The sequence below is a fragment of the Pristiophorus japonicus genome, chromosome 14 (genome assembly GCF_044704955.1).
Source record: "Pristiophorus japonicus isolate sPriJap1 chromosome 14, sPriJap1.hap1, whole genome shotgun sequence".
NCBI lineage: Eukaryota > Metazoa > Chordata > Chondrichthyes > Pristiophoridae > Pristiophorus > Pristiophorus japonicus.
In genome coordinates this window covers 43154666-44308098 of record NC_091990.1, presented here as the reverse complement: position 1 = coordinate 44308098, position 1153433 = coordinate 43154666, and the positions used below count along the sequence as shown (strand labels likewise).

At 44.8% G+C, this 1153433-nt stretch overlaps 1 protein-coding gene, 1 long non-coding RNA gene and 1 other non-coding gene across 3 annotated transcripts; 2 read left to right on the top strand and 1 right to left on the bottom strand.

Annotated features, from left to right (window-relative positions):
• Positions 1-44287: 44287 nt before the first annotated feature.
• LOC139279386 (uncharacterized) lies at positions 44288-86653 on the bottom strand. The gene is made up of 3 exons (XR_011596461.1): positions 86607-86653; positions 47093-47237; positions 44288-44511 (listed from the first exon to the last, which is right to left on the bottom strand). It is a non-coding gene; the product is annotated as an uncharacterized lncRNA (long non-coding RNA).
• Positions 86654-294758: 208105 nt separating this feature from the next.
• Positions 294759-294954, top strand: LOC139280323 (U2 spliceosomal RNA). The gene has a single exon (XR_011596654.1). It is a non-coding gene; the product is annotated as a U2 spliceosomal RNA (small nuclear RNA).
• A 49230-nt stretch (positions 294955-344184) lies between these two features.
• Positions 344185-1122579, top strand: csmd2 (CUB and Sushi multiple domains 2). Its single transcript, XM_070898713.1, has 66 exons — positions 344185-344197; positions 344526-344600; positions 353892-353979; positions 387162-387286; positions 398093-398214; positions 468594-468697; positions 470918-471030; positions 521072-521254; positions 522942-523268; positions 555585-555779; positions 558900-559038; positions 566626-566813; positions 571179-571367; positions 572535-572651; positions 591857-592072; positions 593545-593733; positions 618248-618417; positions 623329-623485; positions 627758-627949; positions 631580-631706; positions 685342-685544; positions 696722-696913; positions 741577-741715; positions 746334-746521; positions 753429-753623; positions 757299-757415; positions 757872-757985; positions 776949-777044; positions 792338-792541; positions 816784-816908; positions 834659-834755; positions 840469-840573; positions 855266-855384; positions 855503-855572; positions 882627-882743; positions 892206-892415; positions 900407-900595; positions 905229-905406; positions 907255-907400; positions 912164-912244; positions 913377-913490; positions 929629-929817; positions 932181-932327; positions 946955-947143; positions 948731-948916; positions 957447-957641; positions 960589-960762; positions 961982-962155; positions 969993-970166; positions 970260-970448; positions 972406-972579; positions 1006019-1006201; positions 1038275-1038451; positions 1040085-1040264; positions 1049482-1049655; positions 1062675-1062848; positions 1063561-1063634; positions 1066529-1066640; positions 1068758-1068937; positions 1080421-1080486; positions 1080585-1080746; positions 1091965-1092077; positions 1102970-1103057; positions 1108550-1108688; positions 1117255-1117438; positions 1120567-1122579. The coding sequence occupies exons 1-65, from the start codon at positions 344185-344187 to the stop codon at positions 1117412-1117414; spliced, it is 9801 nt and encodes a 3266-aa protein (XP_070754814.1). The 3' UTR covers positions 1117415-1117438; positions 1120567-1122579.
• The last annotated feature ends 30854 nt before the right edge of the window (positions 1122580-1153433 follow it).

Here is a 1153433-nt window from a genome sequence, read left to right as displayed (position 1 = left end):
ACCGAGGCCCCGTCTGCGCTCTCTCAAGTGGATATAAACGATCCCATGGCACTATTTTGAAGAAGAGTAGGGGTGTCCTGGCTAATATTTATCCCTCAATCAACAAAACATAAAAAACCCCAGATTATCTGGTCATTATCATGTTGCTGTTTGTGGGAGCTTGCTGCACGCAGATTGGCTGCCGCGTTTCCCACATTACAACAGTGACTACACTCCAAAAGTACTTAATTAGTTGTAAAGCGCTTTGAAGCAGCCAGTGCTTGTGAAAGGCACAAGTCTTTCGTCTTTCTTTCTTTCTATGCAATGTTTGAGGAATTTCAGGTCCTTTCTCTTCTTGCTTCCTCCTGGTAACTTCTTCTGAGATACATCAGTTCTTTTTTGGAACAATAAATTCTCCTTTTTAGATTGTAGCATGTCATCCCCTGTCAAGAAACTGGCAGACAGCCTGTTTGCAGGCTTCTCCCAAAATCGCCCCGAACTCGCGTTTCATTCTCTCCCTGTCGGATGGTCTTAAGTTCTACTTTGGTGCAGTTTAAATTATGTATTTTAATATAACAATAATTACTTTTCACGCTCAAGTTCCTTTTTGAACACGTGAATTTGTGCTTGCCATATATTAAATGTTTGACTACTCCAGTGGAAAATAATTTGAGCCAAAAGCAGTGGCTTGCATAATCTTTGATCTGATGCTTCAGACATTATGGAATCCTATTACTCGGTAACTATGCTAGGTTGGTGGCTTTAGCTAAAGTCCCCATATGTGCAGAAATCACATTACCACCCGGAAGAGGTGAGCTGGTGTGCAACGTCCCTGGTTGTGACACCGGTTCGATTTTTGAGTCCCGCCCGACCCGTAGCGCCATGTAGCGCGCCCCGCTGTGACCGCCTGTGAAAATGGGCAGTCTGACCTATACCGGCTGAAGTGAGGTAAGTGTAATGTCCACCTCAGGTAAGTGTGATTGTTTTTTTCCTTTATATTTGTCTGCGATTTATGCTGTGGTGGCGTGGCATGGGCTATATATTGGGAATGTTTTTGGTGGGATTTTTTCAGGGTTTTTTTTTCTCCCCAGTCCTCTTTCAGAGTGCTCCCAGGCCGGCTGTTTAGCTCAGGATTTTCACATGCTCAGCCAGCCTAGCGCCCTTTGAGAGATGTGCAACGCATTCCTTAGCGCTCTGCCCACACTCAGCCCCACTGCACAATTTTGCTGACTGAGGCGCAAACCTTTCCCGGGCGCAAACTTTACCGCCTCGCTGCCATTGCTGCCCCAAAATGACGAAAGCCGAAAATCCATCCCCAAATCCTTATTGTGGCGCTGAGTGGAAGAGACAAAATAGCCTCAAGTTAAAAAAAACATTAACACCTTACCTGGCGATAGATGCATGTTTTATGTATGTGGTGTATATGGTAACAGTGTGTTCATACTTACAAAAATAAATAAAAAAAGGTTTCTCCAAACAACCATGCTCTTGCACGGCATGGCTGATATGAAGATGAACGAATGAAAACTATGACTTAAAGAAAACAGTCTTGTAATGGGCTTCACTGCACGCCATTTGAAATAGATTAACGATTTAATCGAATGATAGATATCCAAGGATGAGAATACATTGACATGTTCTGCCACTTCTGATGAAGTCGCGTGGAGGCGTTGACAACACTTTCGATGGGCATTTCAAGGTGTCGGAAAATAGACACCAAGATCCAACTGGACCAGGTCACACCTGAAATTCTGATCTAGCCTCCTGGCTTGACGTCAATACACTCGAACCCAGGAATTTCAGGGTCAAGGAATTTAAAGCGGGGAATAAATATTCTGTCATGGAATTTCAGGCAAATGCACTTTTCATGTGTCCCAGCTATTGGAATATTGAGTGCCATAAAAATGATGACGCTCCATGTCTTTGTACATCAGGACATTTATTCAACAATAGGCTGTCACTTCAGATTTGTCAGAGGTGTCGTCCTTCAAGTGAGGTGTTAAACCGAGTCACCAGCTGCCTGTTCCGGCTGACATAAACAATCCCATGGCATTACTTGAAGAGCAGGTCAGTTCTTCCTATTTCCTATCCATCAACCAACACTACCAACACAGATTAACTGGCCAACTATCTCATTGCTGCTGTCTATGGAGCTTTGCTGTGCACAAATTGGCAGCCACATATGCCTAACTAACTATAATGATTGCACTTCAAATAAAAAACAGTTCACTGGCTGTGAAGTACATTAGGCTGCACTGTGGACATGAAAGGTGCGATATAAATCAAAGTTAGTTAGTTCTGCCTTCTTCCAATGCTTTTAGTGGATATTTATGTGGATTATGTTATTTAGTGGATAAACAATGGCTGTTTAGTGTCTGCACACTTCTCGCTGGGAATTTCATGAATAGTGGGAATCAATGTATAGATTAGAGCACTGAGATTACTTGAACTATTATTTTTATGAGTGAATGAAACCAGTAGTAGCAGCCTTGTGAAGGGTGGCAAATATAGCAGAGAGAGAAAGAATGATAACCTTGGGGTGGGTAGAAGCAGAATGCTATAGTTTTGTCCAATTAAGATGAACAGATTTGCTGTTGGTTCCTTTCTGTTTTCCTGAAGGAACTGTCAAAAATGTTCACCGACTGATACCAATGTGCACAGATGAATAAAAATGCACTGTAAATCTGAAAAGATAGCAGAAAATACGCAGCAAGTCCGAACATCTTTGCTCTGTCCACAAGTGTGCCTTAGTTCTCGCAGTGACAATTTGATCTTTCTGTCTTTGGCCTTTTACCCTGCTCTAACTATGTTTGATGCAAACCTCAGGAACAGTATTTCCTCTTCTGGGCACTCTGCAGCCCTGTGATCTTCAACTTGACTTTAGGATTCTCAGATCCTTGATAATCGCCCCCACTTTCATAACATTTTCTCTCATCTACCTTCATTGCTTTATTCCCCTCAATCCTGTATTTTTGTTTGAGCATTTGTCTTTCCCGTGACGTTTTTTACCACTGTGCTCAGCCATTTTAATTTATTTTAATCGCTTTTTCACTGGGTCAGAAAGGTAATATTTGAATACCAACCTCTCTGGCACTGAAAATGAACAATTACAAGTGTGGAGTTCCATTCCTTCAGATTTTAGTTGTTGGAAATTAATTAAAACAATTTTTTTTTGTTTCACTTCCTTTTTCTTTCTGTCTCTTTTTCTTTCTGTCTCTTTTTCTTTCTCAGTCCAATCTTTCCCTCTCTTTATTTCTCTTTTTGTACCTGATTTGACATTGAATTCACCCACTCAAATTTATACTTCCTTCTCAGTCCTTGCGCTGTTAATTTGACATTTCTTTCAATCTGATTGGTTAAGGAGATGCACTGTTGCTTGACCCGTTCACTCAGATCCTAGATTCCCTGTAGAGGGCGCTGCGCGTTTCCATATCGCACTTCCAGCAACTTGCAGCACAAATTATCATGGCGATTAAACGGGCAAGGGCAAGTCTTAACAACAGGCGCTATTCATTGACCAGCTCCAGCAAATTCAGTCCATTACATTTTAACAGCTTTTAAAAGAAAACCAATGATTTGAAATTCCCCCACCAGCTTACAATGCCCGCAGACAGGGACTTGTAAAATAAACTTAGCAATCACACACCTTTTTAAAAAAAAAAAGAGAGAAAGGTAGATGTTTCATCCCACATTCGACCTTGGAACACTGAAGAAGAATGGACCTAGCCCTGCACAATTACCTCATCAACCAATTAAACTGTGATTGTCCTGAGGCTCTGTTTACTTAACAACAATTAGGCTTTGTCATCTTAAAGTGCCACAGCTCCACCTTAGCAGCAACGTGATACATTGAATGTCACATGGTGTTAACGTTTACCATCCTGACAAAATGACACATGATCTGACTTTGCATTCGTAACACCGTGGGAAATCCACTACATAGTATGTGTGTGTGTGTGTGTATGTGCGCGCGTATCTTATTTGTCATGCTTTAAACATCACATTTCGTAAAAGCAAATTTTATTTCGCAATAGCCCGATTGGCTCAAATTTCATATTGACAGCAACAAATAACAACTGAGCAGGTAGAGAATTTCCAATCATCAAGGGAATAAGAATTAGTGAAAACCACCAATCACGAATACAAAAGACAAAGGCTGGGACTTTCCTTGGAACTGCTCGCACATCACCACCATAACTTCTCCGGAAGAGCAGCCAAGACCCCGTTTATATGCATGAATAGGGTCTGCACCGTACTCCGATGTCGTATCGGCGGAACCGAGGAAACTTTCAGCCTGTGACTGAAAAATGGGTGTCAGCAAAAAGCCGCCAACAAACTAGTGGAATTACTTCAACTATGCTTTGGAAGTACTTTAGGCTGCCATCTTGAATTCTCACTAAATTGATAACTAGGCACTGAACATAGTAGATGCATTGAAAAATTACAAAATGTACAAGAAATTGATTGAACTTACTGATTTTAATTAGTTTGAATTGTAATAATAGCATTTTCCATTAGAGATTGGTGGTTCCCTAATCTGCCGAAGACTTGAGTTTATGGGGCTTCCCAGAACCAACAATGTAGACTGAAGAGACTCAACAAGGAGGCAGACTTTAATTCATAGCACACATCTAAGCCTGCAACTCCCAGAATTGTTTTATGATTGACAGTGAGACTGGTCCTTCAACGAAAGGGCCGAGTACTGTTGTAAGCCCTATGAGTGTTGATGAAACCCCTCAGGACATCATTTCTCTGAGTAATGAGACATGGATTTTATATCCAACATTAAAACAAGATAAATCATGAACTTTTTGAGATGAATTTCTTCAAAAACGTAGTTACGGTTTGGTATTCAGCAAAAAAGCAACATGATACGTATGTGACAAATTAATTTTTTATCGTTTCTAAAAACTGAGGTTTCCTGGAAAGAATAGACACAAAAATATATAAAATTTACAGGAAATAATTAAACTTATTTGACAGTAGGATTCAGTGTGGATGATGCATCTTTTTTAAAAAAAATTCTGTTCGGGCATGTGTTACTCTATGAAACCGAGGGTTTGGGGTTTTGGGGCTTCCATAGGAACATAGGAATCCCTAGACAAAAAAGGACCATGGTTCATCTAGTTTTCCTTCTACCATCTTCATCGTCGCATAATACAATGATAATGGTGTTAATGACGAACCTTAACTATTTTATTTGTTCTGGGATGTGGACATCACTGGCAAGACCAGCATTTATTGCCCATTCCTGACTTTGAGAAGGTGGTGGTGAGCTGCTGCCTTGAACTGCTGCAGTCCTTGTGGTAAAGGTACTTCCACAGTTAGGGAGGGAGTTCCAGGATTTTGACCCAGCGATGATGAAGGAATGGCGATATATTTCCAAGTCAAGATGGTGTGTAAGTTGGAGGGGAACTTGCAGGTGATGGTGCTCCCATGCACCTGATGGCCTTGTCCTCCTAGGTGGTAGAGGTCACAGGTTTGGGAGGTGCTGCCGAAGATGCCACGGCAAGTTGCTGCAATGTATCTTATAGATGGTACACACTGCAGCCATGATGCGCCGGTGGTGGAGGGAGTGAATATTGAAGGTGATGCATAGTCTACAACAGACCCAGACATGACGTGATAAAAACTTCAGTATTGGAGAGCTTTGGGAACCATAGGTCCAAAGTCATCTTTTCCTGCCAATGCATACTACACTGATCACATGTCTTATTACCTACCGCAACCATTAGTTCAAGCACTCAACACAATAATGTCTTTTTGTGCATCTCTTTAATACAGACATATTATCCCAAGCCTGCTAGACTTATCACACGTCACGTGTCAAATGAATGATATACTTTATCCCAAAATGTTATTTTCTGAAAGAAATCTATCTAACTTTTTTGAATTACTGTTTACTAATTGCTTCCACTGCCTCCTGTTGCCTGTGCCCAAGCTCTGGAATTCCCTTCCTAAACCTCTCCGCCTCTCTACCTCTCTTTTCTCCTTCAAGGTGCTCCTTAAAACTTATCTCACCTGCCCTAATTTCTCCTTATGTGGTTCGGTGTCAAATTGTTTGTCTCATAATACTCCTGTGAAGCACCTTGGGATGTTTCACTATGTTAAAGGCGCTATATAAATACAAGTTATTGTTGTTGTTGTCTCCCGAAGCAGTCTGTGCCATCGATGGACCACTTATTCACTGAAATATTGTTTCCCAATGGAATGGACGTTCAACAAAGATTATTTTTAAAATTTCATCACAAGACTGTCCAGTCACAAAACTTTTCAGAACCTGTTTTTTGAGCATGCACATACATCCCTTTTCATTCAGTGATCGAAAGGAATGAAGCACTTGAAGCACTGAGGTGACTAAATGTTATTAAAAATATATAAATTAGGAGCTTTGGACCTCTGGTGGAGACAATGGGCCATAAATTGTGGCCTCTCTGTGTGCATACGATGTGCTCACGCACCCGAAGAGGCCCTGCAAGTTCCAGGTTTAAGCGCGCGAAGTGCATGCACCTAAACCCGGCACTTGCGATCTGTCAAAATTTCTTTTGACAAAAGTGCTCCTTTTATTTACATGTGCGTTTTTTTTGTTTTTAGGAGTATTCTCATTGACAGTAATGGGAGCTCAGAGCTCGGTGCTCCCGTTACTATCCATGAGAATACTACATTGTGATTGGTGGTCAGACCCACATGATCCCAGGAAGTGCTTACGTTCCTGGGATGCGTGGGCCTGTGCGCTGGGCTGCACGACTAGGTCTGGGACCAAAAGTGTTCATTGGAGCAGGACCACCAGATACTTTCGGATTTTTCTTTGTGGTCGGAGGCATCTGCCCGCAGTTTTTGGCCCACTAAAACAAAAAATTATGCATTTTAATGGATTGTTTATTCACCAAATGCAATACGTTACATGTGTGGTAAGTGAAACTTTGTGCTTTCAATTTTTGCCATCCACTGAATTTCATATCCATTTTACAACGTGTTTTAAATAGTTACAACATTTCTTTTGTTTAAAAAGTAACAGGAAAAATGTGACAGGCAAATTTTGGAAGGACTGTTATAATGTTCACGTTCAGAGGGAGGTTTTGGATAAAATACCTGAATTTTAATTTAAGCAGAACCATTCAGCAACTTTAAGTATAGGTGTTGAGATATTTGGAACAGAAGCAAAGATGCAAATCACTTTCTTCAGTTTTATATTTCTAGGTCCTCAAACCCCAGCATAAAGAAATAAGTCAGTCTTCTTGACATTGTAGAGTTTCTGTATTCATTCTTCTCAAGAAAATTTTTGAAAGGAATTATAGTTTTGCTCAAAACATAACGACCCTGAATTTGCGGTCGGTGAGGTGCCAGAAGAACATGCCCCCAAACCTCCCAAAAATCCAAATGTACCTGGTGACCCAGAGTCTTGCGGTCCTGGGGCTGCAGGTGTTGCCTGTGTAAAGGCCCATGGATCACAGGGGCGCAGGCGGTTCGCAAGCCTCCCTGGGATCATGTGGGGCAGACCAACCAATCAAAAAGGGGATTCCAATGATGCTTATGGTGATTCCATTTACATATGGAATCGGCATAAGCTTATTCGAAATCCCCAAATAACTAAGAATTCACACCACTTGAATAAAAATAAATGATCATATGTTTGTAATTAATTAAAAGACCCTTTAATTAAGCATTTAAAATTAAAATTAATTTTGAGGGGAAAAATAAATGTAAAAATTTCAAAACGGGCCAAAATTTATCTGAACTAATTTTAGATGTATGTGTATTTTTAATCATTATTAACATTTTATTTTAACATTTATTTCAATCCTCACACTGGTAAAAGGCGGCTTTATGCCTGCTTTTATCAGGCATAAGTGTTTTGTGGACCAAGTTCTGAGCAGTAGTTGGCTAACTCTTCTCCAGCGAAAGTGTTTTTGCAGCGGATGCGAAGGGTCTGTCAGTGCAAAATTTGACAGATCACAAGTCTTGGGTTTTCACGCATGCGCAGTACATACAAAAACCTTGAACTTGTGGGGCCATTCGGGGCACTAATGGTGCCGTAAAATCTGGGCCAATATTTTATACGTCTAGCCACTAAGTAAACATAAAAGGAACTGCAAGGCAAATATAGAGGACATATTTATATAATGGAGAGAGACCAAAGAGGCTGGGTGGTGACGGTAAAGTGTCAAAAGAATCTAACCAATATTTACCCATGGTAAACCCCTTTGAAAGGAGTTTACTATGGTTAAGTATTCTTGATAAATCTGAAAAGTTACATTACTTATGCAGAAATGGAAGTGTGCAAGATGATGTAGTTCTGGATAAACATAAGAATTTACATTTATCCAGCCTTTTCTCTCGGGGAGTATTATGCATTTTCTTCTTACCTGTCAGTCGGGAATGGGATTCTGTAACCTGTTGTTGAAAGTTTGTTCTATTTGCTTTGCTCTCCATTTCTGACTTGAGTGGAACCTCTATCCTGAATGGTCAGTGGTTTAGCCTCTCGCTATTCCTCCATGAGAGTAAGGACAAACATTCCTCTCTCCATGTCACATTAACTTGGGTTAATTTTATTGAGTTAAAAGTTCTTGCACCCAATAAATATAGTTACTGTAACTATGATTAGTTGCAATGAATTCCATCACAATACAAGAAACATATGTTTGTCTTTCGGTGTAGCTTAGCTAGCTCGGGTCTGATTCACTCTGTCAGATGTAAAGCCACTTCTTCCAGCTCAAATAAAGCTGGGGTGACTGATATTATCCTGACATTCGTCTGAATGCTTTTTTGATTAGATGAAATGTATTTACAAAAGAAAGATTTGCATTTATATAGCGCCTTTCACAACCTTAGAATGTCTCAAAGTGCTTTACAGCCAATAAAGTACTTTTCGTAGTGTAGTCACTGTTGTAATGTAGGAAACATAATGTAGGAAATGTTCTTTTGTAATGTAATGTGGGAAATTTTCTTTTCTTTCTCAATGTATTTATGTAGGCTGCATATCGTGACACCACTGTTCCCACCCATAATGGAAATAATTGAGTAATTTCCCTTTCAATCATTGCTGTAAGTGATTGTGATTGATTTTACGTACATATTTGGTATGTAACTATCGTCTATTCACTGTAATTTGCTGGAGAAATCACCCTGCTTTTATCGCGACACATTGCTGTAGTTTCAACTGTAAAATCTGTTTGCTGCAGTTCGTAGGGACACTTTTTCAATAGATTCTGTAGACTGTTTGATGTAGTACGCTGTTTAAATAGACTCTGTTTACTCAGCAGACGTTTCCTGTAAAATTGATTCTTCATTGTGAGTCCTGCCGTAAGTCCTGCCTTGCCTCCAACTTATTGGCTGCACAGTGCATCTCATTAGCTGACACAGTGATGCCAATACATAGTCTGATTTATGTAATGCATTCTCACAGGTATTTAATGGGAAATCAACAATGAAGAAATTCTACATTCATTGGGAGGTGATTATCTTTTGTGGTGATTGGCGACAGCAGGAAAAGTGGAGGGAGGTTATATTTCATAATGTATATCTCCCTTCTCCTTCACCTCAAGCTCTTTTGCAATGGCTATGTAATCTTCCAACTCTAAAGTATGCAATGCAATGAACAAATCTGGGAAGAGAAAACTGGAAAAAGCATATTCTCACAGATATGAGGAAAGAGCGAAAATGCCCTTGTATTTATGATGTGCAGAATTGTACTATACAAAGGGTGAATGGACGGAGTTTTGCCTACTTGTACATGAGATTGCACTGTTCTTTTGGATGTCTTAATTTTATATTTAAAACCTTTTTCAAAAGTGCTACAGCTTGTAGTGAATTCCTTGAACTATTTCTGAATAGAGAATGGAGCATTTCCATCCTCTCTCTCGCAAGACTTGCTGTGAACCTTTTTAGTACTTGGATGAATTCATTTAGAGTTAGTGGCAACTTGTCTTTCAAATTACAATTCTCCTTTCGCAAAGTAGCAATTAAATTATAAATTGAATTGTTTCCCCTTCGCTCCAGAAGAGACGAGACCGACATTAACAAAATCAGCAGGATTGTGAAGTATCACCTTTTAAAATTCTGCCGCCGATAGTGGCATTTGATACTTTTACTATGGTTAGTAGCACACAGATTTAATGCATTTTTCACATAAATGAGCTTGTCTGTTCATGGAAGGAGTATTTTTCTTCCTGTTGTGCACTCATCTCCATGGTTCCAAGCACTCTGGCTTAATGCACAGTCATCATCATAGGCAGTCCCTCGAAACGAGGATGATTTGCTTCCACGACATAAAAGGATGAGTTCACAGGTGTTTCAATGAAGGACCGAATATTCCAGGTCCTGAACTACATCCTGAAGGGTGGAAGATGCCTGTGCGTAGATTTTTTTTAACATGTGGTGGCCGTTGCACACCAACCACCACACGGGCTTGACAGAGCTAGGTCTTGGTCCAGTGGCAAGCACAATAGGGAGAAGAGGAACTGACAAAAAGCAAAGAGTGACCAGGGTTATTGTCTTGCAATATGCAGTCTCTCTGCTAAATCGGAACTGATAATAGTACTCAGCAGCAGCTAAAGTGCTACAGCCTGTAAAGCAATTTGGAACACCTTGGCCGAATTTTGTGGTAATGATAACAGTGAAGCTAACAGCGCTCACCATTATTATGGGCTAGTCGGAGAGCAACAAATGTACAGTTAAATGCAGAAATCCAGAAGTTGCTGTCAGAGATACCCCAGTCCTCCACAGGGTGCGCTGTTGCCGATAAAGTCAGCACTGAAATGAATGCAATGGTGTGAACTTGGGTTACTTGCCCACTGGTTCTACACTAACATGACAGAAAAAGTTAGGGTTGATGCATTCAGGAGTAAGTGAGATTTAATGGTGTGCTCAGACATAATTTCTGACAAACAAACACTCTGGCCCTAAAAAATTAGTTTTTGCAAGTGTGGCATCTCATTTCCTCAGATGATGTTGGAGATTTTCTTTTAAAACATTTTTTTTTTTTACTTTTTCTGTCTGTCTCTTTATCCCAACTGTATTTCCCAGTCTTGATTTTGCTTTCTGTACATGATTTAACTCTAATTTATATTTCCTACTTCGGACTTCCTGGTTTATACTGCAAGTCTCAGTGAGGTTTCTTCAATCTGATTAGTTGACGAGCCTCGCTGTTTTGAGCCCTGCTCATGGACAACACAGATCACCTATAGAGGGTGCTGTGCTGGAGCAGATGCCAGATTAGGGGAAATGGGTACTTTAAAGCCCGAGAAAACTTTGTGGACATCTGCTGGCGTACAGAACGACGGAAGCCATTCCTTCACGACAGACCACAAAATCCAGGTCAATATATTTGTTCCATAGCTTGTTAGAATATGATAAATCCTGAAGTGCATCTGTGGTCAATTTTACACTGTCAATATCTTACTCCAGGTAATGAGTATCTTTGCTTCTATTCTAATCTGAAAATGAACCTTTAAAGGAGAAAGAACTTTGAGTGGAGGGGGGAGGAAATTGACCCCTTCCTTGAGGCCCGTAACTTCCTCTAAGAGGAGGTAACAGGGCGGCTAGATCGACCCATCCGCAATTGCCCCTGGGCTGGGGGTGGCAGAAACGGGTTTCCACCATGCCCTGTGTTTCCGCCTCACCCGGCCCGCTGACCCCTTACTGCCCGGCAGGGGAAATTGCCCCACGGGAATGCGGCTGCCACCCCTCGGTGCCTCCGACAGCTGCGCGAGGCGAGAAGCTGCCAGTGTCTGGGCGGTGCAGCCGCCCTTAAAGAGGAGGGAGCACCGCCGTGGCCGCCGTTTTGTTTTAATTGTCGGCCCGACAATGGCGGCCGCTGGCCCGGCCGAACCCCTCCCCGGTGGTCCAGTGGGCTCCACGTAGGCCTCGCAGTGTCCCTCCCCTTTAAGTGAATGGGAGGTACGTTGCGACACATCAGCTGATGGACACCGCTCCCGACCCGAACCCGCCCCAATACTGGGATCAGAGTTGAAGAGCCCAATTGTCCAGCTCTTCTCTCTGACTCCTGCCGGGCGGTAAATCTTCGGATAAATTGAAGTGTCCTGCCCAATTTCCCGCTGAGGGTAACTTCAGAGTCTAAGTCTTTGAAATAATGCTGTGGAATGATCGTGTGGAGATGCGTAATGTGTTTGCCTCATGTTCCTTTGTCATTTAATTTAGGTTGAAACCTACACTAAAATAGTGGGCCAAGGAATTTCTTATGAATGTGTGAAGTGTTTGCACATTATAATCCGACAGCATAATTTCATCATCATCATAGGTAGTTCCTCGGAATCGAGGAAGACTTGCTTCCACTCTTAGCATGAGTTCTTAGGTGGCTGTGCTGTCCAATACGAGAACCACAGTCTCTGTCACAGGTGGGACAGATAGTCGTTGTGGGCAGGGAGCCTGGTTTGCTGCACGCTCCTTCCGCTGCCTGCACTTGATTTCTGCATGCTCTCGGCGACGATACTCGAGGAGCTCAGCGCCCTCCCAAATGCACTTCCTCCACTTAGGGCGGTCTATGGCCAGGGACTCCCAGGTCTCAGTGGGGATGTCACGCTTTATCAGGGAGGCTTTGAGGGTGTCCTTGTAACATTTCCTCTACCAGCCTTTTGCTCGTTTGCCATGGGCGAGTTCCGAGTAGAGCGCTTGCTTTGGGAGTCTCATGTCTGGCATGCGAACTACGTGGCTTGCCCAGCAGAGCTGCTCAAGTGTGGTCAGTGCTTCAATGCTGGGGTTGTTGGCCTGGACGAGGACGCTAACGTTTGTGCGTCTATCCTTCCAGGGGATTTGCAGGATCTTGCAGAAACATCGCTGGTGGTATTTCTCCAACGACTTGAGGTGTCTACTGTACATGGTCCACGCCTCTGAGCCATACAGGAGGGCGGGTATTACTATTGTCCTGTGGACCGTGAGCTTGGTGACAGTTTTGAGGGACTGGTCTTCAAACATTCTTTTCCTCAGGCGGCCGAAGGCTGCGCTGGCGCACTGGAGGCTGTGTTGGATCTCATCGTCAATGCCTGCCCTTGTTGATAGGAGGCTCCTGAGATAGGGGAAGTGGTCCGCATTGTCCAGGGCCACACCGTGGATCTTGATGTCTGGGGGGCAGTGCTATGCGGCGAGGACAGGCTGGTGGAGGACCTTAGTCTTACTAATGTTTAGCGTAAGGCCCATGCTTTCATATGCCTCGGTAAATACGTCGACTACGTCCAGGAGTTCAGCCTATGTGTGTGCACAGACGCAGGCATCGTCCGCATACTGTAGCTCGACGACAGAGGTTGGAGTGGTCTTGGACCAGGCCTGGAGATGGTGAAGTTTGAACAGGTTCCCACTGGTTCTGTAGTTTAGTTCCACTTCAGCGGGGAGCTTATCAACTGTGAGGTGAGGCATGGCAGTGAGGAAGATTGAGAAGAGGGTTGGGGCGATGACGCAGCCCTGCTTGACCCCGGTCTGGACGTGAATTGGGTCTGTGATGGATCGGTTGGTAAGGATCGTGGCTTGCATGTCGTTGTGGAGCAGGCGGAGGATGGTGACGTACTTTTGGGGGCATCCAAAACGGAGGAGGACGCTCCAAAGACCCTCGCGGTTGACAGTGTCAAAGGCCTTTGTAAGGTCGAAGAAGGCCATGTATAAGGGCTGGCACTGTTCCCTGCAATTTTCCTGCAGCTGTCGCGCTGCAAAAACCATGTCCGCTGTGCCACGGAGAGGACGAAATCCGCACTGTGACTCCAGGAGGAGCTCCTCGGCAACCGGGAGAAGACAGTTGAGAAGGACTCTCACGATGACTTTTCCAGTGGTTGATAGCAGGGAGATTCCTCTGTAGTTGCCGCAGTCGGACTAGTCCCCTTTTTTAAAGATGGTCACGATCACTGCATCTCTCAGATCTCCCGGCACGCTCTCCTCCCTCCAGATGAGAGAGATGTGGTCGTATATTCGCACCAGTAATGCCTCTCCGCCATACTTCAGTGCCTCAGCAGGGATTCCATCCGCTCCCGTAGCCTTGTTGTTTTTCAGCTGTCTTATGGCCTTTTCTACCTCGTGCAGTTTTGGGGTCTCACTGAGGTAGTGGCGGGTAGCATGCTGCGGAATGGAGTCGAGAATGCTCGAGTCAAAGGCAGAGTCTCGATTGATGAGATCTTCAAAGTGTTCCTTCCAGCGGGCCCTGACTGCCTCGGTGTCTTTGATGAGTGTTTCCCCGTTGTTGGCTAGGAGTGGGGTGGGGCCTTGGGAGTTTGGTCTGTATGTGGCCTTGACTGCGGTGTAGAATCCTCGCACATCATGGTTGTCGGCCAGCTGCTGTATCTCCTGTGCTTTCTCCATCCACCACCTGTTCTTTAGGTCCCGGGTTTTTTATTGGACCTCAGCCTTTAGCCTTCTGTAATGCTGCTTTGCTGCTCCCGGGTTGCTGTTTAAGGCTCAGAAATGCCCTGCGCTTGCAATATATTAGTTCTTGAATCTCCTGATCATTCTCATCAAACCAATCCTGATGTTTCCTGGTTGAGTGACCGAGCGCCTCCTTGCAGACACTGGTTATGGAGGCCTGGAGGGCAGACCAAGCGCTGTGGACATTCTGCATCTCGGGGTCATCAAGGCATGCCAGGCTAGCTGTGAGGCGCTGACTGCAAAGGGCTCTCTTAGCTGGGTCCTTCAGTGACCCGACATTGACTTTTCTGCGACACTGCTTCTGTTGTCCCCTTCGCTTTGGGGCTATGTTGATGTCAATGATGGATCGGATTAGGCGGTGGTCCGTCTAGCAATCATCAGCTCCTGTTCAATACCTGCAAATAAATATCATTTAATCAGCAGAGCATCTCCCAAATTGCCCCAGGTCTCTGGTTCTTTTTAGAATCAAGTAATCACTTTCTGAATGAATAAAATAATGGAAGATTCCCTTTGGTGATGTTTACCAGGACCAATTAAGAGAGCAAGACGAGGAGACATGGATTCAGACGAGTAAAAAGCAAATTTAGAATTGATATCACAAGTTCTTTGCAGAAATAATGATCCACACATGGAATGGGCTCCAAAATAGAGTAGCGGAGATGAAAACTCCAGAAATATTTAAGATCTTTCTGGATGGGCCGAATGTCTTTCCGCATCCATCATTGTCTTGTGATTCTTTTGGTGCAACAACTAGAAAATACATTTTCATTTCGCAGCAGTTCTCACCTTGTTTACCACAAAACTCGCACACAATCACATTTCACTCAAAATGTGATTTGAAAGACTTTAAATTCTACGGTTAGAAAACAGCATTATTTTGAACTAAAAATAGTATAAACAAGAAACACAATGCAAATTTTCTGCCATTCGATGTGTCTGAGGCTTTCTTTAATTAAGCGTTCACTGCTTATTATGATGCATCAAAAGGATCTAAATGGATTGTGTAAGTCAGTGCTAATTACTTCATAAAGTAAAATAGGAACTCGGCTCTAACATATTTAACAAATTAACCTGAAGTTTACTGCACAATGTGCTTAGCTGTAATCTTCAGCTGGCTTTGTCTTTTAACAGTCTGTGATATGTGTGGGTGTCTGTGTTCCTGCCGCACTCGAGATGCCATTGTGTTGAGTGTATATGAGTTAATACAGAACGATCGCAACATAAAATATGAATTTTATGCAGAACACATTTGTAATATTTCACAACTGCAGGACTTGCACACATGTATTCTGGCAGTAATAAACATTTAATGAACAACGGAGGGACATGAGCTTTTCATGTAGCTCCACCAGCACCCTTTGCTGGATATATGGTATTAATAAAGTTTCATAACAATGATGTGATTAATGTGACACAGGAGTGCCAAGCTGTCAGCCACAGCACTGATGAGACTTTGATTTAATTTAAACACGGAATGCATTTTTACTTTTAAGCTGAGTGTGATATAATGTTATACCACAGAATGTCATTTGACTGGGGAGGTCATAATTTTCCTTTGATGGGTTGTCTTTGCTGAGAGGCTTATGATTAACTTCCACAGCTTTGGTTCTGGGCTTCTTCCAGTATTGCAGATTCCTTGTACAGTGGGCATGTTTCTTTATTTGTGTAGTCACTTTGATCCTCCCTGCCAGCAAGCCGGACCATTTTTCTTGTGGTGAGAGTTTTGAGCTGTCGCTGCCACTTTCTAAGTTAGATTGGATAATACTTGCAGCTAAAGTTCTGTAAGTCCAGACCAATGATGCGGAAGGCCTCGAAGGTCACGCCAGCAGCATCAGTGGGGCATTTCCGACCACAGCCGCCCTGAGGCCTCTCAGATTCAGACTGCCTGATAATGGGCTGAATTATTGGCACTATGTCTTCCATCCCAATGGACTGAAACCCAAACTCTCCTTGTTTGGAGCTACTCGCTGTTGTGTATGTAATAACTCGATCGGCTGAATACTGCAAACTAACACAGGTACAAACCTGGCTCTGCTTTATTAGGGCCCGAAGTGATTACATCACGTGATGGCTTGCCTTTTATACCTGGGCCGCACACATGTGCGTACAGACCAATGACCTCCGACAGTGGCGCCACCTGGTGGCTAGTAACCCCAAGCTTACATACATAACACTCGCATTTAAGAAATATCAGGAATAACGTTTTGAATTACTAAGAGTGACAAAAATTGCAAATCATTTAATCAGATGGGGTTCTGTTTATTTTTAAGATAGGCATCTGACATAATGGAAAGAGTGATCCTTCCCATGATAACAGAAATTGGCCAAAATTTGAGAGTCCCCAAGGTAATATACTCTGCTGTTTCCTCTGCCTCTCCCTACTTGCTCACGTCCATTCTCTATTATTCCTATCAGCAGTATGAGCTGACAAGGCACGGCTGATAAATCAGGTGAGCTGTCTGCTCACAGCTCCCCTGTGTACCTGATGACAACATCAGCTAGAAGACTTGCTACAGGGCCCAACGCGGAGCACCCTGATATAGAAGTGAAGCCTAAAAGCAGTACACATTCACCTTGGGCAATCCCATCGACAGGGCTGATCTCCATGGAGCTGCCGACTTCAAAATCAAATTCAGGCCTTTACTCTTCAAATAGACCTTTTTGAACAAATGCCAATTTTCATAGATTGACACATTGCATGCCATAGCCACTTAGGCACCAATTTTAAAGTGGAGATGAGAACAGGGAGCCCAGGGGTAATGTATTTATTTCATGGGTTCTTTGCTTAAGAATACATAGCAACACATTGCTATTAAGAACTCGTTAGTTTATTAACAAAGGTTTAACAACCACACTACAAATTACCAGTTCATCCAATAGGCTCACAACTGTATGCCTCATCCTAGAAACATAGAAACATAGGTGCAGGAGTAGGCTATTCGATCCTTCGAGCCTGCACCACCATTCAATAAGATCATGGCTGATCATTCACCTCAGTAACCCTTTCCTGCTTTCTCTCCATACCCCTTGATCCCTTTAGCCATAAGGGCCATATCTAACTCCCTCTGGAATATATCCAATGAACTGGCATCAACAACTCTTTGCAGTAGGGAATTCCACAGGGTAACAACTCTCTGAGTGAAGAAGTTTCTCCTCATCTCAGTCCTAAATGGCTTATCCCTTATCCTTAGACTGTGTCCCCTGGTTCTGGACTTCCCCAACATCGGGAACATTCTTCCTGCATCTCACCTGTCCAGTCCCGTCAGAATTTTATAGTTTCTATGAAATCCCCACTCATCCTTCTAAACTCCAGTGAATACAGGCCCAGTCGATCCAGTCTCTCCTCATATGTCAGTGCTGCCATCCCGGCAATCAGTCTGGTGAATATTCGCTGCACTCCCTCAATAGCAAGAACGTCCTTCCTCAGATTAGGAGACCAAAACTGAACACAATATTCCAGGTGAGGCCTCACCAAGGCCCTGTACAACTGCAGTAAGTCCAACCTGCTCCAATACTCAAATCCCCTAGCTATGAAGGCCAACATACCATTTGCCGCCTTCACAGCCTGCTGTACCTGCATGCCAACTTTCAATGACTGATGTACCATGACACCCAGGTCTCGTTGCACCTCCCCTTTTCTTAATCTGCCACCGTTCAGCTAATATTCTGCCTTCGTGTTTTTGCCACCAAAGTGGATTACCTCACATTTATTCACATTATACTGCATCTGCCATGCATTTGCCCACTCACCTAACCTGTCCAAGTCACCCTGCAGCCTCTTAGTGTCCTCCTCACAGCTCACACCACCACCCAGCTTAGTGCCATCTGCAAACTTGGAGATATTACACTCAATTCCTTCATCTAAATCATTAATGTATATTATAAATAGCTGGGGTCCCAGCACTGAGCCCTGTGGCACCCCACTAGTCACTGCCTGCCATTCTGAAAAGGACCCGTTTATCCCGACTCTCTGCTTCCTGTCTGCCAACCAGTTCTCTATCCACATCAGTACATCACCCCCAATATCATGTGATTTAATTTTGCACACCAGTCTCTTGTGTGGGACCTTGTCAAAAGCCTTTTGAAAGTCCAAGTACACCACATTCACTAGTTCTCCCTTGTCCACTCGACTAGTTGCATCCTCAAAAAATTCCAGAAGATTTGTCAAACATGATTTCCCTTTCATAAATCCATGCTGACTTGGACCGATCCTGTCACTGCTTTCCAAATGCGCTGCTATTTCATCTTTAATAATTGATTCCAACATTTTCCCCACTACTGATGTCAGGCTAACTGGTCTATAATTACCCGTTTTGTCTCTCCCTCCATTTTTAAAAAGTGGTGTTACATTAGCTACTCTCCAGTCCATAGGAACTGATCCAGAGTTGATAGACAGTTGGAAAAGGATCACCAATGCCTCCACTATTTCTAGGGCCACTTCCTTACGTACTCTGGGATGCAGACTATCAGGCCTCGGGGATTTATCGGCCTTCAATCCCATCAATTTCCCTAACACAATTTCCCGCCTCATAAGGATTTCCTTCAGTTCCTCCTTCTCACTAGACCCTCAGTTCCCTAGTATTTCCGGAAGGTTATTTGTATCTTCCTTCGTGAAGATGGAACCAAAGTATTTGTTGAACTGGTCTGCCATTTCTTTGTTCCCCATTATAAATTCACCTGAATCTGACTGCAAGGGACCTACGTTTGTTTTCACTAATCTTTTTCTCTTCACATATCGATTGGAGCTTTTGCAGTCAGTTTTTATGTTCCTGGCAAGCTTCCTCTCATGCTCTCTTTTCCCCCTCCGAATTAAACCCTTTGTCCTCCTCTGCTGAATTCTAAGTTTCTCCCAATCCTCAGGTTTGCTGCTTTTTCTGGCCAATTTATATTCTTCTTCCTTGGATTTAACACTATCCTTAATTTCCCTTGTTAGCCATGGTTGAGCCACCCTCACCATTTTATTTTTACTCCAGACAGGGATGTACAATTGTTGAAGTTCATCCATGTGATATTTAAATGTTTGCCATTGCCTATCCACCGTCAACCCTTTGAGTATCATTCGCCAGTCTATTCTAGCCAATTCACGTCTCATACCATCGAAGTTACCTTCCCTTAAGTTCAGGACCCTAGTCTCTGAATTAACTGTGTCACTCTCCATCTTAATAAAAAATTCTACCATATTATGGTCCCTCTTCCCCAAGGGGCCTCGCTCAACGTGGATGATCTAGACCCAACTGATTGAGGTTATATTGAGTCATGTGACTGGCTAAGCCACTCTCAATGCAACAGCTCTGCATATCTGTGAGCATACTCACAGTTGCATATATTATCATCATCATAGGTAGTCCTTAGGTGGCTGTACAGTTCGATACGAGAACCACAGTCTCTGTCACAGGTGGGACAAACAGTCGTCGAGGAAAGGGTGGGTGGGAGTGGTTTGCCGCCGCTCTTTCAGCTGCCTGCGCTTGATTTCTGCATGCTCTCGACAACGAGAGTCGAGGTGCTCAGCGCCCTTCCGGATGCACTTCCTCAACTTAGGGCGGTCTTTGGCCAGGGACTCCCAAGTGTCAGTGGGGATGTTACACTTTATCAGGGAAGCTTTGAGGGTGTCCTCGTAATGTTTCCGCTGCCCACCTTTGTCTTGTTTGCCGTGAAGGAGTTCCGAGTAGAGCGCTTGCTTTGGGAGTCTCATGTCTGGCATGCGAACAATGTGGCCTGCCCAGCAGAGCTGATCAAGTGTGGTCAGTGCTTCAATGCTGGGGATGTTGGCATGGACGAGGACGCTAACATTGGTGCGTCTGTAATCCCAGGGGATTTGGAGGATCTTGCGGAGACATCATTGGTGGTATTTCTCCAGCGACTTGAGGCATCTACTGTACATTACACCGGGGAGTCCAGGGACATCGAGTCCTCGCCGATCTTAATGGCTGGGCCTCATTTACATAAATTCACTGAGTCCTACGCAAACCTGGCCGGCAGGTTCTGGCTGCGATCGGGTGGCTGGGGGGAGGGGTAGCGGCGGTGCATTATGAAATGATTCACACGTACCTGCCTAGCCCTCTTCTGGCCCACAATTCCCCCATCCGGCAGATCTGGCCTGACAGGAAAGCCGTCACTGCTTCCCCGCTCAGTTGGAACCCAATCTGCATATTTAAAGCAGGACCCCGCCTCCTTCCTGCAGGTGTTCCGCTCACCTTCCCAGAAGAGCATGTTAAGATTGGGATATGGCAGTAAGGCAATGGGATCGGGGTGGGTAAGTGACTAGCCTTATTTTAACTGCACTCCCTGACAGTTTTCGGCAGGCAGGGGAGGGAAGTGATAGTTTAAATCGGGGCCATAGATGCCATAGAGAAGTCTTTCAGCCTGGATTCTGTTCAAATGCAGGTCCCAAAACTGAAAAGAATGTGCTAACTCATTGTCCGCTCATGGTATTTTTATTAGGTTATTGTTACTTGTATCTGCTGCTTTTACATCTTTTCAGTCTCCTATAGTTAGCTGAGTCAGAAGGTTGTGGGTTCAAGTCCCACTTCAGGGACTTGAGCATATAGGCTGACTCTCCAGTGCAGTGCTGAGGGAGTGCTGCATTGTCAGAGGTGCTGTCTTTCAGATGAGATATTAAACTGAGCTCCTGTCTGCTCTCTCAGGTGGACATAAAGGATCCCATGGCAATATTTCGAAGAAAAGCAGGGGAATTATCCCTGGTGTCCTGGGCCAATATTTATCCCTCAATCAACATAACAAAACAGATTATCTGGTCATTTTCACATTGTTGTTTGTGGGAGCTTGCTTTGCACAATTTGACTGTCGCGTTTCCTACATTACACTAGTGACTACACTCCAAAAGTACTGGCTGTAAAGTGCTTTGAGATGTCCGGTGGTTGTGAAAGATGCTATATGAATTTAATTTTTCTTTTCTTTATAGGCAGTCCTATTCTTGATCAGTGCTCCAGTACGAGTTTTCCATTTTCCAAATTTATAAGTTGGCCGATAATAAATTGGCATCCAACCTTCTTTTGTTTCTCCCGTCAATTCCCGCACGGAACCCCTTGACTTCTTCCTGGGGTATAGATCTGCAAGTGCTGGCCACCCTCCAGTATCTCACCCCAATGGCCATTATTCATGAATCGGGTTTGATATAATGTTGCCAGGCAATTTAAGTAGAGGGGAGGACATCAGCCCTGCCTGATCCTCTCTCCACTCGATTTGCTCAGACATTTCTGGCAGGAGTTTGTTTCATCATTTCCCCTCACAATTGATTTATCTTCTTTCCTCACCTGGGACTCTGACTTCAGTTGTACTGATCCTGCTGCCATTCTGATTGAGATCAGTGAACTCAGCATTGATTGAGGATTGAACTGGAAACCTTCCTGATCTGCAAGATTCAGCTGCTCGCTCAATAAATCCAACAAACCTGAGGGAAGCAACAACTATTATTCCATACAGTGAACTATAATCAAGTAGGAGTTAGTACATTGGTTTTGCATATTGGATGCCATAACAAGATGCGATCAGAAATGAATGCAATTATCACAGATGTGCCAAAAGTGACCCTGGTTTGGAAAAAGACTTTGAAATATTATTTGGAATAATTAGTCTCAGAAGTCCCATTGCTTTGCAACTCTGCAAGGCATGGTTAACTCTTTGCACACTGCTTTTCCTTTGTTTACAAGCGTACACGTTAAATCTTATCCAAAAGCACTGTTGAATTAGAGTCAGAGGGGTGGAAATTTGGTTGTGCTTCAGTTGGGGCGGTGTCCTGGGCAGAGAGGTATCTTTTGCGCTGGCAAATGGTTTATGTCTGCCGCTGCAACGTTCTTTAAGCTGGGCCCGGAGTTTAGAGCGGGGCGCGAAGGGTGGCGTTGCATGCCTCTTTTAGGAGGTTAGGCCGGCGGAGCAAGGGAGAATCCCCAGCTAAAGAGCTGGCCTCGGAGCGCCATTACAGAGGGCTGGCGGGGAGTCGGGTGGGAGGGAAACCTGACGAAAAACATTCCCAATACATAGCTCATGCCACCACAACATAAATCACAAATGAAATGTTTAAAAAAAACAATCACACATGCCTCGGGTCAGCATTACTTACCTCACTGCGGCCGCTACAGCTTGGAACACCTGCTTTCATAGGCGTTCCCACCAGGGGGCGCTACGGGTTGTACGGCAACTAAAAATCGAGCCTGTGTCGCACCCAAGGGCGTTACACACCAGCTCGCCTCTCCCGGGCGGTCCTGCTCCCCCTCCCCCCCCACCTGTCGACACCGGCACCGAATGTCGCGGTGGGGCACTGGAATCTGTCTGCCCTGGCACAACTGCTGTTCGCCACCATTGCCGTCCCTCCGGTGCGCTAAGAGGAGCGGTAGAAGACCGAATTTCCAGCCCATAGAGTCATAGATTCATTCTGGCACAGGAGGAGGCCATTCGGCCCATCGAGCCCATGGCGGCGCTCTCTAAAGCAATCCAGTCAGTTCCATTCCCGTGCTCTATCCCCGTAACCCTGCAAATTTGTTTCCCTCAAATGCCGACCCAATTTCCTTACTTGAGCCCGGTGAATTAACAGGTGGGGTTCTGCGATCTTTGGGCCTGTTGGTATTCCATTTGAAATCTGCTTTCTTGAGTTTCTGCTCAAACTGATTTGCATATCGCCGAATGCAAAATCTGCCCTGAACCAGCGTAATCGAGCAGTGTTCTAAAGTTTTTTTAAATTTGCTTTGAAAAATATTTTTGGATATATTTGAGTGTTAACTTGGTGCAGTTTGATTAACACAGCTGAAAATGGGTTTATCACAAAAAAATAAGCATTTTTAATCATAGTGTCAATCACCACCTGTGCGTAACCCGATTTAAATGACTTTTAAAAAAGAAAAATATATACACAACCATTTGATAGTTATAATGCAGTACAGTGGTCGGTTTCTCAGTAAAGTTTTAAAAAAATTACATTCAAATGCTTTTAAAACGTGTCTATTTGTGTCCTTGCGCCCAAAAGAAGTAGCTAATTTTTCGCGTCTCCTCAAAGCCCCGCAAACAGATGCAATTCGCGGAAACTCCCAATGGTGATTATTTTACCCTGGGGCGTGGCCAGTTTTGTAAGTGGGACAATGTTTTTTTAAACTGGTACAAAATATCGTGGAAACTCGAGTTGCATCGAGCGTAATTTGCGCTTAAAATTCCACGCTCTTTTTGCGCTGGTGAATTTCAGGTGAATTGCGCCGAAAGAACCAGTGCAATTGAATGCAAACTCCAGGCCATTATGTCAACTAGAACTGCCTTGAAATTAAAAGTAAGGCCATTGCAGGATGATAGTCCAGTACCTACTGGAGAAAAAAGCTTTCAATTCTAGCCACTGTTAAAGGAAAATCTTATTTATACTGTTTGGTATTAAAAACGATTAGCTGGTCAAAATTATGCAGATAATGTAATAGAACAATGTGCTGTTAGTGAATGAATTTAACTTCTTCATTTCAGCTGTACATTTAAATGATGATGGGATGTTCTGATGAGTTACATGTCATCTTGTTTAGCAGCTTGTAGTGGAAATATAACTCATTGAAATGTGCTGCAATCAATTAAACTTATACCCTGAAACAACTTAACTTCGCAGGTGGTGTATGAAATATTTGTTCCTTTGATTAGATCATTTAAATTTCCATAGATTTACATATCGAGCCAGAAATTTGATGTAAACCATGCTGAATCTCATTGTAAGGTTTTCCTCTGTCAGTTCAGTCATTAGAGACTAATAGTGATTTCAAAACAAAAGGCAACAATACATTCAAACTTCATTTAAGATGTTATGGTTTAGCAAATGCCTCAATTAACCAATAAAGCTGCTGAGATTTTTTGTGATAATACAATTCATCCAGCCTATTATAAGCCCACATTCTAAAATTGCACCATCCATTAACTTAGTTAGTGACAGATCTGGGCCACAACTGCTCACCTGTCATCTCAGCCACATCTGGATCACGATCCAATGGGGTAGATTTTTATCTTCACTGTCTTGGTGGAATGGAATGAAAACTAAGTGGGTTCTCTGAAAGCGAGTGATCGGCCCCGCCAGATGATCACCCAGGCAATGAAGATGAACATCTACTCCAGTGAGCCTGCAGCAAGCAGTCGAAGAAGCAAACTTTGTGTTGATGATTCTTCTACTGCTCCAGATGAGCAAAGATGCAGATTGCAGAAATGAAATCCACTACAATAGCCAGAAGAGCTAACAGGCCTCAAAAATCATGCATCCGATAATGAAGTCCAATGTAGAATTTTTTTTTAAACTTCAAATCAATGCACCTGGCTTATATCCTAATTTAGCATTCACACTTTTTTCTTTGTGAGTTCACAGCTGACATGGTTCAGGGAGTCCGGTATATGCAAGATGGAATGATTTACACTGATAAGACATATGAGTAATACTCCTGGCTATGCAATGGACAGTTTGAGTATGTTATCCCCAAAGTAGGTCAGCCCTCATATCAAATCAATAATTCAATATTTCCTGGTGGAGCGTGTTCAATGTATACAGCCTCCATCTGAACCCTAAAAGATCACATTCAGCCAGGCAATCTTGAGTTGAAATGAATGTAATCACTTCATATTTGACGGTGTATATGGAATCTCCATAAGAAATCACAAAGCTATTTAATACATTTCATGCAGGTGGGAATAAAGGTTTAATTGGCCCTTTGGATTACAGATTGAGAGAGATTCCTTGAGCCAATAAAATTGAGTTTCTGGACCTGATGAATTGAAGTTAAGATATTACGATGACACGATAATGACATTGAAATTAAATTTCAGCCTGTTTTTCGCAGACTATGCAGTAGCTGAGACTAATAAGCTGATTTGAAAAGACAGAGCAAGCATAAATGTTTTAGTCATGAGAAAGGTTGCTGAGTATGCAAATGAAATGAAATAAAATGAATTGAGATTTATTTGATAATACAGGTCTATGAGGAAGTTATGATTTTACATGAAGCCCTTCTTACATAAAGTTCCCAGAATGTATACCATTATTTCCTTGTTCTTAGTTAGCATCCTCAACCAGGCCAACATTCGACCAACATCCCCAGCATTGAAGCACTGACCACACTCGATCAGCTCTGCTGGGCAGGCCACATTGTTCGCATGCCAGACACGAGACTCCCAAAGCAAGCGCTCTACTTGGAACTCCTTCACGGCAAATGAGGCAAAGCTGGGCAGAGGACTTCTGTCATTATATTTGCCAACAGATTTGTGTTGGGCAAAAGGGCACAGGATCTGTGGTAGGGTGTTGAGGGGTAGATAATCCCAAAGGTTGAATAGCTACAGTGATCCTGAGACTTATAGCAACTGTTTGGAAGTCTGGATGCATAAAAGAACATCATCATAGGCAGTCCCTTAGAATTGAGGAAGACTTGCTTCCACTCTAACAATGAGTCCTTAGGTGGCTGAATAGTCCAATATGAGAACAACAGTTCCTGTCATGGGTGGGACAGATCGTCGTTGAGGGAAAAGGTGGGTGAGACAGGTTTGCCGCATGCTCTTTCTGCTGCCTGCGCTTGATTTCTGCATGCTCTCGGCGATGAGACTCAAAGTGCTCAGCGCCCTCTCGGATGCACTTCCTCCACTTAGGGCGGTCTTTGGCCAGGGACTCCTAGGTGTCAATGGGGATGTTGCACTTTATCAGGAATGTTTTGATAGGTAGGTCAGCCCTCATATCAGAACAATAATTAAATATTTCCTGGTGGAGCGTGTTCAATGTATACAGCCTCCATCCAAACCCTGAAATCAGGAATTATATTTTTTGGGCCGAGTCAGACCGACCTCATACCAAAACAATGTTACTTTCTGACTAGTCGGTGGCTATTCAGATGCAACTTTGTGTCCATGATTTTTAATTTCAATACACTTGGGCATCTGTAGCTGGACTCATGAAAAATAATCAGCATTCATGTTAAATACAATCCTTTCACCAGTCTGCAATCTTCCCCCTTCTTGCTGGGTCAAGCTGATTGCTGCACTACTGTTCTCTAATGTATGGTAACATAATGGGAAGTTATTTCTGTGCTGTAAAGAGGTTTCCTTTGGCAAGTCGTCAATTTCAACATGGCTGAGGATAACGCGTACAGCTGCTGGTCACCAGTCACCTCATTAGTCCACCTCCTTCATGTATCTATGTTAACCTTATTCTCGAGGATGAATTAAAAGGTACAAGAATCAAACTCCAAAAATACAATTAAGCCTAGGCTTTAAAATAGGGGCAGGCAATGATCACTAGTAAACACTTATTAGGGTTGGAGATTGAAAGCCCAGTATGCTGCAGAATGATAGGTGTGCAGACTTGGAACTTCCAATCTCCCACCGACTGAGCTCCTGATCGCCACTGTACCATTTCAGGGAACAAAGACTGGGGGGATGAAATTGCCCTGTGCCGCGATCGGGGGTGGTAACCTGCTGGGGCCGGGACTTCCTGTGCCCGCCGCTCAAGTCCTGCCCCGGTGCTGAATTGGGCTTACTGCTCCTCGAAGGAAGTGGAGCACAATCTCGCGCACTCCACTTCCTTTAGGGGCGGGACCGGCGGCCCTTATGAGGCGAGTCCTGCAGTGCTACGCAAACCCTCCACGTAGCGCTGACGTGCTTCACGCCACTCCCCTTCGCTTAAAGGGGAGGGCCGGTGCACACTCTGCAAGGCCTCTGATGGCCTCTACTAGACCACCAGGGTTAGCATGATGGCAGCCCGGACCACACGAAAATACAAGTCGGGAAGCTGACCCGAGAGTCGGCAAATAAAAGTAAGATAGCGGTGCAGGTCGCTGGCAATCTCCCCTTTAACTTCCGCCCCGAGAATGGATGTCAGCCAGCCTCGCGACGCACAAAGCTGGCCTTGACACCTGCTCGTGCCAGTCTCACGGGTCACGGGGCAATTTCCCACATGGGGTAGTAAGGGTCAATGCATGGCGCTGAGAGGTCGTCGCGCACAGCGATGATATCGGAGGTTGCGTGGCTACCCGATCCGCTACCCGTGGGTCATGGCACTGCCTTGACAGCGCCTCCTCAAACACCTGGGCAATTTCCCCGGAGCCAGTAGTGCACACCCTCCCACCCCCCGGAGGTGCTAGCGGGCCCCTGAAAAAGGGGCAATTTCGCCCCTTGGTGTTTCCTGACACATGATCCAGGATCAGAAATAGGGAAAGAAAAGATATCCAAGGTAGAACCACAGCACACCCCTCCGCTGCATTTCATTGTGTCTTTGTCAGAGAGCCTGGAATTCCATCTACCCCTTTGACACATAATGGAGTGCGAGCGAGAAATAGTTCACTTTCAGTCGAGGGAGTATCACCAGAAACAATGCATTTTTCATTGGAATATTCTCAAATTTGTAATTTACAGAGTGTGTGCAACCAATAAAATGTATGTAATTTAATGATTAATTCTACATTACTTGCGAGAGTCATAATTTTCTATTGTCATTTATTCAGGCATTTTATTTTCTCTCACTTTTTGGGTCTTCCCAAAAAAACATATATGAAATTTCTGTGTGTACGATGGCATATTCCCTTTGAAATGCCCCGCAAGTTTAGGATTTCCGCATGCATTTGCACATGTGCGAAGTGAGGAATTTGCAGCCTCTCAAAGTACGAGTTGACAGGCCATCCATGGGGGCTGCAAATTTGCAATCGTCGGTGCGACGTTGGGCTACCTGCCCACCAACTGGCCAGTGATTGTGCACAGATGTCGTACAGTTGATGCAAGCAGGCATAGGGCTTGTTTGCACCAGTGTAATAGGATATCTAAGGCTTAAATTAAACCTATTCATATGCTAAATTATGCACATACACTATATGAAATGAGTTTTTGCAAATATTGGCCTAGGTTACACTTTAATGTATAAAATTATCAAAACATTTAATTTTTAGTGAGGTTGGTGGAATGAAGGTAATTATGAATAAAATTCCAATTGTGTACATTGTATAATTATTAAATTTGGGGATTATATTGCATTTCATTGGAGGATTCGCTTTGTAAATGATTGAAATGGAATTCTGGTGTTTGAATGGAGGTTTTCCGAACCGCCTACGTCCCTGGGATCAGTGGGCTTTTACACTGCCCCTCCCTCCCCCCAGCCTCGAGGCCTGAGACCACAAGTTTTCACAGCCTTGCCGCTAGCAGGTACTTTTGGAATTGTTTCGTGGGTTGGAATCCGGAGATATGACTCCGACCGCAATTTCTAGCCCATAATTTCCAGACTTAGTGCATTTGATTTGTTGCCTTTTTCTCGAACTGGGACGTGTAGAGTGAGCCTGATTTTTCCAACCATGAAGTGTAAAAAGACACTTAAGTTGTAGTAAATGCTGCTTGAACGATGTTTCTCCTTCCATGTGTTTTTCTCCCCATGAATATTTGCCGTTAACTCTCAGTCCATTCGCTCACCACGAGCAACTCCCAAACCCGTCCGCCCATCATCACCACTATCTCTTGTTTCTTTACATCACCACTTCCTCTCTCCCCTCAGAATCAGTACTATCTTCTACTCCCTCTCTTCCTTTCTGCTATACACCACTCCTTCACTTCCCACCATCACCTCTTACACTTTCCTTCTCACACCAGCAGTACTTCCTACTTCCCATTTATAATAATCTTCTCTTCCTTCTCTCCCTCCCCCACCCCCCGGCAACCCCCCAAGCCCACTACATGAAAGTGTATTCTGCTGGAAAAATAATTTCCAGATACTTCGAACCTCATTAATACTCCCTGCACTTCCCTTCTCTGCTGCCACTCTCCTTCGCCTTCGATTACTTACCTGAGTTCAATCTCTTGTTCACTTTCTGCTAATTAATGGCGGGAATTGTAACTCGGGCTCAAGTGTAGCCATTTCGGCTTTTAATCTCCGAAATCTAAAATGTTGTTCTTTTGAGATATCTCACAATTAAATCCGTGATTTAGCATTGCTTTAAACCATCCTTGCTTAGAACAACTGAATTTGAATTAAACCCAAAGACCAAATCAATTCCAATTAGCAGTTCATTAACTTCTCTGTTTTTTTACTTTAGTTTGCTTGATGAAAGGATAAATGCACCGATTGTATGACCAACATCTCCGAGATGTGACTAAAAGAATGGAGGTGGAATTCTCTGATGAGGCTGAACCAGTGAAGGGATAGCAAGGGGAAACTATTAAAGAAACAATTTTGAAAATACATTAATACTTTTGCTAAATTCCAGTCCGTCAGCTCAGCAACAAGAATCAGGCCGAATGAATTCACTCCATTGTTGTCAGTTCTCAGCTATCCAGGCTGCTTCAGTCATCTGTATCCCTTTCTGTGACATGTCTCACTTCATATTGTCTGTCCAGTGTTTTATTGGTATTCCTCGGCTTCTTGTTGCATGTTCCTCTGTGCGCAGGGCCGTGAAAGGTATTCTTGCTGTTTCCATTCGTGATACATGTCCAAACCACTGCAGTCGTCTTTCTTGGATCTCCTGTATATGCTCTGCTTCTTGTCCAAGCCACCTTCTCACTATATCAGATAATTTGGTAAAAATTAAGGTAAGCGTTTACGAAGCGATGGTTATCCCCGTGTTATTATATGGCTCTCAGTGCAGGAACATGAGAATAGTGATCAAGCAAAAGATACTAACAGCAGAGATGAATTGGTTGAGAGGCGTACTGGATGCAAAGAAATACATTAATGAGTACCGGTTAATTAGGCTTCACTTCAGGAAACCTGGATGGATATAGCCGAGCATTATACAGGCAACTCTCGATTATCCGGGTCCCTCGGGGTTGGGCTATGCCGGGTAAACAATTTCTCCGCTAGAGCGATTGACATTATAAAGTTAAAACCCGATACCTTCCTGGGCCGAAATTTTAAATCCCGTTGGAATGGTTTCCTGTTGGATCCGTGTGCGGATAATCAAGAGTTGCTTGTATATGTTTTGTAACCGCTAAGGACAAGAAAATAATACAGAGAGGACACTTGGGTGTGAACGTGACTGACTGCCAGACAGCTTTGAAGAAGGTGTTTGAGTAAGAGCTGACTACAGCTTGCATGCAATTCGGGCATCTTGTGAACCCCTATTTGAATTGCTCCACCATTGGTGGCCATGCTTTTAACCGCGTAGGCTCGAAATTCTGGAATTCCCTCCCTAAACCTCTCTCTCTCGCTTTCCTCCTTTAAGACACTCCTTAAATCCTACCTCTTTGATAAGCTTTTGGTCATTGTCCTAATATCTCCTTATGGGACTTGGTGTCAAATTTTGTTTGATAATGTCCTGTGAAGCACCTTGGGATGTTTTTCTACGTTAAAGGCACTATATAAATGCAAATTGTTGTTGTAATTCATGTTCTGGTAACCAATTGCAATCTCAATCTGTCTCACTGTTAAAGTTTGTCTCAGTAACTGTTGTTCTACAACATCACAAAGAATAAAGGGATTTTCAAGGTGATTTGGCTATGTTTTTTTGCAGTTTAAGGTTGTTTGGTGGAGCACGGTACTTTTTAGTAAACAATGTTTGTGGACAAAGCAGATTAATTTACATCAGTGCTATAGGTGAATCTGCACAAGTACGGTGTTATACCGGAACAGTAATTAATAGTTTCATTAAAGCTGTAAATATAAAACTGTAACCATTTGACAGTTCTGTGTAGCATCCATTAATTTGTGCTCAGCTGCACCTGTGGATGGTTCATCATTTCTATTGGCTCCCAGCCATGCACTTAGTTAAGAGACTATTTTAACAGAACTGAGGACACCTTGTGACACAGATGGATGCTGCACCATGGCTTGAAACTGCCTCTTTGTTTTTCAACTTCCCTCCGCAACCCAGCCCCCACATCCATCAAAGCACATTTCAATATTTCACCCAATTAGGTCTTCATGCATAGCCTTGACAGGTAAGGTTCATCAGCTATTAAACCAAGGCGACAATATCAGACAAGCAAAATCTCGTCAACAGATCCTGGTTTCAAGTCTCACTCCAGGGACTTGAACACACAAATCTAGGCTGACACTCCAGTGCAGTGCAGAGGGAGTGCTGCACTGTGGGAGGTGCCATCTTTCAGATGATACCTTAAACTGAGACCCCTTTTGCTCTCTGTGTGCGTGTACAAGATCCCATGGCAATAGCAAACACTCCCCCTAGGACATTGGAACCGGTTCTGGGGGAGGTGGGACCAGTACAAACGGGACGGTCTGCACCTGGGCAGGACCGGAACCAATGTCCAAGGGGGAGTGTTTGCTAGTGCTGTTGGGAAGGGGTTAAACGAATATGGCAGGGGGATGGGAACCTATGCAGAGAGACAGAGGGAAGTAAAATGGGGGGAGAAGCAAAAGCTAGAAAGAAGCAGAGAAACCCAAGGCAAAAATCAAAAAGGGCCACATTACAGCAAAATTCTAAAGGGAAAAAGTGTGTTAAAACGACAAGCCTGAAGGCTCTGTGTCTCAATGCGAGGAGTATTCATAATAAGGTGGACAAAGAAACTGCGCAGGCAACTATTAATGAATATGATATAATTGGGATTACGGAGACATGGCTCCAGGGTGACCAAGGCTGGGAACTCAACATCCAAGGGTATTCAACGTTCAGGAAGGATAGACAGAAAGGAAAAGGAGGTGGGGTAGCGTTGCTGGTTAAAGAGGAAATTACCGAAATAGTAAGGAAGGACATTACCTTGGATGATGTGGAATCTGTATGGTTAGAGCTGCGGAATACCAAAGGGCAGAAAACGATAGTGGTAGTTGTGTACAGACCACCAAATAGTAGTCGTGAGGTTGGGGACAGCATCAAACAAGAAATTGGGGATGCATGCAATATAGGTACAGCAGTTATCATGCGCGACTTTAATCTACATATAGATTGGGCTAACCAAAACTGGTAGCAATACGGTGGAGGAGGATTTCCTGGAGTGTATTAGGGATAGTTTTCTAGACCAATATGTTGAGGAATCAACTAGAGGGCTGGCCATCCTAGACTGCGTGATGTGTAATGAGAAAGGACTAATTAGCAATCTTGTTGTGCGAGGCCCTTTGGGGAAGAGTAACCATAATATGGTAGAATTCTTTATGAAGATGGAGAGTGACACAGTTAATTCAGAGACTAGGGTCCTGAACTTAAGGAAAGGTAACTTCGATGGTATGAGACGTGAATTGGCTAGAATAGAGTGGCAAATGATACTTAAAGGGTTGATGGTGGATAGGCAATGGAAGATATTTAAATATCACATGGATGAACTTCAACAATTGTACATCCCTGTCTGGAGTAAAAATAAAACGGGAAGGTGGCGCAACCGTGGCTAACAAGGGAAATTAGGGATAGTGTTAAATCCAAGGAAGAGGCATATAAATTGGCCAGAAAAAGGAGCAAACCTGAGGACTGGGAGAAATTTAGAATCCAGCAGAGGAGGACAAAGGGTTTAATTAGGAGGGGGAAAATAGAATATGAGAGGAAGCTTGCCGGGAACATAAAAACTGACTGCAAAAGCTTCTATAGATATGTGAAGAGAAAGAGATTAGTGAAGACAAACGTAGGTCCCTTGCAGTCAGAATCAGGTGAATTTATAATGGGGAACAGAGAAATGGCAGACCAATTGAACAAATATTTTGGTTCTGTCTTCACGAAGGAAGACACAATTAACCTTCCGGAAATACTAGGGGACAGAGGATCTAGCGAGAAGGAGGAACTGAAGGAAATCCTTATTATTCAGGAAATTGTGTTAGGGAAATTGATGGGATTGAAGGCCGATAAATCCTTGGGGCCTGATAGTCTGCATCCCAGAGTACTTAAGGAAGTGGACCAAGAAATAGTGGATGCGTTGGTGATCATTTTCCAACAGTCTATCGATTCTGGATCAGTTCCTATGGACTGGAGGGTAGCTTAATGTAACGCCACTTTTTAAAAAAGGGAGAGAGAAAATGGGGAATTATAGACCGCTTAGCCTGACATTGATGAAATGGCAGCGCATTTGGAAAGCAGTGACAAGATCGGTCCAAGTCAGCATGGATGTATGAAAGGGAAATCATGCTTGACAACTCTTCTAGAATTTTTTGAGGATGTAACTGGAAGAGTGGACAAGGGAGAACCAGTGGATGTGGTGTATTTGGACTTTCAAAAAGCTTGTATCAAGGTCCCACACAAGAGATTGTTGTGCAAAGTTAAAGCACATGGTACTGGGGGTAATGTATTAATGTGCATAGAGAACTAGTTGGCAGACAGGAAGCAGAGAGTTGGGATAAACGGGTCCTATTTAGAATGGCATCAGTGACTAGTGGAGTGCCGCAGGGCTCAGTGCTGGGACCCGAGCTATTTACATTATACATCAATGATTTATATGAAGGAATTGAGTGTAATATCTCCAAGTTTGCAGATGACACGAAGCTGGGTGGTGGTGTGAGCTGTGGGGAGGATGCTAAGAGGCTGCAGGGTGACTTGGACAGGTTAGGTGAGTGGGCAAATGCATGGCAGATGCAGTATAATGTGGACAAATGTGAGGTTATCCTAATCTGAGGAAGGACGTTCTTGCTATTGAGGGAGTGCAGCAAAGGTTCACCAGCCTGATTCCAGGGATGGCTGGGCTGTCATATGAGGAGAGACTGGATCAACTGGGCCTTTATTCATTGGAGTTTAGAAGGATGAGAGGGGATCTCATAGAAACGTATAAGATTCTGACGGGACTAGACAGGTTAGATGCAGGAAGAATGTTCCCGATGTTGGGGAAGTACTGAATTAGGGGTCATCGTCTAAGGATAAGGGGAAAGCCATTTAGGACTGAGATGAGGAGAAACTTCTTCACCCAGAGAGTGGTGAACCTGTGGAATTCCCTGCTGCAGAGAGTTGTTGATGCCAGTTCATTGGCTATATTCAAGAGGGAGTTAGATATGGCCCTTACAGCTAAGGGGATCAAGGAGTATGGAGAGAAAGCAGGAAAGGGGTACTGAGGGAATGATCAGCCAATATCTTATTGAATGGCGGTGCAGGCTCGAAGGCCCGAATGGCCTATTCCTGCACCTATTTTCCATGTTTCTATGTTATCTACTTTGGTGGAAAAAACATGAAGGCAGAATATTATCTGAATGGCGGCAGATTAGGAAAAGGGGAGGTGCAACGAGACCTGGGTGTCATGGTACATTAGTCATTGAAAGTTGGCATGCAGGTACAGCAGGCGGTGAAGAAGGCAAACGGGATGTTGGTCTTCATAGCTCGGGGATTTGAGTATAGGAACAGGGAGGTCGTACTGCAGTTGTACAGGGCCTTGCTGAGGCCTCACCTGGAATATTGGGCCCAAGTTTCCGCCCTCTGGAAAAACGACGCATCTTGATAAGGTGCGCCGACTTTCTGGAAGAAAAAGGGCGCCGAAAACTTACCTTGAGATTCTCCGGTTTCCTCAGGATGTCTTCGTGCTCGGCGTGGCGCAGCACAAGGGGTCACGGGCGGAGCCAAGTCCCGGCGCTGAAAACAGTGCTAGAGTAGGCGCGCATGTGCAGTGGCTCCTGGCGCCCGAGGCTGCATAGAAGCGGCCCGACCCTAGTCCTGGCCGAATGGGCTCACAGGGCGAAGATCGGGACTCGGGCCGCCCTCCCGTTCAGCCTCCCCCCCCCCACCTTCTCTCCCCTCCTCTCTCCTCCCCCCCTCCTCTCCTCTCTCCTTCTCTCCCCTCCTCTCTCTTCCCCTCCCCTCCCTCCCTCCTCCTCCTCTCCCTCCCTCCCTCCCTCCTTCTCTCCCTCCCTCCCTCCCTCCCTCCCTCCCTCCTCTCCTCTCCCTACTTCCCCCTTCTCTTCCTCCTCCCCCCTTCTCTTCCTCCTCCCCCCTTCTCTTCCTCCTCCCCCTCCCCTCTCCCCCTCCCTTCCTCTCTTTCCCCCCTCCTCTCCCTCCCTCTCCCCCTCCCCTCCATCCCTCTCCCCCTCCCCTCCCTCCCACTCCCTCTCCCCTCTCCCCACTCCCCTCCCCCTCCCCTCCCTACACCCCTCCCCCCCTCCTCTTCCCCCACACCTCGCTGTCAGAAACACAGAGAGAGAGACACGGGGGAGGGGTGGGGGGGGCGTCCCAGCACACTGTTGGAGGGCTCCCAGTGCTGCAGTAGGTGAGTAGAAATAATTTTTTATTTATTGATCGATTTTTACATTTTTTTATATTTTATTTTTTCATGTTTTATTGATTGATTTATTGGTTTGTTTATTTATTTATTTATCATTTGTTATTGATGATGGCTCTTTATGTGTAAAAGTGAAGTGTTTAATGTTTGTAAACTCCCCTCCCCCCCCCCCCCCCATCTCTCGTTCCCTGTGCCTGATTTATAAGTGTAGGCAAGGTTTTTCTGAGCGTACAAAAATCTACACTTACTCCATTCTAAGTTAGTTTGGAGAAGTATTTGCTGCCTAAACTTGCAAAACAGGTATAAGTGGCTGGACATGCCCCCTTTTGAAAAAATAACATCTGTTCTAAAATGAAACTATTCGAACTGACTAGAACCGGAGCAAACTAAATGCCGCGAATTGCAATTTCTAAGATGCTCCATTCTAAATAGTTGCTCCAAAAAATTGGAGGCAACTCAGGCTGAAACTTGAGCCCATTGTGTTCAGTTTTGGTCTCCTAATCTGAGGAAGGATGTTCTTGCTATTGTGGGAGTGCAGCGAAGGTTCACTAGACTGATTCCCAGGATGGCAGGACTGACATATGAGGAGAGACTGGATCAACTGGGCCTTTATTCACTGGAGTTTAGAAGGATGAGAGGGGATCTCATAGAAACATATAAAATTCTGACGGGACTGGACAGGTTAGATGCAGGAAGAATGTTCCCAATGTTGGGGAAGTCCAGAACCAGGGGTCACAGTCTAAGGATAAGGGGTAAGCCATTTAGGACCAAGATGAGGAGAAACTTCTTCACTCAGAGAATTGTTAACCTGTGGAATTCTCTATTGCAGAGAGTCGTTGATGCCAGTTCGTTAAGATATATTCAAGAGGGAGTTAGATATGGCCCTTACGGCTAAAGGGATCAAGGGGTTTGGAGGGAAAGCAGGAAAGGGGTACTGAGGTGAATGATCAGCCATGATCATATTGAATGATGGTGCAGGCTCGAAGGGCCGAATGGCCTACTGCTGCACCTATTTTCAATATTTCTATACGAGCAGGGGAGTTATCCCCAGTGTTCTGCCCAACATTTATCCCTCAATCAACATATCAAAAACAGTTTATCTGGTCATTATCACTGCTGTGTGAGGGAGCTTGCTGTGCACAAATTGTCCACATTACAATAGTGACTGCACTCCAAAAGTACTTCATTGGCTGTAAAGTGCTTTGAGACGTCCGGTCGTCATGAAAGGCGCTATATAATTCTAAGTCTTTCTTTCATATTCTCACACACACTTTACAGCACTGCCATCTTGACAGTGTTTTTCCCCCTTTCTGAATCCAGGACTGCTGAGGTCGATTGAAGTGCTATTCGTACAGGCCCCTCTGGGCGAGATCAGAAAACTCAGCACAGACCAGAGATTAACTTTGAGGCCTTTCTGATTGTTCTAGCTGAGTGCCATACTAAAGTGTGCCTTTAACAATCAAGGTAGCTGATCACCACTGTTGTTAAAGGCAAACAATGGCTTTGTTTTTCAAACAAAGAGTCGTTTTTAAAAATGTAATCATTTGTTGGAAACCATTTTTAAGCAATATATATGAATACTTGTACATTCCTGGTGGGGTAGAGTACAGCGGGGGGTGAGCGGGACTGATCATGGCCTGCAAGAGCATTCCTGCTCCTCCTGGCTCTAAATCAATATTAAAAAAAAGAATTGCACTTACCGTTTGGTGGCTTCCACATAAAGAGAACCTGAGGGGAACAGGCCCACCTCCTGCTCCACACAGTGCAGCCCAATTTGGCAGAGCAAGCGTTAAGCCCCTTCATTAACACATGCCTGTTTTAGGCGGCTGCTCTGAAGGCCTGAAAAATGGCCCAACCCAAGATATCTTTCAGGCGCCCTTGGGACGCAGGGTGTTGGAGCCCAAAATTGGACCCCATTGTGTTTGCTTTACACCCATAAAATGGGTGCAACATGGTTCAATATTGTATGTTTTAGTGTGAGTCTTAATTGATTCAGGATTTTTCCTGATCTGCATTGAATTTGATGTTAATTTGAATAGCTGCAACCAGCCATTAAGAATGGATGTGTGCCCTGTTATGTGGATGATAGTGTAGTGCTAGTCAGTGTGATCAATAGACCTGTCCTTCTGCATAAGTGACTATAATCTAGTCAGAGTGCTGCTTCCAAAGTTCCCTGGACGCTGGCATTAATTGACGTAGAAAGACAACATTTGAAATACAAGTTATATTGAAAAGGGAATGTTAAACTAGCCTCTTCTGCTGCTGTGGAACCTGCCCTTGTCTCGTAATGAAGCCAGCAGCTTATAATATATTATTGCAAATGCAAGGGCTGTCCTTTGCTTTCAACTTCCTATTTTTTTATATAGTTCCCTGTTGGAGCAAAATTATCATTCTGGTATCTCAAAATTATTCCAAAAATGTGCTTGTAAATAAAAGGTTTGGTGTGCAAATAAAATGATGCCATAATCATGAATAGATATGGTCCATAAACCTAAAGAATTTATATTCATAACGCCCATGAATCTAACATACCTGAAGTAACAGGATAATCCCGAGGAAATGTGACCCCTAAGTTTTCTTCTTCTTCTTAGGCGGTCCCTCGAATCAAGGATGACTTGCTTCCACGCCAAAAAGGAATGAGTTCACAGGTGTTTCAATGCAGGACCTATTATTCCAGGTCACGAACTGCATATTGAAGGGTGGAAGATGCCTGTGCTTGGATTTTTCTGATATGTAGTGGCCATTGCACACCAGCCATCACACAGGCATGACAGAGCTAGGTCTTGGTCCAGTAGCAAGGATTAAACAAGGCGACTGGAGACCATGTCTGCTGCACGGACCTAGTGCGCGCACATATAACTCGGTGTGGGCTGGCCCTTTCCTGGGCCCCGATCACATCGCTCTGCAATCTCTCTCCGCTCCTTTGCCCCGACCCCGCTCCTGCTGTACCTGCCCATGCTCCAAACACCGACCTGGGTTATGGTGACGTCTTCACAGCCATCGCCCTCCCGGACCGGTTCGCGCTGTACCTTGCCTGCCGCTGACGTCCCTCGCAGGTCGGGGCCACACACTGTCCAGGGGTCGCCGCACACCGTTCCTACTATCACCATGATACTGTTTCGAATTATATTCTTTCCTTCTCTCTCATTTCTCTCTCTTTTGTTCACTCTTGATCACAGTGCCCACATCTCTCTGTTTCTGACTTGTTTTCTCCCTGTGTCTCTCGCTCTGATCTGTATTGAATTTGATGTTAATTTGAATAGCTGTAACCAGCCATTAAGAATGGATGTGTGCCCTGTTATGTGGATGATAGTGTAGTGCTCGTCAGTGTGATCAATAGACCTGTCCTTCTGCATAAGTGACTATAATCTAGTCAGAGTGCTGCTTCCAAAGTTCCCCAGACGCTGGCATTAATTGACGTATTTCAAATGTTGTCTTTCTACAAGTTAAATTGAAAAGGGAATGTTAAACTCTTCTGCTGCTGTGGAACCTGCCCTTGTCTCGTAATGAAGCCAGCAGCTTATAATATATTACTGCAAATGCAAGGGCTGTCCTTTGCTTTCAACTTCCTATTTTTTTATATAGCTCCCTGTTGGAGCAAATTTATCATTCTGGTATCTCGAAATTATTCCAAAAATATGCTTGTATTTATAATAAAAAGGTTTGGTGTGCAAATAAAATGATGCCATAATCATGAATAGATATGGTCCATAAATCTACAGAATTTATATTCATAACGCTCATATTTTGTCCAAGTTTCATTCGATAGTTAACCAGTGTCTGCCAATAATGAACAAATAATGTTTATCCTGCTTTAACATAAGTTATTCCATATTCCTCTTCTCATCTGATAGAAGTAACTGTCACTGGGTATTGGTAGTCTGCTTACTGCTACACTTAGATACTCCGGCCTCGAAATTCTGTAGTGTATCTCCTTGTTTGGGGGCGGTAACACTCGGGAGGCACGAGACTTAGCTCCAGGCGCAGATGTCTCACCCCCTCGATAAATTCAGGCTATCGCCCCCGAAAGGATGTTCCTGGGGTGGGAACGAGGCGGACACCTCAGCAGCGCTACGCATTTTGCCGCGTAATGCTGCCCTGTCGGAAGGGCCCTTCCCTCAATTAAAGGGAAGGGCTCACGCTGCCGACTCTGCAGAAGAAGGCAGCACCTATCTCAACCACTCAAGCAGAGTGCCGGGCAGAGCGATTGCGGCCACGACCCGACGAAGAACCCGCATCGGGAGCAGCTACAAAACAGTGAGGTTTTGTTTCTGCACCAAGCCGCCTCCCCTCTCATTTTCACACTGGTATCGGCCGGCTGCCTGATACGCGTCCCCTGAAGCTGTTGCTGTCATCGCCCGACGCAGCTGCAGGGGGCGAAAGCCAATTTCGGGGCCAGGGCGCTAACGGTGCAATGCGCATGGCGATGACATCACAATCCCTGGCCGCAGAAGATCGGGGCGCAACGCCGTAGCGCCGCCGCTAAACTCCCGCCCAATATGGCGGGTATCGTTAACAGTGCCACGCCCGGGTGCAAACTCGTATACGCCCCCCTTAGCGTTCCCTGGGGGTGCGAATGGGAGGTGCAAAGTAGCCCAATTTCTCCCCCTCATTCTGCACTTGAGAGCCCAATGAACACTCATGGACTGTAGTGCATTCCAACATCCCCAAACTTTCCACTAGCGTTTCCTGGCAAACAATATCCTTCATTTTATCATCTATAGAGAGAGGAAGGCTTGGATAACATTTCAGGTTGATGACCTTTTGTCTGACGAAAGGTCACCGACTTGAAACATTACCCCTACCGACCTCTCTCCACAGGTGCTGCCTGAACTGCTGATTGTGTCTAGAATTTTCTGTTTTGATTTCAGATTTCCAGCATCTGCAGTATTTTTCTTTTCCTTAATTGTGTTATAGTTTTTCGCACCCTGTGCAGGAAAAACCCCATCCATTCAAGTGTACCCTGCCCCCACTCCTCCCAGTAATTGAGCTGTTCTCTGATTAGTTATCAGCACTTCAAGGAGTGACTCCTCAGTGAATCTGCAACTTAGTTTCTAAGATCACCCAGAAGCTGTTGGGAAGCACTTGGAGTGAAAAGCCAGTATTGGCAAAGGGATAACCATTATGGGAGGTCTCCAATACTAAATTTCCATCAGCTCAACAGTGACATTGAGACCAAATGAATTCAACAACAACAACAGCTTGTATTTATATAGCAACTTTAACGTAGTGAAACATCCCAAGGTGCTTCACAAGAGTATTATGAGACAAAAAAATTTGACACTGTGCCACATAACTAGAAATTAGCGCAGGTGACCAAAAGCTTGGTCAAAGAGGTAGGTTTTAAGGAACACCCTGAAGGAAGAAAGTGAAGTAGAGAGGTGGGGAGGTTTAGGCAGGGAGTCCCAGAGCTTAGGGCCTAGGCAACAGAAGGCACGGCCACCAATGGTTGAGCAGTTATGATCGGGGATGCTCAAGACGGCAGAATTAGAGGAGCGCAGACATCTCGAGGGGTTGTGGGCCTGGAGGAGATTACAAAGATAGGGAGGGGCGAGGTCATGGAGGGACTTGAAAATAAGGATGAGAATTTTGAAATCGAGACGTTGCTTAACTGCAAGCCAAAGTAGATCAGCGAGCACAGGGGTGATGGGTGAGCGGGGCTTGGTGCAAGTTCGGACACCGGCTGCCAAGTTTTGGATCACCGCTAGTTTACGTGAAATCCTTCCACTGTTGTTAGTTCTGAACTAGCCTGGACACTTGATTCATCTCTATCCCTTTCTGTGACAAGTCACTCCTCACACTGTCTATCCATTGGTCTTCCTTGGCTTCTTCGTCCATCTGTATACAGGGCCATGAAAGTTAATCCAGCTGTTCCATTCTTCAAAGGTGCCTCAACCATCACAGTCATCTTCCTTGGATCTTCTGTATAAATGTTGTTTCTTGCCCAAGCCAGATTCTTGTTATATCACTCCTGATGAAGCCACACACATGTTGTGCAAGCAAATAGATGACACAGCCTGCAATATCAAAGGACTGCAGTATAATCAGAAATGTATCCAAATCCAATTATATGAAGGCAGAATCTTGATTGTATCAGACCTGTACTGCTGAAGTTTCTAAATTGAAAATTTTATCAATTAAGGCTTCCACGTCACACAATACAGAATAAATGGGAACAATATAGGCCTCTATATTCAAAGTCAGTCTTTTCTGCACAGCCTGCTGAAAAGTTACACAGCCGGATCCAAATTTGGGCAGATGGCAACCCTATATAGATTGCTGGAGAGAGACCAGAGGCGAGAGATCAGAGACGAGGTGGAGGTGCATCTCAGGAGAGTTGGCAGCGGGGGGGTAAAATGGACATTATGCAAGTGTTGCAAGAAGCTGGGCAGTGTTCACTGAACTCGAAGATATGAGTGCAATATTAACGAGTCTAAAGTGACAACAGAGATTAGAATTCCCGGCCACCTCACCCCCACCTCCCCTCGCAAATGCAAGTTATTGCTAGTAAAATCTCCACACCCGTGTCACTGAGCAGATCAGCAGCTCCCCTCAATCTAAAACCAGGCATCTGTTTACAATGTGCTGATATCGTCTCTTACCCACAGACATCGAAATCTCATAGCCAACATTTTGACAGCTGCATTATCAGTCTGTGTAGGATGGGAGGGATTATTCATGCTGTCATGTTCATTCTGGAAACGAGTCAATATTTGATGCATTCTTGCAAAAAACCTGGCAGCCCAAACAGGGCATGAGACAAATCTGTTGTATTATATAACTGTGTTCTGTATTTAAAGTGGTTATACTGGCGGGTTGTGGCTGTGAAAGTGGCAGAAGAACACCTGTGTCGTGTCCCAATCTGGACTCGAGCCAAGTGATATTGGATGCGTCCCCTCTTCCGCCGCAAGAGGATGTCTTACACAGCCTCGAGTTCAGACAAGCTCGAGTGAAGACACATTTCAAGTATCTAGGTGGTCCAATGAGTTTCCTTGGCACTTTGAAATCGATGGGGCTGAATTTGAAGACCTTACCGCCCACTGCCGCTGAAATTCCTCTGGTCGAACCGCCCGGTGCCACTTTCGTCATGGCCTGGAGCGGGCGGGAGGGGAGAGCTGCAGGGAAGCGCCCACCGACGTCAGCAGACGGCCGATGTGCGCAAGTACCATCGCCCGCCGAAATGCCATATTCATGCGGGCGAGAGTTGGCGGCAGGACAGCGATGGACCGTTGAGTGCAGGTAGCTCTGTCCTCAACATTAAGTGTGAAGATGCTGTTTAAAAAAAAGGTAAGTGAAGTTTATTTAAATTATTTCTTCACAGGTACTTACCTGGATGGGGGCCCCTGACGGTCGTTGGATGTGTTTTTTTTGCCTTTGATACTTTTTATTTTTAGTTCTTCGACCCTCCGTGGGCCCGACTCCATCCTCGGCGGCACTTGGGCGGCAAGCACCTCTGCTGCTGAGAATGAGAGCTCCCACCCGCTGCCGACCAGATTGGCGCCCGCCGACCTTCGAGGGACCTGGGTGATGAAAATCCCGCCCAAAGAACCGTCGGGGACCTTGGCGGCCTTTGGCCGGCACTTGGGCGGGCGAGGGCCTGCATCAATTTCAGCCCTATTTGGAATGTTGGATTATAGCAAACTCTCTGGCTTATTCCCTCCTAACAAAAAAAAAGGAAATGACTGGGTTAGCACATGAGCTCCAGCATCAAAGCACTTTGGTGTCAGTCAGACTGACACATTTCTGCAGTATAACTCCTGTCTGTCTCAGCCAGCAGATGCCAGTCAGAGATTATTAGCTCCATCAAACTCCAGCTTTAGATTGACATATTTTGCAGATCCTAAGCAATCCTTTCTCAGTGTGACCATGGGTTGATTTAGCTCCAGTACTTGTGCTACTAATGAACAGCTGAGAGAATATTAGAAACCTGACACTGTGGTTGATTGCATAAAAAGTTGGGTCATGGTGTGGTCAAAGTTCTTTACGTTATTGTTGCCAGTGATACCCGTATAATTAGAATTACATTAACATTTCTTTTAAACTTCCATGAGATTTGACAATTTGCAATCTTTGAACTTTGACTCATTTTATTCATACAATGGAAAAAAAATAAAAACACACTCCCAACTTGCCAGAGATGTCCTTGTTCTCAGAAACTGAAAGATAAATCATACTGCTTTTAGGGGCCCCTTTCAATGAATATTCACTGTTGCAGTAATGCTTGATCAATTTCTTGTTGCAGTGGTTCCTTGTTTTTCTATAAGTTAGCTGCAAAGTCAAGGTAGTAATGAGGCCTCTTGTGTGGCTCGAAGATTTTATTCTGCAGCATCAGTAACTCTCAAACCAATGTGGATATGTCAAATCAATACAAGTGTAATGTCATAAACGTGGCTTCATTGTTTAATTATATGTTGCTAATTTGTTTCCAAGGAAGAAATGGACACAAAATGTGAGAATGAAGAAACTAATTGGGCAAAGTGGGTCATTTTGAAGATAGTTTCATTATACCTCCATTTACTTTCTGTCACACCACCTGTTGCTCACGAGTTCAGATGTTTATTAAGCATCTCTATCCACCTAATGGTCAGAGCAACAATTCTTCATTGATTTTATTTCATACAAGTCTGAATGCCTGTGTCTCCTCACTAACCTTCAATTGCTCCTCATTATGACCATGGAGGGGAATGTGCACAAAGGGATTTGAAGTGAGAGAGCAAATATAATAACACTTGAAGAAAAAGAGAGGAAACACAGTGACACTTGGAGGGAGGAACAGAGCATGCAAACATAATGGGGCTTGGGGTGAAAAGCCCCTGGAAATAATTTGAAAGGTTAGACACATGTTTTGAAATTAAACAATCTTTAATCAGAGATTGACTACTGTGAAAGGAAATGGTACATACATAGGAACAGGAGTAGGCCATTCAGCTGCTCGAGCCTGTTTCATCATTCAATGAGATCACGGATGACGTGTATCCTAACTCCATCCACCCGCCTTAGCAACATAGGAACAGGAGTAGACCATTCATCCCCTCGAGCCTGTTCCGCTATTCAATGGCCGATCTGTGACCTAACTCCATATACCTGCCTTTGCCCCATATCCTTTAATACCTGTGGTTAACAGAAATCAACCTCAGATTTAAAATGAACATTGACCCAGCATCAACTGCCAATTGTGGACGAGAATTCCAAGCTTCTGCTGCCCTTTGCATGTAGAAATGTTTCCTAACTTCACTTCTAAAATATCTGCCTCTATTTTTTTTATGCTATGTGCCCTAGTCTTAGATTTTTCAACCAGCGGAAATAATTTCTCTCTCTCTCCCTCATCAGTTCCCCTTAATATCTTGAAACTTTGATCAAATCACCCCTTACGCTTCTAAATTCCAGGGAATACAGCCCTAGTTTGTGCAATCATAACTTAACCCTTGGAGTCCAGGTATCATTCTGGTAAACCTACGCTGCACTCACTCCAAGGCCAATATATCCTTCCTATGGTGTGGTGCCCAGAACTGCTCACAGTACTCCAGGTGTGGTCTAACCAGGGTTTTGTATAGCTGCAGCACAACTTCTACCCCCTTCTATTCTAGTCCTCCAGATAGAATGGCTGCATTCTACTAGCCTTTTTGATTATATTTTGTACCTGTCCATGACATTTTAATGATATATGTACATGGATCATTAAATTATCTTCGGACCTCCATACTTCTTGATTTTCACCATGTAGACAGTACTCTGATCTATCCTTTTTAGGTCCAAAACGGATGACCTCACACTTGCCTATATTGAAATCCATTTGCCGCAATTTTTACCATTCACTTAATCCCTTTATAGCCATATCTAGCACAAATCTGGTGCTGTTCGATTTCAAATTATGAATTGAGTTAGCATCTACTGCATTTTGTGGGAGAGAGTTCTGCACTTCCGCCTCTGATTTTAAGGTTATGCCCCCTTGCCCGAGACTTCTCTGACAGCAGAAAAAGCTTTTCTCCATCTATCTTGTCAATTCCTTTCAAAATACATAAATGGATATAAATATAAATAAAGAGATGGTGTTAAATAACATCAACTGGGAAACCTCAAAACCAAATGATTACTGTATTGTACTTGGGTTTTTTTGAAGCGCATACTCCTGACTTGGTTTTGAGGTTTTTAGTTTGAGGCAGGAAATATGATAATGAGCAAACTCCACTGCACCACCATTCACATCTAATGTGGATTGTGTAATTACATCACACTGCCACATACCCTTAGATAGAATTCAATGCAGAGTATTTTAGATCGACCAAGGAATGCATTCATTTTGAAAATTAGCAATCTGGGTTTGAGATTACAAATATTTTCATCTTGGAACAATGACTTCCCTTTTTCTAACTCTGCCAATACTGATAGTGTACCGAACCATTGCTTTGTATAATAAAGATAGCAAATCTTGCAATGTTTCAATCAAATTCACCATGGGAATGTTTCAATCGAATCATATTATTCTCATAACTGAACATGATTTAATTGTTGATTGAAATTATATCAATCTATCAGTTCTTCTGGCTGATTTCTTCTGGCAGCTCTTCTTCGCTGATTTCAAATATTTTTGATGAGTTCTGAGAACATTCATGATTCTAACAGCAAAGTTAACGTCTTGGGTCGATTATCCTTCGAAGGGTCATCGATCCGAAACGTTAACTCTGCTTCCTCTCCACAGATGCTGCCTGACCTGCTGAGATTTCCAGCAATTTCTGTTTTTATTCCCGATTCCAGCAGCTGCAGTATTTTGCTTTTGTATTCATGATCCTAACCATGCATCATAAGATGAAGCTTGAAAGCTACGCAGCTTGACAGCTAACAAAGTTTTAAAAAAAAATTGAAAGCATAGCATTGAGATGAGAAAGGGGCAACACATAATTGAAGATGGTGTAGAAGCACTCATGGCCAGCCTCCCAGATTCTACCCCACATTAACTTGAGGCGATTCAAAACTCAGCAGTCCCGCTCACCCATCACCCTGTGCTCACTGACCTACATTGGCTCCCGGTTAAGCAATGCCTCAATTTCAAAATTCTCATCCTTGTTTACAAATTTCTCCATGGCCTCGCCCCTCCCTATCTCTGTAATCTCCCCAGCCCTACAATCCCCCGAGATATCTGCGTTCCTCTAATTCTGCCCTTTTGAGCACCCCTGATTATAATCACTCAATCATCGGTGACCGTGCCTTCAGCTGCCAAGACCCTAAGCTCTGGAACTCTCTTCTGGCTCAATTGTGGCCAGGACTTGCTCCGTTTTTTTATGGAGTAACTTGGTTTTTTTGGCGTGGCTTAAAAATTCCCATTGTCCACAATCAACTTGCAACAGTGTAAGTGAGTTAGTTACGATTTTTTTTAGCTTCATGCTTTGTTTTCTCAAAAGGGGGCGTTACCAGCCACCTACGCCAGTTCTGCTCATTTAGGCAACTTTGGCCAGCTAATAGTTACTCCAAATCTACGTAAGCCAGCGTATGTGGCCTCTCGAGAAAATCCTTGCAGCAAGTTAAAGAAATCAGCACAGGTAGGTACATCGGAGGCCATTCGGCCTGGGATAGAGGCAGGAAGGGAAGCCGTGAGGACCTGCACCTAAAGCACCAAGCCTGACAAAACACCAAACCTGGGAAACAAAATGTTCTAAGAATTCAATAACAAATAAAAAATTGAAGTAAGTCCTACCTTCATCTTAAAACTCGGCCCGGGAAGGCAGCCGGCCAGCTGGTGCGGGAGGCCACTCGGCCTGGGCTGGGGCGGGCAGGAAAACTGATAGTGCTCCTCCTGGATGATTCAGAAAAATAAAAACATAGAAAATAGGTGCAGGAGCCTGCACCACCATTCAATAAGATCATGGCTGATCATTCCCTCAGTACACCATTCCTGCTTTCTCTCCATACCCCTTGATCCCCTTAACCGTAAGGGCCGTAACTAACTCCTTCTTGAATATATCCAATGAACTGGCATCATCAACTCTCTGCGGCAGGGAATTCCACAGGTTAACAACCCTCTGAGTGAAGAAGTTTCTCCTCATCTCAGTCCTAAATGACCTATCCCTCATCCTAAGACTTTGTCCCCTGGTTCTAGACTTCGCCAACATCGGGAACATTCTACCCGTATTTAACCTGTCCCATCCCGTCAAATCTTATATGTTTCTATGAGATCCCCTCTCATCCTTCAAACTCCAATGTATAAAGGCCCAGTTGATCCAGCCTCTCCTCATATGTCAGTCCAGCCATCCCGGGAATCAGTCTGGTGAATCTTCGCTGCACTCCCTCAATAGCAAGAATGTCCTTCCTCAGATTAGGAGACCAAAACTGAACACAATATTCCAGGTGAGGCCTCACTAAGGCCCTGTACAACTGCAGTAAGACTCAGATACTCAATTCCCCAAGCTTTGAAGGCCAACACACCATTTGCCGCCTTCACCGCCTGCTGTACCTATAAGCCAACTTTCAATGACTGATGAACCATTACACCCAGGTCTCATTGCATCTCCCCTTTTCCTAATCTGCCGCCATTCAGATAATATTCTGCCTTCGCGTTTTTGCCACCAAAGTGGATAACCTCACATTTATCCACATTATACTGCATCTGCCACTCGTTTGCCCACTCACCTAACCTGTCCAAGTCACCCTGCAGTCTTTTAGTGTCCCCCTCACAGCTCACACTGCCACCCAGTTTAGTGTCATCAGCAAACTTGGAGATATTACACTCAATTCCTTCATCTAAATCATTGATGTCTATTGTAAAGAGATGGGGTCCCAGCACTGAGCCCTGCGACACTCCACTAGTCACTGCCTGCCATTCTGAAAAGGACACATTTATCCCGACTCTCTGCTTCCTGTCTGCCAACTAGTTCTCTATCCACGTCAGTAGATTACCCCCAATACCATGTGCTTAATTTTGCACACCAATCTCTTGTGTGGGACCTTGTCAAAAGCCTTTTAAAAGTCTAAAGACACCACATCCACTGGTTCTCCCTTGTCCACTCTACTGGTTACATCCTTAAAAAATTCCAGAAAATTTGTCAAGCATGATTTCCCCTTCATAAATCCATGCTGACTTGGACCGATCCTGTCACTGCTTTCCAAATGCGCTGCTATTTCATCCTTAATAATTGAGTCCAACATTTTCCCCACTACTGATGTCAGGCTAACCAGTCTATAATTACCCACTTTCTCTCTCCCTCTCTTTTAAAAAAAATTGTGTTACATTAGCTACCCTCCAGTCCATAGGAACTGATCCAGAGTTGATACACTGTTGGAAAATGACCACCAATGCATCCACTATTTCTAGGGCCACTTCCTTAAGTACTCTAGGATGCAGACTCTCAGGCCCCGGGGATTTATCGGCCTTCAATCCTATCAATTTCCCTAACTCAATTTCCCGCCTAATAAGGATATCCTTCAGTTCCTCCTCACTAGACCCTCGGTCCCCTAATACTTCTGGAAGGTTGTTTGTGTCTTCCTTTGTGAAGACAGAACCAAAGTATTTGTTCAATTGGTCTGCCATTTCTTTGTTCCCCATTATAAATTCACCTAAATCCGACTGCAAGGGATCTACGACTGTCTTCGCTAAACTTTTTCTCTTCACATATCTATAGAAGCTTTTGTAGTCAGTTTTTATGTTCTCTGCAAGCTTCTTCTTGACTCTATTTCTCCCCTCTTAATTAAACCCTTTGTCCTCCTCTGCTGAATTCTAAATTTCTCCCAGTCCTCAGGTTTGCTTCTTTTTCTGACCAATTTATATGCTTCTTCCTTGGATTTAACACTATCCCTAATTTCCCTTGTTAGCCATGGTTGAGCCACCTTCCCCATTTTATTTTTACACCAGACAGGGATGTACAATTGCTGAAGTTCATCCATGTGATCTTTAAATGTTTGCCATTGCCTATCCACCGTCAACCCTTTAAGTATCATTTGTCAGTCTATTCTAGCCAATTCACGCCTCAAACCATCAAAGTTACCTTTCCTTAAATTCAGGAACCTAGTTTCTAAATTAACTGTGTCACTCTCCATCCTAATAAAGAATTCTACCATGTTATGGTCACTCTTCCCCAAGGGGCCTCGCATAACAAGATTGCTAATTAGTCCTTTCTCATTACACATCACCCAATCTAGGATGGCCAGCTCCCCAGTTGGTTCCTCGACATATTGGTCAGAAAACCATCCCTAATACACTCCAGGAAATTCTCCTCCACCGCATTGCTACCAGTTTGGTTAGCCCAATCAATATGTAGATTAAAGTCACCCATGATAACTGCTATACCTTTATTGCATGCATTACTAATTTCTTGTTTGATGCTGTCCCCAACCTTACTATTACTGTTTGGTGGTCTGTACACAACTCCCACTAGTGTTTCCTGCCCCTTGGTATTCTGTAGCTCCACCCATACCGATTCCACATCATCCAAGCTAATGTCCTTTCTTACTATTGCATTAATTTCCTCTTTAACCAGCAATGCCACCCCGCCTCCTTTTCCTTTCTGTCCATCCTTCCTAAATGTTGAATACACCTGGATGTTGAGTTCCCAGCCTTGGTCACCCTGGAGCCATGTCTCCGTCATGCCAATTACATCATATCCGTTAACTGCTATCTGCGCAGTTAATTCGTCCGCCTTATTCCGAATACTCCTCGCATTGAGGCACAGAGCCGTCAGGCTTGTCTTCTCAAACACTTCGCCCTTTTAGAATTTTGCTGTAATGTGGCCCTTTTTGCTTTTTGCCTTAGGTTTCTATGCCCTCCACTTTTACTTTTCTTCTTTCTATCTTTTGCTTCTGCCCCCATTCTACTTCCCTCTGTCTCCCTGCGTAGGTTCCCATCCCCCTGCCATATTAGTTTAACTCCTCCCCAACAGCACTAGCAAACACTCCCCCTAGGACATTGGTTCCGGTCCTGCCCAGGTGCAGACCGTCCGGTTTGTACTGGTCCCACCTCCCCCAGAACCAGTTCCAATGTCCCAGGAATTTGAATCCCTCCCTTCTGCACCACTCCTCAAGCCACGTATTCATCTGAGCTATTCTGCGATTCCTACTCTGACTAGCACGTGGCACTGGTAGCAATCCTGAGATTACTACTTTTGAGGTCCTACTTTTTAATTTAGCTCCTAGCTCCCTAAATTCATCTTGTAGGACCTCATCCCATTTTTTACCTATATCTTTGGTACCTATATGCACCACGACAACTGGCTGTTCACCCTCCCTTTTCAGAATGCCCTGCACCCGCTCCGAGGCATCCTTGAACCTTGCACCAGTTCTGCTGCCCGCCTGCCCCTAACCTCGGCCGAGTGGCCTCCCGGTGCGAGTTCTGAGATTAAAGTGATTAAAGCTTCAAAGCAATGAATTTACCAAAGTAGGGTTAAGGCTTTTCAAGATGGGTATCTAAAGAAACATGCTACTTAAACTGACTGCATCACCTGTTAATGCACACACAGCTCCCCAATAAACAATGTGTTTTCCAATTTAAGTCCATAAATAGGCATTTTCCAACCAAATGGAACTAAGCAGACTGTGCAATTGCCATTTCATACCTCTACTCACAACAGACTCAAAATTGGCCCAACCCTTTTTTCGGCACACTCACCAGAGATGCGCCGCTTTTCTGCATTGAAAAGTGCTATGAACAAATCGCTCTCCACTTTGACCACTGTCCGGCTTCTCCCGGGTCTTCGCGCAGCGTGGCCAGTCGGGTCAGGGGCGAAGCTAGCGTCCCGCGCGAAAAAAGTACTGGGACATCTGCACATGCACGTTGGAGTGTGCGCTCAAGCGCAGTAGCTCCTCGCCCCCAGTCTCCGTGTGTTGCTGCAGCGTGGGACCCGATGATCATACCGGCTACTGGTGCGTCCCGCCCCTATCCCAGGCTGAGTGGCCTACTGCACAGGCTGGCCTGCTGCCTTCCTGGGCTGAAGATGAAGACTTACTTATATTTTTTATTTGGATATTTTGAAAAAATTATGTAAATATGTTTTGTCTCTTGTGAATAGTGGTGACCATTTGTCAAGCCTATTCACCTGGTGCCATTGTGAAAGAAGAAAATAAGTGACGGAGGAACACTGAGAGAATATCTTATTTATTGAAGAAGACTTTATTTAGATAATATGGGCTCAATTTTGGGCCAGTATAATCATTGCAAACAAATAGTTGTTTAAATTAGTTGTGAGATTAGGGCAATTTATTTCAACTATCTTTTACTACTTTTATTTTTGTCGTTTAAACTGCCATGAATGCTTCTGTTGTATAGTAAATTAACTTTGCGAAGTTCGTCATATGATGTCCTGTATAGCTGTTTGATCCTATTCACATTCTTTCGTCAAGTCATTAAGTTCTGCTGGCCTCCGATGTACCTACCTGCGCTGATTCCTTAACTCTCCGCAGGGGTTTTCTGAAGTGGCCACATACGCTGGCCTAAGGATATTTGGAGTAACTATTAGCTGGCCAAAGTGGCCTCAATGGCCAAAACTGACGTCGGTGGCTGGTAAAGGGAATGGAGTATAAAAGCAGGGAAGTCCTGCTACAGCTATATAAGGTATTGGTGAGGCCACACCTGGAATACTGCGTGCAGTTTTGGTTTCCATATTTACGAAAGGATATACTTTGGAGGCAGTTCAGAGAAGGTTCACTAGCTTGATTCCGAGGATGAGGGGACTAATTCCGACTGATGAGGAAAGATTGAGTAGGTTGGGCCTCTACTCATTGGAATTCAGAAGAATGAGAGGTGATCTTATCGAAAAGTATAAGATTATGAGGGGGCTTGACAAGGTGGATACAGAGAGGATGTTTCCAATGATGGAGACTAGAACTAGAGGGCATGATCTTAGAATCAGGGGCCGCCCATTTAAAACAGAGCTGAGGAGAAATTTCTTCTCTCAGCGGATCTTCTCTCAGGAAATCTGTGGAATTCACTGTCTCAGAGAGCTGTGGAAGCTGGGACATTGAGTTTCTTGAACGAAAAGGGGTTATGGGGAATGGGTGGGGAAGTGGAGCTGAGTCCATGATCAGATCAGCCATGATCTTATTGAATGGCAGAGCAGGCTCGAGGGGCCGTATGGCCTACTCATGTTCCTATTTCTCATGTTCTTCTGTTCTTCTGAATTATAGATTAGAATTTGAAATTATAGATTAGAATTTGATCTGAAATTGAACTGGCGTCATTAAAGTACATATATTATTACATTCATCAAGAGTTGAGCCCCCACACACGTTCAAATTTGTATTTTATCAGTGACAGTGAGTTATTTTATATAATACATAAAACTGTATAAAGTTCTTGTCATGTATTCAACCAGCATTGTAACCCATGTATAAACTGACCTAAGTTGTACACTGTGAGAACACTGACCACTAGGTGGTGAACTTGTGGGAGACACTCCTAACCTTGACCTTCAGATATAAAAGGGGAAGCTCCACCCACTTCCTGCACTTGAGTGCTATGGAATAAAGGACAGGTCACAGACTGACCTTCTCTCAAGCATGGGCCTCGTGTGCATTTATACTGTCTAGTAAGACGTATTAGTTCTTTTTGTCTTCATTTCTGTATATAAAGAATAGCTTGTGCCAGCATCAGCCCCAGAAAAGGAGAGTGAACTGCACTGTACAAGTGGATCATTTGACCATTTGGTTAAGAGAGTGTCTAATTCCGAAGGCGCATTAGCACTACTGTGACCTGATGTTTGGGCAAAATTGTAGACAGCTCTGCACATTTTCTTCAGGAGTAAGAACACATTGAAGAGCACTACTTTCAGCTGATTAGTGATAGCTAGCTATAGGGTAGCAATGACATTGTGTTAAAATAAACAGGTTAGCAGCTCTGTTAAAAAGGGGAGAGGGGAATTTGGTATGAGCACATTAAGAGTTTGCAAAATATCACCTGCAGTAATTTCTACCCTCATATTTCAACGCAGCATTTATTTCTACTGTAATAGATGCAGATGTTCACCATACTCTCATATATATCTCACACACACAAACATTTTCAGACGACACAAGGGCCACAATTTTATGACCACCTCTGCTAAACTGGCACTAAAAGCAATTGTCTGAATCGGAGCACAAAAACAGCACTCCATTTAGTGATGCATTGCTGCGAAGACCAACATTTTAACATTTCAATTCTGATTAACATTCATTCCCAGTACACTGAAGTACCACTGCCAGAGCGTTTACTGCATGCTGGAGAAGAATGTTCCCTCCTTCTGCTGTGTGTTGCATAAATTAAAAAACAGCTACATGTGGTTAGGTTTGCAGCGAGAGCTTAGACCCATTGTGAAGAAATCCCCTTTCTGCTGCAGTGATGTGAGAATTGCACCTTCACAGTGCATTGTCGAGGTGCTCTGTTCCTGGGGTCAAGCTTGCGCAAAGGTTATTTTTGCATGGAATGGCATTGGCTAATGTCATTGAAACCCTCAGAAATAGGTCCTCTTCTTTCAGGGACTTCCATTTGCAAAGATTATAAGCAATATTTCACCACTTGTTTTAATGCTGTTACAGAACAAACAGAATTTAGTCCAATGCTTGTGACGTATTTAAGTTCCATTATTATTGACAAGGATAAGATCATTATTGCTGGCTTGTAAGCCTACTTATCCACACAAATAATGTTCTGTGTGTTCCTCTGATCCAGTTTGATTCCTGGCTGCATTCCCTGTGCCTCACTTTATTCAGCTGACCTGCCTCTGACCTCTATGTTTCAGAATATTCTGTTGTTCCTGTCTCTCCTCTGTCCAACAACAACTTGTATTTATATGGTGCCTTTAACATAGTAAAATGTCCCAAGGCACTTCACAGGAATGTTACAAGAAAAAAATTTGAAATTACGACAGGTGACCAAAAGCTTGGTCAATGAGGTAGGTTTTAAGGAACATCTTAAAGGAGGAAGGAGAGTCGGAGATTTTTTCGGCTCAATTTTGGCCCAGCCCGTTTTTCGGCGCACTTTCCGGAGATACGCCATTTTTCTCCGTTCAGAAGTGTGCCGAAAAATTTCTTTCCCACTTTGGCCGCTGTACAGCCTCCTCCCTGTGGTCGCGCAGCATGGACAGATGAGTCGGGGATGGAGCCAACGACCTGCGCCGAAAACAGTGCCAGGATGTCTGCACATGTGCAGTGGAGTGTCCGCGCATGCGCAGTAGCTCCTCGCCCCCAGCCTCTCCGTGTGCTTGCTGCAACCGCTGTGTGGGATCCGATGCCGACCAAATCTCTGTTTTAAATGGGCAGCCCCTTATTCTAAGATCATGCCCTCGAGTTCTAGTCTCCCCCATCAGTGGAAACATCCTCTCTACGTCCACCTTGACAACCCCTCTCATAATCTTATACGTTTCGATAAGATCACCTCTCATTCTTCTGAATTCCAATGAGTAGAGGCCCAACCTACTCAAACTTTCCTCATAAGTCAATCCCCTCATCCCCGGAATCAACCTAGTGAACCTTCTCTGAACTGCCTCCAAAGCAAGTATATCCTTTCGTAAATATGGAAACCAAAACTGCACACAATATTCCAGGAGTGGCCTCACCAATATAGCTGTAGCAAGACTTCCCTGCTTTTATACTCAATCTCCTTTGCAATACCATTGGCCTTCCTGATCACTTGCTGCACCTGCATACTATCCTTTTGCGTTTCATGCACAAGTACCCCCAGGTCCCGCTGTACTGCGGCACTTTGCAATCTTTCTCCATTTGAATATAACTTGCTCTTTGATTTTTCTGCCAAAGTGCATGACCTCACACTTTCCAACATTATACTCCATCTGCCAAATTTTTGCCCACTCACTTAGCTTGTCGATGTACTTTTGCAGATTTTTTGTGTGCTCCTCACACATTGCTTTCCCTCCCATCTTTGTATCATCAGCAAACTTGGCTACATTACACTCAGTCCCTTCTTCCAAGTCATTAATATAGATTGTAAATAGTTGGGGTCCCAGCACTGATCCCTGCAGCACCCCACTAGTTACTGGTTGCCAACCAGAGAATGAACCATTTATCCCGACTCTCTGTTCTCTGTTGTCTATTAGTCAACCAATCCTCTATCCATGCTAAGATATTACCCCCAACCCCGTGAACTTTTATCTTGTGCAGTAACCTTTTAAGTGGCACCTTATCAAATGCCTTCTGGAAGTCCAAATACACCACATCCACTGGTTCCCCTTTATCCACCCTGTTCGTTACATCCTCAAAGAACGTCAGCAAATTTCTCAAAAATGACTTCCCCTTCATAAATCCATGCTGACTCTGCCTGACCGAATGTTGCTTTTCCATATGTCCTGCTATTGCTTCTTTAATAATGGACTCCAACATTTTCCCAACCACAGATGTTAGTCTAACTGGTTGAAAGTTTCCTGCTTTTTGTCTGCCTCCTTTTTTAAATAGGGGCGTTACATTTGCAGTTTTCCAATCTGCTGGGACATTTTCACCCTTCCCTATTCTGTACCTATTGGATTTTGCATGATGTCTTTGACTAATTTCTACCTTGTACGTTGCATTTTTATATATAATTGCAGTGGAAAAACATAATTATTTTAACTGAATGCTTGATAACTTGCACCTGTTCCGGCATTAAATAGTTTGTGAATCAAGCAGATAGTTGACAGTTTGCGTCATAATTACATATTCCAACTTACCTGCTTTTGCAGCGAAAGTCAAATTATAACTTCCTTCAGCAATCAAATCTTGTCTTTCACAAAATTAATCAATATAATTGGGCATCTGCATAAATATTTTTTCACACTTAATATGACTGCACAGTATTATGATTATTCAAGCAATGGACTATGATATTTGTTTATTGATGCAGACATAATTCAGAATGTTTTTCATGTTTCAAATGTAATTGTTTAATTATAAATGAATCATTCTTTTGATGGCTTTAACAATATATGCATACAGGTTGTTGCATTTCTGGGCAAGTCATTCGTTCTAATCACCACCATGCTCCCCATGCTCTCTCCCCAAATTAGATAGACAAGTGGTTTTCGAGCTGTCTTTTTGGCTGGGACTTTTCAAGATATTCTCTATGCTGTTCAGCAGCAGAATTAAGGATTTCTAAAGGGGATATGTTAAAACATTGGAGGCATAACGCTCATTTTATCAGGGGACTCTGGCCGGCATCGCCTTGGTCCACCCCCCCACCCCCCCACCCCCCACCATCCACTGCCCGGAAATGTTTGTTCCTCCAATTGAGGCATTCTTCAGCAGTTTGGAGTGGAAGTAGCTTGTCGGAGCTTTTACAGTTTCCTACATTAGAACAGTGACTACACGTCAAAAAAGAAAGTACTTAAGTGGTTACAAAGCGCTTTGGGCATCCAGTGGTCGTGAAATGGAAGTCTTTCTTTTTATGTTATTTTGTTTGTCTTTGCAACATTTGATTTTTATTCTTTCTCACCATTTCTCCCTTCATCTCACTCAATAGATTTTCATCTTGCTGCCCTGGCAGTAGTAGCGTTGTGTATCGGCCGCCCGTTCTAGTAACCACCTGACTTAAAACTTCCATTGACTTCAATGGAACTGAATACCGGGCAGTTACGATAATTCAGGACTAATTCGCAATGCCAGTTTTATCACTGGGCGCCAATCAGAAATTGTACAGTTTCAGCTGTGGCTCGTGGGTAACACTCTCGCCTCTGAGTCAGAAGGTTGTGGGTTCAAGTCCCACTCCAGCACACTTGAGCCCAAAAAAATATAGACTAATGCTCCAGTGCAGTGCTGTGGGAATGCTGCATTGTCAAAGGATACTGCTTTTCGGATGAGACATTCAACCGAGGCCCCATCTGCTCTCTCAAGTAGACATAAAAGATCCCACTACACTATTTCGAAGAAGAGCAGCAGAGTTATCCCTGTTGCCCTGCCCAATATTTATCCCTCAATCAACATAACAAAAACAAATTATCTGGTTATTATGACAGTGCTGATTGTGGGAGTTTGCTTGTGCACAAATTGGCTGCCGCATTTCCCACATTACAACAGTAACTACACTCCAAATGTACTTAATTGGCTGTAAAGTGCTATGAAACATCTGGTGGTCGTGAAAGGTGCTATATAAATTCAAGTCTTTTTCAATCCAACTATTTTTTGTATCCCTTGACTGCCATAATTTTGTGTACTATCAGGTCACCCTGCTGTATGTGTCCAAGATGTACAGGATCTACACGTTCTGTCATTTCAATGGCAAGTCAGGTAAAAATAATCCTGAACCTGGATGGATGAAGAGCGACTATTTTCGCTCCAAGATGTTGCAGTGGTAAGTACAAACTGAAGCTCTCAGCAGCAGCTCATACTGTAACTGCCGCCAACTACCGCCATAGCCGCAGTGAAAATCTACTGGGGCCTTTCACAAATGGATTGTCCAAACTACATCATTTGGATTATCTCTTGGCTAAAAGTGCCAATGGGTGTTTGTTGGAGCTCTGCTGGGACTGCAATGCTACTGGTGGCAGTTCGTGTGAGCTGCTGCTTAAAGCTCCACTTTGTAGTTATCATCGCAGTGTCACAGAGTAGGTATAGTGGCAATTCATTCCAGCTCAAGCTTCTGCATTAATGTTAGCTTCTGTTTTTGTCTCAAGTTTTTTTTCGATGATTTGCAATGTCAACCTTCCGGTGTTATGTTTTTCAGGGCTCTGTCTGGATTTTACTCTGACTTTATGTGAACATTTTCTTTTCTTTTGCACCTCCCAACCTCAAGGGCCACCAGGGAGAACATACCGCAGTTTGAAGGGGAAAGCAGACTTTTTTATTTTCTTCAGTGTTATTTCTGTCACGTTTTCTTCATTGCTTCTATCTCTCTCTTGCATGCAGGCATGCACGCACACCCGGAAACATGGTCCCTTGTATCCAGTCCACTGTGTTGTTCCTTCATCATGGGAGTTAAATCCAGTATGTCCACAAATATTTTTTCTGAATGAACTTGTGCACATTTAAGAAAGTATTTTCCCCACCCGAAGATAACCCAGAAGAAACCAACATTTTTTTCAGTACCTCTGGAGCAGATATATTTCAAATTTGAAAGAGCAACCAGTATTGTGCTAATACAGTGATGCAGTTTACCAGAGGGTGGAACACAGGCATAGCTACCTAACCTACAGGTCAATTTTGCTCCACCTTCAGTTCTCCTTTCATTATTTAGTGGCATCATCTCATGGCGTGGTTGAAATTCGAGTTCTCATTCTGCAGCATATTATGAACACCCATTGTTATATTGAACTTAAAAACTTGTAAACCAAACACCACTGTAATTCTGGTCTTGACATGCTTTTGGTGAAGAAGATTAACAGAGAGGGAAGGTGGAAGTCTGTAAGAAAAGATTTAATTGTAAATTATTGATCAAGATGAATAAAACATTTTAGGTTCAATATGTTATGTACGTATGTGTCAATAAGAAGTAATCCGTGAGACGAGGTCGAACTACATTATTGGGATACCTTAGTTCAGATTGGATAAAAAGGAGAATGATTAATGAAAGCATACAGAGGCAATCTATAGTGGCAATTAGGAGATGTCGTGAGGGGTGGCACATGAGACATCAGTTAGTGGATAAAGATAGGGATGTACAGTTAGATATAGTTAAATCCCATCATGATAAGTTCTTTTATATTTTGCTAACATAGAAAACTTGGTCACATCTGCAGGTATCAGACAGCTAACAATTTTTTGCAAAACTCAGATAGTGCCATTTACCTGTGGTTGTGTATAGATTGTAATGTGTCACGTTCTGTCCCATACAGGAATCCTATTCTGGAACAGGATTACTCCACTCAAATGTTTTGTTGAAATCAAACCTTTGTTTCTATTTATTAACTTTTTTCATTTTGTCAATGAAAATATCCCTGGAGATAAGCAATTTTTTCTCATTTGGTTTATATAATAAAATATGCAAATATTGGCCCGAAAACTGCGGCCTCGCTGATTGCGATGTATGATGTGCACACGGACCCGAAGAGGCCTCACAAATGCCGGTTCTCAGTGCACGATGCGCAGGCGCCAAGAACTGGCTTTTGCAAGATGTCAAAATGTCTATTGACAGATCGCACGCTTCCCCGGGAGGAGGACATTCACAGGGCAGAGATTTGGGCTATTTGCCCAACTCCTGCCCAGCGAATGTCCTTCAAACTCTTATGCCTGGTAAAAGCAGGCGTAATGCTTACTTTTACCAGTATGAGTTTTAAAACATAGAAAAATTAAACGTTATCACTAATTTTTATATTAAAAACCTGGTCCATTAAGGTAAGTTTATTGTTAACTCTATTAAAACATATTTATAAACATTTAAAAAAAAAAAATTTTCTAAAACTTTTAATTAAATTAAATTTCAATTAATTTTAAATATGTGAGGTATTTTTTTTAATTAATGTTGTGTTTTTGGCGGTATTCTCATTGATAGTAATGGCAGTTTGTACAAACGGAGCTCACCATTATTATCAATGAGAATACTCCATGTTCATTGGTGGTCTAGGCCCACGTGATCCCAGGTTGCGTGGGCCCACACACTGGGCTGCACATCTAGGCCTCAGACCGCAAGTCTACATTCCCCCAGGACCATCAGGTACTTTAGAAAAAAATGTTGGTCGGAAGTGCCCGCCCACAGGAAACCTCTGACCGCAATTTTTGGGCTATTGTTGCAGTTGCATCATTAACTTATTTGTATATGATATTGTTACGGTGGAAACGAGTTGCATTTTGATTCTTACTTGCCAAATTTAGAAAAAGGTTTTGTCGAACATATTTTCATGACACAGTGCCCTTTAGAAATGTAGGACAAGGGAAAAATAGGTTTTCTTAGAACATGTAGGGGCCGAAATTCTGGCTCCGGATAAGGCCCGTCACCGCTGTTTTGCGGCGGCCATGCGGCGGAATCGAGTGGCCGCCGCGTTGCAGTCCATTGGCCGCCACGATCCAAATTCACCTCGGGATTTTTTGGGCGGTCCCCACTTCCGCCCCACTGCTGCTGACCACCACAAGCGCGTCATCAAAGCACGCACCACCAATCTCCCACACCTCCATGGCACTCTGCACAAAATTTACCGAAAAACTGTCACGATCCGCCACGCAGTGTCCCCGACAGCTTTTTCTGTTGGCGCACGTGGTTTTCTGTCTGTGAGCCATGGCTGCGCGGCAGCCTTTCAAGGGAATGGCACACTGCTGCGCCCTTTTTTTTGTCGGCCAACTTCCCGATCGGCCGGACAATTCTGGGGGGTTCGGCCGGGCCGCCAACAGACAGCCTGGCACCCCCTCCTAGGTGCCAGGCCGCTGGTCCGGCTGAAATCCTCCCTGGTGGCCCAGTGGCCAAACCTAAAAGAATCGCCGCTTCTCTCGCCTTTAAATGAGGGGAGAGACGTGGTGACACACATGTGCACTGAGGTCACCACTGCTCCGCCGCTGAGTGACAGTGGCGGAGATTCTGTCCCGCCCCTCATCAGCACTTAGCGCCGCACTTCCGCCCCCGTTATGACCGACTTCTGGTCCGCTCCAAAAAAATTGCCAAAGAGGTTAAAATGGATCAAGAGTCCACCTCATTGGACTTGACATTAAAAACATCTCGAAAAAGGTCGGTATGCCAGCTTTCTGGTGGGCCTGAATTTCAGCCCCACAATTTGCTGTATTGTGTCACATCATACCCTGCATGAAGATGCTCCATTAACTCTGAAAAAGAGCTACAACTCTTAAACTTGAGTCAATGACACTTTATATTTGTCGAGCAACTCGATCATGTTGCAGAGCCAGGTGCAAATTAAAAGGACATTGGGCCCGAAATTCAGTACCTCTGCAAAGCTGGTGCTCCCCCCACCTTTTTGTGGCCATTCGCACCGAAATTTTTTCATGGCTGGGCCAACCCACATTCAGCTCCAAAAGTGAACAAATGGGTTCCAGCACTAATGAACACTTCCAAAGTGGATTTTTCAGCGCTGTGGCTGTCTTAATTTGAGCACTATCACCACTGAGAAATCCAGCATGCAGGTAAGGGTTCGAATGAGCCAGCTGCAAAAAGGCCAGGGCTTGCAGCAAGGCCCGGAGAGAGGGAAGGAGTTTGGAAGGCGTCTGGAAGGATGGCTGGTATAAGGCATGCAAGGAGAGCCAACAGGTTCACTGATATGGAGCTGGAGACACTGATGGACGGTGTGGAGGACAGAAGAAGAATACTGTTTCTTTCCCTGGTTGATTGTCTCGGTGCAAATGCTGGTTTTGGTGAGTCGTTTGTTGGGTCCTCGCTGGGCTGCTGTGCAGCTGGCCTTGCTGGGCTGCCTGCTATGGTGAGTCCTGCTGGGCTGCTGTGGGTGATGGGTTCTGCTTCGTGGTCAACCGCTGGGTCGATTGCCACTGGTGTGTGTGTTGCAGGGTCAAAAAAGGTAGGATCTATTGTGGGTTGCTCTGGATAGTCCGTGAATCTGAGTTTGGTTTGGTCAAAGTGTTTCCTGTAGATGAGTCCATTAGAAAGTTTGACCCGAAACACCCTACGCCCCTCTTTGGCCATGACAGAGCCGGGAAGTCACTTGGGACCTTGTCCATTGTTCAACACACATACAGGATCATTAATCTCAATTTCGCGTGATAAATTTGCGCGATCATGATATATACTTTGTTGAAACCGCCTGCTCTCTACTTGTTCGTGTAGATCAAAGTGTTGGACTAACGGGAGCCTTGTCTTAAGTGCCCTTCTCGTGAGCAGTTCAGCGGGGGGAATCCCAGTGAGCGGATGGGGACGTGTGCGGTAATTAAGCAGGACTCGGGATAGGCAAGTCTGCAGTTAGTCTTCAGTTACCCTCTTCAAGCTCTGCTTGATTGTTTGCACTGCTCTCTCTGCCTGACCATTGGATGCTGGTTTGAACGGGGCAGATGTGACCTGTTTGATCCCATTGTGGGTCATGAACTCTTTGAACACGGCACTGGAGAAACATGGCCCGTTGCCACTCACAAGCACATCAGGCAGGCCGTGCGTGGCAAACATGGCCCGCAGGCTTTCAGTGGTGGCAGCGGACTTGCTTGCTGACATTATCTCACATTCAATCCATTTGGAGTACGCATCTGCAACCACGAGGAACATTTTTCCCAAGAACGGGCCTGCATAGTCAACATGAACCCTAGACCACGGTTTGGAGGGCTAAGACCATAAACTTAGTGGCGCCTCCCTGGGTGCATTGCTTAACTGTGAACATGTATTACATTTGTGCCCGCAGGACTCTAAGTCTGCATCGATACCAGGCCACCGCATGTGGGATCTGGCTATCACTTTCATCATTACAATGTCTGGGTGGCTACTGTGGAGATCACTAATGAAAGTGTCCCTGCCCTTTTTTGGTACCACTACCCAATTGCCCCACAGAAGGCAGTCTGCCTGTATAGACATTTCATTTTTGCACCGCTGGTACGGCTTTATTTCTTCCTGCATTTCTAACGGGACATTGGACCAGCTCCCGTGAAACACACAGTTTTTTTACTCAGGACAGTAAGGGGTCCTGGCTCGTCCAGGTTCTAATCTGTCAGGCGGTAATAGGTGATTACTCACTCTCGAATGCTTCCATTACCATGGCTAAATCTGCGGGCTGCTCCATCTCCATCCCTGTGGTGGGCAATGGCAGCCCACTGAGAGCATTGGCACAGTTTTCTGTGCCTGGCCTGTGGCGGATGGCGTAGTTGTATGTGGACAACATGAGCGCCCATCTCTGGATGTGGGCCGATGCATTTGTATTTATCCCCTTACTTTCAGAAAAAAGGGATATCAGTGGCTTATGGTTGGTTACCAATTCAAATTTGAGCCCAGACAGATATTGATGCATTTTCTTTACCCTATAAACACACGCTAACGTTTCTTTTTCAATCATGCTGTAGGCCCTATGGGCCTCTGGTCCTCTAGGTGGACTTCTGGATGCATAAGCAACAGGTTGCAATTTCCCAAATTCACTAGCTTGTTGTAATACACACCCGACACTGTATGACGACGCATCACATGCTAGTACCAAACGCTTACATGGATCATACAACACAAGCAGTTTGTTTAAGCATAACAGTTTTCTAGCTTTTACAAAAGCATTTTCTTGTCTTTTACCCCATACCCATTCATCTCCTTTATGCAGTAAGGCATGCAGTGGTTCTAACAGTGTGTTGAGACCTGGTAAGAAGTTACCAAAGTAGTTCAGGAGTCCTAGAAACGCCAGCAGCTCCGTCACGCTCTGTGGTCTCGGTGTGTTCTCAATTGCCTCTGGCTTCAAATCGGTGGGCCTGATGCCATCTGCCACGATTCTTCTCCCCAGGAACTCCACTTCAGGTGCCAGGAAAACACACTTCGAGCATTTTAACCTGAGCCCCACGCGATTAAGCTGACTAAGAACTTCCTCCAGGTTCTGCAGATGCTCGACGGTGTCCCGACCTGTAACCAAGATTTCGTCTTGGAAGACCACGGTGCGCAGGACCGACTTCAGTAAGCTTTCTATGTTTCTCCAGAATATCGCCACGGCTGATCGAATCTCAAATGGGCATCTGTCGTAAATGAAGAGACCTTTGTGCATGTTAATGCAGGTGAGGCCCTTCGATGATTCCTCCAGCTCCTGCGTCACATAGGCCGAGGTCAAGTCCAGCTTCGTGAACGTCTTTCCTCTTGCCAGCGTCACAAATAGGTCGTCTGCCTTTGATAGTGGGTATTGATCCTTCAGGGAGAAACGATTGATAGTTACTTTGTAATCACCACAGATTCTGATGGTGCCGTCTCCCTTGAGGACTGGAACAATCGGACTGGCCCACTCGTTGCATTCGATCGGCGAAATGATGCCCTCTCGTTAGAGCCAGTCCAGCTCGATCTCTACCCTCTCATCATGTATGGTACTGCTCTCGCCTTGTGATGGATGGGTTGCACCCCCGGAATTAAGTGGATCTGCACTTTTGCTCCTTAGAACTCCCTGATGCCTGGTTCGAACAGCGAAGGAAACTTGTTTAGGACCTGGGCACACGAAGTGTCGTCGACGGGTGAGAGCGCTCGGACATTGTCCCAGTTGCAGCATATCTTCCCCAGCCAGCTCCTGCCGAGCAGCGTGGGGCCATCGCCCAGTACCATCCAGAGTGGTAACTTGTGCACCGCTCCATTGAGACCTTTACGGTAGCACTGCCGATTACGGGGATCAGTTCCTTTGTATAAGTTCTCAGTTTAGTACGAATGGGAGTCAGGACTGGTCTTGAGGCCTTGGTGCACCACAATTTATCACAAGTCTTTTTGCTCATAATGGACTGGCTCGCACCCGTGTCCAGCTCCATTGACACCAGGAGTCCATTTAATTCAACCTTCAGCATTATCGGGGGACACTTTGTGGTAAATGTTTGCACCCCATATACCTCTGTCTCCTTGGTCTGAGGCTCTGGTTCATTGTGATCCGCCGTGGATCTGTCCTCCTCTGCAACATGGTGGTTTGCAGGATTAGCAGGGTTTTCAGCTCGCCTGCACATACTTTGGAGGTGTCCCATTGTTTCACAGCTCTTGCAAATGGATCCTTTGAAGTGGCATGAATGGAAACGATGATCACCCCCGCGGTGCCAACAAGGTGTTAATGGCCGAGCATTCATCACCCTTGATGCCCTCTGAGACATCTGCGGACGTGCAGCTGCAGGCATGTGAGGCCTGCCCTGTACATTACGATTCGAAAACAACATTACTTTGTTCAGTACTTGTAGCAGCACTTGTGTGCTGAGAGATTTGCTTGGTATTGTCACTGGTGGCAATGAACGCCTGGGCTATCGTTATGGCTTTACTCAAGATTGGGGTCCCGACAGTCAAAAGTTTGCAAAGTATTATTTCATGGCCAATGCCAAGTACAAAGAAGTCCCTGAGCATGTGCTCCAAATGTCCTTCAAATTTGCAATGTCCTGCAAGGCATCTTAGCTCGGCGACATAACTCGCCACTTCCTGGCCGTCAGACCTCTTGCACGTGTAGAACCAGTACCTCGCCATCAGAACGCTTTCCTTCAAGTTAAGATGCTCCCGGACCAGTGTGCACAAATCATCATACGATTTCTCTGTGGGTTTCGATGGAACAAGCAGATTTTTCATGAGGCCACATGTTGGGGCAAACTGTGAGGAGAATCGCCCTTCATTTGGCAACGTTTGCTTCTTTTTCCAGCTCGTTGGCCACGAAGTATTGGTCGAGTCACTCCAGGAACGTTTCCCAATCATCTCCCTCCGAAAATTTCTCCAGCATGCCCACTGTTCTCGGCATCGTTGCGGTGGGGTTCGATATCTGTATCTTGTCGCCAGTTGTAGTGTATGAATAAAGAGTCTGACCAGATACTGTGAGCTCAAAATAAAGTGTGACCTTAGTCTTTTATTGCAGGTCTCCAGGATGCCTCTCCAGCCTGTGAGGCCTCCATAAGTAGAGGTGCTCCCAAGCGATTGTGGGATCCCTTGGGACTCCAGGGGATGAGCCCTCTGGTGATTAAACAGGGTATTTACAGGTTTACATATATAACAGTAAGCTTATAATTATTTGCGATCAAATTCTTTCTCGAATGAATTTGAATTAGTTATAACGAAGGTTTTTTGGAAACTGCAAAGTATTAGATGAGTTTTGAAGCTGAAGTGAAGATGAAATATGCTAAGCTTGAGATGATGTGTTTATAGTGAGTGATTTTCATTATACACGGTCTTGACTTATTCATGTTTGCATCAGTCGATGCATTGCAAAATGTTGGCTGTCAAAGTAGTGCAAATATATGAGAAGTCCTCAAATAAACCACCAAATCTGAATTCATGTTCAGTCAATGTGCGGAGACTCCACTATGTATCGAGAAATGTAATCTAAAATTGAAAATGAGAAGATCATCAAGGTCACAGAAGAAGCAACAACTAATAATTGCAATTTCTAGACAATATTATTGTAACATAATTAGCTAAACACGAATCATGCAGGATAAATTAAAAACATACACAAGATGGAATCTCCGAGCTAGCAATTTCTTAATTTTATCTTGGTGTGGTAAAATTGATCATTTATGTAAAAGTTCCTCATTGTGCATCACATTTCCCCTGGCATGTTCTTATTTAAATGAATGTTTAATCTTTTGACTGTTTCTACAATAAGAGACAGGAATATTTTATAGATATGAAGAGAGATGTTTTTCTCTGTTAATAGTTCACCAATCGACTCTTGATCTTTTTCTAATTCAATCCCGTATGCACAGAAATCCCATAAGCATGAATGGGAATACCCCCCAAAATACATCTATACGTCAGATAAATAAGAAAAAATTACATATTTAAAATTAATTCAAATATTTTAAACAAAAATATTTTTTGAAAAATTAATTTACATGTTGAACAGGGCTAAAAATAAACTTACTTTATTGCACAGGTTTTTAATGTATAAATGATTGAAAACATTTTTTAAAAATCTTTTTAAAACTCTTACGCCAATAAAAGCAGGCCTTAGGCAAATAGCCCAACTCTCCACTCATGAATGGCCTTTTCCTGCGGATGCATGGGATTTGTCAAGAAAATTCTTGACAGATCGTAAGTTCCGGGTTTTAACACATGCGCTTCGAGCTGAAAACTCGGAACCCGTAGTTACGCCCCATTATGGCAAGTCACTTTTTGGGAGAAATCCAGCCTCACGTAGAATTCATTAATAGTATTTGTACAACCATATAAAAACAGATTTTCAAGGGGATTTCTTTCCCTTACAATCATAGAATGTAGAAGAGTCAAAGCCAAGTAAAAAGCCACTCGGTATTGTTGAATGTAATATATTCCCGAGTCAATGTTGTTTAATGTATGCCCAAATTGGACCTGCTAGTGGTAAAAGAACGTAAGAAACAGGAGCAGGAATAGGTCATCAGGTCCCTCGAGCTTCCTCCGCCATTCAATAAGATCATGGCTGATCTTCTACCTGAACTCCACTTTCTTGCACTATTCCCATATTCTTGATTCCCTTAATATATATATAATATATATAATATATAAAATAGATAATATTGAAATTCTGCCTAATTTCCAATATATTTGAATTGATGGTGGTAACTTTTATTTTTTTTAAAGAAATGGTAAGTGCACTGTTGTTTGTGGCAGCATCTTGCCTCCTGTTCTCCCCGTTCCTTTGAAAACAATATTCTATTTCCATAGCAGCAGGTCCTATTTTTAGAGCTGGCATAAGCACCATGTCTTGAGTTTGTGTAAGCATGTCTCAGTCTGAAAATGTAAAGACCAATAGGACCTGTTAGATTCAGGTTTTTCCACTTCAACCACACTAAAATTCAGTTTGAACTAAAAAAAACTAAAGGAACCATACAGACAATGAATAATTTAAGGGAAAAAACCTTAGTTATGTTGTATGTTCTTTAAAGTTGACTCATTACTGCACCACTCTCCTGCAATGTCAAGCTTTCAGCTTGGCTCAATTGATAGCACTCATGCCTCTGAGTGAGAAGGTTGTGGGTCAAGACTTGAGCATATAATTTAGGCTAACATTCCAGTGGGGGACTGGGGGAGCACTACATTGTCGGAGGTGCTATCCTTCAGTTGAGATGATAAATCAAAGCCCCATCTGCCTGTTCGGTGGCTCAGTTGGATGTTAAATGTCCCTTGGCACTGTTGAAACAGCATGCAGTTCTCCTGGTGCTCTGGCCAATATTCCTCCCTCGACCAACACCACTAAAATCAGATTATTTGGACGTTCATCTCTTTCTTATCTTGTGCTTACATAAATCACTGCAGTCTGAAGTAATTCATGATCTATTAAATAGTTTGCGATGTTTCTGAGATGTGTTACGGTGGCATAATGTAAGTCTTTTTTTCTTCATGTTCATAAATATAATAAATCGGAGTTACGTGGAAAATAATTCAACAGCGAACTGCTGGACATAGTATTTATCTGTAGTAATAAGAACATCATCATCATCATAGGCAGTCTCTCGCAATCGAGGAAGACTTGCTTCCACTCCTAAACTGAGTTCTTTGGTGGCTGAACTGTCCAACACGAGAGCCACAGACCCTGTCACAGGACAGATATTCCTCAGGGGAAGGGGGGGCGAGGGTGGCACTGATTTACCACATGCTCCTTCCGCTGCTTGTGCCTGGTCTCTTCATGCTCGCAGCGAAGAGATTCGAAGAGCTCAACCCCTTCCCAGATGCACTTTCTTAAGAACATAAGAACATATGGGACCAAACAAGTTGTGGATCCTCCATTGCCACCAGTGTGTAATAGTGTGGCCTTTATAAACGTGCGAAGGGAGGAGGAGTATAAGAGACATGTGGAAAAAATGAACAGATGGGAAGGAAGCAAGTAGATTTAAGGATTAGCCCAATAGAATGGTATTCTTTGATTTGTACCTCTTAAATTAATTATATTATTTTCCCTCTTTGTGCTTTTTAATTTATTTTCAAGGAACAGGTTAAAACAATTGAACTTAAAGCAATGTTGGGCATCCACGTTGCAGTGTACTGTACTATTTGAAAAGGAGCTTGTAGGATCTGTTTCTCTTTATCTTCTTTGTATTTTTGTGCCGGTCCCTCTTGGTTTTTAACTCTCTGCGCCTATTCCTGATTCCATTAGTATGTGGTTAATAATTTTGGTTTGTTTAAGTAATTTAAATTTGGTCAAACTTTTTTTTTAAACTCAGTATTTAACATGGATAATATGCAATTGCCAAACTTTACTATGACAAAAAGAAGAAAATTCTGGAACTGAAGAAGATGGCAAAGGTGAACATTGCAGTCAAAATCACCAAGTACACAACAGAGCTGAAACAGTATGGAGTTCTTACTTAATATATTCCCCCAGAGGCAGTTATCTAAAAGTTATCTAAAAAGGTGACAAAAGAAACAAAAAATGTGCAGTCGATGTTTTGTTGATCGATTTTTGTTGTCACAAGATTTGTTGATTATCTCAGGACATTGACCAAATTCTGGAATTTCCAAGTGCAAGGTCTAAAACAAAATTTGTTAACTCGTTTCCATGATTTGTTAATGCCTCATTGTCAATAAATAGCAATTAAACCGTCTGCTGTGACTGCATTGTCTCTTTCGGTGAACTGGTTGTTAAAACAGCAATCCTAGGTATTTGTTTCCCTCAAATCAATAGATTACAGATCATTCAGATTAGTTTTGTTGGGGAGCAGAGCACATCATCATTCGGGAATATTGCAGTGTCTTGATAAGTAGTACTGCAATTACAGGAGTAGGGAAGCACTGAGCTTCATTTCAAATATGCCCTTTTAATTGAATGAATGAATTCTGAGAGCCTTCGCCCAACTGGCTCTCAGGAGATATCATATTGCTCTCTGTCTCAAACAATTAGCTTCATCAAAATTCAGCAACCATACATCATTTTACGCACAATTGAATTGTGTCAGTCATTTCTTAATGTAACACTATTCGCCACTGGGAAAAGAAAAAAACAGAAGAATTTGTTTCACCTTCAGTGCCCATGTGATAAAATAAAGCACATTTATGATCAATGGTAATTTAATTTTTGAATATTTTTGCTTTTAACAGTGAACACTGTTGGTTTCGTTGACGATATGAGGGAGCTGAATTAACATACATTGAATTCACAGGATTGCTGCGGCCCTACAGTTAATGATTTTATCTATTGATATTCCTTCAGTTGTCTTCTGCTGTCAGCCTCACTAACTCCTCTAATCCAAATTCTCCAATGGTGTACTTAAAATATACCCTTCACATACATTTTTTGTTTAAATAAAAAAAACACGATTAGGCGTTAATATGTTTTTCTATCTCTTTATGAAAATTCTTTGGAACTGATTTTTTTAAATTGCTGGCTGAAGGATTTTCTCTCCCACCACCACCACCAGCCCCCCCAGCCCCCCTCACCCCCCGCCCTCCACTCCTCCACACCCCCATCCCGCCCTTTCTAATCCCAATATAATTTCTCTTCTTCTTTCATCCACTGAAGGCTGTGGTTCCAAGGGCACCAGAAGCCCTACAATACTTCACCCACATGATCATTATTTACATGTAAGCCTTTAAAAAGTGAATGCTAGTGGGCTTTACTGGTGAGGGAGGGGAGACAAGAATGGGCAAAGCTGCTGTCCAGTCTAGTCTTCAACTATTTTTCACAACACACAAGTTTCAGTTGGGAGCAAGGAACCATGATTGATTTTGTGCCTCTCTCAGTGGTGGTGATTAGCCCCTGCCCCGACCTCTGCCTCTGCCCCTACCCCTGCCCCTGCCTCTGCCTCAGCCCATCTGTTGCTGAAACCCTCCTCCATACCTTTGTCACCTTCAGACTCTTCCAATGCTCTCCTGACTTTTTTCCCATTCTCCACTCTGCATAAACTTCAGCTCATCCAAAACTTTCTTTCCCATAACCTACCCTACACCAACATTTACTCCCGCCCATCATCGCTGACATACATTACCTTCCAATATTCTAATGCTTAAAATTCTAATTTTTATATTTAAATCCATTGATAATCTTGCCCCTTCCTATCTCTCTAACCTTCACCAGCCTGAACAATGCCCCCCACCTACCCTGCCCCCCCCCCTCACCCTCTGCAAGCACTCTCCATTCCTCCAACAGTGGCCTATTGGGCATGCCACAATCCCTTCGCACACCATTGGCAGCCATGACTTCAGCTTTTGGTCATCCCTCCCAATCACCCCTTCTTTGGTTCAGTGTCCATTTTTGTCTGATTGAAGTGTCTTGGGCCATTTTTCTACATTAAAGGCCCTATATAAATACAAGTTGTTCTTGGGACCCTACTGGTCAGACAGCAAGAACAACAAACATTTATATAGTGCACTTAATGTCACAAAACATTCCAAGGCGCTTAACAAGAGTGATATCAATAAAAACATTTTTGACACTGAGCCACAGAAGGAGATATCAGGACAGATGACCAAAAGTTTGGCCAAAGATGTAGGTTTTAAGGAGCATCTTAAAGGAGGAGAAAGTGGTAGAGAGATGGAAAGTTGAGGGAGGGAATTCCAGAGCTTAGGACCAAAGCAGATGAAAGCACAGCTGCCAATGGTCGAGCGATTAAAATCGGTAATGCGCAAGAGACCAGAATTGGAGAAGCACAGAGATCTCTAAGGAGTATAGGGCTGGAGGAGATAGGGAGGGGCGAGGCCATGCAGGGATTTGAAAACAAGGATGAGAATTTTAAAATTTAAGTATTTTACATTTATATTTATATTTCAGTCTGTCTTAGTACCACCTCACAGTTCATGTATCCACTGCGGGACTATTAGGCTTGCACCTTCTAAAAGACAACATTGGTGCTGAATTTCCTTCATTAAAAAGAGTCCTTGGATGAAACTGCATCAATTAAAATTCTCCTGTGTAGTATATTATGTCCATTACTTGGCTGCTAAATTATTTCAGTGTATGTGAAAATGCATAGCATCTCTCAATCCCATTCATATTTTAAGAGCAGCAGTTTCTATATTGTTTTAACTGACGTATGCTAACTCAACCAAAGAATAGATTGAATAATGCACATTTATACAGACCATTATTTGCCAATAACTGATTGAAGGATCAGGCCCATATTTTAATTTCAGTATTCAGTTTAATATTAAAGTAGATGGCAGTACATGGAGCAAGACCGGCTTTTACTCCTACTCTGTGTCTCGCTTCCATGTTAAGATATGTAAACAAAACATTTAGCTGCAAGAAAGTGCTTCTAAAGGGCTCTTAGCTATTTAAGTACAAATCAAGAGAAACCCTGGAGAATTGTACATAGAAAAGGTGGGTAAAAGCAAAAATAGAATTCTGAGTTCAGATTTGACTTGAGATAGTTGGGCAAAATTTTTGAACTGGATCGAACAGCGAAGTGGAAAGACCCCTACCTCCTGGGTCCAGCAGTCCCCGCCTCCCTTTAGCTGCCGTGTTTCCCAATGCCAGGAAACAAAGTTAAGATGCTGGTTAATTCTGAGGCTCGTAGCCTCATAATAAGATTTAAATAGCCAACCCTCCTCCTGTGAGCGGATTAGTTGCCCACCCGCCCCCCTCCACTCCAGGACACCTCCGTTAAAACCGGAAGTGGGGTTGGGTTTCAGACCACCTGCTTTTGGTGTCTAAAACTCCCCACATAGATTCTATCATCTAACCATGGCTGATGACACATTTGCACAATGCTCAATGAGCCACTGGCCCTGAATTTGCGATCGGAAGCTTCCCGCGGGAAATGCCTCCGATCTGCAAATAAAATGCCCGCGTATCTGGTGGGCTGGAAGGTATGGAGATTCGCAGTCCTGGGCCTCTCCGGGTACCCGCGGGGTGGAGACCCATGTATCCCAGGGGTGCAGGCGGTTCGCGAGCGCCACTGGGATCATGTGGGCCGGCCCAATGAATGAAAGAAGGGAACCTCCATTCATGCCTATGGGGATTCCGTATGTAAGGAAACCCCATAAGCATAGATGGGAATACCCAAAAAATACATTGCACATCAAATAAATAAAACACCATGTCATATTAAAGTCATTAATAGGAAGTATAGCGGGGATTTCTTCACGCAGACGGTTGTGGGGGTCTGGAACTCACTGCCTGAAAGGGTGGTAGAGGCAGAAACCATCACCACATTTAAAATTTACTTGGATGTGCACTTGAAGTACTGTGACCTGCAGTGCTATGGACCAAGAGCTGGAAAGTGGGACTAGGCTGGATAGCTCTTTGTCGGCCGGCGCGGACACGATAGGCCGAAATGGCCTCCTTCCGTACTGTAAATTTCGATGATTCTATGATTTAAAATTAATTAAAATGCCATGTAATTAAATTCTTGAAGCAAAAATTTAATTCAAAAATAAATAAATGTAAATGTTTGAAAGAGGCTAAAATAAACTTACCTTATTGTTCAGGTTTTTTAATGTATAAATGATTGATAAAAATGTATTTTTATGTTTTTTAAACGGGTAAAAACAGGCCTTACACGAAAACCCGGAACTTGCGTGGCCTTTACGGGCATGTGCACACCTCGTACCCGTAGGGGCCACAAATTATGGCCCATTGAACTGCATGAGACAACCGTCAGCATTTTAATAATTAATTGTAGTAACCACCTTCACAACAATCCCTTCCATTTCAATTCAGTCTTAAAAATCTATCAAAAATGTTATTTAACCCTTTATTTGAAAATGAGAGAAATTGGCTCTAAATTGGTGCAATCATATGTTGACTGTATAATAATAGAAACATAGAAAATAGATGCAGGAGCTTGCCATTTGGCCCTTCGAGCCTGCATCACCATTCAATATGATCATGGTTGATCATGCAACTTCAGTGCCCCACTCCTGCCTTCTCTCCATACTCCCTGATTCCTTTAGCCGTAAGGGCCATATCTAACTCCCTTTTGAATATATCCAACGAATATGGGTCCTTCAATAAGGATTTCAGCACATATCACTGAATGAAATGTCTTGGTTGTTGAAATTAGTAACTACAGCTGCCACTGCCAAAACACAACCAAAGCAACCTGTCAAACACAACAGCACTTGGCAGCAGGTCTGACTTAATATTAAGTAACACGACCATGTAAATAAAAGAAAGAACGACTTGGATTTATATAGCGCCTTTCATGATCACCGGATGTTTCAAGGTGCTTTGCAGCCAATGAAGTACTTTTGGAGTATAGTAACTGTTGTAATGTAGGAAACCCCTTCCATTTCATACGTAAAATAGAAGGTAGAGATGGATATAATTAAACGATCCCATATAAAAAATATCAGTCATCACGATAAACACTCGAAAATTGGTCGAGCATCTTATGTCAGTTGCAGTCCCTCAATATTTTTTGTAAGCCTTCTAATCGGCTCGACTACTTCATCTGTTTTATTCTAGCTTTGAAAATTGTCTGAACGTAACAGAGATTCACTGGCAGAATTAAATCTGTTGAAGTCTGCTGAACTACCTTTGGTCATGCAGTGTTGATTAGCAATAACAGAGAGTCAATTGTACTGCTCTCCTCAATTAACCACATTACTGAATTTTTAATTCACCTCTCTTATCAGATGAGAAGGACATGCTGATTGCCTCCAGTGTGCCTGTGGTCTTTTCTGCACAATGTAATACACCAGTGTTTTAACCAGGTATTCGGTCAGGCAGAGTCATCATGGATTTATGAAGGGGAAGTCATGTTTTACAAATTTGCTGGAGTTCTTTGACGATGTAACGAACAAGGTGGATAAAGAGGAACCAGTGGATGTGGTGTATTTGGACTTCCAGAAGGCATTTGACAAGGTGCCACATAAAAGGTTACTGCACAAGATAAAAGTTCACGGGGTTGGGGGTAATATCTTAGCATGGATAGAGCATTGGCTAACTAACAGAAAACAGAGAGTCAGGATAAATGATTCATTCTCTGATTGGCAACCAGTAACTAGTGGGGTGCCGCAGGGATCAGTGCTGGGACCCCAACTATTCACAATCGATATTAACAACTTGGAAGAAGAGACTGAGTGTAACGTAGGCAAGGTTGCTGACAATACAAAGATGGGAGGAAAAGCAATGTGTGAGGAGGACACAAAAAATCTGCAAAGGGACATAGACATGCTAAGTGAGTGGGCAAATATTTGGCAGATGGAGTATAATGTTGGAAAGTGTGAGGTCATGCACTTTGGCAGAAAAATCAAAGAGCAAGTTATTATTCAAATGGAGAAAGATTGCAAAGTGCCGCAGTACAGCGGGACCTGGATAGTATGCAGGTACAGCAAGTGATCAGGAAGGCCACTGGTATCTTGGCTTTATTGCAAAGCGGATGGACTATAAAAGCAGGTAAGTTTTGCTACAGTTATACAAAGTATTGGTGAGGCCACATCTGGAATACTGCGTGCAGTTTTGGTTTCTATGGGCCCAAGTTTCCGCACGATAAAAAACGGGCGCCCCTCCGAGCTGGGCGCCCGTTTTTCGCGCCTAAAACGGCGCCTAAAAAAAACCTCGCGATTCTGGAGCGTTCTGCAGCTCCTTGTCTGCCTGGCGCGGCGCCCAAGGGGGCGGAGCCTACACTCGCGCCGATTTTGTAAGTGGGAGGGGGCGGGTACTATTTTAATTAGTTTTTTTCCTGCCGGCAACGCTGCGCGTGCGCGTTGGAGCATTTGCGCATGCTCAGTGTGAAAAAAACATTGGCACTCGGCCATTTTTGTAGTTCTTTGTAGCTGTTTAATTTTTGAAAAATTTTTAATAAAAGCACATTGCCATCAGCACTTGCAGCCTTCTCACTGTTTCCTTCCCCCCTCCCCCGCGGGAACGAACGCCTGCAGAATTCTCCGTGCCTGAATCACTTTCACACAGGTAGGAAGATGGTTTATTTAATCTTTTCTTTGCTTATAAATGTTTATTCAGGTTGGATTTATTTGTATAATATTTGTATAAGTATAAATAAGGATTTATTGTCGAATTTAATGAGTTCCCTTCCAACCCCCTCCCCCCCCCCCCCCTCGTTCTGGACGCCTAATTTGTAACCTGCGCCTGATTTTTTAATGTGTAGAACAGGTTTTTTCAGTTCTACAAAAATCTTCACTGGCTCCATTCTAACTTAGTTTGGAGTACGTTTTCACTGTGGAAACTTTCAAATCAGGCGTCAGTGGCCGGACACGCCCCCTTTTGAAGAAAAAATTCTGTTCCAAAATAGAACTGTTCTGCCTGACTAGAACTGCAGAAAAAAAAATGTGGAGAATTGCGATTTCTAAGATAGTCCGTTCTCCACCAGTTGCTCCCAAAAATCAGGCGCAAATCATTTGGAAACTTGGGCCCTATATTTACGAAAGGATACACTTGCTTTGGAGACAGTTCAGAGAAGGTTCACTAGGTTGATTCCGAGGATGAGGCGGTTGACTTATGAGGAAAGGTTGAGTAGGTTGGGCCTCTACATTGGAATTCAGAAGAATGAGAGGCGATCTTATCGAAACGTATAAGATTATGAGGGGGCTTGACAAGGTGGATGTAGAGAGGATGTTTCCACTGATGGGGGAGACTAGAACTAGAGGGCATGATCTTAGAATAAGGGGCCGCCCATTTAAAACTGAGATGAGGAGAAATTTCTTCTCTCAGAGGTTGTAAATCTGTGGAATTTGCTGCCTTGGAGAGCTGTGGAAGCTGGGACATTGAATAAATTTAAGACAGAAATAGACAGTTTCTTGAACGATAAGGGGTTATGGGGAGCGGGCGGGGAAGTGGAGCTGAGTCCATGATCAGATCAGCCATGATCTTATTGAATGGCGGAGCAGGCTCGAGGGGCCGTATGGCCTACTCCTGTTCATATTTCTTATGTTCGCATTGATAGCAAGGGACTAATTGCATAAAGTAGCTGGAAATGAGAGACCATGCTGAAAATTTCTCTCCATCCAAAAAAAAAGTATTGAAAAGATGACTGCAGCAATGGAAGCTTCCTTTAACTTTAATCTAACTGCACCCCCTTCAGCTGTCAGTGATGACAGTGTTATATTGACAACGCTGATATTTCAGGATTATCCATCTCTTTCTGTTTACAGGTGTGAAAGCCTTGGTTGACATTTCTTGGCAGTTACTTTGAAATGGAAGGGTTTGCTCATGGGTGATGCCCCAGAAAAGTCTTCAGTCAGCATCAGTGTAGCAAGCTGATCAATCAGCAGATCATTCAGCCCTTCCCACCACAAAAAAATGAAAATTTATGACGATGCCTAATACAACAGTTCAATAAATACATCAGCACTGAATATGCCAATGCAGAGTGAGATTGCAAGTGGAACCATTATAATTGGACTGGTAGTAATACGGTCCAGTGAAAGAGAGATTGATCCAGTTCATTCCTTTAATGGCCATGGTAAAAGTTTACAGACTCATAAAAAAAAAAACTTAAATGAGGCACAATAGATTAGGTATTCGGAGGTTGATCTAAGTGTCAAATAAAATAGATAGCCAGGACAAGTGTATTGGAAGGATCCTCTTCTCCAGTTATACTTCAACCTTGGGATAGGGGCAAGACTGGCAAGGCAGTATTTATTGCCCATTCCTAGTTGCCCTGAAGACATTGGGCCCAAGTTTCCACATGATTCGCGCCTGATTTTTAGGAGCAACTGGTGGAGAACGGACTATTTTAGAAATCGCAATTCTCCACATTTTTTTTTCTGCAGTTCTAGTCAGGTAGAACAGTTCTAGTTTAGAACAGAATTTTTTCTTCAAAAGGGGGCGTGTCCGGCCACTGATGCCTGATTTGAAAGTTACCACAGTGAAAATGTACTCCAAACTAAAGTAGAATGGAGCCAGTGAAGATTTTTGTAGAACTGAAAAAACCTGTTCTACACATTAAAAAATCAGGCGCAGGTTACAAATTAGGCGTCCAGAACGAGGTGGGGGGAGGGGGGGGGGGGAAGGGAACTCATTAAATTCGACAATAAATCCTTATTTATACTTCTACAAATATTATACAAATAAATCCAACCTGAATAAACATTTATAAGCCAAGAAAAGATTAAATAAACCATCTTCCTACCTGTGTGAAAGTGCTTCAGCCAGGGAGAATTCTGCAGCCGTTTGTGCCGCTGAGCGGGAGGGAGAGAGAGAGAGAGAGAGAGGGAGGGAGGGAGGGAGAGCGAGCGCGGGGGTCGGATTGGGGAACAGGAGCTCGGGTCGGGTCAGTCGGGGGGGGGGGGAGTGGATGTCGGGTCTCGGGTCGGGGCGGGGGGGGAGCGGGTGTCGGGTCTGGTCGGGGCGGGGGGGGGAGCAGGTGTCGGGTCTCGGGTCGGGGGAGCGGGTGTCGGGTCAGGGCGGGGGGGGAGCGGGTGGCGGGGGGGGGAGCGGATGTCTGGTTGGCGGGGGGGAGTAGCGGGTGTCTGGTCGGGGCGGGGGGGGGGAGCAGGTGTCGGGTCGGGGCGGGGGGGGAGCGGGTGTCGGGGGGGGAGCGGATGTCGGGTCGGGGCGGGGGGGGGGAGCAGGTGTCGGGTCGGGGCGGGGGGGGGAGCGGGTCTCGGGTCTCGGGTCGGGGCGGGGGGGGGAGCGGGGGTCGGGTCGGGGGGGGAGCGGGTGTCGGGTCGCGTCTGGTCGGCGGGGGGGGTGGGGGAAGTGGGTGTCGGGTCGGATCCGGTCGGCGGGGGGGGGGGGGGGGAGCGAGTGTCGGGTCTGGTCGGGGGGGAGCAGGAGCTGGCCGTGGGAGGAGCCCCAGTGAGGCCAGGGCTAGGGGCTGCGTGCTTCGGGCCCCTCCCACACAGTTCGGTGCCTGGAGCTACTGCACTTGCGTGCCGACTGTAGCGCGCATGTGCAGAGGTCCCGGCACTGTTTTCAGCGCCGGGACCTGGCTCCACCCCCCCCCACAGCTCGTGCTGGCTGCGCCGAGGGCCAGAGGACCTGTAAGTAGGTGGAGAATACCGAGGATTTTTTTAGGCGCCGTTTTAGGCGCGAAAAACGGGCGCCCAGCTCGGAGGGGCGCCCGTTTTTTTTCTTGTGGAAACTTGGGCCCATAAAGAGTCGACCACTTCAAATGAGATGTGAGTCACACTGTTGGGAGTACCTTCACTGCACGGACTGCAGCAGTTCAAGAAGGCGGCTCACCATCACCTTCTCATGGGCAATTAGGGATGGGCAATAAATGCTGGCTTTGCCAGCGACGCCCACATCCCAGGAACAAATAATAAAAATATGTATGCCAGGTAGGGTTGCAGTTTTCTTCCTGAAGGATATTAGTGAGCCAGTTGCATTTTTACAGGTGGAATTTGAACCTACGACCTGTTTAGTACTAAAGCTACTTGGGGAACTTGCCTTTGAAAGAACATGAATGCACTGTTGGAGTGGATTCAGAGAAGTTAAAGGAGGATCATTTTGGGACTGAGGCTTTTAAGTTATGAGGAGAGAATTCTAGACCTAAGGGCGATTTTGTTGGCGAGAAAGTAGTTGATCATTATTGTTTTGAAGTCAACAAGTATCCCTCCTAACCTAAACTTCTAGCAAGTAATGACTTCAGTTCAACTAATCCTCATATTTAGTTCCACTGAAGAGGGTAATATCCTCAATCTATGTATAGAATCATAGAATGGTTGCAGCATGGAAGAAGGCCATCAGACCGTCGAGCCCATGTGACTCTGTTAGTCCAACTCCCCTGCCCTTACCCCAGCAATTGTTTTCCTTCAGATACTTATCCAACTCACTTTTGAAAGATAAAATTGAGTCTGCCTCCACCACCCTTTCAGGCAGTGCATTCCACATCTTCACCACTCATTGCGTAAAAAAGTTTTTTCTTTGGTTCATTTGCCAATCACCTTTTGGTTCTTGGCCCTTGTGCCAATGGGAACAGTTTTTCTCTATCTGTCTAGACACCTCAGGACCAAAATTGCCCCTTTCCTGAAGGACTGTTACCACCACAAATTAGCGGCCATGCTGCGGAGTGGAGTGGCCACCGACCTTTGGTGGAATCGCCGCTGATTTCTCAATTGTCTTCCCGAGCTTTCCTGGCAATGCCCCAATTGCCGCCTTACCGCTCCACTGGTGCCAATCCGCGATATGCACTATGCACGTCATCACCATATGCACCGCTGATCTAACCCCCCCCTGACAGCGACATTCCCCTCCGGAAATCTTCGGCCCACCCTGCGGTGCCAAAACAAGCTTTCACCCTGTGGTCCAGTGAGGCTGTGGCCTTCTACCATTGTATTGTGGCTTCCCTTAAAGGGGAGGGCCTACTGCTGCTGCCGCCATGTTTTATTTTGTTGGCCTTCTGCCAAGTCGGCCCGATAAATATGCCCCCGGGTTCGACCAGGCCGCCAACAGGCACCCTGGCACCCCTCTTGGGTCTCAGGCTGCTGGCCTGGCCAAAACTCTCCCTGGTGGCCCAGTAGCCCGAAGTTTTTAAATCGTGAAGGCTCTCCCCTTTAAGTGAAGGGGAGAGCCGTGTTAACGTGTTGCCATGATAATGTCATCGGCGGTGATGCCGCACCCAACTTCCACCCCTCAGTTGCTGTTACCGCCGCGTTTATGCCCCTCAGGTGTCGTCACCGCGCCCATTATGACCGACTTCCGGATTAAAACAAATAAAAATAACAAAGAGCGCAATTTTGCGAAAGAGTTGAATTGAACCACAGTTGCGATAAAAAACCATCGAAACGGGGTGGGAGCGTCCCGTTTTGGGTGGGGGGGGCAATTTGTACCCTCAAATGATTTTGAAAGGTACTTATCTGCAGGTACTTTGTAACTTGTCGTGTGCCGTCATTGAAATGAACAAAACAATCATTTTAAATATACATATAAGCAGTTGGCAAGAGAGATTGAGCAATCGTATACAATTTAGATCCTGCAAGTGGAATGACCTGATCATTAATGAGCATGAAGGCCCTGAGTGAACTATAGATAGCATCATGAGTGGGCTATAATTTGTAGCCTAGATTTTTTTCAGGTATTCTGTACAATATTAGATCATCAACTAAGTTAAAATGCTCATTCTAAATGAGATTTGCAATGATAAATGGACTGCTGTTTAGTTGCGCTCCCATTTCCCGTTCTCCATTGTTAAATCATTTCCAAAAAATGGAAAAAGTGAGTATAGTTAGAAATGACATCATGGTTGTTATAAACTTGCATTATTCAATACAGAACTAAAATAGGAAATCAGACAAGCCAAAGTAATTTGTATATATTTAAAAACTCAACAATTATATATTACTGGGGAAGCTGGTTATATTGATTTGTTCAAATCCCATTCCAGAGACCTGAGCACAAAGATCTAGGCTGACACTGCACTGTCGGAGAATGCCGTCTTTCGGATGAGACGTTAAACCAAGGCCCCATCTGCTTTCTCAGGTGGACGTAAAAGCTCCCACAGCACTATTTTGAAGAAGGGCAGGGGAGTTATCCCCGGTGATCTGGCCAATATTTATCCCTCAATCAACATTACTAAAACAGATTATCTGGACATTATCGCATTGCTGTTTGAGGGAGCTTGCTCTGCACAAATTGGTTGCAGCATTTCCCACATTACAACAGTAACAATACTTCAAAAGTGCTTCATTAGCTGTAAAGTGTTTTGGGACGTCCGGTGGTCATAAAAGATGCTGTAAAAATGAAAATCTTTTTAGTATATTAAATTTGCCATGTTAAAATAGGCACTATGAAAGATGAGGAAATTACCTCAATCAGATCATTCAATAGGGAGCTTTCTAACATGTATTGGTTTGTAGGCAACTAAAATGACAGAATTACATTTATATAGCGCCTTTCACGACCTCAGAAAATCCCAAAGCACTGTACAGCCAATGAAGTACTTTTGAAGAGTAGTCACTAGTGGGAAGTGATCCTTAAGTTTTTTTAGATATCAGATAATTCAGACAAAATTAAAGATTTAATGGCTTTCCAAGGACACTGAATTAAAAACAACTAAGATTTTCTTCTCACCAGTTTCTTTTTTCAAATAAAGCAGTTATCCATTTAACCTCTGACCTTCCTGATATATCTATGTGGTGTGGCGAAGAAGCAGCACTCTCTGTCAGGAGCTAAATAAAAATCTAAATCAAGAATAACGAGGGATAATTATTATTTTTTTAAATTTGGGGATAGCTCTAGGTTTAAATGTGGATCCCGAGATGTGACCTCACCATGTAGTTGTTATTTCAGTCACTCTTTTTGTTATGTCTTGAATAAAGAGTCAGACTAGATACTGCAAGCTCAAAGTAAGTGTGACCTTTATTACAGATCTCAGAGTGTCTCTCCAGTCTGTGAGTCCTCCTTATATACAGTACTCCCAAGGGATTGTGGGATTCCTTGGGACTCCAGGGGATAAGCCCTCTGGTGCTTAGACATGGTAATTACAGGTTTACATACCTAACACTTTTTAATTGCATTTACAGAGCTCCTTTGAGGAGAGCTTTGGGGTGAGGCAAGGTAAGGATTCTTTGTGAGCGTGTCCACTTCTTAACGTGAATGCCCATCTGATCAGGTTGTTTTCCGTTCCCACTGAGTTTCTGCTAAAACTGAAGCCGGGATTTTCTGTTTCCCACCCGCACACTGCATGCGTACCTGGTAGATGACGGGAAACCTGGAGTTCCAAGCCCGGGGGGGCCGATTCTCTGGGAGGGGTCCAATCCCTGTCTCCGGGGCAGGGGTGGGGAGTTGTGATCCCAGGAGGAGTCCGATCCTTGTCCCAAAGGCTGAGTTGTGATCCCCGGAATTCCGAGGCCTGGGATCTCCAGCTGTCCACAGTAAAACCTCCACAACAGGTTAAAGTAGAGGCTTCAGGCCTCACTATCATATTTAAATTGCCAACCCGCCCCACCGCCCCCTTTCTGCTCCCACCCACCATCCCGCCTGAGTAAAAGGTGAGTGGGTTGGGGTCAGGTTGGGTTTTAAATTCTTTCAACTTTCACTCACCCTCCCCCCGCCCCCCACCCGCCTTCAACTCACTCGTTTTTTCTTTTGAAAATTCCCCCCATCGTGCTCCATCAACAGGCACTCTGGCCCTTCCTTTGCAGTGTACCAGTTTGTTTCATCAAATGAAGGCAGAACTGGGGCATGGCTTTTGTGCTGTGCAACATGCATTAGTGGCTTTGAGTGGCAGTGCAGAAGTATTTTTCCTGTAACACTAATAGAACTTGAATACTTTGCAAAGTGACATTGTTCACGTACTCCGAGCTGAAAGGTTTGTTGCAGAACATCAAGAACCATTGTCTGTTCTTCTTTGCCGAGTTCAATAGGTCAGTCAATTCTTTTTGCTGTTTACCTCACTTGAGTGTATTTTCAATTCCTGATGTTTCCTATCGGATTAAAATACTTACAAGTAGCCTGGTCTCTCTGCCCTTTCTACATTACTTTTTCCTTTCTTTTGTCGTATCGATGCACTGAGTATAATGAAAATGGGCTTTGTACACTGTCTTCTGCTGAGCCAGCACCGTTGCTGCTGCCAGTTGCACTACTCAGTCTAGTGCACAGATATGCTATAACTTTGAAATCTCTCTTCATGCGCTTCTTTCATTTATAAAATCATGAGATTGGCAATTCAGTATCATTAATCCTTGTGTTTAAATTGTGCCAACCCCTGCCCCTGCACTCCATGGCCTCACGCTAAGATCTCTGGGTGTAGAAATTGGCCTCCACCCGGAACAGGGCATTCCCACCCCGTTTTGATGGTTTTTATCGCAGCTGCGGTTCAGGTTGCCTCTTGAGCGACATTTGGCTCTTTGATTTCTTTTCTCTCTGATCCGGAACTCAATCATAACGGGGGCGGTGACTGCACCTGTTGGGGGTGGTGCGGAGTGACCGCTGCGATGACATCATCACTGATCCATGTCACCACGGCTCTCCTCTTAAACTTCACTTAAAGGGGAGAGCCTCCGCGATTATAAAACTTCGGCCCACTGGGCTACCGGGGAGGGTTTCAGCCGGGCCAGCAGCCAAGAGGGGGCATATCTGTCGGGCCAACATGGCAGTTGGCCGACAAAAAAAAAAATGGCGGCCGTGGCAGTGAGCTGTCCCCTTTAAGGGAAGCCGCACCACCGCTGCAAAAGGCCACAGCCTCACTGGACCATCGGGAAAATGCTTGCTTTGGCACCGCTGGGTGGGCCGAAGATTTTCCAAGGGGAATATTGCCGTCGGGCAGTTAGATCAGCGGAGCGCACGGTGATGATGCGCTTAATATGGATTGGCAGTAGCGAAGCGGTAATTGGGGAATCGGGTCATCGCCGGGAAAACTCGGGAGGGAAATTGGGCTATCAGCAGCCATTCCACCAAAAGACTCCACTCCACAGCATAGCCACCGATTTGCGGTGGTAACAGGCCTTAAGGAGAGGGGCAGTTTAGGCCCTCTGCTCTCTTCTGGCCCTCCAATCCCTTCCCCGAATGCTCAATTCCTTTGCTTCCACTTTCCTGTGCAAGACCTCCTCATCTCATCACTGGTGCTCACATCTTCAGCCAGCTGAGCCTCATGCCGTGGAATTCCCTCCATAAACAATTTGTTATCTTCCCTGCCCTCTCCTCCTTCATGAACCTCCTTCAAACTTAGACCAAGCTTTTTGTCACCCTCCTTTGGCTCAATGTTCCTTTGACCTTATGCCTCTGTGATGCACCTTGTTCCTTTTCAAGCAGTTTTGATGGAGCCTTGATGATGATTCAAAGTTGTTTCTTTGCATGAAAATAATGAGTCTTGATTTCAACAATTTAAATACAGAGCCTTGGACAAAAATTTGAATTAATATACAATGAAATGATTTTGAATGTGTCAGTTATTAGCAATCAGTCCCAATTTGCCATGCAACTGTAATAATTCACCGACTTTTAACCTTCACCTTAGCCATGATGATGTTTTCAGAAAAGAAAAATGACCTGAGTGAATTCTATTTAGGTAAATTTGAAGCTTCAGTAATTTGGTGATTATATTGACAGGAGCTAAGCAAATGATGGCAAGTTAATAAATTCTTGATCGTGATTCCCATGGTCATGCTCCTCTTTAGTTTGGATTTCAACCCATTCACCAGACAAAAGAAAGACTTGCATTTAAATAGAGCCTTTATCGACCTCAGGACATCCCAAAGTGCTTTGTAGTCAATGAAGTACTTTTGTAGAGTAGCCACTGTTGTAATGCGGGAAACACGGCAGCCGATTTACGCACAGCTAGCAATGTGATAAAGACCAGATCATCGGTTTCAGTTCTGTCGATTGAGGGATAAAATTTGCGGGTTCATTTCAACTCCGAGGAACATCAGTAATTGATTATTGAGTCACTCGTTTGGAACTGGTGGTAACGTGATTAGCTTTTTTTCTCTCTCTCTGCAAATGATGATGCGACTGACAAACTACCAAAGTGCTTGAAATGTCATATCTAGGTCAGATCACCAGTGCTTAGCAAACTGAAGACTGCACCTTATAAACTGGTGGTAAGTCGATCTCCAAATATCTTCAGACAATACAAATACAGTGCAAACTGAAAAAGATAAAATAACAAGGCAATAGTGCTATAAAGGAGGGCAAAAGTGATGCCCTTTCACCTCTGGGATTTGAGCTTAGCCAAATCTTCCCTTTCTGCAGCTTGTTAACATCCAATAGAAATTAGGTTCTCCTTAATTTGCCACACTAGCCCAAAATTGTCAATCACACTCAGAAGCCACAAGGATTGATTGTGTGGGAAATGGAAATGTTGCTTTGGTAGGGGGTGCTGTTCTGGAGGATGTAATCAAGGCACAGTGGCAGTGCATAGCAGACCTGATGGTGACAGTGGTCTCAGAGCAGTTTCTGTAGAGTGCAATGTGAGTCTGCAAAACCTAAGTAACACTGTTATATTTATGCACTGTTGTACGCCAAGAATAACAACATTCTGTGCACACATGTTCCACTCACTAGTTTCCAAATGCCAGTTACAATTTAGTTTTAGGAGAAAGCAACCAGCATGAAATCCTGCGAGTGGTTTCACACCACATATCAACATGTGGTCTTCAGTTAGAATGCTGAGCTGACTCCTTAATTGTACAATTGATTTTGTGTTGATGCAGATCCAAAGCTGCTCTTCAAGGATGTAAAACCACGAGTATAACTATAGAACTCTCCTGCTCCCCAAAATAAAATAGAAAGAAACTTGGTCACTCACTGGTAGGGTTTGTATTTTAAGCATGTTGGGCCTGCAGAACACATTGTTGTTGAATGCAGAATGGGCATAGAAACTAGGTGCAGCAATAGGCCATTCAGCCCTTTGAGCCAGCACCACCATTCAATAAGATCATGGCTGATCATTCACCTCAGTACCCCTTTCCTGCTTTCTCTCCATATCCCTTGATCCTTTTAGCCGTAAGGGCCATATCTAGCTCCCTCTTGAATATATCCAACGAACTGGCATCAACAACTCTCTGCGGTAGGGAATTCCACAGGTTAACAACTCTCTGAGTTTCTCCTCATCTCGGTCGTATATGGCTTATCCCTTATCCTTAGATTGTGTCCCCTGGTTCTGGACTTCCCAACATCAGAAACATTCTTCCTACATAAAATTGGCCATGAAATGAATTTCAACACAGATACAGAGGTATGACATTTTGATAAGAAAAATAAAGAGGTCACATATTACTTCGAAAATAAGAATTTAAACGGGATAGAGAAGCAAAGGGATCTTGAGGTATAAATACAAAGATTACCTAAAAGTTGCGATGCAGGTTAATAAGACCATTACAAAAAGCAAACCAAGCACTAGGGTTTACTTCTAGAGGGATAGCATTGAAAAGTAGAGACGTTATGCTAAAAATTTGAATCAAAGCTTGGTTAGACCATACTTGGAGTACTGTGTACAGTTCTGGGGGCCAAAATTCAGGAGCGCAAAAAAGCTGGCGCACCTATGATTTTTTTTTGTGTACTTACTGCACAGATCCTTGATGCGGTCGGAAGATCGATTTTCAGGACAAAAGTCCGAAAGGAAATCTGTCATAGTGGGGGCGGGGCAAAGACTGAAAGGGAGGCTGAGGGGCTGAATATGGGTCAGACCACGATTCCACCTCTGTCAATCAGCGGCGGAGTAGTGGTGACATCACAGCGCGTGTGCGTCACCACGCTCTCTCCTCTCCGTTAAAGGGGAGAGAATCGGGCGCTTTAGATCTTCAGCCACTGGGCCACCAGAGAGGATTTCAGCCGGACTAGTGGCCTGGCACCCAAGAGGGGGTGCCAGACTGCCCGTTGGCAGTCCGGCTGAACCCGGGGGCACTATTTTGCCGGCCGATCGAGAAGTCTGACCGGCAAAAATAAATACACGGCGGCCGCAGCAGTGGGCCCTCCCCTTGAAGGGCCGCCGCGCAACTAGGCCGCACACAGTCAGCAGAAGGTGCACCGACAGAAAAACCTGTCGGGGGCACCGCATGGTGAGGCAATAAATTAGCGAGCTGAATTTTGGTCGATGCATTTTTGAGGTGAGGGAAAGCAGAGATGTGCATTCTGATGATGCACTTGCGGCGATCATCAGCATCGGGGTGAAATCGGGTCCAGGCCGAAAAATCCCTGATGTGAATTTGGGTCGGGTCAGCCAGTTGACCCCAAAGCGGCGGCCACAGGATTCTGACACATGGCCGCTGCAAACAGACAGCAATGGGTCTTTCTGAGACTCTGAATTTCGGCCCCTTGGTCTTTATATTATAAAAAGTATATAGAGGCACTGGAGAGGGTGCAAAAAAGAATTACAAGGATGATACCAGAAATGTAAGGTTTTCCCAGCAGTAAAGGATGAACATCCTGGATCTCTTTTCTCTTGAAAAGAGAAAGTTGAGAGGTGACCTAATTGAGGTCTTTAAAATTATGAAAGGTTTTGATAGAGTAGACACATACAGTGTTTCACTTGTGGGGAAGAGCAAAACTAGAGTCCGTCAGTACAAGATAGTCACCAAGAAATCAAATTGGGAATTTAAGAAGAAACTTCTTTAGCCAGAGAGTGGTGAGAATGTGGAACTCATTGCCACAGGGTGTAGTTGAGGCGAATAGTATGGATGCATTTAAGAGGAGGCTAGGTAAGCATCTAAAAGAGAAGTGAAAAGAAGGTTATGCTGATGCAGATGGATGGGAGGAGGCTCAAGTGGAGCATAAATGCCGGCATGGACTGGCTGTGTTGAATGGCCTGTTTCTGAGCTGTATATTCTATGTAATTATATGGAATGTGCTTTTGAATTGAATTTCATTGAATTGAATTGAAGACAATTGAATTTCAAATCAAACTAATAATTTGGTTAATTACGGGCATTCTTCAACCAATCTCTTTTAGAATGCATAATCCTCTGAATCTCGCCTTAATGGTAAGTGATTTGAATGACTACCTCGGGCAATGACTACCTCGGGCAATGACTACCTAGGGCATGTAGTGAGAGGTACCATTGATCTTACGACCTAGACACACAGCTTCTTATCAATGTTCTATATGTGTACATAGGTAGCTTGCATAAATATGGTGGCTTTACTGTGAGAACCTGCTTGGAAGTATCAGCATTTATCATTATTTTTTTAATATAATTTTTTTGTAGTACTTCCATATTCATCAGTATCATAAACATGGCTTGGTTAATGCATGGTAACGGGATACAAGAATTTCCCCCACCCCACCAGCTCAGTTAGTAGATGCTGTGGCCTATTTAGATTGGATTCAAGTTTTGATTTGTGCCATGTTGTCTTAGCTGATGTGGTGCTATTGGCCACAACTTCTTTGGGATGTGGAGAGAGAAAAAAAGTGTGTTTCCACTACTGGTTCACGGCCACTGATCTCTGCTCGAAGTGTGCAAGTGTAGTTTGGGTTCAACTGTGGTGGCCTCCATAACTGAACATCCCATGCGTACTCAGCACGGGGATTCTTAGATGAATGTTGGCCATGCTGACAAATATCAGGTGGTGACCTTTACCCATCAGATCATGTTTCAGCATTATCTGCTGCCTACAATGGGGAAGTAAAATAGGTGATTCTGACAGCTCCAAGTGGTGGTATGTCAATTTGATCAAATGGTACAAAGTGCCACTTACCAATTTTATGCCATGTTGCAACTTCAAATTCTGAAGTCAAACTTGTGCAGAGAAGAGGGTTGACCACCTATTACATCCCAAGCATTGAAGCACTGACCACACTTGATCAGCTCCGCTGGGTGGGCCATATTGTTCGCATGTCTGGCACAAGACTCCCAGGTCAAGCGCTCTACTCGGAACTCCTTCACGGCAAACGAGCCAAAGGTGGGCAGAAGAAATGTTACAAGGACAGCTTCAAAGCCTCCCTGATAAAGTGCAACATCCCCACCGACACCTGGGAGTCCCTGGCCAAAGACCATCCTAAGTGGAGGAAGTGCATCCGCGAAGGCGCCGAGCACCTCGAGTCTCATCGTCGAAAGCATGCAGAAATCAAGCGCAGGCAGCGGAAAGAGCATGCGGCAAACCAATCCCACCCACCCTTACCCTCAATGACTATCTGTCCCATCTGCGATAGAGACTGTGGTTCTCATATTGGATTGTTCAGCCACCTAAGAACTCATTTTAAGAGTGGAAGCAAGTCTTCGTCGATTCCGATGATGATGGTGATGATGATGACAACAATATCTGCAGAATTCATTGTAATCACCTCCAAAGTGGACAAGCTATTGACTCAGTTATAAATAAAGCACTTTAGCTCAGTTGTGCTAATCACTTTTGTTTTAATATTGATCATAAAATAGATTAACAAAAATAATTCACGTGGTCAAAATGGCAAAGTGTGAAGACTTCTAATGTATTCATGGTACTGTGCTTCACTTTTTGTATTAATTAAAATGTTTTGGATGGTTTCCAATCCCTTTGTGCTATGTTGCCATCTGTTGATCCATCTTTCCTGAGTTTGAATTTCATGGCTTTTGTCTCACTTCATCTGTGTCATTTGTGACATTTTACGTGAAAGAAAATGTCCTTGAGCTATCAGAGAGGTGAAGCAGTTTCTGCTTCCTCTTTTGTTCTATGACCTGAAATTCTTGGCCACACTTTGTGCCATTCCATACTGTGAAAGGTAACTCTGAAAGACAAAAAGATAATTAGGTGCACAGCTGGAGGCATAACACAATGGTGAGAAATCTATCTGACTGACTGAAAAGCTGCATTTACATAAACAAAACAGATAATCATGATGTGGATCTTTAAACTCAAAGCTGTGAAGCCTAATTGTGAAATATCCTATTTCCTCTTATCATTATATAAAACAAATTACAGGTTGCTTCATCTAAAAGGAATGGCATCCAGGAAGGACAGCTGAAGTAGGAAGCCCAATTTCATTTGGCCGAAGGACCTTTGCACATTCAAGGAAAGAGTGGAAATGCATACATTTGTGCTTCTGGAGTATTTTGTTATTTAAATAGGTGCTTATTGGTGCCTCCTGAGTGACTTACCTTAATAAAGCCTGCCCCATCTGGGACCAACATGAAGACTAATTGTTCACAATATCTTGTGAATCAGTAGCATCCAAACTATAGCCCATGAGCTCAGCTGAACTCCCCAACAATATTCAGGCAGCTTTGTTCTACTTCCACCTTTCTTTCTCATTTGTTGGTTTGAGTTTCATGGGCCTGGAAGTTTGGGAATGGCTGTTCTTAGTACTGTTGCCTCATTAGTAGATAAATCCTAAATCAGAACCGCAAGATTTATTAGTATCTGCAGCTTGAGATGTATGCAAGTGAGCAAGTGTTATGTTAGACTTTAAGTATGACTGAAAAGGCACCATATTATAAACTTATGCAGTCTACAAAGACGAAAAAAATCTCTGGCATTCCTGTTGCAGTTATTATTATGATGTAATGGCTATCAGATATGTTATGATTTCTATGTGGTGCGATTGTGGCTGGTATGAAAAAGTCTGGTGGGATACCAAATTGCACAACATGGTTTCAGCAGCAATGGTGCCAGTTCAAAGAATAGAATTCTATAGAATTCACAAGAACAGTTCAGTTTTCAGGGCTTCACTGAGCTTTTTGTCAGCTGGTAGGTCTCCTACTGCTGTTCACATTTTACTTTTCAAGATAAGGGAATCCAGTAATCCTTAAAGATTCAAAGGAACTCAGTCAGGTATTGATCGAGTATACAGGAATGTGAGACAGTTTGCAAATTCTCTGTTGGGTTCAGTATGGTTGGTGATTAATTTAGTGTCTTCTTTTTTTTAGTACATGTTCTAACTTGCCAGATTTGTCACTCTGCCTTGAGCATTTTTCGTTGATGTGTTGGGTGGGGGTGAGTGGAGGGGGTCGGTGCAAGAAGTGTCTGCATCACCCCACCACCCTCTCGCAGAATTTCTCATCATGGAAGAATGGGTGATGGATTTGAGTCCCAAATTCCACCTCGGCACCTGGCTTGTGCTGTATATATGAGGCCCTGTATTTGTTATTGAGGCATTAAGTCCAATGATGGCTATCCTTATAAAGTGCTCTAAGATGTGAGAAAGACTTGCATTTATAAAATGCTTTTCACAACATCAGGACATCCCAAACCACTTTGCAGCCAATGAAGTACTTTGCAAATGCAGTCACATTGTAATATAGGAAACACAGGAGCCAATTTGGACACAGCAAGCTCCAAAAAACAGTAATGAGATAATGACCAGATAATCTGGTTGAGAGATAAATATTGGCCAGGATTCTGGAAAGAACTTCCCTGCTCTTCTTTGAAATAGTGCCATGGGATTTTTTATGTCAACCTGGGAGAACATAGGGGGCCTCAGTTTAATATTTCATCCAAAAAATGGCACCTCCAACAGTGCAGCACTTCCTCAGCACTGCACTGGAGTGCCAAGTCTCTGAAGTGGGACTTGAACCCACACCTTCAGAGGCGAGAGTGCCACCCACTGAGCCACGGCTGGCACTAAGATGTGAGGGACACATTTCTTTTCAAATTCTGGAAATGATCAGAACAACGAGGCAGTGGCTGGAGTAGTAGCAGGAACGGATCCAATAATAGCAATGAATTCCACCTCTCCTGTGCCAGGAAAATTGAGCATGATGAGCAGATTGAACAATTTGATTTGTGGTCCCCTTCAGATCGACCCACGTATCCTTATTGTTAATTATTACTTAAATCAAAGCCCCATAAGAAAGGCTCTGGATGTATTAATAGCCTATTCATAAAATGTATGACAGGATGATGTGCTGTCTTACTGCAGAAGCGCATATGGTTCTTACAAAGGGATGTTGTTTGAGTGTCAGCTGTGTAATAATGTTTGCACCATTTTATTTCACTGACTACCTAATTTAGAATGCATAGCTAAAGGACAAATTATTACAATATGTAGCGTTTGGGGTTGTTTTAAAGGCAATTCAATATTAGAAACAATTTTCTTCTTGTGTTCAGTGGCTAATTCCTATCACTAATTTCTCATTATTTAATCTACAGATTAACATCAAATTTCAGAGGGAATGATTTCCAGTCACTAATTGCAGCCATTAAACTTGTTTGATAGTTAATGACCCTTTGTCACTAATTCATCTATCATCTGTAATACAGCCTGCTTTTGCTGGCTTGCTCATGACCCCTTTATAATCTCACGACCACTTTCATCAGAAATGCCTCTGTAAAATGCTGGGACTGCTGATGCTGTAGAATGCTCCTCATTTACATTGCATTGGATATTCGGTAACGCCAGCAGCTACAGGCAAGTCAACACCTGTATGGGCAGTTGTTTCAAAGTTTTGGCTGAAAGCTTTGGTTGAGTAAGTCCCACACAGGGCTGTGCAGGCCAAGGATCCGATTTTAATGCTCAGTTCGTCCACAATTAGACAGCAGACAGTTTGTCAATTGGCTTTTCACTCCTCTGATGACAGTAGCATTGCCGCATTTACACTACAACACTTGCCAAAGTTAGAGCCCCTGCAGAAATGTGAAGCAGGCAAAAAATCTAGTGGGGCAAAAATGTCAGAGACCCTCTTAATGATTAAACACAAGAGAAGTGTGTGTTTGTAAAGGGGCTCAATCTTCATGAGAAAAATGTTTAGCGATGTTAGGTTTATAGGATAGAAATGTATCCAAGTTTAAGGACCAGGAAACACTCAGATGTCTGATTAATATTCTTAGTCCATTACATGCTGTGCCCGTGTGAATGACACTGAAAGTAACGCACGTACAACGCAATACCATCTATCTTTTGTTCATTATTCTCTCTGCATGAGAAACTGTGGATATTGGTCATGGCCTTCACTTCCTTATCTCCTTTCGGTACATCTCACAGCTAATTCTATTCAGTCTTTTCAGTCTTTGTATTCCCATCCTGCCTTCTGACTATCTGGCCTTAGGCCCAGTACATTTCTCATCTCTTCCTGTGAACTATTGGTGAGTAATGTCTGTCATAACACCAGGCCCTGACCTCTTCCAGTGTGTGACCTACAACTACTACAGAATTAGTTTAATATGTGTATCAGGGCAGCTCCTCCAGCACTTTCTTCCTCCAAATTAAAAAAAAAAGTTTTGTCAAGATTATTGCAATGACTTGGCGAGTTTAGCCTCGAGTATCTGAACTATTCAAATAAGGAAGGTCATTGAGTTGATCCCCAATCTACCCAAAGTAGCTCAGCCAGGGTGGCAGCATGGGTGTGTTACAATTAACCTTGGTGTCCCTGGATTAGGGAGGTGATATGCAATGGCCCCCCTCCCTCTGCTAGAAGTGCGTGCATGTTTAAATTGGGTGAGAGAAAAATCAGGCTCCCCTCCAAATCCCTCCATGATCCAATAACCTAATTGTGGTTTGCCTACATAACAGCAGTGGCTTCAGTTCAAAAAATAAATACATTTGCTGTAAGTAGGTGTGGGATGTCCTAAGGTGCTAGTTCTTTCTCAACACGCTAGGCTCATGATCAAGGCTTGTGGAACTAAACACCCATAAGGAATCAATACTTTGAGGAAAGGTGAAAAATTGGTAGAAAATGGCTGATTTTTAAAAAAAGTTTGCCAAACACTTTGTTCAATAGAAGTCTTTTTGTTCAGTGGTTTAGAGCACAAATTTGAAACTATGGGGGCCACAGAATGCTTTGTTCTGCAGATTGCTCTCTAGGTTAATCTGATTGTGCCATGTCAAGGAACCATCATCATAGGCAATCCCTCGAAACGAGGATGACTTGCTTCCACGCCAAAAAAGGATGAGTTCACAGGTGTTTCAATGAAGGACCTAATATTCCAGGTGCTGAACTACATCCTGAAGGGTGGAAAATGCCTTTGCGTGGATTTTTTTAACGTGTGGTGACCGTTGTACACCAGCCACCACACGGACTTGACAGAGCTAGGTCTTGGTCCAGTGGCAAGGATTAACCAAGACGACTGGAGACCTGCTCTGCTGCACGGACCTAGTGCGCACACATATTGCATTGTGGGCTGGCCCGTGCTGCTCCTGGGCCCTCGCCTCTTCTGGGCCCCGAACTCGCGCCTCTCCTGGGCCCCGCTCACGTCCCTCCACAATCTCCCATCACTCCTTCGCCCCGACCTCGCCACTCCTGCTGTATCTGCCCATGCTCCAATTACCGACCTGGATCTTGGTGACATCCCTCTTCGCTGCCATCGCCCTCCTGCACCAGCTCGCGCTGTACCTTGCAGTGTGATGCCGCCACACTGCCCATGGCCGCCGCTCCTTTTATGGCCCCGACCTGCCGCTGATGGTCTCTCGCAGGTTGGGGCTACCACGCTGCTCCATGGGCCACTCGCCGCTCCTTTTACATTGGCTCTGTAAGACCTGAATGAGATGCTTCTGTGTTTCTCTGATGTTGTTTTTGTTAATGCTTTGCTCGAGGGCCCTCTGACAGAGATTAATGCTATTGCCTATAGCCACTTCAGAAATTCACAGGATTCAACCATTTGGTTTCACATCACAGTGATGAGCCAGAACTCTGTGATGTTTAGATGTCCATGTATAGTATAGCACCCTAATTAAATGACTTGTGAAAGATCTAGTCGCAAATTGTTACGCTGAACTCGAAAAGCAGTTTAATGTATTTAAGTTAAGTAATATATTACTATTGAGTAATGCATTCTTTTGCAGCTTTATCTTTTGGTTCTGTTTAATCTTATTTTTATTAATTTAAAATTAGTAGTTTTGTCTGAATGTTCTTCCATTGAGGCATTTTTCTGCTGAACTGGGAAGATTAGGATTATTTAGAAAATAGCTTGTATTTTAACAGTGGCACTTTTAATATTCCTCCTGAATTCTTCTGAAAGAGAAAAATATAATTTTAGAATGTTGAATTCTTGAATTCCCATTGAATCTCAGCCTGCAGTAAACCCTGAACAACAGTGGACCATCTCCTCAAAATCCTATGACTTTTCTTTATAAATGGGAAATTATCTATTTTAAAATTTACATTTGTTCGGCAGAGATATGAAGGGAATCCCACCATCAGGACCATATTTAGAGTGTAATGGTGTCTCAGGACCCCATTTTAAAATTCAGACAGTTGCAGTGAAGAGGGAGTGAACTGATGAACAACCAGCTTCCAACCTTCTGCCAATGTTGCTCTAAACCTTTCATTGGGAAGTGTGTGACAGCGACCCAGGAATGACTCTTCCCCTGAAGTTCCTTCCTCCTCCTTGGAACTCCATTGGAAGGGCCTGTCTCCCAATGCAGCATGGCTGAAACCAAGATCACAGCTCTGTGGGGCATTGAATACATATTCTGCAATTCCACATCTCCATTATCCTGCACCACCTCTACAAAAAAATCTATGATCAATTTAAAAACATGTCTGTATTTCTATCTATAATTGTTCACTTCTTTGGCATATTTCTGTTTCATTATTGAGTGCTGATAAAATAATTAGGAGATCTGGCTGGGAAGAGTTATTGAGACTGTAATGCAGTTGAATTAACATAATAGAGATGTTATCGATAACACAGGGTGCATAGTGATTGTCCATTTTGAGTTAGTTATTTTAATTCCCTCGCACTGTCCAGCTTCAGTACCTCTTGCAAAATAATTTCCCACGATGTTGTAGTCACAGTAATCTGGGATGTAAATATCCAGCAAACAGACAATGGGCGAACGGTTATGAAAGTTAATTCTTGCAGCAGGTCTGATAATATGCTCTTTAACAGAATAAATGTTAATTTTGGAACAATGCAGTTTTAGTTTGGGGAAGGTTTTTGCAAGTTAAAAATCAACATTTTAAGAGGAATTGACTGCAAAAGTGAAATGCAAAATGACAATGTTGCACAGAGAAGTGGTTTGGAAATTTATCTCGACTCATCCAACTAAAAAGGCACCACCTCCTTTTAACATCACCTGCAGCCGGATGCACAGTGCACTTTCAATCCTGTCAATTCTTGAATGTTAAAAAAAATACCCGATCATCAAGCCAGAATGCACCATAATTTTCAAACCTATTTGCCAATAATGTCCTTTTGACATCTGATGTAACTTCAGGGGTAGGCTGATCATAAGAAAGAAAGAAAATATCCAATCAACTTGTTGGGAAACATCTTGGCCTTGCTAAAGCCCTGGTTGTCGACAGGATCACACTGGTCTTCCTCAGCCATATGATAGTCATTTTAGTACTTCCTTTGGTAAGGTACACATCCAAAGTACGTGTAATGCATATTGATTATTCCCCATATAATATGTTGGCTAATTCACTAAAACATTAGAGTATGAGGGTGTAAAAAGCCATTCAGCTCACCGACTGGCATCTGTTTTAAACAAGACCCACAGAAGCTACACTCTTTCGCTCCTACTTTGATTATGAGTGTCGGATGTGCGGAATTACCCCTTGCCCCATCTAACAGGTTATAGAGTGCGGACTTCAGACTAATGAGAAATTACACAAGACACACGAGTTCTGCCCTTAACCTTTTATTGTTCCTAAGATAGATTCAAAACTCCAACCACTATTCAAGCAGCATACCAATAATGTTACAAGAAATTGTACATACAATCACCCGCAGATGATCAGTCCAGCGTTGATTGTAAACGCGATGACTGGGGCACCTCCTTCTGACTGCAGCAGCTCTTCATAGGCGAGATGAGCGTTTCAGGCCACTGCTTGCAACTGCAGTGCTGATACCTTTCAGTCACTGCCTTGGATACAGTTGTATTTGCCTTTCTCAGTAAATCAATCATTCAGAGATTGTCAGAGGTGTTCCTTTAATGTTCGACTTGAGTTGTTTGCGCTGTCAAACTTTCATACCCACACATCCTGTGTGGTTACCTGTTAGCTGCCTTTATCAAAGCCCAAATTGTTCATTCATTCAAAAGTTTACAGAAGTGGCAGTAAACTATTCGATCAGATTTCACTTGTTACCTTGCATCTTGTTTTCCAGAATTCCCAAAATTTGACTCCTCCCTTTAGCCACCAATAGTCATTTTACAACCTTGTGGCCTCTGTGTTGTAGATACATAGGCCGGAATCGTCCCAGCCCTGTGAGTGCGGCTTTGGAGGCGGGCCCGCTGTCAAAATGGCCCTGATTGACAGCGGGTCGGGATCCTGCTCTGAACCCGCCCGTTTGTCAGTTTCTCACCTGTCAGGACTGCATGCGGATAGCTGCCCCGACAATAAGCGGCGGGACAGGTAATTAACAACATTGAAAGGTACTTAAATGCTAGTTACCAGAGTTAAAAGCAGGCACTTACAATTTTACCAACATTTTGACAGCTTTGCCGCCCCTTTGGTTTTACGCCAGGTAAATGTGTCGGGTTCTCAATGACTCTATTGCTTTGGCTCGTTGACAGTTGCAGAAGTGGTATAAAAGCTACCATTTCACAGCTATTCACTTTTCAATGTCAGAAGCTAAAGCCTTCAGGTGTTGAAAGGAAGAGACTTTGAGCTGAAAGCACTTTGGAAGTGTTTGCAATGAACTCTCCATTCACTGTCACCTCCTTAGAGCAACCTTTCTCATCATTAACAGGTGCTTCAGTCATCTCAACCTCACCTGCCATCTATTCCAGCAGCATCGGTGCCCTTGTAAAAATCTCACATTGGTCCTCAGAATCCCACCACGATCAGCCCCAACACCAACATCACTAAACAAACCAGCATCACCAACAACAATACCAACCTTCTCCGCAATCATCCGATGCTGCACAAGACACAGGGCATCAGCACTCTATCACAATGCTGCCTGGGATGCCAGAGATGGCCTCATCATGGGCACAGTTACTTCAGTTGACGCTGTACACCCTGACTGCCACATGATGCGCCAGGTTGGCACCACCCCACACCAACTCCATAAAGCATCCCTGCAATGCCCAACCCATTCCTTTCACACTCATCACCATTGTGGACGGTACCGTTATGTCTCACCATTCACTACAACTCACTAAGCCACTTCCAAAGATGCTCACAAATCTGTCCTGAAAATAAAGATTTCAATGTTTGACAACACATCAACATTAACTATACATGAACATTGGCTAAAGGACCCAAGTGCCTACCCTTGTGTGTTGTTAGCTGGTATGATTGACAATGACGAGGGTGCGTGTGATGGATGGCTAGTGAAATGGGGAACTGATAATGTAGATAGATAAGAGAGAGGGATGGGTGAAGGTGCAAGGTAAGTTGGTGTGAGAAAGGATGTACAGAGGTGGAGTAAGGAAGGCAGAGTGATGGGGATATGATGAGTGGCACAGTGTGAGTTGAGTGTGGCTTTGCAGTAACATTTCATGATCTACTGAGATCATTGAAAGGATTGTGCCACTGCAGCCTAGTCCTCCTGATCACGTCCCTGCTGTGCCCTCCTGTGCAATGTGCAACTAAACTGCGTTGGTGTCCTGGGGAGGTCCCTTCCGCCCATGGGAAGGGAAGAGAACCTTCTGGCCTGCTGTGACTCCCTCTATTAGCATCTAGAGGGAGTCATGGGAGAGCCTGGGTGCAGCCATGCTTCTCAGTGTTTGCAGCACCTCAATGCTGCAGAACACTGACATAACAACTGTCAAAACCATTGTGGGCATGGTCTCTTTAAGGAAACTGGCTGATGATGCATCATCAATTGACTTTATCAGACCGGCTTCCACTTACTTGTCCGGGAAGCCTGCAGGCCGGGCTTAACAAGCCTGATCATGGGAAGATTCAGGAGAGAGAGCGGGCTCGAGTCAGGAGTGGACTTTCGAAACACTATCAACCCCGGCCACGTCGATCCTGCCGCGTGTGGAGAACTCGCAGCCAAAGGGTGTTTGTTTATCTCTCTTTTCTATGACCACGCCCTGCAGTCACGGCCATTTGTTATGTCCAGGTCTGCTCTCTGCACATCAAAGCTGGTCATCCATCTTCATTTATCAGTGAAAGACAGTCGGTTACATTCACCAACTTTATTTCACTTTGAAAAACCTTTTGGCCTGGCAGAACATTTTAGTACATAGCAAAATTAAGAATTAGGGTCTGTATATTCTGACATGTGTCTGTTTTCCTTCACTCCACATTGAATCTAGAATATGTCTTTTGCAAGGTTTGAACTGCCAATTCCATATTCGTTACTTGTTCTTCTTTGGAATTTTTGAACATTCAGAAACTGGATCTAATGCTTCCAAATGTATTCCCAGTGTTTTAGAGCATCAGTGTCACCTTGTATCCCAGTGATCAGAAACTGGATCTAATGCTTCCAAATGTATTCCCAGTGTTTTAGAGCATCAGTGTCACCTTGTATCCCAGTGATCAGTTCAAAGGCTGCAACCACCTATTTGTCTTGGCATCTGCTGCCATACAATATGATCACCTTCAATATTTGGTCTGCTTGGAGAGCCAAATCCTTCTCTCTCTGCACCATATTTAACGAAGTGTGTGTTTGACACACTCCACTGATCCCTTGATGTGTACTTAAATAAGAGAAATGTCAGTTGGGTTTATCCGATTTTGATGCATGCCATAGCATGCTAAAGGGAATGTGCTTTTACATTAAATGAAGCTGGCAGGGAAATATTGTAGCAGCATTTTTCTAAGAGTACGGCAATTGTTTTTAACATCTGTATATTTGCCAATCCTACCGTAAACATCTTATGTTACAGTACTTACAGGAAAATGACAAGAAAGAGAAGAACTCTTAATATATAACAGAGGGGAATCATTGCAAAATATTTGCATTTCCAAGTCATTTTTGCCCCCATAATTACTGCTCGTTATCTTACGAGTTCATGATGCACGGCATGGAATTCAGTAACGAAGGAAAAATGGACTGAAATAAATCAAAATAAACTTATCTCGACACTCCTTTGGTGCACAAGAGACACCAATATTGGTGCTTGGAGATATGCCACATTTTTGGAGTGATCGAACAGCCTGTGCTATATGTTAGGATATGAAGTTGCAGAATTAAGTCAAAACCTAGAAGAAAATCATTTAATTAGAAAGTTCACTGAAGGTCATTCTAACTGCTATCACTGTGGTAGATTGCTTTCTTGTGTATGCTTTCAAACCTATGTTCTTAATCTCCTTTCAAAATCCTGCGGTGTCGGGTACTTGAACAACCATAACCTATTTTTTTCTGCAGGTGGTGGATTTGAAGCATTCTTCACCGCTTCCTTTTTTTTTACCTTGCAATATTTTGTCTCAGACAAACATCTTACATACTAATGGAAATAAAACACACGAACTACAGCTACGTGAGTGAAGGACATATCTCCAAGTGCTGTAAAAGGTACTGAGATAAGAAAGACTAATATATCAAGTCCTGAGTCAAGACTGGTTAAGAGCATTCAATTCATGTCTCCGCTGTAAAAAGGCAAAAGTGTTGATGGTATTTACTAAATCAGACGTGTGCCTATTAGGTGCCGCCAATTCAAAGACTATAAATAAATGGCTGATGCATCCTGACCTCAACCTGTACTGCAATTTGTTGTTTTACCTTTGGGCATGGGAAAGGAATTAATAAAGAAGAGAAATGAAAGCAGAGGATTAGCTTTGGAGGAGGGTTTGAGGGATTAGTTCTCCGTCTGTCTTTGTCATTGGTTCCCTTGAGTAGTGCTTAATATTATCAATATTGAGAGGATTCTACTGCTGTTCATGACTGAATATATTGGGACATCGGTGCTGTATTGCTCCAGACTTCTCTGATGAGCTATACAACTGTTGAATGGTATGTAGCATCCATTTTGTAGTACATCCAGACATGTAAGAGTCGGGTATTGAATGGCAAAAACTCAATTCCTGATGCATATATCACAGCCCCCTTTTGTGGTAAACTAATTTTAAATAACAATTTTTTTTTGTTCTTTGAAGGTATAAAATATTTTCTTTTGGTTCCTCTTGGTTTCTCTGTTCTCAGACCCTCATCATTGGTTGCCCTGAGCTGGCCAGGAGAAGGTGAATGACTGTCTTTTAATTTCTTGCTCTTTGTGAGAAAACATGTAGCTCTGCTTGCTAAATGTCTAACAACATGGAAAAACTGTTACTCCTTATAAGGTACTGAATTCATATCGTTCATTTACTAAACTAGTTTTTTCTAGATCTATGAAAATCAACGAACAAATACAAAAAATTCAAGTTCGCACTTGAGCAAAGCTCCATGTTTTTGAATGCAGTCAACTTTTTCATTATGGTCTGTCTCGTGTGTGCCCCAGTGTAACATAGCCCACATGAGAGAAATACTTAGGGATTTACAGTTTTTCTGTTGATGAATAATAAGTTATATGAGCCCAGAATTGCCCTTTGCATAAAGGTATATGTCACTGGCAATTCAACAACAACTTAGATTCATATAACATCTTTAATGTAATAAAACGTCCCAAGGCATGAGTGTTATCAAACAAAAACAACATTTGACACCGAGCCATATAAGGAGATGTTAGGGCAGGTGACTTAAAGCTTGGTTGAAGAGATGGGTTTTAAGGAGTGCCTTAAAGACGGAAAGAGAAGTGGAGAGGCGGAGAGATTAAGGGAGGGAATTCTAGGGCTTAGGGCCTAGGCAGCTGAAGGCACGACCACCAGTGGTGGAGCATTTAAAGTCGGGGATGTTCAAAAGGCCAGAATAGGCCGAGCGCAATGGTCTAGGGGGATTATAGGTCTGGAGGAGATTACAGAGATAAGGAGGTGCCTGGCCATGGAGGGGGTTTGAAAACAAATCAGTGTTATTGTCCAGCAATTTTGAAAGTGCATAATTTTGCTCCATTCCTGCCCCGCTCATGGTTGTCTGGAAATTAATTTGTTTATTTTCCAGTTCCAGCCAGTGTATTACCCGAGCAGAGAGGCAAATAATGCATTGATATTTGCTAATATGTTTAGTAGAGAAAGGGTGTGGATGCTCCATAGTTTGGTATGCATCTTCTCACTGCGAACTGTGAGAACTCCATGAGTTTGCATGTTGCAGGTCAACCATATTGCAGGGACTGGTCATGGCTCTTCAGATCTGCTTACAGAGAAGCAAAATGGCATCAGATAGCGGAGTGCAGATTGTGTCAATATAAAAGCAAGGCTGTGGCTCCATCAGGGCTCAATGAGCTTATCCAGTTAACAGCTGAGCTGTACAGGCCAAGCTAGATTATGGACCTTCACGCGAAAATGGCTAACATTGCAGCAGTTCGCCATGGAGGGCGGCATACAGCACAGCGCACCTCCCCTTTAAGTTCCACCCCGCGATGGGTGACTGGCCCGGTTTGCGACTTGCGAGGCTGGCGCTGGCATCACGCCGCCCGGTGGCGCTAATGGGAGGCACAGAATAGGGCAATTTCGGCCCCGAAGTCTCTATATAGGGCTAGAATTTCCATTGCTTCTCCACCCGGTTTCTCGGCGGTATTGGCCGTTTTGGGAGAGAACTGAGTCGACGAGAAATTCCACAGCTGAGTTACGCGGGTGGTTTCAAAGCGGACCGCCGGTGTGCTCCGTCCATAGATCGCCATGGCGTGTTTTGTGGCTCAGCAGTGATCCGTAGGCAAGTTGAAAAAAAAACGCCCACGAGAATCGATGGAGCTGGGAGGCAGGTAAGTAGCCCTGCAAGAAAAGGTAAGTAAATGGGTTTTTAATAATTATTTTTAAATTCTCTTGCAGTGAATTAAGTGAAAAGGGTCCTGAGAATGTTTTTCTGATTTTTTTTATTTTATGATTTAAAAAAATATATATTTTGTGTTTTTCTCCTCCTCGGCCCAACCCGCAGCCTCGGTGTAAATTTTTAGTGAATTTATTAATTATCGCCTTTTTTTTTAAGAACCGCCCAATGGGCCCAAGATTCCATTTTTTCGCCGAGAATCGGGGTGCAAGGCCCATTTTTATCACCGAATTTTTTTATTTTTTTGAGGGAATTTTTCACTGGCGATAATTTTGGCAATCTTAGCGGTATTTTGGGCAGCAATCGGGCGCTGGTGGGTTGTTTGGAAAATCTAGCGCTTGATATTTAAATGCTGGTTTGCAACTTGGGTCTTATGATTTCGGGCTCCTGCTTTTACTGCAGTCTTTCTGCTCATGGATTAAGCAAGAAATAAAAAAACAAGTATTTGATTTCCATGATAAAGGGACATTTTTCCCCTCTGCTGCCTTTAAATCACTGACGACCAGTTGAAGTCTGTATCTGGAATCTGCACAGATTGAACAGGAGATTGACACTGATTAAAAAAACTCGAGACACATGACCAGATTTGTTTGTGAACTTGCCTGCAACTATTCGTTTTACAGATAAAGGTGTCGTGTAGCTGGTCTAGTTCCTCTTTCACCACCTCCAGCTTAGGCACAGTGGTCACAAAGTGAGATGGTGTGACTGTCTCAGTGCACTGCGTGACTGGGAACTGGAGTCAGCCTATAGAAAGACAGCAAAATGCTACACCTGGGAACCAAGATAGCTTCAACGATTCAATTCTTTTTAAATCATAAAAAATGATATGAAAGAGAAAACATTATTCAATTACTATATTTGTACTGTTGAAATTGTTAATTGAGCAGTTCTATCGCTATCGTGAAATTAAAGCGCATCACCCATCAAATAAGCCAGACAGGAAAGAGTTGGCACAATAAAAACAAGTGGAAGTAAAACAGAGATACAGAATCAATTACCAGAGAAAGATAGAAGACCTATCAAGAAAATAGTAACAGGAATCAGGAGGCCATGCAGAGCAACTGCTTGAGGGAGCAGTCACTGTACGATGCAATGGTCGAATACATCTTTGGGTTTGACAGTCATTGATCTGATCTGAACCACCTGGTTTTGGCACCAGGTGGAGACATAATACATTCCCTAGTGGGAAGGAGAACAAGTCGCAATGTGTTGCTGTGACACTATCAACGGAAGCCTGCAAGTAGGGCATTTGTCTGCTACCTGAGCCAGAGTAATGGTGTATTACATAAATTATTGTAGGGATGGATGTGGGGGAGAAAAGAGTTGTATGAAAAAAATACATACTCAGAAACACTGCATAAGAAGAGTACTTGTCAGTTTGGCTCAATTGACAGTCTCCTTGCCTTTGAATCAGAAGATTATGGGGCCAAAATTGTCCCTGCCCCATTTGGGAGGTGGTAACCTTCCGGGCCCAGGACTTTTACCGTCCGAGCCAGAAGTCCCGCCCCCGTTGAGCAATTGGGCTTTGCACCCCTCAAACAATGCGGGGCGTGATCTCAGGTGCTCCGACTTGTTGAAAGGGTGCTCCCGGGGCGTGATTGCAGCGCTACGCAGAAGCCCCGCCTAGTGTTGATGCGCTACAATGCCCCTCTACTTCAGTTAAAGGGGTGGGCCGCTGTGCACTCTGCAGGCCCTTTGGTGGCCGCCACTGGCCCTCCATGGATGCACTCGACCGGCCCAGCGGCCTAGCACCCAAAGGGAGTGCGGGCTACATTATGGTGGCCCAGCCGAGGCGAGGGCCGCCATTGTTGGGCTAACCAAAGAGTCGCTAATGGGACGCAAAAAGGGGCAATTTAGGCCCCGATGAGTTTAAGCCTTACTCCAAAGACTTGAGCATATAATATCGGCTGATATTTCAGTGTAGTACTGAATCAATGCTGCATTGTCAAAAATGCAGTCTTTCAGGTAGGTGGAAAAGATCCCACTGCACTAGTTAAGAAAGAGCAAGACGAGTGCCTATCCGATCATCGTTCCTCCCTCATCCAATACCATCAAAAAACTCATTAACCAGTCATTTGTTTAAGTTGTTGTTTGTGCTGCGTGTAAATTGGCTTCTGCTGCGTTTGGCTGCTTCTCAGAAGTCATTTATTGTCAATGAAGAACATTGTAACATCTTGACGAGATGAAAGGTACTATATAAATACAAATTTGTTCTTTTCCTGGGACCAACCTTACATTTATTTTTACAACAACATTAAGTGGAGACATCTAACTTTAATCTTCATTTATTATAAAGAAGAATAATGAGGACATTTTATTTGTCGGAGATTCAGGGAGGTAAAAGTTAATTATTTGGGAAAATATAAAGGAGAATCAAGAGCAAAAGGGTTAACTGTGCCCAGCGGAAGTGTTTGCTAGCCTTTTATTTAACTGAAATCGTACTCTGCTCTAGTGAAGCAATGATTGAAACCAGTCACGAGTCTTATCACTTGGCATTTTTGAACACCACTCCCATTCTTAATCAGTTATCCAAATTGTGACAGGATTTGTTGCCTTCTAATACCGGACAGGGTGGAGTTAGATAGTTTGGACATGAACTGCACTTTACATCTTTTTTTATTCTATTTTGTGGCAGCCATTTTTGTAGATGTAATGCAAGATGTAAAAAAAAGTGTCGGAAAGAAAAAATGTTTTGAGTTGAGCAGCTCAACACTTGCAATTTTGTTAGCGATCTATGAGTCTGCACTACTGGCCGTGATTTCTCTTACCTCGGCGGGGTCGGGGTTGGTGCCAGGTCCTGACCTTGCTGCTGGCTCCAGTCCAGTGTGTAGAATGATGTTACGTTGATTGGGCTTGTTAAGCCCACCCAGCGCATTACCCGGCCAATTGAAGGAAACAGGTCTGATGACGCGTCATCTGGCAGTTTCCTTAAAGGGATCAAGTGCAAATTAATTTTGACAATTGCGCTGTCAGTGTTCTACAGCATTGAGATGCTGCAACACTGACAAGCACTGCACAGAGGTGCACGACTGCACCCAGGCTCGCCCATGACTCCCTCCAGATGCATGCAGTGAGGTTCTCTTCCCTTCCAATGGGCAGAAGAGACCTCCCCAGGAGATCAATGCGGCCTGCTTGCAGATTTCACAGGAAAGCACAAACAGGGATGTCATCAGGAGGACCAGACTGCAGTGGCGCAAACCTTTCAATGATCTCAGTAGATCACAAAGCATTACTGCAGAGCCACACTCAACTTCATCCTGCTGTGCCACTCATCTCATCCCCATCACTCTGCCTTCCCTACCCTACTCCTGCACATCCTCATTCACACCAGTTTACTTTGCACCTCCACCCATTCCTCTCTATCTACATTATCACTTGCCCATCTCACTAACCACCTCTCACACTCGCCATAATCATTGTCCAATCATACCAACTTTCTGTTAATGTGCTGTCAACATTGTAATATTTATTTTCAACACTTTGTATTCTTAGACAGATTTGTCTGCACCTTTGAAAGTGGCTTCATGAGTTGTAGTGAATAGTGAGACATAACGATCCCCCCGCAATGGTGATGAGTGTGAAAGGAATGGCTTGGGCATTGTAGGGATGCTTTATGATGTTGCTATGGGGTGGTGCCAACCTGGGGCATCATATGGCAGCCAGGGTGTACAGCGTCAAGTGAAGTCTATCTAGCCATGGTGATGTGATCCCTGGCCTCCCGGGCAGCAATGAGGTCGAGTGCTGATGCCCTGTGTCCTGTGCAGCATAAAGCTCAATCTGCCTTCCAAATGCAGTAAGCAATAGCTTCTGAACTTGGAAAGTGAACAGCTGAGATGACAGCTTTTGCAGTTTGAGCTTTATGCCATTTGCAAGTGTTTGGAGTAAACTCTCTATCCAGTGTCACCTCATTGCAACAGCATCTCTCACCATTGCCAGATCGCTTCTGTCATCTGAAGTTCACCTGCCATCTATTACACCAGCATCGGTGCCCTTGAAACTAACTCACCTTGTTCGGTGGTTAGTGGTGTGCCACAGGAATCGGTGCTGGGACCACAACTGTTTACAATATACATAGATGACCTGGAAGAGGGGACAGAGTGTAGTGTAACAAAATTTGCAGATGACACTAAGATTAGTGGGAAAGCGGGTTGTGTAGAGGACACAGAGAGGCTGCAAAGAGATTTGGATAGGTTAAGCGAATGGGTGAAGGTTTGACAGATGGAATAGAATACAATGTCGGGAAGTGTGAGGTCATCCACCTTGGTGAAAAAAACAGTAAAAGGGAATATTATTTGAATGGGGAGAAATTACAACATGCTGAGGTGCAGAGGGACCTGGGGGTCCTTGTGCATGAAACTCTTTTGAGTTCACCTGTGAAAACATAAAAACAATAAACGGTGCCACCCGACCTGGGTGACACTCCAGACATTTTCAAGGCCCCCTTTTTTTTTTTCTTTTCTTTTTTTTTTGGTTTTTTTTTTGGGCACTAAAATCACAATTTTCCCCAGTGCCCCCTATAAAAGGGAAGGGGGACACTAAAAGCACCGGCAATTAAAACAAATTAAACTTTAAAACGTAAAATCAAATTAAAATTTGGTTGCCGGGCGTGATGATGCACTCCAGTCCCTCCGGTGCCCACCTCTCGCGGAAGGCCGCGAGCGTACCGGTGGACACCGCGTGCTCCATCTCCAAGGACACCCTGGACCGGATGTAAGAGCGGAAGAGAGGCAGGCAGTCAGGTTGAACGACCCCCTCGACCGCCCGCTGCCTGGACCGGCTGATGGCACCCTTGGCTCCTTGTGCATGAATCCCAAAAAGTTAGTTTGCAGGTGCAGCAGGTAATCAGGAAGGTAAATGGAATGTTGGCCTTCATTGCGAGAGGGATGGAGTACAAAAGCAAGGAGGTCCTGCTGCAACTGTATAGGGTATTGGTGAGGCCGCACCTGGAGTACTGCGTGCAGTTTTGGTCACCTTACTTAAGGAAGGATATACTGGCTTTGGAGGGGGTACAGAGACGATTCACTAGGCTGATTCCGGAGATGAGGGGGTTACCTTATGATGATAGATTAAGTAGACTGGGTCTTTACTCATTGGAGTTCAGAAGGATGAGGGGTGATCTGATAGAAACATTTAAAATCATGAAAGGGATAGACAAGATCGAGGCAGAGAGGTTGTTTCCACTGGTCAGGGAGACTAGAACTAGGGGGCACAGCCTCAAAATACAGGGGAGCCAATTTAAAACCGAGTGAGGAGGAATTTCTTCTTCCAGAGGGTTGTGAATCTGTGGAATTCTCTGTCCAAGGAAGCAGTTGAGGCTAGCTCATTGAATGTATTTAAATCACAGATAGATAGATTTTTAACCAATAAGGGAATTAAGGATTACGGGGAGAGGGCGGGTAAGTGGAGCTGAGTCCACGGCCAGATCAGCCATGATCTTATTGAATGGCGGAGCAGGCTCGAGGGGCTAGATGGTCTACTTCTGTTCCTAATTCTTATGTTCTTATAGCACATTTGCAGCAGTCAAGTGAAGAGATCATTTCATGGTCACACTACTCCCCAGACCCTTACCAGGCGTGATCCCCAAGCAGCGTGGACCCCATGGGTGAACTTGTAAAATGTAAAGGTGAACTCAAAATACTTTTTAAGTGGCTTTTAACAAGGTCATAATGACCTGGATTGCCTCCCCCACCACTACCTGTTGAGACTGTACTGCATTGATAGACCCGACACCTAAGTCAGGTGTTTGGTGACAGGTCAACAGCGGGTTCCTGACCCGCTGTCAAAAATAAATTCCCACCCGACTGTGCTTGCTGTCTCCCTGAAAATTTCCCCTAATATGTTTTTGTAATGGCGCACTGGAATAGGAGGAAGAGGAGGAGAAATTATCACTAAAACAGTAGAAAACATTCAATGAATCATTGAAGACATTGCAAATATCAGCAACAGTATTTTATGATCTGGAGTGGTTTTTCGGTCAGAAAATAAGGATTATTCAGCTTTTTGCTCTCCTTGTGTTTATTTCAATTTTCCCTTGGTGTCATGGAAAATCATGAGGGCGACCTTTAAGTTAGACCTGAAAATGCACCCAATCCCGTACCCAATCTGCTGAGGTCATTCCACTCAGATTTCCTGCAAATCTCATTAGAATACACCCGAATGGAAAATATGTGTAGGTTAGGCTGCACTTCTGATGAAAGGTCTTCGACCTGAAACTCTGTTTCTCGCTTCAAAGGTGCCGCCTGACCTGCTGAGTATTTCCAGCATTTTCTGTTTTTATTTTGGATTTCCAGCATCGGCAGTATTTTGCTCTTGTAAAATGGATGTAAGTCAGCGTAAATAATCAGGGCCCGAGGAAAATGCCAAACTCGCACCATGTATTTTTTCTTCAAGTGTAAAAATGAAAGTTTCAACTCCTATTAGGCACAGCATATTATAGAAGCTGCAGTCAGGGAAGAATTTCATTTTTTAATGTGACTTATACTGATGCCATAAAAATGTATTCAAGGAACCAGAAAATACAGAGCAGAACTTTGTGCGAATAAATTTTTTTAAACGTTCAAACAAATCGCAATAAAATACCAGAAAAATTACTTTGCTTCCTGTTGTGCCTGAAAATTTGGTCGCAATTTGAAGAGAGGCTCTGGGCAAGTGCAATTGCAGGAAACCTGCATGGAAGGCTCGAGAACTTGGGGGGCGGAGACATTTTCATGGCCGGCGATGCTTTTGGATGGAGTGATCGATAGACGATTGTAAAAGATTGAGGATTTTGTACTTGAAAACAAAATTCCGCGATCTTTTTGACCACACATTTGATTTCCGCCCAGATTGCGCATGTCTCTAGCTGCAAATGCAAAGGAAATTCCAGGCTCTCATATTTTGCAGATATCTCCCATGATGCAGATTGGTCTCCTACTGTCCCACCAGACCATAAAAATGTCCCCTTTAGGATCCTAAGTGACCATTTATTTCTGTCCAAGAAAAAAAATGATCGTCAAAAGCATTTTCTCAGGTTACAGAATCGGCAAGCATGATTTTTGTTATAGTAACATTGCAGGTATATGATACAATGCTGCTTTCCAATATAATTTTGTTATTTTGTGTATTTTTCAACAAATAAAAAGGTTTGCCAAACATTTTTTCATAAAGCCATTATTCCCTTTAAACTGTTTCATATTCTTTAGAACAAAGATCCATCCTTCCTTTCTTTCTTTCTCTCTCTCTCTCTCTCTCTCTCACACCTTCTCTCCCTCCCTCTTCCTTCTTTCCTTCCTATTTTCATGTCATCGCATCATTTGCACGTCAGTCACGCTGGTCAACAGAAAAGGAGAATAAAACCTCAAAACTTAAAAACGTTTATTTAAAAAAAAATTAGGACAATAATTTCAACAGTAGTTAATTGCCAATTAATCTACCGTAAATCTGACTTGGAACTGAGATCAGAGGAGGTATTGCAGTAGGTTGCAACATTGTTTTTTTACCTCTGAGATTTTGGTTTGACTGCAGCCCAGACTAATTGGATAAAAAATATCCTCTTCCTACGAGGGCCCGATGTGAAACAACCGTGGATTAGTCTCAATCTGTTTTCAAGAAGGCTTGAGCCGAGAGCACAGTGCTGCCCATTAATTGGTGCTAAAGTGGTAGCCTTTCTTGCAGAGGCCACAAAGTTGACTGGTCTGTCAAATTGAAATGCAACTGTGGTTCATTTAAGAATGTTCTTCTGAATGTGGGTTGGGACAGAGGTAAGCTTCAAGTAGAAGGAGCTTTACTTGCCATAACAACTTATGATTTGTGAGTGTTTAGTATCTTAAAGGTAACCTAAGGAATAGTTTCTTCATTTAAAGTATGGAATCAACCAATACAATAACTGCTGCTGACACCATTGAATTATTCAAAAAGTAGCTAGATTGATTCCTGATTGAAGAAGAAATAGAGAGATTTCGGTTTGGATCAGGAGTAGTGTTTCGAGCTGCACCAGATCGAAATACTGAAGCATGGGCTGACCCGGATGACTAAATAAACTGGACCTTCCCCTATGATGGTATAAAGCATGATCCAAGATAACATAATATAATCCCTTGCTGTGTAGCAGCGATGTGCTTCCTTGCATTGTCGCTCTTCCTGCTACAGTAGGAGTCGGTGGTTTATAGCCAGATTTTGCGGTCAGCCATTCACTAAACCAACAGCTGCCCACAGAGCTTTTGTCCAAGGCTTTTTGTGCTTTTTGAACGTAGACTTGCTGTCAACAACCATTCGATCCAGTACAGTGCACTCTACTGGGAATCTGTGGCATATGTGAGCAGGTCAAACCAATCAGATTGAAGAATCCTCACTTAGACACGCAGAGTATAAACCCAGAAGAATAACCAGTAATTATATATTTGATTTAAACCATGTATAGAAAGCAAAATAAAGATTGGGAAAGAAAGATGGGATTAAGAGAGATAAAAGCAACAGTACATAAAAATTATTTCATTTTTTAAATTAAATTCTGAAGGAATGGGACCGAACACTTGTAAAATTAAATTTTCAGGGCCAGAGAGTTTGTTTGGCAGTAATTATGACTGATCATGCCGTTAAAAATTCACTTACACCTAAATGTACCAGCCCACACTTTTTTTGCCATGTTTAGTGGGTAACTAGTGGGTAATTACCATAAATTCAGATTCTTACATGGATTTCAATGTCGAGTTTATTGGAGAAGTACGGTTACAGTGCAGCCTGTGGAGGAGCAGGGTAACTCAGACTGCAACTTCTGGATTTCCCTGTTTAATTGCACATGTGGGGACTCCGGAAGTTGCTGTTCGATTTACTCCATAATAGAGTTATTCTTGTAATGTATGCTTACGGGTTTGTAGAGCTGTTGCATTGTGAGTGGCTTAGCCAGTCACGATATGTTCACAAGACTCAATAAAACCCCAGTCAGTTGGATCCAGGTCATCCACGATGAAGTATGCAGTTGTGATCCAAGTGAATGAACTGGTAATGTGTAGTGTGATTGTTAAGCGTTTGTTAATAAGCCAATTAGTACTTAATAGCAATGTGTTGCTATGAATTTAAGCAAGAACCTATGAAGCAAATACATTACAATTCTCAACACAAAATCCAGGCCAATGTGTTTTATGTTTTTGATTAGCTGAAGAAAAGTGTTCTTTGTCTGAATCCCCACCAACTTTCTTGTTGAAATGTTAACACTCAACATCTGCAGTACAGAGGGACCTGAGGGTCCTTGTGCATGAAACACAAAAGGTTAGTATGCAGGTACAGCAAGTAATCAGGAAGGCAAATGGAATGTTGGCCTTTATTGCAAGGAGGATAGAGTATAAAAACAGAGAAGTTCTGCTACAACTGTACAGGGTATTGGTGAGGCCACACCTAGAGTACTGCATTTAGTTTTGCTCTCCGTATTTAAGAAAGGATATACTTGGATTGGAGGCTGTTCAGAGAAGGTTCACCAGATTGATTTTGGAGATGAGGGGTTTGACTTATGAAGATAGGTTGAGTAGGTTGGGCGTATACACATTGGAGCTCAGAGGAATGAGAGGTGATCTTATCAAAACATATAAGATAATGTGGGGGCTCGACAAGGTGGATGCAGAGAGGATATTTCCCCTCATCGGGAAAACTAAAACTAGGGGACATAGTCTCAGAATAAGGGGCCACCCATTTAAAACTGAGATAAGGAGGAATTTATTCTCTCGGGTTTGTAAATCTATGGAATTCTCTGCTCCAGAGAGCTGTGGAGGCTGGTTCATTGAATATATTTAAGGCAGAGGTAGATAGATTTTTGAGTAATATGGAACAAAGGGTTATGGGGAGCGGGCAGGGAAGTGGAGCTGAGTCCATGATCAGATCAGCCATGATCATATTGAATGGCGGAGCAGGCTCGAGGAGCCAGGTGGCCTACTCCTGCTCCTATTTCTTATGTTCTTATGTGGAACTTTAGACTCTTTGAATCTGAAGGTCCAATTTCTTCTCCATTCAAAATCAATCTCAATAGAATGAGTTGAAACCCATCAGTTGGCAACACATTCAGTGTTACTGTAGGAGTTTCTATACTAAAAGAAAAAACATCACAACAACAACAACTTGCATTTATTTAGCATCTTTAATGAGTGAAATGTAACAAGGAACTTCACAGGAGCATGATCAAATAATAATGGCGCTGAGCTAAATGAGGAGATATTAGGGCAGATGGCCAAATGCTTGTCAAAGAGGTAGGTTTTAAGGAGCGTCGTAAAGAAGGAGAGAGAGGCAGAGAGAGAATTTGAGAGCTTGGGACCTCGACAACTGAATGCATGGCCACGGGTGGAGGATGCACAAGCAGCCAGAGTTGGAGGAATGCAGAGCCGTCAGAGAGTTGCAGGGCGGAGGGCATCACAAGATATGGAGGAGTGAGACCATGGAGTGATCTGAATGCAAAGATGAGAATTTTAAAATTGAGGAATTATTGGACTGAGAACTAATTTAAGCCAGTGAGCACAGGGGTGATGGATGAATGAGACTTGCTCTGAGTTAGGATACGCAGAGAAAAGTTTTGGATGAGCTTTTAAGTTCATGCAGGGTGGAAGATGGTTTGCTGGCCGGTCGGGTCTGTAGGTAACAAAAGTACGAATGAGGCTTTCAGCATCAAATGGGCAGAGGCAGGGTCAGAGATGATTACGGAGATAGTAGTAGGCAGCCTTTGAGATGGAGATGATATGGAGTCAGAAGCTTGCTCAGCTCAGTGTCAAATAGGATGCCGAGGTAGCGGACAGTCTGTTTTAACCTGAGATAGTGGCCAGGAAGGGGAATGGAATCGGTGGCGAGGGAATGGAGTTTGTGGTGGGGGCTGAAGATGATGACTTCAGTTTTCCCAAAGTTTAATTGGACAAAACTTTGGTTCATCCAGGATCGGATGCTGGTCAAGCAGTCCAACAACACACAGGCATTGGAGGTGTTAAGAGAGCTGGTGGTGAGATCGAGCTGGGTGTCGTAAGCATACATGTGGAACATGACATCATGTCTTCAAATGATGTCGCCGAAGGGCAGCTTGTAGATGAAAAATAGGAGAGGATTAATGATAGCTCCTTGATGGACCAGAGGTAATGGTGCAGGGACATTCTCTGGAGATTCTCTGGCTACAACTACAACCTCCTGAAGACTGGCAGTTGGTGATGAGACTGGTTTAAAGTGCAGCATGTTACAGCTTACTGCAGAGTTGTATCATCTATTAATGTGAGGATGATTCACTTGAAACCTCGCGTTTAATTTCTGGTGACAGGAGCATCTTGGATTCTGTAAGGATAACCACCACAATTTAAATCCTTGGTGCTTTTGATGGGAAGGCTGATTTATTCCAATGCATTTTTGATGCATTTGAAATGTTCATGATGCCATGGGTCCTGAAATTCTTGCTTAATTACATTTTATCAGATTGAATTTAACAAGATCCTAAGCATACAGTTTGGGCGGAGGGAGGTGTTGAAGGTGAAGGGGGAGGGGTGGAAGTCATGGGTTCAGTTGAGTTTTGACAAGGTCAAAGGAACAAATCGCCTGAGCAAAAGTAATTGGTTGCAGTGCAAGCTAGAATGATTATAACTGCAGGCACTTCTGACAAATGGCAGCCTTCCATATGATTTCTTGGCGCTGGTTTTGATCTATTAGATTTTTTTACATGATAAAAGTATTTTTTTCAAAGCTTTCATTATTTACTGAGTTCATTGCTGGTAGCGATGTGACTTGTTTCTTGTTTTTGCCGTATACCAACGTACCATGTCTACATACCCAAATCTTGGGGATGTTACATCAGGTTGGACATCGACTGTTGTAATTAAATGGATACATTTATAGCAGTTTAATTTCATTTTTCTTTAACATCATATTTCATTCATTGCATTTGTCTTTCGCTTTCAGATTTACAGACAAGGATTTTGTGGTTGATCTGTTTTTACATTGTAAGATAAAGAAAGTCAATTGAACAGCAACTGGGAATGACTATTGTCCTCCCTTGGTTTGCGTGAATTAGTTTGCTACCTGGTAAGGCCAATGGAGCAATACTATGTGCTGCTGCTTGCAAACTCCAACAAAAATAAAACAAAAGCAAACCAAGCATTTGGGTTTATTTCGTGATGTTATGGTAAACTTGTATCGAACCTTGGTTCGACCACACTTGGAGTACTGCGAGAGGGTGAATAAATGATTTATAAGGATGATATCAGAAATGCGAGGGTATAACTATCAGGAAAGGACGAACAGGCTGGGTCTCTTTTCTCTTGAAAAGAGAATACTGAAGGGTGATTTAATAGAGGTCTTTAAAATTATCAAAGGCTTTGATAGAGTAGAGATTCAGAGGCCGCAATTTCACCAACGGGTGCGAGTTGGGTGCGGGCGGCATTGGTGGCATGTGGGGAACGTGCTCCTGGCTCCATCCCGCCCTCTGACAGCAATCTTGCATTGATGGGGATTATTAAGCCTGCCCTGCGGGGTTTCCGGACAATTAACAGGATGTCTGTATGCTGACATCATCTGATGACGCGTCATCAGCTGGTGTCTTTAAAGGGACTATGTCCACATTGATCTTGACAGTTCGTCTGTCAGTGTTCTGCAGCATTGCGTTGCTGCATACACTGACAAGCACTGCACAAAGGTGCACGACTGCACCCAGCCTCTCCCATTGACTCCTTCAAGATGCTTATGGAGGGAGTCACAGCACGCAGGGAGGTTCTCTTGCCTTTCAATGGATGGAAGAGACCTCCCCAGGACAAACGCAGGCTGGGTGCACATTGCACAGGAAGGCACAAGCAGGGATGTTGCCAGGAGGACCTGGCTGCAGTGGCACAAATCTTTCAGTGATCTCAGTAGATAAGTAAATATTACTACTCAACACACACTCAATCTCATCCTGCTGTGCCACTCATCACATGTGGGAGTTGTGTATAGGCGACCAAACAGTAGGAGTGAGGTTAGGGACAGCATCAAACAAGAAATTAGGGATGCATGCAATAAGGGTACAGCAGTTATCATCGGCGACTTTAAGCTACATATAGATTGGGCTAACCAAACTGGTAGCAATACTGTGGAGGAGGATTTCCTGGAGTGTATTAGGGATGGTTTTCTAGACCAGTATGTTGAGGAAACAACTCGAGATCCGTCCATCCGAGACTGGGTGATGTGTAATGAGAAAGGACTAATTAGCAATCTTGTTGTGCGAGGCCCCTTGGGAAGAGTAACCATAATATGGTAGAATTCTTTATTAAGATGGAGAGTGACACAGTTAATTCAGAGACTAGGGTCCTGAACTTAAGGAAAGGTAACTTCGATAGTATGAGATGTGAACTGGCTAGAATAGACTGGCAAATGATTCTTAAAGGGTTGATGGTGGATAGGCAATGGCAGAAATTTAAAGATCACATGGATGAACTTCAACAATTGTACATCCTGGACTGGAGTAAAAATAAAACAGGGAAGGTGGCTCAACCGTGGCTAACGAGGGAAATTAAGGATAGTGTTAAATCCAAGGAAGAGGAATATAAATTGGCCAGAAAAAGCAACAAACCTGAGGACTGGGAGAAATTTAGAATTCAGTAGAGGGAGGACAAAGGGTTTAATTAGGAGAGGGGAAATAGAGTATGAGAGGAAGTTTGCCGAGAACATAAAAACTGATTGCAAAATCTTCTATAGATATGTGAAGAGAAAAAGATTAGTGAAGACAAACATAGGTCCCTTGCAGTCCAAATCAGGTGAATTTATAATGGGGAACAAAGAAATGGCAGACCAATTGAACAAATACTTTGGTTTTGTCTTCACGAAGGAAGACACAAATAACCTTCCGGAATTACTAGGGTACAGAGGGTCTACTAAGAAGGAGCAATTGAAGGAAATCCTTATTAGTCAGGAAATGCTGTTAAGGAAATTGAAGGCTGATAAATCCCCAGGGCCTGATAGTCTGCATCCCACAGTACTTAAGGAAGTGGCCCTAGAAATAGTGGATGCATGGTGATCATTTTCGAGCAGTCTATCTATTCTGCATCAGTTCCTATGGACTGGAGGGTAGCAAATGTAACACCACTTTTTAAGAAAGGAGGGAGAGAGAAAACATGGAATTATAGACCGGTTAGCCTGACATCAGTATTGGGGAAAATGTTGGAATCAATTATTAAAAATGAAATAGCAGCGCATTTGGAAAGCAGTGACAGGATCGGTCCAAGTCAGCATGGATTTATGAAAGAGAAATCATGCTTGACAAATCTTCTAGAATTTTTTAAGGATGTAACTAGTAGAATGGACAGGGGAGAACCAGTGGATGTGGTGTATTTGGACTTTCAAAAGGCTTTTGACAATGTCCCACACAAGAGATTGGTGTGCAAAATTAAAACACATGGTATTGGGGGTAATGCATTGATGTGGATAGAGAACTGGTTGGCAGACAGGAAGCAGAGAGTCGGGATAAATGGGTCCTTTTCAGAATGGCAGGCAGTGACTAGTGGGGTGCTGCAGGGCTCAGTGCTGTGACCTCAGATATTTACAATATACATCAATGATTTAGATGAAGGAATTCAGTGTAATATCTTCAAGTTTGCAGATGACACTAAGCTGGGTGGTGGTGCGAGCTGCGAGGAGGACGCTAAGAGGCTGCAGGGTGACTTGGACAGGTTAGGTGAGTGGGCAAATGCATGGCAGATGCAGTATAATGTGGATAAATGTGAGGTTATTCACTTTAAAGGCAAAAACACAAGGGCAGAATATTATCTGAATGGTGGCAGATTAGGGAAAGGGGAGGTGCAACGAGACTTGGGTGTCATGGTACATCAGTCATTGAAAGTTGGCATGCAGGTACAGCAGGTGGTGAAGAAGGCAAATGGCATGTTGGCCTTCATAGCTAGGGGATTTGAGTATAGGAGCAGGGAGGTTTTACTGGAGTTGTACAGGGCCTTGGTGAGGCCTCACCTGGATTATTGTGTTCAGTTTTGGTCTCCTAATCTGAGGAAGAACGTTCTTGCTATTGAGGGAGTGCAGCGAAGATTCACCAGACTGATTCCCGGGATGGCAGGACTGACATATGAGGAGAGACTAGATCAACTGGGCCTGTATTCATTGGAGTTTAGAAGAATGAGAGGGGATCTCATAGAAACATATAAAATACTGACGAGACTGGACAGGTTGGATGCAGGAAGAATGTTCCCGATGTTGGGGAAGTCCAGAACCAGGATAAGGGGTAAGCCATTTAGGACCGAGATGAGGAGAAACTTCTTCACTCAGAGAGTTGTTAACCTGTGGAATTCTCTACCGCAGAGAGTTGTTGATGCCAGTTCGTTTGGATATATTCAAGAAGGCGTAAGATATGGCCCTCATGGCTAAAGGGATCAAGGAGTATGGAGAGAAAGCAGGAAAGGGGTACTGAGGTGATGATCAGCCATGATCTTATTGAATGGTGGTGCAGGCTCGAAGGGCCGAATGGCCTACTCCTGCACCTATTTTCTATGTTTCTATCACTCTGCATTCCTTACCCTACTCCTGCACATCCTTACTCACATCAACTTACCTCGCACCTCCACCCATCCCTCTCTCTCTCTCTACATTATCACTTCCCCATTTCACTATCCATCCCTCACACTCACCCTCATCCTTGTCCACTCATACGCAATACGCAAGTGTAGGCACTTGGTTTTTTTAGACAATGTTAATGTAGACTTTCTGCTAATTTGTTGTCAAACATTGAAATCCTTATTTTGCACACTTTGACTTCTTGGACAGATTTGTGTGCACCTTTGGAAGTGGCTTAGTGAGTTGCAGTGAATGGCCAGACACAAGGATACTCTGCACAATGGTGATGAATAAGAAAGAAACGGTTTGGACATTGTAGGGATGCTTTATGGTGTTGATGTGGGGTGATGCCAACCTGGCACATCATGTGACAGTCAGGGTGCACAATGTCAAGTGAAGTAAATGTAGCCTTAGTGAGGCCATCCCTGGCATCCCGAGCAGCAATGTGGTCAGGTGATGATGACCTGTGTCCTGTGCGGCATCAGGTGATTACGGAGAATGTTGGTGTTGTTGGTGATGCTGGTGTGCCTGGTGATGCTGGTGTTGGGGCTGATTGTAGTAGGATTCTGAGGACAAAGGTGAGATTTTGTCCAGGGCACCGATGCTGCTGGAATAGATGGCAGTTGAGGTTGAAATGACAGAAGCGATCTGTTAATGGTGGAGAGTTTGCTCCAAGGAGGTGACAGTGAATAGAGTTCACTGCAAACAGCTCAAAATGTTTCTTCCAAATCCTGAAGGTTTCATCTTCTGACATTGGAACATGAACAGCTATGAAATGGTAGCTTTTATACCACTTCTGCAGCTGTCAACTTGCCAAATCAATAGAGAGTCACTGAGAACCCGACTCCATTTACCTGGCGTGTTCTGTGAGGGACAGCAACCCCTTTAAAAAGTTGGTAAAATTTTAAGTGCCTGCTTTTAATTCTCGTAAGTAGCATTCAACTACCTGTTAATATCCTTAATTAACTGGCCTGCTGCTTGCTGTCAGGTCTGTGACCCAAATGCAGATCTGAGGTGTCAGAAACTCACAAGGAGGCGGATTCAGAGTGGGATCCCGACCCACTGTCAATCAGGACATTTTGACAGTGGGCCTACCTTCAAACCCGGACTCGCAGGTCTGGGAATGTTCCGGCCAGAGAGTGTTTCCATTTGGGAAGAACAAAACTAGAGGCCATCACTATAAGATAGTCACCAAGAAATCGAGTAGGGAATTCGGAAGAAAATTCTAAGAGAGTGGTGAGAATGTGGAACTCGCTACCACAGGGAGTAGTTGAAGCGAATAGTATAGATGCATTTAATGGGAAACTAAATAAGCATATGCGCGAGAAGAGAATTGAGGGTTATGCTGATATGGTTAGAAAAGATGGGAGGAAGTTTGAGTGGAGCATAAACGCTGGCATAGACTGGTTGGCCCGGACGGCCTGTTACTATGCTGTATATCCTATGTAATCCTATGTAATATGTACTACATATACTTTCTGTGTGAAAATGTGCAGTGGAAATGACCCAGATTCTCCTGTTAGTTTATCACTATTAACTTATATTTAAGCAAAATATATACCTTTAATCATTATTTTAACACTCTTGTTGGTGGGAACTATCATCGCTGGTATCACAAAACATCAATCAATCAATTTGATTGCAATGCCATTTCTTGGAAAGATTTTGCCACTGTTGCTCTCAATTTTAGATACTCATAGTTCCACATTCAGTATTCTGATCAGTTCCTGCTTTTCACCTCGGTTATCCAGATTCCACCAATCGAATTACAAAAATATGAGCACCAAAGTCAGCATGAATCAATGGTGGAGTGACGTATGCCCAGGGCTTTTCATTATTTTGCACTTGTCCCAAAAATGACAAGATTAGAAATCATATTTCGAAGGCTAATTACGTAGAATGATGCTGATGTGCTTTAGTGGGAGCTATCTAAATCCTCCTACTTTTATCTTCTCTCTCTGATTTGCATGCCATCCATTCCCTTATAATGATCAGAATCCCTAGCTTTTGTGTCGAGCTGGGTAAATTTAGAAATCAATTACAGCAAAAGCTCATCATGACAAACTTGAAGGGCAAGAAATGACAATATAATTTATATTTTATTTATTCTTGCTACGTTATTTTAGATAGATTAGTCCTCTCCTTTGTTGATACAATCTTATACTCATCTCAGCAAGGAATGTGAGTATTGAGAAATTGAATCTTTTTTTACTGCAGGCATTCTCAGGTTAGCTGTAGAGTAGAATAGATGCAGGATAAAAGCTCCCTCAACAATATGCCTTGACGCCAATCTCAGAAGAACACTTTTCCTGTACCAATCTGATATTCCCACTTCCTGTGCACACTATCAATTAACTCGAGACTGTTTCATTTCACATAACACCCTTATAGCAGGCAGAGACAAGAGTCTTTCAACCTATCTGTCTGCGCTGGATTCAAATTCAGGTACCAAAGATAAAATGACTGTGTGCAAATTTCATACACTAACTTTGGTGTCAGCCTTGGCTCAGCACTCGCACTCTTACCTCTGAGTCAGGAGGTTTGGGGTTTCAAGTCCCATTCCAGGGACTTGAGCACATAATCTACGTTTGATACTCCAACACAGTACTGGAAACCCCAGAGAAATAGCCTCTAAAGTTATGTTGCACAATTGGGAGAACACTCACCGAAATTCAGCCCTGAAGCATCTGGCAATCTTTGCTTCCCTTATCATATAAACACAATGAGTTTTCTCCAACTTAGGCTTTGGGTCATCTTCATTCAACACACGGGAGGGAACCTTTAATGCACTGTTGTCCAGTAAACATTGCTGATTAGCCACATGCATCGCTATAGCGACACTGCAGCTCCATGTGTGCTGCTCCATGCAATGTTGTTGGTCTTTCCATGATTCAGAAGTCCAACATTTTCACCCACATTACACATCATTTTAGCAGATCACCAATAAGCAGTAACCCATGAAATAAAGCTCACATGGCAGCCAAAAAAACATATGCCCACTCTGCTTCGTCTTACCATTTTAACAACCAAGTGCACACGTCATATGAATATAGAGATCACATGCCCAGTGATGGTGCCTATTACTCATATTTTATTCACTGATCACTATTGCAATTAGCTTCATCTGGAATTCAAATTAGCCACAGCTAATGTATTGCTTTAATGGGCGTACCTATCATCAGTGAAAGGATACCAAGCAAGGGATGAGCTCAGACAGGAAAAGATTCACCTACTTTTACAGCTGATCAAGACAATAGTGTAAATAAAAACAGAAAAAGCTGGAAATAGTCAACAAGTCTGTGGATAAACAGGACTCAGTCGATGGTTCAGGCTTTAAGCTCCTCCTCAGGGCCACCATGTTATCTGATTCACCTTGATCCAGTGAACCAAAGTTGCCAAGAATTCCAGCTAAGTCCAGATTTCAAGTAAACTAGATTTGCAAAGATGGCAGAGGACTTCAGTTGGGTTGACTGGACAACCTTACTCATCAGGGATATAACCAATATAGAAGAGAGATGGAATACAATTAAAGGGTACTTGTGTCCCGCGAGTTAAGAGAAGGGCACGTGGTTAAAGAAATAAAATGTGGCTAAACTGATCACATGTGAGGACAAATCCAACTTGAGCAAAAATACCTTTGGAGACTTAAAGATAATTTCTCTCAGGAGAATAAGGATATGTACTGAGCTCAGCTGAAGCAACAAAAGCTGTTATCAGCAGAGCCAAGAGGTCATTGGAGAAGATTGTGGATAACTGCGGCAGCAAAAGCAAAATCGTTTTTTAACCATGTAAGGAATCAGGGCTATTAAGGACAGCTGTTGAAGTATTCCGCACAGCAGATTCAGGTGAACTCACAGGATATTGCATAGGTTTCAAATGACTATTTTACATCTGTCTTTACTCCAGTAGACTATTCATAGTTACCATTAATGCAATGTGCAATTGACTCTTAAATTGCAAATGTCAAAGTGGATGTGGATATAATTGTGGAACACATTGGGCTGTGCTTAGTGAACCCCTTGCTTATATATTTAACAGCTCACTAGTGTCTCTTGTGCAAATGTTCAAAAAGAGCAGCAAGTTCGTACCTGGTAGTTATAGGCCTATTATTTTGATTTCAGTTAAATTGCTGGAAGGGATGCTCTGTATGATCACCTGAGCAGAGAGGGGTTTTTGAGCATCTGAGCATGGCTTCTGGAAAAGAAGGGCATGTCTTTCCAACCAGGTTGAATTTTATGAGGAATTTATAAGGTTAATGGATGAAGGTATCCTGGTTGACCTTGTATACTTGGATATTGACAGGTGCCACACGATTGGCTACTTTATAAGATAGAGTCCGATGGGATTGGTGGTTAGAGCTTGGGTTGCATAAGGAATTGGTTGCATTCTCATAGACTGGTTGTTATTAATGGTAGTGATTCTGCGTGGAGGCTGATTACTAAAGGACTCACACAGGGATCAGGTTCAGGATCATTGCTCTTCACTACCTGTATTAACGATTTGGGTGAAGGCATTGGGGGAACTGTCTGTAAGTTTGCAGATCATGCAAAGATTTGTGCGAGTGTTAGGAAAAATGACTACAATTGGATCTAGATGAGATGGGGGAATGGGCCAGTGTGTGACACATAGCATTTATTGTAGATAAATGTGGTGTTAGACACATAATGCCAAGCATGTGCATATCATTCAGGGATCTGAACTAAAGACTGTTGAGTGGTGTCATGTATGTATGTTTGGGTTTACTAGCTAACAGGTGGCGCCACTGTCGGAGGTCATTGGGCTGTGCGCATGTGTGTGCGGCCCAGGTATAAAAGGCCAGCCATCTTGTAATGTAATCACTTTGGGCCCTAATAAAGTCGAGCCAGGTTTGTACCTGTTCGGAATTTACAGCATTCAGTCTATTGAGTTATTGCATTCACAACAAGTGGGAAAGAGACCAAGGTGTTATGGTACACAATTCTCTAGGTTCACAAGTGCTATAAGAACATAAAAAATAGGAGCAGGAGTAGGCCAATTGTCCCCTCAAGACTATTCCACCATTTAATCAGATCATGGCTGATCTGATCATGGACTCAGCTCCACTTCCATGCCCGCTCCCCATAACCCTTTACTCCCTTATTGCTCAAAATTCTGTCTATCTCCGCCTTAAATATATTCAATGACCCAGCTTCCACAGCTCTTTGGGGCAGAGAATTCCATAGATTTACGACCCTCTGAGAGAAGAAATTTCTTCTCATTTGTTTTAAATGGGCTGCCCTTATTCTAAGACAAATGGCATGTTGGCCTTCATAGCGAGAGGATTTGAGTACAGGAGCAGCGAGGTTTTACTGCAGTTGTACAGTGCCATGGTGAGGCTACACCTTGAATATTGTGCACAGTTTTGGTCTCCGAATCTGAGGAAGGACATTCTTGCTATTGAGGGAGTGCAGCGAAGGTTCACAAGACTGATTCCCGGGATGGCAGGACTGATATATAAAGAAAGACTGGATTGACTAGGCTTATCTTCACTGGAATTTAGAAGAATGAGAGGGGATCTCATAGAAACATATAAAATTCTGACGGGATTGGACAGGTTAGATGCAAGAAGAATGTTTCCGATGTTGGGGAAGTCCAGAACCAGGGGTCACAGTCTAAGGATAAGGGGTAAGCCATTTAGGACCGAGATGAGGAGAAACTTCTTCACTCAGAGAATTGTGAACCTGTGGAATTCCCTACCACAGAAAGTTGTGGATGCCAGTTAGTTAGATATATTCAAAAGGGAGTTAGATGTGGCCCTTACGGCTAAAGGGATCAAGGGGTATGGAGAGAAAGCAGGAATAGGGTACTGAAGTTGCATGATCAGCCATGATCATATTGAATGGTGGTACAGGCTCGAAGGGCAGAATAGTCTACTCCTGCACCTATTTTTTATGTTTCTATGACTATGTCCCCTAGTTTTAGTTTCCCCTATGAGTGGAAATATCCTCTCAGCATCCACCTTGTCAAGCCCCCTCATTATATTATATGCAGACATAGCAAAAGTAAGTCGAGTATTAGGATATATTGCTCGGCTAATCCAATATAAAACAAAAAGCATTATATTATCCTTGCATAAGCCCCTGATTTGGCCTCATCTTGATTACTGTGCTCAGTTTTGGTCTCTCAGAAAACGTTCAGTGGAGGGTGACTAGATACCGGTTGAAGGATCTTGTTTACCAGAGTGCTTGGTATTTTTTAAAATAAGTGTAGACTTCAGAGAGATTTGATTGAGGTCTTTAAAATAAAGAAGGAAGTAGACTGTGTTCCTATGGGTAGCTGATTTGAATTAGATAGGTCAGAGAGAATAAGGAGACATGTATATTATTGACGTAAGCGAAGAACTAGGCTAGATGTCAGGAGCATTTTCTTTTTACGGATGATCATTGACTTGGAACAGGATGCCAGCTTGTGCAGTGAATGCAAATCCATTCAGGAGCTGGATGAGTTCCTGACTGTGGCTGATATTACAGTGTACAAAAGGTAGGTGAGGCATTGCGTGATGTGCTTTCTGGCCACTCTGGTCTCCTGCAACTCATTTTGATCACCTTTAGGATTATAGAAGACTTCCCCACATCTTTTTTCGCAAAATTGATCTAGTTTTATTCTTTGTTTTGTTTGCCTCTCTGAGGAGATTACATGGAATATTGCTTCTCAGTTATACCATAAGGGAATGGCAGTGCAATGGTTGTATTACCGGACTAATCCAGAGGATGTTATTTCAAATCCCATCATGTTAGTTTGGGAATTTAAATTCAGTTTGGAAAAAAATCTGGTCTCAGTAAAAGTGATCAGGAAGCTGTCAGATTGTCATAAAAACAACACTGTTTCACAAATGTCTTTTAGGGTAGGAAACCTGCTTTCCTTACCCTGTCTAACCTATTTGTGACTCCAGTCCCACAAAAACGTGATTTGCCTCTTAACTGCCCTCTGAAGTAGCCTAGTAAGCCATTCAGTTGTATCAACAAAAGAGAAGACACACCACTACCTTCTTGAAACAACTAGGGCTGGGCAATCATTGTTGACTTTGTCAGTGATGCCAACATCATGAGAATGGGGAGAAAACTGTATCCACAGGATTGATGGGTCACCTGGTCTTTTCCTGTCCATCATTTTCGTAAGTGTGTCGTCTCATATTTCTGAACAGATCTCTTAGAACCCTCTTTCCAAGTATTTCATCTGGAGATGCTCACTACACCCATAACCCAACAGCACGCCCCTCCCCCAACACCTTAATACAACCCCCCCCACCCCCACACTATAATCCAACACCCCCCACACCTCAATCCAACACCTCCCCCACCCCCCACACCTCAATCCAACAACCCCCCCACAGCTCAATCCAACAAAACCCCCCCCCCACACACCTCAATCCAACAACCGCCCCCACACCTCAATCCAACATATCCCCCCCCCCTCTCACATCTCAGTGTTCAACTCATGGTGAACAATAGCATGGGCCAATTGCTATAACAGTATATGTACAGAGGTCTTGGGTCTAGTACTTTATTCTAGATGTAAAGATATCTTTAAAAAAAGTTAACCAATTTATGCTGGGTTCTTGTAACCTGGAGGTGGAAATTTACAAACAGCTACACTTGACCACTAAATTATCTTGGGGTTTCCAAGCAGGTATGCTTAACCGGATTTGCCAGTTGAGATCACTTTCCCATAGGGAGTACTTGAGGGGCAGTGGCCTTTAATGAACAGGACTGGATAGACACAGCTCCATTTTACCAGCTAATTTTCACCATTGCACTCCAGGCATCAGAATGTAGTGCCACAGAAGATCTGTATATACAAATACACACATAACAAGAAAAAACAATGGGAAAGCGAGGTAATTTTAGAATACACTTCTTTTGTGTTGATATTTAACTATATTAAGTTCAAAGATAAAATGTTAACTGTGATTAAAAAAGGAATATGGTCTTCACCTTTGCTGTTAATATTTTGATTATCCAGGTCCATGTATCTAATCTGATCCCTTACCACACTAGCATTTCCATTCTCCACACTAGCTATACTTGTGGCTTATTTGGGTAAAGGTAACAGTTTAGTCCTAAAGTTCGTTTCCAACTAGGAAGTGAATCTGAGTCCACTTAAACTGATTTCACTTCGCACACTTACAAACAATCAGCAAGAGACAACTTTAAACCTATCCTTGCTAATTCGATTGTAACTTAGGCCACAAAGTTGAACAGGCAGTATTCCAACCTAATCCATCATGTCCCCGAGTTCTCCAGCCAAAGGTACAGCAACGTGCAGTTGTACTGCAGCAAGCAACAATGATAAATATCAAAATTTGCATCTTAATCAATTTTTCAAGGACCTTGAGTCACTTTACAGAACAGTGCAAATGCTTTAAGAGCCGCATTGCAGGAACATCATTGGAAACCCAAATTTGCTATTGTGCTGGACAGCACTGATTTTGGCTGACTTGATTTATTAGGTTTGTACATGAGAGCTAACTCTCAATAAAGGCTACATCCTAAAGCTTTCTTCTAATGAGACTGCTGTCCCACCGGTGCTCGTATATCCTTCGTCATCACTGTTGGAGGCATCTAAAATGTGTCTAAACATTAATTAGGCCTATTGGCTGGGGCTAGACATGGGGTAGCACAAAGTAGCAATTTCCTATCGCATTCTCTAAGGAGACAGAAGCATTGTGAAATAGAATGTTTGACAAAATGCCAGTTCTAATGCACCAATAATAATGGTTGCTGTCGCCTTTGATAAAATCACAAATCGATCACAATACAGACTTTGGGAACTTTCATTATGGAGGAAGTGATTAAAATCTATTCTTAATTTGTGATACTTCAGCCAGAAAAATGCTATTAAACAATGTTGATGAGAATTCAACTTACAAATAAAAAGCTTTTTGTCTTGAAAATAAACCCATGTCTTTGCCATGTTTCAGCAATTGAGTCAAAGAAACCATAAAGACAGTATTGGAATTTTACTTCATTTTATATCCCTGGAAGGCTCTTGCACATGCAGTGTCGGCCAAGATATTTATTATTTGACAATTTTTGCTGCATTGAAATCAGATTTTCCTCTCCCTGCAATAAATTAAATGATACAAACAGCATAGCTTGTTCCTGATATACCTATGTCTCCTTGTAACAACCATTAACACTGCAGTGTCGCAGTTAGTTTAAAAACGATCGTACCTAACCATTTCTTTAACTTTGATATTTGACCTTTGCTAATCATTTATTGTAGTTTTACAAAGCCTGTATGTTGGTGCAATAGGGAAGAGAGAACTTCATTGTTAACTCGTACTTGTAAGTTTCCAGTTACTTTTCAAATCTTTTTCCAAAATCTTTCCAAAGTTGATAGCTAGACTATAGTTTCCCAACAATCCAAGTCTTTTATGAATCAAAATCTGCATCATTTTTCATTACTGTTGGCACGTTAAAGCTCTGAGATTTAACACTTAAACTTAAATTGGAGATCAATTCCTTACTGGAAAAATGTGGATGCACACTTTGTCCTGTCACCTCAGAAAGTAAAAGATTATATGTTGATTGACCAAATTTATACAGGCTATAAGTATCAGGGAGAAAAATTCAGATACCAATGCCAGACAATGAGCATTCTTAATATAAGTTGCAAGGAAGTCTATGCTTTAAAAAAAAAAAGGTCAAAATGGATGCAGTTGGTTCTTGACAATACAGACAAAGCAACCATTCCTCACAAATGAAGATGGCAGCTGAAACCAGTTTGAAATACATCTTTTGATTGGCTGGCTGGTAACTGTTTGCTAAATAGATTTAGTAATTAGTTTCTTTTGATAGGGATGGCTGGTTTATTTTTGTACATTGGCTGTGCTTGCCCACATTCTGAGCTGTAGTTTGCACTCAAGTGACCCCTGAATATGAACTCAGGGGTAGTGTTTGCCTTGCAGCAGCCCAAGCAAAGGTTAAGTTCAGGGCCTTTTGCATGTTGCTGGACAATGATACTAAATACAACTTACTCAATCAGGTGTCAGCTCCACACACGTAAGATTATGAAAGGGCATGTTTGCAATAGGTAGTATAAAAATAGTTCACAAAATGATGAGCAATTGATAACACAAGGTTAAATGATTTGAAGTGGGTGCTCAAAGAAAGAGACCTGGAAGGGATTGTGTACAAATCTTTGAAGGTGGCAGGGCAGATTAACAAAGCAGTAAATAAAGCATATGGGATCCTGGGCTTTATAAATAGAGGCATAGAGTACAAAAGCTAGGAAGTTATATGCTAAACCTATATAAAACACTAGTTTGGTCCCAGCTGGAGTATTGTGTCCAATTCTGGGCACCACGCTTTAGGAAGGACGTGAAGGCTTCGGAGAGGCTACGGAAGAGATTTACTAGAATGGTTCCAGGGATGAAAGATTACTGTTACGTGGATAGATTGGAGAAGCTGGGATTGTTATCCTCAGAGCCGAAGAGGTGATTTGATAGTGTTTAAACTCATGAAGGGTTTAGATAGAGAAACTGTTTCCAATGGTGGAAGGGTCGATAATGAGGGGCACAGATTTAAGGAGATTAACCAGAGGCGACTTGAGGAAAAACTTTTTAATGCAATGCGTAGTTAGGATTTGGAATTCACTAGCTGATAGGGTGGTGGATGCAGATTCAATAGTAGCCTTCAAAAGGGAATTGTCTAAATACTTGAAAGAGAAAAAATTGCAGGGATATGGGCACAGAACGGAGGAGTGAGACTAACTGGATTGCTCTTGAAAAGCGATGGGCCAACGTTTATCAAGGTTTTGAAATGCCAATGTTACTTCAGCTAATGAAGCGTATGACAGCTCAGAAACTACCGTGTTGTGCTTTAGCAGCAGCGAAGACTTGTATAATATTTGCCATTTGTCAGAACTGAAGTGGTTCTTCTCCTCCTCCCACCTCAGCAATGACTGTGGGAGGGTGCGTAGGATGGGTGAGAAGGCGAGTGCTGAGGTCCGAGACTACTGCAGGCTCTTATTGTAGGAGAACTGCAAATTCCGCTGCTCTTCTATTGCCTCTCTCAATGTAAAATAATATGCTTTCAGTGCCTAATCATTTGCATAAGCTATAAAGATTGTCTTTTTCACACATAAGGCTTAACTAAATGTTATGGGGAGAAAGCAGTTGGATATTCAGGGATCAGCTATCAACCATTGCAACTTAGATTGTGGATCATAAGAACACAACAATTGGGAGCAGGCCATTCAGTCCCTCGAGCCTGCTCCGCCATTCAATGAGATGATGGCTGATCTTCTAGCTCAGCTCCACTTTCCTGCACTATTCCCATATCCCTTGATTCCCTTACTATCCAAAAATCTATCAATCCCTGTCTTGAATATACTCAAGCCTCCACACCCTCTGAGGTAGAGAATTCCAAAGATTTACCACCCTCTGAATGAAAAAGTTTCTGCTCATCTCAGTCCTAAATGGCTGACCCCTTATTCTGGACTGTGACCCCTGGTTCTAGACTCCCCCAGCCAGAGGAAACATCTTCCCTGTATCTACCCAGTCAAGCCCTGTAAGGATGTTGTATGTTTCAGTGAGATCACCTCTCATCTTCTGGATCCAAACCTTCCAGTACAAAATTTACCATGTCCTGTTATTGAGGACATTTGAAGCAGATATTTTCATCTTAAGTAAAGCTGCCTTGCATCTTCATTAATCATACTTCCAATATGATTTCTCGTACCGGACAGGACTGTCTTTCATGCACTTTTCCCTCCTTTGTTTTCACTTATCTCTGTCTGTTTCTCCTGCAATCTGCAGTTACTTTGTTCACAAATTTTCTGCCTCCCTTTTCCTACAGTTTATTTTCTTTTGCCCACAGAATATTTCTGTCACTCCGGAAGAACTCAATCACCTGTGTGGATTCTGAATCAGAAACACATTGTGTTCCCCAAGTAAGAGCTGGCATGTTGTTTACAACAAAACTAATTGAAATGATATTGAACTAGCTTAAATACAATTGAAGCGGGGAATAATCCAATGGCCCCGGGAAAAGCAAAGGAAAGTTCAGTCGGGACTGTTACTTCTCCGTCTCTTGGAGAGTGCATGTGTGCAGATATTGGGTGAGGACAGGATCAGGGTGGGCGGTGAAGTTCAAATGCCGAGTGAAAATCAACATTCAGATTCATACAGGGAGAATGGACTCTTGGTCAAGATGCTGAAAAGTGGCTCGTGGAAATAGAAGTGCAGTATGCGTCAGGCAAGAGAAAAATATGCCTTTCAAATAGAAGATGAAAAGCAGGAAGTGGTGATCGGAAATAAACCATCTGATTGGATATGGGCACATCACACTTCGAGATAGCTCTCTATTAAAGAGGCACTGTTTTCACGAAGGACTGTTTAGCATTTTCTTAAGGAGGGGGGTAGAGAATGAGCTATGTTTCATCATTGTTCAAACACCAGAAACTGGTGACATATTTCAGTTGATTCATATCTTGATGCTGTGTTTTTGTGGACAAATGGAAACAAATTGGTTCAACACTTCGTCATGTAGACATTGCCATTTCATCGATAGTGCCATTTGGCAAGAACAGCAATCCAGTAACATTTCAGCCATTTGTTCAGCCTCTTGGCTGTGCCATTTGTTCAGAATTGATTAGTGTAATCAATTTCATATGTGACATCAGTTGCATTGTTCAATAGTTATAAACAGACAAAATACTGGTCATTTTTAAAACAGTGACATTATCCAAATGACCTCTAATTGATTACCACATTATGCGCATTACCCCGAATTTGATTCATTGACTATTTTAGTTCTTGTTACTTAACAGCCCTTCAACCATTATGAGCTAGCTCTGTGGCATCCTGAGAAGTCACTTGAAGAGGGACTGTTATCCTGGTGAAATGATTTGGATGTTTTTTTTATCGTACTTCAGAGACCCGCCTTGCGACTTGTTGATATAATCATGTTGCAGATCGCAGTGTCTTCGGCGGAGTTTTTAATAAAGTAAGCTAAGATCTGTGTTCACACTGCAGCAGCAGGAGGGATGTTCCACTCTGCATGAACTGAGACTTTAGAGCAAAGTATTCCAGGAACTGACACTGTCCCAGAACTCCCCGATAGAAAATAAGAACAGAGAAATGCTCCAAGTTGTCTCTGGTTTCTCTTTCAATCATGTATCGTACACAAAGAGTGATAGTGTGATGATTAGTGAGGACATTGTCATTTCACCTCCTGCTTGACATCTGTTTGAATGCAATTGGAGCTGCAGGGTTGACCATCTTTTCTCTTTCGTAGTTTTCAGTCTCCTATGTGAAACAAGTTCGGACAACCTCAATCTATTTCATTCTGAATGAAAAGTACGCACAAACACCCGATGTGTCATTTTTTCTTAATTGCGACAATGTGAATGGTGGCATGGCAGGCTGCCACAGTTGGATGTAACGTGAAAAAATTCCCTTTCTTTGTTTAGCAGAGCTCTGTACCAGCTGTGTTGTTTTATATGCTATAGTCAACGTTAATACTTTCCCTGAGAAAAGCAGATGGATTTTTTTAAGGTGATGAGCTAAAAGCATATCTTCCGGTTAAAAGGACATGACCTGGTTGCTCGAATGAATCATTGACGAGTATGAGTGACTAAGAGCATTTGGAAAAGGGACAGCTATATACTTTAAATGTTTCTTTTTTTTTGAAGAGGACTTGTGTGTAATGATGGTTGGCGATGTGCAGCATTGGGTGGCACCCGACTTTACACTTGATCCAAATCCGGTGACAACCAGCATCCCTTCTCGAAGTTTGTGGCTTGCAGTTGTAGGCTCTTGACCAAAAGTAAGCGGAGACTCACTTTGAATTAAGGTTGAAAATCTTGTAGAAAGAACCTGTGCTAAAATGATTACAGATTTTTAAAGAAAGCTACACTTTTTCAACTGTTACATGTAAAATGCAGTTATTAAAAAGGTACATTAAATTTGATGGAGATTCTGTGACGCCTTGCAAAGAGTGGGGTAATTACATCAAATCAACTTTATGGTAAGGGATTTCTTTTCAATTAACAGACTTCATCTGTTTAACACAAATCTCAAAGTAAGGTTAATTAAAATAATTTTTCAATTAATTTTTTTCACATTGGTGCCACTTCTACACGATGAAAAACAACATTTACTCTGCCCGTCTACTAAAGGGTATGACATTCATTTGCATGGTGAAAGATACAACATTTCAGAAATCACTTATAATGCTGGCCACAATATACATCAATAATTTAGATGAAGGAATTGAGAGTAATATCTCCAAGTTTGCAGATGACACTTAGCTGGGTGGTGGTGTGAGCTGTGAGGAGGATGCTAAGAGGCTGCAGGGTGACTTGGACAGGTTAGGTGAATGGGCAAATGCATGACAGATGCAATATAATGTAGATAAATGTGAGGTTATCCACTTTGATGGCAAAAACACGAAGGCAGAATATTATCTGAATGGCGACAGATTAGGAAAAGGGAAGGTGCAACGAGATCTGGGTGTCATGGTACATCAGTCATTAAAGGTTGGCATGCAGATACAGCAGGCGGTGAAGAAGGCAAATGGTATGTTGGCCTTCATAGCTAGGGGATTTGAGTATAGGAGCCAGGAGGTCTTGCTGCAGCTGTACAGGGCCTTGGTGAGGCCTCACCTGGAATATTGTGTTCATTTTGGTCTCCTAATCTGAGGAGAGTCGTTCTTGTTATTGAGGGAGTGTAGCGAAGGTTCACCAGACTGATTCCCGGGATGGCAGGACTGATATATGAGGAGAGACTGGATCGACTGGGCCTGTATTCACTGGAGTTTAGAAGAATGAGAGGGGATCTCATAGAAACATCTAAAATTCTAACGGGACTGGACAGGTTAGAATGCAGGAAGAATGTTCCCGATGTTGGGGAAGTCCAGAATTAGGGGTCATAGTCTAAGGATAAGGGGTAAGCCATTTAGGACTGAGATGAGGAGAAACGTCTTCACTCAAAGAGTTGTTAACCTGTGGAATTCTCTTCTGCAGAGAGTTGTTGATGCCAGTTCTTTAGATATATTCAAGAGGGATTTGGATATGGCCCTTATGGCTAAAGGGATCAAGGGGTATGGAGAGAAAGCAGGAAAGGGGTGCTGAGGTGAATGATCTTACTGAATGGTGTTGCAGGCTCAACGGGCCAAATGGCCTACTCCTGCATCTATTTTTCCATGTTTCTATGTTTCTAAACACTAATTTTAAGAGACGCGATCATGTTGTTTAGTGTTTCTACTGAGTATTACTTACTTGGATGCATGCACCAAGAACCTATTCCTTTTTAATTGATGTTGCTCATTTAAGTCACAAATTATTATTAACATTTGGAGGTGAGCTGAATGTGAAAGCTGATGACTTTGGGAGAACGTCAGTGTATTTTAAATTATTCTAGAGTTGAGATTTGTGCAAATACTTCAGAAATTAGAGGTATGCTGAAAGGATTTTTAAGTTTACATTGTCTTTGAGTTTTTCAGTTATTTCATTTTCTGGTTTAATTGGTTGAATAAACTGCTTCAGCGTTGTGGATATTTTCAGTCTGTTTATGTCTAGACCAGTGCACAAATGTTGAAGAACAACTGCACCTTTTATGGTGCTATTAATCGCAAGTATTGGTTTTAGGCTAACATCAATTTACAGCTGTGTGGGGCAGTCGACCTGAATTATTCTGTTTGCTTTTCAACATTCTCTGAACAGGGTTCACAGTGCTTTGCTTGGTTGTGAACTCTATCCCTGGCATTCAAGTGCCTATTACATTTCATTGATAGCCAAAGGGACAGCTGCCACCCATGCTAACATTTAACAGGTTAAACATGAAGTTTAAATAGACCTCCGGCAATCCATTCTTGCAGCCACAATGAAGCTGAAGTAATTTGAGGCTACCTCAAAGGTTTGGTGTTTCACAGAAAGGATTCAAAATCATGTTTCTTACAGAGGGCAATTTGTGATTGCTTTGAGATATCTGGAGGTTTAGGAGTTGAAATCTCAGGAATCTGCACAGATTTGAATCTTGTTATTATATTATTAAGGAGAAAGGTGAAGTTTGGCTCTGAGTCAAAAGATAGAAAGAAAGAAAGACTTGCATTTATATAGTGCGTTTCATGACCACCGGACATCTCAAAATGCTTTTCAGCCAATTTTGGAGTGTAGTCACTGTTGAAATGCAGCAGCCAACTTGCGCACATCAAACTCCTACAAACAGCAATGTGATGATGACCAGCTAATCATTTTTTATGATGTTAATTGAGGGGTAAATATTGGCTAGGACACCGGGGATAACTCCCCTGCTCTTCTTCGACATAATGCCATGGGATCTTTTACGTCTAGCTGAGAGGGCATACAGGGCCTCAGTTTAAGGTCCCATCTGAAAGACAGCAGCTCCGACAGCACAGCACACCCTCAGCACTGCACTGGAGTATCAGCCTCGATTTATGTATTCAAGTTCCTGGAATGAAACTTGAACCCACAAACTTCTGACTCAGAGGTGAGTGCGCTATCCACTGAACCACAGCTGACACTGCTAAGTTAAGAGACTTAAAAATACTGTGCTATAGGCAACTTGAATCTCCGTACAGAATAGGAAGAGTGACATACGGTATTTCTGTGTGTGATGCATGGTTCTCCTGCTCGGAACTCCTTCATGGCAAACGAGCCAAAGGTGGGCAGAAGAAACGTTACAAGGACACCCTCAAAGACTCCTTGATAAAGTGCAACATCCCCACTGACACCTGGGAGTCCCTGGCCAAAGCCCACCCTAAGTGGAGAAAGTGCATCCGGGAGGGCGCTGAGCACCTCGAGTCTCATTGCCGAGAGCATGCAGAAATCAAGGGCAGGCAGCGGAAAGAGCGTGAGGCAAACTTGTCCCACCCACCCTTTCCCTCAACGACTATCTGTCCCACCTGTGACAGGGACTGTGGTTCTCGTATTGGACTGTTCAGCCACCTAAGGATTCATTTTTAAGAGTGGAAGCAAGTCTTCCTCGATTCTGAGGGACTGCCTACGATGATGATGCATGGCATTGGGCTTGAGTAATTGTGATCCTGACATGATTACGTTCAATATGATTTGGGATTCAACATTGCCAAGAACCAACACCCAGCTTTCGATTTTAAATGGTGAACTGCAAGGTCTGGGGGAAGAGCTAAAACTACTTCAGGGTAATCCAATACACGAGAAAAAGGGGAAATAAGCTAAAACTAGCGAAAGGACAATTCAAGGCAGAATCTTGAACAAACTTCTTTGTGTGGAGTAATCAACATTTGAAATAATCTTTGTGTAAGGTCATGGAGGCAAAAATCTTAGATTTATTCAAGAGACAGTTGGATGATGTGACGAGGGCAGGTTAAGATTTTTATTTCTTTTTGATGGATAATCTTAGCTGGCCGAGTGGTTTCAGTCAGCTACATTGATCCATTTACCCTGTGAAGAAATATTAGAAATATATCAAACTGCATAGGTGCTATTCCATCTGGTTTTGGTAACGGTATTTATCAAAAGACATATTAGGGAGTTGTGCTGGATGTGAAATCAACGAAATAAGAAGAAAATATGTTCTCATTGGGGAGAGAAAGTATGCTCAAAATGTTTATCATCTGTCATTACATCTGTAGATGGAGGAGGAGAGGTTTTTATGCCTCAGCCGACAATGAACCAAGAGAAATGATTACGAAACCATGAGAATTACATGGATGGGACAAGGAAACCATGAAAAGAAGCTTCCTGGGAGAGTTCCTGTACCAAAAGCTATTGGTTTATATTTCACCACATGAAAATCCATCTGGCATTCCTGGGCCCATCCATCTAATTGGTTTACTTTCCTTTGAAACATCTTGCATTTAAGGGGAGACTAGACAAGCATATGAGGGAGAAGGGAATAGAGGAATATGCAGATAGATTTAGATGAGGAAAGACGGGAGGAGGCTCGAGTGGAGCATAAATGCCAGCATGGACTGGTTGGGCCGAATGGCCTGTTTCTGTGTTGTATATCTGATGTAATCCTATGTAGTTCAACTAACTGCTTCACACATCGGGCTCATCTGGCACTAATGTGAATCCAGACTGAGCTGATGCATTTTTAAGTCAAACCTGTAGACTCCAATTCAAACCTAGGATTTTTTTTAAAGTTACTCGGCAAATAGGAAATGTAATTAGTTCTGACTACTTTTCTGATTAAAGTATTCATAACTGACACTGAAATGGGTAATTCCAACAAGATTTTGCTGAAGACATCAAACTGCGGTCGCTGAAATACTATAAGCTAGGTCGAGAGCTTTCAAAGGGATGTAAGCCAATTACATGGATGGGCCAAGGAATGGCAGATGGATTTTCAGGTGATGAAATATAAAGCAATGGAGTTTGATACAGGAAACATACTGGCCTAGAAATCCCGGTCAAGGTCTTCCCGCGGGCAAACGACTGAAAAAAGGAAAAAAAATGCGCACTTACCTGTTCCCGCTGCGCCCGCATGGATGAACTGCAACAATTGTACATCCCTGTCTGGCGTAAAAATAAAAAAGGGAAGGTGGCTCAACCGTGGCTATCAAGGGAAATCAGGGATAGTATTAAAGCCAAGGAAGTGGCATATAAATTGGCCAGAAATAGCAGTGAACCTGGGGACTGGGAGAAATTTAGAACTCAGCAGAGGAGGACAAAGGGTTTGATTAGGGCAGGGAAAATAAAGTATGAGAGGAAGCTTGCAGGGAACATTAAGACGTACTGCAAAAGTTTCTATAGATATGTAAAGAGAAAAAGGTTAGTAAAGACAAACGTAGGTCCCCTGCAGTGATAATCAGGGCAGTCATAACGGGGAACAAAGAAATGGCAGACCAATTGAACAAGTACTTTGGTTCGGTATTCACTAAGGAGGACATTAACAAACTTCCGGATATAAGAGGGGTCAGAGGGTCTAGTAAGGAGGAGGAACTGAGGGAAATCCTTATTAGTCGGGAAATTGTGTTGGGGAAATTGATGGGATTGAAGGCCGATAAATCCCCAGGGCCTGATGGACTGCATCCCAGAGTACTTAAGGAGGTGGCCTTGGAAATAGCGGATGCATTGACAGTCATTTTCCAACATTCCATAGACTCTGGATCAGTTCCTATCGAGTGGAGGGTAGCCAATGTAACCCCACTTTTTAAAAAAGGAGGGAGAGAGAAAACAGGGAATTATAGACTGGTCAGCCTGACATCAGTAGTGGGTAAAATGATGGAATCAATTATTAAGGATGTCATAGCAGCGCATTTGAAAAGAGGTGACATGATAGGTCCAAGTCAGCATGGATTTGTGAAAGGGAAATCATGATTGACAAATCTTCTGGAATTTTTTGAGGATGTTTCCAGTAGAGTGGAGAAGGGAGAACCAGTTGATGTGGTATATTTGGACTTTCAGAAGGCTTTTGACAAGGTCCCACACAAGAGATTAATGTGCAAAGTTAAAGCACATGGGATTGAGGGTAGTGTGCTGACATGGATTGAGAACTGGTTGTCAGACAGGAAGCAAAGAGTAGGAGTAAATGGGTACTTTTCAGAATGGCAGGCAGTGACTAGTGGGGTACCGCAAGGTTCTATGCTGGGGCCCCAGCTGTTTACATTGTACATTAATGATTTGGACGAGGGGATTAAATGTAGTATCTCCAAATTTGCGGATGACACTAAGTTGGGTGGCAGTGTGAGCTGCGAGGAGGATGCTATTAGGCTGCAGAGTGACTTGGATAGGTTAGGTGAGTGGGCAAATGCATGGCAGATGAAGTATAATGTGGATAAATGTGAGGTTATCCACTTTGGTGGTAAAAACAGAGAGACAGACTATTATCTGAATGGTGACAGATTCGGAAAAGGGGAGGTGCAACGAGACCTGGGTGTCATGGTGCATCAGTCATTGAAGGTTGGCATGCAGGTACAGCAGGCGGTTAAGAAAGAAAATAGCATGTTGGCCTTCATAGCGAGTACGGGGCAGGGAGGTGTTGCTACAGTTGTTGGTGAGGTCACACCTGGAGTATTGTGTACAGTTTTGGTCTCCTAACTTGAGGAAGGACATTCTTGCTATTGAGGGAGTGCAGCGAAGGTTCACCAGACTGATTCCCGGGATGGCGGGACTGACATATCAAGGAAGACCGGATCAACTGGGCTTGTATTCACTGGAGTTCAGAAGAATGAGAGGGGATCTCATAGAAACGTTTAAAATTCTGACGGGTTTAGACAGGTTAGATGCAGGAAGAATGTTCCCGATGTTGGGGAAGTCTAGAACCAGGGGTCACAGTCTAAGGATAAAGGGTAAGCCATTTAGGACCGAGATGAGGAGAAACTTCTTCACCCAGAGAGTGGTGAACCTGTGGAATTCTCTATCACAGAAAGTTGTTGAGGCCAATTCACTAAATATATTCAAAAAGGAGTTCGATGTAGTCCTTACTACTAGGGGGATCAAGGGGTATGGCGAGAAAGCAGGAATGGGGTACTGAAGTTGCATGTTCAGCCATGAACTCATTGAATGGCGGTGCAAGCTCGAAGGGCCGAATGGCCTACTCCTGCAGCTATTTTCTATGTTTCTATGTTTCTATCTCGGTCTTGAGGCCTTCACTCCCTGCGCGTCGCAGCGCGTGCATGTTGGGACGTCGGTAAGCTGGAGCTGGAGTCACATGGCTTTGGGCCGTCAATCAAGATACAGTCTTTTCTCATTCATAATAATGCAAATTCCATAAGTTGGAGTTCTCATTATTATGAATGAGAAACAGCCCCCAAACACCCAAAACATTAATAAAAAAAATAGAAAATATGCACTACATATTTAAGATTCATTTAAATTAAAGTTATTAATGTTTTATTAAAAAAAAATATTTCATTTTTAAAAAAGTTTTTTTAATTATGGTTTTAAATAAACTGACCACAGTGGGCAGAGTTTTTAACAATAAAATGTGTTTATTTAATTTTATTTTATTGTGTTTATGTATGTTTTAAAACACTTGCACCTGTAAAAGTAGGCTATGCGCCTGCTTTTATCAGGTGCAAGAATTTTGAGGACATTTGCTGGGCAAGATATGAATAAATCCCGCAATCTTGCTCAAGCAAATGTCCTTGCTCCCGATCTGTGGATGATCTGGCAAGCTCCAGCTTGACCGATCGGAAAAGCCGGTCTTCAGCGCGTGCGCATTGTGCGCTGAAAACCAGATTTTCCAATGCCTTCCCGGGTTCGTAGAAAGTTCGTGCGAACCCGGGGAGGCAGTAATTTCTAGGCCACTGAAAACAGTGCGTGCCATTTTGTACATATTGCTTTCAAACTGACTATGCATTGGTGAAGATTCAGAGAAGATTGAGGATACTGATTCTGGACTCACGGTTCTAAATTATGAAAAGACTGTCAGTGAGATCGACTCAGATCGACCCCTCCTCCCCCCGCTGCTCCATGGGCCCATATTTGGGCGTGCTTGAATTTCCAGGCCCCCATGTTCTTTGCAGCATGTCTGCTCTCAGCTGGAACTGCATTTAAACCCAGGCTCAAATTATGATTCAGAAGAGCAGAACTCTGGAACTGATGGCAGCCTAATTGGTCTTAAGCATTTGACAATTTTCAGAGTATTTCACTTGTGAACTCTTCGGAGTTCCGATATCTGTGAGCAGTGATATCGACCTGAGATGATAATTTCAGCATTTAGTTTTACATAAATGTATTCTGTTAATAATTTCACCCAATGGGTCAGATAGAACAAATGTAGGTTAACATTTTGTTACCGCCTACAGTATGATTTAGAAACTCAATTAAAAATAACTGGCAGAATGAAGCATATTACTGTTAGAATAACAAAAGCAAATAAGTTAGTTCAGGGCATGAATGTTTAATAAGGGGCCATTCATAATTGCCATTATATTGAAGAATACGTAATAGTACTTGAGGAGTACATAAGTGGTGAGAAAGGAGAGTAGATGGATTAATACACATAGGCACGCATTCTCAAGGAGTTATATATCAAGTTAATTTTCATTATTTGTGTGCAGGATATTTTTGGAATGGAGGGAGCAAGAATAAATGAGATGAACATTATGACACCTATATTCATCATTAATTTTTGTTGTCATGACAGGTCATTCTATATTGGTAATAAATAATGCCATGATTGGTGGCTTTATATTGCTATGAAAATGATAAATAGCTCCATCTTTACTGGGCAATTGTTTCACTGATGATGGAATTAATCCAAGTCTGCGAGAAAAATTGTAAAGTTTGATTTTATCTCCACGTGATTTCAAAATGAAAGCAATTTTTTCTTTTCTCTATCAGGAAAACTAAGGAGGTCAAATTGCCTTTTTTTCAGAGTCCCATTTAACGTCTCCAGGAGGCACTCGGGGCAGGCACAGCTGGGTCCTGGGAAATTGCCCGGAAGTTTGTGGAGACACTGCCGTGCCCAGCGGGTAGCACCCCTGGCAGTCACGCAACCGCCGATGATGTCAGTGCCATGCGTGGTGACCCCTCACCGCTCCGTGCCAACCCCTTAATGCCATTTCTGCCATGAGCAAGTGTCAATGCCAGCTTCGGGGCTGCGAAGCTGGCCGACATCCGCTCTCGGGGCGGAAGTTTAAGGGGAGATCGCCAGCGCCCCGCACCGCCATCTTACTTTTTTTGCTGACTCTCGGGTCGGCTTCCCTTCCTGTATTTCCGCGTGGTCCGGGCCACCATCATGCAGTCCGGCACTCTGTTTTGGTAGCCCCCGTCCCACGCTGCCCTGCTGGTCTAGTGGAGGCCATGAGAGGTCACAGATTGCGCAGCGGCCCTCCCCTTCAAGCAAAGGCGAGGGGCATTGAAGCGCGTCAGCGCTACATGGAGCATCTGCATAGCATTGCACCAGTCACCCCATTAGCGCCGCTGGTCACACCCCTAAAGCAAGTGGAGTGCGTGAGATTGCGCTCCACATCCTTCGAGGGGCGGTAAGCAGCTGGGGTGAGACTTCTGTGCTGGGCACAGGATATCCCAGCCCCAGCTGGTTTACCGCTCCCAATCGGGGCATGGTGTCCTTTCACTGGCAAGAGGTGCTGCTGTCTGACCGTGCAGAGTTGCCTCGTCTTCATTAATGTTACAAGACTTATTTCTCTCTTTTATCCCTTTACTGTATTGACACAGCGACTCAGTGCAATTCTCAGTAATGGACACAGTGATGACCCGACCGAAGAGGACAGCTGGGCTAAGAGTCTCCACCCTCCAAAAACACAAAATAACCCTTTTTATAGTCTATATCTGGTCGAGTTTTGTAATCAATCACAGAATCATGTTGCACAGAAGGAGGCCATTCAGCCCGTTGAGCCCGGGTCACCTTTTGAAAGACCTATCCTATTAGTCCCACTCCCAAGCTCTTTACCCTTGGACCTACATGTTTTTCTTTTTGAAGTATATATCCAATTCCCAATATTAAAATTGTATCATTTAGTTTATATTCCCACCAATGTTGTGAGAAAAAATACATACAGAGAAAATGTAGTCATGGAAAATTCACATAGATCCGATTGTCTTTCCTTGTCCAATTTAGGAACATAATTATAAGGCAGCAGGGTTACACCATTGAAATTAGTCCTGAAGTCGATTATCTGTGGAGTCAAGGAAATCTCTGTGGTTTCTTCTGACCCTAAACCTGGCACGAACTTCATATTTTGCCAGTTCCTGAAACGTTAATCAGTTTCTCTCTCCACAGATGCTGCCTGACCTGCTGAGTATTTCCAGCCTTTTCTGTGTTTATTTCAAATTCCAGCATCCGCAGCATTTTGCTTTTGTATTCATATTTTGTTCTTTGTCATCTTTCAACTCAATGTACATTAATTAGAAATATATAAAGGCCTTCAGAGCAGCGTTTGATTATAGTGAATAGTTACTGCATCGTAACTCGTTGGGTTTGCAGTCTAGTTCTGTCAGGGTTTGGCGTGAAAAGGCTAAGGATTATTGCTCATGTAAGTCATGGTGCAAAGGAAATTCATTGTTGCTTCAGTTTCTTACTAACGCTACAAATGAAAGTTTTATCATATCTGCATAAACTACAGAATATGAAACCATCCAGACCACCTGAAAATATTGGCTCATCCTTCTCCCAGGCTGTCGGAGAATGTAATCGCATCCCTGGCTGGTATTGGGGCCGAAGTTGAGGGAGAATGTAACGCGTGGGAGCAGTAGGCCAGAATTGAGTAGTGGAGATTATGGGAATTGATAAATATTCTGGAGTCTGTGTGTCAGTCCCTTTGCAGGACATTTTCATAGGAATTAAATAGATGTGGAAGCAGAGTCTTGGTGGGATGGATTGCTGCCTGTTTTCTTTTCCTCTGGTACCCGGTTTTATTATTGTACTCCACAGCAGCTTGTGTTTTTGATGCCATGTGAAATTGTGCATTTTTCCCTCTCTTTTTTGTTATATTTGCAATGTCTCTTGCTGCCTTCTGCACAGTGGCCAACAAAGGGGTGTATGTGTGTGTGAGAGAGAAAGCAAGAAAGACACATTTATATAGCACCTTTCATGGCCACCGATGTCTCCAAACACTTTACAGTCAGAGAGAGGAGGATACTATGCATAAAGGCTTGAATATCCAGGGAAAGCACAACCGACAGCTTTTCTACGGCAAGGAGCATTCAGGTGTGAACCCCACGTTGCTTGTTATCTCGTTGCCACTTGGATAGTCCAGCTCTCTGATCAGGTGCTGTGATGGTTGAGAATTTGCAAAGTTCCGTCTGTAATTTGACAATGGCTTCATCTGAATTTTTTTGTAAGTTAAATGCAGTGTAAGATTGGGAACATAAATCATGTCAGAATCAGCCAATAAGAAGTATATTTAATTACATTTACTAATTTAAAAAAAAAATGAACACAATTGCTTCAAACTTAAATAGTTTTTTTTAATAAAATAAAGTTTTCTTTTGTCTGTTATACATTAAGCTGAGAGTGGGAAAACTGATAAATTATTTCCATTCACCAATTTTAAGAATTCACTGAACTAAAAAATTAATTTGTAGTATCCTCGGGCAAGTCAGCAAAGTCGGCCAACAGGCAGCCGAGGGAAATTGAATCTCTGAACTTGTCATGTGTTTCTTGCAAATAAAATGAAAAGCATAACAGCAAACAGCATTCTGAATTCTGCCTTGATTCTCCAGCATTAATTTCATTTCTTTGCTTCCTGATGATTTTTTTTCCCTTGAAATTTGAGAAAGAAGGTGCATCTAGAAAGAACGATCAATTGTACAAGTCATTTCACTGAAAAAAAAATCTACTTTACATTTCTGCAAGTTAATATTTTTGCTGTTGACAAAGACTTCCTTCGACTGTACATTCACCTCCAGCTGCAAGCAAGAAATGGCCTGGGGTGGTGGAATTCTGCACTGTTGTCATCACCACTGTCCATCATCATCCACCAGAAGGCTAAAATAGGAGCTGAATTATGTCATTCTCCTCTCCCATCATTGTCCATAATAACCCTTTGGTGCTCCATTGGCTTCTCTGTTAAGAGCTGTGATTAAATTCATCGGGTGAGTTCAAGCAATAATCAGTCCTGAGCTTCTCATTCACCATCACCCTTGCCGCCTACAATGGAACCACCTGTCCTCCAGGCAGCACTGCCTTCATGGCCCTAATTTAAAAGCTCGTGAAAGTCATTAGTTGAGGGACGTGAACTCAGTTGACCAGCAATCTTCAGATTCAAAGTTGTGACCTTGGATTGGGAGATGACGGCACAATGATGAGAACTATTAGACTCCTTCTTGTAAATTACTTGTAAAATAGCTGTTTCATCTTGCTCATCAGATCTTGCTGCACAGCGAAATCTAGTTCAGTGTAATTTTGCCTAGCAACAGGGCTAGCAACCAGGACAGGTGGAAAAAAGGATAAAGAAAGTTCCACTTCATTTTACTTCATGCAGCTGTGTGTATTTTTCTCCCTAATCTGTAAAAGCTTTGGAGTCAAGTTTTAAAAAAATATTTCAATATTTCAGAATCTAAGGCCTCTCTTTTATCGAACACCTACACAATTATTTTCGCAATTTCGTTTTTTAAAGTTTTTTTTCCCCTCCAATTTTCTTCCCTCCCTTCCTGTGGGTGCTGACTCAGGCCCAGGTACGAGTCCATGGGTTCCAGAGTCCATGCCAGTAGCTTGCCCAAGTGCCCATTCTTCACGTGTGAGCCTAGATATGATTGTTAATAGGCTATTCGAGAATGGGAGGAATCGTAGTTCCTGTCTTTACCCAATATCTGTGCATTTTCTGGCAAAGATCAGTGATAGCAATCGAGGGTATGATTACAGGGCACATTCACTAACCCAAGAATACGAAAGCCATTAATAGCACCCCACTGTCATTAGCTATATATATATATCTTATTCTCTTTCTTTCTTTCTCTCTCTCTCTCTCTCTCTCTCTCTCTCATTCTCTTCCCACTCTTTCTCTCACTGATTTATTAAATTCAAATTGGAGAAATGTGGCAGCAATTTTAAATGCAAATTGTTTGAAAAAAAATATATTGGACCAAAATTGCCCTCAGTGTGAATTTGGAGAGGGCACTTTGAATTAGCCGGAAATTTAGCACCCAGCCGGAGTCGGAGGGAAGAGGCGGGAAATTTGGCTGTTAGATCAAAAAACCACCTCCCATGCTTTCAGGCGCTGTTGGGTGCGGTATCGGGGAGGTGTCCATCACTTAAAGGGGATGGACGCTGCGAGGCCTATGTGGAGCCCTCCCCTATAAGGGAGGCTGCACAGCCCAGACACTGGCAGCTTCCCGCCTGGCGAAGCTGTCAGGGACACCGACCGGCGGCAGCCGTGCTCGCGTGGGGCAATTTCCCCCGCGGGGCGGAAAAGGGATTGCCACCAGGCGGTAAGAGGTCGGCACGTGGCTGACAAGGGATTGAACAACACTAGTACTGGAAATCTTTTGGAACACCGTTTTAGAATGATTAGAATCCTCAAGACAACCTTTGCTGTCAAAACCCCATGTGAGCCACTTGCTGACTTTTCAGATCACTGCAGCAGCATCAAAAAGAATTTACTGAGAGAGGAAGTTGAAAAGATAAGCAGTGACGAAGGCTGAACCACAAAGTTATTCTGAGATCTGATGAAATGAGTTGCGAAAGCTCCCCGTTGGTCGGTCTGAGTAGTGGTGCTCCAAGCCAGATGGAAGAAAATAGATCTCTGTGTTGCCTGTGGTGCACCAATCTACCGAAATGTAGACTGGTGGAGGGGCGGGTCTGAGCGCTTTGAGATCTTGCGCTTTGTGAGCTCTTGATACAGCAGCTGAGTCATTTGGGTCCCAGCAAACACTGTTCTTCTACATCTCCCAGCAGTCAGTGATGAGTGGTTGAGGCAAACTGTCGAGCTGGTTTGCTGTTAGCACATCAAGGCTAAAGGACCACTGCTTCTCGCACTTTCAGCAATTGGTGAGCTCTGCTGAGGGTGGTGGCAGCTTGTTGTTGAGCAATGTGCGGTAGGAACCATTTACCATTGTGGTCTTCAGTCCTTGGGTGTGTGCTTGCACTGCTACTCATGCATGGCAGCAGTGACACAAACGGCAGCTGAGACAGTTTGCTGAAAGATGTGAAAATGGGGACGTGAAGAGAAAAATCCACCTTAATTGTTTTGTTTTTAACTAATAATCGAAGTAAAGTCCGGGCTAATGAATATTACGTTTTCCATATGTTTGCTGTTAGCACATCAAGGCTAAAGGACCACTGCTTTTTGCACCTTCAGCAATTGTACTGACTAAGTGCATACTGATTGCCGGGTGGTTTTACTTGCAGAGCAGTATTCATTATAGTTTGAGATTTTCCACAAAATTATTCTGAAATCTGCTGAAATGAGTTGAGAGAACTCACTGTTGGCCGACCTGAGTAGTGGTGCTCCATGCCAAGTGGAAGAAAACAGCTCACATTATAGTTTAATTGGACTTCAACTGCAGTTATCTTCAGAAGGAGGTAAGTCTCTGTGGAATTAGCCAAGTGCTGGTGGTTAAAATTGAACTGATCACACATTATTTTTCATTTAAACTGTCTAGTGGCACAGTTTATTCAGCAGGCTAACAGCTAATGAATATAAACAGATGACAGTGGCAACAGCATGTTGTTCTGGCAGCATGACGGATGGTGGAGCCATACTTTGTGGAGTGGTACAATACTGATGGTCGGACACTGGGTCGTTCTTCTCCTCTCCCCTTCCATTGTATTCATACCATCACATACCCAGACAGGATACTTTCCTGCGGATGGTGAAGTTGATGACCAAGTGGTGTGAAGGTCTTAGCTCCTTGTCTGCGGACTCCTGAGCATGTGATCGGGAGCCCACAGCAGTAGATTGCCTATAAATTGGTCATTTCCCTTTAGAAAATGTATTGAAAATAAAAATTACTTTTTTGTTCATTTCAGACATTTCTTTTGCTTTAATTCCCATCGTGGTCTTGGAGTATTTACTTAAGGTGCAAGAGGCTCCCAAAGTATGGAAAGTGGTCCACGCTGTCCAAGGTCTTGTCGTGGACCTTGATGATCGGGGGGCAATACTGTGAGGTGCGGGCAGGTTGGTAGAGAATCTTTGTCTTACGGATGTTTAATGTAAGGCCCAGACTCTCATACACTTTAGTGAAGGTGTCAACGATGATTTAGAGTTCGGCCGCTGAGTGGGCGCAAACGCAAGTGTCGTCCACATACTGTAATTCAATGACAGAGGTTTGGACAACCTTGGTACTCGACTGGAGGCAATTTCCCATTCATCCTGTAGATTAGATTTCCCGTTCACCCTGTAGGTTCGTCCTGTAGATTAGCTCCACTCCAGCGAGGAGCTTGTTGGAGGTTAGATGAAGCATTGCAACAAGAAATCTCCAACATGCCTTACCTTTCACTGTTACTGTGGCACTTTAACAGTGAGGTACATATTGTGTGTGTCTTATCTACTAAAGCTTACTGACATTGCAGTATGTTCAGTTGCTCCAAAAGTACAGATGATGGCTGAAACCAGTTTTGAAAAGTAAGTGCAGTGTTTGTTTGAAATTACAGCCTTTTAAGTGGTTTCTTTTCTGTTGGTTTTGCTGAGATTTTTGCTGATCTATATTTCAACATATCAGTGTAATTAATTAAGTTATTTGAGGCACTAAGGGCCCAAATTTCCCCATGAGTTGCACCATTTTTTTTGGTGTAAGTTGATTTTTCTGGAGTATCTTTTTCGTTGCAAATATGGCCATTTAATTTTCGCCAGTGTAAGTGAGTTCGTTAGGATTTTTATTACATAAGTTTTTTTTTCAAAAGGGGCTGTTCCCGGCCACTTACACCATTTATGCCAATTTGGCCAGAAAAGATTGTGGTAAAGTAACTTAGGGCAGCTCATGTGTCCGCTTTTGTCCGCACAGAAAGATCTTACTTACAGTTAAGGAATCGGTGCAAGTAATCACATTTAAAGCACCACCAAGCACCAAAACAAAGCACAAAAAGTAATAAGCAATCAATAAATAACGTAAGAAAATAAAAGGAACCCTGCACCTAAAGCACCAAAATCAATCAATTTAGTTTAAATAACTAAATAAAAAATAGAAGTCCTACCTTAGGGAACGCAACGGGCCGCCGATGAGGGAGCCCATTCGACCAAGGCTAGGGATGGCGTGCTTTGGCCCCTCCCACACAGTCTGCAGCACGCGTTTGCCGAAACGGCCTGCCAGGAGTTACTGCACATGCGCGCAGACTCTAGCGCGCATGTGCAGAGGTCCCGGCACTGTTTTCAGCGCCGGGACCTAGCTCCGCGCCCCTTTCTTTGTTCTGCGCCACGCCAGCTCCACAGATGGCCCGAAAATTGGCCATGATCGCAAGGATTTTTTTTGTTGCTGCTTCTGATGTAAAATGTCGGTGGGGGCTCGGAGGTGCGCTGAAAAACCCGGAGGGTCAAATTTGGGCCCAATGTGAAGCGAAGGCACTCACTGCTGGCCCTGAGGAACGATTCGCGCAAGGATCTCGTGATCCCTGTGTCGAGAACTTTGGGTTTTCCAACATTCAATTCAAATTAAGGAAGTATAGTGGGGACCCCCTAGTGCGACAGCAGTGATGTCAACAAGCAGTCTGAGCAGCCAATCAGAATTCAGAATTCTCACACAGCAAACAAGGAAGTGAGTAAACTCTTGTATTTATAACTTTAAAACATGTTAGAGAGAGCAAAACAAAGATTGGGGCTTTCACATGAGGAAATGACAAATCTGAAATGAAAATGGACAAACTTTAAAGTTTCTTAAAGATTTTTTATTGAAATGGACAAATTTGACACTGCACCAAGCTAAAATTAGTTTTCACGTCCCTTAACATTTGTTTAGCAGTAATGATTCTGTCAAAACCCCAGTTACACCTGATCTCTCTGGGTGTAATTTTTAGTGGGCAATTTAACAGCGTACTTATTGCAGAAGAGCCGAAGTTTTCATCAGGTTCCCTGATTTGGGTGGTGACACAGATTTTCGACGCTCTGATAGGGGGGGGCACAGCGCAGAATGTTTCGGAACCGTCAATGACTTCAGGTTTTCCACATGCGCCAAATCCCAACTTTATGGTCAGTTTGAAGGGCAGAATGATGGCGAACGCTACCAGTTCACCATCATCCCGACTGCAAATCAGGGTCTATATATTTAGGAGGAGAGGAACAGGAACAAGCTACTCTGCTCAATAAACTTGCCCTCTTTTGAAAGATCGTGCCAAATGTCTTAACAGAGCTGTCCGATTAATAAATTTAAGTGCTTGCTTCAATGATCTACCCTGCTCTGTTGCTCTATATGTGTAAAATAAAAGTAGTGCCATCTGACTCCCAACTTCCTCATTTCTAACTTGTATATGTTTTTCCTAAAGCACTGTCAGATCCCAGAGCGCACAATGGACAATGACATGCAGTCATTCCAATTAATTAATTGTCTCTGTTTTGTCAGATCTGTTAATGATTCATAATGTGAGATTGTTGCAGGTCTGGATAAGTTATATTGGTCTTTTGCAGCTGGACAATTTTGCCTGGAAAAACGTTGTCATTCCTCTTCATTAACTTTGATTTGGATTGGTGGTCCATGCAAAGTCTTTGGTCACTGGAATGTAAAACATTTGGGATGGATTCAATGTTTCTTGTCATTGCCCCTCCCTCACAAACCCCCCCTCCCCAAATACCCAGTTCTGATAGTGCCATAATCATGATGTTTCTTAAAGTTTCTCTGAATGTTTGTGACGGAATAAATACATAAAAGTACTTAAACAATTCGTCTCAATTGAAATATCTGTTCAGCCATTCCTCTTCTTTTTTTTTTAGTGCCTTAGTTTGATTATAGAAGGGCGAGGTTGTGGAGTCACCTCTGTGAAGTTTAGTTATGGAACATCCTTCTCTAAGTTGAGTCTCTTGTTATGTGAAAGAAAAAGACTTACATTTATATAGCGCCTTTCACAACCACCGGATGTCTCAAAGTGCTTTACAACCAATGACGTACTTTTGGGGCTGGATTTCCGGGTTTTGAGGCGAAAATGCAAGCGATAAATGAAAGTTAACGTTTTCGTTGCGCTAACGTTTTAAGGCCTAAGTTTTGGCCTTTGGGTCTGCAGAGCAGCGTTGCACACGTGTTCTCGGCGCAAAAACACAATCCTCGCCAACTTTAATGCGGGGCCGGGAGCGCTGCGAGAGAGGCCTTGGGAGAGGGGGGAGAACAAATTCCAAAAAACATTCAAAAACTTTTACAAGACCCTTAACTAAATAGTCGCTGCAAAAAAATGAAAAAATAAAACCTTCAACTTACCTTTTTTGCAGGTTTTCTGACTTACCACTGCCAACGGCTACACAGACAGGTTTGACCTGTCGCTATTCTGGGCGCGGGGTACGGGTTGGGAGAGAGCCGAAACTCGATCGCAAACGCGATCCGTGTCGTTGCACATCGGCGCACCTCTCCCCGGCGGTACTTGGAAATGCCGCCGCAAACATGTACCCAAGAAGTCCGCCTGGGCTTTGCGATCCAGTTTTCGTTGCGGAGAATCTAATCGCGGCCAAAGCCCGGTGCCAAACCTCTCGAAAATCCGGCCCTCGGAGTGTAGTCACTATTGTAATGAACATTTCTAAATGAGTTCATATGAATTTGGAAACATGACTATAGTATTAAAGAAAGACATGCCCCATAACCACAGATTCATAGCATTGTACTTCTGTGAGAATACCACAAAGGATCTGGTTCGTTGTCTTGAAAACCTGAATTAAAAGGAAAAAAATATATTGGAATCACAGGAGACTGCAATACAATTTCTTTGACCTGATATACTGCCGATTAGTTGAATCTTTTTATAGTTCCTTTTTATGGATCTACTAAAGATTTCAATTTACTGAAATGATATTCGAGTGACCTTGCAGAGTAATCCCATTTAATTAGTTGCTGGTGGTTTATTTAGCAACAGGTTCTTAATTGGAGAGTGCAAAGGCTGATGACTTGCCTTTGGATTTCGCCAGCTATCAGTGTTGTTATTTGGCCGTTAATGGCAATTTTTGTGCTCACAAGACAACCACAGGAACAATCACTCTATAGTAGGTGTCATCCCAGAATTGATCTCCGAATTACATTTAAGCTTATAAATCGCAAGATGCTCACCCACAGAGCGCAAACACTGTTTCTTGCAGATCTTGAATTCCAACTGTTGGTTCATTGCTGCAAAACACCAACATCACTTACCCAGACGTTTCAACAACCTCAAGTTATGGACCATTCACAGACGTGATGCGCAGGAATAATTAATTGGCACTGGTGATATGTTTGTCATGGCTGCTGTGCTCTTGGGGTTCCAACAGTGTATTAGGAAAAGTAAAATAAAACTATGAAAACTATACATTTTATTTAATTCAGGCACTTAAAGTTTGTTGTATCCTTTGGTAATTGAACATTTTGAAGGACAGAGATATTGTTATTTTGGATGGCCTCATATTCGGCAGCTCCATGGATTTTTAGGAAATGCACTGATTAAGTTTGGAGCTTGTTATGTCTGTAATGTACTTATGAATGACACCATGAGGCAATGTGTTGTACTCAAACTGTAGTGACCTTGGTCCTTTATTTGTAACTCCAGAGTGAGGCAGCCGCATGGTGGCTACCCTTTTATGCAGCCCCAACCACCAGGGCAGGAAACCTCGGTCTCCACCAGTTGCACCCTCTAGTGGTGCCAGCATAATATATACACAGTGTAAACCTTATTGATAGTACATCAGGTAAACAAGTCTCCATCTTATGCAACTATACAGTGACTACACAGAGAGTATATCTATAGTCTGCATATGTAACAGAGCTTAAGTAGGGTGAACAAATCTAATGCAGCCTGATAGTGCTGGACAGCGAAAGCATGGGACTATTCACTGGAAGGCTCAAATTAAGGTACAAATTCAGCCACACTTTCTCAATAAGCATTCACAGTTGAAGACAGGGACAGGAATTGATCTCCATTATCTGGTCATTATCACATTGCTGTTTATGGGAGTTGCTGTGTGCAAGTTGGCTGCTGCGTTTCCCACATTACACTCCAAAAGTGTTATATATGTATACTTGTATTTATGCTGTACAGCCACCAGAGGGCTCATCCCTTGGAGGCCCAAGGGATCCCATAATCCCTTGGGAGCACAGGTATTTAATGAGGCTTCACAGGTTGGAGAAGCACTCTGGAGATCTGCAATAAAAGACTAAGGTTACACTTTACTTTGCGCTCACAGTGGTCAGTCTGACTCTTTCTCCATACACAACAACTGGCAACGAGATACAGATAGCGAACCCAAAGATGCAGAGAACAGTGGGTATCCTGGAGAAATTCTCGGAGGGAGATGATTGGGAAACTTTTGCAGAGCGACTCGACCAATAATACTTGGTGGTCAACGAGCTAGATGGGGAAGAGGGTGCTGCCAAACAAAGGGTGATCCTCCTCACCGTCTGTGGGGCACCAGCGTATGGCCTCATGAAGAATCTGCTCAATCCAGCGAAACCCATGGAGAACTTGTATGACGATTTATGCACACTAGTCCGAGAGCATTTGAACCAGAAGGAAAGCATTCTGGCGGCGAGGTACCGGGTCTATACCTACAAAAGGTATAAAGGCAAAGATTTAAAGATCACATGGATGAACTTCAACAATTGGACATCCCGGTCTGGAGTAAAAATAAAACTGGGAAGGTGGCTCAACCGTGGCTAACAAGGGAAATTAAGGATAGTGTTAAATCCAAGGAAGAGGCATATAAATTGGTCAGAAATAGCAGCAAACCTGAGGACTGGGAGAATTTTGGAATACAGCAGAGGAGGACAAAGGGTTTAATTCGGAGAGGAAAAATAGAGTATGAGAGGAAGCTTGCTGGGAACATAAAAACTGACTGCAAAAGCTTCTATAGGTATGAGAAGAGAAAAAGATTAGTGAAACCAAACGTAGGTACCTTTCAGTCAGATTCGGGTGAATTTATAATGGGGAACAAAGAAATGGCAGACCAGTTAAACACTACTTTGGTTCTGTCATCACGAAGGAAGACACAAATAACCACCTGGAAATACTAGGGGACCGAGGGTCTAGTGAGAAGGAGGAACTGCAGGAAATCTTTATTAGGCGGGAAATTGTGTTGGGGAAATTGATGGGATTGAAGCCGATAAATCCCGGGGACCTGATTATTCTGGGATGCAGACTCTTAAGGAAGTAGCTCTAGAAATAGTGGATACATTGGTGATCATTTTCCAACAGTCTATCAACTCTGGATCAGTTCCTATGGACTGGAGGGTAGCTTAATGTAACACTACTTTTTAAGAAAGGAGGGAGAGAGAAAACGGGTAATTATAGACCAGTTAGCCAGACATCAGTTGTGGGGAAAAGGTTGGAATCAATTTATTAAAGATGAAATAATAGCACATTTGGAAAGCAGTGACGGGATCGGTCCAAGTCAGCATGGATTTATGAAAGGGAAATCCTGCTTGACAAATCTTCGAGAATTTTTTGAGGATGTAACTAATAGAGTGGACAGGGGAGAACCAGTGGATGTGGTGTATTTCAACTTACAAAAGGCTTTTGACAAGGTCCCACATAAGAGACTGGTGTGCAAAATTAAAGCACATGGTATTGGGGGTAATGTACTGACGTGGATAGAGAATTGGTTGGCAGACAGGAAGCAGAGAGTCGGGATAAACGGGTCCTTTTCAGAATAGCTGGCAGTGACTACTGGGGTGCCGCAGGGCTCAGTGCTGGGACCCCAGTTATTTACAATATACATTAATGATTTGGATGAGGGAATTGAGTGTAATATCGCCAAGTTTGCAGATGACATTAAGCTGGGTGGTGGTGTGAGCTGTGAGGAAGAAGCTAAAAGGCTGCAGGCTGATTTGGACGGGTTAGGCGAGTGGGCAAACGTGTGGCAGATGCAGTATAATGTGGATAAATGTGAGGTTATCCATTTTGGTGGCAAAAACACGAAGGCAGAATATTATCTGAATGGTGGCAGATTAGATAAAGGGGAGGTGTAAGAGACCTGGGTGTCATGGTATATCAGTCATTGAAAGTTGGCATGCAGGTACAGCAGGTGGTGAAGAAGGCAAATGGTATGTTGGCCTTCATAGCTAGGGGATTTGAGTACAGGAGCAGGGAAGTCTTACTGCAATTGTACAAGACCTTAGTGAGGCCTCATCTGGAATATTGTGTTCAGTTTTGGTTTCCTAATCTGAGGAAGGATGTTGTTGCTATTGAGGGAGTGCAGCGAAGGTTCACCAGACTGATTCCTGGGATGGCAGGACTGACATTTGAGGAGAGACTGGATCGACTCGGCCTGTATTCACTGGAGTTTAGAAGGATGAGAGGGGATCTCATAGAAACATATAAAATTCTGACGGGACTAGACAGGTTAGATTCAGGAAGAATGTTCCTGATGTTGAGGAAGTTCAGAACCAGGGGACACAGTCCAAGGATAAGGGGTAAGCCATTTAGGACCGAGATGAGGAGAAACTTCTTCACTCAGAAAGTTGTTAACCTGTGGAATTCCCTACTGCAGAGAGTTGTTGATGCCAGTTCATTGGATATATTCAAGAGGGAGTTAGATATGGCCCTTACGGCTAAAGGGATCAAGGGGTATGGAGAGAAAGCAGGAAAGGGGTACTGAGGTGAATGATCAGCCATGATCTTATTGAATGGTGGTGCAGGCTTGAAGGGCCGAATGGCCTACTCCTGCACCTGTTTTCTATGTTTCTATATTCATCCACCAAGCTCACAACCACCTGCCTCATCGTGGATCCCCGAAACCCATTGGTTGGGGTTTTATTGAGTCTTGTGAACATCACATGACTGACTAAGCCACTCACAATTCAACAGCTCTGCAACTATACAAAGCTGTGAGCATACTCACAGGTGCATACATTACACTGCTAATCGCTGCTCCTGACAAATCGCTGACACTCCCGATACTGATGCTCGGCCCTTACTGTTTAGATTACAAATCGATGCCCCACCGCACTTTCCGTGTATTTACTTGTTATCGCTCTTTTGTTGGCCAGCTTTTGGCAGTTTCCTATGTTGCCAAGCGCATTTGTACACCGCTCAAGTAACACCCCAAGGTTTTCAGATTGCAAAACAACAGACTGTGCAGAAATGTGAACAGTGCAACTCATTTTACATTTGTGGTGTCTGATAATTAAAATAGCTATCAATATTGTCAGAGAAAGGTCATCACACGTTTGACAAGACGTGGGGAACAATTCTAATAATCCTCTGTTCAGCAGTATCACATTTTTTATTAATATATTCCATAGTCTCTTTGTGATCATGTGACATTTCTAAATGATAAATGCTAATTCCTATTTATTTTACTGTACACGACAAACTGGATATCTAATAGGATATTTTGTGTTGGCTACAATTAAGTACACATGTAAATTAAACCACACTTATTGTTGAAATGGTTGAATGTTGATCAAGAATAAGTTTGTAGTGCAAATCTTACGTGCAGTTTATAATTTAATATATGAATCTGTATTCGAGTCTGTAGTTCTGGCTGAGGCATGCTCTACCCATTATGCCATTCCACAGACTCTTCACCCTTGTGATTTATCCTTTACTTCCTTAGGTGTCGGCTAGATTATTAGAATTGTTCTCCACGTCTTGTCAAACGTGTGATGACCTTTCTCTGACAATGTTGATAGCATCGTTTTATCGTGGCATCACATTCCGAGAAAATTTATGAAGTAAGACAATACTTTAGAGCATTATGGCTTGGAACAAAGTACTGTGGTGTTAAAGTCAAAACGTTTATTGCTAACTCGTGGAGCACTGACTTTTCTTCTTGAAGATTCATCTAATCCAGGCTTCAGTTGCACTACTGAGTGTAATGTGCCACAGCAGAGTCCAGGGAAAGATTTGTTCTGATTATATTTGTAATATTGAAGTTCCAGGGTGCAGTTACTATTTTATTTCTTCATAATTTCTAGGCATCAGACTTGGCTAAGTGGTACCACTCTTGTCCCTGTTATGTATGTAAACATTACCAATGTGTAAGACTTGCCACCAGGGGGCGCACCTGTGGGGGACCCAAGGGTCACCTGCACACCCTGGGCAAGCAGGTATAAAAGGCAGTCGACCATGCTGCCTCCTCACTCTGGAGTTACATTAACAAGACCAAGGTCACAACAGTTTGAACTTAAGATACACAGTCTTGTGGAGTTAATCTAAACATAGCAATTGGCGACGAGTAACAGATCATAAACTTTCATGCAGTTATGGCTGCTGTTGGTATTCTTGAGAGATTTATTGAGGGTGATGATTGGGAAGCTTTCGTTGAGCGTCTTGACCAGTACTTCGTGGCCAATGAGCTAGAAAAGGCAGAAACTGTGATCAAGCACAGGGCGATTCTCCTCACCGTTTGCGGGTCCACGATATATCGCCTCATCAAAAATCTGCTAGCACCGACGAAACCAACAGACAAGACTTATCAAGAGTTGTGCACGCTGGTTCGGGAACACCTCAAGCCGAAGGAGAGCATCTTGATGGCCAGGTATCACTTTTATACGCACCACCGCTCCGAGGGCCAAGACATGGCGAGCTATGTCACTGACCTAAGACGCCTTGCAGGACCGTGCGTATTTGCTGAATTTTTTGGGGGAAGTGTTGAAGGACTTTTTTGTGCTTGGAATTGGCCACGAATCATTCTTCGCAAACTGCTGTCTGCCAAATCCCTAGATCTGAGCAAGGCCATCACGATTGCCAAGGCTTTTATGTCCATGAACGATAACACTAAACAGATATCATTGCAGCATCGGAACTCACTGGCAAGTACTGTGCATAAAATAACACCTTCAGCAGGCAGAACCTAACCTGGCAGGGCCTACACGCCTGCAGAGGCCAGACCTAGGATGCCTCAGATTCTGCTGTGGGGCATGAATGCGAATCCATTAGCACCGTGGTGGCACTACAGGGGTAATCATCGAGCCCATCAATGTTAATTCAAGCACTACGTGTGCAAGGGCTGTGGAACAATGGGGCACCACCAGTGAATGTGCAGATGTGCTGCGACTCACCATGTGGCAGAGTCGGCAGAAGATGACCGATCCGGCGTGGATCAAGCTGACCGAGTAAGAGAGGCAACTCAACCCGAGGCTGAAGAGGAAGTGTATGGGGTACACAACTGCACCACCAAAAGCCCTCCGATAATATTAAAAGTCAAATTAAACAGCATTCCAGTTTCCATGGAATTGGACACGGGGGCGAGTCAGTCAATTATGAGCCAAAAGGCTTTTGTGAAACTGGGGCAACAAGGCAAAAAGAACAAAACTAAGTTCGATCCACACCAAGCTGTGCACTTACACCAAAGAGCTCATACCAGTCATTAGCAGTGCGGCAGTGAAGGTATCGTACGATGGAGCTGTGCATATTTTACCACTATGGATTGTACCAGGCGATGGCCCAACACTGTTTGGCAGAAGCTGGCTAGAAAAGATCCGATGGAACTGGGACGACATCAAAGCACTGTCTTCGGAGGATGACGCCTCATGCGCCCAAGTGCTAAACAAATTATTGTCGTTATTTGAGCCAGGCATTGGCAACTTCACAGGCGCCAAAGTGCAGATCATCAAGTCCCTGATGCATGACCAGTTCATCACAAGGCCCGAGTGGTTCCATACATGATGCGAGAGAAGGGATCATATCGCCAGTCGAATTTAACGAGTGGGCCAGTCCAGTTGTTCCGGTGTTGAAGAGTGATGGGACGGTCAGAATCTGTGGGGACTACAAGGTAACGATAACCGAGTCTCGTTACAGGATTAGTACCCACTACCCAAAGTGGATGCCCTGTTTGCAACGCTAGCAGGGGGGAAGTCGTTCACCAAGCTGGATCTAACCTCTGCTTACATGACAGAGGAGCTGGCTGAACCTTAGAAAAAATTGACGTGCATCAACACGCACAGAGGACTGTTCATATACCACAGATGCCCCTTTGGGATTCGTTTAGCGGCGGCCATCTTCCAGAGGAACATGGAGAGTCTGCATAAATCAGTTCCACGCACCGTGGTGTTCCAAGACGACATCTTGATCACTGGCCGCAACACCACCGAACACTTGCACAATCTGGAGGAGGTTCACAAGTGACTGGACAGAGTGGGACTCAAGTTGAAATGCTCCGTGTGTTTTCCTGGCACCAGAGGTTGAATTTCTGAGGAGAAAGATTACGGCGGATGGCATCAGACCCACGGACTCCAAGAATGCACTGAGGTGGAAATGGTGCAACCTGCAGACTTGCTCCTTGTAATGGATGCTTTTGAGAGCGAGGGGTCACCCGGCACGGCTCGCCAGATCAGGACCTGGACAAGCCAGGACCCGATGCTATCACTAGTAAAAAGGTGTATCCTCAAAGGGAGCTGGTCGGCAGTCCCAGGGGAATTGCAAGACGAAATTAAGCCATTCCACCGACGCAAGAACGAAATGTCCATCCATTCGGACTGCCTCCTATGGGGGAAACGTGTAATTTTGCCAAAAAAAGGCAGGGAAATGTTTATACGCGACCTTCACAGTACCCACCCAGGCATAGTCATGATGAAGGCTATCGCGAAGTCGCACGCTTGGTGGCCCGGCATTGACTCGGAATTGGAGTCATGCGTACACCAATGTAACACTTGCTCACAGTTGAGCAATGCACCAAGGGAGCCCCACTGATTCTGTGGTCATGGCTCTCCAAGCCATGGTCAAGGGTCCACGTAGATTTCGCTGGCCCCTTTCTAGGAAAGATGTTCCTCGTAGCAGTGGACGCTTACTCTAATTGGATTGAATGTACAATAATGTCGTCATGTCTGTCCAGTGCCACCATTGAAAGTCTCCGGGCCATTTCGCCACCCATGGTTTGCCCGACATCCTTGTTAGTTACAATGGACTATGCTTCACCAGCTCGGAATTCAATGAGTTCATGACCCGCAATGGCATCAGGCATGTCAGGTCTGCGCCGTTTAAGCCCACATCCAATGGTCAAGCGGAACGGGCAGTCCAAACTGTTCTATATTTAAATCCTTGCACCCTGTATTACATCACCACCAGAGGGCCTACTTGTTGGAGTTCCAAGGGATCCCAGCATCCCTTGGGAGCACGGTATATAAGCAGGCCACCCACGAGGTACCTGCACTCTAGAGTCTTAATAAAGGAGCCAAGGTCACACTTGCTCATTGTTCACAGTACTCAGTTCCATCCTTTATTAAGAGTTTATTAATTGGCGACGAGGTAACAAATAACCGCTCGAAAATGCAAAGAACAGTTGGTATCCTGGAGAAGTTCTCAGAAGGAGACGATTGGGAGGCCTTCTTGGAGAGACTTGACCAATACTTTGTGGTCCACGTGCTGGAAGGGGACGAGAACACTGCCAAACGAAGGACGATCCTCCTTACTGTTCGTGGGGCAACAACCTATGGCCTCATGAAGAAACTTCTGGCTCTGGTGAAACCAATATCGAAATCCTATGAAGAATTGTGTACGCTGGTCCAGGAGCACCTAAATCCGAAGGAAAGCATTTTGATGGTGAGATATTGGTTCTATACGTGTCAATAGTCGGAGAGCCAGGATGTGGTGAGTTATGTCGCCGAACTAAGGCGCCTCGCAGGACATTGCGAATTTGAGATATTCCAAGAACAAATGCTTAGAGACATTTTTGTACTGGGCATCGGCCATGAGGTAATCCTTCGCAAACTGTTGACTGTTGAAACTCAGAATCTAAGCAAGGCCATAACGATAGCCCAGGCATTTATGCCCACCAGCGATAACACCAAACAGATTTCGCAGAGTAAAGAGGTTTCGGCCAGGACTGTGAACAAAGTAACGTCATTTTCAAGCAGGAATATACATGGCAGAACGTACACGCCGGCTGTTGCTGCACGAAATCTGATGACCCAGAGTCCGCCATCAATCATTAATGCGAGGCAGTTAACACCTTGTTGGCGTTATAGAGGTGATCATTGGGCCCATCAGTGCCGCTTCAAGCACTATGCATGCAACGGTTGCAGAACAATGGGACACCTCCAGCAAATGTGCAGGCGAGCTGCAAACCCTGCAAACCACCACGTTGCAGAGGAAGATTGGTCCACGGTGAGACAGGCTGAATTGGGGACTTGTACCGAGGAGGCAGAAGTGTACGGGATACACACATTCACCACAAAATGTTCACCAATAATGTTGAAAGTTGAACATAACGGCATTCCAGTATCTTTGGAACTGACAAAGGTGTGAGTCAGTCCATAATGAATAAAAAGGCCTTCGACAGGCTATGGTGCAACAAGGCACACAGGCCCAAGCTCAGCCCCATTCACACCAAACTAAGGACTTACACCAAGGAACTAATCCCTGTAATTGGCAGTGCAGAAGTCAAAGTCTCCTATCATGGAGCAGTTCACGAACTCCCGCTGTGGATCGTGCCAGGGGATGGCCCCACATTGTTTGGCAGAAGCTGGCTGGGAAAGATCCGCTGGAACTGGGACGACATCTGAGCGCTTTCATCCGTCGACGCGCCTCATGTGCCCAGGTTCTGAGCAGATTTCCATCGTTGTTCGAGCCGGGCATTGGAAGCTTCTCGGGGCGAAAGTGCAGATCCATTTGGTTCCCGGTACGCAACCCATCCACCACAAGGCATGGGCGCTACCATATATGATGCGTGAGAAAGTGGAAATTGAGCTGGACAGGCTGCAGCGAGAAGGCATCATCGCGCTGGTGGAATTCAACGAGTGGGCCAGTCCGATTGTCCCGGTACTTAAAGAGGACGGCACGGTCAGAATTTGTGGGGACTAAAAAGTAACGATAAACCGTTTTTCGCGACCCACTACCCAAGGCAGACGGCCTATTTGCGACCCTGGCCAAAGACATTCACCAAGCTGGACCTGACCTTGGCCTACATGACGCAGGAGCTGGAGGAGTCTTAGAAACATAGAAACATAGAAAATAGGTGCAGGAGCAGGCCATTCAGCCCCTCCAGCTCGCACCGCCATTCAATGAGTTCATGGCTGAACATGAAACCTCAGTACCCACTTCCTGCTTTCACGCCATACCCCTTGATCCCCTGAGTAGTAAGGACTTCATCTAACTCCCTTTTGAATATATTTAGTGAATTGGCCTCAACTACTTCCTGTGGTAGAGAATTCCACAGGTTCACCACTCTCTGGGTGAAGAAGTTTCTCCTTATCTCGGTCCTAAATGGCTTACCCCTTATCCTCAGACTGTGACCCCTGGTTCTGGACTTCCCCAACATTGGGAACATTCTTCCTGCATCCAAGCTGTCCAAACCCGTCAGAATTTTAAACGTTTCTATGAGGTCCCCTCTCACTCTTCTAAACTCCAGTGAATACAAGCCCAGTTGATCCAGTCTTTCTTGATAGGTCAGTCCCACCATCCCGGGAATCAGTCTGGTGAATCTTCGCTGCACTCCCTCAATAGCAAGAATGTCCTTCCTCAAGTTAGGAGACCAAAACTGTACACAATACTCCAGGTGTGGCCTCACCAAGGCCCTGTACAACTGTAGCAACACCTCCCTGCCCCTGTACTCAAATCCCCTCGCTATGAAGGCCAACATGCCATTTTCTTTCTTAACCGCCTGCTGTACCTGCATGCCAACCTTCAATGACTGATGTACCATGACACCCAGGTCTCGTTGCACCTTCCCTTTTCCTAATCTGTCACCATTCAGATAATAGTCTGTCTCTCTGTTTTTACCACCAAAGTGGATAACCTCACATTTATCCACATTATACTTCATCTGCCACGCATTTGCCCACTCACCTAACCTATCCAAGTCACTCTGCAGCCTCATAGCATCCTCCTCGCAGCTCACACTGCCACCCAACTTAGTGTCATCCGCAAATTTGGAGATACTACATTTAATCCCCTCGTCTAAATCATTAATGTACAATTAGAAAGGCCTCACCTGCATCAACACGCACAAAGGTCTGTTCATCTATAACAGATGCCCGTTCGGGATTCGGTCAGCCGCGACAATCTTCTAATGGAACATGGAGAGCCTGCTAAAGTCGGTTCTTCGCACCATGGTTTTCCAGGACGACATACTGGTTACAGGTCAGAACACCTTTGAGCACTTGAAGAATCTGGAAGAGATTCTTAGTCGGTTGGATCACGTGGGACTCAGCTTGAAACGCTCGAAGTGTTTTTTCCTGGCGCTGGAGGTCGAGTTCTTGGGAAGAAGAACCGCAGCAGACGGCATCAGACCCACTGGCGCCAAAACGGAGGCTATCAAGAACGCGCTGAGACCACAGAACGTGACGGAGCTGCGGTCGTTCCTGGGACTCCTTAACTATTTCGGTAATTTCCTCCCTGGGTTAAGCACCCTGCTAGAACACCAACATGCGTTACTGCGCAAGGGATTTGAAGCAGATTCTCAATTGCAGAACTTGCTGATCTGTTCAAATGTTTTTTTCTGCATTTATTTCCTCAACTCACCAGTAAAATGTCATTTTAAGAAACAAAATTTTAACAGACCAACGAGGGAAAATATTGGAACTCCACAACAATTTTATATTGTGAGAATTCTTTTTTAAAGTGTGGATTTAACTAGATTTTAAAACAAATAGCTTCGTTCTGGGGAATAAAATAACTGCATGAGATCAAACTCAAAGTACCGGTAGAATATCCGAAATCCGGAGTTCGAAAAACTGGAATGTTCCGAAAACCGGATATTGTGCAGATCGCAGGAGTCCGGAAATATATTCTGAAAACAGGACTTTTTTTAAACGGCGCATGAAGCACTTGAGAAAACAGTAGGAGAAATGGTGCAGATCAAAAATCTGGTTAAGGGCAACACAACTCGAGGCGCTCGCCAGAAAATAGTAAAAATGATCCGCACCTATCTTTTGAGGCTGCGCCCTCCAGCGATCCCGGTTGGAGGCCTCCTCTCCCCGCGCATCGGAGCGCACTCATGTCTTGGAGATGCGCAGGGAGAAGCTGGAGTCACGTGACACTGGACAGCCAATCAAGGTAAAGTATTCTCATTCCTAACAATGGGAACGCTGTAAGTAGGAGGTCTCATAATTATGAATGAGAAACATCTCCCCCCCCGTCCCTCCCCAAACACCCAAACACAAATAAAAAATCGGGAAAAAAAATCACATTTAACATTAATTTAAATGAAAGATTTTTTTTTAAAAGTTTTGTAATTAGCATTTAAAATAAACTTACTTTAACGGGCAGGGTTTCTAACAGAAAAATGTGGTTTTAAATTTAATTTTTCTATGTTTTAAAACTCTTACGCTGGTAAGGGTAGGCTATGTGCCTGCTTTTACCAGGCACAATGTTTGAAGGACATTCACTGGGCAAGAGATGGGCAAATACTGCAATCTTGCCCATGCAAATGTCCTTGTTGCCGAGATGTGTGTGATCTGTCAAGCTAAAACGTGACAGATCGGAAAAGTTGTTTTTTGGCGCATGCGCATTGTGCGCCGAAAACCGGTTTTTGCGATGCCTTCCATATCCGTACACACACCGTACGGACCTGGGGAGGCTGGAATTTCAGGACCTTTAAGATTGGTAGAGGATATCAAATGAAGAATATCAGAGCTACAAAACTTCAAATTTTAGAGTACTGAAGCAAGGAGTCATCCGAGGTACACATTCCAGGCACCTTCAAGCAACCTTGGGCGCGGAGTTTGAGGCGGGCAAAGTGATTTTCCAATATCATGAGTGTGTAGATGAGTCACGGTGTCCTCGCTGGGAACCTCTCTGCACTCCGCATCCGAGTCGTTCCCACTTCCGCTACCGCTGCCATAAGAAGCCAGAGCACCGCTCGCCGACATTTTGGATCCCGTTTGGTAAATAACGCTTCCTTGCAGATTGCCAGACTTGAAGAACTTTCAGGTTAAAGTCGAACGACAAAGGACCATTCTGTATATTTCTATCAGATTATTCTTGTATTACCTTGGATTTCAGTGAAGCTTTTTCTTTTCTTATTTACTACAGAAAATCCGAAATCCAGAAATACCCAAAACTCGGCCCTGGGTTTTCCGGATTCGGGATGTTGGATTTCGTCTCCGAAATCCAGAAAACCCCGAAACTCGGCCCGGGGGTTTCCGGATTCGGGACGTTGCATTTCGTCTCTGAAATCCACAAAACCCCGAAACTCGGCCATTAGTTTTCCGGTTTCAGGACCTCAGATTTCTATTCCGAAATCCGGAAAAACCCGAAGGTCGGAATGGCCTCGGTCCCGAGGTTTTCGCATTTTGGAGGTAGTACCTGTACTGCAATAACAAACTTGAAGCATACTTTCTGTTCAACTGAATCGTGTTGATGTTTTGGTAACCGATGACATTTAAGTAACAAGGACGTGACTTTCAAAGCTTGCAATGCAAATTGTTACACTGAGCTGATGCAGAGGTTACACACTTATCACATGGTGTACTCAAGAAATACTTTTTAATGGTTTGATTTCCCACTTGGATTTCACTTCAGAGAAACGTAGAACTGGTTTTGGAGTAGAATTAGCTTAGTTCTGTGTTATTACTGTGGAAGAGAATTTAGTATCAGGTCCTCAATTGAAAGACAGGTCCCAGTTGAGTCCTTCAATTGATTGAATCATCCTGAGTATCTTCAGAACAGCATTCATGCTGTTCATCAACATCAACAACTGCACTTTGCTTGTGTGCGTGGTGTCTTACTGCCATTGAATGAACTCACTTTAATCTAACCAGCTAACACAGAGCACTGTGGTGCAATCTCAAAAGAATATCCTGAGTCATGTATGAGTAACTTGAGATGTATGTGGAAGGATAGTTACGAGCCCATTGTAACTCCAGATTGTCCAGAGATGAACAAAATCCCTGTGCATGTTTTTATTTAGTGACAATGGTCAATATTCAAAAGAATCAGCAGACTTGCATGTACAGTTTTTAATTGATTGGCCATCAGTCTCGGAAGGGTGGCTCTGACCACAATGCTCTGCGTCCACATACTACATCCTCATTCACAATAAAAGGAAGGGGGTTGTCCTCACTGTTTTGTGTATATCTACTGAATAAAATGGAGCAAAAAATCAAAAATGTTGACCTTGAAATAAAAACCCATTTAAAAAAAAATTCTGATGATTCTATTATTGAAAAGGAGCAGCTGCAACAATGTAAGAGATGATTACTGGAGAATCGATACAGGACAATGTGTTCCTCATTTAACCATGAAAATTGATTTCCAACAATCATTCAGGCAATAAGGTAAAAATTAACTGTGATTTGTACAGAAGCTTAAATAACATCCAGCAGTTTCTCTGACTTTTTTTCTCATTTCATTTTATATATTCCTGTATACTTTATCCATTAGCAAAAATTTAATTACATCTCTGCCACCCCCTTCTTGTCATCAAGGTGTTCTATATTGCTCACTCACTCACTCCCCCTCCCCATGAATGGACACCAATGATGGTCGACACCGTGGATTTTCCACAGTTGTTGTCGGCGCTTCTCCATGATCAACTCTCAGGAACAATGGGACAAACTGAAGACAATTTCCAGCTGAGAACTGTCAGAACTCAGCCAACCGAGCAAAGAGAGTATAAATGACAGCCAATGTGTGATCTCTTTCTGTCGAGCACTTCAGAGCTGCAGGCACTGGCCTGCCCTCACTGTTGCCTCATTCATGTCCCGTACACTCATTTTCATTAGGTTTTCTGTTTCATCAAGCAGTTAGAGAAGTGTATATCGAGTTTGCTAAGAATTTTCTCCTTACATCAGGCTTTCAATACTTAACATTTTTGGTTTTTATTTAACCTGTGTGTCTCTCAATGGTTTACCAACATTTTTCTTAATTGCGACATATAATTTGGAAAATATAACTATTGTATAACTTGCCATTAGCAGAGGGGTGTGCCTGCAGATTAATGATTATCTCACTTGTTTGTTTATCAGATTTATTACACACTTGTGCTATGCCCTCCAACTTACTTCATGTGCCAAATATTAAAAACAGGCTAGGTTTTCACAGACTAATGCACATATATGGGTTTTATACATTGGGGCATATAGTAGAAGAGCAAAGAGGTAGTGATGAATTTGTATAAAAGAAAGATTTGTATTAATATAGCGCCTTTCATGACCTTAGGATATCTAAAGTACTTTGTAACCACTGAAGTACTTTTGAAGTGTAGTCATTGCTGTAGTCAGTGCTGTGTTCGGCCACAGTTCGAGTGGTGTGTGCAGTATTCAGTGCTCCATTACAGAAAGGATGCAGCATGCTACCCGCCACCACCTCAGTGAGACCCCAACACTGCATGGGGTAGAAAAGGCCATAAGACAGCTAATAAACAACAAGGCTACGGGAGCGGATGGAATCCCTGCTGAGGCACTGAAGTATGGCGGAGAGGCACTAGTGGCGCGAATACACAACCTCATCTCTCTCATCTGGAGGGAGGAGAGCATGCTGGGAGATCTTAGAGATGCAATGATCGTGACCATCTTTAAAAAAGGGGACAAGTCCGACTGCGGCAACGACAGAGGAATCTCCCTGCTATCAACCACTGGGAAAGTCGTCACGAGAGTCCTCCTCAACCGTTTTCTCCCCGTGGCCAAGGAGCTTCTCCTGGAGTCGCAGTGCGGATTTCGTCCCCTCCGGGGCACAACGGACATGATCTTTGCAGCGCGACAGCTGCAGGAAAATTGCAGAGAATAGCGCCAGCCCTTATACATGGCCGCCTTCGACCTTACAAAGGCCTTTGACACCATCAACCGCGAGGGTCGATGCAGAGTCCTCCTCCGTTTCGGGTGCCCCCAAAAGTACGTCACCATACTCCGCCTGCTCCACGACGACATGCAAGCCATGATCCTTACCAACGGATCCATCACAGACCCAATTTGATATGTCCTTACTATACAGTATAAATGCACACGAGGCCCATAGTTGAGAGAAGGTCACTCTGTGACCAGCAACCTTTATTAGCCAGCACTGAAGTGATGAAGGTGGGTGGAGCTTCCCTTTTTTTACCTGAAAGTCCAGGTGAGGAGTGTCCCCTGCAAGTTCACCACCTAGTGGTCAATGTTCTCACAGTATACAACTTAGGTCAGTTTATACATGGGTTACAATGACAGTTAAATATATGACATCACCTCCCCCCCCAAAGTCTTATTGGGATCACAGGTTAAGTCTCTCTGGTGGTTTACGCTCCCTTGTAGAGCACCTGAGTTGGGGCTCCAGTTGTTGGGAACTGGCCTGAGTGTCTGCTGTTTGCGGTGCCTCAGGCCTGTCCGGACTGCCCACAGTGACTGGGCTCTCTTCCACTTGGTTCCGGTGTTCGGTCACCTGTGGTGGAGTGAACTCTACATCGTGTTCTTCCTCTGCTTCTTCTATGGGGTTGCTGAACCTCCTTTTAGTTTGATCCACGTGTTTGCGGCAGATTTGTCCATTGGTAAGTTTAACTACCAGAATCCTATTCCCCTCTTTGGCAATCACAGTGCCTGTGAGCCATTTGGGCCCTGCAGCGTAGTTGAGGATAAAAACAGGGTCATTGACATCAATACATCGAGCCCTCGTATTCCTGTCATGGTAGTCACATTGTGACTGGCGCCTGCTCTCAACAATTTCTTTCATGGTGGGGTGTATAAGGGATAACCTGGTTTTGAGCATCCTTTGCATTAGCAGCTCTGCGGGTGGGACCCCTGTGAGTGAGTGTGGTTAGGATCTATTGGCCAACAGGAGGCGTGATAAGTGGCTTTGTAGGGAACCCCCTTGGATTCTGAGCATCCTCTGTTTGATTATCTGCACTGCTCATTCCGCCTGGCCATTTGAGGCCGGCTTGAACGGTGCTGTTCTGACATGGTTGATACCATTTCCTGCCATGAAGTCCTGGAATTCAATGCTTGTGAAGCATGGGCCATTGTCGCTGACCAAGACATCTGGTAGACCATGGGCGGCGAACATTGCCCGTAGACTTTCTACCGTGGCAGAGGATGTGCTTGAATTGAGAATGTCACACTCGATCCATTTGGAGTAGGCATCGACTACAACCAAAAACATTTTACCCATGAAAGGACCTGCGTAGTCCATATGGATGCGTGACCATGGCTTGGCGGGCTGGGACTAGGGGCTAAGGGGGGCTTCCCTGGGCGCATTGCCCAGCTGGGCACACGTGTTGCACCTGCGAACACAAAGTTCCAGATCTGCATCTATCCCTGGCCACCAAACGTGTGACCTGGCAATTGCCTTCATCATGACAATGCCCGGGTGCTCATTGTGGAGTTCTCTGATGAACATCTCTCTGCCCATCTGGGGCATGACTACTCGGTTTCCCCATAGTAGGCAATCGGCCTGAATCGAGAGTTCATCCTTGCGCCTGTGAAATGGTTTGAATTCCTCAGGACATGCCCCGTACGTAGCTGCCCAGTCCCCATTCAGGACACATTTCTTGACTAAAGACAGCAGCGGGTCTCTTTGTCCAAACTTTAATCTGACAGGCTGTCACGGGTGAGCCTTCGCTTTCGAAAGCTTCAACAGCCATGACCATCTCAGCAGCATGCTCGGTTGCCCCCTCGGTGGTGGCTAGTGGGAACCTGCTAAGTGCATCGCCGCAGTTTTCAGTGCCCGGTCTGTGCCGAATTGTATAGTCATAGGCGGCTGACGTGAGTGCCCACCTCTGTATGCGGGCCAAAGCATTTGCATTTATGGCCTTGTTGTTGGCCAAAAGGGACGTTAGGGGTTTGTGATCTGTCTCCAGCTCAAATTTCCTGCCAAACAGGTACTGGTGCATTTTTTTTTAAAGCATATACACATGCAAGCGCTTCCTTTTCTACCATCCCATAGCCCCATTCTGTCTGGACAGACTTCTGGAGGCATAAGTTACCGGCTGTAACTGACCCTTGGCATTAACACGCTGCAACACACACCCGACCCCATAGGACGACGCATCGCACGGTAAAACGAGTTTCTTACATGGGTCATATAGTGTTAACAGATTGTTGGAGCATAACAAATTTCATGCTCTATCAAAAGCCCTTTGCTGGCTGTCACCCCAGACCCATTCGCGACCTTTGCGTAGGAGCACGTGTAGCGGCTCTAACAGCGTGTGCTCAATTTGGGAAGAAAGTTATCAAAATAGTTCAGGAGCCCCAGGAACGAATGCAGCTCTGTCATGTTACCGGATCTGGGTGCTCTCTGGATCGCTTTTGTTTTGGGCGCAGTAGGTCTGATCCCGTTTGCTGCTACTCTCATCCCCAGGAATTCAACCTCTGGAGTTAGGAAAACACACTTCGCCTTTTTCAGTCGCAGACCTACCCGGTCAAGTCTGCGTAGCACCTCCTCCAGGTTGCGGAGGTGTTCTTCAGTATCGCGACCCGTGATGAGGATGTCGTCTTGAAAAACCACTGTCCTTGGAATCGACTGGAGCAGGCTTTCCATATTTTGTTGAAATATCGTGGCGGCCAAGCGAATCCCAAATGGACATCCGTTGTACTCAAACAACCCCTTGTGTGTCGTGATGGTGGTCAGCTTCTTCGACTCACTCGCCAGCTCCTAGGTCATGTAAACTGAGGTTAGGTCCAATTTTGAAAAATGTTTGCCACCGGATAGCGTCGCAACGAGGTCCTCTGCTCTCTGTAGCAGGTACTGGTCTTGAAGTGACACCCGGTTGATAGTGGCCTTGTAATCACCACATATCCTGGCCGACCCATCCGCCTTGAGCACCGGCACAATCGGGCTCGCCCAGTCACTGAATTCGACTGGCGAGATGATGCCTTCCCTCAGCAGGTGGTCCAATTCGCCTTCTATCTTTTCCCGCATCACGTACGGCACCGCTCTGGCCTTGTGGTGTACTGGCCTGGCATCTGGGTTTATGTGAATCACTACCTTGGCCCCCATGAAAGTGCCAATGCCGGGTTGAAATAGTGAGTCAAATTTGTCCAGGACCTGTGAGCATGATATTCGCTTCACAGAAGAAATTGCATTGACATCGCCCCATTTCCAGTTCATGACAACTCCTCCTCAGCAGTACAGGACCGTCCCCCGGGACAATCCAGAGTGGCAACCTGTTCTCCGAATCTTTGTGGGTCATGACTACCATGGCACTGCCTAGCACCAGAATGATCTCCTTTGTATATGTCCGTAGCTGTGCGTCAATCGGCAATAATTTTGACCTCCTGGCCTTGGATACGCACAACATGTCGAACTGTTTGATACTCATCAGAGACTGGCTGGCCCTTGTGTCTAGCTCCATTGATACTGGGATGCCATTGTAGAGCACTTTCATCATTATCGGTGGCGTCCTGGTATATGAACTGTATATGTGCTCCACATGAACTCGCTGAACTTCAACTTCCAGTGATTTTCCCCCAGTGTCCATTTGGCCTCGTAGGGCTTACATCGTCCCCGCCCTCCTCGTACATCAATCTGGCTACAGGCTTCCTGCACATACGGGCCAAGTGACCGCTGATGTTGCAGTTTCTGCAGGTATATTGCTGATACCTGCAAGCTCTAGCTGTGTGTTTGCCTCCACACCTCCAACATGACCCGTAGTTGGAAACAAAAGGTCCATTACCAGTCGATCGTCTCTGACTGTCTCTGTAACTGTCATTAAGCGCACCATTAACAGGTATTGATGGCACCATTACTGGCCACATTTTCCTTTGCGATGGCATGAATCGCCATTCAGCTAGCCATTGTCTCTGTTGAATTCCCCCTTTGGGTTCGACTACATGCTCGGGCATGTCTAATTGCCCCTGTCTGCCTGGAGAACTGTGTGCTGCGTTAACAATGTTGACTCCCTGTCCATTTAAGAACATAAGAACATAAGAATTAGGAACAGGAGTAGGCCATCTAGCCCCTCGAGCCTGCTCCGCCATTTGCTGCATTTAAACCAAGATTTTTGTCTTACATCATTCTGGTCTCTTCCTCCCCTGAGATAAATGTCTGGGCTATCAGAGCTGCCGCTTCCAAGATCAAGTCTTTGGTCTCAATCAGTTTCCTGAAAACCCCAGCGTGCCCGATGCCCTCAATAAAAAAAGTCTTGCAGCATCTCCGCTCTGCATGCATCTGGGAACTTACATAGGCTCGCCAGTCACCGGAGGTCTGCCACGAAGTCTGGAACGCTTTGCCCTTCTCGCCGCCGGTGCATGTAAAACCGGTGTCTCGCCATGTGCATGCTGCTTGCCGGTTTAAAGTGTTCCCCGATCAACTTACTGAGCTCTTCAAAAGTCTTGTCCACCGGCTTCTCTGGCGCTAGAAGGTCCTTCATCAGGGAGTACGTCCTGGATCCACAAACCTTCAGGAGATGAGCCCTGCATTTGTCGGCCGAATCCTGTCCCAGCCATTCCTTAGTGACGAAACTTTGCTGTAGTCTCTCAATAAAATCATCCCAATCATCACCAACACAGTACCTCTCGTCTGTGCTGCTCGTGGCCATGCTCATGTGGATAAATCCCAGTTTCTCGTCACCAATGATATGCCCTCACTATACAGTATAAATGCACACGAGGGCTATACTTGAGAGAAGGTCACTCTGTGACCAGCAACCTTTATTAGCCAGCACTGAAGTGATGAAGGTGGGTGGAGCTTCCCTTTTTATACCTGAAAGTCCAGCTTAGGAGTGTCTCCCACAAGTTCACCACCTCGTGGTCAATGTTCTCACAGTGTACAACTTAGGTCAGTTTATACATGGATTACAATGACAGAATTCATGTCCGGACCGGGGTCAAGCAGGGCTGCATTATCGCCCCAACCCTCTTCTCAATCTTCCTCGCTGCCATGCTCCACGTCACAGTTGATAAACTCCCTGCTGGAGTGGAGCTAAACTACAGAACCAGTGGGAAGCTCTTCAACCTTCGCCGTCTCCAGACCAGGTCCAAGACCACTCCAACCTCTGTTGTCGAGCTACAGTACGCGGACGATGCCTGCGTCTGTGTACTCACAGAGGCTGAACTCCAGGACATACTCGACGTATTTACCGAGGCATATGAAAGCATGGGCCTTATGCTAAACATTAGTAAGACAAAGATCCTCCACCAGCCTGTCCTCGCCGCACAGCACTGTCCCCCAGACATCAAGATCCACGGCATGACCCTGCACAACATGGACCACTTCCCCTATCTCAGGAGCCTCCTAGCAACAAGAGCAGGCATTGATGATGAGATTCAACACCGCCTCCAGTGCGCCAGTGCAGCCTTTGGCCACCTGAGGAAAAGAGCGTTTGAAGATCAGTCCCTCAAAACTGTCAACAAGCTCATGGTCTACGGGGCCGTAGTAATACCCGCCCTCCTGACGTGGACCATGTACAGTAGACACCTCAAGTCATTGGAGAAATACCACCAGCGATGTCTCCGCAAGATCCTGCAAATCCCCTGGAAGGACAGACGCACAAACATTAGCGTCCTCATCGAGGCCAACATCCTCAGCATTGAAGCACTGACCACACTTGACCAGCTCCGCTGGGCAGGCCACATAGCCTGCATGCCAGACACGAGACTCCCAAAGCAAGCGCTCTACTCGGAACTCGTCCACGGCAAATGAGCCAAAGGTGGGCATTGGAAACATTACAAGGACGCCCTCAAAGCCTCCCTGATAAAGTGCGACATCCCCACTGACACCTGGGAGTCCTTGGCCATCGACCGCCCTAACTGGAGGAAGTGCATTTGGGAGGGCTCCTCGAGTATGCAGAAATCAAGCATAGGCAGCGGAAGGAGCATGCGGCAAACCAGGCTCCCTGCCCACCCTTTCCCTCAACGACTATCTGTCCCACCTGTGACAGAGACTGTGGTTCTCGTATTGGACTGTACCGCCAACTAAGAACTCATGCTAAGAGTGGAAGCAAGTCTTCCTCGATTCCTATGATGATGATGACAGAAAGGACGTTAAAGCAATAGGGTGTGTATAGTGAAGATTCACCAAAATGATACATCGAATGAGATGATGTATAGCGCCCTCTAGCTCGGACATATAGGGAGCTGTATTGAGAGAGAGGGTCTGTTTCGGAACGCCATCTTAAAGCTCCACATGGCTGTCTGAGATCTCCCAAATAAATAGACTTAAGTTGAACTAAGAGTGTTCAAGAGACTGTAAAATACAATACCAAGGATGAGAAACTAGTTATGAGGTAAGATTTGAAGTATTGGGATTATTTCCACTGGGGCAGAGAAGGATAAGAGGAGATTTTAGAGAGAGCTTAAAACCATTATTTTCTTTTTAATAGAGTGAATTATAGAAAAAGAATAGGGAAGTCTGGTCAAGGAGTTAGTGTCAAAGGATCATAAATTTAAAATGACATAGAGAGCGAGGTGAGGAATTAAGAGAAACGTCTTTATGCAGAAGGTTTTCGGAACATGAAATGCTTTGCCACAGATAGTATTTCATAGAATCATTGAAATCCACAGCACGGCCATTCAACCTGGCGTGCCTTTGCTGGCTCTTTAAAAAAGCAGTCGTGTTTAGTCCCACATCTCTGCGTTTTGTCGGTAACCCTGTAAGGTCCTCATCCTCAAATCCCTTTTAAAATGATTTATGGAATCGGCTCCCACCACCTTTTCAGCTTGTGTCCCAGATCCCGACAGCTCTGTGAGTGAAACAATCTCTTCTCTTCTCCCCACTTGAAACATAGAAACATAGAAAATAGGTGCAGGAGTAGGCCATTCGGCCATTCAATAAGATCATGGCTGATCATTCCTGCTTTCTCTCCATACCCCTTGATCCCCTTAGCCATAAGGGCCATATCTAACTCCCTCTTGAATATATCCAATGAACTGGCATCAACAACTCTCTGCGACAGGGAATTCCACAGGTTGACAACTCCCTGAGTGAAGAAGTTTCTCGTCGTCTCAGTCCTAAATGGCCTACCCTTATGCTAAGACTATGTCCCCTGGTTCTGGACTTCCCCAACATCGGGAACATTCTTCCTGCATCTAACCTGTCCAGTCCCGTCAGAATCCTCTCTCTGAGATCCCCTTTCATCCTTCTAAACTCCAGTGAATAAAGGCCCAGTTGATCCAGTCTCTCCTCATATGACAGTCCAGCCATCCCTGGAATTAGTCTGGTGAACCTTCGCTGCACTCCCTCAATAGCAAGAACGTCCTTCTTCAGATTAAGAGACCAAAATTGAACACAATATTCCAGGTGAGGCCTCACCATGGCCCTGTATAACTGCAGTAAGACCGCCCTGCTCCTATACTCAAATCCCCTAGCTATGAAGGCCAACATACCATTTGCCTTCTTCACCGCCTGTTGTATCTGCATGCCAATCTTCAATGACTGATGAATCATGACACCTTGTTGCATCTCCCCTTTTCCTAATCTGCCGCCATTCAGATATTTTGCCTTCGTGTTTTTGCCCCCAAAATGAATAACCTCACATTTATCCACATTATACTGCATCTCCCATGCATTTGCCCACTCACCTAACCTGTCCAAGTCACCCTGTAGCCTCTTAGCATCCCCCTCATAGCTCACACCGCCACCCAGTTTAGTGTCATCTGCAAACTTGGAGATATTACACTCAATTCCTTTATCCAAATCGTTAATGTATATTGTAAATAGCTGGGGTCCCGGCACTGAGCCCTGCGGCACTCCACTCGTCACTGCCTGCCATTCTGAAAAGGACCCGTTTATCCCGACTCTCTGCTTTCTGTCTGCCAGCCAGTTCTCTATCCACGTCAGTACATTACCCCCACTACCTTGCGCTTTGACTTTGCACACCAATCTCTTGTGTGGGACCTTGTCAAAAGCCTTTTGAAAGTCCAAATACACCACATCCACTGGTTCTCCCTTGTCCACTCTGCTAGTTACATCCTCAAAAAATTCCAGAAGATTTGTCAAGCATGATTTCCCTTTCATAAATCCATGCTGACTTGGACCGATCCTGTCACTGCTTTCCACATACACTGCTATTTCATCCTTAATGATTGATTCCAACATTTTCCCCACTACTGATGTCAGGCTAACCGGTCTATAATTCCCCGTTTTCTCTCTCCCTCCTTTTTTAGAAAGTGGTGTTACGTTAGCGACCCTCCAGTCCATAGGAACTGATCCAGAGTCGATAGACTGTTGGAAAATGATCACCAATGCATCCACTATTTCTAGGGCCACTTCCTTAAGTACTCTGGGATGCAGACTATCAGGCCCCGGGGATTTATCAGGCTTCAATCCCATCAATTCCCCTAACACAATTTCTCACCTAATGCGGATATCCTTCAGTTTCTCCTTCTCACTAGACCCACTGTCCCCTAGTACATTCGGGAGGCAGTTCGTGTCTTCCTTCGTGAAGACAGAACCGAAGTATTTGTTCACTTGGTCTGCCATTTCTTTGTTCCCCATTTTAAATTCACCTGAATCCGACTGCAAGGGAGCTACATTTGTCTTCACACCAGATAATCTACTTTTGTTATGGTGATTGAGGGATAAATATTTGCCACGACACCGGGGATAACTCCCGTGTTCTTCTTCGAAATAGCTCCATGCCTATAACAGCAGCAACTGCAAGACTGCTGTTTAAGGGTTGCAGTGGATAACAAGCAAACAAGATACCACTAATGGCTAAGTTCTTTCTTGACTGCATTTCAAGAGTTCCAATCCCTATTGTTCTGCAACAATCTGCATTGGCTATTATTTAACAGTTTAGTTCAGTAGTTACTGTTACATCTGAAAACACCACTTGCAAAAGTACGGGAGTAAGAAATTTGCATTTTTACAGAACCTTATCACACCTCTCAGAAACTCGCGAAAGCACTTTGCATGCCTATATCCAAATACACAGAACAAATCCTCTCAATTAATCCATGAAACAAATCACTTTGATCTTTGGATCAGAAGACACCAGTGGGTTAATAAAAAGAGGTAGAAATGTTGACCTATGATACCGTATATTTACTCCCTTTACATTGCCCCTGGATTTCTGTGGGCTTCCCTCAAAATAAAAGAAAGACTTGCATTTGTTTAGCGCCTTTCACGACCACCGGACATCCCAAAGCGCTTTACAGCCAATGAAGTACTTTTGGAGTGTAGTCACTGTTGTAATGTGGGAAACACAGCAGCCAATTGCGCACAGTAAGCTCTCACAAACAGCAATGTGATAATGACCAGATAATCTATTTTTGTTATGGTGATTGAGGGATAAATATTTGCCAGGACACCGGGGATAACTCCCGTGCTCTTCTTCGAAATAGCTCCATGGGATCTTTTCTGTCCACTTGAGAGAGCAGACGGAACCTTGATTTAACATCTCATCCGAAAGACGCTACCTCCGACAGTGCAGCACTCCCTCAGTACTGCACTGGAGTGTCAGCCTAGATTTATGTGCTCAAGCCCCTGAAGTGGGGCTTGAACTCATAACCTTCTGACAAAGAGTCATGAAAATCAGCCCCATTGCCTTCCATTTACCTGTCCAATGATTGAATGCACACGATTATAACACGCTGTTAACTAGTGTTTTAGCTTATTCAACCACAATCAATGGAAAATACTTGAAATTACAGACTTTCGTACGCAAAACCTGATCTTCCCCTAGTTATTGGTGAGTCTGACAATGTTAATTGTGAAAACACAAATAAATAGACCACTTCCACCAGTAATCTCCTCGGTTTCTCCTGATCGACCACTGTAACTTCAGCAGAAAATTGGTACAAACACCAGCTAGACCGCATAAGCGAGATCTCCCCCGATCTGGGGATCCTCTGGGAAAATCCTGCCATTTCTGTTTTGGTGAAGACTACAGATTTATTATCTGGCTTCAATCAGGACTTTCTGACTCATCCTATCAAATAAGCATCGATGGCAAATAGATGTACATCTATCTTGTGTCTTAGTGGAATAATGGTATAATTATGATCTTATTTTTAAATCATATTGTGTATTTTTTTGTAGAGCAGTTTATTTCATATGTCATTGCTCATGGGGCGACAGTGGTCTGGAGCAAAATATTTACTTGCTAACATGGAGCTGTGTTTAAACTCGCCTGCCCCTTTAAGGAGATTGCAGAGCTGCTTCCTGTGGGAGGAAGTGGCCCAAACAGGTACATCCTGAGGTCTTTTAGAAGCTAATTGGCGAGAGAAGTTTCTGTCGATCAACTGCTGTAAATCCTCACTTGGAGAAAGGCCAGGATGTCAAAGTTAGAAAAACCCTTTGGAAATAACTATCTTTTTAGTGTATATTTTTGATGCTTTAAAGCATGATAGACACTTGCTAAGTCCAGGACTTACAAAGTTAATATACTTAAGCTTAATGAATTTGTATTGAATGTGTCCTCTCCTGATCACAATCAGCTGCCAAGGAATTGATAATGCTCTCAGTTGAACAAAAAAATTGCACTCTCTCTTTGTACTCGGTTTTACTGCATCAACAGGCCTTTCCAGCAGGAAGATCTCTTGGTAACCAATTAGAAGACAGGATTGATAGAGGTGTGGCTATTGGCTGTCTAGCCCACTTCGCAGCCTGGGGAGACCAAGACAAAATAACTCACCTTCATCCCCCCGCAAAAATATTTATGTTGATGTCTCATTTTTGAAGTCATGCTGAGATTTTGAACCCTAAAGATTTGGACTTTAAAAAAAAATGCTTTCTGATGCTTGGCTGGTCTCCAATTGTCTTCTGTTACAAATGATAGCTCAAGTCTATCCTGCCTCGAGCACTATTCATTTGTTGCTCGAGTACACCAGCAAAATTTGTTCCTTTCCCTTCAAGTAAAATATGCTAACCTGGTAAATATTTCTGTCTCCCCTAGGCAAGAACATGGAGCAAGCTTGCTGGGGGTAACATTAACAAATGCCATAGTCTCCGGATGAATATTAAAATGGGATTTAAATCAAAACCTGTATTTATTTTAGAAAAAAAAAAGCTTTAAATAATATCGGCTCAGTGTCTCCATCATGCAGTCATACATATCACTATGGAAACACAGGCATCTCATTTGAAATTCTGAAATATGGGCTTTGGATTGGAGACTGGTGACATTTAACATTGTCTTTTTTGATGAGGACATATGTATTATGTGATTTGTAATTTGGTTATTTAAACGTATTAGTGGGTTTTATTATTATTAATCAAGATCACTGTTAGTTGCAGTTTAACTTAATTTTGTTATTTATTGAATGTATTCTGCTTTTAAGTATCTGTATGTCAGTTAATAAAGCTTGTATTTATTTTTTATTTAATTCAGTCCAAATTCTGAATTGCTATTGTGCCAATCCTAAATCGGTGGATCTCCTAAAATAGTTACAGTATGGTTCTAACTTGCATCAGTAAAGTTGTACTCTTGTATCATATGAGGGAAGGAGAGAGAGGCTTATATTTTGGTTGGTTTTAAAATGATGAATGTACAAAATGAATCAGACATACTCCACGAAGTATGCTAACTGTTTTTAGGAACATTTTCAACAGCAATTATTCTCTATGCTTGCATTTGAACCCAATGGGATTATGGGCATATAACAGAACAATATTTTTGCTCAATCACCGTGACGAGAAGGAAGCTCATATTGTCTGACAAAAAGCCCAACTTTCAACTGTCTATTCTTTGAATTGTGAGATCGTCTCTGTGCTTTCCAAGATTCTGTGCTTAAAATATGTAGTTTAAAAGTGAATGGATCAGTCCTGGAATCCATTGCTAATAGAAAAAAAGGCAACATAGCCTCTGGAATCTAAATGCTTTGTGTAGCTTGCTTTTTTATATGGTATTCTATATCGTCTGTAGAGGGAATTAGTTGGATGATCAACAAGTTTATCTGGTGAGCAGCTGAGCCATGTAGGCCTCGTATGTTCCAGTTACCATTCCAAATCTATGCTTAGCTAACTACTCTCATCGAGGGCAGCACTAGGGGCACTACAATTGACCTCAGCATCCCTGCATTGGATGAAACTTGGCCAGGGTTCCTGCACCTCATCTGTTAAAGCCCCTGCCTTTGAATAACCTAGCAGATCTCCGAGTCAAGGCTCACACCTCAACAGTAAGATACCAGAGGACAGTCAGCATCTGCAGAACTGTACATCAGCAAGGATTCATCGCCTTTAGCAGAGAAGGAAGTTGCTGAAGTAACCCTAACCACAAACACTCAACCACTTGATGTCCTACTTCCCACCCTCTAGTTAAGCCACAAGGAAAATGTAATGAGCAAAACAGTTTTATTACAGATCAGAAAAAAATCCACCGAAACCTTCAATCCTTTGGTTCTAGTTGTAAAGCAGTATGACTGGACACTGCATAACAACAATGGAAACTTGTAGTCAACATCCCAAGGCGCTTCACAGGAATATTATGAGAGAAAAAATTTGACACGAGTCACATAGGGAGAAATTAGGGCGGGCTTGGTCAAAGAGGTTGGTTTTAAGAGGTGTCTTGAACGAGGAAAGAGAAAAATAGAAGCGGAGAAGTTTAGGCAGGAAATTCCAGAGCTTAGGGCCTAGGCAACAGAAGGCATGGCCACCAATGTTGATGGATACTCGAGGGCAGAATTAAAGGAGCGCAGACATCTCGCAGGGATTGTGGAGCTGAAGGAGATTACAGAGATAGAGAGGGGTGAGGCCATAGAGGGATTTGAAAACAAGGGTGAGAATTTTGAAATACAGACATTGCTTAACGGGAGCCAATTTAGATCAGCGAGCAAAGGGGCGATGGTTGAGCAGGACTTGGTGTGAGTTAGGACACGGGCAGCCGAGTTTTGGATCACCTTTAGTTTACGTCGAGTAGAATGTCGGAGGCCAGTCAAGAGTGCGTTGGAATAGTCAAGCCTAGAGGTAACAAAGGCATGGTTGAGGGCTTCAGCAGTGGATGAAGTGAGGCAAGGGCAGAGACGAGACGGGCGATGTTACGGAGGTGGAAATACGTGGTTTTGGTCATGCTGCGGATATGTGGGCGAAAGCTCATTTCAGGGTCAAATATGACACCAAGGTTGTGAACAGTCTGGTTCAGCCTCAGACAGAAGTTGGGGAGAGGGATGGAGTCAGTGGCTAGGGAACGGAGTTTGTGGCGGGGATGGAAAACATGGCTTTGGTCTTCACAAAATTTAATTGGAGAAAATTTCTGCTCATCCAGAACTGGATGACGGACAAGCAGTCTGACAATTTAGAGACCATGGAGTGGTTGAGAGAAATGGTAGTGAGGTAGAGCTGGGTGCCATCAGCTTACCTGTGGAAACTGATGCTGTGGATAAAGGAGTTTGCTTATCCGTGCATTGGTGGAATTGGGAAAATTACATTATGCTTGCACAGAAGGGCTCTTTATTTCTGGTGCAAAATTTAAAAAAAATATTATGCAAGGAATATTCTGACCTGTGCTCGCTTCCGCTTAAGCAATGCCTCGATTTCAAAATTGTCATCCTTGTTTTCAAATCCCTCCATGGCCTCACCCCTCCCTATCTCTGTAATCTCCTCCAGCCCCACGACCCCCTTGAGATGCTCCTCTAATCCTGCCCTCTTGTGCTTCCCTGATTATAATCGCTCAACCATTGGTGGCCGTGCCTTCTGTTGCCTAGCCCTGAGTTGTGGAATTCCCCGCCTAAACTTCTATCTCTCTTTCCTCCTTCAAGATGCTCCTTAAAACCATCCTCACCTGTCCTAATTTCTCCTATGTGGCTCGGTGTCAAATTTTTAATCTCCTAATACTCCTGTGAAGCTCCTGAACATTAACGGTGCTATATAAATACAAGTTGTTGAATAGACACTTCCAAATAACTTACAAGCATGCAATGAATCCAAAAGTGATCCGAATTGGGATATTTGTGAATAAAGCAGTTCATCTTGACTAATATCCCTGTTATTGGAAATCTTACGAACTGGATGGAAATAGCATTCATTCAAGTGACTGTGTGAATATTGTTTTTGCTCTTTGTGTAAAATAAAAAGTTGTCTTATTAACCAGATTGCTGAAGAATTCTAACCTGAGCAAAGACCCCAGCTCCAGCTGAGAAAATGTTATCTGGGAAATAATATCCACAGTTTCATTAATAAATGTACACTAGCCTAAAAAAGAGAGCCACAGCTTTAATATGTTTTCCAAACAACAGACACTTGTATCTCTTGTGATCTTCCAGCTCCCTTCTATAGTGTTTCCTGTGGTCTCCATAATCCTTTACCCAACTGGAAATCGTTTCTTTTAATTTCATGGTTTCATATTTATATCTTCGCAGTATTTTGTGCCTCTTGATACTTGATAGTAACCAAATGATGTGGAATGTGTTTGCATGTGTACTGAAGTGGTTTAAGGGACAGTGATTGGCTCTCCACAAGTTTCAGGGAGCTGTACTTGGCACTGCCAATCAAGTGGCAAGAACAAACACAAATCCAGCCTGGGCAGAGCCATGGCTTCAGAGGATTATTTCATTCTGTCTGATTGATTTTCTCCCCAGTGTTCACTTCAGGGATAAAGGCCCATCAGAAATGCTCCTCTAAATTCATATTTAGTAAATAATAGAGCTATTGAGAAAAAGGGGGGCTTTAGATTCTACAAATTTGAGAAGTAGAAATTGGCAGATTTTCACAGTGAAAGGTGGCTAGATGTGGAAATGGTTCTTGTTGACAAAGGCATGGTACATAAACAAATGATCATATAGATAGGAGTGACTACAATGCAGTGGCCAAAGGCAGGCAGAGGAAACGTTACAAGGACACCCTCAAAGCCTCCCTGATAAAGTGCAACATCCCCACTGACACCTGGGAGTCCCTGGCCACAGATCGCCCTCAGTGGAGGGAGTGCATTCGGGAGGATGCTGAGCTCCTCGAGTATCGTCACCGAGAGCACGCAGAAATCAAGCGCAGGCAGCGGAAGGAGCGTGCAGCAAGCCAGGCTCCCTGCCCACCCTTTCCCCCAACGACTATCTGTCCCACCTGTGACAGAGACTGTGGTTCTCGTATTGGACTGTACAGCCACCTAAGAACTCATGCTAAGAGTGGAAGCAAGTCTTCCTCGATTCCGAGGGACTGCCTATGATGATGATGATGATGATGGTATCACCATAGGTTTCAATGTTTTTGCATGTGCAATCACCCTGAGATGAGATTATCAACCTTGGAGTTACTTCAAGGTTATCCATGTTTATACAGCATGTGCAAAAATTGCTTGTTTTGTAATCACATCAACATTGACATGAATGATGGTGATGCATATGTGCCAACTACTGGTGTTTCTTGTTGACGATCAGGGATTTGGGGACCAATCGACATGTCAGTGTTTGCTGACAATATCCGTGCAGACTTAATCCCCTCAATCCCTTGCTGCTCCTCACTACCCCCGTCCCTGTCCGGAAATCTGCAATTTTCTCCCACCCAATTCTGGCTGCTAATGGACTATGCTGGGCCCATCGAATCTTGACATCGCTCCTGCTGCTAATAGCAATGATTCTGGTCACTGTCGATACAGACAGAAACAATTGCAAGAACAGGAGTGCCCTAATATTTATTATTTGAATATTCATTTGTGCCAAGTCTATGTTTCGCAAGTTCAAGATTTTAACCTTGATTTTGATAACAGTGACGCAGTTCTCTGCAGTATTCATATCATTTCCATCCAATTTACATATTAAGCAGTCTCCGAGATATATGTGCCTCCCTGAAGATGGGTCCATGACCTTTACTTAATATTACAGATTGGCAAAATGACCCGATTGTTGCACTGTAACAGAAACTGTGATAAAACGAAGGAGCCTTTCAGGCTATTTAAACAAAATTCAAACTTTTGGCACCATAGCTGGCTTAGCTCGGGGAGTTGATGCAATGAGTAGCTGAGACATGCAGAACAATTTGATCCCTGGAGTGTGGTGAGTTAGCTTTGGGGGTTAGCTGTAAGGTCTAATACAAGTGACATGGAGCTTGCTCATGTGGTGCCTCTGGAAGTTTGACCAGAGCTACTCAAAGTCATGGACCAAGCTCCACACGGACCTACTCCCAGTTTCCTGGCAGTAGGTCCGTGTTAATGTTGCAGAACAGCTGAGTGAGCTGTGGTTTTCCTGAAAAGGTTGAAAGATTAACTGTTTTTAAAAATTGCCAGGAAGTTTGTGGCCCAGTTGAGAACATCTTAAATGCACACAAAATGCTGTGGATGCTGACAATCTGAAATAAAAACAAAAAATGCTGGAATCATTCAGCAGGTCAGGCAGCATCTGTGGAGAGAGAAACAGAGTTAACGTTTCAGGTCGATGACCCTTCGTCAGAATTGGAAGAAGTTAGCAATTTAACAGTTTTTAAGCAAGTGCAGAGCCAGGGAAGAAGGAGGGAGGACAGAACAAAAGGGAATCTGTGATAGGGTGGAGGGCAGGAGTGATTTAAATTGCAAAAGGGATGATGGTGAAAGGCAAAAGGGGGTGGTAATGGGACAAGTATAAAAACAAAAGATGGGTTCAGAAGAGGGATAAACGGTTACAGCAGAACCATTACCAGCATCTGCTCTCTGATAAAATGGGAGTGGTGGCTTATGATCTGTAGTTGTTGAACTCGATGTTGAGTCCGGAAGGGTGTAAAGTGCCGAATCGAAAGATGAAGTGCCATTCCTTGAGTTTCATTAGGAGGCCCAGGACAGAGAGGTTAGAGTGGGAGTAGGATGGAGAATTAAAGTGGCAAGCGACTGGAAGTGCAGGGTCACGCTTGCGGACTGAACGGAGATATTCATCAAAATGATCACCCAACCTGCTTTTGGTCTCCCCACTGTAGAGGAGCCTGCATTGTGAGCAGCGAATAAAGTATATTAACTTTTAAAAAAAGTACAAGTAAATTCTTAAAGCTGGCTTTCTCCTCAACTGGTGTTGTCTTGCCACTGGCATGAAGCCCAAACAGTGTGAGATTAGACTAGTTTCTTGCACCTCTTGTCTTTAGGTTCTTGATTCTCCAATCGCTCATCTCACTCCCAATTTACAGAGTTGCTTTTGCGTCGATGGCAAGCTGGGTTTCACATGCACATTGATGCAAAAACGGGATTTTAATTCCCTGCAATGGCCTAGTGCCTGATTGAACCTGTGTTTCTACATTAAATATACTGAAATTCAATTTTTTTAAGGAGTGCCATTCTGTCATCAAGTTGAATTATGTTTCAGTTCATCAAACTGTAATTGAAAACTGTTGACTGTGAAATGTGTCATTGCCCCTCTAATAAGTAGCACGATTCTCAATTATTTGTTACAATATTAACTACAAGAAAGCTCTCCCAAATCATTTACTGGGAAAGATGGTTCAATGATTAAAACTAAAATGCTTAATCACTGCTTCAGCCAGTGAATGGCAGACAATTATTTTTTTTTAAAGAATATTGTTAGCTGTGTTATTGAATATAAGTGATTATTGAATATAAATTGTATAACAATTTTAACAAACCTCTGAAGTGCAAGTCTATTAATAATCACATTAACAAGAAACAGCCTTAGATCTACAAAGTCAGAACTGTAGCAAATCATTTCTCAAATAAATGTTTGTGAGGAACACACACTACTTCATCTCACGCTATCATTGATGCGTTGATAGTGTAAGATGTAGTAAGGTTAAACATTCACTTCCTCTATCACTGGCACACAGTGACTGCAGTGTGTACCATCTACAAGATGCAACTCACCAAGGCTTCCTCGACAGCATCTCCCAATCCCACGACCTCTACCACCTAGAAGGACAAAGGCAGCAGGCGCATGGGAACACCACCACCTCCAAGTTCCCCTCCAAGTCACACACCATCCTGACTTAGAAATATATTGCCATTCCTTCATCATCGCTAGGTCAAAATCGTGGAACTCCCTCCCTAAAAGCACTGTGGGAGTACCTTCACCACACAGACTGCAGTGGTTCAAGAAGGCGGCTCATCACCTCATTTTCAAGGGCAATTAGGGATTGGCAACAAATGCTAGCCTTGCCAGCGACACCCACATCTCATGAACAAATATTTTTTTAAAAGGTGGGAGGAGGTTCATGTGGAATATAATCACCAGCATAGATCTGTTGGGTCAAATGTTCTGCTGCTGTGCTGCAAATCTTATGTTCATAGTGTTTTGTATTTAAGCCCTTGTAACCTGCATCACACCTGTCCACCAGAGGGCCTACCTTTTGGAGTCCCAAGGGATCCCAGCATCCCTTGGGAGTACAGTATATAAGCAGGCCACCCACAAGGTACCTGCACTCTGGAACTACAATAAAGGAGCTAAGGTTACACTTGCTCATTATACACAGTACTTGGGCTGACCATTTATTATGAGTATAACAATTGACGACGAGATAATGCAAAGAACAGTCGGCATCCTGGAGAAGTTCTCAGGGGGGGACAATTGGGAGGCCTTCGTGGAGAGACTTGATCAATACTTCGTAGCCAATGAGCTGGAAGAGGATGAGAACACGACCAAACGAAGGTCGATCCTCCTAACTGTCTGTGGGGCCACAACCTATGGCCTCATGAAGAATCTCCTGGCCCCGGCTAAACCAACAGAGAGATCCTACGACGAACTGTGTACGCTGGTCCAGGAGCACCTAAATCCTAAGGAAAGCGTTTTATCGGTTCTACACGTGTCACCGATCGGAGGGCCAGGAAATGACGAGCTACGTCGCCGAATTAAGGTGCCTTGCAGGACATTGTGAGTTTGAGGGATTCCTAGAACAAATGCTCAAAGTACTGGACATCGGACATGAGACAATCCTTCCCAAACTGTTGACTGTAGAAACTCCGAATCTGAGTAAAGCCATAATGAGAGTCCAGGCATTTATGTCCACCAGCGACAACACCAAGCAGATTTTGCAGAACAAAGAAGTTTCGGCCAGTACTGTGCATAAAGTAACATCGGTTTTGAGCACAAATGTACAGGGCAGAATGTACACACCGGCGACCCAGAGTCCGCCATCATCTGTTAATGCGAGGCAGTTAACACCCTGTTGGCGCTGTGGGGGTGATCATCAGCCCCATCAATGCTGCTTTAAGTACTATGCGTGCAATGGCTGCAGAACAATGGGACACCTCCAACGAATGTGCAGGCGAGCTGCAAACCCTGCAAACCATCACGTTGCAGAGGAAGATCGGTCCACAGTGGATCAGATGGAATTGGAAACTCGTACGGAGGAGGCAGAGGTGTTCGGGGTACACACGTTCACGACGAAATGCCCACCAATAATGTTGAAAGTTGAACTGAATGGTATTCCAATGTCTATGGAGCTGGACACGGGGGCAAGTTAGTCCATAATGAGTAAAACGGCCTTCGACGGCTGTGGGGGAAGAAGGCACACAGGCCCAAGCTCAGCTCCATTCACACCAAACTCAGGTATTAAGGAACTTATCCCTGTAATTGGCAGTGCTGAAGTCAAAGTCTCCTGTGATGGAGCAGTACACGAACTCCCGCTGTGGATTGTGCCAGGGGATGGCCCCACGTTGTTTGGCAGAAGCTGGCTGGGGAAAACCCGCTGGAACTGGGACGACATCCGAGCGCTCTTGTCAGTTGACGACACCTCATGTACCCAGGTTCTAAGCAAATTCCCTTTATTATTCGAGCCAGGTATTGGAATTCTTTCGGGGGTGAAAGTGCAGATCCATTTGGTTCCTGGTACGCGACCCATCCACCACAAGGCTCGGGCGGTACCGTACATGATGCGTGAAAAAATGGAAATCGAGCTGGACAGGCTGCAACGTGAAGGCATCATCGCGCCTGTGGAGTTCAGTCCGATTGTTCAGGTACTCAAGAAGGATGGTACAGTTAGAATTTGCAGTGATTATAAAGTAACAATTAACCGTTTTTCGCTACAGGACCAGTACCCGCTACCCAAGGCAGACAACCTATTTCTGACCCTGGCTGGAGGGAAGGCATTTACCAAGCTGGACCTGACCTCGGCCTACATGACGCGGGAGCCGGAGGAGTCTTCGAAAGGCCTCGCCTGCATCAATACGCACAAAGGTCTGTTTATTTACAACCGGTGCCCGTTCAGGATTCGATCGGCTGCAGCGATCTTCCAGCGGAACATGGAAAGCCTGCTAAAGTCGGTTCCTTGTACAGTGGTCTTCCAGGATGACATATTGGTTACAGATCGGGACACCATGGAGCACTTGAAGAACCTGGAGGAGGTTCTTAGTTGGTTGGATCGCGTGTGGCTCACTGCACAGCACCCACCCAGGTATCGTGATGATGAAAGCCATAGCCAGATCCCACATGTGGTGGCCAGGCATCGACTCAGATTTAGAGTCATGTGTACGCCAGTGCAACGCTTGTTCTCAGTTGAGCAATGCACCCAGAGAGGCACCGCTAAGTGTATGGTCTTTGCCATCCAAACCATGGTCGAGGATCCATGTAGACCATTCCTCATCAAAATGTTTTTGGTTGTCGTGGATGCTTACTCAAAGTGAATTGAATGTGCAATAATGTCTGGAAGCACGTCCATGGCTACCATTGAAAGTCTAAGAGCTATGTTTGCCACGCACGTCCTGCCTGATGTCCTAGTCAGCGACAATGGCCATGCTTCACAAGTGCTGAATTCAAAGAGTTCATGACCCGCAAAGGGATCAAACATGTCACATCTGCACCGTTCAAGCCCACATCCAATGGCCAGGCAGAACGGGCAGTTCAGACAATCAAGCAAATCTTGAAATGCGTGTCGGAAAGCTCCCTGCAGACCTGGTTGTGCCGACTGCTCAGCTACCGCACCAGACCCCACTCCCTCACAAGGATTCCCCCAGCCGAGTTGCTCATGAAAAGGGCACTTAACCCAAGGCTCTCTCTGGTCCACTTTGATCTATATGATCACGTGGAGGACAAGCGGCATCAACAGAGTGTGTACCATGACCGTGCAAACTTGTCACGCGATATTGAGCTCAATGATCCTGTGTTTGTGCTCAATAATGTGCATGGTCCCAAATGGCTCGCTGGCACGGTGACAGCCAAAGAGGGGAGTAGGTTGTTTCAGGTCCAACTGACCACTGGACAAAAGCACAGAAAACACTTGGCCCAAATTAAACTGCGGTTCACCAACAGTTACATACAACCTGAAGAGGACATCATCAACTTTGACCTTCCAACACACACACAAGTGGCAACTGACATCACAGTTGACCATGAAACAGAACTCATCATCCCCAGCAGCCCGGCAAGGCCGGCATTTGTACCGAGACGATCGACAAGGGAGCGCAAAGCCCCAGATCATCTCACCTTGTAAATAATTGTATTGTTGACTCCACCGGCGGGTGATGTTATGTATTTAACCCCTTGTAACCATGTCACCTGCATCACACCTGTCCACCAGAGGGCCTACCTGTTGGAGCCCCAAGGGATCCCAGTATCCCTTGAGAGTACAGTATATAAGCAGGCCACCCACGAGGTACCCGTACACTGGAACTACAATAAAGGAGCTAAGGTCACACTTGCTCATTACACACAGCACTCGGTCTGATCATTTATTATGACTATAACACATAGGTTTACCAGAATGATACCAGGACATCAAGGGTTAAGTTACGAAGAGAGAGTACACAAATTAGAGTTGTATTCCCTAGAATTTAGAAGGTTAAGAGGTGATCTGATCAAAGGTTTCAAGATATTAAGGGGGACAGATCGGGTAGAGAGAGAGAAACTATTTCCGCTGGTTGGGGAGTCTAGGACCAGGGGCAAAGTCTAATAATTAGAGCCAGGCCTTTCAGGAATTAAATTAGGAAACACTTCTGCACACAAAGGGTGGTAGAAGTTTGGAACTCTTTTCCGCAAACAGCAATTGATGCTAGATCAATTGTTAATTTTAAATAAGTGATTGCTAGCTTTCCTTTAACCAAAGGTATTAAGGGATATGAGCCAAAGGCTGGTATATGGAGATAGGTCGCAGATCAACCATGCTCTCATTGAATGGCGGAGCAAGCTCGAGGGGCTGAATGGCCTATTCCTGTTTCTATGTTCCTGTGTAATATAGGTGGTATGTTGTGAACATTAGCTGAGACTGATTAAAGGGTGAATTTTTGCTGCAAGTTTGGCATTGCAGCAGTGATTTCAGCTTTGCACTGATGCTAAACTGGCTATATAATTCCAGAATTAGGACCTGACACTAATTTATCTGTTTTCGAGAGTGGAGATTTTCCCTGTCCTGCTCTCCAAACATTTAAATGTCTAACTTTAGGGAGACAGTTCTGGGCATGCTCACACCGAATCAGAAACTGAGGCCGGAATTTTCGGGCGCGATTGGAGGCGGGTCTGATGACTTCATCGATGAGGTCATCATACCCGCATCATTTAATTGGGCCGGGTAACGCGCAGGGCTGCATTAATAGGCACCATTATCGGAAAGTCGATCTCCGGAGCGGGATGGACAGGTGTGATACAGGTTACACGATTACAAAGGGTTAAATATATAACATCACCCGCCCGTGGAGTCAACAATACAATTATTTACAAGGTGAGATGATCTGGGGCTTTGCGCTCCCTTGTCGATCGTCTCGGCACAAATGCCGGCCTTGCCGGGCTGCTGGGGATGATGAGTTCTGTTTCATGGTCAACTGTGATGTCAGTTGCCACTTGTGTGTGTGTCTTGGAAGGTCAAAGTTGATGGTGTCCTCTTCAGGTTGTAGGTAACTGTTGGTGAACCGCAGTTTAATTTGGGCCAAGTGTTTTCTGTGCGTTTGTCCATTGGTCAGTTAGACCTGAAACACCCGACTCCCCTCTTTGGCTGTCACCGTGCCAGCGAGCCATTCCGCTCCATTCCGCGGGATGGAACAGGGTCGTGACCCGCCACAGCGACTGCCTGCACCCAACCCGCTCAGGTACAGAAAATTCCGGCCTTAAAGTTCCAGCTAGGTCGAAGCCCAGCTGATGGGTAAAGCAGCCTGGGAGTCCTTGTTTGTGAGATTCCATGGGCATTCTCCTCGTCTTTCACCTTAACTTCAGCGGAATCGCCAGAGAAACAGCGTAAGCAACTGAAGAGGTTCATGTTTTGCCATTTCCCTGCTCGTTCTCCCAGCCTCCCACCAGTATTCATTTGAAGGGCTCCTGTTCTGATGATGATGTTTTGCCAAACTATGTTGGTTATATGCGAAAGTAAGTAGAACCAAAGGAATCAACAAATATTTTTAATCACATTGATGTCCCAGCCATGTAATATTATCTCTGTGGTTTTGTATCATGTTTTAGAAGCAAATGCAAGAAAGCTTGATTTAAAAAAAAATGGAAACTGTGCCCTTCAAATAAAGGCAGCCAGGCTTTCTGAATTTAATTCTTGAGCATAGATGCAGCCTGCAGGATATTCAACCTGGTCATCACACTCAGAATGTTCTTTTATCACTGTAGGCTTCAAAGTCACTAACACTGTAGTTCTGCTTCTAATAATCTGACAAATGCAAATTACTCCAACTACAGATTTGTTTTAATATTTACTAGGATAAAATCCCAATTATCGCACTTGTACCACATTTTCAATGGGTGGGACTGAGGTGAGTCTGCATGTGGTAATGAGTAAGTCTTCTGTTGTTGTTTGTGACCCACAGGTATCAGCAGTACAAGTGGATCTGGCTGGTTTGAGATCTGCACTTTCTTTGATTTATTTTTGAATCTATATTTTATTTTGATGTGAGTGAAACTGAAAGTCATCACTTGACGGGACTTGGAGTGAGTGAGGATCCGGATAGCAGAGTTTTGGGTGAGCTCAAGTTATGGTGGGTACATTTTTTAGCAGCTGTCATTATCAAAGACCTGTCGGCAGATTGTCAGCCTCACCTCTTTAAATATAAGAGTTACCTGGTATAGTTTGATCCGAAACGGTAAACCTGGAGTCAAAAAAGAACTCCTCTGTTTTGGTCTCTCGTGCCATAATAAGCCTTCATTTCTCTAGTTAAACATTGCGAAGACTGAAGCCATCTTCTTAAGGCCCCCTCATAAACTCCGTACACTTACATTCAACTCTGACCCCGCTCCCCCACCCCAACCTTGACATCTTGTCCAACCTACCGGCGAGTGTCCTGCAGCTTGCCAGTCTCATTTAAATAAGGCCTAAGGCCCATTATCAAGTGTGCCAAAGACCTACCTACCCCTGGCGCAGAGAACGATCCATATGCCCAGTTTGAGGCGGCCAACCAATCTCTAGACCAATATGCCTTTGAATGCTCTTCCAGGTAAGTACTGTGACATGTGTGATGATAAATAACAACCCTATTACTATTAAGTGTACCATCCAGAATCTGAATAGTGAAAAGCTTTCAGATTTTGTTCCCTTCGATTTCAGATGTTTTGTTGAACAAGATAATGAAAGGCAGTGCAGCACTTACATTGTGCTCTTTACTCTGACACAGACCACAAGGGTAGAAATACATGCTGAGAAGTACTTGCCGCAATCTGTGATGGCGGCGTTGAGCTGGACAATGTTGTACTTCACCATTTGGCTCGTGATATCCTGCAGTCTCTTCAGAAACCACTTGGAATAAGTACACGTGAGGAAAGTTTTACAAATAGGAAATGCAGGCTATTAAAAATAATAAAAAATAGATAGAAGTGTCTTTGCATGAAGTCAAAAGAATTCCTGGCCAATAACTGAACGTTGGCCCTCAGTTTCACACTATCCTTCACCATTTGGGATTTTCATTTTACTGATTCAATTCAGCCTGGCTTCTCGACAGTAAAAAGAAAATTAGAAAGGAAGAGAGGATCTACACCAGGGTTTCTTTACAAATAAAGTCCAATCCATTAAGTTGGTTGCAACTATATATTTCAATGCTGATTTACTTTGAGGTAAGTGCATGTGGCTGTTGATCACCTGCCCTCATCATCATAGGCAGTCCCTCGGAATTGAGGAAGCCTTGCTTCCACTCCTGAAGTGAGTTCTTTGGTGACTGAACAGTCCAAGACGACAACCACAGTCTCTGTCATAGGTAGGACAGATAGTCCTTGAGGGAAGGGGTGGGTGGGACTGGTTTGCCGCACATTCTTTCCGCTGTCTGCGCTTGATTTCTGCATGCACTCGGCGATGAGACTCAAGGTGCTCAGCGCTCTCTTGGATGCCCTTCCTCCACTTAGGGTGGTCTTGGGCCAGGGACTCCCAGGTGTCAGTGGGGATGTTGCACTTTATCAGGGAGGCCTTGAGGGAGTCCTTGAAGCATTTCCGCTGCCCACCTTTGGCTCATTTGCCGTGAAGGAGCTCCGAGTAGAGCAATTGCTTAGGGAGTCTCGTGTCTGGCATACGGACTGTGTGGCCTGCCCAGTGGAGCTGATCGAGTGTGGTCAGTGCTTCAATGCTGGGGATGTTAGCCTGAATGAGGACGCTGATGTTGGTGCGCCTGTCCTCCCAGGGGATTTGTAGGATCTTGCGGAGACTTCGTTGGTGATATTTCTCCAGTAACTTGAAATGTCTACTGTACATGGTCCATGTCTCTGAGCCATACCGGAGGGCAGGTACTAACTCTGTAAGTGGCACTGTGTCAAAGTTTGTGTGACGATGCTCCTGTGAAGCACCTTGGGATATTTTGCAGCATTAAAGGCCGTGCCTATTATGTTGTGCCCTTATCAGTGAAAATACGGTGGGGAATCGGAGCCATTCAAAGTTTTTTTGAGGACTGCAAGAATCGGATAATAGTGGATTATACATTGATTCAGTTTGAAAACAAGTCCCTTTGCAGCATAAGAGAATAAATGTGCCAAATCTGCTCAGGTTCGTACTTTGCTTAATGCTCAACTCGAACTGCTGAATTGGAGAAACAAAAAACTGGCATCGACAAGTTCATTATTTCAATTTAATGTTGTACTGTATATCCATTAAAGACACACATAATTCAGCAAGGAAATAGTCAGCATACCTAATAAGTTGAATACTGAGCGCATTCCTCTCTCCGGTGCTGTGTTCTAATTCTATGAGGACATTTCAACTCAGTCGGATCTTCCTTATTTTATTAAATCTATCAGATTGAGTTCACTATTGGAAAGTCTCCTACTCTGTCCCTCAGGATTGCTAACCTGGATAATACTATTAATATAAAAGAGGATGCAGACAGTATATTAGAGGGATGGAGCCAACTTATGTTGGTTGTTTGAATGGTTTATGGTTTCCCCTAATGGTGAGAGTTTATTCATTGTACCGCTGAGCCAGTTATAGCTGGAGAGTACGTGGTTTAATTCTTGATATGTATTGGCTAGCTGATCTTGCCCTAAGAGGTGGAGGTGGAGGGAGAGATGGGGCGGTGAGACGGAGTAGGTAGATCACAATTGATCTCAGTCAGTGCCTCTCAGTCAAGGAGGTGTACCAGGATTCCCACTCCTGCTGGAAGGATGTGAGGACATTGGTTGAGAATAGGACTGAGCTTAGCCTTACCTTCCCCATGATTGATAATGCTCAAAGGCTTACATATGAATAAAGGCCATTTGGGCTAGGTGCCGAAAGGTGGCCCACACCCTTGGAACTGTATCTTAGCAAGGAGGCAACATTTTTAGGAGGGAAGGGGAAAAAACTGTATGGAAAAATGGTTGTCACTCCTAACTAAAGCTACTTGCATAGAAACAAACTGTCATTTGTTTGCACTATTCACCTGCTAATTGAAGCAGAAGGTGTACATCACCTTTAATTATCTTCTGTTTAGATTATTGTTAATATAGAACCATCGTCTCTTGACATTGATGCAGTAGAAGCAATACTTGTATCTCCCTGTAGACATGTCCTTGGGCCTGTAAGGCTGACTCAATATCCAAATGGCCCTAGTCATAAATCATCTCTGGCCATCTCTTCCATGTTATTATTTCTTGAACTTGATCAAGAAATATTGCCTTCAACACTCTGTTCTCACCTTTTGTGCATACAAGAGCAAACCATGCCAGTTTTCCATTGACTTTATAGTGCTCACAATGCCACTGTCATCAAATGTCTTTGTTTACCTGAAGTTATCAGCTCACTCATAGGATCCTACAATATACATTTAATTTAAATGTCTCGAACTTTCAACATGCAGAAAACAATGTCAGCACTTAACAAAATTCTGCTTTAAATTGTACATTCAAAAATCATTTTTCTAAGATTCAGTGTGAAAGTGCATCTAAAATATAATCACTCCTTTATGGTTTTGCAATAATTCTGTTCTGAAAATAATTATCACAAACTTCTGAATGACCAACATCATAAGTTACTTGCAAATCCTATCCACTTTTTAAATAAACCCTTTCGTGTATCTGTAAATCTGAAGTTAAAGCATGTTATGCCATTTTTAGGTCTACATCAATTATAGAGACAGTAAAATGCTTTGACATTTAACTAAGACGCTAATCTGGTCTATGAGTATTATACGGCACATAAGATGGCTTAATGTCATCAATTAAGGCTGTTATTTTGCAGCCATGTATTAAATGGACTCTTGCTTTCAACTCTCTTGCCATTTTTTACATTTCAATTTTCATTTCTTCCCCTTCCTCTGTAACGCTTCCTTCCTCACCCTTGCAACACCACCCCTACACAATGAGGTGAGCTTTGACCCCCAAAAATGGATGGGTTGGGATCAGAGGTCAGATGTTAAAATTTAAAAAAAAAATCTCAAACCCGACTCCAATCCACCCGCTTTGGGGTTTAACAGAGGCGGGACAAGGGGCGGGCAGCTGACCTGTTCCCAGGTTATGGGTTGACAATTTAAATATTTTAGTATGGCTGGCAGCCTCTGATTTAACCTGCATGGCTGGGTTTCCCAGGCCTTGGGAAACCTGGAAACTGAGGGGAGGGCAAAGATTGCTTTGTGAAGATGGTAAGTGCTTTTATAGCGATGCTGATGGGCCAGGAGGAGCAGGAGTTCTTCCCACCCCCGCCAACCTTCCACCTTCCCCTCCCACACCTCTACACCCCTCACCACCCCCCAGGATCCCAGTAGCAGTTGTACCTGCTCCTGCTGCCTGCTCCGGAGTCCTCCCCGCCTGACTGGAAGCTAACACTGTCAATTAGGCTGACGTCTGGGTGGGTAACTTAGCACAGAGAAAAGTTACACGCTGCCCTAAACTCCCGTCCCCAGCCCCAACAGCCTGCGCAATGCACCCCTGTAAATATTGGAGCCAATGACTCAGAGTTGACAGAAAAAGGACTTTCGACCATTTACTACAATTGTTCTTGAATCAGCCTTTATGAGGAGTAAGAACAGGAGCATGTGACTTGGCCCTGACTTTCATCTATCCACTTTATGGGGAATGGACTGCATTATTGAATCACAGAATGGTTACAGCACAGAAGAAGGCCTTTCGGCCTGTCGAATCCCTGCCAGCTCTTTGCAAGAGCACTTCAGCTACTCCCACTCCCCCACCCTTCCCTTGTAGCTCTGCAATTTTGTTTCCTTCAGGTACTTATTCAATGCCCTTTTGAAAGCCACGATTGAGTCTGCCTCTACCACCCTCTCAGGCAATGCATTCCAGATCCTAACCACTCGCTGCACAAAAAAGTTTTTCCTTTGGTACTTTTGTCAATAACCTTCCAGGCAGAGTGTTACATATATCTCGAGTAAATGTTTGGTCAGCCAGAATAAGAGTGATTTTAATATTACAAATGTCATTCGCTACATTAAAAAAAACACAATTTAAAATACAAAGTAAAATAATACAGTATTTGAGCAAATAACATCCATACAGAAGATATTAATGTTTAATGTGCATTGGATATAGAATTTTCCAGTCACTGACAACAGGTTATTTCTGAATAATCCTGCGTACTTGGATCCGAATCGTTAATCCATTTGCATGAATGTTGTCTTCTTTCAAACATGCGGCACGCAATGAAGAGAGCTGGCAAGTGAAAACTGTTCAAAATTCAGAATAAAATAAGAATAAACTGAGTCAGTAGAGATAATGGCCCAGAATTTCCTGCGATGTCAACATTGACGACATGAGCTCTAAATGTTAATGTTTTGTGCTGAACCCGCTGTTGCTAACCTACTCCATTACATTTCCTGATCATGTCATTAGAATTTGCTGCAGTGAGCATAACGACACATCAGAAATGACACAGCCAATGGAGAGCCTCAGTGATTGAATTATGGTTAATGTACTTTTTGATTATTGTTAGCAAATCAAAGTTCACATTTATTCCATTCAGAAATTCCAGTTTAGCAATCACAAGGCAATTATTGTACGGAGGCAGAAATTCTGAAACGGGTACGTTTAAACTCTTCACTGAAAACAAATCAATTTCATACACACGTAAATTCCTTTTAAGTAGCATTTCCAAATTTTGCTTGCACATTTTGCAATTAGAGTGCTATAGAAACATAGAACATAGAAACATAGAAACATAGAAACATAGAAAATAGGTGCAGGAGTAGGCCATTCGGCCCTTCTAGCCTGCACCGCCATTCAATGAGTTCATGGCTGAACATTCAACTTCAGTACCCCATTCCTGCTTTCTCGCCATACCCCTTGATCCCCCTAGCAGTAAGGACCTCATCTAACTCCTTTTTGAATATATTTAGTGAATTGGCCTCAACAACTTTCTGTGGTAGAGAATTCCACAGGTTCACCACTCTCTGGGTGAAGAAGTTCCTCCGCATCTCGGTCCTAAATGGCTTACCCCTTATCCTTAGACTGTGACCCCTGGTTCTGGACTTCCCCAACATTGGGAACATTCTTCCTGCATCTAACCTGTCTAACCCCGTCAGAATTTTATATGTTTCTATGAGGTCCCCTCTCATTCTTCTGAACTCCAGTGAATACAAGCCCAGTTGATCCAGTCTTTCTTGATAGGTCAGTCCCGCCATCCCGGGAATCAGTCTGGTGAACCTTCGCTGCACTCCCTCAATAGCAAGAATGTCCTTCCTCAGGTTAGGAGACCAAAACTGTACACAATACTCCAGGTGTGGCCTCACCAATGCCCTGTACAACTGTAGCAACACCTCCCTGCCCCTGTACTCAAATCCCCTTGCTATGAAGGCCAACATGCCATTTGCTTTCTTAACCGCCTGCTGCACCTGCATGCCAACCTTCAATGACTGATGTACCATGACACCCAGGTCTCTTTGCACCTCCCCTTTTCCTAATCTGTCACCATTCAGATAATAGTCTGTCTCTCTGTTTTTACCACCAAAGTGGATAACCTCACATTTATCCACATTATACTTCATCTGCCATGCATTTGCCCATTCACCTAACCTATCCAAGTCGCTCTGCAGCCTCACAGCATCCTCCTCGCAGCTCACACTGCCACCCAACTTAGTGTCATCCGCAAACTTGGAGATACTACACTCAATCCCCTCATCTAAATCATTAATGTACAGTGTAAACAGCTGGGGCCCCAGCACAGAACCCTGCGGTACCCCACTAGTCACTGCCTGCCATTCTGAAAAGTACCCATTTACTCCTACTCTTTGCTTCCTGTCTGACAACCAGTTCTCAATCCATGTCAGTACACTACCCCCAATCCCATGTGCTCTAACTTTGCACATCAATCTCTTGTGTGGGACCTTGTCGAACGCCTTCTGAAAGTCCAAATATACCACATCAACTGGTTCTCCCTTATCCACTCTACTGGAAACATCCTCAAAAAATTCCAGAAGATTTGTCAAGCATGATTTCCCTTTCACAAATCCATGCTGACTTGGACCTATCATGTCACCTCTTTCCAAATGCACTGCTATGACATCCTTAATAATTGATTCCATCATTTTACCCACTACCGATGTCAGGCTGACCGGTCTATAATTCCCTGTTTTCTCTCTCCCTCCTTTTTTAAAAAGTGGGGTTACATTGGCTACCCTCCACTCCATAGGAACTGATCCAGAGTCAATGGAATGTTGGAAAATGACTGTCAACGCATCCACTATTTCCAAGGCCACCTCCTTAAGTACTCTGGGATGCAGTCCATCAGGCCCTGGGGATTTATCGGCCTTCAATCCCATCAATTTCCCCAACACAATTTCCCGGCTAATAAGGATTTCCCTCAGTTCCTCCTCCTTACTAGACCCCCCGACCCCTTTTATAACCGGAAGGTTGTTCGTGTCCTCCTTCGTGAATACCGAACCAAAGTACTTGTTCAATTGGTCCGCCATTTCTTTGTTCCCCGTTATGACTTCCCCTGATTCTGACTGCAGGGGACCTACGTTTGTCTTTACTAACCTTTTTCTCTTTACATATCTATAGAAACTTTTGCAATCCGTCTTAATGTTCCCTGCAAGCTTCTTCTCATACTCCATTTTCCCTGCCCTAATCAAACCCTTTGTCCTCCTCTGCTGAGTTCTAAATTTCTCCCAGTCCCCAGGTTCGCTGCTATTTCTGGCCAATTTGTATGCCACTTCCTTGGCTTTAATACTATCCCTGATTTCCCTTGATAGCCACGGTTGAGCCACCTTCCCTTTTTTATTTCTATAAATTTAATAGATACAATCTTCCTGTAATTAAAAAGAGAGTGCCGTTTAATGGTGCATTGTCTGATTCTAATCCCTAGATGGTGTGATAATTTTATTAGAAAGTGCTAAGTGGACTTTATAATAAAATCAATTTAAATAATATCATGAAAGGTAAACCTCCCCTGTCAGACAAGACCCAATTTAAAATAAACCTTGCAGGCATTTCTTGGAATTAAAAAGATACTTTCGGAGATTGAACATATTCAAAGGATACCTAAATTAAAAGGACATTACCTCAGAGATGTACTGTTATAATATAGAATGAAAAATTGTGATATTTTAGCAGCTATATGTGCATTAAGTTTATAAATGGCATAGTTTTATGGGATAGAGATCGCTTAAAAATGTTGTACCGAGTGTTGAACATAAAATACGATGCCCACATTCTGAAAATATGTGACTTTCATGGATAAGAATTAAATCCATATTTAATAGTCAATTCATCCATGTTTAGTTGTTAACATTTTTTGTACCACAAGTTGCTGAAAGCGCAAGCTGATAATGGCGCAGCGAGAGAAATCGGCCATCTGCAACCTAAATGAACAGGGTATCTCTTCAACCAACGAGATACAGGATTGGGAAATTAACTGCATAAGGACTGTGAAGGAGAGAGAATTAAAGGGGCTGAATTCATAGGACATAGTATTATATAGTATTAATAGGCCAAAAGGTCCAAAAGGTTTATGCTCCACATGAGCCGCCTCCCACCTTTTTTTATCTAACCCCGATCAACATATCCTTCTATTGTTTTCTCCCTTGTGTCTTTATCCAACTTCCGCTTAAACACATCTATGTTATTCGCCTTAACTACTCCTTGTGATAGCGAGTTCCACATTCCAGCTACTTTCTGGGTAAAGAGATTCCTCCTGAATTCCTTATTGGATTTATTAGTGACTATCTTATATTTATGGCCCCAAGATCTCCCCCGCCAGTGGAAACATCTTCTCCATGTCTACCCTATCAAATCCTTTCATAATCTTAAAGACCTCTATCAGGTTTCCTTTGTCGAGGGAAAAGAGCCGAGACAAGAAAAGAGCTTGTTTGATCTTTCCTGATGGATATAACCTCTCAGTCCTGGTATCAATTCAATGTCAAATCGGGTACAGAAAAAAAGAAAGACTGAGTTTAGAGAGCATCTTTTACGACCACTGGACATCTCAAAGCGCTTTACAGCCAATGAAATACTTTTTGGAGTGTAGTCACTGTTGTAATATGGGAAATGCGGCAGCCAATTTGTACACAGCAAGCTCCCACAAACAACAATGTGATTATGACCAGCTAATAGAAACATAGAAACATAGAAAATAGGTGCAGGAGCAGGCCATTCAGCCCTTCTAGCCTGCACCGCCATTCAATGAGTTCATGGCTGAACATGAAACTTCAGTACCCCCTTCCTGCTTTCTCGCCATAACCCTTGATCCCCCGAGTAGTAAGGACTTCATCTAACTCCCTTTTGAATATATTTAGTGAATTGGCCTCAACTACTTTCTGTGGTAGAGAATTCCACAGGTTCACCACTCTCTGGGTGAAGAAGTTTCTCCTCATCTCGGTCCTAAATGGCTTACCCCTTATCCTCAGACTGTGACCCCTGGTTCTGGACTTCCCCAACATTGGGAACATTCTTTCTGCATCTAACCTGTCTAAACCCGTCAGAATTTTAAACGTTTCTATGAGGTCCCCTCTCATTCTTCTGAACTCCAGTGAATACAAGCCCAGTTGATCCAATCTTTCTTGATAGGTCAGTCCCGCCATCCCGGGAATCAGTCTGGTGAACCTTCGCTGCACTCCCTCAACAGCAAGAATGTCCTTCCTCAAGTTAGGAGACCAAAACTGTACACAATACTCCAGGTGTGGCCTCACCAAGGCCCTGTACAACTGTAGCAACACCTCCCTGCCCCTGTATTCAAATCCCCTCGCTATGAAGGCCAACATGCCATTTGCTTTCTTAACCGCCTGCTGTACCTGCATGCTAACCTTCAATGACTGATGTACCATGACACCCAGGTCTCGTTGCACCTTCCCTTTTCCTAATCTGTCACCATTCAGATAATAGTCTGTCTCTCTGTTTTTACCACCAAAGTGGATAACCTCACATTTATCCACATTATACTTCATCTGCCATGCATTTGCCCACTCACCTAACCTATCCAAGTCACTCTGCAGCCTAATAGCATCCTCCTCGCAGCTCACACTGCCACCCAACTTAGTATCATCCGCAAATTTGGAGATACTGCATTTAATCCCCTCGTCTAAATCATTAATGTACAATGTAAACAGCTGGGGCCCCAGCACAGAACCTTGCGGCACTCCACTAGTCACTGCCTGCCATTCTGAAAAGTACCCGTTTACTCCTACTCTTTGCTTCCTGTCTGACAACCAGTTCTCAATCCACGTCAGCACACTACCCCCAATCCCATGTGCTTTAACTTTGTACATTAATCTCTTGTGTGGGACCTTGTCAAAAGCCTTCTGAAAGTCCAAATATACCACATCAACTGGTTCTCCTTTGTCCACTTTACTGGAAACATCCTCAAAAAATTCCAGAAGATTTGTCAAGCATGATTTCCCTTTCACAAATCCATGCTGACTTGGACCTATCATGTCACCATTTTCCAGATGCACTGCTATGACATCCTTAATAATTGATTCCATCATTTTACCCACTACTGAGGTCAGGCTGACCGGTCTATAATTCCCTGTTTTCTCTCTCCCTCCTTTTTTAAAAAGTGGGGTTACATTGGCTACCCTCCACTCCATAGGAACTGATCCAGAATCAATGGAATGTTGGAAAATGACTGTCAATGCATCCGCTATTTCCAAGGCCACCTCCTTAAGTACTCTAGGATGCAGTCCATCAGGCCCTGGGGATTTATCGGCCTTCAATCCCATCAATTTCCCCAACACAATTTCCCGACTAATAAAGATTTCCCTCAGTTCCTCCTCCTTACTAGACCCTCTGACCCCTTTTATATCCGGAAGGTTGTTTGTATCCTCCTTAGTGAATACCGAACCAAAGTACTTGTTCAATTGGTCTGCCATTTCTTTGTTCCCCGTTATGACTTCCCCTGATTCTGACTGCAGGGGACCTACGTTTGTCTTCACCAACCTTTTTCTCTTTACATACCTATAGAAACTTTTGCAATCCGCCTTAATGTTCCCTGCAAGCTTCTTCTCGTACTCCATTTTCCCTGCCCTAATCAAACCCTTTGTCCTCCTCTGCTGAGTTCTAAATTTCTCCCAGTCCCCGGGTTCGCTGCTATTTCTGGCCAATTTGTATGCCACTTCCTTGGCTTTAATACTATCCCTGATTTCCCTTGATAGTCACGGTTGAGCCACCTTCCCTTTTTTATTTTTACGCCAGACAGGAATGTACAATTGTTGTAATTCATCCATGCGGTCTCTAAATGTCTGCCATTGCCCATCCACAGTCAACCCCCTAAGTATCATTCGCCAATCTATCCTAGCCAATTCACGCCTCATACCTTCAAAGTTACCCTTCTTTAAGTTCTGGACCATGGTCTCTGAAATTACTGTTTCATTCTCCATCCTAATGCAGAATTCCACCATATTATGGTCACTCTTCCCCAAGGGGCCTCGCACAATGAGATTGCTAATTAATCCTCTCTCATTACACAACACCCAGTCTAAGATGGCCTCCCCCCTAGTTGGTTCCTCAACATATTGGTCTAGAAAACCATCCCTTATGCACTCCAGGAAATCCTCCTCCACCGTATTGCTTCCAGTTTGGCTAGCCCAATCTATGTGCATATTAAAGTCACCCATTATAACTGCTACACCTTTATTGCATGCACCCCTAATTTCCTGTTTGATGCCCTCCCCAACATCCCTATTACTGTTTGGAGGTCTGTACACAACTCCTACTAACGTTTTTTGCCCTTTGGTGTTCTGCAGCTCTACCCATATAGATTCCACATCATCCAAGCTAATGTCTTTCCTAACTATTGCATTAATCTCCTCTTTAACCAGCAATGCTACCCCACCTCCTTTTCCTTTTATTCTATCCTTCCTGAATGTTGAATACCCCTGAATGTTGAGTTCCCAGCCCTGATCATCCTGGAGCCACGTCTCCGTAATCCCAATCACATCATATTTGTTAACATCTATTTGCACAATTAATTCATCCACCTTATTGCGGATACTCCTTGCATTAAGACACAAAGCCTTCAGGCTTGTTTTATTAACACCCTTTGTCCTTTTAGAATTTTGCTGTACAGTGGCCCTTTTTGTTCTTTGCCTTGGGTTTCTCTGCCCTCCACTTTTCCTCATCTCCTTTCTGTCTTTTGCTTTTGTCTCCTTTTTGTTTCCCTCTGTCTCCCTGCATTGGTTCCCATCCCCCTGCCATATTAGTTTAAATCCTCCCCAACAGCACTAGCAAACACTCCCCCTAGGACATTGGTTCCGGTCCTGCCCAGGTGCAGACCGTCCGGTTTGTACTGGTCCCACCTCCCCCAGAACCGGTCCCAATGCCCCAGGAATTTGAATCCCTCCCTGCTGCACCACTGCTCAAGCCATGTATTCATCTGCGCTATCCTGCGATTCCTACTCTGACTATCACGTGGCACTGGTAGCAATCCCGAGATTACTACTTTTGAGGTCCTACTTTTTAATTTAGCTCCTAGCTCCTTAAATTCGTTTCGTAGGACCTCATCCCTTTTTTTACCTATGTCGTTGGTACCAATGTGCACCACGACAACTGGCTGTTCTCCCTCCCATTTCAGAATGTCCTGCACCCGCTCCGAGACATCCTTGACCCTTGCACCAGGGAGGCAACATACCATCCTGGAGTCTCGGTTGCGGCCGCAGAAACGCCTATCTATTCCCCTCACAATTGAATCCCCTATCACTGTCGCTCTCCCACTCTTTTTCTTGCCCTCCTGTGCAGCAGAGCCAGCCACGGTGCCATGAACTTGGCTGCTGCTGCCCTCCCCTGATGAGTCATCCCCCTCAACAGTACCCAAAGCGGTGTATCTGTTTTGCAGGGGGATGACCACAGGGGACCCCTGCACTACCTTCCTTGCACTGCTCTTCCTGCTGGTCTTCCATTCCCTATCTGGCTGTGGACCCTTTCCCTGCGGTAAGACCAACTCACTACACGTGCTACTCACGTCATTCTCAGCATCATGGATGCTCCAGAGTAAATCCACCCTCAGCTCCAATTCCGTAACGCGGACCGTCAGGAGCCGGAGGTGGACACACTTCCCGCACACGTAGTCGTCAGGGACACCGGAAGTGTCCCTGAGTTCCCACATGGTACAGGAGGAGCATAACACCCGACCGAGCTCTCCTGCCATGTCTTAACCCTTAGATACACTTAAACTGGTAATAACAATGTTAAAAGTTACTGACCAATATAAGAAGAAAAAGAAAAACTACTCACCAATCACCAGCCAATCACTTACCCCCTAGGCTGTGACGTCACCTTTGTATCTTTGCCTTCTCCGTGTAGTTGCACCGGTACGCCTCTCGCCGACCCCGGACTCGCGCTGCTCCGAGCTCCCGCCTCCTCGACTGACTGCTCGAACTGCTCGACTCCCGCTGGCCTTTATAGGCCTCTCGCCGACCCCGGACTCGCGCTGCTCCGAGCTCCCGCCTCCTCGACTGACTGCTCGAACTGCTCGACTCCCGCTGGCCTTTATAGGCCTCTCGCCGACCCCGGACTCGCGCTGCTCCGAGCTCCCGCCTCCTCGACTGACTGCTCGAACTGCTCGACTCCCGCTGGCCTTTATAGGCCTCTCGCCGACCCCGGACCCGCGCTGCTCCATGTATTTATTATGTTGAGTGAGGAATAAATATTGCACAGGACACCAGGGATAACTCCCCTGCTCTTCTTCGAAATAGTGCTATGGGATCTTGTACGTCCACTTGAGAGGGCAGATGGGATCTCGATTTAACACCTCATCCGAAAAACAGCACCTCCGACAGTGCAGCACTCCCGCAGTACTGTACTGGAGTGTCAGCCTACATTTTTTTCGGAAATAAAGAGACGGAAAGAAAGATTGGATTAAGAGAGACAGAAAGGAAAAGTAAGAAAAAAAATTGACATTTTTAAAATCTCCTAAAATGAGTCACAACCTGAAGAAATGAGACTCCACACATAATTGTTAATTTTTGATGCCAGAGAGCTTGATTGGTAGCCATTAACACCTATCACATTGTTAAAAGGATACTTCCGCTTGTAATTACTTGCCCTAAATATCTGCAGCGAGTTTAGTTTGTACTTACCACACAAATACAGCAACTTCATGACATTCATTGCATGTCAATGGTGAGGCAGTCAGTGAAATGCCATTTCCACAAAGCTAATGGTTGAGTGTCGCAACTCGGACAGCAACTTTTGGATATTTGCATTTAACCACGCACCTGCCCCTCACCTGAAGTTGCTGTACCATTTGCAGATAAATAACGGTGAGTACCAAGAGCCACACCATTAATTTGACAAAATCTGGACCATTATCGAGGCTGATACGAGGCAGTTGCACTGCAGTGTTTAAGTTGCCTTCGTTCAAATGAGACGTTAAATCGAGGCCCCATCTTACCTCTCAGTTAGGCGTCAATGATCCCATGGCACTATTCAAACAAGAGCAAGGGTGTTCTCCCAGTGTCGTGACCAACCTATATCCCTCAATCAACACCTAACACATATAGTTAGTTCATTGCTGTTTGTGGGAGCATGCTGTATGCAAATTGGCTGTCCCCTTTCCTACATGACAACAGTGATTATACTTCAAAAGTACTTTATTGGTAATTAAGCGCTTTAGGGCGTCCTGAGGTTATAAAAGATGTGCAACTCTTTCGTTCTTTCCATTAAGCTTGCAAATAATAAGTATTTTGGGATAATTAACAAATAGTGATAAAAACTGTCAAGTTGTATTGATAATGATGTGGAGAATAGTAACATCCTTGGAATGTGTTATAGAGCTATTTCATAATCTGGCATTATACTGGTGTTGCAAACAATGGGAATGAAGTTGAAGCATAGTATAGTTGCCAAAGCCCCAGTATTTAGTTATTGCTGTGGCATTGTCATTTTGCTACAATTTTATACACACCAGACTGTGAAGAATGTAACTTCCATTATTGCAGTTGAGTTTTCTTATTTAAGTGTCATTGATAAGTGCAACAGAAATTGTCATGTAATCTCGTGTCCAAGTGTTCATGTCACAGAACGCCGTGTGATGCAGAATCATGTTTTGTCTCATGGTACATGTATAGTCATTATCTGATGTGCATTAGAATGACCCACATTGCTTGGACAGCTAATGATATCATTGCATTAGAAACATAGAAACATAGAAAATAGGTGCAGCAGTAGGCCATTCGGCCCTTCGAGCCGGCACCGCCATTCAATAAGATCATGGCTGATCATTCCCTCAGTATCCCTTTCCTGCTTTCTCTCCATACCCCTCGATCCCTTTGGCCATAAGGGCCATATCTCACTCCCTCTTGAATATATCCAATGAACTGGCATCAACAACTCTCTGCGGCAGGGAATCCCACAGGTTAACAACTCTCTGAGTGAAGAAGTTTCTCCTCATCTCAATCCTAAATAACCTACCCCTTATCCCAAGACTATGTCTCCTGGTTCTGGACTTCCCCAACATCGGGAACATTCTTCCCGCATCTAACCTATCCAGTCCCTTCAGAATTTTATATGTTTCTATGAAATCCCCTCTCATCCTTCTAAACTCCAGTGAATAAAGGCCCAGTTGATCCAGTCTCTCCTCATATGACAGTCCAGCCATCCCTGGAATCAGTCTAGTGAACCTTCACTGCACTCCCTCAAGAGCAAGAATGTCCTTTCTCAGATTAGGAGACCAAAATGACACACAATATTCCAGGTGAGGCCTCACTAAGGCCCTGTACAACTGCAGTAAGACATCCCTACTCCTATACTCAAATCTCCTAGCTATGAAGGCCAACATACCATTTGCCTTCTTCACCGCCTGCTGTACCTGCATGCCAACTTTCAATGACTGATGAACCATGACACCCAGGTCTTGTTGCAACTCCCCTTTTCCTAATCTGCCGCCATTCTGATAATATTCTGTTTTTGCCCCCAAAATGGATAACTTCACATTTATCCATATTATACTGCATCTGCCACACACCTAACCTGTCCAAGTAACCCTGTAGCCTCTTAGCGTCCTCCTCACAGTTCACACTGTCATCTGCAAACTTGGAGATATTACACTCCATTCTTTCATCTAAATCATTAATGTATATTGTAAAGAGCTGGGGTCCCAGCACTAAACCCTGCGACACTCCAATAGTCACTGCCTGCCATTCTGAAAAGGACTCATTGATCCCGACTCTCTGCTCCCTGTCTGCCAACCAGTTCTCTATCCACATCAGTACATTACCCCCAATACCATGTGCTTTGATTTTGCACACCAATCTCTTGTGCGGGACCTTGTCAAAAGTCTTTTGAAAGTCCAAATACACCACATCCACTGGTTCTCCCTTGTCCACTCTGCTAGTTGCATCCTCAAAAAATTCCAGAAGATTCGTCAAGCATGATTTCCCTTTCATAAATCCATGCTGACTTGGACCGATCCTGTCACTGCTTTCCAAATGCGCTGCTATTTCATCCTTAATGATTGATTCCAACATTTTCCCCACTACTGATGTCAGGCTAACCGCTCTATAATTATCCGTTTTCTCTCTCCCTCCTTTTTTAACAGCGAGGTAGATATAAATTCTGTGATTGGTTAGCCTTGCTTTGTAAACTCTACAACCAGGTTGTATTTAGATTGATAGTACTCTTTTAGTTAATATTGTGCCCTGAGCTGACGTGATTAATAGCTATCACAAAACTAAAATATGCTTCTAGATCCAACCATATAACTTGAAGGGTCTGCATTCTAATTTTAAAGATACATATATATTGCATTAGATTATGCAAAAGGAATCAAGTGGCAATAACAAGTTTTAAGGTGTTCTTCTATTAAAGATCTTACCAATCGTATGACATTTTAACACACTGGCCCATAAATTGTGGCCTCTCCTGAAGTGTACGATGTGCACATGCCCCAAAGAGGCCTCGCAAATGCTGGTTCTCAGCGTGTGATGCGCATGCGGCGAGAACCAGCTTTTGCGATCTGCCAAAATTTCGTTTGACAGACTGCATGCATCCGCGGGAGAAGGACATTCGCGGGCAGAGATTTGGGCTATTTGTCCAATTCCTGCCCAGCGAATGTCCTTCAAACTCTTAGACCTGATAAAAGCAGACATATTGCCTACTTTAACCAGCGTAAGAGTTTTAAAACATAGAAAAATTAAATTATACCAATTTTTATATTAAAAACTGTCTATGAAGGTAAGTTTATTTTTAACACTATTAAAACATTTTTTTTTAATTTCAAAAAATATAAATTTTTCCCCAAAACCTTTAATTTAATGCAATTTCTATTAATTTAAAAAAGTGATGTGTTTTTTAAAAATTTATGTTGTGTTTTATTTGATTTTAGACTTATTCTCATTGATAGTAATGGGAGCTCGGATCACGTGGGCCTGGACCACCAATCACTATGTAATATTTTCTTTTAATCCCAAGCTTTCTCATAACCATAACCTGCCACTCAAAAACCCACAAAATGTCTGTGGGTAGCTGTAAGCGCAATGAACGGCAAGCGCCACTGCTTCCCTGCTGACCGCATAATCCAGGCCAATGGATGTAGTGGTAGGAACTCCAGTAAACATGTGCCTTCTTATTCATTTCCACCTCATTCCCCTAAAATGCAAAATATGTACTTGTGGTAACATAGAAACAGGAGTCGGCCATTTAGTCTCTCAAGCCTGTTCCGCCATTCAGTGAGATCGGGGCAGTAGGACTATAACTGGATTACTGTTTGAAAGAGCAAGCGCAGATTTGATGGGTAAATGGCCTCCATCTGTGCTGTACTATTCTAGGGAGCTGAAAAGAATGACGATACCCAGCCTGTGTATATTTTAGTGAATCGGGGCCCAGGAGACACGTGAGTTCGGGGCAAAAAAGAGGCGAGGGCCCAGGGGCAGCACGGGTCAGCCCACACTGCGCTATGTGTGCACACTAGGCCCGTGCAGCAGAGCTGGTCTCCAGTCGTCTTGGTTAATCCTTGTCACTGGACCAAGACCTAGCTTTGACAAGCCTGTGTGGTGGCTGGTGTGCAACAGCCAGCACACGTAAAAAAATCCACGCACAGGCATCTTCCCCCTTCAATATGTAATTCGGGATCTGGAATATTCGGTCCTTCATTGAAACACCTGTGAACTCATCCCTTTTTGGCGTGGAAGCAAGTCATCCTCGCTTCGAGGGACTGCCTATGATGATGATGACGATGATGATGGCTGATCTGTGACCTTACTTTAAATACCCATCTTTGCGCCATATCCCTTAATATCTTAATCTCAGATTTAAAATTAGCAACTGATCCAGCATCAACTGCCGTTTGCGGACGAACGTTCCAAATTTCTACCATCTTTCGTATGTCGAAATGTCTCCTTTTTATTACTTAGCATTGGTTTTTTACAGAGACCTACATTTGATTTTGAACCACAAGTATTGCATTGATATGAAATGAACCAGGTAAAATTGAATATTTGTAGAAAAATCAATCAGTTCTCTTCATTACTAATATGTTAAAAGAAAGATTAGCCACATTGCTATTCATTTCTTGGTACAGAAATATACTTTGTATTCTTTCTTGAAACAAATGTACAAGAACGAGCAGTGCTCCAATCTAAGTATTTTCCCTTTGAAGATGATGAAAATGGAAGCACTCACTCAGCATTCTAGTAGAGTTAGTACCATTAATGAGGCATCTCATTAAACATGTTGTGCTTCAATTATCTTCTCATGTTGAAAATTGTACTCTGCTACACTTGTGAAACACAAGACAGAAAACACACGCATTGTCTAAAATGGTGTGCAGTCTATTAACATGGTAAATCATTCTCCTGTTAATGTAATTCTCAATTCTACTCACAGAGCTTAAAGCATGTGTCCCTGTGTTTCAAGAACTACCCTCACCACTGATGAATAACAAGGAGCCATAGTAGATCCAACAAGCTGCTCACCAAGCGCCCAAAGGACAAATGCATTTTACCTTTGTGATTTCTTCTCAACTATTGATGTTTTTGTTCTTTACCCTCGAAATTTGATGAAGAATTATGGTGCCAGGGAAGTAAAACAGTTCATGAGGAATGAATTTGTATTTTAATAGACTGATTTTATCTGAGGCTTGACTTCAACACAGTATGATATTGTTCATCGCTTAGCTGATTTACTTTGATATCCACACCATGCAATTATCTAAACTCGTTTTCCTTGTCAGTGTGGTGGTTTTACTGATGACAAGAGACTCCCTAGGTTCCCACCATATGAGGAGATTTATGAGGATGTTGCCGGGAGTGGAGAATCTTAGCTATGAGGACACATTGGATAGGCTGGGTTAGTTTTCCTTGGAACAGAGGAGGCTGAGGGGAGACCTGATTGAGGTGTATAAAATTATGAGGGGCCGAGATGTTGTGGATAGAAAGGGCCTATTTCCCTTAGCAGAGGGGTCAACAACCAAGGGGCATAGTTTTAAAGTAATTGGTTTAGAGGGGATTTGAGGGGAAATGTCTTCACCCAGAGGATTTGGGGAGTCTGGAACTCACTGCCTGAATGGGTGGTAGAGACAGAAACCCTCACCACATTTAAAAAGTACTTGGATGTGCACTTGAAGTGCTGTAACCTGCAGGGCTACGGACCTAGAACTGGAAAGTGGGATTAGGCTAGGTAGCCTCTTGTTGGGTGGTACTGACATGATGGGCCGAAATGGCCTCCTTCCATGCTGTAAATTTCTATGATTTCATGATTAAGTGATATGGACTCAAATGTCAAGTGTTGATTAAATGTACTGAGTACTAAAGAATTTCTATGATATTAGTCTACGAATGCTTAGCACATCTGTATGACATTTATCTGTTTGTTTTCTTTCTCTCCTTCTTTGTCATTTACATGATGTTGCACCCCAGAGTCGGGGGCCCAAAAATTCCACATTGCTAAAAACCTTCCGGTGCCACCACAGGCATGGCTGCCGAAATTGATGGCGTGGCAGGACCAGTAAATTGATGCTGGTGGCTCGTTAACAATAGGCCAGCACTGAACTTACTGTGCAAGGCCGTTTTCGTGGAGTTAGCCCTGGCAGGAGGCCCCAATATAGTGTGGCCTCCTATAATTGTAGCAAAGACAGCCTTCTCTTAAAGCAAGGCTGTCATTTTAGAAAGCACTTCAGTCTCTTAAAGGGGAACTGCCTTCTGAAATGAATTAAATAAAAGTCATGTAAAAATATACAGTTTTTAGTCCTTACAGCTCAACTGCCTTCTGAAAAATAATCAACATTCAAAAGAAGTCCCACATGGGAGCTTTCAGCTGTTAAAACTGAACTGCCTTCTGTACCTTAAAAAAAAGGTTAAAGTGCTTCAGCACTAACACAAATGGCTCAGCAAACCAGGGAAGGAGCACCCAGAGTCCCGCACACAGCACTCCAGCGTTGTGCAGGGGGTCAACACTGCAAGAGAGGTCTTCTACCCACAGGGGCCAGAAGGCCCTCCAGGAAGATGGATGTGGGATCAGACCAGTGAGGCTGTCACTGGCAGCAGTGTCACCCCCACAACCATGCTCCAGTGCCCAAAGAAGCATCAGAGCCTCCGACCAATGGTCAAGGTCAGTTAATACATCTTCAAAAGTAGCCTCACATACTGCTCAATGCACGAGCCCTGCCCATCCCCCTAATCACTCACCTAGACGAAGAAGAAGAAGAAACAGTCACTCGATTTCACACTCCCAGCCACCAGCTCCTCAAGGCCATTTGCAGTGTCCTCCACTGAAAGTCAGCAGCATTCCACAAGCCGTGCTGCAGCCACTGGAGTAGCATTGCATGACATCAGCAGGATAGGCAAAGGCACACACAAGACAGTCACTAAAGGAATGCTTCAGGGTGAGTAGTTGAATTCTTGATGTCATATTGGATGGATACATGTATAAAGGTAGATTGGAAAGTTTGCTTTCTGATGGCTTTTATTTCAGCATCATGGCCAAGAGGACGCTGTGATAGTCAGTAACAGAGGGAAGGTGTGGAACTAATGTTGAAAGGGAAATTGGGGTTGTGGTAGCATGGTGGATGATTCTATCACAGATATCGCGGCCAGAACGGGGCTGTCCAGGTTGCATCCTTCCTTCTGCTTTCTTTTCTTCTGTTTCCTCCTCTTCTGATTCCTCCTCTTATATATCTTCCTCTTCTGCATCTTCCTCTTCCCTCTGCAAGCAGATGCTGTAAATCTGAAATAAAAGCACAAAATGCTAGAAATACTCAACAGGACAGGCACCATCTCAACCTGAGACGTGAACTCTGTTTCTCTCTCCACAGATGCTGTCTGACCTGCTGAGTAGTTCCAGAATTTTACGTTTTCTCAGAGGCTTTCCTTCACCATCTGAGGCCTTACAAGCATCCAGCAGCAGTCCCTGTACACTTAAAAAAAACATTTAACATGTATTGCTCCAAACCACTATTATAATAAAATAATTTTTAAAAATTCAGTCAAAAGGCTTAAATGAAAACTTACCTGAAAGATATGTGGGTCCCTTTGAGAAGTGCTGACCATCTCTGTCAGTCTGCTGCATGCCCGCTTTTCAAAGCAAGCTTCGGACCCAGCGCCAAACTCAGCGCTAATGTCTAAGTTCGCAGAACGTGATGTTAGGCGGGCATTGTACCCGACTGGCATCACGCTCTCCACGTTTGCAACTCCAAGGCCAGTGGTGCTATCAGCAATGCCAAATCCCGCGCCAGAGAAGGAGGGTGGAGTGATGGTCACCATTTTCCCCTGGGATTGCGGCACTAACTCGTGGCATTAAGGTCGGGAATTCCTGGGCTTGGATCTCTTGCTGCTGATTGGCCTAGCGCTAACCCCGCCACAAAACAGACCAACTACAGCCCCTTTTCTTCACGGGGCACAGCACCCTGTTCAAATCTGCAGCATAAGTAACCCTTCCCACTGCACCGTGCTCAAGGAGTTTATTAATTTGTGACCTTAAATGTGCTGCCACCTCCTGCAACAGCAATTTTTTAAAAGCAGAAACTTAAAATCCCCTGCTTCAATAGACCTGTGGTGTCAAAGGGCCTTATTCTGTCAGAGGTTGTGAAGCTCTGTCCAGGTAGATAGCAGCACAAAAGCCACTGTGAAAACAGCTCCAATATTCAGTGCTCAAAATCTTTGCTGTTCCTGGAAACAAGCACGCCTCACATAAATAATTCGAAGTTATTCCTGGCGCATGGTAAGCATAACTTCAAAGGCGCTCATTTGAATATATTTACATAACCTCAGTGGAGAATCGGCAGGCAGATCACAGGGAGCTGTGAATGGAGATTGTAGGTTCGATTGCTGCCAATAAGGAGCAGGAATCTGACAGAAACGGGGCCTACTCCAAGGCATGCCTCACAAAATGCAGGTACACTGGACGAGCGCCCCAGAAACACTTCTTCAAACAAAAGAGTAATTTGAGAAGAGTTGCACATTGTGCAGTGTAACTGTTTAAATATCAAGACGTTTGAAAATAATGATGCACAGCTACAGCACATTGATGGCCGGGGCCATTACAGGGAGCAGCGTGCGGCAGCATGCCACTGCACGGAGCAGCTCGTGCTGCTGCAGGAGAGCAATGGCTGACTGCAGTGCGGGCAGGTACAGCAGGAGTGGCGAGGTCAGGGCGAAGGAGTGGCAAGAGTTCATAGAGGGATGTGATTGGGGCCCAGGAGAGGCGAGAGTTCGGGCTCCAGAAGAGGCGAGGGGCCAGCCCACACTGCGATATGCGTGCACACGAGGTCCGTGCAGCAGAGCAGGTCTCCAGTCGTCTTGGTTAATCCTTGCCATTGAACCAAGACCTAGCTCTGTCAAGCCCGTGTGGTGGCTGGTGTGCAACGGCCACCGCACATTAAAAAAAATCCACGCCCAGGCATCTTCCACCCTTCAAGAAGTAGTTCGGGATCCGGAATATTAGGTCCTTCTTTGAAACACCTGTGAACTCATCCCTTTTCGGCGAGGAAGCAAGTCATCGATGATGATGATGATGGCCAGAGTGATCTTCTGGACTAGTTTCGATCGCCTACATGGGTCCGAGAGGAATTTCCCAGATTTTTTCTCTCAAATTGGCCTGGGATTTTTAAATTTCTTTTTCTTGCTTCTCCATGGAGATCACATGGTTTGAGGATGGGTGAATTGTATATGTTGTGATACGCAAGGTATTGCAGTTGCGTGGAGCAAGCTTGCTGGACCAGATAGTCTTACCCGTCTGTCATTGTTCGTATGTTCGAAAGAGTGAAATATGTCAAAAGCCATTGGGCTAAGTTTGGTGAAAGTTAGACAGGACGACTAGAATGACATGCTGACAACTAAGATGGGATGTTCAGTGCCTCTGAGCAATAATTATGAATATCAGCGTAGCAGATGACCCATGAGCCACAAGCTTTTTTACATGAGCATTTGTTTTAATGTTGTGTTTGAAGCAGTTGACTTGTTAATTCTCATTTGTTGCAAATGTTGTTTTTGATGTTGGGAACCATGGAATCAATGGCTGTGAGGGTTTGTACTTGTAATTTCCTCTGCACTAACAAATTGCAAACCACTGTTTTCAACGATTCTTAGCAGGAGTTGCAGGGAGAGCTGTTGTGGGGTGAAGAGGTCAGTGTCGAATAGGTTTCTAATCACTTCAATGCCACACTGGCATGTTATCTGTGTGCGAGAGGCCATTTTAAGGATGCATTGCCCTTTTCACGTGGGAGAATGTCTGCAGTTGGCATTACTGCGCCATCTTTGCAAAGCATGTGGCTATAGTCTCGATATGGAACATTTCAGAAAGTTTATTGCATTATTTTATTGTGTGCTTGGCTGTTTTTTGAGCATAAAATCAATAGAATTGTGAGTGGTCCATTCAGCATACACTCAACTGCGCTGACAGTCCCTTTATATTATATTTTGCCACTTGAACCTTTATTGATTCAGGAGGCACACAGCACATTTATAATGCAGTATACCTGTACCGAATGGTAGATATTTGGAAGTCAATCGAACATCTGCAACCTAGTTAGTGGGTGGCCCACTGATGTTGTGAACCATGAGATGAAAGCACTGATGAAAATTCTCTCAATCTAAAATTAGGTCATCTCCTCTGGAGTAACCTTGCTGGAGAGGAGACTAGAGTGGGGCAGGGGGAGGGGTGGTGGTGGCTGGGAGCAAACTAAAGTTGAGAAGAAAAGAACACTGGAACGTGGCAGAAGGAAATATGTGGCCTTATCAAAAAGGAAGTGATTTGTAGCATAGATTTTACATTATGTGTGGCACATATTATTACAGCATTATGCAGAAAAATGATACGATATTACAGTTTCAGCAGAGTGCAGCAGATTTCTATGGTGAGATTCTGGCACTTACAAATGCTGTTCGGCTGAGCGGGTTCCACATTTACTAAGCCATCTGAATGGTAGCTCAGATCAATGCTTGTATTTTAGAATAGCTTATTAAAATCGTCCCACTCTTCCCCTCAGGCCCACATTTCCTCTGCAGGCCAGATATTTCTCACGATTTACCCTTCCATTCACAAATCTTTCAAAATTTGTTCTTTTTTGCATTAAATTGTCATTTAAGCAAATTGTGGCACTCGCAGTTTTGGTTGGTTTCTTTATTGAACACTTATTCCTGGCACAGTGAGCAATTCTACCGTTTGTTCCACCTAAAAAGTGTATTGAATAGAAATGTCATTTAATACGACTGGGTACTTTTTTTTTGTGCAAGGCCACTGATGTCCTTAATGCTGGGTGTGAAACTCGTATACTTCATGCAGTTTCCAAATCCTAAGAGTGTATTGCAACGCTCAAAGCCCTAAGCTCTGGAACTCCCTCCCGAAACCTCTCCGCCTCTCTAGTTCTCTTTCCTCCTTTACGACGCTCCTAAAAACCTACCTCTTTAACCATAGAAACATAGAAAATAGGTGCAAGGGTGGACCATTCAGCCCTTCGAGCCTGCACCACCATTCAATATGATCATGACTGATCATGCATTTCAGTACCCCATTCCTGCTTTCTCTCCATATCCCTTGATCCCTTTAGCCGTGAGGGCCACATCTAACTCCCTTTTGAATATATCTAACAAACTGGTCCCAACAACTTTCTTTTGCAGAGAATTCCACATGCCCACAACTCTCTGAGTGAAGAAGTTTCTCCTCATCTTGGTCCTAAATGGCTTACCCCTTATCTGGACTTCCCCAACATCGGGAACATTCTTCCTGCATCTAACCTGTCCAGTCCCGTCACAATTTTATATGTTTCTGTGAGATCCCCTCTCATTCTTCTAAATTCCATTGAATACAAGCCTAGCCAATCCAGTCTTTCTTCATATGTCAGTCCTGTCATCCCAGTCTGGTGAACCTTCGCTGCACTCCCTCAATAGCAAGAATGTCCTTCCTTAGATTAGGAGACCAAAACTGTACACAGTATTCAAGGTGTGGCCTCACCAAGGCCCTGTACAACTGTAGTAAGACCTCCCTGCTCCTATACTCAAATCCTCTAGCTATGAAGGCCAACATGCCATTTGCCGCCTTCATCACCTGCTGCACCTGTATGCCAACCTTCAATGACTGATGTACCATGACACCCAGGTCTCGTTGCACTTCCCCCTTTACCAATCTGTCACCATTCAGATAATAATCAGCCCTCCTGTTTTTACCACCGAAGTGGATAACCTCACATTTATCCACATTATACTGCATCTGCCATGTATTTGCCCACTCACCTAACCTGTCCAAGTCACCCTGCAGCCTCTTAGCATCCTCCTCACAGCTCACACTGCCACCCAGCTTAGTGTCATCCACAAACTTGGAGATATTACATTCAATTCCTTCGTCTAAATCATTAATATATATTGTAAATAGCTGGGGTCCCAGCACTGAACCTTGCGGTACCCGATTAGTCACTGCCTGCCATTCTGAAAAGGACCCGTTTATTCCTACTCTCTGCTTCCTGTCTGCCAACCAGTTCTCTATCCACGTCAGTACATTACCCCCAATACCATGTGCTTTAATTTTGCACATTAATCTCTTAATGTGGGACCTTGTCAAAAACCTTTTTAAAGTCCAAATACACCACATCCACTGGCTCCCCCTTGTCCAATCTACTAGTTACATCCTTAAAAAATTCTAGAAGATTTGTCAAGCATGATTTCCCTTTCATAAATCCAAGCTTTTGCTCATCTGTAATTTCTTCTTATGTGGCTCAGTGTCAAATGTATATGCTTTGTCTTTTAACACTGCTGTGAATCACCTTGGGACATTTTACTGCGTTAAAGGCGCTATATAAATAAAAGTTGTTATTTTATTGCATCGTATGTTCAGTTTTGATTTTTCTTTGTATTCCCATGTGATGAGTTTTCTTGGGGGAGATTTGAAGTTTAAGGTGTAAACCTGCTCCGGCGAGTTTATATTGCACCCGCCAGCAGCACCCATTTGGTGATTTTACCGGCCAGATCTCATTTAAATTCCGCCGGACCATTTTCTCCCTGGAACAGGTGGGACGAAGGCATCGAACAGCTGGCAATGATCGGCCGCCCACCGGTGTCCAGGTAAGTGGCTGAGGGTCGAGCGTTTGAGAGGGTCTCGTGGGAAGGAAATGGCGGGTGCAGGATGGGGAGGCTTTGACTTTCCTTGTGAGGCCCAGAGACGTATTTCTGAACCTCCTGAACGCAAAAGGGAAAGTTTCTGGTTTAGGTTTTGTGCCTCTTTGTCCTTCCCATCAGCTGCTGACCTGCTTTCACCTAAAGAAAGAAAGACTTGGATTTATATAGCGCCTTTCACGATCACCTGATGTCTCAAAATGCTTTACAGCCAAGTTGTAATGTAGGAAACGCGCAGCCAACTTGCGCTCAGCAAGCTCCCACAAACAGCAATGTGATAACGACCAGATAATCTGTTTTCTGTTGCGTTGATTGAGGGGTAAAGATGATGGCCAGGACACCGGGGATAACTCCCCTGCTCTTCTTCAAAATAGTGCCATGGGATCTTTCACGTCCACTTGAGAGGCCAAACTGGGCCTCGGTTTAACATCTCATCCGAAAGGCGGCACCTCTGACAATGCAGCACTGCATTGGAGTGTCAGCCAAGATTTTTTTGTGTTCGAGTCCCTGAAGTGGAACTCAAACCCGCAACCTTCTGACTCGGAGGCAAGAGTGCTACCCGCTGAGCCACAGCTGACACTAGATCTAGATCAGAATGGTGAGTTATCTTCTGGCTGTATGGATCCTAACAGCAATAGTGAGCCACTTACAAATTTATGATTCTTCAAATGTGCATATGTAATGACAAGAGTCGATTAAAGGCTCCCAGCCAGGATGTTACTTTCCAGTTTTCTAATAAAACTTGCATTTATATAGCACCTTTAACAAAGTAAAACAACCCAAGATGCTTCACAGGAGCAGTATCAGACAAAATTTGACATCGAGCCACATAAGGAAATATTAGGACAGGTGAGGTAGGTTTTAAGAAACATCGTAAGGGAGGAGAGCGAGGTGGAGAGGTTTAGGGAGGGAATTCCAGTGCATGGTGCCTCGACAGCTGAAAGCAATGGTGGACAGATGGAAATTGGGGCTGCACAAGAGGCCAGAATTATAGGAATGCAGAGTTCTGCTCTCTCAGGTGGATGTAAATGATTCCGTGGCACTAGTTCAAAGAAGAGCAAAGAAAAGGAGATATCCCCGGTGTCATCGCCAATATTTACCCCTCAATTAACATCACAAAAACAGTTTATCTGACCGTTATCACATTGCTGTTTGTGGGAGTTGCTGTGCACAAATTGACTGCCGCATTTCCTACATTACAACAGTGACCACACTCCAAAAGTACTTCATTGGCTGTTAAACGCTTTGAGACGTCAGTGGTTGTGACAGGCGCTATATGAATGTAAGTCTTTCTTTTTAGATTCAAACCTAGGTCTCAGAATGGAAAGGCTAGTGTTCATTGTACACAAAGTGTAGGCGACAGCATATTACTTAGAACTTTGGACAAATAACCTTAAATAGAACATCCAGTTTCTGTGGCTTCACTCATGCCTGTTTGTGTCGAGGCACAACCTTACAACCCGACGACTGTTAGACCTACTGCACATGCAGCTATTTGACGCACCTGTTCTATTTTCAATCCTCCAAATGTCAGTCGTCTAGTCAGAGTGATTACTTTTGTCAAATTACCCTGATAAAGGCAGTGTGCAGTGTTGCATAGAACGATGACCGCAAATGACTTTTCCATCTTTGAAACACAGCAGTTGTGCAAATTACTTCATAACCCAATGGCTTGAAATTGTACTAAAATGGTCTGGTTATTCGCTACGAATCTTCAGTGAAGACTTCAATAAACTGAAGTCTTATAAAGAAACGTACAGCTTATTTCTATTAAATGGGCAGTTTGTCTTCATTATTTTGTAAATGCCTGGATAAGATATTTTTTAAAAATCGACAACAAAGGCCTATTTACTCCACAAATAATGTTCTTTAATCCCGTTGTTTTTAACACTTTCACTGGTTCACCTCAGGTAGAGGCTGACAATGCCAGTGCACTGTGAAGTGATCTCTGAATGTTGCTATTTTTTGAAGTCATCATTCTTTTTAAAGGTTGAGATTTTCCTTCTCTTTTTTTTTATGGGTTTCAAATCCACACACCACTTTTGAAAAGAAAATAGATCTTCACTTTTTGCATGTTTTTTTTTCATCCTCGTTTTGTTTCATGCATTCTTGTGAGAATGTGAAGCTAATCCGTCCTGTTGAAGCTGCTGCCCATCTTAGCACTGGGAGGTGCAGTAGCCTGTGGTGGGGGGTATATTTTAGCCTTTGTTTCCCGCTCTTCCTTCCCCCTATTTTGGAGAGATCAGTGGTGATGCCTCCCATATGACATTGCGCATGGGAAGCAACAACAATAATGTATTTCTTTTATGTAGCTCACTCAACATAGATAAATGTCCCCAGATGCTTCACCGAGACATAACTGAAAAAATGGATGCTGAGATAAAGGAGGAGATGTTTGGGCAAACCAAAAGCTTGGTTAAGTAGACAGGTTTTAAGGAGAGTCTTAGAGGAGTAAATGGAGAAATTTAAGAGATAATTCCATAGCATGGGGTCTGAAGACACGCCGATCAGTGGTAAAGGCAGGGGGGTTGCACAAGATTGCAGTTAGAGCAACAGAGAGTTCAGGAGTGGGTTGTGGTACTTGATGAAGCTACAGAGAAAGAAAGTAACTCTTGCATTTATATAGCGCATTTCACGACCTAAGGATGTCCCAAAGTGCTTTACAGCCAATTAAACAATCACTGTTGAATTGTAGGAAACACTGCAGCCAATTTACACATGGCAAATTCCCACGAACAGCAATGTGAAAATGACCAGATAGTTTGTTTCATGATGCTGATTTAGGGAGCAATATTGGCCAAGACACCGGGGATAACTCCTCTCAAAATAGTGCCATTGGATCTTTTACGTCCACCTGAGAGAGCAAACAGTGCCTCGGTTTCAACACCTCATCGAAAGACGGCACCTGCGACAGTGCAGCACTCCCTCAGTATTGCACTGGAGTGTCAGCCGAGATTTTTGAGCTCAAGTCTCTGGAGTGGGACTTGAACCCACAACCTTCAGACTCCGAGGCGAGAGTGCTACTAACTGAGGCACAGCTGACATAGGGAGGAGGCAAAGGCCATGGAGGGATTTAAACACGAAAGAGAATTTGAAATTTGAGGTAGTGGGGGACTGCGAACCAGTGTAGGTCACTGAGGCCAGACAAGATGGACAAGTGGGACATAGTGTGGGTAATAATATGGGCAGCAGAGTTTTACAAACTCTGAAGTTTACGGAGGGTTGTGGATGGGATGCTGGCTAGCAGAGCATTGGAATCCACAATGTTGGAGGTGACAAAAGTGTGGCTGAGGTTTTCAAACAGTATATTGGTTGGGATAGGGATGGAGGTGGAAATAAGCAATCTCTGAGCTTATGAGGTCAGAAGCTTAGCCTGCGGTTGAATAGGATGCTGAGGTTGGAGTCAGCATTGTATTTAACCCCAAGGCAAGCTTTAGGATTTCTGGTTCAGTAACAGAACCACTGCTTTACCATACTGAAGAGGCTATGGTAGTGTAGTGGTTATGTTGCTTGACTCGTAATCCAGAGAACTGTAGGGGGCTGAAATTCAGAGTCCGGATAAAGCCCGTTACCGCCGTTTTGCAGCGGCCATGCAGCAGAATCCGCCGCCGTGTTGCAGTCCATTGGTCGCCATGACTCAAATTCAGCTGCGGGATTTTTCGGCCTGTCCCCACTTCTGCCCCGCTGCTGCCAACCGCTGTAAGCGCGTCATCAAAGCGCGCACCGCCGATCTCCCGCACCTCCAGTACACTCCGCCCCAAATTTACTTTAAAAAATCTTTGCTCTGCCACGCGGTGCCCCCGACAGCTTTTTCTGTCGGTGCACCTGGTTATTTGTGTGTGCAACACGGCAGCGTGGCAGCCCTTCAAGGGGAGGGTGCACTGCCGCGACTGCCATGTTTTTAGATTCGCCGGCCGACTTCCCAATCGGCCGGCCAATTATTGCCCCGGGTTCGGCCGGGCCGCCAACAGGCAGCCTGGCACCCCCTCTTGGGTGCCAGGCCGCTGGTCCGGCCAAAACTCTCCCTGGTGGCCCAGTGGCCGAAACTACAGATTCTCCGATTCTCTCCCCTTTAAATGAGGGGAGAGAGCCTGGTGATACACACGCGCAGTGACATCACCACCCCACCGCAGATGAGTGACAGCAGTGGAGACTCGGTCCCGCTCCAACTTCTGTCCCACATCAGGCATTACCACCACATTTCTGCCCCCATTATGATCGACTTCTGATCTTGTCGAAAAAAAAGAACATAGACCTGAATATCGGTCAGGAGGCGACCTCTTCCCATGCGGCGGTAAAACCAGATAAGAATGATTGGCGAATGATACTTAAGGGGTTGACTGTGGATGGGCAATGGCAGACATTTAGAGACCGCATGGATGAATTACAACAATTGTACATTCCTGTCTGGCGTAAAAATAAAAAAGGGAAGGTGGCTCAACCGTGGCTATCTAGGGAAATCAGGGATAGTATTAAAGCCAAGGAAGTGGCATACAAATTGGCCAGAAATAGCAGCGAATCTGGGGACTGGGAGAAATTTAGAACTCAGCAGAGGAGGACAAAGGGTTTGATTAGGGCAGGGAAAATGGAGTACGAGAAGAAGCTTGCAGGGAACATTAAGGCGGATTGCAAAGTTTCTATAGGTATGTAAAGAGAAAAAGGTTAGTAAAGACAAATGTAGATCCCCTGCAGTCAGAATCAGGGGAAGTCATGACGGGGAACAAAGAAATGGCAGACCAATTGAACAAGTACTTTGGTTCAGTATTCACTAAGGAGGACACAAACAACCTTCCAGATATAAAAGGGGTCAGAGGATCTAGTAAGGAGGAGGAACTGAGGGAAATCTTTATTAGTCGGGAAATTGTGTTGGGGAAATTGATGGGATTGAAGGCCGATAAATCCCCAGGGCCTGATGGACTGCATCCCAGAGTACTTAAGGAGGTGACCTTGGAAATAGTGGATGCATTGACAGTCATTTTCCAACATTCCATTGACTCTGGATCAGTTCCTATCGAGTGGAGGGTAGCCAATGTAACCCCACTTTTTAAAAAAGGAGGGAGAGAGAAAGCAGGGAATTATAGACCGGTCAGCCTGACCTCAATAGTGGGTAAAATGATGGAATCAATTATTAAGGATGTCATAGCAGCGCATTTGGAAAATGGTGACATGATAGGTCCAAGTCAGCATGGATTTGTGAAAGGGAGATCATGCTTGACAAATCTTCTGGAATTTTTTGAGGATGTTTCCAGTAAAGTGGACAAAGGAGAAGCAGTTGATGTGGTATATTTGGACTTTCAGAAGGCTTTCGACAAGGCTCCACACAGGAGATTAATGTGCAAAGTTAAAGCACATGGGATTGGGGGTAGTGTGCTGACATGGATTGAGAACTGGTTATCAGACAGGAAGCAAAGAGTAGGAGTAAATGGGTACTTTTCAGAATGGCAGGCAGTGACTAGTGGGGTACCGCAAGGTTCTGTGCTGGGGCCCCAGCTGTTTACATTGTACATTAATGATTTAGACGAGGGGATTAAATGTAGTATCTCCAAATTTGCGGATGACACTAAATTGGGTGGCAGTGTGAGCTGCGAGGAGGATGCTATGAGGCTGCAGAGTGACTTGGATAGGTGAGTGGGCAAATGCGTGGCAGATGACGTATAATGTGGATAAATGTGAGGTTATCCACTTTGGTGGTAAAAACAGAGAGACAGACTATTATCTGAATGGTGACAGATTAGGAAAAGGGAAGGTGCAACGAGACCTGGGTGTCATGGTTCATCAGTCATTGAAGGTTGGCATGCAGGTACAGCAGGCGGTTAAGAAAGAAAATGGCATGTTGGCCTTCATCGCGAGGGGATTTGAGTACCGGGGCAGGGAGGTGTTGCTACAGTTGTACAGGGCCTTGGTGAGGCCACACCTGGAGTATTGTGTACAATTTTGGTCTCCTAACTTGAGGAAGGACATTCTTGCTATTGAGGGAGTGCAGTGAAGGTTCACCAGACTGATTCCCGGGATGGCGGAACTCACATATCAAGAAAGACTGGATCAACTGGGCTTGTATTCACTGGAGTTCAGAAGAATGAGAGGGGATCTCATAGAAACGCTTAAAATTCTGATGGGTTTAGACAGGGTAGATGCAGGAAGAATGTTCACAATGTTGGGGAAGTCCAGAACCAGGAGTCACAGTCTAAGGATAAGGGTAAGTCATTTAGGACCGAGATGAGGAGAAAATTCTTCACCCAGAGAGTGGTGAACCTGTGGAATTCGCTACCACAGAAAGTTGTTGAGGCCAATTCACTAAATATATTCAAAAGGGAGTTAGATGAAGTCCTTACTACTCGGGGGATCAAGGGGTATGGCGTGAAAGCAGGAAGGGGGTACTGAAGTTTCATGTTCAGCCATGAACTCATTGAATGGCAGTGCAGGCTAGAAGGGCTGAATGGCCTGCTCCTGCACCTATTTTCTATGTTTCTATGTTTCTAAGAAATTGTAGGTGCGCCAGGTTTTTGGATTGCCTGAATTTCAGCCCCTAGGTCTGCAGTAATCCCACCACTGCAGTTTGAGAATTTGACTTTAGTTTTTTCAAAGAAAATGGAAATAAAAGCTGGTATGTGTAAAAAGAAATGGCAGTGAAGCTATTGAATTGACTTGAAGACCCGAACGGTTCCTAACTTGTGCTATTTATAATTAACAAAAGGGAATGCTTTTGAATGTTTGTACATGGGTTCCTGGGCAGACAGAAAATTTGCAATATTTCACTTCAAAGCTACAAAAGGCAACACACAACAAGGCAGATATACATGTTGGTAGTGCAGCAAAAATGCTTGCTAACACAGCAATACCTATGGTCTGGTCTTTTGTGCTGCAGCTGGAAGTGGAGTTGTCGTGATACCTTTCTCAATCCTTGTATCTGAAGGAGAGACAATGGCCCAGTTAAATTCGTCCTGAGAAAAAATGTCAACGGGACAACTGGTCTGTTATTTTACCAGCACCATCAGGTAACTCAAAAGTCAACAGAGCAAACGGTGCCTCGGTTTTAACGTCTCATCGAAAGACGGCAACTCCGACAGTGCAGAACTCCCTCAGTATTGCATTGGAGTGTCAGCCAAGATGTTTGAGCTCAAGTCTCTGGAGTGGGACTTGAACCCACAGCCTTCAGATTCAGAGGCAAGAGTGCTACTAACTGAAGCATAGCTGACATAAGGAGGCTGGCAAAGGCCATGGAGGGATTTAAACGTGACAGAGAATTTTAAATTTGAGGTAGAAATTTGGTTGTGCAGAGGATTGGAACAGGCCCCGTTTGTTTTTGAAACCTGGGGGCCGAAATGTCCCCCCCCCATAAGGTCCATTACCACCTCTATGGCTGGGCGGCGCGTCCACCCGTTAAAGGGGAGATCGCGCTGCTGCAAATCCATTTTAATTTTTATTGTCGGTCGACTGCCAGGTCGGGCCGACAATTATTTCCACGGGTTCGGCTGGGCCACCAACAGGCAGCCTGGCACCCTCTCTTGGGTGCCAGACCGCTAGCCCGGCTGAAACCCTCTTTGGTGGCCCAGTGTTTGCCACTAAAGTAGCTGCAGAGTTCGCAGCGGCCCTCCCCTTTAACTGAAGGGGAGGGACATTGTGACACGCCAGCGTGACGTGGCACATCCACACCGCACTAATGACTTGGAGTGTTGGCCGTTCCGACCTGCCCACACTTCCACCCTGCAACACCGCTCCGACCGGAAAAAAAATTTCAAGCCCTGAATTTCTCCGGATTCTCCGTCCCATGGATTGGGGCAGAGAAGCAATTAAAAATATGGTAGTTGCGCCCCGCTTGGGGCGGAACTCAATTTCGGCACCCTGGGCTCTAATCCAGCCTAGACTGGGATAAAAATCCTCGGGGCTGAAATTGTCCTCAGCGAGAAATTGGGGAAGGAACTTTGAATTAACCGGAAATTTACCGCCCGGCGGAAGTCAGAAGGAAGGGTCGGAAAATTGGGCTCTTTAACTCTGACACCACCTCCCAGCATTTTGGGGCACTTTTTGAGGCGCTGTAGGGGTGGTTTTGAGAGGGTGCGGGGCGGGGATGATGTCAGCACGACGCGGATATGCCGCGTCATGCTGAAAGGTGGCTTTGTCCCTCCCTTTCACTTAAAGGGGAGGGATGCTGTGAGGCTGATATGGAGCCCACTGGGCCATTGAGAAAGGGTTCGGCCAGGCCAGCGGCCGCCATTGTCGAGCCAACTCAGGAATCGGCCGACAATTAAAACAAAATGGCGGCCGTGGCAGTGCGCTCTCCCCATTCGGGTGACCGCACCGCCCAACAACTGGCAGGTTCCCGCCTTCGGGGGCACCGACCGGCAGCAGCCGTGCTCCCGCAGGGCAGTAAAGGGTCACCATCGGATGGTAAGGAATCGGCGCACCGGGTGGGATAGAAACATGGGCCATGGCGGAAACTCGTTCCCGCCGCCCCCGGCTCGGGGACAATTCCACCGCCTGCCCCTGGGCAGAAAGGCCTTACTGCCCCATTAGAGGCAGTAACGGGCTTTAAAGAAAGGGGCAATTTCCCCCCCCTTCCCCTCTCAAGTGAAGTGAAAGCATACCAAGGGGATGCTGATTTTTAACTCGCCAAAATCAGCATTAACAGGGCAGTAATCTTCTCAAAATTGGGTCGGTAGATTTAATGATAACAAGCACACTGTCCACATGTTCAACCATATTTTAAACTTGGAAACTGAAATACGTAACTTGAAACATTGGAATTTCTAGACCTTTTTTTATATTTTGTGAAAGATATGCCTTTTCAACTTGGAAATATACTGGTAAGGTCTTGGGAAGGAACCACCGCTTATGGTAGAGCAATGAGGTTGGCAGAAGGAAGCCAAGTACTTCATTATGTCTGTGCTGGTCAGAAGGCTGTGTCTCGAGATTTGTTTTACATGGTTGTCTTGATGGCCTTCCAGTCCATCTATGATTAAATTAATGGTCGCCGTATTTTTTGAGATGTGATCTGAATATTGGTAATTGTTGGGCCTTATCCCTTATGATCCAGAACCTGTACGTTTTCTAATAATCTGCGCTTTTGTAACTATGCGACCATTACCTTATTTGCAATAATCAGCACACTAAATTAAACCTAGGGGGTTGACGATATGGCCCACGCCAATGTTTATCAGCTATTTTGTTGGGTCAAGCATCTGTGCCCAATGTCCCAGGGCATATTTCATCATTATTAATTGCCCATAGTGTTGAATGACACTATGACATAGGGCTGTAGTAATACCCACCCTCCTGTATGGCTCAGAGACATGGGCCATGTACAGTAGACACCTCAAGTCACTGGAGAAATACGACCAACGATGTCTTCGAAAGATCCTACAAATCCCCTGGGAGGACAGACGCACCAATATTAGTGTCCTCGACCAGGCCAATATCCCCAGCATTGAAGCACTGACCACACTTGACCAGCTCTGCTGGGCAGGCCACACTGTTCGCATGCGAAACACGAGACTCCCAAAGCAAGCGCTGTACTCGGAACTCCTTCACGGCAAACGAGCAAAAGGTGGGCAGAGGAAACGTTACAAGGATACCCTCAAATCTTCCCTGATAAAGTGCAACATCTCCACTAACAGCTGGGAGTCCCTGGCCAAAGACCACCCAAAGTGGAGGAAGTGCATCCGGGAGGGCGCTGAGCACCTCGAGTCGAATCGCCGAGAGCTTGCAGAAATCAAGCGCAGGCAGCGGAAAAAGCATGCGACAAACCTGTCCCACCCACTCCTTCCCTCAACGACTATCTGTCCCACCTGTGACAGGGACTGTGGTTCTCGTATTGCACTGTTCAGCCACCTAAGAACTCATTTTTAGAGTGGAAGCAAGTCTTCCTCGATTCCGAGGGGCTGCCTGTGATGATGATGATGATGATGAATGACATGAGACACTCTCTTCAAATAGGCAGATAAGCATATAGGCATGGCCTTTTACAGGCATAACCAACTAAATATTTATTTACAGTTAAATTGAAACATGAAGCATTAATATTTGATTACTATTGATATATTGCAAGGACAGTAATGTAACGATTAAAGTCCATAATGGATTAACTACCCCTTTTGGGAAGGTTTTATGTTTGATAGGAGAGTTTGGGCCAGGAAAAGTTATGATCAAATCAGGTCCTGAGAGGGGATGCAGATGAAGAGCAAGCTGAGTGGCTTTGATTCATTTTTATCCCCATAGCAGTGGACAAGTGCTGTAGCGACGACCTTATCGTTCTTGGCTCAGTCTGCAATACTGTGTTCAGCGGATTGACCCAGAAAATGATCATTGACATGAAATACCGTGCCCGGTGATCTCACACCAGATACTTCTGATGCTGACTCGTGTTGTCATTTCAAATGCAGATAATTTTCCTTCAGCATTACCAACTGTGCATTAGTTAGTATCAAACCTACCCGTTGCAAGGACACCCTCAAATCCTCCCTGATAAAGTGCAACATCTCCACTGACAGCTGGGAGTCCCTGGCCAAAGACCGCCCTAAGTGGCGGAAGTGCATCCGGGAGGGCGCTGAGCACCTCGAGTCTAATCGCCGAGAGCTTGCAGAAGTCAAGCGCAGGCAGCGGAAAAAGCATGCGGCAAACCAGTCCCACCCACTCCTTCCCTCAACGACTATCTGTCCCACCTGTGACAGGGACTATGGTTCTCGTATTGGACTGTTCAGCCACCTAAGGACTCATTTTTAGAGTGGAAGCAAGTTTTCTACAGTGACCTAAGTGCAACATGTCTGTCCTTAACGTGGGGCATGTGAGAATATAATGCAGCTTTGATGATCTCTAGGCTCTAGCATTAGTAAAATTTTATGTTTTGAGAAATCATAAATTAGACTACCAAATAAGAAACACAGGTAAAGGTTTTTTTGAATCCATTAATGAGTGCTGAGAAAGGTGCTGATGGAGCCAGAAAATTGAACACTCTGGATTGATGATATGGTCATGCTTTGCATCAATTCCCAGTTTTTGTGTTACATCAAGACCTTCAAACCAAACCACCTGAAAAGATATATTGCATTTGGTCTCTTATATTTATTATGGGCAAGTTTTTTTCTTCAGGAATAACTAATTGAAAATGGACACATAAATTCCAGTGATGACAGGGTCTACATCGTGTTAACACAGTAGGGAAGTGCTTTTTGGTGCAACATGCTTGAGGCCAGGCTAGCCACAATGCATCTGTGAGCCTTGCAGGTTGTGACAATCCAAGACCAGGAAAATTACAGTCTGGTCTCAGCCAGGGCAAGCACTTTAATCATGACAGTTAGCCTCAGCGTCCTTGGGTTTGTGAGGGGAAAATCAACAACAGTTGCCTTCCTGGTCGCTAATCAGTAATCCCAGCAAGAAGTTGATGCCTTCAGGAGAGGTGGGAGGGGTGACAACTGGCAGGAAAAAGAGTATGAATGAAGCAAGAAAAAAGGACAATTTTATTGAATGGAGGACATGAGCACTGTGCAAGCAAAACATGACTTGGAGCAACCACAAGTTAAATGCTGTTGTTGGGAAACAAATTCCTTATTTACACCAAAAACAAGTTTAAAGAAAGCACTAATATAAATATTTCATGGTATTTTTTGACTGTGTTTTCCACAATAATTGCTGCAGTATTTCAGTTTACATATTGCAATATAGAGCTCCACCTAGTGGACTTCTGTGGTAATGCAACTGCTGATGTAAATACATTAAAAGTATCAGGTGACAAAGTCACCTGACAAGTTCCAGTTGAGCCATCTTATATGTGTGTGTTTGTGATGTCGTAAAGAATTTATCTCTACATATCAATGACCAGTTGAAGGTAGTCCTTTTCTTCCATGTTAAAACTTATGTGTTTGAAACTTGGGGCAATCCAAGGTCATTTATTTCCCCATCACAGTAATATGTTTGTGAATGTGTTTTCACTTTACTAATGCAACAGTAGGCTGCAGAGTAAAATAGAAAATTTAAGAAAATGTATTACATTTTTATATATATCATAAGCCTCACACAAATTGAAACACTTGTAAACTTATAAAACCATATTTTCAGTCTGTCCATGACACTAAGAAGAGACATGGTAGTTCATAAAACTACTATAGTTTTCAAAGTAGTCTGATGATTAATTATTGCCAGTGTTGTCTGCTATCAACTGAGTTTAAACATATAACGACGGGTAACAGGCAAGATCGGTTCCATATTGAAGTACCAAGATGATCCTGGGCAATACTGCTGATTGACTTTGCACTGAAGATTGTTATTATCATGGGCCAATCTTGCTGGAGCAGAGTATGTTGTGGCACACACTGTTAGTTCGACTCATTTCTGCACCCTAAACTTCGAAAAACTTGTGCCATAACTTGCTGGAAATGCAACTGATAACAGTTCAGTGAGTGCAAGGGGCATCTGCGACCTTAGTGAATGGCGGGACCAATGGTGTATCCCCTTAACCAATGAGATTTAAGGATTGAGAAAATACCAAGGACCGACTGAGAAAGAGGGTGAATCAGAGTCAAATCAGGTACAGAAAGAGAAAGAAAGAAAGATTGGATTAAGAGAGACATAAAAAAAGATAGAAAGGAAAAGGGAGAAAAAAATTAACATTTAAAATTTGACATTTTTAAAATCTCGAACAACGATTGGAGGAATGAGATTGAACAGTTTAAATAGTTCCTTTTCTGGGCCAGAGAGGTTGATTGCCTTAACAATTGTCATGCCATTAAAAAGATAGTTACACTGTTAGGTTACAGTCCTAACATTCTGCGGTGTGTTTATTGGGCAATTCATGTGCAAATCCAGCAAGTTCTTAAAAAGTAACGTGGAGGCTAAGGCGAGATTCTGTTTATGCGAGGTAAATGGCAGAATGGCGTTAATCGACTTGCAGTTTCTGGAGGTTCACAATTCAGGCGTATGTCTTGTCCCCTGAACTTGCAGGATGTTTTGCACATTGTTAACAGAGGGCATTGTTAACACACCGATAATTGTCCAACAAGGGCATCTGTAAACTGTTGTTACAGGTTGAACATCCAAAATCGGGAGTTCTGAAATTCGGAAATTTGAAAATGGCCCGATCCATGGCAGGATCGTCCAGAATCTGAAAAAATGTTCCAAAATCCGGACCCGCTGCCAGACTCCCCAGCTCCGCCGCAGGACCTCGCCTGCCTCAGGACCTCTCCCCTCCTCGCCCGCCTCGGGACTTACCTTGCCCGCCGTAGGACCTCTCTCCCGCTCGGCCGCCACCTGGACCCCGCCCCACCCCCCCCCCCCCCCCACTTACCTCGGTCCAGGCATTTCCAGTTTTGGGACTTCGGAAAAACTTTCCAAAATCCGAAAATACCCGAAATCTGGAACGGCCTCGGTCCCGAGCTTTCTGGATTTCGGACACTCCTCCTGTATTACATTGCACAGTTAGTAGAATTCCTAATCATCCAGTAAAGAATAACAAAGAAAAACAAGTGTATTTATTATGATTATAAAGAACTTTACACAGAAATGCATTCATTAACTTTTTGCGGCTTCAACATGTGGACTATCTGAATCACCTAGATCTAAAGGGCCACTTTCAACACTACCCGTCTGGTGGAAACTGGGCAGGTGGGCAGTTTAAATCTCCCAGGTCACTTAACTGCTCTGGCGCTGATGGGAGCTCAACCTCTGCTCTCCTCAACTGAGCAGGTGGCAAGGGGTCCTTTTTAACATATGCATGTTGCCTCCTGATGATGTCAAAATTTGCTTGCAACAGGAACCAAGTATACAGCTGTAATGTATACACCTGTGCGTATGCTCACAGGTTTGTAGAGCTGTTACATGGCCAAGGGTGCCATCAGCCGGTCCAGGCAGCGGGAGGTCGAGGGGATCGTTCGGCCCGACTGCCTGCTTCTCTTCCACGCCTACATCCGGGCTAGGGTGTCCTTAGAGATGGAGCACGCGGTGTCCACCGGTACGCTCGCGGCCTTCCGCGAGAGGTGGGCGCTGGAGGGACTGGAGTGCATCGTCACCCCCGGCAACCAAATTTTAATTTGATTTTATATGTTTTAAAGTTTAATTTGTTTTAATTGCCGGGTTCTTAGTATCCCCCTGCCCTTTTATAGGGGGCACTTGTAAAATATATGGTTTTAATGCCCCCCAAAAAAAATCACAAAAAAAAACCAAACCAAAAAAAAAACATTTATTAGAAAAAGGGGCAGTTAAGTGTCTGGAGTGTCCCCCAGATTGGGGGGCACTTGATCTAATGTTTATTTTGCGCCCCCCCCCCCCCCCTCAAAAGAGTTGTAGAGCTGTTGCATTGTGAGTTCACAAGAATCTCAAACCCCAGTCAGTTGGGTCTAGCTCAACCACAATGAGGCATGTAGTTGTTAGCCTAGTGGATGAACTGCTGTGTATTCTGATGGTTAAACCATTGTTAATAAACCAACTAGTTCTCAGTAGCAATGTGTTGCTATGAATACTTAAGCAAAGAACCCATGAAGCAAATACATTACAGCAGTCTTGTTGTCCTGTGTAAGGGTGTTTCGCAGCAATCTCGAGTTCTGGCTCTTTGTAAAGACGTGCACTCGCAATTGGCAGACTTGTAAGTGCCCTGGTGCGGCCCTTTCAACATGGTGTCTCACAATATTTTTGATACTGTTCTTCCATTTGTTGGCACAGTTAGGTTGCTTTTACCAAATTAACATTAAATAGAATCTTTATTTGGATTTTGGCAGGTCAGAATTCTAGGGGACTGTCTTCAAAAGAAAGAACTTGCATTTCTACAGCACCTTTCAAGATCTCGGGATGTCCCAAAGTGCTTTACAGCCAATGAAACAGTTTTGAAGTGTAGTCACTGTTGCAATGTATGAAACATGGCAGCCAATTTGCACACAGCAAGCTCCCACAAACAGCCATGTGATAAAGTCTGTGAGAGGAAATGACCTTGAACCATGCAGTTCAAAGCTTGCAGGAATCTCTTACTTGAGCTCCAAAATGTAAGGGGGCGTGGGGAAAAAAATCAAACAAAAACAAATGAATAATATAAGATAAATGATTTGAAATCTTTAAAAATTCAAAACTTTGTCATAATCCTCCTATGAACAACAATAAAACAGAGTCACCAGGGCTTTGTGCTATGCTTATTCACAACATACTCCCTTCTTTTCTCCACCTCAAAGAAAGACTTACATTTATATAGCACCTTTCACGACCAAAGCACTTTTAAGCCACTGAAGTACTTTTGGAGTGTAGTCACTGTTGTAATGTAGGACAAGAGCTTGACAAATTACAAAGGATTGGTGTTGGGGTTGACGATGAACAAGCATTTTAAATATACCATATTATGTTTGTATACTAAGTGGTAATGCAAACAGATTTTTGTAGTTCTGTAAAGGGAAAACCATTTAGCCCACAATTAGAATGATTATAAATCATTTGAAGGAGCCACTAATGAAATTCTTCTCTGACTCCTTGGTCTTCCTCTGCTCTCTCACCTCGCGCCATCTATCTGTGTTGACTTTAATAGCGCTTTAGCCGATACCAAAGGGAAATATAAGAAATAATAAAAATCTAGTGTGGCATAAATACGAACTTTCAAAGGCTTAAGTTGGTCTGCTGCTGCAGGTTCTGCTGTGAGAGACTTTGGTCATGTGAGCTGCCAAACCATGTCTGAATGGCAACCAGTTCCACTCTGTGTAATGTGCAGGGTAGGAATTATGCAGCAATTCTGTGCTGCCAGCAGGGAGCCTCATTCAATAGCAGCAGGTGTTGGAGAATTACAGCTACAGTATTGGAGCCCTCTCTCTAACCCATGCTCCAGTCCTGAATTTACCCTTGTATGCTGAAATTTCATGGTCAATGATTAGAGGGTAATTTCTTAGAATTAGGGTTCATGTTGTTTGTTATAGGATTTTCCACTTCTGCGCTCCCCGGTCCACGATACTTCTGTCCATTTGTTTTAATAGGCGGAAGATCACAGGCTGCTGAGAGTAGAAGCAGCAGATCCCAATCTCTGCGTCTGTAGAGGAAGTTATTCTTGAGGTCTGAAATGTGCGTTCAATGCCTCTTTGTGATGTTTTGTATTAACAGTAGGGAGCTAATTCATCTCCCAGTAAATGTCCAGTGGGGATGCCAAAAGCATTGATCTTGTGTGAAAGTCATCCATCATGCACATGGAATACTGTTATTTCTAAAGTTGGCAGTGACAGCCATTGTCAACACAGTTGCAGCACTGAAGCTCAGCAGAAGCCCCATGTAAAACTACAATACTACTAGTGGTTAGTCTGGGGCCTTGAGCAGAGTTTACCGCATTGATTACCTGAAAATATAAACGTACATATAATTTAAACATACATCGGCGTCAAGCTCCAACAAATGATTATCCAGTCTTTGAGGCACAGATAATATAAGCCAATTGGGCTTTCATCTACTGGCTATGGTGTTACCTTATTCTGATTGCTCATGGATCGTTGACTGTCATTCTGCATATCTATTTTCCCGATAGTGCCCCACGTTATTTGTTAACGTACAATTATATTGGGTGGAAGTGAAAAAGTATTGGCAGAATGGAATGGTAGAACACAGGTTTGTGTCTATGACTTGCCATGTACAAACCTGCTGACCAGAGTCATGCCATTGTGGGAGATGCCAAGTGAAGATCACGGCCATTTTATCTCTCAACTAGAAGAAGTTGGTTGTAGTCTACCCTCATACCTGGTCAATTACAGATTGCCACCAACAGGTATTGTTGGAGCAGGTTGCTTATTAGGTGGGTCTGAAGCAGAACCTGAAGAAATTCAGCTGAAGAAGCCTTGCATTTTTTTTTAAATTAAAAAAAGAGGAAGTGAAGAAGCATAAATTAATAATTAAATTTTAAGAATTTCAAACCATTCTATTTGACACATTCATGAGTACAGTGTATGCATCTTATATCTTGGCAGCGTTTCCGAAGATAGATATGACTAATAGATGACGACAAAATCAGTCGATCGGCTTTAAGACATACAAATTTTATTATGCTTAAGAGACCTGTCGATCCATTTTTTTTTTAACATTTTAGTTCAAGACATTTATTATCAAGTAAATGTGACAGCACTTGTAAATTGAAACTCCAGCTAGGGAGAGCAGGGATTTGAAATGAGACGAACGGGTCAATCACTGTGAAATTGATTTCTCTACCTGTTCTCAAATGTAACTTTGTTCTTGATGATCTATGGAAAGGAAAGTTTGACTCATGATATCCATCTCAGCTTGTATAAAAATACATCTGCTAATTATTTATTTTTTTCCCTTAAAAGCAATGGATTAATTCTAAATACATAGACTGTATACAAGTAGTGTCACTCCAGCCTGGACATGAATACATTAGTCAGGAATTAATAATAGATATTGGACATGTAATTTCCTTGTAATCAATAGCAGATTATTCCTCATTAAATCTGCAGTAATGACTCTGTAGTAATTTAATCCTATTGTGTAAACATTGTTGCATATGGTGGACTTGGAATGTGCTGATGATCAGCATCTGTGTTAACGGTCCTTGCTGGTACAAAAATGACACATCAGGAAAGACTGAGGGATGACCTGATAGAGTTTCTTTAAAATTACGAAGGGATCGACAGGGTAAAAATAGAGAAGATGTGAGCAGGTCCACCATTGGCCTGATAAAGTTCCCCAGAAGTGTCAGCTGTGGCTCAGTGGGTAACATTTTTGCCCCTGAGTCAGAAGGTTGTGGGTTCAAGTCCCACTCCAGGGACTTGAGCACAAAACAATCTAGGCTGACACTCCAGTGCAATACTGAGGGAGTGCTGCACTGTTGGAGGTGCCGTCTTTCGGATGAAACGTTAAACCGAGGCCCCGTCTGCTCTCTCAAAAGATCCCATGGCACTATTTCGAAGAAGAGCAGGAAAGTTATCCCCAATGTTCTGGCCAATATTTATCCCTCAATCAACATAACAAAAAAACAGATCAGGTTATCTGGTCATTATCTCATTGCTGTTTCTGGGAGCTTGCTTTTGTGCAAATTGGCTGCCGCGTTTCCTACATTACAACAGTGACTACACTCCAAAAGTACTTCGTTGGCTGTAAAGTGCTTTGAGAATCCTGATGGTCGTGAAAGGCGCTATATAAATGCATGTCTTTCTTTTTCTTTTTTCTTTAATGGTCATGCCTCATTAAAATAAAATTGGCAAGTTGCCAGCACTAAATGAAGGCTGATGGTGGACAAGCTCACCGATTGGCTATTGTGAGGAGGTAGAGGCCCAACTAGGTAAGTGCAAATCCAGCTAAATTGTTGCCTCCCTTGCCCCAGACATCCCCCGACGTCTTCCGCTGCCAACCCCCAACCTTCACCCCGCCGCGAGATCCTCTCTCAACCTCTGTCCTGCGTATTACCTCTTTGCTGGCAAGGCTTGCTTTGGTGCCAGTCAGGAGCCTCTGCTCCCACACGGCTGTTCGCTGCCACTTTTCCGAAGGTGGCAGACAGCTGGCCGGTGGTCCAACTGAGGGTTAAAAGAAAAACAGATATCTATCACTCCATATATGTAAACGTTCAGAACAACTTGATGAGGTTGCAACCTCATTGGTCCTAAGAATTCATTTATTATATAACTAGATTATTGCCATCAGCAACTTTTATCTATGAGACATCACGTCTATCCACGCCCAAGGTGCCCCCGCTCCTCTATCCCATATAAAGGTAATTTTGGTTTGAAAATTAACAAGTTAATTATACACAATAACAGACAACTGGAAGTAAGTATAATGTAATTCAGTCTGCCTTGTATAACTTACTTTCCATCTTTAAATAGTAACACTGTTTAAATGGCATTAATCACGATAATATTTTTTGAATTTTAATCATTTACTTTTTAGAAACGAGGGTTTAGACCATCAGTGAGGATGCAGCCTCTTGTTCTCTCTGATTGTAATTAATTTGAGATGTTGGAGTGACATTTTTAGTTAATATCACTTGGTACCATCCTTATAAATTATAAAGCAACTCTTCCTCGTGAGTACATGGTGTATCCACTCATGTGTTTTTTCTGCATTATATTGATATTTTGCGAAACAATAATGAAATTGCAACTTGTTCGGGTGGTGCCTGCAGTTTGATTCCCCACTCGACTGCACTCCTGATCTCAGCTACCTGCAGCAAGGAATGGGGTCACATCAGATAGGGAATCTTCACTGGATCAGAACCACAAGATTCCTGGTGGCTGGCCAAAAGCAACATTCAAAAGGGCTTCAGAATAGCTTATCAAACCAGCTGTATTAGATACACGTGGCACAAGGACCAGGAGAAAAGAAGGTAATGTATCTTTGGAAAAATACATAGTCAATCCCTGCTGCCATTTAATTGGTGACGCAACTTGTGATACTGTGTTTGATTCAAAAAACTTGAGGCAACCATTTTCTAAGTAAACAAAGGCTAATGGGAGCCTAATGCACTTACAATGAAGAGGCAGCGTTAGTAATAATGGGGAGAGGTGACAGAAAGACACAAAATCACGATGGGGAGCAATTTTAACCCAAATAATGGGTGGGTTTGGAGTTAAATTGTAAAAATTGGATTCCTGACCTGATCCCGCCTCCAACCCGCCCACTTCTGGTTTTAGCGGAGGTGCGATTGTGGAGGCGAGCGGGGGGAGGGGGGGGAGGCGCGGGGTGACCAACCTGCTTCAAGAGGGAGGAATTGCAATTTAAATATAATGAGGCTGGAAACCTCTCTTTTTAACCTCCATTTTGTTTTTAACTGCCTGTGGATGGTTTTACACAATTCGTGAAATCTGGCAGTTAAAGCATAGCGGAGACTGCTGCATCCAGGAGGTAAGTGGATTTATACCTGCCTCTGGATGCCTAACCCACCCCCTGCGATCGGAGATTCCCCCCACCAAGGTCTCCGATCACCGCCCCAGCCCCACCCCAGACCTCGCACATCCCTCCTCTCCACCCCCCCCCCCCAACAATGTTGTTGAGGCTGGCCACGATGCTCCAGTGGTCGGCCCCGATCTTCTCTCTCCCCACCCCAATTTCTGCCTGACCTGTACAGATACACAGATTATTAAAAGTAGCGCCGCAACTTAATGCCATATCGAAGCAAAACAAGTACTGGGCTTCAATTTTAGAGGGATAGAATTAAATAGCAGAGCAGTTATGTTAAACTTGTATTGAACCTTGAATGGTCCACACTTGGAGTATTGTGAACAGTTCTGCTCTCCATATTATATAGAGGCACTGGGGAGGGTACAAAAAAGATTCGGTGGACTAATATCAGAACTGAGAGGTTATACCCATCCAGAAAGATTGAACAGGCTGGGACTCTTTTCCCCAGAAAAGAGAAGTCTGAGGAGTGACCTAATAGAGAGTCTTCAAGATTATGAAAGGGTTTGATAGGCTGGATGTAGAGAAGATGTTGCCACATGTGGATGAGACCAGAACTAGGGGCCATAAATATAAGATAGTTATTAATAAATCCAATACGGAATTTAGGAGAAACTTCTTTACCCAGAGAGTGGTGGAATGTGGAACTCGCTACCACAGTTAGTAGCATAGGTGAGCAGCATAGATGCATTCAAGGGGAAGCTAGATGAGCAACAAGAGCAGGCATTGATGATGAGATCCAACCACCTCCAGTGTGCCAATGCAGCCTTCGGCCGCCTGAGGAAAAGAGTGTTTGAAGACCAGGCCCTCAAAACTGCCACTAAGCTCATGGTCTACAGGGCTGTAGTAATATCCACCCTCCTGTTTGGCTCAGAGACATGGACCATGTACAGTAGACACCTCAAGTCGCTGGAGAAATACCACCAACGATGTCTCCACAAGATCCTACAAATCCCCTGGGAGGACAGACGCACCAACATTAGCGTCCTCATCCAGGCCAACATCCCCAGCATTGAAGCACTGACCACACTTGATCAGCTCCACTGGGCAGGCCACATTGTCCGCATGCCAGACAGGAGACTCTCAAAGCAAACACTCTACTCAGAACTCCTTCACGGCAAACGAGCCCAAGGTGGGCAGAGGAAACGTTACAAGGACACCCTGAAACCCTCCCTGATAAAGTGCGACATCCCCACTGACAGCTGGGAGTCCCTGGCCAAAGACTGCCCTAAGTGGAGGAAGTGCACCCGGGAGGGCACTAAGCACCTCGAGTATCGGCGCCGAGAGCAGACAGAAACCAAGCGCAGGCAGCGGAAGGAGCGTGCGGCAAACCAGCTCCTCACCCACCCTTCCCTTCAACCACTGTCTGTCCCACCTGTGACAGAGACTGTGGTTCTCGTACTGGACTGTACAGCCACTTAAGAATTCATGCTAAGAGTGCAAGCAAGTCTTCCTCGATTCCGAGGGACTGCCTATGATGATGAGATGAGCACATGAAGGAGAAAGGAATAGAAGGATCTGTTGATAGGGTGAGATGACGAAGGGAAGGAGGAGGCTCGTGTGGAGCAGAAACACCAGCATGGACCTGTTGGGCCAAATAGCCTGTTTCTGTGATATAAATACTTTGTAATGCTATGTAACATCTCATCCAAAAGATGGCAAAACCGACAGTCCAGCACTCCCTCAGTACTCCATTGAAATGTCAGCCTAGATATTGGCCTGGATCTTGCGGTGGGTAATGAATGCGAACCATCAGTGATTGCCATCATTACCCCTCTGAAATTGATCACAACTTCAGGATTTAGCGCATACGCATCGAAATGCGGAAATCCTGAAGTTACGGCCAGTCATTCACTGCTCCAACACAGCTGTCCCCCCACCCGTCACCCCACCCCGCCACCCATAGCCGGCAATCAGTGAAATCAGTAGAACTGACAAAAGGTTGAGCGTTTCCACACTAATATATCTGTTAACTACCCCATTAAATGTCAAACTTTGTTATAATAGGTTTTAACAGCATATTGGCTGCGGAAAAAATGTTCTGGCCCTGAAAAACAATTTTTATATTTGTGGAATGTCAAATTTCTCCATTATGATAAAAATTCCAATTAAAAAAGTTATTTTAATGTTTTTTTAAGTTTGTTCATCATATTTCAGCTTTTACCTTATCCCCATGTGAATGTCCTAATCTTTACTTCGCTCTCTGTAACATTTTTTAAACGTGAGGATAAAAGTTGCTTTTTATCTCCTGGTTTGCTGTCTGTGAGAATTCTTCGACGTGATTGGCTGCTTGGACAGCTTGCTGAAGTCATGGCTGTATCGCTCTAGCAATTGCGAGATTTCTGTGGGCAGCTTTCTTTGAGGTCAGTGGTGAGCGGCTTTGGTTCACTGCTGAGCGCAATTGTGGGCCTATGTTTTCAAGTCTCTGGAATGGGGCTTGAGACCACTACTTTCTGACTCAGAAGTCAGAGTTCTACTAATGAGCCAAGGGTGTCACTACTTAGTTTGTGCATTCGATTTGCACATGGTCATTTCGTCTCTGCGGCCTGAATTTGAATCCAGTGCAGACTGATGGGATGAAAGGCTCTTCTCTCTGTCTGCTATGAAGCCATCGAGACTTAATTGATAATGTGCAAAGGAAATGGGAATGTCAGATTGTACAGTAAAAGTGCTTTTCTAAGATTGGTGTTGGCGTAGTGCATATGGAACTTTTACTCTGCATCTGTTCTGCTCTACAGCTGACCTGAGAGTGCTTGATACAGACATTGGGTGCCTGAAGTAAGAAAATATTCCATTTTCCAATACTAACATTCTTTGCTTGGATAAGCATAAAATTGTATCAAAAAGTAGAGGAATAATCTACCTAAAATCTACATTGGCATTATTACCCTTCAAATTTGTAATAATGACCAGATAATTTGTTTTTAGGTGTTGGTTGAGCGATAAATATTGGCCAGGACACCAGGGAAAACTTCCCTGCTCTTCTTTGAAATAGTGCCTTGGGATCTTTTATGTCCACCTGACAGGGCAGACTGGACCTCGGTTTAATATTTCATCCGAGATAACCATAAGCGAATTATGCCAGTTAACATAACATCTATATATTATGCACTGGGCAACCAGTATTCACAATTATTTTAAAATACATTGTGAAAACATGTAACATTATGTTCATTTTTATACAAATATTTTGGTCATCTTAACTCTTAGGTATATGCTTCCTGATGCCTGGACGATGCAGTTGTTTGTCACTTTGCACTGCTGGGTTTGATAGCCTTGCTCTGTGTTTAATTCAAAGACACTGGCATAGATGTGTTATGAATGTAGATAGAAAAAGTTTGGAAAAACATGAATAGGAAAATAAGAGAGGTGATTGTTAAATTTGCAGAGGTAAAAATTTTAAATTATTCCAGTATTTAAATTGCCTTCAAATACTGCAGTAACATGTATATATATTTTTTTGTTCATTCATGGGATGTGGGCGTTGCTGGCAAGGTCAGTATTTATTGCCCATCCATAATTGTCCTTGAGAAAGTGGTGGTGAGCCACCTTCTTGAACCGCTGCAGTCCGTTGGTGAAGGTACCCCCACTGTGCTGTTAGGGAGGGAGTTCCAGGATTTTGACCCAGCGACGATGAAGGAGCGGTGATATATTTCCAAGTCAGGATGGCATGTAACGTGTGGAACTTGCAGGTGATGGTGTTCACTTGTGCCTGCTGACCTTGTCCTTCCAGATGGTAGAGGCTGTAGGCTTGTGAGGTGATATGAGCACAGTATAAGCCTGCTTGGCCAAATATTTCAGCTAATTATTACCGAGTGATGATACCAAGGTACTGATGTCACCCCTCAACAGAGTTTCATAACAACAGCAGCAACTTGTATTTATATAGCGCCTTTAACAGAGTAAAACGTCCCAAGGTGTTTCACCAGGAGCGTTATCCAACAAAATTTAACACCGAGCCACATAAGGAGGTATTGGCACAGATAAGTTAGGTTTTAACGGGTGTCTTAAAGGAGGAAAGAGAGGTTTAGGTTGTAAGGGTCACAAAGATATTTGGCTCAGGGCACAGAAAGATGCCAGGGCCTGGGGACTAAAACTTGAAGCACAGGAAAAGGCAACAGCCAACTACAGTTTTGAATCGACGAAATACTGGACATTGGAATGTTTTAAAGCTTTTCTGATTGACGATGAAAAGAAACATTCCCACATTCCCATATTTCCACATGGAAATATGTGGCCTGGAATCTTGAGCAAGCCTCGATTGATTTCAATGGGAGAAATTAGAATCTAGGTTTCACTCAAACTGTTGTGTATCTGTAAAGCATGCACTCCCATGTTCCGCCTCCAGGGAGTGTATCCCCTGAAGTCCCAAGGGATTCCAGCATCCCTTGGGAACACTGTATATAAGCCGGCCCCTAAGGCCTGTTCCTCACTCTGCAGTGTCTTAATAAAGACTGAGGTCACTGTTACTTTAACCTCCCTGTGTGCAATCTCATCGGTGTTAGGAACACAATACAAACAATGGGGTCAGATTAACTTCATGGCCTGAATCAGAAAAACGTTTATCTGTGAGCAGACGACTAGGCATATTCTTCATCATCATCATCATCATCATCATCATAGGCAGTCCCTCAAAATCGAGGAAGACTTGCTTCCACTCTAAAAATGAGTCCTTTGGTGGCTGAACGGTACAATACAAGAGCCGCAGTCCCTGTCACAGGTGGGACAGATAGTCGTTGAAGGAAAGGGTGGTTGGGACAGGTTTGCTGCACAGACTCATCAACAGTAAGAGGAAACCATAAAATGTGTATTTCAGGGAATGGGAAACAAAGATGAGGAGTCATCTTCAATCTCGCAGACGCTGCATATCTCCGGTGGTTGAATTACCGGTTGATGATGTGTGAATGTCGGCCATTCAGAAGCCGAGCAACTGAAACTACGGTTGGAACATAAGAACATAAGAACATAAGAATTAGGTACAGGAGTAGGCCATCTAGCTCCTCGAGCCTGCTCCGCCATTCAACAAGATCATGGCTGATCTGGCCGTGGACTCAGCTCCACTTACCCGCCCGCTCCCCGTAGCCCTTAATTCCCTTATTGGTTAAAAATCTACCTATCTATGACTTGAATACATTCAATGAGCTAGCCTCAACTGCTTCGTTGGGCAGAGAATTCCACAGATTCACAACCCTCTGGGAGCAGAAATTCCTTCTCAACTCTGTTTTAAATTGGCTCCCCTGTATTTTGAAGCTGTGCCCCCTAGTTCCAGTCTCCCCGACCAGTGGAAACAACCTCTCCGCCTCTATCTTGTCTATCCCTTTCATTATTTTAAATGTTTCTATAAGATCACCCCTCATCCTTCTGAACTCCAACGAGTAAAGACACAGTCTACTCAATCTATCATCATAAGGTAACCCCATCATCTCCGGAATCAGCCTAGTGAATTGTCTCTGTACCCCCTCCAAAGCTAGTATATCCTTCCTTAAGTAAGGTGACCAAAACTGCACGCAGTACTCCAGGTGCGGCCTCACCAATATCCTATACAGTTGCAGCAGGATCTCCCTGCTTTTGTACTCCATCCTTCTCGCAATGAAGGCCAACATTCCATTCACCTTCCTGATTACCTGCTGCACCTGCAAACTAACATTTTGGGACAAGGACCCCCAGGTCCCTCTGCACCGCAGCATGTTGTAATTTCTCCCCATTCAAATAATATTCCCTTTTACAGTTTTTTTTCCCAAGGTGGATGACCTCACACTTTCCGACATTGTATTCCATCTGCCAAACCTTAGCCCATTCGCTTAACCTATCTAAATCTCTTTGCAGCCTCTCTGTGTCCTCTACACAACTCGCTTTCCTACTAATCTTTGTGTCATCTGCAAATGTTGTTACACTACACTCTGTCCCCTCTTCCAGGTCATCTATGTATATTGTAAACAGTTGTGGTCCCAGCACCGATCCCTGTGGCACACCACTAACCACCGATTTCCAACCCGAAAAGGACCCATTTATCCTGACTCTCTGCTTTCTGTTCGCCAGCCAATTCTCTATCCATGCTAATACATTTCCACTGACTCCGCGTACCTTTATCTACTGCAGTAACCTTTTGTGTGGCACCTTATCGAATGCCTTTTGAAAATCTAAATACACCACATCCATCGGTACACCTCTATCCACCATGCTCGTTATATCATCAAAGAATTCCAGTAAATTAGTTAAACATGATTTCCCCTTCATGAATCCATGCTGCGTCTGCTTGATTGCACTATTCCTATCCGGATGTCCCTCTATTTCTTCCTTAATGATAGCTTCAAGCATTTTCCCCACTACAGATGTTAAACTAACCGGCCTATAGTTACCTGCCTTTTGTCTGCCCCCTTTTTTAAACAGAGGCGTTACATTAGCTGCTTTCCAATCCGCTGGTATCTCCCCAGAGTCCAGAGAATTTTGGTAGATTATAACGAATGCATCTGCTATAACTTCCGCCATCTCTTTTAACACCCTGGGATGCATTTCATCAGGACCAGGGGACTTGTCTACCTTGAGTCCCATTAGCCTGTCCAGCACTACCCCCCTAGTGATAGTGATTGTCTCAAGGTCCTCCCTTCCCACATTCCTGTGACCAGCAATTTTTGGCATGGTTTTTGTGTCTTCCACTGTGAAGACCGAAGCAAAATAATTGTTTAAGGTCTCAGCCATTTCCACATTTCCCATTATTAAATCCCCCTTCTCATCTTCTAAAGGACCAACATTTACTTTTGTCACTCTCTTCCATTTTATATATCTGTAAAAGCTTTTACTATCCGTTTTTATGTTTTGCGCAAGTTTACCTTCGTAATCTATCTTTCCTTTCTTTATTGCTTTCTTAGTCATTCTTTGCTGTCGTTTAAAATTTTCCCAATCTTCTATTTTCCCACTAACCTTGGCCACCTTATACGCATTCGTTTTTAATTTGATACTCTCCTTTATTTCCTTGGTTATCCACGGCTGATTATCCCTTCTCTTACCGCCCTTCTTTTTCACTGGAATATATTTTTGTTGAGCACTATGAAAGAGCTCCTTAAAAGTCCTCCACTGTTCCTCAGTTGTGCCACCATTTAGTTTGTGTTTCCAGTCTACTTTAGCCAACTCTGCCCTCATCCCACTGTAGTCTCCTTTGTTTAAGCATAGTACGCTCGTTTGAGACACTACTTCCTCTCCCTCAATCTGTATTACAAATTCAACCATACTGTGATCACTCATTCCGAGAGGATCTTTTACTCGGAGATCGTTTATTATTCCTGTCTCATTACACAGGACCAGATCTAAGATAGCTTGCTCCCTTGTAGGTTCTGTAACATACTGTTCTAAGAAACAATCCCGTATGCATTCTATGAATTCCTCCTCCAGGCTACCCCGTGCGATTTGATTTGACCAATCGATATGTAGGTTAAAATCCCCCATGATTACTGCCGTTCCTTTTTCACATGCCTCCATTATTCCCTTGATTATTGTCTGCTCCACCGTGAAGTTATTATTTGGGGGCCTATAAACTACGGCCACCAGTGATTTTTTTCCCCTTACTATCTCTAATCTCCACCCACAATGATTCAACATTTTGGGGGAGGGCTTTGTGACAAAAAGACTATAAGACGGAAGGATGTCAGCAAGGAATTACACAGGAAGACACTCTCTCGCTCTCGAGGACTGTGGCAGTCAGGTGAAGACGGACCGGACTGGTCATTCCCGGCTCCAGAGCCTAGAATCTACATCGGTGATGACCAGCCGGATTGGGGGATTGTCATCATCGGCAGTCCCTCGAATCCAGGATGACTTGCTTCCACGTCAAAAAGTTCACAGGTGTTTCAATGAAGGACGTAAAATTCCAGGTCCCGAACTAAATCTTGAAGGGTGGAAGATGCCTGTGCGTAGATTTTTTTAACAGGTGGTGACCGTTGCACACCAGCCACCACACGGGCTTGACAGAGCTAGGTCTTGGTCCAGTCTGTTTCAACCAAATCTCTAAGGGGTTTTGTCCATGTTTTGTTGGTTTTAATAAACTAATAGTTTTGGGATGAGCCTAAACCTTTGCGTCGTGTATATTTTGTTCCTGTAAATCCCAGAGTCAAAGAACTGCAGTAAGGACAAGGAAAGCAAAAACCTTACAAGGTTAAGAACAGTCACATTTGTTTTTGTTATCTAAAATGTACGAAGGACGTATTTGTGGTTCATTCAGGTTTTACCCGAGGCACTCATTAGTGAATTTCAGTTTTTATATAAAAACCATTTCAAAAAGCAAATATCTGCTTAAAATGATGCCCGCCTGGCACAATTAACAGATCACTAACTGTAATAGGAGAGAAAATAATAACACAGGTTTGCAATGTCCCTTTGTGAGTTTCATGAATTGGCATGTGAAAGCCAGAGTTATACTGTGACACTTTACCACATTCGCAAAACTTTCTCGCACAAGATTGAGCTGATTTATGTTCGGGGGAGAATGCTCTCTGTTAGGTGAAATCTAGGACGTTTATCCAGGGATGATGTTTCTTAGAAGGAAGTGGTAAATGTGCGACTTAAAAGCTGGAGTTTTCTGCTTGTGTGCTTGCCAACCATGTGATTTTTATTTTTCCTCAAGAAAAATTGCAGTGCTTGTGTGCATAACAGTGGAAGTTTCTAAACAAAATATCTAGGTGCTTGGGGTCTTCAAATAGACCTTTATTCACAACTGAAGTTTCATACTTTATGCCATGAAACATTCCTAAACTTTTGCAAGAGGTGTTGTCTCAGTGGATTTGGAAAAGCTGGGGTTAGTTCTGACTTCAGACCGATCTTTGTTCTCTGAGATGCATGACATTGTGCAGAATAATCTGTGAAATATGGGTTATTCGGGTAAAAAGAGGGGTTAAGTAGAAAGCGTGTTCTGTTATTGTCGAAAGGCAAAGTTTAATTTCACATGGGGCAAGGTACTTGGTAATTTCTACGTTTGATTGAAATCAAGATGCTGGGCTTCAGAAGAACAACCACGAGGGATATACAGAATATTGGAATGCCTAACATGGCACAGGTTGATTGGCAGATTGGAGAGTGGAGTGCCCCTTCTCTTTTCACAACAAAGCCTTCTGAAAGATAGCCGGATATGATTGGCAATGTCACTTCAAGCTCGGTGTTTGTATTTCCCCTGAGGGATCAAACCTCGGACATTTTCTTCTCTAGTTTTCTCTGGCACTTGTCATGGATTCACTTCCTTCGCGGCAGACAAAATATAACCTCCCAGCCTTGCAACAACAAATCATTTCAAACACCAAGCACGTTGTTACCTTCTTGAAATTGACGCTTGCAGAGAGCTAAGGCCATTGTGGGCTCCTTAAGAAGGGCTGTTCCCTTCAATTGTCCTTATATTGTGGCAAATTCTTTTAGTCGTAACCTCAGCATCGGGATGAAGTTTGAGAAAAACAGTCATATAAATCTCACTCATCTTGGTTCAAAAACATTTTGAGAATCCTCAATGGGCAGATACATCATCTATTGTGGTACTAGGTCAAACAGACCAGGAAATTGCTTGGTTTATTTTATGACCAGGTCTGCGTTAGCTTTCTCAGTGCTGGTACTACAATTGACCCTAGTGTCACTTGTAGTGATTAATGTGCACTGGAACACTACATCCCTTCAGTGACTCTATCCCTTAATCTGTTGCTTCCACACAGTCCCCGAATCATCTGCCTTTTACTGTGAGAGTGATACTTGGGTATCTTCCAAGCTGAGGATCATCAAGTAATGCATTTTTTTAAAATCCCATAATAAATGGAGGGGAACCACTTGGGACAGCAGACTGAAGTTTGCCTCCCTTATTTGCTATTGAACATACAGGGGCCGTAATTGCTCCATGCGATAAGGCGTCTGGCTGCCTGAAAGCAGCGGCCACGGGGTGGTACAGAATGGTTGCCAACTCTCCACGAAAGGGCCGGCATTTTATAAATTGCCCTACCTCAGGTTTGGAGCGGTGTCCGGGATCACTCCATCTGTTTTCTCGCCACGGCGTGCACGTGCTGACCCCTTTCTGACTGGCGGGGACCCCCTCGGGAAATTGCCCCTCGGGATATTGTCCTTTTCCAAAATTGTCCCTCAGGAGTGGCCCCGCCGCAGTTCGGTGCCCCCGACAGCTTTTGCTGTTGGTATACCCTCTGTAGCATTGCGGCCCAGCCGCCCTTAAAGGGAAGTGTGCACTGCCGTGGCCGCCATGTTGTTTTTTTTGTCGCCCTACTACCAGGTCAGCCCGACAATTATGCCCCCCCGGGTTCGGCCAGTCCACCAACAGGCAGCCTGGCACCCCCTCTTGGGTGCCAGGCCGCTGGCCCGGCCACATCTCTCCCTGGTGGCCCAGTGGACCTAACTTAAAAGTATACAGAGCTCGCAGCGACTCTCCCCTTTAACTGAAGGGGAGAGACATTATGACTGGTCGGGGTGGCGGACCCGTTGCAAGGGCACTTCTGCCCCGCACCCAACCGCAACACCGCACCGAGGCACATTTTTTTTCGGTGACTTGAATTTCTCTGGTATCTCCGTCTCAATCCATGGGGCGGAAAAAAACATTCAAATCCGGTAGATGCGCCCCGTTTGTGGCGGGGCTCAATTTCGGCCCCATAAAATGTTGAATTATTTTGTTTTTAACTTTGATGCTCTGTTCTCCACTGCTAACAGATCAGCAGTTAAATTACAGGTTTAAGAATAACCTTTATTTCCAGTAATTATATCTGTTATAGGAAGGTTTAAAATAATAAAAAATCACTAAGATGTGACAATGGCTCAGTTTGTAAAGGCAGTTTGCAACTGAGACTTACAAAGCAAAGGTTTGATTCCTGCCCTGTGCTAAATCAGCTGATCTCGGCCAAGCCAACCGTTGCTGCAAGTGCTGGACTAGAGCGGGAAGATCAGCCAGGAATCCTCCAGTTGTTCTCTATTTAATGATTTGCATTGGACATAGATATTGGGTAAAGATAGGAGTGGTTTGGCTATGATTCTTCCCATGATCGAATATTCTGTCAAATATCACTCTTAAACTCGTGTGAAGAATGCCCTTGAGGTTGAAGTATCACTGACTCTTGAATCATACTCAAGTATGAATCACAGCCTTCAAAACTAAATTTCCAAGTGTCTCGACATAATTTTCAAATGGGCAGCACTATGGCAAAAGAAATTCAATAAAGATAAGTCTGTGGTATTATACATTAGAAGAGAAATGGGGATGTATTTACTCAATGTACGATATTGGACTAGCTAGGGAAAATGCTGGAGGAGATCTGGGACTGCTTGTAGCTTTAATCCTTACCAGGTCCTGAAATTGTGCAGCAGCGATCAACAATGATGAATTAATCTATTGACTTCCTTAAACTGACAGAAACCTGGCTTGTGTGGTCAGTCCTCTCTCCTCTCTACAGCCGCCCTGGCTGACTACACATTCCAACACTTGCAAGGTTGGAGGATAGCTCTGATCATCACGTCACATCTCAGCTGCGCTCTGTACACCTCTGGCATCTTCTCCACCCAAATTCATTGTTGGGGGTCTCCTCCCTTCACATCTGCGTGAGCGACTTCTCGTCCTCAATGCTTTCAACTGAAACCTATGCTTCATTCACCTCCTCTCTGTAGTGTATGAAATGATACAATGAACTCCATACTGTGAGCCAGTGACCAGGTGTAACCTGGTCAGTCTTTAATGGCTTCCAGAAGTGAAGATACAAAGATGAAGTTCAGGTTATATACCGGGCCCAGCACGAGTGTACCTATGACCCTAGGACCTCCAACGGTAGTGCCCTCTGTTGGTGGGCAGACCTTATGTACATGCATTACATACTCTGCCTCCTTCTCTGCATTTCTTCACACCACAAATTATCAAAACATACAATAGTCCTCGCTTAGCGCAGTGCAGACAAACGCTTCAGAGGTAGATTGTGTTATTGCCAGAGTATTGGTTTTTATGAAGGGATCAGCTGGAGGGGAAGAATGTCTTTTCTCATCTAAGCTCATGGTAAGGAAGAAAGTTGAAGAGAAAATTGGAAAATGTAAACCATTCTAATGTAGCTCTTTGAAATCCAGTCAATCTCATTTAAATTAATCACTAAAAGATTAACATGTTTGAGAATAAAATCTTTCAATTCTTCAATATATTTTCTAATGAAAGCTATCTCTGTCAAATGAATAACTGTTAAATTAATAAAATGTTTGAATACATTGCCGAAGTCTAGATTTATTCATTTAAGCTTTTATAGGGTGGATCTTGACTTTGTGCGATAATGGGAAATGACTTCAATAGAAATAAACATCGGGAGAGATATAATATGGACTGCCGATTCGTTGTCACCCATTTTACACTATCGCACAGTCAAAATTACCCCCAATGTATTCATCCTTTTTGCCAAACAATGAACCTGATCTCATCTCAGAGGCACATTCGGTGGGGGGTGGGGGGTGTGGGGTGAAGCGTGGAGTTATGGATGGAAAGCCAAAAACTGCAGATTGTCTTTTCAATTTTTTCTGTAAGTTTCCCGCCCAACAGCCAGCCAGATTGAAAGCCTGCAGCAGAAGGACACAGCAGAGCAGCTGGTAGAGAGAGATCACTATTGGGGGTGTGAGAGAGATTTTAGGGATGGTAGTCAGGGGGGGGGGAGGGGATGATGGTCAGGAGATTCCAATCGTGGGTGGGGCAGCAGATGAAGTTTGGGGGGTATAAGGTGATTGGGGGGGGAAGTGGATGGTGGTGTGTTGAGCAGATGATGGTTTGGTGGTGGGGTTGTTCAGATCATGGTGGTATGAGGGAGCAGACAGATCATGGCGGTGCGGGTTTACAGCTAAACTTGTTAGTACATGGCAGACAACCTTTTATACTCCCTTGCACGAGGTGTGCAGTTGACCCTTGGGCCTCCAACGGTTGCGCTCTCTGGTGGCAAGTCTTACACAATTACAATGTTTACATACATAACATCACTCCCCCCCAAAGTCTTTGATACAAATTATTTACAAGTTGAGACGATCCGGGGCCCTACGCTCCCTGGTTGATCGTCTGAGTTCAAACTCTGGCATGGATGAGTTGGTCGGACCATTGCTGCACTGCGGCACAGCTGGTCTGACAGGATCATTGGGAATGGTGGGAGGGTTCATCCTCTTGATTGACAGCGAGGTCGATTGCTGGTTGGGTGTGTGTTGGTGGATCGATGATAGTGATGTCCTCTTCAGGTTGTTCCTGGTTGTCGGTGAACCACAGTTTGGTCTGATCCAAATGCTTTCTGCACGTTTGTCCTTTCAATAGGTTGAGTATAAACACTCTATTCCCCTCCTTGGCCAAGACGGTGCCAGTGACCGATTTAGGACCATGACCATAATTAAGGACAAACACAGGGTCGTTAACATCAATGTCACGCGATACAGCCACGCAATCGTGGTACATGTTTTGCCGGTGACGCTGGGTTTCCACATGGTCTTTTACATCTGGGTGGACTAGGAAGAGCCTGGTCTTGAGTGCTCTCTTCATTTACAATTCTGCAGGGGGATCCCCAATGAGCGAGTGGGATCGTGTCCGGTAGCTGAGCAGAACCCGAGATAAGCGGGTCTGCAAGGAGCCTTCTGTCACACATTTCAAGCTCTGCTTGATAGTTTGGACTGCCTGCTCCGCTTGACCGTTGGATGCAGGCTTAAACGGGGAAGACCTGACATGCTTGATGTCATTGCAGGTCATAAACTTGTAGAATTCTGAGCTGGTGAAACACAGTCCATTGTCACTGACAAGGACGTCGGGCAAACCATAGGTGGCGATCATAGCCCGGAGGCTTTCAATAGTGGCAGTGGATGTGCTGGATGACTTGATTACGCATTCAATCGATTTAGAGTAAGCATCCACGACAACTAAAAGCATCTTTCCGAGAAAGGGGTCACCAAAATCTATATGGATCCTGGACCACGGTTTGGAGGGCCATGACCACAGACTCAATGGAGCCTCCCTTGGTGCATTGCTCAATTGTGAGCACATGTTGCACTGGTGTACGCATGACTATGCCTGGGTAGGTATTGTGTAGGTCGCATATAAACGTTTCCCTGCCTTTTTCTGGCAAAACCACGCAATTAACCCATAAGAGACAATCCAACTGGATGGACATTTCATCTTTGTGTCGGTGAAACGGCTTAATTTCATCTTGCATTTCCCCGGGAACGGCCGACCAGCTCCCATTGAGGACGCAACTTTTGACAAGTGATAGCACAGGATCCTGGCTGACGGGTGGCCACTCGTTCTCAAAAGCGAAGCAAATCTGTGGGCTGCGCCATTTCCACCCCGCTAGTGGGCAATGGTAGCCGACTGAGGGCATCAGCACAGTGCCTGGTCTGTGGCGGATTATATAGTCATAGGCGGGCAATGTTAGTGCCCATCTTTGAATGCGGGACGAAGCATCGGTGTTTATACCTTTGCTTTCTGAAAAAAGCGAAATGAGCCATTTGTGGTCGGTTTCAAGCTCAAACCGAAGTCCAAATAGGTATTGGTGCATTTTCTTAACCCCAAATACACATGCTAACGCCTCTTTCTCGACCTTTCAGCTTTTAGGCTCTTTCAGCCTTAGACTTCTAGACGCATATGCAACCGGTTGAAGTTTGCCCATACATTGGTTTGCTGTAACACACATCTGACCCCATACGAAGATGCATCACAAGCTAGCACTAATCGTTTACATGGATCATACAGCACAAGTAACTTATTACAACAAAGTAGGTTTCTGGCCTTCTCAAAGGCTGTCTCTTGAGATTTATCCCACACCTAGTCATCACCCTTACGTAGCAACAGTTCCAGCAAAGTGCTTAACCCAGGTAGAAAGTTACCAAAATAGTTGAGGAGTCCCAGGCACAAACACAGCTCCGTCACATTCTGTGGTCTAGGTGCATCCTTGAGTCCGTGGGTCTGATGCCGTCTGCCGCAATCTTTCTCCCCAGAAATTCGACCTCTGGTGCCATGAAAACACACTTGGAGCATTTCAGCCTGAGTCCCACTCTGTCCAGTAGACTTAGAACCTCTTTCAGGTTATGCAGGTGTTCGGTGATGTCATGACCGGTGATCAGGATGTCATCTTGAAATACAATGGTGTGCGGAACCGATTTTAGGAGACTCTCCATGTTCTTCTGGAAGATGGCAGCAGATGAACGAATCCCAAAAGGGCACCTATGGTATATAAACAGTCCTTGGTGCATGTTAATGCATGTCAATCTTTTCGAAGATTCAACCAGCTCCTGTGTCATGTTGGCGTGGGTTAGGTCCAACTTGGTGAACGACTTTCCCCCCGCTAATATTGCGAACAGGTCAGCTGCCTTAGGTAGTGGGTACTGGTCTTGTAACGAGACTCGGTTGATAGTTACCTTGTAGTCTCCGCAGATTCTGACTGTGCCATCGCTTTTCAACACTGGAACAATCGGACTGGTCCACTCGTTGAATTCAACTGCCGATATGATTCCCTCTCGTTGAAGTCTGTCCAGTTCGAGCTCGACTTTCTCCCTTATCATATATGGAACTGCTCAAGCCTTGTGATGAACGGGCCTTGCATCGGGGACTAAATGGATCTGCACCTTGGCCCCTGTGAAGTTGCTGATGCCTGGTTCAAATAGCGACGGAAACTTGTTCAGCACTTGGGCGCACGAGGCATCATCCACTGAAGATAGTGCTTTGATGTCGTTCCAGTTCCATCGAATCTTTCCCAGCCAGCTTCTGCCGAATAGCGTTGGGCCACCGCCTAGTAAAATCCACAGTGATAAATCATGCACAGCTTAACTGCTGCACTGCCAATGACTGATATGAGCTCTTTGATGTAGGTGCACAGCTTTGTCTGAATCAGGCTCCATTTGGCCCTTTGTGCCTTGCTGCCCCACAGCTTCTCAAAAGCCTTCTGGCTCATAATTGACTGATTCGCCCCCATGTCCAACTCCATTGATACCGGAATACCGTTCAATTTGACTTTCAGCATGATAGGAGGGCCCTTGGTGGTGAAGGTGTGTAACCCATACACTTCTTCCTCGGGTTGAGTTGCCTCTCGTTTGTTCTGTGTGATCCACGCCGGATCGATCAGCCTCTGCCGAATCTGCCATGTGGTGAGTCGCAGCACTCTTGCACATTCGCTGGAGGTGCCCCATTGTTTCGCAGCCTTTGCATACGTAGTGCTTGAATCGACATTGATGGGCTTGATGATTACCCCTGCAGCGCCAACATGGTGCTAATGGAGGGTGATGATTGGGAAGCCTTCATTGAGCGTCTCGACCAGTACTTCATGGCCAACGAGCTGGATGGGGATGATAAAGCGGTCAAGCGCAGGGCGATTCTCCTCACCGTGTGTGGGTCCACAATATACGGCCTCATCAAGAATCGGCTAGCACCAGAGAAGCCAACGGAAAAGACATATACAGAGTTGTGTATGCTGGTTCGGAACCGCCTCAAGCCAAAGGAGAGCGTTTTAATGGCCAGTATCGCTTCTACACGCACCACCGCTCCGAGGGCCAGGACATGGCGAGTTATGTTGCCAACCTGAGATGCCTTGCAGGAAGTTGTGAATTTGCTGGATTTTGGGGGGAAATGCTGCGGGACTTTTTTGTGCTTGGCATCGGCCACGAAGTCATTCTTTGCAAGCTGCTGTCTGCCGAATTCCTAGACCTGAGCAAGGCCATCACGATAGCCCAAGCATTCATATCAACGAGCGATAATATCAGACAGATATCTTCCCAGCATCGAAGCTCACCGGCAAGTACTGTGCATAAAATAACATCGCTAGCAGGCAGAACTGCATATGGCAGTGCCTACACGTCTGCAGCTGCAAGACCTAGGATGACTCAGAGTCCGCCATTGGGTGTGAATGCAAATCCATTGTGCTCTGCACTCGTGGGTTTGAATCCAATCCTCATTGCCAATTGTTAAATATGGAAGAACTCCACAAGACTGAGTAGAGTGAGCTAAAATTGATGTGAGCTTAGTTTCTTTAATACAACTCCAGAGTGCCTAAGCAGCATGGCAGACAACATTTTATACTCCCTTGCATGAGGTGTGCAGGTGACCCTTGGGCCTCCAACAGTTACGCCCTCTGGTGGCAAGTCTTACACAGTTACAATGTTTACATACATAACAAGCAATATCTTAAAAAAATCACCAAAATGATCGCGAAATAAGGGCTACTTTTCAGGTATAACATAATAGACAGCATAAACATAAATGATTAAAAAAAAATTATATCTTGGTTTAGGGTATTGGGTGGCGAGCAGCTGAGAAATTTGCATTATTTTGAGACTTGGGTTCAAATACAGACCAGACTGACAGGGTGACACTCTTCAACAGACAAAATGGTTTTGTGGGGAACTCATGCGAGCTACTAGTGACTATTATTTCACAGCACAAAACTGCTCACAAATTGTCACTCTCTTTCGAAGTGAGGATGATACTGTGGGAAACAAAAATCTCACACCAGCACAGCAGAGAACCTTTGTCTAAGGTTAAGGTTAAATTGCATTGTTTGGGCAGAGAACAGGGAATTTTACTCAGCACTTTACTATCCTATATCTGACCTGTGCGTGACTGATGATAATGCAGAGGGAGCACTGCCCGGCATCTGACATAGAACACATGACAAATAATTCAGTCTTAGGATTACAGTGTTGAATATTTCTCAAGCTTAACCCCAGTGATATGAATCTTTGATTAGATTATCATTACATAATTACAGTCACACATTAATTATCCTCAGTTGAAACTATCTGAACATGTTGATGAGATTACTGCCTTGAATTCTCTTTCAGATACTCATTATCCTTTATGAACATGAGTCTTTATCAACAATCTAACAGTCGATATTCTTTACAACATAGTAGGTATTCTCCAGAGAAGCTTCAGATCCCTGCCGTAGCACCCGACACTCCTAATTTAAAACATTACTTTTAAATGTCCCAGGTTGATGCTTCAAACAGGCATGAGGCCAGTTTCAGGCATTTACCTTGTCCAAGGGGACCAATCAGCAATCAGGACTCGTCATCAAGGGGGCCCAATCAGAGCTTTAGGTGCTGCAAATTAACACATCCCTCTTAACGATGTAAATTAGGAGCCGAATATCTGTTGAAGGACCCCTACAATAATGAGTCAGCGATGAGCTCAGGCGCTAAGTCTGCCCCACTCAGGATGCTTCACCAGTAACCACGGCCAGCAACAAAAGGCAGCTTCGGCACTTTTTCATGCTCTTCAGCTGGAGGAGGAAGAGTACCCCTGTGGTTCCACAGGAATCGCATTTTTCCCCACCCCTCCTCTCCCGGGAGCCCACTCCAATACCCCCTCCCCCGCGGGACTGACCCGAGGGCCGCTGCTGGTGAAGCAGGTGGCCTGACATTCGTCTCTATGGTTGGTCGAGCTACCTGTGAAAACACGAACAGCATCGGCAGTATGCAGCAAGTATGCTAAATAATTCCCGCCAATCCTCGGGCCACTTGGTTTGAGCGCGTGCAAAATCACGCTCAAAAACAGGGCCAGGCCAAAATCTACCCCAACATCTGTTCATTTTCAAACAAATCGTATTTTCAAAGTGAACACACACCGAATGTGCTTTTTAAAAAAAAAATCCTAAATAAATAATTACTGATCTTCAACTCTCAACATATTTGAAAATTTTTTTTTATAGCTGAAGAAGCAGGCTTTTAAATTAGCTGATTCTGCTGACCTTGTCTGGGTCAGGTACAATTATAGAAGCAGCAGTTTATTATCTTTGCAGGTTGCAATCCTGAACAAACAGGCAGATTACAAGTGGATTGGCATACATTGATGCAGTTCCCCTCCAGAATGCCTTACTCAATGGCATTCTGATAGATTAGTGTTATGCTCCTCTGTCTTTGAATAAATACTTCTGGAAATACAGTGGAATCTTTAATTAAGTATATAATTTAATCTGTTAGCACATGACTAGTAAATCATGCCAAGGCATAATGTTTTAAATCTGAAACATATTTATAAATGGCTATAATTTCACTTGTTTAAATTTGTAAATCAAGCTGATGGAATTAACACTCCACTGCCTTACCACCATCATCATAGGCAGTCCCTTAGAATCGAGGAAGACTTGCTTCCACTCCTGAAGTGAGTTCTTTGGTGGCTGAGCAATCCAGTGCAAGAGCCACAGACTGTCACAGGTGGGACAGATATTCGCCGAGGGAAGGGGTGTGTGGGACTGGTTTGCCGCACGCTCCTTCCACTGCCTGCGCTTGACCTCTTCACGCTCTCGGCGTTGAGATTCGAAGAGCTCAAAGCCCTCCTGGGTGCACTTTCTCCACTTAGGACGGTCTTCAGCCAAGGACTCCCAGGTGTCAGTGGTGATGTCGCGCTTTATCAGGGAGGCTTTGAGGGTGTCCTTGTAACATTTCCGCTGTCCACCTTTGGCTCATTTGCCGTGAAGGAGCACCGCATAGAGCATTTGTTTGGGGAGTCTCGTGTCTGACATGCGAACTATGTGGACTGCCCAGCGAAGCTGATCGAGTGAGGTCAGTGCTTCAATGCTGGGGATGTTAGCCTGGATGAGGACAATGGTGATGGTACGCCTGCCCTCCCAGGGGATTTGCAGGATCTTGCGGAGACATCGTTGGTAATATATCTCCAGCGACTTGAGGTGTCTTCTGTACATCGTCCATGCCTCTGATCCATACAGGAGGGCACTTGCAATTATCTCTCACTTGCTAATAGTGATAGTATGTCTTGCTTTTGTTACAGAAACCTAAATTCCAGATCCTTGGGAAGGTTAAGCCGAATCCAATTTATTTCTACTAAATCACCTGGGATCAGACTTTCCCCTCCGCCGTGTAAGCATTGGCTCCCCAAGGATTGTTGGGCATGATCTGGACATTGCGTTTTAATATTTCTCAGTGCAGAAAGAGCTGGCAGCCTGCTGTAGGAGGGGCCCAGGTATTTTTCCATGTTGTACATGAAATCCATATCTGATGGGTGGGGGTGGTCTGGGACAAGTTACAATGGCCAGTAGAAGGCAACTCATCACAGGTAATGGGCAAAGATGGAGGGTCCATTGTTAAGCAATGTGAACTCATCAGAGATAGATCAGATGTAAACTGGTCAGTGATCAAACCATTATCTGGATGAGATAACCCCGAGAGGCGGGAAACCAGAACAAAAGAAAGCCATTAAACCCCAGACCGGTTGGAAGCGAAAACCCATCACCAGCCATCACTGGAATACACATGGGCCACTCAGACAGAAGCCTCAAAACAAGGAATAACTTTATTTGGCCAGAAGAAGCAAACAGACTTTGGATATAAAAGGTGGCTGCATAGCCATTACTCTATCTCTCTGTTGCTCTTGCTTGCTTCACCTCTACAAGGAACGAGCACTCCGTTGGGATGGAGAGAAGAAACCACCAACGAGCAACCAGAGCCTCGCTATTCAACTGTGAAGCTAATCTTGAGACTGGGACTTGGATACTATAGACAGTACAGAACCAGAAGATACACATTTTCACCAGGAGAAGCAGCGAGGAAGCCAACGAATCGGTGAGTATCATCCCTGCCCACGCATCTTTAAGATCACAGTCACTGTGTGAGGAGGTATTGTGTGTTCTCCCAACCAAGTCTTAAAAAGGTTTTAGTGAGAAGGATTTGCTGCGAAGACCATAGAAGTACACCCAGCCGGTCGATACAGATTCGGTGGTACATTGTGGATCTGAGCAGAGGGTTTAGATGTTGGATACTTCGCGATAGGGGCGGTTTAGACACGCCAGGGTATTGAACTGTATTTACTTGTAGTTTTGCTGTGCTGAGGTAGCTTTAATAAAGCATTGACAGTTGAGACCGAGATATTTGTTCATCTGTTCAGTACAGTAATCACTCTCGGGTCTAAAACGAGTGTAATGTGGGGGTGCATCGAAAACACCGAAGGGAAATCACTTACACCCATGAGCACTGAAGTACCAGATGCTGCTCAAGTGATGGACAAGGATTCAGATGCACAGCCCCACTGAAAATCAGACAAATCTTCTACTCCGATCGCATTCTGACCTATCTGAGAGGGTCCTGTGCTGGCTTGATTTATCAAACACTGACTGCAGCCCATAACCAGCACTACCACCATTTGTAACGCTCTCGGGACTACTATCTGCAGTGGCACAGACATTACCCGCTGCCTTTGGCACCTGTGAAGCACCTTGGGACCGACTACTTCATTCGAGGCGCAATATAGACACAAGTTGTTGTTGATATAGTAGCGACTCTATGGAATACTAAAGAAACAGTGTTACACACTGCGCTATAATATGGTGGAACCTGTGCTCTTCCCTGCGTCACCAACACAACAGCACATACACTGCTTTCCCGAGGCAGGCAGGCAGGTAAGGGGGAAGAAAATTGAAAATAAAATGGGAGAATCGACCTGACTGTTCTCACCCCTCTGTGGGCAACCAATTACGGAGCAGCATTAGCAAAGAAACTATTCATTTGGCTGTCCCTTGAAACAGGAAATGATGTACCAAAGGGTGTGGTGAGGAATGTGAAGCAGAAGATGGAAAGAAAAAAAAATGTACAGCACAATGGAGGGGGGGGGGGGGGGGAGAGGAAGGAGAAAAAAGGCAGCTGCACTTTCTCTGTTGTGCTCGAATTGCTGGATCCGCCTTGATCTGTGAACACTTCAGGTATTTTCAGTGCTACCTGGAGACAAGAGAGTAATTATAGCCCTGCTGTGATTCCAGGATGAGCCAGGAACAGAATAATAAACAAATCTAATAAGTTTCATTGGCATCTAATTATACTCCTGTTTTGTTACAGGCGTGACAATGTAGGATGTCTTCATCAAAACAAATTATTTCCTGGGCACAGCAAGCCGAGTACTAACTGGGCAGCTAAATCATCATCAACAGAACGTCTCGTTTCTGAGTCTTTGCATCTTAAATAAATATCACATTTAAACTGATGAGCTTAAACTGCAATGAAAATGATTAGTGTTAATCACTTTCATTCACTTCTAATTCCCTTACTCTGGGGTTGATACCAATTGGGTTTTGGACTGCATGGTCTTAATTTCTAATTGGCAGACTGAGCTTCAAAAGCAGGACATAATCACAAGTGGGCACTGCACAAATTGCACCGGCCCAACTCACAGTGCACTGATCCCACAAGTGTTTTCAAGTCCAGCTTAATTTTAGTATTGTGGGTGAATTTCAAGCATGGAGAGGATAGTGAAGAATATATCCGCAGGTCGAGGCTATAAAAAAGAGCTGGAGCGCTGGGCCCTGGGACATCATGGCCTGCCCCAATCTACGAGCAAACATCTCCGCAGGTCGGGCCTATAAAAAGAGCTGGAGCATGCCACTGCAGCTTCAGCGTGAGCTGACACAAATGTGCGAAGGCTTCGAGGTGGGCGACTGGGTGACATCATCAGGACCCAGGTCATCGTTTGGAGCGTGGGCAGAAGCATCGGCAGGGCCCTGGTACAGCAGAGGAGCGGGAAGGTCGTGGCGGACTTGTGACGAGTGATCAGGCTGGAGGAGTGATAAGGGATCATGGCTGAGATTTGGTGGGTGATCGTGACGGAGGAGCAGCGAATGTTTGGTGAAGAGGTGCGGCGGGAGATCGTGGCGGAGGTGCGGCGAGTGTTTTTGTGGCGGAGGAGCGGTGAGGGGTCGTGACAGAGGTGCGGCGAATGTTTGTGGTGGCGGAGTGGTGAGAGATCGTGGCGGAGGTGCGGTAAATGAGGGAACGGGGCCCAGAAGAGCCGAGGGCCCAGGGGCAGCACGGGCCTGCCCACACTGCGATATGTGTGCGCACTAGGTCCATGTAGGTCTCCAGTCGTCCCGGTTAACCCTTGCCACTGGATAAAGACCTAGCTCTGTGGTGGCTGGTGTGCAATGGTCATCACACGTTTAAAAAAAATCCACGCACAGGCATCTTCCATCCCCTCAATTGGAGTTCAGGATTGGAACATTGGGTCCTTCATTGAATCATCTGTGAACTCATGTGGAAGCAAGTCTTCCTCATTCGAGGGACTGCCTATGATGATGCTTTTTGCTGAGTGGGAATTTGCATACTGAGGTAGTTTAAAGAACGAGCAGATTTGTTGATTTCTTCTATTTTAGTGTTCAAACAAAACAAAACAATATCTGTAAGAAGTGGCGTTGGCCAAGGAGTAATATGTTTCTTTGATGGGGCCATGGTGATTCTCTTGGTTGAAGTTCCTTGTTCCTCGTTAGCAGTATGTGCCACTGATGCATTCAGAAAAATAGCCGCAGGGAATAGGAGGAGATAGTCACCTTCAGCTAACCACACACCAGGAGGCAATATAGCAAAGGGTTTAATAACCTTACCAGGACAGCCAAGTTAGGAGAATCTGCCATGTGCTTCAATTAATTTAGTCCACTTACAATTACCACCCGCATAAACTATTTTAAAGTATTTTCAAACCTGACCATGACTGCCCATAATACAGCAGTGCCTTTAGACTTCCTGTGGCCAATTTTCACTTTGAATGGACATCAGGCAAGCAGCATGCCATTCGCCTGTTGTCCGTGATGAAAGACCAAAACCATTTTGTGAGCCAGGCCACATTTCCATGTTATCAGCAGGTCGGGGTGGGCAGGAAATCCAGTGATTCTTCCACGGAGCTGAGTCAGAAATAAAAGGGTTTGGAGGTGGAGGTGTGGACAGACATGTAAGTGGGCAGCAAGATTTTTGAAGGGCCAAGAGTTCAACGCTTTGTGGCCTCACAGAGATCAGTGCAAGAACAATGCTAGTTGCGTTTTCTTAAGGTGCCTACAGTTGTCTCTTTCACGACTGCTGGGTGCGCCTGATTTAAATAACCGTTGGTACTCCAAAATTGCATGATGGTACTACAACACCATAGGACCCCGATGAGCATATTAAAAGTAGCCTCCCGTCTGAAACAGGTCAGCATTCCAGTGATATCTAATGTACCTGAATGTTCCATGCACATATCATCACACCCACTAGGGCATGCATGCTAACACTTGCAAGTCACCTTGATACTAAGAATTTCACACTTCTTTTATTCTGCTTGTCAGAGAGGACAGCACATAACAACAGACAGCAAACAGCTGAAGGAGGAGCTCTCCTAACTTTAGATCTCCAAATCTGAAATGAGGAAGAAGCCCGAGAAATCCCTTGGCAGAAATTGACAGAGGGTCGAGGAGATGAAGCAATAGGAATCTTGCCGGGAGCTCAGGGTTTGCTACAAACATTTGCAGCTCTCGCTTCTCATCCTGATTACTTCGACAACCCTTCCATCTGCTGGCACTGTTACCCTCGAGACAGGCAGGAGCTGCAAAATCGTGGGAAGACCATCACCTGCAGGTTGCCCTCCAAGTAACACACCATCCAGATTTAGACATATAGTGCCATTCTATCATTGTCGCTGAGTCAAAATCCTAGATTACAGTTTGTTGACAAAAGGTTATGGTGCCACTAAGAATGGGCAAGCTTTGGGCAAGCTTTAAGCAATCTTGAGTGTCAGCACCTGATGAGATCGTTTTAAACACCTGAATGAAACCACCTGTCAACATTAATGCCCCGGCACCTGACGAGGTGAAAAAGACTTTAAAACATCACCAAATTGGTTAATAGGCAATTTTCACATCTGGATAAAAGTGCTGAACACATTGCGGCCATTTTAACCGACCAAAACAGCTGCGTTTGGTTCGAGTGGGAGGTTAGAAATCTGAAACAGGAACCCAACGCTCCTCGACTCCACCCACTTATGGTTTTAGCGGAGGCGGGACAAGGGGGCGGGCAACCCACAGGAGGTGGCTTGGTCATTGACACCTTCTAAGGGGGCTGCCTGCCTTCACTTTAACAGCGATTCTATTGTGAACTCATGTTGGGTTTCCCAGTCCTCAGGAAACTTGCCAGGCAAAAGGAGGTGAGAGGGACTGATCCATAAGGGAATTGCCTTTATTGCATTGCTTGTGGGGCAGGAGGAGGTGTGTTTCCTCCAGGATAGGCACTCTGGAGTTGTATTAAAGAGACTAAGGTCACATCAGTTTTAGCTCACAGTACTCAGTCTTGTGGAGTTCTTCCATACTTAACATTGCTCATCTCTGAGTCAGAAGGTATGAGATTAGGTCCCACTCCAGAGACTTGAGTGCATAATCTAGGCTGGCATTTCAGCGCAGCATTGAGGGATTGCTGCATTGTCGAAGCAGTCATCTTTCCAATGGGATGTTAAACTCCGGCACCATCTGCCCTCTCAGGTGAATGTAAAAGATCCCGTGGCACAATTTGAAGAAGAGCAGAGGAGTTCTCCTGCTGTCCTGGCTAATATTTATCACTCAACCAACATTACATGAGAAAGATTATCCGGTCATGTGTCTCACTGCTGTCCATACAACCTTGCTGTGCGCAGTTGGCTGCTGCATTTCCCTACATTCAACAGTGACGAAACATCATTGGTTGCAAAGTGCTTTGGGATGTTCTAAAGTCATGAAAGGTGCTATATAAATGCAAGTCCTTTTCTTTCCTCTCCCTAATCCGCTGAAGCGAATTGGAGCAAGCCTGCTGCTGCCCTGGCTGTTGTGAGCTCATTTGGCACAAACTATAGATGGAACCAAGGGCATTACTGGGCTGAAGGTTGGCATGCAGGTGCAGCAGGTGGTTAAGAAAGCAAATGGCATGTTGGCCTTCATAGCAAGGGGATTTGAGTACAGGGGCAGGGAGGTGTTGCTACAGTTGTACAGGGCATTGATGAGGCCACACCTGGAGTATTGTGTACAGTTTTGGTCTCCTAACCTGAGGAAGGACATTCTTGCTATTGAGGGAGTGCAGCGAAGGTTCACCAGACTGATTCCCGGGATGGTGGGACTGACCTATCAAGAAAGACTGGATCAACTGGGCTTGTATTCACTGGAGTTCAGAAGAATGAGAGGGGACCTCATAGAAACATTTAAAATTCTGACGGGGTTAGACAGGTTAGATGCAGGAAGAATGTTCCCAATGTTGGGGAAGTCCAGAACCAGAGGTCACAGTCTAAGGATAAGGGGTAAGCCATTTAGGACCGAGATGCGGGGAAACTTCTTCACCCAGAGAGTGGTGAACCTGCGGAATTCTCTACCACAGAAAGTTGTTGAGGCCAATTCACTAAATATATTCAAAAAGGAGTTAGATGAGGTCCTTACTACTAGGGGGATCAAGGGGTATGGCGAGAAAGCAGGAATGGGGTACTGAAGTTGAATGTTCAGCCATGAACTCATTGAATGGCGGTGCAGGCTAGAAGGGTCGAATGGCCTACTCCTGCACCTATTTTCTATGTTTCTATGTTTCTATGTATGACTTGATAACCTGCCAGATAAATTTGCTGAGACATTTTGATCAAAATTGATTGACTTTTTTCGCTGGATTCTTAAAAATTCTCTGAAATAAAACTCTAGAATGATAAATATCTCCTGTGTTGAACTGCTTTGGTGCTTGCATATTCTGCTGACTGCCTCCTTTTGATTATGCATCATTCAAATGTACCTAATCATTATTGCCATCTTGTCAGGCCATATAATTAGTATGAAATATTTGGAAGGTATACTACTCTCCTTAATATGCAATGCAATAAAAGCCAGTCAAATCTTTTGGAGGTCTCAGGAATAGGGAGAAACTGAGAGTAACAAATACTGTGGTTCTTGTGCTTTTCTAACCAGGGAGAGTGGCGGAGTGGGTATTATCAATTTGCTTAATCACTCCCTCACCACCACCTTTGGTGCCCTTCTCCCCGACAGAATCTTTTTTGTCACCTATCCCAATAATTCCCCCTGGTTTGGCCCTCACCTTTGTTCCCTGAAGTACATGTACTGCAGACTTGAGCGTATCTGATGCACAACTGGTTTAGTCATCCATCAACAGATCTGGCTGGACCATATCAAGCATTTTCGGGCTTCATTCTCCTCGGTCAAAACTACCCAATATTCCAAGATCATCCTGAAAAGCAAGAATAAATGCCCCCACCCAGTTTCTTTTATCCTCTACAAACTGTCTTGTTAAACCCCTCGGACGCTGTCATCTTCAGTAGCTCCCTGGAAGGAACCAGAGGCAAAATAATTGAGTACGGAGATGAATCGGGGGTCTCAAAGTTCACTGAAGATAAATGCATAAGGCTGGTGATGGATGGATTGTTGCTAAACTTCACCTGTGATGATAAAAGCCAGAATGAGTGGACACTTGGATTCTTGTATCTGGGTAGTTTCCACAGGTGCAGGGCATCATCAACTGCATACACATGCAATCCGAGCACCCCCAGATCAGCCAGGAGCATTCGTCAACCGCAAGGGATTTCATTCCATCAGTGTTCAGCTGGTGTGCAACCACAAGAAAAGCTTCATGCAGATCTGTGCCAGATTCGGTCTCCTAACTTGAGGAAGGACATTCTTGCTATTGAGGGAGTGCAGTGAAGGTTCACCAGACTGATTCCCGGGATGGCGGGACTGACATATCAAAAAAGACTGGATTAAATGGGCTTCTATTCACTGGAGTTCAGGAGAATGAGAGGGGATCTCATAGAAACCTTTAAAATTCTGACGGGTTTAGACAGGTTAGATGCAGGAAGAATGTTCCCAATGTTGGGGCAGTCCAGAACCAGGGGTCACAGTCTAAGGATAAAGGGGTAAGCCATTTAGGACCGAGATGAGGAGAAACTTCTTCACCCAGAGAGTGGTGAACCTGTGGAATTCTCTGCCACAGAAAGTTGTTGAGGCCAATTCACTAAATATATTCAAAAAGGAGTTAGATGTAGTCCTTACTACTAGGGGGATCAAGGGGTATGGTGAGAAATCAGGAATGGGGTGCTGAAGTTGCATGTTCAGCCATGAACTCATTGAATGGCAGTGCAGGCTCGAAGGGCCGAATGGCCTACTCCTGCACCTATTTTCTATGTCTATGTTTCTATTCCTTGGGAGCTGCCATATGGCTTTCATACTGCGGCAGTTCAACATCCCCGATCTGTTCGTACCTGGAACCACCCTTAAGGGGTGGCTACTAGGCGACAAGGGATACCCCTTTCAAACCTGGCTTCCGACACCTCTGAGGAACCCCACCAATCAACACCAAGAGTGTGAGAACACGTGCAATATGGCAACCAGATGTGTCATTGAGCAAACCAATAGATCAGTCCTGTGACCAACCATCCACCCATTGCACATGCACCAATTTGTCTCACTCAATTCACGTCTTCACATTCATCACCAAGCAATTAAAAACCCGAGTTGGGACTCAGTAGGCAAGAATGGCGAGCATGGGAAAGTCGTGCAAATCAATACATTTTATGTGGATGAATAAATAAATGAAAATTAATAACATAACATTTTCATAAACATTCTTATGCAGACCCTCGATGGACTACAAAGCTTTTATTTTCCTTTCCCTACCGCTCATACATGATGCAATCCCTGCTCTAACTTCAAAAATGCTTCTGGCTGTTGTCCTCTGGGCTTTAGAGCCCGTGAGGACCTCCGCCAAAGACTGCTCCACTTGCACCTGTGCAGGGGCAGATTCATCCATCGGGAGAGGAGGTTGGGGCGGGGTGGCGGGGGTGAGAGAGGGTCAATGGGTGAGACGTGGGAATGTGTTAAGTGGAGTTTGTAATTTCATGGATCCTTTCGGCATCATCTGCTGAGAGGGGGATTTGGCCAAAGTGGACTGGAAACGGCTACTTGATGGCAAATCAGTGTCAGAGCAATGGAAGGCATTCAAGGAGGAGATCCTGAGCATACAGAGCAAGTATGTTCCCTTAAAAAAAAAAGGACGGAGCTAACAAATCTGGAGCCCACTGGATGTCAAGGGACATACAGGGTAAGATAAAGAAAAAAAGGGAACTTATGACAGATACTGAGAGCTCAATACTGCAGTAACTCTAGAGGAGTATAAGAAGTGCAGGGGTGCAATTAAAAAAGATATCAAGAAAGCAAAGAGAGAGCATGAAAGAATATTGGCAAGTAAAATCAGGGAAAACCCAAAGATGTTTTATAAATACATTAAGAGCAAGAGGATAACTCAAGAAAAAGTGGGGCCTTTTGGAGACCATAAAGTAAATCTGTGTGTGGAGGCAGAAGATGTGGGTATGATTCTTAATGAATACTTTGCATTTGTTTTCACAAAAGAGAGGGGCGATGCAGACTTTGCAATGAGGGAGGAGAAGTATGAAATAATAGACGAGATAAACATAGTGAGAGAAGAAGTATTAAGCGGCTTAGCAGCTTTGAAAGTAGATAAATCCCCAGGCCCAGATGAAATGTATCCCAGGCTGTTAAGAGAAGCTAAAGAGGAAATAACAGAGGCTCTGACCATCATTTTCCAGTCCTCTCTGGCTATAGGTGTGGTGCCAGAGAACTGGAGGACTGCTAATGTTGTATCTTTGTTTAAAAAGGGAGAAATTTATTGACCGAGTAATCACAGGCCAGTCAACCTAAATTATTGGAAAAATTCCTGAGTGGCAGGATAAATCTTCATTTGCAAAGACATGTATTAATCAAAGACAGTCAGCATGGATTTTTTAAGGGAAGGTCATGTCTGACTAACTTGATTGAATTTTTCGAGGAGGTTATCAGGAGCGTCGATGAGGGCAGTGCGTATGGTGTAATGTATATGGATTTTAGCAAAGCTTTTGATAAGGTCCCACATGGCAGACTGGTCACAAACGTAATAGCCCATGGGATCCAAGGCAAAGTGGCAAGTTGGATTCAAAATTGGCTCAGAGGCAGGAAGCAAAGTGTAATGGTTGATGGGTGTTTTTGTGACTGAAAAGCTGTATCCAGTGGGGTCCTGCAGGGCTCAGTGCTGGGTCCCTTGCTTTTTGTGGTATATATCAATGACTTGGACTTGAATGTTGGGGGTATGATTAAGAAGTTTGCAGATGACACTAAAATAGGCTGTGTAGTTGATACTGAAGAAGAAAGTTGCAAACTGCGGGAAGATATCAATGTATTGGTCAGGTGGGCAGAACAGTGGCCAATGGAATTCAATCCAGATAAGTGTGAGGTAATGCATCTGGGGAGGTCCATCTGAGCAGAGCTTGGAGAGGTCTGCACACTCCGACGCCGACTCTCCACAGCAATCCCTACCATCAGTCTCTGCTCATGCTTACCTGTGAACTGTGATTCACCAGGTGAGATCCCACCAAACTCTCTAACAGGACCCACTGAAATGCTCCAATATGCGTTGGTGCCTGGTAAGCATGTGTCCTTCCATGGTAGACACTGAGAAGGAATTGGCTCCTCTGAGGAAACATCATCCACAAGGGGCACGGGCTGCTGCTCTTCAAGTGGTGACCATGGAAGAGAGAAGATACGCATATGATTTGGGCATGGGAAAGTACAAAGTTTGAAACTCAGCATGATTAAGCGGTTAAAATCAAGTCAACATTATTTAGTCTTATGTGAGATGTGTATTGGCAATATTTATTGTTGTTAGCATGTAGCATCGAAGTCTGAGTCTCGCCATCTCCGATGGTTAGGGATGCAGATATGTCGCTTATCTCCAAGGACTCCTGCTCTGCAGTTCTCCACTCCAAGATCTGTGATGGCCCACCTCTGGTCCTCTCCCTCTCCCTTGTGCTCTTTTCTCCTATATGGGGTCACGACAGACCTACGTGTGTCCGTAGGCATGTGTGCATCTGAGGGTTACTATAAGGCAGATGCATCACCAGTGCCACTGCACATGCATTTCAGAAAATGTGCTGAGTATCGGATGATCTGACCGAGGTGATATCACATTGCATAAGGATTGGGGTGGGTGGCATTGGTGGATAGAGAAAGGGGGAGGCAAGCAAGTGCGTAGAAAGGAAACGCGGGGTGCTGCTAAAAATTAAGTGGCTCTGAGGAACGAAGAGATAGGGTATGCTTGACATGAGAGTGATGGGGGGTGGCGGGGGCGGGGGCAGGGGAGGGAGGCGTACAGTACAGGATGTAGGTGAATCTGCAACTGTGCTTACCTTTCCTGATCTGGTTATGTCATTAAACCACTTCCAGCACTGGATCTAGGTACGGGCACTATACACACCTGCTGCTGACCTCCTCAGTCACCTCTAACCATGCCTTCTTGGTCACAACTGCAGGTTTCTTCATGCTACCGCTTGGGAATAGTGCTTCCTTCCTGGTCCTCAGTGCATCCAGCAGTACATCACATGATGCCCCAATGAAGCGAGGCACGGCCTTGGACCCTCCTGACTATCTGCAAATGTGTTCCGCTCTCTGAAAATGTTCCCGATTCGTCTGAATTCCATCTTTGCAGTGGCCCTTTCAATAGTCAAGATGAAATCGAGTCGTGCAGGTGCCTATCACGCACACTCACACGCATTGTAGACAAGAAACCCGGAAGTAAGATGGTAATGAGGTATCCCGATCGAAATCGGAAATGTCCCGCAATCTTCCGGTTTTCCGGTCCACTAACATCCCTCATTGCCCTCTTCGCCACTGCCGCCTGCTCAAATCAGGCCACTGCATTGTTATCTTATCCGACATGTACATGTTTCAGTCTGAGGGTGAAACAAACTGCTAATGCTATAAACGCACAGCAGGCCCATCAACATCTGTGAATGAAACAGACAAGTCAAGATTTTGGTTTTTTCCACTTAATCAGAAGTGGACAAAATTAATATTTGAGGGAAGGCAACAGACAAGAGTGGGGAAAAGAGAGACACATTGCACACATAGATCATTTCGTTCTGTATGGATCTTAATGACATCCAATCCTCTTCCCAATCATATGTTGATCCAGCTTTAATTTGAATGAGTTGATTAATATGTATCAACTATAAGGAATCTGTTCCATATATCAATTACTCTGCAGTGAGTGTGGAGGCAGCATTCCTCGAGGAATGTTCTCATCTTGGCAGCCCTGTGAGTTGTGTCTGCTCTTGTATATTTGATTCCGGTTTGAATTGTTCATTCAGGTGGAATCATCCCTGGTTTGGAGATTAAAAGAATCCAGAACAAAAGCATACACAGTCAGTGCAACGGCATTTATATAAGCTGAAGGATATTTTTGCAACACAAATCATTTGACTGCATATTGCATCGATAAATGAAATGAAATGGCTTCCCGAATCTAGTTTGGGTATTGATGTCCACCTTAGCCCAAAAGTAATTGTAGCTTCCAGCAACATATCCAAACCATCACGATGACCGCCACTTTCCACCTCCGGAACATCGCCCGTTTCTGACCCTGCCTCAGCTCCTCTGCTGCTGAAACCCTCATCCATGCCTTTGTTACATCTAGACTTGACTACTCCAATGTGCTCCTGGCCGGCGTCCCACGTTCTACCCTATGTAAACTTGAGGTCATCCAAAATTCGGCTGCCTGAGTCCTAACTCGCACCAAGTCCCGCTCACCCATCACCCCTGTGCTCCTGGTTAATCAACGCCTCGATTTTAAAATTATCATTCTTTTCTTCAAATCCCTCCAAGACCTCGCCCCTCCCTATCTAATATCCTCCAGCCCCACAGCCCTCTGCGGTATCTACACTCCTCTAATTCTGACCTCTTGAGCATCCCCGATTTTAATCGCTCCACCATTGGTGGTCGTGACTTTAGCTGTCAAGGTCTTAAGCTCTGGAATTCCCTCCCGAAACCTCTCCACCTCTCTACCTCTCTTTCCTCCTTTATATAATGTATGTACCTGGGTTTACCTGCCACCAGGGGGAGTGACCATCGGAGGTCATTGGGCCACAGACACGTACAGCCCTTGTATATAAAGAAAGCCTCCGTGTTTAACCCTTACTTTGAGAGCTAATAAAGTAGTCAGGTCACACCTGATTGAGTTCACGGTACTAAGCCGATTGAGTTATTGCATACGCAACATTTGGCGACGAGGCACAATACGAATTTTCACACACAAAACAAAAAAATGAGCACTGTTGGAATCCTGGAGCGATTCGTAGAGGGACAAGACTGGGAGGATTTTACAGATCACCTCGACCAGTACTTCGTGGCCAACAAGATGGATGAAGATGCTGATGCAGTTAGGCACAGGGTGGTTTTCCTCACAGTTTGTGGTCCAAAAATCTATGGCCTCATAAAGAATCTGCTCTCACCTGCACGTCCAACGGAAAAGACCTATGAGGAATTGTGTGCTCTGATTCGGGACCATCTCAAACCTAAAGAACACCTCATTATCTCGAGATATCGCTTTTACAAGCATGTTCATTCTGAGGACCAGGTCATGGTGGAATTTGTTGCCGACCTGAGACATCGTGCTGGGCCGTGTAAGTTTGGAACCCCGTTGGAAGACATGCTTCGTGACGTCTTTGTAATCGGCATAAACCACGAGGTGATCCTGCGGAAGTTGCTGGCTGCGGAGACCCTGGATCTGAGCAGAGCCATCACGATCGCCCAGGCTTACCTAACCATGGCCGATAGTACAAAGCAGATATCTTCGCAGAGTCGGAACTCCACGGCAAGTATTGTGCACCAGACTGTGTCGTCGGTTGGCAGAGCTGCACCTGGCAGGGCCTACCCGACTGTGTTTGCGAAACGTGTAGCTGCTGGAAGTCCGCCATTGGGCATGAATCCGATTTCATCCTGTTGGCGTTGTGGGGGCAATCATCGGTCTCATCAGTGCCGTTTCAGACAGTAGAGGCTGTGCGAAAATGGGGCACCTTCAGCGGATGTGACAGCGACATACCACGTGGATGATGATGACTAATCTGGAGCGGATCCGGCAATGCAACCCGAGATACCCGAGGAGGAAGTGTATCGTATACATTACAGGGTTCAGTGCTGGGACACCAGCTATTTACAATATACATTAATGATTTAGACGAAGGAATTGAATGTAATATCTCCAAGTTTGCAGATGACACTAAGCTGGGTGGCAGTGCGAGCTGCAAGGAGGGTGCTAGGAGGCTGCAGGGGGACTTGGATAGGTTAGGTGAATGGGCAAATGCATGGCAAATGCAGTATAATGTGGATAAATGTGAGGTTATCCACTTTGGTGGCAAAAACATGAAGGCAGATTATTATCTGAATGGTGACAGATTAGTAAAAGGGAAGGTCTAACGAGACCTGGGTGTCATGGTACATCAGACATTGAAAGTTGGCATGCAGGTACAGCAGGTGGTGAAGAAGGCAAATGGCATGCTGGCCTTCATAACGAGAGGATTTGCGTATAGGAGCAGGGAGGTCTTGCAGTTGTACAGGGCCTTGGTGAGACCACACCTTGAATATTGTGTACAGTTTTGGTCTCCTAATCTGAGGAAGGACATTCTTGCTATTGAGGGAGTGCAGCAAAGGTTCACCAGACTGATTCCCGGGATGGCAGAACTGACATATGTAGAAAGACTGGATCGACTAGGCTTATATTCACTGGAATTTAGAAGAATGAGAGGGGATCTCATAGAAACATATAAAATTCTGATGGGATTGGACAGGTTAGATGCAGGAAGAATCTTCCCGATGTTGGGGAAGTCCAGAACCAGAGGTCACAGTCCAAGGATAAGGAGTAAGCCATTTAGGACCGTGATGAGGAGAAACTTCTTCACTCAGAGAATTGTGAACCTGTGGAATTCTGTACCACAGAAAGTTGTTGAGGCCAGTTCATTGGATATATTCAAAAGGGAGTTAGATGTGGCCCTTACGGCTAAAGGGATCGAGGGTATGGAGAGAAAGCAGGAATGGGGTATTGAAGTCACGTGATCAGCCATGATCATATTGAATGCTGGTGCAGGCTCAAAGGGCCGAATGGCCTACTCCTGCAGCTATTTTCTATGTTTCTATGTTCCTGACAAAGAGCCATCCGATAATGATTGAAGTAAAATTGAAAGGCGTGCCGGTATCTATGGAATTAGACACGGGTGCGAGTCGGTCTATTATGAGCCAGAGGACTTTCGAAAAGCTGTGGGACACCAAGGCCGTGAAACGGAAGCTGAGCCCAGTAAATGCAAAATTTCGTACTTGCACCAAAGAGCTCATACCAATGATTGGCAATGCAGCAGTCAAGGTGTCGTACGATGGGGCGGTTCATGATCTATCGCTGTGGATCGTTCCAGGCAATGGTTCGATGCTGTTCGGCAGGAGTTGGCTCGAAAAAATAAAGTGGAGCTGGAACGATATTAAAGCTTTGTCATCGGTGGATGATGCTTCTTGTGCTCAAGTGCTGAGCAAATTTCCCTCGCTGTTTGAATCGGGCATCGGCAACTTCACGGGAACCAAGGTGCAGATCCACCTGGACTCGGATTCAAGACCCATCCATCACAAAGCCCAGGCGGTCCCGTACATGATGAGGGAGAAGGTCGAAATCGAACTGGACAGACTCCAAAGTGAAGGGGTCATTTCACCGGTCGAATTTAACGAATGGGCTAGTCCCATTGTTCCTGTGCTGCAGAGTGATGGCACTGTCAGGATTTGTGGAGACTACAAGGTTACGATCAACCGAGTTTCAAAACAGGATCAGTACCCATTACCAAAGGCTGATGACCTGTTTGCAACGCTAGCCAGGGGAAAATCGTTCACCAAATTGGATCTGACATCAGCCGATATGACACAGGAGCTTGTCGAATTGTTGAAGAAACTTACTTGCATCAATACGCATAAAGGGCTGTTCATTTACAACAGGTGTCCTTTTGGAATTTGCTCGCCTGCAGCTATATTTCAGAGAAACATATAGAGAGTTTACTGAAGTCCGTCCCTAGAGCCATGGTGTTCCAAGACGACATTCTGGTCACAGGTCGTGATACTGCCGAACACCTGCACAACCTAAAAGAGGTTCTACGTCATCTAGACAAAGTGGGCTCAGGCTGAAACGTTCAAAGTGCGTCTTTATGGCACTGGAAGTCAAATTCCTGGGAAGGAAGATTGCTGTAGATGGCATCAGGCCTACGGATTCGAAAACAGAGGCAATCAAAAATGCACCCAGACCCCAGAATCTGACAGAGCTGCGTTCGCTCCTTGGTCTTCTCAACTACTTCGGTAATTTCTTACCTAAATTGAGCACATTATTAGAGCCACTGCACATGCTGCTCAGAAAAGGCGACAACAGGGTTTGGGGTGTATCTCAAGACAAGGCCTTCGAGAAGGCTAGAATTCTGCTTTGTTCCAACAAATTGCTGGTACATTATGACCCGTGCAAGCGTTTAGTATTGGCCTGTGATGCTTCATCACATGGGGTTGGTTGTGTGCTCCAACAATCCAATGAGTCGGGCAAACTACAACCCGTTGCGTATGCATCGAGAAGCATGTCTCAAGCGTAAAGAGCCTACAGTATGGTAGATAAAGAAGCTTTAGCCTGCGTATATCATCATCATAGGCGGTCCCTCGAATGAGGATGACTTGCTTCCACGAGTCACAGGTGTTTCGATGAAGGACCGGATGCTCCAATCCTGAACTCCAATTGAGCGGGTGGAAGATGCCTGTGCGTGAATTTTTTTAATGAGTTGTGACCGTTGCACACCAGCCACCACACGGGCTTGACAGAGCTAAGTTTTGGTCCAGTGGTTAAAAAGATGCACCAGTATCTGTTTGGGCTTCATTTCTAGCTTGAAACCGATCACAAGCCGCTCCTATCTTTGTTTTCAGAGCATAGAGTTATCAATACCAACGCGTCGTCCCGCATTCAGAGGTGGGCGCTGACATTATCTGCCTGTGATTATGTCATTTGCCATAGCCCTGGCACTGAGAATTGTGCTGATGCATTGAGCCGTTTACTGTTGCCCACGCCGGAGGTGGAAACGCCACAGCCCGCAGACTTACTGTTGGTCATGGATGCCTTTGAGAATGAAGGGTCGCCTCTCACTGCTCAACAAGTTAGGACCTGGACCAGCCAGGATCCGATTTTATCAGTGGTAAAATGTTGTGCCCTTAGTGGTGATTGGTCGGCCCAGGGAAGTGTGTGATGAGACCAAACCTTACAACCGATGCAAAGATGAACTATCCATTCAATCCGATTGTTTGCTATGGGGTAATCGTGTTGTTCTGCCCAAGAAAGGCAGGGAGAGATTTGTACGGCATTTACACAGTACCCATCCCGGTATTGTGATGATGAAGGCCATTGCCAGGTCTCACGTTTGGTGGCCTGGCATTGACTCTGATTTGGAGTCATGTGTGCATCAGAACAACACTTGCATGCAGTTAAGCAATGCACCAGTGGAATCTCCGCTAAGTCTGTGGTCGTGGCCATCCAAACCATGGTCGAGAATCCACATCGACTATGCAGGTCTTTTCCTGGGCAAAATGTTTTTGGTGGTGGTGGATGTGTATTCCAAATGGATAGAATGTGTAATCATGTCATCCAGCACATCCACAGCCACCATTGAGAGCCTTCGTGTCATGTTTGCCACTCATGGTCTGCCCGACATCGTTGTGAGCGACAACGGATCGTGCTTCATGAGTTTGGAGTTTCAAGAGTTTAGGAGACTCAATGGTATCAAGCACGTAAGGTCAGCACCATTCAAACACGCGTCCAATGGTCAAGCGGAGTGGGCCATCCAAACCATCAAGCAGAGCCTGAAACGCATAACTCACAGTTCTTTGCAGACTCGCTTGTCACGCATACTGCTTATTTACTGGATGAGACCCCACACGCTTCCCGGGGTCCCCCCCTGCTGAACTGTTGATGAAGAGAGGTCTCAAGACCAGGCTCTCGCTTGTCCACCTTGATCTTAACGATCACGTCGAAAACCGACGTCAACATTAGCAGTGGTATCATGATCGCACTGCCGTGTCATCCGATATCTCTATTAATGATCCTGTGTATGTGCTAAATTATGGCCAAGGCCCCAAGTGGGTCACTGGCACTGTTACGGCCAAGGAGGGTAACAGGGTGCTTATTGTCAGGCTCACTAATGGGCAAACATGCAGGAGGCACACTGATCAGACGAAATAGCGGCACAGAGACGAACCGGAACAGCTTGAAGAAGACACCATCAATGACCAACCGATTGATATTCAGCCATCAGAAGACCCTGCTGTTGTCAATGAATCTGGATCTTCAATCCCCAACATGGACACTGCTACTCCCATTAGATCGGCTACCCAGCCTCAAGTCATGAATGACTCGGAGATCTCACCCAGATCTGGAATTGAACTGACAATCAACTATGGAGCGGAAAGCCCCGGACCATCTCAATTTGTAAATCGGACTGATACCAAGATCTTGGGGGGAATGATGTAATGTATGTATGCCTGGGTTTACCTGCCACCAGAGGGAGCGACCGTCGGAGGTCATTGGGCCACAGACACACACGTGGAATCCTTGTAAATAAAGAAAGCCTCCATGTTTAATCCTTACTTTAAGAGCTAATAAAGTAGTCAGGTCGCACCTGATTGAGTTCACGGTACTAAGCCTATTGAGTTATTGCATACGCAACACTTTAAGACGCTCTTTAAAACCTACCTCATTGACCAAGCTTTCAGCCTAATATCTCTTTACGTGGTTTGGTATCTAGGTGTCAAGCTTTGTTTATAATGCTCTTCTGAAGCACCTTGGGATGTTTTACTACTTTGAAGGCAATATATTAATCGTTGCTATTCAAAAAAAGTTGGATTAATTGCTGTAAAACTGATGGTTTTGTGAATGTTAATATACAATTTTCTAACAAAGCCATTAACTTTTCTCTTTTGTAAAAAAAAATGTTGAAACATTTATTTTCTATCTCTCCGGTACCAAGTACTCCAGCTCAATCGGTTACAATTTGAATGCAGTGTAAGGCTCAATGTACAAATACTCTAATAATTCCCTTTCTCCCCATCCTTCATAGAGCACATCCCACTGCATGATCAAGTTATTCCATTTCCCATTTCAATCATATTTCTGGTCTTTGAGTGGAGCTGCTAGTTTTTTTTTGTGCTCAAAAGGGATGGAGATGGGACATCTTGAAAGTAATTTTGCTTATGACAAGCTGAGAGAGGAAATTTTCATCTAGGGCGAGCTCCAAAATCAAGATCAGGGACCTAGAAATTCACTAACATGGCAAAACGGCCGGTGCCACTGTGAGGCAAAGTTAATTCGCGCCCGTAAAGGAACGCAGGCAGCACTGTTATTGTGGTACTGCCTGCTGAGTTAAATAATTGGAGCGCAGAGCCTGCCTGCAACACGCTGTTTCGAGTGGTACACTCTGCAGGAGGCCCAATGTAGTGTGGCCATAGCGTCGCTGGAGCATGGCAGCATTGTCTTAAAGCTAGTCTGTCATTTTAAAAAGCAGTCTCAAGCCCTTAAAGGGGAACTGCCTTCTTAAAAAAAAAAGAAAAATCATTTAAAAATAGGCAGTCATTAGCCCTTAGAGCTCGACTGCCTTCTGATGAACGAAATTAAAAATAATTCCAAAATGACAGTATTCAGCATTTAAAGCTGCCTTCTGCATGTAAACAAATGGTAAAAGTGCTTCAGCACTCACACAAATGGCTCAACAGGCCTGGGAAAGGGCGTCCAGCGTCTCGCTTGGTGCAGGTGGTCACCACTGCAAGAGAGGTCCTCTACCCACAGGGGGCCAGGAGGCCCTCCAGAAAGAAGGATGTGGAACAAGATCGCCAGCAGTGTCGGCCCCCTGGCTCCAGTCCCCAAAGAAGTTTAATCACCTCAGACCAGTGATCAATGCATCTTCAAAAGCTGTGTCATACCAACTGCACCACTAGCCTCACACACTGCTCAATGCACGATAACACTGCCCCCCACCCACCCCCAATCGCTCACTTACCAACAGTCTGTACCAAACACAAGGCAGACCTCACATTCCTAGCTTCACCTCATCCCCTTGGAAGGGAACAGTGCTGACCATTCATGGCAGGGGGATGGCTGAGCCCTTGGCCAGTGGCAGGGCTGAAGAATAAAATAGCCTCATGCGTATTCTCCTCATATCCTACTTCCCCCCATCCTACATTGGCCCTGAAATCCCGCTCCTCTGCTTCCCGTGGGCGCTTGCCAGAAAATGGCTAAAAAGATCCGCACCTACCTTTTCCTGCTGCGCCCACAAGAGATCCCGGACACGAGGCCTCCTCTTCTTACGTAACAGAGTGTGTTCACGTTGGGACCTCCGTAGGAGTCACGTGGGCCTGGACACACAGTCACGGTAAAGTATTTTCTCATTCATAGCAATAAGAGTTTCGTAAGTCCAAAACTCCTATTACTATGAATGAGAAACACCCCCAAACGCCCAAACACTACTTAAAACATTTAAAAAACACCTTATATAAACACATTATAGAAATTAAAGTTGATATAAATGTTTTGGAAAAAAAAATATTTGCCGATTTTTTAAAAAAGTTTTAATTATGGTTTAAAATAAACTTACCTTAGTGGGCAGGGTTTTTAACATTAAAATGTGTTTTTAAAATTTTATTTTTATATGTTTTTGTACGTTTTAAAACTCTTACGCTGGTAAAAGTAGGCTGTGCACATGCTTTGACCAGGCACGAGAGTTTTAAGGATATTCGCAGGACAAAAGATGGGCAATGTTGTGGCGTATTTAAATATAACACTCGACACAAGTCTGTATATGGAGAAAAGAGTTGTTTATTTTGCTCAATCAATCAAGGGAGAAATAGCTCGCGCCAGTCCCGCAACTGGATACAACCCCCCCTGCTCTCTCTGAACAATCGTCGGGTCACTGTCTTTATACAGTCAAAACACATACAAAATCATGAAGTTCTGTGCGGAAGTTTCCCATTGGTTGTTTCCCCGACGTTACATTGGTTAATACAATTACAATGACAGATAGTTTCGTTGGATCTCCCGTGCGACCTTTATCTGATTAGTTATATGCCGCATCATTACTTTTCTACAGTTAAGCAATTCCTATGAAAGTACTTCTTCCCAGGCCTATTTATCCTTGACTAAATCTTCTGTTAATAGACAAACAAAGCTGGGGTGTTTCAATTATCCGTTGTTTCCCGTTATCTCTTCCACTCCATGTGAGACCTATCTTAGCCTTGGAGTTTATTTTTCATTGACTAATGTCTCCAACCTAGCCCAACTGTCTGTTTTTTCTGCAATAAGCTGCTTTATCTACTTGAGAGTACTTTTGACCTCAGCCACGATCCTTGCTAAGTCTCAGAATGTCTAGTTCAGCAGTTTCCCTGTACTCCGCAGCATGTGTCTTTTCTGTTTTTACTTTCGGCCTTGCTTATGATTTTAACTTTACTTAATTAAGTTCCCCCTGATTAATTTTTCCTCTCTACAGGCAATTAGTCCAATCTCTGCCGTGGGAATGTCCTTCTCCCCGAGATATGGAGGATCCATCAAGCCAGAAAATTGATAGGTTGGAAAAGCTGGTCTTCAGCGCATGCACATTGCGTTCTGAAAAGCGGCTTTTGCGATACCTTCCCGCGTCCGTGCACACTCAATACGGACCCCGGGAGGCCGGGATTTCAAGGCCAATCCCTTCTGATTTACAAACTGCACGTGGTGTAAGCATGCACCTCTTGCTTTCCTGCCCTCCCCTCACCACAACCCTACCCTTGCGCCTTCCTCATTTCAGACACCCAAGAAATCCAGCCTGCCCTGCTAGTGGTTAACCAAGAAGAGGGAGAGGAGAGTAAAGAAGGAGAAGAAACACCATCACTGGATTTCACACACCCAGCCACCAGTTCCTCAACACTACAAGAGAGGTCCTTGCTCCACATAGGGTCATCTGTAGTGTCCCCAACTGAAAATCAGCCACTTTTCACCAGCCATGCTGCAGTCACTGGGGTAGCACTGCATGACATCAGTAGGCTAGGCAAAGGCACACACAAGACAATCACTAAGGGAATGCACAAGATTGATTAGTTGATTTCTTGATGTCATATTGGATGCAGAAATGGATAAAGTTGGATTGGAAAGTTTGCTTTGTGTTGGCTTTTATTTCAACATTGTGGCCAAGAGGACGCTGTGCTGATCAATAACAGAGGGAAGGTAATGTTGAAAGGAGAATTGGCGTTGTGGTCACTGTTACTGTAGGCAGATGATTCGACCCCGGATATCTCAGCCAGAAAGAGGCAGTCTGCGTCGCATCCTTCCTTCTGCATCTTCCTCTTTTGCGTCTTCCTCTTCTGCTTCTTCCTCTTCCCTCTGTGAGCAACTTGTCTCCTTTGCTGACTCTCTTTCATCTCCATGTGCCCCCAGGATTGTGAGCAAGTTGTCTTCCCAGAACCAAAATACTACGGATGTTGGAAATCTGAAATAAAAGCAAAAAATGTTGGAACTATTCAGCAGGTCAGGCAGCATCTCGACCTGAGATGTTAATTCTGTTTCTCTTTCCACAGATGGTGCCTGACCTGCTCCAGCAATTTCTGTATTTTTGGAGGCCTTCCTTTATCATCCAAAGCCTTGCAAATGTCCAGCAGTGCTCCCTGCACACTTTAACAACTTTTTAAGTGTAATTGCGAAGTCAAAATGCTCTTTAGAAACATAGAAAATAGGAACAGTAGTAGGCCATTCGGCCCTTCGAGTCTGCACCACTATTCAATATGATCATGGCTGATCCTCTATCTCAACACCATATTCCCACTTTTTCACCATACTCCTCGATGCCTTTTGTTTCTAGAAATCTATCTATCTCCCTCCTAAATATATTCAGTGACTTGGCCTCCACAGCCTTCCTTGGTAGAGAATTCCACAGGTTCACCACCTTCTGAGTGAAAATATTTCTCCTCATCTCGGTCCTAAATTTCCTACCCCATATCCTGAGACTGTGACCATTTGTTCTAGACTTCCCAGCCAGGAGAAACATCCTCCCCGCCTCCAGTCTGTCCAACCCAGTCAGAATTTTATACGTTTCAATTCAATGCATTCTGTTTCATTGTGCTAACATGCCTTCTATACCCTTTATCATGGCCCTGTCAAAATGTACCAATAAAATATAACAACAGAGTCCAAAAGCTGAAATCCAAGCTTACCTGAAAGATATGTGGGTCACTTAAAAAAGCGGTGACAGCGTCTCTGCTTGGCTGCTTCACACACGTTTATCTGTGCATAATTAGGACATGGCTTTATGGCATGCAAGATGTTCAAAATAACAGTTGTGGCATCAAATCAGCCGTTGCACGCTGATTGACATCATAATCTGCTTATTTAAATTTGAGAGGCCAGCGCTGTCAACGGCAGTGCTATAGCCCTCACAAAATGGCGGCTGCCGTGTCCCATGGCGGAAGCAGGATGGCCGCCATTTTAAAAAGTCAAAACTGACGTGAACGGCCATTGCTACATCAGGGAATTTCTAGGATTAAGTGGCCTAACCCATTGTGTTAACCAGTCCCCTCACAAAATGAGTTTTGGAAAATTTTGACTCGGCCATGATAAAGAGTATGGAAGGCACTGTTAGCACAATGCAACAGAAAGCACTTTGCAATTACATTTTTAAAATCATTAGACTCCTGGGCACAATGAAGTGATGTGACAGAAGTCATACGCACATTGTTCACTTGGTGAGTTCCAAATCTCACTTGGTGATGTGAGGAGATGCTTCCTCACAACTTGGAGGCCGAGTGGGTCAAGGCGACTGTTGCCCAAGACACATGGCTAGAGGGTAATGTTAGCAGAGATGTGAAGCATCCTATTGGCTGGAGAAATTGTCTGGCGCCTGAAGACTTCAGTTGGGGAAAAAGAGCAAGAAAAGTAACAACATAACTCACAAAGATGAAAAATGAAACTGAGTATACTTGGCATTTAATGAGATATATAGCATGATGGAAATTGTTAATTATACTTAGAGCAGCAGAAATTTTCATTTGGCATGACCAAATAAAATAGAGTTCAGCACTGAGGTATCATAAATTTCACTTAATGCTGGGCGGTAAGAAAGGCAAAGTGAATTCTATTCTCGAACGTTGGAAAATTTTGAAAGAATTATGAGTTGAGATGTTGAAGTCAGATGGCACAACATGTTATTATCAACTGGTTGTCAAAACTCAGACATTTGATACGTCAAGTGAGTCGTTAGTGACTTATTGATTATACAAACTCGATATGAGACAAGAAATACAATGTGACCTGTGATCACCAAGATACTCTGCAACTATTAAAAGAAATGCTACACAGTGAAATTGGAATTTCTTAAACGGGTATTGTCACAATGATAGGAGGTGGGAACTGTTGCAATGGCAACTCAGGTCCTGGAACAACTTGCTGTGAGAAATTTTTGCTGTATATCTGCTTAGGCAATATTTCGATCCTTGCATTCCATCGAGTTAGCTGATCTCCATCAAGGAAGGAAACCTGTCACCCCTGTCAGATCTGCCTTGTCATGCACAGTGTGGTTGACTCTCACTGCCTTTGGGGCAATGAGGGATGGGCAACAAATATTCCTTTGTTAGCGTCACGTCACGCACATCCCACCAACAAAATGTTTTTAAATGATATTTTTAACTGTGTGAAAGTATATTTGCAGCAGTACATATTGATCACTCACACCGATATTCATGACATTGGGGCTGAATTTGCAGTCGGAGGCTTCCCGTGGGCAGATGCCTCTGACCAGTAAAAAAAAAATCTACGCACTTGCCTTCTGCCTCGGGATCCGTGGAGACTTCTGGCCCTGGGCCTTTACGCGTAGGCCTGCGTTGAGGCCCACGTATCCCAGAGACGCAAGCTGTTCCCAAGTACCCCTGGGATCATGTGCGCTGTCCCAACCAATCAAAGAAGGAGATTCCCATTCATGCTGAAGGGATGTACGGAATCCCCATGTATGAATGGGAATACCCCCTCAAAAATGCATCTAGACATCAAATTTAAAAAAATTACATATTTAGAATTAATTAAAATGGCATTTAATTAAATATTTAAAACAAAAATTTAATTAAAAAAAATAAGTTTACATGTTTTAACAGGGTTAAAAATGAACTTACCTTTTTGCGCAGGGTTTTTAAATGTATAAATTATATCATTTTATTTTTAGGTTTTATTAAAATTTTATGCTGCTAAAAGCAGGCCTTACGCTTGCTTTTACCAGGCATAAGAATTTCACGGGCATTCGCTGGGCAGAAGTTGGGCAAATGGCCCAACTCTCTACTCACGGAAGCCCTTTTCACGGGGATGCAGAGGATCTGTGAAGAGAATTCAGAGATGAAGAAAATAACTTACAGTTCATGGGGCTTCACAGAGAAGCACTTCTTGATTTGTAAACCTTTAGGCCTTTCTGACAAGACATCTCTGAAGATGGGTATAATAGATCTGCTTGTCATTTGGTGCTGCTGTGAGATTGACTGGTTTCTTGCATCTCCATGAGTGCTTGCATTGTGGATTGAAATTTTCTGCAACTGTTTATTTCTCAGGACAGTCTTGCCCCCTTTATTAATATATAATTTCAATGACAGCTACATCCTAATTCCAACCAGCACTTAGAATTCACAGATGCTTCTCTGTTCATCTGCTGTGTGGTTGTACAGTCCTGATCCCGATGCCCAGAGATAATTATTTTGTGATTATTATTGTTATTTATCATTCAGAGATTGGGCCTGCTGAGCCGGCACTCCTTTAAAGGGATTGCATTCCAAGGACCGTGAAGAGAATTTTTGCTCTTTTCCCCGATTCCACATGATGTGACTCCTGTTCCTGGCCATGCTGAAATAAGGAGCCACCCAGAGAAGGCCAGGAATTCCCTGCCGGGGTAGGAAGGGGACTTGGAGGGCTGGTTCCTCTCTGTTTGCAACAATTGCACATCCCAGAGAGGTAGTCAAGATGCAGTGTAGGCAGAGGCAACTGAGCAGGCCGGCTGCTATTGGCCCAGAAATTGCAGTCGGAGGCTTCCCGCGGGCAATTGCCTCCCGTTCTCCAGGTTCCCACGCAGAAGATGCAGTCACGTGAGACTGCTCAGCCAATCAGGTACTGTATTCCACAGCTTTCTCATTAACAGCAATGAGAACTCCGTATCTATGTGTTCTGATTGCTATTAACGGGAAAAAAAAACACACACACACTAAACACATATAATAAAAAGTTAAAAACAGACCTCACATAATGAAAATTAAAGATAATAAATAACTTACAGAAAAAAAATTTAAAACTTTTTAAAATTATGGTTAAAAATAAATTAACGTAATGGGCAGGGATTTTTTACAATAAAATGTGCTTTTTAATTTAATTACATTTGTGTATATTTTTAAACACTTACACCTGTAAAAGTTGACTATGCGCCTGCTTTTTCAGACGCAAGAATTTGGAGGACATTTGCCGGGCAAGATATGGATAAATCCTGCAATCTTGCCCGCACAAATGTCCTCGCTCCCAAGATGAGGATCATCTGTCGAGCCCCAGATTGACAGATCGGAAAAGCCGGTTTTCAGCGCGTGTGCATTGTGCGCTGAAAGCCGGCTTTTCCGATATCTTCCCGGGTCCGTACAAACTTTGGAGGCCGGGATTTCCAGGCCATTATCTGTGCTGGGGATGGGGCATAGAATGAAAGGTTATCCGAGGTCAAAGAGGGGGGAGGCAGTCAAAAAGTAATTCAAAGGAGCTCTACTACTTCCTTGGCAATGATGGTGGTAGAATTATTAATATTAGCAGTGTAAAGTACGAACTGATGGATGTAATTAGAAACAAAATTAATCTCCAGCGGCTTTGCCCGCTTGCCCTATTGGGCAGCTATTTTGAGTGTGGGTAAGCTTAGCGCACCTCACAGGTCAATTTGTGTATTTCAGGCAGCATTCAGTGCAGTGACAAATGTTCTAAATTAATTGGATCCATTTGCTAATTAAAAAACAGATTCGAATTAAAAAGAAGACACAGGACCTTTGGGAGGTTTGACTAAAGGAAAGTAGCATTTAAAAGAAATAACTGGCAATTGAGGCACTCCTTGTTGAAGAATGTGTGTGCCGCCATAAAGTGAGGATCGAATCGGACAGAGATCTAACGGCCTCCACGATCCAAAAGCCTGCTGATGCTCACAGTCGAGATCTAAGTAAGAAGAATGGCCATTTGGGTGAGTTAACGGAACGTAATCAGTGATTGAGGAACTGTTCTCCGGCAATGAAACAAAGCCTGAGCATAGCCATGAAAAAATTGGTGAACTATTGGTGAGAAAAAAAATGCATCAATTCTCATCAAAAGTGACATTCCTGAACGTGCTACCTGTCGTCATCCGTATCCTACTAATTCCTGTAATTTGGAGGATGGGGCTTCACTCTTTGCACCACTTGTGATGGAGTGGCCTGAAGAAAACAGCATAACCCCAAAGATTCACCAAGTTCTCGGCAGATCCACGGTGGCTGTAGATTCATGGGGCCCTGAGACTAGGGCAGGACCTGATTCCGCTGGGTCTCTTAACCCATTGGACAATGTGCTGGAGTTTCCTGTTGGGGTAGGAGAGGAGGTTCTTGCATCAGCTCCTTGCAGCCTGATGTCAGAAATGGAGGCAGGACTGGTGGGATGGGATCGCCCACTGCAATCACTGCTAGTCCCACCTCTAGTGACCTCATGCTTGCAAGAGGCTGATGTACAGCACCAAATGGATTGATATAATGCCTGTAATATAGGGTGATTCCGAGAGGCAGAATCAGAGAAAAATGGATACTGAGCCAAAGAAGGAGATATTAGCAAGGGTGACTCAAAGTTTGGTCGAAGGGTTGAGTTTTAAGCAGGATGCTAAAGGAGGAGAGCGCGGTGGAGGGGTCTATGGAGGGAAGTCCAGACTGTGGGGCCTCGTTGGCTGAAGGCACAGGAGATCTGAATCAGATAAATGGAGAGTTCCAAGGGATTGTTGGGTTAGAGGAGGTTTCAGAGAAAGAGAGGGGTGAGACCTTGAATGAATTTAAACACAGGGATGAGAATTTTAAATAGGAGGCATTGGGAGACTCGGGGGACAATGTATGAATAGGGATGAGGGATCGGATGGGGGCAGCAGAAATTTCGATGGGGTTAATTTTATGGTGGTTGGAGGATGGGAGGCCAACCAGGAGAGCATTTGAATACTTGATTCTGGAGGTGACAAAAGTCATGGCTGAGGGTTTCAGCAGCAGCTGGCCTGAGTTAGTGGTGGATGATGTTCTGGAAGTAAGTGACCTTTGATTAGATATGGGGTTGGAGGCTCAGTGCAGAGTCAAATGGGATGTTGAGATTGCAAGCAGTCTGACTGAACCTGAGATGGTGGCCAGATTGGATGGGTGGAATCGGTGGCATAGACATAGACTTTATGGCCGGGGCTGAAGATGATAGCTTAAATCTTGCCAACATTTAGCTGAAGGAAACTGTGGCTCATCCAAAGAAGCAGGAAGAGGATTAGCCAAGGACAGATCCTCGGGGGTTCTGGAGGTAATGGTGGGATGGCAGGAAGAAAAGCCATTGCTGGAGATACTCGGACTATGATCGGACAGGGTAAGAGCGGAGGTGCGGCAACCTGGCCCACAGCAAGGCCCCGACATGCAAGGAACCATCTGCGGCAGGTCGGGGCCATAAAAGGAGCGGCGTGCGGCGGTCCTGGAGTAGCGTGGTGGTATGCCACTGCAAGGTACAGCGCGAGCAGGTCGGGTGGGGTGTGGGGGGGGGCGACGGCAGCAAAGAGAGCAACTGGATTGGATGTCACCATAATGCAGATCGCTGATTAGAGCATGGGCAGGTACAGCAGGAGCAGCGAGGTCGGGATGAAGAAGCGGCGAGAAATTTCAGACCGACGTGATCGGGGCCCAGGAGAGGTGTGAGTTCAGGGCCCAGAAGAGGCGTGGGCCCAGGGGTAGCACGGGCCAGCCCACACTGCGATATGTGTGCGCACTAGGTCCGTGCAGCATCTTGGTTAATCCTTGCCACTGGACCAAGACCTAGCTTTGTCAAGCCCATGTGGTGGCTGGTGTGCAACGGCCACCACATGTTAAAAAAATCTACGCACAGGTATCTTCCACCCTTCAATATGCAGTTCGGGACCTGGAATATCACGTCCTTCATTGAAACACCTGAAAATTCATCTCTTTTTGGTGGAAGCAAGTCATCCTCGATACGAGGGACTGCCGAATAAGAAGAAGAGTGGGATCAATCGAGGGCAGTTGCACTGAGCTGGACAATAGAGAAGAGGCGTTGGAGGAGGATGGTGCGACCGATCAGTCAAAGGCTGTCGACAGGTCGAAGAGGACCCAGAGAAATAATGCCCTATGGTTACAGAGGATGTCATTACTGACTTTAGTTATGGTTGTTTTTCAGGTGAGCAATGGGTGGCCAGCATTTATAAATAACACGCCCACATCTCAGGCAAGCCGGAGATAATGTACAATGATTTATATGGCAAATTACTACAATCACTGTTTGAAGGAAAGTTACTTCACTCAGGATTTCAATGGTAGCTAGAATGATAATAAACATGGCAATCATTTTGCCACAATACGATTCCACAAGAGCAATGTGATGAATGACTGTTTTTGGTAACGTTGGCAGAAATGTTGGCTGGGACACTGGGAGTCTGCCTGAATCAAAATAACGGGCTCAATTTTCTCCAAAGCTTTTTTTTGGGCGGACTTGAAGAGTTACGCCCGTTTTTTGGGGGCCCAAGCATGCCAGCATTTTTTTCCAAGTTTCCCCGTTTGATTTCTTCATTTTGGCGCAGCTTAACCTGTCCTTTAGTTTTGGGGGTGGAACCTTGATCTGCGGCAAATAGATCGGGTTGCCATGGTAACCAGGGACACAATGCGGGCTGAGGCTGCAAAGTGATACAGCCAGCTCGCAACACTTTAAAACATATTGCATCAACTTAAAAACACATTAAAATACACTACTTACCTCCAATTATTAAAGTTTCCCCCCCCCCCCCCGAGGCCGGTGCCGATCCTCACCCCTATCCCAGCCCAAAGGGCTTGCCGGTCTGCTTCCCTAGCCCACCCCTAGCCCTGGCCAAAGGGCTTGCCGCTCTGCTCCCCCGCCCGACCTTGGCCCCGAGTGGCCTCCCGGTCCGCTCCCCTGCCCCTAGTCCAGACCGAATGGCCTCCTCCCTCTTGGGCCCCAAACCAAAAGGCTTCCCCCACCTCGCTCCCTCTCTCTTACCTTTCCTGCTGCTGCTGTCTGGGCATCTGCTGCACTTACCTGCGCCGATTTCCTTACCTGCGCCGATTTCCTTAACTCTCCAGAAAGTTTTTCTGCAGAGGCCACATACGCTGGCCTAAGAAGAACTGGAATAACTCTGAGCTGGCCAAACTTGCATAACTGGCCAGAATTGGCGCGGTTGGCAGGTTATGCTCCCTTTGGCTGAAAAAAAAACGTACCTAAAAAAATCGTAACTAACTGAGTTACGCTGGTGCAAACTGATCGGGGAACTGTGATTTTTTAAACTTAGGCCAAAAAAATCAGCCTGCTCCAAAAAAAAGCACAAATTACTGGGGAAAATTGAGCCCAACAGCCTCAGATTAATGTCTCATCCGAAGGACGGTACCTTCTTCAGTACTAGCCTGGGTTGTATGCTCAAAGTCTGACCTGACTCTCAACCTTCTGGCACAAAGGCCAGTGTGTTCCCAATGAGCCAACTTTTGTTAACAACACAAAACCACATGTTGTAAATAAATTGGTGTAGGTTGAATCTCCCTTATCCAGAAGCCTCGGGACTTGGCCTGTTCTGGATAAGGGATTTTTTTCTGGACGAGGGGAGGTCACATTAAATTGGATGGTACAGGTACTGAGCAAGGGGATATCGGGGCTGGCTGACTTGGGGGCTGGTAGTGCGGCAGAGAGATCATGGGGGAGGGCGGGGGGACGACAGGCGGTGGATCGTGGGGTCAGACCAGCGATTGCGGGAGTCGATAGCGAGGAAGGACTTCAGTTTGTTCATATTGAAGTTCTGCGCATGCGCCACCCGGTGACTGGGAATGGTTCCGGATGAGGGATGGTTCTGGATAAGGGAGGTTCAACCTATACTTACATTTTTCCCTCCAGCTGGAATCTTTGCAGTACATCCTAAATGGCATTAATTGAGTGAATGTGACTTGAAAGCTGATAACCAAAGCACATGAAGCAGCCACTCACAGTAACACTCACTTCTGTACAACAGCCTTCGGCATCACATGCGTGGATCCCACATTAACAATAAATTGTAAACTCTGGTGAATAAATTACGTGTTGTAAGTTCTCTGCAGTTGCTTTAATACTTACCTTGCATGACAGTTCCTGTAGCATAGGTTTCACAAAGCTTGTTGGAGCTTTAAAATCCAGCATTCAGGAAGGCCTACTCTATTTCCCATGGGTCTTCTTGACCCCTGCCAGTTTTTCTGGAACCAGGAAATGAGCTGTTCCATTGGTAGCAGGGTGGTGGTGACATCATAACACGCCATGATGTCATTGCCTACGCACACCGTTACTCTTTTTCTAATGATGTCATGATGCAGTGTCAAGGCGTGACTTCTGTGCACATGCACACTGCACCAATGTGTGACCATCATTCGACGCACTCGTGGAACGGTGGATCCCTGCATTGAGATCGGTCCACAGGACAATTTGGCTGTAAATTAACAAAAATAAATGCAGAAGAGTGGCTGAGTCTGCTCGCTCTCCTAAAATCAGGGCTGCAATACTAGAGCAAACTTAAATAAAGAAACCTAAATAAAGAAATATAAGTTCTACGCTGCAGCAGTTTTTCTTTTACTGAAACTGCAACCATACAAACAGGGTGAAATTCATCGACGAGTGTGATTTAGAAACCAGCATAGGCAATAAAACGCTCACTACAACATGTCCTTCCCACAAAGTGTTTTTCTATGTGGCTTCCAAAGGCAGTGCTAAAAAGAGAAGCAGGTTTTCAACCCTGGAACAGAAACGCACACTTGACTTTTTCGGCACTTTGACCATTTATGAACATTCAAACAATGGCTGACAGGAAAAGACCCACTGGTCCACAACTGCGATGCCTTGTGTATCACAATGTACACATTCCCCACCCCACCTGAAACCATGTGATCACTTGGGAGGAGTCAAAATCTGTAAAATTCCTCTCCGGCCCACTTAGATGACCGAAACTAGTCCAGGGGAATCACTCTGGCCCTGATTTAATGTCATACAGTTCCTTCCTTAAATAATGTAGGTGGCATGGTGAGGATGTGTAGTGCTATTCCATGAAGCTGCTGAGACTCTGCAGTTCCTGGCATGATTATTTCCCGATCGCAGAGCTGCTGTCGTGAGGTACAGAGGTCAACAAGTTATCCAGGTCATTCTCCCACCCTACGAGATGCCAGTTACAAACTGTAATCAGCAGTCTCCCGAGGAGAAGATCCGTCGGCCTTTTTTTACACAGGGAAGTTGAAGATTTGGAATTTAACTATTTATTGCTGGTTTTCTTGCTGAATAATTTTGCAAGTTGTGGGACTGAATTGAAAATCTATGGGGGCAAAATTTCCCTTTTTTATAGCCCCCTTAGTGCCTCTGGGGGGCGCTAACGGAGTGGAGGTGACTTTTCACCCAGGGGTGCGGGGTGCTACCACTTCCTGGGAAGTTGCACAGGAGTTTGCGGCAGCGCTGCCATAGCAGTGACGCACCCTGTGGTTACTGCCTCGGCCCACTGCGCGACCGGCGATGACATCATCGGCGTGATTGGTGACCCCTTGGGTCGCGGAGCTGGCTGACATCCGCTCTCGGGGTGCTACTTAAAGGGGAGGGCGGCAGCACCCTGGGCCGCCATTTTTTTTTGCCCACCGACTCTCGGGTCGGCTCAACGATGGCGGTCCGTGCATGGCCATTATGCTGCCCGGCCCCCGCTTTAGGTGCAGGGCTGCAGGCTCGGTCGCACGCTACCCTGGTGGCCTAGTGGAGACCATCAGAGGCCTTGCAGAGTGCACAGCGGATCTCCCCTTTAAGTGGAGGGGAGGAGCATTGAAGTGCATTAGCATCCACGTAGCGCTTCTCGTAGTGCCCTGGTTACCGCCCCCAAAGGAAGTGGAACATGTGAGATTGCGCTCCACTTCCTTTGAGGGACGGTAAGGGCAATTCCGCGCCGGGCGCAGAATGTCCTGGCCCCAGATGGTGACCGGCCCAAATCGGGCGCAGGATAATTTTGCCCCCGATTAGTCTTCTGAGAACTTTGGAATTACCAGGGTTGGCTGACTATATTTTAGTTAAGCTATTGACGCCATTGTTTGCCATGTGTGTTCAGCGAAGTGATGAGAATGTTGAGCACAGTAAATGCATTTTATTCCTCCTCCTGTAGCCAGTAACACTATCCAACATTCCTGTCATTAGCAGCAGCAAGCTTGTCAAAGTGTAACTGCTAGCCATGCTCACAATAAATATTCCCAGCTTTTTTATCGGGGGACTTTTTAAAAAATTCTCTTCACTTTTGATTCCCGCAGTTTGTCAGAAGTAGATTGAAAAATTACTGCCAATCAGTGGTGCATTCAGGGCAGCTCGGTGTTATAAATTCACGTCTCCGAGGATCACAATTGAGACTGCCATAAGTCATTCCGCTTCTGATGCTCGTCAGCCAGCAGAGAAGGGAGATCTTTATTTCTTTTGTCTGAACTAGGTCACAGAGGTGAAATGACAGTGATCAGAGCTATTAAGCCCAGTCCTTTTATTATTATATTGTCTTGTGCTTGTCATCAGTCCATCACCATAAGATGATTACTGGTAAAACTAGTCAAAAGGGAAGATAATCAAGGACAAACCGTTACTTTCCTCAGTTATTATTTGCCAATCTCCCGTGGCAATGCTTGCAGCAAGTTGAAGGATGTGATGTTTTATAATAAGGGGTATTTTCAGCAAAGTGTGATGGAGAAAGTGTTACAGGATTTATGTGTGGCATTAATGGGAAATGTGTACGACATGAAAGACTTTTAGTATAGGTTAACAGCATCCTTTGAATTAACTGAAAAATCATTAATATCTTTATCACCAGGGGGTTCCTACAGTTGTGTACTCCAATGATTAATAATCACGCTGCTGATCATTCTGAGCAAGTCTGTTTTGGCCTACTTAAGCCTGTCCTTATTTGCGTCCACAATGATAATTTATGTTGTGAGAACTGATCAAAATAATTAATATAATCCACTATTGCACTCCCAGCAGTTGCAAATTTATTTTGGATAACTTGGGAGGACAGCTAAACTAGAAAAGTTTGTCTTGAGAGAAGGACTGTGCAGAGTGAAAGGGTTTTCACACATTATTAATCATCTCGGCCTTGCCAACTGTGCTTTATGTTAGAGCTGCCAACTCCAGACATGTCTCTTAAGGATTTGCTCCAGGAAGGCACCATTCTTTTGACAAAACCCCCCCAAAACTGCTCAGATTCCTTTGAGATGTTTCAACATTAAGAGTACAATGGATGTTCAATTCTAATTAACAGATGGGTTTTCACAGGAGCATCCGCAATAATTGTGAAAATAATGTTTAATTGTGCACAAACTTTGTATTGGCCTCAACAAGGTGGTCTGTACTAAGATTCTTTCTGTGATGTGAAGATAATACAATATTTTCCAGCCTTTGAATGCCAGATGGTTTCAACAAGCATCTATTCCCCACATATGCAAAGGCATGTGCATTTTCCCTTGAGCTTCATTGAATGTCGTGACCTTTTCTTGCAGGTTGACTGGAATGAATCTACCTTCTCCTGTTATCAGCAGTAAAAACTGGCTGCGACTTCACTTTACATCCGATAGTAATCACAAGCAGAAAGGATTTAGTGCTCATTACCAAGGTAAGAATCTATGACTACTTACAGTGGCCTCAAATGATATGTAATTCCAATTAAACCTTGTGATTTCCAGATTTCCTTTGGATTCTGAACTTAGAGCACAAAAATCACAAGAACATAAGAATTAGGAACACGAGTAGGACATGTGGCCATTCGAGCCTGCTCCGCCACTCTGAGATCATCGTTGATCTTTGAACTCAACTCCACTTTCCCGCCAAGAAATCATCTGAAATCAACTGTGAGCAAATACTTTTTCAGATCAAAAGTAAAATGGTGTTCATGATCTGAGAACTTTAGATCTCAGCAAAAAAATGATATATGAAGGACCATCGAACTTCTCAAAGTACTTTACAGCCAATGAAGTACTTTCTGGAGTTTTAGTCACTGTTGTAATGTGGGAAACGCAGCAGCCAATTTGCGCATAGCAAGCTCCCACAAACAGCAATGTAATAATGACCAGATAATCTGTTTTTGTTATGTTGATTGAGGGATAAAGATTGGCCAGGACACCGGGGATAACTCCCCTGCTCTTCCAAATAGTGCCATATGATCTTTTACGTCCACCTGAGAGAGCAGACAGGGCCTCGGTTTAACATCTCAACCAAAAGAGGGCATCTCTAACAGTGTAGCACTCCCTCAGCACTGTATTGGAGTATCAGCCTTGATCTTTGTGCTCAAGTCCCTGGAGTGGGACTTGAACCCACAACCTGCTGACTCAGAGGCGAGAGTGCTGCTCAGTGAGCCACAGCTGACACAGATTAAAATGCTTGAAGTAAATAATAAACACGTACAACTGTGTGAGGCAAAAAATATTGACGTGCTTCATTAGCTGCATCAGCAGCACTTCCTCTGCCATGAAATTTTATTCAGACTTCTTTGCATGAAGTGACTGACTGAATGTGTTCCCTGCCTTAATGCTACCCGTTAATACATAGTAACCTGAAGGTGAAGTGCACCCTGGACCAAACGGGGAAAGGCTACCTGCAGTACACCGGACTAGCAGTGTGGGGGCATTGGCATTCCCGAGTTTTATCAGGCTTATCCCTACTTTTGGAATTCATCAGTCTTGTGCCAATTATTGGGATGCAACCCAAAAATCAGACGGCTTTGTTATAATCTTCACTGAAGCCAGAGCAAAAAATGAAAGATGATGCGGTGAGGATTATACGTGGAGGACACTATGATCTTATTGAATAGGGGCCGTCTGGTCTACTCCTGCTCCTATTTCTTATGTTCTTATGTAGGACTGGGCTTCTACATTCATTTCTTAAATCGTGGATGGAAATTTGAAGTCTTCCCTCAGGTTTTTCTTGGGTTTCTACCGAAGGTATTTATTTGTGTTTCTGTAAACAAAATAAGTATTTAATGGTGTTGGAAATATCTTTCAGTTTGTCATTGCTAACATTTCTTATTTACATACTTTTGCCTGTTCGGACATTCAATTAAATCCGCTGACATGTGTCAGCATGTTGTCGGGTGAAAACAGCAAATGGAAATACAGATGTTTGTATCTCTGAAGTCCAACACCATGGGCTTTAATTGGATCATACCCAAGGGAATCTATGCTATAGTCTCCCTGGGGAGTATAACAGTGCTCAATCTGATCAGTAAGGGGACATAAGTTTATTACATTGTTCGCTGTGGTTGTAGTTTATTTAATTTCTTTATCTTTCCTGATGCAAGGTATTGGTGAGAGAAGCATTTTGCAGTGTGAGAGACAGTGTTATATTGTATTTTCCAGAATTTGGCACAGGCCTGTTGGATACTAATGGTCTTTTTAAGTCCTGTCCATTCCTATGTTCCTAAGAATGCTTAAAGTCTCCGACATTTTATTTAATTAAAAACAAGAAATTAATCCAAACAACTAATTGTCCTCATTACCCTCCTGCGTATCCTACCCCCTTAGAAATTCAGCTTCTTCCAGCTAGATGAAAATTCCATTGTGATTTTATTATTTAGCAAACAAATTGTGCTCTGAAGAAATGTGAATTATTATTTGTACAGATTAACTATGGGCCCGAACCTGGTGGAAGCCAAGTGCCACCCAAACGACAGCCGATGGCCGGCGAAAGACCGGGTGGTACTTTGCCAGGAAGATCCCTCTAAAAGAGATGGCAGTACTGGCCAGCGGCAAAATAATGGCTTACGCCGTCAATCTAGGCGACAGCGGGCGGGAGCGCCCAATCTCGGCGGCAAATGCATTCCTCGCCAAAGTGCCGCTGAGGATTGTGTTGCGCCCAGGGAGGGGAGCACTGAAAAATAAAAAATATTCACAATAAAAAAAACACCATAACACCTTCAGGGGACCCCATACAGGTAAAACCTTGAAAGCAATAAAATTAAACAATGTTCACTAGCCTTTTTTTCCAGATCTTCTTCCTTACCGTCGGGTTAAACCTGCTTCAACCCAGCGGTCCTTCCCCCTGCTGCCACCGACTGCCACCCGGTTACGCAACTTGGCTGCCAGAGGCTGTCTGCGGGCTGTTCCCGGCGGTACTCCCCTCCTGCCGGATGCAGACCTGGAGGAATCTGTCACCGAGGGGAGAGCGGCTAAAAAACTCAGCAGCAGCTGGCGGCAATGGGCGATAAGGCCACCAATTTTGGGCCCATGGAGTACACCTAATGGAACAAGAATTACTTTAATGAACAATGTCTGGTTGAATAGATTCTGAAGAATAACTAACAATCTTTTGACCATGAATGTTCAATTCACAGATTTACAATGGCATTTAAATCCTTTCCGCGAAACATTTTAATTTAAAATAAAATTAAATCAGGAGCATGTTACTCCATTCCAGCAGATAATGCAATCCCTGCAGCTGATGGATTATTTAGGAGGGATCCCATTTTTGCCAGATGTTGTGGATTCTCTGGGGTCGAAATTGCGCCTTTCTATAAGGCCCGTGTCTGCCTGAAAATGGCGACCAGTCCGCACCGATCCGTGGACTGCCGCCGAGTCGCCACGGAGGGGCCGCCATTTTTGAAATTGCCCTTCCTCATGTTAGGAGCGTTTCGGGTACTGCTCCACCCATTTTCCTGCCACGGCATGCACATGTGACCCCTTACTGACCGGCGTCGACCCCGTCCCAAAATTGCTCCGCGGGAAATTGCCCCTTTCCGGACTTGCCCCACGGGCGAACACCTGCCGCCAGTTAGTGCCAGTGACAACTTTTGCAATCGGTACCCTTTCTGTGGCTTGATGGCGCGGCGCCCTGTTATTTTTTTTTGTCAGCCGACTGCCGGGTCGGGCCGACAATCATGGCCGTGGGTTTGGCCGGGCTGCCAACAGGCAGCCTGGCAGCCCCCTCTTGGGTGCCAGGCAGCTGGCCTGGCCAAAACCTTCCTTGGTGGCTCAGTGTTTGCCACTAAAGTGGCTGCAGAGTTCGCAGCGGCCTCCCCTTTAACTGATGGGGAGGGACGTTGTGACGCGCAAGCGCGATGACATCATCAGCACAGCGCTGATGACTTGCAGCGTCGGTCACTCCGCCCCGCCCCCACTTCCACCCCGCTAGTGACGGCCACTCCACCCACCCTGATGTTGAGACCACTTCCGCTGCACTCAGGGGAGAAAGAAAGCACAAAAACCTGAATTTCTCTGGATTGTCCGCTGCATGCATTGGTGCAGACGGAACAGTTGCAAAACGGTAGGTGCGACTCATTTGGGGCGGTGGGCAATTTCAGCCCCTCAATGTCCAATCACACAATGTATGGGTGATATTCCGATGAGAAAATATCTAAACCATCCAATTGAACCTATCAATGCGATAACGTTAAAGGCCGATGTAGTGTTGATACTCTGCCATTAACTATGAGCATACTTAATAAATACCACAAAGTATATATGCTGATTACACATAAGAACATTATGACATTAACGCCACGTAAATCTATTTGTGTTCCTGGTCATTGACTATCGCTTCTCGGCCTTTTGGCTAAGATCATGCGTAACTGACCTGACCAGCCACCATGACCTCCGGGTGGTTCTCCCTGGATCAGGAAGGTATATGCTTGCTTTTTTGGAAACAGGAGGTGGGTGGGGTGGCTTGACCCATCCACCTCCATGGCACGAACCTGGTATTGCAGTACTTCCAGGAACGGTGCAGTGGCTCTAGGCCTTTTGGCTAAGAGCATTGGCGCAGAGTGATCCTTGGCGTGTGCAAGGTGACCTCTGGCGTTTGTGATTTGACAAAGAATTGGAATGATTGGCTACGAATTTCCAAAAAAAAAAAAAAATTGTGTTCCTGGTCATTGAGTAGGAATGGATCACTGCCTTCTGACTCATAACAATGGCTCCTATTGTGATGCGAATTTATCTGGTGCGTATTCCATCCATTGTGCGACAAACTGGTAACTGTGGGGCTGATTTTCATCTGCTTACTGCCCCATTTTCTGACACGGGGGCCGAAAATAGAGAGTCAAACATATCTGCAAGCTTCCCTTGTCAGCCCGTTTGATGCAACTTTTGAGCAGGTCTCAATTTTGGTGGCCAATGGTCCCGTTGGAAACAGGCAGGAGCCTAAAAAATATATTTAAATGAGGATCGTATCATGTGATTAGGATCTGGACACCATTTACATTTGAGTAAGTGCTGCCACTACTGCTGCTTAAACTCACCCACAAATTATGGGTACCACGGGATGGGAAACAGCCAATTTCAGTGGTATTCAAAGGGACACGCACCTGCTCTAATTTAAGTTGCTGTAACTGCTTGGCAGACACATTGCTTGTATTTCTTAATCATTTCGTGGGTGTGGAATCTCTGTAGGCACAGGAGCAGGTCATTCAGTCCCACGAGTCTGTTCCACCATTCAATTAGATCATGACTGATACGGACTTTTTCATTATCAATCTTGAAAATTTCAGTTGACCCCTAGCATCCACAGCCTTTTGGGGGAGTGAGTTCCAGATTTCCACTAACCTTCATGTGGGGAATGTGCTTGCTAATTTCACTTCTAACTGACCTAGCTCGAATTTTAAGATTCTGCCGCTTTATTCTGGAGGCTCCCACCAGAGGAAATAGTTTCTCTGGTATAAATCTTGTGAAGCTGCGCTGTGCCCCTTCAAAGGCTAATATATCTCCCTGAGGTTTGGTGGCCAGAACTAAATGCAGTACTCCAGATGTGCCCTGTACAACTGAAGCACCATTTCCTCACTTTTGCTGCCTGCTGGCTTTATAGAGAAGGGCTCACTGGATCTCTCGTCCTCCCAAACGGTGAGCCGCTCATACTTAAGTGAGGTCCCATCACCAAAATTGATCGGACCTCTTGCCGCTATCAATGCGTGGGCGGCAATGGGTGGGGCCACTGCACACCCGATCTGCACCCACAACAAAAGTTGAGTCCTGTGCCTCATATATGCCCCACTTGGAAAATTGTACCTAAAAACAGAGCACCCAACTTTGGGCAGTGCTTCAATTTTGCCAAATACAATTTTGGAATCAAACGTGTGTCCATCACATTCCAGACTTGACAACCCAGATATCAAATCATCATAGTTTTTAGGTATAAGGACTGTTCTGTTTTGGGACTTTTGACCACTTTGTAGTGGAAAGGACTTGGGGATGAGTTATATTGAAGTTACTGTTTCCGAGCTTATGGCTCGCATCCCACCGTAGGCAAGTCGGCTCATACAGCAGTACCTGGTCTCCAGTCGTCTTGAATCCCCTTGCCACTGAACCAAGACCTTGCTCTGCTAAGCCCGTGTGGTAGCCGGTGTGCAACGGCCGCCCCATGTTAAAAGAACTCACACACAGGCATCTTCCACCCTTCAAAATGAAGTTCAGGACCTGGAACGTCAGGACCCTCACGGACAACTCAGTCACCTTTGGAGTGGAAGCAAGTCTTCCTCGATTTCGAGGGACTGCCTATGATAATGTGATGACTTGGAAAATTAGCTTAAGAAAGCTGACAACTCAGAAACAGCTCTGAATATAGATGTGAAGATGGAAACGGCAATGGGACATGGGCCTGTGATAATCGATGGTGCAGGCACAGCAAACAATCCATCATTTCTATTGCAAGGGGAAACCTAAAGTACACAAACGTGTAGTTCGCAGCAGCAGCGAATTTAGAAATTATTCAAAGGGAATGTGAGTCCTGAAGGCACAAGATTTATTTTTTTAAGAGTCTGTCTGCGGACATGCTCCTCTGCCAGAAAATATAGATACTGGACATTATATTGGGTGTAATTTTCAGCATTTATATCGACTAGAAGAATTACAGATATTTAAAATATAAAAATAAATATAGCTACATTTTAACAGAGGTCTTAGCTCTTTGTGAGAAATGGGTTAATGACTCTATTAAGATAACAGACAGAGGAAGGTCATATGAATCCATTACGTGTTCATCGACTTTTGATGCCAAGTCTAAATACCCAGCTATACAGTAGGTTTATTTTCTTGTAGTGGAAACAAAGAATATTGCACTCTATGATCATTGCACTCCATGGCCATATGAAAGCAAATTGAAGTGCATGAGAATGTGAATTCCAGGAAAGGCTGGATTTTGTGCTTCGTGGCTCAAAACTGGGCGTTGCAATTTATCATGCTCTTACTGATTATCAATAGTCATCTTTCCCAATGGATTTTGAAATAAAATGGATGGTGTGGGCTTTCTCCCAATTTATTGCACATCAACAACTATCTAGAAAGATTGAACAGTTTCAGGCTTTTTTTCTTGAGAAAAGAGAAGACTTAGAGGTAACCTCATATAAGTCTTCAAAATTATGAATGGGTGGACAGGGTAGAATTATAGTAGCTTATTTGCTAAATATAATTTATTTGAGACAACTATTAAATGTAGCTCTATAAAGCCATCATCTCATCCTAAAGCTTTTCTACTTCACGTGCACATGCTACCAGCATTGAAAGGAAACCTGATCGATTGGCTCAGACCGTCTCCAGGTCCAACTTCCAACCTATCTAGTTCCATCTACCTCCAGTCGTGCTTCACAACTGATTTGATTAATATTGGCAACCTCCAATCCCAATGAAAGATGATGATTTTATTCCCCCTTAAAGTTAACAAGCCAGCACATCTGCTAAATCATTGGACCCGAAATTCAGTACTGCCGGAAAGCTGGTGCTCTCCGCACCTTTTTGTGGCCATTAGTGCCGAAATTTTTGAGAGGCTGGGCCACCCCATATTCAGCTCCAAAAGTGAACAAATGGGTTCCAGCGCTAATGAACCCTTCCAAAATGGATTTTTCAGCGGTGTGGCTGTCTTAATTTGAGCATTATCACCGCTGAGAAATTCAGCATGCAGGTCAGGGTTTCTAATGAGCCAACTGATCCCAGGCCTTTTTAAAGGCCAGGGTTTGCAGAAAGGCCCCGAGGGGGAAGGAGGTTGGATGGATGGCTGGTGTCAGAGGTGCAAGGAGAGCCAACAGGTTCACTGCTATGGAGCTTAAGACACTGAGACACTGATGGACGGTGTGGAGGACAGAAGAAGAACACTGTTTTCTGACGTGGGGAGACCTGGCAGACAGGCAGTACATAATGCATGGAGGGAGATTGCAAGGGAGGTGTCAGGCACCTCCATATATATGAGGATGCACCCGCCCAGGAAGGTGCTGGCCAGACTGCACCCAGCCCTTCCGGGTAGCGATGGGTTGACGCCTCCTAGCTCTGGGGCAACGGGGATCCTCCTACTCCTCCTCCTTCTGCGCCGCTTCCTCCTCCTCAGGTGGTACTGCTGGCTCAACCTCCAGTGGCTGTCCCCTCATTATAGCCAGGTTGTGCTGCATGCAGCAGAACATGACAATTATGAAGATCCATTGAGGAGAGTACAGCAAGGTGCCACCAGAGCACTCCAGGCACCGGAACCTCTGCTTAATGATACCTATGCACTGCTCGATGATGCATCTGGTGACACAATGAGTGTCATTGTATGCATGCTCTGGCGCTGTCTTGGGGTTCCGCAGCGGAGTGAGCAGCCAAGTGGACAGGGAATATCCCTTGTCCCCAAGCAGCCAACAGCAATCCTGATTTGGGCCAGTGAAGACGGCGGGCACACTGGTCTGGCGCAGAATGAACGAATCATGGCTGCTGCCTGTCTGCACGGTGCTGACAGCGATGCCATCTCCTGCGTGCCACCCTGCTTCTGACCAGGTGTACCAGGTGTTGCCCTTCCATCCTCGGGGTGAACCCTGCCAAGCAGGTCTCTGCAGCCCGCAGGACTCCACTAAAGAGTCAGAGCTGAAAGTTGTACAAAAGTATGTGCAAACCTCTGAGCAGCACTCAGCAGGTTTAATGGAGCCAAAACAATTAATAAAACTTTTTGAAAAGCTAAATATTGTGGATGCTGGAAAATGAAATTAAAAACACTAATAAGTAACAAATCTCTTTACCTACCAAAGGGCCCCAGCGGTGTCGCATTCGAACACCGCATCGAAAACCTCGTGGGGGCACTGCCGGGAAAAGTCCTACCGTTTCCTCGGTGAATTTCGCTGTCCTGGTGGCTTTTCAGCGGCCTGCACGCTGCTTCCCCCTCTGCTGGAAATGTACCTTTCCAGCAGCTTCAGCGCGCTGTTTCCGGCGGAAGTGAACACCGCTCAAATCCTCCCCGAGCTGAAAATGCCTCTGGGAGGGAAAAGTACCCAACTGCGGTGACCGATCAGTTTTTTCGATCGACCGCCCAAACTCCACAGTAGCCATCCCTTCGGGGAGGTGAATTTCGGGCCCATTAACTGTTAGCTTAAAACACTGACAAGTATACTGACTGAGAAGTCATAAAACTCATGTATTGCTAAGTAGGCTAGACTATTATGCTCCTTAAGGGCTGTAAGCTGAAACTGTGTGCTGAAAGAATATTAGCTGCATGATATTAAGTTAGACCAAAGTTCAGCTCAGTCTTTCCTTTGAGAATGAATCAAATTTGCCAAATGGGAGCAGTCTAATTGGAAAGCCATTCAGAAAGTAGGCCTGAACTTGAGCTGTCTGGTAGCCCCGGGCTCTACAGCTAAAATTAAATGTGTGTTCTAATTTCAGGAGTTGCAGAATTGGAATTTCTGAAAAGTTGATCACGCAGTGCAGTGTTTCTGTAAATGTCTGCTACATTCTGTGTTGGCTTTAGGGAGCATCGACTAATCAGGGCAGAGGACAGTTAAGTAGAGATACCAATCCATCAAATCAGCTTTCCCCTTTCTGTTACAGTGTTTCTGATGGTCCAGGGAAGAGCCAGGATATATTTATTTTTGCTGGTGTAACTCTTACACTGGATATTACTCTAATTCTACCATTACGAGGGAAGGGCTCCAGCCATATGTCCAAGACCAAGCTAGGGACGATCATGTGTACTTTGCAAATGTATTTTTGTTAAGACAGCAGAATTATGGTGGGCTCAAAATTGGCCATGACTTGCTCCAATTTTTTTGGAGTAAGTTGGTTTTTCTGGCGTAAGTTTAAAAAAAAAACTCCACTTTCCCCAATCAACTTGCTCCAGAATAACTCATTTAGGTACGATTTTTTTTTTGTTGAGTTTTTTTTTCAAAACCACTTATGCCAGTTTTGGCCATTTATGCCACTTTGGCCAGCTAAAACTTACTCCAAATCGACTTAAATCAGTTTATGTGGCCAGCTCTGAAAAACCTTGCGGGCAGTTAAGAAATTGCCGCACATTAATACATCGGCGGACATTAGGCCAGAGATAGGGAATGGAGAGGACCTGAAACTAAACAACCAACCACCAAACATTGCAAGGAAAAGCTCAAACAATCAAAATACTAATAGAAATCAAGTAAATCCAACCTTAATCTTTAAAGTTGGCCCGGGATGCCAGCGGGCTGGCCTGTGCGTGATGCTATTCGGCCTGGGATACGGGCAGCAAGACACGCACCGGGAGTCCAGTCGGTCAGGGCTAGGGGTGGTTGCAAATGAACGGGGGAGGGGTGCAGAAGCAGAGCGATCGAATGCGGCATCTGTGGGGCGGGGAGGTGAGGGGAGAGAGTGAGTGAGAGATGCTGGCCTCAGTATCAACGGCGGTGGTGGGGGGCAGCGGCGGGCGAAGCAGAGCGACCGAACGCGGCATCGGTGGGGCGGGGGGGAGGGCTATAGCGAGAGATGACCTTTAAAAATGGCCGAGTGCCAAGTTTCGGCGCTACTGAGCATGCGCGTACATCGCACCCGACACCAATGTGCATACAGAGAGCTACCGGCAGAGTTTCTGGCACAGGGCCTTAGCTCCATCCCTCAATCGACTGGCCAGACTGCACCAAGCCATGGGACACGCAGCAGAGCGGCCAGGATAGGGGCACATTTTTTTGCCGTTGTTTTCAGCGCACAAAGTTGGCGCATCTCGGGTGAGTGTGCTGAAAGAAGGGGTTGGGGAAAATTGAGCCCTATATCACCATATTTCAGCAATAGCCTCAAGAAAATAGACAACTGCTGCACCTATTAAATCAACAATAAATAATAACACATTTACACTTCCTGATTGCTAGCAACAGAGGCACAATTTTATTTTATTTAACTCTAAATATTGCTATCTACATATGAAATATTCATGGACCAATATTCACGGGCATCCCCTCGACCTCGCTACTCCTATTGTGTCAATCGCAGATACGGTCTTTTCTGTCCACTTCCTTGTATCGCACTCCACCCGCAAACTCCTCACTCCCCCCCCCCCGCCACACTCACCAGCTCACCCCCCCTCCCCCCACTCACCAAACCCTACTTCCTTCTGTGTCCACCCCTGGAATAAACGCTCCCCCAACTCTCTCACAACTGCATTTACAAAATGCCAATTGTCCAGTCTTTAGCCCCCCATTCGCTGCGACATTTCTGTAGCTCAACCATCCCCTCAACACCACCTTTGATGCCCTCATCCTTATTAAAACAATTACACTCACTCTACCTGGCCATTCCTCCTGGTGTGGCCCTCATCTTCGCTCCCTTAATTCCAAGGCAATGCAGACTTGAATGGATATGGCAGACAACTGGTTTAACCATTCACTGCCAGGACTACATAGAGCATTTATCGGGTCCTGCTCTCATCTGCCAAAAGTTCTCACTATTCCAGAATCCAGATAAACCCAGCTTCTATTCTCCATTGTTAACCGTCTTCTTAAACCCCTCGCCTTGTCTCCTCCACCTTTACTGCCGACAAGAAGACTGAGGATCTCATAGATTTCTTTGTCATTAAAAATGAGACCATCCGTTCAACTGCCTCTGCCACTTCCCTTCCTTCCCCAAGCCCACTGGGCCAAACTTCCTCTAAGGTTCCCCCCTGCCCTAGCCCTGAACTCATTTTTTTTCAGTTTCTCTCTGATCTCCCCTCATGACCTCTCCGAGCTCATCTTGTCCATGAGACCCACTTTCCTGCTCCCTCGACCCTATTCCCACTAAACTGCTGACCCCCCAACTTCCTTTTCAGGCTCCCATGTTAGCTGGCATTGTTAATGATTCTCTCTCCTCAGGTACTGTCCCCCTCTCCCACAAGTCTGCAGTCATCACCCCTCTCCTAAAAAAAAAACAACCTTGGACCCCTCATCCTTGCAAAGTATCGCCCCATCTCCAACCTCCCTTTCCTCTCCAAAGTTCTTGAACATGTTGTCGCCTCCTAAATCTGTGCCCATCTTTCCCGCAATTCGATGTTTAAATCCCTTCAATCTGGTTTCTACCCTTGCCACAATACCGAAACGGCTCTCATTAAAGTCACAAATGACATCCTTTGTGACTGCAACAACGGTAAACTATCCTTCCTCATCCTTGACTTGTCTGCAGCCTTTGACATGGTTGATCACTCCATCCTCCTCCAACGCCTCTCCACCATCGTCAGCAGGGAGGGACTGCACTCACCCGGTTCCATTCTTACCTATCTAATCATAGACAGAGCCTGCAATGGCTTCTCTTCCCATTCCCGTATCATTACCTCTGGTGTCCCCCAAGGATCTATCCTTGGCCCCCTCCTATTTCTCAACGATATAAGTATATGCTGCCCCTTGGTGACATCATCTGAAAACAAAGCATCAGTTTCCACATGTACACTGACGACACTCAGCTCTGCCTCACCACCACTTCTCTCGACGGTCTCTAAATTGTCAGGCTGCTTGTCCAACATCCAATTCTGGGTGAGCAGAAATTTTCTCCAATTAAATATTGGGAAAACCGAAGCCATTGTCTTTGGTCCCCACCACAAACTGCGTTCCATAACCACCGACTCCATCCCTCTCCCGAGCATCTGTCTGAAGCTGAACCACACTGTTAGCAGCTTTGGTGACATATTTGACCTTGAAATGAGCTTCCAACCACATATCCACAGCATAATTAAGACCGTCTATTTCCATCTCCCTAATATTGCCCGTCTCCGCCCTTGCCTCAGCTCATCCGTTGTTGTAACCCTCATTCATGCCTTTGTTGCCTCTAGACTTGACTATTCAAAATCACTCCTGGCTGGCCTCCCATGTTCTTGAGATCGACCATGTACGTAAACTTGAGATCATCCAACACTCGGTTGCCCGTGTCCGAACTTGCACCAAGTCCCACTTGCCCATCACCCCTGTGCTTGCTGACCTACATTGGCTCACGGTTAAGCAACACCTCCATTTCAAAATTCTCATCCTTGTTTTCAAATCCCTCCCTATCTTTGTAATCCCTTCCAGTTCCACAACCCCTCGAGATGTCTGCACTCCTCTGATTCTGCTCTCTTGAGCATCCCTGATTATAATCGCTCAACCATTGGTGGCCGTGCCTTCTGTTGCCGAGGCCCTAAGTTCTGGAATTCCCTCTCTAAACCTCTCCGCCTCTCTACCTCTCTTTCCTCCTTTAAGATGTTCCTTAAAGCCTACCTCTTTGACCAAGCTTTTGGTCGCCTGCCATAATTCCTCCTTATGTGGCTCGACATCAAATTTTTTGTCTTATAATACTCCTGTGAAGTGTCTTGGGACGTTCTACTACTTTAAAGGCGTTATATAAATATAAGTTGCTTTTGTTAAGAAATGGTAATAAAAATGTTTTATGTAATCAGTAATTCAATGGTTATAAAAAAGGCAATAATCTAAGTTAAATGCAGATGGCAGCATAAGTAATTGAGTGGAAAGCTTGAGCAATCTGTGGCTGTTATTTGAACTCAGAAAAAATTAATGGGACAATTTTCCCCCGGATACATTGGGTGCTCAAGAATCTCCGAGGTGGCCAAGATGGGGTCTTGAGCTGCAATGCTGGTTTAGGCCGCCTTTAGCGCAAGGTACCATCTTGGTAAAAGAGTTAAAGCGTTCGCTAGTAACGGACACCCCGAGGATCGTTAAGGCTCTGATTTCCCATTAGTACTCATTAAAGAGGCTGCCTGGCATTTTGGTGGCAAGCGCTTCACTTAACGGCCTCTCCTGACAGCGACCAACTGGACAGCGGTATGAAGTTGTTGAGGATTTCGAGTACTACTTAAAGTTATGCTCAGCTTTTAGTTTTCACTTGCTGACGAAAGTTTGAAGAGGACATTTCTGGGACACTTTGTCAGGACTTCAACAACACTTGAGCGACATTTATTCTGGAAATTCTCTGAGGACTTCACCTGAAGAGAGTGAGTGCTGTGCTACTCCACCTTATAGGAGTCACCAGGAGAAAGGGAGTGCTTGGTCATGGGCATCTTGCGAACGGCCCCCCTTGGTCTGAGGGGGAATGGGAGCAGGAGATGAGGCCAGGCAGAGCAGCACCAGCTGCTGCAGGCAAGAGGGACAGGAGGGCAAGGTGGGCTCCTTCCCCACTCCACCTTGCAGGTACAGGATATTCCTCCTCCGCTATACCTCCTCCTCCAGGAATTCCAGTGCCTCGTCTGAGAACCTGTGCGCCCTTGCCCTCAATCCCTGAGCCATCCTGATAGCTGCCGCTGTCTGTCAGCCACACCTCCAGTGGAAGTAGCACGTGAGGCTACATATACCGCTTCAGGAAAGTTGATCCGAACCAGTGCTTGAGTGCTAAACTAGCAGGTGTCTGTTTTAATTCCCCCGACCAAGTTTAAATCATGGTAATCACCAGTTAACCCTAGAATTGCGTGTTAAAACCATACATTGAAAGAGGTGTGTCTTATTAGCACAGCGCCCACTTCGTGCCTGTTTTCACCCTTTCACCAAAATAACCCCCCATGTCTTGAAATCATGGCAGGTAGTCTATATTATTAATATAAAATTGGGTCTGACTGTTGTCTGTCCTCTGCATGGTTATACCCTTTTGTGGACAATAGAGTGGATTGTAGAGGCCATTTGACACCATGGGCGAGATTTTCCTGAATCCCACCCGCACTGTGCCGGGGATCCGGGAGTCCCGGAAGTTCAGGTTTCCTGTCACGCTGTGGAGTTTAACTGGTGTTCCAGGCATGGGGGGGGTAGGGATGGGAGTGTTGGCGCTCTAGTGTGTGGGTGAGCGACTATGACCGTAGCTTGCTTAACTGTTTGGCAATGTAGGTTTTCTTGGAGTAGTTCAGTTAATGAAATATTAAAATCACCAACAGAATAGACTGGCTCTCCTCCAGCCTCTCTCACACCCATCTCTTAAATTCATTAGAACACAGTTTGAAAGCAGATCAACCAGGGCGTATTAAAGATGGAACTGGAAGATGTTGTCAGGAACAAAAATGTTTCTGTGGTAGTTAGACTCTTCCAAAGAAAGAAAAAAAGACTTGTATTTATATAGCACCTTTCATGACCATCGGACGTCTTAAAGCGCCTTACAGACAATGAAGTACTTTTGGAGTGCAGTCACTGTTGTAATGTGGGAAATGTGGCAGCCAATTTGCGCACCGCAAGCTCTCTCAAACAGCAATGTGATAATGACCAGATCATCTGTTTTTTGTTATGTTGATTGAGCGATAAATATTGGTCAGGACACTGGGGATAACTCCCCTGCTCTCCTTCAAAATAGTGCCTTGAGAGGGTAGACGGGGCCTCGGTTTAACGTCTCATCTAAAAGATGGCATCTCTGACAGTGCAGCACTGCATCTGGAGTGTCAGCCTAGATTTATGTGCTCAGAGGCGAGTGTGCTGTCCACTGAGCCACAGCTGACAAAGGGAGTTCAGGGATTAGGCTGATGTCTGAGAGGACAATTTTGGAGTCATACTCGGAGAGTGAGATCATTTCCATATTACTAGAGGGTGATAACATTGAGTAGTGGTTCAAGTAGGCTGCAACTGTTGTTATGCCATATCAGTTCTGACCTAATTGTGCACTTTATTGTACTATTTTTTGTTGTTTGATTGGTGCTGTTCACTAGTGTCCCCATGATCAGTGATAGATTATCAGTATCAGCAGCTTATAGTTCAAATGGACATGATTTTTGCAGCGCGACAGCTGCAGGAAAAATGCAGGGAATAACACCAACCCTTATACATGGCTGCCTTCGACCTTACAAAGGCCTTTGATTCTGGTCTATGGACGGTCTATGGAGCGTCCTCCTCTACTTTGGATGCCCCCAAAAGTTCGTCACCATCCTCCGCCTGCTGCACGACGACATTCAGGCCGTGATCCTTACCAATGGGTCCATTACAGACCCAATCCACGTCCGGACCGGTGTCAAACAGGGCTGCGTCATCGCCCCAACCCTCTTCTTAATCTTCCTTGCTGCCATGCTCCACCTCACAGTCAACAAGCTCCCCTCTGGAGTGGAACTAAACTACAGAACCAGTGGAAACCTGTTCAACCTGCGCCATCTCCAGGCCAGATCCAAGACCACCCCAACCTCTGTCGTCGAGCTCCAGTATGCGGACGACGCCTGCATCTGCGCACATACAGAGGCTGCACTCCAGGGCATAGAAGACATATTTACTGAGGCGTACGAAAGCATGGGCCTCATGCTAAACATCAGCAAGACAAAGGTCCTCCACCAGCCTGTTGTCGCCGCGCAGCACTGCCCCCGCAGTCATCAAGATCCACGGTGCGGCCCTGGACAATGTAGACCATTTCCCATACCTCGGGAGCCTCTTATCAACAAGAGCAGGCATTGACAACGAGATTCAACACCGCCTCCAGTGCGCCAGTGCAGCCTTCAGCCGCCTGAGGAAAAGAGTGTTTGAAGACCAGACCCTCAGAACTTCCACCAAGCTCATGGTCTACAGGACTGTAGTAATACCCTCCCTCCTGTATGGCTCAGAGACATGGACCCTGTACAGTAGACACCTCAAGTCGCTGGAGAAATACCACCAACGATGTCTCCGCAAGATCCTGCAAATCCCCTGTGAGGATAGATGCACCACATCAGCATCCTCGGCCAGGCCAACATCCCCAGCATTGAAGCACTGACCACACTTGATCAGCTCCGCTGGGCAGGCCACATTGTTCGCATGCCTGACACAAGACTCCCAAAGCAAGTGCTCTACTCGGAACTCCTTCACGGCAAACGAGCCAAAGGTGGGCAGTGGAAACATTACAAGGGCATCCTCAAAGCCTCCCTGATAAAGTGCAACATCCCCACCGACACTTGGGAGTCCCTGGCCAGAGGCCGTCCTAAGTGGAGGAAGTGCATCCGGGAGAGCGCTGAGCACCTCGAGTCTCATCGCCGAGAGCATGCAGAAAACAAGCGCAGGCAGCGGAAAGAGCGTGCGACAAACTAGTCCCACCCACCCCTTCCCTCAGCAACTATCTGCCCCACCTGTGACAGAGTCTGTGGTTCTCGTATGGACTGTTCAGCCACCTAAGAACTCATGTTACGAGTGGAAGCAATTCCGAGGGACTGCCTATGATGATGATGATGATGATGATGATCACTCTTTCATCTCTTGCAGCTGTCTGAAATGCCTGGGGGATTTTAGGGGCTGGGGTGGCTCATGATAGTATAGTCGGCGATGAGACTCATTTCTGCTTGTGTACTGGTGAGTCTCTCAGCTGATTTGAAATGCCAAGAAATTGGAGGCTGAGCGAACAGAGCATAACTGACTAAATATGTGCCTGGCTGATTTAGCAATCCTCCCATTTTTCTGACACTTCACTCAGCCAGAAATTCCTTCAGCTGTGAGACTGCAAGGAGAACAAGTGGCTCAGTTTCGGTAAAATCTGGGGTGACCTCTTGCCTACTCGGGTGCTGGTGGAGTGGCTGAGCTTCAGAGCTGACTGAAATGCTGGCTGATTGACATGCTGGTGGACTGGAGGGCCATGCAATCAGCTGTGGCTCGTACTGTTCCTCCAGTTAGCTGTTCCAGTTAGTCAGGGTGATAATTGGTGCCTGAAGTTACAGACTGATCTAGGAGTCGGAACACCAAAAGCCCTGGGAGGAAGTAGCAGGATATGAAATGGTACAATTTATTTAATAACTCCACAAGACTGCATACTTTGAACTCAAACTGTTGTGACCTTGGTCTTTTTAATGTAACTCTTCAGTCAGGAAGCAGCATGGTAGACTGCCTTTTATACCTGCTTGCCCGGAGTGTGCAGGTGACCCTTGGGTCTCCAACAGGTGTGCCCCCTGGTGACACATCTTGCACACTAGTAAAGTTTACATACATAACAAAGTTCACAAACCAGTCAGCCAAAATGTGTTCTGTTGAATAAAGGAGTGTCTCAACATTCAGCAAGGCAATGACGAGGCTTTAAAATGAGAATGGCTAGATCCAAAATTAAAGAAACACCTGCTACAAATGCAATAATATTTTCACTTAGTTTAGAAACAGAGAAATTTTTTCACGCAGAAGGAGGCCATTTCGGCCCATCGTGTCCACGCTGGCCAACAAAGAGCCGCACGGTCCTTGGTCAGCAGCCCTAAAGGTTACATATAAACCTATGAACAATGACGGAAAGGCAAAGAGCACCCAGCCCAACCAGTCCGCCTCACACAACTGCGACACCCTTTACACTGAAACATTCTACACTCCACCCCCATGTGATCTCCTGGGAGAGGCAAAAACCAGATTAAAAACCCAGGCCAATTTCGGGAGAAAAAATCTGGGAAAATTCCTCTCCGACCCATCCAGGCGATCGAAACTAGTCCAGGAGATCACCCTGGCCGTATTCTATTCCCTGCAGTACTTGCCATTATATCTGCGCCGTCCAACAAAAGATCATCCAGTCTAATCCCAATTCCCAGCTCTATGATCCAAGATCTTAAACTGCTCCAGCTTTGTATGAGCATCTTGTGTCAATCTGTGGGTTCTGGTTTAGCAGATCCCAGAGAGCTGTTTTTTGATGTTCAGATTCGCTTCTCCAGTCAGTTGAAGGACGTCAGCTGTTTAAGGAAAAACAGCTGCTTATACAGTTTGAAGGCTGCAACCGACACAAAAGGATATCTCCAATTGTCTTACTGGGAACTTGCTGTGACACGGGAGGCATGTTTAATTGTAAACAAATGATTCCAAGAAATTGCCATTTTGAGCAGTGGCCCTGTTCTGTCTGCCTGTGAAGTTATTTTGTGAAGTCCTCTTCACATTGCGTTTCATCTTGCTCTGCTGTTGTTTATGCTGCATTGTCACAATAGGGACACGTCACTATAAATGCCTTGATCTCTATTTCTTAGTTTCCAACACTGAAGACAATCTAAAATAAACTTAGAAAGCAATTCTAGCTTTACCAAACCTTTCCTTATTTTAAGAATGTTAGTCAATGATGAGCATAGAGGAGTTTGCTGTGGATACAGGACAACTATTAGAATCCTGAACATAAGGGGCTGTTGATAGGCCTTCAGAATGGTCCAGGTTTCCAAAAGCGCTGTGCGTGCACGAAAACCAACTTGCGATCTGTTAAGTTTCGCTTGGACAGAACCACCGCATGCGCTACAAAATCACTTTCGCTGGCACAGAGTTGAGCTATTTGCCCAGCAAATGTCCACAGAACCCTTGTGTAAAAGCAGGTATAAAGCCGCCTTTTACGAGCATAAGGATGAAAATAAATGTTAAACTACATTTTTTTGAATTTTTATTTTATTCGTTCCGGGATGTGGGCGTCGCTGGCGAGGCCAGCATTTATTGCTCATTCCTAATTGACCTTGAGAAGGTGGTGGTGAGCCGCCGCCTTGAACCACTGCAGTCCGTGTGGTGAAGGTATTTCCACGGTGCTGTTCGCGAGGGAGTTATAGCATTTTGACCCAACGGCAATATAATTCCAAGTCAGGATGGAGGGGAACTTGGAGGTGAAGGTGTTCCCATGCACCTGCTGCTCTTGTTCTTCTAGGTGGTAGAGGTCGCAGGTTTGGGAGGTGCTGCCGAAGAAGCCATGGCAAGTTGCTGCAGTGCATCTTGTAGATGGTATACACAGTAGCCACGGTACGCCAGTGGTGGAGGGAGTGAATGTTGAAGGTGGTGGATGGGCTGCCAATCAAGTGGGCTGCTTTGTCCTGGATGGTGTCGAGCTTCTTGTGTGTTGGTGGAGCTGCACTCATCCAGGCAAATGGAGAGTATTCCATCACATTGCTGACTTGTGCCTTGTAGATGGTGGAAAGGCTTTGGGGAGTCAGAAGGTGAGACACTCGCTGCAGAATAATTTAAATATACATATACTTTTAAAATTAGTTTAGGTAAATTTTAGGCCTTTTTTAAATGTTCACATTTAATTTTCAAAAAAATTTTTTTTATTTTAAATTATTATTTAAAAGGTCTTTTAATTAATTGGATTATTTTTTAAGTGGTGTGAAATGTTATTTATTTGGGGATATCTCGTAATCCTATGAGGATTCTGTACATAAATGGAATTTTCATAAGTATCATAGGAATCCCCCTTTTTGATTGGTTGGCCTGGCCCACATGATCCCAGGGACACTTCCGAGACCGAAGCTCTGGAGACACCAGGTAAATTGGGTTTTTTTCCGGTTCGGAGGCGTATTCTTCTGGTATGTCTCTGACCGCAAATCCAGGACCAAGCTTTATCAAATAGCATTGCTACTTGAGTCATTACTTCTCTCCTTAACTCCCAAATCCTGCACTCAGTTCAGGGATATAGACAGGCTGTGAGTGGGCAAGACATGGCAAATGGAATATAATATGGAGAAACGTGAAATTACCCATTTTGGTAGAAAAAATTGAAAAGCAGAGTATTTTTTCAAATGGTGAGAGATTGGGAAATGTTGGTGTTCAGAGGGACCTGGGTATCCTTGTACATGAATCACTGAAAATGAACATGCAGGTACAGCAAGCAATTAAAAAAGCAAATGTTATTACAAGAGGAATGAGTATAAGAGTAAAGACATCTTATTGCAATTATATCGGGCCCTGGTGAGACCACACCTGGAGTGTTGTGTACAGTTTTGGTCTCCTTACCTAAGGAAGAGATATACTTGTCATAGAGGGAGTGCAACAAAGGTTCACCAGACTGATACCTGGGATGGGGGGATTGTCCTATGAGGAGAGATTGAGTAGAGTAGGTCTATATTCTCTAGAGTTTAGAAAAATGAGAGACGATCTCATTGAAACATACAAAACTCTTACAGAGCTTGACAGGGTAGATGCAGGGACGATATTTTCTCTGGTTGGGGTGTCTCAGAATAAGGGGTTGACCATTTAGAACTGAGATAAGGAGAAACATCTTCACTCAGAGGGTGGTGAATCTTTGGAATTCTCTACCCCAGAGAGCTGTGGAGGCTCAGTTGTTGAATACATTCAAGACAGAGATCGATAGATTTTTGGATATTAAGGGAATTAAGGAATATGGGGATAGTGCAGGTAAGTGAAGTTGAGGGAGAAGATCAGCCATGATCTTATTGAATGGTGGAGCAGACTCGAGGGGCTGAGTGGCCTACACCTGCTCCTAATTCTTGTGTTCACTGTTATTATCTGTATGCAACAACAGTTCATTCTTATCGCAAACAAAGCAGAAAATAGAGAAGTAATTTGGAAACATTTGAATTGAAATCCCATGAATAAGAGTGCAATTACTCATTAATAAAGTAGTAATTACAATACTAATTCACACCAATACCTTTGTAATTGCATAGCATTTCATTATGATTGAACATATCAGTCTCTGCTAATTAATATATAGAAATGTCCATGTACTTGCCTTATTATTAAATTGTAAATTAAATATGTTATTACAACAAATGAATTATGTAACAAATACTCAAGCAAATTAAGTGGATACAATGGTTTAAAAATGATTGATATATTATTAGAAAATGTGTGAACTCGTATTTTAATACCTCCAGTTAAATGCATGAAATAATGAAAACCTGACAGTTATTAGATGACAGCAGTCTAAATGAGGACTTCAAGTGACATTATAAATTGTGATGGTAAATTCTGAAATCATCCCCAGGAGCTGTGTTTATATTACGCACTGTTTTAAATTTGTTGGAGGTTTTATTCTATTGCGTCTCTCCAGTTTACAGTGATATTGATTATTGTCAGTTGAATCAGAATTACACAATTGTATCTAGAAACCCCCAAAAGTCTGTTGTTATATCTTAAAGCATGTGATCTGCACAACCACCCCCAATCTTTAGTAAGTCTCTGGTTTCTGTGTTATTTCAGTGATTGCAATGAAAGAGCAGGTTTCTGTTATATCTGCACTCTCTTCAATTATATTTATTATTTTCTTGAAATTGTTGAGAATTGTGTCCTCATCAATGTGAGGAATCTTCGATGCTGACAATGGCTATTCTTTGCATATGTTAAATCCAGTCTCAGCACCAAGTCTGTGTGCACATGCAGACCAAACTACTTAACTTTGTCCAAAGCATATGCCATAACCTTGGCGTCAGGACATCACCCGTACTGAAGCAGTGTGACATTATGGGCCTGAATTGCGGTCGGAGGCTTTCCTTGGGCGAATGCCTCTGAACTGCAGGAAAAGTATGAACCTACCTGGTAGTCCCGGAGGTTCGTATACTCGTGTTCCTGGGCCTCTACATGTTCGCCTGCATAAAGGCCCACGTATCCCAGGGGCGCATGAGTTTCGCAAGCGCCCATTGGGGTCACGTGGGCCAACCCAGTGAATCAGAACAGGGGATTCCCATTATGCTGATGGAGACTCCATTTACGTACGGAATCCCCATAAGCATAAATAGGAATCCTCTAAAAAGCACAATTACACACCAGTTAAATAAAAATGAATCATTACATGTTCAAAATTAATTAAAATACGATTAAATTAAACATTTAAAACCAAAATTTAACTTTTTGAAAAATAAATATAAACATTTTAAAAGGGCTAAAAATAACCTTTGACTAATTTTAATGTTTTTTGTGGTTAAATAATTAATGCGTTTTCTATAAGAATTGTGGCTTTTTAACCAGGATTGTTGATTTGGTATTAATTTATTTTGAATTCTAGTCAGTTTAACACTGTGATCTCAGGACCGCTTTTAAAAAAAAGATCAAATTTCTCTAAACTTATTTCAATGAGGACCCTTTCAGCCATTGAATTGTAGAATCATAGAAATCTATAGGACAGCAGGAGGCCATTCGGACCAAGGTATCTATGCAAGTTGAAAAAGAGCTATCCAGCCTAATCCCACTTTCCAGCTCTTGATCTATAGCCTTGCAGATTAAGGCACTTCAAATGAATATCCAAGTATTTCTTTAAATGTGATGATGGTTTCTGCCTTTGTCTATTCCAGACTCCCACCACCATCTGGGTGAAAAATGTTCTCCAACTCCCCTCTAATCCTTCGACCAATTACTTTAAATCTATGTTCCCTGGCTATTGAGCCCTCTGCTAAGGGAAATAGACGCTTTCTATTCACTCTATCTAAGCCTCTCATAATTTTACACACCTCAATTTAATCTCCCCTCAGCCTACTCTGTTCCAAAGAAAACAACCCCAGCCTATCCAATCTCCCCTCATAGCTAAAATTCTCCAGTCCTGGCAACATCCCTGTTAATTTCCTCTCTACCCTCTCTTGTGCAATCAGATCTGTCCTGTAATGTGGTGACCAGAACTGTACGCAGTACTCTAGCTTTGGCCTAACTAGTGTTTTGTACAGTTCTAGCAGGTCTGTGTGCACCTTTGGAAGTGGCTTAGTGAGTTACAGTGAAAGGTGAGACATAATAATACCCCCAGCAATGGTGATGAATGTGAAAGGAATGGCTTGGGCATTGTAGGGATGCTTTATGGTGTTGCTGTGGGATGGTGCCAACCTGGCACATCGTGTGGCAGCCAGGGTATAGAGTGTCAAGTGAAGTAAATCTGGCTATGGTGAGACCATCCCTGGCCACTGTGCCATCCCTGGCCTCCCGGGCAGCACTGTAGTCGGGTACTGATGCATCTGTGCAGCATCAGTTGATTATGGAGAAGGTTGGTGGTGTTGTTGGTGCTGCTGGTGTGCCTGGTGCTGCTGGTGTTGGGGCAGATCATGGTGGGATTCTGAGGACCATGGTGAGATAGTTTCAAGGGCACCGATGCTGATGTAATAGATGGCAGGTGAACTTGAGATGCCACATGCTATCTGTCAGTGGTGAGAGAGGTTGTTCCAATGAGGTGACACTGGATAGAGAGATTGCTCCAAATACTTGCAACCTGCATCAAACTCACTGTGCCTTCCAAATACAGTGAGCGTGGAAAGTGAACAGCTGTGAGGTAGGAGCTTTTATAGTACATTTGCAGTTGTCAAGTAATGAGATGATTTCATAGTCACACCACTCCCGACCTCCTTACCTGACGTGATCCCCGAGCAGCGTGGACCCCCGTGGGCAACTTCGTAAAATGTAAAGCTGAGCTCAAAATACTTCTTAATGGGCTGTTAACAAAATCATAATGATCTGAATTGCTTCCCCTGCCGTTGCTTGTCAGATCTGTTCAGCGCTGATAGACCCGTCATTTGGGAAAGGCGCATGGCGGCAGGTTGACTGCGGGGTCCCAACTCACTGTCAAAAAAATATCCCACCTGACCTACCACCAAATGTGCCTGCTGACCACACCCACCCCCCTCTGAAAAATTACCCCAGAAGTATTCATTGAGAACCATACCCACATCTTCCACCTCCAGACATAACTTACCTTGTTGTTCTCCAATAGGCCCGACCGTTTTTTTTAGTTATTCTCTTGGTTTTTATGTATTTATGAAGCATCTTTTGGGTTTTCCTTGATCTTACTTGCCAATATTTTTTCAAGCCCTCTCTTTGCTTTCCTAATTTCCTTTTTAATTTTACCCATGCACACTCTATACTCCTCTTGGCTTTCTGCAGTATTAAGCTCTCGGTATCTGACAAAAGCTTTCATTGTTTTCCTTATCCTACCCTGTATGAACCATGACATTCAGAGGGCTCTCGATTTGAGAGTCCCACCCTTTTTCTTTTGCGGGGGACATATTTTCTCTGGACCCTTCCTTTCTCCTCCTTGAATGCCTCCCACTGCTCTGACACTGATCTACCTTCAAGTAGCTGTTTCCAGTCGACTTTTGCTAAATCACATCGTAGCTGAGCAAAACTGGCCTTTCCCCAATTGAGAACTTTTACATCTGGTCTATCTTTATCCTTTTCCATAACTATGCTAAATCTAATTCAACTGTGATCATGACCACCGAAAATGCTCTCACACTGATACCCATTCCACTTGCCCAGCTTAATTCCCAAAAACTAAGTCCAGAACTGTTCCCTCTCTTGTTGGCTTGGTTACATACTGGCTAAAAAAAGTTCTCCTGAATGCATTTCAGAAATTCTGTGCCCTTTATTCCTTTTACATTAACTCTATCCCAGTTAATATTAGGGTGGTTGAAATGCCCTACTATTACTGCCCTATTGTTTTTGCACTTCTCAGAAATGTGCCTATATATCTGCTCTTCCATCTTCCTCTCACTGTTTGGGGGTCTATAGTACATTCCCAGCAGTGTGATCACCCCTTTTTTGTTCTTCAGTTCAACCCATATAGCCTCATTTGATGATCCTTCTAACATATCATCCCTCCTCACAACTGTAATTGTTTCTCTAACTAATATTGCGACCCCACCTCCCTTTTTATCCCCCTCTCTATCTCGTCTGAAAATCCCGTAAACAGGAATGTTGAGCTGCTAATCCTGCCCTTCTTTAAGCCATGTTTCAGTAATAGCTATGATTTCATATTATCACGTGTCTATCTGTGCTTTCAGCTCATCTGCCTTATTCACTGGACTCCTTGCATTGAAGTATATACTATTAAACACTGCCAAACTCCTTCATTGTCTATTTTATAGCCTTTTCTTTCTCTGCCTCCAAACTCATTGACTAATTTACTGCCTTCCATTTCCAGCTTTGCTTCTCTTCCTACTAAATCTCCCTCAGATTCCCATCCCCCTGCCAAGCTAGTTTAAACCTTCCCCAACACCACTAGCTGTCGAGATACTTTTCGAATCCTCTCAATAAAAAACTTGATTTTTTTTGATACATTGTATCAACCATTTCTAACTAATGTACCAGTCAATTTACTAATTTATCAGTCTACTTGTTAAATTAGACTTTTATAGCACACTTCACTTCATAGCTGTTGCTATTTAATCAGTAATGCAATCAGTCCCAATGAAATTCAGTGCGAGAGTATAAGTCTGAATTTGTTTATCCATGAAATTGCCAAAGTTATTCATGAAATTCCAAAAGAATTGTTACTCGTAACTTTATATTAGAAAAAGCTTATTTGCCACTTAATTGAGATTGGTGTGAAAGACTACAGTGAGTACTTTTGGTGATAAGTATTCCGCCATGTGTATTTTTCTGAATAAAAGCACCACTGACCCAGGAGACGATGTTTTCAGTTTAATAACCAATGTTCCCACTCTCATAACCACCATCATATCTCAAATCACGCCTAGTTTTATAGGTTAACGAACGATTCCACAGTAGCTGCATGCACTAACATTGAGTTAGATGCTTCTGACCAGCTTGGATGGTGAAGCAAGTCCCAATCTCGGCAATGTTACTGGCAGCTGAAATAAAATGTTGGAAAATGGAAGGATGTTCACCTTTACTATTTTTGGCACCAAGTGCCAGCATCAAGCCATTCCAGATGAGGGGACAAGTTTCACATTAGCATTTTGTATTAGCAACCAACTGTAGTTTGTGCTAAACCTGACAGGAGATGGGGAATTATAGGGGCCAAAATTACTACCCGACTAAGAGTAGGCGCACTCACCATTTTTGAAGGTTTTTCTCCGCCTCAATCCATGGGGTTTGGGGCGGTGTTTGGGGGAGCTGCGGGATAGAAGTGCCCTTGGATCGGATCACAAGGTCCTTCCCCTGCAGATAAAGGGGAGAGCTGCTGCGAACTCTGCACTGAGTTTAGTTAGGCCCACTGGGCCACCAGGGAGGGTTTTGGCCGGGCCAGTGGCATGGAACCCAACAGGGGGCGCGGGGCTGCCTGTTGGCGGCCCGGCCGAACCCGTGGTTATCATTGTCAGGCCGACCTCAGATTCGGCCGACAAGTAAAATAAAATGGCGGCTGCGGCAGTGCACCCTCCCCTTTAAGGGCAGATGCGCCGCCCAACCACTGGCTGTCGGGGGCACCGAGTGGTGGCCATTCCGCTCCCGTGGGGCAATTTCCCGCGTGGGGCAAAAGGGGTCAGTGCGTGCCCGAAGGGGCAGCATCCGGGTAGCGTGGAAATCAGTTCCTGCTGCTCCCAGCCCGGGGGCAATTTCGGACACGGTAATGGGCCTTAAGGAAGGGGACAATTTCGGCCCCATAGAGTCTTGACTGTCAACGTACTCAAGTCAGAGTTCCCCATCAGCTTCAAAATAGAGCTGGTATCTTTCAGTTTTTATCGTGAGAACATGCTTATTTAGGCTTGAGTTGGAGTAGCAATCTGCAACTAGCATAGCTGTGCCTGTAGCTCTTTTAAGTGACCACAGATTCTTTACACTTCACAGTAATCCCAGGGTGCCATGGGAGATCTGATGAATGTGAACTGTTCTTTGATGCAATAATGCATCCACAATATCACCAAGGCTGTGCCCTAGTGTATGAACTTTGGGAGCCAGACTCAGATAAGCAGCAAGGTTTCTTTCATAATCTGTTTCCTAAGGTTACATACAAGTGGGCATTCAGGAACCATCAAGACCATTCAGCACCTTATAAAATCGAAAATTGTGTCTCTCAATTAAAGTGTGGCGTCATCCTGGGCATCCTCCATATCAATGCCAAGTTTTCAGGAAGCCTAACCTCTGTGGCAGTCCAGTATTCAAGATCTGTCTCCCATAGATTGCAAGTGGTTTCAGAATTTGAGGTGTAACCTTTTCGGTCACAGCTTCACTCACTTGTTTTCCTTTGTTACAGCACATTATATTTGTCAGCTGTGAATATAGCAAGAGAATACTATAGAAGCAGAAACAATATTTCAGTGAATGCATGGTCAATCTATGGAGGAAGCTCCTGAGGGAGATAGTGGAAGCAGTTAGTAGTATTGATTCATGCAAATGCAAATTAGATAGATTCCTTTCAGAAAATAACATTTTGTGATACAGGAAATAAATAATTTGAGACTTGACACGTGGCAAGTGTAACATATCAGCTATATCCCCCTGACATAGGGCACCAAGTGTACATGGACAGAGTGTTCACACCAGACAAAATCACTCAGAAAATCAGCAAACTGTGCTGGAAAGGCAATAGAAATTTGGCTCCTATTCCTTTATATATTGATGGATGTCCTATGCATTGTTCATAGTTAGTCAGAGGATACATTGGGCCTGAAATTCTGATCGAGGTCTTCCCGCGGGCAATCGACTGAAAAAGTTAAAATAGATGCGCATCTACTTGTTCCTGTTGCGCCCACTCGAACTTGCGATCCTGAGGCCTTCACTCCCTACACATTGGAGTGCATGCACGTTGGGACGTCCGTATGCTGGAGCTGGAGTCACATGGCTCTGGGCAGCCAATCAAGGTACAGTATTTTCTCATTCATAATAATGGGAACTCCGTAAGTTGGAGTTCCCATTATTATGAATGAGAAGCTCCCCCAAACACACAAAACACTAATAAAAAATAGAAAAATACACTACATATTTAAGATTCATAAATTAAAGTTCTTATAAAAAAATATCTTCCTGACTTTTTTAAAAGTTTTTTCAATGATGCCTTAAAATAAACTTACCGTTGTAGAGAGGGGTTTTAACAATAACATTTGTTTTTATAACTTTATTTAAAATGTTTTTGTATATTTTTAAACACTTGCGCCTGTAAAAGTAGGCTATACGTCTGCTTTTTCAGGCGCAAGATTTTTGAGGACATTTGCTGGGCAAGATAAGCGTAAATATCAGAAATCTTGCCCTGCAAGTGTCCTCGCTCCCGATATGTGCGAGATCTGTCAAGCCAGAAACTTGACAGATCAGAAAAGCCGATTTTCAGCGCATGCGCATTGCTGGGTCCGTAGAAACTTCGTACGGACCCGGGACATCGGAATTTCGGCACCATTGTTTGAAGTGGCAGAAATCTTATACCATGTTTTACAATTTTGGCTTGTTGCCAATATATTTTATTCATGCCTATTGTGCAAAAAGTCAACTTTTATAGGCAACTCCTGTGCCTGCTTTGAACCAAAACGTGACCAAATGCTTAAAATCTATCAGATAGCTTGCCACACGGGTTATGGTCAGGGTTGAATGCAGTGAACTTTGATACTATTGTCAAACAGGAATTGGTATGGCCTCATAATTTGTTCTCCAAATCTTAGAAATGTTTTACATAAGAACATAAGAATTACGAACAGGAGTAGGCCATTCAAAAAGATCATGGCTGATCTGGCCGTGGACTCAGCTCCACTTACCCGCCCGCTCCCCATAACCCTTAATTCCCTTATTGGTTAAAAATCTATCTATCTGTGATTTGAATACATTCAATGAGCTAGCCTCAACTGCTTCCTTGGGCAGAGAATTCCACAGATTCACAACCCTCTGGGAGAAGAAATTCCTTCTCAACTCGGTTTTAAATTGGCTCCCCTGTATTTTGAGGCTGTGCCCCCTAGTTCTTGTCTCCCCGACCAGTGGAAACAACCTCTCTGCCTCTATCTTGTCTATCCCTTTCATTATTTTAAATGTTTCTATAAGATCACCCCTCATCCTTCTGAACTCCAACGAGTAAAGACCCAGTCTACTCAATCTATCATCATAAGGTAACCCCCTCATCTCCAGAATCAGTCGAGTGAATCGTCTCTGTACCCCCTCCAAAGCTAGTATATCCTTCCTTAAGTAAGGTGACCAAAACTGCACGCAGTACTCCAGGTGCGGCCTCACCAATTGCAGTTGCAGCAGGACCTCCCTGCTTTTGTACTCCATCCCTCTTGCAATGAAGGCCAACATTCCATTCGCCTTCCTGATTACCTGCTGCACCTGCAAACTAACTTTTTGGGATTCATTCACAAGGACCCCCAGGTCCCTCTGCACCGTAGCATGTTGTAATTTCTCTCCATTCAAATAATATTCCCTTTAACTGTTTTTTTTTCCAAGGTAGATGACCTCACATTTTCAGACATTGTATTCCATCTGCAAACCTTAGCCCATTCGCTTAACCTATCTAAATCTCTTTGCAGTCTCTCTGTGTCCTCTACACAACCCGCTTTCCCACTAATCTTTGTGTCATCTGCAAATTTTGTTACACTACACTCTGTCCCCTCTTCCAGGTCATCTATGTATATTGTAAACAGTTGTGGTCCCAGCACCGATCCCTGTGGCACACCACTAACCACCAATTTCCAACCTGAAAAGGACTCATTTATCCCAACTCTCTGCTTTCTGTTAGCCAGCCAATTCTCGATCCATGCTAATACATTTCCTCTGACTCCACGTACCTTTCTCTTCTGCAGCAACCTTTTATGTGGCACCTTATCAAATGCCTTTTGGAAATTTAATTCACCACGTCCATCGGTACACCTCTATCCACCATGCTCATTATATCCTCAAAGAATTCCAGTAAATTAGTTAAACATGATTTCCCCTTCATGAATCCATGTTGCGTCTGCTTGATTGCACTATTCCTATCTAGATGTCCCGCTATTTCTTCCTTAATGATAGCTTCAAGCATTTTTCCCACTATAGATGTTAAACTAACCGGCCTACAGTTACCTGCCTTTTGTCTGCCCCCTTTTTTAAACAGATGCGTTACATTAGCTGCTTTCCAATCCGCTGGTACCTCCCCAGAGTCCAGAGAATTTTGGTAGATTATAACGAATGCATCTGCTATAACTTCCGCCATCTCTTTTAAAACCCTGGGATGCATTTCATCAGGACCAGGGGACTTGTCAACTTTGAGTCCCATTAGCCTGTCCAGCACTACCCCCCTAGTGATAGTGATTGTCTCAAGGTCCTCCCTTCCCACATTCCCGTGACCAGCAATTTTTGGCATAGCTTTTGTATCTTCCACTGTGAAGACTGAAGCAAAATAATTGTTTAAGGTCTCAGCCATTTCCACATATCCCATTATTAAATTTCCCTTCTCATCTTCTAAGGGAGCAACATTTACTTTAGTCACTCTCTTCTGTTTTATATATCGGTAAAAGCTTTTACTATCTGTTTTTATGTTTTGCGCAAGTTTACTTTCGTAATCTATCTTTCCTTTCTTTATTGCTTTCTTAGTCATTCTTTGCTGTCGTTTAAAATTTTCCCAATCTTCTAGTTTCCCACTAACCTTGGCCACCTTATACGCATTGGTTTTTAATTTGATAGTCTCCTTTATTTCTTTGGTTATCCACGGCTGGTTATCCCTTCTCTTACCACCCTTCTTTTTTCACTGGAATATTTTAGGGATCACTATACTGATAAACCATATCGTTCAGGCTAAAAACCATTGTATTAAGTAAACTTTTATAGAAGCAAGAGTAAATGAACAAATAAGTATAACAACAACTTGCATTTATATAACACTTTTAATGTAGTATAACCTCCCAGGAGTGCTAATAAAACAAAATTTTACACCGAGCTACATAAGGAGCTATTAGGACAGATGTCCAAAAGGTTGGTCAAAGTAGTAGGATTTAAGGAGTGTCTTCAAGGAGGAGAGAGAGGTAAAGATGCAGAGAAGTTTAGGGGGGGAATTTCAGAGCTTTAGATCCAGGGCAGCTGAGCGCACGGGCGCCAGTACCGTAGCAATAAAAATCAGGGATGCGCAAGAGTCATTACACTTAACATTGCACTATCTTTTCCCAAAACTATAAAAGTCCCAAACCTTAGCAGTTGTCTACAGTAATTATCAATTTGTGATAGAAAGTTTTACATGAGGCTTAAACCTTACAGAGCCACTTTTGGCAGCTGATGTTTAATGGCATGGTGAAATAAGACATTGAGGAACATAGGGCCCCAGCCTTCTTGTATATCTGTCTTTTCTTTGATATCCAGGCTGGCAAATGGAAGATTTTAAAAAAGGTCTCTTTTACAATTAATCAAAATTGTCCCATTTGGAATTACTTTTTGCATTGACAGATCAGAGACAATGCACATGGAAACAAAAATATTAAGCACAGAATTTGACTAAATTAGATTTGGATATACTGCTGCGCAAGCCTTTACAGATAACAACGTTGAACCTGTTATGGTGTCAGCTGTGGCTCAGTGGGTAACGCAGTCAGAAGGTTATGGGTTCAAGTCCCACACCAGGGACTTGAGCACATAAATCTAGGCTGACACTCCAGTGCAATGCTGAGGGAGTGCTACATTGTTGGAGGTGCTGTCTTTCGGATGAGGCCCAGTCTTTCCCCTCAGGTGGATGTAAAAGATCCCATGGCACTATTTCGAAGAAGAGCAGGGGAGGTATCCCCTGTGTCCTTACCAATATTTATCCCTGAATCAGTATAGCAAAAACAGATTATCTGGTCATTATCACATTGCTGTTTGTGGGAGTTGGCTGTGGGCAAATTGACTGCCGTGTTTCCCACATTACAACAGTGACTACACTCCAAAAGTACTTCATTGGCTGTAAAGCGCTTGGAGATGTCCGGTGGTCGTGAAAGGCACGATATAAATGCAAGTCTTTTTCTTCTTATAAATTTGTATACATCATGGAAAGTTTTACATTAAATCTTGTAGAGCCACAATTGTCCACTGATATTCAATGACTTGGTGAAATAAGAAATTGAGGAACATCGGGCCCCAATTTTCTTCTGTATCTGTATTTTCTTTGATATCCAAGCTGCCAATGGAAGATTCAAAAAAAAAGAAACAATCAAATCTTTATGTCCTGACAGAGGACTGTCAACAACCAATCAATGTACACAATGCTGAGTCATCTCCCTTGAATCAGGCATCTACATTTTGGCTGAGGAATTGGTATTTCATATCTTCTACACTCAGTCCTGCTTGTGACAGAGGTGCAATTATATACTTATCTCACTTAGCCTAGCTGAAAATTCCTATTAAAATATCTACTGCTGAAATTAGACAGATCCTTCACCACAAAATATCCAATTTTATTACTTAATAGTGAATTGCCTCTTGTCAGTTTTTGATGTTTTTTTACACACAAGATAAGTAAGGAGTTTGGAGAGAGTCTTCCACAGAAACCCATTCCACAGAGCTATCAGGTGGTCAGAGCTTGCAACTTCATTGTGATAGTTGACGCTGCAAAATTGAATGGGAAATATTTGCACAGCAACTTGAAATGGTTAGTGTGGGCTGTCTGTTTTACAATTCCATTGATTATTCCCATTGCTCCTGGGGCGAAAGAGTCCATGACGTGCCATGGGGTGTACAAAAGTGCAGGGCCAGGATATGTATGAGGCTATAAGCTAGGAGGCAGTGTATCGAGGTACAGCAAGATGGGAATTATCGCACATTATAGTTTTCCTTTTGGTGTGACTATTGACTTTGAAACAACTCGTAAGAGGAGTTTAGAAGAAAAAACTCTGCAGTCACAAGCCCTGTTCCAAATGATCCACATTTTAGTTACTGTGCAGAATGTCTCAAAAGAAAATCCAAGCTAAAAGCTAAACATGACCTTCAATCCACTTACACAGTCGGACACAAAATTTATATATACACATCCTGGAATCATCTACCCTTGGAGCAATGCAAATAATTAATGGAATTATAAAACAGAGAGCCCACACATGCATCCTATGAATATACATGGCTGATGTCCCATAGCATGATTCATGGCGAGTTGGAAGATGCAATGTTTTATCCCATTTATTGTATGATACATCAGAGCCACAGATTTATGATGATTCAGTAAGTTGTATATCTGTACCATAAAATATTTAATTATTTTGGAAAGTAGCCTTGTATGAACTTCCGATACTTTATTGAGTGAGATTTTGCCAGGCATAAAAATTACAGCCTCCAACAGCACAGGCTGCAAATGAACAAAATATGCACAGAGTGCAGGAACTAGTGCCTGGAAAAGCAAATATGTGCATTGGGAGCTTCGTACAACCCAGTCCCAAGCAATGAAGGTAGAGGTAGGCCAATCTGAGCTAGGTTTTTACAGGTATTCCTCAGATAAAATAAGTAGGTTTAATGACCACCTCCTAATCAACAACAACAACAACTTGTATTGATAGAGTGCCTTTAACACAGCGATTATAATCAGGGATGCTCAACAGGGCAGAATTAGAGGAGTACAGATATCTCGGGGGCGGGCGGGGGGGGGGTGGTTGTGGGGCTGGAGGAGATTACAGAGATAGGGAGGGGCGAGGCCATGGAGGGATTTGAAAACAAGGATGAGAATTTTGAAATCGAGGCGTTGCTTAACCCGGAGCCAATGTAGGTCAGTGAGCACCGGGGTAATGGGCGATCGGGACTTGGTGCAAGTTAGAACATGGGCAGCCAAATTTTGGATGACCTCAAGGGTAGAATGTGGGAGGCCAGCCAGGAGTGTGTTGGAATAGTCAAGTCTAGAGGTAATAAAGGCATGGATGAGGGTTTCAGCAGTGGATGAGCTGAGGCAATTGTGGAGACGGACAATGTTATGGAGGTGGAAATAGACGGTCTTAGTTATGCCATGGATATGTGGTCAGAAGCTTATTTCTGGGTCAAATATGATACCAAGGGGCCGAAATATACATGCACCCAAAACGGGTCTCACCTTCCATTCCTGACGTGTTTTTTCCACTGCGTCCGATGAAGTCACCTCTTTCGGTAAATTCAGCTCTTTGTCGTTTTTCTTTAAGTGGACTGGAAGTCGGTCATAATGGGGAGGGCGGAAATGAGGTGGTAATCACTCTCGAGGGGCAGAAGTGGAGGTGGGACGGAGTCTCCGCCGCTGTCAGTCAGCAGCGGAGTGAAAATGACGTCCTGACGCGTGTGCGTCACCTTGCTCTCCCCTTCACTTCAAGGGGAGAGCCTTCGGCATTTTGAAACTTCGGTTCACTGGGCCACCAGGGAGGGTTTCGGCCGGACCAGTGGTCTGGCTCCCAAGAGTGGGATGTCAAGCTACCTGTTGGCGGCCCGGCTGAACCCGGGGGCATAATTGTCGGCCCAACCTGGCAGTTGTCTGACAAAAAAATACATGGCGGCCATGGCAGTGCGCCATCCCCTTGAAGGGCCGCTGCGCTGCCATGGCTCACAGACTGAAAGCAAGGTGCATCGACAGAAAAAGCTGTCGGGTGCACCGCACGGCGGGGGGGTTAAAGATTTTGGACCCAAATTTCACGGGAGGTGCCATGGAGGTGCGGGAGATCAGCGGTGCCCCCTTTGATGATGCACTTTGGACGGTCGGCAGCAGTGGAGCAGAAGTGAGGATCGCCAGAAAAATATCCGAGCTAAATTTCGCTGGCGGCGGCCATTGGACCGTAAGTCGGCGGCTGCTCGACTCCGCTGCCTGGCCACCGCTTTCTGGTGGTAAGAGGCCTTTTAAGGGAGCTGAATTTCAGCCCCCAAGTTTGCTAACACTGTGGTTCAGCCTCAGACAGATATTAGGGAGAGGGGTGGAGTCAGGGGCTAGGGAACGGAGTTTATGGTGAGATTCTGTGGCTAAATGTAATCATGAGTTTAATTTTTAGATGTATATAATCAATTTGTGAAATAGCAACTATGCTGCTGAAAGAATTTGGACCAAAATGATTTGATTGCTCAGGTACTTGTTGATTCATGCTGGGTTTAAAGAATGGAATGTGTCATTTGTTTTTGTGCTGTTTACTCGTTGCCAATTGGGAACACTTTCTAACAATTTAATGATGTTAATCTGCTTTTGATTGGTTCATATCTAGTTGATTGGATATTTGAGCAAATCAGCATGGTTAATTTATAGTGGTTACGTGAGTCAGTCATAATTCATTGCCGTTTGAAGTGTGGAGCTGCAGGCACATCAGAGACACAAGACCTTCGACTGTATTGGCAAATAAAAACAAGAAAACCTATTTCAAATGTGAAGGATGCTTGGTCATTTGCAGTCTTGTGTTGATCAAAATGAGAGACATGAGCATGGGGAATGGAAAAACCTTCATACACCTTTTGATGGGTCTTTTTTTTAATCCAATGGAATAAAATCACACTTGTGTGGTCTTTCTGAGTCCTGCTTGCTTGTTGCTCAAATAGCAATCAACAATCAAGCCCTTACTTTTTTTTACTGTTGCATCACCAGCACTCATTCCGCTAGTTCCCAAAATAGACATATTCTTCCTGTCACAAGAATCCTCTATCACAACCTTATGTCTGCTGTGAAGAAAGGTCCCTGGCCGCTAGAGCTGTCTGTCGGTTGTGAATGAACTGTAAATCAGTGTCAGGTGGTACTTTGGTCACAGATAGAGAAGCCTCGGTGATGGGTGAAGTGCCAAGGCCACTTTATGGGACCACCAATGTTAAATGGAGCCGGAGAGGAAACAAGAAAAAGGGAGAAGAAATAGCTGGAGGATTCTTCGCCAAAACCTCAAAAAAGGGTAGCTTCATTTCCCGTCAGGATTTTGCTGCCGTGGATTGTAGGGTCTGAAGCTTTGCGCTTTTGTAGTCCTAGGAAAGAATTAATTAGTTTGGAAACTATGTGCTGAGTCTTGATTTCAACAAAATAAGGGTCTGTGTCGAGTGAACTTTCACTACAGCTACCATGTTCTATAGTTGCTATCAAGGGGACAGCAGAGAGTAATTCATTCCCGTGTGGTAAGTGACAATGTTGGAAAATAAATTGTTAATTAAAAAAAATATGGTCTAGAAATTGGGTACCTCCCCGTTTGGGGGCGGGAAAACTCGCAGGCGAGGAGGCCTCGCGCCTCGCCATAAGTTGGGGGTTACCGCACCCAAAAGGAAATGGAGCGCTAAATCAAGCGCTCTACTTACTTCCTGGGGCGGGCGCACGGCTCAGCAGCGCTATGCACTCAGGGGCTCTTCCCTGAATTAAAGGCAAAGCCCAAGCTGCATGCCCTGCATACGAGGAACCCACCTCCCTGGACCACCGGGGAGCGGAGGTGCCGCGCGATCAGCCCGTCACTCAAGCAGGGATCCTGGCTGAGCGATTGCGGCACTGACCCTGCGGCCAAAGCGCCACTGAAGCGGGAAGCGAAACGGAAGGTTTTTTTTTCAGCTGCAGCCGACCACCTCCCCTTTAAAATTCGCCCCGGTAGTGGCCAGCTGCCGGGTACGTGTCTCTTGTCGCTGTCATCGCCCGGCGCAGCTTCAGGGGGTGAAACCCAATTTAGGTGACGGGGCGATGCGCATGCTGTTGACGTCATGGTCTCCGGGTGCAGGAGATCGGGGCGCAACACCGTAGCGCCGCCGCTAAACTCCCGCCCAATTTAGCGGGAGTCATTAGCGGTGCTGAGCCTGGTCACACAGTCATTTGCGCCCCATTACGGGAGGCGCAAATGCACCCTATATCTTTTCCAGTCAGAGTCTAGTCCTATCAAATACAAGTCTCCAAATCATAAAAGTTGCTTCAGTGACCTGAGCAAGATTCTCAGTGGAGGCATGACCAGCTTCAGCCTGTCCCATGGGGCAAGGCATCATTCACCCAGCAGATCTCTTGTCAACATTTTGTTAGAGAATGGCCCAAGAAATGAGGGACGTAAAGAAGTAGGAGCAACAACTTAAAAATGTAAGTTAAAAGTAATTAGTCAGCTTTGTATATTAGGTACCATCAAGGGAGAAACATCCAATCTATTCCCCTGATGTATAGTCCCATTCTTTGTAGAAAGTTGTTAAAGCAGATGTTTCATAGAAATGAGAACAACTCGTGACTGCTCCAAACCACCTAATGTAAATGTAGTTGTGGACTGAGTCCCAATTAATGTCAAATTAGCATATGAATATATTGGTATGAAGACCGCAGACAAAATTACCATGCAGCACTCAGAGTGTCCGTGGGTTCTCCTCTAGAAGATTAGAAGCTAATAAATATCATTTAGGATGATTTATTTGAACCGAAACACATGACAAAATAGCATGGGCTGAGACACTAAGGGAAACTGTAGCACTGAGTATGGCAGGACAATATCCAGTCGCAATAGCATTTCTAAAAGGCAGTCTATTTAAGAGCTGTGGTGTGTTTTTTGTTCTGGGTGAGCTTTAGTGTTCAGTAGTGAGAGGATGTCGGTCCTGGGGAATAGAATCATTTTTCACTTTTAAAGCTAGTGTTAGCGTCAGGTACGCCCACGCCAGGTATGGATTAAACGTGGCACAGACATTCCTCTAATCGATTTACCCTGACCTCAACTGAACAACATGAATTTTCCATTTTGCATATCAGCCATGCTCGTTTCCCCTTAGCGCAAAATCACAAATTTGGAGTCCATTGGCATCTCATTTCATTGAGGATCTTTGCAATTGTTAAAAGTCGGAGGCCTCTGTTCTGTCAATCCTCTGGGAGTATAATTAGAAATAGATGCTGAAAAGAGGATTACTCCTAGAATACTGTACTATTCACATCGGTTACTGCACGATTCCTGAGTGTTATTAAGCATAAACACTTTAAAAAAAACAGAGAGGAAGAAAAAAATTATCGAGTTACTTGCTTGCTTTTACTTTAAATTATATATTGCGATAAATAACAATGGAACATGTAAACTTCTAAATACATCCAGCAAAATAAACACATAAGGCAGGATTTTCCGATGGGACGTACTTGTTTTTTCAGCCTAATTCGCCTGAAATGGGAATACCAGCACAAAAGATCAAGGAATTTCAAGCACAAATCACGTCCAGTGCAAATTGAGTTTCCGCAATCTTTTGTACCAATTTTAAAAAGCATTGCATTGGAATCCGGCCCCGCCCACAAAATTAGCCGCACCACGACACGTTTCCGCTAATTGCACTCGTTAGTTTCCTTGCACCTAAAAATAAACAAATAGGCACTTTTCATCGAATCATAGAATGGTTACAGCACAGACGGAGGCCAGTCAGCCCATCGAGCCCGTGCTGGCTCTCTGCAAGAGCACCTCAGCTAGTCCCACTCCCGCACCCTCTCCCCATAGCCTTGCAATTTTTTTTCCTTCAGGTACTTATCCAATTCTGTTTTGAAAGCCACGATTGAATCTGCCTCCACCACCCTTTCAGGCAGTGTATTCCAGATCCTAACCACTTGCTGCATTAAAAAGTTTTTCCTCATCTCACCTTAGGTTTTTTTGCTGATCACCTTAAATCTGTGTCCTCTGGTTCGTGACTCTTCCGCCAATGGGAACAGTTTCTCTCTATCTACTCTGTCCAGACCCCTCATGATTTTGAACACCTCAATCAAATCTCCTCTCAACCGTCCCTGCTCTGATTGAACAACTCCAGCGTCTCCAGTCTATCCACCTAACTGAAGTCCCACATCCCTGCAATCATTCTCGGAAATCTTTTCTGCACCCTATCTAAGGCCGACACATACTTAAAGTGCAGTGCCCAGAATGGGACACAATACTCCAATTGATGCCGAACCAGTGTTTTATGCAGGTTCATCAAAATATCCACACTTTTGTACTCGAAAACCACAATTCACGAAGCCCAGGTTCCTGTAAGCTTTTTTAACTGCTTCCTCAACCTGCCCTGCCACTTTGCACGATTTAGAAACACAGAAACATAGAAAATAGGTGCAGGAGTAGGCCATTCGGCCCTTCGGGCCTGCACCACCATTCAATAAGATCATGGCTGATCATTCCCTCAGTACTCCTTTCCTGCTTTCTCGCCATACCCCTTGATCCCTTTCGATGTAAGGGCCATATCTAACTCCCTCTTGAATATATCCAATGAACTGGCATCAATAGCTCTCTGCAGTAGTGAATTCCATAGGTTAATAACTCTGAGTGAAGAAGTTTCTCCTCATCTCGGTCCTAAATGGCTTACCCCTTATCCTTAGACTGTGTCCCCTGGTTCTGGACTTCCCCAACATCGGGAACATTCTTCCTGTATCTAACCTGTCCAGTCCTGTCAGAATTTTATATGTTTCTCTGAGATCGCCTCTCATCCTTGTAAACTCCAGTGAATACAGGCCCAGTCGATCCAGTCTCTCCTCATATGTCAGTCCTGCCATCCCGGGAATCAGCCTGGTGAACCTTCTCTGCACTCCCTCTATTGTGTTCCTAATACAATGAGACTGCACACAGGGAAGTTAAAGTAGCAGTGACCTCAGTCTTTATTAAGACACTCCAGAATGAGGAACAGGCCTTAGGGGCCGGCTTATATACAGTGCTCCCAAGGGATGCTGGGATCCCTTGGGACTTCAATGGATGCACTCCCTGGTGGCGGAACATGGGAGTGCATGCTTTACAGAGACACAACATCACTCCCCCCGCAAAGTCAAAGTGAAAACTATTTACAAGGTGAGGCGGTTGGGAGCCTTTCTTTCCCTGGTGGACAGCCTCGGTATAAATGTCTGTTCTGGTGTGTTGGCTGTGCCCTCGCTGGGCTGGCATGTTGTTGGCCCTGCAGGGCTGCTGGGTGAGCCTGGCCTTGCTGGGCTGTTGGGCATGATGGGTTTGATTTCCTGGTCTGGGGTGGTGTCGTTGATCCTTTGCGTGTTCAATAAAGGTGGTGTCTGCTGTGGGTTGTTCAGGGCAGTCTGTGAACTGCAGCCTTGTTTGGTCCAGGTGCTTTCTGCAAATTTGTCAATTGATTAGTTTGACTACAAACACCTTACTCCCTTCTTTAGCTATCATTGTGCCTGCGATCCACTTGGGACCATGTCCATATTTCACACATACACACGGTCATTCAGATCAATTTCCCGTGACACAGTGGCGCTACCATCGTTTACACTTTGTTGCTGCCGCCTGCTCTCTACCTGATCATGCAGGTTGGGGTGAATCAGCGAGATTCTGGTTTTAAGTGTCCTTTTCATGAGTAGCTCAGCCGGGGGCACCCCTGTGAGCGAGTGGGGTCTCGTGCGGTAGCTGAGCAGTACTCGGGACAGGCAGGTTTGGAGTGAGCCTTCTGTGGCTCTTTTAAGGCTCTGTTTGATTGTTTGTACTGCCCGCTCTGCCTGCCCATTGGAGGATGGTTTAAAGGGGGCCGAGGTGACATGTTTGATCCCATTGTGGGTCATGAATTCTTTAAATTCAGCACTGGTGAAACATGGCCCGTTGTCACTGAGCAGTATGTCAGACAGGCCGTGGGTGGCAAACATGGCCCTCAGGCTTTCAATGGTGGCGGTGGCGATGCTTCCCGACATTATTTCACATTCAATCCATTTTGAAAAAGCATCCACGACCACCAAGAACATTTTAGCGAGAAACGGGCCCGCATAGTCGACATGGATCCTTGACCATGGTCTGGAGGGCCAGGACCACAAACTTAGTGGTGCCTCTCTGGGCGTGTTGCTCAACTGAGCACACACGCTGCATTGCCGTACACAGGACTCTAAGTCAGAGTCGATACCGGGCCACCACACGTGGGATCTGGCTACCGCTTTCATCATTACTATACCCGGGTGTGTGCTGTGGAGATCCGAGATGAACGTCTCCCTGCCCTTTTTGGGTAGCACTACGCGGTTACCCCACAACAGGCAGTCTGCCTGAATGGACAGCTCGTCCTTTCGCCGCTGGGACGGCTTGATTAGCTCTTGCATTTTAACGGGGCTGCTGGCCTAGCTCCCATCCAGTTTTTTTACTAGGGACAGCAGAGGATCTTGGTTGGTCCAAATCCTAATCTGGCGGGCTGTGACAGGTAATTTATTTTCAAAAGCTTCCATGACCATCGACAAGTCTGCGGGCTGCGCCACCATAAACAAGTTTGCAGGCTGCGCCATTTCCACCCCTGTGATGGGCAATGGTAGCCGACTGAAAGCATCCACACAGTTCTCGGTGTCTGGCCTGTGGCGGCTGGTATAGTTATATGCTGATAGCGCGAGTGCCCACCTTTGTATGCGGGCTGAGGCATTAGTATTTATCCCCTTGTTTTCAGCGAACAGGGATATGAGGGGCTTGCGATCGGTTTCCAGCTCAAATTTAAGGCCAAACAGGTACTGATGCATTTTCTTTACCCCAAATACACACGCTAATGCCTCTTTCTCAATCATGCTGTAGGCCCTCTCGGCCGTAGACAAGCTCCTGGAGGCATAGGCGACAGGTTGCAACTTCCCCGCAATGTTAGCTTGTTGTAATACACACCCGACTCCATACGACGATGCATCACATGCTAGCACAAGCCTTTTACACGGGTTATACAATACAAGCAGCTTGTTGAAACATAAAATGTTTCTGGCTTTCTCAAAAGCAATTACTTGTTTTTTTCCCCATACCCAGTTCTTGCCTTTACGCAATAACACATGCAGGGGCTCCAAGAGGGTGCTTAACCCTGGTAGGAAGTTACCAAAATAGTTGAGGAATCCCAGGAATGACCGCAGCTCCATGACATTCTGTGGCCTGAGCGCGTTCCTGATAGCCTCTGTCTTGGCGTCTGTGGGCCGAATGCCGTCCGCCGCGATCTTCCTCCCCAAATACTCCCCTTCTGTTGCCATGAAGACACATTTTGACCTCTTCAACCGCAGCCCTACGCGATCCAGTCGCTGGAGGACCTCCTCCAGTTTTTGTAGGTGCTTGACGGTGTACCGACCCGTGACCAATATGTCGTCCTAAAAAAAAAACAGTGCGTGGTACCGACTTGAGTAGGCTCTCCATGTTTCTCTGCAAGATCGCTGCAGCCGATCGAATTCCAAACGGGCATCTGTTATAGATGAACAGTCCCTTGTGCGTGTTGATGCAGGTGAGGCCCTTCAAAGACTCCTCCAGCTCCTGCATCATGTAGGCCGAAGTCAGGTCGAGCTTGGTGAACGTCTTGCCTTCTGCCAGCGTCGCAAATAGGTCGCCTGCCTTTGGTGGCGGGTATTGGTCCTGTAGCGAGAAACGATTAATAGTTACTTTATAATCGCCGCAAATCCTGACCGTGCCATCACTTTTCAGTACTGGAACAATTGGGCTGGCCCATTCGCTGAATTCCACTGGGGAGATGATACCCTCGCGTTGCAGCCTCTCCAGCTCGATTTCCACTCTCTCCCTCATCATGTGAGGTACCGCTCGCGCCGTGTGGTGAATGGGTCATGCCTCTGGGACCAAGAGAATCCGCACCTTCGCCCCGGAAAAGTTTCCAATGCCTGGCTCAAAAAGGGAAGGAAATTTGTTCAGAACCTGGGTACATGAGGCCTCATCGACTTGTGATAGCACTCAGATGTCATCCCAGTTTTAGTGGATTTTGCCCAGCCAGCTTCTTCCAAGCAGTGTGGGGCCATCACCCGGGACAGTCCAGAGTGGTAGTTCGTGCACCGTGCCCTCTTGGGTGACCTTGACCATGGCGCTGCCCAGGACAGTGATAAGCTCTTTGGTGTACGTTCTCAGTTTCGTGTGGATGGGGCTCGGGGCTGGTCTGAGTGCCTTGTTGCACCACAGTCTCTCAAACATCTTTTTACTCATGATGGATTGGCTAGCGTCAGTGTCCAGTTCCATGGCTATGGGTAAGCTATTCAATTTTACATTTAGCATTAAAGGTGAACATTTTGTCCAAAATGTGTACACCCCATGTACTTCAGCATCTGCCTCCTCGCTCTGAGGCTCGAAATTGCTTTGATCCACCATGGACCGATCTTCCTCTGCAAGAGCTTGCAGCTCGTCAGCAAGCTCGTTGGAGGTGCCCCATTATTCCACAGCTCTTGCAAACATACCCTTTGAAGCGGCATGAATAGGCTGAATGAAAGCCTCTACAACGCCAACAAGGTGTGAATTGCCTTGGGTTCATCCTTTGTTGTGGACTGTGAGTCATCTGGGTCACCTGAGGCCTGCTGGCAGTTGCAGACTCGTGGTTTCTGCCCTCTACATTTCTGCGCGCAAACACAGTTCCAGTTAATTTATGAACATTGCGAGCACTTGTGTGCTGAGAAATTTGTTTGGTGTTATCACTGGTGGACATAAACGTCTGTGCTATTGCAATGGTCTTACTGAGGGTCGGTGTCTCTCCAGTCAAAGGTTTTTGTACTATGATCTCGTGGCCAATGCCCAGTACAAAAAAGTCTCTGAGCATTTGCTCCAGGTAGCCATCAAACTCACATTGTCCTGCAAGTCGCCTTAGCTCGGTGACGTAACTCGCCACTTCCTGACCTCCAGATCGCTGGCACGTGTAGAACCGATACCTCGCCATCAGCACATTTCCCTCGGGTTAAGATGCTCCCGAACCAGTGTGCATGGCTCCTCATACGACTTATCTGTGGGTTTCACCAGAGCCAGAAGATTCTGCATGAGGCTGTAGGTCAGTGCCCCGCACACCGTGAGGAGGACCGCTCTCCTTTTTTCTGCGCTTCCTTCTCCGTCCAGCTCGTTGGCTACAAAGTAGTGGTCTAGCCGTTCGACATAGGCTTCCCAGTCCTCACCCTCCGAGAATTTCTCCAGGATGCCCACAGTTTGCTGCATCTTTGCATTGGATTCGTATACTCGTCGGCAGTTATTGTGTTCCTAACACAATGAGACTGCACAAAGGGAGGTTAAAGTAACAGTGACCTCAGTCTTTATTAAGACACTCCAGAGTGAGGAATAGGCCTTAGGGTCCGGCTTATATACAGTGCTCCCAAGGGATGCTGGGATCCCTTGGGACTTCAGTGGTGCACTCCCTGGTGACGGAACATGGGAGTGTATGCTTTACAGATACACAACACCCTCAATAGCAAGAATGTCCTTCCTCAGATTAGGAGACCAAAACTGAACACAATATTCCAGGTGAGGCCTCAGTAAGGCCCTGTACCACTGCAGTACGACCTCACTGCTCCTGTACTCAAATCCCCTAGCTATGAAGGCCAACATACCATTTGCCGCCTTCACTGTCTGCTGTAGCTGCATGCCAACTTTCAATGACTGATGTACCATGACACTCAGGTCTTGTTGCACCTCCCCTTTTCCTAATCTGCCACCATTCAGATAATATTCTACCTTTGTGTTTTTGCTACCAAAGTGGATAACCTCACATTTATCCACATTATACTGCATCTGCCACACGTTTGCCCACTCACCTAACCTGTCCAAGTCACCCTGCAGTCTCTTAGCGTCCTCCTCTCAGCTCACACCGACACCCAGCTTAGTGCCATCTGCAAACTTGGAGATATTACAGTCAATTTCCTCATCCAATTCATTAATGTATATTGTAAAGAGCTGAGATCCAAGCACTGAGCCCTGCGGTACCCCACCAGTCACTGCCTGCCATTCTGAAAAGGACCCGTTTATCCCGACTCTCTGCTTCCTGTCTGCCAACCAGTTCTCTATCCACATCAGTACATTACCCCCAATACCATGTGCTTTAATTTTGCACACCAATCTCTTGTTGGGACCTTGTCAAAAGCCTTTTGAAAGTCCAAATACATCACATCTGCTGGTTCTTCCTTGTCCACTCTATCAGTTACATCCTCAAAAAATTCCAGAAGATTTGTCAAGCACGATTTCCCTTTCATAAATCCATGCTGACTTGGACCGATCCCGTCACTGCTTTCCAAATGTGCTGCTATTTCATCTTTAATAATTGATTCCAATATTTTCCCCGCTACTGATGTCAGGCTAACCGGTCTAAAATTACCCGTTTTCTCTCTCCCTCCTTTCTTAAAAAGTGGTGTTTCATTAGCTACCCTCCAGTCCATAGGAACTGATCCAGAGTCGAAAGACTGTTGGAAAATTTGTGCACATATACCCTCAGGTCTTTCTGTTCATGCACCCCATTTAGGATTGTCGCATTTAGTTTAGATATTTAATATATATTTTAAATATTTAATTTACGAAGAAACTGACTACTGTATAATGAAACTAGTAAATGGTTCTGTATCATTTTTTTAAGTTATTTTCAGTTATTTAAAATTGGGTTACTACTCACAGGTAGTGGACGAAACACTCTGATTAAAGAGTGCAGATTTTTTTGAGATTAACCCATTTTCAGCTTTATTAATAATACTGCACCAGGTTACCACTCTTAAATATATCACGGAATATTTTCAATGCAAAAGCAAAACAAAATTCTAAAATGCTGCCCGATTGTGCTGGTTCATTGCAGATTTTATTTTGGTGAGTTTCGAATGAGTTTGCAGGAAACTTGATTTTAAAAAATCACTTTGGAAAACTTGCGCATTTTTGAACGCAATTTGCGTCTGGATTGCGCCCAAAGCAGAAACTCTTGGCCAAAGTTATATAGAAACAGAGAAACATAGAAAATAGGAGCAGTAGTAGGCCATTCGGCCCTTCGAGTCTGCACCTCCATTCAATATGATCATGGCTGACCCTCTATCTCAACACCATATTCCTGCTTTTTCCCCATACCCCTTGATGCCTTTTGTTTCTAGAAATCTATCTATCTCTCTCTTAAATATATTCTGTGACTTGGCCTCCACAACCTTCTGTGATAGAGAATTCCACAGGTTCACCACCCTCTGAGTGAAAACATTTCTCCTCATCTCGGTCCTAAATTTCCTACCCTGTATCCTGAGACTGTGACCCTTTGTTCTAGACTTCCCAGCCAGGGGAAGCATCCTCCCCACATCCAGTCTATCCAACCCAGTCAGAATTTTATACGTTTCAATGAGATCCCCTCTCATTCTTCTAAACTCTAGTAAATACAGGCCTAGTCGACCCTATCTCTCCTCATATGACAGTCCTGCCATCCCAGGAATCAGTCTGGTGAATCTTCGCTGGACTCCCGCTATGGCAAGTATATCCTTTCTTAGGTAAGGAGACCAAAACTGCTCCATACTCCAGGGGCGGTCTCACCAAGGCCCTGTATAACTGAAGTAAGACATCCTTGCTCCTGTACTTAAATCCTCTTGCAATGAAGGCCAACATACCATTTTCCTTCCTAACTGCTTGCTGCACCTACATGTTTGCTTTCAATGACTGGTGTACAAGGACACCCAGGTCCCTCTGTACATTGACACTTCCAAAGCCATCACCATTTAAATAACACGTTGTCCTTATGTTTTTCCTACCATTTGCATCTATCTTATGCTCTTCCTTTAAAAACAAATAAACTCATTTTTATATCGAGAATGAGATTGAAGAGGATTCGCACTCCTGAGAACTGAAGAGGTTTGGGACTAAATTGGAGTTGATGGGAATAAAATCCAGTTTCAGCTTGTGTCTCATCAGCTGGCAGTCTATGCATTGAAGTCTGTGGAGAAAAAACAACATTGTCATATAAACTATTAAAGATATTTGAAAGAGACAACTTGCTGGATTGCAAAGACCATAAATGAGTTTATGTACTACTTAGCGGTGTGCTGTCAATATAAGCATTGTGCATATTTCATGGAGACTTCATTCCACAATCTATTTCCAAGATTCTGTTACATAGCTGTGACGTATATTCTGTCAAATAAATTGTTTTGTTCTCATCACTGTCTTGCCACTTGTGCTGTCGGTGAAAAGTCAGACACCATTTCCAGTTTCTATATCCTTGATTGCCATGCTGTCAATCACCACGAGTGAAAATGGTGGAACTGCCATACTATCTCTATAGTTATTTCAGAGGAATCTGAACAAATCAATACCCCCGTAATTTAGAATGAAAATCATTGAAGTGGATTTCAAAATGCCAATCTGATCCTAAGAAAGAGAGAGGGAGAAAGATCAGGAGAGTGAGAAGACAGAGCAACAGAAAGAATCAGAAAACTCAAAATCTGTCCCCTCCGCAGCAAAAGACTGATGGTGAGAAATACATACTGCTCTGCAATGTTTAGAGATCTGACAGTTATGAATGACAAGTGATGATTGGCTCCATTCAAAGCTGACAGGATACTTCGGGTTATTTGAACATCTCTGTGAGTCTAAGCTGGACCTTCCTGAATTGTTGCCAGCCTTGTGACAGTGAAAAGCCCTTTTCATCTCCATTTTCTGGTGCACTTCCTGCACTATTTCCTTCCTACTTTTTTTCAAGTAGTCTAATGGCAGGAATGCATACTAACATCCTTCAATATATTGCTGTGTGACAGGAATCATTGACCTCTGTCAGATGAACAGGTGAAAGGAGACCGTGATGTTGTTTTTTTTAAACTAAGCAGCAAGTCTCTTGCAGTAGCTTCTTCTCCCATTATTGCATGGCTCTCTCGGGTGAGCCCCATAGATCCACCTTTGACCAATGTATTTTTCTCATCTACCTGTTGTCTTTCAGTGGCATCTTTCAGATGCAGACTGATGACTCTTATCTATGTCTCTGCCACCAGTCTGCATTCCTCGACCACAGTACTGTCCGATTGCTCAACTAATAGCAAGTACTGGATGAGCAAACGTTTCCGTTCATTCAACATCGGCAAGGCTGAAGCTATTTTGTACAAAAACTCTTAGCCCCCAACACCATTCCTCTCCCTGGTTGCCTGCTCAGGCTGCACCTGAAAGTGTACAACCTGTGTGCTCCATTTGTCCATGATGTGAGCTTCAAACCCCACATTCTAGCTGCCACGAGGATCTCCTATTTCCATCTTTGCATCATCACCTACTTCCATTCCATACCTCCCCTCCACTGACACTTATCCACACCTTTATCACTTTGAGACTTGATTACTCTTATGCTTTGCTTGCCGGTCTCCTTAGCTCCGTCGGTTATAAATACAACTCATCTAAAACTCCATTGCTTTCATCCTGACCTCCTCTCAGTCCTGTTCCCCTTCATCCCTGTGCTTGCCAACTTTCATTGGCCTCTTTCCTAACATATAAATTTCAAAATCCTTGTCCTCATTTACAAGTTTTTCAATGGCCTTGCTCTTCAATATCTCTCCACTCTCTTCAGCTCTATCATCCAGCACACGCCCACCTTCTTCTAACCCCAGCCTCTTTTTCACCCCTTCCCTTTCCACTCTAACTTTGGCGGTAGATCTTTCATCTGTCTCTGGACCTTTCACCCTAAATCCCTTTGCCTTGTTACCTCTCTCTTCCTTTTACAGCCTCCACAAAATCTAGGTCTTTGATCCTGCCATTGACCCCCAACCCAACTCTTCATGCTTAGTAACGTCATGACGATTTGGGACAGGTTCAATGGACCAGTCAATATTCTCCTGTCCATCTTTTCACATGTTTACATGTTCTCCCAAAACTGCCCATATCCATGTTTTTTTTTCATTTCGGTGAAGTACTTTGGGATATTTTATAGCGTTAAGGACACTCTAAGAAAGATTGACTTGCATTTATATATAGCACCTTTCACATCCTTAGAACATCCCAAAGTGCTTTACAATCTATGAAGTATTTTTGAAGTGTAGTCACTGTTGTAAAAGGACGAGAAGTTGTTTTTATTGTGGTGTGGATAAAGAAGCAGTTTATTGAGATAAGACAAGTGAGTTATCCTTCAATCTAGCCAAAGTCAGATGCCATGCAGTCTGACATACTGTACTGGAAGCATTCTTGACAAAGTACAGTTTCCTAAATTATCTTCATTCAGTTGAGCATATATATTACTCCCACCCTCCCCTCACAAAGGACCACTTTACAGCTGTTGTATGCTAATTAAAAAAGAGAGAATATTTTAGCTTCGGAGCATAGGCCACAATATAAATGTTCATTATTCAATGGCTTTTCGCCTGCATAATTTATCCAGTTGTGGAGATTGGGGCAGCTTTGCTGTTTCTTGAATTTGATTTGTGTTTGAGCTATTAGCAGCTGCATTCAATTAATTGATACTATTTTTGTCAAATTAAGATAAATTGTAAAATGATAGAAAATGAGAGCTTTTTGGAAAAGCACTTTCAGTACTGAGTGTCACACGACAGACTTGTAAATACTTCAGTGGTTTGATGTGAGGATTGCTATCCACAATCAGGCAGCTGCACTGAAGACATATCAGAAACTCAGAAGAGGAAAATTCTCCTGGTGCAAGAGCACAAAAGAAAGGCCAGAAGTTCACTGTCTACCCAAAACCTATTAAAGGATTCCTAGAGTGGCATTGTTTGGCAGTAATTGTAATCCAACTTATCTGCATTGGGCTTGAAGTAGTCGTCGAGGCACCAGTCCACTTGCTTCTGTATTTATACAATGAGAGGAATTTCTTGACAGCACTGAAGACAAGAATGAGGTTGAAACCCGCTGTATTTTATGTAATTCTCACTGCTCTAAGAAGCTCTCTCTTGGTATGTAGGATGTGTATAATAGGATACATGCTACAACTTGGCTAACTAAATAGCATGCCACCCACAGGTATATCTCCCTCTGTTTGCTAATTTTAGCTTAAAAAAATTGGCAAGAGTATGAAATGAGAAATCTGTGTCAAACACATTTTGCTAACATTATGCAACATGAAAGTACTCAAATGTCATGAGCTTGAAAGACAAACTAGATACACAGACTCGACTGACCAGGAGTTTGTTTTTCGATAGAGCACTACTCTCCAAAATGAATGTTAATTTATTGTATTATTTATAATATATATAATTACTTATGATTGGTTTATATTCATTTTGTTGTGTAAATGTAACAGCTAATTGCATGGTTACCATTTCAGTGTGCTGGTTCAGTGGGAAGATGAGACTGTGCAATCTAACAATGGAGCATGCTGTGAGAGAGGGGAAAGGAAATTGTCTAATGAAGAGTAAAATATTTTGGTAAATTGTGCACTACCTTGCGCGAGTGTCCAGGAGTCATTTTTTTTCAGCTCGAATTTTCTCTCAAACTCATTTGCATATCGGCAAATGTAAAATTTGCCAGCGCAATCGAGCAATGTTTTGGAACGCAATTTTTTTGAAATTCTTTTGCTATAAAAAATACTCCTTGATCTATTTAAGAATGTAAGCTTGGTGCAGTTTTATTAATGCATCGGAAAATGGGTTTATCAGAAAAAAATAAACATTTTAATCAGAGTGTCTGGTTCAGCACCAGTGAGTAACCTGATTTTAAATAACTGGGAATGACTTTAAACAAAAGTATGCAGAAACATTTACGAGTTTCATTGCTGTACAGTAGTCAGTTTCTTTGTAAATATTTGTTTTAATATTTAAAAGCTTTTATAAGGTGACAATTAGTGCCTGTGTGCCTAAAAGAAAAGAAAGCAGCTTAATTTCGAGCAGCAGAACCTCCTCGAAGGTCCACAAAGCAGCACAACCTCACGGGAACTCCAGACCGTGGTATGTTACAATGCCCAACTCAGGCAGTTAATACCATGGTATATTGCAAATTGGTGCATGGTTTAATAGAACTGTTGCTGATTCTGCCTACTCAGTACTCCCTCTCTTCACCACCCCCCATAAAAAATATTTTGAAAAGCTTGTTTATCACTATTGCATCCAACAAGTCTGCTGAACACACCTTTAAGTGATCAGCATTTGTCAGGGTTCATTTTGAGCTACTTGATTGCGTTGTAAAACATTACAGACTCTCCCAGCCTGTGGAATGATTTAGATTTTTGAATGAGACAGAAGACCGATCTCCGGTCCAACATCACCACCTGCTGAAGCATATCAACTCGGTCATGAAGGAAAACGGCTGCCCAGATCTGTTGGCTTTCAGCTTTCCTCTGATTAACTATTCTGGACTAGCTGCTTTACAGTGGGGAGCACCCAGAAATTCTACTGACCAGTTCCAGAAACTTTGTCCTGTTCAAAAGAAAATCAACCAGGACTTTCCTGAATGTGTAAAATTATAAGATGGTACATTCCCTTTCCGAATTGTACAAGGTTACATGTTGACTATTAACAGCTGGCATCAGAAAATAATATTATTTTTGTTCAGATAAAACAATGTTCAACATTGTAGTAGTATTACAAAGAGCATTTATTAGTCTAGGTGGTGAAAATGTTATGAATAGGGTACTCTTAAACCGACTGTTTTAAAATGATGGTATAGACAGGCTAAGTGAGTGGGCAAAAATTTGGCAGATGGAGTATAATGTGGGAAAATGTGAGGTTATCCATTTTGGCAGAAAAAATAGAAAAGAAAATTACTATTTAAATGGGGAAAAATTGCAAGGTGCTGCAGTACAGAGGAACCTGGGGGTCCTTGTGCATGAAACACAAAAAGTTGATATGCAGGTACAGCAAGTAATCAGGAAGGCAAATGGAATGCTGGCCTTTATTGCAAGGGGGATAGAGTATAAAAGCAGAGTTCCTGCTACAACTGTACAGGGTATTGGTGAGGCCACACCTAGAGTACTGCGTACAGTTTTGGTCTCCGTATTTAAGGAAGGATATACTTGCATTGGAGGCTGTTCAGAGAAGGTTCACTAGGTTGATTCCGGAGATGAGGGGATTGACTTATGAAGATAGGTTGAATAGGTTGGGCCTGTACTCATTGGAGTTCAGAAGGATGAGAGGTGATCTTATCGAAATATATAAGATAATGAAGGGTCTTAACAAGATGGATGCAGAGTAATATTTCCACTCATAGGGGAAACTAGAACTAGGTGACAGAGGGCTAGAACTTCCATTTTTTAGCTTATCGCCCAAAAATAGGCGTTATTTCCAGTGTGGGCTATAAAAAAGGGTTTTCAGATCGTCAGCTTCTCGTCCATTCTCAAAACACCTAGTTTACATTTTTAAAAATGGGCGTTACCGTGAGCAATATTACATTTTTTTGACCTTCTGCTGTAAAGTGTGGCCGTCCTTAGCAATGGCATGGCAACGCTCAATTCCCACAATTCAGGAGGTCAAGGGTCATCATGACATGCGCAGAAGAGGAGACAGAGAGAGAGGGAGCTCAGAGGCACTGAAAGGGTGTGTGGCTGTGTTGTGTGCTTGTCTGGTTGTTGTGGGAGGCACGACGGAGATTCACCATTAGCAAAAAGCCTACTAAGCACCAAGAACATAGTTGGCACCGAGTTTTTGTCCAACAAATAAGATATAACATGGAAACCAGTGCACCCACCGCATCTGCCTTCACCCTCCCCAATGAGGCACTGCCTGAGGAGCTCCTCGGTCAGGCGCCGTGGAGCGAGGAGGGGAAGGGATAGAGGTGGGGAGAAGAAAGAGAGGGGGGAAGGAAAGTGAGGTGCATGTGTGCAGGTGATGTTATATCTCCATCTGGGTGTATGCAATTTGTTGCAATGTATGGGGCTGGGGAACACACTCCTGCTTTGCCTTTGTATTCTGTGTTGCTGGACATGTTGACCATGTGATTTATGTCAATGGTGGAAAAAGTGGGATGTTGGCGGGGGTTGGGTGTTATTGGCTGTGTCACTTATGATTTCAGACCAATGTTGGTTTTAAACTTTTGTTATTAAACATAACCTTGTTGCGCATTGTCTCAGATAGCTGGACAGTTACACACTGGTGATTCCTTACCATGAAAGGGTTAAATACAACTTAACATCAATCAACGTAAACTTTAACTGGCACCAAGGTGATGGGCACCATTGATGTCTGAGCTGCACACACACAGCAGTGTGTCAGCGTTGTCACTCACATCAGCGCTCTTTCAGGCAAATCCTTCCGATATCAGCTCCTGACGTAAGAGTGGTATTTAACAAATGCCAACCACACCGCTGGCGTCCGTCCCGGTTAGTTCCACTTTTTGTGGGCGAGTTTTTGAGCAGGCGATATTCTGGGCGATATGTGTGCGAGGTGGTGAAATTGACGGTGGGTGATCTCCATGGCCGCTAGTTTGGGTAAACATGCTCTTTACGAAAAAAACAGTCGCCGGGCATTATTATTGAATCTCGGCGTTAAGTCCATGAGGAAAGTAACGCTGGCTGATAATATGGGCGTTGAAATCGCCCATTCTGCTGATTCCGCCCCAAAAAAGTGGGCAGGCGGTAATATTTTTTCTCGCCGTTAAGCACATGGAGAAAATAGCGGCGATAAGTCTCCTAAAAAGGCTCATCAGTTTCCATTTTGTGCCAAACTGGGCGCTAGTTGGGCATTATACATCATTTCAGCGATTAAATGGGCGTTAAGCAGGCAACAAAAGTGGTGGTTCTAGCCCATAGTCTCAGAAAAAGGGGCTGTCCATTTAAAACTGAGATGAGGAAGAATTTCTTCTCTGAGGGTTGTAAATCTGTGAAATTCTCTGCCCCAAAGAGCTGTGGAGGCTGGGTCATTGAATATATTTAAGGCGGAGATAGACAGTTTTTTGAGCAATAAGGGAATAAAGGGTTATGGGGAGCGGGCAGGGAAGTGGAGCTGAATCCATGATTAGATCAGCCGTGATCTTATTAAATGGCGGAGCAAGCTCAAGGCGTCAAATGGCCTACTCCTGCTCCTATTTCTTATGTTCTTATGTATAGCCTAAGACTATATATTTTGATGAGGCTAAAATCAATATAACTCACCAGCATGCAAATAACCAGTAAGTTTCCCCGTCTGTCTCTTATCCTTCATTGTTTCTTTCACTGATTTACTACAGCCAATCCTTGGCAACTTGTTACCTATCTAGCTGTCGTACTGCCCAAGCTTACCTCAATAGTGCATTGTATTACTTTATCAGGTTAGTTGTCTCTGTGTAAAGTCTCAGTAACAGTTTTGAGTGAGTGAATGGTGATGTTTTTTAATGCTGGTACTGATATAAATACCAAAAGGTTTAACATTCACAAAGTTGTATAGTCCTGTTCTGAAGTACATAGAGTATTTGCATACTTTGATTGCTAATAACTCATTCAAATGTTTCTTTCTTTCAGTTAAAAAGCTGATTGAGCTGAAGTCCCGAGGAGTAAAATTGCTTCCCAGCAAAGACAACCAGAAGCCCTCAGTTTGTAAGTTGCTCTTCATTCCATATTCCAGCTTGAACTTTGATCTGAAAGAAATCTAAATCTTGCTTCTTTAAAAAAAACTTCTTGTTTAGTTTTTCTACTTTTTCCTTTACTCTCCCCAGCCCTCTTTTGTGGGATTATTGTTTTCTGTCTGAAACAATGAACAGGATGACTCACCCACCAACTCTTGCCCCACTGGAATTACCTGGGCTCTGCTTGCTCTCTTTGATGAGCCCATCTAGATTGGAAGTTCAACATGCTGATGTGAACCAACATCCTGTCAATGAGCTGAGCCTAGAAAACACTAACTCTAGTATTGTACAAACCAAAACTGCGTGGAACTCATTCAAATTAGTGCCATCCAGGCCAGATTGGGAATGTATCACGTAGAAGCTTAATGTCATAGATTTCTCGTTCAGTAATTCTGATAAATAGATAAGGTATTTTCTAAATTCCATTTGCCCTCTTTTCCCTCTCTTTAAATTAAACTTTGAAATATTCAGTAACTTGACAAATGGCCCAAAATGTGCAAATATATTCTTCATAAACAAAGCAATGGTGATCAATTAATCAACAAATAGGGCAGAAGGTTCCGCTGAACCTTCAAACAATGGACATTTGTTCCATGAAATGTAATTACCACCAGCATAAACTGCAACCCTCGAGTCTTTTGTGGCTCAGTGTTTCCTCTGAATTATGTGATACTCATTCGCCTTGCAGACAACAGTGCCATCGTAATTCATTGGCTATCCTTCATATTAAGGTCACAAGTTAAATATGGATGGACCATATTACCTCATCCTTCCAGAAAGGCACTATAGTTTCCTCAATTCTATCATGGTTGCTATTTTTTTCATAGGGTTTTCACCACGACTACTTCACTAGGAAATCCATTTCATGTGTTGATCACTTTGTGTGAAGAAGAGCTTGCTGACCTCAGTCCCAATTTTGATATTTACTACTGTGAGCCTTTGATCTACTGTCATGGTTTAATTGGAAGTAATGTTCTGAATCTATCTATTTGTGCTGATTTTTGTATATAGTCATCCTTCAGTCACTTCCTTTATAGGCTTAAAAGTCCAAGCGTCTCCAGTTGTTCATTCTAACTCAAGCCGCTGACATTACAGGTCAGCCTCTTGGCCCCTCTCTGAACAGCTCTTCCTTGTGTCTTGGTGACCAGAACTGGATGCATTTCTCAAGCTGTGGTGTGATGTGAAGACTACACAGTTTGAGCACAACTCCCTCTGAATTATACTCTACTGTTTTGCATATATAGGTCAGCTTTTTAGGATGCTGCTCCAAAAGTGGTTGAAAATGTAAATGTATCTTTAGATGATTTAGACTTATATAGGAAGTGCAATCTTGACATTTGCTCACAACAGTAAAGTCAGGTGTTTGTCAAACAGTGAGGTGGACTATAAAAAAAAAATAATCATAAACAGGTTAGCATAATGGGCAGAAAGTGGCAGGTACAATTTAATGCGGATTAATGTGAGGTAATATATTTTTGGAAGTGAAACAAGGAATTGGAATATATACTTATTTAAAAGATGCTGGTATAAGTGCAGGAAGATAAAGCCATAAAAAAGGCCAAAACATTTAGAATTTTATAAAGACATGAGCAATAAATTTGTACAACATATCGATTTGGCCACAGTTAGTGTTCAGTGTACAGTTTTGAGCACCCCATTTTAGAAAATGCAATAAAGCTGTCGAGAGCATAGAGTGCAGATTCACAAGGGTGATACCAGTGATGGGAATCTATAATTTTAAAGAAAGACTTGGCTTTCTAGCTGTTGCTTCCACTGTCATCTTATTTCCTTCTGTATCAGTGGGCAGTGTTTTTCAGGTCATCTGCTGAATCGCTTCAAAAACTTTTTGACTTTTCCTGCTAATCATGTCAGCCTTAATCCTACCACTATCCGAATGTCCTTGGTTTCCCTCAGCAAATGCTTCTCTTTCCTGCAACTCTTTATCTGCTTGCATCTGTGTCCATCACCATCCCTAATGGCTTGCTCTTGAGATCCAATGAAAGCCCATCCATTTTCCTGACCTGTGGTGATTCATTTACAAAGTATAGTAGCATCCACTTGCCATTGATTGACCTCTCACGTTTGCCTGCCTGGATCCTTCTTTCTAAGACCATAGCCACTTCCTTGAGCTTTTTGATCAACATGTAATTTTTGTCTCTCTTTTCCCGATCTATTATTCCCGGTTCTATTATTCCCGGTTTTCTCATGCATAAACCTCTCATAGACTCCACCCCAATTGTGCCTCTATCAATTGCTGTCATTTCACCTTCTCATCTCTTGGGTTTCCCTCTCTCAATTTTTCTTCTCTCAAGTTCTCCCCTTTTAATTGCACATCTTTAAGGTTCTCACTTTCTAATTTCACTTCTCTAGGTTGCTTGGCGTTTAAATATTTCCTCACCCAGTGCTTACAATTGAAGTTATACGCTGTCCCTGGTACATCAAGCTGCATCAAGGGCTCTGGACAGTGAAACACTCCCATGCTGGACTGTCTTTAAAATTCTTACTTTCAAATACTGACAGATCCCGATAGAGTCTGTCATCCACTTTAAATCTGTTGTTGACTTCATTTTCCTCAGCATCCGTGTGCCTTGATGCTAGTTATTTTTGAATGTCAGGAGAGTGCTCCTCATAAGTGACCACACCAGTTGACTGGAAGTTTGACACTTCCAAGAGAACAAAATCACAACCTTTTGCGGCCATTCCTGTACTGCTTACATATGCTGACAGTCCAGCATGGGAGTGTTTCACTGTCCAGAGCCCTTGACGTAGCTTGATGTACCAGGGACAATGGATAACTTCAATTGTAAGCACTGGGTGAGGAAATATCAGTGTCCTCGTCCAGGCTAACATCCCCAGCATTGAAGCACTGACCACACTCGATCAGCTTCGCTGGGCAGGACACGTAGTCCGCATGCCAGACACAAGAGTCCCTGAGCAAATGCTCTATGCAGAGCTCCTTCACGGCAAACAAGCCAAAGGAGGGCAGCGGAAACATTACAAGGACACCCTCAAAGCCTCCCTGATAAAATGCGACATCACCACTGACACCTGGGAGTCCTTGGCCGAAGACTGCCCTTGGTGGAGAAAGTGCATCCGGGAGGGTGTGAAGAGGTCAAGCGCAGGCAGCGGAAGGAGCGTGCGGTAAACTCGTCCCGCACACCCCTTCCCTCAGCGAATATCTGTCCCACCTGTGATAGAGTCTGTGGCTCACGTATTGGATTGTTCAGCCACCAGAGAACTCACTTCAGGAGTGGAAGCAAGTCTTCCTCGATTCCAAGGGACTGCCTAGGATGATGATGACATATGCTCCAATTTCCCAAGAATGAGAAAGATATCATCTTAGGGTTCTGAACCCAATATTTGCTAAAATGTGAACACAAAATATTAATTATTTTTCACAGCTGGATTTTCACTGCTGTTTGCTCACAGATCTTGCCAAGTTATTGCATTTCATATGTCAGTTGTTAGCGATGTGCTAAAATTGAGTCACACAAATCGTGACGATTCACTGATAAAGTTGCCCTTTGTCCACTATAAATATACATGAGCTGGAGCGACATACGAATTTTGAATCAACATATGTCAAAACTCATTTTCATACCCTTCACCATTTATCTATCTGCAAGTCAACACTTGTTTGTCTGATTTGTCAGGTTCCAGTGTAAGTACGTCAGCATCAGTTATGTTTATCTACTGGTAAGATGTCATTTGAATATGATCTTTTTCCATGGTGTTGGGATGCCCTTATGATTTTTTTTTTCTACTTTTATCTTCAGTAGAAATTAGTTTACTTGTTGCCAAGACAACGTGTCAGTTTTTCTCTTCTTGGATTTGCAGTATTCCAACTTTACAGTGTTCCAAGTACTGTGCTAAAGTTCTGTTCGCATTGTCTAAACAGTTCATTACTAAACCTGTTCTCCGACAATGGCAGTTATAATTATTTTAAGGATGATTTAACCTGAATAGGACTGCGGCAACTCGTGGGTGTCAGACCATCAATGTTGATCACTTCGGTTGTACTGATATGCCTTCGCCTTGACTGCATTGTTGTTAAGGAGAAGTCAGCTGCAGTGTGATGGGATTAAGATCAAATTTACTTTTTTTAATCAACTGAGGCAAAAGTAGAGGCCATTACCGATGAAATTTTACCCATCGGCTTTTGACATTGTTGCTTGCTCTCACTGTTAAATTTTGCTGGGTGCCTTGCAGAGAATTCAGAAAATGGTTCACTCACATCTAGCTGTCTTCTAAATGGAACATTTTTATAACTTGCCTCGCAGCTATTCCGTGAACTGTTTCCTCTCCAGGGCCTGTAGATTTGTCTTTAGAGAGGGAACCTCATTCAAGACACCTTTCATGGAAGTATTTATGTCAAGGCCCTTTAAAAAAAGAAATGTTAATCATATTTTTTCTCACTGTTATCGTAACACTATGGCAAGATGCCCAGTTTAATGGCTATTAACTACTTAATTACCTTTCTCAAGATTTAGAACTAAATATTATTGTTTACAAAGTTTCAGCCTTGTTTCAGTGGTAACACTCTCGTCTCTGACTCAGAAGGTTGTGGCTTCAAGCTCTGCTCCAGTGACTTGAGCACATAATCTAGGCTGACATTTCAGTGCAGTGCTGAAGGAGTGCTGCACTGTCGGAAGTGCCGTCTTTTGGATGAAATGTTAAACCGAGACCTCGTATGTCCTTTCAGATGGATGTAAAAGATTGCAAGGCCCTATTTGAGTTTTTTAAAAAATCTTCACATCTCATCATGGCATTTTTTTTTCTAATTATTTTAAATCTGTGTCCTTTGGTTACCAACTCTCCTGCCAATGGAAACAGTTTCTGCCTATCTAATCTATTAAATCTCCTCTTAACCTTTTCTGCTCTCAGGACAACAATCCCAGAATCGCTAGACTCTACCGTTAACTGAAACCCCCCGGTACCATTTTATGAAATCTCCCCTGCGCCCTCTCCAAGATCTTGATGTCCTTGATAAAGTGCGGTGCCCAGAATTGGACACAATACTCTAGCTGAGGACTACCCAGTGATTTATAAAGGTTTAGCATAACATCTTAGCTTTTATACCCTATTTATAAATCAAAGGCTCCCATAACCTTTATTAACAGCGTTACCAGCTTATCCTGACGCCTTCAAAGATTTGTGCATGTGAACGCCCAGGTCTGTCTGTTCCTGCATCTCCATTAAAATTGTACCATTTAGTTTATACTGCCTCTCATTTTTCCTTTCAAAATGAATCACTTCACACTTCTCTGCATTAGATTTCATCTGCCACGTGTCTGCCCATGTCTATGCCCTCTTGAAGTCTTCTACTATCATCCTCACTGTTTACTACATTTCCAAGTTTTTTGAAATTTGCAGACATTGAAATGATGCCCCCTTTACCCAAGTCCCAGGTCATGAATATATATCCAAAAGAGCAGCGGTCCTAATACCGACCCCCGGGGGACAACACTGCACTTCCCCCCGATCTGTAAAACAATCCGTCTCCACTGCCCTCTGCTTTTTGTCTCTCAGCTAATTTTGTATCCATACTGTCACTGCCCCTTTAATCCCATGGCCGGTTTCAAATTTGCTAACTAGTCTATTATGTGCCACTTTATCAAATGCCTTTTGAAAGTTCATATACACAGCATCAATCAACAACAACAACTTGTATTTATATAGCACCTTTAACATAGTAAAACATCTCAAGGTGCTTCCCAGGAGGATTATGAGACAAAAACTTTGACACCGAGCCACATAAGGAGAAATTAGGGTAGGTCACCAAAAGTTTGGTCAAAGAGGTAGATTCTAAGGAGCATCTTGAAGGAGGAAAGAGAGATAGAGACGCGGAGAGGTTTAGACAGAGAATTCTGGAACTTAGGGCCTATGCAACAGAAGGCACGGCCACCAATGGTTGAGCGATTATCATCAGGGATGCTCAAGAGGACAGAATTAGAGGAGCTCAGAAATCTCGGGGTGGGGGGGCAGTTGTGGGGCTGAAGGAGATTACAGAGATAGGGAGGGGCGAGGCCATGGAGGGATTCATGGAGAGATTTGAAAACAAGGATGAGATTTTTGAACTTGAGGCACTGCTTAACCGGGAGCCAATGTAGGTCAGCGAGCACAGGGGTGATGGGTGAGCGGGACCTGGTGCAAGTTAGGACACGGGCAGCCGAGTTTTGGATCACCTCTAGTTTACATAGGGTAGAACGAGGGGGGAGCCAGCCAGGAGTGCGTCAGAATAGTCAAGACAACCCTCTTAATTATTACATCGAAGAACTCAAATCAAGTTAGTTAGACATGTTATCTGTCATTTAATAACCCATCTTCTACCAAGTGACAATTAAATTTGTCCCGGATTATGGGTAATAAAACACACTGAAAAACACTTAAAATAAACAGATTATCTGGTTATGTATCCCATTGCTGTTTGTGTGCAAATTGGTGGTGCATTTCCCTACATTGCAACAGTGACTACACTTCAAAGGTACTTCATTGGCTATAAAGTGCTTTAGGATGCCCTGAGGTCATGAAAGGTGCTATATCAATGTGAACCCTTTCCTTTCCTTTATTGGTACATCAATGTTGTAGAGGGAATGAAAACTTTAATCAGCATGCAACTATATTTTTACTTCACAAAATTTTCTGGTTATTAGTTGAACACTGGAAGTGGTGAAATCTGTATATCTTTGCTAAATTCGACGAATCTGCCAATCAGGATAGCTCTGGACTCACTTTATCTCCCAATCGTCCTGCAAGAAAACCAGGTGCAATTTATTTTAATAGTTCTTTATGTTTTTATGAGAAGAACAGTTCATCGCTGCAAACAGAACTCTCGTTTTCATTTACATTTTAAAAGCTTAAAAACTCGCTTGTTATTCTGGTGTCTTTCCACTCTGACATTGCTTTTTAAAAAGCTCCCATGGGCTCAATTTTCCTCTTTGCCAATTTTTGGCGCCCATGAGGATTAACGACAGATTTTTTGTGCCTGATTGTGCCGAAAAAAAAAGTTGCAACTTTCACCTAAGTTAAATTTCATTTTGGCGCTGCGGTACCCGAAGTTAAATCTGGGGGTGGAGCTTCAAGTCTGCGCGTCAAAAGCTGAGGTTGCCAGGGAAACGAGAGACACACTGAGGGAGGTTGCCAAGGTAACGAGAGACTCACTGAGGTCTGAAGCTCCCCCTGTGAGTTGAAGTTCCACGGCCAGGGCTTGCAGCGGCGAGGGGGACGCAGGCGGGGGGGGGGGGGGGGGGGTGGTCCTTTCGGTCCGGGGTTGCTTTGCGACCGGGAGCCGGGGGAACAACACCAAAACAAGTAATCTTTAATTTAAAGAGATGAAAAAGGAACGTACTTTAACATGATCATTATAAACTATCTTTATGAGCAAGACAAAACTGACCTGAGCGCCGATTTTCTTAAGTTAAGGTCAGGTTTTTCTGAACGGTACTTAAGGCCACTCTGCACCGTCCTTAAAAAAAAATCGGTGTCGGGGAAAATCGCTTAAATGACCAAAAAGGGGCCAAAAACGGCCCGGAATCCGGTTTTCAACCAGACTGTCGCCAAAAATCTGCCGTATAAAAAATCCGGTGTGGACAATCGCCGCCGGCGTACAAACTTTGAGGAAAGATGCAAATTCACAATTACTCAAAAAACAATCAGCGGATGCCAAAAAAACAGCACCCAATGGTGGCAAAAATAGAGCCTTATGTATATGTGAGAGTAGCCTCACTGTATTGGGAAGTTTGTTGCGAAAGCTCAATTACTGGACTGTTCCAGTCTACAATCCTGCAAAACATTGGCTTGCAGCAAAAACACAACAGCAGAATTGTCTTTTCCTCCTTTTAGTGAAATGGTAAAACATTATCGGGCCATGTACAATTAGTGACACCACTATTATCACTGTGTGAATGATCAAGTCACTGTGTGTGTGTGTTTATGTGTGTATATTTGCAAGCCACTTGAAAAAGAAAGAAAGACTTGGATTTATATAGCGCCTTTCACGACCACCGGACGTCTCCAAGTGCTTTACAGCCAATGAAGTACTTTTGGAGTGTAGTCACTGTTGTAATGTGGGAAATGCGGCAGTCAATTTGTGCACAAGCAAACAGCAATATGATAATGACCAGATAATCTGTTTTATTTTTTATTTTCTGTTAATGTCGATTGAGGGATAAATAATGACTCCTGGACACCTGGGAAACTCCCTGGCTCCTCTTCAAACTAGTGCCGTGGGATCTTTTGCATCCACCTGAGAGAGCAGACGGGACCTCGGTTTTAATGTCTCATCCGAAATACAGCACCTCCGACAGTGCAGTGCTCCCTCAGCACCTCACTGGAGTGTCAGCCTAGATTTTTTTCGTGCTCAAGTCCCTGAAGGGAGATTTGAACCCACAACCTTCTGACTCAGAGGCAAGAGTGCTATCCATTGAACCATAGCTGGCACTCATTTACCAGACAGTAATGCAGTCTTAAAAATGAGTATAGTTGCATTCTGATTGATACGGAAATGTTGACATACACATAATAAGCACAATACCAACCATTTTTGCATGGTGAAGTCAGTTCTTACATCGATCGCCCTTTAGTTCCATTTAATTATAGTCTTTTTCAAATAAGAAAAATATCTTTATTATTCATCTATTCAGATAATTCAAAGTGCATATATGGCTTCTTTGGTTCCATGACATCTGTGTAGTTGCTGAGATTTAGGGGTTTCATTTTCTTTGATGGTGTACTTGCTGGTGAGTGTGTGTAAGATTTAATCGTGTGGTATTTTAATATTAATGTCAGACTATTTACATGGATTAATGATGCTGTTAAAATAGTGCACAATGGAATATTACACTAACCACCAAACCAAATTGCTTTGGATCAACGACATGATCAACAAGTTTGAGTGCCCATGGAACGTCTGTTCTGATGTTACATAGGAAAACTTTACACTGATACTGTGGTTAATGAATTGCATATTTACCCATATTTCTTGCATGTGAGAGATTTGTGCAGTAGGTGAGATCAGATAATCTAATGAGAGATCGAAGAAATAAGAAAAGAAAAATGCATACTGATTAAATAACAAATTTGCCACAATTTGATTTACCAGTAGGACTTAATATGTTATTTTATTAGAGACAGGGCTTCCGTGCAATCTTGTAATATCCTGTTAATAAATTAACGATCATAGTTCAGAGGAATTTTAAGATGGATTACTGGCAAAATTGATGTTGGTAAAATGTTCACTCAGTTTTATCTCTTTTCTTCATAGTAACTCAAGCAGGAATGGCACAAGGATATAATATGTGTCCTGACCCTGGAGTTCCTGAATGGGGCAAAAGAATAGGTTTGGATTTCAGGTAAGAAGCTCCTTGATTGCGATCATGCATACATTTATCATTTGAAATATTTGATCTGTGCTATTACTTTGAACGCTTTTGATGCAGAACCTGTTCACTTAATTCAAGACGCAAAGACTGCAATAACTGGCAGATAAGTAAGGTGCCAAATATTTTAGGTTGAATATGTGAAAGTCTGATCCACATTACTTCCACAGCAATCTGCACTACATTTGATGAAAGAGCTTGGAGCACTACAGAATATAATGTTCCTGATGGTCTTTTTTCCATCTTTGAAGATGTGTTCAGACTCATAACTATTTCAGGAAAAATTTGCAGGACGAAATGCTTCAAAGTTAAAATTTAGTGGATATTAAAGAATATCATGATGTTCAATTTTCTTTGCATAAAGTGTATTAAAACAATACAAATTGTGTTGTGGTGTTAACACAAATTTTGTTCGAATATGATTTCCCATCATTAGCCAAGAGCATGAGGGAAAAATAAGAATGTGAGTGAACCTCAATCACTGTCATCAACTTTCTAGTGGCCAGCAGTAATCACTGGCAGGTTTATTGGCCTGTCCTTCTACAGTAAAAGCGGGGCATGGCAAAGGAAAACTTTAAGGGGAGAAATAACTATGAACGAGAAGGACGAAGATTATATTGGTCCAAAAGTTGCTGTAGAAGGCCAACGAATGCCACACGCTGTTCGTGTAATTTCAATGATATTGTTCACTGCAAGTTGCTGAGAGTGCGAGATGGAAATTGCATGGTGTCCTCTGCAGGGCATCTGGGAACTGAGTGAGCTGGGAAAGAAACTGTGTATCTCCTTAACCAATAAGTTTGAAGGATTCAGAAATTAACAACGCCAAGACTGAACAAGGAAGTGTAAATTAGAATAGTGAATTGAATGTCAAATCAGGTACGGAAAAAGAAATACAGAGAAGGAAAGAAAGACTGGATTAAGAGAGAGAGAGACAAAAAGAGACAAAGAAAAAGTAAAATACATTTTTAAATAATTTTTAAAAATCTCCATCAACAATTAAAACCTGAAAAACTGAGACTGCACACTTGTCATAGTTAATTTTCGTGCCAGAGATGTTCACTGGCAGTAATTAAACTAAATTGGACTTTATGTGTGAGCTTATTTTGTATCTACAGTGCAAGTAAAGAACTTTGCACTGCTCAATGCATTTGAATGGGGAGCTAATCATCAAGATGTCATTTTCGTGAAGCAACAGTGTAGCAGTGCAGAGCAGCAACTCCGGAGTTCTGCATTTAATCGCGCATCTGCCCTCACTTGAAGTTGCTGTGGCATTTGGACAAAAATAATGGCAAGCACCACGAGCATTATTTAGACAGCAATTTTTTGGGCCAGTACAATTCTTTTTTTATAAATTTGGTTTGAAAATTCTGACAAAATCCTCAGAATGGTGAACCATTCAAAGCATCCAGCTCTGGAAACAAAAAGCAGAGATTGTACTATAAAGCCCCTGCTGGCTGATCCTTTGTTAAAGATTTGTAACTTTAAGATGGATCGAAACACCGATATTTGTAAAATGGCTGCAGTTCAGTTGCAGCTTCTATTTTTAACCCTTTTACATTTAAGTGTTGCAACATATGAACAATATCAATTCCATGATTCTTCAGTGAAACATAGCTAGATGCTGAAGATTGCTGAGCAGAGCATGAGTGCTAACCCAGGGAATGGATGATAAACAAAAAGTTAACCACTTGGAATTAAGTAATGCTCACTATCTTTTAGCTAAAGAGCATCCTTTTGCCACAGTGCATATCGGCATGTGAAAGTGAGGAAGGGAGATACACATTCATAATTTGCAAGACTTCTTATAACAGGGATGTTCTGATTGTGGATTAGGTGGCTGAGTGAACAATCTTTTCAGCTCTGGTTTGAGTCCAACCAAAATGGGAATGAAAGCCTCCTGTCTCTTACCTGTAAGGTTCTTCAGTGAAATTTCTAAAGTGCTTGGACCCATAGCATGAATCTGCCTGTCATTTTGCCTTGATTAACCGTGGGCCCTGTTGGTGATATTAGGAGACAATTGCTCAATGTGTTAATGTTATATGACATTCCTGCCTGCTATTTCCTGCAGATAGTATTTGACTGATTTGGAATAGGCTAATATCTTTGTTAAAACAACAGATAGAAGAATGTGCCTGCGGCAATATTGCCTACGATTATGTCTGGGTTTAAATTCACTCAGAGCGCCCATACAACCGACTGATGTGGGAAGTGGAAATATTAAGCTGATTTAGTAGGGCATGCTCTTCAGAGGTTTCAGGATGATTGTTCTGACAGAGAAGGAAAAGCTTTACTCGGCATTTAAATTGTGCTGCACCTGACCTGGAGGGGTTTGTTACTGACACTGAGTTCTCAAAGTGATTAAAAGTTCATTCACAGGGACTTACCATCCTCACCTTGAGAAAGACAACAATTCATTAAAAAAAAATCAATGTAATGATAATAACTTGCTTTTATATAGCACTGTTAAGATTGAAAAACTGGACATTGAACCAAGGAAGGAGATATTGGGAGGCGAGACTAAAAGGAGTGAAAGAAGGAGAGGAAGGCGGAGAGGGAGGTGGGAAGATGGTGTGTTCAGAAAGTGACATGCAAACAGCTGAAGGCACGGCCGCCAATGGTGGAACAAAGAGAGGGGAAGATGCACAAGAGGCTAGAGTCAGAGGAACAGCAAATTTGGACAGGGAAGGATGTTGTAGGCCTGGAGGAGCTAACAGTGATAGGGAGGGGGGCGGCCACGAAGGGATTTAAACACAAGAATGAGAATGTAAGGGCTTATCTGCGATGTTATTGCTGCTTTGGGTCAAGATAGAGGATTAATATGTATGAAGTTGTATTAGTCAAGTAACAAAATAAAATTATAGATAACGAGAAATAATGGCCTGGAATTTACAGTCATGATAACAGCGAAATGGCAGGATTCACCGTCATTCCACCTTTGAAACTGACTGCAAGGTTAGGATTTAGCGCAATGCAGAAATCCTGAAGTTGCGGTCTGTCATTCACTGCTCCTCCACAGGCTGCGCTGTTCCCCTCTCATGTCCACATGAGTAGGCAGATGGGGCTTCATCTGAAAATCTCATCTGAAAAATGGTACCTCTGCAAAATGTCACCTGTGACAGGACAGCATTCCTTAAGTGCTGCACTGGTCAGCCTAAATTATGCATTCAAATGCTGTAGTGGGACTTGGCACACATAATCTTCTGACTCAGATGTGAGAGTGCTATAACGCACCCAACGCTGAGATTTCAAATATACTAAAATGGCCTCATTATTATATAGCTGCACTCACTGTTCTCACGGTAAATTGTTCAGTAATTCAGTACTTGTTTGCAGTGATGTGAGTCAATGTTGCGTATTGCACTGTTTTGCAGTCAGGCAAAGCAAAGCTCCTCACATGTGCACTTAAACATTTACACAAAGCTCTGCACAACTCGGCCCAAGTTTCCCCAGGAGCTGCTCCTTTTTTTTTTGGAGCAACTTGATTTTTCTGGACTATCTTTTTAGTTGCAATTCTGGCTATTTAATTTGCGCCAGTGTAAGTGAGTTAGTTAGGTTTTTTTTTAGTTCCGTTTTTTTTTCAAAAGGGTGCGTTCCCAGCCACTTACCCCTGTTTAAGGCGTTTGGCCAGCAAATAGTTGCTCCAAACTAACTTAGGCCAGCGTATGTTGCCACTTCAGTCCGCACAGAAAAACCTTACTTACAGTTAAGGAACTGGCGCAGGTAACTACATTTAAAGCACCAACAAGCACCAAACAAAGCACAAAAAGTAATAAGCAATTAATTAACAAATAAAATAGAAGGAACCCTGCACCTAAAGCACCAAGACCAAAGTAATAAGTAATCAATAAATAACAATTAAAAAAAATAGAAGGAACCCTGCACCTAAAGCACCAAAATCAATCAGTAAATAACAAATAAAAAATAGAAGTCCTACCTTAGGGAACGCAGCGGGCCGCCGATGAGGGAGCCCATTCGGCCAGGGCTAGGGACGGTGTGCTTCGGGCCCCTACCACACAGCCTGCAGCGCGCGTTTGCAGAAACGGCCTGCCAGGAACTACTGCACATGCGCGCAGACTCTAGCACGCATGTGCAGAGGTCCCAGTACTGTTTTCGGCGCGCTTGGAGGCGGACAAAAGCGGCGCACCACGCGTGAGGGCGCCAGAAAAACAGGTGAGGGAAATTCTAGCCCATAGTTTCAGAAAATTGGAATGACTTCCAGTTCAGTTCAGGAAACTGAAGTTTGGCTGTGCTCTCTGTATTATGCAACACATCAATTGAGAATATGCCGTTTAACTGGCCAATGAAAGATTGCTTTGATATTTGTAAATTACGAAAATGTGTATGAAGAAATAGACATGATTTCGATAACAGTGCACCATTGAAGGTTAAGTAGTTCTCTTCAAGCAGCTAGCAGGAGCACCATCAGTCTGCATCTTCAAATGAGGGGGCCATTCCTTTTTTTTAAGGGGTTTTCATCATCATCATCATAGGCAGTCCCTCGAAACGAGGATGACTTGCTTCCATGTCAAAGAGTTCATAGGTGTTTCAATGAAGGACCTAAAATTCCAGGTCCCGAACTAAATCTTGAAGGGTGGAAGATGCCTGTGCGATGATTTATTTAAGTCATAACCACAGTTTTAGGAATGGAAGATAACCTGATGCTCGACCTGTTTCCAAATAAGCTTCTGATGCCAATCCAATCTAATGCTGGTTTCTGTCGATACTTGCCGCTTGTTCTTACGATTAGGCTGATGACACCAATAATGTTTCCCTGTTATTTTTCTGGTGTCTAGTAACATGATTACTCTACCCAGTGGTCTGTTCAAGATATCTGCATTCATCACCATGGTCAGTCACATGTGTTTACTTGAAATAATCCAGAATCATTACTCGGCCCCAACCTTGAAAAACAAAAGTTGTGAATCTTTACAAGGAGTTTAGGAAATACAGTGAAAATTTCAGTGGCAGTTGGCTGAAGAAAGCAGTATTGGATTTGATTAAACTAAGGGGATGAGAGTTTGTGGTATGCTTCTTTTTAGCAATTTTTTTTAGTTTCTGCACACTAAATTCAGTATTATTGGTGCATTAACTCGTGTTTCAAAGCAAAATGTAAATAAGCTTAAAAACACTTTTTAGATTCAGTCACAGACTTTGTATGAATGAACATATTTTATTAGTAACAGTGAAAAGATAAACAGAACTGTCTACGTACTATTTATAATGATTCTTTCATAAATTGAATGGCGGTTGGTGGTGTACCTACAGAGTACGTCGCCGGCATCCAAACAGAATGCGCACTTACCCAATGGGGACCCTCCTTCGCGAGCTTTCTGGAAGATGCTACATAGTAAAGGGCAGCGTAGTGGTCCATGGATCCCAGGGCTGCACCATGTGCGGAGGGATACCTGGGAACACGTGGGCTGGTGCTCCAATCAGCATACAGATGCAACATGTATTAGGAGAATTGATCTTTGAAGCTTTCTCAGAGAAAGAATAAAAGGAAATAAAAACAGGAAAAGAATAAATTAATCTAAGGAAAAGAGAAGGCAGATTCCAGTAGTTTAACGGCACTCAGGACAATCAGGGTGAAATTCAGTTAAACTAACATCGGCTACATTCCCATTTCTTTTAAAGAAATACAAATTTAACAACATCCACCATTAAGTTACTAGATGATTCCATTTGTATGCCTGTCAATTGGTGCTAATATTCCACATTTTCTCCTGGTCCCGTCCCAAACGAGTACTCAGGTTCTACAACTTTATACATTCCTGGATGTCATCTAATTGGTAAAAAAAGCATTTTTTAAAATTCCGCTACAATGATAAAGCATCAGATGATTCTTTATTGAAGGGTAACCCCTTACACTGTGCAAACAGACCCAGAGCCTGCTTCCACCAGCCGTAACATTTTTGCATGTAATTGCTGGGTAGTTGGTGGGCAAATTGCCCAACTCTGTGCCAGCAATTAGGTTTTCAATGCCGACGCAGTGTCGGTGCAGATGATCTGTCAAGTCGGAACTTGACAGATCGCAAGTTTGGAATTTATGTGGAAATCTCAAACTTGCTGTCCATTTCAAAAGCGGTATGGAGGCGTACTTTCAGAGTTACGCCATCATACCCCTCCGCAAATTCTGTCCTGTAGTGTTTAATCTTCCCCTCTCTTTTCAATTGGCCAAGATATTCATTACAGAAAATGGCCTCTCAACATTCGTACTTGACACTGGCAAAGCCAAGAGGACACATTACAACCTGACACTTAAGATCATAGTTGATATTTTCCTTGCCGGATTTGAAAATTTCAAGATCTTTGAGTGCAGGGATGGGTTTGGCAAGATACTGAGCAAACTATATACATCAGTTCAGGCATTAAAATAATTACACGTAAGCTTTTTTGGGCTAATTTGGGCTCTGTAGTGCCCGTTTTCAGGCGCTATGCGGAAACATAATGCTCAAATGGTGTCCAAGATGCATGCACACACGTCCGACGGGAAATATTCCAGCTGCCAGTTTGGTAAAGGAGTTTGCGTGCGTGTACCTTATGACCGCCGGCATCATGCAGAGCAGGCAGATCAGAGACGACTCAGTGCACAATGCTGATTTGATGTGAGCCCTGCCATTTTTGAGCACCACACTCCAGCCTACGCCCTAACTTAACCTATACTTTGCTAAAGTTTGAATCATCTACAGGAAGTGGTCTGGCTGGAGCTGAATACTTTTCTGTTCACTTAAAAGCTTGTGCAGAAACAAGTTGCTTCCAGACATTGGTGGGCTGGTTGGGCTTCCTTTGGGCATTGAACATGACTGGGAGAATGAGCAGAGGTCACACAGAGCAGGACAAGCTGCTAGAAGAGGGAGGAGGAGGGGGAGAAGGGCTCTCAGCAGGAGGTCATATCCATTGAGAGTCTTGAGGGACCAATTCTCTCACCTCAACTTCAGCAAGGACCAATGCATGAGACATCTTCGCTTCACAAAAGATGTTGTGGCTGAAATCTGCCAACTGTTGCAACCTCAAAGCAGGGCAAGGTGACCATGACTCTTAACTTTCATGCGTCTGGCTCCGTTCAGGCTGCTGCTGGAGATATATGCAACATCTTGCGGTTTATAGTGCACTGCTGTACAAGGGTCATCACTGAGGCTCTCTATGAATGTACAGTGACACAGTTTAATCTCATTCCCTTCTAGAGACAAGCAGACAGAGTGTGCATGAGGGTTTGCATGGCTTCCCCAAGGTACAGGATGCCATTGACTGCATGCACATTACCTTGCGTGCACCTCATTTAAACCCGACCATTTTCAGGCACCGAAAGGAAGTGCACTCTCTCGATGTGCAGCTGGTTTGTGACCATAGGCAATGCACCATGCAGGTGAATGCCCGTTATCCTGGCAGCAGTCACGATTCCTTCATTCTGTGGCAGCTCTCTGTGCCACCTGTATTTGCCCCCAATACCAAATGTCAGAGGCTGGCAACTGGACGACAAGGGTTAGCTACTCATGACATGGCTCATGACTCCAGTCCGGAACCCACATATACGTGCACAGCAGGCCTACAATGAGAGCCATGCTGCCACAAGGAACATTATGGAACACACCATTGGCATCCACGAGGAATGCTTCTGCTGCTTGGGCCCCTCTGGAAGAGTCCTGTGGTACTCAGCTGAGCGGGTGCCAAGGTTTGTGGTAGTATGCTGCATATTGCACAAGCTCGCCATTATGAGGGAACAGCCCTTGCCAGCACCTATCAGTCGAGAAGCTGAGAACCATGAGGAAGTGGAGGAGAAGGAAATGCATCAAGAAGTGGAGAAACAGTTTGAGGAAGGGAGGCTACAACGTACACGGCCCCATTCTGCCTGGGCTCTACATGATCAACTAATTCATGAGCCACACCAATAACCTCAACCACATCTCCCCATTCACCAACATTCCCCTGCAAAACAGATACACCGCTTTGGATATTCTTGAGGGGGATGACTCATCAGGGGAGAGTAGCAGCAGCCAAGTACATGGCACTGTGGATGGCTCTGCTGCACAGGAGGGCAGGAAAAAGAGTGGGAGAGCTATAGTGGTAGGGGATTCTATTGTAAGGGGTAGATAGCCGCTTCTGCGGCCGCAACTGAGACTCCAGGATGGTATGTTGCCTCCCTGGTGCAAAGGTTAAGGATGTCTCGGAGCGGGTACAGGGCATTCTGAAAAGGGAGGGTGAACAGCCAGTTGTCGTGGTGCATATAGATACCAACAATATAGGTAAAAAATGGGATGACGTCCTACAAGACAAATTTAGGGAGCTAGGAGCTAAATTTAAAAAGTAGGATCTCAAAAGTAGTAATCGCAGAATTGCTACCAGTGCCACGTGCTAGTCAGAGTAGGAATCGCAGGATAGCTCAGATGAATATGTGGCTTGAGGAGTGGTGCAGAAGGGAGGGATTCAAATTCCTGGGACATTGGAACCGGTTCTGGGGGAGGTGGGACCAGTACAAACCGGACGGTCTGCAGGACCAGAACCAATGTCCTAGGGGGGCTGTTTGCTAGTGCTGTTGGGGAGGGGTTAAACTAATATGGCAGGGGGATGGGAACCTATGCAGGGAGACAGGGAAGTAGAATGGGGACAGAAGCAAAAGATAGAAAGAAGAAAAGTAAAAGTGGAGGTGAGAGAAACCTAAGGCAAAAAGGGCCACATTACAGCAAAATTCTAAGGGGGCAAAGTGTGTTAGAAGGAAAAGCCTGAAGGCTCTGTGCCTCAATGCGAGGAGTATTCGGAATAAGGTGGAAGAATTAACTGTGCAGATAGCAGTTAACGGGTATGATGTAATTGGCATCACGGAGACATGGCTCCAGGGTGACCAAGGCTGGGAACTCAACATCCAGGGGTATTCAACATTTAGGAAGGATGGACAGAAAGAAAAAAGAGGTGGGGTGGCATTGCTGGTTAAAAAGAAAATTAATGCAATAGTAAGGAAGGACATTAGATTGGATGATGTGGAATCGTTTTGTGTGGAGCTGTGGAATACCAAAGGGCAGAAAACGCTAGTGGGAGTTGTGTACAGACCACCAAACAGTAGTAGTGAGGTTGGGGACAGCATCAAACAAGAAATTAGGGATGCGTGCAATAAAGGTACAGTAGTTATCATGGGTGACTTTAATCTACATATTGATTGGGCTAACCATACTGGTAGCAATGTGGTGGAGGAGGATTTCCTGGAGTGTGTTAGGGATGGTTTTCTAGACCAATATGTCGAGGAACCAACTAAAGGGCTGGCCATCCTAGACTGGGTGATGTGTAATGAGAAAGGGCTAATTAGCAATTTTGTTGTGCAAGGCCCCTTGGGGAAGAGTGATCATAACATGGTAGAATTCTTTATTAAGATGGAGAGTGACACTGTTAATTCAGAGACTAGTGTCCTGAACTTAAGGAAAGGTAATTTCGATGGTCTGAGACGTGAATTGCCTAGAATAGACTGGTGAGTGATACTTAAAGGGTTGACGGTTGATAGCCAATGGCAAACATTTAAAGATCACATGGATGAACTTCAACAATTTTACATCCCTGTCTGGAGTAAAAATAAAACGGGGAAGGTGACTCAACCATGGGTAACAAGGGAAATTAAGGATCGTGTTAAATCCAAGGAAGAGGCATATAAATTGGCCAGAAAAAGCAGCAAACCTGAGGACTGAAATAATTTTGTAATACAGCAGAGGAGGACACAGGGTTTAATTAGGAGGGGGAAAATAGAGTATGAGAGGAAACTTGCTGGGAACATAAAAACTGACTGCAAAAGCTTCAATAGATATGTGAAGAGAAAAAGATTAGTGAAAACAAACGTACGTTCCTTGCAGTCAGATTCAGGTGAATTTATAATGGGGAACAAAGAAATGGTGGAGGACCAGTTAAGCAAATACTTTGGTTCTGTCTTCACGAAGGAAGACACAAATAATCTTCCGGAAATACTAGGGGACCGAGGGTCAAGAGAGAAGGAGGAACTGAAGGAGATCCTTATTAGGCGGGAAATTGTGTTAGTGAAATTGATGGGATTGAAGGCCGCTAAATCCCCGGGGCCTGATGGTCTGCATCCCAGAGTTCTTAAGGAAGTAGCCCGAGAAATAGTGGATGCATTGGTGATCATTTTCCAACAGTCTATTGACTCTGGATCAGTTCCTATGGCCTAGTGGGTAGCTAATGTAACACTACTTTTTAAGAAAGGAGGGAGAGAGAAAACGGGTATTTATAGACTGGGTAGCCTGATATCGGCAGTGGGGAAAATGTTGGAATCAATTATTAAAGATGGAAAGCAGTGACAGGATTGGTCCAAGTCAGCATGGATTTATGAAAGGGAAATCCTGCTTGACAAATCTTCTAGAATTTTTTGAGGCAGTAACTGGTAGAGTGGACAAGGGAGAACCAGTGGATGTGGTATATTTGGACTTTTAAAAGGCTTTTGACAAGGTCCCACACAAGAGATTGGTGTGCAAAATTAAAGCATGTGGTATTGGGGGTAGTGTACTGATGTGGATAGAGAACTGGTTGGCAGACAGGATGCAGAGAGTCGGGATAAACAGGTCCTTTTCAGAATGGCAGGCAGTGACGAGTGGGGTGCCGCAGGGCTCAGTGCTGGGACCCCAGCTATTTACAATATACATTAATGATTTGGATGAAGGAATTGTGTGTAATATCTCCAAGTTTGCAGATGACACTAAGCTGGGTGGTGGTGTGAGCTGTGAGTAGGACGCTAAAAGGTTGCAGGGTGACTTGGACAGATTAGGTGAGTGGGCAAACACTTGGCAGATGCAGTATAATGTGGATAAATGTGAGGTTATCCACTTTGGTGGCAAAAACACAAAGGCAGAATGTTATCTGAATGGCACCAGATTAGAAAAAAGGGAGGTGCAACAAGACCTGGGTGTCATGGTACATCAGTCATTGAAAGTTGGTATGCAGGTTCAGTAGGCGGTGAAGAAGGCAAATGCATGTTGGCCTTCATAGCTAGGGGATTTGAGTATAGGAGCAGGGAGGTCTTACTGCAGTTGTACAGGGCCTTAGTGAGGCCTCACCTGGAATATTGTGTTCAGTTTTGGTCTCCTAATCTGAGGAAGGACATTCTTGTTATTGAGGGAGTACAGCGAAGGTTCACCAGACTGATTCCCGGGATGGCAGGACTGAAATATGAGGAGAGACTGGATTGACTGAGCCTGTATTCACTGGAGTTTAGAGGGATGAGAGGGGATCTCATAGAAACAAATAAAATTCTGACGGGACTGGACAGGTTAGATGCAGGAAGAATGTTCCCGATGTTGGGGAAGTCCAGAACCAGGGGATATAATGTAAGGATATGTTGTAAGCCATTTAGGGCTGAGATGAGGAGAAACTTCTTCATTCAGAGAGTTGTTAACCTGTGGAATTCCCTACCGCAGAGTGTTGTTAATTCCAGTTCATTGGATATATTCAAGAGGGAGTTAGATATGGCCCTTACGTCTAAAGGGATCAAGGAGTATGGAGAGAAAGCGAGAAAGGGGTACTGAGGTGAATGATCAGCCATGATCTTATTGAATGGTGGTGCAGGCTCGAAGGGCCGAATGGCCTACTCCTGCACGTATTTTCTATGTTTCTATGTTTCTAACAGTCCCATGCTCCTCGCCTTTCCTCTATCACTGACCATCACATTGTCCTCTTTCCGACAACAGAGAAATACAAACCACTAGAAAATGCACATTCCAAATGAATTTTATAAATTCCATCATTATATATTGCATACAATAATAAACGAATAATCTTTGTGCCTTCCCTAAGTGCCTGTCTCCCACGTGCCATTGCCTCTCCTACGAGGTGATGTCCCAATGGCTGCAGCATGGTTGGTGGAAGGCTGCTGACCTATTGAGGAAACACAGGTGAGGTGGCACCTGCTGATAGCGTAAGATGAAGAGGGTGGGAAGAGGCTCGTGTAGATCATAAACGCCAGACATCCCAGTTGGGCATGCTCTGCATGATGCCGGCGGTCATAAGGTGCACGCACACAAACTCCTTTACCAAGGTGGCACCCGGAACATTTCCCATTGGACGTGTGTGCATGCATCTTGGACATCATTTCAGCATTATGTGGCCACATAGCGCCTAAAAACAGCTCAAGAATAACAAGGCTATGGGTGCGGATGGAATTCCTGCTGAGGCGCTAAAGTTTGGCGGAGAGGCGCTGTTGGCACGGGTACATGATCTCATCTCTCTCATTTGGAAGGAGGAGAGCATGCCGGGAGATCTCAGAGAAGCAGTGATTGTGAGCATCTTTAAAAAGGGGGACAAGTCCGACTGCGGCAACTACAGGGAATCTACCTGCTATCAGTCACTGGGAAGGTTGTCGCTAGAGTTCTCCTCAACCGTCTTCTCCCTGTGGCCGAGGAACTCCTCCCGGAATCACAGTGCAGATTTAATCTCCTAAGGGGGACAACGGTCATGATCTTTGCAGCGCGACAGCTGCAGGAAAAATGCAGGGTGTAGCGCTAGCCCTTATACATGGCCTTTTTCGATCTTACAAAGGCCTTTGACACTGTCAACCGTAAGGGCTTATGGAGTGTCCTCCTCCGTTTTGGATGCCCCCAAAAGTTTGTCAACATCCTTCGCCTGCTCCACGACAACATACAGGTCGTGATCTTTACCAGTGGTCCAACTACAGACCCAATCGGGGTCAAACAGGGCTGTGTCATCGCTCCAACCCTCTTCTCAATCTTCCTCGCTGCCATGCTCCACCTCACAGTCAACAAGTTCCCCCTGGAGTGGAAGTAAACTACAGAACCAGTGGGAAGCTGGTTAACCTACGCCGCCTCCAGGCCAGGTCCAAGATCACCCCACCCTTTGTCGTTGAGCTGCAGTACACAGACGACGCCTGCGTCTGTGCACATTCTGAGGCTGAACTCCAGCATATAGTCGATGTATTCACCGAGGCATATGAAAGCATGGGCGTTACGCTTAACATTCGTAAGACAAAGGTCCTACACCAGCCTGTCCTCGCCGCACAGCACTGCTCCCCAGTCATCATGATTCACGGCGCGGCCCTCAACAATGTGGACCACTTCCCATACCTCGGGAGCCTCTTATCAACAAAGGCAGAAATTGATGCGGAGATTCAACATCGCCTCCAGTGCACCAGAGCAGCCTTTGGCCGCCTGAGGAAAAGAGTTTTCGAAGACCAATCCCTCAAATCTACCACCAAGCTCATGGTTTACAGGGCTGTAGTAATACCCGCCCTCCTGTATGGATCAGAGGCATGGACAATGTACAGAAGACACCTCAAGTTGCTGGAGATATATCACCAACGATGTCTCCGCAAGATCCTGCAAATCCCCTGGGAGGACAGGCGTACCAACATTGGTGTCCTCGCCCAGGCTAACATCCCCAGCATTGAAGCACTGACCACACTCGGATCAGCTTCACTGGGCAGGCCACATAGTTCGCATGCCAGACACGAGACTTCTTAAGCAATTGCTCTATGCGGAGCTCCTTCACGGCAAACGAACCAAAGGTGGACAGCGGAAACGTTATAAGGCCACCCTCAAAGCCTCCCTGGTAAAGTGCGACATCACCACTGACACCTGGGAGTACTGGCCGAAGACCACCTTAGGTGGAGAAAGTGCATCCGGGAGGGCTTTGAGCTCTTCGAATCTCAACGCCGCGAGCGTGAAGAGGTCAGGCAGCGGAAGGAGCGTGTGGTAAATCAGTCCGAACCCCCGTACCCCCAACGAATGTCTGTCCCACCTGTGACAGGGTCTGTGGCTCTTGCATTGGACTGTTCAGCCATCAAAGGACTCACTTTAGAAGTGGAAGCAGTCCACTTTGAGGGACTGCCTGTGATGATGATGTTAAAGAAAGGAGGGACCGGAGTGGTGGGTCGCTATAATTTATGCTGATTGAGAGATAACAATATTTCCTTTGAGGCAAGAGATATATTCATGGCTACATATATTTTCAAAAACAGACAAGGGGAGTAATTGGAACAAAATGTATTCTTCTCATCTTATGCAAATGTTGATTTGGTCCTTGTTACTTATGCGGTGCAATTCAAAGTGTTTATAAAAACTAGCTTCAATTTTCCAAGATATTTTTCCCTCCTGTTGCCAGCAATGCTTTCTCCTGAAACTATTAGCTGCTTTCTGGCATATGGTTTTCTGGACATTGGTATCTCACCCAAGTGGTAAATCTTCACATGTAACATGTAACAGTGAGGTCCTGATTTTAACTGCCCTAACCTGGCAGAAACCGGGTAGGGGGCGAGCCAGTTAAAATAATGGGAGCCACTTACAACCCACCGATCTCGTTTCCTTCTCACTGTGTCCCCATAATTATTTGTTATATTGGGCACGCGGGCAGGACACCCACTGAAAGGAAGTGGGATCCTGTTTTAAATATTCAGACCGGGTCCAATGTAATCACCAGGACCTGATCTGCAATATAAACCTGAGACCTGAGCAGGGGCTGGGGGAGGGGAAGGGGCGGTGGCGGGGGGGTGGGGGGGTACCAGGGGTGCGGAGGCGGGGTGTTCCCAGGGGTGGGGGGGGAGGGGCGGTGGGGGGCGGGGAGGGTGCCGGAGGGTTGCCAGTGTTGGTTCCCCTCTCGGGCTAAACCTGCTGGCAGCCATTTCCTGGTCCAGAGGCGGCCCGAAAGCTATGTTGAAAATGTATTTTTCAGGTCTTCTTCATGGGCTGGATTGCTCCACCGGACCTCACAAAGAGGCCTAGGACCTCCTTTGCGCCAGGCTACACCTTACCCCCGACCCCCCACACACACACACCCCAATCATAGCAAGACCATCTCCCCCCCACCTCCAATTGCGACCCTGGCCTCTGAAACGCTCACTCTGAATCGTGGCTGCAACCTCAGCCGACCGAGCATCCCCCCCTCCCCCATCCCACCCCGAAACGCTCCCCTGGCTCCAAGCTTAAACCCTAACCAGCTGGTTATTTACATAAGATTTGCCATTAAGGCCGGCGGTGCCTTTGCCCCGGGCCATGCCGTGGTTTTAACCTGCTACTGTTCTCCCCACTTCCCGATTAATATTGGCCCAGAATGTCAGCAGGCTATTTGACAATTGGTGCATCACAGCTGAGCCCAATCCTGCGCTCACCTAATGTCCATCTACATAGAGTGGGAACAAGGACCCTGGATGATTTCCCCGTGCCTAACCCAGGGGCACTGAGGCCAATTGTAGTGCTCCAATTGTTGCCTGGCACAGACCAGGAATTTAACCTGGATCTTTCCTGCTCTGGATGGCTCAGCTACTCACAAGTTTCACTTGCGGAGCCATTGGGGGAGTCCGTTTGGAAGATGTTTGAGTTATTGGCAGAGACACATGGTTTCAGGGCAAACATTTATTCCAATCCAGTAAAGCCACTCCTCATAATACATGGGCTATAAAAGCTCAGACTGATTGTTTATCTGGAAGATATTCTGTTGCCAGAAATATATTCTCACCTCAGCATAACAGATGGACTTTTTAAACTACAGGGAGACCAGATGACACATATTGTTGAACTGTTCAACAAAAGACAGCAATTGCCAGAAATTGCCACGTCCATATTCCATTTCTGGAGCAGAGATCAGTAAAGTTTATTGATGTTTAACCCAATAGCAGCAATTGTGTCTCTCTCCTTTTTGTAGATAATCTAAAATTTCACCTTCCATTGATTGGAGCAATGGGACATAGTCTACTCTCTTCAAGGAAAAATATAAATCCTGGATGAAAGCATGTCATGAATGTTCAGACAATTATTACAATATCAGCTTTTAAGACACGATTTTTTTTGTTCTAATAATTTGATGGTGGTTGCCATCCCTCAGGATGTGGAATCTATGTATCTCTCTGCCCTTAATGTAGCCTGGGTCTAACAATTACCCGATTCAAATACATTATCCCTAAGAGAAATCCAATCTATTTATACTTAAATAATATATAGAAGGAAAGATATTAGGCATATATTAAAGAATACAAGGCGACTATATTTTAAACATAGGCTGGCAACGAGCCAGTATTGTCAGAGGTGCATGTCTTTCAGATGAAACCTTGAACCAGGGCCCCATCTGCCTGTTCAGTTAGATGTGACAGATTTTTAAATGGTAAGGAAGGTCAAGGGTTATGGGGAGTGGGCAGGGAAGTGGAGTTGAGGCCAAGATCAGATCAGCCATGATCTTATTGAATGGCGGAGCAGGCTCGGGGGGGTCAAATGGTCTGCTCCTGTTCATATTTCTTATGGTCTTATGTGACAGTCCCCATGGCACTATTCAGTGAAGAGCAGCAAGCTCCCTTGGTGTTTTGGCCAACATTCCTCACTTACCTCCCACAGATTAACTGGTTATTTTTTATGACTTGCTGTTTGTGGGATCTTTCTGTGTGCAAAAATTGGTCACTGCCTTTATCTGAAAAGTGACTTTTTTTCAATTTCTGTGAAGCACTTTAGGGTACGCTGAGGACAAACAAAAAATTGCAAGCAAAGTACAGAGCTCCTACCGACTGTTCTTTTGGAATAAAACAGTATCTTGCCTCATATGGAAAGTTTCATGTGCAATATGTGCGGCAAATATTAATGAAAGTCTGAATCAGAACAGCCTTCAGAAATCCGGCAGCACGGACAGTTTCAGATTTTATCCTTTGAATGTCCTTCAAGAAGAAAAAATAGGAGCAGAAGTAGTCCATATGGCCCCTCGAACTTGCTGCGCCCTTTCATAAGATCATTGTATGAACTTCTACATGAACTTCACTTTCCTGCCCAGAACCCTTGACTTCCTTTGTGCCTAAAAATCTATCTCTCTGTCTTGAATATACTCATCGACTGAGTATCCACAGCCCTATGGGGTAGAGAATTCTAAAGATTCACAACCCTCTGAGTGAATAAATTTCTCCTCATCTCAGTCCTAAATGGCCAATCCCTTATCCTGAGATTATGACCCCAAGTTTGAGACTCTCCAGCAGACCAAACAGCCTCTTAGCATTTACTCTGTCAAGCCCTCTAAGAATTTTATACACTTCAATGAAATCACCTAAACTCCAGAGAATATAAGCCCATTCTGCTCAATCTCTCATCATAGGACAGCCCTCTCATTCCACGAATCAGTCTAGTGATCCTTCATTGCACCCCCTCTAAGGCAAGTATATCTTTCCTTAGGTAAGTAGATCAAAACTGTCCCAACAAAGCCCTTCTTTAATTGCAGTAAGACTTCCTTAATCTTATAATCCAACCCCTTGCAATAAAGGTTAGCATACCAGGGGATTTGTTAGCTTTTAGTCCCATGAGTTTCTCCAGTACTTTTTTTTAAACTAATATTAATTGCTTTAGGAATGTAGTTACAGGAGTAGGCCATTTAACCCCTTGAGCCTGTTTGCCTTTCAATGAGCTCAAGGCTAATCTGTGACCTAACTCCATGGGCTAGAACCTCTACTTTTTTTGCATGCTGAACACCCACTTAACGCCAAATTTATCGCTGAAATGACGTATAACGCCCACATATCGCCCATTTTGGCACAAAATGGAAATTGGCGGTCATTTTTCGGAAACTTATTGCTGAGCGTTACTTTCCCCATGTGCTTAACGTCGAGAAAAAATATTACCTCCCGCCCATTTTTTTTGGGCAGAATCAGCAGAATGGGCAAATTCAACGTCCATAATATCGGCCAGCGTCACTTTCCGCACGGATTTAACGCTGAGATTCAATATTATTGCCCACCCACTTTTTTTGTTGTAAAGAGCATATTTACCGAAACTAGCGGCCATGAGATCGCCCTGCGTCAATTTCACCTCCTCGCACACTTATCGGCCACAATATCGTTCACCCAAAAAAACGCCCACAAAAAGTGGAACTAACCGGAACTAATCACAGCGTTATGGACGCCATGTTCAAGATCACATGTCGTGTCCTTTAAAAGGCTGCTGTGCTTCAACCTCGGCGGAATTCGGATGTACTCTGCAGGTCGTTGGAGTTGATGTGAACATCTGTAAAAACATCTTGACCATACTGTGACCGATTGGAATTGAAGAGGAGTCTTCATCGGGGCATTCCTTGTTTGTGACCAATCGGTGGAAAACAGAGAGCTACTGCAATGGGGCCTGTCCTTTCTCACCCTCTCTTGCGGACCAATTATGTGCAGCAGACTCGACATTGCTGAAGGAACGCTCCACTGCATTATGTGCTCGATGTAAGACGTGACAGACAGATGAGAAGGACCAGATGTTACACCCCTTGCAAGTACAAGGAGAGGCATTCTTACCTTGACTTGCCCGACACCACCTGCCTTCAGAGATTGTGCTTTCACAAAGAGGTTATCACTGAGGTATGCCAGCTGATGAGGGCTGATCTGCAGCCTGCACCATGAGTACTGCACTGTCTGTCGAGGTCAAAGTCACCGTGATACTGTCGTTCTACGACTCCGGTTCTTTTCATGCCACAGCTGGAGACATTTGCGGACTTTCTCAGCATGCCACACATCGCTGCATTAGACAGGTCACTGAAGCCCTGTACTCATGCAGGAGGGACTTGATCAGCTTTCATATGACCCAGGGAGGCACAGAGTGAGAGGACTGTAGGATTCTCCAGAATTGCAAACTTCCCCAAGGTGCAGGGAGCAATAGACTGTACACACAATGCGGTGCGGGCACTTTTTCAGGTTGCTAAGGTTTTCAGAAACCGCAAGGGATTCCACTCCCTGAATATCCAACTGGTTGTCGACTACCTGCAAATTATACTGGCAGTAAATGCTCAATTTCCGGGCAGCATCCATGATGCTCACATCCTGCGTGACAGCATTGTATCTGACTTGTTCAACAACAAGGTCAATGTTGGATGCTTGGTGACAAAGGATATGGCCTTGGCACCTGACTGATGACACCCCTGCGTGACACCCACACCGAAGCCGAGAGACGATAGGACGAGAGCCACAGAGCAACTTACAAAATCTTGGAGAAAACCATTGGAGTGCTGAATTAGTGCTTTTGATGCCTGGACCACTCAAGAGGCGAGCTCCAATACCACCCTGAGCAGGTAGCTAAATTCGTGGTGGTGTGCTCCATGCTGCACAACTTGACTATCAGGAGGGGACAAGAATTGCCTAATGAGAGATGAAGAGGAGGACGAGGAGGCGGACGCAGACATCGGCCAGCCAATCAGGCTTGACGCTAAAGCCATGCCCCCGCCCGCTTGTAGACTGCATGAAAGGGCCCATGGTGGCATGATAGCTGCAAGAGCCTTACGCCAGGAGCTCATCAATGATCGCTTTGCCTGCAAGAGCGTTGGTGTTATTTACAAGGCTGACACACTGCTGGATGTGCCGGTCATACATCAAGGGTGAGCATCACCTTGGTGACAGTTAAAGTTTAAGTTGATTGAAGTTAAGTGTGATTATACCCTTTGATGTAAAGAAATCATCAGCGTGTAATGGTGCAGCTATCTGAGCCAATGTGCTGCAAGATTTTGTTAAATAAAAAACATTTAAACTGAACATTAGTCTGAAATCATCAGTATTTCTGTACAAACCAACCCTACCCCCCCACCCCGTTTCTCCTCCCCACCTCCAACCCTTACCCTTACCCTCCTGACTCCAAGCCACCTGGCCGAGGAGGTTCTCAGGCAATGCTTCATGGCGGGGGGGGGGCAGATATCGGCCGAAGTGCTGCTTCGATGGATACGGGAGAGGACGGTCCCGAGGTGGGAACGTGTTCCGAGCCAGAAGCAAAGTGTTGCTGCTGGCTCTCGTGTGGTTGGCAATGGGGTGCGGCACCTTGGGGTGCAGTGCCACGCTCTGGGACCACTGGGAGCCCTCTGCCACCAGTGTTCCTGGCTACCAGCTTCAGGACCTCCTCCATCCCTTCCATGTTATATCTTATTGGTTGGACAAAAACTCGGTGCCAACTATGTTCTTGGTGCTGAGTCGGCTTTTTGCTATTGGTGAATCTCCGTCGTTCCTCCCACAACAGCCAGAGAAGCACGCACCACAGCCACAAATGCTTTCAGTGCCTCTGAGCTCCCTCTCTCTCTGTCTCCTTTTCTGCGCATGTCATGATGACCCTCGATCTCCTGAATCGTGGGAATCAAGCGTTGCCATGCCGTTGTTAAGGATGGTCACACTTTACGGCAAAAGGTCAAAATAATTTAACGCTACCGCCCATTTGATATCGCTCGTGGTAACGCCCATTTTCAAAAATGGAAACTAGGTGTTTTGAGAATGGGTGAGAAGCCGGCGATCTGAAAAAACCATTTTTAACGCCCATGCCGGAAATAATGCCTATGCCGGAAATAATGCCTATTTTTGGGCGATAAGCACAAAAGTGGAGGTTCTAGCCCCATATACCTGCCATTGCCCACATCCCTTAATACCTTTGCATAACAGAAATCTATCAATCTCAGATTTTAAATTAACAGTTGACCCAACATCAACTGCCGTTTATGGAAGAGAGTTCCAAACTTCTACCTCCCATTGCATGTAGACGTGTTTCCTAGCTTCACTCTTGAAAGGTCTGGCTCTAATTTTTATACTTTGTCCCCTAGTCCTAGATTCCCCAACCAGCAGAAATAGTTTATCTCCATCTACCCTATCAGTTACCCTTAATATCTTGAAAATATCAATCAAATCACCCCTTAATATTCTCTCTGACAACTGCACTTATCAACTCTAAACAGTCCAGCCTTTGGCCCTTCATTCACCGTGACATTTCTGCAGCCACCGATCTGCTCAGTCATACCCTCACCACCACCTTTGATTCCCTCGTCCCTGTTAAAACAATTACACTCTCTCACCCTGACCATTCCCTCTGGCGTGGCCCTCATCTTAGCTCCCTCAAGTCCAAGGGGCGCAGACTTGAATAGATGAGGCGGACACCTGGTTTAGCCATTCACTGCCAGATCTGGCTGGACCACATAAAGCATTATTGGGTCCTGCTCTTGTCTGCCAAAACAGCTCACTATTCCAGGATCATTCTGGAATGCAAAGGTAACCCCCAGCTACTTTTCTCTACTGCTTACCATCTTCTTAAAACACTTTCCCCTGTCTCCACACACTCACCTCCAACAACTAGTGCTCATGAACTTCTTTGTTTCAAAGATTGAGACCATCCAATCAGCTGCCTCTGCCACTTCCCTTCCTTCCCCTAACCCACCGGGCCAAACTTCCTCTGTGGTTCCCCCCTGCCCTAGCCCTGAACTCACATCTCTCTCCAGTTTCTCTCTGATCTCCCCTCTTGACCTCTCCACGCTCATCTTGTGCATGAGACCCACTTCCTGCTCCCTTAACCCTATTCCCACTAAACTGCTGACCCCCCAACTTCCTTTTCTGGCTCCCATATTAGCTGACATTGTTAACGGTTCTCCTCAGGTATTGTCCCCCTCTCCTTCAAATCTGCCATCGTCACCCCTCTCCTCAAATAAACAACCCCTTGACCCCTCCGTCCTTGCAAGCTACTGCCCGATCTCCAACCTCCCTTTCCTCTCCAAAATCCTTGAATATGTTATCTCCTCCCAAATCCGTGCCCATCTTTCCCGCAACTCCATATTTGAATCCCTTCAATCTGGTTTCCGCCCTTGCCACAGTACTGAAGCAGTTCTCATCAAAGTGACAAATTCCATCCTTTGTGACTGTGACAAAGGTAAACTATCCCTCCTCGTCCTTCTCGACCTGTCTGCAGCCTTTGACATGGTTGACCACTCCATCCTCCTCCAACGCCTCTCCACCATCGTCCAGCTGCACTCACCTGATTCCATTCTTATCTCTCTCATTGTAGCCAGAACATCACCTGCAGTGGCTTCTCCTTCCCACTCCCACATTGTTACCTCTGGTGTCCCCCAACGATCTATCCTTGGCCCCCTCCTATTTCTCATCTACATGTTGTCCCTTGGCGACATCATCCGAAAACACGGCGTCAGTTTCCACATGTACGCTGACGACATCCAGCTCTACCTCACCACCACTTCTCTCGACCCCTCCATGGTCTCTAAATTTTCAGATTGCTTGTCCGACATCCAGTAGTGGATGAGCAGAAATTTTCTCCAATTAAATATTGGAAAGACCGAAGCCATTGTCTTTGGTCCCTGCGACAAACTGTGTTCCCGAGGCACTGACTCCATCCCTCTCACTAGCATCTATCTGAGGCTGAACCAGACTGTTCGCAACCTAGGTGTCATATTCGACCCTGAAATGAGGTTCCAGCCACATATCCACGGCATAACTAAAACCGCCTATTTCCACCTCCGTAACATTGCCCACCTCTGCCTCATCACAGCTCATCTGCTGCTGAAACCCTCATCCATGCCTTTGCTTCCTTAAGACTTGACTACTCCAACGCATTCCTCCTGGCCTCCCACATTCTACCCTATGTCAACTTGAGGTCATCCAAAACTCGGCAGCCCATGTCCTAACTCGCACCAAGTCCTGCTCACCCATCACTCTGGTGCTCGCTGACCTACATTGGCTCCCGGTTAAGCAACGCCTCGATTTCAAAATTCTCATCCTTGTTTACAAATCTCCCCATGGCTTCGCCCCTCCCTATCTCTCTAATCTCCTTCAGCCTCGCAACCTCCCAAGATGTCTGCGCTCCTCAAATTCTGCCTTCTTTAGCATCCCTGATTATAGCTGCTCAACCATTGGTGGCTGTGCCTTCAGTTGCCTGGGCCCTAACCTCTGGAACTCACTCCCTAAACCTCTCCGCGCCTCTACTTCTCCCCCTCTCTTTCCTCCTTTAAGTCGCCCCTTAAAACCTGCCCCATCGGTCATCTGCCATAATTTCTTCCTCTGTGGCCCGGTGTCAAACTTGTTGTTTGGTTTTATAACATGCCTGTGAAGCGCCTTGGGATGTTTTACGACATTAAAGGCGCTATATAAATACAAGTTGTTATTGTTGTAAATTCCAAGAAATACAACCCAGGATTGTGTAATCACTCCTCATAATTTACCCCTTGGAGTCCAGGTATCATTCTTCTGTACTTCCTTCAAAGCCAATATATCCTTCCTCAGGTGTGGTGCCCAGAACTGTACACAGTATTCTAGGTGTGGTCTAACCAGGGCTTTATATAGCTGTAGCATAACTTCTAACCCTTTGTATTCGAGCCCTCTAGATATAAAGGCCAGCATTCCATTAGCATTTTTTGATTATTTTGTGCACCTATCATGACATTTTAATGATCTACCAACATTAACCCCTAAGTCTCCTTGGACCTCCATTGTTTCCAGCTTTTCATCATTTAGAAAGGATCTATTCTTTTGAGATCCAAAGTAGATGACCTCACAGTTTTGCCCGTTAATTAAGCTATTAATATATTTTTGTAATGTTATGCTTCCATCTATATTGCTTACAATACCACCTATCTTTGTGTCATTAGAACACTTGGATATGTGGCTCTCCATCAAGTCATCTAAGTCATTAATAAATACAGTGAATAATTGAGGCCCCAACACAGATCCTTATGGGACATCACTCATCACATCCTGCCAATTAGAGTACCTGCCCATTATTCCTACCCTCTGTCTCCTGCTTTTCAGCCAATCTCCTAACCAAGTCAATAATTTGCTCTTGATTCCATGAGCTCCAACTTTAGCTAACAGTCTCTATCCTTAATTATAGACTCTAGACAATAGATTTTTAAAAATTTGTTCCTGGGATGTGGTCGCCACTGCCAATGCCAGGATTTATTGCCCTTGAGAAGGTGGATGTGAGCCACCTTCTTGAACTGCTGCAAGTGGTGAAAGTACTCCTACAGTGCTTGTTAGGGAAGGAGTTCCAGGATTTTGTCCCAGCGACGATGAAGAAATGGCAACCCCCCAGGATGTTGATGGTGGGACATTCGGTGATGGTAATGCCATTGAATGGGGATGATGGTTAGACTATCTATCCGGGTACGGTAGCATTATGGTTATGTAACTGGACGAGTAATCCAGAGGTCTGTACTAATGATCTAGAGACGTGAGTTCAAATACCACCACGGCAGCTGGGGAAATTAAATTCAGTTAATAAATAAATCTAGAATAAAAAGCTTGCATCAGTAATGGTGACCATGAAACTACCAGATTGTCATAAAAACCCACCTGGTTCACTAATGTCCTTTAGGGAAGGAAAACTGCAGCAATGCGCTTGACACTTAACTGCCCTCTGAAATGGCCCAGTAAGCCACTCAGTTGTACAAAACCACGACAGATGTTAAGTTAACTGGCCTATAATCCCTGGTTTCCCTTTCTTACCTTACTTAAATACCGAAGGGTGTTCCTCACTCTCATACCCTTGGTTCCCCACAATTTCCAGCATGTACTTTGTGTCTTGTACTATGAAGACAGTTACAAAATATTTGTTTAACATCCCTGCCATTTCCTTATTCCCTAACCTCTTGTCTCTGCCTCTAAGGGACCCATGTTTACTTTTGCTTACCTCTTTTTACATACTTGTAAAAATTCTCATAATCTGTTTTATATATTTCTTGCTAGTCTATTCTATTTCCTCCCTCTTTATCAATTTGTTAGTCATCCTTTGCTGATTTTTAAAACCCTCCCAATCCTTAGGCCTACTACTCTTTTTAGCAACAGTTTTGTCATACAATACTATCCTTAGCTTCTTAGTTAGTCATGTTTGTGCCACTTTTCCAGTGGGGTTTTTATTCTTCAAGGGAATGTATATTTGTTGAGAATTATTAATTATTTTAAAAATGTTTGCCATTGCTTATCTACCATCATATCTTTTAATCTAATTTCCCAATCTACCTTATCCAACTCACCCCTCCCTCATACCTCCGTAATTGGCTTTGTTTAAATTGAAGATCCTAGTTTCAGACTTAACCGTATCACTGTCAAACTTCATATTATGATCACTCTTTACCAGAGAATTTTTTACTGTAAGTTTACTAATTAACCTCATCTCATTACACAATACTTGGACCATTTGGCTCCAGACCTCATTAAAGCCTTGGTCCAAACATGGACAAAAGAACTGAATTCCAAGGTTGAGGTGAGAGTGACTGCCCTTGACATCAAGGCAGCATTTGCCCAGTGTGGCATCAAGGAGCCCTGGTAAAGTTGATGGCAATGGGAATAAAGGGAAAACTCTCCACTGGCTGGAGTCATACCTAGCACAAAGGAAGATGGTTGTGGTTGTTGGAGGTCAATCATCACAGCCCCAGGACATCACTACAGGAGTTAATCAGGGCAGTGTCCTTGGCCCAACCATCTTCAGCTGCTTCATCAATTACCTTCCCTCCATCATAAGGTCAGTAGTGGGGATGTCCGTTGATGATTGCACAGTGTTCAGTTCCATTTGCAACTTCTCAAAAAATGAAGTAGTCCATGCCCACATGCAGCAAGACCTGGATGACATTCAGGCTTGGGCTGATAACTGGCAAGTAGCATTCACATCACACAAGTGCCAGGCAATGTCCATCTTCAATAGGCGAGAGTCTAACCACCACCCCTTGACATTCAACAGCATTACCATCACCGAATCCCCCACCATCAACATCCTGGGGGAGTCACCATTTAACAGAAACTTAACTGGACCAGCCACATAAATACTGTGGCAACAAAAGCAGGTCAGAGGTTGGGTATTCTGTGTCGAGTGTCTCACCTTCTGACTCCTCAAAGCCTTTCCACCATCGACAAGCCACAAGTCAGGAGTGTAATGCAATACTCTCCACTTGCTTGGATGAGTGCAGCTCCAAAAACACTCAAGCAGCTCGACACCATCCAGGACAAAGCAGCCCGCTTGAGTGGCACCCTATCCACCACCTTCAACATTCACTCCCTCCACCCCTGGTGTAATGTGGCTGCAGAGTGTACCATCTGTAAGATGCACTGCACTCACCACGGCTTCTTCGGCAACACCTCCCAAACTCCTGACCTTTAACATCTAGAAGGACAAGGGCAGCAGATGCATGGGAACACCATCATCTGCACATTCCTCTCCAAGTTATACACCATCCTGACTTGGAAATATATCGGCGTTCCTGCATCGTCGCTGGGTCAAAATCCTGGAACTCACACTCCCTAACAGCACTGTGGGAGTACCTTCACCACAAAGACTGCAGCGGTTCAAGAAGGCAGCTCACCACCACCTTCTCAAGGGCAATTAGGGATGGGCAATAAATGCTGGCCTTACCAGTGATGCCCACATCCCAGAACGAATGGAAAAAAAAAGATCTTAAATTGCCTGTTCCCTTGTTGGTTGCTCAACATATTGATCTAAAAAACTGTCTCAAATACATTCCCGTGTTTTATTCTCTAACATTCTAATTGGAGGAGAGTAATGATCAAGGTTTATGTATCTAACATAGATGGTTTTCAGATTCTTCTTGTATTTAGACAGCAGGCTGATATTTATTTGGCATTATGTACTCCAAAGGTGAAGATTTTCTTTCTCCTGGCTTGTGGGTGAATTACCAAAATGGGGTGACGTGAAGCATGTAGCTGTTCACAGAGGTTCACAAACGATCCCAGAAATACTCAGGCAGGAAAGCTAAAAAGAAAGATGTTGCATTTATATAGCCCCTTTCACATTTTGAGGATGTCCCAAAGCGTTTCACAGCCAATGAAATACTTTTGAAATGTCATCACTGGTGTAATGTAAACAAACTAGGCAGGCAATTTGCATCAAGAATGGGATTCTAACTTTGGTGGGTTGGTAGAGGGATAAATGTTAGCCAGGACACTGGGAAAACTCCCCTGCCTTTCTGTGCTGTGGGATCTTTTTGGGATCTTTTTGTCCACCTGAGAGGGCAGATGAAGCCTCGGATTAATGTCTCAACTGAGAGATTGCACTTCCTCAGTACTGGATTGTAGGTAAGATTATGTGCTCAAGTGTTGCGATGACTTTCGGACTCAGGGGCCACAGTGCTACCACTGAGACTACGCTAGTTACAGTATCTTTCCACCGAATGAGTTAAATCCTATTGAAAAGCTTTTTTAAACAGTATTACTGTGCGACGTGAAACAGCTTCTGCTTCATGACATGCCACCAAAGATCACAGTTATAGTGGTCTCAGATGTGCAACATAATGTGCAGTTGACAGATCTAACTTGTGTGTTTAGATGCATGCACAGAGCTCTACGCACAGAAGGTTTTTTATACTCTTTAGAGGATTAGAGGATTGCTTCTCTCATATAATACAGATTCCACACTAAGTGTTAAATGTGCTATTTCTTGATGTACTTCCAAAATTGCAAAAGTACTAGTCTAACAGCAGTTTACCATAGTCCATAACTACTAAAACAGATAGTCTGGGTATAGAGCAACAAAAACAGATGCGTGGACAAGCAGAGTCATTGATGGGACTGGAATACTTAACTTACCTCCAAAAACATTGGCCCAGAAATTCCTCTCGCAGTCTTCCCGCGGGCAATTGCCTCCTCGCCAGGGAATTTTTACAAATCTACCTGGTGGTCTCGGAGGCGCTCTGGATTCCAGCGGGGAGGCCTTCTCTTCCCGCGCTGCGAAGTGCGCTCCCGTCTGGAGGGTTCCCACGCAGAAGATGCAGTCACGTGTGACTGCTCAGCCAATCAGGTAAGTATTTCACAGGTTCCCATCAATAGCACTGAGACGCGTGTAACTACGAGTTCTCAGTGCTATTAATGGGAACAAAACCAAACACACAAAATAATAAAAAATAAAAAACAGACCACACATATTTAAAATTAATTGAAATTAAAGTTATTATGTCTCATAAAAATAAAATATTTTCCCAATTCTTAAAAAAGTTTTTTAAAATTAGGGTTAAAAATAAACTTACCATAGTGGGGAGGGTTTTTAACAATAAAATGTGTGTTTATAATTTAATTTTATCGTGTTTAGATCCATGAGTAGGTCCATTTTCAGGACTTGGAATTTTTTTCAAAGTCCTGCAGGAAATAGATCATAATGGGAGCGAGCCTTAGACTCAAAGCCAGGCTGACTGGCTGAAAATGGGTCGGACGGCGCGCCTGCCGCTGTCAATCAGCGTGGTGATGTCACAGCGCGTGTGTGTCACCATGCTCTCTCCTCTCCGTTAAAGGGGAGAGATTCAATGGATTTTTAACTTTGGCCACTGGGAGGGTTTCGGTCGGGCCAGTGGCCTGGCACCCAGGAGGGGGTGTCAGGCCGAACCCAGGGCCAGTATTTTGCTGGTTGTTCGACAAGTCGGTCGGCAAAAATTCTTGCACTGCGGCCGAGGCAGTGGGCCCTCCCCTTTAAGGGCTGCCGGGCCCACAGTCACTCTGCAGAGGTGCACCAACAGGGAAACCTGTCAGGGGCACCGCGCGGCGGGCGATCCATGGAATGAGGTGAAAATTGCTAGGTAAGTATTTTTAATTGGTTTTCTTTTGATTTTACTGGTGGTGATACCACTTGGGCGGTATGGGGTTCAGGCCGAAAAATCTCTGACCTGAATTTAGGTCGGGTCGGACTGTTGACCCAAAAGCGGCGGCAATTCGATTTTTAGCAATGGCCACTGCAAAGGGGCACTAACGGTTCTCTTTCAGACTCTGAATTTGGGCCCCAATAGCTCATTTCTCCTCTGCAAATATGAGCATTCTTTTGCATGTAGGCCTAGAAAGGATGGGCAGCAACTGGGAGCCAGTGAGAGACACTGGCTAAGATCTGTAGGTACAGTGGATGTAAGATTAAAGGGGCTGCTCCGAGATTGTTCAGACCAAGATCCTGAATAAAGTTTGTCCAAATCCTGAAACGGTCCAGAAGAGAAGGAAAATGATTATAAGAGGTCATTTTATGCTTGTTTAGATTTCACTGTTGCAACAATGCTTGAGGACCTTGGAGTCAATGTTGCTTTGCCAATAATATGAAATTAATGTTCTTGCTGCCCCCAATGTGAACAGCGTGAATGCTGGCTTGGAAAATCTGATATCCATGCAAAAAGTGAATGGTTGGCAAAAGTTTAGTTGAATATTAAAATGTTATCCGGATAAAGTGAACGTAATGTTTAATTCTGGCTTTTTTTCCATCTCAGAAAGGTTCACTTTTACCGAAGGAGCTTCTGTATTCCATTTGTGAAGGTTTCGCATTTCAACAATATTAAATGTCAAAGGCATTTCTTCATTAATTACACATTCATGAAGTCAGTTTCCACTTTCCACCATGTGCTCTGCTGTCCCAATGCCCCACTGCAATGATGTATAAAGTCTACAGCGGGACCAAGTATTAGAGTGCTTTCTGAAACGGTTCTAAATAGAATAGTGTATTCTTGGTGGGAATTCTGGATTGCACAACTTACTCCATGAGAGAGCGAGAACTAATGCCTCACCATTTTATCAAAGTGAAATATGGTATCTCACACAGTTCTCGATTGAGTCTTCTATTTACAACTGGAGTGCATAATAGATAGAATTTGTTTCAAATAAAGAAATGTTATAATGGATTGTGAGTGTGAATTACGAAGCTATCATGAGGTTTTATCTTTCGTGACTGGATATTAAAACAAAGCAGCTGTAAAAAATGTCATTACATTTGTGCCCTTTAGGGAATTAAAATGGATGGGTCCCACTTAGGAAAGCACAATGGTGCATTTTGGTTACAAACTTTAGTTACTGCTTTCCCTGCTGCTGTACTTGCTTAAAACCTGTTACATTTATAACTTTTTTCCAGTTCTGATGAAAGGTCACCGACCTGAAACGTTAACTCTGTTTCTCTCGCCACAGATGCATCCTGACCTGCTGAGTATTTCCAGCATTTTCTGTTTATATTTCAGATTCTCAGCAATCTCAATATTTTGCTTGTGTGTTAGTTACAAACAGCGTCTGGTCTTTGAATGTTAACATGCGTCCATAAAGTTGTCTTTGTGCAGTCACGGAGCTGAAACCCTGTCACATCCATAACTCAGCTGCCAGTGCTAATTCCATTCATCTTCATCAAGAGGATTTTCAAAGTGGACACCCAGAAGGTGCACATGGAGAGAGATCCAGAGATGAATGTGTAATTGATAATTGATTTCCAAGTTGATAATGTCCTGAATGGTGCAGTAGGTTAACGGACTGACCTTTCATCTCTGCATCAGGGTCCAAATCGAACTGAGACTGATTTTAAAAGTCTCCTGACAAACTCAACTTTTACTAAACTACCAATGCTCCTTTCTAAGAAAAAAATTCAATTGCAAACTCAAAACTAGCAAACCGGACAGATAGCACTGTAAAACAACCAGTGGATTCGAAATCTGATAGCTGAACCTTCTCAACAAAATTAAATGTGCAAAAGTAATAAGGGGTCTGTTGGAGTCTGTATGCAAACATTGTGGCATTGGTGCCACAGCTGAGCAACGCTGAAAAACTGAAAACTGCCTGTATCCAAATGCAGCTGTTATTGGCTGTGAATAATGACGTTGAATAGAACCGTTTTGCAGCAGCCGAAGCAGGAGAATTTATGTACCTAAGCGCAACAGCTGTCAAGTGGCCTTCTCGTCGGACCAAGAGCTAAACGTTTAAACCCGTGGCCAAATTGAATTGGGGTGGCGAGGATGAATACAGCCCACTGAAGCACTGGGCTGAACTGCCCCATCCCAAAGACAACAAATTGGGCCCCCGCTGACCAGAAATGGAAGCAACCATCCTGCTGAGGAGAAACCGATCCTTGTTTGGAATACCGTTGTTGCCATTGTCAGAGATGGAAATCGGGTAGAATTTTCCAGTTTTGTGTCTATTGAAGTTTCAAACAATTTTTTTTTGTCAGAACAGCTGTATTGGAAGAAGCAGAGATATTCTTTTATATTTAGAAAAAGTTGACTTTGAAATAACTATCAACGAGTCATCGGGCTGGATTCTCCTTTTCGGGGAGATGTTGCAGCAAGACGGTACTTTCCATGACCTTCCAGCTCTACTTCCATCCTGCCCCATTTATCTGGGTCAGGAGCCATTGAATGTACGCAGTGGGATTCTGGCAACCAAGAGCGAGTGCACTAGTAAAGATGTAGGCAGCGACAGAAGCCTCCACCAATAAAGAAATGGGGACCTATATGAAGGCAGAGGCAACCTCTACTAGTCTTCTCCACATGCCTTGGCCTCGGGACCACTACCACTGCTACCCTGGGCTCATCACTCCTTCCACATGTCAGTCCTGGGAAGCAGTGGTAAATGGGGAAACGGATCGTGAACCGAGGCCGTCCTCTGGTCGGTATTTGCATGCAATATGCAGGGAAGGAGTGGGCAGTGACAGTTACGCCAGGAGTGTAGGGAGTGAAATTCAGGATGCAGTAGGCCTCAACGCCTGATGTTTGCCTGAATCTCTGCCGCCATACCTGCACTATTTTGGGCAGGTTCACGGAAGCGACTCCAGCCTGTAGCTTTTGATTGAATATTTTCAGCCACGTTAGCCATGAAGGTTAATTTCACGGATACAACCTTACTTTAAGCTCCTTGTCCAGGCTAACATCCCCAGCATTGAAGCACTGACCACACTCGATCAGCTCCGATGGGCAGGCCACATTGTTCACACCGAGACTCCCAAAGCAAGTGCTCTACTCGGAGCTCCTTCACGGCAAACGAGCCAAAGGTGGGCAGCGGAAATGCTACAAGGACACCCTCAAAGCCTCCCTGATAAAATGCGATATCCCCACTGACACCTGGGATTCCCTGGCCCAAGACCGCCCTAAGTGGAGGAAGTGCATCCGAGAGGGCGCTGAGTATCTCGAGTCTCAACGGTGAGAGCATGCAGAAATCAAGCGCCGGCAGCGGAAAGAGCGTGCGGCAAACCAGTCCCACCCACCCCTTCCCTCAACAACTATCTGTCCCACCTGTGACAGAGTCTGTGGCTCTCATATTGGATTGTTCAGCCATCAAAGAACTCACTTCAGGAGTGGAAGCAAGTCTTCCTCGATTCCGAGGGACTGCCGATTATGATATATTCACAGAGCACAGCACACACAGCTTCCTACATGGCAGGCAGCTCTCTCGGAAGCCTCCGGAACCTGCTTGGTTCTGCTTAATTATTAACTCTGCAGTTGCAGTACACAATACGTCCACATCCACAGTGTGGAGCTACAAACATTACAAGTTTACAGACATTACACCTATGATGATGATGATGATGATGACTTTAAGGGCAATAAGTGAAGAATGAGAGAGTGCATATTTCAAGGAGTTTTCTAATGAACAGGAGCACCTTGCTGGTTTGCTCTCAGCATCACCATTCTTGACACACGATTAATATCGAGACATCCACCAAAGCCAGAACAGAAAAAGTGCGGAATTTCAAATAAATTTTAACTACCTTATCTAGAATTCTTTAAAATGACAATTTTGGATGGACCACTAAAATCCTACATCCTTTTTTAAGGCGTCAACCAGTGCAAATATTTTCTACACAGTCGAAAGAATAATTATTAACCTTCACCTGAAGTAAATACGCTGTGTAGATTTGGTTTGAAAACAAAGAAGCTTGGCAAGCTGGAAGACAAAGGAGATCGGTAGCTTGCAAGGAACATCAAAGAAATGTGGTCCACCATCTTTGATCATTCATTGTTTAATTTGTGGCCTATCTCTCATAGTCCATTGACCAGCCACTCACCGTTCAAAAGGTGGGTGTTACTGGCCTTTTTTTAAATTGTTTCCACGAAATTTTTGATGAGTGAAAAACCTTACTAATTTGTAAATATGTCAAGAGTTCAAGTATTGACGAGGCTCCAGTTTCTATCTGTGAGACTGACAAGAGCTGCTTTGTGTGGATTAAACTGAATATTGGTGATGGTCATCCTTCGATCACCCACCTCTCGGCTCCAAGCTCTGTGGCTTATCCAACCCAGGCAAAAGAATGGCGGGCTGCTGTCTGAGAGAAGCCTCTACAAGTGAATGACTTTTGACAATTCCAATACCTATGGGGACATGAGTCCCACTACAATGAAACTGCTATAAATCTGGCATTGATGGGTTATCACTCAACATTCACATTTTTTGCAGAGCAACAGGGTGCATTGTTGGGTCAGGGTAGAGGGAACGATACAAACCTGAACTGACTGAAGTTTCTCAACTTTGTCACTCGATGTAGGCGAGACTGCTTCATTCCTCATTTATCACTTTAATGAGAATGTGCTTCAGTTTTTTAAAAAGCCTATCTTTGAATTGTATGTGATAAATGATTGAACCCTTCCAGCAGATGACAATGTTACATTAGGCTAACAAAGGTGAAATCGCATATCAATGTTTTCAGACCTTAGTTTCTGAAAAACTGACAGCTTCTCTCTCCTTTCAGACTGGGGTCCAGCGTGCAGTTCTCATGTGATGACGGCTATGAGTTGCAAGGGTCTAAAAGCATCACCTGCATGAGAGTGACTGACATGTTTGCTGCTTGGAGTGATCACAGACCATTCTGCCGAGGTGAGAAATTACTGACAGTTATTAGGTAGCAGCAGATGACGAGCTTTCACCTTCACAGCCGTTCAGTGCCATTATTCTTCCTCATCCCTTCATTTCTGTGATTTGATGTGTCCTTCATGTCAATGCATGATTGAAGGAATAGGGATTGAGAGAAAAATTCATCATTTGGAGTAGATGGGTGGCCACAATAGAATAACCGCAGAAGTGATTTTATTTCAGAAGTTGCCAAAAAGTTGAGAAAGTATACTGTGTGAACAGCTATTAATTAGCTGTAATTAAATGCCCTGACAGTCTGCCTGGGTTATGTTTTGAAATTTGTTTAGCTGATTTTGACAATTGTGTACACAGCCAGCAATTTATTAATGCAGAAAGATGGGATTTTATTTCTTCATTTTACCTCTGACAGAATGTTGTAGTAAGGTCAACTGTAACACATAGTGTTGTTTAGGCAATGCATTTTGAGCAACAGGTGGAGTGCTGTCCCTTCAGAAAACATTGAATTTACTAATAATTTGAATTAAGCATCATCAATAATGAAGCAAAGTGGAAATTTAGTGGTATCGTCAGCTGATATGATTGATAAGTGAACTGTTCTCAAGCTTCTACGACTAGATAGAACTTGAATTTATATAGCGTCTTTCACGACCACAGGATGTCCCAAAGTGCTTCACAGCCAATTAAGTATGTTTGAAGTGCAGTCACTGTTGTAATGTAAGGAAACTCAACAGATCATTTGCACACAGCAAGCTCCCACCAACGCCAATAAGATCAATGAGATAATCTGCTTTTAGTGATGTTGGTTGGTTGAGGGATAAGTGTTGGCCAGGACATCGGGAAAACTCCCCGCCTCTTCTTTGAATCGTGCCATGTGATCTTTTACGGTCACCTGAGAGAGCCTCAGTTTAATGTTTCTTTCAAAGTTGGAACCTCTCACAGTGCCATACTCAAGTGTCAGCCTGGATTATGTGCTCAAGTCTCTGGAGTGGGGATTGGATCCCATGAGCTTCTGACTCAGAGGCGAGAGTGCTTCCACTGAGCCAAGGCTGACGCTTGTTGCTCTTAATCTTTGGCTGACACTTAGAAAGCGATCTGCAAACAATTAATTTTCCAGTAACTATCGTTGCGCATCAACTGGACTCTGCAATGGATAAGTTGCTTGCCTTCTTGACCCTAGATGTTAACATTAAGAATACATTTTCCTGCATACTCACCTTGAAGAGTATTACCCGAGAGACTCCAATGTCTAATGACAATCTCAGCAATCGAAGCAGAAAGAGCGTGCGGCAAACCAGACTCCCAACCCACCCTTTCCTTCAACCACTGTCTGTCCCACCTGTGACAGAGACTGTAATTCGCGTATTGGACTGTACAGTCACCTGAGACTTTTAGAGTGGAAACATAGAAACATAGAAACATAGAAAATAGGTGCAGGAGTAGGCCATTCGGCCCTTCTAGCCTGCACCGCCATTCAATGAGTTCATGGCTGAACATTCAACTTCAGTACCCCATTCCTGCTTTCTCGCCATACCCCTTGATCCCCCTAGTAGTAAGGACCTCATCTAACTCCTTTTTGAATATATTTAGTGAATTGGCCTCAACAACTTTCTGTGGTAGAGAATTCCACAGGTTCACCACTCTCTGGGTGAAGAAGTTCCTCCGCATCTCGGTCCTAAATGGCTTACCCCTTATCCTTAGACTGTGACCTCTGGTTCTGGACTTCCCCAACATTGGGAACATTCTTCCTGCATCTAGCCTGTCTAACCCCGTCAGAATTTTAAATGTTTCTATGAGGTCCCCTCTCATTCTTCTGAACTCCAGTGAATACAAGCCCAGTTGATCCAGTCTTTCTTGATAGGTCAGTCCCGCCATCCCGGGAATCAGTCTGGTGAACCTTCGCTGCACTCCCTCAATAGCAAGAATGTCCTTCCTCAGGTTAGGAGACCAAAACTGTACACAATACTCCAGGTGTGGCCTCACCAATGCCCTGTACAACTGTAGCAACACCTCCCTGCCCCTGTACTCAAATCCCCTTGCTATGAAGGCCAACATGCCATTTGCTTTCTTAACCACCTGCTGCACCTGCATGCCAACCTTCAATGACTGATGTACCATGACACCCAGGTCTCTTTGCACCTCCCCTTTTCCTAATCTGTCACCATTCAGATAATAGTCTGTCTCTCTGTTTTTACCACCAAAGTGGATAACCTCACATTTATCCACATTATACTTCATCTGCCATGCATTTGCCCACTCACCTAACCTATCCAAGTCGCTCTGCAGCCTCACAGCATCCTCCTCGCAGCTCACACTGCCACCCAACTTAGTGTCATCCGCAAATTTGGAGATACTACATTTAATCCCCTCATCTAAATCATTAATGTACAGTGTAAACAGCTGGGGCCCCAGCACAGAACCTTGCGGTACCCCACTAGTCACTGCCTGCCATTCTGAAAAGTCCCCATTTACTCCTACTCTTTGCTTCCTGTCTGACAACCAGTTCTCAATCCATGTCAGTACACTACCCCCAATCCCATGTGCTCTAACTTTGCACATCAATCTCTTGTGTGAGACCTTGTCGAACGCCTTCTGAAAGTCCAAATATACCACATCAACTGGTTCTCCCTTATCCACTCTACTGGAAACATCCTCAAAAAATTCCAGAAGATTTGTCAAGCATGATTTCCCTTTCACAAATCCATGCTGACTTGGACCTATCATGTCACCTCTTTCCAAATGCACTGCTATGACATCCTTAATAATTGATTCCATCATTTTACCCACTACCGATGTCAGGCTGACCGGTCTATAATTCCCTGTTTTCTCTCTCCATCCTTTTTTAAAAAGTGGGGTTACATTGGCTACCCTCCACTCCATAGGAACTGATCCAGAGTCAATGGAATGTTGGAAAATGACTGTCAACGCATCCACTATTTCCAAGGCCACCTCCTTAAGTACTCTGGGATGCAGTCCAACAGGCCCTGGGGATTTATCGGCCTTCAATCCCATCAATTTCCCCAACACAATTTCCCGGCTAATAAGGATTTCCCTCAGTTCCTCCTCCTTATAGACCCCCGACCCCTTTTATAACCGGAAGGTTGTTCGTGTCCTCCCTCGTGAATACCGAACCAAAGTACTTGTTCAATTGGTCCGCCATTTCTTTGTTCCCCGTTATGACTTCCCCTGATTCTGACTGCAGGGGACCTACGTTTGTCTTTACTAACCTTTTTCTCTTTACATATCTATAGAAAGTTTTGCAATCCGTCTTAATGTTCCCTGCAAGCTTCTTCTCATACTCCATTTTCCCTGCCCTAATCAAACCCTTTGTCCTCCTCTGCTGAGTTCTAAATTTCTCCCAGTCCCCAGGTTCGCTGCTATTTCTGGCCAATTTGTATGCCACTTCCTTGGCTTTAATACTATCCCTGATTTCCCTTGATAGCCACGGTTGAGCCACCTTCCCTTTTTTATTTTTATGCCAGACAGGAATGTACAATTGTTGTAGTTCATCCATGCGGTCTCTAAATGTCTGCCATTGCCCATCCACAGTCAACCCCTTAAGTATCATTCGCCAATCCATCCCAGCCAATTCACGCCTCATACCTTCAAAGTTAGCCTTCTTTAAGTTCTGGACCATGGTCTCTGAATTAACTGTTTCATTCTCCATCCCAATTCAGATTTCCACCATATTATGGTCACTCTTCCCCAAGGGGCCTCGCACAACGAGATTGCTAATTAATCCTCTCTCATTACATAACACCCAGTCTAAGATGGCCTCCCCCCTAGTTGGTTCCTCGACATATTGGTCTAAAAAACTATCCCTTATGCACTCCAGAAAATCCTCCTCCACCGTATTGCTTCCAGTTTGGTTAGCCCAATCTATGTGCATATTAAAGTCACCCATTATAACTGCTGCACCTTTATTGCACGCACCCCTAATTTCATGTTTGATGCCCTCCCCAACATCACTACTACTGTTTGGAGATCTATACACAACTCCCACTAACGTTTTTTGCCCTTTGGTGTTCTGCAGCTCTACCCATATAGATTCCACATCATCCAAGCTAATGTCCTTCCTAACTATTGCCTTAATCTCCTCCTTAACCAGCAATGCTACCCCACCTCCTTTTCCTTTTATTCTATCCTTCCTGAATGTTGAATACCCCTGGATGTTGAGTTCCCAGCCCTGCTCATCCTGGAGCCACGTCTCCGTAATCCCAATCACATCATATTTGTTAACATCTATTTGCACAGTTAATTCATCCACCTTATTGCGGATACTCTTGCATTAAGACACAAAGCCTTTAGGCTTGTTTTTTTAACACCCTCTGTCCTTTTAGAATTTTGCTGTACAATGGCCCTTTTTGTTCTTTGCCTTGGGTTTCTCTGCCCTCCACTTTTCCTCATCTCCTTTCTGTCTTTTGTTTTTGCCTCCTTTTTGTTTCCCTCTATCTCCCTGCATTGCTTCCCATCCCCCTGCCATATTAGTTTAACTCCTCCCCAACAGCACTAGCAAACACTCCCCCGAGGACATTGGTTCCGATTCTGCCCAGGTGCAGACCGTCCGGATTGTACTGGTCCCACCTCCCCCAGAACCGGTTCCAATGCCCCAGAAATTTGAATCCCTCCCTACTGCACCACTGCTCAAGCCACGTATTCATCTGAGCTATCCTGCGATTCCTACTCTGACTAGCACGTGGCACTGGTAGCAATCCCGAGATTACTACTTTTGAGGTCCTACTTTTTAATTTAGCTCCTCGATTTCAAGGGACTGTCTATGATGATATTAATGAACTTAAATTCACAGGTGCCAAATCTACATAGATTACTTGAATTCCATTCCACACATGGTCATTATCGACTGTTTTTTCTGAAATATAATGGATTAGAAGGTTCATCTGGAATGGTCATCTTTTATTCATATATAAAAGTAATGTTTTAGCTCAAAGATCTAATGAACTATACCTTCTCTTATACATTTTTTAATGTTGCTATTACAACCTGTTTCAATGGACCCTCAATGGATGCCAGTGACCACATTAGCTCAGGCATCCAATGTGTTTTTCCCTGTGGTGCAGCAAAAGGAAAGCACTGAGTTTTTGTACTTGGATTCAAAATTGAATCTCCAGTTTTGTGAATATCAGTACGTGCTGTGAAATGTGAGCCCAAAAGAAAACATTTGTTTTCATTCTCAATGTGGATGGGACAGTAATTCTTGCATTGTTAATGAGAAAGAGCCTTCACCCTAAAACAAAGCATTTCAGAGAAGTCTCACTGATGCAGAAGGAAGTAAAAAGCTCATTTAATCCCACAGCTGGGTTTTCAATATTTAAAAACCTCTCCAAAGATGCATAATCATTCTGAAGAAACTTCTGATTTCTTACGTGGTAATGGTGATTAATTGATGGAACACAAGAATCTTAAAAAGTCAGTTGTCCATAGTGCAAGAATAAGATGATGACCATTTTTTTGGCTAAATCTAAAGCAAAACATGTATTGTTTATTGACGCACCATTTTCTGCTGGGTAGTTTGCTAACTATAAGCTCTGGAGTGTGATGTTACTGACTTGGAGATTCAAAGGTCAAATTTAGCATTGACTTCAGATTTGCTTGCTTGGTGGGTTGAAAAACTCTCTTCTCAGATCAGGGACTTTGGTTTGAAACAAGGACTAAATTGGTGAGACAATAAGAATTCTTTCTGTGTTGGCAGTATAAGCCCTATGGATTAAGGCCATCTCAATTGACCTGCTGTAGTGGATGTAATCCCATAGCACAAAACTGAAAAGTTCACTCTAATGTGCAGGAGCTGGATAGTCTGTTGTCATAATATTGCAGCTTACCAGATATACCTGACCTGGGACTGCTTGACACTCAATGCCTGAGGTGGGAGGCTGCTACATTCCATGCGCATAGAAATATAGAAACATAAAAAATAGGTGCAGGGAGTAGGCCATTCGGCCCTTCGAGCCTGCACCGCCATTCAATAAGATCATGGCTGATCATTCCCTCAGTACCCCTTTCCTGGTTTCTCTCCATACCTCTTGATCCCTTTAGCCGTAAGGACCACATCTAACTTCTTCTTGAATATATCCAATCAACTGGCATCAACAACGCTCTGCGGCAGGGAATTCCACAGGTTAACAACTCTCTGCGTGAAAAAGTTTCTCTTCATCTCAGTCCTAAATGGCCTACCCCTTATCCTAAGACTGCGTCCCCTGGTTCTGGACTTCCCCAACATCGGGAACAATCTACCCGCATCTAACCTGTCCCGTCCCGTCACAATCTTATATGTTTCTATGGGATCCCCTCTCATCCTTCTAAACTCCAGTGTATAAAGGCCCAGTTGATCCAGTCTCTCCTCATATGTCAGTCCAGCCATCCCTGGAATCAGTCTGGTGAACCTTCGCTGCACTCCCTCTATAGCAAGAACGTCCTTCCTCAGATTAGGAGACCAAAACTGAACACAATATTCCAGTTGAGGCCTCACCAAAGCCCTGTACAATTGCAGTAAGACCTCCCTGCTCCAATACTCAAATCCCCGAGCTATGAAGGCCAACATGCCATTTGCCTTCTTCACCGCCTGCTGCACCTGCATGGCAACTTTCAATGACTGATGAACCATGACACCCAGGTCTCGTTGCACCTCCCCTTTTCCTAATCTGCCATTTTACCCTGGTCGGCAAAATAAATCCATTTGGAGGTTTCATTGTAACTCATTGTTGCCCATTCTGCTGGGTCATCTGTGTAAAGGGATGGTTCCTTCCCCATTATTTAAGCATAAGAAATCTGAGCAAGAGTAGGCCATGCGGCCCCTCGAGCCTGCTCCACCATTCAATAAGATCATGGCTGATCTGATCTTGGCCTCAACTCCACTTTCCTGCCTGTTCCTCATAACCCTTGACTCCCCTATTGTTCAGGATCTGTCTATCTCAGTCTTGAATATATTCAATGACTCAACTTCCATGGCTCCCTGGGGTAGAGAATTTCAAAGATTCACAACCCCCTGAGAGAAGAAATACCTCCTCACCTCTGTCTTAAATGGGTGACCCCTTATTTTAAAACTATGTCTCCTAGTTCTAGATTCCCCCACGAGGGAAACACCCTCTCAACATTTACCCCGTCAAGCCCCCAAGCATCCCAAATGGCTACATCGATGATGTCTTTGGACGTGCTGCCGATCTTGACCATTCTGCTCTACATAATGAGAAAAACGAGATGGATGTCCGCAACAAATCTGTAATGTGGTTTGGGCTGGCAGTGGGGAAAGGGGAACAAATGGAAACAGATTTGAACAAACCCAAACTGTTTCCAATGGATTGGAGCTGTTCAGTAATTTCTGTGGATAAATGTGAGGTTATTCATTTTGGTGGCAAAAACATGAAGGCAGAATATTATCTGAATGGCGGCAGATTAGGAAAAGGGGGGGTGCAACGAGACCTGGGTGTCATGGTACATCAGTCATTGAAAGTTGGCATGCAAGTACAGCAGGCGGTGAAGAAGGCAAATGGGATGTTGGCCTTCATAGCTAGGGGATTTGAGTATAGGAGCAAGGAGGTCTTACTGCAGTTGTACAGGGCCTTAATGAGGCCTCACCTGGAATATTGTGTTCAGTTTTGGTTTCCTAATCTGAAGAAGGACATTCTTGCTATTGAGGGAGTGCAGTGAAGGTTCACCAGACTAATTCCCGGGATGGCAGGACTGACATATGAGGAGAGACTGGATCCGACTGGGCCTGTATTCATGGAGTTTAAAAGAATGAGAGGGGATCTCATAGAAACATATAAAATTCTGATGGGACTAGACAGGTTAGATGCAGGAAGAATGTTCCCGATGTTGGGAAAGTCCAGAACCAGAGGTCACAGTCTAAGGATAAGGGGTAAGCCATTTAGGACCGAGATAAGGAGAAACTTCTTCACTAAGAGAGTTGTTAACCTGTGGAATTCTCTACCACAGAAAGTTGTTGAGGCCAATTCACTAAATATATTCAAAAAGGAGTTAGATGAGGTCCTTACTACTAGGAGGATCAAGGGGTATGGCGAGAAAGCAGGAATGGGGTACTGAAGTTGAATGTTCAGCCATGAACTCATTGAATGGCGGTGCAGGCTAGAAGGGCCGAATGGCCTACTCCTGCACCTATTTTCTATGTTTCTATGACTACTTAATGCTGACACTGGGTGTCTGAAATGAAGGTGTTCCATTCCCCAGCACTGCCGTCCCTAACCTTGATGAGAAAAATGACCACATTCTATTTAGTACAATTTGATTACCTCTGCACTGTTGAGGGAGAGGGAAGGGAACAACAACATTACCTACTTAAATATGAAAAGGAAAACTGCAAATGCTGGAAATCTGAAATAGAACAGGTGCTTACCTGAAATCTTTTCTCTTTCGCGTGCTGACTGCCTCACTGTGCTTTCCAGCATTTTCTAGTATTTGTAGCAACATCGATATGTTTCTTGTTCCTGAATCTAAGCCGGCCCTGAGCTACCATGAGCAGGGTCAATGCATATCCCTGTGTATGACGATTTCATGGAAATTTGGATATTATCAAGGTTTCCTTTTGGAATTTACCAGCCCATATGGGGCTAGAAATTGCAATGGCTCACGGCCCGCTTTCTTGGTGGTATTGGCCGTTTTGTGCGATAACCGGGTCGGCTAGAAATTGCCCAGCTGAGTTACGCCGGCGGTTTTGATGTGCCGCTGGGAAGCGGACTGCCAGCGTGCACCGTCCATAGATTGCCATGGCGTGATATTTGGCTCAGCGGTAACCCGTAGCTAAGTATTTAAAAAATCGCCATCAAGAATCAGCGGAGCTTGGGCAGTAGGTGAGTTGCCCTGATTATTTTGAAATTCTGTTGTAGTGAGTTAAGTTATGAGTCCTGAGAATGTTCTGTTTTTTGAAAAAATATTTTTAGTGTTTTTCTCCTCCAAGGCCCAACTGGCAGCCTCGGTAAATTTTTAGTGAATTTTAAAATTATCGCCCAGTTTCTTTAAGAATCGGCCCTAAATTACACTTTTTCGCTGAGAATCTGGGTGCAATGCCCATTCTTTTCGTTGGGCGGATTTTTTTCCTTTTTTGGGGGAAGTTTTCACCAGTGATAATCTTGAGAATCTTAGCGGTCTTTTGGGCGGCAATTGGGCGCTGGTGGGTTGTTAGAAAATTCTAGCCCCAAATCTTTTAAATTAAAGAGAAATTCTGCATTTAAAAAAAAAAGGAAAATTAAGTTGGAATGTGGAAATAAAAACAGAATCGTCATTTGCCAATGAGAGGAGAATGCCAATGTTGCTTGGTAGCACTACTGTTGAAAAACCCACAACTGTACATGACAGACAAAATCCTCGCGTTTGCATTTCATTTGTATCAGGCTCATGTGATGAACAAAATAGAAAAGAAATACAATGTGGACATGAAAGCTTACATCTTTTCTATGGAGTGTTTGGGGGAAATCAATCGTAAAAACCATTTGTGTGCAGCACTGAGAATATAATTTTGTTATTTTGCAGTTAAATGATAGGAACACAAGACTAAAAAAAAACATCGGGTCCATCGGCTCTGTCCCAGAGCTCAAAAAGTACTGGTTCTGCAATCACATCCTTCCAATGGGAGCAAGTACTCATGAGTGCATTGCTGGAAATTGTAGGTGCAGAATCCGTGATTTTCCAGACAATTCTTTCAAGAGGTGGGAATTCATGAGTTGCATGTCAGTGATTTCGGTCAATGTGCTCCCTGCTAGTGTGGCTCTCTGCTGGAAGCACAGCTTTATGCAATCCACCTTTATATCATTGATGGGGCTCAATTGCCCATTTCACCAAGAAAACTAACTGTCCAGTTCTGTCTTGAATTTGTGTGCACAGTCCCTCTGGGTGTTCTCTTCTGCACAGTTCCCAACCCTTGTGCGAAGTAGCTAAATCTAAACTATTCATTTTCCCTCTTTTGAGCTTGCAGATTTTGTGGTTACATCAAACAATTTACTGGCGTTCAGTTTATCAAAACCTCTTGGAACTGCTAAACTCTGATTAGGTCTCTGAGCTGCATTTTCTCAAGTGTCAGCTTTCCAAGTGTCCTTAATCTCTGCTCATAGCTCAGGTGTCTAAATCTTGGTATTGGTTTAAATACCCTCCTCTGCTCAATCTCCAAAGTCAGATTGTCTTTACTGTAGTATATCAGAATTATACATAGCATTCTGAGTACCACCACATCAGTGTTTAAAATAAGCTTACTGATAGACTGGTGCCTACGTTCTAGTCTTCTGGCTGTACATCCTAAAATGATAATGATTATTTTATTGATAGAAGAGTATATATACACAGAGCTTCTTATAATGCTAAGAACAAACCTTTTATATTAATCATCTAGATTCACACAGCTTTTCTTGTCAGTAATGGTCATGTGATCCCTTTGTGGTAATTTTGTCTCCCATCCAATTCCTTGAAATTAGTTCAGATTTGGGGATTATTTGTATTAAAACAGAGCAGCAAGAAGAGTAATTGCAGGCACTATGAGGGCAAAGCTTTAATGAGATATGTAACATCTTTTATTGTTGAAGTTGACAGCAATTCCATTGCTTTGGAAAATGGATCTAATCTATTTTTAAAGTTGCCATCTGCTTTAGTCACACACGTGTACTGTATGCTTATTGTCTTTCAGCTAACGTGAATTAGGATAAAATCTAGCAGCAACTGACTCTGTCTGATTTTAATGATATTTATAATGGTGTCAAGACATACCTCCATTCACAGCATTAAATAATTCTTCATCCTAATTGAGCACAGTTCCACTGTTCTGAACAGTTTCCAACTCTTTTGTTACAGCTCGAGTATGTGGTGCCCGTCTGAATGGTCCTGGTGGAGTTATTTCGTCCCCTAATTTCCCGGTTCAGTATGATAGCGACGCACACTGTGTGTGGGTGATTACTGCCTCTGATCCCGACAAGGTAAGTCTTTCATTTTCTCTCTCATTTCATTTTACCCTCCCAAATCTAGGTCATCTTCTCTTGTTGCCCCTGCCAATTTCTGCTTGAACGCTGGCTGAATCCCGGGCTTTATTGCCAGAAAGAATTACATTTTCCTAAAACTTGATGACAGTTTAAAAAGTCAAAGGGTATGTGAACAGTTCATGTTGACAAGTAATAAAGGTCGTTCTGAATTCCACTACAATTTTAACTCTTGGAGTAAAAGAAATGCAAAAATGATTTCCTTCTACACAGCTCCTACTTCCAAAATCCTTCCCTGTTGAAAAGAAAGAAGGACTTGCATTTATACAATGCCTTTCACAGACCCAGGACGTCCCAATGCACTTTACAGCCAATTAAATACTTTTTGAAGTGTAGTCACTGTTGGAATGTAGGAAACACAGCAGTTAATTTACACACAGCAAGCTCCCACAAAGAATGATGTGATAATCACTGATGTTGGTTAAGGGATAGATATTGGCCAGGACACCAGGGAGAACTCCAGTGCTTGTCTTCAAAATAGGGCCGTGGAATCTTTCACATCCACCTGAGAGAGCAGACGGGCCTCGGTTTTATGTCTCATCCGAAAAATAGCAACTCCGACAGTGCAGCGCTCCTTAAGTATTGGACTAAGGTGACAGCCTGGATTATGCACTCAATTCCTGGAGTTGACTTGAACCCAGAGCTTCAGATGCAGAGCTGAGAGTACCCCACTGAGCCCACTTCTAACACGTAATGGAAAGTATGCGCTCAACTGTAAAGCACCACGAATCTGAAACATGAAACATCATAATTGTAAGTTGTTTCATCAAGGTAGTGTGCTTTCACCCCTCCCTCCCACCCTCCCTCTCCACCTCCCCCCCTCCCCCCCACCATCCTCTCTGTTCTGCCAGTCTTCATGCTTCCCTTCTCTTCTAAATGTATTGACTCCTTGGTGGGGAGTGGTGCTATCACCATACAATGCCCCCTGCAATCTCACCTGGGTGACAGTTCTTCATGTGTGACATTGACAGTCCATGTCCGCAGCATAGTATTTCACAATCTCAGCCAATGTTTGCGCATGAACACACACTCAGACGCACACAGATACGCACACACAGGCACACACACACACAGACACATACACACACACACACACACACATCACTAGATAATTGGTGGGATTAGATTGGATAACCTCTTGTTGGCTGGTGCAGATATGATGGTAAGTACTGCAGGGACTCGAATAAGGCCAATGTGATCTCCTGGACTAGTTTTGATCACCTGGATGGGTTGGAAAGGAATATTCCCAGATTTTCTTTTCCCCCCAATTGGCCTGGCTTTTTATCTGGTTTTTGCTCCTCCCAGGAGATCGCGTGGCTCCGATTGGGGTGGAGCGTAGAATGTTTCGGTGAAAGGGGTATCGCAGTTGTCTGGGTCAGACTGGTTGGGCTGGCTGCTCTTTACCTTTCCATCATTGTTCATTGTTCATAGGTTTATATGTAACCTTCAGGGCTGCTCACCGAAGGCCGTGTGGCTCTTTGTCGGCCGGCGCGGACACGATGGGCTAAAATGGCCTCCTTCTGCGCTGTAGATTTCTATGTTCCTATAATGATGAGGAGCAGGGACTCGAGCCCAGATATCCCTTACCCAGTCTCTGCTATCACTGCCCCTGGCTTAGATCAGGTAACTCAAATTTGGAAAAATTGTAGTTCACCCATCTGGAGAAATGTATATTCCTTCTATCACTGCATACAACTATCTTTTAAATGTTTTGAGGTTGTCTTTATTAGCTCACCTAGAACGCCATTCAACAGGTTTATCAATACCTGTATTTTCAATGATGTTGTAAAATGGGTGATATCAAATTGAAATCAATGGAATGAAAATCAGGCGGGTTCTGTAAAGGATGGGCGATCCGCTCTGCCAGATCACTGCCCAGAAGGTGAAGGTGAAAATCTACTGATATGTCCTTACTATACAGTACAAATGCACACGAGGTGCATACTTGAGAGAAGATCACTCTGTGACCAGTAACCTTTATTCCAGCACTGAAGTGATGAAGGTGGGTGGAGCTTCCTCTTTTATACCTGAAAGTCCAGGTTAGGAATGTCTCCCACAAGTTCACCACCTAGTGGTCAGTGTTCTCACGGTGTACAACTTAGGTCAGTTAATACATGGATTACAATGACAGTTGAATACATGACATCGACCCCCATGTCCTTCAAATTTCTTTAAAAGTTCATGATATATAAATGAAGTCTATTCATGTCCCAGTCATCTTGACATTGAGGTGAATATTTGAAGGGATGCTGAACGTGTTGGCAACTTGTAATTTATAATTATGAAACTTAGTAAAATATGTTTCAAATAATAATGATTGCAGTGTAGAACAATTACTAGCGTCTACCTTGAATTAATTTACATTTTAATTGAGGACTTTCACACCACATGATTCAATCAACAGGATTGGGACTTAAACCCAAGACCTGACAGGAATCACTGGTGGGACTGGTTGGGCAGCTCGTTTCACTGCTGCTTCCCTATGATACATGTAAAAACTAAAGGAACATTGATGCCCATGCAATAAATACAGAGAAAAACTTTCAGAATGTCTCAACAGTGCTGTGATAAATGCTTTTTGGAAATCAAGCCAATGCACACTACAACATAATCATTGACCCTAGCCAGATAATTGCAGGAAAATTATGTTAAATCTAAGTGTAGCTATTCAGTTGGCGGACCAGGTGGCTAATGTGAGAGACTCTGACAGACGTCCATTAAACATTTAGGGGCCGAACTTGGTGAAGGCCAAGTCCTGCCCAAGTGCCGCGCAAAAGTGCCGAGAGACCGGGCGGCACTTTGGTGGGAAATTGATGAAAAATAATTTAAAAGTTGGGCCGGCGGCAAATGAGTGACGTATGCCACCAAACAGGGCGGGAGCGGGCGGGAGCTCCCAATCTCGGTGGCAAAGGCTCTTGCCGCCGAAGTGCCGCCGAAGATGGAGTCGGGCCCACGGAGGGTCGAAGATGTTCAAATAAAAATGACTAGAAAAAAAAATTACCCGGAAGACCTTCAAAGGAACCCATTAAGGTTAGTCGCTGTGAAAAAAAATGTATTAAAAAGTTCATTAATCTTTTTCTTCAGTTTTTTAAACTTACCATCGGGGTTAGACCAGCCTCCTCGCGGCAGTCCTTCCCTCTGTTGATGCTGACTCCCGCCGACTCCTGCCCACACCAATCTGGCATCTTGGCAGGCGGGAGGTCAGTTGCACCATTTGGCTCTTCGTTGACGTCAGCAGGCGGTTCCCGACGGTTCTCCCCTCCTGCCCGCTCCAGCCCAAGTACAAACTGGCACAGGGCGGAACCCGGAGAGGAATATCACCGGCAGTGGGCGGTAAGGCCATCAATTTTGGCCCCTTAATATTTATATTCAATGTAACCTGTATCCCTACTTTGAATGAAGTTCAGAATGCCGCTGTTGGAGCTGGTCTAATGGCTTTGTATGTTAGCTCTTTTTCTCACAGTACATTGTACACGTGTCAGATCAAGTATGCTGCAAACAATTCTCTCTTCACATAATTCTACGCATGGTCAAATCGACAGGTGATGCATATTTTGAAGCCAAGGCTGCTCTCCATCAGGTATTCGACCAAAGTTGCAGAATCAGTATATAGGGGTCTTTCACTGTCAATTTGTGCTGCCTCCATTGTCGGTTATAAGAACATAAGAAATAGGAGCAGGAGTAGGTCATTTGGCTCCTCGAGCCTGCTCCATCATTCAGTAAGATCATGGCTGATCTGATCTTGGCCTCAGCTCCACTTTCCTGCCTGTTCCCCATAACCCTTGTCTCCCTTTATAGTTCAAAAATCTGTCTATCTCTCCTTTAAATATATTCAATAAGCCAGCCTCCACAGCTCTCTGGGGTAGAGAATTCTAAAGATTTACGCCCCTTTGAGAGAAGAAATTCCTCCTCATCTCCATTTTAAATGGATTAATGTTTATGCTGCCTCCATTGTGGGTCCGTGTTGCCTCCATTGTGGGTCCGTGTTGCCTCCATTGTGGGTCCGTGTTGCCTCCATTGTGGGTCCGTGTTGCCTCCATTGTGGGTCCGTGTTGCCTCCATTGAGGGTCCGTGTTGCCTCCATTGTGGGTTATGTTGCCTCCATTGTGGGTTATGTTGCTGCCATTGTGGGTTATGTTGCCTCCGTTGTGGGCCCGTGTTGCCTCCATTGTGGGTCCGTGCTCCCTCCATTGTGGGTCCGTGCTCCCTCCATTGTGGGTCCGTGCTCCCTCCATTGTGGGTTATGTTGCCTCCATTGTGGGTTATGTTGCCTCCATTGTGGGTCCGTGTTGCCTCCATTGTGGGTCCGTGTTGCCTCCATTGTGGGTCCTTGTTGCCTCCATTGTGGGTTATGTTGCCTCCATTGTGGGTCCTTGTTGCCTCCATTGTGGGTCCGTGTTGCCTCCATTGCTATCCACAGGGAGGGGTGTGCACCTTTATCTCCCCTGTTTCCTTGTTGGCTTAGCATTAAGAAAGAATGTACTTCCTCTAGAAAATCTGTGGGCGGTATTGGCAGAGTGATGACTTTCTTACAGGACTTTGACCATTCCCTTTCCCCCTCAAATTCTTTGCTTTACAAGCTCAATCCAGTTATTAGCATTGTTTTAAAGCAAAAATTACATAGTCCCCTAAAATTAAAGTTAGTGAAGTTATCTCTTCATACTGTAATCATACAATCCTGAATTATATGAAAAAAGTTGGAACAAGTGAGCTTTAGGCAATCAACAATGATAAAGGTACAGACTATATTCAGACACAATCTGTGTGGAACATTTCTAGATATTTTTTATTCAACTTTACAAGCAAACTGCCATCTTTGTATTCTAGGCAAAATAAAACCATGTTTGAATCATCTTTGTGCAATCACTATCAGTTATTTTGCTTTCGCTTTGGTCACAAAATATAAGCTGTTCTTTTCTCATTAGACACCAAGACATTTTTCACTAGCTACAAACCTTCAACTCTCATCTCCCTAAACTCGTCTATCCTTTTCTTGAAATGGTCATTAATATTCATTAATCAGGGGGGTGGTACTTGCAAAAGTAATTAACTTGCATTCCCATGGTTACAGTCAGCTCTCTAAGCTTTTACACTCAACCTCTATGATGTGATTGACCTACATATTCTAATTAATTGCACATTACTCAACTCTACAGGGTTATTTATGCATTTCTATATTTCTACACCCTACTATGACTGTTTCTGACACAAACTCTTTGATTTCACCTTGTAGTGTCACTTACTCAGCATCATCTGATGTCTCAACCTAGCCATTTTAATCTGACATGATGAAAATACCATTGTTTCCTGTTATATGAATAGCTTGTGTTCTATAACATTATATTCACTTTTTAGGAATTCACATCAATAAGACGTGCTTTGTTCACAGCTGCTGCATACATAATTTTGTAACGGAAAGCTTTCGAAGCTCTCCACTTGTTTCATTCAGTTGTTTTTTTCACTTTCCGTAGTTTAGTATATTAAAATAACACATACAAGATGGTCTCGGAGCGAGGGCTTCAGATTCCAGGGATATTGGGACCAGGACTGGAGCAGGAGGGATGTGTACAAGATGGGCAGATTGCACTTGAACAGGGCTGGGACTAATATCCTCATCCTAACTAGTGCTGTCGGGGAGGGTTTAAACTCATTTGGCTGGAGGAGGGGCACCAGGACACAGGCACAGAGAGAAGAGACAAATTAGGAGGGACAAACAGCAACAGAACAAGAATAGTGTAGAAAAGGCAGGAGGTTCACGGAGAAGAAAAGCAAAGCTGACTCGGATGGTGTTGGAATGCATGTGTGTTCATGCAAGGAGTGTTGCAAATAAGGTTGACAGGCTACAGGCACAAGTTGCCACATTGGGTTATGATAGTGGCTATAACGGAGACCTGGCTTGTACATGGGTAGAAATGGAAATTAAACATTCATGGCTACAATGTATTCAGGAGGGATAGGGAAGGGAAAAAGAAAGAAGTGAAAGAGGTGGCATTATTGATCAAGGATATTCCAGTTCTGCAGAGGGATGATTGAGTAGAGGTTTCAAGGACTGAATCTATTAGTTAGAGTTAAGGAACAGAAAAGGAGTGGTTACATTGCTGGGTGTTTACGTTAGACCCCCAAATAGTGAGAAGGGGATAGAGCAGTAAATCTGTCGGCAAATTTCAGAGAAATGTAAAGAGCAGTAATAGTAGAGGATTTCAATTATCCTAATATAGACTGCGGGAAAAACAGAGAAAAGGGCAAAGAGGGTGACGAATTCCTAAAGAACTTTCTTAATCAATATGTTTCTCGACCAACATTCTAGTTCTGGGGAAGGAAATTTATTTCAGTGGGAGAACACCTGGGTAATAGTGATCATAATATAATTAGATTTAAAGTAGATGTGGAAAGGGACAAAGAAAAATTAACAGTGAAAATACCCAACTGGAAGAGAGACAATATCAGTGATTTGAGCAGGGATCTAGCACAGGTGGACTGGAAAAAAAGATGGGCCAGGAAATCAATAAATGAGCAATGACAGATCTTCAAGTCAGAGATAGTTTGAGCTAAAGCTCCCTGGACAACAAAAGGAAATGGATGTTAAAATAAAACAGGAAAAGTAAGCTTATGACAGATGTCAGGGGGAGAATACAGTAGAAAACCAGGCAGAATACAGAAAGTGTGGGGGGAATTGAAACGGGATATAAGAAGAACAAAGAAAGAGTTTGAGAAAAAGTTAAAGGTATCATAAAAGGAAAAACAAAAATATTTTACAAACATATAAAATGTAAAAGGATAGTTGAAGGAATGGTGGGCCGATTAGGTAACTAAACAGGAAATCTTCTTGTGGAGGCAGAGGGCATGGCTGAGGTACTGAATGAGTCTTCACAAAAGAGGGTACAAAATGTCAGAGTACAGGAGGGGGAGTAGAGATATTGGATAGGATAAAAATAGATAGAAAGGAGGAGCTAAATGGGTTGTATCACTCAAAGTTAACAAGTCATCCAGTCCAGATGGGATCCATCCAAGGTTGCTGAGGGAAGGTAGCATGGAGAAAGCAGAAGCTCTGACCACAATCTTTCAAAGCTCCTTGGATGTGCAGTGGTGCCAGAGGACTGGAGAATTGCAAATGTTACACTCCTGTTCAAAAAAGGGGAAAGAAATAAACCTGGTAACTACAGGCCAATTAGTCTAACGTCAGTGGTAGGAAAACTACTAGAGACCATTGTCAAAACCAAATTATTTCTCATTTGGAGAAGCATGAATTAATCATCATCATAGGCGGTCCCTCGAACAAGGATGACTTGCTTCCACGAGTTAGCAAATGTTTCAATGAAGGCCCCCGATATTCCAGTCCTGAAATCCAGTTGAAAGGGTGGAAGATGCCTGTTCGCGGATTTTTTTTAACGTGTGGTGACCGTTGCACATCAGCCACCATAAGGGCTTGACAGAGTTAGACCTTTATCCAGTGGCAAGGGTAAACCAGGATGACTGGAAACCTGCTCTGCTACACGGACCTAGTGCGCACACATATCGCAGTGTGGGCTGGCCCGTGCTGCCCTGGGCCCTCGGCTCTCCTGGACCCCGCACCCTCATTTGCCGCACCTCTGCCACGATCTCTCGCCACTCAACTCTTATCACATCTCAGCCACGATCTCTCACCGCTCCTCTGCCTCAATTATTCGCTGCACCTCTGCCACGATCGCTTGCTGCTCATCCACCCTAACATTCCCGCTCCTCTGCTGTGCCTGGGCCCCATCGATGCTCCTGCCCACTCTCTAACCAGCGACCTGGGCCTTGATGACGGCACCCAGTCACCCACCTCAAAGTCATCGCATACTTTGGAAGACTTGCGCTGGGAGTTGTCGTGGCTTGCTCCAGCTCTTATACTCCTGACCTGTGATGGTGTCCTCCCGTAGGTCAGGGTGGCCCACGATGTTCAAATGTATATACATAGTAAATAGTGCGCATGGTCATAGCAGACCTCAGGACGACATAGGCGACTGGTGAAATGGACAGAAACATGGACAATATCATTGAATGTGGATAAGTGTGTCGTGATGCACTTCAGGAGAAACAACATAGAGAGGCAGTATAATATAATGATATTATTTTGAGGGGGTTCAAGAACAGAGGGATCTGGGGGTGTATAATCACAAATTTTTGAAGGTGGCAAATTGATCAGGCAGTTAAGAGAGCATGTGGGAAACTTTATTTGTAAATCGGAGATTTGAATACACAAATAAGGAAGTCATGCCAACCCTTTAAAAATCTCTGGTTCGGCCTCAGCTGGCGTATTGTGTAGCATTCTGGGCACCATGATTTAGGAAGGATGTCCAGGTCCTGGAGAGGGTGCAAAGCAGGTTTCCCAGGGTAGAGTGAGTTCAGTTATGTGGAGAACGATACACTCATAATAAAGAATCAAACTGAGTACTGTGAACAACGAGCAAGTGTGACCTTAGCTCCTTTAGTAAGACTCCAGAGTGCAGGTACCCCGTGGGTGACCTACATATATACAGTGCTCCCAAGGGATGCTAAGATCCCTTGGGACTCCAACAGGTAGGCTCTCTGGTGGTGGTGTAATACAGGTTGCAAAGGGTTAAATACATAACATCACTCCCTCGTAAAGTTAATAGTACACTTATTTACAGGGTGAAACGATCTGGGGCTTTTCGCTCCCTTGTCGATCGTCTCGGTACAAATGCGGGTGTGGGTAAGTTGGTTGGTTCTTCACTGGACTGCTGGGCAGCCGGGCTGCTGGGGATGGTGCGTTCGGTTTCGTGATCGACCATGATGTAGGTTGCCACTTGTGTGTGTGTTGGAAGGTCAAAATTGGTGGTGTCGTCTTCATGTTGTTCGTAACTGTTGGTGAACCACAATTTGATTTGGTCCAAATGTTTTCTGCACGTTAGTCCATTGGCCAATTTGACCTGAAACACCCTACTCCCCTCTTTGGCTTTGACCGTGCCAGCGAGCCATTTGGGTCCATGCCCATAATTGAGTACAAACACAGGGTCATTGACCTCAATATCGCGTGACAAATTTGCGAGGTCATGGAACATACTTTGTTGATGCCGCCTGCCCTCCACTTGATCATGGAGATCAGGGTGGACAAGAGGGAGCCTTGTTTTGAGCAGCTCGGCTGGGGGAACCCCGGTGAGGGAGCGGGGTCTGGTGCGGTAGCTGAGCAGTACTTGGGACAGTCGGGTCTGCAGGGAGCCTTTCGACACGCGTTTCAAGCTTTGCTTGATGGTCTGAACTGCCCGTCCTGCCTGGCCGTTGGATGCAGGCTTGAACGGGGCAGATGTGACGTGTTTGATCCCATTGTGGGTCATGAATTCCTTGAATTCAGCACTGGTAAAACATGGCCCATTGTCGCTGACTAGGACATCAGACAGGCCGTGCGTGGCAAACATGGCTCATAGGCTTTCGATGGTGGCCATGGACGTGCTTGCAGACATTATTGCACATTCAATCCATTTTGACTAAGCATCCACGACAACCAAGAACATTTTGCCTAGAAATGGGCCCGCATAGTCCACGTGGATGCTCGACCACGGTTTGGAGGGCCATGACCACAAACTTAGCGGTGCCTCTCTGGGTGCATTGCTCAGCTGAGAGCAAGTGTTGCACTGGCGCACGCATGGCTCTAAATCTGAGTCGATGCCGGGCCACTGCACATGGGATCTGGCTGTGGTTTTCATCACTACAATGCCCGGGTGGGTGCTGTGCAGCTCACAAATGAACGTACCTCTGCCTTTCTTGGGCAAGACCATGCGATTACCCCACAACAGACAGTCCGCCTGCAAGGACGCTGGACCAGCTCCCATGGAGGACACTTTTTTTTATCAAGGACAGCAAAGGATCCTGGCTGGTCCAGGTCCTGATCTGGTGAGCTGTAACGGGTGACTTTTCATTTTCGAATGCATCCATTACCATGAGCAAGTACGCAGGCTGTGCCATTTTCACCCCGGTAGTGGGCAATAGTAGCCGATTGAGAGCATCAGCGCAGTTCTCTGTGCCCTATCTGTGACGTATGTCGACAGCGTGAGCGCCCATCTTTGGATGCGGGCAGAGGCATTGGTGTTAATCCCTTTGCTTTCAGAGAACAGCGATATGAGTGGCTTGTGGTCAGTTTCAAGCTCAAACTTGAGGCCAAACAAGTCCTGGAGCATTTCTTTTACCCCATAAACGCACGCCAGAGCCTCTTTTTCAATAATGCTGTCGGCCCTTTCGGCCTTGGACAAACTCCTGGATGCATAAGCGACCGGATGCAAAATCCCTGATTCATTAGCCTGTTGTAACACACACCCGACCCCATATGACGATGCATCGCAAGCTAGCACTAATAGTTTACATGGGTTAGACAGAACAAGCAGTTTGTTCGAACACAACGGATTTCTGGCTTTCTCAAAAGCAGCCTCTTGTGAATTCCCCCATACCCAGTCGTCTCCCTACATGTAGGGGTTCTAGCAGGGTGCTTAACCCAGGTAGGAAATTACCGAAATAGTCCCAGGAATGAACGCAGTTCCATCACGTTCTGTGGTCTCGGCGCATTCTTGATGGCCTCCATCTTGGCGTCGGTGGGTTTGATGCCGTCTGCTGCGATTCTTCTTCCCAAGAACTCGACCTCCGGCGCCAGGAAAACATATTTAGTGCATTTCAATCTGAGTCCCACGCGATCTAACCGACTAAGAACCTCTTCCAGATTCTTCAAGTGCTCAATGGTATCCCAATCTGTAACCAGTATGTCGTCCTGGAAAACCACGGTGCGAGGAACTGGCTTTAGCAGGCTCTCCATGTTCCATTGGAAGATTGCCGCAGCCGACCGAATGCCGAATGGGCATCTGTCATAGATGAACAGACCTTTATGCATGTTGATGCAGGTGAGGCCTTTCAAAGACTCCTCCAGCTCCTTCGTCATGTCGGCCGAGGTCAGGTCCAACTTGGTGACCGTCTTCCCTCCAGCCTAGGTCTCAAATAGGTCGTCTGCCTTGGGTCCTTCAGCCAGGGTCGCAAATAGGTCGTCCGCCTTGGGTAGCGGGTACTGGTCCTGTAGCGAAAAACGGTTAATCGTTACTTTATAGTCCCCACAAATTCTGATCGTGCCGTCCTCTTTAATTACCGGGACAATTGGACTGGCCCACTCGTTGAATTCCATCGGCGCGATGATGCCTTCTCGCTGCAGCCTGTCCAGCTCAATACCACTTTCTCACGCATCATATATGGTACCGCCCGTGCCTTGTGGTGGATGGGTCACGTACCGGGAACCAAATGGATTTCGCCCCTGAGAAGCTTCCAATGCCAGGATCGAACAACGATGGGAACTTGCTCAAAACCTGGACACGTGAGGTGTCGTCGACGAACGAAAGCGCTCGGATGTCATCCCAGTTCCAGTGGATTTTTCCCAGCCAAACAACGTGGGGCCATCCCCTGGCACAATAAACAGCGGGAGTTCGTGTACTGCTCCGTCATAGGAGACTTTGATTTCAGCACTGCCAATTACAGGGATCAGTTCCTTGGTGTAAGTCCTTAGTTTGGTGTGAATGAGGCTGAGCTTGGGCCTGTGTGCCTTTTTGCCCCACAGCCTGTCGAAGGCCTTTTTACTCATTATGGACTGACGTGCACCTGTGTCCAGTTCCATAGGTACCGGAATACTGTTCAGTTCAACTCACAACTTAATTGGTGGACATTTCGTAGTGAATGTATGTACCCAGTACACTTCTCCCTCCTCGGTACAAGTCTCCAATTCAGCCTGATCCACAGTGGATCGATCTTCCTCTGCAATGTGGTGGTTTGCAGGGTTTGCAGCTCGCCTGCACATTCGCTGGAGGTGCCCCATTGTTCTGAAACCATTGCAGCATAGTGCTTGAAGCGGCACTGATGGGTCCGATGATCACCTCCACAGCACCAACAAGGTGTTAACTGCCTCGCATTAACGATTGATGGCGGACTCTGGGTCAACTGAGATCATGCAGCAGCAACCGCCGTGTACATTCTGCCATGTATATTCCTGCTCGAAAACGACGTTACTTTGTGCACAGTACTGGCCGAAACTTCTTTACTCTGTGAAATCTGTTTGGTGTTGTCGCTGTGGACATAAATGCCTGGGCTATCGTTATGGCTTTGCTTAGATTTGGAGTTTCAACAGTTAACAGTTTGCGAAGGATTGCCTCATGACCAATGCCCAGTTCAAAAAAGTCTCTCAGCATTTGTTCTCGGAATCCCTCAAATTCGCAATGTCCTGCGATGCGCCTTAGTTCAGCGACATAGCCCTCCGACTGTTGACACGTGTAGAACTGATACCTTGCCGTCAAAACGCTTTCCTTAGGATTTAGGTTCTCCCAGACCAGCGTACACAATTCTTCATAAGATTTCGTTGTTGGTTTTTCCAAAGCTAGAAGATTCTTCATGAGGCCATAGCTTGTTACCCCACAGACAGTAAGGAGGATCGCCCTTCATTTGGCAGCGTTCTCATCCCCTTCAAGCTCGTTGGCCACAAAGTATTGGTCGAGTCTCTCCATGAAGGTCTCCCAATCGTCCCCTTCTGAGAACTTGTCCAAATTACCAACTGTTCTTTGCATTTTCCCGCGGTTGTTCATTACCTCATCGCCAATTGATACACTCATAATAAAGGATGAAACTGGGTACTGTGAACAATGAGCAAGTGTGACCTTAGCTCCTTTAATAAGACTCAGAGTGCAGGTACCTCGTGGGTGGCCTGCTTATATACAGTGCTCACAAGGGATGCTGGGATCCCTTGGGACTCCAACAGGTAGGCCCTTTGGTGGTGGTGTGATACAGGTTGCAAAAGGTTAAATACATAACAGATTGGAGAAGCATAGGCACGATGGGCCAAATAGCTTTCTCCTGTGCTATAAGATTCTATGATTTATCATGGCATGGAGAAACAAGGTCATTTGAGTAATTAAATTAGTAATAACAGCTTTCATATAAAAGTTCTTCAATGAAAAGAAGTAAATGTAAGAATGTATTAAAAAATAGTTTGGTACATTCAATGCCTTTTCATTTAACGCAAGCATTAATGAAAGGAGAAGGTAACCAGTCAGTTTGGCTCCATTGTAGAATCCTTGCCTCTGAATTAGATGGTCGTGGATTCAAGCCCCACTCCAGACTTGAGCACCTAATCTATGGTTGACACTTCAATGGAGTATTGAGGGATTGCTGCATTGTTGGAGCAGCCATTTCTCGAGGCAACATTGGCCTATTCAAGCAGAGTAAAAGATCCCATGGCAATATACCTCAACCAACACCACCAGAATAGACTCATTGCTCATTTATCCCATTGCTAAACATTGTTGTGCACAAATTGTTTATTGTGTTTGCCTAAATAGTAATCATGACTACACTGCCCATGAAATGCTTTGGAACATTCTGAGAATGTGAAAGGTGCTATATAAATGTCCTTTTTTCAGTGTGATTTTATACAATCGAATCAAGTTCATGTATTTCAAAAACAAATCATTTTACAGTGTTTGTATTTTATATGTGATGTCCTTTATAGCAAACCGTGTTTTGAAAAGAATGGGGCATTTCTGTTACAATGATGCAAGACCAGGTTAGACAGGGGCATTTTTTGAAAGTTACCTGTGGGTTATTAATGATACCACTGGAATTGGGTTATTACAGCAAGCTTTCCTTGTTTCTGTTGGTTGCAAGTATTTAGCAAATACTCAGCCTCACTTTTTACAGAACGGAATTTATAGAAAGCCCAGTAAATATAAGTATTAAAAAGGGCCAATCTATAGTAAGTGCTTTCTATTAATAGTATATAGCCTTTAGTTATCTTCCTTTAAGAGAAATCACCACTGCTTCAATATTCCTCCTGGTTCCAGAAATTCTCAATGACTTCTATCAGTGTCATCTATGATAAACATGCAAGAGCTATAAGCTGCAGCTGAAATGGAAATATAATTTTGTTTCTTATTGCTGGTTATTTGGGATAGCTACATATCAGATTTGGAACTTCAATTGATTGTATTAGATGTCCAATTATTGGGCCCAAATTTCCCTGACTTCTTTTTCTGGCGCCCTCACTCAAGCTGCGTCGTTTTTGCCCACCTCCAAGTGCACCGAAAAAAGAGCTCCGTACTTTGGCTGCACCCCAGCCTCTCCTCCATCGTGGCGCAGCGTGGCCCAATGGATTGTGGGCGGAGCCAGGTCCCGATGCTGAAAATAGTGCCGGGACCTCTGCACATGAGTGCTAGAGTCTGCACGCATGTGCAGTAGCTCATGGCAGGTCGTTTCTGCAAACGCGCGCTGCAGGCTGTGTGGGAGGGGCTGAAGCACACCGTCCCTAGCCCTGGCCGAATGGGCTCCCTCATCGGTGGCCCGCTGCGTTCTCTAAGGTAGGATTTCTATTTTTTATTTGTTATTTACTGATTGATTTTGATGCTTTAGGTGCAGGGTTCCTTCTATTTTTTTTATTTTTTATGTATTGATTGCTTATTACTTTGGTCTTGGTGCTTTAGGTGCAGGGTTCCTTCTATTTTATTTGTTAATTAATTGCTTATTACTTTTTGTGCCCTGTTTGGTGCTTGGTGGTGCTTTAAATGTGATTACTTGCGCCGACTCCTTAACTGTAAGTAAGGTTTTTTTGTGCTGACAAAAGTGGACACATACGCTGCCTTAAGTTAGTTTAGTACAACTTTTTTCTGGCCAAATTGACGTAAATGGTGTAAGTGGCTAGGAACACCCCCTTTTGAATAAAAAACTGACCTAACAAAAAACCTAACTAACTCACTTACACTGGCGCAAATTAAATGGCCATATTTGCAACTAAAAAGATACACCAGAAAAATCAAGTTACACCAAAAACAACGGTGCTACTCATGGGGAAATTTGGGCTCATAGTAACCGTACATAAGCAACTTGTTGTTATCCAGCATTCTTTGGTTGATATATTCTGTAACCAGTAATCTCCACACAGTAAAAAAGATGGCTAAGTGCCATATTGCTGCACCATGCCAAAGTAGGCGTTAACATTTAGAGTCACTGTGAGAATCTCAGTATGGTAAAAGTGACCTCTTTAAAGTGCGTTTGCTACTAATGAAATCTGCTAAATTTTGGAAGCCCAGGCTTACTGAGCTGTTGTGCTGTTAGGCCAGTTTTGATATATCTAATATTATTGATTAAGTGATCGCTACATAAAATAACCGGAAAATGTCCTTGCGCTTGTTGACCATGCTGGCAATATGGTCAATAAGCATCTATGTGCAACAAGTACGTGATTTAGAAGTGGATGCACATCGGCCAAACCAGTGCAAAAGATTGATGAATTTCAAGTGCAAATTCCATTCAGCACAAATTGAGTTTCCGCAATCTTTTGCGCTGGTTTAAAATGTGTCTTGCTGGAAGCTGGCCCCGCCCACAAAACTGGCCACACTCCCGTTCGAATTCATCACCATTGCTTGTCTCCGCTAATTGCGCCCATTTGCGGGTTTTCGGGGAGGCTCTTAAAATTAAGCTTTTTTCTAGGCGTAAGGAAACTAATAGGCACTTTTAAAATATTTAATTTACTACTAATTTATCGACTGTACACCAAAGAAAGTAGTAAATGGTTCTGTATAGTTTTTTTTAAGTCATTTTCGGTTATTTAAAATCAGATTACTCACAGCTGATGGATTGACACTTTTTAAAAGTGCTTATTTTTTTGTGATATTCCCATTTTCAGCTGTATTAGTAAAACTGCACCAGGTTACCACTCTTAAATATATCAAGGAATATTTTTTAGTGGCAAAAAAAATTACATTCTAAAATGCTGCCCGATTGCACTGGTTCATGGAAGATTTTATGTTTGCCGATTATGCAAATGAGTTTGAGCGGAAACTGGAACAAAAAAATGACTTTGGAACGCTATTTTGAGCACAATTTGCGCCTGGATTTTCAGTTGCGCCTAAAGCGGGAACTCTTGGCTGCGGTATATTAAATCAAAGACCTGAATCTCTGATATTGCTTTCAGACAGTAGTTTATTGTTTGCTGTGTATTTGATTGGTATTGCCCTCTGGACCTCAACTGTTTAATGAAGGATAACGCTGAACTGCAAAAAAGACAAATAATCTTTGTTGGAAGATAATTAAGCAGATTATAACGTAAAATCAGTGTCTTCATTCGACCATTACCTCATTAGATTGTGATTCATTTTGACAAACTAAAGTCAAAATTTCAAAACAAGTCAGGGAAAGCTAATTTGTCATCCATAAAGATTAGTGAATCAGGTTCTCATTATGCTGTCTGCCAGTCGGTGGCTGAAGGCTGCAATTCATTAGCAGTTCATACATGCTCCAGCAGTCATGCGAGCTTGCCTTGCTATACATTACCTGGAGGATAACTGGAGAAAGACTGGATCATTTTTGTTATTTGTTTGCACTCTGACAAGTTTGTCGCTTTTCAAATTTTACCATAGAAGGGTTGCTTTGGTGCCCTGAGAGAAAAATATCTAATAAATTATTAATAAAAGCACATGAGATTTTGGTAGCAGGAACTGAAGAAGCTCTTGTATTTTCCACACAGCATAACATGGATAGCTCTTAGTTTACGACAAAAACATGGGGCCCAAGTTTCCGCCCTCTGTCAAAATGGCGCACCTCCATAAGGTGCGCCGACTTTCTGGAATAAAAAGGGCGGCAAAAACTTACCTTGTGATTTTCCGGTCTGCTCAGGACATCTTCGTGCTTGGCGTGGTGCAGCACAAGGGGTCGGGGGCGGAGCCAGGTCCCGGTGCTGAAAACAGTGCCTGGACCTCTGCACATGCGCGCTAGAGTGCCCGCGCATGTGCAGTAGCTCCTCGCCCCCGAGACTGTGTGGGAGGGGCCCGAAGCACGCCGGCCCTAGCCCTGGCCGAATGGGCTCCCCGGGCGAAGATCGGGACTCGGACCTCCCTCCCATTCAGCTCCCCCCTCTCCCGTTCAGCCTCCCCTCCTCCCTCCCCACTCCTCTTCCCCTCTCCCTCCCCCCTCCTCTCCCCCCCCCCCCTCCCTCCACATCATCAGCGGGGTCCGCCCGCCTGGCATCTCACTGGGGGCGGGCCCCGCCCGAAGTGTCGTCGTCGGCATTCCCGCAGCTTCCCTCCCGTTCAGCCTCGCCCCTCCCCCTCCCGTTCAGCCTTCCCGCCCACCTCTCCCTCCCCCCCTCCTCTCCACGTCGTTGGCAGGGCCCGCCCGCCCGGCTTCTTGCTGGGGGCGGGCCCCGCCCGAAGTGTTGTCGGCGGCGGCCAGGTTCGTTCAGTCTTCCCCCTCTCCCCCGTCCCCTCCCTCCCTCCTCCCCTCCTTCCCTCCTCTCTCCCCCCTCATCTCTCCCCCCCTCCTCTCTCCCCCCCTCCTCTCTCCCCCCCTCCTCTCTCTCCCCCCCTCCTCTCTCCCCCCTCCCTCTCCTCTCTCCTCTCTCCCCTCTACTCTCCTCTCTCCTAACCCCCTCTCCCCCTCCCTCCCCCATCCTCTCCCTCCCTCCCCCTCGTCCACCCCCTCTCCCCCTCATCTACCCACTCCCCTCTCTCCTCCCTCTCTCCCCCACCCCTCTGAGAAATTATCAACCACACAGCCAATTTTAGTGTCATCTGCAAACTTTTTAATCATACCCCCTATATTCAAATCGAGATCACTGATGTATACTACAAAAAGAAAGGGTTCCAGTACTGAGCCCTGCTGGAAACATCCTTCCAGTCACAAAAAGATCCATCAACAATTACCCTTTGCTTCCTACCTCTAAGCCAATTTTGGATCCAACTTGCCACTTTGCCCTGGATCATAGAAACATAGAAAATAGGTGCAGGAGTAGGCCATCCAGACCTTCAAACCTGCACCACCATTCAATAAGATCATGGCTGATCATTCCTTCAGTACCCCGTCCCTGCTTTCTCTCCATACCCCTTGATCCCTTTAGCTGCAAGGGCCATATCTAACTCCCTCTTGAATATACCCAATGAACTGGCATCAACAACTCTCTGCGGTAGGGAATTCCATAGGTTAACAACTCTCTGAGTGAAGAAGTTCCTCCTCATCTCAGTCCTAAATGGCTTACCCCTTATCTTAAGACTATGTCCCCTGGTTCTGGACTTCCCCAACATCGGGAACATTCTTCCCACATCTAACCTGCCCAGTCCCGTCAGAATTTTATATGTTTCTATGAGATCCCCTCTCATCCTTCTAAACTCCAGTGAATACAGGCCCAGTCGATCCAGTCTCTCCTCATATGTCAGTCCTGCCAGCCCAGGAATCAGTCTGGTGAACCTCCGCTGCACTCCCTCAATAGTGAGAACGTCCTTCCTCAGATTAGAAGACCAATGGGTTTTTACCTTCGTGACCAGTCTGCCATGTGGGACCTTATCAAAAACTTTGCTAAAGTCCATATACATTACATCATATGCACTACACTCGTCGACCTCCTGGTTACCCTCTCAAAAAATTCAATCAGGTTAGTCAAACACGGTCTTCCCTTAACAAATGCGTGCTGAATGTCCCTAATTAATCCTTGCCTTTCTAAATCTAGATTCATCCTGTCCTTCAGGATTTTTTCCAATAATTTTCCCACCACTGAGGTTAGGCTGACAGGCTTGTAATTACTCGGCCTATTCCTTTCTCCCTTCTTAAACAAGGTTACCACATTAGCTGTCCTCCAGTCCTCTGGCACCATGCCAGAATCCAAAGAGGACTGGAAAATGATGGTCAAGGTCTTTGCTATTTCCTATTTTGCTTCACTCAACAGCCTGGGATGCATTTCATCCTGGACTGGAGACTTATCCACTTTCAAAGCTGCTAAACCCCTTAATACCTCCTTTCTCACTATGTTTATGTCTTTCAGAATTTCATACTCCTCCTCGATAGCAGTACCTGCATTGCCCCTTTCCTTTGTGGAAACTGACGCAACGTATTCATTAAGAACCATATCCACATTTTCTACTCCACATACAGATTGCCCTCATGGTCTCTAATAGGCCTTACTCTTTCTTTAGTTATCCTCTTGCTCTTAATATCTATAGAACATTTTGGGGTTTTCCTTGATTTTATTGCCAAGCCTTTTTCATGCTCTCTCTTAGCATTCCTAATATTCTTTTTAATTTCACCTCTGAACTTTCTATATTCCTCCAGAGATTCGACAGTATTTAGCCGTCGGTATATGACATAAGCTTCCCTTTTTTTCCTTTATCCTCCCCTGTAAGTCCCTTGACATCCAGGGGGCTCTAGAATTGTTATTCCCACCCTTTTTCATTAAGGGCACATGTTTGACCTGAGCCTTCCGGATCTCCTCCTTGAATGCCTCCCACTTCCGACACCGATTTACCTTCAAGTAGCTGTTTTCAGTCCGCTGTGGCCAAATCACATCTCAACTTAGCAAAGTTAGTTTTTCCCCAATTTGGGACTTCTTTTCCTGGTCTATCCTTGTCCTTATCCATAACTACCTTGAATCTGACTGAATTATCGTCACCAGCACCCAAGTGCTCTCCCACTGATACCCCTTCCACCTGCCCAGCTTCATTCCCCAAAACAAAATCCAGAACTGCCCCCTGCCATGTAGGGCTCATAACATACTGACTAAAAAAGTTCTCTTGAATGCATTTTAGGAATTCCACACCCTCTATACCCTTCACACTATATTTGTCCCAATCAATATTAGGATAGTTGAAATCCTCTACTATTAGTACCCAATGGTTTTTGGACTTCACAGAAATTTGCCTTCATATTTGCTCTTCTATCTCCCTCCCACTGTTTGGGGGTCTATAATACACGCCCAGCAGTATGTTCGCCCCTTTTTTATTTTTCAGTTCAACCCATATGGCCTCATTTGATGATCCCTCTAACATATCATCCCTCCTCACAGCTGTAATAGTTTCTTTAATCAATACCGCGACCCGACAAATCGGAATATTTTCTTAATGTTAGACTAGGAACTGTAGAGGAGCAGAGATTTGGGTGTCCTGGTACACAATCACTAAAAGCTAATGCACAGGTACAAAAGTAATCAAAAAAGTTTATTGAAATGTTGACTTTATCTCAAGGGGCTGAGATACAAAAGGGATGAATTAATCTTCAGTTATACAGAGCTATTTAGGCCTTGGGGTCAGGGGTGAGGGTGTTGGGGTACAATGTAGATTCACCAGATTGATACCATGGCTGAAAGGGTAAAATGATGAGGACAGTTTGGATAAACTTGACTTGTATTCCCCTGAGTTTAGAAGATTGAGGGAGGATTAAATTGAGGTGTTTAAAATGATAAAAATGATTTGATAGAGTAGACACAGAGAAGTTATTTCCTGTGGGATGTGGGAGAGTCCAGAACAAGCAGATGCAATCTTAAAATTAGAACGAGGCCATACAGGAGTGAAATCAGGACGTACTTTTTCACACCAAGAGCAGTGGAAACCTAGAGTTATGTTGCCCAAAAGCTGTAGTTGTCTTTTGAAATTTTCAAAATTGAGATTGTCATTTTTATTATGTAAGGGTGTATTAATGGATAGGGATCAATGGCAGGTAAATGGAATTGAGATCAGCCATGATCTAATTGAATGACAGAACAGGCTTGAGGAGCTGAGTGGCCTACTCATATTCCCATGCAATTCAGTGCTAATTCTTGCTAAAATATGGGTGGTTTTGGGTCTATAGTATTGGGTATGAATAAAGAGTCTGACCAGATACTGTGAGCTCAAAGTAAAGTGTGACCATAGTCTTTTATTACAGGTCTCCAGAGTGCCTCTCCATCCTGTGAGGCCTCCTTAAGTACAGGTGCTCCCAAGGGATTGTGGGATCCCTTGGGACTCCAGGGGATGAGCCCTCTGGTGATTACACAAGGTATTTACAGGTTTACATATATAACATATAGTACTAAATGTTGGATGGAGGCTGTTCCAGATTCATTTCACTTTCAGGTTATTTTGAACCATTAAAAACCAACAACTTTCATTCAATTGGTTCAAGTTGGATTTCAGCCTAGATTCCCAGTGGTGGAATTATGCCAATATTCACACCACTAACGTTGACATTATTAGAAATGGTAGCATGGCAGATATAAGATCAACTTTTAATTCCTATTTGTATTGTCACACTGCAGGGCAATTAAGTGCTGGCTCCACATTAACCTTTGGCAGTCACTTCTCATAATCAGCACTAAAAACAAAGGTAACAATAGCAACCTGGTTATGGGCCATTTTTAATGTTTCTGGCAAGCAGTAGCTTGATTTATTGCCAGTGGAAATAGTGCTACTGGTTACTATTGACAACAATGCAGAACATTTAAATATCCTCAAAATGGGTTGTGCTTGGCAAGAAGGCATTTTCAATTGGAATATGCAGAGCGGATAAAAATATGCTTCAAAATGCATTTGCATTAATGTAATATAAATAATAAAAAAACAAATATTAATTAAAGTCGCTGTTGTATATTCCAAGCATTTTTTACTGCAATAAGAATAATTTGTTGGTAAAGTGGTAAAATGTGTTGAACCACTTATATTTATATTAAGTATTTTGAACCATTGACAATTTTTTCATGATGTTCCATTTACTATAAATAACTTTATAGCATTTGTGAAATGTGCACTCCTTCCAGAACTGATAGGTTAACCAGTACTAGAAGGAAGTATTCCTTGGAATCCCAAATTTTTCTGTTCAATGTCTATTTAAAGGGAGATAAATAGATACTTGGAGAAGAGGGTATTCAAGGATATGGGGAAAGAGTGGATAATTGAATTGAGTGTCAAACAAGACAGCACAGCAGGCTTGATGGGATAAGTACTATTGTGTTCCTAACAGAGATGAGACTGCACACACATGGAGGTTAAAGTAACAGTGACCTCAGTCTTTATTAAGACACTCCAGAGTGAGGAACAGGCCTTAGGGGCCGGCTTATATACAGTGCTCCCAAGGGATGATGAGATCCCTTGGAACTTCAGAGGATGCACTCTCTGGTGAAGGAACATGGGAGTGCATGCTTTACAAATACACAACATCACTCACCCCCCCCCGCCCCAATTATTTACAAGGTGAGGCGGTCGGGAGCCTTTCTTTCCCTGGTGGACCGCCTCGGTACAAATGTCTGTTCTGGTGTGTTGGCTGTGCCCTCGCTGGGCTGGCGTGTTGTTGCCCCTGCAGGGCTGCTGGGTGAGCCTGGCCTTGCTGGGCTGTTGGACATGATGGGTTCAATTTCCTGGTCCGGGGCGGTGTCGTTGATCCTTTGGGTGTGTGTTGTGGGCTCGATAAAGGTGGTGTCTGCTGTGGATTGTTCAGGGTAGTCTGTGAACTGCAGCCTCGTTTGGTCCAGATGCTTTCTGCAAATTTGTCCATTGTCTAGTTTGACTACAAACACCCTACTCCCTTCTTTAGCTATCACCGTGCCTGCGATCCACTTGGGACCATGTCCATAGTTTAGCACATAAACAGGGTCATTCAGATCAATTTCCCGTGACACAGTGGTGCGACCATCGTTTACATTTTGTTGCTGCCGCCTGCTCTCTACCTGATCATGCAGGTTGGGGTGAACCAGCGAGAGTCTGGTTTTAAGTGTCCTTTTCATGAGTAGCTCAGCAGGGGGCACCCCTGTGAGCGAGTGGGTCTCGTGCGGTAGCTGAGCAACACTTGGGACAGGCGGGTTTGGAGTGAGCCTTCTGTGACTCATTTAAGGCTCTGTTTGATTGTTTGTACTGCCCGCTCTGCCTGCCCATTGGAGGCTGATTCAAACGGGGCCGAGGTGACATGTTTGATCCCATTGCGGGTCACGAATTCTTTAAATTCGGCACTGGTGAAACATGGCCCGTTGTCACTGACCATTATGTCAGGCAGGCCGTGGGTGGCAAACATGGCCCTCAGACTTTCAATGGTGGCGGTGGCGGTGCTTCCCGACATTATTTCACATTTGAAAAAGCATCCACCACCAGGAACATTTTACCGAGAAACGGGCCCGCATAGTCGACATGGATCCTCGACCATGGTCTGGAGGGCCTGGACTTCAAACTTAGCGGTGCCTCTCTGAGCACACACGCTGCATTGTCGTACACAGGACTCTAAGTCAGAGTCGATACCGGGCCACCACACGTGGGATCTGGCTATCGCTTTCATCATTACTATACCCGGGTGTATGCTGTGGAGATCCGAGATGAACGTCTTCCTGCCCTTTTTGGGTAGCACTACGCGGTTTCCCAACAACAGGCAGTCTGCCTGAATGGACAGCTTATCCTTTCGCCACTGGAACGGCTTGATTAGCTGTTGCATTTCAACGAGGATGCTGTCCCAGCTCCCATGTAGTACACAGTTTTTTACTAGGGACAGCAGAGGATCTTGGCTGGTCCAAGTCCTAATCTGGCGGGCCGTGACAGATGATTTATCATTTTCAAACACTTCCATGACCATCAACAAGTCTGTGGGCTGCGCCGCCACCAAGAAGTTTACAGGCTGCGCCATTTCCAGCCCCGTGGTGGGCAATGGTGGCCGACTGAGAGCATCCGCACAGTTCTCGGTGCCTGGCCTGTGGCGGATGGTATAGTTATATGCTGATAGCGCGAGTGCCCACCTTTGTATGCGGGCTGAGGCTTTAATATTTATCCCCTTGTTTTCAGCGAACAGGGATATGAGGGGCTTGTGATCGGTTTCCAGCTCAAATTTGAGGCCAAACAGGTACTAATGCATTTTCTTTACCCTGAACACTCACGCTAATGCTTCTTTCTCAATCAAGCTGTAGGCCCTCTCGCCTTAGACAAGCTCCTGGAGACATAGACAACAGGTTGCAACTTCCCCACAACGTTAGCTTGTTGTAATACACACCCGACTCCGTACGATGACACATCACATGCTAACACAAGTCTTTTACATGGGTTATACAATATAAGCAGCTTGTTGGAGCATAAAATGTTTCTGGCCTTCTCAAAAGCAATGACTTGTTTTTTTCCCTATACCCAGCTCTCACCTTTACGCAATAGGGGCTCTAAGAGGGTGCTTAACACCGGTAGGAAGTTACCAAAATAGTTGAGGAGTCCCAGGAACGACCGCAGCTCCGTGACCTTCTGTGGCCTGGGCGCGTTCCTGATAGCCTCTGTCTTGGCGTCTGTGGGCCGAATGCCGCCCGCCGCCATCTTTCTCCCCAAAAACACCACTTCTGTTGCCATGAAGACGCATTTTGACCTCTTCAGCCGCAGCACTACGCGATCTAGTCGTTAGAGGACCTCCTCCAGGTTTTGTAGGTGCTCGACGGTGTCCCCACCCATGACCAATATGTCATCCTGAAAAACCACTGTGCATGGTACCGACTTGAGTAGGCTCTCCATGTTTCTCTGGAAGATCGCTGCAGCCGATCGAATTCCAAACGGGCATCTGTTGTCGATGAACAGTCCCTTGTGCATGTTGATGCAGGTGAGGCCTTTCAAAGACTCCTCTAGCTCCTGGGTCATGTAGGCCGAAGTCAGGTCGAGCTTGGTGAACGTCTTGCCTCCTGCCAGCATCGCAAATAGGTCGTCTACCTTAGGTAGCGGATATTGGTCCTGTAGCGAGAAACGATTAATAGTTACTTTATAATCGCCGCAAATCCTGACCGTGCCATCACTTTTGAGTACTGGAACAATCGGGCTGGCCTACTTGCTGAATTCCACTGGGGAGATGATGCCCTCGCGTTGCAGCGTGCCTCTGGGACCAAGTGGTTCTGCGCCTTCGCCTCGGAAAAGTTTCCAATGCCTGGCTCAAAAAGGAAAGGAAATTTGTCAAGAACCTGGGTACATGAGGCCTCATCGACATGTAATAGTGCTTGGATGTCATCCCAGTTCCAGCAGATTTTGCCCAGCCAGCTCCTTCCAAGCAGTGTGGGGCCATCGCCCGGGACAATCCAAAGTGCCAGTTCGTGCACCGTGCCGTCGTAGGTGACCTTGACCATGGCGCTGCCCAGGACAATAATGAGCTCTTTGGTGTATGTTCTCAGTTTCGTGTGGATGGGGCTCAGGGCTGGTCGGAGTGCCTTGTTGCACCACAGTCTCTCAAACATCTTTTTACTCATGATAGATTGGCTAGCGCCAGTGTCCAGTTCCATGGCTATGGGTAAGCCATTCAATTTTACATTTAGCATTATAGGTGGACATTTCATCGAAAATGTGTGTACCCCGTGTACTTCAGCATCTGCCTCCGCTCTCTGAGGCTCGAAATTGCTTTGATTCACCATGGACCGATCTTCCTCTGCCACGTGGTGGTTAGCAGGTTTTGCAGAAGCTGCAAGCTCGTTGGAGGTGCCCCATTGTTCCACAGCTCTTGCAAACATACCCTTTGAAGCGGCATGAATGGGCTGAATGGAAGCCTCCACAACGCCAACAAGGTGTGAATTGCCTTACATTCATTCTTTGTTGCGGACTGTGAGTCATCTGGGTCACCTGAGGCCTGCTGGCAGTTACAGATTCATGGTTTCTGCCCTGTTCATTTCTGCTCGCAAACACAGTTCCAGTTACTTTATGAACATTGCTAGCACTTGTGTGCTGAGAGATTTGTTTGGTGTTATCACTGGTGGACATAAACGCCTGTGCTATCGCAATGGCCTTACTGAGGGTCGGTGTCTCTACAGTCAAAAGTTTTCGTAGGTTGGTCTCGTGGCCAATGCCCAGTAGAAAAAGTCTCTGAGCATCTGCTCCAGGTAGCCATCAAACTCACATTGTCCTGCAAGTCACCTTAGCTCGGCGACGTAGCTCGCCACTTCCTGACCTTCAGATCGCTGGCACGTGTAGAACCGATACCTCGCCATCAGCATGCTCTCCCTCTGGTTAAGATGCTCCCGAACCAGTGTAAACAGCTCCTCATACGACTTATCTGTGGGTTTCACCGGAGCCAGAAGTTTCTTCATGAGGCTGTAGGTCGGTGCCCCGCAGACTGTGAGGAGGACCGCTCTCCTTTTTGCAGCGCCTCCTTCTCCGTCCAGCTCGTTGGCTACAAAGTACTGGTCTAGCCATTCGACATAGGCTTCCCAGCCCTCACCCTCTGTGAACTTCTCCAGGATGCCCACAGTTTGCTGCATCCTTGCGTTGGATTCGTATTCTCGTCACCAGTTATTGTGTTCCGAACACAGATGAGCCTGTACACAGGGAGGTTAAAGTAACAGTGACCTCAGTCTTTAATAAGACACTCCAGAGTGAGGAACAGGCCTTAAGGGCCGGCTTATATACAGTGCTCCCAAGGTATGCTGGGATCCCTTGGGACTTTAGGGGATGCACTCCCTGGTGGCAAAACATGCTTTACAGATACACAACAAGCACCTTCTCCCTGTTGTCATGGCTCATTTTTACAGTCAGGTGATTTATGCTTATTTGCACAGAAAGTGTTGAAATACTGCTGTACTCCACTTTCATTGAGTGGAAGATTATTCTGGTGTCACTGGGGCACTGCGTCTAATTGCATTAGTGTGCTGCGATGTCCTGATTTTCAAACCTTGGTTTGTTTTAAAAAAATAAGAATTTGTGAATATTTCCCAAATAGCCTCTACATATCATCCATTTGTAATAATATAACCTGCTGTTTTTATGTCTTTATGAAATCAGAGAGCTCCCTTGTTGCTGCTGATCCTGCTGTCTGCGTCTTTTTGTTTTTGCAGTTCAGGTGTTTGTAACAAAGCTTCCAGCATTGATGTGTTTTCTGTAGACAGTTTATGTCATACAATGTCCCATTAAAGCCATCAGCTTTGCATTTGGGAACTATAGAAAATAACATTTTATTGCACATCAACACCGTTGCCTTTTTAATCCTCCATTGAGCCGGTGACAAGTCACAATACTTTACAAAGAGCTTTAGTCCTATTCCTCTGAGTTTATGTGAAAAAAGAAACATAAATTATAGTGCATCTAACTAGGGAAAATAAATGCAGTAAAAACAGAAAATGCTGGAAATCTCAGCGGGTCAGGCAGCATCTATGGAGGGAAAAGCAGAGTTAATGTTTCGGGTCGACGACCTTCGTCAGAACTTCGTCAAAATAAATGCAGTGTTGATACTGTAAGAGTTCTGGCAGTAACTATTTTGTAAATTCTCTGCAACAGTGAACTTGGCTTTGTTAATTGGTTAAGAGGGGAGGAAGGAAACGACACTATTCTCAATTTTGTTTCATACATAATACAAAACCGAGGACATGATTTCTTAATCTGAGGCTATAAAATGTAGGGGTTCGGTAGACATTTTTCTGTGCAGCGCAATTGGGATTAGTAGCTGCAAAAGTCAGCTTTGGTTCGCAAAAATATGACCTGGACTGATGGGCTGAAAATCCCTTTTCTCTGTCAGCTTTGAGGGTCCAAAGCAAAATCAATTTATCGGGTCTCAATCCATCTACTCGGCCCAAGTCCATGGCCAAGAACAAATCATAACATGGAACTAATTGGCATTTAATTCTTAGTCTTAGTTCGAGAGACATGAGGATGCCTGATGCAAGAGATGGAAGAAGATTAATTCTGGTCTTGCAAGGATATGCAAGGGGAATTTTTCATGCTGTCCACGATGCTGAGAATGACGTGAGTATCACGTGTAGCGAGTTGGTCGTACCACAGGGAAAGGGTCCACAGCCAGATAGGGAATGGAAGACCAACAGGAAGAGCAGTGCAAGGAAGGTAGTGCAGGAGTCCCCTGTGGTCATCCCCCTGCAAAACAGATACACAGCTTTGGGTACTGTTGAGGGGGAGGACTCATCAGGGGAGGGCAGCAGCAGCCAAGTTCATGGCACCGTGGCTGGCTCTGCTGCACAGGAGGGCAGGAAAAAGAGTGGGAGAGCAATAGTGATTGGGGATTCAATGATGAGGGGAATAGATAGGCGTTTCTGCGGCCGCAACCGAGACTCCAGGATGGAATGTTGCCTCCCTGGTGCAAGGGTCAAGGATGTCTCGGAGCGGGTGCAGGACATTCTAAAAAGGGAGGGAGAACAGCCAGTTGTCGTGGTGCACATTGGTACCAACGACATAGGTAAAAAGAGGGATGAGGTCCTACGAAACGAATTTAAGGGGCTAGGAGCTAAATTAAAAAGTAGGACCTCAAAAGTAGTAATCTCGGAATTGCTACCAGTGCCACGTGATAGTCAGAGTAGGAATCGCAGGATAGCGCAGATGAATACGTGGCTTGAGCAGTGGTGCAACAGGGAGGGATTCAAATTCCTGGGGCATTGGGACCGGTTCTGGGGGAGGTGGGACCAGTACAAACCGGACGGTCTGCACCTGGGCAGGACCGGAACCAATGTCCTAGGGGGAGTGTTTACTAGTGCTGTTGGGGAGGATTTAAACTGATATGGCAGGGGGATGGGAACCAATGCAGGGAGACAGAGGGAAACAAAAAGGAGGCAAAAGCAAAAGACAGAAAGGAGATGAGGAAAAGTGGAGGGCAGAGAAACCCAAGGCAAAGAACAAAAAGGGCCACTGTACAGCAAAATTCTAAAAGGACAAAGGGTGTTAAAAGAACAAGCCTGAAGGCTTTGTGTCTTAATGCAAGGAGTATCCGCAATAAAGTGGATGAATTAACTGTGCAAATAGATGTTAACAAATATGATGTGATTGGGATTACGGAGACGTGGCTCCAGGATGATCAGGGCTGGGAACTCAACATCCAGGGGTATTCAACATTCAGGAAAGATAGAATAAAAGGAAAAGGAGATGGGGTAGCATTGCTGGTTAAGGAGCAAATTAAGGCAATAGTTCGGAAGGACATTAGCTTGGATGATGTGGAATCTATATGGGTAGAGCTGCAGAATACCAAAGGACAAAAAACGTTAGTGGGAGTTGTGTACAGACCTTCAAACAGTAGTAGTGATGTTGGGGAGGGCATCAAACATGAAATTAGGGGTGCGTGCAATAAAGGTGCAGCAGTTATAATGGGTGACTTTAATATGCACATAGATTGGGTTAACCAAACTGGAAGCAATACGGTAGAGGAGGATTTCCTGGAGTGCATAAGGGATGGTTTTTTAGACCAATATGTCGAGGAACCAACTAGGGGGGAGGCCATCTTAGACTGGGTGTTGTGTAATGAGAGAGGATTAATTAGCAATCTCGTTGTGCGAGGCCCCTTGGGGAAGAGTGACCATAATATGGTGGAATTCTGCATTAGGATGGAGAATGAAACAGTTAATTCAGAGACCATGGTCCAGAACTTAAAGAAGGGTAACTTTGAAGGTATGAGGCGTGAATTGGCTAGGATAGATTGGCGAATGATACTGAAGGGGTTGACTGTGGATGGGCAGTGGCAGACATTTAGAGACCGCATGGATGAACTACAACAATTGTACATTCCTGTCTGTCGTAAAAATCAAAAAGGGAAGGTGGCTCAACCGTGGCTATCAAGGGAAATCAGGGATAGCATTAAAGCCAAGGAAGTGGCATACAAATTGGCCAGAAATAGCAGAGAACCCGGGGACTGGGAGAAATTTAGAACTCAGCAGAGGAGGACAAAGGGTTTGATTAGGGCAGGGAAAATGGAGTACGAGAAGAAGCTTGCAGGGAACATTAAGACGGATTGCAAAAGTTTCTATAGATATGTAAAGAGAAAAAGGTTAGTAAAGACAAACGTAGGTCCCCTGCAATCAGAATCAGGGGAAGTCATAACGGGGAACAAAGAAATGGCGGACCAATTGAACAAGTACTTTGGTTCGGTATTCACTAAGGAGGACACAAACAACCTTCCAGATATAAAAGGGGTCGGAGGGTCTAGTAAGGAGGAGGAACTGAGGGAAATCCTTATTAGTCGGGAAATTGTGTTGGGGAAATTGATGGGATTGAAGGCCGATAAATCCCCAGGGCCTGATGGACTGCATCCCAGAGTACTTAAGGAGGTGGCCTTGGAAATAGTGGATGCATTGACAGTCATTTTCCAACATTCCATTGACTCTGGATCAGTTCCTATGGAGTGGAGGGTAGCCAATGTAACCCCACTTTTTAAAAAAGGAGGGAGAGAGAAAACAGGGAATTACAGACCGGTCAGCCTGACATCGGTAGTGGGTAAATTGATGGAATCAATTATTAAGGATGTCATCGCAGTGCATTTGGAAAGAGGTAATATGATAGGTCCAAGTCAGCATGGATTTGTGAAAGGGAAATCATGCTTGACAAATCTTCTGGAATTTTTTGAGGATTTTTCCAGTAGAGTGGACAAGGGAGAACCAGTTGATGTGGTATATTTGGACTTTCAGAAGGCTTTCGACAAGGTCCCACACAAGAGATTAATGTGCAAAGTTAAAGCACATGGGATTGGGGGTAGTGTGCTGACATGGATTGAGAACTGGTTGTCAGACAGGAAGCAAAGAGTAGGAGTAAATGGGGACTTTTCAGAATGGCAGGCAGTGACTAGTGGGGTACCGCAAGGTTCTGTGCTGGGGCCCCAGCTGTTTACACTGTACATTAATGATTTAGACGAGGGGATTAAATGTAGTATCTCCAAATTTGCGGATGACACTAAGTTGGGTGGCAGTGTGAGCTGCAAGGAGGATTCTATGAGGCTGCAGAGCGACTTGGATAGGTTAGGTGAGTGGGCAAATGCATGGCAGATGAAGTATAATGTGGATAAATGTGAGGTTATCCACTTTGGTGGTAAAAACAGAGAGACAGACTATTATCTGAATGGTGACAGATTAGGAAAAGGGCAGGTGCAAAGAGACCTGGGTGTCATGGTACATCAGTCATTGAAGGTTGGCATGCAGGTACAGCAGGCGGTTAAGAAAGCAAATGGCATGTTGGCCTTCATAGCGAGGGGATTTGAGTACAAGGGCAGGGAGGTGTTGCTACAATTGTACAGGGCCTTGGTGAGGCCACACCTGGAGTATTGTGTACAGTTTTGGTCTCCTAACCTGAGGAAGGACATTCTTGCTATTGAGGGAGTGCAGCGAAGGTTCACCAGACTGATTCCCGGGATGGCGGGACTGACCTATCAAGAAAGACTGGATCAACTGGGCTTGTATTCACTGGAGTTCAGAAGAATGAGAGGGGACCTCATAGAAACATTTAAAATTCTGACGGGGTTAGACAGGTTAGATGCAGGAAGAATGTTCCCAATGTTGGGGAAGTCCAGAACCAGGGGACACAGTCTAAGGATAAGGGGGAAGCCATTTAGGACCGAGATGAGGAGGAATTTCTTCACCCAGAGAGTGGTGAACCTGTGGAATTCTCTACCACAGAAAGTTGTTGAGGCCAATTCACTAAATATATTCAAAAAGGAGTTAGATGAAGTCCTTACTACTAGGGGAATCAAGGGGTATGGTGAGAAAGCAGGAATGGGGTACTGAAGTTGCATGTTCAGCCATGAACTCATTGAATGGCGGTGCAGGCTAGAAGGGCCGAATGGCCTATTCCTGCACCTATTTTCTATGTTTCTATGTTTCTATGACTTGGCAAAGTCTGATGCTAATTGCAGGAACCAAAAATAGGAAATTGTTCCTTTTCCCAACACTGATATCTTTATGATTCGACTAGCTATCTGTACATTAAATTTTTTGCATCTGACAATGTCCATAGAACACACAGCATACTGGTTCACTCCAATTTCCTGGAAACCAAGTCAAAAACGTTCAACAGTGACTTCACTATCTCTGAACATATCTGCAATTTTCTTCCAAGTACTTTGAGCAGCTATGTTGGTTCCACATTCAGTCTATACAGAGCCTTTTTTTAAATATTTCCCTGACTCAGCCACTTCTGTTTACTTGATTTATTCTCCCTTCCCTGAGCTGATCCTGTTCACAAACATAAAAAATTGACAGGCAGGTAAAAACCCACTGATCCATCAAGCCTGCCCCACACCCTCATGATGGCTGAAGCAACATGATTAAACACCCCCCCCCCCCAACCCCCAAACCCCACAACCCCCACTCCCACAGCTATGTAATAATCACCGAGGAGAGGCAAAACAAAATCAGACCAATAAGGGAAAAAATAGACTGGAAAATTCCTCTCCAACCTCCTCAGGCGATCAAAGCTAGTCCACTTGTTTATTTCTTTGCCATTGGTGCCTTTCCTGTTCTCTTGTTTACCTATTTCCTGCCGGAGCAGTTCACGCTCAGCTCCCATTTTCCTCTCACACCCCCCCCCCCCTCTTGAATAGGGTCTTACCATCTCTCTTTTCCTATCCCAAAAGGGCTCACTCTTCCTCTCATTTGCTAGCTTCTTCTCTTAATACTCTGTCAGAAGGACCTTCCCCCCTCTCCCCCACCCAGTCGGGTGTCTTCTCTTCTTCCCGCCCCTGAACAAGATTTATTTCTGACTCCCACCTACAATAGGCTATCTCTTCCTTCCCCTTAATTAAGTCTGTCTCTCTCTCTCCAATCCCACCAAAGTCTGACTGTCTCTCTTTCTTTCTCTCTCTCTCTTCAACAGCCCTCCCCATCCCAACTGCCTTTTTATTACCTTTGATTTAATGCAACGTGTCAGCTCCTGCATTTTACGCTGCTAAATCTGGCTCCCTTAATCCCTGGTCAGGCACATAGATCTATGGAAAACTGGGTGTATAACTCTGGGAAAAGGCAGCATAGATGAGAGAGAAAGGAGGCAGAGGATTCGTGAAGCTAAATATCATGACCATTTTCCGATCAGTTTGTATTATTTCATTGGTCCCAGGCAACCACATGATAACATCACATGGTTATTACAGACTAAGTCAAATCCCAGAATTCCAGGCTTCAATAACTGACAAATGGATTCAGTGGCTGTTGATTCTAGTGTCAGTCTTAACTCAGCGGGTCGCATCTCACCTCTGTGTAAGTAGGCTGTGGGTTCAAGTTCGACTCCAGAGACATGAATACATAATATAGGCTGACACTTCAGTGCTGCACTGTCAAAGATGTCGGCTTGCAGATGAGATGCTGAAGCAAGGCCTTGTCTGCCCTATCAGGTGGATGTAAAATAACTGGAGTTCAGAAGAATGAGAGGGGATCTCATAGAAACGTTTAAAATTCTGACGGGTTTAGACAGGTTAGATGCAGAAAGAATGTTCCCAATGTTGGGGAAGTCCAGAACCAGGGGTCACAGTCTGAGGATAAGGGGTAAGCCATTTAGGACCGAGATGAGGAGAAACTTCTTCACCCAGAGAGTGGTGAACCTGTGGAATTCTCTACCACAGAAAGTAGTTGAGGCCAATTCACTAAATATATTCAAAAGGGAGTTAGATGAAGTCCTTACTACTCGGGGGATCAAGGGTTATGGCGAGAAAGCAGGAAGGGGGTACTGAAGTTTCATGTTCAGCCATGAACTCATTGAATGGCGGTGCAGGCTAGAAGGGCTGAATGGCCTACTCCTGCACCTATTTTCTATGTTTCTATGTTTCTATCCCATGGCACTTATGAAGAAGAGTTACCCCGGTATCCTGGCAAATAGTTATCCCTCAACCAACGCCACGAAAACAAATTATTTGTCTCAGGACTTTACAGTGCACAGATTGGCTGCTGCATTTCCATGTCTGAAAGTACCTCATTGCCTTTCAAGCACTTTGGAAAGTCCTGAGGTAATGAAAGGTGCTTTCTTTTCTTATATATATGGCTGATTTTCGTCTCTCATCCTCATTTATGCCTGGTCTTGTAACACTTTAATTGTTCCTGCAATAATTTTTTGTTCACTTTTTCTTTCTTCATGAGTCAATGGTTATTATACTGAGTGAATTGAGTATAGCTTTCGGGGGAGAAATTGATGATCGCACCTTTGGGAGTGGTAACTTTTGAGAGGTGGTAAACTTAGCACCAGGCATTAATGTTTCCCTGCTCTCAAAATAATTGGCTTTAGCTCTCCAGGAAAAAAATGGAGCACTTGATTTAGCGCTCCACTTCCTTCTTGAAGCGCTAACAGGGTACACACTTCAGCGCTGCCGCGTACAAAGGGCCTTTCCTTCCCTTATAGGGAAGGTCTAACGCTGCAGGCTCTATAATTTAAATATTCCGACCTGGACCACCAAAGGGGTGGCAGATCCATGCGATCAGCCCGGCAGTCAAGCAGAGTGCCGGGCTGAACAATCACTGGCAGGATCCCGCGATGAAAACGGAAGGAAACGTCAGCAGCAAAGGTTTTTTTTTTACTGACCTCCGTCACCTCGCCTTTAATTATTGCCCCGGTAACGGCCAGCCACCCAATCCGTGCCTCCTGCATTTGCCGGTGTTTTCGCCCGGCGCTCCTGCGGGGGCGAAAGTGAATTTCGGGTCCAGGGTGATGTGCATGGTGATGGCGTCACAATCTCTGGCTGCAGGAGATTGGGGCTAATATGTCCTTACTTTACAGTATAAATGCACACGAGGCCCATACTTGAGAGAAGATCACTCTGTGACCTGTTACCATTATTACCAAGACCTCAAGAGGCAAACGGTAGGTGGACATTCTCCTTTTATACCGTAAAGTCCAAGTTAGGAGTGTCTCCCACAAGTTCGCCCCTGTGGTCAGTGTTCTCAAGGTGTACAACTTAGATCAGCTTATACTTGGGTTACAATGACAGTTGAATACATGACACCACCTCCCCCCACCAAAGTCTTATTGGGATCACTGGTTAAGTCTCGCTGGTGGTTTACGCTCACTTGTAGAGCGCCTGAGTTGAGGCACTGGTTGTTGGGCGCTGGCCTGAGTGTTTGCTGTTTGCGTTGCCTCAGGCCTGTCCGGATTGCCCACAGTGACTGGGCTCTCCTCCACTTGTTTCCGGTATTCGGTCACCTGCGGTGGAGTAAACTCTACATCGTGTTCTTCCTCTGCTTCTTCTATGGGGTTGCTGAACCTCCTTTTAGTTTGATCCACGTATTTGCGGCAGATTTGTCCATTGCCCTATTCCCCTCTTTGGCAATCACAGTGCCTGCAAGCCATTTGGGCCCTGCAGCGTAATTAAGGACAAAAACAGGGTCATTGACATCAATACATCGCACCCTTGTAGTCCTGTCATGGTAGTCACATTGTGACTGACGCCTGCTCTCAACAATTGCTTTCATAGTAGGGTGCATAAGGGATAACCTGGTTTTGAGTATCTTTTCATTAGCAGCTCTGCGGGTGGAATCCCTGTGAGCGAGTGCGGTCAGGATCTATTGGCCAAGAAGAGGCATGATAAGCGGCTTGGTAGGGAACCCCCTTGGATTTTGAGCATCCCCTGTTTGATTATCTGCACTGCTCCTTCCGCCTGGCCATTTGAGTCCGGCTTGAACGGTGCCGTTCTGACATGTTTGATTCCATTGCCTGCCATGAAGTCCTGGAATTCAGTGCTTGTGAAGCACGGGCCATTGTCGCTGACCAACACGTACGGTAGACCATGGGCGGCGAACATTGCCCGTAGACTTTCTACCGTGGCAGAGGATGTGCTTGAATTTAAAATGGCATACTCAATCCATTTGGAGTAGGCGTCGACTACAACCAAAAACATTTTTCCCATGAAAGGACCTGCGTAGTCCACATGGGTGCGTGACCATGGCTTGGAGTGCCAGGACGAGGGGCTAAGGGGGGCTTCCCTGGGTGCGTTGCCCAGCTGAGTACACGTGTTGCACCTGCAAAGACAAAGTTCCAGGTCTGCATCTATCCCTGGCCACCAAACGTGTGATTTGGCAATTGCCTTCATCATGACAATGCCCGGGTGCTCATTGTGAAGTTCTCTGATAAACACCTCTCTGCCCTTCTGGGGCATGACTACTCGGTTTCCCCACAGTAGGCAATCGGCCTGAATCAAGAGTTCATCCTTGCGCTGATGAAACGGTTCAAACTCCGCAGGGCATGCCCCATATGTGGCTGCCCAGTCCCCATTCAGGACACATTTCTTGACTAAAGACAGTAGCGGGTCTCTATTTGTCCAGACTTTAATCTGACGGGCTGTCACAGGTGAGCCTTCGTTTTCGAAAGCTTCAACAGCCATGACCATCTCAGCATCATGCTCAGCTGCCTCCTCAGTGGTGGCTAATGGGAGCCTGCTGAGTGCATCGGCACAGTTTTCAGTGCCCGGTCTGTGCTGAATTGTGTAGTCATAGGCGGCTAACATAAGTGCCCACCTCTGTATGCAGGCCGATGCATTCGCATTTATGACCTTGTTGTCAGCCAAAAGGGACATTAGGGGTTTGCGATCTGTCTCCAGCTCAAATTTCCTGCCAAACAGGTACTGGTGCATTTTTTTTACTGCATATACACCTGTAAGCGCGTCCTTTTCTACCATCCCGTAGCCCCTTTCTGCCCAGGACAGACTTCTGGAGGCATAAGCTACCAGCTGTAACTGACCATTGGCATTCACATGCTGCAACACACACCCGACCCCATTGGACGACGCATCACACGTTAAAACTAGTTTCTTACACGAGTCATATAACATTAACAGTTTGTTGGAGCATAACAAATTGTGTGCTCTATCAAAAGCCCTTCCCTGGCTGTCCCCCCAGATCCATTCACGACCTTTGCGTAGGAGCACGTGTAGCAGCTCTAACAGCGTGCTCAATTTGGGAAGAAAGTTGCCAAAATAGTCCAGGAGCCCTAGGAACGAACGCAGCTCCGTCGTGTTACGGGGTATGGGTGCTCTCTGGATCGCTTCCATTTTGGATGCAGTAGGTCTGATCCCGTCTGCTGCTACCCTCCTCCCCAGGAATTCTACCTCTGGAGCTAAGAAGACGCACTTCGCCTTTTTCAATCGCAGCCCTACCCGGTCCAGTCTGCGTAGCATCTCCTCCAGGTTGTGGAGGTGTTCTTCAGTATTACAACCCTTGATGAAGATGTCGTCTTGAAAAACCACCGTCCTTGGAATCGACTTGAGGAGGCTTTCCATATTTCGCTGAAAGATCGCGGCGGCCAAACGAATCCCGAACGGACATCTGTTCTACTCAAACAACCCCTGTGTGTCGTGATGGTGGTCAGCTTCTTCGACTCACTCGCCAGCTCCTGGGTCATGTAAGCTGAGGTCAGGTTCAATTGTGAAAAAAGCTTGCCACCGGATAGTGTCGCAAAGAGGTCCTCCGCTCTCAGTAGCGGGTACTGGTCTTGGAGTGACACCCGATTGATGGTGGCCTTGTAATCGCCACATATCCTGACCGACCCATCCGCCTTGAGCACCAGCACAATCAGGCTCGCCCAGTCACTGAATTCGACTGGCGAGATGATGCCTTCCCTCAGCAGGCGGTCCAATTCGCATTCTCTCTTTTCCCGCATCACGTACGGCACCGCTCTGGCCTTGTGGTGTACTGGCCTGGCGTCTGGGTTTATGTGAATCACTACCTTGGTCCCCATGAAAGTGCCGATGCCGGTTTGAAATAATGAGTCAAATTTGTCCAGGACCTGTGAGCATGATACTCGCTCCACAGAAGAAATTGCATTGATATCGCCCCATTTCCAGTTCATGACAGCAAGCCAACTCCTCCCCAGTAGTGCGGGACCGTCCCCCGGGACAATCCAGAGTGGCAACCTGTTCTCCGAATCTTTGTGGGTCACGACTACCGTGGCGCTGCCTAGCACAGGAATGATCTCCTTTGTATATGTCCGTAGCAGTGCATCAATCGGCAATAATTTTGGCCTCCTGGGCCTTGGATACCCACAACCTTCGAACTGTTTGATACTCATCAGGGTCTGGCTGTCCCCCGTGTCCATCTCCATTAATACTGGGATGCCATTGAGGAGCACTTTCATCATTATCGGTGGCGTTCTGCTACATGAAGTGTATATATGCTCCACATGAACTCACTGAACTTCAGCTTCCAGCGATTTCCCCCAGTATTCATTTGGCCTCGTAGGGCTTACATTGGGCCCGTCCTCCTCGTACATCAACCTGGCTGTAGGCTTCCTGCACATACACGCCAAGTGACCGCTGACCTTGCAGTTCCTGCAGGTATATTGCTGATACCTGCAAGCTCTGGCTGGGTGTTTGCCTCCACACCTCCAGTATGAGCTAGAGGCCCCATTGTTGGAAACAAAAGGTCCATTACCAGTTGATCGTCTCTGACTGTCTCTGTAACTGTCCTTAAGTGCACCATTAACAGGTGTTGATGGCCCCATTACTGGCCGCATTGTCCATTGCGATGGCATGAATCGCCGTTCAGCTAGCCATTGTCTCTGCTGAATTCCCCCTTTGGGTTTGACTGCATACTGGGGCATGTCCGATTGCCCTTGTCTGCCTAGAGAACTGTGTGCCGCGTTAACAATGTTGACTCCCTGGTTGTTTGCCGCATTTGAGCCAAGATTTTTGTCTTACATCATTCTGGTCTCTTCCTCCCCTGAGATAATTGTCTGGGCTATCACAGCGGCCGCTTCCAAGGTCAAGTCTTTGGTCTGAATCAGTTTCCTGAAAACCCCAGCATGCCCGATGCCCTCAATAAAAAAGTCTTGCAGCGTCTCCGCTCTACATGCATCTGGAAACTTACATAGGCTCGCCAGTCGCCGGAGATCTGCCACGAAGTCTGGAACACTTTGCCCTGCTCACCGCCGGTGCATGTAAAACCAGTGTCTCGCCATGTGCATGCTGCTCGCCGATTTAAGGTGTTCCCCGATTAACTTACTGAGCACTTCGAACGTCTTGCCCGCCGGCTTCTCTGGCGCTAAAAGGTCCTTCATCAGGGAGTACGTTCTGGATCCACAAACCGTCAGGAGATGAGCCCTGCGCTTGTTGGCCGAATCCTGTCCCAACCATTCCTTAGTGACAGAACTTTTCTGTAGTCTCTCAATAAAGTCGTCCCAATCATCACCAACACAGTACCTCTCTTCTGTGCTGCTAGTGGCCATGCTTGCGTGGTTCAAATCCCAGTTTCTCGTCGCCAATAATATGTCCTTACTTTACAGTATAAATGCACACGAGGCCCATACTTGAGATAAGATCACTCTGTGACCTGTTACCTTTATTACCAAGACCTCAAGAGGCAGGGTGGGTGGAGCTTCCCCTTTTATACCAGGAAGTCCAGGTTAGGAGTGTCTCCCACAAGTTCGCCCCCTGTGGTCAGTTTTCTCAAGGTGTACAACTTAGATCCGCTTATACATGGATTACAATGACAGTTGAATACATGATAGGAGCGGAGCGCCGCCGCTAAACCCACGTCCAATATGGCGGGTGTCATCAGTGCCGCGCCTGGTTGCAAAAGCATTTGCACCAACACTAACGGGAGGCGCAAATGCACCCAATTTCTCGGCCTTAGTCTTCAACTTACAAACTGAATAATTACCGAAATTTATTCTGGTATTTTCTTTGTATTTTTGTTCTCCTGCTGTCTGTTATGAATTACTTATTAATAGGAAATGTTATCACTTCCCATGACAATTTAAAAAACTTGTATTAAATACCTGTAATGTATTTGCTTCGTAGATTCTTTGCTTAAGAATTCATAGCAACACATTGCTATTAAGAACTAGTTGGTTTATTAACAAAGGTTTAACAATCACATTACACATTACCAGTTCATCCACTAAGGTCACAGCTGCATACCTCATCGTGGATGACCTAGATCCAACTGACTGGGGTTTTATTGAGCCTTGTGAACATCATGTGACTGGCTCAGCCAAACCTGTGAGCATACTCAAAGTTGCATACATTGCAATACCATTTTCATAAGGTCCATGAATCACTTTTTTGCAGGAGGGAAAATCAGCAACAAAATATCACTTTTTGTTCACCTTTACACACATTCCTCCATTTTTGCTAAATCTAATCAACGTTCCATACCTCATATCATATTTCTTTAAATTTTATGCTTTCAAAATTTTTTTATACCATCAACCACTGAATTAAATAGCTAAAGGCATGTAATTACCATTACAATTTTAAGGTCTGCACTTGATATTCTCTCAGGTTCAGCACCACAGTTTTCTCCCATAAGCGGACCCTATGGGCCCAAAATTAGTGGACATACCGCCCGCGGACCATTGACATACCGCCCAAAATTGCCAAATTGATTGAAAAATATCTACATACTGCCCACATACTAACCGGCGGAAAATTCATCAGTGACATACTGCCAGGCGGCATGCATACCGTCCGCCCATGAACACCACCGACATACTGCCCAAAAATTGCCAAATTGATCACTTACCACCAACATACCACCGACCCTGCAGACCGCCCTGGAAAAGGTGGTTTTAAATCTATCTTTAGTCAGTGGTATGCATCTTTACCTGTAAAAATATTTTTAACTCTCACCCCCCACCTGTGTCTCTCCCCCCCCACAGCGATCTGTTCCCCTCCACAGTGATCTGTTCTCCCCCCCCCCCACAGTGACCATCCCCCAAGTAGCGATTTCCTCCCCCCAAGTAGCGCTTTCCACCCCTCCCCCAAGTAGCAATCTCCCGCCACCAAGTAGCGAACCACCCCCCCACCCAAGTAGTGACCTCTTTCCCCCCCCCCGCAAAATAGCGATCACCCCTCAAGTAGCGATCTCTTCCCCCTCCCCCCACCCCCCCGAGGCTGCGATCTCCTCCCCCCCCCCCCACCCAGTAGCGATCCCCTTCACAGGTGTCTCCCCCCACAGCAGCGATTTCCGCCACGCCCCCTCGGCCACATCCTTGCACATCACTCTCAATCCGGCAGTCTCTGTGGATTCTCGTCTGTGCCTCTCGGGGGTGGGGGTCGTGGGCAGAGCTTCACAGCAGCATGCGGCGCACAACTTGGGAGCCGAAGATTCCCGAGTGAGAAGTACTCACCGCTCGCACACCGCCGGCTGCACTCCGCTCGGCCCGTTGCACTCCACTCGGCAAACCGCCGAGAAAAGAGTGCCGAAAATCGTGCGCACTCCGCCCCCACGATACCTGGCGGTATGAAACAACATACCACCGGCACACCGCCGAGAAATGGGTAGACTATCGGTTTTGGCCAACTTTGGCCCCATAATGTATGAATGTTTACTGGAATGTTATTAATAAACTTTCATTGTTTTGCTTTCATGTGGTATATGGGAAGTACCTTTCCCCAACAGGTTCATCTGCATCCAATTGCTAATGTGCTGAATTCTAATTCATATTCCCAAAATCTTTATGTTGTGGATTGAAGCTTTATGGAACTAAATTTAACTTAATAGCTTCATCCTAAAATGAACTGATCTGAAATCCCTTCCAGGCCACATCGTCAATAATTCGGCTCTCAGAGTTTCACGTACATAAAGTTGATTTTTCTACTTTCACTAAAAAATCAGAGAGTCTGGAATAGACATAAAACTTCTCTTAATCAACAAACTCAAACTCTTTTTCAACTCAATCCTAACTTAAAAGAACAATTCCTTTATTATTTTCAAATGAATTCCTTACTTTAGCCTGCAGTATCACAATGAAAAAAGATTGTCACCATCTCTCTCCAGAGTAGTAAATACCTACTTTCCAAGAATCAAACTTTCCCCTGTATAAATTAAATAATAATGAATTGGTTCTCGGTCTTCGATGCTTGTTCTGTGGATCATATAGCTTTTGGAATCCGGCACATCGTTTTAAGTTTCTTTAGCATCTCTGCATTGCTTTTAGAAGTGAGCCTCAGAATCAGTTCAAGTGCTGACCCAACAATCTTCCCTAAATCTCCTTTCTCAATCTATAAGTTCAGAAAATGAATTTGGACAAAATGTTCTAAATACCGACTGCATAATGCATTATATGTCACAGCATTGCTTCCCTGAGCAGTGCTCCAATCTTCCTTTCAGTCAGGAATTGAAATATAAATTTAGGTCAAGGAGGTATTAGCTACTCTTGAGGTTGTTAAGCAATATGACTTTAGCAAGCTGCATCATCAGCCCATTAGACAGATGAAACTTCACACAGCAATTGCACCTTTTTCTCCCTCCATCAATTTTTATGTTTGTTTATTTTTATGAAACTGTGGATTTATCTAAATTCTGTACTTTCTCACTATGAAACAATTTTATTTGGATGCAATAAATTCTTGGAAGTTTCAACAATCGTTCTTGTACAATTTCAAGTTGCACATATCTAAAATAAAATTGTTAGGCTTAAATAGTGCAATATGCCTATTAAGCTTGACAACATTCAGTTATGCAGCAAAATATTAAATTAAAACTGACATTAAATCCCAAATTCATAACCTGGCTGCTTCTGAGAAAAAAAAATTGGAAGCAATAAACCTATGCCTATTGTATGTTGTAACTCGAGTTCATTCACATCATCACCATGCATAGAAGGGTTAAGTATTTGAACATAAGAACATAAGAAATAGGAGCAGGAGTAGGCCATACTCGAGCCTGCTCCGCCATTCAATAAGATCATGGCTGATCCGATCATGGACTCAGGTCCACTTCCCGTTCCCCATAACCCCTTATTCCCTTTTCAGTTAAGAAACTGTCTATCTCTGTCTTAAATTTATTCAATGACCCAACTTCCACAGCTCTCTGAGGCAACGAATTCCACAGATTTACAACTCTGAGACAAGAAATTCCTCTTCATTTCAGTTTTAAATGGGTGGGCCCTTATTCTAAGATTATGTCCTCTCGTTCTAGTCTCCCCTATCAGTGGAAACATCCTCTCTGCATCCACCTTGTCAAGCCCCCTCATAATCTTAGACGTTTCGATAAGATCAACTCTCATTCTTCTGAATTCCAACGAGTAGAGAACCAACCTTCTCAACATTTCCTCATAAGTCAACCCCCTCATCTCCGGAATCAACCTGGTGAACCTTCTCTGAATTGCCTCCAAAGCAAGTATATCCTTTCTTAAATATGGCAACCAAAGTTGCACGCAGTATTCCAGGTGTGGCCTCACCTATACCCTATATAACTGGAGCAAAACTTCCCTGCTTTTATACTCCATTCCCTTTGCAATAAAAGCCAACATTCCATTGGCCTTCCTGATCACCTGCTGTACCTGCATTCTAACCTTTTGTGTTTCATGCATTAGGATCCCCAGGTCCCGCTATACTACAGCACTATGCAATTTTTTTCCATTTAAATAATAACTTGCTCTTCGATTTTTTTTCTGCCAAAGTGCATAACCTCACACTTTCCAACATTATACTCCATCTACCAAATTTTTGCCCACTCACTTAGCAGGTTTTTGGTGTCCTCCTCACACATTGCTTTTCCTCCCATCTTTGTATCGTCAGCAAACTTGGCTACGATACATTCAGTTCCTTCCTCCAAGTCGTTAATATAGATTGTAAATAGTTGGGGTCCCAACACTGATCCCTGCGGCACCCCACTAGTTACTGATTGCCAACCCGAGAATGACCCATTTATCCCGACTCTCTGTTTTCTGTTAGTCAGCCAATCCTCTATCCAAGCTAATATGTTACCCCCAACCCCGTGAACTTTTATCTTGTGCAGTAACCTTTTATGTGGCATCCACTGGTTCCCCTTTATCCACCCTGTTCGTTACATCCTCAAAGAATTCCAGCAAATTTGTTAAACATGACTTCCCCTTCATAAATCCATTCTAACTCTGCCTGACTGAATTATGTTTCTCTAAATGTCCTGCTACTGCTTCTTTAATAATGGACTCCAACATTTTCCCAACCACAGATGTTAAGCTAACTGGTCTATAGTTTCCTGCTTTTTGTCTGTCTTCTTTTTTAAATAGGGACGTTACATTTGCAGTTTTCCAATCTGTTGGGACCTCCCCAGAATCCAGGGAATTTTGGTAAATTACAACCAATGCATCCACTATCCCTGCCGCTACTTCTCTTAAGACGCTAGGATGCAAGCCATCAGGTCCAAGGGATTTATCCACCTTTATAACCATTATTCTACTGAGTACCATCTTCATTGTGATTGTGGTAAGTTCCTCCCCCGCCAATAGCCCCTTGACTATCCACTGTTGGGATATTTTTAGTGTCCTCTACCTTGAAGACTGATACAAAATATTTGTTCAGAGTTTCTGCCATCTCCATATTCCCCATCATTAATTCCCCAGTTTTGTCCTCTTAGGGACCAACGTTTACTTTAGCAACTCTTTTCTTTTTTATCTACCTATAGAAACTCTTGCTGTCTGATGGAATTGCATGTGCATTGTTCAGAATGATGCAGATGAAATATATATCTGATGACCTGTATCGTTATTTGCTTCAGTATATAAAATCCTAAATATCCTACATATTGGCCCAGAAATTACGGGCGGATGCCAGCGCAGGGGCCCACGTATACCATGAGCATATGGGTTTCGTACCGATCTCTGGGATCACATGGGCTGGCCTAACCTATCAAAGTAGGGGGATCCATTCATACTTTTAGTAATTCCAAATGTATGGAGCTGCTATAAGTATGAATGGGATATCCCCTAAAACACCCAAACACTGAAAATAAATTTAAAAAACACATTCCATATTTAAAATGACTTAAAATGCAATTTAATTAAATATATTGTCCAAACATTTATTGTTTTGAATTTAAAAAAAATATGTTTTAACAGGGTTAAAAATAAACTTATTTTAATGGACAAGGTTTTTAAAATATAAATGAGGATAACATTTTATTTTTCTATTTTTTAAAACTCTTACCAGCATAAGAATTTGAAGGACATTTGTTGGGCAGGAGTTGGGCAAACAGCCAAACTTTCTGCCCGCGGAGACCCTTTCCCTTTGCACGCGTGCGATCTGCCAAAAGGATTTTTGACAGATCGCTAGTGTTGAGTTTAGGCGCAAGTGCTTCGCATACCTAAACCCGGAACTTGCGGGGACCCCACGGGCATATGCACACTTTGTATGCATCCATAGGGACGTGTTATATATTGTGTTGTAAATCCAGCAAAAATGACCACAATTAAACTAAAAGATCCAAACCTGGAGTTTTCAATTGGGTGCTATTTTTTTCGGTGCAATTCACCCAATATTGGCATAACTGCCACAAAATGGTCAGGGAATTTTAAGCACAAATGGCATTCATTGCAAATCAAGTTTCCACGATCCTTTTGCGCGAGTTTCAACTCATCTCTCACTCTCATGGGCATTTCCTCGAAACGAGGATGACTTGCTTCTACGCCAAAAAAGGATGAGTTCACACGTGTTTCTATGAAGGACCTGAACTACATCCTGAAGGGTGGAAGATGTCTGTGCGTGGATTTTGTTAACATGTGGTGGCCATTGCACATCAGCCACCACATGGGCTCGACAGAGCTAGGTCTTGGTCCAGCGGCAAGGATTACCCAGGACGACTGGCGACCAGCTCTGCTGTACGGACCTAGCGCGTCTTAACAGCACTATTTTGGAAGCAGGCCCCGGCCATTAAACTGGCCATGCCCCCAGAGTGAATTAATCACCATTGTGAGTTTTTGCTAATTGCACTCGTTTGCAGGCCATCGAGGAGGCTTCAAAAATTTGGGCATAAGGACACTAATAGATACCTTTTGATAGATTTTGAATGAATAAAAATTTTTTTTACTCAGGATTGTACCCCAATCTAACTGAAAAATTGTTTTATACATTTAAAAAATAATTTTCAGTAATTTAAAATGGTGTTACTCACAGGTGGTGGATTGACACTGATTTAAAATGGTTATTTTTTTGTGATAAACCTATTTTCAGCTGTATTAATCAAACTTTAACAAGTTACTATTCTTAAAGAGATCAAGGAATATTTTTGAAAGCAAGTTTTTTTTTTAAGTTGCATTTTAAAATGCTACCTGATTACACTGGTACATGGCAGATTTTTTATTCAGCAATATGCAAATGGGATTGAGCGGAAACTCGGGAAATGACTTTTCAAAATAGGCGCAATTTGCACCAGAATTGCCTGTTGCGCCCAAAGTGGAAACTGTATGCCCCAATATTTGTTTTTCAGGTGGTATTCATAGAATCATAAAATCACAGAAATTGCCCCATTTATAGCCCCCGAAGGCATGGAAGGAGGCCATTTCGGCCCATCGTGTCCGTGCCGACCGACCAAGATCTATCCAACCTCATCCCACTTTCCAGCTCTTGATCCATAACCCTGTAGGTTACGGCACTTTAAGTGCACATCCAAGTATGTTTTAAATGTGGTGAGGGTTTCTGCCTCTACCACCCTTTCAGGCAGTGAGTTCCAGACCCCCATTACCTTCTGGGTGAAGAAATTTCCCCTCATATCTCCTCTAAGCTTTCCCCCAATTACTTTAAATCTATGTCCCCTGGTTGTTGACCCTATCTGCCAAGGGAAACAGGTCCTTCCTATCCACTCTATCCAGGCTCCTCATAATTTTATATACCTCAATCAGGTCTCCCCAAAGAAAACAGTCCCATCAACTCCAATCTTTCCTCATAGCCAAAATTCTCCAGTTCAGGCAACATGCTTGTAAATCTCCTCTGCACTCTTTCCAGTGCAATCACATCTTTCCTATAATGTGGTGACCAGAGCTGCACACAGTACTCCAGCTGCGGCCTAACCAGTATTTATTTATACAGTTCAAGCATAACCTCCCTGCTCTTCTATTCCATGCCTCGGCTAATAAAGGCAAGTATTCCATATGCCTACTCAACCACCTTATCTACCTGGCCTGCTACCTTGAGGGATCTGTGGACATACACTCCAATGTCCCTTTGTTCTTCTACACTTTTCAGTGTCATACCATTCGATGTGTATTCCCTTGCCTTGTTAGATCTCCCCAAATGCATTACCTCACACTTAACCGGGTTGAATTCCATTTGCCACTGTTCTGACCAGTACATTGATAACTTCCTGCAGTCCGCAGCTTTCTTATTCATTCTCAACCACACAGCCTATTTTAGTGTCATCTGCAAACTTCTTAATCATACCCGCAACATTCAAGTCCAAGTAAAGGATATGTACCACAAAAAGCAAGGGACCCAGCATTGAGCCCTGTGGAACCCCACTGGATACAGCCTTCCAGTCACAAAAATACCCATCAACCATTACCTTTGCTTCCTGCCTCTGAGCCAGTTTTTGGATCCAACTTACCACTTTGCCCTGGATCCCATGGGCTTTTACTTTCGTGTCCAGTCTGCCGTGTGGGACCATATCAAAAGCTTTGTTAAAATCCATGTACACAACATCATACGCACTGCCCTCATCGACCCTCCTGGTAATCTCCTTGAAAAATTTAGTCAAGTTAGTCAGACACTTTGCTGCTCTCCCCACTGAATCTATTCTCCAGTTACCATCGGCCTGCTAAGCTAATTTAAACCCTCCCCAACAGCGCTAGCAAACCCTCAGGCAAGGATACTGGTCCCGGCTCTGTTGAGGTGCAACCCGTCTGACTTTTACAGGTCCCACTTCCCCCAGAAATGATCCCAATGCCTTAGGAATCTAAAGTCCTCCCGCCTGCACCATCTCTCCAGCCATGCATTCATCTTCTCTAACCTCCTATTTGTGTACTGTATTGTCTTGGTTATTTTCGGTTATGCTTGGAACCAATCCCAGTGCGTCTGAAGATTAATTTGAAATGTGTGTGGTAATTTGTTCAATGCCGTTGCACAGTTAAGGTGGCAAAGAATCCTGTTGTTCCTTGAACTTGTCGTGGGTCTGGCCTCTGGATCCTCCATGCTAAAACTCACCACATTTCATAATCGATTCCAGGTTGCACACTCTGTTCTCCCTCTTTCAGGTGAATAAATCTTAATGACCATCAAAGTTGTTTTTCAGTACCTCATGTTATCAGAGTTTGATATATTGAGAATAATGGCCTGTAATTTCCAGAAACGTTTGTGTAACTGTGGCATAAGAGTGACATTATTACCAAGGAAATTTGCGTGCATCTAATTTTAAGTCAGTTTTACGTTGAAACATTGCTACGTGTAAATTTTCATAATCGTTTGCACCACATCCACATTCGTCAAAACCCTCTGCCGCTCATTTACAAAGCTCCACTCCCATGCAAACAACCAGCTTGTGCAAGTTTTATGGATTTGCCAAATAATGTGCTGGCATAGTCCCAGGCCTAAAATTTAGGGGGGCAAAATTGCCCCATTTATAGCCCCCGAAGGCACTAACAGGGCGCTAGACACTTTTCGCCCGGGGGAGGGGGGCACGACAGTCTCCCGGGAAATTGCCCGTGAGTTTGCGGAAGCACTGCCAAAGCAGTGCCTCACCCCACGGTTAGCATCCCGGGATGCCCCACGCTAACCCCTTAATGCCCCACGGGGTAAATTGCCCCACGGGCTGCGAGGCTGGCGCGAGCAGATGTAAACAACAGCTTCGCAAATTGAGTAGGCTCAACGATGGTGGCCCTGGCGTGGTCCAGGCCGCCATCATGCAGCTCGGCACGCTGTCCTGGGTGCCGGGCTGTAGGCCTGGTCACACGTTGCCCTGGTGGCCCAGTGGAGGCCATCCGAGGTCTTGCAGAGTGCGCAGCAGCCCTACCCTTTAATCGAAGGGATGGGCGTTGAAGCGCGTCAGTGCTACGCAGAGCACCCCAGTAGCCCCCCCCGGTTACCGCCCACAAAGAATGTAGAGCGGGCGAGATTGTGCACCGCTTCCTTTGAGGGGTGGCAAGGGTAATTCCGCGGCGCGGATGGGACTTCTGCGCCGGGCACTAAAAGTCCCGACCCCAGAAGGTTACCGCCCCCAATCGGGGCAGAGGGTAATTTCGCCTCTTGGTGCCAAAGTCACCTGACATTGGTATAACACAGATTTCTGGAGTTTGACAGTGATTTTCTAAGCAATTTATTTGATCACAATTTTCTTACTGAGACCTGCACTACAATTAACTAAAGTGCTGCTGGTCTCAGTGCACCTGAAAGATTTCGGACCCCTGCACCCCCTACACATACGTTCAGAATGACAAAGCAGTTAGAATGAGCTTCCCAATATTCAGTATAATAATGGGAGAGGAATTTCTAATTTCTGCCCTCTAGTTACCAACTCACTGACCAGTGAAAATAGTTTTTCCTGATTTACTTTATCAAAACCTCTTGTAATGTTGAACATCCCGATTAGGTTTCTTAACCTTCTTTGTTGTAATAAAAAAATATATTTTTCCAGCCTCTCCTCATAACTAAAGCCTGTCATCTCAGATATCTTCTTAGTGAGTCTTTTCTGCACCTTCTCCATTATCTTGACACCCTTCCTAAAGTAACCACCCAAAACTGATTACAATATTCTTATTGGGGCCTATCTAATGATTTGCACAGGCTTAGCATTACCCCATTGCTTTTGTACCCTTGTTTATAAAATCCATTAACCACTACTCTGTTTTCTGTTCTCTAATTAATTTGTTGTCCATGCTGTCATTTTTCCTTCAATACCGTGAGCTTACATTTTATCAACAAGTCTTCTGTGTGGCATTCGTTGAAGAGGCTGAATATAAACTTATCTATAAAGAAATGCATTGTGAAAGAATGTATGAGTGTACTGAAATAGGGTATTATTAAAGGAAAAGCTGGTCTAGTAACAACTTAAGAATACAAAACGCTTGTTCAAGTTGTTCCAACAAGATCACAGCAGTGCCTGGACCAGAAATAACACTAGCTAATAAACAGTACTCTGAAGGTTAAAGAACCCATGTGCTGAGCCCTCTCAGCAGAAAATGACAGGAGATTGACATCCGGCTGCTTGCTGTCAATCTACTGATTCAGAGATGTCCCATGCTATCTCTCAGATCAAGATGTGGGAGTCCTTTGTGTTGAACTACTGTCAGAGCAAATAGCTTCACATTGCTCATTACTTGTCCAGTTGCTGCAAATCTGCTACAAGGCTTCAGTTTGAATGGTGTAAAAGATCAGGGAGCATTTCTGCTCGACTCTGTCCAGCTCTTCCCTGTTCCTGCCAGGCTTTTTTTTTTGTCTATGAAATTCCCGAGTAATTGATTGTTGCTGATTATTCCAGGACTGTGTTGCAGTTGAACGTAAACCCGATCTGTTTAATTTGATATCATAGAGTATATCAATGCATTTTTAAAAAAGAGCCTATTGTTTTGGTGTAGCATTCTTGGCAGAGTAATAATACTCAAACTCCCAATTTCCATTTTTTTGTGACTTTGTCTAGTATTTTTCTACAATCTGGTGTGTCTTATTTTCTTATTGAAACTGCTCCATGTCGTTTTAAAAACAGGTTTTAATAATTCCGTTCCATGGCCTTTCTTGCAAAAGGTAATCTCATCATTATGCATAATCTTTCTCCATTCAGGTTGGAGGCCATGTCAGTCCCAGTCTGAGGCTGGGACCTTCGATCAACTCATGCATTCTTAATGGCTTAGTGTCTCACTGCTAAATATTCATTTTTATTTTAAAAGAACTTTTTAGAAAAGTCAGCAGTTTCAGGCTTTTATCTTGCCACTTTTCTCCCCACCTCCCCCTCTTCCCGCTGCCCCCCTGCCCCACTGTCCCACTCTCCCCACCTCCCCCTCTCCCCGCTGCCCCTCTGCCCCACTGTCTCACTCTCCCCGCCTCCCCCTCTCCCCATCTCCCCCTCTCCCTGCTGCCCCCTCTCCCCGTTGCCCCCACTGCTCCCTATCCCCCCTCTCCCCACCTCCCCCTCTCCCCGCCTCCGCCTCTCCCCGCCTCCCCCTCTTCCCGCCTCCCCCTTTCCCGAAGGATTTGAACCAAAGTTGAGATGCATTTCCAGAAGTGCTGGTCACCCTCGCAATACCTTGTCCGGGTAACCATACCCTACCTCTGAATAAAAACAACAATAGCTTGCACAGTGGTCCTGAATGCGAACAGTAGTGTGCACGCTAGGATACAGGGCTGGAACACAATAAATGTCTGCAGGCTATTCAACCAGGGAACGGTGGGGGCCACACAGCTACGTCCAATACTTTAGTTATGGTAGGCCGGTATCGGATTAGTAATCAGAAGCAAGACGCCTGGCTGATAAACTTCAGCATGGTCAAGGACTAATTATAGCACCTTGCATCCTGATTTCAGCTCAAAGTATTACCTATCCATAGAGCAGAATGTAATGATTGGCTAAAATAAATCCTTCTCTGTTACGTTACTAAACGTCTAATTGACTATACCTGAACATAAAAGTTCCAATGAGAAATAAGGAACCACCAGAAAAAGGAGCAAAGTCCTCAATTTTCTATTTAAAGCTAATTAGAAAGTATCCCAAAACTGACCCATCAAATCACTCACTTTCTGCACTCAGCTGAGTGTATATAGCTAGAAATAACATTTATAATTTTAAAAAATACATTAGAAATTTCAATATTCTGGAAAGAAAATACAACCAAACTTAAATTGCTTATTTACAGTTGGAAATGTTCGCGAACTAGTTTTGTCCACGTAAGCTATCTCCTCGACCTGTAGCCTGGAACCAGAGTTGCACATTTCAACAAGGCAAAATGCTGGGAATTTCCAGCCGGTCAAAACAACTTCTAGGCCTAAAATGTCCAGAAAATCTGTGCCCATAAAATTTCACAGCTGAATAATGCATTGTGCATCACATGGAGTAATATTGCCGCCTCGCATAGAATTGCATTGAGTGTACAGCACAGAAACAGACCATTCGCCCAACTGGTCCATGCCGGTGTTGGTACTCCACACGAGCCTCCTCCCACTCACTTCGTCTAATCCTATGAACATAATCTTGTATTCATTTCACCCTCAAGTTTTCATCTTGTTTTCCCTTAAATGGATCAATGTTATTCACCTCAACTACTTCTTGGGGTAGCGAGTTCCAAACGGAATATAATCTGATCTACCTTGAGCAATGCCACGGGAGGTAAAATAGAACAGTTTTGAGACACATGCCACGTTTCAGCTATCGCACATGCAAATTCATGCCATTTTATAAAATGTACAAAAAGGAAGAGAGAAAACCAGTCTGACCTTTAGCTCACATGAGGATCAGCTAAGAATAGTCAGCATCTATATGACCAGAGCAGAGCACAGCAATTGCCTCCCCTGTGGCCTTAAAGTGGTCTTTATACACATATGCACGTCAACAGAATAATGCACTGTGCATTGCAGGGCATCATGCTCTTGTCCTTATCAAACAGCATATTATCTGACTTATTATGAACAGCACCACAGATTTGCTGGATTATTCAAAAAAAATATTAGAAACAATAGCCACAACATCAAACAATGTTTAAATAAAGAAATAAAAACTGGAAAATAAAATGATAATTATATGATAAGTGAAGATGAAGTCTTCATATGTGAACCATAATAGTGACTGGTGGCATACCACTTAACCATCAAGGCCAACATAACCGGCCATCAAATTGTCGTCATCCCAGAAAGATTGAACTGGTTGAGGTTTTTTTCTTTCGGTGACCTGATAGAGGTCTTTAAAATTATGAATGGATTAGATAGGGTAAATGTGGAGAGAATATTTCCACTTGTGACTACAACAGTGACTACACTCCAAAAAGTACTTTATTGGCTGCAAAATGCTTTGAGACTTCCAGTGGTCATGAAAGGCACTATATAAATCCAATATCTCTTTTTGTGGGAGAATCCAAAACAAGGGGCTATAAACAGTGTTCCCTCTTTTCCCTGAGCGGGCACCATGCGTGGCATATCTTCCAGCGGCAGCGGCAGACGAGTGGCATATGTGGAACCTCGCAATCAATGTGCGGCCATGTGACCACGCACCTCGCAATCAATGTGTGGCCATGTGACCACGCGCCTCGCAATCAATGTGTGGTCATGTGACATGTTCCTCGCAATCAATGTGTGGCCATGTGACCATGCACCTCGCAATCAATGTGGGCCATGTGACCACACGCCTCACAATCAATGTGGGCCATGTGACCACGCACCTCGCAATTAATGTGTGGCCATGTGACCACGCACCTCGCAATCGATGTGGGCCATTTGACCACACACCTCACAATCAATGTGGGCCATGTGACCACGCACCTCACAATCAATGTGGGCCATGTGACCACGCACCTCGCAATCGATGTGGGCCATGTGACCACACACCTCGCAATCGATGTGGGCCATTTGACCACACACCTCACAATCAATGTGGACCATGTAACCACGCTGCTCGCAATCAATGTGTGACCATGTGACCACGCGCCTCGCAATCAATGTGGGCCATGTGACCACGTGCCTCACAATCAATGTGGGCCATGTGACCATGTTCCTCGCAATCAATGTGGGCCATGTGACCACGCTGCTCGCAATCAATGTGGGCCATGTGACCACGTGCCTCACAATCAATGTGGGCCATGTGACCACGCACCTCGCAATCGATGTGGGCCATGTGACCACACACCTCGCAATCGATGTGGGCCATTTGACCACACACCTCACAATCAATGTGGGCCATGTGACCACGCTGCTCGCAATCAATGTGTGACCATGTGACCACGCGCCTCGCAATCAATGTGGGCCATGTGACCACGCTGCTCGCAATCAATGTGGGCCATGTGACCACGTGCCTCACAATCAATGTGGGCCATGTGACCACGTTCCTCGCAATCAATGTGGGCCATGTGACCACGTGCCTCACAATTAATGTGGCCCATGTGACTACGCACCTCGCAATCAATGTGTGGCCGTGTGACCACATGCCTCACAATCAATGTGGGCAATGTGATCATGCGCCTCGCAATCGATGTGTGGCCATGTGACCACACACCTCGCAATCAATGTGTGGCCATGTGACCATGCGCCTCGCAATCAATGTGTGGCCATGTGACCACGCGCCTCGCAATCAATGTGTGGCCATGTGACCATGCACCTCGCAATCAATGTGGGTCATGTGACCACGCACCTCGCAATCAATGTGGGCCATGTGACCATGCGCCTCGCAATCCATGTGTGGCCATATGACCATGCACCTGAGGTGGGACATTGGCCATAAACACAAGATCATTACTAATAAATCCAATTGGGAAATAAGAAGAAATTCCTTTACTCAGAGATCGTTTACAATGTTGAACCCGCTATCACAGGAAGTGGTTGAGGCGAATAGTTCAGATACTTTCAAAAGGAAACCAGATGAGTCCATGAGAGAAAAGGGAATAGAAGGATATGCGGAAATGCAGAGATGAGGTAGATGGAATGGGAGGTGACTCATGTGGCGTGGTAACACCAGATTAGTTGGGCCGAATGGCCTGTTTCTGTAGTGTATATTCTATGTAATTCTATATATGTGACAAGGGTACACACGTACACAAAACTCCCACATATGCACACAACACACACACACACACACACACACACACTCTCACTCACTCACTCACTCACTCACTCACTCACATGAAACCCCCACCCCAGTGGGGACCACTGATCTGGAACAGGTGTCTGGCTGAGTTTGCTCTCTCACTAGTCCAGCTGTACTGAGGCTGATTTTATCGTGCCAAAATGAGTTAAGCTAACTCAAAGAGCATGGGCTCAATGTTGGGAATTTCTGCACACCATAATCCTACACATGCCTCTTCTCACTACCGAAGTAACAGATGGATTTCAGTACACCCATTAAACATGCAGCAGGGATCATCAACAAAATCATCAACTGTGTTTGCAAACTAGTTATTGTTAACCTTGAAATAGTTAAATAAATACGGTGAGTTATGTCGTGACAAATTTACTTTCCTTTTAATTAAGTTTTATTTTTTGTTGCTGTATACGAACATGTGGCATCCAGCAGATGTGTGGTAATTAAGGAATCAAGCTGGTACTCCCTAGATGGCACTAGTTTCCTCATAGACCTGTAGTTTTACCATCTACAAATTGTAGATATATAGCTCTTATTTCAGCAACCCAAACTGTTTCTCTCAACCTGGCTGCCTTAGATGGTGTCTGCTGGATGTTTCTCAAAGGCTCAAGTATGTGGAGAGAAAGTTAGAGATAAAGGTTAAATGAAAGTCAGGAGAGCAGAGAGTTATGGAGTGGAAATTAATGCAGAGCTTGCCAGAGAAATGTCTGGTCGAAATTTTAGCGGTCCACATAACCTTCATTGACAGTAACCTTTCTTCTGACATCAACAATTTGTATGACCCAATGACGACATGCAAAATCTTACTGAAGAAGTTACCATTTAACACACTGCTTTTTTGTGTGTGCATGTAGACTGAAAGTTAATTAAAGGTACAATAACTAGCCATCTATAATTTCAAAAGGATGATGGAACATTTCCACATTTCATATATAATTTTTACAGTCTGAAATATAATCTACTGGCTGCTGGATTAGGTCCTACTGACCTTTAATTTTCTGTGATGTAGACGAGCACACCAACCTGCTTTCCCAAATCCAACCCAGAAGCTAACCTCTAACTGTACGGCCCTTCCCCTGGTGTAGTTCTGGAGATGAACTTGGCTATTGGTTGTTATGGAGTTGCCAATAAACCGGCTACCAAATCCACTGTTGCAGCTGCACTGAATTTGTCCACGAGTCAGTTTGGATAGCCAAATCTAAATTTCAACTTGGAAAATGGATTCAAATATTTATTTTTGATAACTACTGACTCTGACATTTAGATTTCTTTAAGACTGGAAGCTATTTTAGGTAGTAATCTGTCACAATGCCTGTTCCATCCATTCACCTAAAATGGTGAGCAGTGGGGGCCAAAATTCACCCCCGCCGGAAGTGATCAGGAAGGCCAATGGAATCTTGGCCTTTATTGCAAAGGGGATGGAGTATAAAAGCAGGGAAGTCTTGCTACAGTTATACAGAGTATTTGTGAGGCCACAACTGGAATACTGTGTACAGTTTTGGTTTCTATATTTAAGAAAGGATATACTTGCTTTGGAGGCAGTTCAGAGAAGGTTCACTAGGTTGATTATGGGGATGAGGGAGTTGACTTATGAGGAAAGGTTGAGTAGGTTGGGCCTCTACTCATTGGAATTCAGAAGAATGAGAGCTGATCTTATCGAAACGTATGAGATTATGAGGGGGCGTGACAAGGTGGATGCAGAGAGAATGTTTCCACTGATGGGGGAGACTAGAACTAGGAGGCATAATCTTAGAAGAGGGGGCTGCCCATTTAAACTGAGATGAGGAGTAATTTCTTCTCTCAGAGGGTTGTAAATTTGTCGAATTCGCTGCCTCAGAGAGCTGTGGAAGCTGAGTCATTGAATAAATTGAAGACAGAGAGAGACCGATAAGGGAATAAGGGGTTATGGGGAGCGGACGAAGAAGTGGACCTGAGTCTATGATCAGATCAGCCATGATCTTATTAAATGTTGCAGCAGGCTCGAGGGGCCGTATGGCCTACACCTGCTCCTATTTTTTATGTTCTTATGTAAATGGGTCGCACCTACCGTTTTTGTTGTGTTTTGGCCACCGCAATGGATGCGCGGCCCATCTTGTGAAATTCTGCTCTTTGTTGTCTTTTTTCGAGCGGGGCGGAAGTCGGTCATAATGGGGGCAGAAGTGGAGGCAGGACAGATTCTCCGCCGCTGTCAGTCATCAACGCTTTAAGGGGAGGGCCGCTGTGAGCTCTGAGATTCTTTAAATTCGGTCCACTAGGCCACCAGGGAAGGTTTCTGCCGGACCAGTGGCCCAGCATCCAAGAGGGGGTGCCAGGCTGCCTGTTGGTGGCCCGGCTGAACCCGGGGGAATAATTGTTGGGCTGACCTGGCAGTCAGCCGACAAAAAAAAAAGATGGCGACCACGGTAGTGCGCCCTCCCCTTTAATGGCGGCCGCACCTCCATTTTACACACTGTGCACCTGCAGAAAAAACTGTCGGAGGCACCGCGCGGAGGCTGGAAGATTTTCTACGGTGAATTTTGCTTGCGGGATATCGGCGGTGCGCACTTTGATGACGCACTTTGGAGGGTTCGGCAGCAGCGTGGCGGAAGTGGAGACAGCCGGAGAAACAACCAGGGAGAATTTCGCGAGTGGCAGCCATTCGACATTTCCAGTGGTAACGGGCCTTATCGGTAGGCTGAATTTCGGCCCCGTGGTGTCCAAAGTGGTATGAATTGAGCAATTTTAGTAAGTGTTGCCAGTCAGATTCCAAAAATCATTGGGATGCTCGTTGCTAACAGTGAACAGCTATGGTTAGTGGGTATGAGAGGCAGGAAGAAGGTACATGGGAGATTGGATGGTGTATCAGTTAAAAACATGTGGCTAAAATATAGGCCAGACCTAGCGATCTTCAAAATTGCTAAATCGGCTGTGGTACAAGGCATCCATGTCGCAGAAACTTAAGAGAGTGTGCAATGAGTGCGACATTTTGAACAGAGCCTGTGTAGTTTGCTGTATTGTGGCCTCCACTCAGATTGTTTAATCTCAAGTCAAGTATGCAAAAAAGAAATTCTGTGCTGTAGGCAAGCGCTAATGTTCTCTTGAAACTGCATGTGTGCACGTCCATGCAGTAAGCTGCTAGGTCCCACGCAGTTTGCTTCCAAGCCTTCACATTGGAAATACCGCACAGTCACAAAAATTTAAAGAGACCATGCATTGAAAGAAACCGGCTGCACAGAACATAGTGCAGCCTATAGGGAACATTGGCAAGTGCTCCAACCTGCTTTCCCAAATGCAAACTGGAAGCTCACCTCTAACTGTACAGCCCTTCCCTTGTAGTTCTTGAGAGGACCTTGGCTATAGGTTGCTATGGAGTTGCCAATAATCTGGCTACCAAATCCCACTGTTGCACCTGCACTGAATTTGCCCACAAATTAGCTTGGATATGTTCAACAAGCGAATCGAATTTCCATCAAATGAATAGCGATATGCAAAAATTCAATGAAGACAAAATAGATTTTGAGTGATTGTGTAAAACGGGTGATAGCGATTCAGCAGCCCGTTTTATCTCTCGATACAATGGAAATAAAAATCAGGAGAGACGCAAAATGGGCATATTGATGTTTATTTGTAGAACATGCAAAAATAATGAAAAAGATGAATGGGTTTATGCCAACCTAAAGGCACTTTGGTTAACCACCAAAGTCCTTGTTACTTTTTTGCGTCACTGATATTAAAATAATCCCATTTGCTTAGCAAGGTGTGTTCATGCTGTTTTAACTGAGATGATTTTTCTACACCATCAAAATACTTCCCCTTTTTCTAGCTCTTTAAATACCTGCTTGCTCGTCATTAAACACACGGCAGGAGACAGCTCCACCTTATTGCAGTTTTATTTTGAGAAAATCTCAAATATATGCAGTGCGATTCTTGTAAACAAAGTTAATATTGGCTGACTCTCATCACCATGATCCTCTGATAGCTCACACTGCCAGTAATTTAAGGGGTAATGATGATGCACTCTTTCAGTCCATCGATGAATAATTCAATACAAATTGAGCGCTTGTGGTGGAGGAGGAAGATTTTCCTGTCCCACATCAAAAAGTAGGGAGAGCCATTTAGATATTCTCCGTTTGCTCACACTGTAGGTTGCTCCTGACCTTTTGGGGGAAAAATTCTGTTTCGCCTCATTTGGGGGCAGTAACCGAGATGAAGCGAGACTTCCTAAGAACATAAGAATTAGGAGCAGGGGTAGGCCATTCGGCCCCTCGAACCTACTCTGCCATTCAATGAGATCATGTCTCATCTTCTACCTCAACCCCACTTTCCTGCATTATCCCCGGCCGTGAAATTCCGGTTACCGCCCCTCACAGGAAGTGGAGTGCAATGTCGCGCGCTCCACTTCCTTTTGGGACAGGTTCGGGCATGCTAATTGGAATCGCAGAGCAGGGGAATTTTGGCTCCTTTGTTTCTCATTTTTATTCCCTGCATTTAGATAAGTTACAGCTTTCTTTGAGTTTGTCACCACTGACCGTAGGAGCTCAGGAATTCTCCCCTCCACGGCTTTGAACCACTCCCCCCACCATCCTGTGCCCAGCACTTACCCCTGGTTCTGCGATGTTCTGGTCTGCGGCCCCGCATGACTGGAAGTCAGCCTGTCAATAAGACTGACTTCTAGGCGGGGAACCTGCCCTTCAAGTCACACGCGAGCTGTGGAGTTAAAGCTCTACAGTGTGCCAGGAAACCCGAACTTCCAGGTTTCCTGCCGTCTCCCAGGCTCCTCCGCAACGTGCGAGTGGGACCCAGGAAAATCCAGCTGTCTCTTTGTGGATAAAAGGTAGTGTGATCTGCATGCAGTCAGAAATGCAATCACTGAGCTTCCCAGTTTAATCATATTGGGCAAAAAATTGTGGTCCGAAGCGTACCTCTGAAGTACGCATCGACCCGTGAAACCAATCCGAAACTACCACCAGGCGTCCAGTTTGAGGAGAGTTGCGGTCTCAGGCCAACAGGCGGACGGTAGCGTAAAGGCCCACAGATCCCAGGGATGCAGGCGGTTCAGAAGCGTCCCCGGGATCATGTGGTCCCGGTCCTCTAATCACAAAGGAGGATTCCATTGAAATCATTTACGAAGGAATCCCCTAATGATATGCAATGGAGTCCTCCCCCAAATAATTAAACAATTTATACAATTCTAATAAATATAAACAAACTGAATTTCAAACTTAATTCTTAATCCAGGCTAAAATTTGCATAAACTAATTTAAAGTGTATGTGCATCACTTTTGATTTTTAAATGTTTAATTTAAAGCTTAAATATACTCTTACACTGTTGAAAGCAGGCCCTCTGCCAGCTTTTATCAGTCATAGGAGTTTTGTGGGCAATTGCTGTGAAGTTGTTGGTCAAATAGCCCAACTCTGCGCCAGCGATACTCATTTTACAGGCGGTTCGGATGATGTGTCAAGGCATACCTTGACAGATCGCAAGTTCCAGATTTCGCACATGCACAGTACATGTGGAAAGCCAGAAGTTGTGGGTACTTTGAACTGGATTACCACAGCGTACTCTGAAAGTATGCCATTGGGGGGACCGCAATTTCAGGCCCTATATCTTGCTCAGTTCTCCCACCTCTCGTGGCTGTTGGGTTGTATAACTCCTCCCAGCTCTCTTGCATTATCAAGTTTAGTAACTCCTCCCAGCTCCCACACTCTTTCAGTTGGATAGATGTGTAGTTTCCCCCCCCCCCCCCCCCCCTCACTGTTTCTCCCAAGCCACTCCGCAAGATGTAGACTAAGGTTTAGTGGTCACTGGTGGTCTTCTGGTTGTGCTTGTTGAATAATGAGACCTGTATACATATAAGAACATAAGAATTAAGAGCAGGAGTAGGCCATTCGGCCCCTGGAATCTGCTCCGTTATTCAATAAGATCATGACTGATCTTCTACGTCAACTCTACTTTCCTGCACTGTCCCCATATCCCTTGATTCCCTTAATATTCAAAAAGATATCGATCTCTGGCTTGAATATACTCAAAGACTGATCCACAGCCCTCTGGGGTAGAGAATTCCAAAGATTCACCACCTTCTGAGTGAAGAAGTTTCTCCTCATCTCAGTCCTAAATGGCCGACCCCTTATTCTGAGACTGTGACCCCTGGTTCGAGACTCCCCAGCCAGAGGAAACATCTACCTTGTCTAGCCCTGTAAGAACTTTGTATGTTTCAATGAAATCACCTCTCATTCTTCTAAACTCTGGAGAATATAGGCATAGTCTAATCAATCTCTCCTCATAGGACAATCCCCCCATCCCAGGAATCAGTCTGGTGAACCTTTGTTGCACTCCCTCTATGGCAAGTATATCCTTCCTTAGGATATACAGAAAGGTAAACAAGGGAACAAGGCAACGAGAGTAGGGCAAAGCAAGTTCTGGTTTGTAGTAATTTTTGAATGGGCACAACAGTGTATCAAATTAAACTGACAGGATGTGTACATCGTGTATAGGGACACAGCAAGCATCCTCAATCTAATGGTTTTCAAAGTTTGGGGCCCTTTGTGGGAAGTGGCATGTGTGAGTTAATGAGCAAATATGTAGCAAGATATCATCATTTATTGTTTTCATGCCTGATGTGTTTTCATTCTGTGGGCACAGAGGGTGAATATATGGGAAAAATGTGTTGGAAAAGTATGTTTTTTTCAGAATACTGTTAATGGCTTGTGACATCCAGGAACTAGTGATTAAATTACAGTTACAATATGACTGCTTAATAGTTTTTAATGCTTGCAAGTGGTTCCTAAGCAACATAGTTCCAGGCTCTTAGCTCATTAAATCTAATTGGCATTTTTAAATAAATTATTCACTGAGGAAAAAGTGCTTTTTGGATGAAAATTTCTAGATTTACGAGTTAAATGAGTCATCTGCCATTCTTATTCATTAAGTGACCCTTTTTAAATTGGACTCGTTTATTTGTACTGTAAAAATGGCCGCCCATTGTCTTTGATTGGTCCCCTTGGAGGATAACCCACACCCTGAAGTTTTTCTGGAATGTGTAATTGGAACTGTCCGTCCCAAGTTCTCACTGACTTCGCAAATTGCAACTCGATTCAGTTTGACTTCCAGAAGCCACAGAGGATAGATCTCCCCAGAAGCCAGCCAAAGTCTTTTACCCCAGCCCAAGCGCTGTTTATCCCCGCCAAAGTCCCTTGCCCCCCAGTGCAAGTGCTGCCGAAGTCCCATATCCCAGAGCAAGTGCATCCCTCTCCCAACCGGTGTCTTACTCCAGCAAAAAGTGCTGACTCCCCCAGCCAAGGTTCCTTGCCCCAGTGCAAGTGCAGGACCTTACCCCCCCCACCCCTCACCATAGATGGAGCATTGTGTACGGATTGTTAACAGGTTTATTGGTTATGAAGTGAATAGTGACAGTGTTGTGACTTCTGGATTTCATCCAATCCAACGATATCCCTTGCAGGGGGCTGTAAGAACGTGATACATCTGCCCTGAATTCCCCCTCTCGCCTCCATCCGTGTCTCTCTCTAACCCCCCCCTCCCCTCCAAGGCTCTCTCTCTCCCTCCCACCCCAGACTCTCTCTGCCCCACTCAGGCTCTCTCACTCTCTCCTCCCCCACCTCTCTCTCTCTCTCTCTCTTTCCCTCTCCCGCCCCCAAACAGACTCTCTCTCTCTCCCCCCAGACTCTCTCTGCCCCCCAGACACTCTCTCTCTCTCTCCCCCTAGACTCTCTCTCCCCACCCCTCGATTCTCTTCCCCCCCCAGACTCTCTCTCTCTCCCCCCCCCAGACTCTCTCTCTCTCTCCCCCCAAACTCTCTCTCTCCCGCCCCCCAGACTCTCTCGCTCTCCCCCAAACTCTCTCTCTCCCCCCAGGCTCACTCTCTCTCTCCACCCAGGCACTCTCTCTCCCCCCAGACTCTCCCTCCCCCCAGACTCTCCCTCCCCCGCAGACACACTCTCCCTCCCCCCCAGATACACTCTCTCTCCCCCCAGGCTCACTCTCTCTCTCCACCCAGGCACTCTCTCTCTCCCCCCAGGCTCTCTCTCTCTCTCCCCCCAGATTCTCTCTCTCTCTCCCCCCAGATTCTCTCTCTCTCCCCCCCCCAGGCTCTCTCTCCCTCCCACCCCCCAGGCTCTCTCGCTCTCTCGCTCTCTTCACCCGAATGGCCTACTCCTGCACCTATCTTTCTATGTTTCCATGTTTTTCCCTCACAGCCACCTGCCATGTCGGGCTGGCTCAGCGCTCGGGGCTGCTCGGGTCGAGGCCGCTCGGTTGGGGGCTCAACGGGTAACGTGGTGGGAATGATTCAGGTTCGGGGCTGCACTTCCGGTTTAATAAATACAGCACAAATAGTCAGTCCCTTTTAAATTTTACCCTCTTTACAGCAGCTAATTTCATGTCTTGCCTGTTTAAACTGATGAGTCTTAAAATGAGTAGTTTGTGGAAATCTATTTTTTTTCCCATTTGTGTTCACCGTGCACTCCCTCAGAAGATAGTTTGGATTCCCTATGTTAACATGAAAACCTCATATTCAAGGATCCCTTTTTGGGGACAATGATTTATCATTAATACATATATGACTTATATGAATACTTTAGCCTGGGCTGTTCATATTTACTATGCATGAAGATGAGCCTCCTAATTCACAGGTTAAGCAGATAGTTCCTGAATTTAAATATTTACTGTAAAAATACATAAAGCAATAATGCCTTGGATTCTTCGTAGTTTGGTGGCAGTCTTGTTCTTCACAGCATTTTGGGATGAAACTATGGTGCTTTCTTGGCCCTGTGTGGATTTGAGTTTGGCAAAAACATGAATGACGTTAAGTCAACAACGAAAAATATCTATAAATATGCTGTATTTTCAGTTCAAAATCGATCACGAATGTTAGAAATAGAATGTCATGTGGAGTCGTGGTTTATAGAATCCGAGAAATTTATGACACAGAAGGAGGCCATTCGGCCCATCGTGTCAGTGCTGGCCGAAAAAGAGCTATCCAGTCTTATCCCAATTTCCAGTTCTTGGTCCGTAGCCTTGTGGGTTACTTTTTGAATGTGGTGAGCTTTTTGCCTCTACCACCCTTTCAGGTAGTAAGTGCAAGACCCTCACCAACCTCTGGGTGAAAAATTTTCTCCACCGCTCTCCTCTAATCCTTCTACCATTTACTTTAAAAGTATGTCCCCTGGTCTTTGACCTCTCTGCTGAGGGGAATAGGTCCTTCCTAGCCACACTATCTAGGCTCCTCATAATTTTATACACCTCAATTAAATCTCCCCTAAGCCTCCTCTATTCCAAAGAAAACAGCCCCAGCCTATCCAATCTTTCCTCATAGCTAAAATTCTCCAGTCCAGGCAACATCCTCGTAAATCTCCTCTGTATCCTCTCTAATGTGATCACATTTTTCCTGGAATGTGGTGACCAGAACTGTACACAGTACTCTAGCTTTGGCCTAACTGGTATTTTATACATTCTAGCATAACCTCCCTGCTCTTGTATTCTCTGCCTCAGCTAATAAAGGAAAGTATCCCGTATTACTTCTTAACAGTCTTATCTACCTGTCCTGCTACCTTCAGGGAAGGGATCTGTAGATATGCACTCCAAGGTCCCTCTGTTGTTCTACACTTCTCAGTATCCGATAATTTATTGTGTATTCCTTTGCCTTGCTAGCCCTCACCAAATGCATTACCTCACACTTCTCTGGATTTAATTCCATTTGCTATTTTTCTGCCCGCCTGCCCAGTCCATTGATACCTTCTTGCAATCTACAGTTTTCTTCAGCCACACGACCACTTTTTGTATTATCTGCAAACTTCTTAATCATGGCCCCTACATTGTAGTCTAAATCATTGATATATACCACAAAAAGCAAGGGACCTAGTACTGAGCTCTGTGGAACGCCATTGGAAACAGCCTTCCAGTCACAAAAACACCCGTTGACCATTACCCATTACTTCCTGTCACTGAGCCAATTATGATTGTTCCTTATAAATTGTGAGTAATCCGGATGGCAATAACAGATCTCTAATGCAATACACTTACAACCATATGAGATTTTTTTTCTATATTTCTTTCTATTTGACTCTCTCTTTCCAGTTAGCTTGTCTAGCTATCTGTCTATTTATATGTAACTTCAAAAAAGTTTAAAAGCAATACTTTAAAAAATACCATGGCTTCTTCCAAGGATTTTATTTTTATTTTTTTTGGAGATATATTTTTTTAAGAGGGTTCATTTTGCTATTTTATGTCTGTCAATCATGGTCAATTTTTCATTGTGAAAAGCAGCAAATTTTTAAATTGTACGTGATAAGTATAAGTAGCGAGATTTTACCTGGAGCAAAACCTCCCTCCCATTCTTTTTACTCAGCACATAAGTAGACAGAAGCTACACATGGAAAATGGCCATTTGGCACAGCCTGGCCATGTCTGCATGCGAGCAATAAAGTAAATTAAGAAAGTTTCAAAAATCATTCAATTTAGTCCTCGCATTGTAATTAACCTTGTTGAGAATGACTGAAAGGCACCACATCAGGGGCCCAAATTTCCCCATGAGTTGCACCATTTTTTTTGGTGTGACTTGATTTTTCTGGTGTATCGTTTTAGTTGCAAATATGGCCATTTAATTTGCGCCAGTGTAAGTGAGTTAGTTAGGTTTTTTGTTAGGTCAGTTTTTTTTTCAAAAGAGGGCGTTCCCAGCCACTTACACCATTTATGCCAATTTGGCCAGAAAAAAGTTGTACTAAACTAACTTAGGACAGCGTATGTGTCCACTTTTGTCCTCACAGAAAGACCTTACTTGCAGTTGAGGAATCGGCGCAAGTAACTACATTTAAAGCACAACCAAGCACCAAACAAAGCACAAAAAGTAATAAGCAATCAATAAATCACAAATAAAAAAAATAGAAGGAACCCTGCACCTAAAGAAGCAAAATCAATCAGTAAATAAAAAATAGATCTCTTTCCTTCGGGAACGCAGCAGGCTGCCAATGAGGGAGCCCATTCGACCAGGGCTAGGGACGGCGTGCTTTGGCCCCTCCCACACAGCTTGCAGCGCGCACTCACAGATTCGGCCTGCCAGAAGCTGCTGCACATGCGTGCAGGCTCTAGCACACATGTGCAGAGGTCCCGGCACTGTTTTCAGCGTCGGAACCGAGCTCCGCCCCCCCCCTCTTCATTATACGCCACGCCAGCTCCACAGATGGCCCGAGAATCGGCCATGATCGCAGGGAGTTTTGTCGACGCTGCTTCTGAGGTAAAAAGTCAGCAGGGGGCTTGGAGGTGCGCGGAAAAAAATGGAAGGCCAAATTTCGGCCCCAGGAAACTAACCAGACGCACATTTCTTTCCATGGTCAGTTTCAGACTCGTCAAAAAAGAATTCTAATAATCTATTGTAAACAGATTGTTGCCTTGAAATCCGTGTTGTGAATTCCACTACACTGTACTTGTTCATTCCTGTTCAGTTAGCTGTAAATATTTCCGAAACAGGTGCCTTAAAGGGAAAGTTGGGCATCAGGTTTATCGTGTCCAGTAAGTAATTAAGTTCAGCATCACAGCCTATTTCGCCCTAAGTCCTGGAATTCATATTTACATTCGGTGGAATAATAGCTATAGAATTTCTTCTTCAATAGTCGCTGATAATCTGGTAATAATTCCATTCCCTTTATAGAACCAATGGAACAAAAATTGAACGGGTTCAATAAAGGGCAGACGATCCACCCCACCAGAGTACTATCCAGGCAGTGAAGACCAGAATCCACCCCATAGAATGTTACAGCACTGATGGGGGCCATTTGACCCATTGCGCCCGCACTCGCACTCTGAAAGAGCTATCCACTTTGTCCTGTTCCCTTTTACATTTATGGAATCATATCAAACTTTAATCTGGCATTTGTACTACTGTAGTGGGAAAACTAGGCAAACAACTAGCTAGAAAATGAGCGAGTGTCATTTCAACATAATGGGGCAGTACATGCTGAATGGGAGGAAAAGTATTGATAGAAATATAGTGGAAGTTAATATTTGAATCCTGCTGCACTATATACGGGGGTCCTGCTCTGTTTACTTAGTTCGACAGATTGCTTTTCCAAAAATCAAATCTCCTCCGAGCAATTTCCTGTTACAGACAGAATTTTGATTTAACATTTATAGTGGAAATCTGAATGTCTGATCAAACCAATAAATATTAAGAGACATTTTGTTGGAATTCTTACTTGCTGTTATGAGTATGTGATTACTTTGGGCTTGAAAAAGCAGAACATTCTTGAATTTAGGTACTTAAACAAATTGAACATCAGGGATCTGGGTTATGCCTCACGCAGATAACGCACCCTGTGAGTCTGTTTTTGATTTTGGAAGGGACATATATTCTGTACCAAACCACAGCTAGCTAACCTTTTAAAAAAATTACAACCTAATTGCCACTTGCTGATATAATCTGAGTGCTGCATTCAGACTCAGTCAGTAAGAGGGAGGGAACTTCAAGTTAATGAGAATGTTGTACAAAATAAAACTCTTTATTGGGAGAAAATGCTATCTTCCTCATAATAACTTGGCTGAGCTGCAGAATTGTTCTTTGTCATTATGTTCCACACAACTAAATGGCCGAGCTGATTTTAATAACAAAACAAATCTCACTGGATTTAATTTAGTCATGAACTAATTAAATTGATTGAATTGAAGGCTTTGTGGTCAAAGGACGCTGGTTAAATTCCGGGATAAATGGGATCACAAGTGAAGTGACTTTCATTAATATTCTGGGAAACAGCTATCTGCTGACGTTTTGGCAAGAAGCCAGGGGAAGAGAGCCTCCCACTGGAACAAAATATGCGATGAGGCACAGCTTGCTGCTGAAATCAATACTCGGGCTAAAAACCTGGATCAGCACGCACCTTTGAGACTATTATTGGCTTATGGATGGCAAGTTCTTGGGTTTGCTGTCCTATAATCATAGAAATTTCACAGCACTCGGCCCATCACGCTTGTGCTGGCTCTCCCAAAGGTCAATCCACCTCAGTCATAGGCAGTCCCTCGAAATCGAGGAAGATTTGCTTCCACTCTAAAAATGAATTCTTAGGTGATTGAACAGTCCAATACGGGAATTACAGTCTCTGTCACAGGTGGAACTGACAGTGGTTGAAGGAAAGGGTGGGTGGGACTGGTTTGCCGCACGCTCTTTCTGCTGCCTGCGCTTGGTTCCTGCATGCTCTCGGCGATGAGACTCAAGATGCTCAGCGCCCTCCCGGATGCACTTCCTCCACTTGGGGCGGTCTTTGACCAGGGATTCCCAGGTGTCAATGGGGATGTTGCACAAGGAAGCTTTGAGGATGTCCTTGAAACATTTCCTCTGCTCACCTTGGGCTCGCTTGCCATGTAGAAGTTCCGAGTAGAGCGCTTGCTTTGCGAGTCTTGTGTCGGGCATGCGAACAATGTGGCCCGCCCAGCGGAGCTGGTTGAGTGTGGTCAGTGCTTCGATGCTCGGGATATTGGCCTGATCAAGAACACTGACATTGGATTTGCAGGACCTTGCGGAGACATCGTTGGTGGTATTTCTCCAGCAATTTGAGGTACCTACTGTATATGATCCATGTTTCTGAGCCATACAGGAGGGCGGGTATCACTTCAGCCCTGTAGACCATGAGCTTGGTGGCAGATTTGAGGGCCTGATCTTCGAACACTCTTTTGCTCAGGTGGCCGATGGCTGCACTGGAGGCAGTGTTGGACCTCGTTATCGATGTCTGCCCTTGCTGATGATAGGCTCCCGAGGTATGGAAAGTGGTCCAGGGCCGCGCCGTGGATCTTGATGACTGGGGGGGCTAGTGCTGTGTGGTGGGGTCAGGTTGGTGGAGGACCTTTGTCTTTTGGATGTTTAGTGTAAGGCCCATGCTTTCGTACACCTCTGAAGCTATTGACTATGATTTGAGTTCAAATGTGCGCAGACGCAGGCGTCGTCCACGTACTGTAGTTTGACAACAGAGGTTGGGACCTAGTCCACCTAGTCCCATTCCTTTGCCCCTTTCCCAGTACCTTTCAATTTCTTTTACAAAATATCTTCCTTCATTAAGTTATTAAAATGCAATTGCATACACTAGCTGTAGATTTTCCGAGTAATCAATTGCAAATTATTTCTCAGCAAACTCCTGTAATGGCGACACAATATTTTCTCATTCAGTGTCGGTGTTTACAGCGGTCAGTGACGTGGAGCACACATACGGTCTGATTATCCTGCCGTCGGCCCTGGTGTTGTACAGTCGCAGCTCACCCGGCACACTTCTCCTGGCTAGGCCCAGAAGTGCTGGAAGTTCCTGCCCTACACCATTAACAAGTCTCGGGTCCAGCCAGGGGCACCCATCACTGGCAGAAGGGGCAGGAAATGTAAGCACAACTTCAGGCCTCTGAGGCTGACTGCTGCATGCTGGGCTTCTCAAAATGGGGCCTTCTAGTTGATGTGGGAGATCAGCCAAAACCTCTTGATTATTTATAAACACGGAGTGGGGGAGTTAAACTGATTAACTTTTCCCTGTCTACCCCCAGTATTCCTATCCAGCCTCTGTTGATGGGGGTCAAAGGGCAGGCCACTGGGCGCCCAGCCTGTAATGTCGTAGGAAATTGAGGCAAGAAACTGGGATTGCCCCCTTTTTAAAGCCAACCTTTTTTACAGTTCAGTGATGGGCTTGCTCATGACTCAGGGTGTAGCCCAGCTCCCCAACCTTCAAATCCCTTTATGTTCAGGGGCAAATACCCAGCCAACTATCCCCTTTAGAATGGGCCTCTGCCCTCTTTCTATGATGTTATAACCTGAGGCAATGAGCATTTCATGGAAGCATGGGGGTCAGGAAAATCGACTGCAATAAAGGATGCTGACACAAACTTTCGTATCTCATTCCATTACATCTATAGTAAATAGTAAAGGGGGTGCATGAACAGCGAAACCTGAGTATATGTGCACAAATCATTGAAGGTGGCAGGGCAGGAGCAAATTATGCTCAGCACAAATTGAGTTTCTGCGACCTTTTGCGCTCGTTTAAAAAATATTATGCTAGAAGCCAGCCTCACCTACAAATCTGGCTGCACCCTCAGATCAATTTAATTTATGCTTTGTTTTTGGCACAAGGACACTACTAGGCACATTTTAAAAGCTTTTGAATATATTTTTTAATTTACTAAGGGACTGAGTACTGTACACCAATGTCCCTCGCAAATAGTTCTGTATATCTTTTTGTCAATTTCAGTTATTTAAGATCGGGTTACTCATGGGTGGTGGGCTGGGCACTCTGATTAAAAATGCTTATTTTTGTGATAAACCCAGCTATATTAATCAAACTACACCCCAAGTTACCATTCTGAGATACAGCAAGGAATATTTCTTCAAGCAAAACATTTTAAATTGCATTCTAAAATGCTGCCTGATTGCACTGGTTCATGGCAGATATTGTGTTCGGCCAAATGCAAATGAGTTTGAGCTAAAATTTGAGGGGAAAAAAAACACTTCTCAAAACTAGCCCAGATCGACAATTGCAACCAAAGCGAAATTCTATCCCAGAATATTTATAAAATGATCCCTTTTTGGGTGGATGGAGCAATGGTTTTGTGTTTAGCCTTGCCTAATTGGGCAATGGTCTCCCTACCCTGGCGATAAGGGTCTAAATGTTCTTTTAATTCGTTCATGGGCTGTGGGTGTCGCTAGCAATGCCAGCATTTATTGCCCATCCCTAATTGCCCTTGAGAAGGTGCTGGTGAGCCGCCTTCTTGAAACTCTGCAGTCCGTGTGGTGAAGGTACTCCCACAGTGCTGTTAGGGAGGGAGTCCCAGGGCTTTGACCCAGCGATGATGAAGGAACGGCGATATATTTCCAAGTCAGGATGGTGTGTGACTTTACGGTGAACGTGGAGGTGGTGGTGTTCCTATGCGCCTGCTGCCCTTGTCCTTCTAGGTGGTAAAGATCATGGGTTTTGGAATGAATTTGGAGCCGTATCAACCCAACTCCTCGTAAAAATTTGCTTGTGAAGCAAAACCGCCATGATTCATGTGTATAGAAAGGAAATATGTGCCTCATGGAATAATGCCTCAATAAGTGGAACCTGTTCTCACAAACTGTTTTATGAATCAGGACTTTCTAACATCCTGAGTATTATACTGTTGTTGTAAGAATCGTCGTCGTGCCTTCCCAAGCATACCTCAGCACAAAGGAAGAAGAAGAGATGGTAGGTGGAATCGGTGTCAGGATGGAGAGGAGGTTAAAATGTCTTTAGCCTATCACCTATAATGTGGTCTAAATTAACACTTAGGTCAAATTGAGTGCTCACTACAAAAAGGTTTGCTGCTGAAAGTGCTGAATGATGCATTAAACATCAAATCACGTTGAGAGGATTCCGTTGGTGAGGAGAGCTATTTAGTTGTACCCTGTAGTAAATAACCAGCTCTGACTGAATCTGCTCCCATCATTTTTCACAACTGCTGTCAATAACTTAATCAACATGTTAACTTCTCTCTCGATAGGTCATCAAGCTCACTTTTGATGAATTTGAATTGGAAAGGGGCTACGACACACTAACAGTTGGGGATGGTGGGCAGCCCGGAGAACAGAAAACAGTGCTTCATGTGTAAGTAATGCCTTTGCTGCTCCAAGAACTTCGTCAGATGCTAAATGTATACGATTATGCAACGTTCTCATCACATGATTCAATGTACAGAATGGCCTGGAGTTTCTGCTCACTTACGCGGATATTTTTCGGTGTACATCATCCAAAATTGGCCAAACAAGCACAAAAAGATCAAGGATTGTAAGCACAAAGTATGTCCAGCACAAATCGAGTTTCCACGTTCTTTTGCGCTATTTTAAGAAACATCGCGCTAGAAGCTGGCCACGCCCCCAGATCGAATTAATCACTATTGGGAGTTTCTGCTAAATGTGCTCATTTGCATGCTTTTGAAGAGGCTCTTAAAATTAAGCTTTTTATTTTAAGGAGGAAGGGCATCAGTGGACGCCTTTTAAAAGCTTTTAAATATTTGTTTTAATTTTTTTTTTTAATTTTAAAAATTGCATTCTAAAATGCTGCCTAATTACGCTGGTTCAAGACACATTTTACATTCCGGCGATATGCAAACTTGAGCTAAAAAAAAAAAATCACTTTTGGAAACGAGTGCAATTTGCATCAAGATCGACGATTGCACCCAAAGTGGAAACTCTTGGACTTTATATATAGACTTATTATGACTGTAATGTATTTGTTCCATGGGTTCTTTGCTTAAGAATTCATAGCAACACATTGCTTTTAAGAACTAGTTGCTTTTCTGAGCAAAGGTTTAACAGCCACACTACACATTATCAGTTCATTCACCAGGTTCACAACCACCTGCCTCATCGTGGATTCCCTGAACTCAATTGGCTGGGGTTTTATTAAGTCTTGTGAACATCACATGACTCGCTGAGCCACTTCCAACTCAACAGCTCTAAAAACCTGTAAGCATACTCACAGGTGCATACATTACAGAGACCAACAGCAAGTAATACGAGTGATGTCAGACACCTTTATAGTCCCACTAGCAACCTACTGAAACTTGAGAGCAGTAGGAAGACTCTTCTGGCCCAAGTGGAGAACTGACATCTGCTCATCCGCACGTATGACAAAAGCCACCCAGTCAAATTTAGAATGGCTGGACGACTGGTGGAACACATGGGCAGATCAACCAGGGGATGCAGCCGGAATACCAGTGCATTTTAACTGTCTGGCCTATTTAAATGGAGCAGCTGAATTGCCTGCCCCAAATGGGCGTCTAGAGACAGCTGGCTAAATTCTGGCCGGTGGAATATCGGGCAGGCTCTGGGCGGGGGTGGGCTTGCAAGGGTTCGGGAAAATGGAACGGGGTGGGGCGGGGGGCCCAGGGCGGCAGTGGGTCCCCTGCTTGTCCTGGCCACACAAAAACATATGTTTTTTTTCTACTTACCTTGCTTTTGCCTCCGTTCCGACAGTTGCTGCTGATGGAGTGTCCTCAATGGGTGGTGCGCTCGGTAGGTCTTAAAAATGGCTTTGAGTCCTATCTACCTATTAGGACCCTGATTAGCATAAGAGTAAGAAGCCCCCACCTGAGTCCCGTGGGTGCCCCAGCTGCCTGACTTTAAGATCGGTGTTAGGATGATGATAATACTAGAAGTTGACCATTTTGATTTTAACTCCTGGTTTCCACCGGGTGGGGGGAGTTAAAGAGTTCCTTACCCCCCCCCCCCCCCCACCACCCCTTTACTTTTCTGTGAATTTTGTGCTCATGAAGGAGTTCTCCATTATGCCACCGGTTCTCGAGATTGATGTCCCGGTATTATTCTTTCCACATTCACAGTGGGGAACTCATTCGGTGCACTGAGCACTGATTTTATCTGAAGCAAAACAGAGTGCAAATGCATAAGACATCAGCTCCCTTTCCTTACATTGTTATTTACTCTGTGCCTCAGCCCCATCCTTCTACTAGGCCATGTGCAATTGTCACTGGAGTGACAACGTGGTCAAAATCTCAACGAGGAGACATTTCTGAATATCCCTTCAGAAAATTATAGCTGCTGTTTAATAACTGTGATCTTTGTCACTTAGTGTTCAGGTGAGTACTCCGGAGGCACAATATTGAGAGAATACAAAAGGTGGTTGCTGAATTATTCATTCTTGGCTTAATTAATTCATCACATCATCATCAACTTCACTTTTCAATTATACTTCACTTTCTGTGACATCTCCGAGACACCATCATTATATGAATTCTGTTTAATTTTTCTGACATTTGGAATGAAGTCAGATTGTACTAATCAGTTTTTCCGATTTTCTGCCTGGCAGTTTGACAGGTACGAATGTTCCTGACCTAATTGTGAGTGTGAGCAATCAGATGTGGCTGCAGTTCCAGACTGATGAGACCAACAGTTTGCTGGGCTTCAAGGCTACATATGCAGGTACTGTGTACGGTAACGAAAAATAAATTAAAAGGGGGCATTGACAGGAAAGAAAATGCCGTCTCCAACTGCCAATCATCAACTAATCAGCTTGTTGGTGTTACCACAAGGGCCTCTACTAATATACATTTCCCAGCCTCCCTTGAAAGCTCCCTAAATATGTCAGCTGTGGCTCAGTTGGTAGCACACTTGCCTCTGAGGCGAGTCAGAAGGTTGTGGATTCAAGTCCCACTCCAGGAACTTGAGCACATAAAATAATCTAGGCTGACACTCCAGTGCAGTTCTGAGGGAGCGCTACACTGTCAGAGATGCCGTCTTTCGGATAAGATGTTAAACCGAGGCTCCGCCTGCCCCCTCAGGTAGACGTAAAAGATCCCATGGCACTATTTTGAAGAAGAGTAGGGGAGTTATCCCCAATGTCCTGGCCAATATTTATCCCTCAATCAACATAAGAAGAAAAAAACAGATTATCTGGTCATTATCACATTGCTGTTTGTGGGAGCTTGCTTGTGTGCAAATCGGCTGCCGCGTTTCCCACATTACAACAGCGACTACACTCCAAAAGTACTTCATTGGCTGTAAAGTGCTATGAGATATCCAGTGATCGTGAAAGGTGCTATATAAATCAAGTCTTTCTTTTTTTTTTAAATACAACATGTATTTCGACCGTGTTCCTTAAGTCGAGTTGCGTTTTAAGGTGCTTTGTCGTCTTGTAGACAAGGAATAGATGCTAAGCAAAAGAGGGAAAGACAAAAAAAAGTGGTGAGGGTGGGGAATGGAGTTACAGTGTAAAACATCCTTTATTTGCGGGTGATTGGGCAGGTCAGAAATATCACCAACATTGGGGAGGTATTGAGTGGAGACCAGATGCTTGCCTCGAGCCAAGGTAGGATTTTGTTGCGATCCAATCAGCATCTGGCCTCAAAGCTGTACTGGTAGATCTGGAAGAATGTCACTGACGCCCCCCACCCCTCCCCATTAACCCCATGGACCACCACACTCATGCACCCCCCCCCCCCGCCCCTCATCCCGCCGCACTACCACAATCGTGTCATTGAGGCTGGTGCAAGGAAGACCAAAGAAATACCTGAGAAAAGAGAGAAACTCACCCTCAGCGAACAATGGAGAAAGAAGGGACATGAACAGGAGGAAAATATGATCTGTTTAATGACTTGATGCAAGCAGTCTCTGTGTTATATAATACTCTTACCGTGTGGTGCCAAGCAAGTTCAAATCACTCAGACCTGATTGGTTAGCTATCTGCTTGTTGTGAATGTTTCCTGTACCCACTGCTATACCTTACGGGGTTTCCACTTAGCATCTGGTGAAGTTATGGCAGTAGAGTGGAAGCAGCTGTAAGGATATTCCTGACCCTGGTTGTGGTAATCATGGAAAAGTAAATAAAATAGATAGAAATTACGGGCCAAAGTTTCGGGTGGAGTTGCTCCTATTTTTTTGGAGCAACTAGTTTAGTTTGGAGTATCTTAAAAATCGTAATTCTCGGCATTTAGTTTGCTCCAGTTCTAGTGAGTTAGTTTAGTTTAGTTTTAGTTCAGTTTTTTTCCAAAAGGGGGCATTACCAGCCACTTATGCCTGTTTTTCAAGATTAGGCACCAAAAAGTTACTCCAAACTAACTTAGAACGGAGTAAGTGTCGACGTTTGTATGCTCAGAAAAACCTCGCGTACACTTTAGAATTAGGCGCAGGTAGCCAGAGATGGGAGGGGGGGGAGGGAAGTTAGGGGATTTTCCAAAGCATTAAACACTTCACTTTTAAAAATAAAGAACCATCATCAATAATAAATGATAAATAAATAAATAAAAAATAATTCAATAAATCAATAAATAAAAAATAAAAAGTTCCTACCTCACCTACCCATTCGGGAGCACCGGGAATCCGGCCAGGGCTACAGGCTGGCGTTGCAGGCTAGAAATCAGCACTGTGCCCGCTCCAGGAGCCAATTTTTCGCATGGAACAAGTCATCCTCGATTCGAGGGACTGTCTAAGAAGAAGAAGAAGCTGCTACAAAAATATTTTCATGACATAAAGGACTGATATAGGATTTATAGGCTATACCTTAACAAAGCCTGAACAACAGAACTTGCAAGGAACATTGAGACAGCTGTCCAGAATCATTTGAACCAACTAGGTGGGGAGAAATAGAGATCCCAGATGAGGCTGATTGTTGAATCGAAAGTAGTTAACAGGAACACAGTAAGTCAGATATAGACAGAAACCAGACACCTGGTGAAAACATCTACAATACATATACATGACTGCTAAAAGCATTGGGAATAAGATGTTTGAACTGGAGGCTGTTGTAACATTGGGCAGTATCATGTAGTGGGAATATTGAAGACGTGACTGATGCCAATTGTTGAATAAACCATACTGTGCGAGAGATTGTTCAGAAAAGACAGAGTAGTCAAAAGAGTTGTTGTAGCCGTATATGTCAGGGATACCTGGGATGTTAGAGATGTTAATTCTGTGACCAGTGGACTACTCTGGTTAGATATCCTTTTTGTGAAAAGGACAAAGATAATGTTCGAGGTATGCTGCAGACAAGTTCACCATAAGAAGGGTGGCACTTTTTACTGTATGAAGAGATAAAAAGGGTAGGTGAAAGCACAAAGGTTATTTTAATGGAATCTTCACTAAAGCAAATGCAGATTGGGGATATCTTGAGTTGGTAAATGTAATGCATGGCTCCTTCATTTCACAGTGCATCAGGGAAGTATAACAGGCAGTGCATATTGACTTAGCAATGGTAAGTGACCCAGACAACATGAGAAGAAATGGAGCTGTGATAACCACCACAGAATGATTATGTTAGAGATGATCTGGAATTCAGAAATGCTGAGCACCAGGAACTAGGTATATAATTTCAAAAGGGCCAGCTTCAAAGAATGAGTGAATGTCTTAAGCAAATTGATTTGACGGTGTGGGATTGTTGCAAAACTTTTCAATGGAGTACAAATAGAACTCCTTTTAGAGACAAAACACTGAACATACAGCATAAATACATCCCTAAGATCAGCAAGTGTGTCCTTAGATGGATTAGAAATGAAATAAGGAGGAAGAATGAGCTCTGCAAATCCAGGAAGCAGAAAGATAAAGGGGTACACTGGGGTGAATATAAGAAAAGGGAGAAACATGTTAAAGACATGGAAAATGCATAGCTCCAGACATAAATCTGACAGTAAGAAATTCTTTCAGTATAATAACAGCAAAAAGGCAGTGTGAAAAGGTAAGGATCCTAAAACAAAAGCAAAATACCGCTGGATGCTGAAATTTTGAAATAAAAACACAAAACGCTGGAAATACTCAGGAGGTCAGGCAGCATCTGTGCACAGAGAAACAGAGTTAACATTTCAAGTTGATTAACTTTCGACAGAACTGGAGAAAGTTCGAGATATAATAGATTTTTAGCAAGTACGGGAGGGGGCGGGGGGGTTGCAAAAGCGGGGTGGGGAGGAAAGAACAAAAAAAAGGAAAGTTTGTGATAGGGTGGAAGGTAGGAAGATTAGAATCCTAAAATAAAGAAAGAAAGGCTTGGATTTATATTGCACCTTTTGTAAGTGGTTTTGCTCTTGGTGGTTTGAAATCACCCCCCTTACACTGTTCTAGACACTGGAATTATAGTAGTAAACAGAAATACACAGTTAAAGCCAGATCTTTCGGTCTCAACCGTCACAATGCTTTTATTCAAGGTAAATGCACTCAGTAAAACACACCCTGGTGGTGTAAAACAAACACAATACAACACACAACCTTGGCCCGTCTGAACAGGCCCCTATTGCGAAGTACCCATGACTAAAACACCCCTGCTTGGTTCGACAGGGCACCACCGAATCTGTCCAACAGATTGTGCGTACGCCCATGATTCGTGCAGGAACCTCCCCACTCAACCCCTAAGGCTTCGTTGGGACACACAACACCCCTTCATACTATACAGTGATCTTAAAGATGCGTGGGTTGGTATAATGCTCACCAGTTACCCCACTGGCTTACTCGCTGCTTCTCCCGATGAGTGAGGCTCTCTTTGCTCGTAGATGGTGTTTCTTCTCTCCGTCCCGATGGAGTGCTCGGTCTTTGAATGCGTTGGACGAAGCAAACAAGCATAGAAGGAGAGAGAGAGAGAGCGAGAGATGGCTGCCTCTCTTATACCTGCAAAAATGCTTATTCTTGCGCCAAAAGTTAGTCCTTCGCCTGCGGCTATACAACTAAAAAGCAAATGAAACACCTTTTCGGCTGCTGTCTTTGTCAACTGGTTGTTCCTCGGGATGAGGCTCCAACAAGTCTGGGTGGCTGAAAAGCTTCTTTTGTGTCTTGAGCACCGACCAATTTACTTGATCTCTCACTGTGATGGGTTCCCATTACATTATATTAGGTTCCTTCCTGCGATGCTTTCCTGCATTCAGCCATCGACCCATCCCTGTCCAACTGATGTGTATTCCTGTGGAACATGTTTGGACCTGTTCCATGTCTGCTTCTCTGCAGTAACAGAAAATGTGTCCAAAATCAATGTCGAAAACTTAAAGTCCAAAAGTTTATGCTTTTGCTGTCAATGTTTTTGCCGAATCCTTACACTTCCATGATCACCGGACGACTCAAAGCGTTTTACAGCCAATTAAGTACTTTTGGAGTGTAGTCGCTTGTAATGTAGGAAATATGCACATTGGGCTGAACATTAGGGTGAGCATAGTAATATACTAAATTATAACTTCCTCCAACTATTCACTAGGGAAGATACAAACCTAAAAAAACAATATTCCAAACAGGATTAGCAACTTTGTAGACAGACTGAAAGGGATCAAAAGAAATAGCATCCCTCAAGATAGATGGTATAATCTCAGGGCTAGCTGATCATCATGAGGTAGCTGATGAACATGGAAGGTCCTGACAGATTGGAAACAGGCTAAATGTATAATAAAATGACAGAGCTGACACAGCCGTTCAGATGCATGTTCAAGATGCCATGCCATGAGTGAGGGAGTTTTTTTTCTGTTTATTGGCCAATGTCCTCCTTTAACTAAATGACCAGAAAATAGATTAATTGGCCATTCATCTCATGGTTGTCTGTGGGACCTTACTGTGTGTAAAATAACTATCCGCTTTGCCTGTACAGGTATAATAATTATTCCACTTCACCTGCATGTGAAGCACTTTGAGATATTTCTAAGAGACATGATAAATGCAAATCTTTCTTTTCTTGCATAAGAATGAAAGATCTCTGAGCGTGACACCTGGTACTAATGTTATTTCTTTTCCTTTTTTTCCACCAATTTCATGTTTTCTTTACAAATGGTGAATGCAAGCACAAGATAAATGTCTAACAATGACTACAAATACTGTGTTAACTTTAAAACTAGTCACCAGGTACTTAACTGGACATTTTGTAATCCTTATTAAACAAACTAAAATCTGGAATTAGATTCATTTCGAGCAGTGACTTGACTAAGTCTGTTAATGGATCCCTGAAGCATGTTTCCCATAGGGCTTCCTGACCCTGAAGGATTCTCATATCTTCGTGTCGGGTGGATTTTATAACATTCTGGTACCCCACTTCATTCAGTCCTTTACATGTTTTTAATGACTTCTGAACATCATCTCCTGTTTTTAGAGTCAAGTCCAGCTTTAAGATTTAAATTGTACATTTTGTAAAGGTAAAAAAACGTTTCTTTAAACATGAATGCATATAGCTCCTGTCTTACATCATAGCTGGTAGTTTGACCCTAACTGTGTGCATATGTTACCAGATTTGGAGGCCGATATTAATAATTTATTTGAGTTCCAGTGATGCTGTGTTGTAGTCAGAGGAATACCTTGAAATTATTTATACTCGGAAACAAGAAAATGAGGCAAACTAATGTCATGAAACCCTGGCGGATGCATTTCCCAATATGGGATTAATACTACAATTTATATCCTTCCTATCCCTCCCCTGTACATTGTTTCTGTGGGAAATTGAGTTTTCAATGTAAGCTTAACAAATCACAACATTACTGATGTCATTTTTAATGCTCCACAGGGAGACGAAAACCTCTTTGCGAAAAAAAATGATCAAATAATCATATAACGTATAACCACCATTTTATTTTTTATAGCTGGATTTTTCTCCCAGTGCAGTTTTTGAAGTCAACTGAGAAATGATATGATTTGTTAGTCATGCTTTTTCTTTTGTCAGTTATGCTATTTTTGCCATAATCCCATTTTCTTTTTCCTTCCCAGCACCATTGTCACAAAATGTTTGTTTGATACAAAGATCAAAGATGTAAAAAAAAAAGCCGATCTCTTCTGAAATCTGCTTTTTTTCCACTATTAGTTGTGAAGAAGCTCAAGTTTTCATAGCAGAGATCCATTGTAAGAAACTCGTTGCCTGGGTCGCCACTCTCTCCTGCTGGGCTTTCTTCAAAGTGTAGAACCAGGGCTCATAAGGTCAAAGGACAGATCATAGAAACATAGAAAATAGGTGCAGGAGTAGGCCATTCGGCCCTTCGAGCCTGCATCACCATTCAATCAGATCATGACTGATCATGCAACTTCAGTTCCCCATTCCTGCTTTCTCTCCATATCCCTTGATCCTTTTAGCCATAAGGGCCACATCTAACTCCCTTTTGAATATATATAACAAACTGGCCTCAACAACTTTCTGTGGTAGAGAATTCCACAGGTTCACAATTCTCTGAGTGAAGAAGTTTCTCCTCATCTCGGTCCTAAATGGCTTACCCTTTATCCTTAGACTGTAACCCCTGGTTTTGGACTTCCCCAATATTGGAAACATTCTTCCTGCATCTAACCTGTCCAATCCCATCAGAATTTTATATGTTTCTATGAGATCCCCTCTCATTCTTCTAAATTCCAGTGAATATAAGCCTAGTCAATCCAGTCTTTCTTCATATGTCAGTCCTGCCATCCCAGGAATCAGTCTGGTGAACCTTTGCTGCACTCCCTCAATAGCAAGAATGTCCTTCCTCCGATTAGGAGACCAAAACTGCACACAATATTCAAGGTGTGGTCTCACCAAGACCCTGTACAACTGCAATAAGACCTCCCTGCTCCTATACTCAAATCCTCTCGCTATGAAGGCCAGCATGCCATTTGCCTTCTTCACTGCCTGCTGTACCTGCATGCCAACTTTCAATGACTGATGTACCATGACACCCAGATCCTGTTGGATACCCTTTTCCTAAACTGTCACCATTCAGATAATATTCTGCCTTCGTGTTTTTGCCCCCAAAATGGATAACCTCACATTTATCTACATTATACTGCATCTGCCGTGCATTTGTCCACTCACTTAACCTGTCCAAGTCACCCTGCAGCCTCTTAGCATCCTCCTCACAGCTCACACTGCCACCCAGCTTAGTGTTATCTGCAAACTTGGAGATATTACATTCAATTCCTTCGTCTAAATCATTAATGCATAATGTAAATAGCTGGGGTCCCAGCACTGAACCTTGCAGTAACCTACTAGTCACTGCCTGCCATTCTGAAAAGGACCCTACTCTTTGCTTCCTGTCTGCCAATTAGTTCTCTATCCACGTCATTGCATTACTGCCAATACCATGTGCTTTAATTTTATACACTAATCTCTTCTGTGGGACCTTGTCAGAAGCTTTTTGAAAGTCTGAATACACCACGAGGTTCTCCCTTGTCCACTGTACTACTTACATCCTCAAAAAATTCTAGAAGATTTGTCAAGCATGATTTCCCTTTCATAAATCCATGCTGACTTGGACCGATCCTGTCACTGCTTTCCAAATGCGATGCTATTACATCTTTAATAATTGATTCCAACATTTTCCCCACTACCGATGTCAGGCTTTAATCGCAAAGCATTAGGTTACAAACAGTAAGACCACCTTGTAAACCGTCAGCCTTGTAAATATGTGGGGCTAGATTTTCCGGTCCTTTGTGCCCTGGGTTTTGCCCCGGAGCGGCATGGAAGGCAGCGGTGAGGTCTCCTGCGCCCTGTGGCGATCCTCGGCTCCGGTTTTGTGGCGGTGTGGAACAGTGCTGCCGGGAAAGGCTGTGCCGGGTGTGCAACACCTCTGGTTGCGATACCGGCAGGAGTATTGACTCATGCGCCCGCAGTGACCGCTTGGGAAATCAGAGCAGTCCAGCATAGCCGGCGGCGCAGAGGAAGGTAATGGACGGCAAATGTAAGTGCGAGTGTTTGTTCTTTTACATTTTTTAGCGATTTATGTTGTGGTGGAGTTGGCAATGTTTTGGGAATGTTGTTGTGCTTTTGTTAAGGTTCCCCCCTCCCCGGCCTCTCTCGGAACACACATGGCCTGGCAGTTTAGTTCGCGAGTTTCCCAATCTTACGCCACAAAAAGTGTACAATGCCTCCCTTAGCGCTGCGCTCCCTGATGCAGGGCCCAGATGACGAAACTTACATACTAAAGCGTAAACTATTCCTGGCCAGTAACTTTCCCGCCTCATCTCCTTTTTCATCTCGAAAACAGAAAAGCTTATAATCCAGCCTGTGAGCTTCTAAGGCTTACACGGAGAACAGGAAAGACAAGAGGCATATTATATTGAAGACGTAAAGAAAGAAAGTCTTGCATTTATAGCGCCTTTCATGACCACCAGACGTCTCAAAGTGCTTTACAGCCAATGAAATATTTTTTGAAGTGTAGTCACTGCTGTAATGTAGGAAACGTGGCGGCTAATGTGCGCACAGCAAGCTCTAAGAAGCAGCAATGTGATATCCAGATAATCTGTTTTAGTGATGTTGATTAAGGTTCGAAGGTTTTAACAGGTCTTCTGCTCCTGATGCTTAGTGAATTGTTTTTTAGCTGAGCGGCATCAAGTAGTCATTTAGAATTTGATTGACATTATTTGACAAGTGTTTGTTGCACATAATGAGTTAACAGCCTGTAATGAAATGCTGCTTCCCCTATTGCCTTGCAAATGTGCTCCAATAGCAAGAAAACAGACTAAAACCAATACAAACAAAGGGAAGGAAATCAGACTTGAAAATCCAATTCACACAAAAGTGGATTTGCATGTACAATATTCAGTTTCCAACAAAGTGGATCTTCAGCTGTATTGAATTCTATGCAATTTAAAACTACACACAAAGATATTCAGAGATGAGCACGACTTATTAATATAAAACTTGGCTCCTTTGATTATTTGAAAGTACAAATTCAAAGAAAACTTTCAGCTTGAATGTAACTTGCACCAAGTCCCGCTCACCCGTCAGTGTCTCATAATACTCCTGTGAAGCTCCTTGGGACGATTCATCATGTTAAACGCGCGATATAAATATAAGTTGTTGTAAAGTGAAGATTTGGATCGAAATTATGAGTGCAAATGTAATTGTCTCGGGTTATTTGCTAAGAAGATGAGATTTATCAAACACTAATCCTACTATAAAGGATGGATGGCAGATGTGGAGTAAATTGAGGCTATGTGTTGGTTGGTTGTCGGACATCCCATTGATGGGCAATGTCATCAATCAGCAGAACAGACCAAACAATAGGACTGCCAAAGTCTTACTTTGACAGCTTCCTTTCTTCCATTAAATATATTAAATAAGAACATAGTTACACTGTATTTATAATCCACCATCAGCCTCCTGTAGCGAAAGCCCAGTGGTACTGACCTCCGATGAACATCGGCATCATCCAGCTCAAATCCACCTCCATGTCACCTTGGACGACATTGTTTAAATTCTAACTAAAAGCAATGAATTATTATTTTTCAAACCAAGCTGCCAGTATGTGTGATAGGAACAAAAATTTGACCAGGATAGAAGTGGCCTGTGGAAAATAAACCACATGTGAAGCAAGCAGCATAACCTGACAGCACCTTGGACACTCAGGAGTTGCAGACTGCATGCCACCAAATGGTTTATTTGTTTTAGACTACTGTTACCTGTGTGCTCTGCATTGTAATGTTAATTAAGAGGTGCAATTCTATGGTCGTGCACGCTTAGTGGGAAACCCAGCTGGCAAGGAGCAGAGAAAAGTTTACAGCAAATTAGTCCTGATACGCTGATCTGCGTTATCTCCAAGTCGATGGGATTTCAGAATTACCCCAGTTTTGCAAGAGCGTGATTTTAACAATAAAACAAAAGTAAAATACTGCGGATGCTGGAAATCTGAAATGAAACACTCAACAGGTCAGGAAACAACTTTGTTTCTCTCTCCACAGATCACGTTTCAGGTTGATGACCAATGATTTTAACAGTTTTGGGCTGGATGTCTGGAGTAAGAAAGGAAATCAGTGGACAGCTAAGAGTGAATGATGAGGCTATAATTTAATTGCAAGGTTCAGATTATGATTAAACCACAAGAATGACATGTCAGTGGTTTATGAACATCTTTTGAACTCCTCAATTGAAATACAGCCTTAGACTCCCATTCTGCCATCTCTTTACGTAAATATTATTGCAAAATTACATCAACTGAGGACAGGGAGAGATTATTGTGAGGACATCATTGCAGAATAAAATATATTATGTGAAGCACACAAGTACAAATTAAGGGAATTACTTACAATTCTATGATATTTTAAAGATATTAAAAGTTGAGTATAAATTGATAATTTCAATTCAAGGTACAGAAAGATTTGACTTTATTTTTGAAAATTAATAGATTCTGATATTTCTTTTGCAAAGAAGTATTGTCTTTGTAGAATTATTTAAAGTACAGTCACACAGACTCCGTATTCTGATGTTGTTGTGCTATCTGATTTATACTCAGCCCATTTTCCAATCCACGGAGTTTAATGGAATCACATTACAAAAGTCACTTATTGCTGCAAGCACAGAGCTCACTGGCATGACAAAAAAACAGCTGTTATTGTTCTGGAAATTATAATTTAATTTGCAAACTATTTTCTATTGTGCTGCACATAATGAGGTACTGAGGAGGAGTAGATGGAAAGAGAAAAACAGTATCTAAAATAAACTGGCCACAGAGCCAATCCTGCCAGTGGCAGCACTAGCCTTGCAGGTAGCCCACGCCCCAAACTTGAACTGTTGCCCCAAGAAAAAATATCTTGGCCCAGAATTTGTGGTCCGCATGACGGCGAACTGGTCGCGAAGTTTTCGCCTTTGATAATGACCGCAATGTCAGGATTTAGCGCAAGTGCACCTTATCCAGAAATCCTGAAGTTGTGGTCTGTCATTCACTGCTCCTCCACAGGCTGCACTGTGCCACCCCCCATTCCCCCCCACCACGGAGCCAATCAGTGAAATCTCTCAAACCATGGAAACTGACAAAAACCATGGCTCTTTTGCGGTAATTGCGCTGCTAAATTCCCCATTAAAAGTTAGACCACTTTGGATTAGGTGCAACTGGGGCTTTAACTGTGTATTGACTGCTAAAGAAAGGTTATGGCCCTGAAAAATGCATTTTCATTTTGTGGAGTGTCAAATTTATCCATTTTAATAAAAAATAATTTTTTTAAGAAACTTAAAAAAAAAAATGATTTATTTCTTAAATGTTTGTTCATCCTTTTTTTTAGCTTTGCCTTTTCCCCATGTGAGAGCACCAATCTTTGTTTTGCTCTCTCTCACATTTTTTAAAAGTTAGAATTTTAGGAGACAATCCACTTCCTGGTCAGCTGTCTGTGAGAATTCTGCATTGTGATTGGCTGCTTAGACAGCTTGTTGATGTCGCAGCAGCTTTTCGTTGAGAATCCCCATGAACCGATTTCAGTTGCATGTCAGAAAACACAAAATTCTCGCCACAGAGATCGCAAGATCTCCCCAAGCCTCCGATTTCCCCACCCTTCCCGCTCCTCCCGCCCCTAATCCTTTTCCAACACCCCTCTCCCCATCACCCCCTCCACCACACCCCAACCCTGTGCTGCTCCCAGCCACGATCCTTCTACGACCTCCCGCCCTCACCCCCTGCACCCCCCCCCAAGCTGGTCCCAGCCCCCAATCTTCTGTACTTGTCCGGTAATTTCAAGTGATTACAGTACATGGAAGTCATTGAAATTTAAAAGAGCGCTATGAATGGGAATAGAACTGTGGGTTGCGTGACAGAGCATGGATGTTCAGAATGTACAAAATGCAGTCTCTACTGCTCCACTTATCTGCATCAGACAAAAAGTTATTTGCAATACATGACCTATCCATAATGGTCGCTGTACCCTGATACTGCAGCGTGCTGAATTAGTGGTTTAGCACGGAAAGGGTTATGTCTCTGTGGCACAATGGGTTAACATGGTCGGCTGTGAGCCCAGAAATTGGTGGTTCCATCCAGGAAGGCGCGGATCACCTTTACCAGGTTTCAATGTGTGTTTCACTGCAAGGAAATGTGCCACAAACATTGCCAGCTGGGCACGGCTGATATTGCAACATTTACCCTACAATCGGATAGCAGGCACATCAAAATATATGAAAGCCTGAGACTGGCTACAGAGAAGTCAGAATTCTTTTTAGCAGACAAAGCCCCCGAGAGGCCGAATGCACTGATTGCAGGAGAGCTGGTTTGTTGTGACATTGATATTTCTGTAGTCACCCCCCTCCCTCCCCACAAGTCCCACGTGATCCATCTCTCCCTCCCTCCTATCTGTGGCCCAGTGCCGCAGCCCTACAGCCCAGAATCACCCAGCCTCTCAATCTGGCTGGGCGCGGGTGGGAACATATGAACATACGAACAATGACGGACAGGTAAAGACCATCTGGTCCATCGACCCTGTCCCACACAATTGCGATACCTTGTATATCACAACATATACACTCCACCCCACCCCAAACCATGTGATACCCTGGGAGAGGCAAAAAAACAGATTAAAAAAAACCCAGGTCAATTTGGGAAAAAGAAAATCTGGGAAATTCCTCTCTGACCCATCTAGGCGATTGAAACTAGTCCAGGAGATCACTCAGGCCATTAGATTCCCTGCAGTACCGATCTTCTGTACAAAATGATCTCTGCCACAGCCAGAAACAAATCCAGCTTTTGCTTGAAGGAATTCAGCGAGTCTGCATCCACCACATGAAATGGCAGCTTGTTCCAGAGGTCTACTATTCTCTGGGAAAAGAACTACCTCCTGACATCTAAGCTAGATCTAGCCCTATACAACTTAAATATTTGCCCCTGGTCCTGCCTAACCTATTTAATTGAAATAAACTGTCAACTGGAACACTGTCTATTAACTTCATTATCTTCTAAACCTCAATCTAAGTCTATGCTGCTCCAAGGTATAGAGTCCCAACTCCTTTAGCCTATCTTGATAACTAAGATGCTTTAGACTTGGAATTAGTCTAGTGACCCTCTTCTGACCCTCTTCCAGAGCCTCAATATCATCCACCATGTGCGGAGAGCAAAACAGGACACAGTATTCCAAGTGAGTTCTGATTAAGGTCTTGTACAAGGACAAAACAGTATGCCTCGTCCTATACACAATTGTCCTATGGATGCACCCCAACACCCTAATAGCTCTAGCTATCGCTGCACGGCATTGCTCATGCACCTTTAAGGATGTATGCACTAGAATGCCCAAATCTCTTTCTATCTCCACTATCTTTAATGCTTTCCATGGAGGGTGTATGAATGTTGAACATTTGCCCTGCCCACATGCATAATACTGCACTTATCTAAGTTATACATCATTTTCCAGTCTTGATATATTAGGAAACGTCATGATTTCCAGTATAGCAATTCAGTGCCTTCTTTACCTTTGACACTTGATATTTCAGGTCAGTTGCTGGCCTTGACTCATGCATATTTTCATGGTACGCATTTGGAGTTGTTGGTCACATTCTAACCTGTCCTGGCCAATATTTATCCCTCAATCAACGTAACAAAAAAACAGATTATCTGGTCATCATCACATTGCTGTTTGTGGGGGCTTGCTGAGCGCAAATTGGCCACCACATTTCCTGAGGCAGGGACGGAGACAGGCGATGTTACCGAGGTAGAAATAGTCTTAGGTATGGCGTCAATATGTGATTGGAAGCTCATTTCATGGTCAAATATGACACCAAGGTTGCGAACAGTCTGGTTCAGCCTCAGACAGATGCTAAGGAGAGGGTTGGAGTCGGTGGCTGGGGAACAGAGTTTGTTGCAGGGACTGAAAACAATGGCTTTGGTTTTCCCAATATTTAATTGGAGGACATTTCTGCTCACCCAGTACTTGATGTCCGACAAGCAGTCTGACAATTTAGAGACAGTGGAGGGGTCGAGAGAAGTGGTGGTGAGGTAGAGCTGGGGGTCGTCAGCGTACATGTGGAAATGGACGCTGTGTTTTTGGGTGATGTTGCCGAGGGGAACATGTGGTTGAGAAATAGGAGGGGGCCAAGGATAGATCTTTGGGGGACATCAGTGGTAACAATGCGGGAGAGGGCAGAGAAGCCATTGCAGGTGATTTTCTGGCTACGATTAGATAAGAATGGAATCTTATCTCTCAATTTATTACCCAGCCACTTCTACTTTAATGATGCGATTCAGAACCAGCACCTGCATCAACAGGCTTTGCATCCCATTGTTTGAGTGGTCTTTACGAAAATGGCTTTACATGATTATGAAAGGTTTGTGAATGCTTGATTGTCAACTCAATTAATTATTGACCCTGGAATCATTCATCGCAATGCTGAGGACAAAATGACATTTGGGCAAGTGTGTTGTTATAATTCAATTAAAACGTCTAAGGTAGACCTTTGCTGTTTTCATTTTTAATGCTCACACACAAGTGTTAAGAAACATTAGCTTAGCAAAGGAAAGGTTAAGTGAAATGCTGACGGGGAAGATTTAAGTCTGAAATATTGACTGGCATGTTTAAGAAAATGAAGTGTGTTCGTGCACTTACCATCTACCCTATGCTATACCTGAATTGAGAGCAGCTGAGACAGACAGTGGGTCAGAAGAAATGATTATTCGGTAGCCATCTCTCTGGTATTGAACTGTAATGTCTGTCCTTTGAGCGACACATCCAGAAATTTCAAAAGTGAAAGCCCATGGTTTGATTTTTAAAACAAAAATCCAGTTTTTCCAGTTGCTTTGTGGGTTTTTTTTTCGATATGGAGGCATTATGGTTTTCACTGAACTTACAGACTTCAAATTCTGATGCCATCCCCTCCATCTAGTTTGGTCCCTTCCCAGTTTTGGATATAGAAAAAGAGCACTACTGGTGTCCTGGCTAATGTCACTTCCTCGATCAACACCACCAAAGCAGATTAACTGGACAGTTTTCCCATTTGCTGTTTGTGTGTCCTTGCTATGCTCAAATTGACTGCTGCGTTTGCTTACATAACACTTCAAAAGTAATTTATTGTCTGTGAAGCACTTTGTGATGCCTTGAGGACGACATGAAATGTGCTCTATAAATGCAAACTCTTAATTTGATTTAATTTAATCCCTTGAGGCAGGTAAATGATCACAGGTAACATTTCTAAGAAAACAGCATTTCTCCATGTCCCTCAAAGCAGACTTAGCAAAATCCATGATATTTGTCCAACTTTTGAGAGTTAACAGATTCTATCAAATGATGCATCTTATGATTGATTGATCAAACTACTTGTAGTTTAAGTAAACTGGGACTGTGATATATTTGCTGACAGCCAAATGTTGTGTAATTACCTGAAGTTAACAACTGCTCCTGCCAAAATTTACTCAACCCTGATATGTTCCAGACATGATATTTCCATGGTCTTATCAGATGCTCATCTGAGCAAATTATCTTTGCAGCCTTTAATTAAAAAAATGTAAACCATTAAAACTGAGAAAAGCAATTTGACCTACCACAGCTCACCTTTCTGGTATTCTAAGGAGTTGGTTTCCTCACAGAAACCATCCAAAAAAGGTGGTCCTGGGGTGAAGTCAAACAGTCATACATTATTAGTGCAACCAAAGCTTTCATGTCTTCCTCGCAGTCTCGTTCCTTCTACATCTATTTTCATTAATTCTGTTTATGTGTCTGAACCACTTGGGTTGCCTTTCAGTCATCTGCCCATTGCTGTTACAAATCAACGGTTTATTTGGGGGAATGGAGCACGAGGCCTTCCGCTGCATCTCTGCCCTTTAAAAGAGCTGCAGTGATTTTCCAGAGCCCCCGATGGTACAGTGCCCCATTGCTTCCCTACCTAGTCACCTGTAAATGATGAAAGGAATGTTGGATTTTCCTCATTACCCACCCCTGCTCAGCCTTCCCAAAGCAATGCCTGCATGGAAAAGGTGTACACGTATCACCCTCCTCCACAGACTTCTCAATACACGGCCGAGATATCACTGGGAGCCCATACTGAATTTTCCTGATTGACTCTTAACCAGAAAAATGGGGCAAAATCACAGCAGGGTTGAAATGGAATTGAAGTCACATCCCAACCTACTTCCAGCGGCAATTCTTCCCTTAAGTTGGATAGCTCTTCCCCCGCCCCCAGATCCGCCCAGCCTCGTATCCAACTATATTTGACTACCTCTGAAGTTTGCATCTCTTGCTACCCTGCCCAGCAGATTAATTCAAACACTTAGTGCCCTTCGGGTAACAAAGTTCCTTTTGATAGCTGCTCAAACTTTATTTTTCATGAATTTAAACTTCTTGCGTTCGGTTTTATTATCTTACCATATTTTCAAAAAGCATTCAGGATTGACCATGTTTATAATATTTTATGTAATTCAATGAGATTTCCTTTAACTGGCTTCTATCCAAGCTGAGGACATCAACCTTTACTTACTCACAGGACTTTTACTTTACACTTGGAATCATTTCCGTTTATGTTCTCTGCAGCTTGTCAGTGGTAGCTATTTGAATTTGGCCTCTGTTCTATACACCCACTGTGTGTGAGGGAGATCTTTATCATCACTCTTCTTGCTTGAAGCTCAAATGTTGTATTCATGCCCTTTGGTTAGATGAGTTTTGCACATGTTTGACTTGGCCACTTGATAAACGGCCATTTAAACTAAGGTGTTCAAAGTGGATGGGAGAAGCAAGGGAGAACCTGTGCTGACCATAGTTTAAAAATAGTTCACTTTGATAATGGGTCAAAAATAATCATGGGGCATCCAAAGATACAATAAGCATCATTCGAAGCATTTATCATATGGTGACAAAAGCAAAAATTAACATGCTGATTATTGCACATAATGAGGCTTATACATAATCATCATAGGCAGTCCCTCGAAATCGAGGAAGACTTGCTTCCACTCTAAAAGTGAGTTCTTAGGTCACTGTATCGTCCAATATGGGAATTACAGTCTCTGTCACAGGTGGGACAGACAGTGGCTGAAGGAAAGGGTGGGTGGGGAGTCTGGTTTGCCGTACGTTCCTTCCGCTGCCTGCGCTTGGTTTCTGCATGCTCTTGGTGACGAGACTCGAGGTGCTCAGCGCCCTCCCGGATGCTCTTCCTCCGCTTAGGGCGGTCTTTGGCCAGGGACTTCCAGGTGCCGATGGGGATGTTGCACTTTATCAGGGAGGCTTTGAGGGTGTCGTTAAAATGTTTCCTCTGCCCACCTGGGGCTCGTATTAACATATACACACATTAACACACACAGATATACAGGTACAATGTCCCGAATCCGGCAACCTTGGATTTTTGGATTTTTCTGGATTTTAGTTCGGACATTAAAAGGCCGAGCACGACCCAAGCTTAAGTATAAAATATTAAAAGGAATGTACTCATAAAGCATGAAATAGAATAAATAACACAAATTCACTATACCCGTAAATCTCGATAAACACCAGGTCAGTTCAGGTCGGGTCGGGCAAAAGAGAGCACGTGGGTCAGGTCGGCAAAGCTCGAACCGATCACATGCCGGAGTAGTCAATCTGAAGTGCGCTTTTGTCAAAAATGTCCGGTTTTCGGACAATGATTCCGGATTCCGGATTACTCGATATGAAATGCGTTTATGTCAAAAATGTCCCGTTTCCGGACAATTCCGGTTTTTGGAATTCCGGATTCGAGACGTTGTATCTGTGTGTGTATTTTGCAGACAGCAACAAGTCCAGTAAAAAGGAACACTGAGATACAGAAATGTAAATACTGGACTTAGCAATGAAACTGTTCTCTGCGCCGGCTTCTATCACTGATAGACCAATTGTGTCAGTGAACTTTATAATACACATCTTTTTAATCAACTCTGAGATGTCCTTGTTACCATCTCATGTAAACTAGATGACCCATGTTGGCCCTATCTATGGGGGAAGAATTGCTGTGCTGGCTATGTGTACCAAAATTGTAAACATTGTTTAAAAATGTAATTAGATATTGGTTTTAATATGTCCGACCCGAAAAATCCGTAAACTGGCATGGCCTCGGCCACAAGGTTGCCGGATTCGGGACGTTGTACCTGTATATGCATGTGTGTGTGTGTTAATGTGTGTATATTATATATATATATAAGCAACCTGAGCTTTCCTTGGACCTACATCTGTGCTGTAACCCTACCCATCAGTTTGTTACAAACAAAAATAAGCCATTGATCTGGAATAGCAATGGACAGATGACTGAAAGGCAACTCAAGTGGTTCGGACACATAAACAGAGTGAATGAAAATAGATGTAGAAGGAACGAGACTGAGAGGAAAACAGGAAAACTGCAAAAGGACATAGACAGACTAAGTGAGTGGGTAAAAATTTGGCAGATGGAGTATAATGTTGGAAAGTGTGAGGTCATGCAGAAAAATATCAAAGAGCAATTATTATTTAAATGGAGAAAGATTGCCAAGTGCTGCAGTACAGCGTGACCTGGGGGTACTTGTGCATGAAACACAAAAGGTTAGTATGCAAGTACAGCAAGTGATCAGCAAGGCCAATGGAATCTTGGCCTTTATTGCAAAGAGGATGGAGTATAAAAGAAGGGAAGTCTTGCTATAGTTGTGCAGTTTATTGGTGAGGCCACACCTGGAATACTGCACATTTCCATATTTACAAAAGGATATACTTGCTTTGGAGGCAGTTCACAGAAGGTTCACAAGGTTGATTCCGGGGATGAGGGAGTTGACTTCTGAGGAAAGGTTGAGTAGGTTGGGTCTCCACTCATTGGAATTCAGAAGAATGAGAGGTGATCTTATCGAAAGGTATCAGATTATGAGGGGGCTTGACAAGGTGGATGCAGAGAGGATGTTTCCGCTGATAGGGGAGACTAGAACTAGAGGGCATAATCTTAGAATAAGTGGCCACTCATTTAAAACTGAGATGAGGAGAAATTTCTTTTCTCAGAGAGTTGTGGATCTGTGGAACCTGCTGCCTCAGAGAGCTGTGGAAGCTGGGACATTGAATAAATTTAAGACAGAAATAGACAGTTTCTTAAACGATAAGGGAATAAGGGATTATGGAGAGCGGGCAGGGAAGTGAACCTGAGTCCGTGATCAGATCAGCCATGATCGTATTAAATGGCGGAGCAGGCTCGAGGGGCTGTATGGTCTTCTCCTGTTCCTATTTCTTATGTTCTTTGTTTGCACTGTTAAACCAGTAACTAATCAAGGAACATAGGAAGAGGAGGAGGCCATTCATCCCCTCGAGCCTGTTCTGCCATTTAATTTGATATCTGCTGATCTGTATCTTAACTCTATCTACCCGCCTTGGTTCTGTATGCCTTAATACTCTTGCTAACAAAACTTGATCAATCTCAGTTTTGAAATTTTCAGTTGACTTAACTTCAACAGCTTTATGGGGAGGGAGCTCCCAGATTTCCACGACCCTTTATGTGAAAATGATCTGTATGATTTTAACTGACAAATGAATCGATGACTCGCGTGTGAAAATATCACTCTGTCTATGTAAGCTATTCCTCCTCCTCCCCTCCCCTTTAAAGTGCTTTGGGATATTCTTTATACTAAAGGCTTTGCATCGATACTTGTTGAAAAAATCTGTGGCAGCTCTTTCTGTGTGACCCAATCCGTACTGCTTATGAAGAACAAAAGTTCTGGGCACTGGCATTCTCTTTAGCACATTGATTTCCTCTGCATCGTGTTCCTTACACAGAGAAACGCATTACATCTTCACTAATCTATCGTCATTCATTCTGTTTCTATGTCTGGAACACTCACATTGCCGTTGAGTGATTTGGTTCATTGCTATTTTCCTTTCTCTAAATGTCTTTTTCTCAGTTTTTACATGAATTATTTCAACGAGTCAGAAGGTCACAAGATACAGATTGGGGCACAATAGTCAGTTCCTCAGTACATTTTTTTAAATAATTCAAAATCTTTCATAATGTACACATTGGTGTCCTTGCCCCCAAAAGAGCCATCTTAATTTTTGGAGCCTCCTCGAAGGCCTGCAAATGAGGGCAATTAGCGGAAACTCCCAATGGTGATTATTTCACCCTGGGGGTGTGGCCAGTTTTGTGGGCAGGGCCTGCTTCCAGCACGATGTTTTTTAAACCAGCGCAGAAGATCGTGGAAACTCGAGTTGCGCTGAGAGCAATTTGTGCTTAAAATTCTACGATCTTTTACACCTGTTGCGCCGATATTGAGGGAATTGCGCCGAAAATAAACCAGCGCAATCGAGCGGAAACTCCAAGCCACTAACTCTCGTAATAAAATCCAACAAACATACAGTCTTTTAGCACTCTGAAGGTTGACCTTAATCACATTGGGCTCACTCTTCTCAAATTTACCATGGAAAGCAACCACAGCCTGATAGTAATCTGACAGCATGCCACTGGAGAGCTTTGTGAATGATGCTGTGCCAGACATAAAGGGATTCTTCTCTTAACCTGCAGTACTGCCTCATAGTACATAAGCAGGCAGATCAAAGTCGTTTTCTGTGTAGTTTCCCTTTCAAATGCAAATAATATGACTACATTTGTCAAGTAGATAGATGGGATTGCTTTTCACTCGCTGTGTAGGATATGCAGGATACTTTACCCAAATGACTAACTTCAAATCCTTCACACTCTGACTGCAGACATGTTAAAATGATAGCACCAAAAACTTCTGCATTCCTTTTGTTGTTAAACTTATTACTGTTTAGTGTTTCCACTGATGTCAGAGGTTGAATCTTAGCCATGTTCCCCATACAAGTATCTAATCAATCCATAACATCACCAAAAGATTTGGCATTTAACAGCTGAAATCAGTTGTTATTTTGTATGCTGGGGAAAGCTTATTATGGGATGTCTGGTTTGACTATCCAGTCGATGGCCTTATGAGATGCCGAGTGCAGAAATGAGGTGCTTCCCACTGATGACAACCTACATGTAGTCTCCCTGTGTGTGCTAGTTCATCAAGAACTTGCCAGCTAATGTCATCATTAGCTGGAGTCCATTATTAAGGAAACAGTAACGGGACATTTGGAAAAGCATGATTCAATCAAGCAGAGTCAGCATGGTTTTATGAAAGGGAAATCGTGTTTGACAAATTTGCTGGAGTTCTTTGAAGATGTAATGAGCAGGGTGGATAAGAGGGAACCAGTGGATGTGGTTATTTGGATTTCCAGAAGGCATTCACGATGAGGTTACTGCACAAGATAAAAGCTCACAGGATTGGGGGTAATATATTACCATGGATAGAGGATTGGCTAACTAACAGAAAACAGAGAGTCGGGATAAATGGGTCATTTTCCGATTAGCAAACAGTGACTAGTGGGGTGCCGCAGAGATTGGTGCTGGGTCCTCAACTATTTACAATCTACATTAATGACTTGGATGAAGGGACCGAGTGTAATGTAGCCAAGTTTGCTGATGACACAAAGATGGGTGGGAGAGCAAATTGTGAGGAGGACACAAAAAATCTGCAAAGGGATATAGACAGGCTAAGTGAGTGAGCAAAAATATGGCAGATGGAGTATAATGTGGGAAAATGTGAGATTATCCACTTTGGCAGCAAATATAGAAAAGCAAATTATAATTTAAATGGAGAAAAATTGCAAAGTGCTGCAGTACAGAGAGACCTGGGGGTCCTTGTGCATGAAACACAAAATGTTAGTATGCAGGTACAGCAAGTAATCAGGAAGGCAAATGGAATGTTGCCTTTATTGCAAGGGGGATAGAGTATTAAAGCAGAGAAGTCCTGTTACAACTGTAGAGGGTATTGGTGAGGCCACACCTTGAGTACTGCATACAGTTTTGGTCTCCGTATTTAAGGAAGGATATATTTGCATTGGAGGCTGTTCAGAGAAGGTTCACTAGGTTGATTCCGGAGATGGAATACTGCGTACCTCTTTGCTTTCCATATTTATGAAAGGATATGCTTGCTTTGGAGGCAGTTTAGAGAAGGTTCACAAGGTTGATTCCAGAATGAGGGGGTTGACTTATGAGGAAAGGTTGAGTAGGTTGGGTCTCTACTCATTGGAATTCAGAAGAATGAGAGGTGATCTTATCGAAAGGTATCAGATTATGAGGGGGCTTGACAAGGTGGATGCAGAGAGGATGTTTCCGCTGATAGGGGAGACTAGAACTCGATCTTAGAATAAGGGGCCGCCCATTTAAATGAGATGAGGAGAAATTTCTTTCAGAGGTTGTGGATCTGTGGAAATCGCTGCCTCAGAGAGCTATGGAAGCTAGGACATTGAATAAATTTAATACAGAAATAGACCGTTTCTTGAACGATAAGTGAATAAGGGGTTATGGAGAGCAGGCAGGGAAGTGGACCTGAGTCCATGATCAGATTAGCCATGATCGTATTAAATGGCGGAGCAGGCTCGAGGGGCCGTATGGCCTTCTCCTGTCCCTATTTCTTATGTTCTTATGTTCGTACATTCTTATCAAGAAGGCGACCGAACATCTGGAAGCAACCTCCTGTTGTGAATAGCATCAAATCACTGTGGAGCAGCAATAAATACAGCAATAAACACAGCAAATAGAATAATTATACAATAGCTAGGCCAGTTGAGTCTAACTCAGAAGATGCCAGGCTAAATCTCTACAGTGCACCTTGGATTCCCTCTCTAGTTTTAGTTAGCAAGACATAAAGGAAATGGTTCAAGAATAAAGACAAGACATTGATCCCGAGCATCAAATGAGTGAGCTAGGAGGAAACAATGCAAAACCAGGAATCTGAAAGGGGGAGACTGAGAGGGGACCTTACAGAAGTACACAAGATATTAAATGGCATGGTTAATATGGAGCACCACATCAAGTTATGCCAAGGTACAAGAACAAGGAGGTGTAGGCTAAAACTGGTCTTGGAAAGTTTCGGACAGATGTTGGGAAGAACTTCATGTGAAGAGTGATAAACAATGGACTGGTCACTCAGATAGGGCACTGGAGCTGGTACCTTAAACACAAATTATATTGATAAGTTGTCAGAGGGTGTTATTCTGTGTGTCATTCTGGATGGATGAGCTGAAATGGGATTATTTGCCTCATTCATCTGTATCTATCCTGTGACCTTCTGATTTGTTGGAATAGTTCATAAGAAAACTGGGAAACAATGTAGCTGTCAAAACACTTTGGGCCCTGTTATGTATGCAGCACCCTGTAACCAGCATTCTACCGCCACCAGAGGGCGTATCTGTTGGAGACTTGGTGGAAGTCCCGCCCGCAGCCACCGAGGTTTCGCCGGAAATGAAGTATTTTTCGACGATTCCGCCGGTGCCGCCCACGTTCCGCCCGCTAGTAGATTGGTCATGGAGGTTTCGCCAGCGCGCCGTCCTGTTGCCCGCCCATGACGGAGGCTGGAAATCCAGCATTTTCCTCCGGGACGACCAACTAAGATCGCCCTGTCACCTGCCAGAAGGACCGCTGGCAAAAAGCTGGTCTGAGTGGGCTGTGAGTCGGGTGGCAGGGAGAACACCTGAGAGTGCTGCAGCGCTGCACGTCCTGGGTATCGTTCACATCCTGCAACATTCTCAGTGGGACATAAATAGTGAGGTGATGGACCTTAACTCGCACATAGAGAGCTCAGATATGTAACTCTATATGACTCCATTGAAGGGACGGTGTGGTAGAGGAAGTGGCAATGAGTAGCGGAAGATGGTGAAGGCTCAACGGAGATGTCCTGCAAGAGTTTTGTGACCATTTCATGCGGAACCTATTTACTGATTGATTGTGACTGAGCAGATGGTATGAGCTGATGCCAGAGTTATTACGCAAAAGTTATAAGATATAAACCTATGGCAGATCACTACAACTGATCGGGAGAACATCATGACATGAGGGGTGGCACTCCGTCATGTTTGGCATCATAAAAAGTGGCTTCATGTACAAACCGTAATGTGTGCCTTGCATTGAATGGCAATCTTTCTGCATTGGTGACCCTTGTCATGTCGCGATGGCCTGATGACAGGACCCATTATACAGTGGAATCATATGTGGAGGGCAATATATTCCTAATACAGCAGAATAGCTGAGTGACAGCTGTGGTTTCTCACAAGGCACCACACATTACATGAAAATGAGGCACTGACCAAGAGAGGGTGAACATTGTGACTGTATTTAAAAGTGCATCATTACAAAAGTGACATAACATAATAACATTCACAAACATCTCCACAACCAACACGCATCCCTCTAGCCACTACCACCACCTCTCTTCCCCGCCCCCCTTGATGTGAGGCCCATTGTCCTCTTCTTTGCCCCGCCTTCAAGATGGCATCCCGCACCCCTACTCCTCACTGCCTCTGCTTGAGCAGGTTGTGCAGGAGGGCAGCTGGATCTCTGTAGCCGTGTCCGTCTTGGCGAGAAGGTAGGGGGCATGACCGAAGGCCCCCCGGCATCTCCGGCTCCTCGCTATCTGTCTGCCTTGAGGGTGTGGGGTTGGGGGCTTGCATGACCTGCCCAGGAGTCATCGCTTGCCTCATCGCCTCAGCAGACTGGGTGTTACGCTCCACCGCACTAATGAGCCCGACGCCGAAGTTCTCCAGACAGGTGGCACATATGGCAGGAGGCTGGTGTCATCCCCTTCCAGCTCCTCGACCTCAAGGGGCTCAAACACAGGCCCTTCTACTTCCTCTCTCTCCTGTTCTTTGTGACTCGGTGGCGGAGTTGGGTTCGGTAGATATGGGTGATCTTGGTCGGGGTGGGGCGGGGGTGGAAGGAGCCACTGTCTTGGGCTGGGGACAATGTCAGGGTGGGAGACGTTGGGTCATACTCCTCCTTTGAGTGCCAAAGGTGGATGGCATGCATTGATCGGTGCTGTCCGATTCACCATCTGCAAGTAGAGGACAACATTTCAGTCTATAGCAGGGGTGGGGGAGATTGCTCAAGCTGACTTGTGAGCCGTCCCATCTCATATTGTGCCATCAAAGAGATCTATTTCTGTATGGGCACACCAATAATGGCCGACAAACTGAGCGTTAAAACACATTTGCCTTAACATTGCATGACCTTTCATGCCATGAGCGTTACTCACACCGGAGATTAGTTTACCATGGTCTAGCAAGGGATCTGCATTTCCCTTTGCAGTTGCATGGCAGTGCTCACAAAAGGCACACTCCTCCAGGCTGCTCAACGCTATCACCTCTGCTGGGTCCCCTCCCATGGTACTCAGGCTTGCTGCCTTGGATGTATTTTTCTTCTGCAGAAAGAAACGTTGCAGCCTTTACCCCCTTTGCTCATGCCCCCCACACACACTCCCACACACACACACATCTGGCGCATAACCTTTTGGAGTTGTATGGGAGTGATCCAATAAATGCTTACTCTTGCTGACGACACTACATCGTTCCAACGTTTTCTACACTGCTCTCCATCTCGCTCAATGTTGCCTATTGAGGACACGGCCTCACCAATCTTCCTCCAAATGTGTCTGTATTGGGGTGGTGGAGGTTTGCCACGACCATCCCGGGTGAGGTCTTTATACCTGCGCTCCACTTCTGATACAAGCTCCTCCAGTTCCTCATCATTAAACCTGGGAGCTCTGGGCCTAGTCTTAACAGTCTTCTTTGATGCTTTTTTTCCACTCATGTTAAATCACTTAAGGAATGGCTTATGAAAACTTTGCAGCTCTGTATGTCCAATATTCTCCCCTCGACAACTGGCAGGTGCAAGAGAGTGATCACCATTTAAGCGCATGCACAGATGTCCCAGCTGCCTCAATCGCGGCAAAACGGACATCAGGTGTATAATAAAAACGATTTTAAAAAATCTCGCGCATGCGAGCTGCAGGGCCTCCAAAGTTTTCCGATTCGAAAGGCCTGCACCTCCCGTCCACTGATGCTGCTGCCCGCTCCCGTCCACTGACGGCCACTGCCTGCCGTTGCTGCCCACACTACCGCAACGAAACTGGCTCCTAACTGGACCCAGCGGCGAAAAATGGCCGCCCCTTACAGTTCACCAATTAGGGCACTTTAAGCTTTATATTCAAGTTTTTAAAATCTTTTTCACTTTGGCTTTCAACGAGGTATTCATCAACTATCAAAGTTCAATACTATTGATGAATTGCACTGGTGTAGAGATGTGCTTTCAGTCATATAAGAGAAAGTTCTGTTTTGAGAGCGTTTGCTGTATACACAGGTCCTATTCCATTTATTGCTGAATTTTGTTACGCGCACCTTGTTTCTTTTGGCTTTCTTTCTGCTTGTTACATTCCCGCATCGTTTCTTGAACATGACTTTCTTCCAGGAGTGTCAGCTTAGCTCAGTTCCCCCCACTCTCACCCAAGTCAGAAAGTTATGGGTTCTTGCTCCACTCCAGGATTTGATCAATCTAGGAGGTTCAGGTTGAACCTCCCTTATCTGGAACCCTCGGGACCTGGCCTGTTCTGGATAAGGGATTCTTCCGGATGAGGGGTGGTCACGTTAAATTGGATGGTACAGGTACTGAGCAAGGGGACATCGGGGCTGGCTGGCTTGGTGCTGGGAGTGCAGCAGAGAGATCATGTGGGCGGGGGGGGTGGTGGTGGATCGCGGGGTCAGGCTAGCGATTGCGGGAGTCAGCAGCGAGGAAGGACTTCAATTTGTTAATGTCGGTGTTCTGTGCATGTGGCACCCGGTGGCCAGGAATGGTTCTGGACGAGGAGTGGTTCTGGATAAGGGAGGTTCAACCTGTACTCTCTTTTGGATGAGACTTTAAACCATGACCCAGTTTGCCTTTTTGGTGATTAAGATGTAAAAGCTCCCTCGCACTATTTGAGGAAGAGCAGGGAGTTTTCCCAGTGACTTGGCCAATGTTCCTCCCTCAACTGAAACCATAAAAAAAATACTAACTGGTGATTCATAGGATTACATCGGATATACAGCACAGAAACAGGCCATTCAGCCCAACCAGTCCATGCCGGCATTTATGCTCCATTTGAGCCTCCTCCTGTCTTTCCTCATCGAATGCTATCAGCATTATCCTCTAATCCCTACTCCCTCATATGCTTATCTAGCTTCCCTTTAACTGCATCTATATTATTCACTTCAACCTCTCGTTGGGGTAGCGAGTTTCACATTCTCACCACTCACACTGGGTAAAGAAGTTTCTTCTGAATTCCTGATTTGATTTCTTGGTGACCATCTTATATTGATGGCATTTCTTGATGACTATCTTATATTGATATTCATCTTATTTGTTGTTTGTGTACAGTGACTGCACTTCATATTCTTGGCTGTGAAGTGCATTAGCGAAATCCTGAGAATGTGAAAGATGCTATATAAAGCAGGACTCTTTCTTGAACGATTAATATGTTTGCCAATAGGATGCGTATCTGCGTGTGGCGAGGTCATTCACCTCTAAATGGTGGTGCAGTTTGATTCTGTCTGGTGTACTATTCCTCTTCCCTGCCCTTCCCCACACAACAGCCTGGCTGAGGTTGGATTTCTGTGATATCTAAAACTGATTTAGTTTGATTTGCATTCATTGTTGCACTGCCTAAAGCATTAATGATCCATTGCACCTTGATACAGCCTGAGACTGTGCTTGTCATTTGTATCTGGAGATTAAGATTAAGCAAATGCAACCCTTATGCATGTTTTGATTCCTGAACCTGGGTTTGAATCTGTAATATATATAGCTCCACCAGTGGACTCCTGTGGCACTGCAGCCAGTGCTGTTTATAATAAAGGGAACAGGTCACCTGACTCTGGTGAGTTCCAGTATGTTCTGCCATCTTAAGGCCGTGTGTGTTTCTGTGAGTTACTGAAAATATAATAGAATCCATCAATTTTCTTTTATCTGACAACTGTAGTGTTTGACAATCCTAGTCTGGTTCTGAATCCAAATGATAACATTCAGCGCAAACTGGGAACTCTGCATCAGTGACACAAAGGTGCTGTGCATAGACAATGAAAATATCCCATTGTTACAGTAGGCTATACTATGTTGAGGTTAATACAAATTGTTGGAATAGTATAGAGAGAATTTGAGGCTGCGTTTAACATATGATAATTTTACCTGGGATTGCTTTGGACATTGAGTACAAAAAGTAGAGATGGCAAAGCAGAGAGCAAGAGAAAGGGGACGACATACATACTAGATTCAATCCATCAGTTATTTACAAAGCAGTGCCTCTGAAATAAATAAATAAGGAACGACTTGGATTTATATAGTGCCTTTCACGACCACTGGATGTCACAAAGCACTGTACAGCCAATGAAGTACTTTTGGACATTTGGAGTGCAGTCACTGTTGTAATGTGGGAAACACAGCAGCCAATTTGCGCACCGCAAGCTCCCACAAACAACAATGTGATAATGACCAGATAATGATTTTTTGTTATGTTGATTGAGGGATAAATATTGGCCAGGACGCTGGGGATAACTCCCCTGCTCTTCTTTGAAATAGTGCCATGGGATCTTTTACATCCACCTGAGAGAGCAGATGGGGCCTCGGTTTAACGTCTCATCCGAAAGATGGCATCTCTGACAGTGCAGCACTCCCTCAGCACTGCACTGGAGTGTCAGCCTAGATTTTTTTGTGCTCAAGTCCCTGGAGTGGGACTTGAACTCCCACAACCTTCTGACTCAGAGGTGAGAATGCTGCCCACTGAACCACAGCTGACTCAGCTGTGTCAGCCCTCATATGATATCCCTCATATGAAATATAGTCAGTGGTGGGTAAGCTTGAAGCTGGTCGCAATCTCGCCCTAAATCAGAAAGGTATGCCACCAGAATTGGTAGAGTCTACATTGGCAGTTGGACATTGTATTTCATTGGATGCATTAAGATTCTGAGTCTAAACTGTTATGATAAATGAGAGCAAGCCTAAAATGTGAGTGTGATTGGTATCTATGCATCTACTCCAACATCACATGTTACGTAGCTGGGCTGTAGTTTGCAAGCTCATTAAATGTTATGGATTTCACAAATGATAAGTCACAATTATCATTCGGTGACCCGCAAGGCAAGGAGGGAGTAGAATTTCAGTTGGTGCACACAATTAATTTGCTACACCTTTGGCTTGCAGAGTCCATGAATTGAATTCACAGTTCCACAGATTTACTGCTGACACACAGTCAATAATGTCCATCTCCTCCTCCTCCTCCTCGTCCTCTCCCCACTGTGCTGCTCTGATAAGTGAGCTTGTAAACTGCTCGAGTTCTCCTCCTCTGGACTTTAAACACATTAGCTTCCATCAGCAACTTTTAAAGCAACTCATTAAAACTTTGTATAATATTTAGCACATACCACTCAGATGTGTAACTTTAGCCTTTCCTTTATTCATATTGGGAAAATAATACGGCGATTGTGTTTTTGAAATCTGTAATAGGTGAATGAGTGTTCAACATGTAAAGACCCAGCATTATTTGGAGGGGTGGAAAAGTCAGAAAGAAATCTGCTTTAACAATTTAGCAAATAATCAGGATTGCGAGCCTCAATGGATCTTTCCTTCACAAAACATTCTGATTTTGCAGAAAATCCATGAGTGGTGTTTGTGACGTTGCTATTTAATTTGGAAATATGTCGGACATTTTTAAAAAGGTGATGTGGTTCTGCCCCTATTAAATGTTGCCTCACAAAAGTAAACACTGTGGACTCAGCCCCTTGTTTGGTAACCAGAGAACGCAGATTTAAAGTAATTGGCAAAAAACACCAGTGGCGGCATTAGGAAGAAATACTTTACGCAGTGAGCTGTTATGATCTGGAAGGCACTGCCGAAAAGGGTGGTGGAAGCAGATGCAATGTAACTTTCAACAGAGAATTGGATAAGTACTTGAAGGGGAAAAGTTTGTAGGGCTATGAGGAAAGAGCAGGGGAGTGGGACTAATCGGACAGCTCTTACAATGAGCCGGCACAGGCACGATGGGCCGAATGGAGAAATCCTGTGCTCTATAATACTATGATTCCATTACTGCTTAATGCGATTTGAGCTTGCGTTTTATAATCTGCTTGGAGCCCTGCTTCTGAGCAACTCAAAAACACTTTTCATTCACGAATTAGCCTGTGTTAATTGAGGAGCAAAAGCTTGAGGGAAGGTCGGTTTGAAATATGTGACCTGTTTTTGTCCCATTTTCTTGCATGGTGTAACTAATCTGTTGGAATCCAATCATACCGTAACAAAATGGTTACATTTACCCTGCAGTATCCCAACGTAATAAGTTAGTTACTAAGGCAATCACCAGTGTGGTTTGGCAGTTCTGTGTTTAAATATGAGGGTAGACTTTCCTCTTTATATTTTTTGATTCGTTCCGAGATCTGGGTGCCGCTGCCAAGGCCAGCATTTATTTCCCATCCCTAATTGCCCTTGAGAAGCTGGCGGTGAGCCACCTTCTTGAACCGTTGCAATCCTTGTGATGAAGGTACTCCCACAGTGCTGTCAGGGAGGGAGTTCCAAGATTTTGAACCAGTGACGACGAAGGAACGGTGATATATTTCTAAGTCAGGATGGTGTGTAACTTGTAGGGCACCTTGCAGGTGATGGTGTTCCCATACACCTGCTGCCCTTCACCATTTTGGTGGTAGAGGTCGAGAGTTTGTGAGGTGCTGCCAAAGAAGCCGTGATGAGTTGCTGCAGTGCATCTTATTGATGGTACACACTGCAGCCACCGGTGGAGGGAATGAATGTTGAAGGTGGTAGATCGAGTGCCAATCAAGCAGGCTTCTTTGTCCTGGATGGTATCGAGCTTCTTGAGTATTGTTGGAGTTGCACTCATCCAGGCAAGTGGAGAATATTCCATCCTTGTAGGTGGTAGAAAGGCTTTGGGCAGTCAATAGGTGAGTCACTTGCCATAGAATACCCAGCCTCTGACCTGCTTTGCAACCGATGGGTTGGATTTTAGGCTCATTTGCGCCTCAGTAAGTGCCCCGGCGGGGTGTTAAATGCTGGGCATCCAGTATTTACCTCCTGGGCGGAAGATTCAACTGTTGGTTTGCGCTGGCACAAAAACTTACCGCCCTGCCCATCGTTTTGAGCATGATGATGACGTCAATCGTCGTGCACTGCTGCGCTAGCACTCCGATGGAACATTTGGCTTTAACGCCTCATTTAACGCCCACCCCAGGAAACGCCTGAAAAAAACAGGCGGTCCCAGGGTGCGGCAGGCGGTATTGGCAGCATTTTTAAATGGAGGGTGAGAATCCTACATCGCAGGTCATATTGACTACAACTGTTGCACACATAATGCTGTGTGAAGCTCCAAGTTACAAACTTCACTTTTATCTGCCATTACAGTGCCCTTCCAGCTTCAGTGAGATAATTTTTAATGAGGGCATTACTAGTTTGCCAGTGTATCATGATACATACTATTGCCAGGCGGTGTCAAGCTAGAACAAGGACTCTTGGCTGTGTCGGCCCACAGATGATGAGAGGCCGAAGACGCCTGGGGAAGAGGGCTTACCCCCATGGGTTTACAGGTACCAATGCTCAGACCTCCAGCTCTCTAAGGAGCAGCGTGTGAGAAGGTTGCGCTTCCGAAAGGAAGTGGTGACTGAGATATGCCATCTCTTACAGGCAGACTGATGCCTGCACTGCTTTGGAGGCAGCCTTCAATATTCCCCTCAATAGGTATCTGAATTCATTGTGGTGTGCTGTATGTTGCACAGCTTGGTCATCGTGAGAGGCCAGGCATTGCCAGTGGGGCTTGCAGGCCCACCTCAGGAGGAGGACGATGAAGAGGAGCCTGGCAAGGCCCCCATTGGATAGCCACACCATCCACGGGGAGGCAGGGTGGAGATACTGCCAGACCAACACTCGCACGTTGCCAGCTCGTAATGGACTAACTCCTAAATGGAGGAAACTGAGGGATGGAGCTAATACTGGAGCTAATACTGGACACGATATGGACCCCCATAAAGACACATCTCCAGTGAACGTTGGAATGATGCATAAGACACCAATGGCAAAAGATGAGTCATAAATTTTCCTGCAACAATGTCACAAAAACAACCCCACCAAAATAAAACCATACAATATACAACGGGGAGCAGCAGTCATTCGTGAGGCAGCGTGAGGGAGGCCTATAAAAGGCCCGGCAGCAGTTCGTGGTTGGAGAGGCCAGCGGGGAGCAGCTGCAGCAGGAAGAGAAGGCAAAAAAGTAGTAGAAAGAAATCAAAAGGTGATGTCACAGCCAAGGGGGTAAATGATTGGCTGGTGATTGGTAAGTAGTTTTTCTTTTTCTTTTATCAGTAAGTAACTTTTTGTTGCCAAATTAAGTTTTTCTAAGGGTTAAGTCATGGCAGGAGAGCTCGGACACATGTTATGCTCCTCCTGTACTATGTGGGAAGTTAGAGACACTTCCGGTGTCCCTGACGACTACGTGTGTGGGAAGTACATCCGCCTGCAGCTCCTGACAGACCACATTGCAGCACTGGAGCTGCGGGTGGATTCACTCTGGAGCATCCACGATGCTGAGAATGATATGAATAGCACATTTAGTGAGTTGGTCTTACCGCAGGTAAAGGGTACAAAGTCAGATAGGGAATGGATGACCAACAGGAAGAGCAGTGCAAGGAAGGTAGTGCAGGGGTCCCCTGCGGTCATCCCTCTGCAAAACAGATACACGGCTTTGGGTACTATTGAGGGGATGACTCATCAGGGGAGAGCAGCAGCAGTCAAGTTCATGGCACCGTGGCTGGCTCTGCTGCACAGGAGGGCAGGAAAAAGAGTGGGAGAGCGATAGTGATAGGGGATTCAATTGTCAGGGGAATAGATAGACGTTTCTGCGGCCGCAACCGAGACTCCAGGATGGTATGTTGCCTCCCTGGTGCAAGGGTCAAGGATGTCTCAGAGCGGGTGCAGGGCATTCTGAAAAGGGAGGGTAAACAGCCAGTTGTCGTGGTGCATCTAGGTACCAACAATATAGGTAAAAAACGGGATGAGGTCCTACAAGACGAATTTGGGAACTAGGAACTAAATTAAAAAGTAGGACCTCAAAAGTAATAATCTCAGGATTGCTACCAGTGCCACGTGCTAGTCAGAGTAGGAATAGCAGGATAGCTCAGAAGAATACGTGGCTTGAGAAGTGGTGCAGAAGGGAGGGATTCAAATTCCTGGGACATTGGAACCGGTTCTGGGGGAGGTGGGACAAGTACAAACTGGACGGTCTGCACCTGGGCAGGACCGGAACCAATGTCCGAGGGGGAGTGTTTGCCAGTGCAGTTAGGGAGGAGTTAAACTAAAATATGGCAGGGGGATGGGAACCTATGCAGGAGACAGAATGGGGGCAGAAGCAAAAGATAGAAAGAAGAAAAGTAAAAGTGGAACCTAAGGCAAAAAGCAAAAAAGGACACATTACAGCAAAATTCTAAAGGGGTAAAGTGTGTTTGGAAGACAAGCCTGAAGGCTCTGTGCCTCAACGCGAGGAGTATTCAGAATAAGGTGGACGAATTAACTGCGCAGAAGCCGTTAACGGATATGATGTAATTGGCATCACGGAGACATGGGTCCAGGGTGACCAAGGCTGGGAACTCGACATCCAGGGGTATTCAACATTTAGGAAGGATAGCCAGAAAGGAAAAGGAGACAAGGTGGCATTGCTGGTTAAAGAGGAAATTAATGCAATAGTAAGAAGGGGCATTAGCTTGGATAATGTGGAATCGGTATGGGTGGAGCTACGGAATACCAAGGGGCAGAAAACACTAATGGAAATTGTGTACAGACCACCAAACAGTAGTAGTAAGGTTGGGGACAGCATCAAACAAATTAGGGATGCATGCAATAAAGGTACGGCAGTTATCATGGGTGACTTTAATCTACATATTGATTGGGCTAACCAAGCTGGTAGCAATGCGGATGAGGATTTCTTGGAGTATATTTGGGATGGTTTTCTAGACCACATATATCAAGGAACCAACTAGAGAATTGTCCTTCCTAGACTGGGTGATGTGTAATGAGAAAGGACTAATTAGCAAGCTTGTTGTGCGAGGCCCCTTGGGGAAGAGTGACATGGTAGAATTCTTTATTAAGATGGAGAGTGATACAGTTAATTCAGAAACTAAGGTCCTGAACTTAAGGAAAGGTAACTTCAATGGTTTGAGGCGTGAATTGGATCGAATAGACTGGCAAATAATACTTAAAGGGTTGATGGTGGATAGGCAATGGCAAACATTTAAAGATCACATGGATGAACTTCAGCAATTGTACAGCAAACTAAAACGGGGAAGGTGGCTCAACTGTGGCTAACAAAGGAAATTAAGGATAGTGTTAAATCCAAGGAAGAGGCATATAAATTGGCCAGAAAAAGCAGCAAACCTGAGGACTGGGAGAAATTTAGAATTCAGCAAAAGAAGACAAAGGGTTTAATTCAGAGGGGGAAAATAGAGTACGAGAAGAAGTTTGCCGGGAACATAAAAACTGACTGCAAAAGCTTCTAAAGATATGTGAAGAGAAAAAGATTACTGAAGACAAACGTAGGTCCCTTGCAGTCTGATTCAGGTGAATTTATAATGGGAACAAAGAAATTGCAGACCAATTGAACAAATACTTTGGTTCTGTTTTCACGAAGGAAGAAACAAATAACCTTCCGAAAGTACTTGGCGACCGAGGGTCTAGTGAGAAGGAGAAACTGAAGGATCTCCTTATCAGGCGGGAAATTGTGTTAGGGAAATTGATGGGATTGAAGGCCGATAAATCCCCGGGGCCTGATAGTCTGCATCCCAGAGTATTAAGGAAGTGGCCCTAGAAATAGTGGATGCATTGGTGACCATTTTCCAACAGTCTATCAACTCTGGGTCAGTTCCTATGGACTGGAGAGTAGCTATTGTAACACCACTTTTTAAAAAGGGAGGGAGAGAGAAAGTGGGTAATTATAGACCGGTTAGCCTGACATCAGTAGTGGGGGAAGTGTTGGAATTAATTATTAAGGAAGAAATAGCAGTGCATTTGGAAAGCATTGACAGGATCGGTCCAAGTCAGCATGGATTTATGAAGGGGAAATCATGCTTGACAAACCTTCTGGAATTTTTTGAGGATGTAACTAGTAAAGTGGACAAGGGAGAACCAGTGGATGTGGTGTATTTGGACTTTCAAAAGGCTTTTGACAAGATCCCACACAAGAGATTGGTGTGCAAAATCAAAGCACATGGTATTGGGGGTAATATACTGACATGGTTGGCAGAGAGGAAGCAGAGAGTTGAGATAAACGGGTCCTTTTCAGAATGGCAGGCAGTGACTAATGGGTGCCGCAGGGCTCAGTGCTGGGACCCCAGCTCTTTACAATTTACATCAATGATTTAGATGAAGGAATTGAGTGTAATATCTCCAAGTTTGCAGATGGCACTAAACTGGGTGGCGGTGTGAGCTGTGAGGCGGATGCTAAGAGGCTGCAGGGTGACTTGGATAGGTTAGGTGAGTGGGCAAATGCATGGCAGATGCAGTATAATGTGGATAAATGTGAGGTTATCCACTTTGGGGGCAAAAACGCGAAGACGGAATATTATCTGAATGGCGGCAGATTAAGAAAAGGGGAGGTGCAACGAGACCTTGGTATCATGGTTCATCAATCATTGAAAATTGGCATATAGGTACAGCAGGCGGTGAAGAAGGCAAATGGTATGTTGACCTTCATAGCTAGGAGATTTGAGCAAAGGAGCGGGGAGGTCTTACTGCAGTTGTACAAGGTCTTGGTGAGGCCTCACCTGGAATATTGTGTTCAGTTTTTGTCTCCTAATCTGAGGAAGGACGTTCTTGCTATTGAGGGAGTGTAGCGAAGGTTCACCAGATTGATTGCCGGGATGGCTGGATTGACATATGAGGAGAGACTGGATCAACTGGGCCTTCATACATTGGAGTTTAGAAGGATGAGAGGGGATCTCATAGAAACATGCAAGATTGTGACTGGACGGGACAGGTTAGATGCGGGTAGATTGTTCCCGACGTTGGGGAAGTCCAGAACCAGGGGTCACAGTCTTAGGATAAGGGGTAGGCCATTTAGGACTGAGATGAGGAGAAACTTCTTCGCTCAGAGAGTTGTTAACCTGTGGAATTTCCTGCCGCAGAGAGTTGTTGATGCCAGTTCATTGGATATATTCAAGAGGGAGTTAGATATGGCCCTTACGGTTCAGGGGATCAAGGGGTATGGAGAGAAAGCAGGAAAGGGGTACTGAGGGAATGATCAGCCATAATCTTATTGAATGGTGGTGCAGGCTCGAAGGGCCTACTCTTGCACCTATTTTCTATGTTTCTATGTTATGTTGCAAGGCACTAAACAACAATGAAACTTATTTACCATCGCAAGTTTCGGCTCGGGTGCACAAAGTCTGTTGTGTAACGCTTGACATAACGCCAACACTCCTCCAACTTACATTTTCGCTGAAACTTGCAGTCGGAGACGCAAACTATTTTCAGGCGCTAACTTTAACGCCCCGCCGTGATTAATGCCCCGAAATCCAAAAAGCCCAAAATCCTGCCCACAGTATTTATGTGGCTGGTCTAGATTCGTTTCTGGTCAATGGTGATCGCCCAGGTTGTTGATGGTGTCTGATTTGATAATAGCACTGCCATTGACTGTTAAGTGCTGGTCGTTGGACTCTCTCTTTTTGGAGGTGATCATTGCCTGGTGCTTGTATTGCATGAATGTTACTGGCCACTTATCAGCCCAAGGCAGGATGTTGTCCAAGTCTTTCTGCATGTGAGCATGGAATGCTTCATTATCTGTAGAAGGTGAAAGCCTAGTTTTTGAATGTTAATGAGGCAGGTGGGGGCCAAATGGAGAGGTCCCACATAAAGCTGGCTGTGAGGCTTGCATTGAGACCCTACACATACGATCCATTTCCAGGAGCACCCTGAAAATGCATAGAGTTTGAAAGTACGAGTTTGTTTTAGTTTTACACTTCCCAGAGCCGCAGGGCCTTCTGACTGTTGCGCTCTTGCAGCAACCAGAAAGCCTGAAGTCGGTGACCAGGATAGCTGCTGCTGGCATCTCTAGCCTGCAGCTGTATTCCTGCTTCCAGTCACCAAATCTCTACACAAGGTCCCGCCAGGAGATTGGCCTGCACTGGGACAAGGCATGGACCAAGATCATTCAGTGGACTCTTCCTCTTATAGGCGCAGCACATCCCTGATACTTTCATTGGGCTCCCAGTCGGAGTCACAGGAGGAAAATTGGCTCTGTAGTCTTGGGGTAAGGAAGGAAGTGATGCACCACACGTTCAACGGCAATTTCCTCCTCTGAATGGAAAGAGAAGAAATTTTGACATTTGTTTTTCGTACCTGAACCATAAGTTTTAAATAGGTTTATCAAACCATTAATTGAAAATAATAAGTTCTTCATAATGGCAGCTCAATGTACATTGAGTCATCTTCCACCTCCCTCACGTGAAGGAGCAGCAATATGCAGACCTAAGATTTGCATAGGGGTGCCAACTATTTCACCCCAAATTTCTGAGTACATGCATTCCAGATCCCCCTAGAAAATGAATCTTGTGCCGTCAACACTTGTATCCCTCTTCAGCTTTCATGCATTTAAGATTTATTTCCTCCAATGCAAGTGTAAGCATGTTGAGTATATGTACAAGTTAGGTTAACATAAGACTTTAGCACACTTTACTATCAGTGTATTTTTTTTTTCATCTGTCACACCCTTAAATTCAGGCCCATGTTTGGAGAACTGTGTCAGCTTTATTAAGCTGTTGGTCAGTTAGGTTTCAATGTTGTCGTGTCGGGGTATGTATAAATAAATTGTTGTCTTGTCCTGCAGTAAAGTGCCAACCCCCTTTTTGACTTTATGTAAATTGTCTGCCCATCTCTCGGCTGCAGAGTGGTGCTGTGTGTGTGTGTGTGTGGTCCATAAGGGAGAGAGAAGTAATGTAATTATGGGAATGGAAGGTTGACATGTTCAATTGGTGAAATGGTTAGCATTAACATAAATGACTGAGAAGTAATTGTATGAATAAGCTTAAAAACAACTCCACAACTGACCAATCTGCAATGATAAAATACCTCAATAGCAGTAACCAAATTAGCTAATACATAATAAAATACAAGATGTAATCTCTCCTGAATCAGCTTCAGAATCAAGCTAATGTAAAGCCACAGTCACTTACTGTAATGACAGAGGCTAATCTGCATAACTCCCACCCACCTTTCATTGTGTGCTGTGACACACATTGAGGGTCATCGGGGCTGACTGATTCAGTCCCTGTTGCCAGGGAGAGTTCGGAACAATTATTTAAATAGGCCTTACACGGAGCCTCGTGGCCTTGTGTGCTGTCAAATATCATGTCTCACATTCTGACTTGTTCATTCCACCAATCAGAGCTTCATTAACAAAACATTCTAAACAGGAACATCTTTCTCCCATTTTCTTATAGTTCTGCGGTGAGGTTTTTTTTCCAGGAGTATTTTTTATTTAGCAAGTGAGTGTTGGTGATTACAAATGTGGAATTAGCATTGAACCATTACCGTGTTCAACAGTATCAGGGAGCTGGATTCGAATCACGAGAGAAAGAGCCATTAACCTGGCGCTCCTTCAGTTGCAACTGTACCGGTTAATTCAGCTGCCTTGCACAGTGCAATTCTGTATCTTCTGTAAACCAGTGCAGCTCAAAACACGTCATTAGTCGTCACGCTTTAAAAGGATTTTTTAAATTTAAAGCAATGGCATAGAATGGCAATGGCTTGTCTTTAGAACTTTTTAAAAAATTGCCTTCTGACGCTCTCAGCTGCTTTCTCCCTCCTGCAGCTGGTCTTTCCTGCTCCACATAATGACAGGAGTGTTACTGCTGGGCCAAAGCTGGCGCCTTATAGGACGCAGCAAGCTGAAGTGGCAAATCCGACCTCCTGCAAGGGGAAAGTCCGATGCTTCCTTTCTGATCTAGGACCACTTCAAACTGTTTGGTATTCTGGGCTGCCCTGCGGTGAAGTTTGCCTCATTTCCATAGTGGGCAGCTGGTCCCAGCATTGGAAGCAGCGCGTAAAACAGCTGCGGATGCGCACTTGTTTCAAAGTAGCAATCATTTTTTCTATCTCTTGCAACTAGACCTTTGCTCGTTGTATTTTGCTGCTTAGTTTAGACCATGAATGGTTATTTTGGACATTTGTCCCAGTTTTTACATATTTATCACACCAGTCAGCATCAGCAGGCCAGGGCCATTGGAGGGAGCAGCGTGCGGCGGCATACCACTGCAGGGAGCAGCGCGTGCTGCTGCAGGAGGGCGACGGCTGCGAAGCCAGGTTGCTGATTGCAGTGCGGGCAGGCACAGCAGGAGGGGCGAAGGAGCGGCAAGAGTTCGGGGCTCAGAAGAGGCGAGGACCCAGGGGCAGCACACACTGCGACATGTGCGTGGGCTAGCTCTGTGCAGCAGAGCTGGTCTCCAATTGTCTTGGGTAATCCTTGCCACTGGACCAAGGCCTAGCTCTGTCAAGCCCGTGTGGTGGCTGGTGTGCAACGACCACCCCACGTTAAAAAATCCACGCACAGGCATCTTCCACCCTTGAAGAAGTAGTTTGGGATCTGGAATATTAGGTCCTTCATTGAAACACCTGTGAACTCATCCCTTTTTGGCGTGGAAGCAAGTCATCCTCGATACGAGGGACTGTCTATGATGATGATGATCTAAGTATCGATTTGCATTTTATCAATCGTCATCATGTGAGAACAACCTTGAAACTGCAGATATGAAGGGGTTAATCACCATGAACAGAATGGAGTGATGTGGTTGCAAATATTTAATGCTTCAGCTCCTCTCTGAAACCTACAGTATAGAAGAGCATCAACGTTTCACCGGATTAGTGTGATTGCCTTGCTGGTCTTTGGAAGAGATCCAAAATAATGTTCTGTTTGTTTCGAATTGGGTTTGGATGATCCCTTCATTAGTGCACAGCACGAGACATTGCTTTTAATAATAAACACACCAATCAGTCCACAGCTTGGTGCATGGTCTGTGAAATACACACCAATCATTGCACAGCTTGGTGCAGGAGTATGCTTAAACACCCGACAGCTTGGTATAAATCTCTTTTAAAGAGGCCATTCCGTAGCAGGAAATTAATTGTTCTCGATTACATCTCCATCACCATGTTGCTAGCACACATATGCCTCACTGTGTTTAGCTGAAAGGGATCCAGTGGAGACAATGCTGTTAGAACAGGTCTAACTGCAGAACACAGTGAGTGTGTATTTGCACTGTTAAGTGACAGGGACTTAATTACTGATAGATGCTTCCATTTCAAAACTAGTGTACTTACACAAGCTTCTTTTTAACACTGTGTTGTAATGAGTACTGCTGCTTCAATCGGGACTTGATGACTGATGGGAAGATTGACCGATTTACAATGCTTCCTTTGCTACATATGCTGCATGTACACATGCTGAGTTGGGCTGTGCGTGCTCTGTACCTGTCTATATGTCCTCCACATGCTGAGACCAGGATTTTCCACTTCTGTGCTCACCAGTCCACAATTTCCACCGTCAAACCCATCCGAGCTGCTCATCCCAAATAAGCCACAGAATTGAGTACATTTAACATCAACAGGTAACGGGAACGGTAGCATAGTGGTTATGTCACTGGACTAATGATCTGGCGACGTGAGTTCAAATCCCATCATAGCAGCTGGGGAATCAAAATTGAGTTCATTAAATAATTCTGGAATAAAAAGTTAATATCAGGAATGGTGACCGTGTAACTATTGGATTGTCGTTAAAAACCCATCAGTTTCACTACTGTCCTTTAGGGAAGGAAATCTGCCGTTCTTACCTGGTCTGCTCTATTACTCTTAACTGACCTTTGAAATGGCCAAGCAAGCCACTCAGTTGTACCACCCGGCATCGACCTTAGCACCAGCTTCAGTCACGACAATGGCACACCCAGCCCACTCCACCCTGCAAAGTCCTCCTCACTAATATCTGGGATTGTGCCAAAATTGGGAGAGCTGTCCCACAGACTAGTCAAGCAACGGCCTGACATAGTCATACTCACAGGATCATACCTTACAGCCAATGTTCCAGACTCACCCATCACCATCCGTGGGTATGTTCTGTCCCACCAGGGGTGGTGGCACAGTGGTATACAGACGAGAGGAAGTGGCCCTGGAAGTCCTCAACGTTGACTCCAGATGCCATGAAGTCTCATGGTTTCAGGTCAAGCATGGGCAAGTAAACCTCCTGGTGATTACCACCTACTGCCCTCCCTCAGCTGATGAATCAGTACTCATGTTGAACTCCACTTGGAAGAAGCACTGAGGGTAGCAAGGGCACAGAATGTACTCTGGGTGGGGGACTTCAATATCCATCAAGTGTGGCTCGGTAGTAACACGATTTGCTGAGCTCGCCGAGTCCTGAAGGACTTAGCTGCCAGACTGGGCCTGCAGCAGGTGGTGAGAGAACCATCACAAACAAAAAACCTACTTGACCTCGTCCGCATCAATCTACCTGTCACAGATGCATCTGTCCACGGCAGCATTTGGTAGCAGTGACCACCGCACAGTCATTACAGAAACGAAGTCCCGTCTTCACACTGAAGACACCCTCCATCGTGTTGTGTGGCATTACTACTATGCTAAATGGGATATATTCAGAGCAGATCTAGCAGCTCAAAACTGGGCATCCATGAGGCGCTGTTGGACATCAGCAGCAGCAGAATTGTATTCCACCACAATCTGTTAACCCATGGCCTAGCATATCCAACACCGCCTCCAGTGTGTCAGTGCAGCCTTTGGCCGCCTGAGGAAAAGAGTGTTTGAAGATGAGGCCCTCAAAACTGTCATCAAGCTCATGGTCTACAGGGCTGTAGTAATACTCACCCTCCTGTGTGGCTCAGAGATGTGGACCATGTACAGTAGACACCTCAAGTCACTGGAGAAATACCACCAACGATGTCTCCGCAAGATCCTACAAATCCCTTGGGAGGACAGACACACCAAAATTAGTGTCCTCGTCCAGGTCAGCATCCCCAGTATTGAAGCACTGACCACACTTGATCAGCTCCGCTGGGCAGACCACATAGTTCGCACGCCAGATATGAGACTCCCAAAGCAAGCGCTCTACTCGGAACTCGTCCACGGCAAGCGAGCCAAAGGTGGGCAGCGGAAATGTTACAAGGACACCCTCAAAGCCTCCCTGATAAAGTGCGACATCCCCATTGACACCTGGGAGTCCCTGGCCAAAGACTGCCCTAAGTGGAGGAAGTGCATCCGGGAGGGCGCTGAGCTCCTCGAGTCTCGTCGCTGAGAGCATGCTGAAATCAAGCGCATGCAGCGGAAGGAGTGTGCGGCAAACCAGATTCCCCGCCCATCCTTTCCTTCAGCCATTGTCTGTCCCACCTTTGACAGAGACTGTGGTTCTCGTGCCACCTAAGAACTCATGCTAAGAGTGGAAGCAAGTCTTCCTTAATTCCAAGGAACTGCCTATGATGATGATGATGGATATCCCTCACTCGACCATTACGATCAAGCCTGGGGACCAACCCTGGTTCAATGAGGAATGCAGAAAAGCATGCCAGGAGCAGCACCAGGCGTACCTAAAGCTGCAAAACAGAACTTACATGCATCATAAGCAGCATTCTGTAGACGGAGCGAAGTGATCCCAGGAACGAAAAAAAAAAGGTAAATTGGGTCGAAATGCCTCTTTCAATGGTGTGAGATTCTATTTACCGCATCTAGCATGGATTAGATTTGATGCCGACATTGGGTGCCATAGGTGGAATACAATATTCATTTCTCAGCACATGAAGAGGACAAAATGCACAACAATAAAACTATAACAATCTACCATAAATAATTTGATTAATTAAAAAAAATCATCTGGATTTGTATTATTGTCAATTATTTTTATCAAGGTACCTTTTACATATTAAAAATTGTTTTTATAAGAAATTCTGCTTTGAGGGCAAAGCCATTTAACACAGAATCAGATAGGGCAGTAAGTTTTCCATGTCTGATAGTCAGGTCAGTATTTTAGGGTAGGAACAAATAATGTAATGGATCACAAGGCACCACATTGTCTCTGCTCTATAAGACTATGACACAAGGTGAGTGTTTATGCCAAGAAATGTCTCATTTAATTAGTTCCTTACATCAATTGCATTAACAGGAAGAAGCGCTGATCAGAAACAAGTCGGGAACATTTGGGAGTGTGGGGGGAATGTTAACCTAAAATAAATGGGTGGTTTAGGAGCGTGGGGCGTAGTTAAATTGTTAAAAATCCTGAACCCGTCGCCAACCTGCCCATTTCTGGTTTTGATGAGGGCAGGCAGCCAACCCGCTGCCAGGAGGCGGGACGTCAATTTAAATATTTTAACAAGGCTGTGGAAGCCTCTTTAACCTCCATTTTGTTTTTAATCTGTCGCTGGTCAGGTTTTACACACTTTGTAAAATCCGGCTGCTACAGCAAGGTGAGGACAACTGCATCCAGGAGGTTAGTGCCTTTACACTTATCTCCTGAATACAGTAGCCCTGCCTAACCCACGCCCACCCCCCCCCCACCGCGATTGGAGACCCCGTCACGAGGCCTCCGATCGCCTTCCCAGACTCCCAACCCCACCGATGATGCAGAGGCGGGCCCTGATCTTCACCCTACCTGATAATCCACCCTCTATCCCGCCACCCCCTCCCACACTGATCCTCTGCCCCCCCCCCCCCACGATCCTCTTAATGGCCCGGCCTGACTCCCGATCTTCTTCACGGCCCTGCCCGACTCTGCCCCCCGGATCCACTTAGCGATCCGGCCCCCACACGGACGCTCCCTCCCTCCTCTGTGGCGCAGGCCTACCCACCCGGAGCCAGCTGGCCTCTCACTCTAGCCCCCAACCCGCTTTCCCCATTAAAATCCAGGCCTGTATCTCCAAGCTACACTCACACACCTCCGAGCCTCTAGCAAGCGCACCAGTTGTGCTGGCAAAGGTTCGGTTGCCTATCCAAAATATTGAAATGACCCCGACCCCGAGACTTTGAACAGATAGCAGCTGAAAGTGGTGGTCTCGGGATGGATTGTGGTGGTATGGAAATAGGTTTATGTTCAAGGGAATGCATTGCCAGAATTTCCAGTCTAATCTGGCTGGAATCAGCCACTTTTTCTCATCAATAATGGGAAATGGGGTTTTTGTTTGCATTTTAACAGTTAATTGGCCTATTTATGCCATGTGGTTGTATTATAATGTTTAACGGTGGCTATTTATGTACCATGAGTAGACTAATTAAAAGCTAACACAATTAATCAGTCAATTGGGAATTGATTGATCATTTTTCTTTTGTGCAATTAATAACAGAGATCACTTCAATTTAATGCTTTCGCTTTAATTATTAACAGATGGTTTAAGAAGGCAGATTCAATAATTAAATTGTTGTTTATTCTGGTGATTACAGCGCTGTGTTGTATTTGATGGTTCCATCTCTGCAACAGAAGTAAAACAGCCCTAACCAAAGTCAAAAATAACATCCACTGTATCTGTGACCATGGTGCGTTGTCTCACCTTGTCCCCCACCAGCTCTCTGCACCCTTTATCATGGTCGACCACACCATGTTCCTCCAGCCTCCTTTCTTCTATTGTCTAGCTTGGTGAGATGGCCTCACTTGGTTCCTCTTTTACCTATCTGATCATAACCAGAATATCTCCTGAAATGGATTCTCCTCCTGCACCTGCACCATTCCCTCTGGAGTCCCCCAAGGCTCTGTCCTTGTTCCCCTCCTCTTCCTGATTGGTGACATCACCTGCAGACATGGGTCAGCTTCCACGTGTCCACTGATGGCACCCATTTCTACCTCTCCACAACATCTTGACTCCTCCACTGCCTCTCTATTGTCAGATTGCTTGTGTGATCCCCAGTTTTCGATGATTCACAATTCACAAGACTGAAACTGTTATCTTCATTCCCTTGCCACCCCTTCCACCACCTCCACAGCCATTATCTCAGGCTGAACTAGACTGTTTGCATCTCACCATCCTTCTTACCCCACATAACTCTCCTTCGCAAAGACTAACTACTTCCACCTGTGTAACATCACCTGTCTCCACCCCTGCTTTAGCCCATCTGCAGCTGAAAACCTAATCCATGCCTTTTTGCCTCCGGACCCCACCAATCCAAGGCTCTTCTGGCAAGCTTCCTATTCTCCACCCTCCATAAACTTCAGCCCATGCAAACTGCGGTTTCTTGAAGGGGACTGTTATCCAGCATACCAATGTTCCCCGTAAGCTGCGCGGCTGCGCAGTGCTCCAGGATACCTGTGCAGCCAGCTTGCCGGCTTTTCAATGCGTAAAACCATTGTGATATTTTCAATGGCCCGTGCAGCCACTTAAAGGGGCCACGCAGGGCCAAACAATATCAGAGCGAACATTGCAGCACACCGTGCTATTCTTGGAATAATTCCACGGAATCTTTAATTTCCTTACGAAACACCAGAACAGCTGCCAATATCATATCCCAAACCAAGTCCTGCTCACCCATCACTGCTGTAATTGTTTACTTACATTGGCTCTCGGTCTCCCAGTACCTCCGATTTAAAGTGATCATCCTCATGTTTAAATCCCAAAATTGCCTTTCTCCTCCATATTCCTGGAATCTCTACCAGCTCGACAACACTCTCCCCAGACTATCTGCTCCTCTGATTCTGGCCTTTTCTATATTCCTCCTCGCCTCCAATAGAGCTTTAACCAGGAGATCGCATGGCTCCTGTTGGGGTGGAGTGTAGAATGTTTCCGTGTAAGGGGTGTCACAGTTATGTGGGGCGGATTGGTTGGGCCGGGTGCTCTTTACCTTTCCGCCATTGTTCATTGTTTATAGGATATAGAAACATAGAAAATAGGTGCAGGAGTAGGCCATTTGGCCCTTCGAGCCTGCACCACCATTCAATAAGATCATAGCTGATCATTCACCTCAGTACCCCTTTCTTGCTTTCTCTCCATACCCCTTGACCTCTTTAGCCGTAAGGGCCACATCCACCTCACTTTTGACTATATCGAATGAACTGGCATCAACAACTCTCTGCGGTAGGGAACTCCACAGGTTAACAACTCTCTGAGTGAACAAGTTTCTCCTCATCTCAGTCCTAAATGGCTTACCCCTTATCCTTAGACTGTGTCCCCTGGTTCTGGACTTGCCCAACATTGGGAACATTCTTCCTGCATCTAACTTCTCCAGTCCCGTCAGAATTTTAGATGCTTCTATGAGATCCCCTCTCATCCTTTTAAACTCCAGTGAATAAAGGCCCAGTCGATCCAGAATCTCCTCGTATGTCAGTCCAGCCCTAACCCTAACCCTAACCCTAACCCTGGGAATCAGTCTGATGAACCTTCGCTGCACTCCCTCAATAGCAAGAATGTCCTTCCTCAGATTAGGTGACCAAAACTGAACATAATATTCCAAGTGAGGTCTCACCAAGGCCCTGTACAACTGCAGTAAGACCTCCCTGCTCCTATACTCAAAACCTCTCGCTATGAAGGCCAACATACCATTTGCCTTCTTCACCGCCTGCTGTACCTGCATGCCAACTTTCAATGACTGATGTACCATGACACTCATTGCACCTCCCCTTTTCCTAATCTGCCGCCATTCAGATAATATTCTGCCTTTGTGTTTTTGCGCTCAAAGTGGATAACCTCACATTTATCCACATTATACTGCATCTGCCATGCATTTGCCCACTCACCTAACCTGTCCAAGTCACCCTGCAGCCGCTTAGTGTCCTCCTCACAGCTCACACCGCCACCCAGTTTAGTGTCATCTGCAAACTTGGAGATATTACACTCAATTCCTTCATCTAAATCATTAATGTATATAGTAAATAGCTGGGGTCCCAGCACTGAGCCCTGCGGCACCCCACTAGTCTCTGCCTGCCATTCTGAAAAGGACCCGTTTATTCCGACTCTCTGCTTCCTGTCTGCCAACCAGTTCTCTATCCACATCAATACATTACCCCCAATACCATGTGCTTTAATTTTGCACAACAATCTCTTGTGTGAGACCTTGTCAAAAGCCTTTTGAAAGTCCAAATACACCACATCCACTGGTTCTCCCTTGTCCACTCTACTCGTTACATCCTCAAAAAATTCTAGAAGATTTGTCAAGCATGATTTCCCTTTCATAAATCCATGCTGACTTGGACCAATCCTGTCACTGCTTTCCAAATGCGCTCTTATTTCGTCTTTAATAATTGATTCCAACATTTTCCCCATGACTGATGTCAGGCTAACTGGTCTATAAGTACCCGTTTTCTCTCTCTCTCCTTTTTTAAAAAGTGGTATTACATTAGCTACCCTCCAGTCCATATGTAACCTTCAGGGCTGCTGACCGAGGGCTGTGTAGCTCTTTGTCGGCCGGCACGAACACGATGGGCCACAATGGCCTCCTCCTGCGCTGTAAATTTCTATGTTTCCATGTTTGCCGCTTTGATGGTGCTGGCTCCTTTAAGGCCCAGGATGCACTGAGACTTCTTCCAGTATTCCCGGCTGTGGCCAATAGTTAGGCCTAAAAGCAAGTTTGGGAGCTCAGTTCCTGGTCTGGGTGGAAGGCTCTCCTGGCAGGCTTCACACTAAGTGCTCCAACACAGCACCAGGAGAGCAAGATTGGCAAGTGAAACCACAAATGGGAACTAATTAAACAAGGAGATGGAAAGTGTACATGACAGGAAAAAGAAAAAGGAATGCATCAACGGCTGGGCTTTCATTGATGAATAAAAAAAAGAAAGACTTGGATTTATATAGCGCCGCTCATGACCACCGGACGTGTCAAAGCGCTTTACAGCCAATGAAGTACTTTTGGAATGTAGTCACTGTTGTAATGTTTGAAACGCGGCAGCCAATTTGCACACAGCAAGCTCCCACACTCAGCAATGTGATAATTACTGGATAATCTGATTTTTTAAAAATGTTGATAGAGGGATAAATATTGTTCAGGACACTGGGGATAACTCCCCTGCTCTTCTTCGAAATAGTGCCATGGGATCTTTTACATCCACTTGAGAGCACGGTATAACGTCTCATCCGAAAGACGGCACATACAACAGTGCAGCACTCCTTCAGCACTGCACTGGAGTGTCAGCCTAGATTTCTTTGTGCTCAACTCCCAGGAGCGGGACTTGAACCCACAACCTCCTGACTCAGAGGTGGGGGTGGTACCCACTGAACCACAGCCGAACAGGTAAACAAGTAAAAGCCAAGATAAAAAAAAAAGAATATGTTTAGGAAAGCTACCAAAGGGAGACAAGAAAGGCAACGAGGGAGTATTAATGTCCCTCATGGCCCGATAAAAATGATTCCGATGTCCAATTCTCTGCGATGTTCTCGACCCCCGCGCCCGCCTCACAACGTACTTGCACTGCCTGAGCCCTGTGGTGGATTTGTGGCCCCCTCTTGCTAGCAAGCTGCTCTAAATACGTGAGCAGCTCATCGACAGGATGGTAATGAGGCCCATCTATGAAGATTGTTCCATCCCCCTTCCGCCCGATAGCGTCACACAAAAATCTGCCCCATTAAATAGTGAGATTTTAATTAGAATAGACGAGCTGACCTTGGAGTGCAGAAACTCTCGTCATTAAAGCACACAAATAGATGAGCCCATAAAACAAGCAAACAGAATCTATGGTTTTGTCGCTTGAAGCATAGAATACAAAAGCAAGGAGGAAATGTTGAACTTGTACACGACCTTAGCTAAGTTGTTGCTGGAGTATTGGGTACAGTTTTGCGTGCTCCATTATAGGAAGGATATAAAAGCAATGAAAAAGATATAGTTGGATTCGGGATTACAGTTATGGCGAGTCCCTGGAGAAATTAGGGTTTCCTCTCTCGAGCTGAGAAGGTTAAGGAATAACCTGATAGACATATTTAAGATTATAAAGGGTTATAATGATACTGAAAGTTATAATAAAGTTAATATAATGATAGGTTGTTTCCACTGGTCAGTGAGACAGTAACGAGAGCATACAAATTTAAATTAATCATAAATATTTAACGGGGTTCGAAAAAAAATCTTTATGTATATTTATAATTTGAAATTCTCCAACATAAACTTGTTGAGATAGAATTCAGAAATTCTATAAAAGGGAATTAGATAGTTGGCTGAAAAGCAATATCAAAGAGAACAGCGTGTGAGCAGGAGAGTAGGATTAAACTCGGTGACTCAAGTGAAGAATAACACCAGTGTGAATTGGGTGAGACTAATGGTCTTTCTGTGCTGTAACATTCAATAATTCGATAAAGTGCCACAATTTATCCTGAACAGGATCAGAACGTGACACAACTGAAGTTCTCATTATAGGGGAAACAGGTTTTACTTGAACCAGTTTTTTGCTAGATTCATATCATCATCCTGGGATCAATTAGAATAAGTATATCCCGCGGCTTGTAACGAACAACCATATGTTGTAGAGTCTCTGTATTTTCAAATTAATGAGAAGGATCGTGCTACCCATTTTCAAATACTAACAATTCTTGCTGAACGGCAAAGATTCAAGATGCTATGTCGGGTTATCTGTTAAGAATAGACCTGTTATGGCTTCACGGGATTAAGTGTAAAGTTGAAGTAAAATTGCTTGTTGTAATTGACAAATTCCTGCACATCGCTTACTTCATCCATGAACTGAAATCAGGCCAATTCTTCATGAATGCAGATATAATATATTCAGATGGCCAGATGTCTTGGTATAATGAGGAGAGTCACAAATTTAAAAGTCTTATCCTGATGTTCTGACCAACTGTTTCTGGCCCACTGAGATTTTTTGTTTGTAGGGGAGGGAAGGAAAGAGACCATTGTCCCAACAGATGATGGAATATTCAGGTTGGAAATCTGATTAACTTTGGATATATTATGGGCAGAGAGGAGCATACTTTAACTGAAGCATCTCCATTTTGTACTCTGGGCTACCTTAAATGAAGGTGCAAGTTTCAAGTAATGTTATTTAGGCCTTGGTGATGGTTTCTTCCATATAAATATATGTTCTGTTTTTCTTAAACATCTTTCTTTCAGAGATAGAACAAGGAACCTGCAGTGATCCTGGAACGCCAGCCTATGGAAAACGAGAGGGCAAAAGCTTCCTTCATGGTGACATTTTGAGATTTGAATGCTTGCCTGCTTTTGAACTTGTTGGCCAAAAAACTATCACCTGCCAGAAAAATAACCAATGGTCAGCCAAGAAACCAAGCTGTGTGTGTAAGTGGTTTGAACCTGTAATTCTCTTCATCTTCCAGTTGTTTTAAAAAAAAACCTTTATATTTTTATTTTTCCCAAGTTGACCTGGTAGAGAGTTAAGGATGTAAACCTGAACTTAAATTCTATTCCCTGGCTACCACTAAAAGTTTAATCTAGCAATCTTGGCTGCATTGCCAAAGGAGACAGTGGAGTCTAGACTGTGTCATTAAAGGATGGCAATTGCTTGAATCAATGAGCAACTTACCACAAATAAACCTGTGACGACATTTTGTGAAAGGCTAGTTTCTCCTGCAGTGTACCACTCAGTTCCTGCACACTGTCTACAACTATCAATTTGAAGTCGCTTGATTCGAATTACTAGATCATTTGAATGTGACATACTTAAAAGGACTACTGTGCCATTTTAATGCATTGCTTATATATATTTGAGTTACTGGGGGAATTCAGTTTTTTTCTAATGCATCAAAGCTAATGGAGTTGGAGCCAGAAACACTTTGGAAAGGATTCAATGAACTGGCTGCAGTATTATCGATGTTGAGCAAAAAGAAAATTTATCTCATTTAGAAGCTGATATCGCTCAATGCAGTCCTCAGAGTCAGTGGCGATGGCAGAGTTGGGTGGTGAGAACTTAAATGAAGCAGCAAACTCCATGCTTGTAGATGATGTTGATGAGGGATAGCTGAGGCATGCCAATAGGAATTATTATATCTGACTAATAATGGAGCTCATGGAATTGAGGCTGTTGTCAAGGTAGAAGGCCGACTGGAATCAGGTGCGAGGAGGGCATTGAAAGTTCTTGGCAAAGCACTCATTGAGCAGATCAAAGAATTGCAATGCCAGTTTGTGACTGGGCAGAGGAGAAGGAGTTACGAGTTACTGAGTGTGCTGGTGAGGGAGCGGGACTGGGGAGAGGGGGAAAGTAGTCTTTTTTCCAAGAATGGAAAGAAAGGTTGGAAGATTTATAGGTGGGTAGCGAGATGTATCTGTAAAAGAGATTGTAATATATCTGCTTCATGGGTTCTTTGCCTAAGAATTCATAGCAACACATTGCTATGAAGAACTAGTTGGTTCATCCGCCAGGCTCACAACCACCTGCCTCATTGTGGATCCCCCGACCCCAACTGTCTAGGGTTTTATTGAACCTTGCGAACATCACGTGACTGGCTAAGCCACTCACAACTCAACAGCTCCAGAAACTTGTGAGCATTCTCACGGGTGCAGACATTAAACTGGTGAAGCAGTATTTGGAAATCGGCCTGTTAGGAATCATGACCTAGGAGATGGCAAGACCTTGTATGATTCCAAGAGGCCTTGGTAAATGGTGAACAACAGTCGTTAATCTGGTAAACTTACCCTCATGCAGCACACTCTGAAATGTAACTACTTTACAAGAAGTTGAAAATTGCCATGACATATTTATTTTTATTGTGATTTTTTTTCCTGTTCAAATATCACTGCCTGCCAGCTGTCATCTCATTTCAGCTGACTGAACATTTTGGTATACATGACGATAACAATTTTAGTCCAATCGATCCTTGGCTTAGCAATTTGCTATTTAGCAAATAGCAGCTAAGATCCTCGGTTGTTATATGAATGCACAAGTATTCTCCAATGTCTCATTAGTCATTCATTTTGGGCCTTTTGTAGTTCAGTATTAAATTACAGTAATATTTCATTCTGTTTTCAGTCTCGTGCTTCTTCAATTTTACAACTCAATCTGGTGTTCTGCTATCCCCCAACTACCCGGAAGATTATGGGAACCATATGCATTGTGTATGGCTGATTATTACAAAGCCAGAAAGCAGGATTCACTTGGCTTTCAATGATTTTGACGTTGAGCCACAGTTTGACTTTGTTTCTGTGAAGGACGGGTTAAATCCTGAATCGCCTGTCTTGGGAACTTTCTCCGGAAACAGAATCCCTTCTCCTTTGACCAGCAGTGGCCACGTATCACGTTTAGAATTCCTGACAGACCACTCCACAGCTGCTCGAGGATTTAACATCACTTTCACAAGTAAGTAGGAGTGATCCATCTTTTCTCTTATCTTGCAGGTGACACATTTGAACACATTACATGAAATTTTATTTGCGAAATCTATCACAGCAGATTTATCAGAATAACAATGATGATGCAATCAAAACAATCGCGCCCTTTGCCATTCAGATGTTAGTGAAAGGAGTCACTGCATTTTCAATTGCAAGTGTGCAGAACACATCAATGCAGCAACGGAGGCCCTGCTATTTATGGGGCGGGGGGGTGGCGGGGGGGGGGAGGCCGAAAGCGGCCAAAGAACCCGGCAAGGCCGGGAATGTGGAGGTCCTGTCGAATTTAACGGCAGGACCTCGTTATCATTTTTTAGCTCCATTTTCCGCCCGGCAACTATCATATTGGCAGGCTGGCCAGCTGTTGGTTGGGAAAACCAGCGGCAGGAGGCCACAACCAGGGACCTTTAGGGATTGTTCCCGGATATCAGGAGGGGAGTAGGCTGCAGATCGGGGCTTGTGGGGAGGTGGTGAGGTCGAGGATCACGGCGGGGGGTGGGAGAGAGAGGCAGTGATCGGCAGAAGGGAGGTCGAGGGGGAGGGGAGCACAAAAAGGGAGGTCTTTGATTGGATGGAAGGCAGGAGTGATAGAATGATAAAAGGGATGATGGTGCAAGCGGAATATATCTCTTCCTATCTCGATTCTATTTTTTCTCCCCTTGTCCAGACCCTTCCGACGTCCTCCGCCACTTTCCAGTTTCCTGGCTCTAACTCTCCTTTTCGTGGATGGCCAGACGCTCTACACCCCACCAGGACAGCCTGCAAGCCCTTCCCTTCTTCCTCGAGCAGAGGCCCAATCAGTCCCCACCCACCACCCCTCCTCCGCCTGGCTGAACGTGTTCTCACATTGAACAACTTTGCCTTTGACTCCATTTACTTCCGTCAAATAAAAAATGTTGCTATGGGAACCCGTTGTGAGTCCTACCTAAGCCTGTCTTTTTGTGGGATATGTAGAACATTCTTTGTTCCCTTCCTACTTGGGTCCCCTCCCACACCTCTTTCTGTGGTACATTCATGAATGTATCACTGCTCTTGTCCTGAACTGAACAATTTCATCAACTTTGCTTCTAATTTCCTTCCCTTCCTCGCCTTCACATGGTGCATCTCTGACTTGATCCATCCCTTCTTCGACTTCTCTATCTCCATTTCTCGGGATAGGCTGTCAGCCAATATTTACCATCAGCCTACTGACTTCCACAGCTATCTTGATTACATTTCCTCCAACCCCGCTTCCTGTAAGGCCTCTATTCCATTCCCCCAGTTTCTCCATCTCTGTCACATCTGACGATGCCACTTTCCACACCAGTGCTTCCAACATGTCTTCCAACATGTCTTCCTTTTTTGTCAACTGAGAATTCCCCTCCACCGTGGTTGTCTGTCCCATTCCCTGCACTTCTGCCCTCGCCCCTTCCCCTCCCGACAGAGCCACAATAGGGTTCCCCTTGTCCTCACCTTCCGCACCACCAGCCTCCACATTGCACCAGATGCGGCCTGCCCTGCCGAGTATTTTATTTTCAGGTTTCCAGCATCCGCAATGATTTGCCTTTTTATTAAATGTGGAGAGAATTGTTCCGCTTGTCGGAGAATCCAAAACTAGGAGCCATAAATACTCGACGGTTACTAATAAATCCAATCGGAAAATAAGGAGAAATCTGTTTGTTCAGAGAGATGTTAGAATTTGGAACTCACCACCACAGAAAGTGGTTGAGGCGAATAGCTTAGATGATTTCAAAAGCGAACTAGACGAGTACGAGGGAAAAGGAAATAGAAAGATATGCTGAGAGGCTGAGATGAGGTAGATGGAATGGGAGGAGATTCGTGTGGAGTATAAACACCAGCACAGACTAGTTGGGCTGAATGGCCAGTTTCTGGACTGTATATTCTATGTAATTCTATGTAACATGATGAATGTGGTTTAATGCCTGGTTTGAGTGGGGAAAATTTAAGTGATCATACCTAAGTGGGAAACATTACAGCCTCCAGTGACAGATTTCCTTCTTTGGGTCCCATCAATGGGCCAGGCTCACTGGTCAATGATCAACTATGTCCTGGACAATGGCAGGGCCCAACGTGGATACAGTCTACACATGGTGCATCTTCCCATGAAATAGGGAGCAAGACAAGGAGATGAATTTGCAGTGGGTGCTGCTTGGGTACATGCTAAACTGAAATGGAACCCTCCTTCAAGGCTTGAAAGAGGCAAACTTGCCTTTTTGTGAAATGGCTTTAATATCATGAGAATTAAACATCAGGCCATTTTTAAAAAAATGTAATGAATAATATTTGCAGTCGGTAATGAATGAAATGTTAAATGTCATGGAAAGTGCACATCACCAGAGAAATCTTCAGCAATGCCAAGGTTGTGAGGGAGGTGTATTTTTAAACACTGTGTGCAATTTTGTATTCAAATTACCAATGTAACATTAAAATGATTTATTTTCCATATGTGGAGAATTTCCAAAGCCTTGGTGAATCGCAGTTGAACAGTTTCATAATTTCTTTAATTTCTCATTGCTGTGTGTCGGGCTAGATGTTGTGGCAGATTGCTTTGGTTGCTATGAGTAACATTCATCTTGGCAGTCATTCAAAGCTGCAGTCACAGAATGTGGTGCGTGCTTCTTAATTGGGGATGTGATTAAGCCACAAAGTGTCGTGCCCTCTTTACTTATTTGTTGCTGGCGCTAACAGCTGATCTCACAGATCCAAAGTGGTCCTCGAAGAGGGTAAATCACTCATCGTATCACAACAAAACCAAACAGTGATACAGCTTTATGCCAATGAAGCTTCCTCAGTGGACTAGTAGGTAAATGCAGTGTGTGATGTGGTACTGAGTCAAACCGACCAGACGGTCTGAGGTTTGTGCTAAGTTCAATGATCTTACTGAGGGCAATGCAACTGGCCTATGCAAATAGAAGGGAAAGTTAACCACAATTGCACTTCTAATGGCTGGAAATTGCATGTGTGAACATCCAGTGAGCACAAGATTGGGCTCAGCTTGTAGTGCTTTTCTTTTTTATTTATTCATGGGATGTGTGTGTCACTGGCAAGGCCAGCATTTATTGCACATCCCTAATTTCCCTTGGGAACATGGTGGTGAGCTGCCTTCTTGAACTGCTGCAGTCCGTGTGGTGATGGTACTCCCACAATTCTAAAGGGGGAAAGTGTGTTAGAAAGACAAGCCTGAAGGCTCTGTGCCTCAATGCGAGGAGTGTTCAGAATAAGGTGGACGAATTAACTGCGCAGATAGCAGTTAACGGGTATGATGTAATTGGCATCACGGAGACATGACTCCAGGGTGACCAAGGCTGGAAACTCAACATCCAGAGGTATTCAACATTTAGGAAAGATAGCCAGAAAGGAAAAGCAGGCGGGGTGGCATTGCTGGTTAAAGAGAAAATTAATGCAATAGTAAGAAAGGACATTAGCTTGGATGATGTGGAATCGATATGGGTAGAACTACGGAATACCAAGGGGCAGAAAACGCTAGTGGGAGTTGTGTACAGACCACCAAACAGTAGTAGTATGGTTGGGGACAGCATCAAACAAGAAATTAGGGATACATGCAATAAAGGTACAGCAATTATCATGGGTGACTTTAATCTACATATTGATTGGGCTAACCAAACTGGCAGCAATGCGGTGGAGGAGGATTTCCTGGAGTGTATTAGGGATGGTTTTCTGGACCAATATGTTGAGGAACCAACCAGGGAACTAGCCATCCTAGACTGGGTGATGTGTAATGAGAAAGGACTAATTAGCAATCTTGTGCAAGACCCCTTAGGGAAGAGTGACCATAACATGGTAGAATTCTTTATTCGGATGGAATATGATACAGTTAATTCAGAAACTAGGGTCCGGAACTTAACTTCGATGGTTTGAGGTGTGAATTGGCTAGAATAGACTGGCAAATAATACTTAAAGGGTTGACGGTGGATATGCAATAGCAAACATTTAAAGATCACATGGATGAACTTCAGCAATTGTACATCCCTGTCTGGAATAAAAATAAAACGGGTAAGGTGGCTCAACCCTGACTAACAAGGGAAATTAAGAATAGTGTTAAATCCAAGGAAGAGGCAGAAAAAACAGCAAACCTGAGGACTGGAAGAAATTTAGAATTCAGCAGAGGAGGACAAAGGGTTTAATTAAGAGGGGGGAAAGAGAGTACAAGAAGAAGCTTGCCGGGAACATAAAAACTGACTGCAAAAGCTTCTATAGATATGTGAAGAGAAAAAGATTAGTGAGGACAAACGTAGATCCCTTGCAGTTGGATTCAGGTGAATTTATAATAGGGAACAAAGAAATGGCAGACCAATTGAACAAATACTTTGGTTCTGTCTTCACGAAGGAAGACACAAATAACCTTCCGGAAGTACAGGGGACCGAGGGTCTAGTATAAGGGGTGGTTTTCAGGGGGTCAGCTTTCCCTTCTGACCTTATATGTGCAGCTCCGAATCGCTCCCACACCCTTGGTTCTAGACATTGGAATTCTGAAGGGACTGTGACAGACTTGGACAGACAATTGGTTTCAAGGTAGGAAGCAGGTATGGCTTTATTGTGTTTAAAATTAAGTAAAAGGCACACCTTTAATAACACACACAGACCAATACACACTGAGGGATACAACACATTGAATAAAATGTCAAATTACAGCGTGTGGGGAAAAGAATACAGCTTAAACTCTAAATGGGATAAAGAAGAGAATGCAGATACATTTACACAAATTATCCCAGCCTCCCCCCTCCCAAACTAAGTTATAGCTCTGGAGGTTCAGGGGCTATGCTCACCAATCCCTTTAGACAGTTGCCGGTGAATCGCAGTTTCAGGGTTCGCTGCACTTGGCCTTATTGGTGAGCCGTACCCTGGACGGAGGAGAGGATTTTGGACTGCGTAGTCTTCGGTTGGGGTGAGTCCGTTGATGCGGTAAGTTGCGTTTTGGATGTCTGGGGTAAGTACCCACTTTCTTTGGTTCGGAATAGTTTTAGTTAGTCCTTTTTGGTAATTTCTCCCCCGTTGGGTCGTTCAGAAGTAGATTGTCGAGTGGTTGTCAATTTGGTTGCTGACAACCTTCTGTTTCGTGGGCCTCGTGCTCGGTCAGTTCTTGATGAGTTCTGGTAGTTTCCTTCACGACTCCATTCTTCACTGCAGAGGAAGCAGGCTGCTTGTGTCTGTGTCTGTGTTCCAGTCTGTGTCCTTTGTTCGAGTCTGTGTGAGTTCGAGTCTGTGTTCTGTTAGTTTTTCCTTGTAAAACTGGGGGATAGATAAATCTCAAAAAGGCTTTCTTATCTCCAACCCCCAAATCTTGCCCAGCTCTTTGTTTCGATTGTCCAGCCCAGCTAACTGAAACTTGATTGAGTGGTTTTAATCTGGCGTTAATAGGCTTTTTGAAGTTGATCAGCTCTTGTCCATTGTGCTAGTCTGGCCTGAGCCAGATATTTCTATGCCTGTTGAAAAGGTGTTGGAATATATATGTGACATTTGGATCCTCTGGGTGGGATGATACTGTTTCTTCCATTGTTTGAATGCTAATGTTTTCTAGGGGCAAGTTTTCAAGAGTAAACAGTTCCCAGACAATTTGCTTAGCTCCAATGTCCAAACTGGCCCTTTAGAGATGGACCCCACCCCTTTTCTTGCCAACCCAACATCCATCTTTTAAAAATCCCAAATTTGATTAAAGTTTGTAGTTTCTTCCATGTGCACTTTAGGATTTCAAACTTTCTGGCAGAGAGTTCCAAATTAAATTCCCTTTCCTATGAGTCCAAACACTTGGGCGCGGGGGCGGGGGCGGCTCTCCATGAATGCATTTTAAAAGTCCAGAAAGGGGTTCTTCTCCTCTGCAGGGGGAAGGTACCAGGAATCTTTGCGAAATATTTGTAAATTCTACATTAGTGAGAAGGAGGAACTGATTAGGCAGGAAATTGTGTTCGGGAAATTGATGGGATTGAAGGCCGATAATCCCCGGGTTCCTGATAGTCTGCATCCCAGAGTACTTAAGGAAGTGGCCCGAGAAATAGTGGATGCATTGGTGATCATTTTCCAACAGTCTTATCGACTCTGGATCAGTTCCTATGGACTGGAGGGTAGCTAATGTAACACCACTTTTTAAAAAGGGTGGGAGAGAGAAAGTGGGTAATTATAGACCAGTTAGCCTGTCATCAGTCGTGGGGAAAATGTTGGAATCAATTATTAAAGATGAAATAGCAGCGCATTTGGAAAGCAGTGACAAGATCGGTCCAAGTCAGCATGGATTTATGAAGGGGAAATCATGCTTGACAAATCTTCTGGAATTTCTTGAGGATGTAACTAGTAGTGTGGACAAGGGAGAACCAGTGGATGTGGTGTATTTCGACTTTCAAAAGGCTTTTGACAAGGTCCCACACAAGAGATTGGTGTGCAAAATCAAAGCACATGGTATTGGGGGTAATATACTGACGTGGATAGAGAACTGGTTGGCAGACAGGAAGCAGAGAGTCGGGATAAATGGATCCTTTTCAGAATGGCAGGCAGTGACTACTGGAGTGCCGCAGGGCACAGTGCTGGGACCCCAGCTCTTCACAATATACATCAATGATTTGGATGAAGGAATTTAGTGTAATATCTCCAAGTTTGCAGATAACATTAAACTGGGTGGCAGTGTGAGCTGTGAGGGGGACGCCAAAAGGCTGCAGGTTGACTTGGACAGGTTAGGTGAGTGGGCAAATGCATGGCAGATGCAGTATAATGTGGATAAATGTGATGTTATCCACTTTGGGGGCAAAAACGCAAAGACAGAATATTATCTGAATGACGGCAGATTAGGAAAAGGGGAGGTGCAATGAGACCTGGGTGTCATGGTTCATCAATCATTGAAAGTTGGCATACAGGTACAGCAGGCGATAAAGAAGGCAAATGGTATGTTGGCCTTCATAGCTAGGGGATTTGAGTATAGGGGCAGGGAGGTCTTACCGCAGTTGTTGAGGCCTCACCTGGAATATTGTGTTCAGTTTTGGTCTCCTAATCTGAGGAAGGACGTTCTTGTTATTGAGGGAGTGCAGCGAAGGTTCACCAGACTGGACTGACATATGAGGAGACTGGATCAACTGGGCCTTTATACATTGGAGTGTAGAAGGATGAGAGGGGATCTCATAGAAACATAGAAGATTGTGACAGAACAAGACAGGTTAGATCCGGGTCCATTGTTCCCGATGTTGGGGAAGTCCAGAACCAGGGGACACAGTCTTAGGATAAGGGGTAAGCCATTTAGGACTGAGGTGAGGAGTATCTTCTTCACTCAGAGAGTTGTTAACCTGTGGAATTCCCTGCTGCAGAGAGTTGTTGATGCCAGTTCATTGGATATATTCAAGAGGGTGTTAGATCTGGCCCTTATGGCTGAAGGGATGGAGAGAAAGCAGGAAAGGGGTACTGAGGGAATGATCAGCCATGATCTCATTGAATGGTGGTGCAGGCTCGAAGGGCCGAATGGCCTTCTCCTGTACCTATTTTCTATGTTTCTATGTTAGGTCGGGAGTTCCAGGATCTTGACCCAGCGACGATGACAAAGCGGTGATATATTTCCAAGTCAGGATGGAGGGGAACTTACAGGTGATGGTGTTCCTATGAGCCTGCTGCCCCTGTCCTTCTAGGTGGTAGAGGTCACGGGTTTGGAAAGTGCTGCCGAAGAAACCTTGGCGAGTTGCTGCAGTCCATCTTGTAGATGGTACGTACTGTAGCCACCGTGCGCTGGTGGTGGAGGGAGTGAATGTTGAAGATGGTGGATGGGGTACCAATCAAATGGGCTGCTATATCCTGGATGATGTTGAGCTTCTTGAGTGTTGTTAAAGCTGCACTCATCCTGACAAGTGGAGTGTATTCCCTCACACTCCTAATTTGTGCTTTGCAGACGGTGGAAAGGCTTTGAGAAGCCAGGAGGTGAGCCACTTGCCGTTTTCAGGGTTAAGTAAGCTGCCAGCACTCAACTCTGCAGGCTCACGTGAAAAGTGGCAAATTGGGCAAATTGGTCGGGAGCTGCTGGTAGCCCTAGGACCAAACCTCAGCAAAAAGTGGAAATGCTTTTCAGAGAGGAGGTGAAAAAGTTAGCAAGGGAGGAGTGAAGAACCAGCTAAATGCTATAATGGCATTATGAGGGTTTGTCAATAAACAGAAATAAAGAAAATAAATTGTATAGAAATGCTTCAGTGACTTGAGTCCGTACACTAATGAGAATGGAAGTAAAGGGTCAGAATGCATCACAGTCTATTCCTCTTGAGACTAATGAGAGATCAGAGATAGATACTAGCTGATCTTGTGTGGCATTGCACAGGGGAAGTAAAGACCGAGTGTCATCTTCAGGTGAAACTGGTTTGAGTGCAGCAATAATTGATCTAGGACATGCAGATGTAATTCCATTCCCATTTTAACGTCACATATTCCATCCTCATTTTGATATTTCCTTTACAAATTCCTATATCCACTTTTATAATGGGAACTGCCTGTGTGAACATGTAATGCTGTAATTACACCCCCCACCAGTGGAAGCGCTGCTAAAACGTTACAGGTCCGAATAGTGAGCTTCCTGCTGCTCCTCTCGCGAAGAAAACACACATGATTTTGGCATTGGTTTGCAGATTTATCTGGAACCAAGTGGTGCAGAAATCGCAGCCCCCAGCAAATGATCCGCCACTTCCTTCCCAGTAACCAGCCAGGCGCTCACAATTTTCATTAGTGCCCTTGTGCTTTGCCTGAGTCAAGTATTCAGTTCAGTATATAGAGGATTGACCAACTCTGTTCCAATCTCCGTTCAGGTGTGGCATCTTGGAGCCAACTCAACCCTAAAAAAAACACTATTTATTTGCTCCTGCTCGCACCCTCCACACCCCCCTCCACTCCGAGAGGATAGTTACAAGTTGTTCATTAGCTGACAGTCAAGTGTTGAAGTGTCTTGGTCGGTTTATCCTCATTAAATTTTAAACCATTGGTCATTCAAAACATTGTTCAACCATTGGGCCAAATCTTCCTGAAAAAATAATGGTGAGTTCATGGTGCACACCATTATTAATGCGCAAATCGGCCAGCAGTTTCATGGGATTAGCACACCATGTACTGGATTTTTCGGCTTTTGTGTTTTTGGAGCGGTAATAGCGGCGGGCCGGTAAAGTTTGCAATCTGGAACAGTTTGTGCCTCAGTCAGCTGGGTCCTTGCTAAGGGAGGGGTTGCACACCTCTCTTGGGCGTTAGCATGGGAAACTCCCGAGCTAAAGATCCAGACCGGGAGCGCTCCAAGAGATGCCTGGGGGGGAAAAACTTTTAAAAAAGGCCACAAAAACATTCCCAAAACATAGCCTATGCCACTACCACACAAATCGCAAAGAAATTTTAAAGAAAAAACAATCACGCTTACCTTAGGAATCCATTACTCACCTCTCCGCTGTTGGTATCGTTGTACCACCTGATTTCCCAGGCGTTCACTGCGGGGCATGCTCTGGGGAATACAGGTCGGGCAAAAGCCAAAACTCGCACCGGTGTCGCAACCAGAGGATTTGCACACCGGGCATAGCTCTTCCGGGCGGTGCTGCTCCGCACCGCCGCGGGGCGCTGGAGGCTGGCTGACCCGCCCGTCCAGAACACCTCGCCGCCGCTCCTGAGCAAAAAACAGAGCGCAGAAGAGCTGAAAGTCCATCCCCATGGGAGTTGTGAATCTCCAGAACTTGCTTGTCGATTTACTCCGTTTCATCCTTAGCCTCTCCATTATTATTAAGAACTTGCTGGATTTGCACATTAATTGCCCATTAATCTCACTACAGAAAGTTAGGGCTTGTCATTAACAGTGTAAGTACCTTTTTAACAATGTGATAATTGTTAATGCAATGCCAATGAACCTCTCTGACCTAGAAAAGGAACAATTTAAACTGTCGAGTCTCATTCCTGCATGTAGTAAATTTTTCATTGCGATTTAAAAATAATTAATTTTAATTTTCTTAATATTCCTTTCTGTCTCTTCTTTCTCTCTAATCTTTCTTTCCCTCTCTTTATTTCTCTTTCGATACCTGATTTGACTCTACTTCACCCTCTTTCTCAGCCCTTCCTCTGCTTCTTTCTCAATCCTTCAATCACATTGGTTCAGGGGATACACCTTGGTCCCATCATTCACTGAGATCCCAGGTGCCTCGTTGCCCTCCTCGCTATCAACTCAAGCTTCCAGCAAGTTATGAGCAATTTATATTCGAGCTGAAGGGTGCAGGAAAAAACCTAACTGATGGCGCACACTGTGAAATGCCCTGCTCCAGCAAGCTTTGGCCCAATCTGATTGATTAGAAAATATTTAGTCATCGTCATCATAGGCGGTCCCTCGAATCGAGGATGACTTGCTTCCACGCCAAAAAGTTTGCAGGTGTTTCAATGCAGGACCTAATATTCCAGGTCCCAAACTAAATCTTGAAGGGTGGAAAATGCCTGTGCATGGATTTTTTTAACGTGTGGTGGCTGTTACACACCAGCCACCACACGGGCTTGGTCCAGTGGCAAGGATTATCCAAGCTGACTGGAGACCAGCTCTGCTGCACGGACCTAGTGCGCACACATATCGCAGTGTGGGCTGGCCCGTCCTTCCCCTGGGCCCTAGCCTCTCCTGGGCCCTGATCGCGTCCCTCTACAATCTCTCGCCGCTCCTTCGCCCCGATCTTGCAGCTCCTGCTGTACCTGCCCACGCTCCAAAGGCACTTGTGACCTACCGCTTGCAGCACTGGCAAGATCCCTTCTCCCACCTAGCATCATGCAGCACTACCACAAAAAGCTGCCTTCCCCACCACAAAACCCACAACTCCCATCCACAGGATAGAGAACACATTAAAAAGGAACACAAATTGGACATGAAAATTGGATGGAAAACCAGAAGAGAAAGGGAAAAGAGAGAGAGAGAGTGCTGTCACAGCTCTAGGTAGCCTGTGACCCTGAATCATGGATCTCCAAGAGCAGTTCGTTCCTCTATTATTCTTGCTTTCTTTGTGCAGTTGCAATGCAGTTTCAGAATCACCATTATCACAGATTCTGTGGGTCGCATCGTCATCTGATCACTGAAAGCAAGAAAATAATTACCTGCTCAATTTTGTTTGTGATTGCAGTAAACCTCACACTACTGCAGGGTAACTGAGAACAGTGAGGAAATGTAGCCGTGGCTGAGGCAAGGTATGGTTTTGTAAACAACACAGAAAGAGGAAAGGAGGAAGAAATCCATGAATTGAATGACGGCCAAAGTCACCAAAAGAAATTGCCTGTAGAAATATTTTCAAAAGGAAATGTTGACTTTTTGTTTGGGGATAGTTTTTCTCAAGTAGTCCTTCAACAAATCTGTCAAAAAATACCTATAGTTTGCGATCTGGTGGCAGTGTCACCTTCAAAATAGAGATGGTGGCACTATATTAAATTATATGAAGCAAATTAAAGCAAGGTAGTGGAAAGAATGGGTCCAGGAGATGTCACTGTTTGTAACTCTGCCCCTACTGACTATAATACTTGCTGTTAATGTAATGCTGCTAAAGGAGCAGTCGCTCAGACTTAAGAACCAAAGAGTTATTCAGGATTGCATTCTCGGTGAATCACAATCAACTTTACTCCCTAGCTATTCAAAACAAGAGCTTAAATCCTCCAAAATGCATGCTCAAACCTTGCAACATTCTCATTAAAGACAAAGAGCTTTAGTGATTCATATATTATTAAACTCAACATGCCCTGTCATCTTTCCAATCAAAAGTCCTATGGGCTTTTCAGTATTAATTATGTCCGCACTTATGCTGCACATTGTAATGCCTGTCCTGTCATGTTTTTAATAGGATTTTCCGATTAATGTGACAGTTTGTGACACTAGAAAATCTCAACAACTGTAGTGGGCCTGCATGCTCTTGCAGGTTCTGGCCACTGGTTGACTCTACACAGCAACTTACAGTTTTCTCTTTCCAGACCTTCATGTTTTTGTTTCAAGATGATCTTTGTCCTGAATTAAAGTACAAATTAAATTTGATGCCTTTATTTTTTTTCTATTAATTTTCTTTCTTAAAATATTTTCTTTCTTCCCTCTGGGTTATTGTCTTTCCCCAGTTGTTTGATCAGAGCAGCAAATCACCCTCTTGGCACTCATCTGTCTCTCTCCATCCTGTTTCAGCTGATTAGCAAGTCTCTCTCTTGGAGCTTGGTTCATTAATTCCCTCATTGGCTTCCTATTCAAAGGCCAAAACATAGCTGTTCAGCTGTGGGTCCATCTTGGTCACTTCTTCCTCCAAAGACAGCTTTGTTCAATATCTCAACTGCATAATCTCCACTCGAAACTTTTTGATCCCCTTCATCTGTTCTTATCCATCATCATCATAGGCAATCCCTCGAAGCGAGGATGACTTGCTTCCACGCCAAAAAGGAATGAGTTCACAGTTGTTTCAATGTCCCAGATCCCGAACTAATATTCCAGATCCCGAACTACATCTTGAAGGGTGGAAGATGCCTGTGCGTGGCTTTTTTTAATGTGTCATGGCCGTTGCACACCAGCCACCACACGGACTTGACAGAGTTCGGTCTTGGTCCAGTGGCAAGGGTTAACCAAGACAACTGGAGACTTGCTCTGCTGCACGGACCTAGTGCACACACATATCACAGTGTGGGCTGGCCCATGCTGCCCTTGGGCCCTTGCCTCTTCTGAGCCCCAAACTCACGCCTCTCCTGGGCTCCGGTCATTTCCCTCTACAAACTCTTGCCGCTTCTTCATCCCTCCTGCTGTGCCTGCCCGCACTGCAATCAGCGACCTGGCTTCGCAGCCGTTGCCCTCCTGCAGCAGCATGCACTGCTCCCTGCAGTGGTATGCCGCCGCACACTGCTCCCTGTAATGGCCCCGGCCTGCTGATGGTCTTACAGGCTGGGACCACGGCGATTTCTGGGCCAGGCCACCGCACGCTGCTCCCTGTAATAGCCCCGGCCTGCTGATTATTACCTCGATGGCTATTGTGAAGTTTTCCGACTGAGTCTCGAATCTAATAAGAACTCATAGGGTCAGACCTCCATTATCAGTATGGTTGGCTCCATTTCGCAGTCCCACCAAGCATGGAGAAAAATATCACATTCTTGTTGTCATGGACGCTGCCTGGCCCGTGACCCCATAGTCTTCAATGCAATGAATTCTCACACCCAAGGGCACTGTGACATAGTAATCTGTCCCTTAGGAAGTTTGTCACACAGTTACTCTTTAAATTGCTTTTACTGTAGTATCCTGTGAAAAATAATTTGACTGTATGGCTTTTACTTTGCATAGTGAAGGAAATGGGAATTTTGGGAGCTATATGGGAAAGGGGAATTTTGGTGCATTTCATCATCATAGGCAGACCCTCGGAATCGAGGAAGACTTGCTTCCACTCTTAACATGAGTTCTTAGGTGGCTGTACAGTCCAATACGAGAACCACAGTCTCTGTCACAGGTGGGACAGATAGTCGTTGAGGGAAAGGGTGGGCAGGAAGCCTGGTTTGCCGCACGCTTCTTCCGCTGTCTGCGCTTGATTTCTGCATGCTCTCGGCGACGATACTCGAGGAGCTCAGCGCCCTCCCGAATGCACTTCCTCACTTAGGGCGGTCTATGGCCAAGGACTCCCAGGTGTCAGTGGGGATGTCGCACTTTATCAGGGAGGCTTTGATTGTGTCCTTTGGGAGTCTCATGTCTGGCATGCGAACTATGTGGCTTGCCCAGTGGAGCTGATCAGTGCTTCAATGCTGGGGATGTTGGCCTGGACGAGGACGCTAATGTTTGTGCATCTGTCCTCCCAGGGGATTTGCAGGATCTTGCGGAGACATCGCTGGTGCTATTTCTCCAGTGACTTGAGGTAACTACTGTACGTGGTCCATGTCTCTGAGCCATACAGGAGGCCGGGTATTATTACGGCCCTGTAGACCATGAGCTTGGTGACAGTTTTGAGGGACTGATCTTCAAACACTTTTTTCCTCAGGTGGCCAAAGGCTGCACTGACGCATTGAAGGCAGTGTTGGATCTCATCATCAATGCCTGCTCTTGTTGATAGGAGACTCCCGAGATCGGGGAAATGGTCCATGTTGTCCAGGGCCACGCCATGGATCTTGATGCTTGGGGGGGCAGTGCTGTGCGGCGAGGACTGACTGGTGGAGGCCATTTGTCTTACTAATGTTTAGCATGAGGCCCATGCTTTCATACGTCGGTAAATACGTCGACTATGTCCTGGACTTCAGCCTCTGTGTGTGCACAGACGCAAGCGTCGTCTGCGTACTGGAGCTCGACGATAGAGGTTGGAGTGGTCTTGGACTTGGCCTTGAGACGGCGAAGGTTGAACAGCTTCCCACTAGTTCTGTAGTTTAGTTCCCCTCCAGCGGGGAGCTTATCAACTGTGAGGTGGGGCATGGCAGCGAGGAAGATTGAGAAGAGGGTTGGGGCGATGACGCAGCCCTGCTTGACTCAGGTCTGGACATGAATTGGGTCTGTGATCCAGGGGAAGCTAGATAAGCACATAAGGAAGAAAGATATGTTGATTCGATTAGATGAACAAATGTGGGAGGATGCTTGTGTGGAGCGTAAACACTGGCATGACCCTGTTGGGCTGCATAGTCTGTTTCTGTGTTGTAAATACTTTGTAATAAATTGTAATATAGTGTAGACCCTTGTGACTCATCCCCAATGAGCAGACTTCCTCGGATGTCGCCCCCCTAACCTCGCTCTTCAAGATCTCCAGGCTTCCCCCCCACCATCTGCTGAATATGTCTCCTGCTCAACCTGCACCTCCCCCCGCCACCCCACCTTCCTCGCCACACACACACTGACATATCTTCCCTCGCTATCCCACATTGTGATAGTTTCCTAGATTTCCCTATCCCATCCTGTCCCAGTTCCTCTCCACCTCCCTTTCCCCTAACCTCTCAAGTCCTTCCCCGCCTTCCCCTCTCCCATTCTTTTCCCATTCTCCTCCTCTCTCTTCCCCTTCCTTTCCTCTCTTCCTTCCTTCCTTTCGTTGAACTCTATTCCCCCAGTTGTCCTCCCCTCTTCCCCTCCTTCTTCCAACTTTTTTCCATTTATTCCCTCTCTTTCCTCTTTCCTACCTTCCTCCTCCCTCCTTCCCTTTCCCCTGTCCCTCCCCTCCACCCCACACCTTCCCTCTTTCTACCACCTTCTCCCTTTCCTCCTCTTCTCTTTATCTCCTCTTCCTTGCCCCCCTTCTCTACCTTTGTCCAATTATCTCCCCACCATGGTGTCGTTCTGAAGATTGCACTTGGTCTTGCGCCTCTGCGTAAATCAGGAAAGTTGCTATTAAAGTTTTTTTTTGTCGAATGTAAAGTCAAAGCCTGTGTGGAGCAACAATGGTATAAGTGAATGATCCAGAGGGAAGAATGAATGACACCCCCGTTACTGCAGTAATAATGGAGACAGCTTTCCTATCAGCACAAAGGGTCAGCCCTCCATTATCAGTGTGGTTGGCAAGTGGAAGAACTTAATAATGGAAAAGAAATGAATCATAATCGAAAGGGCATTAAATTCAGATGAGACTAAAAGAAAATTATAATGAAGGAAACAAAGCATTAATGACGCAAGAAAAATTCGAAAAGGAGCAGTTCCCCAGAGACATTAGTGTCCTTGTTCAATTTAGGCAATTTGCATTCCATAAAACTAGCAGTGTAGACAAATTAATACATCAGAGCAGAGAGATGTATGGAACAACTGATACTTGGGAGTAAGTTACAATGGATATAAGGTGTTGAAGAATTTGATAAACATGTAAAGTCAGAGTTTATGGGGCCGAACTTGGTGGACTTACCATCCGCTGCTGTCAGGTTTTCTGGGCGGTTTCCCCTCCGAGCAAGTTTGGTGGCGGCCTCCTGCCGGCAGGGAGGGAAGACCGTTGGAGACCGCCCGCTGATATGTGCCGACGTGTGTCCTCACGCCCGCCGAGCTGACAGTTTGGTTTCGGTCCAGCAGGGGTAAAGACCGCCGCATGGAGGCAGGTCTAACCTCAACAGTAAGTATGAAGACTTGCAAAAAAACGTGAGTACACTTTTCTTTATTGTTTTTCCAGTGATTCAGGTGGATGGGTTCCCCTGAGGGTTTTCTAGTGTCTTGTTTTTTATTTTGGGGAAATTTTAAATTTTATCTGTTCCCCCCTCCCTGGACCCAACTCAATCCTTGGCGGTACATTGTGGAGGATTGCATTTGACGCCGGGAATGGGAGCTGCAGCCCAAATTCATGGCATAAGTCCTTTTTTTGCCGCCGGACGGTCTTTCACAGACTTTTTCATGAAACTTCCACCCAAAGAACCGTCAGGATCTCAGCGGTCCTTTGGGTGGAACTAAGCTTCCACCAAGTTCGGGGCTAATGAAACTGAGGAATTACAGCAGTTTATTTAGGATAATTTAAAGTTAAGATTATGATATGGAATCCTTGATAATGGTGGTTTAATGTGGACTAGTATGGATTAAAGTCATGACTATTTGCTTTAAAGTTGGCAGAAACAGAATTCTGTTTTTAGACTTTGAATATTTCTACATTTTAGGGTTTGTTGAAATTCAAGCCAGAAAATTCACAGCTGTTTTGTTGCATTCCTGGTATAACTTTGGCTGAAGTCAGCAATGGTTTTGCGCTGGCCGACGGTAAAAATTATCAGCTGTCCATTTTTTTAACCATTTTTATGACATCAGTCGGCGTGCAATGCTCCGCTATCGCCGCGGGCAGTAAATCCGTCGATAGCTCCATTTTTGGCGCCCGCCCAAAAAACACGGCCAAAAAATATCAAGTCTTACCTGGTCGGACCCACGAAGCAACCGGCGCTAACGACACGATCTTGAAAAACGGAACAGAAGTTCAGTGCATAAAAGGATTTGGAGAGAAGGCTGCTTTTTACACATTGAGGTTCTTGTGAGTTTATAGTTCATTTTTAAGACTATTTGAGGACATTTAAAAGAATAGGGGCTACAATATCTCTGCCATTATTGCTTGCTGCTTATTCTATGCAACATCGAGCTGGAAGAAGGCTTATTCAAGAGTATTTTAAGCAAAGAGCTCGCAGACATATGGGGAGAAGGCCTTACCCCACACGAGCTTACAGGGAACAGCGCTCATACCTGCACCTGTCTGAGGCACAGTGCGTTGGACAGCTGTGCTTCTGAAAAGAGGTGGTCACAGAGATATATTAGCTGATAAGGGCAGACCTACAGCCTACCAGCCGCAACAGGACTGCACTGCCCGTCGAGGTGACGGTGACTGTGGCATTTGCCTTCTATGCCTCCGACTCCTTTCAGGCATCAACGGGGGACATATGCTGCATCTCGCAGCATGCTACAAACAGCTGCATTCGCCAGGTGGCTACTGCACTGTAAGCACAGAGGATGGACTTCATAAACTTCCCAATGACCAAGGAGACACAGAATGAGAGGGCTGTGTGTTTTACATGAATTGCTGGCTTTCCCAAGGTTCAGCTGTCATTGACTGTGTGCACATCGCCCTGCGAGCACCTTTAGAGGAGCCAGAGGTTTACCGAAACCGAAAGGGATTCCACTCCCTGAACGTACAGATCATTTGCAATCATACTCAGCACATCATGGCAGTCAATGCTCAGTTTCTAGGGAGCATCCATGATGCTTTCATCTTGCGTGAAGCAGTGTCTCTGACCTGTTTAAGCGTCAGCCACAAGGCCAGAGCTGGATGCTGGGGGACAAAGGTTACGGCCTCGCCACCTGGCTCATGGCCCTCCTCCACAACACTCAGACAGAATCCAAGCATCGCTATAATGAGAGCCATGTAGCCACTGCAACATTGTCGAAAAGACAATTGGCATGCTCAAGCAGCACTTCCAATGCCTGGATCACTCTGGAGGCTGCCTACAATACTCCACTCAGCAGGTCGCTGAGTTCATTGTGGTGTGCTGCATGCTACACAACTTAGCCATCATGAGGAGATAGGATTTGTCCCTGGGGACTGCAGGACCACCTTAGGAGAGAGGCGGAGGGGAGGAGGAGGAGCCTGGTGATGAACTCATGCCACCACCCCCACCACCACCACAGTGGAGATTTTGCCATTGCAAAAATTCTTACATCAGCAGCTCATAAATCAACGGTTTGCTTGAACAGTGAAAGGCACATTTCACCATTGCCTGCCCACTCTATCCCAACATGTTGACTATTCCCCCTCTTATTCTACAAATGAGAATGGAATTTATAAAACATTTCTAAATTTATGAAACTTTTGTACATTCTTGAAACTTCGTAAACTTTAATTTTGAAACTTAAATAAATTTTTAACTTGAACACAATTTGTACAATTTTTAAAACTTTCATAAAAAAATGAAAACAGGAAAACTGCAGCAAAATAAGAACAACCCCTGCGACCACATTTCTCCACCACCCTCTCCTCCAATCTTAAACCCTGCCCTCGCTTCTTGCCCCTACCCCTACTCGGGTTGGAACCAAACTGGTGGGCAGCAAGGCGCGCAGGGTGCTGCTGTTGTCGGGGAGAGACAATGGCGACGCCATGTGTGGATCCCTTGGAGAAGCTCGGGGTATGAAAGGCCCAGCTTCTGAGTCAGAAGGCTCTTGCTCGGCCTTCCCACTCACAGGTGCTGTCGGTCTGGGTGGTATGACACGGGGCTGCAGTGCCAAAAGTCAAGACCATCAATTGCCGCAGGGCATTGGCAGCCTCGGTGTTGTCCTGGAGCGTAGCTGCAATCTGCGACATGTCCTCCCTCATGTCCTCCCTCATGTCCTCCCTCATGTCCTCCCTCGTGTCCGCAGGTTGTGCCGCAGATTGTGCGGCGATGTTGCCTGAAATGCCACCCAGAGCCTGGAGGAGTTCTCGACCAAGTTCGACACTCTCCCTCGACAGTCCCACCTTGTCCAGGTGTGTGTCTGCCTGTCTTTCAGCCGACCGGCTTTGCCGACTCAACCTCCGCAGAGGTGGCATACGGGGTTCTACCCTGGGGGTGCGTTGCTGCACACAACTTGGACCCGCTGCTTCGGTTTGGACAAAGCCTGTGAATGTGACTTCCTTTGCAGAACTTGTGGCCGCAGCTAAAACACATGCTGACTGCATCGCCCCCCCCCCTCCACTCCCTCCAACCCCAGCACCCTCCACACCTAGCACCCCGATCAATTCCTCCACACCCAGCACCCACACACCCCAACACCCCCTCCACCCCCAGCACTCCCTCCACCCCCGGCACCCACACACCCCCTCCACACCCTCCACACCTAGCACCCCGATCACCCCCTCCACACCGAGCACCCCGATCACTCCCTCCACCCCCAGCACCCCCACACACCTCCACACCCAGCACCCCCTTCACCACCATCCCTAACCCCCCCCACAACAGGTTCATGATGTTGTTCCTCCTGTGGAGGATCCTCAGCGCGCCCCTAAGCTTCCTCCTCAACCCACAAACAATGGGCTGAGGTGGAGGCTTGCATAGGATGATGTGATACCTCTGACTCTTCATCTGCAAAATAGAAAACAACAGATGAGTGATTAGCAGCAGGGGAGGGGGCAGGGTGACATGAGTAAGGTCACATAGCGCAGGCTTATTTGAAGGACCACCGCTACTGCATTATATGTCGTTGAGAGACATTGCATCACATTACCTGAACCCTAGTCCACAGATATTGCATCACACTGCCACAACCCAGCCCGGGGATTTTGCAGGACTTACCATCAGTTCGGAACTCTGCATGGGTAGTTGACCTCCCGGAGGCACCAATTAACCCAGCCACTCTCTCCTCCAGGTGTGTTAATGGATGTGTTTGGGGCGGACCACCACCTGTCCGTTGCTGCTCGCGGCAATTGTGGGGCAACTTTTCCTGGAACAATGACAATAGGAATGGTTAGCAGAGTGCCCTTCTGCTCTTGTGGCACACACAGATAGCCATCAAAGCACTTAGACCATACTGTGTGCATTTAATACAGCTGTCTGTTTAATGGCCATGGTGGTTGCACATGGTTCATGAGGAAGACATCGATGGGCAGAAACATCTTTTAAGATGTCAAAAATCAGTCTTAATAACGTGTAACGATCATTCATGGCAAGTAAGGTACAACAATAAGCCTACCTACAGCAACAAGTGTCAGATTTACAATTTAAATAATCAAGGAGTGCATCAATAAAAATATTACGAACTCTCACGACCTTACAATGGTCATTCCACCTTTTCCTGCTTTGCTGGTGGTCCCTGCGAATGTCATACACTGAGGAGACCTCCTCAGCAACAGCAGTCCAAAATCTCCTTATAACGGCTGAGCGGGGCGGGTTTATTTCGACCCCTCCTATAAAACTTCCCCCATCTACCCTCAATTGCTGTGATCAGTACTTCATTGGCATCGGAACTAAATTTCCTGGCCCTCTGCCTACTATAATCACCCTGCATCTTCTCTTGTCTATGAAAAATGGCAGATTGAGAGCTGGGTATACTTACTGCGTATGCGCGGGCACACCCTGACACCTGACCAGAATGATGGGGGAAAAAAAATCGAAAGAATGAAATTGGTGAAAATGTAAAAATTGAATGAGCGTAGAAGGTCGTTTTTTTTTTCAGATCGGTGAATTCAACTCTGGTGCACAAATGCAGTCGTGCAAGGCTGGATTTACCGCTGTCACTGCTCACCATTTGCTGAATTTTATGGCATCCGGCCATAGTGGTATTCCGGCGCTAAAAAAAAATAAAAAGCAGCAATTGTCGCCCAAAAACCGGTCATAGCATTAATTGTCGAGCCCCAAGTGTGTTTGACCCTCCACCTGGCCCAAGTTGGGTTCCTGGCCATGACTCCTGAAGAAAAAGTGGGTAAGTTTATTTTTTATACTGTCAAATGGGGACAGCAATTCCCCCCATGCCCCCCCCCCACCCCCCTCCATGCCAGCCTGACATACTTCCACCACAATTTGTGCCCTCTTCAGTAAGTGGGCAGCTGAGATGTGCCCCCAATGGCATAGGCACGCACCAGTCACCTACCCCTGGCCTGGACAACTTTATTCATGGTCAGTAGCAGAGATAGTGGGCAGGCACCTCTTAGCAGTTAACGTGTATACTGGATTCCAGGCTCCCTGATTTTGTTGGCCATTGTGAAAGTATTTAAAGTGCCATACTCAACTCCCCCCCCCCCCCCACCCCCCCCCCCCAAACACAAAGACACAGCGCACATCTGTCAGATGACTTCCCTAACCACAGGAGTGCAGGAGAAAGTGAATGCAGACTCATAATGAGACCAACAGATCTGGTTGCTCCTGTCCCCACCACTGCTTGACCACCAGCAATCATGTGCTCTTCCTTTTGACTACCAGCTAATTATGCCAAAAATTAAATGATCCAGCTTTGTTGACCTAGTTCTGTACTGAAACGGCAGCTTCCCACCTGTAACCCACAGCAATAAATACATGCGGAAAACTTGGAGCAGTGGTGGACATTTCTCAACATGTGTCCCACCCTTTTGAGTTCATTATCTTAGGCCCAACATGATAGGAATTAGATGTCCTAGCTCTAGTCACTTTGCATTTGGATTTTACTTCAGCTTGCATCCTTCGGTTCTTATCATTTGAGGAGGTACCGAGAATCTCAATAGTGCATAAGAACTTAAGAAATAGGAGCAGGAGTAGGCCCTATGGTCCTTGGAGCTGCTCCGCCATTCAATAAGATCATGGCTGATCATCGACCTCAACTCCACTTTCCCGCTCGATCTCCATATCCCTTGATTCCCCTGGACTCCAAAAATCTATCTATCTCAGCCTTGAATATATTCAGAGACTCAGCATTCACAGCCCTCTGGGGCAAAGAATGCCAAAGATTCACAACCCTCTGAGTGAAGAAGTTTCTCCTCATCTCGGTCTTAAATGGCCGGCCCCTTATCCTGAGATTGTATCCCCTAGTTCTAGACACTCCAGCCAGGGGAAACAACCTCTCAGCATCTACCCTGTCAATCCCCTTCAGAATCTTGTATGTTTCAATGAGATCATGTCTCATTCTTCTAAAACCAGAGAGTATAGGCTCATTCGACACAATCTCTCATCATAAGACAGCCGTCACATCCCAGGAACTAATCGAGTGAACCTCCATTGTACCGTCTCCAATGCAAGAATATCCTTCCTTAGATAAGGAGACCAAAACTGTGCACAGTACTTCAGGTGTGGTCTCACCAAAGCCTTTTCCAATTGTAGCAAGACTTCTATATTCTTATACTCCAACATGCCATTTGCCTTCCTTATTGCTTACTGTACCTGCATGCTAACTTTCTGTGTTTCTTGCACAAGGTCACCCAAAGCTCTCTGAACACAAACAGTTAAATGTTTCTCATCATTTAAAAAATATACTGTTTTTCTATTCTTCCTACCAAAGTGAATAACGTCACATTTCCCCACATTATACTCCATCTGCCACCTTACTTCCCACTCATTTAGTCTATCTGTCTCCCTTCGCAGACGCTTTGTGTTCTCCTCCCAGCTTACTGTCCCACCTAGCTTTGTATCATCATCAAACTTGAATACATTACACTTGGTCCCTTCATCTAAAGCTTGCAGAGAGCCACGTTATACTCCTTTGTGATATCATTAAAATAGAAATAAACACAAGGACACAATTAGAATTAAAGTTTGCAAAAGATTATTTTCAGGGATGTGTAATTGAACATATCACTCTGGGAAAGGAAAGCAAGACCAGGAACACAGTGAATGAAAAGATGATTCAAAATAACCTGAAAACTAAGGACAAATATTGTTAAAGTGATAAAGAATCAAAAAATAGTGAGACTCGGAGTGTTGTCAAACTCAATTGAATGTGACTTATATAAGCATTAGAAGTGATTAAAGGGCAATCAGAAGCCAGACTGTTGGCAGTAAGAAGGATCAAAAGGCACTTTTAACTATTGAAAAGTGGTGTTGTGTTGAAGACCAATTAATTCTTTACATCAGTCTTCACAAATGAAAATTGGGACACATTTGAGCTGCAGTCAAACAGGCTCAGGAAAATATATTATCTGGAGACACCAACAAAGCTTGTGTTATGAAGTTACTAACAACCATGGAATCATAGAATGGTTACAGCACAGAAGGCTGTACCGGCTCTCTGCAAGAGCACTTCAGCCAGTCCCACTCCCCTGCTCTTTCCCCGTAGCCCTGCACATTTATTTCCTTCAGGTACTTATCCAATTCCCTTTTGAAAGTCGTGATTGAGTCTGCCTCCACCACCCTCTCAGGCAGTGCATTCCAGTTCCTAACCACTCGCTACGTTAAAACGTTTTTCCTCATGTTGCCTTTGGTTCTTCTGCCAATCACCTTCCATCTGTGTCCTCTGGTTCTCAACCCTTCTGCCAATGGGAACAATTTCTCTCTATCTACTCTGTCTAGACCCCTCATGATTTTGAACAGCTCTATCAAATCGCGTCTCAAAGTTTTCTGCTCTAAGGAGAACAACCACAGCTTCTCCACTCTATCCACATAACTGAAGTCACTCACCCCTTGTAAATCTTCTCTGCACCCTCTTCAAGGCCTTCACATCCTTCTTAAAGTGCAGTGCCCAAAATTGGACAAAATACTCCAGTTGAGGCCTAACCAGTGTTTTGTAAAGGTTTTGTACTCTATGCCTCTATTTATAAAGTCCAGGATCTTGTAAGCTTTGTCAAGCGCTTTCTCAACCTGCCCTGCCACCTTCAATGATTTGTGCACATGTACACCCAGGTCTCTCTGTCCATGCACCCCTTTAAAATTGTACCCTTTAATTTATACAGATTGAACCTCCCTTATCCGGAACCCTTGGGACCTGGTCTGTTCTGGATAAGGGTTTTGTCCGGACAAGGGGCGGTCACGTTAAATTGGATGGTACAGGTACTGAGCAAGGGGATATTGGGGCTGGCTGGCTTGGTGCTGGGAGTGCGGCAGAGGGATCATAGCGGGGGGGGGGGGGGAGGGGCGGTGGATTGCGGGGTCAAGCCAGCGATTGCGGGAGTCGGCAGTGAGGAAGGAATTTAATTTTTCATGTCGGAGTTCTGTGCATGTGCTACCCGGTGGCCGCGAATGGTTCTGGACATGGGATGGTTCTGGATAAGGGAGGTTCAACCTGTATTGCCTCCCCTTCCTACCAAAATGTGCTCTTCACACTTTTCTGCGTTAAATTTCATCTGCCACGTGTCCGCCCATTCTACCAGCTTGTCTATAAGAACATGAAAATAAGAACATAAGAAATAAGAGCAGGAGTAGGCCATTTGGCCCCTCGAGCCTGCTCTGCCATTCAGTGGGCTCAGCTCCACTTCCTTGCCCGCTCCCCATAACCCTTTACTCCCTTATTGCTCTAAAAAATCTGATTATCTCCGCTTTAAATATATTAACTGACCCAGCATCCATAGCTCTCTGGGGCAGAGGTGCCACAGATTTACAACCCACTGAGAGAAGAAATTCCTCCTCATCTCAGCTTTAAAAGGGTGACCCCTTATTCTAAAACTATGCTCCCTAGTTCTAGATTCCCCCATGAGTGGAAACATCTTCTCTGCATCTACCTTGTTGAGCCCAGTCATTATCTTATATGTCTCAATAGGATCATCTCATTCTTCTGAACTCCAATGAGTACAGGCCCAATCTGCTGAACCTTTCTTCATAAGTCAACCCCTTCATCTCAGGATTCAACCGAGTGAACCTTCTCTGAACTGTTTCCAATGCAAGCCTAGGATCTTCCGGATATGAAAGGGGTCAGAGGGTCTAGTAAGAAGGAGGAACTGAGGGAAATCCTTATTAGTCGGGAAATTGTGTTGGGGAAATTGATGGGATTGAAGGCCGATAAATCCCCAGGGCCTGATGGTCTGCATCCCAAAGTACTTAAGGAGGTGGCCTTGGAAATAACGGATGCATTGACAGTCATTTTCCAACATTCCATTGACTCTGGATCAGTTCCTATCGAGTGGAGGGTAGCCAATGTAAGCCCACTTTTTAAAAAAGGAGGGAGAGAGAAAACAGGAAGGGAAATCATGCTTGACAAATCTTCTGGAATTTTTTGAGGATGTTTCCAGTAGAATGGACAAAGGGGAACCAGTTGATGTGGTGTATTTGGACTTTCAGAAGGCTTTCAACAAGGTCCCAAGAGATTAATGTGCAAAGTTAAAGCACATGGGTTTGGGGGTAGTGGGCTGATGTGAATTGAGAACTGGTTGTCAGACAGGAAGCAAAGAGTGGGAGTAAATGGGTACTTTTCAGAATTGCAGGCAGTGACGAGTGGGGTACCGCAAGGTTCTGTGCTGGAATCCCAGCTGTTTACATTGTACATTAATGATTTAGACGAGGGGATTAAATGTAGTATCTCCAAGTTTGCGGATGCCACTAATTTAGGTGGCAGTGTGAGCTGCGAGGAGGATGCTATGAGGCTGCAGAGTGACTTGGATAGGTTAGGTGAGTGGGCAAATGCATGGCAGATGAAGTATAATGTGGATAAATGTGAGGTTATCCACTTTGGTTGTAAAAACAGAGAGACAGACTATTATCTGAATGGTGACAGATTAGGAAAAGGGGAGGTGCAACGAGACCTGGGTGTCATGGTACATCAGTCACTGAAGGTTGGCATGCAGGTACAGCAGGCGGTTAAGAAAGCAAATGGCATGTTGGCCTTTATAGCGAGGGGATTTGAGTACAGGGGCAGGGAGGTGTTACTACAGTTGTACAGGGCCTTGGTGAGGCCACACCTGGAGTATTGTGTCCAGTTTTGGTCTCCTAACTTGACGAAGAACATTCTTGCTATTGAGGGAGTACAGCGAAGGTTCACCAGACTGATTCCCGGGATGGTGGGACTGACATATCAAGAAAGACTGGATCAACTGGGCTTGTATTCACTCGAGTTCAGAAGAATGAGAGGGGATCGCATAGAAACGTTTAAAATTCTGACGGGTTTAGACAGGTTAGATGCAGGAAGAATGTTCCCAATGTTGGGGAAGTCCAGAACCAGGGGTCACAGTCTAAGGATAAGGGGTAAGCCATTTAGGACCGAGATGAGGAGAAACTTCTTCACCCAGAGAGTGGTGAACCTGTGGAATTCTCTACCACAGAAAGTTGTTGAGGCCAATTCGCTAAATATATTCAAAAAGGAGTTAGATGTAGTCCTTACTACTAGGGGGATCAAGGGGTATGGCGAGAAAGCAGGAATGGGGTACTGAAGTTGCATGTTCAGCCATGAACTCATTGAATGGCGGTGCAGGCTCGAAGGGCTGAATGGCCTACTCCTGCACCTATTTTCTATGTTTCTATGTTTCTAGGATGCAAGCCATCAGGTCCAGGGGACTTGTTCACCTTTAGTCCCATTATTTCCCTGAGTACTTCTTCATTCGTGACAGTGAATATTTTAAGTTCCTCCCTTCCTATAGCTCGTTGACTATCCATTATTGGAATGTTTTTAGTGTCTTCTACTGTGAAGACCGATATAAAATATTTGTTCAGTCTCTGACATTTTCCTGTTCCCCATTATTAATTCCCCAGTCTCATCCTCTAAGGGGCCAACATTTACTTTAGCCACTTTCTTCCTTTTTATATACATGTAAAAACTCTTACTATCTGTTTTTATATGTTTTGCTCGTTTACTTTCATAATCTATCTTCCCTCTCTATTATTTTTTTAGTTGTTTTTTGCTGGTTTTTAAAAGTTTCCCAATTTTCTGGCTTCCCACTTATCATGGCCACTTTGTATGTCATTGTTTTCAATTTGATACCATCCTTTATTTGCTTAGTTAGCCACGGGTGTTATCCCTTCTCTTCAAGTCTTTCATTCTCATTGGTATATATTTTTGTTGAGAGTTATGAAATATCTCCTTCAATGTCCGCCAGTGCTTATCAATCATCTTACATTTTAATCTATTTTCCCAGTCCACTTTAGCCAACTCTGCCTTCGTACCTTGGTAGTCTTCTTTATTTAAGCTTAGGACACTGGTTTGAGATCCAACTTTCTCACTCTCGAACTGAATTTGAAATTCAACCATGTTATCATCATTCATTCCGAGAGGATCTTTTACTACGAGTTCATTTATTAATCCTGTCTCATTACACAGTACCGATCTAAGATAGCCCGCTCCCTGGTTGGTTCCGCAATGTACTGTTCAAGGAAACTATCCAGGATACACTATATGAACTCTTCCTCAAGGCTACCTTGGCCAATTTGATTTGTCCAATCAATATGAAGATTAAAATCACCCATGATTATTGCCGTTCCTTTTTTACAAGCCTCCATTATTTCTTGATTTATACTCCGTCCAACAGTGTAACTACTGTTAGGGGGCCTATAGACTACGCCCACCAGAGACTCATCCCCTTATTATTCCTTATCTCCACCCAAACTGATTCTACATCCTCTGAGCCAATATCATTTCTCACTACTGCACTGATCTCATCCTTTACTAACAGAGCTACCCCACCTTCTTTTCCTTTCTGCCTCTCCTTCCGAATTGTCAAACACCCCTGAATATTTAGTTCCTAGCCTTGGTCACCTTGCAATTACAGCTCTGTATAGGCTATCACATCATACACATTTATATCTATTTGTGCTGTCAACTCATGTATTTTGTTACGAATGCTGCGTGCATTTAAATAAAGAGCTTTTAATTTTGCCTTTTACCATGTTTCCCTGCTTGACCCCAGTTTCTGATACACTCATGTTTATACATTCTGTCCCTTCCTGGCACGCTCTGGTTTTCATTTCCCTCACTGCTACCGTGCTCTATTGCCTTCTCCTTGCTCTTTGACTTTTTAAATTTCCGCTCACCTGAACCCTCCACCCCCCACTAATTAGTTTAAAGACCTCTCTTGAAGTCTATCACTATCCTCCTCACTGTTCACTATACTTCCAAGTTTTGTGTCATCTGAAAATTTTAAAAGTGTGCTCTGTACTCCCAAGTCCAAGTCATTACTATATATCAAGAAAAGCAGTGGTCCTAGTCTGTCCCCTGGGGAACCTCACTGTCTATCTTCCTCCAGTCTGATAAACAACCATTCACCACAACTTTGTTTCCTGTCACTTAGCCAATTTTGTATCCATACTGCCACTGTCCCTTTTATTCCATGACCTTCAAATTTGCTGGCAAGCCTATTTTATTGCACCCTATCAAATACCTTTTGGAATGCCCATGTATTGCACATCAACTGCATTGTGCCCTCATCAACCCTCTCTGTTGCCTCATCAAAAAACTTAATCAAGTTAGATAAACACGATTTCTCTTTAACAAATCCTTGCTGGCTTTCCTTAATTAATCCACACTTGTCCAAGTGACTGTTAATTTTGTCCTGGATTATTGTTTCTAAAAGCTTCCCCACTACCGAGGTTAAACTGACTGGCCTGCAATTGCTGGGTTTATTTTACACCCTTTTTTGAACAAGGGTGAAACATTTGCAATTCTCCAGTCCTCTGGTACCACCCCTGTATCCAAGGAGGATTGGAAGATTATGGCCAGTAGCTCCGCAATGTCCATCTTTACTTCCCTCAGCATTCTAGGATGCATCCCATCCAGTCCTGGTGACTTGTCTACTTTAAGTACAGCCATCCTTCCAGTAGCTCCTAGCAATTAAGAAAGCAAATGGTATGTTGACCTTTATTACAAGAGAATTTGAGTATAGGAGTAAAGACTTCTTACTGTAATTATATAGGGCCTGGTGAGATCGCACCTTGAGTATTGTGTACAGTTTTGGTCTCCTTATCTAAGGAAGGATATACCTGCCATTGAGGGAGTGCAACAAAGATTCACCAGACTGATTCCTGGGATGAGGGTATTGTCCTACAAGGAGAGATTGCGTAGACTACGCCTACATTCCCTAGAGTTTAGAAGAATGAGAGGTGATCTCATTGAAATGTACAAAATTCTTACAGGACTTGACAGGGTAGGCGCAGGGAGGATGAGGAGTCTAGAACCAGGGGTCTCAGTCTCAGAATAAAGGATCAGCCATATAGGACTGAGATGAGGAGAAACTTCTTCACTCAGAGGGTGGTGAATATCTGATATGTCCTTACTATACAGTATAAATGCACACGAGGCCCATACTTGAGAGAAGGTCACTCTGTGACCAGTTACCTTTATTACCAAGACCTCAAATGATGAAGGTGGGTGGAGCTTCCCATTTTATACCTGAAAGTCCAGGTTAGGAGTGTCTCCCACAAGTTCGCCTCTTGTGGTCAATGTTCTCAAGGTGTACAACTTAGGTCAGGTTATACATGGGTTACAATGATAGTTGAATACATGACATTCTCTACCCCAGAGGGCTGTGGAAGCTCAGTGTTAGTATATTCAAGACAGAGATCGATAGATCTTTGGATATTCAAGGAATCAAGGAATATGGGGACAGTGCAGGAAAGTGGAGTTGAGGTAGAAGATCAGCCATGATCTCATTTAATGGCAGAGCAGGCTCGAGGGTCTGAATGGCCTACTCCTGCTCCTAATTCTTATGCTCTTATGTTCTCCTCTTTATCAATTTTTTTATCCCAATCAGTATCTCAACTGCCTCCTCTTTCACTATGACTTTGGAAACACAGAGATGAGGATAATTTTCTTCTCTGAGTGTTGTAAATCTGTGGAATTCACTGCCTCAGAGAGCTGTGGAAGCTGGGACATTGAATAAATTTAAGACAGAAATAGACAGTTTCTTAAATGATATGGGAATAAGGGGTTATGGGGAGCGGACGAGGAAGTGGAGCTGAGTCCATGATCAGATCAGCCATGATCTTATTGAATGGCGGAGCAGGCTCGAGGGGCCGTATGGCCTACTCCTATTCCTATTTCTTATGTTCTTATGTTCTTATCTTCCTTGGTATATACACATGCAAAGTACTCTTATAGTACCTCAGCCTTACCCTCTGCCTCCATGAGTAGGTTTCCATTTTGGTCTCTAATCGGCCCCACCCCTCCTCTTACTACACGTTTACTATTTATATGCCAATTGAAGACTTTTCGATTCCCTTTTATGTTAGAACGCCTAATTCAGAGATTGATGGCAGGAAGATAGTTCATGTAAATCTAGTATTCAAAAAAAAAATGAATGAGATATGAATCAAGGAATTATAGGCCCATTATTCTAATGCTGGGAGTCAGAAAAATGCTCAGGAGTATTTATGGGATACTACCAATTTTCATCTAAACAGCGTTGAAGTCACAAAAAGTAGTCAACGTAAATTGGAAGCAATAGGGTATGTCCAACTAATTCACTAGAATTCTTTGAAGAGGTAATTAAATTACTAGACAAAGGGCAATCCATAGGCATAATTTATTTGGGTTTTTAGAACACTCCTGAGGCTTCAGACAAAGTTGTAGGGGATAGAATTGATGGCATATTTCTGAACTGAAATGAAAACTGGCTGGCAATAGGAAGCACTGTGTGATAAATGGAGAAGCCTCTCTGATGAAAGTGACTGGCAGAGTGCAGGAGCTGTCCATTCAAATTTCTTTCCGTTTGCACTTTTCATAAATCTATGATTGAGAATAATTCTCGTGATATTTTATAATTTACTGTTCAAACTAAGCTCTGTGACTGTATGATGAGGGTAAGGAAGATTAATAACGTTCAAAGGGACAAATTAAATGGATCTAATAAGGAACAGTGGATGGAATATCATGCAGATAAATGCAAGATAAAGCATGTTAGTACCTAAAATACCTTAATTGATCAATGTCTATTGGTGTGGGGAAAACATTTTGCTGTTTATAGAGCATTTACTGAAAATATCCCGTCTATTATCAGCAAGACGGAACAGAATTGGTACCAGGAAGCATTTTTTAAAAGTTTGAATTGCTGGAAATCAAGAGGTTGTTTTACTTTAAAATATAATGGTCATTATTTTAACTCTGAGCAGGCGAGAGGTGAGGTGCGTTGGAAACTCAGTGGCTGCTCCAGAAATCAGACCTGGGGTATTTTACCTCCTGGGCTTCATTATCGTGCCGCTGGTCTACTTCTGGCTTGTTCCAAGTGGGAAGTGGCCAGGAATCAGTTACTGGTCTCGTGGAAATTGGGTTGTCTTTGGCCGCCCGCCGGCATGCAGGTAGGTATGGGGAAAGGAGTTCTGGATGGAAATGGTGGGGGGGTGCAGGGTCGAGGGGGAGAGAAGGCCTAAAATGTTCTTGTAGGACCCCGAGGAGCATTCCTGCTCCTAACTCCACAAACAAGAGTAAAACATTTATCTTTCGGGACTTCTTCATGTGCCAAACCTCTTCAAACCTGCTTCAGCCTAGCGGGAAATTTGCAGTGGTTTCCTCGCTCAAGTTGGAGTTAAAATCCCAGTCGGAGTCCGATGACCTGATCAGATCTCATCAGTGTATGTCTACGAGGACCCAATCGTCTCTGGGTCGGCGACTCAGTTGTCCATCCAGAAGCCTGACTAAAACTTTCAGGTAGCAGAATCTGGACATCTTTCCTGGGCAATTTTAATTGTCTACCCAGCCAATTTTTGTTGAGCAGGTAGGGTGAAAAGTGCCCCCAAACAACATTGACACTTAACTTAAAGTTCAAAGTATGTGGGGGTGAAATTCAGGGTCTTAGAAAGACCCGTTACTGTCCGTTTGCGGCGACCACGTGTCGGAATCCAGTGGCCGCTTTGGGGTCAACTGACTGACCCGACCCAAATTCAGGTTGGAGATTTTTTGGGCTGGACCAGATACCGCCGATTCTGATGACCGCCAACGCATGACTGCCGCTAACGGACAGTAATGGGTCTTTCTGAGACCCTGAATTTCGCCCCCCATATGTAGAATATATTCCCAGCAGAAGCATTTAAAACTATATTGGTTCATTCTTTTAAAAGTAACTGATTAATGTTTTGAGAATTGGATTCAAGGTTATAATAAATAATAAGTCTAGACATTAAACGTTGTGTGGAAGTCTTTGGTTACAGTCCTCTTGTGACCCTGGAGGTAATCGTTTTAGAATTAAGGTGGTCCGAGTTGAATACTGTATATTGCAAAGCTAATATGTTTAAACATGTTTAAATGGATGAGGAAAAACATTTCACAACGCTTTACACTTTTGTAACTTTTACCTATGGTTCGTTTTGCAGGTGATTACATATGTTGGTGGAATTTATGTGCATGGTCAATTGGAAAGAGTGGGTTTGATAGATGGAATGGCCATTTCTATGTACAACCTTTTATGTTATTCCCATTACTGCAGATTGTTTGGGAAATGACTTGCGGAAGACTTCAAGAAATTCCTCTACTTTTTTTAAAGTTGCAGAACATGGCTGATGTTTTCTTAGCCCCATTTCATAATTACCTGGATACTTGTTTAGTTTGTTTAGCAACTTGCTGGAGAACTTACGCACACGGTATTAAATGCTGCCACTGTTTGTATTCCTTCAGCCTTCAGACACAATGAGTGCCCTGACCCCGGGGTACCGGTGAACGGGAGACGCTTTGGGGAAAGTCTGCAGCTTGGAAGCACAGTCTCTTTTCTCTGTGAGGAAGGATTTCTCAAGACACATGGATCAGAAACCATCTCCTGCATCCTGAAAGAAGGAAATGTGGTCTGGAACAGCGCTGTGCCAAGATGTGAAGGTGACCATTTTAACAGCATATGTTGACAGCAGCCCAGAGCAAGAATACAGAACTGTAATTGTGGTGGGGCCAATTTTGACTCAAAGTTTGTCAGAAAGATCTGAGGTTCACAGTCAATAACATCTTTCCTCCACAACATAAAATACACATTTCAGCAAAGAAAACACTCATGACATCTTTTAATAGTTGAGGTTGTGCATAGAACATAAAGTGTGTGAAATTTAAGCTTTGCATCAGTTCGTTCGAACCCCATTGTAATAGTTGGAGGCTGGAAACAGGAAAAGTGCTAGAGATTCAGATGTGTTATTTGTTCATTATTGCTCTCACTGGAAACAAAGACATCAGCATTATTGTGCAAAATACAGTTCACATGAATTGCTCTGTGCATTCCTCAGAAAATATCCTTTCAGTTTGGGAAGTATAATGTTAGAAAAAGTGGTATTATCTCTGTGACCTCAGTGTCACCCATGAATGATATTTTTTTCTACCTATGATATCGTAATACCCATTACTTTGTGTCTCATAATACTCCTGTGAAGCACCTTGGGACGTTAAAGATGCTATATAAATACAAGTTGTTGTTTATTATAAATGACCTGTTCAACTGTGCAGTTGAACACGCCCTGATATATCACTGATTATTTTTAACAGTTAAGGTGAGAAAGTAACAATAACGTGCCCACACAATGGAACCTTTTTTCGTGGACTCTTTTTTACAACAAAAAACATGTCAGTGTACCAGGACGAGCTGGCTAATGGAGCATTACTAACCGAGAGCTTGATAAAGTGGAGGATACAGTGATGTTTAAATTAATTGCGCACTGGTGCTTATGCTTTGACAAGAAGATTGAGATCTCGAAATAGTTTTCGAACTGTGCTGGCACCTAAAGTTATTTAGTTAGGATTGAGAGGACAACTTGAGACCGCACACACAAAATAAAATAACTGCAATCTTGAGACTGCTTGTTTCCTGGAGATTAACTGGAATGGATCTTTTTATAAGTTAAATTGACATACTGAACAATATTAACCAAATGAGATGCACACACATTTGAGCAACACCCCACTGTTCTTTTTGAGTTAAACACCAGAAAATTAGAGCTCAGATTTTCACTGCGGGTAGTTGGTAATGCAAGATGATTTATCCATTCACAACTGTGGTACATTTATGATAATGAAGGTTTAGGTTTATTCAAAGTTACTGTAAGTGGGCTCTATTATATTCTTGCCAAAAAATAATTTCAATTCATGGAATAAATGACAAAGGTGGCTTGCACAAAACAAGTTCCATATACTGCTACAAAAGCAACTCAAGGTCACTACATGCACAACAATGCAAATAACAACTGGAGTATAAGAGTAAAGAGATCTAACTGCAATTATATAGGACCCTGGTGAGACCACACCTGGAGTACTGTGTACAGCTTTGGTCTCCTTATCCAAAGAAGGATATTCTTGCCATAGAGGGAGTGCAACAAAGATTCACTAAACTGATTCCTGAGTTGAGGGGACTGTCCTATTAGGAGAGATTGAATAGACTAGGCCTATATGCCCTAGAATTTAGAAGAATGAGAGGTGATCTCATTGAAACATTTAAAATTCTTACAGAACTTGACAGGATAGATGCAGGGAGGATGTTTTCCCTGGCTGGGAAGTCTAGAACCAGGGGTCACAGTCTCAGAATAAGGGATCGGCCATTTAGGACTAAGATTTGGAGAACTTTCTTCACTCAGAGGGTTGTGGTTCTTTGGAATTCTCTACCCAGAGAGCTATGGATGCTCAGTCATTGAGTATATTCAAGACAGAGATCGATATATTTTGGATACACAGGAAATCCAGGGATATGGGGATAGTGCTGGAAGGTGGAGTTAAGGTGGAAGATCAGCCATGATCTTATTGAATGGCGAAGCAGGCTCGAGGGGCCAAATGGTCTACTCGTTCTCCTATTTCTTATGTTCTTATATTCTTAAAAGTGGATATGAGTGTGGAGGGACGGAGTGTATTTTTCGGCACCCTAAAAAGAGTGACCATGAAGCTGATTTGATCCCAAAAGTACAAGCGTGCCCATAGTGCTAATGTGCTGGAACTGCCGAGGAACAGTGATGTATTCAATTAAACCACCAGGACTCAGACATATGATTACTTGCCTTCCACCAGCACTTTCTCCTGGACTGCATGGGTCAATAGCATTTATGCACAATCACTATCAGACCACCAGCATTTGGCAAGCCGTCTAATGGTAGATATGGTTTAGTTGAGGATCTGGAATGCATCAATATTCCATGGAATTTCAAGCAGATTCAAAGAATGCCCTGGCTTGTGCTTCGAAGATCAAATTAGCTTCATAATGCAATTAGACCACCGGGAGTAAGTAACAATGTACATTTCCAAGCAGCTGGTTTTAGAGTTATGTACAAAGCTGCAAATGTCAGACATCTAGACATCATCAACTGTCACGATATAAGAATGGTGGTGTGAATGTGCTCACTTATTTCTAACAATCCCTTTTTTGAAAGGGATATTTATGCAGACCAAAAATGGTTTGAATTTGCCAAATGCATATATATGTCTACAAACCAAATGGCACAAGTGAGCTCACTTTCAGGTGAGAGTTCAGACACAAGCATTAATTATTTTTTATTTATAATATTTATATATATTTTTTTATTACTCTATGTTTCCTGAAGATTGTAAACCTTTGGACAACATAATTTTAGATCAGAATGTGCAAATATCAAATACCTACTACTTATAATAGAAGGCCTTTGTTCTGTACTACCAACTACTTCCTTGTCTTCCCAGTCATCTCGCACTAAAGTTGCAAGAAGATGGCAGAATGTTAAATAACAGGTGGTCTGGGATATGTTACAGACAGATATGGGGAATGCTTTGTTAATTTAACATTTGTATGCACCTATATCTTTGCTACTGATAAACACATTAGCTTAGAATAAATACAGAGAATGGCTTACTCTTGTTCCCATGTAATATGCAACTCAACCTGCATTAACAGTCAAGCTGTATGTGAAAAATGAGAACAGAATAGAATCCAGATCTCTTACTGAGCCAATTCTGTGTATGAACCCGAGCTGTACTTCACTCTGTTTTTTTCCCCCACAGCACCATGTGGAGGTCACCTCACTGCTCCAAGTGGAATGATATTATCTCCAGGCTGGCCAGGATTTTACAAGGATTCTCTGAACTGTGTGTGGGTGATTGAAGCTCAACCAGGATATCCCATCAAAATAACCTTTGACAGGTGCCTTCACACCTTTTCCAATTATTAACTGGTAACCGTGTTTGAATGCATTCAGCATAACGTGGGGTACGGTAGTGTAGCGGTTATGTTACTCGACTAACAATCCAGAGGCCTGGGCTAATAATCCAGACAAAGAGATTTCAAATCCTGACAGCATCATGGTCACTTTTTACTGATAACAGCTTTTTATTAATGAGAATTTGAATTCAATTTTGGAAATCTGGAAATTATCAGTAAAAAGTGACCATAAAGCTCTCAGATTGTCATAAAAACCCAATTAATTCGTTGATATCCTCTAGGGAAGAAAACCGGTATTTACCCGGTATAGCCAATATGTGACTGCAGTCCAACGCCAATATGGTTGACTCTTAACTGCCCTCTGGTGGCCAAGCAGGCCAATCAGATGCATGCAGGCAACGAGGGACGGGCAATAAATGCCAGCCTTGCCAGAATTAATTTTTTTAAAGTAGCATCAGCAAACCTCATTACTAATTTGTATTTACACAGCTTTAGTGATCAGAATAATGTCCATAAAATGCAAAGCTACTGTCTCAATGCAACCAATGATGTCCCTGTGAAATGCAAAGCATAGTAATAAATGATACAGACAGAGATCAGACACTGCTTTATTTATTCAGTCCATGACTTTTGCGATCATTGCTGAAAGGCAAATCAAAGAGTTTGCAGTCATATTAGATCCTTCAGACTCTGTGATTGTCGTCCGGATTATATTCATGCTTATGTTCCGGCAGTGCTAAATGGTATAGCAGATTAATTTTCACAGACTCTTCCCTGAAAGTGGCATATTCGATCTTTTAAAATACTACTTTCAGATTGATCAAGTGGTAAAATTATCAGAATATTTCTGTGTTTTTAAAATGAGAAATCAAGTTGAGAGAGGGACAGGATATAAATCAAAACAGATGTTACTGCAGGAGACTTTGGCTGGACTGCATTAGGCTACAGTATACATCACTGGTCACCACTCCATAGAAAGGATACTTGAGTTGATCCAATATTATCCAAGGTATTCGAATTTATGGAGAAAGGTTAAATAAATTGGAATTACTCTCATCGCAAAAATAGAGGCTTTTGAAGCTTTTGGGTAAAGAACTGTTTTATTTAAAAAATAATCAGAAATAAGCATTCACTCACCAAAATAACTGATTTTGAAGAAGTTACACCAGCAATACTGAATGTATATTAGTTCAAAAATGTCAAGCACTTTGACAGCAATCTTTGAAAATGAATTTTCCACTTTTACTCAGCCTACATTACAGAATTCTCCTGATGCCCATTTTAAGAAATGTTTTGAAGTATATTGCAATTTTCACCTAGTAAAGTTTCCCTTAGACAGCATATAATCATTGCGGCTCCCCCCCACCCCCCGGCCCGCCTTTTATCCTTTCCTTATGCCATGCATTATTTTCTGGTTAAGAGGAAAAGCAAGAGATCTTCCCCAAGATTTTTTTTCTCCCTCCACTTATCAAAATGGGAATATTGCATTGGTAATGTAGTAGAAATGACCAGATCACTACATTTTGAAGGATATTACCATGGCAACACTACTCTTTCAAAGCAAGCACCTGTTGGTCTAGGCGTCATATTATTTACTTTGCATAATGGATGTGAAGGGCTGAGAATAAATGAATTGTAGATGTGAGTGGTCCAACTCCCCATTCCACAGGAAGAAAATGTATTAAAACCAGTTTCTGAGAGACTATAAAATATAAGGTTCATCACTTTTAGTCTGAATCACAGACATAATTTTGACATGATAGGAAAGCAGCGGCCAATTTGCTTTGCACTGTCATGTTCAAGCTGTTGCAGTCCTTACCACCTTCAGTCTATTCCTAAATGGTAGTTAATCTCCTCAACCAGATTCACCACCACTCATCATTGTACGCAGTCCCTCAGAATCGAGGAAGACTTGCTTCCACTCTTAGAATGAGTCCTTAGGTGGCTGAACAGTCCAATATGTGAACCACAGTCCCTGGCACAGGTGGGACAGATAGTCGCCGAGGGAAAGGGTGGGTGGGCGCTTGGTCTCTGCATGCTCTTGGCAATGAGACTCAAGGTGCTCAATGCCCTCCCGGATGCACTTCCTCCACTTAGGGCGGTCTTTGGACTCCTAGGTGTCAGTGGGGATGTTGCACTTTTTCAGGGAGGCATTGAGGGTGTCCCTGTAACGTTTCCTCTGCCCACCTTTGACAATGTTCTCAACAAATTTCATTAACTTACACTACAGGTATTTACCCAAGACCTATAATATACAATTCTTTTATTGGTCATGGGCTCTGTTGAAGCCTACTTTCCTATGGGAATTCCAATGTTAAAATGCCAACAATTGTCCATTACATTCACCTGCAACTATTAAATATTGTGGTACTGCAATGTTAAATGACAAGACTTTAATGATTGATAACCTGTCATGCCAGAAGGCAGTGGTGTGTTATTCTTTCCCCACAATCACAAAAGAAAATCACAACTTTTTCTCAGTAACTGAAATTTCTGCTGTCAAAAATAATTCTTAAAACAAAATAAAAATGGCAACAATGTCAGATTTCATAATATGATTACACATGACCTCTGGATTATATTTATTGGGGCTGAAATTCCCAAAAAGACCTCTTGCCGCCAGAAAGCGGTGGCGAAGTAGTGGAGCCCAGTGGCCACCGCTAGCCCAATTGACCTTGGTGGATTTTCCAGCAGTTCCCACTTCCACCTCGCTGCTGCCGACCAGTCCTAAGTGCGTGATTAAGTGCTGCACTGCCGATCTCCCACACCTCCATCTGAATTCAGCTTGAAAACTCTTTGATCTGCCGCACGGTACCCCCGACATAATTTTTCTGTCAGTACACCTTGTTTTCTGTGTGTGGGAAATGGCTGCACGGCGGCCATTAAAGGCGAGGGCCCACTGCCGCGGCCTCCATTTATTTTTTTTGCCGGCTGACTTCCAGATCGACCGGATAAATATGCCCCTGGGTTCGGCCGGGCCGCCAACAGGCAGCCTGGCACTCTGTCTAAGGTGCCAGGCCGCTAGCCCGGCCGAAACCCTCCCTGGTGGCCTGGTGGACCTAACAAAAATCTTCGCAGAGCTCGCAGCGGCTCTCCCCTTTAAGTGACGTGGTGAGGCACACGGGTCATGACATCATCACCATTCCGCTGATGATTGACAGCGGCGGTGACACCGTCTCACCTTCACTTCCGCCTCTTCTTGTTGTCAATCTTCTTACCGCCACACTTCTGCTCCCATTATGACAGACTTCCGGTCCACTTCAAAAAAAAATTACAAAGAGCTGAATTTCGTGAAAGAAGCCACATCATCCGACGCGGCGGAAGAAACACTTCAGAACACCTGTTTCAGGCGGACCTGAATTTTTACTCCAGTGTCTCCTAATGATTTTTTTTAGTTTGAATCTTTCAACTTTTTCCAAAGACCTGGGATTGGAATTGCTAATTTTTTCCCCAGGGATGTGTCTCTGTTAACTGAATGCATATTGTCTAATCTGAGGATTTATAATGTACCCAATTTCCTCAGATACATCAGTATTATTTCATCAACCTGGTTCTCTCCAAATGCTTGAGTACTTTTCTCTTAACTTATAGAAGTTTTTGCTAATTTATTTCTCTAAATTAATTGAAAAAAAGCCAGCGGATAAATTTCAAAAACTTTATTCAGGTGGAGTTTATGTGAGTGTTTTTGACAGAGGTGTGTATATGTGTGAGTGGGGGAGAGGGGACAGAGAGAAAATGAGAGACTTTGCAGATTTCACTCTCAGCTTTTGTATATTGTGATGAGAAAGACAAGTGTTATCCTTATCCTAATTTGGGTCTTTTTAAAGTTGAATTTTGAAGCAAACATCTATCACCTGTGTTTTGTTGATAGAAAATCTCATGTCTTCATCTTCTTCATTGTCTCCTTCTCTTTGCTGTCTCTCAAACCTATTGTTCCTTTTCCTGGCTTGCTAGCTAGCTCTCACAACCAACTCTTCCCTGCCAGCTGTCCAACTGTCTTCGCCGTCTTTTGTGGCCATCTGCTGCTATTTCTGGCCAACTTTTATTTTACTGCTGCAATGGATAACGCTAAATGGGAGTCTCCTGCTCTCCGCTAAGTATTATCAGCTCTTTCTAACAGGGAATTGCACCAAAAAATTATTACCTTACACCTCTCAAATTGAACACAAAAATAAATCAACAGAAACAACAGATATTACTTTAAAAATAGCAATTTTGAATCTCCTAATAAATCATTTATATGTACATTTCATTTCTGCTGTTTCACTTCCGCACCCAAAAGTTCATTTGAATTTAAAACAGCAAACAATTGGAATAATTTCTACTCCATCTAAATTATATTAAATACCAAATAAGCGTCATTAAATGAGATATGTTATACATGTTATATTGTGCTATATAATTCTCTTTAGATGGGAACATTCACCTGCCACTAGCACATAACAGGAAATGTTGGCCATAGTGTTAAATTGTGCCCAATGGAGAGTGTTCTTAACTAAATAATGTAAATATTCTGAAAAGATAGATATTCCTAGTCTTAACTTTCTAGCACTGAATTCATGAGGTGAAATATTTCATGTTTCTTGCTATAGAACTGTACTCAATAATGGTGAAAGTCCATGAATTTGCAAGACCATCATTTGTTTGGTCATGCACATAGGCTTGTGTCGCTGTGCTCACTCGTGTATCCTGCTGGTTGGATGGTTGGTTTAGGATTTCTGCTTCTCGTTACGTGTTGTTTCCATAACACAATCAGCTTCGAGGGACAAAGCAATGAGGCATTGTATTGCACGAGCACATCACGTGGAGGGTTGTTTGGACCGAGGATTGCAACAGCAGCTGCCTCACATGCTGCGTTTCTGACATTAACTGGATGGAGAGGTGTGCTTCTTGACCTATAAAGAGGATGAGTCACCGCCAGGATGGATCTCATCCACCATCTAGTAGGGGGTCACCAGTGTGAACGTTGACAAAGCCTCGTCGGGTGAGCTGTCTGTCTGCAATCTCAGTCAAGGAAAGACTAAAGATTGCACTGCATTTTGCGAAGGCCCGAAAACAACCTAAAGTTCATTGTTTTAGTGATTGACTCATCCGACTATGGTTCCAGTGAATGCAACCCCAATTTCACATTCACCAATCGTCCTACACCTTACCATCCCTCTGATGAGATCATCACAGCGTCCTCTTGGCCAGAATGCAGATATAAAAGCTACCGCGAAAAAAAAAGGAAACTAACCACCCTTGTGCATTCCCTTAGCGCCTGTCTTCCGTGTGCCTTTGTCTGGCCTATAAATACTAAACCAGTGGCTGCACCCTAGCTGGTGAAGGCTGCAGTTGGGAGACTACAGGATGACCTCAGCAACCTAGAAGGCCTTGCTGTGGACTGCACCACCTCGGAATGGGTGTGGCGGTCTGGGCCGGCTGGCTAACAGACAAGAAGTGCACTGGTGGAGTGGCACTGGTGGGAGCACAAATGCTGTCATCCTGATTGCTGGACTGCTGTGGCACCCTGCAAGCCCCTTTCCACACTGGTAAATGCAGCCACGATGGCAACAGTCTGAACTTGCATGGCAGCAAGCTGAGCCTGAATGAGAGCAGTCTGAGCTTGCATAACAGAAGTCTGAGCTTTCACTGCAGCATTCAGACGTTGGGTCGCTTCCGCCTGTGCTGCAATGGAAGCTGAGCCATCGGCCATCACACCCTGCATTATGGTTGGGTTCACAAGTGGGATAATGGAGTTGGCCATCAATTCCATGCTGCAAATCTGGGCTCCAAACTGTGCACAAACCTTGTGCAAGGTTGATGCCGGACTCCTCCATGCTCCTTGACATTGCACTCAGGCTTTCTGGCAGGTCTGCCATTGTACCAGGCATTTCAATGTGCAAACCCATCAGCCTTCTTCTGTAGGCCATCCCATCGCAGTCCTCATCTGAGTCCTCTGCAGCAGAACTCATGTGTGACCTCGCACTCCGGGGAGCGGGCGCCTGCGCTATCCTTTTCCCCTGCCCTGGCTGCAGGCTACTCGTGCCTGGTGTCTCACCATGTGCAGATCCCGTGTCGAACCTATCCTCTAAAGTACATTGAGTATTAGTATCTGAAGTGTCTGGGTGTGTGAAATCGAGTGTTGCTGTGTCTTCACAATCACTTTCTTCCCACTCCTCCACCAGTGCCTGGCTAGGTGGCAGTTCTTCGCTATCTGATAGGAGAAATGTTGCAGTGATGGAAGGGGGCGAAAGCAAGAGGTGCCTGCTTACACCATCTGCAGCTTGTAAATCAGAAGAGATAGTGGGGTGAATGGGAAGTAGGATGTGAGAAGGAGGATTTGGTATGAGGATACCGTTATCTTGGATAGTTTCAGACCTGCCGCTAACCACAGGCTCAGCAATTGCCCGCCCAAGAATGGCCAGCACTGTCTGCTCCAAGTGGGTGAGATTATGCAGGCGTGCCTGTGCCCCTTTGGGTAGCGCCTGCTGGCCCTGAAGGTGAGCGACCCTGTTCTGCAAGAGAAAGGGGAAGTGTGTCAGTGAGTGTGGTGCAATGTGTTTGGGTGATGTGCCTGTCATGGATGAATAGCTGACAGGGTGTGCAAGCTATGTGATCTGGGTGTGAGCATTGCAGCAGCAGTGGTGAGTGTGTGAGGGTGAGGTGAATCTATGAATGTGAGGCATGAATCATGTTTGGTAGAGATTGTTGGTAGGTGAGTGATTGAGGTGTGGTGCATTGAGCAATGTGTGAGGCTAGTTGTGCAGATGGTGGGATATGACATTTGACAATTAATTCACTGACCTTGACCACTCAACTGATGACATTAAACTTCTTCCTGCATTGAAGCTAGCTCCTTGAAGAGAGCCACTGCTGTCATTGACAACTATGGCTATCTGCTCCCATTGGCATTTATGAGTTTGCCTGGGGTGCCTCTTGGCCCCCTGTGGGAATAGGACCTCACTCCTCCTGCAGCAAAGGCCACCAGTGCTGCATCAGAGAATCTTGGTACACCCTCCCCTGTTGTGACATTTCTACTTTCTCCCCCAGCCAATTGCATGAGCTGCTGCAAGCAAAATGCAGCTCCCCTTTAAGAGGTGCAGACTGCCTTTAAGAAGTGGAGGCGAGCTTTCATTGGTGCTAGCCTTGCAAAAATGTCAGCCCCCACTGACCATCAGCCACTCAGCAGCGTGTTCAGTGCTGGGCTGATCGTTACAATCATTATAATTAGCAGGCATCACAAAGGTCCCATGCATACCTACATTCCATTCAAGGGGCAATTGGCAATTGCACATCACGAACCCCGTGTCCGTTTTTGGGTGTTAGCCATTTTTTTACCCTATGTGCATGTGCATGCCTGTGTGTGTGTGTGTGTAGTATTGTTAGGGACAGGCAAATATAAATAATTGGTTTTGTTTATGTATTAATTTTTGTAGAGAAATGTGTAAATAGTACACAGTTCAATTATGTATGTAATTGGTTATCTGAAAATCCAAACTCCCGGTACACTTTATGAGCTAGTCTCGGTATCTACCAGGTTCATCACTGAAAATTATATTTCACAGTCTGCTGTCTCTCTATTTCCAGATTTAAAACTGAAGTAAATTACGACACCTTGGAGGTCCGAGATGGAAGATCCTACTCCTCAGCACTGATAGGCCTCTACCATGGTACTCAAGTACCTCAGTTTCTGATTAGCACCAGCAACTATCTTTACCTCCTGTTCTCTACTGACAAAAGCCACTCGGATGTTGGGTTCCAAATTCGCTTTGAAAGTAAGTCACGTAGAATTTAGAAACAGCTGCCGCTCCGAGATGGTGGAATGATTTACAGCTTACTTCAGTGACGATAGTCATCACAGGGATGCTCCTAACAGGCAAATAATACCTCAATGTTTTGGTTTGGTTTTACCATGGAAACATTTGTATGTTTTGATAACTTCCATGAATAGCCACCCCGGAGTGATTTTCATTACTACACCACAATATGATCTGTATGTTTCTTGAATACAGAGAAAATGTTAAGCTGTCCCTCTGTAGACTCACCACAATTACCTGCTTGTAAGGACTGATTGCCATTATCATTGTTAAATCGATTTACACACAGTTCAGATGAAAGAAAAATATCTGATGAGAAACAAGTGCCTATTAAAGGGGAGATGTCACTGAATTGGAAAGCTTTCAGGCTTACTCAGTTCCTCAACGAGCGTGAAACAGCAGGGCCGAGAACGACAGAACTTAGATTGGATGATGGGGAGCACAAGAATATTTTTGATGTGGTTTAGGCTTCCCGACATTTTAACTTGTACTAACAGCTCAGTTTCCAGAAGCAGACAGAGTACTCGATGCTACGAAAGCCATATGCATGCCGAGTGTCAGGCATCATGCCATGCTACTAACAATTGCCTTTTTATTGTGGTTTATTACACCAGGGATTATGTGGGATGCCCACCTACTCCTGTCTGCTCCAACTCTATCAGTCCTTTGCATTCCGCCTAAAAATAATAATAATAATTTAGAAGTGAGAAAAATATCTGATGAGAAACAAGTGCCTATTAAGTTGTATGATACACCAAGTTACCAATGTATCAATAAAAATATCAGCACAAAAATGATTAAAGATATAGGGGTAGAAATTGCCTCCCCCAATGAGGCGCACGCACCCAGTTTCAATGGTTTTTACCGCAGCTGTGAATGAGGTTGCCTCTTGAGCGAAATTCCACTCTTTGTTGTTTTTTTAAAATTCGGATCTGGAAGTCGCTCTTAATAGGGGCGGTGACTACACTTAAGGGGCGGAAGTTGGGGGGTGCGGAGTGACTGCCACGATGACATCACCACGGCTCTCCCCTTCACTTAAAGGGGAGAGCCTTCACGATTTAAAAACTTTGGCCCACTGGGCCACCAGGGATGTTTTCGGCCGGGCCAGTGGCCTGGCACCCAAAAGGGGGCTGCCACACTGCCTGTTGGTGATCCGGCCAAACCCGGGGGCATAATTGTTGGGCCGACCTGGCAGCCAGCCGACAAAAAAAAACATGACAGCAGCAGTGCATCCTCCCCTTTAAGGGAAGCTGCACCGCCATTGCAGAAGGCCACAGCCTCACTGGACCACCGTGAAAAAACAGGTTTTGGCACCGCTGGGCGTGCTGAAGATTTTCAGAGGGGAATGGCGCCTTCGGGAGGCTAGATCGGCGATGCGCATGGTGATACGCACTTAAGTTGCTCTCGGTCTGTAGACTTGCATTCATTCGCATTTCGAAAAGAACTGGCCAACCATCAAGCAAACTCTGACCTAATTAGTTTTCCCCTTCAAAGTAAACAAACCAACCTGTTGAAAGTGTGGAAAAATAAGTTTCCCTTCTTGACCACGCTCCAGACAAAGTGATACTCCTGGAAGTAGAACTACCTGAAGCTAATTTTAAAATCACAATTGCCCATGAAAAAAATACAAATATATTCCTATTTCATGCAGCATGAAGGCTCTGTTTGCAGCACATGATTACACCTACCCCACCCTCAGGGGGTTATAAAGTGATTTAGAGAACTAGGCCAGCATCTTGTCTCAGAGAGCTGCCCTTCTCAATGTCGGCCAGTCTTTCCAGTTAAAGCGCTCCACAAGACACGTGGGGACTTTGCTGACATGTTCTCTCTGTAGCTATCATTTTCGGTACTTGATGTCTGTCGCGATCTCATACACTGTGTGACAAGGGACATGTGTATTGCTCGGCCAGTGCTGGGTTACATGTGTTTGTCCTTTCGATGACCTGCCTTGCAAAGGCAAAAATAATGTGCAGTGCCAGATTTGATAATCTCATAACATCATAATGTCACTAGCCATATCATTCTGTTTACCTTTGTTACCGTGGCAACACACTCATTTTAAAACAGCCAACCTTAATACAGACTTCAACATAGTTATTTACTTTGTATAATTAATATAGAAGCAATTAATTTGAGACTCCGATCCGTTGCATATTATGAATATATCAGTTTCCTTCAACAGGTAAGTAATACTTGTTTTGTTTAACATGGAAAAGGTACTCAGCAGGAAAGAGTGGGATAATGAATTTCAATCACAAGCAATCTGTTGCAGAACTTTGCCTAAATGATCAGAGAATAACAATCTCTGTTCAAAATTATGTTGGCATCAGGGATTCTGTAAAAGTGAACAGGAAATTATATTGTTATGATTCAGGCTGTTAAAGAATTTTTTTTTTCTTTCAACACTCATACTGTGCTTATCATAAGCAGATCTTATCCTCATTAACAATAAGTTTGCTTCTTGTAGGTTCTGTCCTTGCAGACATAACGTAGCTGAGGACTAACAATTACCTTTAGTTACATTAAATTGCGTACTGAATTTATATAGATCCATATCCATTCTCCTTTCAATGCCAGAATTGTAAAGGCTGAAATGAACTACACTGTTTAAGTAAACAATAATTGGAAACATAAGAAATAGGTAATAACTATAGAACTATGGATTCTTGGCCTTTATTGCAAAGGGGATGGAGTATAAAAGCAGGGCAGTCTTGCTGCAGCTAGGCAGGATATTGGTAAGACCATTCCTGGAATACTGCGTACAGTTTTGGTTTCCATATTTACGAAAGGATATACTTGCTTTGGAGGCAGTTCAGAGGAGGTTCACTAGGTTGATTCTGGAGATGAGGGGATTAACTTGTGAGGAAAGGTTGAGTGGGTTGGGCCTCTACTCATTGGAATTCAGAAGAATGAGAGTTGATCTTATCGAAACGTATAAGATTATGAGGGGGCTTGACAAGGTAGATGCAGAGAGGATGTTTACACTGATGGGGGAGACTAGAACTAGAGGGCATGATCTTAGAATAAGGGTCCGCTCATTTAAAACAGAGTTGAGGAGGAATTTCTTCTCTCTGAGGATTGTAAATCTGTGGAATTCGCTGCCTCACAGAGCTGTGGAAGCTGGGACATTGAATAAATTTAAGACAGAAATAGACAGTTTCTTAAATGATAAGGAGATAAGGGGTTATGGGGAGCGGGCAGGGAAGTGGAGCTGAGTCCAGCCATGATCTTATCGAGGGGCCGTCTGGCCTACTCCTGCTCCTATTTCTTATGTTCTTAAAGAATACCACACAGTCTGGAATAGTGTGCTGTCAGGGGTTCATTCTCCCTTTAAAAAATAATTCTTCCTGGTGTATAATGAGGACTTTGGTAAAGTGAAATATTATATTCTTGCTTCTACACACAAGTTCATGAAACAAATCCCGACAGAGTAGAACCTCTTTCCAGCTCACAGCCGAGTTAGTGGCCCATTCCCCCACAGCTTTATATATATCACCGTATAATGAAACCGCAGTTTTAAGCATCAATTTTCTTTGACGTCAGAATTTCATTTCAAAGGACCAATGCTATCTTAACATGCAACAATAATGTAACCTCGCCTAATATTACTCTATGATTAAATGTGGTCTTACAAAATTGTGAAAGACACACATGAATAGTTTAAAATGCAGTCGTAAAAAACACTCACTATAGAATGCTGACGTGGCACTTATTTTGGTTGTTTCAGCACTGTCTCCTCTGCTTTGAATATATTCACACTTTATCCCATCATGTTAATTGAACACAGGACTGAATCAACAGCTAGATTGATGGTATATGTTTCAAAAACCAAGACAGGGCCAATTTTAACTTGGGTTACATTAAAAAAAAATTAAAATGCAATCATAATGGGGCAGGATTGTAATTTTCATCACAGGGTTAATAAAACAAAAGACTTTCTGCAAGCTGATAGTGAGCTGCTCAAAAGCATAAAATCAAAAACATTTATTGACAATAAAGTTTCTGTTGACACAGTATTATTTTCCAGCAGAATCTGCTGGGTGCAAACTGATATGAATAAACATCTTCAGATTTCAGAATAACCTGCTTTGGAATCATTGTCCATTATCAGCTTAGACCAGAGAAATGCCACCATTTTGTTCGCTACGAGGTTTGTGTCCTCCTCAAGATACTCTTGCACCTGAACAGTTTAACTCCAGGTTTATAGTGTACTGCTGATGCTAACAAAACCACCCATCTAATGACAGATACGTCAAATTAATTAGACCATGGTGGTTTACCAGTAAACTGCTTTTAATTCTGGCTCATTGACTACATTTTTAGGTGTGAAGCTACAATCTGATTCTTGTTTGGACCCTGGAATTCCTGTAAATGGTCAGCGCAATGGAAATCTCTTTTTTATTGGTTCTTCCGTGACCTTTGGTTGCGATCCAGGATACACCTTAAGTGATGATGAAGTTCTCGTCTGTGAACCCAATTACCAATGGAGTCGTGCTTTGCCCAGCTGTGAAGGTATTGCTAGAATTTTCATAGTTGTGCTGCTGGAGTGGGTCAGAATCTCAAAAAGCGCTTCCATGAAAGGGCATGTTTGTCACTGCTATTCTTGGCTGGGTGCTTGGGAAGAGGGAAGGAAAATGAACTGAGGAGGGGTTTCCTTGCCTTCTAAATGCACTACTTGCTTAGCTGACCAGTGATATTGATGGCATGCACACAGATATTTGCAGACGGACTGATCTCACCTTCCCTCTCTCTCTACCCACCTGATGAGGCATGTAATCAGCTGGGGTTGGGAACGGAGAAGAAAATAAGGACAGTATAGCTGTTAGGAAGCTTTGAATTCTGGCGACTTAAAAAAAAATTGTGCATTACTGATCTAAAACAAGATCTCATGGAGTGATATGAAACAGGGTAGCAGCCACAATGTGTGTGCATTCGCTGCTCTAACTCTTGGAGCAGAGATCTGGACGTTCCCAACGGTGGGGAGAGAACTTTGACTGAGGAACTTTTTCTACAGCTCTGGGGCACATCGCCGAGCATTTGTTTCGGGCTCTGGCATTAGCAGAGACATGGAAATACACATTGTATCCCTTTCTACTGTTAGTGAAACACTTGCTATAGCAGGGAGGGGGAATTGAGTAATTTTGATTCAGCACTCAGATAATATTTGCACCTTGAAATTGGTTCTATTCACAATAAGTTAGCTCTTCATAAATTGCTCATCGGTGAGAATGTTGAGTCTTTTTAGTAGTTTTATCACTAATGACTTCGAAGAAACACTTTTAAAATAATACATAAGGATTTAGCAATTAAGAGTGGGTGCTAATGTGCTCGTGGTGTCAAAAATATTAAGAATTTCTCAAATGTGTGGTGCTGAATGCAGCATTTGTGCTTATTAACTCTGTAATTTTACTCACATTACCTGTTTATACCCAAGGTGGCAATACATTAAATTGAATCTACCGATAAGCCTTTGCAGGGAACCTTTTTCATGGGAATGTTAGTTTGCATGTAAATTAAATTTTGATTAAATCATGAATTGACAAATTGTTCCAATGAGGCAGTTGTCTAAATGCAGCAAAGTATACCCTTGAAGTTAACATTGTCACCAGTGCAGAGCATCTATAAAGGTCTAGGCTTGTCATTAATGAGTACCGTAAACTTGGCTTTCTTCATTTTTAGCTCTGTGTGGAGGTTACATCCATGGATCAAGTGGAACCATCCTATCTCCTGGCTTCCCTGATTTTTATCGGAATTCTCTGAATTGCACCTGGACAGTGGAGACATCACATGGCAAAGGTAACATTAATGTACTTGTGGTATCTGAAGAAAATGTGAGGAAGTTTATAAAAACAATACCTCCTGTTCATTGTCTAAAGCAACACCCTCTAGGACATTGAGGGCAGAAATGACTGTTGCCGATACTAGCAGTTGAATGTTTAGCTTGGTTCAATTAGATTTCTCTGCTGTTTTAGTTGATATAGTTTTACACCTCATTTAAAATGGTGGGCAAATAAATGGTCTGCTATTGGTCTGCTGATATCACGAACAGTGATCGTAGCTTATTTTGTCAGTGAGGCCATTTACCGCAGTTTTGTTGATGGAGCTACATTCGTTACTGTTTATCTGTCTGGTGTGTTCTCTCACTAGCACTAGGTTTGTAAAGGTGGTTTTATATTAGTGGACTGCCCTCTAAAGCAGATGGTACTCCCACGAAATAAAAGCAATCTTTTCAGCATATAAAAAGCCCAATCTGAGAGACCCAACTGCATTGGTGATCCAGGATTCATGGGTTTCAAGTTCTGTTGGGTCTCTAATTCAAACTTGTCGGTAAGGAACTGGATTCCCTCCTTTAAGCTATGGGGCACACAACGTTGCAGCCTTTATTGGAGCAGCAACAGGGTGAGAGGGGAGAGCAGCACACGGAGATGTTCCCTTAGTACCGCTTCACTGCAACCACTTTATCTATGGTAACAGAGGACATAAGTGGTTATTCTAAGGGTTGGCACACCTGTCCGAATCATAATAATTGAGTTCTCTTCATGGGATCGGGCATTAAACTATTGTGTCCAATGTCCGTGTGCCTGCAGTAAGTGGACAGTCAATGGGTGGTGAGTAGGCAGTGCCAGCCCCGAGGAGTTGGCGTGGGATCCAATCAGTTTGTGTGGTAGGTCCTCATTATGTTGCGACCGGCGAGCTGGCATTGCGAAACACGCTCCCCATAGACATCTCGCCCATTTGGAGACAGGAAATCAGTCAATTCAGCCACTTGTCATGAGCTCATGGCAATAGCTTAAAGAGGAGGGGCAGAATTGTCCTTACCTTGGCGGGTCGGGTGCAGCTAGTGTCGCGGGTCACGACCCGCTGTTGACTCCATCTCGCTGTTGAAAATGAACTTAATGTTCAGCCCGCCCAGTGCGTTACCTGGTCCAATTAGATGGAGCGGGTCTGGTGGCATCATTCATGGTGCGATATAAACCAGGATCGTTAAAGGGACACTGGCCACTTTAAATTTTAAGTTTAATCTAATAGAGTGGGTGTTAAATCTTTACTTTATACTAATATAATAGAAGTTATATGTGAGTGGCCAAGAAATATTTTAATAATATTATCATTAAGTAATATGACTCCATCTACAAACACGATCAAGAACATAATTAAAAAATGCATTAATTGGGAAGTTATTGGTGCTTTAGTCACAAATCTATAGGGGTCGAAATTTGTTTTCATACATCAGCCATTACCGCCAGAGAGGGTCGGCTAACATGCGGCTAAGTACTTACCAACAGCGGCGACCGGATTCCTGGGCTGTCGGAAAATTCAGTTGGGCGGTGGGGTGGCGGCAAGATGTACCGCTGCGTGCTCAGACGCCACCCACGTGATGAGGTCATTGAGCGTGCCTTGCCGCTGCGATGTTTGGTGAGTACGGTGGCCTTACCGGCAGACGTCTGTATAGCCTGGGAAAGGTTGCGGGACATCAGGGATACCGGGGGCAGTAGCGGCCAGGGATCAAGGTAAATGTTTATGTTTATTTTTTTTAGCATTTTTGTATTAATGGGACCAGTGGGGAAGTGTGGGTGAGGGAAAGTGTGGGAAACTTATTTTTTCATTTTTTTAAATTCGCGTGTCGGCAGCCTACCGTCGGGAAATTCGGTTGGCCTCCTGAGATGCCGATCCGTTGGTGCCCAAGGGTGAGTGTGCAACACCACTTTTAGCACTGCTCTCTCATCTCTGGGCAGCAAAACTGAAATTTGCAGTTTGAGGCGGCACCTACCCGCCTGCTGTTAAAATCAGCACTCAGCCAGTGACAACGGCTCTAAAATGGCAGGACCGAATTTCAACCCCATAGACTTTTGTATCAGTAACTGGTACAAATAAAAGATGTATGTGTGTGTAGGTAAGACATAACGTAAAGCAGATTTTAATGTAATTGTAAAGGGGTAGATTTATAATCTTATGCAAGTTCAGCGGAAGAGCTGTGGAATCCCAGACAAACAGTGTAAGTGATGTTTACAATGTGTTTCTGGAGTTTCTTCCATTTGAAATTAACAATGAACAAGTGAGAGAACCTCTGCAGAAATTCACCCTAATGTCTCAGACTGAAAATTTAAATTCGTCATATTCAGGGACTGAAAGAAAATTGAACCAATGGAATGAGTGCTGAGAATGACATTGTTATGGTTGATGACTTGATTAAATGTGTAACTGGACAATCACAGTACACTGTGAGAAAAGCCTGACCAGAAACAACACAAAACGTTATTTAAATGACGTATGTAATTTTTTATCGTGCAGATCAATTCACTGCAATTAGTGTTGAGTTGGAAGGCAACATCCAAGAATGGCCAGTGAATGGCCCTCACGATTTACATCCCTTCAGAAATTTCTGAATTAGCATTTACCTATAGATTTTAAAGTAGTACAGGTGAACCTCTTTTATCCGGGACTCCCTTATCCAGCACTACCCCTCGTCCGGCACCATTCCCGACTGCTGGGTGGCGTATGTGCAGAATGCGGCCGGTCAAAATCCTTCCTTCCCCGGTCTCAGAACATACATTTTAAAATTCGTACTGGGTACTCGCCAATATAATCTTTCTCCTCAATGCCAGGCTGCCTCCTCCTCTGCCCTGCTGGAACTCCTGTAGCCATAGTCCTCGGGCCAACCGATTCTCCCCACAGCGCTCCCTCCGGGAGGTCGGGCCGGCAGCCTCGGGCCTGCTCGGGCTGCACGGACTCTTCGGGCCCACCGGTCCGCCGACACTTAGGTGCCCGCCAGCCTGCCAACATTCGGGGGCCCACTGGGCCTACTCAGTCCGCCACTGTCCTCCCCCCGCACCCCCCCCCACCCCCCCAACCTCGGGCGACCTCCCTCCCTCCTCCCATCCCCACCCCGAGCTGCCTCCTCCCACCACCCACCCTCGGGCCGATGACCTCCCCTCATCTGGCAGAATCCCTCATCGGCACAGGCCAGGTCCCGAGGGTTCCGGTAAAGGGATGTTCAACCTGTTCAGAATGTCCATCCATCATTCTGTTCGCTCATGTAATCAACGTGTTTTTATTTTGGTTTATTTTCCACGCTGTCAAATCTTCAGCTGGAGCAATGGCCACGGAACTCAAGCCTCAGGTTGACAGACATGGTTCCTGAGCTGTGTGAATCCCGTGGCCATGCAGAGAAATGTAAAAAGTAGGGGGGAAAAAGTGCCTGTAAATTATCTCATGATGGGGGGAAAATTGCGGTCGGACGCTTCCTTCGTACGAATGCCTCTGATCAGAAAAAAATCTAAAAAAATAACTGGTGGGCCCGGAGGAACGCAAGATCCCGGTCGGAGGCTTAGATTTGCTGTGCAGCGTATGGGAAGATGTAGTTCACGTACGTACCCGCAAGCTGCACGTGGGTCTGGATAACCAATCACGATGCAGTATTCTCATTGATAAAAATGGGAACTTCGTTTGTACGGACTCCCATTACTATCAATGAGAAAAGCCCCGAAAACACCCAAACACAGCATAATAAATAAATAAAACACCTCACATATGTAAAATTAATTGAAATTAAATGTTTTAGAAAAAAAAATATTTTTGGGAATTTTTTAATGTATTTTAATAGTGTTAAAAATAAACTTACCTTCATATCAGGGTTTTTAAATATAAAAATGAGTGTTTAAATTTAATTTTTATATGTTTTAAAATTGTTACGCTGGTAAAAGTATGCCTGCTTTCACCAGGCAGAAGAGTTTGAAGGACATTCGCTGGGCATGAGTTTGGAAAATAGCCCAACCTCTCCCACGAGGATGTCCTTCTCCCGGGAATGCGGAGAAATCTTGACAGATCGGAAAGCCGGTTTTCGGCCCATGCGCATCGTGCCCCAAAAAACGGCTTTTGCGAGGCCTCGCTGGGTCCGTGCGCACTTCGTACGGACCCTGCCTGGCCGGAATTTTGGGCCCAAAGTCTTCAATAGGGTCCCCCGCCACTGCAGGTCGGGTCGGCTCCACGCTGACAGATGCGCCTGTGGGAAAGGCGCATGAGAGCGAGATGACAGCGGGTTCCCGACCCACTGTCAAAAAAAAACAACTTTCCCACCTGACCCGCCACTGTTCACGCCTGCGATCACCATGGAAAATTCAGCCCGAGGTATAATGTGCCAGGAACATTTAGTGTAAGGAACAGAAACATTGTGGAGCAGGCAACATAACCTATAGTAAGATTTCAGCTCAGTTAAAGTGGAAAACTAACAAGGTACAGCCAGAAAAATGTCTCCAAAAAGCTCCATCCTGCTTTACCTGATAGCAGCTGAGAATCCTTTTAACTAATGCTCCAAATAGCACAGTCACAATGAGGCCAAATGGTGTTCTCCTGCGCTGTATGATTCTAAATGGCTGCCTGTGACTTATACTATCTACGGATGATGATAGTGCAAGGGTCTTAATGGATCATCTGACTCCATTTGCAACAATGCAAGAGGTGGAAGCTCTGGCCATCAGAATGTAAGTCCACCCGAAAATGGGAATGGACATCAACACAGTGATAAATTGTCATGTCTAGCCATCGTTTTAATTTGCTTCTGCTACTACCCTGCTTTTGCACACGTTTGGGATGGTAAGAAGATGATAATCACCCCCATTATTTGCTTTTGCTGGAGAGAGGGAGGGAGTCACATGGCAGGAATTTAAACCAGTCAGAGCTTCCTTCTTTTCTTTCAATATCCCATTTATGTTAGACAGACATCTACTGAAAGTGTTTCTGTAATATTGACTGTTTTCTTTGCTGCTGAACCTGTCTCATTTATGATGTAGGGCGGTCTTAGCACTAACATACCATGAATGTACAAGATTCTTGCATGTGCAATTGTTCAAGTTTGCAACATTGCCAGTCTGGCCAAGGCCTTCACTGAAGTCTGTGGAAGTTTGGTCCATCCCAGCAATATAAAAGGGCATTTGTGTATAGATTGATTGGGACATCAACCTGCCCTGGGCCAGACCCAAAGGTCAAGGGTGACCTACTCGGTGCCTTTGACCACTTTTGTGTTGCCACTGGTGACACGCAGAGGTTAAGACACAAGGGCAATCTTTGTTCCTCTGATGGCATTGGCAATGGTATGTTTTCTTTTGCCATGGTTGCTGTCAAACTTGCAATGTAAATGCAGCCCAAGATCCTTCCTTGACAGATATATTGCAGGACCATATCCAGTGGTGGATACAGTAAATTGTAGTAATCAATGTTATTCAGTTATGTTAATTTGCATTTGAGAATTTGTTTTGTTAACTTGATCCTTGTTTTTTTATTGCGCTCCCTCTGTGGGCCCAAGTTTCGGGCCGCGCCTAGAACGGCGCCGTCCCGACCTGGACGCCCGTTTTTCGTGCCACAAAGTGCGCCTAAAAAAAACTTGCAGATTCTCCGGCTCCCTGCTGATCCTCTGGAGCCGGGCGCGGCGCAGCACGAGCTGTGGGGGGTGGAGCTAGGTCCCTGCGCTGAAAACAGTGCCGGGACCTCTGCACATGCGCACTACAGTGGGCGCGCATGTGCAGTAGCTCCAGGTGCCCAAAACTGTGTGGGAGGGGCCCGAAGCACACAGCCCCTCGCCCTGGCCGACTGGCCTCACTGGGGCTGCGTGGATAAGGCTGCCTCCCACGCCCAGCTCCTGCTTCCTCCCGACCCGACCCGACCCGACTCCCGCTTCCCCCCACCCCCCCCACCGCGGACCCGACCCCTCGGACTTGACCCGATCAGCGCTCCCCCCACCCAACCTAACCTCCCTCCCACCACCCCCCCGACCCCACCCGCGCTCCCGATCGCCCCCCCCCACCCGGACCCGACCCGACCCAACCTGACCTTTCTCCCCCCACACCCGACACAAACCGACCCGACCCGACCCGACCTCCCTCTGCCCTCCCCCCGACCCGAACCGACCCGACCCGCGCTCTCTCCCTCCCTCCCTCCCCCACCCCCCACCCGAACCAACCCGACCTCCCTCCTCCCCCCCGCCCCCCGACCCGACCCATGCTCCCAACCGCCCCGCCCCCCCGGACCAGAAGCGACCCGACCCCACCTCCCTCCGCCCCCCCCCCCCGACCTGACCCGCGCTCCCGACCCCGACCCCGCGCTCCCCCCGACCCCGACCCGCGCTTCCCCCGACCCAACACCACCTACCTGTAAATCTGGTGCTGGGGACGGGCCCTGCCCGAAGTCTTGGGCCCGGCCCGTTCAGCTTCCCCCCCCCTTCTCCTTTTCCCCCCCCTTCTCCTTTCCACCCCCCTTCTCCTTTCCACCCCCCTTCTCCTTTTCCCCCTTCTCCTTTTCCCCCCTTCTCCTTTCCCCCTTCTCCTTTCCCCCTTCTCCTTTCCCCCTTCTCCTTTCCCCCTTCTCCTTTCCCCCTTCTCCTTCCCCCCTTCTCCTTTCCCCCCCTCTTCTCCTTTCCCCCCTCTCCTTCCCCTTCTCTCCCCCTTCTCTTTCCCCTTCTCCCTCCCTTTCCTCTTCTCCTCTCCCCCCCTTCCGCTTCTCCTCTCACCCCTTCCCCTTCTCCTCTCACCCCTTCCCCTTCTCCTCCTCCCCCCCTTCCCCTTCTCTTACTCCCCCCCTTCCCCTCCCCCTTCTCTCCCCCCCACTTCTCTCCCCCTTCTCCCCCCCTCCCCCTTCTCCCACATCCCTCCCCCTTCCCTCCCTCCCCCTCTGCCTCCCTCCCTCCCCTCCACCTGCCCTCCCCTCTCTCCCTCTACCCCCCTCCTCCCCCTCCCCTCGCTGTCAGAAACACAGACACTGACAGACAGAGAGTGAGAGACACACACAGACAGACAGAGAGATAGAGACACTGACAGAGACACACTGGGGGGTGGGGGGGGGCATCCCAGCACGCTATTGGAGGGCTCCCGGTGCTGCAGTCTGTAAGTAGAAAATGTTTTATTTATTGATTTTTTCAAAAAAATTATTTCTTATTTTTTTTTGATTGATTTATTGGTTGATTTATTGATGTTTTTATCATTTATTATTGATGATGGCTCTTTATTTGTAAAACTGAAGTGTTTAATGTTTGTAAACTTCCCTTTAAACCCCCCCCCCCCCCCCGCCCATTCCCTACGCCTGATTTTCTGAAGTGTAGACAAGGTTTTTTCGAGCGTACAAAAATCTTCACTTACTCCATTCTAAGTTAGTTTGGAGTAAGTTTTCACTGCCGAAACTTTGAAAACAGGCGTAAGTGGCCGGACAGGCCCCTTTTGAAAACAAAATTCTGTTCCAAAGTGAAACTGTTCGAACTGACTAGAACTGGAGCAAACTAAATGCCGAGAATTTTAATTTCTAAGATATTCCGTTCTACACCAGTTGCTCCAAAAAATCAGGAGCAACTGAGGCCGAAACTTGGGCCCTGTGTTTCAGCCTCAAGGCTCAAAGCTTCCGTTTTAAAATTTTACATTTTCTCTTCACTGCTATGTCAATTGACAAAGAGAAAATAACTTACATTTATATAGCGCTTTTCATAACCTTAGACCCAAAGCACTTCAAAGCGAATGAAGTACTTTTGAAGTGTAGTCATTGTTGTAGTGTAGGAAACACGGCAGACAATTTGAGGATAGCAAGGTCCCTCAAACAGCAATGAGATAATGACCAGGTAATCTTTTGTTAATGTTGGTTGGGGGATAAATATTGACCGGGATACTGGGGAGAACTCCTTTGCTCTTCTTCGAAATAGTGCCATGGGATCTTTTACATCCACCTGAGAGAGCAAACAGGGCCTCGGTTTAACGTCTACCTTTAGCAATTCTACCCACCCTAATATATGCTACTATCCAACAACAACTTGTGTTTATATAGCACCATTAACGTAGTGAAACGTCCCAAGGCGCATCACAGGAGTATTATGAGTTTTACAATTTGACTCCGAGCCACATAAGGAAAAATCAGGGCAGATGACCAAAAGCTTCTTCAAAGAGGTAGGTTTTAAGGAGCATCTTGAAGGAGGAAAGAGAGGTGGAGAGGTTTAGGCAAGAAATTTCAGAGTTAAGGATCTAGGAAACAGAAGGAACAGCCACCAATGGTTGAGCGATTATAATCAGCGATGCTCAAGAAGGCAGAATCAGAGGGGCGCAAACATCTTGCGGGGGGTGGGGAGAGGGGGCTGGGGGGGGGTTAATTGTGGGGAGGGGTGGATGGGGGTGGGGTGGGGGTGGGGTGTGGGGGGCAGTGGTGGGGTTGGGGGAGTGGGGGGGTAGTGAGGGTGGTGGTGGGGCTGGAGGAGATTACAGAGATAGGGAGTGACGAGGCCGTGGAGGGATTTGAAAACAAGAATGAGAATTTTGAAATTGAGGCATTGCTTAAACGGGAGCCAATATAGGTCAGCGAGCATAGGGTGATGGATGAGTGGGACTTGGTGCGAGTTAGGACACAGATAGCTGAGTTTTGGATCACCTCTAGTTTACATAAGGTAGAATGTGGGAAGCCAGCCCAGAGTGCGTTGGAATAATCAATGCTAGAGTCATCATAGGCATGGATGAGGGCTTCAGCAGTGGATGAGCTGAGGCAGGGGTGGAGACGGGCGAAGTTGTGGAGGTGGAAATCGGCGATCTTAGTTATGCTGTGGATATGTGGTCAAAAGCTCATTTCAGGGTCAAATATGACACCAAGGTTGCGAACAGTGTGGTTCAGCCTCAGACAGAAGTTGGGGAGAGGGATGGAGTCAGTGGCTAGGGAACGGAGTTTGTGGAGGGGGCCAAAAACAATGGCTTCGATCTTCCCAAAAATTTCTGCTCATCCAGAACTGGATGTCGGACAAGCAGTCTGACAATTTAGGGACCGTGGAGGGGTCGAGAGAAGTGGTCGTGAAGTAGAACTGGGTGTCATCAGCGTACATGTGGAAACTGACGCTGTGTTTTCAGATGGTATCACCATGGGGCAACATGCAGATGAGAAATAGGAGGGGGCCAAGGATAGATCCTTGGGGGACACCAGAGGTAATGATGCAGGATTGGGAAGAGAAGCATTGGTGATCATTTTCCAACATTCTATAGACTTTGGATCAGTTCCTATGGACTGGAGGGTAGCTAATGTAACACCACTTTTTAAAAAAGGAGGGAGAGAAAACAGATTAGCCTGACATCGGTAGTGGGGAAAATGTTGGAATCAATTATTAAAGATGAAATAGCAGCGCATTTGGAAAGCAGTGACAGGATCAGTCCAAGTCAGCATGGATTTATGAAACGGAAATCATGCTTGACAAATCTTCTAGAATTTTTTGAGGATGTAACTTGTAGGGCCCAAGTTTCCACATGATTCGCGCCTGATTTTTAGGAGCAACTGGTGGAGAACGGACTATTTTAGAAATCGCAATTCTCCACATTTTTTTTTCTGCAGTTCTAGTCAGGCAGAACAGTTCTAGTTTAGAACAGAATTTTTTCTTCAAAAGGGGGCGTGTCCTGCCACTGACGCCTGATTTGAAAGTTTCCACAGTGAAAATGTACTCCAAACTAAAGTAGAATGGAGCCAGTGAAGATTTTTGTAGAACTGAAAAAACCTGTTCTACACATTAAAAAATCAGGCGCAGGTTACAAATTAGGCGTCCAGAACGAGGTGGGGGGGCGGGGGGGGGGGAAGGGAACTCATTAAATTCGACAATAAATCCTTATTTATACTTCTACAAATATTATACAAATAAATCCAACCTGAATAAACATTTATAAGCCAAGAAAAGATTAAATAAACCATCTTCCTACCTGTGTGAAAGTGCTTCAGGCAGGGAGAATTCTGCAGCTGTTCGTGCCCCTGAGCGGGGGGCGGGGGGGGTAGAAAGCTGTTCGTGTTGCTGAGCGGGAGGGGGAGGGAGAGAGAGAGAAAGGGGGGGGGAAGGAGAGAGAGAGAGAGAGAGAGAGGGGGGGGAGGGAGGGAGGGAGGGTGGGAGAGAGAGGGGAGGGAGAGAGGGAGAGAGAGAGAGAGAGAGAGAGAGAGAGGAGGGAGGGAGGGAGAGAGAGAGAGAGAGAGAGTGCGGGGGGGGAGAGAGAGAGCGGGGGGGGGAGAGAGAGAGAGCGGCGGGGGGGGGGGAGAGAGGGGGGGGGTGGGGGAGCGGGTGTCTGTTCTTGTCGGGGGCGGGGAGCAGGAGCTGGCCATGGGAGGAGCCTTATTCACGCAACCCCAGTGAGGCCATTCAGCCAGGGCTAGGGGCTGCGTGCTTCGGGCCCCTCCCACACAGTTCAGCGCCTGGAGCTACTGCACTTGTGCGCCGACTGTAGCGCGCATGTGCAGAGGTCCCGGCACTGTTTTCAGCGCCGGGACCTGGCTCCGCCCCCCCCCCCCCCCCCACAGCTCGTGCTGGCTGCACCGAGGGCCAGAGGACCTGTAAGTAGGTGGAGAATACTGAGGATTTTTTTAGGCGCCGTTTTAGGCGCGAAAACAGGTGCCCAGCTCGGAGGGGCGCCCGTTTTTTTTCTTGTGGAAACTTGGGCCCGTAGAGTGGGCAATGTATGTGGTGTATTTGGACTTTCAAAAGGATTTTGACAAGATCCCATGGAAGAGATTAGTGTGCAAAATTAAAGCAAATGGCATTGGGGGTAATGTATTGAAATGGATAGAGAACTGGTTGGCAGACAGGAGCAGAGAGTCGGAATAAACGGGTCCTTTTCAGAATGGCAGGCAGTGACCAGTGGGGTGCCGCAGGGTTCAGTGCTGGAGCCAGTGAAAATGGACCCTCGCGGCCACCGGACTTGGTGAAACTTGGCAAATTCATGATTGGGTCGTTGCGGGCTACGCTAAGCCCATGCGTCACTGCCACGAATCTTTGTGCAATATAATAGCAGCTTCTAACTTGCAATCCTGCCTTCAAAACTGGCAGGGCTTGGCTGAGTTGGAAAGACATCCTTAAATGCGATTCAAATTTAAGCCCTCTGAATGAGAAAGTAATGCTCGACTGCTTCAGCTGCTGGACCACCTCGCATTTATTGAGGTTGTGAGAGAGACCAACAGTCGCTTGCTCTGTGACTACAATTAACAGGGAGGAAACAGAAGTTCTATCAAAATCACCATCTGTTCCCTCCTATCATCAAGAGTATTGTGTGTACATGCTTACAGGCCCATTTTACAGAAGTGCTGCAGATTTACCTGCTTCTTAAGAGGGCCCCAATGCTCAGTAACTGCTATTAAAATCTAATCTTTTCTTTTAGTGCCTCGGGGTGAGCAAGGAATATTATAAAAGATTTATTTTGCAGTTAACTGAACACGTTATAAACCACTTGTGCAGCTTGAGATTGGGTGCTTAAAATTGCACAAGACCAGAAACATTCCAGAATGAAGCAACGACTCCTTAAAGGAATATTAAAAGCATCGAATCAGGGATGTCACTATAGAAGAACATGCCAGGAGCAGCACCAGGCATACCTAAAAATGAGGTGCCAACCTGGGGAAGTTGCAACACAGGACTACATGCATGGTAAACAGTGGAAGCACCATGTTGTAGACAGAGCGAAGTGATCCCACAATCAACAGATCAGATCAAAGCTCTGCAGTCCTGCCACATCCAGCCATGAATGATGGTGGATAATTAAATAACTAACGGGAGGAGGAAGCTCCACGAACATCCCAAACCTCAATGATGGCGGTACCCAGCATGTGTGTGCAAAAGACAAGGCTGTAGCGTTTGCAACCATCTTCAGCTAGATTCCTGAGTGGATGATCCATCTCGGCCTCCTCCTGAGGTCCCCACCATCACAGAAGCCAGTCTTCAGCCAATTCGATTCACTCCACATGACATCAAGAAACTGCTGAGTGCACTGGATACAGCAAAGGCAATGGGGCCCAACAACAACCCAGCTGTCGTGCCGAAGACTTGTGCTTCAGAACTAGCTGTGCCTCTAGTCCAACTGTTCCAGTACAGCTACAACACTGGCATCCACCCGACAATGTCTAAAACTGCCCAGGTGTCATCAACAGTGCTATCAAGCGACACTTACGCACCAATAATCTGCACCCATGTTCAGTTTGGGTTCTGCCAGGACCACTCAGCTCCAGACCTCATTACAACCTAAGTCCACACATGGACAAAAGAGCTGAATTCCAGAGGTGAGGTGAGAGTGACTGCCCTCGACATCAAGGCAGCATTTGACTGTGCATCAAGGAGCCCGAGTTAAATTGAATTCCTCAGGGCAGTATCCTGGGCCCAACCATCTTCAATGGCTTTATCAATGACCTTCTCTCCATCATAAGATCAGAACTGGGAAGGTTCGCTGATGATTGCACAGTGTTCAGTTCCATTTGCAACTCCTTAGATAATGAAACAGTCCGTGCCCGCATGCAGCAAGAACTGGACAACATTCAGGCTTGGGCCTTGGGCTGATAAGTGGCAAGTAACATTCGGCTACACAAATGCCAGGCAATGACCATCTCCAACAACCACCACCCCTTGACATTCAACGGCATGACCATTGCCGAATCCCCCACCATCAATATCCTGGGGGTCACCATTGACCAGAAACTTAACTGGACCAACCATAAATACTGCGGCTACAAGAACATATCAGAGGCTGGGTATTCTGTGGCGCGTGTCTCACCTCATGATTCCCCAAAGATTTTCCATCATCTACAAGGCACACGTCAGGAGTGTGATGGAATAATCTTGATTTACCTGGATGAGTGCAGCTCCAACAACACTCAAGACTGCCCTCGACATCAAGGCAGCATTTGACTGTGCATCAAGGAGCCCGAGTTAAATTGAATTCCTCAGGGCAGTATCCTGGGCCCAACCATCTTCAATGGCTTTATCAATGACTCAAGAAGCTTGACAAGATCCAGGACAAAGCAGCCTGATTGATTGGCAGCCCATCCACCACCTTAAATATTCACTCCAGGACATTCTGTTATAAATATTAAAATGGAAAAATTCTAGCTGATACATGACTCTCGCAAAACAATTGCTATTTGGATATAGCATTTTGGAGTCCACTTATGGCAAGTCAAATGCTTCATGCAGGAGCACTTGCCTCTTAACATATGCTGGGCACACCTTGTATGATTTGCGGCCGAGCTCGGTCTCCCGCCAGTGCTGCTTCCAAATGTGATGCCACGAAAGAGGGTATGGCAGTAGAAGAAGTGCCCACTTGTCCTATCGTAATTTCTATATGAAGTCATGGAGGGCTGGAAACGGGTTGTATCCCAAATTCCTGTCCCCTGCCCAGATAATGTGAACTCTCATAGCAAGAACGATTTGTATTCTGTGAAGTCTCGGATTAACTCATCACCTCATTATCCTCATAACATCCTATCCTGATAACAATCTTATATTTATATAGCTCCTTTTTGGAGGAAGTAATTAGGTCAACCACTGCTGCTTTTTCTAGGAGTCTGTTCCATACGTGGAGACTTCTATTAACCTCTGGTCTCACTAAATGGCTGTCACATAAGAAAATTGACTAGCATTTCCATACCATTTTTGGTGTAATTTCAGCGTTTAATCAGAACAAGTAACGTTATTTGGCAGCGAAATAGAGTGGACGGTGTTTCTGTGGTTTTATGAACTGTATAGTGCAGTCTGTCCTTGACTCCAATGCCATTACCTCTTTCTCCCCCTTCATCTCTGGAGCTTATTCCTGGGCAATCTGGTGTTTGCTCCTATCTATGTTCATTGATAGGGTGCTCCAAGGTGAAATGCCAACAGTTAGCTTTGACGGTTATACAGACATTATTCTGAGAGACAGGAGCATCAGGCAGGTTGACCCCAGCCAGCCATTGCTATTCTACTGGGTCCTTGATCTGTGTCCCCACTAATCAGCAGGGTGGCTGCTCCAATGGTAGCTTTCAGGTACATGCTGCAATCGTCCAGGGCATTCGGGATCTGAAAGCTTTGGTGGCAAGAGGTACGAGACAAGAGAATAGCCTTTGTCTGGATGCCAGTGCACAGGATTCTATTAATTCTCTTGTCTCATGCCTCTTGCCACCAGAGCTGCAAACCATAAAGATAAAGACACTGACTGGTCCCTGGATGCTTTTTAACTGAGGATCTGCTGCAACAAAGAAAATGCTGCTTTTTATTTTATTCATTCCTGAGATGTGGTGTCGCTGGTAAGGCCAGCATTTATTGCCCATCCCTAAGTGTCCTTGAGAAGGTGGTGGTGAGTCGCCTTCTGAACTGCTGCTTCCATGTTGTTGTCACAAATGAGAGCTGTAGACTCGAGTCAGATCTGCTATTTGCTGCACATCCTTGGAAATTGACCTTAAGACCCTACACGTGGATGCAGTATTCCTCATCTGCCTTCTTTTCTGACACATACCCATGAGTTCTGGGTCCCATGATTCCAAAGCCATAGGCAGTCTTCACCTTGTTGAGAAGGTGGGGCATCCTCACCCATTTCCCACTCCACTAGTTGTCCTGTGCGCTGTGATTCATCAAGGATCAGAGCTGGTGCGAGGGAGTGATGCAGAGGTTAAATTTGAGGAGGTTTGAGTAGAGAAATATTGGACATGAGATCTCTGCAGTAGCTCATGATAGGCTTGAATTCAATTCCAGCTCGTGCATCTCGCTCTTTTTCATCCTTTTTCTTCCTCGGTGTCATCATAGGAGGTAGTTATGGGGTCTCTGCTTCTCCTCATCCTCATGATCAACATTTTCCTCCTCCTGTGCCTCCTTGCTTTGTGGTGGGTACTGTCCTCCCCCCACCTTTTAACAAGAGTGCATTGTGAAGAGTTAGTTGCACAGTGGTTACGTTAAAGGGTGAAGAGTTTGCTGGAACCCAGAGTGCCTTTGAGAGAGTTGCCAGCCCTGCCCTGGTCGGTTAATTAAACTTGTTTGTAGCACTGGTCTGTAGTCCTGGGGATAAGAGAGCTGTTGCTGAATGCCCGTGCCACCTCCCTCCTTGTAGGACAAATTACCTTTCTTGTAGATTTCCTGCCACAGGTGCCCAGCACTTTGGCTCTCCTGTGTGCTATTTTACTGAGGATTTGCAGGTTTGCAGGTTGGACTTGCAAAATTGTGGCATTTTCTTTTCTGCCTCTGTGCCATTCCCTTGTCCCTTCTTTGGCTGCTTCCGCCAGGTTGTCCTGTTAGACATTCACGTAAAATGGCCCCAACACAGTCACGAGACACCCATAATCGCCAGCGAACAGTCAACTGACTGAGCCAAGCACTGTTGCTTGGCTCCCGGTAGTTTCTCCAGCCTGTTGCTTGCAGCCTTCAGCTAAAACTGGCATAGAATCATAGAAATATACAGCACAGAAGGAGGTCGTTCAACCCATCGTGTCTGTGCTAGCCAAAAAAGAGCTAGCCAGCCTAATCCTACTTTCCAGCTCTTGGTCCGAAGCCCTATAGATTACAGCATTTCAAGTGCAGAAATCAAATGCAGGCAGCGGAAAGAGCATGCGGCAAACCTGTCCCACCCACCCTTTCCCTCAACGACTATCTGTCCCACCTTTGACAGGGACTGTGGTTCTCGTATTGGACTGTTCAGCCACCTAAGGATTCATTTTAAGAGTGGAAGCAAGTCTTCCTCAATACCGAGGGACTGCCCATGATGATGGATCCAGCCTAATCCTACTTTCCAGCTCTTGGTCCGTAGCCCTGTAGATTACAGCACTTCAAGTGCATATCCAAGTATTTTTTAAATGCAATGAGAGTTTCTGCCTCTACCACCCTTTTAGGCAGTGAGTTCCAGACCCCCACCACCCTCTGGGTGAAAAAAGTTCTCCTCAACTCCCCTCTAATCCTTCTACCAATTACTTTAAATCTGTGCCCCCTGGTCTTTGACCTCTCTGCTAAAGGAAATAGGTGCTTCCTATCCATTCTGTCTCGGCCCCTCATACCTTTATACACCTCAATTAAATATCCCCCAGCCTCTTCTGTTCCAAAGTAAACAACCCCAGCCTATCCAATCTTTCCTCATAGCTAAAATTCTCCAGTCCTGGCAGCATCCTCGTAAATCTCCTCTGTTCACTCTCTAATGCAATCACATCGTTCCTGCATCTTAAAGATTGCACTCTAATTTCCGCACACCCCAGCACATTCCTCCCATTTGACTTGGGTTTTTACATCAATCAATACTCCAAAGAGCTGGCGCAGGAAATTTTTGTGGAAATAACTCTCTAAATTATTGGCGAGTGCATCTCAATTTTCATTGGTGTAAAAGTGCTGCAATGTATCGTGTGGAATTTCGAGGCCACTATCTTGAAAGAAAGTTGTTTGGGTTTACAAAAAGATTGTGTTTTCACCTTTAGCTATAATAGGTGAACTTTGTTTTCATTTCCACTTTTTACTTGGTGTGTGCATAAAGACATACACAATCCAAAGCATTGTATGTTTGAAGCACTCCAATGTGAATTATTCACGAACTATGCAACGATCAGCCAGGGACTATATTTCTTATTCTGACACATCAGCTAAAAGAAAATAAGTGGCAAGGAGAGCTATTACTGTTCATAAATGTCTGATTGGAACATGTTTTCCTTTCTGATTGACATTCTGCTCAATATGGGTAATGAGGAGGTCAGGGATAGAGCACCATCTGTTACTGACTCCACAAATGATTCGCTTTGTCATTCATATATTTTCAGTGAGTTGTATTAAAATTGGAAAAATTATACTGATGGAAATAATTTGCTTCAACAGCCTCCTGTTCTGGAAGATCACCAAGATGAAAATGATGTCCCAGTACATGGAGCTACAATGCTCTATTATTGCGAAAATTGTGTTTTTTTCCAACCTACAGGCAGAGCTGTTAAATAAAACCAATATTTAAAAAAAATCTTCCAAGGGATTAAGTGAATTAGAACATTAGCTTTAAAAAAAACCCAGAAGTACTTGTTTAAAAAAAAAACTTGCATCAATCCTGTTTCTCAAAGGGACTTGCCTTTGTTTTATTCCAATTGCATGTTCCACTTTAACAACTGCATAAATATTTTAAAATAACTTGAATCCATTTCTGGTGAGTTGGCACTTTAGGGCAACCCGTATATTAGCGGGAAAGTACTGGGGAATAATATGGTTCTGTACATAACAACATTGAGATCTGGCCATTTCCACCCTTCGAAAAAAATTGCCAATCAGGCAGAGGGTAAAACGAGGGCAAATGATGTTTGAACATGGCCCAGTATGTTTGTATCACAACATTCTCTGCAAATGCATTTAAAGCATAATACAAATGGGATAAAACTAAGCCTATTAACAAAATATACTATTTCAGTTTCATCATAGGCAATCCCTCAAAATCGAGGAAGACTTGCTTCCACAGTGAGTTCTTAGGTGACAGAACAGTCCAATACGGGAATTACAGTCTCTGTCACAGGTGGGACAGATAGTCGTTGAAGGAAAGGGTGGGTGGGGAATCTGGTTTGCCACACACTCCTTCCACTGCCTGCGCTTGCTTTCTGCATGCTCTCGGTGACGAGACTCGAGGTGCTCAGCACCCTCCCGGATGCTCTTCCTCCACTTAGGGCGGTCTTGGGCTGGGGATGCCCAGGTGTCGATGGGGATGTTGCATTTTATCAAGGAGGCTTTGAGGGTGTCCGTGAAACGTTTCTCCTGGGGCTCGTTTACCATTGGCTGTGCATCAGAACTGCAAGTGGTTCTTCGACTGTCTGAGGCTCATTAACTTCATCAATATATTGGACATCCTTTTTATACCAGTCTGTAACCAGATTATTTTTTGATTAAGTTTTATTTTGGCATTTTGAAATAACCTCTATGGGTTCATCCGATGTTGCTGTCATTTTGAGCAGTGAATTGTATGCACACCATCATGGCGTAGTTTAAATAATTTGCCAGTGGCCCCTTAATTAAATGTTCTTGTGCATTTTTCAAGTGAAAGTATCTGAAGTTGTTGTTCGATAACAAACAGAACAGAAAAGTGGCCCATAAGTCTACAAACCACTTATATTTCTGTCTCTCAGCAATACATTCTGAATAATTCCTTTGGTCACTAAATGAATTAACGTTTGAATAAAATGGACTTAAATCATGATTGGCAGTTGAAGATGGGTAGATCGACCAGAAAATGGATGGTCCCTTTCCTCAGAATGGTACAGGCAGGGCCCATTACTGCTCTTTGCTTGTTATTTTAGCCATTCATTTGCTTTTTTAGTTGATCTTGAATGATGGCCAGTCTAAAACAAATTGTAGCGGGTTATTTTAGTGAGGACGCACTCTAATGTTACTGATAACATATCAAGGAGAGTGTTCGGCTGATTTTCCATCACCAGTTAGAATGCCTTGCAAAGCTATTAATCAGTCTGCGTGCGCCTGAATTGTGCATGACAGTACAGGAGTCAGCCACTCAGCAGACTGTATTTTAAGCATCACGATCACTATGTTTGTATATATGCTGAACGTATATGTGTGTCTCATATATCTCAGACTCTTCATTATTTTCTAATTCAGCTTTGAAAGTGGAATAACAATTCTCATTATAAAATGCGTATTACCTCTTATTAATTGACTTATCATTTTACAATCATTAACCCTTCAGTGTAAAGATCATTGCTCAGCAGTGGTGATTGATGTCTGCCACAATAGTTACGACTGGCCAAAGAGACTGACCCAACTAGAATAAATGTATCCCCTGTGTCTTTGAGGTAGAAGAGATATTGGTGTGATTTCCTCAGAACTTCCATGTCCTCTGATCTCTTTAAGGCAGCATCGTCACATAGAAATCAGTTTACCTATCTGGTATTCTGCAACGATCGTCAGTAAATCTCTCAGTCTTCAGTCAATGTAATATCAGTGTTGCTTGTAATTGTCAGAATTGTTTTCACTTTTTTGGTATTGTATTATCATTTAAACTGCCAGTCAAATCACATCCTTAAACCACTTGAGCCTTCCTGTCATGGCTTCTGATCTCGCCTGAATACAGGCTAATTGCTCATTACCATTCATATTTTTGTGGGATTGGCCTAATTCGTGTCGGAAGCAAACATTGTTTGATTCAGTCCTGATTTTGCATTTGCCCATCAGAGACATTCTAGCAGCCTTTGCTATTCTATTTGCTCAGTACCTTGTATGGATTGGAACGTCTGACATCTTGTCCTTTTTTTATTGGAAACTATGATTCCAGGAATACAGTTCACATTCCATACCTTTCACTTGGAGAGTCCCCATGACTATCTGTTGATCACTGAGAATGGAAGCTTTGCCCATCCTTTGAAAAGACTCACAGGATCTAACCTGCCACCTTCAGCCAGTGCTGGGCTCTTTGGGAATTATACAACACAAATCCGATTTATTTCAGACTTCTCAATGTCATACGAGGGATTCAACATAACCTTTGCAGGTATAGTGCACTTTTCATTTCTTAGTGAGAATATGTTAATGTTTACCAGATTGAGCAATTTGACATCTGTCTGGCCAGACCCTACTTGCAACTATTGAATTCTACTCCACATCTGACCAGTAAGTCTCAGTTCACCAACCATCACTGTATTTCCATAGTCCATTTTTATGCCAAATGAACAAAACATTGGAAAATTGAATGCTTTTTCTTCCCATTTTAGATACCTATTGTTACTATCAAACACAACAAAATTGGGTGTAACACTACCCACCAAGGGGTTAAAGCTCTCTCTATTCTGCTTCATACATGCTCTGAAGATCCAAACTCAGAGGAGCCTCCTTTATCACACCAGCATATTCCCCTGCCCACCCCCATTCTCTATTTTCATTTTAAGAACCAGTCTCAAAAGTGGGATTGCTAATTTGAACTGAATTGCGGAGCACTGCTGTGGCCTTTTCCCACTCTGGGTTTGTGATAACCATTGAAGATCATTTCATGTAGCACTCTTTCAACAAGAAGAAACATTTATCAGTCAGCCTGAGCCTGAACATAGATTCCAGACATGACAGGACAATGTCAGCACTTGCTGTAGCAGTTAGTTCAGAAAATAAATCAAATAGTTAATTATCTCCCATTTTTAAACACATTGGGATGGAAATTCGGTTGGAGGCTACTTAGGGCGCTAATGGCGGCAGGGCGATAAATTTTGTGCGGGAAATGGTTTGTATAAAATTCAGCAGCTGGGCCCTGAGTGTGGAGCGGAACGCTAAGGGAGGCGTTCTTAGGGTGCTAGGCCAACTGAGCAACTGAAAATCCATTGCTAAAGAGCCGGCCTTGGAGCGCCCTAAGATGGCTTCCGCGGAAAAGAAAATCGCCAAAAAAACCCACAAAAACATTCCAATATTTTGCTCACTCCACATAAAGATAAATTGCAAAAATTAAAGAACAAAAAACAATCACACTCACTTCATTTAGTCATTCCGTCTCTCACCACCGCAGGAACAGCTCGGACCACCCGCTTCCCAGGAGGTTCCACTACAGCGCGCTACGAGGTCAGCGTGAAATAAAAATCATTGCGCTGTGGAAACCGCAGGTGTTGCACACCGGCTCGATGCTCCCGGGTGATGCTGTTCAATGCTGCCGGCATTGGCACACTGAATGTGCCGAGCGGTGCGAATGCTGGCACTCGCGGCTCCGAATCCTTTAGCGCCCCTGTCCCGACCCTTTCCAGGGGCGCTGAGCGAATTAATTACTACCCTATTGTGTTGGTCTTTTCTGGAATACTTTAGTTTGAACAGTTTAAACAACAGTCCACACATGAGCCTCCCATTGCTGTACAAATCTCCCACTTCCTTATTGTGTGCATGCCATTTGAAATAATGGTTCCATAATTTGCTCGTTCTAGTTCAACCGTTTTCAGCCCAGTGATCTTCTCCTTCCTTAAAACAGTGACAATTTTGTGCTTTCTCCAGAACATGATTTGGAGCCTTGTGATGATCCCGGTATCCCACCGTTCAGCAGCAGAAGTGGCCTCCGATTTGGAGTTGGAGATACGCTGACTTTTTCGTGTTTCCCGGGCTATAGACTGGAAGGTGTGTTCCGGATAACCTGCCTTGGAGGTAGACGGCGTGTCTGGAGTTCGCCTCTTCCAAGGTGTGTTGGTAGGTGGTCGTGTGCTTTCATTTCACTTGGGCTTAAATTTCAACACAAGTTAGGAGCTGTGCAAAGACCTGAACCAATGCATTCTTGTCAAGTTATTTTTTTTTTACAGAAAGTAAAGCGTGAACTGTTGTAGTTTGATTAACATTAAACAACAGTCACAACAGCGAGTGCTTACAATTTTCCCCATTGATTATTGAAACGGCCTCTGGTAGTGATGCCTTGAAGGCTCTATATTTTACTGCACCAGTGCTCTGTACCATGGGGGGGGGGGGGGCGGGGTGCTAGAATGCGGTCCTGCACTCCTAAATTTCTTATATCAATCTAGATTTGTGCCATATGGTGCGGGGGGGCGGGGGGGCGGGCGGGTGGTTGAAGGAGAGATGGGACTAGAAGAAATTTAATGGTGGTTATAAACTTCTCAACGGGTAGAGGGGAAGAAAACCTACATGGTATGTCATGCTGGCTTTTGTCCGACACTAATTAAGGGCTAACATTGCCCAAAGGCTGGTAAGCAGATCCTCTGCTCCCATCTCAACTGGGGGCAGCATGGCTTGGGGCACCTTGAAGAATCAGAGAGAAACTTAGCATTTTTTTAAAGTTTAAAAAAAAATCGCCATTTGTTTTATTCTTTGCACGTTCCTATCTGAAATGGTATATTTTGTTCTGAGTGTTGGTAATAACAGAAAAATAGATGTGATGGAATTGGTGAGCAAAACAGCAATGAACAACATTTATTGCCAGTGACAGTTTTGCTCACACCCTGAAAAGGGTAATGATGAAAAAAACTTACCTTGTTATTGAATTTGAGGATGGGCTCAATTTTCCCCAAAGCTGTTTTTTGGCGTACTTGAGTTACGCCCATTTTTTTGGGCCCCAAGTACGCCAAAAAAAATCATCCTATCTTCCCTGTTTGAATTCTTCATTTTGATGCCGCCTAGTCTGTCGTTTAGTTTTGGGGGTGGAGCCCAAGATCTGTGCCAAAAAAATTGTGCTGCCTCGGTAACCAGGGACACAATGTGAGCTGAAGCTGGAATGTGAAAGATACAGCCAGTTCACAGCAACCTGCACAAGCACATTAAACATTGCAGCAACTTATCTCCATTCAATTATTAAAGTCTAATGACAAAAGTCTATATCCCTCTCTGCGCCAACCGCCCCCCGCACAGTGCCGGTCCCCGCTCCGATCCCAGGTCGAATGGCTTCCCCCCTCCCAGTCCCCGCACCTATTCCTGGCCAAGTGGCCTCCTGGTCCCGGTCCCCGCACCTATCCCAGGCCGAATAGCCTCCTGATGCCGGTCCCCGCTCCCATCCCTGGCCCAACAGCTTCCTCCCTCCCGGTCCCCGCTCCTAACTATGCCCAAAAGGCTTCCCTCGCTCTCTCCCACTCTCCCCTCTCTGCTGCTGCTGTCTGGGGCCTGGAACTGCATCTGCTGCACTGATTTACTTACCTGCACCAATTTTCTTACCTCACCAGAAGGTTTTTCCACAGAGGCCATATACACCATCTTAAGAAGAATTGGAGTAAATCGAAGCTCAAATGGCCAGAATTGGCACGGGTGGCAGGTTACGCCCCCATGACACAAAAAAAACTAACCTAAAAAAATCGTAACTAACTGAGTTATGCTAGTGCACATTGATTGGGGAAACTTGTATTTTTTAACTTAGGCCAAAAAACCGGCGCAAATCACTGGGAAAAATTGAGCCCATTAAATTGTCACTCTCCCAATAAATATAAATCTCTCCTTTAGTTCGTTGATCAACAATATTTTCAGATTGTACGAATGCCATTGCAAAGGACTTCCAAGAAGAGCAAAGAAAGCAATGTGGACCTATTCCAATGCAATTTATGACTGTAGTAATAGTGAATCTGAAAAGAAGCAAGCAGATCTGTTCATACAGATCAGACAGTTCAGATTTTTGATTTGGGTTGGGTTTTGCAGAAGGCATGTTGGTGTTCAGCAGAGATGTACAAAAGGGAAACATACTGCATTATTCTGAAGTTTAATATATTCCCACCAAAAAATATTTAAACTAGAAACCAAATGGAAATTAAGAATAAAAATACAATAGGGTAATTAGGTGTGTTAAAGGAAGTGATGTGCCAAGAAACAAAGGAATGTCTAAGAGCCTCATAGTCAGGATTGCTATCATACTAATAGACAGATTTATGTTAACTTAAGGATCATAAATTAGTTACTGAAGCTTGAAGGTTCCATATGGGAAAAGGTCCATAATGGGGACTTGGTTAAAGGCTGAAGATGGATATGAATTTCACATGATTTGCCTCAGATATTTAGAGGAAATTAACAACTGATAGGACTGCTGATAAGAGAAGAAATCAAAATATATTCTTTAATGTGAGACAAGGTGAGAAATAAATCTGAGTGAGTGTAAACTTGAGGCCTAGGTCAATGACTTCATGTCATTGGTGAAAATAAAACACAAAGCCCAGGAAAAGAAATCCTTCCTCTAATTCTGCCCTCCTGAGCCTCCCTGATTATAATCGCTCAACCATTGGTGGCTGTGCCTTCTGTTGCCTAGGCCCCAAGCTTTGGAATTCCCTGCCTAAACCTCTCTGCCTCTCTATCTCTCTTTCCTCCTTCAAGACGCTCCTTAAAACATACCTCTTTTACCAAGCTTTTGGTCACCTGCACTAATTTCTACTTATGCGGCTCGGTGCCAAACTGTTTTATCTCATGAAACTCCTGTGAAGAGCCTTGGGATGTTTCACTACGCTAAAGGCGGCATATAAATACAAGTTGATGTTGTTGCTTCTTTTTAGTGGGGGTGGGGAGATAGAAAAATTAATACATATGTTCTTTTCAATAATGCACTGTCCAAACGCAACACTCATTGTAAAAGCAGATAATAGCACCCCTGCTTAACAGTACCTCACGACAGTGAAGCAGCAGATGGGTATGGAAGACAGATACAATCATCCAGATATTGAATTAGACTTGCTTTCATAGCCCTGGCAAGAAATTAAACTTTTAACCTCCTGTAACAAAAGGCTTTCTTTTTAATGTGTATAAAATAAATACAAGCAACATTCTTCCAAATAAGGGCTAAAAAGGTGACCGCATTCTGTACTTCAAAGATGATTTGTTTCTTCTGTGAAATGAGATTAAATCACATTTCAAAGTGGCCACGACAGTTTTCAGGCGATCTACCAGTTCCTGTGTCCTGTATGTAATAATTGGTTTTCCTGGATACGTGTTACAGGTCCAGTCAGCTGCATGGCACTGGTGTTTGTCCACATCATTGTATGAAGCAAGGCTGCAGTGTGGGTTTGCTTGTGATTGTGGTTATTGAGAATATTTGACCGGCGTGCGAGAAAGTAGACAATATTCTGTCTCAAATGTACTAAATGCCATCCTGCTGTATCTTTCTTAATATTGCTGAAGTTCATTTGTTTTCCTACTTCCAAGATTAAATGGATAAAAGCTGGACCAAAGCGCTGCATAAGCAAGCAGCTTAAGTATTTTGTGTGAAACTCGCTAGCTGAGGTGTACAACTCAAGATGTTAAGCTAGTACTAAAATACTGAACAAAGATCTGTTTGCTGTGGCAGCAATCAGGGTGACGCTGGTTTCATTCTGAAAGACCCTTCTATTTGCTAAAGTCTGTGTAAAGAAGAGTTTCCCCCACTATTTTCCCTATTTTCTTGTCAAAAGTTCATGCCTCAGCCTCATGATCATCTTTTTGGGAAGTGGAATTGTTGCTGGACATTAGTATAGATGTTGCCAACGCCACACGGCTAAACCTACCATGAGGTACACTGAGCATTGTGGGAACCTTTGCAAATGTTTAGGGAACGAAAAGAAATAAAGACTTGCATTTATATAGCGCCTTTCACGACCACCAGATGTCCCATAGTGCTTTACAGACAATGGAGTACTTTTGGAGTGTAGTCACTGTTGTAATGTGGGAAACGCGGCAGCCAAATAGTGCCCAGCAAGCTCTCACAAACAGCAATGTGATAATGACCAGATGATCTGTTTTTGTTATGTTGATTGAGAGATAAATATTGGCCAGGACGCCGGGGATAACTCCCCTGCTATTCTTCAAATTAATGCCATGGGATCTTTTATATCCATCTGAGGGAGCAGACGGGGCCTCGGTTTAACATCTGAAAGAAGAGATGTTAAACCGATGCATCTCCGACAGTGCAGCACTCCCTCAGCACTGTACTGGAGTGTCAGCTTAGATTTATGTGCTCAAGTCCCTGGAGTGGGACTTGAACCCACCACTTTCTGACTCCGAGGCAAGTGTGCTACCCACTGAGCCACAGCTGACACAGTCACGATGTGATTGGATCGTATTTGACTGTAAACAAAAATTACATGTATCTGGACACAGAAAGAATTCACGTGTAAGAGTAGGTTGTCACACTAAACTCAATAGAACATCCTAGCTGAGCAGATGTTACTTCTGTTCTCTACTTCATCATGTTTTCCTGGCAAAACATGACAGTGCAGTGAAAAACAACATTCTCCTGATGGTGCAAAGAAAGTATAAAGTCCCTGTGACACATATAATGGGGAGCATCCTCACTGTACAGACGTAACTGCTACATTGACTAGATCCTTGCACAAAGTCCAACATGGTGTCTGAAAGGTGTCACCCAACTTCCCAGGGGAACGTGAGGCATCCTTTTTCCTCACTGAATAAACAGACATAAGAGGAAACTAGTACATCAGTGGAGAAAATATTATTCATTAATGACCTAAAAACCTTGCTTGCGACTTTGCCATCCACAAGTCGTATGGTACTTTCCTTCTACAACCCGATCACAAGATTGTTATCCTCCGTTAAATTTACTGTTAAGCTGAACCATCTGCATTGAAGGAATCATTATAATGTTTTATTTCAAAGTACAGCATATTTTGTTATCAAAAGATAGTGGTCAGTTTTAAAGGGACATTTTCCCCATGAAAGAAAATGGTGCAAGTAATTTAAATTAGATCCAGTTGTTGATACTCAGAGACTAGAGGGAGCCTATTTCTAAAGTATATATGTTTATTACAGCTATAAAAGAAACTACACGACAAGAAGTAAAGAAGTTAAAATCCCACAGTTATGCTTATAACTCAGTGAATAAGATGTTGAGATACAATCTGCCAAGGTTTCGAGGTGATCAGACTCGGATTGTCTTGCCTTCATTTCAGCGTGTCCAATTCTTCTCCAGAAACATTATAAAAATCTAGGCTTTATATCCCCCTTTATATACGTTATTCTTGTGCCCCTGGGGGCACCTCATCAATCATGTTCTTTGTCACTAGCCTAGTCAGCCACCTGTTTTTACTACTTCATCCTAAATAAGATACAATACCTGACCACTGACCCTCCATGCCTCCCTAAAACCATCCTGTAAACATATGATTCAAAAGGAGGAATGGGTACCTCCTTCTGTGGAATGCTCCAGGGACAGACTGACTAGACAAGGATTCAAACTTTAGCTGTCTAATTGTTAATGATACAATGGAAAGGCTGCATGGTTCTTCTGGCTTTCTCCTTCCACTGACTTAAAAAGGTTGGCCAAGCAATTTTTCATGAAAACGTATTGGCTCGGATTTTGCGGTGGGTAGGGTGGCATACTCTCAGAGTACGCCATGATACTGCCATTAAAATCTACCGCACGTTCGGGATTTCAGCGCATGTGCTAAATCCCAAATGGGCTGACAGACCATGCGCTCCGCTTCCGAAATCCTTATTGCTGGTGCAGAGTTGGGCTAATTTCCTACCAACTACCCAGCAATTGCGTACAGCGATGTTATGGCTAGTGGAAACAGGCGCAGGGCCAGTTTCCACAGCGTAAAGGGATACCCGGGATGAAAATAAATGCTTTAAAAAAAATTAAATGACTTAAAAGCTTTAATGAGAAGCAATGCCAGAGTATGTTAAAGTTGTAGGTTTTAAAAAAAAAAATCAAAACTTTCTAATTGTGCACAGTATTTGTTTAGCAGTGGGAATTATGAATAATAAATTGGATTCCCACAATAAAAATTAAATCTGATTGTATTTTAAAGGGGCTGTAGTAATGAAGTAGTGGCGTAATTTAAATGAATGAATGACAAACTATTTTCTGATTGGAGGACCAGGCCTACGTGATCCCAGGTACGTTTCTGCACAGGCTGTGCCCCTGGGATCTGTGGGCCATTACGCTGCCCTCTGACTCGCAGCGAGCAACGTTTCACAGGAGGGTCGCCATCAGGCAGGTGCGTATTCTTTTCGCAGGTTGGCGACGTACTCCACCAAACACAATCTTTGGCCCATTGCTTCAAAGCAGAGCCTTGTGCTCAAAAAAAATAACTGACTTCTTTCACTGTAGTGTCCTGTGTCGCTGTGCGGTAGTTGTGTTGTTGTACGTGCAGTTTGCGGTTGCCCAGGAATGAAACACTCTTCAAATATTGCTATATTCCTATATTACTATGCTTCAAATTGATTAATCATAATTCCTGTGGTGCTGGTTAATCACACTTGTCTTGGAAGGAAAGGGCTTGTCAGCATGCACGCAAAGGCAAAATGACAAGGCTGAAGCGTTTGCAACTATCATCAGCTAGAAGTGCCGAGTGGATAATCCATCCTCCTCCTGAGGTCCCCACCATCACAGAAGCTAATCTTCCGTCAGTTCGATTCACTCCACGTGATATCAATAAACAGCTAAGCGCACTGGATGCAGCAAAGGCTATGGGCCCTGACAACATCCCGGCTGTCGTGCTGAAAACTTGTGCTCTGAACTAGCTGCGCCTCTAGCAAAGCTGTTCCAGTACAGCTACAACACTGGCATCCACCCGACAATGTGGAAAACTACCCAGGTATGTTCTGCCCACAAAATGCAGGACAAAGCCAATCCAGCCAATTACCGCCCCAACACTCTACTCTCAATCACCAGCAAAATGATGGAAGGTGTCATCAACAGTGCTATCAAACGGCACTTACTCACCAATAACCTGCTCACCGATGCTCAGTTTGGGTTACGCCAGGACCACTCAGGTCCAGACCACATTACGGCCTTGATCCACACATGGACAAAAGAGCTGAATTCCAGTGGTGAGGTGTGAGTGACTGCCCTGACATCAAGGCAGCATTTGACTGAGTGTGGCATCAAAGAGCACTAGCAAAATTGAAGTCAATGGGAATCAGGGGAAGAACTCTCCACTGGCTAGAGTCATACCTAGTACAAAGGAAGACGGTTGTGGTTGTTGGATGTCAATCATCTCAGCCCCAGGACATCACTGCAGGAGGTCCCTAGGGTGGTATCCTTGGCCCAACCATCTTCAGTTGCTTCATCAATGACCTTTCCTCCATCATAAGGTCAGAAGTGGGGATGTTTGCTGATGATTGCATGATGTTCCATTCCATTTGCAATTCCTCAGATAATGAAGCAGTCTGTGTCAGTAAGCAGCAAGAACTGGATGACATTCAGGCTTGGGCTGATAAGTAGCAAGTTACATTCGCGCCACACAAGTGTCAGGCAACGACTATCTCCAACAAGGGAGCAACTAACCACCATCCCTTGACATTCAATGGCATTACCATCGCCAAATCTCTCACCATCAACATCCTGAGGGCCACCATTGTCCAGAAACTTAACTGGACCAGCCACATAAATACTGTGGCTACAAACTTGGATCAGAGGCTGGGTATTCTGCGGCAAGTGTCTCACCTCCTGACTCCCCAAAGTTTTTCCACCATCTACAAGTTAGGAATGCAAAGGAATACACTCCACTTGCCTGGATGAGTGTAGCTCCAACAACACTCAAGAGGCTCGACACCAAAGCAGCCGACTTGATTGGCACCCCATCCATCACCTTAAACATTCACTCCCTCCACCACCAGCACACCGTGGCTGCAGTGTGTATCATCTAGAAGATGCACTGCAGCAACTCGCCAAGGCTTCTTCGACAGTATTTCCCAAAGCCACGACCTCCATCACCTGGAAGGTTAAGGGCAGCAGGTGCATGAGGAGGCCATCACCTCCAAGTCACACACCATCCTGGCTTGGAAAAATATTGCCGTTCTGTCATCGCCGCTGGGTCAAAATCCTGGAACTCCCTCCCTAACAGCACTGTGGGATCGCCTTCACCACGCGGACTGCAGCGGTTCAAGAAAGCAGCTCACCACCACTTTCTCAAGAGCAATTAGAGATGGGCAATAAATGCTGGCCATGCCAGCGATGCCCACATCCCTGGAACAAATAAAAAAACTACCAGAGGATATCTGTTTAGCAAATGTCCTGTGACATTGCTCACAATGACTTGTTTTATACTGTAGTGGGGTCATGCCATGTAACAGAAAATGTATTATCACTGATTTAGGTTCCTTTGGACATATAATTCCATGATTCTGTGCATTTTACCATGAAAGATGTCAATGATTGGTTTTGATTATTATATGTTCCTCCATATAGGTATTAAAATGTTAACTTGCATAAAAACACATTCATGGAGATAGTAGATAACATGTAGCAGCTTGGAGGTAGATATCTGAGGTTTAACAGTAGAAACATAGAAATTTACAGCGCAGAAGGAGGCCATTTCGGCCCATTGTGTCTGTGCCGGACGACAAAGGGCCACATGGCCCTTCATCAGCAGCCCTAAAGGTTACATACAAACCTATGAACAATGATGGAAAGGCAAAGAGCACCCAGCCCAACCATTCCACCCCACACCACTGCAACACCCCTTAAATTAAAAACATTCTGCACTCCACCCCATCCGGAGCTATGTGATCTCCTGGGAGAGGCAAAAACCAGATAAAAACTCAGGCCAATTTAGGGAGAAAAAATCTGGGAAAATTCCTCTCCGACCCATCCAGGCGAATGAAACTAGTCCAGAAGATCACCCTGGCTGTATTCTATTCCCTGCAGTTCTTGCCATTATATCTGCGCCGACCAACAAAAGGTCATCCAGTCTAATCCAAATTACCAGCTCTCGGTCCATAACCCTAAGTGCCCATCCAACCATCTCTTAAAACCATCTCTTAAACCATCCACCACTCTTCCAGGCAGCGAGCTCCAGATCTCCACAACCCTCTGCGTAAAGAAGTCCCCCCTCAAATCCCCTCTAAACCTTCCACCAACCACCTTAAAACTATGCCCCCTCTTAATAGCCCACTCCATCAATGGAAATAGACCCTTATTATCCACTATGTTCAAGCCCCTCAATATTTTGTACACCTCGATGAGGTCTTCTCTCAACCTCCTCTCTTCCAATGAGAACAAACCCAGCCTATCCAATCTGTCTTCATAAATAAGATTCTCCATTCCAGGCAGCATCCTAGTAAATTACCTCGGCACCCTCTCTAGTGCAATCAAGTCCTTCCTGTAATATGGCGACCAGAACTGTGCGCAGTATTCCAACTGTGGCCTAACCAAAGCATTATACAATTAAGCATAGCTTCCGTGCTCTTATATTCTATGCCTTGGCCAATAAAGGCAAGCATTCCATATGCCTTCTTAACCACCTTATCCACCTGGCTTGCTACTTTCAGGGATCTGTGGACAAGCGCTCCAAGGTCCTTTTGTTCATCTACACTCTTAAGTGGCCTACCGAGTAATGTGTGTACCCTTTCCTTATTAATCCGCCAAAAGTGCACCACCTCATACTTCTCTGAATTAAATTCCATTTGCCACTGCTCTGCCCATCTGGCCAGTAGATTGATATCCTCCTGCAGCCCATGACTTTCCTCTTCATTGTCAACCACACAGACAATTTTAGTGTCGTGTGCAAACTTCTTAATCATACTCCCTATATTCAAATCTAAATCGTTGATATAAACCACAAAAAGGAAGAGACCCAGTACTGAGCCATGCAGAGCCCCACTGGAAACATCCTTCCAGTCACAAAAACATCCATCAATCATTACCCTTTGCTTCCTACCTCCAAGCCAATTTTGGATCCAACTTGCCACTTTGCCCTGGATCCCATGGGCTTTAACCTTCATAACCAGTCTACCATGAGGGACCTTATCAAAAGCCTTGCTAAAGTCCATATATGCTACATCGTACGCACTACCCTCATCGACCCTCTTGGTTACCTCCTCAAAAAATTCAATCAAGTTAATCAAACACGATCTTCCCTTAACAAATCCGTGCTGACTGTCCCTAATTAACCCTTGCCTATCCAAATGCAGATTTATCCTGTCTTTCAGGATTTTTTCCAATAATTTTCCCACCTCTGACGTTAGGCTGACAGGCCTGTAATTACTCGGCCTATCCCTTTTTCCCTTCTTAAACAAGGGTACTACATTAGCAGTCCTCCAATCCTCCGGCACCATGTCCATATCCAAAGAGGACTGGAAAATGATGGTCAAGGCCTCTGCTATTTCCTCTTTTACTTTGCTCAACAACCTGGGATGCAATCCATCCAGGCTGGGGGACATATCTACTTTCAAAGCTGCTAAACCCTTTAATACTTCCTCTCTCACTATATTTATTTCATCCAGAATATCACACTCCTCCACAATAGCAGTATCTGCATTACCTCTTTCCTTTGTGAAAACAGATGCAAAGTATTCGTTAAGAACCCTACCAACAACACTCACAGATTACCCTCATGGTCTCTAATAGGCCCTACCCTTTCCTTAGTAAGAGTTACCCTCTTACTCTTAATATATTTGTAGAACATCTTAGGGTTTTCCTTAATTTTATTGGCCAAGAATTTCTTGTGCTCTCTCTTAGCATTTCTAATATCCTTTTTAATTTTGCCTCTTAACTTTCTATATTCCTCTAAAGATTCTAAAGTATTTAGCCGTTGATATGTGACATAAGCGTCCCTTTTTTTCTTAATCCTTTCCTGTAAGTCCCTAGACATCCAGGGGACTCTAGAATTATTTTTCCCAGCCTTTTTCTTTAAGGGCACATGTTTGGCCTGAATCTTTCAGATCTCCTCCTTAAATGCCTCCCATGTTCCGACACTGATTTACCCACAAGTAGCTGTTTCCAGTCCACTGTGGCCAAATCACTCCTTAACTTAGCAAAATGAGCTTTTCCCCAATTTGGAACTTTTAATCCAGGCCTATTCTTGTCCTTATCCATAACCAACTTAAATCTGACTGAATTATGGTCACTGGTATCCAAATGCTCCCCCATTAATACCCATTCAACCTGCCCAGCTTCATTCCCCAAAACTAAATCCAAAACCGCCCCCTCTCATGTTGGGCTTGCTACATAATGACTAAAAAAGTTCTCTTGAATGCATTTCAAGAATTCCGCATCCTCTATACCCTTCACACTAAATTTGTCTCAATCAATATTTAGATTGTAGTCAGGAGGGGTCATGGAATTTAGGAACAGTTATGAGGCTTATTGGTCTTTTGTACTATTGAGGGTGGTTCTAAGAGACTGTGTAGGATGAAACTGGAGTGTGTTGACCAATGGACTGGGAGAACTGAGAGTGGAGTCTCTGGATCTGCGATCGTGGGAGGAGATCCAGTTAACTTAGAGTGCTTAGGTGATCTGTGTGTGTGGCGGTTGTGGGGGGTGGGGTGGTGTTGGAGGGTGGTTGCCTTGATCTGGGCGCATTGAGGTTGACAAGATGGTCGGGCAGTATCGTAGTCGTGGGGGGTGGTGTGGGTGCTTGGTGGTTAGTTTCTTTTCAGGTTCATATCCCATTTATCTCTCAATCTTCCTTTTCATCCACTGAAAAGGGAAAAATTGTCAGCTATACATGAAGCCAAATTAAAGAGGTTTCCACTGTTTCGGCTTCAACCGTGCATTAGTAGCAAAAATGTCAAGTGCTTTTGTGGATAGTTGGCTTTCTCTGAGGTCAAATTTAAAATGGTTTGATTCAACATTATATAAATGTAAACAATCATGAAGAAAGATATTGGGCCATAATTTTGTGTCAAAATATTGTTGATTAGTGTGCATCACTAAAGCTAATAGAAAACCAAGGCTTTTGAGATGGGTTGAAGCCTTGAAGTAAAAACATTAATGAAGCTTTTAATACCGTTTTATGGGTGAATTTCATCATCTTATTTTGAAATATGTTTTTTTCTTTAATCTGCTTAAAATTTTATTTGGGATATTGGGAAATTTCAGTTACTGAAAAAAATAGTGGATGAAAGACTTGGAATATATTTACAATAGTTTTAATGGTCTGCCTTGTCTTTAATTGGTGGGTTCTCCTGACTAGTCATTCAGGAAGTGTGATTTTCATAATTCTTTTCTAGTTGATCATAGTTTTATAAGAATATAAAAACATAAGAAATAGGAGCAGGAGTAGGCCATATGGCCCCTTGAGCCTGCCCCACGATTTAATACGATTATGGCTGATCCGATCATGGACTCAGGTCCACTTCCCATAACCCCTTATTCCCTTATCGGTTAAGAAACTGTCTATTTCTGTCTTGAATTTATTCAATGTCCCAGCTTCCACAGCTCTCTGAGGCAGCGAATTCCACAGATTTACAACCCTCTGTGAGAAGAAATTCCTCCTAATTTTTCTAGCCATTTTCCTTGCTTTTGATTAGTACATTTCATATCCCTTGAATTCTGATTTTCTGCTGTATTACTTTGAATGAATCAGAAAAAAGGAAGTATTGTAGGAAAAACAAGAAAGACTTTTCATATATATATATATATATATATAGTATCTTTTACTTTTAGTTCGATTAATGTAATTAACAGGGCAGTTTGTAAAAGAGGAAAAATTATCCTGATAAAATGATGGGCCTGTTAAAATTCCAATGGAAAGGAACTGAATATTGCAGGTGGAATTAAGACAAGGCAAAAAGTGGATAGCAAAGAGTTAATCTGTCTCATGTTAGAAGGTTAACATTTAGGTATGTGAATTTGTGCGATGAGAAGGTCGATTGTCATTCTTTCGGTGGAATTTTGCTGTAGGTAATCTATACTCCTTATCCACTGATTTCCTCTTCCTCAAAGTCAAAATTGCATCACCTTTTAGATTTAAGCTGGAACGGCAGATCTTTATCCAGAATCCTTTGAAAGAATCAATAGTGCCTCCACGAGATAACAAATTATTCCACAGGTCTGCGAACCCTGTGTGAGAAGAAGCTCCTTGTCCTAATTTTGAAAGCATGTCCTGTGAATATACCTTTTGTTTACGGCTCAGAGAATTGCAATTTGATTCACTCATTATTTCGAATCAGCCAAATCGCATCGCCTCTCACTTTTTATAAATTTAACTCCATTCATCTGCCTTCGAAGCACAAGGCATTATGCTCTTAGTTATAAACCTGATATTACCAAATTTATTTCACACTGTCAGGTGTAATGTTCTGTTCTTTGGATCTGTGTAAGCATTTCAGCATCATCTTAAATAAAACAAGGGACAGGCCAGCTCCAGAATGATTTCAGTTTTTGAGATTTGTCGCAGTTCCTTGTTAGTTTAGTTGATTGCATGAGGATTGTACGTTACAGTAAAATCAGAAATGTATCAGTAACAGATAATAAAATTAAGCTTGAGAAATTTTTAATTAAACACCATCCATTAAATATACTCAAAAGGACCTTAATTATTTACCTGGATGAGCAGAATGCAATCTATAATTAACTGGAACATTCTGCAACTGAAGCAATCAATTCATAGGCAGTCCCTCGGAATCGAGGAAGACTTGCTTCCACTCCTGAAGTGAGTTCTTTGGTGGCTGAACAGTCTAATACGAGAGCCACAGACTCTGTCACAGGTGGGACAGATAGTCGTTGAGGGAAGGGGTGGGTGGGACTGGTTTGCCACACGCTCTTTCCACTGAAATTAGCTTTATAGTAAATAACACACTACAATTTAGCTTATTGCTATATTTACCACAAATACAGGTAAGTGTTGTATTGCATTGCTAAAACGATTTTAGTTAACAAAGAGACCTTTTTATACTTTATATGTGTTTCTATGTTTTATATTTACAGTAATAGCAAAGTTTAAGTGCTCAAAGTGAGCATTTTGAAAAGTGTATGTAACTTTGTGATGAAAGGTTACTGACCTGAAACATTAACTGTTTCTCGCTCTCCATGGATGCTGCCTAACCTGCTGAGTATTTCCAGCATTTTATGTTTATATTTCCGATTTTCAGCATCCGCAATATTTGCCTTTGTAACTTCATGGTGTTTGTCTGTAAGGGCAAGTCTGCAAAAAAATTAGCTTCAAAATTGTCACAGTTTTTTAATAATATTTTGCAAATTGCAGTGAATGTTCATTCAAAGTGTTATTAAACTTTGGATGAAAGGAAACAATATATAGCTCTCTTCATTCCCCAAAACAATTGCTGCTATTTGGAACACAATCCCAGCAGGACGACAGTCAATGGAATATTAACCTCTTACCAGAAGAAAGGATTTGGGCACATTGTAAAGGGGATTTATGTTGAAGGTAGTAAGGTAAAGTGTTTTCTTTAATGTTGATCCTCAACAGATTTGTTGGATGATATTTGTGTTTGTCGATGTGAGGGATACCCATTCTGGAAGATTAAATATTTCCCCATTTTTGCTCTCAACTGTACAACAAACATGCTCAGTCAGGTGTAGCACAGATGAGATACAGAATACAGTTCCATTTATTCTCTGTCCAATAATGTGTTTCACCCCAATCTCAGAAGGGTATTCTTACTGCATCATGTTCCTATTTTCAACTGCTATACCTGCAGAACTGAACAAGAGTGTCAACTTGGAGCAGTTTATTATTTCATCTTACGTCTCTACAAACTAGGCTGAGATGGTCAAAACTAAGTTGGGATCCTTACAGCAGATCCAAATATTTCTCTGCTCATCCCCAATTTTCACCCAAACTCTACTCAAGGTGTTGAGTGAGGCAGGATACTGTTGCATGGAGATTGCACCAAAGTACCCATTTCTCTTGTAAGTCTACCAATATATTGTTGGACAGTGTCACAATACAGGATTTGTTTTGTCCTTTTTCTAACAAAGGATTTGGAAAGAGTTGCATTGAAGGGTTGTGTTTTAAAGCAAAAGCTTTAATCAAAAAAGGCACTGAGATAAAAGGTGGTTAAATTGATCATTTTCCCTGGAGTGTAGGCAATATGCAATTCATTAGCTTGTCTCAGTAATGTATGAACATCCCCTCATCTATTTTATTGGCAGCTCCCACACCCCAGGTGCTCAACATGTATTATCTGGTATAGGCCTTACCATCAAGTTTACCATACAGGGAGATAAATAGCAGAGATAAAGCCGCATGTAGTCAGTGTTTTTTTTGAAAATCCAGCGAAGGTTCCGAGAAAGTGCAGATTTTCAATCTCTTCCTACAGGTATGAATAGTTGTTATACCTCCGACCTTTGATAAAACCAAGGTATGGAAACCATCAAACTGGAGATTTGTTACTGCTATTATTTTCTTCTTTACTGTTATTTTGCTTACGTTAATTATGCTGAGTGCCCGTCTTTAATTCAATATTTGTTTTTAAAATGGAAGTCTTCAATCATTCCTTTCCTAGACAAAAAGTTGCTTTCCAACACAGGCCATGAAGAGGTGCAAGAGAATGGCTTGTGCTGATGCTCCCTATGGAAAGGAAAGAATCAGTTAGAGTGGGAGACAATAATAATTTCAACTTCATGGGTGAAATTGGTGAAGGCCAAGGCCTGCCCAAAGAACCGCCAATGGGCATCGAGAGACTGGGTGGTACTTTGCCTGGAAGATTCCTCTAAAGGAGCTGGCAGTACCGCCCGGCGGCCAAACAGCGTCTTTCGCCGTCAATTTGGGCAGCAGCGGGTGGGAGCTCTCAATCTCGGCGGCAAAGGCCCTTGCTACCCAAGTGTCGCCGAGGATGGAGTCGGGCCCAGGGAAGGTGGAAGATCTGCAAATAAAAATCATAGGAAACAAAAGGAAAACAACGGAACACCTTCGGGGACCCCATCCAGGTAAGTCGCTGTGTAAAAAAAACATTTTAAATATTTTCACTCACCTTTTTTTCCCTTCTACTTACCTACCGTCTGGGTAAGAACAGCCTCCACACAGTGGTCCTTCTCCCTGCTGGCACCGACTCCTGCCCGCACCAATCTGGCACCTTGGCGGGCGGGAGGCCACTTGCGCTACTTGGCTGCCAGAGGGCATCAGCGGGTGGTTCCCGGTGGTACTCCCCTCCCACCCGCTCCAGCCCAAGTGGAAACTGGGAGAGAGAGCAAAACTCGGCAGCAATCAGCGGCAGCGGGTGGTAAGGCCACCCGTATCGGGACCAAAGATTCTGAGGGACCACTGATGGTTGCTAATTATTCATGCGTTACTGCATTGTCAGAACTGCTCAGTCAAATTACTGTTGCAACTCCCTGGCAGTATCTGTTGTTTTATATTCAGTGTTAGCAAAAGGCTGGAAAATAAAGTGCACTGTTTTTCAAAGATAAGTCAGATTATTCAGATTTGTCATCTGGTTCAGAATCGCACACCCATCCCTGTCTCTTCCTAAAGTTGACTGGAAGGTGAGACAGTGGTCGGTGGTGATGGGTGTTTGCCAATGGACCTATGACAGTCTTATTTGTAGATGTGGTATCCAGATGATTATGAACAATGTGAGGGACTTTTGTCTTGTCAAGCCTTAAACTTGTCGGCCATTCAGTACAGAGCCAGAAATCTTGAATCAAGGGGAGATAAAACACACTATATGTTTCTAGGAAGCTGAGTGTTGATGTAATTGCTATCCCTTTCTTAAAAATAAAAATTATAGATACAGCTGGAATGCCAGCAATTTCTTTTAATGATAGTGATCACCATGCATCTCAGCAATGGCCTCACTGGAAAAGGTTGAATTGGAGCTCAAATCTCAAGTGGTCTGTTCAATGGTCTCCGCATTAATCAACTCCTCCAGCACCATATGCTGCCTGCATGTTAAATTCCTATCAGTGTCGTGGAGAGAAGGGCAATATTTTGCTCCACTGAATTTTCAAGTATGAATCAATATGGCATATTGTCTAATTGTAGCATGCATTATCAGACAAATATCTGTCATACCACCTTCTTGTAGTATCTGAGGTGCTGCATGGACTTTGTGGAGCAATGGCTATGTCCACAGATGCTGTAATAAGTAGCAGTGGTATTCAGAGCAATGCATACAGTAAGATTTTATTATATGTTTAAAATGCCTCATGTTTTCATTGTTCCCTTCCAGCCTTGGTTACTCCTGTTGTCATCTATGCATGTTATTGGGATGGAGAGATGGACACAGTTCATCTAGAAAGCATATCCCGCTTGATACCAGGCATGACATAAGAACATAAGAACAATAGAATTAGGAGCAGGATTAGGCCATTCGGCCCCTTGAGCCTGCTCTGCCATTCAATAAGATCATGGCTGTTCTTCTACCTCAACACCACTTTCCTGCACTATCCCCATATCCCGTGATTCCCTTAATATCCAAAAAACTATCGATCTCTGTCTTGAATATACTCAATGACTGAGCTTCCACAGCCCTCTGGGGTAGAGAATTCCAAAGATTCATCAGACTCTTTAGTGAAGAAATTTCTCCTCATCTCAGTCCTAAATGGCTGACCCCTTATTTTGAGACAATGACCCCCAGTTCTAGACTCCCCAGCCAGGGGAAACATCCTCCCTGCATTTACCCTGTCAAGCCCTGTAAGAATTTTGTATGTTTCAATTAGATCACCTCTCATTCTTCTAATCTCTAGAGAATATAGGCCTAGTCTACACAATCTCCCCTCATAGGACAATCCCCCCATGCTAGGAATCAGTCTGCTGAACCTTCGTTGCACTCCTCCTATGGCAAATTTATCCTTCCTTCGGTAAGGAGACCAAAACTGTATACAATACTCCAGGTGTGGTCTCACCAGGGCCCTATATAATTGCAGTCAGACATCTTTACTCTTATACTCAAATCCTCTTCTAATAAGGGCCAACATACCATTTTCTTTCTTAATTGCTTGCTGTACCTGCAGGTTAACTTTCAGTGATTCGTGTGCAAGGACACCCAGGTCCCTCTGAACACCAACATTTCCCAATTTCTCACCATTTAAAAAATATTCTGCTTTTCTAATTTTCTTACCAAAGTGGATAACTTCACATTTCTCCACATTATATTCCATTTGCCATGTTCTTGCTCACTTACTTAGCCTGTCTATATCCCCTTTGCATCCTCCTCACAACTTACATTCCTACCTGAGGCCCAAGCACCAATCCTTGCGGTACCCCAGTAGTTACAGTCTGCCAACCGAAAATGACGTGTTTATTCCTACTCTCTGTTTTCTGTCCACTAACCTATCCTCGTGCAGTAAAGGGGAGTCATCGTGAGGTGTACTGATACATTTGTAAGTGAACACACTATTTTTGATTTTGAGATGTAGCTAATAAACATCATGGGCTGAACTTGGTGGAAGCCAAGGCCCGCCAAAGTGCTGCCCAAATGACAGCCGATGGCTGCCGAGAGACCGGGCGGTACTTTGCCAGGAAGATCCCTCTAAAAGAGATGGCAGTACCGCCCGGCAGCCAAATAGCGGCTTACGCCGTCGATCTGGGTGGCAGCGGGCGGGAGCTCCAAATCCCAGCGGCAAATGCGTTCTTCGCCAAAGTGCCACCGAGGATTGTGTCGGGCCCAGGGAGGGGGGGAACACTGAGAAAAAAAAATATTCACAATAAAAAAAACACCATAACACCTTCATCCTGAAAGAAATAAAAGTAAAAAATGTTCACCAACCTTTTTTTGGAAGTCTTTGTATTTATCGTCAGGGTTAGACCTGCCTCCACACAGCAGTCCTTCACCCTGCTGCCGCCATCTCCTGCCTGCACCAATATGCCAGCTCGACGAGCGGGAGGTCACTTACGCAACTTGGCCGCCAGAGGCCATCAGCAGTTCCCGATGGTCCTCCTCTCCCGCTGGATGCAGACCTAGAGAAATCTGTCACCGAGGAGAGAGCGGCTAAAAAACTCGGCGGCAGCCGACGGCAGTGGGCGGTAAGGCCACCAATTTTGGGCCCAATGCACCTATGACGACAAGCAACACTTGCTGGTTAAAGAGGAAATGAATGCAATAGTAAGGAGGGATATTAGCTTGGATGATGTGGAATCGGTATGGGTGGAGCTGCGGAATACCAAACGGCAAAAAACACTCGTGGGAGTTGTGTACAGACCACCAAACAGTAGCAGTGAGGTTGGGGACAGCATCAAACAAGAAATAAGGGATGTGTGCAATAAAGGTACAGCAGTTATTATGGGTGACTTTAATCTGCATATTGCCTGGGCTAACCAAATTGGTAGCAATGCGATGGAGGAGGATTTCCTGGAGTGTATTAGAGATGGTTTTCTAGACCAATACGTCGAGGAACCAACGAGAGAGCTGGCCATCCTAGACTGGGTGATGTGTAATGAGAAGGGATTAATTAGCAATCTTGTTGTGCGAGACACCTTGGGGAAGAGTGACGATAATATGGTAGAATTCTTTATTAAGATGGAGAGTGACACAGTTAATTCGGAAACGAGAGTCCTGAACTTAAGGAAAGGTAACTTCGACGGTATGAGGCGTGAATTGGCTAGAATAGACTGGCAAAGGATATTTAAAGGGTTGATGGTGGATAGGCAATGGCAAACATTTAAAGATCACATGGATGAACTTCAACAATTGTACATCCTGTCTGGAGTAAAAGTAAAACGGGGAAGGTGGCTCAACCGTGGCTAACAAAGGAAATTAAGGATCGTGTTAAATCCAAGGAAGAGGCATATAAATTGGCCAGAAAAAGCAGCAAAGCTGAGGACTGGGAGAAATTTAGAATTCAGCAGAGGGGGACTAAGGGTTTAATTAAGAGGGGGAAAATAAGAATACGAGAGGAAGCTTGGAGGGAACATAAAAACTGACTGCAAAAGCTTCTATAAATATGTGAAGAGAAAAAGATGAGTGAAGACAAATGTAGGTCCCATGCAGTCGGATTCAGGTGAATTTATAATGGGGAACAAAGAAATGGCAGACCAATTGAACAAATACTTTGGTTCTGTCTTCATGAAGGAAGACACAAATAACCTTCCGGATGTACTAGGGGACCGAGGATCTAGTGAGAAGGAGGAACTGAACAATATCCTTATTAGGTGGGAAATTGTGTTAGGGAAATTGATGGGATTGAAGGCCGATAAATCCCCGGGGCCTGATAGTCTGCATCCCAGAGTACTTAAGGAAGTGGCCCTAGAAATAGTGGTGATCATTTTCCAACAGTCTATCAACTCTGGATTAGTTTCTATGGACTGGAGGGTAGCTAATGTAACACCACTTTTTAAAAAAGGAGGGAGAGAGAAATTGGGTAATTATAGACCGGTTAGCCTGACATCAGTAGTGGGGAAAATGTTGGAATCAATTATTAAGGATGAAATAGCAGCGCATTTGGAAAGCAGTGACAGGATCAGTCGAAATCAACATGGATTTATGAAAGGGAAATCATGCTTGACAAATCTTCTGGAATTTTTTTGAGGATGTAACTAGCAGAGTGGACAAGGGAGAACCAGTGAATGTGGTGTATTTGGACTTTCAAAAGGCTTTTGACAAGGTCCCATGAAAGAGATTGATGTGCAAAATCAAAGCACATGGTATTGGGGTTAATGTACTGACATGGATAGAGAACTTGTTGGTAGACAGGAAGCAGAGAGTCGGGATAAATGGGTCCTTTTCAGAATGGTAGGCAGTGACTAGTGGGGTGCCGCAGGACTCAGTGCTGGGACTCCCCAGCTCTTTACAATATACATTAATGATTTAGATGAAGGAATTGAGTGTAATATCTCCAAGTTTGCAGATGACACTAAACTGGATGGCGGTGTGAGCTGTGAGGAGGACACTAAGAGGCTGCAGCGTGATTGGACAGGTTAGGTGAGTGGGCAAGTGCATGGCAGATGCAGTATAATGTGGATAAATGTGAGGTTATCCACTTTGGGGACAAAAACACGAAGGCAGAATATTATCTGAATGGCGGCAGATTAGGAAAAGGGGAGGTGCAACGAGACCTGGGTGTCATGGTTCATTAGTCATTGAAAGTTGGCATGCAGGTACAGCAGGCGGTGAAGGGCTGAATGGCCTACTCCTGCACCTATTTTCTATGTTTTAACTTGGTAGACTTCTGAGATACAGGCATATTTTAACCGCAAAAAACGGATGGGCAAGAATTGGGTGGAGGTTAAAATTTAAAAAACCTGAATCCTGACCCAACCAGCCTCCAACCCACCTACTTCCGATTTTAATGGAGGCGGGGCGGGAGGGGTGGGGAAGGCGGTAGGGATCATCATCATAGACAGTCCCTCGAAACGAGGATGACTTGCTTCCACGCTAAAAGGGGAAGAGTTCACAGGTGTTTCAATGAAGGACCTAATATTACAGATCCCGAACTACATCTTGAAGGGTGGAAGATACCTGTGCATGGATTTTTTTAACATGTGATGGCCGTTGCACACCAGCCACCACACGGGCTAGGCAGAGAAAGGTCTTGGTCTAGTGGCAAGGATTACCCAAGATGACTGGAGACCAGCTTTGCTGCACGGACCGAGCATGCACACATATCGCAGTGTGGGCTGGCCCCTGCTGCCCCTGGGCCCTCGCCTCTTCTGAGCCCCAAATTCACGCCTCTCCTGGGCCCCGATCACGTCCCTCTACAAACTCTTGCCACTCCTTTGCCCCTCCTAGTGTGCCCGCCTGCACTGCAATCAGCGACCTGGCTTCCAGCCGTCGCCCTCCTGCAGCAGCACCTGCTGCTCCCTGCATTTGTATGCCGCCGCACGCTGCTCCCTCTAATGGCCCCGGCCTGCTGATGGTCTTGCACTAGGACCCGATTGAGTTGGGTGTTGGGATGGTGGGCTGTTGATACAGTAAATTAAGGTTTAATTCTACCTTTATAAATAAATCGTCATGATTTATGCAGAGTAATGAAATAATGCAAGTTTCAGTTACACTTACATAACTCAATGAATCAGAAATAGGCAACTTTGTCTCTTGCCCCCCTCCCCCACCCCCACCCATATATGACTCCAACTCGATTACTGCTGAGATAAACATTGAAAAATGGAAGTGAGATTTATACTGAATCAGCTGACTTCATCACAAGCTTCTGTCGCAGTGGACCATGATTTTTTTGCATGCTACAGGATTGTAGCTGTCAGAGAGCTGCATGAGGAGGTAGCAGGATAGTTGAACAGGAAACATATGAGTGGAAGGATGTTGGTAAACATTTTAACAATGTGAAGAAATTGGCCAAGGAAAATATTATATTCAATCCTTGACCGTATATCTCTAAGAAAAGTGGAGAAATACATTGTAGTGTGGGAGCTATGTCTGAGTTGTATGATTGCAATACCGTTTCCAAGCTCATATAAGCAACTCCTGGCTCTACAGTCTCCACTACAGCTAATTCTTCTATCTCCTCACTCACCATTTCAGCCTGTCTCACTGTTAAATATAATCTCTGTCTGCCTGAAGACAGAGTTACATTGTTACATTGAAATTGTTACAGCTCATCCACTTCCAAAACTGTCTTTTCCATTATCACATTTCACCTCCTTCATCACGAAGACACAACACTCCACTATCAGACATCTCCGTCCTTTCCATGGCAACCTGATGTGTTGTCAAATGTATTCTTCTCCATCTCCATCACAGTCTGCCTTCCTGTCAAGTAGCATCCCCTCTGCCATTCAAATCGCCTTTCCCCATTTTCAATTATCATCACCTTCATCTTCAAGATAGCCCATTACCACCGTCATCTGCCTGCTCCTCCATCAGTAAAACAGCCTGTTACTCTCAAGTATCAGTTGCTCTGCTGGCCCAGAACAGATATACATCGGCAATCAATCCACAAACTCAACACGGCCAGAAACCTGGAGCCCAAGACAAATCACAAAATAGATGTAACCAAATTGCACACGGTTGGAGATTGCTAACTGTTGTTCGACACATGTTAAGTATCTTTCTGCATTTTTCATCTGTGTCAAATAACTATCCTGCAGACAGTGAAGTTATAGATCACGGGCTAGAATAAATAGCTCCATTACTGAAGGCATATTGATAACTAGTTTGAAGCTTGTGAGAGAATGGATCTCAGACTCTTTGCACTTAGTACAGACATTATTGTCAACATGCCAAGGTATCTCTTTTCTTACTGACTGATGGGTGACACGAAAGGTCAATCACTTTAAAGCTTTGCCAAGAGAGTGAACATTTATGAATAACAACAGTAATGTGAAATATAAACAGAACATTCTGGAAATACCCAGTCAACACAGGTTAATGCTTCAGGTAGAGGTTCTTCACGAGAATGAAATCAAGTATGACTGAACCATACTCGAGTACAGACATTCTACATTTGATAGAAAAGGTAGTCGTTATATATCTGTTAGTTGGAAAAATCATACTCCTTGCTGCTTCCCACTGGTTTTCTGTTGCTATTTGTCATCTTGACTTTCAATAAAATCATAAAAAGAAAGAAAGACTTGAATTTATATAGCGCCTTTCAAGACCACCGGATGTCTCAAAGTGCTTTACAGCCAATGAAGTACTTTTGGAGTGTACTCACTGTTGTAATGTGGGAAATGCAACAGCCAATTTGCGCACAGCAAGCTCCCACAAACAGCAATGTAATAAAGACCAGATAATCTATTTTTGTTATGTTGATTGAGGGATAAATATTGGCCAGGACACCAGAGATAACTCCCCTGCTGTTCTTCAAAATAGTGCCATAGGATCTTTTACGTCCACCTGAGAGGGCAGACGGGTACTCGGTTTAACGTCTCATCCGAAAGACAGCATCTCCAAAAGTGCAGCACTCCCTCAATGTTGCACTGGAGTGTCAGCCTAGATTTATGTGCTCAAGTCCCTGGAGTGGGACTTGAACCCTTAACCTTCTGACTCAGATGCCAGGGTGCTACCCACTGAGCCACAGCTGACACTGAGCCATCATAAAGTTATGCAAGGCACCCAATCCACCAACTGGATTGCAGAAGGAATCTGCAATGATACTGGGGAAGCTTTGTGGTAATATTGTTAATTTTCTGCCTGACTGACTTGTGTCTCTTTTCACAGATCCTCATAATGATGCCTCTTATTTAATTGCCTTTCAGAGAACACATATTTCCCTACAGGTTTAAGATTTACATAGATTAGAAACAAGAAAGTGAATCCTGTAACTGCAGGACAGTTATCTCACCCATGTGGTTATTTAAAAGGTATTTTGTGAGTCCGCTGGTAGTAACAGCTGAGTTTTTGCAGGTGGGTTAAATCAGTTTTTATTGAAGGCCCAAGTCATACAGCACAGCCTAAATTTAGTTCATTCTTATTGATCTGGATAAGCTTAGGTCCATGCAGAGCTTCATCCAGGGTCCACTGACACTACTAATACTGTACTGTTCTTGTATCGGATACTACTGTTGTGCTACCTGATTAATATAACTTTGAAAATGCAGAATACCCATTTAGATTTGGGAAATTTGATTTTAATAACAGTGATCAACCAGTTGCTCACTTATTTTTTTTCACGTTTCTATTTTTTTAATTTAAAAAAATCATCTTGAATCTTAGACCTAAGTTGTTACTTAAGTTCCAAAATGCTTCTTTTGATTCTTTATTTTAGCTGAATGCGGGGCGTCTGTCACTGGAAATGAAGGAATTCTCCTCTCACCCAATTACCCAGCTGATTACAGCAACAACCACGAATGCATCTATTCCATTCAAACACAGCCAGGTAAAGGCATACGATTGAAAGCCAGAACGTTCAGGCTCCAGCAAGGAGATATTCTAAAGGTAAGCACAGCACAGTGCTCAATGGCTAGTTTAAAAGCACAACACTCTTTTTTCCAAGTCTCTGAATACCTGCACAGCACCACATTTCAATATCTTGTTGGCGCACAGTGACAGCTGATGTTTTTGCAGGCTGTTAATTAAGCCATTGTTGCTTTGTCATTTGATATAATTAGGCGGAGAATGGATTCTTTTCAAGGACGCACAGTAAAGGGAAGTCAGCTTATGTGGATCTCTTTATTTCATGATGATTTGGTGCATTTAAGTCGATGATCCCCTTAAGCAGAAACAAGTGTAAAGATAATAATAGAATAGTATCAGACTGCAGGCTGAAGAGAAACATCAGGGAGCTGAATGTAGAGAAACATCGGGATCATTGAGGAGCTGAACGTACAGAAACATCAGGGAGGAGGGAAGTGGCTTTGCAATAACAAGACGAAGCCAGGCAATGGGCCGTACAGAAACAGCTGGGCAGTAAGCTGCAGAGACATTCAAATCATTGCACTCAGCCACAGAAGAGCTATGGGTGGCTTGGGAGATACCAAGGACAGCATACAAATATTCTTATTAATGATAGATGAGGTAAATTCTGTTGAAGCTACCTCATTCTGGGAGAAGCTGGGGCAGCTATTATTTCTTACAAATCGTCAGCACTGAGTTACTGTGGTCATTTGAGTGAGCAAAAGGAACAGCTTGAATCTGTCATTCTGGTGGCACATTGAGGGTACCCTGTGGCAACCGATATGGTCGGATGTTTACACAATGACTGCAGTCGAATACATAACACAGAACAATGAAGCTGTGAGTGTCTTAAATCCAGCTAAGGTTCATGAGTCATTGGAATATGCTACTTATACAGTGAAGTTATTGCAAGATGATAGTGTATTTTAATGTTATGTTCTGTGGAGTATTTCTATGTTCATTAGGGTATTTAATTGCTGAAGAATGGAACTTTTTCACTCTTTTTGCACCCATTGTTAGCATGAAACATTCCCTTCTCAGGGATACAACACAGGCTAGATGCAAAATAAAATTCCTCCTACTCTGCCCCAGCAGTGCGACTTACTCACAACCCAATCTTAAAGGAAAGAACTTTAATTTATATAGCGACTTTCAAAACCTTAGCATGACCCAATGAAGTACTTTATGAAGTGTAGTCACAGTTGTAATTTAGAAAACACGGCAGACAATTTATGCACAGCAAGGTCCCACAAACAGCTATAAGATAAATGACCAAATAATCTGTTTCAGCTATATTGGTTGAAAGATAAATATTGGCCAGGACATTGGGAGAACTCCTGTCCATGGCTTTGATTCGTGCCATTCGCTCGTTTACATCCCCCTGAGTGGGCTGTTGGGGCCTTGGTTTAACATCTCATCCAAAAGCTGGCACTTTTGGCAGTGCAGCACTCTCTCTGATCTGCATTGAACTATCGGTCTAGATTACGTGCTCGGGTCTCTGGAGTGGGAATTGAACCCACCACCTTCAGACAGAGTACCACCAATGAGCCAAGCAATGTCTCACACCTATAATCATAAAATCTTAGAAAAGTACCAACTGTTTCACCACTGAGTAAAAGCATACATTTACACACCAGCTTCTCTCTTTAAATGAACCAATTTTTGACAGATTATGAGATGTTTTGTGCTGTGGACTCACACTAACCAGGAAATGGATTGAATTTACCTAAACACATTTCAGTTGGCTTTATTGGTCAGCAGTCAGCAGAAAGGTTCACCAGTCAGTTTTGGATTCAAACCCTGATACCAGAAGAGAAAATACAGCGTTCTAACTTACTGTGCAGTTCAATTCCCAAGGATAGCATTTTCATTAAATTAATCTATTTTCCTTCAAATGTAGTTTGTTTTAAAATTTCCATTATTTTCCATATGTGTACTCAGTACAATGGAGTCAGAATGCAAACTGACATATCCATGTGCTGAAGTCTGATGTAAGCATTGCAGAATAATGCATGGATTTATTCAGTGCCTTATTCTATTGAAGCTTCTCAAAGTGTTTCGCGACATCACAAGCACTGAATGAATGAATTTTTGGCATGGACTGTTCTACCAGCAATTTCTCACAAACAGCAAAGAGATGATTGACCAGTCACAATTCTGGAATGGACAATTTAAAGATGGTTAATTTGTCATGTGCACACTTTTCACTTGAACTGAAATCAATAGATAGGTGTTGGCGATGGACATGTCCCCACACTATTAAACCATGTATTCCTGTCTCCAAGGCTTTAAAGGCTTATATATATATATATGTAAATGCCCAGACATGCACAGTGGGTAATTGTTGTCTAATTTATGGTAGTTTAGACTTGTTGTCTAATTTCGAGTACAGGAACAATCTGTTCTTCGTGCTTCGGCAACTATTAGAAACCACCCAACCAGTTCTGTGATCAAAGGAACAAAAAACGATTGGATCTTAAGACATTCTACTACTTGAAAATATTTTATTTCTTGGAATTGTAGTGTTTCTTACAATCACTGCCAGTCTCTCAAATAATTCTTCACAAAGTGTCCCTGGTAGAGGTTTGGCAGGTCCAATTCAGGTGCAGTTGTTTGGAAAAAGACAAGATTATTTCAATTGAGGCGAATTTCTTTAAATATGATGAATAATGTAATATCTGCGTGAGGCAAAGAAGTGCAACATCCTATTTGAAGTAAGATTGAAAATGAAACTTTACTTTTCCCTCAATCTCAGAGGGTTTTTTTTAATATGCTTTATTTTTAAAACTTGTTATAAGCTGATTGTGACAGCTTATCCACAACATAGCTACTCTGGATTAAGTATATGGACAGGAGATGTGGTGAGCCAGCCATTCCTGCTGTGTATCACCTGTTGCTACTAAAATGGGTTCAGAGCAGTGGTTGGAAATACGCAGACATATTTCCCATTGTCCATCTACATCTAAAGTAGTACCGGCTCAGGATTAACTGGAGCACTTCTCCATTTTCAGTTTTTTTTTGTACATAAAGTACACGAGGTGTGAAGATGAAGATCACATGGTGGTTTTCACCTCTGGTGCAGGGGTAACATTCCAGGCTAGACTAGTGAGCGGAAAGTCCACTCTGCCTGTTGGCTGTGCTGGTCTCCAGTGAAATCTGTTTCAGTCCAATTTTCATTCATAAGAACATAAGAAATAGGAACAGGAGTAGGCCACATGGCCCCTCGAGCCTGCTCCACTATTCAATAAGATCATGGCTGATCTGATCATGGACTCAGCTCCACTTCCCTGCCCGTTCCCCATAACCCCTTATCGATTAAGAAACCGTCTATTTCTGTCTTAAATTTATTCAATGACCCAGCTTCCACAACTCTCTGGGGCAGTGAATTCCACAGATTCATAACCCTCTGAGAGAAGAAATTTCTCCTCATCTCCGTTTTAAATGGACGGGCCCTTATTCTATGAATGTGCCCACTAGTTTGAGTCTCTCCCATCAGTGGAAACATCCTCTCTGCATCCACCCTGTCAAGCCCCCTCATAATCTTATACGTTTCGATAAGATCACCTTTCATTCTTCTGAATTCCAATGAGTAGAGGCCCAACCTACTCAACCTTTCCTCATAAGTCAACCCCCTCATCCCCGAAATCAACCTAGTGAACCTTCTCTGAATTGCTTTCAAAGCAAGTATATCCTTTCGTAAATATGGAAACCAAAACCGCCCGCAGTATTCCAGATGTGGCCTCACCAATACCTTATATAGCTGTAGTAAGACTTCCCTGCTTTTATACTCCATCCCCTTTGCAATAAAGGCCAAGATTCCATTGGCCTTCCTGATCAGTTGCTGTACCTGAAGACTACTCTTTTGTGTTCCATGCACAAGTACCCCCAGGTCCTGCTGTACTGCGGCACTTTGCAATCTTTCTCCATTTAAATAATAGCTTGCTCTTTGATTTTCTTTCTGCCAAAGTGCATGACCTCACACTTTCCAACATTATACTCCATCTGCCAAATTTTTCCCACAATCCTTTTGTCACAAGTCCAAAGTGCAAAACTTTCCATAACTTGACACGAGTTGGTATAAGGATATCTAGCTTATATGAAATTAGAAATGGAATACTGCTGCAGCTATGGTTGTCCTTTAAACATTGAGCGTAAAGCATATTTTGAGGGGCGGGGGAGGGTAGTGTAGAGAGCTTTTCCCTGTCTCTAATCTATTCTATTCCCACCTGATTTTGGCTCATGCCAACATTAAGTGCAAAAAACTGCAACAAATCCACTCCTTGAGATCTTTCATTTTGATGACCACAAAAGTAGGTACCCAAAATAAAATATTTTTTGTTTCCAATATATGCGTTCATCAAAGTTAAAAGATGTTAATGCTGGCGATGTGAACACGCTTCCATATTGGGCAACAAACATCCATATTAAGCATTCCTAAGTTAGATACCACAAATTAGATGCAGAATATAATTAATATTACCTCAATATTACCAGAATAACACCTTAAGGTGCACCACTGTTTAAAAAATATATACACTGCTGAATTCTAGTCAAAATTCAAATTTGTAATCTTAATAATATATCAAATGTTGCTTTGAATTAAATTTTCGAGGATGTGCTGGTGAGGTACCTGGAAGGCCCAGTTTCTGGAAGAGCTCTCTTTGTAAATCCCATTGTAACGTTGTCACATTGGCCATTGTGGCAAGTCTGAGCTGCAGCAGATGTTGCATGGGCCACAGTAGACATGTATTGGTTGCAGCAAAACTTCAATCCAGTTTTACCAATTGTTTTCTGATTGTTGGCAATGTGAGCAGATTTGTTCTGTGCATTATGTGTAATGAAATTATAAACCCATTTCTAAATAACAGGTTTACAACTTGCACACAGGGGTAAACTGCGTCCTGTGATGTACCCTTTGCACCATTTAATAATGTTTCTTTTCTTGGACTTCAGATTTTTGATGGCAAGGACAGCTCCTCTCGGGAGCTCGGTACTTTCACTGGAGCAGAGATGCTCAATATCATTCTGAACAGTACCTCAAGTAGCCTGTGGCTCGAGTTCATCACAAATGCAGGAAATACCAGCAAGGGATTTGAGCTCCTTTTTTCAAGTAAGTGTCAGATTAAGATTGTTCAAAGAGTGTTAGATTGCTTCCAGTAGGTTCGAGTGATTTTGCAGATACTTCTTGCTTCATTGAGATTGTGTGATTCTTGCAGAAAGGGACTGGTGTTGATCCTCTAACGCAAAGCAATAAATCTGCAGCTCTTAACACTGAAAAAGAAAGAAAGACTTGCATTTATATAGCACCTTTCACGACCACCGAATGTCTTAAAGCACTTTACAGCCAATGAAGTACTTTTTGAAGTGTTGTAATGTGAGAAACGCGGCAGCCTATTTGCGCACAGCAAGCTCTCACAAACAGCAATGTGATAATGACCAGATAATCTGTTTTTTCTACGTTGATTGAGGGATAAATATTGGCACGACACCAGGGATAACTCCCTTGCTCTTCTTCGAAACAGTGCCACAGGATCTTTTACATCCACCTGAGAGGACAGACAGGTCCTCGGTTTAACGTCTCGTCCAAAAGACAGCACCTCTGACGGTGCAGCACTCCCTCAGCCCTGCACTGGAGTGTTAGCCTAGATTTATGTGCTCAATAACACTCAAGAACCTTGACACCATCCAGGACAAAGCCGTCTGTTTGATCAGTACCTCATCCACCAGTTTAAATATCACTCCCTCTACCACCCACGTAACATGGCTGTAGTGTATATTATCTACAGGCTGCGCTGCAGCAAGTCACCAAGGCTCCTTGAGCACCACTTTTCAAATCCATGGCCTCCACCATCGAGAAGGACAATGGCAGCAGGCGCATGGGAACACAATCACTTCCAAATTCCTCTCCCAAGTAACATGCCATCCTGACTTGGACATATATCGCCATTCCTTCATCATCACTGGGTCCAAGATCCTGAAACTCCCTACTTGGCAGTATGGTGGCAGTACCTTCCGACTGCAAGGGTTCAAGTAGGCTGCCCACCACCACTTTCTCGAAGGCCACTATGGATGGGCAATAAATATCAACCTTGCCATTATCACTGATCTCCTGAAAATGAATTATTTTTATCGTCACAGATCCGACACACGTCAGTCTGGCCCCCTTGATGAAGAGTGCCAATTTGTGCCAAGCAACAGGTAGTTCTTTGCTGCTAACCAGTGCAGGCTAACTACATTTTGAGATTACCCAAACTCATTTTGTTTTAGAACCTTCAAAAAGAAGACATCTTCATGTCAATAGATTAACAAATTTAGACTTGCATCACAGGTGGGAAAAGAGAATATTTTTTATATGAGCAGATTTTCCTAATGCTAATCTCTCAATTTGTCCTTGCTGAAAACCTTTAGCGAAAGAATAGGTGTGGCAAGACAGGAAATTCCATTTTGTAAACAAGCCAAATTTTTCACTGAAATTATCAACATCAGAAAGTTGACTCCTTTCGAGGTTTGGGAAATTTCTACCTCAGAGTCGCTGAAAATTTGGTTTTGCGAGATTTCTAATTGAATAGGTTCAAAATACTGAATATATCTGTGGGAGTGTTTCACGCCATGTTGGTGTACTGATGCACTACTCCACAGAGGGGAAAGATGGACTTTCATGCTCATGATTTAAACACCACGGAGTGGAAATTTGGTCACGCCTCTGTTGCGGCGTTACCCCGGGCGGAGCGGTAAATTTTGTGACGGGAAATGGTTTGAGCTCCAGCCACAATAATTACCAGCTGGGCCCTGAGTGTGGAGCGGAGCACTAAGGGAGGAATTGCACACCTCTTTTAGCGCGCTAGGCCGGCTGAACAAATAAAAAACCCTCGGTAAACAGTCGGCCTCCGAGCGCCCTAAGAGAGACTTCCGGGAAAATAAATTGGGGAAAAAAAATACCAAAAACATTCCTAATACTTCCCTGGCACTACATCCACAAGAATCGCAAAAATAATAAAAAAAAAATCTCACTTACCTGAGGTCGACATTCCTTCCCTCACTGCGGCCGCTACAGCTCGGACCGCCAGCTTTCACATGCGGTCCCACTAGGGGGCGCTGCGGGGCGCTATGGATCGGGTGACTTTCAGATTTTGAACCAGGGGCTTTGCCGGCTCGCCTCTCTCAGGCGGTATACTGCTCCGTGCCCCTGCAAACCCAGCACTGAATGTCCCGGCGGGGCACTGGGAGCTGGCCACCCTCCCGGAAATGCTTTCTGCCACCATTACTGCCCCTCCGGACCGAAAATCCAGCCCCATGTTTAAATATTCTGCTCCACTGTTAGGATAGGACCTGTTTGGAGGCTGGGATGTTCATTGTAAAGTAAAATGAACTCATCTGGAATGCTCTCATGCAACCCTTGCTAGTTAGTGAGTGGTGTGTTGCATGGGGTAGCACTGAAATAGTGAGCAATAAATCCAAAATGGGGAAAGTTTCCAGTTGGCAAGGTCTGTCTCCTTCGTTGCTAGGAGACATGTGATAACGGGTGGTGAGGTCATGTTGAGCAATGGGTCAGGCAGTACTTAGCACCTGTGGAAAATAAGAGGGACCGTTGGGGAACAAGGATGTGTCCATTCAGAGGTCATCTTTGGGATCAGTGAGAGCTTAGAGTGGAGCTGCTGGAGTGGAACAAAAAACAGAGAGTTGGGATAAATGGTTCATTCTCTGGTTGGCAATCAGTAACTAGTGGGGTGCCACAGGGATCAGTGCAAGGACCCCAACTATTTACAATCTATATTAATGACTTGGAAGAAGGGACTAAGTGTAACGTAGACAAGTTTGCTGATGATACAAAGATGGGAGGAAAAGCAATGTGTGAGGAGGACACAAAAAATCTGCAAAAGGACATAGACAGGCTAAGTGAGTGGGCAAAAATTTGGCAGATGGCGTATAATGTTGGGAAGTGTGAGGTCATGCACTTTGGCAGAAAAAAATCAAAGAGCAAGTTATTATTTAAATGGAGAAAGATTGCAAAGTGCTGCAGTACAGCGGGACCTGGGGGTACTTGTGCATGAAACACAAAAGGTTAGTAAGCAGGTAAAGCAAATGAATCAGGAAGGCCAATGGTATCTTGGCCTTTATTAAACGGGGGATGGAGTATAAAAGCAGGGAAGTTTTGCTACAGTTATACAGGGTATTGGTGAGGCCACACCTGGAATACTGTGTGCACATTTACAAAAGGATATACTTGCTTTGGAGGCAGTTCAGAGAAGTTTCACTAGATTGATTCCGGAAATGAGGGGGCTGACTTATGAGGAAAGATTGTGTAGGTTGGGCCTCTACTCATTGGGATTCAGAAGAATGAGAGGCAATCTTATCAAAACGTATAAGATTATGAGGGGGCTTGACAGGGTGGATGCAGAGAGGATGTTTCCACTGATGGGGAAGACTAGAACTAGGGGGCATAATCTTAGAATAAGGGGCCGCCCATTTAAAACTGAGATGAGGAGAAATTTCTTCTCTCAGAGGGTTGTAAATCTGTGGAATTCGCTGCCTCAGAGAGCTGTGGAAGCCAAGACATTGAATAAATTTAAAACGGAGATAGACAGCTTCTTAACCGCTAAGGGATTAAGGGATTTTGGGAAGCGGGCAGGGAAGTGGACCTGAGCCCATGATCGGATCAGCCATGATCAGATTCAATGGCGGAGCAGGCTCGAGGAGCCGTATAGCCTACTCCTGCTCCTATTTCTGATGTTCTTATGTTTAAAAAAATCCGATGCATTCCGAGCACTGGTAATCCCTCAAGTTGACGAGCACAGACATTACTGATGAAATACTGTTTCCATCCCTTCATTCCGCAGCCTATAGTTCCTAAATTCCACTTGCTTCTTTCCATCCCTAACAGCTGGGATACACTGATGGTATTGGTGTCACAGGTAAAGTCATTGTAAACGTTGCATTTAATTATGTTTTACTTGTTCTCGATTGATTTTGAGCAGTTTTCAAATGTTTCGGTTAAGTGTTTATCGTGTGCAAGAAGCCAGGTATTTATAGTTAATGCAGCAGTTCGTAGCGACAAGTGATGTTTAATCCATTTTTCCTGTTGTTCCAGGTGAATAAATTCCAATTGAGTCAGCAACTCATGGACTCAGTTGAGTCATTTCCAAGAACACAGGGATGCTTTGTAAAATTGAAATTATAATATATGCTGACAGTGTTATCTTTCTGGTTATTAACTGTAGATTATTACTCGATAAACTTGGACAGATTATGTCATGGTAGTTAGTCCGACAGGGTGAACATTGTATTCATCACACTTCTTTTTATAAAGTCAAAAGCTGAATAACTTGGTGTCCGACAAATGTTGTATATTCAACTCAGAGTAATATCCAATTTTTTTGGGCAGGTTTTGAACTGATCACGTGTGAAGATCCAGGGACCCCACAGTTTGGCTATAAGATCCAGGATGCGGGACATTTTGCCGGGACAAGTGTTGTCTTTGACTGTAATCCTGGGTACACTTTGCGTGGGACCTCAATGCTAACCTGCTTAACTGGAGATCGCAGGGCCTGGGACAGTCAGCTGCCTTCCTGTGTGGGTAGGAAATCAGATTTCGACGATCCATTCTCTAAAAATGGGCAATATTATGGCTGGAAAATGGTTATTCTTTTGATTTTTTTTTCCCTTTCTCTTCCCTTAGTCTGTCATTTTTTTCATTGATACATGGCGAAGCCTTTTGGGGAAATCAAGCAAATTCTGTAAATCCCAAAATCATCTATCGGTTATCTTGCATCTGCATTCTCACTGACAATTTCTGCAGACTCTGTTTTTTTTGACTATCTCAGAGCTAAATAGTGTCGTTTTGGACATGACACCCATGTACTGAGCAGCACTGTTACTGTAACCTTGTACATTGACAATAGGTATGCTATTCCTACATGATCTGTCCAGCTGTATCTCAGCCTTGGTAAATATGTTGATTCCAGCTCTCTCAGTGGGTCAGGAAACCCATTGGATTCAATCCTTGCATGCACAGGAGTGTATAAGACTGGAAAGAGTTGAATTAGATTTGTGCTGCTTCTTATAGGTGTCTTGGAAAATACACATTTACTAAAATGATGCACAGAAAGATGCAACGATACAACTGACATCAAGATGCTACATTACTCATAGGGTTTCCCCGACGCATGTTTTAACTTTCGGAGAAAAGAAAAGAACATAAGAAATCGGAGCAGGAGTAGGCCACCTGGCCCCTCGAGCCTGCTCCACCATTTATACGATCATGGTTGATCCGATCATGGACTCAGCTCCACTTCCTCGCACGTTCCCCATCACCCCTTATCCCCTTATCGGTTAAGAAACTGTGAATCTCTGTCTTAAATTTATTCAGTGATCCAGCTTCCACAGCTCTCTGAGGCAGTGAATTCCACAGATTTACAACCCTCTGAGAGAAGAAATTCCTCTTCATCTCAGTTTCAAATGGCGGCCCCATATTCTAAGATCGTGCCCTCTCGTTCTAGTCTCCCCCATCAGTGGAAACATCCTCTCTGCACCCCCTCATAATCTTATATGTTTCGATAAGATTACCTCCCATTCTTCTGAATTCCAATGCGTAAAGGCCCAACCTACTCAACCTTTCCTCATAAGTCAACCCCATCATCTCTGGAATCAACCTAGTGAACCTTCTCTGAACTGCCTCTAAAGCAAGTACACTATATTCTTTTGTAAATATGGAAACCAAAACTATATGCAGTATTCCAGGCGTAGCCTCACCAATACCCTGTAATAACTGTAGCAAGTCTTCCCTGCTTTTATACTCTGTTCCCTTTGCAATAAAGGCCAAGATTCCATTGGCCTTCCTTATCACTTGCTGTACCTGCATACTTAGCTTTTGTGTTTCATGCACAAGTACCCCCAGGTCCCATTGTAGTGGAGCACTTTGCTATTTTTGTCCATTTAAATAATATCTTGCTCTTTGATTTTTTCTGACAAAGTGCATGACCTCACACTTTCTAACATTATACTCCATCTGCCAAAATTTTACCCACTCACTTAGCCTGTCTATGTCCTTTTGCAGTTTTTTGCTCTTCCTCCCATCTTTGTATTGTCAGCAAACTTGGCTATATTACACACGGTCCTTTCTTCCAAGTAATTAATATAGATTGTAAATAGTTGGAGTCCCAGCACTGATCCCTGTGGCACCCCACTAGTTACTGATTGCCAACCCAAGAATGAACCATTTTTCCCAACTCTCTGTTTTTTGTTCGTTAGCCAATCCTCTATCCATGCTAATATATTACCCCAACCCGGTGAACATTTATCTTGTGCAGTAACCTTTTATGTGGCACCTTGTCAAATGTCTTCAGGAAGTCCAAATACATCACATCCACTTGTACCTCTTTATCCACCCTGTTTGTTAACTCCTCAAAGAATTCCAGCAAATTTGTCAAATATGACTTCCCTTTCATAAATCCATGCTGACTCTGCCTGACCGAATTATGCTTTTCCAAATGTCTTGCTACTGCTTCTTTAAGAATAGACTCCAACATTTTCCCAACCACAGATGTTAGGCTACCTGGTCTATAGTTTCCTGCTTTTTGTCTGCCTCCTTTTTTAAATAGGCGCGTTACATTTGCAGTTTTCCAATCTGCTGGGACCTCCCCAGAATCCAGGGAATTTTGGTAAATTACAACCAATGCATCCGCAATCCCTGCCGCTACTTCTCTTATGACCCTCGGATGCAAGCCATCAGGTCCAGGGGATTTATCTGCCTTTAGTCCCATTATCTTACTGAGTATCACCTCCTTAGTGATTGTGATTGTGTTAAGTTCCTCCCCCTCTACAACCCCTTGACTATCCATTGTTGAGATATTGTTGAAGAATCCACAATATTATAATGTTATGGGAAATGAAGTGCCGGGGAGGGTGGGGGGGCGGGGTTGGGACGGGGGGTGGGGGGCTGGCGCTGGTGGCAGCATGGTGGAGGAGTCAATCCCCCTCATGTTTTCATCACAATGTCACAAAACTGGTCTCTGAAAATAACACTCTTAGAATTTTCTCAACCGTTGAAAGTTTCACGTTTTGTCTCTCTGTCCATCTGTTTCCCTCTCAATGATTCTTTTGCACCTCAATAATGACTCTCAATTAGCTGAAGAGGTGTGGCAAATTATAACCAGGTTTGTGAACAACTGCAAGGGAACTTATAGAGGCTAGCAGGATTGCCAGATAGGTACAGGGTGCAGTTCAATTTAGAGAAAAATGATGTAAGACAGTTTGGAAGTAAGCATAGGTTAAAGGAAGTACACCTTAAATGATTAAATTTTAAATTTTACATCTATCGGAGAGCGCAGACAGGACCTTGGTTTACAGTTTCATCCAAAAGATGGCACCTTCCAAGACATCCACATGAACACTGTCAACTGTGAGAATTCAGAATGAGGAGAGTTAAGAGCAGGAAATAGATCAAATGAAACAATCTCTACCCTCTCACTTGCTGATCTTTCCCACCCCTACTGCCCACTGTATCTCCCAAGGGTGAAATCTTGTACTTAAAACCCAAAGGAGACCTGCTTTTTCTGTATTTTGGTTTTCATTTTTAGTTAAGCAATCATAGATGTGCAGGAGTTCCCTTGAGTGCAGTTGAGGACAGACTGAAGGCTGAGAGCCCATAACATGGTCAGAGTCCACAATATTAAATCATGGCTTTCTTCATAATTAATTCATGACTCCTCTGGCAGTTTTATATATAAAAATAGGTTATTAAAAGAACTCAAACACAGTATTACAGCAGTCCCTCTAGCTTTGCGGAACTGCACCATTGGGTAGCCACGGAGAGGGAGCTGATCCCCAATTTCTAAAGTCATGAAAGGCACTCAAGGACAGTCTGAAAGTCAGGATTCGTGCAGACCATCTTTCCGTGATGGAAAGAAAATAGCTGTCTGATTTGTGGAAAGATTATTTGACCCTCTATGGGTTAAAGGACAATCCAGGGAAAAAGTAATTAATTGTTTTCAATGTAGAACAGAAATTATAAATGCAGGATTAATAATATAGTCTAGCAGTTCTGTATGGGCATTGTCTTTCATTGACATTTCAATTAAAGCAAATCAATTGACTCCTCTTTAAGGTTCTTTCATGTTATTTTCTGTTGTTTCCTGCTGCTCTTTCATGTATCAGAATTTGCGGGAATCGTTCAAACATTGCTTTCTTGTTCCATAAATATTTTCAGCTGAATGTGGAGGCCGCATCATCGGAGAGTCCTCTGGGAGAATCTTGTCACCTGGGTACCCCGCACCATATGATCACAATCTCCACTGCACCTGGTCTGTTGAAGCGGACCCTGGCAGCACGATCGGGTAAGAAATCCGTTCCATCTCATAATCAAGAAATCTTAATTAAAAGCTGCTCCGTGGGCACATCATTCAAAGTTTCTGGACATTGTCTATATCTTCCCTGCTTTTACAGCCACAGTTAGGAACAAATTAGAATGTTAGCCCTCATTTATGGCAATAGTAACTGTGATTTGCACGTAAATTGTTTCATGAAACAGATGAGTTTTTCTCCTTGAAGTTATGTCTTGGATTTATTAAATGAATACGCTTCAGAGAAAACTCATTCAATAGGCAATTCTCTGAATGAGCTTTGGGCAAAATGTACCAACTTCCATCCACCCCCGCCACCCTTATATTTTTCAGATATATATCATCACCACCTTCTCAAGGGCAATTAGGGATGGATAATAAATGCTGGCTCTGCTCAGCGAGACCCACATCCTGTGAATAAGCTAAAAATATATATATTTGGCGTACATTTGCTCTCTAATTGTATGGGATTAATGTACAATATACAACAATTTTGGTCTTCAGCACACTTTGGATGGGCGGTGGTCAAGGTCATCACGTTGCCCATCCGATATCATCAGCGATGGAGTCATTGGGCTCAATTTTCCTGAATGGTGTTTTGTGACATACTGCAAGAGTTACGTCCGTTTTTTTTTGGCCCTGACTACTCTTAAAAAAAATAAGTGACAAGTTTCCCCATTCTATTTTTTGAAATTGGTGCCATGCAGCCTGTCCTGTAGCTTTGAGGGATGGCGCCTAATAACGATGCCACTCCCGCACATGTGCGAAAAAAAAGGACGTTTTTGATGTGATTGCTATGGGCGTGCATGCCCATTACAGCGCCTGGTTTGCATTTGCCCATTTTTAAAGAGCCAGTTGTGTGTGAGGATTTTAATGCCCATTGGAAAAATCAGAGCTGCAATACAATATGCAACGTGGCTCAAGGACCAAGAATTTCTTATAGGATGAAGTGGAGACACTGGTTACAGTGATTGAGGCCAGATGGCATGAGCTGGACACCAGCAGAGGTCACGTAAAATATTCACCAAAACAAATGACGAAACGCTGGAACCAACTTGCAGAAGATTACTGTGCAATGGTGACCACCCCGAGGTCTGGAGGCCAGTGCAAAAAGAAGTGGCAGGACCTTGGTCAAGTAGTTAGTGCAAGTAATATTTTCATTTATTCACTGGAATTGCAATTGTAAATGTGACCATCTGTATGTCCCACCCAGCAGAAAGACACCCTCTCTAAAAAGTTATATTTTCATCTTTGCAAAGGAAAGTGGCACACAAAAAACGAGAAAGAACTCGAACAGGAGGAAGCCTGGCAACTCTGCACTCACTGACACCCTTGGAAGAGAGGGTCGCTGCTTTGATGGCTCTTGCCTGGAGAAAAGCAACCACCACTGCACAAGCTGGGCCCACACTCGAGGGAAAGGGTAAGTCCTGCAAATTCCACAGTCTGGCTTTGTTAAATGTTAAGTACTGCGTGGGCTAGTCATGCTTCGGTTTATGAGGATGTCACCGTCAGCTACACTTTGGTTGATGCAATGTGCTATCTTTCATCGTGGTCCTTCAAATCAGCCTGCTGCCTGCGCTGTGTGTGCCTACTCATGCCACCTACCCTGCCCCTCCTCTGCTGCTTACCATTTGTCTGTCTGTTATATTTTGCAGAACTTGAGGCCAACCCTGACGATGCAGAAGATTCAGACGTGGACGAGCCTGAAGAGGAGAACATCTTCCAAATCATTTTCCAGGCCAAAAGCATGGGGGTGAGGTGAAGGGGGAGGAGGAGGTGATGAAGTCCCCACTGTTGTACTCACTCTGGAGGAGGTGGAGGTGCCACCCATTGAGGTGCCAGCCCCTTTTCTGAGTGGTACGAATGTTGCTAGGACATTCCAGGGTTTCCCACAGTCTGAGGCTGTGAGTCCCAGTGGGGTGCAGTGAGGCACACACACGGCCCCACCGTCCGATGTGGTTTAGATGATGGCAATGAGTGCGGAAATCATTGACATTACGCGATCACTCCTGGACAACATCAGTGGGATGGGTGATGAGGTCTCGGGATTGTCGGGAGAAGTTACAACACTCTCACGAGAAATGGGAACACTGTCCGGGAACATGAGGGAGGAAGTGTCTCAGGCAGCGGATATAATGTCGGTGCACATGAGGGAGGGTATGTCTCAGGTAGTTGAAACACGTCTCTGAACTTGAGGGTGGGAATGTCACAGGTAGCTGAGACACTGTCGGCGAACATGAGGGAGGGAATGTTGGAGGTCGTTGAGACACTGGCAGGGCACATGAGGGAGAAAATGTCGGAGTTAGCTGCTGCAATAAGAGAACATGCCCAGACCACGTGCCCATTGACAGAATCAACTGCCATTCCCACTCCAATCCCCAGACCAGCCTCTGACAGGGCCCAAGCCGGGCCTTCCACATTACCGCCTGCCCCCCCCCACCATCAAGAAGTGCGCATTTCCCGAGATGTTCGAAAGAATAAGCATGGTAGCAATCCGAGAAACGCTGCGCCACCGCCTGTGGGCAGGAGTGGAGTCAAGACCAAGCGCAGCGGGCGGTTTTAGAATAAGGTGAGGCGAGATGGGTGCAGCCTTTCTTTGCTGCTGTTGTTGTTATTATTGTTGTTACTGTTGTAACAGTTCTCAAATAAAATTTTTTTGTAAGTTATGTAAATTTATAAGTTTAAAAGTTTGTAAGTGACCATAAAGTTTTTAAGTGACCTTAACTGAAAATGTTAACGTTTGATACAAGAATATTTTTATTAATGTTAAGTTAAGTACAAACTAGTGTTTGTTAAACTTTTTAATAAAATATATTTTAAATTATAACTGAATCATTTCCATTATTTGTTTCATTATTAACACAACTTTTTGAAATAAGGAAGAATAATTTCCATTACTTGTTCCATTAACACAACAGAACATTACAGAACAGGTCCAAACAGTAAACATGGTTCATTTGGAATAGTTGCCACTGAGCCTTCAGGCATCAAAGCGTTCATGGATGAGCTGCTGGCGCAAGGCTCGAGCAATCGTTAAAGGGGCACGACGGCCCTCCCTCCTCCGCCGTCGTGTTCCAAGTTAAGGTAGTTGCTTGGCTACCTCGTCCTCTTCCTCTTCCTCTTCCTCCTCCTCCTCCTCCTCCTCCTCGTCATCTGCATCTTCCTCATCATCATCAGCCACTCAATCCTCAGGTGGGTCTTCTACGACCAGCTGCTGCTGCCTCATGATGGCTAAGTTATGCAGCATGCAGCAAAACAACAGTGAACTTACCGACAATCTCAGGGGAGTATTGCAAGTAGCCTCCAGAATGGTCTAGGCATCGGAAATGCTGTTTCAAGATGCCAGTGGTCCTCTCTATTATGTTGCGCGTCGCAATGTATGATATGTTGTATTCCCAGTCAGCTTCCGTCTGGGTTATGTGTAGGGGCGTCATGAGCCAGGTGTCTCCCTGCAGCCAGCTCTGCCCTTCTGGCTGCTGCTGAAACATAGCAGATATAGTGCTCTCATGTCGGATGAACACATCATGGGTGTTCCCAGGGTATCTTGCATCAACTGGCATGTCGTCACACACGAGTTGCACATTAACGAAGTGGAAGCCTTTTCTGTTCCTGTACATCTCGGAATCCTCCAAAGGTGCTTGCAAGGCAATATAGGTACAATCAATGCAGCGCTGTACCTTTAAGAAGCCAGCAATCCTAGAGAAGACCACAGCCCTTTCACGCATTGCCTGTGCGATCTTGGGGAACTTTATGTCACCACTCCTCCAGGCATATAGTGCAGCAGTCACCTGCCGAATGCAGATATGTGTTGCATGTTGAGAAATGTTGCACACATGCCCAGTTGTGGCCTGGAACGATCTAGAAGCATAGAATGAAAGTGCAGCTGTAACCTTCACTTCAACTGACAAAGCAGTCCTCCTGACACTTCTAGGTTGCAAGTCTACTTTTACTAACTCACAGATCTCAGTTACAACTTCTTTGCAGAAACGCAGCCTTCTTTCACAGCCTGCATCACTCAGGTGCAGGTACAAATGCCTGTCTCGATATATCTGACGTGGGTAAGGCCTCCTGACCAACATCCTATGTGCTCTGAGGTTCCTCATGCGATGACGTTGAATTAATTGTCTCCTCCGCAGCACCATCATGCAGAAGGCTTCCATGAGGTATGGCATTGTCAGTATTGCCTCCATGATTAAATTGTACCTTTGCAAGAAGCTCAGAACTACAGGCAGAACAATCTTCTTTGTTGTCTCTCTTCCCAAGGTTGACGCCCTAGTATGGAACACATCCGGGTCTGAGCATGCGCAATGGGCTTGCTTAGATCGGAAAACAACAAGCCCCCCCACCCTCCCTCCCCACCCCCCCCACCCCCCACCCCGGCTTCATTTGATGCTACTTGCTGCTTAGTGTAAGGTTTCTCATGCCTTCAGTTCGGCTTCCGCACCCCATCACTTCCACCCCCCCTCCGGCTTTTTTTGATGCTGAGACCCGAGCCCTTGTGTCCGGGCGAAGGACCGATTCTGTCAGGCGAAGCTCTGACCCTTGAGCCAGGTTTGGAGACATTCGGTCGGTGGTGGCATGGCACTTTTTAAAAAAATTCCAAATGAAAGAATTGCATGAAATTTCCATTTTTTGCATTTTCAGTTGGAAAAAATTAACCGTCTTTACTTACTCCAAAATGTTGCCTGAAAACAATGGCGTCTTTTTGCGCCGATTTTTTAATGTGCATTGGTTTTTCTTAAGTGCCCAGAAGGTTTTTTGGGAGTGGTCACATCAGCCGTCCGAGGAAAAATGTAAGTTGGCCAAACTTGCATAAATGTGAAAAACTGGTGCAGACATCAGGTTATGAAGCAAAAAAAACAAATCTAAAAAAACCTGTGAAATTCCCTACCATAGAGAGTTGTTGAAGCCAGTTCATTGGATATATTCAAGAGAGAGTTAGATATGGCCCTTTCGGCTAAAGGGATCAAGGGGTATGGAGAGAAAGCAGGAAAGGGGTAGTGAGGTGAATGATCAGCCATGATCTTATTGAATGGCGGTGCAGGCTCGAAGGACCGAATGGCCTACTCCTGCACCTATTTTCTATGTTTCTATGTTTCTATGTAACTAACTGAGTTATGCTGGCACACAATCTTTGGGGAAACTTGAATTTTTAAATTTAGGTCAAAAAAGGAGCGGAAATCACTGGGGAAAATTGAGCCCATTGTTCTGAATATCTTTCAGATGATAAGCTCTCTTTGCATAAACCCTGCATGAAATCTTTTGATTTTTTTTGTGATAGTAATTTGTGATGTGTATTAGGAAGGCTGTTCATGTCTCTTACAACTTGCAGGATAAACATGTTGTGCCGATAAATAATCCTGTGGAGGATAATACTGAGACCGGTCCTCTGAACGGGATTAATTAGAGCATTTGTCTGTCCGCACATGAGCATTAAGAGTCTCTCTAGGCTTAGTGCAGTGAAAATTCATAAAACAATTAATGAGATACATACAATTGAGTCGGCAACCATGCTTAGGAGCAGCTTAAATATGCTGATGCAAACGCGGTTAAACTCTTTTAGACAAGAGTGTTTTTTGCAAGACCAAGAAGAGGGTTTGTTTATAAATATTAAAAGCACAATACCTCCTAGATACAATTGGGGATGTGTTCATTATGCAGGCAATTAATATTAATTATTTTTCTCTTCCCAGGGTTAAAAGTATTTTATGTTCTCCTCTCTTTCAATCACCCCGAGACATGCACTCTTTCCCAGCTCTTGGTAGTCTGTCGTATCCAACAAAGACGTTGATGTGCTAATCATCAATGGCATGTGTCTTCAAGTGGCTGTATAGGCCAATTCTGGATGCTCATAGTCTCTTGTACGTCGGACAAGGGAAGTTCGATGTGCCTGATGCTGACAGTACTGCCACCTGATGTCGTCTATCTCTAGTGTCCTGCAGGCGTTGACATCGGCTTTCTTCGAAGGTCTGGCAGGCAGTCCTCGTGAGGGTTCGCCACTGGATTTTATTAGCTGCTGTATTCTCGAGGTCCTTTGGTTGGATGCCACAGTACTGGAGGTTAGCCTTGATGCAATCTTTGTAGCACTTGTGGGGGCGCCCCTGGTGTCTTTGACCTTCACAGAGCTCGCCGTGAAGAAGCTGACGAGGGATCCTTGACTCATCCATGCGGATGACATGTCCAGCCCACCGGAACTGGGCTCGCATGATCATCACCTCGATGCTAGTTTTTGTGCTCTCTCCAGAACCTCAAAGTTTGACACCCGGTGTTGCCAGCGTATGTGGAGTATAGATCTGAGACTGCGCTTATGGAAAGCTTCCAACTTTTTGATGTGGTGCTTGTAGGATGTCCAGGTCTCACATCCATAAGGAGAGATGAGAGAACGACTGCTCTATACACCAACAGTTTAGTTGACAGTCGGATGTGGTAGTGACTCAACACCTTAGTGCGTAAGCGACCAAGTGCCTGGCTGGCTTTACAGATCTTTGCATCAATCTCCTTGTCCAAGGACCCATCACTTGATATGGTGCTGCCAAGGTACTTGAAGCTGTCCACTGACTTTAGTTGTATACTGCCGATGGAGACTGTGGGAGCAGGTGCTGTGGTGCCAGGGGCAGGCTGATAGAGAACCTCGGTTTTACTAAGGCTGATGGTTGGGCCAAACAATTCTGTTGCCTCAGCAAATTTGCTGAGTATGAATTGTAGGTCACTCTCCTTGTGTGCCATAAGGGGGCAGTCGTCAGCAAAGAGTGCCTCTAGGATGAGTCGTTTCCGTACTTTGGTCTTTGCAGCAAGGCGGCGGAAGTCGAACAGTGAACCATCTAATCGATATTTCAGGTAGACTCCAAATTCCAAGTCTTTTATGGCATAGATCAAGACGCAGGTAACGAATAGGTTGAACAGAACTGGAGCGAGTACACAACCTTGTTTCACTCCATTTGAGATGGCAAATGGGGCCGTGGTTGTGCTGTCTGAGAGCACTTCACCTGTCATGTTGTCATGAAACAGCTCAGAGGGTGGATAATCCACCATTGACATGGCTGCTGCAAAGAATGTGACGTCACAAACTAACTTTCCACCCCAAGCCTTCAGTTCCTCTCTCTCTCTCTGGCAGCATGACCAAAATTGGGGAATCGAGGGGACGCAGAGATATTGTACCACAATGTGGCACAGTGGGAACACAGGAACAGGGTTAGGCCAATCAGCCCCTCGTGTCCATTTACCAACTTTGATCCGTCACCCTTGATGCCATTACCTCACAAAAATTTATCAGTCTCAATTTTGAAATTTTCAGTTGACCCAGCATCTGTATTGCTATTTATGTGCAACGGTGCTTCCTGATTTTACCCTCAAATGACCTAACTTTCTAAGGTTGTGCCCCCTTATTCTGGATTCCCCAACCCGAGAAATAAGTTTTCTGTATCTACCCTATGGAATCCCTTTATTATTTAAAACACTTCAATTAGATCACCCCTTGTTTGAATATCTTAAAATGTTTTAAATTGGTTAAAATATCCCAGCATGCTTTGTGTTAGCACTTTTAGCCCGAGAGCGCGCGTGGAGAAGAGATTAGAAGCTTTTTTGTTTCTCTGTGAATAAAGAAAAGCTGAGCCATGAGAATCAGACACCAAGATAAGGGGGCAGTTGCTAAGATGCCACAGTTAGAGATTGTACAAGGCAGTCAAAACTAAACAAAGCTTGTCGAACAGAGATGAAGCCCTAAAGATTAGAAGTATGGTAAACGCCTAAATACATGGCCTCAGCAAATGTGTACCTGCACTGCTGTGCATAGACACAGCCCAAGTTAGCTGTACGGCATAACAATGGGACATTTTTCTTTTAAAGTTCAGAGCGTTCTAGGGGTGCTCAGAAGCTGTGTAGGCGGCCTGGCTGGTTGCTTCAGGCCTGGGATCCAGGTTGTGTTATTCTCTTGGGATCAGAGTGCTCTCAGGGTAGTTGGAAGGCCACAGCCATGCAGGCAGCCGAGAGAGCTGTGATTGAACACTCAGAACCTGGGAACCATGTTGTATTATTTGCATGTCATCTTGTCATTTAATATACTGTAGAACAATTATATGAAAAAACAAGAAGTTAGTATGTATAAAAACCCCTCGGGCCTGAATCTAATCAGAGATATTTATCAACTTTCTAAACTCATGAGTACATGTTAAATTTCCGCAACCTTTCCTCATAATTCAAACCGGTATCATTTTAGTGAATCTGCGCTGCTCAACCTCCAATGCCAATATATCCTTCCCGAGGTGCAGTGCCCAAAACTGAACGCAATACTCCAGATGGATTCTGACCAAGGCTTTGTACAACTGAAGCATCATCTGTATTCCAGTCCCTTGAGATAAACGCTGACATTCCTTTTTGATTACTTTTGCCCAATTAACGTGTTGCACAATAAAATTGATGGGAACAAATTGAAATAGCCGGCCCCATTCCTCTCTTTCTCCCTACCGCCCCCACCTCCACCAACCCCCCCCACACAATAATCCTCAGGCTGGCTCCGATGCTGCCCACTTGAACCCCCTCATCCTCTGGCCCCGATCTACTCTCCCACCCTCCGATGCTCAAGAGTCCGGCCCCGATCCATTCCCCCCGATGCTCTGGCCCCTGACCACCACCACCACCCCACCTAATTCCTCCCTCCTTCCGTTCTCTCTGTGGCCTAGTGCCACACATGCCTACCCGCCCGTAGCCAGCCAGCTTCTCCATCTGGCTGGCTGCGAGTGGGAAACAGAGGCTACACATGCTAGTCATGCCCTGCTGTTAAAATGGGCAGTCAGTGGGTTGGGGAAACCTGTTTTCTTGGGTTTCCCGACCACCTCGGAGCCCCCCGCCCCCATCCCACCTTCGCCATTAAAATTCAGCCCCAAGTGTCTGACCACTTTACTCTTTCCCTATGATTCACAGGACAGTAGAAGTTGTAGATGTGGAATTAGCAGAGCATACAGAGCGCTTTGGATGACTAGGACATGTACGCAATTCATCACAGCATGATTCTTGATAAAATCATAATAAGGTGCTTTTGGTCAGAGACTTGGCAGTTTATATGGTGGGGAAATTGGTGGGCCGGATAATCTTTGAGCACCTCCTACCCCACCCACCCACACACTTTACATGGTTTCTGGGCACAGAGCTAATAGCACCTCAACTATCTGTGTTCTCAGTTGGGAAATGGTGTGATGAAGGATCACTGAATTTATCCTCATAGATCATTTGGGTTTTGAAAATGCTTGAACACATTAGTGGGTGAATGCAAAATCTAATATGGGTGCTATTGTTGGATTGAGGCTTCTTCACATTGCAATCAGTTTGAATCACAGCCTCAGGAGTTCATTAAAGTCTTCAGCTGCCTGGCAGTGAGCAGAGATGCAAACACAGTCCACTTATCAAATTAAGAAAGAAAGCTGACTATTAGATGACATGGTGGTGCCATGAAGTGGTAGGATGCAGACCCATGCCTGTAGTGCCACACATACTGACTTGCTGTTCTTAAATGTCCCTGTACAGAAGAGGCAACAACAGAGACTGGGTATATCCTCCTCAGGAGGTAGAATATCAGAGACAGTTTGCCATGACTGGCTATGGAGCACCACTGTAAGAGACCAGTCTATCCACTTGCCCCATGGAAAGTGTGTGACATAGAGGGAGAGGGAAATTAAAAAAAAAAAATAATAAACCCAGATAGATCTTGTTATGTATGGAAACACTACCAATGTGCAAGACTTGCCACCAGGGGGTGCACCTGTGGGAGACCCAAGGGTCACCTATACACCCTGGGCAAGCAGGTATAAAAGGCAGACTACCATGCAGCCTCCTCACTCTGGAGTTACCATAAACAGACCAAGGTCACAACAGTTTGAGCTTAAGATGTACAGTCTTGTGGAGTTATTCTAAACGTAACAGATCTATTTTGCTCCGTTTAGATTTGTAAAGAACTTTAAAGCTCACCGCTAATTTACATTGCAAACAAATCATTTTTACATCGATACTGACAGGAGAGAGCCTTAATCCAGGGAGACAAATTAATGTGTAATGAAAAGTCACTTAAAGGTTACATTTATAACACGGAGGGAACAGAGGTGCATGGCAAATGAATAATAAATAAGAGTAATATAGGAGCTTCTCACAAAGGATTATAATCAAGTATTATTTGGTTTTATTTTTCAAATTGTGGTTGATGTTGTCAGGGAGAATTAGTTTTCTCGTTGAATGTTGGATGAGCATAGAATGTTGTGTGTCTAAACAGCTACTCACTATGGGCCCAATTTTCCCCAACCCCTTTTTTCGGCGCACTTACCCAAAATGCGGCGAATTTGCGTGCTGGAAACGGCGCCGAGAAAAAGTGACCCCATCCTGCCCACTCTGCCGAGTCTCTGGTGTCCCAGCGTGGCGTAGATAGTGCAGTGGAGGGGCAGAGCAACAGGCCAGCACAGAAAACACTGCCGGCAGCTGCGCGCGTGCGCAGTGAAGTCTGCGCGCAGCCCCTATCCCCGGATGAGTGGCCTCCCGCACAGGTCAGCTGGCCCGCTGACTTCCCGGTCCGAGGTAAGACTTGATTTTTATTTATTATTTATTGATGGTTGTGCTTTGTTTAGTGAGGAGACTTTTGATTGGGATGGAGGAGGAGAGTTTTGATGGGATTGGGAGGGTGGGGGGAAAGAGTGTCTTGATGGGGGGGCGGGGGGCTTTTAAAAAAAAACTTGTTTCTGGCATAAAGGTAGGACTTTTATTTTTTATTTGTTATTGATTGATTGTGTTATATATGTAAACTTGTATATACTCTGTACAGCCACCAGAGGGCTCATCCCCTGGAGTCCCAAGGGATCCCATAATCCCTTGGGAGCACAGGTATTTAAGGAGGCCTCACAGGTTGGAGAGACACTCTGGAGACCTGCTAGGTCACTCTTTACTTTGAGCTCACAGTGTTCAGTCTGACTCTTTCTCCATACATAACAACTGGCGACGAGATACAGATAGCAAACCCAAAGATGCAGAGAACAGTGGGCATCCTGGAAAAATTCTTGGAGTGAGATGATTGAGAAAACTTTGTGGAGCGAGTCGACCAATGATTTGTAGCCAACGAGCTGGATGGAGAAGAGAACGCTGCCAAACGAAGGGCGATTCTCCTTACCGTCTGTGGGGCACCAACGAATGGCCTCATGAAAAATCAGCGAAGAAATCATACGATAATTTGTGCACACTGGTCCTGAACCTGAACGAAAGCGTTCTGATGGCGAGGTACCAGTTCTACACCTAAAAACGATCTGAAGGCCAGGAAGTGGCGAGTTATGTCGCCGAGCTAAAATGCCTTGCAGGACATTGCGAATTTGAAGGTCATTTGGAGCACATGCTCGGAGACTTTTTCGTACTTGGCATTGGCCACGAAACTATACTTCGCAAACTTTTGACTGTAGAGACCCCAGCCTTGAGTAAGGCCATAGCGATAGCCCAGGCGTTCATTGCCACCAGTGACAATATTAAGCAAATCTCTCGGCACACAAGTGCTTCTATAAGTACTGCGAACAAAGTGATGATGTTTTCAAATTGCAACATACAGGGCAGGTCCCACATGCCTGCAGCTGCATGTCCGCAGATGTCTCAGAATCCACCATCAAGGGTGGTGAATGCAAGGCCATTAACAACTTGTTGGCGCTGCGGGGATGATTATCGCTTCCATTCATGCCGTTTCAAATGGTACGTTTGCAAGCAGTGTGAAACAATGGGACACCTCCAATGTATGTGCAGGCGAGCTGCAAATCCTGTTAATCCTGCAAACCACCATGTTGCAGAGGAGGACAGATCCACGGTGGATCACGACGAACCAGAGCCTCAGACTGAGGAGACAGAGGTACATTTGGTGCACACATTCACCACGAATTCTCCCCCGATAATGCTGAATGTTGAACTAAATGGACTCCCGGTGTCAGTGGAGCTGGACACGGGCGCAAGCCAATCCATCATGGGCAAAAAGACTTTCGAAAAATTGTGGTGCAGCAAGGCCTCAATGCCAGTCTTAACTCCAATTCGCACAAAACTAAGAACTTACACAAAGGAGCTGATTCCCATAATCGGCAGTGCTGCTGTAAAGATCTCCTACGAAGGAGCGGTGCACAAGCTACCACTCTGGGTGGTACTGGGCGATGGTTCCACGCTACTCGGCAGGAGCTGGCTGGGAAAGATATGCTGGAACTGGGACGACGTCCGAGCACTATCGCTTGCTGACGACACTTCATGTGCCCACGTCTTAAACAAGTTCCCTTCACTGTTCGAACCAGGCATCGGGAAATTCCAAGGAGCAAAGATGCAGATCCACATATTTCTGGGGGCGCGACCCATCCATCACAAGGTGAGAGCAGTACTGTACATGATGAAAGAAAGGGTAGAGATCGAGCTAGACCGGCTGCAAAGAGAGGGCATCATTTCACCAATCGAATTCAACGAGTGGGCCAGTCCTATTGTCCCAGTCCTCAAGGGAGATGGCACATTCAGAATCTGTGGCGATTACAAAGTAACTATCAATCGTTTCTCCTTGCAGGACCAATACCCACTACCAAAAGCCGACGACCTCTTTGCAATGCTGGCGGGAGGAAAGACGTTCACGAAGCTGGATTTGACTTCAGCCTACATGACACAGGAACTGAAGGAATCATCGAAGGGCCTCACCTGCATCAACATGCACAAAGGTCTTTTCATTTATAACAGATGCCCGTTTGGAATTAGATCAGCGGTGGCGATATTCCAGAAAAACATGGAAAGCTTACTGAAGTCGGTCCTGCGCACCATGGTCTTCCAGGATGACATGTTGGTTACAGGTCGGGACACAGTCGAGCACCTGCAGAACCTGGAGAAGGTTCTGAGTCGACTCAACAGTGTGGGGTCAGGTTAAAACGCTCGAAGTGCGTTTTCCTGGCGCCTGAAGTGGAGTTTCTAGGAAGGAGGATTGTGGCAGACGGCATCAGGCCCACCAACACGAAGACGGAGGCAATCGAGAACACACAAAGGCCACAGAATGTGACGGAGCTGCCGTCGTTTCTAGGACTCCTGAACTACTTTGGTAACTTCTTATCGGGTCTCGGCACACTGTTAGAACCACTGCACATCTTACTGTGTAAAGGGGACAAATGGGCATGGGGCAAAAGCCAAGAAAATGCCTTTGGAAAAGTGAGAAAATTGTTATGTTCAAACAAATTGCTTGTGTTGTATGATCCATGTAAGCGTTTGGTACTAGCATGTGATGCGTCGTCATATGGCATCGGGTGTGTATTGCAACAAGCTAATGATTTTGGGAAATTGCAACCGGTTGCTTATGCATCCAGGAGTCTGTCTAAGGCTGAGAGAGACGAGAGCATGATTGAAAAAGAAGCATTAGCATGTGCCTATGGGGTAAAGAAAATGCATCATTATCTGTTTGGGCTAAAATTCGAATTGGAAACTGACCATAAGCCACTCATATCCCTGTTTTCCGAGTGTAACGGGATAAATACTAATGCATCGGCCCACATCCAGAGATAGGCGCTCACGTTGTCCACATACAACGATGCCATCCGCCACAGGCCAGGCACAGAAAACTGGGCCGAGGGTCTCAGTAGGCTGCCATTGCCCACCAGGGGGATGGAAATGACGCAGCCTGCAGATTTAGTCATGGTTATGGAAGCATATGAGAGTGAGCAATCACCCATAACTGCCCAGCAGATCAAAACCTGGACGAGCCAGAACCGCTTATTGTCCCGAGTTAAAAACTGTGTGCTTCACGGGAGCTGGTCCAGTGTCCCAGTGGAAATGCAGGAAAAGATAAAGCCGTTCCAGCGGGGCAAAGGTGAAATGTTTATACAGGCAGACTGCCTTCTGTGGGGCAATCGAGTAGTAATGGGTGACCGTCGCACACAAGAGTATGGCGAGGCAGTAGTGCAGGAATCCCCTGAGGCAATTCCGCTCTCCAACTGGTACTCTATTCTGACTACTGGCGAGGGCGGTGATGCCTCTGGGGAGTGCAGCCAGGGCCAAGTCCATAGCACCGTGGGTGGCTCAGCTGCACAGCAGGGGAGGAAGAAGACGGGAAGGGCTATAGTGATAGGAGATTCAATATTTAGGGGAGCAGATAGGCGCTTCTGCGGCAGCAAAAGTGACATCAGGATGGTGTGTTGCCTCCCTGGTGCAAGGGTCAATGATGTCACTGAGCGACTGCAGGGCATTCTGGGGAAGGAAGGGGAACAGCCAGTGGTTGTGGTCCACATTGGTACCAACGAAGTAGGTAGAAAGAGGGGTGAGGTTCTGAAAGCTGAGTTTAGGGAGCAAGGAGTAAGATTGAAAGCCAGGACCTCAAAGGTGGTAATCTCGGGATTACTGCCAGTGTCACGTACTAGTGAGGGTAGAAATAGGAAGCTAGTCAGATAAATACGTGGCTGGGGCATTGGTGTAGGAGGGAAGGCTTTAGTTTCCACAACAATTGGGACCGCTTCTGGGGTAAGTGGGACCTGTACAAGTCGGACAGGTTACACCTCAACAGAGACGGGACCAATGTTCTCGCGGGTGGTTTTGATAGTGCGGTTGGGAGGGTTTTAAACTAGCTTGGCAGGGGGATGGGAACCCAGGATAGGGCTCTGAGCTAGTTAGAGTGGATGAGAGCTCAGATGAACAGAACCCCAAGAAAGGATGCAAAAGGCAGGAGGCAACAGAGCAGAGTAGCACTGGGGTTAGTGTAAACCACAAGGTAAACCACAAGGAAGGGACAATATGTATGAATATAAAGGGGCTGCAGGAGGGGTCAAAACTAAAAATCATGGTTTAAAAACTAGTATTAAAACACTTTACCTAAACGCACTACTGAAACGTGGTTGCAGGGTGGCCAAGACTGTGAATTAAACATACAGGGGTATCTGACAATTCGGAAAGATAGACAAGAAGGGAAAGGAGGTGGGGTAGCTCTGTTAATAAAGGATGATATCAGGGCAGTTGTGAGAGACGATATTGGCTCGAATGAACAAAATTTTGAATCATTGTGGGTGGAGATTAGAGATAGTAAGGGGAAAAAGTCACTGGTGGGCGTAGTTTATAGGCCCCCAAATAATAACTTCATGGTGGGACGGACAATAATCAAGGGAATAATGGAGGCATGTGAAAAAGGAACAGCAGTAATCATGGGGGATTTTAACCTACATATCGATTGGTCAAATCAAATCGCACGGGGTAGCCTTGAGGAAGAATTCATAGAATGCATACGGGATTGTTTCTTAGAACAGCATGTTACAGAACCTACAAGGGAGCAAGCTATCTTAGATCTGGTCCTGTGTAATGAGACAGGAATAGTAAACGATCTCCTAGTAAAAGATCCTCTCGGAATGAGTGATCACAGTATGGTTGAATTTGTAATACAGATTGAGGGTGAGGAAGTAGTGTCTCAAACGAGCGTACTATGCTTAAACAAAGGGGACTACAGTTGGCTAAAGTAGACTGGGAACACAGACTAAACGGTGGCACAATTGAGGAACAGTGGAGGACTTTTAAGGAGCTCTTTCATCGTGCTCAACAAAAATATATTCCAGTGAAAAAGAAGGGCGGTAAGAGAAGTGATAACCAGCCATGGATAACCAAGGAAATAAAGGAGAGTATCAAATTAAAAACCAATGCGTATAAGGTGGCCAAGGTTAGTGGGAAACTAGAAGATTGGGAAAATTTTAAACGACAGCAAAGAATGACGAAGAAAGCAATAAAGAAAGGAAAGATAGATTACGAAAGTAAACTTGCGCGAAGCATAAAAACAGATAGTAAAAGCTTTTACCGATATATAAAACGGAAAAGAGTGACTACAGTAAATGTTGCTCCCTTAGAAGATGAGAAGGGGGATTTAATAATGGGAAATGTGGAAATGGCTGAGACCTTAAACAATTATTTTGCTTCGGTCTTCACAGTGGAAGACACAAAAACTGTGCCAAAAATTGCTGGTCACAGGAATGTGGGAAGGGAGGACCTTGAGACAATCACTATCACTAGGGGGGTAGTGCTGGACAGGCTAATAGATCTCAAGGTAGGCAAAATCCCCTGGTCCTGATGAAATGCATCCCAGGGTATAAAAAGAGATGGCGGAAGTTATAGCAGATGCATTCGTTATAATCTACCAAAATTCTCTGGACTCTGGGGAGGTACCATCGGATTGGAAAGCAGCTAATGTAACGCATCAGTTTAAAAAAGGGGGCAGACAAAAGGCAGGTAACTACAGGCCGGTTAGTTTAACATCTGTAGTGGGGAAAATGCTTGAAGCTATCATGAAGGAAGAAATAGCGGGACATCTAGATAGGAATAGTGCAATCAAGCAGACGCAACATGGATTTATGAAGGGGAAATCATGTTTAACTAATTTACTGGAATTCTTTGAGGATATAACGAACGTGGTGGATAGAGGTGTACCGATGGATGTGGTGTATTTAGATTTCCAAAAGGCATTCGATAAGGTGCCACACAAAAGGTTACTGCAGAAGATAAAGGTATGCAGAGTCAGAGGAAATGTCTTAGCCAGCCAATTCTCTATCCATGCTAACAGAAAGCAGAGAACCGGGATAAATGGGTCCTTTTCGGGTTGGAAATCGGTGGTTAGTGGTGTGCCAGAGGGATCGGTGCTGGGACCACAACTGTTTACAATATACATGGATGACCTGGAAGAGGGGACGGAGTGTAGTGTAACAAAATTTGCAGATGACACAAAGATTAGTGGGAAAGCGGGTTGTGCAGAGGACACAGAGAGGCTGCAAAGAGATTTAGATAGGTTAAGCGAATGGGCTAAGGTTTGGCAGATGGAATACAATGTCGGAAAATGTGAGGTCATCCACCTTGGGGAAAAAAAACAGTAAAAGGGAATATTATTTGAATGGGGAGAAATTACAACATGCTGCGGTGCAGAGGGACCTGGGGGTCCTTGTGCATGAATCCCAGAAAGTTCATTTACAGGTGCAGCAGGTAATCAGGAAGGTGAATGGAATGTTGGCCTTCATTGCAAGAGGGATGGAGTACAAAAGCAGGGAGGTCCTGCTGCAATTGTACAGGGTATTGGTGAGGCCACACCTGGAGTACTGCGTGCAGTTTTGGTCACCTTACTTCAGAAAGGATATACTAGCTTTGGAGGGGGTACAGAGACGATTCACTCGGCTGATTCCGGGGATGAGGGGGTTACCTTATGATGATAGATTGAGTAGACTGGGTCTTTACTCGTTGGAGTTCAGAAGAATGAGGGGTAATCTTATAGAAACATTTAAAATCATGAAAGGGATAGACAAGATAGAGGCAGAGAGGTTGTTTCCACTGGTCGGGGAGACTAGATTTAGGGGGCACAGCCTCAAAATACGGGGGAGCCAATTTAAAACCGAGTTGAGAAGGAATTTCTTCTCCCAGAGGGTTGTGAATCTGTGGAATTCTCTGCCCAGGGAAGCAGTTGAAGCTAGCTCATTGAATGTATTCAAATCACAGATAGATAGATTTTTAACCAATAAGGGAATTAAGGGTTATGGGGAGCGGGCGGGTAAGTGGAGCTGAGTCCACGGCCAGATCAGCCATGATCTTGTTGAGTGGCGGAGCAGGCTTGAGGGGCGAGATGGCCGACTCCTGTTCCTAATTCTTATGTTCTCAGAAGGGCAGAGACACCTTCATCAGTGACCTCCACAGTACCCACCCAGGCATCGTAATGATGAAAGCGATAGCCAGATCCCACATGTGATGGCCCGGTATCGATGCAGACTTAGATTCCTGCGTGAACAGATGTAATACATGCTCACGGTTAAGCAATGCACCCAGGGAGCCGCCGCTAAGTTTATGGTCTTGGCCCTCCAAACCATGGTCTAAGATACATATCGATTGTGCAGGTCCGTTCTTGGATAAAATGTCTCTTGTGGTTGTAGATGCGTACACCAAATGGATTGAATGTGAGATAATGTCGGCTAGCACATCTGCTGCCAGTTTGCCACACACCTTACCCGATGTCCTGGTGAGCGACAACGGGCCATGTTTTGCCAGTGCTGAGTTCAAAGAATTCATGACCCGCAACGGGATCAAACATGTCACATCTGCCCCGTTTAAACCAACGTCCAATGGTCAGGCAGAGAGAGCAGTGCAAACCATCAAGCAGGGCTTGAAGAGGGTAATGGAAGGCTCGCTGCAGACTCGCCTATCCCGAGTCCTGCTTAGCTACCGCACAAGACCCCATTCGCTCACTAGGATCTCACCTGCTGAACTGCTCATGAAAAGAGTACTTAAGACAAGGCTCTCGTTAGTTCACCCTGATCTACATGAACAGCTAGAAAGCAGGCGGCTTCAACAAAGTATATACCATGATAGTGCAAATGTGTCAGGCGAGATTGAAATCAATGATCCTGTATTTGTATTGAATTATGGACAAGATCCCAAGTGGCTTCCCGGCACTGTCGTGGCCAAAGAGTGGAGCAGGGTGTTTCGGGTCAAACTCTCAAATGGACTCATTCACCGGAAACACTTCGACCAAATCAAACTCAGATTCACGGACTATCCTGAGCAACCCACTTTGGACCCTATCTTCTTTGACCTCCCAACATACACACCAGCGGCAACCGGCACCGCAGTTGGCCACGAAGCATAACCCATCATCCACAGCAGCCCAGCAGGACCCACCACACCAGGCAGCCCAGCAAGGTCAGCTGCACAACAGCCCAGCGAGGGCCCAACAGTTGATTCATCAATACCAGCATTCACACCGAGACGATCAACCAGGGCTAGAAGGGCCTCAGATCGACTCACCTTGTAAATAGTTACACTTTGACTTGGGCGAGGAGTGTTGTTATATATGTAAACTTGTATATACTCTGTACAGCCACCAAAGGGCTCATCCCCTGGAGTCCCAAGGGATCCCATAATCCCTTGGGAGCACAGGTATTTAAGGAGGCCTCACAGGTTGGAGAGGCACTCTGGAGACCTGCAATAAAAGACTACGGTCACACTTTACTTTGAGCTCACAGTATTCAGTCTGACTCTTTCTCCATACATAACAAATTGCTTGTTACTTTTTGTGGTTTGTTTAATGCTTTGTAAGTCTTGGTGCTTTAAATGTACTAATCTGCGCCGAATTCTTAACTGCCCGCAATGTTTTTCAGAGCTGGCCACATACGCTGACCTAAGTTTTAGCTGGCCAAAGTGGCATAAATGGCCAAAACTGGTGTAAGTGTCTGGGAACGCACCCTGTTGGAAAAAAAAACTCAACTAAAAAAAATCGTTCCCAACTGACTTACTCTGGAGCAAGTTTATTGGGGAAAATGGCATTTTTTAACTTACGCCAGAAAAACCAACTTACTCCAAAAAAATTGGAGCAAGTCATGGCCAAAATTGGGCCCTATGATTTAAGTAAATATTTGTCATTGGTAGTATTTTTGATTGCATACTTAAAAAAAAATCTTCTTCTCAGACACTTAAAGGATCCATATGTCTATGTTGAGTTTGAAACAGCTTAAGCTTGACGCTACATTGAAGAACAATTCTGGTCCGCCATTCCACCCAATATCAAGTGGAAATGCGTAATACTTGGACGATGAGGCCCAGCGCTGCCTCACTTCCTTGACCGGGATGTCCATCCCTCATCCCTGCCCGTCCCACCAATGGCCACTCCAGCCTCCACATGCCAGTGGCAGGGAAGGGGTGGCTCTTGGATGCATGGAAGCTTTTCCTTCTGTCTGCCCCACTTACTGCCAGGGCTGCCATGTGGAGGGAGGATTGGGGAAGGCAGGAAGAAGAGGATGGAGAGATGAGTGGCGGGAGGCTGCTGGAAGATCTCTCTCAGCAGGTGAGGCTTGACAAGCATGCCTCAGCGAGGACAGGGACTTTCCAAATGTCTCTCAGCGGGAGATGGGTTGGCAAAGCTCTTTCGGGAAGGGATTTGGGGGTTAAACTCTGTCAGCAGGTGGCCTTTTGTTGCTGGACAAGTTATCCTTGGCACTGCTTGCCTCTGTCCATCCCCGCAGGCTTAGTGATTTGCCCCACACCCGGCTTCACCAAACTTGCTGCTGCTGCTTTTCCCTCCTGGACTTCTGAACGCTTGTGGGGGGGAGAGGCGGGGCATAATTCTCCACATCTACTAACCACAGTCAGGTTGTTCACAAGGCTGCTGCCTCCCCAAGGTTCTGCTTTAACATGTCCCTGTGGGTCCCTCCTCCGCTCCCTGAATATAATAATCAACCAGGTATAAGCAACGGAGCAGTCACTGTTTGCCACAGGTCAGCTTTCACACATATTCAGGAGCTGCAGGTGATAACTCACATTATAGCTGACCAACAATGCAATGGTTCATGGCTCTTGGGCAGGACACAGCAAAGGTTTTAGAGGCTGTGTTGAGACATTAATAACAACAACTTGCATTTATATAGCACCTTTAACGCAGTAAAACATCCCATGGCACTTCACAGTAGCATAATCGAACAAAAACTTGACACCCAGCCAAAGGAGGAAATATGAAGACAGGTGACAAAGAGGTAGGTTTTAAGGAGTGTCTTAAAGGAGGGGAGAGAGGTGGCGGGGCACAGAGGTTTAGGAGGGGTGCTTAGTGACAAAACAGCTGAAGGCATGGCCTCCAATTTTAATACAAACCTCAATATTCTGGCAAGAGTGAAGGTGTACTTTACTGTTTTCAATATACAAATTTAGACATTGGGATAAGTGCAAACACATTCCTGCACAGTCTAAGCGGTTTTTAGTTGCATTGTCTGCTGACACACAAGGCCATAGTATAGAGCTAAGGGGGCTGAAAATTGCCCCTTTCTATAAGGCCTCTGGCTGCCTGAAAGTGGTGGCCATGGGGCGGTGTGAAATGGCAGCCGAGACTCGGTGGAGGGGTTGCCATTTTAAAAATTGCTCTCCTTTAGCTTTGGAGCAGTATAAGGGACTGCTCCACCCGTTTTCCCACCATGGCATGCACGCGCCGACCCCTTACCGTCTGGTGGGGACCCCTTCTCGAAATTGCCCCTCGGGAAATTACCCCTTTCCCAGAATTGCCCCGCGGGAGTGGTCCCACCACCAGTCGGTGCCACTGACAGCTTTTGCTGTCGGTACCCTTTCTGTGGCTGGGCAGCACAGCCACCTTTAAAGGGGAGGGCTCACTGCCGGCGAGGCTATGTTATTTTTTTTGGTGGGCCAACTGCCAGGTCGGGTTGACAATTATGGCCATGGGTTCGGCCGAGCTGTCAACAGGCCGCCTTGCACCCCTTCTCGGGTGCCAGGCCGCTGATCCGGCCAAAACCCTCCCTGGTGGCCCAGTGTTTGTCACTAAAGTGGCTGCAGAGTTCCCAGCGGCCCTCCCCTTTAACTGAAGGGGCGAGACATTGTGACACGCCAGCGTGATGATGTCATCAGCGCAGCGCTGATGCTTTGCAGCATCGGTCACTCTGCCCAGCCAGTGATGGCTACTCTGCCCCGCCCTCACTTCTGCCCCCATGATGAGGCCACTTCTGCCCCGCTCCAAAAAAAAGCGCGAAGTGTTGAATTTGTCCGGTTTGGCCACCCCATGCATTGGGGCAGCGGAACACATCAAACATGGTAGGTGCTACTCATTTTGGCCAGTGGGCAATTTCGGCCCATCGCATTAGAAAGGCCTATCGCAATACCACCTACAGCCGTAACAGGGCCTGCAGCTTTAGGTAGACAGCTTTAAAATGGGAACCACCGTAAGGATCAGGGTGACATAAAGATTTCCCCCATGCCCCATCCCTATCTCACCACATTTTCTGTTTCCCACACTAGCTTTCATTGTGCTAAAACTGTCAGATTGCCAATTTGGCCATTCTTTCTCCACAAATAAATAGAGAATGGCATGAGTCCTGTTGTGATGACACATTTAAGCAGTAAATGGACCCTTTTGCATGACATACTATCAACGATCTGGGCTGGTTTTGACTGGGAGAGCAAGGTTTTGCTTGAAATAATTTCAATGCCCATAACCTAAGGAGATCAGATTTTCACTCCTGATCATCATCCAGTGCCCCTTCCAAAAAAAAGCGGATGGGATATCTCATAAGGCACAGGATTGGCTTGACCTGTTCCCCTGGAATAGACCGTTGACACTCGGTTCACACATGAAGAATGGTTATTTAGGCTGCAACTGCAGGAGAGGAAGGAATAAATAGTTAAAAAAAATGATGAACTATAAAATGCATTTATGTATCTCTGTGCATGGGTTGCATACTGTTTGCAAACGAGGTCAGTCTGGATGATGTCTAGTAAAAGCCTTGGCCATGTCAATACATTTGGGAGCAGATTAGCTAATGCACAGTAAGAAGCAGGGGCTTTGTGAAGAAAATAATCAAAACTGTCTCTTGTATTTGACACTTTTAAATCTCATAGCTGTGGGTTAACAACACAAGTCACTTTGAAAATCTTGCATCTTGCTTATGAATATGAATTTACTCAAGGGTCACAATCTTCTGCAACAAGTGCTTGGCAGTTTCCTTTGGTTTGTCAAACATTGAACAATCGCTGTGCCTTTTTTGCGTCCTTGAGATGGCTAACTGTAAATTCCTCCCTTTCTTTGCTATTACCTTTGCACTTGTGTTTTGTCCTCCAACATCTCATAAGAACGTATGGAAGCATAGAAAGAAAGCCACTGAGCCAATTTCTTCCAACAGACCAAGTACAGTTTGTGCTGCCATGCACTCTCCCCAACCTGTCTAATTTGCAGAAGGAAATAAATCAAAAAGTAACATTTCCAGAAAGACAAGCTCTCTGAAATTCCTCCCAGAACACCAAAGGTAATCAAGTAACAGGCAGGATATGAATTTCATATCAAAATCTGTGTTGTTCACTCCTGACTGGTTGCATTTCACAGATGATGTTCCCATGATCCCAACAGGAATGCAACCATCATAAATCAGCATTGATTATCTATGCCTGTACTAATTCTCAGAACCATCAGTCCTGTTCTTAATTAGGTACTTTCCAACTTCCTGTTCAAGGGCATTCATTAAGAAAATGTTATTATTGGGAATGAAAGAATGGCAGTACATTTTCCTGATTCCAAATTATGTCTGTCTTTTTTTCTGCACCAACTTTATCACTCCGGAATCCGCAAAGATCAGGCAGATATCGATGACAATTTATGTATTTCCAATGCTTCATGTGACAGACAAAGCTTGCTCATTTATATTTTATTGGAGGATAAACAAAATCTTTTCCCCTAAAAAGTACGTTTGTAATGTTAGTTTATGATAATTCTAAGAATTATGGAAAATTATGAGGCAAAAAATAAAAAATTGGATTGGAATTTCCTCGTAGTTTTTACACAGCAATGGCAGAGGAGTCTCGCTTCAACAGATTTGTTGAGGACATTTGCATCTAATGACTGACACTGATTTTACTCCAGAAGCTCACAACATACAAATTTCCGTGATTTTTGTGCTGCTCCTGAGTTATGACTGTGCAAACTCCAATTGCACGTTAACAGTAGCTTCACTCCCCCATGCAAAAGACCAGAGATCGGGAGTTTGCTGCATTAACGTACATTCCGAATAGGCTTAAATTTACACCCAAAAATTTAAGCATAGTAGGGCCAGAATTGGCATAACTGAGTTTTCTAGAATTTGAACGCAATTGTCTTCGGCATTTAAAAAATAATTCTTACCGTGACCTGCACTTAACCAAAATGCCGGCAGTCTCGGTGCACCCAAAATATTACGGGCCTCCACCAACATTCGCCCCACCCTCCCCCCACGCCCCTCACACACACAATTAGAAGAGCTAAGTTGCTGAAATGGTCTTCCCAATAGGCATACCGCTGCTCTGCATAAAAATGGAAGAGGAGCTGCAGAGGCGAGAGGATCAGAGTGAGACGCCATGAAAGAAGACAGCACACATCTTTTTACATTCGCACTGTCACCCATACAGAAGAGTCTAATCCCCGGTGTCCTGGCCAATATTTATCCCTCAATCAGATTATCTAGTTGCTTCGTCGCATTGCTGTTTGTGGGAGCTTGCTTGTGCGCAAATGGGCTGCCGCATTTCTCACATTACAACAATGACTACACTCCAAAAGTAGTTCATTGGCTGTAAAGCGCTTTGAGACATCCGGTAGTCATGAAAGGTGCTATATAAATCCATGTCTTCATCCCTCCCTCCCTTCCTTCCTTTCCTTCCCTTCCTTTCTCTTCCCTCCCCTCCCTTACCTCCCTCCCTTCCCTCCCTTACCTCCCTTCTTTCCTTTCATTCTTTCCTTTCATTCTTTCCTTCCTTCCTTCCTTTCATTCCTTCCTTCCTTTCATTCATTCATTCATAGTTGGATCGAGGAAATTCCGGGTAATATTGTTTAAAGGTGCACAGTATTTACTATTGCTGTTGCTCAGCTGGCACGCATGAATCATACTCGGGGGCTACCCACTGAGCCATAGAAACATAGAAACATGAAAAATAGGTGCAGGAGTAGGCCATTCAGTCCTTTGAGCCTGCATCATCATTCAATAAGATCCTGGCTGATCATTCACCTCAGTACCCCTTTCCTGCTTTCTCTCCATACCCCTTGATCCCTTTAGCCATAAGGGCCATATCTAATTCCCTCTTGAATATATCTAATGAACGGCCCTCAACAACTCTCTGCGGTAGGAAATTCCACAGGTTAACAACTCTCTGAGTGAAGAAGTTTCTCCTTATCTCGGTCCTTATCCTTAGACTGTGTCCTCTGGTTCTGGACTTTCCCAACATTGGGAACATTCTTCCTGCATCTAACCTGTCCAGTCCCGTCAGAATTTTATATATTTCTATGAGATCCCCTCTCATTCTTCTAAACTCCAGTGTATAAAGGCCCAGTCAATCCAGTCTCTCCTCATATGTCAGTCCTGCCATCACGGGAATCAGTCTGGTGAACCTTCGCTGCACTCCCTCAATAGCAAGAACGTCCTTCCTCAGATTAGGAGACCAAAACTGTACACAATACTCCAGGTGAGGCCTCACTAAGGCCCTGTACAACTGCAGTCAGACCTCCCTGCTCCTATAATCAAATCCCCTAGCTATGAAGGCCAACATGCTATTTGCCTTCTTCACCGCCTGCTATACCTGCATGCCAACTTTCAATGACTGATGTACCATGACACCAAGGTCTCGTTGCACCTCCCGTTATCCTAATCTGCCGCAATTCAGATAATATTCTGCCTTCATGTTTTTGCCACCAAAGTGGATAACCTCACATTTATCCACATTATACCGCATCTGCCATGCATTTGCCCACACATCTAACTTATCCAAGTCACCCTACAGCCTCTTAGCATCCTCCTCACAGCTCACACTGCTACCCAGCTTAGTGTCATCTGTAAACTTGGAGATATTACACTCAATTCCTTCATCTAAATCATTGATGTATATTGTAAAGAGCTCGGGTCCCAGCACTGAGCCCTGCGGCACCCCACTAGCCACTGCCTGCCATTCTGAAAAGCACCCGTTTATCCTGACTCTCTGCTTCCTATCTGCCAACCCTGCGTAGAGGCCCATGTATCCCAGGGACTTAAGCGGTTCGTTCACCTCATTGGGATCACGTGAGCCAACCAATCAAAATAGGGGTATCCCGATTCATACTTTTGGTGAGTTCCGTTTCCATGGAGCTGCCATAAGTATGAATGGGAATACCCCCAAAAAACACACAAACACATTAAATACATTTTAAAAACATATTCCATATTTAAAATTAATTAAAATGCAATTTAATTGAATATTTTTACAAAATATTATTTAATATTTGTTTAAATGTTTTAACAGGACGAAAAATAAACTTACCTTAATGGACAGGGTTTTTAATATATAAATGAGTGATAACATTCTATTTTTCTATTTTTTAAAACTCTTAGGGCCAAATTTTTGAGAAGTTTGCGACCGGGTTTTCGCCGCGGAGAGTCAAATCGCGGCGAAAACCCGGTTGCAAAGCCCAGGCGGGATCCTCGGGTACCTGTTTGCAGCGGCGTTTCCAGGTACCGCCGGGAAGAGGTGCGCCGACGTGCAACAACGCGGATTGCATTGCGTCGGAATTTCAGCACTCTCCCGACCCCTACGCCGCGCCCAGAATACTGACAGGTCAAATCTGTCGGTGCAATCCTGCCGGCAGCGGTAAGTATGAAAATCTGCAAAAAATATAAGTTAAAGTTTTTATTTTTTAATTTTTCAGCAATTCCATAGATAAGGGTCTTGTAAATGTTTTTGGAATGTTTTTTGGAATTTTTTTCCCACCTCCCAAGGCCTCTCTCACAGAGCCACTAGCCCCGTACTAAATTTGCCAAAACTCCATGTTTTTGCGTCACAAATCCTCGTGCAACATCCCCCTGATTCCCTGACGCAGACATAAAGGCCGAAAGTTCGGCCTAAAAATAGTAGTGCAATGTGAATGTTAGTTTTCACATATTGCTACCGTTTTCGCTGAAAAACCCCGAAAGCCAACAATCCGGCCCTTACACTGGTAAAAGCGGGCCTTACGTCTGCTTTTTCCAGGCGTAAGAATTTGAAGGGCATTCGCTGGGCAGGAGTTGGGCACTCTCCTCCCGCGGAGGCCCTTTTCCTTCGGATGCGGTGGATCTGTCAAGAGGATTCTGGGTTAGGTGCATCGCGCTTTGCATTCCTAAACTCGGAACTTACACGGGCACGTGTGCAATTCGTACTCGCCCAAAGGGGCCACGAATTCAGACCTGTTATCTTTCAGGCGTGAGGAAAGAGCTTGTTAAAAATAATAGTCCAGAAGGAGGAATCCAGCTGCGGCCAAAATGTGCTATCTTGCCATTGAGCTGGCCGTAACAGCATTCCCGGGTGGGACTGGGGAGTTTTGACAGCGAGGCTCCTCTTTTCTGTGCTATGACTCAGTAATGTGGCAAAAGATGGCAGCTTTGTTTGGGAGCAGAGTCCCCTGAGTCATAACGAGAGCAACACTCTGTTTTTCTTTTCATTTGAAAGGCAGTGCTCTTCCTGCAGATAAACCCGAAAGATCACACCAATGTAAGGTCTTCACTGTAGTTCCCTTTAAGGTAGCTGTTACAACAGCGGTGACAAACTAAAATGATTGCTGGCATTGCTTCAAGTGCCAGACTGTTTCCCATCGAAACCGCACGTCCTCCAAAGCACCGTCTGTACCCCAAATTTCAATTAATGATAAACCAGGGATTTTTTTTTAAAGTGCGGTGAAGTGAGTGAAAGTGTAGCTTGTTTTTGAAATGATTTAAGAAACAGAAACTAAATGGGAAGGTCATCCGCCGTTGCTTTGTCACAATAATCCGCCTTATATCAGCTCAGGAATTCTAGTTTGAGATGCAGAAAAATAAAAGAGGTTGCGGCAGTAAATTATTACTTGAAATGGGATTAGCAGGCAGCTTTTCACAGTGTGTGTGATTTCCATGCAGATTCTGAATCTGATGAATCATAAGTAACCACTGTTTTGATGGAAATTTTTCGAACATCAGAAAGTACTAATGGCATGAATTTAATTAACTGAAGACTGCAACCGACTGAGAACAGCATCTCCTGATTATCACACTCTGCAGCTGACAGCAAAAATATCACCACCACCTCCCCAAATAGCGCTTTTAAATAGCTGTGATGCTCTCCTTGGATTCATCTCACATTTCTACTTTCAATAATCTTGCATCGCGCTCCTATTTCTACTTATCATGAGATGCTTGTTTGTGTTGCATTTTCCTGTTTCTTTGCTCATTCCACATTTTATATTGTTAGGGTTCCTAATAATCCACTGTTGAGCAATACAGGAAAATAGATTATCGTTGGAAAACAATTTTATGTACAGCAGCTATCTTGACTCTCTTTTGCAGACTGCTCCTCTATTCCAGTGTGGATCTAACTAGAGGGTGCTTAATGGAAAAAGATACTCAAACTGATATTACAAGTTCCACACCGGAGGAGATAGCTGAGAATGTGTTACATAAGAAGCAACTATATGTAATAAGAACATAAGAAATAGGAGCAGGAGTAGGCCATACGGCCCCTCGAGCCTGCTCCGCCATTTAATACAAAACTGTCCATCTCTGTCTTAAATTGATTCAATTACCCAGCTTCCACAGACCTCTGAGGATTTATAACCCTCTGAGAGAAGAAATTTCTCCTCATCTCAGTTTTAAATGGGCGGCTTCTTATTCTAAGATTATGCCCGCTAGTTCTAGTCTTCCCTATCAGTGGAAACATCCTCTCTGCAGCCACCTTGTCAAGGCCCCTCATAATATTGTACGTTTCGATAAGATCAACTCTCATTCTTCTGAATTCCAATGAGTAGAGGCCCAACCTACTCAACCTTCCCTCATAAGTCAACCCCATCATCCCCGGAATCAACCTAGTGAACCTTCTTGGAACTGCTCCAAAGCAAGTATTTCTTTTCTTAAATAAGGAAACCAAAACTGTACGCAGTATTCCAGGTGTGGCTTCACCAATATCCTGTATAAATATAGCAAGACTTCTCTGCTTTTATATTCCATCCCCTTTGCAATAAAGGCCAAGATTCCATTGGTCTTCCTGATCACTTGCTGTACCTGCATACTAATCTTTTGTGTTTCATGCACCAGGACCCCCCAGGTCCCGCTATATTGCAGCACTATGAAATTTTTCTCCATTTCTTCAATTTTTTTCTACCAAAGTGCATAACTTAACACTTTCCAACCTTATACTCCATCTGCCAAATTTTTGCCCACTCACTTAGCCTGTCTATGTCCTTTTGCAGGCTTTTTGTGTCTGTTCTGTTCCTAACACAGATGAGACTGCACACAGAGAGGTTAAAGTAACAGTGACCTCAGTCTTTATTCAAACACTCCAGAGTCAGGAACAGGCCTTAGGGGCCAGCTTATATGTGGTGCTCCCAGGGATGCTGGAATCCCTTGGGACTTCAGGGGATGCGCTTCCTGGTGGCGGAACATAGGAGTGCATGCTTTACAGATACACAACATCACTCCCCCCCCAAAGTCAAAGTGAAAACTATTTACAAGGTGAGGCGGTCGGGAGCCTTTCTTTCCCTGGTGGATAGTTTCGGTACAAATATCTGTTCTGGTGTGTTGGCTGTGCCCTCGCTGGGCTGGCGTGTTGTTAGCCCTGCAGGGCTGCTGGGTGAGCCTGGCCTTGCTGGGATGTTGGGCGTGATGGGTTCAATTTCCTGGTCCGGGGTGGTGCCGTTGATCCTTTGGGTGTGTGTTGTTGGCTCGAAAAAGAAGGTGTCTGCTGTGGGTTGTTCAGGACAGTCTGTGAACCGCAGCCTCGTTTGGTCCAGGTGCTTTCTGTAAAGTTGTCCATTGTCTAGTTTGACTACAAACACCCTACTCCCTTCTTTAGCTATCACTGTGCCCACGATCCACTTGGGACCATGTCCACAGTTTAGCACATATACAGGGTCATTCAGATCAATTTCCCGTGACAAGTGACGTGACCATCGTTTACATTTTGTTGCTGCCGCCTGCTCTCTACCTGATCATACAGGTTGAGGTGAACCAGTGAGAGTTTAAGTGTCCTTTTCATGAGTAGCTCAGCTGGGGGCACCCCTGTGAGCGAATGGCGTCTCGTGCGGTAGCTGAGCAGTACGCGGGACAGGCGGGTTTGGAGTGAGCCTCCTGTGACTCATTTAAGGCTCTGTTTGATTGTTTGTACTGCCCGCTCTGCCTGCTCATTGGAGGCTGGATTAAACGGGGCCGAGGTGACATGTTTGATCCCATTGCGGGTCATGAATTCTTTAAATTCGGCACTGGTTAAACATGGCCTGTTGTCACTGACCAGTATGTCAGGCAGGCTGTGGGTGGCAAACATGGCCCTCAGGCTTTCAGTGGTGGTGGTGGCGGTGCTTCCCGATATTATTTCACATTCAATCCATTTTGAAAAAGCATCCACCACCACCAGGAACATTTTACCGAGAAACGGGCCCGCATAGTCGACATGGATCCTTGACCATGGTCTGGAGGCCCAGGACCACAAACTCAGTGGTGCCTCTCTGGGCACGTTGCTCAACTGAGCACACACGCTGCATTGCCGTACACAGGACTCTAAGTCAGAGTCGATGCTGGGCCACCACACATGGGATCTGGCTATCGCTATCATCATTACTATACCCGGGTGTGTGCTGTGGAGATCTGAGATGAATGTCTCCCTGCCCTTTTTGGGTAGCACTACTCTGTTACCCCACAACAGGCAGTCTGCCTGAATGGACAGCTCGTCCTTTCGCCGCTGGAACGGCTTGATTAGCTCTTGCATTTCAATGGGGATGCTGGCCCAGCTCCCATGCAGTACACAGTTTTTACTAGGAACAGCAGAGGATCTTGGATGGTCCAAGTCCTAATCTGGCGGGCCGTGACAGGTGATTTATCATTTTCAAACACTTCCATGACCATCAACAAGTCTGCGGGCTGCGCCACCATCAACAAGTTTGCAGGCTGCGCCATTTCCACCCACGTGGTGGGCAATGGTAGCTGACTGAGAGCATCCGCACAGTTCTCGGTGCCTGGCCTGTGGCGGATGGTATAGTTATACGCTGATAGCGCGAGTGCCCACCTTTGTTTGTGGGCTGAGGCATTAGTATTTATCCCCTTGTTTTCAGCGAACAGGGATATGAGGTGCTTGTGATCGATTTCCAGCTCACATTTGAGGCAAAACAGGTACTGACGCATTTTCTTTACCCCAAACACACACGCTAATGCCTCTTTCTCAATCATGCTGTCGGGCATCGGCCTTAGACAAGCTCCTGGAGGCATAGGCGACAGGTTGCAACTTCCCCACAACGTTAGCTTGTTGTAATACACACCCAACTCCGTACGACGATGTGTCATATGCTAGCATAAGTCTTTTACACGGGTTATACAAGACAAGCAGCTTGTTGGAGCGTAAAATGTTTCTGGCTTTCTCAAAATCAATTACTAGTTTTTTTCCCCGTACCCAGTTCTCACCTTTACGCAATAACACATGTAGGGGCTCTGAGAGGGTGCTTAACCTCTGTAGGAAGCTACAAAAATAGTTGAGGAGTCCCAGGAACGAACGCAGCTCCGTGACGATCTGTGGCCTGGGCGCGTTCCTGATAGCCTCTGTCTTGGCGTCTGTGGGCCGAATGCCGTCCGCCGCGATCTTTCTCGCCAAAAACTTCACTTCTGTTGCCATGAAGATGCATTTCGACCTCTTCAGCCGCAGCCCTGCACGATCCAGTCGCCGTAGGACCTCCTCCAGGTTTTGTAGATGCTCGACGGTGTCCCGACCCGTGACCAATATGTCGTCCTGAAAAACCATCGTGCGTGGTACTGACTTGAGTAGGCTCTCCATGTTTCTCTGGAAGATCGCTGCAGCTGACTGAATTCCAAACAGGCATCTGTTGTAGATGAACAGTCCCTTGTGCGTGTTGATGCAGGTGAGGCCCTTCGAAGACTCCTCCAGCTCCTGCTTCATGTAGGCCGAAGTCAGGTCGAGCTTGGTGAACGTCTTGCCTCCTGCCAGCGTCGCAAATAGGTCGTCTGCCTTAGGTAGCGGGTATTGGTCCTGTAGCAAGAAACGTTTAATAGTTACTTTATAATCGCCGCAAATCCTGACCGTGCCATCACTTTTGAGTACTGGAACAATTGGGCTGGCCCACTTGCTGAATTCCACTGGGAAGATGATGCCCTCGCGTTGCAGCCTGTCCAGCTCGATTTCCACTCTCTCCCTCATCATGTGAGGTACCGCTCGCGCCTTGAGGTGAATGGGTCGTGCCTCTGGGACCAAATGGATCTGCATCTTCGCCCTGGAAAAGTTTCCAATGCCTGGCTCAAAAAGGGAAGGAAATTTGTTCAGAACCTGGGCACATGAGACCTCATCGACATGTGATAGCACTCGGATGTCATCCCAGTTCCAGCAGATTTTGCCCAGCCAGCTCCATGTGAACAGTGTGGGGCCATCGCTTGGGACAATCCAGAGTGGCAGTTCGTGCACTGTGCCCTCGTTGGTGACCTTGACCATGGCGCAGCCCAGGACAGTGATGAGCTCTTTGGTGTACGTTCTCAGTTTCGTGTGGATGGGGCTCAGGGCTGGTCTGTGTGCCTTGTTGCACCACAGTCTCTCAAACATCTTTTTATTCATGATGGATTGGCTTGCGCCAGTGTCCAGTTCCATGGCTATGGGTAAGCCATTCAATTTTACATTTAGCATTATAGATCGACATTTCATCGAAAATGTGTGCACCCCGTGTACTTCAGCATCTGCCTCCTCACTCAGAGGCTCAAAATTGCTTTGATCCACCATGGACCGATCTTCCTTTGCCACATGGTGGTTAGCAGGTTTTACAGAGCTTGCAGCTCGTCTGCAAGCTCGTTGGAGGTGCCCCATTGTTCCACAGCTCTTGCAAACATACCCTTTGAAGTGGCATGAATATGCTGAATGGAAACCTCCACAACCCCAACAAGGTGTGAATTGCCTTGCATTTATCCTTTGTTGTGGACTCTGAGTCATCTGAGTCATCTGGGTCACCTGAGGCCTGCTGGCAGTAGCAACTCGTGGTTTCTGCCCTGTACATTTCTGCTCGCAAACACAGTTCCAGTTAATTTATGAACATTGCTAGCATTTGTGTGCTGAGAGATTTGTTTGGTGTTATCACTGGTGGACTTAAACGCCTGTGCTATCGCAATGGCCTTATTGAGGGTCGGTATCTCTACAGTCAAACGTTTTCATCGGATGGTCTCGTGGCCAATGCCCAGTACAAAAAAGTCTCTGAGCATCTGCTCCAGGTAGCCATCAAACTCACATTGTCCTGCAAGACGCCTTAGCTCGGCGAGGTAGCTCGCCACTTCCTGACCTTCAGATCGCTGACACGTGTAGAACCGATACCTCACCATCAGCACGCTCTCCCTTGGGTTAAGATGCTCCCAAACCAGTGTACACAGCTTCTCATCTGACTTATCTGTGGGTTTCACCAGAGCCAGAAGATTCTTCATGAGGCTGTCGGTCGGTGTCCCGCAGACCGTGAGGAGGACCACTCTCCTTTTTGCAGTGCTTCCTTCTCCATCCAGCTCATTGGCTACAAAGTACTGGTCTAGCCATTCGACATAAGCTTCCCAGTCCTCACTCTCCGAGAACTTCTCCAGGATGCCCACAATTTGCTGCATCTTTGCTTTGGATTTGTATATTCGTCGCCAATTATTGTGTTCCTAACACAGATAGACTGCACACAGGGAGGTTAAAGTAACAGTAACCTCAGTCTTTATTAAGACACTCCAGAGTCAGGAACATGCCTTAGAGGCCGGCTTATATGCAGTGCTCCCAAGGGATGCTGGGATCCCTTGGGACTTCAGGGGATGCGCTCCCTGGTGGCGGAACATAGGAGTGCATGATACACAACATCGTCCTCCTCACACATTGCTTTTCCTCCCATCTTTGTATGATGTGAGGAGATAGTGAGCTAACATGAGAAATACATCTGCCATTTTGATTTGCATGCTGACTTTTTAATGAGGAGCCAGAAAGATCTTAAGAACTTAAGAAATGGGCGCAGGAGTAGGCCATTTGGCCCTTCGAGCCTGCTGCGCCATTTAATAAGCTCATGGCTGATCTGATCTTGGCCTCAACTCTACTTCCCTACCCGCTCCCCATAACCCTTGACTCCCTTATTGTTCAAAGATCTGTCTATGCTGCACTGAAAATTTACTTGTACAAGTGTGGAGTCTCATTCCTTCAGATTTTAATTATTGTTGGAGATTTAAAAAAAATACATTTTGATTTTACTTGTTCTTTGTCTTTTTTTTTCTCTCTTAAACCCATTTTTCTTTCCCTCTCTTTGGGCCCAAGTTTCGAGCCGCGCCTAGAACGGCGCAGCCCCGACCTGGACGCCCGTTTTTCGCACCACAAAGTGCGCCTAAAATTTTTTTCCAGATTCTCCAGCTCCCTGCAGGTCGTTTGCAGCTCGGCGCAGCGCAGCACGAGCTGTAGGTGGCGGAGCCAGGTCCCTGCGCTGAAAACAGTGCCGGGACCTCTGCACATGCGCGCTACAGTGGGTGCGCATGTGCAGTAGCTCCAGGCGCCCAAAACTGTGTGGGAGGGGCCAAAGCACGCAGTCCCTAGCCCTGGCCGAATGGCCTCACTGGGGCTGCGTGAATAAGGCTCCTCCCACAGCCAGCTCCTGCTTCCTCCCGACCCGACTCGACTCCCGCTTCCTGCCCCCCGCCTCTGAACCGGAGCCGACACCGACCCAACTCTCGCTTCCCCGCCCCTGGACCGGACCCGACCCCGACCCCGACCCCGACCCGACTCCCGCTTCCCCCCCCCCCCGCCCCCGGACCCGACCCGACCCCCCGGACTGGACCCGACCCGACTCCCGCAACCCCCGCCTCCGGATCCGCCACCGACCCAACTCCTGCTTCCCCCCGCCACTCCCCCACCGCCGACTGGACCCGACCTGACCTCCCTCTCCCTCCCTCCCCCTGACCCGAACCGAACCGAACCGAACCAACCTCCCTCCCACCACCCCCCCCAACCTCGACCAGCGATCCCGACCCGACCCAATGCCACCTACCTGTAAATCTGGTGCTGGGGACGGACCCTGCCCGAAGTCTCGGGCCCGGTCGGGCCCGGCCCGTTCAGCCTCCCTCCCCCTTCTCCTTCTCCCCCCCTTCCCCCCCCCATCTCCTTTACCCCCCAATCTCCTTTCCCCCCTCTCCTTTCCCCCTCTCTCCTTTCCCCCCCCTCTCCTTTCCCCCCCTCTCCTTTCCCCCCATCTCCTTTCCCCCCATCTCCTTTCCCCCCTATCTCCTTTCCCCCCCTTCTCCTTTCCCCCCTTTTTCTTCCCTCCCTTTTCCTCCTCCCCCCTTCCCCCTTCTCCTCCTCCCTTCCCCCTTCTCCTCCTCCCCCTTCCCCCTTCTCCTCCTCCCCCCTTCTCCTCCTCCCCCCCTTCTCCTCCTCCCCCCTTCTCCTCCTCCCCCATCCCCTCCTTCCCCCTTCTCCTCCTTCCCCCTTCTCCTCCTTCCCCCCTTCTCCTCCTTCCCCCCTTCTCCTCCTCCCCCCTTCTCCTCCTCCCCCCTTCTCCTCCTCCCCCTCCCCCTTCTCCCCATCCCTCCCCCTTCCCTCCCTCTGCTCCCCCCCTCTCTCCCTCTACCCACCTCCTCCCCCTCCCCTCACTGTCAGAAACACAGACACTGACAGAGAGAGAATGAGAGACACAGACAGACAGACAGAGAGATAGAGACACTGACAGAGACATACAGGGGTGGGGGGGATCCCAGCACGCTGTTGGAGGGCTCCCGGTGCTGCAGTCGGTAAGTAGAAAATGTTTTATTTATTGATTTAAAAAAAAATTATTTCTTATTAATTTTTTTTGATTGATTTATTGGTTGATTTATTGATGTTTTTATCATTTATTATTGATGATGGCTCTTTATTTGTAAAACTGAAGTGTTTAATGTTTGTAAACTTCCCTTTAACCCCCCCCCATTCCCTACGCCTGATTTGTGACCTAGGCCTGATTTTCTAAAGTGTAGACAAGGTTTTTTCGAGCGTACACAAATCTTCACTTACTCCATTCTAAGTTAGTTTGGAGTAAGTTTTCAATGCTGAAACTTTGAAAACAGGCGTAAGTGGCCGGACACGCCCCCTTTTGAAAAGAAAATTCTATTCCAAAGTGAAGCTGTTCTAACTGACTAGAACTGGAGCAAACTAAATGGCGAGAATTCTGATTTCTAAGATACTCCGTTCTACACCAGTTGCTCCTAAAAATCAGGAGCAAATCATGGCAAAACTTGGGGCCTTTATTTCTCTTTCAGTACGTGTGCAGAAATTGTGTGGGCAAGTGGAAGCATAATGAACGGCAAGCACTGTTTGTAAGCCACTGAAAGCTAAATTCGGGCTGTGGTATTTTCATACCACACTGTTACATCCTATCATTGTTTTTCCCAAGTCATAGCTTTATGGTACAAACCTTTGATGTATGCTCTATAGCAACCTATTCCCTTTATATATTGCAGTACTCTCCTTCCTTACATTCCCCTGTGCTATGATCAAAAGCCTGTGTTTTTAAAGCCTATGGGTTTTTTTTTGTTGAAAGGATGAAAACAGGTTCTCAATGGGTGCTAATACGCCTGTTTGAAAGTCTGGGTCTAGCATGCAATTTTCCGTCTAATTTTGCTGATTTCCATCATTTGAACTTGCCTGCCAGCGCTAAAACAGACACCTGTAAGTTTAGAACTCAAGCGCTGTTTAGAAGCAATTATTGCAGAGCAGTGTAGGTGTAGAGTGCGCTGGCTCACACACAGCGGCAGATTTCAGGATGGCTCAGGGACTGAGTGAGAGGGCGCTCAGGTTCTCGGAGGCGGCACTCCGGAGGAGGTGGAGGAGTAGGGTTGTCCTGTACCCGCAGGGGGGAAGGAGTCCACTTCGCACTCTTCGCCCTCCTGTCCCTCTCTCCTGCGGCAGCTGGTGCTGCTCAGCCTGGCCTCTTCCAGACCAAGGGGGACCCCGAGTTCACTGCCCATGACCAAACACTCCCTTTCTCCTGGTGACTCCTATAAGGTAGAGTAGCACAGCACTCACTCTCTGTAGGTAAACCCTCAGGAAATTTCCAGAATAAATGCTGATAGAGCGTTGGTGAAGTCTTGACAAACTGTCGCAGAAAGTCTCCCGATGTGTTTCAAACATCCTCTTCAAACCTCCAGCAGCAAGTGAACAGCAAAAGGTTTTACACCTTAAATAGCACTTAAAATCCCCAGCAATTACTTGTTTGCTCCCAATCATCTGGTCGCTTGTCGGAGAGTGTGTTAGGTCAAGTGCTGTTCACCAAAATGCCGTACAACCTCGTTAATTTAAGTGCCAATCAGCCCCTTTAATGATCCTCCCAGCGGACGTTCCTTGCGCAAGCTGCAACTCCTTTACTAAGATGGCATCTTACGCTAAATATGGGCTAAACTGGCATTTCAGCTCAAGACCCCATCTTGACCACTTCGGAGGCACTTCAGTGCCTGAAGGAGCCATCCAAAATCGCCCCCCTATGTGTTTTAATCCTAATAACCCTTTTAGGTCCCCTTTGTGTACATAAATAAACAAACTAACTGAATCAGGAGTAAAGTAACTTATCTGTGTCCTTTATAGCAAAATCTCAAAATGGTGTCCCAAACCAGCATGAACCAGCATGTTTACAGCAGTGTGTGAATAGCTCTTGCAGGGTCCTAATGCCCGTCTATTGTCACGTAACAAACAAATCGAGTATGAACACAACATATTTCCCCCCTTCTGAAAACACAGTTTATGAACAAAGTCCTTGAGATAGCCAGGCCGTGTTCTGATACGCTGAGACCGGCGTGGAGCTTGCGGTGTTTGAGCGAGGTTTTCGGTTGGAAAACAGAACCGTTCCTCTGTTCCATCCTACTGGTCTGTTGGCCTGCGAGTTGAGATCAGTCTACTAGTGTTACATCGAGTTCCATCATTGAGCTTGCAGCTGTGATCTGTTTTGGAGGAGAAAGTCAGGCTGCAAGCTTATGACTACGGTTTGGGCGCTTAACTCTGACCCAATCTCCATTCTTCAGTTGGGGCTTTTGAGTGCGTCGTTTTGTGTCAGTGTACGACTTCGCTTTTCGTTTGTGTTCGAAATCTGAAATGCGAGTGTGGTTATCTTCGCACTAGGTTTGGCTGGGGGTTTGAGAATGTCCAGTAGCCAGCGAAGATTCCGCCCAATCATGAGCTCAGCGGGTGTCTTCCCCATTAGCGAGTGCTTTGTCGAACGGTATGCGCGGAGAATAGTTTGAACCGCTTCAACAAATGTTTGGCCTGCTGCGAGGTTGGCTTTCAAACCCTCTTTGATGACGCAGTTAAATCGCTCAACACCTCCATTGCTTTGAGGATTGTACCGAGTGGTAAGGCGATGTTCGATAGCGTGACGAGTGAGAACATCCACGAACTGATTGGACACAAACTGTGGTCCATTGTCAGTGATTATGACCTCTGGGAGGCCCCACTTCATGAACATACACTGCAGAATAGTGACGATCGTTGATGAGGTCACTGAACGTGTTGTGACGATTTCTGGCCATTTGGAATGCAGGTCATGTACTGCAACAAGGAAACGTTGGTGCTGTGGAGCTGCTTCAACTGGCCCGAAGATATTCAACTGAAGTTGTTGCCATGGTCTTTGTGGCCATGGAATGGGCTTCATTGGCGCTGGTCGGATGTTTGTGGCCTTTTTGCTCAGACTGCATGCTTCGCAGTGTGAGACAAACTCCTCGATGCGAGTGTCAATCCCAGGCCACCATACTGAATCGCGACATCTCTGCTTCATGCGGACATTGCCAGAGTGTCCATCATGTGCCAATGAGAGGACGCGCTGTTGAAGCGACTTGGGATTTACTGCTCTATCACCATGAGCTAGGCAGCCATCATTCCAAACGGAAAATTCTTCGCAAAGTCTGTGGAAGGTTTTTAGCTCTTTTGGAATTTGCTTAGGCCACTCAGTCTGGAGGAAATGGCACATGTGCTGGAGCGTAGCATCAGGCTGTGATTCGGTTTTGAGTTTGTCGCAGGAGACAGGGTTTCTGATGGACTGAGTGATGATCAACGTGTCATCTGTGAACAAGTCAGCACCAGAGTCCGAAACAGGTGTTGAACGGCTGAGCATGTCAGTTAAGTGGTTGCGACTGCCAGCGATGTACTGTACATCAAAGTTATACCGATGAAGGCGATCTGACCATCGGCTGATTTGTTGTGGTCTGTGCCCAGATCCAGTTATAGTGAGTAGCGTAGTTAGCGCTCAGTGATCCATACAGAGGGTACATTTCCTGCCATAGAGGTAGATGTGCCAGCGTTCACATGTGTAGATGCAAGTGAGTGCTTTGCGAGCCTCTGTAGAGGATGTATGTTCTGCAGACGAGAGCATGCCAGAGGCGATGGCTACTGGGCATTCCAGGCCGTCAATACATTGCGAGAGCACAGTACCCATGGCGGTGCCTGATGCATCCGTGGTGATGTATGTAGTGGTGTTCAGATCAAAGTGCGCAAGGATAGGAGTGGATGTGATTTTCTCCATAAGCGTGGTGAATGCCTGAGAATCTGTCCATTCCCAAGGGACGTCCTTGTGCAGCAACTTGCAAAGTGGTTCGTCAATGTGCGCTTAGTGCAGGACGAACTTCAGATAGAAGCTGCAAGTGCCGAGGAATGATGAAAGTTCTTTGACGTCGGTAGCCTCCTGCATTCGCTGAATCACGTCAATGTTGTCAAGTGGACACCTTGTGATGTGACTCTGTATCCAGCAGCGAATGTACACTTATCGGCATTAAGCGTAATGTTATGTGTAACAAGTCTAGCCATAACAAGTCGCTGGTCATGTTCTTCCATTGTCCGTCCATGGACAATGGCAGATTTGACTCTCTTCCTCAGGTGGCCGAAGGCTGCGGTGGTACACTGGAGGTGATGTTGAACCTTGTCTTTGATGTCTGCCCTTGCTAATGATTGGCTCCTGAGGTATGGAAAGTGGTCCACGTTATCCAGGGCCACACCGTGGATCTTGATGACTGGGGGGCAGTGCTGTGTGACGGGGTCAGGTTGCTGGAGGACCTTTGTCTTACGGATGTTTGGTATAAGGCCCATGCTTTTGTATGCCTCAGTGAAGATGTTGACTATGATTTGGAGTTCAGTCTCTGAATGTACGCAGTCGCAAGCGTCGTCCGCGTACTGTAGTTCGACGACAGAGGTTTGGGTGGTCTTGGATCTGGCCTGGAGACGACGAAGGTTGAACAGGTTCCCACTGATTCTGTAGTTTAGTTCCACTCCAGCGGGAGCTTGTTGAGTGTGAGGTGGAGCATTGCAGCGAGGAAGATCGAGAAGAAGTACATTTAATGGGAAGCTAGATAAGCATGTGAGGGAGAAGGGAACAGAGGGTTATGTTGTTAGAGTTAAATGAGGAAAGATGGGGAGGAGGCTCAAGTGGAGCATAAACACTGGTATGGATTGGTTGGGCCAAATGGCCTGTTTCTGTGCTGTATAGCCTATGTAATTCTTACACACTCATTCATAGTCAGTGTGCAGAATGCCTAGCCCGTTGTTCTATCTGACTCAGCTGACAGAGTCAAAGTGTAGCCAGCTGTGCTCCCTTACTTGAGAAACATTCATTGGTGTAGCTCAAGCAGTTACACTGCAGAATCTATGGCATTGTTTTCAGTGCACATTTGCCACATTTACCAATTGTGTTGTCCTGTGTTCCATGCCCAGGAATGTTTGCTGTCGGTGATAATTTAGTAGTTATACCCCCAAAGAATGGCTTTTTGTTTCACTGTGATCCTTCTCCCTTCTAAAACTCCTATTGATTTAGCCATTTGTAAACAAAAAGATAACGGGACATACATTTTGTACCCTTCAAGTACACTCGGCCTAACTTTTATATCTGTTCTGTCACAGAGATAAGAATATCACCTCTGCAAGACCTCACAGCCCTCTATCATTATAATGCATTCTACTGTAATTAGGATATCCATTGCACTTGTGCATAGCCAGAATCTGTAAGATGCTCATTATTTCTGCTTGGTGCACTTGTGCTTAATAGATAGGCTTGAAGTATGCTTGATGGATCTTTTGAGGTGCAACTGAAATGGACTCTTCAAATGAAGAGATACGAGAATATTGTAAGAATATTCAGAGCAGGCACGATTACAATTATTTCAGGTTTAAAAAAAATTCACAATATATTGTCACGTAGGTCAAATACAGCCAACAGTAGTTATCATTGGTACAAACAGTAATACAACCGTGTCAGTGGGTTGGGGGAAACAATTCGGCATTATCATGTCCCTGATATCTTGATGGAGCTGTCAACATTGTTGTATCTCACAATGCTATTCACCTGTGACGCATCTATGTTCCCTCACAATCTCAAAAACGCATACATACCCCTATTGAGGGACATTGTAAAATGATAGAAATAATGTTAGATGTTCTGTAGAAGAAATAATGACAATTGAAAGGACTATTTATTGTATTTGAATGAGTATTAAAATCATAATTGTCATCAATTGAGTAAAGAATAGGAATTAAAATCAATGAAATGGGAGAATAAAAGTTAGAAATAATTAGTTATGCAACAAAGAAAAATATGAACATGATTTATAAAATTATTTGGAAGCATGGTTTAATGTGTATGCATATTCATTTAAAATCTGTGTTATAATTTATGAATTGAAAATTTTAAAAAGTGGATAAAGATATGGTAAAGATAATTGAATGAGACTGGAGAAAGGCCAGACAGAGAGAAATATGGGCCTCGAAGGCCCAATCTGGACAAGTGCAGTCAGGGGTGGCAGAAAGTTGGGTTTGGAGACCCGATCTCAATTGCTGCAAAAATGAATGCTGGAGGCCGGAGGGAGGAGCGGGGAGGGAGCGGGGCAGGGGCGGTGGGGGGGTGGGGGGAGAATGAAAATTGCACTGAGTTGGAGCACTACGAGGGGAAGGAATTCTAAAGAATGGTTTTCCTGGTGGGAGATTGAGCTGGAATAATTTAAGAGTTGATGATGGAAGGGAACAGAAGAAAAATTGTGTGGAATAGGAATAATATGAATAAAATATCAAGAGATGGTTAAAGGGAGCAGGGAGGGTTCCCCTAGGTCTGACTTTGGGACCTGAGTGAGGTTTGAGTTAGCCTGGTGGGGATTGGCCTTGAGGGTCAATGTTGATAACATTTTATGACGTTATAATATAACTAAAGCAATTGTAATTATTTAATAAAATTTCAAACTTACTTGCTTAACCATATGCATTCTCTAGATAGGGAGGCTGGGTCAAGTTGGTTCAGTCTTGTGGCCGTGAAGCTACATCTAGTGGGAGAAGTCTGCAATTACTGTTGTGACTGTGTGACAGTTAGTTACTGCTCACTTAACATTGGGAAATCCAATTCGCAATACAGAACAATGATGCTCAATTAAGCAAATATAATGTATTACCAGCGGATCTCTCATGACACTACACACAAGGAATTGAGACCAAATGTAATCTTCAGGTAAAGTGGGGTTGGAGGGCAGGTGATAATTGACCAGGATATGCCAAGGTGATTTGGTCACGATATTAAAGTCACATGTTCTGTCCTTATATTTCTATACTATTTCTATTTCATATTATTATTGCTAGTTAAACAACAACAACTTGTATTTATATAGCGCCTTTAATGCAGTCAAACATCCCAAGGCTCTTCACAGGAGCGTTATAAAACAAACTTTGTAGATGACCAAAAGCTTGGTCAAAGAGTTAGGTGTTAAGGAGCACCTTAAAGGAGGAAAAGGAGATCGTGAAGTGGGGAGGTTTAGGGAGGGAGTTCCAGAGCATAGGGCCTTGGCAGTGAAGGCATGGCCACCAACAGTGGAGCGATTAAAAATCGGGATGCTCAAGAGGCCATAATTAGAGGAGCAAATTAAACAGCAAAATATACATCAGTTTGGGAAGCTGGGAAGCAGAATCAGTTGGAGCGAAGGAGTTTCTCTGCAGCTCAGGCTGAGAAGTTGGAAGACCTAACACTGAGGTGCTACAGCGCCACCACTGACTGGAGTGTGTAATTACAGTGTGACAAGTCGACATCGGTACTTTCCATTAGAAATATGGATTTTCTAAACAGGAAGTGTGCACAGACATGGCATTTTTAATGTATTACAGAAGGTTTCAACATCTCGTCATCTGATCGAAGATGTTTTCAGAAGGCTATCGCACAGATAATGGCAGACTTTACGCAACATTAACTGCTTATAGGTACAAAATAACCATCGGTCACGTGTTACATAAACAGTTGGGTTGGAATGAGTTTTTGGTTGGAACACACACTCTGGGGCCGAAATTGCCCCTTTTTTTAAGAGCTGTTACTGCCGAATGGGGCGGAAAGAAGTTACCGTTCAGCCGGGGTGGAGTGGCCAACAATCAGGACATTGCCCTCATCCCTTTTTCTGGTGGAGAAGGTTACCGCCCCACCCGTGTTCCTGTCCCGTTGGCCACGCACTGACCCCTTACCACCTGGTGGTGACCACTTTCCGCCCTATGAGGGAAATTGCCCCATGGGAGCAGAGCGGCCACCGGTCGGTGTCTCCAGCACTTGCCCCAGCTGGGAAGCTACCAGTGGCTGGGTGGCGCATCCGCCCTTAAAGGGGAGCGCACGCCACTGTGGCCACCATTTTATTTTAATTGTCAGCCAACTCTGAAGTCAACCCGACAATAGCTGCCATGGGTTCGGCCAGGCCACCAACAGGTAGCCCGGCAACCCTTCTTGGATGCTGGCCCGGCCGAAGCTCTTCTTGGTGGCCCAGTGGGCACCACTAAAGTGGCTGCAAAGCTTGCAGCAGCCCTCCCCTTTAAGTGAAGGACATTGCTATGCGTCAGCGTCACGCTGACATACTCAGCACGGCGCTGATGACACCACCCGCCTTCCGCCCCGCCCCCAACCTACTTCCACACCGCTGCTGCCCGAAACACTGCCCCGACGGAATCGCTCATTAAAAAAAGGCAAAATCACACTAATCACAGCCCCATCGATTGGGGCAGTAAATCAATAATTAAATCAGTAAGTGCACCCAGTTTGGGTCGGAGGGCAATTTCGGCCCCTCTGTGTTTACAGTTTCATCTGAACCCCTCAATAGTGTTAAAGCCTTGTAACACATTCAACTCAGTTCTTGCTCCCTATCTCACCATCAGCACTGTTTATATTGGAGTTGTCCATTATTAGTTATATCCCTAGATGATAACCAAAAATTATCCAAAATGTTTTCTGAAATGTAGCTTGTGCAAAGACAACAAATGTGATAAAATACAAAAGCAACTAGTACTACCAGAGGTTCACAGGGCACTAGCCAGCAGGGAAGTACTACCACAGTGAAATAGAGCACTGGCCAGATCATTATTTGGAGAGTTATGTTCAATTGTGGGCCCCCCATTTTGGGAAGGATATACTGGCCTCAGAAAAAAATCGAGCAACCATTCACAAGGATAATATCTGGGATTGAATTATGATGCTTTAAAAACGGGATAAAGTTAGGTTATATTCCTCGGGAATAAGAGGGTTAATGGTTAATTTGATTGAGGATGAAAGAAATTGATGAGGTGAATAAGGAACAACTCTAATTGGGCAATCCAGAACATGAGCCTTATAAAAAATGAACCTCGAAACAAATTCCTCACAAAAAGGGTCGTAAAAATGTTGGATGCATTGATGCAGAAGGCCATGAATGCAGAATCAATTGAAATGTTTAAAAGAAGGTGGATACGCTTGGAAAGTAAAGGTATTATGGGATATAAAGAAAGAGTGGGGAACTGAGCTGAAAAAGATAACAGCTGCTGTGGCTGACAAAGTGATGGAGCAGTCTTGATGGTTCAAATGACCTAATCCTGTTTCTGTGATAAACTAGCCAAGTTAATAATTAAGCCACATGACCCATTTTAAAGGAAACACTGACGTTAGGGCCGTTTATAAGAAAAAAAACAGCATCAGTACTCCCAACTGGAATTCAATCCGGAGAAGTGTGAGGTAATGCATTTGGGAAGGTCGAATAAAGCAAGGGAATACACATTAAATGGTAGGACATTGAGAAGTGTGGAGGAACAAAGGGACCTTGGAGTGCATGTCCACAAATCCCTGAAGGTAGCAGACCAGGTAGATAAGGTGATTAGGAAGGCATATGGAATACCTGCCTTTATTAGTCGAGGCATGAAATACAAGAGCAGGGAGATTATACATGAACTGTATAAAACATTGGTTAGGCCACAGCTCGAGTACTGCGTGGTAGTTCTGGTCACCACATTACAGGAAAGATGTGATCGCACTAGAGAGGGTACAGAGGAGATTTACGAAGATACTGCCTGGACTGGAGAATTTTAGCTATGGGGAAAGATTGGATAGGCTGGGTTTGTTTTCTTTGGAACAGAGGCGGCTGAGGGGAGACCTTATTGAGGTGTATAAAATTATGAGGGCCTGGATAGAGTGGATAGGATGGACCTATTTCGCTCGGCGGCATAAATTTAAAGTAATTGGTTTAGAGGGGATTTGGGGGGAAATTTCTTCACCCAGAGGGTTGTGGGGTCGAGAACTCACTGCCTGAGGGTGGCTGAGGCAGAAACTCTCACCACATTTAAAAAGTACTTGGATGTGCACTTGAAGTGCCATAACCTACAGGGCTACAGACCAAGAGCTGGAAAGTGGGATTAGGCTGGATAACTCTTTGTTGTCGGCATGATGGGCCGAAATGGCCTCCTTCCGTGCTGTAAATTTCTATGATTCGAACAAAAAGACAGTTTCAACATCAGGATGCCTTTTTCCAGTGGGAGAGTTGGACAATGTATCTATCATTTTGGCAGCATCAATTTTTGAAAAGGACTTTCTGGTGATGCGGCACTTATTAAAAATAGACCAGCCAGTTTCTTGTTTTAAAGTACATCACCCACCAGTTGTAGCATCCTCAGCTATCCCAGACAGCTGCCTCTATTGGGCAAATGATGGTAACCATTTGCCATCACTATAGGTATCAATTACAAAAGCAGCCTTTAGACTAATAGCGAACATGAGTTGCCCGCTATACACAGTGGCAAGTGTAACCTGGTGGAGTTCCGAGTAGAGCGCTTGCTTTGAGAGTCTCGTGTCAGGCATGCGAACAATGTAGCTTGCCCAGCGGAGCTGATCAAGTGTGGTCAGTGCTTCAATGCTGGGGATGTTGGCCTGGTCAAGGACGCAAATGTTGGTGCGTCTGTCCTCCCAGGGGATTTTCAGGATCATGCAGAGACATCGTTGGTGGTATTTCTCCAGCGACTTGAGGTGTCTACTGTACATGGTCCATGTCTCTGAGCCATACAGGAGGGCGGGTATTACTACAGCCCTGTAGTAAGCGCTTTACTCGGAATTCCTTCATGGCAAACGAGCCAAAGGTGGGCAGAGGAAATGTTTAAAGGACACTCTCAAAGCCTCCCTGATAAAGTGCAACATCCCCACCGACACCTGGGAGTCCCTGGCCAAAGACTGCCCTAAGTGGAGGAAGAGCATCCGGGAGAGCGCTGAGCACCTCGAGTCTCGTCGCCAAGAGCATGCAGAAATCAAGCGCAGGCAGCAGAAAGAGCATGAGGCAAAGCAGTTCCACCCACCCCTTCCCTCAACGACGATCTGTCCCACCTGTGACAGGGACTGTGTTTCTCGTATTGGACTGTTCAGTCACCTAAGAACTCATTTTTAGGGTGGAAGCAAGTCTTCCTCGATTCCAAGGGACTGCCTATGATAATAATGATGTAACCTGATGGCAGAGATCCTAGAGGTGGCTGGGCAACGCTGGGCGGACAACACGAAATCCATATGAATTCTCAAGCTGTAGAACCATTTAAAAGCAGAGACCACGGTATCTTCTGATACCTTTGGCACTGCAGCATGGGTGTGTTTTCTGTGCATTTACTCAAATGATTTATTTGATGATCTCAGTCTATGTGTCCACACTATAGAGTATGTCTAAATGGAGCGATAGTAACCTTGACTTGTCGTTGTTAATGTCCCTTCACGAAGACAGCTTGAGGCCTGTTTTTCTTTCAAGGCAGTGCCACGCTATGAAGAGAATTACATGTGCCGATGTCTGCACTTGGAGCCTGGAAGGTTGAAACTTTCACAACTAAGTGACCTGTTCAGATACATCCTCGAGGTCTGTTATCAACCTGATTGTGAAACAGAGCCTAGAATCTGTGATGGGAAATAGGGAACAACCGAGATTGTAAAGAAATCGCACTTTAATGAGGAGCTAACAGCTGCTTGAAATGCACAAAATGTTCGCCGTGCTTAATACAGTTTAAACGGCACCTTTGTAATTCATAGAATCTTGCAGCACAGAGGAGGCCATTTGGCCCATCGTGTCTGTGCCGACCCTTTGAAAGAGCTGTCCAATTAGTCCCACACCCCAGCTTTCCCCTATAATCCTACAAATTAGTCCTTTTCAAATACATGTCCAATTGCCTTTTGAAAGTTCCTTCAGAATCTGATGTCTCCGCCCTTTCAGGTAGTGCACTCCAGATCTCAACAACCCTCCTCATAATAATTCTCCTCATTTGCCCTTTAGTTCCTCGCCAATTATTTTAAATCTACGACCTCTGGTTATCGACTCACATGCCAGGGGAAACAATTTCTCCCTACTTGCTTTATCAAAACCCCTCCTAATTTTGAATACTTCTATTAGATTCCCCCCTTAGTCTTCTCTGCTCTAAAGAGAACAAATCCAGCTTCTCTAATCTTGCCACATAACTGGAGGCTCTCATCCCTGGTATCATCCTGGTAAACTTCCTCTGTACCCTCTCCAAGGCCTTCACATCCTTCCTAAAGTGTGGTGCTTAGAATTATACACAACACTCCAACTGAGGCCTGACCAAAGATTGGTAAAAGTTTAGCATGACTTCCTTGTTCAATGCCCCTATTTACCAAGCCAAATATCCCCCTCCCTCCTCCTCTACTACAAAATTAACCATCTTCTTCTTTTGTGAAGACAGATACAAATAGCTCATTCAGTACCTCAGTGATGCCCTCTATCTCCACAAGAAGATTCCTTTTCTGTCACAAATTAAAATCATAGAATTATTGAAGTTTATAGCACAGTAGGTGGCCATTTTGGTCCATCGTGTCCGTGCCGGCCGACAAAGAGCTATCCAGCCGAATCCCAATTTCCAGCTCTTGGTCCATAGCCTTGTAGGTTAAGGCACTTCAAGTGCATATCCAAGTACTTTTTAAATGTGGTGAGGGTTTCTGCCTGTACTACCTTTCAGGCAGTGAGTTCCAAACCCCCTCCATCCCCTGTGTGAAGAAATTTCCCCTCAAATCCCCTCTAAACCTCCTACCAATTAATTTAAATCTATGCCCGCTGGTTCTTGATTCCTCTGCTAAGGGAAATAGGTCTGTCCTGTCCATTCTATCTGGGCCCCTCATAATTTTATACACCTCAATAAGTTCTCCCCTCAGCCGCCTCTGTTCCAAAGAAAACAACCCCAGCCTATCCAATCTTTCCCCATAGCTAAAATTCTCCAGTCCAGGGAATATCCTCGTAAATCTCCTCTGTACCCTCTCTAGTGCAATCACATCTTTCCTGTAATGTGGTGACTAGAACTGCACGCAGTACTCTAGCTGTGGCCTAACTAGTGTTTTATACAATTCAAGCATAACCTCTCTGCTCTTGTATTGTATGCCTCGGCTAATAAAGGCAAGTATTCCGTATGCCTTCTTAACCATCTTATCTACCTGTCCTGCTACCTTCAGGGATCTGTGGACATGCACTCCAAGGTCCCTTTGTTCCTCCACACTTTTCAGTGTCCTACCAATCAATGTACATTCCCTTGCCTTGTTAGCCCTCCCCAAATGCATTACCTCACACTTCTCCAGATTGAATTCCATTTGCCACTGTTCTGCCCACCTGACCAATTCATTGATATCTTCCTGCAGTCTACAGCTTTCTTCTTCATTATCAACCACACAGCCAAATTTTATATAATCTGCAAACTTCTTAATCACACCCCCTACATTCAAGTCTAAATCATTTGATATATACCACAAAAAGCTAGGGACCTAGTATTGAGCCCTGTGGAACCCCACTGGAATCAGCCTTCCAGTCACAAAAACATCCATCGACCATTATCCTTTTCTTCCTGTCTCTGAAAGAAAGAAAGACTTACATTTATATAGCGTCTTTCATGACCACCAGATGTCTCAAAGTGCTTTACATCCAATGAAGTACTTTTGAAGTGTAGTCACTGTTGTAATGTGGGAAACACGGCAGCCAATATGCGCACAGCAAGCTCCCACAAACAGCAATGTGATAATGACCAGATCATCTGTTTTTATTATGTAGATTGAGGGATAAATATTGGCCAGGACCAGGGATAACTCCCCTGCTCTTCTTCGAAATAGTGCCATAGGATCTTTTACATCCACCTGAGATCAGACTGGGCCTTAGTTTAACATCTCATCCGAAAGATGGCACTTCCGACAGTGCAGCACTCCCTCACTGCACTGGTTTGTCAGCCTAGATTTAAGTGTTCAAGTCCCTGGAGCGGGACTTGAACTCACAACCTTCTGACTCCGAGGTGAGTGTGCTACCCACTGAGCCACTGATGGATCCAACTTGTCACTTTGCCTTGGATCCCATGAGCTTTTACTTTCATGATCAGTCTGCCATATGTGACCTTATCAAAAGCCTTGCTAAATTCCATATACTCCACATCTGATGCACTACACTCATCAACCTTCCTTGGTACCTCCTCAAAAAATTCAATCAAGTTAGTCAGACATGACCTTCCCTTAACAAATCCATGCTGACTATCCTTAATTAATCCATGTCTTTCTAAATGAAGATTTATCCTGTCGCTCAGAATTTTTTCCAATAATTTTCCCACCACCGATGTTAGGCTGACTGGCCTGTGATTACACAGTCTATCCCTTTCTCCCTTTTTATCTGTAGCCAGAGAGGATTGGAAAGTTATGGTAAGAGCCTCTGCTATTTCCTCTTTTGCTTCTCTTATAAGCCTGGGATACATTTCATCTGGGCCTAGGGATTTATCCACTTTCAAAGCTTTTAAACCCATTAATACTTCATCTGCCTTCTTTTAACTATCCTCTTACTTTTTATATGTCTATAAAAGATGTTTGTGTTCCATTTTGTGTTTACTACTCATCTTTTATCATACTCTCTCTTTGGCCTCCTTGTATACTTTTTCAATTTCCCCCTCGCACTCTCTGTATTCTGTCTGGTTTTCTATTGTATTCTGTACCTGACATCTGTCATAAACCTTTTTCTGTTTTATTTTAATCTCGATTTCCTTTGTCATCCAGGGAGCTCTAGCTTTGGATGCACTCACCTTTCCTCCTTTTGGCAACATGCTTAGTTTTTGCCTGAACTATCTCTGCCTTAAAGGCCTGCTATTGCTCATTTACCGATTTCCTGGCCGATGTATGTTTACAGTCCACCTGTGCTAGATCCCTGCTCAGATCAATTAAATTGGCTCTCTTCCAGTTGGATACTTTCACCTTCGATTTTTCTTTATTCCTTTCCCTAACTATTTCAGGGGCACAGGGACGCAACAGCAGAGAGGGGAGACACGGTGCACAGAAAACTAGGAAGGACAAACAGCAACAGAACAAGAATAGTGTGGAAAGAGCAGGAATTAGTTGGAGGAACAAAGCAAAGCTGACTAGGATGGTGTTGGACTGCATGTGCGTTAATGTGAGCAGTGTTACAACTCTTTTGTTGCAAACACAAAGAAACGATTAATCCAAGTGCCTCCTTATTAAAGGGGCGGGGGAACACTCCAAATATTTTTCAAGTGCCCTTTTTTGGGGGGTTATTGTGGGTTTTTTTTAAGGGCACCGAGAGGCAAATTATTTGTAACACTGCCTCGAGCAGTGTTACAAATAAAGTTGCCCAGCTACAGGTGCAAGTTGTCACATGGGGTTATTACATAATGGCTATAATGGACATCTGGCTTAAATAAGGGCAGGAAGGGGAACTAAACGTTTCTGTCTACAATGTATTCAGGAGGGATAGGGAAGGGAAAAAGAAAGGAGTGGGGACTGGCAGTATTGATCAAGGGCAATATTACAGTTCTACAGAGGGACAATGGGCCCAAATTTGACCAGTTGGATTTCTGGCGCACCCACCAGAGGTGCGCCGCTTTTGTAGAACTCCAAGGACGCCAAAAATCTTTGGGCCGAGTTTGGCTGCTCCCCAGCCTCTCCTCCATGGTGGCGTAGCATGGCAACTGGATTCGGGGGAGGAGCCAGGTCCCGGCGCTGAAAACAGTGCCGGGACTACTGCACATGCGCGCAAGAGTGTGCACGCATGCGCAGTAGCTCCTAGCCTCCAGAATCTGAGTGTGTGAGATGCAGGCTGTGTGGGAGGGGCCGACACTCGCCGTCCCTATCCTGGACCGAGGGCTACAAGAGACAGGTTGGTGGGGGGAAGAGTTTTGATCGGTGGGGGGAAGAGGAAGAGTTTTGATCCGGCTTGGGGGGTAGTGGGGAAGAATTTTGATCCAGCGGGGTGGGGGTCTCCCACACCCCCGCACCAGCCAGGTTGGGCCCGCTGTGAATCTCTTCCCTCCCCCCCACCCCCGTTAAGATGCCGCGTTCACCACCCACCACCCCCAGCGCCACCCATCCCCCCCCCAGCCTGTCGCATTGAGCCTTCTCCCTCCCCCCCCCTCCCCGTTCAGATGTCGTGTTCTCTCGCACCTATCCCAGGCCGAAGGGTCTCCCACACAGCTAGCCACTGCCAAGTTTAGTTGAAGGTAGGATTTACTTCAGTTCTTTATTTGCCAATTTAATTATTTACTTCAATTCTTGATTTTTTATTGAATTCTTATTACTTTGTGTGCTTTGTTTGGTGCTTGATGGTGCTTTAAATGTAGTTACTTGCACCGGCCAATTACTTAACTCCAGGTAAGGTTTTTCTGTGCGGACAGAAGGGGCAACCTACGCTGGCCTAAGTTAGTTTGGAGCAACTATTTGCTGGCCAAACTCGATTAAATGGCCAAAACAGGCGTAAGTGGCTGGGAGCGCCCCCTTTTGAAACAAAAACAAAACTAAAAAAAAACCTAACTAACTCACTTACACTGGCACAAATTAAATGGACAGAATTGCAACTAAAAAAATACTCCAAAAAAATCAAGGTACTCCAAAAAAAACGGAGCAACTCCGAGGGAAATTTGGGCCCAATATGCTCACGAGTTCAAAGACTGAATCTATTGGTTAGAGCTCATCATAGGCAGTCCCTGGAAATCGAGGAAGACTTGCTTCCACTCTAAAAGTGAGTTCTTAGGTGACTGTACAGTCCAATATGGGAATTACAGTCTCTGTCACAGGTGGGACAGACAGTCGTTGAGGGAAAGGATGGGTGGGGAGACTGGTTTGACCGCTCTTTCCGCTGCCTGTGCTTGTTTTCTGCGTGCTCTCGGCGACGAGACTCGAGGTGCTCAGCGCCCTCCCGGATGCTCTTCCTCCGCTTAGGGCGGTCTTGGGCTGGGGACTCCCAGGTGTCGGTGGGGATGTTGCACTTTATCAGGGAGGCTTTGAGGGTTCGAGCTAAGGAACAGAAAAGGAGTTGTTACATTGCTGGGTGTACAGTACAGACCTTCAAATAGTGAGAAGGAGATAGAGGAGCAAATCTGTTGGCAAATTCCAGAAAAATGTAGAAATAATAGAGCAGTAATAGTAGGGGAATTCAATGACTCTAATATAGACTCGGGGGGAAAACTGAATGAAGGACAAGGAGGGTGAAGAATTCCAAAATGTGTACAAGAGAACTTCCCTAATCAATATATTTCCAGCCCAATGAGGAAGGAAGCATAGCTGGATATAGTACAGGGGAATACAGTAGGACAAGTGAGGTGTGTTCCAGTGGGCGAACATCTGGGTAACAGTTATTATCATATGAATAGGTTTGTAATTGACACCTGTGGTACTGTAATGGCAAATGGTCAGCACCATTTGCCCGATATAGGCAGCTGTCTGAGAGAAGCAGGGATGGTGTAATTAGTGGGGACTGTATCTCCGCAATGGAAAAGCAGATACTTCAATCCTCTTTTACAGTTAATGTGGGGAAAAGAGCAATCTGTCAGAATCGGTTTGGGTAATGCCCTGCAAATGTGAGATGTTTCATTATGAGCTTTCAAATGTTGAATAAGGATTGATCAAAATGCATTCTTGAAAAACACTTTCTCAGTCGACAAATACTTAAGAATAGATATAATTCTTCCTCATTATTCAGAAAAGACCAGGAAGGTTTCCAAATAATATCGAACAATGAAGTACCAAGAGTCTGTAATAAAATGGGCTGTCAGGTAAATTACAGTATTTGGAGCAGTGCGATTGTCTGTGGATTTCAATAAAAGTCTTTTGTGAAAAGACATGTTTAAATTTGAGAAATCACTCTGAATGAGACATGCTTTCTCACTGTGGCACATTAATAGATCAGTGTGTTCCATTGGTTTTGTATTCCTTATGAAGCTAATCTTGTTTTGAAATAATTTCTCTTCCAAATGTATGCATTGTGTTTTTGCTGTTGTATGTTATTCTATCTCTGTTATTACATTGCTTGTATTGTGGGTTTACAAAAGGAACAGGACTTGTTGGTAATGTTGATGAGCGTTCCTCTTTGATGCAAAAAAATATTGTATCCAAGATAGGCACCATCATTACATGCCTCTTCCATGAACCATCTATTGCAAATTGGCTGTCGGATGCTGTGCAAATGCAATTGGAAGTATGGGAAGATCAACTGGAAACCACCGATAAATGGTTTGTTCTGAGGGAGCTGATGACAGCACCCACAATAGATTAACTACACCAGAAATACCTTGCAACGTATTTTTTAATGTGTGCCAAAGTGAAAAATAAACCTGTGAAGTTTAGCCAGGTTTCTTTAGATTAATATTAAATCCTGGAAGGTAATTTGAGACCTTCCAGCTTGGGATGTTCCTTTAAAATATCAAACCTAGTTTTCATTTCCGTTCCTATAGTGACCATCATAAATTTTGGGTCAGAGGTCATGAAACGAAAGTAGTCGCAGTGCACGCTGCTGATTTGGATACATTTGCAATTGAAGATTGCTAAGTAACAAGAGCCAAGGCAACAATCTGTATCCTCACGTGCGTTCAGCAGAGTTTATAAAAAAATGTCAGTGGATTCCCTAACCCCATACATCATTTCCCTTTTTGATTCTTCCTTTAGCGTCCACTTCCTGGTTTTCCACACGGAAGCTGTTCATGATGTTCTGAAGATTTGGGATGGACCGCTGGAGAGTGCCATTCTCTTGAGGGAGATGAGCGGCTCCGCACTGCCCCCCGATATCCACAGCACGTTCAACTCTATCACACTCCAGTTCGACACGGACTTCTTCACCAGCAAGCAGGGCTTCGCCATTCAGTTCTCAAGTACGTGTCAATTTACTGAGGTCCTCAGGACCATTGTTGGCCACAGTTCCCATTCTAGGCACAGTGGACATAATGGGCTGGAAATCGCAGTTAGAAACATAGAAAATAGGTGCAGGAGTAGGCCATTTGGAGGCCAGTTGGAGGCATACCCCCGGAGTCACCTTACCTCCTGGCGCCTAGGCTGTGTAGAGTCACGGTCTCGGGTCAACAGGCACATGGCAGTGTAATGGCTCACAGATCCAAGGGACGGTGGCAGTTCGGAAACATCCCTGGGATCACGTGGGCCCAGTCCTCCAATCACAAAGGAGGATTCCGTTGCAATCAGTTATGAAGGGAATCTCCTAATGATATACAGTATTTAAATGATATCAATTGCAATTTTATTCAGAAGTTCCTTCATTGCACCAAACTCAATAAAAATTTAACTTTTTGTTAAATAATTTCAAACATTTTAATCCAGGCCAATATATGCATGAACTCATTTAAATTGTATGTGCATTATTTTGGATTTTTAAATATTTTATTTAGGCCTTATATATACCCTTATGTTGATACAAGCAGGCCATGCACCTGCTTTTATCAGCATAAAGAAATAAAGAAAGAGAGAGACAGAAAGACAGAAAGAAAGAAGGAAAGAAAGACTGACTAGGATTTATATAGCGTCTTTCACGACCACTGGACGTCTCAAAGCACTTTACAGCCAATGAAGTACAATAAGAGTTGCTTGGGCAATTGCTGGGCAAGTGGCCCAAACTAAGTTTCCATGCAGTTCGAATGATCTGTCAAGGCATGCCTTGACAGATCGCAATTTCCGGATTTTGCGCACGCACCAGCGTATGCTGAAATCCGCCACTTCCGGGGCCTTTCAAATGGATTATGGCGATGTACCCTGAGGGTACGCTGTCACAAAGACTGCAATTTCAGCCCCATTGTCTGGAATATTGTTGCATATCAGGAGATTATATTTATGCCCATGTTAAGGTAAATTGTAAATGGTCTGTGAAAGGAGCAGGCGTCATGGCCTGCTCCTTTCACAGATGCTAGATTTATTCTTATCTAAAATGTTTCAATAGACATTGGAGCCCTTTAAAGAGCCCTTTTGTTTCTCCGAACATCCCTTCACTTGAAATTGCTTTTAAGGCACAGTACTCCCTAATTGAGAATAAAAGCATGTTAATATTTCAATTGGAAACCTGAACTTTGTACGTGCCTCTTTCTAAGTCTGCAAATTACAGCCTGATTAAATTTATGTTTTCTGTTTAATTCAATAAGCATAATAACCAGGTTGATTCAGATTAACTACCTTCATTTTATCATTTTATGGGAAGTAAGAAATCTTCCTTTGCAGCCTTTTATAAAGAGCACTGCTGACACATTGGCCCCAAGTTTGCACATGATTTGCTCCTGATTTTTAGGAGCAACTGGTGTAGAACGGAGTATCTTAGAAATCGGAATTCTCCACATTTAGTTTTCTGCAGTTTTAGTCAGGTAGAACAGTTTCACTTTGGAACAGAATTTTTTTTTCAAAAGGGGGCGTGTCCGACCACTGACGCCTAATTTAAAAGTTTCCACAGTGAAAAGTTACTCCAAACTAACTTAGAATGGAGCAAGTGAAGATTTTTGTACGCTTGAAAAAACCTTGTCTACACATTAAAAAATCAGGCGCAGGTTACAAATTAGGCGTAGGGAACGAGGTGGGGGGAGGGGGGGAAGGGAAGTCATTAAATTCTACAATCAATCCTTAGTTATACTTATACAAATATTATACAAATAATTCTAACCTGAATAAAAATTTATAAGCAAAGAAAAGATTAAATAAACCATGTTCCTACCTGTGTGAAAGTGCTTCAGGCAGGCCTTTCAGGCACCAGTGTGGCGTCAGTGTCTCAACAGCAGCGGCAGGCAGCAAGCAGCCTTCGAGCTGAGCTGCGGTGCTTGAGGCAGGCCTTCATTCCCCGCGAAGATGCAGCACCCGGACGGACTTGAGGCCATTCGGCCATGGGATTGCAGCGGCGTCAGTGGCTGGTCGAGAGCAGCAGCAGCCTTCGAGCTGTGAGGGGGATTGACTGAGGCCATTTGGACAGGGAGAGGCAGCCACATCGACATCTTTATATTTAAATTTGCAGAATGGGTGCACTACATATTATGCAATGGTTTGCTTCCTCATGCAAGAAATTCTTTGTTCTTGGTGGAAGTTGATCCATTGCAAAGTTGAATTGGCACTTTTATTTCTCCAAACACACAGTCCTTAATTTGCAGGCACCGGTTCTGCAAGTTTAGCAGTGAAAAGCTGAACTCACTGATTTCAGCAGGTGCTAAAAGCACTCCCTCACACACAAATATCAAGAAAATTAAAATACAATCCTTTGCAGGGGTCCAAGAAACAAATCTTCACTTTTTCTGCAGCACTTTTAAAAATGGCCGAGTGCCAATGTTTACTTCAGACTGCGCGTGCGCGAACGCCCCAACGCGCACGCGCAGGGTTGCCCACACCAAGAAGCCTCATTTAAATTGTACCTGTCCCCTCCTACTTACAAAATCGGTGTGAGTGGTAGGCTCCGCCCCCTGTGCGCCGCGCCAAGCAGACATCGAGCTCCCAGAATACCGCATTTTTTTTCCGGCGCCGTTTTCAGCGCGAAAAACAGGCGCCCAGCTCTGAGGTGCGCCTTTTTCGCCGCGTGTGGAAACTTGGGGCCACTAAAGCAGCATTGATTTGACAAACAATTACAGCAGCTCAAATGTTATTTTGTACTTCATCGCATATGTTTTATGTAGCTGCAGACTATTTAGTTGTGTACAAATTCGGAGCTGACACTTAGAGCAGTCATTAGCATTTGCTCCCTGGTTGTACTTGCTATTTAAGAAGATAATGAACATGAAGGCCACTTGTCCCATTGAAGCTACCTGCCTCGGACTCTCCCATCTTGGCATCCAATAGTATTTTGAATTTCTTTGCTCTACGACCAAACCTGCCAGATTCTTCCAAACATTTATACTGTTTGCGTGAAGAGTTTCTTCCTAATATCTGTTCTATTATCATTTTCGCTTATATTTAAATTGATGGCCTCTCTGTTCAGTCTAAAAAATTATGGCCAGAGTTTTCTGAGATATGAGTGGGTGGGAAGGAGGCGTTGGGGGAAGTGAAAGTTGAAAAACTGTGACCCCTGACCCCAACCTGCCTCCAACTCACCAACTTTCACCTTTCACCTTTCGCCCAGGAGGGACAGGGTGGGGGCAGGCTGCTAACCCGCTGCCAAGAGGCAAGTTGGCAATTTACATATTATAATGAGGCCTAAAGCATCTACTTTAACCTGCTTTGCAGGTGGCCGGGGATCCCAGGGCTCACAACGCCAGTTCTGCTTAGCATAAGTCCTGCGGATCGAACATTAAATCCCCGTTTAGCTTGTTCCAGAGATACAGGTGGATGTTGAGTTTTTGCGGTGTTCTGTTCAACATTTCACCCACAACCAACACCCCAAAAACCGATTAACTGGTCATTCATGTCATCCTGTTTGTAAAGAAAGAAAGAATTGCATTTATATAGCGCCTTTCATGACCATTGGATGTCTCAAAGTGCTTTACAGCCAATGAAGTACTTTTTGGAGTGTGGGAAACATGACAGCCAACTTGCACACAGCAAACTCCAGAAACAGCAATAGGATAATGACCAGATAAACTGTTTTTGTGATGTTGATTGAGGGATAAATATTGGCCAGGACATCTGGGATCACTCCCCTGCTCTTCTTCGAAATAATGGCATAGGATCTTTTACATACACCTGAGAGGGCAGACGGGGCCTCACTTTAATGTTTCATCCAAAAGACAGCACCTCTGACAGTGCAGCACCCCCTCAGCACTGCACTGCAGTGTCAGCCTAGATTTATGTGCTCAAGTTCCTCGAGTGGGACTTGAACCCACAATCTTCTGACACAGTGGTGAGAGTGCTACCTACTGAGCCACAGCTGGCGCTGGTTATAGGATCATACTGTCCTTATATTACAACAATCACTACATTTAAAAGTCATTCATTATCTGTGAAGTACTTTCAAATGTTTCTGTGAGACATGATGAGATGCTTTATAAATGCAAGTCTTTTTAAATGCACGAATAACCTCCTCACAAGATTATCATCATGTGTTACTATTTTATTGTAAAATTTTACTTCATGAAGGGTTAAAAAATCAAACACTAAAAGAGGAGTTTACCATTTTTTAATATAATTTTAAGAATAAAGTAGCCATTTCCCCCCCACTTGCACCAAGACTTGCACCCTTCTGCATGCTCTGTAAATCCGTAACCTCCTGTTGCTCCCATACTCTGACTCTGATGTTATCAATTGCTTGCCAAAAATTCACTTATTTTCCTTTTATCTTGGAGACTATCTCTCAGGGGCCTTTCACACATCTGAGCTCCCCGTGCCCTCCAGAGTTCCAAGATTCTTGTGTCTTTCATGTTTCAACGGTCCTCCATTTTTGACCCCTATGAGGTCCCAGCACCTTCTGTGCCTCTGGGCTGCCTCGGTACTCTAAGCCTCCAAGATCACTGCACTCTCCCTGCCTCTATGCTCTGAAACCCTTCATGTTTCTGCACTCTTTCTATTGCTGCAACTGTTCCAACAATGTCCAAGTCTCAGAGGTCACTGAACTTTATCACATCCCTGAGATCCACATGTTCCTTACATCTCTGACATCACTGCATGCATTGCGTCTGCATGTTTGAGATGACTGCACTGTCAGTTATTTTGCATTCCAAATATCAAAACGTGAAGAGCATTGTAAACAATATACATATGCCTCCTCTGTGAACTAAACAGTGTATGTGTGAGTCTTTAGATCGCCATCAAGACCAAGGAAATATCAAGCTGCCAGGGCCAGCTATATTTTTCGAGAAAGATTTTCTATAGTACAGTAACAGTTAAGCATCTATGCACTACAGTTGGATCTGCACCCATTATGCATGTTGCAGATGTCTTCCATTCAGTACACTGTAATGGCAGATTTTGGCCTTTAGGCCCTGGTGTATGGTACAAACAGGAGTGGGCACTTAAGGTTCAACAACCGAGCCTAAAATTTGAATTCAAGTCTGGAGCCATGAGATTCTCTCTTTTCACTGTAGTGTTTCTGAAGCAGAGTCTCAATTCATATCTAATTATTATTTTATTCAGTGTTTTGGAAGCCCTCACTGAAGAGCTGATAATTATGGTAATGACCTAGTACTTGAGCGGGATAATCCAATTTTGCAGAGTCTGAATCTGCGAGTAGCAATAATCAATTTTAATTTTCCAATAGAAATATTGGGCCCAAGTTTCCACACGATAAAAAACAGGCGCCCCTCCGAGCTGGGCGGCCGTTTTTCGCGCCTAAAATGGCGCCGGAAAAAAAACGCGCGATTCTGGAGCGCTTTGCAGCTCCTTGTCTGTTTGGCGCGGCGCCCAGGGGGGCGGAGCCTACACTTGCGCCGATTTTGTAAGTGGGAGGGGGCGGGTACTATTTAAATTAGTTTTTTTCCTGCCGGCAACGCTGCGCGTGCGCGTTGGAGCATTTGCGCACGCGCAGTGTGAAGGAAAACATTGGCACTCGGCCATTTTTGTAGTTCTTTGTAGCTGTTTAATTTTTGAACATTTTTTAATAAAAGCAAATTGCCATCAGCACTGAGGCTTCCTGCAGCCTTCTCACTGTCTCCTTCCCCCCTCCCCTGCGGGAAGAATGGGCACCTCCTCCCCCCCCCCCCCCCCGCGGGAAGAACGGGTGACTCCTCCCCCCCCCCCCCGCGGGAAGAACGGGCGCCTCCTCCCCCGCCCGCGGGAAGAACGGGCGCCTCCTCCTTCCCCCCCCCCCCCGCGGGAAGAACGGGCGCCTCCTCCCCCATCCGCGGGAAGAACGGGCGCCTCCTCCCCCCCCCTCCCCGCGGGAAGAACGGACGCCTCCTCCCCCACCCGCGGGAAAGAACGGGCGCTTCCTCTCCCCCCCCCCCCCCCCCCGCGGGAAGAATGGACGCCTCAGGCTGACTGCAGCATTCTCCGTGCCTGAAGCACTTTCACACAGGTAGGAAGATGGTTTATTTAATCTTTTCTTTGCTTATAAATGTTTATTCAGGTTGGATTTATTTGTATAATATTTGTAGAAGTATAAATAAGGATTGATTGTAGAATTTAATGACTTCCCTTCCTTCCCCTCCCCCCCCCCCACCTCGTTCTGGACGCCTAATTTGTAACCTGCGCCTGATTTTTTAATGTGTAGAACAGGTTTTTTCAGTTCTACAAAAATCTTCACTTGCTCCATTCTAACTTAGTTTGGAGTACGTTTTCACTGTGGAAACTTTGAAATCAGGCGTCAGTGGCCGAACACGCCCCCTTTTGAAGAAAAAATTCTGTTCCAAAGTAGAACTATTCTACCTGACTAGAACTGCAGAAAAAAAAATGTGGAGAATTGCGATTTCTAAGATAGTCCTTTCTCCACCAGTTGCTCCTAAAAATCAGGCGCAAATCATGTGGAAACTTGGGCCCATTAACTTATTGTTGTGCAGAAGATTAGAATATCATTAGGTGGAATGTTTTCACAAATACTTATGCATGTCAAAAGTGCTTCAAATGACACAATTGCTTAAATGGTAAATTAATTACTGCACTTTTCAGGAAAGCTTTTAAATATTTGTAGCAAAAATCGATCGTAGTGAACCTATATAATTTATTAAAAAGCTGTAGCCTTTGCTTGGGCAACAGAAAGGTCTATGAAAGCTAAAGAACGACAGAGAATTTAAGAGGATTGAAATTTCGTCACCTACTCTATTACAGATTTAATTCAGCACAGTTGATCCCATTCACTTGAACCTGAATTTGCCTAAGTAAGTCTCGAGGGAAATACAAGTGAATAAGCTTAAAATTGAAATGTGTGAGAAGCAATACAGTTTAATCTGAATTGAAGCACATTTTTTATGAAGGAACACATTCCAACATTCCTGTATTTCACTGACGCTGGAAGAACCATTCATTGTTGTACGCACATAAAATGAGAGTTGCAACATTGTAAGAGAAATCCTGTTGTGCCACGTGAGAGCACGGAACACCTTCCTATTTGATTGGAACCATCTAGGATTGTATTCGCTGCAGCCAGTATCCATTATCAAGGTAGTCTCTATGCGGATAATACATTTTTACATAGATGTCGCTCAAAATAGAAGTTAAGGTACAGAGTAGATCAGGTGGTTGCTTAGCCTTTTGTGTGAGCAGCTTCAAAGTATAAATCCCACAACCAGAGTGAGCTTTTAATTCAAAAAATGAACATTGAGTTCCTTTTAGTTCTGCATAAAAGGCCATTTAACTTTCTTCTTTCCAAATAGTATAATTTTGGCTTCCTTTAAAAATCAATATCCATGTCTGAAAGGAGGAGAACACCATAATTTGATGTTATATTCAATGGTAGATCACCGCTGCTTCTACTGAAAAATAAAATCCCACAAGTAATTCTTCATTAAAAAAAATCATTAATGCTGTAACAGATGGGCTAGTACTCCTGCGACCATACCAGGGACCTTACATTGATCATGGACGGGCTGAATGGGCTGCGGAATAGTCCCAATCTGGCTGGTTTCTCAGGCAGTAACAGTGTGGTGCACTCGAGTTGGAGGCAGCGTGGAGGGAAGTGAGCTTGCTGGATTAAATGGTCGAAGAAATTAACAACCAAATGATTTAAATACAAAATACAAATGAGACGATGAAGGTTCATTTTATAAGTGTATGTGAGAAAAATATATTTTAAAAGTTTATAATTTATTAAAATTGCTCATTTACGCTATAACGGGAAGATGACCAATAGGCAGAGGAACGGCAGAAAGCATGTAAGGGAGATTTAGTGATCCATGCCCCCAGGAAGAGGGTATCGAGAATCGGGCCGACATCGCCAACTCGTGCTCCGTGCAAGCCTGGCTTCCCTACTGGAGAAGCGAGAGATTTTGGAATGACCTCTGTAATTGCACCGTGCGGATGATTATAATACCATAGGGCAGGCTGACTATAAAACATTATAGACCACATTTAACCACGAGGATAGCTTAGTGCTCAGAAAGCCAGTATTACAATTCTATTGCTAACAATCTGCCATTTTTAGCTACTTGTCCCAGGGTGGATGTGATGAATAGCTAAAGGAGGTTCTTGCTGTCTATCACAGGCCAATATTTTCAGTGAAGGAGGACTTAGGATACTGCAAGTGCATGTTCCTCCATGAATTACATTTAGCAGTGTTTCTATGGCAGCAAATGTACCTGACCCTGAGGGATAGGTGGCATATTTAAAACGGGATTTAAAAAACTGCTCAAATAAATAAATGCTGTAAGAAGGAATGGGTAATTAACAATTACATTTCTGAAAGATGTTAAAGTGTGGCAACCTAGTGCCACAGTGGGCTCCTGTGCCAGTGCATGGTGCCATGGAGGGGCAGAATATGGATTTCTGAGCACAGTGATTGCCAATGCTTGACCCTAGTGATTATGTCAGCCATGGCTCAGTGGGTAGCACTCTTGCCTTTGAGTCAGAAGGTTGTGGGTTCAAGTCCCACTTGAGCATGAAAATCTAGGCTGGGAGTGCTGCACTGTCAGAGGTGCCTTCTTTTAGATGAGATGCTCTCTCGGGTGGACTGAAAAGTTTCCATGGCACTATTCGAAGAAGAGCAGGGCTTATCCCCGGTGTCCTGGCCACTATTTATCCTTCAAACCAACATCGCTGAAACAGATTAACAGGTCATTATCTCATTGCTGTTTGTGGGAGCTTGCTGTGTGCAAATTGGCTGAGACGTTTCCTACATTACAACAGCGACCACACTTCAAAAAGTGCTTCATTGGCTGTAAAGCACTTTGGGACATCCGGTGATCGTGAAAGGCACTATAGAAATGCAAGTCTTTCTTTCTATTTCAAATGTTGTCAGGAGATGGGGAAGTGCTTTCTGACAGAGATGAAGGGATAATTCGAGGGAAGAGCTCCCCAGGTTGCTGTCCCACACCTCCGGGTATCAGCAGAGACTGGGAGCAGGTCACAACAAGCCAATAGGAGACAATACAAGTAGAACTTGGCGGTGCGGGAGGGGAGGAAATGACCCATTTAAGAATAAATCTGCCCATCAGAGTCGTTTTTGCATATAAATCTGTCGAAAATTTTGAAGAACCTTTTTACAATTAAGGCAAGCTGGCCTGGGGACTTGCTGAGCCAGATTGTGCAGGAGCTGAATTAATAGCGGTAGTTAACTAGAACAATGTGGTCCAGTAAGTGCTGCCTATGTACATCAATGTGTCACTTGCTGAAGACATCATCATGAGTGGTCTCTTTTATCAAACAAATGATGGTTTGCAAACACATTATTCGGAAGACCATGCCCCTTTAAAGTAAAAAATGATATTATTACCAGAAAGTGTTTTTTTTTAAGCAGCTGTGTCGATAAACTCAAGTAAACACACACTCTGTTTCGATGAATGCACAGTAAGTGGCAGAGCTGGGGAATTCTGGATGGCTTCCAGTCCAAACGACGGGTCTGTTTGTGAATCCTCTCCAAATTGCTGCATCAAAACAAGTTCAGTCATGCCCGAAGCACAGGGGAGGCAAAGGAAAGCAATCATTAAACTCACAGTTGTGTGATGAGTGAGACGGCCCCCTTATCAAAAAAAAATGGTGTCTATAATCATTTGTATTGTGTTCCTGACAATGCTGTGCTTGCAGTAGATATGCCAGCTGTGCCTGATTAATTCAAAGGCGGACCATGCCTAGTGCTTGTATTCACATCCTCGTGGGACTCAGCCAGCAGCAACAGCTGCAGTCCTCTTAAATAGCGGCTAAAAAATCCACCAAGAGCTCCAGCAACCTAAGACTTGGGAAGAGCCTACCACTGTATTAAACTGCACATGTAGTATTGGAAGAGCAGATACAGCGTAAGTGTTGGGAAGTATTTTAACCCAATATACGAAAGCGTACTCGTTTTTAGTATCACACTCCCTTTAAAAGACCAACATTTATCTTCCCCCAGTAAAGCCCTTCCTTTGACCACCTTAATCTGACAAAGATTCCTGCCTCGCTTTCCATGTGGCTTCAAGATGCACAGCACAAGTATGTTGGCAGTGGGTAAAGAGATACGGGCACAGGCAATATGAGAACCAAGAGCAAAGTTTGAAAAGCTTTCAGGGTTTAATGACTGTATAAACAGTCCCTCCCAATAGCACCTCCCAAACCCACAAGCTCCACCACCTAGAAAGATAAGTGTAGCAGGCGCATGGGAACGCCATCACCTCCAAGGTACACACCATACTGACTTGGGTATATATCACTGTTCCTTCATTGTCACTGGTTCAAAATCCTGGAACTCCTTCCCCCGACAGCACTGTGTGGGAGTACCTTCATTACACAGCCTGCAGCGATTGAAGAAGGGGGCTCATCCTTCTTCTCAATGGGAACTAGAAATACTGGCCTTGCCAGTGACACCCGTATCCTGAGAATGAATAAATAAAACCCTTTCAGCTTCCTTCTGTGTCATGTGGACTCATCTAGTTTTGTGACACCCATTTAATCCAAATGCCATTGTCTCTCTAATATGCGAGATGCTGCTTTTTATGTTGCTATCAAAATCCAATTAAAAATGTGTTCTTCCCTCGGGATGAACCACGGGTGATTTAAACACCTCAGGGTATCTCAGGCAATCGGTTCCCACGCATTCCTGATACAGTAAAATCGGTTATCACGCATGCCAAGGTATTAAGGCAGGCATGTTGCAATTAGCAGTAGTGTGGGCGAGACAAAGTCGAATATCCTTGACAAAGCGCAACATCCCCACTGACTCCTGGGAATCCCTGGCCCACGACCGCCCAAAGTGGAGGAACAGCATCCGGGAGGGCGCTGAGCACCTCGAGTCCCATCGCTGAGAACAATCAGAAACCAAGAGTAGACAGCGGAAGGAGCGTTCGTCAACCCAGGCCCCTGACCACCCTTTCCTTCAACCACTGTCTGTCCCACCTGTGACAGAGACTGTGTCGGTCCCGCATTGGACTCCTCAGTCACCTGAGAACTCACTTTTAGAGTGGAAGCAAGTCTTCCTCGACTCTGAGGGACTACCTATGATGATGATGGTGATGGGCTAGACAGCATCGCCAGTAAGTTTGACATTATTTTGGCTCAGATCTTTAACCATTGCCAACTGTTGCAGTTTCCACAGCTACTTCCTGTAATGACCCTGGGGTCCCTCAGAACGGCAGTCGGAGTGGAGACAGCAGGGAGCCTCAAGATTCAGTCGTATTTCAGTGTGACCCTGGATATGCCCTACAAGGAGCAGCTGCCATCACGTGTGTCCAGATTGACAACAGATTCTTCTGGCAGCCTGATCCGCCCTCGTGCACAGGTATTGACTTTCGGTCTTATTTTTAAGCGGATGCCGTGCTTTTCAAACATTTCATGGAATTATTTTTTTTTAACTATTTTTACCACTGAACCTGAAATTTATTACTGCAAAGCAGCACAATATAACCAAACAGAGGTTTTTTTTTAAGCTAACACCGTATTTCAGCAAACTGGTTGAAATTGAAGAGATTTACCTAATGATTAAAATTAATGAGTTGAAATGATCTGAGAAAGATTAGCACGTGTCTTAAAGGGGACACCACCCTGCTGAGAAAAATGTGCCTATTAGCTAATTGTTCTTGACAAGCAAACTGTGCAATCGGCATAATGAACAAATCAAGTGCTTGATCTCTTTAAGAGAATTTTCTTGTTAATATCGTTCTCTTTAAATTGCATGTACCAAAGTGAGATTCAAATAGAAAATCAACGATCCCCTCTTTCTCTAATTACTTGCTTACTTCTGTCCAGTCGTCCCACTATTTGTGGATTATATTTCTAATCCCATCATCATCATCATAGGCAGTCCCTCGAAATGAAGATGACTTGCTTCCACGCCAAAAAAGAATTAGTTCACAGGTGTTTCAGTGAAGGACCACACCCTCTCTAACTCTCGTGCAGCTGATGGGAATTCACACTTTGTGGTCGGTTGGGAGTCAATAGTTTTTTCACCCAAGAGAATTACCTGCCAAACCTATTTGCTTCATTTTTATGCCCGCTTTACCTTTGCCCTTGTAAATTTGTTTAACTATATTAATTAGCTTGCCTAATAAGTCACATTCTTAAATCCAGAGTTCTGAACTTAAGAATCTTTCAGATTCAGAAACATAAGACAGACCATTCAGTCCATCGAGCTTGTTCTTCCAGCAAAGCTCTTTAGTCCCCTCCAGTTCTATAGTGTGTAACTGCATCTTGAATTATTTGAATTTTACTTCCAAAGCCATGCCTGTAAGCCTGTTCTAGGTATTAATCACTCTTTGTGGGTCTGGTATTTTAATGGAAGTGTTTCCCCATTTCAGAGTAATTCCACTGTTAAAATAGAGATGACAAAATTCATATGAATGTAATAAATGTTTATATGCTCATCTTCAAAGAGCCCAATTTTATGGCATGTGTCCAATTAGTTGAGTTATGATTGTCTGGCCCAAGTGCACTTGATATGTCTTGTAAATATGGCATAACATACTTATGAAATGTGCTTGTGACATCTCATGGAACATTAGTACTGATGCACCTGCTTATTAAACTCACAGGCTGTTGCTGCATCCTTTTATTCATGTCCAACAATTTATTGGCCACTTGTTTGAATCTGACACAAATTCTGTGTCAGATTCAGTGGGGCTGAAATTCAGGCACGCTAGAAACCTGGCGCACCGAAGATTTCTTATCTGTTTTACCGTCTCATGGGAAGAGGTTGCCACCTGATCAATATTCAGGTCTTTGTCATTTTTTTTCAACAAGACCAGAAGTCAGGCATAATAGGGGCAGAAGTTGGGGCGGGATCGATTCTCCGCTGCTGTCAGGGGCATGTGTGGTGCAGCAAAGATTTTTGAAGGTAAATTTGGGGCAGAGTGTGCTGGAGGTGCGGGAGTTCGGCGGTGCGCGCTTTGATGATGCACTTGCGGCAGTCGTCAGCAGCGGGGCAGAAATGGGGACAGGCCGAAAAATCCCCGAGCTGAATTTCGGTCATGGCGGCCAATGGACTGCAACGTGCCAGCCACTCGATTCTGCTGCATGTCCGCCACAAAACGGCGGTAACAGGCCTTATCTGAATTTCAGCCCCAGTGTCTGGCAAATATTAATCAGCAAGTTGAAAATTAGACGAGGGAGATTCCTTGGCCAGTTGAATTCCTTTCACATCAACAGTGCATTTACAAATGAGGATGATTCGAGTGCAAAGAGGAGGTGGATGGATTTTCTGTAGCACATTACAACAGTGACTACACTCCAAAAGTACTTCATTGGCTGTAAAGCGCTTTGAGATGTCCGGTGGTCGTGAAAGGCGCTATATAAATCCAAGTCTTTCTTTTAACTTCATTCAGGTGGCCCAAAGTGTATAGTTTAAAAAAAAAATCATGAGCGGTTGAGAAATGTATAGATTCCACATAATTTTTCTTTTCAACTATACCAAGCTATTACATGCTGGGCAGAAGCAAACTAAGATTCTGTGGAATTGAGACTGTGGCTGCAACCCAAAAGTACTGCTGTGAATTGTATTGTACATTTCAGAAAGTACTACAATCTGACCCATGAGGATCAGCTCTTTTTCTCATTCTTTTAGTTACTGGTTCTTTGCTTTTAATCAAAAAATTAAAGCATCATAGATTTCTGATTCCTTTGTTTTGGTTTCCATTTACCATCATCTTGCTTTAGAAGTTCCTATACCATGCAGCCAGTCATTCATGAATAACGCACAATGTTGAATCTGGGATTTAAATCCTTCGCTGATTTTTAATTTTTTTGTGCTAAATGCTCCCAAGCTGTTTGGCAAGTTCCCGAGTTTGAGTTTGCCAGTTAGAGGGGCAAAATCTTCATGAAAAAAAGCACTAAGACAATCTTATAAAAACGTATTTACACAAATCCATGGTTTAATTCTCATTGAATCATATCAATATATTACTTGAGTGGGATCAGGACAAAAATCATGTTGAGACTTTTTTCTCTCCCTCAGCAAAAGAAGCAAGTTGGCATGAACAGGGTATTCCTTTAAACCCGTACAAGCCTGGAAATTAGACCAGTGCGATTGTACAGAGGCAGTTGAGAAAGGTGGTGGTCAAATAGATCATGGTGTCATAAGCATACATGTGAAAACGAATTCCATGTTTTCAAATGATGTTGCCAAAGAACAGCAGGTAGATTAGGAAGCAGAGGCGATGAAAGATCCCTTGTAAAATGCACATTTTATTAATTCCTCAAGTACATGTGGTCTGCTTCAAGAAAATTGTTTTAAAAATCAAACAAAATTGTTCCTAATACAGAAGCAAAATACTGCGATTGCTGGAATCTGGAATAAAAACAGAGAATACTGGATATCTCAGCAGGTCAGGCAACCTCTGTGGAGAGGAAGCAGAGTTAACGTTTCGGGTCGATGACCCTTCGTCAGAACTGAAGAGTGTTCAGAAAGAACGGATTCTTAATCAGTATTAAAGTCTAGCTACAGATACTCTGTACAGTAGTTTTTAATTTTGCAATACCACTCCACCTTCAACCTCCTTTCCTCTCAAGTCCTTGAACGTGCTGTTACCTCGCAGATCCCATCTTTCCCGCACCTGCCTGTTTGAAACTTCTGATCCGTCCCCGTCACAGCACTAAAACGGCCCTAACCAAAGTCCTGACCAGCATTTTCTGTTACTGAGACCATGGTGCATTATCCATCCTCGTCTTCATCAAACGCGATACAGCCTTTCCTATCATGGTTATTCACTTTATCCTCCTCCAATAACTCACCTTAATTGTCCAGCCCTCATTCTTTCATATGGTAGTAGCAAAGCAAATCAAATGTCAATATCTAAGTTGGATATCCAGGCCAAAGGTTCCGGTGTAACAGTGTGGATATGTTACAAAAATAAATAACTGCGGATGTTGGAATCTGGAATAAAAACAGAAAATGCTGGAAATCTCAGTGGGTCAGGCAGCATCTATGGAGAGAAAGCATAAGAACATAAGAACATAAGAAATAGGAGCAGGAGTAGGCCATGCAGCCCCTCGAGCCTGCTCCGCCATTCAATAAGATCATGGCTGATCCGATCATGGACTCAGCTCCACTTCCCTGCCCACTCCCCATAATCCCTTATCCCCTTATTGTTTAAGAAACTGTCGATTTCTGTCTTAAATTTATTCAATGTCCCAGCTTCCACAGCTCTCTGAGGCAGTGAATTCCACAGATTTACAACCCTCAGAGAAGAAATTTCTCCTCATCTCAGTTTTAAATGGGCGGCCCCTTATTCTAAGATCTAGTTCTATTCTCCCCCATCAGTGGAAACATCCTCTCTGCATCCACCTTGTCAAGCCCCTTCATAATCTTATATGTTTCAATAAGATCACCTCATAAGATATGGCAGAACGGTGGCCATTAAAGGCGAGGGCCCACTGCCGTGGCCGCCATTTAAAATTTTTTTGCCGTCTGACTTCCAGATTGGCTGGGTAAATATGCCCCTGGGTTCGGCCGGGGTAGCCTGGCACCCCCTCTTGGGCGCCAGGTTAATGTTTTGGGTCAATGACCCTTCGTCAGAACTGGAGAGTGTTCAGATAGAACGGATTCTTAACATGCACTGAAAGGCGGAAGGGACGAAAGAACAAAAGGGAAGGTCTGTGATATGTTGGAAGACAGGAGAGATTAGAGAGACGAAAGGGATGATGGCTCAATTTCAAAAGGTAATGCCAGGAATTAGAAAAATATTAGTCAAGATAGGGTGTGAATGGTGGGATGATGATCAGCTGACATTAGAGACAAGGAGAAAAAAAAAGAAACAGGCTCTGAGGGTGGGGGGAGCGGGAGCCACAGATTGGCACCAGCTATGGTCTGAAATTGTTGAACTCAATGTTGAGTCCAGAAGACTGTAAAGTGCCGAAACGAAAGATGAGGTGCTGTTCCTCAAGCTTGCGTGAGCTTCATTGGAAAAGTATAGGAGACCGAGGTCAGTGTGGGAGTGGAGTGGAGAATTAAAGTGACAGGCGACTGAAAGCTCAGTGTCACACTTGCGGACCGAATGGAGGTGATCCGCAAAGCGATCACCCAATCTACGCTTGGTCTCCCCAATGTGGAGGAGATCACATCGTGAGCAGCGCTCTCACCCTTTCCTCTCCCTCCCAGAACCATGACAGGGTTCCCCTTGTTCTCACCTGTCATCCCACCAGCCTCCACGTTCAACGGATCATCCTCCGCCATTTCCGCCACCTCCAGCATGACCCCATCACCAACCACATCTTCTCCTACCCTCCCCTCTCAGCATTCCGAAGCGTCCGCTCCCTCCGCGACTCCCTGGTCCATTCCGCAGTCACCCCCAGCACCCCCTCCCCTTCCCACAGCACCTTTCCATGCAAGCACAGGAGACCTCCTTTCCACTATCCAGGGCCCCAAATACTCCTTCCAGGTGATTTACTTTTACTTCTTTCAATTTAGTATACTGTATTCGCACCTCACGATGTAGATTGGGTGACTGCTTTGCGGAGCACCTCCGTTCAGTCTGCAAGTGTGACCCTGAGCTTCTGGTTGTCTGTCACTTTGATTCCCCACTCCATTCCCACTCTGACCTCCCCGTACTCGGTTTCCCACACTGTTCCAACGAAGCTCAACGCCAGTTCGAGGAACAGCACCTCATCTTTCGTTGAGGCATTTTACAGCCTTCTGGACTCAACATCGAGTTCAACAATTACAGAGCATAGCCGCTGCCAATCTTTGATCCCTTCCCTGCCCCCAGAGCCTGTTTCTTTCTTTTTCTCCTTGTCTCTAATGGCAGCTGATCATTATCCCGCCATTCACACCCTATCTTGACTAATGTTTTTCGAACTACTGGCATTACCATTTGAATTTGAGCCATCATCCCTTTTGTCTCTCTAATCTCTCCTGTCTTCCAACATATCACAGACCTTCCCTTTTGTTCTTTCTTCCCCTCCACCTTTCAGTGCTTGTTAAGAGTCCATTCTTTCCGAACACTCTCCAGTTCTGACGACGGGTCATCGACCTGAAACGTTAACTCTGCTTTCTCTCTGCAGATGCTGCCTGACCCGCTGAGATTTCCAGCATTTTCTGTTTTTATAGCGTGGATATCTTGTACACTGCCTGTGAATTCCCTCTGAGGGCAGTGCTCAATGATGTGCTCCGGAGTCTGATTAGGAGCTCCACAGTTGTTGTGGATGCTTTAATCTTCTACCTATGAAGAAGGTAGCAGCATCTACCATGACTGGTTCTGAGTCGGTTGGTTGTCCACTGTTTGCGAGGAAGGTTTGATCCTTCAGGTTTCACTCTGAGGTCCAGCCCTCACTTGATTCCACTCGTACCTATCCAATCTCATGCAAAGAATCCAAGGGCTTCTCTTCCCACTCTACACTGTCATCCTGGGAGTACCCTAATCATCCGTGTTTTGTCACCTCCGCTTCCTCATCTACCTGCTGTTCTTTGGCAACATCATTTGCAAACATGGAATTAGTTTCCACATGTATGTTTATGACACCCTGGTCTATCTGACAACCACCTTTCTCGACTGCCTCTACACGGTCACACTTGTCCAATTTCCAGTTTTGTGAGAGCTGCAATTTCCTCCCAACTAAACATTGGGATGACCAAAGCCATCATCTATGGCCCCCACCAAAAACACTGTACCCGCGACACTGACTCCACCCCCTCTGCAACCACTGTCTCAGGCTGAACCAGACCGTCTGAAACCCTGGGGGTGAAATTCAACCTGGCGGGGGCACTCATGGGGCGCTCAGGCAGTAGCGGCGAAGCGGGTAGACTCCTTCGCCGCACGGCAAATTCACCAGCCTCATACCACCGGTGATGGCAGCACCTCGGCACCTTTCCCCATGCAGCTCATGACATCAGCGAGCTCGCTGGGCACCTGATCTGCAAACTCCCCTTACCGCCTTGTGCTGACAGCGCCAGGGAGCAGAGGCATGAACCAGCTGGCTGGCGGGGTGCTACTTAATGGGATGCATCCCAGCTGTGAAGGAACCTTCGTTCCAAAGGTCAGTAATGAGTGGCAGAGAGTGCATCATATATCTGCAGCCAACTAAAGGCTGCATAGTCCCCGAGTATTGCGGGCCGTCAAAGGACTTTGCATTTCATCCCATAGCATATCGCCGTTCTGCACTCCCTGAATCATTGGGGGCTGGTGTGCAGACTCCAATGACCCTCCCCTTTAATGGCTGGAAGGCACCTTCGCCAATGCTCACTCTCGATTACACAACACCTCATTTTCGTTATCGCTTGGAGCCTAACCTCACTCACCTATGCTATTAGCACCTGATTTAGCACTCCCTTGCATTCTTTAAGCACTGAGACTGAATTTAGCGGGCAGTGAGATTGATTAGCGCCTGGCACTAAACTTCCAACTTCTCAAAAATAAGCACCCCAACCGGGGCAGCACCAAATTTCTAGCCCCTTGTGTCCTATTTGAATCTGAGCTGAACTTCTGAACCTATATCCCCTCTATCACAGAGAGTGCCTCCACCTCTGTAACGTCGATAGTCTCCGCCCCTGCCTTGGCTCATTTTCCACTGAAACCCTCAACAATGCATTGGTCACCTCCAGACTTGCATATTCCAATGCTCTCCTGGCCGGCCTCCCATTCTGTACCTTCTAAAATTTCAACTTATCCAACACTCTGTTGTCCTTATTCTATCCCACTTACCCATAGCCTCTATTCTTGCTAATCTACATTGCCTCCCAATGCCTCTAATTTAAAATTCCCAGTGTTTAAATCCTTCCACAGCCTTGCCCTATCCTATGTCTGTTACCTCTTTCACCCCGCCATTGACAGCCGTGTTTTCACCCACCTTGGCCCCACGCTCTGAAATCTCTTCATAAACCCCTCTTGCTCTCTGCTCCCTCCTCTCCTTTTAAAACTGTTCGAGAAACCATTTCTTTGACCGAGCTTTTGGTCACAACTCTTTTGGCTTGGTGTTCATTTATTACTTTGATTTATTTTTTATGCGTTCCTGGGATATGGGCGTCACTGGCAAGGTCAAGGCAATATATTTCCAAGTCAAGATGGTGTGTAACTTGGAGGGGAACTTGCAGATGATGGTGTTCCCATGTGCCTGCTACCCTTGTCCTTCTCGGTGCTAAATGGTGTGGATTAATTTGTTCCATGAAGCACCTTGGGATGTTTTTCTACCTTAAACTAAATAATAAAGCTGATTACTGATCACCACTGTGTTGCCTCCCAGTTAAGCAATGCCTCGATTTCAAAATTGTCATCCTTGTTTTCAAATCCTTCCATGGCCTCGCCCCTCCCTATTTCTGTAATCTCCTCCACCAACACAAGCCCCTGAGATTTCGACGCTCCTCAAATTCTGCCCTCCTGAGCATCCCTAATTATAATTGTTCAACCATTGGTGGCCATGCCTTCTGTTGCCTAGACCCCAAACTCTGGAGCTCCCTGTCTAAAACTCTCTGCCTCTCTATCTTTGTTTCCCCTTTTAAGACACACCTTAAAATCTACCTCTTTGATCAAGCTTTTGGTCATCTGCCTTAATTTCTTCTGACGTGGCTTGGTTTCAAATTTCTGTCTTATAATACTCCTGTAAAGTGCCTTGGGATGTTTTACTACGTTAAAGGAACTATATAAACACAAATTGTTGTTTGTAAAGGCCTTCCCTTCTTCTAACGGACATTGTGTTACAATATTAAAGAGACCTGACATTTAGGTCATGTGGAGGCTGCCGAGAATGGGCTGAGCTAACATCACATTTGGACGTTGATAACTCATGGTATACATTGATTAAGTAACAGCATCTTTTTTGCTGCTCTCTCTCAATCCAAAACAGTCATGCATTAAAAATCTCTGCATAAGCTGAGAGCATACCTGTAGAGTATTCACACCGTCAATGTTAGCGTCAATACAAATGATTCAAATTTGTATTTCTCAGTTTCCAATTTAGAAAATACTTAAAGCTATAACCAGGTATACTGTTGAAATAAGTCAACAACTAAATATAATCTCAGGACCCCATAGTCCTATAGCTACAGCATAGTGTTTTAATACTGGGCCTCCCCTCGTGCAAATCCTAGTTAATTTTGGGATTCCTATGCTTATATTGGCTGTGCAAGTCCCATCTTCCCAATGAAGAACTTAGATGTTGATGGAGAACTTGGAGAGAGAAAATAAGAGGGGAAAAGTTATTCAAAAGAATGCTAAACCTTTCTGCCTGACTGGAAGATGTATTGTTTTTAAAATATATTGTCCTGCAAAATTGTTTTCCCTTCTGTTACCTCTAGTAAGGAGGAGGAACTGAGGGAAATCCTTATTAGTCGGGAAATTGTGTTGGGGAAATTGATGGGATTGAAGGCCGATAAATCCCCAGGGCCTGATGGACTGCATCCCAGAGTACTTAAGGAGGTGACCTTGGAAATAGTGGATGCATTGACAGTCATTTTCCAACATTCCATTGACTCTGGATCAGTTCCTATGGAATGGAGGGTAGCCAATGTAACCCCACTTTTTAAAAAAGGAGGGAGAGAGAAAACAGGGAATTATAGACCGGTCAGCCTGACATCGGTCGTGGGTAAAATGATGGAATCAATTATTAAGGATGTCATAGCAGTGCATTTGGAAAGAGGTAATATGATAGGTCCAAGTCAGCATGGATTTGTGAAAGGGAAATCATGCTTGACAAATCTTCTGGAATTTTTTGAGGATGTTTCCAGTAGAGTGGACAAGGGAGAACCAGTTGATGTGGTATATTTGGACTTTCAGAAGGCTTTCGACAAGGTCCCACACAAGAGATTAATGTGCAAAGTTAAAGCACATGGGATTGGGGGTAGTGTGCTGACATGGATTGAGAACTGGTTGTCAGACAGGAAGCAAAGAGTAGGAGTAAATGGGGACTTTTCAGAATGGCAGGCAGTGACTAGTGGGGTACCGCAAGGTTCTGTGCTGGGGCCCCAGCTGTTTACACTGTACATTAATGATTTAGACGAGAGGATTAAATGTAGTATCTCCAAATTTGCGGATGACACTAAGTTGGGTGGCAGTGTGAGCTGCGAGGAGGATGCTATGAGGCTGCAGAGCGACTTGGATAGGTTAGGTGAGTGGGCAAATGCATGGCAGATGAAGTATAATGTGGATAAATGTGAGGTTATCCACTTTGGTGGTAAAAACAGAGAGACAGACTATTATCTGAATGGTGACAGATTAGGAAAAGGGGAGGTGCAAAGAGACCTGGGTGTCATGGTACATCAGTCATTGAAGGTTGGCATGCAGGTACAGCAGGCGGTTAAGAAAGCAAATGGCATGTTGGCCTTCATAGCGAGGGGATTTGAGTACAGGGGCAGGGAGGTGTTGCTGCAATTGTACAGGGCCTTGGTGAGGCCACACCTGGAGTATTGTGTACAGTTTTGGTCTCCTAACCTGAGGAAGGACATTCTTGCTATTGAGGGAGTGCAGCGAAGGTTCACCAGACTGATTCCTGGGATGGCGGGACTGACCTATCAAGAAAGACTGGATCAACTGGGCTTGTATTCACTGGAGTTCAGAAGAATGAGAGGGGACCTCATAGAAACGTTTAAAATTCTGACGGGGTTAGACAGGTTAGATGCAGGAAGAATGTTCCCAATGTTGGGGAAGTCCAGAACCAGGGGACACAGTCTAAGGATAAGGGGAAAGCCATTTAGGACTGAGATGAGGAGGAATTTCTTCACCCAGAGAGTGGTGAACCTGTGGAATTCTCTACCACAGAAAGTTGTTGAGGCCAATTCACTAAATATATTCAAAAAGGAGTTAGATGAAGTCCTTACTACTAGGGGAATCAAGGGGTATGGTGAGAAAGCAGGAATGGGGTACTGAAGTTGCATGTTCAGCCATGAACTCATTGAATGGCGGTGCAGGCTAGAAGGGCCGAATGGCCTACTCCTGCACCTAGTTTCTATGTTTCTATGTTTCTATGATGTCATAAATACAATTAGATACACATAATTTCCCCAGAGAATTGAGCCCTCACCGTGTCCATGTGATTCAGTCACTTACATCTCCTTCCTCGGGAGACTTGTAAACGCTCCTCCCCATCTCACATACAATTCCCAAACCCCCGATGGGCAAGACCAACTTGCTCGCATTTCTGTGATAACCATTAATAAATTGCAATTCCTAGCTATCTTTACAATTTCCCTGGATACATTGAAAAACAAGATAGATAAAACTCAACAATACATTTCATTTTTTCTCTCCAGTAGATTGGTGAATTGACTCCGTACAAGCATCAACCCAAGTATAGGAATTTTTAAATTTGGTCTACGAGGAAATCTGTCCGTAGTATACTTTACCTGCGTCCTGCAGCAGTAAGTTTAATAATGGGCCTGAATTCACAGCCCCTATGGGCGCATACGAAGAGCGCACGCACCCGTAGGGGACCCACAAGTTCCAGGGTGAGGCTGCGGAGCGCATGCACCTAAACCCAGAACTTGTGATCTGTCAAGAATCCACTTGATAGATCGCAAAGATCTGGAGGAAAAGGGCTTCCGTGGGCGGAGAATTGGGCTATTTGCCCAACTTCTGCCCAGCGAATGCCCTTGAAATTCTTACGCCTGTTAAAAGCCGGGGTAAGACCTGCTTTTACCAGGGTAAGAGTTTTAAAAATAGAAAAATAAAATGTTATCACTCATTTATATGTTAAAAACTCTGTCCATTAAGGTAAGTTTATTTTTAGCCCTGTTAAAACATATAAAACAAAATGTCAATAATAAATTTTTGTATAAAATATTTAATAAAATTGCATTTTAATTCATTTTAAATATGCAACGTGTTTTATTAATTTATTTAATGTGTTTGTGTGTTTTGGGGGGTATTCCCATTCATACTTATGGCAGCTCCGTAGAAACCATGTATGAATGGGAATACCCCCATTTTGATTGGTTGGGCCGGCCCACGTGATCCCAGTGACGCGTACAAAGCACGTACGCTCCTGGAATACGTGGGCCACTACGCAGGCCTTTGTGTAGAAGCCCAGGATGACAAGTCCTCAAACCTCTGGGACTACCAGGTACTTTCATAGAAATATTTGCAGTCAGAGGCATCCGCCCACGGGAAGCCTCCGACTGCAAATTGTGGGCCAATAACTGCATTCCCCTTCACTGATAAAATCAGCTTTATTATTTTGTTGGTGGACTGAATAGACTAAAGCCTCATTGACGTCACCATCTAAACTCATAAAGCTTGTCAGCTTTAAGATTTGTCAGCCTTCGTCTGACCTTTAATGAATAGGTGATTGACACGTTTAGAGGATTTTGTGCTATGATTATGATAAAATGTGTTACTGCTGGACAAGTGCAGTCAAGATCATTTTAAATCTCTTGAATGCACTGCAGCTGATCAGGAATTCAACATCATAGAAATGCATGTGGCAAATGCCTAAATATCATCATTATAGGCAGTCCCTCGAAATCGAGGAAGACTTGGGTTATGGGATGCGGGCGGGGAAGTGGAGCTGAGTCCATGATCAGATCGCCATGATCTTATTGAATGGCGGAGTAGGCTCAAGGGACCAAATGGCCTACTCCTGCTCCTGCTCCTAGTTCTAAAAGTGAGTTCCCAGGTGGCTGTACAGTTCAATGTGGGAATTATAGTCTCTGTGACAGGTGGGGCAGACAGTGGTTGAAGGAAAGGGTGGGTGGGGGAGCCTGGTTTGCCGCACGCTCCGTCCACTGTCTGCACTTGGTTTCTGCATGCTCTCGGTAACAAGACTCGAGGTGCTCAGCACCCTCCTGGATCGTCTTCCTCCACTTTGGGCAGTCTTGGGCCGGGGATTCCCAGGTGACGGTGAGGATGTTACACTTTATCAAGGAGGCTTTGAGGGTGTTCTTGAAATGTAAAGATTGCTGAAAGAGCAATCTTCTCTTGCAGAAATAATAAATGAGTAATTTGCCTCAGTTTTCATCGAAGTGTATGAATATTTGTTCTTCAAGGAAAGCTGTGAGATGCAAAAATGTGCATTAATCCTTCTGCTAGTTATATTATCAAATAAAACCACAATATTTGAAATACAAAATCAATCTCAAACAATCTTCTGCTCAATACTAGCAGTAACCATTTTGTCAACAATTGCCATGTAGATTCTTTATCAACCATTTCACTAGCCTTCCCATTGATAGAGTTGGTAAATTACTTGACCATTGTAAAACCGAAGGTCTGTTGGTCTTTGTCCTGTGGTGAGTTGGCTGTTCTCTACCAGAGTATCAGTAAAGTTGATACAGTTGATCTTGGCACCCAGGAATAGGGAGAGGTGGGGAAAATCAATCAGGGTTCCCACTCTTGATCTCGGTTTAGTGACTCCTGCTCGATATCAGAGTCACGCATGTCTAGAGGATATCGGGATCAGGCATAGTTTATTAATATATCAAAAATAACTATAGTTAAAAAAAGAGTTCAGGCCTCTTCGAGTCAAAAAAGGAAATCTTCTCTTAGAGGTTGAAGGGATGGCAGAAATAATAAATGAGTAATTTGCCCCGATTTTCAGAGAAATGTATGAAAGAACAAGGGGAGGTGATGGAATAATTAGATCACATAACTAAAGGTAAGGTTGTTGGACTGGGAAAAGTGTGTTTAATTTAATGGTATACATACTAGAATACTGAGGAACGTCAGAGATGAAATAGTAGAGGCTGTGACAACAATCTTTCAAACAGCCTTGGATATGGAATATCTAATGTCTTAATGTTAACATCAATGATCTGAAAGATATTTTTGACAAAAGAATTCACCAGCTGCACTACCTCAGTTCACTTGTGAATTCTGTGAAGTTGACATAGGTATCACAATTTTTGTGTACCACCACATCTGCAATATATTCTTCATCCAAAGTCTTGGCAGCTTATTAGGCTATGTAACAAACATATTCTAAAGAGGATATTGTAACCACTTGTGGACTGATTCTATTTTTATTTCTGTGTTGTACAGCTAGTTTTTGGCTGTATCTTACTGTTTCTGTGTATTATCTTGTAAATACATTTATTTATTTTAGCTTGTCCATATTGGTCTGACTGTGCAGTGTTTACCATTTTTCTGAGAAGACAGGAGAATATAGTGACCAACATGCAGAGGCTGAAAGTGCCCCGCGACCAAAAAGTAAGCGCACTTACCGATCTTGAAGTTTGTTCTCCGCCCCAAGCCATTGGGCAGATCTTGTGCCGCTATATTGGTCTTAGTTCTGCATTTCTGGTTTGGGTGGTGTTGATCGGCAGAAGTGCCTTTGTAGCAGGACAGTCAGTGCAACGCGTCATCAGTGTCACAACATCCTTCCGCTTCAGTTAAAGGGGAAGGCCACTGCTAACTCTGCAAGGGGTTTAGTATAGCCACCGGGCCACCAGGGAGGGTTTCGGCAGGAGGGGATATTGGGCTGCCTGTTGGTGCCTGGCTGAACCCATGGCCACCATTGTCAGACCGACCTCAGAGTTGGCCTACAATTAAAATAAAATGGAGGTGCCAGCAGCGCGCCCTCCCCTTTAAGGGCAGACGCGCCGCCCAGGCACACACAGCTTCTCGCAGGGGAAAGCTGTCAGTGGCACCAACCGGTGGCCGCTCCTCACCCGTGGGGCAGTTTCCCGTGGGGCAGAAAGGGAGTTGCCACCGGTCAGTGGGGGATTGGCACTTGCCCAAAGGACGGCTGCACGGGCAGTGCGGAAATCTGTTCCCACCATTCCCGGCCCGGGGGCAATTTAGGATGGGTCATCCGGTCGGTGAGGCCTATCCGCACCTTAAGGACGGGGGCAATTTTGGCACCGTGATCTCCAGTGCACCATATACCATAATTAGAGAGGCACTTTTAATCCCTTGTCTTGCTATTCTACTCTTGGCTCACATGAGGGTACAGGTCTTGTTTCATTGGAGAACTGATCTGAAGTTAAGCACAAGACATAAATGTTGGGCGAATGCATGAACCATACCATAAACCAATGTGGGAAGAATGGATGAGCTGCATTATCTCCTTTCTCATTGCTTTGGGTATGACTACTCATCTTCCTCTAAAGAAGGATGTCACGCTGGATATTAAGTTAATTTATAAAATCGAAGAATTGAATCACTGAGCTGGCTGCTGTTCGTTGCTGTGTGGCCAATCATTCAAGATAAGTTCTTCAGAATTTGAAGCCTTTCATTTCTTGCATTAAGTCAATCAATATCGTACAGCCAATGCTTGACAGGAGGCAGGCTTTCTATCATCTTGACTGTCACTGACTTTTCCTGTAGCTTGTCCTTGGAACTAAAAAACAAATACATTCTACTTAAGGTATCAGCAAGTTGCATCTGTTTTCTTGGCTGATAAACAACCTGTATGTCATATAGCTGAAGTCTCATTAGCATCCTTTATAGCTTTTTTGGAAATATGAAGTGGTGTCTTATTTTTCTCACTATCAGTTCTAAGGGCTTATGATCTGTTTGTACAGTCACTGGCCAGCCGCAAGTATATCGATGGAATCTCTTGAGCCCAAATACTACGAGTAGTGATTTTATTTCAGTCTGGACATAATTGAGTTTCAGTATATATAAGTGCTCTACATGCACTGGATGCCCATCTGTGTGAGTGCTGCTTTGTGACCTGTTTCTGAGATATTCACTTGCACAGTGGGTTCTGTCTGTAGATTGTAGAACTTCAATGCTAGATCGACTGTTGCCAGATGCTTATCTTGATCAGATTTTTGATTGTGGGTTTTAATCCCATTCTGCATCCTTAAGTGTCACTTGGCTGAGTGGTTCACACAAATCACTGAGCTTCCAAAAATGTGGAAGGCTATAAGCAACAAGCTCAATGCATCGTTGGATTCCTGTGATATTTGAGGGCTTCACTGTCGCAGAAACTGCTCTGAATCTGGTTTCAGAGCTTGACCTGTAATCGGTGTCGCAAGAATGGGATTTTGTTAACTTGGAATTTGAGATCTTGCCCGTGGCATCTTTCCAAAAAATCTCTGATGGTTCCATTATGATTCCTCAACTGTGACACTGCCATGATACATCAGTATTGTATTTGTGATGGATTTCACTCCTTGCTTGATTCTGGTTGTGCTGACATTCTTCTGATATGCTGGGTATAGCAAAGGACATAGGCAACCACCCTTATCTGTCATGTGGAGTTTTAAACATCTAAGATTGGAGCGCTTTTCATCCAAGAATAACTGCATCAATTTTTTACACTGCAAAACACTGACTTTGTCTGCTTATCTTAAATCGGGGAATGCTTTACAATCATAAGCATGGCATAGCGACGACTTATTGCTCTGTTCAAGTCTCGAGGGTTGATGCAGATTCTCCTCTTTCTGGGCTTATTGATGATTTCCAGGCTTAATCCCCCACATCATTGCCAATTTACTTGTGAGTCTCTTGATTTGTGGAAGCTTTCTTTATGCTTGCAGCTCACCTGGGAATTGGAACATAGTTTTCTACATGCTTCAGCTTCCCACATGGATCACCTGTACAGGCAGCTCAGTACTGGAATTATCTTCAGCTTAGCAAATCTTTTGGGTTTTTCCTCAAACTAGCCTGGATACTCTTTTTTTTTAAATCCTGGGTTGAACCAGTGTGAGTGGATCCCTTGGTATGGATTTGTACTGTTAACTGGCCCAATATGTTAACAGGTATATTTTTATACTGGACCTTGCTTCCAAGTAAACTATAGCTCCCTTTGATGACTACAAATGTATAGTATTTTTTTACCATTCTCTGAGTTCACCAAATACATCTCGCTGCATCCCAGAGACTTCAGATTAGTGCGAATGTATACTTCTAGAGCCTAGCAGGTCTGTTTAAGGTGATACTTGCTCAGATCAATTAACTGTTTGGCTGGTTGCACCAGTATCTGACTGGAATTTAAGTGGTTGTTAGACCTCTTAATTTCCAATGAAATACGAACTCCGGTTGTAGTTTTAATGTAATTTTATTCTGGCAGCAGCAACAAGCTCTTGGCTTTAAGCCAGGCCTTTGTCCTTCTGAGACCACATGGCCAAAATGGCTGTTTATATACCTGGTTCAATTTACAGAAAAGAACTCGCCTTCTTTGACCTTATTGGCTCAATTGATAGTCTGTTAACCTTTTAATTGGCTCGCTACCCAAGGTCCTAAAATGTCAAGTTGATTGATGACTTAATGCAATGTGGTCTGTATTTTTTCAAAACTGCAGCCGGGCTGTGGAGCTTGAATTCTCTATCAATCCCCCCTTTGATTCTTTCACAAACTGAATCATAAAACATCAGGTATCACTAGTTAAACATTCTAAAAAATAATTTCATACATATTAATAGAGTTTCCTTCTAAAGTTTGTTGATGTGTTTCGACACATGTCCGGACTAGTAGCTTCCACACAAATTTACACCAACCCGAGTTCCATCGTGGCCACAATGGAAGTCTGGTTTTAGTAGGTCAATTAACCTTATTCCAATTTAATCCAAATGAATATCTTAATTCAACCAGTAAACACGCTTTTCTTAAGCATAACATACCCCTGTGCCACGGTCTGCTGGGACCTGCAAGGTGTCTCACATGCGGGACAGCAGCTACAGTCGCCTGGTTGCAACAACATTTAATCAACATAAATAAACAATGTAAAAGTAAAACAAGTACACCGAATAGAATTAAACCTTCCACCAATGAAGTTCCTATTGAACCTAGCTATTCAGTGGCTCCGCTCCACAAAGTGAATGATGGGGGTTGCTTAAGTTTTTCTACCTCCTTTTGGATATGCTCCGCTAAGTGGGTAATTTCTTCGGAGCTGTCTGGGATATATGTGCAACACTCAGTTCCGAGTAGGGCGCAAGTACCTCCCTTTTCAGCCAGGATATAATCAAGGGCCAGTCTATTCTGTAGGGCTACTGTGCGGATTGCTACCATTTCTGCATTGATTTTAACTAGGGCCTCTGAGGTATCATTGGCTACCCGTTCCACAACGGATGCCATGTTAATGGATTCCCTTGCCAGTCTGGCAGTCCCATACCTGGAGATCAGAATGGCAAAGAACCTCTCTGTTTCTGTGATAGCTCTCTTAGGACGGTGTAAATGTTCCGACAGTGACTTTATATGATACATATAAGGCACAATGTAGGCTAAATAGCAGGATCCCGTCCAATTCTGGGGCAACCAAGGGTAGGCCTTGTGGCCACACACCCAATAGGTGCCATTAAATGCAATGACTGTTAGCTGTTTCTTTGTCAGCAACACTCCGGGGCCTGTCCAGGCTTTTCCATCTGTTTTATTCAGAATCCCCGTTACGTTAAAAATTCCCACATTGGCCCAGTTTCGACGGTTCCGTGGCTTGATTATATTATAATTCCGGGAGCAGTTACTATACCCCATATTTTGGCCTCCTTTGATGTTTCTAATCAGACAGACCGATTCCCCCGGTCTTCCTATTCCCGTTGTATTAGTGATAACAAAAAATGGGGGCCGTTTGGAATTATTGCAGCATGGTTGGTATCCCCCTTCAAAGGTAGTCAGATTGTAACCTGCTGACTTCCATTTACGTGCCCAGTTTTCCGTATCCTGAAACGCATTGCCTGTTTTGGTTTGATTAATTATCCACTCAGCCATTTCCGAGATATTCAAGGGAACTGGCCTCAAGGGAATCCCTCCCTTTGAGTGAATAGAAATATGCGCACATACCCAACAACTAGAAATGTTACCTTGTTTGGCATAAATGTATGACATATATAAAAAGATATTTACATGTAATTCCCATGGTACTCTACTATTTCCCTTTGGTGCAGAGGGTCGGCTAGTAAGAAGTATGCAAATGCCTAGAATACCTACAGTCAGTAATACAGTAAATTTATACATTTTGGCAAAAAGTAATTGTCCTTATTAGATTTCAGCTTCAGTTACGGGTGTTCATTTAATGTGTGAAGTGTGGATCCAGGCTTTCTTTCCTTGGACTTTAACAGCTGCCTGGGTGGTCAATAACACTTGATAAGGTCCCTCCCACTTGGCACCCAAAGGTTCTTTATGCAACTTTTTCACATACACCCAGACTCCCGGGATGATGTCATGTCCTCCTTCGGGTGGATTATCCCAAGCTGCCGATGCCTGTCGGGAAACAGAATTAATAGCATTGGTTAGGTTCTGACAGTATGATAACAAAGTGTCACTCAGTAAGTGAATATCAGCTTTCCGTAAATCGATAGTTCCTGGCAGCGACATGGGTCTTCCTGTTATAATTTCAAATGGGCTTAGACCTGTAGTTCTGTTCGGGGTTGCCCTAATACTACATAGCACTATTGGTGGTGCCTGGGGCCATGGTGTTCCTTCTTGGTAATATTTGACAAGCTGTTGTTTCAGAGTTCGATTCATTCACTCTACTTGTCCTGATGATTGTGGATGATAAGGACAGTGTAAATCCCACGTAATGTTCAGTAACCTACAGACAGCACCTGTGAAGTGTGTTCCCTGATCTGAGTCAATGCTACTCGGGACTCCCCATCGGGGAATGTAATCCTTACACAAGACCTTTGCAGTGTGATTGGCTGTGGCTCTTTTAGTTGGGACAGCTTCTACCCATCTAGAGAATCTGTCGACCAAGACAAGAATGTTAGTGTATCCTTGGCATGAAGGAAGAGATATATAATCAACCTGCAGATGCTGGAATGGTCCGACAGGGGGCCTCAGTTGGGGCATTACCGTGATGGGTCCAGAATTATTTTTCTAGCAGACCACACAGCGCTCTGTTACCAGCTGGGCGTGTTTTTTAAATCCCCGACCCCACCAGCTTTTCTGGAACCATGCCGTCATCTGTTGTGAGGCCAAGTGTCCCCACGAGTGGATCTGTTGGGCTAAAAAAGACATAAGCGCTTGTGGCGCGACTGGCTTGTCGGTAACTCTTTGTCTCCAGACACCATCTTCACATCGCTTAATTCCTGCCTCAATCCATGTCCATTTTTCATCTCGGGAGCACTCGCCTTGCATTGTTTGAAGGTCTCGTGTCAGAGTCCTGAGTACTTTCAATCTGCACATCTGTGTTGGTTCTTCTGGGGAAACGCCCTGTGAGGCGGCATCTTTAGCTGCCTGGTCGGCTAGGGCATTTCCCTGTGCTTCTGTGGTATTTTCCTTGGTATGGGCCTTACACTTCAGGATGGACACTTCCTGAGGTAATTGTATGGCCTCCAGTAAGTCTCGGACTTCTTTTCCATTTCGGATAGGTGTACCAGCAGCAGTGAAGAATCCCCTTTTCCGCCATAACAGACCAAAGTCGTGAGCGACTCCAAAAGCATAACGCGAATCTGTGTAGACATTAGCTGTCTGTCCTTCTGCTATTCAACATGCTGACAGGGCCCGTAACTCAGCCTGTTGTGCTGACATTCCTGAGGGTAAACATCCTTTTGCCACTACCTCATATAAGGTTGTAACTGCCCATCCTGCTTTTCTAGTACCATTGTCAACAAAGGAGGAACCATCTGTAAACAGGATGAGGTCTGGGTTGTGCAGAGGCTCCTCTGCTGCTAAGGCTGCTTCTTCTGTTTCTTTTAAAATCTCCACGCAGTCATGCTCTTCACATTCTCCCCCCTCTTGCTCCCTTGATTCTGACCTTGGGAGCATAGTTGCGGGATTAACCGGGCTGGCCCGGACGATATGGAGATTAGGAGCTTCCAAAACTGCTGTCCAGCGGGTCCATCTAGCTGCCGTCACCTGAGACATTCTATTCATAGACAGCAAAGCATGTACGGTGTGGGGACACTTGACAATCAGCTTTTGGTCGAGGACTAGACCCGCAGTGATCATTACCGTTCGACATGTAGCTTCCATGGCCTTGGGCAACTTCCCCATCCGAGGGCTACCGCATCCAGTTTTGCCGAATAATAGCCAATAGGTCTTTGCCGATTCCCATGTTCTTGTGTCGGTATAGCTGTCATGTATCCTTCTTTCTCATGGACAAACAGGGTAAATGGCTTACTACTGTCGGGGATTCCAAGAGCCGGTGCCGAACACAAAGCCTTTTTCAAACTCAGGAAGACCTCTTGCTGTTCCTTAGTGAGGATGATGGCTTCTTTAGAGGCACATTTCCCCTTTAAGATATCATTCAATGGCTGAGCAAGATGTGTGAAGGAGTCAATCTAATTTTTGTTAAAGTTACACAATCCCAAAAAAGACCTTAGTTCCTGAATAGTGGTGGGTTTTTTAGCAGCCCGAATGGCTGCAGTTCTATCCTGGGTAAGTTCTCTTTTTCCTTGTGAAATCTTTCGTCCCAGGTATACAACCTCTTCCTGGGATATTTGTGCTTTGTCGATGCTGGGTTTATGTCCTTTCAGCCAAAGGTGGTCCAGCAAAGCTCGTAAATCTTGTTCATGCTGTTCTTCCGTGTTTGAAGCTAGCAGGATATCGTCTACATATTGGATGACTGTGGATGACAGGGGAGGTAATTCTCGCAAATGGCTTTGTAAAGCCATGTGAAATACAGTAGGGCTCTTGTGGAAACCCTGCGGTAACCGGGTCCAAGTATACTGTTGTCCTTGGACCGTGAAAGCAAACCACTATCGAACTTCCGGTGCCAGAGGCACCGACCAAAATCCATTGGCCATATCTATAACCGAGAAATATTTATGTTCCGGTTTGAGGGCATTAAAAATGGTGGAGGGATCTGCGACCAAAGGAGCTTTTTGATCAATACACTGGTTAGCTTTCCGATAATCGACAATCAAACACCAAGTCTCATTCTATTTCTGTACTGGCCACACGGGGCTATTGGAGGAGCAATGCGTTTTAATAAGCACCCCTTGTTTCTCCAATTGCTGAATAACCTGTAAGATTCCCGTGATGGCAGTTGGACTGATGGGATACGGTTTAGTGCATGGAGGCTTGGTCCTGGTAAATGACGCAGGCTCCATCTGGAGTAGGCCACAATCGTTCTTATCTTTAGCCCATATCGGGTGTTCCTTCAATTCTTCTTTCTTCAAAGTTCTAATTGACCATGTCACCCGACCTTTCTCGAAATGCAATGATGAATCTACTTGGATTAGAACGTCCATTCCCAAAATGGGTTGATCTACTGGGCCTATCCAGACCGGCGTGGTTAGTTCATGTGGACCCAGCCCTATAAGTAATGGTATTGTCCTTTTAATTTCCATTTTATGGCCCCCAACTCCATAGGCTGTACGTGTCCTACCATCCAACGGCAAAAAGTCTCCATATTGTAGGGGTAAGCATGTTAATTCCGCCCCTGTGTCTAAAAGACAGTCCACATCCTTATCGCCCACCCTCACAGTTATATATATCCCATCTCCCCTCTGTTGTATTAGTGCGAGGAGGTGGACCAGGGTGGGCTCTAATCGTTTTTTGCTATCCCAAGTAACTCCTTCTGTTGTTGTATTGTCAGTCGCTTAAATGCTTCTATGAGGTAGTTATCTTGTGATAAGCCTGGATTGTTGGCTGAATTGTATCGCTGGCTGCGTCCTCTTCCCCGGCCATGACCTTGCTGTTTTGTCCTGCACGTCTTGCCAAGTGACCTTCTTTTCCACAATAATGATATTTTCCAGGTAATTTTCCTAATAACTGTTTATCGGAATCCTGGGATTTCCATCCCATTGCCTGGACAGCTCGGACTTTAGATCCCATATCCCGATCTAATTGGTTACATCGATCCACCAATGCTGCATAGGTAGTTCCTCTACCTTCCCAGTCCGGTAACACTACCTTAAGCATTTTGGACAGTTCTGGCTTTAGACCTGCCACGAAAGCTGCTTTCAGGGGTCCAAACACTTGTTCATCCATTTCCTCATCCGTATTATTCATACCCGAATGTTCTAGCCACGTGCATCTAAACCGCTTGTCATACTCCAGGACCTCCTCTGTTCCTTTCTGTTGGTAGGCTGCAATTTTTCCCCAGTCTATCTTAGCTGGACTGAAGGCTTGCAGCCAGTGTTTAATCGCCTCCCATCCTGCATTTAATTCTTGCTCATCCTGCCCCAAAGCTTCTTCTACCTTGTCGTGCAATTTTCTTCCCTGTGTTTTTGGCACCATTATGGTCAAAATTTGCACACCGTCCCAGGGATGAAGTTGATATATATTTCTTAAGCGCTTCAATTGGTCCCACATTTTTACTCCCCTTTCTTTGGATTGGGCAATTCCTTGGACGATTTATCAATTTTCTCTGGGTCTGCCGGATCATGAACTAAGTATTCTGCATACACCCTTTTCCTCGTTTTTTTGGTTCCGCCCTCATCCGCAGTCTTTTCTGATTTGACTACAACTCGTCTTTTTTTAAATGGGGCAAAGCGCACCCCTAATACTTCATCCTCCGACCCTGTATCGTCAGAGGATTCAGAATCCATATCTATTCCTCAGTCGTGTTCGGGTTTGCGCTTTTAATTTATCCAAACATGGGTACCCTGTGAATTGACCGATACATTTTCCTTTTCCGATTACTGTCTCTTGACCGAATTATTTTTTCCATTCTTTAATTTCACCTTTAAGATCTTTAACTTCCGCTTCCAACTTTCAAGTTCAAGTCTTTTCTGTCGCAGCTGTGCACAAACAGCTTGCAATTGGTCCTTTGTACTGGTCAGTTCTCGATCATGTTGGGAACGCATTATAATTTCATTCCACTTTTGGATCTGTCCCATAACGGCTAGGGACCATCTAGTTCGCTCTTTATTTTTCATACGGGTCATTTTTCCCCAGACCCTTTTAATCTCGTCCAAGAACCATTGTCCTTTGGAGGTTCCGTACTTTTGTTCGATCTTAATACAGGTTTTAGATAAGTTGAATTGTTGTTCTATGTATTCTTTCAACTGTTGGAGGATTTCATCTATCGAAACCTCAGGTGGTGCCCGCCCGCCTTTAACAGTTGTAGGCAATTCTTTGCTTCTTTGCTCTTATCTCCTGCTGCCATAATACTGATTTTTTTACTGGGGTCTCAAGTTGTAGGCTTTCCAGCCGATCAGTAGGTCGGTGATTAATTAACTAACACACCGCCAAAGTTAGACATCTATGGGACCTCGAGCCGACTACCAACCAGAGGGTTCGCAAACCGGAGGCTTTCGGAATCGAGTAGAAGGAGAGGCGAATTTAGACTTTGACCGAGGACTTTTATAAAGAGGAGTCCTTACCTCAGTATGTAGGTCCAATGTCCAAAATTCACTTTCTTTCCTCAGCGATCGTGTTCGTGATGCCAAAATTGTTAGATCTCTTAATTTCCAATGAAATACGAACTCCGGTTGTAGTTTTAATGTAATTTTATTCTGGCAGCAGCAACAAGCTCTTGGCTTTAAGCCAGGCCTTTGTCCTTCTGAGACCACATGGCCAAAATGGCTGTTTATATACCTGGTTCAATTTACAGAAAAGAACTCGCCTTCTTTGACCTTATTGGCTCAATTGATAGCCTGTTAACCTTTTAATTGGCTCGCTACCCAAGGTCCTAAAATGTCAAGTTGATTGATGACTTAATGCAATGTGGTCTGTGTTTTTTCAAAACTGCAGCTGGGCTGCAGAGCTTGAATTCTCTATCAGTGGTCTATTGTTTAGTGGCATGAATCTACTGGTGGTAGTGACTATTAGCAGTCACCTTCTCTGACTGATGAACATTAGTTCTTGTTCATTAACTCGGCTTGGGTAAGTGGCTTGATCTTCTTCTGATTCTTGGTATAATGTATAATGTTGTGAGGCAAAAATATTACATTTTCTGTAATTTTTACATGGCTGACAATGATTTGGGAGATTCTGCTTCTGCCCACAGCACTTACACTGCTTCCAGGAAATGGACTCGGTGGCTTCTGCTGTTGTACGGACTTTTAGACTGTCTCACCTTCCGCTGTAGCATGTGAACTGTGTCTTGAGTCTTCTATGATTCTAATGTATTTTTTTGAGTCTTGTGCTGCTCACTAGCTTTGAAGACATTTTGCTAAATCTATGTCTGTTTTGCTGAATCGTTTCTGCCTCGTCTCCAATTCCATATATGATCCTATCAAAGAGTCATGCAATTCTCTAAAATTGCAGGTAACTGCTAGAATTTTCAGTTTGATAACACACTCTGCCAGTTGCTGTCATAGCCTTTGGTTACAGGCCAAAAAAAATTGTAACATTTGGCTGTCTCATCAAATGCTTGCATTATCTCCATTTTCCCACAAATAAATCTGCAACTCTATTCCCCAATAGGCTGAGAATGCTGGGTCAATTGAAAGTTGCAAGACTGAGTTTGATAGATTTTTTTTTAAGTAAGTGTATCAAGGGATATGGATCAATGATGGGTAAATGGGGTTGACAAACAGATCGGCCGTGATCTCATTTTTTTTTGAATTCGTTCATGCGATCTGGGTGTTGCATTTATTGCCCATCCTTAATTGCCTTTGAGAGGGTGGTGGTGAGCCGCCGCCTTGAATCGCTGCAGTCCGTGTGGTGAAGGTACTCCCACAGTGCTGTTAGGGAGGGAGTTCCAGGATTTTGACCCAGCGAAGATGAAGGAACGGCGATATATTTCCAACTCAGGATGTTGTGTGACTTGGAGGGGAATATGGAGGTGGTGGTGTTCCCATGAAACTACTGCCCTTGTCCTTCTTGGTGGAAAAGGTTGCAGGTCTGGATGGTGCTTCCAAAGAAGACTTGGCGAATTGCTGCAGTGAATCTTGTAGCTGGTACACACTGCAGCCACAGTGCGCCAGTGGTGGAGGGAGTGAATGTTTAAGGTGGTGGATGGGGTGACAATCAAGCAGGCTGCTTTGTCTTGGATGGTGTCAAGCATCTTAAGTGTTGTTGGAGCTGCACTCATTCAGGCAAATCAAGAGTATTCCATCACACTCTTGACTTATGCTTAGTAGATGGTGGAAAGGCTTTGGGGCGTCAGGAGGAGAGACATTTGTCACAGAATACCCAGCGTCTCACCTGCTCTTATAGCCACAGTATTTATGTGGCTGGTCCAGTTATGGTTCTGGTCAATGGTGACCCCAGGATGTTGATGGTGGGGGACACAGCTATGGTAATGCCATTGAATATAAAGGGGTGGTGATTAGACTCTCTCATGTTGGAAATAATCACTGCTTGGCATATTTGTGGCGCAAATGTTATTTGCCACTTATCAGCCCAGGTCTGAATGTCGTACTGATCTTGCTGCATGTGGACATGGACTGCTTCATTAGCTGAGGAGTTGAAAACGGGACTGAATATTGCAATCACCAGAGAACATCCCCACTTCTGACCCTATAATGATGCAAAAGTCATTGATGAAGCAGCTGAAGATGGTTGGGCCTAGGACACTGCACTGAGGAACTCCTGCAACGATGTCCTGGGGCTGTGATGATTGACCTCCAACCACCGCAACCATCTTCCTTTGCACTAGGTATGACTCCAGCCAGTGGAGAATTTTGCCCCGATTCCCATTGACTTCAATTTTACTCGGGCTCCTCAATGCCACACTCAGTCAAATGCTGCCTTGATGTCAGGCCAGTCACTCTCACCTTACCTCTGCGGCAGATCGGGGCTATAAAAGGAGCGGCGAGTGGTGGCCTGGAGCAGCGTGGCGGCCCCGACCTGCAAGAGACCATCAGCGGCAGGTCAGGGCCATAAAAGGAGCGGTGGGTGGCAGCCATGGGCAGCGTGGTGGCATATCACTGCAAGGTACAACGCGAGCTGGTGCAGGAGGGCGACGGCAGCGAAGAGGGCGACTGAATTGGATGTCATCAAGGTCCAGGTCGGTGATTGGAGCATTGGCAGGTACAGCAGGAGCGTTGAGGTTAGGGCGCAGGAGTGGCAAGAGATCGTGGGGTGATGTGATTGGGTCCCAGGAGAGGCGTGAATTCGGGGCCCAGAAGAGCGAGGGCCCAGGGAGAGCACAGGCCAGCCCACACTGTGATATGTGTGTGTACTAGGTCCGTGCAGCAGAGCTGGTCTCTAGTCGTCTTGGTTAATCCTTGCCAGTGCACCAAGACCTAGCTTTGTCAAGCCCGTGTGGTGGCTGGTGCGCAACGGCCACTGCACGTTAAAAAAATCCATCCACAGGCATCTTCCACCCTTCAGGATGTAGTTCGGGACCTGGAATATTAGGTTCTTCTTTGAAATACCTGTGAACTCATACCTTTTTGGTGTCGATATGAGGGACCACCTATGGTGATGACCTCTGAAATTCAACTCTTTTGTCCTTGTTTGGAGCAAGGATGCAATGAGGTCTGGAGCCGAGTGGTCCTGGCGGAATCCAAACTGCGCATCAGTGAGCGGGTTATTGGTGAGTAAGTGTCACTTGATAGCATTGTTGACAACACCTTCCATCACTTTGCTGATGATTGAGAATAAACCGATCGGGTGGCAATTGGCCGGATTAGATTTGACCTGCTTTTTGTGGACAGGACATAGCTGGGCAATTTTTGATATTGTTGAGCAGATGCCAATGATGTATCTGTACTGAAACAGCTTGGCTAGAGGTGCAGCTAGTTCTGGAGCACAAGTCTTCAGCATGACAGCTGGGATGTTGCCGAGGCCCAAAACCTTTGCTGTAACCAGTACACTCAGCACGATGGAAGTTGTCCTCGGGGTGAAGAGGGGACACTCTCCACAAGGACTGTGTGGTGGTCACTCCTACTAATACGGTCATGGACAGATGTATCTGCGACAGGTAGATTGGTGAGGACGAGGTCAAGTAGGTTTTTCGCTCATGTTGGTTCTCTTTCCATCTGCCACAGGCCCAGTCTATCAGCTATGTTCTTCAGGACTCGACCAGCTCAGTCAGTAGCGTGCTACCGAGCCACTCTTGGTGATGAACATTGAAGTGTACATTCTGTGCCCTTGCTACCCTCAGTGCTTCGTCAAAGTGGAGGAGCAATGATTCATCAGCTGAGGGAGAGCGACAGGTGGTAATCAGCAAGAGATTTCCTTGCCCAAGCTTGACCTGATGCCATGAGACTTCATGGAGTCCAGTGTCAATGTTGAGGACTCCCAGGGCCACTCCCTCCTGACTGTATAGCGCTGTGCCGCCACCTCTGGTGGGTCTGTCCTGCCAGTGGGACACGGCACACCCAGGAATGGTGATAGAGGATTCTGGGTCATTGGCTGAAAGGTATGATTCTGTGAGTATGACTATGTCAGGCTGTTGCTTGACTAGTCTGTAGGACAAGTTTAGCACAAGTCCCCAGATGTTAATGAGTAAGACTTTGCAGGGTCAACTGGGCTGGTTGTGCCTTTATCATGTCCGGTGCCAAGGGGGGTGTGCAGGGAAGTGGACCTGAATCCAAGATCGGATCAGCCATGATCGTATTAAATGGCAGAGCAGGTTCGAGGGGCCATATGGCCTACTCCTGCTCCTATTTTTTATGTTCTTATGTTGGTTGATGCTGGGTGGTCCATCCGGTTTTATTCTTTGCATTGAATTGAATGGTGGAACAGGCTAGAGGGCTGAATGGCCTACTCCTGTTCTAATGTTGCTATTTCCATGTTAGAAAACTGCACTGAGTATAATATGGGTGACGGCGCCAGGTGAAATTAAGTACAAAAATTTTTTCTCTTTTTTGTTCATTGTTGCAAGTTCCATATATAAATCTTTCCTTCTGCAAAATTTGTTACTTCGAGACCTGTGGAAACCCCTTTGCTTGATTTCTCACAACTCTAGTGGTTTTACCTACTCCAGAGCTGCACGCTCTTATGCTTATCACAATCTGTGCTTTTTTAATTCTGCTAAACATCTGTGTAGTTTAAAAATACTACTAAGAATGTTTCAGTGCTTTCTGCAGCAGAAGCAACACCAGTCACAGTTTTCAAGCTTCAAAGGAACTTTTTTCTTCACTTTAGCTCAGCCCCAATGACCCGCAATTTAGTTTCTTTCGCTCCTTTATCTGATTTGCTGCAGCACCTGGATCCTTTTATCATCAAGGAAAGGTTTGATTATCTGCTTCAGAGCAAGAACACTTTGAAATAATGAGCTGCCTCGGGCACTGCTGTCCCGCTCCCTCAATGATTGTTACTGTATACGGGTACATTCAACTGCTTACCCTGTACACCATGCGATGATGTTTTATGAGTCTAAATTGGCCTCCAGCGGCATTAGTATAGCAAGTCATCGACCTGCTCCAATGGTCAGCATCAAGCAATACCTCAGTCAGGACTATTTCAGGTTTGATCCATTATAAAGAACATAAGAACATAAGAAATAGTAGCGAGAGTAGGCCATTTGGCCCCTCGAGCCTGCTCCGCCTTTCAATAGGATCATGGTTGATCTGATCTTGGTCTCAACTCCACTTCCCTGCCCGTTCCCCAGAACCCTCTCTATAAAATCTCTATCTGCTGCTCACAACAATTCTTCACTCAAAGGATTGGGAATCTTTGGCATTCTCTACCCTAGAGGGCTGCGGTTGCTTAGTCGTTGAGTATAGTCAAGGCAGAGATCGATAGATTTTATGGATACTAAGGGAATGAAGGGATGTGAGGATAGCACCGTAAGGTGGAGTTGGGGCTATTGAATGGTGGAGCAGGCTCAAAGGGCCGAATGGCCTACTCCTGCTCCTATTTCTTACATTGATATGTTTCTTTGTGTATTAACCTTAACTAGAAGATTGCCACAAATGCAGCAGTTTGACACTTTCTTGTCCCACCCAGCCCTCTTTAGGGAGCTCTTCGAGTGAGGCTGACGATTTAGTGGCAATTAATGCAAAATTGTGAGCGGGTTTGTGCCTTGGACTCGGAGGTGGATTGGGATTGCTCAGACTCATTTCAGTTAATATTTGCAGCCACCAGGTTGAGGAGCCTTTTATCCAATAAGTCTGGGCTCGAACTGAAGCCAGCAATCAGAGGCAAACAGGCAGTGTCCCTTGCTGTCTATTTGAATTTGTCATTTTTAGGGAATGGAAGATGCTTGTCACGTTGCCTGCATGGTTATGTCAGATTAAGTTGTCGAACGTCATAGATCTGCTCGTGTTGATTGAATTTGAATGATGATGGCTTTTCCTAGTACGGAATAAATGAGCTAGCTGAATTATTTGGCAAGTTAAATTATCATTGGGAGACATCTTAATGTTATTTTGAGTGGTGGCAAAATAATTTACAGATATCGTCACATATTCCAATGTACGCTGATTATATTTTGAGATATCTTAAAATGATTTCAAGATAAGCAGTTAAGCATGGTTTTCTACTCTCTCCAAGTGACAGAGTGATGGCATATCTAAAACATGCCTTGGATAACCTCAAATTGATTTTGATATTTTTGCCTGAATTTGCGATAACTTAAAATGATTTAAAAAAATATATATTTGTAATTTAAATGATTTGTGGATAGTGCAAAATGACTTATTCCATGCCTCACTCAATAGTCAGTCAAATGTATCTCAATTTGTCCAAATTAATACAATTTGCCAATGAGGCATCATTCTAAGAATGTAAATACTTTTTTATTAAGTGAAGAACTGATTTTGAGCACATTTTTATTTACTTATATCCAGAAATACGTTTATTTTCAGCCTATTAAATCCCTGAGTCAAAGTCTCTTGTACACAGACTGTCAAGATCTTAAATGAAATAAGTTTGAGCAGACTCAACTGAATTCCTAGTGGACAAAACAGCCCTAAGTTGGCACTAGGTTGGGTGCATCACTGTAAAACCACAGGATGTCTGATCTGGGAAGTGAAAAAGTATCACACCACTGCAGTATACTTGAAAGCTCCAATGAGATTTTGAATAGTAGAAAGAACTTTAGTCCACATCTAACATGCTATACCTGGCCTGAGAGCATCATCGTCATAGGCGGTCACTCGAACGAGGATGACTTGTTTCCACGAGAGTTCACAGATGTTTCAATCAAGGGCCCGATGTTCCAATCCTTAACTCCAGTTGAAGGGGTGGAAGATACCTGTGCATGGATTTTTTTTAACGTGTGGTAACCGTTGCACATCAACCACCACACGGGCAGGACAGAGCTAGGCCTTTATCCAGTGGCAAGGGTTGAACCAGGACGACTGTAGACCTGCTCTGCTGCACGGTCCTAATGCGCACACATATCACAGTGTAGGCAGGTCCGTGTTGCCCCTGGGCCCTCGGCTTTTCTGGGCCCTGTACCCTCATTCGCCGCACCTTCGCCCACAATGTTCCAAGGCCCGGCCCTCCAGCTCTATTTATAGCCCCGACCTGCGGTGGTGTTCTCACACAGGCCTGAGAGCATACTGATACTGGATGCCCAAAGTGGGAAGTGTTCCATTCACCAAGACTAACATTCCTCACTTTCAAGAGCACAAACACTTAATAAAATAAAGTGCTCTGCTGGACCAGAAGTGATGGCAATAATACATTTGGGGGCCAAAATTGATCAACTCACCATTGGCTGCCGCCCGCTACCACAGACATTCCCCAGCAAGATCCACTCAGTGCCACTTTCGAGGTGGCCTGGAGCGGGCGGGAGGGGAGAACCGCCGGGAACCGCCTGCTGACTTCAGCAGACGGCCGAGTGGTGCAACTGATCTCCCGCCCATATTCCCATATTCATTGGGGCGGGAGTCGGCGGGTGTCGATGTCAGAATGGGGGTGGACGGGTGGCTGGAAGCTGGTCTATCCCCGACGGTAAGTCTGAAGATCCTGAAAAAAAGATTAGTGAACATTTTTTTTTTCCAAAGCAACTTACCTGGATGGGGTTCCCTGAAGGTCTTCCGATAGTTTTTTTTATTTTTTCCTGATGATTTTTATTTTCAGCTGTTCACCCCTCCGTGGGCCCGACTCCATCCTTGGCGGCACTTGGGCGGTAAGCGCCTCTGCCGCCGAGAATGAGACCTCCCGCCCACTGCCGCCCAGATTGGCGTCGTCTATCTGCCGCCCGCTGATCTTTGAGGGACCTCGGCGATGAAAACCCTGCCAAAAGTACCGTCCGGTACCTTGGCAGCCATCGGTGGCATTTTGGGCGGCACTTGGGTGGGCAGAGGCCTTGATCAAAATCGGCTCCTTGATGTTGCTTGAAGTCTCTTCAGCAAAACAAATGAACAGGGTTGATCCTCATTTAACTGGCTGAGCATTTAAGTATTATTGCCGTTGAATTCGTGGTCCCTACGGGTGCATACGAGGTGCGCACATACCCGTAGAGACCTCGCAAGTTCCGGGGTTAGGCATGCACGTAAACCCAGAACTTGCGATCTGTCAAGAATCATGCATCTGGAAGTAGAGGGCCTCCGCGGGCGGAGAGTTCGGCTGTTCGCCCAGCGAATGCCCATGAAATTCTTACGACTGATAAAAAGCTTTTATCAGCACAAGACGTTTAAAGGACAGAAAAATATATTTTTTTCAATAAGTTAAACATTTAAAATCCTGTTAAATAAGGTATGTTTATTTCTAGACTCTTTAAAATATGTAAATTTATTTTTCAAAAAATGAAATTTTTGTTCTAAATAATTCATTAAATTCCATTTTGATTTTAAATATATGCTGTTTTTTGAAAAAATTATTTCAAGTGTTTATGTTTTTGGGGTATTCCCATTCATACTGATGGTGATTCCATATATACGGAATTCACCACAAGTATGATTGGGAATACCCCTAGTTTGATTGGTTGGGCCGGCACACGTGACCCCAGGGATGTGTGCGAAGCGCCTACATTCCTGGGATATGTGGGCCTTCGCCGAGAGGCCCAGGACCACAAGTCTCCGAACCTCCCGGACCACCAGGTAAATACGTGGCTTGAGCAGTGGGCAGCAGGGAGGGATTCAAATTCCTGGGGTATTGGAACCGGTTCTGGGGGAGGTGGGACCAGTACAAACTGGACGATCTGCACCTGCGCAGGACCGGAACCAATGTCCTAGGGGGAGTGTTTGCTAGTGCTGTTGGGGAGGAGTTAAACTAATATGGCAGGGGGATGGGAACCAATGCAGGGTTACAGAGGGAGACAAAATGGAGACAAAAGCAAAAGACAAAAAGGAGATGAGTAAAAGTGGAGGGCAGAGAAACCCAAGGCAAAAAACAAAAAGGGCCACTGTACAGCAAAATTTTAAAGGGTCAAAGTATAAGAAAAAGGCGAGCATGAAAGCTCGGTGCATCAATGCAAGGAGTATTCGGAACCCAGGAGAGGGCTCTGAGCCAGTTAGAGTGGGTGAGAACTCAGAAAATAGGAATTCAAGAAAGAATGCAAAAGGCAGGAGGCAACAGAGCAGAGTAGCACTGGGGTAAGTGTAAACCACAAGGTGACAGGAAGGGACAATATGTATGAATATAACGGGGCTGCAGGAGGGGTCAAAACTAAAAATCACGTTTAAAAACTACCATTAAAACACTCTACCTAAACGCACGCAGCATTCGAAATAAAGTAAATGAGTTGATGGCACAAATCATTACAAATGGGTATGATTTGGTGGCCATTACAGAAACGTGGTTGCAGGGTGGCCAAGAGTGGCAATTAAACATACAGGGGTATCTGACAATTCGGAAAGATAGACAAGAAGGGAAAGGAGGTGGGGTAGCTCTGTTAATAAAGGATGATATCAGGGCAGTTGTGAGAGACGATATTGGCTCTAATGAACAAAATGTTGAATCATTGTGGGTGGAGATTAGAGATAGTAAGGGGAAAAAGTCACTGGTGGGCGTAGTTTATAGGCCCCCAAATAATAACTTCATGGTGGGGCGGGCGGGCAATAATCAAAGGAATAATGGAGGCATGTGAAAAAGGAACGGCAGTAATCATGGGGGATTTTAACCTACATATTGATTGGTCAAATCAAATCGCACAGGGTAGCCTTGAGGAGAAATTCATAGAATGCATACGGGATTGTTTCTTAGAACAGTATGTTACAGAACCTACAAGGGAGCAAGCTATCTTAGATCTGGTCCTGTGTAATGAGACAGGAATAATAAATGATCTCCTCGTAAAAGATCCTCTTAGAATGAGTGATCACATGATTGAATTTGTAATACAGATTGAGGGTGAGGAAGTAGTGTCTCAAACGAGCGAAGCATGCTTAAACAAAGGGGACTACAGTGGGATGAGGGCAGAGTTGGCTAAAGTAGACTGGAAACACAGACTAAATGGTGGCACAATTGAGGAACAGTGGAGGACTTTTAAGGAGCTCTTCCATAGTGCTCAACAAAAATATATTCCAGTGAAAATGAAGGGATAACCAGCCGTGGATAACCAAGGAAATTAGGAGGAGTATCAAATTAAAAACCAATGCGTATAAGGTGGCCAAGGTTCGTGGCAAACTGGAAGATTGGGAAAATTTTAAATGACAGCAAAGAATGACTAAGAAAGCAATAAAGAAAGGAAAGATAGATTACGAAAGTAAACTTGCGCAAAACATAAAAACAGATAGTAAAAGCTTTTACCGATAAATAAAACGGAAAAGAGTGACCAAAGTAAATGTTGGTCCCTTAGAAGATGAGAAGGGGGATTTAATAATGGGAAATGTGGAAATGGCTGAGACCTTAAACAATTATTTTGCTTTGGTCTTCACAGTGGAAGACACAAAAGCCATGCCAAAAATTGCTGGTCACGGGAATGTGGGAAGGGAGGACCTTGAGATAATCACTATCACTAGGGGAGTAGTGCTGGATAGGCTAATGGGACTCAAGGTGGACAAGTCCCCTGGTCCGGATGAAATGCATCCCAGGGTATTAAAAGAGATGGCGGAAGTTATAGCAGATGCATTGGTTATAATCTACCAAATTCTCTGGACTCTGGGGAGGTACTAGCGGATTGGAAAGCAGTTAATGTAACGCCTCTGTTTAAAAAAGGGGGCAGACAAAAGGCAGGTAACTATAGGCCGGTTAGTTTAACATCTGTAGTGGGGAAAATGCTTGAAGCTATCATTAAGCAAGAAAGAGCGGGACATCTAGATAGGAATAGTGCAGTCAAGCAGACGCAACATGGATTCATGAAGGGGAAATCATGTTTAACTAATTTACTGGAATTCTTTGAGGATATAACGAGCATGGTGGATAGAGGTGTACCGATAGATGTGGTGTATTTAGATTTCCAAAAGGCATTCGATAAGGTGCCACACAAAAGGTTACTGCAGAAGATAAAGGTACGTGGAGTCAGAGGAAATGTATTAGCATGGATCGAGAATTGGCTGGCTAACAGAAAGCAGAGAGTCGGGATAAATGGGTCCTTTTCGGGTTGGAAATCGGTGGTTAGTGGTGTGCCACAGGGATCGGTGCTGGGACCACAACTGTTTACAATATACATAGATGACCTGGAAGAGGGGACAGAGTGCAGTGTAACAAAATTTGCAGATGTCACAAAGATTAGTGGGAAAGCGGGTTGTGTAGAGGACACAGAGGCTGCAAAGAGATTTAGATAGGTTAAGCGAATGGGCTAAGGTTTGGCAGATGGAATACAATGTCGGAAAATGTGAGGTCATCCACCTTGGAAAAAAAATCAGTAAAAGGGAATATTATTTGAAAAGGGAGAAATTACAACATGCTGCGGTGCAGAGGGACCTGGGGGTCCTTGTGCATGAATCCCAAAAAGTTAGTTTGCAGGTGCAGCAGGTAATCAGGAAGGCGAATGGAATGTTGGCCTTCATTGCGAGACGGATGGAGTACAAAAGCAGGGAGGTCCTGCTGCAACTGTATAGGGTATTGGTGAGGCCGCACCTGGAGTAGTGCGTGCAGTTATGGTCACCTTACTTAAGGAAGGATATACTAGCTTTGGAGGGGGTACAGAGACGATTCACTAGGCTGATTCCGGAGATGAGAGGGTTACCTTATGATGTTAGATTGAGCAGACTGGGTCTTTACTCGTTGGAGTTCAGAAGGATGAGGGGTGATCTTATAGAAACATTTAAAATAATGAAAGGGATAGACAAGATCGAGGCAGAGAGGTTGTTTCCACTGGTTGGGGAGACTAGAACTAGGGGGTACAGCCTCAAAATACGGGGGAGCCAATTTAAAACCGAGTTGAGGAGGAATTTCTTCTCCCAGAGGGTTGTGAATCTGTGGAATTCTCTGCCCAAGGAAGCAGTTGAGGCTAGCTCATTGAATGGATTCAAATCACAGATAGATAGATTTTTAATCAATAAGGGAATTAAGGGTTACGGGGAGCGGGCGGGTAAGTGGAGCTGAGTCCACGGCCAGATCAGCCATGATCTTGTTGAATGGCGGAGCAGGCTCGAGGGGCTAGATGGCCTACTCCTGTTCCTAATTCTTATGTTCTTATGTTCTTATGTTCATTGTCTTATATGTTTCGATAAGATCACCAGAGATGAGACAGAATTTTTGGAGGAATTAATCATTTTTTTAATAGAATTCCATTTTGGGATGAGTGAGATCACACAGGATTCAAGCCGTGAACTGTGTTTAAATATATGGATTAAAATAAAGGTTAACCAGCCCCAGTGCTCCATTGATGGCTCAGTTGATTAAGGCAATGAGTAGCAGAGATATTATGGACCAGACAGCTCTCTGTATTGATCCCCATTCTGTGCTGAATTGTCTGATTTCAGTTGGGATGGTAGTACAGATGTTCCAATTGGGCTCAGCGGCTATGAACTAAGGTACTATCTGATGGTGCTTATGCCCCCACAATCAAATAGCCTGGCAGCACTCACCCATGAAAAATGTCACACAGCACGGTAAGGCAAGCATGCCTTCATCCCAGAAAGAGGAGAGAGAAAAACAGAAAAAGCTAAAATCTCAGCGGGTCAGGCAGCATCTGTGGAGAGAGAAACAGAGTTAACGTTTCAGGTCAATGACCCCCAGAAGGGTCTGTCGAAGGGGGGTGGGGTGGGGGAGGGGGAGAAGAGGGGTGGGGGGGGTAGGGAAGGTGGGTGGGGGGTGTAGCGGGGATGGGGTGGGGGCAGAGGGGGTTGGGGTGGGGTTAGAGGGGGGTGGGGTGGGGTGGGGGTAGAGGGGGGTGGGGTGATGTGGGGGTAGAGGGGGGTGGGGGGTGGGGATAGAGGGGGGTGGGGTGGGGGGTAGGGGAGGAGGAGGGTTGGGGGGGAGGAGGAGAGGAGGGGCGAGGAGAAGGGGGGAGAGGGGGAGAAGTGGGGGAGAGGGAGAGAAGGGGGGGAGAGGGAGAGAAGGGGGGGAGAGGGGGAGAAGGGAGAGAGGAGGGAGGGAGGGAAGGAGAGGGGAGGGAGGGAAGGAGAGAGGAGGGAGAGAGGAGTGAGGGAGAGGAGAGGGGGGGAGGGAGGGAAGGAGAGAGCAGGGGAAGGGAAGGAGAGAGGGGGATGGAGAAGGAAGAGAAGGAGGCTGAACGGCCGGGCCCAGGACCTCGGGCTGGATTTACAGGTAGGTGGCGTCGGGTCTCGGGTGGGGTCGCGGAGGTCGGGGGGGAAGGGTCGCGGAGGTCCGGGGAGGTGGGGGGGAAGAGAGTCGCGGAGGTCCAGGGGGGGTGGGAGAGCGGGGGTCAGGCCGGGTCCGGTCGGGTGGGAGGAGCCTTATTCACAAAGCCCCAGTGAGGCCATTCGGCCAGGGCTAGTGGCTGCGTGCTTCGGGCCCCTCCCACAGTTTTGGGTGCCTGGAGCTACTGCACATGCGCGCCCACTGTAACGCGCATGTGCAGAGATCCCGGCACTGTTTTCAGCGCAGGGACCTGGCTCCGCCCCCTACAGCTCGTGCTGTTCCGCGCCCAGCTCCAGAGGACCTGGAGGGAGCTGGAGAATAGGTAAGTTTTTTTTAGGCGCACTTTCTGGCGTGAAAAACGGGCGTCCAGGTCCGGGCTGCACTGTTTTAGGCGCGGCCAGAAACTTGGGCCCTACATTTCAAAAGTACTTCTCCGGCTGTTAAGCATTTTGGCACCATCCTGAGGTCGTGAAAGGCACGATATAATATATATATCTGTGTGCAAGTCCTTTCTTTCCATACAAAGCGGTGCTACACTCAAAGTCGAATGTTGATGATAAACTGAAATATTGTTTTGCTGGAAAGCCTGTAAGTTTGTGTAGCTGGAAACAAAAGTGACCTCAGTAACAAAATGGATTATTGTAAATTCAACCAATGAGATTATGATGACATTGACGATTCCATAAGGATGGCACTTCCTCCCGTTAAGCAGTTAATCTAGGAGCCATTTAATTTTCCGTCTTCTTTTTGAATACTTAAATGTTAAACCATTACTACAGTCGCAGCGTCGAGAATCTGGAGTTCCGGAATCTGGAATGTTATGGACTCCGGACTGATCGGTGGCAGGGTCATCCGGAATCCGTAAAATGTTCCAGAATCTGGACCCGACGACCCTGCCGACCTCGGGGCCCCACTGCTCGCATCACCCCGCTCGACTCCACCGCTGCCCTGACCTCGGGGCCTCCTCGCCGGCCCAGCCGATGACCTCTTTGACGGGACCGGCCCGATGACTACCCCCTCGGCAGGGCCCCACCCGACAACCTCCCCACCTCCTCTGCGGGGCCAGCCCAACCGACAACATCCTACTCAGTGGGGCCCTGCCCGACGCGAACACCTCCTCGGCGGGCCCTGGATGGTCCAAACAGCTCAATCGGCAGGTAGTTCCCGCCACCTTTCTGACGTTCCAAAATCCGGAACTACCCGAACCTGGGTGACATCAGAAAGCAAATCGAAAGTCCTTAAAAGCCCGGAATCCAGAACAGCCTCGGTCCCGAGGGTTCCGGATTTTAGGCGTTGCACCTGTATTGTAAATATGCTGGACACATCGAGCCAGAAGTTCCGATTATGCCACCTGGAGCAAGTGAAGGTACTACAAATGTCTCCATCTGTTTCTCCCTGATAGAGAGGCCTCAAACCAGCCAGTGGATGGTTTGACTACCGATCTTCAGGTCTTGGCGGGCATTTTGGGGAGTACAATGGAAAGCAGCTTCTGAGAGTTTAGGGGCAACGTTTCTAAGGGTTTGCAGGATATAACTGGTGCTATCAGGTCTACTCCTAGAATCCACCTTCATGATATCATGGTCACTTCTGCTGTCAGCTCACATATTCCTTCTAGCCTTCTATCTCAGATGCCTCTCATATTGGTGGTCGGACCAGGCTGCCCACACACCTGCAGTGGCGATGCAACCTATTCAAGTGTCCTCCCCATACTCTAGAAGCCCTGAGACAAGGCCCACCTCGGTCTCAAAAGGCTCATGATACCACAGTGTTCCCAAGCATAACTGGCGTTCCTGGCGCTCAGAGAGCACCCCCGGGCAGTGCCAGGGCAGGTTGGAGAACAGCACAGTGACGCACCAGGCTAGGCATGGTGGTAACAAAAAGAACGTGCTGTAGATTGTAGGCAGTTGTAAATGCCCTTATTTACCTAGACTCAACTGCCAGAGGTCTATTCCACCAGAATATAGTATGTACCATAGAATGGATGTAAGTCTGGTGTATCGGCTTGCATCCAAATTCTGGTCCGTTATGCCAGATCTCTACCACCTTTACAGCTAAATCGCTGCATTTAAGGTCCATTCTCTTCAGTGAGCTATAAAGTGTTTGTTCTGTATGGAGAAAGAGTCAGGCTGAACACTCTGAACTCAAAGTAAAGTGTGACCTTAGTCTTTTATTGCAGATCTCCAGAGTGCCTCTCCAACCTGTGAAGCCGCCTTAAATACCTGTGCTCCCAGGGGATTATGGGATCCCTTGGGACTCCGGGGAATGAGCCCTCTGGTGGCTGTACAGAGTAAATACAAGTCCACATATAGAACAACATTCCCCCCCCAAAGTCAACAGTGTAACTATTTACAATGTGAGTCGATCTGGGGCCCTTCTTGCCCAGGACATTGGGTAAGCCGTGTGTGGCAAACATGGCCCGCAGGCTTTCATTGGTGGCAGCAGACGTACTAGCCGACATTATCTCACATTCAATCCACTTGGAGTACGCGTCTACAACCACAAGGAACATTTTACCCAAGAACGAGCCTGCATAGTCGACGTGTACCCGAGACCACGGTTTGGAGGGCCAAGACCATAAATTTAGCGGTGCCTCTCTGGGTACATTGCTTAACTGCGAGCATGTATTACATCTGTGAACGCAGGACTCTAAGTCCGCATCAATACCGGGCCACCATACGTGGGATCTGGCTATTGCTTTTATCATTACAATGCCTGAGTGGGTACTGTGGAGGTCATTGATGAAGGTGTCTCTGCCCTTCTTGGGGACCACTACTCGATTGCCCCACAGAAGGTAGTCTGCCTGTATAGACATTTCATCTTTGCGCCGCTGGAACGGCTTTATCTCTTCCTGCATTTCCACTGGGACACTGAACCAGCTCCCGTGAAGCACACAGCTTTTGACTAGAGATAATAAGGGGTCCTGGCTTGTCCAGGTTTTGATCTGCTGGGCAGTGACGGGTGATTGCTCACTCTCAAATGCTTCCATAACCATGGCTAGATCTGCGGGCTGCGCCATGTCCAACCCCGTGGTGGGCAATGGCAGCTTACTGAGAGCATCGGCGCAGTTTTCTGTGCCTGGCCTGTGGCGGATGGCGTAATTGTATGCAGACAACGTGAGCGCCCATCTCTGGATGCGGGCCAATGCATTGGTATTTATCCCTTTACTCTCGGAAAACAGAGATGCAAGTGGCTGATGGTCAGTTTCCAATTCGAATTTTAGCCTAAACAGGTATTGATGCGTTTTCTTTAACCCATAGACACACGCTAACACTTCTTTTTCAATCATGCTGTAGGCTCACTCGGCCTTAGACAGATTCCTGGATGCATAAGCAACCGGTTGCAGTTTCCCGAAATCATTAGCTTGTTGCAATACACACCCGACGCCACATGACGACGCATCACATGCTAGTACCAAACGCTTACATGGTTCATACAACACAAGCAATTTGTTTGAGCACAACAATTTTCTCGCTTTTACAAAGGCATTTTCTTGACGTTGGGCCCCAAACGCATTTGCCCCCTTTTCGTAGTAAGACATGTAGTGGTTCTAGCAAGGTGCCGAGACCCGGTAAGAAGTTACCAAAGTAGTTTAAGCGTCCCAGAAACGACTGCAGCTCCATCACGTTCTGTGGCCTCGGTGCATTCTCGATTGCCTTCGTCTTCACATTGGTGGGCCTGATGCCGTCCGCTGCAATCCTCCTTCCCAGGAACTCCACTTCAGGCACCAGGAAAACGCACTTTGAGCGTTTTAACCTGAGCCCCATGCGGTTGAGTTGACGAAGAACCTCCTCCAGGTTCTGCAGGTGCTCGACTGTGTTCCGACCTGTGACCAAGATGTCGTCCTGGAAGACCATGGTATGCGGGACCGACTTCAGTAATCTTTCCATGTTTTTCTGGAATATCGCCACCGCTGATCGGATTCCAAACGGGCATCTGTTATAAACAAAAAGACCTTTGTGCGTGTTGATGCAGGTGAGGGCCTTCGATGATTCCTCCAGTTCCTGCGCCATGTCGGCTGAAATCAGATCCAGCTTCGTGAACGTCTTTCCTCCCTGCAGCGTTGCAAAGAGGTCGTCGGCTTTTGGTAGTGGGTAATGGTCCTGCAGGGAGAAACGATTGATCGTTACTTTGTAATCGCCACAGATTCTGACGGTACTGTCTCCCTTGAGGACTGGGACAATAGGACTGGCCCATTCGCTGAACTCGATCGGTGAAATGATGCCCTCTCGTTGCAGCCGGTCTAGCTCGAACTCTACCCTTTCTCTCATCATGTATGGTACTGCTCTCGCCTTGTGATGGATGGGTCGTGACCCCGGAATTAAGTGGATCTGCACTTTTGCTCCTTGGAATTTCCCGATGGTTAGTTCGAACAGCGAAGGAAATTTGTTTAAGGCCTGGGCACACAAAATGTCATCAGCGGGCGATAGCGCTCGGACGTCGTCCCAGTTACAGCGTATCTTTCCCAGCCAGCTCCTGCCGAGCAGCGTGGGACCATTGCCTGGTACCGCTCCATCGTAGGAGACCTTGACAGTAGCACTGCCGATTGCAGGAATCAGTTCTTTTTTGTAAGTTCTTAGTCTCGTGTGAATTGGAGTTAAGACTGGCCTTAAGGCCTTGTTGCACCACAATCTTTCGAAAGTCTTTTTGTCCATGATGGACTGGCTCGCGCCCGTGTCCAGCTCCATTGACACTGGGAGTCCATTTAGTTCAACATTCAGCATTATCGAGGGATAATTCGTGGTGAATGTGTGTACCCCATATACCTCTGCCTCCTCTATCTGAGGCTCTGGTTCATAGTGATCCTCCGTGGATCTGTCCTCTGCAAAGTGGTGGTTTGCAGCTTTAACAGGTTTAACAGGCTTAGCAGCATGCCTGCACACTCATTGGAGGTTTCCCATTGTTCCACAGCCCTTGCAAACGTATCCTTTGAATCGGCATGAATGGAAATGATGATCACCCCCGCAGCGCCAACAAGGTGTTAATGGCCTTGCATTCATCACCCTTGATGGTGGACTCTGAGACATCTGCAGACGTGTAGCTGCAGGCATTGGTGATCTGCCCTGTACGTTACGATTCTAAAACAACATCACTTTGTTCACAGTACTTGTAGCAGCACTTGTGTGCTGAGAGATTTGCTTAGTATTGTCACTGGTGGCAATGAATGCCTGGATTATCGCTATGGCCTTACTCAAGGTTGGGGTCTCTTCAGTCAAATGCTTGCAAAGTATGGTTTCGTGGCCAATGCCAAAGTCTCTGCGCATGTGCTCCAAATGTCCTTCAAATTCATAATGTCCTGCAAGGCGTTTCAGCTCGGCGACATAACTCGCCATCTCCTGGCCTTCAGACCTGTTGTAGGTATAGAACCAGTATCTCGCCATCAGAACGCTTTCCTTCAGGTTCAAATGCTCTCGGACCAGTGTGCACAAATCGCTGGAGTGAGCAGATTCTTCATGAGGTCATACGTTGCTTCCCCACAGACGGTGAGGAGGATCGCTCTACGTTTGGCAGCGCTCTCTTCCCCATCTAGCTCATTAGCCACGAAGTATTGGTCGAGTTGCTCCACAAAAGTTTCCCAATCATCTCCCTCCGAAAATTTGTCCAGGATGCCCACTGTTCTCTGCATCTTTTTGTTCGCTATCTGTATCTCATTGCTAGTTGTTGGGTATGGAGAAAGGGTCAGACTGAATACTGTGAGCTCAAAGTAAAGTGTGACCTTAGTCTTTTATTGCAGGTCTCCAGAGTGCCTCCCCAACCTGTGAAGCCTTCTTAAATACCTGTACTCCCAAGGGATTATGGGATCCCTTGGGACTCCAGGGAATGAGCCCTTTGGTGGCTGTACAGAGTATATACTAGTCCACGTATATAACAGTGTTCATCATGACTAAACAATAGCATGTACAGGTTGAACCTCTCTTATCTGGCACCCTTGGGACCTGGCCTGTGCTGAATAAGGGATTTTGCTGGACGAGGGGAGGTCACGTTAAATTGGATGGTGCAGGTACTGAGCAAGGGGATATTGGGGCTGGCTAACTTGGGGCTGGGAGTGCGCCAGAGAGATCGTGAGGCGGGCGTGGGAGGCGAGCGGTGGCGGTGGATCACGGGGTCAGGCCAGCGATTGCAGGAGTCGGCAGCGAGGAAGAACTTCAATTTGTTCATGTCGGAGTTCTGCGCATGTGCCATCCGGTGGCCGGGAATGGTTCCGGACGAGGGGTGCCACCAGATAAGAGAGATTCAACCTGTATAGGCTTTAGTATCCCAGATCATTCCATTTCTTAATGGCAACTGTTTTAGCGACAGCTGTCTTACAAGCACTTTCGAAGAAAAATGGAATTGAGAGGTCACTTGTGTGAATGACCCTCCCTGAACCCCAGCTGTAGGGAGCTTCAGCAGCCAATTTAGCACGTTTTGCCAAGGAGTCATGGTTCTGACTGGAGCATTATTGACAAAAACATAAAAATAAAAAGTCTAAAAGCTGTAGGAAGCCCCATAGATCTCCCCTCTTTGTGACCAGTAATATTTTATCCTGGACTTCGAATCTTGAAAGCAGACATCACATGAATAGATACACAAAGCGATGGCTGGACAAAGGTAGTGCTGACATTTTAACGTAATACAGAGCTGATAACTACTGTGGTGACTGCTGACGTCTGCAGCAAGAACTGTAGAATGTATATTTATAACATCATATCACATAAATCTTCTTGGGTAGCTCTTGCTGAGAGAGAAAGAGTTCTAAACAATACAATTAAATAGAATAAGATGCTGAGGGTCCTTGGCAGTTTTTTCTAGTCCATCACTAACTCTGGCAGAACATACCGGAAAATGATCGAAGCCTGGTTGCGCTGGGCCTCTGCTGATTCTGGGAGTTCCCAACATTCCTTGCAAGGGGCGGAACCTCAGCATGCTCCCTACAAGTGTATGTTGTCGAGGGAAATTCTAGCTGGCCTGGCTCAGTTCTGACCTGGCGTGTCACTGGAGGCCAGTACACCAAGGGAGTTAATGTGTACCGGCCTCCAGGTGGGTGAAATTGGTCCCCACAGGTGGGGTCCAGGCCAGAATGGTGACCCGGACAACTGAAGATGGGGGACATTTATTCAGAACCAATTCCGTGACTGGCCCACTGTAGTGTATGAAATGATACAATGAACTTCGTACTGTGAGCCAGTGACTAGGTGTAACCTGGTCAGTCTTTACTGGCTTCCAGAAGTGAAGATACAAAGGTAAAGTTCAAGTTATATACCAGGCCCAGCACGAGTGTACCTATGACCTTAGGACCTCTGACGGTAGTGTTCCCTGTTGGTGGGCAGGCCTTATGTACATACATTACACCCACCAAGCGGGTGGAGGGAGACACTACCGGGGTCAGGGTGCTCATGCACCAACCAATTTTGGGAAGTGGCCTGCAACAGGCATTAGGCCCCCAATTTGCATGGGCAATATCCTTAATCATTATGGCATGTGGCCCGTATCGGTTGCCAAGTGATCGCACGCACGCATGTCAATAAAAGCTGCAAGGTACTGGAAGGCAAATGGTGCCTGTGAAATTAACTTTAAGAAGTCACTGCCTTTCAGAGATGTGAGGGTGAAAGTTGGCAAGACAAAAAAAAAAGAGGGGGGGGAAATCCTGACACAAGTGACTTGCCAGCTGCTGTCCGATACATCTGACCTCCAAAACAGAGAGCAGCCCGACATGAATGGTTGTGGGGAATCATTACTTGAAATGTTTTATCTTTAACCCTGCAGATTTATTTTTGTTTTGTTTAATCTTATTTCCTAAATTCAGGATCTTCTGATTCTTAATTTTCTCTTGTTTTCCCAGCACCCTGCGGAGGGAATCTAACCGGGCCCACAGGAATCATCTTATCTCCCTTTTATCCAGAGCCCTATCCTCACGGCAAGGAATGTGATTGGAAAGTGACCGTATCATCCGACTACGTCATTGCTCTGGCATTTCAGAGGTAAGTTCTGCATGAAAATCAGTTGATTCAAAGGGAGATGGGCAGCTACTTGAGGATGAGGAACTTACAGGGTTACGGGCAAAAAGCGGGGATGTGGGACTAAGCACGACTTCTCTTTCAAAACAGCCAGCACAGGCACGACGGGCCGAATGGCCTCCTTCTGTGCTGCAATTTTCCACGATTCTATGATTACCTTAACTGTGGAACATTACAGTTCCCATCTGATAAACTCTCAGGATAAAATGCTGCAAAATTAAATGCAAGTCGCAGAGATTTTTCTGATTTATATGGGCCCAAGTTTCGGCCTCAGTTGCTCCTGATTTTTTGGAGCAACTGGTGTAGAACGGAGTATCTTAGAAATTCAAATTCTCGGCATTTAGTTTGCTCCAGTTCTCGTCAGTTGGAACAGTTTCATTTTGGAACAGAATTTTTTTTTCAAAAGGGGGCGTGTCCGGCCACTTACGCCTGTTTACAAAGTTTCAGCAGTGAAAGCTTACTCCAAACTAACTTAGAATGGAATAAGTGAAGATTTTTGTACGCTCGAAAAAACTTTGTCTGCACTTTAGAAAATCAGGCGTAGGGAATGCGGGGTGGGGGGGTTAAAGGGAAGTTTACAAACATTAAACACTTCAGTTTTACAAATAAAGAGCCATCATCAATAATAAATGATAAAAACATCAATAAATCAACCAATAAATCAATCAAAAAAAATTAATAAGAAATAATTTTTTTTTAAAATCAATAAATAAAACATTTTCTACTTACCGACTGCAGCACCAGGAGCCCTCCAACAATGTGCTGGGATGCCCCCCCCCCCCCCAAGTGTGTCTCTGTCAGTGTCTCTATCTGTCTGTGTGTGTATCTCACTCTCTGTCTGTCAGTGTCTGTGTTTCTGACAGCGAGGGGAGGGGGAGGAGGGGGGTAGAGGGAGAGAGGGGGAGAAGGGGAGAGAAGGGAGGGGGGGAGAGAAGGGAGGAGGAGGAGAAGGGGAAGAGGGAGGAGGAGAAGGGGAAGGGGGGGAGAGGAGAAGGGGAAAGGGGGGGAGAGGAGAAGGGGAAAGGGGGGAGAGGAGAAGGGGAAAGGTGGGGGAGAGGAGAGGGGGAGAGGAGAAGGGGAAAGGTGGGGGAGAGGAGAAGGGGAAAGAGAAGGAGGGAAAAAGGAAAGGAGAAGAAGGGGGGGAAGGGGAATGGGGGGAAAGGAGAAGGGGGGGGAAGGAGAAGGGGGGGAGAAGGAGAAGCGGGGGGGAAAGGAGAAGCGGGGGGAAGGAGAAGGGGGAGGGAGGCTGAACGGGCCGGGCCCGGCCGGGCCCAAGACTTCGTGCAGAGCCCTTCCCCAGCACCAGATTTACAGGTTGGTGGCATTGGGTCGGGTCGGGTCCGGGGTCGGGAGCGCGGGTCAGGTCGGGGGGGCGGAGGGAGCACGGGTCGGGTCGGGTCCGGGGGGGTGGGGGGGCGGTCGGGAGCACTGGTCGGGTCGGGGGGGGTAGGAGGGAGGTCGGGTTGGTTCGGGCGGGAGGGCGGAGGGAGGTCGGGGCGGGGGGGGGGCGGGAGGGAGCACTGGTCGGGTCGGGTCCGGGGGGATGGGGGGGCGGTCGGGAGCACTGGTCGGGTCGGGGGGGGTAGGAGGGAGGTCGGGTTGGTTCGGGCGGGGGGGCGGGGGGGTGGCGGGAGGGAGGTCAGGTTGGGTCGGGTCCGGTCCGGGTGGTGCGTGGGGTGCGGTCGGGAGCGCGGGTCGGGTCGGAGGGATGGTGGGAGGGAGGTCGGTTCGGTTCGGGTCGGGGGGGTGGGGAGGGAGGGAGAGGGAGGTCAGGTCGGGTGGGGGTCGGGGAGCGCGGGTCGGGTCCAGTCCGGGGGGTCGGGTCCGGTCTGGTCTGGGGGCGGTGGGTGGGGTGGGGGAAGCGGGAGTCGGGTCGGTGTCGGGGTTAGGTCCGGTCCGGGGGCGGGGGGGAAGCGGGAGTCAAGTCGGGTCTGGAGGAAGCAGGAGCTGGGCGTGGGAGGCAGCCTTATGCATGCAGCCCCAGTGAGGCCATTCGGCCAGGGCTAGGGGCTGCGTGCTTCAGGCCCCTCTCACACAGTTTTGGGCCCATGGAGCTACTGCACATGCGCGCCCACTGTAGCACGCATGTGCAGAGGTCGCGGCACTGTTTTCAGCGCAGGGACCTGGCTCCGCCCCCTACAGCTCGTGCTGCACCATGCCCAGCTCCAGAGGACCAGCAGGGAGCCGGAGAATCTGAAGTTTTTTTTAGGTGCACTTTGTGGCGCGAAAAACGTCGTCCAGGTCGGGGCTGCGCCGTTCTAGGCGTGGCCCGAAACTTGGGCTCATAGTGTGCACTGAGCAAGTACAGAGCAGGTTGAAAGATTCAGTGTGAAAGATTCATCATGTAATTTGGATTAAAAGCGTGAAAACCCAGTGATTCGCACCAGTAAATATCCAGTACAGCATTATGTACAGCGGGTGAGGGGGCACAATTAGATTTTGATGGCCCATAGGCTCAGAAAGGATATGTTTGAGGCCAATGAGTTTGACACTTCAACATCCCTGTAGCATCCAGCAATGAGCTTCCTCAACACTGTACGCTGCCCAACACAATGAAAAGCATGTACTATTGAGAACGAATTTCTGATGTCTGCTGGCTCTGTGGGAAAGTGTAAAGTACGGATGATGCTTTGTGTATAAAAAAAATAGAATCATACAGCACAGAACGAAGCCATTCGGCCCATTGTGCCTGTGCTGACTCTGAAAGAGCTAATCAATTAGTCCCGCTACGTTGAGATCTAATGAAAAGAGTGCATATATTACCTACTTCACATAGAGCATTGATTGTGATAACATCGACATGATAATAGATGAGAATTGTATATATAATCAGTATTGATGAGAAAAATGACCAACTCTATGAACAGCTAAATGTTACATGAAAAACCCTGATTTCTAAGTAATGTTAAATATAATGTTGTTCGATGAATATAAAAATGTAATATTCACTTGCACATGTTAAAATATTGCTCAGACATGCAGAACAGTTGTCCTATTTTTAATGATTAAAGCCCTTTCATACTGGTCTTGCAACAAGCTAATTGGGAAATGGCAGAATAGAAGTTGCATGACAGCTGGACGGTGGCATCATGACCTTTCCTCAACAGGAGTTCACATCCTGGGACTGTTGAAGATGCCACGGACATTATCTCCTGCTGAAACCTTGCTAAAGAACTGTGTTGTGTTGATTTGAGCAGCGTTCCAGGATAGCAATTATTACAGCCCCATGCGATCTGAGCAGTATGCAAAATATTCAGCACTGATATCAATATTTGACCATTTTCTGTGCAAATCACTTGGAGATAGACGAAAGGTCTTCAGAAATTCTTGCCCATTCATATACTTCACATCCTGTAATTCTTTGAGAACTAAAGCAAGATTTCAACTTAAATAAAATGTGCAGCAGAAATCTGTGATTTTATTCGGAGAAGCTTTTGCTCGCGGAATTTGGAATTGCTCTTTGCCAATTGTTCCTTATAATCTAGTGTGCCATATTGAATATCGAAAAGTTCATAAAATACTACTACTGTAGTTATATATTACACTCAGAAATTCCAGGATTGACGCACCTAATTTTCTCACAGCGAAATGATGAAGATCAGAGGTGAATTTATGTTAATTTTTTTAATACTTTCAGCCCATGCCGCTCACACGATCTATCCTTGGTGACAATAAACAATCAATAACAAAAGTTCTGATTTTTTTTTTACAACTGTGTACAAAAAAACTCAGCCTCTCACATCCCTGTCATTAAAGATACAGATACTGGTCAGTCTGTAACAAGTCGCCTCTCTCCTTCATTTTTCTGAGACTCTCCCTTCCTGCCCTTTTGTGTCCCTCATCCTTCTGTATTTCCCTCTTCCTCTCCCTTCTGTGTGTTTGTCTCTTCTCTTCTGTGTTTCTCTTCTCCTCCTCTCTTTGGGGAAGCTCAGAGGTTCCACTGTGCTATATTTGTATGGGCAGAGTAAGCCCAGCAACTTTAGGGCCAGTCTCTCTTTTATTCCCTGTGGAAATTTCACAGACATGAACATCGAACCTCTGCTGGCAAAATAATAGAAATTATCAGTGACTAGCTCAATCCAGAGTCAGTGTCAGAGTAGCGGGACACTAGATCTGGGCGGGACTCCGGATTGCACCATGATTTTTTTTTTACAATCAATGTATCCCTCAGGTGGGAAAACTCAGGTAAGGTGGCATTCTCATCTACTTCCCCACTTCAAGGGACATCTTTTAAATGGCAATGATAGAGGCCTGGGGGTTTAATGCTTTGGAACGGAGGTGGGAGACCTATAGCTTGGTGAGTGAGAAAATCAAATTAAGTTGAACCCAAGTTGAAAGTAAAGTATGTTATTCAGCAGTGATCCTGACAATTGAGCAAGACAAATGCTAACAGAAAAAAGCTTTCTCATGTCAAAGCATCTCCGTAATAAGATCCCTGCTGCTAAGGTGTAGGTTTTTGGCCACTTTGCAAAGAAAATTGAAGGTGCTCACAGGCCATGAAGCAGCCTTCAAAATTACTGTAATTTTGCTTGAATTACTTTTGAAAGTCATATTGAAGCATGTTCCTTTTCTGTGCTTTCAGCTTCAATGTGGAACCAGGCTATGATTTCCTTCATATCTATGATGGACCAGACTCTCTCAGTTCTCTGATTGGCAGCTTTCAAGGCTCGCAGGTGCCTGACAGAATCGAGAGCAGCAGCAACAATCTCTTTCTGGCCTTTCGCAGTGACGCCTCTGTCAGCATGACGGGATTTGCTCTTGAATATATGGGTAACTCATTTTCATCCAAGCAGATCATTATGTAAGCAATAATTAACAAGAAAGTTCTGCTTGTACCAAAACCCCAGGGATGACTTTCGCATACAGTTCAGACGTGAGCAATCATGCATCCAAGTCTTTAAAAAAAAAATGTACACATTTGAATTCATTATTTCCTTTAAATTATGTGTAATTTTTAAAAAGAATAATAATTGAATTTGTTCTGTAGCCATCTGTTGTTCTTATGACGTTGCACAGTTCCAGAGCATTAATAGCATAGCTGACTGGTTCTTGAAAGCCCTGTGTTGGTGCAGGATGCACCTGACAGTCTGCTCAAGGAGAAGCTGCTTGGCATGTTTGTTAATGGGGGCGAGGATGTGTCATGGCTCGGCAGACAGGGAGGAAGAGAAAGGAACTAAAAAGGTAAATGACACTGGGCCACAGTTCAGTATCCACTGGGAGCAGATTCTTCTGCTGCCCTTAAGGCTGAGGGATGATATCTGCCATGGTAACAGAGGCAAAAATAATTCTCTCAATTGATTTTATTTTTCTTTAAACCTGCTGGGGTTGCTTTCAACTAGTTAAGCACATTTATCTGTCTTGTATTCATTCATCTGATGCCCTGTCTATTTACATGTCTGCCGCCTCAAAGTGGAGGGAGGAAGCAACTCACTTAGAGGTCAACAAATTCATTGTCATGAAACAGATGAACTGCAGCTCAGCATTAGATATGGATTTTAATGGATTTTACAGGCCATCATTCTCCCATTTCCTTACGATATTTTTAGGAACAGGTACAGTCTATTAGGCCCATTAATTTTCTTGCAAACTGGCTGGCCTACCTGCTTTTCTGCAAATTGCTGGATCAATAGAGATCTTCTGAGATTTATGGGGACGAAATTCCCCTGTTGTACACCTTCCATTAGCGCATCCAGGGGGCGCTAACGGGGTGCGAACCTGTTTTCGCCCGGGGGGTGGGGACACTATCGACACCCACAAAATTGCGCGGGAGTTAGCGGAGGGGCTAACATGGTAGCGCCGCACCCCACTAGTAGTGCCGCAGGCCACCACGCAACCAGCGATGACGTCATCGTCTTGCACGGCCACCACTTAGCGCCCAGTGGCGACCCCTTTCCACACCGCGGGTTGTGAACTGGGCTGACCTCCGTTCCCGGGGCGGAGGTTAAAGGGGTGGTGCACGGCGCTATGTTGTCCTTTTGGCCCACTCACTGGTCGGCCCATCTTGCTGCTCCGTGTCATGCAGCCTGGCACTCCGTTTGGGTGCCGGGCCATGTCCACAGCACCGTGCCGCCCTGGTGGCCCAGTGGAGGCCAGTAGCAGCCCTGCAGAATGCGCAGTGGCCCTCCCCTTTAAGGAAAGGGGAGGGGCGTTGAAACGCCCCGAATAACATCCCAACAGGAAGTGGAGCGCGCAGCATTGCGCTCCACTTCCTGTTAGGGACGGTAACCCCAATTTCGCTTCTGGGGCAGGACTTCTGCACCGGGTGCAGAATGTCTGGCCTAAGAGAGGTTACCGACTCCAACTGGCGCAATAGCCAATTTCGACTGGTATAATTTTGACTTATGATGGCAATGGTGTGAATCACATTGTTAGACCAAGCTCATTTAAAAAAGAGAACATTGCTTTTCATGAAACCTGACGATACCTACTGAAGTGAATAAATGCAATCACTAATCTGTGCACTCCCCTTAAAGGATTGTATTATCGAACACCGTGTAATACTCAAAGATAGTAGTGGGCATACTACATCACCAAGTAATAAAGGAAAGGAGCAGCCATTCAAAGGAGTGCCATAAGTAGTGGAGTTTAAGTGACTCAATTGTGTTCTGGTAAAGTATTCAGTTAAATAAACATGGACCTGGTTAATGTGAAACTTTCCCCTGCAATGTGAGAGAGATGTAGAGGTAAAATAAACAAGTTGTCATTATGACTGTGGAGGAGGTTTTCAAAAATGCTCTGAGCCACGCTATGACTATCATGCAAATGAGTGCCAAACTAATGAGGATATAGGGGTTCTCCTGAAATACAGTTGTATATCCTGATTTTAAGGGTTTCTTTCCAGTGTGCATGAATGCGTTTACAGTCAGTGTTTTTTTAATATTTCAGCAATTTAACAGAGATATCATTTTGGTCATGGTCTAATAGGCAACACCATAATGATCTCTGCTGAAAAGGTACAAACAAAATGTGCCTTCAGATAAGGGATAACATTTTTTTTAATGAGAAAACCACCAGTTTTCAAACTTTGGGAAGAGGCAGGGTGGAAGGAGAGTGCAAAGGGAGGGGGGGGTGGGTGAATAAGAAGGAAGAAGGGGGAGAATTAGAGGAAAGAAGAGGGATGAGATGTGCAATAGATGGCTTGAAGTCTTTGGCAATTTGGGGTTTGCATCTCCACATATTCATATGTGACCCACTCACTGGTTTTAACATGTGCATCCAGATCCGATAAGGTGGGACATCATCCCTGCCTCAGAGTGTTTGACGATATATTTATCCTTTTACTTGGAAGAGACTCAAACCATTGAGTTGTGCCATGTGAAATCTGTTTTCCTGTTTTCAGCACCCAAACTGAACAACAAAACAACTTTTAAGAAAAATCAACTCTTATTGCAACTCTACAGTATTTGGCTCCATCCCTTGTTCAGACCTCCCAATACCACATTACTGCATCCAACCCTTATTGGTATGACCATCTCAGTACGAGGTCAAAGACAAACATATAGGGGGTAATTTTCCTGTCCCCAGCTTATGTTGAGAAAATTATCCCTAAATCATAAATCTCCTGAGGGAGATAAGTACATTTCAGGTTGAACAGTACAGGGATATCTGAAGTCTTAACCTGCTATTTATTATCCAGCTGGTTTTATGTTTTAGTTAAGAAGCATCAATTTCTTTCTCTTCCTCCTTTATTAATGTTTTGTTTTGCGTTTTTTAAGCTCTCTATTGGTCTCCGATCTTACATAAAGTGGTTGGAATGAGAGGGTGGGCAAGAGACTTGCTGCCAAACCCCTGAGAGTGCCAACCGTAAAATGGGCAACTATCCATTCATCAGCTCAGTATGCTTCACCCCCGACAGTAGCATGGCCTTGATTGCCAACATATACTTACCAGTTTGCCAGAACACGCGCTGTCCGTGTAAGAGATTGAAACAAAATAATTGTCGGCTTCAAAGAGCAGAATCATTTCAGTAATTAAACACAGGAAATGTTTGTATATTTCTGAATATAATCTGAACCATTCTTGCATCAGTGCCTGTGAACAGTTTTGTTTGGATGTATTGCTCGCTTGCAATTAACAACCGTGGAAATGAGTTTGCTGGCGAGCCCATTGGTGCACTGTTATTATTGTATTGTGGACCGATGGAACCATTATACACAATAATGGGCCATAAATTGCGGCCTCTCCTGGAGTGTACGATGTGTGCACGTGCCTGAAGATGCCCCGCAAGTGCTGGTTCTCGGAGCGCGACGCACATGCACCGAAAACCGGCATTTGCGGACTGTCAAAATTTCTTTTGACAGATCGCACACATACCCAGGGAGAAGGATGGAGATTCACGGGTGGAGATTTGAGCTATTTGCCCAACTCCTGCCCAGCGAAAGTCCTTCAAAATCTTACACCTGGAGTGTAAAAGCAGGTGTATAGCCTGCTTTTACCAGCGTAAGAGTTATAACAGATATAAAAATTAAATTTTATCACTAATTTTTATATTAAAAACCCTCTCTATTAAGGTAAGTTTATTTTTACCCCTGTTAAAACATATTTAAAAAAAAAAAAAAATTTTTGTCCAAAACATTTAATTAAATTCAATTTCAATTAATTTTAAATATGTGAGGTGTTTTTAAAAATTTATTGTGTTGTGTTTCTGTGTATTTTGGGGGGGTATTCTCATTGAATCTAATGGGAGTGCGTACAAATGGAACTCACCATTATTATCAATGAGAATACTCCATGTTCATTGGTGGTCCAGGCCCACGTGATCCCAGGTTGCGCTTACATTCCTGGGATGTGTGAGCCCTTCGAGTCTCAACGCCGAGAGCGTGCAGAAATCAAGCGCAGGCAGCGAAAAGAGCGTGCGGCAAGCCAGTCCCACCCACCCCTTCCCTCAACGACTATCTGTCCCACCTGTGGCAGAGTCTGTGGCTCTTGTATTGGACTGTTCAGCCACCAAAGAACTCACTTCAGGAGTGGAAGCAAGTCTTCCTCGATTGCGAGGGACTGCCTATGATGATGATGATAATGATGTGTGAGCCCATACGCTGGACTGCGAATGGAGTCCTCGGAGCACAAGTTTACGTTACTCCGGGAGCACCAGGTACTTTTGTTGGCTGGAGGCGTCCACCCGCAGGAAGCCTCCGACCGAAATTTGTGGGCCAATAAGATTAGTCTGGGGTACACCTATAGGGCCCGAATTTGGTGGACTTACTGCCGGCTGCTGCCGAGAATCGTCAGTCTCCCTGTTTTCTGGGCGCTCTCCCCTCTGAGTGAGTTTGATGAGGCCCTCACGCAGGCGGGGAGAGAAGACCGCTGGGGAACATTCATTGGCATGCACCGGCGTGTGCCGCTGACAAAAGTCCTCCCACCCGCTCCTTCCCGAGATTGGTCCGGGCGGTCCTCCGCTCCAGCAGCAGGAAAGACCGCCACGTGGAGGCAGGTCTTGCCTGAACTGTAAGTATGAAGACCTGCAAGAAAAGGTTAGTGCACTTGTTTCCTTCATTTCTTTTGCAGCGACTTTGGTCGATAGGGTCCTCTGAAGGATTTGTAAACATTTTTTTCCATTTGTTGCAAATTTTTTTTCTCATTCCCCCCTCCCTGTGCCCAACTCTATCCTCAGCATTACTTTGCCGAGGATCGCATTTGCCACCCAGAATCCGACCTACTGCCCAGAATCGGCGTGTAAGGCCCATTTTTTCCGCCAGCTGTTTTTTTTCCACCAAACTTCTGCCCAAAGTACCATCAGGATCTTAGCGGTCCTTTCGATGGTACATGGGCGGAACTTATGTTTGACCAAACTCAGGCCCTAAGAGTTTTCCACAGCTTGGCCTTAAAAGATTCAATTTCCTCTATTCCAATGTTTATTTAAATTCATAAAATGACTAACTTGTAAAGGAAGTGCTCCTTATCTTTTGATTCTCCAGCATACTGCCACTGTGTGTCTGGATTCCCCACCCATTGCAGTCTAAGTTCAACATTGTTGCTCCTGTTTTCCAGGCACAAAACCAGGCGTGATACTAAGCAGTTTAGCAGGACAGAGGCCTGTACCTGATCTGTACAGGAGCTCGGCCCAGTGCTAAATTGGTCGAGGCCTTTTGTTAGGTAGTGAGCACTGGCCTCATTTCAAAATTAAAATGACATTTCCATTAATATCTGTATTTATTTTGTAACATTTAAACTCTGACAGGCAATTCCACTCATCATATCACCCATGCTCACCTTTTTGAAAAAATAACTATTTTAATAATGTAGTCAGAACGACACTCGTTTCTGATCCATTCCTGCAGACTAGTTGGAGCTATTGGCCCCTCCTAGCCTCCCCCCTCCCGCCACACCTTCCCCGACTTACCTGTAGGCTTCGGCACATGCCGAAATGAGCCCACAACGCGTCTTAATTGTGATGGTGAGGCTCGAGGATGAATTTTGAACAGTCCTCGTGCTTCTCCGTTCTGGCGCACTGCCAGAATTGCACCCAGTTCCCAGTGGTGTCCAATTTCTAGCCCACAGTAACATCCCACTAAGTAACACTACCAAGTCTTCTTCGTAAGAGAATCTCAGCACCAGGTTCCCTTTTAAAGAGTATAATCATCAGAAGTCCTATGAAGGGAAGAATCTAATTGCCAGGATTCCTTTTACAAATCAACCTTTAATTAAAACTGAGATTAACTTCAATACCCCTTTCCAATTTTCCACTTTCTGACTGAACTTTTTTATTCAAAAGTATTTTCTTTTCAAAAAGATAGTATGGGTGACATGCCTACTGGCATTGAGTGTCAGAGAATAAATGATACAAAATAAATGCAGATGTTAATGGAAATATCCCCTGGTGACATTTCAATTTCTTGATGCTTTAATTTGTCACCAGCACTCAATGACAGCAACAACATCCATTTATATAACATCTTTAATGTCGCAACATCCTACGGTGCAACACAGAGGAAGAACAAATGGTGGTGGAAGAGTTAGGATAGATAGCCCAATGTTTGGTTTTGGGGAGGCTTATTGCAGTCTGGGAGAGAAGTAGCAGGATGCAGGGGTTTAGCAAGATGCTCCAGAGAGTAGAGCCGAAACAGCTGAAGGCTCTCCCATCAATGGTGTGGAGCACCACAGGAGAATACTCAGTCAGAGTCGGAGGACTAAAAGTACAGGTTGGGTTTTGGGGTGGAGGAGGCTGCAGAAGCAAGATGGGATGAGGCCATGGGGAATTTGTAAATGGGGACAAAGATTTGAATTTGATCTGTTGGTGAATAGGCATACCTATATATATGTAAATGTGATTTCATTCCAAATAAGTATTTCAATGGCTGTAAAGTGTTTTGGGACATTCTGAAGTGGTCAAAGGCGCTATAAAAATGCAAGTCTTTTTTTTTATTTATTGTGATGCTTCTGTTTTGTTTACCAACCCCAATCTGCACACCACCCCAATGTAAAGAAATTATATGTTCAGGTGTGCACCACTGACTTGCAGCTCAGAATATTCAGGAAAACGTGGTGTTAGAAGCAACAGTTGTGTTTGAGTTGTCAGTGGTGTAAAAAGCACAAATTGCCTTTGATAATACAATTGCAGATTCCACATGACCTTTTCACAATTTGCCAGCATTGAAATTCAATGGAATTCATTTTTGCAAGGAAGTAAACAAGAAAGCAATTAACGATTATTTTAATGCACTTTTTGTTATTAAAGAGAACCCCAGAGAATCTTGCTTCGATCCTGGAACCATCAAGAATGGCACAAGGGTGGGAACAGACCTCAAGCTTGGATCCACGGTGACCTTTTACTGCGACAGTGGCTATGAGATAGTTGGCTATGCAACTCTGACTTGCATCATGGGAGGGGATGGAAAACCCTCCTGGAACAAGCCTGTTCCATCATGTTCAGGTAACTGCATCATGCGTGGAAAAGTTCAGTCCAGATATATTTGTACAAGATGCAATGTTCTTTACAGTGGCTATCATTTAATTACTATAAGGAATAATGCCAATACTTTAGTTCGCTGGTCTCTTCCCTTCCATTATTATAATTTATAATACATTTCTCTTCAGGTTCTGCATATGCAAACATGGCATATTTTGGGGGGAACGGTAGCATAGTGGTTATGTTACTGGACGAGTAATCCAGAGGCCTGGACTAATAATCCGGTGATGTGAGTTCAAATCCCACCACGACAGCTGTGGAATTAAATTCAGTTAATAAAAAAACTCTGGAATAAAAAGCTAGTATCAGTTATGGTGACCATGAAACTACCGGATTGTCGTAAAAACCCATCTGGTTCAATAATGTCCCTCAGTGAAGGAAATCTACCATCCTTACCTGGCCTGGCCTGGCCTATATGTGATTCCAGACCCACAGCAATGTGGGTTACTCTTAACTGCCTTCTGAAATGGTGGCTCACCACCATCAAGGGCAATTAAGGATGGGCAATAAACACTGGCGATGCCGGCGATGCCCACATCTTGTGAGCGAATGAATAAAAAAATCTGTACTATTCTGTGCCCAGGAAACTAGACAGCTCATCTCTTCTAAGGCCTCTATGAATGTTGCTGTAGATGGCTCTTTGGAGATTCATCAAAGCAGCACTGCTTGCTCACTCTCTAATTTTTCTCACAAGTGATTGCCTTCCTGAATGACATTGGGACCTCATTGTATGATTCACAGCAGAGAGCTTGCACTAGTTTTTTTTTCATGACTTAGGTGGTAATCTCATGGAATAGATCTCCTGCTTGTTATACAACCTGCCCAATGTTCATTCCATGGTATGGAAACCGGATGGGTTCTATAACATGCAGGTGATCTGTTCTGACAGATTTTCACCCACGTGGTGAATGCAAAAATTTACCCCCTCACGTTTTGCTTGTTTGTGCCACAGGATCGTACTGCACCAGAGAACCAGGGTTGCCACACAAATCTATGCATAGTGTGCAATCATAGTGCCACTTGGCTTAAAAGTGTACACGTTAAAAAATCACAATGCGCTCAAATATCATATTGGAAAAGAGCACGTAATCACAAACTGTTCTTTATTATGTGAAAAATACTGATGGATTGTAAATCAATTTTAGGTATGAGACTGATACCAATTAGGAAGGAGCAAAAACCATGAAATGCGGTTTTCACCATTTCCTTTCATGAAATAGCTGGGAAATCATTATGTAGCCATAGCCAGTAAGCATCAGAAAATCAGCCAATCAAATCACTCAGAATTTATTTTTAAAAGTACTATCAGTGGCCAGCATGTTTTCTGAGCTTTTCACTAATAACATTTATAACATAATAACATCAAAAATGAATAATTCATACCAGAACGATTAGCCTCACCTGTACGGTTGTCTCTGTAATGTTTCACATCCTTGCAGTGTCTTTCTGAGGCTTACTCCTTTCTCAGGGGCTTATGACTTCAGTTCCAATGCTTCCCCAAATTTCCCCAAACTCCTTTTTTCCCCTTAAGAGGATGCATGTGCAACATGCCTTATTTTTCTCAGATTTTTCATTCAATATTTTTTGCCTGATTTTAATTATTTGTCATTTGTTTCTGCTCTGTTACTGACCAAAGTGCCTATATTCATTCTGTGCATTTTAGCAGATATTTTTCCTTTTAAAAATCGAGTTACTTAATCATGTGAAATAGGGCCTTAGTTTAATTCAATATTTTTACCTGGAATTACATAATACACTGTGTAACATTCTGGCAATTATAAAACAACATTCTCTGACTCAACACATGAAACAGTACAAAGTAAGAAGCCATTATATTATATCAAGAGTAGTGTGAGGTGGAAATATAAATGGCATGAAAATGAATAGGATTCTTATTTTTAAATAATTTTAATCTGCCACTTTACACAGATTTCTTACCTTGACTTGCTTATTATGCAATGTCATAATTGGAATGCTTACGTGATCTGAATTTTAATCTGACCATTTAATCTGAATAAACTGTTAGAAAGATATGATCAGATAATGTTATTACATTTATTTATTGGACCTGAAATTGCATTTGGAGGGTTCCTGCGAGCGGATGCCTCCGACCTGCAAAAAATCTATGCACTTACCCGAAGATCCTGGAGGTTCAAACACTTGCGCTCCTGGGCCTCTACGCATAGGGCTGCGGAGAGGCCCACGTATCCCAGGGGTGCATGCTGTTTGCAAACACCCCTGGACTCACGTGCCTGGCCCAACCAAGGAAAAAAGGATCCCTATTGATACTTATGGGGATTTCAGATGTACGGAAAGCCCATAAGTATGAATGGGAATATCATCAAAAATACACGTACACTTCAAATATTTTTTTTAAAATCACATCTTTAAAATGAATCAAAATGGCATTTAATTAAATATTTAAAACAAAACTATTTTTTGAAAAATACATTTATATATTCTAAAGGGTCTAAAAATAAACTTACTTTATTTCATAGGTTTTTAAATGTATAAATTATTGAACAAGATGTATTTTTCTGTCCTTTAAAATTCTTGCACCGGTAAAATTAGGCTTTATATCTGCTTTTACCAGCGTACGTAACAATTTCAGGGGCATTCTCTGGGCAGATGTTGGGCAAATGGCCTCTTTTCCAGGAATGCGTGCGAGCTGTCAAGAAGATTCTTGACAACTCGCAAGTTCGCTTGCGCACCTCATACGTACCTTCGGGGCTGCAAATTGCGGCCCATTAATCAACTTGATTGTCCTTTTAACCTTGATGACCGAATAAATAGTCCAGTAATCTGAGTAAATTTAGTTTAGAAGTATAATTAATTTTGACACATTTGAAAAGTTGAGGTTAGAAATGACTGTTGGTGATAATAATGGATAAGTGCTTTAATGCTGTCAGGTATCATAGTTCTGTCTGCTATTTTAAGATCAGCATGAACCCATTTTGAAGTAAACAGGCTAATACCTCTGTTAAAATGGGAAACAGAAGAATATTGTGCTGGTGTGTTAAGCCATTATCTGCTATAATCACCAGTAGTCTATCCTCTGGTGTTAGAGTGAAAACTTTCTCCATATACCTTCTGACACACACCATGTGACGAGCACTTGCAAATCAGTGGGGAGGAGGTGGAGAACAAGGGAGTGAATTTACCGTGAAGCCTTTTCATAAAGTTTTGGGGGTGGTTGCCCATACTTGCATGAGACCTTTCAAAAGTTTGCCAAGCCAACAGGGAAGCTTGCAGGACTAAGTGTCACACTGCCACATCGCGGTCGAGTTGTCGACAAAAGGGTTTTGTTTAAAAAATGTTTGGTTTGAAATTAATATATGTGATAATGTCGGAAAGAATAGTGGACAAAGTTTCTGGATCTGAGAAACGTTGGCAGTGTCCTGCAGGAACGGTCGCCTAGGAAACATCACGAGTTCCTTGATGTGTGAATGAAAGGCAACGAGTGGATGTAATGAATGCTCATAGAATTCTGGTTCAATTTAAATCAGTTATAAAGTACTGAGATTAGGAATTATTAAATTTGTGATGTGCTGCCAGTCGAAGAGAACTCCACTGTCCTACATTGGACAGGATGATTGTTGCTATTCATTTCTGTAAACTAAATTCTGCTTTATTTTCCAGCACCATGTGGAGGCCAATGCATTGGATCAGAAGGTGTTATTTTGTCTCCAAACTACCCGAAGAACTACACCGGCGGACAGACTTGTTTATATTCCATTATTGTATCCAAGGACTATGGTATGGAGCTCTGTCTCATTGAAACAACAGTACCAGAGTCAGTTGATACCTGATCCTGTATCTTAGAATACATTTCCATTGCATGAGTGCCACTCTATCTTGTTATAAAGACATGCTCAGAGGGTGCATTTTCAAAGTAGTATGCCTGTTCTTGACTGTGACTAAGCAATAATTTCCCTTTTCCCTCTCATTTATTAATTGTTAAATTAACTTCCTTAAACAGATCTGGAAGTCGCAAGAACATTGTTAAGGACTATTTATAGAATTCATTAATATATATTTTTCTGTTTGTATTTTATTGATGGGTCTACTTCTAAATCAGTCTGATTATAAAATAATGTCGAGGGGCTTGAAACTGTCACTGGGAATAAAACAGAACTATGCTAATTAATGCTTGAATTTTAAATTATTAAGCTGTCTTTGATTAATGAATGTATTATTTTCCCCCCCATACAGTGGTATTTGGCCAGTTTACATATTTTCAAACAGCACTTAATGATGTGGTGGAAGTGCACGATGGGCCAACCCAACATTCGCGGCTCCTCAGCTCACTCTCCGGCTCCCACACAGGTACCTCCAAATATCTGGGCACAAACCCACATGTATAAACAAAATGTTTCTCACAGATCGATTGAAACCTGTCCTCTATTCCACTAATTCAAGTGTTTGACGTGGAAAATGACAGGCAGTGTGTTACAAATCTGTAACATGCCCTGTGGAATGAAATATCTTACCACTGCAGTTTCAAAGGTGCAGTGTGAGTGTTGGTACAATATCAGTGCGGTGTGCGAGACTGGTGCAATATCAGCGCAAAGGAACATAGGAAGAAATAGGAACAGGAGTAGGCCATACGGCCTCTCAAGCCTGGGTTACGGGGACAGAACGGGGTAATGGGATTGACACAGGGCTATGGCGAGAGCACTGGGCAGCGGGATTAGTTTGGAGTTTGATACACTGCTATAGGGAGAGTGCGGGGTTCAATAAGATCATGGCTTATCATCGACTTCAACTCCTCTTTCCCGCTCGATCTCCATATCCCTCGATTCCTCTAGACTCTAAAAATCTTCGTATCTCAGCCTTGAATATATTCAGAGACTCAGCATCCACAGTCCTCTGGGGAAGAGAATTCCAAAGATTCACAACCCTCTAATTGAAGAAATTCCTCCTTTTCTCGGTGTTAAATGGCCTACCCCTTATCCTGAGACTGTGCCCCCAGGGGAAAAAACTCCTCCGTATCTACCCTGTCAATCCCCTTCAGAATCTTGTATCTCTCATCATAGGACAGCCCTCTCATCCCAGGAATCAATCTAGTGAGCCTTTGTTGCACTGCCTTCAAGGCAAGTATACCCTTCCTTAGATAAGGAGACCAAAACAGGTGTGGTCTCACCAAGTCCCTGTACTATTGGAACAAGACTTCCTGGGGCCGAAATTGAGCCCCGCTCCAAACGGGGGTGCACCACTCGGATTTGAAAGTTTTTCTCTAACCCAGTCCATTGGGCGGAAATACCGGAGAAACCCAGGACTCTGATTTTTTTTTTTGCCTCGGTGTGGTGTTGCAGTCAGGTGCGGGGCAGAAGTGTCCTCGCAGCAGGTCTGCCGCCCCGACCAGTCATCAGCGCCGCGCTGATGACGTCATAACAGCTCTTCCCTTCAGTTAAGGGGGAGAGCCACTGCGAGCCACTGGGCTACCAAGGGAGGGTTTCGGCCAGGCCAGACGCCTGGCATCCAAGAGGGATCGCCAGGCTGCCTGTTGGTGGACCGGCCGAACCCGGGGGCTTAATTGTCGGGCCGGCCTGTCAGTCGAGCGAAAAGAAAATGAACATGGCGGCCGCAGCAGTGCCACTCCCCTTCAAGGGTGGCTGGGCCACTATGCTGCAGAGAGTGTACCAACAGCAAAAGCTGTCGGGAGCACCGATCTGTGGCGGGGCTGCTCCTACGGTGCAATATCGAATCAGGGACAATTTCGCGGGGGGGGGTCCCCGCCAGTCGGAAAGGGGTCAGCACGTGCACGCCACGGCGGAAAAATGGGCGGATCCCGGTTACCGCTCCAAACCTGAGGTAGGGAATTTACAAAATGCTGGACCCTCCGTGGAGAGTCGGCGGCCATTCTGCGGGAGGGGTGATTTCAGCTCCCCTTACTCTTGTACTCCAACCCCCATGCAGTAAAGGACAACATGCCATTTGCCTTCCTTATTGCTTGCTGTGCCTGCATGTTAGCTTTCTGTGTTTCTTGCACGAGGACACCCAAATCTCTCTGAACACCAACATTTAAAAGTTTCTCACCATTTAAGAAATATTCTGTTTTTCTATTCTTCCGACCAAAGTAAATAACCGCACATTTCTACACATTATATTCCATCTGCCAGCTTACTACCCACTCACTTAGTCTATCTATATCCCTTTGCAGATACTTTGTGTTTTCCTCACAGCTCACCTAGCTTTGTATTGTCAGCAAACTTGGATACATTACACTCGGTCCTTTCATCTAGGTCATTAATATAGATTGTAATTAGCTGAGGCCCCAGCACTGATCCTTGTGGCACACCACTAGTTACAGCCTGCCAGCCTGAAATAGGCCCATTTATCCCTACTCTCTGGTTTTTGTCTGTTAACCAACCCTCTATCCATGCTAATACATTATCTCCAATGCCATGAGCCCCTATCTTGTGTAGTTACCTTTGAGATGGCACCTTATCGAATGCCTTTTGGATATCCAAATATAATATATCCACCGGTTTCCCCTTTATCTACCCTGCTAGTTACGTCCTCAAACAACTCTAATAAATTTTTCAAACACAATTTTCTTTTCAGAAAACCATGTTGGCTTCCTTAACAATGGCTTCAGCATTTTCCTGATGACTGATGTCAGTCTAACTGCCCTGTTCCGTGTTTTCTCTCTCACTTTCTTGAATAGCAGTGTGATATTTGCTACCTTCCAATCTGCTGAGACCATTCTAGAATCTAGGGAATTTTGAAAAATCAAAACCAATGCCTCTGCTATCTCTGCAGCCACCTCTTTTAGAACAGTAGGATGTAGGCTGTCAGGTCGAGGGGATTTGTCGGTTTTTAGTCCCATTCATTTCTCTAGTACTTTTTATGTACTTATATTAATTACCTTAAGTTCCTCATGCTCATTAGACCTTGGGTCCCCACCATTTTAGGTATGCTTTTTGCGTCTTCTATGGTGAAGACAGCTACAAAATATTTGTTTAACTTTTCTGCTATTTCCATATTCCTCACAATAATTTCTCCTGCCTCAGCCTCTGAGGGACCAATGTTTACTTTTGCTACTCTTTTCCTTTTTACATATTTGTAGAAACTCTTGCAAGTTGTTTTGATATTTCTTGCTAGTCTTTTCTCATAGTCTATTTTTTCCCTTTTATTGGTCATCCATTGCTGGTTTCTAAAACTCTCCCAATCCTCAGGTTTACTACGATTCTTCACAACATTATAAGCTTCTTTAAATATAATGCTATCCTTAACTTCTTTAGTTAGCCCCAGATGGATCATTTTTCCTGTGTAGTTTTTGTTTCTCAATGGAATATATTTTTGTTGAGAATTATGAAATATTTCTTTAAATGTTAGCCGCTGCTTATCGACTGCCATACCTTTGAATCTATTTTTCCAATCAACTTTAGCCAACTCGCCCCTCATACCTACGTAATTGGCTTTATTTAAGTTTAAGACTCTAGTTTCGGACTTGTGCACGTCACTCAAATATAATATGAAATTCTATCGTATTATGATCACTCTGCCCTCGAAGATCCTTTGCTATGATTAACCCCGTCTCATTACACAGCACAAGATCTGAAATAGCCTGTTCCCTGGTTGGTTCAATGACGTCTTGTTCTAGGAAACTGTCCCAGTGCAATGTGAGTGTTGGTGCAATATCAGTGCAGTGTGAGTGTTGGTGTAATATCAGTGCAGCGTAAGTGTTGGTGTAATATCAGTGCAGTGTAAGTGTTGGTGTAATATCAGTGCAGTGTGAGTGACTGGATCAATATCAGTGTAGTGTGAGTGATTGGATCAATGGGCTCAATTTTCCCCAGTATTTGCGCTGTTTTTTTTGGAGTAGGCTGCTTTTTCTGGCCTAACTTAAAAATCCTCAGTTTCCCAATTAATTTGCACTAGTGTAACTCAGTTAGTTACGTATTTTTTAAGGTCATTTTTTTTTTCTCAAAAGGGGGCGTTACCAGCCACCTACTCCAATTCTGGCCATTCAGGCAACTTTGGCCAGTTAATAGTTACTCCATTTCTACTTAGGCCAGTGTATGTGGCCTCTCGAGAAAACCCTTGCGGACAGTTAAAGAAATCGGCGCAGGTAAGGAAATCGCCGCAGGTAAGTACAGCAGATGCCCGGACAGCAGCAGCAGAAAAGGTAAGTGAGAGGGGGAGAGAGAGGTGGGGGTGGAAGAGAGAGGTGGGGGGATGCCTTTCGGGTGTAGTTAGTTGCAGAGACCGGGAAGCAGGAAACCACTCGGCCTGGGCTAGGGGCGGGGGAGCGCACCGGTAAGCCCTTCAGCCAGATACAGAGAGAGAGCGAGATCGGAGAATCAAACCGGTGGGGACTGAGAATGGGACTGGATCGGCAAGCCCTTCCAGCAGAGTTGGAGGTAAGTTGCTATTATGTGTTTTTCAATTCTTTTAATGTGTTGGGGGCTGGCTGTATGCATCACTTTGCAGCCTCAGCTCACATTGTGTCCCTGGTTACCATGGCAGTCCGATCTTTTTGACGCAGATCAAGGCTCCACCCCCAAAACTAAAGGTCGTGTTACGTCACGCCAAAATGAAGACATCCAATGGGGACACTTTAGAATTTTTTTTTGGCGTACTTGGGCCCCAAAAAAATCGTGCGTAACTCTTCAAATACTCCAAAAAAATGCTTTGGGGAAAATTGAGCCCAAAATCAGTGCAGTATGAGTGACTGGATCAATATCAGTGTAGTGTGTGACTCGATCAATATCAGTGCAGTGTGAGTGACTCGATCAATATCAGTGCAGTGTGAGTGACTCGATCAATATCAGTGCAATGTGAGTGACTGGTGCAGTATCCCTGCAATGCGAATAATTCGATTATAGTATCATGGCAATATGTGTCACATGGTACAGACTCACTGTAGCATGGGTGATGTTCCTATATCATAAAGTGAGAGAAATGGCCCAGTAAATTTCACCACTATTTTCTGTATAACAATCAGTAAATTAGTTCAGTTTATTTTAGGTATATATTTACCGTTATCATGACAGTAAAGTATTAAATAAGATTGAGATGTAGGTTGAAGATCTAGTTGATATGCACTCTTGTGGTTGCTGATACAATATATCCCTGTGAGTAACTATTAACATACAATGTAAAATGAGTGCTATCAAGTACATAAAACTATTAAATAAGATCATAAATAGTAAATTCAAAGCTGGAACCATTGATACAGTTATGAGAACACTGAGACTGTACTATTAAACACACTCACTGGCAATTATCACTTCTAATAGTTTGTGTATTTTCCAAGAGAGCTGTGGAGTCTCAATATATTTAAGGAGGAGACAAACAGATTTTTGAATGATAGTGGAGTCAAAGGTTATGGGGAGTGAGCAGGAAAGCGGAGTTGAGTCCAAGATCAGATCAGCAATTAGCTTATTGAATGGGTGGATCAGGCTCGAGGGGCCAAAAGGCCTATTCCTGCTCCTATTTCGTATTATGTTCTTATAATAGTGCAACTGAAATAACTTCAGAACAATCTGTGTGCCTTGTCTCTGTTCCTCCAAAGGCACATTCGGGGTAAAATTCAGGAATGCCCCATTTGGAGACGGTAACTCTCGCTAGGTGGGACTTCCTGTGCCCGGCGCAGAAGTCCTGTCCCACGACCTAAATTGGGGTCACCGCCCCTGAGAGAAAGTGGAGCTTAATGTCCGGCACTCCACTTCCTCTTGGGGCGTGCTTGGAGGAGCTAAGCGTACGCAATGCGGAGCGCTAAGTGGCCTCTCTGCCAGTGCTGACGCGTTCCACAGGTCCTGTAGAGAAGGAACTGATGGTTTGAGAGGGTGCCAGTGGTGTACATGCAGTTACTGGCATCAGCTTTGAGGAAGAAAGGTGTTGCATGAGAGAGTGCTCTGGACTGAATTTGATACCTGGCCGACTGCAGAATCAGAGTACACAAACCTCGTGAGATATTTTTCTCAAAACGCTGCCGATGATGAACGTTCATGGCCATATGGCAGCTGAATTCTCAACCTGACCACACTGCACACACTGCGGGCTTGTACAAGCCTCTCCCGACATTGAACTTCTGTAGCCAAAATTGTGTTGTGACCTTTCAACAACTACCTGTAAGCAAATCTTGCTGAAGTGCAGTAATTCCAGATCCAGATCCAGCACAAAAAGGGAGTACACTGATAACATGGACAGACATACAATATCATTGGCACATTAGGAAACACATTGGAAGGCAGTTACTGGAAGAAATTGGAAATGGTTCGAACAACATGGGCATTCCAAAAGGAACTGATGTTATTGGTTCCATCAGGATATGCAATGCTTCTAAAGTTCACAAATCTGAGAATCAAACCCTAACTCCTTTGTGAGCGAATATTTTGATAAGTGATTTTCTTTTAAGTCATGGCAGGAGAGCTCGGACACGTGTTATGCTCCTCCTGTACGATGTGGGAAATCAGGGACACCTCCGGTGTCCCTGATGACTACGTGTGCGGGAAGTGAATCCACCTCCAGCTCCTGACGATCCGCGTTGTGGAATTGGAGCTGCGGGTGGATTCACTCTGGAGCATCCACGATGTTGAGAATGACGTGAATAGCACGTTTAGCGAGTTGGTCTTACCGCAGGTAAAGGGTACACAGCCAGATAGGGAATGGAAGACCAACAGGAAGAGCAGTGCAAGGAAGGTAGTGCAGGGGTCCCCTGCAGTCATCCCCCTGCAAAACAGATACACCACTTTGGGTACTGTTGAGGGGGATGACTCATCAGGGGAGAGCAGCAGCAGCCAAGTTCATGGCACCGTGGCTGGCTCTGCTGCACAGGAGGGCAGGAAAAAGAGTGGGAGAGCGATAGTGATAGGGGATTCAATTGTCAGGGGAATAGATAGACGTTTCTGCGGCCACAACCGAGACTCTAGGATGGTATGTTGCCTCCCTGGTGCAAGGGTCAAGGATGTCTCGGAGCGGGTGCAGGACATTCTGAAAAGGGAGGGTAAACAGCCAGTTGTCGTGGTGCATATAGGTACCAACGATATAGGTAAAAAACGGGATGAGGTCCTACGAGAAGAATTTAAGGAGCTAGGAGCTAAATTAAAAAGTAGGACCTCAAAAGTAGCAATCTCGGGATTGCTACCAGTGCCACATGCTAGTCAGAGTAGGAATCGCAGGATAGCTCAGATGAATACGTGGCTTGAGCAGTGGTGCAGCAAGGAGGGATTCAAATTCCTGGGGCATTGGAACCGGTTCTGGGGGAGGTGGGACCAGTACAAACCGGACGGTCTGTATCTAGGCAGGACCGGAACCAATGTCCTAGGGGGAGTGTTTGCTAGTCCTGATGGGGAGGAGTTAAACTAATATGGCAGGGGGATGGGAACCAATGCAGGGAGACAGAGGGAAACAAAATGGAGACAGAAGCAAAAGACAGAAAGGAGATGAGTAAAAGTGGAGGGCAGAGAAACCCAAGGCAAAAAACAAAAAGGGCCACTGTACAGCAAAATTCTAAAGGGTCAAAGTTTAATAAAAAGGCAAGCCTGAAAGCTCGGTGCCTCAATGCGAGGAGTATTCGGAACCCTGGAGAGGGCTCTGAGCTAGTTAGAGTGGGTGAGAGCTCAAATGAACAGGACCCCAAGAAAGAATGCAAAAGGCAGGAGGCAACAGAGCAGAGTAGCACTGGGGTAAGTGTAAACCACAAGGTGATAGGAAGGGACAATATGTATGAATACAAAGGGGCTGCAGGAGGGGTCAAAACTAAAAATCATGGTTTAAAAACTGGTATTAAAACACTCTACCTAAACGCACGCAGCATTCGAAATAAAGTAAATGAGTTGACGGCACAAATCATTACAAATGGGTATGATTTGGTGGCCATTACAGAAACGTGGTTGCAGGGTGGCCAAGACTGGGAATTAAACATACAGTGGTATCTGACAATTTGGAAGGATAGACAAGAAGGGAAAGGAGGTGGGGTAGCTCTGTTAATAAAGGATGATATCAGGGTAGTTGTGAGAGATGATATTGGCTCTAATGAACAAAATGTTGAATCATTGTGGGTAGAGATTAGAGATAGTAAGGGGAAAAAGTCACTGGTGGGCGTAGTTTATAGGCCCCCAAATAATAACTTCACGGTGGGGCGGACAATAATCAAGGGAATAATGGAGGCATGTGAAAAAGGAACGACAGTAATCATGGGGGATTTTAACCTACATATCGATTGGTCAAATCAAATCGCACGGGGTAGCCTTGAGGAGGAATTCATAGTATGCATACGGGATTGTTTGTTACAGAACAGTATGTTACAGAACCTACAAGGGAGCAAGCTATCTTAGATCAGGTCCTGTGTAATGAGTCAGGAATAATAAATGATCTCCGAGTAAAAGATCCTCTCGGAATGAGTGATCACAGTATGGTTGAATTTATAATACAGATTGAGGGTGAGGAAGTAGTGTCTCAAACGAGCGTATTATGCTTAAACAAAGGGGACTATAGTGGGATGAGGGCAGAATTGGCTAAAGTAGACTGGGAACACAGACTAAACGGTGGCACAATTGAGGAACAGTGGAGGACTTTTCAGGAACTCTTTCATAGTGCTCAACAAAAATATATTCCAGTGAAGAAGAAGGACGGTAAGAGAAGGGATAACCAGCCGTGGATAACCAAGGAAATAAAGGAGAGTATCAAAGTAAAAACCAATGCTTATAAGGTGGCCAAGGTTAGTGGGAAACTAGAAGATTGGGAAAATTTTAAACGACAGCAAAGAATGACTAAGAAAGCAATAAAGAAAGGAAAGATAGATTACAAAAGTAAACTTGTGCAAAACATAAAAACAGACAGTAAAAGCTTTTACCGATATATAAAACGGAAAAGAGTGACTAAAGTAAATGTTGGTCCCTTAGAAGATGAGAAGGGGGATTTAATAATGGGAAATGTAGAAATGGCTGAGACCTTAAACAATTATTTTGCTTCGGTCTTCACAGTGGAAGACACAAAAACTATGCCAAAAATTGCTGGTCACTGGAATGTGGGAAGGGAGGACCTTGAGACAATCACTATCACGAGGCGGGTAGTGCTGGACAGGCTAATGGGACTCAAGGTAGACAAGTCCCCGGTCCTGATGAAATGCATCCCAGGATATTAAAAGAGATGGCGGAAGTTATAGCAGATGCATTCGTTATAATCTACCAAAATTCTCTGGACTCTGGGGAGGTACCAGCGGATTGGAAAGCAGCTAATGTAACGCCTCTGTTTAAAAAAGGGGGCAGACAAAAGGCAGGTAACTATAGGCCAGTTAGTTTAACATCTGTAGTGAGGAAAATGCTTGAAGCTATCATTAAGGAAGAAATAGCGGGACATCTAGATAGGAATAGTGCAATCAAGCAGACGCAACATGGATTCATGAAGGGGAAATCATGTTTAACTAATTTACTGGAATTCTTTGAGGATATAACGAGCATGGTGGATAGAGGTGTACCGATAGATGTGGTGTATTTAGATTAACAAAAGGCATTCGATAAGGTGCCACACAAAAGGTTAATGTAGAAGATAAAGGTACGCGGAGTCAGAGGAAATGTATTAACACGGATAGAGAATTGGCTGGCTAACAGAAAGCAGAGAGTCGGGATAAATGGGTCCTTTTCGGGTTGGAAATCGGTGGTTAGTGGTGTGCCACAGGGATCGGTGCTGGGACCACAACAGTTTACAATATACATAGATGACCTGGAAGAGGGGACAGAGTGTAGTGTGACAAAATTTGCAGATGACACAAAGATTAGTGGGAAAGCGGGTTGTGTAGAGGACACAGAGAGACTGCAAAGAGATTTAGATAGGTTAAGCGAATGGGCTAAGGTTTGGCAGATGGAATACAATGTTGGAAAATGTGAAGGTCATCCACCTTGGAAAAAAAAACAGTAAAAGGGAATATTATTTGAATGGGGAGAAATTACAACATGCTGCGGTGCAGAGGGACCTGGCGGTCCTTGTGCATGAATCCCAAAAAGTTAGTTTGCAGGTGCAGCAGGTAATCAGGAAGGCGAATGGAATGTTGGCCTTCATTGCGAGAGGGATTGAGTACAAAAGCATGGAGGTCCTGCTGCAACTGTACAGGGTATTGGTGAGGCCGCACCTGGAGTACTGCATGCAGTTTTGATCACCTTACTTAAGGAAGGATATACTAGCCTTGGAGGGGTTACAGAGACGATTCACTAGGCTGATTCCGGAGATGAGGGGGTTACCTTATGATGATAGATTGAGTAGACTGGGTCTTTACTCGTTGGAGTTCAGAAGGATGAGGAGTGATCTTATTGAAACATTTAAAATCATGAAAGGGATAGACAAGATCGAGGCAGAGAGGTTGTTTCCACTGGTCGGGGAGACTAGAACTAGGGGGCACAGCCTCAAAATACGGGGGAGCCAATTTAAAACCGAGTTGAGAAGGAATTTCTTCTCCCAGAGGGTTGTGAATCTGTGGAATTCTCTGCCCAAGGAAGCAGTTGAGGCTAGCTCATTGAATATATTCAAATCACAAATAGATAGATTTTTAACCAATAAGGGAATTAAGGGCTATGGGGAGCGGGCGGGTAAGTGGGGCTGAGTCCACGGCCAGATCAGCCATGATCTTTTTGAATGGCGGAGCAGGCTCGAGGGGCTAGGTGGCCTACTCCTGTTTCTAATTCTTATGTTCTTATGTTCTAACTGTGTGTTTTAAATTCCTGAAGCTGACCTACCTTCACATTCTCAGTCTGCACTGTGAACAGTCACGGCATGCAGAGCAGCATGCTCTTGCTGCAGCCCCAGTTAATCGTGATCTTGTTTCCTGTTTATTGCGTATCGTCTGTTTTTGTTGCTAACTGAATCATTGCTCCTCTTAGTCAAACTCAACCCTTCTAACACCTTAACCTGACACAAGGGAGTTTCAGCTTTAATCTGAAACTGGAGATTTAATCATGTCTACTTAAGATTTGAATATTTAATCAAATAATCATATACAGATACTGCCAGATAGAGGATTCACACTGACCTTTACAAAGTGCTTGGGTGAGTCATACACAGTTATGTTGAACTTGGGTTTAAAATTGATAATATTGGTGAACATTTTTTTATTGTTCACCCTTCCACTGCCTCCAAATTGTCAGACTGATTGACCGACATCCAATACTGGATGCGCAGAAATTTCCTTCCAACTATTGAAAAGAACGAAGTGATTGGGGCTGAAATTACTCCCTCCAATAAGGCCTCTGGCCGCCTGAAAGTGACGGCCACGGTGCGACGCGTAATGGCCGCCGGCTCTCTGCTGAAGGGCCGTCATTTTGGAAACTGCCCTCCTTTACTTTTGGAACGGTGTAGGGAATCGCTCCGCCCATCTTCCCACCATGGCGTGCAAGCGCCGACCCCTTACTGACCGGCGGGGACCCCCTCGTAAAATTGCCCCTTTTCCGGTATTGCCCCGCGGGAGTGGCCCCACTACCAATCGGTGCCCGTGACAGCTATTGCTGTCGGTACACTTTATGTGGCATGGCAGCACGGCCGCCCTTAAAGGGGCATTGCTGCAGCCGCCAGATTTTTTTTTTTGTCGGCCAACTATCAGATCGGGCCGACAATTATGCCCGCAGGTTCGGTCGGGCCGCCAACAGGCAGCCTGACACCCCTTCTTGGGTGCCAGGCGGCTGACATGGCTGAAACCCTCCTTGGTGGTCCAGTGTTTGCCACTAAAGTGGCTGCAGAGTTCGCAGTGGCCCTCCCCTTTAACTGAAGGAGAGGGACATTGTGACGCGTTAGCGCGATAACATCATCAGCGCAGTGCTGATGACTGACAGCTTCGGATATTCCACCCCGCCCCTCCTTCTGCCCCGCTAGTGACAGCCACTCCGCCCCATCCCCACATCCGCTCCCTCGATGAGGCCACTACCGCGCCACTCGATAATAAATCCCGAACTGCCGAATTTTGACAGTTAGGCCGCCCCAGTGTAATGGGGTGGCCAGAACAAATCGAAAATGGTAGGTGTGTCTTGTTTCGGATGGTGGGCAATTTCGGCCCCATTGCCATGGTTTTTTCTCATGGATTGATTTTCCATGGGTTGATCAAAGTGCTGCCATCTGCTGAAATGAATGGAGTGGTGCCGGCTTTTGATGGTCCATAGACTGACTTGATGGCGCTTAAGAACATCTTTGTATTGTGAGTTTCAGCATAATATTCCACTTCCTCTGCTTTCGTCTGCCACCATTTGTCTTGCATCTGGCGAAGATCTCTCTGTGCTTTGCTCTGCATGTATCTGTAGCAGTCCCTCTTGGAAATTGAGGAAGGGTCATTTTGCCATTTTAGATATGCTTTTTTCTTTTCATCCAGCGTCTTGCAGATTTCAACGTTGTTTTCATCGAACCAGTCTTGATGTACCTTCTTTTTAAGTCCAAGAGTTGTCTTTGCTGAGTCTGTCACCATCTGTTTGAGCTTTGTCCACTTCTGTGTGGTGTTGCCAGTGAGCGGTCCGTGAGACATCAGCCTGTTATCGAGGTCATCCTGGAACTGCTCACGGTAGCACTGATGTTTCAGCCTAGCTGTGTTGAAGGCACTTCTGCTCGGTTTTGGATGCTTGCGCTGAAGTGGAGCAATGTGCAGCTGGAGGGTGGATCTGACCAGACGGTGATCTGTCCAGCATTCTGCTCCCCGCATGGCTCTTGTGATCTTCCTCCCAGCATGGACGAAGTAAAGAAAACCATCAACCAGATGAGTACAGGAAAGGATGGAATCCCTGCCAAAATCTACAAGGCAGTAGGCCCAGCAACTCTCGAGGCCTTTCATGACATAATAACCAGTATTTGGGAAGAGGAAGTCATGCCACAAGACTTTTGTGATGCTATGATAGTTTCCCTCTACAAGAACAAGAGCAACAAAGCAGACTGTGGCAATTACAGAGGAATATCGCTTCTGTCCATTGCTGGGAAGATCATCGCCGGCATAGTGCTGAACCGACTCATAGCTAGTGTCTCAGAAGCAAATCTTCCAGAAACACAATGTGGCTTTCGATCTGGTCGGAGCACAGTGGACATGATCTTTGCACTCAGACAAGTGCAGGAGAAGTGCATTGAGCAGAATATGGACCTGTACGCCATATTTATTGACCTCACTAAGGCCTTTGATACTGTCAACAGAGCAGCGCTGTGACCAATCTTGACGAAACTTGGGTGTCCAAGGAAGTTTGTCCACATCATCGAGCTGTTTCATGTCAACATCACAGGTGAAGTGCTCTCAGACGGCACAACCACGGCCCCATTTGCCATCTCAAATGGAGTAAAACAAAGTTGTGTACTCGCTCCAGTTCTGTTCAACTACCTGCATCTTGAACTATGCCATAAAAGACATGGGTTACAATGACAGTTGAATACATGACACCTCCCATCTTCCACCCTCCATAAACTTGAGCTCATCTAAAACTCTGCTGCCCATATACTAACTCACACCAAGTCCCGTTCACCTGTGCTCGCTGACCTACATTGGCTCCCAGTCGAGCAACGCCTCAGTTTTATATTCTAAGCCTTGTTTTCAAATCTTTCCATGGCTTCGCCCCTCCGTATCTCCCTACCTAACCTCCTCCAGCCTTACAACCCACTGAAATCGCTGCACTCCTTCAATTTTGGCCTCTTGCGCATTCCCTATTTTAATCGCTCCACCATTGGCGACAATGCTTTCAGCTGCCTATACCCTAAACTCTGGAATTACCTCCCTAAATCTCCACCTCAAACCTCTCCGCCTCTCTACCTCTCTCTCTTTAAGGCACTCCCTGAAACCTACCTCTTTGACCAAGCCTTTGATCATTTGTCCTAATATCTCCTTTTGTGGCTTTGTGCCAAACTTTGTTTGATACTGTTCCTGTGAAGCACCTTGGGACATTTTACCATGTTAAAGGTGCTATATAAATGTAAGTTGTTGCTGCTGTCAAGGTGAGAAATATGAGTTCTGGGGAATGGAATACTTTCTCTTTTTTGACATCGAATGTTCCCTTCAGGCACTTCCATCTCGTGTATAGAGAGGCTCAAAGTGAAGCTCAATTAACCCTTCCCCACTAATGTGCTGTAACCCAGCCTCAATACCACACCTCTGCTGCACCAGTCTGAATATTTTTAGTTTATCAACCTACTTTTTCATACAGCCTCAAGAGGTTATGTCACTAATTTATGCTGATTAGTAGATAGTTTTCTGGTGTTCATTGGTAACTGGACTAAAAGCTCCAAAGTTTACTTTATCTTGGGTCAATGGAGCTGTTAAGAGAGAGGAGGCTTTTATTCCAACAATCTACTCCTGAATCAAACTTATCCCAAAGAGAAGACAGTGTGCTTAGTCTACTGTGTTACTCAGTGCCTTATAAATGCTGTATGGTTGAATTCTGACATTTCCTTACTGATCTTTCCAGTTGGCTGGGTGGGCCTATGGTTTAGAAACCCCATCCAGTGCCTTCCTTTGTTGACACTCTAACTCTTGTCAGGACAACCAATCAGGTTGCTCTTCTGCTCAAAGGTCCCAGATGGTGGCCCTTTGGTGGAAGTTCCTGCCCTTGAGTAACCAGTGCCACTGAAATTATGGGTTGCTGCTGAGTGCTGACAGCCAGCAATGGACTTGAGGATTTCCAATCTTCAATTCAATAAAAATCAGTGTACTGAGGTACAGAAAACAAATTCATGATCCGCTCAGCTAGGTTACGTGATGTGTTGGAACCAAATTCAACACAAATACGTCAGTTTCAACCAAATTAGTTCTGCAGACATCTTAGTGAGGCAACCTGGCTCAACTGAATACATCTGTGTGTCACTCTCCACATGAATGCCAGTTAAATGCAAAAAAAGGGGGGACGGGGGTTATGCAACTCTCCACATAAATGCTAGAAAACTAACAAAAACTGACCAACTGCTTCAAAAAAGGCTTACACAACTCCAAAACATCGACTGCTTAAAAACCGTCCTGATTGTAGCTTTATGCCATGTGAAGACCAGGAGCTGGACAGAGTGCAGTGGGACATGAGCTTGCCATAATCTGAGCTGCAGGTATATCCAACATTCCATCACAGAGTGCAGTATACACAAGCACAGTTAGCAGCAGTATTTGGAAGCATCAGTGATTTAGAAATGGCTGAAGAGGGAAGAGGGTGTGTTCCATAACCTCCATCCCCCCTTTCCTCAGAACGTTTTGATTGTGTGATTTTGTGCATTTATTGGCATTTTGGTGCCTAGTAGAATTGTTTGTGTGAAGCTGTATGTGATTTTTTAATTTAACTCACCATCATTCCAATGCCACATGTTAGTTTATTTCCAAACCATAGTAATTCTACAAAGGCAGTGGCCAGAATTGTCAAAATAAAGCCACTTTCACCATGGAACATCTTCCTTTCGTCTCATGTCACAGCTGCAGCTAGCATTGAGGAAAATAGATCTTCTTGTAAGATAACTGCTGGGCATGTCCCAAAAAGTTCTTTTGAAGAATATACGAAGCTGCTCATTTCAAATTTTCTGCCTCAAATTTGTGCACAACTAACTAGTCGATTGATTCTAATTCACTGGGTACAGAAGCATAGTGGTTATGTTACTGGACTAGTAATCCAGAGGCCCGAAGTAATAAACCAGAGACATGAGTTCAAGTCCCACTACGGCAGCTGGGGAATTTAAATTAAGTTAATTCAAAAAATAAATCTGGAATTAAACAGCTAGGGGATGAAATTCTCCTGTTGTGCGCATCCCGTTAATGCTCCGGGGGTGCTAGCGGGCCACAAAAGTGAGGCGCTAGTCAGTTTCCGACATCATCACCGGAGGCGTAGCGGCATGAGGCGCTACTGGCTCCCGTGAAATTGCGCGGGAGTTAGCGGAGGTGCGGATGCAGTCGCGCCATACCCTGCTGGTAGCACCTCATGCCGTTACGCCTCCAGCGATGATGTCGCAAACTGGCTAGCGTCCCATGAGGCCGCCACGGAGATGCCCGCACCAGCCTCACGGGTCACGAACCGGGCCCCACACCCATCGCAAGGCGAAAGTTAAAGGGGAGGTGCACTATACCGCGCGCCGCCATCTTTTTTTTTCAACCACTTACCGCTCTGTGATGCGGCCAGGTAGCACTCACGAGCGCAGAATGTCCGGCGCTGGGGAGGTTACCGCCCCAACCGGGGCAATAGCCAATTTCAACCCCCTAGTATCGGTAATGGTAACCATGAAACTACTGGATTTAGCAATGAAAACCTGGCCGATATGTGACTCCAGATACACAGCAATGTGGGTGACTCTTAACTGCCCTCTGAAATGGCCTCGCAAGCCATTCAGTTACACCAAACCGCTGCGACAAAGTCAGCATTGTGGGAGCTGTGCCAATCGTGCCTCTCCGCTATATTTTAGTGCCTCATTGGGGATTCCATCCACTGCCGTTCCCTTGTTATTCTTGAGCTGACGGATGGCCTTTTGTACCTTGTGCAAGGCTGGGGTTTTGCTGAGATGGTGGCGGATAGCAAGCTGCGGGATGGAGTCGAGGACACTCGAGTCAAAGACAGAGTCTCGGTTGAGGAGATATTCGAAATGCTCCTTCCACGGGTCCTGACTGCCTCGGTGTACTTGATGAGTGTCTCCCCATTCTTGGCCAGCAGTGGGGTGGGGCCTTGGGTGCTTGAGCAGTAGGTGGCCTTGACTGCGATAAAGAATTCTCGCACATCATGGTTGTCGGTCAGCTGCTGAATCTCCTGTGCTTTCTCCACCCAGCATCTATTCTTTAGGTCACGGGTTTTTTGTTGGACCTCGGCCTTAAGCCGTCTGTAATGCTGCTTTGCTGCTCCAGCGTTGGGTTGTTGTTTTAGGTTCAGAAATGCCCTGCGCTTGCGATTTATTAGCTCTTGGATCTCCTGGTCATTCTCATCAAACCAGTCCTGGTGTTACCTGGTTGAGTGATCAAGCGTCTCTTCGCAGGCACTGGTTATGGAGGCCTGGAGGCCTGACAAAGCGCTGTGGGCATTCTGCATCTCGGGGTCATCATGTGTCGTTAGGTTGACAGTGAACCGCTGGCTGTATAGGGCTTTCTTAATTGGGCCCTTGAGTGCCCCGACATTGATTTTTTTTTGCGGCACTGCTTCTGCTGCCGTCGCCGCTTTGGGGCTATATTGATGTTGATGATGGAATGGATTAGACGGTAGTCCATCCAGCAGTCATCAGCTCCTGTTATGGCGCGGGTGATGCGCACGTCCTTGTGATCCCTGGCTCGAATGAGAGTAACTTCTGCACAGAACTGCAGAAGTTCAAGAAGGCAGCTCACCACCACCTTCTCAAGGGCAATTAGATAAAGATAATAAATACTGGCCTTGCCAGCGATGCCCATATCCTGGAAATGAATAAATAAATTAAAAAAATTCTGCCCCTTGCCAGCTAATGTGGTGACAGGCTCCAGCCCCACCTTTCAAATAATCTCGTAGCTTGATGCTGGCGTCAAATCGCATGTGAGAGACTGACGAGCTGATACACGGGTTCATGGCTGGCATGTATACCTCCACCTAGAAATGAGGCATTATTTCTGTTTTCTCAGGCAATTGTCGAAGCACTTGTCGACCATTTTGAAACTTCCGAATCCTTACAGTCATAACATTACTGTCTCGCTAAGGCTTTACTCTGCTTCTGTGCTGGGAGTATCAAATGGTATAAAATGTGGAAAATAGTTTAATTCCATAGCAATAACAGGCTTCATCTCGAAGAATGCAAATTCCCAATATTTTTACAAAAATGGACCTGTCACTCAAATGGTTAATCAATTCTAAAGGAGTGCTCCCATTAGTGTCAAAGGTCAATTACATTGCTGAACAATCTCCAAAATAAAGTGTATAAATTGAAAAGGTCAAGAGAGGTGAAACAATCAGTGGTCCTGTCCCATGGGTAGTCAATGTTAACAGTGTCTGATTTCACAGCAGCAGTGTAACAGGCATCTCTGCTGATTTCATTTTGTCCCTATCATTTTCTCCCTTTGAGTGTCAAAGATGAGGTAGTTTTAACTTTGTTTGGAGATCAAGTAATCAGAGTGAAATGAGTGACTGAAAATGACAACAGATTGGATTTCCAAGCTGCCAGTATTGCTCTCGAGAACAAATTGTCTGCATCAAGCAAGTTAGTGACAGCGAGTGGGAGAAATAAAATGAATGAGAGAGCTGTAAAAGAAAGCTGAAAATGATACACGTCAGAAACCAGCTTTGACTTTTTCATTTTCTGAATTTAATTGCCTTTAAGATCAGTGAAGCCATCATTGCAGGTTATAACAGATGATGGCATACCTTGAGCAAAATGTTATCATTACAGAAATGTTGCACCCTGGAAGATTACTGGAAGGCTTTTACTCAGTCTCAAAAAATGCTGTCCCAACATCAACCAAGGAAGAACAACAGTGAAGGGGTCTATGTCTTCTAAATGCCAAAGTTTGTGCAAGACAATCCTAACCAGCAGTTGGCAAATATAACTTTGAAAAGGCTAATTGAGCCTGCCATTCCCTAATTGTGTGTGAATGTTCGAAATGGAGAGGTGATCTTATTGAAACTTATAAGATAATGAGAGGACTCAACAAAGTGGATGCAAAGAGGATATTTCCATTCATAGGGGAAACCAAAACTAGGGGACATTATCTTAGAATGTGGGGCTGCCCATTTAAAACAGAGATGAGGAGGAATTTCTTCTCTCAGAGTGTTATAAATCTGGAATTCTCTGCCCCAGAGAGCTGTGGAAGCTGGGACATTGAATATATTTAAGGTGGAGATAGACTGATTTTTGAGCGATAAGGGGATAAAGGGTTATGGGGAGCGGGCAGGGAAGTGGAGTTGAGCCCATGATCAGATCAGCCATGATCTTACTGAATGGCGGAGCAGACTCGAGGGGTTAAATGGCCTACTCCTATTCCTATTTCTTATGTTCTTATGAAACTTCCCGTGGGAAACAGAAAAGATGCCAAGTGGGAAATGGCGTGCATTTTGCATGTTTTAAGGTTTGAAGCTGTGTGGCTTGATGGTTTTGGCTGATCCAGTGAATCAGTGTATTGGAAGTAAGGAATTGAATTATTTCTGAGCTTTATTTACTCTGTACTTTATAATAAATCACCATATTTATATATGTGAGAGAAATTTGAGAGGACAGTTGAGAATTAGAGTTTTTTTCTCAGTTGGCCTTTGCCTACTCACTGAGCTAATATTAAAAAGTAGGTTGAAACTGCAGGGAAGCAGAAAGGTATTCAGTCCACTGAATACTGTTTTCTGGTTTGTACCACTTGCTTGTGTTTCAGAAATCACTCCCACTGTGCTGATCTTTGCAGTTTTCAAACTCTTTCCTCTTTTATCACAGGGGAATCCTTGCCGCTCGCTACCTCCAATCAAGTTCTAATGAAGTTCAGCGCCAAGAGTCACGCCACAGCTAAGGGATTTCACTTTGTCTATCAAGGTAGGTTTTGTGACCCACCTACCAAAGCAACTTGTTCAATAATTGAATTTCTTGGTTTAACGTGTGATCCAATCATCTTCATTTCTGAAAATCAGAAAGGTACCTTCACAAGGATCAATAGTTCTGGAAGGTTGTGCAAGACTGCTCGTCATTCGATTCATCAAATTCCATGGCCTTATCATCTAAGATCAATGCAAATTGGGTGTAATATGATTTAACATTATATAATGTGCTGTTTTCATTCCAACATTACCTTTTTTTTCCCATCTCTGGGCATACTGAGTGTCTGAGCACCTCTCCAATTCTGGCCACTGCTTTTCTTTGTGACAAAGTGTGGTGGAAAGCTCAGGTGATGTGCTCTCCATCATCTCATTACCAGTAACATTTAATATGTGTCTGTTTGTGTGTGATATATATATGGGCAAGGTCACATTTATTGATCTGTCCTAGTTGTCCTGAGAAAATGGTAGTGGGCTTTCTCATTGACCTACTGCAGTTCATGTGCTGATGGTGCTCCCATGATGGTGTTAGGTAGGGGAAGTTCAGGATTTTGATCCAGCAACAATGAAGGAATGACGGTATATGTGTATATCAGTGTGTTGTGTGACTTGGCGTGGAACGTGCAGGTTGTGATGTTCACATGATCTTGCTGTTGTCCTTCTTAGTGTGAGAGGGCATGGGATTGGAAGGTGCAGGGGAAGTCAGCTTGGTGAGTTATTGCATAAGATAATACATACTGCAGCCAGAGCGACCCAATAACGGAGAAGGTGGATAGTGAGTTAATTGACAGTGGTGCTGATCAAATCATCGGCTGCATCTTGCATGGTATCCAAATTCTTGAGAATTGTTGTAGTTGTCTCTTTCCAGACGAGGGGACGCTTCCACTTTCTCTTGATGATTTTCACATGTGAATCTTCTCCATTATTCATGTCTGGACGTTGTGTGTTGGCACACATTTGATTGCAAGGACTTTCTCAGCCAGCTCAGATCGTATCCATGCCTGCGTACTTCAAGCACGGGCGACTGGAAAGTGATGAGAGGCAGGAAACAAGGCTGACTTTCCTCTCGCTAAACCAAAATCACTGAGGCCAGTTGAAGGCGACTATCACCATGCGAGTTGCGAACAGCATAGACTGGGGAACAAACCTGGGACTTTTCTGATTATTGAATAAATTTGTTGGATCTCCATTAGAGCAGGGATTCGGGTACTTTACCAAAAAACAACAAAGAATATGTTAGGCCTACATAACTCACATGATTCTGAGCTTTTACATAAGAACATAAGAAATAGGAGCAGGAGTAGGCCATTTGGCCCCTCGAGCCTGCTCCGCCAGTTAATAAGATCACGGCTGATCTGATCATGGACTCAGCTCCACTTCCCTGCCTGTTCCCAGAACCCTTTATTCCCATATCACTCAAAAATCTGTATCTCCACCTTAAATATATTCAATGACCCAGCTTCCACAGCTCTCTGGGGCAGAGAATTCCATAGATTTACAACCCTCTGAGAGAAGAAATTCTTCCTCATCTCAGCTTCAAATGGGCAGCCCCTTATTCTGAGATGATGTCCCCTAGTTTTAGTTTTCCGTATGAGTGGAAATATCTTCTCTGCATCCATCTTGTCGAGCCCCCTCATGATCTTATATGCTTCATAGAAACATAGAAACATAGAAAATAGGTGCAGGAGTAGGCCATTCGACCCTTCGAGCCTGCACCACCATTCAATAAGATCATGGCTGATCATTCACATCAGTACCCCTTTCCTGCTTTCTCTCCATACCCCTTGATCCCTTTAGCCGTAAGGGCCATATCTAACTCCCTCTTAAATATATCCAATCAACAACTCTCTGCGGCAGGGAATTCCACAGGTTAACAACTCTCTGAGTGAAGAAGTTTCTCCTCATCTCAGTCCTTATCCTAAGACTGTGTCCCCTGGTTCTGGACTTCCCCAACATCGGGAACAATCTACCCGCATCTAACCTGTTCCGTCCCGTCCCTTGTATGTTTCTATGAGATCCCCTCTCATCCTTCTAAACTCCAATGTATAAAGGCCCAGTTGATCCAGTCTCTCCTCATATGTCAGTCTGGCCATCCCGGGAATCAGTCTGGTGAACCTTTGCTGCACTCCCTCAATAGCAAGAACGTCCTTCCTCAGATTAGGAGACCAAAATTGAACACAATATTCCAGGTGAGGCCTCACCAAGGCCCTGTACAACTGCAGTAAGACCTCCCTGCTCCTGTACTCAAATCTCCTAGCTATGAAGACCAACATACCATTTGCCTTCTTTACTGCCTACTGCACCTGTATGCCACCTTTCAATTATTGATGAACCATGACACCCAGGTCTCGTTGCACCTCCCCTTTTCCTAATCTGCCACCATTCAGATAACATTCTGTCTTTGCGTTTTTGCCCCCAAAGTGGATAAGCTCACATTTATCCACATTATACTGCATCTGCCATGCATTTGCCCACTCAGCTAACCTGTCTAAGTCACCCTGCAGCCTCTTAGCGTCCTCCTCACATCTCACACCACCACCCAGTTTAGTGTCATCTGCAAAGTTGGAGATATTACAATCAATTCCTTCATCCAAATCATTGATGTATATTGCAAAGAGCTGGGGTCCCAGCACTGAGCCCTGCGGCACTCCACTAGTCACTGCCTGCCATTCTGAAAAGGACCCCTTTATCCCGACTCTCTGCTTCCTGTCTGCCAACCAGTTCCCTATTCACGTCAGTATATTACCCCCAATACCATGTGCTTTGATTTTGCACACCAATCTCTTGTGTGGGACCTTTTCAAAACCTTTTGAAAGTCCAAATACACTACATCCACTGGTTCTCCCTTGTTTACTCTACCAGTTACATCCTCAAAAAATTCCAGAAGATTTGTCAAGCATGATTTCCCCTTTATAAATCCATGCTGACTTGGACCGATCCTGTCACTGTTTTCCAAATGCGCTGCTATTTCATCCTTAATAATTGATTCCAACATTTTCCCCACCACTGATGTCAGGCTAACCGGTCTATAATTACCCGCTTTCTCTCTCCCACCCTTTTTAAAAAGTGGTGTCACATTAGCTACCCTCCAATCCATAGGAACTGATCCCGAGTCGATAGACTGTTGGAAAATGATCACCAATCCATCCACTATTTCTAGGGCCACTTCCTTAAGTACTCTGGGATGCAGACTATCAGGCCCCGGGAATGTATCGGCCTCCAATCTCATCAATTTCCCGAATACAATTTCACGCCTAATAAGGATATCCTTCAGTTCCTCCTCCTCACTAGACCCTTGGTCCCCTAGTACTTTCGGAAGGTTATTTCTGTCTTTCGTCGTGAAGACAGAACCAAAGTATTTGTTCAATTGGTCTGCCATTTCTTTGTTCCCCATTATAAATTCACCTGAATCCGACGTTTGTCTTCACTAATCTTTTACTCTTCACATATCTATAGAAGCTTTTGCAGTCAGTTTTTATGCTCCCGGCAAGCTTCTTCTCGTACTCTATTTTCCCCTCTTAATTAAACCATTTGTCCTCCTCTGCTGAATTCTAAATTTCTCCCAGTCCTCAGGTTTGCTGCTTTTTCTGGCCAATTTATATGCCTTTGATAAGATCACCTCTCATTCTTCTGAACTCCAATGAGTAGAGACTCAACCTATCTTCATAAGTCAACCTTTTCATCTCTGGAGTCAATCTCGTGAACCTTCTCTCAACAGCCTTCAATGCAAGTAAATCCTTCCTACCCTTTGGTGACTCGCGGTGTGATGGTGCTGATACTCTGCAATATGCTCCGACCATCAGCAGCAGGTCGGGGCCTTAACAGAGTAGCAGCATGGAGCACGCCACTGCAAGGTACAGCACGTGCTGGTGCAGGAGAGCAACGGCTATGAAGAGAGCGACTGAATTGGACGTCACCAAAATCCAGGTCGCTGATTGGAGCGCAGGCAAGTACAACAGGAGCGGCGAGTTCGGGGCGAAGGAGCAACGAGGTTGGGTCGGAGGAGCGATGAGAGATTCCAGAGCGACGTGATCAGGGCCCAGGAGAGGCATGAGTTTGGGGCCCAGAAGAGGCGAGGGCCCAGGGGCAGCATGGGCCAGCCCACACTGCGATATGTGTGCGCATTAGGTCCGTGCAGTCGTCTTAGTTAATCCATACAGGCATTTCCACCCTTCAATATGTCGTTCAGGACCTGGAATATTAGGTCCTTCATTGAAACACCTGCGAACTCATCCCTTTTTGACGTGGAAGCAAGTCATCCTCGATAAAAGGGATCGCCTATGATGATCCTTCCTTAAATACGGTGATCAAAACTGTACGCAGTACTCTAGGTATGGCCTCACCCATACCCTGTACAGTTGTAGCAGGACTTCTCTGCTTTTATACTCTATCCCCCTTGCAATAAAGGTCAACATTCCATTTGCCTTCCTGATTACTTGCTGTACCTGTTACTAAATTTTGTGTTTCATGCACAAGGACCTCCAGGTCCCTCTGTACTGCAGCTGATACGTCCTTACTATACAGTATAAATGCACACGAGGCCCATGCTTGAGAGAAGGTCAGTCTGTGACCTGTCCTTTATTCCTTAGCACTCAAGTGATGGAAGTGGGTGGAGCTTCCGCTTTTATATCTGAAGGTCCAAGTTAGGAGTGTCTCCCACAAGTTCACCACCTTGTGGTCATTGTTCTCACAGTGTACAACTTAGGTCAGATTATACATGGGTTACAATGCTGGTTGAATACATGACATCACCTCTCCCCCTAAGATCACAGGTTGAGTCTCTCTGGTGGTTTACGCTCTCTTGTAGGGCACCTGAGTTGGGACTCCGGTTGTTGGGCGCTGGCTTGAGTGTCCGCTGTTTGCAGTGCCTCAGGCCTGTCTGGACTGCCCACAGTGACTGGGCTCTCCTCCCTTTGGTTCCTGTGTTCGGTCACCTGTGGAGGAGTGAATTCTACATCGTGTTCTTCCTCTGTTTCTTCTATGGGGTTGCTGAACCTCCTTTTTGTTTGATCCAGATGTTTGCGGCAGATTTGTCCATTGGTAAGTTTAACTACCAGAATCCTATTTCCCTCTTTGGCAACCACAGTGCCTGTGAGCTATTTGGGCCCTGCAGCGTAGTTGAGGACAAAAACAGGGTCATTTACATCAATACATCGCGCCCTCGCATTCCTGTCATGGTAGTCATATTGTGACTAGTGCCTGCTCTCGACAATTTCTTTCATGGTGGGGTGTATAAGGGATAACCGGGTTTTGAGTGTCCTTTTCATTAGCAGCTCTGCGTGTGGAAACCCTGTGAGCGAGTGTGGTCGGGATCTATTAGCCAACAGGAGGCATGATAAGCGGCATTCGAGGGAACCCCCTTGGATTCTGAGCATCCCCTGTTTGATTATGTGCACTGCTCGTTCTGCCTGGCCGTTTGAGGCCGGCTTGAACGGTGTCGTTCTGACATGGTTGGACTTGGGTCAGATTATACATTTTTCTTTTGCAATTTTCTTCCATTTAAATTATAATTTGCTTTTCTATTTTTTTCTGCCAAAGTGGATAACCTCACATTTTCCCACATTTTACTCCATCTGCCAAATTTTTGCCCTCTCACTTAGCCTATCTATATCCCTTAGCAGATTTTTTTGAGTTATGTGAGTTATGCGTCCAGAGTCAGCATGCACACCTATTCTAAATCTAAATATAAGCAGAATAAGTTGCATTGTAATAGATCGGGGACATTTGAATTCACCATCAACAATAACCTGGTATTCTGCATGTGGTTTAACATCACATCACATGCTTTCAATTCCACTGCCGACCAATGTTTCATGACATTTCAGAAACTCTCTCTTCCCCTAAAGAAAGCTTGTAGTTACAGTAGATAAATCTGTAAAATCATCATCATAATAACAAAGGCATGTAAGGAATTGGGTTACATCAGTCAAGGATAAAGTCAAAATCAAGTGCTTGTATTTAGTTGTATAAAGCATTGGTGAGACCAAACACAATAAAGATGATCCTGGATATCAGGAATTAAATTATGAAGAAAGCTTATCTAAGTCGAAATTGTTTTGGTGAGGTGACCTAATTGAGGTTTCTAAGATCATGGAGGTAACTGACAATGTGTTCAGTATGGTGGAACGCTCAGGGGACAGATACTACAAGTTAGGAATTTCGGAGAAAGAAACAAAATGGGGCGAACATTTTTCACCTGAAAGATAATATCGTTGTGGAATAATTTATAAGTGGGCTCTGGAGGCAATTGGATGTGTTTCTTGAGATAATGGTTTCAGAGATAACGTCAGAAGGTGGAGGATGGGTTTGATCTGCAAAAGAAGAGCTTAGTGAGGTCTAATGATTCCTGAAAATTATTTTCTTTTTGTTAAGAATACTGGTTGAATTATTGGCAGGTATCGTATCTCAATTCAGCTGAAAAGCTTTTCTTCTGTGGTTTATGACGTCATGCCAACTCTCCAATTAGATTACTGTCTTGTTTACCAGCAGCCAACTAACCAATTTCCATTCATCAGAGAGACGTGCATTGTTTAGTGATCTGAAGATTATGTCCTAATTGTTATATATGTGAACTTATATTTGCACTCTATAGCCAACAGAGGGCTCATCCACTGGAGTCCCAAGGGATCTCATAATCCCTTGGGAGCACAGGTCTTTAAGGAGGCCTCGTAGGTTGGAGAGGCACACTGGAGACCTGCAATAAAAGACTAAAGTCACACTTTACTTTGAGCTCACAGTGTTCAGTCTGACTCTTTCTCCATACATAACAACTGGTGACGAGATACAGTTGGCGAACCCAAAGATGCAGAGAACAGTGGGCATCCTGGAGAAATTCACGGAGGGAGATGATTGAGAAACTTTTGTGGAGCGACTTGACCAATACTTTGTAGCCAACGAGCTAGATGGGGAAGAGAATGCTGCCAAACGAAGGGCGATCCTCCTCACCATCTGTGGGGCACCAACGTATGGCCTCATGAAGAACCTACTCACTCCAGTGAAACCCATGAAGAAATCATCCGACAATTTGTGCACACTGGTCTGAGAGCATTTGAACCCAAAGGAAAGCGTTCTGATAGTGAGGTACCAGTTCTACACCTACAAAAGGTCTGAAGGCCAGGAAGTGATGAGTTATGTCGCCGAGTTAAGACGACTTGCAGGACATTTCAAATTTGAAGGACATTTGGAGCACATGCTCAGAGACTTTTTCATACTTGGCTTTGGCCACGAAACCATACTTCGCAAACTTTTGACTGTAGAGACCCTAACCTTGAGTAAGGCCATAGCGATAGCCCAGGCATTCATTGCCACTAGTGACAATGCAAAGCAAATCTCTCAGCACACAAGTGCTGCTACTAGTACTGTGAACAAAGTGATGTTGTTTTCGAATCGTAACGTACAGGGCAGGTCACACATACCTGCAGCTGCACGTCCGCAGATGTCTGAGTCCACCATCAAGGGTGATGAATGTAAGGCCATTAACACGTTGTTGGCACTGCGGGGGGTGATCATCGTTTCCATTCATGCCAATTCAAAGGGTACGTTTGCAAGGGCTGTGGAACAATGGGACACCTCCAATGAGTGTTCAGGCAAGCTGCAAATCCTGTTAAACCTGCAAACCACCGTGTTGCAGAGGAGGACAGATCCACGGTGGATCACGACAAACTAGAGCCTCAGACCAAGGAGGCAGAGGTACATGGGGTGCACACATTCACCATGAATTGTCCCCCGACAATGCTGAATGTTGAACTAAATGGACTCCCGGTGTCAATGGGCGCGAGCCAGTCCATCATGGGAAAAAGACTTTCGAAAGATTGTGGTGCAACAAGGCCTCAAGGCCAGTCTTAACTCCAGTTTGCACAAAACTAAGAACTTACACAAAAAAACTGATTCCTTTAACTGGCAGTGCTACCGTAAAGGTCTCCGACGATGGAGCGGGGCATAAGCTACCACTCTGAGTGGTACCGGGCGATGGTCCCACGCTGCTCGGCAGGAGCTAGCTGGGAAAGGTACGCTGGAACTGGGATGACATCCGAGCACTATCGCCCTCTGACGACACTTCGTGTGCCCAAGTCTTAAACAAATTTCCTTCGCTGTTCGAACCAGGCATCAGGAAATTACAAGGAGCAAAAGTGCAGATTCACCTAATTCCGGGGGCGAGATCCATCTATCACAAGGTGAGAGCAGTACCGTACATGATGAGAGAAAGGGTAGAGATCGAGCTCGACCGGCTGCAAAGAGAGGGCATCATTTCACCGATCGTGTTCAACGAGTGGACCAGTCCGATCGTTCCTGTCCTCAAGGGAGACGGCACCATCAGAATATGTGGGGATTACAAAGTAACTATCAATCGTTTCTCCCTGCAGGACCAATACCCACTACCAAAGGCCGATGACCTCTTTGCAACGCTGGCGGGAGGAAAGAAGCTGGATCTGACTTCAGCCTACATGACGCAGGAATTGGAGGAATCATCGAAGGCCCTCACCTGTATCAACATGCACAAAGGTCTTTTTGTTTATAACAGATGCCCGTTTGGAATCCGATCAGCGGCGGCGATATTCCAGACAAACATGGAAAGCTTACTGAAGTCAGTCCTGCACACTGTGGTCTTCCAGGATGACGTCTTGGTCACAGGTCGGAACATAGTCGAGCATCTGCAGCACCTGGAGGAGGTTCTTAGTCGACTCAACCGCGTGGGGCTCAGGTTAATACGCTCGAAGTGTGTTTTCCTGGCGCCTAAAGTGACGTTCTTGGGAAGAAGGATTGCGGCTGACGGCATCAGGCCCACCAATTCGAAGACTGAGGCAATCGAAAATGCACCAAGGCCACAGAACGTGACGGAGCTGCGGTCGTTTCTGGGACTCTTGAACTACTTTGTTAACTTCTTACCGGGACTTAGCACACTGTTAGAACCACTACATGTTTTACTACGAAAAGGGGACATATGGGTTTGGGGCAAAAGCCAAGAAAATGCCTTTGGAAAAGTGAGAAAACTTTTGCTCAAACAAATTGCTTGTGTTGTATGATCCATGTAAGCGTTTGGTACTAGCATGTGATGCGTCGTCATATGGCGTCGGGTGTGTATTGCAACAAGCTAATGATTCTGGGAAACTGCAACCGGTTGCTTATGCATCCAGGAGTCGGTCTAAGGCTGAGAGAGCCTACAGCATGATTGGGAAAGAAGCGTTAGCGTGTGTCTATCGGGTAAAGAAAATGCCTCAATATCTGTTTGTGCTAAAATTCGAATTGGAAACTGAGCATAGGCCACTTATATCCCTGTTCTCCGAGAGTAAAGGGATCAATACCAATGATTCGGCCCGCATCCAGAGATGGCCATTCACATTGTCCGCATACAATTACGCCATCCGCCACAGGCCACGCACAGAAAACTGCGCCAATGTTCTCAGTAGGCTGCCATTGCCCACCACGGGGGTGGAAATGGCGCAGCCCGCATATCTAGCCATGGTTATGGAAGCATTTGAGATTGAACAATCACCCGTCACTGCCCAGCAGATCAAAACCTGGATGAGCCAGGACCCCTTATTATCTCTAGTCAAAAGCTGTGTGCTTCATGGGAGCTGGTCCAGTGTCCCAGTGGAAATGCAGGAAGAGATAAATCCGTTCCAGCGGCCCAAAGCTGAAATGTCTATACAAGCAGACTGCCTTCTGTGGGGCAATCGAGTAGTGGTCCCCAAGAAGGGCAGAGACACCTTCATCAATGACCTCCAAGGTACCCACCCAGGCATTGTAATGATGAAAACGATAGCCAGATCCCACGTGTGGAGGCCCGGTATCGATGCGGACTTAAGAGTCTTGCGTTCACAGATGTAATACATGCTCGCAGTTAAGCAATGTACCCAGAGAGGCACCACTAAGTTTATGGTCTTGGCCCTCCAAACCGTGGTCTCGGGTACACGTTGACTACGCAGGCCCGTTCTTGGGTAAAATGTTCCTTGTGGTTGTAGACGCCTACTCCAAGTGCATTGGATGTGAGATAATGTTGGCTAGTACGTCTGCTGCCACTACTGAAAGCCTGCGGGCCATGTTTGCCACTCACGGCTTATCCGATGTCCTGGTGAGCGACAACGGGCCATGTTTTATCAGTGCTGAGTTCAAAGAATTCATGACCAATAACGGGATCAAACATGTCACATCTGCCCCGTTTAAACCAGCATCCAATGGTCAGTCACAGAGTGCAGTGCAAACCATCAAGCAAGGCTTGAAGAGGGTAACTGAAGGCTCGCTGCAGACTTGCCTATCCCAAGTCCTGCTTCGCTACTGCACGAGACCCCACTCGCTCACTGGGATCCCACCTGCTGAACTGCTCATGAAAAGAGCACTTAAGACAAGGCTCTCATTAATTCACCCTGATCTACATGAACAGGTAGAGAGCAGGCGGCTTCAACAAAGTGCATACCATGATAGCGCAAATGTGTCACGTGAGATTGAAATCAATGATCTTGTATTTGTATTGAATTATGGACAAGGTCCCAAGTTGCTTCCCGGCACTGTCGTGGCCAAAGAGCGGAGCAGGGTGTTTCGGATCAAACTTTCAAATGGACTCATTCACTGGAAACACTTGGACCAAATCAAACTCAGATTTACGGACTACCCTGAGCAACCCACCTTGGACCCTACCTTTTTGGATCCCCCAACACACACACCAGTGGCAATTGGCACCACGGCTGACCACGAAGCAGAACCCATGATCCACAGCAGCTCAGCAGGACCCAACACACCAGGCAGCCCAGCAAGGCCAACTGCACAGCAGTCTAGCGAGGGCACAACAAATGATTCAACAATACCAGCTTTCACACCGAGACGATCAACCAGAGCAAGAAGGGCCCCAGATCGACTCACATTGTAAATAGTTACACTATTGACTTTGGGGAGGGGGGGTGGGGGGAGAGTGTTGTCATATATATGAACTTGTATTTACTCTGTACAGCCACCAGAGGGCTCATCCCCTGGAGTCCCAAGGGATCCCATAATCCCTTGGGAGCACAGGTATTTAAGGAGGCCCTCACAGGTTGGAGAGGCACTCTGGAGGCCTGCAATAAAAGACTCAGGTCACAATTTACTTTGAGCTCACAGTGTTCAGTCTGACTCTTTCTCCATACATAATACTAATACGTGGCAGGTCACCGCAGTCTGTATGTTACTCAACAAACAACAAAGCTGCAAAACATAGACACATAGAAAATAGGTGCAGGATTAGGCCATTCGGCTCTTCAAGCCTGCTCCGCCAGTTAATAAGATCATGGCTAATCTGATCATGAACTCAGCTCCACTTCCCTGCCTGTTCCCATAACCCTTTATTCCCTTATCACTCAAAATTCTGTCTGTCGCCACCTTAAATATATTCAATGATTCAGCCTCCACAGCTCTCTGGGGCAGAGAATTCCATAGATTATCAACCCTCAGAGAGAAGAAATTCTTCCTCATCTCAGTTTTAAATGGGCGGCCCCTTATTCTGAGATGATGTCCCCTAGTTTTAGTTTCCTCCATGAGTGGAAATATCCTCTCTGCATCCATCTTGTCGAGCTCCCTCATTATCTTAAATGCCTCGATAAGATCACCTCTCGTTCTTTTGAACTCCAATGAGTATAGAGTCAACCTATCTTCATAAGTCAACCCTTTCATCTCTGGAATCAACCCAGTACACCTTCTCTGAACAGCCTTCAATGCAAGTATATCCGTCCTACCCTTCGGTGACTCGCGGTGTGATGGTGCTGATACTCTGCGATATGCTCTGACCATCAGCAGCAGGTCGGGGCCTTAACAGAGGAGCAGCATGGAACATGCCACTGCAAGGTACAGCATGTGCTGGTGCAGGAGAGCAATGGCTATGAAGAGAGCGACTGGATTGGACGTCACCAAAATCCAGGTCGCTGATTGGAGCGCAGGCAAGTACATCAGGAGCGGCGTGTTCAGGACGAAGGAGCGACGAGGTCGGGTCGGAGGAGCAGCGAGAGATTGCAGAGCGATGTGATCAGGGCCCAGGAGAGGCATTATACTCTATCCCCCTTGCAACATTCTATTTGCCTTCCTGATTACTTGCTGTACCTGTTACTAACTTTTTGTGTTTCATGCACAAGGATCCCCAGGTCCCTCTGTACTGCAGCACTTTGCAATTTTCCTCCATTTAAATGATAATTTGCTTTTCTATTTTTTTCTGCCAAAGTGGATAACCTCACATTATACTCCATCTGCCAAATTTTTGCCCTCTCACTTAGCCTGTCTATATCCCTTAGCAGATTTTTTGAGTTATGTGAGTTATGTGTCCAGAGTCAGCATGCACACCTATTCTAAATCTAAACATAACAAGAATAAGTTGCATTGTAGTAGGTCAGGGACATTTGAATTCACCATCAACAATAACCTGATATTCTGCATGTGGTTTAACATCACATCAATGCCTTCAGTTCCACTGCCGACCAATGTTTCATGACATTTCAGAAACTCTCTCTTCCTCTAAAGAAAGTTTGTAGTTATAGCAGATAAATCTGTAAAATCGTCATTACAATAACAAAGGCATGTAAGGAATTGGGTTACATCAGCCAAGGATAAAGTAGAAATCAAGAGATTGTATTTAGTTGTATAAAGCATTGATAAGACCACTGAACAATAAAGATGATCCTGGGTATCAGGAATTAAATTATGAAGAAAGCTTATCTAAGTTGAAATTGTTTCTGTGAGGTGATCAAATTGAGGTTTCTAAGATCATGGAGGTAACTGACAATGTGTTCAGTATGACGGAACGCTCAGGGGACAGATACTACAAGTTAGGAATTTCGGAGAAAGAAACAAAGTGGGGTGAACATTTTTCACCTGAAGGATAATATCATTGTGGAATAATTTATGAAGAAGGGCTATTGAAGCAGAGATTATAAGTGGGCTCTGGAGGTAATTGGATGTGTTTCTGGAGATAATGGTTTCAGAGATAAAGTCAGATGGTGCAAAAGAAAAGCTTAATGAGGTTGAATGATTCCTGAAAATTATTTTCTTTTTGCTAAGAACACTGGTTGTATTATTGGCAGGTATCCAATCTCAATTCAGCTGAAAAGCTTCTCTTCTGTGGTTTATGACGTCATGCCAACTCTCCAATTAGATTACAGTCTTGTTTACCAGCAGCCAACTAGCCAATTTCCATTCATCAGAGAGACGTGCATTGTTCAGTGATCTGAAGATTATGTCCTAATAAGTAGCAGGTCACAACAATCTGTGTGTTACTCAACAAACAACAAAGCTGGGAACATTGGGCACTGCCCTGTGAAATCCAGGATAGTATTCCAATTGAGAAATTTGGATGATGTCTTGTGCTTCTCCAGATTATGTTCATTTGCAATCTGAGGTTTAATGAGATTGGATTACTGTTTGGGTGTTATTTACCTATTATGGTCTTGCCATTTGCACCAGTCAAATTGAGGGATGTCAGTGTTAGGGAATGGAACATTTTCCAAGTAGCATCAAACACTCCCAAGAATAACTCTTATTGGGCAAAGATATGTTCCCATCCAAGCATCATTAGGCTGCCAAGGACAAAATAACATCTCCAACAATAGTACACAACTATTTGACACGAGAAAATTAAATTAAAGATTAATCTGGTTGTGTCTATGATGTGGCTTCAGTTGGTGTTTGGTTTTCTGCTTCTCAAAGCCCAGCTGTTTTCCAGGTGGATGGTGACCTCTGAGAGCCGTTGAACAAAAGGTATTAGGGACGGCCAATGAATGCTGGCCATGCCAGCCCACATCCCAGAAATGAAAAATAAAGAAAAAATGTAAGAAACGATGGGTTGAATAGGTAGAGTGGAGTTTATTATATAGAAATAAAACAAAAAATTATAAATATAAAATAGAGAGAAATGGGAAAGAGGAAGGGATGGGGGGAAAGGGAAAGAGGGTGCAGAAGATTCAAGTGCAGGGTAGATTTTGACCTGTGGGCAGCTGATCAGTGGAGCAACCACCAATACGTTAGATAAATGAATTAAAACCTAAAAGCCTCCCTTTCCGGTGGTGAAAAGGCCCCTGTGATTTTGTGACCCGGCTTCATTTGAATCCAACTCCAAATTGGCATCCGCCAGCAGCTTGCTGGTTTTGGAACATGGGAATGTCAGCCGGCTGCGATGCTGTAGCGAGGCCGGGGGCGGTGGGCTCAGGCTGTTGGAGAGCCGCAGTATTATTCTGTGGTCCAGAGGTACACTTCTGCTTCTCCTGTGCATTCATGGCACTCACTCTGACCAGCTCTCTCCAAAATGCCAATTGAAATCAGGTGTACATCTCAGGACCCCGATGTGCATTATAGATGGGCCCTCCATCTGACTTGGGGACACTTCAGCCGCTCAGCGGTAGGCCTGGGGAATGTTGCCATAGCAACAACAGGAACAGGATGGTCAGATTTTCCCCTCCATTTTCAAGCACAACTACCCTGTTTCTGCCAGACAGACGACTTCAAAATTCAGCCCTGAATTTTAATTGGTTTTTCTTTTTGATTTTTGGTAGCTTAGAGTTCAGAAGTGGCTTTATCACTCTTATCAGTGTTTGCTTCAAAGTCGCAATGTATACTCTGCAAAGTTGAAACCGAGCACAATTTCAGATGACCTGTGAAGGCTAAAGGTTTAATCAAACATAGAGAAATGTCATCTTTTCTGTCCCATCAAATTTCCTTGACTCCCAGCTGCAGAACAGCACCTCTTACTGACCCCATGTGGATATTTCCATTTCCCATTTCATGATCCTCATTGCTAGTTGGCTCTCGGTTTTGAGGTTGACAGTTCGTGCTGATTTGTGCTGTGCTGTGTGCCATTTGCTGCCGCAGTTTAATAATCACCAGGAAGCTGGGCCGGGACTGACCAAACTCACTTCAGATGAAACCCTTAAAGCTGGTGGAGCCAGTGAACTTTAACCTGGAATGGACTTGAATCTAGATTCCAAAGGGGAAAAAAAACTTCTCGAAGCCAGCAGGATTCTTCCATGTTGGCTATTATTTTATTGTGATGTGTTATCCTGCTTTTGCCCTGCTTGTGTATGTGTGCGCATGCACATAAATCGGTGCTGTGGATAAAATGTATGAAAATTCAATGGAATACAAGCTTTTTATTCCAGGTGATTTTTATGAAAAAGCAAATTATTGAGGACATTCAATGTTTAGGTAACTAATTTACATATAAATAGCTTGTCTTTTTCTTTGAAAGATTTTCTCTTGTATCTTCCGGTTTGTGTCTCAAATCTTCCCCTTCAGTTTGATAACTAAATCGAGAATTGAATCTGAGCTATTCCATTGATTAATTTACAGCTGTGCCCCGGACAAGCGCTACGCAGTGTAGCTCTGTACCGGAGCCAAGGTACGGCAGAAGAATTGGAAACGACTTTGCTGTAGGGGCCATTATTCGCTTCGAATGCAATCCAGGTTATGCCCTGCAGGGTTCCGAGAACATCAAATGCCTGGCTGTGCCTGATGCCTTGGCACAGTGGAATGACTCCGCACCAAGCTGTTCAGGTAAGTGAACTGAACCTTGACGGCCTCTTGAGCCTTAACATTAACATGTAACACCTCTCATTAGCGGCTAAGCTTGGCAAAAGTGACATAAGAACATAAGAACATAAAAATTAGGAACAGGAGTAGGCCATCTCGCCCCTCGAGCCTGCTCCGCCATTCAACAAGATCATGGTTGATCTGGCCGTGGACTCAGCTCCACTTACCCGCCCGCTCCTTAATTCTTAAGTAGCGGGCGGGCAACCCTTAATTCCCTTATTGGCTAAAAATCTATCTATCTGTGATTTGAATACATTCAATGAGCTAGCCTCAACTGCTTCCTTGGGCAGAGAATTCCACAGATTCACAACCCTCTGGGAGAAGAAATTCCTTTTCAACTCTGTTTTAAATTGGCTCCCCCGTATTTTGAGGCTGTGCCCCCTAGTTCTAGTCTCCCTGACCAGTGGAAACAACCTCTCTGCCTCTATCTTGTCTATCCCTTTCATTATTTTAAATATTTCTATAAGATCACCCCTCATCCTTCTGAACTCCAAGGAGCAAAGACCCAGTCTACTCAATCTATCATCATAAGGTAACCCCCTCATCTCCGGAATCAGCCTAGTGAATCGTCTCTGTAACCCCTCCAAAGCTAGTATATCCTTCCTTAAGTAAGGTGAACAAAATTGCATGCAGTACTCCAGGTGCGGCCTCACCAATACCCTGTACAGTTGCAGCAGGCTCTCCCTGCTTTTGTACTCCATCCCTCTCGCAATGAAGGCCAACATTCCATTCGCCTTCCTGATGACCTGCTGCACCTGCAAACTAACTTTTTGGGATTCATGCACAAGCACCCCCAGGTCCCTCTGCACCGCAGCATGTTGTAATTTCTCCCCATTCAAATAATATTCCCTTTTACTGTTTTTTTTCCCAAGGTGGATGACCTCACATTTTCCGACATTGTATTCCATCTGCCAAACCTTAGCCCATTCGCTTAACCTATCCAAATCTCTTTGCAGCCTCTCTGTGTCCTCCACACAACCCGCTTTCCCACTAATCTTTGTGTCATCTATAAATTTTGTTACACTACACTCTGTCCCCTCTTCCAGGTCATCTATGTATATTGCAAACAGTTGTGGTCCCAGCACCAATCCTTGTGGCACACCACTAACCACCGATTTCCAACCCGAAAAGGACCCATTTATCCCGACTCTCTGCTTTCTGTTAGCCAGCCAATTCTCGATCCATGCTAATACATTTCCTCTGACTCCGCATACCTTTATCTTCTGCAGTAACCTTTTGTGTGGCATCTTATCGAATGCCGTTTGGAAATCTAAATACACCACATCCATCGGTACACCTCTATCCACCATGCTCGTTATATCCTCAAAGAATTCCAGTAAATTAGTTAAACATGATTTCCCCTTCATGAATCCATGTTGCGTCTGCTTGATTGCACTATTCCTATCTCGATGTCCCGCTCTTTCTTGCTTAATGATAGCTTCAAGCATTTTCCCCACTACAGATGTTAAACTAACCGGCCTATTTGCCTGCCTTTTGTCTGCCCCCTTTTTTTAAACAGAGGCGTTACATTAGCTGCTTTCCAATCCGCTGGTACCTCCCCAGAGTCCAGAGAATTTTGGTAGATTATAACGAATGCATCTGCTATAACTTCCGCCATCTCTTTTAATACCCTGGGATGCATTTCATCAGGACCAGGGGACTTGTCTATCTTGAGTCCCATTAGCCTGTCCAGCAGTACCCCCCTAGTGATAGTGATTATCTCAAGGCCTTCCCTTCCCACATTCCCGTGACCAACAATTTTTGGCATGGTTTTTGTGTCTTCCACTGTGAAGACCAAAGCAAAATAATTGTTTAAGGTCTCAGCCATTTCCACATTTCCCATTATTAAATCCCCCTTCTCATCTTCTAAGGGACCAACATTTACTTTAGTCACTCTTTTCCGTTTTATATATCTGTAAAAGCTTTTGCTATCTTTTTTTATGTTTTGCGCAAGTTTACTTTCGTAATCTATCTTTCCTTTCTTTATTGCTTTCTTAGTCATTCTTTGCTGAGCAACCAAAGGAATTATTGCAAGGATTTCGATACTGAGTTATACAAAGTCGTCACCAAATGACTATTAATTTATCAACTCGTAAATTTAATTCCTGTGAGTTTGGCCCTAAAAGTCCTGTGGATGGTGAGAGCGAGCCTGATTTCAGAGGCCGACACTGCTAGATTGCTCTTGCAGGTGCGATGTGTGTGTCCCGAATGTGCAAGTGACCCTGTCCCACCTGGATTTAGGGTGGAGTCCCTGGTTTCAGGTTAGGGTGGATGGGGTTTCTGCTCTGCTGCATTTACCCAAGTGCAGTGGGCCCCAGTAATTTTACGATCGATGTGAATAAACTGAGGTTTCGGCAAATCCTCCGACTTGAATCATGCCTGTTTCTGTTGACTGATTATTCAAGAATAACACTTTTGCCTCACTAGTGGGTCAGTGAGTCTATCCAGTGAGGAGCTAAGCTATACAGATCAGGAAGGGACCTGGCTTTATCTGCAGTCACTGCTAAATTAGCTGGCCCGAGCCAGAATAGCAGCTAGAGTGCTACATTTGTTGCATTGTAAAAAGGGAAAAATAAGCCAGCATTCCTGCTCTTAATTGTTATCCAATGACCCTGTAGTTGTGTTAATGTGTGAACATCAGGTGAGGCTTGGGTTTGGACTCAGCGGTGACAACCGGTGTAGTCAAATAATCTGCCAAAACTCACTATTAAGGCTCTCGCATTAATACCAACAGCTTGGATGAGGGACTAGAGAGCATTGAACCTTTTAGCAACTGTACTGCAGCAACTCGTCGACAATTTTGAGAGGGATTACATAGGATTACACAGGATATACGGCATAGAAACAGGCCATTCGGCCCAACCAGTCCATGCCTGTGTTCATGCTCCACTCGAGCCTCCTCCCGTCTTTCCTCATCTAAATCTATTAGCATCCCCTCTATTCCCTTCTCCCTCATATGCTTGTCTAGCCTCCCTTTAAATGCATCTATACTATTCGCTTCAACCACTCCCTGTGGTGGCAAGTTCCACATTCTCACCATTCTTTGGGTAAAGAAGTTTATTCTGAATTCCCTATTGGATTTCTTATATTGTTGACCTCTAGTTATGCTCTTCTCCACAAGTGGAAACATTCTCTCTCTATCCACTCATTCAAAACCTTTCATAATTTTAAAGACCTCTATTTGGTCACCCCTCAGCTCTCTTTTTTCAAGAAAAAAGAGACCCAGTCTGTTCATCCTTTCCTGTTATGTATACCCTCGCATTTCTGGTATCATCCTTGTAAATCTTCTCTGCACCCTCTCCAGTGCCTCTATAGGCTTTTTATAATATGGTGACCAGAACTCTACGCAGTACTCCAAGTGTGATCTAACCAAGGTTCGATACAAGTATATCATAACTTCCCTACTTTTCAATCCTATACCTCTATGTGTCAGCTGTTACTCAGTGGGTAGCACATTTGGTTCTGAGTCAAAAGATTGTGGGTTCAAGTCTCACTCCAGGGACTTGAGCATAAAAGTTGACACTCCAGTATAGTACTGAGGGAGCCCTGCACTGTCGGAGGTGCCGTCTTTCGGATGTGACGTTAAACCGAGGCCCCGCCTGCGCTCTCAGGTGGACGTAAAAGATCCCATGGCACTATTTCGAAGAAAAGCAGGTGAGTTATACCCAGTATCCTGTTCAATATTTATCCCTCAATCAAACATAACAAAAAAAAACAGATTATGTGGTCATTATCACATTGCTGTGTGTGAGAGCTTGCTCGTATGCAAATTGTCTGCCATGTTTCCCACATTACAACAGTGACTACTCTCCAAAAGTACTTCATCTGCTGTAAAGCACTTTGAGACATCCGGTGGTCATGAAAGGCGCTATATAAATCTAAGTCTTTGGGCTCTATTTTCCTTAATGCCGTTTTTTTTGGCGTACTCCGAGTCAGACCCGTTTTTTTTAGCCCCGACTACTCCAAAAAAATAACTATTAAGTTTCCAAGTTCTAATTTTTGAAATTGGTGTCGCGCAGCCTATCCTTTAGCTTCGGGGATTGGAGCATAATGTCTGCGCTGAAAAAAAGATGTCCCCCTCCCTCCCCCCTGCACATGCATGGAAAAAAAAGACGTTTTTGACGTGATTGCTATGGGTGCGCATGCCCAGTACAGCTCCCGGTCTGCAGTCGGCCATTTTTAAAGAGCCAGTTTTATGTGAGAACTTTAATTCTCATTGGAAAAATCGGTGCTGCAATACAAGATGCAACGCAGCTCAAGGACCAAGAATTTCTTACAGGATGACGTAGAGGCACTGGTTACTATAATTGAGGCCAGATGGCACGAGCTGGACACCAGCAGAGATCGCATAAAAGTTTCACCAAAAGAAATGAAGAACCACTGGAACCAACTTGCAGAAGATTACTATGCAATGGTGACTACCCCGAGGTCTGGAGGCCAGTACAAAAAGAAGTGGCAGGACCTTAGTCAAGTAGTTAGTGTAAGTAATATTTTCATTTATTCAATGCAATTGCAATTGTAATGTAAATGTGACCAGCTGTACATGTCCCATCCAGCAGAAAGATACCCACTCTAAAAAGTTATATTTTCATCTTTGCAGAGGGAGGTGGCACACAACAAAAGGGAAAGAACTTGAACAGGAGGAGGCCCGGCAAAGCTGCACCCACTGACACCCTTGGAAGAGAGGGTCGCTGCTTTTTTGGTCCTGCCTGGAGAAAAGTAGCCACCACTGCATAAGCTGGGCCCACACTCGAGGGAGAGGGTAAATCCTACAAAGTCCACAGTCTGGCTTTGCTAAATGTTAAGTGCTGCGCGGGCTAGCCATACTTCAGTTCATGGGGATGTCTCCATCAGCTATGCTTCGGTTGATGCAATGTGCTATCATTCATCGTGGTCCTTCAAATCAGCCTGCTGCCTGCACTGTGTGAGTCTACTCATGCCACCCTGCCCCCTCCTCTGCTGCTAACCATTTGTCTGCTCTGTTATATCTTGCAGAACTTGAGGCCAACCCTGATGATGCAGAAGAAGATTCAGATGCGGGACCAAGAGCATGGGGGGAGGGGGAGGGGGAGGGGGAGGTGATGGACGAAGCCCCCACTGTTGTCCTCACTCTGAAGGAGGTGCAAGTTCCGCCCATTGAGGTGTCAGCCCCTTTCCTGAGTGGCACAAGTGTTGGTGGGACATTCCATGGTTTCCCAGCGTCCGAGGTTGGGGATTCCAGTGGGGTGCAGCAAGGCACACCCAGGGCCCCACCGTCCGAGGCTGCGGGTCCCAGTGGGATGCAGCGAGGCACACCCAGGGTGAGGAGGGGAAGGAGAGCATTGACCTTACACAATCACTCCTATACACCATCAGTGGGATGGGTGATGAGGTATCGGGACTGTCGGGAGAAATAACAACATTCTCACGAGAAATGGGAATACTGTTTGGGAACATGAGGGAGGGAATGTCTCAGGCAACTGATACAATGTCGGTGCACATGAGGGAGGGAATGTCTCAGGCAACTGATACAATGTCGGTGCACATGAGGGAGGGAATGTTGCAGGTAGTTGACACACTGTTGGTCAACATGAGGGAGGGAATGTCGGAGTTAACTGCTACAATAAGTGAACACGCCTAGACCCCATGCCCATTGAAAAAATAAACTGCCACTCCCACTCCAATCCCCAGACCAGCCTCTGAAGAGATCCAAGCCGGGCCTTCCACATTACTGCCTGCCCCCTTGCACCCCCCCTCCCCCACCCCCCAATCAAGAAGTGTGCAAAAGGTTAAGCTTGGTGCCAACCCGAGAAATGCTGCGCCATCGCGTGCGGACAGGGGTGGAGTCAACAAGACCAAGCACAGCGGGCGGTCTTAGAATAAGGTAGAGGAGAGATGGGTGCAGTCTTTCTTTGCTGCTGCTGTTGTTGTTATTATTGTTGTTACTGTTGTAATTATTCTCAAATTAAAAGTTTTTTGTAAGTTATATAAATTTACAACTGTAAACGTTTGTCAGTGATCTTAAAGTTGTAAGTGATCTTAACTGAAAACTTTAACGTTTGATACAAGAATATTTTTATTAAAATTAAGTTAAGTACAAACTAATGTTTGTTAAACTTTTGAATAAAATATATTTTAAGTTATTCCTGAATCATTTCCATTATTTGTTCCAATAACACATCAAAACATTTCGGAACAGGTCCAAACATTAATATGGTCCATTTGGAATAGTTGTCGCTGAGCCTTCAGGCAGCAAAGCGTTCACGGATGAGCTGCTGGCGCAAGGCTCGAGCAATCGTTAAAGGGGCATGATGGTCCGCCCTCCTCCGGCGTCGTGCTCCGGGTTCAGGTAGTTGCATGGCTTCCTCGTCCTCCTCCTCGTCATCTGCATCTTCCTCCTCATCATCAGCCACTCTCACCTCAGGTGGGTCTTCTACTACTAGCAGCTGCTGCCTCATGATGGCTAAGTTATGCAGCTTGCAGCACACAAAAGTAAACTGACCGACAATCTCAGGGGAGTATTGCAAGTAGCCTCCGGAATGGTCCAAGCATCGGAAATGCTGTTTCAAGATGCCAATGGTCCTCTCTATTGTGCTGCGCGTCACAATGTGCGACATGTTGTATTCCCGGTCAACTTTCGTTTGGGTTACGCGTAAGGGCGTCATGAGCCAGGTGGCAAGGCCGTACCATTTGTCTCCCAGTAGCCAGCGCAGTCCTCTGGCTGCTGCTGAAACATGGCAGATATATAGCGCTCTTGCATAGGATGAATGCATCATAGGTGCTCCCAGGGTATCTTGCATCAACTGACTTGATGCGATGCATGTCATCACACACGAGCTGCACATTAATGGAGTGGAAGCCTTTTCTGTATCTGTACATCTCGGAATCCTCCAAAGGTGCTCACAGGGCGATGTGGATACAATCCATGCAGCCCTGTACCTTTTGGAAGCCAGTAATTCTGGAGAAACCCACAGCCCTTTCACGCATTGCCTGGGTGGTCATGGGGAACTTTATGTAGTCATTCCTCCGGGCATATCGTGCAGCAGTCATCTGCCGAATGCAGCTATGTGTTGCATGTTGAGAAATGACGCACACATCCCCAGTTGTGGCCTGAAACGATCCAGATGCATAGAATGAAAGTGCAGCTGTAACCGTCACTTCAACTGACAAAGCAGTCCTCCTACGCTTGTACATTGGAGGTCTGCTTTTATTCACTCACAGATCTCGGATACAACTTTTTTGTGGAAATGTAACCTTCTCACACAGTCTGCATCACTCAGGTGCAGGTATGAATGCCTGTCTCGATATACCTGACGTGGGTAAGGCCTCCTGCCCATCATCCTACATGCTCTGAGGTTCCTTATGCGATGACATCGAATCAGTTGTCTCCTCCGCAGCACCATCACGCAAAAGGCTTGCATGAGGTATGACATTGTCAGTTTTGCCCTCATGATCAAAGTGTACATTTGCAAGAAGCCCAAAACAGCAGGACAAGCTTCTTTGTTGTCTCTCTCCCCAAGGTCGACGCCCTCATATGGACCACACCCAGGTCTGAGCATGCGCAATGGGCTCACTTAGATCGGGAACCCCCACCCCGGGCTTCATTTGTTGCTGCTGCATAGTGTAAGGTTTCTCATCCCTTCAGTTCAGCTTCCACAACCCCCAACTACCCCCCAGGCTTCTTTTGACGCTGAGCCTCTGTGTCCGGGCGAGGGAGCGATTCTGCCGGCCAACACTCCGACCCTCGAGCCCGGTTTGGAGACGATTGGTGGTGGCGTGGCATTTTGAAAAAAATCCAAAATTAAAGAATTGCAATCAACTTCAATTTTCTGTGTTTTAAGTTTGAAAAAATTAAGCTTGATGATGCATATTTAATGTGTTCTTGACTCCCTCCAAAACTTTGCCTAAAAACAATGGCGTCTTTCTGCGCTGGTTTTTCTTAAATGCCCAGAAGGTTTTTTGGGAGTGGTCACATACACCGTCCTCGGAGATGTGTAAGTTGGCCAAACTTGCATAAGTGTGAAAAACTGGCATAGACATCAGGTTACGCCCCCTATGACGCAAAAAAAATCCATCCTAAAAAAATGATAACTAACTGAGTTACGCTGGCGCACAATCTTTGGGGAAACTTGGATTTTTAAATTTCGGCCAAAAAATGCGGCGTGTGCCAAAAAAATGGTGCAAATCACTGGGGAAGACTGAGCCCTTTTTTTCTCTGGAAATAAACCCTAGTGCTTGGTTTGCTTTTTTTATGGCCTTGCTAAACCATGTCGGGGAAAGGGAAGGGGAAAAATTCCTAAGAAGAAGAATAATACTTAAAAAAAAAAAGAATGACATTTGTTTGCTCTTGCTCTCATGGCCTCACTCTCACTCACAGAGAGTAGAGACGCAAAGGGTCGTCACCAGTCTGTTCCAGGGTTCTGCCAATACCCTGCTCGGAGGTTTGCCAGCGCAGCCTGGCAGACTCTCGCTCTCTTGCTTGCTTTCTTCTCTCTGCATTTGTGGCTTTCAGTGCACATTCCCACACCATATAGTTTAGCGTGATGGAGCTCTGACACCTTGTGCCACTGGTCTCGTCATGTTGACTAATTCTTGAAACTTGTCAGCAAATTAATCATATTTTGTTTTTCCACCGATGAATCGTTAGAAATTCTGGATCCGTGTTCTCACCAGATGTCGAGACATTTCTAAGCTAGTTGTTCTGTGGTTTGTCAGTCAGCGCCAGGCTCCGAGACAAAAACAAGTTAATTCCATTTAAAGGGGCTAGAGGACCAGCTTCACTTTATTGGCAATGTCACTCGCAGAAGCTCATTCGGAAAATATTTCTATTCATGACTTAACTACAGAAGCTGATAATGTTTACCAAAGGAATGAAAACTAAAATAAACAATCTTACAGCACTGAAAATAGTGCACATCAAGTCTCAGCGCTAACTACTGAGGACATGCAATACCAGCCAGCTTGAGAATGACATTCATGGAGGAATCAGTCTAAAAATACACAGAATGGCAAGGGAAATGGTGAAGACGAGGAAGCAAGAAAGAACAGTGAGATCTAATCAACAAAACTATTGTTGTGTCAAGAGTTATGTTTTGTAGCTCTGCTCATTCATTCTTGTCTGGTTGATTTCTCCTTTACTGAGCAACTCTCAGGGGCACTGTGTAAACTCCATTGAGAAATGACATCCATTGTAGTCGCGCCTACTTCATTCAGACTGAGAGAGGGTGGAGGGTGGTGGGATGGGGAACATGAAGCTCTGTCGGTTGTACTAAACTATTTTGTTCATTGCAAAAGTGATTTTGTGATTACAGTGGGAATTGAATTTTTGTCGTGTTTAGTACCCGACCATTTCATCACCAAAGCAATTCTGTCTGCTTTCTTTCTTCCACCCAAGAAAAGAAAAGGATTGGGCTCTGTGACTCTTGACTTCCTCTCCCCAGCCCTCCGTCATTCATTAAACAGCATTGTTCAAAACTGGAAACAAATGGATGGCAGCATTGTTGCCAACTCCTGCTGGTGATACTCTCAGTGTAACACCTGACCCTGCCAAGTGAGGAAACCTAAAATGATAATTACTTTTAGTCAGTGCTGCCTTTTTGCCAGCTTGGAAAAGAGAAATGTTTTGTATGCAGTGAGTGGTTATGATCTGGAATGCACTGCCTGAAAGGGTGGTGGAAGCAGATTCAATATCAACACTCAAAAGGGCTTTGGATGTATACTTAAAAAGTAAACATTTGCAGGGCTATAGGGAAAGAGGAGGGGAATGGACTAATTGGATAGTCCTTTCAAAGAGCCAGCACAGGCTCGATGGGCCAAATAATCTCCTTCTGCACTGTTAAGATTCTATGATTCCCTTTCTCACAGCTTAAAAGATCAAGGTCATGACTTCAGTCCTTGGAGGCCATTGTATAACCTAAGGCTCGCATTATCTGCACTTTGGTCAACTTGAAATTGTATTTCCTCTATCTGCAGTAAGACTCACTAATTAGGAATAAGTAGTCTGTCTGTAATCGTAAACTGCACCAATTTGAATAATGTGCAGATCTTGCACAATTAAAGGTTCAATGGTGTCCAGAGAGAATGAACACTGCTGGCAGAACTCCCAGTTTTTGGCTTGTCTATTAACCACTTTCACTACCAACGGGGATTAGTTTGAAACTTATTCTTGTGCTGATTTAATTGTTTGTGTTGGAAAAAGCTTTTGAATACATGATAATTAGACTTTATTCTCTAATGATCTTTTCTGGAATTCTGTGATTTTATTTGATTATTATACCAATGTGGGAGTGATGTTTAACCCTTTTGCCCACCACTTGTGAAGTTCCCCTTGCACCTTGCGATTCCTGCCTTTTAAATTTTGCATTTGCCTTTAAGTTAACAATGGCAGATTCATTAGGTGGGAAGTTCATAGGGCAGACGATTGCCAACCAGTTAGGAAGTGGGATTGTACAGGAAAATTCTATATTGGTTTGTGCATGGGGCCGGGAGGGGGGCAGAGAGTGTCCATTACATATAGATGTTGACAATAATTTACTCTAGTCTTGCAATTCATGTGATGTATTCTCTACGACATCACAAACACACTGCACTTACAGCCATTGACATAGTGTCTGACAAGCCAAATCAAAAGTCAAGTTAGGAGTTGTCAACAACTTTCTTCTGATCACTTCATTTTTCATCCCACAAACAAAGCGGTCACGCAATGCTCGGTCCTGAAAGTTTCCGAAGTGACAGTGAATGGATATCTTCTTTAATGCTACATTGGACTCACTGATACTCTCGTCAGGTAATTGATTTTATATTCCAAAACGATAACTTTCAGCAATTTCCAGGGGCTCAGGTCTATAGTGCTGTTCTAACTTGTTTGGAATCTCTATAAGTGATGTGTTCTTTGGCTTGACGGGAACAATCACATTTTTCAGGGTTCCATACACCTGCTTCAGTCAGGAAAATAGCCAGTTTTCTTTTTAACACCACCCGGTTATGGTTTTCATCATCAGGGACGTCGATGATGCTATTTGCGGTGAGAAACATTTCTAGCCACTCCACATATGCTCCGAACGTCTCACGGTCTCGTTGAAATGCACCCAAACTCCCTATTATTCCTATAGGCGCAGCCATCTGGACTCTTCAGTTCAGCCAAGTGTGTTTGTAATTTACCTTGGATATTTAGCTGTTATTCAAAACAAAGAAGCCCCCAAAGTCTCTGTCAGTTGGCTGAATCATTCACCAACAAAAGTTTCAGCTGGGGTATCAAGGAAATCGATCCTTCGTCACCAATGTGATGTATTCTCTGACATCACAAACACACTGCGCTTACAAGATGGATCCATTTCTTTTTTATTGTTGTAAACAGCAATGGCTGCATTACCACAGTGGCCCACTAGATGGCGCTGTATATTGCAATTCATAACAATTATTCAGTCCAATTGAACTTGTTTAATGAATCAAAACAAAACTTCAGAAGTTCAGTATCTAGTTCAGAAAAAACCCCAAAGAGTTGGGGACAGGAAAATCTTTGGCCAAACCTCAAGTTTTGTTTTGAACTTCTGAAGTTCTCTTATCTTTTTGTCCAAAAGATGTTATATTGAATCTGAACTATAAAAGAATTTCACTATACTCCAGTGTGATACAAGAGTTCATGACCTCATGTAACAATGCTGTGATTGGAACTACTCCATCTGCACTGTTGATCCTGACTATGCAGCTACTGCTGCCATAGAGCATTTAAAACTGTGGAGTGAAAAAGTTACATTCCACTCATAATTACTTGCGTTATCAATTGATATTTCAAGGCAAGGTGAACAGTCAACTTCAAACTTGAACCCCACAAGGAAGTGTTGGCTAAGCCAAGAGGAACCTAACATGGGCATTCATTGGAGCTTCCTGCAGGGTTGTAGCAACCATAGAAACTTACAGCACAGAAAGAGGCCATTCAGCCCATCGTGCCCGTGCTGGCTCTTTGAAAGAGCAGTCGTGCTTAGCCCCACAACCCCACTTTTTGTCTGTAACGCTGTAAGTTCCTCAACCTGAAGTACCTATCCAACACCCTTTTAAAATTATTAATGGAATCGGCTTCCACCACCTCTTCAGGTAGAGCGTTCCAGATCCCCACAACTCTTGAGTGAAAAAAATCCTATTTACCTCGCCACTAGATCTTTTGCCAGTGATTGTAAATCGATGACCTCTGGTTATTGGCACACTCACCAGAGAGACTAGTTCTACTCTCTCTATCAAAACCTCTCATCATCTTGAAAACCACTATTAGCTCACCTTTTAACCTTCTCTTTTCCAAGGAGAGCAATCCTAACTTTTCCAACCACTCCTCATAAGTGAAGTCCCTCATCCCTGGTAAACCTCCTCTGTACCCTCTCGAAGGCCTTGACATCCTTCCTGAAGTGTGGTGATTTGAATTGTCCACAATACTCCAGCTGAGGCCGAACCAGTTCTAGCATGATCTCTCTGCTTTTATATTCTATACCTCTATTTCTAAACCCAAGTAACCCATGTGCTTTGTTAACCACCTTATCAACTTGCCCTCCCACCTTTAAGGATTTATGCATATGGACACAAAGGTCTCGCTGCTCATCGACACGTTTCAGAATGGTGCCATTTAGAGTATACCATCTTTCCATATTAGTCCTCCCAAAGTGCATCACTTCACACTTCTCCACATTGAACTCCATCTGCCAGGCTTCTGCTCATTTCACCATCCTGTCTCTACCATCCTGAAGTCGACAGCTATCCTCATCATTATCTACTACATGCCAAGTTTTGTCTCACCTGCAAACTTTATAATGCTCCTCCCTACTCCTGAGTCTAGGTCGTTTATAAAAATTGACCCAAAACCGACCCGTGAGGAACAACACTGCAAACCACCTCCCAGTCTGAAAAACATCCCTCCTCCACCAGCCTCTGCTTCCTGTCACTCAGCCAATTCCACATCTATACTGCAACTTTTCCCTTAATTCCATGGACTTCAGTCTTCGTAACGAGCCTCCTTTACTTTGTCGAAAGCCTTCTAAATGTTCGTATGTATAACATCTACTGCACTACCAAATGTAAAGATGAAGAGAACGCTCAGAGCTGTTGTGTAAACAAATGCAGAACAGGGTACCTGCTCACCTCACCCATTCCACCTGTGGAGGCTTCTGATTCTTCATTTCATCTTTCAAGAATCTCCTGGAAGCTGACATCCACTCGAGGCAACATGAGAGGCACAATGATTTTCTTCCTTGCCACTGCGTACCTGTTGTACTATCTGCCCTTCAGTCTTGCTGGCCTGATGTAAAACATTGAAGCCCCAGATGCACGAAGCAGCGGTTTGTTCGACTTTTTTTATTGCATAGTGAGTAGTGGCTTACCCTGTGATTTTGCCACATGGAGAGCAGAGAGAATGTTGCTTTACTGGGTTTCTAAAATTTTAAATTGAGCCATCTAACGAATATTTCAGTAGAGTGAGTCTACTAGATTACCTTGAATTTTGACCCTTGTTTACAGAATAATACTTCCAGATAATCATAGAAGACGGACTCAAATAGCACAAAGCACATGTAAGACAAGGCAGACAGTATTTGTAGGAGACAGTAAGTGGTTTCAAATGTATTTATTTTCTGATGTTCAGATTGCAGCTGAAGAAGCTTTTACCAGTTTTTTGGCTGCTTCTTTACTATGATGTTCAGGTTCAGCGCAAAGATCGATTTCAGGAACATGTAATTTGTGCACTGGTCTCTGCTCATGAGTTGCAACCTTGTCAGGAACAACTCCTGGGGGCAGAAGGCAGAGCTCAGCAATGCGAGTTCACAAACCGCAAACTCCAAAAACTGATTGGCCTCCGCTGAGAAAAAGCTTCAGTGTCTCCCTCGTAGACCGCAAGTCCCGCAAATCAGTATTGTAGATTTCTTTGCTCCAACCTGCTATACTTTTTCAGTAAATATAGGGATGGCTGTGAGAGATTTCAACTGTCAATACAAAAACTCGGAGGTTGAATCATCTGAAATCAAATTTGCAAACAGAACATCATCCCAACCCTACACACGATCAGGTTGGATTCCCTACTGTATTGATTGCAATTGAAATTGTAAATTGAGAAGCAAGATTGCAGTAATAGTGCATCTGAATTGTACGTATTGTGCAGGAACAGTTTTTGAAGTATCATACTAATCATACTTTTAACATCTTGACAACTTAGTTCTTACTTCTAGTACAGGTTGAACGTCCAAAATCCAGAGTTCCAAAATTTGGAATGTTCTGGAATCCGGATACCGGGCCGATCTGTGGCGGGGTCATCTGGAAACCGGAAAATGTTCCGAAATCCGGACTCGCCCGCCTCTGCGGCCCGACCTCGCCCCGGCCCGACCTCGCCCCGGCCCTCGGCGGCCCTACCTCGCCCCGGCTCTCGGTGGCCCGACCTCCGGCCCGACTTCACCCCGGCCCTCGGCGGCCCGACCTCGCCTCGGCCCGACCTCGCCCCTGTCCTACCTCGCCCCGGCCCTCAGCGGCCCGATCTCGCCCTGGCCCAACCTCGCCTCTGCCCTACCTTGCTCCGGCCCTCGGCGGCCCGACCTCGCCCCGGCCCTCGGCGGCCCGACCTCGCCCCTGTCCTACCTCGCTCCGGCCCTCGGCGGCCCGACCTCGCCCCGGCCCAACCTCGCCTCTGCCCTACCTTGCTCCGGCCCTCGGCGGCCCTACCTCGCCCCGGCTCTCGGTGGCCCGACCTCGCCCCTGTCCTACCTCGCCCCGGCCCTCGGCGGCCCGACCTCTCCCCTGTCCTACCTCGCCCCGGCCCTCGGCGGCCCGACCTCGCCCCGGCCCTCGGCGGCCCGACCTCGCCCCGGCCCTCGGCGGCCCGACCTCGCCACTGTCCTACCTCGCCCCGGCCCTCGGCGGCCCGACCTCGCCCCTGTCCTACCTCGCCCCGGCCCTCGGCGGCCCGACCTCGCCCCTGTCCTACCTCGCCCCGGCCCTCGGCGGCCCGACCTCGCCCCGGCCCTCGGCGGCCCGACCTCGCCACTGTCCTACCTCGCCCCGGCCCTCGGCGGCCCGACCTCGCCCCTGTCCTACCTTGCCCCGGCTCTTGGTGGCCCGACCTCCGACCCGACTTCGCCGCGACTTCACCCACCCCGACTTCGTCATGACTTCTTCTGCCCCGGCCCTCGGCAGCCCGATCTCGTCCCGGCCCCAGCTCCTCCCCTTCTCCCCCGGCCCCGGCTCTCCCCCTTCTTCCCCCCTCTCCCCCTTACCTCAGCTGCCAGACCTACCTACCTCGACCCAGGCAAAGTCGTTCCAAAATCCGGAAATATCCGGAACGGCTTCGGTCCTGAGGCTTCCGGATTTCAGATGTTCAACCTGTAATGAGAAGATAACTCTCCCAGATATAATACAACCGGATCCCCTGTCTCTCAAACTCATGCTTTAAAACACACGCACACACCAAACATGTGGACAAAGCACCTCTGGATAGTCACGCAATCTCGGCTAATGATGCACAAGCTGCATAGATCGGTGAAGCACGGATAATATGCGCTCCATTCTTCACCTGTGTCCCTCTCCCCAAGAATCTTTGGCTCTCCATGCTTGAAGCGAATCTAAGACCTGTTTCCCTTGGCAGAGGGGTCAACAGCCAAGGGGCATAGATTTAAAGCAATTAGAGGTTTAGTGGAGATATGAGGGGAAATTTCTACACCGAAATGGCCTCCTTTCATGCTGTAGCTTTCTACACCCAGGTGGTGGGGGTCTGGAACTCACTGTCTGAAAGGGTGGTAGAGGTAGAAATCCTTACCACATGTAAAAAATACTTGGATGTGCACTTAAAGTGCGTAACCTACAGGGCTGCGGACCAAGAGCTGGAAAGTGGGATTCGGCTGGATTAGCTCTTGGTTGGCTGACGCGGTCACGATGGGCTGAAATGGCCTCCTTCCGTGCTGTAGATTTCTACGATTCTATGATTTTGTGACCTTACAACTAGCCGAGAAGATCCGTCCATCTCTCCACTGACTGTATGAAATCCTTCAGAAACTTCAGGCTGCCCAGCTCTCAGTCATGCCCACTGCCCAGCAACACACCTCGGACCCACTCTCCCTCGCTTTGCCAAACCTTGTATGAAATTTGCTGAATAATGCAAGATCCTCAAAGTATATATGTGCAAGTCATCATAGGCATCAAAATCGAGGAAGACTTGCTTCCACTCTAAACAAGAGTTCTGAACAGTCCAATATGGGAATTACAGTCTCTGTCACAGGTGGGACAGACAGTCGTTGAAGGAAAGAGTGGGTGGGACTGGTTTGCTGCACGCTCCTTCCGCTGCCTGTGCTTGGTTTCTGCATGCGCTCGGCATCAAGACTCGAGGTGCTCAGCGTTTCCCCGAGTATCTTCCTCCACTTAGGGCGGTCTTTAGCCAGGGACTCTCAGGTATCGGTGGGAATGTTGCACTTTATCAAGGAGGCTTTGGGGGGGCCTTGAAATGTTTCCTCTGCCCACCTGGGCCTTGCTCGCCGTCTAAGAGTTCCGAGTAGAGTGCTTGCTTTGGGAGTCTTGTGTCGGGCATGCAAACAATGTGGCCCGCCCAACGGAGCTGGCCGAGTGTGGTCAGTGCTTCGATGCTGGGAATGTTGGCCTAATCGCGAACACTAATGTTGGTGCGTCTATCCTCCCAGGGGATTTGCAGGATCTTGCGGAGACATCGTTGGTGGTATTTCTCCAGCGATCTGAGGTCTCTACTGTATATGGTCCACGTCTCTGAGCCATACAGGAGGGCGGGGTATCACTACAGCACTATAGACCATAAGCTTGGTGTCAGATTTAAGGGCCTGATCTTCGAACATTCTCTTCCTCAGGCGACCGAAGGCTGCGCTGGTGCACTGGAGGCAGTGTTGAACCTTGTTGCCGATGTTCAAGTACGTCACAAACGGCAATGCAGTGTTATGCAGGAAGGCATGTAACTCATTAAAAATAAATATAGCTTTTAAAATGTTGGCAGCCTATCAGTTCAAGTGTTTGAAATTTAAAGATCTTCACTGTCGATTGTGATTAATATTGTTCCTTAATATTCACTTGGAATGGTCCTTCTGTGAAACGCTTTGGGACATCCGAGGGATGTGAAATGGGCTATGGAAATGCAAGTCTTTTCTATATGCTAATGAGATAATACAGAAACGTGGCTTTCACAGTGGAACAGCCCATTGACGGCAAACATTTTTAACAGAGGAAAATCAGTACATTCATCATTTAAAACTTCAAACTTTCACTGTTTGAATTTGGAATCTCTTATTTGTATGAATTATGAACCAATCTTTAAGAATTAGGTTGAGAATTATTTTTATGTTTTATTGTTGAATATTGCCAAGGTGATCACTGAAACAAATCCAACTCCCATTCCATTAGTCACAGTAAAGTATCAGTTTTAAAGTTCTGTGACAGATGGGAGATTTATCTTCTTTGGAATCACATAAAACCTTGGGCGGGTTTTCGGCTTTTGGGGTTTTTCAGCGAAAACAGTAGCAATACGTGAAAATTAGTGTTTACGTTGCGCTGCCGTTTATAGGCCGAATTTGCGGCCTTTACGGTAAAGCAGGTGTTGCACGACTTTTCGCTGCACAAAACACGACTTTCGGCACCTTTAGTGCGAGGCCTTGGGAGGGGAAATAAAATATTTTTAAAAATTGCAAAAAACATTCCAAAAACATTCACAAAACCCTTACCGACCAAATCGCTGAAAAAGAATTAAAAAATTAAAACTTTAACTTACCTTTTTTGCAGGTTTTCACACTTAACACTGCTAGCAGGGCTGCACCGACAGGTTTGACCTGTCGCTAACCTGGGCACAGCGTATGGGAGAGAGCCGAAAGTCTGATGGTAACACAATCCGTGTTGTTGCACATCGGCGCAGCTCTCCCTGGCTACTTCATTTCACCGCCGCAAACAACAAGCCCAGGATCCCGCCCGGGCTTTCCGACCGGGTTTTCGCCACGCACAGTCAGAACGTGGCGAAAACCCACTGAAAATCTGGCCCCTTATAGGGCCAATTTTCCTCTTCCGCCCCTGGCCTGACCTGAACCCACTTGGATTTGCTGGTTCTGATCATTTGCATGGTCCTCACATGCCATGGCACAGGTCCACCACCAACAGGGTATAGCACCTGAAAGTGGGTGAGGAAGGTCCATTGCTGCTATTGGCCTGAGAAGCCTGCAATAGCAGTTGTGGTCACTGTCATGTATCTTACATGGCCATCTTTGGTACTATATCAAGGTGTGCCACCAGAGGGCAAAGCAGTGGGAGACTCGTAGGTTACTTGTACAGGTGTGCCTGGCCTAGTATAAAAGGCAGGCCACCAGTTGTGATCCTCACTCTGGAGTTAACTAATAAAGGACTAAGGTCACTACAGTTCAAGTACAACACACTGCCTCGTGGAATCATTGTTAGAGCATCTAAGGGCACAACAACTGGCGATGACATTACGAACTTTCACGCGGAAATGGCTACGCTTGGTACGTTGCAGAAGTTCGCAGATGGTGATGATTGGGACGCCTTTGTGGAGAGGCTAGAACACTTTTTCACAGCAGACGACCTGGCAGGAGACGACCCGGCCGCGCTGGCTGATAAAGCGCCGCGCTATCCTGCTAACCAGTTGTGGGCCCAACATCTATGGCCTCGTCAGGGACTTTCTGGCACCAGCGAAGATAATGACCATGTCGTACAAGGAGCTTGTAACCCTGATCCAGGAGCAACTCAAGCCCAAGGAGAGCATCCTCACAGCCAGGCACCGGTTCTATACCCACCGACGGCCTGAGGGCCAGGAAGTCGCGATTTACGCTGCAGACCTCAGGAGGCTGGCGGCACTGTGCGAGTTCGGCACCCACCTCAGCGAAGCGCTGCGGGACATTTTTGTCATTGGAATTGGCCATGAGGACCTTCTTCACAAGCTACTATCAATGGATACTACAGTCACACTGCAGAAGGCCATCTCTGTGAGCCAGTCATTCATGACCTCGACCTGCGGCTCTCGGCAGATGTCTCACCCTTGGGACTCAAACCCAGCAGGTACTGTGCACAGAGTGGCGCCGTTCAGGAACTGGACTGTAGAGTGCAAATCCTCTCAGGAAAGAGGGAACAGGCCCCCGAGTCCCTTAACTCAGAGTCCTCCGAGGTGGGCTAATCGAGTAGCACCATGCTAGTGTTGCGGAGGGAATCACAGGGCTCACCAGTGCCATGTTAAAGACTATGTTTGCAAAGGCTGCGGCACAAAGGGCCACCTCCAGCGAATGTGTAAGAGAAATAGGACTTACTCTGTCAATGCGGAGTCCGCAGAAGGCCATGAATCTAGCGTGGATTATGAATTGTTAGACAGAGAGGCAGCCCAGTCCCATAACATGTTTACCTGCACCACCGAGTGCTCCCTGCTGAAGATGGAAGTCGAGATAGAGGGAAGTCCAGTCTTCATGGAAGTGGACATGGGGGCAAGCCAGTCAGTGATGAATCAAGAAGCCTTTGAGAGGCTACGGGACAATCTGGCTGAACAACCCGAGTTGGCCCCGGTTCAGGCAAAGCTGCGCACCTACACCAATGAACTTATCCCAGTCGTTGGTAGTGTGAATGTAAAGATATTCCATGATGGCGCGGTGCACAAGTTACCTCTGTGGATTGTTGCAGGTGATGGACCAAGGCTGCTCGGCAGAAGGTGGATGGAGAAGATCCAGTGGAAGTGGGAAGATTTCACCCCTCCAGCGATCGAAGCTCTCTGCGCTCAGAGGCAAAGCAAGCCCTCACCTGAGGGTGGACCCGGCACCAGAGAGCAGACCAGCACGGCACCCGAGACACAGACCGCTCAGCACAACTGCATGGAGATGATCCAGCTGAGACGACCCGAACGCACCTTCCAAGCTCCAGTGGCAGGACTCAGGAGGGAGAAAATCGGATCCAGCAGCGACTTCCCAACTGTGGAGGCAGAACCAGGGGAGAAGAGGATCACCGCAATTGACATCGTGGATGAAGAAAAGATGGCGCCCGAACCACAAGGCGATGCGCTGAAGACAAAGATGGGTGTGGCTAGACCACGAGGTGCAGCACTGATGGAGCATCACATGGCACCAAACGGAGAAGCGGATTGGGGTAAAGCAAGCAAGACTCTCTTAAAGGTGGCCTGCAACCCACTACAATTAAAGGGACAGTTCCACACAATTAAGCAATGTAACAAGAATTGTAAGTACGAGACTAAAGGTATAACGGATTATGTAAAGTGTGTAACTGACCATGTAAAATGTGTAACTGATAATCGGAATTGTATGCATGCAACCAGCGAGGAAAAGTCGCGCGATTATGTACAATGTGTAATTGACGATTTGAACTGTGCATATGCAATCAGTGAGGAAAAGTCACACGATCCTGATCGGATCCCTCGAGTGTCCATCATAAGTAAGGAAAAGCTGTGCGATGCAGGATTCCCACTGCACGCAGCCAATGCAGCAGGCAGACACCCATCGGGTGCACACAGGTCCAGCAAGCTACCCAATGCTGCAGCCTGTGTCCTGGGGACCAAAATCATGCACCATGAAGTGTGGGCACGAGCAGCCAACACACACGAGCTGCAAAGCAAGTGACCTCAGTAGAGCATAGGCACCGGTAGTGATAGCATGCCCTGGGTCGGCTCCATCTCTCAGGCAGCCAATGGCACCAACTGCCACGAGCCTGAAGGAGCAGACTGCACTAAGGCCATACCCGTAGCTGTAGGGTCACCGAGGAAACGAGCACCAGGCAGGATCTCAAACCAAGCGACGCTCAGGCCAGCGAGTCAGCAGTTCCCTGTGTATTGCTAGACGACAGCTCCTCAGGGAGCAACTGGGACCCAGGGTGTAAAGAAAGGACGGGGGGGGATCACAGACATCTGTGAACCTGCCTGACGCTAGGGACCATGGTAACAGCCCCGAGAGCAAGCTACGCGAGCCAACTGGCTTCCCACTGCCAGCACTGGGCACTAAACCGTCACCAGACTGCAGGGACACCACCCAGCCGCTCCGGAACTAGCTTGTCCTCACACACCGGACATCGCATCGACAAGGCATCTATTGCTCTTGTCGCACCACGGAACCACACACAAAAAAAAATGCAAAACCCACTTACCTGAACCTGTATGTACATAAACGCCAGGAGCCCCCGCCACACCAACGTGGGAGGGTGGGGTGGGGGAGAATGGAGTGGTCAGGAACACACACACACACACACACAAACAGCAACCACTAGCACGCTACTGCACCAACTACCCACCCAAGGTTGAGCCGGCCCACCAGAGGTCTACCAGACAGAACCCATATAGAGCTAAGCCTAGAGCATAGTTAATGCAGAGGTGATTTGCACTGAGGGTTCAGGGGGGAGTGATGTCATGTATTTTACATGGCCACTGCTGGTACTATATCAAGGTGTGCCACCAGAGGGCACAACAGTGGGAGACTTGTAGGTTACCTGTACAGGTGTGCCTGGCCTAGTATAAAAGGCAGGCCACCAGGTGTGATCCTCACTTTGGAGTTAACTAATAAAGGATTAAGGTCAGTACAGTTCAAGTACAACACACTGCCTCGTGGAGTCATTGTTGGAGCATCTAAGGACAGAACAGTCACCATTGACATGGGCTCCTGGCTGCAGTACAAAGGCAGCAGTCAGAATGCCTCATGTACTGATCTCTTTCCATAAGGAAAAAGAGATACCTTCTGAGTCCTTTATCTTTGCTACCTGTTCCTTTCCTGTCCTCTGACTGAGAGGTGCTTTGTAAAGGGCCTAATGTGCACTATTTCTAGGTGCCCCACAAGGTGGGTGCCCACTGGTGACTGAACAGGAAAATGTGGTGCGAGAGTCAGGCCTACCCCCTCCCGCCTCATCAGCCAGAAAGTCCTGGGGTCAAGCCTTACTCCAGGACTTGAGCACATATTCCTGGTTGACACTTCAGTGCAGTACTGAGGGAGTGCTGCAGTTTTGGAGGTGCCATCATTGGAGTGAGACTTTAAACCTTTCTACCTTTTCAGATGCATATAAATGATCCCATAGCACTATTCAAAAAAGGGCAGAGATGCTCTCCCAGCATCCTGGCTGACATTTATCATCCAACAAATGATCTGCTCATCTGTCTCATTGCTGTTTGTGACTTGGTTGTGTACAAATTGGTTGCTGCATTTCCCTACATTACAGCAGTGAATATACTTTAAAAAAATACATTCTTGAGATATGAACTGCTTTGGGACATCCTGAGATTGTGAAAGACGATATGTAAGTGCAAGTTCATTCCTCCTTCTTTCGATTGCACTTATTGTAGGCACTCCACACTCCCTTAGGAGCGTAGCGCCAGATATCCCAGGGCTACTTAAGAAAATGAAGACCAATGTCACCACTCTTTGTTCATTTCTGCTGCGCTTTGGCCTAGTGAATAAGTATTCCTCGGGGTACAAAGGGCAGGAAAATCCACCCTTATAATATTAATATTTTTTTGAGAGTTTGCATCTGGCTTCTCTTACGACCAGGTTAATGTGATTATTATTTGAGGAAGGAGCCTACCTGTGCATATATCCATTACCTGCCTTGTGGCAATGCCACTGTAAAGGTGGGTGTGTCACCTCTGGCTGGTTGGACCGCTTAATGAGTATGAGACACAAAAGGTGCTATTTTTACCCTGCCTACCTGGGGAAAACTGGGTGGGTGTTCATTTAAAATCGACCGAGTGACTTACTCGCTGACATCCTGCAATCTTCCATTTTAGCCTGCTCTTCTGAGTAGGTTGGAAAGATACCTGTCGGAAACCTTCTTTATGTGATATATTCTTCACTACATCACAAACACACACATGCACAAGATGGCTCTCCAGGAACTTGTCATGTGACCTTGTCACATGATCCTTTTATTATCATCAGGAGTTGCATTACCACCGTAGTCCACTAGGTGGAGCAGTAGTCCATTAGGGGGAGCTTTTTATCACACTTTACATGTGCAGATCCGACTCAAGTGACATCATTGGGGCCTGACTGATATTTTAACCAGTGGCCTCAGCGGGGAAGCAGTTTTGGCTTTCCTGCCAAATCAACCGGGAGGAAGAGTCTGGACCAGAAGAGGCCCAAGCAGGTAAGTTTTAAAAATTTTATTTTACTGTCCTTGTGAGGCCATGGAGGAGCAGGAGTGCTCCTCTGAGTCCAACATGGAAGGTTTACGTTTCTCTTTCACCACCCCCTCCTCCATCACGGGAACCTGTTGAAGCCTCCCTCCCCATGACCTGGTGTTCCCTTGGACTGTGCGGCCACCTCTTGCCGGCCCGACATTCTGCGCGTGCCAGATTCGGCTTCCCACTGTGATAAACCAGGGCTAACATTTATCCAGGAATTAGAAACAGTTCATATTATCAGGCTCAAAGAGGGAGACCCAAGTTAATAATTTGGGATTGATTCCCCACTAGATGGATTGTAGCAGGCATTTCAGTCAGGGTATCTGTTGCTCGTGCTGACTGAGAGCTTCATGCTCACAGCACAATAAACACTGGCGCTTTTAAATGGATTGCTATTTCACCTCCCGTTGTACCATAATATGGGTGGATGTTAAAGAAGGACAGTATTGAGGTTTTACTCTGATGTAAAACCTCACGTTGTAGATGTTGATCCAGCGTAAAAGGGTAATCCTGCGGAGAACTTCCAGAACTAAGGGACACAAATCAGCAGATATGTTAAAGAAAGATCTGAAATCTAATGAAATCTGCTGTGTCTGCTCTTGCTGCTTAACTGAACTTATTAAACTTGATTGCAGTCCCTGACCTGAGCGGTATGTCTGAGCATTATTTGTCCATCAGTTGGACAGACCAGGTCTAGTGATAATTCTTGTTATCTCCGTGTGTAATGTAAGATGTAAAAGGGCTCATTGTTCAGGCTTTGACCAGTTACCACAGATTATTTTGTGCATAAGATGATGTTTCAGTTTGGAGGAAGTGTAGGCTTGCCGTTGCATGTAAGAAAGTATCTGAAGGTCACCCACATCATACCGGTGAGGCTAAACAGTAAATATTGACCATTTTCAATGTTTCTTCATTTGCACAAGCAGCATTTTATGAGCAATAAGCAGTTTACAGCAATATCTGCAAGTCCAGGGACTTATGACAAATCATAGTGTGTACAACTGCAAATGAGGACATTAATTCACCTTCTACAAGACCCACACACCTATTCACATTCAGTCTTAATGAAACCAGTTCATCATTTTCGTTTCAGTACCTTGTGGAGGAAATCTCACCGAACGAAAGGGCACAATTCTATCTCCGGGCTTCCCTGATCCTTACCAGAACAGCCTGAACTGTTTGTGGAAAATCACAGTTCCTGAAGGAGCCGGCATACAGGTATTTATTAATATTGAACACCAGGTGAATGACTGTTAATTTCAAATGTACCATCACAAATCTGCCCACTGTTTAAAAATGTAAAAATCATCACACTCTCAGTCCTGCCCCGAAATATCCCCATTAAATGTTTATAAAGTGTTACAAATTATTTCCAGCCATTCTGCCCAACCGGTCCATGACGGTGTTTATGCTCCACACGAGCCTTCTCCCACTCTTCTTCATCTAACCCCATCAACATAACCGTCTATTCCTGTCTCCTTCATGTGTGCATCTAGCTTTCCCTTAAATGCATCGATGCTATTCTCCTTAACTACTCCTTGTGATAGCGAGTTCCACATTTGAACCACTCTCTGGGTAAGGACGTTTCTGCTGAGTTCCCTATTGCATTTATTAGTGACTGTCTTATATTTATGACTTCTAGTTCTGATCTTACCCACAAGTGGAAACATCTTTGCTACATCTACCCCATGAAAACTTTTCATAATCTTAAATCAGGTCACCTCTCAGTTCTCTTTTCTAGAGAATCAATCTTTCCTGCTAGGTATGACCTCTAAGTTCTGGTATCAGTCTGGTAAATCTTTTTTCAACCTCCTCCAGTGCCTCTATATCCTTTTTATAATAAGAAGACCAGAACTATGCTCCAAGTGTGGTCTTACCAAGGTTCAATACAAGTTTAACATAAACTTCTCTGCTTTTCAATTTTCTTTGTTAGCTTTTTTAATGACCTTGTTAATCTGTGCCACTACTTTCAGTGAGTTGTGTATCTGTACCCCCAGATCCCTCTGTTCCTCTACCCCATTTAGACATTTATTTTCCAAGGAGTATGTGGCCTCCTTATTCTTCCTACCAAAATGTACTGCCCCACGTTTACCTATATTGAAATTCGTTTCCACGCCCCTTCTGCAAGTTTATTAGTATCTTCCTGTATTCTGTCGCAGTCCTAATCGTATTAATTACATCCCCCAATTTGGTGTCATCTGCAAAGTTTGAAATTGTACTTCCGATTCCGGAATCCTTGTGGAACATCACTCCCCACCATTTGCCAATCTGAATAACTACCTTTAACCACTACTCTGTTTTCTGTTTTGTAGCCAGCTTGTTATCAATTCTTCTGCTTGTCCCCTGACTCCACATGTTCTGACTTTTGTCATGAGTCCACTATGCAGTACCTAACCGAAGGCTTTTTGGAAATGCAAATATATTATATTTACATTGTATTATATATTGCATTACCCTTATTTACTCTTTCTGTTACTTCTTCAAGGAATGCAGTAAAGTTGGTCAAGTATGACCTTCCCTTTTGGAATCCATGCTGAATATTTGTTAATACGTTTTAGTTTCTAGATGTCTTTCTCATCATCTTAGGCAGTCCTCGAAATCGAGGAAGACTTGCTTCCACTCTAAAAATAAGTTCTCAGGTGACTGTACAGTCCAATACGGGAATTACAGTCTCTGTCACAGGTGGGACAGCCAGTGGTTGAAGGAAAGAGTGGGTGGGGAGTCTGGTTTGCCGCACGCTCCTTATACTGCCTGCGCTTGTTTTCTGCATGCTCTCGGCGATGAGACTCGAGGTGCTCAACGCCCTCCTGGATGCTTTTCCTCCACTTAGGGCGGTCTTTGGCCAGGGACTCCCAGGCGCCGGTGGGGATATTGAGGGTGTCCTTGAAACATTTCCTCTGTCCACCTGGGGCTCACTTGCCGTGTAAGAGTTCTGAGTAGAGCGCTTGCTTTGGGAGTCTTGTGCCGGGCATGCAGACAATGTGGCCCACCCAATGGAGTTGGTCGAGTGTGGTAAGTGCTTCGATGCTGGGGATGTTGGACTGATCGAGAACATTGATGTTGGTGCGTCTATCCTCCCAGGGGATTTGCAGGATCTTGCAGAAACATCATTGGTGGTATTTCTCTAACGATTTCTTTCTATTACACCTTTAAATAACAATTCTGTTATCTTTCCCACTACTGACGTTAAGCTAATTGGTTTATAGGTCCCTGGACTTGTTATACCTTCCTTTTTGTATATAGGACTCATCTTAGCTGTTCACCAGACACCTGGCACTATTCCCTTTTCTACTGAATTAATCTATATATATATTATAATAATGCCTCTTCTATCTCTTCCCTAACCTCTTTTAATATGTGTGGATGCAATCCATCCAGACCAGAAGTTTTATCCTCTCTAAGTTTGATTAGTTTATCAATTATCTCCCCCCTTTCTGTCTTAAATGTATTTATATCTTTTTTGATCTCTTCTTCTAATGTCATGCCCAACATGTTACATTCCCTGGTAAATTCTAAGGCAAGGTAATTATTTAATATTTCTGCAATTTATTGGGGTGTAAAAGTTATTCTGATTTTGAGAAAGAATATAATGCACAGAACTTTAGCTTTGAAAAAAATTTTCCTGGGATTTACAGGAGAGACAAAGAAACAGATTTCTGATGTGTTAAAGAGGGAGGCTAATTACCTAAATGTTTTTTAGAGGGAAGCCGTGCCATCAAAAGCCCTTTTAAATAAGGAACCTCACTATCATTATGTTCAGGTAGACCATTACAGATGTAGGTTAACCTCGGCGTTACTAACTCTGTGTCTTTCGCAACCAGATGTGTATCCAAGGATTGGATTGCACTGTAAAGCAAAATATCAGCTCTTCCCCCTCCATCTCGTGCCTCAGTGAGATTGTCCTTTGTGTAAATGAATATAGAAATCAGATATGTCCCAAGTTCAGTCTCTGGTTGGTACTGAATTAACTGATCTAGAGAAGGGAGATCATGGGAAAGTCTATCACAAATATTTTGCCGATTTGCTGCTGAATCCTGCAGGGCAGCCAGCTCCCTTGGTTATTCTGTGCTAGGTAGCATGTAGATGATAAAAATATATCTATATATATATATTTCCGCATACAATTGGAAATAAAATATTTGGCTTTGACTCCGTCCACATTGTGTATCCAAGTCAATTTCTGAGTGATTATTGCCACAATGTGTTACAGTAGCATCATCCCAATTCAAAAACGTCCTAAAGTTGCCAATGATGTGATTCCTTTCCTGCTCAAGCCAACAGGGGCTGAAGAGCAGTGCTCAAGAGCACTGGCATCAGCATTTCGTGTGATGATGAGAGTTAATGTTCTTGCAGCTTGGACATGACCTCAAGCAAGTGGTGGTAGGGCAAAAACTCACGTTCTTTGTGCTGATGCTCCCAATGGAAAGGAAAGAATCAGTTAGAGTGGCAGACAATAATGAGTCTTGAATTCAACTCCATGGGACTGAAATTGGTGAAGGCCAAGGCCTGCCCAAGTGCCGCCCAAAGGACCGTCGATGGCCGCCGAGAGACTGGGCAATACTTTGCCTGGAAGATTTTTCTAAAAGAGGTGGCAGTCCTGCCTGGTGGCCAAACAACGGCTTACGCCGTCAATCTGGGCGGCAGTGGGCGGGAGCTCTCATTCTCGGCGGCAAAGGCGCTTGCCGCCCAAGTGCCGCAGAGGATGGAGTCAGGCCCAGGGAGGTCGAACAGCTGGAAATAAAAATCATCAAAAAAAACATTGGAATACCTTGAGGGGACCCCATCCAGGTAAGCCATTGTAAAGAACAATTTTTAAAAATGTTTACTAACCTCTTCCAGGTCTTCTTAGCTACCATTGGGGATAGACCAGCCTCCTCGCAGCAGTCCTTCCCCACCCTGGCGCCGAATCCGGCCTGCACCAGTCTGGCATCGCGGCGCCTGGAGATCACTTACGCCACTTGGCCGTCCGCTGATGTCAGCAGGCGGATCCTGGCGGTTCTCCCCTCTAGCTCGCTCCAGACCAAATGGAAACTCGCACAGGGCGGAACCCGAGGAGGCATGTCGGTGAATCTCAGCGGCAGGGGACAGTAAGGCCATCAATTTCAGCCACTTACCCTGCTAAAAGTAGGCTATACTTATCAGGCGTAAGAGTTTGAAGGACACTCGCTGGGCAAGAATTGGGCAAATAGCCCAAATCTCCACCCGCAAATGTCCTTCAACCGCAGATGCGATCTGTCTCAAGAAATAATGACAGATCGTAAAAAGTTGGTTCTCGGCGTATGCGCATTGCATGCTGAAAACCAGCATTTGCGAGGCCTTTTCGAGTGCGTGCACACATCGTATGCACCCAGAGAGGCTGCAATTTTTGGCCCATAAGATTCTGAAGGGGCTTGACAGGGTAGATGTAGAAAGGATGTTTCCCCTCATGGGGGAATCTAGAACTGGGGGGCATAGTTTCAGAATAAGTGGTCACCCATTTAAGACGGAGATGAGGAGGTATATCTATTCTCAGAGGGTGGTGAATCTTTGGAATTCTCTACCCCAGAGAGCTGTGGAAGCTGAGTCATTGAATATATTCAAGGCTGAGATAGACAGCTTCTTGAACTATAGAGGAGTCAAGGGTTATGGGGAACAGGCAGGAAAGTGGAGTTGAGGCCAAGATCAGATCAGCCATGATCTTATTGAATGGCGGAGCAGGCTTGAGGGGTCGTATGGCCTACTCCTGTTCCTATTTGTTACGTTCTTATGTTCTTGACATAATTTCATTGGGTAACTTGCACTATTTCAATAATCAATGTGGTGACGTTACAGAGCTGTAAGCTGGTGAAATGAGTCTGGCCAGACAAAAAGGGCTGCTTCCACATGATTAAACAGCCAGAATAATTATATTGGAAGATGTGTTATCACTTCCATAGGCAAATTTTTAAACATTTAGTTCTGAATGTAGCAGTGCACCATTGTCGGCAGGCTCATTCTGACAGAAATCCTAGAACTTCCGTGACACAAACCTTGTTAATGAGATGTTGGAAGAGGTTTATTTTATTTAAACATCGCATTCTACGGTTTGTGAAGTGTTTTGTCAGACATTTCACATCCAGTACAGCACCAACTTTAACAGGAGTAAATAAAATGGTTTTGTTTAGGAAAGCAATTTACATTTTCACTTATTATTCGGATATTCATTCAAGCAGAGTTAACTATATAATTTGTACCTCACTAATTCCCAGTGAATAATCTTAGTACACTAGAGTCTTATTGTTCAGTCATCCTATTATTATTACAGACCTCTTGTTCTAATCAACGTTTTCACATAGTCTTGACAGAAGTTCTGTCACTGTCCAAAGCATAACTCAAATTCCTGAGAAGAATTTTGTTTGCATTAACAAAATTTGACTGTACATGTTACAGAGTTTGCAGGAAGAGTCCTTATTTACTGAAAGAATGCTCATTCCTCCCAATTTAATGTTGATCTTTGCTTCTAAATTGGATTCATTTTTTTAGCTTTCAGCATATTAAGCTCCCTCTGTTGGTGCCAGCATTCTCAACATATGAAGGGTATGGAGCTCAATATTTTGTTAGCACTAGTGGTACTGCAATGCATCAGGAGCCCTGTGTTAACTGTGGATAGCTACAGCTATAATGAAGATCCAGTAGAAGCTGGAAGATGAATGTTACAAATTTGGGTCTGCTGTAGATATTGTCTCGGGTTCAGTACCAAATTGCTTCCCTTAAATTATTGTGGCATGTGCATGGTTTCTGGCCAAATTAATTATTTCAGATTACCCAATTTGAATTAATTCTCCATAATTCAGAAATATCCTAATCAGTGCCGTGAATTCTCATGGGTAACTGCACAATAAGTACTGCCAACAATCAACTAAGGCAGACGTGTTTATTTGTCTATATTCAGGAACAATAAATTATGTTTCTTGAATTCACAGATCAAAAATTAAATGAGCAATTCATCACATTCCATGAAAATGGCAAGTCCTTCACACAGTTTTATGAACACACAGAGTAGACTTCTGGGTGGGACAGTAGAGGCAAAAACCCATTCAAGAAACAGCGAGTTGTGGTGATGGGGGTATTGCAGATTCTCCCTGGGTGGATGAGCTTACATGGACAAATGGATTACATCATCCATATCGGTCTTATGACCACTGAAACCAGAAACAATCCTATGTTCATCTGTCTTTGGAAGTGATCTTTGGTCATTGCTGAATGAATCTGATCTGCGGCATCAGCAGCTAGTTACACATTTTTGGGGGCGTTTGTGACCAGAAAATTGAGAATGGAAAAACTGCATCTCAATTTCTACATTTCATTTGCAAATGTATTGAGCAAACAAATCTGGAAATATTCAGTGGCAAATTTCTCTTTCACTGATATGCACTACACAGTAAGAGGAAAATAAACTAAAGTTAAACTATTGTGGTAACGCTCTCCCAAAACAAACAATCATTCAATATGTGCACACCCTCTAAAGGTAATTCATTAAAATGCATTTTCAAAAAAAAAATTAGTTTCTTTCCAAGTGGCGTCTGATTAGTTTGGAATTTAAATAAATGCAACACAAGACAGCTTGGAATAACCATTGGAAAAATTTAATAATGCATACAAATTGTAAAGTGCATTTATGAGAAGTAACTGCACATCAGAGAATGTTGATGTGAAAGGCTGCTTAATGAGATATTGTAGCTTTTTGATCAAGGTTCATGGGTCACCTGTTCTGCTCACCTACCCTACCGATGAAATGGATGTAGCTAAAGGCCACTTCAAGAATACCTATTGAACATTTGGAGCAGAGCATCAGAGGCTCTTCACTGATGTACCATTACACACTGGGCCACTGATGTTAAATACATACCAGGTTGCTCAGGAAACCTGCATTTAACTGTTAATGACATTAATGGGAATGAAAAAGTAAGGCATGTTAAAAATACATTAATTTGTTTACAATTATTCAGGTGATCAAATCTAATCTAATTTTCATAATCATTGACCCTCTTCACATGAATACTTTGCATGCTAATTACAGATTCATCATCTATTCCAGATTTTTTAGCATGCTGAATTCTTAATCAAACGTAGGCAGACAGCTTATGAAATCAACGTATTTACTGGTGTAAAGGAGGCCAAGAGCAGTTACTTCAGCTAAATGAATTATTCATTATTCATTAAACAAATGAATTCATTTATATACAGAGCAATCAAATGTAGAAATCTCAAATCCAACGCAAGCACCAACTCAGGATGACAACCTAATCTTGTTTTGTTTAATAAGTGCAGTCATGTCAGTCTGAATTATGGCCTAATTATCTGTTTTAAAAAAAACATAATTTATTCAGTTACTGTACCTGCTTGGTCTGCACTGAGTTCTGGTAACACCCTGAACTTATTCCCAAAGGAATTCTAAGGTATGCTATTCCTTGATTGGGAGAGTTTATATTCCATTGAATTAAAGCAGTGCGTCGTTTTGAACAAGTGAAAGATTTTTGTGTGTGTGATGGGGATGAAAGATCTCCAATTTCTGATGATTGAACTGTTAAGCTTCATTAAAGTTATTTCCAGTATCAGCTGTGGCTCAGTGGGTATCACACTCGCCTCTGAGTCAGAAGGTTGTGGGGTCAAGTCTCACTCCTGGGACTTGAGTACATAAATCAAAGGCTGACACTCCAGTGTAGTGCTGAGGGAGTGCTGCACAGTCGGAGGTGCCGTCGTTTGGATGAGACGCTAAACCGAGGTCCCATCTGCTCTTTCAGGAAGACCTAAAAGATCCCATGGCTCTATCTCGAAGAAGAGCAGGGGAGTTATCCCTGGTGTCCTGGCCAATATTTATCTCTCAATCAACATAACAAAACAGATTATCTGGTCATTATCACATTGCTGTTTGTGGGAGTTTGTGTATGTAAATTGGCTGCTACATTACAACAATGACTACACTCCAAAAGTACTTCAGTGGCTGTAAAGTGCTTTGAGACGTCCGCTGGTCGTGAAAGGTGCTATATAAATGCAAATCTTTCTTTCAAGTTGGTTGCTTCCTTTTCTCTATAACAACCTCCTGTTGGCAGTGACTCCTGTTGGGTAGAATTCCATTGGCACTTATCACCCTCCAGTACCTTGCCCAAGTAGCTATTTATCACGTGTGAGATCTGACAGCGAATACCAGCAGAATATTCAACTTTAGAGGCATCACCAACTTTTCCCAACCTGCACTCATTTGCTTTCCAGCAGAAGTTATTGGATAGCAATCGGGGTGCAAGTCTGTTTGATTCCCCCCCACCCCAACCACCTTCCTAGCCAATAGGTAGTAAAGTTAATTCTTAGTGCCTTCAGTGTTCCTGCAGCTGAGATCACCAACTCAGCACAGACCAGAGATTGAACTTGGGACCTCCCAGGTCTGTATGGCCATTTGGGGAAAATCTAATAAAATCACTCAATTACTAAATAAAACTCTGTAGCTCAAAGTGTGAGAGCAGTAACATGCTGCACCATAGACTAATGCAATGAGTCCCTCAGCAAGGGAGGTGTTGAGCAAAGGTCAGGAAGGAAGTAAAAATCACAAGAGGAAGTGTTTGGACCACTGTCATTCATCATGGTGGATTGTTTCAAAGCACTGTTGGCACAGACAGGGAGTAGAATGTAGGGAGACATGGCTAGGAACTCTACGTGACTTAAAAAAACACCCCCTTTTTAAATCAAAAAAATCTATAACTGTTCAGCATTTGTAAGATTTGTCTTGATATCTATGCCTTTTTTAGATACTAAAGCAATGAGTTTGATTTATGTAACCAATATTGCCAAACAGTAGCCCCTTACCTGTGGTGACCTGGAACTGCAAAGTGCAAACATGCCACCAAAATCAGTCCTTTACAGTTCAAATCAAAATATAGTCAAATAACATGAGGCACACGCGAGGTTATTTCACGACAGATTCTGCTCAAAGTAATTATTTCAAGGAAGCAATAATTCTGCTCTCTCACTGCAAATCATACCTCAATGAGTCCTGACCAAAGGAAACAAATAAAGAAATGATCAAGTAGTCCACTAGTTAGAATCACCCCGAATTGTTCTGATCGTGGTAAAATACACTGAAACATGTTTGCTTGTGCATTCCCTTGAGGTGCTTGCAGGACGGCCCAGCAGTAAACTAGTTGCAGTTAAATTGGGTAAATAAAAACCTTGCAAATGTCTCCTTTGTGTTTAATGTGTGTGTGTGTAAATTTAAACAAAAGCTCAACACCTCCAAATGCGCTGTGTCATGTTGTTTGATATTTTGCCGTGCAGTAAGTAGTGGATATGGCAAACCTTGGTTTATAACATGCAGTCATCTCGGAAGCATTTAGACCATCATGGTCTAGGGCAGGCTTGATGAAGCACCTGGTCTTTTCCGGCCCATCAATTTTGTATGTTTTTTTGGAGACTCCCAGACTAAATTTAAATGAATACAAGTGGAACTCCCATCTTCGGGCTTGACATGGCACGTCAATACTACGTTGACAGGGGGCAAAGGGCACATTAGACTTTCTTGTCATCGATGACAGCAAAGTCCAAGCACAGGTTAAGCTTAAGGTGTATAAGACGTGTCCTGAAGCAAATCACTTTCACAGTCCAGAGCTCCTCAGCATGCAGCTGAAGGGCTTCCAGTGGCCCATGTGTAAGATCTAGGACCAAGCTGTAGCATGGAATTGTGGTATGGAATTGTAGTACAGCAGGCCAAGAAACAGGATTTAACAGTTGCTGATGAATAAGCCTAGTATGTGGCACTGGACTTGTATGTCTAGGACATCAAAATGGCCGCTGTAACTCTCTCCACCACACTGAAGTCGATGTCCATCACAAACCTAATGAGGAAATTCTGAAACTTCCATGTCAGAACATGTGCCCGTAACTCCATGGCTCAGAACTGAGCAGGATTGGGTTGTGGAGATGCAAGCAGCTACTGCAGAAGTTCTGCATCTCTAATTAATGAGACTAGCGCTTGAGTGGGTATGGTGTGTGTCCGTGCTGTGATTCAGAAGACATTGGCAATGTACTCATACATTTTGTGGTGAATTGTGTTCCTCACATGATATTTATGAGGTCTGCCTGATAACTAGCGAGGGGTCAAACTTAAACTTCTAATTGCCTAACAACCAGCTAGTGAGCATCCTTATTGTGAGTGGGGGAGAGGTTGTAAATGGGTCTCTATGGAGTTGAGGTGGCTCCAAAATGACATGTCTGATGATGGAACTTCAGCCCTTTGTGGTAAGTTTGGTAATTTGGCACTGTAAACAGGCAGGTTTGCAGTACTCCAGGGATCTGTTGATGATTGGCCAGCCAGTCCGTCTGATCAATGGAACCTGGAAAGGTAAACCTGTCACTGGGGGCTTGAACTTCACACTTAACTCCAGATAACCAAGCAAACCGATAACCCAGCAGATAGGATGGTCTTGGCTGGACAAGCGGTGGTAGTTAGCATTGTTTTAGCTGGTGTAATGTATGCACCGGTGAGTATGCTCACAGGTTGGTAGAGCTGTTGAATCGAGGAGGCTCAAGCACGTCGGCCGAAACCTCCCTCGGGTGCCGGCGCCTCACAACTTGAGCCTCCTCCGGAAAATCCCCTCTGTGCCTTTCAGTTCTGTGCAGAGGGGACTCCTGTATGGGCTGCTCCTGCACACTTTCCACTTTTCCATCCTCGTCTGCCGTTCGGACACGCCATAGCGCACCATCTTGCTGTCCGGAGGAGGTGGAGGTCCCCAATGGAGTGCTCTCTACGCGGGAGTCTTCCCTTTATTTATTGGGGACTTGGCCTGGAGGGTGTTGCATGAGACAGTCCCATGCAGTAGGCTTTTAAGTCAGTTCACAGACTCCCAGGCCGCCTGCAATTTCTGCGGTCTAGAGGAGTCCGTGTTCCACATTTATATGGAATGTGCGAGGTTGCAGCCCCTATTCCATTATTTGAAGGGGCTGCTCCTCAAATTTTGGTTGCATTTCTGATGTGCAGTCCTACACTCCTGATCTCTGGGTACCCTGTGCAGAGGGGAGCGGGCAGGTCCGAGGGCCTCCTCGTAGGACTGTTACTGGACACGGCCAAGGGGGCCATCAGCCGGTCCAGGCAGCGGGCGGTCAAGGGGGGCGTTCAGCCCGACTGCCTGCCTCTCTTCCGCAGTTACATCCGAGTCAGGGTGTCCCTGGAGATGGAGCACGCGGTGTCCACTGGTACGCTCGCAGCCTTCCGCGACAGGTGGGCGCCGGAGGGACTGGAGTGCATCATCACCCTCAGCAACCAAATTTTAATTTGATTTTAATGTCTTAAGTTTAATTTGTTTAATTTGCTGGTTTTAGTGCCTCCCCCCCCCACCCCGCTTTTAGCCAGGGGGCACTTGTATAATTTGTTTCTCGGTGCCCTCGGGGGGGAAAAAAAACAAGGGGGCACTTGTTTGAAAGTGTTTGACGTGTCCCCCCCCCCTAAGGAGGTCACTTGACTTAATTGTTTAATTGTTTTCTACAAAAATAGTTGTAGAGCTGTTGAAATGGGGCACTTGTTTGAAAATGTTTGGTGTGTCCTCCCTTTAATCAGGGGGCATTTGATCTATTTATTGTTTTCTACAAAAATATTTGGAGAGCTGTTGAATCGAGGAGGCTTAAGCACATGGGGCGATCCCATTTCAACTGACCCCTGTCCGGACAGAATTCCTCATCAGCACCAATCCCTGAAACCTCCTTCCCTGTGCTGGCGCCTCACAACTTGAGCCTCCTCCGGGAAATCCCCTCCGTGCCTTTCAGTTCTGCGTGGAGGGGATTCCTGTATGGGCTGCTCTTGCACACTCTCCACTTTGCCATCCTCATCTGCCGTCCGGGCACGCCATGGCGCACCATCTTGCTGTCCAGAGGAGGTGGAGGTCCCCAATGGAGCGCTCTCTACACAGGAGTCCTCCTTTTATTTATTGGGGACTTGGCCTGGAGGTGTTGCATGGGGCAGTCCCATGCTGTAGGCTTTTAAGTCAGTTCAAGCACTTCCAGGCCGCCGATAATTTCTGTGGTCTAGAAGAGTCCGTGTTCCATGTTTATGTGTCAGGTTACAGCCCCTGTTCCAATATTTGAAGGGACTGCTCCTCAAATTCTGGTTGCACTTCAGTCCCACGCTCCTGATCGTTGGGCATCCTGTACGGAGGGGAGCGGGCAGGTCGGAAGGCCTCCTCATAGGACTGCTCCTGGGCATGGCCAAGGGGATCATTAACCGATCCAGGCAGCGGGCAGCCAAAGGGGTCATTCAGCCTGACTGCCTGCCTCTTTTCTGCAGTTACGTTCAAGCCAGGGTGTCCCTGGAGATGGAGCATGTGGTGGCCTTCTGCGAGAGATGGGCGCCGAAGGAACTGGAGTGCATCATCACCCGCGGCAACCAAATTTTAATTTGATCCATAATGTTAAAAGTTTAATTTGTCGGTTTTAGTGCTCCTTAAAAGGGGACACTTGATTTATTGTTTTTGCACTAAAATAGTATAGGGCTGTTTAATTGTGAGTGGCTGAGCCAGTCACGTGATGTTCATAAGACTCAATAAAACCCCAGTCAGTTGTGTTTAGGGGATCCACAATGAGGCATGCAGTTGTGAGCCTAGAGGAGGAACTGGTAATGTGTAGTGTGATTGTTAAACCTTTGTTAATAAACCAACTAGTTCTTAATAGCAATGTGTTGCTATGAATGTTTAAGCAAAGAATCCATGAAGCAAATACATTACAGCTGGTTACATTCCAGTAGTATATCTGTGGACACTTGGGAATCCCGAAGCATGGGCTTTCCAATCTGCCACATGGTCCCTGTACTTAGTTAAGTGGGGTATGTCCTTAAAAGGAGAGCACGTGCACTCCATGTTGGGCTAAAAGAAACTCTACCTTTCTTGATTTCTTAGATTTGATTTGAAGCTGTTAAATGGTGATTGGTTTCTGCATGTGTCAGATACCCAGCTGTTTGTGAACTGAGGGTGAGGCCTGGCCATATGGAGCGGCGAATGCCAATTTGGGAAGATTCAGATTGAGACAGAGTTCTGATTTGAAGACTGGGTGGGGGTAGGATCTGTATGGAGCATTGGATGTGGATGGAGTTTACAAGATGGGAAGAGGGCTAAAGTTGAGCCTGGGCTTTGAGAATGATAGAGGCTGGGCCTTGAGGATGTATGTAGCAGGGGAGGAGGCTCAGCATAAAGTTGGGTACTTGCTCGTGTCTGGACGTTAGGACACTAATGTTGGGGCCAATATATAGATTGGAGGCTATGCCTATGATAGACATGGGTATTGGGGAGATATGATGTAATTGGCATCACGGAGACATGGCTCCAGGGTGACCAAGGCTGGGAACTCAACATCCAGGGATATTCAACATTTAGGAAGGATAGACAGAGAGGAAAAGCAGGCGGGGTGGTGCTGCTGCTTAAAGAGGAAATTAATTCAATAGTAAGGAGGGGCATTAGCCTGGATGATGTGGAATCGGTATGGGGGAGCTGCAGAATAACAAAGGGCAGAAAATGCTCGTGGGAGTTGTGTATAGACCACCAAACAGTAGTAGTGAGGTTGGGGACAGCATCAAACAAGAAATAAGGGATGTGTGAAATAAAGATACAGCAATTATCATGGGCGAATTTAATCTATATATTGATTGGGCTAACCAAACTGGTAGCAATGCGGTGGAGGAGGATTTCCTGGAGTGTATTAGGGATGGTTTTCTAGACCAATATGTCGAGGAACCAACCAGGGAGCTGGCCATCCTAGACTGGGTGATGTGTAATGAGAAGGGACTAATTAGAAATCTTGTTGTGCGAGGCCCCTTGGGGAAAAGTGACCATAATATGGTAGAATTCTTTATTAAGATGGAGAGTGACACAGTTAATACGGAAACTAGGGTCCTGAACTTAAGGAAATGTAACTTTGACGGTATGAGGCGTGAATTGGCTAGAATAGACTGGCAAAGGATACTTAAAGGGTTGATGGTGGATAAGCAATGGCAAACATTTAAAGATCACATGGATGAACTTCAGCAATTGTACATCCCTTCTGGAGTAAAAATAAAATGGGGAAGGTGACTCAACCGTGGCTAACAAGAGAAATTAAGGATAGTGTTAAAACCAAGGAAGAGGCATATAAATTGGCTAGTAAAAGCAACAAACCTGAGGACTGGGAGAAATTTAGAATTCAACAGAGGAGGACTAAGGTTTTAATTAAGAGGGGGAAAATAGAGTACGAGAGAAAGCTTGCAGTGAACATAAAAACTGACTGCAAAAGCTTCTTTAGATATGTGAAGAGAAAAAGATTAGTGAAGACATACGTAGGTCCCTTGCAGTCAGATTCAGGTGAATTTATAATGGGGAACAAAGAAATGGCAGACCAAGGAAGACGAAGGAAGACACAAATAACCTTTCGAATGTACTAGGGGACAGTGGGTCTAGTGAGAAGGAGGAACTGAAGGATATCCTTATAAAGCGGGAAATTGTGTTAGGGAAATTGATGGGATTGAAGGCCGATAAATCCCCGGGGCCTGATAGTCTGCATCCCAGAATACTTAAGGAAGTGGCCATAGAAATAGTGGATGCATTGGTGATCATTTTCCAACAGTCTATCAACTCTGGATCAGTTCCTATGGACTGGAGGGTAGCTTATGTAACACCACTTTTAAAAAAAGGAGGGAGAGAGAAAACGGGTAATTATAGACCGGTTAGCCTGACATCAGTAGTGGGGAAAATGTTGGAATCAATCATTAAGGATGAAATAGCAGCGCATTTGGAAAGCAGTGACAGGATCGGTCCAAGTCAGCATGGATTTATGAAGGGGAAATCATGCTTGACGAATCTTTTGGAATTTTTTGAGGATGTAACTAGCAGAGTGGACAAGGGAGAACCAGTGGATGTGGTGTATTTAAACTTTCAAAAGGCTTTCGACAAGGTCCTGCACAAGAGATTGGTGTGCAAAATCAAAGCACATGGTATTGGGGGTAATATACTGATGTGGATAGAGAACTGGTTGGCAGACAGGAAGCAGAGAGTTGGGATAAACGGGTCCTCTTCAGAATGGCAGGCAGATATTAGTGGAGTGCTGCAGGGCTCAGTGCTGGGACCCCAGCTCTTTACAATATACATTAACAATTTAGATGAAGGAATTGAGTGTAATAGCTCCAAGTTTGCAGATGACACTCAACTGGGTGGCAGTGTGAGCTGTGAGGAGGATGCTAAGAGGCTGCAGGGTTAGGTGAGTGGGCAAATGCATGGTAGATGCAGTATAATGTGGATAAATGTGAGGTTATCCATTTTGGGGGCAAAAACACGAAGGCAGAATATTATCTGAATGGCGGCAGATTAGGAAAAGGGGAGGTGCAACGAGACCCGGGTGTCATGGCTCATCAGTCATTGAAAGTTAGCATGCAGGTACAGCAGTCTATGAAGAAGGTAAATGGTATGTTGGCCTTCATAGCTTGGGGATTTGAGTATAGGAGCAGGGAGGTCTTACAGCAGTTATACAGGGCCTTGGTGAGGCCTCACCTGGAATATTGTGTTCAGTTTTGGCCTCCTAATCTGAGGCAGGACTTTCTTGCTATTGAGGGAGAGCAGCGAAGGTTCACCAGACTGATTGCAGGGATGGCTGGGCTGTCATATGAGGAGAGACTGGATCAACTGGGCCTTTATTCACTGGAGTTTGAAGGATGAGAGGGGATCTCATAGAAATGTATAAGATTCTGACGGGACTGGACAGGTTAGATGCAGGAAGAATGTTCCTGATGTTGGGGAAGTCCAGAACCAGGGGACATAGTCTTAGGATAAGGGGTAGGCCATTTAGGACTGAGATGAGGAGAAGCTTCTTCACTCAGAGAGTTATTAACCTATGGAATTCCCTGCCGCAGAGAGTTGTTGATGCCAGTTCATTGGATATATTCAAGAGGGAGTTAGATATGGCCCTTACGGCTAAAGAGATCAAGGGGTATGGAGAGAAAGCAGGACAGGGGTACTGAGGGAATGATCAGCCATGATCTTATTGAATGGTGGTGCAGGCTCGAAGGGCCGAATGGCCTACTCCTGCACCTATGTTTCTATGTTTCTATAGTTATGGATGAAATCTGTAGGTATTGTTGGATGAATGTTCATGTCGATAGCTTTAAGGTCGTCTGTTAGAACAACTTATATTTCTATAGCATACCTCATCTATTGAAAGAGTGCTACAGAAGTGCGAGATGGACAAAAATATGTTTAACGAGAAGAGTTTTCAAGGAGACTTTTAAATCAAGAAGGTAGGTGGTAAGATGGGTGGATTTATGGAAAGATTGGTTGAAAGGTGAGGCAAGGGCAGCAGGGAACGAACAGTATCAGTTATATCGTGAGTTCCACTTGTGGAGATATAAATATAGGATCGATGTCTGTTCTGTAATTATCCTTTGTTCATGTGGGTCTTTGATGATCTCAGGTTAAGTAATATTAATTGAGCAAATTACTTTTCATTTACTTCATATTAGTCATTTATTATTTAGCAGAGCATCATTAGGGAGATTAATGGTATGTAAAGGCTGTTTTCTGAAAATTACATTAAACCATATCATGTAAAAAGATCTATCTATTAAACCTGCAGCAGAGGTATTACAAGGTGTAGCACTTTAGCGGTCATCTGTTGTTTTAAAACTAATAGTGTTACTGAGTTATTTACTGTTTGAATTTCCAGCCACTGGAGGCATTTCTCCCCCAGAAACATTGTATTAAAAATATATGCAGGTTTTATTGGTGCTACAATAAACACACACGGTGATTAGCCAGCAAATCAGACAACTGATTCCAAATAATCTACCAGGTGATAATGTAAATCATTTAGCTGGTAATGTGATTGTGTGGGAGGTGTTGAGGGAGTTGAAAATGTAGTTGGAGGTCGGCTGCGGAGCTGGAATATCAGAGGGATAACCATAATAGGCCGAATAAGCACTAAACAATTTATCAAACAGCTTCAGCACTGAGTTACAATTATACAATTTGTTTCCCATTAAACTCGGCAGGATACAACATTTAAAGCAGCTAATCAAATTCTGAAACACAGTTGCAATTTTAAATTATGATGTTGATCTGAATATCAATGAATATAGCAGGTCACCCCTGACCCAAGAATTTCATTGAACAGTTTCACAGGTGACAGCTGCACCAGACATCTTAAGCTCTGGGCAATTCTTTCCACACTCTCACAGTTTGAAACAGACAGAAAGCTATTACACCTTTCCAGATACTGTATCAGAGAATGAATTGTTCATTCCCTGCTTACACTGGCCACCACGCATAATGAGCACATCAGTGCAGTCACTCACACAGCATATTTTTGCGTATTATTTGGGTGCCTATTCTGCTCATTGAGTGAAGGCCGTTGACGGCTGAGAACTGGGGTAGGTCATTTCCTGTACCGCCTGGTTATTGAGTTTCGCCTAGCTGAAGTACAGGAAGGAGCTCACACTGGTAATACAACCAAAATGATTTTACTTCCATTAATTACAATGGAAGGTAAATCGGGTTGATCTGGAAGAGGCGCGTGATTCTCCCTGTCAGATTCCCCCCCTCCCCCCATGTTTTGTAAACAGTATCCATGTAAACTATTCCTACGTTAGGTAAGAGTGTGGCTCTCTTCCAGATAACAGTTTTCTCTACTCTGTTCCGATAATTTACCTTAAATAGAATCTCAGACAGCTCTCCGTTAATGCACCAATCTGAGATTTCCATTTTCTGCCACAATCATCCCGTGGCTCTTTTGAATGAGACTAACAATTTAGTGCCATATTGCACTGAATATTGATCAGTTTTATGCTGGAAGTTTGTGTCTGCCATGGATTTGAATTGAGATTCTCCAAATTCCTCCATAATATCTCACCTCGGACTTTTTGTATATATTGTTTGACATGCTAATTTGACTAATGTGCATATATTAATATATTATAGGACAATTTTACATTGAGGCATGATATTTAATTGTGGTTTCAGATTCAAGTTATTAGCTTTGCCACAGAGCATAACTGGGACTCGCTGGAGGTCTTTGATGGTGGCGATATTACAGCAACAATGCTTGGCAGTTTTTCAGGTAATTTACAATATATATTAATGATTTAGACTAAGGAATTCAATGGAATATCTCCAAGTTTGCAGATGACACTAAGCTGGGTGGCAATGTGAGCTGTGAGGAGGATGCTAAGAGGCTGCAGGGTGACTTGGACAGGTTAGGTGAGTGGGCAAATGCATGGCAGATGCAGTATAATGTAAATAAATCTGAGGTTATCTACTTTGGGGGCAAAAACAGGAAGACAGATTATTATCTGAATGGTGACAGATTAATAAAAGGGGAGGTGCAACGAGACCTGGGTGTCACGGTACATCAGTCATTGAAAGTAGGCATTCAGGTACAGCAGGCAATAAAGAAAGAAAATGGTATGTTGGCCTTCATAGCTAGGGGATTTGAGTATAGGAGCAGGGAGGTCTTGCTGCAGTTATAAAGGGCCTTGGTGAGACCACACCTTGAGTATTGTGTGCAGTTTTGGTCTCCTAATCTGAGGAAGGACATGCTTACTAGTGTAGGAGTGCAGCGAAGGTTCACCAGACTGATTCCCGTGATGGCAGGACTGACGTATGAAGAAAGACTGGATTGACTAGGCTTATATTCACTGGAATTTAGAAGAACGAGAGGGGATCTCATAGAAGCATATAAAATTCTGACGGGATTGGACAGGTTATATGCAGGAAGAATGTTCCCGACGTTGGGGAAGTCCAGAACCAGGGGTCACAGTCTAAGGATAAGGGGTAAGCCATATACGACTGAGATGAGGAGAAACTTTTTCACCCAGAGAATTGTGAACCTATGGAATTCTCAATGGAAAGTTGTTTGGACCAGTTTGTTGGATATAGTCAAAAGGGAGTTAGATGTGGCCCTTACGGCTAAAGGGATCAGGGGGTATGGAGAGAAGGCAAGAGTCGGGTACTGAAGTTGCATAATCAGCCATGATCATATTGAATGGTGGTGCAGGCTCGAAGGGCCAAATGGCCTGCTCCTGCACCTATTTTCTATGTTTCATCTCATCATTCAGGTTCTAATATTGACAATGATCTTGTTCTTTAAAAAAGAGTTGGTATGTATTTCATTCTGTTCATTAACGTTACCAACAATGTTCGCATAAAGCATGGAAACCCATGTCATACGCATGCCTCACGTCTCAAGGGCAGACACCAACTAGGCCAATCTTCTATCCTCCTGGCCCCAATTTCTGGGCCGAGACATTACTTGAACTTGTGTGCTTTGATCATTAGCCTAATTCATCAATTCCCCCTGAGCAGACCTGCAACAGCAGTAATGACCTGATGGACAGAGCAGGCTCGAGGGGCCAAATGGCCTACTCCTGCTCCTATTTCGTATGGCATCCCTCCCTCGAGAATCAAAGGAGATTTTCTAATCTTGGACAGGCCATTGGTTCAGCCCCGCGCATGTGAAGTTTTGTATATTGTGCTATGAGTGCTACATTGGAAAGAGTCGAGAGTAAAGCTGTGAATTATAAAGTGAGACTCACAGGGCTGAACTGGTCTTTTCAGGGTTAAAGAAAATCGAGAAAAGTTATGATCCATGCCTTCAAATTGCTGTGAGGCAAAGTGATACTATATAGGTGTTTGAAGATTATTTGACTATGAGCACAGATCAGAGGGTAGGTTTAGCAAGCATTTACTAAGATATCGAGCAGAGGGTAGGGAGGGACAGGGCAGGCAACTCCATTGCAGGAGGGTGAATGATTTTTAGGGGGATCGAGAACTATTTACAAACAACTTTCCCTTGAGATTACAAACATGGAGTGGAGTCTTTTTTTGAAAAATTGTTCATGGGATGTGGGCATCGCTGGGAAGGCCAGCATTTATTGCCCATCCCTAATTGTCCTTCAGAAGGGGTGGCAAGCCACATTCTTGAACAGCTGGAGAAAAAAGATCCAGCTTGTTCATCTTTTCCTGATATTTATACTCCTCAATGATAACAGAGTCCAGCACATGAGTACAAAAGACAAGGCTGAAGCATTTGCAACCATCTTAGCTAGAAGTGCCAAGTGGATGATCCATATCGGCCTCCTCCTGAGGTCCCCACTATCACAGAAGCGATTTATTTCACGTGATATCAAGAAACAGCTGAGCGCACTGAATACAGAAAAGGCTATGGGCCCCGACAACATCATGGTTGCAGTGCTGAAGACGTGCTCCAGAACTAGCCACGCCTCTAGCCAAGCTATTCCAGTACAGCTGCAACACTGACATCTATCTGACAAAGCGGAAAACTGCCCAGCTATGTCCTATCCACAAAAAGCAAGATAAATCCGGCCATGGAAAGTGTAATCGACAGTGCTATCAAGCTGCACTTACTCACCAATAACCAGCTCACCGATGCTCAGTTTGGGTTCCAGCAGGACCACTCGACTCCACACCTCATTACAGCCTTGTTCCAATATGGACAAAAGAGCTGAATTCAGGAGGTGAGGCGGGAGTGGCTGCCCTTTACATTAAGGCAGCATTTAACTGAGTGTGGCATCGAGGAGCTCTCATAAAACTGAAGTTAATGGGAATCAGGGGGAATACGCTCCACGAGCTGAATTCATATCTAGCACAAAGGAAGATGGTTGTGGTGGTTGGAGGTCAATCATCACAACCCCAGGACATTACTGCAGGAGTTCCTCAGGGCAGTGTCCTATCCCAACCATCTTCAGCTGCTTCATCAATGACCTTCCCTCCATCATAAGATCAGAAGTGGGGATGTTTGCTGATGACTGCACAGCGTTCAGTGCCATTCACAATTCCTCAGATGATGATGAAGCAGTCCATGCCTGCATACAGCAAGATCTGGACAACATTCAGGCTTGGGCTGATAAATGGCAAGTAACATTTGCGCCACACAAGTACCAGGAAATGACTATCTCCAACAAGCGAGATTCTAACCACCCTTGACATCCAATGACATTACCATCCCCGAATCTCCCACCATCAACATCCTGGGGGTCACCATTGATCAGAAACTTAACTGGATCTGCCACATAAATGCTGTGTCAACAAGAGCAGGTCAGAGGCTGGGTATTCTGTGGTGAGTGTCTCACCTCCTGACTCCCCAAAGCCTTTCCACCATCTACAAAGCACAAGTCAGCAATGTGATGGAATACTCTTCATTTGCTTGGCTGAGGACACACAAAAAGCTCGACACCATCCAGGACAAAGCAACCTGCTTGATTGGCACCCCATCCACCACTTTAAACATTCACTCCCTTCAGCACTGGCGTACCGTGGCTGCAGTGTACACCATCTACAAGATGCACTGCAACATCTTCCCAAGGTTTCTTCAACAGCACCTCCTAAACCAGCAACCTCTACCACCTAGAAGGAGAAGGGCAGCAGACGCATGGGAACACCATCACCTCCGAAGTTCCCCCCCAAGTTTTACATCATCCTGACTTGGAAATATGTCGGCATTCCTTCATCGTCATTGAATCAACATCCTGGAACTCCCTCCGTAACAGCACTGTGGGAGTACCTGCATCGGTTGAAGAAGATGGCTCACCACCACCTTCTCCAGGGCAATTGGGGATGGACAATAAATGCTGGGAGCGATGCCCACATCCCATGAATGAATAAAAACATTTCCTGCCTTCAAATATTATGCTAGATATTGGTGTTGCAAGGTTTCAGGTCCGAAATGTACCCCTTCAATTTTACTGTCGCATTTACAGTATTACTCTGCTTACAATGATTTTTCCACAGTTGATGGTGTCGGTCAAATTTCATCTATGCAGCTTACATTATCTATTCTAGGCCAGTACATACTCACTATGCTATCGTGAGGGACATTGGCTGCTCAGATTATAAAATGCCTGTGGTCGTTTGTGACATTGAGTGCTTTAAGTATCCAAAACATTCCTAAAATCTGCCAATATTGTTTTAGTACATTTAATATATTTTTATTATTCCAGGCTCACATTGTATATGACTGCCTATAAATTCTTAATCATTTGAAGAATATGTTTTCATTTTTACACTGAAAAGAAATGGACTGTAAAATATTTAATTTTTGCCCCAGAGAATAATCTTAAACTCTGTAGAAATTTAAGATAACTTTGAAGATGACTTTTGCAGATATTCTGCAATAGAAAATGTTTGCATTAATAACTGCACAGAATTTAAATACTCTTTGCACATCAGTATACTGCATCGAGAAAAGGCTTTGCAGTTATTGAAAACTGGAAATCATATCACATTGTTCGATTAAAATATATTTCTACTTTTGTAGGTTAATAGGAGGTGACTTTTAAAAATGTGGTGTTTAGCTTTTTTCTGAAGCGGTGAATCCAGGGTTTTGTGGTCAACATTTATGCCCGCACTTCCCCATGCTGTCAATTCAGAAGAACATAAGAAAGAGGAACAGGAGTCGGCCATTTGGCGCCTTGAACCTGCTCCGCCATTCAATAAGAACATGGCTGATCTAATCATGGCCTCAACTCCACTTCCCTGCCCGTTTCCCATAACCTTTGACTCCCTTATAATTCAAAAATCTGTCGATCTCCACCTTAAATATATTAAATGACCCAGCCTCCACAGTTCTCTGGGGTAGAGAATTCCACAGATTCACAACCTTCATGATCTTGGCAAGTGCTGTCGGAGGAGAGAACTTCAAGGAGATACTTGCTACTCCACTCCGGAGAGAGGGAAGGTGATGCAATAAGTTGACCACATGACCACCTGTGCAGAGTTGCTCTAAATGACCGCATCGAGGGTGGTATTAACAGAAGCCTGCAAGCAGCAAACTTCCTGACTCTCTCAGATGGAATACTTTGTGGAGAATAAAGGAGAAAAATAAAATGAAAATGGGAAAAGAGGAGTAAAAGAGGATACCTGAAATTAAAAATTATTTTTGTTTAATTTTGTTGTACATTTTTAGCCATAAAAGTTTTGCTGCAATTTGACTGAGAGAAATGTGCCAAATCCTGATCATCTGTATATTTGGAGCTTTTAGTAAACTCCATAAAAATGCATGACTTTAATTCCCATATATCCTGTTTTGACATGTTTGTCTTCTGTGATCAAGTAAAACTACAGTCTATTAGTAACTTCTTCAAATCTGTTTAATCCTACAGGTGATTTGTTCTCAGGAATCTGCCAGTGTTTCCGCAGCTATGCTCTAGGAGGCGCTGCAGCAATGGTTCAGGCTGACTTGGCATCTGATTGGACTTTTTCTCTTCCCCCCCTCCCCCACCTCAGTGGGGAAACTCCGATTCTCTGTTTGGCAGTTTCGCCCAGATGGCATGATCTGAGACTGATGCACAGACGATCATTGACACAGACCTTTCCCTGGAGCATTGTCGTGCTATGGCATTCTGCTACCAAATTATTTTATGCTTACTTAAAGTGCTATTAATTGAAGAACTGGAAGTCTTGCTTCTTATAAGTGGGCTCCAATGAATTTTGAATGTCGGAACCTGTGAAGTAGATTATTCGAGGTGTGCAAGTAGCAGAAGACTATTTAAAAAAAATCCAGATCAAATAGCTTCAGTCATTTTCTGATGTAAAATTAAAAGAAGGATTTTGAATTGCTCTCAGCTATGAAATTGGGCAAGTTACAATAAACCTCAATGTGAGCAGCAAGTGAAATCCACAGTGCAGCCAACACATTTGCTGCAGTGCACTTTGTCAAATTGGCTTCAGGTGCAGGTTGTAATGCCCATGCTGAAGCATCTGCTAACAGTCCCGGTGATCCCTTCTGATTACTTTCTCTGATTCATGTCTTGCAGGTACCACAGTCCCCGCTTTGTTGAACAGCAGCTCCAATCAACTTTATTTACATTTTTACTCTGACATCAGTGTTTCGGCCGCTGGGTTCCATCTGGAATATAAAAGTAAGAATTATCAGTAGTTGTTAACAGCTTAAACAAGAAAAAAAATGCACACAAGCCAAACTCCAGATTTACATATTTTAAAAACCTAATCCTTGCATCCCTTGACCCTTCTTGATTTACCTTATGGGCTTTTGTCAACCTTGGCGGTACCGTGCCCCCTGGCAGAACCCTGCGCCTTTGTAGGTATCCTTCACCTTGCTGTGGGGGCACCCTACCCCTTGGTGTAACCCTGTATTATTTGCTTACTATATGTTTTATTGTCTATAAAAAATTCTCAAATATCAAATGGCTCACGGAACAAACGCTGAATTTCTAAGCTTTCGGACTGGATTTTTGGCTCTGCTCATTTCAGGGTAGTAATGGCGGCAGGGCTGTAAAGTGTACGTCTCAGTCAGCAAAGTTGGGCAGCTGGGCCCTGAGTGAGGGGCGGAGTGTTACACACCTCTCTTCGGGCATTGGGCCGGCTGGGCAAGTGAAAACCCCAAGCTAAACAGCCGGCCTCGGAACGTTCTCAGAGAGGTCTGGGGGGAAAAAACCCACCAAAAATATTCCCAATAAATAATTCATGCCACCAGAATATAAATCGCAAAAAAAATCAACACCACTTACCTGATGTGGACATCACTTACCTCACTGCAGCCGTTACAGCTTGGACCGCCCGTTTTCACAGGCTCTACGGAGCGCTGCGGATCGGGCAGGAGCCAAAAATCGAGCCGGTGTTGCAACCAGGGACGTTGCACGCCGGCTCGCCTCTTCCGGATGGTAATGCTCCGTGTGTCATGTATCTCACATTACTGTATATAACTGTATCTTACCATGCTATACATGACTGTAACTGGATATGACCTGTAACAATAAGCACACCTTACTACCAGGGGTGCACTTGCAGAAGACACTCCATACCTGTCCTACTGTGGTGTATAAAGGCAGGTCTCAGGCAAGTGCAGCACTGAAGAGCTGGAATTAAAGGCGCAGGTCCTGAGTGACCCTGACTTCAGCATGTGTCTCGCGTAAGTCAGTACATTAGAGTCAGGACTTAACAGTGGCAACGAGTTACGGGATCACAGAATCCACAGAATGGCTACCAACAGCTCAGATGAGAAATACAATGCTGGAGACAATTGGGATGACTTTCCAGAAAGGCTCCAGCAAAGCTTTGTGACCAAAGACTGGGTGGGCGATGATAAGGCAGACAAGAGAAGAGCCCATCTCTTGACCAGCTGTGGCTCGAAAACATACGCTTTAATGAAAGACCTGCTGGCACCCGAGAAACTAGCAAGCAAGTTGTTTGAGGAGTTGAGCACACTGATGAGAGACCACCTGAAGCCAGCGAGCAGCCTACACATGGCCAGACACAGGTTCTACAACTACAGATGCTGTGTGGGCCAAAGCATACCTGACTTCATGGCAGAACTTCGGAGGCTGGCTAGTTCATATGAGTTCCCCGATGAACTAAGGAGAGAAGTACTGAGAGACATTTTTTATTGAAGGAATAGGCCATGCAGGCATATTCCGAAAGCTTATAGAGACTAAGAACTTGACTCTAGAGGCAGCAGCACTGGTCGCACAGACGTTATTGGCAGGCGAAGAAGAAACGAGGCTGATCTATACTTCGGGTACGACAACCAACGAGGCATCGGAACAAGGGATTCACATTGTGAAACAAACCGCTACCCCCACACACAGACAAAGACAGGAGAGCAGGCCTTCAACAGCAGACAGTGGCGCCAGAAGCCATCAAAATCAAGGGCCACATGAACGGCCGATCACACCTCATCAACCCACAATGCGAGCAATCAACAACAGGTTGAGAGAAGCTCAAGGGAGATCAGCCAGATGCAGCTCATCCTTCGGAAACAATGGAAACGGTCTGTGTTGGAGATGTGGGGGAAGGCACTCAACCAGGGTGTGTCAATTTCAGCATGCTGTTTGCAGAAACTGCAACTACACAGGGCATCTGGCTTGCATGTGCAGAAAAACAGCAGCTCGGCTGGTATACGAATCGGAAGGGTCGGAAAATGGACTAGAAGACGGTTGGAACAGTGCATGGAACGCCGAGGTACAGCGGGTTAACACGATCAATGTCCACTGTTCTTACACCAAGACGCCTCCAATTATGATGAGGGTTCTACTCAATGGGATACCCGTCAACATGGAACTGGACACGGGGGCCAGTCAATCCCTCATGAGCGTTCAACAATTTGAACAGCTGTGGCCGCACAACAGCAACAGACCAAAACTCACAAAGATCGACACCAAACTAAGGACCTATACTAAAGAAATTGTCCCAGTCCTTGGCAGCGCCATGCTCTCAGTCAGACACAAAGGGATGGTGCACCGACTTTTCCTGTGGATTGTCCCCGGGGATCTCCCAGCCCTGTTGGGGAGAAGCTGGCTAGCAGAACTTAATTGGAAATGGGATGATGTTCACGCCATGTCGTCAGAGGAACGGACCTCCTGCTCAACAGTTCTAAGCCGTTTTGAACATCTCTTTCAGCCAGGTGTGGGCACCTTCAAAGGGGCTAAAGTTAGAATCTAATCACACAGAATGCCAGACTGGTCCATCACAAGGCTAGAGCTGTGCCGTATGTGATGGGGGAAAAGATTGAAAACGAACTGGACCGGCTTCTGCGAGAAGGCATAATTTCTCCCATGGAATTCAGCGACTGGGCAAGCCCCATCGTCCCCGTCATGAAGCCTGATGGATCCGTGCGAATCTGTGGGGATTACAAGTCTACCATAAACAGAATCTCCCTACAGGACCAATACCCGCTGCCCAGAGCTGAGGACCTATTTGCCACGTTGGCTGGAGGAAAACTTTTCTCGAAACTTGACCTCACATCTGCGTATATGACGCAAGAACTGACCGAATAGTCTAAGCTACTCACCACCATCAACACACATCGAGGCCTTTTTGTGTACAATCGATGCCCATTCGGCATCAGGTCGGCAGCTGCTATATTCCAGTGCAACATGGAAAGTCTGCTCAAGTCCATCCCGGGGACGGTTGTGTTTCAAGATGACATACTCATCACGGGCAGGGACGCCGACTCCCATCTCCACAATCTTGAGGAAGTACTAAATCGATTGGATCGGGTAGGACTAAGAGTTAAGAAATCCAAGTGTCTGTTTCTCGCGCCTGAGGTTGAATTTTTGGGCAGAAGGATTGCCGCTGATGGAATCCGCCCAACCGAATCCAAAACCAAAGCGATTCGCCTGACACCCAGGCCCCGGAATATCCCGGAACTGCACGCCTTTCTCGGGCTACTCAATTACTTTGGGAACTTTATGCAGAACTTGAGCATGCTGCTGGAGCCTCTCCACGTGCTACTCAGAAAGGGGTGCGATTGGTTTTGGGGGGACGCCCAAGAACGCGCCTTCAATAAGGCACGCAACCTTCTATGCTCCAAGTGTGTTTTAGCCGTTTTTGACCCAGGTAAAAAGTTAGTCCTTACGTGTGATGTGTCAGCGTACGGGGTCGGGTGCGTTTTACAGCACGTCAATGATGCGGGTAAATTTCAGCCTGTTGCTTATGCCTCCAGGTCACTTTCGCGGGCGGAGTGCGGGTACGGTATGGTTGAGAAGGAGGCGCTCACGTGCGTGTATGGTGTGAAAAAGATGCACCAATACCTTTTCGGGGCCAAGTTTGCATTAGAAACCGACCACAAGCCCTCACATCCCTACTATCTGAGTGTAAGGCAATCAACGCCAACGCCTCGGCGCGCATTCAGCGGTGGGCACTCATGCTGGCGGCTTACGACTACACGATAAGGCACAGACCAGGCACAGACAACTGTGCCGACGCGCTTAGCAGGTTACCCCTGGCGAGCACAGAAGGGTCCGACGAACAGGACTGTGAGATGGTCATGGCAATCAATGCCTTTGAATCCACAGGTTCGCCCATGACGGCTCGTCAAATCAGAGCCTGGACGACCAGCGACCCCACGTTATCTCTAGTTAAAAGATACGCTTTAACCAGTGACTGGGCAGAGGCTCACGATGCCTGCCCCGAGGAGGTCAAACCCTTCCATAGGCGCATGCATGAACTCTCACTGCAGGCAGACTGCGTGATATGGGGCAGCCGAGTAGTTATGCCCTTACAAGGTAGGGAGCTCCGTCGCGAGCACCCGGGGATCGTCCTTATGAAGGCCACAGCCAGATTTCATGTCTGGTGTCCTGGCAATGACGCGGACTTGGAGTTCTGCGTCCGTCGGTGCAACATTTGTGCCCAATTCAGTAATGCCCCCAGGGAGGCCCCCCTAAGCCCCTGGCCCTGGCCCACCAAACCGTGGTCGCAGGTGCATGTAGACTATGCGGGCCCATTCATGGGCAAAATGTTCCTCGTAGTCACTGATGCATTTTCAAAATAGATCGAGTGCACCATTTTAAACTCGAGCACCACCTCCACCACTGTGGAGAGCCTTAGAACCATGTTTCCAACGCACGGCGTTCCTAACATATTGGTCAGTGATAATGGTATGTGCTTTACCAGCGCAGAATTTCACGATTTTATAGTTGACCACGGTATAAATCACGTCAAGACAGCACCTTTCAAGCCGGCCTCCAATGGCCTGGCGGAGCGAGCAGTGCAGATCATTAAACAAGGCATGCTCAGAATCCAAGGTCCCACGCTGCAGAGCCCCCTGTCACGACTGCTGCTGGCATACAGATCTCGTCCGCATTCGTTGATTGGGGTTCCCCCCGCGCAACTATTGATGAAACGAACCTTAAAGACCAGGCTTTTGTTAATCCTCCCAGACATGCATGAAATTGTTGAGGCTAAGCGTCAAAAGCTAACTCAGTACCATGACCGACATTCGAGGGGGAGGTGGAATGAGATAGGGGACAAAGTGTTTGTGCTACACTATGGCCGGGGTCCCAAATGGCTTGCAGGGACAATAACAGACAAAGAGGGAAACAGGCTACTGGTTGTACAAATGGACAATGGCCAAACCTGCTGGAGGCATGTAGACCAAGTAAAAAGTAGATTCACTGATAACACTGAAGAACCAGAGGCAGATTACAATGTGGAACTCACACCACACCTGGTGGACAATCTGAGGAAAGGGCAGTCTCAACAGATAGCCCAGGCGAGATACCAGCAATCACACCGAACGAAACAGACAGCCCAGGCGAGATACCAGCAATCACGCCGAGCGAAAAACAGGCACCAAGGCAAACAACTGAACCACAACTAAGATGCTCCACGCAAGAGCGCAGACCACCTGAGAGACTAAATCTATAAAGGCAATAAGACCTTGGGGGAGGGTGTTGTCATGTATCTCACATTACTGTATATAACTGTATCTTACCATGCTATACATGACCATAACTGGATATGACCTGTAACAATGAGCATACCTTACCACCAGGGGTGCACTTGCAGGAGACACTCCATACCTGTCCCACTGTGGTAAATAAAGAGAGGTCTCAGGCAAGTGCAGCACTGGAGAGCTGGAATTAAAGGTGCAGGTCCTGAGTGACCCTGACTTCAGCATGTGCCTCGTGTAAGTCAGTACATTAGAGTCAGGACTTAACACCGTGCCCCGTCGAAATCGGCACCGAATGTCCCCGTGCGCCACTGGAAGCTGGTTGCCCACCTGGAATTGCTTACCACCGCCATTGCCGCCCCTCCGGGGTGCTAACAGGGGTGGCTGAAGACTGAAAATGCAGCCTATAATTTGTTAATGTTTATGAGCTTGCTGCTAGTTTTATCGAAGAGTTTCTGTTTTTTTTTCTTATTTGTTTGTCATTGTCTGATGCCAAGGTGCCTGAAACTGTCTCCCTGTCACTGCATTACAGTAAGATAACCTGTCCGAAAATAAAAATGATTTTCTCCTGTGCATTTTCCCTGATAGCTTGCACAAATCTAACCACCAAGTTTCTTGATGGGTGCTGGCAGAGGCATTTGTTGCAAACACAAAATAAAATGAATGACACCGTTGACAATTGGGACAGAATCATCCTCATTCATGAACGATGTGGCCACACTGGATTTAAATGACCTTTATTAAACAGTCAGAAATTATTGCTGAGTGTTGTACGCATGCTGCATCTTTAAGCTAATGTATTCCTGGAGATGCACTGCCATTCATACTTGAACAGGACAGCATTCGGAATTCTCCTCATTATTTAAGCTGCATGTGATGAATAAATTCCTTACAATTTTATTAAGTTATAAAATTATTGTGATAAAAATGCTATTGGAAGTGCAGAGATTTTAATTGGTACAAGCTATTCGAACAAGCAGATTGAGAAGGGACAAAAACAGACATAGGTTTGATGACTCCTGCCTCGGTTCTCTCATGGATCACGGCTGACAATACAAGCGATTAAAGTTAGAGTCTAATTAGGGCTGGAAATTCAGATTTTAGCGAAAATGGTATTTAGTCTTTAATTTGCGCAGCGGTAAAAATTGGCGTTGCACGAGGATTCGCGGTGCAAACCACGAATTTCGGCAATTTTATTCCGAGGCCGATAGTACTGCGAGAGAGGCCTTGGGAGGGGGGAAAAACACCAAAAAAGAAATTAGAAAAAAAAATTCACAAAACATTCAAATAACCATTACCTACTAAATCGCTGAAAAAGAATTAAAAAAATAAAAACTTTAACTTTATTACACTGTCCTTGCCACAACACAACTGGTATTTCAATCCCAATTCCCCCTCCCTAATGTTTATGCGGGTTCTCAGTGTTTTTCCACATTTAAATACTAACTAGTTCTAATTTGTCAGTTTTATTCAGAAAGGTAGTAAGGATAACTAAACTCCAACCAGTTGGCTATCTGACGAACGGTGGCCCACAGCACATGCAGGTGACTAAATCCAATTTGCGTGATTGCTTATTTGAATAATTAGCAACCGTTCCTCGTACACCTCAGGTCTTCAACTGACAGCTAGCCTAAAGTGGGATGAGCAAAATCTGGCTAGCAACTCAGATTTAAAGGGTTGAGCAGATTTAAAGATCAGTAGCTATATATATGGAAAAAGGTGGTTTCAGCCTTTATAAAGCTTCAAGATAAATATTAAATATCTTTCAATCTTTGCCAAGATTTGTGGGGGGTTGGGGGGGGTGGGGGTGCGGTGGGGTGGTGGTGAGGTAGTGTCAAGCAGATACGAAGTGAAACAAACTCAATGTGGGGACATGAAATGGAGGGTTGAGGTGTTACAGTATGCACCTTCCTGTTGGATGGCAGGCAAAGTGGCTATGCTCCATGCTGTGGGTGCGGGGATGGGTTGCTCAGTTTAATACTTCATGAGACAGCACTGCACCATTCCTGGCAGCGGGTGGTGCCCACACTTATTGCAATGTATGCTACCTGTAGGAGCGAGGAACAGATGTAGGAAAGTACAACACACTATAAGGAATTTGTCACAGTAAGACTAACTGACACAGTACCATGTGTTGGATAGATGGCCAAAGGCTGTGTGTGCTGCAAAGTGTTGCTTGTCCATCTGTTCCACATTTATTACTTGCTGCTGCCAAATCCTCACATCCTTGCAGCTCTCCAATTGCAACTGATGCATACCCATACTTCAGTCGGGCACATTGTCAAGATATGATGTACAGTTGGAATCTTTGCCAACCTCGCATTTGCGAAGAGCATCACACCGCAATCTACTGGAACAGAACCTAGCTGCAAGGTACATAGGTACTTACTGAAACCCAAGTTAGCCTGCAGATTGATCATATGCCTGTCACTTTGCTCTTGGTCCATCAACTTCCAGCACGTCAAGGCTAATTACTGATCCTACGGTACATTGAGCCAGCAGTCTCAACCGGGCTACGAGTTTCCACTGCAGACGAGCACAAGGCTGCTTCTGGGATTTTCTGATCCCACTACACCTGGTCACATATGATATAGGATCATAGAATCTGCTCTAAAATATTTAAATCCGTTTTCTCCAGCTGCTATTTCAATGCAGCATCCAAAGTGGAAAGGATAGGAATTTATTTGGGATTTCCAATGGTGTTGGAGGAGGAAGGGCCATTTCTGAGGGGACAAGAAAGGCAGGTGTGACTATACCTCACGTGTTATGCATACATTATTCTTACCCCAGGACTAACATTTACCGGCCCAGACAGTCATTTGGCATCTCCAAGGAGACCGTTTTTCAACACTTTTTGCCACACAACGATTCCATCACTTTTGGACTGAACAGCAGAAGACCTCTTTTCCATTTGACACACATTAAACTTCTACACTTCCAGATTCACGACATATTCTGGATCACTTAGTCAATTGGCTATCCACCGATGCATCACATAAGTTACAGAAGCCTTCCTTCCAAGGGGCAACATGTTCAAAGGAGGCATCAGCTTGACATGGTGCAGAACATTTCCTGGGTGCTAATGCAACTTTGACAGCACCTCCCAAACCCGCAACCTCTACCACCTCTACCACATAATGGGCCCAAGTTTCGAGCCAACCTGGACGCCCGTTTTTCGCGTCACAATGTGCGCCTAAAAAAAACCTCCGTATTCTTCACCTCCCTGCAGGACCTCTGGCCCTTGGCGCGGCGCAGCAGGAGCTGTAGGGGGCGGAGTCAGGTCCCTGCTCTGAAAACAGTGTCGGGACCTCTGCACATGCGCGCTACAGTGGGCACCCGAAACTGTGTGGGAGGGGCCGAAGCACGCAGCCCCTAGCCCTGGCCGAATGGCCTCACTGGGGCTGCGTGAATAAGGCTCCTCCCACGCCCAGCTCCTGCTTCCTCCCGACTTGACTCCCGCTTCCCGCCTCTGGACCGGACCCGACCAACTCCCGCTCCCGCTTCCCCCCCCCCGACTGGACCCGATCCGACTCCCGCTCCCGCTCCCCCCCCGACCTGACTCCCGCTCGGGCCCCCCCCCCCGGACCCGACCCGACCCGACTCCCGCTCCCCCCCCCCGCCGACTGGACCCAACCCGACTCCCGCTCCCGCTCACCCCCACCCCCCGACTGGACCCGACCCAACTTCCGCTCCCGCTCGCCCCCCCCGACTGGACCCGACCCGACTCCTGCTCCCGCTCCCCTCGCCCCCCCCCCCCCCCCTGACTGGACCCGACCCGACTCACGCTCCCCGCCCCCCCCCCCGACTGGACCTGACACGACTCATGAATCCCGCTCCCCCGACCCCCCCCCCCCCCGCCAACTGGACCTGACCCGACTCCCGCTCCCGCTCTCCCCCCCCCTCCCCCGACTGGACCCAACCCGACTCCCGCTCCTGCTCACCCCCACCCCCCGACTGGACCCGACCCAACTCCCGCTCCCGCTCCCCCCGCCACCCCCCCCCCCCCCCGACTGGACCCGACCCGACTCACGCTCCCCGCCCCCCCCCCCGACTGGACCTGACACGACTCATGACTCCCGCTCCCGCTCCCCCCGCGCCCCCCCCGACTGGAACCGACCCAACTCCCGCTCCCCCCCCCCCACGACACGACTCATGACTCCCGTACCCGCTCCCCCCCCCCCCCGACTGGACCTGACCCGGCTCCCGCTCCCGCTCCCCCCCCCCCCGACTGGATCCGACCCGACTCCCGCTCCCGCCCCCCCCGACTGGAACAGCCCCAACTCCCGCTCCCCCCCGCCCCCGCCCCCGGACTGGATCCGACCTGACCTCCCTCTCCCCGACCTGACCTCCCTCTCCCTCCCTCCCTCTCCCTCCCTCCCTCCCTCTCCCTCCCTCCCTCCCCCCGACCCGAACCGAACCGACCTCCCTCCCTCCCACCACCCCCCCGACCCAACCCAATGCCACCTACCTGTAAATCTGGTTCTGGGGACGGGCCCTGCGCGAAGTCCCGGGCACGGCCTGTTCAGCCTCCCTCCCCCTTCTCCTTCCACCCCCCACCAATCTCCTTCCACCCCCCGCCCCAATCTCCTTCCCCCCCCATCTCCTTCCCCCCATCTCCTTCTCCCCCCCCATCTCCTGCTCCTCCCCCCATCTCCTTCCACCCCATCTCCTTCCCCCCCATCTCCTCCCCCCATCTCCTTTCCCCCATCTCCTTTTCCCCCTCCTCCCATTTATTCCCCCCCTCCCCCCTTCTCCCCCTCCCCCTTCTCCCCCATCCCTCCCCCCTCCCCCTTCTCCCCCATCCCTCCCCCTTCTCCCCATCCCTCCCCCTTCCCTCCTTCTGCTCCCCCCCTCTCTCCCTCTAACCCCCTCCTCCCCCTCCCCTCGCTGTCAGAAACACAGACACTGACAGACAGAGAATGAGAGACACACACAGTCCGACAGAGAGATAGAGACACTGACAAAGACACACTGGGGGGGGGGGGGGGGGGGGTGCATCTCAGCACGCTGTTGGAGGGCTCCCGGTGCTGCAGTCGGTAAGTAGAAAATGTTTTATTTATTGATTTAAAAAAAATATATATTTCTTATTAATTTTTTTTGATTGATTTATTGGTTGATTTATTGATGTATTTATCATTTATTATTGATGATGGCTCTTTATTTGTAAAACTGATGTGTTTAATGTTTGTAAACTTCCCTTTAAACCCCCCCCCCCCCCCACCATTCCCTATGCCTGATTTGTAACCTACGCCTGATTTTCTAAAGTGTAGACAAGGTTTTTTTGAGCATACAAAAATCTTCAATTACTCCATTCTAAGATAGTTTGGAGTAAGTTTTCACTGACGAAACTTTGAAAACAGGCGTAAGTGGCCGGACACGCCCCCTTTTGAAAAAAAATTCTGTTCCAAAGTGAAACTGTTCTAACTGACTAGAATTGGAGCAAGTTTTACACCAGTTGCTCCTAAAAATCAGGAGCAAATCACGTGGAAACTTGGGGCCAATAAGACAAGGGCAACTGGCCCATGGGAACACTATCACCTCCCAAGCTCCTCTCCAAGTCACACACCATTCAGGCTTTGAAATATATCACCGTTCCTTCATTGTCACTGGGTCAAAATCCTGGAACTCCCTCCCTAACAGCACTGTGGGAGTAACTTCACCACACGGACTGCAGTGATTCAAGAAGGTGGCTCATGACCACCTTCTCAATGGCAATTAGGAATGGGCAATAAATGCTGGCCTTGCCAGCGTATCCCACATCCCATGAAAGGAAAAAAAGAAAAGTGTCTACTTTGCTGCACTGCTCCATTCCTCTGTCTCAACACTGATTTTCCTTTCACTTTGTCTTTTTGCTGGCATTTATTTATCCCTCTTTCCTCCTCTCACTGTTGTGGCAGAGGTTATAAACTCTGTGTCCTTGCCCCTGATTCTATCCCCTTCACTGATGCCCATTCAGGTTGAACCTAACAGTGCAGTGACAGATGAAATGTAATGAATATATATCCCCCCAGGGGATATTCATGCACACCCTTTAGAATTATACTCTTTAGTTTATATTGCCTCTCCTCATTCTTCCTACCAAAATGTATCACTTTGCAATTTTTTGCGTTAAATTTCATCTGCCACGTGTCCGCCCATTCCACCACCTGTTTATGTTTTCCTGAAGTCTATCACTATCCTCCTCACTGTTCATTATAAGTTTTGTGTCATCTGCAAATTTTGACATTGTGCCCTGTACACCCATGTCTAAGTCATCAATACATATCAAGAAAAGTAGTGGTCCTGGTACCGACCCCTGGGAAACACCACTGTATACCTCCCTTCAGTCCGAAAAACAATCGTTCACCACTACGCTCTGTTACAAGTCACTTAACCAATTTTGTATCCATGCTGCCACTGCCGCTTTTACTCCATGGGCTTCAACTTTGCTGGCAAGCCAATTATGTGGCACTTATGTCAGAGGTATCAGCTGTTTCGCCCGATCCAGTTCAAATGTTTTATTTTAGTTTTGTCTGTGAGCATGGGAACTCAACCAACAAAGAATTGAAACCTCTTTCTTCCCATATTTGCTGATAACCTTGTCCATCAGGAGGGCAGTGCCATGCTTGTGCAGTGCGTGTATGCCCAGACTGTTCGACACCCTGGCATCTAAGAAATGTTCTGTGCCCTGTAGAATCAATGCTCCCTTGCTAAAGGAAAGGCACTGCTTGGGGATCAACTGGTGAAAACCAAATTCTGTTTCTTTCAACAATTCCTGACTAGCAATACTTTAAGTAAATATATATTTGTTTTAAAAATGTCGTTTTAAAATACTGATATCTTCTTAAGTATTCATAATAGCTTCAGTTCCAAAGTTATGTACAACTGAAGCACTGCTTTGTGACATTGTACTGTTAGACTGTCCTCTGCTGTGATTGAATGCTAAGGGTTTCTTTATTGTCCTACTTTGCTCTCTCCTTTGCTGCTACTGTAAATGTTTTACTGAGGCGAATCTCACTTTATCTTCTATACTCTGAGGAGCTGTGAATAACATCCTCTGCCAAGTATCTGTTGCGTATGCTGCGTTGTGGAGAGAGACAGCTGGCAGCATTGCACCTAGAGATGACATTGCTTCTCCTTCATCCAGTGCATTGTGGGTAATAGTCCCACAATGCCACCATAACTCCAATTTTTACCTTTAAAATATCACTCACAACAGCTGCATTTAATAAACACAGTTTTTTCAGAATTACAAGTACTTCCATGTCAAAAATGATGACATTTTGTTAGTTGATTTCCCAGTACTTAGGGTGCAACAAGAGAGTGGAGGAACATAAGAATTAGGAACAGGAGTAGGCCATCTAGCCCCTTGAGCCTGCTCCGCCATTCAATAAGATCATGGCTGATCTGGCCGTGGACTCAGCTCCACTTACCCGCCCGCTCCCCATAACCCTTAATTCCCTTATTGGTTAAAAATCTATCTGTGACTTGAATACATTCAATGAGCTAGCCTCAACTACTTCCTTGGGCAGAGAATTCCACAGATTCACAACCCTGTGGGAGAAGAAATTCCTTCTCAACTCGGTTTTAAATTGGCTCCCCCGTATTTTGCGGCTGTGCCCCCTAGTTCTAGCCTCCCCGACCAGTGGAAACAACCTCTCTGCCTCTATCTTGTCCATCCCTTTCATGATTTTAAATGTTTCTATAAGATCACCCCTCATCCTTCTGAACTCCAACGAGTAAAGACCTAGTCTACTCAATCTATCATCATAAGGTAACCCCATCATCTCCGGAATCAGCCTAGTGAATCGTCTCTGTACCCCCTCCAAAGCTAGTATATCCTTCCTTAAGTAAGGTGACCAAAACTGCATGCAGTACTTCAGGTGCGGCCTTACCAATACCCTATACAGTTGCAGCAGGACCTCCCTGCTTTTGTACTCCATCCTTCTCGCAATGAAGGCCAACATTCCATTCGCCTTCCTGATTACCTGCTGCACCTGCAAACTAACTTTTTGGGATTCATGCACAAGGACCCCCAGGTCGCTCTGCATCTCATCATGTTGTAATTTCTCCCCATTCAAATAATATTCCATTTTACTGTTTTTTTTTCCCTAGGTGGATGACCTCACACTTTCCGACATTGTATTCCATCTGCCAAACCTTCGCCCATTCGCTTAACCTATCCAAATCTCTTTGCAGCCTCTCTGTGTCCTTTACACAACCCGCTTTCCCACTAATCTTTGTGTCATCTGCAAATTTTGTTACACTACACTCTGTCCCCTCTTCCAGGTCATCTATGTATATTGTAAACAGTTGTGGTCCCAGCACCGATTCCTGTGGCACACCACTAACCACCGATTTCCAACCCGAAAAGGACCCATTTATCCCGACTCTCTGCTTTCTGTTCGCCAGCCAATTCTCTATCCATGCTAATACATTTCCTCTGAATCCGCGTACTTCTATCTTCTGCAGTAACCTTTTGTGTGGCACCTTATCGAATGCCTTTTGGAAATCTAAATACACCACATCCATCAGTACACCTCTATCCACCATGCTCGTTATATCCTCAAAGAATTCCAGTAAATTAGTTAAACATGATTTCCCCTTCATGAATCCATGCTGCGTCTGCTTGATTGCACTATTCCTATCTAGATGTCCCGCTATTTCTTCCTTAATGATAGTTTCAAGCATTTTCTCCACTACAGATGTTAAACTAACCGGCCTATAGTTACCTGCCTTTTGTCTGTCCCTTTTTTAAACAGAGGCGTTACATTAGCTGCTTTCCAATCCGCTGGTACCTCTCCAGAGTCCAGAGAATTTTGGTAGATTATAACGAATGCATCTGCTATAACTTCCGCCATCTCTTTAATACCCTGGGATGCATTTCATTACTCTGGGATGCATTTCATATACCCTGGGATGCATTTGGAAAATGGAAAGTAACACAAATGATGAGAATCAAGCAAAACTTCCTGGAATTTGTACAATCATGACAAATGTGCCATTTTCCCTCATACTATTTCACCCTAGCAGTTGAATAAATTTATCTTCTTCATTATATCACGTAGTCACAATGCTCAGTGTCTACCATTCTACCATTCATTCAGGGATGGAGGGCACAAAACAGATTTTCAAAGCCTCACCTCTGATTATGACAGCATGTGGATTGTGACCATGCTGGCTGCATGGAACATGCTGGAGCTAATGGTCACGGAAATAATGAAATCAATACTGAGGTCAGAGTGCATCTAAGGTCGAAGTGGTGACCACTCCATACCACAGCGCTGGTTACACGACCAAAATACATCGGGATCTGCACCGACCAGTAGGACGAGGAATCACTGTTGGGACTAAAACTGTGGCAATTGTGCCTGAACTTCATAAATTGTTATCATTGTCAGAACAGATACAATAATCGCTCTCTTTCTTTCTCTATTTTGTAGCTGTGGGGCTGACCAGCTGTCCAGAACCATTGGTCCCTGCTAATAGTATGAAGATTGGCGAGAGATATTTAATCAATGATGTTGTGTCCTTTCGATGTGAACCGGGATACCAATTGCAGGTAATTAATCAATACGGCAAGGTGGTGGGGGGGTGGGGGAGGGGGTAGATAGGGTTCTTTGTACATTTAAGATGAATTTTGACGAACAAAGATCAATTACTCCTGTTTATTCTTATAGGGACACTCCCATATTTCCTGCATGCCTGGAACAGTCCGTCGATGGAACTATCCTCCACCGTTGTGTATTGGTATGTAATCTGTTGACTGTCGAGTGTTTCGAGATGTCCTGAGGACATGAATGATGCTAATTACATTTTTCTTTGTTTTTTTTTCTGGTTTGAATGGGTGCACTGCTGTCAACCACCCTTCCCCATCAATAAAAACACCATTTGCCCAGAATGTAATTTTTTTAATGAATTGCTTTTCATGAGCATAAATGAGAACTTCTAACTGAACTTCCGGAGCCCTGGAATCTTCTAGTTGTGTTGTTTCTCAGGGTTTTCCCTTTTGTAGTTTTCCTGGCTGCAGGTTGAATTGTAGTCTCTCTGGCAAATGCTTTGCTCACAGAAGTGAGGTTAATTGGAGCTATGGTCGGGCTAATATTTGGTAAAACACCAAAATGTTCCGACTCACAGTTATAAGCCCAAAATTCACCACTCTGCAGAACTTGCCAGTGTTTGGTTTAATTGTGAAATACCAGTTGCTTTGGTAGAGGAGAATAAACAGTTGGTAGCAATCACTTGAGAAATGATACAATGACAGCATTCGGAAGTAAGGCAGTGAAATCTTCCAGGAGAAAAATAAACGGTATGTGAAAAAATAAAACATTCTGTAAGTCTCTGGACACATTCTATCTGCACAACCTGAAGAGCTAAGACATATATGATGTAGGGCAAACAAATGCTAAATGCTTTAGATTGTGCCTTCATGTCAGAAATCTTGTGTTTAATAATCCCAATATTAGACTATCGTAGTTGAAGATTATCAGAAAAATCTTTGCCCTTTCAACATATACACAGCAGAAAATTAGATTTGGATCCACCATTTATATGTGATGGGTTTCATATATGATGTCTCAATCAGCTCATCTCAGACTGTCCCACATAACCCATTTTGAGAGAGTGATCTGGTTTGGACAATAATCAGCAGGAGCACCACGGTATAATAGTGAGTGAGGTGCAATTGAACTCTTATTTGCCATTGGAATCAGACTGAGTTGGACACGGAGATGAATTAATAACACTGCTTTATTTAGCTGCACCTGCGATTATATGATCAATACCCTCACAAGGTTCATTGCTGATGATTGTAGTGAAGGTAAATTAATTGTTGTGAGTAGTTATTCTGTGTCCTTGCCCGTGTCCAGGTGCTTTGCCCACTCTGACTCATGCCTCAGCGCACTTGTGATTTTCACATCCACATTCATTGAATTGCATAGAAATTACAAGACAGAAACCAGGCTGTTTGGCCCACCCAGCCCATGTTGGTCCTTCACATGAGGCTGGGCACCAGGTGATTTGATCACATTATGGAGCAGCCATGTAGTTTGACTAGAAGTTGAAGGCCGAATCAGCCTTGCGCACAGCTTGTGCATGGGGTCCCAACATCCTGTATGGACATCTGCATTGGACACAGCATGCCTGGTTTTCCATGCAATAGGTGCCTGATGTGCTGAAGCATATTGGACACCACTATCTGATTATTACCTCCAGAATTACACAATTTTTCTTTGAGTAGCATTGGACAGTGCTACTTTCCTTGGTGATGCTCTGGGGTTATCTGGATGTGGCAGTAGTGAATAGTCATCAGCTTTCTTCCTAATTGATCACTGGAAAGGGAGGGTTGTCCTATGAGGAGAGCTTGATCAGATTGGGCCTATGCTCTCTGGAGTTTAGAAGAATGAGAAGTGATCTCATTGAAGCATGCAAGATTCTGAGGGGGATTGACAGGGGAGATGTGGAGAGGTTGTTTCCCCTGCCTGGAGAGTCTAGAATTAGGGGGCACAGTCTCAGGCTAAGGGGTCGGCCATTTAAGACTGAGATGAGGGGGAATTTCTTCACTCAGACGGTTGTGAATCTTCGGAATGCTCTACCCCAGGGGGCAGTGGATGCTGAGTTGTTGAGTATATTCAAGGCTGAGATAAATAGATTTTTGGACTCTAGGGGAATCAAGGGATATGGGGATCGAGCAGGAAAGTGAAGTTAAGGTTGAAGATCAGCCATAATCATCATCATCATAGGCAGTCCCTCGGAATCGAGGAAGACTTGCTTCCACTCCTGAAGTGAGACCTTTGGTGGCTGAACAGTCCAATACGAGAGCCACAGACTCTGTCACAGGTGGGACAGTCTTTGAGGGAAAGGTTGGGTGGGACTGGTTTGCCGCACACTCCTTCCGCTGCCTGCGCTTGACCTCTGCACGCTCTCAGCATTGAGATTCGATGTGCTCAACGCCCTCCCGGATGCACTTTCTCCACTTAGGGCGGTCTTTGGCCAGGGACTCCCAGGTGTCAGTGGTGATGTCGCATTTTTGCAGGGAGGCCCTGAGGGTGTCCTTGTAACATTTCCGCTGCTCAACTTTGGTTCGTTTGCCGTGAAGGAGCTCTGCATAGAGCACTTGCTTTGGGAGTCTCTTGTCTGGCATGCAAACTATGTGGCCTGCGCAGCGAAGCTGATTGAGTGTGGTCAGCGCTTCAATGCTGGGGATGTTAGTCTGGACGAGGACACTGATGTTGGTGCGCCTGTCCTCCCAGGGGATTTGCAGGATCTTGCGGAGACATCGTTGGTGATATTTCTTCAGCGACTTGAGGTGTCTTCTGTACATCACCCATGCCTCTGAGCCATACAGGAGGGCGGGTATTACTACAGCCCTGTAGACCATGAGCTTGGTGGTAGATTTGAGGGCCTGGTCTTCGAACACTCTTTTCCTCAGGCGGTTGAAGGCTGCACTGGTGCACTGGAGGCAGTGTTGAATCGCCACATCAATGTCTGCTTTTGTTGACAAAAGGCTCCCGAGGTATGGGAAATAGTCCACGTTGTCGAGGGCTGTGCCGTGGATCTTGATGACTGGGGGGCATTGCTGTGTGGCGAGGATATGCTGGTGGAGGACCTTTGTCTTATGGATGTTTAGCGTAAGGCCCATGCTTTCATATGCCTCAGTAAATACATCGACTATATCCTGGAGTTCAGCCTCAGAATGTGCGCAGACGCAGACGTCGTCCGCGTACTGCAGCTCAACGACAGAGGTTGGGGTGATCTTGGACCTGGCCTGGAGGTGGCGTAGGTTAAACAGCTTCCCACTAGTTTTGTAGTTTAGTTCCACTCCAGCGGGGAGCTTGTTGACTGTGAGGTGGAGCATGGCCGCGAGGAAGATTGAGAAGAGGGTTGGAGCGATGATGCAGCCCAGTTTGACCCCGATCCGGACATGGATTGGGTCTGTAATGGGTACGTTGGTAAGGATCATGGCCTGCCTATTGTCATGGAGCAGGTGAAGGATGTTGACAAACTTTTGGGGTCATCTGAAACGGAGGATTGATCATGTCCGTTGTACCCCGTAGGGGACGAAATCTGCACTGCGACTCTGGGAGGAGCTCCTCGGCGACAGGGAGAAGACGGTTGAGGAGAACTCTAGCGACAACTTTCCCAGTGGCTGATAGCAGGAAGATTCCTCTGTAGTTGCCGCAGTCGGACTTGTCCCCTTTTTTAAAGATGGTCATGATCACTACATCTGTTAGATCTCCAGGCATGCTCTCCTCCCTCCGGATGAGAGAGATGAGGTCATGTATACATGCCCACAGTGCCTCTCCGCCATACTTTAGCGCCTCAGCAGGGATTCCATCCGCTCCCGTAGCCTTATTGTTCTTGAGCTGTTTTATGCTTTTGCCTACCTCGTGCAACTTTGGAGTTTCACTGAGGTGGTGGTGGGTCGCATGCTGCGGGATGGAGTCGAGAACACTTGAGTCAAAGGCAGAGTCTCGATTGAGGAAATCTTCGAAGTGCTCCTTCCATGGGGCCCTGACAGCCTCGGTGTCCTTGATGAGTGTTTCCCTGTTCTTGGTCAGCAGTGGGGTGAGGCCTTGGTAGTTTGGACCGTGGGTGACCTTGACTGCGATGAAGAATCCTCGCATATCGTGGCTGTCGGCCAGTTGTTGTATCTCCTGTGCTTTCTCCATCCACCACCTGTTCTTTCGGTCCCGGTTTTTTTTGTTGGACCTCAGCCTTGAGCCGTCTGTAATGTTGCTTTGCTGCTCCCAAGTTGGATTGTGACTTGAGGCTCAGAAATTCTCTGCGCTTGCGATTTATTAGTTCTTGGAACTCCTGATCATTTTCATCAAACCAGTCCTGGTGTTTTCTGGTTGAGTGAGCAAGTGTCTCTTCACAGGCACTAGTTATAGAGGCCTGGAGGGCAGACCAAGCGCTGTGGGCATTCAACATCTCAGGGTCAGCAAGGCACGCCAGGTTAGCTGTGAGGCGCTGGCTGTATAGGGCTCTCTTAGCTGGAGCTTTAAGTGCCCCGGCATTGACTTTTTTGTGACACTGCTTCTGCTTTCTCCTCTGCTTTGAGGCTATGTTAATGTCGATGGTGGATCGGATTAGGCAGTGGTCCATCCAGCAGTCGTCAGCTCCTGTCATTGCATGGGTGATGCGCACATCCTTGTGATTCTTGGCTCGGAGGATGACATAGTCGAGCAGGTGCCAGTGTTTGGAGCGAGGGTATTGCCACGATGCCTTGTATTTGTCCCTCTGGCAGAATAGGGTGTTGGTGATGAGGAATTCATGTTCTAGACATTTTGTCAGGAGTAGGATACCACTGGAGTTGGCTTTCCTTACCCCCTCTCTTTCAATCACGCCTCGCCAGAGGGCTGTGTCTTTGCCGACCCTGGCGTTGAAGTCAACCAGGAGGATCAATTTGTTGCCCACGGGGACACAGGACAGGGATGTTTCAAGGTTGGAATAAAAACCCTCTTTGGTCTCATCCGTTGCATTGAGTGTTGGGGCGTATGCAGTGATGACTGTGGCGCATTGCTTCCGGGATAGGGTGAGTCGGAGATTCATGAGGCATTCGTTAACCCCACAGGGGGAGTCTTTAAGGCAGTCAACCAGCTCATTTTTGATGGCAAAGCCGACTCCGTGAAAGCGGCGTTCTTCCTCTGGTTTCCCTTTCCAGAAAAAGGTGTAACCTCCATCTTATTCCTTGAGATGGCCTTACCCTGCCCACTGGGTCTCGCACAGGGCAGCGATGCCTAAGCGTCTAAGTTCCCGGGCGTCTATGGCGGTGCGGCGTTCCGGTCTGTTGCTGTTGGAGTTGTCCATGAGGGTCCTGACGTTCCAGGTCCCGAACTTCATGTTAATGAAGTGGAAGGTGCCTGTGCATGAGTTATTTTAATGTGGGGTGGCCGCTGCACACCGGCAATCACACAGGCTTGACAGAGCTAGGTCTTGGTCCAGTGGCAAGGGGGTCCAAGACGACTGGAGACCTGGCATTGCTGTATGAGCCTAATTGCCTACGGTGAGATATTGGCCGCAAGTTCAGCGCCGAGTAGCGCCCTTGATGGTGGGTGACCCGAGGCTTGGTTGGTGGCAGGCATTAGGAAAGTCAGTTGTCCGTTGGTGTTCCGAGTGATGTTTTAAAAGTTTCTTCCAAAGTTTTCCAAAGGTATTTAAAAGTTTCTCTGGAGGTTTCAAAAGAAAAATTCTCCAAATTGTTTAAAAGTTTAAAAATGTTTCCAAATTGTTTAAAAAGTTCCTCAAGTTGATTAAAAGTTTAAAAGTTAATTAAAAGTTGATTAAAAGTCTAAAATGTAAGTCAGTAGTCAACTGCCCAGTCAGTGTTCACCGCTAATAACCTAGGGCAGGTTCAGCCCATCTTTGGGCCGGGCCGGGCCGGCTGGCTGGCTGGCTGAAGAGACCTGGAGTGTGTCGTTGGGCCGAGCCGGCTGGCCGAAGGGATCTGGAGTGTGTCGTTGGGCCGAGCCGGCTGGCCAAAGGGACCTGGAATGCGTTGTTGACGAGTTCTTCTCCCGTGATCTTATTGAATGATGGAACAGACTCATATGGCTGACTCCTGCTCCTAATTCTTATATTATGTCACCTGCCATTTACTGTAACTTTTCTCTGTTATTTGCTGCAAATGTACTTTTTTCAGTGCTGAGAAACATGTGCTATTGACACTTGACATTCTCGTTTAAGCTTTCTAACTTCACATTTTATAAACTCTCTCAACTTTGAATGGCCCTCTAAGCCTTTTTGAAAACATTCATAAACCTCCAGGACCTTCCAGTCCACAGAGTCAGACCTTAAACACCTTGAACAGCTATAAAGAGAATCCAACCACTGTCGGCCTCACCAATCAAAGGCCAGTATGCTTATGTAGATTCCTTTCTAAATTGTCATTCAAATAAACAGACATGTTTTAGAAGATCAGAACTGTCAGCCTTCAGAAACTTTAGCAAGATAACATATACAGATAACAAGAGACTCGGGGGCCGAAATTGCCCTTTCCCTTAAGCCCTGTTACCGCCAGAAATCGGCGGCCACACTGCAGAGTGCAATGATCGCTGGTTTTTCATGTAATGGTCGCCATTTTTATTGGCTGCATCTATTTGTACTAACTGAAATGCAGCCGTTTCTCTGATTGGCTCTCCATTTTCACATGACCTATTGCTGATTGGTCCCCTTGGAGTATAAGCCACACCCTGAAGTTCCTCTGGAATGTGTAACTGGAACCGCCCAGCCCAAGTTCTGAGTGACTTTCCAATTTGTAATTCGATCTATTTTGACTTCAGAAGCCACAGAGGATAGATCTCCCCAAAAGCCACCAAGTTCCAGCCGAAGTCCATTACCCCAGCGCAAGTGCATCCTTCCGCCAGCTCCCCCCACCCCCTCCCCCCGCCCAATAGATGGGGCATTGTCTGCGGATTGTTAACAGGTTTATTGGGTATGAAGTGAATAATGACAGTATCGTGACTTCTGGATTTCATCCACCACATCGATGTCCCTTGTAACACACGCACCGAGCTTGCCTGCACCAGGGGGTCGGAAGAACATGATCCATCTTCTCTGAGTTCCCTCTCTCCCCTCAGATAGACCCCCTCCACCCGTGTCGCTCTACCCCCTCCCCCCAAGCTCTCCTCTCCCCCCCCCCGGGCTTTCTCTCTCCCCCCAAGCTCTCTCTCTCTCTCTGCCCCCAAGCTCTCTCTCTCCTCCCAGTCTCTCTCTCTCCCCAAGCTCCCTCTCTCTCCCCCCAAGCTCTTTCCCCCACCCACCCCAAGCTCTCTCCTCGCCACCCCAATTCCCCAATTCTCATTCTCCCCGCTGCCCCGTTCTCTCTCTTCTCACCCCCCGCCTCCCTCCCCCCGAGATACTTGTGGCGCTGTGGGTGGCTCACAGGCTCGGCGGATGTGCTCAGCTGCTGCTGGATGGATCGGAGGCAACGTGGTGTTGGACGCATGCGCAGAAAAGGGTTAGTGGGAATTGTGTTGGGGGGACACAGTCCTTGTCCTAACTCTCGCTTCTGCGCATGCGTTACAAGTAATGACTCTGTTTTTAAAATTCTGCTCTTGCGGTATCCTGGCAGTGACCTGCTCCCCGCACCCCCCACCCTGCCACCACTCTGCTGCTGCTGCTGATCCGTCCTAAGTGCATCATAAGAATGCACATCGCCGATGTTACCCCCCCAACCCCGGATGGCAAAATTCTACCAAACAAATCTTGCTCCCGCCGCGTTGCCAAAAGCTGCTTTTTTCTGCAGGATTGTAATTGGCTGCTTGGGGACAAGGGCTATCCCCTGTCCACGCAGTTGCTCACTCATCTGCGGAACCCCAGGACAGCGCCAGAGCACGCATACAGTGACGCTCATTGTGCCACCAGGCGCATTATCGAGCAGTGCATAGGCATCCATAAGCAGAGATTCTGGTGCCTGGACTGCTCTAATGGCACCTTGCAGTACTCTCCTCAACGGGTCTCCATAATCGACGTGGTCTGCTGCATGCTGCACAACCTGGCCATCATGAAGGGACAGCCGCTGGAGGTCAAGCCAGCAGTACCACCTGAGGAGGAGGAGGAGGAGGCAGAGGAGGAGGCACCGGAGGAGGTGGAGGAGGAGTATCCCCGTCGACCCATCGCCACCCTGGAACGGCAGGGTGCAGACTGGCCAGCACGCTCCTGGGAGGGTGCGTCCTCACATATATGGAGGTGCCTGACATCTCCCCTGCAATCTCCCTCCATGCATTATGTACTGGCGGTCTGCCAGGTCTCCCCACGTCAGGAAACAGTATTCTTCTTCTGTCCTCCACACCATCCATCAGTGTCTCCAGCTCCATATCAGTGAATCTGTTGGCTCTCCTTGCACCTCGTACACCACCCCTCCTTCCAACCTCCTTCCCCCCCCTCAGGGCCTTGCTGCAAACTCTGGCTTTTAAAAAGGCCAGGGAGCAGCTGGCTCATTAGAAACCCTTAACTGCATGCTGGATTTCTCAGTGATGATAACGCTCAAATTAAGACAGCCACACCGCTGAAAATTCCACTTTGGTGGATTTCCACTTTAGTGTTCATTGGCGCTGGAACCTATTTGTTCACTTTTGGAGCTGAATATGGGGTGGGCTCAGTCATTAAAAATTTTCGGCGCTAATGGCCACAAAAAGTTGGGGGGAACACCAGCATTCCAGCGGTACTGAATTTCGGGTCCTCTGCATACACAGCTCTCAGCCTTACGAATGTCGGATTCCTTCTGTTCATACGAAGCCAAAGGCCACTTGATGCAAAAAAGAAAAGCTCTCCTTTATTTGTTTGGCATCCCCTGCTCGCTATGTGGTGAACTCCCATTTTGTCTGAACACTAAAATTGAAGAAGGGAATTAACCTCCTTTTGGTTGGACTCCAGCTCGCCGATACTCAAATGAGGTTTTATACTGAGGAACCTCTGAATGGAAGCTGCAGGGATGTTGCTCTAATCCAGACCTGTTATTCCACTTTCACTGAGCTCAGTGGACCTCATAAAGTTCCATTGTGTACCTCTCCGCTGCAGTTTGTTCCAATGAGAATCTGCTTTTACTTTCCAGTAAACAGACTATTCCAAATATAGCCATAGGCTGGAGCTTTGTGCCTGTAATTGCCCATGTAACTAATTCATTATCAAGGTGACCAGTAATCTCATCCTCGCCTTCCTGTGTTCACAGGACGCATCAATAAACATTTATAATTCATCTACTCTTGTAACAGCCCTTGCTGGCCCACCCTGCTGTAATGCTACCTAATATGCAATACCAGAGGGCAGAAGAGGTGCGTGGCACTCCTTAGATGGGGCAATAGGAAACAACAGAGATCAGGTGATTCGAGCCAACTCTCACATAGCTCATTAGCATTAGCACTTGATACGATGCAAGGTGTAGGCTCAACAGAGGATAAGGCGATAATTCTAAAGGGACAGCCAAAGTCGGATTCTTGAAATAAAAACTTTGAAGAGAACTTTAGCTTTAAACTACTCAACGTGAGGAGGGGGTGGGGAGGTTTGGAGAAACTGGCGGCATATTTGGCTTTCAACAGTTCTTTCACCTCAACAATCTATAGTCAGATCCACTCCTGAATGATGGGATGATGTTCTCATCTCTGCTGGTTTTAAGGATCTAATGTAAAATGAGTTTGGACAATGTCAACACAACACAAAACTACCCAGAATTTGCCATTAACTGACACACTCACTCAGAAGACGAGAATGGATAGTGCGATGACTGTGACATTGCTACACTAGGGAGTAGACTTCTGAAGTTGGGGTTAATGCATATCATTGAGATGGTGCGCAAGGAAGCATTTAACCACTGCTGTACCTGACCTTGTACTGCAGGATTCTGAACCCTAGTGCAAAAAATGTCTCTCAGCACAGACATCTCCCACCTTGGTAAGCACATTTCAATAAAAAGGGCACCTGATCACCCATTGGAAGTGAATGGCCCTGAAATTCCAGTCGGAGGCTTCTTTTGGACGAATGCCTTGACCGGAGAATTTTTACGAAATTATCTGGTGGTCCCAGAGGAGCATGCGATTCCGGTGGGGAGGCCTTCTCTTCCCGCGCTGCGGAGCGCGCTCCCGTCCTCCAGGTTCTCACGTAGAAGGTGCAGTCACGTGTGGCTGCTCAGCCAATCAGGTACATTATTCCACAGCTTGCTCATTAATAGCAATGAGAACGCCGTATCTACTAGTTCCCATTGCTATTACTGAGAAAAAAAATAAACACACTAAACACCATAATAAAAAATAAAAAACACACCTCATATAATTAAAATTAATTGAAATTAAAGTTAATAAATGTCTTAGAAAAAAAATTCAGGTTTTTATTTTAAATTATGGTTTAAAATAAACTTACTGTAGTGGGCAGGGTTTTTAACAATAAAATAGGCGCTAGAGTTTTGAGGACATTTGCTGGGCAAGATATGGGTAAATACCGCAATCGTGCCCTTGCAAATGTCCTCGCTCCCGATCTGCAGATGATCTGTCAATGGAGATTTACAGATCGGAAAAGCCGATTTTCAGCGCATGCGCATTGTACGCTAAAAACCATACACACTCCGTACAGACCTGGGGAGGCCACGATTTCTGGGCCAATACCACAACAGCTTTGTGCTTTAACCTGCAAAAGATGGAATTCAGTGTGAGGGTGAGGGGGAGGTGAATAGAATAACGCTATTTCTCACTGAAGCAACATGATGCATCTGAGTTGTGGTCAAGCTTACAGTTTGATAAGTCAACCACAGCCTGTCAACCTTAACAATGTGAAGGGAGCAGAACTGCCAGTGCATAAACACTCCCCCACCAACTCATATTCATGTTATAGATTTCCTTAGCAGCATTGATGTTGTGTATAAATTTTTAATAAGATCTCCCTTTGGAACAAATATAACAGTGAAGGTCCCACCCTCCCCGTCCCCCAAAAGGCAAAACAATGCTGCTGTTGATGTAAACAACACAGCTAACAGCTCTTGGCAGTGCTGTAGGTACGTTTATATATGGTACAGCTGAGCAGAGAGACACAGAATCTGTCTTTCTGATTCGAACACGCTCAAATCCAAAGAGTATCTATAAGTGATTATAGAAACATAGAAACATAGAAAATAGGTGCAGGAGTAGGCCATTCGGCCCTTCTAGCCTGCACCGCCATTCAATGAGTTCATGGCTGAACATTCAACTTCAGTACCCCATTCCTGCTTTCTCGCCATACCCCTTGACCGCTACCTCTCACATTATGTTTCTGATTTCTGTAACTCTGTAAGGCACCCCAGAAGTTATGTTCGCAGAAACCATATCAACCAAATATAATCACTTGCAGATTCATATTTTCCGTTGTAAAATTGATTTTCTAACTCAATTATGTATTTCAGATTTTTTATAAATTTTTGATTCCTGCAGTGACATAACTGAATTCCACTCTCTGCTTCGCTCCTCGTTTCTACTCTAAAACCACGATTCCAAACTTTCCAGGGAGGATGTCAAGGGCATGAAACTGTGTTCCACTCAATGCTGTAGGAGGAAAATGGGAAGGCTTCTCCTCCCATGAGCGTGCCCCCCTGATATAGAGGGTCGACGCTCGCCCCAACATGTGTAGCAAGTCTTGAAGATAGCAGACAGAGACGGATGGCAAGGTGTAACTATCTTTAATTATGAACGTCCGGAAACACCTCTCTTCACAGCCGCCTGTGAGTGGAGATGCTCCTCATGTAGCAAAATCACACATCATTTATACATTTCAAAGACCCCTTCGCCCCACCGGTACGACCCTCCCCGATCTCCAATTGGGTTACCTTATCAGTAATACTTTAGATTGACAGACCCCAAGGCAGCCTTAGACCCTACTAAGATGACTTCATCAGGTTAGAATTTGCTGATTCTCCTTGGTGCCCGTGAGTCTGCCTCGAGCCTTGTCGCAAGGTCTTATGTCTGTTTAGGTTCTCACATCGTATCCTGTCGGAATATTATCTAATGTCCTGGTACATATTGAATTAATAACTTCTGGAGCCTTGGTACTGGAATGTGCAAGGCCAAAGAGAGGCCTTTTACCTCCTTATGGGTCAGTGCAGGAATCAGCACTTTAACCCTTGTCCTGCTGGTACCCCTAATGCCAAATTTCTCTTACAATTCCCCACTTTTGGCCCTTGGCCAGACGCCAAGTGGGCCATATTCCCTGAAACTACCTCCCTGTGGGCAAGTCTCAGATGTGTCTGTTCATCTGGGTGGCCATCTCCCAAACTTCAGGACCTCCTGTGACTTCTCCTGCAGAGCTATATAAGGTAAGCCCCTTTAGCAGGATTGTATAAACTTTTGTCCCTCATTGACTTAATCATAGTGCATGCCCTGACGTATCGTTTGGCCTGTTTAATTCGTGCACAGGTTAGCCCTACCAGTACCATCAGGACCAGGCCTTGTATTACAACAAGTGCACGTGATATAATTCTTATCCATGGGTAGATCTGAATATTAAGGCCAATGTTCCATAGTTTTGAGTACCAAGGCTGGTCGACCAGCATCGCGTTAGGGTCTCTTTGTAGCTTTGTCTATTTCTTCCATCAGCTGGATATACTGTTGTCTTTGGATTCCTTGCACCAATTGTTCCTCACTTAAGTCGGGTATCTGTTTTTTTCTTGCGGTTCCCATACCACCTCCTTGTACCCTTCTCGGAGCGTATATGTGACCGTTCCGTGGGTAACTTCCATTGTCTCGGGATGTATGTGGTATCCATTTATGTCTATTTTTCCCATAGGCCTGAGACAGAAGTTAGGGTTGTTGATGACACAGGAGGTGACTTCTCCCCTGGTCTTAATTGTCGGGTTGGCTACTCCTATGCTTACGCACCAATTTCCATTCCCTTGTAGAGCAGTACCTTCAAAACTTGCTTAGAAATTAGGATTCCGTTAAAACAGCAGAAATCATTAGTAAAGCCATCATAATAAAAATCTTCTCACCAGGAAAGATGGCATTTTAGATTAAACTCAAATTTTTCTAAACTTCTAATTCAAATACTTGCCAAAGATTTTTTTTTAATTGAACCAATATCTTTTTCACAGCCAATATCAACTAGTATTTAGTAAGTTACGTCTTTTTCCATTTAAATCTCCTTTCTTCAAATTAGGTTTTGTATTTTACACAGAGGGCTTTGTGATATCTTCAGAGAGCACAGCACACACAGCTCCTAACATGGCAGGCAGCTCTCTCGGAAGCCTCCGGAATCTGCCTGGTTCTGTTTATTATTAACTCTGCAGTTGTAGTACACAAAACGTCCACATCCACAGTGTGGAGCTACAAACATTACAAGCTTACAGACATTACACTTCTCCCTCCTTAATGAAGAAGTTATTATAACAAACATCATACGTAACTTTCATGTTTATACATAACACCAGATATAAACTTTTTTTTCCATATTTACAAATTTAACTTTACCACTTGTTTTCTGTTTCAAAAAGGATACCTTCGCTCTCGAACAAAACCTTCCAAACATGGTGTCCAATCTAAACTCATTCGAGGTTCATCCTGAGGAACGTTTTCTCCACAGAATTTCCTTGATTTTCATTTGAACTCATTCTAACTTCAGGCTCTTTGTTTTCCTGACTTGGACTCAGAATTTCATTCTGATTCTCTCCTGGATTTGTTTCCAGTACATGGATTTGCTACTGGTGTATCAAAATTATCTGATGAGTCAGAAATAATTGAATCATTCCCACCTTCAACTCCTTCCATGTCTGTAGGTAAAATATGATCAATATGAACAAACCTAACCTGTCCATTATCAAACATCTTTACCAAATATGTGCGAGGACCACATATCTTCACCACTCTTCCTAGTATCCATTTTAACCATTTATGATGATGGTTCTTCACTCTCACCTTCTGGTTTAATTTCACACTTCTCTCTTTTACTCTGCCTCTATCATGATTCTCTTTCTGTCTTAATTGTGTCTCTTCTACGGACTGTGCCAAATTTGGCTTTAACAACAAGAATCTGGTTCGTGGCTGTCATTTGAAAAACAACTCTGCTAGCGTTCTACCAGAAGTTGTATGAGGAGTATTTCGATATGTAATCAAAAAATTAGCCAATTTGCGATCCAATGACAACTGTCGTTTCCTTGGATTTGGATCTAACATTTGTTTTATGAGGGCACGTTTTACAATTTGTACAGTGCATTCTGCTGCACCATTTGAAGCAGGATGGTATGGTGGAACCTTGATATGTTTCACACCATTTTTGCTCATGAATTGTGCAAATTCTTCTGAACAAAATTGTGGTCCATTATCTGAAACAATTTCTTCAGGGATGCCAAATGCAGAAAATAATTTTCGTAAAATGTCCAATGTTTTATTTGCTGTTATTTTCCACATTGGAAACACCTCAACCCACTTCGAATGAACAATTGTTGTCCTTCTAAGTCAGCAAAATCAATATGTAGCCTTTGCCACACCCTGGGAGGCCATTTCCATGGCTGTAATGGTACTGGTGGTGGTTGCTTGCTTACCGATTGACATGTCGTACACTGACTCACGGTGTACTCTATATCTTTATCAATACCTGGCCCCCATAAATAACTGCATGCAAAACTCTTGGTCAAGCACATTCCCAGGTGCTGGTCAGAGAGGTCTCCGAATAATTTGGACCTGAATTTATTTGGTATAACCACTCTTGCACCCCACTTGATACAACCTTTATCGACTGATAATTCATTCTTTGTCTGTTACCTGGTTTGGCCATCCATTTGCAATACAATCATACACCTTTGACATCACTGGGTCACGTTTGATTGCTCTACCAATCTCTTCAGCTGTGACTGGCAGTTCATCAATGTATGAAAAATAAAACACTTCTTCCCTATCGGGTGTAACTTGTGATGGGGAAGGCAATCTGGACATTGCACCAACATTACTGTGATCAGCTGATCATCTGTATTCAATTTCTTATGTATATGCTGACAAAATCAAAGCCCATCTCTGCATTCGGGCTGCAGCTAATTTTGGAACTGGAGACTTTGGATGGAGGATTGCTGTTCGGGGCTTATGGTCCGTAACAATGGTAAACTTACAACCATACAAGTATTTGTGAAACTTCTTGACCCCAAAAATTAATGCCAAAGCTTCCCTTTCAATTTGCGCATAATTACTCTCACTGGCACTAAGAGTGTGTGAAGCAAAAGCAATTGGTCTTTCCTCCCGACTACGTGATACATGAGAGATCACTGCCCCAACTCCATACGGAGAGGCATCACATGCTAGCTTAATCTCCTTTGATATGTCATAGTGAACAAACATGATGCTCTCTACCAATTTGCTTTTCCACTCCTTGAATGCTGTATCGCATTCTTTTGACCACTTCCAATGGACCTGTTTTTTCAATAGTTCTTTTAGTGGATGTAATACTGTAGCCAAATTTGGTAGGAACTTCCCATAATAGTTCAAAAGACCCAAGAATGAACGAAGTTCAGTGACATTCCTGGGAGTGAGTGCATTTCTAATTGTATCCAATTTTTCCATGGTTGGATGTAAGCCATCTTTGTCTACTCTGTATCCTAAGTACTCCACTGAGTTTTTAAATAACTCACACTTACGAGCAGACACTCGTACTCTGTGCTTCTCTAGCCATTTGAGGACTTCATTCAATATGTTATTATGAATTTGCCTATTTGGTGCTGAAATTAGTATGTCATCCAAATAACAGACTACCCCTTCAATACCTTGCAAAATCTGATTCATCACCCCTTGGAATATGGCAGGGGCGGAAGACACACCAAATGGTAGCCTATTAAATTGATTTAGGCCTAGATGAGTATTTATAGTCAAACATGACTTGGACTCCTCACCTAGTTCAAGCTGTAAGTAGGCATTCGTAAGATCCAGTTTTGAGAAGATCTGACCACCTGTCAGTGTTGTGAACAAATCTTCTATATTCAGCAATGTATTGGGGACATTACCCTCCAGAACCTGGTTTACGATTACTTTATAATCACCACACAATCTTACCTTGCCATCGGACTTAGATACAACAACAATGGGTGTAGCCCAATTACATCAATCTATCTTACAAATAATGTTCTCAGTCTCTAGTCTTTTGAGTTCTTGCTTAACTTTCTCCTTGAGTGCATATGGTATGGAACGTGGCTTGTAATAAACAGATCTAGCGTCCTTCTGTACCCTGACACTCTCCTTGAAGCCTTGGATTGTACTGCCCGTTTCGCAGAACACCTTTGGATCCTTCTTGATTACCTCATCCGTTGATGAAAATCTTGTTTTCACACAGAAAATCTTACTCCAACCCAGCTTCGGTGAGCTCAACCAATTTCTTCCTAGTAAGGCAGACTTGTCTCCTTTCACTACTATTAGGGGCAAGTTCTGAAATTGATCTTTATATTTCACCGGTACGGTGATACGACCTACCACAGGAATTTGCTCTCCTGAGTCGCTTCGCAGCTCTATCTTGGATTTTTCCAGTTGGAAATCACGCAATTTGTCGAAGTACAGTGACTCCGGTACTACACTCATGGATGCACCCGTGTCAATTTCCATTGGTATCTTGAATCCCGCAACATCTATGTGGATTTTGATGCTTTCCGAATCGTCCGTTAACCTCGTGCTCCTGATGACGTGTAACTCTAATATCTTCTCGTCCTGTTGTTGTTCTTCCATGCTATGTAGTCTCTTGGGATTTCTACTCATAGCTTTGAACGCTGGTTTACCTTTCAGTCGGCATGCCTTCGCAAGATGCCCAGTCTTCCTGCAGAAGAAACACTCTGCCTTCACATATGGACAACTTTGAGCAATGTGTTGTCCCAGGCACCTATAGCATGACTTCGACGCTGTGTTAGAATTTCCAGTTTCTGAGACTTTGGGCCTCCACCATCTTTTACTTTTTACCTCGGTTGACTGACGACCGTAATCATTATTTAATTCTCGGGAATATTGTTCGGCCATGCCCATCGACCTCAATGTCTGACAAGCAATCTCAAAAGTCAAGTCATCCGTCGTCAATGACTTCCTTCTGATCGCATCATTTTTCACCCCACAAACAAAACGATCCAGTAATGCTCGGTTTTGAAAGTTTCCAAAATTACAGTGCATCGATAGCTTTTTTAATGCTGTGATGTAATCACTGATACATTCATCAGTCTTTTGATTCTGAATCCCAAAATAATAGCATTCAGCAATTTCTAATGGTTTGGGGCTATAGTGCTACTCCAGCTTCGTTAAAATCTCTTTAAGAGTTGTGTTCTTTGGCTCTTCAGGCACAAGCAGATTTACAAGGGTTTCGTACAATGCCAGACCCGCCTCCGATAAGAAAATTATTTTCTTACATTCCAATTCGTGGGGCATTGGAACAGGTTCTGGGGGAGGTGGGACCAGTACAAACCGGACTTGGGCAGGAACGGAACCAATGTCCTAGGGGGAGTGTTTGCTAGTGCTGTTGGTGAGGAGTTAAACTAATATGGCAGGGGGATGGGAACCAATACAGGGAGACAGAGGGAAACAAAAAGGAAACAAAAACAAAAGACAGAAAAGAGATGAGTAAAAGTGGAGGGCAGAGAAACCAAAGGCAAGAAACAAAAAGGGCCACTGAATATAAAAGGGCTGCAGGAGGGGTAAAAACTAAAAATCATGGTTTAAAAACTAGGATGAAAACACTCTACCTAAATGCACGCAGCTTTAGAAATAGAGTAAATGAGTTCACGGCACAAATTATTACAAATGGGTATGATTTGGTGGCCATTACAGAGACATGGTTGCAAGGTGGCCAGGACTGGGAATTAAACATACAGGGGTATCTGACGATTCGGAAAGATAGGCAGGAAGGGAAGGGAGGTGGGATAGCTCTGTTAATAAGGGATGATATCAGGGCAGTTGTGAGGGATGATAATGGCTCCAATGAACAAAATGTTGAATCATTGTGGGTGGAGATTAGAGATAGTAAGGGGAAAAAGTCACTGGTCGGCATAGTTTATAGGCCCCCAAATAATAACTTCATGGTGGGGCGGGCAATAATCAAGGGAATAATGGAGGCATGTGAAAAAGGAACGGCAGTAGTTATGGGGGATTTTAACCTACATATCGATTGGTCAAATCAAATCGCAGGGGGTAGCCTGGAGGAGGAATTCATAGAATGCATACGGGATTGTTTCTTAGAACAGTATGTAACAGAGCCTACAAGGGAGCAAGCCATTTTGGATCTGGTCCTGTGCAACGAGACAGGAAAAATAAACAATCTCCTCGTAAAAGATCATCTCGGAATGAGTGATCACAATATGGTTGAATTTGTAATACAGATTGAGGATGAGGAAGTTGTGTCAGAAACGAGCGTACTATGCTTAAACAAAGGGGACTACAGTGGGATGAGGGCAGAGTTGGCTAAAGTAGACTGGAAACAAGGACTAAACGGTGGCACAATTGAGGAACAGTGGAGGACTTTTAAGGAGCTCTTTCATAATGCGCAACAAAAATATATTCCAGTGAAAAAGAAGGGCGGCAAGAGAAGAGATAACCAGCTGTGGATAACCAAGGAAATAAAGGAAAGTATCAAATCAAAGACCAATGCGTATAAGGTGGCCAAGGTTAGTGGGAAACTAGAGGATTGGGAAGATTTTAAGCAACAGCAAAGAATGACTAAAAAAGCAATAAAGAAAGGGAAGATAGATTACGAAGGTAAATTTGCGCAAAACATAAAAACAGATAGTAAAAGCTTTTACAGATATATAAAACGGAAAAGAGTGACTAAAGTAAATGTTGGTCCCTTAGAAGATGAAAAGGGAGATTTAATAATGGGAAATGTGGAAATGGCTGAGACCTTAAACAATTATTTTGCTTCCGTCTTCACAGTGGAAGACACAAAAACCATGCCAAAAATTGCAAGTCATAGGAATGTGGGAAGGGAGGACCTTGAGATGATCACTATCACTAGGGAGGTAGTGCTGGACAGACTAATGGGACTCAAGGTAGACAAGTCCCCTGGTCCTGATGAAATGCATCCCAGGGTATTAAAAGAGATGGCGGAAGTTATAGTAGATGCATTTGTTATAATCTACCAAAATTCTCTGGACTCTGGGGAGGTACCAGCGGATTGGAGAGCAGCTAATGTAACGTCTCTGTTTAAAAAAGGGGGCAGGCAAAAGGCAGGTAACTATAGGCCGGTTAGTTTAACATCTGTAGTGGGGAAAATGCTTGAAACTATCATTAAGGAAGAAATAGCGGGACATCTGGATAGGAATAGTGCAATCAAGCAGACGCATGGATTCATGAAAGGGAAATTATGTTTAACTAACTTACTGGAATTCTTTGAGGATATAATGAGCATGGTGGATAGAGGTGTACTGATGGATGTGGTGTATTTAGATTTCCAAAAGGCATTCGATAAGGTGCCACACAAAAAGTTACTGCAGAAGATAAAGGTACGCGGAGTCAGAGGAAATGTTTTAGCATGGATAGAGAATTGGCTGGCGAACAGAAAGCAGAGAGTCGGGATAAATGGATCCTTTTCCGGTTGGAAATCAGTGGTTAGTGGTGTGCCACAGGGATCAGTGCTGGGACCACAACTGTTTACAATATACATAGATGACCTAGAGGAGGGGACAGAGTGTAGTGCAACAAAATTTGCAGATGACACTAAGATTAGTGGGAAAGCGGGTTGTGTAGAGGACTCAGAGAGGCTGCAAGGAGATTTGGATAGGTTAAGCAAATGGGCTAAGGTTTGGCAGATGGAATACAATGTCGGAAAGTGTGAGGTCATCCACCTTGGGGAAAAAAAAACAGTAAAAGGGAATATTATTTGAATGGGGAGAAATTACAACATGCTGTGGTGCAGAGGGACCTGGGGGTCCTTGTGCATGAAACTCTTTTGGAGTTTACCTGTAAAACATAAACATTAATCGGTGCCACCCGACCTGGATGACACACCAGATATTTACAAGGCCCATTTTTTTTCTTTTTTGTGTTATTTTTGTGTTTTTGTTTTTTTTTGGTTTTTTTTGGGCACTAAAATCAAATTTTTTTTCCTCCAGTGCCCCCTATAAAAGGGGAGGGGGACACTAAAAGCACCGGCAATTAAAACAAATTAAACTTTAAAACGTAAAATCAAATTAAATTTTGGTTGCCGGGCGTGATGATGCACTCCAGTCCCTCTGGTGCCCACCTCTCGCGGAAGGTCGCGAGCGTACCGGTGGACACCGCGTGCTCCATCTCCAAGGACACCCTGGACCGGATGCAAGAGCGGAAGAGAGGCAGGCAGTCAGGTTGAACGACCCCCTCGACCGCCCGCTGCCTGGACCGGCTGATGGCACCCTTGGCCGTGCCCAGGAGCAGTCCTACGAGGAGGCCCTCGAACCTACCCGCTCCCCTCCGCACAGGGTGCCCAAAGATCAGGAGAGTGAGACTGAAGTGCAGCCAGAATTTCAGGAGCAGCCCCTTTAAATAATGAAACAGGGGCTGCAACCTCGTGCACTCAATAAAAACATGGAACACGGATTCCTCCAGACCGCAGAAATTGCAGGCGGCCTGGGAGTCCGTGAACCGGCTTAAAAATTTGTTGCACGGCACTGCTCCGTGCACCACCCTCCAGGCCAAGTCCCCGATGAATAGTGGGAGGACTCCCGCATAGAGTGCCCTCCATCGGGGACCCCCGCCTCCTCTGGACGGCAAGATGGTACGCCATGGCGTGTCCGGACGGCCGGTGAGGATGGCAAAGTTGAGAGTGTGCAGGAGCAGCCCGTACAGGAAACCCCTCCGCGCGGAACTGAAAGGCACGGAGGGGATTTCCCCGAGGCGGCTCAAGTTGTGAGGCGCCGGCCCCCAAGGGAGGTTCCGGGGTTTGGCGCCAATGAGGAATTCCGTCCGGACGGCGGTCAGTTCGGACGGGATCTCCCCACGTGCTTGAGCCTCCTCAATGCACCTAACAGAGTCAGGGCCCAAAGCTGTTTTTAGCGACTCGGTGGCTTCGGCCGCGCGGCGGACGTCTGCTGAATTTAGGCGCCGCGCCAGCGTGCCTGGCGCCATCCAGCCCGCTCCTCCGCCATCGAGCAGGTCCCTGACCCTGGTCACCTCACCAGCCACAGCCCTCTCTTCCGACCGCCACATAAAACCTCGGTCGTGGAGGTACGGATTCCCGAGCAGCGGCTCCTGCAGGATGGCCGCCACTCCAGCCGGCGGAGAGCTGCGCTTGGTGGAGACTTTGTTCCAGACTCTGATGAGTTCCTTGTAAAAGACAGGCAGCTCCCGGAGGGCTGTCCTGACACCCCCCAAGTTCGCAAACAGGATCTGCGTGTCGTAATTGAGGTCGCGCTGCTGGCGGAAGAAATACGTCGCCAGAGCGCACCACCTAGGAGGGGGCTCGACGTAAAGGTATCTCTGCAGGGTCTGAAGACGGAAAGTCGCGAGCTGGGCGCTGACGCACACCAACGACTGATCGCCCTCCTCAAGCGGGAGACTCAAGACCGCGGCAGAGACCCAGTGCTTCCTGTTGTTCCAGAAGAAGTCCACCAGCTTCTTCTGTATCTTGGCGACAAACGCAGGGGGAGGGGTCAAAGTGACCAGCCGGTACCACAACATTGCGGCCACCAGCTGGTTTATGACTAGCGCTCGACCCCTGTAGGACAGCACTCGGAGCAGTCCTGTCCAGCGCCCTAGGCGAGCGGCGACCTTGGCCTCCAGCTCCTGCCAGTTCGCCGGCCAGGCTCCCTCGTCGGGGCTAAGGTAGACTCCCAGATAGAGGAGATGGGTCGTGCTCCAGGCAAAAGGCCTGAGCTCCTCCGGCAGGGAGTCCACCCGCCACTGACCCACCAGGAGTCCGGAACATTTCTCCCAGTTGATTCTGGCGGAGGATGCGGCCGAGTAAATCTCCTGGCACTCACGCATCCTCCGCAGGTCAGCGGGATCCTCGACCGCGAGGAGCACGTCATCAGCGTAAGCCGAGAGGACGACCTCCACGCCCGGCCCTTGCAGAGCCAGTCCCGTCAACCTCGTCCGCAGGAGGCGCATGAAAGGCTCCACGCAGATGGCATATAACTGGCCGGACATGGGGCATCCCCCAGGCAGTCTCCCATCCAAGTATTAACCAGGCCTGACTCTGCTTGGCTTCAAGAGATCAGACGAGATCGGGCATTTTCAGACTAGTGTGGCCGTAGCCTCCTTGTGCATGAAACTCTTTTGAGTTTACCTGCGAAAACATAAAACATTAAACAGTCTTGTGCATGAATCACAAAAGGTTAGTTTGCAGGTGCAGCAGGTAATCAGGAAGGCAAATGGAATGTTGGCCTTCATTGCGAAAGGGATGGAGTACAAAAGCAGGGAGGTGTTGCTGCAACTGTATAAGGTATTGGTAAGGCCGCACCTGGAGTACTGCGTGCAGTTTTGGTCACCATTCCTTAAGGAAGGATATACTAGCTTTGGAAGGGGTACAGAGACGATTCACTAGGCTGATTCGAGAATTGAGGGGGTTACCTTATGATGATAGATTGAGTAGACTGGGTCTTTACTCCTTGGAGTTCAGAAGGATGAGGGGTGATCTTATAGAAACATTTAAAATCATGAAAGGGATAGACAAGATAGAGGCAGAGAGGTTGTTTCCATTGGTGGGGGAGACTAGAACTAGGGGGCACAGCCTCAAAATACGGAGGAGCCAATTTAAAACCGAGTTGAGAAAGAATTTCTTCTCCCAGAGGGTTGTGAATCTGTGGAATTCTCTGCCCAAGGAAGCAGTTGAGGCTGGCTCATTGAATGTTTTCAAGTCAAAGATAGATAGATTTTTAACCAATAAGGGAATTAAGGGTTACGGGGAGAGGGCGGGTAAGTGGAGCTGAGTCCACGACCAGATCAGCCATGATCTTATTGAATGGCGGAACAGGCTCGAGGGGCTAGATGGCCTACTCCTGTTCCTAATTCTTATGTTCTTATGTTCTTATGTAACACAGCGCGGTTCTGGACTGCATTGTCTAGAACTTCGATTATATTATTTGCAGTGAAATACATTTCTAGCCGATCCACATACACTTTAAAACGTTCCCGGTCATGTCTATATTTCCCCCAAATGTCCGATTACACCTGCCATTTTAATCTCTAGATGTTCACACCGTGTGCTTGATTTTATCTCGGATTTTGTAACTTTGTTCCAAAGACAGAAACTTCCAAAGTCTCTCTGTCGGCTGGCTGAATCCTTCCCCAATGAAATTTAAGCTTTAAATCAGCCAAAAAATCCCATCTCATCGCCAAATATGATATCTTCACAGAACACAGCACACACAGCTCCTAACATGGCAGGAAGATCTCTCGGACGCCTCCGGAATCTGCCTGGTTCTGTTTATTATTAACTCTACATTTGCAGTACACAATACGTCCACATCCACAGTGTGGAGCTACAAGCATTACAAGCTTACAGACATTACAGGCTTGTGTCTCCATAAATTTGTTAATTTAAAATCATAAGACAATCGAAAACACTTTTTTTCCAAATTCATTCAATTTGTTTTCTTTCAAGGTTGCATCTTTATTTCCTTTGCCAGTTCCAGGTAGCAGGTGAGGATAATTACCTGGCCGTTTCAACCTTGTGCTTGGTCTGACTATCCCACCATTTTTTCTGCCTGTCAGGGGTATCCGTATGTTGCCACACTTTCTGTCTCATTCCCTCCATTAGTGTTGCGTATTTGTTACCCAGAAGGTTTAGTAGAGACCCCTCGGCTCCCCAGTTACATTCTTCCTTCCCTTTCTTGATTATCTGGCCCCCTGTTTCCTCACCAGTTCTACTTGCTTTTTTACTTGCCAATTTACCCATCTTACTTCGGAGAGGCATAAGGGTTTTGAGCACTCCCTTCAATTCGTGTTAGGTATACAGGACGTTGTTTATATGTCTTCTCTTGGCGCTGTACACTCGTACTGCCACGCTACCACGTCAATATCTTTCATCTCTGCAGGGGCGTCGTCTATATGTCTTCCCTTTGCGCCGTACACTAGTACAGCCACACTTCCAGGTCAATATGTTTCATCCCTGCGCCGTCCGCTCGTATTGCTTTGGGTCAATAGGCCTCGCCCTTATTTCTTCCCTTGCGTCGTACCCTCGCACTGCTGCACTACCTACACGCGCGCGTCTCAGAGTATGCCTTTTAACCCCCTCCCACCCCTCGATCATCCTTGTCCTCTGTCTCCATCCCTCTGGGACCCGCTACAAATGGTTCCTGTACAGACGTTCTTCCCTCCCGGTTTACAATGCCACAGCTCTAACTTGAAGGTGGTAAATTAAACATACTCACCCCAACAGTTGGATCATTGTTCCATTCGGGAAGTTCTTGCACACCCTGCTCGTAGCGCCAAATCTAGGGGGAAAATGGGAAGGCTTCTCCTCCCACGAGCAGGCCCCCCCAACCCGTGTAGCAAGTCTCGAAGTTAGCAGACAGAGACGGATGGCAAGGTATAACGATCTTTAATTATTAACGTCCGGGAACACCTCTCATCACAGCCGCCTGTGAGTGGAGATGCTCCTCGTGTAGCAAAATAACACATCATTTATACATTTCATCGACCCCTTCACCCCCCGGTACGACCCTCTCCGATCTCCAATTGGGTTACCTTATCAGTAGTACTTTGGATTGACAGACCCCAAGGCAGCCTTAGACCCTACTAAGATGACTTCATCAGGTTAGAATTTTCTGATTCTCCTTGGTGCCCGTGAGTCTGCCTCGAGCCTCTTCGCAAGGTCTTATCAATGTCTGTTTAGGTTCTCACATCGTATCCTATCGGAATATTTTCTAATGCCCTGGTACATATTGAATTAATAACTTCTGGAGCCTTGGTACTGGAAAGTGCAAGGCCGAAGAGAGGTATTTTCCCTCCTTATGGGTCTGTGCAGGAACCAGCACTTTAACCCTTGTCCCGCTGGTACCCCTAATGCCAAATTTATCTTCGAATTAATTCTATTACTAAATTTTCTAATGCGTGTAACACACAGCAGTACTAAAACACGATTGCCAGCAAGATGTCAAGTAACTTGAGCAATATGTGGATTCACATTAAAACATTTTTAAATTAACCCATCTACCCAAATCCTGTTTTGTGCCGATTGACTTGTTTTATGTGGATTGAAGGACAAACTCATGGAGTTCAGTTCATATTTGGGTTAATCAGCTACCCAGGCTGTGTCCCCACTAGGTTGAGTGTCAGTTGTCAGTTGAACTGCTCAGTGAAGAAGCACTCAGTAATAAAGCATTAATATATGGGAGGACAGAGGGGAAACCAAAATTGTCTACGTTGGCTTATGAACTTTGTGGCTCCTGTTCATTGATCACAAATGGGCAATGGGGAGAATTCTACTGCTTGGTCTCTTCTTCCTCCTGCCCCCCCCCCCACCCCAAACTCTTCAACCAGTCCTTCCTAGAAGCTCTGATGCCCATAATGGATTTCATATATTGTAATATGTACGAACACAGAGATTTATTTTTGTATTTCTTTTGATGATGGTAAGAACGTTATATTGGACAGTGATGGATTGCCAAGTCTTGTGATTGAATCACATAATTTACCAATAGTGATACTAGATTTATATAAAAAAAACAAAATTGAAAACATTTTGCTCAAGGATAAATGTGTAGCCGAGTACCAAAACAGAGACAAGAAGAATGTTTTCTGAAGAAAAATGCTGGAAACGTGCTCACTAATCCAGGCATTTGTGGCAGAGGGAGAAGGAGATATACTTGTCTTAAAAAAAAATTGACAGATTGTGGCTAAGGGTAGCTTTGAGTTATTCTGAACAGTGCTTCTCAATCCAAAGACACATTACCACTGACATGCCTCAGAATTGGATTAAATGCGCATAGAATTGGAAAGCCATTACATGCCCAGTGGGCACCGAACAGATAATTGTGTATCAGCCTCTGACCCAGCAAAACCACCTGAAAATGGAACGATAATCCTGCATGCTGAAGGCCTTAAGGATTTTTGTAAAATGAAGAGTGAATTAATTACTTTTTAAAATGTGCAGAGATCTGCTCTGGATAACAGGCTTTAAACCCTGCTTAGACCCTGGACTAAGGTTACTTGAATAAATTCACAATGAGCAATGACTGTGCAATAAGACTTTTTGGTAAATTAATTAAAATTATCCCTCTTAAGTACTAATGAGATAGATGTAGGAAAAGGTTATTTAATAGCATCTAACAACTCTCTACAGGGAAATATATGATAATGGGGGATGGGGAAGAAGCCAGCTCAAACTCTGTGCACCAGTTTTGAGCATTCGGTGTGGATCAGTGCCCAGGTCAGTGTTACAATTATTAGGGCTTCATCCAAGGAAGCAGTTGCCTGTTCTTGCCTCATGTGTTTTGTACCTGTCATTGAATTTTTGCAGCTTTTTGTTAAACTGTTTAAAATTTGTAGGGCACCTGTCAGATTCTGCGGCTTGTATTTTGTCATTGAAGCATCTTTCTGTTCAATTTTGATAAGCAGTGAGTTTTGTTTTTATAATCCAAGGGCTTTTGGGCCTTTCAAAAACCATGTATGGGTACAGTCTGTCAATCAAGCGATCTCAGGAAAGATGTTGTTTATGAAAGTCCTGTAATTGCTAATTTCAATAGAAAAGCCAGTGTGATTATGAAGCTTGTTTAACACTTAAACTCGCAGTAGCTTTTTTCACTAAGATTGGCAAAGATGAAATTTCTTCCTCCCTTTCAGTCTACTTCTAATTGAGACCCTAAATGAACATAATTGAACATCTGGTTATAAATTCATCAGCACTCGGCTTCTAGTGTGAAGGTGGTAATGTAGCTACAAAAGGCGCCTGAACTGAGAGGCCCGAGGCTGCCCTGGAATTGGGCCTCAGGCCTCAATAATATTAATTGGGTGATTTTCCTGTTCCTTCGGCCTGTAGGTAAGGCCTGGGAAGGGTGTGGTGCAACAATACGGTGGGCGATCCGTATACTGTGAAGTCGGGAAAGCACTCGCACTCCTCTTGGTGCCACAGTTGTGATTTTGTTTTATTTGTTTTTTAAAAAATGTACCTAAGAATTCCACACAGAGCGATATCGAATTTAGCAGATGGGACCTAAAACAGGTGTCAGGCCCCTCATTAACATATGCAAGGGGCAGCATCCAGGGATACTTGAAACATTGCCCAATCCAAATTCAGCCATTTTTTTGGCTTGGACGTTGGTCCCCGAAATTGGCCCTTGTTGTGCCCATTTAAGTGGGTAAAATGGGTGCCATGACATCCAATTTCTGCCCCTTCCTTTCCTGATTCTATACATTAAGCAAGTATTTCTGGTTTTTAATTCTTGATTTTTATAATTATATATATTTGTTGATTTTTTTATTCAAGCACAATGTGGAGGGACTTCCATGGACGACAATGATGTAATCTTAAGCCCAGGTTTCCCAGGAAATTATCCCAGTAACATGGATTGCATTTGGAGGATTTCACTCGAGGTTGGATATGGTAAGTTTTATGGTGAGAGAGAAAGGTAAATGCTTCTAATCTGGGGTTAGGTCCTTCTTTCAATGATAAGGGCTGCTTTGGACAAAATAATATGTCGCATGAATTTCAACAAACTTGAGGTTATGTAGTCAACGTGCCTTGTAGCTTTTCAAGCTTCAGTCTAGAATGGGAGGCAAAGCTGGAAACAAAACATTCTGCTTCTATATATTGAAACATTTAGGACAACAGATGACTGAAACAGATCTCTTTCTCCTCAAGTGATGGGTTCAAAGCCAACAAAATAAACACATGATGCTTTTAGATGCAAGAGTTCTGCCGATCAGATAAAGAATTCATAAAATTGTCAACAAACAAGATCGCTCAATAATTCCCACAACAACACAGACGTAAAAGTGACGCACTCTTTATTGTGGCAGGAATATATTTATAGAGTAATACCTTTGTGTTGCATACGAGTTAGACAAATCATTGACTATTCATTGATGAAAATATAAAGGTTTGGACAGTAGAAATGTCAAAAACATTCAATGTTAGAATTGTTTATCCTCACAAAGAATCAGTACATGGAAATAGACGTCTGCATTATTGATGGAGTTGGATGGATAACTGGACATAAATGAAATAAAGGCTCCATAGATAAGGATACACATTGGTGATCAAATGCTTTACAAGAGTACAGGATTGCTCCAATCCTTTTGGGACTATGAGATTGTTGTGGAATACAATCTGTTAGATTTATATCTTGGAGTCTACACTTCATTCCCTCTAAGGGTTCAGAGAAGAAGTTTTTTCTTTACTCGAAGATTTTTTCGCCAGTTGTTTACCACTGTCGGAAGGTTAAATAAGTTATGCCTTTTTTATTCTGGTAGCTGTGTACATATGGGACAAACATTCCAGACTGAGTCAATGAATTAAAATGGTTGAGATTGTGGAATCACTCACCTGACAGTGATGCAAAATCCAATGCATGCTTTAATATTTTATGGAGCTGACATTTATACCTGCCTCCCAGGGTTAATTGGTGATGCACAGGTCGATAGGTATCGATGATGTGCATATTGTCAGATGAAGCTAATTGTGAACATTAGTTACTCCAGCTTCATCTGAAGCTCAACGTACAACTGTCTATATGCAGGCACATTTGTGACAGATTACACAGTGCGTACATGACGGCATGTCCAGTGACACTCTGAATTTCAGATGAAGATAGAGTGCCACTTGTGGCTAGTATATTCTAATTGGTGTATCTTACTCACATCAGCAGGTTCGTACAACAGCAGTAGAATAAGTACAAAGTCTGGCCATCGAAAAGAGTCAGGCTCAAAGTGTCAATTCAATTTTTAATATCCTTTTTACTTTCTACTGGAGATTATGGGACCTTATACCAAGGCACAATAACAGTGCATTTTCCAATAAATACAGGCCATTCTTTTTATAGTATTCCGAATTTGAAGGTCATTTGTACACAATGGATGCTGTTCCCATTATTTGTAGTTCTATTACTATAATACAGTATCGCGAGACACAACATCGGATGGATCCATACTCTAAGAGCGGTAGTAACAAAGCCTTGTATAGCTTTTTGTTTTGTCCTCAGTGGTCCTAACAATACAAGTTGAACTCGTAATTTGCTTTCTCTACAGCCACCTTCTACCAAGTAATCAGTGATTGCCTTTGTATCTCTTTTTTGATCTGTCACCTTTAATGTACACTTGCATGATACAAACGTGCTCTGAATTTCCTAACCCTAAGTGTATGGTATAACACTTGTCCACAATAATGACATCTGCCACTCGTATGGGCTCATTTATCTAACCTATCTAACTTGGTTTGAAACCTATTGATTTGGTCTGAATTGCTCACCCCAAACACATTTATGTATCATCCACAAATGATTGTATCCCGAGCTACTGAAAATTAATTCAACTAGATCTGTCTAGCTGCATTCTCTCCCTTTCCTGTTTAGAATCGAGTGGACATTTTAAATGTGCCTTGCATTAATTTGGATACAGTTAATGCCACCTCTTTGAGTGTTGCCTGCTGCATTCTGTATTAAGTTCTGCTATACAGAAATTTCTATCAAGGAGAAAACCCAAATTAGAACTGCTAGCGGATAAGATATTCCTGATTCAGGATAGAAATAGCCACATCCTGACTGGTTGGGAATTACATTCCCGTATTGATGGTTAGTGCCTCAGTGAACTGGCCTCAACGGAAGAAGGTAGGCTTCAGATCTTCATATATGTTTTAAAGGTAAATTTCTGTTGTAGTAAGAAATGAATTTTCAATGGGCATGATTTGAGATGACAGATGCGTAACGTGTTAATAGTGTCTGTAAAACTACTCCTTCATGTTAACCCCATCTTCTCCAAATGGATTCCCTCTTTGTCCGGTTGGCTCAGTGGTAGCATTCTTCTTTCTAGGGTTGTATAGTCAAGTCCCACTCTGTTATTGGAGCACATTGCTCAGGCTGAAACATCAGTGCAATATGGAGGAAGTGTTGCACTATCAGAGGTCTCATTAAATCATCCTCAGGTGGAAGTAAAAGGCCTGATGGCTCCATTCAAAGTAAAGCCGAGATTTTTCCTGGTCTGCTGGTCAACATTCATCCCTCAACCAACATCATCAAAAACAAATTAACTGGTTGTTTATCTGATTTGTTATTTGAGGAATGTTGCTGTGCACAAATTGGCTCCTGCGTTTGCCTACAAAACAGCAGTGGCTACATTTCATACGTAATTTATATAGAATTACATAGACTTTACTGCACAGTAACAGGGCATTAGGCCCAACTAGTCTGTGCTGGTTTTTATGCTCCAAATGAGCTCCCTCCTGTTATGTATTGAATAAAGAGTCTGTGAGCTTAAAGTAAGGTGTGACCGTAGTCCTTTATTACAGGGTCTCTAGAGGACCTCTCCAGCTGTGAGGCCTCCTTAAGTACAGGTGCTCCCAAGGGATTGTGGGACCCCTTGGGACTCCAGGGGATGAGCCCTCTGGTGGTTAAATAAGGTATGTGCAGGTTTACATAGATAACACCTCCCACCCTTCTTCATCAAATCCTGTCATCATATCCTTCTATTCCTTCCTCCCTCATATGCTTATCTAGGGCAGGGAAGTGAGCTGAGTCCATAATAGATTAGCCATGATCTTATTGAATGGCGGAGTAGGCTCGAGGGGCCAAATGGCCTATCCCTGCTCCTATTTCTTATGTTCTTATGTTCTTCGGAAGAGAGGGGAGTGGATATTCAGTCGTGCCTCTGTTGCGGTGTTAATCCAGCTGCAAAATTCACCAGCTAAGCCGTGAGTGTGGAGCGGAGCGCTAACAGAGGTATTCCACACCTCATTTAGGGCGCTAGGCCGGCTGAGCAACTGAAAATCCCGAGCTAAACAGCTGGCCTCGGAGCGCCCCAAGAATAGCTTCCATGGAAAACAAAAAATCTGGAAAAAAAACAAAAACATTCCCAATATCGAGTTGGTGTCGCAACCAGGGACATTGCACAACGGCTCGCCTCTCCCGGGCAGTACTGCTCCGCGCCCCCTCAAAACTGAGGTGAATATCCCAGCGGGGTACTGGAAGCTTGCCGGCCACCTGGAAATACATTCTGCCACCATTACCGCCCCTCTGGGACGAAGACAGAGGCAGTAACGAGCTGAAAATACAGCCCAGGATGCCCTGTGCTATATAAATGCAAGTTTATTCATCATCTCAGATTAGTGGAGCATGCATTAACAGAAGGATTTCGATCAAAAATGTATATATTTCTGCAGGTAACAGGCTGCAGATCTCTGAGTCTCAAAGCCAATTTAGGTATAAGATTTTAGAGGGATTGTTTCATGTCGATGGTTGGACAGTTATATTTGCTACACAAATATACGAAAATCTCCATCCAAGCTATTTTCCAGTCAGGTGGTAAGCTATTGTCTGTCCCGACTGACTTGTCAACACAACCAACTGGATCTCCTTGCATGTCCTGTGCATGGATTATTTCATCATGATGATTAATGTATAATATAGTGGTGGTACATCAGAATTAATACCTGATCAGTAATCCAAAGTGCTCACTTATCCAAGTATGGCGTTTCCTGATCTGATAAGATAAATAGCATCCCATTGTGGTATGCTTATTAATTTACTGCTGGTCATACTCAAGCTGTTTAATGCTTGACAAAAAAATTCACTGACAGATGAATAGAGAAACACCTGGCCAGGGGAAAATTATGGGTTGAAAATGTTTTATTTAATAAGATAATGTAAAAATTGGCCTCCTGGTTGATGTGATTGCTTTGGCTGCAGAATTCTCTGCCCTGATTGCAACTGGCTGTGAGAATAGGTTTTCTTTTTAATTAAAATTCATATACTGGGGCAACGCTAAGGTTGCTATTTTTCCGTGAGGAAGGACTGATTGTTGCAGCTATTTCGCACTTTATATGAAATCAAAATAAGAGCACTAAGCCATTAACAGTCCTGAGTAAAGTGAATTGCAAGGCTGAAGCAGTTTAAGAGCTAGTTTGGATACAGATTTCTAGAACATTGTAGTGTATTTGCTTCATGGGTTCTTTGCTTAAGAATTCTCAGCTACACATTTGCTGTAAAGAACTAGCGGGTTTATTAGCAAAGGCTTAACAATCAAACTGAGCAGTACCAGTTCATCCACCAGGCTCACAACTGCACACCTCATCGTGGAGAGCCTGAACTCAATTAACTGGGGTTTTATTGAATCTTGTGATCATCACATGACTGGCTAAACCATTCACAGTGCAACAGCTCCACCAGCCTGTGAGCAGGCGCACAGGTGCATACATTACAGCTATCTGGTGTATAGGCTGCAGTATATGTGTGCGGAGATGTGCAGGAGGAGTGGAAGGCAAGCAATGATGTAAATTAAATCTGTTCATGTTTGAAATACTGCCTGACTTCTCTTCAGTAATTTTAATGAGCCAAGTGTGGTAAAATGTTGTATGTGTCAGGGTAGTCCAATTTGAAAAGAATAAAATCTGATTTTCTTATTAAAGATTTAAAAAATCAAGTTCCTTTAATGACTTCATTTGATGAGGGGAAAGTGGAGATGCTCAGGATTTGAGAAAGGGACAGACTAAGGCAAACAAAAGGTCCATCCTTGAGAGGATTACCGCATTGTGAGGTCATCCACCTTGGGAAAAAAAAACAGCAAAAGGGAATATTATTTGAATGGGGAGAAATTACAACATGCTGCGGTGCAGAGGAACCTGGGGGTCCTTGTGCATGAATCCCAAAAAGTTAGTTTGAGGTGCAGCAGGTAATCAGGAAGGCAAATGGAATGTTGGCCTTCATTGCGAGAGGGATGGAGTACAAAAGCAGGGAGGTCCTGCTGCAACAGTACAGGGTATTGGTGAGGCCGCACCTGGAATACTGCGTGCAGTTTTGGTCACCTTACTTAAGGAAGGATATACTAGCTTTGGAGGGGGTACAGAGATGATTCACTAGGCTGATTCCGGAGATGAGGGGGTTACCTTATGATGATAGATTGAGTAGACTGGGTCTTTACTCGTTGGAGTTCAGAAGGATGAGGGGTGATCTTATAGAAACATTTAAAATCATGAAAGGGATAGACAAGATAGAGGCAGAGAGATTGTTTCACTGGTCGGGGAGACAAGAACTAGGGGGCACAGCCTCAAAATAAGGGGGAGCCAATTTAAAACCGAGTTGAGAAGGAATTTCTTCTCCCAGAGGGTTGTGAATCTGTGAATTCTCTGCCCAAGGAAGCAGTTGAGGCTAGCTCATTGAATGTATTCAAATCACAGATAGATTTTTAACCAATAAGGGAATTAAGGGTTATGGGGAGCGGGCGGGTAAGTGGAGCTGAGTCCACGGCCAGATCAGCCATGATCTTTTTGAATGGCGGAGCAGCCTCGAGGGGCTAGATGGCCTACTCCTGTTCCTAGTTCTTATGTTCTTATTTGTTCAAGGGATGGAGAATCTACAGATACAAGTAAGGGGCGCCTCTCCACCAAAGTTTAATTTACAAAGTTTTTCCGCACAAAATGTAGTACAAATGTGGAACACCTTGCCCCCCCCTCCTCAAAATACTTGGACATTAGGACAATTAAAGCATTCAAGACGGAGATAGATAGATTTTTGTTTGGTAACAGTATCAAGGAATAAGGAGCATAGGCACGAGGATGAAGTTGAGGTGCAGATCAGCCATGATCTAATTGAATGGCGCGTTACTACTGTCTGGAACACTGTGCCAATCCTCACCCTCTCTCTATTTAAATGATATCCAAAAGCTTGGACCTGCTCTCAGGTTGAATTGTATCTAGCTTCTCTCTCTCTCACACTGCAATTTGAAACATGTTTATTTCTCTTATCTGCAAACTGTCTTAGCAAAGTATCATTTGATATTGTACAGGGAAAAAAAATCCATATATTCAAAACCAAAAATTCAACTGTCACAGTGACTTACTAATGACAATTGCTGGAGATAGTGAAGGAGCATCCAGTGAAGAGAACAAGAAAGGTTTCAGCAGCAACAATAAAACGTAAAGGACCTTTTAGGAAAGTATAGTTGACAAACCTTTATTGTTGGGAAAAAGTGCCATGTATCGTGTTCATTGCAACATCATAGATAGGCAATGCGGGGATGTGTTTTGATATAATTTATGGCATTTAGTTCTGTGTTTGTGAACAATGAAGGAAGGTTTAGCAGACAGTTTTTCACAGAGATGGTGCCTCTTCAGCTTCCAGTATGATGGCTCATTTTCATCAAAGGGAGGTACTTGGCAGCGAATCTTTTATTGAATTCTCACTGATTCTCAAAGGCGCGCAGAGTGTTGTCGAGAGCTAGCATTCTACAAAACCACGTTTAAAATGCTCCATTTGTTCAAATGTACCTCATGCTGTGATCTAGTTATTGATTTGTTTCAACAGATGAAAAATAATTAGTGCTGCTAGATAAATGTTGCAATAAAGAAATCTGATTTAAAACATAATCGTGCCGATTTTGCTCCCTTGCGCTCTCTTGAAAGCTTGACTCCTTGTTGGTTATGTTTCCCCTAGGCACCAACGTCCCAGTGGTTATTATTTGTACGTGAGCTTTGACAGTGTCATCAGGTTATCCTAGCCTCGAGAGTATTGCAGCTCAGCCCAATCCTGTTCTTAACCAATATCCAGGCAAATGCAATCCAGCAGGCTACTGAGGTGCATATTTTACTCAGAGGAGACATTTTTAATTGCAATTTTCATTTTTATTTGCTCTATTTAGAAAATCATGGCTAAGAGAATGTCATTAGACTAGGCAATATAGAAAATTATGTGAATGATAAGAGAGGATATAAGGAGAGGTAAGCAGGCAGTGGAGACTTTATGGGTAGAATTGAGAAATAAGAAAGGATTTAAGACTGTCGTGGCAGTTGTGCCTAGGCACCCTGGTAGCACCTGTGAAGTGCTACATTATATCAATGCAGAGATTAGATAAGCATATCGTAAAGGCAGCGTGGTTTTAATGTGGGATTTTAACTATCATATAGATTGAGATAAGCAGACTAGCACCAGTCAGAAAGGTAATGAATTTCTTGAGTGTGTCTGGGATAGTTTTCTACAATAGTATGTCTTAGAGGCAACAAGGGGGTATCCCATATTAAATTTAGCAATAAATAATGAGCCAGATTTAGTTAACAGCCAAACTGCACGTAACATTTATCCAATAGCGATCAAAACATGATTGAGTTCAACATAGCATTTGAAAGGGAGAAATACGAAACAGCTACAAAGATTCTAAATTTGTATAAGGCTGACTTCAATGGGATGAGACACAGTGAACTGGGCAAATCTGTTAATGTGTAAAATGACAGAAGATCAATGGGAGATGTTCAAAAAATAACTTTAGGTGATGCAGAACCAATTATGCCCCTGAGGGCAAGAGCTCGACTTGCCTAAACTCTGCCATGGATGAGTAAAAAGCATAAAACTAAAAGAAAAAGCAGATAAAAATGCAAAAAAAGCACAGATCCTGGCAAATGGGAAAATTGCAAAGAACAGCAAAGGGTTACAAAACAGATAGTAAGAGATACAAAATGGGAGTATGAAAAGAAAGGGATAGCAAAATCAACACACAGAATTTTTACAATTATATTACGAAAAAGAAGATAACCAGGAGCAATGTTGGTCCCTTAAAAACTGAAAGTGGTGATATTGTCAATCATAAGGCAATGGCAGACATGTTGAATAATTACTTTCTGTCAGTATTTACAGTAGAAGCAGATAACATGCCAGAAATCCCAAGGAAACTAATATAGAATCGGGGACAGGGACTCAATAAAATTAATGTAAGTAACGTAAGTAAAATAACAGTACTGAAGAAAATAATGGGACTAAAGAGTGACAAATCTCCAGGGCCAGATGGTTTCCATCCCAGCATTTTAAAGGAAGTAGGTGAGTACATTGCAGATGCCCTAACTATAAACTTCCAAAGTTCTCTCAATTCAGGACTATTCCTTCAGATTGAAAGATTGTGCACGTCACTCTGTTACTTAGAAATGCCGAGAGAGGGAAACTAAGGAATTATAGACCAGCTAGCCTAACATCTGTCATCGGGAAATTGCTATAGTCTATAATGAAGGGTAGGGTGACTGAACATTTTCAATTGATCAGAGAGGGCCAGCATGGAATTGTAAAAGGTAGGTCATGTCTGACAAACCTGAATTAATTTTTTGAGGTGGTGACTAAACTAGTGGACAGGGGAATGTCGATGGATGTTATTTATTATGGCCTTCCAGAAGACATTTGATAAAGTCCCACATAAGAGACTGTTAACAAAGGTGGAAGCTCATGGAATTGAGGGCAAATTATTGGCCTGGTTAGGAAATTGGCTGAGCGGCAGGAGACAGAGAGTAGGGATAATGGATAGGTAATCAAATTGGCAGGATTCCTAGTGGCACAAGCTCACAGACTTTAAAACAAAGTCATTTTCTAATCTTGCACCATAAGCAGAGAGCCTGGTCTGCCAACCTTGTATATTGGTAAAACATGGCATGCTACCCATGATGTTTGATTCGTTAAAATTAACAAATGCCTGCAACTTGCTGATTTGCAAGCCAGTCGGCAAGGCTCCTAGGAATGTGAACTGGGAGAATTAGCCCTTTTGGTAGTGGAAGGATCTCCCCCCGAGATACTCTATGGATAGCTGTTGTGCGAAATCAAAGTATTTTTCTTCTAAGGATGAGGTTAAAGCACATTATTGGAGAATTACTCCGTGTTGTACTTGATCTTGGAATCGTTGATGCTGATACTGGGTGCAGAAAAGTAGAAAATATTCCATTCTCCAGCCTTCGCATTCCTCACTTTGATGAACGCAATCTTCATCAAAAATAAATCAATACACAATGCTTGTTTGTTCAGCAGGACAGCATTTAAATAGTTATAATAGAATTCTACTTAGCTCTGCAAGAAATACTAATGATTTTCATTGCATGTGTTGTTTTCAGGGGCTTATATTGAATTTCTGAACTTTTCCACTGAACCTAACCACGATTTCATTGAAGTTCGGAATGGGCCACATGACACAAGTTCTGTGATTGGCAGGTTCAGTGGAGCTGAACTTCCACCTTCCCTGATGTCTACCTCTCATGAGACAACCATATACTTTCACAGTGACCACTCAGAAAATAAACCAGGTTTCAAACTTATGTACCAAGGTAAGGAGTCTGAAGATGACAGTAAGTGAGTGCATTATTGAAATATTGGAGTTTCTGAGATTGTAAGACCCTGGACCCTAAGAATGTAATCAACTGTACTTGTTAATTCATAACCCAAGTTTCTACCAGAGAGTGAGTTTGAATGGGTTGTCTCAGGAAGGAATTCATGTCTACTTCAAGTGAGTTGATCAAAGAGCCTCATTGATGACAAAATCGAGATGGTGATAGCTGAATCATGTAGCACTCCTGACAAAGCTGGAGAAAGGAAGAATATAGAGAAAAATAATATTATCACAAGTTGAGGGAACACACAATTTTATTTTTGTTTCTTTAACAATGATAAAAATGAAATGCTGCATTCATTGTAGATTTGATTAACATTACCTGTATATTCCTTCGAGAGGTACATAGAGAACAGCAGTTGGTAAGAAGAGTGCTCCGAGGACATAATTGAGTGGCTGCAATGACCTGAAAAACCCAGAGAACAAAAATTTCTTGGTTTTGGAAAGGCATCAAATCCTAACATCTTAGTTAAAAAAACATTCCTACTCATCTGCTGTTCCAGCTTTATCATGACATCATTTGAGTGACAGTATGTTTTCTCTGGGACCAAATGAGCTCATTAATAATGAATTTTATTTCTGTACCTATCTCCCTACGCCCACAAGCCCTTCAATGGGTCTCTGTCAACGGCTGTTTGTAATTGGCTGTTCGGAAATGCATAAGGAGGATGCGTGCGGAGATCAGGAAATTGCTTTAATGGGGATTTACAAATCCATCCTGTGTTGTATGTTGATACACTAATTTGCTGGCCTGCTGCTGTGCCCCAATTATTTTATTGTTAAACTTTTCTATACTTTAGACACATATTGGATAAATACGAAATAATAGTTTGCTAATGAGCAAATGCAAAGCAGTGATCCAATCAAAGGGTTCATCCGCCATAAAATACGGGAGCAGTTCATGTTTGTTATTTGAATTTGATTATACGAGTATATGATTTAATACATATGTTATTTTATTGGGTACTTTTTTTTAAATTCCAATAGTTGCTGGTACACTCTGTGTCTGACACTTAATGACATTCACACTGGGGGCAGTAATGATTGTGGTATGATCACAGCAAGTTTATTGAGAGATAATTTGCAGTTTGTTACTGGGTAATCCTTCGTCCAGTATGTATTCTGTATCATTAACCATGGAACATTTCCCAAGCTGCAGGCCTATTGCAAGTGAGAGCTGCATTAATTTTTAAAAAGAAAAGCACACAGGATATCCACTGCAATGGGGAGGAAGGTTGATAACATATCGAGGTGATAGGAAGCAAAATATCTCGTTAGCGTTAGTTAGTTCAACTGACCCCCTGAGACTCCATCAAGTAGCCTTCATTGTAAGTCCGTGTGCACGAATGGGATATCTAATACGCAGTCTGAATGGGGAATACATGTCACAGTAGCTGACACATCGAAGTTTTCCAACACAATTTTGTTCTGCTTGTGAACTGAATTCTAATGTACCAGAGGCACTGTTGACTGATTTATGAACTTCACTGGAAGGGGAGTCTTGGGGAAAGTATATGTATGTGTGTTTCCATTGTTTATATTGTTATATAATAAACTGCAGTACAAGCTTAAACCTCACAGGAACTGCTTTTATATCTGTTAAAATATTTGAGGATTGACCTTCAGTAGAATGCACTTTAACCCTTTTAGTGCTGTCCTCTTGCCCAGATTCAACATCCATTACCTGACATAGGCCTTTTCTAAGAGGGAGAAAAGTTTAGCTGGTAATCATATGATATTGCTAATATATTTTATCGAGTTTAGAAGAAAACATTTTTTGAACCAGAAAGTCTTCTGACCATCATCAGATTCCTTTTTTTCCCCCTGAAAAAATATACAAAGAGCTGGATTTTCCTTGAGAAAAGCTTAAGGAGCTTGTCACAGTAACTACATTTTTAATGGAATGGGCATTTCACTGTTGAAGGCGAGTTTCATATGCCATATTTGTTCCTGAGAAGTGGGTGTCGCTGACCAGGCCACCATTTATTGCGCATCCTTAACTGCCCTTGGGAAGGTGGTAGTGAGCCGCTGCCTTGAACCGCTGCAGTCCGTGTGGTGAAAGTACACCCATAGAACTGTTAGGGAGAGAGTTCCAGGATTTTGACCCAGCAACGATGAAGGAACGGAGATATGTTTTCAAGTCAGGGTGGTGTGACTTGGAGGGGAACTTGGAGCTGATGGTGTTCCTATGTGCCTGCTGCCCTTGTCCTTCTAGGGTTTGGGAGGTGCTGTCGAAGAAGCCTTGGCGAGTTGCTGCAGTGTATCTTGTAGATGGTACACACTGCAGCCTATGTGTGCCAGTAGTGGAGGGAATTAATGTTTAAGATGGCGGATGGGGTGCCAATCAAGCAGGCTGCTTTGTCCTGGGTGGAGTCCTAAGTGTTGTTGGAGCTGCACTCATCCAGGCAAGTGGAGAGTAATCCATCACACTCATGACTTGTACCTTGTAAATGGTGGAAAGGCTTTGGGAAGTCAGGCGGTGAGACACTCAGTACAAAATACCCTGCTCTTTCAGCCACAGTATTTATATGGCTGGTCCAGTTAAGTTTCTAGTCAATGGTGGCCCCCAGGATGTTGATGTTGGGGGATTCGGCGATGGTAATGCTATTGAATGTCAGGGGGCAGTGGTTATATGCTCCCGTGTTGGAGATATTCATTGCCTGGCACGTATGTGCCGCAAATGTTACTTTCCACTTATCAGCCCAAGCCTGAATGTCGTCCACTCCTTTCTGCATGTGGGCATGGACCGCTTCATTATCTGAGGAATTGCGAATGGAACTGTACACTCATTAATGAACATCCTCACTTCTGACCTTATGATGGAGGGAAGGTCATTGATGAAGCAGCTGAAGATGGTTGGGCCTAGGACACCGCCCTGGGGACCTCCTGCAGCGATGTTGTGGGGCTGAGATGATTGACCTCCAACAACCACAGCCATCTTCCTTTGTGCTGAGTACATCTCCAGCCAGTGGAGAGTTTTCCCCCTGATTCCCATTGACTTCAGTTTTACTAGGGCTCCTTGATGCCACACTCGTTCAAATGCTGCCTTGATGTCAAGGACAGTCACTCTCACCTCACCTCTGGAATTCAGCTCTTTCGTGCATGTTTGGAACAAGGCTGTAATGAGGTCTGGAGCCGAGTGGTTCTGGCAGAACCCAAACTGACCATTGGTGAGCAAGTTATTGGTGAATAATGCCGCTTGATAGCACTGTTGACAACACCTTCCATCACTTTGATTGAAAGTAGGCTGATGGGGCAGTAATTGGCCTGATTGAATTTGTCCTGCTCTTTTTTGGCCAGGACATATCTGGGCAGTTTTCCACATTATCGGATAGATGCCAGTGTTGTAGTTGTACTGGAATAGCTTGGCTAGAGGTGTGGCTAGTTTTGGAGCATATGTCTTCAGCAATGACAGCCGGGAACTTGTCGGGGCCCATAGCCTTTGCTGTATCCAGTGTGTTCAGCCATTTCTTGATATCACGTGAAGTGAATCGAATTGTCTGAAGAAGGAGGGGACCGAGATGGAGCATCTACTCGGCATTTCTTGTTGAAGATGGTTGCAAAAGTTTCAGCCTTGTCTTTTGCAGTCACATGCTGGGCTCTGCCATCATTGAGGATGAGGATGTTTATGGAGCCTCCTCCTCCTGTCAATTGGTTAATGTTCCACCATCAATCGCGACTGGATGTGGAAAGACTGGAATGCTTTGATCTGATCTATTGATTGTGGGATCGCTTAGCTTTGTCTCTAGCATGTTGCTTCCGTTGTTTAGCATGCATGTGTTGCAGCTTCCCCAGGTTGGCACCTCATTTTTAGGTACTCCTGCTGCTGCTCCTAGCATGCTCTTCTACATTCCTCATTGAACCAGGGTTGGTCGCCTGGCTTCATTTTAATGGTAGAATGAGGGATATGCCAGGCCATGAGATTACAGATTGTGGTGGTATACAATTCTGCTGCTGCTGATGGCCCACAGTGCCTCATGAATGCCCATTTTTGATCAGCTAGATCTGTTCTTAATCTATCCTATTTAGTATGGTGGTAGTGCCACACAACATGATGGAGGGTATCCTCAGTTTGAAGACGAGACTTCGTCTCCACAAGGACTGTGTGGTGGTCACTGCTACTAATACTGTCATGGACAGATGCCTCTGCGATAGGTAGATTGGTGAGGACGAGTTCAAGTTTACCCTTGTGTTGGCTCTCTCGCCACCTGCTTCAGGCCCAGTCTGGCAGCGATTTCCATCAGGACTCGGCCAGCTCAGTCAGTAGTGGTGCTACCGAGCCACTCTTGGTGAGGGACATTGAAGTCCCTCACCCAGAGTACATTCTATGCCCCTGCTATCTCTGTTGAGTCTGTCCTGCCGGTGGGTCCCGATATCCAGGGATGGTGATGGAGGAGTCTGGGACATTGGCTGAAACATATGATTCTGTTAATATGACTACATCAGGCTGTTGCATGACTAGTCTGTGGAAAAGCTCACCCAATTTTGGCACATATCCCCAGATGTTAGTGAGGAGGACTTTGCAGTGTGGACTGGGCTGAGTGCACGTAGTCATGTCCGAAGCCGGTGTCGAGTTTGCTGCTGGGTGGTCTGTCCGATTTTATTTTATTATTGTTTGTTGTAGCAGTTTATTACAACTGAAGAGCTTGTTGGGCCATTTCAGAGGGCAGTTAAGAGTCAACCGCATTGCAGTGGGTCTGGAATCACATATAGGCCAGACCAGGTAAGGACAGCAGATTTCCTTGCCGAAAGGACATTAGTGAAACAGATGGGTTTTTACGACAATCTGGTAGTTTCAGGTTCACCATTACTGATACTAGCTTTTTATTCCAGATTTATTTAATTAATTGAATTTAAATTCCACAGCTGCTGTGGTGGGATTTGAACTCACGTTTCTGGGTTATTAGTCCAGCGGGTAGAAATTCACCTCCGCCCGAAACGGGGCGCACTTTCTGTTTCTTGAAGCTTTTCTCCGCCGTAACCCATGTGGCGGAGTTGCCATCGATATTCGGCACTTGGAAGGTTTTTTTGCTTGGGGCGGATGTAGTTGTGGCTGAGGGACCGAAGTGCCCTTGCAGTGGGTCAGCCGCCCCGATCGCTCATCAGCGCCACGCTAACACGTCGCAACGCCTCTCCCCATCAGTTAAAGGGGAGAGCTGCTGCGAACACTGCATATTTGCCTCCATGGAGGGTTTCGGCCTGGCCAGCGAACTGCCACCCAAGAGGGAGTGCCAGGCTGCTTGTTGGCAGCCTGGCTGAACCCGGCGGCAATAAAAAATAAAATGGTGTCTCTGGCAGCGCCAGCTCCCCTTTAAGGGCGGCTGTGCCTCCGCCAACGAGGAGTGCAGCGACACAAAAAACTGTTGGGGCACAGACTGGCGGCAGCGACACTCACACGGGGCAATTCCACAAAAGGGATAATTCCCGTGGCGCAATTTCAGGAAGGGGTCGCTGCCAGTCGGTAAGGGGTTGCTGCGTGTACGGTGCGGCGGGAAAAAGGGTGGAACAGTCACCTACACCGGCTCCACCCCTGATGAAGGGTAATTTACAAAATGGTAGCCCCTCCACGGCCAAACCACGCTGCCCCATTGCCTCCGCTTTCAGGCTACCAGGGGCCTTATTGGGAGGGGAAATTTCGGCCCCAGGTCTTTGGATTACTAGTTCAGTAACCACATAACCGCTCTGCTACCAACATTCTGGTGATAAGGCAGAAAAGCAAAGGCAGAAATTCCAATACAGTGGCAAATTGTGAGAGAGAAACCATGGCTTTGTACAGTCCTTACACCTCCAAATTGCTCTTTAAGCACATGGCTGGATTTCTGGCCGATTGACAAAGCATCCAGTTGTGTCAAGGTGGGGAGAATTTGTCTTAAAATAAAACTTCTCAACCAGCTCCCTAGTTTTCTGAGTTGTTAAATGCTCAGGGTACAGTACTGTGTTATGCAGACTAGGAAGGTACTAGCAGAGAAATTGTGGTACTACCTGTAAGGCATCAGGGGAGGATGGGATTGGGCTCAGCTCTGGCACAATCCGCAAGCTAATAATCTACTAACCCTCATTGAGTCCGAAACTGATGAACTCACTGCCCACTGCCGTCCACTGCCGCTGACATTCCTCTGGAAGATCCGCCCAGTGCCACTTTCGATGTGGGCTGGAGTTTGCGGGAGGGGAGAACCGCTAGGAACCGCCCGCTGATATCAACGGACGGCCAAATGGCGCACCTGACCTCTCGCCCGCTGAAATGGCAGATTGGTGCGAGCGGGAGTCAGTGCCAGAATGGGGGTGGACCGCTGGCTGGAGGCTGGTCTGTCCCCGGTGGTAAGTATGAAGATTATAAAAAAAGGTTAGTAAACATTTTTTTTTTCCACAGCAACTTACCTCAATGGGGTCCACTGAAGGTATTCCGAAGGTTTTTTTTTCCTGATGATTTGTCTTTGCAGGTCTTCGACCCTCTGTGGGCCCGCCTCCATCCTCGGGGGCACTTGGGCGGCAAGCGCCTTTGCCACCAAGAATGAAAGCTCCTGCTGGCTGCCACCCAGATTGGCGGCGTAAGTCCCTCATTTGCCGCCCTTTGAAGGACCTTCACGAAGAAAATCCCGCGCAAAGTATCGTCAGGTACCTCAGCAACCATCGGCGGTCTTTTGGGCAGCACTAGGGCAGGCGGGGTCCTTCACCAATTTCGGGCCCATTATCTGGTCATGAAGAATAGGCATTTGGCAAAGTACTTAAGAAACACTGGTACCCATGGAACTATATCCAAACTTGAGTCATTGCCTTTAGTGAAGGGATGATATATTCTTGGGTTCAGATGGTCTTTCCTAAATGCCTTGAGCTTTGTTTCTATTACATAGGATTACATTACATAGGATATATGACACAGAAACAGGCCATTCGGCCCAACCAGTCCATGCTGGCATTTATGCTTCGCTCGAGCCTCCTCCCGTCTTTCCTCATCTAATTCTATCACCGTAACCCTCTATTCCCTTCTCCCTCATATGCTTCTCGCCTCCCCTTAAATACATCTATATTATTCGCTTCAAACACCCTTCTGTGTTTGTGCAGTAATGATCCAGAATCAACCAGTTACTCCATGCAAAATTGCAGAAGAGAAAATTAGAAAAAATAATTCTTGGGATGAAAAGATGTGGCAGAATTTTTTTTAGAGCATATACAAAAGTTAACATGGCAGTCCTTCTTGGGAGAAGGGATAGACAATTTCAGTGCCCTTTGATGAGCAAGTCTGTATATGATTTTTTTCTCATTAAGAAATCTTTTCTGTTAGAAGTAGATTCTGATGTATATAAATATGTATGATCCTCCTTAAAAAGCTTCATTAGTGCTTTCTGAGCCAGATGTGATCTTTCCATGTCTTTGTGTATCTTAGTAAATTGGGCTACTACTAGTGGATGAATCGTCGACCTACTTATACCATTTGCCCACAGAGTACTGCACTTTGACCAAGCTAAATTAATCAGTTTACCCATTAACCAGTGTATTGCAATGTGAATTTACCTGCAAGAACAGAAATGCAGCATCTGTTAATTAATATTTTTCAACGCATTTTTTGGAAATTTGCTTGTATGAACAGCATCAATTTTCCTTGGGCATGCTGGGATAAACAGGTGATTGAAAATGTTCAGTGTTGTGCCATGAACTGTGCAGATTACATCATTTGAACATACTCACATATTTCCTGACATCACTTGTAATCTAATGATTGATCTTTAGTCCTTTGTGGTTTGGAGATGGTACGCATGTAATCTGTGTCGTATGTCCTTCTGAAGATTGAATTGAGCCCAATTATTTACTCTTAATTCATTTCAGTAACTTTACCCCATAATGCTCAACTGTTGGTCAATATGAAAAATATCTTTGAATAATGGAGACTTCATAGAAATACAGGGTTAACCTGTAACAACTTCCTTTCAGGTTACGAGTTACACGAATGTCCTGATCCACAACCATTTGTGAATGGCTTTGTCACGGAATCTGGTTTCAATGTTGGACAATCCATTTCATTTGAGTGTTTGCAAGGCTATCAACTTATTGGCCACCCGGTTCTATTCTGTCAGCATGGAGTTGATAGAAACTGGGATTATCCTATACCAAGATGTGAAGGTATGACTCGTCCCTTTCATTGTTATCAGTGATCATTTATAAAATTCTTGTTGTGTCATTAGTTGGCAGTGAGACACACAAGTTGACAGCTTTACGTATTCAACAATAAACATTTGGCACAGTGAATTCTATTTTCAGGTCAATATAAGATGGCTGTCAGTAAGTTGGAGTATTTTACTGACAGATATTTGTTCTTAATATTGCATGATAATGTTTACTTTCAAACTATGCCTTTTTAAACCATAATGTGGTGGGCATGATAGAGGCAGTCTAACATGCAGAGAGGGGATAATAAAGTTGATAGTGAAGGTGTGTGGTATCAAGTGACCATGCACTGTGTAATACCAGGAGGTTTTGGCAAATAATATTTTTACCCTTTTTAGAATAATAAATCAATCAATTAAAAGTTGTACACGATATAATAGTCTATTCAGTATATATTTCAAAGTACTTCATAGAATCGTAGAATAGAATCATAGTGCCTGAAATTGATGACACTACCGTCGGCTGCCACTTCTCCCCGTTTTTTCGGCGTTCTCCTCTCTGTGCGAGATTGGTGAGGCCCTCACGCCGGCGGTTTGAAAGGACCGCTGGGGAGCGTCCGCTGGCATGTGCCAGCGTACAACGCCAAAAAAAGTCCTCCCACCCGAGATTCATCCGAGCAGTCCTCCATTCCTGCAGGAGAACAGACCGCCGTGTGGAAGCAAGTCCTACCTGGACGGTAGTTATGAAGACCGGCAAAAAAAGGTGAGTGAGATTTTTTTTCTTTACTTCTTTTGGAGCGATTTTGTTTGAAAGGGTCCTCTGAAGGTTTTGTGATGTTTTGCTTTTTATTTTTTGAACATTTTTTTTTAATGCATTTCCCCTCCCTGGGCCCGACTCCAGCCTCGGCATAACTTTCTCCAGGATTGAATTTGCCGCCCAGAATCCCACCTACTGCCCTCTACCGCCCAGAATTGCAGTATTTTTTTCCGCCGGGCGTTTTTTCCTTCTTTTTTCACCAAACTTCCGTCCAAAGTACCGTCAGGATCTTAGCGGTCTTTTCAACGGTAAATGGGCGGAACTTGCCTTTGATCAATTTTGGGCCCATAGATTGGTTACAGCACAGAAGGTGGCCATTCAGCCCGTCGAGCCCGTGCCGGCTCTTTGCAAGAGCACCACAGCTAGTCCCACTCCCCCACCCTTTCCCCGTAGCCCTGCAAATTTTTTCTTTCAGGTACTTACCCAAGGTACTTATCCAACTCCCTCTTGAAAGTCGTGATTGGGTCTGCCTCTACCACCTTTTCAGGCAGTGCATTTCAGATTTTAACCACTCACTGCGTAAAAAAGTTTATTCTTCTGTCGCCTTTGATTCTTTTGCCAATCCTCTGGTTCTTGACCCTTCTGCCAATGGGAACAGTTTCTCTCGATCTACTCTGTCCAGACCCCTCATGATTTTGATTGCCTCTATCAAAACTCCTCTCAATCTACTCTGCATTAAGGAACAATAATCAAGGGGCTATAGGGAGGGTGGAACTTAATACAATCACTATCACTAATGAAGTAGTACTTGGTAAAATAATGGGACTCAAGGCGGACATATCCCCTGGACCTGATGGCTTACATCCTAGGGACTTAAAAGAAGTGGCTGCAGAGATTGTGAATGCATTGGTTGTAATCTACCAAAATTGCCTGGATTCTGGGGCGGTCTTAGTGGATTGGAAAACCGCAAATGTAACGCCCCTATTTAAAAAAAGAGGCAGACAAAAAGCAGGAAACTATAGATCAGTTAGTCTAACATCTGTCATTGGAAAAATGCTGGAGTCCATTATTAAGGAAACAGTAGCGGGACATATGGAAAAGCATGATTCAATCAAGCAGAGCAAGCATGGTTTTATGAAAGAGAAATCATGTTTAACATATTTGCTTGAGTTCTTTGAGGATGTACTGAGCAGGATGGATAAGGGGGGAACCAGTGGATGTGGTATATTTGGATTTCCAGAAGGCATTCGATAAGGTGCCACATAAGAGGTTACTGCACAAGATAAAAGCTCACGGGGTTGGGGGTAATATATTAGCATGGATAGAGGATTGGCTAACTAACAGAAAACAGAAAGTCGGGATAAATGGGTCATTTTCTGGTTGGCAAACAGTGACTAGTGGGGTGCCACAGGAATCAGTGCTGCGTCCTCAACTAGTTACAATCTATATTAATGACTTGGATGAAGAGACCGAGTGTAATGTAGCCAAGTTTGCTGATGATACTACAAAAATGGGTGGGAAAGCAAATTGTAAGGAGGACACAAATAATCTGCAAAAGGATATAGACAGGCTAAGTGAGTGGGCAAAAATTTGGCAGATGGGGTATAATGTGGGAAAATGTGAGGTTATCCACTTTGGCAGAAATAATAGAAAAGCAAATTATAATTTAAATGGAGATACATTGCAAAGTGCTGCAGTACAGAGGGACCTGGGGGTCCTTGTGCATGAAGCACAAAAAATTAGTATGCAGGTATAGCAAGTAATCAGGAAGGCAAATGGAATGTTGGCCTTTATTGCAAGGGGGATAGAGTATAAAAGCAGAGATGTCCTGCTACAACTGTACAGGGTATTGATAAGGCTACACCTGGAGTACTGCATATAGTTTTGGTTTCCATATTTAAGGAAGGATATATTTGCATTGGAGACTGTTCAGAGAAGGTTCACTAGGTTGATTCCGGAGATGAGGGGGTTGACTTATGAAGATAGGTTGAGTAGGTTAGGCCTATACACATTGGAGTTCAGAAGAATGAGGGGTGATCTTATTGAAACATATAAGATAATGAGGGGGCTCGACAAGGTGGATGCAGAAAGGATATTTCCACTCATAGGGGAAACTAAAACTCGGGGACATAGTCTCAGAATAAGGGGCCGCCCATTTAAAACTGAGATGAGGAGAAATTTCTTCTCTCCGAGGGTTGTAAATCTATAGAATTCTCTGCCCCAGAAAACTGTGGAGGTTGAATCATTGAATATATTTAAGGCGGAGTTAGACAGATTTTTGAGCGATAAGGGAATTAAGGGTTATGGGGAGCGGGCAGGGTAATGAGTCCAAGATCAGATCAGCCATGATCTTATTGAATGGCAGAGCAGGCTCGAGGGGCCAATGGCCTACTCCTGCTCCTATATCTTATGATCTTATGGGGTAAGGAGAATAAACCCCAGCTTCTCCAATCTATGCATGTAACTGAAGTCCCTCAACCCTGGAACACAACATAATCTACATATAAAATATCATTTAGAAATACAATCAGGTTTAATATCTAAATATATCAGACGAATATACTGATTGATTTATGTATATAATGCATACATGAGATCATTGAGTAAAATGGAAAATGTATAATTCTAGTTATTCTATTAGAAACTCTTTATTGCCATCATGTATTAATACCCTATTACTTTTTACTTTAGAGACCTGAATTATTCTAAAATAATTTTGGCAAATCTGTATTTTCCAATAATGCTAAAACTTAGAAAGATTCCATTTTCATTTGTAATGTCTGAAGATAATTTACATTTTAACAAGTTAATTGGTAATATCGATGTTACATGGTCTGGTCAGGTGGGCAGAACAGTGGCAAATGGAATTTAATTTGGAGAAGTGTGAGGTAATGCATTTGAGGAGGGCTAACAAGGCAAGGGAATACATAATTAGTGGTTGGATACTGAGAAGTGTAGAGCAACAGAGGGACCTTGTCCACAGATCCCTGAAGGCAGCAGGACAGGTAGATAAGGTGGTTAAGAAGGCATTCGGGATACTTGCCTTTATTACCCAATGCATAGAATATAAGGACAGGGAGGTTATGCTTGAACTGTATAAAACACTAGTTAGACCGCAGCTAGATTACAGGAAAGATGTGATTGCACTAGAGAGGGTACAGAGGAGATTTACGAGGATGGAGAATTTTAGCTGTGAGGAAAGATTGGATAGGCTGGGGTTGTTTTCTTTGGAACAGAGGAGGCTGAGGGGAGACCTGATTGAGGTGTATAAAATTATGAGGAGCCTGGATAGAATGCACAGCTCAGATCTATTTCCCTTAGCAGAGGAGTCAATAACCAGGGGGCATAGATTTAAAGTAATTGGTAGAAGGATTTGAGGAGAAATGTTTACACCCAGAGGATGGTGGTGGTCTGGAACTCACTGCTTGAAAGGCCGAAACCCTCATAGCATTTTAAAAGTACGGATATGCACTTGAATTGCTGTAACCTATAGGGCTATGGACTAAGAACTGGAAAGTGGGATTAGGCTGGATAGCTCTTTGTCGGCCAGCACGGACACAGTGGGCCGAAATGGCCTCCTTCTGTGCTGTAAATTTCTATGATTCTATGATGTCAACTTGGTAGTTCTGCAACACAAATCCTATGTTACTCATTGCTGAATATCAAGTTGTGTGGCACATAATTAGTTAATCGTTTCTTATATTGCCTTCCTATCACAGTGGTAAGTTAGTAGTAGTATGTGCATTTAAAAATATATTCTTTCCAGGCTGACTATCACAAATGCAATGAAAGCAAATGCGGTTAGCTTTCTAGAACAAATAAACAGGTATTTTCACTAACCAGATGTGATGCTCATTTGTTGCCCTAAAGAGAGCTGTTTTCCTGATTTTAGTTCCCTGTGGAGGCAATATCACCACTTACAATGGCACAATCTACTCTCCTGGCTATCCAAATGAATATCCAAACTCGCAGGACTGCACATGGCTAGTGACGGTGCCTGTAGGCTATGGGATTCACGTCAACTTAACTCTGCTGCAGACTGAACTTGGCAATGATTTCATTACGATATGGTATGAATTTCTATTCAATCATGAACCAACCCTTGTTGCACATTTCGCAGTGTGTCATCCACACTAATAGCCTGCTTCTAAGTGCACTGCAAATTTGTATTTGTCGGGACGGCAACAGAGCAACTGAAAATATTGATTAGTCGAGTTGGATCTTGACATTAGTATGCAGGTCTCCTCCTCTGGAAACCAAAAGAAAAATATGGCATAAACGGAAAGGCTCTAGTGGTCCAGGAGTGTGGTGGACTCCCAGAACCTTCGATCCCCAGAAGTGCAGACCACCTCGCTGGTCATCTACTGATAGGAGATTCGCTGTTCCAAGCACCAGCCCACAACTTTCCCCAATCGCAGAAGCACTAGTGCACCCATCCCTATAGGAGCCTTTGCCACTTTTTCAGAATTTCCATGCTTCCCTCTCTCTTTTGTTGATCTGCAGTAACCATTTACACATCTTCAGGGTCTCAGATAAATATTTTACTTTTCTAATTTCTCTCATTTTTGCCTTTTTTGTCACACCATTATCACTTCCGGCATTTAATCATCTCTCCTCCATATAATCACAGATCTTTGGTTTTTTTCTCCTCCATTCCTTTTCTCTAGCTCTGTTTCTCCTTAAAAGTTGTTGATCTATAGCATCTCCTGGCTCTGACAGAAGGCCAACAACCTGAAATGTTAACCCTACCTTCCTCTCTTCACAGATGCTGCCTGACCCGCTGAGTGTTTCCACCATTTTCTACTTTTAGTTCTCTTGTTCTGGATTTGGTTTAAGGCTATGAACCAGGTGGATGGTGTAAGGTGGATTTAAGCTATAAATTAAAAGTCACTGTGAAAGTCGCACAGGTCATTTAATTTAGCACCACCCACATGGCCTCATTGGGAGGTGTCTGTCACTATAAACTTGGAGCATGGCATAATTTGTTCATTCTGATCTGAATTAAAGATAACCTCAGGCATATAAGAAGGACTTTGTTGCCTCAGTTAACCATTGCCAATGTATACATTGGGAGAAGGGAAAAGAAGAAGAGTTTGTCATGAAACATGGGTATCATAAAATCCAATGTCCTGGTCTAGGAGGTGTCTCACCTGAACCTTTTTTGGCCAATGGGTTAACAATATCTCCGGATCACACCAATACATAAGTCCTTTTCTCAGTTTTGAAAGTCATAATGACCTACATGAAGATACAAAATATATATGGAAGCATGCTGAGGTAAATATGTTCTGATTTTTCTTTCTTTCGCTGTGGTGGGTTGTGCCTTCAGCTGCCAAGGCCGTAAGCTTTGGAATTCCCTTAAACCTCTCCGCCTCTCTACCTCTCTTTCCTCCTTTAAGACGCTCCTTAAAATCTACCTCTTTGACCAATCTGCCCTAATATCTCCTTCTGAGGCTCGGTGTCAAATTTTGTTTGATAATGCTCCTGTGAAGCATCTTGGGACGTTAAAGGCACTATATAAATGTAAGTTCTGTTGTTGCTGCAGGGAGTCTCATGGGGACTGGGTGATGAAGTGGGCAGTTTAAATTGATTCAACTGACAATCAGTGCAGTTCTGGAAGAGAAGAATTGAAAGCTATTGTGGGAAGGTGGGAAGGTAGACTTGATTTATCAAATAGGAGGTGGATGTGTTTGGGCTCAAGGGCCTATTTCTGTGCCTGCAAATATCATGGGAGTGAAATTCCTCCAAATCAAAAGGTTGGTGTTGAATCAAAACAGGAAAACTCATTTTATACTCATGGCGATTATTTGATAAAACTGCTGGCAGAAGAACTGTGATGCTCCTTATGTTTTATTTACCTTTATGTGCCCCATTTCCTCAGATAATGAATTTGATGTTTGATTTTCTTCTGCATTCAGGGACGGAGCTCAGCAAAGTGCACCCCAGCTGGGGGTATTCAGTGGGACTTCGACTAAAGAATCCACATACAGCTCTTCAAATCAGATTCTTAACAAGTTTCACAGTGATACGGCAAATGGAGGCCTATTTGTTTTAAACTTTTATGGTCAGTGGGTATATATTTTGTCGTCTTCTATCTCCACACTGTCCATCAGTGTCTCCAGCTCCATATCAGTGAACCTGTTGGCTCTCCTTGCACCTCTTACACCAGCCATCCTTCCAACCTCCTTCCCCCCTCCCCCAGGGCCTTGCTGCAAACCCTGGTTGGCTCATTAGAAACCCTTACCTGCATGCTGAATTTCTCAGTGGTGATAACGCTCAAATTAAGACAGCCACACCGCTGAACAATCACTTTGGAAGGGTTCATTAGCACTGGAATCCATTTGTTCACTTTTGTAACTGAATATGGGATGGCCCAGCCATGAAAGAATTTTGGTGCTAATGGCCACAAAAAAGTGGGGGGACTGAATTTCGGGCCCAATATCTCTCAGCTGTTACCAGGCGAGTAACAGATTACACAGCTGTACTTCAGATTCACAGTGACAGTTTGACTCTTCCTCCCGGCATAAAAAGTATTTATCTGCACCAAGGCTGTACCAAATTTTTTAAAAAAGGTTAAAAGGGGCATTTTACTGTATTGGACTCTTGATATACAATTCTGTTCTTGGACAAGAGGGCAGCCCAGGTCTCTGCCAGCATTGCTCTACGGCCCAGATCTCTCACAACGGTACAGCTCAGACTTATGATGTGATCTAAATAATTAAAGGCATGAATTGCATCATACTGCTATCTGGGACTGTACATCAGCACAGCCTTACAATAAATGTTCGAGCATACTGTTTCCAGTGGAATATTAATGGTTTTATCGGTGCAAAAAATTTACAACATCTAAAACCAAGACCATTTCTCTGAACGATTGGGCAACATCTGGAACTAAAGCCATTTTTCTAAAACAGGATTTTAAAGCTGAAATCTTTTATGTGATTTTTAAAACAAAATCAATAGTATTTTTTGAACAGAGCTCATCATCATCATGGAAAAGTTACTTCATCCAATGGTATTTTCTTAAGTCATTTACATATTGGGTGCTGGGATTTCTTTATTCAGGCAATAAACTGGGACCTTCACTGTTGCTCTCTGCACATGTAGTCCTACCGTGACTCAGGTAGAGAGAGAGAAAAATATAAAGAGAAAAATAACAGCAAAGTAGAGAGCACTGTGCATGTGGAGCTGAGAGCTTAGGAGGATAAAAGTCTCCAATCATTACAGCATAACCTAGTTTGAGTCTGCAATATTGAGAACACGTATCACTGAACAGATTTATCTAGACTGTAGAATAAGAAAATAAATTATGGAACATGAAATGATCATTTGGCCCAGCAAGGCCATTTTTATTTTGCAGGACATGCACTGCCCATTCCAGTATTCACGGCACTCAGCCCCATTCATCTTCTGAGAGGATTATCATTTATGTTTTTCCTGCCCTCTGTTCATCCGTTTACTTTGTGAATTACAATATTATCTGCCAGTGGTAAAGTAAAATATGCAATTTCAATCACCCCTTGTGTACAACAGCAACAGCAATCTTCTATTCCTCCCAGGGACTGCAAGGCTGAGCCTCAGCAACAAACCTTTTCTTACTGAAGCTATCCTATAATGTCCCTGGGCTCTGTTAAAATATAATTGTGTTGGATATGACAAATACTTTAAAAGAGTAGCTTTTGCCTGAGCGGCAGATCATTTGAAGTATGAATGCTAATTTAATTCTGCGTTTCCACTGGGGAAAAAAGCGAGAACCTTTAAAGCTGCTTTGAACATTGAGAGCAATAATGCCACTAATACACTCCACATCGTGCGCTCATAATGCATTCATTTTTTACTTTTTCATGCCGCGTCTCAAGCTCACCTATGCGGCATGGAAATTAGCCATTTAGTGACAAGTATACAACTCATTATAGGTGTGAGACAAGAGCTTAATTATGATGGGATAGCCACTATTATTCACCCAACCAGGGTGTCAGGCCACAGCTCACCTCCAGTAATGAGCTTCGTTCGTCTCCATCTTTTGACACCCACCTACGACTGTGTTGTTTAGACCTCAACATTATACAGTGCTGACAGCGTTCCTTTTCCCTGCTGTCAGTTTAATTGCCATACTAAGTGAATTTTGCTCAATCTAGCATGATAATGTGGAGTAGAAAAATATAAAGTTGAAGTCATACTTCAGTTGTAAGAGAAGACATAAAAGGGATGGACTAACATATCCATTTGGTCGGGCTTATTGCTTCGCTACTAAAGACCAAGATGGTACATTGAAGGTACACTGGGTGTCGCACTTGGTTTAAACATGAATCTTTCTTCTTTGGGACTGAATTTGCAATTGAGCCAGATTGACAGAATGAAAGCCCCCTCTGATGACTGTAACAGGCCTAAGTGGAAAGAGTTCAGGTACTGTCAAGTCAGTTCCTAGTGGGTGTGAATTCTCGGCTCCAAACTGCTGATAATTATCCACTAACTGGCACTAAATTGGCACTCATATCCAGTCAGGCCATTAGGTTGGCTGGTATGGGAAATGGAAATGTCACGCCAATGCAGTAAGGGGTGCTTGAGATGCATAATTGGGAACCGTGCCAAGGAAGGTATAATGAACATTTTAACTAGTTCTGTACCTGACCAAAGAATGCTTGACACTGGCATTAGGTCTCAAAATAAAAAACATGATTCCTCCAGTACACATATGCTTTACTTCAACAAACACAAGAAATCAGGAAGACTTCAAAATAAATAAACATTTCAGATGGTACAATGATACCTGGTTAGGGTGGTCATACAAATCTCTTACAACAAGCCACTGGAATTTCTGCGATTATTCTCTTTTGCTTTACAGCAAAAATGTGTATATTTGAGACTCAGAAAACACCGTTGCATGTTGCCACATCATTTAAATGAGTTATGTGTCTGTGTTAGGCTTCTGGCTTTCTCCCAACACCTTTACTCCTATAATGGGCTGATCTTTCGAGACTGAATTTGGTCATCGCAAGTTAGAGTTGTGTTGTGTTGGTGAACTCAGATATGGACACATTCTAGGGACTCCAGATCATCCACACTTGTTTTCAAGTGCCACTGTATACACCAGCATAAAAATTACATGGCCGTACCTTAGACTCAGTCACTAGGAATATAAACATGATTATTAGATAAAATGGAAGAAATTAGACCATTTTACTAGTGGTCACCCAATCATTGCTATCCACACAGCACCATAAACTGAGGTTGGGTTGTAAGCCAGGGGAGTTGGCTGCACTCATGGTGGAGTCAAGGGAGGCAGGATGCAGACTTTCCTCAGCAACTTCTCTGACTGACCTGCCAACTTTCTTCCTGCTCTTAAACCTGGTGGCGTATGTGACTAGGTTTCCTCCACAGTCCACCCCCTCCATCATAAATCTTACCCACAAAAGGCTTCCGCGTTTTTAAATTGCATTCTGGCCTTTTCCCCTGCAGCGGCCTCAGCTGCAGGCATTTGTCCGTCTCTGATCCGAATGCCTACAACTGGATACTCCAATTAGAAGCCCTTTTTCGTACTCCTAACGTAGAGCTGATTACAAGGAATTACTTGGAGTCAGGCAGGAAGCTCCACTTTAGGGTTGGGTTGGATAGGGAGCTAGCTGCCTTAGGTTTGAAAAATGTTACGTGCTGCAAAAAATAACCCTCCGCCTAGGTTAAACGTTACTGGCTAAAATCTCAGAGAAAATGAAGGAAATGTCAGAGACCCTCATTTCGCTTTAAGCTTTTCAGGAGTCAAATTTGATTTCAGCAGTAGCACAAAATGGGCGATTGCGAATCAGCAGCCTGTGTTACACCCAGGCCAAGTTTGTTTTGCCAGTGAAGGAGCTCTGGAATTCCCCCCCTTAAGCCTCTCTCTTCTCTCTCCTCTATTAAGACGTTCCTTAAAACCTACCTCTCTGAGCAAGCTTTTAGCCACCTGTTCAAATATCTCTTTCTCAAGTCTGGTGGCCATTATTATTTGATTATGCTCCTGTGAAACGCCTTGGGATACTTTACTACATTGCAGGTGCTATATAAACGATTGTGGTTCAAGGGGCAGGGTTGATTACAAGGAAACAAAATGGGTCCTGTTAGTGAGACGCTCTATCTAGTGGGCCACATTGCCCTCCTTTGTATCCTGTTGGTGTGATGCTCTATTAAAAGGGGTCATACTTCAGTCCTATATTGCACATCAGAGCTCACGCGTTTTCCTGTATTTCCTCTCTACCTGTCCGACCCCTCAACAGCTTCCTTGCTTGCCCGTTCTTTTCCCCAAACTGGATCCCTCTTGTCTTTCTCCCACCTGATCTAGCTTTGTTAAATGGCTGTTGGTGCTGCCATCGTGGAGGTCAGGGATCATTCCCAGCTATCCCAGACTCTCCTGCATCTGATTCTCACTGTAGGAAATAGATTGATTTGACATTTCAGGAGGAACTGGGGAGGCCCCACCTCCCTGGATCAGCAGGAGATCTATAATTACTGATAATTACAAAGGTATATTGAGTAGAAGGACAAGTAGATCACATGGGGGAGGAAGAGGGAAGTTTGTCAAACCGGAATCTTTTAGATGATGTTTTTCTTTTTCATTTTACTTGCTGAACCCCGTATCTCGGGTGAACATGGTCGGTTAGCACTCAGATTTCCCGGCAAGGCCCCACTCCCCTTCAAAGCTCTCATGTTAGTTGCTTAGTAATTACAAAATATCTTAAAACCCGTCCACTTCAATAGAGTTCCCTTCTCCTTCCTTAAGAATAGCTTATAATTTAACATTGGATGAGATGCAGTAATTAGAACTGTAACACTGCCATTCTTATTGTTTCACAGCTTATCAGCTGAGGAAATGTCGTCCTCCCGTCTCTGTGCCAAATGCTGAAATATTCACTGAAGACGAAGAGTTTGAAATCGGTAATTGTGCTAACTATTTTTGTTGTAATTAATCACGTCACTGTTTCGAAGTGTGCCCTGTTCGTAACACATTTAATTTGTCTCTCAGAGTGAAAATAACAAGGTTTGGCTCAAGCCTTGAGCTTCACAATAATCTGGTAGCTTCAGGTTGCTAAATTAGGACCGAAGTGTTTAATGTTTCTTCATTTAGTTGTTTACTTGGATATCCAGGGGCTTTTCATCCCAGTATCAGTGCTGGAACAGGAAGGCCATACAACAAAGCAGAGGAGGCCTGCACTGAGGAGAAATGTTAGGGTTTCCTTAGAGGAGGCTTATGCTCAGATAAGCCTCCTTCATAAGGGACCCCAAAAAAACATGAAATTAAAAATAAAAATCTTCTGGGGTTAACGAGGCAGCCCTGGACGCCCAGCTGGGCTTTATGTCCACTGGCTGGCAGGCCAGTAAGCCTTGTTTCACTCAGTGGGGCAGCAAGGAAACTCCCAGCCTGGGAATCTGTCCCACTGCTTATGGTCCCATTGGCTATATCCATTTACTTCTCACAGGTGTGATTGGAAATTATGAAATATGCTTTGTCCTATTCCTGATTCTGTATCTCTCCATGGCACTGTGCACCTGGATTATGTAAGGTGCGCAGCTTATGGCTGCTAGGTGATTTGGTCGCTGGTCTTCATCCGAACTGCTGCAGATCCAACTGCTTTTGTCCAGCTCCCGCCCTCCCCCCGTCCAGCTCCCGCCCTCCCCTTGTCCGCCTCCCGCCCTCCCCTCATCAGGCTCCCGGCCTCCCTTGTCTGGCCTATGCCATCTTCTGTGCAGACCCTGCCTTCCACTGAACAACTCTCTCTGACGGCATGACTGAGATCAGAACTTGCCAAAGGGGAGGCTGGGAGGAAATCACTTTTACAGGTCCATGGTCTACCATTCCAGTGAAATCCATGTTATACACTAACCCCACCACCACGTGGCTAACAGTAGTTGGGGGGGGAAATCACCTGATGAGAAGAAAAGACATGAGGATCCATTGAACTGAGTTGGGCTGGACTTTAGAAAAATGGACGAGAATATTTGAGGTAGTCTCCACTTTCTATGCTTTGTCTATTTGTTGTGCAGTAACTCTTCTCTTTTATACACCAAGGTGACATTATCAAGTACCAGTGCATTCCTGGATTTACACTGATTGGAAATGAAATATTAACATGTCGTATGGGAACGCATCTCCAGTTCGAAGGGCCACCTCCATCTTGTGAAGGTACATATTAGGAAAATTTCATGGAATAACAATGAGTACTGTGGCAGGAGCTAACTGTAGGTGCAGCTGAATTCTGCCTCCGATGTGGCTTGAGAAATGATGCTTTATTCCTGATGGTTTGTTTATGCTTACTTTGTTTTCAATTTATCGGTTTTGTTGTTGTTTTGCCTGTAGTAGCAGCCGTGAGTGAGTAAACCATCGATTCACATCTGAGAGCCTTGCACAACTTCCTTGTGGTTTTACACACACGCTCGCCATGTGGTGTTCCATCCATTGATTTAAATTTGTTTCATTTATTTTTAATTAGAAAGGAACTAGAATGCCAATCAAATACTGTGAAATCTTGTACAGCTCAAAATCGACTCTGTAACATGACTGACTGCACCATTATTGACGGTGTGAGCAATGTATGCAGGCCGAAGCATAGCAGGAATGATTGTACCCTTGCTAATTATGAGGAGCCCTTCTCCAGGCATGTATTTATGAGGACTAACTACACCATTGCTGAGTATATCTGGATCTGTATATCATAGAGCCATAGAAAAATTATGACACAGAAGGAGGCCATTTGGCCCATCATGTCCGTGCCGGTTGAAAAAGAGCTACCCAGCCGAATCCCATCTTCCAGCACTAGGTCTGAAGCCCTGTAGATTACGGCAGTTCAAGTGCACATCAAGTACCTTTTAAAAGTGATGAGGGGTTCTGCCTCTACCACATTTGTAGGCAGTGGATTCCAAACCCCCACCACCCTCTGGGTGAAAAAATGTTTCCTCATCTCCCCTCTAATCCTTCTACCAATTACTTTAAATCTATGCCCCCTGGTTATTGACCCCTCTGCTAAGGGAAATAGGTCCTTTCTATCCACTCCATCTAAGCCCCTCAATTAAATCTCCTCTCAGCCTCCTCTGTTCCAAGGAAAAGGACCCCAGCCTTATCCAATATTTCCACATAGCTAAAATTTTCCAGTCCTGGCAGCATCCTCGTAAATCCCCTCTGTACCCTCTTTAGTGCAATCATATCCTTCGGGCTGGATTTTCGGCTTTGGTGTTTTTGGGGCGGTAATGGCGGCGTGGCGGTAAAGTTTGCGCCCGGGAACAGTTTGCGCCTCAGTCAGTAACATTGGACAGCTAGGCCCTGAGTCGGGGGGGTGCATCGCTAAGGGAGGCATTGTACACCTCTCTTGGTCGCTAGCATGGGAAACTCCCGAGCTAAAGAGCCGGGCCAGGAGCGCTCTGAGAGACGCCTGAGGAGAAACAAACCCCTAAAAAAAAAACCCCAAACAAAAATATTCTCACAACAATGCCCATGCCACCACAACATAAATCGCAAAAAAATGAAAAGAAAAACCAATCACACTTACCTTAGGAGTCCATTACTTACCTCTCCGCAGTCGGTATCGTTGGACCGCCTGATTTGCCAGGCATTCACTGCGGGGCGCACTTCGGGGCATACGGGTTGGGCAAGAGTCATAACTCGTGCCGGTGTCACAAGCAGCTCTTCTGGGTGGTGCTGCTCCACGCTGCTGCAAAACCGGACACGAGGATCACTGCGGGGCGCTGGAGGCTGACCGCCCGACCAGAAGCCCTCACCACCGCCATTGCCGCCGCTCCGGGGCGAAAAACGGAGCACAGAAGACTCAAAAATCCACCCATTCCTTAATATGGTGACCAGAACTGCACACAGTACTAAAGCTGTGGCCTAACTCGTGCTGTATACAGTATATCAGCACTGTGTGAGGAACATAAGAACATAAGAAATAGGAGCAGGAGTAGTCCATTTGGCCCCTCGAGCCTGCTCTGTCATTCAATAAGATCATGGCTGATCTGATCTTGGCTTCAACTCCATTTCCTTGCCTGCTCCCCGTAACCCTTGACTCCCCTATAGTTCAAAAATCTGTCTATCTCCACCTTAAATATATTCAATGACCCAGCCTCCACAGCTCTCTGGAGTAGGGAATTCCAAAGATTCATTATCCTCTGAGAGAAGAAATTCTTCCTCATCTCCATTTTAAATGGGCAACCCCTTATTCTGAAACTATGCCCCCTTGTTCTAAATTTCCCCCACGAGGGGAAACATCCTCTCTGCATCTACCCTGTCAAGCCCCCTCAGAATCTTGTATGTTTCAACACAGTCACCTGTTATTCTTCTAAACTCCAATGAATATAAGCCCAACCTGCTCAACCTCCCTTCATAAGACACAAGGAGTTTATCTGGATCTGAATAACATTGATGATGTCGTACACTGTGGGCATTGGTCCTTTACCGAGGTTTCTAAATATGCAGAAGATGTCCAGTTGGTTGCACACCAGGATTGTTCATGTGTGGATATGATTAGAGATTAATTGCGAGCTATGCCTCAGAGACAGCTTTGAAAGTCCATTTAGGACATGCTGTCCAATGTCACACAGAGCTTTATTCACTTGTAAAGTCCCACATTTATTTTCAGCTATTTGAATTACAAAACTGCTTTGTACTTGTTGCCTTTATAGAAGCTATTTCTGTACAGCATGTGAGAACTCCATTATAAAACATAGCCAGTTCCTTATTTTAAAAGCACCTGTACATTCATAGGGATGACTGTCCTTCCAGTTTGACAAAGCAGAAGCAAAGCCACCACAGGAGGCGCTGTTGTGCTGTGTGCTTCAGTTCAGAGCAAACTATTAGCCCTGAAATTCCGGTTGGAGGCTTCTTTCGGACGAACGCCTCCGACCGGAGAATTTTTCTGAAAGTACCCGGTGGTCCCAGACGAGCATGGAATTCTGTTGGGAAGGCCTTCTCTTGCCACGCTGTGAAGCGCGCTCCCGTCCTCGAGGTTCCCATGCAGAAGTGCAGTCGTGTGTGACTGCTCAGCCAATCAGGTAAAGTATTCTCAATTACCAGCAATGGGAACACAAATCTATGAGTTCTCATTCTATTAATTGAGAAAAAAAAACCAAATACAATAACACCAAATAAAAAATGAAAAACACACCTCACATAATTAAAATGAATTGAAATTAAAGTTAATAAATATCTTAGAGAAAAAAATGTTTCCGAGTTTTTAAGGCGTTTTTTAAATTATGGTTTAAAATAAATTTAACGTAGTGGGCAGGGTTGTTAAAAAAATAAAATGTGTTTTATTAAGTTTATTTTTTATGTTTTAAATGTGTTTTAAAACTCTTACGCCTGTAAAAATAAGCTATGTGCCTACTTTTATCAGGCGCAAGAGTTTTGAGGACATTTGCTGGGCAAGATATGGGTAAATACCGCAATCTTGCCCTGGCAAATGTCCTCGTTCCCGATATGTGGATGATCTGAGCTTGACAGATGGGAAAAGCTGGTTTTCAGTGCATGCGCATTGTATGCTGGAAACCGGCTTTTGTGATACCTTCCCTGGTCCATACACACTCTGTACGGACCCGGGGAGGCCGAGATTTCAGGGCCATTATTCACTGCACAACATTGCCACTTAACGCCAGGAAATGAGAACTGCATGAAGAAAAAGAAAATCTTGTTTTGTGCTGAGTAAAAAGGGCCACTGGAGGGAGGTTCACCGTGAGCTTTTTATTACGCACAGCGGATTATTCATGATTTCTCTCCACAAGGATTGTCGAAAAACAACCAAGATGAGGGGAATGGGATCTCCAGACCTGAGTGGGAGTAAAAGGAGCATAAATGCTGCTAGTTCTCCTTTCAAAAATACAGTTTAGGTGTAGTACTTTTTAACGTTGTATTTTAGAAGATTTAATGATAGCACACAGTACTTTAACCCCTGACATTTGATTCAAATCCAGCCCCCTCCACAGCCTGTAAGTGCTCTATATAACATTAATTTGAACAATCCTAGTTTAGTTCCTCAAAGGCCCAAGTCCTCAGTTCAGTGTTACAAAGGCAGACAGTGAGGATAGAATTGGAAATGGAAAATTTGCATTGATATAATGTGAGGATGAAGGCACCATGTTGAAGAAGAGTACAAGGAGCGTGATTGTGTGTCTGCCCCATGCCTTGCCCAGTAAGAATATAAGAATTAGGAGCAGGAGTAGGCCATTAGGCCCCTCGAGCCTGGTCCTGATGGCAATTAAAATGATAAAGAAGGAAAACCAAGAAGGGTTTGTTTCATTTGAGGATAAAATTTCAACAAATATACAAACATAACAATTATTTCCCTAAAATAAATGTGTCTGTAGCTCAATCTCGAAATGTGTTGCAAATACATGACCTCTTTACCATTCATCTCTCTCAGCATAAGGGTTGATCCATAATTAGATTCGATTGATTATCCATCTCAGTCAGTGGCCATTGTCCCAATGGCTGATTATTAAAAATTACCTACTGTTTACAATCTATGATTAAAAGATTTGAGTGCTTTGGGTGAGTGGCGAGGTGAGCTGTCATTTCCCATGGATCAATGCTCAAGCCCTGGGCTGGGATTGATTCCACTCACGTTCTACAGGGAGATTTTCAACTCGTGTCACTTTGTAACAAAATGCCTAAAAGTATTTATCTTGCCAGAATATCGTAACAAGGATTGCCATCTTTTTCTGGATGACCAAAAACCAAGCAGAGTCAGATCAACAGTCAGGAAAATTATGATAGGAATATGGGTGTAATTGTTTGTCTTTGGCGAGAGGTTCACCGATTATCAGATACTCAGTTACATGCCTGAATTCCACAATCTCCGCTCCAGTTCCCGCAAAACATTCACCCCGTGGTTTCGGAAGAACCTAACTGATTGTTACTTTTGTGCTATCTGCAACAGCAGACTTAGGGACGTTAAATGCTCACAGGGTAACATAGAGGTGACCTTGGCAATGTCCCAGTAATATGCACTTTACAGGCTGCAGAGTGGCTTGGTAACGGGAACATATTTAATAGTCGTGTAAAAATTTATAATGAAAATAACCATAACAGTAAAATGAAGATCACCCTCTGGCTCCCACCTGGCAAATGGAAAGAAAGCTGTGTGCTCCAGAAAAAGGATGTCTGTCTTCATCGATTTGTGCCCGTTACTTCATATGGTACATCATTAAAGGCACAGGGTAATAACAGATATCAGCAATGGAGCTGCTTGACATCACTTAATTTCAGCACGTTATTTTACCAAAATTTATATTGGACAATGTCAATAATATTCAGACACACTTACTCACCAAATTTATTGTGGTCTTGGTTTTTAATGGTCTCTTTCTTGTCTCACCTGTCGCTCTCTCCTCTCTCCCCTCTCTCTTTCTCTCTATCAGAGTGTATTTCTCTTTCCGTTACTCCCTGCTCTCTCTTTCTCTCTCCTGACCTGTCTTCCTTTCTCACTGGTTTGACCCTCTTGCCTGTTTCTCCTCCATCGCATCTCTGTTACTTTGCTCTCCCTCTCTCTCTCTCTACCTCAGAGTGTATTCCCCTCTCTCTCTCTCTCCCTCTCTCAGTGTATTCCTCTCTCTCTCTCGGAGTGTATTCTCCCCCCCCCCCCCTTTATCTCTCTCTCTCTCTCTCTCTCTCTCTCTCTCTCTCTCTCTCTCTCTCTGTATTCCCCTCCCTCTCTCTCTCGCTCTAAGTGTATTCCCTTCCCCTCTCCCTCTCTCTCTCGGAGTGTATTCCCCTCTCTCTCTCTTACTTTCTTCCCCATGCTGATTTGGTAGTCACAAAGTTAGATTATATTCCATAGAACAGACTGACCCTCCTATTTAAACAGCAAGTTCTGCACTTATCTTTGCTTTGATGAAGAGATCTGCATTTCAAAAATTGTCTTTTGATTAAACTAAACATAGAAACATAGAAACATAGAAAAATAGGTACAGGAGTAGGCCATTCGGCCCTTCAAGCCTGCACCGCCATTCAATAAGATCATGGCTGATCATTCCTTCAGTACCCCTTTCCTGCTTTTTCTCCATACTCCTTGATCCCCTTAACTGTAAGAGCCATATCTAACTCCCTCTTGAATATATCCAGTGAACTGGCATCAACAACTCTCTGCGGCAGGGAATTCCACAGGTTAACAACTCTCTGAGTGAAGAAGTTTCTCCTCATCTCAGTCCTAAATGGCCTACCCCTTATCCTAAGACTATGTCCCCTGGTTCTGGACTTCCCCAACATCGGGAACATTCTTCCCGCATCTAACCTGTCCAGTACCATCAGAATCTTATATATTTCTACAAGATCCCCTCTCATCATTCTAAACTCCAGTGAATAAAGGCCTAGTTGATCCAGTGTCTCCTCATATGACCGCCCAGCCATCCCTGGAATCAGTCTGGTGAACCTTCGCTGCACTCGCTCAATAGCAAGAACGTCCTTCCTCAGACTAGGAGACCAAAACTGAACACAATATTCCAGGTGAGGCCTCACTAAGGCCCTGTACAACTGCAGTAAGACCCTCCTGCTTCTATATTCAAATCCCCTAGCTATGAAGGCCAACATAACATTTGCCTTCTTTACCGCCTGCTGTACCTGCGTGCCCACTTTCAGTGACTGATGAACCATGACACCCAGGTCTCGTTGCACCTTCCCTTTTCCTAGTCTGCCGCCATTCAGATAATATTCTGCCTTCGTGTTTTTACCCCCAAAATGGATAACCTCACATTCATCCACATTATACTGCATCTACCATGCATTTGCCCACTCACCTAACCTGTCCAAGTCACCCTGCAGCCTCTTAGCGCCCTCCTCGCAGCTCACACCGCCACCCAGTTTAGTGTCATCTGCAAACTTGGAGACATTACACTCTATTCCTTCATCCAAATCATTACTGTATATTGTAAAGAGCTGGGGTCCCAGCACTGAGCCCTGCAGCACTCCACTAGTCACTGTCTGCCATTCTGAAAAGGACCCATTTATCCCGACTCTCTGCTTCCTGTCTGCCAACTAGTTCCATATCTACATCAGTATATTACCCCCAATACCATGTGCTTTGATTTTGCAAAACAATCTCTCGTGCGGGACCTTGTCAAAAGCCTTCTGAAAGTCCAAATACACCACATCCACTGGTTCTCCCTTTCCACTCTGCTAGTTACATCCTCAAAAAATTCCAGAAGATTCGTCAAGCATGATTTCCCTTTCATAAATCCATGCTGACTTGGACCGATCCTGTCACTGCTTTCCAAATGCGCTGCTATTTCGTCCTTCATGATCGATTCCAACATTTTCCCCACTACTGATGTCAAGCTAACTGGTCTATAATTACCCGTTTTCTCTCTCCCTCCTTTTTAAAAAAGTGGCGTTACATTCGCTACCTTCCAGTCCATGGCTACTGATCCAGAGTCGATAGACTGTGGAAAATGATCACCAATGCATCCACTATTTCTAGGGCCACTTCCTTGAGCACTCTAGGATGCAGACTATCAGGCCCCGGTGATTTATCGGCCTTCAATCCGATCAATTTCCCTAACACAATTTCCCGCCGAATAAGGATATCCTTCAGTTCCTCCTTCTCACTCGACCCACTGTCCCCGAGTATCTTCGGAAGGTTATCTGTATCTTCCTTCGTGAAGACAGAACCAAAGTATTGGTTCAATTGGTCTTTGTTCCCCATTATAATTTCACTTGAATCCGACTGCAAGGGACCTACGTTTGTCTTTACTAATCTTTTTCTCTTCACATATTTATAGAAGCTTTTGTAATCAGTTTTTATATTCCCTGCAAGCTTCCTCTTGTACTCTATTTTCCCCCTCTTAATTAAACCCTTAGTCCCCCTCTGTTGAATTCTAAATTTTTCCCAGTCCTCAGGTTTGTTGCTTTTTCTAGCCAATTTATATGCCTCTTCCTTGGCTTTAACATTATCCTTAATTTCCTTTGTTAGCCATGGTTGAGCCACCTTCCAAGTTTTATTTTTACTCCAGACAGGGATGTACATTTGCTGAAGTTCATCCATGTGATCTTTAAATGTTTGCCATTGCTTATCCACCGTCAACCCTTTTAGTATCGTTTGCCAGTCTATTCTAGCCAATTCACGCCTCATACCGTCGAAGTTACCTTTCCTTAAGTTCAGGACCCTAGTTTCCAAATTAACTTTGTCACTCTCCATCTTAATAAGGAATTCGGCCATATTATGGTCACTTTTCCGCAAGGGGCCTCGCACAACAAGATTGCTAATTAGTCCCTTCTCATTACACAATATCCAGTCTAGGATGGCCAGCTTCCTGGTTGGTTCCTCGACATATTGGTCCAGAAAACCATCCCTAATACACTCCAGGAAATGCTCCTCCACCGAATTGCTACCAGTTAGGTTAGCCCAATCAATGTATAGATTAAAGTCGCCCATGATTACTGCTGTACCTTTATTGCACACTTCCCTTATTTCTTGTTTGATGCTGTCCCCAACATCACAACTACTATTTGGTGGTCTATACACAACACCCACTAGCGTTTTCTGCCCTTTGGAATTCCGCAGCTTAACCCATACCAATTCCACATCATCCAGGCTAATGTCCTTCCTTACAATTGTATTGAATTCATCTTTAACCAGCAATGCCACCCCACCTCCTTTTCCATTCTGTCTATCCTTCCTAAATGCTGAATACCCTTGGATGTTGAGTTCCCAGCCTTGGTCCCCCTGGAGCCATGTTTCCGTGATGCCAATCACTTCGTATCTGTTAACTGCTATCTGCGCAGTTAATTCATCCACCTTATTCTGAATACTCCTCGCATTGAGGCACAGAGCCTTCAGGCTTGTATTTTAACACACTTTGCCCCTTTAGAATTTTGCTGTAATGTGGCCCTTTTTGTTTTTTGCCTTGGGTTTCTCTGCCCTCCACTTTTACTATTCTCCTTTCTATATTTTGCTTCTGTTTCCTTTTTATTTCCCTCTGTCTCCCTGCATACGTACCCATCCCCTTGCCATATTAGTTTAACTCCTCCCCAACAGCACGAGCAAACACTCCCCCTAGGACATTGGTTCCGGTCCTGCCCAGGTGCAGACCGTCCGGTTTGTACTGGTCCCACCTCCCCCAGAACCGGTTCCAATGTCCCAGGAATTTGAATCCCTCCCTTCAAGCCACCTATTCATCTGAGCAATCCTGCGATTCCTTCTCTGACTAGCACGTGGCACTGATAGCAATCCTGAGATTACCACTTTTGAGGTCCTACTTTTTAATTTAGCTCCTAGCTCCCTAAGCAAGTTACCTACTGGCCAAAAATCTCGAACATACTAATTAAAGTGCATTTTACGTTCAGCCTCTTCCTTCCTCACAGCCACAGCCGATCACACAGTGTAAGACTTGAGCGAGGTGTCCACATGCTGGCAGCAGATGGTGCCTGTATGGCCAATAATCGGGGCGAGCCTTCTGTGAGGTTGCTGCTTTGCTCCTCATGGCGCACAGCAAAAACAGCCACACTTCTGCTGTCGATGGTCTCAACACTTGTGCTTTGTAAAGACGATGGACAGATAAACACCAAAGCTCATCCATCTTAAAGTTCGTTGTTATCCCTTGGCGTTTACCACACTCCTGTTCATGACAGGGTTCACCATAAACCCCCCTAAGATTTCTGGCAGCTGAGCTTCTCCACCAAAGGTCCCTGCTGGTGCCGCACAGCCCAGCGGCAGCACAGTTTGAACAAGATGTCTTTGCAGCCCATTTATTGAGGTGAACATTTGCCTATATGTCTTTGAGAAAGAGGGCGAGTGTGATTGTGTACAGAAAGGGGAGGATAAAAAGAGATGTCAAGGCCGCAGAGAAGGTGCAGAATAGGTTAATTGAGATAATATTAGAGATAAGAAGCTTTAGTTATGAAGAGAGACCAGAGATAATAGGGCTCTATTCATTAAAAGATGGAGGGGTAGAAATTACACTACGCCGGAAACAGGACGCACCTACCCTTTTCAAAATGTTTTGGCCGATTCGGCAAAATTCAGCTCCTTGGGGTTTTTTTTCCCCCGGTGAGGCGGAAGTGGTTCATCATGGGGGCGGAACTGGGAACGGAGCAGTGTGGCCGTCACTAGCGGAGCGGGACGGAATGTCCTCAGCTGTCAGTCATGAGCACCGCACTGATGACATCATCACACTGGCGCATCACAATGTCTCTCCCCTTCCGTTAAAGGGGAGAGCTGCTGTGGACTCTGCAGATAATTTAGTTAGGTTCACTGGGCCACCAGGGAGGGTTTCGGCCAGGCCAGCTACCTGGGGGTGCCAGGCTGCCTGTTGGCGGGCCAGGTTGAACCCGGGGGCATAATAGTCGGCCCGACCTGTTAGTCGACCGACAAAATAAGTTACATGGCAGACGCGGCAGTGTGCCCTCCCCTTTAAGGGCGGCCATGCTGCCATTTCACACAGAGTGCACCAACAACAAAAGCTGTCAGAGGCACCAGCCGGTGGCGGGGCCTCTGCCGCGGAACAATTTTGTATAAGGGGCAATTTTGCGAGGGCAATTTTGCAAGTGGGTCCCTGACAGACGGTAAGGGGTCGGCGCAAGCACGCCGCGACGGGAAAATGGGCAGAGCGGTGCTGAGGTAGTGCAATTTCTAAAATGGCAGCCCCTCCACGGAGAGTTGGCGGCCATTCCGCAGCGCTCTGTGGCCGGTGTTTCCTGGCGGCCAGCGGCCTTGTTGGGAGGGGCAATTTCGGCCCCAGAAGGTTAAGAGGAGATCTAATAGAGATGTTCAAAATTTAAGCAGTTTTGACATCGTAAATTGGAGGAAACTATTTCCACTGGTCAGAGAATCAACAACCAGGGAGCATGAATCTAAGATCACCACCAAAAAAAGGAAGGGAAATATTAGGATTTTTTTTTTAAATGCAGGGGGTTGTTAGCACACGGAATTCTCTACCAGGTACTGTGGTGAAAGATGAATCCATAATAGCTTTTAAAAGGAATATGGATAAATATTTGAAGAAGAAAACGTGGCTTCGTCAGCGGACAGAGCAAGGGAATGATACTGTGTGGGTAGATCTTGCCAAGAGCCAGCGTGGGCTGGCCTTCCTCTGTGCTGTAAAATTCTACGACTCTGTGAAGGTTAGGTCTTTGATCTCGATTTCGAACAGCGACAAGAAGAACAGTAAAATGAAGAGAGTGATTCAGGAAGATAGCAGGTCTCTCCATTTTACAGCTACTCTCTGGGACCATTTCACATGATATAAACCTGCCCTGGGACTCATTGGTGCAGGGCAGTTTTGAGCAAAAAGTTAGTGAACTATTCAAAATGTATCATTGTAAATAAACCATCACTCACTCACTCCACTGAAGGCAGAGTCCATATGCCCAGTAACAACTGTCAATGCTATAATTTAGTTGAACAGCGCATACTTATTTGTGCTGCAGTATGTATTTTCTGTAGCTGCTGCTGACTGCGCTGTATTTGTAGCAGCCTCAGAACAAAGCACAGTGAATATGACGTTAATGTGGGTTGATCTGTGGTGCAGAATGAACTTGAACCGAGTGCCTGAAATTAAGTCAGGCCTGGAAATTGAAAATGCTGCTTGGATGTGACTATCTCTGTAGCAGCGGTGGTACCTTAAGCTGTGAGAAGTAATAGCACCTGAGATGAAAATGGACTGAGAACCAATATACATACAGCAGACATAGAGGGGGAGAAATTGGGGTCATTTGTGTCTCCAGTTAGCACCCTCAGAGGGCGCTAGTAGGGCGCAAATGACTTTGAACCCGGGCGCAGTGCCACTACCATCTCCCGCTGAAGTTTAGCAGTCATGATAATCAGTAGTGCTTAGCTCTGCTGCGCCAACAACGTCATCAGCATGCGCAGAAACCTGTTTTTGCCCCAGATCAAATATTTGGCGACAGATTTATGGGATGCATACATGGTGGCCAGCCGCTCGCTAGTTAAACGGGAGGTGGTGTGCCGTGAATAAAAAATTGGCCATCTTACTTGTCGCGGCCTATTGCCTCCTTGAATGCCGGGTCCGTGCCACGATCTGGCGGCCCGGTGCTCCGCTTGAGTGCCAGGCTGATGGCATGGCACCCTGCTCTCCAGTGGTCCAGGTCGGGCCTCAGAGAGTCTGCAACTTGGCCCTCCCCTTTAACAAAGAGGAGGGCCCCTCTTATGCGGCAGTGCCACGTAGCCCAGTGCGTAGCTCCAGCCCCTTTAGCGAACACTCCACTTCCTCTCAGGGGCGGTAACCTCAATTTCTGGAGTGGGCAGGACTTCCGTGCCTGGCGCAGGAACACAGATGTTACCACCCACAAACGGGGTGTTATGCAATTTCCCGGCCAAAGTGTGATGTAGTACAGGGTACTCATAGTATATTCACATCAGTATTCTTCTGTTCAACAAAGTATGATGTTTCTTTTGTGGGTACCTTGTAATGTTTCCTCAGTTTTCTCCCTTTTCTGGTCCCCCTCCTACACTTTGGCAAGTGGCTCCAAACCCTCCACCGATTCAGCTGCCAACCAATAAAAGAAAAAAGATCGACTTTGCACTTATATCGTGCCATTCCTGATCTCAGGACATCCTAAAGTGCTTTACAGCCAATTAAGTGTAGTCATAGTTGTAATGTAGGAAACATGGTAGCAAGGACTCAGTGCTGGGATTTTTGTGGTATAGATCAATGATTTGGACTTGAATGCTGGGGGTATGATTAAGAAGTTTGCAGATGACACTAAAATAGGCTGTGTGGATGATAATGATAATGAAGAAGAAAGCAGCAGACTGTACTGGTCAGGTGGGCGAAACTGGCAAATGGAACTCAATCCGGATAAGTGTGAGGTAATGCATTTGGGGAGGTCTAACAAGGCAAGGGAATACACAGAAAAGTGTAGAGGAACAAAGGGACCTTGGAGTGCAGGTCCACAGATCCCTAAAGGTAGCAGGCCAGGTAGATAAGGTGGTTAAGAAGGCATATGGAATACTTTCCTTTATTAGTCGAGGCATGGAATACAAGTGGAAGGAAGTTATGCTTGAGATGTATAAAACACTGGTTAGGCCACAGCTGGAGTACTGTGTGCAGTTCTGGTCGCCACATTACAGGAAAGATGTGATTGCACTGGAAAGGGTGCAGAGGAGATTAACAAGAATGTTGCCTGAACTGGAGAATTTTGGCTATGAGGAAAGATTGGAGTTGATGGGTCTGTTTTCTTTGGGGAGACCTGATTGAGGTGTATAAAATTATGAGGGGCCTGGATAGAGTGGATAGGAAGGACCTGTTTTCCTTGGCAGATGGGGTCAACAACCAGGGGACATAAATTTAAAGTAACTGGGGGAAGGTTTAGAGGAGATATGAGGGGAACTTTCTTCACCCAGTGGGTGGTGGGGGTCTGGAACTCACTGCATGAAAGGGTGTTAGAGGCAGAAACCCTCACCACATTTAAAACATACGTGGATGTGCATTTAAAGTGCCGTAACCTACAGGGCTATAGACCAAGAGCTGGAACGTGGGATTAGGCTGGATAGCTCTTGGTCGGCCGGCACAGACACAATGAGCCGAAATGGCCTCCTTCCGTGCTGTAAATTTCTATGATTCTATGATAATGACCAAATAATCTGTTTTATTAGTGAACAGTTGGTTGAGGGACTGGGCACTGGGGAGAACTCCCCTGTTGTTCTTTGAAAGTGTTGTAGCATCTTTTACGCCCACCTGAGAGAGCAGACGGGAGTTCGGTTTAACATCTCGACTGAAAGACAGCACTACTGACAGATGAGAGAGTTTCCTATTCTCCCCAGACTCCACTGTACCTGTCCACTGCTGAATGTCTCCCACAGATCTGTTCGAGATCAACAACTCTGTGAGCAAGGGATTGAATCTGTATCAAAATAGTCCTTGGTCTAAAGTTGGTGACTTGAATAAAAATACAAAATGCAACCGAGCATTTTAATCTGCTCAAGCTCCCTTATTCCTGCATACAATACATTGCAACATGTGTCACTTGAATTACTTACTTTAAGACATATTGCTGAAAATGATGTAGGTATACCCTTAGCTCATTACACAGTTCAGAGCGACACCAACCTGCGACAATGTCACGGTAATGCTTAGCCGTGCTTGGCTCATTTCAGTGTTCATGGTATCCATGACCTTTCCATAAACCATGCAGTGTAGACAGCCTTGTCCCACCGAGCTAGCCTCAGAATTCAATAAGTCCACCAATATTTGAAATATCCCAGCCCTATCCTCCGGAGAACCTGAGAACTGGAGGGTATTTACCATGGATTAGGGTGTTGCAGCGCTGAAGTGACTTCATGACATCTTTAAAATTATAATGTTCTCTAAAAGCAATTAAAAAAATGTTGGGATGGTGGTAATTGCTTTCATTGAGTGATTAGCTTCAGTACCTTTTCAGTGCGGTACGGTGTTTCCCAGCAGAGCATTTCTTGTGTCGAGCCCAATTTTGCTGCAGCGCAAGAGGAAAAACATTTTTACGCAGTGCGTGGCTAGGATCTGGAATGCCTGAAAGGGTGGTGGAGGCAGAATCAACCATGGCTTTCAAAAGGGAATTGGGTAAGTACCAGATGGGAAAAAAATTGCAGGGCTACGGAGAAAGGGCAGAGGAGTGGGACTAGCTGAGGTGCTCTTGCTGTGAGAGCAAGCAGGGCTTGACGGGCCGAATGGCCTCCTTCTGTGATGTAACCATTCTATGATTCTACGTCTGAAGTGAACAGAAGAAATGCTCTGCTTGCAAACATTGGACCAAACTGAAAAGGTACTGAAGCTAATCACTCAATGAAAGTAATTCCTACCGATTGTAGGGTTTAAACAATGAGTATATTTTCTACAGGGCTGTTTTTCTCCATGTATAGACATCGCTGTCCGTACATAATAAGTAAGTAGTCAGACTGCTTGTCCAACATCCAGTTGTGGATGAGTAGAAATGTTCTCCAATTGAATATTGGGAAGACCGAAGCCATTGTTTACGCCACTAACCCGTTCCCTAGACACTGACTCCATCTCTCTCCCCAAATTCTGTCTGAGGCTGAACCACACTGTTCGCAACCTTGGTGTTATATTTGACCCTGAAATGAGATTTCGACCACATATCTGCAGCATAACTTAGACCGCCTATTTCTACCTTTGTGACATCGCCCGTCTCCGCCCTTGCCTCAGCTCATCCGCTGCTGAAGCCTTCATCCATGCCATTGTTACCTCTAGACTTGATTATTCCAAAACACTCCTAGCTGGCCTCCCACATTCTAACCTACATAAACTAGAGGTGATCCAAAACTCGGCTGCCCACGTCCTAACTTGCACCAAGTCCCACTCACCCATCACCCCTGTGCTTGCTGACCTACATTGGCTCCCGGTTAAGTAATGCCTCGATTTCAAAATTCTCATCCTTATTTTAAAATCTCTCCATGGCTTCACCCCTCCCTATTTCTGTAATCAACCCCAGCCCCACAACTCCCCGAGATAATTGCACTCTTCTAATTCTGCCCTCCTGAACATCCTTGATTATAATCGCTCAACCATTGGTGGCCGTGCCTTCTGTTGCCCGAGCCCCAAGCTCTCCCTGCCTAAACCTCTCCGCATCTCTACCCCTGTTTCCTTCTTCAAGACGCTCCTTAAAACCTACCTCTTTGACCAAGCCTGCGCTAATTTCTACTTATGTGGCTTGGTGTCAAATTTTTAGCGCATAATACTCCTGTGAAGCGCCTTGGAATGTTTCACTACGTTAAAGGCGCTGTTGTTGTTGTTGTTATAAAAATTTCTATCTCATGGATGATATGACAGTAACATCACTCTTCACATTTGTTTTTAAGCACTGAGATTTTATATTTATTCATACATTTGATATGGTCTTTAATTTATACATTAGAAAATGGAAAGTTTTACCAAAGCTTCATGTCTAAGTGTCGAACTGTCTCACATCATTTACAGTAAAAAGGAAAGGGAATAAGTGAAATTTTGGGCATTTCCCACGAGCTCCGAAGAACTGTCCTGCAACAGTCTGGGTATGTTGTCCTTGCACAGTTGGTGCTCTGACAGCTCAGAGTTGAGCTGTAACAGAATGAATCTGTCTACCCAAAGAAACATTGCCAGGGCTGCTCATCTTTCTTGTGAAATAGCTGGAATCCAGAGTTAGCTTTGTGTATAAATCTTGCAGTGATTTAGGGATTGTCTGTTCCTCAAAGTAAGGACGCCAGGCTCTAAGGAATGTTCAGTTCACTGCACTCATGTGAAGAAAGACCATTGAGGATGCTCCCTCAACAATTTTTTCCCACATTCGAGGCTCTATGACGATGGGATGATAATTATGTCTGTAATTGATATTTTGGTCATGTGACTTTCAGCACACTGCCCAATAGACGAGATGCACACGGATTCCTCAGGAGTCATCTTAAGTCAAGGCTTCCCAGGAAACTATCCACATTTTCAGACCTGCTCATGGGTTATTAAGGTGGATCCAGACTACAACATCACACTTCTAATCGAGTTCTTCCAGAGCGAAAGGAAGTTTGATGAACTGGAAATATTTGACGGTAAATAAATGTTAAAATTTAATAACCCTAATTCTAAAATTGGCCTGCTGTAGATACACTGTACATGTACCCTTTTATAACAGGAGCCTTATTTGGTTCTCCGTACTCCCTTCTCACCTGTAAGGAGTGACTTCAATCTGAGATCCAGTTCCATGGACATTGTTTAACTCTCCATTAATTACTCACGTTCTGTCAACCCAGACACGGAATGTTGCCAGACTGTTCAACTATAGGAGCAATCAAAGAGAATTTTGATCCTGACCTTATCTGATGTCCACACATATGCAGTCAGAAGTGTGAGGGGTCCTAGTCATTCTTTTCCTTCCGATCCCCCTTCGCCGCCCAGGAAGAAGCCAATTGCAACAGTCATACCACCATCCTGCTTGATCTCAGCAAGACCCAGTTATCAATTCTGGAATTTTTCAGTCATTATGGCTCCATACCACTCTGTGCAGTATATTAACTCACAGCCTTCCATGAGAATTTGATCCGTTTTCAATTATATATTATACTGACAAAGAATGCACGAGTACTTGAAGTGTCTCTTACATCCTTTTTTTAATTGCATCTCCTTCTGTTGGAGTTGCTGCAGTTGAGCTGTTTCAGTACACCCCTGACCCAAGGCATCCTCCCCACACATCTCACCCCCACACTCCCTCCCTCCCTCCACCCAGGCAGCTGGGGTGAAAGATGTGGCAGTAAAGATTATTTTCCTGTTGCTATTGTGAATGTGACTGAGACAATTGAAGTATTTATACCATACACGTGATGTTCTGAGCAATGGATTATGTTCGATCAGTTATCTGCTGACCCAGAAGAAATACTGATTGTGCGACCTATTCATGTCTGGGATGTTGGTTTGAATCGAGATCAAATTGACGATGACATTATCTGATGTTGATTGTCCGAATCAAAATGAATCTCAACACAGATCCTCATCTGAGATCACAAAAACAAGACCATCACTAACATTATTTTTAACTATGAGCAAGATTAAAAAGGATTCAATTGACTATCAACAAGAAGTACGAACAACAACGACTCACATTTCTATAGGGCTCCTTATGAGTAACTCAGAGACGTGAACCATATACAGTAGACACCTCAATTCAATGGAGAAGTGCCACCAATGATGTCTCCGCATGATCCTGCAAATCCCCTGGGAGGACAGGCGCACCAACGTTAGTGTCCTCGATCAGGCCAACATCCCCAGAATCGAAGCACTGACCACACTCGACCAGCTCCATTGGGCGGGCCACATTGTTTGCATGCCTGACAAGACTCCCAAAGCAAGCACTCTACTCGGAACTTCTACACGACAAGCGAGCCCCAGGTGGGCAAAGGAAACATTTCAAGGACACCTTCAAAACCTTCTTGATAAAATGCAACATCCCCACCGACACCTGGGAGTCCCTGGCCAAAGACCGCCCTAAGTGGAGGAAGACCATCCGGGAGGACGCTGAGCACCTCGAATCTCATCGCCGAGAACATGCAGAAAGCAAGCGCAGGCAGCAGAAGGAGCGTACGGCAAACCAGACTCCCCACCCACCCTTTCCTTCAGCCAATGTCTGTCCCATCTGTGACAGAGACTGTAATTACCATATTGGACTGTACAGTCACCTAAGAGCTCACTTTTAGTGTGGAAGCAAGTCTTCCTCGATTTCGAGGGACTGCCTATGATGATGATAATGAGCAGCTAGAAGTCAGAAGAATTAAATAACAGACATGGAAGCAATAAAAGTACATCAGCTTCTCACATTTGAACCTTTCGAATTCACTCTGCGAGCTTGACAGTTACATTGTCCAGACGCCACTCAGCAATTCCATCTGTGCAATTTGCCACGCCCCTCCCCCCCACCAATTGGCTGTTGTACTTGTTTCCTGAAGGTTAGAAGGTGGTAGATGATAAACGGTTGAATAACCACCAAAGGTTTAGGTGTGTGTACACTCAGCAAGTATCTTCTGATTAAAGCCACAGCTGCATCTTGCTGTTTTTATTTTGAGATGCGAATACTTCAACTTCAAGGATTTTATAGTTCAATTTGTTCAAATTGTTCAAAGTTGCATGTCGGTTATTCTGTTAAATTGACATATTCCTGATGTAACAAATTGAAAGAAGAGGATAAAGCATATTGTCTTTCAAAACTTGTTTTATCTATATCACCACTTTGAGACCTTCTGTTTCAGCACTCACATTTACAGCCCTTTGTGCCTTGTTGTATTCTCTGAATGGAACTTGAAATGGCACGGCACAAAATTAATTCATCATTTAAGTGCAAATGGAGTAGATTGCTTCATTATATTATAAGCCAAGTGTTGTATCTAAACGTAACCCAAATGCCTAATGATGCCGTTACCCACAGGTCCCTCGAGTCAAAACCCACTGCTGATCTCTCTGAGCGGCAACTACACATCTCCGATAACTGTTGTCAGCTCAGGAAACAAGGTATACCTCCGCTGGTCATCTGACCATGCCACCAATCGGAAAGGCTTTAAGATACACTATTCAGGTTAGTAAATACCTGGCAAGGTCTCCGTTAGTCAAACTGTGGAGGATAATGTCACCCATGGGTTTCTCAAGAGCCATGGAATGGAATAAAGAGATGCAATGAATGAAATACCTTGTCGTTAAATGCCACCACCTGTTTTCATGGGCCATGAATTTCCTCTGACCTTCGGCCGCTGCATTGCCGTAACTTCACCAGCAGTTACAGTCATGATCGTGGTTTCCATCGCACCTCCGGCGAAGATACGGTGGTGCAGTGGCAGAAAGTCCGAGGAATCATCATCATAGGCAGTCCCTCGAAGCGAGGATGACTTGCTTCCATGCCAAAAAGGGATGAGTTCACAGGTGTTTCAATGAAGGATCTAATATTCCAGATCCCGAACTACATCGTGAAGGGTGGAAAATGCCTGTGCTTGGATTTTTTTAACGTGTTGTGGCCATTGCATACCAGCCACCACACGGGCTTGACAGAGCTCGGTCTTGGTCCACTGGCAAGGGTTACCCAAGACTAACTGGAGACCAGCTCTGCTGCACAGACTGAGCGTGCACATATATTGCAATGTGGGCTGGCCCATGCTGCCCCTGGGCCCTCACCTCTTCTGGGCCCCAGATTCACGCCTCTCCTGGGCCCTGGTCACTTCCCTCTAAAAACTCTTGTCGCTCCTTTGCCCCTCCTGCTGTGCCTGCTCTCACTGCAATCAGCGACCTGGCTTCGCAGCCGTCGCCCTCCTGTAGCAGCAGGCGCTGCTCCCTGCAGTGGTATGTCGCCACACGCTGCTTCCTGCAGTGGCCCCAGCCTGCTGATGTTAATACCCGAGGAATATCAGTGGCCTGCTGTCCTAAAACGGTTCCCGTTAATTATTTTCTGAACTGCAGTCAGAGTGGTCGTGCAAGACCCAACTTTCTATACAGCAAGATCCCTCAAATGGCAAATTTGATGAATGCCCAGTTGATCTGTTTTTGGTGATGTTGGTTGAAGGATAAACAATAGGAAGGAGTACTCCTCTGCGCTTCTTCTGTTAATGCCATAGAATCTTCATCGTCTATCCAAACAGGCAAAAGAGGCCTTGGTTTCACACCATCTGAAAGACGGCCCCTTCAATACTGCAGCACCCTCCCAGTTCTGACCATGTGATCAAGTCCTGGAGTAGGGCTTGAATCCACAACCTTATGACTAAGAAGCTTGAGTTACAACATAAATTTACCACCTATGTTTGAATCCAGTTCAGGTTGCTGGAATGAAAATCTCTCACTGTTGAAATGAAATGATTTTAGCGTACTCAATACTTTGTTATACTGGGTTTCAATCAATGTTCCTTGTAATTTTTTTTGGGCCGTGCAACCCCTTTAATGAGCATTTTTTGCATTTAAAAGCCAGTGAGCCAGCTGCACGGGTCTTTCAGAGCATTGCCCACCCGCGCAGCTTAATGGGAACATTGGTTTCAATCACATCAGACTAAATCAACACTATTTGATGGATGATTAACAGTATCAGAACACAGCAATGGCTGTTAGGAGGAATTTGTTGTGGAACCAAAATAAGGCTCAACATACAAGTCTGATAAAGTATTTTTATTTGCAAATACTTACCGCTTGGCCAAGGGAGAGCAGCAGTATGGTAGAGTTCACGTAACTCGTACCATGCCGTCTCAACCCTTGGTTACCACCGTACAGTCTGGGAAATGTGTTCAGAAAAGTGGACAAGCCAGTAAGCAGGTGCAGCCTGGGTAAAGTGTTTTTGTCTGGCAACAACTCGCAAGGCCAATCACAAAGCAGTTTATCTGCAAGAGGATGTGGTGGCGAGTTTGACAAAGATAGACATTGAATAACAGGAAACATGGTCTGTGTTTCATAGCGAAAATGTAAAAAGCCCCCAATGTAATGGAATTGATGACATGTTGCAGTTTTTGGCTTTAAATATTGTACGGTGGCAAACCAGCCCTACCCACCCCTTCCCTCAACGACTATCTGTCCCACCTGCGACAGGGACTGTGGCTCTCGTATTTGACTGTTTAGCCACCAAAGGGCTCATTTTTAGAGTGGAAGCAAGTCTTCCTTGATTCTGAGGGACTTCCTATGATGATGATGACCTCTAGACTTGACTATTCCAACACACTCCTGGCTGGCCTCCCACATTCTACCCTAGGTAAACTTGAGGCCATCCAAAACTCAGCTGCCCGTCTCCTAACTCTCACCAAGACCTGTTCACCCATCACCCCTGTGCTCGCTGACCTACATTGGCTTCCGGTTAAGGAACGCCTCAATTTTAAAATTCTCATCCTTGTTTTCAAATCCCTCCATGGCCTCGCCCCCTCCCTATCTCTGTAATCAACCCCAGCTCTATATCCCCCCTCCCCCCCCCCCCCCCCCCCGCCTCACCATAGAGATGTCTGCGCTCCTCTAATTCTGGCCTGTTGAGCATCCCTGATTATAATCGCTCAGCCATTGGTGGCCGTGCCTTTTGTTGCCTCAACCCTAAGCTCTGGATTTCCCTCCCTAAACCTCACCACCTCGCTACCTTTCTCTCCTTCTTTAAGGCACTCCTTAAAACCTATCTCTTTGATCAAGCTTTTGGACATCTGCCCTAATTTCTCCTTATGTGACTCGGTAACACATTTTGTTTTATAACACCTCTGTGAAGCACTTTGGGATGTTTTACTGCATTAACCTCCCTGCTTACACCTCTCCGTCTCTCTATCTCTCTTTCCTCCTTCAAGACACTCATTAAAACATACCTCTTTGATCAAGCTATTGGTCACCTGCGCTAATTTCTACTCAGTGTCAAATTTTTATCTCACGATACTGCTGTGAAGCACCTTGGGATGTTTCACTACATTAAAGGCGCTATATAAATACAAGTTGTATTTTCATTTCAAGCATTTTCTGTTTTGCTGATCTGTAACAGGCAGATGTTGAATCCAAAATTAAAATCCGTCTCAGCTGAGCAAATCCAGATAACATCCAAGAGGGTGTGAACCAGCCTGATTTGAATCAGTTGTTGACTTGACTGCGGCCCCTTAATTAAAATGTCTGCATCTGCTCCAGTTTTAGTTGCTGGTGACTGAATTCTGGGCAGTAGAGGTGGGACGAATATTTTCCATTCATCTCCTCACTCTGAAACAGATTGTTTGCCTTATATTTAAATCAAATAAAAGGCTCCAGTTCTAAACGTGAGAGAGCCACAAATCTGGCCTGCAATCCAACAAAAATGTGGTTAATGCAATCGCCTTCGGCAAAAACTGAAAGGGACAAATGTGCTTTCATTGCGGTTGGTTTGTTTCTCCTCATCTTTTTAAGGCACCCTATCAAATGACTCTCCATGCTATATAGGAATTCCTGGCTGAGAAGGCAATCCCCGGCCTCTGATAATCCCATTCGAAAACTGACTGCAAGAAATGGTCCAAGGACAACATTTGGTGTCTCCTCTGATGGTATGGCTGACCTAGGAGCTTACAGTGTTTAGGATCATGGGTATAAACTCATATCTACCAGTCCGGGATAAGTACAACCTGCCCCACACAACTACCATTATTTTTCCTCCTAAAATGTGCCGTTTCCTGACATCTTCATATCTTTCTCTGTCATGTGCGAAACAAAAAGGTATGCAAAAGTGGTTTAGATAGCTGTTTCTTTTACCTCAAGGCCTAAACCAGAATCCAGATGCTGCCACTCCATGGCAATGGTAGAAGTGCCAACATACTTTGCCACATCGAATATTTCTTGCCATCATGGTGCCAGTCTTCAATATATCTGTGCTCCATGATAATGACAACCATTTAAATTTGGAGCCAGGCTTTGGAGATTCTACTGAAGAGTTTTAGCACGTGGGAGCCCAGACTGTGCCGAGGTTTTCAACAGTGAAACAGAAACCCAATGGTGGGTTTTCATCAGTTCTTCCTGGACATAGCGGGGCTGAAATTGCCCCTTTTCTTAAGGCCTTTTAACATTGGAAAACGGTGCACACTGCAGAGTGCAATGGCCGCCAATTTTTCGTGTAATGGCTGCCATTATCAAAATTCCGCTCCTGCGGTATCAATGTCAGCCTGAAAATTATGCCCCCGGGTTGGGTGCCAGGCTAATGGCCCGGCCGAAACCCTCCCTGGTGGCCCAGTGGACCGAAGTTAAAACATCGCAGAGGCGAAGGGGAGAGCCGTGGTGATGCTGCACCATGATGACATCATTGCGGCGGTCACTACACTTCCCCCCCCACCCCCGGCCAACTTCCGCCCCTGTGGTGTACTCACCGCCCCAACTTTCACCCCCATCAATTAAAGACAAATGCTGAACATGTATTATTGAGAAATGTTGACTTTAATTGATGTTCCTAGCAGAAACGACTGTTTCAATGGCCTATCTATAGACTGACTGAGGTTGGGTTATAACTGAACAACTCAACCTTACCCACTGGTCTTAATGATATTTATGGGGCTACAAGTGAACACCAAAGAAATGTACATTCATTCACGGATCAAAGTGTTATTCTGGGAAGAGGCCTGTGTGGATAAATTAATCCATCTCCCCTCCCCCTCTTCCCCACCCCCACCCACATGAAATTGCTGCAGTCTTATCCGTGTTTGAGATATCAGTGTAATTACTCTGTGGTGATATCTAAAGCTGACACAAGCACAAGGACAAAGCCATTAATCTCGAGTATTAGTGTATGCAGCAGTGTAGGATGAGGCTCAGTGAGGGTCTATCTCTGATCGATAGCAATTCCACATGACAATGTCACAGCTACTATTAACAAGCTCCGCAAACACAATGTGATGCTCAGTCCAGTGCTGGAACCATTCCTGACGTTCCCTGATGCTTGAGGCTGCAGAAACGAAACAGAACATGAACATCAAAGGCTGTATGTACCGGGCTCTACTGAACCCGTTTGAGAAAGACTGAATTGAAAGGCAATATAGATGTCTCTCAGTGAATCAAAACTGTTTGCATTTATAGATTGCCTTTCATTTAGAAAATATCCAGGTGTTTCCTGCAGGAGAAATGTATTCTGAAACCTAGTGCAAAGGCTAGGCAAAATGACTGAAAGCAGTTGAAAATATACATTTTAAGAAGGCTTTTAAAGCGGAGAGTGAACAAGGCAGAGGAGTTCAGGGAGGGAATTCCAAAAAGTAAGTTCGAGACACATTAAGGCTCTGACACCAACAGTAGAGAAGAGAGAGGGGTGGACTGCAGCAGTGCTAATGGTGGAGTGGTATCTGTAATATATAGCTCCACCTAGCGGACTACTGATCCACCTAGTGGACTACTGTGGTAATGCAACTGCTGATGTAAATACAGTAAAAGCATCGTGTAAAGAAGATATCACAGTGTCCCTGAGGGCAGGAACAGAGCCTACCTGGAGTTGTTGTATTGGATACCAGTGGCGGGTCTTTTTTTTTGTTAGACAGTTTATGAAGACTGCTGGTTCAGGTCAGACTTGGGTTCACACTGTATTGCAGTGGAGGTCCAATACATCACAGGGGCCAAAATTTCCCTCAGCGGGAAATTGGGGAGGGCATTTTGATTTATCCAGAAATTTACAGCCCAACGGGACTCAGAGGAAAGAGTTGGAAAATTCAGCTCTTTAACTGTGATAACGCCTCCCAGCGCTTTGGAACGCTGTTTGAGGTGATGTAGGGTGGGTTTGGGTCGAGGGCAGTGTCCATCACTGCCATGCTGACCATGTCATCGCGACGCGAACGTGCCACATCTCACTGATGTGTCACTGTAAAGTCCTTACTCTACAGCATGAAACCACACGAGGCACATTCCAGGGACAAGGCCACTCTGTGACCTTAACTCTTTATTACAGGACTCCAACAGTGATGACCCTGTGTGGGACCTCCCTTTATATATCTGTGTGATCAGGTAAGGAGTGTCTCCCTCAAGTTCACCCCCTGTGGTCAAGGTGTGCATCTGAGTTGAGTGTATACAGTAATACAGTGGTGTGACATTGTAGTTACAAACATGACATCACCTTCCCCCCCCACCAAAGTCTTACTGGGATCATAGGTTTAGGCTTTCAGGTGGTCTGCACTCCCTCGTGGAGCGCCGCAGTTGGGGCTCTGGTTGTTGGACACTAATGTGAGTGTCTGTCGTCTGTGGTGATTCCGGCCTGTCCGGGCTGACCTCAGGGACTGCGCATTCTCCTGATTGCTCTTGTTGCTCATTCACTGGCGGTAGTGTGAGCTCCATCTCATGGTCTTCTTCAGGTTCCTCAATGTCCATGCTGAACCTTTTTTTTACTTGGTCCAGATGCTTACGGCATATCTGGCCATTGTTGAGTTTTATCATGGTGACCCTATTCCCCTCTTTGCCAATTACAGTACCCTCAAGCCGTTTGGGCCCCATGGCGTGATTGAGGATGAATACAGGATCATTCATTTTTATACATCTCCCCCTTGAATTACGGTCATGGTACTCATTTTGTGACTAGCGCTTGCCCTCAACGATGTTGGTCAGGACTGGGTGGATGAGGGACAACCGAGTTTTGAGTGTCCATTTCATGAGTAGCTCTGCGGGCGGGACCCTCGGGAGCGAGTGCGGTCGGGATCTATAGGCCAGCAGGAGGCGTGATAGGCGACATTGTAGGGAGGGTCCTTGAATCCTGAGCATACCTTGCTTAATGATTTGCCCGTTCCACCTGGCCATTGGAGGCCGGCTTGAATGGCGCAGTCCTGACGTGGTTGATGCTATTGCCTGACATAAACTCCCAGAATTCATAGCTCGCCATTATCACTAACCAGGATGTCCGGCAAGCAATGGGTTGCAAAGATCGCACGTAGGCTTTCCACGGTGGTGGATGACGTGCATGAATTCAGGATGATGCACTCGATCCATTTCGAGTACGCAACTACTACAATGAGGAACATCTGCCCCATGAACGGGCCCGCATAGTCAAAGTGAATGAGTGACCATAGCTTGGTGGGCCAGGGCCACGGGCTGAGCGGGGCCTCCCTGGGGGCATTACCCAGCTGGGCACAGGTCGTGCACCTGCGAACACGGTGTTCCAGGTCTGAATGAATTCCAGGCCACCAAACGTGTGACCGGGCAATGGCCTTCATCATCACAATGCCTGGGTGCTCGCTGTGGAGTTCCCTGATGAATGCCTCCCTGCCCTTCTGGGGCATGATTACCCGGCTGCCCCATAGTAGGCAGTCAGTTTGGATGGAGAGCTCATCCATCTGCCTGTGGAACGATCTGACCTCCTCAGGGCATGCTCCGTGTGCAGGCACAGTCAGGACACATTTCTGAAACAAGGAAAGGAGGGGATCTCTGTTTGTCCAGATTTTGATTTGGCGGGCTGTGATGGGGGAGCCTGCACTGTCAAAGGCATCGACAGCCATGACCATCTCAGCGCTTTACTCCGCTGCCCCCTCAGTGGTGGCCAGTGGGAGCCTGCTGAGCACGTCAGCGCAGTTTTCAGTGCTGGGCCGGTGCCAGATGGAGTAGTCATAAGCAGCTAGCGTGAGAGCCCACCGCTGTATGCGAGCTGATGCGTTGGCATTGACAGCCTTGTTGTCTGACAACAGGAATGTGAGTGGCTTATGGTCTGTCTCTAATTCAAACTTCCTACCGAAGAGGTACTGATGCATTTTTTTTTACACCATAGACACATGCAAGCGCTTCCTTCTCAACCATCCCATGTCCCCGTTCTGCTTGAGAGAGCGACCTGGAGGCATAAGCCACAGGTTGTAGCTGACCCTCAGCATTACCCTGCTGCAACACACACTCAACCCCATAGGATGATGCATCACATGTCAGAACTAAACATTTACAGGGGTCGTACAGGGTCACCAACTTGTTTGAACAAAGTAGGTTTCGCGCCCGATCAAAAGCCCGTTCCTGACAGTCCCCCTAAAACCAATCGCAACCCTTACGCAGGAGCACATGTAGCAGCTCCAACAACGTGCTCAAGTTTGGCAGAAAGTTCCCGAAATAGTTCAACAGTCCCAGGGATAGTTCAACAGTCCAATGTGTTGCAGGACCTGGGTGCTCGTCGAATCGCCTCTGTTTTGGATTCGGTGGGCCGAATCCCATCTGCAGCAACCCTCTTATCCAGAAACTCAACCTCGGGAGGTAAGAACATGCATTTAGACTTCTTGAGTCGCAGGCCTACCCGGTCCAGTCAGCGTAGCACCTCCTCCAGGTTGTGGAGGTGTTCCTCGGTGTCTAGACCCATGATGAGGATGTCGTCCTGGAATACGATCGTTCCCGGAATGGATTTAAGCAGGCTTTCCATGTTACATTGAAAAATTGCAGCCGCTGATCGAATGCCAAACAGGCACCTGTTATACGCAAACAGTCCCTTGTGTGTGGTGATGGTGGTCAGTAGTTTGGATTCGTCGACCAGTTCCTGGGTCATATAGGCTGAAGTGAGGCCCAACTTGGTGAACAGCTTGCCGCCTGCCAGCGTGGCGAAGAGGTCCTCCGCTCTTCGGAGCGGGTATTGGTCTCGTAGGGACACCCGATTGATGATGGCCTTATAGTCGCCACAGATCCTGACAGAGCCATCTGCTTTTAGAACAGGAATGATGGGGCTCGCCCAGTCGCTGAATTCAACAGGCGAGATGATGCCCTCTCGCAACAGCCGGTCCAATTCGCTCTCGATTTTTTCCCGCATTACATACGGCACCACTCTGGCTTTGTGGTGCACTGGCCTGGCGTCCGGGGTGATGTGTATCATTACTTTAGTGCCTTTGAAAGTCCCGACGCCAGATTGGACTCAAATTGTTGTAGGACTTGTGAGCACGAACTTCGTTCCACCGATGACATTGCGTGAACATCCCCCCATTTCCAGTTCATCTCAGCTAACCAGCTCCTCCCCAACAGTGCGGGACCATTGTCCGGGACAATCCAGAGTGGCAGCCGGTTCACTAAGCCATTGTGTGTGACAGCCATCATTGCACTGCCTAGCACCGGAATGATTTCTTTGGTGTAAGTCCGTAATTGTGTCTCAATACGTTCTAATTTGGGTCTACTGGCTTTGAGTGACCATTGCTTCTCAGATTGCTGAACGCCCATGAGTGACTGGCTGGCCCAAGTGTCCAGCTCCATGCGTACTGGGATACCGTTCAACAAAACCCTCATCATCATTGGTGGCGTTTTGTTGTATGAACTCTGAATATTCGCCGCATGAACCCGCTGAACCTCGGCGTCCATCGATTTGCCCCAAAAGTCATCGTGCCTCACAGAACCCTCTTCTGGTTCATCTGCCTCATATATTAGTCTGGTTGCAGGTTTTCTGCACATTCGAGCTAAATGGCCACTGAGATTGCAGTTTCTGCAGACAAACTGTTGGAATCTGCAATATCTGGCTGAGTGTTTTCCCCCACACCTCCAGCATGAGTTAAAGTTTCCATTGTTGGGGAGAAAGAGACTTTGGCCAGGAATTCCGTGCTTACTGTCCCTTTGACTGCTCTTAAGTACCCTATTAGTGGGTGTCAATGGCCCCATCCCAGGCCGCATTGTCCACTGTGATGGCGTGAATGTCCGTTCAGCCTGCCATTGTCTCTGTTGAGGTCCTGCTCTGCTGTCTATTGCTGCCTGGTAAATATCGGACTGCCCCTACCTGCCTGCGGGGCTCTGAGTAGCATTGATGGCATTGACTCCCAGATCCATCGCCACGTTAGAGGCAGAATTGTGCGCGTAAATCATTTTTGTCTCTTCCTCCCCTGCCATGAAAGTTTGAGCTAACAATGATGCCGCTTCCAAGATCAAGTCCTTGGTCTCAATTAACTTGCGAAAAATTCCCGCATGACCAATACCCTCGATAAAGAAGTCCCTTAGCATCTCCCCCCTGCAGGCATCTGTGAACTTACAGAGGCTGGCCAAACGCCGGAGGTCCGCTACGAAGTCCGGTATGCTCTGTCCTTCACGTCGTGGTGGGTGTAGAATCTGTGTCAAGCCATGTGTATGCTGCTCACCGGTTTGAGGTGCTCTCTGATTAATTTGCTAAGCTCTTCAAAGATTTTGTCCGCCGGCTTTTTGGGTGCTAGTATGTCCTTCATGAGTGCATATGTCTTTGGCCTGCAGCTGGTCAGGAGATGAGCCCGTCGCTTGTCGGCCGCTGCATCCCCCAGCCAGTCTTTAGCAATGAAGCTTTGCTGAAGCCTCTCGACAAAATCGTCCTGGTCTTCCCCAACACAGTACCGTTCCTCTGTGCTGCCGGTGGCCATTCTCGTGGGTCGTGAATTCCCGTTTCTCGTCGCCAATGTAAAGTCCTTACTCTACAGCATGAAACCACATGAGGCACATTCCAGGGACAAGGCCACTCTGTGACCTTAACTCTTTATTACAGGACTCCAGAAGTGATGACCCTGCGTGGGACCTCCCTTTATTTACCTGGGAGATCAGGTAAGGAGTGTCTCCCACAAGTTCATCCCCTGTGGTCAAGGTGTGCATCTGAGTTGAGTGTATACAGTAATACAGTGGTGTTACATTGTAGTTACAAACATGACAGTCACGACGTCCCTCTCCTTCACTTAAAGGGGAAAGACTCTGCGAGGCCTACCTTGAGCTCACTCGGCCACCAGGGAGGGGTATGGCTGGGCCAGCAGCCGCCATTGTCGGGCCGACTCAGGAGTCAGCCGACAATTAAAACAAAATGGCGGCCACAGCAGTGCGCCCTCCCCTTTAAGGGCGGCCGCACCGTCCAGCCTCTGGCAGTTTCCCGCCACACGAAGCTGTCGGGGGCACCGGGGGGGGGGGCAGCAACCGCGCTCCCGTAGGGCAATTTCCCCCGTGGGGTGGAAAGGGGTCACGGCCAGGTGGTAAGGGGTCGGCGGGGCAGAAACCCGGGGCATGGCGGAAACCTGTTCCTGCTGCCCCTGGCCCAGGGCAATTGTGGATGGGTCGGTCCCGCCATCTGTCCCCAGTCGGAAAGGCCTTAATGCCCCATTATTGCCTCTTCGATAACAGGCCTCAAAGAAGGGGGCAATTTCCCTCAGATTCATACCAAAGTCCAGGTCACTGAGTCAGGGCACTGGAGCTGAGTGACTGCATTAGGAGGAGAGCAAGAGGAGTCAGTTTAAAAATCGGTTCAATAATGATCTGTTTGAAACTGAGTTGGGGGATAGGGCAACTACAGAGACGAAGAAATGAGCCCAGCGCAACATAGGACTAACAGTGGATTAAGGTTCTACTATCGAGAACCCTCACAGATGGTGCTCTATCCAGACACCATCTTGAGAACCAATCCTATCAGTGGGTTCTGGTAACTTCTTCAACCACAAAAGAGAAGCTTGCACAGTTTCTGTTCCTTATGTAAATACTTAGATGGGATTCATATCTGCCGGATAAAGATTCTGGCTGGTGAAAGTGCTTTGCCATTGGAAACTAAGTGATCCATGTGCCACACTATCCCGTGGATCTGTTGTCCCGCCTGCTTGGCTGGCTGACTAGACATTGAAGTGCAATGTGAATGAGGGCATCATGGTGTGGCTCTCAGTTTTCCTGGTTTCCCACTGAGCACTAATTCCACCCATTTCAAATGGACATTAAAGGCCAATAACAATGACAACACCGTATATTTATATAGCACCTTTTTGGCCCCAAGGCGCTTCGCAGGAGTGATTTAAGACAAAACAAATAAATTTGACACCGAGCCACATAAGAAGAAATTACAGCAGATGAAAAGAGATAGGTTTCAAGGAGCGTCTTAAAGGCGGAAAGAGAGGCGGAGAGGTTTAGGGAGGGAGTTCCAAAGCTTGGAACCTCGGCAACAGAAGGCACGGCCACTAATTGTTGAGTAGTTATAATCAGGGATGCTCAAGAGGGCAGAATTTGAGGAGTGCAATCATCTCAGGGAGGTTGTGGGGCTGGAGGAGATTACAGAGATAGGGAGGCTAGCAAGGTTATCATCTGTTGGGATCTTTTAAAGGCACACTATAATGTTTTCCATCAGTAATTACATTATCGAATATAGGTAAAGATTTCCAACTACCACTGTCACAGGATGAAGAAGGATGCCAGGGAAACTACTTGAAGCAAACTGCCTGCGCCAAGCATTCTTTCACGAGTGACTGCAGGGCCAGGCGTGACCACATGACAGTACCTTAGAGGAACTGCCTCCACAAGCTGTTAATCTACAGGGGGACAGTTGGAGATCGGGGCCATTTGTTTCAAGGAGGCCTGCTGCCAACTTCCACCAGCATGGTGACATTCCCAAAGAATTCCATCTTCAATGTTTCTCTTTCCATCTCCTTCCAGGCTCGTATGTGGGTCATTGGGAACATCAGTTAGCTAGCTGCCCCCAGATGTGTCAAACTCATTCATTGTTAAGCATGGCTGGCACTTTCATCTCCTTTCCCATTAAATACCAACAGGAGCAGAACACAGCTGCCCAGATTCTCTGCATTCTTGGATTTATTTTCTGGCACCACTGCTTTATAAATCAGTCCTGTGTTTCTGAGTCAGGGGTACAGTCTAAATGCACTTTTCAGATTTAAGCCTATCCACATTTGAATGGAAAATATATGCTTGGAAAATTATCTGTGGAGCCAGTCTTGCAATTTGATTGGCTGCAAGTCTGAAAATGGAGAGAGCTAACAGGTTTTAAAGAGCTGCTGCTCACCCTTAAAGGGGGTTGGCTACAATTTACGTGTTGCAAGGGAGTGATCAGATGTGCAGTGAGGGTGGGGCCAAATATTACAGCTTTCTGCGATAACTCTTTGGAGGTGTTGATGCCGGAAATGCAGCAACCAAGTGTGGCCCTGTTTTATGTTGAAGCTTGCCCACTTGACAAATCCCAGGTCCAAGGTGCAAAGCTGGAGGTCGCAGGTGAATTCTTTCATCTGGTCTACCGTACCTGAGAACATAAAAAGTGCAGTGGAATCTGTAGACTTAGCTCTTTGGGATGTAAGCAACCTCTTGAGTTATCTTTGCACCTGAAAGTCACATGCTGTCAAGAATTGGTGGTTTTCATGCAGTGCTATAGGAATCAGGGAGTAGCCAAAGGGATTCCCACCCTTCCATGCAGACTGTCCTACAACAGTAATTGCCAAGATTCCAGGAGAGTGCATCAGAAACAGCTGAAGGCTTGAGCAATAAAGCTGCAATGTGGAGGGCCAAAAAGCCACGCAAGACGTTCAGTGTGCAAGCAGGACAAATACTCACTGCAAAAATATTACTGTTCACTTTTCAACAACAATAGCAATCTTCCTGTGAGAAATGACACCCTGTCAGATACCTGTTTTATGTGAGTGAGCAACATCATGGAGGTGGAGCCTTGCCCGAACTCATAGAATTCAGCGTTGGACCTGATTTTGTACTTTCGGTGATGATGTAGAGTTTGCTTGCTGGTGACAAGGCATCTTTCTTGATGTCAAAATCATCTGCCAGAAGGTCAGCTATCCTGCAAATCACGCAGATGAGATCAGTGATGGGATGGTCATTACTCACGTCCTGTGTCAGCGAGGAACCAGGATGCTGATAAGGATTTCGAAAATCACCCCTATTGTGTTTAAGGAAGGCATTTCAGATCAGAACCTCATTTAAGATAGCTGAAAGGCATTTAAAAAACCAGCTTAACATCTTCTCTAACTTCTTAAAAATGCTTAAATGTAAGCACTCGTGATATTCTCAGGATTTGAAAACACCTAGCCCCGGTCCAGCTTCAATAGCATGTGTGTCTGTGCGTATGTTCGTTCGAATTCCTTGGTTCATCTGGATTAGAAACCTCTCCGAACATGTCTTGCTCAACTAACTCTATTAAAAATAGATTAACAGGTCATTCATCACATTGCTGCTTGTGGGATCTTGACTGTGCGCAAAATGGCTGCCATGTTGCCCGAATAACAACTGCTGCCCCATTTAAAACCAGTTCATTGCTAGTGAAGTGCTCTTGTCCTTTAAGAAGTGGAAAGGTGCCATATAAATGCTGGTCTAAACAAAAATCGAGAGAAAGACAGCTGAGTAAAAAACATATTGATCAAAATTAATTTGATAGTTTTAAAATAAGTAGTAATGACAGGCTTCACTTTTAAACAAGCCATGGTATTGTTTTGTGAATGTATATACTGTTACCATAGTAATTGAATTTTAATTGGTTAAGATTTATTTTCTATTTAAACTTGATTCCTTTCCCTGGGAAAGCCTCCACTTGATTTGCCTTCAGACTACTGATTGAATGTAATTATCTCAGAATTCCCAGGTTGATTAAATTGCATTTTTGTAGTTCAGTAATACCGATTATTGCAAAAAAAAAGCAGCATTCAAATACAAAAACAGTAACTGGTTTATTGATTTCTGCAAGTGGCTGGAAATTGATGAGCAAGTTGTCAGATATTGCAGTTTCATCTGAAAAGGGGCAGCGTTGCCATGGTGAATGATGTGGCATGGTGTTGCCATGGTGAAATATTTGGTGCAATGACATGATCATTTTGCGGTTGGTATCCGGGTGCTAGAGGTTTTATTTCAATCCGTGTTTCAGTGAAAAACGAGGATTCAAATAAAGATCAAATGGTGACATTTAATTCATGATGACTGTATTGAAACAAACTTATTTTCTCTTCCCTGGTTGTTCCAAGAGGTGAATCAGCCTGCAAAATCCCCCACAAAAATGCCATCACTGCCCCTTTCATGGCTTATGCCCATAGCCATTCTGAATGATTGTAAAATGTGCCTTTCCTTTGTCATTAGCCCCTTACTGTAGCCCCCCAAGCCCACCAAGGCATGGCACAGTCCACACCCAAACTGGAGGGCTACCCGGCAGCACAGTGCGTTTCAGCTGTGATCCAGGCTATCGGCTGATTGGACAGGGTATTGCGACGTGTTCCCGGTTCCCCCAAGGCTGGTACGACTGGAATACCATTCCTCCTCTTTGTCAAGGTAAGAAAATCTTTCCCTGTGAGAGCCCTACATCTGTCAGGTACAGATATCTCAATCCTCACTTCTGGAAACTGAGAAAATTGGGGGGGGAAAAACACAGGGAAATCTATCTTGATCTGATCCTGGCTCTCACCAGGATTTCAATTCACAGCTAGAGAAGTATATATTTTTGGAGAGTTCTTCAAATAACATTTGACAGTTTGTAGTCTGTATTCAATGAAAAATCTTGTGCCACATAACGCGACGGCCTGGAGTTTCCGCTAGGGTGCAATCGGCAAAAGGCGCCCAGAAGGCGTTGAATGCGGCGCTGGTGTTGCCGATGGGAAGTCACGCTCAGGTTTCCATGCAAACTCATAAGTATAAGCCCGAACGTAAAGTCTCCCATTAATCAGCACAATTTAGCAGCGTACTCAAATATAATTGATTTGTGACTGGAAGAAGTCCAATGGGGACTCAAGGTGCCTGGGTGGGATAAGGGGAAAAATGATTCCCATTCAGAGTGAGGTTAAAGACTGCAAGGTAAGCAGCACTTTCCTCTCTGTCCTGCAAACTTTTAAAACGCCGACACAGTAATTGATTTAAATCACTTTGAATGCTTGACTGATTTAATGCTCTTGGGCTTGCTCTTTGAGCTAATTGCTGCAGAAGCAGAGAAGAGCTGTTCAGTTGCTACAATCGACTGCTGGTTGGGTGATGAACGCTGGAATCATGTGACCATGGGTGCCTGTGTGCCCAAAGTCCTGGGCCCGTTGTGATGAACCTCTCCTAACGAGCACAATCGGTGGAAACATGCCTTTCTGACCTGGGGGTGTGGCCAGTTTTGTGGGCGGGGACTGCTTCGGGCGAAGGGACTGTGGACTAGCATAAAAGTTTGTGGATTACTCGAGCACAAAGTAGTTATGGGTGCTCCTCACTTATGCTTAAAATTCCATGATCTATTGCTCTGTTTGATTTGATTCCACCCAGACTAAGCTGTTATCTGGGCAGAAATCATGCGGAAACTTCAGGCCACTAGTTCATGAATAACTGCATTGTGTTATAAATCATTTTACAGCATGGTTCCTCAATTTTGTGTGTTTTTTGTTATATTACATATTCTTTAATATTTCATGCCTACTGATTTGTGGCCCAGTGCAAATATGAGCTGAAGTGCATTGGAATTCTGTGTTTCTTTTTGTTTGGTTTTTCTCCATATTACTGTATTTTTCTCTTCCTTACTGCTATCCATGCAAGCAGCTTTTTAATCCCCTTCATGCCATGTGTTCTTCACAGCCACAAGAATCTCCAAGTGCCACTTTTGAGTTGATGATTCATTGCACAAGTTTTTTTCCTCAACGTGCCTAGCCTTAATGCTGCATCTTCTATTAATACAAATGAAATTGAGAGCTCAACTTGTGGAAAATGGTAAATGGGTTACCTGTGTTTTACCACTAGGTGCAATGCATTGGACCAGCAGTGTGCTGTGCCATATGATGCTGTAACCTTCAGTGTTTTATCTTGTGTTGCAGCAGCAGTGTAATATTAGTGAAACTATTAATATTGATGCACATTTGACCTCAAACAGAGTTGACTGATGTTCCTTTTCAGCCATTTCTTGTGGCGTTCCAAAAGCCCCAGCGAATGGGACAGTCTTTGGGAGAGAGTACACTCTTGGAACCAGAGCCATCTATCAGTGCAATGAAGGATATAGATTGCAATCTGGTGAACTATCAACAGCTGTCTGCCAGGAAAATGGACAATGGAGCAACAAGAACAACCCACCACTATGTGTGGGTGAGTATGCCATTGGGAGCTTGTTTCACAGCCTCTGACAAGGAGTCACTACGTGAATGAAGGAAAAACACAGATAAGTCTGCACTCCAGGGGCCCGGTGTTTCCAGCTGGTTGGGGTTTCAACATATCGTACCATGTGTTGCGAGGATCTATCTGTTTGCTTGCCTGTCTATCTGTCTGTTTCCCCCTTTCCCTCTCTCTCTCTCTCTCTCTCTGATTATACCCATAGAATCATAAAAGTTTACAGCACGGAAGGAGGCCATTTCGGCCCATCGTGTCCGTGCCGACCAACAATTGACTATCCAGCCTAATCCCATTTTCCAGCTCTAGGTCTGTAACCCTGCAGTTTACGGCATTTTAAGCACCTTTTAAATGTGGTGAGGGTTTCTGCCCCTTCCACCTTTCCAGGCAGTGAGTTCCAGATCCCCACAATCCTCTGCGTGAAGACATTTCCCCTCAAATCCCCTCTAAACCTTCCACCAATTGCTTTAAATTTGTGCCCCCTGGTTGTTGGCCCCTCTCCGAAGGAAAATAGGCCCTTTCTATCCACTATATCTAGGCCCCTCATAATTTTACATAGAGGTCTCCTCTCAGCCTTCTGTGTTCCAAAGAAAACAAACCCAGCCTATCCAATCTGTCCTCATAGCTAAGATTCTCCACTTCTGGCAACATCCTCGTAAATCTCCTCTGTATCCTCTCCAGTGCAGTCATGCCATTTCTGTAATGCAGTGACCAGAACTGCACACAGTACTCCAGCTGTGGCCTAACCAGTGTTTTATACAGTTCAAGCATAACCCCCCCCCCCCCCCCCCCCCCCGCTCTTATATTCTATGCCTCGGCTAATAAAGGCAAGCATTCAGTATGCCTTCTTAACCACCTTATCTACCTGGCCTGCTACCTTCAGGGATCTGTGGACATGCACTCCCAGGTCCCTTTTTTCCTCTACACTTCTCAGTACCCTACCATTTAATGTGTATTCCCTTTCCTTGTTAGCCCTCCTGAAATGCATTACTTCACACTTCTCCAGATTAAATTCCATTTGCCACTGTTCTGCCCACCTGACCAGTTCATTGTTATCTTCCTGCATTCCGCAGCTTTCTTCCTCATTATCAACCACACAACCTATTTTTGTATCATCTGCAAACTTCTTAATCATACCCCCTATATTCAAATCTAGATTATTGGTGTATACCACAAAAAGCAATCGACCTATGAGGAGAGACTGGATCAACTGGGCCTTTATACATTGGAGATTAGAAGGATGAGAGGGGATCTCATAGAAACATATAAGAATCTGCCGGGACGGGACAGGTTAGATGCGGGTAGAATGTTCCCGATGTTGGGGAAGTCCAGAACCAGAGGACACAGTCTTAGGATAAGGGGTAGGCCATTTAGGACTGAGATGAGGAGAAACTTCTTCACTCAGAGAGTTGTTAACCTGTGGAATTCCCTGCCGCAGAGAGTTGTTGATGCCAATTCATTGGATATATTCAAGAGGGAGTTAGATATGGCCCTTACGGCTAATGGGATCAGGAAAGGGATACTGAGGGAATGATCAGCCTTGATCTTATTGAATGGTGGTGCAGGCTCGAAGGGCCGAATGGCCTACTCCTGCACCTATTTTCTATGTTTCTATGACCTAGTACTGAGCCCTGCGAAACCCAACTGGAAACATCCTTCCAGTCACAAAAACACCCATCAATCATTACCCTTTGCTTCCTGCCTCTGAGCCAATTTTAGATCTAACTTGCCACTTTGCCCTGGATCCCATGGGCTTTTACTTTCGTGACTAGTCTGCCATGTGGGATCTTATCAAACGCATTGCTCAAATCCGTCATCTTCATCATAGGCAGTCCCTCGAAATGAGGATGACTTGCTTCCACGCCAAAAAAGGATAAGTTCACAGGTGCTCCAATGAAGGACCTAAAATTCCAGGTCCTGAGCTACATCCTGAAGAGTAGAAGATGCCTGTGCATGGATTTTTTTAAACGTGTGGTGGTCGTTGCACACCAGCCACCACACGGGCTTGACAGAGCTAGGTCTTGGTCCAGTGGCAAGGATTACCGAACACGCACACATATCGCAGTGTGGGCTGGTCCGTGCTGAGGGGTGGTGGGAGGTGCTGTGGGGGGGAGAGAGGGGAGAGTTGTGGGGGAGGGGCTTTGGGAGGGAGAGGGGGGAAGGGATGAGCTGAGAGGAGACAGGGACTGGGGCTGGGAGTGAGAGGAAGAGGAGAGGGGAAGGGAGGTGTAGGCTGAGCAGGATGGGGAGGTGTGAAGCGGGGGAGAGAGAGACTGAGAGGGAAGGGATAGGAAGTGCCGGCTGAGGAAGGGGTGGGACAAGCGAGGAGGGGCCGGGGAGGGAGAGGGGGAGCAGTGAGACAGAGAAGGGGACAACATAACGTAAGAACTAAGAGCAGGAGTAGGCCATCCCGCCCCTCGAGCCTGCTCTGCCATTCAATACTCATCTTCTACCTCAACACTTTCCTGCACTATCCCAATATCCCGTGACCCAAATCCATCTACACTACATCATACGCACTGCCCTCATCAACCCTCCTGGTTACCGCCTTGAAAAATTAAATCAAGTTAGTCAGACACAACCTTCCCTAAACAAATCTGTGCTGACTGTCCCTGATTAATCCCTGTCTTCTAAATGTAGATTTATCCTGTCCTTCAGGATTTTTTCCAATAATTTTCCCACTACTGAGGTTAGGCTGACTTTCTCCCTTCTTAAACAAGTGTACCACATTAGCAGTCCTCCAGTCCTCTGGCACCACACCTGAAGCCAGAGAAGATTGAAAAATGATGGTCAAAGCCTCTGCTATTTCCTCTTTTGCTTTGCTTAACAGCCTGGGATACATTCCATCCAGGCCTAGGGACTTATCCACTTTCAAAGCTGCTAAACCCCTTAATACCTCCTCTCTCACCATGTTTATTTCATCTAATATTTCACACACCTCCTCCTCGATAGCAGTGTCTGCATCACCGCTCTCTTTTGTGAAAACAGACGCAAAGTATTCATTAAGAACCATATTCACATCTTCCGCCTCCACACACAGATTACCCTCATGGTCTCTAATAGGCTTACCCTTTCTTTAGTTATCCACTTGCTCTTAAAATATTTATAAAACATCTTTGGGTTTTCCTTGATTTTACTTGCCAAGAATTGTTCATGCTCTCTCTTTGCTTTCCTTATATCCCTTTTGATTTCACCCCTGGACTTTCTATACACCTCGAGAGATTCTGCAGTATTTAGCCCTCGGTATCTGTCAAAAGCTACTCTTTTTTTTCTTTATCGTACCCTAGGTTTGTTAGTCCCATCCTTTTTCCTTAAGATCACATATTTGGCCTGAACCCTGCGGATCTCCTCCTTGAATGCCTCCCACTACTCTGACACTGATTTACCTTCAAGTAGCTGTTACCAGTCCACTATGGCTAAATCACCTCTCAGCTTAGCAAAGTTGGCTTTTCCCCAATTTTGAACGTTTATTCCTGCTCTAACCTTGTCCTTTTCCATAACTACCTTAAATCTAACTGAATTATGGTCAATAGCTGCTAAATGCTCTCCCATTGATACCCCTTCCACCTGCCCAGCTTCATTCCCCAAAACTAAATCCAGAACCGCCCCCTCCCATATTGGGCTTGCTACATGTTGGCTAAAAAAGTTTTCTTGTATGCATTTTAGGAATTCCGCACCCTCTATTCCCTTCACACCAATGCTATCCCAGTTAATATTAGGATAGTTGAAATTCCCTACTATTACTGCTCTATAGTTTTTGCACTTCTCAGAAATTTGCCAACATATTTGCTCTTCTATCTCCCTCTCACTGTTTGGAGGTTTATCGTACACGCCCAGCAATGTGATCGCCCCTTTTTTGTTTTTCAGTTCAACCCATATGGCCTCGTTTGATGATCCCTCTAACATATCATCCCTCCTCACTGCTGTAATAGTTTTTTTAATCAATATCGCGACCCCCCCTTCCTTTTTACCCCCCTCTCTATCCCATCTGAAAATCCTTTAACCAGGAATGTTGAGCTGCCATACCTGCCTCTTTTTTAGCCATGTCTCTGTAATAGCTATAATATCGTACTCCCAAGTGTCTACCTGTGCTCTCAGCTCATCTGCCTTATTCGCTATACTCCTTGCATTGAAGTGTATACCATTTAGTACCGCCAGACCTCCTTGTTACCTACTTTCTAGCCCTTGTTTCCTCTGTCCTTCAAATACACTTTCTACATTCTTGCTTTCCAATTCCAGCTTTATTTCCCTCCCTACTGAATCTATTCTCAGGTTCCCATCCCCCTGCCAAGCTAGTTTAATCCCTGCTCCCCCAACAGCACTAGTAATCTGCCCCCCACCACCCCACCTCCCAGCCCCGTGAGGATAATGGCCCTGGCTCTGTTGAGGTGCAACCTGTCCAGCTTGTACAGGTCCCATCTCCCCCAGAAGCAGTCCCAATGCCTCAGGAATCTAAACCCCTCCCTCCTGCACCATCTCTCCAGCCACACGTTCATCTGTTCTATCCTCCTATTTCTGTACTCACCAGCTCGCGGCACCGGGCGTAATCTGGAGATTACTACCTTTTGAGGTCCTGCTTTTTAATCTCTCTCCTAGCTCCCTAAACTCTGCTTGCAGGACCTCAACCCTCTTTCTACCGATGTCATTGGTCCTGATATGGACCACGACCTCTGGCTATTCACCCTCTCCCCCCAGAATGGCCATGGTGTTGGCAAGGTGGTGCTTCCATAGGGTGTTGCAACATGGTGATTCAGCCAATGGGCAGGTGAAATTCTCCACATGGCCCATAGATCAGAGTATTTTCTAAATGGTGTGGAACTAGGAACTATGGATGGGCAGAGATTTAGGGGTCCAAGTACATCAATCACTAAAATCTAGTGGACAGGTACAGAAAATAATGAAAATGGCTAATGGAATGTTGGCCTTTATTTCAAGGGGGCTGGATACAAAGGAATGGAAGTTATGTTACAATTATATAAATTTCTGGTTAGACCCCATTTCGGTAGAGCATTCAGTTCTGGGCACCACACATTAGGAAGGAGATATTGGTCTTGGAGTGGGTGGAGTGCAGATTCCCCAGATTGATACCGGGGCTAAAAGGATTAAATTATGAGGACGATAGACTAGGCTTGTATCCTCTTGCATATCGAAGAATATACCGTGATCTATTTGAGATGTTTAAAGGATTTGATAGGTTAGGTAGAAATAAACTATTTTCTCTAATGGGGTCCAGAACAAGGGAGCATAACATTAAAATTAGAGTTAGGCCGTATATGGGTAATGGCACACTTCTTCACACAAAGGGTAGCGGAAATCGAGAACTATCTCCCCCCAAAAGCTGTTGAGGCTAGGACAATTGAACATTTCAGAACTGAGATAGATCGATTTTTATTAGGCAAAGATATTAAGGGTTACAGAACCAAGGCGGATACATGGAATTGTGCTACAGATCAGCCATGATCTAATTGAATGGCAGAACATCTTGAGTGGCTGAATATCCTACTCCTCGGTTTCTCTGCCTTCCTGCTCATTCCCAATACCCTTTAATATTCCTCTATTTTAACCAACTATCAGATTCCCTTTTAAAAGAATTTATGGGCTCTGCTTCACCAAAGATTTGTGGCTGAAAATGTCACATTCTAACCAACCTGTGTTTAAGGACATTTTACTTAACCTCCCCATTAATTCTTTTCATGGTTATCTTAAATTTGTACCGTCTCATTACCATCTCACTGGCCAATGGAAAAGATAGCCTTAGAATCTGACAGCACAGAAGGAGGCCATTCGGCCCATCGTGTCTGCACTGGCTGTTTGAAAGAGCTATCCAATTATTCCCATCCCCCTGCTCTTTTCCAGTAGCCCTGCAAATTTCTCCTTTTCACGTATACATCTAATTTGAAAGTTACTATTGAATCTGCTTTCATCACCTTTACAGGCAGTGCATTCCAATCATGACAACTTGCCGTGTAAAAAATTAAAACTGTTCTCCTCATTTCCCCTGGGTTTTTGCTAATTATTTTAAATCTATGTCCTCTGGTTACTGACCCTCCTGTAGGTGGAAACAGTTTATCCCTATCTACTCTTTCCAAACCCCTCACAATTTTGAACATGTCCATCGCATCTCCCCTTACCCTTATAAATCTTAGTGAAAGACTTTATCCACAGCACATTTTTGTTAGTATTTAGGAGTCACTTGCTATTTGTCTTATCAGCCTGTTTCCTCGTCACAATGTTTAACAAATTCCTATTCCATTAAATGCAGAATCTTCCCTCACTCACTTCGGTTGTTCATCTATCTTGGTGTATTAGAGTATGTCCTACTTAGGTTACATAGATGAAATGATTGTGAATCAACTCATTTTGAATTGACAAGTAGAGTTGCTTCTACGCACAGAGCATTGACAAATTCTGGAAAATAATCGTTAAATAAGAGAGGAACGGTTTTGCTGCAACCTTTATTTGTTAGGAGTTCTGAATTAATGTTTTCTTGGAATTATCAAATCTTTTCTCAGCATCATCATCATAGGCAGTCCCTCGGAATCGAGGAAGACTTGCTTCGACTCTTAAAATGAGTCCTTAGGTGACTGAACAGTCCAATATGAGAGCCACAGACCCTGTCGTTGCGGGTAAGGGAGGGTGGGACAGATTTGCCGCACACTCTTTCCGCTGCTTTCTGCATGCTCTCGGCAATAAGACTCGAGGTGTTCAGCGCCTTCCCGGATGCACTTCCTCCACTTCGGGTGGTCTTTTGGCCAGGGACTCAGAACTTGTCAACAAAATACCATTTATTAAATGGGCTAGTTTAAGAATGTCTCATTATCCTGTCCTAAATTGCTATGTTGTGGTGAGTTTTGTTCCTACCGAGTGAACAAGGTGAGGGATATCTTGTGTCGACTCGTGTCGACATCAAGCACTTCCAGGCCAGGTGTCGCATAAATCTGCTTTCACCACCTTTTTCCGGCTGTGTATTCCAGATCATAACAACTTGCTGCGTAAAAAAATATTCTCCCACTTTTCCCCCTGGATTTTTGCCAATTATCTTAAATCTGTGTCCTCTGGTTATCGACCCTCCTGCAAGTGGAACGAGTTTCTGCCTAACTATTCTATCCAAACCCCTCATAATTCTGAACACATCGGTCTGCTTTTCCGGTGCCAGAGGTCTAGGCCCGAACAGAATAAAGCATCCTTACTCGACATTTCCATTTTCCACACAACATCTTTGTGACTCTTCCAAAAGATATTTAATACTCAATTATGGCCAGAGATCTGCCGTGGCCTTGTCCATATTCGGAGCTGGATTGAGGCTGCATGGTTCCATTGCATGGCCCCCATAAGCTGAGAGAGAGAGAGGAGACTTGCATTCAATTATTTATGGGGTTGATTCACACCCTGGTAGCAGAGGTGAAAAGATTTAGCTCAATCATACCACCGTGATTCCCAAATGTCTTCACCATTGTTTTGCTGATAAATGGTGAAGACCCCATTTCTAATGTCTCTTTGGTGAGGCCACACCTGGAGTACTGTGCACAGTTTTGCTCTCGTTACTTAAGGAAGGATATACTTGCCTCAGAGGCAGTGCAACGAAGGTTCACTAGATTGATCCCTAGAATGAGAGAGTTGTCCTATGAGGTGAGATTGAGTAGAATGGGCCTATACTCTTTGGAGTTCAGAAGAATGAGAGGTGATCTCATTGAAACATATAAGATTCTGAGGGGGATTGACAGGGTAGATGTTGAGAGATTGTTTCCCCTGGCTGGGGAGTCTAGAACTAGGGGACATAGTCTCAGGATAAGGAGTCAGCCATTTAAGACTGAGATGAGGAGGAATTTCTTCATTCAGAGGGTGGTGAATCTTTGGAATTCTCTACCCCAGAGGGCTGTGGATGCTGAGTCGTTGAGTAATATTCATGGCTGAGATAGATAGATTTTTGGACCTTAGGGGAATCAAGAGATATGGGAATCGGGCAGGAAAGTGGAGTTGAGGTAGAAAATCAACCATGTACTTATTGAATGACGGAGCAGGCCTACTCCTGCTCCTGATTCTTATGTTTACTTCAAAGTATTAAATACCGGCCCCACATGCAAAAATGTAAAGACAAGACTGCTAAAAAGTTCCTTTTCCCACACTCTTCCCATTATAAGAAAAGAGTCACTTCACCTGTCTTAAGCAAACCAAGATTTCCAGAAACAAAGGCTATCTTCTCTAACCTACTGTTAGAAACTAAAAAGGAGTAAGTATTGAATGTTCTTGAAATGATCTGAAGTAACAATGCAAGACAGATGGTTACAATGTAGTTAAAAGGTAGAATTTAAAAAAACACAAGAAAAAAGATTTTCCCCATTTATTGTAATCATTGCAGAATATGGTAATTGGAATTTTGTAATGTAAGAGAAGAAGGTTAATTCTAATTCTTGATTGATCAAAATTATAATAATTCAGAAAATTGCAACTCAGCAGGTAATGAAGTGATGAACTGCTATTGATTGCTGTTCAATGTGTGTTTTTACAGCTGTGACATGCCCTGAAGTTAATAGTATCCATATAGAGCATGGGAACTGGAAGCTGTTATATGGAAACCCAAATCAATATGGAGCTCAAGTGATTATCATTTGTGACCCAGGTTATTACCTGCAAGGACTTCGGGTCATCAGCTGTCAGGCTAATGGGACTTGGAGTGTGGGACAGCGAAGGCCCAGCTGTAAAAGTAAGTATAAGTGATCCAGCTCTATAACGCAAGTTAATGATGAAAAATATTAGACACAAGCTGCTTACCAAACCTTCCTGCTGTAGGAAAACAGTTTACCATCAGATGTTTAATGGTATATTTACTGACAGAAAAAGTTTGAAGCTCTTGGCTGATATTTCTGACTGACCCAGTAAGTCTTTTGATCTTTTTCATAAAATATTATTTTGTGTTTGTTGATCACCCAAGTGCATAAAAATACCGCCCAGTATTAATTGTATTTAAGTGGTGTGTAGCAATTGGGTGTTAATTGCATTCACATGATGGGACTCTCTTGTGCACACATCGGCCCCAAGTTTACACATGATTTGCTCCTGATTTTTAGGAGCAACTGGTGGAGAACGGAGTATCTTAGAAATCGGAATTCTCCACATTTAAGTTTTCTGCTGTTCTAATCAGTTAGAACAGTTTCACTTTTGAACAGAATTTTTTTTTCAAAAGGAGGCGTGTCCGGCCACTGAAGCCTGATTTGAAAGTTTCCACAGTGAAAACGTACTCCAAACTAACTTAGAATGGAGCAAGTGAAGATTTTTGTAGGCTTGAAAAAACCTTGTCTACACATTAAAAAATCAGGCGCAGGTTACAAATTAGATGTCGGGAACGAGGTGGGGGGGGGGAAGGGAAGTCATTAAATTCTACAATAAATCCTTAGTTATACTTATACAAATAAATCCAACCTGAATAAAAATTTATAAGCAAAGAAAAGATTAAATAAACCATGTTCCTACCTGTGTGAAAGTGCTTCAGGCAGGCCTTTCAGGCAGCGGTTTGCCGTCGGAACCGACCGACGGCAGGGGGAGAAAGCTGCAAGAAGCCTCAGTGCTGATCATGGAAGGGCAATGTGGTTTTATTAAAAAATTTTAAAAATTGAACAGCTACAAAGAATTTGAATAGTCTCAAACAAGTGCATGTGTCCCATTTATCACAGTCTATCTTTAATTACAGAATGCACTCCCTCACCCTCACACACAGAAATATCAAGAAAATTAAAATGCAAGCCTTTGCAAGGGTTCAATAAACAAATTTTCACTTTTTCTGCAGCACTTTTTAAAATAGCCGAGTGCCAATGTTTACTTCAGACTGCGCGTGCGCGAACGCTCCAACGTGCACGTGCAGGGTTGCCGGCATCAAAAAAACTCATTTAAATTGTACCCGCCCCCTCTACTTACAAAATCGGCGCGAGTGGTAGGCTCCACCCCCTCTGCGCCGTGCCAAGCAGACATCGAGCTGAAGAGCGCTTGAGAATACCGCGGTTTTTTTCAGGCGCCGTTTTCGGCGCGAAAAACGGGCGGGGCGCCTGTTTTGCCACGTGTGGAAACTTGGGGCCATAGGCTGGAGAAGGGTTGCAAGCTGATCTTGGTACAGTAATGTGATGTAATGTGTGTCTCTGTATATAAAGGCTTATAAGTAACTGAGGACTAGGCTCTAGTATTCTATCCTTCACCACCTGGCTATCCGACTTTAACACCCAGTTAAAATCCAGAACAGAGAGACTCATTTGATCCACCATCTGTGCTATCTCAGCTAGACACCGGTTAAAGCACTGCAGTTCGTCTCAGCACTCACGGGTTAGGGAGGGCAAAGACAGCCAGGTTTCTTACTTCAAGTCACTGTCCAATGAGCCCTCATGCAGAGTGTTTGTGGATGTCTTTCACAGTCAAATAGGCCGCTTGCATATGAAGAATGGGAACATGGACAATGGCCCCAATATTTACGGGGAGGGAGCAGGGGTGCATGTCTGCAACAGAGAAACCTGGAAATACCGGAAAGCTGGAGGCCCTTCCGAATTTAACGGCAGGCCTTCATTAGCATTGTCTTTACTCCGTTTCCTGCCCGTCAGCCGGACAGATTGAAAGGCTAGTGACGGTCCCTGGGAACTGGAGAAGATCAGGAGGTGGGGGCCTCCAGCAGCAAGGAGGGAGGGAGAAGTTAAATGATAATTGGGGAAATGTAACCTTTCATGAGATCCCTATTGAGAAATTCAGTAAACTAAGGCAGCAAGGCTGGCAAATGCTACCCTTTACTTTTACAAAGGCCTGGTATAATTCATTTGATTCTTCAAAAATTGGTGCAAATTATTTTGGTTGATTTTTGAAGTCTTTTCATTTAGTGTTGATCTTTTTTCAAAAATATTTTTGTTCAAACATTAAAATGTTAGTGATATCAGGGGGAAGACTGTTTGAAAAGGAATTGCTGATCCCTGACTATGTGAGGGAGCTTAGTGAATGGATTATTTACAGCTGGAGCAGCTTAGCTTATTGACCAGGACTCTACTGCTGTTGACTTGGTGCTCTTGCAGCATCAGACTTGGAAGCCTCACTCGTCTAGTTCCATCGTCATGGCAATAGCGCATCCTCTTCAAACAGAAGTATCTCAGTGGAAATAAATCCACCAAAATAACAAGAGAGGATGTTAAAATGAATCTGAATTCTTCAAAGCGGTTAAACTCACTCTTAAATATATATTTATTATCCATCCTCTACTCCATATCAGAACAAAAGGCTATTGGCAGGCTGAAGCTATGGGGGTGGATATGATTCCAGTTAATTTGTAACAAAACATGGTTGTGCATTGGTATGAAATTCCTCCGTCTGCTATTTTTACATATTTGTTAACTCATTTAGAATAATCAGTTTATTGGATATGCTAAACAGCACAAGGAGAAATTAGATACAAATCTGCTAACCAGTTTGCTATTAGTGAGAGCAGTTCACTCGATATATGTCAGAACTACCGTGGACAGTGGCTATTTACCCAAAACATCTGACTTCTAACCTTATGTTTGCAAAATCCACCAGGGCACCGACTAATTCGTGCTTTTTTTAACCAAAAAATATTATAGGAAGAATAGTATTTTTAAGAGGTTGACTTGTTTGAAAATTAATTATTAAATCTTGTAATTCTTTAGTAATCTCATGTGGAGAACTGCCATTTCCTCCATACGGCAATAAGATTGGAACATTAATGATATATGGTGCGACTGCTATCTTTTCCTGCAATACTGGATACACAATGGTCGGATCCCGGGTGCGAGAATGCCAAGCCAATGGGCTGTGGAGTGGAATGGAAGTGAAATGTCTTGGTCAGTATTTGGAGATGTTTATATAACTGTGTTCGATGTGTGAATAATTATGGGCTAGCATTTGCAATAGCTCACCGCCCAGTTTCTCGACAGTATTGGCCGTTTTGGGCGAGAACCGGGTCGGTGAGAAATTGCCCAGCTGAGTTACACCGGCAGTTTCAAAGTGCTGCTGGGGAGCGGATCGCCGGCATGCAACTTCCACAGATCGCCATGGCGCGATATTTGGCTCAGCGCTGACCTGAAGGTAAGTAATTTAAAAATTGCCCACGGGAATCAGCAGAGCTGGGCGGTAGGTGAGTAGCTCTGCAAGGAAAAGGTAAGTAATTGGTTTTTTACTCATTATTTTAAAATTCTGTTATAGTGATTTAAGTTAAAAGTGTCCTGAGAATGTTTTTATGATTTTTTATGTTATGTTTTTTGAAAAATATTCTTAGTGTTTTTCTCTTCCTAAGCCAAACCCGCAGCCTCACGGTAAATTTTCACTAAGTTTATTAATTATCGTCCATTTTCTTTAAGAACCGCCCAATCGACCCAAAATTTACCTTTTTCGCCGAAAATCAGGGTGCAACGCCCATTTTTTTAGCTGGGCAGATTTTTTTCTGGGAAATTTTCGCTGGCGATAATCTTGGGAGTCTTAGTGGTCTTTTGGGCAGAAGTCGGGTGCTGGTGGGTTGTTAAGAAATTCTAGCCCATGTCTTGTGAGCTGTGAGATTTTGCTTGTCCTACTTATTTGTATCGACAAGTTCAATTTTAGTCACAAATCAAATTTTCAATAAATACCAATGAATCATAGCTTAACACCTGCTTCTGAAATTCTGCAATTAATTGTGTGCATTAAGCAAAGAGCTACTAGCAACTAGTTCCGAGGAGATCAAGTTGACTAATTTACAATCTATAGAGTTGGAAGCCTCCCTCTGTTACTTCATTGAATTCATGTAACATGCATGCTCAGATACAATACTAGGAATTAATCCTGTTTCCTGCTTATATCAGCTTGACTAAAGATCCAATTTTAATGACTAGTTACCATATTAATCTGATGATGGTATTGAGACACGAAAATATTAAAACTTGCCAACATGCTCAACAGGAACTTGTAAAATCTCTTCATGCAAATACTTTAAAGGCAGCTATCATTTCTGGTCCTTTTTGAATTCTGTCCTGGAGTTGAAATTGATCAAGCCATAAATGATACTGATTGCAGCTTCTTCGGTTTTAGCTGGTCACTGTGGAATGCCTAAGTCCATTGTCAATGGCCAAATAATTGGAGAAAATTTCAGTTATCGTGGAACAGTGGTGTACCAGTGCAATCCAGGCTTTCGCTTGATTGGAACTTCAGTCCGAATTTGCCAGCAGGACCACAAATGGTCAGGCAGATCACCTGTATGCGTGCGTAAGTATTGCTTCAGAATGTGATTTGATAATCAATGAAGGGCAGTGAAATGCTTCGGATGAAGCTGTTAGTTTTTTTTTTCCTTTAATGTTAGTCAATATACCTCAACTGTTTTGTACACCTCTTGATAGATTTTGGTGTTGTTCAATTACTTAGTTCACTTGGGTAACCAAGAATTTTTTTTCACATAATGGGTCATTAGGCTCTGCAGTGCTTGACTAAAGTCAAGTCAATTACAATACAGTAATTAAGAGACATATAGTTAAATACTTGCAGAAGAAATAAATTAGAGGATATGGGTAAGTAAGGAGCTTGGAATAGTGCAATGGTTTGAGATATTGACCTATTTAGCCTGGGGAGGATTTTGGATTAATTGATATTATGATATTGTTATAAGTTAAATTTAATTCACAAGGAGTTAATTCCTAGGAATTTATGTTATCCAGGAAGTTGACTTAGAACCACTGGCTGGAGCACCAGACAGAGTAGCTATCAGAACTCTGTATTCCTACAATACCATATCAGTTTGAGGCAATGGGGAGAGTCATTGGCATATTGTAGAGAGTGTTTGTACCTCTACTATTGGAATAGAGGCAGCCAATCAAAGGGTTGGAAATATTCTCCAATAGGTATATCCACAAATGTCAGCTTCAGCTAAAAAGTTTTAATGAGTAGATTAGTTTAAACTTTAATAACTTTTAATTTTCATTGATAATAAAAGTGTTTTAATGCAGATTTCAAAATAGCGTGGCGTATTACAGGCAGAAAGTTTAAATTGTAAAGTGTCGCTGACTATGTGAGTTGCCTTTAATTTAAAACAAGAGGTCAGTTTAAATCTGATTGCGACCCAATTGGACTAAAATTGGGAATTTTTCAAATACTTTGGGCTAGATTTTCCACTTTTTTTGCATGCTTAACGCCCACTTAACATCCATTTTACCGCTGAAATGACGTATAACGCCCATACATTGCTCATTTAGCCACAATATGGAAACTGACGGGCATTTTTAGGAAACTTATCGGCGAGCGTTACTTTCCCCATGTGCTTAACGCCGGGAAAAAATAATACCGCCCGCCCACTTTTTTTGGGCGGAATCGTCAGAATGGGCGAAATCAACACCCTTAATATCGCCCAGCATTAGTTTCCGCAAGGAATTAACGCCGAGATTCAATAATACCGCCCGCCGACTTTTTTGTTTGTCGTAAAGAGCACATTTGCCAAAACTAGCGGCCATGAGATTGCCCTGCGTCGCTTCCACCAGCTCGCACACATATCGCCCACAATATCGCTCGCTCAAAAAACTGCCCAGAAAAAGTGGAACTAACTGGAACTAATCACAGCCTTATGGTCGCCGGGTTCTACATCACATGTCGCATCTTTTAAAAGGCTGCTCTGCTTCAACCTCGGCGGAGTTCGAATGTACTCTGGAAGTCGTTGGAGTTGATGTGAACATCTGTGCAAACATCTTGACCATACTGTGACCGATTGGAATTTAATAGGTGTCTTCGTCGGGACATTCATTGTTTGTGACCAATCGGTGGAAAACAGAAAGCTATTACAATGGGACCTGTCCTTTCTCACCCTCTCTTGATGACCAATTACATGCTGCAGACTCCAGATGGGCGAAGGTATGCTCCACAGCATTATGTGCCCAATGTAAGTCATGCCAGACTGATGAGGAGGACCAGATGTTATACCCCCCCGCAAGTACACTGACAAACGGTCTTACCTCGACTTGCCCGACACCACCTGACTTCGGAGGCTGTGCTTCCACAAAGAGGTTATCACTGAGGTATGCCAGCTCATAAGGGGAGATCTGCAGCAGCCAGCACCATCAGTACTGCACTGTTTGTCGAGGTCAAAGTCACCGCGGCACTGTCGTTCTACACCTCGGGTTCTTTTCAGGCCACAGCTGCCGACATTTGCGGTCTGTCTCAGCATGCCACACATTGCTACATTAGACAGGTCACTGAAGCGTTGTACACACGCAGGAGGGACGTGATCAGCTTCCGTATGACCAGGGAGGCACAGAGTGAGAGGGCTCTAGGATTCTCCAGAATTGCAAACTTCCCCAAGGTGCAGGGAGCAATAGACTGTATGCACATCGTGATACGGGCACCTTTTCAGGATGCAGAGATTTTCAGGAACCGCAAGGGATTCCACTCCCTGAATGTCCAACTCGTTGTTGACCACCAGCAAATTATAATAGCAGTGAATGCTAAATTTCCGGGTAGCATCCATGATGCTCACATCATGCATGAGAGCACTGTATCTGACTTGTTTAACAATCAGCCACAAGATCAATGCTGGATGCTTGGTGAGAAAGGATACAGCCTCGCCATCTGGCTGATGAACGCCTGCGTGACACCCACACCGAAGCCGAGAGGCGATACAATGAGAGCCACAGAGCCACTCGCAATATCGTGGAGAAAACCATTGGAGTTGCTTAAGCAGCGCTTTAGATGCCTGGACCACTCAGGAGGTAACCGCCAATACCACCCTGAGCAGGTAGCTCAATTCGTGGTGGTATGCTCCATGCTGCACAACTTGGCTATCAGGAGGGGACAAGAATTGCCTGATGATTCTGACAGTCCACCTCACCCGAGAAAGGAAGAGGAGGACGAGGAGGCAGACGCTGATATCGGCCCAGATAATCAGGCTGATGCTGAAGCCATGCCCCCGCCCCCTGTAGATCACATGAAAGGGCCCTGGTGTCATGATAGCTGCAAGAGCCTTATATCAGGAGCTCATCAATGATTGCTTTGCCTGAAAGAACGTTGGTGTTATTTACAAGGCTGACATTGATATATGACCTGCTGGGTGTGCAGGTCATACATCAATGATGGACATCACCTTGGTGATAGTTAAAGTTTAAGTTGATTGAAGTTGTGTAATTATACCCTTTGATAAGGAATCACCAGCGTGTAACGGTGCAGCTATCTGAGCCAATGCGCAACAAGATTTTTTTCGTGTAAAACACATTTAAACCGAACATTTGTCTGAAATCATCATTATTTCTGTAAAAACCAACCCTTCCCTCTCTGCTTCTCCATCCCACCTCTAGCCCTTCCCCTTCCCCTCCTGACTCCAAGCCGCCTGGCCGAGGAGATTCTCAGGCGATGCTTCATTGGGGGGGGGGGGATGACGGCCGAACCGCTGCTTGGACGGATATGGGAGAGGACGGTCCCGAGGTGGCAAACACAATGACATTACCCAGTTGAATGAGAAACAGTTACGAACTATTCCCAGCTAGCAAGCTGAACCATATAATTAAGAGGGACTAGCTTACGATTGGGACTTCTATTTGCGGTATTTGAAAAGATAATGTAATGGCTGTAAAAGTAAGGTATGTCAGTCTAAGAAGAAAGTGTGTACGTTTATATTTTCTTAAAATATGGAGAAGCAGATTGCAAATCCTTATAATGTGGGAGAGTAATTTTCAGTATATTGCATCTTTATTGCGTTGCAGCCTTATATAATGGAAGACCATTAGGTGCACCAGTATTAATTAGTGTATGCGACAATTTTGGACAGTCTTGATTCTACTTTTTGTTGATAACAAACAATATCTCTTTTTCTCCCTCCCTTGTAAGAAAACTTTTAAGGTTTGGTTTTGATGCAAAAAAAAATGACAGTATTCTAGTTGAGGGATTGAGAAGAACCTCTGAAGTTTCCCAAAATTGCACAACTATCAGTAACCCTCTGCCAGACATTAGGTGCTAGAATTTGGCCAGCTGTCGATATTTGGATTTTAACGTCATTTTTGGGAAAAATAAGAATAAAAATGTCCCCATTTTTTAAGGGGGTAAATTTGTCCCAGAAATACGCCTGTCGATAAAAATCGACGTTGCTGAAGGATTCGTGGTGGATACTGCAGTCCTCGCCAACTTTAGCCCGAGTCTGATTAATACCAAAAATACAGTCCTTGGGAGATGAGAAAATACAAAAAAAAATTGCAAAAATTAAAAATAAAAAATCTGTATACTTAGTACTTAAGTAGTGAATCACGGAAAAAGAATTAAAACATAAAAACTTCAACTTACCTTTTTTGTAGGTCTTCATACCTACCAACGTTTCTGGGATTGCAACGCATGCTTTTCTCATACGTTGTTTTTTCACCCAAGTACAGGTTTATCCAATGCTACATTTAGGCAGTTGTATTTTTGGGGGATTTTTACGTTTTGCGATCTGTTTTTCGGCGATATTTCATAACCGTCATTCTTAACCTTTGGCCAAATTTGGTAAGTATCTTTTAACGACAAAAAACGTGCTGGCCAAATTCTAGCCCGAAGTATTTTAAAATATTATCTGACGTTGATAACAAAAATTGTACATTTGTACAAAGGTTAATAGGGATGTAGTACTATAGGGATTCTAATACTTAAGAGTGCGAAACAGATTTTAATCCTTCAGTGGTAATCTCTGGTGTCCCAGCCAATATTTATCCCTCAATCATCATCACTAAAACAAATTATCTGGTCATTATCGCATTGCTGTTTGTCGGAGCTTGCTGTGTGCAAATTGGCTGCTGCATTTGCTACATTGCAACTGTGACTACACTTCAAAAAGTATTTAATTGGCTGTAAAGCCCTTTGGGATGTCAAGTGGCCATGAAAGGTGCTGTGCGGGAGCATCAAAGCATAACCTGCTTTTGATTCCTTCCTCCCTTTGAGGAAGTCCTTCTAGGTATTTCCCCATGATAGCACAGCTGGTCTCTTGTCATTAAAATGTGGCGATTCATGGGCATAAACTGATGTCATATGACACATGTCATAAGACAACACAATCTCTTGGGTTTAAGTCTTTAACAAATGAAAGTGTCGTTTCTTGCACCATTTGAGGCAGGGTATTAATGTAGATAATTTATTTGGAACAAAATGGCTTTTAAAAAGCGTGATTCTTTGGAATGGATTATATTTTCAGTGTCCAATGGAGCGATAATTCATAAAATTGAAAAACAGAAAGGATAACACATGAATTTGAATAATCTTTTAGTAGTTGACAAGTCATATGCAGGTCTCGAGAATCTGTTTAATGGCCATGCTTGTTTTAAGCAATAGCTCAGTCCTTTGCAGTAAATGGAATAGTGTCTCGCTGATGTTAGTGAGTTTTTAAGAGTTCTTTCACTCTTGCTAAAGACGGTCATAACTTACGCTGGTCGAGCTTGTGAGTTATGGGTCTTTTGGCATTGTGAAAGAATAGAAGTAATTTACAGTCACCAGTGAGATTCAGCACACTGGAAATGAGCCAATGATTCACAACTGGCTATCACTCCATAGCTTGTACTGAATAAATGTTGACAATTCACTTCCAGTCGGTGCTAACCAATCTGTTGTTTTAATGTTATCTCTTGTTCAGTGTATAGAAAATATGCGCTGAGTTTACTCATATGAGGTACTGTTTGCTTTGAGTATTTCTCTGTGTGCACTGCTATAGGCCGAAGGGGTAATCTTACAAATTTAGAATTCTTCATAGACGAAAAATCTCAACAGTGCACCCAAGAGCTGGGTTTTAAGGAGGAAGGCAGGTTGGGGGTGGGGAGCCTCTGAGGTAGTCGGTAAACCCAGGAGCCAAGTTTTCCCACAGGCCCTGCCAACTTTAACTTTGCAGCACTAGGCTGCACAGAGGAGGGAGGGAGGAAGGAATCGGGACATGCCATTAAAAGGATCAGAAGGCCGGGGATCGGCCAGGATCAGGGGTAGGGGTGGAGAGGATCAGGGTGGAGAAGGAAAGCTTGTGGCCGGCCTCAGCAACATCGGTGGGGGTGGGTGGAGGCCTGGGGGTGTGGTCGGAGACCTCGTGAGGGAGTCTTCAATCGCAGGGGGTGGATCAGGCAGGGATCCTGGATCCAGGAGATAGGTATAAAGACACTTACCTCCTGGATCTAGCAGTCTCCGCCTTACTGTAACTGCCAGATGTTACGAATTGAGTAAAATCCATCCACATGCAGTTCAAAGCAAAAGGGAGGTTAAAAAAGAGGCTTCCAGCCTCATTATAGTATTTCAATTGACATCCCGCCTCCTAGGAGCAGGTTCCCATCTTGTTTCCCATCCTGCCTCCGTTAAAATCGGATGTGGGTGGGTTGCAGGCGGTTTCAGTTTGGGAATCCCACTTTTAACAATTTAATTACCCCCACGCCCCCAACCCACCTGTTTATTTAGGTTATCATTTCCTCTTCTCCCCCCAAATTCCAGAAGTGTACTCTTGCTAGGTGAAACTCCACGGCAGGAATACAGTTCCTTAAATCACCCCTCTACAGTAACGCGTGGGTTAACTCCTTACAATTTCCTAGCATCTGAGGCAGCATGTTGGGCTGGAATATGTGGTGGATGATAACAGCAAACTAACGATGTTCGCCGTAGTTATCCCTTTGAAACTGACCGCAACTTAGCGCGTGAATATCTAAACGCGGAAGTCCTAAAGTTGCGGCCAGTCATTCACCGCGCTGACACGGGCTGCACCGTGCGCTCACCCTGCCCCCCATAGCTGCCAATCAGTGAAACTGATGAAAACTTGGACTTTGCCACAGTATTATTACTGTTAAATACCCGACTAAATGTTAGGCTTTGTTGGATAAGGTGTAACTGGGGTGTTAACTGCGTATTTACTACTAAACAAATGTTGTGGCCCTGAAAAACTCATTTTAATTTTGTGGAGTGTCAAATTACTCCATTTATGATAACATTTTCAATTTTTCAGAAACTTAAAAAAAAATTCAATTTTCTAAAAGTTTGTTCTTGATTATTTTAGGTTCTATCTTATCCCCATGTGCGAGCCCCAAACTTTTTTTGCTTTCTGTAACATATTTTAAAAGTCAGGAAAAAAGCAGGTTCTCATTTCCTACTTCCCAGTGTATGAGAATTCTACATTGTGATTGGTTGCTTAGACAGCTTGTAGATGACACAGGAGATCACATTAGGGATTCCCCACTGTAGAGTGCTGCAATCTCTTACGTGGCGAAAAAGACAAACTTCTCACCACAGAGATCACAGCTTTCCTCGGGGGCCGACGGCGACCAAATTTGCTTCGTCGCTGACCACAGATTCCGAGCCATTGTATACAGTGTGTTTCAGTGGGCATGGATAATTCCATATTGGATAGAGGCTGACCATTCACTCACCTGTACTTCAGTATAGCAGTGTGCTTAGTCATGCATGTTTTCTGTAAATTGGGTCATTAGTGTATAGGAGTTGGTATTAATTTGTGCAGCATCTTGGACAAACGGAGTCATTGTATAAATGAGGATTGATTTTCCAAATGTGTGCTCCTGACAAGAAATTGGCTCTATGGTGTACATCTTGCAGCTCGATGAGTCTATTATGCAGACTTTGCCTTGGTGGCCTAGTGGCGGCCATCAAAAAGCCTGCAGAGTGCACAGTGGCCCTCCCCTTTAATCGAAGGGGAGAGGCATTGTAACACATCAGCTCCGCGTAGCGCCCCGGGAACCGTCCCTAAAGGAAGCGGAGTGCCGGAGATAGCTTTCTGCTTCCTTTGAGGGGCAGTAGGCCCAATTCAGATTCGGGGGTGGGATTTCCACGCTGGGCGCTAAAAGTCACGGCCCTAGAAAGTTACCACCTCCAATCGGGGCAATTTTGCCCAGTAGGTCCCTTGTCATCTCTGTGTTTAGCCATTGTTAATTTCAAACAGATGTGTAATAAGCTTTCAGTGGTACTTGGGGGAAGGGCTGGTTGAGGATCAGAATGTTAGAGGTTCATTGGAAGAAACTACAGAATGATTACCTGTTACAGAATGATTGATTGTATATTACAGAGTGATTATATATTACAGAATCATTGTATAATACAGAATGATTATTGTGTTTTTTTCATCTCACAGCTATTACGTGCGGCCACCCTGGTAATCCAGCTAATGGCGTAACACATGGGACTCAATTTAACCTGAATGATATTGTTAGGTTCACCTGTAACCCAGGGTACACATTGCATGGTACTATTAGCTTCCAATGCCAATCTAATGGGCAGTGGAGCAACTCACTTCCTATTTGTAAAGGTATGAACTATGACTATCACACAGTTTCAAATTTTTGGCTATATTTTCTAAAAATGGTAACAAGATCCTTAGCATTTTCTTATTTTTCTACAGTGGTCAATTGTTCAGATCCTGCACATGTTGAAAATGGCATTCGGCGAGTGCAATTAAACGTCGCCCAAAGATTTAGTTATGGTAGTAGCGTGTCGTATGAGTGCAATGCCGGATACTACCTGTTGGGATCTCATGTGCTGACCTGTCAAGGCGATGGTTCATGGGACAGATCGCTCCCAAAGTGCCTGTGTAAGTAGTTTTAGGGCTTTAAGGTATCACAACTGAAGATATCTATATTATCAAGTTATTAAATCCTCGTTACATAATCTTCCTTTTTTTAGCAGAAATTGGGAAGTTACTTCAGAATGTCCCTCAAACCAGTAATCGTCAATACTGTTCACACACAAGACATGTAGCTTTCCCTGCAATAAAATCACAACCCACAACAGTCAGAAAAACATGATTCTGGGGTCTGTAGAATGCTGACCCAGTGTAAGTCATGACCTTTAGGTGAAAAGGAGAGAAAAAGTGATTGGAAATATGACCAATCAGAAAAATTTATATGCGGCATCACGCAGATCATGCAAGGGAAATTATTGAATACAATGTTACTTCATGACTGAAGGAGCCCATAGCATTCAGGAGGAAAAAGTCACAAATAAAGCAAGTCTGCTTCCTGAGTAAAAAAAACATGAATATTCAAAAGCTTCCTGTATAGTATCCAGTTTATGTCCCCGTTTTCTATTGTTTTGTTATAATTGTTAAATAAGCATACCTTTTTTAGTGATGGATCCGGTTCAGTTTAGTGACGTGAGTGAAGTACTATGAAGTAGTGCCCGGGTTGCTATGGGACACTGACAGCCAACCTAAGGGTGCTTAATTATTACATTGTGTTCGCTGTGCTGAGCATGCCATGATTGTGATGTGAATGCCACAAATGCTCAGCAGTAGTTATTGGGTATAAGTTGCTATGGGAACAGCCACTGGAATATAGCTGTTGAATTTTTCAGCCCACTGTGGTTCGTTTGCAAAGACTTGCAGTTGGAATACTATCACACACGTGGAATAACTTCTGCATCGCACAAACATGAATGGCTACTTTTCATGCGGTGCTATATAGCATGCATTGGATCATTTATTTTGTCCAGCACATGTTTGATTATAAACATTTACCCCACAGCCTTAAGTGCAATTATATCATGTGGTCCAGCAAAACTTTGAGTAAAACTCCAAAACTTGATCACATGAATTTTCTGTCCATAGCACAGACCTGTTCCATAGCACAGACATGTTCAATCACACACACGCGTTCCATCGCGCACACATGTTCCATCGCGCACATGTTCCATCGCACACATGCTCCATAACACACACACGTGTTCCATAGCACATGCATGTTTCATCGCACACACCTGCTCCATTACATACACGTTCCATAGCGCACACATGTTCCATGACAAACACCTGCTCCATAGTATGCACATGTTCCATAGCACATACTCAGTCTACCACAGCAATTGGCCAAAATAAATGCCATAAACAGAGCAAGACTGACCTGTGATGAACTCCAACTCCATATATTATAAGGAATGATACAGGTTTATTTCAAAAGCAGAACATGTGACAGAAGATGTTTATTTCTCAAGATTGTCTCTTGCTGTTTATAAAGTCATCTGAACTCCTTATGGTGTTACAAGAACTTAATGAAGACCAGAGTAAAAACAGACCATTCAGTGCATGAAACCAGCTGCAATGAGACTCCATATCTGATTATTGTATCATGCACCCCCCCCCCTCCTCCCGCCTCCTTGGTTACCATCTGAAAGAATTCCTGTGTTTGTAAGTCATGATCTATTACTTCTAAAAGCACACTGACTGCCCACTTTGGAAATCTGTGCTGTTTCGATGTTTATTGCAAGCTGTAAAATGCCTTCAAGCATTTTTTCCAATATAGTTGTTAAGTTAAGCAGCTTGTAATTACTAGTGCCTTGCTCCCTTTTTGAACATTGGAGCTACACTTGCTATCCTTCAATCTTTCGGGTACAATTATCTTGTAACATACTCCATCCTATGCATTATCATGTACATAGCATGCCCCATCTCGTGTGGTACAGGGGTAACCTATATATTGTCCTATTTAATGACTTATTAAAATGTGCATTTCAGATAAAACATTTATTTTCTGTCTCATGTTGTTCTCTCCTAGTGGTGACCTGTGGCGATCCTGATGTTCCGCCTGGTGCAGAACTGTATGGTGACCAGTTTGCAGTTGGCTCCACAGTCCAGTACCAGTGTAACAGAAGAAGTCGTCTGATTGGAAATACCACTCGTATATGCCAGCTGGATGGACGCTGGAGTGGATCATTGCCCCACTGCTCAGGTAAACATTCTCACGTCACACATGGTTTTGATAGTAATATTTAGCTCAGTTATCTATTGACTACTAGATAAAGCAGTTGCAGTCTTCCCTTGGACCTCTTTAATGATGCACGGACAGAATGATATAAAATCTGTTTAACATAAAATCAGCAATTATTGCATTTAAATACCATCTTTAACATAGTGCGTTATCAGACAAAATTTGACACCGAGCCACATAAAGAGACATTAGGACAGGTGACCTTCATCATCATAGGCAGTCCCTCGGAATCGAGGAAGACTTGCTTCCACTCCTGAAGTGAGTTCTTTGGTGGCTGAACAGTCCAATACGAGAGCCACAGACTCTGTCACAGATGGGACATATAGTCGTTGAGGGAAGGGGTGGGTGGGACGTGTTCGCCGCACGTTCTCTCCGCTGTCTGCACTTGATTTCTGCACGCTCTCGGCGTTGAGACTCGAGGTACTCAGCGCCCTCTCGGATGCACTTCCTCCACTTAGGGCGGTCTTGGGCCAGGGACTCCCGGGTGTCAGTGGGGATGTTGCACTTTATCAGGGAGGCTTTGAGGGTGTCTTTGTAGCGTTTCCGCTGCCCACCTTTGGCTCGTTTGCCATGAAGGAGCTCCAAGTAGAGCACTTGCTTTGGGAGTCTCGTGTCTGGCATGTGGATTATGTGGCCTGCCCAGCAGAGCTGATCAAATGTGGTCAGTGCTTCAATGCTGGGGATGTTAGCCTGAGTGAGGACGCTGATCCTCCCAGGGGATTTGTAGGATCTTGTGGAGACATCGTTGGTGATATTTCTCCAGCAACTTGAGGTGCCTACTGTACATGGTCCATGACTCTGAGCCATACAGGAGGGCAGGTATTACTACAGCTCTGTAGACCATGAGCTTCGTAGCAGTTTGGAGGGCCTGGTCTTCAAACACTCTTTTCCTCAGGCGACCGAAGGCTGCACTGGCGCACTGGAGGTGGTGTTGGATCTCATCGTCGATGCCTACTCTTGTTGATAGGAGGCTCCCGGGATATGGGAAGTGGTCCACGGTGTTCAGGGCCGCGCCGTGGATCTTGATGATTGGGGGCAGTGCTGTGCAGTAAGGACCGGCTGGTGGAGGACCTCTGTCTTACGGATGTTTAGCGTAAGGCCCATGCTTTCGTACGCCTCAGTAAATACGTCGACTATGTCCTGGAGTGCAGCCTCTGTATGTGCGCAGACGCAGGCGTCGTCCGAGTACTGTAGCTCGACGACAGAGTTTGGGGTGGTCTTGGACCTGGCCTAGAGACGGCGCAGGTTGAACAGGTTCCCACTGGTTCTGTAGTTTGGTTTCACTCCAGCGGGGAGCTTGTTGACTGTGAGGTGGAGCATGGCGGCGAAAAAGATTGAGAAGAGGTTTGGAGCAATGACGCAGCCCTGTTTGACTCCGGTCTGGACGTGAATTGGGTCTGTGATGGATCCGTTGGTAAGGATCACGGCCTGCATGTCGTCGTGGAGCAGGTGGAGGATGGTGAAGAACTTTTGGGGGCATCCGAAACGGAGGAGGACACTCCATAGACCCTTGCGGTTGACAGTGTCAAAGGCCTTTGTAAAGTTGAAGAAAGCTATGTATAAGGGCTGGCGCTGTTCTCTGCATTTTTCCTGTTGCTGTCGCGCTGCAAAAATCATGTTCGTTGTGCCCCGTAAGGGACGAAATCTGCACTGTGACTCTGGGAGGAGCTCCTTGGCCACGGGAAGAAGACAGTTGAGGAGGACTCTAACGATGACTTTTCCAGTGGGAGTCAGATAGCAGGGAGATTCCTCTGTAGTTGCCGCAGTCAGACTTGTCCCCTTTTTTAAAGATGGTCACGACTACTGCATCTCTGAGATCCCCTGGCATGCTCTCCCCCCTCCCGATGATAGAGATGAGGTCGTGTATTTATGTCAGCAGTGCCTCTCCGCAATACTTTAATGCCTCAGCAGAGATTCCATCCGCACCCGTAGCCTTGTTGTTTTTGAGCTGTTTTATGGCTTTTTCTACCTCGTGCAGTGTTGGGGTCTCACTGAGGTGGTGGCGGGTAGCATGCTGCGGGATGGAGTCTTGTGGTTGACCTCGAACCCAACCCAAATGAAGTGATGTCAGCAGTAACAAGCCTATCACATAATGTGCCACTGCTTCCATGTCAAATGGGAGTCGGGCTACAGATGGTAAGCTGCACACAGCTGGTTCTCTCCGGTGAACCTGCGACACAGTTAAAAATAATAACTTTTTAACTCAGTTTATATTTTTTAATCAGCAGACTATTGCTGCTAGTAAAAGTCTGCCAATTAAACCAACACCTAAGAACAGATTATCTGGTCATTATCACATCGCTGTTTGTGGCACCTCGCAGTGTGCAGATTGGCTGCCAAGATTCCCACATTGCAACAGTGACTACATTTCAACAGTATTCCATTGGCAGTGAAGCATTTAGGACGTCCTGAGGTCATGAAAGGGTCTGTCGAAATACAATTCTTTTTTTTCTTTTAGTATCCCAGTATTAACGATTCCACTGGCAAAATCATCAATTATGCTGCCCAGCTGCTTTAAGCAAACATCATTAAGTAAAATGTACAGGGAATGAATCTGTATGTGACCAGATGTTTCCTTCAAACAACTCTTCCCGATAACAATAGCACTCATTTAACTTGTGTGTACTGTGCATTTTCTAGATCTGTCCTTCATTCCGTTTTAAGCTAATTTATAGATTTTTCAATATAAACTCAAGTACAGAAATAATAGATATTTGCGAATGGAATTTATTTGCCTGATTATTAATGTAAGGATTAATGGTCTATGAAATGGAGCACGTTTTGTACCCAATCAGCATCAAACACTCCCAGGCATTGGACTCTCAAGAGATAGATGAAAACTCCCTTTATTTTACACAAACAATATGAGTTAACCCCAAGATCAGGACCAGAAATTGCATTTTTGATTCCTCATGGGGCATTCCTGTGCTCTCTCTGAGTGCGGCTGGCATTTAGTGATAAATTATAGCTAGTATTTTGGTCTGTAACATTGAAATTATCCAAACTTAACGTGGAGTCCTCACAGCCAGCACAAAGAGGAGACTAAGCTCGACTTGAGCCCAGATTTCAGAGACAGAGAGAATTCTTAACCCACTATATCACCTATTTTCTCTAACAGAATAGCCATCTGCAAATAAATATATAAAGGATCATACTTGGTGTATTAGTTAACATGTATAAAAATATGTTTCTTAATGTTTTAAAGGTTTGAATAGTTGTTTTCTGGTTGGAACACTTACTGAACAAAAGCAGGATGTTAAATCGTAATGTTTCTGTGATATGGGCTCATGGAAAATTCATGTTTTTGTTTGTTGTGATTGTATTCTCTGCAGAGTACTTTGGAATAATTGCTGTGAGTGGAGAAATAAATGCAGGCATGTTGTGCATACTGATGGGTTTTTTTCATGTGCAATTGTTAATCAAATCTCTGAATTAATTCACGTTCCCATTTTGAACTGTGGAGATATTAAAGCAAGACCTGAAGCAAAACTGTTAATTTATGAGCAATCTGTTCCTGCATTAAGAAAGCTAGCCACAATATTCAGATTTTATTTTATTCTTCTCCCATGGAGGCGTGAGATTTTTTTTAACTGTTCTTTGTTACATCAAATTTCATGTTGCAGGGTGTATCGTATCTTAACAGATTCGTCTCCAGACTTTGGTGTTTGATTTTGCTTTGAGAATTTCTTATTCTGCCTACTTTTTCATTTCTCTCTGCCCAATGATAGACATCTACACATGGCTAGTGCTCATGTCAAAGTGAACAGACTGAAAATTGTAAACTATGTAAACTAAAAGCACAAATGGAAAGAATGTTTTTTTTTCCTATCAGTTGGGTGTCTGATGTGCAAAAAGCAGCCACCACCATGCTCCGAATCAAGGCACTATGAAATCTGCACAGTGAGAGCTTATTTTAGAATAGTGCAGAGTCTGCCTCTCTCCCTGTAGGATTACTTATGTAAGTTCCGCAAGCTTAGGCACGGGCCCAGACTTGAGGACTTTCAAGTTTCCACAGAATTGCTGCTGCACTTCAACCTGTTAAAACTGCTCAACCCACCAGCATGAACACTGGTAAACCTCCTGCGTCTTATTCAGATGGGACCAACTAGGATTTTGGCTTTCAGGCTTATCTGGAGCCAAGAGGAATCCCAGCTCCCAGTAGCAGGTCTACACGTTAAGAATTCATAACTGCCATCAGGTATCACCACTGCCGTAATGCACTACAAACCTACCTGGCTTAGGTATCGGACAATTGAGCCCACCAAGGAGGTTTGACTCGGCTCCATTAACATCCTGAAGCCATTTTGATCCTGCTTACCTCAAAGGGAGGTGTAGTCACTATTTAGTCTCATACCCGACCTTCTGGGAATAATTTACAGCACCTGTCATTGCAAGTCATTGCGTTTTCCTCATCAGCTGTATGACAGCCATCTGCTTTCAAGTAGATGGAATATTCTATGCAGGACAGCTTGGGATGTTCCAGCTCTCTCAATTCTCTAGATATTATTGGTCAGGTATTTGACAGGGTGGATAGAAACATAGAAAATAGGTGCAGGAGTAGGCCATTCGGCCCTTTGAGCCTGCCCCACCATTCAATATGATCATGGCTGATCATGCAACTTCAGTACCCCATTCCTGCTTTCTCTCCATACCCCTTGATCACTTTAGCCGTAAGAGCCACATCTAACTCCCTTTTGAATATATCTAACGAACTGGCCTCAACAACTTTCTGTGGTAGAGAATTCCACTGGAAATGACTCTTCCTGTTTGTAGTGGAATCCAAAACAAAGAGGCATAATCTTAGAATTTGAATGAAGCTCATTAAAAACAGTTTTAACACATAGACTTATCAGAATGTAGGATACAGATTCCATGCAGTCAAGTTGTGTGCTTAAAGGGGATTGAGATACTTAGGAAATAAGAGTGATGGGGTTACAGAGAAAAGATTGGGAACTGGATTTGAAAAGATAGTGGGACAAAATTTACTGTCAAAATAACGATAAGGCTAATTGCAATTTCAGGCGAGGGCAGTTAAATGCTAAAATCCCAAAGTTGCTGTCCAAGATGGGCTGCTCCACCATCAACTTCGTGAAAACGGCTTCTCGTCATCTGGCTCATCATTCAAATATTTGCATGCTGGATATGGACTAAACTTGCCAAAGAAAGTTAGGGCTTGCCCGTTTCAGTCCCTTGTTAATGGTGTGATAAGTCTTAATTAACCTCTCTGGCACTGAAAATTTACTTTTGCAAATGTGGAGTCTCATTCCTTCAGCTTTTAATTGTTGTTGGAGATTTTTTTTAATCGAAATAACTTTTTTCTGTCTCTTCTTTCTTTCTCTCTTAATCCAACCTTTCTTTCCCTCTCTTTATTTTGCTTTCTGTACATGATTTGACATTGAATTCATTATTCTAACTTGCACTTCCTGCTTCAGACTCTGTTGTTCATTAATGATTTTTCAATCTGATTGTTTAAGGAGACACACAGTTGATTGTTCGGTCCATAAAAGTCCCAGTTACCCTGTAGAGGGTGCCATTCGTTCATTGCTTAGAGTAAATTCTGGTCCAGTGCTTCCGTGCCTAACAAAATGGTGGAACAGGCCAAAAGGGCCTCAGTGGGCTACTAATATGTTCCCATATTCCCATACTTTTGTTTGTGTAAAGAAGAATGCTGCATTAGTAAATTCCCAGGTAATTTACTGTGATTATAGCCTGTCATGAATCTTTATTATTTTGCAGTAATTATATCCTCGTAGACAAGTATGCCCTTCTCATACTATCAATTAGTCTTTGTTTTAACCATTATTTCTATGATGTAACAGTTGATATAATTAGCAACTCGTCTTGGTCACGTCAACATAATAATTAAAACTGTTTTTTTAAATTGAACTATTGAGGCATATTTCGAGGAGTTAAAAAGGGGGAGGGGTTCTATTGACATTAAGAAATAGAACCCAATTCTTTCCTGGAGTGAATTGCATAACATTATAATGGGCTGCAATTTGCTGTCAAAATAATGATAAGGCTAATGGCTCTCACTATTATTTATGCACAAATGGTACAGTAACTTCAGGCAGTGGGTAGATGCGCAGTTAAACTCAAATATCCAAAAGTTGCTGTCCGAGTGCCGCTGCTCCACCGCTAACTTTGCAAAAATGGTATCTCGCTGTCTGGCTCACCATTGAAATGCATTGATTGGTGTGAAATTACTGTATTTGCGTGGTCCATATGAACTAATCTCGCCACAGAAAATTAATTCTTGTCAATTTCAGTTTAAGTATCCTTTTACATGTAATTACATGAATTACCTGGAATATGCAGTACAAAGTCAGGCCATTTGACCCATCTGGTCTATGCTGGTGTTTATTCTCCACACAAGCCTCCTCCCACCCTACTTCATCTCATCATATCAGCATATCCTCCCATTTCTTTCTCCCTTATGTACATATCAAGCCTCCTCTTAAATACATCTATACAGATTATCCTGAATTCCTTATTGGATTTATTAACAACCTGATAACGTGTTAATTACTACCACTCAGCCTCTGGCACTGAAAATTAACCAGTACAAGTTTGGAGGCCCATTCCTTCAGGTTTTATTTTACTGTTACTTTTGATTTCTGTCTTATTTTCTCTCAATCCAATCTTTCTTTCCCTCTCTTTATTTCTCTTTCTGTACCTGATTTGACATTTGAATTCCCCCACTCTAATTTACACTTCCTTCTCAGTCCTTGTGATGTTTATTTTACAATCCTTCAATCTGATTGGTTCACTCAGGTCCTGGCTGCTTGGTTTTCCCTCACAGCGATGTTATCAGCTCACACTTTCAGCAATTTGTGACACAAAAAATGTAAAAACCTAACATGCCAGGGCAATGCTAGATGCCCATCCACTGCAAATTATTGCCCAATATATTGGGGGGAAGTTTTTGCTCGTTTTGTGCCCAGATTCCACGGCAATCGGCCGAACCAGTGCAGAAGATCAGGGAATTTAAAATGAAGATGAGTTACGCCCCAAACGAGTTACACTCACGTCTTTTACACTGATTCAAGATTCAATTCAACTAAATCAGGCCCCACCCACAAAACCACAAAACCTAACCAGCGCAATTTCAAACGCATTTTGGACGCAATTTCCTGAATTCACCCAAAGCAAAAACTCTACACCATTGTCCATCTTGTTTATCTTAATAAACCCGTTGTGATTATTTTACAGTCATTAATCCTTCAAGACAGACACGTTCATTTAATCAACTATGTTGGACACCCCGTCAGCAAATAAAACAAATCTAAGACTGAACTATCCTATGAAGTTTATTGCGTATATTTCATATCTATATCTTCTGACAAATCTAGGGTAGAGCACATGCTCTATTGAAAGTTTTTATGTAAACATTTCCAATGGAGGTTCCAAAATTAAATGTCAATACCTCCCCATTACACTTACCTGATACATGGCCTTCTTTGACCTTAAAAAGACCTTTGACACTGTCAATCAAGCGGGACTATGGAGCGTCCTCCTCCGTTTCGGCTGCCCCCAAAAGTTTGTCGCTATCCTCCGCCTGCTCAACGATGACATGCAAGCCGTGATCCTGACCAATGGATCTATCACAGACCCAATTCATGACCGGACCAGGGTCAAGCAGGGCTGCGTCATCGCGCTAACCCTCTTCTCGACCTTCCTTGCTGCAATGCTCTACCTCACACTCAATAAGCTCCCCACTGGAGTGGAACTGAACTACAGAACCAGTGGGAACCTATTCAACCTTCGTCATCACCAGACCAGATCCAAGACCGGCGAGCTACAGTAAGCGGACGATGCATGCGTCTGCGCACATTTAGAGACTGAATGCCAAGTCTTAGTCACCATCTTCACTGAGGCATACGAAAGCATGGGCCTTACACTAAACATCCAAAAGATAAAGGTCCTCCACCTGTCCTCGCTGCACAGCACTGCCCCCCCAGTCATCAAGATCCACGGCGCGGCCCTGGACAATGTGGACCACTTTCCATACCTCGGGAGCCTATTATCAGCAAGGTCATACATTGACGATGAGGTTCAACACCACCTCCAGTGTGCCAGCGCAGCCTTCGGCTGCCTGAAGAAGAGAGTGTTCGAAGATCAGGCCCTTAAATCTGGCACCAAGCTCATGGTCAACAGGGCTGTAGTGATACCCGCCCTCCTGTATGGCTCAGAGACGTGGACCATATACAGTAGATACCTCAAATCGCTGGAGAAATACCACCACCGATGTCTCCGCAAGATCCTGTAAATCCCTCGGGATTCTTCCTTTGCTTTTTTCAAAAGACTTTGCAAGAAACTACAGCTTGCGTTTTCAAAGCTTTTATTTTAGGCAAATTATGAATATATGTCATTAAAAAAAAAATGTTCCTGGGATGTGGGCCAACATTTATTGCCCATCCCTTAATGTCCTTGAGAAGGTGGCAGTGAACCACCTTCTTGAACCGTTGCAGTCCGTGTATTGATAATTCTGCTCTTCTGTTACTGGCAAACCACACTTGTGAAATACGACACATATTTATAGAACAAATTATTTGCTTTTACTTTCTAACTGTCTTTGTTGATATAAAAATACTGGGAAACTTTTATGTTTTATGAGTAATTTTGTTAGTGGAAATTTCTATTTATGAAAGACTGTATGAGTCAGCAAACTCACTAATAGTACATTAAATCTTCTGCTTCTGCAATCCTGGCACACACGAAATGTATATTCGGAAATCTCACACCCACAGCCTGTGATTTTCTAGCGATTAATTTTAAGTAGATGAATATTTATGCTTAAAAGCACAACTAAATATATGAGTCTGTTGAAAATGTGGAAAGTGGTGGGAAGTATACCAGAGAATGCAAAAGGGGTTGTGGGAGGGAGCTGAAGAGTGGAACTGATGGTTCAGAAGTGGGAAAGAAAGATGGACGTGGGAAACATGGCGACCAGTTTGTGCACAGCAAGCTCCCACAAACAGCAATGTGATAATGACTAGATAATTTGTTTTTGTTATGTTGATTGAGGGATAAATATTGGCCAGGACACGAGAGATAACTCCCCTGCTGTTCTTCAAAATGGGATCTTTTACGGCCACCTGAGAAAGCAGGCAGGGCCTCGGTTTAATGTCTCATCTGAAAGACAGCACCTCCGACAATGCAGCACTCCCTCAGCACTGCACTGAAGTGTCAGCCTAGATTTATGTGCTCAAGCCCCTGGAGTGAGACTTGAACCCACAACCTTCTGTCTCAAAGTCAAGTGTGCTACCCACTGAGCCACAGCTGACATGTATGGCAGTATGGTTTCCATTCTCCTGTACCTCTACCACTATTAGGGTTTCAGATATTTTGCCCTCATGCTATCAGGTCCCAGAAACCCTGAATAGCATCAAATTTGCCATCCAAATGCTCCAAAGTTTCTCCTGAATTCTGTTTTAGGCTGCAAAGGGATATAGACAGGTTAAATGAATGGGCAAGAACATGGCAAATGGAATATTACGTGGAGAAATGTGAAGTTATCCAGTTTGGTAGGAAAAATAGAAAAGCAGGATATTTTTCAAATGATGAGTGATTGGGAAATGTTTGTATTCAGAGGGACCTGGGTGTCCTTGTACACAAACCACTGAACGTTACATGCAGGTACAGCAAGCAATTCGGAAAGCAAATGGTATTTTACTTTTATTACAAAAGGATTGGAGTAGAAGAGGAAATAAGTCTTATTGCAATTATATAGTACCTTGTTGAGACCACATCTGGAGTATTGTTTACAGTTTTGGTCTTGTAGAACAGCAATGGGAAACATTTAAAATTGTGTTCAACAGAGTGCAGGAACAATATATTCTGTTAAAAGGAAAGAACAAACTAATGAGACTCCAAGGATGAATAAGGCCATAAGGGAACAATTGAGGGTAAGGAAAGAAGCATACATTAAGTATATAGACATCAGGGGAGTCCATGATAAGGAAGAATACAAAAAGATTAGGAGAGAAGTCAAAAAAACAATTAGGAAAGCAAAGAGGAACTATGAAATTAAATGATCAAGGAACATAAAACAAAATAGTAAAATATTTTACTGGCATATTAGTAAAAAAAGGAAGGTTAGGATGGGAATAGGGCCATTTTGACAGGATAATACCATAGCTCTTTTCGAACACTCTCCAGTTCTGTCGAAGGGTCATCGGCCCGAAACTTTAACAATGCTTCCTCTCCACAGATGTTGTCTGACCTGCTGAGATTTCCAGCATTTTCTGTTTTAATACAATGGGTGATGATAGAGAGATGGCAGAAGTATATAATAATTAGTTTGCTTCAGTATTTTCCAGGGAGATAGAACAGATAAACATGACATTGGATGATGAGATTAGTAATGAGATAAGTACATTTAAAATAAAAAGAGGGGGTGTATTAAATAAACTAATCAAACTCAAAGGATAAAACCACTGGTCCTGATGGATTGCATCCATGCATTTTAAAATAATCTAGGGAAGCGATAGCAGAGGCATTACTACGCATATTTAATAATTCATTAGAAAAAGGTGTCGTGCCAGAGGACTGACGGATAGCTAATGTAATACCTATATTTAAGAAATGGGTTCGAACATGTCCAGGAAACTATAGACCAATCAGCTTAACATCAGTGGTAGGAAAAATAATGGAATCCCTACTGAAGGAGAAAATAGAAGAACATCTAGAAACCAAAAATATAAAAATGAATAGTCAGCATGGAGTTCAAAAAGGAAAGTCTTGCTTGACCAACCTCATTGAAATTTTGAAGAAGTAACAGAGAGAGTAGACAATAGTAATGCAGTAGGTGTAAAGGCCTTCGATAAGGTACCCAATAATAGACTGATGAAAAAAGTCAGAGAACATGGAGTCAGGGGACAAGTAGCAGAATGGATCATCCTTTCCTGATATATATATACGCTCGCATTTCTGGCATCAAGCTGGCATCAAGACAGAAAGCAAACTGCAGAGGTAAAAGGTAGCTATTCAGAGCGGCAGAAGGTGGATAGTGGTGTTCCACAAGGATCAGTGCTCGGACCACTGTTGTTCACAATTTATATTAATGATTTAGACTTTGGAATCAAAAACACAGTTTCTAAATTTGCGGATGACACCAAATTGGGGGTGATAGTCAATACTGAGAAGGACTGCAACAAATTACAGGAGGACATTAAAACCTTGCAGAATGGGCATATAATTGGCAAATGAAGTTCAACACAGATGAATGTGAGGTATTACATTTTGGTAGGAAGAATAGGGAGGTCACTTATTACTTGGAGAGTGTGAGTCTAGGTGGGGTAGAGGAACCAAGGGATCTCGGAGTACAAATACACAAATCACTACAACTTGTGACACAGGTTAGCAAGGCAGTTAAAAAAAGCAAACCAAGCACTGGGGTTTATTTCTAGAGGTATAGAATTGAATAGGGAAGTTATGCTAAACCTGTATCGAACCTTGGTTCGACCACATACTGCGTACAGTTCTGGTCGACATATTATAAAAAGGATACAGAGGCACTGGAGAGAGTGCAGAGAAGATTTACGGCTGATGCCAGAAATGCGAGTGTATATATATCAGGAAAGGATGAACAGGCTGGGTCTCTTTTCTCTTGGAAAAAAAAAGGCTGAGGGTTTTTTAAATTATTAAAGATTTTGATAGAGTGGATATAGAGAGAATGTTTGCACTTGTGGGGAAGAGCATAACTAGAGGCCATTAATATAAGATAGTCACCAAGAAATCCAATAGGAAATTCAGAAGAAACTTCTTTACCCAAAGAGTGGTGAGAATGTGGAACTCGCTACCATAGAGAGTGGCTGAAGCAAATAGCATAGATGCATTTAAGGGGAGACTAGACAAGCATATGAGGGAGAAGGGAATAGAGGGCTATGCTGATAAATTTAGATGAGGAAAGATGGGAGGAGGCTCTAGTGGAGCATGAACGCCGGCATGGACTGGCCGGGCTGAAAGGCCTGTTTCTGTGCTTTATATCTGATGTAATCCTTACCTAAGGAAGGATATATTTGCCCTCGAGGGAGTGCAACAGAGATTCACCAGACTGTTTCCTGGGATGGGGGATTGAGGAGACGAGGCCTATCTTCCCTAGGATTTAGTAGAATTAGAGGTGATCGCAATAAAATATATAAAAATCTTACAGGGCTTGACAGGGTTGCTGGGAAGATGTCTCCCCTGGCTGGGAAGTCAAGAATGAGGGTTTACAGTCTTAGCCGAAGTGGTTGGCCATTTCGGACTAAGATGAGGAGAAATTTCTTCACTCAAAGGGTTGTGAATCTTTAGATTTCTCTGCCCCAGAGGGCTGTGGATGCTCAGTTGTTGAGTATACTCAAGACAGAGATTAATGGATTTTTGAATATTATGGGAATCAAGGGATATGGGGATAGTGCAGGAAGGTGGAGTTGAGGTAGAAGATCAACCATGATCTTATTGAATAGCTGAGCAGGCTCGAATGGCCGAATAGCATACTCCTGCTCCTTATTCTTATGTTCTCACATTACAACAGTGACTACACGCCAAAAGTACTTAATTTGCTGTAAAGTGCTTTGAGACATCCGGTGGTCATGAAAGGTGCTACATAAATCCAAGTCTTTCTTTCTTATGTTATGTTTTATCTGTAAGACTTGAAAGTGTCATACCTTGTCACAGATACAAAGTATATGCCATGTCTGCACTTGATTGGCTTAAATATCATATTAATAAATCCGAACAAGTCCAAAACATAGTAGTAGAAAATCGGCACAGGAGTCGGCCATTAAGCCCCTCCAGCCTGTTCCGCCATTCAATTAGGTCATGGCTGATCTGTATCTTAACTCCATTTACTCGCCTTGGTTCCAATGCCCTTGCCTAACAAAAATCTATCAATCTCCATAATGAAATTTTCAGTTGACCTAGGTGTGGTGTATGTAGCACACAAATCACTGACTCCACACGGTCTGATGTTGTAGTAACTGCTGTGACCTTAGTCCTTTATTGTGTAACTCCAGAGTGCCTCTCAGGTGTGGTGGGCAGACTTTTATACTCTGTCTTGCAGGTACTTTCAGGTTTCCCACCACAGCGCCCTCTGTGGCGCACCATAGTACTTATACATTTAATGTACCTGGACAATACATAACATCTCACTCGCCCCCCAGTTCCAAAAGCCATTGCCGATGACCTCGGCCTTGTTCGTCCAGGTTGATTTGTGAGTGTGAGTCCATGACCATCCACTTCCCTCTTCTCCCCCATGGGGAGGACCCGGTGCAAACATGTGGTTTTTGCAGTCCTTACATGGGTGATAAGGTACACGAGCATAACCTCCAACAGAAAGCAGGTATACATAGACGGTACATTTGTATGGTACATATAATATGTGGTACAAATGTTATGTCAAAAGGTTGCAGGTACACTGAACAGTTATTTAATCCCAGCTCCTCTGGGTGAGGTACGGTGGCGGTACACAGCCCCCTTTTGCCCGAAATATTGGATGCGCTGAGGCAGGGTATCGTAACTGGTGCGTTGCCTCTGTTCTCATGAAGTAGTCGCCTTAGCAGCAGCTGAACCATTGCACGAATCCCCTAAATCGAAAATCGCATTAGCCCATTGGTAATGTTAGTCACAGATCCAGATCCCTTTTACTTGAACCTCATGGTATTAACTCTTTTCGTAATTCATATCCATAATTTTAGACACAGTGACCATTCAGGATGGAAATATTAACTCTTATCCTAATACATCATCCTACATTCACATAGCTCATTTAGACTCGCTCTTGCCTTACAAAAGTCTTTTTATGGGGATAGCCAATGGTGTAAGGCCCTTTTAAGACTCCCGGGTGCATTTCCCTTTTAAGACGCCATCTTGTGGTTCCCACGAGGCTTCCCTTGGGCACCGCCATTTTAGGTGCTCTGCTGGCCTTTGTCTGCAGAGCTCTGTTGCCACGAGGCTCACCACCATCTTGAGCTCGCTGGCAAAGAAAGAACAGAAGGGACAAGGAAGGGAAAAAAAACGGCCCAGAGCAACCCATCTTGGCAGAAGTGGCTCCCTGGACTCGATCAGTCACAGTCCCTGCTGCATCCACCACTCTGGCTTGCGTTCTCCCGAGTCACGCCAGCCGCCGCCGCAGCCTCCGTTCCCACCGCTGTCTCCGCACTTGCCGCCCCTCCTGCGGCCACCGTAGCCGCCTCTCCTGCGGCCGCCATGGCCGCCACCATCGCAGCCGCTACCGCCACCCGGCTTTTCCTCTGCATGGGTCCTCCCGCTCATCGCCCACAGCGCCCCGCCGGCCCGCACCCCAGCAATTGGCCTGCACCTGCAAACTTGCTCTTCCAGGGTCTGCTCGTCTGTGGAGGCTGAGGCTGCAGGATTGCTTGAGGTCAGGAGTTCTGGGCTGCTGTCGCTTGTGTGTGGATTTAGGCTGCAGCTCCAGCTCGGTCGGCGCTGTTCTTTCGGAACCCGGGGGACAGCGGTCTGTGGAGGAGTGAAGTCTTCCCAGCTCCCACGGACTTTTCCCATCCATCTCCTGCCAAGAAGCGTCGGCCCATCGCCTGCAATGACCCACAAAGGTAAACCGTGCGTCTTGCCCCCGTGAGATACCTGCACCTCCGCTCTGCCAAGAACAGGTATCAGTTCCTTGACCGAGACCAGCTTGGGTCGTGCAGCTGGGTTGACCCACAGTTTATCGAAAGTTCTCTGACTCATCAATGAGGGACCCGATCCCGTATCCACTGCCATACTCACTTGGACTCCGTCAACCTTTACTTCCATTATCACTGGGGGCGAATCGTCGGTAGACGTATACAGTCCCAACACCTCATCATCTTCTGCCTGCTCCTCACTGATCAGTGGATCATCCACCATCTCCTCAGCCACACGGTGAGTCAGATTTCTTTTACACATACGCTGAGGGTGGCCTTTCAGGTGGCAGGTATTGCACATATACTCCGCAAACCTGCACCGGTGAGCCCCATGGCTTTCTCTGCAGCGCCAGCATGGTGCTACTTGATTGGCCCCCCTCAGCGGACTCTGAGTTCCAGGACCCCGAGGTCCATGCTATCTGCCCCGGGCAGAGCCACGTTCTGCAGTTTTGTCCATGGTGGGCGCTATTCTGTGGACAATGCCTGCCGGGTTCGGGACTGTGTGGATCATTTGCTTGGTGCTGCGAGTCGAGGTCCTATGTGCCCGGCTGATGGTGATGGCTTTTGTCAGGGTGATTGTGGGTTCCATGGCTAGCAGCTTGTGAAGGAGGCCCTCATGGCCAATCCCCATAAAAAAACAATGCCTCGTCAAGGTGTGCGCCAAAATCACACGGCGCCGCGAGTCTTCTGAGGTCCGCGGCATATTTGGTGACATCCTGGCCCTCAGGTCTGCAGTGATGGTAAAATTTGTATCTGGCCGTGAGGATGCTCTCCTTCGGTTTCAACTGGTCACGAATGAGTGCGACCAGCTCCTCATATGACTTGTACCTGGCGCTTGCGGGTGCCAGCAAATCCCCGACGAGACAGTAAACCTCATCGCCACAACTGGAAAGCAGTATCGCCTTACGCTTCTCTCTCAGTGCGTCCATGTGCCCCGTCAGGTCGTTTGCTGTGAAGTAGTACTCGAGCCTTTCCGTAAAGGCCTCCCAATCATTACCCACGGTAAAATCCTTTAGCGAGCCCAGAGTAGCCATGGTTACGTGGAGTTCGTCCGCGTCCTCAATGCCAATATGGTATATGTATCACACAAATCACTGACTCCACACGGTCTGGTGTTGATATAACTGCTGTGACCTTAGTCCTTTATTGTGTAACTCCAGAGTGCCTCTCAGGTGTGGTGGGCAGCCTTTTATACTCTGTCTTGCAGGTACTTTCAGGTCTCCCACCACAGTGCCCTCTGTGGCGCACCATTGTACTTATACATTTAATGTACCTGGACAATGCATAACACTCGGCTCAACATCTTTTTGGTAAACAGTGAACAAATATCGAGCAGAAATGGAAATTCACCATTTAAGAAGAGCTATGGAAGTTCAGTCAATAATCAGCAGTCAGGAAGCAGCTACCATTATTGACCTGGTTAGGAAACTGGCTGAGTGGCGAGAGACAGACAGTAGGGATAATGGGCAGATACTTAAATTGGCAGGAGGTGATTAATGGTGTCCTGCAGGGATCTGATGTTAGGGCCTCAACTATGCACAGCATTTATTAATGACTTAAATGATGGCATTGGAAGTCATGTATCAAATCTGCCGATGACACAAAGATAGGCGGCAATGTAGGCAATGTAGCTGAAAGCATAATATTACAAAGGGATATTGACAGATTAAGTGAATGAGCAAAACTGTGGCAAATGGATTTCAATGTAGGCAAATGCGAGCTCATCCACTTTGGACCTAAAAAGGATTGAACAGGATACCTTGTAAATGGTGAAAAGCTAAAAACAGTGAAGGTCCAAAGAGATTTGAGGGTCCAGGTTCATAGATCATTAAAATGTCATGAACAAATACAGAAAATAATTAAAAAGACTCATCATCATGTCATCATAGGCACTCCCTCAAAATCGACTTGCTTCCACTCTGAAAGTGAGTTCTCCGATGACTGTAAAGTCCAAAACGGGAATTTAGTCTCTGTCACAGGTGGACAGACAGTCGTTGAAGGAAAGGGTGGGTGGGGAGTCTGGTTTGCCGTATGTTCCTTCCACTGCCTGCGCTTGGATTCAGCGTGCTCTCGGCGATGAGACTCGATGTGCTCAATGCCCTCCCGGATGCTCTTCCTCCACTTAGGACGTTCTTTGGCCTGGGACTCCCAAGTGTCGGTGGAGATGTTGCACTTTATCAAGGAGGTTTTGAGGATGTCCTTGAAATGTTTCCTCTGCCCACCTGGGGCTCGCTTGTCATGTAGGAGTTCCGAGTAGAGTGCTTGCTTTGGGAGTCGCGCATCAGGCATGCGGGCGATGTGGCCCGCCCAACGGAGCTGGTCGAGAGTGGTCAATGCTTCGATGCTGGGGATGTTGGTGTCATGTATGTACATGCTGTTTGTAACCACCAGATGGTGTAATTGCTGGAGGCCACTGAGCAGCACGCACATGGTGCTGCTCTGGTATAAAAGGCCAGCCTTTTGGTGAGTCAGTCACTTTGAGCTAAAATAAAACAGAAGCAAGGTTGTACCTTGTTTAGTTAAACAGTACTCAGTTTGAACCTTTATTGCATACATAACATTTGGCTTTGAGAATACAAGAACCTTTGTTTGCAAAATGAGCACGATTGGATTTTAGAGTGATTCGTGGAGGGAGAAGATTGGGCAGACTTTGTGAGCCATTTGAACCAGTACTTCGTGGCCAGCAAAATGGAGGGGGTTCACGATGCAGATCAGCCTGGGCCATGCTCCTCACTGTATGCGGTTCAAAGATCTATGATCTGATAAAGAATCTACTCATGCCTAGTGATCCAACAGAGAAAACGTACGAGGAGTTGTGTACATTGGTACGGGAGCACCTTAAGCCAGACGACGGCATCATCATCTTGAGATACAGGTTTTATACACACATTCGTTCGGAGGGCCAGAGTGCAGTGGAATTCGTTGCGGACCTGAGACGTCTAGCGGGACCGTGCAAGTTCGGGACGATGTTGGCAGACATGCTGCGGGACTGCTTTGTTATCGGTATCAAACACGACGTGATCCTGCGCAAACTTCTGGTGGTGGAGGAGTTGAATTTAAAAAGGCCCATCCAGATCGCTCAATCATGTAGGACGACGGACAGGAGTCTAAAGCAAATATCGGTGAAGAACCGAACCTCGGCAAGTACTGTAAATGCGATTGATTCGGCGTTCGGCAGAGCGGCACATGGCAGGGCCTATCCGGCTGCGTTCGCGAAACCTGTGGCTGCCCAAAGTCCGCCAGTGGGAATGTATCCGACTTCTCCGTGTTGGCATTGTGGGGAAAATCATCGGCACCAGTATGCCGATTTAAGCAATATAGTTGCAAAGGCTGTCTGAGAGTGGGGCATCTCCTGCGCAAGTGTTTGCAGATGAGCAAACGAGCTGCAACACACCACGTGGAGGATGAGAGTCAGACTAGCGTGGATCCGGATACGCAATCCAAGATACCAGAGGAGGAAGTGTATGGACTGCACTCTTTCATGACCAAGAGTAAACCAATTTTGATTAATGTGAAGTTTAATGGTATACTGGTATCAATGGAACTGGACACAGGGACGAGTCAATCCATCATTGACAAGAGGGCATTTAATAAGCTGTGGGGTACTAAGACTGTGAGGCCCAGGCTGAGCCCTGTTAACGCCAAGCTGCACATGTACACCAAAGAACTGATGAAGGTGATTGGCAGTGCACAAATTAATGTGTCGTATAATGGTCAGTTCACGAGTTACCGCTGTGGATTGTTCCAGGCAATGGCCCAACGCTGCTTGGCAGGAGCTGGTTGGTGAAAATCAGATGCGAATGGAACGACATAAAGGCGTTGTCATCGGAGGAAGATACATGTGCCCAAGTATTGAGCAAGTTCCCCTCACTGTTTGAACTGGGTATCGGCAACTTCACGGGAGCCAAGGTGCAGATCCACGTGGACTCAGATGCAAGACCCGTCCATCATAAAGCTCGGGCAGTGCCGTATATGATGAATGAGAAGGTCGAAATTGAATTCCAGCATGAAGGGATCATATCACCGGTCAAATTTAATGAATGGGTCAGCCCCATTGTTCCTGTGCTGAAAAGTGATGGCATAGTCATAATCTGTGGACACGACAAGGCTACGATTAACAGGGTTTTGAAACAAGATCAGTACCCGTTACCGAAGGCTGATGACTTGTTTGCGATACATGCCAGAGGGAAGTCATTCACAAAACTGGACTTGACGTCGACCTATATGATGCAAGAGTTGTTCGAGACGTCGAAGAGACTTACGTGCATTAACACACAGAAAGGACTGTTTATTTACCACAGATGCCCGTTTGGAATTCGCTCAGCTTCAGCAATATTCCAGAGGAATATGGAAAGTCTACTGAAGTCCGTTCCCAGAACCGTCATGTTCCAAGATGACATCCTGATCATTGGTCGTGACTTCAAAGAACAGCTGAACAACCTGGAAGAGATTCTATTGCGTTTGGACAGAGTGGGACTCAGACTTAAACGCCGGAAGTGCATCTTCATGACACCGGAGGTTGAATTCCTCGGGAGGAAATTTGCCGCTGATGGCATCGACCTGACGTGAAGACCAAAGCCATCAAGAATGCATCCAAGCCGCAGAACGTGACGGAGCTGCGTTCGTTCCTGGGTCTACTCAACTACTTTGGTAACTTCCTACCTAAGTTGAGCACTTTACTTGAATCACTGCACATGCTATTGAGAAAAGGCAACAACTGGGTGTGGGGCGCATTGCAAGACAGAGCCTTCGAGAAAGCCACCAATCTGCTTTGCTCGAACAAGCTGTTGGAACATTATGACCCATGTAAACATTTAATTTTGGCCTGTGACGCATCGTCATATGTAATTGGTTTGTGTTACAACAAACCAATGAGTTGGGAAAACTTCAACCTGTCCGTATTCATCCAAAAGTTTGTCTAAAGCAGAAAGAGCCGACAGTATGGTAGAAAAAGAAGCTTTAGCGTGTGTGTACGGTGTCAAAAACGTGCATCAATACCTGTTTGGTCTGGGGTTCGAATTAGAGACTGATCACAAGCCACTCATTTCGTTGTTTTTCGAAAGCAAAGGTATCAATACCAACACTTCATCCCGCATCCAAAGGTGGGCACTGACATTATCTGTCTATGATTATGTAATTCACCACAGACCTGGCACAGAAAATTGTGCCGATGCTTTGAGCCGGTTGCCGTTGCCCACACCGAAGGTGGGAATGCCACAACCGGCAGATTTAATGTTAATCATGGATGCTTTTGAGAGTGAAGGTACCCCTGTCACGGTTCAACAAGTTAAGACCTGGACCAGCCGGGACCCGATATTATCAGTGCTAAAGAGTTGCATCCTCAAAGGGGATTGGTCTGCCATACCTAAGCAAATGTGCGAGGAGGCCAAACCGTACATTCGTCGCAAGGACGAACTGTCTATTCAAGCAATCGAGTTGTAATGCCTAAGAAAGGGAGAGAGAAGTTTGTGCATGAGGTACACAGCACACATCCTGGTATAGTGATGATGAAGGCCATCGCCAGGTCCCACGTATGGTGGCCAGGAATTGATTCTGAGCTGGAAGCATGCATGCATTAGTGCAACATCTGCATGCAGCTAAGCAAAGTACCAGCGGAATCGCTGCTGAGTCTGTGGTCATGGCCATCCAAACCTTGGTCCAGAATCCATGTAGATTTTGCAGGTCCCTTCCTGGGCAAGATGTTTTCAGTGCTGGTGGATGCTTATTTGAAGTGGATAGAATGCAAAATCATGTCATCCAGTACGTCCATGTCAACCATAATCTCAATGTCATGTTCGCGACACATGGTCTGCCTGACATAGTGGTGAGCGACAATGAGTCGTGCTTCACCAGTCAGGAGTTTCAGGAGTTTATAAAACTAAATGACATAAAACATGTAAGGTCAGCACCGTTCAAGCCTGCGTCCAACGGGCAAGCAGAACGTGCAGTACAAATTATCAAGCAAAGCATGAGGAGAGTAACCCAAGGGTCACTGCAGACCCGCGTGCCTTGCATACTGCTGAGTTAGAGGACAAGACCCCACACACTCACAGGGGTCTCACCTGCTGAACTCATGATGAAAAGACATCTTAAGATCAAGTTATCTCTTTTACACCCGGATTTAAGTAAACATGTTGAATATAGAAGACAAAGTCAACAAGGGTACCACGATCGCGCAACTGTGTCACGCGAGATTTCTGTTAATGATCCTATATATGTGTTGAATTATGGTCAGGGTCCCAAATGGATTGCTGGTATTGTCATGGCCAAGGAGGACAACAGAGTATTTGTTATTAAGCTCAAGAATGGGCAAACTTGCAGGAAACACATGGATCAAACAAAGCTGAGGCACACAGACAAGCCAGAGCAGTCGGACGAAGAAACTGTCGACAACCAACCAACCTACCAGCAGCCTTCATTGGACTCGAGGGTCATCAGTGAACCCAGAATTTCCATCACGGACTTGTTCAATAAAAATGGATTTACAATTCCTGACATGGCTACTGCCACCCCCAACAAGTCAGCCACCAGCCAAAACTGACTCCGCACATTCACTCAAGGCGGGAATCGAACTGAGACAGTCAACCCGGGAGCGTAAAGCACCGTACCATCTCAACCTGTGAAAGACTGTGATAAGATCTCAGAGGAGGGTATTGTCATGTATGTACATGCTGTTTGTAGCCACCAGATGGTGTAATTGCTGGAGGCCACTGAGCAGCACGCACATGGTGCTGCTCAGGTACAAAAGGCCAGCCATTTGGTGAGTCAGACACTTTGGGCCAAAATAAACCAGAAGCAAGGTTGTACCTTGCTTAGTTAAACTGTACTCAGTTTGAACCTTTATTGCATACAAAACAGTTGGCCTGATAGAAAACACTGACGTTGGTGCGTCTATCCTGCCAGTGGATTTGCAGGATCTTGCAGAGACAGTGCTGGTGGTACTTCTCCATCGTTTTGAGGCACAGAAAATAATTAAAAAGGCTAATGGAATGTTGGCCTTTATATCTAGAGGACTAGAATACAAGAGGGTAGAAGTCATGCAGCAGAAGTACAAAACCCTGGTTAGACCACACCAGAAATATTGTGAGCAGTAACATAGAAACATAGAAAAATAGGTGCAGGAGTAAGCCATTCAAGCCGGCACCGCCATTCAATAAGATCATGGCTAATCATTTCCTCAGTATCCCTTTCCTGCTTTCTCTCCATACCCCTCGATCCCTTTAGCCATAAGGGCCATATCTAACTCCCTCTTGAATATATCCAATGAACTGGCATCAACAACTCTCTGCGGCAGGGAATTCCACAGGTTAGCAACTCCCTCAGTGGAGAAGTTTCTCCTCATCTCAGTCCTAAATGGCCTACCCCTTATCCTAAGACGATGTCCCCCTGGTTCCGAACTTCCCCAACATCGGGAACATTCTTCCCACATCTAACCTGTCCAGTCCTGTCAGAATCTTATACGTTTCTATGAAATCCCCTATCATCCTTCTCAACTCCAGTGAATAAAGGCCCAGTTGATCCAGTCTCTCTTCATATGTCAGTCCAGCCATCCCGGAAATCAGTCTGGTGAAGCTTGGCTGCACTCCCTTAATAGCAAGAACATCCTTCCTCAGATTAGGAGACCATAACTGAACACAATATTCCAGGTGAGACCTCACCAAGGCCTTGTACAACTGCAGTAAGACGTCCCTGCTCCTATACTCAAATCCCCTAGCTATGAAGGCCAACATACCCATTTGCCTTCCTCACTGCCTGCTGTACCTGCATGCCAACTTTCAATGACTGATGAACCATGACACCCAGGTCCCGTTGCACCTCCCCTTTTCCTAATCTGCCGCCATTCAGATAATATTCTGCCTTCGTGTTTTTGCCCCCAAAATGGATAACCTCACATTTATCCACATTATACTGCATCTGCCATGCATTTGCCCACTCACCTAACCTGTCCAAGTCACCCTGCAGCCTCTTCGCATCCTCCTCACAGTTCACACCGCCATCCAGCTTAGTGTCATCTGCAAACTTGGAACTATTACACTCAATTCCTTCATCTAAATCGTAAATGTATATTGTAAAGAGCTGGGGTCCCAACACTGATTCCTGCGGCACTCCACTAGTCACTGCCTGCCATTCTGAAAAGGACCCGTTTATCCCGACTCTCTGCTTCCTGTCTGCCAACCAATTCTCCATCCATGTCAGTGCATTACCCCCAATACCATGTGCTTTGATTTTGCACACCAGTCTCTTGTGCGGGACCTTGTCAAAAGCCTTTTGAAAGTCCAAATACACCACATCCACTGGTTCTCCCTTGTCCACTCTGCTACTTACATCCTCAAAAAATTCCAGAAGATTCGTCAAGCATGATTTCTCTTTCATAAATCCATGCTGATTTGGACCGATCCTGTCACTGCTTTCCAAATGCGCTGCTATTTCATCCTTAATGATTGATTCCAACATTTTCCCCACTATTGATGTCAGGCTAACCAGTCTATAATTACCCATTTTCTCTCCCTCTTTTTTAAAAAGTGGTGTTACATTAACTACCCTCCAGTCCATAGGAACTGATCCAGAGTCGATAGACTGTTGGAGAATGATCACCAATGCATCCACTATTTCTAGGGCCACTTCCTTAAGTACTCTGGGATGCAGACTATCCGGCCCCGGGGATATTTCGGCCTTCAATCCCATCAATTTCCAGAACACAATTTCCCGCTTTATACGGATATCCTTCAGTTCCTCCTTCTCACTAGATCCACTGTCCCCTAGTACATTCGGAAGGTTATTTGTGTCTTCCTTCGTGAAGACAGAACCAAAGTATTTGTTCAATTGGTCTGCCATTTCTTTGTTCCCCATTATAAATTCACCTGAATCCGACTGCAAGGGACCTACGTTTGTCTTCACTAATCTTTTTCTCTTCACATATTTATAGAAGCTTTTGCAGTCAGTTTTTATGTTCCCTGCAAGCTTCCTCTCGTACTCTATTTTTCCCTTCTTAATTAAATCCTTAGTCCTCCTCTGTTGAATTCTAAATTTCTCCCAGTCCTCTGGTTTGTTGCTTTTTCTAACCAATTTATATGCCTCTTCCTTGGATTTAACACTATCCTTAATTTCCCTTGTTAGCCATGGTTGAGCCAGCTTCCCCATTTTATTTTTACTCCAGACAGGGATGTACAATTGCTGAAGTTCATCCATGTGATCTTTAAATGTTTGCCATTGCTTATCCACTGTCAACCCTTTCAGTATCCTTTGCCAGTCTATTCTAGCCAATTCACGCCACATACCGTCGAAGTTACCTTTCCTTAAGTTCAGGACCCTAGTGTCCGAATTAACTATGTCACTCTCCATCTTAATAAAGAATTCTACCATATTATGGTCACTCTTCCCCAAGGGGCCTCTCACAGCAAGATTGCTAATTAGTCCCTTCTCATTACACATCACCCAGTCTAGGATGGCCAGCTCTCTAGTTGATTCCTCGACATATTGGTTCAGAATACACTCCAGGAAATGCTCCTCCACCGCATTGCTACCAGTTTGGTTAGCCCAATCAATATGTAGATTAAAGTCACCTATGATAACTGCTGTACCTTTATTGCACGCATCCCTTATTTCTTGTTTGATGCTGTCCCCAACCTCACTACTACTGTTTGGTGGTCTGTACACAACACCCACTAGCGTTTTCTGCCCTTTGGTATTCCGCAACTCCACCCATACCGATTCCACATCATCCAGGCTAATGTTCCTCCTTACTATTGCATTAATTTCCTCTTTAACCAGCAGCGCCACCCCGCCTCCTTTTCCTCTCTGTCTATCCTTCCTAAATGTTGAATACCCCTGGATGTTGAGTTCCCAGCCTTGGCCACCCTGGAGCCATGTCTCCGTGATGCCAATTACATCATATATGTTAACTGCTATCTGCGCAGTTAATTCGTCCACCTTATTCCGACTACTCCTCGCATTGAGGCACAGAGCCTTCAGGCTTGTCTTTTTAACACACTTTGCCCCTTTAGAATTTTGCTGTAATGTGGCCCTTTTTGTTTTTTGTCTTGGGTTTCTCTGCCCTTCACTTTTACTATTCTCCTTTCTACCTTTTGCTTCTGACTCCACTTTATTTCCCTCTGTCTCCCTGCATAGGTTCCCATCCCCCTGCCATTTTAGTTTAACTCCTCTCCTACAGCACTAGCAAACACTCCCCTAGGACATTGGTTCCGGTCCTGCCCAGGTGCAGACCGTCCGGTTTGTACTGGTCCCACCTCCCCCAGAACCGGTTCCAATGTCCCAGGAATTTGAATCCCTCCCTCTTGCACCATTCCTCAAGCCACGTATTCATCTGAGCTATCCTGCGATTCCTACTCTGACTAGCATGTAGCACTGGTAGCAATCCTGAGATTACTACTTTTGAGGTCCTACTTATTAATTTAGCTCCTAGCTCCCTAAATTCGTCTTGTAGGACCTCATCCCGTTTTTTACCTATATCGTTGGTACCTATATGCACCACGACAACTGGCTGTTCACCCTCCCTTTTCAGAATGTCCTGCAGCCGCTCCAAGACATCCTTGACCCTTGCACCAGGGAGGCAACATACCATCCTGGAGTCTTGGTTGCGGCCGCAGAAACGCCTATCTATTCCCCTTACAATCGAATCCCCTATCACTATCGCTCTCCCACTCTTTTTCCTGCCCTCCTGTGCAGCAGAGCCACCTACGGTGCCATGAACTTGGCTGCTGCTGCTCTCCCCTGATGAGCCATCCCCCTCAACAGTACCCAAAGCGGTGTACCTGTTTTGCAGTGGGATGACCACAGGGGACCCCTGCACTACCTTCCTTCCACTGCTCTTCCTGTTGGTCACCCATCCCCTATCTGACTGTAGCATAGTGGTTATGTTACTGGACCAGTAATTGAGAGGCCTCGACTATAGATGTGAGTTCAAATCCCTCCACAGCAACTGTGAAATTGAAATTCAGTTAATTAAATAAATCTGGAATTAAAAATCTAGTGGCAGCAATAGTCCTACAGGTTCGACCTCCAAAATGCGGTGTTCCGGAATCCAGAATGTTCCAGAATCCGAACACCGGGCTGATCCGTGGCGGGGTCGTCCTGAAACCGGAAAATGTTCTGATGTCCGGACTTCCCCTATCTCGGCGAACAGGCTTTGCCCCGGCCTGAGTTTGCCCGCCACGACTTTGTGCGCCCGAATTCGCGGGGCCCGACCTCGCTCTGGCCTGACTTCGCCCCGGCCGCCCTTTATCTCGGCTGCTCCACCCCACCGACCTCGGGCCAGACAACGAACTCCTCCACAGCAGCGAGGCCCTGCCCGAACAACTCCACGATGGTGGGGCCCGACCCGAACATCTCCATGGCGGCGGGACCCCACCCAAACAACTCCATGTCAACGAGCACCCCCCTTTCTGACGTTCCGAAATCCGGAAACGCCCGAACCTGGGCTCTGGTATTTCCGGATTCGTGACGTCAGAAAGACGTTCCAAAATCCGGCAAAACGCAAAATCCAGAACGGCCTCGGTCCCGAGGGTTCCGGATTTGGGACGCTGCACCTGTATTACCCTGAAACTAACGTTTTATTATGAAAACCCATCTGGTTCACTGATGTCCTTTTAGGGAAGAAAATTTGCCATCCTTACCTGCTCTGGCCTATATGTAACTTGAGACCCATAGCAAGAAAAAAGACTCAGAGCTTAAAAGAAGTAGTTGCAGCGATCGTGGATGCATTGGTTGTAATTTACCAAAATTCTGGAGAGGTCCCAGCGGACTGGAAAACTGCAAATGTAACACCACTATTTAAAAAAGGAGGGAGACAGAAAACAGAAACTATAGACCAATTATCCTAACATCTGTCATTAGGAAAATGCAGGAATCCATCATTAAGGGAGTAGGAGCAGGACATTTAGAAAATCATAATGTAGTCAAGCAGAGTCAGCATGGTTTTATGAAAGGGAAATCATGTTTGACAAATTTGCTGGAGTTCTTTGAGAATGGAATGAGCAGGGTGGATAAAAGGGAACCCGTAGATGTCCAGTATTTAGATTTCCAGAAAGCAGAAATGTTACTGCACAAGATAAGAGCACATGGGGTTGGGAGTAATGTATTAACGTGGATAGAGGATTGGCTAACTAACAGAAAACAGAGAGTTGGAATAAATGGGTCATTTTCAGGTTGGCAAACTCTAACTAGTGGGGTGCCACAGGGATCGGTGCTGGGTCCTCAACTATTTACAATCTATATTAATGACTTGGATGAAGGGACCGAGTGTAACATAGTCCAACTTGCTGATGATCCAAAGATAGGTGGGAAAGAAAGTTGAGAGGAGGATACAAAAAATCTGCAAAGGTACATAGATAGACTCAGTGAGTGGGCAAAAATTTGGTAGATGGAATATAACGTGGGAAAATGTGAGGTTATCCACTTTGGTAGGAAAAATAAAAAAGCAAATTATTATTCAAATGGTGAGCAACTACAAAATGCTGCAATACAGAGGGATTTGGGGGTTCTTGTATATAAAATGCAAAAAGTTAGCATGCAGGTACAGCAAGCAATCAGGAAGGCAAATGGAATGTTGGCCTTTATTGCAAGGAGAATGAAGTATAAAAGCAGGGAAATCCTGCTCCAACTGTTGGTGAGACCACATCTGGAGTACTGTGTACAGTTTTGGTCTCCTTATTTAAGGAAGGATATACTTGCATTGGAGGCAGTTCAGAGAAGGTTCCCGAGGTTGATTCCTGAGATGAAGGGGTTGTCATATGAAGAAAGGTTGAGCAAGTTTGGCCAATACTCATTGGAGTTTAGAAGAATGAGAGATGATCTTATTGAAAAATATAAGATTCTGAGGTGCTTGACCAGGTCGATGCAGAGAGGATGTTTCCCCTCATGAGGGAATCTAGAATTAGGGGGGGGACAGTTTCAGAATAAGGGGTCGCCCATTTAAAACAGAAATGAGGAGGAATTTCTTCTCTCAGAGGGTCGTGAATCTTTGGAATTCTCTACCCCAGAGAGCTATGGAGGAATATATTTAAGGTGGAGATAGCAGATTTTTGAATGATAAAGGAGCCAAGGGTTACGGGGAGCGGGCAAGGAAGTGGAGTTGAGGCCAGGATCATATCAGTCATGATCTTTTGAATGGCGGAGCAGGCTCGAGGGGCCAAATGGCATAATCTGCTCCTATTTCTTATGTTCTTATGTTCAAAGGTTGACACTTAACTGCCCTCTGAAATGGCCTAGCAAGGCACTCAGTTCTAACAAACTGCTACGAAAAACAATAATAATAATAAAACAGGATGGACCACTCCGGTACCGACCTCAGCGTCGACTACAGACACAACAACAGCACGCCCAGCCCAGTCGACCTGCAAATACAAAGTATATGCCATGCCTGCACTTTATTGGCTTAAATATCATATTAATGTTGTGGTTGTTGGAGGTCAATCATCACAGCCCCAGACATCGCTGCAGGAGTTCCTCAGGGCAGTGTCTAGGCCCAACCATTTTCAGCTGTTTCATCAATGACCTTCACTCCATCAGAAGTGGGGATGTTGGCTGATGACTGCACAGTGTTCAATTCCATTCTTAACTCAACAGAAAATTAAGCAGTCCATGCCATCGTGCAGCAAGACCTTGACGACATTCAGGCTTGGGCTAAAAAGTGGCAAGTAACAATCACACTACACAACTGCCAAGCAATGACCATTTCCTATAAGTGAGAGTGTAACCACCGCCCCTTGACATTCAACGGCATTATCATCATTGAACCCCCAACCATCAACATCCTGGGGGTCACCATTGACCAGAAGCTTAACATAAATACTGTGACAACAAGAGCAGGTCAGAGGCTGGGTATTCTGCAGTGAGTATTCTGCAAAGCCTTTCCACCATCTACAAGGCACAAGTCAGGAGCATGATGGAATACTCTCCACTTGCCTGGATGAGTGCAGCTCCAACAGTACTCAAGAAGCTTGACACCATCCAGGACAAAGCAGCCCGCTTGATTGGCAGCCCATCCACCACCTTAAACACTCACTCCCTTCACCACCGGCGCACCGTGGCTGTAGTGTATACCATCTACAAGATGCACTGCAGCAACTTGCCATGGCTTCTTCGGCAGCACCTCCCAAACCCGCGAACCTTACCACACAGAAGACAAGGGTGGCAGGTGAATGGGAAAACCATCACCTGTAAGTTACCCTCCATGTTACACCATCCTGACTTGGAAATATATTGCCATTCCTTTATCGTCGCTGGGTCAAAATCCTGGAACTCTCTCTTTACCAGCAACAAGGACTGCAGTGGTTCAAGAAGGTGGCTCACCACAACCTTCTCAAAGGCAATTAGGGATGGCCTTGCCAGCAACGCTCACATCCCATGAATGAATATTTTTAAAAAGCAGTTCTGGGCAGCACACTTTAGGAAGGATATATGACCTAGGAGGGAGTGCAACATAGGTTTACCAGAATGATACGCGGACTTCAAGGGTTAAGTTATGAGGAGAGATTACACAAATTATGGTTGTATTCCCCAGAAGTTAATGGATGATCCGATCGAAGTTTTAAAGATATTATGTGGAACAGATAGGGCAGATAGAGAGAAACTTTTTCCACTGGTTGGGGAGTCTCGGACATAGGGGGCATAGTCTAAAAATTAGGACCAGACCTTTCAGGAGTGAAATTAGGAAACACTTCTATACACTAAGGGTGGTAGAAGTTTGGAGCTCTCTTCCACAAGTGGCAATTGAGTCTAGATCAATTGTTAATTTTAAATCGCCGATTGATAGCTTTTTGTTAACTAAAGGTATTAAGGGATCGGGACCAAAGGCGGCATGTGGAGTTAGGTTGCAGATCAGTCATGATCTCATTGAATGGCGGAACAGGCTTGAGGGGCTCAATAGCCTCAATGTTCCTATGTTCCACCCAATAGAACAACTAATAAGGAAAAGAAGTGGAACTGAAATAATACTTCCAACTTATTTTAGAAATGCTATTGGCTGCCATTTTGTTTTGTTAATAGTCCAAGGTCAGTGTGCTAAATTAAAGGTTTTGTAATATCACAAGCACAAAATGTATACATACCATTGCCTTTTCAGTATTTAAAATCTTTCTCACAGTTCCTACTAGATGCCTGCCCCTCTTTCTAGCACCCTGCATTTGACTTCATGGGACTTCCCACAGCTATTGCTTTGTCAGCTATTAGCTAACCTGAAGGAAAAAAGTCAACCAGGTAACTGACGACACCTCCCACAATACAACCACAACTTACATTTACATAGCATATTTACATAGAAACATAAAAAATAGGTGCAGAAGTAGGCCATTTGGCCCTTCGAGCCTGCATCGCCATTCAATAAGTTCATGGCTGAACTTGCAACTTCAGTACCCCATTCCTGCTTTCTTGCTATACCCCTTGATCCCCCTATTAGTAAGGACGACATCTAACTCCTTTTTGAATATATTTAGTTCATTGGCCTCAACAACTTTCTGTGGTAGAGAATTCCACAGGTTCACCACTCTCTGGGTGAAGAAGTTTCTCCTCATCTCGGTCCTAAATGGCTTACCCCTTATCCTTAGACTGTGACCCCTGGTTCTGGACTTCCCCAACATTGGGAATAATATTCCTGCATCTAACCTGTCTAAACCCGCCAGAATTTTAAAGGTTTCTATGAGATCCCTTCTCATTCTTCTGAACTCCAGTGAATACAAGCCCAGTTGATCCAGTCTTTCTTGATATGTCAGTCCCGCCATCCCGGGAATCAGTCTGATGAACCTTCGCTGCACTCCCTCAATAGCAAGAATGTCCTTCCTCAAGTTAGGAGACCAAAACTGTACACAATACTCCAGGTGTGGCCTCACCAAGACCCTGTACAACTGTAGCAACACCTTCCTGCCCCTGTACTCAAATCCCCTTGCTATGAAGGCCAACATGCCATTTGCTTTCTTAACTGCCTGCTATACCTGCATGCCAACCTTCAATGACTGATGAACCATGACACCCAGGTCTTGTTGCACCTCCCCTTTTCCTAATCTGTCACCATTCAGATAATAGTCTGTCTCTCTGTTTTTACCACCAAAGTGGATAACCTCACGTTTATCGACATTATACTTCCTCTGCCATGCATTTGCCCACTCACCTAACTTATCCAAGTCATTCTGCAGCCTCATAGCATCCTCCTCGCAGCTCACACTGCCACCCAACTTAGTGTCATCCGCAAATTTGGAGATACTAGATTTAATCCCCTCGTCTAAATCATTAATGTACAATGTAAACAGCTGGGGCCCCAGCACAGAACCTTGCAGTACTCCACTAGTCACTGCCTGCCATTCTGAAAAGTACCCATTTACTCCTACTCTTTGCTTCCTGTCTGACAACCAGTTCTCAATCCATGTCAGCACACTACCCCCAATCCCATGTGCTTTAACTTTGCACATTAATCTCTTGTGTGGGACCTTGTCGAAAGCCTTCTGAAAGTCCAAATACACCACATCAACTGGTTCTCCCTTGTCCACTTTACTGGAAACATCCTCAAAAAATTCCAGAAGATTTGTCAAGCATGATTTCCCTTTCACAAATCCATGCTGATTGGACCTATCATGTCACCTCTTTCCAAATGCGCTGCTGTGACATCCTTAATAATTTAATGTGTTAAAACGGCCCAAGGCACTTCACAGGACCATTATCAAACAAAATTTGACACCGAGCTGCCTAAGGAGATTTTAGGGAAGATTGTAAATCTGTGGAATTCGCTGCCTCAGAGAGCTGTAGAAGCTAAATCATTAAATAAATTTAAGACAAAATAGACAGTTTCTTAAATGATAAGGGGTTATGGGGAGCAGGCGGGCAAATGGAGCTGAGTCCATGATCAGATCAGCCATGATCTTATTGAATGGCGGAGCAGGCTCGAGGGGTCGTATGGCCTACTCCTATTCCTATTTCTTATGTTCTTATGTTATAAGCTTGGTCAAAGAGGTAAGTTTTAAGGCGTGTCTTAAAAGAGGAAATAGAGGTAGAGCGATGTAGAGATTTATTCAGCTTAGGACCTCAGCAGCTGAAGGCATGGTGGCTGTCATGTATTCAACCAGCATTGTAACCCATGTATAAACTGACCTGTATACGTGCTCCACACGAACTCGCTGAACTTCAGATTCCAGCGATTTCCCCCAGTGTCCCTTTCTGCAATTTCTGCAGGTATTTTGCTCATCTCTGCAAACTCCGGCTTCAGCATGAGTTGCGGTTTGAAACAAAAGGTCCCTTGCCAGTCGATCGTCCCTGACTGCCCCTGTTATTGTCCTTGAGTGCACCATTAACAGGTGTTGATGGCCCCATTACTGGCTGCATTGTCCCTTGCAATGGCGTGAATCGCTGTTCAGCTTGCCTTTGTCTCTGTCGAACTCCCTCTCTGGGTTCGACTACATGTTGGGGCATGCCCGACTGCCCTTGTCTGCCTGGAGAACTTCGTGCTGCTTTAACAATGTTGAATCTCTGTCCCAACCATTCCTCAACACAGTACCTCTCGTCTGTTCTGCTAGTGGCCATGCTCGCGTGGTTTAAATCCCAGTTTCTTGTCGCCATTGATACGTCCTTACTATACAGTATAAATGCACACGAGGCCCATGCTTGAGAGAAGGTCAGTCTGTGGCCTGTCCTTTATTCCATAGCACTCAAGTGATGAAGGTGGGTGGAGCTTCCCCTTTTATACCTGAAGGTCCAGGTTAGGAGTGTCTCCCACCTAGTGGTCAGTGTTCTCACGGTGTACAACTTAGGTCAGTTTATACATGGGTTACAATGCTGGTTGAATACATGACAGTGGCCAATGGAGGAGCGATTAAAATTGTGGATGTACAAGAAGCCAGAATGTCCTAATGTCACTCTATGCAAGCGCTCTTTGGACTACAGAAATCAGTTTAAAGCTGCTTCTGTTCAGAATAATAGGATGTTGTTCTTTGGTGTGGCTACACATTGTCAGATGTGGGAGGGTGGAGGTTGGGGGGATGGAGATGGGGGTGAGGGTTTTCAATTAACAGATAGACTAGCCATTCACAGAATGTACCAGGACTGTTTCTAAGTGACAGCCTTTCCCTACGCTAATCTGGCAGTGGAAAAGCCCTGACAGCACTAAGAGCCAAATCTGCTATTGTTAGGATTAATAATTACTTTGAAGGTAGCTGTAATTTCTGTTCTGTAAAAATAGCAATTCGCAGTAATGCATAACTGTTGTAACACTATCTCGGGTGACATTGGCAGTGACAAGGTAAGTAACTACATAAAAGGGGTTGTAGCTTATAATGTTGTAAACATGTTGTATGTTATACTGAATCAAACCTGCAGCACTCATCGACCTCCATCCCAGCTTCTGTATTAGAAATCTGTCTAGTCACTGAACTGTGTTGCTCCAGTTGCCAGATACCAGAAAACTGACCCTTTTCCACCCCTGCTTTAATTTATACCTTGTCCGGTTCTCACTTCACCCAAGTGCTCCATTCTCTGGACCAAGTTGCATTCCGCAGCCACCTGCTCCACTCTCCAGCCCATGGCTCCAATCACCTGTGAACAGAACTGTGGGAGTGATTTCATCTCTGTGTTTGGGTGACAATTCATCTATTCTCAATATTCTCGAGTATACTTTTAAAAATGCTTTAAAATGGAGCTGTTCTTACCACTTTGATCCATAAACTATAATTCTGATTCTTTTTTAATTAACAATGAAGGTGCGATCTGATCATCCTATAGTTGAGAATAAATTCTGAGTTATGATGTTTGTGTGCTCCTTTGCACTGCAGGCGATAGTCTAGGATTTTGTGGTGACCCAGGAATCCCAGCACATGGCATTCGGCAGGGCAAGGATTTCCGTGTGAAGAACATGGTTCGATTCACCTGCGAAGCTGGCTATGCACTTAGAGGATCTTCAGAACGTGTTTGTCAACCAGATGGGATGTGGAGAGGGATCCAGCCAGAGTGTCAAGGTACGTGATTCACCGGGCATTAGAACAGGACAGAAATATTTGCATAGTAACTCATGATATCTCAGATTAAATCATTCTAACAAGATATTGAACAAATACTGCATCACTTAAAAGGTTTTTTGCACGATTTAATAAATACCCAAACTTTTCCAAGTTAGTTTCACACTTTATAAACGGGCATTGTTGTCCTGCAAACTGCCTTGAAAGCCAATGAATCTACTTAATAGATTATGAACAGTACAGCCTCTTCCTGTCACTAATCAAATAATAGAAACATAGACATAGAAAATAGGTGCAGGAGTAGGCCATTCAGCCCTTCTAGCCTGCACCACCATTCAATGAGTTCATGGCTGAACATGGACTTCAGTACCCCCTTCCTGCTTTCTCGCCATACCCCTTGATCCCCCTAGTAGTAAGGACTTCATCTAACTCCCTTTTGAATATATTTAGTGAATTGGCCTCAACTACTTTCTGTGGTAGAGAATTCCACAGGTTCACCACTCTCTGGGTGAAGAAGTTTCTCCTCATCTCGGTCCTAAATGGCTTACCCCTTATCCTGAGACTGTGACCACTGGTTCTGGACTTCCCCAACATTGGGAACATTCTTCCTGCATCTAACCTGTCTAAACCCGCCAGAATTTTAAACGTTTCGATGAGGTCCCCTCTCATTCTTCTGAACTCCAGTGAATACAAGCCCAGTTGATCCAGTCTTTCTCGATAGGTCAGTCCCACCATCCCGGGAATCAGTCTGGTGAATCTTTGCTGCACTCCCTCAATAGCAAGAATGTCCTTCCTCAAGTTAGGAGACCAAAACTGTACACAATACTCCAGGTGTGGCCTCACCAAGGCCCTGTACAACTGTAGCAACACCTCCCTGCCCCTGTACTCAAATCCCCTCACTATGAAGGCCAACATGCCATTTGCTTTCTTAACCGCCTGTTGTACCTGCATGCCAACCTTCAATGACTGATGTACCATGACACCCAGGTCTCGTTGCACCTCCCCTTTTCCTAATCTGTCACCATTCAGATAATAGTCTGTCTCTCTGTTTTTACCACCAAAGTGGATAACCTCACATTTATCCACATTATACTTCATCAGCTATGCATTTGCCCACTCACCTAACCTATCCAAGTCACTCTGCAGCCTTAGAGCATCCTCCTCGCAGCTCATACTGCCACCCAACTTAGTGTCATCCACAAATTTGGAGATACTAGATTTAATCCCCTCGTCTAAATCATTAATGTACAATGTAAACAGCTGGGGCCCCAGCACAGAACCTTGCGGTACCCCACTAGTCACTGCCTGCCATTCTGAAAAGTACCCATTTACTCCTACTCTTTGCTTCCTGTCTGACAACCAGTTCTCAATCCACGTCAGCACACTACCCACAATCCCATGTGCTTTAACTTTGCACATTAATCTCTTGTGTGGGACCTTGTCGAAAGCCTTCTGAAAGTCCAAATATACCACATCAACTGGTTCTCCCTTGTCCACTTTACTCAAAAAATTCCAGAAGATTTGTCAAGCATGATTTCCCTTTCACAAATCCATGCTGACTTGGACCTATCATGTCACCTTTTTCCAAATGCGCTGCTATGACATCCTTAATAATTGATTCCATCATTTTACCTACTACTGAGGTCAGGCTGACCAGTCTATAATTTCTTGTTTTCTCTCATTCCCTCCTTTTTTAAAAAGTGGGGTTACATTGGCTACCCTCCACTCGATAGGAACTGATCCAGAGTCAATGGAATGTTGGAAAATGACTATTTCCAAGGCCACCTCCTTAAGTACTCTGGGATGCAGTCCATCAGGCCCTGGGGATTTATCGGCCTTCAATCCCATCAATTTCCCCAACACAATTTCCCGACTAATAAAGATTTCCCTCAGTTCCTCCTCCTTACTAGACCCTCTGACCCCTTTTATATCTGGAAGGTTGTTTGTGTCCTCCTTAGTGAATACCGAACCAAAGTACTTGTTCAATTGGTCTGCCATTTCTTTGTTCCCCTTTATGACTTCCCCTGATTCTGACTGCAGGGGACCTACGTTTGTCTTTACTAACCTTTTTCTCTTTATATATCTACAGAAACTTTTGCAATCCGCCTTAATGTTCCCTGCAAGCTTCTTCTCGTACTCCATTTTCCCTGCCCTAATCAAACCCTTTGTCCTCCTCTGCTGAGTTCTAAATTTCTCCCAGTCCCCGGGTTCGCTGCTATTTTTGGCCAATTTGTGTGCCACTTCCTTGGCTTTAATACTATTCCAGATTTCCCTTGGTAGCCACGGTTGAGCCACCTTCCCTTTTTTATTTTTATGCCAGACAGGAATGTACAATTGTTGTAGTTCATCCATGCGGTCTCTAAATGTCTGTCATTGCCCATCCACAGTCAACCCCTTAAGTATCATTCGCCAATCTATCCTAGCCAATTCATGCCTCATACCTTCAAAGTTACCCTTCTGCAACTAACGAGTGCATTAGTTGCAACAGACTGATGCTGCATGTATTACTCTCTGAATTTGGTGTTAACTTCGATTAAAAAATAAAGTTCAGTCATTTATTGACAGTTAGAGCACAATGAATATGTAACACACTAATTTTTTTCTTTCACAGTCCATGATATTATCCAAATTAATTTAAATTAAAGTTAATAAATGTGTTAGAAAAAATATATATTTTTGTGATTTTTTTTAAAAGTTTTGTAATTAGGGTTTAAAATAAACTTACTTTAGTGGGCAGAGTTTTTAACATAAAAATTTGTTTTTAAATTTTATTTTTATTTGTTTTTTATATGTTTTATACTTGACGGATCAGAAAAGCTGGTTTTCGGCGCATGCACATTGCACGCTGAAAACCGGCTTTTGCGATGCCTTCTTGGGCCCGTATACACTCCATATGGACCCGGGAGGTCGGAATTTCAGGCCCAATGTTTAAAAGGGACTCATTAAAGATATGGCTAAAAGGATTGATTAACCATATCTTTAATCGGTCACACTTTAAGAAAACCTTTAAATATGAGCTATGGCTAAAGTGCTACTAATTAAAGTATGGCTAAAGCGGGATGACGACCAAAGAGTAGCTGATTGAAAGGATGGTTAAAGAGAGACTGATTAAAGGGATGATTTCAGTACGATGAATTAATATGAATCCCGGCCCGATAATCTGTCATTAATTGTTCTTCATATTACTGGTCTCATTAGAGGAATTAAATTGGAAGATAGCCTGCAGCAAATTTGATGTTAAATTTGATGAATGTGTTTAATTTCAGCTCTAGTATGCTTAGCTTATGAAAAATAATGCACAGTGGAAATTAATTGAACCCAAATGGATCTCTTCAGAATTAGTAGAGATTGAAGTACTTAGATTACACCCTTCATCCTATTCCTCTTTACCACCATCCTGCTGATGCAAAGAAGGGATGACCATAGCGTCTTTCATTCGAACACTGGGTATTCCGAATGCAACTGGAAAGTACTTTGTATTAACCTTTCTGAGATAGTTTCAAATACCTTGTCTAAATAATTGTCTGGAACACCTGCATACAGGTCAGTAATACAATATAAAATATATCAATTGATTGAGCATCTTTTTTGATTTTATCAAAATAAGGTTTACAATCTCTACGGAACTGTGCTGTCGGAATACTATGCATTCTACTGTGTTTCTAATTTGTCAATGTATGAGCCAAGTATTGGCGTGGTACATGGTACATAGAGATGCACAGATTTGGGAGGGCTCCGTGTCCTTGCATGTGAAAGTTTGGGGGGGTGGGGGATAGGGGAAGCAAGAGGTAGACTGAATTCAAGAGAAATAATGGGAAAATAGGAAAGCAATAAATGAAATAGTCTTCCAATAAAAGTCCAACCATGACAGTGAAAGACAGAGAAAATATAAGGGAGCATGTTTACTTTGTTAAAGAGTGAGGTGCACACTAAGCTGAGTGTCGTATGAAATGATGCGAGTTTAGCTCATTGGATAGGCAGATAAAAGATGTGGAACTTGCTACCACAGGGAGTAGTTGAGGCAAATAGCATAGAGGCATTCAAGGGGAAGCTAGATCAGCACACGATGGAGAAATGAATAGAAGGATCTGTCGAAGGAGTGGTTGAAGAAGGGTGGGAGGAGGCTTGTGTGGAACATAAACACAGGCATGGACCAGTTGGGCTGAATGGCCTGTTTCTGTGCTGTAAATACATTGTAATACTTTAAGACATCCAGGGACAGGCTTCATTGTTGGCTGACAGCAGTTAATTTTGTTATATGTATCGGGAATAACTCGGATCCAAAGTTATGAGCCTCATTATGGCTCAGTATCAGCTAAGCTTGTAATTTAAAAAAAATATAAGTACAGCAGCCATTTCTTTAATTCATTCGCGTGACATGGGCATCACTGCAATGCCAGCATTTATTGTCTGTCCCTAGCTGCTTTGAGTAGTGCTTCTGCTGGGTAGAATTTTGACACAGCAACGATGAAGGATAGCGTTATAGGGCCAAGTCAGGATGGTGTGTAACTTGGAAGGGAACTTGAGGGTAATTGTGTTCCCATGCACCTGCTGCCAATAACTTCTAGGTGGTGGAGGTGGTGGGTTTGGTAGGAGCTGCCTAAGAAGCCTTGCTGTGTTTCTACATTGCATCTTGTAGATACTACATACTAGTGGATGAGTTGCTGATTAAGCAGATTATTTTACTCTGGATGGTGTTGAGATTCTTGAACAGTACTTGGCAAGTGCAGAATATTACATCACATGCCTGACTTGCACCTTGTAGGTGGTAGAGAGTCTTTGGGGAGTCAGAACGTGAACAACTCCACACAGAATACACAGCCTCTGACCTGCTCTAGTAGTCAATGCATTTATATGGTTGGTTCAGTTGATTTTCTGGTCAATGGATATTGATGGTGGGGCCTTTGGCAATGGTAATGCCATTGAATGTCGACTGGTGTTGGTTAGGCTTTCTTGTTGGAGATGATCATTGTTTGGAACTTGTGTGGCGTGAATATTACTTGGTTTGAATTGGTTCAAGAAAACGAACAAATGTGAAACTATGTACCAATTATTTCCGTTTAAGTGTGTGTTTAGGTGCTACATTACATAGGTGTGAAGGTACATAGGTCTTGTATCATGCCCAACACGAGACTACCAAGACAAACACTTTACTCGGAGCTCTGACACGGCAGTCGAGCCCCAGGTGGGCAGAGAAAACGCTTCAAGGACACCCTCAATGCCTCCTTGGAAAAAATGAAACATCCCCACCGACAACTGGGAATCTCTGACCCAAGACCGCATAAAGTGGAGGAAAAGCATCTGGGAAGGCGCCGAACACCTCGAGTCGCAACACCGAGAGCAAGTTGAAGCCAAGCATAAACAACGGAAGGAGTGCACGGCAACCCAAGCACCCCACCCACCCGTTCCTTCAACCACCGTCTGCCCCACCTGCGATAGAGACTGTAGATCCCGCATTAGACTCATCAGCCACATGAGAACTCATTTTACGTGTGGAAGCAAGTCATCCTCGATTCCGAGGGCCTGCCGAAGAAGAGGAGAAGACATGGGTATACTGTAAATAATGCCAGCAGAGGGATTTTTGCGGAAGTGGATATGATCCAATTTGGGAAGTTGTGTAATTGCAGTTTTCATGGCCAAACTAGAAACTACAAACCTCCTGAAATACATATAAATAAATTTTTACAGGATCTCCTGTATTTGAGTCAATTTCCAGAAGAACCCACAATGCCTCAGTTTTGTTATTAAATGTTATTTGTTATTAAATGTTATTTGTTAACATTTGAGCAAATAAAACCAGACATGAATGTTTGCAGGAGAACAGGAAGAAGGTGATCCTTTTGGCTTTTCCTTTAAGGAAACAAATCACAGAACTGATTTGATACTAAGTCCAGTGCAACAAAAGTCTTACTTTATAGTTTCAACTTACATCTGGAACAGAAATTGAGCAGTTCCATTTTATTACTGAATGTAAGGCTTTCTTTCCCACTCTCTCTTGTGTACAAGTTTTGATCCTCTATTAGCTGTTCTATTCTACAGAATATACAAACAAAGCTCTGAAGATTAGTTGTCAACAAAATATTGCTTGAAATCTGGAAGAAAAGCAGAAAATACTGGAAATACTCCACAAGTCAGGCTTCCAAACCTTGAAGAAGTTCTGCTCTTCTCTCTGACGGGATTTCCGTTTGTGTCTTTTATCTAGTTCACCTTCATTGCTCTCTCTTTCCCTTCTCGTGTCTTTACTTGTCCCATTACCACCCGCTTTTACCTTTTGCACCTTCATCCCTTTTGTCTTTTAATCTCTCCTACCTTCCACCCTATCACAGACCTTCCTTTTTGTTCTTTGCTCCTCCCACCTTTTTCTGCCTCTGTGCTTGCATCTCCAACATTTTCTAGTTCTGACGAAAGGTCATCGACCTGAAACGTGAATTCTGTTTTTCTCTCTGAAGATGCTGCCTGACCTGCTGAGTATTTCCAGCATTTGCTGTTTTTTGTTTGCTAAAGAATTGTAAAAGTAGTTAGCAGCCTGCCTTTTCAGGTCTGGGTCCCAGGTTGAATCCCATTCACATTAATGGGATTAAAGTTGCCCACTGTGATAGTACCAATCTGACATGGAATTAAACTCAGCAGTCTCAAACTGCCCACGATATGGCACTACGCTAACAACCACACACAGAGAGGCCATCAGGGTGGCCAGGGTAATTAGCGCCCAAGGCAAACTGTTCACCTGGCGCCCCGCCAATCCCCTCCACCTCAACCAATTCCCTTCCAATATAAAGGAAAAAAAATTGCAAGATGTCTTACATATACTAGTTTATTTTACACTCGACATAAATGAAATGATGGTAAACGTTACACAATTTATTAAATGTTCCACACTTTTCAATAACCCTAGAACATAAATTACACTACATCAGGTGTAATATAATTTATCATATAAGACATGCAAATAAAAGTAAATCCTCGTAAAGCCAGTAAAACAGCAGAACAAATATTAACAATTCAAGCCAATTTCTGTTAAAATGACATACCTCTCCACATTTAATAGTTTCCGAGTTATTGATGCATAAAGTGTAAGACGGACGGACTGGGCCGCTCAAAATGAAAATTTTCTCCCTGCAATTGTGTCAAAAATTGGAACTTTACATTTTGTGCTTTCAGTTTTGCACACTTAGAAACAATTTCTTTGAGCTCAACTTTTTCTGCAATTTCCTGTCCTATTGACACAGTGGTCAGTCCAACAAGCCTCTCTTGCAGCATTGAAGAACAAAGGTACGTTTTGATCAATTTCAGCTTTGAAAAGCTACACTCCCCACTGGCAACAGAAACTGGAAGAGTCAAAAAAATGCGAAGAGCAATGAAAATGTTGGTGTTAAGTATGCAATAAAGGTTCAAACTGAGTACTGTTTAACTAAGCAAGGTACAACCTTGCTCTGCCTTATTTAGGCCCAAAGTGCCTGACTCTCAAAATGGCTGACCTTTTATACCTGAGCAGCACCATGTGCGTGCTGCTCAGTGGCCTCCAATAATGACACCATCTGATGGCTACAAACAGATTGTACATACATGACAATACCCCCCTCTGAGATCTTATCACAGTCTTTCACAGGTTGAGACTATTGTGTTCCTAACCCAGATGAGACGACACACAGGGAGGTTAAAGTAACAGTGACCTCAGTCTTTATTAAGACACTCCAGAGTGAGGAACAGGCCTTAGGGGCCGGCTTATATATAGTGCTCCCAGGGGATGCTGGGATCCCTTGGGACTTCAGGGGATGCACTCCCTGGTGGCGGAACATGGGAGTGCATGCTTTACAGATACACAACATCACTCCCCTGCAAAGTCAAAGTGAAAACTATTTACAAGGTGAGGCGGTCAGGAGTCTTTCTTTCCATGGTAGATCGCCTCGGTACAAATGTCTGTTCCGATGTGTTGGCTGTGCCCTCGCTGGGCTGGCAGGCTGTTGGCCCTGCAGGGCTGCTGGATGAGCCTGGCCTTGCTGGGCTGTTGGGCATGATGGGTTCGATTTCCTGCTCCAGGGTGGTGTCGTGATCTTTTGGATGTGTGTTGTGGGCTCGAAAAAGGTGGTGTCTGCTGTGGGTTGTTCAGGGCAGTCTGTGAACCGCAGACTCGTTTGGTCCAGGTGCTTTCTGCAAATTTGTCCATTGTTTAGTTTGACAACAAACACCCTACTCCTCTCTTTAGCTATCACTGTGCCTGCGATCCACTTGGGACCATGTCCATAGTTTAGCACATACACAGGGTCATTCAGATCAACTTCCTGTGACACAGTGGCGTGACCATCGGTTACATTTTATTGCTGCCCCCTGCTCTCTATCTGATCATGCAGGTTGGGGTGAACCAGCGAGAGTCTGGTTTTAAGTGTCCTTTTCATGACTAGCTCAGCCGGGGGCACCTCTGTGAGCGAGTGGGGTCTCGTGTGGTAGCTGAGCAGTACTGCGGACAGGCGAGTTTGGAGTGAGCCTTCTGTGACTCGTTTAAGGCTCTGTTTGATTGTTTGTACTGCCCGCTCTGCCTGCCCATTGGAGACTGGTTTAAACGGGGCCGAGGTGACATGTTTGATCCCATTGCGGGTCATGAATTCTTTAAATTCGGCACTGGTAAAACATGGCCCATTGTCACTGACCAGTATGTCAGGCAGGCCGTGGGGTGGCAAACATGGCCCTCAGGCTTTCAATGGTGGCGGTGGTGGTGCTTCCCGACATTATTTCACATTCAATCCATTTTGAAAAAGCATCCACCACCACCAGGAACATTTTACTGAGAAACATGCCCACATAGTCGATATGGATCCTCGACCATGGTCTGGAGGGCCAGGACCACAAACTTAGTGATGCCTCTCCAGGCGTGTTGCTCAACTGAGCAAACACACTGCATTGCGGTACACAGGACTCGAATTCAGAGTCGATACCGGACCAGCGCACATGGGATCTGGCTATCGCTTTCATCATTACTATACCCGGGTGTGTGCTGTGGAGATCCGAGATGAACGTCTCCCTGCCCTTTTTGGGTAGCACTACGTGGTTACCCCACAACAGGCAGTCTGCCTGAATGGACAGCTCGTCCTTTTGCCGCTGGAACAGCTTGATTAGCTCTTGCATTTCAGCGGAGATGCTGGCCCAGCTCACATGCAGTACACAGTTTTTTACGAGGGACAACAGAGGATCTTGGCTGGTCCAAGTTTTAATCTGGCGTGCCATGACAGGTGATTTATAATTTTTAAATGCTTCCATGACCATCAACAAGTCTGCGGGCTGCGCCACCATCAACAAGTTTGCAGGCTATGCCATTTCTAACCCCGTGCTGGGCAATGGTAGCTGACTGAGAGCATCTGCACAGTTCTCGGTGCCTGGCCTGTGGTGGATGGTATAGTTATACACTGATAGCATGAGTGCCCAGCTTTGTATGCGGGCTGAGGCTTTAGTATTTATCCCCTTGTTTTCAGCGAACAGAGAAATGAGGGGCTTGTGATCGGTTTCCAACTCAAATTTGAGGCCAAACAGGTACTGATGCATTTTCTTTACCCCGAACACACATGCTAATGCCTCTTTCTCAATCATGCTGTAGGCCCTCTTGGCCTTAGACAAGCTCCTGGAGGCATGGGCAACAGGTTGAAACTTCCCCGCAATGTTAGCTTGTTGTAATACACACCCGACTCCGTACGACGACGCATCACATGCTAGCACAAGTCTGTTACACAGATTATACAATACAAGCAGCTTGTTGGAGCATAAAATGTTTCTGGCTTTCTCAAAAGCAATTACTTGGTTTTTTTCCCCATACCCAGTTCTCACCTTTACGCAATATCACATGTAGGGGCTCTAAGAGGGTGCTTAACCCGGTAGGAAGTTATCAAAATAGTTGAGGAGTCCCAGGAACGACCGCAGCTCCGTGACCTTCTGTGGCCTGGGCATGTTCCTGATAGCCTCTGTCTTGGTGTCTGTGGGCCGAATGCCATCCGCCGCGATCTTTCTCCCCAAAAACTCCACTTCTGTTGCCATGAAGACGCTTTTCGACCTCTTCAGCCGGAGCCCTACGTGATCCAGTCGCTGGAGGACCTCCTCCAGGTTTTGTAGGTGCTCGACGGTGTCCCGACCCGTGGCCAATATGTCGTCTTGAAAAACCACCGTGCGTGGTACCGACTTGAGTAGGCTCTCCATGTTTCGCTGGAAGATCGCTGCAGCCGACCGAATTCCAAACGAGCATCTGTTGTCGATGAACAGTCCCTTGTGCGTGTTGATGCAGGTGAGCCCCTTTGAAGGCTCCTCCAGCTCCTGCGTCATGTAGGCCGAAGTCAGGTCGAGCTTGGTGAACATCTTGCCTCCTGCCAGCGTCGCAAATAGGTCGTCTGCCTTAGGTACCAGGTATTGGTCCTATAACGGGAAACGATTAATAGTTACTTTATAATCGCCGCAAATCCTGACCGTGCCATCACTTTTGAGTACTGGAATAATTGGGTTGGCCCAATCGCTGAATTCCACTGGGGATATGATGCCCTCGCGTTGTAGTCTGTCCAGCTTGATTTCCACTCTCTCCCTCAACATGTGAGGTATCGTTCGCGCCTTGTGGTGACTGGGTCGTGCCTCTGGGACCAAGTGGATCCGCACCCTCGCCCCGGAAAAGTTTCCAAATGCCTGGCTCAAAAAGGGAAGAAATTTGTTAAGAACCTGGGTACATGAGGCCTCATCGACATGTGCTAGCACTCGGATGTCATCCCAGTTCCAGCGGATTTTGCCCAACCAGCTCCTTCTAAGCAGTGTGGGGCCATCGCCCGGGACAATCCAGAGTGGCAGTTCATGCACTTGCCCTTGTAGGTGACCTTGACCATGGAGCTGCCCAGGACAGTGATGAGTTCTTTGGTGTACGTTCTCAGTTTCGTGTGGATGGGAATCAGGGCTGGTCTGAGTGCCTTGTTGCACCACAGTCTCTCAAACATCTTTTTACTCATGCTGGATTGGCTAGCGCCAGTGTCCAGTTCATTTGTTGCGGACTCTGAGTCATCTGGGACACCTGAGGCCTGCTGGCAGTTGCAGACTCGTGGTTTCTGCCCTGTACATTTCTGCTCACAAACACATTTCCAGTTAATTTGGAAAAATTGCTAGCACTTGTGTGCTGAGAAATTTGTTTGGTGTTATCACTGATGGACATAAACGCCCGTGCTATCACAATGGCCTTATTGAGGGTCGGTGTCTCTACAGTCAAAGTTTTTGTAGGATGGTCTCGTGGCCAATGTCTAGTACAAAAAAGTCTCTGAGCATCTGCTCCAGTTAGCCATCAAACTCACATTGTCCTGCAAGTCACCTTAGCTCGGCGACGTAGCTGGCCACTTCCTAACTTTCAGATCGCTGGCACGTGTAGAACCGATACCTCGCCATCAGCATGCTCTCCCTCGGGTTAAGATGCTCCCGAACCAGTGTACACAGCTCCTCATACGACTTATCTGTGGGTTTCACCAGAGCCAGAAGTTTCTTCATGAGGCTGTAGGTCGGTGCCCCACAGACCGTGAGGAGGACCGCTCTCCTTTTTGCAGCACTTCCTTTTCCGTTCAGCTCGTTGGCTACAAAGTACTGGTCTAGGCATTCGACATTGGCTTCCCAGTCCTCACCCTCCGAGAACTTCTCCAGGATGCTCACAGTTTGCTGCATCTTTGCGTTAGATTTGTGTACTCATCGCCAGTTGTTGTATTCCTAACACAGATGAGGCTGCACACAGGGAGGTTAAAGTAACAGTGACCTCAGTCTTTATTAAGACACTCCAGAGTGAGGAACAGGCCTTAGGTGCCAGCTTATATACAGTGCTCCCAAGGGATGCTGGGATCCCTTGGGACTTCAGGGGATGCGCTCCCTGATGGCGGAAGATGGGAGTGCATGCTTTACAGATACACAAAAGAGTTGGTCTGGTGCTTTACGCTCCTGGGTTGATGGTCTCAGTTCGATTCCAACCTTGGGTGAGTGTGCGAGGTCTGTGTGGCTGATGGCTGGATGACTGACTTGTTGGGGGTGGCAGTAGCCATGTCAGGAACTGCAAGTCCATTTTTATTGAATGGGTCCGTGATGTGAATTCTGGGTTCACTGATGGCCCTCGAGTCCTCTGAAGACTGCTGGTAGGTTGCTTGGTCGTCGATGGTTTCTTCGTCCAACTGTTCTGGCTCGTCTGTTTGCCTCAGCTTTGTCTGATCCATGTGTTTCATAAGAACATAAGAAATAGGAGCAGGAGTGGGCCATTCGGCCCCTTGAGCCTGCTCCGCCATTCAATACGATCATGGCTGATCTTCGACCTCAACTCCACTTTCCTGCACTATCCCCATATCCCCTGATTCCCTTCATATCCAAAAATCTGATCTCAGCCTTGAATATACTCATATGACTGAGCATCTGCAGCCCTCTGGGGTAAAGAATTCCAGAGATTCACCACCCTCTGAGTGAAGAAGTTTCTCCTCATCTCAGTCCTAAATGGCCGACCCCTTATTCTGAGACTGTGACCACTGGTTCTTCACTCCCCAGCCAGGGGAAACATCCTCCCTGCATCTACCGTGTCAATGACCCTCAGAATCTTGTATGTTTCAATGATGCAGCTGGGAGGCAGCCGGGCCAGTCTGGCGATGATTTCTGGGGGTTGTGGTTCAGTTTCCAGGTTATTGAGTCTCCGCCTCACAATGCAACTGCACTCGGTGTGCGTCTTTTACAATGGAGCAACCACCCACCATCACACCCCTGGGTCTGCCACTGGCCTTTCCTGCAAGTTTGCCCATTCTTGAGCTTAATGACCGTACCAGCGATCCATTTGGGATCCTGACCATAGTTCAACACATATACAGGTTTATTAACAGAAATCTCGCGTGACACAGTTGTGCGATCGTGGTACCTTTTTGACTTTGTCTTCTGTATTCAACATGATTATTTAAATCCAGGTGTACCAGAGATAACTTGGTCCTAAGACTTTTTTTCATCATGAGTTCAGCAGGCATGACCCCTGTGAGTGTGTGGAGTCTTGTTCTGTAACTCAGCAGTATGCAAGACAAGCGGGTCTGCAGTGACCCTTGGGTTACTCTCCTCATGCTTTGCTTGATAATTTGTACTGCACGTTCAGCTGGCCTGTTGGACACAGGCTTGAATGGTGTTGACCTTACATGTTTTATGCCATTAAGTTTCGCAAACTCCTGAAACTCCTGACTGGTGACACACGACCCATTGTCACTCACCACTATGTCAGGCAGACCATGTGTCGCGAACATGACATTGAGATTCTCTATGGTTGCCGTGAATGTGCTGGATGACATGATTATATATTCCATTCACTTCGAATAAGTGTCCACCACCACTAAAAACATCCTGCCCAGGAAAGGATCTGCAAAATCTACATGGATCCTGGACCAAGGTTTGGATGGCCACGACCACGGACTCAGCGGCGATTCCGCTGGTGTTTTGCTGAGCTGCATGCAAGTGTTGCACTGATGCACGCATGCTTCCAGCTCAGAATCAATTCCTGGCCACCATACATGGGACCTGGCGATGGCCTTCATCATCACTCTATCAGGATGTGTGCTGTGTAACTCACGCACAAACTTCTCTCTCCCTTTCTTGGGCATTACAACGCAATTGTCTCACAATATGCAATCTGCCTGAATAGACAATTCGTCCTTGCGACAAATGTACAGTTTGGCCTCCTCACATATTTGCTTAGGTATGGCAGACCAATCTCCTTTGAGGATGCACCACTGATAAAATCGGGTCCTGGCTTGTCCAGGTCTTAACTTGTTGAGCCGTGACAGGGGTTTCTTCACTCTCAAAAGCATCCATGATTAACATAAGATCCGCCAGTTGTGGTGTTTCCACCTCCGGTGTTAGCAACAGCAATGGCTCAAAGCATCGGCACAATTCTCTTTGCCAGGTCTGTGGTGAATGACATAATCATAGGCAGATAATGTCAGTGCCCACCTTCAGATGTGGGATGAAGCATTGGTATTGATAACTTTGCTCTCGGAAAACAATGAAATTAAGCGGCTTGTGATCAGTCTCTAATTCAAACCTCAGACCGAAAAGGTACTGATGCATCTTTTTAACACTGTACACACACGCTAAAGCTTCTTTTTCTACTATGCTGTGGGCTCTTTCTGCTTTAGACAAACTTTTGGATGCATACGCGATAGGTTGAAGTTTCCCCGACTCATTGGCTTGTTGGAGTACGCAAGCAATTCCATATGACGATACGTCACAGGCCAAAACTAAACGTTTACATGGGTCATCTTGTACTAGCAGTATGTTCGAGCAAAGCAGATTGGTGGCTTTCTCAAAGGCTCTGTCTTACGATGCGCCCCACACCCAGTTTTCGCCTTTTCTCAATAGCATATGCAGTGGTTCTAGTAAGGTGCTCAATTTAGGTAGGAAGTTACCAAAGTAGTTGAGTCGACCCAGGAACAAATGCAGCTCCGTCACATTCTGTGGCTTGAGTGCATTCTTGATGGCCTTGGTTTTCACATCAGTAGGTCTGATGCCATCAGCAGCGATTTTCCTCCCGAGGAATTCGACCTCCGGTGCCATGAAGACGCACTTCGAGTGTTTCAGTCTGAGTCCCACTCTATCCAAACACATTAGAACCTCTTCAGGTTGTTCAGGTGTTCCTTGGAGTCACAGCCGGCGATCAGGATGTCATCTTGGAACACGACGGTTCTGGGAACAGACTTCAGTAGCCTTTCCATATTCCTCTGGAATATTGCTGCAGCCAAGCGAATTCCGAACGGGCACCTGTGGTAAATAAACAATCCTTTGTGTGTGTTAATGCACGTAAGTCTCTTTGACGTCTCGACCAACTCCTGTGTCATATAGGCCGACGTCAAGTCCAGTTTTATGAACGACTTCTCTCTGGCTAGCGTCGCAAACAAGTCATCAGCCTTCGGTAACGGGTACTGATCTTGTTTCGAAACCCTGTTGATCGTAGCCTTGTAGTCTCCACAGATTCTGACCGTGCCATCACTTTTCAGCACAGGAACAATGGGGCTGACCCATTCATTAAATTCGACCGGTAATATAATCCCTTCATGCTGGAGTCTGTGCAGTTCAATTTCGACATTCTCCCTCTTCATATACGGCTATGCCCAAGCTTTATGATGGACAGGTCTTGCATCTGAGCCCACGTGGATCAGCACCTTGGCTCCCGTGAAGTTGTCGATATCCGGTTCGAACAGCAAGGGGAACTTGCTCAATACTTGGGCACATGTATTTTCCTCCGATAACAATGCTTTCATTTCGTTCCAGTCGCATCTGATTTTCTCCAACCAGCTCCTGCCAAGCAACGTTGGGCCATTGCCTGGAACAATCCACAGCGGTAACTCGTGAACCGCATCTTTATATGGCACATTAATTTGTGCACTACCAATCACCTTTATCAGTTATTTGGTGTATGTGTGCAGCTTGGCGCTAACAGGGCTCAGCCTGGGCCTCACAGTCTTAATATCCCACAGCTTATTAAATGCCCTCTCGTTCATGATCGATCGACTCGCCCCTGTGTCCAGTTTCATCTATACTGGTATCCCATTAAACTTCACATCAATCAAAAGTGGTTTACTCTTGGTTATGAAGGAGTATAGTCCGTACACTTCCTCCCCTGGCATCTTGGATTACGTATCCGGATCCGCGCTAGTCTGGCTCTCATCCTCCACGTAATGTGTTGCAGCTCACTTGCTCATCTGCAAACACTTGCGCTGTAGATGCCCCACTCTCAGACAGCCTTTGCAACTATATTGCATAAATTGGCACTGCTGATTTCCCCCACAACACCAACACGGAGAAGTCGGATACATTCCCGCTGGCGGACTTTGGGCAGCCACAGGTTTCGCGAATGCAGCCGGATAGGCCCTGCCATGTGCTGTTCTGCTGAACGCCGAATCAATCGCATTTACAGTACTTGCTGAGGTTCAGTTCTTCACCGATAATTGCTTTAGACTCCTGTCCGTCGTCATACACGATTAAGCGATCTGGGTGGCCCTTTTTAAATCCAACTCCTCCACCACCAGAAGTTTGCACAGGATCACCTCGTGGTTGATACCGATAACAAAGAAGTCCCGCAGCATGTCTGCCAACACCATCCTGGACTTGCACAGTCTCGCTAGACATCTCAGGCCGGCAACGAATTCTGCTGCACTCTGACCCTCCGATCGAACGTGTGTAAAAAAACTTGTATCTCGAGATGATGATGCCGTCGTCTGGCTTGAGGTGCTCCTGTACCAATGTACACAACTCTTCGTATGTTTTCACTGTTGGATCACTAGGCATGAGTAGATTCTTTTTCCGACCGTAGATTTTTGAACCGCACACAGTGTGGAACAGGGCCCGATCTGCATTGTCGACCTCCTTCATTTTGTTCGCCACGAAGTACTGGTTCAAATGGCTCACAAAGTTTGCCCAATCTTCTCCCTCCACGAATCGCTCTAAAAATCTAATCGTGCTCATTTTGCAAACAAAGGTTCTTGTATTCTCATCGCCAAATGTTAAGTATGAAATAAAGGTTCAAACTAAGTACTGTTTAATAAGAAAGGTACAACCTTGGCTCTGCTTTACTTAGGCCCAAAGTCCCTGACTCTCAAAATGGCTGGCCTTTTATACCTGAGCAGCACCATGTGTTGGAGTGGCCTCCAACAATGACGACATCTGGTGGCTACAAACAGAATGTACATACATGACAGTTGGGAACACAGTCTGTCAGTTTATATTCAGAAACAAATTTCAGTACATCGCTGTGCAATAACCTGCAATTCACTGCACAAATCCCCAGCATCAAAATCTTTGGAATTTCCATGTTGCAAAGTTGACTCTAGTTTCACACAATGTTCCATTATCTGTTTTGATGTGTTATTTTGTAAACTATGGTTATTGTAGAGGAAACCAAACACAGAATTAAATTTATGTATCTACTTAAATCGTTTCTCAACTGACTATTGCAATATTGAGGACAGCAAAATAGAAGCATACTTTGAATTTTTGTTTTGGGTCATGAACTGGCTCGTCTTCTGCTTCATATATAAACTGCTTCCTCTTCGAGTGCGTACTGGCTCTGATTCAAAGTCTATTGGCATCTCTAACTCTTCAGCAAGTTCACGAGCATCTACCAGCATCTCTTCAAACCCTTTGTCACTCCTGCAGGCCACAAAAAAATTCTTGGTATGTTCCAGATGTTGGGTAGCAGACTGTATGTCAAAATCCTTTGCCTGAAGTTGTTTACTAGTCAGGTTGATCTCGAAAAGAATATTGTACCACAAGATAAGTGAAACAACAAATTTGAATTTGCAAAGGCCATTTGCAAGAGCTTTTGCATCAGTACGTGCAGTATTGCCAGATGAGCCTGTGAAGGTAGTACCATCATAAATTTCAATTAGTGCATCATAGATATTGCCAAGCTCATAGCAAAGAGGTTTCAAAGCATCAATTCGACTCTCCCATCTTGTTTCACTCAACGGTGTTACAGTTAGAGTAGGCACATGGCTCCTAAGAACTTCCCAACGGCGTGTTGAACCTGAGAAATATATATAAACATGTTGCACTTGGTCAAAGAAACTTGTTGCCTCCAAACAACATTTAGCAGCATCAGAAACCAACAAATTTAGAGAGTGTGCACTGCAAGGAACAAACAAAGCCCGAGAATGAATGTCTATTATTCTCTTCCGTACATCATTTTCTTTACCTTTCATATTGCTCCCATTGTCATAGCCTTGGCCACGTAAGTTCTCCACAGATAATGACATTCCTTCAAGCTATCAGCTGACAATTGTCATAACCTAATATCAAAGGAACTGCCGTGGTGGTGCCATTGACCCACTCCTGACCATTGAGAGGGGTAAGGGGTGGAAACTTTGATCACAAAAAACCTGGGCAGGTGCAGGCAGTGACAGATCCAGGTAACCCGGCCACCAACCCCCAAAATACTTAACGTGATCTGGTCTGGAGGTCACAGGTATTATCGCCCTCCAGCAGCGAGTCAGTGACCACTTTAGTTTTTTTGGCAACTCCGTCACTGGTAAGTCATTAGGAAAAATCTAACCCCGTTATTTGCCATAGATATCTATGTATTAACAGGTGTTGTTTTCAACTTCCAAAGAAGAACACTATACTGAAAATAAGTGAATGTTTTTGACACTTCAGTGGAGTACTCCCGGCCCAGCAGCCAGCACAATATTCAATATATAATGCAGTTAAAACTGCATTATTGATAAAATTCTATTTTATTGTTTACCCATTTTTGCGCCCCAATTTTTTGGCACCCTCCAAATTTTGGCACCCTAGACGATCGCCTAGATCGCCTGAGGGTGGCTAGAAATGGTAAACAGAAATGTCACATGAAGACAGTAACAGGTAGGAGTGTAAAGTTAAGGTTACTTATCGAACCTGTTGCTAAGTATAGCAATCATCTTGAAATAGTTCTGTTATTTATTGCATATTACTCTGTCCACCATCCAAACCTTACTGAATTGAGGAATTAAAAATACAACTATACTGTTCTATGCATTCGTGGCATTACTCATGGGGAATAAAGATATAGGCTTATAATAACAGCTGAAATTATAAATTCGCACACTTTTCAACATCATATGTAATGAGGAATCTGTTATAAAATGTATTAAATGTATGGATTTTTTAATATGGATAATTTAATTAAATGCATTCAGTAAGTTAATTAATTAATTAATGCCGTAAGTAATTTAGTATTAATTAAATGTAGTCAGTAAATGAATTAAGCCAAAATTTGTAGATGGGAAGCACTTCCCAAAGCCACGACTTCCACCACCTAGAAGGACAAGGGCAGCAGGTGCACGGAACACCATCATCCCTAAGTTCCCCTTCAAGTTACACACCATCCTAACTTGGACATATATCACCGTTCCTTCATCAGTTTTGGGTCAAAATCCTGGAACTCCCTACCAAACAGTATTGTGGAAACACCTTCCCAAACTGGGTCGTGCACGTCCGCATTTAAAATGGGCAGTCACTTATATCAGCCATAAAGAGATAACCATTAGCCAATTGCATTAACGTCATTTTGAAAGTTGCCAATTGTCGCGTCTTAAGCACTCCATTTAATTTGGGCAGGGACAGCTGTGCTTACTCACCAGTTCACACAATGCAGTCTTGATCTACAACATTCATGCTATATTCTTGGGAATTACACAAGTTTTCAGGGTCACGAGCAACAGAATGTGTTTTCTTTGTGAGCGGTAATGTGAGGAATGCCGATGCTGAGAAACAGATAACTTCACCATTCGTTTTTGTATTCGTTATGTTTATTGGGCATTCCCAAGTGAGATGTCAGGGAGGGAGGGCAGTTTGCAGTTCATTTCACTTCATCTATGGCGCTCAGCAAACCTGTTGTTTGAATATGGGTCTCGGTTTATGGCCTGTCTGTCTCGTTGCCAGCGTCGGCGGCAGCAGCAGCAGCTGATTGTATTTCCAATACATGCTCGCTCAGGTGCATCGGCAGACAGGACTCATCTGCTATTTGTTTGGCTGAATGCGCTCTCCTGCTCTGCAGCCTCAACTCCTGTCCCACCTCAGATTAGCAGATCCAAGTAACCGAATGGAGTGACCAGGTGGAGGCACAACGACGTTACGAGGAAACCCAGAAAGATCCCACAGTTGTTGCGCTGCTCCCCACAATTGCAAATTGTAGGAAGCTCTTTCTCATAGTTTAATAACGTTCCCGCAAAACTTTTCTTTGCCATTTATAAAAGCACTACTCCAGATCGTAAAAGTCTTTCTTTTCTTTATCTTACTGCATCATATCCAATTGCCCTTTGTTTATACCAGCCATCACGTATAGCAGGGAAATCGTGTTCGCACGACCGTGCCCACTGTAAAATGTTGGGACTGTACCTTCACCACATGGACAGTAGCAGTTCAAGAAGAAGGCCCACCAATACCTTTTTAGGGGAAACTAGGGATTGACGATAAATTGTTTAAGCTTGGTTACCATCAACTTGCAAAGCTTATTTTCTCCATTTGCTGACGCCCCAGAGTCCTGCCTTATTCTATCCAACATCTCAGAGTGTATTGATGTAGGAATCTCCAGAGGAGTGGTCTTGAAAAGGAATCCACCCTGAACTATTGATCCTCCTTCCAAGGCCTAGTATGGTATCAGTTTGGTCTCCAGCTTGGATTCTTTTGGCTATCCCTGCATACATTCTTCCTCACGCAATATACCGATCTTGTCTTCTTGCAGCATGATTTTTATCGACTGCAGCTGATTTTCTGTGGCTGAAATACGTTGCAAAATTCCATCCATGTATACCTTTGTCTCTGCCTGAAAGCTTTGATCTGTTTTGGAACTCCCCTCGCCCCCCGCCCTGAGCTGTATCTTATCTTAGTGTATTCTGGGAGGTAATTTATCAATATTGTTATGGCCCAGAGAGGTATTAATAATTTATGATCTATCTGAAAATGGAAAGATTTTCCAATAAGGTATTTGTAAAAGCCCGCACACACTCCAATTAATAGCAAGACTTATTTTTCTATTTGAGCGCATCTTTCACCTGTAATGTGCTGTTATCATGAGGCATATGCTGCTCGAAGCCATTAACCTTGCTGGGATTCTCTCCAAGGCACAAGGACTCTCTCCACAGCCCAAAGCACTTAGGTCAGGAATTATCCTGCTGGCATTTCTCTGTACCTTCCCTAGAGGCAGAATGGCTTTCTTGAGGTGGGGACAAAACGATACACAATATTTCTGGATGAGATCTCACCAAAGCAATATACTACTGTGCCCCTAGTCTTATACTAAACAGTCCAAGCATTGCAACCCAGGACTTGGTTGCAGCTTGGTGTTTGAATCTTTAGGGTGCGCCAAAGTCTCTCTCACTTTATGTCCGATTAACCTCTATCTATGTTATACTCTATTCCTGAATTTTGTGCACCTATGTGCATTACTGCACACTTACCTACATAACTGCACACTTTTCTATGGTGAAAGATACTGCTAATCATTGGCCCATTTTCCCAATCAATCTTATCTTTTCGCTTATGCATCTGTGATATCTTTCCAAGAATATCCAGGAGATCTCCTTAACATAACTTCTATAGTAGAGAAAATTAATTGTTATTGTAAACAGGTATTACTACCACCAGGCTGCCTTCTCCTCCCAATCAAACTAGAATGCCAAGGATCAGCTCCATGGGATGCCAAATGTTGGCATTCTTCAGTAAACTGTAAGCCAACAGACCCATCTGTAAGAAGAAATCAATTATAATTCTAACTAATGTTTTAAAAAAAGCCCCTACAATAGATTGATTATCTGCTCCATTGCGGTTGCAAACAACGTACATCCCGAAAGCCGTATGCAGCTAGCTGTTCAACCTCAGGGGCCCTGTTTAACTGCACAATCTACTAGTATCTATTGTGTAAACTCATTAGTACTGCGCTGGGAAGATGAATATTTGAATTATTATTTGGCAGCAGCAATCTGGAGGTATGTGACTACCTCTGAGAAATTTGTGAAGACATGTGATACAGTGGTTGGGGAAATCTGTTAAAAGCTGCTTGTCACATGTAGAGAGATTAGAGCATCACTTGATCTATGAAAGCCCTATTACTTCAGTTTGCAGCTGTGGAGTAAGCTATTAAGTTGTGTGAAAGTTGGCATAGAAGGCATTTTGCATTGAATTCTGGCACAAGCGGGTCATTGATGAGGCCAATATTTACTTTCCTCTTATTTTTCATCTACCCCCCCCCTCTGACACATGGAAATGTTGTTAGCCAAGGCTCTTGCTTGCCAACCAACATTAAAGATACTCTTTCAGTGACTATTCAGTGATATGCACAGGAGGGCACAGCAGGGGTGATTTACACATCAACATTACCTTCTACTCTTTGCTTCTTGAATGTATGCCCAAGGCTAGGGCTTTCCATGTGGGCAAATTGCAGATGCAAACCAGCATCCTAGCATGCCAGAGGCTTGTTTTATTGTTTTGTAGCCACCAGGAGTATGCCATCCTGCTCAGCTGACATTTTTGAAAAGAAGCAGAAATTGCTGTTTTATGATTGATGTTATTAAGTAAAATCCTTTTTTGGACTAATTTCAGCAACAATTGGAATGAGCCATGCTCACTCACGCCTCTCTGCTGGCTATAAGGGCCTACATGAAATGAATTTGGCATTAATAATCAAGTTCCTCATGTCTACCTCCCAAAACTAACCATTTATTCTGCACTTATTAGCACCGAACTGGCAATCTCAGCCAGTGAAGCTGTAAGGGCGTCTGGTGTGGGGAAGTGTTACCCCATTGCTGGAGAGGGTTTCCTTGGGCCAGAGTGGAAGAAACTTCACTCGGCATCTGGCTGGTGCTGGCTGTACCTACCAAGGAGTCCTTTCTGCTGACATTTAGAAAATCATAATTCGATCAAGCAGATTCAACATAGTTTTATGAAAAGGAAATCGTGTTTGACAAACTTATTAGAGTTTTTTGAGGATGTAATGAGCAGGGTGGATGAAGGGGAACCAGTAGATGTTGTGTATTTGTATTTCCAAAAGGCATTTGATAAGGTGCCACATAAAAGGTTGCTACACAAGATTAGAGCTCGTGGTGTTGGGGCTAATATATTAGCATGGATAGCGAATTGGCGAACTAGCAGAAAACAGAGAGTTGGGATAAATGAGTAATTTTCTGGTTGGCAAACTATAACAAGTGGGGTGCCACAGGGATCAATGCTGGGGCCTCAACTATTTACAATCTATATTAATGACTTGGACGAAGGGACTGAGTGTAATGTAACTAAATTTGCTGATGACACAAAGATAGGTGAGCAAGCAACTTGTGAGGAGGACACAAAGGGACATAGATAGGTTAAGTGAATGGGCAAACATTTGGCAGATGGAGTATAGTGGGAAATTGTGAGGTTATCCACTTTGGTAGGAAGAATAGAAAAACAAAATATTATTCAAATAGAGAGATATTACAGAATGCTGTGGTACAGAGGGATCTGGGTGTCCTCGTACATGAAACACAAAATGTTAGCATGCAGGTACAGCAAGTAATTAAGAAGGCAAATGGAATACTGACTTTATTGCAAAGGGGATGGAATATCAAACTACAACTGTACAGAGCATTGGTGAGACCTCACCTAGAGTACTGCACACAGTTTTGGCCATCGAATATATTCAAGGCTGAGATAGATAGATTCTTGAACTATAGGGGAGTCAAGGGTTATGGGGAACAGGCAGGAAAGTGGAGTTGAGGCCAAGGTCAGATCAGCCATGATCTTATTGAATGGCGGAGCAGGCTCAAGGGGTCGTAAGGCCTACTGCTGCTCCTATTTCTTATGTTCTTATCCAATTAGAAATTGTGGCAACACTGACCTCCCTTATCCTGATCACCACAAAAGCGAAACTGAAGCAGAAAAACAAAACCATTCAAGAGAAGAGCTCACTTTAAAAAAAAAAGTGACCTTATTTCATACAATATTAAATGATTGCCATAGCAGAATAATCTGTACTTCGCAGTTTTTCTCTTGTTTATTCAGGGAATATGTTCATTTAAGCCAATGATTCTCAAACTGTAGGACACAAGGATTCAACTCGAGATCTGAGTAAATGATGCAGCATTAATTATTTAAAATCAACATGAAATTTAACAGGGAATCTATAAAAATAGCAATGATCAAAACTACTTCCAGCAGCTGTATTAAGTGAGTTTCTGAACTCCTTTTTGCTAATGGGAAGTAAAGTAAGAACTGAATACAGTTACCAGGCTCCCTTCAGCTGACTAATGAATATGACAACTTCAGCCAGAAGTCCACTGCTCGCTGACTGCCACCCAGAGCTCCATTGCTCCCTGTCTCCCAAGCAGAATACAATTGCTCCCTGTCTCCCATCCAGGGCTCTATTGCTCTCGAACTACCAAGCTTTTCTGCATGATTGTGGGCCACGCTCAGTCAGTGTGGTCTGATAGGTTTGATCCCAAACCTCCCTTGTCTCACTTTTCTTCTCTATGGAGCAGGCAAGTACAGATCAACTGTCCGTGCCCTCGCAATCCTTGCACCTTGCAGTCCCTGCCCCTCGCAGTCCCTGCCCCTCGCAATCCTTGCCCCTCGCAATCCTTGCCCCTCGCAGTCCCTGCACCTCGCAGTCCCTGCCTTTCACAGTGCTTATCAATTGTGATGATCACACCTCATGGGGTTTACCACTGCAGTAAACTTCCAATTTAACATGAACTATAAATCAGCGATTGCAAGACATGCTACTATGTCGACAGTGCCCTTCTAACTGGCGAGCACCATCGGAGCAGGCCAGGGAGTGGAAGGAGCAGCATGTGCTGGAGCAGAAGAGCAACGACAGTGAAAAGGAACGACATCAAGGTCCAGATCGGTGATTGGAGCAGGTACTGCAGGAGCGGCGAGGTCGGGGCGAAGGAGTGGTGAGAGATTGTAGAGGGACACGATCGGGGCCCAGGAGAGGCATGAGTTCGGGGGCCAGAAGAGACGAGGGCTCAGGGGCAGCATGGGCCTGCCCACACTGCGATATGTGTGTGCACTAGCTCAGTGCAGCAGAGCTGGTCTCCAGTCGTCTTAGTTAATCCTCGCTACTGGACCAAGACCGAGTTCTGTCAAGCCCGTGTGGTGGCTGGTGTGCAACGAACACCCCACGTTAAAAAAATCCACGCACAGGCATCTTCCACCCTTCAAGATTTAGTTTGGACCTGGAATTTTAGATCCTTCATTGAAACACCTGTGAACTTTTTGACGTGGCAGCAGGTCATCTTCGATTCGAGGGACTGCCTATGATGATGATGAACTGGCAGTTTAGGTTTCATAAGATTATCTCACTCTTTCTGCTCGCCCCTCATAATATTCACAGTTGTATGTTAAAACTATCCCTTTCATTGACTTGCAGGCAAAAGGTTTTAATCTCTGTCCTGTCAGTAAAATTAGGCTGATTTTAAGTTTACCAGTTATTGGTTGTGAGGAAATGCACAACTAAAAAGCATGGAACAAACCAGTCACAACCCTGAGATGTCCATTACTACTACTACCATTACTACCACTACTACCACCATTACTACTGCTACTATTACCATTACTACCACCATTACTACAGCTACTACCACCATTACTACCATTACTGCCACCATTACTACCACCATTACTCCTACCACCACTACCATTATTACTTCTACGACTGCTGCTACTCCTACTACCACTGCTTCTACCACTCCTGATCGCCTACCCCACCAATGGGAGCATGCGGTGCATCTGTGATGATGCCAGTCTCAATGTCATCCTCTGCAGTATGGAGAGCTGAATTGAGCTTTATCAGCTCCTGCATTACTGCATGGGTCTGAGTGGTTCTTGGGCGACCTTGAGGTCTATGCCAATCTGCAGATGGCCTTAATTGCGTTGCCTCTCTTCACGTACAAGTTCTCATCTGATCAGATGATGTGCCCAAATAGTAGTAATCGTCACAGACTGATGGTTTCAGAGACAGTGGGCTTCTGCTGTGTGCGCCTTCTGATTTCTATATTCCTAACATAGTTAGAGCAGCAGAGATGCTATGAGGCTGAGATAATTATTGCAATGAACCGTTGAAAATTACCTACTGTAAAATAGGAGCAATATTTATAAATGGGTGACTATTTTTGTAATGTAGCGTATGTAGAGGGAGCATCTCAATCACTAAGAGTAAACAATTTAATCTCTGATTTCAGAAGAAGCAGACGTTGGGTTAATTCACTCACTATTGTTTTTGAAAGAAACCTGGAGCTGCAGATTATAAAAGTAATTAGAAGATGCAGTACGTAAATCTGTCAGTTCCATTTATCAAAATTGAATTCATATTCACAGAAATAGGCACAAGGACACTTTATAAATGTGAGCAAAATCATCCATTAAACCTGTCAAACAGTGCTGTTAGGAGTTTGTAGGTTCAATGTGTGTGAGAGAAACAGACAAGAGATATTCTGGAATGCGATGATCAGAAGGCAGAGAGAGAGACTGCTATCGAGGAGGAGGAGTGTTATGTATGTAAACATTACCAATGTGTAAGACTTGCCACTAGGGGGCGCACATGTGAGACCCAAGGGTTACCTGGGTAAGCAGGTATAAAAGGCAGACAACCATGCTGTTTCCTCACTCTGGAGTTACATTAAAGAGAACAAGGTCACAACAGTTTGAGCTGACAATATACAGTCTTGTGGAGTTATTCTGAACATAACAATTGGCGACAAGTAACAGATTACGAACTTTCACGCGGTTATGGCTGCCGTTGGTATTCTTGAGAGATTTGTTGAGGGTGATGATTGGGAAGTCTTTGTTGAGCGTCTTGACCAGTACTTCATGGCCAATAAGCTGGATAAGGAAGAAACCGCGGTCAAGCGCAGGGCGATTCTCCTCACCATTTACGAATCCACGATATATGGCCTCATCAAAAATCTGCTAGCACCGACAAAACCAACGGAGAAAACATATGAAGCGTTGTGCTTGCTGGTTCGGGAACACCTCAAGCCGAAGGAGAGCATCTTGATGGCCAGGTATCGCTTTTATACACACCATCGCTCCGAGGGCCAGGACGTGGCGAGCTATGTTGCCAACCTTAGACGCCTTGTGGGACCGTGCGTATTTGCTGGATTTTTGGAGTAAGTGTTGCGGGACATTTTCATGGTTGGAATTGCCCACGAGGTCATTCTTCGTAAACTGCTGTCTGCCGATTCCCTAGATCTGAGAAAGGCCATCACGATAGCCCAGGCTTTCATGTACATGAACGATAACACTAAACAGATATCATTGCAGCATCGAAGCTCACCGGCAAGTACTGTGCACAAAATAACGCCTTCAGCAGGCAGAACTGTACATGGCAGGGCCTACACGCCTGCAGAGGACAGACCTAGGATGACTCAGGATTTGCCGTGGGACGTGAATGCGAATCCATTAACACCATGTTGGCGCTGCGGGGGTAATCATCGAGCCCATCAATGTCGATTCAAGCACTACGTGTGCAAGGGCTGTGGAACAGTGGGGCACCTCCAGCGAATGTGCAGTCGTGCTGCGACTCACCACGTGGCAGAGTCGGCAGAAGATGACCGATCCGGCGTGGATCATGCTGAATGAGTTTGAGAGGCAACTCAACCCGAGGCTGAAGAGGAAGTGTATAGGGTACACACCTTCACCAGCCCTTCGATAATGTTAAAAGTCATATTAAACGGAATTCCAGTTTCCATGGAATTGGACACAGGGGCGAGTCAGTCAATAATGAGTCAGAAGGCTTTTGAGAAACTGTGGGGCAACAAGGCACAAAGGCCAAAATTAAGCCCACACCAAGCTGCGCACTTACACCAAAGAGCTCATATCAGTCATTGGCAGTGCGACAGTGAAGGTATCATACGATGGAGCTGTGCATGATTTACCACTATGGATTGTACCAGGCGATGGCCCAACGCTATTCGGCAGAAGCTGGCTAGAAAAGAGCCGATGGAACTGGGAAGACATCAAAGCACTGTCTTCGGTGGATGATGCCTCGTGCGCCCAAGTGCTAAATAAATTCCTGTCGTTATTCGAGCCAGGCATCGGCAACTTCACAGGCGGCAAAGTGTAGATCCATCTAGTCCCTTATGCACGACCCGTTCATCACAGGGCCCGAGCGGTTCCATACATGATGCGAGAGAAAGTCGAGATCGAGCTGGACAGACTTCAACGAGAGGGGATCATAGCGCCAGTCGAGTTCAACGAGTGGGCCAGTCCAATTGTTCCATGTTGAAAAGCGATGGGACGGTCAGAATCTGCGGGGACTACAAGGTAACGATCAACCGAGTCTCGTTACAGGACCAGTACCCACTACCCAAAGTGGATGACCTGTTCGCAACGCTAGGGGTGAAGTCGTTCACCAAGCTGGATCTAACTAAGGACTGTTCATATACCACAGATACCTCTTTGGGATTCGTTCGGCTGCGGCCATCTTCCAGAGGAACATGGAGAGTCTGCGCACCGTGGTGTTTCAAGATGACATATTGATCACTGGCCGCAACACTGCCGAACACTTGCACAACCTGGAAGAGGTTCTAAAGCGACTGGACAGAGTGGGACTCAGGCTGAAATGCTCCAAGTGTGTTTTCCTGGCGCCAGAAGTTGAATTTCTGGGGAGAAAGATTGCGGGGGATGGCATCAGACTCATAGATTCCATGATGGAAGCCATCAAGAATACACCCAGACCACAGAATGTGACGGAGCTGCGTTCGGTCCTGGGACTCCTCAACTATTTTGGTAACTTTCTTCCGGGGTTGAGCACTTTGCTGGAACCTTTGCATTTATTGCTACGCAAGGGTAACAACTGGGTTTGGGGTAAATCTCAAGTGACAGCCTTTAACAAGGCGAGAAACCTGCTATGTTCTAACAAGTTACTTGTATTATATGACCTGTGTAAACGTTTAGTACTAGCTTGTGATTCATCTTCGTATGGGGTCGGTTGTGTGTTACAGCAAGCCAATGTGTCAGGCAAACTGCAACAAATTGCATATGCGTCCAGAAGCTTATCTAAGGCTGGAAGAGCCTACAGTATGGTTGAGAAAGAAGCATTAGCATGCGTATATGGGGTTAAGAAAATACACCAATACTTATTTGGACTCCGGTTCGAGCTCGAAACCGACCACAAGCCGCACATTTTGTTATTCTCAGAAAGCAAAGATATTAACACCAATGCTTCGTCCCGCATCCAAAGATGGGCACTAATGTTATCTGCATATGACTATGTAATCCGCCATGGACCAGGCACTGAGAACTATGCTGATGCCCTTAGTCGGCTACCTTTGCCAACCACCGGGGTAGAAATGGCACAACCCACAGACTTGCTTCTTGTAATGGATACTTTTGAGAGCGAGGGGTCACCTGTCACGGCTCGCCAGATCAGGATGTGGACTAGCCAGGATCCTGTGCTATCACTAGTAAAAAGCTGCGTCCTTAATGGGAGCTAGTCGGCGAGTCCCAGGGAAACGCAAGACGAAATTAAGCCATTCCACCGACACAAGGATGAAATGTCCATTCATTCGGACTGTCTCCTATGGGGGAATTGTGTAGTTTTGCCAAAAAAAGGCAGGGAAACATTTATACGCAAACCTCACAGTACCCACCCAGGCATATTCATAATGAAGGCTATCGCGAGGTCGCACATTTGGTGGCCCGGTATTGACTCGGAATTGGAATCATGCGTACACCAATGTAACACTTGCTCACAGTTGAGCAATGCATCCATGGTCAAAGGTCCACATAGATTTCACTGGCCCCTTTCTAGGAAAGATGTTTCTAGTAGCAGTGGACGCTTATTCTAAATGGATTGAATGTATAATAATGTCATCATGTATGTCCACTGCCACCATTGAAAGCCTCCGGGCCATGTTCGCCACCCATGGTTTGCCCGACGTTCTTGTTAGTGACAATGGACCATGCTTCACCAGCTCGGAATTCAACGAGTTCATGACCCGCAATGGCATCAAGCATGTCAGGTCTGCGCTGTTTAAGCCTGCATCCAGTGGTCAAGCCAAACGGGCAGTCCAAACCATCAAGCAGAGCTTGAAACGCATGACGGACGGTTCCCTGCAAACCCAGTTATCTCGGATTCTGCACAGCTACCGCACACGACCCCACTCGCTTACCGGGGTTCCCCCTGCAGAATTGCTAATGAAGAGAACACTCAAAACCAGGTTCTCCTTCGTCCACGAGATCTCAATGATCATGTAGAAACCCGGCGTCATCGGCATAACATGTACTACGATCGTGCAGCTGTATTGCGTGACATTGTGGTTAATGACCCTGTGTTTGTTCTTAATTAGGTCATGGTCCCAAATGGGTTCCTTGTAAATAAAACTTTGGGGGGGAATGATGTTATGTATGTAAACATTACCAATGTGTAAGACTTGCCATCAGGGGGGCGCACCTGTGGGAGACCCAAGGGTCACCTGTACACCCCGGGCAAGCAGGTACAAATTGCAGCCTACCATGCTGTTTCCTCACTCTAGAGTTACATTAAAGAGACCAAGATCACAACAGTTTGAGCTTACAATATAGAGTCTTGTGGAGTTATTCTGAACATAACAAGGAGTGTGAAATATTAGATGAAATAACATACTGAGAGGGGAGGTATTAAGGGTTTTAGCAGCTTTGAAAGTGGTTAAATCCCCAGGCTCGAATAAAATATATCCCAGGCTTTTAAGTAAAGCAAAAGAGGAAATAGCAGAGGCTTTTTCCAATCCTCTCTGGCTCCTGGTGTGGTGCCAGAGGACTGGAGGACTGCTAATGTGGTACCTTTAAACAAAGGGAGAAAATTATTGGAAAGGGATAGACCGAGTAATTGCAGATTAGTCAATTTTGGATCCAACTTGCCACTTTGTCCTGGATTCCATAGGCAATTTATTGGAAAAAATTCTGAAGGACAGGATAAATCTACATTCAGAAAGGCAAGGATTAATCAGGGACAGTCAGCACAGATTTGTTAAGAGAAGATCGTGTCTGACTAACTTAATTTAATTTTTCCGAGGCGGTAACCAGGAGTGTTGATGAGGGTCGTGTGTTTGATGTAATATATATGGATTTTAGCAAAGCTTTCGATAAGGTCTCACATGGCAGATTGGTCACAAAAGTAAAAGCCTATGGAATCCAGGGCAAAGTGGCAAGTTGGATCCAAAATTGGTTCAGAGGCAGGAAGCAAAATGTAATGGTTGTTGGTTTTTTTTTTGACAGTGGGGTCCCTTGCTTTTTGTGGTATACACCAATGATCTAGACTTGAATATAGGGGTTATGATTAAGAAGTTTGCAGATGATACAAAAATCGGCTGTGTGGTTGATAATGAAGAAGAAAACTGCGACTGCAGGAAGATATCAATCAATTGGTCAGGTGGGCAGAACTGTGACAAATGGAATTTAATCCAGAGCAGTGTGAGGTAATGCATTTCAGGAAGACTAACAAAGAAAGGGAACACACATTAAATGGAAGGCCATTAAGAAGTGTTGAGGAACAAAGGGACCGAGGAGTGCACGTCCACAGATCCTTGAAGGTAGCAGGCCAGGTGGATAAGGTGGTTAACAAGGCATACGGAATGCTTACCTTTATTAGCCGAGGCATAGAATATAAGAGCAGGTAGGTCATGCTTGAACTGTATAAAACACTGGTTAGGCCACAGCTGGAATACTACATGCAGTTCTGGTCATCGCATTACAGGAAGGACGTGATTGCACTGGAGAGGGTACAGAGGAGATTTACGAGAATGTTGCCAGGAGTGAAGAATCTTAGCTATGAGGACAGATTGGATAGGCTGGGTTTGTTTTCCTTGGAACATAGGAGGCTGAGCGGAGACCTGATTGAGGTGTATAAATTTAAGTGCCCAGAAGGTTTTTTTGGAGTGGTCACATATGCCGTCCTAGGAAAAATGTAAGTTGGCCAAACTTGCTTAAATGTGGAAAAACATCAGGTTACATGATGCAAAATAATGCTAACCTAAAAAAAACATACCTGAATTATGCTGGCGCAGAAACTTTGGGGAAACTGGGAGATTTTAATTAACGCAAAAAAAATGGCACAGATAACTGGGGAAAATTGAGCCCTTTAATTGCAACCCAGAGGAACCACTCTGATTTCAAGTGAGAAACTCGAAGTCTGGGAACAAGAACCACTTTATGCTGGACCGCCTTACTGTTACTTAAATAGATCAATGGACAAAAGTTTTATCCTTACAAAAAAATAATTGGCTCGAGAGAAATTGAGATATGTTGTAATTGTGGATTGTACTGGGGGTGGCGGGGGGGGGCGGTGGGGGGAATCAGTCAAACAGCGAAGGAGAAAAATGGAGGCTAATTCTGTGCCAGATTAGTGTCATGTTGTCATTTTGTCCAAAAAAATAACTATAGTCTTTTCTGTATTTTCAAAATATCTTTTCGACTAATTTCAGACTCTGGGAGAACAATGCCAGTTGGCCTATGATTAACAATAGAGCAGTAAAACTGACCTCTGTGGGTCCCCTTCTGCAGGGGTGATCCTTTTTACTCTGTGTCATTGAATTATAGACAACCTTTTTGTCCTTCCCCTTTCACCATTGGCAGCCCTGTCCTGTGGAAACCCTGGAACACCACGCAACGCCAGGATAGTGTACAGCAGCAAATTGGTCTTCTCGAGTTCCATTACCTATGCCTGTCGGGAAGGCTATTATTCAACTGGTTTGTTGACCAGACACTGTACTGTGAATGGGACCTGGACCGGTGACCTGCCACAATGCATAGGTCAGTTCTCCTTTATATAGCTGTTTTCTCTTTATGTAGTACTGGTTGAACCTCCCTTATCCAGAAGCCTCGGGACCTGGCCTGTTCTGGATAAGCGATATTTCTGGACGAGGGGTGGTCACGGTAAATTGGATGATACAGGTCCTGAGCAAGGGGATATCGGGGCTGGCTGGCTTGGAGCTGGGAGTGCGGCAGAGAGATCATGGGGTGGGGGTCGGTGGATCGTGGGGTCAATCCAGCAATTACGGGAGTCGGCAGCGAGGAAGGATTTCAATTTGGTCATGTCGGAGTTCTGCGCATGCTGGCCGGGAATGGTTCTGGACGAGGGATGGTTCCAGATAAGGGAGTTCTGGATAAGGGAGGTTCAACTTGTAGCTGTTTTGGTACATATAGGAGCTGAGCTCTAATGATATATTACCATGTCATTTTAAACATGTAACATGGTACATTTTAAGCACTGTGTCTTAAGCTGAAGAGAAGTGTAAAGCATGGGGAGAATACACAACATACACCAGGGAAAGCCGTTGCTCTTGCACAAGTTTTCCTCTGGCAAGCTGACCTGCAATTCCTTATTGCACGTGGGGACTGAAAGATAGTCAGATTCTTTGATGATGCAGCATTAATTAAATCACACACTAATATGCTATAAAAATAACACTTGGGATGAAGGAAAATATCAATTTTGGATCCAAAACACTGCCACCTTTCTATTATGTGCACAGGATGATACACGTTTACAGGTAAGCTTCAGTAAACTTATTTTTGTCCTTTCCTGGACTCTAGGAAAGGACCTAGAGTTTCCATTGAATTTAGAAATTGAGCCTTCTCAACTCACAGTCCAAATTAGTCCAACAAACTTTGATCCGATCTACTTCCCTCATTCATTGAAAACTTGATTCTTAACTCCTCTCACTCTTTATTTTCCCAATAAGAATTTCCTTTATTTCTTGAAAAATTTGACATGGATCAAACTAAAAACGAGGAAACACTGGAAATGTAATTCATATTTATCAGTATCTGAGAGGGAATTTAGGATTCCGATGAAAACATTGAGCATATTTCCTCTTCCGTTAGTTGATTAACCTTAAGGGTGTTTCTACCGTTTTCTGTTTTTATATCAAGTTTCTAGAATTCACATTTTTTATGCTCTCTTCAATTATATGTTGGGAGTGAGGGGATGCGCAGTAGATTTTGAAAATATATCCTTCTCTCCTTAAGGGTGGTACCAAATCTGAATTGAGAGGGTGGATCGGCATGCTCCAGTTCTGTGTCAATGACTGACCTTGAGCTGCTGGCTATAAAATGCACAAAAAGGCCCAAAGGAGTGTCTTCTTTATTATCATAGGCAGTCCCTCGAAACGAGGATAACTTGCTTCCACACCAAAAAAGGATGAGTTCACAGGTGTTTCAATGAAGGACCTAATATTCCAAGTCCTGCACTACATAGTGTAGGGTGCCTGTGCGTGGACAGCATGACTGAGATAAGGAATTCACTGTGCGGCGGTAATTGAGGAATATACCTGGCACACTGTGGCACAGAGCAATACTGCTGCAGTGCACTATACCGCAGCCTGGATATGGGAAAACAAAAGTGCAGTGTATTCGAGGTACTCAGATGTCTCGTCTCTTACAGTGATTAATTGTGGTGACCCTGGAGCATCGGCTAACGGGATCAGACTGGGCACCGACTTCACCTACAATAATACAGTGGTGTTCCAATGCATACCCGGCTACACAATGGATTCCTTGAGATATCCCTCTCTCACTTGCACCAAAGACAGAACCTGGAATGGAAGTAGGCCATCCTGCCGCTGTAAGTCAATCATTTATGACCAGATACAAGCTAGAAATGAATGCTAATTGGCTCATGATTCTAATTCCACTGCACATTTTTTGCTTCCAGACTGAATTTTCTTTTTTAATTGTCTACTTATGTTTATTTAAGAACCTCGCTTGTATATGAACAGATTCATCAGTGACTCTAATTACAGAACAGTAGCACATTGGACTGCTGACTGAGAGACCTGAGTTGAACTGCCAGAGGCATATTTCTCTCATGAAGTGCCAGAGAAATGAATAAACCTTTAAGAATGCTGATCATTATCATAAATTGACTTGCTTCATTAACTATTTTCTCCCTTAGGTAAAGTGTTAAAAAGCAAATAACAAAAACAGAGATAAAAGGAAAAAAAATGATGTTAGTAGCTGTTTAAGTCAATTGGAGAAAAGCTCATTCTGTGTTTCTCAGGAGAGAAATGGTATGTGTGTACTTTGATTTTGACATGGTGTTCGTTTGTGAACATAAGATTAAACTCTGCATGTATCTATACAACACTGGAAGAAACAATGTAGCTGTAATAGATATGATTCAGATGTTGTGCCTGCCATCATGTCATACATTGCTCTCACACCCACTTCAGCCTCACACTTAACTCACATCAAAGCCGACCTAGTCTCCCACTGTAGAACCGATCTGGCCTGAATGAACGCGAAGTATGTGAGATATTGTATGGTCTTTTTATTATAACATCAATAAACATTTTAAGCATAGTAAAATGTACATTGGGCAAATTTGAGCAGTGAGAACGAACACCCAAATCAAATGGGTTGGGCAAATAGGTTGCCATTACCTATTGCCATGAGCATTCAAGCATGAGTAACATAATATCACTCTGCTGGCCCAAACCTTAGTCTTGACATTCATCTATTTTGTGGGGATCATGCCCTTAATGCTATTTAAAGGAATAGAATAAACTGCATAATGTGTCAATTATATCTCCCATTAATATGTCCACATTAGGAGAGACTGACTTGAATTTACATCAAATATGCAATCAAGATTAATTAATAACAGTGACAGACTGGTTCAACATAAGCTTCTCTTAATTTAGACAGAGAAACTGTGGAATCGTCATAAGTAAACTGTCCCAACCTGTCACCCGTGTGACCAATGTATCTTTCATGCATGTTTACACAATCATTGTTTTGGAAATAGTTTCTACTTGTTTGTGGATGAAAATCAATCCCTCACAGTTCCTAAGCTGTTGATCCTGGAGACATAGAAACATAGAAAATAGGTGCAGGAGTAGGCCATTCGGCCCTTCGAGTTCCACCGCCATTCAATGAGTTCATGGCTGAACATGCAACTTCAGTACCCCATTCCTGATTTCTCGCCATATCCCTTGATCCCCCTAGTAGTAAGGACCTCATCTAACTCCTTTTTGAATATATTTAGTGAATTGGCCTCAACAACTTTCTGTGGTAGAGAATTCCGCAGGTTCACCACTCTCTGGGTGAAGAAGTTTCTCCTCATCTCGGTCCTAAATGGCTTACCCCTTATCCTTAGACTGTGATCCCTGGTTCTGGACTTCCCCAACATTGGGAACATTCTTCCTGCATCTAACCTGTCTAACCCCGTCAGAATTTTAAAGGTTTCTATGAGATCCCCTCTCATTCTTCTGAACTCCAGTGAATACAAGCCCAGTTGATCCAGTCTTTCTTGATATGTCAGTCCCGCCATCCCGGGAATCAGTCTGGTGAACCTTCGCTGCACTCCCTCAATAGCAAGAATGTCCTTCCTCAAGTTAGGAGACCAAAACTGTACACAATACTCCAGGTGTGGCCTCACCAAGGCCCTGTACAACTGTAGCAACACCTCCCTGCCCCTGTACTCAAATCCCCTTGCTATGAAGGCCAACATGCCATTTGTTTTCTTAACCGCCTGCTGTACCTGCATGCCCACCTTCAATGATTGATGTACCATGACACCCAGGTCTTGTTGCACCTCCCCTTTTCCTGATCTGTCACCATTCAGATAATAGTCTGTCTCTCTGTTTTTACCACCAAAGTGGATAACCTCACATTTATCCACATTATACTTCATCTGGCATGCATTTGCCCACTCACCTAACCTATCCAAGTCACTCTGCAGCCTCATAGCATCCTCCTCGCAGCTCACACTGCCACCCAACTTAGTGTCATCTGCAAATTTGGAGATACTACATTTAATCCCCTCGTCCAAATCATTAATGTACAATGTAAACAGCTGGGGCCCCAGCACAGAACCTTGCGGTACCCCACTAGTCACTGCCTGCCATTCTGAAAAGTACCCATTTACTCCTACTTTTTGCTTCCTGTCTGCCAACCAGTTCTCAATCCATGTCAGCACACTATCCCCAATCCCATGTGCTTTAACTTTGCACATTAATCTCTTGTGTGGGACCTTGTCGAAAGCCTTCTGAAAGTCCAAATATACCACATCAACTGGTTCTCCCTTGTCCACTCTACTGGAAACATCCTCAAAAAATTCCAGAAGATTTGTCAAGCATGATTTCCCTTTCACAAATCCATGCTGACTTGAACCTATCATGTCACCTCTTTCCAAATGCGGTGCCATGACATCCTTAATAATTGTTGTGATATCAGGAGTTCCTACAGACAGCACAAGCAGTTTAATCACCTGGAGCAGCGTTATTAGGTAGCGGTGCAGGGAGAATCAGGGGAGAAGGTGCCAGCTTGACCTGTGGGGAAGGAATTAGAGAAAGGTGACAGTATGAACTTGGGGGGAGGTGTGGGGGTGGGGGGAGAAGGGGTGTTGGGGGCGGCGGGTGAGGGATGCGGGGGAGAAGAAGAATGGCAGTGTGAACTGGTGGGGAAAAGTAAAGTATCAGGGTGGACGAGGAGGACCACTTGAGTGAAATTTTCATGAATCTGCCATCATGTGCACGTGATTGGCTGGGTAAAACTAAGCGGATCAAAGTACATGCCTGAAAATTCATGAGGAAAGTTGGCCGGGTTCCTTTACAGATTCCAGATTCCTGTTAAGCAACTTGCTGCACCCAGGATATCCAGATCCTGGAAAATCTCCCTTGAAAATTGGCAGCATGGATTGGAGGGAAGGAGGAATAAAAAAAGCGGCAGCATGATCTGGTGGGAAGAAGCCGCCCGATGGGGGAGGAGGGAGAGAGACTACCAGCATGAATGGTGGAGGGTGGGGAGGAGGAGAGTGCTAACATGTACGAGGAGAGAGATGAACACGGGAGAAGGTGGGAAGGAGGATGAGAAGAGTGCTACAGGGGACTACAGTGGGATGAGGGCAGAGTTAGCTAAAGTAGACTGGAAACACAGACTAAACGGTGGCACAATTGAGGAACAGTAGAGGACTTTTCAGGAGCTCTTTCATAGTGCTCAACAAAATTTTATTCCAGTGAAAAAGAAGAGCGGTAAGAGAAGGGATAACCAGCCGTGGATAAACAAGGAAATAAAGTCGAGTATCAAATTAAAAACCAATGCGTATAAGGTGGCCAAGGTTAGTGGGAAACTAGAAGATTGGGAAAATTTTAAACGACAACAAAGTATGACTAAGAAAGCAATAAAGAAAGGAAAGATAGATTACGAAAGTAAACTTGTGCAAAACATAAAAACAGATAGTAAAAGCTTTTACCGATATATAAAAAGGAAAAGAATGACTAAAGTAAATGTTGGTCCTTTAGAAGATGAGAAGGGGGATTTAGTAATGGGAAATGTGGAAATGGCTGAGACCTTAAATAATTATTTTGCTTCGGTCTTCAAAGTGGAAGACACAAAAACCATGCCAAAAATTGCTGGTCTCGGGAATGTGGGAAGGGAGGACCTTGAGACAATCACTATCACGAGGGACGTAGTGCTGGACAGGCTAATGGGACTCAAGGTAGACAAGTCCCCTGGTCCTGATGAAATGCATCCCAGAGTATTAAAAGAGATGGCGGAAGTTATAGCAGATGCATTGGTTATAATCTACCAAAATTCTCTGGACTCTGGGGAGATACCAGTGGATTGGAAAGCAGCTAATGTAACGCCTCTATTTAAAAAAGGGGGCAGACAAAAGGCAGGTAACTATAGACTGGTTAGTTTAACATCTGTAGTGGGGAAAATGCTTGAAGCTATCATTAAGGAAGAAATAGCGGGACATCTAGATAGGAATAGTGCAAACAAGCAGACGCAACATGGATTCATGAAGGGGAAATCATGTTTAACTAATTTACTGGAATTCTTTGAGGATATAATGAGCATGGTGGATAGAGGTGTACCGATGAATGTGGTGTATTTAGATTTCCAAATGGCATTCGATAAGGTGCCACACAAAAGGTTACTGCAGAAGATAAAGGTACGCGGAGTCAGCGGAAATGTATTAGCATGGATAGAGAATTGGCTGGCTAACAGAAAGCAGAGAGTTAGGATAAATGGGTCCTTTTCGGGTTGGAAATTGGTAGTTAGTGGTGTGCCACAGGGATCGGTGCTGGGACCACAACTGTTTACAATATACATGGATGATCTGGAGGAGGGGACAGAGTGTAGTGTAACAAAATTTGCAGATGACACAAAGATTAGTGGGAAAGCGGGTTGTGTAGAGGACACAGAGAGGCTGCAAAGAGATTTAGATAGGTTAAGCGAATGGGCTAAGGTTTGGCAGATGGAGTACAATGTCGGAAAATGTGAGGTCATCCACCTTGGAAAAAAACACAGTAAAAGGGAGTATTATTTGAATGGGGAGAAATTACAACATGCTGCGGTGCAGAGGGACTTGGGGGTCCTTGTGCATGAATCCCAAAAAGTTAGTTTGTAGGTACAGCAGGTAATCAGGAATGCGAATGGAATGTTGGCCTTCATTGCAAGAGGGATGGAATACAAAAGCAGGAAGGTCCTGCTGCAACTGTACAGGGTATTGGTGAGGCCGCACCTGGAGTACTGCGTGCAGTTTTGGTCACCTTACTTAAGGAAGGATATACTAGCTTTGGAGGGGGTACAAAGACGATTCACTAGGCTGATTCCGGAAATGAGGGGGTTACCTTATGATGATAGATTGAGTAGACTGGGTCTTTACTCGTTGGAGTTCAGAAGGATGAGGGGTGATCTTAGAGAAACATTTAAAATAATGAAAGGGATAGACAAGATAGAGACAGAGAGGTTGTTTCCACTAGTCGGGGAGACTAGAACTAGGGGGCACAGCCTCAAAATACTGGGGAGCCAATTTAAAACCAAGTTGAGAAGGAATTTCTTCTCCCAGAGGATTGTGAATCTGTGGAATTCTCTGCCCAGGGAAGCAGTTGAGGCTAGCTCATTGAATGTATTCAAATCACAGATCGATAAATTTTTAACCAATAAGGGAATTAAGGGTTATGGGGAGCGGGCGGGTAAGTGGAGTTGAGTCCACGGCCAGATCAGCTATGATCTTTTTGAATGGCGGAGCAGGCTCGAGGGGCTAGATGGCCTACTCCTGTTCCTAATTCTTATGTTCTTATGTTCTACCATGAACTGGGAGAAACGAGTGAAGAATGCTGCCATGAACTGGGCAGAACTCTTTTCCCTAGCTACCAACTCCATCTCTCTCCCTGGCAATTATCTGAGGCTCAACGAGACCTTTCTCAACTTTGCTGTCATATTTGATCCCAAGGTGACCTTCTGACCACATATCCATTCCATCACCAAGCGCACCTACTTCCACCTCAGTAACATCACCCGACTCCACCTGTGCTTCAGCTCATCTGCTGTTGAAACCCTCAACCAAAAGCCTTTGTTACCTCTTGACTTGACTATTCCAATGCTCTCCTGGACAGCCTCCCATCTTCCACCCTACACAAACTTTAGCTCATCCAAAACTTTGCTGCTCATATTCTAACTTGCACCAAGTCCCGTTCCCCCATCGCCCCTGTGCTTGCTGACCTACATTGGCTCCTGGTTAAGCAACGTCTCGATTTAAAAATTCATATCCTTGTTTTCAAATCCCTCCATGGCCTCGCCCCTCCATCTCTCTATAACCTTGTCCAGCTCTACAACCCTCTGAGATCTCTGCACTCCTCCAATTTTGGTCTCTTGCACATCCCTGATTCTAATCACTCCACCATTGGCAGTCATGCCTTCAACTGCCTAGTCTCTAAGCTCTAAAATTCCCTCCTTAAATCCCTGCATCTCTCTACATCTCCTCCTTTTAGACACACATTAAGGCCCCAAGTTTCAACATGATTTGCTCCTGATTTTTCGGAGCAACTGGTGTAGAACGGAGTATCTTAGAAATCGGAATTCTCGTCATTTCGTTTGCTCCAGTTCTCGTCAGTTAGAACAGTTTCACTTTGGAACAGAATTTTTTTTCAAAAGGGGGCGTGTCCGGCCACTTACGCCTGTTTTCAAAGTTTTGTCAGTGAAAACTTACTCCAAACTAACTTAGAATGGAGTAAGTGAAGATTTTTGTACGCTCGAAAAAACCTTGTCTACACTTTAGAAAATCAGGCGTAGGTTACAAATCAGCCGTAGGGAATGGGGGGGGTGGGTGGTTTAAAGGGAAGTTTACAAACATTAAACGCTTCAGTTTTACAAATAAAGAGCCATCATCAATAATAAATGATAAATACATCAATAAATCAACCAATAAATCAATCAAAAAAAATTAATAAGAAATAATTTTTTTTTTAAATCAATAAATAAAAATGTTTCTACTTACTGACTGCAGCACCGGGAGCCCTCCAACAGCGTGCTAGGATGCCCCCCCCCCCCAGTGTGTCTCTGTCAGTGTCTCTATCTCTCTGTCTGTCTGTGTGTGTCTCTCATTCTCTGTCTGTCAGTGTCTGTGTTTCTGACAGCGAGGAGGGGGGTAGAGGGAGAGAGGGGGGGAGCAGAGGGAAGGATGGGGGAGAAGGGAGAGGGATGGGAGAGAAAGGGGAGGGATGGGGGAGAAGGGGCAGGGATGGGGGAGAAGGGGGAGGAAAGGGGGAGAAGGGGAGGGGGTAGAGGGAGGGAGAAGGGGATGGGGGGATGGAGATGGGATGGGGGGGGGAAAGGAGATGGGGGGGAAGGAGATGGGGGGGGGATGGAGATGGGATGGGGGGAAAGGAGATGGGAGGGGAAAGAAGATGGGGCGGGGGGAAAGGAGAAGGGGTAGGGAGTCTGAACGGGCCGGGCCCGAGACTTCGGGCAGGGCCCGTCCCCAGCACCAGATTTACAGGTACGTGGCGTTGGATCGGGTCGGAGGGAGCGCGGGTCGGGGGGGTGGTGGGAGGGAGGTCGGTTCGGTTCGGGTCGGGGGGAGGGAGGGAGGTCAGGGAGGGAGGGAGAGGGAGGTCAGGGAGGGAGGGAGAGGGAGGTCAGGTCGGGGGGAGGGAGGTCAGGTCGGATCCAGTCCGGGGGCGGGGTGGGGGGGAAGCGGGTGTTGGGTCCGGTCCGGAGGCAGGGGCCGGGGGGGGGGGAGGTCGGGTTCGGAGGCAGGGGCAGGGGCGGGGGATGGGGGTGGGGGGTGGGGAAAGCCGGAGTCGGGTCCGGTCCGGAGGTGCAAAGCGGGAGTCGAGTTGGGTCGGGAGGAAGCAGGAGCTGGCCATGGGAGGAGCCTTATTCACGCAGCCCCAGTGAGGCCATTCGGCCAGGGCTAGGGGCTGCGTGCTTCGGCCCCTCCCACACAGTTTTGGGCGCCTGGAGCAGAGGTCCCGGCACTGTTTTCAGCGCAGGGACCTGGCTCCGCCCCCTACAGCTCCTGCTGCACTGCGCCGAGGGCCAGAGGACCTGCAGGGAGCTGGAGAATCTGGAGGTTTTTTTTAGGCGCACTTTGTGGCGCGAAAAACGGGCGTCCAGGTCGGGACTGCGCCGTTCTAGGCGCGGTTCGAAACTTGGGCCCTAAAAACCTACATCTTTGAGTCTGCTTTTGGTCATCTGTCCTAATAGCTCCTTATGCGGCTTGGTGTCAAATTATTTTGATAATGCTACTGTGAAGCACTTTGGGGCATTTTACTACGTTAAAGGTGCTATACAAATGCAAGTTGTTGTGTTGAAGCCTTGCAATGGGAGCAGGGATTTTATGTCTATTGTTTGATCATGTTTTTGTTATAAGAATGGAATCAGCCAACAAATGAGACCAACTGATTGATAACTAGGGAAGGCTTTCAAAATTGCGATGAACTATTTTGTATTTTCTAATTATCATTGCGTCTGTGGTGTTGAGAAATGAAATTTGCATTTTAATATATTCATTTCATCAGTGAATGCTGCATCAAATAATTTTGCCCTTGGTGGTTTTATGATCAGCATCTGTTGTGCTCCTTGCAGAGCCTTTGCCTATTTGTTGTATTCATGAAGCTGTTTCACTGGAAACAAGCTGTCCAGATGCCTCTATTCAGAGACTACCATGGGGTTTTCTGGATGTAAATGTCCCTTCATTGTTTGTGGAGAGGGATCAAGAGAGTTTTTCACTTTGCATTGACTACCAAGGTTCTGCAGGGATCTGTTCTGAGTCCCCACACTAATAGAATATAATAGAAATCTTAGAAAATTTGTTGATGAGACCCATGCGGAGTGGCCAGGTAATAAGGTTGAGAATATTAAACAGAATCTGAACCAATTAAACTAAGGAATGAGAGGTGAATTTTAATATATGTTGATCAGTAAAATGGTTTGGGTGTGACTAGTGATCTTCAGTGCAAATATCCAGTTAATTAACATTTGAAAAACTACTAAAACATCTTTTGAACAAGGCTAATGGTGACTCTCAAAGTCAAAGCAAGTTATCTAATGTTGTGCAAACCACTGGTAAATCTACTTTTTGATTCAGTGAAATTTAGCGCAATTTGTCTTCAAAAGGAAATTGATACATTGAAGAAGATTCAAAGACAAGTGACTGGGATGATTCCAGAATTTAGACATTTTAATTAGAATAATTGAATCATAGAAATGTTAACCTTGAAGAAGCCCATTAGGTTGGTGCTAACTTTTCAACTAGAGCTATATATAAACTCATTTCTTTGCCCTTTTCGCATATCCTTTGAAATACTTTCTTTTCAAATACTTGCCTAGTTTTCTCTTAACTGATGTTTTAAGGGCATGATTTCCCTCTGTGGCACTCAGTGAGGTCTCATACAAAGGACCGCACCTCCTGTAAGGCAGCTCTCCCACACTACTGCATTAGAGTGTCACCATGAACGATGTTGAATTGTTGATGTTGAATGGTCTGGAGTGTAAATGTTGCGTTACTGAAGCAGTTCGAGTTTCTCATGAGCACTGCTCTTTTACAGCTATCACATGCCAACCTCCTCCCAGAATCCTCAATGGAATTGTAGTGGGGACAGACTTCAGCTGGGGAAACAGCATTAGCTACACCTGTGCTGAGGGACACCAGCTCTCATTACCTGCTGTGCTTACCTGCGAGGGGAATGGGACCTGGAATGGGGCGATCCCACAGTGCTTTCGTAAGTATGCACATAAACACAGAGCCACATTGACCAGTAATATCAAGCAGCTTCCGCTAATGTAAAATAACACAGTAAATATATGACAGGCCCTGATAAAGGCAATGTTACATTTGTTGGAAATGAAATTAATGTTGGTGAATTTTTAAGCTAATCAATATGAGAGATCCCGGTACCAGGAACAAATTACTTTTGGCATCTGGTCACTCACATACAGCACAGGTGAAGAAAGAAAGAACTTAAATTTATATCGTGCCTTTCACAATCTCATGGTGTCCAAAAGCACTCTGCAGCCAATTAAGTACTTTTGAAGTGTAGTCTCTGTTGTAAGACAGGAAATGTGACAGCCAATTTGTACACAGCAAGGTCCCACAAACAGCAATGAGTTAAATGATCAGAAAGTTTGTTTTAGTGATGTTGACCATGAGAACTCCCCTGCTCTCTTTTGAGTAGCACCATGGAATCTTTAATACCCACCTGAGAAGACAGATGGGGCCTCGGTTTAATGTCTCATCCGAAAGATGACATCTCTGACAGCGAAGCAGAGACTTCCTCAGTACTGCACTGAAGCGTCAACCTAGATTATGTGCTCAGGTCCCTGGAGTGGGACCTGAACCCACGACCTTCTGGTTCAGAGGCGAGATTGGTACCACTGAGCCACAAACTGCGTGGGTTAGATGCAAGGAAAAGTTTGCTTTAAACTACCTGAATAATATACCTCAACGACAGCCACAGAAGAGCCACCCCTATTGTAGCATTACAACATGTCCACTTTGTAAAGTCCTTATTCTACAGTATGAAACCACACGAGGCACATTCTGGGGACAAGGACACTCTGTGACCTAAACTCTTTACTCACAGGACTCCAAAGACGACCCTGCGTGGGACCTCCCTTTTTATACCTGTGTGATCAGGTAAGGAGTGTCTCCCACAAGTTCACCCCTTGTGGTCAAGGTGTGCATCTAGATTGAGTGTATACAGTAACACAGTGGTGTTACATGGGATCTCAGTGGTTACATACATGACACCACCTCACCCCCCAAAGTCTTATTGGGATCATAGGTTTAGTCTTTCAGGTGGTCTACGCTTCCTCATGGAGCGCCGCAGTTGGGGCTCTGGTTATTGGACACTGATTGTGGTGATTCCGGCCTGTCCGGGCTGACCACAGGCACTGTGCAATCTTCTGATTGCTCTTGTTGCTCGTACACTGGCGGTGTTGTGAGCTCCATCTCATGGTCTTCTTCAGGTTCCTCCGTGTCAATGCTGAACCTTTTTTTTAACTTGGTCCAGATGCTTACAGCATATCTGACCATTGTTGAGTTTTACCACGATGACCCTATTCCCCTCTTTGTCAAGCCATTTGGGCCCCATGGCGTGATTGAGGACGAATACAGGATCATTTATTTCGATACATCTCCCCCTTGAATTACGGTCATGGTACTCGTTTAGCTTGCCTTCAACTATGTCGGTCAGGACTGGGTAAATGAGGGACAACCGAGTTTTGAGTGTCCATTTCATTAGTAGCTCTGCAGGCGGGACCCCCGTGAGCGATTGCAGTCGGGATCTATAGGCCAGCAGGAGACGCGATAGGCAGAATTGTAGGGAGGATCTTTGAATCCTGAGCATATCTTGCTTAATGATTTGGACCACACGTTCCACCTGGCCATTGGAGGCCGGCTTGAATGGCGCAGTCCTGACGTGGTTGATGCCATTGCCCGACATAAACTCTCAGAACTCGTAACTTGTGAAATATGGGCCATTATCACTAACCAGGATGTCCGGCAAGCCATGGGTTGCAAAGATCGCACATAGGCTTTCCACGGTGGTGGATGACGTGCATGAATTCAGAATGGTGCACTCAATCCATTTCGAGTACGCATCTACCACAATAAGGAACATCTTACCCATGAACGGGCCCGCGTTGTCAACATGAATGCGTGACCATGACCTGGTGGGCCAGGGCCAAGGGCTGAGCGGGGCCTTCCTGGGGGCATTACCCAGCTGGTTACACATCGTGCACCTGCGAACACAGTGTTCCAGGTCTGAATCAATTCCAGGCCACCAAACGTGTGACCGGGCAATGACCTTCATCAGCACAATGCCTGGGTGCTCGCTATGGAGTTCCCTGATGAATGCCTCCCTGCCCTTCTGGGGCATAACTACCCGGCTACCCCATAGTAGGCAGTCAGCTTGGATGGAGAGCTCATCCATCTGTCTGTGGAGCGGTCTGACCTCCTCAGGGCATGCTCCATGTGCGGGCACCCAATCCCCAGTCAGGACACATTTCTTCATCAGGAATAGGAGGGGATCTCTGTTTGTCCAGAATTTGATCTGGCGGGCTGTGATGGGGGAGCCTACGCTGTCAAAGGCATCGACAGCCATGACCATCTCGCCGCTTTACTCCACTGCCCCCTCAGTGGTGGCCAGTGGAAACCTGCTGAGCGTGTCAGTGCAATTTTCAGTGCCGGGCCGGTGCCGAATGGAGTAGTCATAAGCGGCCAGCATGAGAGCCCATCGCTGTATGCGAGCTGATGCGTTGGCATTGATAGCCTTGCTGTCTGACAACAGGGATGTTAAAGGCTTGTCGTCCATCTCTAATTCAAACTTCCTACCAAAGAGGTACTGATGGATTTTTTTTACACCACAGACACATGCAAGCACTTCCTTCTCGACCATCCCATATCCCCGTTCTGCATGAGAGAGTGACCTGGAGACATAAGCCACAGGTTGTCATTGACCCTCAGCATTTCCCTGCTGCAACATGCACCCAACTCCATAGGACGATGCATCACATGTCAGAACCAATTTTTTACAGGGGTCGTACAGGGTCAACAACTTGTTTGAACAAAGTAGGTTTCGCGCCCGATCAAAAGCCCGTTCCTGACAGTCCCCCCAAAACCAATCGCAACCCTTATGCAGGAGCACGTGTAGCGGCTCCAACAACGTGCTCAAGTTTGGCAGAAAGTTCCCCAAATAGTTCAACAGTCCCAGGAATGAACACAGCTCCGATGTGTTGCAGGGCCTGGGTGCTCGTCGAATCACCTCTGTTTTGGATTCGGTGGGCCGAATCCCATCTGCAGCAACCCTCCTGCCTAGAAACTCAACCTCAGGAGCTAAGAACACACATTTAGACTTCTTGAGTCGCAGGCCTACCCGGTCCAGTCAGCGTAGCACCTCCTCCAGGTTGTGGAGGTGTTCCTCGATGTCTCGACCCGTGATGACGATGTCGTCCTGGAATACGATCGTTCCAAGAATGGATTTAAGCAGGCTTTCCATGTTTCGTTGAAAAATCGCAGCCGCTGATCGAATGCCAAACGGGCACCTGTTATAAACGAACAGTCCCTTGTGTGTGGTAATGGTGGTCAGTAGTTTAGATTCGTCGGCCAGTTCCTGGGTCAGAAAAGCTGAAGTGAGGTCCAACTTGGTGAACAGCTTGCCCCCTGCCAGCGTGGCGAAGAGGTCCTCCGCTCTCGGGAGCGGATATTGATCTTGTAGGGACACCCGATTGATGGTGGCCTTGTAGTCGCCACAGATCTTGACAGAGCCATCCGCTTTTAGGACAGGAACAATGGGGCTCGCCCAGTCGCTGAATTCAACAGGCGAGATGATGCCCTCTCTCAACAGCCGGTCCAATTTGCTCTCGATCTTTTCCTGCATCACATACGGCACCGCTCTGGCTTTGTGGTGCACTGGCCTGGCGTCCGGGGTGATGTGTATCACTACTTTAGTACCTTTGAAAGTCCCGATTCCAGGTTGGAATAGTGAATCGAATTGTTGAAGGACTTGTGAGCACGAACTTCGCTCCACAGATGACATTGGGTGAACAGCCCCCCATTTCCAGTTCATCTCGGCTAACCAGCTCCTCCCCAACAGTGCGGGACCATTGCCCGGGACAATCCAGAGCGGCAGCCCATTGTGTGTGACAGTCATCATTGCACTGCCTAGCACCGAAATGATTTCTTTAGTGTAAGTCCGTAATTGTGTCTCAATATGTGCTAATTTGGGTCTACTGGCTTTAAGTGGCCATAGCTTCTCAAATTGCTGAAAGCCCATGAATGACTGGCTGGCCCCAGTGTCCAGCTCCATGAGTACTGGGATACCGTTTAATAAAACCCTCATCATCATTGGTGACGTTTTGGTGTATGAACTGTGAATATTCACCACATGGACCCGTTGAACCTCGGCGTCCATCGATTTGCCCCAAAAGTCATCTTGCTTCAAAGAATCTTCTTCTGGTCCATCCGCCTCATATATTAGTTTGGTTGCCGACTTCCTGCACATTCGAGCTAAGTAGCCACTGAGATTTCAGTTCCTGCAGACAAACTGTTGAAATCTGCAAGATCTAGCTGAGTGTTTTCCCCACACCTCCAGCATGAGTTAAAGTTTCCATTGTTGGGAACAAAGGGACTATGGCCAAGCATTCCGTGCTGACTGTCCCTTTGACTGCTCTTAAGTACCCTATTGGTGGGTGTCAATGGCCCCATCCCGGGCCGCATTATCCACTGTGATGGCATGAATGTCCATTCAGCCTGCCATTGTCTCTGTTGAAGTCCTACTCTGGGATCTATTGCTGCCTGGGAAATGTCGGACTGCCCCTGCCTGCCTGCGGGGCTCTGAGTTGCATTGATGATGTTGACTCCCTGATCCATCGCCACATTTGAGGCAGAATTGCGTGCGTACATTATTTTTGTCTCTTCCTCCCCCGCCATGAAAGTTTGAGCTATCAACGCCGCTGCTTCCAAGGTCAAATCCTTGGTCTCAATTAATTTGCGGAAAATTCCCGCATGACCGATGTCCTCGATAAAGAAGTCCCTTAGCATCTCCCCCCTTCAGGCGTCTGTAAACTTACAGAGGCTGGCCAAATGCCGGAGGTCCGCTTCGAATTCCGGTATGCTCTGTCCTTCACGACGTCGGTGGGTGTAGAATCTGTGTCGGGCCATATATATGCTACTCGCCAGTTTGAGGTGCTCCCCGATCAATTTGCTAAGTTCTTTAAAGGTTTTGTCCGCCAGCTTTTCGGGTGCTAGTAAGTCCTTCATGAGCGCGTAAGTCTTTGGTCCGCAGCTGGTCAAAAGTTGAGCCCTTCGCTTGTCGGCCGCTGCATCCCCCAGCCATTCTTTCGTAACGAAGCTTTGCTGACGCCTCTGGACAAAATCGGCCCAGTCTTCCCCAATACAGTACCATTCCTCATTGCTACCGGTGGCCATTCTTGTGGGTCGTGAATTCCCATTTCTCGTCGCCAATGTGAAGCCCTTATTCTACAGTATGAAACCACACGAGGCACATTCTGGGGACAAGGTCACTCTGTGACTTTAACTCTTTATTCACAGGACTCCAAAGACAATGACCCTGCGTGCGACTTCCCTTTTTATACCTGTGTGATCAGGTAAGGAGTGTCTCCCACAAGTTCACTCCTTGTGTTCAAGGTTTGCATCTAGGTTGAGTGTATACAGTAATACAGTGGTGTTACATTGTGGTCACATACATGATGCACTTCTTTGTAGCTTTCCCGTATAAGATTTCAAATTCTGCTTTATGCAAAACTGGGAACAACTTTTTTCCTGTTGTAAAGGAACATAGTCTGATTTTAGCATCATTTATTCATTTCACTTCAGAGAAAAAGCCAATGGCCCTGAAATCTGTTTTAACTGTGGTTTCCAGAAACTGGTGAGGAGATGCATTTTCAACACCAATCTAGGGGAAGGGAAGGCAAAACTAATGTGAACATGGTCTAATTATATCTATATGATACTTGAGCCTGTCACAGACAGCAGTCCATAACTGCCAGTACAGGCAGGACAAATTGTGGGGGAAGCTGTCAGCTCTGGGGGCGATGGGCTAAATGCGGCGGGAGCAGGGGTAGGGTAGTCATGGGGGGCAAATTAAATGTAAATCCCTCCTGGAAACATGATTAATGTGACCCATCGGCTGCCATTATAAAGAGGTTGGAAGCAACGTAAACATTTTCAAAATCTCCGAAGTGTTCGGGTGACATCCCAGATAACTTCTAACCATCGGCAGGCTGGCACTTATTCTTTCACTGAGCATACAGGCCTGTCAGCAGATTCCCAGGCCAAAGCTGACAAAACTCTCAGCCTGGGAGGCTCCCTCCTCCTGACCACCCGTCTCTGACCATGGGCGATCTAGTTTGGGACTGATTGTGGTTCCATCCCAAACAAAGCCCCCTGGAAACTGGCAGGATATCTGAGTCCCAGCCTAATGTCTGGTCCTTTGCTGTAGTCCTGCCAGATTTATGGTGGGACTGCACAGGAAGAATCATATATTTTTATTGGTCTTTGGGCTTTGCATACCAAACTGCTGACTGGGCATATTTTAGTTTACCACTACCAAAAATCTGTAATGTTCTGTGACTAATTCAACCCATACTGATGGTGTTTGAATAATTTTTACCCTTTCTATGCTAATCCTTAATCTGTCTCCTTAAGATAGCATTACACACAACACACATTACATGGCTCAGGTGACATTCCTGTAGTTTGTCGGGAGCTTGCTGTGGGCAAATTGGTGCCGCCTTTCCTACAGTGTAACAGTGACTACACTTTAAAAGTACTTCATTAGCTGTAAAGCGCATTGGGACATCCTGAGGTCATGAAAGGCGCTATATAGAAGTAGGTCTTTCTTTTCTTTTAGTTTAAAACTACGCCCTAAAGCTGCTTCCCTTTGTTCTCTTCTGTCTTGAGCGAACAGAACCTGACTAAATTACATAATTGCAACAGCTTTGTTCTTCAAGTATAAAACCTTTAAAAGCTCACTTTGCACTTGGCCTGTCAAGTGTGTGTTCTTATTTTGCACAAAAAGGGAAATGTTTTTACCTTTGTCCAGCGATGAAGCGTCACATAAGGTGAATCATCAATGGTCTTCCCCCATCCCCTGGGAGTTAGGCAGGCGGTCTCAACTCTTTGTTGAGCCTTCAGCTCTGCCACTCATCCCAAGAGTAACATTCTACGGTTATGCCCCAAAATAACACACTTTCACAGAAAAAAATAGCAAACTGTAGAATAAAATGAAGTGATTCCAAGGTGCCAAAGTATCTGTACAGCTCAGCATGCTCACAGGTCGCCTAGAATGATTAATTAAACCAAGTCCCAAAAGGAAAATGCTCCAATCATGCAAGCTTCATGCTTCTCAGTTGCTCATCAGTCATTTCCTGATATCTGGGAGGTTCCATATACAGAAACACATGCATTTTTCTTCATTGCAACAATCGATCTACCTCTTGTGATATATTCTCTACGACATCACAAACACACACTTACAAGGTGGCTTCAACTCAGGAACTTGTCAGGTGACCTGTCACCTGATGCTTTTATTGTATTTCCAGCAATGGCTGCATTACCACAGTAGTCCACTAGATGGAGCTATAATATTACACCCCTGTTCAGAGATCCAGAGCTAAGGCTATTACAACTGTTGCTTCTGAGCCAATCCTGGAGCTCTTAGACAGAGGTCACCAAACCCCAGGCCATTGGCCCAATCTAACCATTACTCAACCGAGCAACTTCTGATTGAAGAGAATGTGCTTTCTCCCCATGGTGATATAACCAGCTGACAGAGACACCTAATCTAATGGTGGCAGATAAATACCGCCGACTTTCTCGCTGGGATTGCCGCAGGTTAATACACAGCTACTACTGCCACCCCTCCCCCCAACCCCACCCCAGGCAGGACCTGCAATATCGTGGATTCATGAAGCAGGTTCGAACTGTAGAGAGAGAATGAGAAAAAGTGTACATAGAATGATATATAAATGTGAGGCTAAGTGCTTTAAAAAGTGCTTAACAGAATGTCAACCCTGGAAGTACAATTTTTCACAGGTCAAAAGGATACGGATTGCCTACATCAGTTTATTTTTGTTCGTTAAGTATTGTTTACTGATTGCTTCAGGAGCAGCATGAATCCAGCTCCGATGCTAATGGCATTTGTGCCTACAGTTCATCTGTGTTCCTGTCAACTCATTGAACACTTTGCAATAAACAGCAGGCACAGAAGCCAGAGCTGGCTTTAGAGGTGAGAGTGCAGCTCACCAGTAATGATTCATTGCAAGTTTTACATCCGACCATTTGGTGAAAGAAAACAGCTCCGTTTCCAAACACAGAGGCCTCGAAATCTCCCCTCATTTAGGGATGTAATTGCATAATAGAGGAGGCAGAGGAATTTGACCAGGAATCAATTTCCAGTCCCTTGTGTCTCTGAGAAAGTCTGATGGGGCAGGGTTGCGGGGGGATGGAGGGGGGCGGGCAGGGGGTGTGGCTGCGGTGGGGTGCGTGGTTGCCTTTTCTGCTCACCCCGCAACCCCACTCCCCTACTTCATCCTGATAAGCACATTTTGAGGCAGGACTGGTGGGATGCTGGGCTATTCCAAAATTCCTGTCGGTTCAACTCACCACTTGACCAACAATAAGTATGCCCTCTTGAAGCAGATGTACTTGCCATGCAATGGCCAGAAGTGGGCCCACCACTGCCATATTCCAATGGTAATTGCCATTAAGGATGCAGAAAGTTAACAGTGGAGCACTTTATAATACAGCAGCACTTTAAATTTTGGACTTTGATAACAGGCCTGACTTGTCTGCACCCCTTGACAGAGCGGCAAGGTACCCGGCTGAAATCCTGATGAATTTAAGGAGCTAGGAGCTAAATTAAAAAGTAGGACCTCAAAAGTAGTAATCTCGGGATTGCTACCAGTGCCACGTGCTAGTCAGAGTAGGAATCGCAGGATAGCGCAGATGAATACGTGGCTTGAACAGTGGTGCAGCAGGGAGGGATTCAAATTCCTGGGGCATTGGAACCGGTTCTGGGGGAGGTGGGACCAGTACAATCCGGACGGTCTGCACCTGGGCAGAATCGGAACCAATGTCCTCGGGGGAGTGTTTGCTAGTGCTGTTGGGGAGGAGTTAAACTAATATGGCAGGGGGATGGGAACCAATGCAGGGAGATAGAGGGAAACAAAAAGGAGGCAAAAGCAAAAGACAGAAAGGAGATGAGGAAAAGTGGAGGGCAGAGAAACCCAAGGCAAAGAACAAAAAGGACCATTGTACAGCAAAATTCTAAAAGGACAGAGGGTGTTAAAAAAACAAGCCTAAAGGCTTTGTGTCTTAATGCAAGGAGTATCCGCTAAGGTGGATGAATTAACTGTACAAATAGATGTTAACAAATATGATGTGATTAAGATTACGGAGACGTGGCTCCAGGATGATCAGGGCTGGGAACTCAACATCCAGGAGTATTCAACATTCAGGAAGGATAGAATAAAAGGAAAAGGAGGTGGGGTAGCATTGCTGGTTAAGGAGGAGATTAAGGCAATAGTTAGGAAGGACATTAGCTTGGATGATGTGGAATCAATATGGGTAGAGCTACAGAACACCAAAGGGCAAAAAATGTTAGTGGGAGTTGTGTACAGACCTCCAAACAGTAGTAGTGATGTTCGGGAGGGCATCAAACAGGAAATTAGGGGTGCATGCAATAAAGGTGCAGCAGTTATAATGGGTGACTTTAATATGCACATAGATTGGGCTAACCAAACTGGAAACAATACGGTGGAGGAGGATTTCCTGGAGTGCATAAAGGATGTTTTTTTCTAGACCAATATGTCGAGGAACTAATTAGGGGGGAGGCCATCTTAGACTGGGTGTTATGTAATGAGAGAGGATTAATTAGCAATATCGTTGTGCGAGGCCCCTTGGGGAAGAGTGACCATAATATGGTGGAATTCTGCATTAGGATGGAGAATGAAACAGTTAATTCAGAGACCATGGTCCAGAACTTCAAGAAGGCTAACTTTGAAGGTATGAGACGTGAATTGGCTGGGATGGATTGGCGAATGATACTTAAGGGGTTGACTGTGGATGGGCAATGGCAGACATTTAGAGACCGCATGGATGAACTACAACAATTGTACATTCCTGTCTGGCATAAAAATAAAAAAGGGAAGGTGGCTCAACCGTGGCTATCAAGGGAAATCAGGGATAGTATTAAAGCCAAGGAAGTGGCATACAAATTGGCCAGAAATAGCAGCGAACCTGGGGACTGGGAGAAATTTAGAACTCAGCAGAGGAAGACAAAGGGTTTGATTAGGGCAGGGAAAATGGAGTATGAGAAGAAGCTTGCAGGGAACATTAAGACGGATTGCAAAACTTTCTATAGATATGTAAAGAGAAAAAGGTTAGTAAAGACAAACGTAGGTCCACTGCAGTCAGAATCAGGGGAAGTCATAACGGGGAACAAAGAAATGGCGGACCAATTGAACAAGTACTTTGGTTCGGTATTCACGAAGGAGGACACAAATAACCTTCCGGTTATAAAAGGGGTCGGGGGGTCTAGTAAGGAGGAGGAACTGAGGGAAATCCTTATTAGTTGGGAAATTGTGTTGGGGAAATTGATGGGATTGAAGGCCGATAAATCCCCAGGGCCGGATGGACTGCATCCCAGAGTACTTAAGGAGGTGGCCTTGGAAATAGCGGATGCATTGACAGTCATTTTCCAACATTCCATTGACTCTGGATCAATTCCTATAGAGTGGAGGGTAGCCAATGTAACCCCACTTTTTAAAAAAGGAGGGAGAGAGAAAACAGGGAATTATAGACCGGTCAGCCTGACATTGGTAGTGGGTAAAATGATGGAATCAATTATTAAGGATGTCATAGCAGTGCATTTGGAAAGCGGTGACATGATAGGTCCAAGTCAGCATGGATTTGTGAAAGAGAAATCATGCTTGACAAATCTTCTGGAATTTTTTGAGGATGTTTCCAGTAGAGTGGACAAGGGAGAACCAGTTGATGTGGTATATTTGGACTTTCAGAAGGCGTTTGACAAGGTCCCACACAAGAGACTGATGTGCAAAGTTAGAGCACATGGGATTGGGGGTAGTGTGCTGACATGGATTGAGAACTGGTTGTCAGACAGGAAGCAAAGAGTAGGAGTAAATGGGTACTTTTCAGAATGGCAGGCAGTGACTAGTGGGGTACCGCAAGGTTCTGTGCTGGGGCCCCAGCTGTTTACACTGTACATTAATGATTTAGATGAGGGGATTAAATGTAGTATCTCCAAATTTGCAGATGACACTAAGTTGGGTGGCAGTGTGAGCTGCGAGGAGGATGCTGTGAGGCTGCAGAGCGACTTGGATAGGTTAGGTGAGTGGGCAAATGCATGGCAGATGAAGTATAATGTGGATAAATGTGAGGTTATCCACTTTGGTGGTAAAAACAGAGAGACAGACTATTATCTGAATGGTGACAGATTAGGAAAAGGGGAGGTGCAAAGAGACCTGGGTGTTGTGGTACATCAGTCATTGAAGGTTGGCATGCAGGTGCAGCAGGCGGTTAAGAAAGCAAATGGCATGTTGGCCTTCATAGCAAGGGGATTTGAGTACAGGGGCAGGGAGGTGTTGCTACAGTTGTACAGGGCATTGGTGAGGCCACACCTGGAGTATTGTGTACAGTTTTGGTCTCCTAACCTGAGGAAGGACATTCTTGCTATTGAGGGAGTGCAGCGAAGGTTCACCAGACTGATTCCCGGGATGGCGGAACTGACCTATCAAGAAAGACTGGATCAACTGGGCTTGTATTCACTGGAGTTCAGAAGAATGAGAGGGGATCTCATAGAAACATTTAAAATTCTGACGGGGTTAGACAGGTTAGATGCAGGAAGAATGTTCCCAATGTTGGGGAAGTCCAGAACCAGAGGTCACAGTCTAAGGATAAGGGATAAGCCATTTAGGACCGAGATGCGGAGGAACTTCTTCACCCAGAGAGTGGTGAACCTGTGGAATTCTCTACCACAGAAAGTTGTTGAGGCCAATTCACTAAATATATTCAAAAAGGAGTTAGATGAGGTCCTTACTACTAGGGGGATCAAGGGGTATGGCGAGAAAGCAGGAATGGGGTACTGAAGTTGAATGTTCAGCCATGAACTCATTGAATGGCGGTGCAGGCTAGAAGGGCCGAATGGCCTACTCCTGCACCTATTTTCTATGTTTCTATGTTTCTATGCTCTTGCAAGGCAGGAGCCTTAGTAATGTTGTAAGTGACATAGATACTGCTTCAGTTATAAGTTTTCTATTTATTATCTTGGGCTCACTATCAGTGAATACTTTTGAGACAATAAAGAAAGAAAGAAGGAAAGACTTGGATTTATATAATGCCTTTCACGACCACCGGACATCTCAAAGCCCTTTACAGCTAATGAAGTACTTTTGAAGTGTAGTCATTGTTGTCATACAGGAAACCATAGGGAGTTAAGACTCACTTACGAGAATAATATAACATAAAATCCAAAGTAGCTAGAATAAGGGAACAGAAAAGACTCAAAGACATAACAGGAGCCTTACTGAGGTATGTAAAATAGTAAAAAGTACATCTGAAAATTACTTTGTATTAGTCCAGAACATTAGAACAAAGGGGCACAATCTCAAACTGACAAAATACAAATTTAGACTGGTATCAAGAACTTCACACAAAGAGTGATCAACTCATGGAATAGATTTCTGATTAATGTAGTAAAGCTTAAATCCTGACTCATTTAAGAAACACAAGATTGCTGTGATGGGAGACGGGAGGATTTTGAGATGGATGAGGTAGGATGAGTTGAATGTCTGTTCTCGAAGGCTTCGACCTTGTAATCTTGTGATGTCACAACACAATCAATTACACTGGCTAAGGCACCAAAAATGGTCTTCATGTAAGGCACTAAGCACATGGTTGACAGATTATTAGATCCATACAAAAGGATTAGTTTAAACTGCGGCTCTGTGCTTCATGGATGTTCCTTATTAGAATCACGCCGCTGTGAGACTCATGTCACTGATGGACAACTCCCTTTCCTGATCATGGATGAGAAGTACAAGCGCAGGTAAATCAATGCTGCAGACAGTTAGAACAATATTTCTTCGCCCAGTCATGACCAAATAGTGGCCCAATGTACAATATCAAAAATAGACATGTAAGTGCTTGCGTTTTCTGAGTACTGATTTTTGCCTTTCATCCGTCACTCTACTACCCCAGCTGTGTTTTGTGGAGACCCAGGAACCCCAGCTCAAGGAAGACGAGAAGACCGAGGGTTTACATACAAATCCGCTGTTTTCTTCACCTGTAATCTGCCGTTGGTATTAGTGGGATCGTCCCGAAGGTTTTGCCAGTCTGACGGCATCTGGAGTGGGATCCAGCCAACCTGCATAGGTAATTGGTGGAAAACGTTACTCTGCAAAAATATTATTCAGTGAGAGGCTCAGCTTGGAGACCAAACATTGCCTGGGCTATATTGTGAAAATTGTGGTGCCAGCAGAAATGGATTGTCCAATGTGCTTACCAATAACTTTTTGTTACACATTGTTTTTAAAAAATGTCCTTTTTCCTCCCATCTGTCAGCCCCTCAATGCCATTCAACACTACCTGAGCAAGAATGTGTGTAGGAAACGTGCACCTATGATTTCCAGTGCTGAATGTTCATGAGGGGGCCATGAGGTAACTTCCCTCTGATGATTTTATCTACACCTCCCGCCCACATCAGCCACCTCCTCTGAAACAGTGCCTGGTCACTATTGAGTCACTAAGCAGGAGCGATGCAAGGGAAGCACATGGTCTGACTTTTCAACTTTCCCTCCCTACCTATTGGGGAAGTTCTCTGCCTTTACTGGACCCCGTCCTCTGACAGATCTGCTGAGATTGGGGTATTTTCACATGAGGAATTAGACTAATAATCACTATTCCATGATGCAACATGTTGGTACAGCCCTGTCTTGGCTCAATGATCCTCTCAGACTTTTAACCTGCAAAATTTCAATTTACCAGGCTGAAGCTTAAAAATGTAAATTCATTTTTATATGTTTGTTTGTCAAATTTTGTGCTAAAATTGGAGAGAACATTAAACCTCATATTTGTTTCTCTTAAGATTCAACACATACCACTTGTGTTGACCCAGGTGTGCCCTTTTTTGGAATACAGAACAATTCCCAAGGTTACCAGGTGAGTGGTACACTGATGCAAAAAACATACCATATACTACTTACCAGTTCAAGAATATGTGGTTGACCTCACCAGCACTGCCACATTTTGTAATGGAGTGTAAAGATGGACGAGTACCGCCAATTTAGAAAGAGAATCTCCCCATCGAGACCCTGTTAAAGTGGGAGCCTCACCATCTGAACTAAAATTAGCAGATGCTACACATTTTCAACAGGTTAGTTAGCATCTCAATGAGAAAGAAAGGTCAGCCTGCTAGTTTGACACTTCTGATGAAAGATAAGTGAGTGGATTGGATGTAGCCATTCATAACAACGGCATGCAGTTATATATCAGCTTTAACATATTAAATATCCCAAGGTGTTTAATAAAAGAAAGCAAATGGTATGTTGGCTTTTATTACAAGGGGATTTGAGTATAAGAGTAAAGGGTCTGGATTTTCGGGTTTGATGTTTTTGGGGCGGTAATGGCGACGGGGTGGTAAAGTTTGCGCCCGGGAACAGTTTGCACCTCAGTAAGCAACATTGGGCAGCTGGGCCCTGTGCCTCTTGCAATAAAGGGCAACATTCCATTTTGTATAAAAGCAGAGAAGTCCTGCTCCAACTCTTCTCTCTCTTCTTTCCTCTTCCAAAATTCCTCCAACCTCCAACACCTGCACCGTTTATCTTCACCTATGTATGTCCGGCTCCAATTCTAGCAACCACTGTGAGATTGTTGCACTACTTTGATGTGTTGTTGAGCTCTGACCTGAACTTTGTTCCCCATGCCCTATATGCCATTGCAAATTGCATTCTTCCAAGTTCAAAATATTGTCTTCCACACAAAGACCTGCATAGGCCTGAACCCAAAGCCAGCACCCCATTCCACCCCAAGCCCTGATGAATAATTGCGAGGTTCCACTGGTTCCCTGTGCTGATTTCCTCTTTAAATCACTTCATGACCTCACTGCACTCTATATGTGCAATCCTCTGCAGTCACACCTCCCTGTCCACACCTGCTTTCATCTCACTTCAGGTTACTGTTTGTTCCTCTGACCCTTTCTCTCCATCAGTGGGGGCAAATCATTCAGTCACCATGGCCTTGCCCTCTGGAATTCTTTCTCCAAACCACTTTGCCTCATTATCTCCCTCCCTGCTTTTAAATGCCTCCTAAATACCCAGCTATTCAACTGTGCCTTCAACTTCTTCTCCCCACCTCCTCCTGTTTGTTTTCAACCTCTTCCTTGAGCGCAGTGTTTTTGGTCATTCTTTTACACAAGTAGCATGACATCAGAAGAGGTATGCTATTGTGCTGTTTTAACCTAGATGTAATGTTAATGACATCACATGGCTTCAAGTCATGCACCACACAAACACAGGAGGGAGGTTAACCCCCAAAACAGGTAGTTTGGGGTCAGGCGGGAGGTTAAAGTGTTTAAAAAAGTGAATCCTGACCGCAACCCGTCTCCTTTCGGTTATAGTGGAGACGGGACGAGGGCTGGACAGGTCACACTTGAACTATAAAATGAGGCTCAGTGCCTCATTAGGAAGCTCTACTTTAAATTTAACTTCAGCTGGCCAGGTTTCTGATCTGTAATTCCAGGCCTCCCTTCCAACGATCTGTCGCTGACCTTCTCTCCAATGATCCAGCCGCCCAGCTTCCATCCCAATGATGCAGCCCCCGACCTCTCCTCCAACAATCCAGCCCCCGACCTCCCCCCCAACAATCCAGCTTCCGGCCTCCCCTCCAACAATCCTGCCCTCAACCTCCCCTCCAGTGATCTTGCTCCCAACCTCCCCCCCCAATGATCCAGCCCCCGACCTCTCCTCCAACCATTCTGTCCCCAACCCCCGACCCCGCCTCCAATGATCTGGCCCTCGATCTTCCCTCCAATGACCAGCCCTTGACCTCCCCTCCCATGATTTGGCCCCCGCCCTCACCCTAATGATCAGACCCCTGACCTTCTCTCCCAAGGATCTAGCTCCGACCTCCGTTCCAACAATCAGGTCCCTGTCCTCTCCTCCAATGATCTGGCCCCCACCTCGCCGATGATCCCACGCCTTCCGACCTCCCCGCCCGATGCCTCGCTCCCTCGGCCTAGCCCCTCCACAGCCAACCAGTCTCTCCATCTGGCTGACTGCGGGCGGGAAACAGCAAATCATAATGCTAATTAGGCCCTGCTGTTAAATTCAGCAGGGCATGAGAGATGGCTGTTCTCCTGGGTTTCCCGACTGTATTCTAGCTCTCCCTCCCCCACCATTCTTTAACCTCCTCCAAATTAAAATTCCGCCCGTATATGCTTATGTGTTTTGATTGTCAAAAAACTAGCGGAAGTGATTCTGCTGTGTGTTGCACTGCAAACAGATGGTTATTACACCTGAATGGAAACAGCATGTTGAAAGCACTGTGGGGATTGTCATTAGATGGTCACCAGAGATGGAGAACTTTCTGCACGGGTGATCTTTATTGAGGGAAATTGCTTGTGTTTTCACAAGAGGATGATCTTGGCACCAGTTCCGTTGTGATTATGCCAAATGAGAGTGAAACAGTGACAGAAATGCTGATAACTCTTCAACAGTGATGATCGCCTTTTAGACCAGTTAAATTGCAAGCTAGAATGTAGAGTTAATTACCTGCGGCAATCCATCGTTTTATGACGCAGTGGAGCCTCGCCATTAGAAATCTCTCACTGTAAGAAATCTTACTCACTGCTCCTGGTGCAAGCACCAGTGAAAGAATTCATGTCATACAGGTTTTAATCTTGTATAAGGAGCTCCTTGGGATTGTAATAACGAGGCACCACTATGTTTAGTCATATTATGAAAAATGTAAATTTCTAAATTGGATGGATTTTTTAAACCTCCATTTATCATCTCTGCATCTGGTTTATTGAAATAAATGTGTTCACTCTGAGACAGGTTGCAAGTACAGTGGGCTTCAAGTGCCAGAAAGGTTATCTTCTTCTTGGATCAACCACACGCGCATGTCTTGCCAATCTTACCTGGAGTGGCACTCAGCCAGAATGTATTCGTAAGTTCTTTTTTCATCTCTTGGTTAAATTTCAGCGCTCAATGGAATTTGTTGTGAGTCACACTCTCGTGAACTAATAGTTTTACTACCAGAAATTGAAAAACAAATCAGCTCAAGCATACTGCTGGTTGGTGCAGAGTGCCATCAGGTAGTGCTGCAGTGTGTCAAAACATCGGCTATTCCTTGTGTTTAAGAACATAAGAACATAAGAAATAGGAACAGGAGAAGGCCATACGGCCCCTCGAGCCTGCTCCGCCATTTAATACGATCATGGCTGATCTGATCATGGACTCAGGTCCACTTCCCTGCCCGTTCCCCATAACCCCTTATCGTTCAAGAAACTGTCTATTTCTGTCTTAAATTTATTCAATGTCCCAGCTTCCACAGCTCTCTGAGACAGCGAATTCCACAAATCCACAACCCTCTGAAAGAAGAAATTTCTCCTCATCTCAGTTTTAAATGGGCGGCCCCTTATTCTAAGATTATGCCCTCTAGTTCTAGTCTCCCCATCAGTGGAAACATCCTCTCTGCATCCACCTTGTCAAGCCCCCTCATAATCTTATACGTTTTGATAAGATCACCTCTCATTCTTCTGAATACCAATGAGTAGAGGCCCAACCTACTCAACCTTTCTTCATATGTCAACCCCCTCATCTCCGGAACCAACCTAGTGAACCTTCTCTGAACTGCCTCCAAAGCAAGTATATCCTTTTGTAAATATGGAAACCAAAACTGTACGCAGTATTCCAGGTGTGGCGCGGAATGAATTTGTGATTGCAACAAAACTGTCGACCCAAGAAATCAGGAGTCCTTTTTTGAATGGTGTAAGAAGTCAATGCTTTTTGATCCCTCTTTTGCTCTGAGGAAGCATCTCATTTTCAGCTGAAAACAACAATAATGTACATATCTGTCTTGTGAAAGTGACCCTTATGGTTGCTAGTGCACAGGAAGACATGAAGAAAACATATTGAGGTCTTGGAGGGCAAGTATGAGCCTTCACTCGACCTAATGCGTCCCCCGCAACATTGGTTCAGCATGGAACTAAGCCTGTGCCCTTTCTCTTCTGTTGCTGCTAAGGCTGTGGCCGTGGTGTGCCTCTGGTCACAGTGTCATGCTTTCCCGCCAGCTGGCTGTAAAGTTATAGGTAAGGTTTTGCATCAGGGCCTCTGCCATCTTCTCGTATAAGGAGTGGCACCCAGCAAATAGGAGAGGACCCTATCAAGTGGAAGAATGAATGTGAGAATTTGGGCTGATGTTCCTGTGCATTGTGCCTCATTTCCCTGGAGTGGAGCGAGGTGTTTATACCTGGACGAGGTACTAGCGAGGCCATTCAATTCAGTTGAAGTAGAAGGGATCTAAAGCCCCATTTTGCTTTGGCAATGTTGAATGGGTGTCCACTCAATGGAAGGCCAAGGACAACTCTGTCCAACCTTGCTCAGATCAGAGATCGGAAAGAGCAGGCAGCGAGAAGATGGTACTGGGAATAAGGTACATGCTTGTTTTTTCCACTTACCAGACACCATCTTTGGAGCTGAAGGACTTTGTGGTGCTGTTTTTGGACAGGAGCCAAAAGGCCCCACCATTGCCAATTGTGGCCGAATTTCCTCCCCTGCTTCCAGTCACTGGACCCCTCCGAGGGTGAGGTTAGCCTGCATTGAGGGATTGTCTCGACGATTTAAATGGCCTGGACCCAGAAATTTAGGTGTGTACAGGTCATTTTCAGGTAGAGCACAGTTTGGGTGTGCTCTGCCTGAGTAACAGTCAGATGAAAATGATTGAGAAGAATCAGACCCAAATTATTTTTAATGGAAAATAAATTTCAATACACGTACTGATAAATCTCTCTATTTTCAGAGATGCCAATAACAATCTGTGTGCAACAAGTTAAAAATGTAAAGCATGTATTGGTGTGACCCTGTATCCACAGTCAAGCACAAGAGGCACTGGTTGATATTGCCTATATCGTTGAAACGGCTGATTAAAACGCATGTTTTCAAGCTCTAAAGTTCTATTTAAGTTGTTACCTACTGAACCTGACAATAAACTCCACTTCCTGTGCTGTCATTTTCCAACATGAGGTTATCAGAATCATAAAAATACCTAAATTTGCTTTTAAGCGCACCACTGCAAACAACCCGAGACGCCTTCTCATGTGAATGTGGGATCCATCGATTTGCCTTCACTGGGATACACTTTGATATACACGTGTCAGACTGGCTTCTACCTTGCTGGAGGCTCAGAGCATCGGACCTGCAGGCCTGATGGAAGTTGGTCAGGAAAACAGCCTCTCTGCTATGGTAAGCTCTTAATAAGGCCACATCTGTAGCTTGCAGCCAGAGAATAATACTTATGCCTTAAAGAGGGATCCTCACGACCAGCCACGCCACTTGATCTCACAGGTAATTATGATTAACATTAATTTGGATTTGTTTCTGTTCTGAAATATTCTTACCCAAGTAGTGAATGTTAAGAATTTCATTCGAAGAAGAGGCTTGGCTGACAAAGTTACCCAACATTGTGAGGGTGGTAGGAAGTTATCAGCTGGGATTCAGCTATTGTCACACAGTGCCGCAGTGATTGTGTCATTTGGTGGAGATGTTGGAAGGTGCTGCAGTAATTGTTTAAAGTGGTGCCTGGGTAATTGTGTCAAGTGGTGGCTGGGTAATTGTGTCAAGTGGTGGCTGGGTAATTGTGTCAAGTGGTGGCTGGGTAATTGTGTCAAGTGCTGCCTGGGTAATTGTGTCAAGTGGTGCCTGGGTAATTGTGTCAAGTGCTGCTGCAGTGGTGCATATTAATTCTGTTCCCTCTTACTCTCAGCTGCATTTACACGGTAACTAGTGTCAGGGCAAAGTGGTTTGGATTTGTCCTGATGCTATCAGCATAGTGTAACTAGCCTAAATCCAGACAAAGTGCCGACCCCTCTCCCTGGGAGAGGTAGTCTTACTCCACTTTAGTCCAGCCAGGTTGGCCCCTGATTATATTTTGCACCACCGCGACCAGATTTATGTAAATATCCCCTCCGACTGGTAACTCTTCAGAATCAATTTCTCCTAATGATATAATCGGTACTCACTGCTAAAAGAAAAATATTCAAAAAATAGAGCTTTTTCTTTAAAAAAATACTGATAAAATTCATCAGAAATCTTCATAATTTTGATTAAGTAGTACTGATGATGAGATACCCTCTTTATAATGTCCTGCTTCTGATTAAAATCAAAAGGGCATACAACTGTCATCACTAAACATCCATTTAGTGCGGGATTAATATGTTTTCAATCCTCAAACATTTGGTAAATGATAAATTATTGGTTCTGATACTTTGTTTTGTGATATATTAGCACCAGCCACCAGTTCGGATGACAACACACACAAAGTAATTGTGCAGATTTTGAGTAGTTTTATTTATGGAGTGAAATTACCTTTGCAAAGTGTCAAGAAATATTTTTTCAGGTTACTAGTCCAAGGAGTAATATACACAGAAAATAACTGTGCTAAGAACAAACCTGCAGCAATGGATCAGTGCAATGTCCATTCAGTTCTGTGACTGGGTTTAAATCAAGCCCAGAGTGATTAGAGCATAGTCTTGTCTTAAAGCTGGATGTAAGGGTCCTAAGTGAATTGGATTTGGACCATTTTGACTCAATATCCATAAGTTTGCGGCATAAAGCAGCCAAAACCTCTCACACAAATTAGCCCTAAATTGGCAATCTCACTTAGACAAGACCACTGAGAATGGCTGGAATCAAAACTACAAATGTCACGGATGTGTGGCAAGTGGGAAACAGGGTATTTGTTTTGTGAGGACTTAAGGTACACTAATAGCACAGAGAAAAGGGAGGTTTACCACCCATTTAAACAGAATTACGTCATCTGGGAATGCTTGATGGTGATATTGGATGCAGAAAGTGGAAAATTCTATTGCCGTTTCTGTTATTAACAGAATTAATGGCCCTGAATTCAAAGTTATATAAAATGAGAAAAAGCCTTTCATCTCACCATGATACAGACTTATCTGAGACTCTGAATCTTACATAATCATCTTGGGAAAAGTTCTGACAAATTTATCCCTGGCCCCCCACAAAGATAGTTCAGTGGAACACCAGAATGTCTCTTCACACCTACATCTCCATTATTCAAACGTGCCAGTTGCTTTGTGCAGATAATGAGCCTGAAATTCTGATGTCTCAGTCCGTACGAAGGCCGGGGAGGCATCGGAAAAATCGGTTTTCAGCGCGCAATTCGCATGCGCTGAAAACCGGCTTTTCCGATCTGTCAAGTTTCTGGCTTGACAGATCTCGCGCATATCGGGAGCGAGGACACTTGCACGGCAAGATTTGCGATATTTGCCCAGCAAATGTCCTCAAAAATCTTGCGCCTGAAAAAGCAGGCATATAGCCTACTTTTACAGGTGCAAGTGTTTAAAAACATACATAAACATTAAAATTAAATTGAATAAACACATATGAAAACATATTTTGTTGTTAAAAACCCTCCCCACTATGATAAGTTTATTTTAAGGCATAATTAAAAAAACTTTTTAAAAAGTCAGGAAATTATATTTTTTTATCAGAGCTTTAATTTAAATGAATCTTAAATATGTAGTGTATTTTTCTATTTTTTATTAGTGTTTTGTGTGTTTGGGGGGTTTCTCATTCATAATAATGGGAACTCCAACTTACGGAGTTCCCATTATTATGAATAAGAAAATACTGTACCTTGATTGGCTGCCCAGAGCCATGTGACTCCAGCTCCAGCATACGGACGTTCCACCGTGCACGCGCTCCGATGTGCACTGAATGAAGGCCTCAGGATCAGAAGTTCGAGCGAGCTTCAGGGTAAGTGCGCGTTTTTTTTTCCTTAGTTCAGTAGTTTACCCATGGGGAGACCTCGATCGGAATTTCTGGGCCAATATTTCCATGATCCCAGCATGTTGCTCTGAGTATTTGATCTTTTCTATTTTAATCTTTGCAACCTTCAATTTCATTGTTATCAGATAATTATGCAGCTCCTTTTAGAAGAAGGAAATGGACATGGCATTAACTACTTCTGCTGAGAATCTGTTCCACGTTAAACAATTCCGTGGGGATGCTTCTAATCTCTTGTTTTGCTTGAGGCTTATTAATTTTCTACATGTGTCGACCAGCATTTGTTGTGCGCTAATAGGGAATGCAGAAGTGGATGTGTAAAACCATATTGACTTTTACACCACACTTCAGGAATCTGAAGCTTCATATTTTGGAGGCGCAATTCACCGAAAGAATAGATGGCGTTACTGGGAAAAATTTTCAACTTTGTGCTCCCAATATGGAGTCTTGCCCATTGGAAACGCATATAAATACAAGCATTGCTGCATGTGGTTTAAGAACATAAGAACATAAGAATTAGGAGCAGGAGTAGGCCATTGGGCCCCTCGAGCCTGCTCTGCCATTCAATAAGAGCATGGCTGATCTTCGACCTCAACTCCACTTTCTTGCACTATCCCCATATCCCTTGATTCCCTTAATATCCAAAAATCTATTGATCTCTGTCTAGAATATACTCAAAGACTGAGCCTTCTGGGGTAGAGAATTCCAAAGATTCACCACCCTCTGAGTGAAGAAGTTTCTCCTCATCTCAGTCGTAAATGGCCCGCCCATTATTCTGAGACTGTGACCCCTCGTTCTAGGCTCCTCAGCCAGAGGAAACATCCTCCCAGTATCTACCCTGTCAAGCCCTGTAAGAATTTTGTATGTTTCAATTAGATCATCTTTCATTCTTCTAAACTCTAGAGAATATAGGCCAAATCTACCCAATTTCTCCTCATTAGACAATCCCCCCATCCCAGGAATCAGTTTAAAGGGACAATTATCGATGTCATGCCTGAATTGCAGAAAAAATGATGCCAAAGACAAACCTCCCTGCTTATTATTCCTTATGTACTCAAAAGTCCGTTCTCCTGAGGTATTGAAATCCCTGGGATAAATAGGCCATAAAATTAGAAAAATGTTATAAATCAAGTGGGATTCAATGAATTTCATCAGCTTTCTCTACATTTCATTGTCAAAAGCAGATAATGTACAGTGGAAAGAGAACTGTTCATAAACTGTACTATATTCATATCTGCACAAATCTTTCATCCATAACCCCATCCACGGGTGAAGTTTTAGAAACCTCTACTGATGTTGTGCTTGAGAAGGAGCTGAGGGGATATGTTCAGATAGCAGCAATATCCCTGCAGCATGAAATAACCAGGAAAGAAGAAAGCTCGGCAAGTGAAGCCTCAGTATCAGAATACAGCACAGTGCCACTTCAGCAAAGGATAAGGGTAAGGTTGTCCCTTATTACATTCTGAAGGCATGAATAACATGCTGATATAGTCAGGGACTGTCCTATCAAGCCAACCTCCCACGAGTCACCTTGAAATGGCAGGATACAAAGGGGCCAAAATTTAGGGTCTCAGAAAGACCCATTACTGTCCGTTAGCGGCGGCCATGCGTCATAATCCCGTGGCTGCCGCTTTGGGGTCAACTGGCCGACCAGACCCAAATTCAGGTCAGGGATCTTTCAGCTTGGACCCGATACCGCCCAATGCTGATGACCACCATAAGTGCGTCATCAGACTGCGTACTGCCGCTTTCCCTCATCTTAAAAATGTACCGACCGAAAATCCGGTCGAAAAATCACTCCCACGCTTTCCCAGTTTTCTGTGTCGGTGCACCTTATCCCCAGTGAGTGCTGCCTGGCAGTGCGGCGGCCCTTCAAGGGGCTGCCATGTATTTATTTTTTCCGTCTGACTTCCCGATCAGCCGACAAAATACTGCCCCCCGGGTTCGGCCGGGCAGCCTGCCGCTGACCCTGCCGAAACCCTCCCTGGTGTTCCAATGGCCGAAGATCTAAAATGCCAGGTTCTCTCCCATTTAACAGAGGGGAGAGAGTGTGGTGACGCACACGCGCTGTGACATCACCACTACTCCACCGGGCAGAGTCCCGGTCTGACCCATATTCAGCCCCTCAGTCTGCCTTTCAGTATATGTCCTGCCCCACTATGCCAAATCCCAAACTTCTGAAAATTGCTCTTCTGACCGCATCATGGATCCATGCGGTAAGTACACAAAAAAAAAATCATAGGTGCGCCAGCTTTCTTGCTACTGAATTTCGGGCCCAAAGAGTGTTCCAAGGGCTCGGGATTTCAAAAATGTATTTGATGCTGTGCTGAACGTCATTCGTGAACTGCACATTAAGTTTACGTTCCATTGCTATATATTAGCCAAGTTTGATAGGTATACAGATAACTGAGCAGCTTGACCCTATTCTGAATTTGCTGATTGCACTGACCTGTAATGATCCACCCCAGGTCACTTTTATTTTGAAGCTGCAAAAACTGTTATATTTTTAAATAAAAATGAAGTGGCATTTGTGCTGTAGGTGGCACTGTATCCGATACCGTCACTTCAGATAATGATGCACATTCTTAGCTTCTGGCACTGCATTCCTTTATTGTATGAAACACGGCTTATATTGTGCCACATAATTCATCAAAAAAATATGGATCGAGTGCTATTATTTTAATGTAATATTTATTGCTGATCCTCAAATCAAGCTATACCTAATGGCTTGCATTCAATTTATCAAAATGAGATACTTACAAATCCTGAAAGTAATCAAGGATACCATAACAGTTTAAAAAAACAGCAGTTCAGTGAATGATTTGCAGAATGCGTTCTGCACATTTATGGTGCCTGCCCAATTTTCCTCCATGCATCACTTTGGTACAGCAAGAGGAAAATCTACCTGATGGATTTATTCTTCAAAGCTGAGGTTATCTGCTTAGATTGCTCTCCTTTCTCCAGTTCCATTGTCCCCTCCTCCCCAGCCCCTCAACACACAACACACTCTAATTCCTCCACATGTCTCTCCTGAGTTTTCATTACCCATTAAATTAATTTCCATTATAAGACCTACCATCATCATCAAAGGCAGTCCCTCGAAATCGAGGAAGATTTGCTTCCACTCTAAAAGTAAGTTCTTAGGTGACTGAACAGTCCAATACAGGAATTATAGTCTCTCTCACCTACCACCTCCTCTCTCAATCACTTCCTGACCTACTACAGGCATCTCTCGATTATCCGGGTCCCTCGGGGATTGCGCTATTCTGGGTAAACGATTTTGCCGCTAGGGTGAGTGCACGTCTCAGAGCTGAAATTTGACAGTGATAGAACCAACCATGAAGACTTAGTTTGCGTTATCATAGCATGAACATAATAAAATACATGACAATGCATTCACCTGCTTCAATTTATGTGTGCTTGCTCGTTGAAGTGATGGAGATTTTCACGTGTGTGACAGTTATTTAATGCCTGTGTCAGTTGCGAAGTGAGAAAGGAGTGCACGCCTGAGTCAATTAACGTGTGATTGACACTCGAGGTGATCGAGGTATTCACTTGTGCGACAGTTTTTAAAAACGCCGTTACAGCGGGTTCTCCATTAGATTCGTGTACGGATAATCGAGAGTTGCCTGTACTTATCATAGATCCAACTACCATGAGCAAAGCAGGCTGACATTGACATTTCCCTTCCCTTGGGTACTGAGTTTGTTCCTCAGCATCCTTCAAGTTTGCTGTCATCAATCCTTCATTTTTTTTTTAACTACCCTCGGTTTCTCTGTTGGCATGAGTGGAAGTTGAAGCTCCAACTTACACTTCTTCTCAAGTTATCTAATGTGACATTGCCACCCAGGGAAATCTGCAACTTGGTGAAATCTGTGCATCCTGTCCATAAGAAAAATGTTGATAGTGTTGACCCTTGAAAGTAGAGTAATTGTCACTTGGTTGATACAAGTATGCACTACAAATGTTTCTTAAAGTGGCTTTGAAGGAAATGAAAGCTTCATGGTGTAGTAAAGAAAGAATGTGTATCTATTTAGCACCTTTCATGATCTCAAGACATCCCAAAGTGCTTCACAACCAATCAAGTAATTTTGAAGTGTAGTCACTTATTAGGTCGGCAAACAGAGCAACCAATTTGTGCAGAGCAAGTACCCGCAAACAGCATGAGTTAATTGACCAGGATGTATTATTTTAGATGCTTTTGTATTTATGATATATTATTTTAGTGATGTTGGTTGAGGGATAAATATTAGCCGCGACACCTGCAAAACACCCCAGCTCTTCAAATAGTGCCGTGGGATATAGTACATCCACCTGAGAGGGTAGACAGGGCCTTTGTTTAAAATCTCATTCAAAAAGTGTCATCTCTGACATTGTGCACTTCAAGTGTCAGCCTGTGCTGAAGTCTCTAGAGTGGGACTTGAACCCACAACCTTCTGCTTCAGAGGCAAAAGTGCTACCACTCAGCCAAGGCTGCCACCTTAGAAACCCTCACTTTTACAGATAGGACCATCCCTGGTCCAGATGTTGTATGCCTGTCATTGTGCAATAGATAGCACAAGAGCTTTAAACTTGTCTTGTGAAGCACAGGTGGCAATCATGGGCCCAAGTTTCCACAAGAAAAAAAGAGGGGCGCCTGTTTTTCGCGCTTAAAACGGCGCGTTAAAAAATCCTCGGTAGTCTGCACCTACTTACAGGTCCTCTGGCCCTTGGCGCAGTCAGCACGAGCTGTAGGGGGGCGGAGCCAGGTCCCTGGACCTCTGCACATGCGCGCTACAGTCGGCATGCAAGTGCAGTAGCTCCAGGCGCCGAACTATGTGGGAGGGGCCCGAAGCACGCAGCCCCTAGCCCTGGCCCAATGGCCTCACTGGGGCTCCTCCCACGGCCAGCTCCTGCTCCCCGCCTGACCAGACCCGACACTCGCTCCCCCCGCCACCCCTGCCCGCCGACCAGACCCGACCCGACACCCGCTCCGACCCGACACCCACTCCCCCCCCCCCGACGACCCGACACCCACTCCCCCCCCCCCCCCCTGACGACCCGACACCTGCTCCCCCTCCCGCCCCGACCCGACCAGAGACCCGACACCCGCTCCCCCCCCGCCCCGAGACCCGACACCCGCTTCCCCCTCCCCGCATCGACCCGAGACCCGAGACCCGCTCCCCGCCCCCCCCGACTGACCCGACCCGCGCTCCTGTTCCCCGACCCGACGCCCCCCCTCTCTCTCTCCCTCCCTCCCTCCCTCTCTCCCTCCCTCCCTCTCTCCCTCCCTCCCTCCCTCCCTCTCTCCCTCTCTCCCTCCCTCCCTCCCTCTCTCCCTCCCTTCCTCTCTCTCTCCCTCCCTCCCCCCTCCCTCTCTCTCTCCCCCCTCCCTCTCTCTCTCCCTCCCCTCCCTCCCTCCCTCTCTCTCCCTCCCCTCCCCTCCCTCTCCCTCCCCCCTCCCTCTCTCTCCCTCCCCTCCCTCTCTCTCTCCCTCCCCCCCTCCCTCTCTCCCTCCCCTCTCCCTCCCCCCTCTCTCCCCTCTTTCTCTCTCTCTCCCTCCCCTCTCTCTCTCCCTCCCCCCCTCCCCTCTCTCCCTCCCTCCCCCCCTCCCCTCTCTCCCTCCCTCCCCCCCCTCCCCTCTCTCTCTCTCTCCCTCCCCCCCTCTCTCTCCCCCCCTCCCCCCTCTCTCTCTCCCCCCCTCCCCCCTTCTCTCTCTCTACGCCCCCTCTCTCTCTCCCTCCCTCCCCCCCCTCTCTCTCCCCCCCTCCCCCCCCTCTCTCTCCCCCCCCTCTCTCTCCCCCCCCTCTCTCTCCCCCCCCCTCTCTCTCTCCCTCCCCCCCCTCTCTCCCTCCCTCCCCCACCCCCCTCTCTCCCTCCCTCTCTCTCTCTCTCTCTCTCTCTCTCTCTCCCCCTCCCGCTCAGCGGCACGAACGGCTTCAGAATTCTCCCTGGCTGAAGCACTTTCAAACAGGTAGGAAGATGGTTTATTTAATCTTTTCATGGCTTATAAATGTTTATTCAGGTTGGATTTATTTGTATAATATTTGTAGAAGTATAAATAAGGATTTATTGTCGAAATTAATGAGTTCCCTTCCCTCCCCCACCTCGTTCTGGACGCCTAATTTGTAACCTGCGCCTGATTTTTTAATGTGTAGAACAGGTTTTTTCAGTTCTACAAAAATCTTCACTGGCTCCATTCTACTTTAGTTTGGAGTACATTTTCACTGTGGAAACTTTAAAATCAGGCGTCAGTGACCGGACACGCCCCCTTTTGAAGAAAAAATTCTGTTCTAAACTAGAACTGTTCTACCTGACTAGAACTGCAGAAAAAAAAAGTGGAGAATTGCGATTACTAAAATAGTCCGTTCTCCACCAGTTGCTCCTAAAAATCAGGTGCGAATCATGTGGAAACTTGGGCCCCATGTTTCCAGATATATGTGCAAGGAGGGCTATATGTGCATGTGCTAGTGTAGTACGTGCTAGATGTGGCCAAAATGCCTCAGAACTCATTGCACCTGCAATTGTGCCAGCCCCCTCAAAATGAACTCCTTCTTCATCTCAATTATCCAGTGCATTCAGAACAGCAAAAGGAATACCCATCCTCAATGATGGGGAAATTGCAAAATGGAAGACTACCAAACAAACCCAATTAGTGCATGTAATAAAATGTAACACAGGGGACACCATTGTGCCCTGTGGACAAGGCTACTATATTGAGAGAGCCTCGCTGAAAGATGTAATGCTTGCTTTGGGAACTAACCCTTTTAATGTTATTTGAATATTTAAATGAGACCGTGCACGTAGGCAGGGTTTCACAAAGTCGGGACAATAATCTGCTCCTCAGATATTTGCTTTCTTCTATCAGAGATTGATATGGAAATGCGTTTTTGTTACAAATAAGGCATTGACCTCCATTCACAACCCTTTGTGTCTGGCACTTTGATTGGGAGGATCAACAGGTGACGAGCAGACGTTGGCATAACTTGTGTGCTCGTCTTCCGACTCGTAGCAATCCTTGCTTAAAAAATGTGAACTAACTTTGGAATGTGATTTTATTTATTTTAATCTCTATGCCCCTCATGGAGAGCTGTAATTCTTGGCCACTGCCATTTTGTCAATTATAGAATCAGCAATCTGGTTCTGATAAGAAATAATGATAAGAAATAATTCACAACGTGATAATGCGAATACACATGTCTGTGTGAATTATGTCCTTTCCTATTTCATGTGTGTATTATATTCCCAAATCCCATCGTCAGCAATTTGGTGGATCCTAATCATCCCTGAATATCCCAATTGTTTTGCATCCCAAACTAGGCTTGTCTGGTCCCTTATTGAAGCAAGCCATGTTATAAAGAGATCCACTTCTGAAAACCATGGGCCGAAATTCAGCCTCCTCACAAGGCCTCTTACCGCCGGAGTGCGGCGGTCACATGGCAGTATCGAATGGTCACTTGCAAAATTCTCCCTGGTGGTTTTTCCGGCAGTCCCCACTTCCACCCCGCTGCTACTGAACCCTCCTAAGTGCATCATCAAAGCACGCACCACCAATGTCCCGCCCCGCAAGCAAAATTTACCTTAGCAAATCTTCTAGCCGTCGCTCGGTGGCCCCGACAGTTTTTTCTGTCTGTGCACTGTGTTTGCAGTGTGTGCAAAATGGCGGCATGGCCACCTTTAAAGAGGAGGGTGCACTGCCGCGGCTGCTATCTTATTTTTTTTTGTCAGCTGACTGCCAGGTCGGCCCGACAATTATGCACCTGGGTTCAGCTGGGCTGCCAACAGGCAGTGGTGACGTGCCAGCGCGATGATGTCATCAGTGTTTCGGTGATGACTGACAGTGCCGGACACTCCGTCTGCCCTCACTTCCGTCCCTCTAGCATGCGAACTTCTGCTCTCCACCGCATCCATTGCAGCGGCGAAAACACAAGAAATACGGGAGGTGTGACCCATTTCCAGCGAGGAGAATTTCTGCCCCCAAATTTCCTATTCTGATCTTTATGACACACACAGAAGCAAACTTTCTTCATTTGTGCAGAGCATTCCAGACAGCATTATCAATTGAGATAATAGTTCCATTTGTGTTTCCTTGAGCTGGAGTGTTGACAGTTGGGATATCTGGCACTTATGTTTGTATCAGCTATCTGTCTGGAGCAATCGTAAAATCAATGCTAATTTTGCAATTAGAAATGCTGGTGTTGGTCACTACTCCAAGTGACCTGAAATTATGTGGCATCATTAGGATAGCGTCCAGGTTGCAATCTGTAAGTAACCTCTAGCTGCTCATTCAAAGGTGCTGCACACTACAGGTAGCAATTGAATCAGAACTCAGTGCCAATAAACCCAATTTAGCCAAACCTTGGTGGTCTGAAGAAACTGTTCTACATTTCTGGCTATTTATGGGAAACTATCACCTTTTTGGTTGTTTTTAGATAAGGCATTACAACATCTAGATGACATTAGTGTCTTGTTGCCTTGTATTTTTGTAAACTCTTTCACAAGAGCATTGTTATTTTTCTGTCAAGTGCAGCTTATTGGTGGCTTTTGGTTGGCGCATCATTTTGCATGGTTAGATGCCAGTGCAAACTAATTCACTCTCATTAATGAAGGCCCAAGTGGTTTGTTCCCAGTTGTTAGGATGGTAAAGTTGCATTATTTGTTCTAACTTGTGGCTTGAACATCTGAAACTTTGTGTTATCATTCTTTGTAACCTCCACACCGACCTTTCTGATGCCATCAGAGCTGCCTGCAGCAAATCACTGTCAGATTTCTCCCTGTGGAGGAATGGAAGTTTATGACATCCTCATAAGCTTTGGACTGAATTATTCATCAGTAGACTGATTGCCAGCTGTCTTGTCTATTACAATCTGTATCTTGCATTTGCCTTAATTATTCCTGTTATGAACAATCATAACTTTTCTTGTGGGTTTGTTTAGCAGACACAAGGCCTAGTGGGAGACCAATTGGAACAGTCACAGAAATACCAAGTACCAAGCTTTCAGGTGAGTCCACAACTGTAATACAAACAAGACCTTAATGCCTTCAAAGACCTTGATCAGGTGGTAGACTGCTTATAATTCTATTTCTGTCCTTGTTGCAGTTCCAGCCAATGTCTTTGCTCAGAATTCCCTCTGGAAAGGTTCATACGAATATCTCGGGAAGAAACAGCCAGTCATGTTAACAATTAACAGTTTTAATCTGTCCACCAGTCAAGTCAAGGCAACTCTTCTAGATCAGAGTGGCATGGAGCTTAGATTGACAGGTAAGTGAGATATAGGTACTGAGAGCTGTACGGTCCGCTTTGTATGTTTCGCAGCAAGCAATGTTTACAACACTGGGAGATTTCCCCCGTGTGCTATGTGTGAAAAAGATTGTACATCCATTCTTTATAAATAAAGGAAACCTCCCCAAGGCATCTGTGACAGGATGCAATGTAACTCAGTCATAACAGCACAGTCCAAAATAGAGAAAATTGGGTCATTCATCCCAGTAAAGTCGAAAAGTTCTGTGATAAGTTGCAAAAGACTTTTAATTTTGAGGCCAGTGATGACAATTCCATTTTTTTCAGAATTGATGTTCAAGTTCAGCTGTAGTTTTTCAAAATAAATGTACTCACTAAGTTGAACTAGAGTTGAAACTCCCGATCTAAATGGTGGCGTTTACTGCAATTATTCACCACAAATGGCATTATTGCGTATCTCATAGAATTTAGCTCAAACAGGAGTCTGTGAGGAGGTGAGTGTCCTGCTGTCTCTGGAGAAATGTTTGCACTTAGCTGATTAAAAATGGAATACAATAAAATCAATATTAAGGTAAGAAGACCGAGGAAACACATGACTGTGTTCTGGTTTTCACATCTCTTTATCCTCAGGGTAAACGTGGATGATTTATCTGTTTGCAACTGCAACATCTACGTCAACATACCAAAGCATTAATTGCACCATGGATTCCATTGTCACTTTTTCTGAGCATAGAATGGGTCACTGACGAGCATATAAACTGGGGTCAGGGACTAAAATTGGTCTTTGCCAGTAGAATGTAACACACTGATAGTGAATCAGCAGCCCATTTTGCACCACGCCCAATTCTCATTCCCACTGAAGTCAATGGAAAATGAATTTGAGCGCGACTATGAGCATGTTACCAGCAAAAACCAATTTCACCCCCTCCCCCACCCACCACACTTCAAAAAAACATAGAATCGATTTAATGTGTTCCCGGTACAGAGCCCCACCCACCGGGAGAGCATAGGGGGAAATCGCACCTCAATTTTTTCATTCAACAAAGTTAGTATTGTGTTCCTAACACAGATGAGACGGCACACAGGGAGGTTAAAGTAACAGTGCCCTCAGTCTTTATAAAGACACTCTAGGGTGAGGAACAGGCCTTAGGGGCTGGCTTATATACAGTGCTCCCAAGGGATGCTGGGATCCCTTGGGACATCAGGGGATGCGCTCCCTGGTGGCAGAACATAGGAGTGCATGCTTTACAGATACACATCACTACCCCCCCAAAGTCAAAGTGAAAACTATTTACAAGGTGAGGTGGTCGGGAGCCTTTCTTTCCCTGGTGGACTGCCTCGGTACAAATGTCTGTTCTGGTGTGTTGGCTGTGCCCTCGCTGGGCTGGCGTGTTGTTGGCCCTGCAGGGCTGCTAGGCGAGCCTGGCCTTGCTGGGCTGTTGGGCGTGGTGGGTTTGATTTTGACGTCTGGCGTGATGTCGTTGATCCTTTGGGTATGTGTTTTGGGCTCGAAAAAGGTGGTGTCTGCTGTGGGTTGTTCAGGGCAGTCTGTGAACCGCAGCCTCGTTTGGTCCAGGTGCTTTCTGCAAATTTCTCCATTGTCTAATTTGACTACAAACACACTACTCCGTTCTTTAGCTATCACCGTGCCCGCGATCCACTTGGGACCATGTCCATAGTTTAGCACATACACAGCGTCATTCAGATCAGTTTCCCATGACACAGTGGCGCGACCATCTTTTACATTTTATTGCTGCCGCCTGCTCTCTATCTGATCATGCAGTTTGGGGTGAACCAGCGAGAGTCTGGTTTTAAGTGTCCTTTTCATGAGTAGCTCAGCCGGGAGCACCCCTGTGAGTGGGTGGGGTCTCGTGCGGTAGCTGAGCAGTACTCAGGACAGGTGGGTTTGGAGTGAGTCTTCTGTGACTCGTTTAAGGCTCTGTTTGATGGTTTGTACTGCCCACTCTGCCTGCCCATTGGAGGCTGGTTTAAACGGAGCCGAGGTGACATGTTTGATCCCATTGCGGGTCATGAATTCTTTAAATTCGGCACTGGTGAAACATGGCCCGTTGTCACTGACCAGTATGTCAGGCAGGCCGTGGGTGGCAAACATGGCCCTCAGGCTTTCAATGGTGGCGGTGGCGGTGCTTCCCGACATTATTTCACATTCAATCCATTTGGAAAAAGCATCCACCACCACCAGGAACATTTTACCGAGAAACGGGCCTGCATAGTCGACATGGATCCTCGACCATGGTCTGGAGGGCCAGGACCACAAACTTAGTGGTGCCTCTCTGGGCGCATTGCTCAACTGAGCACACACGCTGCATTACCGTACACAGGACTCTAAGTCAGAGTCGATACCGGACCAGCGCACATGGGATCTGGCTATCGCTTTCATCATTACTATACCCGGGTGTGTGCTGTGGGGATCCAAGATGAATGTCTCCCTGCCCTTTTTGGGTAGCACTACACGGTTACCCCACAACAGGCAATCTGCCTGAATGGACAGCTCGTCCTTTCGCCGCTGGAACGGCTTGATTAGCTCTTGCATTTCAATGGGGATGCTGGCCCAGCTCCCATGCAGTACACAGTTTTTTTACTAGGGACAGCAGAGGATCTTGGCTGGTCCACGTCCTAATCTGGCGGGCTGTGACAGGTGATTTATCATTTTCAAACACTTCCATGACCATCAACAAGTCTGCGGGCTGCGCCACCATCATCAAGTTTGCAGGCTGCGCCATTTCCACCCCCATGGTGGGCAATGGTAGCCGACTGAGAGCATCCGCACAGTTTTCGGTGCCTGGCCTGTGGCGGATGGTATAGTTATACGCTGATAGCGCGAGTGCCCACCTTTGTATGCGGGCTGAGGCATTAGTATTTATCCCCTTATTTTCAGCGAACAGGGATATGAGGTGCTTGTGATCAGTTTCCAGCTCAAATTTGAGGCCAAACTGGTATTGATGCATTTTCTTTACCCCGAACACACATGCTAATGCCTCTTTCTCAATCATGCTGTAGGCCCTCTCGGCCTTAGACAAGCTCCTAGAGGCATAGGCGACAGGTTGCAACTTCCCTGCAACGTTAGCTTGTTGTAATACACACCCGACTCCATATGACGACGCATCACATGCTAGCACAAGTCTTTTACGCGGGTTATACAATATAAGCAGCTTGTTGGAGCATAAAATGTTTCTGGCTTTCTCAAAAGCAATTACTTGTTTTTTTTCCCATACCCAGTTCTCACCTTTACGCAATAACACATATAGGGACTCTAAGAGGGTGCTTAACCCCCGGTCGGAAGTTACCAAAATAGTTGAGGAGTCCCAGGAATGACCGCAGCTGCATGACGTTCTGTGGCCTGGGCGCATTCCTGATAGCCTCTGTCTTGGTGTCTGTGGGCCGAATGCCGTACGCCGTGATCTTTCTCCCCAAAAACTCCACTTCTGTTGCCTTGAAGACGCATTTCGACCTCTTCAGCCGCAGCCCTACGCGATCCAGTCGCTGGAGGACCTCCTCCAGGTTTTGTAGGTGCTCGGCGATGTCCCGACCCATGACCAATATGTCATCCTGAAAAACCACCATGCTTGGTGCCGACTTGAGTAGGCTCTCCATGTTTCTCTGGAAAATCGCTGCAGCCGACCAAATTCCAAACGAGCATCTGTTGTAGATGAACAGTCCCTTGTGCGTGTTGATGCAGGTGAGGCCCTTCGAAGACTCCTCCAGCTCCTGGTCATGTCGGCCGAAGTCAGGTCGAGCTTGGTGAACGTCTTGCCTCCTGCCAGCATCACAAATAGATCGTCTGTCTTAGGTAGCGGGTATTGGTCCTGTAGCAAGAAATGATTAATAGTTTCTTTATAATCGCCGCAAATCCTGACCGTGCCATCACTTTTGAGTACTGGAACAATCGGGCTGGCCCACTCACTGAATTCCACTGGGGCGATGATGCCCTCGCATTGCAGCCTGTCCAGCTCGATTTCCACTCTCTCCCTCATCATGTGAGGTACCGCTCCTGCCTTGTGGTGAATGGGTTGTGCCTCTGGGACTTTCGCCCCAGAAAAGTTTCCAATGCCTGGCTGGAAAAGGGAAGGAAATTTGTTAAGAACCTGGGTACATGAGGCCTCATCGTCATGTGATTGCGCTCGGATGTCATTCCAGTTCCAGCAGATTTTGCCCAGCCAGCTCCTTCCAAGCTGTGTGGGGCCATCGCCCAGGACAATCCAGAGTGGCAGATCGTGCACCGTACCGTTGTAGGTGACCTTGACCATGGCGCTGCCCAGGATAGTGATAAGCTCTTGGTGTACGTTCTCAGTTTCGAGTGGATGGGGCTCAGGGCTGGTCTGAGTGCCTTGTTGCACCACAGTCTCTCAAACATCTTTTGACTCATGATGGATTGACTAGCACTAGTGTCCAGTTCCATGGCTATGGGTAAGCCATTCAATTTTACATTTAGCATTATGGGTGGACATTTGGTGTCAAATGTGTGCACCCCGTGTACTTCAGCATCTGCCTCCTCTCTCTGAGGCTCGAAATTGCTTTGATGTATCATGGACCGATCTTCCTCTGCCACGTGGTGGTTAGCAGGTTTTGCAGAGCTTGCAGTTTGTCTGCAAGCTCGTTGGAGGTGCCCCATTGTTCCACAGCTCTTGTAAAAATGCCCTTTGAAGCGGCATGAATAGGCTGAATGGAAGCCTCCACAACGCCAACAAGGTGTGAACTGCCTTGCATTCATCCTTTGTTGCGGACTCTCAGTCATCTGGATCATCTGAAGCCTGCTGGCAGTTGCAGTCTCGTGGTTCCTGCCCTGTACATTTCTGCTCGCAAACACAGCTCCAGTTAATTTATGAACATTGCTAGCACTTGTGTGCTGAGATATTTGTTTGGTGTTATCACTGGTGGACATAAACGCCTGTGCTATCGCAATGGCCTTACTGAGGGTCGGTGTCTCTACAGTCAAAAGTTTTCGTAGGATGGTCTCGTGGCCAATGCCCAGTACAAAAATGTCTCTGAGCATTTGGTCCAGGTTGCCATCAAACTCACATTGTCCTGCAAGTCGCCTTAGCTCAGCGACGTAGCTGGCCACTTCCTGACCTTCAGATTGCTGGCACGTACAGAACTGATACCTCGTCATCAGCATGCTCTCCCTCGGGTTAAGATGCTCCCGAACCAGTGTACACAGCTCCTCATATGGCTTTTCTGTGGGTTTCACCGGAGCCAGAAGACTCTTCATGAGGCTGTAGGTCGGTGCCCCGCAGACCGTGAGGAGGACTGTTCTCCTTTTTGCAGCGCTTCCTTTCCATCCAGCTCGTTGGCTACAAAGTACTGGTCTAGCCATTCGACATAGGCTTCCCAGTCCTCACCCTCCGAAAACTTCTCCAGGATGCCCACAGTTTGCTGCATCTTTGCGTTCGATTCGTATACTCATCGCTAGTTATTGTGTTCCTAAGACAGATGAGACTGCACACAGGGAGGTTAAAGTAACAGTGACCTCAGTCTTTATTAAGACACTCCACGGTGAGGAACACGCCTTAGGAGCTGGCTTGTATACAGTGCTCCCAAGGGATGCTGGGATCCCTTGGGACTTCAGGGGATGCGCTCCCTGGTGGTGGAACATGGGAGTGCATGCTTTACGGATACATAACAGTTAGTATATGGGAAACCACAGGCTGGCAGACTATGGGATCTGCTCGCACCAGCACCACTCCCTGCTGGGAGCAGTGAGCCACCCTTACAATGTACATTGATTCAAACAGTCTAGAATCTCCAGTATAATAATTATATTTAATAATTCTACTCAAATTCAATCTTTCCCATGATTTGAAGCATGTGGAACCACTTAACGCCCTTAGTTTTTCACTTCTACAATCTCCAGGCTTCTAAATTCCAAGCTCGTCATCCGTAATCATTATTTCCCAATGTACCCCATCTTCTCTCACATCCTTTTCAAGCCTGGTGCCATCTTGCACAGTGAGCCTTGACTTTTGTCGTAACTTTTTAATTAAAAAATTCAGCACGTGTGACTAATGTTGTTACATATGTGGACTTGTATTTACTCTGTACAGCCACCAGAGGGCTTATCCCTGGAGTCCCAAGGGATCCCATAATCCCTTGGGAGCACAGATATTTAAGGAGGCTTCACAAGTTGGAGAGGCACTCTGGAAACCTGCAATAAAGGACTAAGGTCACACTTTACTTTGAGCTCACAGTGTTCAGTCTGATTCTTTCTCCATACACAACAACTGGCGATGAGATACAGCTAGCGAACCCAAAGTTGCAGAGAACTGTGGGCATCCTGGAGAAATTTTTGGAGTGAGATGATTGGGAAACTTTTGTGGAGCGACTCGACCAATACTTTGTGGCCAAGAGATGGGGAAGAGAGCACTGCCAAACGAAGGCCGATCCTTCTCACCGGGGGCACCAATGTATGGCCTCATGAAGAATCTGCTCACTCCAGCGAAACCCATGGAGAAATCGTACGACGATTTGTGCACACTGGTCCGAGAGCATTTGAACCCGAAGGAAAGCGTTCTGATGGCGAGGTACCGGTTCTATACCTACAAAAGGTCTGAAGGCCAGGAAGTGGCAAGTTATGTCGCCGAGCTAAGACGCCTTGCAGGACATTGCGAATTTGGAGCACATGCTCAGAGATTTTTTCGTACTTGGCATTGGCTACGAAACCATACTTCGCAAACTTTTGACTGTCGAGACCCCAATCTTGAGTAAGGCCATAACGATAGCCCGGGCGTTCATTGCCACCAGTGACAATACGAAGCAAATCTCTCAGCACACAAATGATGCTACAAGTACTGTGAACAAAGTGATGTTGTTTTCGAATCATAACGTACAGGGCAGGTGACACATTCCTGCAGCTGTACGTCCGCAGATGTCTGAGTCCATCATTATGGGTGATGAATGTAAGGCCATTAACACCTTGGCGCTGCGGGGGTGATCATTATTTCCATTCATGCCGATCCAAAGAGTACAATTGCAAGGGCTGTGGAACAATGGGACACCTCCAACGAGTGTGCAGGCGAGCTGCTAAGCCTGTTAAACCTGCAAGCCACCAGAGGAGGGCAGATCCATGGAGGATCACAACGAACGAGAACCTCAGATAGAGGAGGCAGAGGTACATGGGGTGCACACATTCACCATGAATTGTCCCCCGATAATGCTGAATGATAAACTAAATGGACTCCCGGTGTCAATGGAGCTGGACACGGGCATGAGCCAGTTCATCATGGGCAAAAAGACTTTCGAAAGGTTGTGGTGCAACAAGACCTCAAGGCCAGTCTTAACTCCAGTTCGCACGAAACTAAGAACTTACTCGAAAGAACTGATTCCTGTAATCGGCAGTGCTACCGTAAAGGTCTCCTACGATGGAACGGTGCACAAGCTACCACTCTGGGTGGTACTGGGCGATGGTCAAACGCTGCTCGGCAGGAGCTGGCTGGGAAAGATACGCTGGAACTGGGATAACGTCCGAGCGCTATCGCCAGCTGATGACACTTCGTGTGCCCAGGTCTTAAACAAATTTCCTTTGCTGTTCGAACCAGGCATCGGGAAATTCCAAGGAGCAAAAGTGCAGATCCACCTAATTCCGGGAGCTCGACCTATCCATCACAAGGCGAGGACAGTACCGTACATGATGAGAGAAAGGGTAGAGATCGAACTAGACCGGCTGCAAAGAGAGGGCATCATTTCACCGATCGAGTTCAACGAGTGGGCCAGTCCTATTGTCCCAGTCCTCAAGGGAGACGGCACCATCAGAATCTGTGGTGATTACAATGTAACTATCAATCGTTTCTCCCTACAGGACCAATACCCACTACCAAATGCCGGCGACCTCTTTGGAACGCTGGCGGGAGGAAAGATATTCACGAAGCTGGATCTGACTTCAGCCTACATGACGCAGGAACTGGAGGAATCAACGAAGGCCCTCACCTGCATCAACACGCACAAGGATTTTTTGTTTATAACAGATGCCCGTTTGGAATCCGATCAGCGGCGGCAATATTCCAGAGAAACATGGAAAGTTTACTGAAGTCGGTCCCGCACACCGTGGTCTTCCAGGACGACATCTTGGTCACAGGGCGGAACACAGTCGAGCACCTGCAGAACCTGGAGGAGGTTCTTAGCCGACTCAACTGTGTGGGGCTCAGGTTAAAACGCTCGAAGTGCGTTTTCCTGGCACCTGAAATGGAGTTCTTGCGAAGGAGGATTGCGGCGGATGGCATCAGGCCGACCAACGCGAAAACGGAGGCAATTGAGAATGCACCGAAGCCACAGAACATGACGGAGCTGCGGTCGTTTCTGGGCTCTTGAACTACTTTGGTAGCTTCTTACCGGGTCTCAGCACACCGCTAGAACCACTACATGTCTTACTACGAAAAGGGGGCAAATGGGTTTGGGGCAAAAGCCAAGAAAATGCCTTTGTACAAGCGAGAAAATTGTTATGCTCAAACAAATTGCTTGTGTTGTATGATCCATGTAAGCGTTTGGTACTAGCATGTGATGCGTCATCATATGGCGTCGGGTGTGTATTGCAACAAGCTAATGATTTCGGGAAACTGCAACCGGTTGCTTATGCATCCAGGAGTCTGTCGAAGACTGAGAGAGCCTACAGCATGATTGAAAAAGAAGCGTTAATGTGTGTCTATGGGGTAAAGAAAATGCATCAATACCTGTTTGGGCTAAAATTCAAATTGGAAACTGACCATAAACCACTCAGATCCCTGTTTTCCAAGAGTAAAGGGATAAATACCAATGCATCGGCCCGCATCCAGAGATGGGCGCTCACGTTGTCCGCATACAACTATACCATCTGCCACAGGCCAGGCACAGAAAACTGCACTGATGCTCTCAGTAGGCTGCTATTGCCCAATGCGGGGGTGGAAATGGCGCAGCCTGCAGATCTAGCCACGGTTATGGAAGCATTTGCGAGTGAGCAATCACCCGTCACTGCCAGGCAGATCAAAACCTGGACAATCTAGGACCCCTTATTATCTCTAGTCAAAAACTGTTTGCTTCATGGGAGCTGGTCCAGTGTCCCAGTGGAAATGCAGGAAGAGATAAAGCCTTTCCAGCGGCGCAAAGATGAAATGTCTATACAGGCAGACTGCCTTCTGTGGGTCAATCGAGAAGTGGCAGAGATACCTTCATCAATGACCTCCACAGTACCCGCCCAGGCATCGTAATGATGAAAGCGATAGCCAGATCCTACGTGTGGTGGCCCGGTATCGATGCGGACTTACAGTCCTGCGTTCACAGAAGTAATACATGCTCACAGTTGAGCAATGCACCCAGGGAGGTGCTGCTAAGTTGATGGTCTTGGCCCTCCAAACCATGGTCTAGGGAACATGTCGACAATGCAGGCCATTCATGGGTAAAATGTTCCATGTGGTTGTAGACGCGTACTCAAAGTGGATTGAATGTGAGATAATGTCAGCTAGCACATCCGCTGCCACTACTGAAAGCCTGTGGGCCATGTTTGCCACTCACGGCTTACCCGATGTCCTGGTGAGCGACAAGGTGCCATGTTTTACCAGTGCTGAGTTCAAAGAATTCATGACCCGTAATGGGATCAAACATGTCACATCTGCCCTGTTTAAACCCGCCTCCAGTAGTCAGGCAGAGAGAGCAGTGCAAACCATCAAGCAAGGCTTGAAGAGGGTAACCGAAGGCTCACTGCAGACTCGCCTATCCCGAGTCCTGCTTAGCTACCGCACGGGACCCCACTCACTCACTGGGATTCCACCTGCTGAACTGCTCATGAAAAGAGCACTTCATACAAGGCTCTCGTTAGTTCACCCTGAGCTACATGAACAGGTAGAGAGCAGGCGGCTTCAACAAAGTGCATACCATGATCACGCAAATGTGTCACACAAGATTGAAATCAATGATCCTGTATTTGTATTAAATTATGGACAAGGTCCCAAGTGGCTTCTCTGCACTGTCATGGCCAAAGAGGGGAGCAGGGTGTTTCGGGTCAAACTTTCAAATGGATTCATTCACCGGAAACACTTGGACCAAATCAAACTCAGATTCATGGACTGAGCAACCCACCTTGGACCCTCTCTTTTTTGATCCCACAACATACACACCAGTGGCAACAGCACCACGGTTGACCACAAAGCAGAACCCATCATCCACAGCAGCCCAGCAGGGCCCAACACACCAGGCAGCCCAGCAAGGCCAACTGCACAGCAGCCCAGTGAGGGCCAAACAAATGATTCAACAACACCAGCTTTCACACCAAGATGATCAACCAGGGCAAGAAGGGTCCCAGATCGACCACATTGTAAATAGTTACATTATTGACTTTGGAAGGGAGTGTTGTTATATATGTGGACTTGTATTTCCTCTGTGCAGCCACCAGAGGACTCATCCCTTGGTGTCCCAAGGGTCCCATTATCCCTTGGGAGCACAGGTATTTAAGGAGGCTTCGCAGGTTGGAGAGGCACTCTGGAGACCTGCAATAGAACACTTTACTTTGAGCTCACAGTGTTCAGTCTGATTCTTTCTCCATACACAACAAATACCACCCATGTTTACAAGATATGAGCAGTTTCAAGAGTGATCAGGATAATCTGAATTAGTAGATGAATTCTCATTGCAAATGTGACAACATGTGTGGAAATTATGGTGAACCTGTATATAACACTGGTTTGTTCCTAACTGGAGTATTGTGTCCAATTCTAGGCAGTGCACTTTAGAAGGATGTGAAGGCCTTAGAGAAGGTGCAGAAAAGATTTACAAGAATGATTCCAGGAATGAGGGACTTCACTTACGTTGACAGACTGGAGAAGCTGGAATTATTCTCCTTGTGGCAGAAAAGATTGAGAGGAGATTTGATAGAGGTGTTCAAAGTCACAAGGGGTCTGGGTAGAGTAGATAGCGAGAAACTGTTCCCATTGGCAGAAGGGTTGAGAACCAGAGGACACAGATTTAAGGTGATTGGCAAAAGAGCCAAAGGTGATGTAAGAAAAAATCTTTTTCACCCAGCGAGTGGTTGGGTTCTGGAATGCACTTCCTGAAAGTGTGGTGGAGGCAGACTCAATCTGATCTTTCAGAAGGGAGTTGGATAAGTATCTGAAGGAAAACATTTGCAGGGCTGCGGGGAAAGGGCGAGGGAGTGGGACTCGCTGAGAGTCGGCACCAGCTGGGGCTCAACAGGCCGAATGGCCTTCTTCCGTGCTGTAACCATTCTATGATTCTATTCTAAGATTCTGATATCTTTCAGGTTTCTACAAAAAGGACGAGCATCACCTTCTTCTTGAACTTTATAAGATCCACGGTCCTGTTGAAATGTTTGTGCACAAATTTAAGAATGACAACCTGGCTCTGGATGGATATGTAAGTATCTTACTCTTCTCGTCTCCAAATGTCACGGTTAAAATATTGCAGCAAAGCAGATTTAGTGCTCGAGGCATTTTGGCCAGAAAAATAGGAAAGTGTGGGCAGTAAAAGTGCTGGCTCTCTGACAGTTCGTCAGCACTGTGTATCACTTCTGCTCTGCGGAAAGAGACAGCTTGGAATATAAAAGTGACATTACACTTTAACTCAGAGTATAGACTTGAAACTTAATTGCAAATGAATGTATTTGATAGGACTGTGGATATTCTTACTGAACCATCCTATGGGAAAGCAAAGTACTGGGAATGCTGGAAATCTGAAATAAAAACAGAACATGCTGGAAAAACTCCCATCGGCGGCAGTCGGGAGCAGCGTCAAGGAGGTGCGTGGAAAGGCCTATAAAAGCCACAGCAGAGAGTCCGGGAGCAGCGTCGAGGAGGTACATGGAGAGGTCTATAAAAGGCACAGCAGAGGGTCCGAGGCCCAGCGTCGGCGGCAGTCTGGAGCAGCGTCGAGGAGGCGCGTGGTGAGGCCTATAAAAGGCACAGCAGGGAGTCCGGGGCCCAGCGTCGGCGGCAGTCGGGAGCAGCGTCGAGGAGGTGCGTGAAGAGGCCTATAAAAGGCACAGCAGAGGATCCGGGGCCCAGCGTCGGCGGCAGTCGGGAGCAGCGTCGAGGAGGTGCGTTGGTGAGGCCTATAAAAGGCATAGCAGGGAGTCCGGGGCCCAGCGTCGGCGGCAGTCGGGAGCAGCGTCGAGGAGGTACGTGGAGAGGCCTATAAAAGGCACAGCAGGGAGTCCGGGGCCCAGCGTCGGCGGCAGTCGGGAGCAGCGTCGAGGAGGTGCATGGAGAGGCCTATAAAAGGCGAGCCGGTGCAGCTACAGGGAGAAGGCAAAAAAGAAGTAGAAAGAAACAGAAAGGTGACGTCACAGCCAAGGGGGTAAGTGATTGGCTGATGATTGGTGAGTAGTTTTTCTTTTTCACTTCTATAACAGTGAGTAAACTTTAGCATTGTTGTTGCTTATCTAAGGGTTAAGTCATGGCAGGACAGCTCGGTCACGTGTTATGCTCCTCCTGTACCATGTGGGAACTCAGGGACGACACCAGTGTTCCTGACGACTACGTGTGCGGGAAGTGTATCCGCCTCCAGCTCCTGACGGACCGCGTTGCGGAGTTGGAGCTGAGGGTGGATTCACTCTGGAGCATCCACGATGCTGAGAATGACGTGAGTAGCACGTGTAGCGAGTTGGTCGTACTGCAGGGAAAGGGTCCACAGCCAGATAGGGAATGGAAGACCAGCAGGAAGAGCAGTGCAAGGAAGGTAGTGCAGGGGTCCCCTGTGGTCATCCCCTTGCAAAACAGATACACTGCTTTGGGTACTGTTGGGGGGGGATGACTCATCAGGGGAGGGCAGCAGCAGCCAAATTCATGGCACCGTGGCTGGCTCTGTTGCACAGGAGGGCAGGAAAAAGAGTGGGAGAGCGATAGTGATAGGGGATTCAATTGTAGGGGAATAGATAGGCGTTTCTGCGGCCGCAACCGAGATTCCAGGATGGTATGTTGCCTCCCTGGTGCAAAGGTCAAGGATGTCTCGGAGCGGGTGCAGGACATATTAAAATGGGAGGGAGAACAGTCAGTTGTCGTGGTGCACATTGGTACCAACGACATAGGTAAAAAAAGGGATGAGGTCCTACGAAACTAATTTAAGGAGCTAGGAGCTAAATTAAAAAGTAGGACCTCAAAAGTAGTAATCTCGGGATTGCTACCAGTGCCACGTGATAGTCAGAGTAGGAATCGCAGGATAGCGCAGATGAATATGTGGCTTGAGCAGTGGTGCAGCAGGGAGGGATTCAAATTCCTGGGGCATTGGAACCTGTTCTGGGGGAGGTGGGACCAGTACAAACCGGACGGTCTGCACCTGGGCAGGACCGGAACCAATGTCCTAGGGGGAGTGTTTGCTAGTGCTGTTGGGGAGGATTTAAACTAATATGGCAGGGGGATGGGAACCAATGCAGGGAGACAGAGGGAAACAAAAAGGAGACAAAAGCAAAAGACAGAAAGGAGATGAGGAAAAGTGGAGGGCAGAGAAACCCAAGGCAAAGAACGAAAAGGGCCACTGTACAGCAACATTCTAAAAGGACAAAGGGTGTTAAAAAAACAAGCCTGAAGGCTTTGTGTCTTAATGCAAGGAGTATCCGTAATAAGGTGGATGAATTAACTGTGCAAATAGATGTTAACAAATATGATGTGATTGGGATTACAGAGACGTGGCTCCAGGATGATCAGGGCTGGGAACTCAACATCCAGGGGCATTCAACATTCAGGAAGGTTAGAATAAAAGGAAAAGGAGGTGGGGTAGCATTGATGGTTAAGGAGGAGATTAATGCAATAGTTAGGAAGGACATTAGCTTGGATGATGTGGAATCTATATGGGTAGAGCTGCAGAACACGAAAGGGCAAAAAACGTTAGTGGGAGTTATGTACAGAAACTCCCAACAGTAGTAGTGATGTTGGGGAGGGCATCAAACAGGAAATTAGGGGTGCATGCAATAAAGGTGCAGCAGTTATAATGGGTGACTTTAATATGCACATAGATTGGGCTAACTAAACTGGAAGCAATACGGTGGAGGAGGATTTCCTGGAGTGCATAAGGGATGGTTTTCTAGACCAATATGTCGAGGAACCAACTAGGGGGGAGGCCATCTTAGACTGGGTGTTGTGTAATGAGAGAGGATTAATTAGCAATCTCGTTGTGCGAGGCCCCTTGGGGAAGAGTGACCATAATATGGTGGAATTCTGCATTAGGATGGAGAATGAAACAGTTAATTCAGAGACCATGGTCCAGAACTTAAAGAAGGCTAACTTTGAAGGTATGAGGCGTGAATTGGCTCGGATAGATTGCCGAATGATACTTAAGGGGTTGACTGTGGATGGGCAATGGCAGACATTTAGAGACCGCATGGATGAACTACAACAATTGTACATTCCTGTCTGACGTAAAAATAAAAAAGGGAAGGTGGCTCAACCGTGGCTATCAAGGGAAATCAGGGATAGTATTAAAGCCAAGGAAGTGGCATACAAATTGGCCAGAAATAGCAGCGAACCCGGGGACTGGGAGAAATTTAGAACTCAGCAGAGGAGGACAAAGGGTTTGATTAGGGCAGGGAAAATGGAGTACGAGAAGAAGCTTGCAGGGAACATTAAGACAGATTGCGAAAGTTTCTATCGATATGTAAAGAGAAAAAGGTTAGTAAAGACAAACGTAGGTCCCCTGCAGTCAGAATCAGGGGAAGTCATAAACGGGGAACAAAGAAATGGCGGACCAATTGAACAAGTACTTTGGTTCGGTATTCACTAAGGAGGACACAAACAACCTTCCGGATATAAAAGGGGTCAGAGGGTCTTGTAAGGAGGAGGAACTGAGGGAAATCCTTATTAGTTGGGAAATTGTGTTGGGGAAATTGATGGGATTGAAGGCCGATAAATCCCCAGGGCCTGATGGACTGCATCCCAGAGTACTTAAGGAGGTGGCCTTGGAAATAGCGGATGCATTGACAGTCATTTTCCAACATTCCATTGACTCTGGATCAGTTCCTATGGAGTGCAGGGTAGCCAATGTAACCCCACTTTTTAAAAAAGGAGGGAGAGAGAAAACAGGGAATTATAGACTGGTCAGCCTGACATCAGTCGTGGGTAAAATGATGGAATCAATTATTAAGGATGTCATAGCAGTTCATTTGGAAAGGTGACATGATAGGTCCAAGTCAGCATGGATTTGTGAAAGGGAAATCATGCTTGACAAATCTTCTGGAATTTTTTGAGGATGTTTCCAGTAGAGTGAACAAGGGAGAACCAGTTGATGTGGTATATTTGGACTTTCAGAAGGCTTTTGACAAGGTCCCACACAAGAGATTAATGTGCAAAGTTAAAGCACATGGGATTGGTGGTAGTGTGCTGACATGGATTGAGAACTGGTTGTCAGACAGGAAGCAAAGAGTAGGAGTAAATGGGGACTTTTCAGAATGGCAGGCAGTGACTAGTCGGGTACCGCAAGGTTGTCTGCTGGGGCCCCAGCTGTTTACACTGCACATTAATGATTTAGACGAGGGGATTAAATGTAGTATCTCCAAATTTGCGGATGACACTAAGTTGGGTGGCAGTGTGAGCTGCGAGGAGGATGCTTTGAGGCTGCAGAGCGACTTGGATAGGTTAGGTGAGTGGGCAAATGCATGGCAGATGAAGTATAATGTGGATAAATGTGAGGTTATCCACTTTGGTGGTAAAAACAGAGAGACAGACTATTATCTGAATGGTGACAGATTAGGAAAAGGGGAGGTGCAACGAGACCTGGGTGTCATGGTACATCAGTCATTGAAGGTTGGCATGCAGGTACAGCAGGCGGTTAAGAAAGCAAATGGCATGTTGGCCTTCATAGCGAGGGGATTTGAGTACGGGGCAGGGAGGTGTTGCTACAGTTGTACAGGGCCTTGGTGAGGCCACACCTGGAGTATTGTGTACAGTTTTGGTCTCCTAACCTGAGGAAGGTCATTCTTGCTATTGAGGGAGTGCAGCGAAGGTTCACCAGACTGATTCCCGGGATGGCGGGACTGACCTATCAAGAAAGACTGGATCAACTGGGCTTGTATTCACTGGAGTTCAGAAGAATGAGAGGGGACCTCATAGAAACGTTTAAAATTCTGACGGGGTTAGACAGGTTAGATGCACGAAGAATGTTCCCAATGTTGGGGAAGTCCAGAACCAGGGGACACAGTCTAAGGATAAGGGGTAAACCATTTAGGACCGAGATGAGGAGAAACTTCTTCACCTAGAGAGTGGAGAACCTGTGGAATTCTCTACCACAGAAAGTTGTTGAGGCCAATTCACTAAATATATTCAAAAAGGAGTTAGATGAAGTCCTTACTACCATGGGGATCAAGGGGTATGGCGAGAAAGCAGGAATGGGGTACTGAAGTTGCATGTTTTTCCATGAACTCATTGAATGGCGGTGCAGGCTAGAAGGGCCGAATGGCCTACTCCTGCACCTATTTTCTATGTTTCTAACTCAGCAGATTAGGCAGCATCTATGGAGAAAGAAACAGGAGCCGAAATTCAGCCTCCCGATAAACCTGTTACAGCCACACGGCGGTGTCGGAACGGCCGGCAATTTTTCGGCGAATAGCCGCCGCTCGTGAAATTCTCCCCGGTGGTTTTTCCGGCGGTCCCCACTTCCGCCCTGCTGTTGCCGAACCCTCCGAAGTGTGTCATCAAAGCGTGCACCGCCAATGGCCCGCCCCGCAAGCAAAATTCACTGTAGAAAATCTTCCGGCCACCGCGAGGTGCCCCCGACAGTTTTTTCTGTCACTGCCCTGTGTTTGCAGTGTGTGTAAAATCGTCATTAAAGGGGAGGGCGCACTGCCGTGGCCGGCATCTTATTTCTTTTGTCGGCCGACTGCCAGGTCAGTCCAACATTTATGCCCCGGGGTTCGGCCGGGATACCAACAGGCAGCCTGGCACCCCCTCTTGGGTGCCAGGCCACTGGCCCGACTGAAACCCTCCCTGGTGGCCCAGTGGACCTAACTAAAATAATCGCAGAGCTCGCAGCAGCTCTCCCCTTTCAGTGAAGGGGAGAGACATGGTGATGCGCCAGCGCAATGACTAACAGCGTCGTCACTCCGCCCGCTCCTACTTCCGCCGCTCTTATAACGGATACTTCGCTCCCGCCCTCACTTCCGACCCTCTTATGACGGACTTCCGTCCCGCTCAAAACAAAACGACACAGAGCTGAATTTCGCACGATGGGCCGCCGCGTCCATTGTGGCAGCCAAAACACCACAAAAACGGCGGGTGCGATCCATTTCCGGCGGGGGTGAATTTCGACCCCACAGAGTTAACGTTTCAGGTTAGTGAACTTTCGTCTGAACTGAAAAAAGTTAGAGAAATAACAAGTTTTAAGCAAGTGCAGAAGCAGGGAAAGGGAAGAGGGGAGGAAAGAACACAAGGGAGGGTCTCTAATAAGGTGGAGAGATTAAAATAAAAAAGGGGTGATGGTGCAAGGCATTTATCAGCAGTAAGCACATCCAGGTGAATCTGAATGGATCTCAGAACACAGCCCTTTAATGGCAGTGTGATTGGAAAACTGCCACATTCTCTTGTGATATTACAGATACTGTTCGTAACGGAGAACACTGTAGAATTGATCTACATACAGAGTACTTAAGAAAAATTCCAAAAATTATTGGAAAGATATAATGGTATCCCAAGCGGTGAATGGATTATGTGTAAGATTATTGTACAAAACACTAGTTAGGCCACAGCTAAACTACTGCGTGCAGTTCTGGTCACCATATTACAGGAAAGATGTGATTGCATTGGAGAGCATTCAGAGGAGATTTAGAGGATGTAACCTGGACTGTAGAATTTTAGCTATAAGAAAAGATTGGATAGGCTGGGTTGTTTTCTTTGAAATAGAGGAGGCTGAGGGGAGACCTTATTGAGGTGTATAAAATTATAAGGGGTCTAGATAGGGTGGATAGGAAGGGCCTATTTCCCTTAGCAGAGCGGTCAACAGCCAGGGGGCTTCGATTTAAAGTAATTGGTAGAAGGTTTAGATGGGATTTGAGGGGAATTTTCTTCACCCAGAGGGTGGTGGGGGTCTGGAAAACGCTGCCTAAAAGGGTAGTAGAAGCAAAAACCCTCACCACATTTAAAAAGTATTTGGATGTACCCTTGAAGTCACATAACCTGCAAGGCTATGAACCAAGAGCTGGAAAGTGGGATTAGGCTGGATAGCTCTTTATTGGCCGGCACAGACACAATGGGCTGAAATGGCATCCTTCCGTGCATAAAGTCACATGAGATTTTCTATATACCACTGTTTTAAGTAGTTTGCAATACTTGCATCATAGAAACATAGACATTCACAGCATGGAAGGCAGCCATTTCAGCCCATCGTGTCTGTGCATTGGTTGTAATTTACCAAAATTCCCTGGATTCTGGGGAGGTCCCAACAGATTGGAAAACTGCAAATGTAACGTCCCTATTTACAAAAGGAGGCAGACAAAAAGCAGGAAACTATAGAGCAGTTAGCCTAACATCTGTGGTTGGGAAAATGTTGGAATCCATTATTAAAGAAGCAGGAGCAGGGCATTTGGAAAATCAAAATTCGGTCAGGCAGAGTCAGCATGGATTTATGAAGGGGAAGTCATGTTTGACAAATTTGCTGGAGTTCTTTGAGGATGTAACGAACAGTGTGGATAAAGGGGAACCAGTGGATGTGGTGTATTTGGACTTCCAGAAGTCATTTGACAAGGAGCCACATAAAAGGTTACTGCACAAGATAAAAGTTCACGGGGTTGGGGGTAATATATTAGCATGGATAGAGGATTGGCTGACTAACAGAAAACAGAGAGTTGGGATAAATGATTCATTCTCTGGTTGGCAACCAGTAACTAGTGAGGTGTCACAGAAATCAGTGCTGGGACCCCAACTATTTACAATCTGTATTAATGACTTGGAAGAAAGGACTGAGTGTAACGTAGCCAAGTTTGCTGACGATACAAAGATGGGAGGAAAAGTACTGTGTGAGGAGGACACAAAAAATCTGCAAAAGGACATAGACAGGCTAAGTGAATGGGCAAAAATTTGTCAGATGGAGTATAATGTTGGAAAGTGTGAGGTCATGCACTTCGACAGAAAAAAAATCAAAAAGCAAGTTATTGTTTAAATGGAGAAAGATTGCAAAGTGCCGCAGTACAGCGGGACATGGAGGTACTTGTGCATGAAACACAAAAGGATAGTATGCAGATACAGCAAGTGATCAGGAAGGCCAAGGGTATCTTGGCCTTTATTGTAAAGGGGATGGAGTATAAAAGCAGGGAAGTCTTGATACAGCTATATAAGGTATTGGTGAGGCCACACCTGGAATACTGCGGCAGTTTTGGTTTCCATATTTACGAAAGGAAATACTTGCTTTGGAGGCAGTCCAGAGAAGGTTCACTAGGTTGATTCCGGGGATGAGGGGGTTGACTTATGAGGAAAGGTTGAGTAGGTTGGGCCTCTACTCATTGGAATTCAGAAGAGAGGTGATCTTATCGAAAGGTATAAGATTATAAGCAGGCTTGACAAGGTGGATGCAGAGAGGATGTTTCCACTAATGGGGGAGACTAGAACTAGAGGGTACGATCTTAGAATAAGGGGCCGCCCATTTAAAACAGAGATGAGGAGAAATTTCTTCTCTCAGAGGGTTGTAAATATGTGGAATTCGCTGCCTCACAGAACTGTGGAAGCTGGGACATTGAATAAAATTTAAGACAGAAATAGACAGTTTCTTAAACGATAAGGGGTTATGGGGAGGGGGTGCGGAAGTGGAGCTGAGTCCATGATCAGGTCAGCCATGATCTTCTTGAATGGCGGAGCAGGCTCGAGAGGCCGTATGGCCTACTCCTGTTCCTATTTCTTATGTTCTTATGACTGGCCCAGTAACAAACAGGGATTTTTTTTAATGTTAATCTATCAGCACTTAAACCATATGTGTGGTCAAACTCATAATCTTCAAGAATAAAAATCTATCTCACTATCATACATGAAAAGGTGTGCAAGGTTCTCAGTCATTCTACTGCTACTTTTGGGGAGCCAACATTCAGAGTGTGATGAGGAGAGGCATGCAATAGATTCGAGAATTTATAGCCATATGTCCCAACATGCCTGCACCGGTGCTAAGTCTTCAACTGGAGCCATCTACCATAATCCCGAATTACATTTTTTGCTCAAGTTTCCATTCAAACTCGTTTGTTGAATGTAAAATCTTCCATTAACCGGCACAATCGGGGAGCGTTTTAGAACGCCATTGTTTTTTTTTTCCTGGCACTAAAAAATATTCCTTGATATATTTAAGAGTGGTAACTAGGTGCAGTTTTATTAGTACAGCTGAAAATGGGTTTATCACAAAAAAATAAGCATTTTTCATCAGTGTCTGGTCCACCAACTGTGAGTAACCGATTTTAAATCACTGAAAAGGACTTTAAAAGACGGCACAGAAACATTTACTAGTTTCATTGGTGTACAGTAATGAGTTTCTTAGTAATGACATATTTTTAAATTTTTTTACAAGGTGCTTATTTGTGTTCTTGCACCTAAAAAAAAAAACTACATTTTATGAGGCTTCTCAAAGGCCCGCAAATGGGCGCAATTTGTGGAAATTCACCATGGTGATTCATTCGATCTGGAGACATGACCAGTTTAATGGGCAGGACCAGCTTCCAGCAAGATGTTTTTTAAAGGAGCGCGAAAGATTGTGGAAACTTCATTTGCGCAGAAAGTAACTTGTGTTTGAAATTCCTCCTTTTTTTGCGCTGGTTTTGACGAATAGCGCAACCTGGCAGAAACTCTACCCCCCCCATATGGAAACAGTCAGGACTTAAGGTGCAATGATCTGCTCGTGGGACACAGGGAGTTGTCAGTTTAATGCGTCACTAACAGCAAAGTTGCTCAGGGTTTTGGGGGAGGGGAGCATTTAAGTTTAAAATGGCAGTTTCCCTCCTGTCATTGATCGTAGATCATAAGAACATAAGAATTAGGAACAGGAGTAGGCCATCTAGCCCCTCGAGCCTGTTCCGCCATTCAATAAGATCATGGCTGATCTGGTCGTGGATTCAGCTCCACTTACCCGCCCTCTCCCTGTAACCCTTAATTCCCTTATTGGTTAAAAATATATCTATCTTTGACTTGAAAACATTCAATGAGCTAGCCTCAACTGCTTTCTTGGGCAGAGAATTCCACAGATTCACAACCCTCTGGGAGAAGAAATTCTTTCTCAACTCGGTTTTAAATTGGCTCCCCCGTATTTTGAGGCTGTGCCCCCTAGTTCTAGTCTTCCCTACCAATGGAAACAACCTTTCTGCCTCTATCTTGTCTATCCCTTTCATGATTTTAAATGTTTCTATAAGATCACCCCTCATCCTTCTGAACTCCAACGAGTAAAGACCCAGTCTACTCAATCTATCATCATAAGGTAACCCCCTCATTTCTGCAATCAGCCTGGTGAATCGTCTCTTTACCCCTTCCAAAGCTAGTATATCCTTCCTTAAGTAAGGTGACCAAAACTGCACGCAGTACTCCAGGTGCGGCCTTACCAATACCTTATACAGCTGCAGCAGGACCTCCCTGCTTTTGTACTCCATCCCTCTCGCAATGAAGGCCAACATTCCATTTGCCTACCTGCTGCATCTACAAACTAACCTTTTGGGATTCATGCACATGGACCCCTAGGTCCCTCTGCATACAGCATGTTGTAATTTCTCCCCATTCAAATAATATTCCCTTTTACTGTTTTTTTTCCCAATGTGGATGACCTCACACTTTCCGACATTATATTCCATCTGCCAAACCTTAGCCCATTCGCTTAACCTATCCAAATCTCCTTGCAGCCTCTCTGAGTCCTCTGCACAACCGCTTTCCCACTAATCTTAGTGTCATCTGCAAATTTTGTTGCACTACACTCTGTCCCCTCTTCTAGGTCATCTATGTATATTGTAAATAGATCGATCATAGTTATTCATAAACTGGCTTATTTGAAAATGGGACTCTGTTTGTTTCAATTCCTTGAGTGACACTGTTGACCCACTTAACATTGGCCACAGGGCAGCACAGCAAGTTTACACAGCCCTCTCCTCCACCTAAGATGGGTGCTATAGTTGTACTATTAGTGGCACAGGCGCTGCCCAAAATATGTCAAATGTTCACGACATCGGAATGTGGGTCAGGGGTGTAAGTAACGGGCAGGTGGAAGTTCTGCCGAGGATCGATCGCAGAAAGAAAATTCAGGACCATCTTGCCCAATTATCCTATGCCAACTGTATACTGACAGAATGACTGACCTCACTGATTATCATTCAGGTTTCAGCGGGAGCTTCAGGCAGCGCGTTTGTGTACCAAGGGTTCGTGCGAGGCAAGGACTTCGGACAGTTTGGTCTCCAAAGAATAGGTAATTTGTCTTTCTTCTTAACTTTCATTCGTGAAAGAATAGTGCTGGTTCATTTATGTAACTTTTCACTTTGTATTGGGCTTATCAGTGCTTACTCTGATGGAGGATGTTTTTTGCATATTGGCCCTTAAATTCCATGACAGTTCTCCCAGCCTCTCTCCATAACTTCGGCAGAAGACTGGCAGGAACCTCAAGGAAACTTTGCAACCGTCTGTTTCAGTCCTTATTTCCCGTTTCACCAGTGTTTTGCCAATCCCCTGCCGAAAGGTACAACACAAGGTCAAGAGAACCCCTGGGAATTTCAAGGCCAGAGTGGGTTATTTTCCGACTTTGCGTTCCAACAGGGATCCTTGACCACTGTGAATTTGTCAGAAATATAAGACATGCAGTGCGCACAATTCTCCCACCGTTCATTTTAAATGGTCAGAAAATTGTTCACAGCATCCTCCCAAATTTTCGATCCGTACTCCCGATGGGCGATGCTCCTCACTAAAAGCTCTAAGTGGGAAAATTACTCCAATGGAGTGTTCACTTAAATGGAGCATTCTAGATAGCTGAGAGAGAAAGGACTGACAGCTCTGATCGTATATCCTTCAAATGGGAATTTGAAAGGTGGGCAGTCTGCCCTGTAGAGTTGTAATTCTACAGACTTTGAAGCAGATAGTGTCCCACAATGTAATCCTGTAATCCTGCAGCATCAGTTTCAAAACCCAAAGGATTAAATCCTTTCGGCTTTTCTGATAAGCCATTTCGAATAGTGGTTAACAATAAGTCCACTTGCCAGTTAAGTAATCCTCGTGAGGGTATTTGAAACACAAAATAGGATCACTAAGAAGAGGCCTGTGAGATCCCTGGAGCCGTTACAGCTGAAAACTTCTTGGTGGCAATGAAGATAAATGTAGCAAGTTAATCTGGCTAGGTTTTTTTTTGCATTGTCTTCTAGCAAAAGGAGGTAAATTGTTAATTTATGTAAGGTATAACCTAGAAAAATCCATCAGAATTGCGAGACTGAAATCACTGGAAATGGTTGATTTTTATGAGAAGCAATGAGAGCCGATTGCAAACTCAGTGGAATACGTTGCTTGCATTTTCCAGTTGCAGTCAGACACAGCAAGCTTTGGGCTATAAATTCATTTTGGATGATAGTGCGATACAGACAGTAGTGAATCGGTAGCCCATTTTACACTCTGCCTGAGTTATTTGTAAAGTAAATTGGGGAGTGAAAATTAGCTGTCGATTTGGTATTGCCCATTTTGGGCTCCTGCCCAAGACAAAGTTATTCCCCCTCAAAAATTGGAAAAGTCTGCCATCATCACTTTGGAATAACTTTCCCTTGGAGAGATTTTTGCCCAAAGATGAAAGGCTCTCGTAAACATTTAGCATTCTCGCACCTAAACATTACTCCAGATATATTGGGCCAGAATCTGCTGTCAAAATAACCGTGAGGCTAATGGCGCTCGCCGTTATTTATGCGTATTGCCAAAAGTTGCTGACGAGTTGTGCTGTGCGCTATTTGCTTCACGAAAACAGCATTTTGCTTTCTGTTTCACCATTGACATGCATTGAACAGCGTGTGGTTGCTGTATTTGCTGGCAGATACGAACTAACCTCACAGCAGATATTTAGGGCTAGTAATTAGTATCATCAATACCCTTTTAACAACATGATAATTGTTAATGACTGCCAATCAATCTCTTTTGCACCGGAAATTAACTTTGCATTGCTTCAGGATTTTAATTTTACGGGGAGATGTAAAAAATGTCAATTTTTTTTTCTTGCTTTCCTTTCTGTCTCTCTTTTTCACTCTCTTAATCCAATCTTTCTTTTCCTCTCTCTATTTCTCTTCTGAACTGGATCTGACACTGAATTACCCCCTTTAATTCAGTCATTCTCTGTTTATTTTCCAACACTTAAATCTCATTGGTTGAGGAGATACCTTGTTGGCTGTCCTGTTCACTCCAGTCCCAGATGCCTTGTTTCCCTAGTTGTGCATTCATCAGCTCACACTTTCAGCACCTTAGTGAGCAAAAATGCTTTGAGCTGAAGGGTGTTGATGAAAGTCTAACTAACAGCAAACGTTTGTGGCAGAATGTGCTGTAGTGGGGTATCTATCTAGACTTGCCCCCCTGCACCCTTCCGCTGAAAGTGTGAGCTGATAATGGCACAACAAGTGAAATAAGGCATCTGGGAACTGAGTGAACATGGCAGCCAATAAGATTTAACGATTGATAAATATACACAAGAAGGAGGGTGAATTGAAAGGGTGGTTAGACCACACTTAGAGTACTGCGTGCAGTTCTGGTCACCATATTATAAAAAGGATATAGAGGCACTGTAGAGGGTGCAAAAAAGATTTACAAGGATGATACCAGAACTGTGAGGTTATACCTAGCAGGAAAGAATGAACAGGTTGGGCCTCTTTTCTGTGAAAAGAGAAGACTGAGGGGTGACCTAATATAAGTCTTTAAAATTCTGACAGGTTTTGCTAAAGTAAACAGAGAGAGTGTTTCCACTTGTGGGGAAGAGCAAAATTAGACAGGCACCAAGAAACAAATTGGGAATTCAGAATAAACTTCTTTACCCAGAAAATTGTGAGAATGTGGAACTCACTATCACAGGGAATAGTTGAGATGAATACTATCGATGCATTTAAAGGAAAGCTAGATATATCTATGAGGGAAATGGAAATCGAGGGTTATGCTGATGGAATTAGATGAGGAAGAATGGGAGGAGGCTCGAGTGGAGCATAAACACCGGGATGGACTGGTTGGGCTGAATGGCCTCTTTCTGTGCTGTATATTCTATGTAATCCTATGAATTCAATGTCAAATCAGGTGCAAAAAGAGAAATAAAGAGAGGGAAAGAAGGATTGGATTAAGACCAATTGAACAAGTACTTTGGTTCAGTATTCACTAAGGAGGACACAAACAACCTTCCGGATATAAAAGGGGTCAGAGGGTCTAGTAAGGAGGAGGAACTGAGGGAAATCTTTATTAGTCGGGAAATTGTGTTGGGGAAATTGATGGGATTGAAGGCCGATAAATCCCCAGGGCCTGATGGACTGCATCCCAGAGTACTTAAGGAGGTGGCCTTGGAAATAGCGGATGCATTGACAGTTATTTTCCAACATTCCATTGACTCTGGATCAGTTCCTATCGAGTGGAGGGTAGCCAATGTAACCCCACTTTTTAAAAAAGGAGGGAGAGAGAAAGCAGGGAATTATAGACCGGTCAGCCTGATCTCAGTAGTGGGTAAAATGATGGAATCAATTATTAAGGATGTCATAGCAGCGCATATGGAAAATGGTGACATGATAGGTCCAAGTCAGCATGGATTTGTGAAAGGGAAATCATGCTTGACAAATCTTCTGGAATTTTTTGAGGATGTTTCCAGTAAAGTGGACAAAGGAGAACCAGTTGATGTGGTATATTTGGACTTTCAGAAGGCTTTCGACAAGGTCCCACACAGGAGATTAATGTGCAAAGTTAGAGCACATGGGATTGGGGGTAGTGTGCTGACGTGGATTGAGAACTGGTTGTCAGACAGGAAGCAAAGAGTAGGAGTAAATAGGTACTTTTCAGAATGGCAGGCAGTGACTAGTGGGGTACTGCAGGGTTCTGTGCTGGGGCCCCAGCTGTTTACATTGTACATTAATGATTTAGACGAGGGGATTAAATGTAGTATCTCCAAATTTGCGGATGACACTAAGTTGGGTGGCAGTGTGAGCTGCGAGGAGGATGCTATGAGGTTGCAGAGTGACTTGGATAGGTTAGGTGAGTGGGCAAATGCGTGGCAGATGAAGTATAATGTGGATAAATGTGAGGTTATCCACTTTGGTGGTAAAAACAGAGAGACAGACTATTATCTGAATGGTGACAGATTAGGAAAAGGGGAAGTGCAACGAGACCTGGGTGTCATGGTATATCAGTCACTGAAGGTTGGCATGCAGGTACAGCAGGCGGTTAAGAAAGCAAATGGCATGTTGGCCTTCATAGCGAGGGGATTTGAGTACAGGGGCAGGGAGGTGTTGTACAGGGCCTTGGTGAGGCCACACCTGGAGTATTGTGTATAGTTTTGGTCTCCTAACTTGAGGAAGGACATTCTTGCTATTGAGGGAGTGCAGCGAAGATTCACCAGACTGATTCCCGGGATGGTGGGACTGACCTATCAAGAAAGACTGGATCAACTGGGCTTGTACTCACTGGAGTTCAGAAGAGTGAGAGGGGACCTCATAGAAACGTTTAAAATTCTGACGGGTTTGGACAGGTTAGATGCAGGAAGAATGTTCCCAATGTTGGGGAAGTCCAGAACCAGGGGTCACAGTCTAAGGATAAGGGGTAAGCCATTTAGGACCGAGATGAGGAGAAACTTCTTCACCCAGAGAGTGGTGAACCTGTGGAATTCTCTACCACACAAAGTAGTTGAGGCCAATTCACTAAATATATTCAAAAGGGAGTTAGATGAAGTCCTTACTACTCGGGGATCGAGGGGTATGGCGAGAAAGCAGGAAGGGGGTACTGAAGTTTCATGTTCAGCCATGAACTCATTGAATGGCGGTGCAGGCTAGAAGGGCTGAATGGCCTGCTCTTGCACCTATTTTCTATGTTTCTATGTTTCTAAGAGAGAGAGAGAGAGAAGAGACAGAAAAGAAAAGTAAGAATGAAAAATGTAATTAAAAAATTTCCATTTTGAAATTTCCCCCCAGAATGTTAAACCTGAATAAATGGGACTCCACACTTGTAATAGTTAATGTTCGGTGCGGGTGCCAGAGAGATTGATTGGCAGTCATTAACACTTATCACAACATTAAAAGGGTCCTTCCAGTTCTAATGACAAGCCTTAACTTTCTGTGGCGAGTTTTATCAGCAAATACAGCAAGTTCCTAAAACAAGCTAACAGGGAAGCTAAGGGCAAAATGCAGAGTGGGACAACTCAGAAAGCAACTTTTGGAGATTCACATTTAACAGCGCATCTGCTCCTCGTCTGAAGTTGCTGTACCATTTACTTTGACAGCAAATTCTGGCCAAGTGAAAGTAGCAGCAAACATACGGTAGCGTAGTCTTTGCAATCTCCAGATTGGAACTTGCAATATTTCCAATGAAACGCCCCTTATAATACAGTTGCTACTGTACATTACTGAGACCTTCTCTTACAATATGTACAGTAGCAGTAAACTGGACTGAATATATTCCAATGTGTACATCAGAAACCTATAGGAATGTAGGGTAACTTGTGACTTGGCCTTTTGGGGCTCTCCAGGAAGCTTTTAGTTTCAGTGATTTGACAGGCTATTATGGAATATGAGCTTTAACAATAATAAGGGAATTTGTGCAGATGTGCTATTCTGTAGTATTGATAAGAAGTTTTATTTTCACTAAGACTTTGGATGTTATTCCACTTCATGAGAGAGAGCCTTTTTATGAAGTTATTTTCTTTTTGTAGTTTTTTAAGCCCCATTCTTGAACATGCAAAATATTTTGTGTCTTTTTCAGATCTGAACATACGAGAACCTGGCACGGACTCAATAGGGCACCATCTTAGCACGAGCAGCAGCTCAGTGGCCATTGCCATCCTCGTGCCTTTCTTTGCCCTGATAACGGCAGGATTTATATTGTATCTCTACAAACACAGGTGAGTGCTGGATGGGCAGCTTCGGCAGGTGTCCCAATTTGATCATCCTGATTTTGATGCACCTGTTCAAATGAACCACTTTGGGAGTTCCTAGTTCACGAACAAAAATTGTAATTTGTTACTGCTAAATCGATTATCTTATTCAGGGGGAATGAGGGTGATGGGTGTAGAAATAGAAACACCACACAGTTGCAGTGGAAGATGTTTTCCTGAGTTTGAGACAGGCAAGGAGCTCTGATCTGGATGTGGACATGATGTATTTGACCTGGGAGTGCTTGATGCTGACACTGCCTGCCAAAAAAGTGGACAAATACTTATTTCAGCACTGACATTCTTCAACATGATGAGCGTTAGAAACATCCAATTATCTACTTTTTTTTACAGAATGGTATAATGTGCCTCTGGTGCTTTTAACAGACAATTTAGTGTGTTGCGAGTTGCTGTTTGGATGGATATTTATTATAAGTATGTAATGACTTTTAGAGCTGTCGCCACATTTGTTTTTGATGCTATTAATGGGAGGAATACCTTGTTAAAGGAATTTAGTCTGTCGGGATGGCGAGAGAGAGCGGTGAAGATTATAATTTCATTAGAATGACACGAGACTAGAAATTGCTGCTGGTGATAACGGCAGACAATCACACAGCGTGTTCATTAAACATTTCTCTGTCTGCTAGTTTAACTGAGGCAATAACCCATTCGAAATAAGCACGTCAATGTCTCAGTTAAAGTAATGAATAGGTGAATGTCATACAAACAGGTTAAGCCTTTGATCGACAGCCTATGGAGGTTTACTTCATCCTTCGTACATTGTGCGGTTGGTGGGAATGGGTTTTTATCCCTTTGTTGATACAATTCTGCTCGCTGAATTTCCTGTGAGGTTGGATGATGTCATATTTCCTTTATTTAAAAAAATATTTCCACAAAAAATTTGGGAATGAGTTATATTTAAAATTAAGTGACTTCACACAGACTTTGTATTCCTCCTTATAGCCATTGAGACAAAGAGGGGTTGATCTGTTAATCAACTATCCTTACTGATTTCTGCAAAGACCAGGGACAATAAGCAGTTTGTTTTCTCACTTCAATCTAGCAGTTGGCCACCTGCAAAAGAAGTCATTCTTGGGCATCCAGCGGGAGGTTATCTTCTGTGAATATGCTATTGTGAAGGACGTAGCTAGTTTGGTGGACAGGCCAAGTTACAAATCCCTGAATGGGGAAGAAGTCGGGGAGACAGCTCTCCTGCTCCGCAAACACACGGAGAAGAGACGAAGGATAAAGGGACAAAAATAAAGGCAATTGGTCCAGTTAGGTCTGGGAAGGGAGCCTGGCCTAGTGAGAGAAAGCTCATTCATCGCAAGCTCAGGGCCAGTCAACCCTGAAGGCAGATCAGGAAATGTGAAGTGAGGCCATTAGTATAAGTTATTGTGCTGTGGTTTATTATTTTCTCCTAGTCCCGAGGAAGAGATTGCAGTTAAATAAAGTAAATGAGTTAACTGTTACTTTATACTTTCACTTACTGTCTGTAAAATAAAGCAGCTTATTGTTTCGGATCAAGTCTCGTATTACTGTCAGTAATATTACTATAAGTGTTTTCAGTTTGCCAACTTAAGGATTGTAGAAGTGCGCATGCAAAAGATGCAAAATATCCATTGTGGATCACCAGGCAGTATTATTGTTACAGCCCCAGGTTACGTTATCATTTGATTAGATAATGGGAATTAGGGCACACTCCTGAACATAAGATGCGAGGACTACATGCTGGAGTGCTTAGCACCAGTGAATCTGAGAGAATACCTGAGGCAGATCCAAACATTGTGACAGATAGATTGCAAGTAATTCACAACTGAGGAAACAATCAGAATTCACCTGCAATAATGTTACTGGAGCATTTATGAACCTGCTAACCATGCAATTACTGATCGTGGCCAATTTTCCTGAGCAATGTAAAAGTCTCTAGTGCTTCTCGTTCTGATTAGCACAGCTTAAGTTTGAAATCCCACTGTGCCTAGTCGGTCCTCCAGTAACTCCTTCTGCAATTCTATTTTATTCTGACTTATAAAAGATAAAAGTCTTTATGGAAATAATTATTCCTGTGAGCAGCTGTTATTGCCCTTTTCATACAGCTTAGCATCAGCTCAAAATACATATTCACCAACTCATAAAACAGGCCAATAATATTTCAAAACTGTAAAGATGAAATTGTAATATGTGGCTCATCAGGAGGTAAATGTTAACATTTACATCCTCCTACATAGCGACTGTAATAAAATGTTTAAAAGAAATAAAACTGCAAATCTGAAATAAGAGCTGAGCAGGGCAAGGTGAGCTGCACTGCTTCTTTGTATGTGGTATTGTGAAGGAGGAATCAAACCTTATGGTCTCTAATGTATTGGCTTCATGGGGTCTTTGCTTAAGAATTCATAGCAACCCATTGCTATTAAGAACTAGTGGGTTTATTAACAATTACACTGCACATTACCAGTTCATCCACTCGGCTCACAACTGCATGCCTCATTGTGGATGACCTAGACCCAACTGACTGGGGTCTTATTGAGTCTTGTGAATATCACGTGACTGGCTAAGCCACTTACAATGCAACAGCTGTACAAACCTGTGAGCATCCTCACATGTGCATACATTACAGTCTCGGTATTCCTCCAGACTGTTCTTTTTGGGTACCTCCAGCACTCACTGTTGAAGAGGGGCCCACCTCTCTGTCTTAGTTCCTTGAGAACAATCTTGAGGGGGCCAAACAGAGAAGCAAAAATGTTCTTGTTTCACACATTTCAGCATGCCTGCTCCTCTAAGCTGGTTTAAGTATTTCAATCCTGCCACAGCATACAATTCTGTCCCTCCCCCAATCCTTTGCTCCTGTTTCCAGCGAACACACTTTTAATCAGAGCTATTTCCCACACCTGGAGCTGCAGCTGATACATTCATACTGCTGATCCCTGCAAAGTTACATGGGATCAGCAGTATGAATGTCAATTGGTGCTTGTACCTGACCAGAAAATCTATACTTGTGTGTCTATGTGTGTTCTCTGAAAGAGGAAACATAGGCCCACGTTTTAGATAGAGACTCTTTGTTGGTTCTTGTAATGTATTTGCTTCATGGGTTCTTTGCTTAAGAATTCATAGCAACACATTGCCATTAAAAACTAGTTGGTTTATTAACATCATCATCATCATCATAGGCAGTCCCTCGAAATCGAGGAAGACTTGCTTCCACTCTAAAAGTGAGTTTTCAGGTGACTGTACAGTCCAATATGGGAATTACAGTCTCTGTCACAGGTGGGACAGGCAGTGGTTGGAGGAAAGGATGGGTGGGGAGTCTGGTTTTCTGCACGCTCCTTCCGCTGTCAGCGTTTGGTTTCTGCATGCTCTCAGTGACGAGACTTGAGGTGCTCAGCGCCCTCCCGGATGCTCTTCCTCGACTTTGGGCGGTCTTGGGCCAGGGATTCCCAGGTGACGGTGGGGATGTTGCGCTTTATCAAGGAGGCTTTGAGGCATTAACAAAGGTTTAACAATCACACTACACATTACCAGTTCATCCACCAAGCTCACAACTGCATACCTCATCATGGATGACCCAGATTCAACTGACTGGGGTTTTATTGAGTTTTGTAAACATCATGTGACTGGCTAAGCCACTCACATTGCAACAGCTCTACAAGCCTGTGAGCATACTCATAGGTGCATACATTACTGTTCTGACAAAGGTTCAGTAACCAATCTATTGGTTTTGTACATCCTGACACACCTGCTGTGCATGAATAGCATTTTCTGATTTTATTTCTAATACAATTAATTGGTGCCTGTCATGTTGGGGATGTCTTATCAGCTAAGATAAATATTCATGATATTTGTAAACTTGTTACTAATTTGCATTGTGAGTATTGTAATGTAAGATTGACAAGCATGCAGGCATTCTTGAACTGGCAGCATCCAAGTCGGGCTCTGTTTGGAAAGAGTCATTTTGAGATATCACAACCTATAAACAAACATATCTTGATGCTTCTTGCATCCCTGGTTAAATACCACTGTTGTATGGAGGATTTAATCATGCCATGCTAATTGCAGGTTGAGCCTCGGGAGGTCGAGTAAATTTCTGCTGTTTTGTTGGTAACATGCTGATGTGGAGCGCATTATTCACAATGCAAAGTTCACATTTTAACACCATGTTGCGCTATTGCTCTTATACTCTTGACTTCTCAAGCATAAAATGCTATATCACAGTGATATAACCCTGACTTCAGTGGTAACACATGCCCTGGACACCTACATTAAGTTGCTTCCAGCATTTAGAGCACTTTCCCATCACGACAGCATTGGGTTTCCTTCACTCTCCGTTCCACTGTATATATTAGATTCCCCCCATGCTGGCTTTCTTTAAGTAGCTGCCTATTCGTTCTGCTGCTGTAATATCAGTTCTGAGCAGGCGTCTTTGTTAAAAGTCAAACCGTAGGAATTTGGGGAGCTACCCTTCAAATGCTCATTAACAAACAGAAAGACTATCATGCGGTGTCAGTGCATTAAAATGAGTTATACCCCTTTACTTCTGGTAGCAATTATAGCAGCACGGGCAGAATTTAGCATCTGCTGCGTTAACTGTGCTGCACAAAATGACTGCACTTCAGTGCATAATTAACTTATGTGTTAGTTTTAATGCACCAAGCAAGTTAACCCAGCATTGATTTCCTTATTCAAAATAATTTCAGCTACATGCAGACATGATGGAAATTGACAGCCAAATCTATGCCAAGTAGATTGTGTAGTTTTTACTTTACAGGTTGTGCTTTTCAAACATGGTTTTCTCATTCAAACAGCTCGATGGATTTTGTAAGGCTCTCTTATGATCTGAAATTTGTTCCTTTAGCTTTCTGCCTTCAGATGTTTGCCTTGTCGAGGAAATACAGCCCAGTTTTAATAAACAATGCTGTTGTGGTGAAACAGATACTATAAACTACTTGGGATTCCCCATAACCTTCAGGTTATTAATGCTATAAAATATTGCCTGCTAAATTGCACAGGCTTAAAATAATGAATTCATTTTATTTACAATGAAGAAGTACACAGGAACAAAAAAAAACTAGGCTGATACTATAAGAGTACAAGTACTGTTTTACAGTGCCTTCACAGTTCTTATCGAGTAATGAGTACAATCTCTTTCATTGGAAACAGCTCTTGGAATAAAGCAGTATCCTCCTATCAGGTATGGAGTCCCATAAAAATGCACAGTCAGGTAGTCTAATCTGAAGAGCCTTACGCAATCCAGTAGCACTAAAAACTACAGAACGATCCACAACTTTTATATCCTTAAGTCCTTTGAAGATGAAAGCAACAATACTATAACATGGATTCTCCTATTTCTCTAAGTTTAGACTTTACCTATGGAAGGCATTGAGAGGGATTATATATCTAAATCTACAACCAATAACTGTGAGATCTTCTACCCCCACACTCCTTTAACAAAGTCACACAATCTAATTAAAATGAGACCAAATGGCTTAATGAATGCATGGCAAATAAATCATCTTTTAGGAACCATACTTAAGAAAATAAGTGGAATCCATTTTAGATCTGAATTTTAGAACTGTTAAGCTTATATGCAAGCCTAGTTGTATTAAACGTCTATATTTGTCACATTAAAATAATATGCGTGTATAAAACAATCTGCATAAAAACACGTAACTCGCCTGTTAGCTTCAAAAATATTTCATCGTTCTCTGTCATTTACAACGATCTACTGTTTGTGGGTCTGCGATTTCTCAGGATAAATGCTAAGAGGAGATCGATGGGAAATTTTAGCTTGGCCACCAAAGTGTTAGAGTGAGCAGCATCGAGAACATTTTTTAAGAGCAAACTGATAGCATGAATAATTAACATTAACATGTTTTTTTTCGGGGGGTGTGAGTAGATATGTGTGCTTTAAAACCAAGTGCTAGGGCACCTCACCAGAGGTACCACAGAGAAGCAGACCTCCAGTTTACATCTGCAGTTCCTCATGCAATGTCTATCCATTCTATCAAGTTGAGGTGGAGATTTAAGGTCGAGTGCTAACCCAAGGACAATTGGGCGTCATCCTGAGCTGCTCTTATGCACCTTCTTGGAAATGAATCTATATTAATGACCTAGAGGAAGGGACCAAGTGTAATGTATCCAAGTTTGCTGATGATACAAAGCTAGGTATGACAATAAGCTGTGAGGAGAACACAAAGTGTCTGCAAAGAGATATAGATAGACTAAGTGAGTGGGCAGTAAGGTGGCAGATGGAATATAATGTAGGGAAATGTGAGGTTATTCACTTTGGTAGGAAGAATAGAAAAACAGCATATTTTTTAAATGGTGAGAAACTTTTAAATGTTAGTGTTCAGAGAGATTTGGGTGTCCTTGTGCAAGAAACACAGAAAGCTAGTATGGAGGTACAGCAAGCAATAAGTAAGGCAAATGGCACATTGTCCTTTATTGCAAGGGGGTTGGAGTATAAGAGTAAGGAAGTCTTGCTACAATTGTACAGGGCCTTGTTGAGACCACACCTGGAATACTGTGCACAGTTTTGGTCTCCTTATCTAAGAAATAATTTATTTGCCTTGGAGGCAGTACAATGGAGGTTCACTAGATTGATTCCTGGGATAAGAGGGCTGTCTTATGAGGAGAGATTGTGTAGAATGGGTCTATACTCTCTGGAGTTTAGAAGAATGAGAGATAATCTCATTGGAACATACAAGATTCTGAAGGGCATTGACAGAGTAGATGCTGAGAGGTTGTTTCCCCTGGCTGGAGTGTCTTGAACTAGGGGGCACAGACTCAGGATAAGGGGTAGGCCATTTAAGACAGAGATGAGGAGGAATTTCTTCACTTAGAGGGTTGTGAATCTTTGGAAATCTCTGCCCCAGAGGGCTGTGGATGCTGAGTCTCTGAATATATTCAAGGCTGAGACAGATGGATTTTTGGAGGCTAGGAGAATGAAAGGATATGGAGATCGGGCAGGAAAGTGGAGTTGAGGTCAATGATCAGCCATGATCTTATTAAATGGTGCGAGGGGCCATAGGACCTACTCCTGCTCCTATTTCTTATGTTCTTATGTTCTTAACTCTACCATTACTGACTCCATATAATTGGACTGACTCCACTCTTACTGACTGTATGAGGGATATATCTCGCCTGTATGTAAAAGACTGACTGTAATATTGCATTAATTCTATTTTGCTATAATTGGGTGCATCTGGTTATATGTAGCTGCACAGGATACACAAAAATTTTTACTTGTAACAGGATTTCTGATTATGAGGAGCATGATCACATCTATATATAGCATACATGGATTATGGGAATTAGGTACAGATGAACAGTTTTGGTCCTTTTGAATAATAGTCAGCGAGAATGAATGGGAATTGGCTTGATCCATAATAAAGTTAATTTTACTATTCCTGCTGTGTGACAAACACAATTGGTTCTCTGTATCCGACAGAAATGCTGTAAAATCCTGATCAATCCACTGGCAAGGTATGTGCTGTTAAGATAACAATTATTATAAAACATAGGTATAAAATAAGATTTTAATGTTTGTTTTCACATGCTTTTATCATTCAGTTAGTACGCCAGTCTAAACAAAAAGAGAATGCACAGAATTGAGATGATTTTAACCATCGTTGCCCAGTAAAAACATGGGCCAGTGGTCACTGGAGCAGCCCAGGCACAAACTCATCACAGTTTTAACCTGCTCAACTGTGCAAAGCCAGCAAGAGCATTTACTTGTCAAGTCCTGATGATGTCATTGGGAGCTGACTGCAATTTTAACTTGGCAAGCTGAGCGGGAAGCTGCAGTGAGTTTCCCAGCAGGCCAATCTAGTGGGGAAGAGGCCCAAAAAAAGGTAAGTTTTACATTTTAGTTTTACTTTCCGTGTGGGGCCCAAAGGAGAATGACAACTCCTCCAGGCCCCACAAGGAAAGTTTAGGCCTCCCCTATCTCCGCCCCCCACCCCCCCCCCCCCCGGCCACCCCACCACCACCCCCCAGAACAAATGGGAAATCAGCTTGTGGGATTTAAATGAGGGTCTGGAGTTAAAATGCTCCTCATTAAAATAGGCCTAATTTCTGGAGTTTCAAAATCACACCGCTGCCCACCCACCCACCCAAAATTGGTCCAAAGTTCAAATCTAGCGCATGACTTCTAGCTGCTCCCTGTGTACAGGTTAACAGTGGATGGGAGGAACTCCATGATAAAAATGGGATAATTGGGAACATTTTGTCATGGATTTCAGTCTGTGATTTATTTTCTATGGTTGGATCATGAATTAAGTATAGTAGCAGTTAATGGGAAGAGTTTGTTCCATCAGAAATGTATTCAGCGAGAATGAATGAGAACTGGATAATCCATTAAAACTCTCTACAGTGGGAGTGAATGGGAACTGATTTGTTGGAATTCCGTATATTGGGAGTGAGTGTGAAGTGTGTGCAGCTGGAACTGACTGCCTGTATGTCGCAGAGAAGTTTGCTTAAACTCTATCTGGGTAACTATGTAAATAGGTTGGAATTTGATGCTGTTCTGAATTTCTTTCAGGAAAAGGCCAAAAGTACCGTTCAACGGTTTTGCGGGCCATGAAAATACAAATGGCCGAGCAACTTTTGAAAATCCCATGTATGATCGAAATGTCCAATCATCTGACATCGTGGCCAACGAGATTGAGGTGACAGTGAGCACTGTATGCACGGCAGTATAGCACTTACTCTTTACAAAGGCATTGGTAAGTAGTGGAGGTGAATGTGGTGCACAGGCAAGCTGTTTTAAGATCATTATGTTACCCGGTCTTAGTACCTTTACTGACTCCTGACTGGGTTCACAGATGTCCTCCACTTTCTGTTGAGCAACACCTCGTGCACAGGACTACATAGCAATGTGCGCTACAATATTTTCCTTTCACAGGTGTTTCATTGACACAGATCACACCCGCTCCAATTTACTGGGCCACAGAGTACCAAAATGTGGGTGCTTTGTGACTGCAGTTACTCACACTTGAGTTCCCAATTCCAGTTTTGCAATTGCAAGAAGTTGCAAGTGGAAGCCAGGTATGCCTTCAAGTATTGAACTGAAAGGCAGCATTGTTATAGGCTTGGGAACAGCTGTCCGGAGTGACTGAGGCAGAGGGAGAGAAAATTAAAAAAAAACATTTTTTTTAAGTTTATCTATTGAAAAGGAAATGTCACCTTTGAGACCAAGATTCAAATCTAAGCAAGATTGGTGGACTGCAAGTCTCACTCTCCGCTTGCTATGGGGGTATTCAGAAAAATGAGCTTGCAATGCCTCAACCCAATTCCTCATGGGTGCAAGTGCATAAAACCAAATTGGCCATAATTCAGCACTTATTACATTGACGGTCGCATTCAGAGAGGTTACAATAATGGTTTGCCAAAGGGTATGCAGAATTCACTATGGTACAATAGGGAAGTTATCTTCTGAGGCTGCAGTTAAGGCAAATCGTCTAATTGAATACAAAGATCTTTCCTCTGCATCTACCTGACCTGTGAGGATTGGTACTGACACTGAGTGCAAGAAGTAGAAAAGCACCTCCCAGCATTCACATGCCTAATCTAACGAGCACATATTGTACCTTTCTTTAGAGAAAAGATTGCAGCAAATTAATAGCAATACTGCATGACACCCGTGATCTCATCCTTGAGTCAAACGGACTGTCCTCAATGAAAACTTAGTTTACCTCATGCTTAATTATCGAATTGCTTGGCGACAATGTTCTCTCTTATGTTTTTTTTAGTTGCACGGCCCCTTTAACTGGGGGCTGTGCGGCCGATTTAAATGTCTGCGCATGTGCATTTTTCTCATGTAAAAGCCAGTGCGGGGCCTGCGCGGGACCTCCAGGTTAACGGGAACATTGCTTGGCGGCCCAGTAAAAAGCTGGAATATAATGATTAAACAGTACTTTCAGGATTTGATCACCATCTTGAAAAATCTGATTACTTTCTACTGGCAGTGACACCCTCCGCCCTTTGTAATTCTTATTTTGTTCAAATGTGTTTTGTGCGGTTTTAAACACTTGACAGGCAAAGTGGTACCCGTCGGTATTGCTGGAGTTATTCAAATTAAAAGCACTGTGCACTTTCCCAATGAAGCAAAAATGCTTCCAGTCTTTCCAGTATTTTCCTCTTCATAATGAAGTTTAGCAAATCAAGGAAGCCGAATGAGAAAAGACCAGGGAATGCATTACCTACATATTTGGGTATTCAGTGGCAGCTTTCCTCCCCTGTGCTTGTGGATTGTGTTGGTGATCTGAATAACGTTGATGCTAATTATGTTATTTAAGTGCTATGTTGCATAGGAACAGGGCCATTCTGTCCCTCAAGCCTGTTCTGCCATTTAATAAGATCATGGCTGATCAATATCTTAATCCCATCTGCCCGCCTTGGTTCCGTAGCCCTTAATACCCTTGCCGAACACAAATCTATCCATCTTAGTTTTGAACTTTTCAGTTGACCTAGCCTCAACAGCTTTAGGGCTTTGTGTGAAGAAGTGCTTCCAGACGTCGCCCCTAAATGGCCTAACTTTAATTTTAAGGTTATGCCTCCTTATTCTGGACTACCCCACCAGAGGCTGTAGTTACTCTCTATCTATCCTATCAGCTCAATGTTGCTTTTAAAATTAATTTTATATTGCAACCTGATAAGATTCTGTTGGTTAATACCATCAATATAAAAACCTGCACTTTCTCATTGCTTACCTTGATATAATAGTGGCATGAATCACTTTTAATCAAAATGTAATGTCCTTACCATCTGATTTTATCAGGTTTTTAACCAGATACATTACACAGTAATTGCCTGTTGCCAATTAAAATTGGAACTGCCAGAGAGCCGATTGGGGGAAAAAAAATATTTCACGAAGAGATGTCTGGGGATGGGACATTTTGCTATTTTGCTAGACCAGAAGGAGAATAAAACTTCCACTGTGCCCCAGTGTGGTGCTTTCAGTTGTTGGGGAGATTCCTGCTGGTACCTCGGCCAGGGAAGCGTTACCCTTGGCAACTCACTCAGTCCCTGTTCAGAATTCCCTCCATGCAATTATGTAACCACGGTTGATCACTTCTAATACTCTTGCCGAGAATATGCAAGAGTTTCATTATGCATGTGTAGAATATGCAAATAAGGCATATCATGTGAAAGTCAGGATTTGCCTATTTTCAGGCAGAAGTGCTGCTCATTAATTCCGTGCCTTCACATTGTCAATTAAGTCTGAATAGGGATTGGACCTCTTAAAGGAACCAAGGGATTTTTTTCTTCTATGTCGGCATCTTTTTCATAAATGATGGGGTTTGTTTTTAAAGCACCACAGCCAAACTGCCCACCCCCAGCATCATCTGCACCATTTCACATCATCTGCACAATTACTTTACGTTTCTTCTGTATCCAGCTCTGTGCAGGGAAATCTGTGGAAGTTGGGTCCTGCGTAACTCATACTGACAAAATCCAAAGAGTACAAGAATTATTAAGTTATGCTACCTGAGTATAGGAAGTAAATTAATGGTGTGGAAATTTTGCAAATAACATTATCATTAGATAAATTAGATCATCATGGTTTGATTTTCAAACAGGAAAGGTTTAAAAACTCTTTGCAATGCCATTGCTCTGTGACTGATGTTAACATTGATTCATTTTAATTTCACTGAAGATTATAAAAGTTACAGATTGATTTCATCTGCATGCAGGGAGTTCAGATGGCTTCCATAATATCACCTGAGCTTGCATTGCTCTAATGGCTAGATGCTAGCCGCTTTACCAACTCCCAATCATCCAGAATTCAGTGACCTCTAAAACAGTTTGTTGACTTTCTGAATTTTCTTATCTTTGTTTTCTCTCTAAATAGAATGCTGAAGTCCAGAATCACCTCATCAGATTCTACTTTACTGCTTTTCTTCAAAGATGTAGTGACTGTGGAGAAGCTACTAGGGGTGCTGCCCTTAAAATTACTTCTATTATGAAGAGCCAGGGTTGGGGGGAGGCCAAGGATAAAGTGTGTCCAGAAATCACTACGGATAGAAACCATTTTCTCACCATGGTAACCAAGAGGGTACATCTGTGATGTTGAACTGAACGCATCACTGAGCTCAAACCCTCAAAATTCAGTGACTCCAAGTAAATCTCCAGGCTGGATGACATTTGGGCAGAGGACAAGTAAAACAATGAAGCCCATCCTCTAGCAAGGATCTAAAGTTTTGACCTGATTCTCACAAGGATCCATTTAAGCAGCAAGGCGTAATGATTCACGACAACCGACAACAGAAAATATGTGTGTTGTAAGCCTTTAAATAAAATGCTGGGATCTGGTTCTCCAGGGAAGAAGCGTACCTTGGTCCTCCCTTGTTCCTGTTTCTGGTCCTCATCAGGACTTGAGAGCTGCTTGCTTGAACCCTTTGTATTCAGTGATTTCACATTGTTGAGGATTTCTTTTCTTTGTGCTACATATAATTTCCAACACGTGCAGATAATCACACATTAATCCAGGAACTGAATGGAATCATCAGTATCTAAATTAGGTATCCTTTTAATCTTCAGTAGTAACATTTGAAACTCAGTAGGATTCATTACAATTTCCTGATAACTGTACTAGAGGCATGCATGTTTTTAAAGCTGTTTCAAGGAAGGCAACATCATTATAATCTCAATTGTGCCTTTGGCACATTTAACACAACTTTGATGTTTATTGTTATGCATCATACATTATTACACCTTTTTAACGATTTACTCATATTTGTAATGTTTCTGTTAGGTGTCCAAACTCCATCAAAGCCAAAAGCGGATGGTTTAACTTTGAAACCCCATTCCAGCTGATTTCTCCTCAAACTTGCTTTCAAGCCAAGTTCTCCTGGTGCAATCTCAAACTTCCCCCTCTCCACGAGGTAAAAAACAAAAGCCAATGAAGTACTTTTGGAGTGTAGTCTTGCTTCACCTGCACTGGCCTCTACTATAGAACAATAGCCTTCCAGTGGACACTGCCAGAGCACAGAATTTCAACTCACAAAGCAGAATATAATAGCTTCTGTTAGATAAATCTGCCATGGAAAGATATGAGGAATCTCATAATGGTGGGAATGCAGTATATTGAGGGTCCATTCAAGTGGGAATGTATTGGAGTTCCTGTCACTCTGAGAAGACATTGAAGGTCCATTCACAGTGGAAGAAATGCCAGGGATCATGTTGGAGCAGAGAGATAACAACAACAACTTTCATTTATATAGCGCCTTTAATGTAATAAAAGGTCCTAAGGCACTTCACAAGAATGTTATCAAACAAAACCTGACACTGAGCCACATAAGGAGATATTAGGACTAGAAGTTTGGCCAAAGAGGTAGATTTTAGGGAGCATCTTAAAGAAGAAGAGAGAGGTGGACAGCTTTAGGAAGAGAATACCAGAATCTAGGACCTAGGCAGCTGAAATCATGGCCGCTAATGGTGGAGTGATTAAAATAGAGGATGCTTAAGAGGCCTGAAATGGAGGAGCACAGAGATCTCGAAGTGTTATTGGGCTGGAGGAGGTTACAGAGATTGGGAGGGCCAAGGCCATACAGGGATTTGAACTCCAGGATGAAAATTTTTAAATCGAGGTGTTGCTGGACTAGAAGCCAATGCAGGTCTGCGAGTACAAGGGCGATGGGTGAACGGGACTTGGGTGCGAGTTAGGAGAGGCCCTTTTGGTGTTTGTAGATATCTAAGATTCTGTAGGTTTGAGACAATATTGGGGACCCTGATGTCATTAGAGGATGTGGAAGAACCTCGTGTCAAGTGGGAAAGTATCAGTGATTTTTTTTCCGTAATGTAGATTTTAAATGGTGGCATACTTTTCAAAAGACCTAATTTTTAAACTGTTATATTCCTGTAGATTTCTTTTAAAGATAAATCTTCTTGAATGCATTTAAAAAACACTGTTCATCAAGTTAAAAAACTGCATTTATTTAACAAGAGAAAATCTATGTTTAAGATGCATTAACTAAAAGTGACCCTGTAATTAAACATGGCTGTCATAGACACAGGACATAAAGAAGCTTGGATGTATATTTTAATGTCATCTTTTATGAATCTGCTGAAGGTATGCAGGTTTTTACAGCAAAGGTCAGTTTGTAATTGTGTGCTCATACTGCCAGCTTTTTTCCCCAAATTTCTCAGTGCTCCTGTCAGTACACGAGTTTCCTTCATTAATCAGATGTCTGGCCCATCTACAAGTGTGAGCCATTTGCTGTGGTGTCACCACATGGCATCAAGCTAATTCCTAATTGGATACAGCGTGGCTCAAGGCACGAAACTAAATGAAAAGTGAAAACAGTTGAGAGGGAACAAAACAGGAGGTAGAGAAAGAAACAGGCAGAACAGAGTGGGGTTGAGTTTCCGCTTTGGGCGCAATAAGCAATCAGGGTGCCTATTGCACTCAAGATTGAGCTGGTTTTCCGAAATGAAGTTATGGTTCAAGTTTCCACTCAAACTCATTTGCTTAATCTGAAATGCAAAATCTTCCATGAACCAGCGCAATTAGGCAGTGTTTTAGGACGTAATTCTATTTTTCCCTTGCATTAAAAAATATTCCTCGATAAGAGTGGTAAGCTGGTGCAGTTTTATTAATACAGCTGAAAATGGGTTTATCACAAAAAATAAGTATTTTTAATCAGAGTGTTTGGTACGCCACCTGTGAATAACCTGATTTTAAAAACTGAACTTGATTTTACAGAACCATGTACTAGTTTTATTGGTGTGAACTAGTCAGTTTTGTAGTAAATTCAATAGTTTTTAATATTTAAAAGGTGCGCCTTGCGGCTAAAAAAAATAAATTTTAAGAGCTTCCTCGAAAGGCCGCAAACAGACGCAATTAGCGGAAACTCGCCATGGTGATTCATTTGGCCAGTTTTGTGGGTGGGGCCAGCTTCCAGCGCGATGTTTTTTAAACCAGCACAAAAGATATCAGAAACTCGATTTGGGCTGGACATAACTTGCGTGTGAAATTCCTTGATCTTTTGCACTGCTTTGGCTGATTTTGGGTGAATTGCGCTGGAAAAACCAATGCAACCTAGCCAAAAGTCTACCCCAGAAACTGCAGTAAGAATGAAAAACAGCGAGCAATGTAACTTTATTTTTCTTGGATACATATGGCTGAGAATATTGCAAAACAAGCTGTAAAATGTATATATTTTCCCTACTTTCCTTCATATGTATGCAAGAAAATGTGCAGAGCAAAATACATAAAATGAAAGATAGAACTTTCAATGATATAACCAGGGGCAGAGGTCCCACCCATGAGCTAAATTGGGCTTACTGCCCCTGAAAGGAAGTGGAACGCAAAATCCTGCGCTCCACTTCCTCTCGGGGGCGGGACCGGGGCGCTAACCAACGCAAATTTTCCAGCACTATGCGGAGAGGTGACTGTGGAGACGCTGGCAGGTCACCCACATTATTTAAATAAGCCCCAAAGCCCAATTTTAGACCTCCTTTGCACTCAAAACCAGGTGCACAACAAATTTCTACCCCAGTATTTCACGGTATGATATCGGCGCTTATGAATCAAATGCAATTTAGCATCTGCTCAGTTCATTATGGCAATATGCATCATGGTAACATATTCTCTATTTTGTGACATTTCAATCTTTATTGTAATTCAGCGAGGATCAGTAATTTGCTCTTTGATCCGTGCAATATAATTTAAATCAGCTATCATTCAATTCTCATTTGTTGCCCTTTGTTGTATTAAGTAGTTCCAAACTATTTCCAAGGAAACCCTTATCATTTAATTGCTCGCCACCTTTTATGAAAAATCCTTAAATCCTTACCTTACCTTCAAAATGTTTTATTTCTTTTTAACAAAAACACTCATTTGAAGCAGTTACAGCAACATTAATCCTGAAATATTTTGTATTAATAATATGGCAGTTAACATTTCTTTATCATAGTCCTTTTAAATTCTTTGGTTCATTTACAGAGCCTTGTTGCTAGAATAATTCAGATTTTTAGTTCTATCAGAAGAGCAAACAAGAATAAGATTTCATTAATTTACCTTAGGTTCGGTGGAGAGCTGTTACAGGTGAAAGATGTGAAGAGACATTGGTTGTAGAATGAATCTCTTGTGTTTTTTATATATCTCCATACATTTATTTCACATGACACAACAGCCAGGATTTTCCACTTCTGGACTTGCTAGTCACAATTTTTCTCCCATTTCACTTTAATGGGAAGAAAGCCGAGAGCGAGTGAGCATAGACGTGGAAACTTGGGTCAACCTTTTCAATCTTAACTCAATTTGAAAAGGTGACTAGACTGCATTACAATGAATCAGCTGATCCCTTGGGGCCAAATGTAATGTACGAGCCTAATTTCTGTAATTATTTTTATTGTTCATTCATGGGGTATGGGCGGTACTCGAAAGGCCAGCATTTATTGCCCATCCCTAATTACCCTTGAGAAGATATTCCTTATTCATGCATTCGACAGACCCGCCCAAAGAGTTCTGGTGAAAGGCACTTTTCCCCTACATGTTTGTAAGTCTGTGCCATAATATGGTTGCAACTCTCTCTGTTTCTATGGGCTAGAATTTCCGTTGCATCGCCACCGGGTTTCTCGGCGGTATTGGTTGTTTTGGGCGAGAACCGGATCGGTGAAAATTTCCACAACTGAGTTACGCCGGTAGTTTCGAAGTATCACTGGGGAGCGGACTGCTGGCGTGTACTGTCCATAGATTGCCATCGCCCAATTTTTGGCTCAGCGGTAACCCGTACGTAAGTTGAAACATAAACACTCATGAGAAGGAGTGGTGCTGGACGGTAGGTAAGTAGCCCGACAAAGAAAGGTAAGTAAATGGGTGTTTACTAATTATTTTTAAATTCTCTTGCAGTGATAAGGGTCCTGAGAATGTTTTTCTGATTTTTTATTTTATGTTTTTTGAAAAAATATTTTTTGTGTTTTTCTCCTCCTAGGAGCTTCGGTGTTACTTTTAGTAATTATCACCCATTTTTTTTAAGAACCGCCAATTGGCCCAAGATTCCATTTTCTGCCGAGAATCAGGTTGTAAGGTCCATTTTTTTTCGCTGGGTGGAAATTTAAATTTTTTTAATGGAATTTTTTACTGGCGATAATTTGAGAATCTTAGCGGTATTTTGGGCGGCAATCTGGCGATGGCGGATTTTTTTGAAATTCTAGCCCTATATCTCTTTCTCTATTCTCTCTGCATCTCATCCTCTTCCTCTTTTTTTTCTCCCTCGCTCTCTTTCCCTCTTTCTATTTTGTGCATTGAAATGGTCTTGTGTGCAGGTGATTCATTAAACTTTGTACAACACAGATCTGTGCAATGCCTCCAGGCAAGATTAAAAGTGGGCAGGTGGATTCTTTTAAAGAAAAGCTAATCAATAGACATCTTTCAAATTGCATAATATTTTAGCAAAGGGGAAAAGCACAGTAAAAAGTTAATAACTCCTATTTTGAAGAACATCAAATAATATTGCTTGTTTCAATTAGTAATTTAGGACAACATATTTCTGAACTTTTGGGGGAAGAGGTCATCCAAGATCATATCCAGGTAATATGATTGCTCAGGAAGTAATGAATGGATCAGGGTGATATCATATCCTTGTATTTCGGATCATAGCCAAACTCTAGAATTGAACCAATCTTAGTAAAATAAATTCAATTTAAATGTTTACTTTTTTCCATAGAAAGCATTAAAGTGGGTTGTTTGTTGCACAGGGCTGAATTTTCCTTATGTTGCTGCCACTGTTTGCACCCCGGAGGGGCGGTAATGGAGGCGGCAATGGTTTCCGAGCGGTCGGCCAACTCCCAGTGTCCCGCCGGGAGATTAGTTGCCGGCTTTGTGGGGTCGTGGAGAGCACCATCCGGGAGTGTTGAGCCGACGTGCAATGCCGCTGGTTTCGAAAGCCCTTTGAAATTTGATGTGCGCTGACCCTATAGTGCCCCGTAGCATGTCGTGGTGGGACCACCTGGAAAGCCAGACGGTCCGAGCTGTCCCGGCGATGGTGAGTGATGGAATTGGTGAATGAGGTAAGTTTGATTGTTTTGTTTAGTTTTATTTTTGCGATGTAGCTTATTGTGGGGTGTTTAAGGTATTTGAATGTTATGTTTTTAGGTGCGATTTTTTTTTTGCCACAAAATCCTCTCCTAGGGCGCTCCGAGGCCGGCTCTTTAGCAACGGATTTTCAGTTGCTCAGCCGGCCTAGCGCCCTAAAAGAGGTGTGTAACACTTCCCTTAGGGCTCCGCCCCACACTCATGGCCCAGCTGATGAATTTTGCTGACTGAGGCGCAAACTGTTCCCCGGCGCAAACTTTACCGCCCCGCCGCCATTACCGCCCGCCACCAATACTACCCCGAAATGAGCAGAATCAAAAATCCAGCCCCAAATCTTTGCATCATGGGCTAAATTGCCCAAATCCTTTTGAGTTTCTGACAACAACTATAGTACTGGGGAGGTGTTAACCAGAAGCTGGGTACTTTCTCACAGATGGAGAGGGAAAATCAGTGACAAAGCTGTCTTGTAACTCCTAACAGCCAGTTCAGAGAAGCCTTGGCTTAATCTAGGGACCAGGTAACTTGCTGATCCTTTTGGTCACAATTGATTTTTCACACAGTAGAACCAAAATGGAAAAAAAATGGAGGGAGTTTACCATCAATGGTTGCAATAGAAACATAGAAACATAGAAAGTAGGTGCAGGAGTAGGCCATTCAGCCCTTCGAGCCTGCACCACCATTTAATATGATCATGGCTGATCATTCAACTTCAGTACCCAATTCCTGCTTTCTCTCCATATCTCTTGATCCCTTTAGCCATAAGGACCACATCTAACTCCCTTTTGAATATATCTAACGAACAATAGCAACCTCTCAGTCAAACATCAGTTTAACATGGATTTGTACTACATAATATTTTAAACAATGTAACTAAAAGTAGGTTTGAGATAGAACATTTAACAAAAGCAACATCCCATCTCGTACAAAACACGCTGAAGACATAGGGGACAGATCGTTACCATGCTAACTCTTTTTTCAATTTTTTTTCTCCTTAAATGAACCAGTTTCAGAATCCGGGATGTGTTACAGCTATGGATGTCTGTGACTATGGTGTGGAATTTTAAAAATTTATATTTTGGAACTATAGCAGACCTACATATGTTTAAATTCAGAGTGGTCATGTGCTTTGCAGTTGAATTTGCAACATTTGAATTTAGTCCGAATGCTTTCAAGTTAAAATGACAGTTTTGCAACAGCTAACGGTGTTCATAGTCAACATTGTTTCAGAATTTTTTTTTAAATTCTTAAATTATCCCAGAGATGGCAGTCTGCATTGTGTAGAGTGATGGTGGAATTAACTCCTTTTTCCTGTTAATTGTGCAGCTGAGAAGCTAAAGCAGCCAATATGTATTGGAATCTCTGATTTCACCATATTGATCAAGCTTTGTCATACCAGTAGCACTCCAAACTGAACTTAGTGATAGCATTGCTAAATGCAGTGCTGAGACCATCCTAAAGCGACACTCTCCATAGAAGTATAAAATCTAGTTGGTTCTGCAGTTTTAAGATCCAGCTGTTCGTTTGTGCCATGCAATGGGCACATTCTTCCCCCTCTGATAATAAGATAGCTGAGAGGGAGAATGCCAGGAGGTTTCAATTATCACAAAGTATGTAGAGATACACTGAGACTAAAACACAGATGCTACTGGCTACTCTTCACTTTCGTTTATAAGCCTTGAAGGCTCGAGCACTCTTCAGTTCTGAGTTGAGCTGTCAAGATTAAATATGACCAGGTAAGCCACCAGACTTGTGTTATCAAGCTCACTTCATTTTAGGAACATTCAACAATTGACACGGTGACAGGTTAACAATGTGTTATTCAGTATAGGTTTGGCTGTTTCCCCCCGATTTCTAAATCTTTCTTTCCTCTTTATGGGTACGCAGTGATATGGAAGGCTACACCCATCTCCATTGTGAGATTTCCAGTATTTGCCCCATTGCAATAGGCCTAATGGATCGGAGCACTACTTTTGACTTTCACCAAGACCTATATTTGGTTGGTTGAAGGAATTTTAGCTTTGGCTGAGGTGCGTTAGGGGAGTGAATCAACTTCTGAGTCAGTGCAGCCTTCACGTAGCTGAGCATTTTTCCCTATTTAATTGATTATGAGTAGCCTGACCACTGTGGAGAAATGTCCTTTTCTATTTTCTAGACTAGCCGTGCATCAAGAATTTTCAGGCTTGCATGCCAGAAATTCACATGTATAGAAACACTAGTAACTTTGGAGAACCAAGAACGGTGGCTATTATGTGAGTCTGCCGCCATTTTCTTTGAACAAAATCATAGCTTTTGTGGAGATGACAGTTTGGAACCATTTGACAATGACTTTCTTGTAAAAATAGCATCATCATGTAAAATGGCACCCGACCTGGGATTTTCCGGGCCCGCTGCTAGCCACTCACAGCAGTGATAATGACCCTTTTCATTTATTGAGCGGCTGAAGTAGCTTCTCCTCAAAAATACACATAGGTATACCTTGACTTGCTTCAACACAGGATATTTATTTATATCAGATTTATTCTGCCAGAGACCTTTTCTTCCACTGAATCACGTGCATCAAATTTGCATTGCGTGGAAAGAACCCTTTTTTTTGTACAGAGATATATTTTTATGCAAAAAAAACCCAATTTGTACAGCAAAATCAAGGACAAGTTCTAAATGTTTTTCATTATTGTAGTGAATGAGTGTTGAAATCAGCTTTTCTAAAAAAAATAAGTAGTATAAAAATTGTAAAATACACAGTTTATGTAGAGTTTATGTGTAAATATGTATTATATCACTGATGTGTCAACTTGTCTTTATGACCACTCTGCTGTATAAATATTATATATATATGTACTTTATCTGTCTGTATATGATGCTTTGCATTGTGTTTCATCTTAGTATACTTTCCTGAATTTGAAAACTATTTTAACTTTTTGAATAAAAGTTTTGACAATGAACCTCTGTGTGTGTCTGTTCATATGAAAACAAATTGAATAACATTCTCTGTCAACACCTGTTAAAGCTGAGTTGCAAATAACTGTGACAAGCTTTTGTGAGTATGGGTTTGCTTTTGTTCCTTAGAAATGAGTGAAAGTTGACCCCAGTGTGACAGAGGCCCATGAAGAGTACTGCTGACTTTTTTTAACGTGACTTTTATAGCGTTTTGGCTGCTTATGCTTGCCTCCACATCAACATACAATTATGTCCCAATCAACTCCTAAAACATGGCGAGCAGCCTACAGTAAACAGACCATCTCTGTGCACACATGATTTGATTAAATAAAATTTCCAGCTAATTATTTGGGCAGAGAATACAGTTTTTGCATTTCAGTGCCATTGGATTTCTTTGATAGTATCAAGAATCTAAGACATGTTATATAGACCAATCCAGCAATTAATTACAGTCGATTCAGTTGAGTTACTCGAACCTGGCTGTTGCTCAATGAGAAGTCAATTAAAGTTTCGAAGAATGAGAGGTGATCTCATCGAAACATACAAAATTCTTACAGGGCTTGACAGGGTAGATGCAGGGAAGATGTTTCCCCTGGCTGGGGAGTCTAGAACCAGGGGTCACAGTCTCAGAATAAGGGATCGGCCATTTAGGACTGAAATAAGGAGAAATTTCTTCACTAAGAGGGTGGTGAATCTTTGGAATTCTCCACCCCAGAGGGCTGTGGAAGTTCATTCGTTGAGTATATTCAAGTCAGAGATCGATAGATTTTTGGATATTAAGAGAATCAAGGGATATGGGGATAGTACAGGAAAGTGGAATTGAGGTAGAAGATCAGCCATGATCTCATCGAATGGCGGAGCAGGCTCGAGGGGCCAAATGGCCTACTCCTGCTCCTATTTCTTATGTTCTTAAAACCACAATGTTCTTCAGTAAGTTTAGAGTTTAGAGGAACAGCAAAAACTGAATCACTAGAAGCTGCTTGAGAAATCATTGGGAAAATTAGTTTGTGGGGTTCCCCAATTAAATTGGAAACTTTGAAAGGCCGCTTTTACATACTGTGCCCATAGCAATTAAGCAATTGTGTTAAGGATTTCTGAGCTGGCTTAATGTAACAAATTGAGTGTTAGGTTTTATGTGCTTAAGTTGGTGAAAGGCTAATAACTTTTCTGGTTAAAAACATGATAGTTATTACCTTCAAGTATTTTACTCCTTATGTTAACAATTCCGATTCAGGTTCGCTGAAGGACTTCCAAAGTGTAATTGTTGGTAATCAAGGGCCAAAATTTCCCCAGGAGTTGATCCGATTTTTTTTGAGCAACTTGATTTTTCTGGAGTATCTTAAAAATCCCCATTCTGCACATTTAATTTGCGCCAGTGTAAGTGAGTTAGTTAGGATTTTTTTTAGTTTAGTATTTTTTTCAAAAGGGGCCGTTACCAAGCACCGACACTTGTTTTGGCTATTTAAGCCAGTTTGGACAGCCTAATAGTTGCTCCAAACTAACAGGCCAGCATAGTTAAGAATCAGTGCAGGTAGCCAGAGATGGGGGGGGAGGGATGTGAGAGGACCTTGCAAAGCACTAAACACTTTCACAACAACATTAAAGAAGCATAAAATCCATCAATAATAAATAAATAAATAAATGAATAATGAAAAATAAAACTTAAGTCACCAAGGGCTCAAGGCTGGGCCAAACAATGTACATTAGTTCACACAGATTGGCTAACCCATCAACATTAAATGAAAACTATCATTTACAGTCTAAAATGCTCTGTCCATTTCAACATATTGATACCCAAAATCTAGTAAAACGATGGATTGACCTGAGAGTTTCTCACTGAAATTAAGCAGCATCGATGCCAGCATGTCTTTGGACTAGCTATGACCTCCATCTCTGGATAGCATATTAACGTTTCAGATCACCACTAGCATCGCTCTTTGCTACTAGCTTATTGTTACAAAAATTTCAAATTTAATATTACAGAAATATGTTTAACTGCATTAGAACTGGACTTTTCTTTAAAGACAAAATTTTACCCCACCCACCCGGCTATAAAAAAAAGCTCCTTGAAATCGAGTCCCAACGGCTCGTGTATGCAACTGTGCACACTCTGCTAAGCGATTCACTATGGCTGCTGGTGCTTCTAAACAACAGGATTCCCTGAACTTGTCTGACAGACATGCCACTCCAGCTAGCACCCCGAACTTACTTCAACCATGGCTCTGTGTTGTGCAGCATAGTTTACCAGTGCAATGCTGTTGAAGAGCAGCGGGTCGGCCCTTGGGCCAGGGATAGGGGCGGCGAGCACTGGGTCAGGCTTACAGCCTGCAGGGCGCGCTAGGAGGGTGAGGAGCTAATGTGCATGCGCGCAGACTCCACTGCGCATATGCGAAGCTGCCGGCACTGTTTTCGGCGCAGGGCTGTAGCTCCGCCCCTCACTGCTTTTTCCACGCCACGCCAAGGCCTACAACGATCCACGGGGCAGGGAGAATACCGAGGTAAATTTTCGCCGCCGTTTTTGGAGTACAAAGTCGGCGCACCTCAGGAAAGTGTGCCATTTTAACCGGAGGGCCAAATTTTAGTCCAAGAGTGACCGCTTATAGGCTTCCAGTAGTCAAACATCTGTAGCCAGATGGTGTAAGTCTGTGCAACCTTCTCCAGGAAATGTATTGAAAAGTTGCACATTGAAATTATCGTGACTCTTGCAGCCAGTTATGCAAGACAATCGCATTATTTTCCAAAACTCTTGAATAGAACATGTAATATTACAATTTGCAAAGTTCTCTGTGCCTGTTGTATTTTGGATACACAAGGTCAGAATCAGCACTAATCACATTCAGAATGCTAATACGGGTTATCCTTTTTGGCTTCTTTGGCACTGAGTACCATATTTAAATTACATGGTATTCTGTACCAGTTGATGACAAAGATGCAGTTCAGCGACTGTGTGGTCGTGGATTAGCTGAGACTTAAGATAAAAATCAAATTTTGCTTTACCTATGCTATTTTAGTTTTCAGTGAGATTGCAAATGTGCCTTTATCTTTACTGTGCTAACCACCTACCAGCAGCCGATGGAAATAGCGGTCAGGGTACAATTGTAGGGAGAATCCGGACATCATCATCAAGTGGGTGATGCTGGTGCAGTAACAAAAGATCTTCTCTGCTTCAATATTCTTTTCAAAGGCCAAAAAATTATCTGTCATCCATTATAAATATATTGAGCATCTACTTCAGGAAACTGAGTCTTTTATGCCTCTACAATGCTGAGTCCTTGAGATCTGAATGTGACTGAGGGCAAAGGGTGGAGTTCAGTAGCCTGAGTATCCAAATTTCAAAATGTTATTAAACATCTCTGCTGTGAAAATGAATGTAAGGAACGACTCAGAGGAGGTTTGTTCTTAATGGATGGACTAGTTTAATTATGGCGCATCGACTTTAACTAAATATCAAAAAGAACAAACAGAACATAAATTTTAACCATGCATTGAAATGGCAAAAGTTAATGGAAATTCTTAATAAGTTGAAGCAAATGGATCCAGTTCAATAATTTTAGGCTGTTGTCTGGAAATTGAACAGATTGTTCATTGGCATTTGAATAGAGCATTCTCTGTACCGGATGTAGATTATATTCTATTGCACCTTCTGATGTCAACTGATGCTGTGGTTGTCATCTTCTGTTCTCTGCTGGTAAGAGATGAGTGAGCTAAGGAGAGGAATACTTTCAATCATAGTAGTCCCAATCTCTAAGATGCCTTTAGATCTTCCACATAAAAGTTTTTTTAAGTTACTCCAACTTAGTACGGGAAATCCTCACAATAATTATTCCTCGTCCTTAGGAAGATGACATGTTACCTAATATTAGCCACAGTGCAAAGTAGCCTTTAACGACAACCTCAAACAAATTGGAGGTTTTCGCCAGACTGCTAGAAGAAGAATAAGGTGAATCAGAAATGGCTTGGCTCGGCTTCCTGATAACTGTGATATTGTCTATTGGGTAACTGAGACAAGTGGAACAGCAGAGTCCCACGTTCCATCTCTAGTTTGTGCTAAGTTTGCTTAACTGACTGCTGCATTTGGCCTCAGCACCACTTACAAAATTAAATATCGACCAGGGTTCCTGATTCTAATGGCTTTCCAATGACCTCGGCCACAAGTGCAGCTATAAGGATGTCAGATGAGGACCAGATTGGCTCAACCTGCAGTTAAAGAGCTTGCAGATAGTCACTGTCAAGAGTCATGCATGAATAATGGCCACTATTGTGAGTTAACAGAAGATGCCTAGCAACTAGGCGACTGACACTGAAACCTGGATTTTCACTTGCAGAATTGAATGCTATTAATGGCTATTGGTGGGTCTTAAACAGAAGCATGCTGTTCATACCCAATTTTCCTAGTCTAGCTCATTCACGTAACTTCAAGTACAGACTTGGACAGGTCCAAGAAGCATTGAACTGTTGGGAAAGGAAAATCGTGTGCAAGTGAAACTTCAAGGGATGGAATCTATAAAATGAGGGTGTTATAGTAGTCGTACAAAAAATTGTTGCAGCCCCTCAAAGGACACCTCAAACCATTACCCGTCTTTGTCAAGATTGAAATAGGAAGGTGTTAAGAAGGGACAGGCAAAAATACATGGCAAGGATATCCAAGATGCAGACATGAGTCTACAGGCATGTGATGCAGTGGCCCAGCAGCCTACTCCCTATTTGATGGCTGCTGAAGTGGAGCTGATGCTGCCTGAGGTAGTTGTAAGGATAGTAGTGCTCCTGTCACTGCACAGTGCTAGCCCTTTGTCAGCATTATAGCAGTGAGAAAACTTTCTGTCCAAAGCTGAACGCGACTGTCTCTGAATGTGTGGTAGCTTCAGGTGTCCGAGAAGCAGCATTGTATCTTCCTGTGTCCAGCCTGAGGAAACAGTCCCCCTGGTCTTTGCTGGGATGCTGCAGAAATGGTTGGTAGCACCGTGCTGGGTTCAGTCCATCAAGCTGCACTGGCCTTTGATCACCTTCTTTCTTGTCGTTTAACTGAAGATATGACGCACTTTGATTGAAATACTGCCATGGAAACATCCAACATTAGGATTAGTCAAATATGTATTATTAATAGCATTGGTGCCTTAACCCAGCTTCCTTGAGAAATAAAAGCCTCCAGCTGCACTAACTAATGGATTTGGTGAAGTATGTTGTTTACCATAATCAAACGTGGGTGTGTGTGTACCAGCGGACAAGCATAGATCATCTGTGGTGGAGCCTGACTTGCCTCCTGACTCAGGAGGGAGCAGGGGGTGGTCCTCATCTTTTAAACATGTCAGATTGGGCACTTATTTGTGCCAGCGTTGATGCTGGGGGTAAAAAAAAAAATCAAGCAAGAAAGTGGTTCAAAGCCAATGAATTACTTTTGCGGTGTGATCATTGTTATTTAGGCAATAGTAGCAGCCAATTGGTATGCAGCAAGATCTCACAAACAGCAATCAGATAAATGACAAGATAATCTATTTTAGTAATGTTGGATGAGAGATACATTTTGCCAAGACACCAGGTGAATTGCCCTGATTTTCTACCAATACTGCCATGGGATCTTTCACATCCACCCGAGAGGGCCTTGAATTAGCTTCTCATCTGAAAGATGGCACCTCCAACAATACATCACTCCCTTTGTAATACATTGAAGTCGCCTGGATTATGTGCTTAAGTGCTGGAGTGGGGCTCAAAGCCACGCTGTCTGATTCAGAAACAAGTGTGCTCGCACTGTGATCTTTAGTGTACCTACTGTTACCTACCTGAAGCAATTGCCACTGGTCCTGCGCACAAGCACAGTAGGGACTTGCATGCAGACCGACATTCCCACGTATTAATAGTTAAATGAAGCACCCGCCGGTTTGAGGTGGGGACTTGTGACATTGGAAAATGCATCCGATGCAGTGTTCCAGGCAACCCACATGCTGCTCAGAAATGGTATGTTAAGGAAAATGTGGGATTAACTATCAATGCTCATGCATGAATAATGTCCACTTAATGAGGCACTGGAGAGCAGCTAGCTGACTTTGAACCGTACCCATGCCCTGTGCAGCGAATCAACACTATCAGGAGATGAAGTGAAAGAAAAACATCAGTATAAGAAATATTTTTTTAAGTGTATATATGTTACGAAAATCATCAACAACTCCATAGTTATTGGTCGTGATTTTTGAGATTTCTTTTTTGCTCATCAAAGTGAAGAACAATAGTGAGGAAAATAATTGATTCAATAGTATCGATCAATGTACAGTATTCAATCCGATTTTCACACCATTTCAGCCGTTTCATCTCGTGGTTAAATCAACTCCCCAAATAGCTAACCAGCATTGTGACCGGTACTATTCTTAAACGGATCAAGCAGTGAGGAGAAAAAGCTTTAAATAAGATGCTTCATACTGAGCTGTCTGTAAAGGTACAGGTCTTTGCAAAATAATTAGATCGGGAAGGCAGAGAGTACTTTTTTTATCAGAATTCTCACTGGGTTTGATTCTAAGAGCAATTCATTAAGTAAGAAACAGTGTTAACAAACAGCTTGACTTCTGAAACATTGCGTATATACCGTGATGGATGATTCCTCTATTGTGAGAGGGAGAAGGAAAATGCTTTTTGCTGAGGACTGTGAGATGCTGGAGAGTCGTGAGAAGGAAGCTGCTTCGGGGAAATGAGACACCATCTCTCTCTCCTGTGACAGTTGGAACTGGTGCTCTCCACTCTCCCGTCCTGCGACAGTTGGAACTGGTGCTCTCCACTCTCTCTCCTGTGACAGTTGGAACTGGTGCTCTCCACTCTCTCTCCTGCGACAGTTGGAACTGGTGCTCTCCACTCTCTCTCCTGCGACAGTTGGAACTGGTGCTCTCCACTCTCCTGCGACAGTTGGAACTGGTGCTCTCCACTCTCCTGCGACAGTTGGAACTGGTGCTCTCCACTCTCTCTCCTGCGACAGTTGGAACTGGTGCTCTCCACTCTCTCTCCTGTGACAGTTGGAACTGGTGCTCTCCACTCTCCCGTCCTGCGACAGTTGGAACTGGTGCTCTCCACTCTCTCTCCCTGTGACAGTTGGAACTGGTGCTCTCCACTCTCCTGCGACAGTTGGAACTGGTGCTCTCCACTCTCTCTCCTGCGACAGTTGGAACTGGTGCTCTCCACTCTCTCTCCTGCGACAGTTGGAACTGGTGCTCTCCACTCTCTCTCCTGTGACAGTTGGAACTGGTGCTCTCCACTCGCTCTCCTGCGACAGTTGGAACTGGTGCTCTCCACTCTCCCGTCCTGCGACAGTTGGAACTGGTGCTCTCCACTCTCTCTCCTGTGACAGTTGGAACTGGTGCTCTCCACTCTCCCGTCCTGTGACAGTTTGAACTGGTGCTCTCCACTCTCTGTCCTGTGACAATTGGAACTGTTGCTCTCCACTCTCCCGTCCTGTGACAGTTGGAACTGGTGCTCTCCACTCTCCCGTCCTGTGACAGTTGGAACTGGTGCTCTCCACTCTCCCGTCCTGTGACAGTTGGAACTGGTGCTCTCCACTCTCTGTCCTGTGACAGTTGGAACTGGTGCTCTCCACTCTCCCGTCACGTGGCAGTTGGAACTGGTGCTCTCCACTCTCCCGTCATGTGGCAGTTGGAACTGGTGCTCTCCACTCTCCCGTCCTGCGACAGTTGGAACTGGTGCTCTCCACTCTCTCTCCTGTGACAGTTGGAACTGGTGCTCTCCACTCTCCCGTCCTGTGACAGTTTGAACTGGTGCTCTCCACTCTCTGTCCTGTGACAGTTGGAACTGGTGCTCTCCACTCTCCCGTCCTGTGACAGTTGGAACTGGTGCTCTCCACTCTCCCGTCCTGTGACAGTTGGAACTGGTGCTCTCCACTCTCTGTCCTGTGACAGGTTGAACTGGTGCTCTCCACTCTCTGTCCTGTGACAGGTTGAACTGGTGCTCTCCACTCTCCCGTCCTGTGACAGTTGGAACTGGTGCTCTCCACTCTCCCGTCCTGTGACAGTTTGAACTGGTGCTCTCCACTCTCTCTCCTGCAACAGTTGGAACTGGTGCTCTCCACTCTCTGTCCTGTGACAGTTTGAACTGGTGCTCTCCACTCTCCTGCAACAGTTGGAACTGATGCTCTCCACTCTCTCTCCTGCAACAGCTGGAACTGGTGCTCTCCACTCTCTGTCCTGTGACAGTTGGAACTGGTGCTCTCCACTCTCCCGTTGGTGTAGGAGGGAGGGCTTTAGTTTCCTGAACAATTGGGACCACTTCTGGGGTAGATGGGACCTGTACAAGTCGGACAGGTTACATCTCAACAGAGACGGGACCAATGTTCTCGCGGGTGGTTTTGATAGTACGGTTGGGAGGGCTTTAAACTAGCTTGGCAGGGGGATGGGAACCCAGGAGAGGGCTCTGAGCTAGTTAGGGTGGGTGAGAGCTCAGATGAACAGAACCCCAAGAAAGAATGCAAAAGGCAGGAGGCAACAGAGCAGAGTAGCACTGGGGCAAGTGTAAACCATAAGGTGATAGGAAGGGACAATATGTATGACTATAAAGGGGCTGCAGGAGGGGTCAAAACCAAAAATCATGGTTTAAAAACTAGTATTAAAACACTTTACCTAAACGCACGCAGCATTCGAAACAAAGTAAATGAGTTGACGGCACAAATCATTACAAATGGGTATGATTTGGTGACCATTACTGAAACGTGGTTGCAGGGTGGCCAAGACTGGGAATTAAACATACAGGGGTATCTGACAATTCGGAAAGATAGACAAGAGGGGAAGAGAGATGGGGTAGCTCTGCTAATGAAGGATGATATCAGGGCAGTTGTTTGAGACGATATTGGCTCCAATGAACAAAATGTTGAATCATTGTGGGTGGAGATTAGAGATAGTAAGGGGAAAAAGTCACTGGTGGACGTAGTTTATATGCCCCCAAATAATAACTTCATGGTGGGGCAGACAATAATCAGGGGAATAATGGAGGCATGTGAAAAAGGAACGGCAGTAATCATGGGGGATTTTAACCGACATATCGATTGGTCAAATCAAATCGCACGGGGTAGCCTTGAGGAGGAATTCATAGAATGCATACGGGATTGTTTCTTAGAACAGTATGTGACAGAACCTACAAGGGAGCAAGCTATCTTAGATCTGGTCCTGTGTAATGAGTCAGGAATAATAAACAATCTCCTAATAAAAGATCCTCTCGGAATGAGTGATCACAGTATGGTTGAATTTGTAATACAGATTGAGTGTGAGGAAGTAGTGTCTTAAACGAGCGTACGATGCTTAAACAAAGGGGACTACAGTGGGATGAGGGCAGAGTTGGCTAAAGTAGACTGGGAACACAGACTAAACGGTGGCACAATTGAGGAACAGTGGAGGACTTTTAAGGAGCTCTTTCATAGTGCTCAACAAAAATATATTCCAGTGAAAAAGAAGGGCGGTAAGAGAAGTGATAACCAGCCGTGGATAACCAAGGAAATAAAGGAGAGTATCAAATTAAAAACCAATGCATATAAGGTGGCCAAGGTTAGTGGGAAACTAGAAGATTGGGAAAATTTTAAACGACAGCAAAGAATGACTAAGAAAGCAATAAAGAAAGGAAAGATAGATTACGAAAGTAAACTTGTGCAAAACATAAAAACAGATAGTAAAAGCTTTTACCGATATATAAAACGGAAAAGAGTGACTAAAGTAAATGTTGGTCCCTTAGAAGATGAAAAGGGGGATTTAATAATGGGAAATGTGGAATTGGCTGAAACCTTAAACAATTATTTTGCTTCGGTTTTCACAGTGGAAGACACAAAAACCATGCTAAAAATTGCTGGTCACGGGAATGTGGGAAGGGAGGACCCTGAGACAATCACTATCACTAGGGGGGTAGTGCTGGACAGGCTAATGGGACTTAAAGTAGAAAAGTCCCCTGATCCTGATGAAATGCATACCAGGGTATTAAAAGAGATGGCGGAAGTTATAGCAGATGCATTCGTTATAATCTACCAAAATTCTCTGGACTCTGGGGAGGTACCATCGGATTGGAAAGCAGCCAATCTAACGCCTCTGTTTAAAAAAGGGGGCAGACAAAAGGTAGGTAACTATAGGCCAGTTAGTTTAACATCTGTAGTGGGGAAAATGCTTGAAGCCATCATTAAGGAAGAAATAGTGGGACATCTAGATCGGAACAGTGCAATCAAGCAGACGCAACATGGATTCATGAAGGGGAAATCATGTGTAACTAATTTACTGAAATTCTTTGAGGATATAACGAGCATGGTGGATAGAGGTATACCGATAGATGTGGTGTATTTAGATTTCCAAAAGGCATTCGATAAGGTGCCACACAAAAGGTTACTGCAGAAGATAAAGGTACGTGGAGTCAGAGGATAAATGGGTCCTTTTCGGGTTGGAAATCGGTGGTTAGTGGTGTGCCACAGGGATCGGTGCTGGGACCACAACTGTTTACAATGTACATAGATGACCTGGAAGAGGGGACAGAGTGTAGTGTAACAAAATTTGCAGATGACACAAAGATTAGTGGGAAAGCGGGTTGTGCAGAGGACACAGAGAGGCTGCAAAGAGATTTGGATAGGTTAAGCGAATGGGCTAAGGTTTGGCAGATGAAATACAATGTCGGAAAATGTGAGGTCATTCACCTTGGGAAAAAAAAACAGTAAAAGGGAATTTTATTTGAATGGGGAGAAATTACAACATGCTGCGGTGCAGAGGGACCTGGGAGTCCTTGTGCATGAAACTCTTTTAGAGTCTACCTATAAAACATAAAACATTAAACCGTGCCACCCGACCTGGATGACACACCAGACATTTACAAGGCCCTTTTTTTTTCTTTTTTTTGGTTTTTTTTTGTGTTTTTCTTTTTTTTGGGCACTAAAATCACCTTTTTTCCCCAGTGCCCCCTATAAAAGGGAAGGGGACACTAAAAGCACCGGCAATTAAAACAAATTAAACTTTAAAACGTAAAATCAAATTAAAATTTGGTTGCCGGGCGTGATGATGCACTCCAGTCCCACCGGTGCCCACCTCTCGCGGAAGGCCGCGAGCGTACCGGTGGACACCGCGTGCTCCATCTCCAAGGACACCCTGGACCGGATGTAAGAGCGGAAGAGAGGCAGGCAGTCAGGTTGAACGACCCCCTCGACCGCCCGCTGCCTGGACCGGCTGATGGCACCCTTGGCCGTGCCCAGGAGCAGTCCTACGAGGAGGCCCTCGGACCTACCCGCTCCCCTCCGCACAGGGTGCCCAAAGATCAGGCGAGTGGGACTGAAGTGCAGCCAGAATTTCAGGAGCAGCCCCTTCAAATAATGGAACAGGGGCTGCAACCTCGTGCACTCAATAAAAACATGGAACACGGACTCCTCCAGACCGCAGAAATTGCAGGCGGCCTGGGAGTCCGTGAACCGGCTTAAAAATTTGTTGCACGGCACTGCTCCGTGCACCACCCTCCAGGCCAAGTCCCCGACGAATAGTGGGAGGACCCCTGCGTAGAGTGCCCTCCATCGGGGACCCCCGCCTCCTCCGGACGGCAAGATGGTACGCCATGGCGTGTCCGGACGGCAGGCGAGGATGGCAAAGTTGAGAGTGTGCAGGAGCAGCCCGTACAAGAAACCCCTTCGCGCGGAACTGAAAGGCACGGAGGGGATTTCCCTGAGGCGGCTCAAGTTGTGAGGCGCCGGGCCCCGAGGGAGATTCCGGGGTTTGGCGCCGATGAGGAATTCCGTCCGGACGGGGGTCAGTTCGGACGGGATCTCCCCACATGCTTGAGCCTCCTCGATGCACCTAACGGAGTCAGGGCCCAGAGCTGTTTTTAGCGACTCGATGGCATCGGCCGCGTGGCGGACGTTGGCAGAATTTAGGCGCCGCGCCAGCGTGTCTGGCGCCATCCAGCCCGCACCTCCGCCATCGAGCAGGTCCCTGACCCTGGTCACCTCACCAGCCACTGCCCTCTCTTCGGACCGCCACATAAAACCTCGGTCGTGGAGGTACGGATTCCCGAGCAGCGGCTCCTGCAGGACGGCCGCCACTCCAGCCGGCGGAGAGCTGCGCTTGGTGGAGACTTTGTTCCAGACCCTGATGAGTTCCTTGTAAAAGACAGGCAGCTCCCGGAGGGCGGTCCTGACACCCCCCAAGTTCACAAACAGGAGCTGCGTGTCGTAATTGAGGTCGCGCTGCTGGCGGAAGAAATACGTCGCCAGAGCACACCACCTAGGAGTGGGCTCGACGTAAAGGTATCTCTGCAGGGTCTGAAGACGGAAAGTCGCGAGCTGGGCGCTGACGCACACCAACGACTGACCGCCCTCCTCAAGCGGGAGACTCAAGACCGCAGCAGAGACCCAGTGCTTCCTGTTGTTCCAGAAGAAGTCCACCAGCTTCTTCTGTATCTTGGCGACAAACGCAGGGGGAGGGGTCAAAGTGACCAGCCGGTACCACAACATTGCGGCCACCAGCTGGTTTATGACTAGCGCTCGACCCCTGTAGGACAGCACTCGGAGCAGTCCTGTCCAGCGCCATAGGCGAGCGGAGACCTTGGCCTCCAGCTCCTGCCAGTTCGCCGGCCAGGCTCCCTCGTCGGGGCTAAGGTAGACTCCCAGATAGAGGAGATGGGTCGTGCTCCAGGCAAAAGGCCTGAGCTCCTCCGGCAGGGAGTCCACCCGCCACTGACCCACCAGGAGTCCGGAACATTTCTCCCAGTTGATCCTGGCGGAGGACGCGGCCGAGTAAATCTCCTGGCACTCTCGCATCCTCCGCAGGTCAGCGGGATCCTCTACCGCGAGGAGCACGTCATCGCGTAAGCCGAGAGGACGACCTCCACGCCCGGCCCTTGCAGAGCCAGTCCCGTCAACCTCGTCCGCAAGAGGCGCAGGAAAGGCTCCACGCAAACGGCGTATAACTGGCCGGACATGGGGCATCCCTGGCGCACCCCTCTCCTAAAGTGAAGGGGCGCCGTCAAGGACCCATTAACCTTAATCAGACACTCCGCGGCGGCGTACAAAAGTCGGATCCGGGCGACGAAATGCGTCCCGAACCCGAAAGCGCGCAGAGTTCCGAGCAGATAGTCGTGATCCACCCTGTCGAACGCCTTCTCTTGGTCGAGGGATAGGAAGGCGACCGACAGACCAGCCTCCTGGGAACAATGGATGAGGTCCCGGACCAGATGGATGTTATCGTGGATTGTCCGGCCCGGGACCGTGTAGGACTGGTCGGGGTGGATCATGTGGTCCAGCACGGCACCAAGGCAAGCAGACATCGCCCTGGCGAAGATTTTGTAGTCCGTGCTGAGGAGGGAGACCGGGCGGCAGTTCTTAAGGAGGCGGAGATCGCCCTTCTTAGGCAGCAGGACGATGACTGCCCTGCGCCAAGAGAGGGGCATCTCCCCGGTCGCCAGACTTTCCCCCAGGATCCGCGCGTAGTTGCTCCCCAGGACGTCCCAGAACGCCCTGTGGAACTCCACGGTCAGCCCGTCCAGCCCTGGGGATTTTCCCCTCGAGAGCCGGTCGAGGGCACCGGTCAGCTCCGCCAGGCTTAGCGGAGCTTCCAGATTTTCGGCACCCTCCGGGCTGACCTTCGGCAGGTCCTCCCACAAAACTCTACGCGCTTCCTCGCTGGACGGATCCGGAGAGAACAGAGCCCCGTAATATTCACGGGCCCTGTTGTTGACGCCCTCCGGATCCGAGACGAGAGAGCCATCGTCGGCCAGCAGCGTCAAGAGCTGCTTACGGACACTCTGCCTTTTTTCCAGCGAGTAGAAGAAGGGGGAGCTGCGGTCCAGATCCCGCAGGAACCGGATCCGCGACCTCACGAACGCGCCTCGGGACCAGACGAGCTGCAGGTCCTTCAGCGCGGCCTTCTTCGCTTCGTACACCGTCCGCAGGGCCGGGTCCTGGACGACTTGACCGAGACGGGATTCCAGGTCGAGCACCTCTTTTTCTAGGTGCCCGACTCTGGCCGCCCGCCTCTTGTCGACCCCCTCGCGTACTCTTGACAGAAGACGCGGACGTGAGCCTTGCCCACGTCCCACCATAGCCTCAAGGAGGGGAAGCCCCCCTGCTTCCTTCTCCAGTCGGACCAGAATCGACGGAACGAGTCCTGGAACCGCACGTCCTCCAGCAGCCGGTTGTTAAAGTGCCAGTACGCGGACCCCGTCCTCGCGCGGAGCGAAGCGAGCTCCGCCCACACCAGGTGGTGGTCCGAACACGGCACCGGCCGCATGGAGGCTGCCGGGACGCAGGAAACGTACGCCCGAGACACGTAAAGGCGGTCGACTCTGGACCATCCTACTCCAGGCCTCACCCAAGTAAAGGCGCTGGAGTCGGGGTGGAGATTTCGCCAGACGTCCACCAAGTCGAAGGACCCGACCAGGTCCCTCAACTTCTCCATCGCCGTCATGCACTGCGGGGCACCGGAGCGGTCCCTCGCCTCGAGGGTGCAGTTAAAACCCCCCCGAGGACAATGCAGTCGCCGACGTTGACGGAGCCAAGAAGAGCGGACAACTCTTCAAAGAAGCGCGTCTGCTGCGGGCTGGGCTGAGGGGCGTACACGTTCACGAGATGGAGCGGCACGTCCCCCAGGTGAACCGTTATGTGCAGCAAGCGGCCTGGCACGGGCTCCTCGACCCCCAAGATCTCCGGCTGAAAATGCGGGCCCAGCAAGATGGCCACCCCACTAGAAATGGCGGTGAGGTGGCTCATGCGGACCTCTCCTTGCCATTCCAGGAGCCACGTGGCTTCGTCTCCCGGAACGATGTGGGTTTCTTGCAGGAAGCACACTGCATATTTCCCCTCCCGCAGGAGCGAAAAATTGTCAAATCTACGGCGTGCCCCTCTGCCGCCGTTGATGTTGAGGCTGGCTATGGTTATCTTCATGGCAAAAGCATAGTGCAACCTCTACCTTAACCTATTGTGGGGGAGGGAGCGGAGTCCTTTGTTGAACTCCGCTCCCTCCACAGCCCAGTGAGGTGTCCCTCAAGCTCGCGCAGCTCAAGGTGTTGATCCTTTGTCAAGGGCCCGCCCGCGGCCAAGGTTTTAACGGCGGCGCGGACGGACCCCTTGATCAGCTCTGGCTCGGACCATTTTTCCAGGGCCAGTCGGGCTTGGTCGCAGCGACCCCGGCTCTGGGCCAAAAAGTCCCGGAGTTCCTTTGCAGGAATGAGGAGGGCCTCAGCGGCGGCCGCGAGCAGATCCACCGCCTCCCTGGCGGTGGTCTCTAGTTCTTCTCCCGCGTCCCCCACCGAGTCCCCGTCCTCCTCCGGGAGGTGGCCGCCAGTAGCCGGCCCATCGACCGCACAAGGTACGGCAAATGACCCGGCCGCTCCAACCGGCCCTGGCTCTGCCCCGATCCCACCCCCAGGATCGTCGGCAGAGGAGTCCCCACTGGGCTCATTTAAAAATGGTGCTGGGTCGGGAAACGACAGCGGAAGGGGTTGCCCCTCCGCCCCAGGAACCGGGGAACAAGGAGAGACCCGGCCATAGGAAATCCCCAGGCTCCCCAAGTGCTCCAGCTCCAAAGTAAGGGGCGAGGGTGGGTGTTCCTCCCCCTCCCCGCTGCCACCCCCCGGCCCAGCATGTACAGTTTCATTAAGAATTTTAGTTTCGGTTTCTGCCGGGTCGAGCAAATCCCGGGGGAAGTTGGGTATTGGCTGGGCGTGCTCAGGTTCGGCCTTTTCGGCCCCGCCCGCCTCAGTCCCCGGGACGCCCGGCCCGGCGGCAATGCATTCCTCCGCGATCCCCACGCCCCCCATGACAGGCAGATCTTCCACGCCATCCCCGGGAGGCAGAGGCTGGGCAGCCTCGACTGTCTCACCATCCCCGGGGACAGACTCCTCCCGCCTACGGCGCTGCTTGGGGGCGCTGGTGGGGGACGCGGGACACGCGGCGGGCACCGACTCCTCCGCGGAGGAATGTTGTTCCCCCTCCGCCTCAACGGAGCGGCGCCTCCTTTTGTTGCTGGGGGTGCGCTGAGACAGGGAGACCTCCATGTCTGCCGAGGCCTCCCGCTCCGCCCCCCCCTTTTCCTTTTCTTGCCCGCGCCCGGGCCCCTCTGTGGTGTTGTTCAAGGGCTCGGGCACGGGCTCAGGGCACCCCGTGCTCGCCGGTGACTAGGTTGGGCCGAGCGCGGTGGTCAAACTCTCTGGCGCACCGAGGGGACCCGCCTCTAGATGTTTCGCCTTGTTCCGCGCCTTCTTTCCGGTCGGACGCTCTCCCTCCCCCCCGCCAGAGGCCCTGAAAACAAAGGCCCCCGGCGATGCCCGCGCACCTACGGCTCCCGGCACGCGGACGCAACTAGGGGGAGGGGTGGCGGCGGCGCCAGCCTTGGCCGCCTTCGGTGGTTTGGCGGCCTTGGAGGCGGGGCAGTTCTTACGAACATGCATCACCTCCCTACAGGCATGGCACCGCACGCCGTCCGACGTCCAAAAGACGCGGTAGGCAGTCCCCTCGTGCACCACATTAAAGTTCCCCTCCGTCGTCTCCTCCCGCGCCAGCCGGACAAAGAGCTGGCGGCGGAAGGAGAACACGTGGCGCAGGCTGTTCTCCCTGAGGCCGAGTGGTATGCGGTTGATCCCCGACCTTACCTCCCCCAGTTGGTGTAGGTGAGGGAGGAGGAGCTCAGCGGGAACAAAGGGCGGGACGTTTGACACGATGACCCTCTGCGCGGTGGCCTCGAGAGGGTCCACCGGCAGGAACGTCCCGCCCACCGTGAGCCCCTTTTCGAGGGCCAGGGACACCGCCCGCTCCGACCCCAGGAAGAACATGGCCTTCCCAGACATCTTGGAGGCTGCGACAATGGCCGAGGGGCCGACTACCCCAGCCATCGCCCGCACGCACTCCTCGATGCTCATAGTGGGGTGAGTGTAGCTCTTGACCCCGTGTTTTTTCGTTATTAGTTGAAAAGGTGGCAGGGCAGCGGGTGGCGCAGGAGGTGCCGTGGAAGCGGTTGCCACCTGCGCATATGTCTTCGCTGCCCCTGCCACCTGTGATGATGGGGTCGCCATCACGGGGTCCCTTTAAGGGCTACACCCACCCCAAAGTCACAGGCCTTAATGGTCTTGATTGGCCTCGTATATAGACTGAGCAGAGGAGCTCTTAACGAGGCACACCTCTCCCCTAGTTGGCAATTGGGGAGGGGCCTTGCTCCCTCTGCTCAGTTGTCTTAATTGTTTTATATTTTTTTTAAATTAGGAGGAAGGGGTCTCAGAGAGAGAGGGGAGAAACAGAGAGTAACAGAGAAAGAGAGAGGGGGGTGGGAAGGGGGGGAACTGCGAGGGGAGGTCTCCCCTCGCAGCTGTGGGTGGGTGCAATCCCCAGATGGCAAAACACAAAATAGTCTTTGGGGTGGTCTTCGGGTGAGGGGAGAAGATGTCTTCACCTGGGGCAGCTAGAGCCACCAGGCACACACTCCTAACGATGTTAAATAGGTGGTAAATAAAATCTTCAGCCTGGTAGCTCCAGCTGTCCCAGGCTAGGCAATTGGGGGGGCGGGGGGTTCAATTGTGTGTGGGGCCCAGTTGTAAGCAAGGCCCCCACACACACTTCCACACACACACACCCCCCGCGATGTTCCGGCCCTCAGTGGTCTTCTTTCCTCCCCCCACCGATACAACAAAGTCTATTGGGGACTGCACCAATACACTCACCTGTCGAAATGGTAGAGTCTCCCTCCTTCCACACTGGATTTTGTTGTTGGTCTTTCCCCCTCTCTCCAACTCTTTGTAGAAATGGTAAAATGTTCAAAGTTTTCTGCTTCCCTCCTCTCCCTCTGGGTGAAAGTTGGTGGTGAAGCCCCCTCCTTCCTTCTCTTCCTGGGCTGTTCTCAGGGCTCTCTAGGCAGGAGCTAAGGTTGGTAGCTGCTCCTCTCTCAGCAGCTCAGCTCCAACTGATCAGGACACGCCTCCACTGCTCCACAATTGGCCCTTGTGCATGAAACTCTTTTGAGTTTATCTGTAAAATAAAAAACATTAAACCGTGCCACCCGCCCTGGATGACACAGCAGACATTTACAAGGCACTTTTTTTTCCTTTTTTGTGTTTTTTTTTGTGTTTTTCTTTTTTTGGGGTTTTTTTTTTTGGGGCGCTAAAATCACAATTTTCCAGTGCCCCCTATAAAAGGGAAGGGGACACTAAAAGCACCGGCAATTAAAACAAATTAAACTTTAAAACGTAAAATCAAATTAAAATTTGGTTGCCGGGCGTGATGATGCACTCCAGTCCCTCCGGTGCCCACCTCTCGCAGAATGCCGCGAGCGTAACCGGTGGACACTGCGTGCTCCATCTCCAAGGACACCTTGGACCGGATGTAAGAGCGGAAGAGAGGCAGGCAGTCAGGTTGAACGACCCCCTCGACCGCCCGCTGCCTGGACCGGCTGATGGCACCCTTGGCCGTGCCCAGGAGCAGTCCTACGAGGAGGCCTCCGGACCTACCCGCGCCCCTCCGCACAGGGTGCCCAAAGATCAGGAGAGTGGGACTGAAGTGCAGCCAGAATTTCAGGAGCAGCCCCTTCAAATAATAAAACAAGGGCTGCAACATTGTGCATTCCATAAAAACATGGAACACGGACTCTTCCAGACCGCAGAAATTGCAGGCGGCCTGGGAGTCCGTGAACCGGCTTAAAAATTTGTTGCACGGCACTGCTCCGTGCACCACCCTCCAGGCCAAGTACCCGATGAATAGTGGGAGGACCCCTGCGTAGAGTGCCCTCCATCGGGGACCCCCGCCTCCTCCGGACGGCAAGATGGTACGCCATGGCGTGTCCGGACGGCCGGCGAGGATGGCAAAGTTGAGAGTGTGCAGGAGCAGCCCGTACAGGAAACCCCTCCGCGCGGAACTGAAAGGCACGGAGGGGATTTCCCCGAGGCGGCTCAAGTTGTGAGGCGCCGGCCCCTGAGGGAGGTTCCGGGGTTTGGCGCCGATGAGGAATTCCGTCCGGACGGGGGTCAGTTCGGACGGGATCTCCCCACGTGCTTGAGCCTCCTCGATGCACCTAACGGAGTCAGGGCCCAGAGCTGTTTTTAGCGACTCGATGGCATCGGCCGCGTGGCGGACGTTGGCAGAATTTAGGCGCCGCGCCAGCGTGTCTGGCGCCATCCAGCCCGCTCCTCCGCCATCGAGCAGGTCTCTGACCCTGGTCATCTCACCAGCCACAGCCCTCTCTTCCGACCGCCACATAAAACCTTGGTCGTGGAGGTACGGATTCCCGAGCAGCGGCTCCTGCAGGACGGCCGCCACTCCAGCCGGCGGAGAGCTGCGCTTGGTGGAGACTTTGTTCCAGACCCTGATGAGTTCCTTGTAAAAGACAGGCAGCTCCCGGAGGGCGGTCCTGACACCCCCCAAGTTCACAAACAGGAGCTGCGTATCATAATTGAGGTCGCGCTGCTGGCAGAAGAAATACGTCGCCAGAGCACACCACCGAGGAGGGGGCTCGACGTAAAGGTATCTCTGCAGGGTCTGAAGACGGAAAGTCGCGAGCTGGGCGCTGTCGCACACCAACGACTGACCGCCCTCCTCAAGCGGGAGACTCAAGACCGCAGCAGAGACCCAGTGCTTCCTTTTGTTCCAGAAGAAGTCCACCAGCTTCTTCTGTATCTTGGCGACAAACGCAGGGGGAGGGGTCAAAGTGACCAGCCGGTACCACAACATTGCGGCCACCAGCTGGTTTATGACTAGCGCTCGACCCCTGTAGGACAGCACTCGGAGCAGTACTGTCCAGCGCCCTAGGCGAGCGGCGACCTTGGCCTCCAGCTCCTGCCAGTTCGCTGGCCAGGCTCCCTCGCGGGGCTAAGGTAGACTCCCAGATAGAGGAGATGGGTCGTGCTCCAGGCAAAAGGCCTGAGCTCCTCCGGCAGGGAGTCCACCCGCCACTGACCCACCAGGAGTCCGGAACATTTCTCCCAGTTGATCCTGACGGAGGACGCGGCCGAGTAAATCTCCTGGCACTCACGCATCCTCCGCAGGTCAGCGGGATCCTCTACCGCGAGGAGCACGTCATCGGCGTAAGCCGAGAGGACGACCCCCATGCCCGGCCCTTGCAGAGCCAGTCCCGTTAACCTCGTCCGCAAGAGGCGCAGGAAAGGCTCCACGCAAACGGCGTATAACTGGCCGGACATGGGGCATCCCTGGCGCACCCCTCTCCTAAAGCGAAGGGGCGCCATCAAGGACCCGTTAACCTTAATCAGACACTCCGCGGCGGCGTACAAAAGTCGGATCCGGGCGACGAAATGCGTCCCGAACCCGAAAGCGCGCAGAGTTCCGAGCAGATAGTCGTGATCCACCCTGTCGAACGCCTTCTCTTGGTCGAGGGATAGGAAGGCGACCGACAGACCAGCCTCCTGGGAACAATGGATGAGGTCCCGGACCAGATGGATGTTATCGTGGATTGTCCGGCCCGGGACCGTGTAGGACTGGTCGGGGTGGATCATGTGGTCCAGCACGGCACCAAGGCAAGCAGACATCGCCCTGGCGAAGATTTTGTAGTCCGTGCTGAGGAGGGAGACCGGGCGGCAGTTCTTAAGGAGGCGGAGATCGCCCTTCTTAGGCAGCAGGACGATGACTGCCCTGCGCCAAGAGAGGGGCATCTCCCCGGTCGCCAGACTTTCCCCCAGGATCCGCGCGTAGTTGCTCCCCAGGACGTCCCAGAACGCCCTGTGGAACTCCACGGTCAGCCCGTCCAGCCCTGGGGATTTTCCCCTCGAGAGCCGGTCGAGGGCACCGGTCAGCTCCGCCAGGCTTAGCGGAGCTTCCAGATTTTCGGCACCCTCCGGGCTGACCTTCGGCAGGTCCTCCCACAAAACTCTACGCGCTTCCTCGCTGGACGGATCCGGAGAGAACAGAGCCCCGTAATATTCACGGGCCCTGTTGTTGACGCCCTCCGGATCCGAGATGAGAGAGCCGTCGTCGGCCAGCAGCGTCAAGAGCTGCTTACGGACACTCTGCCTTTTTTCCAGCGAGTAGAAGAAGGGGGAGCCGCGGTCCAGATCCCGCAGGAACCGGATCCACGACCTCACGAACGCGCCTCGGGACCCGACGAGCTGCAGGTCATTCAGCGCGGCCTTCTTCGCTTCGTACACCGTCCGCAGGGCCTGGTCCTGGACGACTTGACCGAGACGGGCTTCCAGGTCGAGCACCTCTTTTTCTAGGCGCCCGACTCTGGCCGCCCGCCTCTTGGTCGACCCCCTCGCGTACTCTTGACAGAAGACGCGGACGTGAGCCTTGCCCACGTCCCACCATAGCCTCAAGGAGGGGAAGCCCCCCTGCTTCCTTCTCCAGTCGGACCAGAATCGACGGAACGAGTCCTGGAACCGCACGTCCTCCAGCAGCCGGTTGTTAAAGTGCCAGTACGCGGACCCCGTCCTCGCGCGGAGCGAAGCGAGCTCCGCCCACACCAGGTGGTGGTCCGAACACGGCACCGGCCGCATGGAGGCCGCCGGGACGCAGGAAACGTACGCCCGAGACACGTAAAGGCGGTCGACTCTGGACCATCCTACTCCAGGCCTCACCCAAGTAAAGGCGCTGGAGTCGGGGTGGAGATTTCGCCAGACGTCCACCAAGTCGAAGGACCCGACCAGGTCCCTCAACTTCTCCATCGCCGTCATGCACTGCGGGGCACCGGAGCGGTCCCTCGCCTCGAGGGTGCAGTTAAAATCCCCCCCGAGGACAATGCAGTCGCCGACGTCGACGGAGCCAAGAAGAGCGGACACCTCTTCAAAGAAGCGCGTTTGCTGCGGGCCGGGCTGAGGGGCGTACACGTTCATGAGATGGAGCGGCACGTCCCCCAGGCGAACCGTTACGTGCAGCAAGCGGCCTGGCACGGGCTCCTCGACCCCCAAGATCTCCGGCTGAAAATGCGGGCCCAGCAAGATGGCCACCCCACTAGAAATGGCGGTGAGGTGGCTCATGCGGACCTCTCCTTGCCATTCCAGGAGCCACGTGGCTTCGTCTCCCGGAACGGTGTGGGTTTCTTGCAGGAAGCACACCGCATATTTCCCCTACCGCAGGAGCGAAAAATTGTCAAATCTACGGCGTGCCCCTCTGCCGCCGTTGATGTTGAGGCTGGCTATAGTTATCTTCATGGCAAAAGCATAGTGCAACCTCCACCTTAACCTATTGTGGGGGAGGGAGCGAAGTCTTTTGTTAAACTCCACTCCCTCCGCAGCCCAGCGAGGAGTCCCTCGAGCTCGCGCAGCTCAAGGTGTTGAGCCTTTGATAAGGGCCCGCCCGCGGCCATGGTTTTAGCGGCGGCGCAGACGGACGCGACGAGCATCCCCGACTCGGACCATCTTTCCAGGGCCAGACGGGCTTGGTCGCGGCGACCCCGGCAGTGGACCAAAAAGTCCCGGAGTTCCTTTGCGGGAATGAGGAGGGTCTCAGTGGCGGCCGCGAGCAGATCCACCGCCTCACTGGCGATGGACTCGAGATCTTCACCCGCGTCCTCCACCGAGTCCCCGTCCCCCTCCGGGAAGTCGCCGCTAGCAGCCGGCCCGTCGACCGCACGAGGTACGGCAAACGGCCTGGCCGCTCCATCTGGCCCTGGCTCTACCCCGATCCCACCCCCAGGACCGTCGGCAGAGGAGTCCCCACTGGGCTCTTTTAAAATTGGTGCTGGGTCGGGAAGCGACAGCGGAAGGGGTTCCTCCTCCGCCCCAGGAGCCGGGGAACACGGAGAGACCTGGTTTAGGAAGTTCTCCAGGTCCACCAAGTCCCTCAGCTTCAAAGTAGGGGGCGAGGGTTGTTCTTCCCCCTCCCCGCCGCCACCCCCCGGCCCAGCGTGTGGATGTATATTGAAATTGTTTGCAGTGTCAGTTTCTGCCGAGTCGAGCAAATCCCGGGGGAAGTTGGGTATTGGCTGGGCGGGCTCAGGTTCGGCCTTTTTGGCCCCGCCCGCCTCAGTCCCCGGGACGCCCGGCCCGGCGGCTACGCATTCTTCCGCTGGCCCCACGCCCCCCACGACAGGCAGATCTTCCACGCCATCCCCAGGAGGCAGCGGCTGGGCAGCCTCGACTGCCTCACCCTCCCCGGGGACAGATTCCTCGCGCCTACAGCGCAATTTGGGGGCGCTGGTGGGGGACGCGGGACACGCGGCGGGCACCGCCTCCTCCGCGGAGGGATGTTGTTCCCCCTCTGCCTCATTGGGGCGGTGCCTCCTTTTGTTCCTGGGGGTGCGCGGAGGCAGGGAGACCTCCATGTCTGCCAAGGCCTCCCGCTCCGCCCCCACTATCTTGCCCTCGCCCGAGCCCCTCTGCGGTATTGGTCAAGGACTCGGGCACGGGCTCAGGGCACCCCGCGCTCGTCGGTGACTGGGTTGGGCTGAGCGCGGTGGTCAAACTTTCTGGCGCACTGAGGGGACCCGCCTCTAGATGTCTCGTCTTCTTCCGCACCTTCTTTTCGATCGGACGCTCTCCCTCCCCACCGCCGGAGGCCGTGAAAACAAAGGCCCCCGACGATGCCCGCGCACCTACGGCTCCCGGCACGCGGACGCAACTAGGGGGAGGGGTGGCGGCGGCGCCAGCCTTGGCCGCCTTCGGTGGTTTGGCGGCCTTGGAGGCGGGGCAGTTCTTGCGAACGTGCCCCACCTCCCTGCAGGCATGGCACCGCACGCCGTCCGACGTCCAAAAGACGCGGTAGGCAGTCCCCTCATGCACCACATTAAAATACCCCTCTGTCGTCTCCTCCCGCGCCAGCCGGACAAAGAGCTGGCGGCGGAAGGAGAACACGTGGCGTAGGCTGTTCTCTCTGAGGCCGA

Excerpts from the sequence above, each read along its gene's own strand:
- csmd2 (XM_070898713.1), top strand. Across the intron at positions 471,031-521,071 it reads CTTCAAGGCTACATATGCAG|AGATAGAACAAGGAACCTGC; the intron begins GTACTGTGTACG and ends TCTTTCTTTCAG. Across the intron at positions 623,486-627,757 it reads ATTTGAGCTCCTTTTTTCAA|GTTTTGAACTGATCACGTGT; the intron begins GTAAGTGTCAGA and ends TTTTTTGGGCAG.